Raw genomic sequence first — 1,108,989 nt, 5'->3', positions numbered from 1 at the left:
GTATGAAATTTTGAGCCAGCTACTATTCCAAATATTGAAAGCATTCTGAACTTTAAAAAAGCTAAACAGTTATAACATTTTATTTTGAATATCATGTGAAATGTCCTGTATCAATTAAAAAGTTACATTTATAAGTTAATGTGAAACTTGTGTAAATCCTAAGAGAGAACTCCATCAAACTTACTAAGTTCTGGGCAGCTAATTGCAATAACAGTGGACCTGTACATTAGGAGCACTGGGTCTTCCTTAGATAAGACTTGTGAATGTTCTTATTGCACATTAGATTTTGGCCCTGGCTGCCCTACCTTGATGAGGTGTGTATCATGATCCTCTCAGCAAGGCCAAATACTCTTAATTATTCCCTTACGAGTCCTTGTTAAGTTCTTTCTTTTGCTTTGAATACTTTGCATGTCAGTTCTGTGTATCCCAAAAGCACTATTCCAACACCTTGAACAAAAATTCTTCTGGTAGGATGGGGAAGGCTTTCTCAGAACATGGACATGAAGTGAAGGAACAGCTTCTATTGGCATTCCTGAAGTGGTTAGTATACAGATAACAGATAGGTCAAGATGTTCAGATTTGGTTTATTGTGCAGTTGTCATGAGTTCTTTTACTGCCCCACTTAAGAGTGGGAAATATAACAATAGGTGAGCCTCTTCCGTAGCAAGGAAGTCTAATTTTCCTTGCTGACCTGATCCCATAACTCCATCTACCCCATTCCTCTCCAGGGCCTGGCCCTGTAAAACCTGCTATGCTATTAACTTCAGCCAAGTTTGAGGAGTTAGGAAGAAGCAACCATCTGAAATTTCCTTATTATTCTAAGGCTTGAGACATATTGTACTACTTTTCTATTTAAATGGAAGTCACCCATGCTGTTCCTTAGAGAATGTGGTCTTGAAGTTCAACATGTGGGATAATTCTCAGGCCGCTTTCTTTGAAATGGTTTTTCATTAGGCAGAATGAAGGCTCACTACTTGAGGTTGGGTTTGATCTGAATAAAGCTGCCTTGTGGAAGAACTGGTCAGGCTGTTGCACCAACTCAATTTCAAGCAGAGCTGTAAGATTCAGTGTAAATATACAACATCCTTATTTCAGTCCTTTATTTGAAGATGTGCATACAAGAAGGTCTGTGTCAGCTACAGCATGCTTTCACAATCCATGATCACAGAAGTAGTACTTAAATAGTATTGGGACCGGGATGTTGATTTGCTTCTTGAATTCAAAGACCCTGAAGTTTGCTGGAAATAATAAAAGCAATTTTAAGTTACCATAACTACATTGCTGTTTTCTTGAAATCAAGTTATTATATCCCTTCTTGGTGCTTAAGTGAATGTTTACTGAAGTTACTGAATAGCACTAATGACTTCAAAGAGTTTACCATACTGAGAGATCTGTTACTATGGTTACACAGAATCAAATTCTCCCATCTGATTAAAGTTATCTCAATATTCCAGATCAGTCTGCTTGATATAGGCACCAAGGGATTTGTGATGCTTTGTCCCATGCACCGAGGATTAAGTTCTGTGTAATACAACAAAACGGTTCCATTCACACTTCACAAACAAGCCTACTGAGATTGCCTCACATCAAGCAAGACACTAATACTTGCAGATTTAATTCTCTTAAAATTCAGCTTGGCAGTTTACCAAATGGTTAGGGTCACCAGAAGTTTACTAGCTTAGATTTTATACAAAATTGTGCCTTTAAAAAAAAAGCCATAGCTTGACTTGAAGATCATATACACACTATAGCTTAGTGAATACTCAGTCCAATAAAACTGTCAGAACTATAGAAAGAAAATATACACATTTTATAATGCCCATTCTCAACAGAGTACAACTTTGAGTGCTAATTGCTATCATCAGGCACTGTCTCTGCGCTAATAAAACTAGCATTTTATCACCATACAGTATTTACGTCCCATAGGATGTAGTCAAGCCAGTTAAAATAGTGCTGTAATTGTGTAGTTCAAAAAGGTCCTAAGTGTACACACAACTAAGTATTTCACATGCACCCTCTTCCCTTCCTCCTGACAACATCTGGTCAATTTGAAGTTTGCCTCTCTGCAGACAGCAGCTCAATAAATGGCATTTGTATTTAAAAGGAGAAGCCAAGAAGTGCTTCTACACTCTTGACTGCAAAAATCAAGATCTTACCTGTCCTCAACTGTTTTGTTGGATGGATAGAATACTTTAAATGAAAAGCCACTCCTTGGGAAGGATCCCTAGTATGAAAGCGGGTGAAGGAAGGAGAGAGAAATAACATTACTTTTTAACCCATACCATTATTTTGAGCAGCTATTCTTCATTAAATAGTCATTTTCAAGTATTCATTTATATATAAGATGCAAACACCTTTGAGTATTAATTATATTTGGCATTTCACCTAGAAGCACTGTTCCAGTTAAATGAAAAATTAACATTGCTCAAATGATGTTAACCAGCTGTATGACAAGCTCAGAAACAACCACTACTGTACAAGTCTGGTACTTTCTTGCTTTTATTTCCTTATGTGCCAGGAAGAAGAAGTGACCAAGTGCATAAATGTAGAGTTGTTTTGCTGGGAGCAGTCTGTGTGGGTTTCCTCCAGGAAGGGACACAACTGAAGATAATGTGAAAAGTTTTAACTATGAGAGATCCTCTTTGAAATGCAATAACCCATGAACGTAGGTGCTGTTCATGCTCCAAACAGAAATACAAACACACACTTCAGCTGTTCTGAAACCCTGGCACTGGGAGGCACCACAGAAAAAATGTTTCCAGAATGAATACTTCTGAGCTATTTCAGTAGTTTTCAGTAATAGATGGTTCATCTGTTTCAGCACAAAGTGGAAAGGGGGGGTAGCAGCACCTCCGAAATTAGCTGGTTTCTTTTAGCAGGAGCTTTTGCAATTGGCTCTAATGTTATTATGAAGTATAATATGCACTTCCAAATTAAAAAAAAACACCAATAGGACTAAAGTAAAACAAAAAACAACATTTAACTACCTAATTTAAGATAAAGGAAAAAAGGTATTTGAATTGGCATACCTTTTACTGAAGACCCTCTATTTTAATCCAGGCAAAAGCACTAGATACACATTTGCATGCTGGATACTTACTGTGACGGTCCATTCTGTTGGATTATGACCTGTCACCACCCAAGCCAGGCAAGCTTCATGTGAGCAAGATAAAAAGAAACTTATAGCCAGAGTCCAGACCCTTTCTCCACCCCCAATTCTAGGTCTCAGCAGAGCCAGGTTGAGGAAAGATAACAAAAAGATAGAAAGGGGTGGTGGGTGTCCCTTTTTCACACAGATCTTTACACTATAGCATTCTCTGTACATAGAGAAGGAGAGCTCCTTGAGTGGGATGCAGCCAAACAATACAAAGGAAGGGAGGAAAGGCTTCTTTCCAGGGAATCAAGATCTGTCAAAGGCCACTTCTGCAGAGGCAAACTTGTCTATTTTATAGATGCACATGAAGAAACAAGGTTTCAGCCAAGTTGCAGCTTGTCTAATATCCTGTAGTGTAATACTAGTGGAGAAGGAAGAAGATGTAAGCACAGAGTAAAGATCAAGGTCCTGTACTGCAGACTGTAACAAAAAGGGGCTGTGGGTAAACCTATGCTACATCTCTCCTTTTGAACCCCACCATGGACTGCCTATTTAGCTGCTGTAGCTCTCACATGTCAGCCAGTGTGGTGTAGTGGCTTGAACATGGGACTATGAATCTGGAGACCAGGGTTTGAATCCCTTCTTGGCCATATAAACCCACTGGGTGACCTTGGGCAAGTCACACTCTCTCAGCCTCAGGGAAAGGCAATGGCAAACCTCTTCTGAACAATTCTTGCCAACAGCTAGATGGCAGTTTACTATATTGTTCACTGAGATCCATGGGGAAGGTGGGGGTGCCAAACATTTCAGTGGATGATGTTATTTGTCTGCGTTTGAATATGGGGACAGAACGGTCATGGGGGGCTGCAACAGCTAAACTGTGAGTCCTGGGGGCTTTGCTCATTGCCAAGGGGCAGAATACCAGCCTCCACAATACATTAAAAACACACACACAAGGCACACAAGACCCTCAGGGGAATAAAAGTCAATGATTTTTTAATATTATTTTTTAGATTTTAAATCTATATAAAGATCTTTTTATTTGGGATGGTTAATGGTCTAAAGATTATTCATCATGAAATTGGGATTAGTTTTTAATTAGGTAGTATGAGAATGAATATTCATGCAATGTCTACATTTTTTGGTAGATGAAATCAATTTACAATGTCATGCTCTTCCAGTGGTTTTATAGTCCTCAAACTGAGTTTGTGTCTGCAGCGATCACAATCCCATCGTTCTTTTGCAAATCTATGTACGCAGGATCAACCCCTTACTTCTCAAGTGCTAAATTTCAGAGCATTCAATGAATAGATTGTTGGGAGACTAGGAGGGAATGGATCTGAAGAAGCAGCTAAGAGCAAGAAGGGAGGGGCAAACAATAAAAATGAAAGCAAATACAACACAAGCTATAATGTTATTGTTTTAGTTAAACTATTCAACTTGATATTATTAATGTAATTATTATTTTTCTCCTTCTAATAAAGTACAGCAGAAAGGTTTTCCAAATACAAACAATTAACCTATTAAACCGGAGATAATTCACAATAATTTCATAATTATCTATCTATGATGTGTTTCTAATAGTATAACCAATCAGTATGTTTTTTAAATATAACTGTTAAACAAAACTGAAAAGTAGTTATTCTAAAAACGAAACCTTCATCTAGTTTTATATATTAAGATTATACCAGCAAGAAGGAATATTTGGTAACTCTTGAGTTGTGTAAAATAGGTATTAAGCTAACAACAAGGAACAGTGCCTTTTGGCGGGGGGGGGGGGGGATTCACATGATTAAATTGAGTCTTTCTGAGTAGATATGATTTAAATTAAATTGATTTACTGGTTAATCTTGCGCTTGCAGATGTTACTAGCAGGATGACAGCCTAAGAGATGTAAGTATCTGTAGAGGAGTGAAGATCTAACCTGAGTCAGGAAAAGTGCTGGAAGTAGGGGAGAGGAGCCAAGGCTCTGGCTATAAGTTTCTGTTTCTCTTGCTCATGGGACGTTCACTTGTCCTGAGCTGCAACAGAATTCAATCTCCTTCTTCCACATGCAGAGTTATCCATAACATTGAGGAGCCAAGGCCCAAAACAAAAATGAACTCAGGTAACAGCTTTCATACTAATAACACTTGAAACAAAATAAAGATTTTTATAATGTGTTGGTTGTTTTTTAAAAAGTTACTTTAGATCTTACAGGATTTATACAAAGGCAGTCGGTGTTCGTCACTGTGAAGGGGTCATATTTGTCAGCGAAGACTATCATATCTGGCAGAGGATAGGTTCTTAAGGTGTAGTCATATGCCCAATAGACAGGACTGACATTAAGAGGCAAGGGAGTCAGATGTCCTTGTGATAAAATAGTCTTGACAAACTGTAAGGCAAAGAACAACATTGTGCTTATTAATTTAACTGTAACTTAATTAACTGTTAGTCCCTGTGATTTTACACACACACACACACACACACACACACACACACACACACACACGTACGTAAATAATAGCAGCCTATTGGGATCCAATATGGGGCCCAAAACAGACAGGGGGAAAAGTGCCGCCTTCAATGCAGATGACACACTGGACCGGTCAGAAGCCATACCAAGGCTGGCTAATGTGACCCAAAGCCAACAGCAAAAGGAACAGGAAAAAATCGCTCCTTGCCGGTTGTGGTTCTTGATTTTGGCAGTGGCCAGCCTTTAGACCTTGGTGTCTGGTTGCCATGGTCCTGGGCCAATCGGGGTCAATCTGGACTGTCGGTCTGTTTAACCCCTAAGACTCCAGAAGGCCAGGTTTGCATCTTTGCTAAGTCACAGAAAATATCCCCCCACACAAAATTCCCAAAAGCAAACCTTGATTTTGCCACTTTATATAAGGGACACAATTTTATTATGCCATTATAGAAAATGGGACTTGAGCAATGACATATTTTGGTATCCACGGGACATCCTGGAACCAAACCTCAGCAGATACCAAGGGCTCATAAAGTAGAAAGAGCCAGAATGGCCTAGTGGTTTGAGCATTGCACTATGACTCTAGAGACCAGGGTTCAATTATTATTATTATTATTATTAACCTTTAATAATAAAATTGAATAATAATTCAATTCCCTACTCAACCATGGAAACCCATTTGGTGAGTCACACTCTCAGCCCCAGAAAACCCAGTGATAGGCTCGCTTTAAGGTCACCATTAAGTCAAAAACAACTTGAAGGCACACAACAACATCAATAAAATTAGAGAGATAATATAGGCATTTCAATATCCTTCCCTTATTGACTACTTCAGTCCCTCAAAAGATTTTTACATACTTGCTATATATCAGCAGGAAAGGATGAAAAAATTGGACTGTTTCTAAATTAATTACAAAAAAATAAATAAGTTAAGACAATAAAGAGTATGTAACCTTCCAGACAACAACCCCCGGATGATGGATTTATTTCTGTTTCGGGTGTTAATTTTTTTAGGGGTGGGGGGGTTTGCCTTACATGGTTAGGAATATCCAAGTTGCTGCTAGGAAACCGGACACAGTTTCGGCACATCTTGTTTACCAAGTCTTCTCGGAAGATTATTATTTCCTGTGTGCAGTACTGTACCCTGGAAGAAACACAAGTTTATTTCATCAGAATAACTGAAGAAGCATCCAAGGCTATGCTGTCAACAAAAACAGAAATGTACACAAATCTCTACCAGATTTTCAGAAGATCAGACCTACCCAAATATATAATGCTATATATTAAAGGCCTCAGTAGCCCCAGAACGCCAATATTTGCCTTTATATTAAACTGAGACATTTACCTGCAAGGATTTGTAGTGAAAACTGAAAATGGCACCTGCTGTCTAAACTCTTCAGTGATGCTCTCTGAAAGTGGAGGCCTAAAGATGAATGATTGCAGTGACATATCAGAAGAGCATTTGCAGATTTTTGTAGTAATGTGTTCAGTAAAAAGAGTCTTCAGCTATAACTATCAAAAATATACCTTGGCAAAATGGAGCCTGGGCCAGGATCTTCAGGGCCAGGAATGAACACAAATCGACTGCTATAAATTGTTTAATGCAGATACTTAGATTAGTGTGATTGATAGGTAAAATAGAAATTCCAGCAAAAAACAACAAACAAGCAAACAAACAAAAAACAAAAACATTTCCTCAAATGCAACCAGAATTTCAGAAAGATATTTTGAATAGTCTTCTGTCTTGTTGGGATTGGTAGAGACATTTTTTCCAATATAAAACTGGTGGGGGGGGGGGGGCTTTGGTAGCTAAATTCAGCTTCAGGGTCTTTCCAGAGAAGGCAGACCCACTGCTGCTTTGGAACGGAGCATCTTCCTAAGAGTTTCTAGCTAACACAAGCACAAGGCATTGCCTTTGCAGCTGAACAGAAGATGCAAAGAAAAATGATATACTTAACAACTTGCAGCAGCTTCTAAGTGCAACTGATATTTCTCAGGAGTGGAATGTTTTCTAACAAATGTGAACAATAAATCTGTTCTGTTAATTTTTCATTGAGCAAATAATAACACAGCACATACCTCTCATGGATACTGGGAAATTCACATATCATATCTGCAAGGGCTTTCAAAGAACCTAGAGAAGCGACAGTAAAAGGTTGACTGTGAAACATCAAAGCTCCTAGTATTTTATTTTAGTCTTGAAGCCAGTCTCACTTTCATGATTAAAGAGCAAAGCCTGAAAGGCTGATCTCCAGTTTCCTGTAAATCTCTCAGGACTCAGAAAACAAATAGGGAGAACCAGGGCTTTCATGCTTTTGAGGTCTTTCAAGTCTTTGCAAACCTATACTGATTTTAAAATTAAGGATTTCAAATATTTGCAATGCTTGACTCCCTAGCAGAGACTCTGGTATACAGTGTTTGGAATTACTGATCTCCCTTTGCTAGTACAGACATATTAGTTATGCAAAGGTACATAACTGTTGTTCACTAAAATGTAGCCACTACTGAGCTTTTCTCAGACATTAATCTAGGGCAGGGGTTGAACAGCCACACTGTTCCTCCAACATATTGAAAACAAATTGCCCCAAATGCCTCCCAGGATGCTTGGGGGCAATTTCACTACGTTTTTGACCCTGAATAGGCCCTTTTAGCCTGAGGAGAGACCTTCTTCAACCATCAGTAATCTTGAAGTCAACTTCATGTTGAATCACTTCCTGTTGGGGAAAAAAGAATGTCCTCCTGGGCTCAAAATGACCCAAAACTGCCTCCCATGACCTCTAGTGTGTTTGTGGGCATGAGGAAGCCGGGGGGGGGGGGGTACAAATACTGTCTTGGGAGCTTTATATGGCACATAGGCTGCAATCCCAATCACAAAGGGGTAGCACCATCATGATGGGTTACTCTGAATATGCATTTGTTGGGGTAGCATCTGGCTGCCATGATCCCACCCCCAACCCCCCATTTTCTTCCAAATGTTGAAAAGGCTCAGATCTTCAAGTTGAAACAGCACAACTGCCACCAGAATTTGCTGGCTTCTTTCAAGTTATGTTCAGTTTGCCCAAGTCAGTTCTGTAAATTAGCCACAACCCTCTTGCTCATAGTATTTATTTTCTGGTTACCTATATACAGCAAGCTAAATAATGCTAAAAAAACAGGAAAACAAAGGCCAATTCAGTATTAACTGATAAGCAAAATACAACAGCTGATCACAAGTACCTTTCATTGACTGGATCTGATTTTTTCCATATGGGGCTGAAGAGAAGTTGCCACAGAAGAAAAAACAAGTTGGAGGCATAGAGGAGTAACCTGGATGGTGAAACAAAGACCATTACTCTTATTTGACTTGTGTGGAAGCTGGCCATTTCTCCCTTACAGTGCCCCTCTTTAACATTCAAATACAGGTAGAGTCTCTCTTATCCAAAATGCCTGAGACCAGAAGTGTTTGGGTTTTTTTCTTTCAGATTTTGGAATTGGTTAAACTACATGACATGCTGATCTTAGATAAATTAACGACAAAATGATTAAAGATGGTAAAATACCAAAATTGGGGGGGGGGATTGGACAAGGATGATGCAGGTTTGGAAAGAAAATTGGGGAAGCACCTCAGTTCTGTTTCTGGGGAATTAATATATAACAGAAATAGTAAAAATTGAGAATAAATGAATGGATTACGATAAGTGAATTATTGCTAAATTATATTGTTATGGGAATAGAAAATTTAATTTAAAGTTAAAAGTAGAAAAGAAGCTCACTTTCTCTCTCTCTTCTTCTCTCCCTTTCTCTCTCTCTTTCTCATGCACACTCATAGAACAACAAGATGAGTCCATTTCCCTCAAGAACAAAGCATGCATATAGCAGAAAAGCACCAGATAACCAAATAAGCTCTAGACCAGGTCTAGGGCCTTTAGAGGTGCTGCTGATCTGTGGCATCCAACATGGCTAATGCTAAGGGATTATGGGAGCAGCAGTACAATATCTAGGGAGCCATAAGTTATCCATTGTTTCTCAAGAATGACCCTACCAAATAGTCTCTAGCATTTGCTAGAGAAAGGCAAAATAGACACCTATCCATCCAAATATCCCTTTGTTTATCAAAATAAATGATTTAAGTACATTTCAAAGACTGGCTAGCTAGGTGAAATGTTACAAGACATTCTTAAAAGCCCCACTGAATCCGAGAGCAGTCCTCTGACCAAACACACACCTTTGGAAATCCACAAACAGAGAATAAAGGGAAGCAGCAGTACAATATTCTGGAGAGGAATGAAATGTACTGTACTTACAAGTAAATGGAAAGCAAGACATTGAAAGAATATTTGAGAAAAGACTGTTTCCAAAAGGATGGATATGACCTGCCTCTCCCATCCTCCCCGCACTCCCTCCAAACCTGGAACTGGGACCTGACAGGCAGCTGAAGGCCAGAAGAAAGACAAAGAGAGGCAGGCTCCCAGTTACTACTGGCAGGCAAATTTGTCCTAATTTTGCCTATTTGCAGGTTCCTGCAGGGGCAAGGTCAAATTACTTTCCCCATCCATTATCACTGAAACATCCTTAAAAATGAAAACCATTTTCAAGAACAATGTATACTTACAATGTGGACATACATACTCTCTGTGTTTAACAGAGCTAACTCCCAAACAAGTATGCATCAAACAGATTGCAGGCAGTCCTTATTATTGCTGGGACAGATCAACAATAAGAACAACAACAATACTGTAGCTGTCTTGATATTTCTTGTCTTTCATCATTCTGACTGATACTCAGAAAGATTAACCAGTTAGGAGTTTTGATGGTCCGATTTTGCCTGATAATTTCAGGGTAGGACTCATCTCCATACCTAATCTTGGGGACAAAATGTTTCCTTGCCCTCATCATTCCTAATTTTACAAATATCAAAATCTCTTCTCAAGTTGCTTTTTTTCCTCAACAGACCCAAATGTTTCAGTGAATCCTCACAAATTTCCAACATTCAGATGCAGATCACCAACTGAGGTACCTGAGAACATCATGCGAAGCTTTTCCAAAACTTCTGCTTGGTCCAGCCAAACATCTGAGAGGAACACAAACATGGCATCTTCATTTTCTTCTTCCAGCTGTTTCAACTTGGCAGAAGCTTTTACGGAAGTGGAAGAAGGCCCTCCAAAGAAATTTGCATTTCCATAATATGCCCTGCAGCATAAAAAAGCAATTATTGGTATCGCCATGTAAGTTTACTCTTCTCCTCAACCATCCTTTTTTTTTTTAAGCACAGAGTATGATTTTTAAAACTTAACAATTTAAGGTATTTATCTTTCATCATTTATCACTCAATTGTTGTTGTGTGCCTTCAAGTCATTTTTGACTTATGGTGACCCTATCCTGGGCTTTTCTGAGACTGAGGGGGTGTGACTTGCCCAAGGTTACCCAGTAGGTTTCCATGGTCAAATGGGGAATCAAACCCAGATCTCCAGAGTCCTAGTTTATGCTCAAACCACTACACTATGCTGGCTCTCTTATCACCCAATACCTTGCCACAATTCACCATGACCTACATCAAGGATCAACATTTGGTGTATTAGAACATAATGTTTTTTTTTTTACAACAAAATGTTGCAGTGCATACCTGGGCATCCTTGTTACCTGAGCTTGTTGTGTGATAACTAGAGGATGGGGGGGGGGGTTAAGGGCTAGCATCAAATATAGGCATTTCTGCTCAAGATCAGGCCTTGGTTTAGGCTTAAAAGTTTACTATATTGCAGTGTTATACCAATGAAAAATACTGCAGACAAGTTATAACGCTGACCAACAGTAATGCTGCAGGCATATTGCATCGCTTGCAGCATTAACATGGACCGCATTGAAAGACTGTGATAAGCCATTCTCTTCTAGACACAGGCCCTTACAATTTATAATGTGCACAACGTACTGCATCTACTATAAAATTTGCATTACCAGGGTTGTTTTTAAATATTTTATATTTACTTGGATATGAATTAGAAAGAGCAGGAAATCTTCTCTTTGCTACTACCTTGTGGGTTTTTTTGAACCAGGTGGAGATGGTGTAGTGCTCAATCATGCCAATATTAAAACATCAAAGGGCCGAAACAGACCAGCCCAAAGTGGTGTGATGCTATCCCTGAAAGAACTGGGTGGGTGCTGTGGCAACCACATGTTGTGGCCCCATTCCAGCTTTTTTTCCAACACAAAAAAAAGGGTGCAAAATGTCCCTCTTTTTTGCCCAGAAAAATGGTGGCTTTTCTGTGGCGGTGGTGCTTTTTCAGTGCTCCTGTGGCATATGAATGCCATGCTGTTGGAGCACTGCAATGCTGCCTACTGTCTGGTTGGGTGGGTGGCATGATGCCGGCTTTGGGGCGTTCATCATCCATATGCCATGCCACCAGGAAGCCGGTGTATTATGCCAGTCTGTACTGTCCCAAACTTCCTCTTCGATGTCTACAGAGAATCTCATTTCTGGTCCTTAAAGCACTTAACACTGTTGCTCAGTGTGCATCAAGAATAACAGAATCACAGAGTTGGTAGGGATTACAGGTTTTCTACCCTTTCTAGATGTATGACTGGTAACCTGTTTGTGACTTACACGTGCATAAGACTCCTTGTACTTTTTTGGCCATGACCTAACATCCATATTCAGCTGAGTATTGTGGAAGCAGAGTTGAACATGTGGTGCCATTTCACAGAAAGATGTGTATTTCACATTGCAATTATGCATTTCACACTTGTTGACAAATTCATTTCACACTGTTGCCTTTCACTATGTAACGCACAGTCGTCAGATATCACTACAAGTGTAAAGTTACACTTAGTGTGGGCTCTTGGCCTACATTTCTATTCCTTTCTTCCCTCTCAGCCCTTCCATTCCTTTTGGGGGGTGTGTGTATCACACTTAGATGTCAGTTTTCCTCTCTCAGTCAGCAAACACTCCTCATCATTGTGTCCTTACAGAGCTATCTGGGATTTTGTTCCTCTTTACAATTTCCCCCCTAATTTATTTTTGGAGGCTTAGAACTTCCCCAAGTCAGCCAATATCTTGTTCTTGTACATGGACCCTGCTGTTTTGAATAGACACTTGCAAGCCCACTTTTCTGAAGTTTTCAGGAACAGAATACAATGTACCTTGTCGTAGCAGAAGGTTCTGTAGGGGGGAATCCAAAAGCGTTGACATGAAATACTTCATCTTCATACCAGCCTAGGAAATAAAATTGGAAATGCCTCTGGCTAAGCTGGAGATGTTATAGCATATCTTATATCAAAGAGATCCCTACACTTTTTAAGAAATGAGAAATAGTAAATATGACACGCTGCAATCAGAGCATCAGTATCTCTGATTTTACATTCTATCCACCTCTACAAAAAAGAGCATCTTCATTTTGAATTCTGGTCATAACATTTATTAGCTGTTCCCTGTTGCTTTGGCAAGCACAACTCTGACAAAGGATTCTTTCTAACTCCCAAATCATTAAATCTATAGCAAAACTGTTAATTCTTTAAAACAACACAGTTTAAAATTTCAAACAACTATGTCATTAAGCAGCAGCGAACAGAGTAATACAAGTTAGCTGCTTCCAGACAGGTGGCACAGCAGAACCATTATCCTTTTGTATGTTTTATAATAAAACTGTAACTGATACTTCACATTATCCAAACAATGGCACTTCAGTTTATATGTACTACTGCTATGTCTTGTCCATACCAATGGCAGGGACATTAAGGCAACATTGTTATAAATGTTGAAGTGGATACCATTTTATGACTCTGTTAATTATTGCTGGGGTGGATAGTGTAGCAACCAGAAAAGCTTAAAATGAATAACTTGCTCCAGCAACATCTAAAGCTCAAATGAAGCTTTTTATATCTTTTTGGGCCCAAGCACCACTTCTGGGGCAGCAGGAAGCCTTGAAAGGGCAGGTCTTTGTAGTTTAGAGCAGGGATGGGGAAAGTGCAATCTGTGGGCTACAAGTGTGCCCCAAGCCTTTTTTCCCACCCTGTGGAGCCCCTGAGAACATTCCCCAGCTTGGGCAATTTTTCAGCCCAAAAATCATCGGAAAGGATAAAAGCTGCTCCAATCTGCAACATTTTTACTCACCTGGCCTTCTAACCCCCCTCCCTCCCCCCGTGGCTGAACAAATCTTGAAAATGAATCCAGAAGCATCTCCACATAATTTCCAGTATCAGTATGGCACAATACAGAGAAAAAAACAGCTACTGGCAGAGTTGCCCAGCCCTGGTCCATCCCAGCTTCTCCAAGCACACTGCTGTCCTTGCTGCACAGACTCCAGGGACTGTGCAGTCCTCAGGGAAGGCTGACCAGTCCTAGGGCTGTAGACTAAGCACTGGTCTGAGCTGAAGGGTCTGGAGCATCCCAGGTGGCGATGTCCCTGGTCTTTCAAGCTTAGGAATCTCCAGCGCATTGGGTCATGGCTGAGCCTGATGTCTCATCTGTCAGCACTGCAGGTCTCTGAGTCCACATTTAGGTTACTGCTGTGCTGCTGGACTCCTTTCTATCTTGTTTACAATTTTTTTCCTAATGATATTGTGTGTGTGTGCGTATGTGTGTACATGTGTGCAATCTTCTAGTTGCCTGTCAACTTATGGTGACCCCAAGACTTTCATAGGGTTTTCATAGGCAAGAGACTATAATACTGAAAGATGGTTTTGCCAGTTCCTTCCTCTGAAACATAGCCTACAGCACTTGGCATTTGTTGGCTGTCTCCCATCCAAGTACTAACCAGGGCTGACTCTGCATAACTCTCAAGGTTAGAGAGGATTGGGTGCCCTAAAGGTATTTATACAGTCTTACCCTAAGGCAGAGTGGGAAAAATATGGGTCTTTTCCAGGTGCCTTCTCACCTCCCCCCAATAACTTTAAAATATTACAAAATACTGCACTTTAGCCCACACAACCCAAGGCCCAAGACCTCAGCATACCTTTAAAACACCTTTCTTGGCTGGAAACAAACCTGGAAGTGATGCAACTTCATTTCCAGTTGTGTGGGTGAAAAATGGCCTCTTCCACAGCCACCCAACCGTAATACCACATTAAGTCCCATTATTGATATATAACTTCAACAACAATGCAGTCATAAACCTATAATGCTATAATCTTAACCAACCATGCAGCACACAAGCAAGCCCTACTAGAAGTCCTGCTCAGTGCTCATATCTCAGGATAAAAAAGTATGGATGGAAGAGAGCAAGATGGCAATGGCTAACCCCACCTCCATATTCACATGCTGATCCAAAGCTGTCAATGGAACCTGCTCCCTTACAAATTTATACTTGTGTGCTTTGACTGTGTGATCTCATATTCTGCTGCTGCAGTGTATAGCTTGAGAGTGAACAGAATTGTAAATGTGGAAGAGGCCACAAGGGCCATCTAAACCAACCCCACTCCATGCAGGAAAACACAACTAAAGCACCGCTGAAGACTGCCCAGCCATTCTCTGTATTAAGACCTCCAAAGAAGGAGCGTTCAGCACCCTCCTAGGCAGTAAATTCTACTCTCCAACAGCTCTTGCTAGTCTTTAGTTGGAATCTCTTTTCTTGTAATCTGAACCCATTTGTTTGTGATCTAGTCTCTGGAGCAACAGAAAACAAGATGACTCCATCTTCAACATCACATCCCTTCAGATGTTTAAAGATGGCTGTCAGAATAGGTTCAGTTCACAGCTCAGATCAAGACACAAGCAAAGTCTGCACATGTAATCTCCCCACCGCACTACTACTACTCAGGCTCTTTGTTAGAGCAATGGGTCTGACTTATGAACCAGTCTCCTAAGAACTCACTGGATCATAAATTCACCAAAACGAGTCAACAATTTTAACAATAAAAAGGTCCGCCTTACCTTCTGTTAAAACAAAACAAGACTCTGTATATAAGCCACTGTGGAACTGGTACAAAGTGGTTAAGGATGATGAACTATGGCATTACTACAGAAACAATTGTTAGAAGCAAAGCAGATTAACAACAATGGTATTGATTTCCATCTTCATTAATAGAAGTTTAGCATTACATCCAAACCCTAAAGTATTACTCTTAACTACATTTAAGAGAAATAAGCCAACTTCATAAATACATGTGGGTTTGTCTGAACAAATCATAGTTAGCCCTACCCATAGTCTGCTTGAGACTGTGGCCGGTTACAGACCGGCACTTGGGACGTCCGCAGGACGTCCCCTTTTAAAAAAGGGGCGTCTCTTCTAGACTCTGTCCGTACAATATGGCGCCAGCCGTTCCACATGGCCGGCGCCATCTTTATGTATCGGACACTGTGCGTCCGAACGTGTTGCGGTGCTAATGACGTCGCGAGTGCGCCAGCGGCGCCTCGCAACATCATTAGGGCGCCGCAGAAAGAAGCTCCATTTTGGAGCTTCTTTTTTGCTCCGCAAGGGAGCCGCACGGTGTGGCTGCGACGGCTCCCTTACGGAGCAAACGGCGGCGGCGGCAGACCGCCTCAAAGCGGCGGTCTATAACCCGTCACAGACTACTACAGAAGCATATTATTGATTCTGCTGTAATCCACCTTGATTCCTCTGGGAAAAGGTGGAATATAAATAAATTATATTATTAAACTGTGCTTAGTTTAAAAGGGAAACAAAAATGCTTGCAATCACCTTCTCATGGCTGGACTGGAGAAAGGCTGATGTTGAATTGTGTGCCTTCAAGTCATTTCCAACTTATGGCAACCCTAAGGGGGTTTTCTTAGCCAGACTTGTTGTGAGGGTGTTTGCCACTGCCATCCGCCAAGGATGAGAGAGTGTGACTTGCCCAAGAGCTACCAGTAGATTTCCATGCCCAAGAGAGGATTCAAACCCTGGTGTCCTAGTCCAACACTCAATCCACACTGGCCACCTGAAGAAAGGAGGGGGAGGGATATATGGACATAACTTCAAACAATTAGTATTAAATTTGAACCTAAATGAGCTTGCCCAATTCTTAAGATTCCTGACAGAGGGATTTGTCTTGGTGTGAGAGGGCATTCTTGGTGACTGTTCCCAGGCTATGGAACTCTCTCCTACAGAAAGCTAAGTTGGTCCCCTCTCCTTTCAGAAGCAGGTAAAGACCTTATTTATTTATTTATTTAAACAGCCATTTGATTAGTAACTGTTTGTGCAGAATACATCTTTTAAGGTGTGTGCGCTATACTATTATCCTTACTGTTTAAATGCTTTTGAACCGATTTAAATTGATCTTTTCTTGCTTGTGTGTTTTAACATTTTATCAACACATTTTTTTTCTCTACTATGTTTTTAACCTTGTTGTACCCACCTCTGATTTCACATCAGGAGAAAGGGACAATATAAAATAATAAATTTTTACCTTGAAATTAAAAAATACAAGGTAATATGAAGGAAATTAAAGAAAAATAATAATGTTTGCATCTATTTCTTGAACTCCATGAAACCCATCCACAAACCTTCTATGAGTTTATGGACTCCTATCTGACTACTGTTCAATACGGCATTTTATACACAATAAATATCAACACTATTTTTGGCAAAACGGGAAGGGGTATGCAGAGCATAACTTGCTGTATTGACACAAACTTTTGAGTGTTTATTTTCACCAATAAAATAATGAATCCACAGCCAACACATATTCCAGATGGAAATACATGAGAGGTTAAGGCAAATTTCTCTCTCTGATAAGTCCCTGTTTTTATTGGACATACATATAAAGGATATTGCTTTACTGATGTCCAGCTGGACGACGCCGGTAGGATCTTCCAAGAAAAACTTCCCCTTAAAAATATGGATACAGGGAATTAAGATCAAACGTCCCCTTTCCATTATTCCACTTGAAGTGGAATTCCTTATTGCTCACTTTTATTCTCAGCAGCATCTAATTCACTGAAGACTTTGGAAATTCCTATCCCTCTTCCAGTCACATTTGAAACACAAATCTCACAGATTGTCATCATACTGCTGAACAACAGTCATCCACAAAACCACTGATAGCACAGAGCTTACCTCCTTCAGCTGGGTTATCATGCCAAGAACAATCACGTCCCCAACTTTGGCTGAGTTGCCCAAGAGAGTTTCTATAGTTTTGAGCTAGAATCAGAGAAAATCAATTAAGGCCTAACTGTTTTAAAGTACCATACTTCTTATTTGTTTATTTATTTCATTTGTATGCTACCTTTCTCCCAGAAGGGACCCAAGGCAGCTCCTGATAAAACATTTAAAAATTACAATAAAATTTAAAACAGTCAAAATAATCTAAAAAGAGCATAAAATACATATACAAAAGTTAAAAGACACCACTGAAACACACATACTCCATAAAACCCACCTTGGTATGATTATATATTAAAGGCTTGCTTAAATAAAAATGTCTTGGCTTGTGATATTGGCTTGGCTTACTTCATGTGATATTTCTCACTGATGTTGCATGACAAGGAATACCAAACATATAGACTATGGAATACAGCAACAGAGCTGATTCCCTCAGTCCTCTGAATGGCTGACCCCAATGATTTATTGCAAACTGTACTCATAACCCACTGACTAAAGCATGCACAGGGAAAAGCCAGATTTTGGCCACTCTCTCCAGGCAGGGAACATCTCATATCATTTATCAGTAGCTGATAGGAGGTAAAAGATTTCTCCTTGCTTTGTTCACACCACTTTGGGGCTTTGGGTGCAAGAAGAGGATTTCCCAAGTAAGTAAACAGTTCATTGAATAAGTGAGCAGACCATATGAAAAATAGGCAATAAAAATATTGAATTCACACAGAGTGTAACAAACTTAAAAGGAAAGGAAACCTGTTACAGTACTACTTTCATTAGACATTTTTTTCTTAAATTGGTTACTCTAATTGCAAAAAGGGCAACTTTCTGTGTCCCCAGCTGATCAGAGTCTTACAGAAGAAAAGTATTTGTATCCTCAACTATCCAGTTTCCCATATGCCTAAAAAAAGGAGATAAATACTGTTCTCCTAGGCTACAACCACCACTGCAATATGTTAGTGGGCCAGATCTTCCACTTCAGTTGTATCACATAAACAGAGTCTATTTGATACTGGGATGCCCTGGAATTTTCTTTGTTGTATCATAGTGTCCATCTGCTTGAATTGCAGATCAATAAAGGCCATGCGTTGTTCACGTTTCGTTGGGAAAGACAAATACTTTTCTTCTTGAATGTTCCTTTCTTTTCTAAATCTTAATTGCTGCTGAATGGAGAGGATGCTAACACACACACACACACACACACACACACACACACCAGACATCTGCCCTTACCCTACTGTTAGGCTTTACAGAAACCTCTATTGGTCTCAACGGAGGCTTGGACTGAGCAAGGGTTGGAAGGATTAAGCACATTGGCATCACAGGGCAGAAAGTGTCATGAAGGACCCAACATGTCACTTTGGCCACTGAGCTGACACAATATCCTGTGTGATATTAACAGGTTGAACCTACCTGGAATTTACTTCTGCTTTCATCTGGGAGTGTACCAATAGCTGATGGTGTGAATAATTCATGCCTATGGGTTCTCTGCATAGGATAAATATGAGTGAATTTTAAAAAGTCATTATATAGTTATAGGAAAACTTCTTTTTCCCATGCAAAGTTATCCACATGTTTTTATTCAGCAATAATCATGGCCCATGTAAAGAACTGAGTCTGAGTCACATACAAAAAACACTTTGAACTAGAGGCAATATATCTCTGAATATCATTTGTTGGGGGTGCTTGGGGGGGGGGAGACAAGAGGGGCAGGCTACTGAGATCCAGCTCTGGTAGAGCAACTTGGAAGCATCTGATTGGCCACTGTGGGAGAAGGATGCTAAACCTCATAAGCCCTGAGTATGATTCAGCCTCCCAGATCATCCCATGCTTTTAATGTAATTATATAATGAAGTAGCTTCTATACCATGGAAGTGTATGCCAGAATTAATGTGTTTTGTTTGTAAGGCACTGTAAGACGGTTTGTAGTTTTTCCTGCAAGACTGCAGGCTCACAGTTTATCTTCTTAAGATATTGGAATGAAAATTGAAATGTTCATCACAGCAGCCCTGGATTTGATGATATATTTCTCTCTTATTTTAAAATTAAATCAACTGTTCATTTTGGTTCCCACTTAGTATCCATTGGAGTTTGGTTCTAGGAACCCCCCCCCCTCCCCATGGATACCAAAACCCGTGAATGTTCAAGTCCCATTAAATACAATGGATAGTAAAATGGTGACCCTTATATAAAATGGCAAAATCAAGGTTTGCTTTTTGGAATTTATATATATCTTTTGAACATTTTCAAGCCATGGATGCTTGAATCCATCAATTAAAAATGTGTGGATTCATATTTCATATTCCAATTGCAACTTTCATAGAATCATAGAATCGTAGAGTTGGAAGAGACCACTAGGGCCATCCAGTCCAACCCCCTGCCATGCAGGAAATCCAAATCAAAGCATCCCTGACAGATGGCCATCCAGCCTCTGTTTAAAGACCTCCAAGGAAGGAGACTCTATCACCTTCCGAGGAAGTGCATTCCACTGTCGAACAGCCCTTACTGTCAGGAAGTTCCTCCTAATGTTCAGGTGGAATCTCTTTTCCTGTAGCTTGCATCCATTGTTCCGGGTCCTGTTCTTTCCCAAGAATACAAATCTGCTCTTTATGACTGTTTCCCCTGCGAGTTATATAACTTCAGATCTTTATTCCAAATTCTGTATACATCTTTCTGAAATGATGGGACTTTTTAAAATTCTAGCTTTAAGTCAGACCTTGGAAAAATTACTGTTTTAGACTACAACTATGGGACACTGGCAATACTGTCTGAGAGTTGTAGTCTCTCAGAGAAACCTTTCCATAGCTTGGCTTTAAGCATTAAATGGACTAAATTGGCTTCGGGTTTTTTCTCACCTGCTGCACGATGATGTGTCGCTCACGAAACAATTCTGCTTTATCTCTGGCAGAGCCAAATAAATTGGGTGCAGGGTGGCTGGTCATCGATAGACTAAAAGAAATGGCACAGAGACTTGTGTAAACTTTAAAAAGAACAATCATGAAAACTGTGTCAATTATAGGAGGAAAAATGGAAAAAATTGTTGTTTGTTTTGTGTCAAGTCAACCCTGACTTACAGTGAACCTATCCTAGGGCTTTCTGGGCAAGATTTCTTCAGAGGTTTGCCATTGCCTTCCCCAAGAAGCTGAGAGAGTGTGACTTATCCAATGGGTTTCAATGGCTGATGGAGCTGGTCACCCAGAGTCCTAGTCCAATGCTTAAACCGCTACACAATGCTGACTCTAAAAAATAAAACTTGGGGGGAGGCAAGACTTTTTTAGAAGAAGTTTGCCATTGATTTTCTTCTGAGGCTGAGAGAGTGTAATTTGGCCAAGAGGGTTTCAATGGCTGGCAGGGCTGGACTCCCAGGGCCTTAGTCCAATGCTCAAATCACTAGACAATGCTGACTCTAAAAAGTAGTTTTCTTGCTGAGAGAGTGTGATTTGCCCAAAGTAACCCAGTGGCTGAGCAGAGATTTGAATCCTAGCCTCTGAGAATCCAGCACTCAACCCATTACACCATGCTGGCTCTCTCACTGGCACAATATATTCAGAGGTTTGCCGCCATTGCTTTCCCTTAAGGCTGAGAGAATGAGACTAGTCCAAGATCGCCTAGTGGGTTTCAAGGGCTGAGGAGGTGTTTTGAACCCTGGTCTCCCAGAGTCTTAGTGTGGCACTCAAACCACTGTACCATACTGGATCTTTTCATTATCAATTTCATTTTCATACAGCTTTCCATGTCGTAAGTCAAACTTGGGCCGAGGGTCTACAAAAGAGTGCTATAAAATGCAAAATAGTTTGGTTTCCAAACGCTTCAAAACTTACAGAGGGAGGACTTACGGTAGAAATTTCTTTCTCTCAGAATTGTAAACATATCGTGGGATATCAAAAGCTCCAATGATGTTGAAAACATGTTCCCTGTGAGAAAATCAAATGCAGAAAAAGGCACATTTGAAAGCTTTCCATGAAAAAAAAAAAAGACACTTCAAAAATAAATTGCTGTAGCGTTCTGCAATATCAACATCTCGTTTTTACATATGCAGTGAAATCATTTGACACTCTTTTCAACAAGGAGAGCATAGTTATGGTGATTTTCAGTTTCTACAGCTAGGTACAAAGAAAATCACTGTTTGTGGAATGACTGTAAGATTGCTTGTTAGATTGAGGACTAATTTACAGTCCCTTTGGTATGCCAAGTGGGCTGAAGTGAACTATTTGGTTTATACTGAAGTGCTCATCTTAGAGTCTAAATATCACAAACACAAATAACAAGAATTCCACAGTCAACCTCTTTGTAGTGAAGCAGTGATGAAGTGTCACTCAATTCACTTGTACAACTTGTTTTATCCTGCATCTTTTCTGCTCCAAGTCCTTCCCATAGTGCTCCACATGCATGTTTGAAAAAACACTATCTTTCCTAAGTGAAAGCAGGTTGCTGCACACATGAACAGAGTTCTGTTGAGGACATTTGCACACATAAGCTTCCTTTACGTGAGCAGATGTGCTATTTGAGCACTGTGGGGGGCTTGGCATTCCCTCCCTCCACAAAGCCCAAAGCACACACACACCGAATTTTTGAAGCTGCCCCATTTGACCATTCTGTGCTTCAGGGCAGACATGCAGATTCTAAGAAGCATCTAGCTACATCCCAAAAACCAAATGCAAAATGATGACATGAAGCCAATGATTGAAATCATCATTTTTCATTTGGCTTTAGGAACATTGCCAGGTGCTTCTCCAAGCTTGCCTGCTTGCCACAAAGCATGGAATGGCCATTGAAGTGTCTTCAGTCAAGGGGAAGATGCATGGTCAGCATAGCATATGCCCACATGCAAATTTTTACACTATACTTAGGGGATGTAGGACAGAGGGTGAAAGCCATCTGTTTAGTGCCCTGATCACACAACACCCTCTCTCCTGAAGACACACAATCCCTATGCTTGAAGAAACTATGAGTGCGGGCTATCAGGAATGTGACAGGGAAGGAACGTAAGAGACAATACATCCCTGGTCCCTCCAGTCACACAATGAAAAATATGTCAGTGGAAATCCCTCTTCATCTGATCAGGGCTTTCATTAACATGCATCTGAAGCCTACTATATACAGGGCAAACTAAAATCCCTTGGGTCCCATATTGAGGGCAGTCATAAAATAAAATAAAAATAAATTTTACTTTTGGATGACAGGGATAATGTCATTTGCACAAAAATTATGTAACAGGTAGTAATGTTGTTACTTTTTCAATGTTATCAATCAATGTTCACTCATTATTTCTAAAATTTACTTGTTACTTCTAAAATGTTGTTTGAATCTTATGGGGTGAATTTTTAATCATGTACAAGTCGTCCCTGCGTTCTCACGGACTTGAGAACTGTGGTCTTGAATATTCACGGGGGGCAACCTGTATTAATTTCAATTGGGTGTGCCCCTGTGGTGTGCACCTTGCGCATGCTCACAAGCACATTCAAGCCTATGGGCTTGAATATCAGCAAGTCTCCGTTTTTGCAAGGGGGGGGGAGAACGAATCCCCGCAAAAACAGAGGGCCAACTATATTTACTCTCACCTGTATTTTGTAAAATAGTAACTAAAACATACCATGTTAATAATGTATTAATAATACATTATCTTTAATTGAACAAGCAGTATCAAATGTATTACTTTGAAAATACTAAGCAGTAACATGAATACATTCCTTTAAAAATGTTTTAAGTTCCGGGGGGGGGGGGGGGAAGCAGATGCAAGATATAATTGGCTGTATTTCCATATGATAAACCAGGTACCTTGGCATATTAAATGACAATGTGAACTGCTTACATAGCAATACGGTAGGCCCTTGGTATCCACTGGGGGTTGGTTTCAGAACTCCCTTGGATTCTCAAATCTATGAATACTCATTATATACAATGGGGAAGTAAAATAGTGTCCCTTATACAAAATGGCAAAATCAAGATTGGCTTTTTGGATTCTTTTGAGGGGACACAGGAAATATTTTCAAGTTGTGGATGGCTGCATCTGTGAATGCAGAATCTGAGGATACGAAGGGCTGACTGTACATGCAACTCACTCATTACCATTTCATACTCGTCTTTGCACAAACAGATGAACACCCCAGGTAGTCATGTTTGAACCCTGAATTATCATTCAGTGATTGTTTCCAATCAAGCCAGGATCACAGACCAGCTTTAAATCAGATGTTATTGTTGGGTTACAAAGCCTGCAATAAACCATAATCAAAAATTTGGACTTTCACAATATTCTTCCCTTTCTAGATTATTTAGCTGTTCATGCAAAAGAAGTAATGAAAGGGGCTATGTTCAGAATTTGTTCACATTGTGATTTAATAAGCCCATATTCCCTCCTTAATAATGGTGCATTTAGTCATGCAAACTTGCTAATAAAGACTGTTTCTGAAACTTCTCTTCCAAATAGTATTAGCAAATACTCTGGGATATGCCATACAGCCATTGTCTGCACAAGATTACAATCCCCCTGAGACTTCTACCTTCTAACGGAAGAATTAATGTTAATGAGATTTAAATCTGAAAGCTCAAATGAACCAAGGTAAAAGGAAGCAAACAAGACAATGAACTGAATTAGATTGCATCAAAAGCTCCTGCTGATTTGCTCATTTCAGTAAATGAATTTGTGCAAACAAACGTACATGGTTTCATCTACAGACTGGCTGCATTCCAGGACTGCCGCTTCCACCATGGACTTTTCAATCATGTTACATGACACTAAAAAGAACATTGTGAAAATTAAATGGTACCCATTGCAATTACTGGAAACACAAAGCTCATTTACAAAGCTTATTATATCACTTCAAAATAAAATACTAACACATTAGAATCTTTTCAGTTGCTGCAGTTGCTTGTGATTTACCAGAACTACTCTGATGAGTACAAGGAGACAAACATGTTGTAAGTGAAGCTGGACTGACAAACAAGGGCAAGGGGTGTCAAGTTGCATTCAATCATGCCTGCTATTTGACAGTACAATTAATCAGTCATATTGTGTGTTGCATGTCTGTTTAACTCTTTTCTTCCCTGTGTTACAGGATGAAATCACAGCCAGTGTAGTTCCACCTTTCAGCTGTTCCCAGACTGACTGAGATTTGGGGGGCATGTGATAATGGGGCGTCTCCCATTATCTGGGCAGTTCACAAACTCTTCCCTGCAAGTAGCATAGGGTTAATGAGGTGATGAGGCTAAGTTACATTTTAATGAGGCTCAGCATTACAGAGATTGCAGAGCCATAATGCTTCATATTAAAAAAGCCCTCCCTCGACCCCCTGGTACATAATAATTATCGGCCAGTCTCGCTGCTGCCATTTCTGGGGAAGGTGATCGAGAGGGCGGTTGCAATCCAGCTTCAGGCGGTCTTGGATGAAACGGATTATCTGGACCCATTTCAAACTGGCTTTCGGGCGGGTTACGGGGTTGAGACGGCCATGGTCGCCTTGGTCGATGACCTCCGTCTGGGCAGACAGGGGAAGCGTGTCCCTGTTGGTGCTCTTGGACATCTCAGCGGCTTTCGATACCATAGACCATGGTATCCTTCTGGGGCGCCTGGCAGAGGTGGGAATCGGGGGCACTGCGCTTCAGTGGTTCCGGTCCTACCTCTCCGGGAGATCCCAGATGGTGCAGCTGGGAGACGTGTGCTCCGATGAGAGGGCCCTTAAAACTGGGGTCCCTCAAGGAGCCATTCTGTCTCCCATGCTATTTAACATTTACATGAAACCGCTGGGAGAGATCATCCGGAGACATGGGGCGCGGGGTTATCAGTATGCTGATGACACCCAAATAATTTTCTCTATGTCTCCGACTGATGCAGTGACCGAGGATGGCGTCTCTCCTCTCGTGGCCTGTCTGGAGTCAGTAATGGGCTGGATGAGAGAAAACCGACTCAAGCTGAATCCAGAGAAAACGGAGGTACTTGTGATAGGTTCCCCTGGTCCAGGAATGGCGGTGGTTCCACCTGTCCTGAACGGGGTCACGCTCCCTGTGAAGGACTCCGTGCGCAGTCTGGGGGTGCTTCTTGACTCGTCCCTTCACCTGACTGCTCAGGTGAATGCGACGGTCAGGAGCACCTGTCATCAGCTTCGGCTTATTCGCCAGCTGCGTCCATACCTGGCCCAGAGGGACCTTGAAACTGTGGTACACGCTCTGGTAACCTCGAGACTGGATTTCTGCAATGCACTCTACATGGGGCAACCCTTATACCAAACCCGGAAGCTACAAATGGTACAAAACATGGCAGCCAGGCTGGTCACTGGTACTTCCAGGGCCAGCCACATTACACCGGTGTTAAAAGATCTACATTGGCTGCCGACTCGCTTCCGGGCGCAATATAAGGTGTTTGTGATGACCTATAAAGCCCTAAATGGCTTGGGCCCAGGATACCTGAAGGACCGCCTCTCCCCATACATTCCGTCCCGCACCCTCAGAACATCTGGGCAGCAACTACTTAGAGTTCCCGGGGCTAGGCTTGTCTCCACTACCAGGAAGACATTTTCCATCGCCGCCCCGGCCCTTTGGAACACGCTGCCCATAGAGCTCCGCTCGGCCACCTCCCTGGCCCAATTTAAAAGGGATTTGAAGACCTTCCTTTTTGGTAATGCATTCCCCGATTAAGATGTCCTATGGACCTCCTTCCTCTTCACTGGCAAGGGGACTGGCTAACTCGGGGCTTTTCTGTTTTTATTGTAATGATATTGATGTTTTTAATCTATTGTTTTTAAAGTGTTGTAAACCACCCTGATCTGTGGAAGGGCGGTATATAAATAAAAATTTTATTTATTTATTATTTATTCATATTGAATATTTATACAGGCATACCTCTGTTAGGAACGTAGATGTGTTCCTGGGTATTAATTCTTTAACACAAAATCCAGCATCGTAGGCAGAAATAGCATGAGAAGAATAGAGATAGTTCCCAATACCACAAAAAAGAAGAAAAGGTCAACAGGCTCTATCAAACTTTTAGTTTAAAACAATATGCACCTGTGAAATGAAATAACTGTGTCAGGGAAGCCTTGCTTAAGTAAACACAAATATGTTGAACTTTTAGAGACTTGAAAGCTGCTTCAATAAACATTCAGGGATAATTCCCCCCTCCCCCTTTCACCACTTTCCACTTTTCTTATTATTTCTATTTTGGTGGCCAAACTTCTAAATCTATGCTTTTCTAACACATTGGGGTAGCTGTTGGCCTCTTATCTCTCTCCTTTTGCTGTCTGTGCATGCTCAGAAAGGGATTCTGGAGACAGCTGCTGGTGTGCCTCTCCTGCTGTAGCAAGGCCCAGACAGCTTATTTACCCCATATGCTCTGTTGCAACCCAGCACCTAAAGTCTGTGTTTCTCCAGTCCTCTTTCACCATCCTCTCAGTGTCAATGCTGCTACAAATCTTCCAGCTAGATAGAGGATGAGGAGGGAAAGGGAAGGTGCAAAAAGGACCTTCACTTTCCGAGCCATAGTTAACTGAGAAAACCCTTAATACAGATCGTGAAAAGAGCAGGGTGAAGGGAGGGTGTCTGCTGTATGTTACAGATGCTCCCCTCCCCAATGCAAAGAAGAAAACACAGAGTATAGAAGGAGCAAAATTACCCTGAAATCACCTGCAGCAAGTCAAGAATCAGCAAAAAATCCCATGCGCCAAATTGCCTATGCAGGACTGCTGTAAAGAGACCCATGATGTCTACCCAATGGCGAGTTTCCACATGAGAGTGTATACAGACCTGAAGAAATAGGCACTGCTAATTGGTAGTTACAGGCTGAAACACTGTTCTTAGCTCCCCCCCCCCCGAACTGCACAAGTCCCTTGTATGGCATACCTGTGGCATGCATATGAAACATATGGTACACCAGTGCTGCTCGTACCAGTTTTAATACTGAGGTCAGGTCCCAACTGTACCCTCACCCTGGCACCAAGTTACCAATGAGCTATTGGGCTTGCACACACAGGTTTACATCTTAAAAACACCATGACTGCAGATCATGATTCCTTTTGAAGAATATCAGCATGCAGTCTTAATTCATTTCCCACATGAATTAATGTTAGTCAGCCAAAGCACACACTCTGGTCTCCTTTTATCTCCTGATTAGGTTATTCTGTGAATTTCAGTAAGGTACAGAACCTGTCCATTAGATTAGAATGCAGTTGTTCATACCTGCACTATGCTGAGTTCTGAACAACTCATGAAGGTGAGAGTGGTCCACCCACAGAGCTCACTGAACAAGAACAGTAGAGTAGAAAGTGAAGTTAAAAGAGAGTTAGTGATAATAAACTGTTTAGGATCTTTTCTTTAGGTAGCAGATTGTGTAAAGATCATTCCTTTACCCATTATTTAAAATTAAAGCACATGTATCTGATTCTATCATATATAATGTCCCCATGACTACCAGGCATATTTTACAAAGAAGCAGAACAAGAGTACTGAACTTACTGTAAATAAACACTAGAAAGCACTAGATCCGTTATGGCGAACGCGTTGCACGCGTGCCACAGGTGGCACGCGGCGCGATTTCACCAGGCACAGGGCGAGGGAGAAGGTGGAATGGGCGCGTGCCCCTTCCGCCTCCTCCCTACCATTTTCGGGCCTCCCGCTGTCTCTCTGAGACAGCGGGAAGCCAGAAAATGGCGCCTGGGAGGAGGAGACTGAGGCGCATGCACGTCTGTCTGCTGCTCCCAGCCCTCTTCCCTCCTGGCTTCCCTTCGCTCCGCTCGAAAGGGCTCCATGGAGCCGTTTCGCGCGGAGCGAAGGCCGAGGTGAAGGGGGCTGGGACGCATGCCCAGCCTCCTCCTCCTCCTGGCTTCCCTTCGCTCACCGCAAAAGGGCTCCACAGAGCCCTTTCTTGGCGAGCGAAGGCCGAGGAGGAGGGGGCTGGGACGCTGGAGGACAGCGCGCCGTCCTCCACGGCCCTTTTGCCGGCCTGTGACGGCCCCAGAAGGGACCCTCAGGGGCCAGAAAACGCCGGGGGAGGAGCCAGAGGCTCCCTCCCTCTGAAAAGGGGATGGAAGCCCCGCCCCCTGGAGGGCAGAAGCCCCGCCCCAGCCCCCATCCTGGGGGTAGAAGCCCCGCCCCTGGCAAACGAACTGAAAAAGGTTCGCCATCACTGCACTAGATATTCCAGGTATTTCTAAACCAAATGTTCTAATCAAACCACATTAGCGATCCACTTTCCAAGAAGACATAGCCGTCTCCTGGATTGGCACTCAGAAGGAAGACCCTCTCCAGTATATTTTGCATTGTTACTTATTTTGAAAGTAATGCAATCCAAAAATAACCCATCTTGTCATCACAAATAGCACAGAAGCCCCACAGACTTATAGGGATCCCCATCTTTCCTCCTTAAACAATCTTAGAAAATGGAAAATTCTACTCACAAGGTTGTTTTTCAACAGCATCAATTATATTTTCTATCGTAGCTTCAAGGTCCGCTTCATTAGCTGCTTGAAGAGCTTCGGTGAGATACTTAGTAGCTTCACTGATTAAAGAAAAAGAAAAACAATTAGCCAAGATTAGCGAAGTAAAAAGCTGTCAGTCTACTTATCATTGTCTTTTCCAGAATTCCACCAAACTCTTGTTCCATCCTAGCAGTGGTTACAAACCATTTTTTTCCTATGTAGAATTTGGTATATATTTTAGTGAATTCTTTATGTTTTTTTAAATACAGCTTTTCCATTAAAATGTGTTTCTATCGATTTTCAAATGCATGCTTATTCAATCTTGCACATTTTTGAAATGTACATGTGGCTTTATAATACATCGTAAGCATAAGAAATGTATAAATTTCCAAGACAAATACAGTCGCAACTCCGTTTTCGTGGAGATCCGTTCCAGACCCCCCATGTGTGAAAATAGAAACTTGCTGATACTCAAGCCTCATTGGCTTGGATGGGGGCGGGCCCCATTTTGTCCCCCTCCATTTGCCGCCCGCAAATGAATGAGGAACGCTAATTTCAAGGGGCAACTGTATACTCCACGATGCCTGAGAAGTTGGGAAATAGATGTAGCATCATCTGGTACTGAAATGCCTTTCGCATCCAGCACAGCAAACATGGTCAAAAACTTCTTATGCCTTCCTATGACAGTGGCACATGTCATTCCCATCAGAAATGACAGCATCCTGACAGATGGGACTAGAACATGGGTAGGCAACTGGGGAGGGGTGGGGGCCATTTTCTCCATTCACCTCCACTAGCAGGACACACCGTCACGTTTCAAAGTGCCAAAAGGGATGTCACATCACTTCCGTTTGCCATTCGGGCCATTGTTTTTGTTGCTTTGGCAGCAATGTGGTGTGGAGCTCAAAGGCAAGTAAACCAGGGCATTTGTGGCCAGTTTAGGGTGGATTTGGCCAGTTTTAACATTTAAAAAATACCCCCTCCCCCCCAAATTGGTGCAAATAATTATTTGAATTGGGCTCTGAGGATCTTCAGGAGCCATTCTTTGGGATCCCAAGGACTCAGAAATCACACTTTGCAGCTGACACTTTCAGTCTGGACCTGACCGCTCCATTGTTCGTTCCCAGCATCTTTGATAGAATACTCCAAGATTTTTGATTTTATAGAGATTTTCTATTAAAGTACTGCATTATGCATCTTTGAAACCAGGCTTCTCACAAAGCTGCCAGGATCTAGTTAAGTATCCTCAAAAATTGTGAGGGACGGAGAATACTTTTAGCTAGCACAGGAAACTGTCATGAATTAAACCAGCAATTCTTAAGATTTCCAGCAGATTTTACAGCTGATCAGACCAGAGAGCTTCTTGCAAAGAGTTGTTTTGTGTAGTATGATCAAGCGTCCTCCTTTTCCAGGACACAACTTACATTGCAACCTTCTGTCCAGGAGGAATAGCATTCATAGACTCTATAGAAACTAACTGAAAGCATGAGCATTCCTAGACTCTGTAGTCTACTTCCTCAGAGGCATTTAGCCTAAACTTACACTAAATGCATCTGAGGAAGTAGATTGATGTCTACAAAAGCTCATGCTACCAACTTCTTTCTTTCAGTCTCAAAGGGGCTACAAGATCTCTGTATATACTGATTCTACACACTAACACAGCTATATCTTTCAATTATATGAGTGTTGTTAGCTTTGATTTGATAAATGTCCTACTTTTTTCCTGAACCGCTTACACTTTGTGGTGCCTTGTCCTCCTTTGAGGTTATGACTTCTGCTCACCCTGAACAAGGCACCACAAAATGTAGGACATCCAAGAAAAATGCAGGACATGACCAAAGAAAAAGCTTTACACACTCCTATCAATCAATAGAAATGTGTGCTTCTCAGTAATGCTCAAAATGGAGGACATAATGGAATCCCTCTTGGACAGAAGCCTGGAATGTAGGACCGGTCTGGGAAAAGGAGGACACGTCTGGTCACTCCGGTTGTGTGACAAGCAACCCCTGCTTACACAACCCTTAAAGCAGTGGAATCCAAACTCTGGTCATCTCCCAGAAGCCCCATCCAGCTTGACCTGCAGCCAGGAATTCTGGGAGCTGAAGTCCAAAACATCTGGAGGAGGGCCTTAAAGCACTGGTTCCCAAACTTTGGCCCTCCAGATGTTTTTGGACTTCAACCCCCAGAATCCCTTCCTGTAGGCCAAGCTGGTGGGGGCTTCTGGGAGCTGGCGTCCAAAACATCTGGAGGACCAAAATTTGAGAAGCATTGCCTTAAAGCAGTGGTCCCCAAACTGTGTCCTTTAAGAGCCCTTTTGGACTTCATCTCCCAGAAGCCTCAGCCATGTTAGCCAATAGCCTGGGATTCTGGGAGCTAAGTCCAAAATCCCCAGATTTCAGTCTGGAGCCTTCCTTGATTTCTGAAGAGGATTAGTGTAGTAGTAGTAGTAGTAGTAGTAGTATGTGTGGCTGTCTGAAGGAAGGCAGGCAGGCCTCCTACTCACGCGCGGAGCAGCAAGCCGTGCATCTTGAAGGCAGAGGCCACTTTGCGCCTCAGCTTCTCCTCAGCCCCGGCGAAGGCGGACGCCATTTTGAACGCTTCCCGCCGCCACTAAAGAGGCCTCCCTCCCTCCCTCCCTCCTCCCCGCCTCCAGAGGGTCTGGCCAGGCCCGCCTTCCCTCCCTTTCTCGCCTCCTCCTCACTGAGAGGGAAAAGGGGATGGAATGGCAGGCCTGGCCTCGCCTAGTCCCCCCGAGAAGGAGGCGCCTTTTTCTGAGGGAGCCTCAGGCACAGCCTCGGTCTCCTACTTGCAAAAGTTTATTCAGAACGAAGTCATCCTAAGGCTCTTCCCCCAGGTTTAAGGCTCCTCCACACACACCATTTCAGATAGATATACACACTCAAACACAGACTGCATTATTTCTACAGGGCACCCTATATTTTATATACTATATTATGTAGTATATATATATGTGTGTGTACTGTATATGTCGGTTTCAGGTTATTCCCTGGGGCTTAAAGCTCTTCCAGACTACATCATTTTATAATACACACACGCACACAACATTATTTCTACAGTGTAGAAATAATGTGTAGAAATGCACCCTATAGTATATATATACCATATAGTATATATATAGACAGTATATGTGTGTACATATATAAATGTGCACACATATATATATATGTATGTATGTGTCGAGTCGACACACATATATATGTCATCTTCAGGGTATTCCCTGGGTCTTAATGCTCTTCCACACTACATCATTTATATATATATATATATATACACACACACTGCATTATTTTGCAGTGCAGATGCACCCTATAGTATGTGTATGAGTATATATATGTGTGTGTGTAGGTTACTCAACTTCATAGTATAGAGGCTCTACCACACCACCATTTTAATGCCATTTTAGATGTCTGCGTGTGTACACTCTTCCCTCCACGTTTGCAGCTTTGATTTTTGCAGGTTTAATTATTCACAGATTTTATTAATATGTTCTCTCTAGGAATCTCTAGGTCCTCCAGCGCAACTCTAGAGTCAGCTTTAACCAAAAGTCTCACTGAAGGGCCTAGAGATTCCTAGAGAGAACACTCCAAGGGGCATTTGCAGCCTTTCCAGAGCAGTTCTATGGCCAATATTTGGCAGGTGTTGACCACAGAGTTGCACTGGAGGACCTAGAGATTCCTAGAGAGGTGTTCTCTCAGAGGCCCATAGCATTGAGCCATGGTCCCAAACTGGATTATTTCTTGCTCTGTGTTTTGGACCTTTCTTTCTTGTGTGTGCATGTATCTATATATTTTATTATTTCTAACAGTGGGAGGGTTTAGGGGCTAATGTAACCTTTTTATTGTGTTTCTGCATTTTTACTTATGTTGTAACCCCACCTCGATCCGTAGGGAGAGAGGCGGAAAATATAAATAAATCATATATATATATATATATATATATATATATATAATGTTTTTGCATGTTTATGTCTTATACTAAAGACTGAATAAAGTAAATATGTCGTTTGAATAGCTGCGTTAAATAACCAAAACAAATATCTCTTTCTCATCTCCTCATCCTCCACTTTCTCCCGCCAACTGCTGAGAGCGGAAGGCGCATGCGCCAGTTTGGGAGGAGGGAGGGGGCTCGAAGGAGGAGCGCGGTTGCCGTGGCAACGAAGGCCCGCCGCCGCCGCCGCCGCTGCTGTCTTACTCCTGTCAGCTAAAATGGCGGCGGGCGCTTCGCCTGTGCCTCCCCTGCCTGAGGAGTTCTCCGTGGCGGAAGAGCGGAGCGGGCACTGCGCCGCGGTGGATGGGGACTGTCTCTATGTGTGGGGGGGATACGTGGTAAGGAAGACCCAAAGGGGGCAGCGCGAGGGGTTGTGGGGAAAAAGGGTATTATTATTTATGGGAGACAAGACAGAGCCTTGCCCTTTAAGAGCTTTTGGACTTCATCTCCCAGAAGCCTCAGCCATGTTGGCCAATAGCCGGGGGTTCTGGGAGCTGGAGTCCGAAACCCCTTAAAGAGCCCAGTTTGGGAAGCCACTCTTCTGCACTGTAGAAATAATACAGTGGAGTCCAGGGAGTTGTAGCTTTTCGGGTATGGGCCAAAACACACTGCAGGAATAATCTAGTCTGAGGCCGCCTTAACTGCCCTGGCTCAGTTGGTAGGGAATCCTGGGAGTTGTAGTTGATTGTGGCACCAGAGCTCTCTCACAGAGAAGGCTAAATGCCTCACAAAACTACAGTTCTCAGGATTCCCTAGCACTGAGCCAGGGCCAGGTCTCAAACTGGATTATTTCTGCAGTGTGTTTTGGCACTATATACAGCGCTTTATAAATAAAGGTTAATAATAATAATAATAATAATAATAATAATATGTTGTTGTTGTTGTTGTGTGCCTTTGAGTAGTTTCTGAGGCAAACCTATCATGGGGTTTCTTGGCAAGGTTTGTTCAGAGGAGGTTTGGCATTGCCTTCCCATGAGGCTGAGAGAGTGTGACTTGCCCAAGGTCACCCAGGCTGCATCCACACTGGAGCAATAACCGGTTTGGCACCGCTTTAACTCTTCTGGCTCAAGGCTATGGAATTCTGGGAGTTGGAGTTTATAGTGGGGCCCGGACCGGAGCTCTGCTCCACTCTGGGCCCACCACAAACTCCAACTCCCAGAATTCCATAGCCTTGAGCCAGAAGAGTTAAAGCAGTGCCAAACCGGGTTATTGCTCCACACTCAAATCGCTATGCCATGTCTACCTGTGTTTTATCGACTACAGCAAAGCATTTCGACTGCGCAGATCATGAAAAGCTATGGAATGCGCTCAGACAAAACGGAATGCTAATACAGTACATCTGATTGTCCTGAGGCCTAACCTGTACCTGGGACAAGAGGCTGCCATGAGAGAGTGGTTCCCAATTGGCAAAGTCCAGGCAAGGTTGCATACTATCCCCCTGTTTATTCCACCTGTATGAAGAAAATATAGAATCATAGAGTTGGAAGAGACCCCAAGGGCCCTGATCCAGTCCAACCTCATTCTGCCATGCAGGAACTCTCAATCAAAGCATCCCCGACAGATGGCCATCAGCCTCTGCTTAAAGACCTCCAAGGAGGGAGACTCCACCTCTCTCCAAGGAAGGAGTATGTTCCACTGTCAAACAGCCCTTACTGTCAGGAAGTTCCTCCTAGTGTTGAGGTGGAATCTTTTTTTCCTGCAGCTTGCAACTATTATTCCTTGTTCTAGTCTCTGGAGCAGCAGAAAACAAGCTTGCAACAGGCCTGGACTCAAGTGAAGATTGGAGGAAGTAAAATCAACAACCTAAGATATGCAGACTACACCATACTACAAGCAGAAACCAACTAGGACTCAGAGCAATTACTGAAGAAAGTCAAGGAAGAAAATGCAAAGATCGGCTTAATGTTGAACATTAAGAAAACAAAAATAATGACCACAGAAGATCTACAAGAATTCACTCTAGATAAAGAGAGCACTGAAATAGTCAAAGAGTTCCCATTCCTAGGATCAAATACTGTTTGCAACGGCAAATGAAGTCAAGAAATAAGAAGACTAGGAAGAGCTGCTGTGAAAGAACTGGACCAGGTCCTAAAATGCATCTCTGAACACTAATGTGAGGAGGATAGTCCAAGCGGTTTTAATCCCCATCACCATCTACAGATGTGAGAGCTGGACAGTGGAAAAACCTGATAGAAAAACTCAGATCCAAAACACACTGCAGAAATAATCCAGTCTGAGATAGCATTAGCTGCCCTGGCTCAGAGCTAGGGAATCCTGGGAATTGTAGTTTATTGTGGCACCGGAGCTCACTGACAGAGAAGGCTAAATATCTCACAAAACTAACACTCCCAAGATTCCCTTGCACTGAGCCAGGGCAGTTATAGCAGTCTCAAACTGGATTATTTCTGCAATGTGTTTTGGAGCTAACTCATTTGAGATGTGGTGCTGGAGAAGAGTGCTGAGGATATCCTGGACAGCCAAGAAGCTTAATAAGTGGGTTCTAGACCAGATCGAGCCAGAACTATCCCTGGAAGCCAGCATGACTAAACTGAGGCTGTTGTACTTTGGCCAAATGAGCAAAAATGAATAATTAAGAAAGGCAATGATGCTAGGAAAGGTGGAAGACAGTAGAAAGAGAGGAAGACTGCAAGCCAGATAGGAGGACATGGGCCTAGGCCTGCAGGACATGAACAGAGAGGTTCAGGACAGGAGGTCTTGGAGGTGTATCACCCACAGGATTGCCATGAGTCAAAGTTGACTCAAGAATAGTTAACAACAGCAAGGCCTTTAGCCTTCCCTCTGCCAAAAAGTGTGGGTGCCTCATAAAACTACAAATCCCTGCATTCCGTAGGATGGAGCCATGGCAGTTAAAATGTTGTCAAACGGCATTATTTCCACAATGTAGATGTATGTGCCCTGAGTTTACGTCAAGGGCCTAGCTCCGAAGAAGGATAGCCCCATCCGCCTTAACGGTCCATTCTATTTTGATTATTGTAGAGCAAGTTACTGATGTAATTGTTTCAATTGTTGAATTTTTTATTAATTTTAATGGTGGGAGGTTTAGGGGTTAGTGTAACTTTTTATTGTGTTTTGTAATTTTTTATGTTGTAATCTCACCTCGATCCGCAGGGAGAGGCGGGAAATATAAAACATCATCATCATCATCATCATCATCATCATCATCATCATCTCGCCTTCTAACTGGGCCACTGATTGCTCGCTCGGTGGTTCCTCCAGACCAATAGCCACCTCACAGCTTGTAATATTTTATCTTATGTATTATTTAATTATATTATATTTTTATGCTGCCTTTCTCCCAAAGTAGGAATCACAGAAGAAAATCAACTAAAATCTACAGTGCAATTTGTAAAAACAATTAAAATACTGTTCGCAGTTTAAAACAATATAAAATTAGCTGAAAACATACACAAGTTTTAGAAAGAACACCACACGCCCCATTAAAAAAAGGCTTTTCTGGCATGGTTACATATTTCAAAAATACTGAAATGAAAAAGGGTTTGCCTGCAGCAAGAGGAAATGCCTTTGGGGCTCTGTCACACTATACTGTTAGAACAAGTGTAGTTTTGTGAGACTTTGTGAGAGAAGATTTAGCCTTCTCTGGTGCCATAACAAACGACAATTTCCAGAATTCCATAGCATTGAGCCAGGGCAGTTAAAGTGGTGTCAAACTAGATTATTTCTACGGTGGGGATGCAGCCAGAGTCAGTGTAACATGAGCTTTTCCTGAAAAGTAGCCCACTCCATAAATAGCCCTGTGTATGAAGAAAAGTGTGGAGAAGGAACACTCCGTGCTAATGATACCAAGCTCTATTACTCCTTTTTATTACAAGCCAAGGAAGCTGATTTGGTCCTAAACTGGTGCCTGTTATCATTAATGGACTGGATGAGGACAAACAAATTGAAGCTTGAGGCAAAGGTGCTCCTCATCATTTCAAAAGACAGGTCTAAGAATAAGAATTCAGTCTGTGTTAGATGGGGTTACACTTCCCCTGAAATGTGCAGTTTAGGATTACTCTTGGATATTGCTCTCAGCCTGAAGGCCCAGATTTCAGCAGTAACTAGGAGTGCTTTTGCACAGCTAAAGCTTGTTTACCAGTTGAGTCAATCTGAGTCCCTATGTTGGGAGAAAGGCGGGATATAATAATAATAATAATAATAATAATAATAATACCAATTGAGCTTGTTCCTGGAGAAGTCAGATCTGGCCACAATGGCACGTGCCCTAGTTACATCCCATCTGGATTACTGGATTGAGCCGTATGTGGTCCTGCCTTTGAAAAGTGCTCAGAAACTTCAGTTGATCCAAAGTGCTGCAGCCAGATTGCTAGTTAGGGTTGGCTACAAGGAGTATACAACAACTCCCTTGTTGCAACAGCTCCACTGGCTGCCAATCCATTTCCAGGCACAATTCAGAGTGCTGGTGATGGCCTATAAAGCCATATATGGTTTGGGTCCAGGCTGTTTGAAAAACAGTATCTCCCTTTATGAGCCCATCAGGGTTTTAAGACCATTTAGAGAGGCCCTCCTCTCTGCCCCCCCCCCCCCTTCTCAGGCTTGTTTGCTGGGAACAAGGGAGAGAGCCTTCTTGGTGGCTGCTCCCAGAGTTTGGAACTCCCTCCCCCCAAGGAACCTGGGATAGCTCTGTCCTTGCTTTCCATCAGCAACATTCTTGTGTCATCAGACTTTTAGAAACTGACCGGGGTGGGATTGTCATGCTTGTGGTACTGTTCTAAAGGTTTTTATGTTGTCTTTTTAATGAGTTGTAGTCTTTTTAATGTTTACTTTTTTAACTTTATCAATTGTTTAATTATTTTTGAAATGTGTATATGTTATTCTTAACTACTTTTAAATCAACCTCGACTCATGGTGACCCTGTGGATGAGACCTCTCCAAGCCTCCTTATCCTCTGCTTCCCTGCTCAGGTGCTGCAGGCTCAGGCCCATGGGCGCGTTACAGACGCGCCGAAGGGGCGTACTAGGGTTAGAAAGGGGCGTGTTAGGACGCCCCTCAACCCTAGTACGGACCGAGTCCGTACAAAATGGCGGTGCCCGTCCACACGGGAGCTGCCATTTTGATGTCGCGGACGCATAGCGTCCGGACGTTGCGCAGCGGAAGTGACGCCGCAAGTGCATGACTAGCGCCTCACGGCGCCACTTCCGGGGCCCAGAAAGAAGTGCCATTTCGGTGCTTCTTTCTTGCTGTGCCCGGGAGCCGGGCAGTTTGGCCGCTGCAGTTCCCGGATGTAGCAACCGGCGGCGGTGGCAGAGCGCCCTTCTTGGGTGCTCTGTAACGCGCCATGGTCTCCCTGATTGAATCCATCCATCTGGCATGTGGTCTTCCTCTCTTTCTGCTTCCCTCCATCTTCCTCAGCATTTTTGTCTTTCCAGTGATTCATGTCTTCTCATGATGTGGCCAAAGTACAACAGCCTCAATTTAACCAGCTTGGCCTCTAGGGGTATTTCAGGCTTGATCTGTTCAAGGATCCATTTCTTTGTCTTTTCAGCTGTCCACAGGATCCTCTGCGCTCTTCTCCAGCACTACACCTCAAATGAATTGATTTTATTGGCTTTCTCCACTATCCAGCTCTCACATCCATACGTGGCAATGGGCAATACCAATGCTTGGACGATTCTAATTTTGGTGTTCTGTTGTATATCTTTATATTTTAGGATCTTGTCTAGTTCTTTCACAGCTACTTTTCCCAACCCTAGTCTTCTAATGATTTCTTGACTGCAGTTTCCATTCTGATCAATGCTTGATGATCCAAGATATGGGAACCCTGACTATATGGGAACCCTGATTATTTCTAGTTTGTCATCATCTAGGAAGAATTAATGTAGATCTTCAGTGGTCATTATATTTATTTTCTTAATATTCAACATTAAGCCTACATTTGCACTTTCTTCTTTGACTTTCTTTAGTAATTGTTCCAGGTCTTTGCTGTTTTCTGCTAATAGTATTGTGTCCTCTGCATATCTTAAGTTGTTGATGTTCCTTCCTCTGATCTGTACACCTCCTGCCTCTGAGTCTAAGCTTGCTCTGTGTGCAATATTTTGTGCATTCAGGTTAAACAACTAGAGTGATAGAATGCAGCCTTTCCTGACCCCTTTGCCAGTTGGGAGCCACTCTGTTTCTCCATACTCTGTTCTGACAGAAGCCTCTTGTCCAGAATACAGGTTCAATCAGGACAATCAAGATAATAATAATAAATAATAAATTTTATTTCTACCCCGCCCTTCCAAAAAAATGATCAGGGCGGCTTACAAAGTTATAAAAAACATTACAATACAGGTAAAATTCATCAGCAATTAAAACCATTAATACAAAGACAGGAACAGGAAACAATAAAGTAAAAAATACATATATCAGGGGCAGTAGAAAAATGCAAAAACAAAAAAAACAAAAGATGCACGGTTCTTTCATGATGATATGATGTAATGATGACATGATGTAAAATGACATGGCTGGTTTATTGAGAGGGGAATGGGAATCTTGTGGGAAGCCAAGCTTAGGAAACAACAGGAGGGGGCAAATAGCCAGAGGCAAGAGAAATTTGTGGTTTTATGACCCTGTGATACACAAGGGGGGGGAAGGAAGCCTTTCATTTTTTTTACTTGAGAGATCTGTCATGTACTTCTCTTGCCTGTCTGTCATAATGAGGCTTTCATTCACAAAAAGAACACAAAGGTTTCTGTATTGTGAGATGAAGAAGGTCTAAAATGGTTAGGAGAGTGATATAAACTATGAGTGACTCTTAGGTAACTCATGAAACTCTTTGATATATAGAGAGAATATTGTGTGGTTTACTCTTACGTTCTTCAGCTGTCCAAATCACTTGCTGAGCAGTTAGAATTTGAAATGTAAAGTATATTAAAAGGTTTATAGAAAATAAACATTTTCAGTGACACCAATTAAAAATTTCTATACCTTTTCTGCTGCAGTCAGTTGAAGAAAATGAAGTTTATTTACCTAATGATGAACTCTGGATCTATGAAATTAATAATGGATTGTGGTAAGTCACATTATTTTTATTAGTTATTTGTATTACAGTATTTACTACATTTAAGATGTTGCAAATTGCAAATATCTAACATCACAAATTGCAGATGTCTGATAAAATACAGTAAAACCAACAATGTATACAAGCAACAATCCCTGCTCTTACCAAATGAAATTAATCCAATTGTAAATTCTGTTTGTTGTTGTTGTGTGCCTTAAAGTTATTTTCAATTTATGGCAACCCTGTCACAGGATAAATCTTGACAAGTGTCTTCAGAGGGGGTTTGCCATTGCCATCTTCTGAGGCTGAGAGAGTGTGACTTGTTAAAGGTCACCCAGTTCCCAGAATAAAAATATACAAGAGGTTACGTAGACAAGACAAGACAGAGGTGCTCCTGGTCAGTTGAAAGGGAGATCAGGGAATAGGGATCCAGCCTGTGTTAGATGGGGTTACACTCTGAATACACAGGTTGCAGTTTGGGGGTACTCCTGGACTCAGCTTTGAACCTGGAGGCCCAGGTATCTGCAGTGATCAGAAGTGCTTTTCCACATTTAAAGCATGTGCTCCAACTGCACCATTTCCTTGAGATACCAGATCTGGCCTTGATGATATATACCTTGATATATATGTTTTGACTACTGTATCACACTCTCCTTGGGGCTGCCTTTGAAGAATGCTCGAAAACTTCAGCTGGTCCAAAGAGCCACAGACAGGCTGTTAAGAGGGGCAGGTTACAGAGACCACATAATGCCCCTGTTGAAACTGCTCCACTGTGCTGGTTATAATCTATAAAGTCCACTATGGCTCAGGTGTAGGCTATTTGTCAGACCGTATCCTCATGTATGAACTGGCCTGGGCCCTGAGATCCTCAGGAGAGGCGCTTCTCTCCATCCCAGCACCATTGCAAGTACAGTTGGTGGGAATGTGAGAGAGGGCCTTTTCTGTGGCTGCCCCTGGACCCTGGAACTCCCTTCCTAGCGAGTCCAGAATGACCCCCTCTTTGTTGTCCTTCCGCTGGCAGGCTAAGACCTTCCTGTTCAAACAGGCATTTAAAATATAAAGTTTTTTAAAGTTTTAAACCTGGGGTTGTTTTTTATTTTAAATTGTATTATTTTAAAGTGTATGGTTTTAAAGTGCTTGTATTTTTTTTAATTGTATTCTATTTTTAAACAAATGATCTATTTTAATATTGTAATAGTTTAATTCCATTTTGTCACTTTTGTTAGTTTTTAATTGAACTGTGTTTGTAGTCTGTAAACTGCTTTGAATCCCAATTTTGGGGGGAAACAGGGCGATGATAATGATGATGATGATGATGATGATGATGTAAAAACCAGTGTTTTTACACTATTGTTATTGTCAAAACATTTTCCTTTTTGATTATATAAAAAAATAGTTAATAAGTCTATTTACCAAATTTATTGCATCTAGTAGAACCTTCCTTATCTGGAATTCGGGAATCTAAAATACTGTATTCCAAAGTTATCTACGGTACCGAAGGGAGGCTATGGCATATCATTGTTACGATATGGATTCCTTTGTTTAACGGAGCCCATAGACTTCCCCCTCTCACTTGTCCTCATAACATCACCTGCCAGCAGCGGTGGATATTGTTGTTGTTGTTGTTGTTCTTTTTATAACAGTCAGACTATTATCTCCAGGCCTGATGAACTCTTGCCCTCCAAAATACTGTCTCTTTCCCCCACATAACTGAGCTTAAAGCCTTCCTGGCCAGATTTTTTAGACTCTTAGCAAAAGTGTACCTGCCAACTGCTGTGAGGTGCAACCCATCCCCTTCTATGCCTTGCAATGTCATTGGTTCCCACATGGATCAAAATTAAGGAGTAACAGTAAGCGGGCGTCTTCATCAACATCTTAATTATGTTTATGTTTCTTAAACTTGCCATCTTACTGTTTTGTTATATATGTTTAGTAATTAGTTGATTAATTAATAATACAAGTAGTTACTTATTAGTATGTATATTTTTGGAATATAGCTGGTATGTGAAATGTTAGTTTCTATTGGTAAGACATAACTGACATATTTAAGGCTGTATCCACACTGCACAATTACAGCAGTTTGATCCCACTTTAACCACGTATCCTGTGGAATCATGGAATTTGTAGTTTGGTGGCATAGCCTGAGAAACACTGCACTAGAGGAGTCTATCGGATGTGGGGGATTAGCAATTATTTTTCTAATGTGTCAAGGACTGGTATCATATTGGTGTTCATTGATCTCTTCCTTTTCTGGAGACTCAGCACAGACTGGCACTTGATGGCTCAAGATTAGTACCAATCCACAGACCACCACTCAGAGTAGCACTGCTTCAGCACATTCTCTCTGGCAGAGAATGATAAGTAATTCATGAAACTACGTATTTTGGGCTTCCAAAGGATAGGACAATGGCAGACAAGGTGGTATCCAGCTGCTATAATTGTGTACTGTGGATATACCCTCTTGTTCAAATATTACACATCTCTAACACTAACATTTTATTTACTTGCAATTTTGGATTCTTGTCCTCAGCATAACTACATATTGCAGAATGGATTTAGTGTTAGAGCTTCTGTTTACATTTTTGCAAGGTATTTATAGGCAGGATTCCTCTGATAAATAGAAACTATATGGAATTAGTAAAATAAGAGTTTTTCTCCTCAAAACGATCCAAATTGCTTTTTCTTTCTTTCTGAAGGTATTACTTCCTCATTTGATTTTGCTGTTTCCTTTACTCTCTGAATAAAAATTTGGGATTTCTGGTATTTGTTGAACTGCAGGTCGATGCACTTAATGAATGGGGAGTTACCTCCATCCATGTCTGGAAGTTGTGGGTCTTGCATTAAAGGAAAATTCTACCTCTTTGGAGGATTTGATGACAAAGGATACAGCAACCGGGTACTGGACTCCTTTATTTTTAGAAATTTCCAATGAAGAAGCCTGTTGAAGATTAAGGATACACTATTGAGACTATATATTAGTCTTTAGAGCAATGTTTTGGTTTCATTTTAGCACACATATGGTTTTGAAGATTCTGAACCAAGGCTCAGAGAGCTAGCTTGGACACACCCAGTAAACTCTTACACTACCCCCCCCCCCCTCACTTCAGCTGCAGGACCTTCTCCTTAAAATACCACAGAAGTCCTTTTAAACTTCTGCACAGTTTCTAAAATGGTTAGCCATAGATGCAGGGTGGGCTGATATTTGATGTACAAGGGCCAAACCTCATTGGCAGCATGTAATTATGAGGACAGTTCTTTGTATTCTAACCACTGTTTTTGGGCACCAAATGTATTCGTTTCAATGTGAGCAATGACCCAACGTGTTACATTGCCTTTCAGAATTAATGGCCTGCAGAGCTTTGATGACAAAGAGACTATATTGGTCCCAATGTTTAGGAACACCCACCTCAAATCTGTAACTGCCCTGGTTTGCTCCGTGAGGGAGCCACAGCAGACAAACCGTGCAGCTCCGTCACGGAACAAAATGAACCCTTAAAAACCAGGTTCTTCTTGTGGTGCCTTTGTGATGCCACAATGCGCCAATGGTGCACTTGCAGCGTCAAAAAGGCACCGGGACGTGCAGACGCTAAGCATCCGTCGTGTCAAAATGGCGGTGCCCATGTGTACAGGGTGCCGCCTTTTGGACATACAGAGTATGTACTAGGGTTAGGGAGCATTTGAATGGTGTGCACTCCCTAATCTTAGTATCACCCCCAGCACACTACAAAATGGAGCTATGTATCCTGCCTTTATAACCCTTTAAAAGGGGGCAAAACATTAATTAATTTCTGTATAGGTTATGCCCTAAAGTAAAGCAAAAGAGGCAGGTTTCCTGCTTCTTCATTTAGACTCATCTGAGTTATGGCTCTTTTTAAAATTTATTAACTTTTATATTCCCCCTTTTTCAGGGAATGGGACTCTTGTGGGGAAAGGGCTAGGCATCCTGATTCCCAACCATTAAAATTAGGAATTCTAATCCCCAACAATTAAAATTAGGTATATGGGATTTAGACAGTCTTTTTTGAAATTAATGGGAATGGGCAACTTGATACTGTAGTTCTTGTTCTGGTGGAACCTAGTTGGCATCTCATTTCCTTGTGCTTTTTAAAAACAGCTTGGGCATTGAAACTACAGTCAGCTTCACTTTAATGGGAGTAGCAAGCAGTTGAAAATATAAGCTTTTTCATGACAGATGGCTCACCTTGGCCTTTATTCAAAGGCAATGCAGATTCTAAATGCAGCACAAATACTATCAGAGGAGAAACACTGATAGCACTGCAGTTCATTTATAGAGAATAGAAGTAGCATGATTTGAGCCTACTAAATATTCATTGTTCTCAGTCACCACTTATGTGTGTTAGCAGTTTGATTTTCCAGAATATCGCTGAAAGTTAAAAGTGTTCTAATTTCCTTTAAAGCTCTATTATGTTAATTTGCGATCAAGAAATGGAACCTATCTGTGGAAACAAATCACAGATTTTAAAGGTCAGCCTCCCACACCACGTGACAAACTTGCCTGCTGGGTGTATAAAGACAGGTAATTGTCATGGGTGATTCCACAAACGGGGAGGTGGCATTCACTGGGAAACAGATCAGCTTATAGTTCTTGTAGTGTGTCATGATAAGCTTTGCCAGTTCTCTTAATCTACTTGATCTTCATTTCATTCACTTATAAAATGGGAATTCTGCTGATAACAATAGCCCTTCAGTTACATCTGAGGCATGGTGGTGGATCAGCTTATAGCCAACAATAAGGTTAAAATGTTCCTAAGTTACAGTGGCTGCAATTTTCACCCACTTACAAAGATTAAATATTCAGGTACAAATCTGGTTTTGCTTTTTTGCTCTACAGGAATGCTAGCATATTGTTAACATAAATGCCCTGATCAAGTAGCTGCTTGAATGTGTAGAATGAGGGGTTATACCCAAAGAGAATAAAGAGGAGTGCCAAAGAATTGTTGTAAAATTAAGCCAACTAAAAGACTAGGTTTAATGGCAAGAAATCAATTGATGAATTTACTTCTGATCCTTTCAGGCTAATCTATTTTGGTGGATATGGTTGTAGAAAATGGAGTGAGCTGTGTGACTCGTTCGATGTTCATGATGCTTTCTGGGTAAGAGATGTAACATTATCAATATATATACTATTGTAAGACAATGAGAAAACCTGGGCTAGATGAGACCAAAGGCTCGAGACATTAAAGGCTCATCTAGTCCAGCATTCAGTTCTGGCAGTTGCCTATGGGAAGCCCATAAGGAACAAGTGTGTCACAACAGGCACTTCCACTCATGTTCCCCAACCAATGTTCAAAAGCATGTTGCATTATAATATATCATCTTCTTGACTAGTGGTCTGCAACAGCCTTATTTTCCATGTCTTTTGCTACTCTTCTAAATCTGCCAATTCTGTTCTGTTTTAGGAAGGCCAGATGTTCTGGGGATGGCACAATGATGTTCATGTTTTTGACACCACCACAAAAACCTGGTATCAACCAACAATTAAAGTAAGTTGACTTTGGCACATTTGGGCCTATCTGGTTGTCATCTATTTACATTTAAGACATAGTCTTGCATTTCATGTGCTAACCACTTGGACTGATAAGAGTATTCTGAAATATTTTGTATCCTTCCATCTTTCTTTGCAGCATGGAGTCCCACCTCAGCCTCGAGCAGCACATTCGTGTGCCGTCCTGGAAAATAAAGGCTACATATTTGGAGGACGGGTTTTGGTTTGTACTTGTTTACTGTTCACTCCTTTAAAAAAAATAGGGGAGTGGTGTGATTTAGTACAGGGGAGGGGGCAAACAGATCTTTTTAATTCAATAAGAGGAGATTATTTAAATGCTGAAACACTGTTGTGAAGGAAGGGGATAGTCATGCATGATTCTTTTCTATTTCCCTTTTTCAAAGGGCTTCAGGCCCCTTGATGACCACTCATTTTTGCTGAACTAACACACCTGTAAAACTGTGAAGGTATATGTTAGGAATATTGTGCCTCATCAACTGTGGTATCAGAGAAACAGTCCACAGACTATGGCGGGATACAGACGGGCAAAAAGGGATGTGTTCATGATGTCATGAAGGTAGAGCCTTCAGACGGCCCTTACCTGAATGCTGCCATGAACACGCCGCCCGCACGCCCCAAGCGGGAAGAAGCGGCATTAAAAAGGTGCTGCTTTTCCCCGCTTCTTTTCTATATACCGCGCAGCTGCGCATCTCCGTCTGTAAGCAGCTGCACCGGTACGCCAGAATTGTTACGCTGCTAATTTAAGTTGCCCATTTAAAAGCTCCGTGTCTGCTGCGTCACATAATGAGTCGGGGTCCTGGAACATGCGCAGTTTGCAGTCAGGCTTTAATTGCAGCGTCAGCTGCCATGCAGGTGTGGAAGCTGCAGCACAGCTGCAGCGCATTTTAAGACTCATAACCCTAACCCTAACCCTAACCCTAACCCTAGAGCAACATGTACGCATGCGCTGCTAGAATCGGGGAAAGTTTGGAATTTAAAGTGAACCCCTACACACATTCCTGTGCCATTTTCACCTAACAATAAAAACCCCTAAAACTTTAAATATTTACATATGTACAAGGGAGGTGATGGGGGATGGCAGGGGGACAGCGGTGGCAGCGGCGACAGCTGTGGCTGTGCATTGCAGATTCAGCAAGAGCGCGGGGACCAAAGGAGAGGAGGCATCCATGATGCTGGTGACATTGGCAACGTGCAAGCGGACAAGGATGCCAACACCAGCTGATCACCAGCTGGCAGGAGACCACCATTGTTCTTGGGCAGAGTGAGGGAAAAAGTTTTAAAGGGGCTTGGGCGCTTTAAATGTGCACATAAGCTTTCTGCTGCCGCTGCTGAGCGCCGCAGCTGCGCAGCTGCGCATCCGCCAGCCGGCAAAAGAAAAAAAAAGCCCCGTTTTTGGCCGCCCGTGCAGAAGCTGCCTCTCTCTTTGCAGCGTCCTCCGAGGTGGCGGTTTGGAAACTGCGGGTCAGAAACGGCCCCAGGTGAGGCGTCTTCACTACCCCCCATGTGGAAGCCCCATCACCTGAGCCACGCCCCCGGGGCGGGAGGTCTGGAGGCTCCGTATTCAGCAGAATACACCTCCAAGACGTCTTCCCCTGCCCGTCTGTATCCTGCCTAAGTATACTATCATCAAATATAAGATAAGCCTACCTGTACCTCAATTATGCTGAGAGCTCTTTTGGGTAAGAAAAGCTGGAGCATAAAGGGAAAAAAGTGTGTACAGGATGAGTCTCCCTTATATGAAATGCTTGGGAGCAGAAATGATTTGGAATTTGAAATACCAGTTGGCCCTTCTTATACACAGATTTTTTATACACGGATTCAAGCATCCACGGTTTGAAAATGTTCCAAAAAGGTATAAATTTCAAATATCAAACCTTGATTTCCCATTTTTTATAAGGGACACCATTTTGCTATGTCATTATATTTAATGGGACTTGAGCATACACGGATTTTTTTATACACAGGGGATGTTGGAACCAAACCCCAGCGTATAACAAGGGTCCACTATATATATATATTGAGATATCTTGGCGATGGTACCCAAATCTAAACACAAAAATCATTTGTGTTGCATATACACCTTATACACATAGCCGGAAGGTAATTCTATACATAATATTTTAAATAATTTTGTCCATCAAACAAAGTTTGTGTATATTGAACAATTAGAAAGCAAAGGTGTCACTCTCTCAACCACTCTTTAAAAAACCTTTGGGTTTTGGAGTATTTTGGATTTTGGATCTCTGGATAAGGGACACTCAGCTTGCATCTAGCTTCCTCCATATGGTTGTGAAAGATGGACAGTGAGAAAGATGACAAGATGAATATCAGCTCATTTGAAATGTGGTGCTGAAGGATAGTTCTAGAGATATTATGGACTGCCAAATAAATTAATGGGCCTGAGAGCAAATCAAGCCTGATTTCTTTCTAGGAGCCAAAATGATTAAAGTGAGGCCTTTGTAATTTGGACATATCATGGAACAACATGACTCATTACAAAAGATTATACTTATTGATGAATTTGAAGGTAGTAGGAAAAGAGGAAGATCACATTACAAGTCAATTAAGGAAGTCACCATCCTGAATTTGCAGGAACAGAATAAGGTAGATGATGACCAGGGGGCCTGCAGGCCTCTCATTCATGAGGTTGCCACAAGTCAAAGCTAATTTGAGGGCAATTAACAACAAAAACAATCCTGCTTATCAAGATTAGAATACATGTTATTCTGTACCTGTGCTTACCTCCAAGGTCAAAGGGAGCATGCCTCTCAAGTTGCAATTTATGCGTTCAGAAATGGACTGGATCTTGTATTCTGCTTTCTTTTAAAAGAATGCTGGAAGATTTTATTGTCACATTTGCCCTTTTCTTTCTTTCTTTTTTTAAATAGCAAACAAGAATGAACGATTTACATTCTCTAAATTTAGATACCTGGGTGTGGTCCGGAAAGTAAGTTTTCACTCATGTCATTTCTTTCATCTACATAACAAGTTTCATAACATTTATTTGTACAAAGCTAACGCCTCAATAAGAAACCTCCCTTTTGTCCATTAAAGTGTTAGCCATTAACCTGCAACATTAAAATTGGTGTTTTTAATCGGGCACACGCTTTCTTGAGTTGTAAATGAGAAAGTGCTGGTTCCTGGCTACTGTCTGCCTTCCAGCTCACTCTAGTTGCAGACTGAGGAAGGCACAAAAGGGAGCTTGCATCCCAGCTATCTCAGAAGTGTAGCTACAAATCTCTCCATTGCTGTCATGCAGTAAGCATTCTGTTAGCTAATGCTAAGCACTGGCTTCAGGAAACAGTTGCCCCTCATAAATGTCCCAATCTGCCACCCCAATCATGGTTTTATTTGTTTCATGAATGATATCTGTTTTGGGTTGCTTTTTATTTTTACTTAGAATTTGTACAAATGGAGAAAAACCAAGAGACAGATCGTGGCACACGCTGACCCCGTTAACAGATGACAGGTTTTTCCTGTTTGGTGGGCTGAGTTCAGACAATGTGCCCTTAAGTAAGTAGATTTTCCTCAGAATTATTGAAGCTGTGGTGCCAAGGGAGTGCAAACTGTAACTGATGTAACCAGTGAACTAGAATGTTAATACTCTAGCATGTTAATGTGAATGTGAACGAGATGTTCTAATGAACTAGAAAGATCATATTCTACTGTTCTCCAATGAACTGATGGGGAAATAACAGGCAATAAACCCACTAGTTTTCAGAACTCTTGTAGGATCTACTGGTCCTTTCCTCTCTGAGCCAAATATGTGGGGCATACTTAGATCCATTTGCACCTAAATATGAAATTTAGTACTGTATCTGAAATCTTTTTCCCCCCCAACAAAACACCTTTATTTTTAGGCTCACAATGATTTTTGGTCAGTTATCGCCTCCCACTGATAGAACAACTGTGGCCCAAATGGAGCAAGAAGGAGATGATCACCTCTGCAACCTTTTACATGCTCACAAAATCTAGTGTAGAAAGTTGGGAAGGGGCTTCCAAGCAGTTTCAGGAGCTAAAAGGGGAGGATAGAGGAAACACTCTCTATGTAGGAAAACATTCCTTCCTGTGGCATTGGCTTGCCCACTATTGTATATTTAATACCCATGCTACAACCTCTTTAGTAAACCCATTTAACTCAGTGGAACATTCTTCCAAGTAGACAGGCATAGGGTCAGTTGTTAAGCTTTGTAAATCCCATTGATTTAGTTGTGTGTTCTGTTGAATCTTACTGTTTATTTTTTCAGCTCTCTAAAGCAATGTTTCATATTATTAATCCTTAGAAAAAGAGCATCAATAACATGATCCTTTCTTCTGTAATGTTGTTCTGAATTCTGCCTAGCTTCCCTCACAAGCCAAAAGGAGACATGCTTTTCCTTATAGTTAGACTGTAAAGTGGTAACATTTTTTCTACCTCTGCCAGAACAGAACTGAAGCAGAGCTTGGAGGAGTTACCTTTTTAGCCTATAGCTCAACTCTGAACTCAGTATAAATCTTCCAAGCTTTGACCTTAACTTCACTGCTACCCAGTGAAGCAGAGTTTTCACCAGGCAATAGGGGGGAAAGCCATAATATGAAGAGATGAAGTGGCACCTACATGAATTGAGCTTGTATTCACTTGCAGTCCATGCATAGAAGAACATTGCTTTAGGAAAGCTCAGAAGCTCAAAAAAGCACGAGGCTTGCTTTACTCAAGTAATGAAGTGACCACCACCTTGGGCCATATGGTAAAACTTTTTTTTCTATTGGAGAGGAGTTTCAGAAACATAGGCCTGAAAACAGGGAATGGGGGGAAGCCAAACCCCACTGGCCACACACAAGCTGCTCATAGGTCCTGGATAGGATGGTCCTGTTTTTTCCTATTCAGTGTCACTTTATGGTCATCACAAAATATATGTTTATCAATAAATATCATTTATTTTTAACAAAAGAAATAGCATTAATCTGAGGCTCTTTATTTATTTACAGGTGATGGCTGGATTTATGCTGTTAAAACCAACAAATGGCAACAACTGACATACTTACCAAAGAGTAGACCTAGGTATAAAAAAACTAGTCAACATTTGCTGAAGTTGAGGAAAGTATAAATCCATCATTATATAAAGTTCAGCATCAGAGCATAGGTGTGGATCCACTTGTGGCCTACCAGATAGAAAGGCAGTTCTGTTCATGCACCAGTTGAGAGCCCTCGATCCCCACCCCTTCCCTTCCATCAGCCACACTCTCCATGCTATGCCAAGTGCTGTTATAGAAGGGCACCTGACCCTCTCCTTCCAAGATGGCTCTTCATGGAGTTGGGATAGGGTAGCGGAGACAAGAAACCCCTCAGTCTGCTCCAAGTGTTACAATCCAAGCCACTATCTTTTTCTTAAGGCGTGAAATGATTGTAAAGTTTGTGTTTTAACTTTAGTCTGTATCTCTAATGCATCAGATTCTAGACTTTTCTATGCCCTACACCCCTTGATTAATGTTTACACCCTACAAAATAATATCACATTTGAAGATGAAGAAGTTTAATTTATAATTTTTGAACCACAAATTGAACCATGCAATACTGCGGGTGGACAAATTGAACTTTAAAAAATAGCTTTTAACTTAGTGCATAAAAGGCAATCTAAGGCCTGGTCCAGACGGATGGGAAAGGACGCCCTTGCACATGACGAGGGCATCAAAATAGTGGCACCCTGTACAGACGGGCGCTGTCATGTCGTCTGGACGCATAGTGTCTGCACATCACGGTGCCATTACGGCGTCATGAGTGCTACACTGCAATGTTGTAATGGCATTGCAAGAAGAACCTGCTTTTCGCAGGTTCTTTTGGGTCCGTGGGGAAGTCCCGTGGTCTGGAGGCTGCGGCTTCCCCACAGACCAAAACTAGGTGCCGGGAGACTGTCCTTTTTGGATGGTCTGTCCCGCGCCTATGGTGAGCAATTAGATTCTAATTTAGTCAGAAAAAAATGTACAGAGTAAAATTAACCCCAATTATCAACATAAAATTCAATGACTTCTTTGCTTCTGCTTTTCATTCATGATTTTGTCAAAAGATGAAACTTTCTTGCTGACTGCGATTTGCAGGTCTGCCTGTGGATTCAGGTGATTCCTAGATTTTGTCTTTATCGACAAAAGAAAACTGAATCCAAATTAACACAAGTATCTTTGTTGTATCCCATGAAATTCATCTTGTACCCCCTAGAGGTGTGGGCACACCAAGTTGGGAACCCCTACTCTAATGCTAAATGGTACCAAAAAGCTACCTGATTTTTGTGAAGAAATTTAAGGTATAACGTTTGACTGAATTGGATATGTCAAAAACATAAAGTGAAAGGCTATTTATTGCATATTCATCCTACCATATTTATTTGTAAGAGTCCCACTGTTTTCAGCAGAGATTGATTCAGGCATATGTAGTTAGGATTGCACTCTTAGAAGCCGGATTTAAATAAATATCTGTTTGTGTGAGGGTAATACATCCAGTTATGAGGTAGGGAGATTACATCTACATGTATAAGGTATATATGCATGCATGCATGTTTGTGTGTGTGTGTATACACACATACACACACACCATATAACGCCATATAATAAGAAGCGATTCATAAACTTAAGAGTAACAGATAAAACATTTTCTCCCTCTCTGGACACAGCAATTGGTTGAATGTGGGGCAGTAAACTTAAAAACCTGAGCGAGTGATTTCCAGGTCTGGGAACTATGGAATCTACCTGTTGTGAATGACATTGCAGGTGTTTATCCTATTATTTTTTTAGACTGTATACCACTTAATGATTATTTTAAATAACAAACAAGTTACAATTTTTGAAAGTTAAAACCTTAATGCAATAAAATATAATGAGAGAACACAGAATTAAAAGAGTACTTAATCATTCAGATAAAAACATGTTTGAAGAAGGTCTGTGCACTGGACTTAAAGTTAAGGTCCTAAGCAAGTGTGGCATCACTGTAAACCCAAAGGGTGGACCGGAGTCCACAGGTGAACACAACTCTTTCACCATTGCAGCCTCCACATGCACAGAGGTTAATTCAAATTGAGCCAAAGTACAGTAATTACCATCATCCCCCTCTTGTAAAGTGCTTTAAAATGTAAACAGGCAGTACGTAGATATTACTACACCTTTCAGATCTAACATTACATAATTGACTATAAATTTAATTTTCAGTAAAAATAAGATTCCCCCCTCCCCCCATTTTCATCACTCATGTTTGTTTCAAGTACAGTGGGCCCTTTGTATCTACTGGGGTTTGGCTCCAGGATCCCAAAATTCATGGATGCTCAACTCCCAATATACAGCAGCATGGTGAAATGGGGCTCCTTATATAAAATGACAAAATTTACATACAATAGAATGTGTATATTTTTGGAATATATTCAAACCGTAGATGCTTGAATCCATGGTAAAGAATCTGTGGCTATGGAAGAACAACTGTAGTGCAAAAAACTAGTGGGAGTGTGAAGTTGTGCACAGATCCATGTAAATGGGGGTGGGCCGATCTTGAGTTTTACGCTTAGCATTCGTCTCCATTTCCTAAGTGGGCAAGAGTTTATTAGAGTCTCTGTCCAGAACATCTAGAAGGCTGCATTTGCCCACTTCTCTAATGTAATCAGTTCTTCAGTGTGTGTCCTTTCCTTGCTGTGTGTTTTGGAAAGGGATCAACAACTGTTGTGGAAGGACTAGCACAGTGGTTCCCAAACTTGAGAAGTCCTCAGCCAGATTGGCCAACAGTCAGGAAGTCTTCCAGGTATTTTTTGACTAGAAGCCCCTGTCAGCTTGGCCAGTAGTCAGGGATTCTGGGAGATGAAGTCCAAAACAAAGTTTGTGAACCACTGGACTAGCACATTGCTTTTGAGGGAGGTGCGGCTGCCCCACTCTCTCCCCGCTCCCCCCAAGGGGTCCTATGATAAAACTAGTTGCTGTCTCCAGGGATATCCCAGTGTTACCTTTTTAATAAAGTATCCTGTAGGTGATTTTTATGTATTTGGCCCAGTCTAGAGAATTTGGATATAAAAGAACCTTGAAGTTACAGGACTTGAGGCTACGGTTCTCAAAACATACTTCCTTTGAAAAAAGTGTTACTGAAGTTATTGGGGTGCTAACAGTGATGAAATTACAGACATTGAGATACTTCTGAAATTGATGGCAAGCTGATTCCACATCCTTGGACATCACTTTGTGTTTTGTAACTGGAACTGTCCCTCTACATCTCAGTGCAGACAAAATGTTTCCAATTTCTTTTCCGTGGTTGTTAAAGGAACCTTTCAGGCATACATCCTCCCTCTCTTCACTTCCTATCACAAACATTTCCTTCTTTACTTTCTTGGAATAAATCTATTCATTTGATCCTGCCATTTAAAAAAAGGCATTCACAATGCTTTTCTGAGGACCATAGTATGTTGGTATACGTGCTGATCATGGTTAGCTCACATCAAAGCATGCCAATTTATTTTTAGCCAAGGTTGTAACATTTGCTTTTGCAGTAGTACAGACACAATGCTGTATGATAATTTGGTGGGACAAGAGGAAAGGAAATTAATGTGCAGCGGGAGAGGAAAGTGAAGAGGAAGAAGCATAGAGGTTGTACTACATCCCCCCATTTCCTAACCATAGTTTGCTAGCTAGGAACATTATGTCTGCACTGTGCTTGTTTGATGTTTGAGGTGAACCAGATGATGACCAGAGAAGTATCCTTACTGACACTGCATCAATTCTGGAACACTCCATCTAGAGAGATTTGCATCATGCCTTCCTTATTGTTGCTAGGCTAAGACCTTTTTACTTTCCTGGGGTTTTTTCTCCCTGGATTTTTCTTCTCATATAGCTGTTCTGCTAGCCTTCATTCTCTGGGTTGGTGAGAGGAGGAATCCACACATCCTGGGTTTCTCCCATCCTGGCCCAGAGACAGGCAGGAAGTACCTTGAAGCTTGCACTATCTAATGTAAAAACTGAATATAATGTGAACTGTGTCAGATACTATTGTATCAGGTACTATTATTCTAGATGGAGGGTTTGTTTTAAAAAAAGACTATTGTTCGTTTAGCTGATTAATGATGCAAATAACATGCTTTATTAGAATGTCTAGGTGCTAAGTTAGAGCAGCTGTGAGAGGACATAACTCAGTCTGTAGAAAAAAGCCTCAGGTTTCAAGCTAGGAGTCAAGGCACAGAACAGAGTCCAGGCAGGAAAGGCTTCCCAGTGTCCTGCGATGATCCAGCCCAGGCCAGAGTTTTCCTATTGCAGATAAGACAGAGGCAGACCTATGAACAGGTATGAGGAAGAGAACAGGTGGGATACAGTTTAGTGTAAGGAGTACAGTGCATAATTCTGAAATGAATGAAGTAAAAAGTGCTTTCTAGCGTATCTTGTGCCTATTTTTGCAGTAATTAAGTAAAATCAAACAAATTCTGCACTCAGTTAATTTTAAAAACAATTAGAGTAATGCAGTGAAGCTCTAAAATAATTTTAGTAGAAATGTGTTGAATTGTATGCCTTTGTGTATGCATGTCTATTTTGTTTAGCACTGCTATTTACAGAAAGACTTTTTCCATAGAGTGTGATTTTTGGAAATGATTAAAATTCAGAGAAAAAGCTCTACTCTTAGAAGATGCAAGAAAACACAGCACCCTGTTTATTGTGGGATAGAGTCCAGAAGGGTGATTATAAAAGGAACATGCCCATGCAGACGTATTTTGGAAAACTTGTATCTGTTCAAGATTACTTTTTCTACATTTCCCCCCAGAGGTCACTGGGGTAATACTATTTAAATTCCACCTTTGTGGATTTACAAAATTTCTCCACCTCAGTTGAGAGCATCAAATCATATCCCTCCAATGCAGCTGGGTATGGTCTCATTGTGTAGCTGAGAGGGAATAACACAGGCTGTAAAGTCCACAAGACTTAGTTCCTACAATGAGCCTAAGAAAACCATAAAGATGAGGAAAGGGCATCATTCTTGACCAGGGGCATTTTTCTAGCTCTTAGTGTCTGCACTCCAGAAGCTGCAAAGGTTCCAAGAAGCAACACCTGCTTTTAGCATGAATTTGTAAGAAACCAGCCCTTCAGGTGATTTGGTTTTTAATGGTTGCCATGCTCACCCTGAAGGTTTGAACCCTCTTGCCATTTTGATATCTACCAACCATTTCAGGACAATATTGAATGACTGGTAGACCATGAATGTGGCCCACGAGTATTGGGGGTGGGGGAGAACTTTTAGATCAAGTGCATACTGGTCACAACAGGCATTTTAAATTGTGCTGTTCTCAGGGAAGAACAGCTATCCCAAATGTGTCTCACTGAACCAGAGTTTTAGAACTGCAGATATACTTAATACCTGCATTCTAAATGTCTTAATACTTGAGTCTAGATATAAAGAGCAAGTGCACCCATAGTAAATAAATGGTTAGTAAGACTACAGGCAACTTGAAGGCACATACAAACAAGATTCTTAAGTCATGATTAATCAGTCAAAATGTTTTAAAGATCCATTTGAGTGGACTAGTTCGTTAACTCATGTTATGAAAGACCACTCCATTCCAATAAATCTTCATCGTGCGCTGGAAATGAGGAAGGAACCTTACAACATAGGTGTGCTAAAAACTCAAGCAATACTGAGTAATCAGACTCAATAGTAACAACTATTGAGAATTTTTAAAAATTGAACTATCTCAGAATTCCTTCTAACTATAGTATTTTTTTTTAGGTTGTGGCACACAGCCTGCCTTGGTAAAGAAGGTGAAGTGATGGTCTTTGGAGGAAGTAAAGATGACTTGCATTTCCTAGACACAGTAAGTACATATATATATTGGTTAAATGACATCACTGCTCCTGACAAAGCCTTCCATTGAAATTTAAAACGATGTTTGGTTTTATGGCAGATTTTAATTTAAATAGGCAAAACAAGATTATTTGAATTCAGTTTTTAATGTCCCTAATATGCATCAACACAGGCTGCATCTACACTGCACTTCGACGGCGCTTTAAGTGTCATGGCTCAGTACTATGGAATTCTGGGGTTTGTTTTGTGAGATATTTAGCCTTCTCTGTCAGAGCTCTGGTGCCACAACAAACTACAAATCTCAGGATTCCATAAGATGAAGCCACGATAGTTAAAGCAGTGTGAAATTGCATTAATTTTGCAGTGTGGCAGCAGCCATAATGAGCCACAGAAATAGCATTTGTGATAAACGGACTAATTTTTAAGCTTATAGTTCACATGCATCATTACTTAAGGCTACAGCAATAGATATAACTGCCATACAGTATGAAGTTACTAAGAAGCACATCTAGTCAAATGATTTAGTTGTTCTTGTCAGAGGGGTGTCTTTATCCTGTTGCTGCTACATAATTAGCAATATTGAGTTTTCTTTTAATTTTTATTGTCATGGTTTTTATCATTACACTCCCTATATTGGATTTATACTGTCTGTGCTTTGAGCAGATTTGTAGGCAAGCAGCCTTTCCATATTTGAAATAAATCTTTAAATAAATGATTTTTTGTTGTTGTTGCTTAGGGACACTGCAGTGATTTACTGATTTTTCAGACACAACCATACTCACTTTTCAGGTAAGCTGAAGATGACGCTACTGTTGATCAGCACTTCTTCTCCCCCCAAAAAAAATTAAGTAGCTGTCCTGACCTAGTAGCCCTAGTGTGTGTGTGTGTGTGTGTGTGTCTGCACACATAGGACATCTGGGGGACTGTAGCTCTACACATGCTGGAGCTGCTTAGATCTCTTCTGAGGGAGTCAGGGTCTGTACCAAAATGTACTAGTCATTTCTTATTGTATGCAGATTGTTATCCAGTATAGAAAGGAACAGAGGAAATGTAGTTGCAAAGTCCTACAGAGCCCATGGCAGGGGCAGGGAGGAGAGCCTGGAGAAGTGACTTTTTGGACTACAATCTCTGGGAAAAACCCCACCCCACCCGACCTCCAGCCAGTTTGGTTAGTTGAGACTGTAGTCTAAACCTCTACAGTTTTGGGCAGCATTTGTGTTCTTCAGATTTCATTTAGTTTAAAATTTACTGGAATGTTGATTTAATTTTATAAGACTACTTACAAAGCACCAAATGCATCTGACGAAGTAGACTTAAGTCTATGAAAGCTCGTGCTGCCAACTTCTTTCTTTCAATGTGAAGTCGAAGGCTTTCATGGCCGGCATCCATAGTTTTTGTGGGTTTTTCGGGCTATGTGGCCACGTTCTTTCTTTCAGTTAGTTTCTCTACATACTGATTAACATACTGATTACAGACTAACATGGCTATTTGGTCAGAGCAGGTTCTTCCATGCCTTCCTTGAGGCTGAGAGAGTAGGACTTGCCCAAGGTCATGCAGTAGGTTTCTATAGCTGAGTATGGATTTGAATCTTGGTCTTCCACTGTCCTAATCCGACACTCAAACTACTACATCACACAGGCTCTTGAGGAATATATACGTAATAATTTAATAAGACTTGGAAAAGTTCTATATCAACATTATACCATTATTACAGATGAGAGCTTGAATCTGAGGAAGAAGCTGCATTCAGACATCACATAAAACCTTTGTGTCTTTATATCTGAACCAGTATCAGCTCACAATCTATGATTTATAAGGGGCTCTTACAGCACATTTGAAGCTGGTTTGAAAGCCACAGTTTGTGCTGTCATTTTTCATTACCTCTGAATTCACAAATCAATCACAAAACACAGTTTTCACCTTTATTCCATCTCAGGGTGCTACTGTAAGATGGAGAAGGGAGTGACATTATGAAGCTGAACCAAATCAGATTTTTAAAACAATACAAACACTAATCTGGGGTTTACTGATGGAAGTTAAAACTATGATGTAGATTCTTCCCTTGATTAGTGCAAGCCATGGTTTGATGTGCTGTTTCAGCTGAGCCACAGTAACATGCCCAGACTGATAAACAGATTGGGATGAGAATAAGTTATGAATATTGCTGGGGGGGAAGGAATATCAACATTTTTACGTTATTAAAGCAGTTTATTTCTGTGTATTTTTAGTTTTAGGCTGCAAAGTTTAGTAATTCTAGCATTGTTTCTTTCAGACTAAGCCTTGACTGCATTGGTAAAAATGCTGTTCTCTTGGAAAGCCAAATCTCCTGCTTACCATCTAGACTTCTGGAGGAAGCGCTGGATAAAATTACTTTTTGGTCTGCTGTTAACTATCGCCAAGGAAAACAAGCCAAAGCTCAGGAGGAGATCAATGTTGCCTAGGAACAGTTCTTCATGGATGTACATACACAATACAGACTATTCTTGGAGATTATTTAAAATGGTCACCAGTTCAATGGGCTGAACACCTAACACTTCAAACTGTGCTTTGTTTTGTTGTTGTGTGACAAAGCAGTTCCTGATGATGTAGCAGCGCCATTTGGGAACTCTGAGGGTGCAAAACAACTTTCTGAATTTTACTGAACCAGTTCAAAGAAGCCAATTGATTGAATTGTTATTAAAGTTAAATATATTGATGAGGCTGAAGCATTTTATTTGGTCATATTTCTGTGTACTGCTACAGTTTTGCCACAAACTGAAATGGGGAATTTATTGAATACGACCACAGACAAAAAGTCATGTGTGTTGAAGAGCACAAGAAAATAATGGGTGTTGATCATGTTATGATGTGGAGGGTTGCTTGATGGTGGGAATGCTGTGGATGCCATTTATCTGGATTTCAGCACAGCATTTGATTTTGCCAATCAAAATATTTTGATTAGCAAATTGGTTAAATGTGGAATCAATAGGAAAACCATCAGATGGATCCGTAATTGCTTGGAAAACCAAGCTCAAACAGTATAGAAAGAGTTTTTGTGTAAAGTACCTCAGCCTTCTGTCTTAGAGCCATTAGTCTTCTAATCAATGACTTAGATGACTGGATGGAGGGAATCCTTATCAGGTTTGCAGATGATGTAAAACTGGGAGGTGTGGCTGATATATTGGAAGATAGGAACAGAATTCAAAAGGACTTTGATAAACTAGAAAATTGGGCAGTAATTAATAAAATTAAATTCAACAGAAACAAATGCAAAATTCTACATTTAAGCCACAAGACCCAAATGAACAGGTATAAGATGGAGGATGCTTGGCTCAGCAGTACTACATGTGAAAATACCCTTGGGATTATTGTGGCGCATCAGTTGAACATGAGCCAGCAGTGTGATGCTGCAGCAAAGAAGGTGAATGCTATGTTAACCTGCATTGATAGAAGCATAATTTCCAAGTCAATGGCTGCAAGTCCCCCTCATACAGTCTGCCTTTCCTTTACGCGGGGGATCTGTTCCGGGCTCCCTGCATAAAGGGAATTCCGCCTATGCTTGAGCCCCATTTAAATGAATGGGGCTCATGTATGTGGTGGTGGTGTGTGCGCACCAATGGATGTATATCGCATTATCACTTATGGGATGCGCCGCCCCTTCTCCCAGTGAGTCTTTCAGCATATGCTGAAAGCTGCATAAAGCGCACCCGCGTATGTATTCTGTACTGTTGAGGTCCCATCTGCGCTTGTCAAGCCTCACGTTAAGAATGTAGACCATGATATAGACAGTGAGTGGTTCCCATTGTCTTTTTATTTCTACTTAGTCATGTAGGGTGTTCCTCTGCTGGTCATACTGCATCCCTACTCTTGGTTTAAATTTCCCTTTGATTTCTCAGATCTTGTGGAAGAAGTCCTGATTTATTTGTTGCCCTGTTCTGTGTTTCTGAACTGATTATTATAGAAGTTCTCTGTCCCTGCATACAAGTCACTTAACAGTTGCATTCAGGGCTCTGACTCTATTTCTGTCCCTTTTCACTTTTGCTTCTCGTTTATCCATCTGTTATGCAATGAGGCGTCTTTCCTTTGTTGCTGATCCTTTCTCCTTTTGTGAGTGAATGGCTGCAATACAGGCATTGAATCGCTGCCACTCTGGTCATAGTCCAGAGCTCAAACCACTAGGCCACACTGGCTCTTCATGACTAGACTTCCTATCAAAACTCAACAGGAGCAGCCAGGCACAATTGTAAAATAACAAGATGATGATGATGATGATGAATTTTACTTCTTTCCTACCTCAACCCAAGGCTCAAGGCAGGGTGCAGCACGTTGAAATACAAAACCCAATTAAAAACACACAAATCTACAATTAAAATACTATAAAATAATTAAAATACACTCATCATCCTCATTATTCATTTTCACATTGGGAATCTACTTCAGGCTGTATCTTGGCATGATGGTTGGTTTAGTGATTCTTTAACTTGGCTCTAATTTTTTATGTAGAGAGATAATAATAATAATAATAATAATGTTTATTTATATACCGCTTTTCCAAAGTAGATCAAAGCGGTGGCACCTTTGAGGCTCACTGAAAGAAAGCAGTTGGCAGCATGAGCTTTCCTAGATTTAAGTCTACTTAAATCTCCAAATGCATCTGAGGAAGTAGACTGAAGTCCAGGAAAGCTCATGCTGCCAGCTTCGTTCTTTCCCTTAGTCTCACAGGTGCCACACACTCTCCAAGCTGAGTCCTCCTCTCCTTTAGCCTCAAGGGTGCCACAAGGCCCTTTACGTCGCTCTCTGCATCCATGGATTTTATCTACAGATTCAAGGAGCCACAGCTTGGAAATGTTTTTGAAATGTGTAAATTCCAAAAAGCAAGCCTTCATTTTTCCATTGAGCTTCCATGGATTTGTTGGGAACTAAACCCCTGTGGACACTAAAGGGCCCACTGTGTTTCTGTTGTTGTTGTTGTTGTGTGCCTTCAGGTTGTTTTTTACTTATGGCAACCCTATCATCAGTGGCAAGACTAGTCTACTTCCTCAGATGCATTTGGTGCACCCCACACCCATTACACACAGCACACCCGCACCCACTACACACACACCATGTGCACTACACTCAGCACACACCCCACAGCACACGCACCATGTACATACTACACACAGCACACTCACACCCACTATACACAACATGCACTAAGCACAGCACACACCCCTACATGCATATACCACACACAACCCCCGCACCCACTACACACGCCACACTCACACGCCACACCCACTACAGTCTGCACACTACACACACCCCACATGCACTACTTACAGCACCCACCAAATCACACCCCACACCCACTACATGCACCACATATCCTACACGCAGCACACCCACCTGCAATCATACACCCACTACGCACATACAACACATGCGCGAAACAGAGCACACACTTCTCTACACCCTGTGAACTAAAAGGGGCACCCACTACACACCCCACACCCTCTGCATGACACAACCCCACGTGCGCCAGCAGCAGCAGCAGCCCCCTCCACTCTGCCAACCGCAGCCCCTTATTGACAGAAGAAGGTAGCCCTCCGCTCCTGCAGGGGGCGCGCGAGAGCTCTCTCCCTCTCTGGCTCTGGCTGCGGGTGCTTCCGCTCCGAGGAGGGAGGCGGGGCGGATATCCGGTCTCCCCGGGCGGATGTTGACATCGTTGGAGGCCCTGCTGCCGAGGTGAGTCTTCTTCCCTGTCCCTTTGCCCTGGGCCTCCCTCCTCTTCCATGCTCTGCTTCTGGGGAGCGAGAGGGAGGGAAGCGGCGCTGGGAGCAAAGGGCGCCCTTCGAGGCCGCGCCAAGCGCTCCGCTCCGGGAATGTCAGCCGCTCTGGCGGCAGTGAACATCCGGAGCCCAAGGAGGCCCTGGGAGGCAGCGGAGAGGGCGTCTGGGGACGAGGCTGCCAAGTCCCTGATGGGCGATAGTCTTCAGGGCCAGACAGACAGCCAACATAAAGCTGCTTCCAGCCACTGTTTCAATGCTGCATGCGGCCGAAGAGCCTGGAAGCTAGACGAAGGCTGTCCTCCAGTCCTTGGGATCGTGGCTTTGGCGTGGCTTCCGGACTCTTCGGACGCAGGCAGCATTGAAACAGCCTCCCTCCAAAGTGGCCCCAAGCAGCTATATTTTGGCCTCTCTGTTTGGGGCCCGGGTTTGATGGAGGTCCGTTGAGCGTAGCGTCTAATTCGGGTCTAAGCGCGGAGTGTGAATGGCAGTTTCCCTCCTTCAAAGAAATGGGCCGTGGAAAGCTTGCCTTCGCCTTAGAAGCAGCGATTTCGACGGACTCCCGACTGGGAAGAACGCTGCGGCCCAAAAGGAGCGCCTTTTCCTCCCCAGTCGGCTTCAGAAGGCCTCCCTGCTCCCGCTTCTGAAAACAAGAAGATCCAGCTTTTAAATTACTCTTCAGACTAAACACCAGGAATAAGTCCTTCCAGAAGATGGCCACAAAAGACTGTGGATGCCAGCCGTGGAAGCCTTCAACTTCACATTACAAACTGCGTCTATTGGTTACATGTAGATTAGACACATACATCCCCTTTGCGCTCATTGGATGTTGAGATGTTGCATCTCTGTGGCTCCTTGTAGCTGGACCTGAACCTTTGCCCTCCATCATACATTTCAGGACTATAATTTTCTGCATCATCAAAAACCCCAATTCTAAGGGACCTTCTTCATTCGCCTAACGCTCAAAGCACTCTCTTGCCTTAAAAGTACACAGAAGGCCTCTCATTCAGCTGCAGTGCCCTTTGCTGCCCTGCCTCTTCCATTGGTCCTCCGAGGGCGCATCTACATTAGAGAAATAATGCAGTTCGGCACCACTTTTATCTGCCCTGGCCCCATCCTACACAAGCCTGGGATCTGTAGTTTTACAAGGCACCGGCACCGTTGAGCAGAGAAGGCCTGGTAATGCTACAGCCTTGTAAACCCCCCACCGTTCCCTTCTCCTTTTGTGTCATGTCTTTCTCGACTGTAAGCCTGAGGGCAGGGAACCGCCTGAATCACTTGCCTATAGAGCCTTTGGGGCTGAAGAGAGATAAACAATAAATAATACAGAGCCCCAGATCCCATAAGATGGAGAAGCAGCTGTTGTTGTTGTTGTTGTTGTTGTTGTGTGCCTTTAACTCATTTCCAACTTATGGCGACCCTAAGGCAAACCTATCATGGGGCTTCCTTGGGCAAAGATTTCTTCAGAGGAGGTTTGCCATTGCCTTCCTCTGAGGCTGAGAGAGTGTGACTTCTTGCCCAAGGTCACTCAGCGGGTTTCTTGGCCAAGATGGGAATCACATCCTTTTCACCAGAGTCATAGTTCAGCCCTCATCCCATTATGCCACACTGGCTATCAGATGTCATGTCTCATTACTCTTATTATTATTATTATTATTATTATTATGGTCCATGCCACAAGGACCAGTGTTAGAGAACTCTGGAAACATCGTTCAGAGGGCATAGATTGTATAGATTAAAGAAGGGTTGTTGTTGAGAAAGGGGTTTATGTTATCAGTTGAGGTTCACATGTTAACAGCTGTCATACCTGTTTTGTCTTACCTATTACCATAATATCTGTCGGTTAGGATGCCCAGTGTTTTCAGTATATTAGTTTAGTATTTTAATGTTTTAGAGTGTGTTTTATCATTCATTTTTGATTATATATATCTGGTGAAAATGGAATTATAAATAAATGTTGTTGCTATTGTTGTTGTTGTTGTGTTTGTTATTGTTATTATTGTTATTATTAAAGCATCCCTTTAGATATAACCCATGCAGCTGGATACCATTTAAAGTGCTGTAGCCCTGCCCAGTGGAATCCTGGGGTTTGTAATTTTACAAGGTCTTTAGCCTTCTCTACAAAGAGTGCTGGTGCCCTTGTTATTCTTGTTGGGTGTTTTCAATGGTTCCTGATTATGGCAACTCTAAGGCAACCCAAGACTTGTTCAGAGGGGGTTCGCCATTGCCTTCCCCTGAGGCTGAGAGAGTGTGACAGAACTCTTTGACAGAGGAAGATGCTGCCTTGGAGTGTGGTGGAGTCTCCTTCTTTGGAGGTCTTTAAACAGGCAGAATGGTCATCTGTTGGGGACGCTTTGATTGTGAGTTCCTGCATGGCAGAATGGGGTTGGGCTGGGTGGTTTTTGAGGTCTCTTCCAATTCCATGATTCTATTGTTCTTTTTATGAACCTAGATTCAAATCCTAGTGCTAGATCCCTCTGCTTGTATTCCTATATAAATCAGCTATTTTAGACAAAGCCCTGAGTACGGTAATCTTACTATCTTCTTTGGGGAAGAGCTGCAGCTCAATTGTAGAGGCCCTGGTTTGTAAGCAGAAGGTTCCAGATTTACTGTAGTCCCCAGCATCTTCAGGTAGGACAGATACACATCTGGAAACCTTGGGGAGACCATGTTGGTGGCAATGCTAAGCCAAAAGTAGTAATATAACAACAAGGAATGGGAGGAGGCAGGCATGTAATAGGAGTCTTTCCCTTTCCACCTTCAAGACTGACCTGTTTTAGCATGAGCTTTGGGGAACCACAACCCATTTCCACAGGTGCATTGAGGGAGTTTAATATCCAAACCCCAAGTATGTCCAATATGCAGACATACCTAGTTACCAGGATTAGGTCATTGTTAAATGGGATATAGAAAAAAGAAGTTGCTCATAATGGCAGGCAATTTTCTATAGCTTTCTGCCTAGACCAGGTCTTCCAGTTGGCACACCACAGTGGCAAAAATAAATAATAGGTTGCCAGGTGGTGATATATTTATTGCTCTGTGCCCATTATCAGTGGCTGGGCTACTTGGCTATGTTGGCTTACCTTCATGCAGAATTTTTTTTCAATTGCTGTTTACCGGGGTGTAGTGTCTGCTGAGTGTCTTATGTGCTTTGCACTAGTTATTCTTGAGTTGTGCCTTCCATAAGGGGGTCTTAGCATTCATTCAGCGGTTCAGAAAGCCAGCAGATTGCCTCAAACCAAATGAGGTTTTAGAAAATGAAATTTGTTGGACAAGCGGGAATGTGTCCATAGGAGGATGACCAAGATGACAAACCGTTTGGAAGCTAAGCCCTATGCAGAATAGCTTAGGGAGCTGGGATGTTTTGCTTGGAGAAGAGAAGACTGGGATGTGACTTGATATAGTCATCTTTAAATACCTGAAGAGATGTCATGTAGAAGATGGAGTGAGCTTGTTTTCTGCTACTACAGAGACTAGGGCATGAACCTATGGGTTAGAATGGCAAGAGAAGGAATTCCGCCAAAACATTAGGAAGGACTTCCTGACAGCTGTTCAAGAGTGAAACAGACTGCCTTGGAGGGTGGTGGTGGCTGTGTGCCTTCAAGTCATTCCCAGCTTATGGTGACCCTAAGGTGAATGTATCGTGGGGGTTTATTGGCACCATTTGTTCAAATGGGGTTTTGCATCTCTCTTCCTCGGAGGTTGAGAGAGTATGACTTGCCCAAGATCACCCAGTGTGTTTTCATGGCTGAGTGGGGGTTCGACCCCTGGTCACCAGAGTTATGGTCCAGTGTTCAAACCACTACACTGTACTGTCTCTCCATGGATGATCAACTCTCATTTTTGAAGGTCTTTAAATAGAGCCTGGATGGCCATTTCTCAGTGCAACTTTAATTGTGTATTCCTTCATGGCAGGGGGATGAACTAGATGGCCCTTGGGGTCCCTTTCAAATCTATGATACTATAAGTGTACAAGATGCCAGGGTGGTTTGCTGTATTGAATCATGCTTAAACATCATATATGCTGCAGCCACTTAGCGGTGGTCTTTTGGGTTGGTTTGATTTTTTTTTTCTACAGATGGTAATGAATCTTCTTGAAAGCAGCAAACGTCCAAGATTTTAGGCTGAGAATCCATGGGTCATGGCCAATATTCTCTTGCTCAGAAAGCCATGGAAGGCTTGAGTTATTTCTTGTGACTGAAACAAATAACTAGAAGCCAGGAGTTCTCTTGAGGCTGCCTGCTCCTCCTCTTCTTCTGACCCAAGGCTGCAGGGCAGGCTTTTCTCTAAATTCCATTAAAGGGCATTCCTGAGACGCTGAGCTTAGAGGAGGGTGAGGCTACTGGGACGCGTGGCGTCTTGTTTTCTCTGCTCTGGCTGCTGTCAGGATAAAGAATGTCCTTTGTGCTGAACAGCAAGTGCTCATTCACAGCAAGGGATGTGTATCTCTCTTACAATTTGCTGGGTAATAGAGGAAATCCTCTTAAACTAAGATGGGTATCTCTATTTTGCATTTTTTGGACTCATTAGTGCACTGTTCCCCCATACCTTGTTTCTCCATGGGGGGGGGGGCTGTATGAGATCAAACCACTTTAATTATCAACTCTATTCTGCTCTGGTCAGGCCCCACTTGGAATATTGTGTCCAGTTCTGGGCATCACAATTTTAAAAGGATGTTGAGAAACTGGAGCATGTCCAAAGGAGGGCGATTAAAATGGTGAAGGGCCTGGAAACCTTATGAGGAAAGACTTAGGGAGCTGGGGATGTTTAGCCTGGAGAAGAGAAGGTTAAGAGGTGATATGATAGCCCTGTTTAATACTTGAAGGGATGTCATATTGAGGAGGGAGCTAGCTTGTTTTCTGCTACTACAGAGACTAGGACCTGGAGCAATGGATGCAAGCTACAGGAAAAGAGATTCCACCTCAACATTAGGAGGAACCTCCTGACAGTGAGGGTTGTTCAACAGTGGAACAAATTCTCTTGGAGTGTAGTGGAGTCTCCTTCCTTAGAGGTCTTTAAGGCTGGATGGCCATCTGTCGGGGATGCTTTGATTGAGAGTTCCTGCATGGCAGAATGGGGTTGGACTGGATGGCCCTTGTGGTCTCTTCCAACTCTATGATTCTCTGATATTTGCATTGTCACAGTGTAATTTTAAAGGGGCTTTGACTACATGAAAATGTTTACATCTCTGTAAAGCTCTAAGATCTCTTAAAGGCTTCTATCTTAGTGTCTAACACTTTTTAAAATTGATTGATTTAATGTTGCACAGCTGTTGTGCAAGGACCCTGTCTCTTTGCTTTCTCCCCTATAAAACAATAATTCCAAAACTGTGGTGGGAGGATAATTAAGTCATGGAAGGCTTCTGTGATGTGGTGATAGTTTCCCGGAAACTGACAAGGTGTGTACGGTGAAAGTATGAATAGCTGTTAGAGAATTTTTCTGATGTGTTTTGACTTAGGTTAGCATTGAAACATAGAATGATAGAACTGGAAGGGATCACAAAGGCCACGTAATCCAACCCTCTGCCATACATGTACTGTTGTGTCACCAGTACTAAACAAAAATTCAGTTGCCAGTCCAGGGCTTGTCTGTGTGCTAAAAAAATTGTACCTACTTTGTAGTTGCTGTGATCCAGCCACTCAACATTCTTGACTATTCAAAATGAAATTGCGAGTAATATGCTTCTTGTGGGTTTAATACAATTTTTAAATACTCACCTTTTACCCTGAACCTTTCAGGAAAATCTGGATTTCCCTCTGTGTGTGTGGCCTGTGCTCAGTGTGGAGCTCAGGGATGGAGCTTTAGGCGGGTGGGAGGAGAACTGGACCAGGCCAGTAATGTGATTATTCCCACAAGGAAATGGTACTTTCATGATTTGAATTTAGGTTTCCCGCTTCGTACATTTTTTTTAGTTGATACAAACCTGTGCTCATCAGTTTATGCAGGCACTGGCATACCAGCAGCATCTACCTCCGCTTGCTAGGATGACCGAACCCATTTGAAAAAAGACAAGAGGAGTCTATTGAAGTAGGGAGGAAATGCTTGACCTCATTTCCATTTCTGAATGGAAGTGAAGATTCAGGAATAATTTCATGAATCACACCAGAACATAGATGTTTTTGAAAACATTGCTCTTGAGATGAGGGATGAGGAAAAGATGCCATAAAAGGACAGTGGAGGAATGTCAGACCAAAAGCAAGGCTCTCTGACATAAGTACTGGCAAGTGAGCGATCACTATTCTCAGAGTGGAAGAGGTTCAGCCACCATGCTCTTTTTTTCACATATTGGACTACTATCTTCGGAGAGATGCTACCATTCAGTTCAAGTTTATGGCTTGCAACACCACAATTCAACAGGTTCCTATCAGCCAGGCTCCCACCATCCAAGTTTTTCTGACCCCCTGGAAGAGGGCTCTGAAGCAACCAAGGTACTGTGGATAGGAGAGAGCTGCATGGGGTCCCTCAGGTTGATTGTGTGTTCACCACCATTTTTGGGAATAACTGGCAATGGACCTTGCTTTCGTGATCACAATTGCCTTTGTAATTTATGGGTGATCAAGAGCGATCTGACTCCCAGGACCTCCTTGACAAAACTGTTGTAACTTTGTTTCCTGTGGAGTCTTCTGAGACAGAATCACAACACGGGAAGAGGGCTCCTCTGCTGTTCTCCCCTGGATGGAAATCATTCACCAGTCAGTGACAGGAACCATGGTGAGCAGGCAGCAGCTGACTCCGGGTGTGAGTTGCTGTGGAGTTCCACATCACATGAGAAAGATGATCCCCCTTTTGTGAATGACAACAAGGTCATATATTCATATGTGCAAAATACTCCATTATAGCAATAGCATTTACATTTCTATACCGCCTAATAGTGAACTCAGCACTCTCTAAGCAGTTTACAACCTGTAAACCAATTGCCTCCAACAAACTGGGTACTCGTTTTACCAACCTACAAAAGGATGGAAGGCTGAGTCAACCTTGGAGTCTTGGAATCCAACTCACAATGTTGTGGCTGCAGGACCGGCATTTAACCACTGTGCCACCAAGGCTCATTACCCTACTTTGTAGTATTGGTTTTATCAATATAATCTGACAAAAAGGTGTGCTTAAATTTCCTTTCTTATCTTAACTCCAAAGTTTAAAAAAAAGATTGCATGGGCGGTGCATGTTTTTGTTGTGGGTTGCCCGTGAACATAAAACCTCTAAAAAGTCTCATCCCTCAAATCTGAAATCTTTTCCTTTCTCCTTCTTACCCCCATAGCTATTTCCCAAAATGGTTTCTGAAAAAGCTGCTTTTGAGTCTGCCCATGGTTTGTGTTGCAGACACTGAGATGGCCAACCAAAAACACATGTTACCTCCAGCGGTCTTCCTGGCTGAACATAGGAAGAGGAGAGGGCACGAGATGGAGGGGGACCTGGCTGATCATCTGATAGCCCATTCCATAGTGCAGATGAAAGAGCTGCTTGCACATTTAAATGAGGCTGGAAAAGAGTACCTGGACTACAAGTGCAAGGAGAATGAGAGACAAAGGCTGGAGGACGAACGAGCCAGCAGGGATTGGTAATGCCTTACCAGCTTATTGAGGAGCAGACTGCCCTGCGTATCACCAAGTGTTGCAGGCCAGTGGCAGCAGGATGAAGGGAAATGCCCAACAACAGAGGACTTTGCCATCGCCCCAGTTACAGGGATGAGATTTGGAACTGGTCACCCAGGACGATGAAGCATAGCCCCGGCAGCCAGGGTATGAGAGAAACGCTGTGTACCTCTACCTCCATTCCAGCCACACATAAGGGGAAGACAGAAAGATCTAGCAATGATCCCATCTTGTACTCGCCTTGAAATGCAGTGGTCCTGATGGATTGTTTAGAGCTCTCAATGTTTATGATTGAATCACTTGTGCCTGTTTGTATTTGCAAATGTTGGCCCTTCAGATCTGCTTTTGGTGTTTTATAGTTTTTTTAATTCTATAGTTAACATTTGCTTCCTGGCCTGTTTATCCAACTCTGGTACCTGTCCAGCACAATTTGCTGGAAGTTTTCCAGGAGCAATAAAAAGAAATCCCAAAAGCAGATGTCCTATAAAGTATTTATAAGTTTGTTTTAACTGTAAAAATGTTAATGGGGAAATTAGGAGAAAATGGGGATAAATAACTAGAGCAACAAACCCAAACTAGGGTTGTGCAAATTAAAAGTGCAAGTTCATTCCACACAGCTTCTTCCTCTTCGTTTTTCCAGTTCCTCCTCATTCATCAGCGGAGCCCCCAAATTGTCCAGTATGTACCGTTCCACCTAATGAGGATTATTGTCAAACACTTCTCCCCTAGTCTTACGTATATTGGGCAGGATCATGCATGCAGAAATTACGGGGGGGGGGGGGCATTTTCCTCAGCCACCTCCAACAATGCAATCAGGCATCTCCAGCATGATATCAAGTGATCAAATGCTCTTTCAGCCACATTCCTTGCTTGATTCAGCTATCTCCTTCTCTCTAACTGTTTCCTGGTATGGCTTCATTAGCCACTTTTGAATTGGGTAAGCAGTGTCTGAGCATAGTAGTGGCCCAACCTGCTGTCCCCCCACAATAAAGGTAGGATTTCCCAGCTCAACCCTCCCACCTCCATAGTTTCATAAATTGCTGACTTCCTTATGATGTATGAATTATGATTCCAGCCACTCCACCTGATCTCCATGTCTACAAAGCATCCAGTGGGATCAGCATCCTCTGTAGTAGAATGGAATCCGTGTGCTTCCTGTTGATGAGCGCTTTGCCTTGTCTCTTTGGCGAAAAAATTTGGTAATGGCACCCAAATTGCACCCATCACTTGTGGAAATCCTAGTTAGGGGAACCCAGTCATTATCTGCGGATAGCAGAGGGTGAATGGGGAAAATAATTAAAGCTTACCTAAGATTATGGGAAAATCTATGCACATACAGAGCAATTGCAGGTGGGAACAACTAATGCTGTTATCAGAACATGAGAACAACATAATATTGGAATAGCAATGACAATTGTTGCATATACCATTGATTGTAACAAAGAACCTAAAGGGGAAAGGTTGTGTAACAATACCCACCTCCCTAGTATTTCCCAAGAAAATGGTACAAGGCAGAAGAATCAATTCCATCATCAGAATGACTTCAATGAAAATGTCTGCTGCATAGAACAACCAACATAGGAACTGTTGTGCTGCCAGGCAATAAGAGCACCAGTTTGCGAACAACAAAAGAGTGATAGTGATTCTTTCTCCCACAGGAACAGCCCTCCACCTAAAGGTTTCTTTCTTCTGCACCTCATGACAAAGTGCATCCACTCTTTTGAAAAATGTGGGAAGAGGCATCCTAAAATTGTTCATCCTCTTTTTGTCAGACCACACCAACATGACAACCCAGCTCCACCACTCATTGCTGCTTCGGAAGACCCACCAATGATGAATCAGTCTGGGCACACAAGGACATACCAGGGCTAGGGTTAGAATGCCCAACCAAGCGCAGAATCACAGCATCACATTAACTCTGCCTCTTCTGCTGCAGCTCTTCTCAAAGCACATGTCATTGCCAATGGAGCATGTCCAGAGCATCACACAGTGCAATAGTTTGCAGCAAGGAATACACTGCCCAAAGAAACTGAAGCCTGACTTCCGTGTCACAGGGATGTAGCCAGGATTTTGGGAAGGGGGGGGGTCAAGACTAAGTGACACCATTATAATGGGGCTTGGGTGCGGTGGTGCACACCATTAATTGTATCTAACGGAAGGGGGGTCCAGACCCCACAGACCTCCCCCCCCCCGGCTACATCCCTGCATGTCAGCAACACTCCCTAACCAGTGACTGGTGGGCAGGACAAGAAGGATGATTAGTTCCTCTCACTGCATACAGAAATACGTACATCCACAAACATGATAGAAATCAAAAACAATGAAGTGACCATGGCCATGTGGCCAAAAACAATCCAAAGGAAGGGCCCTTTGGGCTGCCCACTTACACGAGAGAGAGAGTATGTATGGGGACCGATTATGCCAATGTCACTTTGAAGTGCTTTGTGTGTGTGGCATTAACAGGGTTGCTATGGGTCAATGCTGACTGGGAAAATGTGAAGCGAAGTAGGATTATTATTATTTTTCCGTGTAGACAGGCCCCTAATTTGTTTCTGGATGATTTCAGTAGGAAGGAGAAGGCAATTGTGTTCTTTGCCTCAGGCAGCAAAGTGTCTTAGGCCTGTTACAGACTGCCAAAATAAAGCTGCTTCGGGTCTCTTTGGAGGTATGCTGTTTAAATGATGCATGCATCCTAAGAATCAGAAAGCTGCACCAAAGCAGCATTCCAGTGCTTAGGAATGGAGTGTGGCTTTGGCGCGACCTCCGGACTCTTCGGACCCATGCATCATTTAAATAGCATATCTCCAAAGAGACCCGAAGCAGCTTTATTTTGGCAGTCTGTAACAGGCCTTAGAATCGTAGAATCTTAGAGCTGGAAGGAATGACAAGGGCCATCTGTTCCACCCTCTGCCATGCAGGAAAACACAACCAAGACATGCCTAGAAAACGTCCATCAAATCTCTAATATTTAAAGACCTCTAAAAAGGGAGAGCCTGCCACCCTCCAAGGCAGTCCATTCCACTGTTGAACAGCTCTTAACAGTAAATACGTTCCTCTTAATGTTTAGGTGAAATGTCTTTTCTTGCCATGTGAATCCACACTTTCACAGTTTAGTCTCTGGAAACAAGCTCACTCCATTTCCCACCCAACAGCCCTTCAGATGTTTAAAGATGGCTGTCACTTAACCTCTCAGTCTTCTAGTCTTCAATAAACATCCCCCACCAAAAAGCCATTCCTCATAGGACTTTAGGGTTTTCAATCCTTCGACCATGTTGTTTGACATTTTCTGCTCTTGTTTTCTCCCTCCTTTGAAGACTGACATTCTTCCTCCGGCATGGCAGATGACAATGAAGAATTGCCGATGGATGAAGAGCCGCCTCCTGCTGAGGACAACTTGGAACCACTAGAGAATGGCAGCCCTGCCGAACGGAGCGGCCATGTAGCTGTCACTGACGGGCAGTGTATGTTTGTCTGGGGGGGATATAAGGTGAGTGGCAAAAGGACTCCTGCCTGCTTTTGTGGAATCATAGAGTTGGGAGAGACCTCCAGGGCTGTCCAGTCTAATCCCCTTCTGCCATGCAGGAAGACACAATCGAAGTATCCCAACAGATGGCCATCCAGCCTCTGTTTAAAAAACTCTAAAGTTAGTTGTACAACATTTGGACCAAGTAGAGCAATGAGGCAGTGAATTTCCTTTTGCCCACAGAAGTTGAAATAATAACAATAACAACAATACTAATATTTATTTCTTACCATGCCTCTCCTCAAGGATCAAGGCAGGGAATAACAACATCAGTTTAAAGCACATCCGTTAAAATACGCATCAATATAAAAGGACAAATAAGATGTACGCATAGTAAAACAACCCACATTTAAAATTCATCCTTTAACATTCACAAAAATCATTTGGATAAGGCTGCCAGAAGAGATTGGTCTTTAATGCTCTTTTAAATTCAGGCAGTATATTCAGCTGTTGAATCTTTTCCGGCAGGTCATTCCATAGTCTAGGGGCAGCTGAAGAGGAAGTCCTCTGGCTGACAGTTGCCAACCTAGACCTGGCTGTCTGGAGTAAATGCCCACCAGAAGACCTGAATGTACGTTGAACTTGAGTGGGCAAGTGGCCTGCGGTTTGTGGAAAGATGTGGAGGGGAAGAATCCTGGAAGGACTGAGACAACAATCATTCTGAGAATCTGGGGGGAGTGGGCATCATGGGCTCATGTACTTGATCATGCGCCTTATCTACACATTCAACAGAATCAGGGCCTCTTCTGAGGAGGTGCTCTTTATGTACATAGATCTGCATGCTGCTGTGTGCCTACAGTTTGTTCCCTAGTTACAGAAATTCTGAGGCAAGCCTATCATGGGGTTTTCTTGGCAAGATTTGTTCAGAAGACAAAGCGGTTGTTATTAAGTATTTGTTATATATATGTACTAATGGGACACTTCTTTCTCCTTTTAGAACGCACAAGTGAGGGGCTTTTATGACTTTTATCTGCCCAGAGATGAAATCTGGATCTATAACATGGAAACTGGAAGATGGTACAGTACTTCAGTGACATATCTCCACCTCCCTGTCTTTAAGCTGTTTTCTTTTTTAATTATTAAATTGTTTTATTTCTTGCTTGTGAGCCATTCTGAGATGCTTGATAAAGTTTGTTCGGCCTATTAATAAATGCAGAGTTTGGGTCTTAGGATATGCAATGAGTCCCAAAGGATTGGGAGAGTTTTAGCAACAACAAAAAAAAGAGAATATTTCAAGGCATGTATTCATGGTAAGCCTAATACAGCAAAACCAGCAAAAAGTCATGGGACATCCTAAGGTCAAACAAGCTTTATTAATACCGTATATACTTGACTATACGGGCGGGTTACGGGGTTGAGACGGCCATGGTCGCCTTGGTCGATGATCTCCATCTGGGCATCGACAGGGGAAGCGTGTCCCTGCTGGTGCTCTTGGACATCTCAGCGGCTTTCGATACCATAGACCATGGTATCCTTCTGGGGCGCCTGGCAGAGGTGGGAATCGGGGGCACTGTGCTCCAGTGGTTCCGGTCCTACCTCTCTGGGAGGTCCCAGATGGTGCAGCTGGGAGACGTGTGCTCCGATGAGCGGGCCCTTAAAACCGGGGTCCCTCAAGGAGCCATTCTGTCTCCCATGCTATTTAACATTTACATGAAACCGCTGGGAGAGATCATCCGGAGACATGGGGCGCGCGGTTATCAGTATGCTGATGACACCCAAATAATCTTCTCTATGTCTCCGACTGATGCAGTGACTGAGGATGGCGTCTCTCCTCTCGTGGCCTGTCTGGAGTCAGTAATGGGCTGGATGAGGGAAAACCGACTCAAGCTGAATCCAGAGAAAACAGAGCTACTCGTGATAGGTTCCCCTGGTTCAGGAATGGTGGTGGTTCCACCTGTTCTGAACGGGGTCACGCTCCCTGTGAAGGACTCCGTGCGCAGCCTGGGGGTGCTACTTGACTCGTCCCTTCACCTGACTGCTCAGGTGAATGCGACGATCAAGAACACCTGTTATCAGCTTCGGCTTATTCGCCAGCTGCGCCCATACCTGGCCCAGAGGGACCTTGAAACTGTGGTACATGCTCTGGTAACCTCGAGACTGGATTTCTGCAACGTACTCTACATGGGGCAACCTTTATACCAAACCCGGAAGCTACAAATGGTGCAGAATATGGCAGCCAGGCTGGTCACTGGTACTTCCAGGGCCAGGCATATAATACCGGTGTTAAAAGACCTCCATTGGCTGCCCATTCGCTTCCGGGCACAATATAAGGTGTTGGTGATTACCTATAAAGCCCTAAATGGCTTGGGCCCGGGGTACCTGAAGGACCGCCTCTCCCCGTATATTCCGTCCCGCACCCTCAGAACATCTGGGCAGCAATTACTTAGGGTACCAGGGGCTAGGCTTACCTCCACCATGAGGAGGACTTTTTCCATCGCCGCCCCGGCCCTTTGGAACACGCTGCCCACAGAGCTCCGCTCGGCCACCTCCCTGGCCCAATTTAGAAAGGACCTAAAAACCTTTCTATTTCAGTCTGCATTCCCCGGTTAAGTCCTAACAGACCTCCCTTCCTCTTTAAGAGCAAGAGGATTGGCTAACGGGGCTTTTAGTTTATTTTTATCTCACTGTATGTATTTTTATATTAATTGTATGTTGTTTACCTGTATTGTTTTTATCCTGCTGTAAACCGCCCTGATCTTTGGAAGGTGCGGTATAAAAATAAAAATTTTATTTATTTATTTATTATTACTATTAGTCAATCTCATATATAAGTTGAGGGCAGGTTTGGGGGCCAAAATTATGGATTTTGATATGACTTGTGGATAAGTGAAGGGCAAAACTTAGAGGCATTTAATGAAGGATGTAAAGGACAAAGAAAGGAAAGCAATAACTAATTGTGCTCATACTGAAGGCTGGATGGATGAGAGAGTAGAAGAGGGTCAGGGCTTCCAGGGCAGATTAAGGTGCTACAAGATCTCTCTACATACTGATTCTACAGACTAACACAGCTATATCTTTGAATTCTACCAATATATACAGTACTTACATTGACTTGTGGACAAGTTGACTCAGGTTTTTTGGGGTCAATTTTTTTCACCTAAATTTCTAGACTTATACTTGAGTATATATAGTAATACATTTTTTTGGGCAGCAGCCTACACAGTCAGGAAAAAAAATTAAATAAGTCCTGCTGCACTAAGTCATAGCAAATGTTGTAAAGCAGGGCCACCTGCTCTTTCGTTATCAAAATAAAAAGGGGTCATTGAGAAACAGAAAAGGTGTTTGTTGAACCTAAATATTGTGCCCGTCCTATATCAGATGAAGCCTTTACAGGCCTTTGGGAGGTAATTGGCTATCAAGGATGTTTGATAAGTGCTTTAGTTCTTGCTCTTTAAAGGATATGTTTTTACAGTTGATAGATAAATATTTTAATGTCTATTTATTTATTTTATTTCTAGGCCAATTTTCTCCCAGAAAGGGACCCAAGGCAGCTCACAAATAAAAACGCTTTAAAAACTTATTACAATAAAACAATTAAAACATCACAATTGAAACATTCTGTATGTTTTTGCTTACAGGTATCTGTTTTAATTGTTGTTAAACTGGCTTGAGTCTCATGGCTGGATTGGATATGAAGAAATAAAATAATATTAACAATTATTATTATTCTGCTCCCACCTTGGCAGGACGAAACACAGAACATCAGGAGATGTTCCCCCTTCTATGTCGGGAAGCTGTGCTGTCTGTATGGACCGAGTGTTGTATCTGTTTGGGGGCCACCATGCGCGCGGGAACACAAATAAGGTCAGTGACTGGAGGAGACATGGCATAGTGTAGTGCATCCCGTTCCGTGTCTCCTTTGTGTGTGTGTGCCCTGTTTCCTTTCCCTTTTTAAAAATGGTATGTTGAGTGTAAGTAGATGCTGTATTGCTCTGTGTCTGATAGGGATTTATTTTCACTCTTCTATGGTTTGGAAACTTAATTTCTTAATGGTTTTCTGATTTCATTTTGTCATAAGGCCATGGTTTTCCCAACCCTGTTTTCTTCCCAGTTTCATTCAGGGAGAGAGCAAAGGTTCCTGTCACAAAATTATTTTACGGTTTCACTTTGTCTGCTCCTGTGGGTCAAGGCTTAAAAAACAAACATTCATTGAATGCCTTAATCAGTGATAATTCCAATATCTTGCAATATCTGCCCCATGTCTCCAGGAGTGTTTGTCAGTGCAAAGTCAAGGTTCTTCCACAACACTTAGAAACCACATGTCTGCATGAGAAGGGAGCTTGGTTTTGCATAGCTGCCTACCCTCTTTGTTTGGAAAAATTTAACACATACATACCCTAAATTTGTGTCTTAACTTTCTCTCTCTCAGTTTCTCTTTTTGTATATAAAAAACCCACAAATTTCCATGGTGGATGGCTGAACTTCAAGGATATTGTCTGTCGTCTACAAGTCTTTATTTCCTTGCAGTTCTACATGCTGAATTCCAGAACGAATGAAGAAGTTTTGCAGTGGGTCAGGGTGGAGTGCCAAGGAGTTCCCCCATCATCAAAAGACAAACTGGGTGTTTGGGCATATAAAAACAAGTAAGTAATGAAGCCTTACTTTCAGATGTCCTGCTGGAAATGATGGTGTGATGTTTGGGTTTTAAAAAACTATAGGAAAAATTCAGAGACATAGCCATGTTAGTCTGGAATGTCAACATGCAAAGGGATCTTGTAGGACCTTTGAGACTAACATTGTAGCATGAGCTTTCACAGACCTAGTCTATTTCCTCAGATGCAGAAGAATTGTAATTCTGTATAGTCCATTCACAATAGTCTCCCAGTTGTGTCCTCTGGACACTAATATCCAAAATTTTAATGGTACTCATTTCATTCATGTGTTGGATTCTTTTTTAATTTGATATATTTGATTCTGATTTGTTTTTGAAAATCATGACTTCATCTAAAGATGGGTCTTGAGTTGGTAATAGGGATAAAATTTTCAAACTGCAATGCAAGATTAAAACAATGATAAAACTTAAACAAGATTTTTTTAAAAATGAGAAGTAGTGAAATAAAAAATAATTGAGCCAATGAAAAACAAGGCAGTTATAGGCTGAAATACTGGTGACTAGACCCAACTAGATTAGACCCATTTAATCAACTGTTGAATGCTGAGCCAACACATAGGTATATCCCATTGATTCAGTGGATTTATTCTAGATGAGAACTAACTAGCATTTGAGCCAATAAGTTGCAAACGTTTAAACAAATAAAAAACTGCCTTAACATATTATTGAAAGAGATACAACATCAGTTTCTATCTTGGCTCCTTTGGCAGTTCAGTATAATCAGCCTGAAGATCCTTCATTAGCAGTATATTGGTGTCTTAAACATACTTGCTTGTCCTTTTGGTCCCCCCCCCCCCCAAGTTAGATGCAGCTTACAGCCAAATAGAACCAGACAGAGATGAAACCTAACAGCTTTCAAAATGCTGTAAAAACAACAATAAAGGTGGTGGTGGGGATCTTATAACACCTTTGAGAGTTGTGCACAAAAGAAATATAGCATTGGGTTTGGTAGAGTTGCATCCAAAACACACTGCAGAAGTAATCTAGTCTGAGACCGCTTTAACTGCCCTGGCTCAGTGCTAGTGAATTCTTGGAACTATAGTTTTGTGAGACATTTTAACCTTCTCTGTCAGAGAGCTTTGGTGTCACAATAAACTATTTCTGCAGTATATTTTGGAACTTGGTCTACTTCCTCAGATGCGTGGGTTAGTGTGCATCTGAGGAAGTAGACCAAGTCTACAAAAGGTCATGCTACAACTCCATTCCCTCAGTTGGTCTCAAAGGTGCTACAGGATCCCTTTTCATACTGATATTGTTGCTAAACTGATGGCTTTTTTACTGATCTTCCTATGCCTTGTGTTGAACAGGTTGGTCTTTTTTGGTGGCTACGGCTATTACCCTGAAGGTGAGCAGATTGGGACGTTTGAGTTTGATGAAACTTCTTTTTGGGTAAGTCCCACTGCATTTTCCATCCTGGAATCTCTTATAGATCAGGATTTGCTTAGGGAAGAAAACTTGCAAACCATTCAATGACCTATGAAATTATTGAAATTATAACCAAAACATTTAAAAGAATTTGATTTTTTAAAAAAACATATTTTGCAAAGTGCTGTGAAATGAAAAGTCTTGCCCTGTTGGGATGCTGCTGTTTTAGTTAGCAGTGTTGAAATTGCTGGACAGAAAGAGATATTGGTATTACTACCTCAAAATGTCTTCAAAATATAAGGTTTTAGATTGTTTTAACTTTCCAAAATTACTCAGTAGTTTAATTATTCAATTGTTTGGTATGTTTTGGGGTGTTTATTTTTTTTAACTTGTTTTTAAACTGATTTTAAATGGATGAAACTGATTTTATCGTAAACCTCCCTTAAGTCTTATGATGTGTGGTAGGGTATAATTTTTTAAACAAAACAGATAATATCTTCAAGATGCACGGTTTACATTGTTTAAATTTTTAATTTTTCAGTTGTTTATCCTATTTTTTAGAAGGTTTGTTCTTTTAAATTTCCATTGTTCTAATTTTAAATTGCTTAAACTAATAGCATCGTAAGCTGCCCCTGATGTTATGGTGCTGGAGCAGGATATAAATATTTCAATAAAAGAAGTCATAAAATCTCTGTTCTTGTCTCAAGAATTCAGGTCTTCCTCGAGGTTGGAACGATCACGTCCACGTCTTGGACACAGAGACCTTCACATGGAGCCAGCCTGTAACTACGGTAAACCCTAATAAGAATTCCCTTTGGCAGGGGTGCAGTTGGCCCTCCATATCCACGGATCCTGCATCCACAGGTTCCACCAGTCACAGCTTTAAAATATATATTTTTTAAATCCAAAAAGCAAATGTTGATTTTCCTGTTTTATATCAAAATCTCCTTTGGAGGTTTTTAAACAGAGTCTGGATGGCCATATGTCAGGGGTGCCTTGATTGTGTGTTCCTGCATGGCAAAATGGGGTAAGACTGGATGGCCTTTGTGATCTCTTCCAACCCTATGATTTTGGTATCTATGGGGGGGTCCTGGAACCAAACCCTAGCAGATACCGAGGGCTCACTGTATTTCCTGCTTTATCCTTCTCTCTCTTCTTCTGTGCCAGGGCATATTTGAAATAACCTTCATAGTGTGGTCATTAGTAAGAGAGAGACCAGCCTTTGCCTTGAACTCATTCACGGACTCGGCAAACCAGGCTTTCTCAGTTTGAACCCCTACTCCCATAAATTGGGAATTTAATTATTATTATACATATGGATTGTGTCTCTCCTTTTTCCCAATATGAGACCCAGATGGTTCACAAGAAAGATTAAAACTCAGTGGCTCAAAACATAGTGATTATAATAAAAAGATTTTAAAAGGAAATGAAGAAGTTATCCTACTAAAAAAGCAGCACTAGTTGAAAACAGTTGTAAAGCATTTAAAACATAACAACGAGAATAAAATTCAGAGACATAGCCTTAGTAATCTGGAATATCAGTATGCACTGGAATTTTATAGCATCTTTGAGGCTAATTGTGCATAAGAAGTTGTAGCATAAGCTTTGGTAGACTTGGTCTACTTCCTCAGATGATGATGATGATGATATTTATTTATACCCCGGTCTTCAGCCGAACTATCAGAGCGGCTTACAGTTTGTGAATTAGACATGGCTAATTAATATGGCTAATTAATTAGATGCCTGGCTCAGTAGACCAGGTCTATGAAAGCTTATGCTACGACTTCAGCTAGAATAGAATCCTGCTGTTTTCCAGCTCAAGATTTATTGCATTCTTCACTCCAGCCACTCTGCTGCATTCTGACACTTAAAGTCTGTTTTTCCACCCTTTGCCATCATCTTCCCAATGCCAAATCTGCTTTAAAAAACTTTTCCATTTAGACAGGAGGAAAAGGGAGTATTGGTAAGCATAGAAAGACTGTGTAAAAGGAAGCTTTTTTGTCAGAGCCTTTATTAACTGAGGTATGCCTGTATGTGGAAAGGGTATGTGTTGCTGGAGGGGCATGTGTGCATTAACTTGCCCAGAAACCATGATGAGTGAGTTGGGAAGGAGGTTCACACCTGATTTTCCAGCAGAAGCAGTCAGCATCTGGGGAACAGCCATATTCAGGCAGATGTTGGCTTGTCTGACAATCATGGTGGAAGACATAATTCTCATCTTCTCAGCTGCCTTCTGAACTACTCTTTCTGGCATTCTTACCCCAGGGTAAATCACCATCACCCCGAGCAGCCCATGCTTGTGCCACCATTGCTAACAGAGGCTACGTCTTCGGAGGCAGATACCGAGTAAGTGTGAAAGCAGAGCAGAAGTGGAGTTCCTTTTTGTAGTGCAAACTGAACTAAGGTCACACCCCTCCCTCTTTTCTCAGGAGTCTAGAATGAACGATCTCTATTGCCTCGATCTGGACACGTGGGAATGGCAGGAAATGTAAGTTGGCCCTTTCTGTTCTGTTTTTGTTGTAAAGCTGATGGGTCAAGCATGGAAAATTCCTGCCCTCCTTTTCAGGTTTCCTCCTTCCTTGCATCCAGGCAGTGGTGGACAGTGGCTTCACCCAGGGATCAATTTCCTATATCCTACTCCATCTCAGATCTGTATTTCTTCTTCCAGTGTTACCCTGAGTAAAAGATCTGGCCCACCTCCCTTGACCTTCCCAGGGAAAATCTAACATAAGCTGGGAAAAAGGGGCCTGAGCGGGTGGACATAGCAAGTGTCACCTTTTTTTTTTTTTAAATTAAAGATAAAACAGATTATTAACCAATGGATACATTACTTTGTGTTTAAAAATTTTAAATTGATACCATTCACCCACCCTAAACCCACCGCCCAACTGATTCTGTGTTGTCTTTATGCAACCTTTTCTTCCTTAAATATAGTCTATTCTTGTGATTTATTCCTTTCCTCTTTACACTTCATTTTACATGATTTTTATTTTTCTTAAATTTTTATTTGTTTTACTGGGAATAAGTTCTTGTTTGCAAGATGTTATTTGAATTTTCTCCATATTTCTAGATTTTGGTTTCCCTAACAAGTGTATTTTCCTGTATAGTATTTTATGAGAAAGTTCCATTCTTTTTCATTGTTGCAGATTCCGTCGGTTGCTAGTGTTATTTGGTCCATTTCTTTTGCTTCAAACAATTTCACTAACCATTTGTTGATATGGGTGTTTTTGCAGATAATTAGTATTCTTGCTGTTGATGTCATGTAGCAAGTATAATCTTCTATCAAATTCTGAGTTGATAAAACCAGAAGACCCTCTGAGGGTCAAATTAGATGTTAAGGATAATTTGTTGCTGTGTGCCTTCAAGTCATTTCTGACTTAGGGAGACCTTAAAGTGAACCTATCTTGGAGGTTTCTTGGCAATATTTGTTCAGAGCGGGTTTGCCTTTGCATTCTTCTGAGGCTGAGTGAGTGTGACTTAACCAAGTCATCCATTGGGTTTCCATGGCAAAGTGGGGATTTGAACCCTGGCCTTCAGAATCATAGTGCAGCATTAAAACCACTACACCATGTAGGCTTATGGTAAAAGTAATGCATATTCTAAAAAAATGTCCTGTTTTCTCTCCCACTACAGTGGGATTTCCTCAGAGATATATATCTCAGCAGTCACACTTGCAAATTGAGTTTGTGATTACCTTCCAATGACAAGTCACAAAACAAAGCATGATACCTAACCACAAAATACCATAGGTGAAGAAAACCGTGTGCCATGACAGACATCTTTTGCCACTTGAGGGAGCACTCTTCTAAAAACCTTCCAAATAAACCATTATTATTATTAATCTTTATTTATGAAGCGCTGTAAATTTACACAGCGCTGTACATACAGTCTTTTTAGTTAGACGGTTCCTTGCCCTTGGGCTTACAATCTAAAAAGATCTAGTTTGTCTATGTGTTACAGCATCTCAAGGAGTTTTCTCCACCTTTCCAAAAACGATTGCCTTTAATTTAGATCAGGGCTTTAAAACCTGGCCACAACTTCAAGCCATGTCAACTTGTTTTTTCCCACCCTCAACACAGAGTCACACAAGGTGCTTGCCCTGTTGGCAGATCTTGGCATTCTTTAACTCCAGTGTCATCTGATCATCTCTTCCTCTTTGGCGGGTTCACAACTGACAAACAACCACTCAGTAAGTAAAACTATTTCTGTGTAAGGGGCCTTCCCCAGCATCAGTCAGATATGTGCCTTGGATTTGCTTTTTCCCATCTTGTGATTATGCAGGTCTACTCAGTGCCAACAGCACAAATCAGTAGGTATATAGGACAAAAATGTGTGTAGGATATGTGCTTAGCATTTATTTTTAAGAAGCTTTTTTAAAAAGGTCCACTTTATTGCATGCCACTAAACAAAGGCCAGAATATTCTGTTGTGGTCTGCCTTGCATACTTGCCCCTGGAGTATCTGGTCTTGAATCCCCGCTGAATTTGCCCCTTACCAGCTCTCTCTTGCTGTGGGTTTTCAGCACTTATAGTCAGTAGCTGTCTTCCCCCGCAGCCCATTCATTTCCCAGAAATCCTGTTAATGAATTCTGAAGAGGCATAACAGGATAGTGGCAAGAGTATCCTGATGTATATTGGGCTCCACTAATCTGCATCGGCACTCTCTAGCCAGTGTCCCAGTTTGGATCAGGCCTCCTCAGTTGTAACATAACAGCCCCTTACTGAATATCAATGTTGTAAAGCTACTCCCATCTATCCCCTACAGTTGCAAGTCCAATTATGAAGATGCAAATCCCCAACTCGATTCCAGCTAATGTCTTATATAAGATACTTGGTATAAATTTCAACATCCCAAGTATCTTTGGCTACCAAATCACCTCTTGCTTTCCTTTTATAGAAGATTGATGTTTGCAAAAGGAAACACTTTAAGATGCTTCTCCTCCTCCCAGTTTCACAGGCTCTCACTTTTTGCCAAAAAAAGAGAGAGAACATCCTCAATTTTTATAGAAGTAGGATAGATTAATGAAAATATTTGTGAATGTGTGTGTATCGTAAAAATGAAGGGGTGTGTGGGGTGGGATTCTCCTTGGGTTTTGTTTTTACTTCTTGAACCCTACAGTTAAAGGGTAGTCAAAAGCTTCAGGTGATACTGGTGAGTTTGACCCTTGTTTCAGAATGAGACTAAACACCACTTTTCCTATCAGTGTTGGTAAGATAATTTCAATGTATTTGGAGAACATCCTCACAGCTTCCTTTCTGTACGTTGCAGGTGATGCCTGGATCTACTGCATCAGTAAAAATGAATGGATACAATTTGAGCACAATTATTCAGAGAAACCCCGGTAAGGGAAGCAGTGACACTGCACTACAACTCCTTCAACTGCATGCCCTCCAGTTGTGTGTGCTGGAAGGGCAGAGTGTGATTGTAGTTGCAGTATGGCACATCCAAAGGCTTGGGAAGATTGCCCCTACAGCCAACTTTGAACAACCCCAACCTAGTTAGTCATAGCTCTGCTTTTTTCTCCTATAACTGCATTGACCATCACTGACAGGGCTTTTAGTTTTATTGTTATTTGGGATATTGACCAGTTTTCCCCTTTGAAATCCAAAAATGAATACAGTTGACCCTTGGTATCCACAGATTTTTTTATCCAGTGATTTCATCCACAATGTGAAAATATTTAAAAAAGGTAAATTCCAAGTAGCAAATCTTGATTTTGCCATTTTATATAAGGGACACCATTTGACTATGCCATGGTATTTAAGCATCCACTGATTTTGCAGGTGTCCTGGTACCTAAGGCCCCCTGTATTTGTTGGTTTTATGTTGTTGGGGGAGAACACAGGAATACTGGTGAAGGTCCTACATCCACATCCTCCCACTGCCCGGGGGGGGGGGGGACTCCTCCTGCTGCTGCTGCTGTTGACCAGTGCGGAAGGGAGGCAGAAGCAGCAGGTCTCAGGTTGATCAGCTGAAGAGACAGGGCCAACAAAGGTGGACTCTCAAATGGAGTGTGAACCCACCTTTTCCTTTCCCCCCTGGAGCAACCAGATCTTCATGGTCTGAACCACCTCCCTCCACTTCCCTCTGGTAAGGAAGAGGAACAGCAGCAGGAGCATTCTTTCTTGGAGCTTGAGAGCTGCCAGGCATGAGAGGTATAGGGACAGAGTGGAAGAGCAAGAGAAAAACCCTCTGCACACTGTTCAGAGAGGGCCTTACACATGCATAGGTCACTAGCGTAAGTCACTAGTATATAACTTTTGTATGCTGTGAATTTTAAAACTAGTTTTGTTTTAAATGTTATAAACCATTTTGAGTCCCAAACTGGGGGAAAGCTAGGAAATAAATATGAATTAACAACAACATCCAAAGTGTCCTTGCCTTTGAAAATTGTCTACTTTGAAACAGAGTATTGGGAAACAGCTGTAGCATGCTATCATGAAACAGGCTGGATCCTATTGTTAGTCCAAAGAAGACCTATTGAATAAATGAAACTGATGTACTTGTTGACTCACCATTTGACAGTTCGGTGGATCTACCCTTTGTTGGAATTAATTCTGGCTGTCATTGGTTTAGTTATATTATGTTGCATAATTCAGTTATTCCATAATTAAAGGTATGCAGTGCTGTAGAAGGCTTGGATATAAATATCATAAGCAGCATGGAATTCTGCAGAATAGTTATAGCTTGCTCACTGTGGACAGGATTTCTGTTCTGTATTGCCTTTCCCTGGTTCTGATGTATGGTAGCTGCTGGCTGAAAAGATGTGTTTATTTCCCATGGTCCTTCCTCTTCATGCCAGGGCTAAAGTGTTCCTCTGTGCCTTTATGCCACCACTGGATTTGGTCTTTTCATTGCTTTGTGTGTTCTGTTTACAGGCTCTGGCACACCGCCTGTGCAAGTGATGAGGGTGAGGTGATCGTCTTTGGAGGCTGCGCCAACAACTTACTTGCCCATCAGAGAGCAGTAAGTCTTTACTCCAAACACACATGAGCTCTGAGTTGCTGAGTTTTGGCAGGGGACATTGAGGGAGTGGTGGCCAAACCAGCTTGCAATCCCCTTAGTAAACCTCTGTAGCCAAGATCCTGTTTGATGTGTGCAGAGCATCAAGTTCTGGCTGTGTACTTAGGCAGAGCATGACACAACTCTCACAGCGTGGCTTTGGTGGCAGTTTGGGTTAGAGTTAAAGAGAAGCTGTACTTAGCAGCATTGGGATGCTATTATGCAGCTAGGCAAAAATACTGTGCAAGGATGCTTCCATGTGAAATGCCGGTGAGAGTATTTAACATTGTGAAACCTACAATTACAGCAACATTAAGCCACCAAGACAATTCCAGCCCCTTCTGCCATGTCATCTCATGTGATTGCGTTGATGCAAAAGCTTCTGCCTGCACACATGCCACCAGCCTGTTGGGAACAACTAGAAGAAACATGGTTAAATCCATCTTCCTTGTGGAAGAAAGCAAAATGAAGCACTATAAGAGGCCCCATCAGCACAGACTGATTCCTGGCTTTTCAGTCACGGTTCTCACTTTTTTGTGCGTTTTTCAGGCTATGTGGCCGTGTTCCAGAAGAGTTTATTCCTGACGTTTCACGGCATCTGTGGCTGGCATCTTCTCTGATGCCAGTGAACCATCAAGAATAAACTCTTCTAGAACACGGCCACATAGCCTGAAAACCCACAAAAACTATGGAAGCCTTTGACTTCAATTGGTGGTCCTTAAGCTCTGAATAAGAAAAATAGGGATGAAGTATGATCATTTATTTCACCTTGCATTTAGATTTAACCATTTGATATGGCGCTTAATAGCCTGGTTGTGCGACTCCTTTGACTTCAGTTCAAGACTTTGTAGCCCTACCAAGAAAAGAGATGTTCAATTTAAAATAATGATAATGATAATATTTATTTGTATCCAGCCTCTCCCAGGATGGCTGCCACTCCATTACTGGGCAAAGTGCTGCTTGTGATCTATAAAGACTTTGGCTCCCAGTTATCTGAGAGGGAAGATGGTGGAAAGTGGAGGAAATACAGAACAGGACAGCTCCCAGAATTTGTAACTCCTAGAAGCTATTTCTGTTCTGACAGACTTTAATGCAAGGACTTTTAATACAGTGCAGTTTTGCTGATTTCTATTTCTTAATCAATTTGTTTTAAATGCTTCTAACTTTATGGATGGTTTAATTAAATTTTAACAATACCCTTTTATGTGTTTTTCTAACTGCATTGAGTTTGTTTCAGGAAACTAATGACAAGAGAGGCTGTAATCTCAGGAGAGGGAGTGGGGTTAATAAATACATGGGAGTCTCCTGATCCCTTTTTACAACAGTCTTGTGAGGGAGGCTGGGCTGAGAAACAGTGTGAAGGCAAAAAAGGTTTCAAGTCTAAATCAGGGTCCAGTTGCTCTGGGTTAAGCCTAACCCAATGTCCTCTGCCCCACTGGCTCCTAGGCCTGGCGTAAAAATGAAATGTGCCTTTTCAGCTGTGAGATTCAGTATTAACTGTTGTGTTTTTCCCTCTAGGAACATAGTAATGAAATACTTGTGTTTTCTCTTCAACCAAAATCTCTTGTAAGGTATAGTTATATTTTTAAACTTTCTTCACACTTCTATTTAACTCCTGGTTGAACATACATGATGTGAATTTAAGGTCATTAATTATAGCATGAGAGCATCTGTGAAATGGTAGCCAGAGTAACTGTCAGTAATTCTGATATGAGCCCCCAAACCAGTGCCCTCCAGACTTGTTGGCCTACACTTTCCTTCATCTCGTCAGCTGTGCTGGCCAATCATGGCTGGACTACAATGCCAACACTTGTGAAGTCACCCAGTTTAGAGAGGATGCCTTCTTAGGCCTGCCTGCCTTGTAAGGGGAAACTGAAGGTTTTTCCCCTTTATCTGCTCTGGTTAAGATGCCGGTTCTGATTATTGGAACGTTGGCAGTTTGAGGCCCAAGTGCTGCATGATGGGGTGAGCTCGTCATTAGTCCCAGCTTCTGCCAGCATAGCAGTTTGAAAGCATGCAAATGCAAGTAGATAAATAGGTACCACTTCTCAGTGGGAAGCTAACAGCGTTCAGTGCAGTCGTGCTGGCCACATGACCACCAGAGCAGCCCTTGGACAACGCTGGCTTTTTGGCTCAGTAACGGAGATGAGCTCTGCCCCCTACAGTCAGTTACAAGTAGACATTAATGTCAAGGGACTACCTTTTTATCAGCTCCATGGAGCCGCAGTTGTTTCCTTTCTGCATCCAAGATAAGGAAAGCTGAATCTGTTGAGTATCTGCCTGGTTCAGACCTCTTAAGCCCTAAATCCATCCCACTACATGGAATTCAGAAATGGGAAGGCAGTTTTCCCCAGTACCCTCCAAATGTTTTGACCTGTGGTCAGGAATGATGGGAGTTCTATGCCTAAACATCCACAGGACAGTCATCAGGTTTGGGAAGCCTGTGCTCGGGATGAACATAGATGGGGCAGGTCCTGTTTTACAGAAAACAATGCTATACATAACACATTACAAATGATTATCCCATGGACATCTGAAATTCATTCATAGGCCATATCTTACTTTGTACAAAGTTCACTATAGTCCAAAGTGACTGTAATCTAGAGTGCCTCCAAAGCTGTGTAATGGCATGGACTAGTCATGGGGGTGGGATGCTCCATGCATTGGTATCTCTGCTGGTTGGCTACAGTTCTCTCTTCGCTTGCCAAGGGCAGAAACTGATGGCTTGTGAACTATCACTGCGCTAAAGCAGGGAGATTTTACAGAACAACTCCCTGCATTCCACACCATTGGCTAGGGCAGATGGGAGCTGTAGTCCAACAGCATTTGGGAAATTGCAGGATTCCCACTCCGCTTTACAGAAAAGGAGAAAGTGGTGAGGGCAGGTCACAGTCGCAGGTGCTTCTCAGTAGATTAACAGAGCCCTAAAAAGTCTTAAGCTGGAATTCTGCAGGCACTGGGACCGTGTCACCTTGGAGGAACAGGCTGCTCAGAACCAGGTTTTTTCTACCTTCCTGTCTGCTGCCCTGGAAAAAGTGGAGCTGCTGGTGTAGTTCAGATAGCATGCCAGACAATATTTCAAATACTAGTGGAAACGTAGGCAATTTTGCCCCCTTATTTAACAAAATCAGTGAGCAGATGGTCTTAGCTGTTCATCTTTTCTTCTTCTTCCCACACTTTACAGGCTGTGCCTGGAGGCCATCATGTGTTTCAAAGAGATCCTGGCCAGCTCCTGGCACTGCCTGCCCAAGCACTTGCTCCACAGTCTCAACCAACGCTTCGGCAGCAACAACACATCCGGCTCCTAGGAAGAAGCGTCTGCCGCCTCCCCACCTCCCCAGTCCTTTCACTGGCCACTTTTGTGCATGGATGAGCCATTCTAGGAAGAGATGGAGCAGTCTGACCATCCCTATGTGGCAAAGAGCAACATTTGTATAGGCTAAACAGTTTGCAGTGTAGGTAGTGGCTTTTCTGCTTTGACCTCCTTTTGTTGCATGTGAATGGCATAGAGAGAGAGAACCTATTTTTGTGTACAAACTTGTTTGCAATAAATGTATTTAATGCAAATAGGAAAGCATTTAATGTTTGAGACCTGAAAACATGGTGGGCCAGCTGTATCATAGCACTCCACTGAGCCCTAATCTTTAAAGAAAGGGGAGTATCACACTTGGAAGAAAAGGCTTTTGAAATGATGTTTGAGGGAGACTATTTGTGATAAGAATTTAGTACCCAGTAGAGTGGGATTCCTACAAGGCAAGAAAGAAAACAGTCATGGCCTTTGGAATGGTGAATGCAAGGCCTCATGGTTATCTAGCACTTTGCATTATTGCAAGTATGTCAGCTGCATTTCTTCTGTCAGAAGCCTTACAACAAGCCTATAAAGTAGGCTAACATTATCAACAGCTAAAAGATGAGGCTTCACAGCTTGAAGAATTGGAAGGGGCATCTTCCATTCGACCATGCAGGAATGCACAAGTACAACACTTCTGAAAGATGCCCATTCAGTTTAAAAGACCTTGAAAGATGGGGAGACCAACACTTCTTCCTAATACACAGGTGGAGTTTCTTTTCCTGTAGTTTGAATCCATTGCTCTGTGTCAGTAGAAGCCAAGCTTGCTTCATTTATATGGCATCTCTTCAGAGGAAGATGACACACCAGATGGCTAGGCTCAGTGAGAGAGGTCACAGGCATGAATCAACAAGAGTTAAGCAGCGCAGTGGAGGATAGGAGGGCTTGGAGGTGCCTAACACATAGGCTCACCATGAGTCAGGGCTGACTCAAGCAGTTAACAAATCGTGTCACCTCTCAGCCTTGCTTCTTCCAACATACTTCTTCCAACATAAGGCTTGGTTTCCAGATCTTTGGCCACCTTGTCAATACACTTCTTGAACTGCGGTTACCAAAACTGGACAGAGTATTCTAGGTATGATCTGACCAAAGCAGAATAGAGTGGAACTGCTACTTCCCGCAATGGCATTGGCTTTTTGGCCGCTGTATCACACTGTTACTTGCATTTATCTTGTGGTCTGCTAAAAACACTCAATCCTTTACACATTTGTTTGTAGGGAGCCAAACTCTTAGGAAATTCTCATTTTCCAAGCTGTATAAAGTGGGTTTTCCTGTTTTAGTGTTCTTCCATGGAGACGGTAGCCAGACTACACATCTTGTGTACAAGATGAGAGGTTTAGAAAAGGATGCATCCAGAGAAAAGGTTTCTTCCCCCTAAAGTAATGCTGGATTTGGATATGTTGCCAAGACTGCTCTGTCCCAAAAGTCCCAAGTTGCTAACATGCTGAAGAACAAAAGCAAGCAGACTTGAGACTTGTACATTTTCCACTGGAGTGCTGAAGATTGTCAATCAAGTAGAACTAAGTACAAAAAGAGCACCTCAAAAGGTGAATGTGAATTTGTGGGAAAAGATTTCATTTCTGAGCACAGAGATTTTTTCCCCTAGTACCAGAAGAAGAGTTCATAGTCAAATCTATTCCTGTTTCCCTCCTTTCTTGCCCAATTTAGAAGGGATACCTGGAGTTCAGCAGTTTTCAACCATTGGTTGTCTGAAATCCATGCTGATCTGTTGCAAATCACCTGATGATCTCCCACTACATCCTGCTCTGGCTTCTGCCTTCCCCTAAATAGAGCATAACCTTTGGAATCTAGGTCCACTCTCAAGCACAAACCAGGAGTTCATTGGAGAAAATGCTCTGCTCCTCCTCCTGCAGATTAAGGAATAAGTACAATCGGTCATTTCTCAGGACTTTATTAGCAAAACTGGAAGCAGCTCTCCAAATGGTATCCCATTCCAGTCACTGGGGAAAACAGTCCAAAACTGCAGGGTGGTGATGCCGCTGACTGTTGCTGTCACTTCTTTTTCATACTCAGGAGATTGGGGGCTGAAACTTTCACTTTGCCAGGAATATTTCTGGATAGATCTGTATCCTGTGCAAAAGGATCACACACATCCATCACAATTAGTAACAGAGAGAGAAACTTCTGCTAGTAAGAAACTCAACAGGATGGCCAGGACTTCTGTTTTAGTAATTCAGAACACCAAACACTTGCCTCAAATTGTAGGGCTAGAAATGTGCTCATTGGGAACTTAAAAGACATCAAAATCAATTTATGATTGTGCAGTTTAGAGTTGCTGCACTAAGCAGGAAATATGCCTAGGAAGGGAGTGATCTTGTAGCAGTGCCATTAGAACCACAGCAAAGTGGAGCAAGCAGTATATTCGTTGCACAGTGGTCGCAATGCACAACAGTATGCCACTGTGGGACAGGCTGCCTTTGTCCAACAACAATGCTAGGAGAGGGGAACAACAGCCTCCATCAGAGTTGGGGCAACACTGGTAATCAAGAATGGAGAGCAGTGGACAGTCATGGGTGTCCTTTGCCCAGCTGGAAAAATATCCCCATTTTCAATGTCCCCTTGTGCAATTTTAACAGGTCTGTGTATCATGCAGAGTGTATGTTTTTAACACCACCAAGGACCCATCTTCCTATTCTGTATATTTTGGGAACCATATGTCGAGGGGACTACAAAATCTGGAAAGGCTTGGGATGGAGAGGGAAGGCACACTCCTGCCCCATGGAAACCCATTCATCTTGAGTGCTTCTTTTTAAGCTGCCAGTCTAGTTTACTGTGCTTGCCATGCGTTTGTTAATGCAAGCCACTTTTCTAACTGCTTTTTTTAAAACGTAGGAGGGGAGGAGCACTGAAGCTCTTATTTCAAATTGGAGATTTCATGTTTTCTTACATTCCCAAGGCCAGACAGAGGACATAAATTTACAGTTGCTGTCTTTGTTTCAAAGGGAATTTAATCTGGTTTGTGGGCTCCATTTGCTAAGAGCTGCATCATGTACAGAGAAAGGGCTTTCTTACCTTCACGCTGCGAAAAAGATCCTTTTCTCGAGGGGTTGCTTCCTTAGATTGCATGAAATTATGCAAAGCAGTTTTGGCAGCTATTGGAAAGAAAATATAAGACTTTACAAAAAGGTATCAGCAAAGACAAAAAGGAACACAACTTGGTCCAATTAGAATAGCTATAGAAACAAAGAAGCAAGGGCTACTAGCCATCTTTTTAAAAACCTATCCATCTGCCTATTGTGCAAAACACTGAGCACATCAACAGCCCAGAGGAAAACCTGAAACTTCTTAATAACCAGAGGAATAGATAAATGTGCTTGTCTATGCTGGATAGATACTGGGCCTCTACAACTGGAGTGGGCAACTGCAGGGGTGGAAGGACCATTTCTATCTCTCTCATTCTCTCTCTCTCTCTCTCTCACACACACACACATACACACACTCAACATTGTGCAAACATATCTCCTTTCTCAACAATATCCCAGCCAAAATGGTGACGGGAGTTGATGTCACACTGAGTCCCAATTTTGGGAGAAAAGTGGGATATAAATGAATAAATAATGTCCTTGTTGCCACCTCAGAAGGTGGTGGACTCTCAACCTTTGGTGGTCTTTAAGTAGAGATTGGACGGACATCTTTCAGCAGTACTCTAATTGTTTCTTCCTTCATGGCACTAGATGGCCCTTGTGGTCCCTTCCAACTCTTAAGATTCTATGAGGCTTAAAAGTGGTGCCTGACCGATGCATATTCTTCATGTCTGGCTGACAAGCATGAATGGCAATTATGGGGCCAAGGACCGCCAGAAGCCTTCCCTCCCACCCAAACTTTTCCTTGTAGGCCCTAGGCCTCTTAAAGTCCCTGAAGTGCTTCTCTCCCAGGAAAAAAGGTGGCTAACAGGACCAACTGACTAGAAAGTGGCAACAGAGCATGTGCCGTACCTTTCCCTTTCTTCTGTGTGCCCGGCGTCAGCTTGACTTTGTATCTTTAAAACAAAAACAAAAGAACAAACAGAGGGTGTTTAATGGGAAGTGGACACACTCTGGGTGCTGCCACAGAGGCCAAAGGCTCTTGCCACCCTCACTCACTTGTAGTTGGTCATGGCTGTGTATGGAGCGCAGATTGGCACAGCGAAGAGGAGGATGTCTTCCAGGTGGGGCTGTCCGGTCAGAGAATCAAAGAAAGTCTCCCCTTCCTGGAACAGCAACAGACATCATGAGTATGCAGGGGCCTTCCCTGCTGGAGGGGTCTGTTTAGTATTTTTGCTCTCTTATCTGTGCACTCTGCATATTTTACACCAGCCTTTTTTAACGTTTTTATTCGAGCAGCGGTTCTCAACCTGTGCTCCAAGGAGCCCTTATGGCTCTGTGTGCACTTCGCAAGTGCTCTGAAGCTGCTCCAGGAAAATGAAAGAAATAAACATTGAATGAAATTAAAGAATAAGAAACAAAAAGTAACACTACTACTAAACACCATTAACTTGTAAGACATACAGTTCCCAATCTCTTAGGGTCTCCACCATAGAAATTGATTCTAAAAAGGGTGCAGCAAGTCAACAAGATTGGGAACCTCTGCCCTAGAGAAACCCTTGAAATAATCTTCAGGTTTCAGGGAAGCCCTGCACAAAAGTTGTTATATCTGCAGCTTTAAAAAAAGTTTTTTAAACCGTCGAAGGCTTTCATGACCAGCATCCATAGTTTTTTGTGGGTTTCTTCCTAAGGAAGAAACTTTTCTGGAACATGGCCACATAGCCTGAAAAACCCACAAAAAACTATTTTTAAACTGTGATCTCTTGGCACAATCCTCATGCACTCTCGCAGAACCCTTGGGTTCCAGGCAACTCTGGTTGAGAAGCCCTGCATCATGCAATTGCTCTACTGTACAAAGGGGATATTAGTAGATTCTAAGCTGTTTGAGGAACCAACCGCTGGGTGAGGAATGTTGGTACAGAAGTATGGTCTGCCACTGATACCAAGTGTCTATCCCTCTCAGCATCCAAGAAGGCCCTCCATCTCTCATCTCACTCTCCCGTGACCCATAGGCTTGTCACTCCTTAATCCACTTGCTTCCTGATTTCATAACTTCCATTTTCCGGAACAGCCTCTCCTCAAACACCCCAGCCAAACTGGACTCTCCAAGCCCTTCAATTCACTTACAAACATCCTCTAAACCCACACTGAATGAAAGTTTTTTGTGGGGTTTTTGGGCTATGTGGCCATGTTCTAGAAGATTTTCTTCCTGACATTTCACCAGCATCTGTAGATGGCATCTTCAGAGAATGTTTGCCTGGAAAGGACCTGGGAAGGCAGGAGTGATTTGCATGTATATTGTTTTTTGTGGATTTTTCAGGCTATGTGGGCATGTTTCAGAAAAGAGGAAGAAACTTTCCTGGAACATGGCCACATAGCCCAAAAAACCCACAAAAAACTATGGATGCCAGCCATGAAAGCCTTCAACTTTACATTGCATGTATATTGTTTTGTTGCTAATGGCAGGCCTCAGGGTGTGAGGGTCTGCACAAGAGGATTAATATCTGCTTAATAGTGCTCATTGTCTGCTCGGAGAGTTCTCATTTGCATTTGTTGAGTCTTTATCTTGCTATCTTTCAGGATTGGTAGCCAAACCTTGTTTACTTTAAGGGATTCCTCTTTCCGGTTGAAATTGTCCAGGTGTTTGTGGATCTCAACGGCTTCCCTGTGCATCCTGACATGGTAGTGGTTGGCATGGTCCAGAATTTCAGTGTTTTCAAACAGTATTTTATGCCCAGGATGGTTTGTGGCATGTTCTGCTACTGCTGATTTTTCTGGCTGACCCAGTCTGCAGTGCCTCTCGTGTTCCTTGATTCTGGTTTGCACGCTGCATTTGGTGGTCTCTATGTAGACTTTTCCGCAGCTGCATGGTATGCGGTAAACTCCTGCGGCTGTGAGCGGGTCTCTCTGGTCCTTGGCTGAGCGAAGCATTTGCTGGATTTTCTTCCTTGGTTTGTAAACCATTTGAAGGCTGTGCTTCCTCACCACTTTGCCTATTCTGTCTGTGACTCCTTTGATGTATGGTAAAAATACCTTCCCTTTGGGTGGCTGCTTGTCTTCACTCCTCTGAGTTTTTCTGGGCCTGACAGCCCTTCTGATCTCAGGAAATGTCAGGAAGAAACTCTTCTAGAACATGGCCACATAGCCCGAAAAACTCACAAAAAACTATGGATGCCAGCCATGAAAGCCTTCAACTTCACATTGAATGAAAGTTCTTTGTGCAACTTTTCTGTTCTGCTGATCGTTACTATTTAAAAGGTAAATAGCCACAAATGATGCAGCTGGTCACATAAAATCTCTCCAAACAGTCTGTGGCTCACTGGGAATGCAGGAAAAGGAAAGAGTGCGGAACTTGGTTACACAATTCACAATTTCCTACAATTTTATTTTACTTTTATTTTTAAAATTTTAATTTTTTTTTAAAGGATGGCCAGAATCCTGTTGAGGAGTTACGAATGTGTAAGCACTGTAGTTTCAGTGCTACACAATGAACCCTGGCTCAACCCTTCCCATCCTCACTTAGCGGGAAGCAGCCGTTGCAATCAATGAAGGCCTGTTCCCCATTGACCCAAAAGGCAGCTGCTCCCGTGAGCAATCTGATGCAACAGGAAAAAGCAGGACCCAACACACTTCCCCACTGTGCCAGAGTGTAAAACCACCAGGCAGCTGATTCCTGAGTGGCAGGAAAATAGGACCTCACCCACAGGTCAGTCACAATGGCTTCTGCCTGGTAAATGGAGATTGGAGGACCATACCCCCTAAAATGGGGGCTACATAGGGATCACAAATATAGAACTATTATGAGAGCATGTCTAAGTTACACATTAGTAACTGCCCAACAGGATTCCAGCCAAAGTTTCTAGCACTCATAAGGGGGCAAAGATTCATTTGAAAGCATGTGGACAAGTTCTTGTCAAATTTCAAAAGCCAAATGCATTGGGAATAAGAATTCCAGCAGCTGAGGAAGAGGATCAATGCCCTGTTCTGTTGATGTGCCAACCAGAGTAAGAGAGAGCAAAGTAATGATCCTGAAATGGTGAACTATTCAGAAATCTGATCAATCTGAGTGACTCATACAAGTTAAAGGGTGCAGGTTTTCTAAACAACGAATTGCATACGTATGTATGGATGCTGGCATGGAGAAAGCAAACCACAGTCTACCATCAAATGTGGAACAAACCATCATTCCGAAAGGCAAAATCATCTTTGATCAGGTGAGAAAGTCTACTTTCTCTCAAATGCTCCCCCAGAAGTTTGAAGGCTTGTTACCTCATTTGTGTGCTGATCTTGGTCCAGCTCCTCCTGCAAAAAGTGAAAGGAAACTGAGTCATCAGCAGAAGGAAAGAAATGGGTGCTCAACATGTGGGATTGCATTCAGCTTGACTTTGGAAACCTGAGGGCTGGAAGAAAAAAGCCCCTTTTGCAAAACTGCTCCTTGGTCCTACTGCCAGTGGCTAAGCCTTACAGAGACATTTCAACCTTTGGAAAGCCCCACAAAAGCTGATAAACCCCACAAACAACTGAGGGCATGACCCCCTGGAGAATACCAAGGGGCAGGACTGTCCCCAATGGGGATAGACTCAGCCCCAGCTCCCCAACTCTGGCTTTACAGGCTTCCTCACCTGTCAGCTGTATCTGAGAATGAGGCAGCCTGGGTTAATGGGAGGGATGGAAAAGAAGATGGAGGGGAGAGCTGGGGCCCCAGTCCCTCAAAGGCTACAGAAGAGCTTTCTCTCTCTCTCACTGGAGTTTTACCTTCTCGTCTGGAGGATCTTCCAAAGTGATGGCCTCCAGCTCAGAGGTTAGTTCTTCTATCCTAACCCGCTGTATAGTCTTTGGGCCCCCTCGGGGTTTCTGGGGCTGTTTCTTCATAGCCTCTTGATTTGTCTTTCCTTTTTTGCCTTTCTTTGGTTTCTCCTCCTTGGTTGACCCTGCAGACTGGAAATGGAAGACCAAAGAGATCAGTTAATAGCACAGAAGCTAGTCCTTCTGCTGGTCCTTCTGCTGGCCCACATCTTCATGTTCTCTTTATGCCAACTCTGACTGGCATAAAGGACACTCCAGGGCTTCAGGCAGGATTTTCTCCTAGTCCTACCTGGGACTCCCTGGGATTTCCATGATTGCTTCCCATCCAAATACTAGAAACACAGGAAGACACCTTCTACTGAGTCTGGCTGTTGGTCTATCTAGCTTAGGGAGTGCTGAAGTGCACTGATAAACAGTACAGAAATGTACTTGCTACTATACTTGCTACTGGTCTCTCATCCAAGAACTCCCCAGGATCACAGATGAACAGAGGACACAGCCTTATATTTAGACAGACTATGGGTCCATCTAGGCCAGTACTGTCAATTCTGACTGGCAGCCATAGCTCTGCTTAGTTAGATTCTCTCCTAGGCCTACCTGGAGACTCCTGATATCCTCTGATGCTGGGCTTCCACCTGAGGACTAACCAAGACTGACCCTGTTTGGCTTCCAAAACTGGACAAGATCTGGTATGTCCAGGATGCTACAATGGTTGACAGACACCAAGAGACAAACTAAACCTGCTAAGAAATGGAAAAGCCCCCAGTTTCCACCTTACACCCAGCAACTTCATGATGAGCTCACGGTCCTCCTCGTCTTGGTCCTTGTACCGCTCCTTGATCTTTTTCAGCTTACTCTGTGGGTAGGAGAGGAAAAGAATGAGGCTGAATCCCCTACCGCTGCCAAAAGGCAGGAGTGGGCTGTACTGGGCCCTGCTGGGTGGGTGCACGTACCTCAGAGAACTCACTCCCACCCCTGGATGGATGTATTTTTATTTTTTAGGGCAGAAAAGAAAAACAACCCAACAAGAAAATGTAAAAATGCCCCCTGGCTTTTGGAGAGGTTCTGACTGACTAAATTGTAGGGTAAAAATAAAATGTTTTACCCTAAAATAAAAGCAAGTGTACAGACCCCCGAGAATGGATAAACAAATTCTTATGCCTCCCCCAAGGTCTCAGGGGGCAGCTTTGAGTTCCAGTCCAGGGGAAAAGAATAAGAATAAAAAATAATAATATGCCCCACAGCTCCTGGAAATTGTTGAGCCAAATCAGATAGGGTACTTTTTAATGAGAAAACTATCTTAGCTCTGCCTACCTTTTGTCCTCTCTTCACAGCTGGCTGAGTGCTGCCATTCTTGGTACCACTTGGGGGTGGGGGCACATGTGAGGGGAGTGGAGTCCCATCCTCCTCTTCCTTTGGCGGCTCTGGATCATCCAAGTCGTTCGGCTGCTTCTTTTTCTTCATTTCTCTGAAGAGTAGCAAACAATTCCAGACTCTTTCCAAAAGCTCTGACTGGGTGACTTGTTTTCAGTGTTAATGAAAACATACCCATTAGTCACAGCCAGGTGGGAAGTTGTGATTGAGAGGGGTAGGGAGAGATGGAGGTATGGAAAGCTCCCCCACTCTTAGGCTGGCCCAAGCAATCCCACCCCCATCCCCACCCCCAATAACCATAGCTTTGCTCTGTTGGCAAGATTTGTTCCCCAAATCACCTCACTGATGAGGTGAGGGAGAAAGCCAGGCCAACCAGCCAGAGAGACTCCTGCTTTTTTCTGAATAGCCATGATACTGACGCTCCTTCCAAACTCTTTGTTGAGAAGCCTGATTCCCCAGTCAGACACACATGCATGCAGCCCCCTTACCTCCTCTCCTTTGCTGAGAGATGCCTCCGGCCCTGGGACTTGCTCTCATTCTGCAAAAGGGAAAAAGAAGAGATGCTGGACCCCAACTTCCAGGGGTCCTCGCCACCATCTAGAGGTCTCAGGGAAGAGCTTACCAGTCTTGAGATGTCGTCTTTGGCAGCAGACTGCAGCCGGGATCTGGAAAAAGAAGAGAAAGGAAAAGAAATCTGTTGCCACCAGAACTGACCACTGTGAAAGGGAAGCCTGCTAAAAGGATGGGAAGTTAGGAGGTATGTGTTTGGGTGCTTGTCCCCAATAGGAAACCTCTTCATCAGGGCCAAATGGAAGTGGATGAAGCCACCTGCAGAATTTACAACTGCTCACTGATATGGAATTCTGGGATCTGTAGTTCTGTGAGATATTTAGCCTTCTCTATCAAAGACCTCATGCATTTCATAGGGTTTTCTTAGGCAAGGAATGCTCAGAGGTGGTTTTGCCAATTCCTTCCTCTGAAATATAGCCTATACTACCTGGTATTCACTGGTGGTCTCCCATCCAAGTACTAACCAAGGATGACTCTGGTTAGCTTCCAAGATCAGATGGGATCTTGTGCCTTTTAGGGTACTGAGGCAGTCAGTTAAGAATTATATCCCTACAATAATAATAATAATATGGTGATGGTGATCATGATGATCATCATCATGATCTTGGGCTTTACAGCTCATAATCAGCACTTTGAACTGTAAATTCTATATTTACTGGGGCTCTTACCACATCTCCACTTAGATGGATACAGTGTCATTCTGCCATTTTAAGCATCCATGCCTCTTCACTCTTAGGAGCACATGGCTGGACTGTCCCCCATTCCACACCCCTGGCTGCCATAAGGTGTGAAAGAAGCCTGAGATGCCACCAGAAGGAGGCCCTGTGCTCTTGCTCCGCTTTAAGAGTCAAAGCCATCAGGAGTAAACCTTTGGAAAGGCCAGGCAAGGCAGTTCAAGAGAGACAGACATGAACAGTCCTCATACAGCACACTGACAATGATATCCATGTGCCTTCTTCAAATGCTGCCTTTTCAGACTCTCCAAAGCAGCCTCTTTCTGGCGTGTGTGGCTTGGTGCATCCCATTTACCTCTGGGACTGGAGGTGTGAGAGATCGATGGTTGTGTCTGGGAAACTGATTTCTTCTGAAACCTCCTTTGTTAGTTCTTCCTCCCCTTCGCCCTCTTCTTGTGAGCCTGCATTCTCTTCATCAGATGATCCTTCCAGGGCCTCACCAGTCTCATCCCTGCCATTCTCCCCTTCCTGTTGATGTGTTTCTGTAGGATCTTGCTCATTCTCAGGCTTCTCCCTGGATTCTCCCTTCTCACTGTCATCACTGCTGCTTTCATCTCCCTCTGGTGCATCTTGGGAAGAATAAAGGGAAAGATAAACTAGGCTCATGGCTTAGTCTCTGAGGCTTAAACTATCCAGCCAGACCTTGAAATTCATAATAGGATCCCAAATGCTCACTGGTGAAATATTTATTAGGCCACCCAGAAGATGCAAAAACATTACACTAGCTTTGGAAGCTCAATGGTTCCTTCAGCAGGTGAAGATAATGAAGATAACAGAATTTTAGTTCTCCAACACAGCCATAAAGTCTCTTCCTTTGAGATCTGGTCTGTCTCTATCATGTATGAAGCCGAAAGCCCTCATGGTGGCAGAAATCAGTGACCTTCCCCAGAAGAAGATACAGTGAAGCAAAGAAGCATCGACACACCACAGAAAAGATGAAGGTTTATTGATCCATCACTTTCCTGGCAGGACTAGCCCTGAGTTAGACATTAGAACAGGGTCAGCCCCACTCTCCAGCCAAATGAGGCACTGCCCACATACCTCCATCACCCTTCCAAACTAGCAGTAGTGGGGGCACAAGGCATGCTTAGGTCTTGCAAAGGAGGACACGGGTTAGAAATTGAGATGCAGTTGGTTCCACTCCATCGGACCCAGTGAGCATGAATTGCCATGACATTTGAAGGAGAGGATGCCCATATGGCCAGCCCCAGAACAAAGAGATTCCTGGGGAAATCAGCTAAGGCCACTACCTGGGAAGATGTCCTGCACACTGAAGTAGGGGGACACGTCTAAAGAAACTGGCACACATCATGTCCTCACTTCTGACTACTAAGACCACCACAAGGAACCCTATAAGGAAGTGTGGTGACATGTCCAAAGCTGGAGGGGCTAAGTCTAGCCACAACCAGGATTCAATGCTTCCTGAGCTATAATTGTGAGGAGAATGCCCAATTCTTAAGCTTTGGCCCCTGGAGAAGGAGATAGGCAGCAACCCCACACATGAAGCTGAACTGAAGCCTAAGTAGCATTGAAGTTGTGTCTAATCTTCCTGTGCTTCCTGAGATGTAACTTCCCTGCTAAACTGTATCTCCTAGCCTTCAAATCATTCAAGAGCTTTTCAGGAAAGTCAGATTTGAACCATAAGCTCACAGTGGGGCAAGCCATGAGGATTCAAACAGAGAGCAAGAAGCCTCATTCCTTTTCAGTTTCCATGGGTGACTCTCCCCTGACAAAATCTAAATTGAGATCCACTGAAAACCTAGAGGTTATATGGGAAAGAAAGTAGCTGTAGATTCAGGTCCTGACTGACTCCTTCTTGTGGGATTCCCAGAATGAACAATTTGAATAATAGATTAGGTAGGCCATTGGTTGACCCCATCATGGCTTTTCCTATGTTCTTTGGAAAACCACATTTCAATTGCCACTTTTCTCCCCTATTCCTTGCAAAAGGGAAATATGAATTCCTTCTCTAACTGTGATCAACTCCTGATCTCTAAGATTTCAACCAAATTCTTCCTATGCTGTTCCTGAGGTTTGACACTCTCTCCTAAAATCCATGAATGCTGCTAATATTCTCTCTCTGCCTTCAAATCTTTTTCTCCACAACTAAATCTTTTTTAAATCCTGTATCAATTCACATTGTACCATCAATGAATGGCTCCTCTCAGAACTCTGTCTGACAGTCTATGGACAAACCAATTCAAACTCTTGAAGGCCTGTTACAGACTGCCAAAATAAAGCTGCTTCGGGTCTCTTTGGAGGTATGCTGTTTAAATGATGCATGCACCCTAAGAATCCAGAAGCTGCACCAAAGCTGCACTCCAGTGCTTAGGAATAGAGTGTGGCTTTGGCGCAACCTCCAGACTCTTAGGACCCATGCATCATTTAAATAGCATACCTCCAAAGAGACCCGAAGCAGCTTTATTTTGGCAGTCTGTAACAGGCCAAAGACACCTAAGGAATTAAAGCACTCTGTAAACATACCTAAAGGCTCCATTTCTTCTTCTGCCAATTCACTAGTGTTGCTGGTCACAGTCTCCATGTCTTCATCTTGCACTTTGACCTTCCGCTCACCAGTGTGTCTCCAAACACAGGATTCTTCCACCTGGAAGGGGGGACACCGCAACCTGCATTTTCAGTAGCTATAGGCAATCCTCTCAAGGATTTGCCTGCCACCCCCAACAGAACAGATGTGAAAAGATGCCTCGACCAGAAGGAACTTTGGCAATAACAGACAATTTATGTGTTTTTGGGCTCAGCTTTGGAACACCGAATGCTGTCATCTTCCCACTGAAGTGGCACTTATCTATCTACTTGCATTTGCATGCTTTTGAACTGCTAGGTTGGCAGCTGGGACTAGTGACAGGAAGTCACCCTATCATGCAGCACTCAGACCTTGAACTGCCACCTTCCCAACTTCCAATCATCAGAATTGGTGTCTTAACCATTAAGCCTCTGCACATCTCTGTGTTTGTTTTTAATGCTCCCAAAATAGAGACAATACATGAAAGACATAATACCTTAAACAGGAAGCTGAAGCCCATCATCAGATAGGAAGGGGGGAGAAAATTCTTTTTTCCTGGGAGAGAAAAAAAGGGCAGACAATCATTTGATGGATTAACTAAGCAAGAGTAGAGGATGGCTGGGGATCAGAAATTTGGCCATCTTAGGAGCTCAGTGTGGCACCACCAAAAGGAAAGAGCTGGCAGTTGCTCCCCTCTCTCCAGACCACCAGCTGCTTTGGAAAATAGGAGCTTCAGCAGAAAAAGTCACTCTTGGCCTTGGAGATCTTACCTCGGATCATGAAGCTTCCGGTAGTCAAGTATTCTCCGGTGGGAGCTGTTTTAGACACCTGTATGAAGGTTGCCAGAAATGTCAGTTAAACACCAAAAAACAGTGTGGAGGGGGACCCCGCAAAGTGGTTTCTGCAGTCCTTTAACCCACCAGACTCCCAGACTGCCTTTTTTGCTGAATCGAAAAAGGAGGGTGAATTTCATCACCTTTAAGAGGAGCTCACCTTTCATATCGGTTGCAGGTGCCCACCTGCACTGTTCAAAAGTGCTTTGATTTCCCCCCACCCACTCAAACCTGGCATTTTTGGCATTTTTGCAGTCCATATGGCCCTCAAAAGATCTCAGGAGCAGAAAACTGATCCCAGACCCAACATGCAGTGCCACCCAATGTCTATTGTGACAAACCCCCATGTTCTCCTCTGCCACCTTAAAAGCAGCCTGTTTATAGTAGCACAAATGTTCATGGACTAGATGCATTATAGCCTACATGTGACACCCCCAGCCCCCGCTTGCCAAGCTCTCCTGGTACTGGCAACAGAGCTTTATGCCACTTGCAGATGATCCTGTCAACACACAGGAGAGAGACAAGGACAACATCCCACAAACACAGAACAAAGGGCTCACAAGGCTATGGGGAAAAGGACTATTGTGGGAAGTAAACCACCACCTAATCTGCACCAAAAATAACTGGCATGTAAATGAGTAACTGGTTGCAAGGAATCTTTTTTATGGTGGTGGTGCTACATTTTTGCCATTATTGTTATGCTTCTAAAAGATGTTACACTTGGGTTTCCATGTCTGAGCTGGGATTTGAATACTGGTCTCCTGAGCTGTAGTCCAATACTCAAACCACTATGCCACTCTGGCTCCTTAAAATTAATGGCAGTTTAATATAACTTTTTTTCTTGTGTTTCTAACTTTTTTATCATCAAGATTTTAGTTATATAGGCACACCTCAAACAAAAAATCTGTGAAAAAGAAACTTTTTTTACAAAGGTTTTTTACAGCTACCCAGCCCCCATTACTCTCTTCTTCCTGGAAAGTTTGTTTGTTTTTTGCAGCATCAACATTGGGAAGACAGTGAAGCAAGCTGGAGAAACACAGACTTTCAGTATCATAGTGTCTGCAATAAACAATGCAGGAAAGCTTGACGTGAGAAAGGATGGGATTTTATTCTAGGGTGATCTGTAGCTGTTTGTACCCGCCTACAACAGCTTTGACTTTTGTGGATCTGATTATTTGTGGACTTGGTTAATTTGTTCTCTTTGGAATCTCTAGGCCCTCCAACGCAGTTCTATAGTCAAGGTCTGCCAGGCATCAAGCTGGAGGACCTAGAAATATTCCTAGAGAAAACAACTCTCTAGGCATTTGTACGTCTTCCAGTGCAAGTTTATGGTCATTTTTTTTCATTTGCAGTTTTTCCACTTTCACAGAGGTCTTGTGCTCCTAACCCCAGCAAATGTGGAGGGCCCACTGTATACCTATATCCAGTGGTTGTCACTAAAGAGGTGCAGGGAGTACAGGCCACACCAGGTGACACCCTAAGAGGGGGTGACACCACTCCTCCTTAAACATCTGCATTTTGGGAGAAACAGGCTGTGGCAAAAGCCTATGTCTCTTTAACAGTAATGAAAAGATGGTGTGAGTGAGGTAAAGGTCAGTGAGAGGAGAAAGCAGAGGCCCTGGGTTTTTTAATTAAAATTTCAAAATTCATTTTTTTTTAAAAATATTTTTTAATTCACATATTATCAAATTTTCATTTTAACCACATAAAACTATGTATATCTAAATACATATATTCTGTGTACATGATATTGTAATTTAAATGTATCATTTTTAATTTTGCTTGTTGTTTATGTCACAACTATTAACCTTACATTCAGCGATATACGTGAATTGATTTATGGGTAACAAAAAGAAATATTACTAAGTATTCTGTATGGTGTGGAATAGGAGGAGGGCGACACCATGAGTTACTGCACTGGGTGACACTGCTGCCTGTATCATATTTTAACCTTGCTGCAAGTCACCTTGGGCCCCATATCAGGAAAAAGACCAGATAAAAAATAAAGCAAAATGCCAAGTCACATTCTCAGAAAGAAGCCAACCGGGCGCTCATTACCTGATGATGATACACCCACCAGGCGCTAGTGATGACCCGAGCATCCCAGGCAGCGCTGTAACACAGGGCCATGGTGCCTGCCTCCGTGAGTGTTCGTGGAGGGATGGGGTCCCCTGGAACAGAAGTGTCAGAAGTGGGTTCATTTGGGGCAAGCCAAGCAACAAACAAAACAAAATTCAGAACGGTTTACTAGAAAGAGGCTTTCAGTACTTAGAGTTGCTAAATTGTCCAGGCAGCCAGTATGTGAGAACATTCAGAATAAAGCACTAAAAGTTGCAATTTTGTTATTATTGTTGAAAAGTGAGTCAGTCTTTTGGGAGAGCTGACTAGTTTTAAGAAACTCAGAGAAGAAAAAAAATCACTGACTGGTGTGGGGTGTGGCTGCTCCCTATGGATGTTTGCTGTCTGGAAAAGCAGAACAGAAGTTGACAGCTGGAAAGGATCAGTACAGCATTTTAAAAAGATATATTCAAAAAAGGTATACAGCCTACATTTAGTTTTGGATTCTCCCAGACCATCTGAGACCATCAAGAAAAGGTCTCAAGTTGACTTGAAAGTATACAAAAACTTGGGCTTCACTGTGCCTTTCAGAGATTACAAGTTACATATTTCTCTACACCAGGACTAGGCAAAGTGCAGTCCATGGTTACATATGGCCCTTGGGGTCAAAACTTAGGACCCTTGAACCACCGGGCCCCTAATTTAAAAATATATATCAAGCAATTTTTCATCCCCGAATGGCTCAAATGTGCTGCAAAATACAGCAGCTTCTCCCAACACACTCAAAACAAAACAAAACAAAACTAAAACCACCTAATATAGAAACTGGTGCAGCATACCAAGTGTGTGTGTGTGTGTGTGTGTGTGTGTGTGTAAATTGTCCCCTGCCCCATCTGCCATTGCCCACTCTTGTTCTCACATATCTTCTCTCACAGAAAGATGAGCACTTAGTGAGTCTTGTTTCAAAGTTCACAGACTGTGACACAAGGAGAGGACTTGACCATGCCTTTCAAAGAAGGCATTGTCTCCTTCAATAACAGTGTATGTGCTAAATACACAAAGGCAATTGGAAATTCAATTAAGAGGTCACTGAGAACTAGCAAAAGAATTAAGAGAGGATCCTGTAGTATTGCTTATTCAGGCAGGGAGGCCAAGTTTGTTAAACAAGGACCTCATTCAGGGTCATCTCTCCAAATTCACAAGTTCCCCTCAACTGTTTTTATACTTTAAAAACATGACAGCAATTTCCCTACAATGCTTTGACTCAAAGTTTCAGTGTGTACTCAAGTCAAATGTTGATGGACCCCCATCTTGAAGTGTAGAATCATAGAATCATAGAGTTGGAAGAGACCTCAAGGCCCATCCAGTCCAACCCCATTCTGCCATGCAGGAAATCCATATCAAAGCATCCCCGACAGATGGCCATCCAGCCTCTGCTTAAAGACTTCCAAAGAAGGAGACTCCACTACACTCCGAGGGAGTTTGTTCCACTGTCGAACAGCCCTTACCACAGCAAAAAGAGAGCTCCTCGTTATTCATTTTCCAAACCAGGGTTGGGAATAATGTGGCCCTCCAGATACTGTAACTCCCATCAGCCCTAGCCAGCACAGCTAATGGTCAGGAGTGCTGGGAATTGCAGTCCAACAACATCTGAGGGCCAAATGATTTCCTCCCGTTCAAAATTCACTTCCCTGAAACATTACCTGTTGGATTCTTGATGACACAACTGGTTGCTCCATGGAGATCAGCATGCACATAGATGTCACCTTACACATAAAAAATGATATAAAGAGAGGATGAGAATGATTATCAGAGCACATTAAGAGCTGCTGCAGATCTTCACACAGAAAAGGAGCTGCCCAGCTCTCCACCTTCAAATACTAAGTCACAGAACTAAAATACTCTCTTCTTTGCAGGAAGGACAGAAACTGGGGTTTTTCATTTATGAGGTTTTCACTTTATCTTTTTAATGTCCTCAATGCACATGGGACTTCACCATGTACAGGGAGGAAAAGTCCCTGTCCTGAGTAACTTACAGTCTGGACACACGAGACACAACAAAGGGGAGGCAGCAGTAAAACAGGGCAAGAAAATCCATGCACACTTTGCTGTAGTTAGAGAAGGCTATGGAACTAAGATTACTTGAGTGCCCTAAACTTTTCACCCAGCGAGCAAAACTGTACAGGGGAGGGGTTAATTTAGAAGCCTGTAGCTGGTGCATCCAGCAGCCAACAGGATCCCAAACATGGTTGCCATATGTAGAAACTTAATCCTTGGGGGAAATATTTCAATATAAACATAATATGATATGTTTATTTCTGTCATGTGCACTAAAGTTAGGTGTCCTTGCCTTTATTACTTTCTGGGTTGAACAACTAAATAGGCCAAAACAACACATGAGGTTAAGACTGAAAAGGTGATTCTCCATGTGAGAATAATTTACTTACAATCCAGCCAAAAATGCTGTAAAATTTAAGAAGCATCCACATTTGTAACAAAAGTCATCTCAGTATCTCACACCAATAAGTAACAACACTGAAAGTCATGAATTAGTTTCTCTTCAAACTTTGATCACACTCAGGATGATTAAGAAAGATGAACTCAGTCCAGTGTAATGTACCAGTTAACTCCACACCAAGAACAAAAGCCTGTGGCAGAGTCAAAAAAGCTTTGTCTAGTAAACAGAGAAGATCACAGTATATAGTTGTTGTCAGGACAGAAAGGTTTCTTTTCCAGTACTCAATATTCTTAAGAGTTTAAATAATTCGCCTGTTACCAAAGCCTTCATCCTATTTGTCAGCAACTCAAAACATTCTTTCTTCCCAGGTCTCACCCCTCCTATTTCCCCCCTCATGCCAAAGACTATATCTGGATCATTTATTTATTTTATTTATTTATTGGATTTATATCTCAGCTTTCTCCCAAAATGGGATTCAAGGTGGTGATCCTGACACGCTGCTTTCTAAAAGCACATTTCAATGCATGGTTTTAGGTGACATTAGGATTCCACATTACATACGGGATTGAGACTTTTCATTTGCATTAATGGAGAAGGAGTTCTCTCATTTTATCTATTAGGAAAGAGCCAAACTCACCTGGCCGCAGGTATCTCTTGACGATCATCTCATTTTGCTGTTGGTCTCTTCCAGCTATAACAAGGTAATTTTCAGAGCTAATGAACCACAGGAATTTCTCAAACCTGTCAGATTACATCAAGTCAGAGGCAAAATATTGGCACAAGAAAAAAGGAACTTAAGGTATTGTCTAAGGACAGCCCTGGATAATACAGACATTTAGGCTAATGCAGCTAACCTCCCACAAGACCATAGGGGATTCCCACCTGTAACTTCCCCCTCTTCTTTTTTAGGAGGAGACATGAGGAATATTTGTGGCACGTAGGTCACAGAGGCTCCAGCAAGTGGCTGCCCTCACATTCTGGAAGCCCCAGGCCCTATAAGTAGTGAGCCCAGGTTTTGGGGACCCAAGAAGGCACTAATACACAGACCTTCGCAAGACTACCAAATTGAAGGACTTTTTGCCTATTCTCAATCCAAGTATCACACCCCTTGCTGTTACTGGCATGTGCCTTCAAGTCATTTCTTACTTATGACAAACCTAAGGCAAACCTATCACAGAGTTATCTTGGCAAGATTTGTTCAGAGAAGGGCTTGCCTTTGTCTCACTTTGAGGCTGAGAGAGTGTCACTTGCCCAAGGTCACCTAGTGGGTTTCCATGGCTGAGCAGGGATTCAAACCCTTGTCTCCAGAGTCATAATCCAATGCTCACACCACTACACCACACTGGCTCTCTGAATCATACATATAATTGTTTCAATGGGTCAATTCTAGTTAGGACTAACAACAGGATTTAAGCCAATCACCCAGCTTCCTCTCTGGAAAAATTTGAGGACAATTTTATAGGCTTAAGAGGTGCATAACATAGTAACTGGACATTTGCTAGTTAATCAAACAGGCCTTTAGCAAAAAATAATAATGTAGTTTTTAGTAGTTGTGGTTTCTCTAGCAAGTTGTACAAGGTTGGCTCATGTTCTATGAATGCATAAATATGTTTCCTTCTCCGAATGCCACACACACACACACACACACACACACACACTCCAGAACAAGGGATAAAGGATCAGAAACAAGACTCAACAAAAATCAGATTCTTTGATCTTGTTCTGAGGGGATGAAATCGGCTGTACTTCAGCCCAGGAACCTGGTCTGCCAGGGGAAACATCTAGTTCATCATGGAGACGGTGGTGAACAGCAACTGTGACAAAGGACCACTTCAAAAAGCTGAAGCAATGTGAGCTAACTTTGTCTCTAGGTTTTATTGCAGCATCCTGCTTAACACTTTCACGTAATCAATAAGAGAAAGGATCAGGGCCCTGGAATTGTTCAATCTTCCTTTCAAGTGAACAGAATCAGAATGCAGGGAGAGGACAGGACAGGAAGGGAAGTTCCTTCCAATGGACATGTTAAATTTGCTCCATTTGTACAATACCAGTTCTGACAGTGAGGGAGAGAGTACTTGCCTCAGGCAAGAAAGAAAGCATAAGTCCCTTTGATCAAATGCTTAAACTGGGGTGGGAATTGTTTGGCCCACAGGAGGGCTGGATCTGTCCTTTGGGTTCCCCCCAGATCTCCCCAATTCTTCATTTTTCTAAAAAAAAAATCTGAAAAAAGGTGATATGAGCACTTGGGGGCCCACTGTGGCAAAAGGGCAGCATAGAAATGAAATAAAATAGAAAACAGACTTTATGGGCACAATTTTCCCAGTAAAACCAAATTTAGGCCATACCAGAAGACCTTTGGTTGTTTTCAATCAGCACCAGCCTCCCAAGTTCGAAATGTACTGAAAATGGCCCCCCAACCCCAGCTCATGCCTGCCCCAACTTAAACAATGCTCTCCGTGGTATTGTGCACCTAAGTCTCTGCCTATCTCAGCCTGTGATGAAACAGGCTAACAGTCACTCTCTTCCATCTCATAGAGGGACTCACCAGTACACCTTTCTAGCCTTCTGAATGGTGGTCACTGTTTGAACCTCTTTCAGTGTTTGCTTGGTCTTCTTTTCTGCTGATTTGAAGGCCTGTTCAGGTGAAGAAAACAAGGACCCCCCCCCAGTTCTATGTTTAAAACAGTTATCAGAGCTCTAGCCAGCCAGCGCTGGGAATGAAAAGTGAATACAATGCTCAATAAAAACAGCTTTCATGCCATGGTACTTCTAAAGCTACATTTTTTTAAATATACAGAGTTAGTTGTCTATTTCTGCATGACTACAAGGCATGTTTCCCTGATAATAATAACAATAAATAAAATATTTATTTATATCCCGCCTCTTCCGTTTGGGGATTGAGGCGGGTAACAGAGTTTATGATACAATATAAAAACAATAAAACTCACAAAACCCTGATCTAACCCTCCCTCCCAAACTATAAAATTAACATAAAACATGATTAAAATATATAACAATGCAATACAATATCACAAGATTATTTTACAATTCGTGAATGACGAGGAGATATAGTAGGAAGGATGGATAGAATCGGTTCTGGGCGGTGATCTCAGGGAGCCCCTCCAATCAAGAGTGGGCAACACAAAACCCATAGGCCACACATGGCCTCATGGTGTTACAGTGTGCCCATGTCATATGCGGGCGCACTATAGCAGCTTTCAGTTTCCGCTGAAAGCTGAACAAACAGGAAATGGCTTGTGCACGCTGTGTTTTCAATGGGGTTCAAGCATATGTGGAATTTTCCTTATTTTGGGGGGGGGGGTTGGTTGGTTGGTTCCAGAACGGATCCCCTGCGTAAGGCAAGGGCGCACTGTATTTATGGCCAGGCTGTCCACTTCCAAATTCAGTGAAACTCTGGTCACCACCTTTTTATGTATAAACAAGGCATGTAGTTGCTGCAGGCCTTGTTTAAGGAAACTCATTTTGTTGATCCACTACATTAATGGCTGCACTTTTCCCAAGGTCACACACTAGAGGCAAGGGAAAGAATATTTCCAAGCAACCTGTTTCTCCTGTGCTGACAAAAGGCACTGAATTTCACATCCATGATCCTGGAAGTCTACAAGAAGTGTGATTCTCCTTTAAAACAAAGTTCACACCTTGCTTACATGTTAAAAATGCCAGCTTTTACCACCAAACTCTGCAGAGGTGGGTAATGTAACTTGGGTAAGGTATGGCTCTGGGTGGGTGCAAAACACATGATGGAAATTGCCCCATCGCTCCCCTCCCCAACATGCTGCTGTATTTATGACATTTGTGCTCCTTCCCCAGTTTTCATGTTCTTAAGCCTGACTGCTCTCCAACACAGTCACATCCTATGAAGCCCTACATGTCTGAGCTGGGCAAGACTACAACTGGTAAGGATTTCTCTTCCAGCTGAGGTGGATGATGTAGATTTATTTGACTATGATCTTGCCTTGAGGGTTAAGTCGGAGAAAGGAGGAAACTTGGAGAAGAATACTCTCTTCCACTCTAGGAAAAACAGGAGTTTTACATTCTCAGTATAGGCCTCAAAATCTATGTAATATGTTGACATTAAAGCTGACAAATTTGCTATTCATCGTTGTATTATTGAGCTTTTTGTTCTATTTTTAGGTTCTGTGGAGAACTGCATGAATTTCCAAGCAGAAAGGAATCATTTCCTGGAATTTCAAGGCAGCAGTTTTTATGCTGCTTCTAAAGAAAGAAGGGCAAGGAAACCACTGGCATACCTTTTCTGCTGCTTCCACTGTTTTCTGGGTTTTTCTGGCTGCATGTCTTTTGTGGTCGTAATACCTGGGAAAGATACAACCATGTTAAGTTTCCAGACCATCCTTTTGTTCCTCACTAAATTGTCTGTTTCTCTTTGTTGATTTAAAGCACTTCTGTGCTGCCTTTGAGGGATAAACCCTACAACATCCTTTCTAATGTATAGTTAGCTTCAGACAAAGCATGAACATTATGCTTCCACATGATTTATAACACAGTTTATTTTTACTACTTCCATGCAGGCCCCCAATTAAATGAGCAGCCCCACCTGATTTATGCTCTCCGTTACAAAGATACACAAACACTGAGCCTTTTTCTTCATCTCTACTAGACATAACCTGTGACTACATGTTACTTGTTATTGCTTACATTTTTTTCCTTTTCATTTATGCTTATCTTCTCTTTCTGTTTTCACCGTTATTATGTGCTTTCAAGTCAACTCTGACATGGTAATCCTACCACAGAGTTTTTGAAGCAAGATTTTATTCAAAAGAGATTTGCATTGCCTTCCTCTGAAGCTGAGAAAATGAAACATGCCCAAGGCTGACTGGAGATTCAAACCCTGGTTTCCCAAAATCCTGGTCCAAGCTAAAAACCAGTAATCACAATGGCTCTCTTCCCAGAGTTATTTGACGGAATGAAGGAAAGATAGGACATGACTCCATCCTTGGACAGGAATATATTAGTTACCATTCAAGGATATAGTTGTGTTAGTCTGGAGAATCAGCATGTAGAGAGATCTTGTTGGAAACTAACTGAAAGAAAGAAGTTGGCAACATGAGATTTCATAAACTTAAATCTACTTCCTATATGTCCTTGGTGTGTTAGAATATGAATTTAGGTGCTACAAGATTTCTCTACATACTGATATTAATTACCAGTAAGGGAGAAGGGAGTAACCCCTTTATTTGGATGCTTAGCATATACCAATGTGTCCCAGGACCTGGTTTTAGAAGCATCCCAGCCAAAGCCTCTGCCTCCTCACTTTTTGGCATTTGCGTAAGCAGACAAGCTGAGATCCAGGTCCACCAACAAGGGCTTGTTCTTCTGGGGCTTTTTCAGTTGTTTGGCTTTGTTCTTCCTCTTCTTTCCCTTGGACTCTTCTTCCACCTTCATTTCAGCTTCTCCATCATCCTCCCCCTCCTCCTCTTCCGAGAATACATAAGGGTTTCTAGCCAAGTAGGGGAAAAACAAACACATCTATCTTATTTATACATTGTCTTTCTTCCCTTGCTTGCATTGGAATGCAGCCCCCAATCTCAGGTGATTCCAAGGGAACTGGCTCTCCTCATATATATCCGTCTCAACTTACACTGTGAATCCAGAAACACAACCAACATAAATCCCTCCTCTGTAACTTGCCAATTAGAGCAAAATAATAACTCTGCCAGAGAGATATGCCAGCCATATGCCACCCCCTCCTCTCTGCTCCAGCACCACACCTGATTATCTTGAGCATGGGCACTGCAGCTTTTAGAATCACAGAATCATAGAATCCTAGAGTAGGAAGAGGTGACAAGGGCCATCCAGCAGGAACTCACAATCAAAGCATCCAGCCTCTGTTTAAAGACCTCCAAGGAAAGAGACTCCACTACACTCCAAGGGAGTTTGTTCCACTGGCAAACAGCTATTACTGTCAGGAAGTTCCTCCTAATGTTGAGGTGGAATCTCTTCCTGTAGCTCGCACGCATTGTTCCATATTCTAGTCTCTGGAGCAGCTGAAACATACTTGCTCCATCCTCAATATGACATCCCTTCTAATATTTAAACAGGGCTATCTTAACCATCTCTTCTCCAAGCTAAACATACCCATCTCCCTATGTCATTCCTCACAGGGCATGTTTTCCAGACCCTTCACCATTTTAGTCACCCTCCTTTGGACATACTCCAGCTTGTCAAAATCCTTTTTGAATTGCGGTGCCCAGAACTGGACACAGTATTGCAGGTGAAGCCTGACCAAAGCAGAATACAGTGGCACTATTACGTCCCTTGAGCTAGACAATATACTTCAATGGATGCAGCCTAAAATCGCACTGGCCTTTGACTCAGGTTCAACTCGTGGTCTACTAGGACTGCTAGATCCCTTTCACACATCCTATATCCATGCATTTCATTTTTCTGCCCTAAATGCAGTACCTTACATTTCTCCATGTTGACATTCATTTTTTTAGCTTTGGCCCAGCTTACTAATTTTGAAGGTCATTTTGAATTCTGATCCTCTCCTCTGCCTTATTAGCTACTCCTCCTAATTTGGTGTAATCTGCAAATTTGGTAAGCATGCCCCCTATTCTTTCATCCGAGTAGTTGATAAAGATGTTGAATAGCACTGGGCCCAAGACAGAACCCTGTGCCACCCCACTAGTCACTTCTTTCAAGGATGAAGAGGAGTCATTGCCGAGCACCCTTTTAAGTCTCATTAACTACCAGTCTTTTAACAGCCTTGCTTCCAAGATTTTCTCTCATCTTGAACCCCCACCAATCAGTTCCAGGACACAAAAAACTTACTTCAGAAGCATCGTGATGTGGTTTGTTTGCAGCTTCAGCTCCTTGATGGCACTTGCTACTGGATCCCCTTGGGCTTGAGCTTCTTTGACCAGGGCACCAATCTCCGTCCAGTCAATCTGGTTGGCTAGAGCACTCCGGACCACTTGGATAGCTCGGTCAACAATCTCCAGGTTCATTTCCACAAGCTCACCTTTCACCTTGTCAACTTCCTTTGGAGAAATGAAAACAGAAATGAAAGAGGATCAAGTAACCTGGAGTGATGATCCAGGCATTAGCTTGCTTGGCTAACTAGTCATTGTGGAATATTAAATGTGCTTCTCTGGTTTGAAGAAGTTATGAAAGATCCCTAATCATGACACTTTTACATTGACAGCTGCAACCTCAACACAGCTAACCAACACAGCTCATATGCATAGTATAAAGGAGGAAGAAAGGTGAGGGGAAAAAAAGGGGGGGGGGGGAATGTGACAGCACATTTAAAACAAACTGGTTTTTATTTTTGCTTTTAGGAATATCACATGAGCTTTTATAACCATGAAAGCTCATATGAAAATAAGAACCATATAGTCTTAAAGGTGCTTCCACATTTCTTTTCTTTCCCCCCCCTCCATCTGCCTTCCTCCTTTTTATGCTGCAAGATATAGTCATCCTTCCATATCCACAGATGCCTTATCCATGGATTCAGCCATCCATGGCTTGAAATTATTTTTTAAAATATATAAATTCCAAAAAGCAAACTTTGATTTTGCCACCTTCTATAGGTCAACAATCTTGAGGTTCATTTTTGCCATTTTACTATGCCACTGTACAGTGGACTCTTGTTATATAATGGGGTTTGGTTCCAAGATCCCCCATGGATAACAAAATGTGTGGATGCTCAAGTCCTATTAAATAGAATGAAATAGCAAAATAGTGTCCCTTATAAAAAAGTGAAAATCAAGTTTGATATTTGAAATTTATACTTTTTTTGAATATTTTAAAGCTGTGGATGCTTGAATCTGTGTATAAAAAAATCTGTGTATAAGAAGGGCCGACTGTATTTAATAGGACTTGAGCATCCACAGATTTTGGTGCCCACGGGGGTCCTGGAACCAAAACCTCAGCAGACACCAAGCACCCATGGCACTAACATGGCTACTTCTCTGAAAACAAGCTTAAGATGAAGATCTTTCTAAGCCTTGGCATCTGAAGTCCTTGTAAACAAGATGCTAAGGACTGAATCTACCAGGCTTTCTTTAAAGGTCTTACAACCTTCATTTTGACTCCATTGTAACAACTAAAAACCTGTATTTAAAAAAGATGAGAGCTGTGCATCTTCAGAGTCTGACAGATTGTTTATCCCACCCTTTTATCATGAGACCCCAGAGCACTAGGGCAGTAAACAGATTAAAAATATATAAATAATTTAAGCAACTCCAAATTAAAATCAATAAAATAATCTACCAATAAAAAGCATGCAAAACATTTTGAACAAGTTAAAAGAGCTTTAAAAGGTTACAAGAGTTAAAACTAACTAGACTGAAGCCAACAACTTTCCCTCAAGAGAAAGAGCCCTCCCTCCATGGCAACTGCCATCATCCAGCTGGAGGGAGTAAGGTGTGGGAAGGGGGCTAATTTTGAATTTTTATTGTATTCTGTATGTATTATTATTGCTGTAACCCGCTCGGATTCCTTGTGATTGGGCAGGCTATAAATAAATAATTTATTATTATTATATTATTATTATAACAACTGAGGGCATAAATCAGGGATGGGCAAAGTGCATTCCTGGGGCCACATGAAGTACCTCCCCTCTCACTGATTGTTTTTTCTGAGAAAATGGGTTAATGTCTTCTCTTGGAAGCCTCCAGGAGCAGAATTTTACCTTTTAAACAGCTTGCAGTCCCCCCTCATACTGCCTTCTAAGCACTTCTGGATTTGGTGTTTTTCCTCATTTTCTGGCAATTTGCGTGTGCCACCCCCACCCCACCCCTAGAGCCTTCATGCAGAAAATTTGGCCCCTGGACCCTCACAGTTGTTCATTGTGGTGCAACAAGCCTCCTCTTCTGTTTTGCTTACAGCTCAATGTATCAAGAGTGCTTTATGATTGATTCTACCTGAGCTTGATGCAGAGCTTCCAGTCTGTGCTCATGGTCCTTCCGAACGTTTTCTAGCTTCTTCAGAGCTTGTTTCTCCTTGTAAGACAAAAGGTTGGGGACAGAACAACAAAGAAATAATGGTAGTAGTAGTAGTAGTAGTTATAACAACAACATTTATTTCTTACGTGCTTCTCTCCACGGATCAAGGCAGGGAACAACAACAGACAAACAAATATACAACATTAGTTAAAAACATTGGGAGGATCTAGCAATGACCCAAACAACTAAGGCAGAGTAAGAAGAAAGGGATGAGAGTGGCAACCAATGGTTCACAACACTAGGTCCTCAAAGCTGCTTGGTCTAGAAAGTAAACTTTTCTAGAGAACTGCTCTACCCTTAAAGTCCGAGACTAACCTGGGAACTGAGTGGGTCCATGGCTGCATCATCACCTTACCACTCAAGTTATTATTATTAACCTTTATTATAAAGCGCTGTAAATTTACACAGCACTGTACATACAATCTTTTAATTAGACAGTTCCCTGCCCTCAGGCTTACAATCTAAAAAGACACAACACAAAAGGAGAAGGGAATGGTGGTGGGGAAGGGGATTAGGTCCAGCAGTTCATCTCTCCCTCTGAGGCCTGGACCAAGGCAGATGGACTGGAGGGAGGACTTGGCTTCTTGGAGCTCACCTGCCTCCCTCTCCTTCAAGATGGTAGATGAAGGGAGGGCTTGTCTTCTTCCAGGCAGGCCTGGTGGAGCTCGCCTGCCTCCCTCTCCCTCAAGATGGTGGGTTTGCTCGCTGCAGGTTTGAGACACAACAAGACCAATATCCTGGTCTCTGCTGTGCCTCAGTCTCAAAACTTGAAAGAGCTCCTTCTTTGGACAGTTCCCAAAATCTTACATCCTAACACTGCAGCACTCTGGGCTGTCAACTAACCAGGACTGCCAACCTCTCTCCTAGTGAACACAGCAGCCTATTTCTCAGCAACCCACAGTTGGCAAGTGGCTCTTCAGAGGACAGTAAAAATGCCATGTCAAAGGCAAACTTTTACACAAGACTGTTACCTGTTGCAACGCCTTCAAGTCTATTTTCTGGCTCTCCAGCTTCGAGTAAAATTCATCCACTGCCTTTCAAAAAAGTAAATAAAATTAGGAATAGATTTTTAATTTCTCGGGGAATGCAACAAGGGGGCGGGGAGTTTAAAACTAGTGATATCTAACAAAATCTCTTTAGTTACAAATTTAAACTGGAACATCCCAAAGGAAATGCAGACATTCTTAGTTTGGATTTTGCACTTGGGAGGTTGCCTTCCTTTCGTCTGAGACTTAGAAAGTGTGCCTTGCCCAAGGTTTCCAAGGCTGATCAGGAATCTGAACTTTGGTCTCCAGAGTTATAGTCCAGTGTTCAAATAACTACACCACACTGGTTCTGAAATAATTTATACATGTAAATATTTTTAGCAATGTTTTTGTGTGTTTTTGAATCTGTACTGGTTTTAATAATTTGTATACTGCTCCCATTATTGGGGAAAAGATGTGATATAAATGAATAATATTTATTATTGTTATTATTCATTAGTAATTAATGAGACCCCCGCAGTCCTGACTCTGAATTAAGCCTTATATAAAGCACATATATAACAATAAAACCTCATATAAAGCACAGCAGCTTACCTTATTGAAAGATTCAAACTCCACATATGGCAACTTTATATGTTGAGAGAACAAGAAAGGGTGAAATTCCTCATATCTGCAAAACACATATTGGAGAACGTTGCAAGAGGACTGGAAAACATGACTTCTCAAAGGCCCTTCTGCCTTCCAAATACCTACGTGAGGATTTCTTCAGCAGGTTTCTCTTGCTCCAGGCTTGGCTTTTTCTCCCTCTTTTGAATGATGTAGCCCTACCAAAATAAAAACATTTATACCTTATACACATAGCCTGAAGAATTCAAAGACATGCCATGTTAGTCTGGATAATCAGTATGAAAGTGATCTTGTAGCACATTTGAGACTAACTGAAAGAGAGAAGGGGGCAGCATGAGTTTTTGTATCTGACGTATTATTATTATTATTATTATTATTATTATTATTATTATTTTCTTCTATCCTGCCTTTCTCCCAATATAGGGACTCAAGGTGGCAAACAAGTATAAAACAACGCAATTTAAAAATAATACAAAATATTAAAATACATAAATATAAAATTAAAAAACAATTAAACAATTTTATGGATTAAAACAGTTATAAATTAAAATATATTAAAATCCAAACCATTAAAATGTGTATAGCCCAAGACTAAGCAGACTCTAGACCATGAAGGCTCATGCTACCAGCTTTTTTCTTCCATTTAGTCTCAAAGGTACTACAAGATCCCTTTCCATATACCCTGAAGATAATTGTATACACAATGTTTTAATAGTTTTATGCATGAAACAAAGTTTGCATACACCAAACCATCAGAAACCAAAGGCGTCACTATCTCAGCCATGCATGTGGACAATTTTGGATTTTGGAGCGTTTTGGATATCAGAATTCCAGAAAAGGGATACTCACCCTGTAATAATTGGCAAATAACTAATTAGGAAACATGAAATGTCTAGCATGCAACCAGACTAGAGTGAGGGGAAATAGATGCAATTTCTCTCTGAATTAAAAAAAAAAGTTTTCTTTTTAAATGTAGCACCATTAGATTTGTAAAGGAGATTTCTTTCCACTTAATGCTGCCAAAATTTTCATGGGTCATGGAAGAAGTAAACTCACAGAGAGCAATACAAACAGAGAGGCACTAACTATCCTGCACTTAGAATACAGCACATCAGAAATAAATCTAGGCAAAACCTTGCATGCTAGTTTTCTGTCTGCAGGGATATTTTTGAGTAGGGGAAGCATTTCAGTAATGTCAGAAATGACCTGAAGGCACACAACACATACACAAAAGGGAAAGGTAGTGTAATGTGATCCCTTCCACATCTGCTCAGAAGTACAACCAAATTCAACAGTGTTTACTTTCAGATGAGTGATTCAAAACTGCAGTATTAATATCTGAATCTGAGTGTGTATGATAATTAGTTTGTTTCCCAAGTGATTCAAACTGTTCTCTCAAATAAGTTTAAGGACGATGAAATAAAATTCTGAACTCTCTAATGACTGATGAAATGAAACTGTTTTATTTTTAAACTAACATTCAAAGCTTTGACAAATAGCATGCAACAACTGGAAAATGAAATGGATCCCAAAACAATGATAAGGGTAAATTCAGCAACACCACCACCACCCCGATGAACACCTCAGCTCCCCTCTTGCCATCTCCATCTTCCTGAACAATTGTAGCTTTGGCACCAGAATCCTTAAATTTCAACTGTGAAGGCTCAAGGTTTCCTTCCCATCTCCCTCACCACTCAAAGAAATTTACCATAATGACATTTGAGAATGGCTGCTCTGGCTTAAAGGGTGGGTAAGTAAAGGAGCCTAAATGCCCTCAACACACCAGATCCCCTATGATTTTGGAAGGTGAACAGGGTCAGCCATGGTTAGCACTTGGATGGGAAACGGTCAAGGAATAACAGGTGCTGTAGGCAATATTTCAGAGGGGATTTGCAAAACCATCTCTGAGGATTCCTTACCTAAGAAAGCCCTACAAAATTCATGAGGTAGCCATAAGTCAACAGGTGACTTGAAGGCACATATACACACACACAAAGTAGAGTTTGTCACAAGACTTTGAGCTACCTTGCCATTAAAGTTGTCCGTTACTTCCATATATTCTTCAGCTTTCCGTAAAGCAGCTAGCAACCCTTCAATATCTAAGAAAGAAAGAAGATATTGTTAAGGTTGGCCCAAACTACAAAATTAATAGGGATTCTAAAAATAAGCCAATTGACATTTTTCTGAAAGACCGGAAACCATTTATGGACTTCTTGAGTAATAAGAAATCTAATGATGTAATATTTGTGGTTATGGTTATTAGTAATTCTACTAGAGTTATTTATCTAGATCTGTAATGGTAGAATATTATAATTTCTTTCTCTTTTTTATTTTCATTTTCATTACAGTTAAGTTTGGGGGGGGGGGGGTCAGAGCCATATTGTGTTTTAGTTATACAGTGGGCCCTTCCCTTACACAGGGAATCCATTCCGGACCCCCCTGTGTAAGGGAAAAAACACGTATGCTTGAGCCCCATTAGAAGTAATGATGCTCATGCCTGTGGCACACCCCATTACTTCTTCCGGGGTGCGCAAGGGTTTTTTTTCCGGTGTGGCTTCCAGTGTATGCTGGAAGCCGCGTAAGGCGCACCTGCATATGACACGGGTGCACTGTATGTTTGTTTCTCTCTCTCTTTTACTCTTTTGTCTTTTTTATTTTCTGGATGTATATTAAAATTAAAATTAAAAGAATTCTAAAAAAACCTGGGTTTTTAAAAAGGCAAGTTGTTTGAAACTGGATTTCCTATCTTCTATCTGTCACACAGAATCTGGAGGGAACCTCACAGTAGGAAGTTGCCTTGCATCAAATCAGATTATTGACCTACCTAACCCAGGAGTACCTTAATTCTGCCTGCAGTGGCAGATAGCGACTGAAAGGCCTGAGATCTCAATATCTGAAAGGTCATCTCTACTTACAGTATATAATCCTGCTGAAGATCTTCTCTTTGTTCCACTGATGGAAGCAATATATTTTCACAAGTCATGGGAGAATCGTAGAATCGTAGAGTTGGAAGAGACCACAAGGGCCATCCAGTTCAACCCCATTCTGCCATGCAGGAACTCACAATCAAAGCAACCCCGACAGATGACCATCTAGCCTCTGCTTAAAGGCCTCCAAAGAAGGAGACTCCACTACACTGTCTCTGCTGTGATAACCCATTTTTCAAAACGCTTCCCCCCCCCTAAAAACATGATTACCATGGGCACTGACTTAATTTGTACAGCAAATTAAAACTAGACTCATTATTGTCATATTCAGGGCCTAGGAATCATGACCTGACGAGGTTGTGAAGGTGTGCCTCAATGTACATGGATTTAAATCCTTCTACATCTCTTAAAACTCTTCCTGTTTTTTTCAAATTGTTTTAAATAGCAGTAACTTCAGCTAAAGCACCCCCAACCACTTTTTGAAGATGGCCAGAGAAGGAGAACCCACCCCCTCTCAAGGCAATTGGTTTCATCGTTCTTACCATCATGAGGCTCCTTCTAACATTCGATCAAAATCTAAACTCCTTAAAACCATTAGACCTGGTCCTACCCTCTGGGGCAGCAGAGAACAGGTTTGTTCCCTCTTCACTTGAAATATTTAAAGAGTATCACACCAGTGTCTACTCTTCACCAGGGTGAACATCCCCAGTTCCCTCAATCTTTCCTCATATGTTTTGTTCTCTGTACTTCTATTAGCTATATTAAAAAAATTAAAAATACAATTTAAAAAGACCAACAAAGGGAATAGTACATTTTAAAAGAATACAGTACAGTACCCTCTTATAGTCCGTTCCTTAAAAGCCTTTAGTTTTCCAAACCTGTCTGAGAAGTCTTCCCACCAACTGTACCTGTGAAGTTGGCATGACCAAAAAAAGGATCTCTCTTGCATATCTCAAGGTCTGGGCAGGATCATACACTAAGGATGCATCTATCCTGCAGAATTCATCTTGTCTGACACCACTTTAACTGCTATTGTTGCATTCTGGAATTTGTAGTTTTGTGAGATATTTAGCCTTCTCTGTCAGAACAAACTACCACAACAAACCACAAATCCCAGGATTCTATAGGATGGAGCCATAACAAAGTGGTGTTAAACTGCAGTGTGGCAGCAGCAAAAGATACTGTCTGACAGGTAGCCTGGACCCAAGCCGTTTGGGCTTTACAGTTTGAATTCTCTGCCCAAAGATCTTTTGTTTTAGAGCAAGATTTAGTTTAATAAATAGCATGGCAAGAACTATGCCGACACACTATCACGCTGTTTCCTACCTATGTTTCTGCATGCAGTAATGGGAAATTTTAACCTCCCCTCCCTAGCTGTTAAAAATTAGAGGGTTAAGGATGTAGGAATTTAAACCCTTCCCTACCATGCCAGCAACTCTGCTTCAGATAAGTTGTTTACCTTCTGCTGACCCCCAGGCTGTGGAGACCACATAGAAAGCAGCAGAGTGCTATCAGCTGCCCATATTTTATCTACACAGACTGGCAGTTCTTCCACAGTTTCCAACCAAAACATATTTATTCCCAGTTTTATTTTGAGACAACCAAGACTGAACCTGTGATTTTCAACATGCAGAACTAAGAACCTTTCCCTTGTGTGGCTCAAGACCAGCTTTGGAGAACAGGAATTAAGCTGGTTTAGTTGGTAGAATACATACAGAGAGAGAGAGAGAGAGAGAGAGGCAGACAGACTGGCAGGCAGACCGACAGGCAGAGCAAGTGACCAGTGTAAAAGCAAGGTTTTTTAAATCTTGGATTTAATTTACAGACAGAAGCACATATAGTTAAACATCAGGCAAACCAAACTGTGTTACACATCCAGACATTTGAACACTTACCTTTGCTATCCATTTGTTCTATTCTGGTATTACTTGAAAATCCTGTTTCTATAAGGCAGTGTTCAATTAGAGTGGCTCCATAAGCTATAAATTAAAAAGAAAAAGATCCATTAATGACAGGAAAAATAGCATACAGAGACCTATATTAAAACATTAATTTTGTTTCCTGAAATAGTGCTTTAACACCTATGAAGGTGAGATCTGGACCCTTTATACACATTTACCTTGAATTTGGGCCCACCTTCAAATAATATCCATAATTTTCTGTATAAGAAGCATGGATCTTGTACAACTTTGTACAAAATTGTGCCTTTTAATAGTATTGCCTATTACTGGAAGACATCTTTCCTATTCCATTCTCCAAGAGTACCTCTTTAATCCCAGCATTCCTATTTACCATTTGCTGTTGTGTGCCTTCATGTCATTTCTGACTTATGGGCATCCTAAGGTGAACCTCTGCCTTTCTCTGAGGCTGAGAGAATGTGATTTGCCCACAGACACCCAGCGGTTCATATGGCTAAATGGGGATTCGAACCCTAATCTCCAGAGTCATAGTTCAACACTCAAACATCTACACCATAATAACTCTTTTGATGGTTGGACTAAGACTCCAAGAGACAAGGGTTTGAATCTCCACCCAGCCATGGAAATCCACTGGGTGACTTGTATAACTCACACTCTCTAAACCTAGGGGCCAAACGCATTGTAGAAATAATCCAGTTTGATACTGCTTTAACTGCCCTGACTCAGTGATAGGGAATCTTGAGAATTGTAGTTTGTGGTGACACCAGAGCTCTCTGATAGAGGTGGCTAAATGTCTTACAAACTACAGTTCCCAAAATTCCCTAGCACTGAACCAGGGTAGTTAAAAGCATTGTCAAACTGGATTATTTCTGCAGAAGGCAATGGCAAACATCTTCTTAATAAGGTTGCCATAAAAGTCAGCTTGAAAGCACATAGCAACAAGAGTATATTTGGAATGTTAATGTAATGCAAATTGTACTTACGAAGATGAGGGTTTAGGACTCTCTTGAGCTGATCCCCCTTAGGTGCAGTGGTTATTATTTCTGTCACTCTATGAAAGAGGGAGGGAAGGTTACCAAACGAACTCATACTCTTAAGTACAAAAGGATCTTCCTCCTCATTACTACTGTGAAAGAAGTCTGGCTCAAGCCTTTGCAGACAGAAAACTGGGCAAACAAGACCAGAACAACCTTGTAGAAGGATTAATATATCATGCTCACCTAGCTTGAGGTGAAATAATAGAACAGTTCTGCAGAACCTTGTACACCCTTCTTCATGATTCAGATCTCTCATCAACTCAAAGCCTGCCATCTTCTCACAGGGGTTTTTGTACTACAACTTCTCATGAACTCCAGGTAGACTTCAGAGAACCATAATCACAGAACTGCAGAATCCCCCTGACAATGCAGCAATCCACAACTAAAGCACTCCCACAAGACAGGCATTCATTCTGCTTAAAACCTTCAATAAAGGAAAGTTCACTGCACTCGACTATTCAACCATAAAACTACTCTTAACCACCATTCTTTGTTTCTTTTTTTAAAGGCCATTGAATAATTTTAGTATTGAATTTTTACCACTGAATTATTATTTTTGTTGTTTACTTTGTAAAATGGAATTGAAAGGAGGGAGAAATGTGGGATTCTTTTTGCATTATTGCACTATTATTACCCTATTAAAACATTATTTTGAAAAGAGGCATAGCAAGGTGGTGGGTGGGTGGCATACCTGTCTATTTCATGCATCTAAAGAAGTAACTTATAGCCCACTAAGTCTCATAGTTTAAATCTGATTGTTTTTCCCAACCACAGGAGACCAACTCAATTAATGTTGAATGATAAGTCAGCACTTATGTAAATCTCATTTATTCAGTGTGCCTACTCCTGCTGGGACTAGAAGTGGGATTTAGACTAATATGACTTGCAAATTTTTCAGGTGGGGTGAGGACAAGTGTACCTCTTCCACAGTTGTTCTTCTAAAGCCCCAAAATTACTCTTTCCTAGAAAACTCTCTTTTATTTGAGAGAAAAGATGAACAGCTGTTCCTGGGAAACCCCCAAAACAGCAATTCATTTTAAAAATACTGGTAGGCTGCAGGCCCCTCTATTCATTAAATAACATCACAACGAAACTCATGCTTCAAAGTCAGAAGTGGCCTTCCAGATACTTCTGTTTGTTCTGTTCACTTTTTGGCAATCTATGCAGGCCACAGAAAAGGTCCAAGTTGCCAGTCCCTGCTTTGAAGTGTCATAAGATTCTCCTTTTTGAGGCAATAGAGTAGCACAGCTAATCTGGTTGCTTTTGGGGGGGGGGGGATGGGGAGAGGGGATTCTCTCTTGAATGATTTCCATAACCAAATACAAGCCAAGAGTGGGTTGAAACTGACTAGGCTGTTTCCCAAGTTACTTCTGAACTAGACTAATTTCAACAAAAAATGAGGCTGAAAAGTGGGGCTGAAAGGTACAGGGGGGCCAAGACTGCTGGCCCTGGGAGTGGTTTTATTTTTGAACTACTGCTTGGAAGCAAAAGAGGATGAAATGTCCAACCTTTCATGTGCTTGCAAAAGAAGTTTTTAAACACCATTCCAAAACTGCTCTAGGGTGTCCTCTGTCACAGGTATTTTCTACAAAGTGCCCATGTACCTATTACTATGTTGATAAACATGTATCCTTAGAAGAGGTCAGCTTTTCTGGGAAAAACAATAAAACAGAATGAAAAGCTTGATTATCAGCTGAAGCCATGGTGAAATGGACACACAAAGATGGCCAGAGATAAGGATGTCTCTAGAATACTGTACCTCCTGATCTCTGGAAAGCTACTGTCTGCACATAGCTTCAGGAGTTTTCTTCTTCCCCAGTTCAAGCGCCACACAACATAGAGACATACCTTTCTAAACTGGGCAATGGAGTTGCAGCTTTGGCGTGATCAATTGGGTAGTGTTCCCGCACAGCAAATTTGACGTCATCTGCTTCGTCTGTGCGAAACCTCAGGATGTTCAGAATGAGATACTCATGATCAGTCAGCACAATGTTACCCTGTGGCAGATTCAAGACACTTTGTCACCAAAGTACATCACTGTTTGCATTTCCAGAACAAAAGATTCAATCTGTAACCTCTCCCAAATTCAGGACAATGGCACAGCTAAACTGATGGCCACTTCAGGCCGTTTTAGTACAGGTAGGGTTCTTAGCACATCCCCACCACGGGAGTCTGGGGAAAACTGAACACCTAGAAGGGAAAAAGCTATTACAGGTTCATTTGGAAGTGGAGCTTTAAATAGAACAGAATGTGATGGATGCAGAAAAGACTAGGAGTGGAGTGGGGTAAAGAAGGAGAAGTTCTGTCTCCACGTTATTTTTTCCAACAGCAAGCAAGAGTCAGTCTCATTAAATGCATCTGTTTGTTGTTGTTGTGGTTGCTGTCTGCCATCATGTTTTTTCTGATAGGGGTCCCTATCAAAGGGTTTTCTTGGTAAGATTTGTTCAGAGGAGGTTTGCCATTGCTGTCCGCTAAGGCATAGAGCATGTGACTTGCCCAAAGTCATCCAATGGGTTAACATGGCTGAGCAGGGATCTGAACCCTGTTCTCCAGAGGCATAGTCGAACACTCAAATCAACTACACCACACTGGCTCTACTATATGGGAATACAAGGTCAAGCCTCTCCCCCAAGAATAACACAAAACTCCTGGGACGGGGTATTAGGGAAAGAGACTGGGTCACCAACCCACCCCATGAGTGCCCAAACTTCTCTCTATCACTGCTTACCCTGTCATAGAGCTCAATAATAAGATGGTAGGCAGCTTCATCACTTCCAAACTGGAAATCAACTATTCTGTCCACACCGAGCTGCTTCACACTCACAAGCCTTCTGGTCTTCAAATGCTTGCGACACTGTTGGCAAGAAAGTGCAAACAGGTCTGAAAACGTGCAGCTAGGCAGAACCATTCCAAAACAGCAAAAGCCAGCTTTTGAACACACACACACACACCATTGTAAGATGTTTTAGATCAGGGTGGGACCCCAGAAGGCTGTTTTGTACAACTCTCTAATCTGTCCAATTGTCTGCTCCTTCAGAGTTCACAGGTCATTGTCACAACCACTATTTTAGGTGACCAGAAATGACAAAGTGCTACTTCCTGTAACCTTTCTGGCTGTTCTGGGAGGCTGCAGATGGAGCAGATCACTGTAACAGCACTGTGTTTCATCTTGCTCTTGTGGCAACACCAGAATAACTTGCGGACAGTAGAGGAATATTTCGGATATTAGGGCCAAGGGGAAAAGCTGTAAGGAATAGAAGAGAAGTGCTCTTGGGTACCTCAAGCAGATAAAGCTCCCAATGCACTAGATGGCACCTCCAGTGATTAGGGTAAGGCCTAAAGGAAAAGCATTGTGTGGGACTAGAGAGCCATTAACAGAAATGGTAATACTGGGATGGATGAACAATAATGACAGAAAACAGGGCAATCTCAAGTATTCAATGTGTAAAAATTGCTCTGGGTGCTTAGGAAAGTCACTATATAAATGATCATTATCATCCAAGTTCAGAACTGTATAGTTTTCCCTCGCAAAAACAGAGGGAGGACTGTACATAGCAGTGCATGTAAACAGATGTGTGTGATCATGCACACATACACCTCCATATGTGTAAACATTCCAAGACTTTACTACTTTATTCACACTTCTGCTGCTAGAGAGAGGGCTTTTCCTCACTGCCAGAGGAAGAAGAGCTTCACATCCAACAGAAGCCAGAGGCACTGTCCCCTACAGCAATAGCAAGCACATTTTATACCGCTTATCAGTGAACTAAGCACTCCCTAAGCAGTTTACAATGTGAAAGCCAATTTCCCCCAACAAACTGGGAACTCATTTTAGCAATCTATGGAAGAACGTGAGGCTGAGTGAACTTGGAGCCCCTGGGATCGAACTCACAACCTTATGGCTGCAGTACAGGAATTTAACCATTGTGCCACAAGGGCTCTCTTCAATGTCCTTTCTACTGTCAATACAAACAAGGCCTACTAGCATGTGTACCTACCACTAACCAAGGAGTAAAAAAACCACAAACATTTCAGTTATACATTACTAAGTAGAGATGTATAAAAACACAGATTTGCAAAGAACCACAAATGACCAGCTTGAGATCTTCACTGAACCATACACACGCGCACAATAAATGTGCAGGAAACAACTTTTGACAATTTTACCTTCATTGCAAAGCTAGATGGCATCATATTCTTGGGCCACTCAAATTCTGTTGTGTGAATTCTAATTCCAGATTCCAGGAGAAGTGTAGCTTTGACATCTGGCCTAGTGTCAACAGAAAGAATTAAGGGACATTCAAACTTCTGTTCACAACTCATTTCTGATTCCTTAAGAATAAATGTGAATGTTTACCAAACATATCTTCTTTTTCCACTGGGAACTGCCATCTTGGATTTGTAATTTCTGTTACATCAGATGCTAATTTTGGATAAGTACATTCACAGCATCCATGATTATTATTATTATTATTATTATTATTATTATTATTATTATTAACCCTTATTTATAAAGTGCTGTAAATTTACACAGTGCTGTACATACAATCTTTTTAATTGGACGGTTCCCTGCCCTCAGGCTTACAATCTAAAACGACACGACACAAAAGGAGAAGGGAAAGGTGGTGGGGAAGGGGCCTCTCTAGTAGGATAATACATATAAAATACATAGCAATACAGGAAATGATTCAATAAAACAGACAACAAAAGAACAACAAAAAGCAAGTGACAATTATGCAATGCCTGGGAACGCTTCTCTGAACAGGATTCATGCAGTTTGCTATGGGAACAGTAATGGAATGGAATTTGTAGCAAGGCTGGGAAATGCGTTCTGACTAATTTCCAAAACATACCAGTGGAGCATTACTAACATGCTCAATAGCGGCCTTATTGGTGGTTCGGCAAGCACAGAAATACCATCGTGTGACAGTGTGAAGACTAGCCTTTTTGGTGATGGCACCTACTCTATACAGCAGTGCTTCTCAAGCTATCTGAAATCATGGAATGGCCATTTTTTACCCCATGTGACTGGGACCAGTACCGTATTTGTGCCATTTGTGCCACTGTTTGTCAAATTTAGTCTGGCTTTCCAGAAAAAGCTTGTTTGAGGTGGGAGACCACATCACTAGCAATGCCAACATCATGGGAACAAACAATCCTACCAACATGGAAAGGTAGCACCAAGGTAGGATCTGTGGTGTTACTCAGATTGTTTGTTTCCCAATCTTACTGCAGTATCCAGGAAAATCAACGCTGGCCCCTCAGCTTAATCCAAGGATAGATTTTGCCCCTTTGTTGTTCTTTAGACTTATCCATTTCCTGCAAAATCTGAGTGTGCTTCTCAGTGATTCTCAACAATAGGACCACTGGACAAGTATCACATCAAGATACATTTGAGAAACCTCCAAACCAATCATGAGCCTTCATCTCCAACATACCCAAGTACTAACAATTGGGGGTCTTATTTTCAAAAACCCAGGTGTAGCCAAGGGTCCGTTTAGGGGAATTTTATTATTATTGTTATTAGCTCAAATATTGCAAGAGGGGCTGGCCACAAGAGCCCACCGAAATCGCCCTCCCGATATGTATACGGAGTAGACCAGGGGATCCCAATAAATAAAGCTGAGACGGATATTAATAACTAGATGTCTAATTTATTGAAATAGGGGAGAAACACATGCGTTGCGCATACACTCACACATACACTCAGGACTTAGGAAAATTAGGGTTGGAAAATGGGAACAGATTTCAGGCGTTACTAATGGAGATGCTTACCAGAATGTAGATTCCCTCCGGGGAGCGAATGGGGTGCTGGACAGTGAGACAAGTCTGCTCCGCAACCAGGGGGTGAGCAGAAATGCCGGCTACCAGAACAGAGGTCTGACTGACGTGGAGTGAGTAGACCTTGAAAATGGCGCCCTGAGCAGCCAAAGTGGGGACTTTTTATAGGCCAAATCTGGCCTGAGGCAAAGAGGCTGGCTTGACCGAAACAAAGGTGTTTAATTGTTTTCTTTTCACCTGGATGTCTGCTTTAGATAGTATAAAGGGCTTATGCCACTCGGACAATAGGTTCGAGGAGGAGGTTGATAGCTTCAGGGAAGGTAATCCTTTTACTCTTCCCAGCCTTGAGATAATCCCTTCATGCGACTTCCCCGGACCCTCTGAGATGTTAATATGGGAACTCCCTTAGGGGAGGTGTACATGTCCTCTTGCTTTGCCAGTAATGGCGGACAGCCTTGGAGTCTGGCCAGGGGTCATCCAAGGGTTATCACTGATTCCAAAATTTATATAAAACAGCCTGGGTAACACAGGAGTCACCTGAAAGCAGTGGAAGACACTTGGAAACACAACAGCAATGGCATTTACATTTCTATACTGCTTATCAGTGAACTCAGCACTCTGTAAGCGGTTTACAATCTGTAAGGCAACGGCCCCCAACAAGCTGGGTATTCATTTTACTGGCCTAAGAAATGAGGGAAGGCTGAGTCAGCCTTGGAGCCCTTTGGGATCAAACTCTCAATCTTATGGCTGCAGTACATTTAAGCATTTAACCACTGCGCCACCAGGGCTCCCTTGTGATGGCCAAAACAAGGCCACAGAAACCATTTCCATTCACTCAACAACAGTATTGGGAGAATACATTTTAGCTCATCTGGGTGGTCAGTGGAGGGGGAGGTTGTAAGCATTAATGAGAACTTGTGGGGGGAAGCAAAATATACACTGGGGTGCAAACTGCATTAAATATATCAAATTTGCATTAAACATGAGGGAAAATCTGATTAATTTCATGTGTGGACAGCACTTAAATGAGCAAGAGACCCATTCTACACATTTCTCAGCAAGTTGTTCAGAAACTTGTACTGTACTTTACTCCTGTGGTGTTTATATATATATGTGTGTGTGTGTGTGTGTGTACAGTCAGATCTCCATATCCACAGACACTTTGTGCACAGATTCAAGCATCCACAGCTTGAAAATATTTTTTTAAAATATGAAATCCAAATGGCACGCCTTAATTTTGCCATCTTCTGTAGGGACACCATCTTACTATGCTCCTGTACTTGATGGGCCTTAAGCATCCACAGATTTTGGTACCCGTGTGTGTGTGTGTGTGTGTGTGTGTGTGTCCTGGAACCAGGCCCCAATGGATACCAAGGGCTTACTGTACATATGCAGAGCTTCAGACTGAGATAAACAGAAGTAGTGACAGATATCTTCTTTAAAGAGGAGCAGTCGCTCATTCACCTCTCTTCCAGGTCTTTGTGTCTGAGCTGCGTTTTGCATGCTAGGCCTAAGCAACCAGATGCTCATTTTTCACTTCATACACAGTCCAGGTTGTGTCTCCCTCATCCAGACTTTCAAAATCCACTGAAGTAGAGACAGCTTTGCTTGCTGACGGTTCAGAGTACACAGACATCGCTTTATGTGCATTAATGAAAATATCACGTATAAAATTACCTTCAGGCTATGTGTATAACAAGGTACTTACAAAACATAAATGAATTTCACGTTTAAATCTGAGTCCCATCTCCAAGGTCTCTCATTACGGATATGCAAATATTCCACAACGCAAGAAAATCTGAAACCCCAAACACTTCTGGTCCCAAGCATTTCCAAAAAGGGAGATACAACTTGTAGCTTGTGTTTAACTGGCTATTTCATTTTCCGGGGTGGGGGGTGGGGTGGGGGGGTGGTGGTGTTAGGACATTCATAGGACACACATAGGCCTAAAGAGCAAAAATAAAGGTCTATTCTTACTTCTGAAGGCGGATGAGGTACGTCTTATTATCCACATCATAAACATTGTTGACTCTCATTCCCAATAAGCTGTAAAAAAAGAAGAAGAAAGAAGATGCATGTATCTATTAGATCATCTACAGAAGAGCGTTACAGGTAAACCTCAGTTAAGGAAGCAATGGGTTCTTGGCTATCGCTTCTCTAATAGAAAATTTGGTACCAGAACCAGAAATAACATGGAAAGAATAGAGGAATGGAGAAAGAAGATCACTTCAACGTGTTTCTGCAAACCTTTACATGACTCTATTGTAAAACTTTGAATAAAAACGAACACTATTCACACGCGAAACGAAACAAAGAGGCCAAGTAAGCTTTGAGGATATTTAAAAACCCATTCAGAACCTGCTAGGGACCCGAAGGCTCCTTTAAAAATGCCTTTCAACGGGTCCCACCTTTCCCCAAAAACACACGAGAAAAGGCACTATCTGTACGCTGTGTTTTGGTATATTTTGGCTCTGTTTTTATGTTGTTAACTGTACCTTTCTTCTCAATCAGTAGTTCTCAAATTCTGGTCCTCTCGACGTTCTGGACTTCAGTTCCCAGAAACCCCAGACAGCCTGGCAGCAGGAATTCTGGGAGCAGAGGTCCAAAGCACCTGGAGGACCAAAGTTAGTCTAAGTGCTGTTCTCAATTGTGAGTCCCAATTCTAGGGAACACTGGGACACAAATAAATACAACACTGGCTGCACACACAATGCGGAAATAACCGTCTGATCGGCCCTGGGTCCATTCTGCAGAATCCTGGGATCTGTAGTTTGGCGACAGCAGCAGAAAGGCTGAAGACCTTGTTCAAAACTACAAATCCCTGAATTCTATCAGGACTGGAAATCCAGGATGTGTTATATATACAAGTAGAAGGAAAAAGAAAGTATGTACGTTGCATTAATAGAATTAAATATAGGATTGTACAGAAAAGAAGTTATACAAGTTTGGGTTATAAAGGCTGGATGTTTACATACATTGGGACACAAAGGTCAATGTCAGAAGGAAGCTCAATCTGGAGAACAGGAGATGGAAGAGAGCGGCTGCGAAAAGGAAGGTTAAAGGAATGGAAATGAGTAAAGATACATAAAATTGGAGATGGAAGATAAGAAGCTTAGAACAGAAATTAATTGGCAACAAGAGAGGAATACGGTGGAAGCCGGCATGGGATTTTATTTTGTGGAGTGAGATGCATTTCCCTCAGAGCAAGCAGAATACCAGCATGAATGATAATAACAACAATAGCATCTCACCTTCCTCTACAGATCGAGGCAGGTTGCAAAAGCACAGTAAATCAATAAAATACATCAATAAAACACAGGAGACGTCTAAAACCAGCGCCACACAATCCCCTAAGACTGGCCTTCCTTAAGACAAAAACAACACCAGGAACACTATGAAATACACAACAAATAAAGTATAAATAGATCCAATAAATAAATAAAACGAATAAAATAATAAACAAATAGTAAATGAATAAAATATCAAACGAATAATAATAGTTTTTATTTATGCCCCGCCTTTCCATAAATATGACCAAGGCGGCTTACAAAAGAGTAAGAACATCCCTACAAAGGAAGAGGGATCAGTACAGTTACGTCTATCAGGGGCAGGAGATGGGAAGGTCAACCAAAGCAACAAAACAAGAACCAAATGCCTTTCCCTTTCCTTCTCTGGCTGCAAAGACACAACCAATCAAAGACTGACATGATCAAAAGGCAGACTCAAAGGAGCGTGACGTTTCCTTTCCGCTCCCAGAATTCCGTAGCCCTGCTGAGCCAGAAAGAGAGGGAAAGCGCTGCCGAACCGGGCCCTCTCTCCCTGCGGACGCCGCCTGGGAGCCCCTTCCCTGCCGCCCAAGGCCCTACCTCTGGCGCAGCTCGGCTATCACCGCCCGGATGTCCACCGTGTTGAAGCGGGACTTCATGGCGGCACAGAGGCGGACAGACGCGTCCTCCGCTGCCTTCCAGCTGCTCTCTCCTCCTGACAGGAACCGGACGGCGGCGCGCATGCGCGGCCACCGTAGTTACTACGGCGAGAGCGCCGGGCCAAACCTAAGGAAAAGGGACTCGTGTTCCTATGGCGGCCGCTTGGCCGAAGGCGAGGAGAGCCCCGCGCGCCCCCGCCCTCTAGCGGCGGCCCCTGGAATGGCAGCAGCCCCTCTGTTAGCAGCTTTGTTCCTCCTCCTGATCCCAGAAGTCAAGAGGAAGAACAACGTCCATAACTATGATGATTACAATAGTTATTGTTGTTTGTTAATAATAATAATAATAACAATAACAATGACCATGATGATGGTGATAACAATAATTGCTGTTGTTCTTTGTTGTTGCTTTGTTCTTCTATAATAATAATGATTACTTTTATAATTGTACTATTATTATTGCTGTTACCATTATTATTATTATTACTATTACCATCATTATCATCCTCATCACTGCTACTACTATTATTGCTACTATTATTACTATTACTACTATTCTTATTCATCTGTTTAATTCCTATGCCACCTTTCTCCCAGAAAGGGACCCAAGATAGCTCAGAAGGTAAAAAAGGTTTTTAAAAACGTCACAATATAAGACTTAAAACAATTACAACCATCGTGTTGAAACAGCATAAAATCAACATATACAGAAGTTCAAAAGATAACTAAAACAGGCATCCCATATAAAAGCCACCCTTTCTATCCTTGCTGGATTTTCTTGGTAGGTCTATAGATCATTTGGAGGTTGTGTTTCCTCCGAATGAAGGATAATATGATTGCATCGCAAGGGCTGTCATAGGCTGCATCCACACTGCAGAAATAATCCACCTTGACGCCGCTTTAACTGCTGTGGCTCAATGCTATGGAATTCTGGGAACAATTCATTATGGCATCAGAACAACAACAACAACAACAAGAAAAATCTAGGACTACTAGATCCCTTTTGTGTTGTCAAGCCAGGTGTCCCCCATCCTATATTTGTGTGGATAAATCCCTGCAATTCACCAAACTATAAATCCCACGTTTCCATAGGATGGGATTGGTAGTTTAAGTAGTCTCAAACTGCTATTATAGGCCCCATACAGACAGGCCAAAATAAAGCTGCTTTGGCTCACTTTTGAGGTATGCTGTTTAAATGATGCATGTGTCTTAATAATCTGGAAGCCACGCCAAAGCTGCGCTCCAGCCTTTTAGGACGGGATTGTGGCTTTGGCGCAGCTTCTGGGCTCTTCGGACGCATGCATCATTTAAACAGCATACTTCCAAAGTGACCCGAAGCAGCTTTATTTTGGCCTGTCTGTTTGGGGCTATAGTATAGTGTGAATACTGTGCAATCTTGAGTTGAAGGGCGAAGGGGAGAGAAAGAGGAATTAAGCGGGTTGTGTCCCATGTTAATCAATGGCTACAAATCAGAACCCTGGACAGCGAAGCTTGGAAACTGGGCTTAGATTTAAATCTCCCTGCTCTACTTGAATTTGGGCTGCATCCACACTGGAGAAATAACCCGGTTTGGCATTGCTTTAACTGCCCTGGCTGAAACCGGGTTATTTCTCCAGTGTGGATGCAGCCTTGTTTTACAGAACCCATAGCCAGGTCTCTGAAATGCTTGGTGAGCAAAAGCGCAGCCATCTTTGAGATTGCTCTCAGCCTCATCCTCTCTCTTTTCGCCTAAACTGTGAGAAACAAAAAGAGTTATGTTTTTGCAGAAGGCAGCAGTGGGAAGGAATCCCTTGTGTCTTAATGTTGCAAGTCCCTCTTTTCTGGCTGCTTTCCCAGGGACTAATTCTACAGACCCTTATTGTTCTAAGATGCAACATTTCTAGCTTCTTCCTCTTTTTTGCTGACCGGAATGTGGATTGTAACCATATTGATTGTCAATCAAAACTTTACCTCCTCATGTGCTGTGGATCACCCCAAACAAAAGTGATAAAACCTGGAGAGGTCCACCTGGGCCCAGTGCTATTCAACACCTTTATCAATGACTTGAATGACAGAATTAGGGGTATGCTTATCAAATTTGCAGATGACACCAAATTAGGAGGAACAGCTAATACTCCAGAGGACAGGATCAAAATTCAAAATGACCTGAATAGACGAGAAAGTTGGGCCAAAGCTAACAAAATGAAATTCAACAGGGAGAAATGTAAGGTACTGCACTTAGGGCGGAAAAATGAAATGCACAGATATAGGATGGGGGACACCTGGCTCAAGGAGACAACATGTGAAAGGGATCTAGGAGTCCAACTAGACCACAAGCTGAACATGAGTGAACAGTGTGATGTGGCAGCTAAAAAGGCCAATGCAGTTTTAGGCTGCATCAACAGAAGTATAGTGTCTAGATCAAGGAAAGTGATAGTGTCACTCTATTCTTTTTTGGTCAGGCCTCACCTGTAACACTGCGTCCAGTTCTGGGCACTGCAATTCAAGAGGGATATTGACAAATCAGAGCATCTCTAGGGGAGAGTGATCAAACAAACAAACAAGCTTCATTTATATACCGCTTCATACCACATAAGCAGTGTCTAAGCGGTTTACAACTGTAAGCTAATTTGCCCCCAACAATCTGGGTACTCATTTTAGCAACCTTTGAAGGATGCAAGCCTGAGTCGAGCTTGAGCCCTTTTGCTGGTCTTGAACTCGCAACCTTATGGTTTTGAGTAAGTGGCTGCAGTACTGGCATTTAACCACTGCACCACCAGGGCTCCAAAATACAAATGGCCTGGAAACCTCCAAGCCCTATGAGGAAGGGGTTAGGGAGCTTAGTATGTTTAGCCCAGAGAAGAGATGGTTAAGAGGTGATATGATAGCCCTGTTGAAGAATGTGAAGAGGTGTCATACTGAGGAAGGAGCAAGCTTATTTTCTGCTGCTCCCAAGAACAGGACCTGGAACAATGGATGCAAGCTCCAGGAAAATAGATTCCACCTGAACACTGGGAGGAATTTCCTGGGAGTAAGAGCTGTTCGACATTGGAACACACTTCAGAGGATGGTGGAGCCTCCTTCTTTGAAGAAGAACGAGCCTGGATGGCTATCTGTCACAGGGAACGCTTTGACTGTGTGTTCCTGCATGGCAGAATGGCATTGCACAGGATGGCCATTGGGGTCTCTTCCGATTCTATAATTCTATCATCAATAAAGTTGTCCCTCTTGCAAATGACAAGCTCTGGCATGACCATGTGTCTCTTGGGAGGGTACCTTTCATCAGTGGTAAACCTTTGTAGGTGAGTAAACCTTTTCCTTGCCTGATTCAGAGTCCACTTGCAATACTGCAAGTAGAACCAGTGGGGTTCCAGAATTTATCAATCAGAGTCTGCTGGCTCTTTTTTTTTTTTTTTTTTGGGGGGGGGCAGGTGTTCATAGACTGCTGGGTGAACTAGGTCCCTAAAATGGGAAGGGCTGACATTCTTTATTCTAAAGGGGAGTTGACACCTAGTCCCCTTGTTCTCCACTCGCTTGTCTCCCTCCTCCAGGCTCTTCAGCCTACAGGGTCTGCCAGGCCTGAGAGTCATATATCAACCCATTTTAGTCATCCTAAACATACTCTGAAGAGACTGGGTTCTTCTTTCTCATCCAGCCCAGATAGAAGGGGCTATTTTTATTTATTTTATTTATATGCGGCCTTTTCCTAGAGTGGGATCCAAAGTAGCTGCACATGGGTCCTGTCCCCCCCCCCCCCCCAAAGCTGCTGAACACAGGAATCTTGGGCTGTTCTGTGTCCAGATTGTGCCTTTCCTTAAGCAATCAGGGTTGGGGTTGGGACTGCTCATATCGACGTTGAGCTTCCAGGGAATCGAAATACAGGGGGCTCTTGCCAACTGTGGGCTTGCCATCTGCATATCTCAGCATCCATGGATGACCCCAACCCATCATCCCCATTGATGGCACATGTACATGGTTGCACAGCTGCAGCCACATGCATGCCACACCACCATTAAAACTAAGGGGACTTGAACTCCCACAGTTTTTGGCACCTGCAGGGGCATTCAGAAAGGTACTCTCACAGATATAAAGGGTCAGCTGTAGTTAAAGAATTGCCATAGCTTGGATCCAAGATGAATCCAAATGGAGACTGAAGTCAAGAAATCAGAAAATGACTAAGAGCAGCTATGAAAGAACTAGACAAAATCCTAAAATGTAAAGATATACAACTGAGCACTAAAGTCAGAATTGTCCAAGCCACTATATTCCCCACCACCATGTACAGATATCCACACTGGACAATTTAGAAAGAATAACAACTCATTTGGGATGTGGTGCTGAAGAGAAGTCCTGAGGATACCATGGACAGCCAAAAGGACAAACAAACAGGACCTGGAACAGATCAAGCCTGAAACTGAGGCTGTCGTATTTTGGCCCCATCATGAGAAGACATAACTCATTAGAAAAGACAACAATGCTAGAAAAGGAAAAAGGCAGTGGAAAGAAGGGATGACTGCTTGCCAGATAGATAGATTCAATCAGGGAGGCCATGGGACTGAGTTTGCAGGACCTGAGCAGAGCAGTGAAGCAGGGGGTCTTGGAGGCGTCTCATCTGCGAGGTTCCCATGTGTTAAAGTCAGCTCAAAAGCAGTTAACACCACAGCAGTTAGCCATTACACCCCCTCAGCGTAGCCCACCACAACCTGAAACCCCCAGGATCAAGGGATCCTCCATCCTCTGCCCGGCAAAGAGCTGGAATTCCAGAAAGGAGTCACCCTGCCAAGCTCTTTGGTGACTGCTTGATATCTACATTCAAGCTGTGTTTAACCGCCAAACATAAGATGGCAGCAAAAAGCAGGATTCTAATGCATTGTCCCCACCATCATTCTTGATGCAAGAGAGCAGCGGGGGAAAGTAAACTACACTCTTCCCTCCACGTTTGCGGCTTTGACTTTTCCGGATTTGATTATTCATGGATTTTATTAATATGTTCTCTCTAGGAATATCTAGGTTCTCCAGCGCAACTCTGTGGTCACCTTTAACCAAAAGTCACATTGAAGAGCCTAGAGATTCCTAGAGAGAACACTCCGCTAGGCATTTGTAGCTCCTCCAGCAAAATTGTATGGTCAATGTCTGGCAGATATTGACCACAGAGTTGCACTGGAGGACCTAGAGATTCCTAGAGAGGTGCCCTCTGTTTTTGTTATTTGCAGTTTATCCACATTCACAGGGCACCTGTGCCCTTAACCCTAGCAAATATGGAGTTCTATAGAACTTGCAAAGAATTAAGAAATGTGTTCAGCCAAACTGTACTTCGTTTCTGCAGAAAAGAGTAAAGACTCAAGCACACACCCCCAGACCTCACATACTTCCTGCCATTAAAACTCATCTCATACCCTCCAACACATCATAGATAAAAATTGGGACACATGTTACTAAGCGACATCAGAGTGTGGAGTTTGAACACATTTGAGTCAATGGATCAATGCTACGGAATCCTGGGATTTGTAGTTTGTGGTAGCACCAGAGTGCTCTGACAGAGAAGGCAAAATATCTCACAAAACAACAAAGCTGGGATTCCATACCATTAAACCACGGCAGTTAAAGTGGTGTCGAACTGCATTATTTCTGCAGTGCAAATCTGCAATTTGTTCAAGTTAAAGGCCCAGCATAATGTAGTGGTTTGACGGTGACCAGGGTTTGAATCCCCACTCAGCCATAGAAACACAGTGGGTGATACTGGGAAAGTCACATTCTCTCAGCCTTTTGACAGTATACAGTGCATCCGCGTTATATGCAGGTGTGGCTTACGCGGCTTCCAGCATATGCTGCACTGGAAGAAGCCTTGGCACGCTGCCAGGAAGAGGCAATGGGGCGCGCCGCGGGCAGGAGTCCCACTGTGTCTAATTTTACCTTACATGGGAGGGTCCAGAATGGATCCCTGCGTAAGGGAAGGGCGCACTGTATCAACATCTGATTTAAATAAATAAATATTCATTAATAAATATGTATAAATATGCATATTATTTATATTTATTTATATGTGCAATATAAGACAGGTTTGTCATTGTTGTTTCCAGAGGAAGGAGGCCAAAATGGTGAAAGGTCTGGAAAGCTGGGTATGCTTAACCTGGAGAAGGTTAAGAGGTGATAGGATTGCCCTGTTTAAGTATCTGAAGGGATGTCATGTTGAGGATGGAGCAAGTTTCTTTTGTGCTGCTCCAGAGAGTAGTCCTGTAGCAATTGATTCCAACTAGAGAAAATGAAATTCCATTTAAACATCAGGAAGAACTTTCTAACAGTAAGAGCTATTTGAGAGTGGAAGATGCTGCCTCGAAAAGTGGTGGAGTCTCCTCCTCCTCCGGAGGTTTTTAAGGAGAGGCTGGAGTGCTTTGAGGAGGGTATCTTCCTGCATGGCCAAAGCAGGTGGGACTGGATGACCCTTGAGGTCTCTCCCAACGCTAGGATTCTATGATTCAAGTCATTTCCAACTTGTGGCGACCCTAAGTCTAACCTATCACAGGGTTTTCTTGGCAGGATTTGTTCAGAGGGGGCTTTCCTTTGTCTTCCTCTGAGGCTGAGAGAGTGTGATTTGCTCAAGGTCCCCCAGTCTCTGTGGCTGAGCAGGAATTCAAACCCTGGTCTGCTAGTATCCTAACCCAACACTTAAACCACTACAACAGGCTGTCTCTCTGTAGGACTGGGTAGAAAAATATACATAAACGAAGGTGTTTCAGGCTCCTGACAGACTTCCTTAAAGCCCCTAATTCTTCTTTAATTAAATGTTGGCTGTTTTCATTTTCATCAGGTTTATGATTATTAAGCAAAGCTCTGGAGCGATTCTTACAGGTGAGAGCAAAGAACTTGAACGTCTGGATTAACCAGTCACTAAGCAGCTAGGCTCACAGGCGGGGAATGCGTAGATGGCAGCCGTGCGTACGCATTTTAACCTGGTTGATTAAGGAAATCCAGGGCTGCATTTAAAATAAACTGAGTACAATATTTACACTCCTCTCTCTGTCTAAAGGCCTCAGGGTTGCGGGGAATAAAGCCAACCTGACTGATTCGAAAGAGTGTAAGAAATAAGAATTGTTTTAAAAGGCTAAAAACATACTGAAGGAGTTAAGAGGCAGGTGAAGCCCAGTTAAAATGCAGCCAGGCTCCACGTTTGCGAATCTGATTATTTGTGGAGTCGGTGAATATGTTCTTTCTAGGCCTCTCTAAATACTCCGGTGCAACTCTTGAGGCTGACTATGGAGCTGTGATGGAGAACCTATAGAAAAGGCCTCTCTGTGCCTCTGTAGGTCCTCTGGCATGATTCCCTGGTCAAATTCTGCAATTCCGACCATACAGTTCCCCTGGAGGACCTAGAGATCCCTAGAGAGGCCTTCTCTCCCTTTAAAAAGCAGTGTCTGTTGCCCAGGGAACCAACAAGCCAAAACCTCGCTTGCATCACGTGGGGCTTTGTGCAAAACCAGTTGGGCCCAGCAGCCGCAGCCAGGTTCTCACTTGGTGCCCATAATGGGGCTCCAGGGCCGGGGGCCACTGCAGAGAAGGCCCTCTCCTGGCCTCAGAGGGATCAGAGGACTATATGGCGAGGGCTTTATGAGCTGTATCCTACTATTTTATTGATCTAATCCTGCCTCAATCCTCAGGGAATTAAAAATTATTGTTGTTGTTGTAGCTGTTGTTGTCACAAAACCACAAATCCCAGAATCCCACAGCGTGGAGCCATGACAGTTAAAGCGGTGTCAAACTGCATTAATTCCGCACTGCAGATGCAGCAGCCTCTCTTCCCTATATTTAGGTGTACTATCCCTTTAAGACGGAACCCAGCCCAGCTGCGCAGGCGCTGACGTCGATCGCGCGGCCTCGGCTCATACGAATGGCCACGCCCCCGATGCGCGTGTGTGCTTGGCTCCTCCGCCGCCTCACTGAGCATGCGCGCATCTCATGAAGGCCACGTTAGGGCAGGGCGCCTCTGAGCATGCGCACTACTAGGCCGGGCAATTGAGGTAAATTCCGCCCGCGGGATTTGTCTCTTCGGCTCGGATTGGTAGCCTGCGCGAAGGAAAGGACAATAAGCGCATGCGCAGATTGGGTCGTGTGACAATCAGAGTGAAGGTACCGCGCAAACGCAGCCAGATTTTTTTAAAAAAAGGCGTGGCGCCTTAGAGAAGGCACTGCGCATGCGCGTCGGCTGCAAGCTCGTTCTGCGCATGCTCGAAAGCGGGAGGCCGGCCAGCCAGCGCGCGCAAAACCTTTATTTCCTACTCCGCCCCCTTTCCTCCTATGCGCATGTGCACCCCTCTCTCAGGCGGGGCGGCTCCTCTTTCGCAAGAGTCGGCCGGAGCAGCTCGCGTCTTTAGCGCGCATGCGCGCTGTGCAGCCGGCCGCGCCGAGCCGCCAGTCAGAGGGAGTTTGTGAGGGAAAGGAAGGGCGGCCTGGGCGAGCCTTTTTCCCTCCTCGCTTGAAGAGCCGTCGCTGAGGTAACTACGCTGAGGAAGGGGGCGGTTTGGCGGGGGCCTCGGTTTCCCTCACGGAAGTGGGAACCTTTGACTGACGGACCGACTGTCCGCCCCGCTCTTTCCCCCCCCCCACAGACTTTCAAGAAGAGGAGCGACGCAGAAGCCACGCCCACTTCACAGGAGCCACGCCCCATTCGCTATGAAGCCACGCCCACTTCCCACCCCGCCCTTGTAGAAGGGTCTCCCCAGGGTCCCAGCGCCCCCCTCCACATCCCCACCTCTGGAGACTGAAGCACTGCAGAGGCCCCTTTGCTTCCACCTCTGAGGCTGAGAGTCTGTAGCAGCAGGGCCGTCCCCTGCCCCCCTTCCTGCCTGGCCTTTGGGGGTCCCCAGGTGCCCTCTTGTGGATGCCTGCCCCCTCCTGCTCCTCCTCTTCCCTCCCTCGGCCACCATGGGCAAGGTGCTGTCCAAGATCTTCGGCAACAAGGAGATGCGGATCCTGATGCTGGGCCTGGACGCGGCGGGCAAGACCACCATCCTGTACAAGCTGAAGCTGGGCCAGGCGGTCACCACCATCCCGACGGTGGGCTTCAACGTGGAGACGGTGACCTACAAGAACGTCAAGTTCAACGTCTGGGACGTGGGGGGCCAGGACAAGATCCGGCCGCTCTGGCGGCACTACTACACCGGGACGCAGGGCCTGATCTTCGTGGTGGACTGCGCGGACAGGGACCGCATCGACGAGGCCCGCCAGGAGCTGCACCGCATCATCAACGACCGGGAGATGCGGGACGCCATCATCCTCATCTTCGCCAACAAGCAGGACCTCCCCGACGCCATGAAGCCCCACGAGATCCAAGAGAAACTGGGCCTGACCCGGATCAGGGATAGGAATTGGTACGTCCAGCCCTCCTGCGCCACCTCCGGCGACGGACTCTACGAGGGGCTGACGTGGTTGACGTCGAACTATAAGTCCTAATGGCGGCTTTTTTAGGTAATAAAAAAGCGGCAGAACTGTTTATGAGTCTTTGGTTTTAGAGGGGCGAAGGAAACACTGTGGCTTCACCCTCCGAAAAAGAACGGGCAACGATCCTCCGTACTAAAGACGTTCAGAAACTTAAGCACCCATAGGATTTTAAGGAGCGCTCGCCTCTTCTCCAGTGACCACCCTTTTTCTCTTACAATCTTGAGACTGGACCCCAGTTTATTACAGTACAGTTCTTGCTTGGTGTTAAGATGCTCTAATCCTCTGCAGTGAATGGACACAAATACTAGTTTCTATGCCAGACTTCCAGCAACGTGGGAAACAAGGGGGGCGGGTGAGGGAGGGAAACACACACGTTGTAGCTTTGCAAAGTAACTTTCTCCTGTTTTGAAAGCCCTTGCTATGATGGGTTGATTTGCTTTTTTGAGTCCTGGGGCTTAGGTATGGGTTTTTCGTTTAAAATGTATGCTTTCTGGTTCATTTCTTTCTTTTTTCCTCCCACCCCTTCCTCTCCATTATCATCCGCTGTAGATTTGCTTCTTATTTGCCACCTTGGAGAATATGTTGATAGGTCTCTGTTATCTAGTAAACTGAAAACCGTTGCTTATGAACAAACTGCAGTCTGTCCTCATTATGGCGAAAGTTTACAGCTTAAGAAGGGAACTAAAACGTTGAGCTCTCCCTTACCTGGCCTTTGACAGACCAGGGACGTGGCCTTTAACGTAAATGTATAACTGCTTCCTGGGCCTGAGATTGGCCAGGTAACGCGAGAACAACGTCTGAATGTCAGCCGTAGGGTGTTAGGAGCCAAACGCTGCGCATGGCCAAGGATGCAGACAAGCATCCCTTCTAAAGAGAAACCATGTGCAAAAAGAAATGAGACTGGAGTCAAAGCACAGTTCCCTTGTCTTGCACCGTAAATTTAACTTTTCAGCTGCAAGATCAGAAATTGCATCAATTTCCAGTTTCAGTGCAAATATACTTTCTTTTACATAAAGTGCAGCAATAATTTGTAGGCATCACTGTGTGACAGGCGTTGTTTTTGTGTTTCTTTTTAAGTCATGGGCCTATTGTCCAAACTTGAATGTGAATATTTTTCCTGTCGCAACAATTGAGGCAAGATAACAGGACCGCAGTTGGTTTTTAAAGCTCCTCAAATGCGTAGGTAAAATGTTTTTAGATTTTCACCTTGGCTCTATTAACTTAAAGGAGCAGAGGGAGCGTGCGTCTGCTTCTGCATCACGACTCGAATAAGTTATTCTTAGAATTTATTAAGATATATCGGAAGGAAGGAAGTGACAACTTGGGTTTTGCAGGTGCTACTAGTCTGGATGAAACAGCCAACTGTCTTTGGAAGTTGCAGCTCTCTCTGTCTCTTGCAGACCCATGTTGAAAGCATGAAGGCAAGTAACAAGACGAGCCGCAGCCTTCTGTTCTGATAGTGTCTTTATTTCATTTGTTGGATGCCTGAATTTATTAAGCCCTTTGGACAGGTAGAAAATGAATGGGGTGGAGAGTGAGCAAACGACTATGAATGTAACCTTTGACATTCTGTTCTTCAAGGGCAAGCAAGGATCTCATTTTGCCATATTATCATAGCTTTCAAACATCTGATTAGTTGTAAGGGGGGCGGGGGAATGATTGTGAATTCAGGTTAGCATAAAAGGGTTTCAATCAAGTATTAATACTGGGTGCAAAAATGTGGAGCAGCTGGTTCTTATTCAGCCTTAAGGATTAATTTTGGATTTCCTCAAGGAGTAAAACTCATTTGAGGAATTTTAGGAATGTATTGCTACAAATCCAGAAGAAAATTGCTTCTTTTTCCCCCCATAAAAGGTATAAGTTTAAAATAAAATTGGGGCATTATGCTACACTTCTTTAGTGCTGATTTTGATATTTAAATTGTGGGTTCTCGAGCTCGTACCAAAGATGTTTGAGGGCAATTAAGTAATGAGGAATTGATTTCTCAAAGCTGAATGCTTAGCATCATTAACCACACCGTAAGTTAGGCTCTGATTCTGAATTAAGTTAACCACACCATAAGTTAGGCTCTGATTCTGAATAAGCATGTTGCGTCGCTGTTTGGCTTTTTAAAAAACCTCCCACATTGAACAGGGATGTTCACTTTAAGCGATTTTTAGAGCCAGAGCCACAGAATTTAGAGTAATAAGAAATAGAGCAGTGGTTCAAAAAACAGTTCTGCTAAAGTAAAAATATATATGAGAGAAATGAACTAAAACTGCCACATTTTGGGTTGTCTGAAAAATAATGAAGACTCCTTGTTCCTGGTGGCAGCATTGTTAAGCGTGGTAATACAAAAGGAGTCCATAAACAGTAAACTGTCTTCTTCTGGAATACCTGAAGCCAAGCACAAAATGGTTGCCTAAACTGGAAAACTTGAAGACCTGTTACTGGTTCTCAAACTTTCATGTGAACCTTATTAATTGCAGTGAAAACATGGGTGGTTTTGCCCTTGGTGCAGAGTCTGTTGTATTGTTCTCTTGCCAAGGCCAAATCAAATCTTCGTATACCTTCTGCATTAAGTTGGATACATGACTTTTGTATGTTCTTTAATTTTATTCTTCCAGTATGCTGGTTTTGTCAGTTAAAAGGATAAATGCAATTCTGACTTTCTTTTCCCCTTTAAATCTTTAGTTTTGGGTGGAAACCACAAAGGTGAATGGAATCTGTGGCAAATGCATCAAATAACATTTGCTGCCGAACAAAAAAAGTTACACAAGTTTCATTAAGTGGCCTCTTTCAAAGAAACAAGGTTTTGTCTTCTCTCTGGCTCAAAGGAGCCATAAAAACAGTGGCTTTAGATCTTTTTCAACAGCTTGCGAGATATAAATGCAATCTGTTTGAATTCCACTTCTTTAAAAAAAGAAATCAGTACATCCAACTTATGTGTTCACGTGATTCTATAAAGTGCAACTGAATACGTTTTTGAATGGCGTTAAATTTGTCTGATAAGTGAATGAGTCTGTAGACTGTGATCTCCCTAAATAAAGTAAACAGGAATTTTTGTGTCGCATTATGGTTGTAGTGTTGGTAAAAAGAACTAATAAGCAGAAAATAAAACAATTATACAGCACAGCTGTCCTGTTATGTTTGAATGTGGGAGAAAAAGCATTTGGCTTCTTGTTTTTGGAGCTTTTTCCTCCAGCAGGTGCTAAGATTTCGGAAAGGGAGGCTTTGCAGGAGGAAATGGTAGGGAGCAAGGGGCTCCGGAAATACCTGGACAGTCACACTTAAGTCAAGAGAGCCTCTGATCCCACTTGGATTCCTGATGGAGATGTAGCTCAGTGCAATGCTTCACAAAGGTACTGCTTTATGAATATGTCCTATGGCAGCAAAGCTATAATTCTCAAGACGGGATAAAAGCACTCCTGAAGAAATCACTAAAAAGATTGAAGGAAGAGTAACAGTTCACAGATGGGGGGGGGGGACTAAAATAACACCACTTAAATGAAAAGCTTCAGGATTTCAGCACCAGGCCTTGTAAAAAATGAGGGCGTCATCCACATTGCAGTAATAATCCAGTTTGACTCCACTTTAATGCCATGGCTCAATGCTGTGGTGTTTTGGGATCTGTAGTTTTTTCTGGCACCAAAGGTCTCTGACAGAGAAGGCTAAGTGTCTCACAAAACTACAATTCCTAGAATTTCATAACATTGAGCCATGGCAGTTAAAGTGGTGTCAAACTGGATTATGTCTGCAGTGCGAATGCACCTGAGGCCATCTGTCTACTGAAGATAAGACATCAGAACAGTTGGAGCCTCTAAAATTGAATACGGTGAACCATGTTATATAGCTATTTCTTTGGTAATAATATTCAATAAACATTATAAGTACATATTTAGGATGACTGAAATTCTGAAAGATAGCAATTAGTTCAGCATAAAAAGTGAGTAGAAGATGCATGGAGAAAAAGTGGTTGGAATTCAGAGAATGGCCTGAATACACTGGCTTTTTGAAATATAGTGACTTTCTGTGAGGCATTTCCTAATTCTAAAGGAGTGCTGTTTTGTTAAAGCTTTACTCAACATGTAAATAAGACTGGACACTAAAATCATGAGTGAAGTTCGTAGCTGCTATGTTTATTTCTTCAGAACTGAAAATTGTATTGCTTGGATCTCTACTACCCTTTCATTTGTATATGTGCTGGAGGTGTGGAGAATAGTATGTCTGGAAACGTGATTATTGTCACTGTTAAATTATGGAGTCATGGGGATTAAGAGGTGTTTTATATTGTGGTGGCTCATAAATATAAGCAGAAGTTGCAGTAAAGTTTATGTATAGCCTGAAGAGTAATACTTTTGCCGTTAAAAGGGCTTTATTGGTTTTTAATGTGAGTTCCTTTTTCATGGAAGCCTATTGCTGTTTGTGGGAAGACTTTTTGTTGCTTGCTGTAAACCAATTTTGGGTTTTAAGTCTGCATTTGTGGCTGTGTTATGATCTTATGGGATGTGAGGGGGAAAAGAATGTGATTACAAATTGAAGTTTGCTTTTGAGGCGACGTAGTAGTATGACTATTTTTACATTGTCATGAATTCCAAATAAAAAGAGTTAATCTCCCATTCCACGTTGGAAAGGGCCCTTAGGCATGGTCTACACCACTCCTAGTCTCTTGCTGAATAATTAAGGAACACTTGGGGACTCTTAGCCAAGAGTGTACTGTTCCAATGGAAATATATTTAAGTGTGGTCATTCTATCTGTCACAGGAATCACTGACGGTACATTGACAGAGGCTGTTCACCACATGATGCCACCGGTGTCAAAAAATGTGCATGCAAAAGTGAATTCACCCTTAAGGCTGCCACCTGTGCACATTTCCTTGAGTCCTGTTGCACTGAGTAGACATAAATGTAGTGAAAAAGTTGTGAATAGTTCTTGGCCAGAATCATTCTGAAGAGTTTTAATATAGAGAGCAACTCTTGTTCTGCAGTTCTGGTATCTGGTAGCCAGTATGTCATGTATGTACAGAGTGTGTGACTCACTTGCTCTGCCATGCTGTGGTCTAGAACAATGATTCCCAAATGGTGGTCCTGCTGGTGTTTTGGACTTTAACTCACAGAAGCCCCAGACCCTTTGGCCAACAATCAGGAATTCATAGAACCATAGAGTTGGAAGAGACACAAGAGCTATCGAGTCAAACCCCATTCTGCCATGCAGGAACTCACAATCAAAGCATCCTCAACAGATGGCCATCCAGCCTCTGCTTAAAGACCTCCAAAGAAGGAGACTCCACCAGACTCTGAGGGAGCGCATTCCACTTTCGAACAGCCCTTACTGTGAGGAAGTTCCTCCTAATGTTAAGGTGGAATCTTTTCCTGGAGCTTGCATCCATTGCTCCACATCCTATTCTCTGGAGCAGCAGAAAACAAGTTTGCTCCATCCTCAATGTGACACCCCTTCAAATACTTAAACAGGGCATTCATATCACCTCTTAACTGTCTCTTTTCCAGGCTAAACATACCTAGTTCTCTAATTCTTTCCTCATAAAGCATAGTTTCCAGGTCCTTCACCATTTTGCTGGCCCTCTGGGAGCTGATGTCCAAAACACCTGGAGGACCAAAGTTTGAGGACCACTGGTCTAGAATGTAATGTGGTCTTCAATTCACCAGTGCTCTTCCTAATGTAGTTGCACATCATGTAGATGCTGGCCCAGTTTATAGTGTTGGACAGAATCCCACAGTTGGAAGGGACTTAAGGACCATCTAGTTCAACCTTTGGCCAGTGCAAGATTCTTGCCAAAGCACCCCGAGAGATGGCCATCTCACCTCTCCATAACAATTCTAGTGAAGGAAAACCCTTCCTCTTCTTGGGTAGTCTGTTCAGGAACAGGGAGCTCTTCCAAATGTTTGGCAATCCATTCATTTGAGATGTAGTGCTGGAGAAGAGTGTGGAGGATAACATGGACGTCCAAAAAGACAAACAAATGGGTCCTAGAACAGATCAAGCTGGAAAGCTCCCTGGAAGCCAAGATGATCAAGTTGAAGCTGTTGTACTTTGGCCACATCATGAAAGTGCATGACTTGCTAAAAAAGACAATAATGTTGGGAAAGCTGGAGGGCTGTAGAAAGAGGAAGACCACTTGCTAGATGGATGGACTCTGTTAAGGAGGTCACAGGCATGAACTTGCAGGACCTCAGAGCAGTGGGGGATAGGGAGTCTTGGAGATGTCTCATCCACAGGATCTCCATGAGTTGGGATCAACACAAAGGTGATTAACGACAACAACACATTATTTAGTTGGAATCACCTTTCTAGTGATTTCTAGGTCCTGACTTCTGCAACAGCAGAGAGCAAGTTTGTTCCACCTTCCCAACCTTGCTCCCTGGCATTACAGAGGGCAGAATGGGAGCCCAGCACATTGCAAACAAATCCCAGCAAGCTCCAGTCATGCAGTGCAGTCTGATGGGCAAAGCTGTAGATAAAGGTTAATGGAAGCTGGCCTGGAAAACCCTGTGTGGTGTCAAGACTGGAATTCACAACAATATAATGGAGTTGTATAGACCTATTTCTGCAAGCTGACCAGGAGCTAGAGTGCATAAAATTAAATGAGCTCAGTTTCTGTACTTGGCTGCCTGGCTAGGTCTGAAGATGTAAAAAGTGGCTGTTGAGATAGTCCAATCTTCCAGTCTTAAAGAGGAAAGCAAAACCTCAGCCTCCCAAGTCAGGTGTTTCCACTGACTACTGAATTGGTTGCTCCCAAACCTTTCTTTAATGATTGATTTTGTTCTGCTTTGCCCTGTCATTTACATCTGTTATTCCATGGCATATCTGTTTCTCTCATCTTCCTTTTAGGTCCTTCATTATACAGTCTGGATTGCTAATGTATAACCCTTGCACTTTGGTTATCCTTTTCTCTGATAAATGGGGAAACTGAGGATGTTCATTCTTTTGGGGAAAAGACACAATAAGTAAATAAGAGAACAAAAGTACTACCTTCTTTCCCCCAAAAGATTTCTGCAATAACCAGTTAATTGTCAGTCTAAATAAAAAGAGCTTTGGTTTTCACTGGAAAGAGAGTAGAGAGCAGTCAAGGCTTCCTCCTGTGGGAAGGCATTCAGCAGCCTGGCAGCAGCCATGAAAAAGACTACTTCTTTATTATACTTTATTATTATACAACTTTAACATTATAACAATGTAATCTTATATATACCTATATAACTAAACATAACCCAATAACTAAATCCAAAAATCATATTAGTATACCTTTACATAATTGTCCCATAACTGTCCCCACTAACAATCTATATAAAATCCAGCATCCACTCTCTCTTAACATCTAACACAGCGGTTCTCAACCTGTGGGTCACGACCCCTTTGGGGGTCGAATGACCCTTTCACGGGGATCGCCTAACACGATCGGAAAACACATATTTTCCATGGTCTTAGGAAACAAGACATCACAATTTTATGATTGGGGGTCACCACAACATGAAGAACTGTATTAAAGGGCATTAGGAAGGTTGAGAACCATTGATCTAACACACCCTAATAACTACAGATCCCATTCTATAAAACTCAGGCCTGGTACAGACTAGTGTTATACACCAGCCTGGGGCCGACTTTAGGGCTCGGGAGAGCAAAGTGTCCACATGCTGAGGTTTAGGCAGCAATAGCACCCCATGCGTGCCCTAAAAAGAACCCGCCGGGAGTGGGTTCTTTTTAGGGTTCCTGGAGGCTGTGCTGTTTGGTTGCTGCAGCCACCCTCGGGTGGCTGTCCTTTTCTCCCCATCTGTCCAGCCCCTTAGTTCCGAACTCCAAATTAACTAGCATATAATCTAACCCACATAAAACATCGAATTTAAACATAACAGTCAAGGGAAAAATCTTGGCAGGATTAACCCAATCCTGACATGCACATTCACTGTCTTGTTTCATTTGCTGACCATCTAGCACAAGATTGTCATTCATAACAGGGGTTGTGTATCAAAATCAATGTGTAACTCTGCATGCCCCAATATCAAATAACTCCTAAAATTAGACTTTTTTGGAAAAACAAACCTAATAAAATTAATTTCAACAGGAAGAAAGGTAAGGTACTACACATACGCAGAAAAAATGAAATGCACAGATATAGGATGGAGGACATATAGTTTAAAAACAGTACATGTGAAACGGGTCTAGGAGTCCTAGGAGACCACAAGTTGAACATGAGTCAACGGTGTGACGAGGCAGCTTAAAAAGCCAGTGCAATTCTCAGTTGCATCAACAGACATATTTAGTGTTTGGATCAAGGGAAGTAATAGTGCCACCCTATTCTGCTTTGGTCAGGCTCCACCTGGAATACTGTGTCCAGTTCTGGGCACCATAATTCAAACAGGATGTTGACAAGCTGGAGTGTGTCCAGAAGAGGCCAACCAAAATGGTGAAGGGTCTGGAAACCATGTGCTGTGAGGAGAGGCTTAGGAAGCTATGTATGCACCATCGGTGTTTGAAGCTCAAGATGTCCAAGACGGAGCTTCTTGTCTTTCCTCATAAGCCCTCCCTTCAACACTCCTTTTCTGTCTCTGTGGACAACATTTCTATTCAACCAGTCCAACAAGCCCGCAGTCTTGGTTTCATCTTTGATTCTTCTCTGTCGTGGATCCCTCAGATCCAGACCACAGCCAAGGCTTGTAGATTCTTTCTATACAATATTGCCAAAATCTGACCATATCTCTCCGCCTCTGCTGTCAAGATCCTGGTCCATGCCCTAGTGGTCTCACGACTTGATTACTGTAACGTCCTCCTGGCTGGGCTTCCTCTTTCTCACCTCCGTCCTTTAATCTCTGTCCAGCATTCAGCTGCATGCATTATCACATCCGCCCACTGCTCTGACCACATCTCTCCTGTCTTGGCATCCCTTCACTGGCTCCCTCTCCCTTTCCGCATTCAGTATAAGCTCCTGCTGTCAACGTTTAAAGCCCTCCATGGGCTGGCCCCTCCTTACTTATCAGACCTTCTTTCTCCTCACCTTTCCACTCGGGCCCTCCGTTCTGGTAGTCAAGGTCTGCTGTCCCAGTCCAGGATTTCCTCTGCCCCATCCCAGATTTGCCCCTTTTCACTCGCTGCCCCTCACTCCTGGAACCTTCTTCCCCCGCGAACAAGAGCCATCACTTCTTTAACCAACTTCAAAACGGAGCTGAAGACCATCCTGTTCAGAGAAGCGTTCCAAGGCATTGCATAATTGTCACTTGCTATTTGATGTTCTTTTGATGCCTGTTTTATCGAACCATTTCCTGTATTGCTATGTACTTTATATGTATTAGCCTACTAGCCCCAACACCTTTCCCTTCTCCTTTTATGTCATGTCTTTTTAGATTGTAAGCCTGAGGGCAGGGAACCGTCTAATTAAAAAGATTGTATGTACAGCGCTGTGTAAATTTACAGTGCTTTATAAATAAAGGTTAATAATAATGATAATAATAATAATAATAATAATGATGTTAGTCTTGGAGAAGAGACAGTTGAGAGGTAATATGATAGCCCTGTTTAAGTATTTGAAGGGTTGCCATATTGAGGCAGGTGTAATCTTGTTTTCTGCTGTTCCAGAGAATAGGACCTGGAACAATGGATGCAAGACACAGGGAAAGAGATTCCAGCTCAACATTAGGAGGAACGTCCTGACAGTAAGAGCTATAATTTAATTGCATTTTATTGTGGGTGGGAAGGTTGGGAGTGTTTGGGATACAATGGATATAATGAGACATTCATTGTATGCTTATTGTATTTTATGGATGTTTTATTGTTAGCCGCTTCGATCTTTTTGGAAAAGCAGGATACAAATAAATGTTACTATTATTTATCAAATAATAAATGCACTCCTTGGAAAGTGGTGGAGTCTCCTTCTTTGGAGGTCTTTAAACAGAGTCTGGATGCCCATCCATAGGGGAGTGCTTTGATTGTTCCTGCATGACAGGTTGGGTTGGAATGGATGGCCCTTGAGGTCTCTATGATTCTTTGAAACACCAGTTTACAAAATGTGGGGAAATAATTGCAAAAGTCTAGTACATCAGTTTTGAAATCTCAGGCTGTAAGAATGCCTATCGGACCAGAAACATTTTGCCCTCTGATGGGGTGGGGATCAGCACAATTTCCCTCGCAAAGGAGCTCCATAATCTGGGAGTGATCACTGAGAAGGCAAGGAGACATTGCCTCAACAACGTTTACATTAAGCCATCCTGTTTGTTCCACTCAGGCATGATCTAAGTTAAAAGCAGCATCTGCAGGCTCTGCTAGTAAAGGCAATGTAACTCTGCAAGTGGAATACAGCCGAACTAAGCCTTGGGCTCTTGAGGTGGGTGTGGGATGATAACAGGCCTCCCTGCAGCAAGAATGCAGCTTGGAAGCAGTAATTCTGGATTAACTCCTTTCTGAATCGTGGAACAGGGCCATTTCTAAAACAGCTACTGGATTAAGTTTGCTGCAGCAAAAGAAGCAAGTGCCGCACCTATCCTTACTGAGTAAAGAAAGGAGAAGAATAGTGCAGGTATTCAATGGTCTTCTCAAAATCTCCTTGCCTTCAGAAAGCTAGCATGCAAAAAGCATCTGGCATCTCCTGTCTTTTTTCTTGCACTCATTGTTTTAAATATCCAGCATTTCTGTGTGAGACAGAGTGCTAAAACACACAGCCCCATTCTGCAGAAAGATGGGGCTGGCCATCACACCTCTCCCCGTTCCTCTCCTACATACCCTGTCTTTCCCCAAGACTGGGACTTATGACCAGTCCCACTACACCGCAAGCAATGCATCAGGATCTGATCCCATATCAGAAAAGGAACTAGACTTTGTAACAACAAATTTGGTTATTGGGTTATTTCAAAACTGGGATGGAGGGAGAAACAGGTAAGAACAGGCATATGCCAGGAAACAGTGGCCTCAATCCAACTTCCCCTTAGCATAGGGTAAATACCTGCATGTGGACATGTGCCACGAAAGCACTACACAACCCTCATGCAGAATAGCAATATTGTATTGTGTCATGTAACCATACATGCTGTACAACCGCAATGCATAATGTAGTGTGCACAGCCCCAGTGCATAATTGCAATGCAAATTATAGGATGCAGAACCAAGATGGACAATGCGCAACTTGCGAAGACAAGGCACCAATGAACATGCGGGCTTTTTAACCCCACTTCCATTGCTATTAGCAGAATATATGTCTGTTATGCAACGGTGACTTTGCCCCCATGTATGGCACGACTTTAGCATGTATACGTCCTTCAGTGAATTTTGACCAGGGTGTGTCATCTGGATCACATGAAAGCCAAATGCACTTCCTTTTGATCAACAATCCCATGGGGCAAAATAGAGTCAGCTCTCTATCCACAAGTGCTTTGACTGCCGTGGCTCAGTGCTATGGAATCCTGGGAATAGTAGTTTATTGTGACACCAGAGCTCTCTGACAGAGAAGGCTAAATGTCTCACAAAACTACAGTTCCTAAAATTCCCTAGCATTGATCTAGGGCAGTTAAAGTAGTGTCAACATTGATTATTTCCAGGCACTGCATAACTGTCACTTGCTATTTGATGTTCTTTTGTTGCCTGTTTTATTGAATCATTTCCTGTATTGCTATGTATTTTATATGTATTATCCTACTAGAGAGGCAGGCTAACTCCAACAGGCCTCCCTGGAAGAAGATTAACCATCCATTAAGAAGCCAAGCCCTCCCTCTAGTCCATCTCCCCTGATCCAGGCCTCAGAGATAGAGAAGAACTGCTGGCCCTCATCCCCTTCCCCTCCACCACTCCCTTCTCCTTCTGTGTTGTGTCTTTTTAGATTGTAAGCCTGAGGGCAGGGAACCGCCTAATTAAAAGATTGTATGTACAGCGCTGTGTAAATTTACAGCGCTTTATAAATAAAGATTAATAATAATAATAATAATAATAATAATAATAATAATAATAATAAGTTCTGCATCCATGGATTCCACCATCCATGGCTTGAAAACATTTTTTTTTAAAATCCAAAAAGCAAGCCTTGATTTTGCCATTTTATGTAAGGAACACCATTTTACTACTCCCGTTGTAAGTAATGGGACTTGAGCATCCACAGATTTTGGTATCCAGAAGGAGTCGTGGAACCAAACCAAGGTCCTGCCATATAAGCCCCATTTGGGTTTCCTCTGGGACTGATATCTTTTAAAAAACCTGCACACACAACAACTTGGTTATGCATCAGCGTAAAAGTAGTATGTCCCTGTGCTAAAAAGCGAAACCCAAAGTATTTGGAATACAGTGAATTTTTAGTGGCAACTGTTCTGCAGAAACCATCAGGCCTGAGTGACAGCACTATATATAGGACTGGGAGTGTCTAAAATCTGTTACGTGCCTCCTTTGATCAAATACAAGCTGGAATACTGGAAATCTTGTTCTTCCTAACGTCGGCCTTCCATTATTCCGTCCTAACTTTTCTCTCTCCTTCGGAGGAACAAGGCCCAGTGACCCTTTGGTGCGGGCGACAGACTCTCTTAATTAGAGGCCCACAAATCTCATCTCCAGATCTTCTGTCCAGCATAATACCTGAGATCAGTGTCTGCAACCAGGTCATGGCCTGGAGACCTATTGAGATGCAACCGCATTGGACCTTAGCGATTGTGGGCTTCTAGCCATGCTGACTAATGACAGGCCAGGAGTATAGTGTCCAGATTGTGAGAAGTAGTAGTGCTGTGCAATTCTGCTTTGGTCAGACCTCACCTGGAATACTATGTTCAGTTCAAGAAAGACGTTGCCAAGCTGGAACATGTCCAGAAGAGGTGACCTAGATGACCAAAAGTCTGGAATGTGTGGAACAATTCCAGAATGTTTAGCTTGAAGAAGAGAACTGCCATGGGTCAGTGCTATGGAATTCTGGGAATTGTAGTTTATTGTAGTACTAGAGGTATCTGACTGAGAAGATAAATGTCTCACAAAACTACATTGCCCAGAATTCCATAGCATTGAGCCATGACAGTTAAAGCAGCCTCAAACTGGATTATTTTTGCGTTGAGGATGCAAGCTGAGAGGTGACATGAGAAGCATTTTTAAACATTTGAAGGGATGGCATGTAGAAGATGGAGGAGTTTATCACATGGGAGGAATTTCTCTTAATTTCGAATGAAAAGAAAGTGGGACCAGAACGCATTCACGTGAATTCGCTAGTTCAGTGAATTTACATGAGTTTGAATTGCATTCAAACTGACTTCCCATTGCCCAGAAATAGCTTGCCGTTGCCCGAAATTGCGCATGATAGTCTATCACACAATAACGTGAAACTCCATGATTGCATTCGGATTGCCATTGGATTATACTTCCAATTTCCCTTGTCTGATAAACTCCAGAGCCATCTTGTTTTCTAAACCAATGGATTCAAATTACAATCCACCTTCTGTATCCACGGATTCAAGCATCCGCATCTTGAAAATATTCATATATATATATATATATATATATATATATTCTAAACAGCATTTTGCCATTTTATATAAGGGACACCATTTGATTATGCCATTGTATTTAATGGGACTTGAAAATGGATGGATTTTGGTATCCACATGGCAGAGTGTGTGTCCTGGAACCAAAAATACCAGAAACGTAGCTGTGTTAGTCTGCAGTATCCATATGGAAAGGCATCTTGAGCAAAAGGCTTTTGTGTAAATTTTCATAGATTTAGTTTTGCATCTGAGGAAGTAGACCAAGTTTACGAAAGCTTATGCTGCAATGACTTTTGCTACAATGTCTTTAGCCTACACATAGGTGTATTATACAAATTGCTGCACATCCTTGTAGATACTCCAGTAAAACCCACTAAGCTCTTGAGGAGTTTCCCACTCTCCTGCAAAAGTCCCAAACTCTTGCAAATTGTGTATGACCAGATCGCTTTCTAATCAACTGGAATGAGAAGTACTTTAAATCATGTAGACAAGCCCTCAGTCTCAAAGGTGCTACAAGACCCCTTTGCTTACTTGTGAGGTTTCGTTTGCTTTCAAAGGAGCACTGCTGGACATGAGATGGAACTTGACAGCAAAGCTCCTTGCTTCCCTGAACCAGATTTCAGAACAGGGCAATGGTCCAATGCAGATTTGGGATTTCTAAACTTGGAATACAAGCTGCAACCTCTCCTAATTTTCTTGTTTTTCCATAGTTCTCACCTCTGAAGTTGCTCACCCCTGCCTTCAGCAAACAGTCTGCATGGAAGCAGAGCAAGCTGTTGCCAAGTAGCTAATGCAGAACAAGTCCTTCCAGCATTTAAATTACCACTTGTCTCTGCTGGCAAAATGTGATAATCTAATTATTGTATTAGCGAAACATCTGCCACGGTGCCCTCTTCTGAAAAGGGCTGGGCTTGTTTGGAGTATGCCTGTGTCTTTGTGGCCTTTTGCCTCTCCCAGCCTTTGCTCTGGATCAACTCTTCGTAGTGTAAACAGGAGCAAAAGTACGTACTCCTCATTTACTTAGTACACAAGTTCTTCTGAGCATCTCTCAAGACGTTTTCCGGAATGATCACAATCAGCCAGGAATCTCGCCAGTAGGACTTATTAGCATCATGTTAGTGACGTACTTATTTTATTGTCTGTATGTACAGTGCTGTGTAAATCTACAACGCTATATAAATAAAGTATAAAACAATAACTATTATTATTATTATTATTATTATTATTATTATTTCTTGCCTGCCTCTCCCCATGGATCAAGGTGGGCAACAACAACAGATTAACAAATATACAATAGCAGTTATCTCTTTTACCTTACTTTTCCTCAGTCTTTCTGTTAAGACATCTAGGCTTTTCATGTCCAATACTTTCCAGAACCAGTCATCTACTAGTGGAGCTTCTTTTCCATTCTGTTGCCACCACTGTTCTCACAGACAAGACCATATATAATGGAATTCCTTCCTGCATCTTCCCTATATTCCTTGATGTTTTATTAATCTTGTCAGTCATATTAAGAAGATATATCTCTTGTAGAAACTGAAAAAAATATTTGCACCTTTCCAAACTTATTATTGACCTGCTTTCTATCAATCATCTGAGGGAAAATCCAGAAATTAGAGCTATGATATTACAAGTTGGCAAGCCAGCATGGTGTACTGGGCTGAGCATTGGATTATGACTCTGGAGGCCAGCATTCAAATCCCAGCTTGGCCACTGAACCCACTGGGTGACCTTGGGCAAGTCACACTCTCTCAGCCTCAGAGGATGGCAATGGCAACCCCCTTCTGATGAAACATGCCAAGAATACCCCATGATAGGGTTTCCGTAAGTTGGAAATGACTTGAAGACACACAGCAATAACAAAAAACACTCAGTGACAAAATTAAGCTCAGATTTTGGGTTTGGGGTCAGGATGAGAACTTTTCAGCACCCCCTCGTACCTATATTGATGACGCTTTTAAAAAGCATTTCAGCTAGACAGAGGATGAATAGTAGTAGAAGGGAGGGAGGGATCAGGCACAAAAAGACTTTGTGAAAATGATCTTATCAGAGGGTTTTTTTTTAACCAAGATGTCCATTTATTCTTACCAGCTTGAACCCCCTAAATTGCAAGGGAAGTCTCCCTAAAACCTCCTTGGGAGCATAGCATTTCTTTTATGCACAGTGAAAAATCGGGAAATATTAACGGACAGGAGCATGGCAGGAATGGATGGCTGTGTTCTTTGTCGGTTGCGCTTCCCAACAATGGCTTTTCTTCTGTGTTTAATGAGCTGGAAGAAGATGGAGTAATGAGAGTGAACTTCCTGGCCCAGACAAAGAGGCTTTCTTTTTTGCCAGGCGCGGGATCCTATATTCCACGTTCCATGCCGAATTCCTACAAACTGGCCATCGCTTCTCTTCTCCTGGAGCCAAGAGCAGAGAACTTGGCATTCGCTCCCTTTCCATGTCTCTCTCACATGTTCGGTATGTCATCATGCCAAAATGACTCTTCCTCCACTTCTTACGCAAGAAAGGCATTTGGGTTTTTACCTTTGACAGAGAAAACATCATCCAATCAACTTCTAACAAAGAGATGGGATTATTTAAAAATATATATCAAACATAAACATAACCAGACAATACAGACAACAATGACAATAACAAACTAAACTCTTAGACAAAAATATTAGACAAGAGCTATTAGACAAAAACAGGCAACAATGACAATAACTATCAAACCAAACTATTAGACAAAACTATTAGGCAAAAACAGACAAAAATGAAAATAATAAACAATATACAAATAATAATAAAATAATAAACAAACTAAAATATTAGATATACACTACTGACTCCCCAACCCTTAATTGATGGATATATACCACAATTCCTCTACTTCCATATATATATAATAAGGAGTTTGTCACATGAAGGAGATTGGGAGTTTATCCCATGAATTTCCAGGAAAAATCACATAATTACGCAAAATGATTTCACACGTCGCACAAAACCCGCCATTAAAGAGGTCATAAAGAAGCATTAATGCGCATCTTTTTACTTTCGGGATTTCAGTGACAATGTATTTCTGATATCACTTTATTTGCGCAATTGCGTGTGATAATCATTCGTGCAATTAATCGCTTTATCTGTGGGATGCTTTAAATGCACTTTAATCTCTCTTTAATGCCTGAATTAGCCCCAGTGTGATAGACTCCTAAGAAATTTATGCCTCTCAATGTTTTGTTCCTTCAAGTTGTTTCTGATTTTTAGCGATCCTATCATGGGGTTTTCTTGGCAAATTTCTTTAGAGGAGTTTTGCCATGGCCGTTCCCTGAGGCTGAGAGAGTGTGACTTTCCCAAACTCACCCAGTCGGTTTCCATGGCTGAGCCAGGAATCGAACCCTGGTCTCCAAAGTCGTAGTCCAACATTCAAACAACTGGGTAAGTATGTCTATGTTGCTGTTGTTCTTGTTGTTTGCCTTCATGTTGCTTCTGACTTATGGTGACCCTAAAGCAAACCTGTCATAGGGTCTTCTGGGTAAGTTTCTTCAGAAGAGGTTTACCATTGCCATCCTTCTGAGGCTGAGAGAGTGTCACCCACAGGATTCCTGGCCCAGCCGGAATTCGAACCCTGGTCTTCAGAGTAATAGTCCAGTGCTCAAACCACTGCACCATGCTTTCTGCCTGCAGTCCCTTAAACTTTTTTAATAATTAATTTGAATCATGTTGTCAACAGGCCGCTTCAAAATTTCCAGGAATGCTCCAAAGTCCACCGTGGATGTTTCACTTGTCATTTTTTTCCTTGTGAAATTGTGCTCTGTTTGCTTTCCCCTTATACATTTGAGGTCCATGGTTAATTTTTTATTCAGTATAGGGTCTAAAGAACCTTGTTGCAACCAGGAATGTACATCCAGTTCCTCTGCCTTTTTTTCAATTTTCCACAGTTTGTGCAATTTGTGCTACAAGCAAAAGTTGTGAAATAAAATAAATAAATTGTGGAATGATCATAGAATCATAGAATCATAGAATTGGAAGAGACCCCAAGGGCCCTGATCCAGTCCAACCCCATTCTGCCATGCAGGAACTCTCAATCAAAGCATCCCCATTGACAGATGGCCATCTAGCCTCTGCTTAAAGACCTCCAAGGATTACTCTATAAATAATGAAAGATGTCCAGCATTCTTCTTGAGACTTGTGTCTTCGTCAATGCCCTTATCTGTGCACAAAACTGAATTGAATACTTTTGCATTTGTATTCACTTGGGGCTCTTGTGACATTACCCATTGTATGGTGCAATGGTGGCGAAAGTATTCAATGGTCCAATGTTATTATTTTCATATTTATTTATTTCATTTTTATGCCACCTTTCTCCCAGAAAGGGATTCAAGGTGATGTGTGGATCATTTTTTTTAAAAAATTACAATAAAAAACAATTAAGCAATGTGCCCTGAGCATCCATGCACATCAGGGTGATCATAGATGTGCATCCATACACTGGATAGGAGGTACTTCAGCACAATAGGAGTTCATAACATCATGAATGCTAGCTGCACATTAGAAATGCCTGATGTACATTGAAAAGGGGGCATCACTAGGGGGGGCGCGGGGGGTTCAGACTACACCAGTGATACCATTGCTTCCCAAACATCTGCCTTTGGGCAGAAACAGGCTGTGGCATTCACCTTCCTCCCTTTAAGATTCTGAATACATACAATCAAATATAAAATTATTAAACAATACTAAACAGTTCCAAATGCTTTAGAGAACAAGAAAGTCTTTAATTCAGACTTAAAGGCCCGTTACAAACGGGCATCCTAGCACGGACTCAGTCCTTACTAGGGTTAGAAAGGGGCGTCTCTTACAGACGCCCCTAACCCTAGTACGGACTGAGTCCGTACAAAATGGCAGTGGCTGTTCCACACGGCCGCCACCATCTTGACGTAGCGGATGCACTGCGTCTGCGCGTCGTGCCCCGGAAATGACGCTGCGAGTGCGCGCTTCGGCACTTGCGGCGTCTCTTCCAGGGCACAGGAAGGAGCGCAATTTTCGCACTCCTTCTTTGCAGCGTCTGGGAACCACGCCGTTTGGCTGCTGCGGTTTCTGGATGTTGCAACCGGCGGCGGCAGCAGACCGCCGCTTTTTGGCGGTCTGTAACCCACCAAAACTAGCAAGAGAAGAGATAGTCTGCAGATGTTCAAGGAGGCAGTTCCAGGATGATGATGATGATATCCTTAGAATCAGATTCCCATTAAATCTTTAATTGCCTTTGAATGCAATTTTTTTAAAGTGCCCACTGGATTAATTGATTAGAGCATTGGACTGTGACATGAAACATGCTAGGTGACCTGGCATCCATCTCGCTTCCCCGGCCTAGCCTACTTCACAAGGTTGCTGTGAAGACAAAACTGATAAACCTGTTTGGAACTGGTATTTTAATGGTATTTTAGTGATTTGTATTGGGGTGTCACGTTGAAGATGGAGCAAGCTTGTTTTCTGCTGCTCCAGTGACTAGAACAATGGATGCAAGTTCCAGGAAAAGACATTCCAGCTCAACATTAGGAGGAACCTCCTGACAGTAGGAGCTATCCGCACATGGAACACACTCCCTCTGAGGGCGATGGAGTCTCCTTCTTTGGAGGTCTTTAAACAGAGGCTGATGGCCATCTGTTGGGGGTGCTTTGATTGTGAGTTCCTGCATAGCAGAATGGGTTTGGACTGGATGGCCCTTGGGATCTCTTCCAACTCTGTAGAGTTTATCACACTAGTGAGATCCCGTGGGCAAACGGGATTTAAACGCAATTTAATGCAAAGAAAACCACGAAATGCCCAAAGTTTATCACACAATGTCGCAGTTAAGCTGCCAGTTTTCTCCACTTTAACTGTGGTTTAACTTTGTATTATTTTGTTTTGAAAGCAATTTGGTGTGATAAACTCCCCGAATTTGCAAGTTTTGTTTAAATTTGAATTTAATTTAAATCGTGTTTAACTCCTGTTTGCCTGCGGGATCTCGCTAGTTCTATGATGGTATTTTAAGAGGAAGGCTTGGTAAAAAATATAACCTCCCATCATAAAAGCTCAGTCAAATCCACCTGGAGCCAAAACTGTTGATAGTTTAATAAGCCCAGAAAGAGGCCATTTCCAGACCCCTTGTGATGGTGAGTAATTTGGAAGCAACAACAGTGAAAGCTGTTGTTTGGGAAGGAACCGCTAATTAAAAGCAATTGGCAAGGAAGGGAATTCCTGTCCTACCCGCCCTAATTGCAGTGAGGTCTCCCTTGGGAAGAAGAGACAAGAAGGCTGTGAGATGTGGGAACATCCCAAGTTCTCTGTGCCATTTGGGAGGAGAAAACAAATCTCTGTGTTAGCTTCATCATGCCTGTGGCCACAGTCCTGCATCAGCTATGAAGCAGGGTGGCCAGACATGTCCTCTTTTTCTACATTCCAACCTTGCTCAAAATGGAGGACATTTTGGCATTCCTCCTCCTGGGCAGAAGTCTGAAATGTAGGGCCTGTCCTGGAAAAGGAGGATGTTGGGTCAGTCTGCTCATGCAGCAGCTGCCTTGGGCTCTGAAGGCCACTACTGGGGATCTCCGGTGCCTCCAGAGTCCAGTGGGGCTGCTACATGGGCAGCCATGCAGACCCCAAATGGGCACTCAGAAGCCACAGCACTGCCACCCCAGCAGTGGCATGGGTGGGCAAGTGGCCAGTCTGGATGGGAAGGAGGTAGGGTAGAGCTGTTTACCCCCACACAAGGTGATGCCAACCACAGTGATGTACCAAAATCCATTGATGCTCAAGTTCCAATAAATACAATGCCATAGTAAAATGTTGTTGTGTGCCTTTTTGACTTATGGCAACCCCAAGGTGAACCCATCATTGGGGTTTCTTGGCAAGATTTATTCAGAGGGTGTTGCCATTGGACTTTATCACATGTGAGAAATTTCTCTTAACTTTGAATGAAAAGAAAGTGGGGAGCTGACTTCTCATTGCCCGAAAATAGCTTGCCATTGCCCCAATTTGGGTGTGGTAGTCTATCACGCAATAACGTGAAACCCCATGATTGTGTTCAGATTGCCATTTGATTATACTTCCAATTTCCCTTGTCTGATAAACTCCATTGCCTTCCCCTGAGGCTGAGAGACTGTCATTTGCCCAAGGTCATCCAATGGGTTTTTATACTCCAGTGAGGAATCAAACCCTGATCTCCACAGTCATAGTCCAGCGCTCAAACCACTATGCCACGCTAATATATTGCCCCTTATATAAAGTGGCAAAATCAAGATTTGCTTTTTGGATGTCTGGTTTCTTTAATATTTTCAAGCCATGGATGGTTGAATCTGTGGATACAGAATCCGCGGATATGGAGGGCCAACTTCATTGCCTCCTGGCCCAGTTCCACCAAACAGCGGAGATCTCTTCTGCTGGCAAGGGCAAGGTAACATTTCCAGCCCTCTCTAGTAAGTAAGCTGTAGTGTGATTATCACAACTCTTCATCGCACTGCAAATCACCGGCAGGGGCAGGCTGAAAACATCATCCTTCAGTGCCCCGGTCACCAGCAGAACAGACCTCTATCGCAATAGACAGATTGATAGATCAGAAAGCTCTTGTATTGTAACTCAGCAGAACTACAATATGAGACCTGCATTCAGAGGAATGAAGTATAGAATGTGTGTGTGTGTGTGTGTGTGTTATGTGTGTGTGTTATGCTCTTTATCATAAGATGTCAGGGTGACATACAATTGATATTATTATTGTTATTATTATTATTATTATTATTATTATTATTATTATTTCCCACCTCTCTCCATGGATTGAGGCAGGGGACAACAACAATTAACAACACCTTTTAAAACACATCAGTTTAAAACACACATCGATTTTAAAAAGACAAATAAGATATGCACCTATTAAAATCCCATTTAAAAATCCATCGTTTAAAATTAAAATAATTATAAATATTTTTTTAATTCCAAATAAAAACAATTAAATAATTTTGTTGGAATAAAAGGATATTATATAAAACAGCAGAAAACTCTCAAAACAGTTAAAAACATGTACATTCATATATTTTTTTTAAAAAATGAGTATGCTCCAAAAGCTTTAATAAATAGCCCTGAAGAAAGCAATGTCGCTGCCAGTCAGGCTCTCAAAGGGAGGACATTCCCCAACCCTAACTCAGGTGCAAGAAGATGGGGGCTGGAAAAAACCCACTTAACCCGGGATATTTGATACCGGTTTCCCCCCGACTTTTCCTGAAAGATCTGCATCATTGGCAGTGTGGATAAGCTTCCCAATCAGTTCGGATCACTCTGCATCATTCCTTCTAAGGGAGGTGGCTCCATTTTAACCTGCTTTATTTCTGCAGTCTGGATACATCCTAGAACCCTTTGTTGGTCTTTTTAAGGGTCTCTATGGAACTCTCCTTCAGCACCAGAACTAAAGGAGTTGATCTCCTTCCTATCTGTTTTCTTCACTGTCCAGCTTTCACAACCATACATAGAAATGGGAAATACGATGTCATGGACAAGCCTAAGTTTAGGGTTCAATGATATATCTTGACCCTTGAGGGTCTTCTCTAGTTCTTTCAGAGCCACCCTTCCAAGTCTTAGCCTTCTTCTGATTTCTGCAGTCTCCATTCTGATTAATGACTGAGCACACACTGCATACCTCAATAGGCTGTACTGTTGTTTTTGTACTACTGTTCTATGTCTTCTTGTTGTTGTGTGCCTTCAAGTCATTATGGTGACCCTAAGGAGAACCTATAATGGGGTTTTCTTGGCAAGATTTGTTCAGAGGAGATTTGCCATCGCTTTCCCTTGAGGCTGAGAGAATGTGATTTGCACAAATTCACGCAATGGGTTTCAGTGGCTGAGCTGGGAATCGCACCCTGCTCCCCAGAGTCGTAGCCCAACACTCAGACCACTCCGCCACACTGTCTCCTTATGTTTTGTGTTTAGCTTAGAAAAATATCTTATTTTCAAAATGTAGATACTGTACTGCCTTCAACCGAGTAAACCTTTTCTGAAAACAGAATGTGTTGCTCCAACACTTTGTAGGCAATTAACCTCCTGTCAACCATGCATATGAATTCACAGATGCAAGGATGTTTGCGCCAAACCTCTGATGATTTATAGCCAATATTAATAATGCAGTTGTCCATTTCTTTATCTCATTTTGCTTTGAACTCACCCCTCACAATAGACCCGCTGCACATTTATATCTGAAAACAGAAATCCATCAATGCGTCTGAGGTCTCTCTCAGATTGCCTAGTAGTTCCAGCAAATTTTGGGGCATGCTGTTAATGGATTTTACAAATTGTTGCGCTCTTGTAATGGTTGCTTCTGTTCTTGCATCTAGTTGTGCCCTAAATGATACCCTTTGTCCTTGTTTGTGGCTGGTTGCTATGGATTTTAGTCCTTCTAAACTCTTCTCTCCTGCACAAGGAGTAGACACTGTTTTTTCATCATCCCCTCCATAAACTCAACATCTCCTCTCCAAGAACTTCCTGATGGTCAGAGCTATTCAACAGTGGAAGACGCTGCCTTGGAGTGTAGTGGGGTCTCCTTCTTTGGAGGTTTTTCAATAGAGGCTAGATGGCCATCTATTGGGGGTGCTTTGGTTGTGTCTTCCTGCATGGCAGAATGGAGTTGGACTGAATTGCCTTTGGGGTCTCTTCCAACTTCTGTGATAACAGGTGGCATCCTGTTAGTTACTCACTATAGGATGGGGGACACCTGGCTTGACAACAGTAGATGCAAGAGGGATCTAGGAGTCCTAGTAGACTACAAGTTGAACATGAGTCAACAGTGTGATGCAGCAGCTAAAAAAGTCAATACAATTCTACCCTGCATGAATAGTATAGTGTCTAGATCAAGGGAGGTAATAGTGGCACTCTATTCTGCTTTGGTCAGGACTCACCTGGAATAACACTGTGTCCAGTTCTGAGCTCCACAATTCAAAAAGGGCAGTTTTTACTTTAATAAATGGTTCAGTTTTTTTAAATCTCATATGTATACTCTTCAACGCATTTGTAGTGTTTTTAACTTGTTGAGCATTGGACTAGGACACTGGGAGACCAGGGTTTGTATCCCTTCTTGGCCATGAAAACCCACTGGGTGACCTTGGGCAAGTCACACTCTCTCAGCCTCAGAGGATGGCAATGGCAACCTCTGTCGGAAGAAACTTGCCAAGAAAACCCTATAATAGGTTCACCATAAGTTGGAAATGACTTGAAAGCACACAACAACAACAGAATTGTTGGGGAGTGTTTAATTTTTTTTTTAAAGTCGTACTGTTTTTAAAGTATCATTTGTGAGCTGTCTAGGGTCCAATTTGTGAGAAAGGCACGTACAAAGGTAAATATACAATGGCCCTTAGTATCCGCTGGGGTTTGGTTCCAGGACCCCCCATAGATACCAAAATCCGTGGAAGCACAAATCCCATTAAATCCAATGGCATAGTAAAATTGTGTCCCTTATATAAAATGGCAAAATCAAAGCTTACTTTTTGGAATGTCTATATTTTTAAAACGTTTCCAAGCCATGGATGCTTGAATCCATAGATTAAAAAAAACTGTATATAAGGAGGGCTGACTCTATATAAATACCATATATACTCGATTATAAGTCAGCCTCATATATAAGTGGAGGGCAGGTTTGGGGACTATAATTATGGATTTTGTAATGACCCATAGATAAGTCGAGGGTAAAATTAATGTAATAAAGGATCTAAAGGATGCAGCAAAGGAAAAGAATGCCAAAGAACTTACAAAATTCCAGCAGGCAGCACTGTTTGTGCTCACAGTAAAGGCTGGATGGATGAGAGAGTAGGGAGGACATCAATGCTTCCAGGATGGATTACACTTTTGCCTTTCATCATGGTTCCCTTTTTAAATAAGAGTTAAAGAACAGCACTTACATAGACCCATGGATAAGTCAACTCAGGTTTTTGGAGTCTATTATTTGACTAAAATTTCTAGACTTATGCATGAATACATATAGTAAATAAAATTCTACCAAGGCTGGGGTATGAATTATGTTATCCATTTCAAGACACTGATACACCAGTGTCCCAGGTACAGATTGCCCCAGTTAGCCACCCTGCCACGTGGCAGTAGCCTCCTAATCCCAGTTTGCCTCTGAGTCAACTGGGAGGCTTGAGCAGCTGGATCACGTTTTCTACTACGCTGGGAAGTGATGCTGGCATTTTCTTCTGGTGTGCCGGAAAGTCTGTCTGGTCTTTATCCTGTTCTGAGCGAATCAGGTTTGCTACAGGTGCAGGGCAGCTAGAGGCCACTGCCAGGGGCAGAGTTTAGTCAGAGCTCTCCACAGAGAAAATGAGACATGCATGGTTTTTCCTCTTTGGCTGCAGCCGTCTGCACACGCCCTGGATAATCCCTAAATTGCAAGCGTACACACAAAGAGAGGCGGTTGTGCGCCAGAGAAGGAACTGGAGACAGCAGGACTGGGCAAATGTAAACTGAATGGCTCCACTTTCCACTGGGGCATCCCAGCTTTCCCTTTTGCCAATGCCCAGGGAGGAGACAGAATATCACTCAGGTCTCCACCTTGGCCCTTTTATTTTCAGTGCTGACTGCAGGAGAATTCATATTTTCCATCTTTTTGGGACCAAGTACTACCAAAGCTGGTTGAACTGGAAAGTCCTGGTTTGCAGAGGTGTGTGCCTGACTGGGGAGCAATTTCACATTCTGAGCCACCCCTGTTTATGTTGCATTTGCTGCAGAGTGTGGAAATGTTGCTTTGGCTGACAATTTGGGAGCTGTTGTTTTTTTTAAAAAAGGATTTCTAAGCCTTGGTTTGCTATGGCGCAGGGTTAAGATAGTTGGCAGTTTTTCCTGCCAGGTGTTTTCAATGGTGGTGCCACCAAAGGAATGCCCTCCTTTGGTGGCACCGTCATTGAAAACACCAGGCAGGAAAAACTGCCAAATACCTTGACCCTGAGCCCAAAGAAACTGTCCCCACTCCAGTACTGTTAGTTAACCTACTTGGGTAAACCGATGTGTGCTGGAGTCCTGTTGGCGTCTTACACATCTACAAGTTGCCCAGTCAAAGCAGTTGGACATTTGTGTCCAATGCGCTATGTGTGTCTGGCTAATTGCCCAGGAAAGTGGAAGTTTGGCTGGACAATAACATGGGTAGTGCTTCAGTTCTCTTCCTGCAGGAGACATTTGCAAAAGTGAGTCTTTTTACTAGATGGAAAAATCCATTCAACAAAAGATTCGCTTTTACAACTGTCTTCTGTGGTAAGAGAACTGAAGCACTATCAACATCATGTGGCAAGGCGTATAGAAAAGCACTAATATCTGGCTGCACTTCTGCTTTCTTTCCTTGTGCGATAAGGTTGCAGAAGCAAAGTTGCATGCACAGTGTCACCTCTTCAATCCAGTGTTGATTGCAGGATACAGAAATTCATGTACATGTGCATTTACACACATATGTTTGTATACATGTTGATGTACAAACTTATGTTGTTGCATATTCAGTTACATACTGCATGGTACAGCGCTGCTATTCAGCACAGGGATAGCATAACCAAAGCATAAATTTACACATGGAGGTTTACATCACGCACCCCAATGTGGTATACCAGCCATGATGTGCCAACATCTGAAGGTACATGGCTGAAACTATTGTGTCACAACTGGCAGGATACCAAGTTCTGAAATCCAGGCCTCAGCAGTTAAAACTCAGAAAACCTTTATTGAGAAACTATAGATCCAATCCAGAGACGACCATTGTCAAAACTGACTAGCAAGCCCTAACATTGCCTAATTAAACTGTGCACATCTTCAAATCAAAGGTGCACATAATTCTCATTTGTTTTTTAATTTTATTACATTTTATCAAAAACTTATAAACAATAAAAATAACAGGCCTTGGGAATGAGCAAAAAGAATTTCCACCCAGTAATACATTCTTGCGAAGTAGTAAAAAGATCCAGAAAGGGAAATCCTAGATCATGTTGCCACAGTCGGGTCGTCAGTGTCCAAGATGTCCTTCCAAAAACCAGCTTGATGGGAAAGTGGAGCAAAATGAGATATATTGTTATTGACAATAAAAACAATGATCCATTTTTCGATTAGTTTTAATCTTTTTTACAAAAAGCAAAACAAAAACAAAAAAGGCAGCATTACTCTGGCATTTGTCCCTCTCCAGAGAATGAATCGATTCTGATCTGGTGTTCCCACTCATTGGACACGCATTAGAATCGATTCTTCCAAAAAGAACTGCCAAAAATGTGCTATCAGAAAACTTACATTTTTCCCCTTTTCCCTCGCCTTCCCACAATAGAATTAGATCGAATAAGGATCGAATTTGATTCCCAGTGGGAACAAAGGTCGCATAACCCGACTTGCGATTCGCTTTAAATTGTAGTGGGAATGACCCCTCTCTGTGTGTCTTGGCTCAGGATGAGTGAACCTCTGTATGTAATTTGTTCCATTTGGTTTCTAGTTTTTCCCTGCAGCTCAGCCCTTGATCTAATACACATTTGTATGAAATTTGCTTTGTGTTTTTGCAGACACTTCTAATATACGTATTTTTCCATACTCGTCCCCATGTACACATTTTTTCTGCATGTTTTTTGCAAATGTCTGCAATTTTTACACATTGTTTTCCTTATCATGATGCATGCCTATGTTTAATTTTATTTTATTGTACACGTTTTTACACAAACATTTGCCTGAAGCAGGGATTTGTGTGTGTGTGTGTGCGCACAGTGTACGCCTTCCCCCTAATATGTGCATCTTTGAGAGGAGGCCTGCTGTACTGCACAATTGAGAAAAGCTCAGGTTTTAGCAATGCAACTCTGATTTTCTTCTTGGTTTGAACAGTGTGAATTGACAAACTTGTGTCAGAAGTGAGGCAGATACTAGCTGAGATCCAGACATAAGTTTGCATAGTATAAGCTACAAATTAACTTTGCGTAGTATAAAGTGGTTGTTGCACTACTCCATCTTTCTACTGGTGCCAACTGGGTTAAGCATTGCACACCCAGCAATTAGCAGCAAGATGCCAGTTGTACAACAAACAAGGTTGTTTCTTTGACAGAATGTACGGTAGTCCAAGTAAACCACAAGTTGAACATGAGTCAACAGATCCAGTAACATCCAAACAATTATACCTTTACTAGGCCAACCAAAATGCACAATATACATGCTGCAAGCTTTTAAAGCTCCAATGGTTTCTTCATCAGACAAAGTGTTAATACAGGAGGGGGGAAATTGAAGATGTTATTCATAGGCCTGCATTTTGCTACCCTTGTTCTCTGATGGTACGAAGGGGTATTTCTTGCAGGCTGAAACCTTCTCCTTATGGTCAAGTGGCTACTGGGAGATTCTCAAAGTCCAGGAAATTTAACATCCATTTGCAACACAAAAAAGATGCTTCCTTTGGAATCCAATATGTTTCCATCCTGTGTGAGGCCACAGGCCACATGGTAGGAAGAGGACACTGAATTTCTTAAGAAGCCTTCATGTTTTGCATCAGGAAAAGTTTAGGTGGTGTTGAGGTAAAACGTGCCAACCCAGTCCCAATGTTTGGGGGAAAAATATTTTACCTTTGTTGAAGGTAGGAACCTCAAATAGGAAGATCCCAGTCCACTGGCTCTCTCTTTAGGATTCCCCTGTTGTGGCTGTAATGCAGCTGTTGCGGCTATAAAGCCAGTAGAGCTTCGAAAGCTTGCAACATGTATATTGTACATTTTGGTTGGCCCAGTAAAGGTATAATTCTTTGAATGTTCTTGGATTTGCTAAATGGCCAACATGGCTATCCCTTGATGTTTTAATGAGTCAACAGTGTGATCATAGAATCATAGAGTTGGAAGAGATCTTCAAGGGTCATCCAGTGCCATTCACAAAGATACAGCCCAAGCCCTCCCTGTGACAGATGGCCCTCCAGCCTCTATTTAAAAACCTCCAAAGAAGGAGACTCCAAGGGAGTGTGTGCCACTGTCAAACAGCTCTTACTGTCAGGAAGTTCCTCCTAATTGCTCCATCCTCAAAGCCATGAAGAGGGCCTGCCTCAAAGCATATGAGGCTTGCCATATGACTCTTGTTGCACTCAGCAGGTCCTATGCCAGCTCAATGGCGTCACTTGGATTGGCATCACCAGTGTGATAACTCATGGTGCCACACTTCCCATTGACCTCCTCCTCCCGTCCCACACCATACAGAATCCTTAACAATGCTTTTGTCCTCATCTTACTTAGAAATCGTAATTCCCATGTATCACTGAATGTAATGGCAGCAGTTGTGACATAAGCAACTTAGCAAAAATAAAATTATATCTCTGAATTACAATATAATATACACAGCTGAAATGTATGTACATGTACATAGTTTCATGTTGTTAAAGTGAAAATTTGGTAAGATGATTTCAAAGAAAACTTTAAAAGAAATATTAAAAATAATTAAAAAATTAAAACAAAAATTAAAAACCCCAGGGCCTCTCCTTTCTCCTCTCAGCCTGCGCTCCTTTAGTGAGGCCCATGCACCAGGTGAGGCCTGACCAAGGCGAACAGAGTGACACTATGACTTGCCTTGATCTAGACACTATACTTCTATTGAAGTCAACCTGACAGCAATTAACAGCAAGAGTTCTTTGCTGCATCTGGGGTACGGTTATGTGAGAGGCAAATCTCCTCCACCGTGGGAGAGCTTACGCCTGAGTAAACATGCCTAGGGTGGCTGTGTGAACCTTCTTGGACTTTGCAAAGGTGCTGAAAGCTGTACCACTTCCAAACTGGACACAACCTCCTCCCCTTCCTACTTCAACCTCTCTGTTCTCAGAGGCTGCCAGCAGAGCCAGGGAGCAAGAGAGAGTGTCTCCTGCCTGGGAAATGAGCGCTGGCATCTTGTGGCTAATTGCTGGGTGTGCAATGCTCAACCCAGCTGGCACCATCCGCCAACAATGCCCTGCTCCTCTTCTGAGCCATGCAGGATTGTGCAGGGCCCAGATTCTTGCTGAGCCGGTGTATCCACTACGTCTCTGGCTTTTAATAGCATCAGCTTATTAGTGTGACCTTGATGAGTGGCAGAGAGTCTTCCCTGCTTGTCAGTGGCTTCCCTCCAGCAAGGCAGCTGGAAGGAGAACCCGCCAGCCTCTTTTCTCCCAGGAAACCTCCAAGAGACGGGTCTTCCAGGACCCTCCCATCCTTTGCACTTAGGACTTTATCACACTAGCCTGCTGTCCCACCACATTCACACTAGTTTAAGAATGGAGGTACAGTGGGCCCTTGGTATCTGCTGGGGTCTGGTTCCAGGACCTCCCGTGGATATCAAAATCCATGGATTTCGTATACACCTTATATGCACAGGCTAAAGGTAATTTTATACCCAATTTTAAAAAATAACTTTGAGCACCAAAGTTTGCATACACTGAACCATCAGAATGCAAAGGAGTCACTATCTCAGCCACCTGTGAAAAAAGTTTTGGTTTCTGGAGTATTTTGGATTTCAGAATTCCAGATAAAGGTGACTCAACCTGTATTACAATAGTTAAAAATAATTAAATATCAGTACAGTTAAAAACACATAGTTAAAAACACATTTCAAAATACATTTAAAAAACACAAAAACATACAAAATAAAAACAGCAGAGACCACTTTGAATACCATTTTGCCATCTGATTGAAATCAGCCAACCTTCAGAGCAGGGATGGGGAAAGTGTGGTCCTTCAGATGTTGCTGGATTGCAGCACCCATCATTCTTCACCATAGGTTATTCTGGTTGGGGCTTTGCTATCCAATAACACTCGGAGGGGTGTACACTGCCATCCCCTGCTGACAGAAGTCACTTTTTAAAAGTACTGTTCCCAGAATCCACCAGCCAGAATAGCCATAGGTCATGCAGGCTGTATGATTCTGGGGCTTGTGCGCTGAAAAAGTGACTTCATCCAAGCTTCTCATGCACCGTCATTTAATCAGAGGCTGAGGTTCACCACTCAGGGGTGCTTTAGCTGTGGCTTCTTGTGTTGGCAGTGGGTTGGACTTGATGACCTCTGGGGTTCCCTCCATTTAGCTTCTACATTTCAAGTTGGAGTACCTACCCTGGGATCTGAGCTGTTTGGAGAAAAGGGTGCAAGGGGAGAAATTCTCAGTTCTATGCTAAAGAAACTGTCTAATATTTGGACTTTCCTGTATCCTCTTTTAATGACCCCAAATACCAGCTAACTGAATTTACTCTCCTGCCCCCCTTCTTAACCTCCTTCCGCAGAATAGCAAGAGTGGGCATTTCTCCCTTTTAAAAACCCCAGACCTTGGTCTTTCATGTCCCATTACCCCAAAAGATTTGCCTAGGGAAAAAAGGAAGCAGCTTGCAGCAGTGCGGAAACTGGGAAGACAAACAAAGGTGAGGAAACATTTTCCTTGTTATGTTTTGCTGCTATTTTGGGCTGTGTGAATAGGGATGTTCAACTGAAGCTGGATTCTGCGTCCTTTTTGAATGATTCAGCCTTCTGCATTGTGTTTGTGCAGCGAATGTAGGACATGGGCTGCGGTTGAGCAAGCTGATCCTTTCTCCCATTCTCCTGCAACATTTTGCATCCCTTCCTCTTCCCTGAGACTACTGGGTTGTAAGTCAGAGTCTTGCAACCTTTCAGATGCAGATATAATGATTTTACAAATATCAGTTCCCTCCACCACATGGTTGCACTTTTTGGGCCATGGTGTAAACTCTGTGTCCGACTGACAGTTCCGGAAGCAGAGTTGAACAGCGCCATTGCACATGTGGCATCATTGTGCATCGCACATGCAGGTGTACATTGCACATTGCCAGATGTGCACTGCACATTGTGTATTTCGCACATATTTGCCTGTTTAGTTGCATGTGTCATGCTCACTCCTGGAGTGTAAAGTTACACCTTGGCTGCATCTACACTGCAGAATTAATGCACTTTGACACTGCTTTAACTGCCAGGGCTCAATGCTATGGAACCTTGGGATTTGTAGTTTGCTGTGGCAGCAGAGTTCTGAGACAGTGAAAGCTCGATAACTCATAAAACTACAAATCATAGACTCTGTGATTCTATGATTTGTAGTTTTGTGAGTTATTGAGCCTTCACTGTCTCAGAACTCTGGGTGCCACAGCAAACTACAAATCCTAAGGTTCCATAGGATAGAGCCATGACACCTAAAGTAGTGTCAAACTGCATTAAAATACTTTTTATTGAGTCCCTATATAGGGGGAAAGGTGGGATAATAATAGTCGGACCTCCTTATATTCAGATTCATTTCCATGGATTTAACCATCCACTGCCTGAAAATATTCCAAAAAATACAAATTTCAAATTACAATTTTTTTTGCCCTTTTATTTAAGGGGCACCATTTTACTATGCCATTGTATATAATGGGACCTGAGCATCCACAGATTTTGGTATCCGTGGGGGTGTCCTGGAATCAAACCCCAGTGGATACCAAGGGTCCACTGTAGTAGTAGTAGTAGTAGTAGTAGTGATGGTGGTGGTAATATGCAGTATGGCAGCACAGCCTTGTCACTTGGATGTCAGATCCCAGCAATGCTTGGGCTGCAACTCCCAGTATCCTTAGCCAGCATAGCTAACAGTAAGAGATGCTGGAAGATGCAGTCCAGCCAACATTTGGACAAATAAAATTCTCTCGCCTAAGAGGAAGGCAAATGCTAGTAAATTTCCTCAGGAAATACCCTGCCAAGAAAACCCTGTGAGAGGGTCCTTGTATGTTGGGATTGACTGGAAGGCACATAACGACCGCAGCATCAGCCTACCTGCGAGGAGGTAAAGATACAAAGCCCTCTCCAGCTTTTATATAAATGCTCCTCACGGCATCAAGGAGTGCCTTTGTGTTCTACTTCTGTGGCCTCCCTAGTGGCCTTGCCTGCACTCTGAAGGTGAAATCCCTTGCAGTATCCTGTGCCAAAATGCAAACACAAGAGAGCAGGGGGAAACTTGTTTTGCAGACCCGGCTGCTTGCTGTGTTGGTGTTTTCTGACTTGCTCAGGGCATAGCATCCCTTAGCACAGACAGCTCTACTCTGCATTTTGACAGAAAGAGTTATACAGTTGGAGTGGACCTCCAAGGGCCATCTAATCCAGCCCCTGAGGCCAGAGAAAGAACCCATGGCCATGGATCTCTCTTCCAAATCCCGGAACAAAAGAGAACCCACCACTTTCTTATTTTAATGTTCCAGTTTGGTACCTTACCTGAGCAGTTAATAGAATCATGTCAAAGGTACCACAAGGGCCACCTAGGCCAACTTCTTGTCTTTCAGTAAAAAAGTTGGCTGGAATCCTGTTGGAGACTTAGATCTTCATAAGTGGACTGCTCCATCTTCTACGTGACATCCTGTCAGATATTTAAAGATAGATACTTGCTGGGTCAAGACTGCTAGGACTTGCAGTCCAACAGCAGTGGGAGGCTTGCATAGTATTCCCACTAGTTTTGTAAGCGTTTTGCCCTTCTTCAACCCAAATGGTTCCAGACATTAAGCATCCAACTGGGCCAATCCAGGCGGGCCATTGAGCACAGCAATTCCCAGCCACTTGGCAAATTGTCTGTTCAGTGGAGCTGCAAAGTGGCCCTAACTACATACAACATCTAGCTGAGATTCATTGCTCTGGGTTCATTGTTCCAGATTAGCCTTCCACAGTGCAGAGCCCTCAGATATGTCAGAATGCCAACCCCATCATGCCCTGCCAGCCTGACCAATTCCAGGTTGAAAAAGGCTGTCTGGAGTGATTCAGGAGCAGCTGCGGTGCTCAGTTCAGGCCTAACTTGTTCCAAGGAGCAGTGAAAGCAGAGCCTGTTTTCAACTTGAGTCAAAATTCAGTTTTGCAAGAGGGAGCAAGGGATGATTTTTTTCTCTAAGAGTCACAGAATAATAGAATTGTAGTACTGGAAAAGATCCCCAAAAGTTATCCAGCCCACCCCTGTGTTGATGCAGGAAAACCACAGGTACAGCATCCTGACAGGTGCCATCCAACCGCTTTTAAAAACCTCAGAGACTGAGTCCAGATAATCCAGGTTGACACCACTTTATCTGCTGTGGCTCAATGCTATGGAATTCTGGGAATTACAGTTTGGTGGGGCAACATTGCTTTCTGACAGAGAAGGCTAAATGTCTCCCAAAATTACAATCCCTAGATTCCATAGCATTGAACCAGGGCAGCTAAAGTAGTGTCAGTCTGGATTATTTCTGTAATGCAAATGCAGCCCAACCAAGGAGAGTCCACTATCTTTTGAGAAAGTCTGTTCCACATTCTCACTGCTCTTACTGTTTTGTGCAACAGTAGAGGTCCTGAGGAGTTGTTTTTACATCCATTTTGGGACCACACACCTTTTTCTTTCCAGCTCTATGGCTCTGTTTGATGTGTGGCTGGTGGGCACATGGGATCCCTAGGGCCTTTCTAGTTGTGGCACCCAGGCTGCACAGTGCTGTGGAAGAGGGTAGATGCAACCTCTTTGTAACAAATCGCTTTTGTGAGGCATTTTTGTGAGTAGAGTAGGGTGGGATATTGTTAGCTGTGTTTGCTGCCTCGGAATGACTTGGTTGTTAGTCATTCTTTGTTGCAGCGTTTGTGTATTGTTGGGGGGAGATTTGGTAGATATGGGGTGTGTACAGCTTGATGAGGTGACTGGAGATGATATTGGTTTTAGCGGAGCACCTATTGGAGTAGTGTGGGGCAGGGGGAGATACAGCGGTAGGAGAGTGGAGACTTATCGGAAGGGAAGGCGAGATCGATGCGTAATATCTATCTCTCCTTCCATCCACTCTCCTAACCAAAGAGATCTGAGGGTCAGTCCAACTGTACCACAAACCCTGTCTCTGCTCCTGCAATGCCAGGTCTGTAAGGAATAAGTCCCACATTATATACAATCTTATAGAGGATAAGAGCTGTGACCTGGCTTGCATTACTGAGACCTGGCTTGGGCCTGAGAGTGAAGCAGTGGGCGTAGGCCCTACCAGCTGGGTACTCAGTTAAGGACCAGATCAGGTTAGGTGGGCGGGGGGGGGGGTGTTGGCTTGATTCATAAGAACATCATTTCCCTGACTAGGAACCATGTCCGGAAAACTGATTTCATCGAGTGTATTTACCTGACCCTGAAGGCTAGGGACAGTCTGGGGATTCTGTTGGTCTACCAACCACCCCGTGCGCTAACAGACTCCCTGGCCGAGCTGGCACAGCTGGTCTCGGAACTGGTGTTGGAGTCCCCTAGGCTTCTTGTCCTGGGGGACCTCAACATCCCTTTCGAGGCCAGCCAATATCCAACTGGTGGGGCTCGGGAGTTCATGGCTACCTTGAATGCCATGGGCCTGTCCCAATTGGTCTCAGGGCCCACACATTCTGCTGGTGATACACTTGATGTCATCTTTTGTACGGACATGGAGACTCCATGGGCAGAGGTAACTAATATCTCTGCCCTATCATGGACGGACCATTTCCTGGTCGAGGCTAACATCAAGGCATCTACCCAAATCCCTCCTGGGGGTGGCGGACCTATTAGGATGGTCCACCCTCGAAGGCTGATGGAACCCAAAAGGTTCCAAGAAGATTTAGAGGGGTATATGATTGGAACTGACGGCGATTCTGTTGAGGCCCTGACTAACATCTGGGATAATGATCTCTCCAGGGCTATACACAGTGTCGCTCCCAAGCGTCCTTTCCGGCCTGCTTCCAATAAAAAACCCTGGTATACGGAAGACCTCAGGGCAAGGAAGCAGGTCTCGCAATGACTAGAGCGCAATTGGCGAAGACACCATCACTTATCCGATAAGGCACTCCTAGAGTCTGATTTGAAGGCCTACGGAGTGGCAATAAGTGCAGCTAAACATTCGTTTTATGCTGCACGTATTGCATCCGCGGATTCGTGTCCGGCAGAGCTGTTCAGGGTAGTGAGGGAGCTTACTCAACTACCCCCCCGCCCTGAACCCCATTTTGGAACCATCTAAAGCCTGCTGTGATGACTTTAACAATTTCTTCGCGGATAAAATCTCTCGGATAAGGACTGATCTCAACGCCAGAATTTCTTCAGAACCCAGAGTAGAGGCGTCCAGAGCATCCGTGGACTTTGTTAAACTGGATCAGTTTGAGTCTGTGAGTACTGAGGAAGTGGACAAGATCCTTCGAAGCGTTAAGAAGACGACATGCTCTCTTGATCCCTGTCCTTCATGGTTGGCAGCCCAAGCTGTAACTATCATGTTACGCCGTATAATTAATTCATCTTTCGGGGAAGGGCGGTTTCCATCTAGCTTAAAATTGGCCGTTGTAAAACCATTGCTAAAAAAGCCCTCCCTAGATCCCTTGATTCGGAATAATTATCGGCCTGTTTCGTTGCTGCCTTTTTTGTGGAAGGTGATCGAGAGAGCGGTTGCCTTTCAGCTTCAAGCAATCTTGGACGAAACGGATTTTCTAGACCCATTTCAAACTGGCTTCCGGGCGAGCTACGGAGTTGAGACTGCCATGGTCGCCTTTGTCGATGATCTCTGTCTGGGCATGGACAGGGGTAGCATCTCCCTGTTAGTGCTTTTGGACATCTCGGCGGCCTTCAATACCATTGACCATAGTATCCTTCTGGAACGCCTGAGAGAGTTGGGAATTGGGGGCACTGCGCTTCAGTGGTTCCGTTCCTACCTCTCGGGTCGATTCCAGATGGTGCAGCTGGGGGACTGTTGTTCCGATAAGAGGGAACTAACATCTGGTGTCCCTCAAGGAGCGATTTTGTCTCCCATGCTATTTAACATTTACATGAAGCCGCTGGGAGAGATCATCCGGAGACACGGGGCACGGTGTTATCAGTACGCTGATGACACCCAAATATGTTTCTCTGTGCCTCCGACTGATGCAGTGACCAGGGATGGCATCCCTCCTCTAAACGCGTGTCTGGAGTCGGTAATGGGCTGGATGAGGGAAAACAGACTCAGTCTGAATCCAGAGAAAACGGAAGTACTCGTGATTGGTTCCCCTGGCCCGGGGAAGGAAATTTGTCCACCTGTCCTGAATGAGGTCACGCTTCCCCTGAAGGACTCAGTTCGCAGCCTGGCGGTGCTCCTGGACTCGTCGCTCCACCTTACATCTCAGGTGGATGCGACGGTCAGGAGCACCTGTTACCAGCTTCGGCTGATATGCCAGCTGCGACCCTACCTGGGCCGGAGGGACCTTGAAATGGTTGTACATGCTCTGGTAACCTCTTGGTTGGATTTCTGTAACGTGCTCTACATGGGGCAACCCTTGTACCTAACTCGGAAGCTACAATTGGTTCAGAATATGGCAGCGAGGCTAGTCACTGGATGTTCCAGGACCAGCCATATAACACCTGTCCTACAAGATCTACATTGGCTGGCCATTCACTTCCGGGCGCAATACAAGGTGTTGGTTATTACCTATAAAGTCCTAAATGGCTTGGGCCCAGGGTACTTAGAGGACCGCCTCTCCCCATATAATCCACCCCGCACTCTCAAATCGGTCGGGAAGCATTTGCTGAGGGTTCCAAAGACAAGATACTCCTCGTCTTCACATAGGGCATTTTCTACCTTGGCCCCGCAGATCTGGAACTCCCTTCCTGACGAGCTCCGCTCTGTCTCCTCCCTTGACATGTTTAAGAAGACTCTTAAGACCTTTCTTTTTCGACAAGCTTTCCCCCATGTGTCTTGATTCCATTCTGTTCTCCCCTTGATATGCAATTGGGTGATCCAGCTAGTTTGTTTTTCTGGGTTTTAATATTTGTAAACTTTTTTATATAATTTTAATTGATGATATGTGTTATTGATTTGTTTTATTGTCTCACAATTTTGTTTTGTGTTGTACATCGCTTTGATCAAATTTGGAAAAGCGGTTTATAAAAAATAAATATTATTATTATTATTATTTGTTATTATTATTTATTTGTCTCTCTCTTTGATGGCTGTGTTGGTTTTGCTTTCTTTCACAAATGGTTTATTTGTTCTTGTTAACTGCCCTCCAGTTGGCTTCAAGTGTGGATGAGACATCTCCAAGCCCCCCATCCTTCACTGCTCTGCTCAGCTCCTGCAAATTCATACCTGTGATCTCCTTAATAGAGTCCATCCATCTGGCCTGTGGTCTCCCTCCACCTTTCCTAGCATTATTGTATTTTCCAAGGAGTCTTCTCTTCCCATGAAGTGGCCAAAATACAACAGCCTCACTTTAATCACCTTGGCTTCCAGGGACAGTTCAGGCTTGATCTGTTTGAGGACCACGTTTGTCTTTTTGGCCATCTATGATATCCCTAGCATTCTTCTCCAGCCCATCTCAAATGAGATGATTTTCTTTTTATCCGCTTTCTTCACAGTCCAGCTTTCGCATCTGTACATGGTGATGGGGAATACCATGCCTTGGACTACTCTCATTTTAGTGTCCTGAGTTATGTCTTTAGGATCTTCTTTCATAGCAACCTTCCTAATCCTAGTCTTCTGATTTCCTGACTGCAGTCCCCATTGGGATCAGTATTCGGTTCCAGCTACAAGAAATTTTTAACTATTTCAGTTTTCTCGTTGTCTAGGGTGAAATCTTGGCCCCATTCTCACTACTAGCCCATTTGCTATGGATAGAACTGGGCAGATCCAGTTGCCCCCATACCGAATATGCCCGGAAAGAAGTTCGTACTACCCTTTACCTTGAGTGATGCAATTTGCCCCTCTAAAGTTCACATTGCAGTACCACTTTAAAATGGAGCCTCCTTTGTTGTCAATCAAATTCACTTCCGCTTTCGCCAAAGGTGACATATCCTACATCCATTGGCCAACCGAATGGGTGCTCCTCCCCCTTTTAAAAAAAAATGGTGGCAGTGTGCGCATATTCTGTCAGCTTGTCAAATTAAAAAACCTCCAGGTGTGTGTGTGTGTGTGTGTTGTATGTATTTGGGTCATATGGCAACCCTAAAACGACCCCATCCTGGGGTTTTCTTGCAAGATTGGTTCCAAGAAGATTTGCTATTGCCTTTCCCCTGAGGCTGAGAGAGTGTGACTTCCCCAAAGTCATGGGTTTCCACAGCCTTCCCTCTGAATGCCAACCTCTAGCTTCCCCTTTGCTTCCAGCCCAGCATTTCCTCCTCTTTGGAACCTCTTCCCTTCCCTTCCCTTCAAGCCCAGTGCCACCTCTGAAGCCCTTGCCTCCTCCCCCCATGCCAACCTCTTCCCTTCCTTCCAGCCCAAAGCATGCACATAATCTGTCACAATAACAACAACAATACTTCAGCTCAGAATGCCATCTCTGCATCCTCTTTCTTTGCTTTCTCTCCGATTGCCACCCCAGAATGCCTTACACACACATATAGATATGTAGCAAAGGCATTCACACATTGTATCAATTGGCCAAAAAGGAAACATAAGCATTTGCATATTCTGTCACACACACACAAAATAATTTTTTTAAAATGCCACTTGCAAAGTAAGGTGCCGTGCCGGCAGCAAGCAAACGAAAGGGAAATGTAGCACAAGCAGACACATCCGATCAATATATATCAGTGTGTAGCACAAGCATTTGCATAATCTGTCAAAAATAAAAAATTACAAAAAAAGAGAAAAGCCGCTTGCAAAGCGACCGGTGTGAGAAAGGAGGCATGTTCCTCCCACTGCCCACCCTCTGACCTAAATCCCTCCCCTGAACTTCACCCGATCATGACCGGGGCCAAGCTCACATTTCCCGGCAGCAGGGAAGAAACGGATTTTCCAAAAAGAAACAGGAAATAATCCACTTTCCGGGGGGAAGTGCTCTAATAAGAGGGATTTGCCCTTGATCTGGTGTGCAAGACCCTGATGTGTTTAAACCGGTGCCAATGGGAACTTCCGACTTTTAATCCGGGTTACAATTCAGTACAAAAGGTAGTCTGAATGGTCCCCTTGTAGACCTTCTGTAGTCATTTTAAAAAAAATGTTCAGCATTAATCCAACCGTCGCACTTTCCTCTTTGACCTTTTTCAGTAACCATTCCAGGTCTTTGTTTCTGCTAGTAGTATGGTGTCATCTGTATATTTTAGGTGGTGGATGTTCTTTCCTCCTCCTGCTTCTGGGTAAGTCTGATCTGTGTACAATGTTTTCTGCATACGGGTTGAATAAATAGGGTAATAATATGTAGGTTTGCCTGACCCCCTTGCCGACTGGAAACTATTCTGTTTCTCTGTATTCTAGTTTTGTCTGTTTTAAGATTCACTTTCCTATCCTGCCAGCAGAGCTGCCAGACCCAGAACTTCGGCACATGCTCTTGCCACCAGCCCACTGGATGACTGCCCCCCGAAGTCCCACTCGGTGCAGTTCGCATCCCCTGAACCTGCTAATGGCACCCCTTATTATTACCCACAGGAAATTCTCCCCAACATTTAGTAGGAATCTATTCGTTCAGCTGCTGTCTTCTGGAGCATCAGAAAGCAAATTTCTCCATCTTGAACACAGGGAAGCAGAGATGCAGAAAAAGGCAGAGGGATTCTTTCCCTGCCTGCTATTTGCTTGCTCCAAACTGCCATGTTGGGAAATGTAGTACGTACATAGTCAGCTCTTTAGCAGTGTAATCATATTGGCAAGGCAGAAGCTGAATACCAACCAGTCTCACATCTCCTTCCCCACAGTTTCTTGCAGAGAAAAGAAACATAGAGTCTTCTTTTCAAAATGTATAAAGCAGCTTTATTTACAAATTACTTGTGCATAGTAAAATATTTATTATAATGGAAGGAAGGAAGAGAAAAAAATGGCTGTAGGTTAGAGCAATGAAGGAAGAGAATGGGTGTAGTAAGACAAGCAAGAAAGTGAGTACTATGTTCCACATTACCAGTTAGTGAGTATAGGCATGGAAAGGTTGCTAACTTTATCCTTGTCCTCATTTATATATGGTCACGTGTTGGACTTGAATGCCAAACAACATAGTGCATGGATGTCTGCATAACCAAGTGTGGTGCAGTGGTTTGAATGCTGAACTAGGGCACTGGGAGACCAGGGCTCAGAGCCCAGCTTAGCCATATAAACCGTTGGGTGACAATGGGCAAGTCACACTTTCCCAGCCTCAGAGGAAGCCAATAGCAAACCCCCCACAAACAATCTTGCCAAGAAACCCTTGTGATAATTTCTCTTTAGGGTCACCATACGTCGGAAACAATTTGAGGACACATAACAACAGTAACAACCAAAACTTTTATTTCTGTCCCAACAAGGAAAAGAAAGTAATCCTTATATAGCCACATAGAAAGCAAAAGAATGTGCTGGTCTCTGTGTGTGGTGTGTGTAAGTATTTTGAGAGGAAAAGTAGGCTGCAGGGAAAGGGTAAAGCACATACACACACCTGCACCGCCTCTTCATCCTCCTCTGGTGTTCTGAATGCAATGTCCAGGGGCAGCTTTTCATTTCAAAAAGAGGAAATGCAAAAAAGGTTACTTTTTAGACCACACCAGCATGCATATCTGTGCATTCCAAGAGCTGTATCCCCCCCCCCCCAAAAAAAGTAATGTTCCCAAGCTCTGGAGTTAAAAACCAGGGGGGGATCATTTCCAAAGGATGCTGCAAAGCATGTCTAGCAGGAACGTAACCAAGGGGGGGTTCTTGGGGTCCGGACCCCCCCTTCCATTAGAAAAATGAATGGTGTGTGCTGCTGTGCCGCCACACTCAAGCCCCATTATAATGGTGGCACTTAGTCTGGACTCTCCCCCTCCCCTTCCTAAAATCCTAGCTATGTCCCTGTGTCTAGATGTCTTTCAGAAAAAGATAAGTGCCAATCCAAATTGGATCTGTGTGTAACATCTACAGAAAATAGATCAGACCACTTCCCCTGAGCTTCACAGACTGGTGGCAGCCCTAAAAATTTTGTTTAAATATAGAGTAAGACAGCCTTATTGTTATGGAAGCCACCAGCTGTGACCAAAAAAGGTGTGTGTGTGAATTACTCTGCACACTCCTTTCTTAATTTACTTAAATTATACCCATCACTTTTCTCCTGCCACAGGACTAGGCTGCATCAATACAAATATAGGAGTTTATCAGACAAGGGAAATTGGAAGTATAATCCAATGGTAATCCGAACGCAATCATTGGGTTTAACATTACTGCGTGATAGACTACCACATGCAAATTCGGGCAATGGGAAGGCAGTCCAAAGGCAATCATGGGGTTTCACATTATTGCGTGATAAACTACCACACGCAAATTCGGGCAATGGCATGCTATTTTCGGGCAATGGGAAGGCAGTTCGAACACAATTTGCATTCACGTAAATTTGCTAAACTAACAAATTTACGTGAATGTATTCTGGCCCCACTTTCTTTTCATTCGAAATAAAGAGAAATTCCTCTGGTGTGATAAACTCCATAGTGTCTAGATCGAGGGAAGTAATAGTGCCACTCTATTCTGCTTTGGTCAGGCCCCACCTGGAATAATCCTGTGTCCAGTTCTGGGCACCACAATTCAAAAAGGATGTTGACAAATTGGAGCGTGTCCAGAGGAAGGTGACCAAAATGGTGAAGGGTCTGGAAACCATGCCCTATGAAGAGAGACTTAGGGAGCTGGGTATATTTAGCCTGGAAAAGAGAAGGTTAGGAGGTGATATGATAGTCCTGTTAAAATATTTGAAAGGGTGTCATACCAAAGAGGGAGCTAGCTTGTTTTCTGCTGCTCCAGAGGGTGGGACCTGGAACAATGGATTCAAGCTACAGGAAAAGAAATTCCACCTCAACATTAGGAGGACCTTCCTGACAGTCAGGGCTGTTCGACAGTAGAACAAACTCCTTCCTTGGAGATTGTGACTGAGTCTCCCTCCTTGGAGGTCTTCAAGCAGAGGCTGGATGGACATCTGTTGGGGATGCTTTGATTGAGATTTCCTGCATGGCAGAATGGGCTTAAACTGGATGGCCCTTGGGGTCTCCTCTAACTCTATAATTCTATGATTCTATAAAATAAAACAAAACAAAGGATTCTATGCTTCTAAGCACGAGGAATGCTGGAACTAGCATTGCAACAACACCCAGAGAACAATAGGATTTGTGTTCCTCATTTTGATGGAAGAGACAGAAAGAAAAGGAAGATAAATCTCACAGACTCTGTTGATGTATAACCGTCCGCCAGGGAACTCACACAGGCAGTCCTGGAAAGAAAGGAGAGGATAAGATGGCTGCTAGATGGGTGATAATGCAAGTAAGCTCTCCCAGAGCACTTCCTGGCCAGTCAATGGCTGTCTGAAATCAGGAGCAGAAGAGCTGTATTTAGGCACCATTGGGAAATCATGGCTTAACCCAAGAAGAACCATTGCTCAAGGAAATACTGGATACTACCTTGTGCAAAGTCAGAAAAAGGTAGTGTAGAGGTGGAGAAAGTGTAGGCCGTGGGTGACATTTAGCCCTGGGGGCTTGTCTTGCAGTCCCTGACGCCTCTCTGAAGACACTCTCCAATTTTTAAAAATAAAATGGCCAGAAAAAGCTGAATAGCATGGGGAGGATAACTCAAAACCACCATGAAAACGTGGCACTGTGACTCTCCTTGCATCCTCCTACCACCCCAAATCTCACCGAATTGTCGAAATTGGCCATATTTCAGTTGACTAGTGGAACTAAAGTGCCTTGATGTCCTTTCTTATCTCACCAGGAATAGCCATGTTGCCTGGGCAAGGAGCAGAGGAGAAATACCCCACACCTGTTCTGCAGTTGGCCATAACTTAGGGTTAAGTCATCAAGAATGTTCTGGCATTACAATGCCGATGGAAAGATGAAGAGAGGATTGCAACAAACTGGCTATTTTTAAAAAAGCGTATATGGGCAAGAGATGAGGGAAAAATAGCTATTGGAGGACTAACCTCAATCTCTGAGGAGCTATGGGGAGTTATTCTATTGGCATCAGGCACTCTCCTCTGTTTGTCTCCATTTATCAGTTCAAAGATCATGCCCAGGCCAGACACAGTGACAGGGACCTGAAAGGAAATTGCACCGGCAGCAAATGCCAACTCAGCTCAGACCATTTGGACTGCAAATATCTGCATGCACCACACAAAACCAGAGGGAAAAAATCCCAAGCGCAACAAAAGGCAGAAGCCATTCAAAGGGAGTAAACACGCCACCTTAGAGCAATGATCCGGCTAGATCAGTAACCTGCCAGGTCCTTGCCTTGGGCAAGAGGGTGACCTTGGTGGTCTCCTGCTCTTAGGACCGTCTGATCCTAAGCAGTGTCTCCTCTGGACCATCAGACAGCAAAAGTGCTACTATTTCAGCTACTCATATGGACAATTTTAGATTTTGGATTTCCAGATAAGAGAGACTCAACCTCTCTTTGAATCAATTGGCTTCAATAAAAATAAACATTTGCATTTATAGGTTGACTTGGAAGGACAGAAGGAGGTCCAGGAGAATTAATTTTGTTTGGGAGGTTTTGTTTGGGAGGGACTGCCTCCTCCCGTACAATCCTCCCCGCGCTCTCCGCTCCTCTGGGAGGAACTTACTGCAGCCTTTAAAATCTAGGCTTGCAGCGACCTCCCAGAGGGCGTTCTCTGCTGTCGCCCCCAAACTCTGGAACGACCTGCCAGATGAGATCCGTCAGATAACATCATTAGACAGCTTTAAAAAAGCGGTCAAGACGGATCTCTTCCGGCAGGCCTTTCCAGATTAACCATCCCGGCCCAGGTTCCCAGGTTCCCTGATTCCCTCATTCCTCCCGTGGCCCCATCTTAGTGATGGTTGAGGATCAACAGAGGGATATCAGGGTTTTTAGTTTTAATTGCTGTTTTTATGCTAGATATTGTGTTTTTAATATGTTATACTATTTAATACTGTCTTAAGGGGGGGAGGGATAAAGGGTTTTTAATTGTCATATTTTATATTTTGCTGTTGTTAACCGCCCGGATTGGTTTGCCAGAGGGCGGTATACAAATAAATATTATTATTATTATTATTATTATTATTATTCAGGGAAAATGGACAAACATCAACAAATGCAGAGGAAGCTTAGGTACAAGCTAGTCTAACCATGGACAGTATGTATACATAAAATCATAGAATCCTAGAGTTGAAAGAGACCTTAAGGGTCATTCAGGCCAACCCCCTGCCATGCAGAAACTCACACTCAAAGCATCCCTGACAGATGTCCATCCATCCCCTGTTTAAAAACCTCCAGAGGAGACTCCACCATCATCCAAAGCAGCATCTTCCACTGTCAAAACAGCTTTTATTGTCAGGAAGTTCTTCCTAAAGTTGAATTGGAATCTCTTTTCCTGTAGATTGAATCCATTGCTCCAGGTCCTATTCTCTGGAGCAGCAGAAAACAAGCTTGCTCCATCCTCATTATGACATCTTTTCAAATACTTAAACAGCCTCTCAAATAAAGTTAATTCCCTTGGACCTCCTATCATAGCACCTCTTAACTTTCTCTTATCCAGGCTAAAGATACCCAGCTCCCTAAGTCTCTCCTCAGAGGGCAAGGTTCCCAGACTCTTTTGGTTGCTCTCTTCTGGAGGTGTTCCAGTTTATCCACATCCCTTTTGAATTGTGGTGCCCAGAACCGGACACAGTATTATTCCAGGTGAGGCATGACTGAAGCAGAATAGAGTGGCACTATTACTTCCCTTGAACTAGACACTATAATTCTATTGATGCAGCCTATTATTGCATTAGCCTTTTTAGCTGCCGCATCACACTGTTGACTCATGTTCTACTTGTGGTCTACTAGGACTCCTAGATCCCTTTAGCATGTACTGTTGCTAAGCCAGGTGTCCCCCATCCTATATCTGTGCATTTCATTTTTCTGTTTAAGTGCAGTACCCTGCATTTCTCCCTGCTGAAATTCATTTTGTTAGTTTCGGCATAGCTTTCTAATCTATTAAGATCATTTTGAATTCTGACTTTGTCTTCTAGGATTTTAGCTGCATGCCTCCTTTGGAGAAAATGGACATTGCTTCTGCTTTCCATCCACTAGCCCTTTCTTGAACTTCTTATTCAGTATCCTGCCATGATTTGCTGTGGCCTTAAAGCACAATTTATATATTACTTTTCAAAAATGTGAGTCACATTTTTAAAACTTCAAGGGCTGACAATGTGTTAGCAACTTATGCATGTGTAAGTTCTTCTTGGGAGACTACAACGTGCTGGGTAACTCTGAGCATGTCACACACTCTCAGCCTCAGAAAACCCCATGATAGTGTTGCCTTAGGGTCATCATGAGTCAGACACGACTTCAAGGCACACAACAAGAGCTACAAAAACAATGTTCTCCTGGAGGAGTTGTTGGACATTTTTGTCTGAAGCAGAGTGGCACAGGCATGTGATTGTGTGTTTGGTGCACAGTGCATGCAGATGGCCAAATGCACATTTCAATCACATTTGGTTGCAAATTCAGTTGTTAGGTGTTGCAATTCACTAGTATACAAACATCAAGTAGCTCCATAGCATCAGCCAAGAGACCTTGCCTCAGTGGGCTTACAATCTAGAGAGAAACTAGTGGAGGAAGGGAGAGAAAAAAGACAGAGGCAAGGAAGCGAGAGGCAAAGGGAGGAGAAATAATCCCCAAATCATCTTCACAGACCTACTGATCGCACGCCCTTGACTATCCCAGTCTCTGCAGGAACACATGAACACCCTCACTCAAACTGGTTCAAATTCCTCTGGGTCTAAAGGGACACAAAAGCTCTCTTGTCTGTTTTGGTGTCTGCCCTGAATTCTTGGGAACAAAGTTCCAAGGTCAGCCAGACTCGTGAGATCCTCCTTGGGTGGCCTCAGGCCTCAAAGCGCTGAACGGTGTGGGTCCAGCTCCACAGTGCAAGCAGACAAGGTGGCTTTCCAAATAGAGGGCATCTGGTGTTGCAAATAATAATAATTTTAAAAGACTTTCTGCAGCTATGCTATTGTTTCTTAGAATCATACAATCATAGAATCATAGAATCGTAGAGTTGGAAGAGACCACTAGGGCCATCCAGTCCAACCCCCTGCCATGCAGGAAATCCAAATCAAAGCATCCCTGACAGATGGCCATCCAGCCTCTGTTTAAAGACCTCCAAGGAAGGAGACTCTATCACCTTCCGAGGGAGTGCATTCCACTGTCGAACAGCCCTTACTGTCAGGAAGTTCCTCCTAATGTTCAGGTGGAATCTCTTTTCCTGTAGCTTGCATCCATTGTTCCAGGTCCTGTTCTCTGGAGCAGCAGAAAACAAGCTTGCTCCCTCTTCAATATGACATCCTTTCAAATATTTAAACAGGACTATCATATCACCTCTTAAACTTCTTTTCTCCAGGCTAAACATCCCCAGCTCCCTAAGTCGTTCCTCATAGGGCATGGTTTCCAGACCCTTCACCATTTTTGTCGCCCTCCTTTGGACACGCTCCAGTTTCTCAATGTCCTTTTTGAATTGTGGCGCCCAGAACTGGACACAATATTCTAGGTGGGGCCTGACCAAAGCAGAATACAGTGGCACTATTACTTCTCTTGATCTAGACACTATACTTCTATTGATGCAGCCTAAAATAGCATTGGCCTTTTTAGCTGCCACATCACACTGTTCACTCATGTTCAACTTGTGGTCTACTTGGACTCCTAGATCCCTTTCACACGTAGTTTCATTCAGCCAGGTGTCACCCATCCTATATCTGTGCATTTCATTTTTCTGCCCTAAGTGCAATACCTTACATTTCTCTGTGTTGAATTTCATTTTGTTAGCTTTGGCCTAGCTTTCAAGTCTATTCAGATCATTTTGAATCTTGATCCTGTCCTCTGGAGTATTAGCTATTCCTCCTAATTTGGTGTCATCTGCAAATTTGATAAGTATGCTCCCAATTCTGTCATCCAGGTCATTGATAAAGATGTTGAATAACACTGGGCCCATGACAGAGCCCTGTGGGACCCCACTGGTCACTTCTCTCCAGGATTAAAAGGAGCCATTGTTGAGCACCCTTTGGGTTCGGCCGGTCAACCAATTACAGATCCATTCAACAGTTCCTTTGTCTAGCCCACATTTTACAAGCTTCTTTGCAAGAATGTCATGGGAAACCTTGTCAAAGGCCTTAGTGAAATCAAGATATACTATATCCACAGCATTCCCTTCATCTACCAAGCTGGTAATTTTGTCAAAGAAAAAGATTAGATTTGTCTGGCATGACTTGTTTCTCTGAAACCCATGTTGACTTTTTGTGATTATGGCATTGCCTTCTAGATGTTCACAGACTCTCTGTTTAATGATCTGCTCCAGAATCTTTCCTGGTATTGATGTCAGACTAACTGGACGATAATTGTTGGGATCCTCTTTTTTCCCCTTTTTGAAGATGGGGACAACGTTTGCCCTTCGCCAGTCTGCTGGGATCTCTCCTGTTCTCCAGGAGTTTTCAAATATGATTGCCAATGGCTCCGATATTACTTTTGCCAGTTCTTTTAATACCCTTGGATGGAGTTCATCTGGTCCTGGAGACTTAAATTCATTTAGATTAAGAAGGTGTTCCTCTACTATCTCTTTACTTATTCTGTGCTGAATTTCCCCTATTCTGTCCTCTGCTCCATTATCCTCAGGTTGAGCACCCTTTTCCTTTTCTGAGAAGACTGAGGCAAAGAAGGTGTTGAGTAATTCTGCCTTTTCTCTGTCTTCTGTTAGCATTTTGCCATCTTCTCCACGCAGTGGCCCTACCGTTTCCTTCTTCTTCCTCTTGCTGCGGACATATCCAAAAAAGCCCTTTTTATTGTTCTTAACCTCTCTAGCAAGCCTGAGTTCATTCTGCGCTTTAGCTTTTCTGACTTTACCCCTACACATGCCTGCTATTTCTTTGAATTCCTTTTTCGTGATTTCCCCCTTTTTCCATTTCTTATACATGTTCCGTTTCAAACTTAGATCGGTTGAAAGTTCCTTAGTCATCCATCCTGGTTTCTTGAGACACCTCCCGTTTTTCTTTCTCACTGGAACTGTTTGAAATTGTGCCTTCAGTATCTCCCTTTTGAGAAAGTCCCATCCGTCCTGAACTCCTTTATCTTTTAGTATTTCTGACCATGGAATCGCCCTCAATACTTCTCTAAGTTTACTGAAATCCGCTCTCCTAAAGTCTAGGATGCGTGGCTGACTCTGCCTGGCTTCTCCTTTCCACTGTATTACAAACTCCAGGAGAACATGGTCGCTTCCACCTAAGGATCCCACCACTTGCACCCCATTAACCAAGTCATCCTTGTTGGTTAGGATCAGATCTAAAATAGCTGACCCCCTTGTTGCCTCTTCCACCTTTTGGACCATGAAATTGTCTTCTTCATCAACACTTTCCAGGAACTGAAGATGGAAGCTGTAGGTGTGGGAAGAAAGAGAGGCTACAGGTGGACAATACTCAGAGACCAGAAACAGACAGGCCAAATAAACCAGTTTCCAGCCACTTTGACAAGATTTGTTCAGAGGAGCGGTTGCCTTTGCCTTCCTCTCAGGCTGACAGAATGGGACTTGTTGAAGGCCACCTAGGATTTGAACCCTGGTCTCAAAAATTGTAGTCCACTGTTCAAATCTATGCACCATACTGGCTTTCTAATGCAATAAACCATGATCCAGTTTTATTTTTAAACTAAAAGTAGCTGAAGAGCCCTAGTTTAGATCCAAAGCATTGCTAGGAAGAACTTCCTGATGGTAAGAGCTGTTAGACAGTGAAACACACTCCCTCAGAGAGTGGTGGCATCTCCTTGGAGGTGTTCAGAGGTCATCTGTCACAGGGAGGGCTTTGTGTCTTCCTACATGGCTGAAGTGGGTTGGATTGGATGGCCCTTGGGGTTTCTTCCAACTCTATGATTCTCGTTCTACAAACAGAACTGTTCCAGCAGAATGGAACAAGTGGATGCAGAGTAGCAACAACTGATAAAACCCAAGGATATCTGTTGCATGAACTCACAGTTCGTAGACTACTCTGGAAAAGTCACAAAACTCATTGGGTGATGCTGTGTTAGTGATTCTGTCTCTCAGCCTAACCTTCCTGACAGAGTTGCTGGAGGAGGAGAGTTGTGTATGCTACCTCAGCTCACAGAAAGAAAGGCAGGAGAGAAATGTAAATAATAATAATAATTAATTAATAATTTGTTTTATTTATATACCGCTATTCCAAAGATCATAGCGGTGAACAGCAAGTAAGCTAATTAGCAAGTAAGCTAATTTGCCCCCAACAGTCTGGGTACTCATTTTAGCTCCCTCCTCGGAAGGATGCAAGCCTGAGTTGAGCTTGGGCCCTTTTGCTGGTCTTGAACTCGCAACCTTGTGGTTTTGAGTGAATGGCTGCAGTACAGGCATTTAACCACTGCGCCACCAGGGCTCCTACTCAGATGTTAGTCCTTTAAACTTCACATATTACCAATCTTACAAAAAGAAACCCTCTAATATTTAAAAAATATGCATTGCATCTATTGAGACATAAAGGAATTGCAAAAAGGTTTAAGACTAGTAAAAGAGTTATCAATGACACAGGCACTTCACATGTAAACAATCTACAGTACAACTGAAATCAAAAGAGTTTGGCACCAACCTAGAATACTGAAAATAAAAAATATTCCACGCAACTTGTCCTCTATACTGTATACTATTCTGTCGTCGTCGTCATACACCCAACCAAAATATTGGAGATGGTACAACAGTAAGTAAGAAGTGCAAGAAATGAAGAAAAGCAAACGTTTTGGATCTGACAAACAAGAGTTACATGATTCGTCATCTAGGCTTTTGCCAGAATGCTGTAGTGATTTTGTTTTCTTTTGGAAAATGTACATAAAAACTGATATGAATTTAAACTGTAATGAAAATGTGATTTTAAGAGCTGCCTGACTTATGACCTTTTTTAGTGTGGTCCTGGATGCGCACACATGACACAAGTCACAATAAATAAGTCACAAACATGACAGTCCTGCAGTAGCATCAAAAGAAAACAGTCTGCACCACAGACTTACATTGGTTTAAAAGTCTCCTCTCTTCCCCTAAATAAACTGTAGTTCTGAAAACTTAAAAGCACCCAGACCAAGTTACAATCACTTGTGAAGTATGGGAGAAAGCAGTACCACCACTAATGTCACTACTCCCTTCTGCCATGCAGGAAGACTCAAATAAAGCACTCCTGAAAGATGCCCACACAGCCTCTGCTTAAAGACGTCCAAAGATATGTGAGAGTCGGCATGGTGTAGTGATCTGACTGTTGGAGTAGGACTCAAGAAACCCATGGAAATCCCATTGCCCAAGGTCACCCTCTTGTAACCTCAGCAGAAGACAAAGGTGGCAAACCCCCTCTGAACAAATCTTGCCCCACAATAAGTCCGCCTTAGTTTTACCATAATCCAGAAATGACTCGAAGGCACACAACAACAGAAGACAGAGAGTCCAGCATCCTCCAAACAAGCTCATTCCACAGTAAATAAGTTCCTAATGTTCAGGTAGAATCTCTTTTCTTGTAATTTGAATGCACTGGTTCAGGTCAGTAGTGGAACGAGCATCACAGTTTGTTGTGTGCTAGATATGCCTCCCTTCTCTGGAAAATTGTAGCATTTTCAAACGATTGCTGTCATGAAACCAGACTCTCTTGGTCAGTTCTGTAGCAAATGGGGCTTGATTTTACCATTAATGAAACCACCTTTTTCACTAGAAACTTGTACCATGTGGGCAGAATAAAATCCCACATAAAACCAGGGGTTGAATCAAAACACCTCAGTGGTCAGTTCCTTTTGTCCAAGTGTCTACTGAACTAATTCTGCTGCAACCGTGGGACTCAATTAGAGTCAAATGTTGCAGACATTTTCCTTCCATAGGAATCTCTGAAACCCCTTCATCAAGAGCCAAACTTGTGGATCTATCCATCATACCTATTACCATCAACTCAGGTTGGTATCAGCCTTCCAAGAGCCCAGGCTGAGGCTAGGTGTGATTTCCCAACAATATTGTTTGAAACATTTTAACTGGAGATGCCAAAGACAGAACCTGGACTCTTACACAGAACATGGGCTTTGCTGCCACTGTGTGACAGCTCCCACTCCTGGGGGCACAGGAGCATTTCTTAATTCACCTGCTATTAATTCTTCTGCAGTCTTGCTTTGGCACCCAACTCCATTTGCTGCAGTGCTTTCCTAATCAGGTTTCTGCTTAGATTATCCCAAAACTAGGTCAGGAAACAAATTGTAGGTGCTCCGAAATGTGCCTTTAAGCAAGGGTGGGGATGTCTGTGGTCCACAGTCCCTCTTTTGCAATCCCCAGTTCCTCTCAAAGCCCTGTGATGCCCCCTCCTGTTAACTATGTTTCAGGCAAAAGGAAAAATAAATGCTCCCACAATGCAAAATGCAAACAAACAAACCAATCTCACAAAAGAAAATGAATTATTTTCATCATACCTACAACCTCATCCTACCCTTCAATGACCCCCACAATACACACACAGAGCTGACAATATGGAATAAAAGCAGGAGTGATTTCTGGTTACTTCCAAGTCACAGTTGTGGCCAATTTTCAGTAAAAATGTGAGGGTGCAGCCTGCCCACTTGCCAAGTATGCCCCCAACAGTTGCTCACCCTGCTTTTACATCTAATGCAGCTGAAAGTTTCCCATCGAAAGGACTACTCAAAGCCTAAAACTGGTGCAACAGACCAGCAAACCTGCAGCTTATGAATTCTGTGAACTCACTGGCCACCCTTATGGTCTTGGCTCCCATCTGCAACAAAATTTAGAGCTCCTGTAAAGGTTACAAAGCGGTGTGAATAGCATAAAATAATAGTGGAGTCTATTATTCCTACATTTATACAGAAGCAGCTGGTTCAAAAAGGCCATGTATGATCAAGGGGCAGACACCATCAGAGCATCTCACAAAGCTGTTTTGTTTCCAGCAAGGAAGAACATCATGTGAACCGGGAGAAAAATACATCAAGTGGAGGCAGAGATTAAAAGCTTCAGAGGAATTTGTGCCCCATTTAATGGTGGATACATAGTTACATAAAGTGTGGGAGATTTTAATGATTAGGGGGAAAACTCTCTATTACATAAGCTGGTAACTGCATTATTTTTTTAAAAAAAGTACTTTCCTGCACTGAGATACTCAGTATGAATTTAATATTATCTTTAGAAATACAACTTTATCTTGTTGTTAACTGCTGCCAAGTAGAATTTGACATATGGCGGCCCCATGAATGAGAGACCTCCAAGTCCTCCTACCATCAACAGTTCTGCTCAGGTCTTGCAAAAGCCCATCCATTTGTCACAAGGTCTTCCTCTTTTCCTCCTGCCTTCTATCTTACCAAGCATTATTGTCTTTGCTAGGGAGTCCTGTCTTCAGTCTGGCAGTCTTTTTTTAGTCATGTTGCCTTCTAGGGAGAGTTCAGTCTTGATTTCCTCTAGGACCCATCTTTTTAGTAGTCCATGGTATCAGTAGAGCTCTTCTCCAGCACCATTTTTCGAATGAGTTGATTCTTTTCCTATTAGCTTGCATCAAGAAAAATCAAGACTGGTTTGAGGAAAACAACCAAGAGATCCAGGAGCTGTTAGCAAAGAAGAGAACTGCTCACCAGGCACACCTTGCCCAGCCATCCTGCCATGTAAAAAAGCAGCCTTTCGCCTCGTATGTAGTCAACTCCAACAAAAATTCCGAGACATTCAGAACAAGTGGTGGATCAACTTAGCAGAAAAGACACAACATTGTGCAGATCTGGATGATTCCAGAGGATTCTACGAAGCTCTTAAAGCAGTGTTTGGACCTACATATCAGGTCCAAAGCTCCCTATACAGTACAGATGGTCAAGCACTAAAGCTTCCATTCTGAACCGATGGGCTGAACATTTTCAAAGCCCCGAGTGCCAACCGAGTAGTCCAAGACTCAGTTATTCAACATATGACACAACAACCGATGAAGAAGTAATTGGACATAGCTCCCACTTTGTAAGAGACCCTTAAGGCCATACAACAGATAAAAAATGGCAAGGCAGCCGGGATTGATGGAATTCCACCTGAAGCCTGGAAACATGGAGGTCATGTACTCCATGCTAAACTCCACAAGCTCCTTGTGAGTTGCTGGGGAAAAGGCGAACTGCCATCAGATCTCTGAGATGTAGTCATCATCACCCTATATAAGAAAAAAGGAGCAAAATCCAATTGCTCAAACTATTGAGGTATAACACTGCTCTCCATTGCTGGAAAAATCCTTGCAAGGATACTGCTGAACAGATTAGTTCCTGCCATTGCAGAAGAACTTCTCCCTGAAAACCAATGTGGCTTTAGAGCTAATTGGAGCACTACAGACATGGTATTTGCCCTTAGACAACTGCAAGAGAAATGTAGGGAGCAGAACAAAGGACTCTATGTAACATTTGTCGACTTCACCAAAGCCTTTGACACTGTGAGTAGAAATGTTCTGTGGCAGATCCTGGAACAACTAGGATGCCCCCCCAAATTCCTCCAAATGATCATCCTGCTACATGAAGGCCAGCAAGGTCAAGTCAGATATGGCGACGCTCTCTCAGAGCCCTTTCTAATAACTAAAGGTGTGAAATAAGGTTGTGTTCTCGCTCCAACTCTATTTACAATCTTCTTCAGCATGATGCTCCAAAGGGCTACGGCAGATCTCAAAGAAGAAGATGGCATTTATATACACTACCGTACTGATGGTAGCCTGTTTAACTTAAGCCGCCTGAGGGCCCACACTAAGACTCTAAACTATCTTGTCTGTGAGCTGCCTTTTGCTGACGATGCTGCCCTCGTTGCCCATACGGAAGCAGCTCTGTAGCGCCTAACATCCTGCTTTGCTACTGCTGCAGAGCTCTTTTGGCTGGAAGTCAGCCTGAAGAAAACGGAAGTTCTCTACTGCCTTCTACCTTTCCTAGCATTATTGTCTTTTCCAGTGAATCATGCCTTCTCATGATGTGGCTAAAATATGACAGCCTGAATTTGATCATCTTGGCTTCCAAGGATATTCTGGCTTTAAAGTTATGTAAATCATTTGTGGTCGTAATTTTTGATTTCTTAATTTTTAATTGTAAACCTGCTTTTGCACATTCTTCCTTAACTTTCTTCAGTAACCATTCCAAGTCTTGGCTATTTTTTGCTAGAAGTATGGGATCATCTGCATATCTTAAACTGTTGATATTATTTCCTCCAATTTTCATGCCTCCTTCTTTCAAATCTAAACCTGCTTTATTCATATATGTTCAGAACCCAAGTTAAAGAGAAAGGTCACACAATGCAGCCTTGTCTGACCCCATTGCCAAGTGGAAGCTATTCCATTTCTCTGTATTCCGTTCTGATGGCTAGCTCTTGTCCTGAGTACAAGTTACACATCACAACAATTAAATTTTATGGCACACCCATTTCTTTAAGAGCAATCATAGTTTTTCATGAACTACACAATCAAAAACTGCTATAAAGCACAGGATGATTTTCTTGCACTCCATTATCCAATGTATGTTTGCAATATCAAATGGCCAAAGGAGAACCATTAACAGTGTTGACATATGACACCATTCCTTAGTAAATTTTTTGGAGTTTATTAGCTGCTGTGAACATCAGTTTCTAAAAAAAACAACAACCCTTCATCGAATATCAGATAACATATCAGAATATTGCAGATGCTATGCTGCATCCACAAACACACTCACTCAATCACACTCCATAGAGACATAGTTTTTTGTGGTTTTTTTGGGCTATGTGGCCATGTTCTAGAAGAGTTTCTTCCCAATGTTTTGCCAGCATCTTTGGCTGACATCTTCAGAGAAATTCTCTGAAGATGCCAGCCACAGATGCTGGCGAAACGTCAGGAAGAAACTCTTCTAGAACATGGCCACGTAGCCCGAAAAACCCACAAAAAACTATGGATGCCAGCCATGAAAGCCTTCGACTTCCATAGAGACAGGCCAAGATCCTGCACTGAGCCATGCTCCCTAATACTCTGGACATGCAGCTCTACATCTCTTTCCATGCCCCAATAACTGTCAAACCCAGGGGAAATGCCACAGCAGGTGAACAGACAGGGCCGGCTGCAGTTTTGTAGCTGGGGAAGAGGAATGAGGTGTCAGAATGTGGCATATTTTGTCATACTTGAGTTCTGTTATGTTTTAATTACAGAAAAGGACGATGGGAGGTGTAGCCTTAGTAGAGATGATGGGCGGTGCTTCAAAGGGTGTTTGGTGCCTGGCGCTGGAATGTGCAAATGTGTGCAGGAAGAATTTTTCAGATTCTGCCAGCAAGTAAAGATGAGAACAACTGTACTGGGGGCTGAGCGAAACAATGGGCTGTGGAGAAGAGGGTTGGTATGTTTTAATTAGTTAATTAATTATTATGAAGCCCGTGAAGTTTATAGGAAGGGTAATGTTAATGTTAGGCCTGTGGTGGGGGATGATGGCACTTCTGTCCTCAGATGTCTTCCTGTTAACAGCTAAGGGTTTTCTGGAATAACGTTTTTACTGTTTACTATACAGAAGGTTTGTTCAAAGTGAACTCCTAAGGGAAACAGCAGTTGTTGACACGAGGTCTCTTTCCCCGACCTCCAGAAAGATGTATGCAACTGCTCTCCTTCCCCTATTGCAGAACTGCAGCTAGGATGGGTGCTGCTTGGTCTCTCTCACACACACAGTAAAGGCCAGTAAACAGCAATGCAGTACCTTTGTGATAGCAGTTACTTGGGAGAGGGCTTGCAGGAGGAGCTAGTGAGTAGCTCCTTGTGCAACATTGAAAAAACAGATGCAGTTACATGCATGCATGTCACCCAAAAGATTCCAGCTATAATCTTCACCTTTCCCTTGCTTGTTTTTTCAGCGTTTCATACCTGGGCAGATCTGTGTCTCCTGTCCTATTTTCTAGCACATTTTTTAATCAGCAAAATTATCTCAAGCCATGTGGTGACATCATGGAAAAGAGAGAGGTGATATCACTTCCAGTGCACTAGAAAGAACAAGAGTTTAATAACTCATATCTTTATAGTTACTTTTATAAACAAACAATTGATACCAAAACAAATCATTACAGTAGAAGGGCCAGATGGTTTGTATAAATCTAAGAGCTAAAGCACTCATCTGACCTTCTGCGTTATGTATCTATGCTCATTTGATTTCCAAGTCTTCTGCTCTTCTACAACCAGCTCCCGTGCCAAGAAATAGCCCAAAGCCCAGAGTTCGTGTTTTTAGCTCTTTCAAGAAAACTGTCTGCATGTCTCATCTCAGCAGGAGGCCACACGCTGATCCAGTTTTGCTGCAGAAATGTTCTTCACAGTATCTGTGAAGAACTCTTAGTTGTGTCTTTCCTCAGCTGCCAGACCATCAGAAACAGCATCAAAGATGTCATGATGAACAATTCTGAAAAATGTTTTAAAAATTAATGCCTTAGCTGAAACTAACATTTGTACGGTTCGGATTTTTTTGTTTTGTTTTTTGTTTTTTACATTTACTACCTAAAACAATTCTCTAATGAACTCTAAAACAATGCCTTCTTCCTTGCTTTGTCTGTCTAAACTAGGAGTGGGCAACTGTGGAAGGCTACTGGGATACACTGGGAGGGCCCCACCCCACCCCAAACCCCCCTCCAAATGCCCTCTAGTGGACATGGGGACATTTTCACGGTGTTTTGGGGCCTCCCTGGGCCCCTAGAAGGCATTTTGGGTTTTTTTTAAAAGGCAAAAACAGCTTTTGAAATAATTTGTAAAGGTGGTCTGGGGGAGCTCCAAATATGGTGGAAATGCCCCTCCACACTCTCTAGAGGTATATGTGGGGGCATTATGGAGCACTTTGTCCACCCTTGATCTAACTCTAAACCATCAATGAGATCTCTACACTTAGCTTGCGGGGCTCCATCCTAAACAAACCATGGCTTGAAATGCATTAACAAACTATATGAGAGGAACTGGTCAGCATTATTAGCTACAGTGTATGTGCAATGTGAGGCCATGGTTAAGTTATGGCAAAAGGAATACCAAGGATCATCTAGTCCAGTGGTCTTTCACCTTTGGTCCACCAAATGTTTTGCACTTCAGCTCCCAGAATCCCATGCCCCTTGCCATGCTAGGTAGGGTTTCTAGAAGCTGAAGCTCAAAAGATCTGGTGTTCTATAGACCGAGAACCCCTAAGCTGATCCAACCTCCTGGCTAGTTCAAGAATTCAGTACTAAAGCAGCCCTGAGAGGTGACCATCCAACATCTGTTTAAAAATATCCAAAGAAAAAGTGTCTAACACATTCTGAAGCAATAAGTAAACAGCTTTAAGTGTTATTAAGATCTTCCCAATGTCTCACTGGAATCTTCTTTCCTGTCATTTGAATCCAGTGTTTTTAATCCTGTGCTCCAGAACAACAGAAAACAAGCATGTCCTCTACATGACATCCCTTATAAAATTGCCATCATACCACCTCTCTGTCTTCTCCAGGTTAAACATGACCCAACTTCCTCAATCATTCTTCATAAGGCCCACACGGTGCTGCTCAGAAAGGTTATCTGAACCAAGCAGAACATGTTAGCTCATCTGCACAACCACCATGGCTATCACCTACCACTATTTTCCTTCGGATGGTAAAGATATGAATGTCCTCACTACGATACTCTTCATCGTGCTCATTCAAGGGAACCTTTTCCAAGTCAAAGTCCTTCTGGAGAAGCTGTGATTTAAAATGGCATCAGAATCAAACTTCATAAATCACAGGTCTTTGGTCCCATTGTGGTGTGTGCCTGACTGAAGCAGGGAGAGGATACATGTCATGAACCAATAAATTTGGGGTCGAAATCCATGTGCTACTCCCAATTTGAGCAGATCCAATAAATTAGTAAGAACCTGGTAATTCAACGATAAGTACACTCTATTAATTTAAAGCTAGGTGGGCGCCAGTTTTTATCTCATATGAACCCCCCCCCCCAACACACACAACCTGTACTCAAAATGATGTGACATCACTTCCGGTCACCATTCTGACCTTAATTTGGTAGTTTATCCAATGTGGAAGGGGATTCTGGGGGTGGTCAAATTGACCAATCACATTTGCAAAATATTAATGGTTCATATGGGGCTATTTCAGGCAAAATCACCCAAAGTTGGCCTAAAATGTTTTAAAATGCGTTTGTTGGTGTGTGACGGCTTGGGGTTCTCATGGGAGGGCTTCAAGTGTAGTGCTTTCCTCAGTTCTGATTTAAGGAGTCTAATTGGGCCTAACAATTGGATATGGGACTGATATCCCCACACCTGGCATCCTGGCACTCAGTGTCTGAGGGAACACTTTTGAGGTTGTGAGGTCTCCACCATGATATTCTCATAAGACTAGTAAAACAACTCACCTCAAAATATTTTTTCTCCACCTCTGGGTTTTTCCCCATTGTCCTCTCTTCATAGCAGCAAAGGATGCGGGTATTAGGGCTGGAGAGGTCCTTCAAGGTCTTGAGCAATGGCTCCAGGGACTGTCCATAAAACACAGATTATGTGTCATCATATGCTGCATTTCTTTACAAGAGATTTGTAATAGTTTGAGTGTTGAACTAGGACACTAGTTGAACTAGGATACCCCATGATAGTTTCACTTTAGGGTTGCCATAAGTTGGAAATGACTTGAAGGCACACAACAACAAACAACAATAAGATTTCAGTATGTCATGATTCAACACGGAGAAATTCAACACGGAGAAATGTAAGGTACTACACTAAGGGAAGAAAAATAAAATGCACAGATATAGGATGGGGGACACCTGGCTGAATGAGACTACATGTGAAAAGGATCTAGGAGTCCAAGTAGACCACAAGTTGAACATGAGTGAACAGTGCGATGCGGCAGCTAAAAAGGCCAATGCAATTTTAGGCTGCATCAACAAAAGTATAGTGTCTAGATCAAGAGAAGTATTAGTGCCTCTGTATTCTGCTTTGGTCAGGCCCCACCTGGAATATTGTGTCCAGTTCTGGATACCACAATTCAAAAAGGACATTGAGAAACTGGAGCGTGTCCAAAGGAGGGGGACTAAAATGGTGAAAGGTCTGGAAACCATGCCTTATGAGGAAGGACTTAGGGAGCTGGGGATGTTTAGCCTGGAGAAAAGAAGTTTAAGAGGTGATATGATAGCCCTGTTTAAATATTTGAAGGAATGTCATATTGAGGAGGGAGCAAGCTTGTTTTCTGCTGCTCCAGAGAACAGAACCCGGAACAACGGATGCAAGCTCCAGGAAAAGAGATTCCACCTTAAAACTTCCTGACAGTAAGGGCTGTTCGGCAGTGGAACACACTCCTTCCTCGGAGTGTAGTGGAGTCTCCTTCCTTGGAGGTCTTCAAACAGAGGCTGGATGGCCATCTGTCAGGGATGCTTTGAATTGGATTTCCTGCTTGGCAGGGGGTTGGACTGGATGGTCTTTGTGGTTTCTTCCAACTCTTATGATTCTACGATTCTATGTAAAGACGTAACACTGATTGTGCCTAAGGGCAGGCTGTGGACACATTCTAGCCAGGCTGCTATATGTAGAAAACATCCTAGCTCTTTTAAAGATTCTCTCACAGTCAGTTACTGGAATAATCATTTGTCAAATAATACAACTCAGGGTACTCCAGCCACCTACCCAGATTTTTTTAAAGTGATATAAGATGCAAGAAACCAAGCCCAGATAGAGTTCAGGAAGTCAATTTTTGTTTCATTGTTATTTTAGTGATTTTAGTCTAATAATAATAATAATAATAATAATAAAGATTTATTTCTAGGCTGCCCAATCACGAGGAATTCGGGTGGGTTACAACAATAAAATACATCAAGTTACAATACAGTTAAAAAATCAAACCCTAGACCTACCCCCCCCCACACACTAATAGCTGTTAGTGTGGTGTGGTGTTGTGTTCTGTATTGTTATTATGTATATGATGTAACGTAGTGTTTTTATATTTCTGTCAAAATGTAGTATTGTTTAGACCTTAATGTGTAAATAATAATAAAAATAAAATTAAAAAATAGCTTCGTCTCCCTTAGCACAAGGGTGAGAAACTGTACAAGAGCAAGAGGATAATTCCCCCAACCATTCCCTGAAAGGCCACATTCCTCCTCACAGCAAACCCAAATACCTCCATTTTCCTCTGCAGATCTTGTCAAAATAGCAACAAGAAGCCTACATGGCTTGGGCCCGAGTTACTTGTGGGAGCGCTTCTCCCTACATAATCCACCCCGCACTCTTAGAACATCTGGGAAGTTCTTACTAGAATATTTCAATACCAGGTTAATGACAACTTCACATCAGGCATTCACTGCCACGGCCCCAAGATTATGGAATGACCTACTGGAAGAGATCCATCTCCTTACTACCTTAGAGGCCTTTAAGAAGGCACTCAGAATGGATCTTTTCCGGCGGGCTTATCTGCTCAATTCCACATAAAAAGGTTATGACAACTGCTCTTCCTTGACTCTGATTGTTGGCTAATGGAGGAATTGTAATTTTGAGAGAATAGGAATTCTTGGTAAATTCAGTGTTAGTATTTTATTGTTGTATTGATTGTATATTGTACTAAATGTCTTTTAAGGTTGTAATCCTGCCTCAATCCGTGAGAGAGGCAGGTGGTATAAATAAACTATATTATTATTATTATTATCATCATCATCTCATCCTGTCGCCATTTTGAGAGTGATTCCAGAGGAAAATGAGATATTTGGAGGCAGTATGGGGTTTTAGGGTGCTGGCAGAGGTGGAATGGGTGTACTTTTGCTATTTTAGTGCATTTGTGTGGATTTCTGAGTGATCCTAGAGTAAAAATTGCTCCCCCAAAATGCCATTTAAAAAAGGATCGACTCTTGTTAGGGCTTTGCAGGCCTGGTGGGGAGCTTGAGGGGTCATGGGGACCATATTTTAACCCCATTTTTAGCCTCCTTATATCATTTTAAGAGCAGAAGAGGCCTTTTGAAAATCTCCAGTCAGTTTCCTGTTTTAAAAAAGCCCTTCTGACCATCAAACTGCCTGGGACTGGGCACCCAAATATGGCAAAGTTGCTCCCCATATAGGGTTGCCATATCCCGCCGGGGGGCAGGACAATCCCGGTTTGGGCGGTGCCAACCCGGTCCCGGTCCGGCGCCCAAACCGGGACGGCCCCGCCCACCGCGGCCACCTCAGTCCCCGCGGCGGCTCCAAGGCCTTGCTGAGGCCTGGGAAGGCTCTCCGCGGTTGAAGCTCTAGCCGCAGAGACGCTCCCTCCCGGGCCCCAGCGAGGCCTTCGAGGCGGCTCCGCGGTCGGAGCTCCGGCCGCGGGGTCCTCAAGGCCTCCGCGAGGCCAAGGAGGAGGAGGAGGCCGCTTCCCACCGCGGCGATCGCCACGATGAGGAGCAGCCCCTGCCTCTTTCCCGGCCTGGGAGCCTGCTGAGGCTTCCTCCCAGACCGGGAGGAGGAGGAGGAAGCCTGGCACCGCGGCAATCGCCGCGATGCCAAGCTTCCCCCCGCCCTTCCCGGCTTGGGAGCCGGCCTAGGCTCCCTCCCAGGCTGGGAGGAGGAGGAGGAGGAGGACAAGGTTTAAAGATCTAGGACTTTTTTTTTTAATTTCCTAGCCAGGAAATTAAAAAAAAAAAATGTCCTACATTTTCAAACCTTGTCCTACATTTGTCCCGTTTTGGAGGTCCTCCATTATGGCAACCCTATCCCCATACCAGTTTTTTTTTGGGGGGGGGATGTGTGAAACAGGAAGTGTTACTCTCTAAGATCCCAATGAAGTCTCCCAAACCTGGATACCTCAATTACATGCTCTGGGTGAGAATCAGTGTCCCACAATGACCATAGTCTTCTGGGAACTGTCACTCTCTCTCCACCCCTGCAAGTAACTTTTCCTAGTTTGGGCAACACATTTCATAAAACATTTAATTCATGCCACAACACTGCACTCCCATTAGCCATCACTTCAAACACCCCAGATTTAATCTGATCTCAGGGAAACCTCAAGGATCAATTTGGGGAACGTCCCAAACTCAATTCAGATCAGATGCTGAGCATTTCTTGGCCTGGCTTCACGCCAACCCTCATCCAAACTATACAGAGACTGGAAATGAAGTTCTCAGAGAAGTTATATAAAGGTTACCAAGAAGTGGGATAGAAAAACCCAGGCACCTGGATATCTTGCTAACAAGGAAATCATGTGGCTACTGCTAGATGGCAACTCCCAGTATCCATCCACATTAGGCTAGGCATGGCCAGGGCTGCTGGGACTTACAGTTCAATTTTATCTGGGAAGCTGCATGATTCCACCTTTGCCACTTCCCAACCCACCCAACAATGCGATTTCCTTAAGGCTGGGGGGAAGGGGAGACAAATAAATAATTTACCTCTTCATAGTAGATGCAGTCTGCCATCAGAATGTAATCAGGCGAAGGAAGGAAATCTGTTACGTCTTCACCCCTAGTCAAGAAACAGACACAGATTCACCTCTTGCAAAACATTCCTGTATCTAACACAGTATTTTATTTATTCCCTGACTGCCTGGCAAGAAATGCTCCCTAAGTACCTCACAATTCAAACACACGGGAAGAATTCTAATAGGAATGCATGTCAACTAAAGCAGACTGAGTGAATCACTAGGAACTTGGTAATTCAACACTTGTATGAGTTTAACAAGCTCATCCACAGGAACCTTGTCCAATTCCATGTGCTTTTGAAGAAGACGCAAGATAGAACTGCACCACAGACAAAATTAAAAAATCTGTTGGCCCCAGTGAAATTTGTGCCACCCACAACTGTGGCAAGGAGATGCAAGGGCACCAACTGGGTTTTCATGGCTGATTCAAATCCTAGTCTCCCAGAGTCGTAGTCCAATAGTCATATATCACTACACCACACTGGAATAGCCAAGTGTAAATTAAAAGCAAGCAAGTGGCCCTTTGCTTTTCAAAGAGCTCAGTAGACCCACTTATGATTTTCTTGCTTTAATTAAACCTGGCCCCCATCAACCAAAACTGGTTTCCTATATAAAAAGATAAAGAGAATCCTATAGCACCTTTGAGACCAACTGCAAGAAAGAGCTTTGCAGCCTAAGTTTTTGTAAGCTCAGTCTACTTCATCACATGTATGAAGCACTTGTGGACAGACATTTCCAATTATTTGGGGGAATTTAAAATGCAAGATGAAAAGTTCATACGAACCATTTCAGTACCTTGGCTTGAATGGAACCTGTGATAAGGTGCCGATTATTCTCAATGTTCATCTTCAGCAAGTCTTGAACTTCCTCGAGGTCCGTGACAGTAACATTCGCCCTACCAAAGAATGAGCAAAATGACAGTCAGAAGACCAATTTTTCATAAACTGATCTTATGTATACGTAGGCACAAAAGAAAACATGCAAGAATACAGAAGCACTACCAGAAAAAAGCTGCAAACAAAATTCTTGCTAAGGCAAATGGAAGTGATGCTCAAGATGCCTATACATTATGGAGCCACTTAGTGCGAAAAACAAACTTGGCTGTAGGATGCACAAATTAAAATGCCTTGTAATGGAGTCTATGTGAGGCACTTGCAACACAGCCTGCTGTTCCTGGACCCTCCTTGCATCTGGGGAAGTAGACTCATGTCTGAGAAAGCTCAGGCTACCTACCAGCTTCTTTCTTTCAATTAGTCTCAAAGGTGCTACAAGATCCCTCTTTGAAGAGTAAGGGTGCTAGGGAATTCTGGGAACTGCAGTTCTGGAGACATTTAGCCTTCTGCGTCAGAGAACTTTGGTGCCACAATAAATGTCAACTCCCAGGATTCCCTAGCACTGGGCAGGGGCAGTTAAAGCAGTCTCAAACTGGATTATTTCTGCAGTGTGTTTTGGACCATCCACATGGTCGCCATGAGTCAAGGTTGACTTGAGGGCAGTTAATGACAACCGCAAAGTTTGTTAGACAGTTATAGACTTTGTATACCTAAACTCAGGTCATTCATCAAAATGGAGCCTGTAGCCATAGAATCAGAAGACTAAGAGGTACGCCTACAACAAGGTTTTCTTGGCAAGATTTGTCCAGAGGGGATTTGTCATTGTTTTCCTCCGAGGCTGAGAGTATGTGACTTGCCTAGGATCACCCAGGGGGGCTCCATGGCCTGGTGGGGATTCGAACCCCGGTCTCCCAATGCTCAAACTGCTACACAGGGGATAACAGGCTCTGCCAGAGAGCCTGGACCTTTGCTGTATGGGTACATCATCCCACAGACATGGTGTGCGCGGGGATGATAGGCACTCTAATCCATATCTGAAAACCATCATCAGGCAAAGCTTTCTCCTGTCAGGTCTGCAAGGTTGAACCTCAAACTGGGAGAAAAGGGTTGCAAAGACCTGAGCCCCAGACATGGTCTGTGTGTGTGTGTGTGTGTGTGTGTGTGTGTTGGGGGAATGATAGGCACTGTACTCCTTATCTAGAAGGCATCACCAGGTGATGGTTTCCATCCTCAGGCCTGCAAATCCAAACCCCAGACCAGGAGAAAGAGGGCGAGAAGGCCCAGGCCCCAAACATGGTGTGTGGGGGATGATAGGCACTGTAGTCCATATCTGGAAGGCATCATCAGGTGATAGTTTCCATCCTCAGGTCTGCAAAGTTTCCCCATTAGATCTGCAAAGCCAAACCCCTAATTGGGAGAAAAGAGTCGAAAAGCCCTGGCCCCCCCAGACATGGTGTGTGTGTGGATGATAGGCACTGTAGTCCATGTCTGGAAAGCACCACTAGGCAGCTTTCCCCGCTCAGATTTACAAAGCCAAACCCTAAAGCAGGAGAAAGATGGCGAGAAGCCCTGGCTCCCAGACATGGTTTGTGCGGGGATGATAGGCACTGTAGTCCATAAGCATCAAGAGAAATTCCCCCTTCCTTCAGGTCTGCAAAGCCGAACCCTAAACTGGAAGAGAGAGAGAGAGAGAGAAATGGCGAGTGAGGGGGGATGATAGGCCCTGCGGTCCCTCCGTGGCACGTACCCGAGGCAGGCGGCCATGAGGCCTACGAGGCCTGTGCCGGCGCCCAGCTCGAGTACCGCCGCGCGGGGGAGGCTGAGGCCTAGCGAGGAGGAGGAGGAGGCCGCCTCGCTCTCCTTCTCCAGGAAGCGGGCCAGGACCAAGGCGGCGTCCCACACCACCGACCCGGTCCCTCCGGCCGAGCGCTGCGCCACGCGAAGGCCGGGCCCCGGGCCCTGCTCACGGCGGCGCCCCAGCTCCCGCTCGAAGAGGAACGGGGAGGCCTCAGGCCCCGGAGGGGACGACATTATTATTCTCAGGCCTAGTCCTGGAGGCTGAGGGAAGGCGGGCCGGCTCTTCTCCCGCCTCCTTCGAGGGGGATCATGGCTCCCCTCTTCGTTATGAAATGACACTAAAAGCGCCTCAGGATGTACATAAATAAACCAATAAACAAATAAAAACACGCCCGGGATGTGTTCACACTGTTAAACCGGTCTGACACCACTTTTAACTGCCATGGCTCCATGCCGTGGAAGTGGTGTCAAACCAGTGTATTTGAAGTGCTTAGAATAATAATAATAATAATAATAATAATAATAATAATAATAATAATAATACAAGGTGGGGGGCCTGGGTCTCTTTTCGTGAAGAGATTTGCTAGAAGACTCAGAATCATAGAGTTGGAAGAGACCCCAAAAAGGGCCATCCAGTCCAACCCTATTATTCTGCCATGCAGGAACTCTCAGTCAAAGCATCCCCCCAAAATGGCCATCCAGCCTCTGTTTACAGGCCTCCCAAAAAGGAGACTCCACTATACGCTGAGGAAATGTGTTCCAATGTCAAAGAGCCCTTGCTGTCAGGAGGTTCCTCCTAATGTTTCAATGGAATCTCTTCCTGTAGTTTGCATCCATTGCTCTGGCTCCTATTCTCTGGAGGAGCAGAAAGCAAGCTTGCTCCATCCTCAGCGTGACATCCCTCCAAATATTAAAACATGATGAACTGTATTTCTACCTAGCTTTCCCCCCAAGAGTAGGACTCATGGCAGATTAAAAATTAAAACAATTACAATGAAATACAGTAACTATTGTACACGGGAATTCATTATCCCAGAGGTTCAAAGAAGAGAAAGAACTGCGTATTAAAGCTGAAATGTAAGATATCATATATATATATATATATACACACACACACACACACACACACACACCAAAGTGTGGTAAGAGAATAATGATGTAGGGTTACTTAATGGTAATTTCTTCTAGAAAAGAGAAGAAATCTGGCATCCCCCAAGGTGCCATCTTGTCCCCAATGCTGTTTAACATTTACATGAAACCGCTGGGAGAGATCATCTGGAGACATGGGGCGCGGGGCTATCAGTACGCTGATGGCACCCAAATATGCTTCTCTATGTCCCCGACTGATGCAGTGACTAAGGATGACTTCTCCCCTCTGAATCCCTGCCTTGAGTCAGTAATGGGCTGGATGAGGGAAAACAAACTCAAGCTGAATCCAGAGAAAACGGAGGTACTTACCATAGGATCCTTAGGTCCAGGTTCCCCTGAAGGATGAAGTTCGCAGTTTGGGAGTACTTCTGGATCTGTCTCTATGTTTGTCATCTCAAGTGGATGCAACGGCCAGAAGTGCTTGGTACCAACTTCGGCTGATACACCAACTGCGACCCTACCTAGACCGAAGGGACCTTGAAACGGTGGTACATGCTCTGGTAACCTCTCGTCTAGATTTCTGTAATGCGCTTTACATGGGGCTACCCTCGTACCAAGTTCAGAAGCTTAGGTTAGTGCAGAATATGGCAGCCAGATTGGTTACTGGTTCATCAAGGTTTGACCATATAACACCCATCTTAGAAGATCTACACTGGCTCCCAATTAGCTTCCGGGCACAATGCAAGGTGTTGGTCATCACCTTTAAAGCCCTACATGGCTTGGGTCTGGGTTCCTTACGGGAACACATCTCCCTATAGGGTTGCCATTTCATGGGGTAGGCGGGACAAACACGGTTTTTGAGGCTTCTGCACGGTTCAGTCCCACCTACCCCGCCCCCATTCAAGACCCCAGCTTTGGCTCCCCTCTGGCCTGACTGTTGGAGGGGTGGACCGCTCAGCTCCTTAGTCCCCATTGGCCAGATTCACAATAAGCTTCAGCCTGCAGCAGTCGATTCAGCCCCATGCAGCAGGCGTGCGCAATTTAAACTGAAGAGAGAGGAGGAGCAGGGAGTGAGAGAGACAGAATCATAGAATCATAGAGTTGGAAGAGACCGCAAGGGCCATCTAGTCCAACCCCATTCTGCCATGCAGGAAATCCAAATCAAAGCATCCCTGACAGATGGCCATCCAGCCTCTGCTTAAAGACCTCCAAGGAGGGAGACTCCATTACACTCTGAGGAAGGAGTTTGTTCCACTGCTGAACAGCCCTTACTGTCAGGAGGTTCCTCCTAATGTTGAGGTGGAATCTCTTTTCCTGTAGCTTGCATCCACTGTTCCGGGTCCTGTTCTCTGGAGCAGCAGAAAACAAGCTTGCTCCCTCCTCAATATGACATCCTTTCACATATTTAAACAGGGCTATCATATCACCTCTTAACCTTCTCTTCTCCAGGCTAAACATCCCTAGCTCCCTGAGTCGTTCCTCATAGGGCAAGGTTTCCAGACCTTTCACCATTTTAGTCGCCCTCCTTTGGACACGCTCCAGTTTCTCAATGTCCTTTTTAAGTTGTGGTGCCCAGAACTGGACACAATATTCTAGGTGGGGCCTGACCAGAGCAGAATACAATGGCACAATTACTTCTCTTGATCTAGACTCTATACTTTTATTGATGCAGCCTAAAATTGCATTGGCCTTTTTAGCTGCCGCATCGCACTGTTGACTCATGTTCAACTTATCATCTACTTGGACTCCTAGATCCCTTTCACATGTAGTTTCATTCAGCCAGGTGTCACCCATCCTATATCTATGCATTTTATTTTTCCGCCCTAAGTGCAGTACCTTACATTTCTCTGTGTTGAATTTCATTTTGTTAGCTTTGGCCCAACTTTCAAGTCTATTCAGATCATTTTGAATCTTGATCCTGTCCTCTGGAGTATTAGCTATTCCTCCTAATTTGGTGTCATCTGCAAATTTGATAAGTATGCTCCCAATTCTGTCATCCAAGTCATTGATAAAGATGTTGATTAACACTGGGCCCAGGACAGAGCCCTGTGGGACCCCACTGGTCACTTCTCTCCAGGATGAAAAGGAGCCATTGTTGAGCACCCTTTGGGTTCAGCCGGTCGACCAATTACAGATCCATTTAACAGTTCCTTTGTCTAGCCCACATTTTACAAGCTTGTTGGCAAGAATGTCATGGGAAACCTTGTCAAAGGCCTTACTGAAATCAAGATATACTATATCCACAGCATTCCCTTCATCTACCAAGCTGGTAATTTTGTCAAAGAAAGAGATTAGATTTGTCTGGCATGACTTGTTTCTCTGAAACCCATGTTGACTTTTTGTGATTATGGCATTGCCTTCTAGATGTTCACAGACTCTCTGTTTAATGATCTGCTCCAGAATCTTTCCTAGAACTGATGTCAGACTAACTGGACGATAATTGTTGGGATCCTCTTTTTCCCCCTTTTTGAAGATGGGGACAACGTTTGCCCTCCTCCAGTCTGCTGGGATCTCTCCTGTTCTCCAGGAGTTTTCAAATATGATTGCCAATGGCTCCGATATTACTTTTGCCAGCTCTTTTAATACCCTTGGATGTAGTTCATCTGGTCCCGGAGACTTAAATTCATTTAGATTAACAAGGTGTTCCTCTACTATCTCTTTACTTATTCTGTGCTGAAATGCCCCTATTCTGTCCTCTGTTCCATTATCCTCAGGTTGAGCACCCTTTGCCTTTTCTGAGAAGACTGAGGCAAAGAAGGTGTTGAGTAATTCTGCCTTTTCTCTATCTCCTGTTAGCATTTTGCCATCTTCTCCATGCAGTGACCCTACCGTTTCCTTCTTCTTCCTCTTGCTGCGGACATATCCAAAAAAGCCCTTTTTATTGTTCTTAACCTCTCTAGCAAGCCTGAGTTCATTCTGCGCTTTAGCTTTTCTGACTTTACCCTACACATGCCTGCTATTTCTTTGAATTCCTTTTTCGTGATTTCCCCCTTTTTCCATTTCTTATACATGTTCCGTTTCAAACTTAGCTCGGTTGAAAGTTCCTTAGTCATCCATCCTGGTTTCTTGAGACATCTCCCCTTTTTCTATCTCACTGGAACTGTTTGAAATTGTGCCTTCAGTATCTCCCTTTTGAGAAAGTCCCATCCGTCCTGAACTCCTTTATCTTTTAGTATTTCTGACCATGGAATCGCCCTCAATACTTCTCTAAGTTTACTGAAATCCGCTCTCCTAAAGTCTAGGATGCGTGTCTGACTCTGCCTGGCTTCTCCTTTCCACTGTATTACAAACTCCAGGAGAACATGGTCGCTTCCACCTAAGGATCCCACCACTTGCACCCCATTAACCAAGTCATCCTTGTTGGTTAGGATCAGATCTAAAATAGCTGACCCCCTTGTTGCCTCTTCCACCTTTTGGACCATGAAATTGTCTTCCAGGCAAGTGAGGAATTTGCTAGACCTTGAGGATTTTGCTGAGTTTGACTTCCAGCAAATATCAGGATAGTTGAAGTCGCCCATCACTACTACATCTCTCTTTTCTGACTGTGTGGTCATCTGTTCTAGAAAGATATCATCCAATTCCTCAGTCTGACTTGGGGGTCTGTAGTAGACTCCCACCGTAACACCCTTGTTGTTTCCCTCCCCTTTGATTCTTATCCAGATGCTCTCCACCTGGCTTCCATGATTGATGTCCAGGATCTCTTCATTGGTGTAAATATCTCTGACATATAGTGCTATTCCTCCTCCTTTCCTGTTTGGCCTATCTCTTAATAAGGTTATACCCCTCTATTTCCACATTCCAATCATGAGACTCATCCCACCAGGTTTCAGTGATGCCTATTATATCATATTTGCTTTGTTGTACTAGGAGTTCGAGTTCATCTTGCTTATTTCCCATGCTCTGTGCATTAGTGTAGAGACATCGCAGACCATGGTTCCCTTTTACTTGCTGCCTGTGCAAGTTTTTTTGCCTCCCACTTTTGGGCCCTTGCACTATTTGTCTTGTTCCCTCTATGACAGTTTGCCTATTTTCTCCAGCCCTTTTGCCTTCCAGAATACTGTCTCCCTCTCCCACATAACTCAGTTTAAAGCCCTGTTATAAACCATCCAGGGACTAAAATGCTGTTTGAAAACACTGAAATTCTGTACCAACATGTACAGGGAAGCCATTGAAATCCACAAACACCTAGACAACTTCACAGGAAAGACAAAACCCTTAAAATGAACAAACTTTGGCTGAAAAACACCAAAATTAAGACTCAGCAAAATGCAAATAAAACCCACTTACAATGGGTGCTTGTTTTCTGCTGGGATTTGGTCTCAGGACCCCCCATTGATAACAAAATCCATGGATGCTCAAGTCCCATTAAACATAATGGTGGAGCAAAATGGTGTCCCTTATATAAAATGGAAAAGGTTTGCTATTCAGAATTTATACTTTTTGGGGAATATTTTCAAGCTGTGGATTCTTGAATCCGTGGATAAAAAATCGATGGATAAGGAGGGCCGATTGTAGTACCCCTTGAGGCTAGGATCTCAAGTGTAAATACCAGTCCCAAACCTAGCCCTCTCTTGCACAGAGTGTCTTCCGCTCACTGCATCTCCCTCAAACATTGTCTGACTATCACTCTACTTTCTATGGTCTCCTCTTCAGGACAAGTAAATATTACCCCTTTACAACCACTCCACTATCCAACTCCCATACCTCTATTTCAGTTAGCTCTGAATGGTGTGTCTGATTGAGTAACTATCGTATGTTTAATTGCATTCCCACGTATTCCTAAATAAAAATCTAATTTCACCAAACTTGGGAGTCCTCTTCAGTTACTACAGGTATAAACAGGTGGAAGCAATCCTCAACATTACCCAGCCTCTCACAAGCCTCTTTGAGCTAAACAAATTCCAACCTTTAAGAGACACAGACACAGTTGGTGTCAGTATCCCCCACCTTTTTGGCTAACACCCCCAGTGCCCCCCATCCTTTTGGATAAGACTTAACTTGATTCCCTTGTTCCTTTAAAACCCTGAGGATCGCAGGAATTGACCTGTAGTTTCTTCACACAAGCATGTGATACAGCTCTGAACTCCATTCCTCCTTCTTGGCCCTCCTGTTTCTCTGCCTTCCTGTTTTTAAAGCTCTTTTGGAGCAGGGACCAGTCTTTGTGGCCTCAATGCCAAATAATAACCTGACAGAAACAGCATCTTGGGTGAACTGGGGGGAGTTCTTTCACAGACATCACATTAGATCCCCTTCCCCTCCTAACAGGACCTAGAAAGCTAGTAAGTCCCAAGTAATTACTCCCTATGAAAGTTACAGGGAAAGCTTTATTCAAGTTTTCTTTAGTATCCCTACGATCATCTTATAGATCAGTGGTTCCCAACCTTCCTAATGCTGCGACTCTTTAATACAGTTCCTCATGTTGTGGTGACCCAAACCCATGACATTATTTTTGCTGCTACTTCATAACTGTAATTAAACAGGTGTTTCCCAATGGTCTTAGGCGACCCCCATGAAAGGGTCATTCGACCCCCAAAAGGGTAAGTTGGGAATCACTGTTCTAGAGTCATGTACAATATACATTTTGGCAGGTCTAATTTATAAGATGCTCCTGCTCCCTTTTTTTAGGTACAAGCAGATCAGAATAATTTCCCCCAACCCAAATTATGCAACTTATATATTTATTTGAAGTTGCTTTCTATACCAGCCTAACTCTTGTTATTAGACAGGCTGAAGCAATATACATCAACAGAGATCAAGCAGCAAATAGTTAAATTATAACATGGGGCTATGTGTGGGCATCAGCCGGAGTTTCCCGTTTCTGGCATCAAAACACACTCAGCCCTTTTGGTTTCATGTGAACAAAGGAGGTTTGTATTTCTGCAAGGAAAAAAAAAACAATTTGACCAAGCTTTCTTAAAAATTAAGACTGGATTGATTTTATTAATCTGGTTAAGAACTCTGATAGTAAAAGCGCAGTAAAAGGCCACAGACCAGTCAAGAAAAGGCTTCTGGATTCTACAGTACTTGGACCAAACTAATTGTAAGAATGCCCTCCTCCACTGCAGAAAAATGGTGAATTCTGACAGTGAAAAGAAGGGATTCAATTATTTAATGTTTTTTTTAAAATCTGAACAAAGTTGTCTGGAAGTCTGCTGAGATGACCAGCGAATTTCCAGAGAGAACACCGTGATAAAACTGAAGTGAGAATCTACTTGACTTTTCTTTTAAAAGTCCTGAAGGCAACACTTTCCCTCCCAGAGGTAGGGAAATGTTTACAACAGTGTACAGCGCACAGGAATAGGGATTGCAGAATGGGCCTTGGGCCACAGAAACGTATACAGGTTATTAATCTGTAAATATACAATATAAACAACTGTACATCATATGGCATAATAGCTTTGTTCATCAAAACAGCAGGCAACCTTTTAGCTTAAGACACCTCTACTTGCCCAAATGAAAAAAGGCACAACTGAACCTGACACATGCTAAATACTTTTTGGATTACTGAGTGAGGCAGGCTTCTCTTCCATTTCTCTCACATAACCAAAACACTTGCAGCGCACGCTGTTTTTCTTCAGCCACTTGTCCTTTCTTCTTTTCAGCAGCAAAAATCAATGGAAATTAAGACACAGTATCCACTAACTTTTCAGAACAGCAGGAACGGCAATTGACAATCCGTTTTGTATTTTTTTTCCTGAAAGGCAAGCAGCCAAAGACTTAAAAATAAAAATAAACCAGAAACATGATATACAACTTGTTTGGGTAGGAATGCCACAGTAGACATAAACCGCTGGGAGGTCTCCCCAAACAAGCCTTAGTTATATGATCTAAAAACAACAACAAGACATTAGCAGGGGGCTAGACTAAATGGCCTTTGGGTTCCCATCCAATTCTCAGGATGTTTGTTGGAGGGAGGGCACTTCCAGTGGGATTTTATCCTTTTAAGAAATACATATATTTTTTAAAAAAGGCCACTTGTTCTCCAGTTTGGAAGTTAAAAGAACAAAACACCAGCAACCTTTTTGTTTTTGGCTCAGTGCAATGAACGGGATGTCAGTTTAAAATTAGTGTAGTGTGTCATTTACAGTGCAAAAACCTGTCTTCTCTGTACTGGCAAAACTGTCAGCACTGAGGAGGAGACGGAGAAGGCAGGACTGCTGATCCCTGGATGCAAATGCGGTCACAGAGAAGGAGACTGGGTCTGGGTTGTTCTTGCCATTCCAAGGCTTGAGAACGATCCTGGATCAGCGGCACCCTGGGCACAAGTGTCACTTGCGAAAGTACTCAAATATGCTGCCTTGTTGGAATAAATTAAAAAGGAGGAGGAAAGAAAATGGGAACTCTATACAGCTTCTATTCCAGTGTCAATGACTACTCTGGTGAATGACGGTCATTGAGGTGTTTCCACATTCTCTAGCAAAGAGTGTCTGTGCAAAGGTGGATGGGAGAATTCTCGCTTGTAAGTCTTTGGTGGCAGTTTTGGTAGCTGAGGGCTGGAATTATGACGCGGTGGGACCGGGGGCGGAGGTTCGTGGTTGTTGGCATTCGGGCTGAGCCCACACCAGCGACGCAGGATCCGAGGAGACGGGGTGCTCGGAGGAGTGTTGGGGGAGTTTGGGCAAGTGCTGGCTTCCCGGAGCCGGTCGGGGTCCCTCTGAAAACGTCCTAAAGGCGGTTGCTGGAGATGGAAGGAACAATTCACAAAGTGCTCTGGAGGACGCAGGGGCACCGGAGGCGGGGTGTCGGGAAGAGGGTCCCTTGGAGGTGGAGGGGGAGGGCTTTGCAGAGGTTGGTCAAGCTGACCGGTGTAAGCTGGGACACGGGGTTGTATCTTTGGAGGAGGCGGCTGCCGAGGGGGGATTGCAGGAGGGTTGTCTTCAGATTTGGAGCCACCCTGAAACACAGAGAATAAAAATTTGCTCATCAAAGGGACAGCAGATGTTCTCAGGATTCTTAACTAAAGCCTGAACTGTAATGGTTGCCTCCAACTAGAGTTAGACCCACAGAAGCAATTGAAGAATGACGAGTCAACGTTTATGTAAAGTGCACTAACCCATTGGGCCTACTCTATCTGGGACTAGAAAGAGAATTTGGTGCTAAATGTCATACCCTGCTTCAGTCTAGTCTGAACTTTAATGACAATTCCTCTTGTACAGCAATAGGTATCATCTAATCTAATTCAGTGGACTTAAAGTTCCAACAGAATTGGAGAAAAACAACTCCAAAGAGGCACATTTCCAAAATCTGCAACTGCGCCAACAAGTTCTGCTGCTGAGAAGGTTGTACAGAAGAGGCTGGCACATATTTTTTTCTGGGCCTTCACATCGCTAGGCATAACAGCATTGAAAAAGAAATAGAAAAGGTCTGAGTTCTCACTTAGCCAGGAAACAAACCTGGGTCTTCATGAGCTGGTCACTGTCTCCCAACGTGACCAACTTCATAAGGCTGTTCTGTGGCTAAAGTGGAGAGGAAGAGAACCCACTAGAGGAAATGTGTAATAGAAATGTAATCAATCGATCAATCAGAAGTAGAAGACCAGAGCAAAGCTGAGAGGCAAAGGAGGAAGAAATCAAATCTCATGTAGTCCCGAGATCTGTTTGATTCTCTATCTACAAGCATATTTTCCTGGCATGATACTCTCAAGCAGAAGGCCTACCTTTGAGTTAGAATAATCCTGATCCAGCTTCTTGCGTGGAGGCAGAGGTGGAGGAACCAGAGGCTCTTCACTCAGTTTATGCAAACTCCCACATGAACTGAAAAATGTTTCTGTAGGGTGAAAGGGAAGGAGAAAGAAAGAAAGTGAGAAAAGCACTACTGCTTTTTTCATTGACTGCATTTCTTCTCCCAACAATTCTGAGCAGAAAAAAATGTACTATTTCAGCATTTCTAATGGAGGAATATAGTTATGTCAAAAATATCTGAAGAGAAGATGAAGCAAGATTGTTTTCTGCTGCTCCACAGGATAGGATCTGAACAAGTGGGTTCATATTACAAGAAAGGAAATTTCAATTAAATATCTAGAAGAATTCCTGAGCGCTAAGAGGTGTTTATGACCATCTCAAAGGGTGGTAGGCTTTCCTTCATTGGAGCTTTTTAAACACTTCTTAGGGATTGCTGCACTGACAGGAAATTGGAGTAACTGATCCTTTCAGTCCTTTCCATTTGCATGTTTCTACGTTTCTGTCCATCCTTTTAGAAAAATAAACCAGCACACACACAATTCTCTTTCACCCAAATCCACACAAAGTAAGATTCCCCCCCCCCACCCCAGAAAAAAAGCTACTTAAGAAAAGACTTAAGAAAATGGACTTATCCTCTCTTTCAGTTTATCTTGGTTTCTCACAGGAGAAGGCTATCCACCACAGAAGGAAACAACATGATTGTTTCCTGGGATGGGGATGTAACAGACAGGAGTAGAATGAACTTGTAATGTGTGTATATCCTTATTGTTATGCAGAAAGCTTGTGGAAATTTGCAGGGGCAGCTGGAATACTCACTTGATTGTGGCAAAAGGACAGGAGCAAAAATGCTGTTGTTGCTACCTGTAAAGAGAAAGCAGGAAACGTACCAGTTACATGGACCAGAGAGTAACTGTATTTACCACATAATCACTAGACCTGACTTAATTTCACTTGGTTTATGCAAACTGTTTGTTGTTGTTGTTGTTGTGTGCCTCCAAGTCATTTCTGACTTATGGTGACCCTAAGGTGAGCCTGTCTTTTGGGGGGGGGGTTGCGGTTGAGAGTGTGTGACTTGCCCAAGTTCACTCAGTAGGCTCCCAAAGCCAAACAGGGAATTGAACCCTGATCTCCAGAGCCATGTTCTGATACTCAAACCACTACACTATGCTGACTCTTCAGATACTTCACTGGTTACTAATATGGTGCTTGTTATTGAAGGGACATGTTTCTGCCATTGAAACAGGCAAGGGATCATCTTGGATACAATTTATAATTTCCTCCATCTTTTGCCATACTGGTGGCTTCAAGTTGTTTTCCAAATATTCTTGTAGGATGAACACATGCATATGCACTTCCTTTATGTTATGTGCAGCAATTTGTATCCTGTGACCCAGGCATTTTTTTCTGAGCCAATATAGAATTTAATGAAGGAAAAAGGAAAAGGAACAACGGGAGAGTGGGCTTGGAGTCACTGGCACAGTGGATATCTAAGGCCTTTCTGTTTTAAGAACACGAGTGCCATAAAACCCATCAGTAAAAAGAAACTGGACTGCTAAGGATTTACAGGAGAGTTTGTAATATCTACACCTTCATCCTCTACACAAGGTGTTCTATTTATCAGTGTAACAAAATAACTGAAAGCTACTCAGAAACGCACCATAAGAGCTGTTGAGATCAATGTCTAGGAACACACTGACATCTGAAGATGCAGACACCGGTGGAGTGGATGGTACAACTGGTGAGGTTGGTGCTGATGCTGCAGACTCCTGTTCTGCTTCAGTAATTCTACTAAAACTTATCTTATATGGCTCCTTTTCCAGAGGTGTTGGGTGGCCCCTCAGAGTGCCAGATGTGGAGCCGTGCCGGCCTGCATTGGGCCTTATTCCAGGGGATTTCAAAGAGTAGGTTGTTTTCCTGGGCTAGTAAGAGAAAGATAGAGAGAGAGAGAAAGAGAGAGATTGAAAAGGAAAGAAGCAACCTGCTTTTTCTTCTTTTCTTCTTATTTTGTTTGGGCTCTTTTCCCATCTTATCCATACAAGGAAACAAACAGTGCCAAGAAATACATCAATACAAACAAGTTACATATAAACAACAAACAACTGAAACTAATAATCCTAAACTTATATTGTGTATCCTTCAGTTTCTTTGTTTTATTCCCTTCCAATTATTAAATCACTATTGACTTCCTTCTCTCACAGTGCTGATGTTTTCCCTAAACATTTATGGTTTCCCTTTATTATAATCGCGCTCATCTGTTTCCCTACAATTCTTCTGTGATGTTTTGTATGTTTATTTCATTTGGTACTTCAGCTTTATAGTAATACTTTCAATTATAGTGAAATTCCTCTTGTCTGCTCAAATACAGATATAATTGGTGTCCGCTGGGGTTTGGTTCCAGGTTCCCCCATGGATGCTCAAGTCCCAATAGATACTCACTGGCTTTTCTTCGCGAACAAAAATTCAGGAAGGACTCATCCCGCGCTTTCTACAAGCGCATTGATGACTAAAAAGGCCAATCCGAGATAAACAAGTCCAGTTGCAGAAAGCACAGCAGAATGTCTCCTTGGGTGATGTTTCCGGGTTGTGGATCTTTCTGCATTGTCATTTCTCTTTGAGACTGGTTCGGCGTGAGCTTTCATAAAAGGTTGCAGCATCGTGGATAGTGCATCTCCATGCCTCCCGGTGCGAGGCCAGGGCGGACCATTGTTGGTGATCAATTTGGCCGAGCCTGAGATGTTGTTTCAGGGAGTCCTTGTATCTCTTCTTTGGGGGCCCCTCTTACGCTCTTGACCCGTGGCGAGTTCACCGTAGAATACTATTTTTGGGAGGCGATGGTCCTTCATCCTAGAGAATTGTCCTGCCCAGCGCAGCTGCATCCTCAATAGCATGGCCTCAATGCTGGTGATCCCTGCTTGGTCAAGGACAGCAATATTCATCACATAGTCAGTCCAGTTTATATTTAGAATTGTGCACAAACAGCGCTGATGAAAGCGTTCGAGGAGTCGTAGGTGTTGGCGATAGGTGACCCATGTTTCAGACCCATAAAGGAGAATAGACAGTACAGTGGCTCTATACACACTGATTTTTGTGCTTCGCCTCATGTTTGTTACTCCAGACTCTTTTGTGAAGCATTCTGAATGCACTGTATGCCTTTGCTAGTCTGTGATCGATCTCTTTATCAATCTTGGCGTCTGAGGAGATGATGCTTCCCAGGTAGGTGAACTGCTGGACGGACTTAAACACAGATGTGCCTACAGTGATGTGGGGATGGTAGCGTTCTTCCTGTGGTGCCGGCTGGTAGAGAACTTCCATTTTCTTTAGGCTGACTTCCAGCCCAAAGAGCTCTGCAGCTGTTGCAAAACAAGATGTTCGGGGCTGCAGAGCTGCTTCTGTATGGGCAACGAGGGCGGCATCGTCAGCAAATGCAGCTCATGGACTAGATAGTTTAGAGTCTTGGTGGAAGCCCTCAGACGGCTTATGTTAAACAGGCTACCATCAGTACAGTAGCGTATATAAATGCCGTCTTCTTCTTTGAGATTTGCCGTAGCCCTTTGAAGCATCATGCTGAAGAAGATTGGAAATAGAATTGGAGCGAGAACACAACCTTGTTTCACACCATTAGTTATTAGAAAGGGCTCCGAGAGAGCATCGCCATATCTGACTTGACCTTGCTGGCCTTCATGTAGCAGGATGATCATTTGGAGGAATTTGGGGGGGCATCCTAGTTGTTCCAGGATCTGCCACAGACCATTTCTACTCACAGTGTCAAAGGCTTTGGTGAAGTCGACAAATGTTACATAGAGTCCTTTGTTCTGCTCCCTACATTTCTCTTGCAGTTGTCTAAGGGCAAATACCATGTCTGTAGTGCTCCAATTAGCTCTAAAGCCACATTGGTTTTCAGGGAGAAGTTCTTCTGCAATGGCAGGAACTAATCTGTTCAGCAGTATCCTTGCAAGGATTTTTCCAGCAATGGAGAGCAGTGTTTGAGCAATCAGATTTTGCTCATTTTTTCTTATACAGGGTGATAATGACTGCATCTCGGAGATCTGATGGCAGTTCGCCTTTTCCCCAGCAACTCACAAGGAACTCATGGAGTTTAGCATGGAGTACATGACCTCCCTGTTTCCAAGCTTCAGGTGGAATTCCATCAATCCCGGCTGCCTTGCCATTTTTCATCTGTTGTATGGCCTTAAGGGTCTCTTACAAAGTGGGAGCTATGTCCAATTACTTCTTCATCGGTTGTTGTGTCATATGTTGAATAATTGAGTCTTGGACTACTCGGTTGGCACTAAAGAGGCTTTGGAAATGTTCAGCCCATCAGTTCAGAATGGAAGCTTTATCTGTGATTAGTCTTTGACCATCTGTACTGTATAGGGAGCTATACCCAATACCCAATAGATACAATGGCACAGTGAAATGGTGTCCCTTATATAAAATGGCAAAATCAAGGATTGCTTATTGGAATTTATAAAGTTTTGGAATATTTTCAAGCTGTGGATGATTGAATCTATGGATAATAAAATTCATGGATATGGTCGGCTAACTATATACATCATAATAGTATAACAATTCTTCCTACCTACCTACATATATGTCTATCTAAATGTTAGTTCTTATATTACTGTGTGAGGGGGTAAAGCAATAGATCAAGCAATTGATTGATAGATAACTAAGAGCATTAAGAACGCTAAGATAATGTGCATTATGCATGTTGTATAATCAACTAAATCTTTCTTTCTCTCTATACACTTCCAATAAGGCAAAATCATATATTCTCCATCTTTAAAGGTGGCCTAAAATTATTTTCTAATACAGGAAAGACTTACATATCTAGATGGCTGCTTACAATTCCGAGGCTCAATCTCCTGTGATTTGTTGAACAAGTAGTCTGTGAACTCTTTTTCTGGGGTGTTTCCCATGGGGTTCAAATTTTCAAAAAACCTCTGAAAAGACCAAAATAACATGTCAACCAATAAATCATTCAGCTACTGAGCCTCTTTGAGATTACTTCCAGTCTATTCTGAGGATTTTATGGGGTGTTCCCCAGGGTTTGATTTCTTACTGCTTTTATGGCCTCAGCAGAACACCCAAACAATGGCTTTCTTTTCCATAAGCAGCAAAGAACAAAAACGCTCTGCAATTACCCGTATCTCTGGTTCGACCCGTAAACAGTAAGGCTGGTTCTGATATTGCTGGATTTCTCCTGTGATTTCAGCTACTTTCCGTCTCTTACTGAAGTTGATCAATCCTTTGCCTTGTCTTTTAAGAAAATCAGGATTACCTTCTTCTGTCTTTAGAATATTTGTTAAGTATATTCCTAACAGAAGTTTGGAAGAAAGGAAATTTTAGACTGTTCATATTTAAGACATCTTTTTATTATTTCTGTATTATGACCAACATCATGACAATGAAAAAAACTAAAGCTTTTTCTTTCAACCGTTAATCCTGGGTTGGCAACCGTATATGAAATACAATCAGCCTTCCTTATCCACAGCTTTTTTATTCATGGATTCTAGCATCCACCGTTTGAGTGTGTGTGCGCGTGTGTGTGTTTGTGTAAATTCCAGATAGCGAATTTCCATTTCTGTGGTTTTCCATTTTATAGAAAGGACACCATTTTACTACCCAATTGTATTTAATGGGACTTTAGCATCCATGGGAGGTCCTGGAAACAAACCCCAGCAGATAACAAGGGACCAAGCATGCAAAAGTGTTACAGTATTTAAACAAATTTACATGATTAAAACACATAACTCATTAAAATAATATATTGAGGTTTAAAAAAAGAGTAAAGCACATAAAAACAGTGCAGTTTAAACAGCTCATTCCTTAAAGGCTTTCTGTTTCAAAAGCCTGCCTGAACAAAAATGTCTTAGCCTGACGGACGGAAGGACAAGGGGACCATTTTGACTTCCCTGGGAAGGGATTTCCAGAAACTAGGGGAAGCCATCAAGAAGGCCTATAATAGTGAAGAGCCTTATAGTCTTTTTAGGTGCGCCCAGTCCTTCTTCCTCACCCTCTGTCTAGCTACGATGTTTTTAGCAGCACCAGCATTAGGAAGACAGTGTAGGAGGAGTGCCAGGCATCATCATGCCCTCTTCAGTTAATGTACTTTAAAAACCTTGAGCTAGGAAAAAGTGGAATTTTGCTCCAGCTGATCCTGCTTGTAGCAGTGTGTGTCTGCAGCTAAAACGAAAAGCAAAGACAGGTGCTTCCAGACTCACTGAGCATGTGTGAAGAGGAGAAGGAAAAGGAAAAGGAGATAAGCCTTCCTTGCCAGCTATCCTGAGCATGTTAAAAAAGCACAGATGTAGATGTTTGGCGAACAACGTTGAAATCATAAGAAGTGGTGGCTGGTGGCAGAAAAAAGGTCATCCCTGGATGCATTTTGGAAAAAGCAATCTAGTAGTCACTAGAAAGTTCAAAATGTTTTGTTTCTTTATGTAAGGCTTTTGCTATTGTTGTGTGCCTCCAAGTCATTTTATTTTACTTGTAGTGACCCTAAATTGAACCTATCATTGGGCCTTTTGTTTGGCAAGTTTCTTCAGAAGGGGTTTGCTATTGCTGTCTTCTGAAGCTGAGAGAGTGTGACTTGCCCAAGGGGGATCACAGCTGAGCCATCAAACCCTGGCCTCCAGAGTTGCAGTACAACACTCAAACCACTATGACATGCTGGAATTTTTATATTAGGCTTACTTGACTTCTCTCCCTCCCCCACTCCAGTTCACAAGTGTATATTGCTCATTTTGAATAAAGTTTGCTAAAATATATTGAACTACCCTTCTTTTTCAGGATGTATGAACTTATCACTATTTTTTCCATGCTATTTCTGGCTCTAGTGCCAAATTTTATTTTCAAGGAAGTTATGTCCAGGAGGACCAGCATAGTGATTTGAGCATTGGACTAAGACACTTGGAGACCAGGGTTCAAATCCTGGGTTGGTCTTGGAAAGTCACTGGGTGACTTTGGACAAGTCACACAATCTCAGCTTCAGAAGATGGCAGTGGCAAACCCCTTCTGAAGAAACTTGCCAAGAAATCCCTATGAAATGGTCCCCTTTAGGGTCACCATAAATCATAAGCAACTTGACGGCACACAACAACAACAATGTCCAGGAACACATCTATTCTGTTAACTGCAGATACCTGTATTATCTTTTCCGCAGCAGAAGGGCTAAGAGATGGAGATTCAACCATTAAAGTCTCACTTTTCTATGACTTTATTAGATAGCTTTAGGCAAGCCATTTTTTCACCTTTTTGCATCACAATTTCTGTGATAATAGGGCTAATCTGCTTTACAGGTTTACTTAAAATAATTAGCATCAGAATATTAATGAAGCATTCTGAATCCTCTACAAGCGAGAGTGAAAAGTGAAAAAGTTTGCTGTTTGGTTGCATACAGGCTTCTCCTCTTAGAGCAACAATAAAACCATCACCATGTGGATAATGGTGAAGTGTTTTGCTTTAAACAGTGTGAATTTCTATGAAATGGCACTATCTGATGACTCGGTATAAAAATGGACATTTCATAGAAGGATAGGAACATTTGCTGAACATAATTCAGCAATAACATCACATTTACAGAAGTTAGGAAAACAAGGATTTTTTAAAATAAAAGATATATTTTTCACATTTACTATTTTTTTTCACACACCAAAATTAATTTTAAAAGAAAACATCTTCAGCACAGAAGCCTCAGCTCAGAAGAGTATGTACAAGCCTCGATAAATGAAGGCACAAGTTTATCAATAATCTTTTTATGGTTTAAAAGCTGTATATCAAAAAGTTCCTTAAGGGATACTGCCCCTTTGCACTGCCTTCCAGGAGGCTTGGGAGCACGGTGTTTACACGTCACACACTTCCAAGCTGCCTGGAAGCCACCCGGGTGTTTGCATAGGGGCAACTTCATGATGCTCTGGTGGTGTGGTGTTTATATGCCACATGCCGCCAGACCATCATGACGCTGGCTTCCCGCGTGGATGGAAAAGCCAGATTTTTGCTGTCCAAAAAAGGAGTGGCTATTTGCTGCTTCTTTTTCGGGCAGCTTCAAGGCAGATTGGGGCCATGGTGTGCAGTTGCCATGGCCCCAATCCAGCTTTGGAAGGGCAGCTTGAAGCCGCCACTTCAGGGTGGTCTGTTTTGCCCCTCAGTCTCTGCAGTGTAACTTACCAAAGAAAGGCACACAGGGTGGGTTGATTGATTTTAGCTTAGCAAGGTATTTTTTAAAGTGATCTTGACTTAATTCTACTGCTTCATCCAAAATTTTCTTTTTTCTCTCCTGAAGTGCCTGATTTGGTGAAGAGAGAAATGAAAGCCACATATTTTAACATTTTGCAGACCGTCTGTGGAATATTCAACAGTGGGCAAATTGTCATAAAACTTCACATTCTTTTTTTGTTTTGCGTATACCTTGACAATTTGCATGTTTATTATATCTCACAGACCTATGTATATGTTACCTGTCCTTACAGGACATATATCTATTCACTATATATTACACTTGCCCCCTTGTATCCAAGATTCGGCATCCAAGGATTCAAACATCTACAGCTTGAAAATATACAAAAACTTGCTAAAGAAAACCTTGATTTTGCATTTTATATAAAGGACCCCATTTCACTACACCATTGTACATAACAAGACTTGAGTATCCATGGATTTTGGTATCCACTGTGGCCCTAGAACCAAACCCCAGCGGATACCAAGGGCCCAAGGTACTTCTCTTCATCTCCCCATTATTTAAAAAATTATTCAGCAAACCCGACTTCACAATCTGACAAATTTATTCCCTAAGATATGGGAAGTACAATGCAAGACAGATATGTATTACTACTGAAATAGATCACACACAGAAATGCTGTAACTCAGTTCATAATACAGAGTCATTGCCAAAACAAGATGGGTTCAGTTTGTAGAACACAGTGTAAGATGCAACCATGAAAAGAATTCTATTGCTTTTAAACTAAAGCCTTGTTTTACATTTGAGTAAACTACTCAAGTTTGTTCTAGTTAACAAATCAAACAAAAAACTGGATGATATATTTAGTAAAGCTATCCAGTGCTTAAGTTTCTTTACCTGCTTCTGGAAGTATAGCTTCATTTAAAAAAAAAAGCAAAGCAATTACAGCCCTCATTCTCTGTATACAATTGCACATCTACACTGAATTTCAAATGCCATGAAATATTGACAACTATATTTTTGAAATTAGCACTTTCAAAACCACCAAGACTTACCTCAAATGTGTGATCTAATCTGTACACAGAGACAGAATTCATTGCACTGACTATCTCCAGCACACCATTAAAATTATTCAAGTCTTGAAAAACCTGCAAGATTTCTATTATCCTGCTTAACACGGCCACTCTCTCTTCAAAATTTTCCATTTCCACTATGCACCTAATTCACAAGACAAAGAAAGAGACAAACATTGATTTTTTGCTTGCTTAAAAGTGATAATCTTTTAAAAATGTCATATCGACATATCTCTGGTGTCTCTACACTTATTTAATTTAGGTCATCTAGTTCAGCATGACTGAAAGCCAATACTTACTTTTCAAACCAAAGTGTGAGATTCGTTGTATGTCGAATCATTTTCAGTAGATTTGGAGAGTTGATTTCTTTATCTTCTTTTGTCCACACACTCCCCACAAGTTCAGATGGCTGCACAGCCCTGAAAACAGAGGGCAGAGAGGGTAAAAGTATATGAGATGGAGAAAGCTGAGGGAGTTTAGGTATTAATGGCACTGACATGGTACTTGATAACCTGAAGATGGGATACTGTGATTGTACATTGCTAGCTACTAGGACCTACTTGGAAAACTTAACCTAAAACTTAATTTATATCCCATCTTTCTCCTTGTACAGAATCCAAGGCAGCTATTGTTGTCGTTTACCTTGCTGAACAATTCTCCAAGAACTTTTGTACAAGGCAACAAATACTTCAAATTATTGGATAAATTTAACATTTATGTAACGCTTTAGAATGATGAAGTCACTGTTTCTTATTTAGCCTACAAATTCATACACAAATATCATTAAAATATATAAATAAATAACTTATTCCCACAATTTATGGGAGGTGAGGTGGGGTGAGCTGAGGCACCATATGAACCTTCAACTGAATCACATCTATGGTTCCACTGTGCCCAAAACAGTTTTTTCTGGTGTTATGTAATCTGTTTTTATTCATTTATTTTTTAATATTTAATTATATGCCACCTTTCTCCTGGAGTGGAACCCAACTTCTACCCATCTCAGCCATAATGGCCAACAATCAAGGATTATGGGAACTCATAAAACATCTGAAGGACACCCAGAGAGGGAAGGCTAACTGGGAGCTGCTTTCCTAAGATTTCGGGTGGAAAACTTTCTTTCTGTCTACCTGGCACATTTTTAATTTAGAGTGATCAGAAGTCTAGGGCAGAGGTGGGCAAATGTGGATAGCTTCATTATTCCCTCAGGAGATCTTGGACAGTCATAATTCCCACCACACACCTCCGCAAAAAACAAACAGAACTTTTTTTGCCCCCAAATGCCCTCTGGGGGCATTTCCACCATGTTCTTGGGCCTTCCTATGACCCGACGTGGTATAATGGTTGGAGTGTTGGAATATGATTCTGGAGACCTGGACTTGAATCCCCTTGTGGCCATGTAATCCTACTGGACAACCTTGGGCAAGTCACATTCTCTCAGGGGAAGGCAAGGGCAAACATCCTCTGAAAAACTTATGCCCAGAAACCCCCATGACAGGTTCACCTTAGGGTTGCCATGATGATGATAATAATAATAATAATAATAATAATTTGTTTTATTTATATACCGCTATTCCAAAGATCATATGATGTGGACATGACTTAAACAACAACAACAACAACAACAACTGGCCATTTTAGGCCCACACGAGGCCTTTTTTGCATTTTAACAGGTAGTGAGCAGAGAAGTCTTTCCTTTTAAAATCTTCTCTGGGGCCCAAATTGAGCCTGCTTGCTCCCCACCTCAAAAAATAGCACTATGGAGCAAGAAAAAAAAAAGTTTTGTAAAATGGTTTTGAGGCCTCTGAACATATGCCACCTTTCTCCTGAAGTGGATATAATCTCCACACCCTCTAGAGGCCATTTTGGGGGGTTATGGGCCAATATATAATATTGACCCCTGCTTGAAGCCGTAGAGGGTTGGTTATTTATTTATTTATTATGGGGCATAAATACCATAAACAAACAAACAAACAAACAATCCTCTACGGCTTCAAGCACACAATATCTGTGCTCTATCATCAAAATCCTTCCCCCTGAGCCCAGTTCAGCATGGTTGCAAACCATTCAAGATTAATTTGCAAAATACATCTTGCAAGAAAGGATTTCACACAATGTGACACAGAAACCAACAAATCACTGGCTTACCGGTAGAGATCAGATTCTAAGAGAGTCAGCTGCCGAGCAATCTCTATGGGATGCAGTGTCATGAGGTCAAACGTTTCAAACTGGCGACTGATATGCCACTCAATTGGGGGCGGGGGGCTTTCAAAGGTGATATTGTGGCTGATCCCATTCGCGTGAACTTGCTTTTTCCTCCGGATAATCTTTGCAATGGATTCCACCCACTTCTTCATGGATTTGCCTAGAAGATATAACAAACATAATAATAATAATAATAATAATAATAATAATAATAATTGTATACCGCTTTTCCGTCTGATCAAAGCGGTTCACAGTAGCATACAATATAATACAAAACAGTACAATACTCAAGCAATACAATAAAATATCCATTACGTCAGCAATATTACACAGTACAGTAAAAATCTCCTAACAAATACAAGTCCATTTAAAAACGATCAGTTGTGGTTGGGTATCTGGATCTTAGTTAGGGTATTCTATCTCTAAAGAGAATCAGGGGTGTATGCTATTTGAAAAAGATGCGTTTTCAAAGCCTTCTTGAAGGCTTCCAGCGTGGAACATAGCCGGATCTTTTCAGGGAGAGCATTCCAATGAGCAGCAGCTGTCGCCTGTAGGCTCTCTGATAAGTTTTTACTAGTTTTACCCTGGGGTATTTAAGTACATATGTCCCAGATGTTCTGAGGGTGCGGGGGGGGGGGGATTATGTAGGGAGAGGCGCTCCCTCAAGTAACTTGGGCCTGAGCCATGTAGAGCTTTAAAGGTAACGACCAACACTTTGTATTGTGCCTGGAAGCTAATAGGCAGCCAGTGGAGAGATTTTAATATAGGTGTTATATGGTCCGATCTATGGGTACCTGTGACCAATCTGGCTGCAGCGTTCTGAACTAACTGAAGCTTCCGAACCTGGTACAAAGGTAGCCCCATGTAGAGCGCATTACAGAAATCCAAATGAGAGGTTACCAGTGCATATACTACAGTTTCAAGGTCCTTTCGATCCAGACAGGGGCGCAGTTGGCGTATCAGCCGAAGCTGGTACCAAGCACTCCTGGCCATCACATCTACTTGAGATGATAACTGTAGAGATGAGTCCAGGAGTACTCCCAAACTGCGAACTTTATCCTTTAGGGGGAGCTTAACCCCGTCAAGGATAGGATGACAAATTTCCCTATCTGGATTCGGGGTGCCTATCATGAGTACCTCTGTTTTCTCTGGATTTAGCTTGAGTCTGTTTTTCCTCATCCAGCCCATTACTGACTCCAGGCAGGGGTCCAGAGGGGAAGTGCCATCCTTAGACACTGTATCAGTTGGAGACATGGAGAGATAAATCTGGGTGTCATCAGCGTACTGATAACACCAAGCTCCATGCCTCCGGATGATCTCTCCCAGCGGCTTCATGTAAATATTAAATAGCATGGGGGATAGAATGGCGCCCTGCGGAACGCCAGATGTCAGCTCCCTTTTGCAGGAGCAGCTATCCCCCAGCCTCACCGACTGGAACCTTCCCGAGAGGTAGGACCAGAACCACTGGAGCGCAGTGCCCCCAATACCTAACTCTCCCAGGCGTTCCAGAAAGATACCATGGTCGATGGTATCGAAGGCCGCTGAGATGTCTAAGAGCACTAACAGGGTCACATTTCCCCTGTCAATGCTCAGACGGAGATCATCGACTAAGGCGACCATGGCAGTCTCGACTCCGTGTCCCACTCTGAAGCCAGTTTGAAATGGGTCTAGATAATCGGCTTCATCCAAGACTGCTTGGAGCTGAAAGGCGACTGCCCTAAACAAACAAACAATCCTCTACGGCTTCAAGCACACAATATCTGTGCTCTATCATCATGCTCTACCATGTTTAGACTGCTAAACATGGTGGGAAAGACCACACAGATGTTTTAAACATATCACAGCAGAGGTATATATTGCAAGCTTGCAAGCATAAAACACAATGAACATTCCTTGTCAAAAACAGGGATCATATCTAGGAAGAAATGTCTCAGAAGGCAAATTTTCAAAAAACAGCAGTTTTTGAAATAGCAACCACTGTTTGTACACTTTCAAAAATGCATACTGGGCTCTATAACAGTGCTTCCCAAGCTATCTGATATGGGGGACTGGCAATTATTCCCCTCCCGTATACCAGGATGGCATAGTGGTTTGAGAGTTGGACTATGACTCTAGAGACCAGCGTTCAATTCCCTGCTCTGCCATGAAAACCATTCTCACTCTCTCAGTCTCAGGAGAAGGTAATGGCAAATGTCTTTTGAACAAATCATGTCAAGAAAACCTCATGATAGGTTTGTCTTAGAGTCACCATAAGTAAGAAACAACTTAAAGACTCACAACAACAACAACAAGGACCAGCACTTGTGCTTTTTGGCCACGGCTGTTGATTTCTTTCCCAGAAACCTGGAGGGAAGTGGCAGCTGGTTATCTGCAGACTGTCACTAGTTCAGGGACCATCAGTCCGAGTGACAGTGATTTAGAAAATACACCAACACAGGCAACTTTTGAGCAAAGATACAACACAGATGCTTTGGGACAAGGGTGGGTGGGAACAGGGACAGCAATGACTGTTTCTTTAATCCTCATTTGAAATCCTAGGACACACTACAATGTAATTTATACTGTGGGACAATATATTTTATTTTTTATACTGAAGCTACTGTGAAGTAGGAAAGGAAAGCATTTGTTATAGGCAGTTTACAGACTGCCCCTTTGGGGTGGCCTGTACCCGCCCCTTTCCCCGATGGATTGGGGCCTCAGCTGCCACAGCGACAGCCCTGAGGCCCCGATCCACCCCTTTTACAGGCGGTGGGGAAGTGTCAAAAGGCCGCTTCCTCGCAGCCTGGAAAGGGGTGTCCTTGGGGCTTCAAGCCCCAAGGACACCACGACAGCGGCGGGGGAAAAGAGAAAGGGGCTGCTTGGCCCCTTTCTCTTTTGTGTTGCTGGCGCAGCAGTGTAAAGGCTGCGCCAGTGACACAAATGAAGGAAGGAGCTCCGAAACAGAGCTCCTTCCGGCACCGCGGAAAGGGCATCACAGGCACCCTTCCATTGCGCCAGGATGTCATGTCCACACCGCTCCGTTTGGAGGCGGTGTGGCCGTGACGTCCTAATGGTGGCGCCCATGTAGAATGGGCGCCGCCATTTTGTACGTACACTGTATGTACTAGGATTGGGGGCGTCTGAAAGAGACGCCCCCGGGCAACCTTAGTACGTACAGGGTACATACTAAAAGGCCCATTCGTAAAGGGCCATAGGCTCCTAGTTTAATACTGTCCACATGTGTATATCTACACACACACACACACACACACACACACACCCCATAACATTCTGGAAGAAAGGTAGGATAAAAATCCCATAAATAAATTAATTAATAGGAAAATAGCACACTGCCAAAAGCTCTAAATTCTGTGTCAAGTAAAGATGAAATCTACATCCTATATGTCATACTATTAAAAAAAATTATCTGAGGGGCGAAAAAGTGGTGCAGGACCAAACCACTGGCAACTGCCATCCCACTGGATGGCCATCCCTGTGAACCTGCACAAAGTTGCATGTGCAACGCTCCACCAGGAAAGGGCACTGGAGCAGAGGTGTGCCCATGTAGATGCTGGCAAGGTTCAATCATGCCCCCCTTAAACCTCTCACTTTCTGTCTGGTGTACGTTTTAACTCATCTCCATGAGAGATATCATGGTTTCTCTTTTGGGTATTGCCACCCTCATTGCTTGGGTATGGCAGCTCGGTCCCTACCAGAACAATTAAGATTACGGTTTGGATAGAGCGCCCTTTTAGAGCTGCTCTGGTGTCATGGCATTTAAATATACAAATGAAGGTGTGCACTATCTGGAAAGAAGCAGAATAATCCAGCTCCTTTTTAGTCCGGCTTTTCTCCCCGTAGCACAATTTGGGAGTGGTTTCCGGACAGCTTCGAGGCATGCGTCATGTAAACGCCCTGCCTCAAAATTGGCCAGAAATCAGTTTATTTTGACCATCTGTTTCATCCCTGAGTCTTCTTCCTCAGATCTCAGTCCATCCACTCCATGACAGTCCATTCCAACTGCCAATGGGCTCTCCAGAGACTCAAGCAGAAGTTGCCTGGCATCTTCTGAATGACTGAAACTCATACCTTCTCTGTGCAAGATGTATGCTCCATCCACACACATGTCACAAAGGTCACTTTCCACGCCTTTGTCTTGACTACCAGAAATCTTGTTTGGTGACCCTTCTGGCTTTAAAATAAATATATATTCATTAAGGTCATTATGAATCTCAACCATCCGTCTCTCATATGCATAAATGATGGTTGAGATTCACAGGGACTTTATTTCTATGCTCAAAATTGCATCCCATGTGGCCATTTTCTGGTTAAATTTATTTATTTATTGGATTTATATTCCACCTTTCTTCCAAAACAGAAACATGGAAGACAGGCATGTATTTCTGTGTTACACATGACAATGAACAGAGTTTTCCTAAACAGAGTAACAAAAATGGTATCTGCACAATTGCTGTTAAAAAGTAGTGCTGTAAGCCACCTCAGGCTATCTGAAGTGGAGGACTGGAAGCCAGCACTAAATTTGTGCCCACTGAGTACACTTGTTTCTTTCCTGAAATCTTACCAGGGACCAGCAACGGTCCAGAGACTGCCACTTTTGAGCAACACTGCTATAAATGATTAACTTTTTCTTGTGCAAGCAAGACACAAATCCAGAGAAATTCAAAGAGACTCAAATCCCTCTTGCGTAGTGTAATGTTTTTCCTTTTGTTAAACAGAAAGTGAATTAGAGAGGAAATTGACAGCACATTACTGGCTTGTAGCACTTGTAAATACCATTGTCTTCTGACACATAAGCAAGTAGAGCCCAAGGGAACTCAGGAATTCATGAAAAGCTAGACGTGAGATGATCCAGCAATGATCTAGAAACCAACTGAGACACATCACTGGAATCTAAATATTGATCTGAGTAATTCAATTCACATACCTCTTACAGTGGAAATAAATGTTTCCAGTCTATCGAGTAGCTCCTGATCTCTTTCAAAATCATAAAAATGGTGTTCCACCCAATGCCGAAAAACATTTAATATCCTGGGGGTAGGAGTTAAAAAAAATCAAAGATGAAGGGAGAAATGCCACCATTTTAGTTTTCACAAACCTAAAATGAGACAGACTGTCCAATCAACGGTAAAGCAGAAGGGGTGGAGGAGGATGCTGTTTTCTGGTTTGCTGAAACATGAATAAATTTATAAGCCACCAAACTATTTCCTCAACTGGAAAAAGCTCAAAACTCTGAGGTTCTTACTGTATCTAACTCCCCAGGAAACCACACCCATTACTTTCACAAGGGAAATAAAAATAATGCATGGGTAGATTTCTTTGAAAGCTCATTCAAGATACCAAAGGAGACATCTACCAACAGGTTATGTCCCAATGCCATTCAGGAGTTGAATAAAGTATTATGGCTCTCTTTAAGACTCCCCAGCCCCAGCCTGTCAGGTAAATAATAACAGTCAAATCAATAACTGTAGCAGAAATGAATTGTGAAACATGGATGCTAACCTCTAAAATGTGTTCTTAACTGTTTTAACTATGTGCTTTTAAAATGCAGATGTCTAGCCACTTTTTTAACTTTTGTAAATAAGTGTGAGTGTTGGACTAGGACTGTGGAGGCTAGGGGTCCCTACTCAGCCCTGTGAACCCACTGGGTGAGGTTGGGCAAGTCACTTTCATTCAGTCTCAGAGGAAGGCAATGGCAAATCTCCTCTAAAGAAATCTTGCCCAGGAAACCTCAGGTTCAATTTAGAGTTACCATATGTCAGGAAAAACCTCAAGGGACACAAAAACAATAATAAAATTTTAGCTGGATTTTTGTAAGCTGCTTTGAGTCCCTTGCTGGGAGAAAAGCAGAGTCTACATTTATTAGGTTAATAATGATGAATAAATATAAAGATGGCTTGGCCAGACTGGACATGGTACCCTGTACTAATCTCACTGACAGTGCAAAGATGGGTGTAGATGTCTCCTTCTCCATGGTCTAATGTGACATGGTAACTGCTTAATCTGCTGGTGGATGGTTCCTTATTGAGGACAACATCTACACATCAGTTTTGCTAAATGCTTCTGTTTTCCTTTCTGAATTACAATAAAAGGGAACCAGTGTATCTCCAGCTGTTAATATACAATTATTCTCAATGCACATCAATGGCTAGGATGCTTGAAGATGATATGAACTATAATGTAACAACACCTGGAGGGCCAAAGCTTCCCCACCCACTCATTATGGTCTCTTTTCAAGAGCCTTCAATGGTTTTCAGAAATTTTCCAGCGATCGGCTTATACAGACTTTCCATCTTTATTCAAAGATGTACCCTTTAAGGACAGAAGCATTTATCTAGTCCAAAAATAAAACTGGCAGTTACTGAGTTTCAAAAAATCAAAGTGCTAAAATTTGTTGCTTCTTTTTTCAGTTGGCCCTTCCCTTACGTGAGAGATCTGTTCTGGACCCCGCCGCATAAGGGAAAAACCATGTAAACTCAAGCCCCATTAGAAACAATGGGGCTCATTCTTGCGGCACGCACCTGGCGTGCCCCATTACTTCTTTCGGGACGCGGGAGACGTTTTTCCTGTGCGCCTTCCAGCATATGCTGGAAGCCGCATATGGCACACCCACGTATGACATGGGCGCACTGTATTAAGCAGTTTTCCCTGAAGGGTATCCACTTCCCTTTTGTTCACAACATTGCCAGTACTGTCCTATCCAATTCACCCAGAAGTGAAGTCTCTTTGAATTCAAAGAGTTACTCCAAGGTGAGTGTATACAGGCTTGCAGAATGAAACATCAATCTCCCTCTTTAAAACAAAACAACACAAACATACACACACACCCCTAAATGACAATATGGCATAGCCCCGTCCTTGATCCCAAAGGGCATACTATCTTGTGATCTTTAGAGTCTCAATAATAATAATAATAATAATAATAATAATAATAATGATTTATTTATAGCCCGCACAATCACAAGGAATCCGGGCGGGTTACAGCAATAAAAATACAAAGAATACAATAAAATACAATAAAATAAGATTAAAGAGAGTGACGTAAGTCACAGAATTCATAGCTAGACCTGATGGAACTGGTTCTGACTTTTTCACTCCCTCCCAGGTCTGATGATGACAGTAGATACGGAGGGAGGATTCTTCTTCTTGAGGCAAGAATTTTATTTAATTTTAATGTAATTCTTCACATTAAATTTAAGAGAAGAATTGGTGGACAGAGCGACATAAGTCACAGTAAACCGGGAGAGGAACTAGGAAGGGAAGGCCTGCATTAATCATTAATATGTACATTTGTGTAAAACATTCAGGAGTTTTCAGACTCCTTTGCATACTAATCATGATTGTAATTGTAATAAGGTGAACTATTATTCCTGGGAAGGGCTGTAATGACACCTTGAATGTATACACTGCTTTAGGCAGTTCAATGTGCCACTTTACATAATATATGTCAGTAAAATTCTATGCAGTTCTATATACGATTTCGTATAAGTTGAGACCATAGTATAACCCCCTAATTTTGCAAGTGGAGCAGCCTGAGAGATTTCCTAAAGGCTTTCACACTGTTTCTAAGTGAACTGTGCTATTTGACCTTCCCAGCACACACCCAAAGCTATCGTCACACAGCAGTTCTTGGTCCACAAATCCAAGGATTCTCTGGACAAACTCTCAGTGTTTTATATTCCTGTATTAACAAACCAGGAGCTCTTCACACTACACAATTCTATCACTACGATTCTACTTTAACTGCTATGACAACAGCGTATGGAATTCTGGGATTTGCAGTTTAGGAAAGGTTATTTGGAATTTTCAGCCATAGGTCTCTAGGGCCTTACTAAACTACAAACCATAGCATTCCACAAGATGTTACCAAGGCAGCTGAAGTGGAATTGCAGTGCTAGAGTGGTATGGAGTGAAAGGGCCCAAATAATTTCTTCCCAAGTGAAGGGTGATTTATGTTTTCCCACCATTGAATGTGACAACTGTTGCCTACAGAAGAGAAGAAGCTCAAACCTGAGTTGTACTGGCTGGATGTACTCCTTGCGAAATCTTTTAAGGTCTGCGCTGATGGGCTGTTCTCCTTTCTCTATCGCCAGCCTATCAGCTTCTGTTGGCTCAGGCTCTGGGATTTCAAATCTAGTAATAATAATAATTTTAAGAAGTTGGAACATAAACTAAAGGCATTCCAGAATAAAAGAAAGGAGAAATACATTAAAACACATTCTGGCATATAATTGCAAGTAGGTGTATGTTACTGCAGGTGTTGTGAAGTGACTGAAGACAGATTTATACTATTGGTTCAATGACACTAAATTTCATAAACTGCAAAACTCAATTCTAATAATTCTGGCTCTACAGGAGCCAAAAGCTTTCTAACAGCAAAGGCGATAGAGATTTTCTATCCCTTTCCACGTGGTCAGAAAAGAAAATTTCCACTACCTCAACAAACACCTCATTATTTATACTGTCCTGGCTCTCACCCTACACCCCAGAATGGAATACTAGTGGAACATTATTCAGCTTTGTACATGCCCTCTTACTACACCACAACTGAGTCTCACATTTTGGTCTATACCAAATCAGCAGATCTGACACATTCCCAGTTTGGGGAATCATTACTAAGATTTAAAAAAACAAAACCATTAAACAATACTATGCCTTCAGGATAAATTTCTATAGCTGTTTTATTTTTAAAAATGAGTAAGCAGCAACAGCAACATTGCTAAAAAATTCTCTTCAGATCAGGAAACTTTTTTTTAATGCCACTATAACCTCTACTTATAGCCTGCTGTCTTCCATCCTTCCATCACATCCCAGGTACTATTTTGCTGTTATGCCAATCAGCTAGGACAGTCCGTTTTAATGCTTATACAAGTGTTCATTAAAGAGCCTCACTCAAAAAACTGTGTAATTAGAAGGCATTAAAAACTGACTAGATGTTTCCAATTTTTCTCTTTCCCATATTCAACTCTTTCTTCACAGCTACACCTCTCACTGCAAAGCTAAGAGCCAAAGACTTCTAAAAAGGCAATGCCTATTCTATTTTTAGTGTAGTCTAAACTGTGCACCAGACCACACAAACCCTTTAAAAAGCATTATTTAATTAAGCATTTAATGGACTGTGGGCAACAGGGAGCCTTAGAAGCTCTTGGAGTGATGTGTTCCAAGATGAATGTGCCAACATTTAACCTGATTGCATACAACACCAAAATGGGCACTTCATCCTGCAAATGGAACAATGAAAACCAAACACAGTGATAGGGTAGAGTTTTTTTTTTAACTCACCGTTCTATCAATAAACTGAGGAGTTCTTGAGGCTTACAAAAGGAGCGATACGTGGTAAGAAAAGTACGTACAAAATTAGGATCTAGAAAGGGAAATAAGAATACATTTAACATAGTCCCAAATTAAATGCCTCTGACTTGGCTTTAGTTAACAACTACCCCTTCCTATAGGCCTGTGTTGGGCAATTGCAGTGGGTCCAGGGGGTCACTTTTATTCCCTAAGATTCTTTGCGGGCTACATGCACTATCAAAACTTTAAACAAAGAACCTAAAGTGGAAGGATGTCCACTTCAAGTTCTCAAAAAAATAAAAATGGGTATTTTTGATTTTAAACAGTACAGGTAGGCCTTGCAACCTAAAAGCATTTACCCTCCTTTTTGACCAGAAATGGCTGGTCTGGAGAATCCGGAGGGGTGAAGGGTAACAAAAACATCTTGGGGGAGGTCACATACAACCCCAGAGCTGCACTTTGCCCACCCTTGCCCAAGGCTAACAAAGCAGTGCAGATGGCCAAGGTCCACAAAGGAGAACGTTCAGATACCTGCATACATGTGGTAGGTGAGCCTTTCAATGAGCTTCACCACAGTCCCGCCTTTGATCAGGGGAATTCCAATCCTGCTCTGAAGGTTGTCCTCAAAAACAATGTTCTCTTCAGAGTCTTCTACGGCAAAGCGATAGACACTTGGGCTGGGGAGTCGCAGGGGCTGCTCGTTCTCTTCCTGTAACAATACGGCATCCAACAATCGGTCCAGAGTGCTGCGATACTGAAGGGAGATCAGTGCGGACATCCAGTTGTTCTTTTCTTCAGCAGACTTGGCAGCAAAGATGAGGCTGCTTTCGTCTTTAGGGACCAGTTCAAAAGCATTCTTGTATTCACATGTATCATCTTTATCCACTATATGGACCTTTCTCATGATGATTTTTTCCTTGAGTCGGTACTCTGCATTGCTGCAGCCCGGAAGGCGCGATTGTCCATGGTTGGCTTTGCAGCTGATCATTAAACCATCAAAAAGGAAGACGTGCCGCTCATGCTTGGCTCCTATTCTAAACAATGTCCCTTCCATTATGAATTCATTACAGCACTGGCCAATGTCTTTGCCTTCCCAACCGTCAATGTTTTTCTGGATCTCATTCATTTTTTTAATGGCCAAGTGCTTGCTTCTTACTTGGCGGCTGTAGAACCAAAACACCGGCTCCCTAAAACACACATTTTATTAGTATATAGTCTTTCCAGTATTGGCAGCTGTGAATGGGAAACAATGATCAAGGATCGAACTATGCTGTCTGCTTTAATATAAACTACACATCCTTGCAAAGCTAGCCATCATTTTAAATAGTTTTAAGTGAAAGACCATTTTAAAGAGAAAACTAAACCAAAGAACCACATAAAATCGAATCTAACAGGAACATCACAGATGTCAGCCATCTGTTATATACCCTGCATTACCACTGAAAACGTGCTTAATAAAGAGTAGAGACAGTCTGAGTTCTTGATGCCTATGCTTAAAGACTGTGTCTTTAAAAAATTAAGGTTCAAAATCCTGTTGATGTCCTATGGTAGCATAATGCCCTTTCCTTCGGCTCATGCAAGGAGGGAAAAGTGGTACTAGCAGCAGGAGAACACAACTCTGGATATGAATGGCCTATTTTCAAGCACCTAACTTCAAGTGGAGCAAGGCACTCTGGCAGGGAGACTTAGAAAATAATCTATGCCACTGAAGAGGTGGTTTTGCAAACTACTCTTCCCAAATCACCTTTAGCTTTACAAACAACCTCACCCGCAGGGCAACCAGATATACAGAAAAAGTCTACAGCCACCAGCTTTGGTGTCTTTCCCACATTTCTACTACTCCCACAATCTCTTCCACTGTGACCCTTTTAGCTGGTGCTTTGCCTCTTCTTTGCAATTTAAATTGAGTATAGGAAGCTATTCTAACAGAATGAAGAGACAGCCACAGTTTCCCCCAATGGTATCACCTTCCTCTCCAAATGTTATCCCACTCACTACTGTTTTGAAAGGTCCCAAACTCCAGCCAGGTTCATCTAAAATAATGAGCTAATTTTCTTACCCAGGCCGGCGTCTAGGTGAGTGTTTATTATATATACGTTCCATGCTACACTGGAGATTCAGGAGAGCTGTGATGGCTTGTTTTAAGCATTCACAATCTTCTTCATCTTCACTACATTCTTGTAATTGCTGAAAAGAGAAGAGATATTATTTCCATCAGGGCTCAGCCACTGCTGAGGGGAAAAAAAAAAGATTTATGTAATATTTCTTGAAGCCAACACAGTGCAGTGGTTTGAGAGTTAGACAAAGGCTCTGGAGACCAGGATCCAAATAGCTACTCAGTTATGGAAACCCATTGGGTGACTTTGGGCAAGCCACATACTCTCAGCCTCAGAGGAAGGCAAAAGCAAACCCCTGATAAGAAAATCCTGACAGGTTGGCCTTAGGATCACTGTTGAGTCAGAAATTACTTGAAGGCTCAAAACAATATTTCAAGATGAAATAACATCTCCTTACAATAAAAGAGACCCCACCTCAACTTTTGGAAGAACGTCCTGACAGTAACAAACAAACAACTTCATTTATATACCGCTTCATACTGAACTAACATTGTACAGTGGAGCCTCGGGTTACGAAAATAATTCGTTCCGCGGCCGCTTTCGTAACCCGAACGGCTTTCGCAAGCCGAATCCCCATAGCCGCTAATGGGGAAAAGCCGCGATTTGGTGTAAAATCGCGGCAAAAAGCACCAAAAGTTTTTTCGGGACCCGAAAAAACGTTCGTAACCCGGAACAATTATTTCCAATTGGATTTTTTCGGGTCCCGAAAAATTCGTAACCCGGGTATTTCGTATCCCGAGGTTCCACTGTATAAGTGGTTTACAACTGTAAGCTAATTGCCCCCAACAAACTGGGTACTCATTTTAGTGACTTCGGAAGGATGCAAGCCTAAGTCGAGCTTGAGCCCTTTTGCTGGTATTGAATACCCTTTTGCTGGTATTGAACTTGCAACTTTATGGTTTTGAGTAAGTGGCTGCAGTACAGGCATTTAACCACTGCGCCGTAAGAGCTGACAGTAAGAGCTGTTCAACAGTGGAACACACTCCTGTGGAGTGTGATGGAGCCTCATTCTTTGGGGGTGCTTGATTCTGTGTTCCTGGATGGGAGTGGATGGACTGAATGGCCCTTGGTATCTCTTACAACTCTATGATTCTATGATTCATCTCTAAATTAGTTTTTTTTTAAAAAAAGAGAGGAACTTTTATCTTTTATTTTTCAATTTTTGTTTGGTCCTGTTTTAACAGTATGTTAGAACCTGGACGTAAAGCTTCAGACCTCCCATGGTTGCTCCACCATACGTTTTCAAACAGACAACAAGCCCCCTTTTTACATCAAAATGTCTCCTGCACAAGTGTGAGCTTGTGCAGGGCTGCTTACTCAGGTCAGAAGAGGTCACACTCATATGCATACTCCCTTCTGATTGTATAGACAATTGTTCCCTATCCTGCTCTATTCAGCAGGCAAGATACTCCTGGATGTGCCAAACCCCTATGTTCTAGTTCTTAATGCAATAAACACTGAAAACTAACTGCATGCTGGACATTTCAATGAATTCTTCTCTTTCCCTTGCATATGGAAGAAATGCATTTCCAACCCCAGTATCCACTGAGAGGAAAACAACCTTTTGAACACTAGTTACATTAATGAAAACTAAACCTTTTCAGCCAAAGTGGATCAAGACGTGTAATTTCTTGCCTAGAGATTGCAGATCTTACTATTTAGACTGGTAGGACACAACACTGATCATCTGTCTGTAATCTTACTTTCTTCAAAGCAAGTAACAGACAGAAAAATACAAAGCATGGGTGGACTGGCTAGAGCTATATGGTTTTTAAAACTAAGATGTTGTGGCCAACTGATGTATTTTACAATGAATGATAAAGAGCATCTGCTTACCTGTAATAATTCAAAGTAGTGCAAACAATGGTATACTGGAACCAACATGAGGCGTGGGAGGACATACTGCACTGCTTCTTTGAAGCCATCAGCGATTGACTGAAGGAGAAAGAAAGCCTTATTTCAGTGGTTGCCATATGAAAGACCACACAGGGAAGAACACATGCAACATTCAAAATTGCATTGATTTTATAATCAAGTTGCTTTCTGTGGGGCAGCCTAAAAACAGCAGGCCTTCAAGAGAATGTCACACTAGCACAGTGGGCGAAGCAACATCTAAACCAGCTAAAACAGACTTTTTAGAAAGAGCCACCGCTCAATGGTGGAGCGTTTGATTTAAATGCAGAAGATGCCTGTTTCAGTCTAGTCTATTCTGTATTTTATTCAAATCTCATACAGAGCACTATGTCTGGTTTCGGGTGCCACACTTCAAGGAAGATGAACTCAGATTGGAAAAGATTCAATTGAGAGCAATTAAAATAACCAGCAATAAGGAAATGAGGTTGTATGAGGAAAGGCTGAAGGAACTGGCTTATGTTTAACCTAGAATAGTGGTGCAGTTGGACATGATATGAGTCTTCAAATCTTTTAAAGATCACCACACACAGCAGGTGTGAGCAGCCCAAAGAACACACACACGCTTTTTGGGAGTGCATAACAAGGAAAGCAAACTCTGGCATCTGCCATCCAAGAAGGAGCCAAGGTACAAGGAGAGATAAGACTCCCGCCCCATGGAAATGCATTGTAGCAAGGGGAAAAAACACTAAAGGAACAGGTACAGACACCTTGTTTTCCCATCCCTCCAGAGGGAAATCTTTAGATGAAGTTGCCTGTTGCTTTAGGCATCAGACAGAGAGGAACTGTGGTTTTGCATACATGTATACAAGAAAGTAAGAAGGAGAGTATATTCTGTTTTTCCTTTCACAGATTGCAAACTGCCCTTAAGAATCATCTGACTGAAAGACAGGGTAGCTCTCTTCTAAACTTGGGATGGGGAAAGTGAGACACATGGGCTGCAGGCAGTTCCCAATCCCATTTTTATAGACCTCAAGCTCCACAAGTCACTCCTAAAACTTTCATACTCATCCATTTAATATTTTCAAAAGCGGTTTGTGACGCATTAGAAAATTTTAAAATAGACAATGATGACATTGAAATAGTTCAAAATGTTCCATGTCTTGGCTCAATAGTTATATCAGACAGAAGGTTGCAATTAAGAAATCAGAAGACAAGTAGGACTTGAAAGGGCAGCTGTGAAGGAACTAGACAAGACCCTAAAGTGCAAAGATATATCAATGAATACTAAAATCAGGATGGTCCATATCACATATTCTCCATTACTATGTTTGGTTGTGGAAGCTGGAAAGTGAAGAAAGGTGATAGAAAATCTGCTCTTTCAAAATATGGTGCTGAAGGAGAGTTCTACAGATACCATGGACTGCTAAAAAAGAGCAACAAACGAAGCCTGAAATCTCCCTAGAAGCCAAGATGACAAAACTGAAACTGTCGTACTTTGGACTTATCATAAAAAGACATGATACATTAAGACAATAATGCTTGCTAAGTTGGAAGGCAGTAGAAAAAGAGGAAGACCACTCCAGATGACAGACTCAGTCAAGGAAGTCTCGGTCTGAGTCTGCATGAACAGAGCAGGGCTGTTGAGAATAGGGTGACTTGGAGTCTCTCATTCATAGGGTCAGGTTGAAGTCAACATGACGGCGATTAACGGCAATAAGCTATTTTTGCTTCCAAATCTCCCCAAAATGAGAAAACATGGCAATTCTGCTCTCGATACAATCCCTCTGAATATGCCAGCCACAGATGCTGGCAAAATGTCAGGAATAAATCCTTATAGAACATGGACACATAGCCCAAAAAACCCACAAAAAACAATCCCTGAACCCCTTCAGAAAGGCTGATATGATGTTCTGTGGCCTCTGATTTAGGAAAAATGTGTCCTTACAGCCCCTGCTCCAGCAGTTGTCCACCCAGTTGTAAATAGATATACACAAAATTCCACTTACCTGGAAATGTAAAGCCACAGCAGGTTTAGCCATCAAGTTATAAAAATGTTCATGATATTGGGGAGAAAGGATGTCCTGCGATAAGGTTTCATATGGGTCGAAGGCTTGTTCCTAGGAAAGGAAGTTAAGTATCCCAAGTTAACATAAACATTAGCTGGAGGAACTGTACATTATTTCCTGGGATGGGGTAACTTATAATAATAAGATACCATCCAGTCTGATTTGATCCCAGTCTCTTGGAGGTTGACATGGCTTAATGTCAACATTATCTGAACAAAAATGTCTTTGAAACAGTATCTAAGGCAGACACAATAATGTACTTCAGATACATGGCTGTGTTAGGATGCAAAGGGATCTTGTAGCACCTTTGAGACTATGAGAAAGAAATTTGTAGTATAAGCTTTCACAGACCTGGTCTACTAAGGTCCAAAACACACTGCAGAAACAATCCCGTTTGGGACAGCTGTAACTGCCCTGGCTCAATGCTAGGGAATTCTGTGAACTGTGGTTTTGTGAGACATTGAGTCTTCTCTGCCAGAGAGCTCTGGTGCCACAATAAACTACAATGGATTCCCTGGCAATTGAGCCAGGGCAGTTAAAGCGGTCTCAAACTGGATTATTTCTGCAATGTGTTTTGGACCTAAGTCTACAAAAGCATATGGACAGTTACTAAGTAAACCAAGGCTACAAAAGCTTATACACAGTTATTAAATAGACCAAATCTACAAAAGTTTATGGACAGTTACTATGTAGACCAAGTCTATGAAAGCTTATGAAGGGTTACTAAATATACCAAGCCTACGAAAGCTTATGGACAAGTACTATGTACACCAATTTAAAAAAAGCCTATACACAGGTACTAAGTAGGCCAAGTCTACGAAAACCTATGCACAGTTACTAAATAGACCAAGTAAGTCTATGAAAGCTTATGCACATTGTGAGCAGCTTTGTCAACTCACCTCTGCAAGATCCTCAAAACAGCTGCCAACCAGAGGGTGAGGACTGCTTTCATCGGTCATTTCTACTGTGTCCTCAATTAACCCCAAGAGCTTCACTGTCAGTTCATGAATATCTGTGATGTTGCTAAAGATCATGTCAATGTCCTGAGGAAGAGAGAACCATTCTGAATATGGCTGTTTTGCTCCATCGCCACCTCAACATCCAGCTATTTGATCAAAATCCCTCAACTTGGTCCCAGTTTAGTGAGAATGCCCAAATTGCATTTACATCAGCACAATTTACACAAAACATCTCCATGTTCTGTGAACCAATCAAAACACCTTTAGAAAACAATACACATCTTCTCTTTTTAGAAACACACTCAGGATTCATTATGACTCACAGTTGTTATACAGTTGGGTTTTCATTGTGGCTTTTACGCATTAATTTTTCATCAGGTTTTTTTTTAGTGTTTTATCATAATGATGTGACTCAATGTGGTCACAACTTTAGATGTAAGAGAAAAGAGATAATCCTTAATTTATTTTAAACTTATTTCCTAAGAGCAATAAACCTTTCTTTGTTCTTTATGGGAATTCCTTGTAATCTCTCACTCTCTCATTCCCATCCAACTCCAGCTCAATTCCCTCCCCCTTAAAAGAAGCTTCTGCTTCAAAACTGTATCCCTTCCCCCCCTTTTTTTTTTGTTCTAAAGAGTATGGTAAAAAATTGGGGAAAGGGATGCTTCCAACTTTATTTTCCTATACAAATATTTTCAACACAAAACAGTGTAGGGAGAAAGTTGACTTACATTAGGTGTGAATAACTTTCTGTTAGACAGAAAAGCTTCTCGAAATACTTTTATGATCAGGTTCAGCTCCCTCAGATACTGTCGTTCATCTGCAATCTCACTCCTAACGAGATCATAATAATTCAGTTCACCAGAAGAGGAGGGTTCTTCCTCACAGAGAGAAACCAAGCCAATGTCATCCTGATCAAACATATCCATCAATACCTAAGAAGAGGGAAGACATTTCAGAGACAATCAAATGTTTCATAGTAAAACATGAAGTTATTGCTTGAAAGAAAATTACAGAACTGCACACTGTTTTAGTAAACATTTTGAGAGAGAAAGCATTCACATCACCACAGGGAAGTCCGATGATTCAGAAATGTGGGTATATTGCTTACACATAAATGAAAAATACACCGTAAATAATGGCCAGGCAGAACCACTATTAAGCAGAGAAACAACACACACACACAATGACTCATCTGAAGTGCTGGTAGAAGCCCAAATACTGCACAGCACCTTACCTTGTCAGCACACATTGATACTTTAATGTCTTGCTGAGAAATCTCAAAGTGCCGTATGTTGAACACATAATTGCCAGCCAGTTTTAAGATGTCAGCAGAGATATATTCCAAGACAGCCACAATGTAAAGGGATACATGATAATCTATTTTATAACCAAGAACTTCCTGAAAATATAGAAAAAAATAATGTGTGAGCAGTCACATTAATTCCACTTGCATTTGACTAAAGGCAGATAGGCTGGTTGGGAATGAAGGTGGCAATGGCACAGATTGTGGGTATGAAATTAGGGAGAGCGATGGCCAAGATTCCTGTATACAGCAAGAACAGTTTACATCTGCCTGCTAAGAATCAGAATATGCAGTCCAACTATCCTTTATTACCCTGCATAGGACAGACAGCCTGGTGCCCTTGCTGTTCCTTCTGACTTCCCCTTTCCTTATTCACTTTCACTATGTGAACATGGGGCAGTATTTGGATCTGTCTGTTTTTGTGGTTCTTATAAAAAACAACTTCTGGGCAAAAGGAAAGTCTTTTAATAAATGTTGCAATATAAACTGGTTGTACTTCCACACTAAAGAAGGAAAGGCACATTGCATAGGACTATGGGAAACTCTTTATGACTGTTTCTTCAAACACTCCAAGGGCAGAATTGGTTAATTTGAAAACCTCTTGACTAGGATTCAGGAAACTGATTAAAAATGGCAAACCAAATGTGATTTTCAAAGAAGTAACCATGTTAGTTTCTTGTAGCATAAAGAGCAGGAAGGTCCAAAACACATTGCAGAAATAAGTCTGAGATGCTTTAACTGCCCTGGTTCAGTGCTAGAGAATCCTGGGAACTGTAGATTATTGTGGCACCAGAGCTCTCTGATAGAGAAGGCTAAATGTCTCACAAAATACAGTTCCCAGAATTTCCTAGAATTGAGCCAGGACAGTTAAAGCAGTCTCATACTGGATTATTTCTGCAGTGTGTTTTGGACCAAAGAAAAAATAAAGAAAAGAAATGTGGCATCACCTTTAAGACTAACTTGTCTTTATTTTTGCAAGCGCTTTCATGGATATAAACCCACTTCCTTGGATAGAGTACCAAGAAGTATTATGGCCTCAGGCATAAAGTATATTTGTACAGTTGTGGGAGTGGGATGGAATTTAATAGGATCCAGGAAGATGCAAATCATGTCCTTGCCCTAAATTTTCAAAGGGCTGTGTAAGGTAATGCAGGTCTTTCAGATCAGTGCACTGCTCAGTTAGCACTGCTGTGTGAAAGGAACAGATCTGCTCACCAAGTCAGTTTCCCTGGGTTCAAAACTCTCTCTGAGAAGTTGTTGTTGCAAAGACGCTTGCATTAATACATATATGTAGAGAGATCTCTACTCTCTACACACTGATCCTACAGGCTAACACAGCTATATCTTTGAATTCCTCCATTAATACATATAGTATGCCATGTAAATAGGTAGGTACTTTTTTAACACCAGTAGACAGCACATGGTACAAAATACCTTTAAAAGGGGATGTATTTTATCCACAGGCAGCAGGAGAGGGTTTCTTCTTTTTCGCTTCTCAATGGCAGATTGTGCGTCTGCAATGGCCCACTTGTCAATTGGGTGAGGAAAGGTCTTTTGAACTCTCTCCTGCCCAAATGTAAGAACAGGATTTGAAAGTATCTGCTGGAATCTCAAGCAAAAAAAGAAAAACTCCCATTTCTTTCAGAGGACATTTCTTTCTCTAAAATGGCATCCTGCTCTCTTCCAAAAAACCTTTGTTCCCACAAGAGTAACATTAAAAAACATTTTAAAAAATTAAATTCAAAAGAGATTGTTACCTACAATAATGTTCCAGTACTGTATAACAAATGCAGGAAAATAAAAATACAACAGAAGAAGAAATAACCATGTTAAACATATTGTAAATATGTAAAGCCTTACATATTGTAAAGCCTTCGACTTTACAATAACCATGTCAGTCGTAGGTTTCTATAAAGGCAGTCTGACTACCTCTCTTCATCATTAAATGATGCCTATCACACTCTGACACTTAAATCTGATAAGGATCATACTTGCTGTGCTAATTACCACCCTATGCCCTTAATGGTGATATAAAAATATGGACAGATAGTTTAGTCAATAGACTACAAAAAGTCATTTCATCCTCGGTAAATCCTGACCAGATGGGATTTATCAAAAACAGGAGTCAATATTTGATTGGTTGCGAATTACTTCAAACTCAGAGAGAAATGATCAGCCAACCGTTATTTCTTTAGATACTGAGAGGGCCTTTGATAAAATTTACAGGCTGGTCATTTTCACAGTACTGGCTAATTTTGGGTTTCCTAAAGTACAGTATTTTTGAAATGGATTAAAATTTATATTCAGCGCTAGGAGACAGGTTGTGACCAATGTTTTTTCTTATCCTTTATTTACACTGAAATGAGGTACTAGGCAGGGATGTCCATTATCTCCTTTATTATTCAACTTGTGCTTGGAATCCTAAGCATGTACTATTAGACAAAATTCCAGGATTAATGGATGTGATCTTTTGTTGCTCATTTCAAAGCCCCAGCAGTTGGTCTCTGTTTTGATGCAGTTGACTAATAATTTTGGTAAAGTATCTGGGTATTAGTTAACTGGCCCAAGTCAGAAATACCACCAGTGGGAAACAATAGAGACTCTACCATATTTAAAGCATGGCAGTTTTGATATTGCCCAAATTCTATTACCTATTATCCCTAGAGGCTTATCTCAGATTATTAATCGTAATATAAATAAAATGATAAAAGGCACTGCACAACATCTAGAGAGATGGGCACACTTAAAGATGAGTCTGTGCGGGTAAGATAAACACAACTGAAATGAATCTGATTCCTGGAACTGTTTATGTTATTTGTGGAATTCCTCTAATTCCTTGCAATTATTTTCAAAAACTAAAAGTACTGTCTAGAAGATTTTGGGGGAAGCTCTTCTCTTTTTAGAACTCCAATGAAAAGGATCAAAGAGGGAACATTCAGCCTTCCAGATCTTTTTATGTACCATTGGGCATGTCCGCTACCTTGTATTAATTTTTGGATATATCCACTAAAAGAAAGTAATCCAGCATGGAGGCTTCATTTCTGGCACCTCTCTTCAAATGGACAGTGCTTGGTTCTAATTTTATTTAAAATGCCAGGGGTTTGTCAACAATCTCGGCAATTAGAACTGTGGCAAATATTATCTTGTCAACTGCAATTTCGACCCACATGCTCACGCTGAATCTGAGGAAATCCAAATTTGAAAATTAGTAAGGATCCATTTTTATGGAAGGTATGGTCCGGCAATGGGATTATTATCTGAAATCAGATACTTAGTGTTGATGATATTTTGCATTTTTCAATTTTGCAAGAGCAGTTTAAACTACTTCTGTCAGCTAAAAGGCAAGATCTACAATTGAAACATTTGTTACAATCCAGATTTTGGCTCTGCAGCTTTAAGTGCATCTAAAGTTCCAATATTGCAGACATTCATTGATGCCAGCCAAGTATCCAGACCAATATATATTTCTGTTATCTATAAATAAATATGACAGGCAAGGTTTTCAGCAACAATGGAATAGAGAATTGGAATATCCAATACCGACTAATCAATGGACATCAGTTTTAATATCAAAAACTAGTGTGACTACAGATATTCAACTATGCCTTATAGAGCAGAAATTGCTCTTTCGGGTATATTGGTTGCCACAGCATCTATTCAAGAAAGGGCTTTCAAAATCAGCAAACAGCTGAAGACATAATACTGCTAATATTTCCTTAACACTATGTTTTGAAGTTGTTCCATAATAGCTACGTTTTAGGAAGAAATAACCACACAAATAAATATGGTTTTGCAAAGTCCCTTGATATCCAGGGACATCATGTTGTTTTGAACTATTTACCTGTTCCTTGGAAATGAACAAATGGACAACGGAAATGAATTTTCATACTGTTTTGACTGTTATAAAGATAACTGTTTTCTACCTGTGATCCATGGAAAGAAGATCTAATACTGTTTGGAACATTTGAAACAACGATGTATAGATGAAATTTACAAACAACATTTGGTCAGCTTTTATAGGGACTTATGACTAATATGGTTGTTCTTTCTTTTGCATTTTTACCTTCCTTCTTTTGTTGTTGTTGTTGTGTGCCTTCAGATTGTTTCTGACTTATGGTGACCCTAAGATAAACCTATAATGGGATTTTCTTGGCAAGCTTTATTCAGAGGTGGGTTGCATTTGCCTTCCTTTGAGGCTGAGAGTGTGTGACTTGCCCAAGGCCACCCATGGTGAAGCAGGGATTTCAACTCCGGTCTCATGTCAAAGTCCAATACTCAAACCACTATACCACACTGGCATACTGGAACGTTTTTGTATGCAACTCAGATCCCTTTTGAGTGTAAATACAGTTGGCTCTCCATATCCACAGATTTAACCATCCATGTGAAAATTGATTTTTTTTAAATGCCATTTTCTATAAGGGACACTATTTTACTACACCACTGTATACAATGGGACTTGAGCTTCCACAGATTTTGGTGTCCACAAGGGGATCCTGGAAACAAACCCCAGCAGATACCAAGGGCCCACTGTAAAAAATAAAAACCTTCAAAATTTAAAAAAAGAATATCCTTTCTCTTGAAATGCTTCTTGAGGCAAAGGCTTTCCTAATTTCTCAGGTCTGGAACCACAATGTGAAACCACATATTTTGTCAGGTTAGGAAAGCAGAATGCTTCCTCTCTCCCACTATCATATACCTTGGATTACAGTAGAGGTTTTTCAGTTCCTATTTCCTATACCAAAACTGACTTTAAAAAAAACCCCACCTGTTTTTCCCCACTTGCATATATTGCCATGCATACCTCAACATCTTGAAAAGTACGTGGCTGTGCAACACACAGTTTGTTTAGCAGCTGAAGGATTAGCTCCTCGATATAGTGGAGGGAATCTTCTTTGGCTGAAAGGTTGGGATGGACTTGCTGTTGAACCTGTGCAAAGATTTTCATTTGTTTTACTTAGTCAGATGAAAGTCTGTAGGTATGGGATAAGGCTGACAACTATCTCCACTCTTGGGCTGACATATAGAGAAAGAGGCGCTTCTTCAAATACTGAGGTCCTAAGCTGTTTAGGGTTTTAAATATTATTGCCAGCACCTGGAATGCAGAGCAGAAATGTACTAGCAGCCAGTGCAATTCCTTCAGAACTGGTGTTATAGGTTAAGTATCCCCTTATCCAAAATGCTTGGGACCAGAAGTGTCTTGGATTTTGATTAAAACAGAGGTGTACATATTGCTGAGTTCTTTTTTAACAAATCTCTTACATAAGAACAAATTTAATAATTTATACTAATTTATTTATAATAATGTAATAAATTATGGGAACCTCTTAAAGTAATCAGCCCAGAACTTTCCTGAACACATGCGAGAAAGAACATTGGGACATATTAGACAATGAAAATAAAGTTAATTTCTTGAACTATCATACTTGAGGTCCAGGTGGTGTCTAGCCAAGTCTGTAACAGCCATACTTCTGAAACTTACACCAACATCTTCCTTAAGTTTTTATCTTCTTTTTCCCCCACCTGGGTTTTGCTACTACAGTATACGCCATGAAGTAGAAAATGTATCTGCCCTTATTGTTTTTTGGAATTCCCTTGTAGTTTTCCCTTGATGAAGTTCTCCACCCATTTGTATCCCTGCCATCTGTCTTCTACCAAGCTCATGCAGCTATCAGATTTTAGGCCTCAGAAAGATGAAAGATTCTGTACAGGAAAGACTTTTCCTGAGTGTTAACAGATTTCAGTGCCTTATTTGCCATTCAGAAAGGTTAAAAATAAAAGCGCACATAGCCAGTGCAGGCTCATAGAAAGCAAAACTCAGGAACTGGGTTTTAAAACATTCACTGGTAACTGCTGAGGAAAAGCTTCCTTACTCAGAACACCTCAGAATCTGCATTCAGTCAAATTGTCTTTTGTAAATGCATGGGTAAATGGACTCATCCTCTAGGCCTGTTCTTTTATTTCCTGGGTGCGCTTGTGCAAGTTTACTGAGAAGCAGAAATTCTATGGAATTTACTGTGTGATGAACCAACTCACACTTACTACCAGGAAAGTGAGCAAGTCTGCTGCTTTACTCTGACATATCTGGCTATTCGTGTTTGTGAAAGACTAACAGCTTCTATGAAAAAAAAGCTGGTAACACTATTAATTATGTTATTTGAACTTGGGATAAATAATGGATGCAGCTATTTGTGTGTGTGGGTGGGGGTATCCTTTATATTTACTCAGGGCCTAAACAAATGGGTAGGATACTATGGGTCAACCCTGTGGTATCCTGTTCGCTATTTCCACCAAGGTCAGTCCCTGGGCTCGTGTGATGAGAGGCAGGTGTTCACATGCTCATACACCGCCATGCAATGGAGCTACTGCCACACACCTCTTACCTGCTCTTACCACATATTTCTGAAGGCACCTTCTGCAGCCTGTAAGGGCAAATATGGGACACACAGCTACATTCATGTGGGAAAAGTGTCCCTTTCTAAAGTCATGGTAGCGGCAGGGGCCATCAGAGAGGATGTGACAATGGTGGCAGGCAAGGGCCACATGGGCCCGTTCGGCCTGCTGGCTGTCATGGCAAAATTTTAGAGAAACTCTGCTGCAAGCAGCCAGTCTTTTAAGACAGAATTAGAGGCCTAATTAACTGACTGGAAGGAAGCAGAGAGAGAGAAAACCAACTCATTTGAGATGTGGTGCTGGAGAACAGTACTCAGGATACCATGGACAGCCAAGAAGACAAACAAATGGGTTCTTGAACAGATCAGACCAGGGCCATCCTTTGAAGCAAAGATGATCAAGCTGAGACTATCATACTTTGGCCACATCATGAGAAGGCAGAGGTCACTAGAAAAAACAATAATGCTAGGAAAGGTAGAGGATAAAAGAAAGAGAGGAAGGCTACAGACCAGATGTCACAGGATAGATTCGTTCAAGGGGTTACAGGCAAGGGCTTGCAGGATCTGGCCAAAGCAATGGAGGATAGGGATTCTTGGAGATGTCTCATCCAAAGGGTCGCCATGAATCTGACTTGACTAACAACGACAACAAGGGCCTCTACCAGATCCATATCCAGTCTGCCTGATCACAGCCCAGGGCTACTGTTCTGCACTGCTCAGAGAGAATGCAAGACCAGGGGAACTCCCCTCTGTTGTCTTCCCTTCACTGGCTCCCTCTTCCTTTCCGCATCAGGTACAAACTTCTGCTACTCACCTTTAAAGCCCTGCATGGGCTGGCCCCTCTTTATTTAACCGATCTTCTCTCTCCCTACATTCCTACTCGCACTCTCCGCTCTGGTAGCCAAAGTCTCCTCTCTCAACCTAGGATCTCCTCTGCCCCATCCCGGATCCGTCCCTTCTCTCTTGCTGCCCCTCATTCCTGGAACCTTCTTCCTCTGCATGCACGGCTCATCACTTCCCTAACCAGCTTTAAGACAGAGCTGAAAACCATATTGTTTAGGGAAGCGTTCTCAGGGAATTTGTGATTGTCATCTGGCTGTCTGACACTATTTGATGTGATGTGATTTGTTTGATATTTGATGTTTTTAATCTGTTTTTTCTCTTTTTTCTATATGGTAATTTTATCTATTCCTCTTTTAATTGTTATTATCTTAGAATGTACGCCTTGGGCAGGCTTTTATTTACTCCTAATTTTACCGACTTTGTACAGCGCTGTGTATAATTACAGCGCTATAGAAATAAAGTTTAATAATAATAATAATAATAACATGGGCCTTTTGGCCTGTGCGTAAAGCCCCTGAGTCTTCTACTGAGGGAGAATGGCAGGTTACAAACCGCCACTTGGGACGTCCTCAGGACATCCCAGTTTCTTCCTGTTACGGACTCTGTCCATAACAAATGGCGGCGGCTGTTCCACACGGCTGCCGCCATCTTGACGTAACGGACGCTGTGCGTCCGCACGTCGCGCGGCGCTAATGACGTCGCGAGTGCGCCATTGGCACCTCGCGGCGTCATGAGCGCGCCACCAGAAGCAGCTCCATTTTGGAGCTTCTTTTTTGCTCCGTAAGGGAGCCGCGCGGTTTGGCTGCAGTGGCTCCCTTGCGGAGCAAACAGCAGTGCCGGGAGACCACCGCAAAGCGGCGGTTTGTAACGCCTCCCCGTCTTTCAATCAGCTTGGGCCGACTGTCACTACTGAATTCAAGAGTCCATATGCTTGGTCAAGGGCATGTGGTGCTAGTGCTTATACAACAGAAACTTGAACAGCAAGTTTCATCTTGTCTCACTGCTGTCTCGCAGTGGATGCGCCATCGGCGTTTGAAGCTCAACATGTCCAAGATGGAGCTTCTTGTCTTTCCTCATAAGCCCTCCCTTCAACACTCCTTTTCTGTCTCTGTGGACAACATTTTTATTCAACCAGTCCAGCAAGCCCGCAGTCTTGGTTTTATCTTTGATTCTTCTCTGTCGTGTATCCCTCAGATCCAGACCGCAGCCAAGGCTTGTAGATTCCTTTTGTACAATATTGACAAAATCCGACCATATCTCTCCGCCTCTACTGCCAAGATCCTGGTCCATGCCCTAGTGGTCTCACGACTTGATTACTCTAACATCCTCCTGGCTGGGCTTCCTCTTTCTCACCTCCGTCCTTTAATCTCTGTCCAGCATTCAGCTGCATGCATTATCACATCCGCCCACTGCTCTGACCACATCTCTCCTGTGTTGGCATCCCTTCACTGGCTCCCTCTCCCTTTCCGCATTCAGTATAAGCTCCTGCTGTCGACGTTTAAAGCCCTCCATGGGCTGGCCCCTCCTTACTTATCAGACCTTTTTTCTCCTCACCTTCCCACCAGGGCCCTCCGTTCTGGTAGTCAAGATCTGCTGTCCCAGCCCAGGATTTCCTCTGCCCCATCTCGGATTTGCCCTTTTCACTCCCTGCCCCTCACTCCTGGAACCTTCTTCCCCCGCGAACAAGAGCCATCACTTCTTTAACCAACTTCAAAACGGAGCTGAAGACCATCCTGTTCAGAGAAGCTTTCCCAGGCATTGCATAACTGTCACTTGCTATTTGATGTTCTTTTGTTGCCTGTTTTATTGAATCATTTCCTGTATTGCTATGTATTTTATATGTATTATCCTACTAGAGAGGCAGGCTAACTCCAACAGGCCTCCCTGGAAGATTAACCATCCATTAAGAAGCCAAGCCCTCTCTCTAGTCCATCTCCCCTGATCCAGGCCTCGGAAATAAAGAAGAACTGCTGGCCCTCATCCCCACCACCACTCTCTTCTCCTTTTGTGTCATGTCTTTTTAGATTGTAAGCCTGAGGGCAGGGAACCGTCCAATTAAAAAGATTGTATGTACAGCGCTGTGTAAATTTACAGCGCTTTATAAATAAAGGTTAATAATAATAATAATAATAATAATAGTCAGGTTTAAGTTTGATGAGTACATGGTATTAGCTACACCAAAAACTAAATTCTAAATGTAAGCAAAAATCAATTTATAAGTATAAATTTTAAAAATGTGACCAGTTACCCGCAGCATCTATGCTGCAAATTTCATGCATCCGTTTTTTTATATAACTTTTCTTCCTGGTTTATTTTCAAACTTCTTGAATAATGTACTGAAAATGGCCTCCCTCCTTCTCTGCTCTCTCATGTAGTCCAACCAATATCTTTTGCAAGAAGACCTGCTTGTGTTGTTCTTCCTCTGAATGGAAAGGAGCAACATACACTATGAGCATGCAAATTAGTGCACAAAAGAAAGTAACTGGTTCAAGTATACTAAGTTTGATTTGGGTATAGGGCAAAGCAGCAGAAACCTTAATATATTCTAGCATAATCAATATACTAAAAGAAATTTGTGGCTCATGCCAGTACTCCATGAAAACTAATCGTCACAAAATTTAGGGAAGTGGAGGACAATGAGCTTCCTATAATATTTGTTCGTTCACAATGTTCATATATTCTAGATTTTGGATACTATCTGCTATGTATCCTATCCTCCATTTCTCCAGTTTTAGAGAAACCATAAGTGTGGAGATAGACTATTTTTAAAAGAGAGAGAGAGAGAGAGCATACCTATGGAGTGACAAATTCAGAATCACACAATAGCCCCTTTTAGTTTTGCCACACATGTAACAACTTGGTACATAATTAAGCCTTAAGTCCAGATGAACTGGAATTTGGAACTGCCCAAAAAGTGATCCTACAGTTAAAAAATTGACACTGGAGCAAAATCAGCCACATAGGCAAAGCACTGGAGCAATTTTCAATTCTTTGGAGAAGGTTGATCAGGTGAATGTCTTAAGCATTAAGGACCATGGATGGTCAAGGCACACATGGATATATGCTTAGAAGACATGTTGGTGAAGAGGCCTCACCCAGTATTACGCTGGTCCTCCTGACCAGCACAGTACTGGTCTCTGGCTTCCAACAGTCTGGATTAACAAGACTACATGTGAAAGAGATCTAGGAGTCCTAGCAGACCACAAACTGAAAATGAGTTAGCAATGTGATGCAGCTGCCAAAAAGTCCAATGTGATTCTTGGCTGTATCAATGCAAGTGTAGAATCTAGATCAAGGGAAGTCATAGTGCCACTCTCTTTTGCTTTGGTCAGGCCTCACCTCGAATAGTGAGTCCAGTTCTGGGCACCACAATTCAAAAAGGATGTTGACAAGCTGGAGTGTGTCCAGAGGAGGGCAACCAAAATGGTGAAGGGTCTGGAAACTATAAAGTCCTATGAGGAGTGGCTTAGGCTGGAGAAGAGAAGGTTAAGAGGTGATATAATAGTCCTGTTAAAGTATTTGATGGGATGTCATATTGAGCAAGAACAAACTTGTTTTGTGCTGCTCCAGAGCATAGGACCTGGAGCAAAGGATGCAAACTACCGGAAAAGAGATTTCACCTGAACATTAGGAGCTGTTTGATAGTTGAACATGTTCCCTTGGAGTGTGATGGAATCTCCTTCTTTGAAGGTTTTTAGCAGAGGCTGGATGGCCATCTGTTGAGGGTGCTTTGATTGAGAGTTCCTGCATTGTAAAAGGGGGGTTGGACTCAGAGGCCCTTATGGGCTTTTCCAACTCTATGATTCTGGACAGTTTTTGTTCCTTTCATTTTCCCACATGGATTCTTCAGTCCTGAGACGATATCCCTCTCTGTTCTGAACTGAATAGTGTTGAGGACTGTAGAGTAGTCAGTTGACAAAATGTGTCCTGCAACATACAAACTTAACTGCTTCAGCAAAGGAACCTGGAGGAGCGTTAATCTGATCAAGACAACTCACAGGCAAACACAAGGAGGGTGTGTGTCATGCAAGGCAAAGAGTAAAAGGGTGTTTAACAGAGAACACTATGGTGTAAATACTATGAACATAGGATGCTCCCTAAATCACATTGAGGTGTATTCCAATTGCAGTAAGAATTGAAAGTTATACCAATTATGTGTACGCAATGGAGAAACAGGCATCTGTGAGTGACAGAAGCAGGGGTTATACAGACAAGCAAGGTAGATAAATATTATATACAGTGGACCTTCCACGTTTGCTGGGGTTATGGGGACAGGACCCCCATGAAAGTGGGAAAAATGCAAATAAAAACCCCAATGTTGTTTTACCTGGGAGAACACCTCTCTAGGAATATCTAGGGCATTTCTGTGGTCAAGATCTGTCAGAGGTTGACCACGAAATTGCAGTGGAGGACCTACAAATGCCTAGAGAAGTGTTCTCTCTAGGAATCTCTAGGCCTTCCAGCATGATGTCTGGCAGAAGCTGACAGCAGAGTCATACTGGAGGACCTAGAGATTCCTAGAGGGAACATATTAATCAAATCCGCGAATAATCAAATCAGCAAAAGTCAAAGCTGCAAATGGGGAGGGACAACTGTACAAGGATTGTTGCGCATGCAACAACACAGAAGCTAGTACTTCTGAATGTTTAATGCCAGCAATGGCATGGTTTTCCCCCCCAGAAGTGTCTGTTGGAGATAATGATGACAGCTACAGGCATGCAGCAGGATTTCATGTAAGTACAAAAAGAGAGGCTTTAACCTAGAGAAAGGGACTGATCCGTAGAATGGTATGGTTTGAATATAGCATGTGTATAGTGCTGGCAAGTGGCAACTTGCATATTTATGAACACAAGGGAAGCAGAAGCTTTGCAGTGGGACTGGGACACTGCTCTTTATGGAGATGAATGTCCCTGTGTGTGATATAGGAAGGGGTTGTCTTATATATAACCACAGGCCCCCTCTGTTCCTCAGCGCCTCTACCAATTTTAGGCGCTTTAATAGGACAATGACATCTATGCTATGCCTTGAGATAAAAGATACATGTGAGGATATGGAAGCAGGCTGATCTGCTAAACAAAGCTACACATTTGGTGCAAATGATTCTCTCTTGAGAGAATGAGGGGAGCAGAGAGATCTGACCTACAACTTGGAAAAGAGTTTTGGGTTTTGTTGTTTGTGTTTTGGACTACAACACCCAAAATGCCCCAGCCAGCATTGCTAATGACCAAAGAAAAGAAAAGAAAAGAAAAGAAGGGGTGGGGGGTGGGGGGGAGAAACGAAGAGAAATTTGCAAGATCTGACCCTATCAAATATAATGAGACTGGAGACATGTGGAAGGAATCTGACATGAACCTGAGCAAGAACTGAAACTGCTTGTCATGAGTAGGGTTGAAATCAGGGGAGGCTGGAGCAGAGTTGAGAAGGATTCAAACACTGGGGCAGAAACACAGAAATAAAGTTGGGAATGGGGTGATCTGATTTGAGAGGCATGTCAATATAGTGAAGAGGTTCCAGCTACCTACAAAAGTTAACATCTTATGCATCCAAAAGAGGAGCAGGAGGAGAATAAGGAACGGTTGGCTGATGTGGAGCAATCTCTTTGGGAGAAGTGGGAATAGGGCCCCCAAGACACAGAGGGGATACTTGGATGAGGTCAATGGGAGGCATGTGCGCAGAGAAGAGAGGAGGAGGACTCAGCCAAACCCTCTGGAGAAATGCCTTGGAGAAATGAGGGCATGCCCTGATGGGGAAATGGGTCTTCCATGAAGAGAATGATGATAGGGAGACACTTGGGTGAAGTGGGGCTTGGAAAAGAGAAGGTATCATTCCCTTGGTGAGGAAGTGGATGAACTGAGGAAGTGAGAAAACTGCAAGACACAGCAGAAAGTAGGGGGCAGAATGGGGAACACATGGTTTAGGCATGACAGGTGCTTCAGAGACATGGAGGTGTGCCCTGGCAGTAAGAGAAGTAACTGGCAAGGTATGGTGGGGCAAAATGGGGAGCACTGGGCTGAAGTGGGGTGACTGTCCCAGGCAGAAGGGGGCATTAGCTGGCAGGGGAGAATGGGGGGCACTGGGCTGAGAGATGAGAAAGGGGGCAGAATGGGGAGCACTTGGGCGAAGCAGGCCACCTGACCTGGATAGAAAGGGGCCTTCCCTGGCAGAGGAGGAAGGAGGGAGTGTGAAAAGAAGGGGCAGAGAGAGAGAGTGGTAGAAGAGGAGCAGGGAGAGAGGAGAGGGGGCAGCAGGGGCAGAGACTCCAAGGAGAAGGAGGCCTTCCCTGGCAGAGGGAGGGAAGAATGGGGAGCCCCTGGGCGGAAGGGGCATTCCCTGGCAGAGGGGAGGGCTGGGGTAGAATGGGGGCCCTGGTCTGAGAAAGGAGGGGGCCGAATGGGGAAAGAGGGAAGCCATCCTGGAGATGTAAGGGGGGCTAAAAGCGGCGTCCCTGGCAGATGAGGAGGGATGGGGCTGGGAGAAGGAAGAAGGGCAGGCTCCCTGGCAGAGGCCGAGGGGGAGCGCTGGGCTGAGAGAAGGGGGCGTTCGCTGTCAGTGGAAGAATGGGGAGCCAGGGGCTTAGAGAAGGGGCAGAATGGGGAGCTCCGCTCCTGGGCAGAGGGACTGGGGAGACTGGGCCTTGGAGCAGGGAAGCCGTGATCCGACCAGGCCAGAGAGACCAAGGGGGCGTTCCTTGGCGGAGGGAGCGAGGGAGAAGGACGGGGGAGATGGGGAGCCCTGAAGGGGCAGCAGCCTCAGGCCCCGGAGAGAAGGGGGCCTTCCCTGCCGCAGAGAGAGAGAGAGAGAGAGAGAGAGGGGGGGCGAGGGGGGCGGTGCGCGTGCACGCGACGGCGGCGGGAGGGGCGTCGGGGGCGCGCGTCGAGGGAGGGAGGGGTGGCCGGCGCTGGCTGACCTTCCTGAGGGCCGGCACGAGGAGCCCCCGCCATTTCTGCCCGTTCTCTTCGCTGAGGAACTCGTAGGGGGGCAGCTGAGGCGGCTGCATAGCCCCCTTCCCCGGTCCTCCTCCTCAGAGCCGCTCTGTTGCTGGAGGGGCGGCCCTGCTCACGGCCCCCCCTCCCCGGGCCTACCCGCCGCCCGCCGCCGACGCCGCATCCGCCGACGCCGCTCTCCTCCTCGGCCAAGGCTGGGCCGCGGCCGCCTCAGTCGCAGCAGCGCCACCAACGCGCAGGCGCAAACGCCCCGCTGTTTCCAGGCAGGCCTCGCAGCCGCCCCACTAACGCGCTCTCGCCCCCTAGCGGCCGACGCCGGGAAAGGCAGCGGAGAAACCGCTCCAGAGGAGGACTGGAAGGGGCGGGCCGCGGATGTGCGTCATCCTCCGGCGCCGCCCCCCACGAGAAAGTGGGCGGCGCTTGTGAACTGTGCCCTTTAAGAGAATTTTGGACTACAGCTCCCAGAAGCCTCGGCCACGTTGGCCAATAGGCTGGGATTCTGGCAGCTGTAGTCCACAATGCTTAAGGAGCACAATTAGGTCAAGGAGGTATGGGGTTGTTGTTGCTGTTGTTGTTCTTATGAAGCTGAAGGCTTTCACATAGTTTTTTTGGTGGGTCTTTCAGGCTGTGGCCATGTTCCTGAAGAATTTACCCCTGATGTTCCACCTGCCTCTCTGCCTGGCATCTGCAGAGAATGCTGGCCTGAGAGCGAGTGGGGTGTGTATATACACACACACGCACCTGTCCCTCCATATCCGCTGGGGTTACGGCTCAAGACCCCGTGAGCATGGACAAAACTGCCAACTGCCCAGACAGCCTGCCTTTGCCTGGCTGCCCACTCCACCAAAAGCATCTGATGAAGTAGATTGAAGTCTAGGAAAGCTCATGCTGCCAATTTCTTACTTTCAGTGGGTCTCAAAGAATCCTAGAGCTGGAAGAGACTGCAAGGGCCCTGATCCAGTCCAACCCCATTCTGCCATGCAGGAACTCCAATCAAAGCATCCCCACTGACAGATGGCCATCCAGCCTCTGCTTAAAGGCAGCCTCCAAGGAAGGAGACTCCACTAGACTCCGAGGAAGGAGTGTGTTCTACTGTCAAACAGCCCTTACTCTCAGGAGGTTCCTCCTAACGTTGAGCTGGAATCTCTTTTCCTGCAGCTTGCATCCAGGCCCTGTTTTCTGGAGCAGCAGAAAACAAGCTTGCTCCCTCCTCAATATGACATCCCTTCAAATATTCAAACAGGGCTATCATATCACCTCTTCACCTTCTTTTCTCCAGGCTAAACTTCCCCAGCTCCCTGAGTCGTTCCTCATAGGGCTTCATGGTTTCCAGGCCCTTCACCATTTTAGTTGCCCTCCTTTAGACACGCTCCAGTTTCTCAATGTCCTTTTTAAATTGTGGTGCCCAGAACTGGACACGGTCTGTACTCTGTGACCCCTGGTTTGGGAGGAAGTGCTTTTTACATGTTCATGATGACCTTAGTTTGTGTGTAGTTGAATGGCAAAGCCTGAAGGTCAGTTGTGTCCTGGTCCTACAGCTGTTTTGTTAATTCCTATCGCAAGGCAGCTTTAAAAAAAATTGTTTTGAAACCACCGCACTGACGCTTGGGGTGGGGAGCCAATCCAATCCTTGATAGTCTTTATTTTCTTTTCCATTTAGATTGGAGATAGCAATAGCAGCTTCATTTATATACTGGTTCATACCACCTAAGCAGTGTCCAAGCGGTTTACAACTGTAAGCTAATTGCCCCCAACAAACTGGGTACTCATTTTAGCAACCTCCTCAGAAGGATGCAAGTCTGAGTTGAGCTTGAGCCCTTTTGCTGGTATTGAACTTGCAACCTTGTGGTTTTTGAGTGAGTGGCTGCAGTACAGGCTTTGAACCACTGTGCCACCAGGCTGCCATCTGGACATGTTGTAAGGGTCTTCTGATTAAAAACCAGGCCTTGTTTTGAAATCAAGTCCCCCCTCTGATCCGGCCGGGGGATATGTAAGAAAGGCATGGAGGAGAAGATGGTGGGCACATCCTGTGGCCTTCAGCCTCCATGCCTTGGGCAGTGCAGTGTCACCTGCTGTGCCAGATCTTCAGGAAGCAGAGGCAAGTTGACCACTATGGATGGAGAGGAAGGGCAAATTGGCCTGCATCTCTGTGCCCCTGCCAGCCGGCAGAAGGGGTCCTGCAGTCCTGCAATTCATAAAGGGGAAAGTAGGAAACAGACTCTGAAGTTTTCTGTGGGTTTTTTGGTCTATGCAACTTTGTTCTGGAAGAATTTATTCCTAACGTTTCACTTACAACTGTGGCTGACGTCTTCAGAGGTGGTGGCATGGAAATGTGTGGAGTATATATACCTGTGGGACCCTTGGCTTGGGAGGAAGTGGTTTACATGTTAACAGTGGAGTTTGAGTATTGTACTGTGTTGAATGTACAGGGAGGCCACTGAAATCGACAAACACCTAGACAACTTCAATAAGAAAGAAGAAACACTGAAAGTAATCAAGGGTTGGCTACCAGTCCTGAAAAACACCGAAATCAGGACTCAAGGCCAGTGACGTCACTGCATCAATAAAAGTATAGTGTCTAGATCAAGGTAAGTAATAGTGCCATTCTATTCTGCTTTGGTCCGGACTCACCTAGAAGAATACTGTGTCCAGTTCTGGGCACCACAATTTAAAAAGGATGTGGACAAGCTAGAGAGTGTCCAGAGGAGGGTGAACAAAATGGTGAATGGCTTAGAAAGCATGCCTTATGAGGAATGCCTTAGGGAGCTGGGGATGTTTCACCTGGAGAAGAGAAGATTAAGAGGCGATATGATAGCCCTGTTTAAATATTTGAAGGGATGTCAGGTTGAGGATGGGACAAGCTTGTTTTCTGCTACTCCAGGGAATAGGACCCAAAACAATGGATGCCAACTACAGGAAAAGAGATTCCACCTCAACATTCGGAAGAACCTCCTGACAGTAAGAGCTGTTTGGCAGAGGAACACACTCCCTTGTAGTGTGGTGGAGTCTCCTTCATTGGAGGTTTTTAAACAGAGGCTGGATGGCCATCTGTCGGGGGTGCTTTGATTGTGTATTCCTGCATGGCAGAATCAGGGTTGACTGGATGGCCGTTGGGATCTCTTCCACCTCTACCATTCTATGATTCTGCAGTTGTCTCCCAATTTTTAATCCTGGCCTCAAAACTAGTAATGTATGGGTCCATCCTTCTACTGTCTATCCCATTTAACCTACCTTCACTTTGTTAGCTCTTGTCTGAGTGTGTGAATTTGTGTTTTTGTGTGAGTGTTGACATTCCAGTATTGTACCAATAAAACTACATTTGGACCTTGCACTCTGGAGTCTCTAGTTTCTTTGGACCTGATATAAAAAGGTTTAAAGGTCCCCTGCTCTTAACGTTACCTAAGAGAACAGTTACTCCTTCTTTTGAGCTAATTAATTCTCTTATCAAAATCAACTGTGATGCAATTTAGGTAATAAATTGAGGTGGAATCTCTTTTCCTGGAGCTTGCATCCATTGTTCTGGGTGCTGTTCTCTGGAGCAGCAGAAAACAAGCTTCCTCCCTCCTCAACATGACATCTCTTCAAATATTTAAACAGGGCTATTGTATACTATCACTTCTCCAGACTAAACATCCCCAGCTCTTTAAGTCGTTCCTCATAGGGCATGGCTTCCAGGCCCTTCACCATTTTAGTCGCCCTCCTTTGGACACGCTCCAGTTTTTCAACATCCTTTTTAAATTGTGGTGCCCAGAACTGGGCACAATATTCCAGATGGGGCCTGACCAGAGCAGAATACAGTGGCACTATTACTTCCCTTGATCTAGACACTATACTTTTATTGATGCAGCCTAAAATTGCATTGGTCTTTTTAGCTGCCGCATCACACTGTTGACTCATGTTCAACCTGTGGTCCACCTGGACTCCTAGATACCTTTCACATGTAAAAATAAAAAAAATAAAATATTTATTTCTAGCCCGCCTTTCCAATGATCAAGGCGGATTACATACACATGCCAGTACAGCATACCAATACAATATAAGACACAATAAAAACAGCAAAAACTTTACATTAAAAATTGCAGTAGCAATTACAAATTACAAAATCTAGCTAGCTCAAAATACTACAACAAAAACAGTAAGAGAGGGGAGGGCTACATCGGGGAGAGCTAGGGAAAAGCCTGTTGAAACAGGTAAGTTTTTAACTCCTTCTTGAACTGGTCAAGAGAGGTGGCCGAGCAAAGCTCACCAGGAAGCGAGTTCCAGAGCTTTGGGGCCAAGATAGAGAAGGCCCTCTGCGTTGTCATGGCATATTTTGAGTCTGGAACTCTCAAGAGTTGCTTCCCGGCCGATCTGAGAGCGCAGGGCGGATTATATGGAGAGAGACGGTCCTCCAAGTACCCTGGGCCCAAGCCATTTAGGGCTTTATAGGTAATAACCAACACCTTGTATTGCGCCCGGAAGCGAATAGGCAGCCAGTGTAGATCTTTAAGTACCGGTGTTATATGGCTGGCCCTGGAAGCTCCAGTGACCAGTCTAGCTGCCATATTCTGGACCAGCTGCAGCTTCTGAGTTTGGTACAAGGGTTGCCCCATGTAGAGTGCATTACAGAAATCCAAACGAGAGGTTACCAGAGCATGTACCACTGTTTCAAGGTCCCCCCGGCCCAGGTTGGGTCGCAGCTGGCGTATCAACCGAAGTTGATAACAGGTGCTCCTGACCGTCGCATCCACCTGAGATGTAAGGTGGAGTGACGAGTCCAGAAGCACCCCCAAACTGCGAACGGTGTCCTTGAAGGGGAGCGTGACCCCGTTCAGGACAGGTGGACAAACATCCAATCCCGGGCCGGGGGAGTCTATTACAAGCACTTCCGTTTTCTCTGGATTCAAACTGAGTCTTTTCCCAGCCCATTACCGATTCCAGACAGGTATCTAGAGGAGAGATGCCATCCCTGGTCACTGCATCAGTCGGAGACACAGAGAAACATATTTGAGTGTCATCAGCGCTCCCCGTGTCTCCGGATGATCTCTACCAGCGGTTTCATGTAAATGTTAAATAGCATGGGGGACAGAATGGCTCCTTGAGGGACACCCGATGTAAGGGCCCTCTTATCGGAGCACACGTCTCCCAGCTGCACCATCTGGAATTTACCCGAGAGGTAGGAACGGAACCATTGGAGTGCAGTGCCCCCGATTCCTAACTCCCTCAGGTGTTCAAGAATGTAGTCTCATTCAGCCTAGAGATGTTATGCTGCCAGTTGCACAAATATCAGTCTGCTGACTTTGGTCCATCAGTTCTTTTCGCTTAAAAATACTTATTTAATAAATAATTTATTTGTACCCCACCCAATCAATGAGGAATCCGGGTGGCTAACAACAGTGGAAGTACAATAAAAATACAATAAAAAACAAACTAGTCCCTTCCCAGCCTCCCAGCCATATAAAGCAGACAATAACAATAAATAATATCAATACAGTGGCAATCAATAGGAAAACATAAGAATGTTACAAGTTATTTCACTCCCTGTCTGAAAAGACTGGTGCTGTATATCTTTACCAGAAACATTTCTGTGTATAGTTCTTTGTTCCATTGCTGGTGCGGCATCAAAGTTGACTTGATGGCAGTTAATAACAACAAATTACGCAATCTTAGCATCACTGGGAATGATTCCATTAAAGTCGATTTCTGTTGTCCAGGAGTCTGTGGTCCAGGATCTCTAGAGTTAGAATGCCCAATGTTTTCAGCATTTGAATGTCAGAAAGGAGAAACTCTATATGTAGCTCTAGAGACCTGAACAGAGGCCTTCCTCTGCTATAATCATATAAATGGCTGGAGCAGAACAGCCAGTGATGTCACAGACTACCAGCTGAAGCTTCTAGAACAAAGAAGAACTGGAGTGAGACTAGGTGGACCTCCACAGGCTGAGAACAGGTGACCAGTTTTCTGGAGTTATTTGCTTCAACATTAGAGCCATGATTCCAGCTGGCTATAAATAGAAAGAAGCAGCACAGAAAAGGTCTACTATCCATCTAGACAGTGATGCAACCAACATAACAAGCCACAGCCCTGATGCAAGAAATAAAACATCTTCTTCCACATGGGATCCAAGAAGGTAGCTCTCATGTTTCCATTAGTTGTAGTCTTTTAAAAGACAGGTGGAGACTGTCTCATAAGAGAAGAACGAGGCACAAGTGGGAAAATCTCTCTTGCCCACCCGGCAAGGACTGCTGCCCCAAGGCCCCAACTCCTCATTTAGCAGGAGGTAAACAAAAGCATGGATGATTCCAAACCACCACTGGACCAGGAGATCCCCAGGAATGAGGAGATGCTAGATGCTGAGGAGCAGAAATGTAACAATGAAATTAATGAAGATCACAGTGGGATGAATCAATTGCAGGAGAGTGGAGATGCTGCACCAGCAATGGAGCAAAGAACTATACAAAGAAATGTTTCTGGTAAAGATATACAACACCAGTCTTTGCAGACAGGAAGTGAAATAAGCATTTTTAAGCGAAAAGAACTGATGGACCAAGGTCAGCAGACAGATGTTTGTGGCAGTGAAACTGGCAGTATAACATCTCTAGGGAAAGAATCCCGTTGTAGTAACCCTCCAGTCCTAGGCCAAGAGTCCCATCACTGCAGTCAACAATCCATCAGTCATCAGGAAGGTCAGAGCCAAGCATCTTTTCAGGCACATTCTGACCAGATGATATTTCCTGATGAACTTGAGCCAATGGAAGTGAAAGATTCTGGCTATGAGAGTGAACAAATGGAATGTCAGGAATCCCGGCGTGGTAGTAGTCTACTACAAAACCGAGATTTCTACCGTGATAGTCAAGGAACAGAGAAACCAGAATCTCAAAAAAGCAGCCAGCAATCTATTTCACAATGCCAAAAGATGACCCAGGGCCTAGCCATGGTAAATGCGGATACAACTGAGGAAACACCTTTCTTCAATAAAAAAACAGGTGTCTATGTAGTATCTAGATATCAGCAAACAAGTATCATTTGGGGCCCAGAAACATTTGCAGAAATTCTACGCCCTTTTAAAGAATCTGCCAAAAAAAGGGAAATAGGAAGTGAAATGTTACAAGAGGAACCAGCAACAATTTCTCAGGACACAGGAAGAACACAGCCTGCAGTTATAGACTCTCACCACAGTATTCAGCAACCAGAAGGAAAGAAATCAGGCCAGCCTACTCAACCTGCTACTGTGCAGGGATCCCGTCACACCATTCAACAGACAGAGGGGCAAGAATCAAGGCAGCCTAGTCAACCACCTACGGTGCAGGGATCCCGTCACACCATTCAACAGACAGAGGGGCAAGAATCAAGGCAGCCTAGTCAACCGCCTACTCCGCAGGGATCCCGTCACACCATTCAACAGACAGAGGGGCAAGAATCGAGGAAGCCTAGTCAACCACCTACTCCGCAGGGATCCCGTCACACCATTCAACCAACAGAGGGGCAAGAATCAAGGCAGCCTAGTCAACCACCGACGGTGCAAGGATCCCATCACACCATTCAACAGACAGAGGGGCAAGAATCAAGGAAGCCTAGTCAACCACCTACTCCGCAGGGATCCCGTCACACTATTCAACCAACAGAGGGGCAAGAATCAAGGAAGCCTAGTCAACCACCTACGGTGCAGGGATCCCGTCACACCATTCAACCAACAGAGGGGCAAGAATCAAGGCAGCCTAGTCAACCACCGACGGTGCAAGGATCCCATCACACCATTCAACAGACAGAGGGGCAAGAATCAAGGAAGCCTAGTCAACCACCTACGGTGCAGGGATCCTGTCACACCATTCAACAGACAGAGGGGCAAGAATCAAGGAAACCTAGTCAACCACCTACGGTGCAAGGATCCCGTCACACCATTCAACAGACAGAGGGACAAGAATCAAGGAAGCCTAGTCAACCACCTACGGTGCAGGGATCCCGTCACACCATTCAACAGACAGAGGGGCAAGAATCGAGGAAGCCTAGTCAACCACCTACGGTGCAAGGATCCCGTCACACCATTCAACAGACAGAGGGGCAAGAATCAAGGAAGCCTAGTCAACCACCTACTCCGCAGGGATCCCGTCACACTATTCAACCAACAGAGGGGCAAGAATCAAGGAAGCCTAGTCAACCACCTACGGTGCAGGGATCCCGTCACACCATTCAACCAACAGAGGGGCAAGAATCAAGGCAGCCTAGTCAACCACCGACGGTGCAAGGATCCCATCACACCATTCAACAGACAGAGGGGCAAGAATCAAGGAAGCCTAATCAACCACCTACGGTGCAAGGATCCCGTCACACCATTCAACAGACAGAGGGACAAGAATCAAGGAAGCCTAGTCAACCACCTTCTCCACAAGGATCTCGTCACACTATTCAACAAACAGAGGGGCAAGAATCGAGGAAGTCTAGTCAACCGCCTACTCTGCAGGGATCCCGTCACACTATTCAACCAACAGAGGGGCAAGAATCAAGGAAGCCTAGTCAACCGCCTACTCCGCAGGGATCCCATCACACCATTCAACAGACAGAGGGACAAGAATCGAGGAAACCTAGTCAACCACCTACTCCGCACGGATCCCGTCACACTATTCAACCAACAGAGGGGCAAGAATCAAGGAAGCCTAGTCAACCGCCTACTCCGCAGGGATCCCGTCACACCATTCAACAGACAGAGGGACAAGAATCGAGAAAGCCTAGTCTACCACCTACGGTGCAGGGATCCCGTCACACCATTCAACAGACAGAGCGGCAAGAATCAAGGAAGCCTAGTCAACCACCTACTCCGCTGGGATCCCGTCACACTATTCAACTGACAGAGGGGCAAGAATCAAGGAAGCCTAGTCAACCACCTACTCTGCAGGGATCCCGTCACACTATTCAACCAACAGAGGGGCAAGAATCAAGGAAGCCTAGTCAACCGCCTACTCCGCAGGGATCCCGTCACACCATTCAACAGACAGAGGGGCAAGAATCGAGGAAGCCTAGTCAACCACCTACTCCGCACGGATCCCGTCACACTATTCAACCAACAGAGGGGCAAGAATCAAGGAAGCCTAGTCAACCGCCTACTCCGCAGGGATCCCGTCACACCATTCAACAGACAGAGGGACAAGAATCGAGAAAGCCTAGTCAACCACCTACGGTGCAGGGATCCTGTCACACCATTCAACAGACAGAGGGGCAAGAATCAAGGAAGCCTAGTCAACCGCCTACTCCGCAGGGATCCCGTCACACCATTCAAAGGACAGAGCGGCAAGAGTCAAGGCAGCCAAGTCAACTGCCTTCTGTACAGGGATCCCGCCACACTATTCAACAGACAGAGGGGCAAAAATTCAGGACTGGTCTGGAGTCTGGGCCAGAATTAGGTGCTGAAAAATCTAAGCCAGAGGTTCAACAAATAAAGCGACATAGAAAAATATGCAAAAATAAAGTTGACCAGGCTCAACAGACAGATAGTGCAGAGAGTCTGAAAAGAGTGCTGTGTGAAAAGGGTCTACAGATAGATGTCTCTAAAAGTGAACAAAGTAGCACAGGAGCTGAACTGCCATATTCTGTCTCCAACACAGAACAACCCTTACAAGAAAATGATCTGGACATTTTTCCAATTAAGTTGAAAGATCTCTGTTCTGACAGCAAGCCACCAGACGAACCTGAAATCCATAGCAATATTTTTCCAGAAGAAGTGTGGGATTCTCATCGTGGAAGCAAGCAGTTTGACATTCAAGACCTCCACCGTGGTAGCCTTCCAATTCATTTACAGGATTCTCGCCGTCAGAGCATACAAGAGCATGAGCCTCAAGAATTCCGCCGGAGTAGCCTCCCTATTGAATTGCAAGATTCCCGTCGTGACAGCAAGCCGATTTCCTTTCAGGAAGTTCATCCTGGCAGTCTCCTAAATGAGATAGAAAAATCTGAACCTGATACTCAGCAACCTCTGGAAGAATACCACGAGAACAGTGTCCCATTAGAACTGCAAGAATGCCATAATCTTTATGAAGAGAGAAAGGGGCAGGATTTTCAGCATGGCAGTCAGAGGTCTCTAGAGACAGAAGTAAATATGGATTTTGAAAATGAGCCTAAGTCCCCCCCTAGTCAAACAATGCTGCCAAAACAAAGATCTTCTTCATCTGCTCAGCAGACATATAGCACCATTTCTTTTGTAGGAACTACTTGGCTAAACAGACGAACTGGGAAACTAATGACAAACCAGAGCCAACAGACCAATGATAGTTGGCTCCAGAATTATAGGAAGAAAAAGTTTATAAGTAAAGAAACAGTGTCAAGGAATAGTGTAACTGAAGTTCAAGATTCAAAAGTAGGAAAGGATCAGCAACCTCCTGGATATGAATCTCGAAGAATGAGTCAACAGCCTGTTGCTCCAGATTTCCAGAGGGACAGTGAACCTCCCACCCTGCCTGAGTGCCAGAAAGTCAGTGAACCATCAGAGTGCCGGAGGGCTAGTGGGCCAGTTGGTATGCCTGTGTCCCGGAGGGTCAGTGAGCTACCTGCCATTCGCAAGACTAGTGAAGCACCAGCTGTTCCTGAGTCCCGAAGAGTCAGCATAGCACCTGCTTTAACTGACTCCCAGAGGGCTAGTGAAGCACCTGCTGTATCTGAGTCCCAGAGGGCTAGTGAAGAACCTGTGGTGTCTGAGTCCCAGAGGACTAGCGAACCACCTGCTATACCTGAGACCCGAAGGGTCAGCGAAACACCTGCTGTACCTGAGTCCCGAAGGGTCAGTGAAGCGCCTGCTGTATCTGAGTCCCAGGCGGCTAGTGAAGCACCTGCTGTGCCTGAGTCCCGGAGGACTAGTGAACCACCTGTTGTACCTGAGTCCCGAAGGGTCAGCGAAACACCTGCCATGCCCGAGTCCAGGAGGGCCAGTGAACTGCCCACTGTACCACAGTCCCGGAAGGGTAGTCAACAGCCTGATGCAGCACAGGCACTGAAGGGAAGGGAGCAGCCTTCCATGCGAGAATCCCAAAAAGGCAGTAAAGAGCAAATTCTAGAAGGCTCACACCATGGGAGCAAGCAAATGTTAAGCCAGGAATTTCAGGACAGTAGCCAGCAGCCACTAAGGACACAATCCAAGTTGAATGCTGAAGGAGAGAGTGAAGTACCACATGGTCCTGAAAATGAGGCAAACTTATCTAAGCAAAAGAACTGCTTTTCTGCAAAGGCTCAGCAAACATACAGCATTATATCTGTGGAGATAAATACCTGGATGAATAGAAGGACTGGAAAACTAATGACATGTAGTAGTCAGCAAACTGAGAGAAGTTGGCTGCAAGATTATATAGCAAGAAAAATAAAACGTGCATCTAAAGGAAGCCTGACCAGTAGGGCTGCAGCTGAACCAGAAAATACTACATTAGACAAACCTGTCAGCCCTGAAGGTGATGGAAAAAATGCTGTAGAACAGCAGTACACTTACGAGGATGATCTGCAGACTGGGAATGAAGTGGCAACTGCTGGAGTGATTAATAATCAAGGACCAACTTCTTTTGAATGTGATGAAACAGAAAGAGATATTGAGCAAACTCTTGAAGAGAAAATATCTGCGCAGGGCAGCCAACAGGCAAATATGCAAGAGTCCAAGAGGGACAGCCAACAGGCAGAAATGCAGGAATCCCGGAGGGGCAGCCAACAGGTGGAGGTGCAAGAGTCCCGAAGAGGCAGCCAACAGGCAGAAGTGCAGGAATCCCGGAGGGGCAGCCAACAGGTGGAGGTACAAGAGTCCCGAAGAGGCAGCCAACAGGCAGAGGTGCAGGAATCCCAGGGAGGCAGCCAACAGGTGGAGGTGCAAGAGTCCCGAAGGGGCAACCAAGAGGCTGAAGTGCAGGAATCCCGGAGAGGCAGCCAACAGGTGGAAGTGCAAGAGTCCCGAAGAGGTAGCCACGAGGCAGAGGTGCAGGAATCCCAGAGGGGCAACCAACAGGTGGAGATGCAAGAGTCCCAAAAAGCCAGCCAAGAGGCAGAAGTACAGGAATCCCAGAGAGGCAGCCAACAGGTGGAGGTGCAAGAGTCCCGAAGGGGCAGCCAAGAGGCAGAAGTGCAGGAATCCCGGAGGGACAGCCAACAGGTGGAGGTGCAAGAGTCCCGAAGGGGCAGCCAAGAGGCAGAAGTGCAGGAATCGCGGAGAGGCAGCCAACAGGTGGAGGTGCAAGAGTCCCGAAGGGGCAGCCAAGAGGCAGAAGTGCAGGAATCCCGGAGAGGCAGCCAACAGGTGGAGGTGCAAGAGTCCCGAAGGGGCAGCCAAGAGGCAGAAGTGCAGGAATCCCGGAGAGGCAGCCAACAGGTGGAGGTGCAAGAGTCCCGAAGGGGCAGCCAAGAGGCAGAAGTACAGGAATCCCGGAGAGGCAGCCAACAGGTGGAGGTGCAAGAATCCCGAAGAGGCAGCCAAGAGGCAGAGGTGCAGGAATCCCGGAGGGGCAGCCAACAGTTGGAGGTGCAAGAATCCCGAAGGGGCAGCCAAGAGGCAGAAGTGCAGGAATCCCGGAGAGGCAGCCAACAGGTGGAGGTGCAAGAGTCCCGAAGGGGCAGCCAAGAGACAGAAGTGCAGGAATCCCGGAGAGGCAGCCAAGAGGCAGAAGTACAGGAATCCCGGAGAGGCAGCCAACAGGTGGAGGTGCAAGAATCCCGAAGAGGCAGCCAAGAGGCAGAGGTGCAGGAATCCCGGAGGGGCAGCCAACAGTTAGAGGTGCAAGAATCCCGAAGGGGCAGCCAAGAGGCAGAAGTGCAGGAATCCCGGAGAGGCAGCCAACAGGTGGAGGTGCAAAAGTCCCGAAAAGGCAGCCAAGAGGCAGAAGTGCAGGAATCCCAGAGGGGCAGCCAACAGGTGGAGGTGCAAGAGTCCCAAAGAGGCAGCCAACAGGCAGAAGTGCAGGAATCCAGGAGGGGCAGCCAACAGGTGGAGGTGCCTGAGTCCCAAAAAGAATGCCAAGAAGAACAGGTACCCCAACAATCTAATAAGTTGGAATCTCAGCAAGGTATCAAATCTGATAGAGAGCAGGACTCGCAGCAAGACAGCCAGCAGAGTCCTAGGTTTCCATATAGTAACATGTTATGGAGCACATTAGGAGGACAAGAACTGGAACCCAGCAAGTCTGAAAGCAAAAGCACACTTGGGAGCCAATCATCAATATATGTTGAAGCGGAAGATCAAGCTTTGCAGACTTATAGCATAATTACTCTAGAAGATGGAATCTGGATAAACAGAAAAACTGGCAGATTACTGACAAGCCATCATCAACAAACAAGTGTCACTTCTTTTCATCTTACGAACGGAACAGCTCTGGAAAGCTATGAAGATGCAGTAGAAGAGTCAAAGCCTCCTCAGTCCGACGAGGGACAACCTAGAGGGAAATCGGGTCAGGAATCTCAACGTGGTAGTCAATCAGCTCAGGGTTATGCATCAAGCATTACAACTGCACTATGCCAAGGGGAACTGGAGTGCACTCAAGAGTCTGCAAAAGATGTAGAGAAAGTGTTAAATACCCACATGAGTGAGAATTCCCCGCTGAGCGTACAGTCATCCTTAACATATGCAGAAGTGGAGTATGACTCCATCAGGATTTATAGCAACGCTGCTACGCCAGAAGGAAGCTGGGTAAACATTAAAACTGGCAAGCTCTTAGCATCTCAGAATCAGCAAACTAATGAGTCTTCCTTCGATAAGTTAGAGGAAGTTGGCCAAGCTGTATAACATTCTAGCTCTTTGCTGGATAAGAGTCAACATGACCTGACAGATAAGTGAAGGCTTGCAGCCAGCCTGGCATAGTGATAAACCACACAAGCAATCTGAGATGCCAGATGGATAGGATGTGGATGCCTTCTCAAGAATGGAGACCTCTGAGAATCAGGTAGCCCTGCTTACAGATCCTAGGAACTTTGTTGGTAACAGAGGAAGATTAAGGCTCCTGGAAACATGACAAGCAGAATAAAAATGGGGAAACCTATATATTTTGTGGTTCATCTGCTTGAATGTCAGTTAATCATTTTGAAGATCATTATACAGTTGGACTTTGTTATCTGTTGGGGTTTGGTTCCAGGATGCCCCATGGATACCAAAATCCATGGATGCTCAAGTCCCATTATATACAGTAGCATAGTAAAATGGTTTCCCTTATATAAGATGGCAAAAACATGGTTTGCTTTTTGGAATTCATATTTTCTTGAATATTTTCAAGCCATGGATGGTTGACTCCATGTATAAAAAATGTGTGGATTCAGAGGATCGGCTCTTATTTTATTTTATTTATTTTATTTTAATGCTACCTTTCTCTCGAAAAAGGGACCCAAGGCAACTCACAAGATGAAAACACATTACAAACATTTTTTAAAAACAATAAAAATAACCTAGCTAAAATAGTATAAAATTAAGATTAAAAACATACAAAAGTTAAAAACAAACAAACAAACACAAAACACTTCTCACAATTATAGAGAAATAGTATTGGCTGAAGCTTCAACTCTGTTTACAAATGTATCTTCATACTTGATGAATACAACATTAGGATATGCCTAGCATGTATGAATGAACCATCCCGGGACAAATCCCACCGACATTCTCTCCCATGTCGCCTCCAACACAAATACAGATGCTAAGGCAGTACTAACATATTTTAATTAAGGCGCAGTACAGAGCACCAAAAAGAGGCGCCTCCCCGGCGCCTCTCCTTGCTCCGCAGCAGCGCCGTAACAACCAAATTGTGCAGCACAGCAAAAAAGGAGCACCTGGAAGCGGCTCCTTTTTGCGGCACTGCTGCAACTCCACAGAGCACCAGAGACATTGCAGTGACGTCACAGCAGCTCGGTGCCGTTTGGACGCGGCGCAGCTGCAACGTCATCATTGCGTGCGCCGTCTGTACGGCACTGTGCAGCTGCAGCGCGCCCATGATGTGCTAGGGTTGCAGGGCGTGTGCACACCCTGCCCTTGAGCAATCCTAGCACGTCATGGGTGCGCCATAAAGGGCCCGACTGTATCAGGCCTAAGATATTTTAAAATGATACCAGAGGATCACAGAATTGGAAGAGACCACAAGGGCCATCCACTTCAACCCCCTGTCATGCAGAAACCCTCAACCAAAGTATACTTGACAGATGGCCATCCAGCCTCTGCTTAAAGACCTCCAAAGAAGGAGACGCCACTCTTCTCTTATGGAATGTGTTCCACTGTCAAACAGCCTTTACAGTCAGGAAGTTTCTCCTAATGTTGAGGTGGAATCTCTTTTCTTGGAGCTTGCACCCATTGTTCTGGGTCCTGTTTTCTGGAGCAGCAGAAAACAAGCTTGCTCCCTCCTCAATATGACATCCCTTCAAATATTTAAACAGGGCTATCATATCACCTCTTAACCTTCTCTTCTCCAGGCTAAACATCCCCAGCTCCCTAAGTCATTCCTCATAGGGCATGGTTTCCAGGCCCTTTCCCATTTTAGTCGCCCTGCTTTGGACACGTTCAATGTCCAGTTTCTCAACATCCTTTTTGAATTGTGCTGCCCAGAACTGGACACAATATTCCAGGTGGGGCCTGACCAGAGCAGAATAGAGTGGCACTATTACTTCCCTTGATCTAGGCACTATACTTCTATTGATGCAGCCTAAATTACATTGGCCTTTTTTGCTGCCGCGTCACACTGTTGACTTATGGGCTGGACAGAACTGAATTATGTTCTCCTAGTGCAGTCATTCACAAACTTTGGTCCTCCAATATTTTGGGCTTCATCTCCCTAAATTCCTGACTGTTGGCCAAGCTGGCTGGGGCTTCTGGGAGTTGAAGTCCAAAACAACTGGAGGACCAATGTTTGGGAATTACTGTCCCGCAGCAATGCTCCTTAAAGTATCTGATGGAGGGGGGCACAACCTGAAGGTCTTTCCTCCCCCGGTGTGCCAGGCATTTGGACCATATTTGTGCCCATTGGTGACAACTGTTTCTTTTTTGCCTGGAAAGTTGCCACCAACTGCCAGACAATAGCTCTTGGACTGGTACCACTCTGTGGACCACCACTGAGTAACACTGTTCTAGAGAGAACTCACATGTGTGTGTGTGTGTGTGTGGTGTGGTGTGTGACTGGAGTGCCCTGAAACCTATTTTGCAGTGTGCACAGCCCACGTTTCCTCCTTTTTCCTCTATATATGTTGTTGTCAATGTTAATGTTAATTTTCTCCAAATCTCAAGACAACTTGCAAATGAAAACCAACAGGATACAGTTATGTATAGCTTACAAAAGGTCACTATTAAAACAGATCTAAACTAGCAGTAACTTTAAAACCAACTGAAAACATATAAAGGTTGAGTCTCTCTTATCTGGAATTCCAAAATACAAAATACAGTATCCCCAAAACCAAAATATTTTAAATGGGTCGCTGCGATAGTGACACCCTTTCTTTCTAATGATTCAGTGTACAAAAACTTTGTTCTATGCACAAAATTATTTTATGTGTATAAGGTGTACATGAAACATAAATGAATTTTGTGTTTAGACTTGGTTCCTATCTCCAAGACATCTTATTATGTACATATATGTACATTCACACACACCCTCCTCAAAATCCAAAACAGCTCTGCTGCCCAGCATTTTGTATAATGGACACTCATCCTGTAACATACAAAAAGTCAATATTAAAACAGAACTAAACTAGCAGAAACCTTTTTAAAAAGTGAAAGCGTATAGTTAAAAATAGTAAAATGCAATTGAAATGCTGCAGAATACAAAAACAGAAAGAATTCTTACCTGTTATAGGCATGGAGGCATAAACTGTTTCAGGGTCTTCTTTCCAAAGGAACTGTGTGGGATATGATTCAGTACCATCTCACCCAGGACAACTATTCTGTAGTTGTGTAGGTATAGTGTCTGGAGTAACTAAAAGCTTAACATTAGAATTCATACCTGCCGTTTCTTTTTTTGTAATTGTCATCTGGATTTATTACACTCGGATGTGTGAAACAAAAGTGTTAACAGTTTACCTTGAAGAGAACACTCCTCTCAATCAGAAATTTTGGACAGCTTATCTGGGACTTGTACTGGTAGGTCTTTGCTAAGTTTTCTAGCTGACCTGTTTTGAGCTTTCTCACAAAGAAGGAAATAGTAGCTAATTTCACCATCATCGTCTTAAAGCAGGTGGGTCAATCTTAAAACTAGCAACAAACCTGGCAGACTATTTGCCTAGTATTTTCTGAAAAACTTCCAGGCTGAGGGTAGGGACATGAAACTGTAGTACATGCTCTGGTAACCTCTCGATTGGATTTCTGTAATGCGCTCTACATGGGGCAACCCTTGTACCAAACCCGGAAGCTACAGTTAGTGCAGAATATGGCAGCGAGAGTGGTCGCTGGTTGTTCCAGGTCTGACCATATAACACCCATCTTGAAAGATCTTCACTGGCTGCCTATTCGCTTCCGGCTCAATACAAGGTGTTGGTAATGACCTATAAAGCCCTAAATGGCTTGGGCCCAGAGTACTTGGAGGACCGCCTCTCCCCATATAATCCGCCCCGCACACTCAGATCAACAGGGATGAAATTGCTGGAGGTCCCAGCAACACGCTATGTGAGGACCTCACAGAGGGCATTCTCTATCGTGGCCCCAAGATCTTGGAATAGTCTCCCAGATGAGCTTCGCTCCACCACATCCTTAGCTCTTTTCAAAAAGAATCTGAAGACGTATTTCTTTTCCCAAGCCTTCCCACCGTGAAAAATCTTCTCTTACCCCTTTTCATTGATGACCCCGGACTGTATATATCGATTTCCCCTTCCATCTGGCCCTTTTGTCGTTAGTATTACTATTTTGCTTTTAATGCTGTTTTTAATTGATTTTATTGGAATGTTTTTATAAATAATTGTTCGCCGCTTTGATCAAAATTTTGGAAAAGCGGGTTACAAATAAACTATATTATTATTATTATTATTATGGCCATATAAAATGGCCTCATGCTATCAGCCCATTGGCTCTTCTAGCTCAGGGGTGTTTCCTCTGACTGGCAGGAGTTCTCCACAGTCACACTAAGGCAGGGGTGGGCAACTGTGTAGGGGGCAGCAGGGGCCATTTTCGCACCCTGTGTGTGCCTGGCAGACTGCACCAGCACATTTAGCATGCCCAAAGTGGGGCAGTGTCACTTCGTGCTGCTATTTTGGCTCATTTTTAATCATTCTTTTGTGTTTAGGGATGATTTAATGGGGGGGGGGGGGTCAGGGAAAGCAAACCACTGTGGTTTGGGCATATTTTGGCTTATTTGGGGGCTTAGACTGGGGGCTGTGGGAGACTTCAGAGGCTGCACATTGCCCACCCCTGCTCGAAGGGAAAGAGAAGCTTTCCCCACCACCTGCTACCTGAACTTTATAGCTGAATGTGCTGAATGCAACTAAGCTTCAGCATTTCTGCATGCAAGGCACAAACTGCCACTGAGCCCCTTCTTTCTCTCCCTCCCTCATTATTATACATTTTAAACTTGCAGGAACTGTTCCATCCCTCTGTCCTGCTCCACTGGAGAGCTATGGTTTGGGTCACAGAATCTGTTTTAGGTCCTAACATAAAAAACAAATAAAAACCCAGATGCCACTGCTAAAAAATTGCTCCAATCAAATATTATCACCCCAAATAATAACTACTGTAAGTAAATTACTGAAGTAAATAAACTTAATAACTGTTTAACATCTAGGAGTCCTCAAGCTGAACATGTGCCAATTATGTGATGTGGTAGCTAAAAAAGCCAATGCTATTCTAGGCTGCATCAATAGGAATATAGTGTCTAGACCAAGGGAAGTTATAGTACCACTCTATTTTGCTTTGGCCAGACCTTACCTGGAATAATTGGTCCAAGTGAGGTATGAGAAGGTTTTGTATCTTCATCTAGAAGCAAAAGAGAATGCAACACCAAATACTTGAAGGTCTATTCTGGGATGGTGCAGATGAAGAATCCACACAGGAAGATTGCACCAATGAGAGAACACCATATGCTCAAGGGATAGGCCATCTCAGCACCCCATTTCCACATGTGAGGAACTTGGTAAGCAATAAGCACTTTTTAAGATAATAACAACAAGCTATTTTATTATATCTCACTTTTCAATCATAATCATGCCTACCAAATAACTGATTCAGAATACCAGTTGTTCACAGATGTATTGAAGCATGGTATCATGGGGCTCCTGCTGGCTCTGTTGCCCTGAACAGCAGCTATGGGTGCGTCTACCAATGGCTCCCAAACTTTGGTCCTCCAGGTGTTTTGGACTTCAGCTCCTAGAAGCCCTGCCAGTTTGGAAAATAGTCAAGGATTTCTGGGAACTGAACTCCACAACATCTGGAGGACTGGTCTACACTGTAGAAATGATGCAGTTTGACACCATGAGGCCATTCTACAGAACCCTGCGATTTGTTGTTTTGTGTGGCACCAGCACTCTGGCAGAGAAGGGACAAGACCTTGTAAAACTATAAATCCCAGGATTCCATGGGATGGAGCTAAAGCACTAAGGTGGTGTCAAACTGCACTATTTCTACAGTGTAGATGCACCCCATGACAAGGAGTTACTAATGGAAGAGGATCTCTGGAGTCTTTTACCTTATTAGGGGCTGATATCTGACAAGATGCAACCTTTCCTACCAGTTTTTATTGTTCTTTAAGTGTAGTTTTAAGGGCAACATGCAAGGCTTCCCACTGCACAAGGTAAGGGCTCCCAGTGGCTGGGAGGGAGAGATTTGTATGTGCACAAAAAGGACCTCAAGGACAGGTGCCTCCTACCTATCACCAAATCAGATGACTTACTGGACTCCAGTCTGGACAGATTTTGTTTTTAAAATGGAACACCAATAAGTAGAGCATCAGAAATGGTCAAGGGGGTCACATATTTTATCAGTGAAGATGAAGAGTGCTGTACACCATAATTCAACAAAGCAGTCTTTATAAATTACCTTATCCATCACATGCATTTTGATGCAACAATTTTTACATTTCACTATGACAAAGTCTAATATATAAAAACGTTTTGCATGAATGTACTATTTAATAATGTAGCTTCTGATCAGATCTGATGTTCACACAAGCTTACATCCATTACACAAAGGGATCATGTAGCACCTTTATGACTAAATGTGCAAACAAAGTTGTAGTATAAGCTTTTGTAGACTTAGGGCTTATCTGCACAGGCTGAAAAAAATGGCCCTGCCCCTTTCAGAACTCACCTGTGCAGATGGTGCACATGGTTGAAATGGAAAGATGGCCCCAAGTAATTCTCCGGGGCTTAACGCTACAGCAAAATAAATCCAACTGCTCCAGTTCAAGCCAGAAAAAATGAACTATTGGATTGGCATGCAGACTGCACACTGGTGTGAAGACAGGGGGATGAAGGGGGAAGAGACCAACGGTGCCATTGCTGGCCATCTTTTTTTTGTGTCCATCCACAAATTGATTGCACAAGCACATAGGTGGTCAGTGGCACAATCGACCCATCACACACACCCTGAAGAGAAATGATGATAAACATGTTATATTAGAAACAATACAATGGGTATAATAAAAACATTAACAAACTGGCCAGTCCAACAGAGGGCCATGGCAGGAAGAGGGTATTATTTGGGGGGGGGGGGGGGAGGATCATGGCTGGACAGGCACTTGTTGTTCCAGGAGCATTTGGAGGCTGCTTTGGATCTCCCTAAGTTGACCTTCCATGGTGGCATCCAAGGAAGTACACTCAGCCTGCCCTATATGAAGGCTTCCCATACATGGACTTGAGGTCACACAGATGGGAGGCCCCATTTAGATGAATGGCACGTGCACCCATGGTGTGCGGTGCATATGGGAGTGCACCCCATTCATCTAAATGAAGCTTGAACATGCGCAGAATTCGCTTCACATGGGGGAAGTCCAGAACGGATCCGCCGCATGAAACAAGGATCCACTGTAGACCAAGTCTACAAAAGCTTATGCTATAACTTCTTTCCACAGTTAGGTGCTCCAGGATCTCTTTGCCTACTAACAGGGCAATCTCTGAATTTTACATCCATTATGTTTGACAAAAATAGCCTTCTTGAACCATCCATTAACGGAGAACAGTATAGTCATGATTATCTAATCTGAAAATAAAATAATGGTTCATGGCCTGCAGTCTGAAGAACAGCTTGATCATCATCAAAGAGAAAACTGAAAACAATAACTTTCCAGAAACCAGCTACAGGTAGAGCTTATTTTACTTGTCATGCAAAATCAAGTTTTGCTTCCAGTATTTGGGACACAACCCTTAATTGTATTCTTGCACCATACATGGTCTTAAAAAGTTGCCACAGTCCACTGTAGCATTTTTAGTATGGTTAGCTGGGAACTGGTCTGGAACAATTCCAAAATTGTAGGCTCATGATGTATCAGACAGACAGTCCACACCCTTAATAATGTTTGGAAATGCTTTTTTTGCCACAAGCTGGGTGTTTTCATGCTCGATCTCCTCCAGGTGATTCTGAGGGGCAAAAATTGGCAGAACCACAGTTCTTGCTTACCAAAACACTCGAAAGGAGCAGCACCAGTGAGCCTTTGCACAAAAGAGAAACAGAACAAGGCCTGCTCCACACTCATATCTACAGAATCAGCACTTGGTACTCTGAGAAGCTACTCTTCCAAGAGGAATAGAAGAGGATCTCTGGTCAATTAACTGCTCTTCTGCATATGCCAAATTAATCTGGCATTTTGTGCATCTCTATGGCCTTCACTAAGGTGTACCTTATATAGATTCCAAAGAGGGAGCTATAGAGGCTACTGGAAAAGAAACCACCAAATGACTCCCACTTCTATTTCTCTCCAATCAAACAATATTTGCTATGTCCATGGTTGTTATCCTTTGGCCATCATATCTAACCACAGAGGAGTGAACAGGTCCAAGCCTCTGGTATTCCTGTCACAGCTGAAATCTGTGTTCCACCTCGTCGGCGATCATTTTTGCAATGGCAAGGGAGGAAGTAGCAGCGGGAGAAGGAGCATTCCTGACATGGAGAACTCGGCCGCCAATGTCTCCAGTGCCTCCATCAAACACAAAATCATCTACCAAGTTCCCATCGCTGTCCAAGGCCTGAGCTCTGACACCAGCTGGACCTCTGCACCAAGAAAAGAAAACTTGATGTTCAAATAAGGTGAGATGAAGTTGGGGTAATTTTTCTGCCTGTCCCATCTAATGCAACAGAATACACTTTCTGCTGGCTCAAAAAAAAAAAAAAAAAACTGTGTTGCTCTCCAGCCACTGACAAGGTGAATACCACAGCATTGTTTCCACCTGTCTCTACCACTTTTACAGTGAGGAGGAGGAATGGTGGTGCCCCAACAACTCAACTTAGTCATGACTGTGACACCATATACTAAATAAGGAGCTGATGTGGAATACTAGCCATTGTTATCTAAATAACAATCACAATAATGAAATTAGTAAAGCTACAAAGCTGCAATCTCTGAAATTATTTTCATTCTTTAAATAAATAAATAATAATAAAAATTTTATTTGTATACCGCCCTTCCAAAGATCAGGGCGGTGAACAGCAAATTAATAATACAAAAACCAATACACAGATACATATTAAAATACAACCATATTAAAATCAAAATTAAAACCCCATCAGCCAGCTGCCAATTGTCGTCGAAGGGGGGGAAGGCTAACTGGAACTTACTTCGGGGAATGCTAAACGAAATAGGAAGGTCTTTAGCTCCCTCCTAAACTGGGCCAGGTTTAAGCCTGAAGTCTATAATATTTTAAGCCTTTAAGCCTGAAGTCTATAATATTTTACAGAATAAAGAAAAGGAAAATGTGAACCATCAATCACAAAATATATAATCTACACAGATCACCTTATTTCATCTTTCTACCCACACGTAAGGCCAGAATTTGACATTGTGGAAGAGGTATTTTTGTTGTATGCTTTCAAGCGTGAAGAAATATGGCTGCTACTGAAAGCTATGATCCTGTGACGTTTCCTCTTCTAACTTCTCTACCCTCCATAGGGCTGGGTGATACAAAGCACATGACATGGCATGGCATGAATATACTGCAAGTCTCTCTGATTCCTCAAGCAGAAGTAGGGAAGTGGAACTCACAGCATGACAAAATCATATCACACTTTTTGTATCCCATGACAGTGAAAGATAGAAGAGACCACTGGTGTTCCCCACAATGTCTTGTTTAGAATTTAGCTTTCCACTTTATGAAACTGATTCTCCTTTTACAACCACTTTTCAGGCACATATGCATGTGAAAACATCTGAAATTATTGTCTTTTAATAAATTCTAAACATAGGACTCAAACAGATGGCCCAAAAGAGCCGCATCTGGGGCGGCTTTTGGCCGTGATCAGGCCTGACTTGGCCTGATGGCCTGATCATGGCCAAAAGCTGCCCCAGGTGCGGCAAGCGGAAAAATCTGCTCCTTTTCAGCGGACTGGTTGGGGACTGAGGCAGCGGCCTGAATTGAGGCTGAGTACACGCAGCTGCTAGAGCCCTGACACAAACGGTCCCCACAGGGTCCCAAGCTGGCCCTTCTGGACCATCTATTTCATCCCAAACTAAATACATCCTTCCGCAAATTTTGAAGGGGTTTGTTGTTCTTTTTACCTGAGGATATCATTGATGCTGACTTCAGGTATGAATTTCTGCAGCTGCTTCACTTGTGCACTGAGGAAACATGCTCTGTACATTTCTCCCATCCCATATGAGAAGTTTCTGAACACCAGTTTCCATAAGCCACTGAGAAGAAGAAAAATACTTGCTGTAAGCAGACTGGCACAGTTCATTTTGAGTCCTGGGATCATAGAATCATAGAGTTGGAAGAGACCACAAGGACCATCCAGTCCAACCCCCTGCCATGCAGGAACTCACAACTGTAGCATCTGCAAGGTGGTCTGCAACAGGGCCCTGCGTATACAAAGGGCTGACTGTAATTGCATTCAGGTTCAAATGTATGTAAAAAAAAAAAATACAGTGACTATGCAGTGTGGTAACACAGACATCCAGGTGGTAGTAAACTAAGTAGGTGTAACCTACAATAGGAGAAAAAGATACTATCCTGATTCATTATTGGAGCAGTATTTCTGTATTGTTTTGCTTTTGTTTTCTGCTGACTTCTTTTTACTTTTCATGTATATTCTTGAAACTGGAGAGAAAATTGTATGCATTTGAAATGGACTGTACTTTATGGACTGTTCTTTATGTACTCTTATGCCATAATAAGCTTCTTAATCTTTTAAGGTACAAGAGTCTGTTGTTTTTATAACAGCTATGACAACACTTCCAACAACAACACAAATGGCCAGTATGATGGACTTTAAAGTGTCAGGACATTAATAGACCTTTTGTGTTTTTGTCTAGTACTGCAACTAAACATCTAACTGATAGCAATAGCATGTTAAGGACACAGCACAGAACTTAGAAATAGGGTGGAATAACCCATATCTTATCAAGCACATAGAAAGTTTTGCAAGTTGGCAGGGTGCAATTCCTTTCAAATGTGTAAATTCTCCCCTGAAAACTTCAGTTTTGAAGCCCTCTTCTGGACAGCAAACACAAACTCAATTTTTGGAAAAGGAAAGAAACCCAAAAACAAAAGGAAGTAGTGTTCTCCCAGGGGTCCATTGTTCCTTGCAAGTACCCCTCACCCCTCAGTCCTACATTTGTCTCATATGCCTATTTGGGAACCTCATGTTTTCACTGTAAAGTCTGGTTCCACCCTAATTCAGGGCAAACAACACAAAGATTGGGCTAGGAGGCTAACTGGTGGTAAAGGGGGAATAGCAATAGCAATAGCAAGTACATTTCTATATCACTTACCGATGTACTAAGCAGTTTACAAAATGTAACTTAATTGCCCCCAACAAGCTGGGTACCCATTTTAGCGACCTACAGAAGGATGTGAAGTTGAAGGCTACAGAAGAATGCCAGGCTGAGTTAACCTGAAGCCCCTGGTTGGTAGTGAACTCACAGTGGCTGTAGTACAGGCATTTAACCACTGCACCACCAGAGGAAGGGGGGTGTTCATAGATTTTCAAGCAACCTTTAAACAAGAAGAGGGAGCAAATCAGGGAAATAGGTTGAACAGAGAAAGCAAAGGAGACACCAAGGAGTCAATGTAGCCAGAATTGAGAAGAGGAGGAACTTTCTGACAGTAAGAGCTGTTTGACATAGGAATGCACTCCCTCAGAGTGCGGTGGAGTCTCCTTCTTTGGAGGTCTTTAAGCAGGGCCGGGTGGCCATCTGTCGGGGATGTTTTGATTGTCAGTTCCTGCATGGAAGGGGGCTTGGACCGAATGGCCCTTGTGGTTTCTTCCAATTCTATGTTACTGGAACAGAAATTTCAGGAAACTTAAATTTCTAGGATTGGCAGAGCAATAGGATTGGCAAGAGGACCTAGTAATTGAAAATCCATAAGTTTATTTCCAATTGTCGACAAAGGAAAACAATGAACTCAGTGGAATTCAAGTTCCAAAAGCTGAGACCCCGAACAAGACAAAATGGCTCTTTTTATATTATTCAAGACAAAGAAGCTTCTTCAATACACCTGATTGGCTAATTACAATTTAAACATACAGAATTCTTACAATCAGAACAGAAATACATGCATACATTAAAACTGCATCATCACTCCTTACCCCCTCCTGTAGGAATTCAGTAGCTTTCCTCCTAACCTTGCTTCTGAATGTCCTTATCTCAGTAGTTTATGTTATGTCTTTTTACTGGTGCCAGCTTCCATCCAGGTCAAGACGCACTCATTATTCCTTTGCTCTAGTTTTTCTAAACTCCAAGCCTTTATTTCAAAAACCATCTCTCTGGCTGACAAAGGTGACTCCATCTTTCTATAGCTTTTTTATTTCAACAAGGAATTTCCACCACATTACCTATGAGAAGCTTGATTTTGGTGCACAGCATGAACATGCCTGATTTAAAGGTAGAAATAAAATCATCATAGCAATAAGAAACGGAAAATTGCATCGGTAATAACATTCACTGCCTACCACTGGCATTCTCAGTAGCATGTAAATCAGCAAGCTAAAGAAAGGGTACAGGTTTAAGAGATTATCCCACCATGGCAAAATCTTTTCACGGTGGTGAGATTGCACAGTCCTGTGAGGCAAGAAGCTGTATTGATGGCAGCTACTGGTAGGGTCACCCATGTCAAACACACTTTTGCTGAGGAGCCAAACTAAATGTGCCAAAGAACTACTGATCAGCAGCAAAAATGTGAAGAAAGCTGATAGGAAGAAATTTAAGTAATCTGAAATGAGGTGCTGGAGGAGTTTTACAGATCCTGTGGACTGCTAAAAATACAAATAAATGGGTCCTAGAGCAAATCAATCCTGAACTGTCACCAGAAAGCAAAATACTAAGCTGAGACTATCATACTCTGGAGATATCATGAGAAGACATGACTCATTAGAAAACAAAATAAAGAGAAGGACCGCATTACAGATGGTGCTGAGTCTGCAGTACTTGAGCAGGGGTGTTGATAAGAGGGTTACTTGGTCTCTCATTCACAGGGCTGCCATAAGTTGAAGTTGACTTGATGGCAGTTAACACACACACACAAGGAGATTTTAAGGGAAGGAGAAAGGAATGCAAGAGAATGCTTTTTTGTCAGGTGAATGAGAAACAGGATTTTCAAAATTCTTTGAGTCTTTCTTTCTCTACCAAGTTTTAAAAATAGACAAATGGCAGGGGAGTGAAATCATGGAGGGGACAGCTTCAGTCTAACAAGGCTTTTACAGTAAACATTTAATGTGCTATAGGTGAGAATGAGGACTCTCTTGCACTGCATGTAAGAATGAATGATACTTCTCATTATATCCACATCACAGGGGCAAGGTGGGAGTAAAGGATACTAATTTTAAAACTACAGATTGAGGTGGGCAACATATTACCTATCTGTAGTCTTATCACTTTACACTGCCATGGCACTCCCACATCACAGAATCAGTGGCAACTATCCTAGGCCAAAGCTAACAAAATGAAATTCAACACAGAGAAATGTAAGGTACTGCACTTAGGGTGGAAAAATAAAATGCACAGATATAGGATGGGGCGGGGCACCTGGCTGAATGAGACATGTGAAAAGGATCTGGGAGTCCAAGTAGACCACAAGTTGAACATTAGTGAACAGTGCGATGCGGCAGCTAAAAAGGCCAATGCGATTTTAGGCTGCATCAATAAAAGTATAGTGTCTAGATCAAGAGAAGTAATAGTGCCACTGTATTCTGCTTTGGTCAGGCCTCACCTGGAATATTGTGTCCAGTTCTGGGCACCACAATTTAAAAAGGATGTTGCGAAACTGGAGCGTGTCCAAAGGAGGGCGACTAAAATGGTGAAAGGTCTGGAAACCATGCCCTATGAGGAACGACTCAGGGAGCTGGGGATGTTTAGCCTGGAGAAGAGAAGGTTAAGAGGTAATATGATAGCCCTGTTTAAATATTTGAAAGGATGTCATAATGAGGAGGGAGCAAGCTTGTTTTCTGCTGCTCCAGAGAACAGGACCAGGAGCAATGGATGCAAGCTACAGGAAAAGAGATTCCACCTCAACATTAGGAAGAACTTCCTGACAGTAAGGGCTGTTCGACAGTGGAACACACTCCTTCCTTGGAGTGTAGTGGAGTCTCCTTCCTTGGAGGTCTTTAAGCAGAGGCTAGATGGCCATCTGTCGGGGATGCTTTGATTTGGATTTCCTGCATGGCAGGGGGTTGGACTGGATGGCCCGTGCAGTCTCTTCCAACTCTATGATTCTATCCAAACCACCAAAACTGTGATGGCCTCCTTCTTTTGTTGTCATGTTTGGAAGAAAAATGAGGCACTGTACTGTTGGACCCTATGGTGCAGGAGGATGTTCTAGCCCCCGACTGCTCTACAGGGGTGAATGGATTGATGTTGCAGTTGGTGACACAGGGCCCAAGATAGCAGCCCTTTCCTTGGCCTCAAGAAGTTGCTGAGCCTTGCTGTAAATAAATAAAGCAAAGGTGTTACCTGTATGAAGTTGCATCCATAAAATCCTGGGCGCTGAAGTCATAGAACTTGTAGCCCTCTCGTTTGAAGGCGAGTACTGCATTGGGCCCAAGCCAGACACTACCATCCATCCTCGGAGTGAAATGAATGCCCAGAAAAGGAAACCGCGGATCAGGTACCTATCACAGCAAAGCACAAGAAATACACCCTGAATTAAAATCCTAGAATCATAGTCGGAAGAGGCCCCAGAGCTATCCAGTACAACCCCCTAATTTCATGCAGAAGACACCATCAAAGTCCTCCTGAAAGATGCCTGTCCAGCCTCTGATTAAAAAACTCCAAAGAAGGAGATCCAAGGCAGTATTTTCCATTGTCTAACAGCTCTTGCTGTCAGGAAGGTCTTCTTAATGTTCAAGTGGAATTTCTTTTCCTGTAGCTTGTCTCTGAAGCAACAGAAAACCAGCTTGCTCCATCTTCAATATGACATCTCTTCAAATATTTAAACGTGGCTATGATGTTACCTCTTAACCTTCTCTTCCCTAGGCTAAACATACCCAGCTCCCTAAACCTTCTAATACCTTAAAATGTATCAGAAGTAACCCTGTCTCTACAGCACACATTAAGGGAAAGACGCCGTGTAATAGAAGCAACTGCTCTGTTATTATATGCAATAAGTTCTATGTAATATAAAACATTATATGCAATAAGTTCTATGTAAAATAAAACACGGCCACATAGCCCGAAAAAACACAAAAAATTATGGATGCCGGCCATGAAAGCCTTCAACTTCACAAAACTGAGGGATTTTTTTCAACTTGGCTGTTTGCAGTTTGTCCTTCCCTGTCTCATCTACTAATTTCTGTGTAATTTTTCTATGCAAATTGACCCAGCTGTGTACACACCAAACACTACCTATGCAACATATATACTGATATATAGATAACAGTAACACTGTTGCATAAAATTAATAATGATGATGGCCAGAGGTCAGTGCTGTGTGGATGGCAGGACTTATGTGGCCCTTGTCTCTTTGTGGCCCCTTATGTCTCCCCATTTAAAAAAAACTGGCATAATTTGGGGGCAACTTTTTATCCCAAACCACAGAGAAAGTCCCCAAATATAAAAATACCCTACCTGCACAAGCACCCCAGAATAATGTATGATCCTGATATAAGTCTTTTTTTTTCTCTGCAGTGCCTTTCAAAATGTTGATAGGAACTGAATTAATGTCACTCCTGTCACCATTTTGAAAGGAACTGCAGAGGAAAACAGAGATATTTAGGCTTGTTGTGGGAAGATGCATGGTCCAACAGAGGTCTTGGGAGGAACTGGCCCTTGGCACTCATACAGTTCTATACCTCTGATGATGATGATGCTTCTTCTATTGTTGCTGGTGGTACAATGAGTGCTTATGTGTTAGTTATGTTGACTGTGAAGTACATCTGTTTGTGTCTTGTCAATAACAACCTTTTCTTTAGGTAATACAACAAAAATCTTGTGGCACCCTTAAGACTAAAGACTAACATTTATTTTAGCATATTTTTGTGAATTATGTTCTACTAAGGATATCTGAAAAACCAGTTTAAAGGGAGAGAATTTAAACCAAATGGGAAAAAAGGGAGATGGATGTAGGTGACTTGGAATTGGAAATTGTCTATATTCCCAATCTGTTTCCCACAAGAGAGGTCAAAACATTGTGGAAGGACATAGAAAAGGACCTTGTCTGCTGTGTGCCCCTTCTGTGGAATGTTCTCTCTTCAAGGTTTGATTGACACCAAGTCAAATATGGACAGGTTGCTTACCTGTAACAGTATTTCTTCGAGTGGTCATCTGCGAATACATACAAATGGGTTGTACTGCGCCTGCGCAGTGCCTTCAGAAACTTCTAGAATCACTGGGCAAAGTACTCTTTGCAACATATAGAAACTTTTTGGCGGTAGCTCCGCCCATCCCTTATAAAGCCCCTGCTTTCCCGCTCTTTCCCCAGTTCCGCAATTTTTCCGCCGTGTAGGTGACAAGGAGTGAGCCAAATTAGAGCAGGACACCGAGGGGAGGATGGGCGGGATTTGTATGTATTCGCAGATGACCACTCGAAGAAATACCGTTACAGGTAAGCAATCTGTCCTTCTTCTTCGTGGTCTCTGCGAATCATACAAATGGGTTGAGACTAGCAAGCTAAGGTTAAAGGCGGAGGGAGTGTCCTGATACCATAAATAACCAACAATTGTTTATTTGACAACAATAATAAAAAGCTCAAACATTGTCTCAAGACTCGTCTATTGAAACCTGAGTTATAGGTCTGTAAACCCTTGACCCATAAAGGGAGAGTAAGTGTTAAACCATTAACTTGGTAAGCCTAAAGGAGGCTGAAATCAGTGCAATCCAGAAACCAGGATGGCCCTGCCAAAGGCTGCATCTCTCTTGGCCCTGGTGTCCAGCCTGTAATGTTTAATAAATGTCAGGGGCTGTGCCCACACAGCAGCCTTACAAATGTCTTCCAATGAAACCCCTGACAAGAAGGCAGAAGATGCTGCTACCGCCCTTGTGGTATGGGAGCGGACCCTGACCGGTAAAGGCTTACCCAAGAGTTCATAAGACAAATAGATGGTGTTTGACACCCATTTAGAGAGTCTCTGGGCCGATACCGGTAATCCCTTCTTCGGTCCCGAGTAGCACTGAAACAGCCGCTCGGAACGGCTGGAGTCCTTAGTCCTGTCCAAATAAAAGGCTAGTGCCCTTCGGACATCTAGCGTGTGGAGGGCCCTTTCCGCATCCGTGGTCGGGTTCGGGGCCAGGGTAGGAAGCACAATGTCCTGACACATGTGGAACAGTGACACCACCTTGGGCAAAAAAGAAATGTCAGTTCTAAGGACTACCTTGTCCAAATGAAATCTGAGGAATGGCTGGTCCCGTCTCAGAGCACAAAGTTCACCAGCCCGACGAGCCGAGGTAATAGCCACCAAAAACGCCGTCTTCCAAGTCAGGAGCCTTATGTCCGTCGTGGCCAGGGGCTCGAAAGGCTTAGACTGTAAGGCTCCCAACACCCCCTCCAGGCTCCACGCTGGGGGTGGCAAGGACACTTGCGGGTTCAGGTTATTATAGCCCTTGAGAAAACCCTTAATAAGGGGATCTTTGAAAAAGGAAGGTCTATCTCGAAACTGGAAAAAAGAACAAATGGCCGACAGGTAGCATTTAATCGAAGTGAGGCAGAGGCCCGAGTCGACCAGGGACATTAAAAAGTCCAGCACCACCGGCGTCGATACCTGGGCAGGGGAGAGGTGTCTGTCAGCCAGAAACTTGAGAAATTTGGTCCACTTTTGGGAGTAAGATTTGCGGGTGGCCGGCTTCTGGGCAGCTAGGATCACTCTGCGTACCGGTTCTGGCAGGCAAGCTAGGGATGGATTCTCCATGCTACCAGGGGAAGGGTGTCGATGTCGGGGTGGCGGACTCGACCTCCCTGAACCGTGAGAAGATCCGGCCTGCGTTCGAGCCGGAGAAAGGTGTCCCGGGAGAGATGAAGGAGGCTCGGGAACCAAGGCTGTCCTGGCCACCACGGGGTGATCAGAATGGCATCGGAGGCCTCTGATGCCATCTTGGACACTGTCCTGGTGATCATCGGGAATGGGGGGAAGGCGTACAGCAGCACCCCCGACCAGTCGAATCCGAACGCATCCCCGAGGGAGTCCTCGCCTCGCGTCCGGGAGCAGAACTGGGGACAATGGGTGTTGTGGACAGTCGCGAACAGGTCTATCTGAGGGGTCCCCCATCGACGGAAGAGGTCCCTCACAGTGTCCGGATGGAGCCTCCACTCGTGGCATGAAGACGGGGACCTGCTGAGGAGATCCGTGAAGTCGTTCAGTGTTCCTGGCAGGTGTACCGCTTGAAGCAGGATGCCTTGGGCGATGCACCACTCCCACACTCGGAGCATGATGTCGAGGAGGGTGCGTGATCTGGTGCCTCCCTGTTTGTTCAGGTAGTACATCACCGTGGTGTTGTCCGTCCGGAGCTGTACGACCTTGTGGAAGAGGGAGGATTCGAATGCTCTTAGGGCCTTCTCCACTGCCGTTAGTTCTAGGGCATTGATATGTAGGGTCCTTTCGTCGGGTGACCACACGCCTTTCGCCCAGAGATCTAGAGCGTGGGCTCCCCACCCGTCCTCCGACGCATCCGTGGTTAACACCACTTCTGGCTGAGGCTGTGAAAATGGCATGCCTGCGCAAACGTTCCGAGAGTCGAGCCACCAATGGAGGGAACGGGCGACTGGTCTCGGGATGGTGAGACGACGGGATGGAGCGTCGGTCTCCGGGTCGAAGACTGACAGGAACCAAGATTGGAGGGTTCGGGATCGAAGCCTTGCCCACGGCGTGACGAAAGTTGTCGAGGCCATGTGTCCAAGGGCCACCTGGACGTCTCTGGCGATAACTCGTCTTTGGTCCGTGCACCGTCGGATGGCGACGCAAAGGGCCCCAAAACGGTCGAGGGGTAGGGAGGCCATGCAGTTGTTGGAGTCTAGGATGGATCCGATGAACCTTATTTGTTTGGTGGGAAGGAGCTGTGACTTTTCGAGGTTGACCACTAGCCCTAAGTCCTTTAGAAGCGTTAGGGTTTCCGAGGTGTGTCGGTGAAGCTCTTGACTTGAAGGGGCCACTATCAACCAGTCGTCCAGGTACGGGAAGATCCTGATGCCCCGGCGATGGAGATGGGATACGACCGGTGCCATGCACTTGGTGAAGACCCGTGGGGCCGTGGCTAGGCCGAATGGCAGAACATTGTATCTGTAGACGTCCGTCCCGACTGCAAAGGTTAGGAACCGGCGGTGGCTCTCTCGGATGCTGACATGAAAGTAGGCGTCCTTCAGATCGATGGTTGCGAACCACAGGCCCTGGTGTAACAAAGGCAAAATAGAGGCAAGTGTTACCATCCGGAACCGGTGGTAGGAGAGGTAAGTATTCAGGGCTCTCAGGTCCAAAATGGGTCGGATGCCCCCATCAGTCTTAGGAACCGTAAAATAGCTGGAGAAAAAACATCTAGGAATGTCGGCAACAGCAACGGGCGAGATGGCGCCCTTGGACAACAAGGTGCGTACTTCGTCGAGAAGGGTGTCTGAGGGGTGGGTGGGTAAGAAAGCTCCGGTCGGAGGGAGCTCTTCGAATTCAAGGGCATATCCCCTACAGACGATGGTGAGGGCCCAAGAATCGGTAGAGATCGAGGCCCAGATGTTGGAGAAGGGCCTCAGTCTGTCCAGAAAACAGAGGGGAGAGGAGACGACGGAGTACGCGGCACCGCTTCAGGTCCTCTTTTTATTCTGGTCGGGATCCTGCCTCCGGTAATTTTTCTTATACTTGGGAGCGGAACGGCGACCTGAAGAGGAGGAGGACTGCGAAGGGTACCTCTGCCTGGGCTGATCCTGGCGCTGGTAGAGGCGATCCTGTTGGTAGGATCTCTGGCCTTGCCCGTACCAAGGGCGGACGCCGGTGAAACGCTTACGGGAAGTCTGAGGAGAGGAAGACATACCGTGCTTCTTCGCGGCGGTCCGCATGCGGTATTTGAAATTGAGTTTTTCATCCGTCTCCCGGTGGAAGAGGCCGTCTTCATCAAATGGCATGTCTTCAATGGTGGTACGGGCATTTTGGTTGAGGTCCGAAGATCTCAGCCAAGCATGTCTGCGCAGGGCAATCGCCGCGGCCATGGACCTCGCCGAGCAATCCGTGGAGTGCCTGGCTGACGTTATCAACCAACTCCCAATGGAGTGCGCCTCATCCCGGACCTCGGAAAGAGTGGCCTGGGACTCATCAGGTAGGTCGGGAATAAGCGGGGAGATCTTCTCCATCAGCCACTGGATATAAGCCCCCATGCAGGCGTTATAGTTGGCCACTCTGATCCCCAGGGCAGATGAGAAATAGGCCTTCTTGGCCAAAGCGTCCACCTTCTTTGCCTCCTTGTCCCCTGGCATCACGGACGATTTTGGGGTCGATGTCCGCTGGGCGCCCTCGACGATAGCTGAATTTTGCCTCGGGTGTCCAAAGAGCCATGAGGGAGTGGAAGGAGCAATCCTGTAGAGGGACTCTATCCTGCGGTTGCTGGAAGCCGTCGAAGCGGGGGCTTCCCACGAGCGTCTCGCCAGCTTTTCCAGCGATGGTAGCAAAGGAATTGCAGGTGGAGTGGGCAGCTTTCCGTGGATCCTCCTTTCGATGGGGTCAGAGGCCTCATCTTCTACCTGGGAGGTTTGGATGTCAAGTGCGTTCGACATCTTGATGACGTGTTCAGCAAAGGTGCGGACATCGTCAGTGGGCGACACGGCACCAGGCTGGGCAAACTCCTGGATGGAAGGCTGGTAATCCTCGGCATCCGAGGCGCCCGAGTCACTCTGGGGACGGTATCGGGTGTGAGAGGGAGCCTCCTCATCGGGGTCTAGGTCCACTACTTGAAGGTCTGGGGCCGCGCCTGTCCGACGAGAAGAAACTGAGACGTCACGAGTAGGCTTAGTGAATGGCTCTGGCCTGGACTTTCGAGATGGAGACCCAAGGCGGGATGTAACGGAGTTCCGTGGGACAGCCATGTAGTATGTGTCCGTCTCGCTATCATAGAGGTAGTCCGGTCTTTTCGGCTCTCTTGGAGGGGAAGGAGAGGTGGCCCGGTGGACCATGGCGGTATGGACAACCGATCTGGGCATCGGGGTGACCGAGCGATGGCTATGTGTAGAGCTCGCTGGAGAGGCCGGTTCCGAGATGACGTCAATGGTGTCATCCGGCATGTGGCGAAAACTAGGCAGGGCACGACCCACAGAGGGAGAGCTTCGATGGCGATCTGGACGAATAGAGGGGGCCTCTGTAGTCTTGGAGCTCCCAACCCTGGAGGCCTTGTCCACAGGGCGAGATTCCCGGGGTGTGCGCTCGGAGGCCGGCCGGTCCCGAGAAGTCTCTTTGTGCCGAGAACCATCGGAATCTCGCTTGTCAGAGCGGTGTCGTTTGGCCAATGGGTGCTGGTCTCCCAAGGGAGACGTATGTGTCCTCTTAGAAGCCGAGGGCGATGCGATAGCCGAAGCCGGAGTCGTCATCTTGGTGGTCGAAGACCTCGAAGCCGAGTCCGCTGAAGCTGAAGGCTTCGGGACCGAAGGTGTGGAACCCGAGCCCTTAGTTGAGCTCGCTGAGGTCGAGGCCTTCGGGGCCGAGGATCTCGAGGCTGACCCCTTCTGGGCGCTCGAGTCCTTTTCAGAAGCGCGGCTCTCCTTAGAGCTCTTCGGGCGCTTATTTTTCTTGGACGGCCGGGAAACGTCCACCGAAGGGGTGTCGGCGTCCGGTCCCTCGCGGGGAGCCACCTCAGAGAGAGCTGGAAGGTCGGCCATGAGTTGGGTCGGGGCCTCGGGAAGAGCTGGTAATGGCGCCGACCCGGTGGAGGAGGGGGGCCCTAGAGAAGACATGGCACCCGCGGCGAAGACCTTGGAATAGATGGCCGCCTTTAGTCTGGTCTCTCGATTTTTTCTCGCTTGGGGAGTGAGGGATTTACACAAGGCGCAGGATGATGGGATGTGCGCCTCTCCCAAGCAAAGAAGACAAGCCGAGTGAGGGTCCTGGCCGGGGATTTTACCTCCGCAAACGGTGCACTTTTTGAAAGGCACCGAGGGCATGATCCGCTTACGGTTCGTGGTCAACAAGCCGAGATCAATAACGAGAGTCAGTCTGGAGAAGAACGCAGTCAAGGGTCAAGCAAAGAATGGTCAAAAAAACGGTCCGTGGTCAAGCTACCAGTGATTCCGATGACAATAAGAAGAGCGAAGTTCCCAAAGGCAGCAAACGCGGCGGAAAAAAGGAACTGGGGAAAGAGCGGGAAAGCAAGGGCTTTATAAGGGATGGGCGGAGCTACCGCCAAAAAGTTTCTATATGTTGCAAAGAGTACTTTGCCCAGTGATTCTAGAAGTTTCCGAAGGCACTGCGCAGGCGCAGTACAACCCATTTGTATGATTCGCAGAGACCACGAAGAAGAAATATTTTTATTAAAGATTTTCAGGCTTAATATTTTGTACATCTACATGTTTTTAAAGTGTTTTAACCTTTTAAGGTGTTTTCATCATTTTAAATCTGATTGCTTTATCACAGCATTATCATTTTCAATCTAGAATTGTTTCAAACTGTTTATTTTACTTTCTCTGTGCACTGGCCTGATGTCCCAAAGGGTGTGACATAAATATGCCACAAAATAAATAATAAACAAATATTCTGAACAATGACTTAAAACTATCAACAAAGCTTTACCCAAATGTGCATGCCTGCTCTAAGCAGAATGACCTGAACTAAGGTTACAGCAACATTACAACTTTCCCAAAGATATCATACCCATATGACTTCATCCAATGAAGCCACAGGAATTAGCTTTGTGAGTGGCTGAGAGGTATTCATAGAGAACTACAAGAGGTTTTTAGAGAGGAGAAACTATGGTTCTACTGGTTTAAGTCTGCAATATCAATTGCATGTCCCAACACTGTTAAGTTGTCCTCTACGCTCTGTACAATGCTTAATGTGCTAAACCTTGGCTATTACTTCATTTCTGGGCATTATTCAAAGTGCTAGTCATGACCTATAAAACCCTACATAGCTTAGGTTCACCTTGAGTCCCATTTTGGGAGAAAGGCAGGATATAAATTCCTTAAATAAAACAAATAAATAGGTCCAGAGTATCTGAAAAGCCGTATCTCTCCATATGAACCTGACAGAGCTTTAAGATAATCCGAGGAAGGCTTTCTCTCACTCTCACCACCATCACAGGCTCACTTGGTGAGGACATGAGAGAGAGAGAGCCTTCTTGGTGGCTGTTCCCACCCTCTGCAACTCCCTGCCTTTCTTTCTTCAACAAGAAAAAACATTTTTATTTAAGCAAGTTTTCAATGCTTAAGCAAAGAAGGTTCTTAATATGTATGTTTTATGTTCTATATGATTTTAAATCAGTTTTATGATGTTTCAATAGGGTGTTTTTAAATTAATTTAAAAACATTTCTGTAAATGATTTTAATTTGTTGTTATGGAAGCTTCCTTGGGTGCTGGCCTGGGAGAAAGGCAGCATATAAATAAAGTAAATAAATAAATAAAATAAAGATCCATTAAATACCAAATCACCATGATGAAAGCCCTCAGAGATCTGAGGGCTTCCATCAGCTGCCACTGACGTAACAAAAGGGGAAATTGCGTACCGGATAAATATTTCCTCTAACCAAATAGCACTTCTCTGGTTTTAGCACCAAATAATCACCCCGGAAAGGGACAATGCGGGGCTCTGAGCTGCAACCACTGATCTGAGAAAGGCGATCTGAGTAAAGTCCTGCACAGGAGATGAGATGCCGACAGTGGATTTCCTCTCCCTGTCACAAAAGAAGCACAAACTCAGTTTAGGGACTGCATCTCATCTAGCACAATCACAAAAGCATCTTGACATTTGAGCCTTCTTCTCTCTCTTCCATTTCCATGACTCTTGTCCTGTTCACACTGGCGTGGCTCTCTAAAACGGAAACAGGAGAGGTGAAGGGTGTGTGTAACCTTGATCAGGCTTGGCCTCATCAAGGGATAGCAGGGCAGATGCTTTAGCACCAGGGATAGCTCTCCAAGGGAAAGCTGGACTGGCCCAACCTGGCCTGCCAAACACTAAACCGATAATGTTTCACAGAGCAGAGCAACGGTTTGGAATTGTACAGCATAAGGGGAGATCTATAGGCATGTTCTCTGTTTCTTCAACCGGAACATTACAAGGGCTTTAGGCAGGGACCTCAATGGATGCTAGCTAGAATGGGTGTGTATCAGCTCCAGCATCAGAGACTGGCTGTGTGTGTGTGTTAGTTGCTGAGGAACACAAAATGGAGCATATCCAAGGAATACTTGTGGGATTCCCATAAACTCTGGTTGGCTACTGTTTGAATAAAATAATGGACCAGATAGTGCTTTGGTCTGATTCATGTTCAGCTCTTCTATCAAAGTTAGTACCATTTCATACACAATCACAGATGTCTATTATCTATTAAGAGTTACTATTATCTATTAACAGTTAGTTTTATTAAGGAGATTAATTAATCAAACCAAAGGGAACTTTTTTAAAAAAATAAAGCAAATAATACAAAAAGTCAGTTGGAATTTCACGGAGCAATTAACTTATTCATACCTATGTACACTATGAGCTTTTACAAGATTGAATGACCGGATTGTTTCAAAATCAAGTCATGTCATCAGGACTTCTACTGTCTACATCTTTCTACTCTGTCTTGAAAAGGAGACAAGCAGCAATGACATGTCACTTAGCATTAAGAGGGGTTTTCAAGCTAACTATGTAATCCTAATTGATCATACAAAAGCAAGTTTACAACATTTTGAGGTGAGTTTCAATTACTTTGCTGATGGAAATCAGACAACTCTGTGTGGGCCTACAAACAGATATAATTGATATATAAACTAGGCAAAGGAATAAACCAGGATGGTCACTTTCATAGTCAATTTTCACTGGAAATATTCCAGGAGTTTTCATAGTGACAAACAGACATTACAGTGACATCATTATTCTCTACAGCATTTCCAGCTGTTAAAAGATTGCATTTGCCTTGGCAAATGTAGCAACTAGTTTAATCTAGCATCTGGATTAAGCCAACATTATATGGGGCAGTTCTTTCTTTTTGTGGGAAGAAGATTTCAACATTGGCTTCTAGCATGGAGCTCATACTCTCCACATGAGACCACCAAGTAATATTGGCTTTTGTATTCTTTGAGTTCTGCTATAATATTCACTGTGAAATGTGATGTACCCCAAAATTGAAAATGGTTGAAAGCACAGATGGTCACTGAATATTAAAAAATCATACTCGAGATAAAAAGGATTTCTTTCCGATACATTTCAAAGTATAAAAAAACCCCTCACATTTGTCTTCACAGGATAAATCACTTTCATCTTTGCATTTTTATTTCTGCAAAGATAGTGTGGTGGAAGTTTAAAGCATCTTCTGCAATTGGAAAATAAGATGTCATGCACTTTAAAAAGCAAATCTGAAAACCTGGTCTTACCTTTGAATTTCTAACAACAACTGGATATTTCATCCCTGTAAATAATAATAAGAAAAAAGTACCCTTATAGATCACACCCAGTACTTTGAATTATTCCTGGAAACAGATTGGCAGCAAATGGTCAGTTGGAGGAGGGGAGTTGTATGATACCTGGATTATCTTTTCTTTGTGTTTCCAACCCCTTCGCACCCATGAGCGAGGCTGCAAGAGGGGTGTCACTACAGGGGTGTGGTCTACATCAAGTGACCCCCCGAGGGGATGACACCACTGCTCTACAAACACCTGCCTATTGGCAGAAATGATCTGTGGCATTTGTCTGCATTCTTTTAAAATGCTGAAGAGATAGTGTGAGTGGGGCAAGGTTTCGTGGGAAGAGAAAAGAGAAGCCGCAGGTTTTTTTTTTTTTTAATTTTAAATTTAATTTAAAAAAATTAAATTCCTTTTATGCTTTCTTTAAAAAAAGCACATCTTACCAAATTTTCACTTAACCATATGAAGCAATATATATGTAAATACATTTAGGTTGTATGTATGATACAGTAATTTAAGGGTATAATTTTAATTTTGCTAGTTGTTTATGTCACAACTATTACCATTACATTCAGTGATGTATGGGAATTATGGTTTATGAGTAACATTAGTACAAAAAACATGACTAAGGATGTTGTATGGTGTGGTATGGGAGGAGATCAATGAGGGGGTGACACCAACCCTGGTGATGCCATTGGACTGCAACAAGGAATTGTGACAGGGGCCTGGTTCTGATTGTCACAGTCTCACTCTTACTGGTGGCAGAGGGTTAAAACTGTCACTCTCTTTGCACCTAGTTGGTAGTTGAACAAACCTCTTTTGCATGATCTGGCTGCTGGCTGTTAAGGTAGGTTAGGAGGGGAAATTTAAGTAGTCTTATAGCAATAGCAATAGCAAGTAAATTTCTACAGTGATTACAGATGTACTAAGTTGTTTACAATGTGTAAGCTAATTGTCCCGAACAAGCTGAGTACTCATTTTAGTGACCTACAAAAGGATGCCAGGCTGGGTCGACCCAGAGCCCCTGGCTGGTATTAAACTTACAACCTTGCGGTTTGTGAGTGAGTGGCTGCAGTACAGGCATTTAACCACTGCACCACCAGGGCTCCATACAGTAAGACTTTGTATTGAGTATAGAGCAGTTATGGATGCGTAATTCTAGAATATGAATCCTCAACCACAATACTGAATGCCAGTATCTTTATATATACTCTGCATTTCCCCCCAAACTGGGATTCAAGGCAGCTTACAAATTAAATTGGTTACAATATAGTTAAAAACATACAAAAGATCAACATTAAAATATAATTAAACTATTAAGAATATTAAAACAATTTAAAACACACTCTTTGAAAGGTTAATCAGTTTTTAAATAGCTTTTTAAAAGCTGCTGAAACAGCTCCACTTGCCACCGGTCTGTTTCCGGGCACAACTCAAAGTGCTGGCTTTGACCTATAAGGCCCTATATGGCTCAATTCCAGACTGTCTGAAAGCCAGTATTTCCCATTACAAGCCTGCACATGACCTTAGGGGGAGGGATTTCTCTCCATCCCACCACCCTCCCAGACTTGACTGGTAAGGACATGGGAGAGATCTTGCTTCAAAGGAGCAAGCTTTTCACTGAGGTGAGGGTTCCCCTTGAAGAGCTGACAGACATATAGGAGAGACCCTTCTCCATGGCTGCTCCTAGACTTTGGAACTCCTTCCCAAGAGAGATTCGATTCTCCTTCCCCCATTGTCTTTGTTTAAACATACCTTTAGCCTTGGCTGACTAGGATGGAACGATGTGTAACTGGGTGTGCTGTTTTAATATGTATTGAATTTTAAGTGTTTTAATGGTTTTAAATTTTGTTTTAAAAATAGTTAATTTAATGTCTGATTTAACATGTATACTCAACTATAAGTAAACCTCATATATAAGTAGGTTTGGGGGACAAAATTATGGATTTTGATATGTCCCGTGATTCAGTCAAGGGTAAAATATAGGGGCCTGTAACAAAGGATCTAAAGAATGAAGCAAAGGAAAACAATGCCTAAGAATTTACAAAATTCCAGCAGGCATAACTGTTTGTGTTCACACTAAAGGCTTGCTGGATGAGAGAATAGAAGCGGCCAGTGCTTCCAGGACAGATGACACTGCTGCCTTTCACCACGGGATGGTTCCTTTTTTTATGAGTTAACGTACAATACTTTTAATATACAATTTGGAATGCTACAACATCTCTTTAAAACTGTTTGCGTTAAACCTTCCCTCTTCCTAGGGAAGTTGAAATGGTCCCATTGTTGACAGGGAGAGACCTTTTTATTCCAACAAGCTTTAAAACTGAAGGTTTTTAAAGCTTGTTGGAATAAAAATGTCTCTCCCTGTCAACAATGGGACCATTTTGGCTTCCCTAAGAAGAGAATTCCTGAGCCAAGGGATAGCAAAGGCGCTCTCTCGTGGTCCAATCATCATCCCATAATGACAGAACAAGCAGAGACCAGAATGTTACCTTATTCATTAAAGACTTTTTTTACTCATTTGTGCTACTTGTTTTGCTTTTTGTTCCTTTTCCATTACAGTACTTTCTGGTTCTTATAGGTTTTTTTGTGGGTTTTTCGGACTATGTGACCACTTTTTAGAAGAGTTTATTCCTGACGTTTTGCTGGCATCTGTGGCTGGCATCTTCAGAGATGCCACAGATGCTGGTGAAACATCAAGAATAAATTCTTCTAGAACATGGCAACATAGCCTGAAAAACCCACAAAAAACTGGATGCTGGCTGTGAAAGCCTTTTTCTGGTACTTGCTAAAAGGGAGGGAAACATTGTAGGCTTAAGAGAATGGCATAAAATTTGAAAACTGCTTCTACAAAAGCATTTAAAGTATCGTCTAAAACAGTGATCCCCAAACTGTGCTCTTTAAAGGATTTTAGACTTCAGCTCTTGGCCAACATGACTGAGACTTCTGGGAACTGAAGTCCAAAATCTCTTAAAGGGCATAGTTTGGGGACCAATGGTCTAAACTAACTAGAAACTGTTGCTCATTACACCAGTGAAGTAACTTCAGTCTAACTCATTGCATTGCTTTTGAAATGTAAGCTTGTTACATCTTCATTAGAAAAAACATAGTTGCCCATAACTTGTTATTTCCATGCTCTTGGGAACAAGGCTGCTTTTACTCACCTTCAAACTGTTAGAAATCTAACAGAGAGAGTAACCGAATATCAGGGCTGACTGTTTGAAGGACTGTATCTCCCTGTATGAACCTGCTTGAGTTTCAAGATACTCAAGGGATCTCAGGGGCAAAACAGACTGCTCAAAAAGGGTGGATTAAGGCTACTTCCCCCAGAGCTGTGGCAAAGAGACACGCGCAGCCCAATCCATCCTAGAGCCAGCCCAAGTGAGAGTGGAAGAGATCTGCTTCTTTTTGGGCTGGGAAAGGGCTGCCTTAGGCGGCCCCAACGCAAGCCCAGGGGGGCTTCCATGCACTTAGTGGCTTTGCATTGTCAAAAAGCCACACCCCTAGAGCAGCTTGAAGCGTCTGGCTAGGGGGTGTCTTCCAGGTGTCTTGGACGCGTGTGGTGTCAAAATGCCATACCCCCAAGCAGTCTGGATGCTGGCATTTCCAGGCTGTCTGTTCAGCCCCTCTGTCTCACCACCATCACATGGGAGACAGGACCTTTTTGGTGGCTGCTCCCAGACTGTGGCATTTTCCCCTATAAAAGGCTAGTATGGTCCCTTCTCTGCCTCTCTTCCACTGGCCTTTTATTTTAGCAGGCATTTGGTGACTAACTGATTGTGAAGAAGGGTTATGGTTATGTCACTAAATGATTTTACATTGTTTCAAAGTATTATGTTTTAATACAGTAGCTCATTTTTATCCTTAGGTTTTTAATCCATGTTGTGAGATGCTTTAGGTCACATGTCAAGGATATTAAATATATAAATAATCCAGTATTTTCCCCCCTTCTGACTGGCAGTACTCTCCAGGGTTTCAGGGAGAGAAAGATCTTTTCCATCACTTCCTCCTGTTAGCTGAAGATGCCAGGGACTGAACCTGGGACCTTCTGCGTGCAAAGGAAGCAGTCTAACAATAATCTATAATCCCTCCTCTAAAGCAAGAACCAACCTGGCCTTTAAAGTGACAGATAATCCTAGCAATTCTCCTTCTTCCTCTGCCCTTCCCCTTTCTGAAAAATGAGGCAGTGACAAGTGGATAGATTTTCTATGTGCATGTAATCTGAACCATCAGGCGCTATCTTGCACTGAACTTTGAACAGTTCAAGCAAAGAATAACATTTCATTTTTGGATTCCATTTTAATGAAGATTTTCAAAGAAGAGCTTTAAACCCAAGTAACAGTCCCATTTTATGTATATTTTAAACATGTAAAAGTAGTAAAATAGAGGTGCTCTGTTTAATCGCAAGAAATAAAATGTTGACGAACTGTCCCAATTCTCTCTCTGCTGTAACCCCTGTGCATATAGGCTATGAGCTACTGATGGCAAATTCTGCACTCTGCAACAGCTTTAAAATAACATTCTGATAATTTATCAGCATGGAAGCCTTTGATCAACTGGGCCAAGTGGTCCTCTGCCCACCCTTCTGTTTCATAGGATCTGCAATTTGTTTACACACAGAACTGTTCAGGTGAATGACTACATATAACAAAAACTCACACCAAACTGTAATGGGAGAAGCAGGGAGAAAACATGTATAATAAGGGGATGAAAGAGTCAGGAAGAAATCACACAGCTTTTTACCTTCATCACTTCCAGCAGGACTTTCCTTTGCCATCTGTATATCTTCTACCTCAAAATCAGTCAGGACAGTACCTCCAGAAGCCTGAAAATCTTCAGCATAAGCCAAGGCCACCTGCCTGTAGTTGACAATGCCAGTGTAGGGAGAGTCCAGTGCCATCAAGCCCTAAAAAGATGGGCAGAGGATCAATATCTTAAGTGATTTTATCTTTTATAATTGTATTCTATATTTAAACAAAGTATCTGTTTTGATATTGTAATAGTTTAATTGCATTTTGTCACTTTTGTAAGTTTTTAATTGTGCTGTGCTTTTAGACTGTAAGCTGCTTTGGGCCCCAAATATATTAAATCTCTATTTCCAGAACTTAGATTGCAAAAGCAGTTAAGACCAAAAAAAAGAAAAAGAAAGGAAGACCTATTTCAAACCAGCTGATTTTTCAGCATGACAGCTTTGGGACTACAAGTCTGCCCAGCTATTGTCAGTCCAGACAAGAGTGTCCAAAAAGGAATTTCGGGAGCAGGAAAACCACTCTTTTGGGTGGTGAACAGACAGCACAAATGTGAACTCTAATTTAATTATTCTTATTCTTATTCTGACTTTCTCCCAGTATAGGGACTCAAGGCTTTTAACAAAATTTAAAACAGTACAAGTTAAAAACAGTACAAAGCACTAATTCAAGGTAGACAATAAACTGCAGAACAAGGCTATAAAATGTTCTCAAGGTACTTTCATGGAGAAGTAAAATGTGGAAGGCTGGTACAACAGGAATTAATTTCCATAAGCTAACAACTGGTCCCATCGCAGCAGTGTTCCCAGTACTTTAACAAACCAGAAGTCAGTTGATGATTTTCAAAGTAATGAATGTCCTCTTTTAGACACTGTTGAAGAAATATCCACTATTTTCTTGTGCCACATCCACCTCACTCTTCAGGCGGCTTTCAAGAGCTGGAGTTGTTTCCTCAATGGGGAAATGAGAGAGGCACCGAAGGCAAAAGGAGGGTGACCTCAGTTCCCTTCTCCTAGTTGCAAACTGCAGCTGGGTGCTCCTTGGCTGTTCCTCCTGCTTACCAGTCCAACCCTACCCCAGCTACTAAATGTCCATAGCAAACAGAGAGAGCATTGCATTCTGCCCTTAGAATAAGGAATTGCAGCCACAGTGGGTCTTTGCTGGGCAGAGACATTTTATTTTCCATTTCATTTGAATTAGCTGCATTCTTCCCACAGCCATCAAGATGATAAATTAAGATAGCCAACTGCAAAGCTTTCTTGCAGAAATATTTCATCCGCAAGCACCCTGTCAAAGAAGTTGTTAAGTCAAATGGGGATGTAGCCATCTGCACTGACCTTTGCCTACATGCTGCCTCCCCTCAAGACATTTCATACTTAAGATCAAGTATTATCTTACCCGACAATAAGGTTCCTTTGCTTGTATTTCTTTGGAGTTTATCAGCTTCAGCCCCCGGACATTGTTCTGTAGCCCTCTCTGGTACAGAGCCTTGAGCCTGGGAATTTCTTTCTGTTCAACTGCAACTATTAGCTGCAGAGGAAACAAGAAAAGTGTGTTGTGGAGACTGTGGCAGCCACGGAGCAGAAATGCAAGAACAAACATAACATGGCCATGTTATGGAGTGTGGGTTAGGATTAATATTATGCCACATTAATTAATTTTAATCCTGTTTTCAGGCTAGAAAAAGCTTGAGAATGCTCAAGAATCTATTTTTCAGTAAAATAGGCTTCAATGATTGCACCAGTTTGATTGATACAGAAAGCTTTATTACAGAAAATTATCTGAAATTTATAGATTTGCAAAAAACAAACAAACGAACAAACAAAAACCCAATCATGACCATCACCACCACCACCACCAGTTGCTTCAGTGACTGATGGGCATTATCTAATTAATACCTTTTATAAAAAAGCTGGCTCTGCTAGGCTGAGAGGTGATACATAAATGCTTAAATAAATGAACAGCAACAGAAGTGCAGTTGACAGAGAAGACCAAATGTGGAGTAGTAAAATAGAAGAAGCAAAACAACAACAACAGGCAGGTGATAATCTAAAATGTGATGCAGCTCCCAGGTCTCTAAAATGATTTTCAGGCCTGATGTGGTCTTCTTATACAGACTCTAGTTTCAAACTCCATCACATAGAAGAGTTTGGCACAGAAACATGTAAATGTACATTAAAATCTAATGGGCACATAAATGATATTGTTTAAAGAACCAACATCTATTAGAAATACTGGACGTAAGAATCTGAGTTACACAAAACTATCCTTCCAGTTTAGCTGTTTCTGTCACATGGCCACAGATTCTAGACTCGCAGGATGAATCTAGAGCTCCTCAGAACAGGGATAAGGAACCTAAGGACCAACATCAATTTCAGAAAGGTTTTACAGAACACATTCCAGTGGTGGGGAGTGCAAAAGGATGGGACCAAAAATATGAGCATGTTTTATAATCCTATAAAGGGGGAAAGGGCTAGCCTGGTGTGTCCTTATGACAGGGCTTTCTCTGCAGCAGTAACCCAGCTGTGGATTCTCCCTCCCAAGGGAAGTCAGGCTACCTCCAGCCCTTCTGAGATTCTCGCAGGCAGTGAAAATTGTGCTATTTTGTATGACATTACCTGAAAATTAAGAGTGTCTGCTCTGACTGTTTTTTTAACACTATTTGTCTGATTTTAAAAATATTTTTAAAGAGGAGCTTGGATTGTTTTTAATTGTTTTTTAGTTACTTATTTAATTATTTTAAAATGTTTTTAGCAATTGTGTATTGCCTCAGAGGGACTGATGAGTTGACACAATGGGTAAATGCCTTGAATAAATAAATAAAGGGGACTGAAGAAAAATGTCCAGGAGGAAATGTCCAGAGAGCCTGAGTAGAGGCTCTGCTCCTAACTTTTTGCCTACACTACAAGTTGCTGAACTGAAGAAGCCAAAGGTACAGCACCCACCTACCATACCTTGCCGCACTGTTTATACGGGATTCCTTTTTTGTCACAATACTCATAGCAGAGCACAGATCCCTCCACGCACAGCTTCGCTTTTAGTGATCCTGGGGTATAGTAGATTCCGCTGTGAATAACACCACTGTTGTGTCCACTTTGATGGACGGCTAAATAAGGAGATGAGTTAAAAATACAAAGAAATCTTGAAATACATGCTACATAAACCTTAGGAAAGTTTTTATTTTTTTAAAAAAACTTTTCAGATGCATATGTTTATAATTAAAAGATAGTTAAATCAGCCTTCATTTTTTAAATAAAATAAGAACAAAAAAGAGACATCTTGATTGTATGAAACAACACAAAACATAATCACAATGCAATTTCAAATTGTGGTAAAATAAAAGAGGACATAACCATCAGTTAAAATGTCTTTAATAAACAGATCTAAATATCTTTTCTAAATATTTGCTTGAAAAACCCAGTACTACCATTGGGGCTCTACCTTTTCAGACTGGAGGTGCAGAGCCTTCTTAGCCTAGGCACCCCAGTTATGGAATGCCCTCCCCTTGGAGCCCTGACTGGCACCAACACTGGTTTCATTGAGGCACCATGTAAAGACATGGCTGTTTATTTAAACCTTTTGTTCTCTTGGATTTATCTCATAATGGAAATGTGCATAGTTTTGATATTCTTTTAAACTTTGAAACCTGTTGTAACTTGTTAGACATATTTCATATTTTCAGCCTATTAATTTTTTTTCGTCTTAAGCTGTGTATGGCACCTTTAGCTCTTTGGAGAAATGGCTGAATAGACAGTGGACCCTCCACATTCATTGGGGTTAGAGACACAAGACCCCCATGAAAATGGAAAAAACACAAATTAAAAACAACAACTATTTTTAACCTGAAAGAACCCTCTCTAGGAATCTCTAGGTCATCCAGTGCAATTCTGTGGTCAACATCTGCCAGACATTGACCACAAAATTGTAGGAGGACCCACAAAAGCCTAAAGAAGTGTTCTTTCTAGGAATCAACAGCCTCCAGAGCAACCTCTGGTGAAAGCTGGCCATAGAGTCATGGTGGAGAACCGTCCTAGGCAGTCTTAGAAAGAATATAATAATCAAATCTGTGAATAATCAAATCTGCAAAAGTCAAAGCCACAAATGTGGAGGGCAAACTGTAGATTTATTAAATAAACACTGCCCTGCCTTAAAAAGTTGGAAGGATTAGGAGATGTTGAATTATAAAGCACTTAAATGAATGGATACATAAACCTTATATACATGATAATTCTTATTATTCAGATGTGGGAGAAGGGGGAACGCTACTGTCATATACGCTGAAAAACATTAGGATTTTTAACCCAGAAAAAAAATGCAAATATATTAACTGACCAGAAATGCAGGTGTAAAAAGTTTTTCTTGTGAAGGTAACAAGTAGACACTATCTTGTACAAAACCATCTAGGAATTTAGAACTTAAGTGTGTGGAAAGAATATATATTTGATGAGCTCCCATTACTGGTAAGATGTTGAAAAATGACTTAATCCATTTAGGGAGCAATTTACCAATTACTAATCTTTCTAAGAGATCTGTTCAAAAGCAATTTATGTTAAAAGGACAAAAGACACCAAAAATCCCATACGGGTATTAAAGGAGTAACATAAAAATATCCTTGTACAGAAGACATTTATGATGGATTGTATCCAGTGGTTCCCAAACTTTGGTCCTCTAGATGATTTGGACTTCAGCTCCCATAATTCCTGATTGCTAGATACAATGGCCGGGGCTTCTGGGAGCTGAAGTCCAAAACAAATGCAGGACCAAAGGTTAGGGAATCAGTATTTAATACTGATATTAAGAATATACAGTATAATCATAGAATTGTAGAGTTGGAGGAGACCACAAAATCCAGAATATAAATCCAGAAGAAGGAGCACCAGGAAGTTAGAAACCCATGAGCAAAAATAAAACAGAAGGCTGTGAGGGGTTTTGTCAGATTCAGATCTCATACCTAACTCTTTCTCCTTTTCCAACACACCAAAAACGAGAGAAGGATGCCGCAGACTCAGCTCCCTGGCAGATGCCAGCCCCACAATCCCAGCGCCAATTACAGCAACATCAAAGGTGCTATTAAAAACGAGTTTGAAAAGAATAAACACAAGTTATGTTCTCCAAACCTGGAAAAAGTTCCTTATAGTAATTACCTATCCCAACCATTGCTGAGTTTTTACAACTTCAGTAACAATACTTGTCTCTAGCAGTAAATCCATAAGATAGTCAAGACACTATCATAGCCAGAGCCTTGCACTATGACTAGGCAGAACCAGGTTCAAATCCTTTCCCTTATGGGCTAGGAAACTCACTGCATCCGCACTACAGAAATAATCCAGTTTCACACCACTTTGGTCCAAAACACACTGTAGAAATCATCCAGTCTGAGACCACTTTAACTGCCCTGGCTGAATGCTAGTGAATTCTCACAACTGTAATTTTCAGTGTCATTTAGCCTTCTCTGTCAGAGAGCTCTGATGATGCAATAAACTTTCCCCAACACTGAGCCAGGGCAGTTAAAGTGGTCTCAAACTGGATGATTTCTGCAGTGTGTTTGGCCCTTATCACACGACGTTTTTTGCAACTCCAATCCGATGCCATTCTGGGCCCAACCATGCGAATTCATGTTATAACATGATAAATTATCACACACGATTGCTTTCTATGGGGAATCATTCCGAGGCCGATCCTAAGTCAATCCAAGGTCACTCCTGATGTAGGTGAATTTGGTGAACTAGTGAATTCACAAATCTTTCTCCAAGGTCAATTCGAATCCAATTCAAACTGGTCTTGGTGTGGAATGCAACTTTGCTTCGGTCTTGGTACACTCCCTCACAACCTCCAAGGTGCCATATTTCCCATGATGTGGCGCTGTAATTTTGCTCCATTTGCTTTGTTTGAGGGACTGACATGGAGGACACGTTCGGATACCTCAAGGAGGAATAGAGGGATGACACAGAGGACACGTTCGGATCTGGCTGTATGTATACTCAAGACTACACATGGCGGGCGTTGCAGACATTGCTAAATTGTTGAAATAGAGTAAATAGAGTAAAATATAGAATAAAATAGAAGGGAAGAAGAAAGGTGAAGCCATCATTCGTGTGAGGCTAGCATTCATGTGAAAATGGAACCAGGAAGCGGCCCCCTTCTTCACCCCAGAAGTGCAAAGGTTCACGATGCATTCAGAGCCCCACTGAGCATGCGCAAGGGTGCCAATTCGAATCGTTGAATCCGCATGGTATGTACTGGTTTGATCATTCTTTTTGCGCTTGCTCTGCTTTGCCTCACATGAATTGCCTTGGATTCGAATTGACTCTGCTTCCCCTTCCCTTCGAAATGGCTTTGGATTGGAGTTCCAATTTCAAGTGTGAAAAGGTCCTTTGGGATCTTTAATTGCCACGGTTCAACGCTATGGAATTTATTTTATTTTATTGCACTGTAGTTTATGATAATATCTTACTATTGCATTTTTAGTATTATATTTTAGTACTGTATTCTAGTATTGTTAGTATTTTATATTGAAGTAGTTATACATGTTTCATTCTATGGCAAAGTGCCATGTACATAAATGGCGCTATATAAATAAACGACAGTAGTGACAATAATTCAGGGAAATGCAGTTTTGTGAGGCACCGGGGCTATCCGACAGAGAAGGCTAATCATGTCAGAAAACTACAAGTCCCAGAGGTCCAAAGCACTTGGCCATGGCAGTTAAAGTGCTGTCAAACTGGGTTTATTTCTGCTATGCGGATGCAGCCACGGTGGGCTTGGGCCGGTCCGTATTGCCTAGACTACCTCACAGGGTTGTTGTGAGTATAGCACGGGATGAGTGGTTGAGAAGATGAAGTGTTGCCTTAATCTCCTTGCAGGGAACGGCGAGTTAAAATGAAATGATGTCCGTCTGTAGAGCGATAGAAATCCAAAATCAGAAATCATGAAATAGGAACAAACCTATGATGTCCAGAGAGATATAATAACTCTTATCTCCTTACGCTCTGGACTTTGGACTAAGAGGAAACAGCAGCAACAGAAACAGGGCAAATTTCAGCTCCGACTCGCATCTGTTTCTCCTTTTTCCCTTCGTCCATTTCCTCTCTTCTTTGTTTTGAGTAGTTATTAATCTGTTTTTATATATCTCTGGGAACTTAAGTAAAATGAGGGGCCTGGAGAGAAGATATTCATTTGATTATTGTGCTTATTGGTCATATTTATTTGTATCCGGCTCTTTTTCCCAGGACTGGGGCTCAGAGCGGCTTCACAGCATTATTAAAAACAGTGCAATAGAAACATTAAAATTACATACAATTAAATAATAATAATAGTAATAATAATAGGTACATTGAAAAGGAATTAAAGTATTACAGTATTAAAACAGATGGTTATTAAAATAATAAAACATATTTTCTTAAAAAGATAAAACTATAAATAATGTAGTTCATTGTGGCCCCAGAGCTCTCTGACGTAAAAAGGCGGGATGTCTCACAAAAACTACAATTCCCAGAATGCCCTAGCACTGAGCCAGGGCAGTTAAAAACGGTCTCAAGCCGGATTATTTCTGCGGTGGGTTTTGGGACACAGGTCCACAACTGGAGAAACAGCCCAGTTTCAGACCCCTTCAACGGTCCTGGCTCAGTGCTAGGGAACCCTGGGACTTGTAGTTCGCTGTGGCCCCAGAGCTCTCTGACAGGGAAGGCTCAGTGTCTCGCAAAACTACAAAACTTCCCATGATTCCCTGGCAGTGATCCAGGGCAGCTGAAAACGGCCTCAGAGCGGGTTATTCCTGCGGTGTGTTTTGGACTCAAGTAAAGCGAATCCCGGGAAGCGTCGTTCAATGTGTCCCCAGAGCTCTCTGGCAGACAGGGAAGGCCCACCGCCTCAATGAAAAACTACAACTCCCATGATGCCCCAGAGAGCCCTGCGGTCCCAAATGGGTTGCTTCGTTCTGCGGCGTGTTTTGGACCAACGGCCCTCCCTCTCACCGCCTCCTCCTCCTCCTCCTCCTCTCGGTCTTCGGGCCGCCTTCGCCGCTGCTGAGGGCCCGGGAGGGAAGCGGGGCCCGAGGGCGCGGACAGAACCGGGCCCAGGCTGCTAGGCCCCAAAGCCAGGGCCTGACGGGCGCCATGTTGCCCGTCGCCGCCTTCGTCGTCGCCGGTGTCTCCTCCTCCTCCTCCTCCTCCTCCTTTTCCTCCTCCTTGATTGAGGCGGGGGCAGGACGAGGCCCGACGACGGCCAGGCGGTAGGCCTCCCTCCCTCCCTCCCTCCCTCCCTCTCTCTCGGCCTTAAAGCGTTACTCTTTGGGGGCTTCTGACCCAAAACGCCCCTTTGGAGCATTGGGGGGGGGGGGGAATTAGGGAATTTATACCTCTATGGGTGCGTCCACACTGGAGAAATAACCCGGTTTGGCACCGCTTTAACTTTTTTTGGAATTCTGGGAGTTGTCGTCCTTTGACAGAGAAGGCTAAATGTCTCACGGAACTACAGTTCCCAGAATTCCCTAGCATTGGACCATGGCAGTTAAAGCAGTCCCAAGACACACTGCAGAAACAATCCAGTTTGAGACCGCTTTAACTGCCCCGGCTCAATGCTAGGGAATCCCCAGAATCCATATCATCATAATAGTAATAATAATAATAAGGTTTTATTTATATGAGGACCAAGGCGGCTTACAGCATCGAGTAACAAAATACATAGATACAACATACAGTTAAAATACACCTCGTTAATTCCCTTAATTGTGGTCACATTTTTATGAGGCGAAACATGGACAGGTTTTCGAGATCTGAAGACAACCTCCAAAGGTCACATATTTCTGTGCCCCTTTGTTTGATGTAATAAACATATTATTTATTATTATTGATTACGTTTATTTCTGTAGCCCCATAGGCTTTACATATTCCCACAATACAGATTTTGGGGTTTCAGTTTGACAAGTCACTCTCTCTTTATAGCCTTTGCCAGGCTTCTGTGTGAGCAATAAAGGGATAGATTCAGTGTGTGCTAACCTCTGTTTTTAACTTTAATTCCAGTTCTGGTCATATATATGTATATTATTCCTTATACAGAAACCCACAGAGCTGAGACCATTAAGAAGCTGCACAATGCTGACGGAAGCTTTGGCACGGCAAGCAAACGTATGGAAGAAATTGACCTCCTCCTGTGATGGGCGCCGGCATTTCTGGGGCTGGCTAAACAGTGTTTTCAACAAGTAAGAGCACAAAGCAAGAATAAATAACAGTGGCCAGTATTCTACATCATATTCTGCAATGGCCAGTATTCCATAATACTTACATTAAACAGTATTCTTCTGGCCCAAACCTTCCCCCTCCTCCCCCAAAATCTGACAAGAAATGTCATTCCCTCATAACCCAGTTGCCAGCCAAATGGATCTCCTCCCAATGCAGCTGATGCCCATTAAAGTAGGTGAGAGGAGTTATGACCATGGCAATGGTGGCACAATCATGATTAAGTTGTGACTGTAACTCCCCCTCTCACCTACTTTACTGGGCATTAGCTGTATGAGGAGAATGAGATCTCTTCAGTTGGCTATTGGAACATGGGTGAATGGCGTTTCTGTCAGGTTTTGAGGCATGAGGGTTCAGACTAGGAGAGGGTACTTAGTTAAGTTTGTGGTTGTGTGTCCTCAAGTCATTTCTGACTTATGGTGGCCCTAAGGCAAGGTTTTCTGGGGCTGAGAGTGTGTGACACACTCATATTAAATCCAGAGTTTTTAGACTCTTTAGAGTCACATTTTCTTTGACACAAAGGTATGACTTCCCACTTCCCTTGCTTCCATCATTTGAAGATGTTGAATGCTTTGAAAAGAACTGTCTCTGTCTCCTCATTGACAGGGTAGACTACGAACGGATCCAGGCTGTTGGCCCAGACAGAGCAGCTTCGGAGTGGCTCCTTCGGTGTGGAGCATTTGTACGATATCATGGATTTGATAAATGGCAGCAAGATTACAATGGCCTCCCTACAGGGCCATTAGGAAAATATAAGATACAAGCAATAGATGCCACAGAATCTTGCATCATGTATAAAGGATTTGATTATTTAGGTAAGTACTGTAGTTAAGACTTGACTGGGCATATTATAAATCCATTTCCCCCCTTCAAAAATCCAGGTGAGTTACATGATAGAGCACTGCTGTTCCCATTACTCACCCTAACCCAACCAGGCTCCCTTCAGTTGTTACTCCAGCTCTGTGCAGCTTACAACAAATTAAAAAACACATTGTTGCAAATGGTGGAGTTGTGTGCTCCTTGTAGCCAGCCCCAGTTAGCAATCTGGCTGCTGCTCTTTGGACCAGCTGAAGTTACAGAACATTGTCATCATCATTGTTGTCGTTGTTAAACTGGATGTTATCAGTAAACATTTTGTCTGTTTCAGATGGCCTGGAACATGTTGAGGAAATCAAATTTTGCAAGTGCATGTACATCCAAGATGACTGCTTACAGCGGCTCAGTGAGACCCAAAGCTTGCAGAAAAGTCTGCTACGCCTGTGGATAATTTCCTGTGGGAACGTCACAGACAAAGGTGTCATTGCATTGAATAAGCTCAGGTAGGCAAGCAATCTAAAGATGGTCATGTTTTTTCCAAGCCACAATGCCTGCTACATGTCCACATGCTTTTTCATATAGTCAACACGAAATAGAGCCTCTGAGAGCTATAACTGAGCCAGTGTCTCCAGGCAAATGTTTGGTGTTGGGAAACATCAGTCAGATGGATAGAATTATATTGTAGAAGAGAAAATATTCCTAGTCTAACTGGCTTTTTACTGTGGATGTTCTCAATAGCTTCCTAGAACTTCTTGGTTTGTTGTCATGAAATACACTCTCTTTCTATGGCTTAGCACCCTCAAAAGGGTGCTAATGGGGAGAAATTCACATTTCAAAACAATTTTATATGTGTGTAACTTTATTGCAAGTTCAGGTAAGGGTATTACAAAACAATCATGTACATACCTGTTGTTGTGTGCCTTCAAGTCATTACTCACTTATAGTGACCCTAAGGAGAACCTGTCACAGGGTTTTCTTGGCTAATTTCTTCAGAGGGTTTTTTTTTTTTAAATTTTTATTTATATACCGCCCTTCCAACAGATCAGGGCAGTTAACAACAGGTTAAAAACAGTGGTAAAATACATCAATACATCCAAATTCAATAAAAAACAGAAAAAACAGAAAAGCCCCGAGTTAGCCAGTCCCCTTGCCAGTGAAGAGGAAGGAGGCCCATTGGATTTTAGTCGGGGAATGCAATGCAGAAAAGGAAGATCTTTAGATCCCTTCTAAATTGGGCCAGGGAGGTGGCCGAGCGGAGCTCTATGGGCAGCGTATTCCAGAGGGCCGGGGCAGCGATGGAGAATGTCTTCCTAGTAGTGGAGACAAGGCTAGCCCCGGGAACCCTAAGTAGTTGCTACCCAGATGTTCTGAGGGTGCGGGACGGAATGTATGGGGAGAGGCGGTCCTTCAGATATCCTGGGCCCAAGCCTTTTAGGGTTAACAATGCCATCCTCTGAGACTGAGTGTGTGACTTGGATAACTACAGTGCGCCTGTTTCATATGCTGAAAGCTGCACGGGGAGAAGGGGTGGTGTGTCCCATAGGGAACAGTGGAGTGTGTGCCCATGGCGCGCATGTGCGCGCCACCACACCGCCGCATGCACGAGCCTCATTAATTTAAATGGGGCTCATGCATAGGCGGAATTCTCTTTATGCGGGGTAGTCCAGAACGGATCCCCCACATAAAGAAAGGGCGACTGTACTCAATAGTAAGTTCAGTGGAACTTATGTTTGTATATGCCTTCAAGTCACCTATTGACTTATTGTGACCCCATTAATTTCACCAGTTTTTCTTAATCAAGAAATACTTAGAGGTGGTATGCCATTATCTTCTTCTGTGATATAGCCTACAGCAGTTAGTATTCCTTGGTGGCCACCCATCCAAGTACTACCCAGGCCTGACCCTACTTAGTTTCCAAGACCAGATAAAATCTGATACCTAGGGTATTTATGTTGTTGATGGGGCTTACCTTTGAGTAAAAATGTACATAAAGACATAAGCTTGGGTTTACTGTACCGTAGTTGTCTCATGTATTCATAAATGTTTTCATGAATATATCTTGACTCTAAAGCCACAGGGCTATTCTCTTGTATACTGCTGTATGTACATATTTCAGTGGATTGCCTTTTCCTTCCCAAAGTATTTTGCTAAATGCAGTCTTCCTTCTCCTGTAACTTTTATTTTATACAGTAACCTTGAATATTTGTTCCTGAGTGACTTACCTGGGATAAAAAACAAAGAAACCACGACACAGATCCTTAGGAAATCAATGCCAGCACTGAAGCTGGAGTTAGACTTGGAATAAAGGCAGTGCTATACTGTTTGGCTTTTATTGCATATTTACATCTGATGGAGACATAAAAAGACTTTTGGATTTGGAGCAAGGATTAGCTACCCAGCTCACTGCTGTCTATACTGCAGCTCTTCATTATCAGGTAGGGGTTTAACAGCCTTTGCAGCTTGAGAGACACTAATGGGGTGGTGCAATAGATGGATGTAGGCAAGGCCCTGATCTCTCCTACTATATGAGGATGTGAAACATTTAAGTTTTCTATTTGGTCAAGGTTCTCATGAGATGTACGAACATTTCTTAGTGGAACTTTTCATTGATGAAGTTGGTTTTAGATGCTAAATCCAGAAGCTGTTGGCACCTAAGATCCACATTAGAGACAAAGTCCTATGAACTAACTCACAGAAAAGATTTGTCTTATGCACAGTCACCTTAAAACGTTTGGAGATGCTATAATTTCTGTTTGGAGATGCTATAATTCAAAACACCTACTTGGATGTTTTGCCTCACATTTCCAAGAAGGAAAGCACATTATTTAGTAATCTACAGAGTAAATTATACAATCAAATGTTTGGTGAAGAGTCAGAGAGAGGGGGATGTGATAAGAAAAGACCAAGTAATCAGAATCCTCATTCTAGTTTTGTTCAAATAAGTCTGGCATGCACTGTTTGAATGCAGAGCTGAAATGTATATGATGTGATTTTTCTGAGAGGAAGGAGCCACTGGTACAAACTACCCAGAGGAAAGGTCCTTGCTGTCGTCAGGCATGGAGGTTCGTAGAGCTTGGCACTTCTTGTGCACTTCCAGGGAAGGTGCTCTTCTTTTGGTGTTTGATGCAGTAACATGGAAGGCTCTTTGCATCATTATGTGAGAGGCCAAGAATCCAAAGCCGAGATCAGTTCATACCAGATCAAGGCATGCAAGACTCAGAGACTACAGAGGAAAAGGCAGTAAAAACTTGAAAGCGAAGATCACTGTTGTCATCTTTTCTTATATAAAATGCTTTGACAACTTTTCTTTCTAAGTGGTATGACTTTAATAAAATAAACAGCATTTATTCTGAGCTTTTTGATTGCCTTTTGCTTCAGTGCTTGGGTAGAACCAAGAAGTCTTTAGATTTGGACAAAAGAATCTTAATGGGGTCAAAGTGTTCAGCTGCTATTTTTAAATGTAAGGTTGGGGAAAGTGGCCTGTGGGTTATATGCAGCCCCTGGGTCATTTTTGGGTCTCCCCATGTCTTTTTTTCTGAAACAAAAAGTGAGCTTAAAGTGGCCCTCCCTCACTTTTTTGTGAAGTATATGGCCCTTCAAGGCTAACGTAGCCCCATTGGGCTAATGTGGCCACATAACCTTCCAAAGTTGCTAAACCCGGTCTTAATGGGAGACAGAGTGGCTGCAGATATACCTAGAATTCTGTAGTACAAGGGAGTTGGTGGGGAGTGATACACCTTATCTGCGCAGGTAAGAAACAGGGGTTACTGATTTTCTACAGAAATCTTTGGCCAGAATCCTCTCACTCGCTTACGCTTGTGTAAGTTCTCTCACACTTTTGTTCAATGTGGAATGGCTGTCTTCAGTCTAGGGCTGCAGAAGCTGAATTTCACATGTGGTGCCATTGCAGATAGCAGATGTGCATATTTACATATACATTTGGTTGCAAATCACAATTCACTAATGACTAAGCGATGTGCAACCACTGTAACTCTGAACATAAGGTTATGCTCCATCTCCTCAATGTAGAATCTCGGCCAGTTATGTTTCGTATATAAAAACCATGTGTATTTTTTTATTATTATAAAAATTCTATTGAATTAAAAAAGCAAACACATTAACTAACATACAAATCACAAACAACACATACAACATAATACATATAATATTCACATATTAAACATACCTTATCTTGTTCAATATCTTCCTAACTTCTTTTCTTTCCTTCTTTATCATTCCAGTTTCCTATCCTATTCTTCCACCTATTCTATTGTTCTCTTTCCTTATTCCTTCCTCTATCATTCCCTTCCACCCTCTCCGTATGTGATTCTATCACCTACTACTGTTCATCACTGAACTTTCCTTCATTTACTCTAACCTTCGACGACATTCTAAAACTTTCTTGCTTCCATTCAAACAACTTCCTCTCCTTTAAATGCTGATTGCTTTATTTCATCTTAATTCTGAATTTCTTCTACTAGCACTTTGTACCTTCACTTACATTTTTACATTCGTAAACTGTGTATAATTATCACGTAAAGATTGTCTAATCCCTATCCTACATTTTGAAACTTAATTAAATCCACTTTTTCTCACACGATTCCGGGTATATATTCAGGCTATAATAAAATTACTGACGTTTACCTTAGTGGTGTATTATGTATTCCAGATCTTTCCTAAATATTCTGTCACCTTTTCCCATGTTTGATCAACCTCATTTATTGTATCTCCTCTTAATATTAAAGTTAATTTATCCATCTCTATAGCCTCGTGTAGTTTCATTAACCAAACTTTTCTTTCAGGGATGTCTTCTGTTTTCCATTTTTGCGCTTGGGTTATCCTTCCTAAAGTGATCGCATAATAAAGAATTTTACCATACTCTTTCTCTATGTCGCCATTTACCATATTCAGTAAACACATTTCAGGCAATTTCTGTAATGTAATGCCTATCATTTCAGACAATGAAGTATTTATCATATCCCAGTATTTCCCTATCTCTTTGCAAGACCACCAGCAGTGGAAGAAAGTGCCCTGTTCCTTTTTGCATTTCCAACAAAGGGAGGACTTATTTTTATATATTTTAGAGAGTTTTTCAGGAGTTAAATACCATTGGAGATATATTTTATAATAATCTTCTCTCATTCTTTGTGGGGCCAAATATTTAGAGATATTATGCCATGTTTTTTCCCATTTTGCCAAATCTAGGCTATGACCAATGTTTCTTGCCCATTTTATCATTGCGTCTTTAACCACCTCTGTCTCCAGTTTTTCCTGTAGCAAAATCTTATAGCGTTTCCCGATCATTCCTTTTGTATTTGAGGTAATGATCTTAAAAATTTCAAGTTCCTTATCTTTTCCCATGAACCCTATGTTTCTCTTGTCCATTTGATATCTCCGCAATTTGTCTATAAGGAAACCAATTAATTTTGTGATCTTCTCTTGCTAACTCTTCTTGGGATTTTAATTTCGTCTCCCCTGCATATCTTTTCAGTAAGATCTTATATGTAAGCCAATTTTCATCCTGTATCATTTCCCTTCTTTGAAAAGCCTCTTGTGGGGAGACGCAGTCCGGTAATTTCATCATTATTCTTTTTTTGTATCTTTTCCATACATCCAATAAAGATCTTCTAATGCAGTGATTATTAAAATTTTTGTTCAGTTTCTCTTTTCCATAAACAAGATAGGTGTGCCACCCATAACACTTCACCTTCCAAAGCTAATAAACTATTGTCTCTAAGGGCTATCCATTCCCTCAGCCCAATTAAGCAACATGCATCATAATATAATTCTAAACCCGGAACCCCAAAGCCACCCCTCAGTTTCGAGTCTTGTAAAAGTTTTAGGCGAACGCGAGGTTTTTTCCCTTCCCACAGAAAGGATGTTATTTCCTTGTCCCAGTTTTTGAATGTTTTCCTGGCAATTGGGATTGGAATCATTTGAAATTGAAAAATTAGTTTTGGGAGTATTAACATTTTAACTGCTAGGATTCTACCTAGAAATGAGAGTTTTGCTCTACTCCATCTCCCTAAATCTTTCTTGATTTCATTCCATAAAATCTTGTAATTTTTTCCAAAGAGATTTATATTACTCAAATTTATTCCTAAATATTTCACTGATTTCTGAATTTTTATTCCCATTAAAATATACAGTTCTGTCTCCTCCATTTTTGATGTATTTTTAGTTAGGAAAAATGATTTATCTTTGTTTAATTTACATATTGCCAAATTCATCAATCTTTTTTACCAGACGTTCTGCACTTAAATTTGGTTCATCCAATATTATTGCTAGGTCATCTGCATAAACTCTGATTGTAAAGTTATGTTTTTTAAATTTTTAGTCCTCTAATTTCATTCTCTTCTTTGATATTTTTAATTAACATTTCCATCTCCAGGACAAACAATAAAGGGGACAATGGACAACCTTGTCTAGTACCTCTTTCAATTTGAAAACGTTGAGTTCTTTGACCATTTACACAGACCCACACTTTTTGGTTTTTGTAAATTTCCTTTATCCATGTTCCGAATTTGTTTCCTAATTTCATTCTGTGTATAATTTCATATATAATCTCCCAGCTCACAGTATCGAAAGCCTTTTCAAAATCTGCAAATAATATTCCTAATTTCCTATGACCATGTTGCTGATAGGATTCTAGAATATGTAATATTATTCTTAGGTTATCTCCCATCCAGGAGAAACCCCCTTTGATCAACATTTACCCATTCTTGCATATATTTTTTTAGTTTATTAGCCAATATGTTTGAAAAAAATTTGTAGTCCAAATTAAGAAGAGAGATTGGCCTAAAATTTTTAGGATCTGTTAGATCTTTACCTTCTTTTGGTATAATAACTATGTTTGTCTCTTTCCAGGATGGAGGGATTCCTTCTTTTAATATGGCATTCATAGTCACTTTCAGGGGGTAACCAATTTGTCTAAAAAGTTTTATAGAATTTCGAGGTGAAACCGTTGGGACCTGGGGCCTTCCCGTCCTTACAACTCTTTATTGCCTCAGTATTCTCTTCCGTGGTAATATCTTCGTTTAATTTTTGAAACTGTGCTTCCAATGGAGTGCTGAATTTGATTCTATCCAAATATTATTTAATATTTCCCATTTCTTTCAGTTGTGGTTTATACATGTCTTTGTAGTATTCTTGGAAAACCTCTTTAATTTCTTCATTTTGAACAAGTGTCCCATTTTTTGTCCTAATCTCTGTTATTATAGAGTTGTCTTTTCTTTCTTTTAATCTTAGGACCAACCATTTCCCAATTTTATTCGAGTGTTCAAATGTAGTTTGCTTTGCCCATTTAAAGTTCTTTCCTATTTCTGTTGTATTCTCAAAATCAATTTGCTTCTGTATTACTTTTATTTCCTCGATCAATTTTTTATTAGATGGCTTTCGTTGTAATATTTTTTCTTTTTCTTCTAGCTTCTTCGTTAACTGTATTAAGTTTCCTTGTTTCCTTCTTTTCATTTGAATGCTTTGTTGTATTAAATGACCTCTAAAAACGGCTTTACTAGCCTCTCATATCGTTATTGTGTTTATTTCACCAGGTGTGTTTTCTTTAAAATAATGGGTAATAACATGGTGCTAGAAATGATATCTTTCTCTTGAAGTAGTTCCTCATTTAATTTCCAAGTATAATGTTTCCCCTTGCCTTTTAGATGGATAACCACAGGGTTATGATCGGAAATTGTCCTTGGAGATATTTCTCCTTTAATTGCCTGGTTAATCAGTGGTTTAGATAAAAAACACATGTCAATTCTAGAGAGCGAGTGGTGTCTCCCTGAAAAAAAGTATACTCCTGCTTGTTTTTATATAAGTGTCTCCAACCATCATATAAGTCCAGATTCTGTACCATGTTAAAAAAGGACTTAGGTAATTTTCCTTGACTTTCCTCAATTGTCATAGCTGATTTTCTGTCCAATTTCGGTTCTAACACATCATTAAAGTCTCCTATAATTATCACATTTGAGTAATCATATTCAGAAATTTTATTATGCAGTTTCTTGTAAAACTTACTCTTATTTATCTGGGGGCCATATAATCCTACTACCAAAATGGTTTCTTTCTCATATTTTATCTTGTTGTATGTATGTAGATTTTAAAATTTTATTGAATTGTATGCTTATTTATGATCACTATGTAAACCGCTTTGATCAGATGGAAAAGCGGTATAGAAATAAAGTTTTATTATTTATTATTATTACAACTCCCAAATAGTAACCTTCCGTATCATTGAAAATTTCTTTCGGTTTTAAATTTTCTGAGGCATAGATGACCACTCCTTTTTTCCTGTTTTTAGCCACCGAAATGAATTCCTTCCCTAATTTCTGAAATCTTAAAATATTTCTTATCTTTATTTTTAATATGTGTTTCCTGCAGACAAATTAGGTCATAATTTCCTTTACCCAAAGCATGAAATATTTTTTTCTGTTTGATTGGGGAATTCATGCCTTTCACATTCCATGTTATAATCCTCATTTTCCCTTTTATTTTCTGAAAAAGTGGATCCAAAAAGTCAATTCAGTTTAATAAATTTTTCACTTTAACTTAACTCCACTGATTTATTAAAAAAATAATTTCTCACTCATGTCCAGCACCTAATTCTTCTTCTTTACCTGTTGCTCCTTCTCCTGTCTGTAATTCTTCCTTCCCTAGATTCTCCTTCATCTTCTTCCTCGCCTTTCGTACTTATGTCTTTCCTGCTGTCTTCAATTTCTTTCCCATATTTCTCCCAGAACTCCTGAGCTCTTTCTACTGAATGTAGGCTAAATTGTCTTTGTTTCCACGTTACTGAAAGACTTTCTATTTCCACCCATCTATAAGAGACTCTATATTTCTTCAGGAGTTCTGTTAGAAATCTGTATTCTTTCCTCCTTTTCAAAATCTTCGGGGGTATGTCTTTGTAAATATGAATCTTGTTCCCTTGTATAACCAATCTCGTCTTGTGGTTTTTCTGTAATATCTCATCTTTCGTCCTTTTTCTTACCCAGTAAATCACGATATCCCTCGGGAGGTTTCTTTCCTTTGCAACCTTAGAGTTCAACCTATATATACATCCGCTCCATCTCCCAACTAAACTGTTGAGCTGACTTGTCCATGTATTTAGCTAAAATGGGAGTCAGAAATTCGCATAAGTCTTCATTAGGTTGTTCTAGAACACCTCTTAATTTTAAGCATGTTTCTGTTTTAATTGCATTTTTAAAGATGCCTCCTATTCTTCTAATTGTGTAGCGGATAATTCTTCTACTTTCCAGTTTCTTTGCCGTAGATTCTAACTTCTCAATTTTACCTGTGATTTTTGTTACATCCTTATTAATCTTGTCTAAGTCCTGTCTAATTAATTTAGTTTCTGATTTTAATTCTTGAGTCATTTCTTCTCTTGATTCCCTTATTTCTTGTTGAAGTTCCATCTGTGATCTTTTTATCGCCTCCATTATTTGATTAAATTGGTAGTTGTTTTTGGATCCTGTTTCCAATGAGGGTCTCCTTTGATTTGCTGCTTTGGCTGCCATGTTCCTTGAGATCATCAGTATATTTTACCTTTCCCTTGTTTAGTACTCTTTACTTCCTGTTATCTAAAATTGACTTCTTTCCTTTAATAACTGCCAATAAATGTGTATATACATTTGTAGATAACTTAGTACACTTTCAATGTGTTTCTTATATCCTGTAATTAAATCTGGATTGTTTTAGGTTTGAGCTATTTTATACATTTGCACTAATTTTAGGTCAAAAGTGAATTCTGTATGGCCACTAGCCGCTAGATGTCTACCTAAGCTTGCTATATCTTTGTTTACCTGGATAGTTATTATTTACATACACCTTATCTAGCCTCTGCAGCTGTGGCCTCTTTATCACTATTGTGGTGTCGTGTCAATATTATACAGGTGTTACAAATATCTCTTTGGAAAACTCTTTTTTATACCTTCGACCCTTAAACAGTTATATAATTGTTACCTTGTTTAATGATTATTATCTCTTTGCTCTTCTCCCTTTAGTTCCTACAGCTGAGATCTGTTAAGCAAGAGAAGGCCAATAAAAATAAACATCAAATTTGTCTAGATTGTCTAACTCTGTTAAGTAAGGAAGCAAGCAGAAAAGGGCACTTTGTATTCCAAACTAAAAAAGATTTGAATCTAAGTTCCTCAATTTGTCCTCTATGAAAAGTACCCAAATGAATTGTTTAACTTATACAAATGTAATAATTATCGTCAGAAAATTCAGAGTTATTCCTAATGAGTCGAAATTCAGCAAGCACTTAAATTAAACACTCTTATGAAGCTATACTTATATTATGCTTGTAGACGTTAGTTCAAATATTCCCAATATTCCCCCCTCTCTTCTGCCACCGTCCTCTATGTGATCCGACTCTCTGTTTTCCACTGCTTCACCTCAAATTGAAAGTTCTTTTAATGTTTAGCAATTGTTACAATGGATCTTTTGCACAAATCACAAACAAAGGAAAAGGAAAGGTAAGCGAGAACTGATAGGCACTGGGATTTTCTTAAAGAAGGTCGGTGGTCCTCTAAGGAAAATGTTCCATAAACCGGAAAACAGTCCTACATATGTCCGGGCGACAAGAACAGTCTGAGTCCGCGTCAGTGCAGAAAAAGGGGGGAAGGCAAGTGGCACCAAATAAGAGTCAGAAAAAGGAAAACCAAGTAAGTGTCTCAGATCCAGTCTATCTTCCACAGTGAAGCCTTATGAAGTTAATAAATTAAGGTCCAGTAAGCCTTAATGTCCGGGAGATGAGGGGGAAAGGGGAAATCTCCAAGTCAAACCACTCCAATTCCAACCTCCTTTCTCCACTCTCCTCCTTTGCTCCTCTCCTCCATTCTTCTTCTCCTTCCTGATCTCAACCTCGGCTTCCTGAATCCCGTATTATTCAGCTACGTAAATCTTCTCAATCAAATTCTCAGTCCCGATATCGTTTCCTTTCTCTCCTGCTTTCACTCAAAAACTGACGGACCTGATTCTACAATCTCTCTTTAGGCGTTCTTAATTTGGAGTCGTCAGTGAAGTTGTAAATGGACAGCCGCTACCACAATAAGTAAAGGAGCTTGTTTAAATAGTTGCAAAATGTAATTTAAAAGGGGTGTCTGCAGTTCGTGTGCCATAAAACGGCTGCCTTTTGCGGACGTGGCTTACTCTACCTTCTCTCCCTTCCCCCCTCTCTCTGATCCTCCACTCCTCTTCTCTCGGGTTGGTATTATGGCGAGACGCCCGGGGTTTTTAGGGGTCTTGAAGGCTGATAGTGAGTCCCTCTGTTTCCCCTCAACTTCGGAGGTTATATCTCGATCATTGATAACACTCCCGACTGGACTAGTCCCCGCAGTTGGCAAACACCTCGCGGAGCCAACTCTTTGAAGTGTTTAATGAACTGCCATGCCACCGGAAGCAAAAACCATGTGTATTTTTGAACATAAAAAAGTAAAAGATTTTGGCAAAATGCTTAGCATATTTACTGCTGCTATGTTCCTCTTTCAGGAGTTTCTTAGCATCAGAAAAGCATTATTTTACAGAGGAAATTAATATTAACAAATATCTTGGCTATTGAAGACCGATCTGAGGAAGCAGATCTGTTCCTTGCCTCCACTTACACACTACTTGGACTGTAGAAACAAATAACCTGAGAAAAATGCTTGAAGGCTCATTCTCCTAAAGAAGATCCAGATTGACAACTGGGGGAGGCATGTTACAGTACTGTAATTTAGATGTGGGCTGGAATTCCTGATCAGTCGCAGTTATGAATATGTAATGACTGGTTTGTATTCACAATTGCTACATATTCAATAGAGTATGGAATATGCAGGGATCATGAATATCCCCCAATCTGGATTTAGCAGGCAGTAATCGCTGAGAGCAAAAGGGATCTGCTCACATGTCGATCGGGATGCAGTACACTGATGTTTCCACTCCTCTCCTGCAAGTGATCTCTGATGTGCAGAGGAACTGTGACAAGCACCTGAGCAATCTGAGATGCTGGAGGGATAGTGGATGAGAATGGCTGCTGCATCCCAATCGACAGGAGCAGACTACTGTTGCTGGCAGTAGTTACTGCCTGGCAAGTCCATATTTTTTTTTGGGGGGGGGGGGGTCGGGCCAGGTGACACTACTTAGGTATGTAATGTTCTTACTAGCTACATAGCTGATCTAGAATCACAGCCATGATCTTTCAGAAGTCCCCCAGAGTCTATTTTGAGTCATTATGTAGAGAGATCTTGTAGCACCTTTTGAGACTAACTGAAAGTTGGCAACATGAACTTTTGTAGAAGATCTTTCTACATGCTGATTCTACAGGCTAACATGGCTATATTTTTGAATTTTATTTTGAGTCATGTACAGGAAGCAAAGAAAACAGAATGTCCTTTCCCTTTTAATTCGACAAGAACAGATTTTTAGTTACATCTGGAACAATGCACAGATGAAGTTACATCAAGCATTAGTCAACTGGTCATTGAGCACCGCATAAAATAGTATGCAGGTTGTCTTTTGTTGCTCACAGTGCAGCCATAGGTGAATACAGTCATCTAGTGCTTACATTTCTTTGAATCACACCAATGGCTGATGTGGTGATGGGTATTGTAGTACAACAGCTCTGGAGGGTGGAAAAGGTTTTAGAAAACAGCATTACGATACTCTTGCCAACATGGGTTTTTTAAGCAGTTACTTAGAAGTGAAGAACAGCTTCTGAAGAACAACTAATTTTAAGATAGAAAGAGAATCGGTAAAAGATGAGCTACAAACAGTCCAAAGTAATATACAGTTCATTATCCCCTCCATAAGGAATAGAGGTAACAAACCAAATTATTAGCCAGAAACAGCACAGCAAAACTTGGCTGAAACCATCTGTGATAACCTGCTGATCCTGCAAACACAAGATACATAGAGATTTCTTTAATATAGTCTTTGGTTCTCCCTCCGTACAAAGACAAAGCAAATTTAAGGCTACTCCCAGTGCTGATGAATTCCATAGGCTGCAGTCCTGTGCATGTTCATTTGCAAATAAGTCCCACTTCACAAAATAAGACTTGGTTACAGGTAAAATGTACATACAGAGGACCAAATGGTTTCAATTTAGCATTTATGATTCAACTAACCCTTTCCTTTCATCATATGGAGAGAGAAAAAAATATTTCCTCCTGTTATTACCAGTTCATACTTCAGAATCAAACACAAGATCTGGTAGTAAAGGGGCAAAATCATTTTTTGCTTGGAAAAACTCTAGGAAAATGATCTTGGAGATGGCAATCAGTAACATCCTGGTTCTCAAGCCTCATTGCACAAAACTAGCGCTTCACTTGTATAGCCGTATTTGCAGGATCGGCCAAGTTGATGCTGCTAATGATATAAACCAGCTCTCCTCTGTCTGTCTCCTAATTTGACACAAAAGGATTTTTGTGAATGACATGTATTTGGCATATTTGAATCAACTTCTACTTCAGCTGCTTCTGTAACAGGCTGCAGAAGCTAAGAACTGCTGCCCCAAATGGTACATGTTTGCAAGCATATAATAATTCTGTATATTACAGATACAGTTCCATTTCCATCTGCACAAAACAAACAAACAAACAAGCAAAAAAACTTCTAAGTCCCAAATAGATATATTTTCAATTGAACCACAAGCCTCTCCAAATCTTCAGATGCTCCACTTCCTCTTTTGCGGCAGAGATTTTCTTTCAAAGCTTGCCCCAATTAGAGTAAGAACTTCATGGCTCGCGTCTGTGTATACCCAATACATTTCCATTTCCATTTCACTTCCCCTTTCAGAGCCCAAGTCTGTTAATGTTCAATCCAGTTTAGCCACAGGGCCTGTTTCTTTTAGATATTAGGGAAACGGTAGCTCAGTTTTCTCATCCCGCAGTAGTACTTCTTGTTATCCAAAGCAGGTAAAATGTTGCTGCTGGTTAACTGGGGCAGGTACTGTTAAAAAACAAACAGAAGAAATAAGAATGTGTGGCTGGTCTGCATCTGCACACTTTGGTTTAGATTCATGCTGGGAGACCTACAAATGCCTAGAGAGGTGTTTTCTCTAGGAACTTCTAGGTTCTAACACACAAATCTCTGGAGTTTATCAGACAAGGGAAATTGGAAGTATAATCCAATGGCAATCCAAACGCAATCATGGGGTTTCACATTATTGCGTGACAGACTACCACACACAATGGCAGGCTATTTTCGGGCAATGGGAAGTCAGTTCGAATGCAATTCGAATTCACATAATTGCGCTAAACTAGCGACTTTAAGTGAATGCGTTCTGGCCCCACTTTCTTTTCATTTGAAATTAAGAGAAATTCCTCCTGTGTGATAAACTCCTTAGGCCAACTTCTGGCAGAGTTGCGCTGGAGGACCTAGAGATTCCTAGAGAGAACATATTAATCAAAATCACAGATAAAGCCGCAAAAGTCAAAGCTGCAAATGTGGAGTGCCAACTGTACAGTTGACCTTCTGGATCCACAGATTTTTTTTAATCCACAAATTCAACCATACACCGCTCAAAAATATTCAAAAATAATATCAATTCCAAAAGCAAGGCTTGTTTTTCCCCATTGTATATAAAGGACACAATTTCGCTATGCCGTTGCATTTAATGGGACTTGAGCATCCAGAGATTTTAGTATCCATGGGGTATCCTGGAACCAAACCTCAGTGGATATCAAGGGCCCACTGTACACATAAACACATTTAGGCTGAACATAGGATATTGTAATTTAACCTGTAAATTTTTGCTAGTTGTTTATGTCACAACTCTTGCCATTACATTTGGTTTTATAGGGAATTATGATTTATGAGTACCAAAAACATTACTAATGGTGTGTATGGTGTGGTAGGGGAGGAAATCAATGGAGGGTGACACCATAAGTTACCAACCCTAATGATACTACTGGGAGGAGGCCAGAAGTCCTGGATATCTGAGTCCACGGAAAATATAAGGCTGAGGGGTTCTTGGAGTTATAGTCCCCCCTCCTAAAATTTCTATGCTGTGCCCATAGTGGGAAGGAAGAGATGGATGTCAAGAACAGGTAGAATGTATGATCTGAAAGAGTGCTTTAGATTAATTCACATCAGCATAAGCCAAACAGGGTAGCCCTCACCTTTCCACAAGTGAGATGTGACAACACTGGCCACCTCTGACCTGGAAGGTCTTAGTTCTGGCTGAGAACCACGGCAAAGCCCTAGACAAATGGTTGGCAAGATCCTATTCATAGTTCAGCCACTAAACAGTCACACCAATCTCTGGCATTAACCAAGCAGCAGACTCACTGTAGATCCCAGTAGATCCTAGACTAGACTCAGTGAAAGGTGAGTCAAGAGATAGGTAAATCCAACTGATTCAGTGGCTCTCCTCTAGTCAGAACTAATCATATCATGCCTAGGAGTGATAGCTGGAGGCTACCAGTCCTGAAGAATAGCAAAATGAGGACTCAGCAAATGCAAATGGGAAACCACTCAGAGTCAGGGGCTTTCCCAGCAGATAATGATCACCAATTAGCAGACATTAATCCTCTTTTGCATTAGCCTCCAGCCTGAGGCCAGCCATCAACACAGAACAAGACACATGCAAATCACTCCTGCATTCCCAGGCTCACACAGTATATATAGACCCACTTTTTCCAGGCAAGCATTCTCTGAAGATGCCAGCCACAAATGCTGGCAAAACGTCAGGAAGAAAATCTTCTAGAACATGGCCACAGAGACCGAAAAACCCACAAAAAACTATGGATGCCGGCCATGAAAGCCTTTGACTTCACATTAAAACAGTGTCCCTTATTTAAAAAAAAATAGCAAAAGCAAGGTTTGCTTTCTGGGAAGCATATAGTTTTGGAATATTTTCAAGCCATGGATAACTGAATCTGTGGACCACCTGATTGTGCCAGCTCTCTCTTCTTTGCCCAAGGAAAGGCTTAGGGTGTGGGAAAAGGTACTGGTAGTTCAACCACTTCAAGAATATTCCACACCTGAAATATCTGTGTCCCCTCATCCCAAGATCTTACCCCAGGGATGTGTTTTCGAATTGGCCGGCTTGGTTTCCGTGCCATTGACCTTTCACACTCCCTCCCAAGCTCTACCTCCCGGATGCTGTCAAAGTAAGAATGCTGAAGGAGTTGCTCGCATGTCAGCCGCTCGGCTGGATCCATGTGGAGGCAGCCCTGAGAGGAGAAACCAAAGTGATGGGGTGAAAATCACATAGGTGAATCCAGGAAAGCAGGCCACATGTATTGAAAGCTAGGGCACCAGAGCAGTCTATCTTTTTCCCAACAGCCCCTGGGCGGGAAGGAAGTCACAAATGGTGGTGGCCCCACATCAGTTGAACATTTATCCATTCTGGGTTTTAGTTTTAACTTAAAAGGAGCTATCCAAGGTGCTAAATTGATGTTAGCATTTTATTTTAATTATTTTACTTTTTGTTTGCTTATTCAATTTATACCCAAGGTTGCCATTCTATTTGCAGAATCCCAGAGTTGGAAGAGACCACAAGGGCCATCCAGTCCTATCCCCCCTGCCATGCAAGGATACACAATCAATGGTGTTCAGATGTTACAACAAGGACTTTACCTATATCTGGGACACAAAATGCCATATGGCAAGGTGGGCTAAGAAAAGGCAAAGGCACTAGAGATCATATTGCAAACATATGTTGGATAGTGGAGCGCACCAAAGAATTTCAAAAGAAAATCAGCCTGTGCCTAGATTATATTTAAGTCTTTGATTATTTAGATCACGAGAAATCATGTATCATGCTAAAAGAAATGACAGTGCCACAATATTTATCACTCACAATATTGTTATTGTGTGCCTTCAAACTGCTTTCAACTTATGATGACACTAAGGTGAACCTATAATATGGGGGCGGGGGGGGGGGGTTGGCAAGATTTGTTCAGAAAGTGGTTTGTCATTGCCTTCTCCTGAAGCTGAGAGCATGAGACTTGCCCAAGATCACCTAGTGGGATTCATGGCCAAGCTGGGAATCGAACCTTGGTCTCCAGAGTCGTACATTCAAACCACTACGCCATGCTGGCTCTCAGTGAAATATAGCCTGCTACAGCACCTGGTATTCTTTGAGGATCTCCCATCCAAGTCCTGACCTGTGCTGATTCTGCTTAGCTTCCAGGACCAGATGAAATTCTGATGGTGCCTTTAGGGCATCTAGGCTCCTTGAGGTCTATTTAACAATCTGCTATTTACTTTTTAATCCAGATTTGGCTACAGAAAAGCCCTGTAGTGAAAAAAGACCATCAAGACTTGGCTGATCATTAACTCAATGGTAAGTGGGAGTTGATTTGGCTGCAAACAGCCACTTTCCCATGAATAACCCTTTTAATGATCACTAGGGATGTAATAAAAACCTCAGAAAGGCTACATAGGGTCAAACGGTCTAAATTTTAGTTAAGATTTGGAAGGGAAAACAAAACACAAGCAAGGTAAAAAACCTGGAACTGTTCTGTTTTTGGTGTTGTCAGACCTGAAGACCACATTATATCCAAAGATTACATCCTGAACTTTGTTTCAGTTGTTGTTATTATATCAAGTTTCTGTGCCTGGAAAAGTCACTTTTGTGGACTAAAATTCCAAAAAATAAAAACATAACAAGCTGATTTAAGGATTCTGGTAACTGTAGTCCAAAAAAAGCAATGTTCCAGGCTTCAGTTAGTTCCTTTGTTTACATTATGGTTGGGTATTTCCTATTCTGAAGTCTATGTACCAAAATACGGTGGTGCTTTGCTCACCTTCATGAGTCCTAGGGCAGAATAGGAAATGGATGGGAATTTCATTTCCAGAGGCTCCTATAAAAAAGGGAATACAATAATTAGCTTTAGGGGGGTGGATGTGTTGCTGTTGTTATGTGTCTTCAAGTCAACTCCCACTTCTGATAAGCATTTCATATGCTTTTCTTGGCATATTTATTCAGAAGGGGTTTTTGCCCTTGCATTCTGTAGCTGAGAGAGTGTGACTTGCTCAAGGTTTCTATGGCTCAGTGGGGATTCAAACCCTAGTCTCCCAGAGTCCTAGTCCAGCATTTATACGACTACACCTTACTGTCTTCAGTACTGCAAATCTATCGTGGTGGTTTTTTGGGCAGCAAGATTTCTTCAAACGCTTGCCATTGCCCTTCCCTTAGGCTGAGAGTGTGTGATTTGACCAAGGTCACCAATAGGTTTCTAGAGGTAAAGGAATATTTGAACTCAGGCCTCCCAGACTCCTAGTCCAACACTAAAACCAGGCTGGCTCAACTTTCTTGGCCAGTTTGCCTTTGCCTTCCTCTGTAGCTGAAAGAGTGTGCCTTGCCCAGGGCCAGTCAGTGGGATTTCAAGGCTGAGAGAAGATTTGAACTCTGGTCTCCCAGAGTCCTAGTCCAATACTCGAACCACTGCACCCAGCATGGCTCTCACCCTTGCAGAGTAAGGTCTTCTTTCCCAGGCAACCCAAAACTCTGCAATACATTTATTTATTTACTTTAAAGACATGGCTGTGAGCTGGCACAGATCGGACAGTTTGCCCTTTAATCTTTGCAATTTGGCTCTCCCCCAGCCGGCTGCTTTCTTCTTTGTTTCCAATGGCAATCCTTTCCCACCCGAGCAGCCAATTTTGGATGCCCATCTCTTGATCGCCCATGGTTACAGCCACGTCCAGGAGCTGACTGTTACTGGTCTCAGCTCCTAGGCAATACACGAACAGCCATTATGCAGAAGATGACCTTCCTGGCATTTGCCTGGAGAGAAAACAAAGACTGGGAAGCTAGAGACAACCATCTTGTCATCTGCAGAGATGGATTTGGGCCACACACGGCTTGTGGGTCAGTTGGGTTGGGAAGGAGGCCTCTCACCATGCTTTCTGGATCCGGGATCCTGACCCCACTGAAGAACTGGTTGGTGCTGAAGACTTGCTGATGCCTAGGAATGAGATCACCTTTGGGCAAGAACAGAAGAGAAAAAGGGCAGTCAAATCGCAAGAGTGCCACTGGACTGGCAACACCAACAGCCACTGCAGGATTCTTCCTGTCCTGGTTTGTATGCAGTGGCTGGAGAGGGAACAGCAAAGCATCTTTATAAACCATGCATGATGAACAACCAGGCAATTGTCTGGCACAGGAGTTGTTCTGTGGCGCAAGCCAAAAAACATCCCCCAAACTTCCTATACCAGACAGCCTTTCATTTATCCCTTTTTGGATGCCTTTGGTGTTTCAGTATGAGCCAAGCTATGTGTGTTTGTCTATCCTCGCCATTTCAGGGTGAGAGATGAGAGGTACACATTGCTCAGTCCATAAGCTGATGTAATGTTTTAGTCAGTCATAGAATCCTAGACTTGAAAGAGAGCCCAAGGTCACCCAGTCCAACTCCCTTCTGCCGTGCAGGAACAAACAATCAAAGGATGCTTTGATTGTGAGTTCCTGCACGGCAGGAGGTTGGACTGGATGGCCCTTGTGGTCTCTTCCAACTCTACGATTCTATGATTCTAAGCACCCCTAACCAATGGCCATCCAGCCTCTGGTTGAAAATCTCCAAAAAGAAGCTTGCTCCATCCTCAATATGACATTGCTTCAAATACTTTAACAGGGTTATCATATCACCTCTTAACCTTCTCTTCTCTAGCTTAAATATACCCTGCTCCCTAAGCCACTCCTCATAGGGCTTTATGGTTTCCAGGCCCTTCACCATTTTGGTTGCCCTCCTCTGGAGATGCTTCAGCTTGTCCATATCCTTCTTGGGTTATGGTGCCCAGAACTGGACACAAGATTCAAAGTGAGGCCTGACCAAAGCAGAATAAAATGGCATTATTGCTTCCCTTGATCTAGACACTACACTCCTATTGAGGCAGGCTAGAATTGTGTTAGCTTTCTTAGCTGCTGCATCACACTGTTATCTCATGTTCAGCTTGTGGTCTATTATGACTCCTAGATTCCTTTCACCTGTACTGTTGTCAAGCCAGGTGTCCCCCATTCTATATGTGTACATTTCATTGTGTAGTATCCTACCTTTCTCCTTTTGAAATTCATTTTGTTAGTTTGGGCCCAGCTTTCTAATATATTAAAGTCATTTTGAATTGTGATCCTGTCCTCTGGGATATTCGCTACCTCTCCTAATTTGGTGTCATCTGCAAATTTGATTAATATGTCCTCTATTCCATCACTGAAATAATTTCCTCTCACCATTTTGAGATGTACTGGTGAGGAAAATAGAGCTACCTAGGCTTACCATGAGAGGTGTGAACCATGGGGATATTTAGGGATGGGAACCGGCCATCTCTGATCAAGAATATTTGATGGAATCATGCAGCCCTACAGATGTTATTGAGCTGAAATGCCTAACCTTCTTCACCATTGTCTTTCCTGGCTAGGACTGATGGGAGTTGTAGTTTGAAGGCTGCACAATTCCCACTGGTGATCCAGGATTGCCTTGACATCAACCTCCTGGGTCTATTCTCATCGGTTATTCACACTGTCGACAATGCTAATCTTTTTTAAAAACTTGCGAAAAGTCCCAATCTAGATTATCCCAGGTTTAGTGGGTTTAGGGGCAGCCCACCCCAAAACTTAATCAGATGCATTTGAAATGCATGTGAACAAAAAAGATTCAGCCCAGATTATTTTCCCCATCTGAATAACCCCCAGATGAAGCATTATCCTGCCCAAACATTGCACAGGTCCTATTTTTTTTCTGTGGGGTTTGGACTAGAGCCATTCCAAATGGGCCATGCATGCAACAATGTTTTACAGAAGAGGTGGGAAGAGGGGAAAGTCTGTCAACCCCAGACCTACCACCAGTTGAACTGAGAACTTTTCCTTACCCAATGTTTTCCGGATCAGGTAAAGCTGGTCCACGTCAGATTTCCCCGGCCACAGAGGGATCCCCGAGAGCAGCTCAGCAAAGACACAGCCGATGGCCCAGACATCCACGGGAGGCCCATACTGCGTATCCCCTACAAGGAGCTCAGGGGAACGGTACCACCTGGTAGCCACGTAATCCGTGTAATAATCACTGGGTCCAGCTGCGTGAGGTGAGTTTGCAGAAACAGGGTGAGAAATTAGCAACACAGACCAGAGATCCTGTGTTTATACACACATATCTGCACCCACAGAGGCTGCATCCGCACCACTTTGACTGCCATGGCTCCATCTATAGAATTCTGGGAATGGTTGTTGTGGCACCAGGCCTTACTCCTTCTCATATGGCTTATTCCTAGGTGAATGAGTATAGGATTGGGTTGGAGCAAACAGGCATAAAGGATGGCCTGAGTCTGCTCTGGCCAGAAGTGGGACCAAATCCCACTGACTGCATGGTCTGCTCTGAAGGGAGGCCACGCTTGGGGCTGACCAATGCTTCCAGGAGTCAGATAATCCCAACTCCCTTTTGCTCTGCTTCAAAGGACTGGAGCGTGGCCTCAGTGCGTCTTCTGGTCAATTTGGAAGTGTGTGTTGTGTAATCGACATGACTCCGAAGTGACCAGAAGCCGGTTTTTTTCCTGCCCACGTGTTTCACTCCATTGCAGCCTAAGAGACCAGACTGGACAAATATAGCACTATGATTCCACTTTAACTGCCATGGTTCCATCCTATGGAATCATGGGAGTTGCAGTTTAAGTAGGGGGAGTGAGCATTCTCAGCAAGAAGGCTCCTCTAGTATTGCACCTAACTACAAACCTCAGGATTCCATAGGATGGACTCAAAGCAGTTAAAGTGGGATCATAGTACTATAATTGTGTAGTGCAAATTGGTTCCTGTTGTACTGAGATTGATACATATGCTGTGATAAAGGGCTGTGTATATTAATTCTTCATTAGAAGCCAGAGTGACCAGATGTCCTCCTTTTCCAGAAGATGCCCTACATTTTCAACCTCCTGCCCAGGAAGAATCTCAAAATATCCTCCATTTTGAGCCCCACTAAGAAGCCTTTTGAGTAACACCAAGTTTACTGTTCCCCTTTGAGAAATTCCTCTACTTGGCAGCAAATAGGAGAATAAGATGGATAGCGAAGGATAACAAAATAAAATAAAATAAAATCATAAAAGGATAATAAAATACAGTATGTGTAATATAGCTGTAAATAAACCATATAGAATGAATTTATATTTATCTTCAGTGTTTTTAACTGTTATTTTGTACTGATCGTCATTCTTCTTGAATGGCCTACATTTTATGGTGCCTTGCTCACATTTGAGGATATGACATCTGGCCACCATGTTGTAAGCCACTTTGGCTCTCTCTCTCTTTCTCTCTATATAGAGAGAGAGCACATATGGAAAACTAGGATATCCAGCTTGATAATAAATAATTTAAAATCAATCATGAGTTGTACTGAAAGGTCCACAATTGTACTCCAGATCATTCTATGTGCCAGGATGGGCGACCTTAAGGCAAATTTATCATGGGATTTCCTTGGCAAGGTTTGTTCAGAGGGGTTTGCCTTTGCCTTCCTCTGAGGCTGAGAGAGTGTGACATGCCCAAGGCCACCCATTAGATTTTCATGATTGAGTGGGGATTCGAACCCTGGTCTCCAGAGTCATAGTCTAATGCGCAAACCAGCCTGTTGGCTCCCAAGCAGAAGTTTATTTGCTATTTAATATAAATCCCTCCATTTGACCCCAAGGGCTCTAGGGGCCCATAAAAATAGCCAAGGGGTCACATATAGTGTACAGGTTGCACCCCTGTCCTACATTATCATCTCGCAATTCATTTCAGAGAGTTCCCAACCTTCTGGTTAGATTTTGAAGACTGTGGAAAGGGAAATCCACTTTGTCAACAGTTATTCTATTGTTGTTGTTGTTGTTATAACATTGTTATAAGTTATTATTGTTATTACTGTTATTCTACAAAAGCATCCCAAATCCACAAAGCAGCTATACTGATATTGGACCAACCAAAATGCACAAAATACATGTTGCAAGCTTTTGAAGCTCCACTGGTTTCTTCATCCGGCAAAGACATTAAAGTATTCATTCTGTTTGCAGAAAGGCAGCACTGTCTGACTTTCCTCCCAGAAACTTACTTAAGATGCGAGCAAATCCAAAGTCACAGAGTTTAATGACGAAATGCTTTGTGATGAGGATGTTCTCTGGCTTCACATCTCTGTGTATGCACTAGAGGCAAGAAAAGCAGCATCAGTGAAATGGTCAAACACAATATATATATTGGTGTTGTTATATGCCTGCATGTTGACCTCCTAATAATAATAATAATAATAATAATAATAATAATAATTGTTTTATTTATATACCACTATTCCAAAGATCATAGCGGTGAACAGCAAGTACGCTAATTAGCAAGTAAGCTAATTTGCTCCCAACAGTCTGGGTACTCATTTTAGCTCCCTCCTTGGAAGGATGCAAGCCTGAGTCGAGCTTGGGCCCTTTTGCTGGTCTTGAACTCGCAATCTTGTGGTTTTGAGTGAATGGCTGCAATACAGGCATACTCCTATGATTTTCTCGGCAGGATTTATTTAGAGAAGGTTTTGCTATTGCCTTACTCTTAGGCTGACAGAGTGGGAATTGCCCAAGGTTTCCACAGTTAAGCAAAGAATTGAACCTATATTGACATAGATGTAGATATAGATTCTTGGCTTTACTTCGCAAACGAAGATTCAGGAAGGACTTGTCCATACTAAAATTCTACAAGCGCGTTGATGACGTTGGATGTATCCTTTGAGCCTGTGCAATGGATTTTTCTGGTGGAGCGCAGCGTGCACAGAACTGGCCTCACCCTTTAAACCAGAGGTTCGTCTGCTGAGGCCTTGGCAAGCATGGATGGTGGCAGCGAGGTCCTCGGATCGTAGGTTCGATTAGAGTTTCCTTCTCTTAGATGGTTGACCTTACAGGGTTAGACGAGCACCATCTGCCCTGGTTTGGGATTAGAGTTTCCCTTCTCCTAGGATGGTTGCCATAAGGCTAGAGAGCCCATCCTGCCTTTTGGCGCTCTTAGTCAGACCCTTTGGTTGTGACCTGACTGGCATGGGGGGCCCTGCCGGTGGCTATTATACCACTGCCAGCATAGCTCACAACTTCACTAGGGTACGCAAGCCTCTCCCCCAGACAGTCAGAGCATAGCTGGAGGGGAATAGGAGGCCAGAAGATGACAGTTAAGGAGGGAGGAGTCTCTTCCTTCAGGCTATCCCTGGTGGAGCTGGGTCTGCCTGAACAGATACAGATATAGATACAGATATAGGAAAGAACATCTTGCCTATATCTGTATGCCTTAGGTCTCTTTAGTGAGACTGTGGAACAACTGCTGTCCTGTGCACGCTGTCTGCATTCAGTTGTGGATGCAGAGTTGCACATGCAGTGCCATTCCTCCTGGGATGCACATGCACCTTGGGTTATGCATTCATTTAGGTCTGTGTTCAGCTGTCCAGTCTTGCCACTCAATAAAACTATTACATAGTACAGTCAATGGATAACTCCATAACCACCAGCGGTCCTAATTTGGCAAGGACACTCCCCATTAATCCTCTGCCATCCCACTCTTTCAGCTGCTTTTAAAGTGCCCTGGTTTCTCTCTCCTCTTCCCACCTTCCCCATTTGTTCTGAGCTTCATTCATGAGCTCCAAATGGAGTTCAAAGAGTAAAGATTTGCACTGAATGAACTCAGCAGAGGAGAGAGATGGGTCAGAATCTGCCCTTCCCAGTAAATTCATGAAAAAGCAAACTGCTGCAGCCTCTTCTAGCTTGAGTGTTCTCCCTCATTAATAAATTTTGCCATCATGACCACACTTTGATGTTGCTTGGCCACATGTGCCCCGGTTTTCATCTATGAAATGTTGGACGGTATGTAACTTTCCATAGAGAGATTTATGGTATGCAACCTTGAGGTAGGAACTTGGCTAATGTCTCAAGGGTTAAATCCTTTTTCTGCTGAGGACTATCAAGTGGCCACTTCAGATTTTAAATAAAGTAAAGTATCTTTATTTGGGAGAGCATGCATGTCTAAAGTCTAATCTACCCATCAGAAATAATGCAGTTTGACACATGGCTCAGTGATATGGGATACTAGGATTTGTAGTTTGATGGGGCACCAGAGCTCTCTGACAGAGAAGGCTAAATATCCCATAAAACTACAAATCCCAGAATTCCATAGCATTGAGCCATGGCAGGTAAAGCACTGTCAAACTGAATTATTTCTGCAGTGCAGATTCTGTCGCAGTCAACTATCATGGCCAGGGATGGAAATTATGAGACCTTCCAGAAGCTGTTGAATTTTTAGCTGCAAGTGTTCTTCATTATTGGCTTTGTCAGCTAGGACTGTTGGAAGCTGCAGTTCAGCAACATCTGGAAAGCCATACAATTTTTACCCTAGATTTAGTCCCCTGTCATTTTCTTTCTGATGATGTTAAATTCTTTATAGGAATACCACCACAAAAGTGTACTTGGTACACTCTCACAGACTTTCCTTCAAACCATAAGAGATTCTTTGGGTGTAGGGGAAAAAAAGGGAAATCTGAATAAAGGAAGTTTGAAACCATAGCAGCCTGCATCAAACTTGGTGCGCTCCAGAAGTGTTGGACTACAGTTCCCATTATCACCAGAAAAATGGGAGTTGCAACCTAACAGAGCTGGAGAGTTTGGGGAAGGCTGCTCTAGAGAAACAAAGCAGGGGAAAAGGAATGGATGCAAACAAGAGAGCTACAATATTGGGATAGCCAGACTTGGAATCATAGAGTCATAAGGTTGGAAGAGATTCCAAGGGCCAGCCAGTCTAACCCCTTGACATGCAGGAATGCCCAATCAAAGCACTGCTGACAGACGGACATCCAGGCTCTGTTTAAAAACCTACAAAAAAAGGAGACTCCTCACCCTCCGAGGGAGTGTCTTCCACTGTCAAGCAGCTCTTACTACATTACTTACATTGTGTTTATGGCAAAAGTTGACTGCCTGAAGAGTCTGCCAAGTTATACTCTTCACAAGATGCTCTGGGACTCTGGAAAGAGAATTTTGAAAAAGGAGAAGAAAAGTGATCACAAAGGCACCATACACACCGCATGCTTTCCCAAATAAGTCCTACCAAACATGTAGGCACCGGCACATGGTGCCTTCCATGTCCGCAGGTCAGTGGATCCACTCCGTGTTTCAACCCAGGCTGTAAAGGAGTTATCCCAGTCGTTGAACCCAATCCCATCAAAGAGGTCTAGCACCTTGGATAGCTCCCTTAACGTTAAGATTAATTTAACTTTAATTTAGGTCCAAATCACACTGCAGAAATAATCCAGTTTGACACTGCTTTAACTGTTCTGGCTCAGTGCTAGGGAATCCTGGGAATTGTAGTTTATTGTGGCACAAGAGCTCTCTGACAGAGAAAGCTAAATGTCTCAAACATTTTGGATAAGGGGGAGTCAACCCATAGTGTGTGTGTGTGTGTGTGTGTATACAGTTAAAGAAAAGAGGAACACTAAGACACTCTCCTAATAGAAATCAATGACAAAAAGTGTTGTTGTTGTTGTTGTTATTGTTGTGTGCCTTCAAGTCCTTTCTGACTTATGGTGAACCTAAGGCAACTCTATCATGGGGTTGGCAATCTTTGTTCATTGCTTCCCTTGTTATGTAAAAACTTAATAAAAAGTATTTAAAAAATTAATACAGTGGGATAGTGAAATGGTGTCCCTTACATGTGTGTGTGTGTGTGTGTGTGTGTGTGTGTGTAATGTTCAAGCCATGGATGCTTGAATCTGCAGATAATAAATCCATGGATACGGAGAGCTGTCTGCAATAAAATCTTGCCTCTAGATTTCAATGGTGCATCGTGCACTCTGCAAAAGGCAACCCAAAATGTTAATATGAGCAACAGAGCTCCTGTTTTGCTCCAATTACTGTTTCCACTGATAAGCTTTTAACCTTTAAAAAAGCTTTATGGCTCTTGCAAGCCTGCATACCGGAGACCACATAGGAGATGCCATGACAACTGCTGAACACAGGACACTTACCCGGTTTTCCCTAGACATGCGATCTACCATATGATTGTGGTCATTGGCCATTAAGTTGACTTTGATTTATGGCAACCCTATTAATGGGAGCTCTCCAAATCACTTAGATATCAACAACGCTGCTCAGGTCTTGCAAAGTCAGGGCAGCCATGGCTTCCTTGGTTGAATCCATCCACCTGTGATATGGTCTCCCTTTTTCTCCACTGCCTTCCACTTTATCAAGCATTATCACATTGTCTCATGATATGTCCAAAGTATGACAGCCTTAGTTTATCCATCTCCATCATTTCTATGGGAATCTACAAATCATGTTGTGTTCCCAGTTTTTTAAAAGAGACCTTATATTGTAACATCCTAGGACTCAGTAACCCATCCAAAAGCATCTAAGGAAGTAGGCCAAGTCTATGAAAAGTTATGCTATAACTTCTTTGGCTCAGTTAGTCTCAAAGATGCTACAAAATCTGTTTAAATACTGACATTCCATACATCCAAAAGCAAATCATTCTCTCTCAGGCTACTGTCACACTGCACAATTGATGCAGTTTGACATTGTTTTAATTGCCATGGCTCCATTCTATGGAAACCTGGGATTTGTAGTTTGGTGAGGCACCCATGCCCTCTGATAGAGGACAAAACTACTATCCCAGAATTCCATATAATTGAGTCGTTTTGTCTCCCTCAACCTGTTAAACTACAAAGCTTAAACTGTATCACTTTAGTCCAAAACACACTGCAGGAATAATCCAATTTGAGACCGCTTTAACTGCCTTGACTCAGTGCTAGGCAATCCTGGGAATTGTAGTTTTGGGAGACTGCAGCCTTCTCTACCTGGCAACGCTAGGGCCACAATAACTATAATTCATAGGATTTCCTAGCACTGACCCAAAGCAGTTAAAGCAGTCTCAAACTGGATTATTTCTGCAGTGTGTTTTGGACCTTTCATAACAATATTGCTCAACTCTTGTGACCAGCCCCCAGTCTCCACTGAAATGGTCAGAGGATGAATGCTCTCCCAGGGTTTAGATATAACTAACAACCATTACATTTTCCATTTGTTTCAGGAGACCAAAGATAAATAACAAGCTACCTCTACCCAACCATTCTCCTTTTGAGAATGCCTTGTCCTTGTAAAAAGGGCCCATAAACCAGTGCTGTTTTTGCCTGTCGCCTAATAAAATTCCCTCTTTCAATTCCAGGAAGCCCCCGTCCGCTTTGTTGTCTTCCCAGAAGCTTTAGGATGATCCCCATGGTCCCAACCATTCACCTTAAGTTATGCCAGCCGGCTTCTGTTTATTCAGCAAAGATGTTCATTTTCTTAGACGTCTCTACCAGTTGGATGGCAACCTGTCCTCTTGTAGGAACAGAGGTCTCATCTGCACTGCAGAAATAATGCAATTTGGCACCGCTTTGAGTGCCATGGCTCAATGCAATGGAACCCTGGGGTTTGCAGTTTGTTGTGGCACCAGAGCTCTCTGACAGAGAAGGCTAAATAGCTCACAAAACTATATATCCCAGAATTCCATGTAATTGAACCATGACAGTTAAAATGGTGTCAAACTGGATTATTTTCTGCAGTGCAGATTAGACCAGAGTCAGGGGCTACAGAGGGGAAAAGGACCAAAATCAGTTTTTTGGAGAAAGTGAATGGAGACAAATTATTTTCTCTCTCATTCAAAACACTAGACCTCAGGAAGGTCATGGTTCAGGGCTAACACAAGGAAGTGCTTTGTGCAATGGCCATCTTGATGAGACACAACACAATGTCATCATCATCATCATCATCATCATCATCATCATCATCATCATCATCATCTACTTATATCCTGCGTTTCTGCCAATGTAGGGATGTAAGGCAGCAAACAGCAAATTTAAAAACAATACAATTTAAAAACAGACCAACATAGAAGCTGCACAACACCAGCTCATTAGAGAACTGTGATGCATCTGTTGTTGTTGTGTGTCTTCAAGTCATTTCCAACTCATGGTGACCCTGAGGTAAAACTATCACAGGATTTTCTGAGGCTGAGAGTTTGTGACTCACCCAAGGTCTCCCAATGGGTTTCCATGGTTCAGCAGGGGATTGAACCCTGGTAATGGTTTGAGTGTTAGACTAAGACTCTGGAGACGACAGTTCGATTCCCAACTTGGCCATGAAAGCCACTGGGTGACCTTGGGCATGTCGCACTCTCTCAGCCTCAGGGGAAGGCAATGGGAAACTCCCTCTGACTAAATCTTACCAAGAAACCCCCCCCCCCCTTTATAGGGTCGCCATAAGTCAGAAACGACTTGAAGGCGCACAACAACAAACTCCAGGGTCATAGTTCAGTGCTCAAATCATGCTGGTGCCTCTCAATGCTACAAATCCTAGGATGCTGTAGGATGGAGCCATGGCCATTAAAGTGGTGTCAAACTGCATTAATTCTGCAGTGCAGATGCAGCCATTCTTGCACTGTGATGCAGAGAAGCATTGACAACAGAGACTTTATATTTCCAGCACCCAAAAAGGCACCCAACAAGGGTCTGGTTACTTACCCACGCGGGTTCTTGTCCAGTTCATGGAGCACCGTGTGATCACAATATTCAAAGACCAGGTGAAGTTTCCGTTTTCGCCGAAAAACCTCCAAGAGGTTGACTAGGTTGGGATGTTTCAGTTGCTGCAAAGCACAACAAGGATGGATGTCAGAGCACTGTGCACTATGTCTATACCAAGAAAGGGAAACAGTACAGGGTGTCCAAAAATCATCTTTACAACTGTAAAGATCACCCTGTATTTTAAACTCTACTTGTATCATATCATATTTTTATCCTGCCTTGAAAGGAGATCAGGGAATTCCTTTCCCCTAATTTTTAAAAATCCTGTTATAGGATTAGACAACAAATCAGTACAGATTGCATTTCCCTTACCCAGAAATCAGAAATCTACATTTTCCCAAAATCCAAAATGGTCCACATGGGTGGCTGAGATACTGAGACCTTTGCTTTCTGATGGTTCAGTGTACACAAACTTTGTTTCATGCAGAAAATTATTACAAATATTGCATTAAATTATCTTCAGGCTATGTGTATAAAGTATATAAGCTATTTTATTGTTGGACAATCTAGCCACATGTGTATGTATGTCCCTTTCTCACTACATCCTCTCCAGCAATTGATTGTCATTCCTTTTGTAATCCTAGCTTTTTGCACTGGTGTGAGGTATCATTTATGTATTATTTTTAACCTGTTTTCTTTTATGGGGATCAAATTGCAAAGGAATTATTCCATCTCACTTACTTTGGAAGATGAGATAAGGAACATTTAACGTAGCCTATTTGCTTCTAACATGGCGCAGTGGTTTGAGCTTTGGAATACAACCTCAGAGACCAGGGTTTAATTTCCCATTTGGCTATGGAAACTTACTGGGCAAGTCTCAGCTCCAGAAAACTCTGTGATACATTCCACCTTGGGGTAGCCATAAGTCGGAAATGAGTTGAAAGCATACACAATTTTTTACTTCTAGACAGAAGATGGATGCAGAGCACAATGGTGTATGAATTATGGCACCACAATGACTAGGAGGGAAGAAAGGAGCTAACCTGGTGAATATATAGACTCTCTGGAGTATCTTTGCAAGTTTCAGCAAAAAATTAATAAATTAATAAATTAACCAGTCCTTGCCAGTTGTAGCAAACTGCTGTTCTATTACATGAGCTGGAGATGTGCCTTTTCTTATTACCTGGAGGTAAGCCTCTCAAAATTGGAAAATTGCATCTTCATCTCCTGTCTGGAGATGACCCATAAAAAATGGAGACTCCAGGCCAGGTCCTAAGATCTGGTCATCTTAATGCTACCTATTTGGTATTCCAGTCAATTTTAGAGTAGCTGCAGTTTCTGCATCTTCTTCAAGGAAAAGCCCCACACAGAGTGCACCACAGTAGTCTGATCAGGAAGGTGCCAGTGCATAAACTGCTGCATCTGCTGCCAGCTGTGGGTCACCTGTTTCTGAGGTCAGAATAAGGCATTCAACCACAGTCACATGGCCGAGCACCTGGTTCTGACCTTGGAATGAGTGACCTGTGAAGGATATGTCAGGTGGCTCAGTGGGATGCCTGTGCAGACCGCAGCATGGAAATGGAGGGCTTCAAATCTTCCCAAAAGACTGTGTTATGTTCTGGTTCTGATATGGGAAGTGTCAGACATTGTCCAGACTGCCCACACAAGAAGTAGGGTGTGGGCTACGCATTGTCCAAACATGACAATGTTGGGGCAATGGGCCTTTGGGCCTGTGCAGACAAGCAAGGAGAGAACTAGACAAGAACCTAAAGAGTAAAGACATACAACTGAGCACTAAAGTTAGTATTGTCCAAGCCATTGTATTGCCCATCACCATGTACATATGGGAGAGCTGGACAGTGAAGAAAGTGGACAGAAAGAAAATGAACTCATTTGAGATGTGGTGCTGGAGGAGAATGGTGAAGATACTGTGGGTGATCAAAAAGACAAACAAATGGTTCCTAGACTCATGGTGATGTTGAGGATGTAAACCACAGATCTCCCTGGAAGCCAAGATGATCAGGTTGAGGCTGTTGTACTTTGGCCACATCATGAGGAGGCAGGACTCATTCGAAAACACAATTATGCTGGGGAAGGTGGAGGGGTATAGAAGGAGAAGACGATCATGTGCGAGATGGACAGACTCTATTAAGGAAGTCACAGGTACAGTGCCTTGCACGCACGCATTTTATGCAGCTTCCAGCTAATGCAAAAGCTGCTTGGGGAGGGAAACAATAGTGTGTGTGCCCTTGGTGCGTGCGCACTGCTGCACCACATGCAGGAGCCCCATTATTTCCTATGGGGTTTGAGCACAGGCAGATTTTCCCTTATGCGGGGGGGATCCGGAATGGATCCCCCGCGTAATGAGAGGGCCTACTGTATGAATTTGCAGGACCTGAACAGAGCGGTGGAAGACAGGGAGTCTTGGAGATGTCTCATCCACAGTGTTGCCATGAATCAAGGTCAACTCAGAGGCAGCTAACAACAAGGCAACCCTTTGGTGCAGGAACTGGAGCCCAATAGGACCTCCAAAGGAGGCTTTAACAAAACCTGGCAGCAAAAGCTGAGAAGCCCCTGCTCCCATACTTCTACTGCAGGAACACATAGGAGGGTCCTTCCAGGTGATCTTCAGACCAAAAGACTCCTATCTAGTCCATCATCCTGTTTCCCATAAGGGGCAAACAGAAGCCCATGGGTGCAAATGGCACCTTCCTACCCATGTGCCACAGCAGCAGGTATCAAGAGTTGTCCTGCTTCTGATGAAGGTGAACCACCACATCATACATTTTCCAAACCAAAATTTGCATCTCAATGAGACAAAAAAACAAAGGGAAGACAGCAGTGCCTCTTTCATCTTGGTAAATTGTGCTACCGTTGGGTGTGAGTTACTGAGTCCCTTTGTCCGCTGAGTGTTTACACGGCTGAAAAATGATTGATCAGGAAAGCTGCGGTGGGTGAAGAGGGCCGTATCAGATCTCGGACAAGCCTCTCCTTGATCAACCCAATTAGCAAACAAACAATCGGTTACTATTGACGGAGGAAGTGTTTTCGAGAGACGGCGGAACAGGCCCACACTTGTTAAATCAATACTGTGTTCAGTACGGATTCCTTGGCAAAGGGATACGGAGAACTGTTGAGCATTTGAAGGTTTTCTTTTTCTTTCTTTTCTTGTTTTGTTTGCTCTGGGTCTATGAGGAGGAGGAGGAGGAGGAGGAGATGCATTTATCACCCAGCCTCCTGACATAAACGGCTGCCACAACTGTGTATTTTTCTGGGCCTTCCATCCATCTTCTTCCCACAAAGCATCAGAGGAGGTTATCAGTCCCTGCCACATTGCTTGCAAATATGAAAATCCTGCCCCTCCTGTTAAACTTTCCTTCAGTCCCCAGATTTCTTGCATTGCAGAGAAACGCTGAAAACCTTCTGCAACTAGAAGCTCTTCAGTTGCTTCTTTTTGCATTCGCTTGGCCACTTTGCCATCCACTTTTCTTTGGTAGTTTGAATGCTATTTCTAAAAATTCAGCTAAAGTTTTAAGTTACTGTAATGCAAGAGATTGGGGGAAATTTAAATTTCCTCCAAAGGGCTAGAATTCTTGTCTGGAGTCAATACCCTCATTTTGCCGCCCTGCAGCTTCAGCCCTTATGGGGCATGTCAAAGAGTTAAGAAGTTAAAAGTGGAGTGGAAAGAAGAAGGAAAAAGAACCTGCTGCCAAATTCCAGGTGCCAGAAATAATGTGTCAGAGGAAGGAGCTGGCAAAACCATCTCTGAGTAGACCTGGCCTAAGAAAACCTCATGAAATTAATGGGGTTGCCATAAGTCGACAGATGAAGTGAAAGACACCAGATCCCAACTGATCTTGGAAGTTAAGCAGGGTCAGCCCTGGTTAGTACTTGGATGGGAGACTACAAATTAATACCAGGAGATGTAGGCTAGATTTCAGAGAGAGGAACTTGCAAAATTACTTCTGAATATTCCTTGCCTTAAAAAACCCTAAGGAATCCATTTAATGAGAAAAACTGAAGACACATTTATTGTAGTTGTGTGCCTCCAAGTCATTTTTGTCTTATGGCAATACTCAGGTGAATCTATCATAGGGTTTTCTTTGCAAGTTTCTTTAGAGAGGTTTTGCAGTTGCCATCCTCTGAAGCCGAGAGAGTGTGACTTGCCCCTATGGAATTCATAGATGACTAGAAGACACATACACATACTTTCTGTACTACTATACTATATTTATGATGTGGCCAAAGTTTGACAGCCTCAATTTGATCATCTTAGGGGCTAAACAGACCAGCTTGAAGCACTAGTGTCGGGGCATGACATTTTGACGCCGCTCACCCTGACGCTGGCGTCACACCATGTGCCCAACCACATGGCGGGGGTGTTATGGTGCTCTGTTGGCGCAGTGTTTAGACACGCGGCTGCACCAAATGAGCACCAAAAAGCAGCCACTGCAGCAGCAAGGGAACCTTTTTGCCAGCACTAAAAGGAGCGGTATTTTGTCGTTCTTTTTAATGCTGGCAAAGTGCTGGAATGGGGCCGTGGCATGCTGGATCAGGGCTGTGGTGTGAGGTTGCTGCGGCCCCGTTCTGGCGAGGAAAGGGGTGGAGGAATGCTGCTCCAATGGAGCAGTCTGTTTTCCCTCTTAGTTTCTAGGGATATGTCAGGCTCGATCTGTTCAAGGACCAATTTCTTTGTCTTTTTGGGCATCCACAGTATCCTCAGCACTCTTCTCCAGGGCCACATCTCAAAGGAGTTGATTTCCTTCTCCACTTTTTTCACTGTCCAACTCTCACATCCATACTAGGGCTTGGATGAGCCTGACTTTAGTGTTCAGAACTATACCTTTACACTTTAGGATCTTCAAAGATATAGCCGTGTTAGTTTGTAAAAGTTTGTAGAGGGATCTTGCCGCACCTTGAGCATGAGCTTTCGTAGATTTAAGTTTACTTTCTCAGATCCATTTGGTGGAGGATGTAGTCTACATCTGAGGAAGTAGACTTAAGTCTACAAAAGCTCATGCTGGCAACTTCTTTCTTTCAGTTAGTCACAAAGCTGCTACTTTAGGACCTTGTCTAATTCCTTCACGGCTGCCCTTCTCAATCCTAATCTTCTTCTAATTCCTTGACTGCAGTCTCCACTGTGATTAATGATTGATCCAAGCTATCCAAGCTATGGGAAGTCTTTAACTATTTCAATTTCTACTTCATCTATATTGATTTTATGTAAACCCTTTGTGGTCATTATTTTTGTCTTGTTAATGTTCAGCATGTAAATGTCCAGAGAAGCAGAACCCTCCCTCCAGACCATCTGGTGCCATCCGGCCATGGAGGGAAAGATGCAGGCCTAGCTCCATCAGGCCTGGCCTAGATTAAGAAGCTGAGCCCTCCCTCCAGTCCATCTGCCTTGGTCCAGGCCTCAGAGGGAGAGAAGAACCGCTGGACCTCATCCCCTTCCCCACCGCCATTCCCTTCTCCTTTTGTGTCCTGTCTTTTAGATGGTAAGCCTGAGGGCAGGGAACCTGAGAGCCTTTAGGGCTGAAGGGCGGGGTATAAATGCCGTAAATATTTGGGACTTTTCTTGTTCAAATTTGGGAAAGGGGCCCAAGAGTTACAAGGGGCCACAAACAAAGCTCTAGGGGCCAATGACACCCACAGGTTGTGCTTTCCTCACCCCAGGATCATGTTGCCAGATTTTAGTATATTAGTATATTATTTTAGTATTATAGCATTTTACAGTGTTGTGTTTTATTGTCCTTTTTTATTATATATGTTTTGGTGGAAAGGGCATTATAAATAAAAGTTCTTCTTGTTGTTGTTGTTATAAATATCAATAAGGGACAGTTAGATAATCAGGAAGTAGCTATTGTCAAGTTTGTGTGTTACCTAAATACAAAACCAAAGTATTGACTTCCATTAACTTAGCTATTAACATATTGTCCATATTCATACATTTTTATGTCACACGTCTAGAGATTTTTATGTCTTTATGAAGGGGGGGCTCTGCACCCCAAAATTCAGACTTTTTGGTCATCTCATCCAGGCTATAAAAAGGGATAAGCTTTCCATCCCTCAAATAAGGGGCATCCCTTATAAGAAGGGACACTTGTCAGGCCGAAAAGGGACAAGTCTTAAATAAGGGTCATCTCTTATAATAGAAAGAGACCTCTGGCTCTTATCAATATTCGATCCACAGTATGCTGAAGGGACATTAATTTGTTAGCGAATTAGATTAATTAACAGCAAGGAAACCACATCATTTCGGGAAAACCAACTCTATAGACAGTCCTAACACAGTTGGATTGTCCAGAGAGGAAGTCCAGGGAAGTTACCTTTAACATCCGGATCTCTCGAAGTGCAATTTTTTTGATAACCGGATCATCTTCTGACTCCAGGAACTTCTTGATCGCAACGATCTGCCCGGAGTCCTTGTTCCGGCACTTGAAGACAACTCCGTAGGAGCCTTCGCCAATCTTGCTAATCTTTTCATATTTCTCCATGGTAAACAGAACCACCTCCGGTAATAAATCCCCAGAATCAAAGGGAGGGCTGGCACTAATGAAAGGTCACCCTTTTGTTGCCTGATTCCTTCAAACAATGCAAAGGACCTGCACCACCTTAAACCTGTAAAATAATCCAAGAAAAACACAATTGCAATTATCCAGAAGCACTGGAATGAGCTGGCAAACGTTTATTGTGCTTCTCAGGACTTTTAATACGGACGGTATTAAGGTTTCCTGGGCTAAGCTGTATTCATTGTTTAGTAGTCTGGCAAAAGGGCTCCAAGGGCAAAAGGGAATGCTAGACAATGAACTGGTCTTTGATAGTCCAGGGCAGACTAGAGGGAAATAACCATTAAAAACCATTAAAACCTCCAAACAAGTCATTTTTCAAATTGGTTTCAGCATATCTGTTATAATCTATTAAAGCTATTTTTTTTGTGGGATAGGCAGGATCCAAAAACTGCTGGGCATCAGGACCTAGATAAGGCCATTCAGACTGCAGAAGTAATGTCTTCTCCTGCTCAGTGAATGGAGGTTGCAAATATTTTATGGGTGCCTGCCATGAAGCAGAACATTTTTACTGACTTCTATACACACAGACTGAATTTGTGCACCATACTATGTCTGCACTGCAATTGGGAGTGGCTAAACAAACAAAGAGATTAACAAATGAAGGATACATGGAATGAAGAACCATATGAAGATGAACCCCAAATTCTAAAAAGTGAAGTGGAACCTGAAAGAAGAGAAATGGCAAAAAAAAAAAAAACAAATCATCAGGAACAGATGATATTCCAACTGAACTGCTGCAATCCATGCTGACAGAGTCAGCTCTAGTGCTAACCAACATAAGTCAACAGATATGGAAAACATAAAGATGACCAACAGATTGGAAGCGGTCAATATATATCTCCATCCATAAAAAGGGAGACACAAGAGACTGCAGCAACTATAGGACCATAGCACTGATCTCCCACGCAAGCAAAAGCATGCTCAAAATTTTGCAACATAGACTCCAACCACACATGGAGAGAGAAATCCCAGAGGTTCAAGTGGGGTTCAGGAAAGGAAGAGGCACTAGGGATCACATTGCAAACATACGATGGATAATGGAGAGCACCAAGGAATTCCAAAAGAAAATCAGCATGTGCTTTATAGACTATAGCAAAGCCTTTGACTGCAAAGATCATGAAACTCCTTAAAAGACATGGGGAAAGGGGAAAGGGATGCTGTTGTGGGATTCTAGTACAGATTCCCAAATCAGACTGAGGAACTGGATTATGCCTTTCTATGACAGACAACCACACACTCAGAAAGGAGAGATGTAGTTGTGATGGGTGACTTCAACTATCCGGATATTTGCGGGAAGCCAAAGTCAGCCAAAACTTTAAGGTCTAGCAAATGGGGTAGGGAGCAGTCTTTTGAAAGGCAGGAGTTCATCAAGGGCTGGAGATAATAGTCAAACTGCTATAGGGAGAACAAGGCAAATAGTGCAAAGAGCCAGTGGTGGCAGGACACAAGTGTAGATCCCTTTCACATGTACTGTTTTCAGGCCAGCAGAAATAAATCTTATATGTAGAAGACTTGGAAGGCTTTAAAAAAAGATGGGGGAGGGCTGCATCTGGCCCCAGAACCCCAGTTTGCCCATCCCCTCTCCAACTGGATGCCAGGGTGAGAACTCCTGGTTGCACCACGAAGCACAGAGCCATAGAATCGTAGAGTTGGAAGAGACTCCAATGGCCTTCCAATCCAACCCCATTCTGCCACCATGCATGAAAACACAATTCAAGCACTCCATCCAGCCTCTGCTTAAAAGCCTCCAAAGGAGACTCCATCACCCTCTGAGGAAGCATCTTCCACTGTTGAAGAGCTCTTACCATCAGGATGTTCTTCCTAAGGTTGAGGTGGAACCTCTTTAGGTGGAAGAATAAGGGATAGAGACAATGTTTTTGCCTCCATTACCTCCTGCAACTTGAAGGTCACTTTTCTCCCTCAAAGAACCTGGGCCCTTCTCTCTGTTACACCTAGAGCCCCCATCCCTATCCTGGTACCTGTGACAGCCTTCTTCTTCCTCCAAAACTGTCCTTCCTGCAAAGCCTGTGCCTTATTCTTGAAGACCAGCCAAATGGGCCAGGAATGTCCCAGCGGCCACACATGGACCCCAAGGCTGCTTTTGTGGAAGATTTGCCTCTCCTGGAAGTCCACCTTTCAAATAGGTTGCAGAAGGCATGAATGTCATATTGAGGATGGAGCAAGCTTGTTTTCTGCTGCTCCAGAGACTAGGACATGGAGCAATGGATTCAAGCTCCAGGAAAAGAGATTCCAGATAAACATTAGGAGGAACTTTTGGACGGTAAGAGATGTTTGGCAGTGAACTTGCTGTCTCAAAATGTGGTGGAGTCTCCTTCCTTGGAAGTTTTCAAGCAGAGGCTGGATGGAGTGCTTGGAGCATGTCTTCCTGCCTGGCAGAATGGGGCTGGGCTGGGTGGCCCTTTGGGGTCTCTTCCGACTCTAGGTTTCTGGGATTGACTAAAAAGTAACCTGAAATGGTGAGGACTAACATATGCACAAAGCCTGGCCCAGACTGAAACACTATATTATTATTATTATTATTATTATTATTATGTTTCTTTCTATCCCGCCTCCCTCCCAGGACAGGGACTCAAAGTGGCTAACACATTTAAAACAGTCTCAGGAGTTTATCACAGGGGATCAATAATCTCATGCTGAAACGGGATTTAAAACAGGAAATCCCGCAAAAGTGGGATGATTTTCACACGATGTCTCACATTAACATGCAGAGAAAGTGAAGAAATCCTGCAAAAGCGGGATCTGTGAAGTCAAAGGCTTTCGTGGCCGGCATCCATTGTTTTTTGTGGGTTTTTTGGGCGATGTGCCAGGAAGATGCCAGCCACAGATCCTCCCCAAAGTAAAAAGCGGCCGGTTTTGTCCACTTTTTTGGGGGGGATTTTTGCGTTGATGCTTAATGCCTCCGATGAGTCTGAAAACGACGATCCCGCTTTTGCTGGATTTCTCCAGGATTTAATCCCATTCCTGCCCAGAATGTAGGCTCTTAGCCTCCCGTGTGATAAACCCCTTTCTTAAAACTCTGTAAAACATTAAAAATACAAAGTTAAAAAAAACAATTAAAAATCCAAACAATTAAAAACATTACATTATTAAATTTTTTTAAAATGTAGCACTCTCAACCCTGATGGGATCCAGAAAGGGATCAGCAAAGGCTGCAAAAAAGCAGGGCATCCAAGGAAAAGGTAGGACATTGTCACCACATAAAAGCTAAAGGCCCTCCTAATAGAAACTGAAATCCAGGCTTCTTAAGTCATGCTCAAAATGGGAGGCAGCTTTGGAAGGGCTGGAATGGAGGACAGGCCCTGGGAAAGGAGGACATTTTGCAATTCCTCTTCGAGAGGAGGGTTGAAACGTAGGACGTGTCCCGGAAAAGGAGGACACGTCTGATCACCCTAGATGGAAGACATTTTTCAATTCCTGGAGAGGAGGCTGGAATGGAGGACGTGTCCTGGAAAGGAGGACAACCCTGGCCATCCTGAATGGGAGACCTTTTGCAATTCCTGGAGAAAGAGGTTGGAATGGAGGACATGTCCTGGAAAAGGAGGACAGGGCTGGCAGAAGGGCTGCAACCCGACCCTGTGCCTCCTCCTCCTCCTCCGGGGGACTCAGGTTTCCTGGGCAAGGGCAGGAAAGGGGCATCCCCCGGGAGGAGGAGGAGGAGGAGAAGGCCTCTCTCTCTTCTGGCTCTTCTTCCCTGTCTCTGGGCTGCTTGCAAGGGGGCCCTGGCTTGGGTCTTCTTGGGTCCCTCTGCACATGGCTCTCTCAGCCTCTGTCAGCCTCAAGCCCCCGGAGAGGCGAGAGAAAGCCCGGGAGCCCTGCCTTGCAAGAAGAGCCTGCGAACGTCAGTGGAAGGGACTCACCTGGGCCTCTGCTCCTCTGCCTTCCTTCCTTCCTTCTCCTTTGCTGCTGCTGCTGCTGCTGCTGCCCAGGACCAGGAGGAGCCCCGGCGGGGAGGGAGGGAGGGAGCCTGGCAGCCAGCAGGGACTGAAGCAGGAGGGACAGCCAGAGGCCACCACTGCCCCCTCCAGGCCAAGGGGAAAGCACTCCAGCTCCCAGCATCCCCCTACACCGCCCTGATCTGGGGAAGACCTGCTTCTTTCCCTCTGGACTCCAGCAGCCAGACACCACAGCCAAGGACCCAAGGTGAAAAGACCTTCCTTCACTTTGGACTACAACTCCCAGAACCCCCCCCCCCACCCCAGCCAGCCAACCAGCACCTGAGATGGAGGAGACGGGCCTTCATTTTTGGACTGCAGCCTCCAGGCTCCCCCAGACAGCCCAGCCAAGGGCCCTGAGTGTAGTAGAAGAAGCTCCTTCATTCTGGACCCCAGTTCCCAGGATCCCCCCAGCCAGACACCACAGACAAGGACCCAGAGTGTAGATTGCAAGCCCCAGAATCCCCTGAGCCAACCAGCACCTGGATGTAGGAGACAGTCCGGGGGGGGGGGAGGGTCCAGAAACTTGGGGCTCCTTTGGATTGCAGGACCCATTGAGTCTCCTTCAGCAAAGGACAGATGAGAACAGCTTCCAGACTCTTCCCCCAAAACAGAGATGCTGAGATGCCCTGGGCCCAGGACAGGCCCCTGTGGCCCCCTGGTCCCTTCTCTCCAGGAGCCACTGGGGGACTTCTGCCGCGTGTTCTGGACCCACGTTGGTGTATAGTGAAATGGCGTCCCTTGGATACAATTTCTTCAGCCGCCCCGAAACTGTGGAACAACCTGCCAGAAGATTCAACAGCTGAATACACTATCCAAATTTAAAACAGCACCGAAGACCAGGATTAGCCAGACTATTTTTAAATTGTGAATTTTCAAATATGGATATGTTCATACCTTGTCATTTTAAATTGATTTGCATTGTAACTGGTGTGTTTTAACCGATGTTGCTTATCTGATCATTGTTGCTTTTCCCTGCCTCGATGCTTAGGGAGAGGTGGGTAAGAAACAACAGCGGTAGTAGTAGTAGTAGTAAAATCAAGATTTGCTTTTTGGGATTTATGGGTTTTTTTTTTTTAATATTTTCAAGCCATGGATGGTTGAATCAGTGGATCAGAAATCCCTGGATATGGAGGCCAACTGTACTGTATCTCTTGACGAAAAGCTTCTTCCTTAAGGGTTTCACCCACAGCATACGCACACTCAGAACTCGGCACTTAATGAACGAAGGCAAACGAGAATTAAGAGCAAAGGGATACTTTAATGGATGAAACAGGAAAAAGGAGAAACATGGACAACAGCCTTGAAAAGAGGGAGAATGGAATAAAGGAGATTCCCCAAGAATTGTTAGGCAATACTGCTTCTTATATATATATTTATACTATACCACCAGGAAATAAATCTGCCGTTCAGAGGTGCCCAGACTGGGAGAAATCCATTTTCTTTACAATAATTTTGTTCTCTCATTCCAGGCCCTGTACGTTCTCCAGCTCCCTTCTGGCACAGTATAAATAAAAATACGTGTCCTGAACAGATAGGTCAATGGATTTTTTAAAAAAGCAAACCAACCTCTCCTGCCCGAGGCCTGGCGCCCGCCGAGCCTTAGGCTTATCCAGACTGTGGCTTCCTAAATTTCTGGTTTGGCATGGCAGCACAATAGGGGAGCACAACCCACAAAAAGGCTGGACCCACAATGCAGTGGCCCCAGATTCACCCGTGGGATCCCTGCTCTTGGGCTCATGGCTAGCGTGGGTCAACTATGGCAAGCATTGGAGGAGGCCTGTGTGTGCCTGGACCACAGCTTGGAGAAACTACTTTTCTGAACTTCCCAGAAACCTCCTGTTTGTATTATTTATTGAGACGCCAGGAATTGTATAGAGAACTTTTCCAAAGTCTAGTTTGGGTCATGCTGGGCCAGGAGGCACACATTAGGATACATCTTAGGATGCATCCAAAGGGCAGAAATAATCCAGTTGGATACCACTTTAACTGCCATGGCTCCAGGCCATGGTATTCTGAGCTTTGCTCTGGTGCCACAACAAACTACCATTCCCAGAATTTCATAGCTTGGAGCCATGGCAGTTAAAGTGTGGTCACACTAGATTATAGTGGTCCCTCCACATTTGCTGGAGTTAGGGGTGAAAGACCCCAATGAATGTGGAAAAACTGCAAATAGAAAAACCCCCAATATCCTTTTTACCCAAGAGAATACCTCTTTAGCAATCTCCAGGTCCTTTGATGCAACTCTGTGGTCAACATCTGCCAGAAATTGATCACAAAATCACGCTGAAGGACCTACAAATGCCTAGAAAAGTGTTTCCCCTAGAAACTTCTAGGTTCTCCAGCACAACTCTATGGTCAACATCTGAGTGTTGCGCTGGAGGACCTAGCAATTCCTAGAGAGAACATATTAATCCAAACCGCAAGTAATCAAAACTGCAAATGTGGAGGGCCAAGTGTATTTCTGCCCTGCGGATGCAGCCTTAATCTCATTTCTCCAAGAGCTCATGACCATGGCTCATGTGGAAAGCGACATCCTGTTCAGGCACACATGTGCATACACACACATAAATTTACAGAGATGTCTGCCTCTTCTGCACACATCCATACAATCCTGATTCCCCACCAAGACCCAGCTTGCCTTTCTTCAGCATATGCAGCTATTTCAGCAAAGACCAAACGTCCTCCTCTTCTTTTGTCGTGCCAAATTCTTCAAGCAATATCCATACAAAATACTCTTGTACAAAACTACTGTTATACAGGAATAACCAAAAGAGTTTCTTCTCTTCTGCCCTTGCCCCTGGCCCCCCGATAAAATATTTAAACACCTCCCTTGGATAATATGCTACATCTAAAGAGATGAAGGGCAGACTAGATGTAAGGGTCTTTGTACAATTGTTAAAAAAAAGGCAAAAAAAATCAACCCCAAAGTCCACCCCCATCCCTCCCCGACCCACCCCAAAAAACACCCAAAAGCTGCTCTGCAACCTTCATGTGCTAGAAAGTTAAGATACATCACACCACCTTAGCAGCAGGTTAATAAATAAGGATTAAATAGTCTTATCTTACAAACCCAGAGAGAACAGCTGTTTAAAAAAAAATAACAAAACCACATCATCTTGGGAAATGTCTCCTTCTGGTGACTTCTCAAAATGGGAAGATTTGGGGGTGAAGTGTCTCAGCCTAACCCCACAACAGCCTCCCCTGGGAGGACTTGCAAATGGGGCCGTGACCCAGAGAGATTCGCACCCATCCCTTTGCCCAAGTTTTTCATTTGACATCAGCCGCCCCACATGCGAAAGCGGGCACTGATGGAAGCCAAGGCAGCAGCCCAGGCTGTTTAACCGGAGTGTGAGAAGGAGGCGGCATCCCAAATCACACAACACCCTGACTCCACCTGGGATCTCTCAATGGTCATGTTTCCACAGGCCTCAGGGACAAAAGGGACTAATCATCCTGTCGCTTTTATTAAGCAAACGTGACATAACTAACCACATAGTGGCAAGTGACAGAACAGCTGCTTTGGCCCAGCTGCGAGACAACGCACATGAGACGACAAAAGTGTTTTTTTGGCTCTTGATCCTAAAAACCCGGCTCCATTCAGGCATTGACACAGTCAAGCAAAGGGAGGGTGCGGAGGGGAAGTAAGAGAAAGAGAGAGGGGTGGGAGTGCCGGAGTGTGACGGGGATAGAGTTTCCTTCGCTGGCTGCTTCCTGGGGTGATGACGACGACGATTCCTCGGCTTGCAGTTCAAGTCGTCCGGCCGTTGCCTAGTAACTGTTTTCGTGGCCGGCCAAAATGTAGAGGTTGCTGTGCGCGGTCGGGTTGTCGGTCGGTCGGCTCTCCAGCACCACCACCCTGGGAGAAAAGTACAAAATGGGCAAGTCAGCGGGCAGAAGGGGCAAGAAGGCAACAATCAGAAGGGGCATCTGGGCACCTTGATTAAGAAAGGCTTCTGGCCTTCCCTGCCTGTGCCCAGCCAGTGGCATTACAACCTTTGGTGTCACCCCCCGGCCTCCCACTGCCCCTCCAGATTGCAGCTGGGGGGGGGGGGTCGGCATTTGGGATCTGCCATGGGGAGAAGCCATGTCAGATCCTAAACAAAAGGCACTACTTACCTCAGCAGTGCCCGCTGCTGGTGGTGGGGGGGCAGTGCTATGGCTACAGACAGCCATTTTGACTCTTGCACAACTGCTGGCTGCAGCCACTGCAGTCCCACTTGGTATACCACCCCACAAGGTGTACACCCCCCCCCCCCGCAACTGGGGTGTCACTCTGTGTGATCTGCACCCATTGCTCTCCCCTGGTAACACCACTGCACTCAGCTTTTTCTCTCATATGACCAATACAGCAAGGTTATCCAGGCTGTGAGGACTTGTTTGGCCTTGTGCTGGCACAGCTGCCAAGAGCAGTAAGTCAGACTGATGGTCCCCTGTCAGCAAGTGCCAACCGTAGTGGCTACTCTGTGGATTCCCAATGCTGTGACCCTTGAATACTCCCAGTATTTTCAAATGGAGGGGATTTAGATCCACAGCTATAAAGTCCTCATCCATGTGCAGCTAAACTGAGTGTGTGATTCTTTCAATGATTTGAGACATCAAGGTAAGAGGAGAGGCCAAGAGAGCCTAAGGGCACCATGGCTTATCAAGAAGTAGTAACACTAACAACAACAGTTGTTTTGTTGTCATCATCCCATCAACTCAATTTCAAAGTCTAACAAGCACTACTGACTGGAGTTTCAGAATATTAATGATTCACATTCTACCCAAAAATGCAAGGATCACTAAGATACTCTTGGATCTCACTGACAGCATAAATGTAAAAAAGCAATCAATATGATCATATACTAAAAGCCCTTCTAGTAAAGTCAGTTCCCAAAGGAATTACCAAAACAAAACAAAAAAAGCCTCCACCTGCTTCTAGGTGGACATCAAGGAGGGGACAATTTAGTCTTTTGAAGAAGCAAGTTCTAGAATTATGCAAAGATTTTGTAATTGTGAATTGCAACCCTCAGCAACTGAGTGTGCTAAAAAAATATTAAAAAGGCATGAATGAAATGTGCAACACACACTGCACATATGCCTGTGTAAAGGTACAGCATGTGTGACTCTACTTCTACCACCTTTCCATGTAAGCCACTTGTCCAGCCACTTCTGTGGGGACCATTATGCAGGCCTAAGCCACTAAGAGAAGGCCAGCCCTGGTGTGTTGAACAAGAGGTACGTGTGCACACATACATACATACGTTCAAGTACTGGATATTAAGGTAGGGCAATTCAATGGCACACAAACTTCCTTGGGGGTTTGAGATGATGTAATCTGGGACGCCTTTCCCTGATGCCCCAGCCTCCCTTCTGAAGGACCAAAAGCCAGTGTGGTCCTTCTTGGCTCACCTGTCAGAGCCCAGTAAGCGGAACACCCTTGTTTCATCAGAGATCTCCTGGGTTACCTGCAAAACGGAGAACAGGGCAGAGAAGAAGAAGAAGTGAGTGATAGAAAAGGCAAGAGGAAGGATGCCCGTTAACCCAAAAATGAGGACCAACTCCAAGTGGCTGGTCACCTTTTAAAATAATACACACAGACCCACAGGGAGTGTTGGTTCTGACTGAGTGTGCCCAACTTGCTCACATATGGGTCAGGCCCCACACTCATTTCTGAGCTCCTCACACAGAAGTTACATTTTGCTCATAAAGTGGGGGGGGATGTTACTTTCCCTTTTTGGGAGTGCAGCACAATGATGATCAGCACTGCAGGCTAAAACAGAAGTCCACTGCAGGGAGTATATTAATGCCTTTTTGATTCAACAGGTGACGTTCCTGTAGACTGCCACTCAGGGAACAGCGATTTCAGGACTAGGGCAGGACTTGAATTGGGATCTTTATATCCAACAAACAGCTTCTCCTCTTACGCCTAAATACCCTGAAGCAGTGGTTCTCAAATCTTGGTGGGAATCCCTCAGGGGGTGTGTGGGGGGGAGAGTTGCTCAAAGGGGGGTGCCAGACCTGAAGGTTCTGATCACTCCTTTCTCCTCCTCCTCCGCCTCTTCCCAAACGCTTTATATGTAAAATTTACACATGCATTGAGTTAAATATTGAATTTACTTAAATAAAACTGTTCTAATCTGAATAATGTTATTTCCTTATAAAATGTTAAAATATGAATATACATGAGTGAACAAATGAAAATATGCACATTAAATGAACAAAGTATTTTTATTCATATACTAAGTAGAGTGGAGATGGTATGACCTCTGCATGTAAACTGCTTGGTATCCACCTGGGTTTTATTCCAGGACCCCCATGGATACCAACATGGATGCTCAAGTCCCATTAAATACAGTCACATACTGAGATGGTGTCCCTTATATAAAATAGCAAATTCAAGATTTGTGTTTTGGGATGTATATCTTTTTGGAATATTTTCAAGCCGTGGATATGGAGGGCCAACTGTAGATATAAAGGGGGGTCCCAAGGATAAAATTTTGAGTATCATTGCCCTGAAGGCACCAGATCCCATCTGATCTTGGAAGCTAAGCAGAGCCAGCCCTGGTTAGTACATGGATGGGAGACTGCCAATGAATATCAGGTGCTGTAGTCTCTGTGTCAGAGGAAGGATCTGGCAAAACCACTGCTGAGGATTCCTTGCCTAAGAAAACCCTATGAAATCCATGGGGTTGCCATAGGCTATCAGGTAACTTGAAGGGGCAAATGCACATGCATGCACACACTCACACATGGACTGGCCTCAGGTCAGATTTATCTGCTTATTTCATCCATATCTGACTACTCTGGCTGGTCTCTCCACTCAGGGAAAGGGAATTCTTTTTAAAGGGGGGGGGATATTTTGTATATATGGTATATTCTTTTAACATTGTAAGCTGCTTTGATTGTTTTCATAAAAAACGAGGTAGAAATAAAAGTTTTATTATACAGTATATTTATTATAAAACCTTTCTCTCTACCACAGTGGCCATACTCCACCGTCACTTCTTTGGCCATTCTATAATAAGGGTGTAAAAAGTGCTTGGAAGGGTGGATGCACTGCAACATCTCAGAGAGCTAAGATTCATTTGTAATTTGTGACTTTTCTGTGAAAAAAACTGTATAACCCCCCCTTTTTTTTCCTTTTGTGCAAAATCAAGTATTTTGGGGCAGTGCACAATACAGTTTTCTGTACAAAATGGCAGGTTTTGGACAACCTCCTCAAAGTTTCTGTGCAATTAAATATTTGTTTGCAAAGAACTGTCCAAAAATGCACATAAAATCTTGAAACTTTACTCAGCAGGTAGAAAATGTTGGCAGTTATGTTGTTTTGTTGTCACTGTGTGACTTCAAGTAGTTTCTGATTTACAGCGACCCTATCATAGGGTTTTCTCGGCAAGATTAGTTCAGAGGTTTGCCATTGCCTTCCCGGAGGCTGAGAGAATGTGACCTGCCCAAGATCACCCAGTGGGTTTGCAACACTCAAGCCACTACACCATGCTGGCTCATTTATTATCAATTATACCAGAATGAAATAAGCAAAGATGTATTCTCCAAAGTGTCCTTACTGCCACTTTGGGAATCTTTGGGCTGTGAAGATATCTTGCAAAGTTACATACTCATGTCAAGACAGCCTGTTAGAATTTATATACTACCTCTAACATGAGAACAAGATGAGTCCTTGGGTTTCTACAATCTGCACAATATTTTTCTGCACCAAACAACTTTGCAAAGCTAAGGGGAAAATCAATGACAGTAGGACATTAGCCCCAGAAAAGCAAGCACAGAAGGACCAGCTAATGGGCCAAACACAGGCCAACATTCCTTCTGTGCATCTAAATTTGGCAAAGTCCAAGGAGCCAGGCAGCAACAGTTGTAATTTCACTGCTAAGCACGTCATACAAAGCTTGAAAATGTGAAAACTGTCTTGAGAAAGACAAAATATATCTTTAAGAAGGGAAGCATGGGAAGAATGAGAATGAGAGAGAAAGGGTTGAATGAGAGAAAATAAGAGTTACACTTCTACTGAAAAGGGAGGTATCAGTGGCTGCATCTGCACTGCAGAAATAATGCAGTTTGACACAGCTTTATCTGCCATGGCTGCATCCTATCAAATTCTAAGATTTGCAGTTTGATGAGGCACCAGAACTCTCTGACTCCAGAGGATAATATCTCATAAATCTTACAAAATAAAAATCCTCCAAAAACAGACACAAAGCAAAATTTGTTTAGAGATAGCTCGGGATCTAAGGAAATCTAGGCAACTTAACTTTGAAAACGGGAACAGAGTGGGAAAGTGGTTAGCAAGAAAATTGAAAAGACTGAAAGAGCAGAGAGCTATAACCAAATTAAGGACAGATAAAGGATTGATTACTTCCCGAGAAGGTATTGAGAAAGCCTTCCGAAACTTTTACAAGGATTTTTACAAAGACCCTGGCGAGAAAAGGGGTCAAAACCTAGCTTTAAAGGAATACTTAAACTCTAAAATTAAATTTCAAATTTCGGATGAGGATAGAGACAAGCTAAATGCAGAAATATCGAAACAGGAGATACTGGCTGCAATTGGTAACCTGAAGGAGGGCAAAGCCCCAGGCAGGGATGGCTTTACCCCATTATTTTATAAAAAATTTCAAACGGAGCTGTTAAATCCCATGTACAAGGTATTTAATCAGATAGAGTCAGAAGGCATTCCCCCTTCGTGGGAAGCAGCAAGTATCTCTCTCATCCCTAAAGAAGGGAAAGATCCCCTATTAATTTCTAACTACCGTCCAATAAGCCTTCTAAATGTGGACTACAAAATTTTCGCTTCTATTCTGTCATCCAGACTTAAAGGCATCTTAAACAAGGTTCTTGGTAGAGAGCAGAATGGCTTCCTACCGGGAAGGCAAATAAAGGACAACATTCGGCCGATTATAAACTGCCTTGAATATTATCATGTTAACAATGACAAGAAGTGTGCAGTGATTGCCCTGGACATGGAAAAGGCCTTTGACTCTTTGAGATGGGATTTTTTGTTAGAGACTCTTCATCATATAGGATTTGGGAAAACCTTCATAGGCCAGATAAAAAATATTTACAACAAACAAAGTGCTTTGGTTATGGTAAATGGGGAATTAACTCCCAAATTTGGCATACAACAGGGGGTAAGACAAGGTTGCCCTATAGCTCCATTACTTTTCCTGATCGCCATGGAAGTTTTGATTCTAGCTATTAACTTAAACAGAAATATAAAAGGCCTGAAGAAAGGGGGTTAGGAAATAAAATCCAGAGTCTTCGCGGATGATGTTGCCCTGATATTGGAGGAACCGAACCAAAGTATAGGACACCTACTCCACGAACTAGATCGTTTCAGTTTTTTTTCAGGATTAAAAGTAAACAAGAATAAAACGGCCATGCTAACAAAGAACCTAGCGAAAGAGGAAGTGGAACTTTTAAGGAAGGAATCTGGTTTTATAGAGGAAAAAAAACTGAGGTATTTAGGAATCTGGCTCGCAAAGGATAATTTGAAATTGTTTGAAAACAATTACACTGAGATGTGGAAAGGTATCCAGGATGATTTGAGAAGGTGGAATCGTTTAGATCTTTCTTTATTGGGGAGGATAGCCACTATTAAGATGGCAGTTCTCCCTAAAATTATGTTTCTATTGCAAAACCTGCCAATCATGATAACAGATAACGTCTTTAGAAACTGGGAAAGTGAACTTAGAAAATTTGTTTGGAGAGGACAAAGGCCCAGAATTAAATGGTCTGTGTTAAAGGACGCGAGGCAGAAAGGGGGATATTCCCTCCCAGATTTTCGTATCTATTATTGGGCTTGCAGTTTGGTTTGGCTGCAACCCTGGATTAAGTTAAACGATCCCTTCACTTTAAATTTGGAAAATATCCAACTGAGATATGGTTGGCATGCTTTTTTATGCTATAGAAAATGGAAAGATAATAAGGACTTTAACAACCACCCATTTAGGAAGTCGTTATTAATTACATGGATGAAGATAAACAAACTTTTTTATTTTAAGCTACCGTTATGGACCTCCTCACAAGAGGCTTTTTATGGGAGATGGCATACCAACAGTAAATGGCTCATACATAAAAATTTACTAAACTCTGAGACTACAGGTAAACCCATCCCCAAAACAAGAGAAGCGCTATTAGAAGAGGGATATAATTTATCATGGTTTAATTTTTTTCAAATTATTCAAAAGTACAAAGAGGACGACAAAACAATTGGGATTGAACACTCCTTTAATGAATTAGATGAGATTTTATGGCATACAGAAAAAAAAAAAGATAGCAAAGCTATACAAGCTATTATTGGATCGATCTTTGGAAAAATTCATTGTTAAAGATTATATGTTGAAATGGGCTAAGGACATAAATAGTTCTATACAAATGGAGGAATGGGAGTCAGCCTGGAAAAGGACAGAGAAGTTCACGGTAGGACAAAACTTAAAAGAAAATCACCTCAAGGTAATGAATAGGTGGTATGTTACTCTGTGGAAACTAAAGAAAATGTCTAATATATCCGATGGAAAATGTTGGAGATGTCATGCAGAAAAAGGTACACTGTACCATATGTGGTGGTCCTGTCCGGAGATCCAGAAATTCTGGTCACTGGTACATAAATCCTCACAACGGATATTAGGTATCCAAATTCCCCTGAACCCAAAATTATTTCTTTTGAATATTACTTCTGTTCTAGATCCTAAAGACGAACCACACAACTGGAGATTAGTTTTATATTTAGTCACTGCCGCCAGAATAGAGATAGCGAAATTATGGAAATCCAGCATTGTTCCCTCATGGGACAGCTGGATGATGAGAGTAAATGAATATAGAGAAATTGACGTTATATCCTGTTATGTCCAAAACCGGAGTAACAATAAGAGGAAAGAGGACTGGAGGAAAGTATTGGTACAATGGGAAAAGGAATGGAATTTTGATATTTCCTTGATCGAACTGTAAATTATTCAATATCGGCTTTATGAGGAAGGGAGATTGGTTTTTGCTCTATGGGGATAGGAAAATAGGTTTAATCCTATAAAATTTCCTCCTTTCTTTTTCCTTTTTTTTTCTAGATCAGCTTACAATTGGATCATGCGGGATTTTACTTAGTCTGTACTCATTATTATCTTTTCGAGGACTCTGCACAAGACAGCTTTGATGTGTCAAGTTTATTAAGTTGGTACCATATTATGTAAAAAACAACTTCAAAAATCTCTTGGTCTTTTAAAACTGACCGAGAAGATGATTTATTAAGATAGACAATTATTGTAATTTTGTTTTACTGTCTGATTGAATTTTTGGTAAATCCAATAATGGACTTTGGGCACCATATTAAGACTCTGGCCATCATATTCGGACTCAGGGTTGTATGAAACTAAAAAATGTTAGGTAAATGGCCACTGGAAGACTCCAAAGGAAGACGAATCGGGAATTGAAGAAATTGTTTTATTTATTGTTTCGTTCAATAAGAATTTATTCTACTTTTTGAATGTACTATTTTTATGGAAAATTTAATAAAGATCATAATTTTAAAAAAAATTAAAAAAAAATCTTACGATTCCATAGGATGGAGCCATGGCAGTTAAAGTGGCGTCAAATTGCATTATTTCTACAGTGCAGATGCAGCCAATGGAAGCTTTTAGGCCATACCAGGTAAAAGCAAAGCGCTATTTTGAGGACATTACCTATCAAAGAGTCCTTATAGTGGGATTTCATTTTACCTGTGGACAGAAAGTCCCAAACTGAAGGAAGGCAAAGAGTGAGAGAGAATTGGAAAAGGACTGAGAAGGCCTCCCAAAAACTTACCTCATTGGATTTAAAGCTCTTGCCCTGCATTCCATGCTTCCAGAAGGCTAAGACGCTGTCTTGAAGGCACACTGTAAGGAAAGACACAACACAACCTGGAACACAGAGCTTCACATCTTTAGGGAGGTGACTCAGAAGTTGGGGGAAGTGGAGGGAGCTACAAGGGAAATGTAGGGTAGGTACCCTTACACACAGAAGGTCTCTAAACTGAGTAACGAAAATGAGACAAGCCAGGAAAGACAGGTACTTATAGGGTAATTACAAAAACATTTTGTAATGAATGGATTATTTCATAGATGTATTAAAACAGTTCAGGATTAAACAGGAGCAATCTAAAAAAAGTATAAAGGCATGGGCTGATGAAGACCTCTTGAAATGGTTGTAAAAGATTCCGGAAATAACTGTCACTTCAAGGAACTTGAAGTGATAGGATTTTAAGCCTATGTTCTAAAAGGTTATTTGCAAGATTTTTTGAAGCCATAGGATCTTCAGACCTCAGGTTCTGCAAAACTTCAATGATAAACTACATGAACTTTATATCCACTTTAAATGGACTTACATTTAAATTGTGAACATTACTTTACTTATTTCTGATGGTTCCCTTGATGATATATATGTTAAGCTTTATTGATGGGATATCTCACATTATGGTTACTAGCCTGAAGGAAGAGACTCCTCCCTCCATAACTGTCATCTTCCAGCCTGCGAGGGAGTGACTCGGCAGGCCCAGCTCCATCAGGGCTAGCCTGGAAGAAGAGACTCCTCCCTCCATAACTGTCATCCTCCAGCCTGCGAGGGTGTGGCCAGGCAGGCCCAGCTCCATCAGGGCTAGCCTGGAAGAAGAGACTCCTCCCTCCATAACTGTCATCCTCCAGCCTGTGAGGGTGTGGCCAGGCAGGCCCAGCTCCATCAGGGCTAGCCTGGAAGAAGAGACTCCTCCCTCCATAACTGTCATCCTCCAGCCTGCGAGGTGTGGCCAGGCAGACCCAGCTCCATCAGGGCTAGCCTGGAAGAAGAGACTCCTCTCTCCATAACTGTCATCCTCCAGCCTGTGAGGGAGTTGACCAGGCAGACCCAGCTCCATCAGGGTTAGCCTGGAAGAAGAAACTCCTCCCTCCATAACTGTCATCTTCCAGCCTGCGAGGGTGTGGCCAGGCAGGCCCAGCTCCATCAGGGCTAGCCTGGAAGAAGAGACTCCTCCCTCCATAACTGTCATCCTCCAGCCTGCGAGGGTGTGGCCAGGCAGGCCCAGCTCCATCAGGGCTAGCCTGAAGAAGAAGAGCCCTCCCTCCAGTCCATCTGCCTTGGTCCAGGCCTCAGAGGGAGAGAAGAACCACTGGACCTCATCTCCTTTCCCGCCACCATTCCCTTCTCCTTTTGTGTCATGTCTTTTAGATTGTAAGCCTGAGGGCAGGGAACCATCTTATTAAAAATAATAATTGTAAGCCACTCTGATAGCCATTAGGGCTGAAGGGTGGGGTATAAATACCATAAATAAATAAATAAATAAATAAATAAATAAATAAATAAATAAAGCTTTACAATATTTTTTCTGTATGATTATTTTCTAGATGGTTTATATGATTTCATTATTTCACTGGATGCTTAAAATTGTCTTATTGTAGCAAACACATGCAATTTACAGTTTAATAAGTTTTGTAGTATTGTTACATAAGTATTCACAAGTACCTGACTTTCCTGTTGTTGGTTGTTGTTGTTTTTTTGAAGTTGAGGTTGCTCCCAGACTTTCACAGAATGTAAGTTTAAAGTAGTAGTTTTGTGTGTCAGTGCTCTCATTCCACCTCCACCTTGTAATAAGGATCCTTGTCTTTTAGACACAACAGTTTTTACCAGTTATGGCAAAACAACTCTTCCATGAGTAGCTGTCCACCCACCCCATAGCAGCCATTTTGTGATGGCACCCAGGAAGTTTCCCCAAGCTTCAAAGTATGTCCTGCAGACTGAAAAATGCTGTGAACCCCTGACCCAGTGCACTGCTAGAGGCCTCTCTGAAACAATAAGTAATAGAGAAAAAGCATGCCTGCTCACCTACAGATTCAATGCAGAAATCAAAACTCAGCTCCGAAGCCAGCTTTTTGCTTGACTTCAGTTTACCGTGCAGATTCACAATTTTCACAAATCCTTTGGGGAGAAAAGAAAAAACCCAAAAACAACCAGGTCAGTGTTGAAGAGGATTATTGGACGTAGGAGAAAAATGGCTGCTCCCATACCCCCCAGAAGAAAGAACCAGAGCGCCTCTAGAATAATCCACTCCATCAATCAAACCAGGCTTTGACTAGAGCTTATGTATGTATGTGAAATAATAATAATAATAATAATAATAATAATAATAATAATAAATGTCTATTTCCCGCCTCTCCCTGAGGATTGAGGCAGGATTACAGCAGTCAGCAAATTTCAACAATAAAAACATATTTCAACAATATTAAATACATAGCATTATAAATACACACACACACACACACACACACACACACACACACACACACACACACACATTACTATCAATACTGGTTGACTCTTCGTAAAAAAACATACCATACTGACAGAGGTGAGAATTTTACCGCAGGTTTGGTGGGTAGGCTCGCCGGAAGAGATCCGTCTTCAGTACCTTCTTGAAAGCATCCAAGGTGGTAATGAGACGGATCTCTTCCAGCAAATCATTCCACAACTTGGGGGCCACGACGGAAAAAGCTCTGTGGGAAATGGTATTCCCACAGAGCCTGGTATTTACGTAGTCTAGTGATTTCTTCCCAGTTATTCTGAGAGTGCGGGGCGGATTGTGTAGGGAGAGGCGTTCCCTCAAGTAACTTGTTCAAACATGTGTGCGTATGTGCATATGTGTGTGTATAACAGACGTGAGTTACCTAGAATTCCACAGGGAAGCACACCCTTAATATTTCCTCATTGCACTCAATGGGACTTCAACACACTTCATTTTGTCTAAAACATATCCCATGTTTGTTATTAGTATTTAATACTTTAATTAGTATTTAGTATTCATCCCATCCTTTTTTAAAAGAATTATCAACCTACTGTATATACTCATGTATAAGTCTAGAAATTTAGGTCAAAAATTGACCCCAAAAACTGACTTGATTTATCCACAGGTCAATGTAAATATTGTACCTTAACTTTTATTTAAAAGAAGGAACCATCTCCTGATGAAAAGCAAGAGTATAATATGTGAATCACTGACCGCCTCTACTCTCTCATCCATCCAGTCTTAAGGGTAAGCACATAGAGTTCATTTTATAAGTTCTTTGACATGGTTTTGCTTTGCTTCGTCCTTTAGATCCTTTGCTATATGCCCCTAAGTTTTACCCTCGACTTATCCACGGGTCATAGCAAAATCCATAATTTTGGCCCCAAAACTTGCCCTCGACTTATACATGAGGTCGATTTATAGTCGAGTATATGCGGTAAATTTACAGTAACAGCAGTACAAAATAATTTGTTATAAAATAAATATCAAAGTGACATAGTCTTAAGAGCATTGGTTAATTTAAAAATCATTTGTCATAACAACAGTGGTTGTATGCTGCCCATTTTCACTTGTAAGCTCCTTGCAGCATCTTGAGGCTAGAGCAGTTATCATACCTAGTGTGACTATGGCTGCATGTGCACTGCAGAAACAATCCAGTTTCACACCACTTTTAACTGCCATGGCTCAATGCTACAGAATTCTAGGAATTGTAGTCTGTTGTGGCACCAGTGCTCTCTGACAGAGAAGGTTAAATGTTGCACAAATTGCATTTTCTAGAAATCCATAGCACTGAGCCATGGCAGTTAAAATGGTGTCAAACTGGATTACAGTAGGCCCTCTGTATTCGCGGACTTGCCATCCATGGATTCCAGCATCCGAGGATGGCAAGCCCATTGGTGGGGAGCAACAGAGTAGGGTAAGGGAAGAGGAAGAGGAGGAAAAGGTGAAGGGAGTAGGAGGAGGAGGACAAGGCGGCAGTGGGAAGAGATGAAGGAGGAAGAGGAGAGGGAGGAGGAGGAAGAGGAGGAGCAGAGGAAGAGGCAGAGGAGGGGAAAAGGTGGCAGAGGGAAAGATACGGAGGGAGGAAAAGGAGGAGGGTGAAGGAAGTTGGAAGAGGCAGCGGAGGAAGAGGAGCCGTCCCCCTGCTGCCTACTACAGTGAGAGCAGTGAGGCGAGCTTCGGATGGTTGTGGCAGCAAAATTCCATTGTTTTCAATGGTGGCGCGGCCACACTACCATTGAGGACAATGGGACTTGAGCATCAAAGAATTTTGGTATCCGTGGAGGGATCTAGAACAGATCCCCCGCAGATACCGAGGGCCAACTGTATTTCTGCAGTGGAGGAGCAGCCCCTGAAAAACAGAAATTGTTGGAGAATCTCAGTTTTCACAATAAACTGTAAGGCGTGGAAGTCAGTTTCAGTTCTCACCACTATGGGGAACCTCAAGAAAAACATGAACCATAAAAAAAGACATTTTGAAGCATTTGATCTTGACAACTTGACCACATCAAACGCACGGTGGAGAGATTGTGCACACTTTGATGTCAATTCCCCAGGGCTTCTGGGGAGAACAAAAGTTACTCTCTGCACTGATGCAGCATCTTAAAAGAATGCTGAAATGGTTTCTCACTCTGGGATTCCTTTTGATGCATGTCACAGACATTATTTCTTAAATCCTTAAAAATTCTCTGTGGTGGATAAACATTATTATTTAAATGTTGCACATACTGGAAGGGGAGAATCAGGGATACATTTTAAAACTGATTGTATTTTATTTATTTACTTTTGTCCCAATACTCCCAACGTAAGCAAAATGCCAGACACAACTAAAAACACAGGCTGTATCCACAATGAAGAAATAATCCAGGATGACATCACTTTAAATTGCCATAGCTCAATGCTATGTAATTCTAGGAAGTGTAGTTTGGCAAGACAATTTAGCCTTCTCAGTCGGGGAATTGTGGTGCCGCAGCAAACTACAGTTCCCAGAATTCCATAGCAATTAGCCATAGATGCCAACCTGGATTATTTCTGCAGTGCACATGCAGCCACAGTCAGTAATAATATTAAAGCATAATTAAACAGATCATTGTAATAACACAACTACTATTTTTTTAAAAAAGTACACTGCCTCAGCAGATAAATTTGTGTCTTTGCCTGCTGGGGGAAGGATAATGGCCTTGCTTGGAAGGGCATTCTGGATCTTCTCTCATGAGCATTTGCTGGCGGTCTCCCATCCATGTACTAAGTACCAAGTACTAAAGAGGGCTGACCCTGTTTAGCTTCCAAGTTCAGAGGGGATCTGGTGCCCTTAGGGTATTCAGGTCCTGGGGATGATAAGGAGCCTAAATAGTGCTACTTACTGTCCAAGCACACCAGAACAGTGTCTCTCTCCAGCTGTGTAACATGGATGGCATCAAGCTGTTGGCAACCTAGAAAGAGAAGAAAAATGCAGTAGTCTGTATCCCATCAAAGCCACATGTTCCTGAAACTGCAAAGTGCTTTGATGCAAAGCAGCAATGTTATAAATGAAGGTGGTCTGATTTTCTGGCCCTGGATGAGACTTCCCAATTTTCATCCTCTCTTTTACTACACTTGCATCCTGATGTCTCACTCTATATGGTACCTGTGTAATGGCCAAGATCCAATGGGGAATTTCCATGGATAGAATTGCTTCTGTTGGTGGAATCAGGAGGGAGCAAACACACCCATTGGGGATCCTGTGTATTCTGCCCACCACCATCTCAGAGGCTGGTGGACTCTCCTTTTTTTGGAGGTCTTTAAACAGAGGTTGGATAGCCATCTCTCAGGAGTGCTTTAGCTGGGTATTCCCACATGGCCCTTGAGGTCCCTTCCAACTATAAAATTCTATGATTGCATGAAAACAATACAAAAAGACAGGAAGGTGCTTTATATTGAGTCAGACCATTAATCTGTCTAGCTCAGTATTTTAAAAGAATTATTTTATTTCTCAACTAAAGGCATAGGACTATATTAAGGAAACCTTCCTCCCTGCCCCCCCTCCCTACACAAGTATAAAGAGCAATTACAGTTAAAAACACAGATCATTTGAGTAAATTAATTGAAAATAGAAACTTTGAGAACAACTCAAGTCCTGTTTTGTTACAATGCTTAGGCTCATGTAGACTATAGATCTGAAATGTGCAGCACTCCAGATGCCATTGGATAGCAAGTACCTTTAGCAGGTACATTTCTATACGGCTTACTAGTGTACTTAAGCACTCCCTAAGCAGTATAATAATAATAAAATGTATTTATATTTCCCTGCCTCTCCCGGGGGATCGAGGCAGGATTACAGCATAATATAAAGTATAATACAGTTAAAATGCAAATAATACAAACAGGTTCATAAAATGCAAAATAGCAATTAACATAGCAATAAAACCAGGATTTCGCAAGCAACGGTGGGGCAGAATACTCTCATGCTGTAAAGGGAAGTGGATCTATGTTTCACATGAGATCAGGTGTGTATGCTCTCCGGAAGACCTCCGTCTTAACTGCCCCCCTGAAAGTTTCCAGGGAGGTGGTAAGATTGAACTCCTCCGGGAGACAAGAAGCCTGGGAGACTCCAGCACCAGCTCCGAAACCAGCTGGGTCAGCTCGGCCAGGGAGTCTGTTAGATTACAGAGTGGATGGTAGACCAACAGAATCCCCAGACTGTCCCTAGCCTTCAGGGTCAGGTAGATACACTCAATGTGGCCTGTTTTCTGGACAGGTTTCCTAGCCAAGGTGTAGATGCATTTATGGACTAAGGCAACCCCTCCCCCTTGGCCACTTTCCCTAATCTGCTCCTTAACGGTATACTCAGCTGGGAGTATCCGAGCCCAAACTGCATTACTGTCGGCCCCCAGCCAGGTCTTCGTGATACAGGCCAGGTCAGCATTTTCATCCTCTAACAGATCGTAAATTATATGGGCTGTGTTCTTTACCAACCTGACATTACAAAGAAGCAGGGTAAGGGTCTGTGGTATGGTTGGGATGACCCTCGGTTCTTTTGAGTTAACAGGGTGGCTAGAAGACGAGATAGGTATTAAACACCGACCTCATCTTCCCTTGTACTTCCTTACTACCCTGATACCGCTATATCTCCCCTTGTGTAAGCTAATTGGATGGCAATTCCCAGCGACCCCTACCCAAGCATAGCCAATGGTGAAGAATGCTGGGAGTTGCAATCCAAAATCACAGCATAATTCGAATTCCTGGTCTACTCTGATTGAGCCAAAAGGAAAATGTAGAAATTGTAATGCTAAATTAACAGATATGGAAGGGCAGGCAAAGGGAAAGACTTTGTTTTCTCTGGAACAAAATTCTGCTTTTTTGAACAAGGAGACAATGGGAGATGTTCTGCAAAAGAACCCAGTTCCCTTGACCTCTGAGGACGAGATAACTGGCCACTCGTCTTCATGCAGTTGTCCACTCCTGCTATAAAGCCGCCCCCCCCACCTGCTATTTCCACTGAAAAAATACAAAAACACTCCTTATCACAAATCCAGAATTGCAGAAAGGGGAGATGAATTGCTTGCTGTGTTCAGAGACAGATCCCTGGACCACAGCCAGTATGCCTGAGCATTGCACATGAATGTCTTTCCAAGGGAACAGACCAGAAGCAACCAGAGCATCTTATCTTACAAACTGGGAAGGAAGAGTCAAACGAGCCGGATGGCCTCTTGTAGGCCAGATAAGACTGCGGTTGTTGTTATCTTAACTGTCCACAAGCCAGACATACTTGGAGCTTACATGCAGGGAGCCACAGAAATCCAAAGTGGGATTTGGGTGTGATATCTAAGATGAGACTTGAAAACTGAGATAAATTTGCTTCTTCTCCATATGTTAATAGCCAGAAGGGCAGCAGGGTGAGGCTGTCATGGCAGAAAGAGTCCTCTGGCACCTGAAAGACTAAACAGTTGATGGCAGATACAGGTTTTTGTGGACCATTGTCCACTTCATCAGATGCCTGAAGCATTACAGCCACAGCAAGAAACAAAACAGTTTGTAGCATCTTAAGGACTACCAATTTGATTGATCCTCAGATGTCTACCCCATAATAAATGTGGTAGGCTGCAGAACCTTTGCTGTTTTAATTTATTTTGCATCTTACAAACACAGAGAGGCATTCAGGTTGATACAGACACCTGAAGAGTTTAAAGGACTATTGAACTCAGTCATCTAAACAATGGAATAAGGGGAAAGGTGTGGAGACCAAAGAATAGCCTGCTGTAGTTTGGCCAGTTATGACCAGAATCTCCCAACTATAACTTTTCTGAGGTTTGATTAGATATTCTCCACAAGCTATTGCTAAAAGACCTAGATTTTAAAACAATCACAACAGAAACTGAAAAACAGAGATTCCCAGACATCTTGTTCCTGCAAAGAAAATATCCAACATCATTTATTAATTTGTATACAATCATTTTTTCATGTTTATTAATTTGCATACAATCATTTTTTCATGACCCTGTCTGGTGCTATCTGAATGTGCTGAATGACAACTCCTACCTGTTCCATGCTGGTTGGGGATGATGGGAGCTGTCATCAAACATATCTGGTGTGTGTGTGCTAGTCTGGGGAAGGGTTATGAACTACATTAAATTAATCACATTTGAGTCTCACCTGCACCAATTTCTGTAAACCACGAAGAAGCAGAGTTCAAGTTGATGGTCTCAAACTGAACAACCTGATTTGGTTCAACCCCCCTGCTGATGGCCACGCAAACCATGGGGTATTCCTGCTCTGGGATCACCAGCATTTCAAAGACGTTCAAAGGAGTTGGCAACGGGAAGTCAAAGTGCTGGACAAAGACAAGGACCAAGAAGAAAAAAGAAGAACCAGAGTGAAAAATGATTTGCCCAGCAGAATATCTACCTCCTTACAGAATGGACATCTAACTTGGAATTGGGCAACTTCTGTGGGTCTGGGATCCAGTTTTGTTCCCTTTGGGACCTTCCAAGGTCTGCATGGTCTAACAAAATTTCAAAAGATCAATAAACAAACGAACATCTGGCCACACAAGAAGTGGCCAGATGTCTTTCAGAAACTTGCAAAACAGGAGTATCTTTTGAATAGTGTTAAAATAATGCTAAAACAGTGCATGGAAAGTTGCAACCTATATAAAAATGTAGCTTAGCCCTTCTGGAGGCTTTCAAGAGAGACAATATATCCTTTTGTTGTTGTCATTGGTATGCGCCTTCAAATCATTTCAGGGTGACTCTAAGGCAAGCTATTGACAAGATTTGTTCAGAGAGGTTTTTGCTTTTCCTTCCTCTGAGGCTCAGCCATTGAAACCCACTGGGAGACCTTGGACAAGTCACACTCTCTCAGCCTGAGGAGAAGGCAATGGCAACTCTCCTCTGAACAAATCTTGCCTAAAGAAGCCCATGATAGGTTTGCCTTTGGGTCGTCATAAGTTGGAAACAACTTGAATGCGCACAACAACAACAACAACAACAACAACAACAACAAGGGTGAGAGAATGACTTGCCCAGTGGGGTTCCATGGCTGAGCAGGGATTTGAATCCTGGTCTCTAGAGCTGTAGTCCCACGCTCAAACCAATACACCACACTGATTCCCCATGTTAAGGCTCCTCCTTTTATTTGCCAGGAAAATGGTGGTCCAGAGGAGATGGTATGAGGCTGGGCACCAAATATAATCTTAGGAGCTCCATGAACTCTCCCGTCTGCACTCTGTCCACTTAAATCTAATTTATTTCATTTTTCTCATGTCTACACTGAGCCTGCCATACTTTGAAAACATCATGAGATGATGTGATTTGCTGGAAAAGAGGATAATGCCTGGTAAAATGGAAGGCAGTAGGAAAAGAGGGAGACCACTTTACAGGTAGATGGATATCATCAAGCTCTTACAAACTTAAGACTGCCTTGAGTGTAAAAGACCAGAGAAGGGAATTTAATGAACAAGGCTGCTGAAGGTGTCTCATTTACAGGGTTGCCATAGCTCAACCTGATGGCAAATAACAGCAAATAACCCACTCTATGGCCAACAAATGACCACAAAAGCAATGAAAAGAAGCTTGGGTGAGAAGCTTCTTCAGGAAGGAATTCCACATCCTTGGGCCACCACTGTGAAAGGCCCCACTCCTTCTCCTCATCTTTTGTATCTGAGCAAGGCCATCTCTGACCTTCTTAAACAACTAGGCATCTACATCATTTCCATTTCAAATGGGAAAGGCTTATGAATTGTTGGATTAGCTATCAGTTCCACCTACATCAAGCATGCTCTCACAGAAAAGCCAAGTTCAGTTGTTGTTGTTGTTGTTATTATTATTATCCCATGTTTTCCCCAAGTCTGGGACCCAAAGCAGCAAGATGTCACACGAAAAGGCATAACCTACCTTTATTAACATGAATTTCTTCATTGGTTCATACCACTGAAGCAAAACGATCCCCAACTGTAAAGCTCCACAGAGGTATTTATGGCCTGTATACGGATTCCTTACTAAGGATGAAAAGAAAAATGGCCCTAAACATTATCACTGTTTCACTTAAAACTTGACATGATATTCAGAGCAGTCTGAAAATGAAATCAACTTGCTTTTATACAGTATGCAAAGGGATCTTGTAGCAACTTTAAGATTAACTGTATAGAAGAAGTTATAGCATAAGCTTTCCTAGACTTGGTCCACTTACTCCATGCATCTGAAGAAATAGACAAAGGATATGAAAGCTCATGCTACACTTCTTTTACACATTTAGTTTCAACGGTGCTATGAAATCCCTTTGGATACTGATATTCCAGACTAACATGCTATGTCTTTGACCTCTGTTTTTACACAGTTTAGTTCTATACAACCAAGATATTGTTTTTAAAGTAAATATCAGATTTAAAAGATGGAGAACCAAAAAGGTCTCCAGCTCCCTTAAAATGATGTAGTAATGCCCAAGACTTATCTGAACTGATTATTTCATTTCACATGTATATATTGCTAGTGCTGGATACTAGCTGAAACATGATGAACAGATCTCCTTTTGGTGGTATAGGAACCTATCCCATTTCCTTCCATGATTCCTGCCTCTGGTACCAAACCTTTTGTTAAAGAAGTAAAGATGTAGCACAAGAACACATTTACTTCATTAATTAAGATATAGTTATATGTGGGAGACTATAGTCAGAAGTTGGGTATTCCCTGCACTGATAGTGGGTAGGACTAGATAACCCTTGAGATCCCTTCTAATTCTTCTGGTTTTACGATTTCATGAAGACTCACCTATACAACATTTATGGCACCCTTTTGTATCCGGGATCTTTGTCGTTAAGGCAAATTTCCTGAAAAAGGACATAATCAGTTGTTAACAATGGTTCTGGGACCAGGTCCAAAATAAGCACTGTTTATCCTGCACATGCCTGATCTCATCTGATTTTGGAAGCCAAGAAAGTTCTGACCTGGGTTGGCACTTGGACAGGTGACCACCAGGATCTCCAGTCAGAGTTCAGAGTACTGGGCTTGATGGACAAAAGCACTGACTCAGTGTAAAATTGTTGTCTACATTCCCTAAATAATTTTTAGGGAGCAATTTCTCCTACTGTATCCATGGAATAAAAAGGAGGAGGAATAGATTTTTTTAAACCTGACTTTTCCCCCCAACCCTGTCTACAACATTTTCTCAGTCATCAAGTCCAAGAGGTAAAATGGCACCTGCTTACCTTGGTAATATTCTATCAGGGAATCGATGGGTCTGAATGTGAGCAGCTAGTCCTGTCTTTTTGGCTTGTTCAAACAAAGCTATGAGGTTATGTGAGTAAAGCTGGAACGTTTTCCCTGTAACACAGACAAAGGCGGCCTATCTCAGACTCTGGAAAATTATAGCAGTCATGTGAGAAATGAGTAGAAGCAATCAATAAGGCATTATATACAAAGTAGGAGAAAGAATTACCTTCTAAAAGGACAGTCCCAAAATTTCCAGAGATTCAAGCAAATTGCAAAGAAGAAAACAAAAGAAAAAAAATTAAAATGATTTTCCTGATATTAACAAGATAAATTCAACATGCCAAAGAAAAGACATTAAAGAAAGTGCACTGTGTTTCCCCTCCACCTTTTAAAGTTTTCTGGAACGTTTCTCCAGCAATTCACATACCTGAAAGCGACATTAGAGTGTTGTTGATGACATACAGCCATGTACATCTCCGAGGAAAGAGCTGGAAGGAAAAGAAGCATCAGGGTAAAACAAAGTGAAATGGGTTGAGAGGGTCATTTCCTGTGCTCTGTGAATTTGGGGAGTTACTGTTAGAGGGGATGAATGATGAGAGAATATTACTGGCATGAAAGGCCTGCTAGAGCCTTTACTTTACTTTGTGGTTTGTGAGTGAGTGGCTGCAGTATAGGCATTTAACCACTGTGCCACAAGCTTTTGCATTTATGGTGATGGGGAAAACAATGGCCTGGACAATTCTAACTTTCGTGCTCAGTTGCATATCTTTACTCTTCAAGATCTTTTTTAGTTCTTCCATAGCTATCCTTCCCATTTCTAGTCTTTTTCTAATTTCTTGACTGCAATCTCCTTCCTGATTGATGTTTCATCCAAGGTACAGGAACTCTGAACTATTTTGATTTCCTCATTGTCTATCTTGAATGTATGTAGATCCTCCATGGTCATTATTTTTGTTTTCTGCGCCACAAGATTTTGCATTTGTGGTGATGTTCAGCAGTGATTTGCCCTGACTAAACCAGACAATGTTATCTGCGCATAACACTTTTGGGACAGGTGGCTGACAGAGGAAGCAAAAGAAAGCAGGAAAGAAAAACAAAATATTCCAATTTCTCTTTGTCTAAGGCCCTGTCTACATGAGCCAAAATACTATGTGGGCAGCTTGGAATATCCTGGTCCCACAGGTGTTCTGATCCTCCCGCCCATTACCTGGTCTTCAATTCCTGCACTGCTGTGTCTGTCTCCATGGGCTCCCCACTGAGCCACCTGCTGCATCCGCCATCACTGCGAGTTGCTCACTTCTGATGTCAGAACACGGTGCCTTGTTCTGTCTTGAAAAGCAAGCAACCTGCAGTAGTGGTGGATGCACAGGGTGGCTCAGTGAGATGCCTGTGCAGACAGATGCAGTGACATGGGAAGACGGTACTCTGGAACAAGTATGTTTTTAAAACCATTTTAAGGGTGTTAATCCCAGGTTCTGGTGCGGAATGTGCTGAACATCATCCGTACTTCCCACACCAGAACCAGGGTTTGAGGAATGCATCTTTCAAATACGACAATGCCAGAATGGGGGGGATGGTTGGTGGGAATGGGCCTCAGCCATCTTTTCCCTAGTGGGCAAGATGGCAATGAAAACAAGTTCAAAAATTGCTGTTTCTTCCAACAGGTACAGGATACCAAGTAAGCAAGGCACCTGCTGCTTTGACTGAGCAAGATTCTTTTATAATGACAAGAAATGTGAAAACACTAGGACACTTTCTTGGTAGGAAGTGAGAAGATCTTGTAAAGTTTCACTACCCTAACTTCAACATGACTTTCAGTGCAATCATATGCATGTTTACACAGAAATAAGTCACAATGGCTTCATCTGGGCTTACTTTCACATTGTGCTCTTACTACTATTTTTAAACTTTTGGGAGTTCAGCTCTGTTCACTCTATTTATTTCTTTTTTAATACATAATTAAATTTCTGGCAAATTTAATAAAACTATTTACTCCCATATTCCCTCCCACCTCCCAACTCTTAGTTGGTGAACTTAAATATATATTTATATCATGTAATTATTAAGGTTTTGAGGGTTCTGCTCTATTTGTATTATTTTAAAATAATAAGAATGACACCATAGAATCATAGAGTTGGAAGAGACCACAAGGGCCATCCAGTCCAACCCCCTGCCATGCAAGAAATCCAAATCAAAGCATCCCCGACATGGCCATTCAGCCTCTGCTTAAAGACCTCCAAAGAAGGAGACTCCACTACACTCCAAGGGAGTTTGTTCCACTGCTGAACAGCCCTTACTGTCAGGAAGTTGCTCCTAATGTTGAGGTGGAATCTCTTTTCCTGCAGCTTGCATCCATTGCTCTGGGTCTTAATCTCTGGAGCAGCAGAAAACAAGCTTGCCCCCTCCTCAATATGACATCCCTTCAAATATTTAAACAGGGCTATCATATCATCTCTTAATCTTCTTTTCTCCAGGCTAAACATCCCCAGCTCCCTAAGTTGTTCCTCATAAGGCATGGATTCCAGACCCTTCACCATTTTAGTCGCCTTCCTTTAGTCACCCTCCTGATAGCATTACCAATAGTAATGCTATCAGTTAATAATAATAATAATAATAAAAAGCTAGCTTTGTAATGTTACTAGAAATGATTTAGTTGGGCATTATGGATAAAGGATGAATAGTAAATATGGATTACTTCTTCGATATATGACAACAGCAAGAATATTTGCTCAAACATAGAAACAGAATGAAGCACTGACAATGAACGAATGGATTGTTAACATTGCTGAGTTGACCCAAACGGCCAAATTACTGTGGGATCTAAAGCATAAGCCAACTGAAAACTTTTTTGAAAGACTGGAAACTGTTTAGGGACTTTTTGATCAATATGAAATCTAATGATGTAATAATCAGTAGCTACGGTTATTAGTAATTTTAATACGATTATTTAGTTGGATCCTGTAATGGTAGAATAATATTTGTTCTCCTCTTTTTTATATTTCTTTTCATTATAGTCAGGATTGGAGGGCAGTCAGAGCCCTACTATGTATTGGTTATATGTATTTTCTTTTTACTCTTTCTTTTCTTTCTTCCCCCCCTTCTTGTTCTCCCCCCCCCCCCCCCCCGGTTTCTTTATCTATGATTGTGTATTATTTTGATTGTAAGATTGTTTGGGTTAAAAATTAATAAAAATTAATCCCCAAAAATAGTAATGCTATCAGTAACACTAATTATATCATCTGTATCTCTACCTATCTCCCACCTTCTATTATTACTACTCCTTGGATGGCTCACAGATCGTGCTAAATATAGTTAAAAAAAAGTAACATGGCACATGAAAAAGGTAACAAGTTAAAACATCAGAAAGAATAAAAGCAGGCTGTTGCCAGAATAAAATCAGTCTGAGAAAATAAAAACAAAATAAGATCACTCTCCGGGCTCATGATGAGTTGCAGCCACTGACTGTGGAAGGAAATGGTTAAATGGGGTATCACCAATGGTGATTCACCTTCTGCTGAATGAAATTTGTGAATTAACTGACCCATCTTAAGGCAGGAAGGGCTCAATGATTGTTGGTTCCACCCACAGTATTTTGGGAGAAGAGGGATAGAGCCCAATCCATTACAGAACATACACCACTATGCTATACAAGAGCAGCAGCTGATGTGCTTGGGATAAAGAACATCACAGTTGCTTGCCTACAGAGAGGGTGCCTCTAATTCCCCACAACAGCAGGGACCTGAGCACCCGAGTCCGCAACAACAACAGCAACAACAACAAGAATACCACCACCAAGCACTCATCTCCTACCTGCTCCATGGTTGCTTCATGCAGCTCATTGAGGTTCAGTGTGTAAATGCCCTCTTCGGTCCCAAAGATAATATATTGATCTACAATATGAGGAAGGCAAGAAAGCCAGTTTAGCCATTTGGGAAATGTGGAAGGAAAATGAATAGAAGCTAAACTCATCAGTGAACAGAAGCCTTACCTTTTGTGTCAGGATGTATCCATGATGTGGCACAGTTGATCTTCAAAGGGCAGCCGTCAAACACTTTGGAGAAACATGCTCCCATCTGAAATGACAAAAGCAGAAGAGATCAAATTTATTTATTTTATATGCTGCTTTTCTCCCACAAAGGGACACAAGGCCATTCATAGAAAGAAATCAATTGTATCTCTTGAGGTGTGGGGTTTTAAAGCTTGACAATTTTCTAGTCTTTATGATTATTACATATATATTACATATAGAACTGTGAGCGGGCAAAAGAGAATGGGCAGTGGGCAATGGCCAGTAGGAGTTTTAAAAGCCAAAAAACAAAGCAAAAGAAAAGACAAAATGGTGGACTTTTAAGAGGACAGGACCTTAAAACACAGATGTTTCCTCTTCCTCCTCATCCCTTCACACTGAAACACAGAATCTTCTAATCAGGAAATAATACACTTAATTTGGATGGAGCACAGATTAATAACTACATGATTTATTATAGTAGCTAACCACTGTTTTTAAGCAGGTGCTGCCAGCACATCTGTCATTCAGTAGTAACATTCGAAGGCAGGAACAGAGAAGGTTTGGTCCTCCTGGTGTTTTGGACTACAGCTCCCACAATCCATTGTATATGCTCATTGGGATTGATGGGTGTTGTAAGCCAAAACATCCAGAGGGTCAAAGATTCCCCACCCTTTGTGTGAAGGCTCAGTCCTGCCCCACATCTAAGGGAACTACTGAGCAAGCATAGGATTCCCTCCTCCTGACTTAACCTTTCCAAATGCAGCCTGCCTGTGCCTTTTTTTTTTTGCAAGGGGGAAGCTTCCCAAGAGGGTCATGCTCCCACAACTTTCCTTCTTAAAAATGACTCCTACCCATTCCAAGGGAAACAGAGGAGAGCTTCTGGTCCCAATCCCCTAAAGAAGCCTAGTTCTTTGTTAGAAGGAACAAAGGTGAGAGGGCTGGGTGGAAGACAGGGAGCCCATGCAGTTGCCAAGGCTGGTGTGGAGCAGATGTTAAATGGCCCATATTTAATTGCTTCATATTAAAACAGCCATGTAGCTTCAATATGTAAGGTTTCACTCTTACTTCAAACTTCTTAAAAGGTCTCTTACCAGCACCTTTGGCGTTGGTGGCAAACCATTGATAGCCGGCTTCTGTGGGGGAAAAAAGTTTTGTACAGTTACAACACCATTTCTTGGAAACCTTAAAAGGAAAGGAGCTGAATTTGGACTGAAATGTTCTAAGGTTGTTAAAGTACATGGCACAAATGTTCTGTTGTCAAGAGTGGACCAGACTGCTCTGTCCCTGTTACCTACACACTCTGGTACATATCTCCCTCCCTGAACAGCATCAACATTTTTCCTGTTCTTCTAGAATTAGTACAGAACATCAAGAATGGTCACTTACATTCCAGCGTTAAGATAAGAGTGAGAGAAACAAACCCATGCAGACAGACAGAGAAATAGTGGCGTGCAAGCCAAACATGTAAAAAACCACAGGCTTAAAGGATTGCTGTAAGAAGTCAACTTGGTGGCAGATTCCAGCAGAACTGATCTTTTAATTTCTTGCAAGATTCAGTGGGGGGGGGGGACATTCTGACATTCTGAGACATTCACATTCATTCAAGGCAACTAGACTTATTTTGCTCTTACATGGAAGAAAGAATGATTTCAAATATATTCTCACCACTGGGTGTTTTTGTATATTTTTCAATTACTTTTCATATTTCAAGATTATTAATTTTTTTTGCAAAAAAATCATTTGCAAATGAACTCTTTTTGGAAAAAAAACTATAAACAGTTTTATGCAGAAAAGTGCATTTTCGGCCAAATACTCTGCAAAAAACAAAATAAAAATGGGTGCTTGTTTTTTGCAATAAAAACCTCCAACTTGTCTGCATAAATGACTTTTCTTCATGAAAAACCACTAAATGTGAGAAATCTTAAGGCAGGTGATCATTTTCTCACAACAAGCCTCTTTGGGAAGCTTTAGGATAGAAGGCATTAAAATGAATGCCTTTTGCTTTCCCCCCAAAATGTCTCCATCCCTCAACCAGATCAGCATTATCTAGCAGGTATGCAACTATTCTGCTATTTCAACCTTGCAAGCAAGGATGAATAAATTCCAGTTTTCTCCCTACTCTGAGACACAAAGAATATGTCTGCAGAGTTCTTGCTTGGCATTCACACATTCCAAAATGTATGGGGAAATTATTCTGTGTGGGAATACATGTTGATTTTTCACATGAAAATCAGATTTTGTGCAAAACCAAGACTATTTTTTACAAAAAACAAACAAACAAACAAAACCCCCACAAATTCCAGAATCCTCCATTGTTTTTCCCCTCTGAAGAATTGTTCCCCCCCACCCCAGAGAAATGGTGTTTCTTGCATTAAAAAAACCCTTTAATTTTGCTTTTTAAAAAACCCATATGTGCCACTTGAGATAGTAATTTTGTATGGAAATAGTGTTTGTGTGTGTGTGTGTGTGTGTGTGTGTGTGTGAAAACACTACTGTTCATAAAAAAAAAGGGGGGGGACTTTCCAGAAACCAACACAAGTTTTTTGTGTGCAAACACAATGTTCTTTGGGTGACCTGAAGGCACCAGATCACATCTGATCTTGGAAAGTAAACAGGTTAGTACTTGGATGGGAGACCGCCAATGATTCCCAGGTGCTGTAGGCTGTATTTCAGAGGAAGGAACTGGCCAAACCATCTCCAACTATTCCTTGCCTAAGAAAACCCTGTGAAATTCATGGGGTTGCCATAAATTGACAGGCAACCTGAAGGCACATTACACATACAATGCGTTTTGAAGTTAGGAAAATATTTTTTCAGCCACAGAATGAATAATGGTGGAACATTTTCTCTCCCCACCCCTACTATAGCACAACAGAGAAAAGTTTCCCCAGGCAGTAACACCAGCCACAACTATATCACAGAAGGGAACAAAATACAGACAATGCTCACTGGAAATTCCCGCTTCTCCTTCTTCCGTGGCAGCTGGGGCATGTGGCTCAACCCATCAGCATTTTCCTCTAGGAGTTTCTGTACACTGTCGCCATTGCCTAAAGGAGAAATGTTAAAATGAATGTAAACAAGAAAAATATTAAGTCCACAGCAGTGGTGATCTGGATGGGTTAATACATACATATTTGTTTATACTTCCCTACCAAAAAGAACACTTCTCCCATGGCCATTTCCCAGGGATTGCAAAACTGAAGGGACATTGTGAATAAATAGCAAGGGCTGTGGGTAGGAAGACACCATAGCCAGGGGAGACTAACCTAGTCCTATTCCTTGGCCAGAGAAAGAGCTGCTGCCTCATTGTTTGTTCTCCTCTTCCCTGCCCCTTCATTTCCCTTTTGCGTTGTGTCTATTACCCTGCAAAGGTGAAGGCACCAAAAGTTTTATCCTCTAATAACTGTTTAGTGCATACAAAAATCTAGGTGATTTCTACATGTAAAATAATGACAAGAGATATATTGGCAACTAATTAATTTTCAATATGTATGATATTCAACATGTATTATCTTTTCCATGTGTGGAAATCTAGGACAAATGGTATAAAGCAGGGTTGGGCAATATGTGGCCAGGAGTTTTCAAAAACTAACAAAAATGCTCCCAAATGCCCTCTGGGGGGGAGTAGGGAAATTTTTTTAAAGGGGAGGCCCCTTTAAAAAAATCTTTCCTTTGGTCACTTCCTTTTGTTAAAATTGCCCAAAACAAACCAGAGGATGGCAGAAACATGGTGAAATTGCCCCCTACTAGATGGCATAGAGGGCATTTAAAAATATTTTCAAGAATGTGGTAGGGGAATGGTCCTCCAAGGTATTATAGGAGGGCTAATAGTAGCCTCCTAACCCCCCAAAATTGCCCACTTCCCTCTCAAAATGGAAAACAAAAGTTACAGCGTGGCAGCCCATGATTTTAAGCTGTTGTATTGTAAAGTACTGGTCTGTTCTGATTCATGACAAACACATTTTCTTATAGCACAAGTAGGCAACTCTGGCCTTTAATTTACACAGTGTGCCCTTGCTCTACACGGGGTATCCGTTCCGGACTCCCCCGCGTAAAGTAAATTCCACCTATGCTCATGCCCCATTTAAATGAATGGGGCTTGTGCATGCGGTGGCGCAGCGATGCGTCCACACCCCATTAGTCCCTATGGGATGTGCCTCCCCTTCTCCCTGTGCGGCTTTCAGCATATGCTAAAAGCCGCATAAAGCGCACCCGCGTATGACGCAGGCGCACTGTATATATTATTTATTAAAACATGTATTTGCTGTTATATGCCTTCAAGTCATTTCTGACTTATGGCAACACTAAGGTGATTGGCAGGATTTGTTCAAAGGGAGTTTGCCTTCACTTTCCCTGAGTCTAAGAAAGTGGGACTTGCCCACTAGTGGATGTCTATGGCTGAGTGGGGATTCAAACTCTGGTTTCCTCAGTAATAGTCCAGTGCTCAAACCACTACACTATGCTGGCTCTCATGGCGCCCCCTAAGATGACATTGTGAGACCACACTGGCTCAATTATGGAAGCCTGCTTGGGAGTTGTCTTTCAAAACATTCACTCCTGGATGCTGGTGCAGCCATCATTGTCTTCTTCAGCCCAAAGGAACATTTTGGGATAAAGAAAAAAAACAGTGACTCTGATAAGCAGCATCATGGGATGTTTGGTGGTCAGTGGCCCAGAGTTCTCAGACACCTTACTTATTTTCCTTTGCCCTACATGTTCCCTGTACAGCTACATTAGAGTGTGAATAATACAGAGTTGTAATTTGGCCCTCATCACTGTTTCCTTTTGGCAAAACTGCCTTCTAAGGTTTTCCTCTGATATTTTCCCAGGGGTTTTGCACACTCTCTGGGTTCTGCTCAGCACCCAGCAGAGTTCTGGACAACCTGCATGCCCTCTCACATGGCAAGGACACTGACATATACCCATGTCGCTGTATCGGACGGTGAGCAAGCCTGGGCTACTGACGCTGCTGGTCATTCCAATCGGGGTGGGCTCCGTCTGAGGCCCACAAACTGGGATGCTTTGTCTCCTATGAGCCGGTGGGGCCTGACTGTGAGGATCTGGGCAATACTTGATCGTCTGGATCTTCTCATCATCCACAAGGCTTTCCTCTTGATAAATACTGAGCCTGGGCTGGAAGTGAAAAGAGAGAAAGAGTGAGATAAATGGGGCACTGCTTTGCCTGATTTTGAGTTTGATGTCCCATAAGTCCATTAATTACTACTACTACTACTACTACTACTACTACTACTACTGCTACTATTATTATTATTTGTATCCTGCTTTCCTCCAAAAATTGAGACTCAAAGCAGCATACAGTCTAAAAGAACAGTACAATTTAAAACTTTAAAAAGCAACAATTAAAATGGAATTAAACTATTACAATATTAAAACAGATCATTTGTTTAAAAACAGAATACAATTAAAAATATAAAAGCACTTAAAAACCATTTCCCCTTAGCAAGCCATCTTCCTCACCTTCCAACATTTCCACTGTCCCCAGCCACCCTGCATTTGTTCTAACTTTGCTGTGGTTGTTTCTTGCATCAAGTCATCTTTGACTTATGGTGACCCCATGAAAGAGAGACCTCCAAGACACTGCTCAGGTCTTGTAGACTCAGGGCAGCCATGGCGTCCTTGCTGGAATCTATCCACCTGGAATGTGGCCTTCCTCTTTTCTTGTTGCCTTCCATCTTTCCCAAAATGATCTTTTATAATGATTAGTGTTGTTTCATGATATGTCCTTTTACAGTCCACAATATTTTTAAAATTCTCATCCTGCACCGTATTTCAAATAATCTGATTCTCTTCCTATGGATTTTCTTCACTGTCCTGCTTTCACAACCACACACAGAAATACTATGGCATGGACTACCCTGTCCTTCATATTAGAAGAAACATCTTTTACCCTTGAGGGTCTTATTTAGTTCCCTCATAGCTGTCCTTCCAAGTCTAGGCCTTCTACTATTTTTTTTGACTATACAGTCAGCCCTCTATTGTCACGGGGATCTGTCCCCGCCCCCCGGCAACACAGAAACTCGCAGATTGGTACGTTAGTGCTTACCTGTGAGACGTCCCTTTCCAGCAGAGAAGGTCCGGGCATCCTGATGTTGGGTAGCTCCGCCTGCAAAGGCTCCTGGAGGCAGGACAAAGTTTAAACAGAGGCCCGGGGTCCAACCCCGCCTCCATGGGCGGAGCGACCCCCAGAGACCTCAGTCAGTGACCAGCCCAGCGACTGGTTAATCTTGAAAGGCATTGGTGACCAGACTTGGCATCTAGAAGGCAAGGCCTGAAACTCAGAGTAGAGAAAAGGAAAAAGAAGAAGAGCTGTGTGTGTGTCCCGACCCTGATCCCTAGGCGTCTGCAGGCAGACAGGGTGGGAAGGATGCCCGGACCTTCTCTGCTGGAAAGGGACGTCTCACAGGTAAGCACTAACGTACCATTTCCCAGCAGAGAAGGGTGCCGAGCATCCTGATGTTGGGATTTACAAAAGCTCTGACCCAACTAGGGAGGGGCCTGCTGAAGCCTTGGTGGAGTCGGGCACTATATGTTGAAGAACCCTGCGGCCAAAGGCCGCCTCGGCTGACTGGAATACGTCGAGTTTGTAGTGTCTGGCAAACGTGGAGGGAGTTTTCCAGGTGGCAGCTCGGCAGATCTCTGACAGGGGCGCGTTAGTGGAGAAAGCAGCCGAGGTGGATGCACTTCTGGTGGAATGTGCCAAGATGCCGTCTGGCGGGGGTAGGTTCATGACCTTGTAGCATTCGAGGATGCAAAGCTTGATCCATCTTGATAGCGTCGACGACGATACCTTTTTGCCCTTGGATCGCGGTTGGAAGGAGACAAAAAGTGATTCTGACTTTCTGAAAGCCGCAGTCCTCTTGAGGTATATCTTTATGGCTCTGCGCACGTCCAAAGTATGCCAGGCCCTGTCTAACTCCCCAGTTGGTCGAGGGCAGAAGGTGGGCAAGACGATGTCCTGGGATGAGTGGAAGATCGAATTAACCTTGGGGATGAAGGTCGGGTCAGGCCTCAATACAACGGAATCAGGTCTAATGATGCAGAGCTCTTTTCTCACCGACAGCGCCCCGATCTCTGATACTCTGCGGGCCGATGTGAGAGCTGTGAGGATGAGCGTCTTGAGGGTGAGGAACTTGAGAGACGCCTCCCTCAGCGGCTCGAATGGCTGTACCGTCAGGGCCAGAAGAATCTTGTGTAGGTCCCAAGACGGGAACCGATGTCTTGTCGGGGGCGCCCTATTTGAAACTCCCTTTAGTAATCTCCTAATGTGAGGATGGTGTGATATCGTAGCGGCCTGTTCGTGGGGCAGTATCGAAGTGATTGCTGCCACCTGTCTCTTTATTGTGTTAGGACGGAGGCCCTGGCCAAAGCCGTCTTGGAGAAATTGGAGCAACGTAGCAACAGAGACTTGAATGAAGTCCTTATTTTTTCTCTTACACCATCTCCTAAACGCCCTGAAGGTGTACTCATAGATCTTCATGGTGGATGGGCGCCTCGATGCCAGAATGGACTCGATCACCTCAGAGGAGTAGCCATAGCCGGTTAGCATGTTCCTCTCAATTTCCACGCGTGAAGCTGAAGCCAAGTGGGATCTGGGTGATGTACCTGACCCTGGGTCAGTAGGTCTGGTCTGGCTGGGAGAGGAAGACTCTGTATCGCCTGGCTGAGAATCTCCGAGAACCAGGGACGTCTCGGCCAGGCTGGCGCTATGAGGATGACCTCCGATTCCGACGTTCGCATCTTGGACAAGAGGCGAGACAGTAGCGGGACTGGAGGGAAGGCGTATAGGAGGCCCTCTGGCCAGCGGCAGTTTAGGGCGTCGAAGTTTTCTGCCCCCTGGGTCTTGAACCTTGAGAAGAACCTGGGAGTCTTGGCGTTGGCAGGGGATGCGAACAGGTCCAGGATCGGGTGGCCCATAGTCTCTATTATGGACTGGAAGACTTCCGGGTGAAGGCTCCACTCCCCCTGGTCTATGTCGGTTCGACTCAGCCAATCTGCTGTGGTGTTGAGCTGTCCCTGCAAGTGCTCGGCCTCTAGGGACAACAGATTGGCCTCTGCCCACGATAGCAGGGACTGGGCTTCCGTCATGAGGGACCGTGATCTTGTGCCGCCTTGTCGGTTTATGTGTGCCTTGGCGGTGATGTTGTCTGTACGCACGAGGACTGACTTGTGACGGATTGACTGGCTGAAGGACCTGAGGGCTAGGCGGACCGCTCGTAGTTCTAGCCAATTGATGCTGTGAGATCGTTCCTCCGGGCCCCACCGTCCCTGGGCTATCTGTGGTCCGCAGTGAGCCCCCCAGCCCCGGAGGCTGGCATCCGTGGTGATCTGGACTTTTTCGGTCGTCCAAATGGGTCGACCTCTGAAGACTGTTTGGGCTATCCACCACCTGAGGGACTGGCGAACGCTGTTGGGCACTACTATCTTGCGATGGCTCTTCCGCGCAATGGCCTTTTGGTGCGGCAGAAGCAGCCACTGGAGGGGTCTGGCGTGGAATCTCGCCCAAGGTAGGCACTCGATCGCTGCGATCATCAGACCCTGTAGGTGAGCGAGTGACCGGAGGCTGGTACGAGACGATCGTAGCACCTGTAGTGTTGACGTCCGGATGGACTGGATCCGGTCGGGGGGAAGGCGGACCGTCCCCGACTTTGTGTCTATTAGGGCTCCTAGGTGGATGATCGTTTGGCTGGGGTGAATGGAGCTCTTTTCCAGATTGATCAGGAAGCCGTGGTCCTCCAGGGACCTGAGTATGGTGGTGGTGTCCTGGATGGCTTGAGTCCTTGTAGGGGCCCTGATCAGGAGGTCGTCCAGGTAAGGGTGAACATGGAGACGTTGAGTCCTCCAGTGGGCGACTAGGGCTACCATGACTTTGGTGAAAATTCTGGGCGACGAAGAAAGCCCAAAGGGGAGGGCCCTGTATTGGAAGTGGCGCCTGCCATATCTGAAGCGTAGGAAACACCGGGAGGATGGGTGAATCAGAATATGAAGATAGGCATCTTGTAGGTCTAGAGAAGAGAGAAAGTCTTTGTGGCGAAGGCTGTCCAGAATGGTTTTGAGGGTTTCCATCCTGAATTTCTTCTTGCGGACAAAGCGGTTGACTGGTCGCAGGTTTAGGATAGCCCTCCACGTTCCATTTTTCTTTGGTACCAGGAAGAAAGTGGAGTAGCACCCTTGGCCTCTTTGAGCAACTGGCACAGGTTCGATGGCCTGAATGGCGAGTAGACGATCGATGGCTTCCAGCAGGAGGCGATGTTTGATGGGGTCGCTGGACTTGGGAGAGGGTATGAACATGTTGGGGGGAGTGCGATGAAACTCTATCCTGTATCCCCTGCGGATGGTGTCGAGGACCCACTTGTCCGTCGTGGATCCCTCCCAAACCCCTGCGAATCCCTGGAGTCGGCCTCCTACTGGAGGGGCACCGTCATGACTGTTGATTTTTGGAGGTGGATTTGGAGCCTCCTCCTTTCTTGGGGGAGAAGGGAGGGCGATTTCGCTTGTTGAATTTGTTGTCGCCCCATCTGGGCTTGGTGGACCTGGACTCTCTGGTCTGAGACTGAAAGGGCGAGAAGGACCGTGACGAACGAAAGGAAGACCGGTTCCTGAACTGTCTCTTGTCATCTTTCTTTTTTGACGAGGGCAAGGTTTTCTTTTTATCCTTGCCCTCTACCAGGACTGGTTCGAGGGATTCGCCGAACAATTTAGTCCCTAAGAAGGGAGTGAAGGCCAAGTTTTGTTTGGACCTAGCGTCCACCTGCCAATTTTTGAGCCATAGCTGTCGTCGCACTGCTAGTGCCGCCGCCTGGGCCCTGGCGCACTGTTGTACACAGTCCAGGGTGCCATCTGCCCCGAGAGCCAACGCTTTGGTGATCTTGTTGATGGTTTGTCGGATCTTGGTGTCTGCATGGGGCAGTAGCTCCATCAACTCCTTGGTCCACTGTAGCGATGCGCGCATCGCTAGAGAGACTGTAGTGGCTGCCCTGATGGCTACCGAATTGGCTTCGTGTGCTTTCTTGAGTGCCCCCTCGGCCCTTCGGTCTTCAGGGTTTCTAAGCGTGTCCTCGCCATCCCTGATGAAAACTGTCGAAGAGACGAGGGCAGACACCGGGGCATCCACTAGGGGGACCTTTAGACTATCCATGACTGCCCGCTGAAGGATGTACTGCTTCCGAATTGCGCTGTGGTTGGGTCTCGAGGCTGCTGGTGTCTTCCATTCGTCCCTCACAACCTGCATGATGTTGAAGGGGCATGGAAGTTCCTGAACCGTGGTGACTGGAGCAGGGAAAAGATCTTCTCCCACCCTGGGGAGATCTGAATCCAGAGCAGGGGCAGATGGGGGTGGTAAGGCGATGCCCAGGGTTTTGATTGTTTTCTTTATTAATGTTGGATAGTCCTCTGGCTTGAGGAGTCGCGAAGACATGGGGGCGTCACTGGTCGAGTCTCCCTCGTCCTGGGAAAGCTCTCCCTCTTCGGATTCCGAGGCCGCAGAGTCTATGCTGGCCGGGGGACCCTCGTCCTCCGAGGAGTGGGGTGAGGGGGATCGAGCTCGGTTGTTGGATTGGGCTGCATATCGGGCCCTTTTGGCTGGGGGGCGAAAGGCCTGAGATCCGTCGGAATCTGAATCCGATTGTGAACCCCGTCTCTGCGATCCTCTGGATCTGGCGTCTTGGGCTTGGACCTGGGAGTCTAGGGGGCTTTGTAACCCAAGGTCATCTGGGGACGTGGACTCCCGAGGGGACCCATGATAGGCGGAATTGGATGAGGAGCGGCATGATAGTTCTCCCCGCTGGCCCAGGGGAGGCATGGTCTCGGCCTGTTTGTCCAACTCGCGGCCCGAGTCGCCAGTATGGCGGCCCCCCCCAGGCACCGCATGGCCTAGCTGCCCCCCTTCATGGCCGCCCCTAACATGGCGGCCCCCATAGAGGGCCGCATGGTCTCCTGACCCCACTTCCGGGTCATCAAGATGGCGGCCGCCATCCCCGACCGCATGGCCAAGATGGCGGCCCCCATCTCGGCCCACGTGGTCTCCGCCGCCAGGGCCGACCGCGCGACCGCTGGCGCCCCCCGGGTGCCAGATGTTGGGCCCTCCCATCCCAAACCACCCCTGGTGGGCGAGGGGGACCCAAGGGAACCCCCACTGGGGGGAAAAGGGGCCGTTTGCGCCGCCTGCGGTCCCGGCCGCTGGGCCTCCGGCTGCGGAGGGGCCCTGGAGGAAAGGGCCTGGCCACCCGAGGAGGGGGGGGACGAGCGGAGGAACAAAGGGGCCGGCGCCCCAGCCCTGCGTTCCGCTAGACTGGCCCCGCGGAGCGCCGCCGTCGCTCGTTCCTTGGGGGAGCACAGAGGAGTCTGCGGTCCCCGGCTCCCTGGGGAGGCCCCAGAGAGCAAAGCTGGGCAGGAGGGGTTGGCTTACCTCCTCCCCTGGCGTCCGTCGCGGTGGCGGTAAGGGCTCTCCAGCCTCCAACCCTGGCCGGGTCGGCGGTGGTGCCCTGGGCCCTGCAGCGGTCTGTGAGGGACCTCCCTCAGTCCGGTGCGGCCCGGCTCCCACTTCTCCTCCTCCATCCGGGGCCAGAGCCTCTGGGCGCGCTTCCGGCGAAGCCGGGGCTTGCCTGGGCTGAGTGGGAGCCTGCTCGCCCCCTGGCCTGGCCTCTTCCTCGCTGGCCATGAAGGAAAGAGAAAGGAGGAAAGGAGGAAGGAAAGGGTTTTTTTTTTTTTTTTTTTTTTAAAAAAGGAAAGAAGGAGAGAAAAGGCAAAGGTAAGGTGTAAGCCAGGCCAAGTCTGGGGGAGCCAATGGAGGATCTTCTAGGAAGCTGAGATGCGTCCTACCAGGAGCTAGGCAGGAAGAAGACTGAGGTCTCTGGGGGTCGCTCCGCCCATGGAGGCGGGGTTGGACCCCGGGCCTCTGTTTAAACTTTGTCCTGCCTCCAGGAGCCTTTGCAGGCGGAGCTACCCAACATCAGGATGCTCGGCACCCTTCTCTGCTGGGAAAATTCAAGTCTCATGGGGTTGAATGGGGGCACATGCCTGTGAGTGGTTGCAGGCACGCACCTCGGATTCATGCCCCATTCTAACCCCCTCTGCTCCTCGCACGTAAGCGAGGGTCGCAGATCTGAAGTCCGCACAAATGGAGGGGCAACTGTAGTTTCCATTTTGATCTATAACTGAGACATCGTATAGAAAATCTTTAATTGTTTAAATGTATTTGCTGTTACTGTTTATTATGCAAATAATCTGTGGTCATTATATTTTGTTTCTTAATTTTCAACTGTAACTCTGCTCATGTGCTTTCTTCTTTGACGTTCCTCAATAAGTGTTCCAAGTCTTTGTTATTTTCTGCTAGTTGCATGATGTCATCTGTATGTCTTAAATTGTTGATGTTCCATTTTCATTCTTTCTTCATCCGAGTCTGATCCAGTTTTACGTATGTAATGTTAAGCATATAAATTAAACAAACAAGGTGATAAAATGCAGCCTTGCCAATTCCCTTGCCAATGAGAAACCTTTCTGTTTTTTCCTTTTTGTCTTGACAGTAGCCTCTTGTCCGACATACAGTGCAGGTTATGCATTAGGATAATCAAATGTTTTGGCACACCCATTTAAGAGTGATCCAAATTTTTCATGATCAATAATAAAGACTTTGATATTATCTATAAGGCACAGGCTGATTTTCATACACAGAAACAAAAATACAATAGCATGAATGTTCCTGACTTTGACATTCAGTAATATGAAAGGGTCTAACATAGCCTTTCCTTTTTCTGCACCACTCAGCTCCAATCTCTTTGCAAACCAGTTCTGCCTTAGCATCCAATTCGAACACTTTTAGCATTCCAGCCCAGAGGTAACAGTATGCAGCCATAACATGGCAGCAGCCACAGGGCAGCACTTCAAACCACTTTCAGGTAGAACTGGGGGAAAATCCTGCCTGAACCCCTGGACAGAATTCTAGGATAGAAATCTGTTCTATTTTAAAATCTACCTGGTCTCTAAAGGTGGGGATCAAAAGGACTCCCAAGATACCATTAGAGTGTTCAGTTTACCTCACCTTTAAGATGCTGGTATCACTCACCTTTGGAGGTAGAGGAGGAGGTCCTGTCCGCTTCAGCGTTGATCTAAGAGAAAAACAGAAAATCTAGTCAAAGATCTTTTGTTCCAAATTAATGGTGCACACACACGTTACGTTTGTCAGTTTTCATGGCGATTCCAGAAAGCAGGTTATTTGGCTGGTGTGAGTTCTGGGTTTTGGTGATCCCAACTTATTTGCTCCATAAAATATCTGTTAAAGTAACTGCATCTACAAACACTACTGAAAATTTGCAGAACAGAAATACATGTAAGAAGGCTTTCCCTTTCTTTCAGTCACTGCCATGCACTGCCTGCATCCTCCCAGGGGTCCTCCAGATATTTTGGACTTCAGCTACCAGAAGCCCCAGCCAGCACAGCAATGGAGAGGGATTCTGGGAGCTGAGGTCTAAGATATCTGGAGGACCATGGTTTGAGAAACACTGCTCTAGCAGATCCTTCAAGATCGCCTCTCCAGCTCCCTTGGAGTTTCTTGGATGAATGACTTACTGTATACTGCACAACAGACTATCTTGGAGGGTAGTGGACACCCCTTCTTTGGAAATCTTTAAACAGAAACTGGATGGATATCTTTCAGGGGTGCTTTAGTTGTGACTTCCTGCATGGCAGAATGGAGCTGGGCTAGATGACCCTTGGGATCCCTTCCAACCCCATGATTCCATGCAATAAACCAGAGGATGTGCAGTAGATAAGAAAAGAGACTAGAAGTTGTTGTCACTGGACTACACCAACCCAATGGCCATGCCAAAAAAAAATGTTCAAAAAAGCTTTTCAAAGCCCTGGATAAGGTTTCTAGAAGTCTTGCCCTATACAACAGGTAACACAATAAGTTTCCCAAACTCTAGGTAAGATTTCTGAGATGAGTGGGTGAATGCCCTCCATTGCTCTCCTTGACCACATCCCAATGAACAGAAGCTAAAGAAAATAGCACAAAACAAATGTGTGTGACGTCGAAGGCTTTCATGGCCGGCATCCATAGTTTTTTGTGGTTTTTTCGGAACATGGCCATATAGCCTGAAAAACCCACCAAAAATGAGTGTGATTACTTTTTCCTTAGTTAGCCATCCCAGTTAACTGTATGGTGACAGAATGATCTTACTTGATTTGCCCCTGTTTGGTGTTCCTGCCCCTTTGCACTGGGTTGTGAGGTCTGAACCCCTGTGCCTATGCATTTAGATTCACAGTTAGAAGGCAGTATTTAGTCTAACCCAGGGGTGTGCAATGGTAGGAGGTGAAGTGGCTGTCCTGTCCCAAGAGACTATGCAACCCTTCTACAAAAAGAATATTCTTTTTTTTTTGGCCCCAAAATATTTTCATGGGGGCATGTTTTTAGGGTTAAGAGAGGCTTTGTTACAACAGAACGTGACCTGGAAGTCACTTCTGGTTCACATCCTATTTAAGGGGGAGGAGTGGATCTTGGCATGACCTGGGTGATGCATGAAGGCCACATTTCCACTTCCCTGATCTAGATCTTCCTATGCCAAGGCAACAGATCCATTAATCTGTTAATGTCACACTCCTAATGGGCAGCCATTAAGTCTCTACTTAAGAACTTCCAACTGACAACCCTGGTAATGACAACCCTGAAAAAGAACTCCTTTGGGCTTGGAAACGAATTATTTTAAAAGGAAAGGCAATTTGAATTTTAGAGAGTGAAGAAGAAAGGATGGAAAGAAGATAGTCAAATGTTAAGAAGTTGTCACTCACTCCTCTGCATCTTCGTGGCCATCGCCAAATTTGGTTAGAGGTCCCCTAAATAAAATGTTCATAAAATTAAAAATGAATAAAAAAACATTATTTTACCAAAACCAAAACACCTCCAAACAAAACTTGAAGAGTACCTTTTTCTACAGCACAACAAGAGGCTCTGTGACTCAGGCTCAAGAATTTTGTTCTGCAAGAGTAACCAGAGGCCTTTTCATGCTGCACAATTATAGCACTATGGCGGGTTATAGACCGCCCATTTGGGGCGGGCTGCACCCGCCACTTTCCCCGGTGTATTGAGGCCTCAGCTGCTCAGGCCACTGAGGCCCCGATCCGCCGCTTTTCAGGCTGCGGGGAAGCGGCATTTTGCCGCTTCCCCGCAGCCTGAAAAGGGGTTTCCTTGGGGCTTCAAGCCCCAAGGACACCCCGCGGCGGCGGGGAGGAGGAGAAAGGGGCCGCTTGGCCCTTTCTCCCTTGCTTCACTGGGCGCAGCCGTCTGAAGGCTGCGCCCAGCGCCGCAAAGCAGCGCCGCAAACCAGGAAGGAGCTCCAAAACAGAGCTCCAAAACGGAGCTCCTTCCTGGTCCGCGGAAAGGGCGCACTAAGCGCCCTGGCGCGGACCGACGACATCACGTCCGCGCTGCCCCGTATAGAGGCGGTGCGGTCGTCACGTCGTCATGACGGCCCCCATGTGGAAGGGGGGCCGCCATTTTGTACGGCCTCAGTCCGTACTAGGGTTAGGGGGTTGCGGAAGCACCGCACCTTCCTAACCCTAGTACAGACTGACTCCGTACTTTAATGGCGGTGTGTAACCCGCCAATGATCCCATTTTAACTGCCATGGCTGCACCCTGTGAAGGGGGGCGCAAGAGGAGATCTCTGGATGAGTAGTGTAAATTGTTGTTGCTGTCTGCCTTCAAGTCAGTTTCAACTTGTGGTGACTCTAAGGTGACCCAACCATGGGGTTTTCTTGGCAAGATTTGTTCAGAAGGGGCTTACCTTTACCTTCCTCTGAGGCTGAGAGAGTGTGACTAGCTCAAGTGAGTTCCCATCACCAAGCAGGGACTCAAAACCTTTTCTCTTGAGTTACAGTCAAATGCTCAAACCCCTACACCATGTTGAATGTTGAATTGTAAATATCCTTCCTTAAACTGCAAATCCCAGGATTTCATAGTCAAAGATATGATCAAATGAACTCTGGATCCACCTGAGCATTCCTCCAACCCAGTTGCCCTCTGGATGTGTTGGACTACAACCAACGGCAGCCAGTTAGTGACTCTGCTCCTGGTTTTAGTCTAATCTTTACAGGTGCTAACCCAGATGCTCACTCTATTTTGGGGTTTCAGTGCCTTGGGAAGCTACTTTCAAGTCCAGACCAAAACTAGAAACTCAGTACCCAATGACAAGGGAGCCACCAGCCATCATTGACTACAGCTTTCATCATCCCCATAAGCATACTACACAATGGAGATGGTGGAAGTTGCAGTCCAGCACATCCAAACTGAAGAAAATTACTCTTCCACAGGAGCCAGTGTGGCATGGTGGTTTGAGTGTTGGACTGTGACTCTGGAGACCAGGGTTCAATTCCTGCTCGGCCATGAAATCCACTGGGTGACCTTGGGAAGTTATGCTCTCTCAGCTTCAGGGGAAGGCAATGGCAAGCCTCCTCCGAACAACTCTTGTCAAGAAAACCCATGATAGTCGCCATAAGTTGGTAATGATGTGGAAAGCACACATCACACACGTGCTCTTCCACAACTAAAACTACATCATCATAATCAAGAAGGGACTTTGCAGCATCCCAGCAATAATTCCAAAAGCCCTGTAAGGTAGGCCAGTGTCATCATAATCCCTACAATGCCCATCAGGTTGCAGGGTGAGGCTAAGAACGACTGGCATGCCTCAGGTTGACTGATGAGCTCCTGGCTGACAGCTTCTTGGACTGCTGCTTATTCTGTCTTCCACGGTGGTTTTTTAATCACACCTAAAGTATCTTTAAAATATACCAAGATTGCAGGTCACCCAATGCTGCATGCTGGCAAAGCAAAGGTGATTCTCAGCACCCAGGCCAGAGTAGAGGCTGGTATGGAGATGGCCCTCTGTAATGAGCTGAGCTCAGTTAAGGAGGAGAGTTCAAGGAATGCTATTAAAAGCCTCAGAGGCAGGGAGATGAGTGACATTTTGGCTGTCACTTCTTGTCGGGTCACAGGCAGTTTTAACTGAGCAAGTACATCGCCAATCCCAGCTTACTGAATAGGCTGGAAGAGATGAATACAAGAGGAGTTTTCTAGGAAAGACATTCACCATTGAAATAGCTTGCAATTCTATACTAGGCAACATAAAGGTAGAAATCAAAGATATAGCCATGTTAGTCGGTCACATCAGGATGAAGAGAGATCTTGTAGAACCTTTGAGACTCACTGAAAGACAGAAGTTGGCAGCATAGGCTTTCCTAGATTTGCTCAGATGGATTTCAGTGATGATGATGATAATAATAATAACGTGGTTTTCCTGCAAAAAATCCAAAGCAGGCTTCCAGGCTCTTCTGGTTTAATTTTTTGATAGCCTGTGTGGCCCCTGAAGAGTCCCAGGGGCAGGAAACCTGAGCCTTTCTCCAGCAATACTGCAGTGGCTCATTTCAAATTTAGGGTGATATGGCTTTTCACAGATGTACACTCCCCCCAAGACTTTAGCATTTCTGGCTACTGGGCTATGTCTGGACCAGGAAGAGTCACAGCAGTAGTAGAAGAAGAGCAAAGTAAATTCAGAAAAGACTTAGGTTGCATCTACATTGCAGAAATAATGCAGGGTGACACCACTTTTAACTGCGTGGCTCCATCCTACAGAATCCTAAGATTTGTAGTTTGCTGAGCAGTTAGCAATAGCAATAGTAGCTTCATTTATATACTGCTTCATACTGCCTAAGCAGTCTCTAAGCAGTTTGCACCAGCACTCTGTCAGAAAAGACCGAAGACCTTGTAAAACTACAAATCCCAGGATTCTGTCAGATAGAGTTGCAGCACAGAGGAGGCAGACAGCTGGAGGAATGTCACAAGGAGAAGTAAGCCAAGAAGGAATTGTTCGGGGAGCTTGCAGTTAGAGAATCGATTCGAAGCTCTTTCCCTTATCAAGGAGGATGAAGAAGAGCAGCATGGACAGACTTCTGGGACAGAGCAGGGGAGCCTGAGAGTCCCACCCGAGGAAACAGTCGCTGCTAAGCCTCGGAGGAGGCGTGTGGTTGTAGTGGGGGACTCCTTGCTGAGGGGTACAGAAGCAGTGATTTGTAGGCCTGACAAGATGTCTCGAGAGGTGTGTTGTCTTCCAGGTGCAAAGATCCGTGACGTGACAGAGAGGCTGACAAGACTGGTCAAGCCTACTGACCAATACCCCTTCCTTTTGGTCCACGTGGGAACTAATGATACTGCAAGACACAGCATTCAGAACATCAAAAGGGATTACGAGGCGCTTGGTAGGAAGCTGAAAGGAATGGATGTACAGGTTGTCATCTCGTCTCTTCTGCCAGTTGAAGGGCACGGTCCAGGAAGGGAGAGGAAAATAGCAGATGTGAACAACTGGCTTCGCAGATGGTGCCGCCGAGAAGGATTTGGATTCTTCGATCATGGGCTGCGGTTCCATGAGGAGGGACTTCTTGCAACAGACGGGTTGCATCTCACGCCAGTTGGAAGAAATGTTTTTGCCAACAGTCTCAAGAACTTGATCAGGAGAGCTTTAAACTGAGTTCCGAGGGGAAGGGAGACAATATTAAGGAAGGCGAAAGGGATGGCGAAAATAGTCAAACTGACATAGAGGAAACAAGGCAAACAGTGCAAGGACCCAACAGTGGGAGGCAAAAAAACTTGCACAGGCAGCAAGTAAAAGGGAACCATGGTCTGCGATGTCTCTACACTAATGCACAGAGCATGGGAAATAAGCAAGATGAACTCGAACTCCTAGTACAACAAAGCAAACATGATATAATAGGCATCACTGAAACCTGGTGGGATGAGTCTCATGATTGGAATGTGGAAATAGAGGGGTATAACCTTATTAAGAGAAATAGGCCAAACAAGAAAGGAGGAGGAATAGCACTATATGTCAGAGATATTTACACCAATGAAGAGATCCTGGACATCAATCATGGAAGCCAGGTGGAGAGCATCTGGATAAGAATCAAAGGGGAGGGAAACAACAAGGGTGTTACGGTGGGAGTCTACTACAGACCCCCAAGTCAGACTGAGGAATTGGATGATATCTTTCTAGAACAGATGACCACACAGTCAGAAAAGAGAGATGTAGTAGTGATGGGCGACTTCAACTATCCTGATATTTGCTGGAAGTCAAACTCAGCCAAATCCTCAAGGTCTAGCAAATTCCTCACTTGCCTGGAAGACAATTTCATGGTCCAAAAGGTGGAAGAGGCAACAAGGGGGTCAGCTATTTTAGATCTGATCCTAACCAACAAGGATGACTTGGTTAATGGGGTACAAGTGGTGGGATCATTAGGTGGAAGTGACCATGTTCTCCTGGAGTTTGTAATACAGTGGAAAGGAGAAGCCAGGCAGAGTCAGACACGCATCCTAGACTTTAGGAGAGCGGATTTCAGTAAACTTAGAGAAGTATTGAGGGCGATTCCATGGTCAGAAATACTAAAAGATAAAGGAGTTCAGGACGGATGGGACTTTCTCAAAAGGGAGATACTGAAGGCACAATTTCAAACAGTTCCAGTGAGAAAGAAAAATGGGAGGTGTCTCAAGAAACCAGGATGGATGACTAAGGAACTTTCAACCGAGCTAAGTTTGAAACGGAACATGTATAAGAAATGGAAAAAGGGGGAAATCACGAAAAAGGAATTCAAAGAAATAGCAGGCATGTGTAGGGGTAAAGTCAGAAAAGCTAAAGCGCAGAATGAACTCAGGCTTGCTAGAGAGGTTAAGAACAATAAAAAGGGCTTTTTTGGATATGTCCGCAGCAAGAGGAAGAAGAAGGAAACGGTAGGGCCACTGCGTGGAGAAGATGGCAAAATGCTAACAGGAGATAGAGAAAAGGCAGAATTACTCAACACCTTCTTTGCCTCAGTCTTCTCAGAAAAGGCAAAGGGTGCTCAACCTGAGGATAATGGAGCAGAGGACAGAATAGGGGAATTTCAGCACAGAAGAAGTAAAGAGATAGTAGAGGAACACCTTGTTAATCTAAATGAATTTAAGTCTCCGGGACCAGATGAACTCCATCCAAGGGTATTAAAAGAACTGGCAAAAGTAATATCGGAGCCATTGGCAATCATATTTGAAAACTCCTGGAGAACAGGAGAGATCCCAGCAGACTGGCGAAGGGCAAACGTTGTCCCCATCTTCAAAAAGGGGAAAAAAGAGGATCCCAACAATTATCGTCCAGTTAGTCTGACATCAATACCAGGAAAGATTCTGGAGCAGATCATTAAACAGAGAGTCTGTGAACATCTAGAAGGCAATGCCATAATCACAAAAAGTCAACATGGGTTTCAGAGAAACAAGTCATGCCAGACAAACCTAATCTCTTTCTTTGATAAAATTACCAGCTTGGTAGATGAAGGGAATGCTGTGGATATAGTATATCTTGATTTCAGTAAGGCCTTTGACAAGGTTTCCCATGACATTCTTGCAAACAAGCTTGTAAAATGTGGGCTAGACAAAGGAACTGTTAAATGGATCTGTAATTGGTTGACCAGCCGAACCCAAAGGGTGCTCAACAATGGCTCCTTTTCATCCTGGAGAGAAGTGACCAGTGGGGTCCCACAGGGCTCTGTCCTGGGCCCAGTGCTGTTCAACATCTTTATCAATGACCTGGATGACAGAATTGGGAGCATACTTATCAAATTTGCAGATGACACCAAATTAGGGGGAATAGCTAATACCCCAGAGGACAGGATCAAGATTCAAAATGACCTGAATAGACTAGAAAGCTGGGCCAAAGCTAACAAAATGAAATTCAACACAGAGAAATGTAAGGTATTGCACTTAGGGCGGAAAAATAAAATGCACAGATATAGGATGGGTGACACCTGGCTGAATGAAACTACGTGTGAAAGGGATCTAGGAGTCCAAGTAGACCACAAGTTGAACATGAGTGAACAGTGTGATGCGGCAGCTAAAAAGGCCAATGCTATTTTAGGCTGCATCAATAGAAGTATAGTGTCTAGATCAAGAGAAGTAATAGTGCCACTGTATTCTGCTTTGGTCAGGCCCCACCTAGAATATTGTGTCCAGTTCTGGGCGCCACAATTCAGAAAGGACATTGAGAAACTGGAGCGTGTCCAAAGGAGGGCGACAAAAATGGTGAAGGGTCTGGAAACCATGCCCTATGAGGAACGACTTAGGGAGCTGGGGATGTTTAGCCTGGAGAAAAGAAGGTTAAGAGGTGATATGATAGCCCTGTTTAAATATTTGAAAGGATGTCATATTGAGGAGGGAGCAAGCTTGTTTTCTGCTGCTCCAGAGAACAGGACCTGGAACAATGGATGCAAGCTACAGGAAAAGAGATTCCACCTGAACATTAGGAGGAACTTCCTGACAGTAAGGGCTGTTCGACAGTGGAATGCACTTCCTCGGAAGGTGATAGAGTCTCCTTCCTTGGAGGTCTTTAAACAGAGGCTGGATGGCCATCTGTCAGGGATGCTTTGATTTGGATTTCCTGCTTGGCAGGGGGTTGGACTGGATGGCCCTAGTGGTCTCTTCCAACTCTACGATTCTATGATTCTATGATTCACTTATAGTGGTGTCAAACGGCATTATTTCTACAGTCCAGATGTACCCTTATTCTTAAAAAGTGCTGAGGAGAGAGAGAAGGCAACATACCTTGGTCTAGGGGCTGAGGACACACAATTCAGTAGCAGATGGTTGGTTCATATTCCCAAAGTCCCAGGTTCAACTTTGGATAGCTTCAGTTAAAGGATCAAGAACCGTTCTAGGAGGGACCTCTTTTCTATACACCTTGTACTACAACTCCTACAATCTACCAGCCAACATGGGTAATGGCTTTGCTTCGGAAGGATGGTCCTCAGCTGGTTCTTAAGTGAGAGAAAATAGCCCTAATTCCTGACCTGGTTAGTTAGGCCTTATCAGAAATCTTTGGGATACTTATCTACATTTTTTTCCTACCACACTAAACAATTATAGCACTTTGATCCTACTTTAACTTTCATGGCTGCATTGTATGGAATGCTGGGATTTGTAGTTTCATGAAGTATTTAAAATACCAGGGAACTCTAGTGCCTCAACAAACTACAAACCCCTGGATTTTACAGGATGCATCCATGGCAATTAAAGTGGAACAAAGTGCTACAATTATGTAGCACAAAAGAGACCTCTGTTACAATTCCACCTGTTTTCTTTTTAAAGCTGGGCTATGCAAGTGTTCTGCCATTTCTGTTAGAAACAAGTAGAGGAAGGGATGAGGAAAGGAGAGGGAGGAAGAACTTTGAGGCAGAAAGGAGATTTAGAAGTAAAATAATATAAATAAATGGCACCAGGCTAGATCGATTAATAATCTGATTCATTATACAGTCTGTCCTCCATATCCATGGACTTTTTTATCCACAGATTCAAACATCCACAGCTTGAAAATATCTTTACTATGTCACTATATATAGCTAGACTTGAGCATCCATGGATTTCAGTATCCATGGAGGTCCTGGAACCAAAGCCCAGTGGATACTGAGGGCCCACTGTAGGGCAGGTTCATGCAGCTGTGGACCGAAAGCTTCTTGGATTCCAGCTTTTTGTCTCCTGTCATGAAAATTGAGAAGGAATTCAGCATATAACCACACATGAGGTCAGTTGTTTGGAGAGACAGAGAGAGCAAGACTGCGTGTGCAAAATCCTTTTGTACCGATCTATCCAGCCAGCGGAACACAGACTAAAAGCAAAGCTCCCTCCAGCAGAAACCTGGCTGTTGCAAAGGCCCTTTCACACAGACCCGACCCCTGATGAAAGCCATAAATCAGTGCAGTGTTGTTTCTGGCCCAGTTTGAGCGCACAGAGAGTGGCCCCAAAGCCACAACTCAAACAACTCTCTTCTTTCTGTTTGGCGGATGACATTATCCAGGATTCCAGGCCTCCAAAACCCCAAGCATTTCCTGTTTATGCTGCTGAGCAGGAAGCACATCTCCAGATACATTTGCTCTCATCAGACCTTTGGGACACTAATGGATCTTTGTCCCATTTGGCCACTGCAAGCAGGTGAGTGGTGTGCTCTCTCCTGGCATTTGGCTCCTCCAGCTCTATCTTGAATGTAGCAGCTGCTCCCAAGAGATAAGAGTGGCAATGCAAGAGAACACCGGACACAATGGCCAAAGCCCGTATTTCTTGTGTGCTGCTTCCTTATCAGCTGCCCTGTCCTATAACATGCCAGCTGAGACAAAAGCAATGCTTTATGGAACAAGTCTTAACAGCAAAAGAAAAGAAAAAAAGGAGGGAAGGCAAAACCTCTAGGGTTATGGTGAGTAAGACGTCAAGACCTACCAAAGCAGTGTATTTATTGCTAAAGAGGAGAAAAGGAGGAAGCAGTATTCAAGGCCACCCAGATGACAAGTGTGCCCTTCAAGCTTCTGGCTTACACTCTTTAGCATCACATCAAATGGAAACAAATGGAAGTACCCCTGAGTAGATTTATTTCTTTTTATCTTTCCCTGCCCTAGCCTCTCCTACTTGCCTTTTGATTGTAAAGTCCTTGGGGCAGGGAAATGGCTTGCATCCATGCATGATTCTATAATGCTACTTTATGAGCAATAACGAAACACCAACAACACAGTGGACTGGCCAAAGGAGACCAAGGCTGCATCCACACTGAGAAATAATCCAGACTGACACCACTTTAACTGTAGAAAGAACATAGGAAGTTGCCTTATACTGAGACAGACCCTTTGTGGTCCTTCTTGCCCAGTGCTCTGTCAGTTTTCAATGGCAGCAATGGATTGATTGATTCAATGAAGAAGCCATGGCTGCTGCCCTGAGTTTGCCACGGCTGTTGATAACAGGGTGTCTTTGGGGTCTCTCATTCATATGGTCACTCTAATTTGAAGCTGGCTTGATGGCAAATAATAAGAATGGCTCTCCAGGGCTGTGGGCAGGATGCTGTGGGTTGAACCTGGGACCTTTTCCACAGAAACACAGGAAGCTGACTTATGTTTGGCCAGGCTACCGGTCCATCTAGCTCACCAGTGTCAGCTCTGATGGGCAGCAATGGCTTGCCAGGGCTTCTGGACAGATTCTCCCCTACATTTCATCTTGTCTTACAGTTGTCTCTCAGTGGATGCGCCATCACGTTTGAAGCTCATGTCCAAGATGGAGCTTCTTGTCCTTCCACCTAAGTCCACCCTTCAATACTCCTTTTCTGTTTCTGTTGATGACATCTCTATTCGACCGGCCCAGGAAGCCTGCAGTCTTGGTTTCATTTTTGATTCTTCACTGTCGTGTATCCCCCAGATGCAGGCCACAGCCAAGGCCTGTAGATTCTTTCTCTACAATATTGCTAAAATTCGTTCATTTCTGATCTCCTTATTATCATTTCTGAGCAAAATCTTGCCTTCCAGCTCCAGGTTGTCTTGGATGAAGCCAATTATCTGGACCCATTTCAAACCGGCTTCAAGGCGGGATACAGAGGTGAGACGGCCATGGTTGCCTTAGTCAATCTCCGTCTGGGCATCGACAGGGAATGTGTAACCCTGTTGGTGCTCTTGGACATCTTAGTGGCCTTTGATACCATTGACCATGGTATTATTCTGGAACACCTGAGGGAGTTAGGTATCGGAGGCACTGCATTGCAGTGATTCAGGTCCTACCTCTCAGGAAGATTCCAGATGGTCTCGCTTGGGGACAGTTATTCGTCCAAGAGGGAGCTCAAATTGGGCTTCCCTCAAGGTGCGATTCTGTCCCCAATGCTGTTTAACATTTACATGAAGCCACTGGGAGAGATCATCTGGAGATATGGGGCGTGGTGTTATCAGTACGCTGATGACATCCAAATGTATTTCTCTATGTCTCTGACTGCTGCAATGACTAAGGATGGCATCTCTCTTATGGATGCCTGCCTTGGGTCGGTAATGGGCTGGATGAGGAAAAAGAAACTCAAGCTGAATCCAGAGAAAACGGAGGTACTTGCGATAGGCACCCCAAGTCCGGAGAAGGAATTTCGTCAACTAGTCAATGGGCTTATCCATCCGACCTCTTATAGGAGATCTTTAAGATAAAATGTTTCACTTCTGGTTATGATGTATGTTTTCTAAATGTTTCAGATGCTCTAGATGTTTTAGCTATTTTATTGAATTAATAATAATGTCAGTGTTTTATTGATTGTATTTTATATCTATACTGTGTTAATTTGTTGATGTAATCCCACCTCGATCCACAGGGAGAGGTGGGAAAATACAAATAATAATAATAATAATAATAATTATTATTATTATTATTATTGTAACCTCCTTCTGGCATGGCTTCCTCTCTCTCACCTCTGTCCTTTAATTTCTGTCCAGCATTCAGCGGCACGCATTATTACATCCGCTTTCCACTTTGACCATGTTTCTCCTCTATGATCATCCCTTTACTGGCTTCCCTTCTCCTTCCGTATTCAGTATAAGCATCTGCTGTTAACTTTTAAAGCCCTGCATGGGCTGGCCTCTCCTTATTTATCTAACCTTCTTTCTCCTCATCTTCCCACTCATGCCCTTCATTCTATTAGTCAAGGTCTGCTGTCTCAGCCTAGGATTTTCACTGCCCCGTCCCGGATTCGTCCCTTTTCACTTGCTGCCCCTCACTCATGGAACCTCCTTCCCCCACGAGCCGCACGGGTCATAGTTTCTTTAACCAGTTTCAAAACTGTGTTGGAAGACCATCCTGTTCAGAGAAGCGTTCCCAGGCATTGCATGACTGTTATTTGCTATCTGACATTTTTAATTTGTTGCCTGCTTTACTTTATTGAATGCTTTCCTGTATTGTTATGTATTATTTATATGTATTTTGCTATTATTTCTTAGATTGTATGCCATGGGCAGGTTTACTTTATCTATCTTATTGTTTGTATATACAGCGCTGAGTAACTCTACAGCGCTATATAAATAAAACATAATAATAATAATAATAATAATAATAATAATAATAACAACAACAACATTTAACAAGAAATGAACAGGCTGCTTATTTGTCAGGGTTGTCTTCCTCCCCTCTTATTCCCTTGGTTTTAATCCAGAATATTGTTGTTAGGGTTGTTTTAAATCTCCCTAAATACTCACACATCTCTTCTCCTTGTAGATCCCTCCATTGGCTCCCAGTTTGAGCTAGGGCTTATTAGAAGGTTTTCGTCCTGGTATTTAAAGTCTTGTGCTCTAACTTCCTCCAGATCCTAGCACCTTGGCTAAAATTGCATATACCACTATCAAGGAATTTAAGAACTACAGTCAAAAGATTGTTGGCGATTCCACCAATGTGTATTGCTTTATAAAGGATGTGAGCTTTTCAATATCTGGCTGTACATTTGTGGAAAAGTCTTCCTCTTCATCTCTGGCTTGAGGAGGATTTTACCCATTTTGGCAAAGAGTTCAATACCTTCCTCCTTGATTTGCCATATTAAACTGCTGAGTGTGCCTAAAACTGCCAAAATGAACAGTGACTGGTGGAGTGGTGGGGATTCCTCCTCCCCCCACTTCTTTTTATGTGGCTATTTAAGTGGTCACCTGTGACTCACATAAAAGTGTCTGGCACCTCTTGAAAGCCCCACAAGGCACCTTCTAGAGTTAGGTAGCTTTGGGTGCTATCCCTTTCCCCTGATCAGTACACATGCTCAGATGTGCCAAAACTATTCCCTTCAAACTCTGTGGTCTTTCCTCCTAGTGATCTCCCATCCAAGGACAAGCCAGGCCTGACCTTGCTTGGCTTCTGAGATCAGACAAGAGTGGATGCATTCAGGGTAACATGGAGTAGAAAGAATATGTTAGGAAAAACAACAACAACTCCAAAGCAACACAAGTTGTGTTGCAAGGCCAAGGAAGCTGGAGAGAGGGCCTTATAAGGCAGCACGAGCACACACCCTTCTTTTCTGGGTTGCGGAGAAACCCTGGCCTGCAACATCACAAATTCCATATGTAGACTGTCAGAGCCAGGGCATTCTAAGGAATTTAAAAATTCCTTCCACATGCATGCATCCTAATATACAGAGGTCCAAAAAAAGCACACAAGATGGGCAAGGGTTGCCTCAGTAAAGATACCAGCAAGTCAGTGCGATTTTGAGGGAATTTTTGCCCCCAAACTACACAGAAAGCCCCCAATGTACACAAAAACATATTAAAATACTCTCACCCACCCCCACAAGTCCCCCAGAATACAATACCACCCCCAAATACCTCAATTTCATTCTGTGGTCCTTCTCAAAATCGGACAGGAAGCGATGAGAAGTGGCATCCCATCATTTTGAGAGGGACTTCAGTGAAAACCTGAGGTATTTCAGCTTGCTAGAGGGGTGTGTGTGTGTGTGTGTGTGTGTTGCAAGGGGGTCAGGAGAGGAAATTGGGCCCTGGCCCCCATATAGTTGTCCACTACTGCTGTAGTCACACATAAAACCTATGTCCAACTCACACGGACCGGGGCAGCTGTATACCAGGATGGAAGATGTGCAGTCCAAAGTCCCAGCATTCCCAATTGTTTTCAGCCAACCTCCCTACTTGTTGGTCAGAACCCCTCACTTCAAAACCACACAAGATACTCAAAACAGTAGGACACCTCCTTTCCTGTGCCTCAAAAGATGACCAGGATGAGGCAAAGTTACTTTCAGTCATCAAAAGGACAGCTGCAGTGGCATAGCTGCAGGCCTACAGAGGTGCCCATAACTGACAGGACTGGCCCTGTGGGCTTCAGAACGTGCCCACCCCTGCTGTACACAGAGGCAATGGAAGGATTTATTTTGAAGTAGTTGCTGCATATTTAATATTCAGTCAGGCCAAGACACCTTTCAGGAAACACAAAGACCCAAGTTAGGTAATTCAGAGCCAGCAGACATTGCTCTAACATGAAGCAATCTCTGGCTTCCATAACCCTTGGAGTATGCGGAGTATTGGTTTCAAGCCAGGCGGCAAAACCAAGTCCATGCTTCAAACAGTGTGACTGCTGTTGCTGTTGTTATTTTGTCCCTCCAAATTGTTTCAAACCCTATAGTGACCCTAAGGCCATAAAACCCTAATCTCAAATCATGGGGTTTTCTTTGCAAGATTTGTTCAGAGTGAGTTTGCCTTTGCTGTCCTCTGAGGCAGCGAGTGTGTGACTCGCTTAAGGTCACTGAGTGAGGTTCAATGGGTGTGACTGTTAGCCTAAACAAATGTTGCCAGAGGCTAGCTCACCCACCAAAATACTGAAAAGTATGCCAAGCAAATGGAAAAGGAATTTTAAAAAAATCTACTTTGCTATGACACCAGCTTCAGTGAGAACATACAACTCTCTCATCTGTATCCCACTGTGTTCCTAAATGTCAGCTTCAAGCCAATATTGGGCATTTCACCCCAGCATAACCTACTCAAGGCAGCAGGGTCTAAACTGGGGGTGCAGCCCTCCAAATATTGACTCCAGTTCCCAGCAGCTCTTGCCATGAGAAAGGGCAGGTTGCATAGCTTTAGTTCTTCCAGTGATCATTTGTGAGCTCACAAAAACAGGTTGACACAGGACAACCCATTTGTGCGAGTCACAGAGATCGTGAAGAAGAATGCTAGGAGCTGCAGTTCCAAAAAACATTCTTCACCCTGGTCTAAGGCCTTTGAAGTCGGACTTGTTCTCATTATGTTCCTGTATTACTTTCCTCTGAAATGGTTAGATACCTTGAAATTCAGAGAGGTTTACTCAAGATGGAGACAAACGCATACTTACTTGGCACAACTGCTGCCATCAACAAAAGGACTCCAGTGTGAAGCAAAGTGAGCACCACAAGCCACCACCTGCAAGAGGCAGAAAAGATGAGCTGAAGAACATCTTAAGAAGTGCTGCACAAATGCCTAAAGTAATGCTATCTAAGGATAGCATCCAACTTTTCTGAAATTAGCACCAGGCTCTGACCTTACAGATCTGGTTGAGGTGGAGCAATTTCCAGATTAGATTCAGAATCTGGTCTGGATCAGACCTTGGAAAACCCAAGCCAAGCAAGGCCTAGTACAGCCTCAATAACCTACTCAGGCCAGACCAGTCCTCAGTCTCGCTGACCCAGAGGGCATTGAGGGCACTGAGGCTAGGTGGAGTCACCTGTGTTATCTCACATCCCTTTTTCATTTTTGCCATTGATAAGATTTATATCCTGTGCTAGATGACAATGCAAGGGCATATGGTGAGATCTGTTATGTGAAGGAAGGCTCAGGAGCCTCCAAGTGCCTGATATGTGGGGAAGAATTTATGACGTCATTGACCTTCAACTGGAGCCTTGACAGACATGTGGAATTTCTTCACTTAAGCATTTTGGCTAACTGAGGGTGCATCTGCACTGCAGAAATAATGCAGTTTGACAACACTTTAACTGCAATGGCAGAATGCTGTGGAATTCTGGGATCTGTAGTTTGTTGTGGCACCAGAGCTCTCTGACAGAGAAATATCTCACAAAACTACACATTACAGAATTCCACAGCACTGAGCCATAGCAGTTAAAGTGATGTCAGACTGCATGATTTCTGCTGTGCAGATGCAACCAGAAACTAATATATTCCAAGATCTTCCAGAACTATTCAGCATGACTTTACTCATCACAGCCTCTCATTCTGGAAGCTTCTCCTGCATGGAGGCGGTGTTGAGCTGCGATGCTGCGGTTCAGTCTTCAACCATGAACTCACCAAGGATCCAATTCCCTCAATATGGCTGCACTCTGTACATGGCAAGAGACCATCTGCACATAATAAAACTCTGATGTCTTTTTAACGGCTGTTGTTTGCTTATTAATTGTTGTTGTTCCCCGCCTCAATCCATGGGGAGAGGCAGATAAGAAACAACAACAACAACAACAACAATCAACAACAGCAGCCTTTGTCTGATCCTTTACTGAATCATGTGTCTCAGTAAGCCTCCTGCCAGGATTTGGATTTGGGGAAATCATAGGACCCAGACTTTGCTAGGGAACAGACTTGGTTGTATTTATTTTACTCCACTTTCCTTTTTTCATTTCCTCAACATCTGAGAATAAGACCTGCCTTGCAGGTTTGTTGTGAAGGACAGATAAAAAAGTTTTAACTACCTTGCCTATTGAAGAATGCCAACGAAGCAATATAATAAACCACACCACCACCAGCTCCTGCTGCCTTGCCTTGCCTCTACAAAAACTGGTTCAGCTACATTACTTAATAGAATGAAAGCATAAACAAGAAGCGTTCTGACTGGGAGGAGGGGGACATTGCTCAGTTCATACCATTTCATCCCGAGCTTCTGTCTCTTTCCTTAATGGCGGTTCAAACTGCAGCTTGTCAACTGTAAAACATGGATGTTTACACTTCTAAATGAACTTTACATTCCCCTGAAGTACATTTTAAAACATATCTTCTACCATCCTCCCACTACTACCAGGGCCAAACAGTGAAGTTTATTCATGCAAGCAGTTTAGAGGAACACATTAAAAATTCAGGCCTAAGAAACTACTGAACAGAACTTCCTTTTAACATGGCTATAAAATTAGAGTGTTTAGTTTTTGCTTCAAAATTTTGTCTTTGGAGATACTGTTGTTGATAAAACCCATGATTCCCAAGTATCTCCTTGTCTAATATATTAAGGGGAAAATCCCCACTGAGATAAACCAGTAGTCAGAGTATGGAAAGGGATCTTGTAGCACTTTTGAAAGCTGTTAGCATGAGATTTTGTAGACCCAAGTCTACTTCCTCAGATGGCTACAAAACATCATGCCACCAGCTTCTTTCTTTTAGACTCAAAGGTGCTACAAGATCTCCTTGCATACTGATTTTCCAGACTGAGACAGCTATGTCTTTGAATAGGAGCAAGAGCATACACTTGAAGTAATTAAAAAAAACAAAAACCAGCTCCTTAATCTGAAATAACACATCTTAGATGTGAAAGACAAGTGAGTGAAGTCATGTAAAGAGGATATAATGGCAGAAAACAGAAAATATCAATTCCCTTGGTGGATAATAGGACAACTGAGATTATTGCGGCCATTTGTCAAAGCACACAAGGCTGTTCTGGCTTTGGGTCAAAGTTTCAATGGAGAAGCTTCAGATACAACAAATCAAGCATTAACTTCATGAGAATCTGTATAATTGCTCTTCTGGGCCTCTTCTTAGGTGCTGTATGTATCAACCACAGCACAGAACCTTCTAGAAGGTCCTCAGTGGCCCTATCTGCACAGGACAACTAAAACAGTCTCCCCTTGTCCTCTTGATGGGAAGATCAGATGACGCATGGTCCACACCCTGGTTCTGGTGTGAATAAAGCAGATGACAACCAGTCCATTCAGGCCCAGGATATAATTCTTTATGACACACTAAAACAACTTACTATTTGCTCCAGATCTTCTAGAAAGACCCAGAGCCCTCTGTTCCAATGCCAGGCAGTTGTTTGAAATGCATCCCATACTGCTGCCTGGTGTGTCTGCTCCAGATGCCAGTCACTTGCTGCTGGCCACCTTGTTCTGGTCTCAAAGCAAAGTAACCTGTGATGTTGGCTGATGTGCTGGACAGCTGAGCGGGAGGCATGTGCAATCAGCTGCCTGGCATCAGAATTGAGGGCCTTTGCAACAAGGGAGGATTGGGGCAATAGACAAGACCAGTGACTAAGGAAGTCACAGTTCAGAATGACATTTAATAAGGTTCCAGAACTTGGAAATGTTGCTTTTTTGGATGGCCAATTCCAAAGTCACTCAGCTGCCATGCTGGTAGCTCCAATCCCAGTGAAACAAGTGGTATTCTGATAGTTATCAAAATCAATAGTTACATGGCATCAACGAATGTGAAATTGCATGGCTGGAATCCTGCTGGCTAATGCCACTGAATCAACTGTTGAATAGTCAGTCAACATACAGATAAATTCAGATGATTCAGTGGCTCTACTCTAGTTGGGACGAACAACAGTATTTGAGCCATGTGAAATTGTCCCACTTCTGGAACTCCACTTACGCAACCATGATGTATGACACAACAGGATTTTGGCAGACAACTTTGCTTACATTTCACTTGGTATTTTATAAGCTGAAAGACATTTTGCTTTAGAACATATGAGAAACTCACAGTTTATTTCAGATGCTGTTCTTTCTGCTCTAACATTCCGGTTGGTAGAGCGAATGGTGTGGCGGATAATGGAGTGTGGCTGCAGGGAAGTAAGAAACCAGACACATCAGAGGTTGTGAAACTCAAGGTTCATGCCCCCACTGACCAATGAGGAGAATTGCAAGATGTTGCTCCCTCTACCCAGCCTCTCAAACATTCCTATTTTCCCCTCACTGGGTCGGTCTCTGTATGTTTCCAAAGAATGTATCATTCTCCCTGGTTTTGCAAGGTTATACAAAACAAAGGTTCAACCAACTGGATTTGCTCACCTAAGACCTTTCTTGGAGAATGTCCGAATTGCAGAAATAATCCAAGTTTGACATCACTTTAACTGCCATGGCTCAATGCTATGGAATTCTGGGAAGTGTAATTTTGTGAGACAATTAGCTTTCTGCTAGAGAGCTCTAGAGCTACAATAAACTGCAATTCCAATACTTTCATAGTACTCAGCCATGGTAGTTAAAGTGGTGCCAAATTGGATTATTTCTGCAATGCAGATGCAGCCAGGGTCTCACCCTTCCCACTTTTCCTCATTCTAACTGTAGGCTTCTCCTGGAGGATTTTGGTCCATGAGATGGCTCTGTCACACAAGTTCTCATCTCCCAAGTGAGCAAGTATCACACATATTGATGGCTAATGGCATTCCTCTGACCACCACTACCACCACCTTTCATTTCTACTGAAACCCAGTTTACGACTATAGCATGCTTGTTTGGTTTATACGTGGAGAAGAAATCATAAGGCCCTCCAGAAGTTGTTGGACTGCAGCATACAGCCCTGACTGTCACAGAAAATGTTGGAAAGCGGGAGCTGCAGTTCTGGCCTTCTGCCACTAGGCAGATGGGTTCTGGAGTCCTTAGCCAAACATTTACAACTGTCCAGCAGCAGCATGAATGGGCTCATTTGTATTAGCGACCTCGTTGAATACCTTTTGCATTTGCTTAGCAGTTTGGGACTGGGAAGATTGGGAATGGAGTAGGGGAGAGATTTTTCTTTGTGGGCAACCTGACTCCAAAGTCTTTACAGCTAATGCAAGTGGGGAGGAGCTGGGTCATGTGTGCACACTTTTGATTTTCTTTGCCTCTGCACTACATTACCCTTGGGAGGTCATTTTCCATGGGCTTCACCTTGTGGGGCGTGTACCACTGCCTAAGGACTCCCCATATATCCAGCTGTGGGGATTTAAATTTGATGCAAGAGATCAAAAGATAAGTCTGGGTAGAGTTTTTTCAGTGCCCAATTCTACCCTTGACTGTGAGGGGATGCCAGAGACCATCAGTGAAAAGGTTGGGATGCATTTCTGTTATGTTTCATCTGCTGCATCACTTACCATAAAAAAAAAGCTTATGCTACAGCAGTAACCTGTGTCAGTTACTACTTGGGAAGACCTGGAACTACATCCAGTTTGGAAACAGAACACCTGGCTTACATGTTTAGCACTCAAGTGTGGAAGGACCTGAGCATGCTTGTTCACACTGAGGGCAGAGAAGAAGACCTATTCTTGCTTACAATAAAAGCCCTCTGACTCATGGGCCTTAAGTTTATTTATTTAAGCTGTATTTTCCCACTTTCCAAACACAGAGTTCATTTCACTCACAGAGTCCACAATGCTGAATTTGCAAAATAGACAGAACTCAAAATTCATCCCAATTTAGCTGTAAAACACTTGGCTGAGGTAAACGAATAGTCTCTCTAAGGTCCCAAAATAAAAAGTGTGAAATCAGAATACCACCAAGTAAGAAACCAGATGTATGGCTTCAGCATTCCACCTCTATGTATTCAAGGCCTAGACCTTACTGTAATAACAGACTATATATCGCTTTAGACAGAAAATGGGCACTCATGCCACTGGATTATTTCCTCCAGACAGAAAACCAAACACTGAGGAGAGTTTTTTTTATCTTCAACTTCTGCCTGATACTCCAATTCTGTATGCAAAGGAATTGGTATTTTAAAAAATTCTCTCCAACTGCAGAATGAAGAATCCAACTAACATACAGCTTTGCCAGCTCAACGAGAATTAAGCCTAAAATGAGGAATGCACTCACCTCAAAGTCATCATCATCTGCTTCGCTATAGTGGGGGTGGTTATCTGGATTGTTCACTTTGTCCAAGAGTTCAACAGCCAGTGAGCGAGAAAGACCAGGTTGTCCAACAAAGCTATGCTAAAAAGAAGTAAAATAAAATCACAAATAAGACAGAAGGTTGAGGACTTGAGACATTTAACAGGAAGGGACTCAGGTCAACTAATATTAAGAATGTAACTAGAGCCATGTTGGGGACGCATAAAAAGCCTATGTCGTCCAGCATTCTGTCCACACCATAGCCAGCCAGTTGTCCCAATGGAAAGCCCACCAGCAGAACCTGAGCACAACTGCATTCTCCATCTCATGCTCTTCTATGACTGATTGTTGTTGTGTGCCTTCAAGTCACTTCTTACTTATGGTGACTCCTATCATGGGGTTGTCTTGGCAAGATTTGATTAGAGGAGATTTGCCACTGCCTTCCCTGAGGCTGAGAAAGTGTAATTTCCTAAGGTCACCCAGGGGGGTTCAGGACCAAGTGGAAATTGAGCCCAGGTTTCCAGAGTTGCAGTCCAACACCCAAACCACTACACCATGCTGATATACTGCCTCAGATACTGGAAGCAACATATAGCCCTTTTGACTAGTGATGGCCCTAACTACCATGAATTTTATCCATTCATCTTTCAAAGCCATCCAAGTTGCCAGTTGTTACTGTATCCTATGGCAATGAATTTCACATTTTGACTGTACTTCAGCTTCTTGCAGACACCATTCCATATTTAACACAGCTCTTGTTAACACGCACTGACAAACATTGCCCCACTCATCTTCAACATGAGAATGGATACATGTCGTGTCTATTTTCAAATTCTGGCAATGTCTAGAAGCCAGAATTATACAAAATTGAACACGGCCCAAACTCTTTAATACCGGATTAAGTATTTAACCTGCATGGATGTGGGCATTAGGAAGGCATCAGCTGCTCCCTTGAGCCCAGGGATTCCTTTTTTGCTTACCTCCATGATAGCTGACTTTAATAAAGGGTATTCGAAAGGTATCACCATTCTTTTTGTTTCCAGTGTTCAGCTGTGCCATTCCTTATGCAACCAAAATGTTGGGCATAGTCTGGCCCACAGGCAGTCCCTGAACCCCCATTTATTGGCCACTGAGGCCACTTCATGTTTTTTTTAAAAATAAAATTGACATGATTTTCAGGCAATATTTGTCTCTAAACCATAAATCCCTTCCCAAATGTGTGAAAATATGCAAAATACCTCCACAGCATTATCTCTCAGAATCCCACACTACTTCCCGGTACCTCTCTTTTCCTCTGCAGTCCCTCTCAAAATGATAAGGTGAAATTACTGTAGTTCCTGATGCCCATTTGAGAGCGACTGCAAAGAAAGGGGAATTATTTGGACTTGCTGTGGGGGGTGTAGCCCATGTATCTGGGGAACTCTAGGGCTTGTAGTCATATAAACAAAAAACTGGGGGGGGGGGGTCTTGCTAGGAAACACACGCCAAAAACAGCCCAGTGAGAGAAGTGGGCTAGATTGCAATTTTTCACTGCAGAACTCACTGCAGTGGTCTATAGAACATCACTGTTAGACAGCTGTTATTGATAAGATACTGAAAAGGTTGCAAGCAAATCTCCATTTAACCTAGGAAAATACTGCTTAATTTCCACTAACCATTCCCAGTTCTAATTGGAGGAACCTGAGTATTCAGCATTCTTTGTTAATCACAAAGATGTCAGACCAGATAGGCATTGACTGCTACTCAGCATCTGGGTTAAGGTGCCTAATATTTTATGGATTCATTATTTCTTCAGGTTGAGTATCCCTTATCGGAAATGCTTGGAACTAGAAATGTTTCGAATTTGTTTTTTTCCCCCCCAGATTTTGGAATATCTGCACAGATCTTGGAGATAGGACACAAATCTAAACATGCAATTCACTTATGTTTAATATACACCTTATAAACATAGCCTAAAGGTAATTTTAAACAATATTTAAATAATTTAGTGCATGAAACAAAGTTTGTGCACACCGAGCTATCAGAAAGAAGAGATGTCACTATTTCAGCCACACATGAAAAAAGTTTTGATTTTTGGAATATTTCATATTTTGGATTTCCAGATAAAGCAAAATCAACCTACACTGCAATCTAAGTTATCAATTTTGGGCACAGATTGCTACTCTTCAATTATGAAAACAAAAGAAAAAAATCAAATAAAAACAATGCAGGTTTCTTCAAAAGTTCTAAAACATACTGACGAGCCAAATCATTTTTTAAATTTAAAGATTAAATGAAAGAGCAACTTGCTTCTTGAGTGCTGCAACTTGCTGCATTGACAATTTCAAAGAAAATAGGCCTTCCCTCCAACTACATCACTCCATAGGGAGAAGTGGGGGGAAAATATTATTATCATTATTATTATTATTATTACATATAACAACCACCTTCCCGAACTTCTGCAGACTATTGCTTCTTTGGCTAATTTAAGTCTGAGCTAAAGACAACTTTGTTTAAGGAAGCATTTCCAACTGCACTCTGATATTTTAACTTGGATTAAGGTTATATTATTTGTCTTCTATAGTTCTCTAGTTTTATACCTTTTAGTGGAACGAGTTGCTTTTTTATTATATTTTATATTCTATAATTTTAGATTGTGTGCCTATAGCAGGTTTATGTTCTTTTGATAAGTCTGCAAAGTGCCATGTAACACTTACAGCACTATATAAATAAAGGCTGCTGCTGCTGCTGATGGTGATGATAATAGTGATGATAACAACTACATTACATCAGGGAATATTTCACCCAGGTTGCCTCTTAGGTTTATCCCTAACACAGATCACAACTGCAACAAACAAATGCAGGAATTCTCCTTTCCACCAGAAGATTTCCATGTTTCCCTTCAATTCAGCAGCTGTGCTCAACCTGGCAAATCCACAGCAGATGAACTGACTGCACTGATGGTTTTCGGTGCAACAAACCTTTAAGGAACACTGGAGTAAGCATGGTTTAAATCACTGATGGACCTTGTGATAACATTGTTGTTTGTTGTTAACTGCCTTGAGTCAACCCTCACTCATAGTGACCCTGTGGATGAGATATTTCCAAGATTCCTTATCCCTCACTGCTCTGCTTAAGTCTTGTAGATTCAGACTTGCAATCTCTCTGATTGGCATGTGGTCTTCCTTTCTTTCTGCTGCCTTCTATCTTTCCTAGCATTATTCTTTTCTAATGATTCATTCCTTCTCATGGCATGGCCAAAGTATGACAGTCTCAATTTAATAATCTTCCAGAGATAGTTCAGGCTTGATTTGTTCAAGGACCCATTTGTTTGTCTTTTTGGTCATCCATGGTATCCTCAGCACTCTTCTCTCAAAGGCATTGATTTTCTTCTTATTTGCTTTCTTCACTATCCAGCTCTAATATCTGTACATAGTGTTCGGGAGGGAATACAATGACTTGGACGATTCTGACTTTAGGATCTTGTCTTTAGGCTATTTAGGATCTTGCCTAGTTCTTTCATGAGTGCCCTTACCATTTCTAGTCTTCTGAATTTTTGACTACAGTCTCCTTTCTGATCAATGTTTTATGCAAGGTACAGGAACTCTTTCCTCACTGTCTAGGTTGAGTTTATGTATTTCTTCTATGGTTATTATTTTTGTAACATTGGGGTGGGCAAATTTGTCATTTTCAAAGTTCCACACAGTTTCTCATCTTTTCCAACATGAAACTCAGTTCAGCCCAATTTCATCCACATTTCTCCAAAGGTATACTTTTCTAAATTGATTTTGCAATCACTGTCCCCTTATCCAATGCATTTTTCTGCACAATTTTTAGAAATCCAAGAACTATTGCATTCACAGTCCTCAAGGAACTATACATATTTTTCCACAGAGAAACTGATTTTAAAAAATTGTGGGAATGCATATTCTAGTGGATTGCTCCTTTGTTATTTGGGATGATCAGTTAGCTATGTCCGTAGAACTGAGACTGAACAAATTTCTCCCCTTCCAAGCTTTACCATGATCAAAATGTTCCTCCTGGACCAGATAAACAGGAGGAAGGGTCTTACTGAAGTCTATGGCTTGTTCACAGAACACTAGCTTACAGTTTAACATTATGCATGAACAAAGCCATGCCTAACTCTTCATTTCAATTTCTGGCAGATTTTGCAATAGAGATCAGTTTAGGTTTCGTTAATTTTCTATGAAACACTGCTGTTTTAAGAAGGAAGTCTTTTGAAACTTGAAAACATGATTCATAGTACAGCAAGCAATTATCTGAGTAGAATCTTAACCCAAAGGTATTTATTGTATAAACAAGAGGGCTTTCTTTACATGTCTGAAATGGCTTCAATATTCATTATACTTTACAGCACTTAAAAACAACAACAACCCTATATGTGATATCTCCCAGTGCTTTGAAAGCTCAAACATTTAATCCATTAATAGCAATTGGATATGAATTTGTTTTAACCGTCAAAAGAGACGCACTTACTGTAAGAAGTCTTTCTGCTGTTGGCCTCTTCTTTGGATTTTTTGTGAGCGCCACTTTGACAAAATTATGGAATGTTGATGACCTTTATAAAGAAGATGGAAACATGTGGTTATTAATCATGTGTGCTGGGACTGTACGATGATTAAATATACTCAGGTTCTGATTTATTAAAATGGTGAATGAAACAGAATTCAGATTTAGGTCAGATCAATTAAATGAACCCAATCTCAGACATTGCTTTGATGAAATGTTAGCAGGCAGAGAACTGGAACCAAGAATAGCTATCTAAGTTGTTGAGACTACCAATAAAATAGCTCTAATTTAATAAGTGTGTAAGAATTACATAAATCAAATAATACCTAATCACTATGGGCTGTTGTAGATCAGATTATTTGACCATTCAGCTCTGGCCTGTTTAAAGGCTGGAATTCACTACATAGCACTACAATTCTTAAGCATACATAAATTCTACACAGGATTTTGGCCTTTGTGTTTTAAGTGCAAAATTAATTTAAAAATCACAATAAAGCTTAAGTTCCAAAATCATCTAAGAAAAAAAATGGGAAGAAGGTCAATGTAAGTATTAAGAAAATGGTAACAACATCTCTAGGAAAAAGAATTTAGACCAGCTCATCAGGTGCTGGAAAATGTGGCTAATGTCACAATCACAGCAGAGCTGCTATCAACCAGCCTATGAGAAAACCACACACAAAGAAAGAACAGCAAGCCAACCACCATGCCACAGAAAACCCTGGGACCCACGTGACTAAGAGACAAATAAAATGCAGAATAGTGTAAGACTCCAAAGGAAAAGGCAATCTAGATTCAAGATACTGTTTTCATTCTTATTCTCTACAAAGATCACTTGCTAAGATGAAGAGCAGCAGAGGCTGTGCCTTGCTTGAAAACAACCCCATCTGGCCCAAATATGTTTCCCCTTTACTAAATTGTTCTTGCAGCTGTTTCAGATCACTGCCACTGGTGTCTGCCTGGACAGGCACAAAACAGAAGTGAACATATGTATTCTTAAGGGACTCCTATAAGCTTCTTAGGCAGGAGTGGAGGTGGGTTGAGATTAAAGATATCCCAACTGTTGACCAGGAACGACATAAACTCAGTTTGAGAAACTGCCTATCAAATGCCAGCTGGCCAAACCGTCTTCCTGACCTCTAATGGCACCCACAGCCCAGTACATTTTCTCTCAGGCTGCTCTGCCCTTTCTTTGCTGGATACATTTTGGGTAACAGAAACTTTTCTGGGGATACCCTGACACTTCTCAGCTGTTAGGTGTGCTGTCTTATTCCCATTGTTTTTTTAATGTATTTTTTTATTAATCGCACAAAAATCCCATCAACCATCTTACATTCATACATTCACTTAGCCAATGGGTAACAAACAAAATTAACGAATTGACTAAACAGATAAACACCTTATTACTAAAAGATTGTATGTACAGAGCTGTGTAAATTTACAGCGCTATATAAATAAAGCATAATAATAATAATAATAATAATAATAATAATAATGCTTTATTTATATAGCACTGTAGATTTACACAGCACTGTACATAGAAACAATAAAATAGATAAAGTAAACCTGCCCATGGCATACAATCTAAGAAATAATAGCATAATAGTGTTTTGTGGGTTTTTTGGCCTCTGTGGCCATGTTCTAGAAGATTTTCTTCCTGACGTTTCACCAGCATCTGTGGCTGGCATCTTCAGAGAATGCTTGCCTGGAAAAAGTGGGTCTATATATACTGTGTGAGCCTGGGAATGCAGGAGTGATTTGCATGTGTCTTGTTCTGTGCTGATGGCAGGCCTCAGGCTGGGAGGCTAATGCAAACGAGGATGAGTGTCTGCTAATTGGTGATCATTATCTGCTGGGAAACCCCTGACTCTGAGTGGTTTCCCATTTGCATTTGCTAAGTCCTTATTTTGCTATTCCTCAGGACTGGTAGCCAAATTTTGTTCACTTTAAGGGTTTCTTCTTTCTGGTTGAAATTATCCAGATGTTTGTGGATCTCAATGGCTTCCCTGTGCATCCTGACATGGGAGTGGTTGGCATGGTCCAGAACCTCCGTGTTTTCAAACAGTATTTGATGCCCAGGATGGTTTGTGGCATGTTCTGCTACTGCTGATTTTTCTGGCTGACCCAGTCTGCAGTGTCTCTCGTGTTTGAATTTGTTCCCTTATACATTTGGACAATTCTTTGTGGCAATAAATGCCACCTGAAAAGCATCTTGTAATTGTTTTCTTTTAAATCCTTGTATAAAGTATACTTCAATCTTTTTTCCACACTTCCTCTGAACATTAATGTTCTATGTTGTGTCCTATGTCTTGCACCCATTTAACCATGCTGTCTTTAATCATTTTTTCTTCTTGCACTGTTTTTAAACTAGTTTTTTAAAACCTGTATTTTTTAAACTGATATTAGTGTTGTCAGTAGTTTAAGCGCACATTAATGTTACTTTTTTGTATGATTTAACTATGTTGTACTTGTTTTATCTTGTAAGCTATTTAGACTCCTGGCTTTGGAAAATGCTGCAGTTGTTGAATAAAGTCAACAACAGCAACAGTAGCAGTATCAACAACAAAAGCTGCATCAAGGACCCTGGTGTATTTTCTTTTGCTGTATTGCGATGATGCTACCATCCATGAACTGACATGCATATGTGTGCTTATGTTTGTAGAAAATGAATATTCCAGTAATGGCTGCATCCAATGAAGCTTCTTTCTTCTACAAGCCACATATGGCTACATATCCAGATTGAGGGTAGTAATGCCATTTATTCTGCTTTGTTCAGACCTCATCTGGGATACTGTGTCCAGTTCTGGCACCACAATTCCAGGAGGATATTGCCAAATGGGAATGTGTCCAGAGAAGTGTGGTCATGATGGGCAAAGATCTGGAAACCCAGCCCTGTGTAGAATGACTGAGGGAGCTGGGAATGTTTAGCGTGGAGAGGAAAAGATTAACAGGTGACATGATTCAGTCATCTCTAAATATCTGAAGGCGTGTCATGAAGAAGATGGAGCAAGCTTGTTTTCTGCTGCTCCAGACACTAGAACACAAACCAATGGATTCAAATAAGAAATGCTTCTCTGGGCGTTAGATAGTTTCTTCATTGTAAGAGCTGTTTGGAAGTGGAATGGACTGCCTCAGAGGATGGTGGAGTCTCCTTCTTAGGAGGTCTTTAAACAGAGGCTGGATGAGCATCTTTCATGAGTGCTTTACTGGGGTATTCCTGCATGGCAGAGGGTTTGACTAGATGACCAACTCTAAGCTTCTATGAATAGCTCTTCTCACGTGAACTGGAACAATGCATTCAGATTCCTCATGTGTTGTATATTAAGAAATTAACAGCACCACTTCCCTATCTTTGTTCTTGTTCTCCTAAGGGTCACATTAACTGTCAAAAGGCTTTTCTAACCTGCTTTCAAGTGGTTAGCATGGAGAAAGGGCAGAGCAAAGAGAACAAAGGCCTAATTGCAAGAAACAATCAGACTTACCATTTGTTTTTTTCTTTTAGTTTTGGAGGTTGAAAGTTGCTTTTGGACATTAGAAAGAGGGCCCTGGAAGACAAAAAAAGTACCACAGCAAATTGAGACAGAGTACGCCAAATTATGTTTGAATTAGCTGTGGCTGAATTTTATTTATTCATTTGAGAGCTTGGAGGTTTGAGGGACGTAGGCTAAGTGTGGAGTTTAGCTCATGAATGCGTTTTCATGATTAGTCCAAAGGACTCTGTTATTGGCTTTCATGGTAATAATTCACTCTAAGGATTTAATCACTCGAGGCTATAAAAGAGGAATTTTAATATGATAAAAGTGTCTTTGGCTGGTATTTATCGCACAAAGTCATGCCTGTCCTGCTGCCACCATGTATTTCATTCATTACTATAATGCATCTTTTTATTGATAGGCAAAACCTGTCAATAGGCTCTCAATCTCACTGCTATTCCATTACTGCCTTCATGCAATAGGTTTCTTCCACTGCAGTTCTGCTTCTAAGACAATCACATGGTATGAGTAGGTGTGATTCTGCTCCTCTCCTCCTGTCTCCACTCCTTTTCACAGTGATTGTGTCAACATCTTCCCAAAGTAGGCACAGCAGCGGCTTTGGGAAGCAGTTGCAGCTGTGATCATTGCATGGGGCTGCTGTGTGAATATGCACAAAGCAGCACTATACTTTGGGGGTGGGGGTGGGGGGTGGAAGCAGCAATCACAACTGCCAACATGCGTTTGGCAGTACAGAGAACAGAACACATGATCATGGATTGCCAAAAGCACTATTGCGGAGAAAAGCGAAATAAGAAATGATGACAAACTGGTATGCTTCCACTCTTAAACTAGAGTGATTATGACGGGACAGCAGACAAGTATGATAAAATCCTTAGTGTCTTCTTTTTTGGAAGGGGAAAGATGGGATAAATTGTTGATTTTAAATTCTTCTCTCTCCCCACACCCCCAATTTAATTCCACTGGCTGCATCGGGAGTGGGAAAAGTCAGGCCCATGGGGACCTCAAAGGACAGTCCCTGAAGCCCCTCTGAACCACCATCACAAAAAAATAAATAAAAAAATAAAAATAAAAAAGAAAGAAAGAAAAGAAAAAAAGACACACCCTTTAATGCAATTTTTTTTACACTGAACTGTCCCAAAAATGGCTGCAAACGTGGCAGTTTACTTTCCCCACCTCTTCACAGCTCTGACTCCCCTCCAAAACAAAGAAACAAAGAAACAGTTGGAAAGTGGCCAAAATGAACTCCAGAAGTGTCACACTACACTCAATGCCATGCACACATTTTGCATGCACTGAAGTGCAATGATTTGGCCCACTGGGTGCAGCTACAGTGGGAAGGGAAGATTAACCTTTGACCCCTCAGCAGTTGTCCACACCTGGGCTAAATGCTAGCAAATTTAAGATAGTGACACAATCGTCTGTCCACTGACCTCATGGGATGAAGCTCAAACATAGGTGGCTGCAGCTCGCCAAGCTCAATGGCAGTGATACCGACAGCCCAGATGTCACAGAGTTGGTTGTAGCCTCCATTCTTTTCTACTGCGGCAACTTCTGGGGCCATCCTTATGTAGAGAAAAACACCACCACCGTTAGACAAAAAGTACTTTGCAAGCTAAACCAGGCCTTTGCTATATAATTAATAATAATTTGTTTTATTTATATACCACTATTCCAAAGATCATAGCGGTGAACAGCAAGTAAGCTAATTAGCAAGTAAGCTAATTTTCTCCCAACAGTCTGGGTACTCATTTTAGCTCCCTCCTTGGAAGGATGCAAGCCTGAGTCGAGCTTGGGCCCTTTTGCTGGTCTTGAACTCGCAACCTTGTGGTTTTGAGTGAATGGCTGCAGTACAGGCATTTAACCACTGCGCCACCATATGTAATGCAAGAGGAACACAGCCTACAAGCCCTTCATATTGTAGCCTCCATACCCACACTGCACAACTTTAGCAATCTGGTCCCCCTTGTAACTGCTGTGGCTCCATCCTATGGTATCCTGGAATATCTGGGGATGTACTTAGAATTCTCTAGTGTACTCCCATGACCTAGTTCATTATAACTCTCTGTAAGAGAATGAAAGCCAACGTGGTTCGAGTGCTGGACTATTACTCTGAAGACCAGTGTTCCAATCCCCACATGGCCATGGAAACTCACTGGGTCACTCCAGGCAACAAACATACTCTCAGCCAAAAGGAAGGCAAAAGCCAACCCCTTTGAACAAATATTACATCGTGATAGGTTCTCCTTAGGGTTGCCATAAGTCAGAAACAACTTGAGAGCACACAACAATAACAACAACAGAAGAGAATTCCAAGTAACTCTCAAAATGTCAAATCCCAGCATGCCATAGGATGGAGCCATGGCAGTTAAAGTGGTATCAGACTGTGCTGTGTGGTATGAATCCACCCCAGGAGTCCCCCAGCCATGCAAACTCATTCTGGCAATAAAGGCAGAAGGTTTACTCCATTCTTTGTTGAACCACTTGTTTATGGCTGAGTTTTTCTTTGGCTTAATGAGACAGCCTGAACTGATCCCACATTATATTCACTGATATCATTCTGTCCCATATGAACACTGGGAACTCTAGTTCAGGGACAGAAATCAGAATAATTTTCAGAGTTCTGTGAGTGGAGATTCAATTATTAAGCCATTACAAAAATACAGGACACATAAGTTTGATCGGTCTGTCTTGGAAAACAAAAACCAGGAGTAATTAACTTTTTGAGAACTAAGAACCTGGTTGAAAATGCTTAGAAACACAAATTTGCATCTATGACCATGAGAAATAGAAATTTATGGGTTCTTTTTTTACAAGATTCTCAGAAACAGTTGTTGAGGGTACATGTCTAAAGATGTACATCTTGCACATCATCGGTGTTTGTTAAAAGGACAGACCACTTTCTGTTGCTTTTTACTTGCTGAAACAACAGTGTAACATGTGAATGAATAATACAAGGGTGTCTGTCACAACAAAATATTTTTCCCAAACTGCAAAAACGGTTGCAGATGAGACTTATGAGTTGCTGGATCATGTAGCTCACATGGGCAGACATTTCCTATAAACCATTAAAGTGACCTCAGGATGAATTTGGGAGAAGACACTCAGCATTGCTAATATATATCAGCAGGTCAATCTGGCAAAGACACAGAGGGAAAAAGGTCCAATCCCAAAGTCTGCTGCCATCAGCTCACTACATCTGTCACTGAACTTGTCTGTTTTAGAATCTTTATAGTCTAGTCTGGAAACCCTGGTTCAAACGTCTAAATCCTTGTTGGAATAATCCCAAGGAATTTATTACCAGTAAGGAGTGCCAATAAACGACTTCCTCTTTGCAATTGTGGCTGTTATTTTTGCCGCTACTCCGAAGTCAGCTGGGGAAGAAAGGATTGAAGACATTTCTAGAAGCTGGCTTTCCATTTTGCAAAAAGAGCAAAGAAAATACAAGGAAAATTGGACATTCAATAAACAGATCCCACTTTACCTTTCTTTAACACTGTCATTCATGTAGCCCAGGAATAATTGTTAATGGGTTAACTGAGGATCATATTCATTAATATCCTTTAATTCTGTGTTTCTCAAACCAGTGTCTCCCAGCTATGTTGAACTACAATTCCCATCATCCCCACCAAACAGAATTAATTGGCAGGACTCCTGTGGCCATAGGTGGAGGTATTGGCCACAAGCCTGAATAACTTTAAAGGGGAATTACAGGATTAGACAAACTCATGAAGGCTGAAGACACCTAAACATTATCTTCCTGCTTGGAGGAAGTATGAATAAATGAATGCAAAGCTACTGAGGGGAAAAAGCTACAGAAGAGCTTGCTTGTGGCTTTTTCAGAGGGCATTTAGTTGACCACTATGAGAATCAGGAAACTAGCCTTCACAGGCTTACTCAGCAAACGGATCTTGCAGGACCTTTGAAACTAACTGTGGTGGGGTACACACCGCCAGAAAGAGGAGCCTCCCTGGCACCTCTCTTTGCTCTGCAGGAGCGCCGCAGCAACCAAATTGCACAGTGCTCCTGCAGAGCAAAAAAGGAACACCCGGAAGCGGCTTCTTTTTGCGGCATTGCTGTGACGCCACAAAGCGCGAGAGACATCACGATGACATCGCAGCTGCGCTGCCCTGTCTGAAAGTGGTGCAACCGCAACATCATCATTATCATCATTACATGCCACATCTGGTGGGAGCGCTGCAGCTGCGGCGTCCTCGTTATGTGTGAGGGCTGCCGGGCGTGTGGGCGCTCCGCCCACCAGGCAACGCTTGCACATGACAAGGGCACCTCAAAGGCCCATCTGTTCTGGGCCAAAGTGAAAGAAGCTGTAGCATGAACTTTTGTAGACTCAAGTCTACGAAAGCTCGTGGTATAACGTCTTTCGCTCAGTTAGTCTCAAAGGTGCTGCAAGATCCCTTTGCATAATGATATTCCAGACTAAGACAGCTAGGTCTCTGAATTTTATCAGCAAAGTTTAGCATGGACTAAAATGAACACACTGATCTAATCATTCCTGCTCAAAGTACAGTTGGCCCTCCACATTCGTGAGGATTAAGGGCACAGGGCCCCTGAGAAAGCGGGGAAACCATGAATGTCCACAGCACCCCCTTTCTCAGCAGATCCCTTTTGAGGATGATATGGGGTGCTGTCACAATCCCAGCAACTGCATGCTGTCCTTATCTCTTCCTTGCTGTCTTTTTCTCTGTGTTGGCTAGCCTTCCCTGCCTCTTCCTGTGCCTCCCTCCTTGTCTTTTTATCTGCCTGCCTTTCCATCCTACCTCCTCCCTCTTTTCCCCATTGCCAGGGAACATATGAAGGGAAGAGCCCACGTTCTCTCTCTCTCTAGTTTGCTTTCAACCCTTCATCTTGCCCTCTCTGGACAAACTGGTGAATAATCAAATCCACAAAGGTTAAACCCACAAATGAGGAGGGATTTTGTATGACAAAGAGTTTGCCAACCAGCACTGTCTGTATCCAGCTTTTACTCCATTCTGAGCTCAGCCTGGTGAACAGAGGATTAGGGTTAGGTTTAAGTGATCCTGAAGTGGCCCCACTGCTCTTACAAGAGTTATGTCTGTCTTCTCTGTCAAGAAAACTTAGAGAGCCAGCTCACTTACCTAACTTGATGTCCCCATGATCTGTCAGCAAAATGTTGGCACCCTAAAAAGACAAACACACAAGAAGATTCCAAATGCTTAGGTTCACTTGTTTACCCTACCAAAGTTCATCTTCTACTTGAGAAAGAGTTTTCATGGGCAATTGCCTACCTTAATGTCCCGATGCATTTTCCCTTTCATGTGCAAATAAGCAAGTCCCTTTAAAAAAAGGAAGGAACAAAAGTAAGGAGGAAACTTCAAGGTGGCATACACAGTTAAAAGCAGCCAGTGGCAATAATGGATGTGGGGTGAAACCATTAGTAAGTTTAGGAGGCAGACTGACTACCATTAAAAGAAGGTAAACTGTAAGATTGCTTTAAAAAAGAAAAGAATAATTATGTGTTTTGGCATGAAGAAGGCATCATTCTTCTAATTTTGTGATGAACTGTTGCAAAAGGAAATTCTTTCAAAATTACATATTAAAATACTAAAATACGTTTTAAGTAAATATATGGGTTAACTACAACCAATGCATTGTATTCAGTGGAATTAATTCCCAATAAAACGTGTATAGGACTGCAACCTAAGGCACAGTAAAGATGGCAGCGTTAATTTAACACACCGGTTTTTATAAATATTAGGCTAGACTATAGTCAAAATTAAGCACTTCTGTAAAGCAAGTGGGGAAAAAGGTCCACATTGTGGGAAAAGGGGTGATTTTAATTGCTAAATTGTTATTACTTAATTACCCTAGGGCCACTTTTGAAAAGAAAGAGAGGAACTTGTTGTCTGATATGATTGTAGAAACAAGGGTGTTAATGGCCAAAGCCGGGAAATCTGTCGTAAGTCCTTTGCTGAATGGCTGCACAAAAATTTGGCACGTTATGAATCTGTGAACAAATCATCAGCCATTTCGTATGGTGAAGCAGGAAGAGCAAATGCATTTTTAGTGTCTGCAAATGAGAGATTTCCAGTCATTTCTTCCTGGAATCTGTACATGTCCACATAAAACCTCAAGTACTATATTTGCTATTGGTATTTTCAGGCTGCTACACTACTTACACCAAATATCATTACTCCAAGTATCAAACTTCATAAAGTACTGTGTAAATAAGATTTTTAATTTGTTGTTTCTGTGGCTGTCATTGGATTTTGGGTCGAGACATGCAAAATCTATTTGTAATCTGCAAATCATAGAATTTATTTGATACAGTGCCCAAAAAACTTAAAATAAATTAATCCAGGGTTTTGCTGCTTAAAGAGATGTGTTTCCCATGCCAACCAGAATCCCCCAGAATGAACAGTGGTACTTTACCTGCAATGTCTCTCTGCAAACATACGCAATCTGTAACTCTGACAGTGGCCCCGTTACTGAAATGAAAAGCAAACACAATGTGCAACTAAGTCACAGCAGATTTTCTCTGTTTTACATGACTCGGATGGAGGAACCTGGATCACAACAAAAAGTTCATCTAGTCTAGTACAGAAGTTGCAACATTTACTTTTGTGGCTGCAGCTCTAGAATTTCTCCAGCCAGCAGAACTGTTCTGAGAGCTGTAGTTTACAACAGTTATGCTTCCACATTCTGCTCTGGGGGCTCATACTGTTCATGGCTATTCTCTGTTGTTTATCCACAGCACCTAATTCTTCTTGTTATACTGTACCTGGTGATGGAAGTTCTATTCTGAAGGACTGCTTTCTTCTGCATGAGCCCTCCTGTTCTTTGAGATTATCATGCAACAGGGCCTTCTCTTTGGTGGTCCCCAGTTGCAGATGGCCTCTCCAGGCATAGGCCCTTCTCACCAATCCTGCTGTTTTATGGATGCAAAATATGTGTCCCTGCAGGGTGCACTGGATTTTCCACTGCCAGAAAATCCCCAGCCATCATGATTTCCTGTCAATTTAATATAGGTTACTCTCCAACACATCCTCACCCCCCTACTATTGCTGCTACTACTGATAGCAGCAAGGAAATAGCAAGCTGAATCTGCCCAGTGGAAGAAGAGACAAGAAAAGGCTCTCCATTCCATCCTAGAGAGATGAGAGGATCAAAGTTTGGGAAAGTTACCTTTTTGCACTACAACTCCAGAACCCACCAACCAGCACTGGAACTGGAGTGTGTGTGTGTGTGTGTGTGTGAGAGAGAGAGAGAGAGATCTCCTGATCTGCTTCCTACCCAAACCTGTCTATATTTGGGGTTCGGTTCCGGACTCCTCCCCATAGGTATCAAAAAATGCAGGACCTCAGGTCCCATTAGCGTCATATGGACATCGATGTGAGTGTGGTTGTTCCTCTCCACTTAACTTCAGTTGACACACATGTGGCTGTGTCCGCATGTTGCCAGTGACGATGACGAAAACAACAACAACAACAACAACAACAACTACTATTATTATTATTATTATTATTATTATTATTATTATTATTATCCCATCTCTTCCTGTATTGGATCAAGGCGGGTAACAAGATATCAAAGACAATAAATTTTTTTAAAAAACCATGAAAATAATAGTTAAAAGACATATTACATTAATTAATTAATTACATTAATAGGGAAGGATCACCTGGGGATGCTCCAATCTGTCCATTGTTAGCCTGCAAATACCGAGGGCCTGACTGTATAGGCAACTGCATTAAATTAAGGAGTTCTGCACTGCCAAATAGTGTGGCATTAAAGGATGTCACATGCAGCTCTCTCCTGCCAGAAAGATGCAGCATGGCAAGCAATGGCAGGGAACACCCATTATCACCTCTGTTCAAGATTTTGAAACAAAGATTGATGGCCATCTGCTGGGAGTGCTTTCATTATGTCTTCCTTCATGGTAGAATGTGGGTGTACTGGATGCCTCTTGGGTCTCTTCCAATTCTAGGTTGATGATGATAATTATGATGATGATTTACTTATATCTTGCCTTTCTGCAAATATAGGGACTCAAGGCGGCTATAATTCTATAACTGAATATGTTTCACTGCAGCATGCAGGCAGGAGGGGGAAGGAGCATCATCTTTCAGTTTCTCACTTACTAGCACCACTGAAATCTTTAGGTTGGTGCAACCGCCTAGCTTTAAAGGTGGGTTTTAGGGTGCAATTTGCCTCTGTGAGTGTGAAAATGAATACCTACGTTTACAAGATCATAAACCTAGCTTACAACATAATACTTAACCAGATGTCAGATTTTATCTTTCAGATCACCTGTGGCATGCCTATTTTGTGCTGCTTCTTTTTGTTCTGGCTGTGTTCACAATCAGCATTAACTAGGGTTGCCATCCCGGGGGACCTCAAAACTGGGGAAAATGTAGGACAAAGCTTAAAATGTAGGACATTTTTTTAAAATTTCCTGGCCAGGAAATTAACCAAAAAAAAGGTCCTACATTTTTAAATCTTCTCCAAGGCCTTGCTGGGCCTGGGAGACTCTGTAGGCAAGAGGTGCACCATGTTAAGAACTGCATTAAGCAAACTTAGGCTGCTGCACACTGCTTTCACTCTCATCACTCCATCCTATGGAATCCTGGGATTTGTAGTTTGTTGTGGTGCCAGGGCTGGGCTTTGAAATCTCAGACATAAGAGAGGCAAAAGGCTTGGGCTGCATCTACACTGGAGAAATCATCTGGTTTGAGACCACTTTAACTGCCTCAGCTGAATGCTATGGAATTCTGGGAATGGTGGTCTGTTCCAGCACCACAGCAGAATGGCAGTTAAACCCCTGGAAAGCTATCTGACCAAGGTGACCAATGCCCTCACCCCAAAATGTAGGGCACCCAAGCAAAAAAATGTAGGACATGGCCAAAAATAAAAGCTAAAAACACCCATGTAATTATAAATCCATGCTTCTTAGCCATGATCCAAATTGAGAACATGTCCTGGAAAAGGAGGAGGATGCCTGGTCACCTTGTCTCTGGTCCAAAATACACTGCAGAAATAAAACAATGCTGGGCTGAAATGCCCAGAGTTCCTCACCAAAGCTGCATCCACACTGAGGAAATAATCCAGTTTGAGAGTGACTTAACTGTCCTGGGTTAGTGCTGGGGAATGCTGGGAATTGTAGTACACTGTGGCCCCAGAGCTATCTCTGACAGGGAGTTCCATAACTCTCCAAACACCTCCAAAGGTGCATCCACACTGAGGAAATGGTCCAGTTTGGGACTGCTCAGTGCTGGGGAATCCTGGGAATTGTAGTCTATTGTGGCACCAGAGCTCTCTGACAGAGAAGGCCAAATGCCTCAGACACCAGAATTCCAGAGCATTGAGCTTTGGCAGTTAAAGGGGTCTCAAAGTGCAGGGGGGGGGGGGAGAGAAAAGCCTGGGAGTATGAATGAGCTTGGCTGTGGGGCTGCTCCGAGAGGAGGAGGAGGAGGAGGCGGAGGGAGGGAGGGAGGGAGCCAAGGGAAGTGCCAGGACCATCCAGAGCAGCCTCCTCTCTTCCACCGCAGCCCCCAGGCAATGCCTCCTCTGTGGATTATTCAGGCTCCTTTTGTCAAAAGAGCTCTGGTGCCAGAAGAAACTACACTTCCCAGAATCCTATAGCACTGAGCCATGGATGTTTAAGGGGGGAGTCAAACTATTTCTGCAGCCTTTGCTACCCCAAAGCCCTTCCTATTTACAAGCAAGACAAAAGCTCTTCCTTTACCAAGCCATTGAAAACCAACCCAAGCGGAGGGCTGATTGCTTCTTTCCCATTGGTCAGCTTCGGGATAAATTTGCATATTACAATTAAAGGTGTTTAGGGCCTCAAAAACGATACTGTGATAAAGAATTACAAGAATACTGACGCGGTTTACATTTAAAAGATGAGGCAATTAAACTCCCAGACAACATGAACGATTCATGGCCTTTTTTTCTTTTCTCACTGTAACCTGGAAAGTAAGGCTTCCTGAGGGTATATATACCAAGTGGGCTCACTCGGTATATAATAGCTCTGAGTGGCAGATGTTTTAAAGAGCTGCTCTCTAGGCTACGCCAGTGCGCCAGGTGGGGAGAGTGGCGCACAGCTGTGCGCGGAGGAGCAGACCCCGAACCGGGAACAAGGCATGGGGGGCCCCCAAACCGGGCCGTGACCGTGAGGGGCCCCCCAAAAGCGTGATTGTCACGGGGGCCGCCGGGTTATGGCATCCCTAGCATTAACTCATTCTTAAGTTCAAGAGTCTCAGCATTTTGCACTCTTCCTGACTGTCCTCTCAAAAATGCTTTCAAAAGATGGTGACCTAAGCAGAATGTCAACTGAAGTTAAGTGGAGAGGTGAAACAGGGCAAGATGTTTCTCAGGATATTCCAGAACCTGGCTTTATAGCTCAAAACCATCTCCTTTTCCTGTTTCTGAGAACCCTCTGGTAGGCAGTTGTAAAAGAAGCATATTCAGTTTCTCTCATCCTATCCTGCTCAAAGTAATGGCAGCATGTTCTAACTAACTGAAACATCTTCCAGGGCAGCCCCATGCAGAGTGCAATGCAGTAGTCTAATATGGATGCTATCAAGGGTCTCCCACACATTTCAACAGGGTTTGAACAGGACACTTCATTGAAAACTAAGCCCCAGACTTGCTACATTTGAAAACACATTAGTTGTAGCCAACTGCAATAGGTCAATGGACTAAAACAAGAGAGACCTGGGTTCAGATTATTTCAATTTAGCCTATCTTGCAGAATTGTTGGGACACAATGGGAAGGGATTCTGAGAAAGGGGTACAATAACAATGAAATAAACAAAGCAGTTTCTAGGTACCATGATAAATGTCTTGAAGGGATCCTCCTCCACAGTATTCCATACAAATCCAGAGCTTCTCGCGGCTGTGAAGGGAAGTGGAAAATTATGAACATTAATATCTGATGTTTTAAACAAATAAAGTAACCATGTTTATGTCACCATTAGTAAATTTCTATGTATGGTGTGATTTCTATGTATGGTGTGAAAGCTGGATAATAAAGAAAACTGACTGGAAGAGAATCAACTTATTTAAAATGAAATGCTGCAGGAGAATTTTATTAATATCATGGACTCCTAAAAAGACAAATACATGGTCGACTTGACAGCAAAAAGCAACAACAGTCCTGCCATTCTATACATCAAGGATAAAGCAGATTATTTCTGTATCTGAGAAAGCAGGCTCAAGTCTACAAAAACTCATGCTGCCAGCTTCTTTCTTTCAGTTGGTCTCAAAGGTGCTACAAGATCCTTTTGCATACTATTCCTTTAAACACTTTGTGATGATTAAGTGCCATCTAGTCATACTTATTTCCATTTTGAAGGTGAGGAAATGAGGTGAAAGGCCTCTTTACACAGTTAACTATGCCAGGCTCAAGCCCTGCAGCAGGCTCAAGTCCTCATAACTTTGCAGACATTAACTATCCCATACCCCTATGGTGGGAATCCTATGAATCCTATGATCCATCAGATGTTGCCAGACTGCAACATCCTTCATTTCTCTTCACTGGCATTGCTAGCTAAGATTGCTGGGTCTTGTGGTGCATGAATATCAGGTGGATTGTAAAATATATACTTCCATTTCCAATCCAAAGCAATACAACAAAAGAAAAAACAAAAAGGTAAACTGCCTTTTCTGGAATCCTTTTAAATAAGTCAATCTTTTAAACAGGTTGAATGTTCCTTACGCACTGTTTAACATGAAAAATACATTTTTTTTTCAAAACCAGGGTATTTTCAATACCTTCAGATGTGTTTTGCATTGCAAAAATAACTGGTGCATTGCAAGATCGCCAGCCCTGTCACAAGCAAACATGCTTATCATATATTTTTGGGACAGTACTCTGTTTGAGGACGCCACCCAAGACCAGCTGGGCGCGCCCCCGCACCGGGAGAGACTCTTGCTGCCCGGCGGCGTTCCTGGGAGGGAGGAGTTGGTTTTGGTTTTGACCTATAAAGCCCTAAATGGCTTGGGCCCAGGGTACTTGGAGGACCGCCTCTCCCCATATAATCCGCCCCGCACTCTTCGAACATCCGGGACAAATTTGTTGCAGGTCCCTAGGTCACATTTTGTGAAGACCTCACAGAGGGCTTTTGCCATCGCTGCCCCTTCTCTTTGGAATAAGCTCCCTGTAGAGCTCCGCTCCGCCGCTTCATTGGCTTCTTTTAAGAAAAATTTAAAAACACATTTATTTCGGTTGGCCTTCCCACCTTAGTTAATTGTTCTTTCTCTGCCCCTTGTCCTTTTCCTTTTGACCCCGGACCATTGTAAATTGATTTTTCCCTTTTCTTGCCCTTGACATGTGTATTTTATTGATTCCTGTTCCCATTTTTTGTAGCAATGTTTTTAACCTTATATCGTACTGTTTTATCTTGCATTGTAATGTTTTTAACTTTTGTAAGCCGCCTTGATCATTTTTATGGAAAGGCGGGGTAAAAATAAAAATTATTATTATTATTATTATTATTATTATTGCCACATCTGTTAGAACAAAAGAGAAATGCCATCCTCTTCGAAATGTTCTGAATGCCTTGAAGTCAAAATGAATGTGCAAAAGATCACATCCAGTGAGGGATGTGACATATTCCCAGAGATCTGGCCAACAAAAAACAGAATTCCAGAGGAATGGAAAATATGCGGCCTCAAGTTTAGCAAGAGAATGTGACTTCACAGCCCTCACATCACAGCCCTCACACCACAGCCCTCACACCACAGCCCTCACACCACAGCCAAGAAACTGCTTCCTTTCTCAGCATTCAAAGCATCACCAACACATTCAGATTATTATTTTTAACTGCTTCAAATGTTAAATGGTTTAAACAGATTTTATCGTAAACCACCCAGAGATCCTATGATATGGGGTGGGATGTAAATATTTTAACAAAATGAATAAATAAATATAAATTTACAGTGCTATATAAATAAAGGATAATAATAATAATAATAATAATAATAATAATAATAATATAAAATATTGGCTGCCATTATGCTTGGGATTTACATCTGTGCATGCACAAAATAGAATTAAGCAGTTTCGCAATCTCAGTCAAGCTGCCATGGCATTAAATTGTGCAGCCATCCATTGTGCAATGGACTGATTGATGCACCATGGCCTGATATGCATTAATCACTGAGATGCATCAGGGTGCTTGCTCTCTGAAGCACATCCGGATTCTAGCTAGGAAGTGCTAGAGCACAACAAGAGTGCCTGATATGCATTGGAGTTCCTTTGCCAGTTCTTGGATGCATATCTTTGCAATTTTCTAACAGAGCTTTGTTGTGTTTCTGTAACGTAGGCCCTGTCTGCATGGGTCAAAAGGCATGTTTTGCCTCTGACCTGGAGACATCCTGTTTGGACAACGCATGGACCAAACTCCAGTTCTGGTGCAAACAGTCCAGATGATGTCCAGCATGTTCAGCACCAGAGCCAGGATATAATGCCCTTAACACGGATTTTAAAAATTTACCTTTTATTTGGCTCTTCAGGGATCCTGGGATTCTGGGAAGACCCAGAGTCCTCTGTTCTCATGCTGGGGCACTTGTCTGCATGTGCATTCCCTGCCTCGCTCATCAGCCACTTGCTGAGTCAGAATGAGGCACCCAGCCATGTGATGGTCTTGTTTTGACCTCAGAGCGAGGGACCAGTGGTGGTGGTGGTGGTGGTGGATGCATCCAGGAGCTCAGCAGTTCAAAGGTGCAGACAGCTGTCCCACATGGGAATGAAAAGCCAGGAAATGGGGGGGGGGAGTGAGGGCAGCTCTGGGGCCAGGTTATTCTGGACAGCTCCCAGAGTATCCTGACCAGTAGAGACAAGACCTTAGTTACAGATTTGTAACATTACAAAATCTAAACTTGGCCATCACAAAAAAGAAATATATTTAAAAAATTGAATTATTAAATAAATGAAGTAGCCAGCTGACCATCTCTTGTAAGAGACAGTAAACTCACATACTGACTGCTATCCACACTTTCTGGATACACTTTGAAGAAAACTGTAGGTCCCTCCAGGAAATTGGCATGGCAAATAAATTTCATATGAAAGAGAACACAAAAGACCTTACCTGAGATAGCTTCCAAAGTATGCTACAATATTGCAGTGTTTGCATTCCTTGACCATGTAGATTTCTTGCTGTATCAACGAGAAGTCATCTCCTGGAAAACAAGATTGTAAAACATCAGGAGGTTTGCCCCACAATTAAAGGAATCTATTTATTTTAGATTTGTTTATTTAATTTCCCATCTACCTTTATTTTCTGTTTCAAGACAGTTTACCACACAGATAAAAACAAAATAGCTAAAAGGCCACTACAATAATAAAAAGAGTTTTTAATTATTTCTCGTTAAAGGAAAGATCTATGCAAGATCCTCAAATAAATTTTAAAAAACACCAGATAATTAAATGTCAAAGTCAAAATCATTCATGCTCCAGAGTATGTCTGATTACAATGTGTGGATGTGAAGGCTGGACAGTGAAGAAAGTGGAAAGGAAGAGAAACAGTTCATTTGAAATGTGATGCTGGAAGAGAGGTCTACAGAAACCATGGACCTCTAAAAGCCAAAAGAATGAGTCTTGGAGCAAAATGGACTGAACTCTCCTTACAAGCCAAAATGGCTAGGATTGATATAATCAAGGAAACCAGTAGTTGTGAGTTTGTAAGACCTGAGCAAAACTGTTAATAACCAGGTTCTTGGTGGTTTCTCATTCACAGAACCACCATAAGATGAAGTAAACTCGATGGCAATTAATAACAACAAATCCTATCAAAACAGTACTGAAGGCATACAAAATGTAAAAGTGAAAATAAAAGAAGGGCACCTTCCATTAAATGACCCACTTGTAATAACTATTTAATCAGCAAAAGCTACCCTAAATAAAAAGATCTTCTGAAAAGAGCCCAGAGGGAAAATATTTTTTCTTCCATGTCTTCAAATGTGCTTGAAATGTTACATCTTTAGCCTCATCTTCTGTGGGAGGGAGTTCCAATCTTCCAGTCTTTTTGGATTAATTGTCAAGTCAGGTCTGAGTTGTGACAACCCTGTCCTCCCAGCTGTGGCCTTAGAGGAGGGGTAGACAATTTCACAGAAGTGTGGGTCCATGTCAGACATCTCCAATTTACCAGGGATTGTGCCACACTGCCACTGTGCTGTCAACATTTTGGTGGAGCAGCAGCAAGTTAGCAAGTACATTTATTTATTTTGAAAACAAGACATGTGAGAAGTGCATGTCTTGACTTAAAGCATAATCATGCTCATAGAAAGCTCAGGATCATGATTTCCACACACTTTGTATTAAAATAAAATTAGAAGAGGGAATGACCACATTCCCAAAATCTGGTGGCAGGGACTTGGAAAAGATAGGAGACTCAGAAGAACGAGATGGGATCAGAGCAAGGTCTCTCTGGTCCAACATCATGTTCACTCAGGGGCTGCATCAGATGCCAGAATGGCAACCCCAAAGCATAACATCAGCACATGCATATCTTCTCTTCTGTGTTCCTTTACAGCTGATATATAAGAGGCAGAGTATTGGAGATGGCATACAGCATTCATGACTTAGTAGTAATTGATTCCATTCATTTACGCACACTTCATAGAACAACTTTTGACAACTTTTAAAGCCATCCAAGTTGTCAGCCAGAACTTTTACTTAGAATCACAGAATCATAGAGTTAGAAGAGACCACAAGGGCCATCCAGTCCAACCCCATTCTGCCATGCAGGAAATCTAAATCAAAGCATCCCCGACAGATGGCCATCCAGCCTCTGCTTAAAGACCTCCAAGGAAGGAGCCTCCACTACACTCCGAGGAAGGAGTGTGTTCCACTGTCGAACAGCCCTTACTGTCAGGAAGTTCCTCCTAATGTTGAGGTGGAATCTCTTTTCCTGTAGCTTGCATCCATTGTTCCGGGTCCTGTTCTCTGGAGCAGCAGGAAACAAGCTTGCTCCCTCCTCAATATGACATCCCTTCAAGTATTTAAACAGGGCTATCATATCACCTCTTAACCTTCTCTTCTCCAGGCTAAACATCCCCAGCTCTCTAAGTCGTTCCTCATAGGACATGGTTTACAGACCCTTCACCATTTTAGTCACCCTCCTTTGGACACACTCCAGTTTCTCAATGTCCTTTTTGAATTGTGGTATCCAGAACTGGACACAATATTCCAGGTGGGGTCTGACCAAAGCAGAATACAGTGGCACTATTACTTCTCTTGATCTAGACCAGGGGTAGGCAACTCTTTTGAGCCGGGGGCCAGGTAGCTGTCCCTCAGACAACTGGGGGGCTGAAGCCAAAAAATAAATAAATAAATATTTTTTTTTTAAAAAAAATTAAATAAATAAATAAACCAGGACAAATGTAGGACAGAATTTTCAAATGGAGGGCACTTTTTAAATAAAAAATGGAGGACACGTGAAAAAATTTGCTGATTTTAAAAAAAATGTTAAGATAAATGCATGTTTCTGAGGCTTCTATAGACAATCGCCCCCCAAAGGCCCCGGCGGCAATCGGCGGCAGGACTGGGCTGGGGCCGGTCCCAAGGCCTCACCAGGCCGCATCCGGCCCACAGGCCGCAGGTTGCCTACTCCTGATCTAGACACTATACTTGTATTGATGCAGCCTATGACAGTGAGTTCCAAAGCTTAATTATGTGTTATGTGAATCCAAATCCTCTACCAGTCATCTTTTGGGGAAGACTCCAGGCTTTCCGCACACCATGCATTGCATACATCTTCCCTTTCTTCAAAGCTAAACAGCCACAAACATTGTAAACTTTCCTCACAAGGAAGTTGCTCACATCTCTTGATCATCTTACCTCCACTCTTTTGAATCTCTCCTAGGTAGAGTAAGATGCAATGACCAGAGGTGTGCACCGTATTCCAAACATGGATGTACCATGGGTTTGTATCACAGCAATGCAATAGGCTGACAGAGATGGGCTGACAGAAAAACTCATTTTGCAAGAATGTTTTTGCCCTGCCTGTAGAGGCCAAATAAAATGTCTGCTCTCTGTCCTCTTGGTAGGCAATCTGGACAATACAGCCCAAATCCTGGCTCTGGTGCCACTCCACGCAATGTCCAGTCAGTTCAGCACCAAACCTGGGTTATACAACTTGTAACAATTTTTTTTAAAACTTGCTTTTTGATGTAGATCTTTACGGTAAATCCAGATCCCTCCGTTGTGACGCTGAGTGGCTATTTTCCCCCAGTGCCGCTGCCACTGACGAGAATCAGCCATGAGGTTGAGATTGGGTACTTCATTCTCACCTCAGAAGTGAGCAACTTGCCACAGCAGCAGCCATGCCAACCGGTACAGCAGTACATGCCTGCAAACAGCTGCCTGGTGTTGGATAGGGAGTACCAAGATAATGGGGGGATGTCAGGGCAGTTCTAGGGGCCAGAATATGTAAATAGGGAAGAATTCTCTCCCATGAGGGTTTTAGAGTCTGAATGTAAAATAGATTTGTCTCTATGGATGATTTATGTGTATATGTGTGTGGGTTTTTAATTGGTACTACTTTTTATAATTTGCAATTATAAAACAATAATAATGATCGAATTTAAATGCTGGTACTGCAGCCACAAAGTTGTGAGTTTGATCCCAGGGTTCCAAGATTGATTCAGCCTTCCATCCTTTCGCAGGTCAGTAAAATGAGTACCCAGCTTGTTGGAGACAATTGGCTTACAGATTGTAAACTGTTTAGAGAATGCGGAGTTCACCAATAAGAGGTATAGAAATGTAAATGCTATTGCTGTTGCTATAATGATACAGTAGTGATAATGATAATAAGTCTGCCCAGAACAGCAAAAGCAACAAGCCAGAAAATATATTCCAAAACAAAGGTACAATTAAAAGGAACAACAAGAAGCCAAACCTTGTGGGGTTTTATTTCAAAATAAATAAATGAATTCTTGTCCATTTATGTTTCCTTTCAAAACACATAAATCCACCCAACTGCATTGCTCGGCTCATCTTCCACTCTTTATAATTAGTTTTTTTCACCGTCTGGAAATGAAAAATGTTCCTCAGAGGACCACAGTGCCAAAGGGCTGGTCCAGCAGCCTTGAGCATGGCACAGACAGTGGAAAGAATGTGCTCAGGCCCCAAAGAGCTAGGAATATTTTAGGATGCCCATGGGCTACAATGTTGCCTCCTCTTTAAGTGAGGCAAAATGAATGAACGAATGAACAGCTTGGTTTTGTGATGAGCCATTCCAGGCATTAGCTGCCAAGAAAACTGTGAGCTGTGACAGGACTGGGGTGTCTTTTTATGAGACGAGAATGCAAAGGAAGGCCATTATGGCATACATGAAGAGGGCAGATGCTTTGCTCTGTACCTTGAACAGACAGACCTTTCGTTCCCCAATTCTGGGTTCTCTGGCATGCCTTGGGGACAGCAGAGAGGCTCCTCTGTATCACAGTGACTTTGGGAACAGGCCAAAGGAGCCCAAGGGACTCATACATGATAAGCAGATGTAGCATAGCAGTGAAACACACACATTCTGAATGTAGTGTTGGAATGGGTTCAGAAAAAGGCAAAAAGATTGATCAGAGTACAATAACATCCCAAAACCACAAAACAGTGATATCTTTATGGGACCAACCAAAATGCACAAAATACATGTTGCAAGCTGTGGAAGCTCCACTGGCTTCTTCATCAGGCAAAGGTGTTTAAAATCATAATATGACAATGTTAGTTACAGGCCTGCATTTTGTCAAGATATTGTTTTTGTACTTTGCCATATGGCCAATAAAGCTGGCCTTGGATACATTTAAAGGATCATCAGAGGTATGAAGACGAAAACATATGAGGAGATGTTGAAGGAGCTGGGCATGTTCAACTTGGTGAAGAGAAGATTGAGGAGGTGACATGACTGCACTCTTTAAATAGCTTAAGGGCTGTCACAAAGAAGAATGGGCAAGTTTGTTCTCTGCTGCCCCAGAGGGAAGGAAAAAGGGTCGTGGAGGCCATGGACTGGTTGAACTAACAATGCTCAGGAGCAGCCATATGACAGCTGAACCAGGCCAGGGAAGCAGGCACTACTGCGGCAACAACTATAAGCCTATGTATTTACAACAACTGTGCAAACAGCCCTCTCTATCCACTGATACTTTATCCATGGATTCAACCACCCAGGGCTTGAAAATATGCAAAAAATATGAATTCCAAAAAGCAAACCTTGTTTTTGCCATTTTATATATATTTTACTATATCATTATATATAATGGAACCTGAGCATCCACAGATTTTGGTATTCACAGGGAGTCCTGGAACCAAACCACAGCGGATACCAGGGGACCACGGCAGAATAACAAAGGAAAACTACAACAGAATAACAAAGGACAGCCACATCTGATGAAGAGAGACGTTCCAGAAGTGTTTTCAAATAGGGGTTGTTGTATCACTAATGTTTAAGAAGTAGTATTTCCATTCCTCCAAGTCAGCAAGTGTTATAGGCTGCTCCTCATAGGGCCTGGTGGTTTCCAGACCTTTCACCATTTTAGTCGCCCTCCTCTGGACACGCTCCAGCTACTTAACATCCTATTTGAATTATGGTGCTCCAAACTGAACACAGGATTATTCCAGGTGAGGTCTGATCAAAGCAGAATACAATGGTACTATCACTTCCCTTGAGACATTACACACCTACAGATGTAGCCTACAATCACATTGGCTCTTTTAGCCGCTGCATGGCGGGGCTGACCTAGTATAAGGAAGCTTTAGATATCCCTGTGCTGGTGACCAGCATGACTGAAGGAGTCTCAGCATTCCCTTCTCAAGTTCTGTACCCCACATAAAGGCCCTGATGGATGTGTAGGTGGGTGGGAGCAGAGCCACCTGTCCCATCTCCTCAAGACTTCTCAGTATGCTCCAGACCCCCACCCAAGAGAACAGATTAAGGCAGCTGGGGGCCCTTGGAGCAGTTCCAAAAATAGGAACTGCTTTCTGCACATGTGTAACTGGTTCTGGGAGTGGTGACAATCAAAATGAACGAATTTATAAGCAAAATCCTACATACAACAGACAGCAGAATAAAATCAGTATACTTCAATGAGATTTAACAGTTTCTCCTGCATTTCTATTCTATTATTCAAGTAACATACAAAATGTTGATGGCAATAGAAATATTGGGACATGCTGGAAATAACCTGGGGGGGGGTTTAAACTGTACCTATTCCCTTCAAACCTGGGCCCCTAGCCAGGGTTGAAAGCTGTTGCTTTCTGCCTTTGTGTCCTTGTCATTTACCAAATGCAGACTGCAAGGTCCTTGAGGCTTACACTTTACAAGGCTAAACTGTTCAGCTCAAACACGTATCTACAAATTATGACTTTCAGAATATGCTGATTGATACACATGCCTACGTGCACAGACAATTACAGAAGAATCCAAAAAGGGTTGTAATGTGTGTTTCTTATGAAGAAATGTATTTGACATGCATATTGTGGAAACCCAAATTTTCCTCACATTGCCATCTTCACCATAGTTGCAATTATCATTTTCATATCACTATTAACTTTAATAACATTCTGGCTTTTCCCCCAAACTGGGACTCAGAGCCACTTACAAATTTAAAAAAAAATACAAGACATTTAAAACAAGCAAAAGATCATACAAAATATTAAAATAGAATTAAATTGTTAAGAAAATTTTTAAAAATGTAACTGGCAATGGTTAAAAAAAAGCTTAAGAACAATACAATTAAAACAATTTAGCAGCATCTTAAAAGCAGGGCTGTGGAGTCAGTCAGAATCGGAAGCAATTTTGGGTGGAGTTGAAGTTGATAGAAGTGTACCCACCCGGACTGCAGCTTCAAAATAAAAACTTATAAAACTAAATGTGTAGTTTGTCACATATATACTTTCACAGGAATTCAGTTCTCTGGTTCAGAAATTTTAATAAAATAAATATATATTTTATTCTGCCAGTCTAAATAGCCCGATGATTCACGTGGTGGTGATGAAATGCCTTGAGCTACCATATTGCTAGAATAAATATTACCAGTTAATAGACATTTGCCCATTATGAATGAGTCAGAGTTGGAGTTGGAGCATAGAATAACAGAGGAGTAGGAGTTGAAGGTCTGGTGTGCCGACTCCATAGCCCTGTTTAAAAGCCCTGCCTTAAAAAAAACCCAATTCTTCAAAGTCACTTACAATAAAAAAAGTTTCTACTTCCTAGCGGAAGGGTAGCAAGGAAGTGGCCACTGTGGTCTCCCCATCATACTATCTGCAATGCAATGCTGTGGTGACCCTCGCATACTATAGAGTAAAAGGGACATAATGAAATTTTATCTAGGCAGATCCATCTACATTGTAGAAATAATGCAGTTTGGCACCATTTTAACTGCTCCATCAAGCCTTGCCTAGAGTATGAAGATGAGCCTTCCCTTTGCCATCTGATGTCATCCGCTCTCAGAGGGAGAGAAAGGCCTGCCAGCTCCATCAGGCCTGGCTCAAACAAAGAAGGAGAGCCCTCCCTCCAGTCCATCTGCCTTGTTCCAGGCCTCAGAGGGCGAGAAGAACTCCTGGACCTGATCCCCTTCCCCATCACCATTCCCTCCTCCTTTTGTGTCGTGTCTTTTTAGATTGTTAGCCTGAGAGCAGGGAACCGTCTAATTAAAAAGACTGTATGCACAGCACTGTGTAAATTTACAGTGCTATATAAATAAAGCTTATTAACAGCACTCTTTGGCAGAAAAGGCTAAAGATCTTGCAAAACTACAAATCCCAGGATTCCTTGGGATGAAGCTACAGCACTTAAAAGTAGTGTCAAACTGCATTATTTCTACAGTGCAGATTTGGGAGTCCATTTCCCACACCCTGTACCAATATAGATTAAAGGTTTTGATCTGAAATGCTTTTGCCATTATATCTCCCTTTTTTACAGTGAACTACCCGGTTTCTAAGTCCAAGGTGTTCACAGCGCAGCCTTGTAGACTTGCAGCATCTTGCCCAGCTGTTTTTTCCACCCCTTTGCCCTTCCTTACTCCCCTTTTCAATCCCAGAAATAAAACAACAGAAAAGACAAAAAGATGAACTACTTTTCCTCAAAGTCTTTTTGAAAGGTTCACCTATTAAATTGGTCTGATGCACCTTGTGCTCTGTTTCAACACAACTCTCCCCTATTTTCAAAATGAGAAGGGGACTTCCAGTGATTTCTGCTTGAGGGGTGGTGGTTTCTGTATTTGTGATAGTAGCTATGGCCCTTGAAGAGCAGAAAACTACCTGCTGGACCCATCACAGAAACTCTGCACATGCCTTGAAATCTATGAAAATCCAATAAAAAATCCACCAAAGAGTGATACCTAAAGAAAGGTATCACTGTTTGGTCCATTTTTGATTGGATTTGCTGATGAGAAGCTGACTTCTGTTCTTCACCAACTAGAAATGCAACATCTAAAGTCAAAATACCAAGGTCCAAGAGTTACAGTCAACAAGCACAGAAAGAGAAAATTGAAAACAGCTTTTGAGCCTGTGCCAGAGGAAGAATGTGACTGTTTTGATTGCATAGCAGCAGCAGGTCTTCCTATGGCCACCAGCATCCCCTTTCCAAGGCTGGCACACAAGAATGGAGGGTGGGAAGAGCCCCTAAGCAAAGAGAAAGCCCCAGGGCTCACATCCTTGCAGTAACCTCACATCTTTGACCACAGGAAGAACTCAATAGGGTCTACCCCATGTTTGCAACAGTCCCAACATCTGCATGTCATTTTGCGAAAGGCAATGGGTGGCAATCTTCCATCACTGCGTGCGCACACACTGGTTTTTTTTGGTGCACAATGGCCCTATTCAGAAATCTACTGCCCTTAAAGGCAACAATGGCAGCCAAACCATGAAAGACATGGATGAGTTGGAGCTCTGCACTTCTGGGCTCATCGTTTCTTTTCTTTTTTTTCTTTTTCTTTTTTTGATATTTTGTTTTTCTGTCACCTTCCTTTTGCACTCATTTCCAGACAATGCAAAGTAAACATAGGAATCCTTGCACTCTTTCATGCTGGATCATGGCTGCTGCTAAGTGTTCTTCAGAAAGAGAGAGACAGCCATTTCTGTTCCCCAGCCTTAGGGTTTAAATAGTTCAGAGATGCTTTGGGCACTGACAAGTCATTTTTTTGCTAACTTAAATTTTAAATTTTAAAAAAATGTAAAGCAGATTCAGATATAAAGCATAACAACAACAACAATAATAGATAGCAAACAATAGCAATAGCAAGTACATTTCTTTTTTTCTTTTTTTTAAGAAAATTTTATTGAACTTTAAAACAAACATCACAGGATATCATATCAACAGTTTGCCACAAAAATCACAGTATAATTCTATCCTGATACAAGTAGGGATGTCATGTAGATGAGGGAGACAGCTTTTTTCTGATGCTTCAGAGACTAAGAGACTACAAGAAAGAAACTACTGTACAAGAAAAGAGATTCCACCTAAGCATTAGTCTCTGAAGCATCAGAAAAAAGCTGTCTTCCTCTTCTACATGACATCCCTTCAGATATTTAAAGATGGATCTCATATCTTCTCTTCTCCACACTTAACATCCCTAGCTCCCTAAGTTGTTCCTGATATGCTTGGTTTTCAGACCCTTCACCATCTTGGTTGCCCTCCTTTGGACACACATTCCAGTTTGTTAATATCCTTTTTGAATTGTGCTGACCAGAATCTGATACAGTATTCTAGAGGTGGTCTGACCAAAGCAGAATAAAGAGACACTATTACAGTTTTTCTCTGTCTGGACATTATACTCCTGATTTTTTTTGCTACCACCAAAAATGTATTCGTAGAACATACTATATGTTGTTATTGTCAGGGTCCAAGTGCATCATTTTAAAGGCTCTGGTTGTGTGTGTGTGTAGCTAATGCTGCTGATTGTGCTCCAAATTCCTTTTTACATCTGTCCTGAATTATCCAGGTGTTGGCTGATGTTCAATTCATAAAGAGTTTGGCAGCAAACTTGCATTTTCTCTCAGCTGAGGTGTGGGCCTAGGACCCAAAAGGCAGTGGATTTAGATTTGAAGGTGACAGCAAGATCTGTTCAACAGTGGAACAGGCTGCCTCAGAGGCTGGTGGACCCTCCTTCTTTGGAGGTCTTTAAAGAGAGGATAGATGCTCACCTCTTAGGAGTGCTTTGGTTGGCAGGGGGCTGGACTCTTGGGATCCCTTTCAACTCTATGATTCTATTATTAAGCAAAAGGCTTCCCAATGGCTAAACCAGATCACCTCTGGGTCTTACTGCAGGACTGCTCTTTCACAGGTAGCAAAATCACAGGCTCGCTTGGTGGGGATACTATAGAGCCTTTTTAGTGGTTGCTCCCACCTTCTGGAATGCCCTCCCCCGAGAAGCTAGGCTGTCCCCATCCCCGACTGTTTTTCGTTGGCAAGCCAAGACATTTTTATTTAAGCAGGCATGTGATATATAATTGTATCATGCTATAAGGATGGGGAAAGGACGGCACAAGGACGTCCCTTCCCCTGTCTGATAATCTTCTGTGTGTTCGGAGTAGCAGAGGTTTTCCAAGGTCCCAAGCAGAGATGGATCCTTCCCATCCTCTGCTGCCTGAGTCATTTAATTGGAGATGCTGGGCATTGAACAAACATGGCATCTTCTGCATGCCAAATCTGTGCATGCCAAGCTCTGCGACTGAGCTACAGCCCTTCCTCTTTTCTTCTTTTCCTCACCTCTATTGTTTCTCCCACACTGTTTCTTTTAAACTGTAAAAACGTTGCAGGCAGCAATCCATTATTATTTTTTGCAACATAATGTTGTACCACCCTGTATACATTGACGGAGCTCTATAAATAATAACAGGGGAGGCAGGTACAATTATGTCTGCTCTGATTACTCAACAAAGTATAAGCCTTAAAAAAAAATAGAAAGAGGCGGCAGCGAAGGAAAGGATGTTTGAGTCTGTTTGGAAGCCACAAACCCTGCAAACGGAAGTTCTGCATCCCACATGTGAAGGAGCGAGAGAGACAGCAAGTGGTGGAGTTGCTTAGTGGGTGCAGATAAGGACTGCCTGCCTGCCTGCCTGCAAGGGCTCTCCATGCACTCCCTGTCATTCGTATAGTCCACAACCAGCCATGAAGTTGAGAAGCTATTACTTCAGCTCAGCCCCAGGAAGCAAATGTGCAGCTGGGAAATATTTGAAAAGTAGCCACAGCACTTCAGCAAGATCACAGAATATTCCTGCTTCAGAACTGGTTCTCCTCCTTGGAATCCTGCAGAGACTCCGGGACTATCTGAAAAATGGGAGTGAGGAGAAGCAACAGATGGGTGCAGAGGTGACACTTCAGAGTCTAGTGTGAAGTCAAAGACTTTCATGGTTGGCATCCATAGTTTTCTGTGAGTTTTCCGGGCTTTGTGGCCACATTCTGGAAAATTTTATTCCTGACTTTTCGTCTGCATCTGTGGCTAGCATCCTCAGAGGGTGGTGACACATGCAGCTGTGGACAAGTTTACATAGGGACCACCAAATGCAGCATTCAAACATGAATCAAGGAACATGAGAGACACTGCAGTCTGGGCCATCCAGAAAAATCAGCAGTAACAGAACCAATAATAATAATAATAATAATAATAATAATAATAATAATAATAATTTATTTATATGTCCCGCCTCTTCCAAGGACAGAAGTGGGATTACATCATTAAAATAATACAATGCAATTGAACAGTCAATAAAATACTAATATTGAATGATACATCCCTGTTAGTTCCTTAAAATCTCCAAACATCAAGTCATATACCATCATACTTGGAGAGAGGGGTCTTAATCATCATCTCTATAAGAAATCCGATGGGAAAGCCCGCCAGAAGAGATTAGCCTTTAGTGCCTTCTTAAAGGCATCTAAGGTAGTAATAAGATGGATCTCTTCCGGCAAACTATTCCATAATTTAGGGGCTGCAACAGTGAATGGGAAGTTGTGATTCATCGAGTATTACAATGTTCCAACAAATTATTCCCCAATGTTCTGAGTGTGTGGGGCGGATTATGTAGGGAGAGGCGTTCCCGCAGGTAACTCAGGCCCGAGCCATGTAGGGCTTTAAAGGTAATGACCAACACCTTGTATTGCGCCAACCAGGGCACAGAATGCTATTTGAAAACACCAAAATTCTGGGCCGTGCCAACAACTATCGGGGTCAGAATGCACAGGCCATTGAAATCAAGAGGAAAGAAGAAATGCTGAAACAAGATTTGGCTACCAGTTCTGAAAAACAACAAAAGCAAGACTCAAGACAAGCAAATGAACATCACCCACGCTCAAAAGGTTTCCCTACAAGACAATGGGTTATCAGTTAAACTGACTCAAATCTCCTCTTGCATATCCCTCACACAATACACCTCTAGGTTGCGCCATTCAATACAGTACAACACACAAACTAACTCCACCATTAACAAATAAACACTTCCTCCCAAGCCAAGGGTCCCACAGGTATATATACTCCACACATTTCCATGCCACGCTTCCTTCTCTCTGTCATAATTCTAGAACCCAGCCAGGTTATCAGTGGAAGGTAAATGGTGTGAAATTCAAGTTGGAGAAAGTGAGGAACTTCTTCACACAGCATACAATTAAACTGTGGTATTCCCTGCCACAAGGTGTAGTGATAGTTGCCAATGTGGATACGTTTAAAATGGCATTGGAACTGATGGAGCCTAGGACCATTGGTAGTTGCCAGTCAGAATGGCTACATATTACCTCCAGTATCACGAGGAAGGACTGCTGGGTCATACAAGATGGAGGATACAACAGCTCTCTTGTCCTGCTAGTGAGGTTTGTGAAAGGATGGTTGTTTTATTGGTAAAAAAAAGCCTGACACTTTTCAGCTTACGCATAGTCTTAGGGCCTTCTTCAGGAGCTATACAAAAATCACAAAAAGATAGCACTTAAATACTGTATTTTTGGGTGTATAAAACTACTTTTTAACCCAGGAAAATCTTCTCAAACGTTGGGGGTCGTCTTATACGCCGGGTATCGTCTTATAAGGCAGGTGCTGAAACTTCTAAGCCGGAATGGAGAATCTGCGGTTGCCGCATATGGTGGGGGGAGCTCAAAAACGGCCGCAGCCACATCCCCACCGCATGCAATGATCGTATGAAAGCAGCTACCGCTTTGATAGTCTTGGAGACAGGGAGGGCTAGACAGGCAGGGAGAGCTGACCAATCCAAGCAGGCTTTGTATACAACAAGGTTTCCTGCTAAGGACCTGCATGTCATAAGCATTTGAATTAAAATTACCATATTGAAATCAAATCCGATTTTAAAATTTTTTTATTTGGTGTGTGTTAGAAGAGGGGTAGTCTTATATGGCAAGTATATCCCAAACTCTATATTTTAACTGGAAAAGTTGGGGGTTGTACGCCCAGTCATCTTAAACGCCGAAAAATATGGGTATATAAAATAACAATATGTAAAATAACATTACATGAAATCATTGTTGCAGTGAATTGCACAGGCAATTCACTGCCTGTGGCCTGGACATACTTACAGGTTGAGTTTCCCTTACTCGGAATTCTGAAATACTTCAAAATCCAAAATTGTCCACATAGGTGGGTGAGATTTTGCTTTCTGATGGTTTAATGTAAACAAACTTTTGTTTCATGCACAAAATTGTTTAAAATATTGTATATAATATTTAGGCTATGTGTACGACATGTACTTGTTGTTTGTTAACTGCCCTCGAGTTAATCTCAGCCCATGGCAACCCTGTGGGTGAGACATTCAGCTGCACGCATTATCACATCCGCCCACCGCTGTGACCATATCTCTCCTTTGCTGGCATCCCTTCACTGGCTCCCCCTCCCTTTCCGCATTCAGTATAAGCTCCTGCTGTTGACATTTAAAGCCCTCCATGGACTGGCCCCTCCTTACTTATCAGACTTTCTTTCTCCTCACCTTTCCACTCGGGCCCTCCGTTCTGGTAGTCAAGGTCTGCTGTCCCAGCCCAGGATTTCCTCTGCCCCATCTTGGATTCGCCCCTTTTCACTCGCTGCCCCTCACTCCTGGAACCTTCTTCCCCCACAAGCAAGAGCCATCACTTCTTTAACCAGCTTCAAAACGGAGTTGAAAACTATCCTGTTCAGAGAAGCCTTCCCAGGCATTCCATAACTGTCGCTTACTATTTGATGTTCTTTTGGTGCCTGTTTATCAAACCATTTCCTGTATTGCTATGTACTGTATATGTATTATCCTACTTGAGAGCATGTATTTTCCCTGGAAGAAGATTAACCATCCATTATGAAGCCAAGCCCTCCCTCAAGTCCATCTGCCTTGGTCCAGGCCTCGGAGGTAGAGAGGAACGGCTGGATCTCTTACTCTTTCCCTCCACCACTCCCTTCTCCTTTTGTGTCATGTCTTTTTAGATTGTAAGCCCAAGGGCAGGGAACCGTCTAATTAAAAAGATTGTATGTACAGCGCTATGTAAATTTACAGCGCTTCATAAATAAAGGTTAATAATAATAATAACTCCTGTTTTCCACTACTTTGCTTAGTTCCAGTACATTCATATCTATGACCTCCAGCCAGCCTGTGGCCTTCCTCTTCTGATATTCTTTAGGAATTCTCTTGTGCCCACCATTAGTTATCATAAGTTTGCAATGTGGTCCCTAGTGCTTCTTTCTTTCCTGAACCTTACTTGGATCTCTGAGTTTTCTCTCTCTGTGTATGGTTGGAGCCTATATTGCAGAATTTTGAGCATAATTTTGTTTGCATAGGAGATTAGTGCAATGGTCCTATATGTTTTTCGCCATTTCCCTTATTGCAGCTTCCACCTCACTTTTTAGAATTTGGGGTTCATCTTCATATGGCTCTTCGTTCCACCTGTCATTCATTTTATCATTTCTTTTATATAATTTTTCTGTGTATTGCAACCAGTGTCTTTTTGTTTCTTCTTGATCTTGAATTATGTTATTTTTATTGTCAAAGGGTCCCAGTCCTTGGTTTGAAATTTCCTTTGTTTTTCCAGATCTTGTGGAATAGGTCTCTTATTCTTCCCTTTTTGTTGTTGTGTATATGGAACATAAATGAATTCCATGTTTAGACTTGGGTGCCATCTCCATGCTATCTCATTAGGTACAGTGGATCCTTGTTACACGCTGAGGTTTGGTTCCAAGATCCCCCATGTATAATAAAATCCATGGATGCTCACATCCCATTAAATATAATGACATAGCAAAATGGTGTCCCTTATAAAAAATGGAAAATCAAGGTTTGATATTTGAAATTTATACTTTTTAAAAACATTTTCAAACCATGGATGCTTGAATCTGTGCATAAGAAGGGCCGACTGTATGTGCAAATATTCCAAAATCTGAAAAAATCCAAAATCTTTCTGGTCCCAAGCATTTTGGACTAGGGAAATTCAACATTTATTTACATTCTCAACAGAATTTATGTATTATTCTGTATTTGTGTGTTGTCTTTTTGTGATTTTTTTACATAGTCCCAGAAGAAGGCCTCAAGGCCAAAACACATCATACATTTTTATCAATAAAAGAACCATCTTTAGAGCATCTTGAGGTGTGTCTTCAGTTGCTTCTGCAAATTTCATTTGGTGCTCCCTAGTTTTGGCTTCTTTGGGAGGAAGGCAGCAAGTGGGCCACCATGTGATCCAAACATTGGGCCAGACAGTCCCTTGCTCTGGTCCTGAAGACTTCTTCTTTATATTCTTATTTTCTCATGTTTTTAAACTCTACTTTGAGCCCTGTGAATGGTGCACTTCTTTGCTGCACAGTGTAAGCAAACCCTCCAAGGTAAAGTTAATGGTTTAACAACACAGAAAGAATCCATCACAGTCCGCTGAGAGGCTTTTAAAAACAGGCATTACGTGCTGGGGCAGCTCTGGCCAACCCAGTATTATGAGAACAGCAGCCTGAAGCATTATAAACCGAGTCTAGGAAATCTGCATCATCTGCCACTGCAGAAAAGAAGGGCTCCAATATTATTATTTTTTTAAAAAGGAAAGGAAAAATACTCCAAAAGAGATTGGTTAGCAGGATGGCTGCTGTGGAAGAAACAATTTCCACCTGGCAAAGTTGTCGGATCATATGGTTTTTATATAATATAAATAGTTTTACAGACTGTTTAATTGTTTTTAAATACTGATGTTTTGTATGGTTTTTAATATGTACTAGTTACAATTTGTAAGCCATTTTGAGTGGCACATAAATAAATAAAATGTAAATAAACAAATAAACCAGGGAAACCGAAGAAGGGGGGAAAGTCCTAACTGGATATACCAAATTCTTCAGCCATTACATTTTCTTCCATGAGGAGGCACTCTCTCATGGAAGAGCCCAGAAAAGACACTCTTTGGGAACTACAAGTCCCAGAACTGCTCAACCAGCATGCCGGGACTTGTAGTCCAAAAAAGTAATTTTTCCCAGCGCTGTATAGAAACCTAGGAAGCTGTTTCCTAACATACACTGAGAAGAGTGGCCCACTAGCAATCAAAATCGACTAGCACTGCTGACACACTGCAGAAAGAAAGCAGTTTGACACTACTTTAACTTCCATGGGTCAATGCTATGGAATTCTGGGATTTGTAGTTTGGTGGTGAACCAGGGTGCTCTGACATGGAAGACTAATATCTCACCCAGCTACAAATTGCAGAATTCCATCGCACTGAGTCACAGCAGTTAAATTACATAATATCACTTTATTTCTGCAGTGTGGATGTAATAGACCCTCAGGTTCTCTGGCAGAAGTAATAACTTTCTAATAAGCTACTTTGCCCCTTTGAAAAAGAAGACAAGGAAACAAATATGGGACTTTCTATAGGAGAACCAGAGACCCCATCACTGAATTGTGGCTACCTTCAATCCCCTGATCAGACAAAATCAAGTCCATCAACTGCAGACAGATGCTCTGGACTGTAGTTTTTATTCCAACCAGTTGTTAGTCACTGGCAGGGACAACTGCACATCCTCAGAATTAAATAGGAACATGATGGCACCCACATTTTACTTACAGGAAATGTCACAAGTACGCCTTTGATATTTAATGTCCCAAAAGGAGACTTGCCAAGGCTTATGCCTGCCTGAGGCCCTTGTCCTCCAATTCACAAATCCCAGATGTGTGTGTATTCTGGATGAGTTTATACAATGAAGATGGAGAGATACTCAGCACATGCTCAATGGCACCACAGTTATTGATTTAACCACAACAGATTTCAGAGTCCCAGCTCCAGTTGTTACACAATTAAAAAAAACCAACATGGGGAATGAAAAACAAAGTTGTGAATTGTGCTCTGAATTAGCACAGGAAGGCCTCTGGCTCTTTAAAGTTTTTTTTTCCTGGCCCACAAATACAAAAGACTTCATCTTGAAAGCCTTGCTGTTTCAGAAAACAAACCTCCAAGCCAATTGCAACAAGAGCATCAGAATGGCAGAGCAGATAGATGGATGCATGTGATTCAGGGAGGGAAGAGTCTGTATTCAATTCACTGCTGATCCTGGAATTCTTGGGCCGGCATTGACTAAAATAGTAGTCATCAGCCTAAGGTATCTTATGGAGTGGGACACAGACCACAGAATGCTGACACTGGACCAGGGAAGGAGAACCTAGTTCAAAGTCCCACACAGCCCTGCAGTTAACCTTGTCCCCTTTGGCTACCATCAACTGACTTACTCTGTAGGGTTGTTGTGGGGATTAAAAAAGGGGCAAAAGAAATTGTGTCAAACTCTTTGGAATACTACTTACTTCATTTCATTTATATCTCTCCTTTTCCCAAGTGTGGGGCCAAAGGACATGGTAAGCAAGGTGGTTAAGGTGGCAAATCCATTGTAAGCACATTTGAAAGCAAAGGAGTACTTACCAGGTTCTAACTTGATAATTTTTACTGCAGCCAGTTCGCCGGTGTGCATGTTTCTGGCCTGAAAACAAGACAAAACAAGATGACAACAGACTTAAACAAAATGGAAGGGCATGTGGATTGTCATATTAAACAAAGTAGTGCTGTCATGAGCCTTTTAAAGCAGTCCCACAGATCACAAGGAAAGCAGAAGGGGATGGATGGATGGATGGATATATAGGGCCATAAGAATTAAAATGTAGCTGAAAAAATTAATCACTGATAACCTTAAGGAGCAATATAAAAACAAGCAAATCTGCTATCAAAATGAAGCACTGGAATGAAACCGTTTTAAGCAATTTAAAAAAGGTAACAAGAAATTGGGGGGGGACAACTTCTCCCATTAAAAGAGCGTTTTATAGCAACTCACTAGTGATCTGAAGCCTGTCTTCTTAGCAATGTCTAGCTGGTGGTAGAAGAAGAGCAGAGAGGTGGCTAGCCTAGCCTCCCATGGGAGGGAGTTCCACAGTTTGGGAGCATCCACCAAGAAGGCCCTTTCCCACATCCCCACTATGTACCTGTGAGGACTTGGGATGGAGAGGACTTCCCTTGAAAATCTCAAAAATTCAGAAGGGATGACAGGCAGGCTTTCAAGCAGGCTTTCATGGTCTTTCACAGAGTCTATATCTAAGCTGTGTATAGGTCATAACCCTCACTTTGCACTTACTGAAAGATACAAATCCTTGCAGCAAAGGCAATTATATTATTTTTACCCTATAAGCCACACAGCTCCCTCTACATTCTGATGCAGTTGTTCCAAACAGGTGTGATAAAGGGAAAAGGTAAACTGTTGCCTGGTGGCAAGTAAATGTTGCAGGGCCTGCAGATGTCTCCTGTCCGTGAAGTCAAGACCATGCAGAACAGACTTCCACAAAAGATGCTGCCTGAATGCTTTCCATATGAGTGGATAATGTGTAGGGTGGCTGCAATGCACGAGCACATTAATAATATTTAATAATAATAATATTTATTTATATCCTGCCTCTCCCTGTATTGGATCAAGGCAGGTAACAAGATATCAAAGACAATAAAATCAAGTAAAAACAAAAACAAAACAAAACAAAACATGGAAACAATAGTTAAAAGACATATTACATTTCAAGTTCCCAAACTCCCTCCCACCCTATAAAAAAGTAAAACAATTCCCAACCGATGGCCAATAAAATCAGTCAAGATCATTCAATCCAATGGGAACAATTAGGTAAGTGGAAAAATTGGAAGTCAATTCGGGAAGGCTTGCCAGAAAAGATCCGTTTTTATTGCCTTCTTGAAGGCACCTAATGATGTTATTTGGCGGATCTCGTCTGGTAAATCACTCCAGATTTTTGGAGCGGCAACGGAAAATGTCCTCTGGGAAGTGGTTAATAGTCTAGTTCTCTCTGACTGCAACAGATTCATCCCAGAGGACCTGAGAGTGCGGGAAGGATTATATGGGAGGAGGCGTTCCCTGTATGTTGGACCCAAGCCATTTAGGGCTTTATAGGTAATAACCAACACCTTATACTGTGCCCGGAAGCAAATGAGGAGCCAGTGTAGGGATTTTAAAATAGGTGTAATGGATTCAAATTTTGAACTCCCTGCTACCAATCTGGCTGCCATATTTTGTACCAACTGCAGCTTCCAAGCATGGCATGAGGGTTGCCCTCGTTAGGCTCTGTCCATAAAATTGCTTTTGTTGTTGTGTGCCTGCGGAACAAAATTTGTTTAGATGGGATTTGCCATGGGCCTCCTATGAGGCTGAAAGAGTGTGACTTGCCCAAGATCATCCAGTGGGATTCCATGGCTGGACAAGGATTTGAGCTCTGGGTGTAAGCTGTGCTGCAGAAATAGTGTAGTTTGACAACATTTTAACTGCAATGGCTCGATGCTATGTAATATTGAGATTTGTAGTCTGTTGTGGCACCAGAGCTCTCTGACACAGAAGGCTAAACATCTCACAAAACTACAAATCCAAGAATTCCATAACATTGAGCCACGGCAGTTAAAGCAGTGTCAAACTACATTTTTCCTGAAGCGTAGATTAGACCCTGGTCTCCCAGAGTCCTAATCCAACACTCAAACCACCACATTGGTTCCACACAGACCTCCCACAAAATTTCTGGGGTTTCTGCATATTCTTTGGCATCTACACTGCAAGGAAATGTTGCTGACTGCAAATGCAGAGAAGACAAGAGAGAGACTTTTCTTGTGTGACATCTAAGATGTGGAAACCCTCACCCTGCCAATGACTGGTGGATTCCATGTCAGCAGGACAGCAAGTCTGCTCCAATTGTAATGTTGTAGTCCCAACTCAAAGTAGTGGAACACACTTCCTCGGAGTGGAGTGGAGTCTCCCTCCTTGGAGGTCTTCAAACGGAGACTGGATGGTCATCTGTCGGGGATGCTTTAATTTGGATTTCCTGCATGGCAGGGGGTTGGACTGCATGGCCCTTGCAGTCTCTTCCAACTCTATGATTCTATGATTCTAGCTGTCCCAGGTGCTGAATCTATGTGGAAACCAAGTTTACATTAAACCTCAAAGCAGATTCACTAGTGCACTGACACAGCCACCACGAAAAGTCCTGAAGGTGATGTTGCCTCCCTCTTCACAGGTCTTCCTGCTTGAAAATCATGTTCCAGTCAGGTTCTCAGTGTTATTGTTGTTGTTTTACACTTTCTGCTACAAATACGTCTTTTGGTATTCTTTTTAAGATTCAGCACAGCTCACATTTGATTTTTGTTTCATTATTGAACCTCAATAATGACACCTCAACATTAGGAGGAACTTCCTGATGGTAAGAGCTGTTTGACAGTGGAACACACTCCCTTGGAAAATGGTGGTGTCTCCTTCTTTGGGGGGTCTTTAAACAGAGGCTAGATATCCATCTGTCACAGGGAGGGCTTTGACTGAGTGTTCCTGCCTGGCAGGATGGGGTTGGACTGAATGGCTCTTGGGGTCTCTTCCAACTTCTAACGTTTCTATGATTCTATGATTGATCAAATGCCAGCATGGCAGAGTAGTTTGAATATTAGACAACGACTCTCTCCAGGGTTCGATTCCCATCTTGGCCATGAAAAGCATTGGGTGTCCTTGGGCAAGCCATGTGCTCTCAGCCTCGGGGTAAGGCAATGGCAAACCTCCTCTAAACAAATCTTGCCAAGAAAACCCCTGATAGCTTTGTCTTAGGGTCGCCATAAGTCAGAAACAATTTCAAAGCACACAACAATAACTGCTTAAAAACAGCAAAGCAACAGACCATTAAAAACCTCTGCAGTCAATTTCTCAAAGCTTAAGAGGACAGTATTCATTTCTCGATGGAAAGACAAGTAAGGAACTACCCTAGCATGACTAGGGAGGGAGTTCCAGAGCCTGGAAGCAGCCACCAAAATATATAAACTAGAGATGTGAGAGAAGGGGAGAGTTGGTCTTTTCTCCTGGTTGCAGAAGTGCAGATGCTGCCCTGGTACAGGGCACCCACCACTGTCCTCTTAATGCATATGGGAGTGTGTACCTGCCCTTCAACAAGGGGAGCTGTGCTTCGACGGGCTCAATTAGAGCAGAACTGCATGGGCCGTGCATTATGCTTGGCCCTATGAAATGTAGAATCTCAAGCATTATGTACATATCAAACTCAATGGTCCTTTACACACAGATGCTTCAAATCAGTCCTATTTCTGAATTCCTATGTTTAAAATAATGTGCAAAAGGAAAAAATATCTCCCCGAGGCATGAATTTTGCAAGGGACACATGGCTGGGCATGCAGACTTATGTCAACATATTTAAACTAAAAGTTGAGTCTGCTCTTTAACAGTCTGGGTTGAGAAATTAGAGCCATCCTTTTCAATATGCCAATTCAGATCAATCCTCATGTTTAAAAAGAAATGCCTACATTTTAAATTATATTGTAAACACTTCCGACAAGAGCTTAAAACCTCGGGTCGATTTATAGCCACTCTAACTACCAGTGTTGAAAAATGGGGCAGAAGGAATCTTCTCCCACTAACCTGCTCTTTCTTTTGCCTTTTCCCACTTCTAGCCCAGACCTCTGGACAGCATTCCTCTCACCCCTGCTCATCCCCAATCCCAAGCTCATCCCTGACAGAGGGTGAAAGGACCAGGAGGATAACCCTAAATCCAGGAAGGCAGCTGCTTCCGTCCCTTTCTGCAGGAAGTGCATGACATCTGTGCCAAAGCAGGGTACATTCAGTCCTCCGCAAGTGATACAGCAGGCTTTTCCCCTCCAAAAATAAAAACATTACATTTTAAAAAAACTCAAAAGAAAAGAGAGAAAGGGACTGAGTGGGCAGTGTCTTGCAGCTATGGATAATTTTGCAAAGCTGAGAGCTTTGGTGGGTAAATTGAGCCACTGGTTCTCAAAAAGCCTGCCCTCAAGGGATTACTTCCTCACAGACTTGTCTGCCTTAAAGCTCTGTTCCTTCAAGAAAATGTATTTTTGGAAATACGATCAGCCTATATCAATGTCTATGCCTAGTCCACTGTCCTTCTTTTTTCTCTCTTTCCTTTCTTTTCTTCATAATCACACGTAAAAATATAAGCAAAAATGTCTGTCCCTGAACTGACAATTATATTATAAAAGGGGAGAACTGGAGCAGTATTTCTAATGAGACTGGCCCTAAATCTGGAGCAGTGGCCCTAAAACCTGGGAAGAGGTTGGTCACCTACACACCTTAGGAACATAAAATGAAGTGGTCTGTGATGACATACTATTTGTTTGTCTTCATGGTTTACTCCAACTAGGGTTGCCATAATTGTCCACTTTTACCAGGGACAAAATGTGGAACAAATTCAAGACCAAACTGTAGGACAACTGCAGGACAAAACTCAGCCCAAAATGTAGGACATTGAAGAAAAATGGTGGACCTTAAATGTCCTACATTTTGAGCTGAGTTTTGTCCTGCAGTTGCCCTACAGTTTGGTCTTGAATTTGTCCTACATTTTGTCCCTGGTAAAAGTGGACAATTATGGCAGCCCTAACTCCAACCAAGTCATCTGGGAATGCTGGATGTTGCAGTTGAACACATTTGGAAGCTATCCTGACTGCTGGTGACTCTGTAATTGCTGATAATATAATACAGTCATCCCTCCATATTTGCGGCTTTGATATTTGCGGATTTGATTATTCACGGATTTCATTAATGTTCTCTCTAGGACTGTCTAGGTCCTCCAGTGCAACTCTGTGGTCAACTTTAACTAAAAGTTGCACTTAAAGACCATTTGTAGCTACTCCAGTGCCATTCTATGGTCAGTGTATGTTGGACATTGACCACAGAGTTGCCCTGGAGGACCTAGAGATTCCTAGAGAGGTGTCCTCGCAGGTAAAAACAGTGTTTATGTTATTTGCGGGTTTTCCATATCCACGGGGGTCTTGTTCCCCTAACCCTAGCGAATATGGAGGGACAAGTGTAATAATATTTATTTTACTTATACGCTTACAAATTGTTAATTGGACATTTCCCTGCCCTCAGGCTTACAATCTAAAGAGACAAGATACAAAAGGAGAAGGGAATGGCAGGGGGAAGGGGAAAAGTCCAGCAGATCTTCTCTCCCTTTGATGCCTGGACCAGGGCAGATGGACTGGAGGGAGGGCCCTTCTTCTTACTCTGGTTAGGACCAATTAGGGAAGGCATTGGGCCTACCTTTCTCTCCCTCAGAGGCCAGGATGGAGTCAGATGCCTTCTGGAAGAGCTCAGTTTCTTTAGGGAAGGCCTGTTGGCATTGGGCCTACCTTTCTCTCTCTGATCTTTTTAATGGGAGGCACTAGGGGTTCTATTGGAGCCTTCAGCAAGCCAAAGGTGGGCTCTGCCACCACCAAGGTATGATACTTCCTCTATAAAATGTCCTGGGTTATACAGATGAGATTTCAAGGGCTGCCCTATGGCTGAGGCTGAACAGAGAGCATGCTTGCCTTCAAGTCATTTTTGACGTAAGGCAACCCTAACACGAAACTATGACGGGATATCCCAGATCCAAGTCAAAGTCAAGATCATCTCTGCTATAGTACTTCCAGTTCTGTGTATAGCTGTAAAAGCTGGACAGTGAAGAAAGCTGACAGGAAAAAAATCAATCCATTGGAAATGAGGTGCTGAAAAGAGTTCTATGGATAACATGGACTACCAAAGGGACAAATCAAGGGGTTTGAAAGCAAATCAAGTGTGAATTCACCTTGGAAGCCAAAATGACTAAGTTGAGGCTATTATACTTCAAACACATCATGAGATGACATGACTCACTGGAAAAGAGGATAATACCTTTTAAAGTGGAAGACAGTAGGAAAAGAGGACAACCTTAGTGCAAGTGAACAGACTCCATAAAGGAAGCCATGGCCCTGGGTTTGTGAAACCTTAGCAGAGCTGTTAATAACAGGGTCTTCTGGAGGTCTGTCATTCACAGTTTGCTTTAAACAAAGCTAATACTAAAAACAACAATAAAATAACAGCAACAAAAATAACAGGGACTACATTGCCACATTATTGATAGACAGACTGACTGATTAATGGATTGATTGGCTTTGTACCCTGCCTTTCTCTCAAGATGGGATTCAAGGAAGGAGCCCTGGTGGTGCAGTGGTTAAATGCCAGTAGAAGAGGGCTCCAAGGTCCACTCAGCCTTCCATCCTTTCGTAGGCTGGTAAAATGAGTACCCAGCTTGTTGGGGGCACTTGGCTTACACGTTGCAAACCACTTAGGGAGTGCTAGTTCACTGACAGGTGGTACAGAAATATACTTGCTATATTGCTATATACAGTATATTGCTACATTCAAGGCAGCTGTTTGAAACTTCCTGAGATTTAAGATCTGGAGACACCTGTCTCTCCATGGTCAGAAAATCGTGTTTTTCCAAGTCTTATGATTCTGTTTATTTTTTAAAAATTGGGTGGCCTTGGGGGACTGACTGGTGGGGGGGCTTCAGAGGCTAAACCATGTAAGTAAGGTTCAGGGGCTAAACCATGGCCACCCCCAACATAGACCATGTATTGGTCAAAGCTACCCCTAGAATGATTTACAGAACTCAGTAACTCCCTTTCCCCCACCCTTCTCTTCTCTCACTGGGCATCCAATGCCTACAAGCTCTGAAGCAAATATGAAGCCAGCTTTGGCTGACAGGAGTTGGGGAGGGGGAGGATAAAACAGAGGGAGACCAGCCGCTTCTTGGATGAGGCATTCAGCAGTGTCCTTTCGATTTTTAAGACTGCCAGGGGCCATTGTGGATTCTGTGCACCACCTCCGCCTCCCCAGCTGGGGCTCAGAGAGAGAAAGCGGTGACAGGCTCCATTATCCTGGAGGGTGTTTGGGGCTTTTCAGAAAAACATTGCCTAAATAGAGACTTTTCAGACTCCGATGGTTAAAAGAGAACTGTCTCTCAGCATAGGCATCAGGAGTCTACTTTCCAGGGAAACAAAAACATAGTCCAGGGCAGGGAGAGAAAGGCATGAAGGGGAGGGGGACACACTGTGCATCTATAATTCCTTCCCCTGGTCACAAATGCAGTTTTTAATATTAAGATGGGAGGACTGGGCTGGGATTCATAAAGGCCTGTGAACTTTATTGACTGTGGGCGAAGGGAGGCAGGCGGGATTCAAAATAGTCAAAGGCAGGACTTTCACAACACACTGGAAGCTCAGAATGATGGATCAGGAGACTAGCACCACTATCATCCATCCAGTCAGGCTCCCAAGGAAAGTCTGAGAAAAGGGATTTTTTTCATTCAAACCTCTGGACACGACATCTGTCTCGTGATGGCACACATCTCTATTTCACTTTCCTTAGAAAGGGTGGGCAACTTCTGTGTGCTCAGGGATGTACTTTCCTCCTCCAGGACCCACCAGGTACACTGCCATATAAAGGGGAGCGCGTAAGCTGGAAATGGCCAGAAGGTCACTTCTAGGTTTGTTTTTTTTAAATGAGAGAGGGTAGAATCATAGAGTTAGAAGATACCACAAGGGCCATCCAGTTCAACCTCCTGCCATGCAGGAACTCACAATCAAAGTATCCCCGACAGATAGCCATCCAGCCTTTGGGTGTATGTTCAATGGTGCAAGGGGGAAGTGTCCTGTGACTAGTTTAAAACCATTCCTGGAAGCTTCCAAGAGAGAGAATTCACTATTTTTTCCCTTTCCTTTTGTCTTTTTCTTGGGGGGTGCATGGGTGGGTCAGAAAAGGGCCACTTCAGGGAATCCAATGGAAACAAAAAGCTCTGCAATGTGACCTTGGACTTGCTATCTTTCATACTTCTTAGACCTCATTCCCACTATGGTTTAAATCGGATCGTGATTTGGTACGAGCATTGTTTGTACGTTAAATTGTTCATTGTTAAACAAGCGTTGTTTCCACCTAATCCGAATCACTTCAGCGATTCGGAAAGGGGGACTATGCTTTTGACCCGTTTAACCCGTGTCAAAAAGATGCTGGTTTTTCACCGCGTCTCCTCCATCTGGCCTGCTTCCTCCATCCGGCTTGCCTGTATAGTGGGAACCGCAATCCAATTTCGAATCAATTTGTCATTTTGAATCGGAAATCGATTCTGGGGTATTGAGGAGGGAGCACGCTTGTTTTCTGCTGCTCCAGAGACTAGAACACGGAAAAATGGATGCAAGCTACAACAAAAGAGATTCCACTTCAACATTAAGAGGAACTTCCTGACAGTAAGAGCTATTTGACAGTGGAACACACTCCCTCAGAGTGTAGTGGAGTCTCCTTCCTTGGAGGTCTTTAAGCAGAGGCTGAATGACCATCTGTTGGGTATGCTTTGATTGAGAGTTCCCGCATGGCAGGGGGTTGGACAGGATAGCCCTTGTGATCTCTTCCGATTCTATGATTTTAAGTGGGAATGAGGCCTTAGACAGGCTGGGATCAGAGACTACTCCAGACTGCTCCAGAGACCAAGGATCTGAGCAATGGATGCAAACTACAGGAAAATTCCACCTCAACATTACAAGAACCTCCTGACACTGCTCTAAAGTGGAAGACACTCCCTTAGAGGGTTGTGGAGTATCCTTCCTTGGAGGTTTTCAAACAGAGGCTAGATGGCCATTTGTCACAGGAAGGGCTTTGATTGTGTCTGGAAACCATTCCTTGTGAGGGGAGACTTAGGGAGCTGGATATGTTCAGCCTGGAGAAGAGAAGGTCTGGTGCAAAAGCTAGGGAGGTCATAAAGCCCTATGAGGAGCAGCATAGGGAGCATGGAATGTTTAGTATGATGAAAAGAAGGTTAAGAGGGGACATGATAGTCATGTTTAAATATTTGAAGGGATGTCACATTAAAGATGGAAGAGGCTTGTTTTCCACGGCTCCAGAGACAAGGATAAGCAACAATGGCTTCAAACTCCAAGAAAACAGATTCCACTTTAACATTAGGAAGAACTTCTTGATGGTAAGCGCTGTTTGACAGTGGTACATACTCCTCCAACGTGTAGTGAAGTCTCCTTCTTTGGAGGTCTTTAAACAAAGGCTAGATGGCCATCTTTTCGGTGTGCTTTGATGGTGTCTTCTACACAAAACAGAATGGGTTTGGACAGGATGGCCTCTTGGGATCTCTTCCAACTCTAGGATTTTATGATTCCATTTTTCACCCAGTAACTTGCTGGAGACCTGACTGAATAAAAAGGTATTTGCTCACAAGAGAAAGCACAAGAGGAGAGTTTTGCACTGAGCTTTCTACTGGAAAGCACACCACATAACAAATTAATGACATGTATGAATTAAATTCATCATTTCTTTTTCTGAGGAATGAAACTGTAGGTAACGCCCGCCCCCCCCCCCCCCCCCCCGGCCACACTTAAATTACTATTATGATTACTAGGACTAGGACTCTGGGAGACCAGGGTTTGAATTCCTGCTGGGCCATGGAAATCCATTGGTGGACTTTACGCAAGTCAGACTCTGACACCCTCAAACAAAGGTAAGGGAAACTGTCTCTAAATAAATCTTGTCAGGAAAACCCTGCAACAGGGTCACCTTCAAGGTGGAGTCAACATGAAGGAATGTAACAACAAAAATGGTTACCAGGAAACAGGAAGTTGCTCTGGGGGAAAATTAGGGTTCAGTCAGTTAGCCCTGGAAGTAGCCAATGTGGGCAAAAGAGGCTTTTTTTCATGCAACAGGCCATGTCTGAGGATGGAATTGGCGCCTTGAGGGCCAATCGGGATTTGCAGTCCGTATCAGTGTTTACGGTGGTGCAGAAAAACAGGAACCAAATTCTTGAGCCTCTGTACAATCCATACACTCCCCAAACAGGTTTCTCTGCTTAGGCTGAGGAAAGCAAACAATTACCAAAAAGAAGAAGAAGAAGAAGAAGAAGAAGAAGAAGAAGAAGAAGAAGAAGAAGAAGAAGCAGCAGCAGCAGCAGCAGCAGAAGCAGCAGCAGCAGCAGCAGCAGCAGCAGCAGCAGCAAAAACCAACCCATAAAGAGGCTTTGCTGGGTGGTGCAAATTCCAGCAGAAGAATTTATTCCTGTAGCCTTTTTTTAAAAAAGATTCAGCCTGTAGTTTTCAGTTCAAGAAAGGACCTTCCAGATGGCGGGGGGTGGGGGGGTGGGGGGGGTGGACAAGGAGAATGTAAAACTGATACCAAATACAATGGCACAAAGGCTTGGAAAGGCTTAATTAAATCTATGTGCTAAGTGGCAATAGAAGAGCAGAATGAAATACACTGAGTCCCCAAGCTTGGCAAAACTGAGCACAGCCAGCCATGTGGGAAGCAGTTCGGGAACAGAACATCCACTGCTTCCGGGGATGATGGGCCCATTCCAGGAGCTCAGAGCTTGAGCCCAATACAGCCAGCTGGTAAAACATGACTAGATGAGTTGGGTCTTCATCCTTCCCTCAGGACTCCTGCTTTGTACCACTCAATTTTCTCCACTTCTTTTCAAACACTGTTTCTTGCATGCTTTACAAAAATGCACCAGCATAAGAATGGAAGGAGACAGCACTAGTTCACTGAATATGGACCAGATGCAACAGACATTATAAACAAACCAACAAATCTGCATCAGAATGGAAAATGTATAGCCCATCCAACCTGAAGCCCCCAATCAGTCCTGCAATGTCCTCAATGTTAAACTGTCTGCCTGAAAACTGCATGCAAATTCCCCTAATGCATGCATGCAAAAACAAAACAAAAAAACCAAAACCTACATAACCCCTCAGAATCCCCAACCTCACAAATATTTTGTTTCTCTCCATTTTCCTTCTAAAATAGTGACAAGAAGTGACACCAAGTTTTTGTGGTGTGCTGGGGGAAGAGTAGCCCATGAAGGAAGCAAGGAAGAAGAAATGGTTTTCCTCTCTTCATGCAGTTGCCCAGCCCAACCTACATGCACTTGCAGCCAGAAACTGAAAAAGTTGCTTTCGTTGGACTACAATACTCAGAACAACGCCATGTTGTCTGGGGAGTCTGGGCATTACTGTTCAAAAAGCTTCTGACAAAGCTGCCTCTCAGGTCACCAGCTCATTTCTCTCACAATCTGACTATTGGAGGTCTGGCAGAATTTCAGATAGAATCAAATTCTTTTCTCATCACCCATGACAACGCTTTTTTTTAAACTGGAAACTGCTGGGCCTGAATGTGAGACCTTCCACATTCAATAAGCATGAACTGCATGAGTGTGCAAGGTATTAGTTCTATCATCTTACAAAATATGGACTTCCAAGGTGCAGCTCTTTGATTTTCTGACTGCCGCCTTTGCTACCATGCAGTTCCAACATTTCATAGAATCATAGAATCATAGAGTTGGAAGAGACCACAAGGGCCATCCAGTCCAACCCCCCGCCATGCAGGAAATCCAAATCAAATGGCCATCCAGCCTCCGTTTGAAGACCTCCAAGGAGGGAGACTCCACTACACTCCAAGGGACTGTGTTCCACTGTCGAACAGCCCTTACTGTCAGGAAGTTCCTCCTAATGTTGAGGTGGAATCTCTTTTCCTGTAGCTTGCATCCATTGCTCCAGGTCCTAGTCTCTGGAGCAGCAGAAAACAAGCTGGCTCCCTCCTCAATATGACATCCCTTCAAATATTTAAACAGAGCTATCATATCACCCCTTAACCTTCTTTTCTCCAGGCTAAACATCCCCAGCTCCCTAAGTCGTTCCTCGTAGGGCATGGTTTCCAGACCTTTCACCATTTTAGTCGCCCTCCTTTGGACACGCTCCAGTTTCTCAATGTCCTTTTTGAATTGCAGTGCCCAGAACTGGACACAATATTCCAGGTGGGGCCTGACCAGAGCAGAATATAGTGGCACTATTACTTCCCTTGATCTAGACACTATACTTCTATTGATGCAGCCTAAAATCGCATTGTCCTTGTTAGCTGCCGCATTGCACTGTTGACTCATGTTCAACTTATCGTCTACTTGGACTCCTAGATCCCTTTCACATGTTATCTCCTTGAGCCAGGTGTCCCCCATCCTATATCTGTGCATTTCATTTTTTCGCCCTAAGTGCAGTACCTTACATTTCTCCGTGTTGAATTTCATTTTGTTAGCTGTGGCCCAGCTTTCTAGTCTATTCAGGTCATTTTGAATTTTGATCCTGTCCTCTGGAGTATTAGCTATTCCTCCTAATTTGCAAAACGAAAGAGCTTGACAAGGCTTGGCCAAGGGGAAGAGAGAAGGAGGGAGAGCATGCTTCCTCAACTTAACTGGGAATCAGGTCAGGAAGTCACAGAGAATAGCTAAGCTGCACAAATATCAACTAGCTCCAGCCAGTACACTTCACAGGGAGAGGAAGTCTGCAGAAACCAAGCATGCAAAAGAGGGTGTTGGAAGAGAGCACACACAACTCGCCTTGAGTTCCTGCAAACTTCACAATTTCAGTCATGGGCAACTAAGCTTAGTATACTACCCATGGCTCTGTCTAGTACACATGTGGTATTCCATAGCCTCCCAAGTATCTTCCATCAGATACTGTTCCCTTCCCTGCAGGTTACTGTTAAAATCTGGTCTAGCAATCTATGGTTTATACTTTCCTTTCAAACCAAAGTTGTAAACTATAGTTTGATCCTGGTTTCCAATTCTGCTGGTTACAGGGGAGCTGCAAATGATAGCTTGCATCTTTGAATGCTACCAGCAAATTAAAGTTTATCTTCCTCCAAGCCTCTCAACTGCTAGGCATATGAACATGATGGGTCACAGCATGATTTCCTCTCCCTACCCAATCCACCCATCAAAAAAAAAGCTGTTTGTAGGTTAAACAAACAACAAGTGCAGGAGGGCAGGTAAAGCAGAAGCAGGGATGTTTAACTCTTTCCTCGCAAGCCATCTGTCCACTCAAAGCTGGCTAGTTTTTCTACCTAGAGGGAGACCAACAAAGGTAGGAAAACAACTGAGAATTCTGACTTAACTAGCAAGGGAAGGCTTGACACTCCCACCTACTTACTAATTGCTTTCAACTATTTATGTTGAGTGCAGCAGGGGCCCAAAGGTGATGCACAACAGGTAAAACGTTTAAGACAATACAGAGATAAAAACTTTAAAAGCAAATCAAAATGAACTAAAAATAATCATAGAAACATAGGGTTGGAAGACACCACAAGGGTCATCAAGTTGGATGAGGCCATAAGGGCCCCTGCCGTGCAGGAATCCTTAAATCTAATTTAAAAACTAATTAGTAAGACAGAGTAGTTTCAAATATTAAGGGCCATGTGGAACACTGCCTCTTTAAATGTCCGTTGGAAGCTCAGAACAGATAAAACCAACCTAATTTCCCCTGGCAGGGATATCCATGGTTGAGTGCTGCTACAGAAAAAGTCCTGCTAAGTGTGCACAGCAATATATCCTCGCAAGGTGCTGGGACACCCAACAGGACCTCATTTTGAAATAACAAACAGTTCCCTTCCATTGCTTTTCTTACTACCACCATCTCCTAAAATAAACATTAAAGTGTGAAAGACGGAACAGAAGCACAGGGTCTTCTGGCAGCCAGAATTAGTAGATTTACATCGAGAACAATTCTCCTTCTTTCCTTGGTACTGGTCAGGAGCCGCTGAGGTGCTTAAATTTCAGGACCAAAATCTGAGATCTAGGGATGGCTCCTGGTGACATTACAGGGGGAAGAGACCTAGTGCTCTCATTCATGATAAATTAAGTAGAGGCCAGAGTTGTTCAGAGCATGTTATTTAAATTTAAAACACAAACATATAAGCACACACGAAATCTAACAAACAAGTAAATATTTCTCTGGTTGGAAATCAAATGTTCCAGTCTCTGCACTAAACAGGATTTTTTAAAAAACCCTTTCCCAATTGGGTTTTTAAGACTTTTGTAAGCACTGCTTTAACATCGGACTTTACAATCCACACAGAGAAATTTCCAAAGCAAGAAGAAAGTTTGTAAAACTTTGCTTTTAATGGGATGCTCCCACTAATCAGTGCCCCTCACTGGCTACATTTCCTCCCATGTTTTTGACAGTTCAGTTGTAGAATCCAAAATAGCAACTGGAAAAATAAGTTACTGTTGAATAAGGGTAGTGGGGTGGGAGACAGACAAATCGGAGTCATGGGTTTAATCCACCAGGAAGTTCCTCTGCATAAGCCCTCCCTGAAATTGATATGACGTTCACAAAAGACTAGGACTAGAACTTCCCAATGAATTGCATCCCATGCCTGGGAAGGAGGGCATCAAATTTCTTTTAGCAGTCTAGAACTTTCCTCCCGGGTCAATGTTTCATTCTACAGTATTTGGAAAGGTCAGAATAAGGAGCAGCTCGTCACCAGCAGAACACAGATAATGTCTATCTCATAAAGTCACTGCATGGATGAAGAACAGAGGCAGCCATTGTAGTATTTGTTGCTGTTTTTGTTGTGTGGCTTCAAGTTATTTCTGGCTTATGATAACCCTAAGGTGGATCTATCACAGGGTCATCCTGGCTAGAGTTGTTCAGAGGGTACTTGCCATTGCCTCCATCTCTGGCTGAGAGAGTATGATTAGCCCAAAGTCAACCAGTGGGGTTCCATGGTCAACCAGGCATTTGGAACCCTGGTCTCCCAGAGTCCCAGTCTAGCACTCAAGGCCCTGCACCAAGCTGTCTGTCGGTAACTTGAGTAAATCAGGAGTGCTGTGCAAATGACATTAAAACATCTATTCTCTGGTCATACCAAAATATTAGGTTTTAGACTTGACATCTTGATGTTCGTCAGTTGAACATATGGATATGGTGCCCACCCGACCACATCCAAGACCAACTTTCTACCTAGTACGTTACATTCTTCTTTACAATGCTGCTACTTTTTTGGGAAAAACCCATTAGTGCCCTTGTAAAAAATCCCTTGAATTCACCCTCCAGAAAAATAATCAGGTAACTCCCGATCTAGTTACAAGAAGATGAGTTACAGGCTCCAACAGGTATTTTTGGTGATGTCAAGAACATGCTAGAATAGAGGATTTGTCTCTTTGGGAGTGAGGGCCCACATCCAGAGTCAGCATTGTGTAAGTCAGACCCATTACATAACTGGCTGTTAGGCACAATGAGGAAAAAGCTCAGCAGCAAAGCTTACTCTGAACTAGGTATTAAAAGGACCACCCTCTGAAAGGGCAGAATTTTAATGAGGCTGAAATATGTTGGTTGCCTCTGGCAAGGAAGAATTTGCTCCAGCTAACCCACAAGGAAAAAGCTTTTTAAGGGGCTTCCCCCCACTAATCCCCACATTCACATCATACATGACTAATATTTGTATGTATGATGATTGATTTTGTGGACTAGTACCTTCTGTGAATTTATTCGAAAAGCCACACCTAGGCTTCACAAAAAAGAATCACCTACCTACTTCCTCCACTGTGCAACTCAAAAGCAATAACTTTTGTCAGAAAGATATGTGGGCAAGAGTAAATTTTCATATAAACTATTTAAAAACAACAACAAAGAAGAGCAGGATTATTTCAAAGAACATAACCATCAACTGCTCTCAGCTTTATGACATGAACATCCAGAATAACAACAATATAAGTGCTCTTTGCCTAACAAAGGAGGTTTTAGCTTCGCAAAGGACAGAGGCAACTTGGAACTCAAGAGGAGCATCTCTTTTTAGCTTGCTAATGGAACTTAAAATTGTATTTCCTGGAGTACCCACATGGCCAGAAGGAGGAGCCAGCCTGAATGAATGTCTCCCCAATACCACCTGAACTGAGAACAGCCACATCTTCACAAAAGGAAGGTTTAGGACTAATATCAACATAATTCCCCCCTCTTTTATGATTTTTAACATCTTTGCCTGATGAAGAAGCCAGAGGAACTTTGAAAGTTTGCAACCATGTATATTGTGCATTTTGGCTGGCCCAATAAAGGTATCAGTATTTTGTGGATTTTGGATGTTATTATATTTTGCTACATGGCCAATATGGCTACTCCAGATAGGTTTTAAGCAAAATATAGTTTTTTGTGGGTTTTTCGGGCTATGTGGCCATGTTCTAGCAGAGTTTCTTTCTGAAGTCTCACCAGCATCTGTGGCTGGCATCTTCAGAGAAGATCTTCTCTGAAGATGCCAGCCACAGATGCTGGTGAAACGTCAGGAAGAAACTCTTCTAGAACATGGCCACATAGCCCGAAAAACTCACAAAAAACTATGGATGCCAGCCCTGAAAGCCTTTCACTTTACTTTAAGCAAAACAGCTTGTTGGTGGTGGCTATCATTTCTTTAAAAATATATCCTGGATTTCCCTGGATTACAGAGTTCTTATGAAGCTGTAAAATGTTTGTTTTGTTTCATTTATTAAAACATTTATATCCCACCCTTTCTAGCAAGGAATAAATTGCAAATGGAAGATCACAGGCATGCACATAATTATAGGTTGAGTCTCCCATGAATTTCAAAATCCAAACTACTCCAAAAACCAAAACTTTTTTCACGGGTGGCTAAGATAAATATTATATAAAATTACCTTCAGGCTATATCCCTAAGGTATATATGAAATATAAATGAATTCTGTATTTAGACTTGGGTTCCATCTACAAGCTATCTCATTTTGTATGTATATAGAATCATAGAATCATAGAGTTGGAAGAGATCGCAAAGACCATCCAGTCCAACCCCATTCTGCCATGTAGGAAATCTCAATCAAAGCATCCCCGACAGATGGCCATCCAGACTCTGTTTAAAGGACTGAGACTCCACTGCACTCCGAGGAAGGAGTGTGTTCCACTGTCGAACAGCCCTTACTGTCAGGAAGTTCCTCCTAATGTTGAGGTGGAATCTCTTTTCCTGGAACTTGCATCCATTGCTCCAAGTCCTGTTCTCTGGAGCAGCAGAAAACAAGTTTGCTTCCTCCTCAATATGACATCCCTTCAAATATTTAAACAGGGCTATCATATCACCTCTTAACCTTCTCTTCTCCAGGCTAAACATCCCCAGCTCTTTAAGTTGTTCCTCATAGGACATGGTTTCCAGACCCTTCACCATTTTAGTCGCTCTCCTTTGGACACGCTACAGTTTCTCAACATTCTTTCTGAATTGTGGTGCCCAGAACTGGACACAATATTCCAGGTGGGGCCTGACCAGAGAAGAATATAGTGGCACTATTACTTCCCTTGATCTAGACACTATACTTGTATTGATGCAGCCTAAAATCGCATTGGCCTTTTTAGCTGCCGCATCACACTGTTGACTCATGTTCTACTTGTGGTCTACTTGGACTCCTAGATCCCTTTCACACATAGTTTCATTCTGCCAGGTGTCCCGCATAATCCTATATCTGTGCATTTCATTTTTCCGCCTTAAGTGCAGTACTTTAAATTTCTCCGTGTTGAATTACATTTTGTTTGCCTTGGCCCAGCTTTCCAGTCCATTCAAGTCACTTTGAATTTTGATCTTGTCCTCTGGGGTGTTAGCTACTCCTCCTAATTTGGTGTCAGCTGCAAATTTGATAAGTATGCCCCCAATCCTTTCCTCCAAGTCATTGATAAAGATGTTGAATAACACTGGCCCCAAGACAGAGCCCTGTGGGACCCCACTGGTCACTTCTCTCCAGGATGAAAAGGAGCCATTGTTGAGCACCCTTTGGCTTTGGCCGGTCAACCAATTACACATCCACGTAACAGTTGCCTTGTCTAACCCACATTTTACAAGCTTGTTTGCAAGAATGTCATGGGAAACCTTGTCAAAGGCCTTACAGAAATCAAGTTATACTATGTCCACAGCATTCCCTTCATCTACCAAGCTGGTAATTTTATCAAAGAAAGAGATCAGATTTGTCTGGCATGATTTGTTTCTCTGAAACCCATGTTGACTTTTTGTGATTATGAAATTGCTTTCTAGATGTTCGCAGACTCTCTGTTTAATGATCTGCTCCAGAATCTTTCCTGGGATTGATGTTAGACTAACTGGACGATAATTGTTGGGATCCTCTTTTTTCCCCTTTTGGAAGATGGGGGACGTTTGCCCTCCTCCAGTCTGTTGGGATTTCTCCTGTTCTCCAGGAGTTCTCAAAGATTATTGCCAATGGCTCCGATATTAGATTTGCCAGTTCTTTTAGTACCCTTGGATGTAGTTCATCGGGTCCTGGAGACTTAAATACAAGGTGTTGGTTATTACCTATAAAGCCCTAAATGGCTTGGGCCCAGGGTACTTGGAGGACCGCCTTTCCCCATATAATCCGCCCCACACTCTCCAATCGGCTGGGAAGCAATTGTTGAGGGTTCCTGATACGAAGTACACCGTGACTGCACAGAGGGTGTTTTCCAACTCGGCCCCGCAGCTTTGGAACTCTCTTTCCGGCGAGCTCCGCTCAGTTACCTCCCTTGACCTGTTCAGGAAGAAGCTGAAGACCTTCCTCTTCCAACAGGCTTTCCCCCAGACGCTGTGATTTCTGCTCTCTCCCCGTTACACTAGCATTTTAAGCTAGTTATTGTTATGGTTTTTAACCTTATAATTTTTATCTTGTTTTTAATACTCTGATGTATTGTCATCGATTTTTTACGTGGATGCTGTTTGTAAATTTGTACATTGTGTAGTACCTTTGTTGTAAACCGCTTTGATCTCTTTGGAAAAGCGGGCTATAAATAAACAGTATTATTATTATTATTATTATTATTATTATTATTATTATTATTATTAAATTCATTTAGATTAACAAGGTGTTCCTCTACTAACTCTTTGCTTATTTTGTGCTGAAATTCCTCTATTCTGTCCTCTGCTCCATTATCTTCAGGTTGAGCACCCTTTGCCTTTTCTGAGAAGACTGAGGCAAAGAAGGTGTTGAGGAATTCTGCCTTTTCTCTGTCTTCTGTTAGCATTTTGCCATCTTCTCCACAGAGTGGCCCTACCATTTCATTTCCTTCTTCTTCCTTTTGCTGCGGACATATCCATAAAAGCCCTTTTTGTTGTTCTTAACCTCTCTAGCAAGCCTGAGTTCATTCTGCACTTTAGCTTTTCTGACTTTACCCCTACAAATGCCTGCTATTTCTTTGAATTCCTTTTTTGTGATTTCCCCCTTTTTCCATTTCTTATGCTTGTTCCGTTTAAAACTTAAGCTCAGTTGAAAGTTCCTTAGTCATCCATCTTGGTTTCTTGAGACACCTCCAATTTTTCTTTCTCAATGGAGCTGTTTGAAATTGTGCCTTCAGTATCTCCCTTTTGAGAAACTCCCATCCATCCTGAACTCCCTTCTCTTTTAGTATTTCTGACCATGGAATCACCCTCAATACTTGTCTAAGGCCTGTTACAGACTGCCAGAATAAAGCTGCTTCGGGTCTCTTTGGAGATATGCTGTTTAAATGATGCATGCATCCTAAGAATCCGGAAGATGCACCAAAGCTGCACTCTAGTCCTTAGGACTGGAGCATGGCTTTGGTGTGACCTCCGGACTCTTAGGACCCATGCATCATTTAAACAGCATACCTCCAAAGAGAACCGAAGCAGCTTTATTTTGGCAGTCTGTAACAGGCCTAAGTTTACAGAAATCCGCTCTCCTAAAGTCTGGAATGCGTGTCTGACTATGCCTGGCTTCTCCTTTCCACTGTATAACAAACTCCAGGAGAACATGGTCACTTCCACCTAAGGATCCCACCACTTGCACCCCATTAACCAAGTCATCCTTGTCGGTTAGGATCAGATCTAAAATAGCTGACCCCCTTGTTGCCTCTTCCACCTTTTGGACCATGAAATTGTCTTCCAGGCAAGTGAGGAATTTGCTAGACCTTGAGGATTTGGCTGAGTTTGAATTCCAGCAAATATCGGGATAGTTGAAGTCACCCATCAATACTACATCTCTCCTTTCTGAGTGTGTGGTCATCTATTCTAGAAAGGCATCATCCAATTCCTCCATCTGACTTGGGGGGTTTTAGGAGACTCTCACCATAACATCCTTGTTGTTTCCTTCACCTTTAATTTTTATCCAGATGCTCTCTAGCTGCCAGTATTGATGTCCTGGATCTCTTCACTGTTGTAAATGTCTCTGACATATAGTGCTATTCTTCCTCCCTTCCTGTTTGGCCTATTTCTCTTTAACTGTTATACCCTTCTATTTCTACATTCCACTTATGAGACTCATCCCACCAGGTTTCAGTGATGCCTATTATATCATATTTTCTTTGTTGTACTAGGAGTTCAAGTTCATCTTGCTTATTTCCAATGCTCTGTACATTAGTGTAGAGACATCGCAGACCATGGGTCCCCTTTACTTGCTGCCTGTGCAAGTTTTTTTGCCTCCCGCTGTTGGGTCCTTGCACTTTTTTTTCTTGTTTCCTCTATGTCTGTTTGACTATTTTCTCCAGCCCTTTTACCTTCCTTAATATTGTCTCCCTTCCCCACGGAACTCAGTTTAAAGCCCTCCTGATCAAGTTCTTGAGACTGTTGGCAAAGACATTTCTTCCAACTGGCGTGAGATGCAGCCCGTCCGTTGCAAGAAGTCCTTCCTCATGGAACCGCAGTCCATGATCGAAGAATCCAAATCGTTCTTGGCGGCACCATTTGCGGAGCCAGTTGTTCACATCCGCTATTTTCCTCTCCCTTCCTGGACCGTGCCCTTCGACTGGCAGAAGAGACGAGATGACAACTTGTGCATCCATTTCTTTCAGCTTCCTACCAAGAGCCTCGTAGTCCCTTCTGATGTTCTGAAGGCTGTGTCTTGCAGTATCATTGGTTCCCACATTACGGATCTTTGCCCCGGGGAGACAACACACCTCTTGAGACATCTTGTCAGGCCTACAAATTACTGCTTCCGTTCCCCTCAGCAAGGAGTCCCCCACTATGACCACATGCCTGCTCCGAGGCTTAGCAGTGACTGTTCCTTCTGGTGAAACTCTCAGGCTCCCCTGCTTTGTCCCTGAAGTCTGTCCATGCTGTTCTTCCTCGTCCTCCTTGATAAGGGAAAGAGCTTCGAATCGATTCTCTAGCTGCAAGCTCCCAGAACAATCCCTTCTTGGCCTACTTCTATGTGTGACATTCCTCCAACTGTCCGCCTCCTGTGTATGTGAAGTGAGCTCCTCTGCCATAGCAACTTCCTCTGTGTGGTATTAGTCCAAGATTGTTAGTTCCGTTCTGTCCAGGAAATCCTCTTGCTCCCTAATATGCTGAAGTGCAAATACAAGTAATCCAAAATAATCCAAGATACTTCTTGTCTCAAGCATTTCAGATAAGGGAGACTCAACCTGCATGTTATTTCTGCAGAACAGGTATGTGTTTATGTGTGTATGAGAGAGAGCATCACATCTGAGAATGAACAAACGTCCCATTTACACATGTTGAGGTCTTCATAAAATTGGTCCCTTGCAATAATTTTACTTGCTGTTGTTATGTGCAGCAAATTGGCTGTCTTATGATGACCCTATGAATAAGAGACTTCCAGGAGAATCTGTTTTTGGCTGCTCCGCTCCGATCTTGCAAGCTCAGGGCTACCAGGGCATCCTTGACGGAGTGACTCTATCTGCAACACGTTCGTCTTCTTTTAATACTGCCTTTCACTTTCCCCAGCATGACCATCTTTTCCTATGAACTGCATCATCTCATAATATGTTGAATGTATGATAATTTAGTCCTTCTGACTTCCAGAGAGAGTTCAGTGATTTGCTCTTGGTTCTGGACCAATGTATTTGCTCTTACTATGATTTAGCATTTTGAAAAACTCCAGCACACATTTGCTAATGACATTGTTAGAAAAAAAAATGGTAAGGTTCCATTGGTGTCATAAATACTGCCTCTTCCCCACCACCACTACCACCTTTTTTCTGCTGAAGCAAATTCATTTTCACAGGCTATATGGTGTTTCCTGAGTTAGGGTAGTGGAAAGACCTAAACAGAGGTAGAGAAAGTCGGTTTCCCACCCAGTAGGCATAGAGGACAGAGATTATGATTACCCAATGGCTCACACAAAGCTCAAAACTTTGTACATACAATATCATCGCCATGTGTATATGGCAGAGAACCTCTTGAAATAACAAGAAACCCTTTATGCAACAGGCACTTAGGCAAAAACAAAGAATTGCATGTGACCACTGCATCAGCTTCAACCAAAGCCTCTCCTAGACCCAACTTTTTAACTCTTGCCACCTTCTAATAGTACATCAGGGTAATGTTGGAGTTCCTTAATGTATAAGAACCAAAAATTCCCATTTCCACTATATGTCAATCAGACATGTTCAGTCTAATCTTGGGGGACTGGCAATCTGAGATATCAAATGTTACTTTTATGCTTTCAACTGGCCCCATTTACTCAGATTATTAGACATATATAACTATAATATAAATATAATATAATTTTTTTATTTCTATCCCGCTTTTTGCCAGGCAATCAAAGTGGCGTACAACAGGTTAAAATACATCCATATATACACAATGCTCCCCCCCTTAAAACAAGATTAAACAATGTAAGATTAAAAACTACATATTAAAACCGACTAAGCTAAATAAAAATCGTCACGGGCAGAGTTCACTGGATGGGAAGTCTTATTTGTGGCCGAGCATTTTATTCCGGGAAGGTCTTAATGGCCTTTTTAAAGCTCTCTAGATTGGTAATTTGACAGATCTCATCCAGCAGGCCATTCCATAAATTGGGAGCGGCTGCAGAGAATGTCCTCTGGGAGGTCGCTGTCAACCTGGTCTTTAAGGGCTGTAATAAATTCCTCCCAGAGGACCTGAGTGTACGGGGCGGATTATATGGAAGCAGGCGATCCCTTAGATAGGTTGGGCCCAAGCCATGTAGGGCTTTAAAGGTGATAACCAACACCTTGTAAAGTGCCCGGAAACTGATAGGCAGCCAGTGGAGTGACTTTAATATTGGTGTTATATGGTCACTCCTTGCTGTTCCTGTGACCAACCTGGCTGCCATATTCTGTACCAGCTGGAGTTTCCGGACTGGGCACAAGGGTAGCCCCATGTAGAGCGCATTGCAAAAATCAAGTCTTGAAGTTACCAGTGCATGTACTACAGTTTCGAGGTCACCCTGTTCCAGGAAAGGGCACAGCTGGCGTATCAGCTGAAGCTGATAACAGGCGCTATTGATCGTCGCATTCACCTGATTCCTCATCTGAAGCGACGGGTCAAGAAGCACCCCCAGACTGCGAACACAGTCCTTTGAGGGGAGCGTGAGCCTCTCTAGGACTGGAGGTTGCAGCCCAATCCCTGGTTTGGGGGCCCCTACCGTAAGTACCTCCGTTTTGTCTGGATTCAACCTGAGCTTGTTTTCCCTCATCCAATCCATTACTGCCTGAAGACACTGGTTGAGGGGAGAGATGCCATCTGTCGTTGTCGCTGATGACTGGGACATGGAGAAATATATTTGGGTGTCATCAGCATATTGATAACACCCGGCCCCATATCCACGGATGATTTCTCCCAGCAGCTTCATATAGATGTTAAATAGCATCGGGGACAGGATGGCGCCTTGAGGGACACCACAATTAAGCTCTGTTTTTGAAGAGCGACTGTCCCCGACCATCACCCTCTGGAACCTGCCTGAGAGGAAAGAGCGGAACCATTGCAAAGCATTGCCTCCAATTCCTAACTCTCTCAGGTGCTCCAGAAGGATATCGTGATCTACTGTATCAAATGCCGCTGAGAGGTCCAGCAACACCAACAGGGTCACGCTCCCTCTGTCGATGGCTAGACGAAGGTCATCAGTTAAAGCGACCATGGCAGTCTCCACCCCATACCCGGTCCTGAAGCCCGTTTGAAATGGATCAAGAAAATCGGCTTCATCTAAGACCGCTTGGAGCTGAAGAGCAACTGCCCTCTCGATCACCTTGCTCAGAAATGGCAGATGAGAAACAGGCCTATAATTTTTCATCTCCAGGGGGTCCAGGGAGGGATTTTTCAAGAGCGGTCTAACGATCGCTCCTTTCAAAGTGGATGGTATATGACCCTCCCCAAGGGAAGCATTGACGATACGTCTAAGAAGTCTCATCCAGATGGGTCAGGCAGAGACAAAGTCTGCTTCCTTGCCAGAATTTTACTTCATCTCCTCAACAATCTCAAGAATATCACTAACATATTTACAAAGCACATTTCTCTGTCACTCATTAACTATATGGAAAAACTGGAGACATGTCTTGGCCCCTGATCCCTTCCGCTTTGAGGCCTTTCTTATTACATTCAAGTTTTCATAAGCCAGATAAATTTAACCAGTTCAAAGAATGGAGAGATCAAGGACTATACCACACTCAAGAACTATTTATGGGTGGAAAACATAAAACTAAAGAATCTCTTTCCATTCTATTGCAACATACAGTATTAAAACTACATGGTTTCAAATCCACCAAGTCTACTCTTTTGCCACCCACTTGACGGCAAAGGAGAAATTCCACATTCACCATCCTCCCTATGAGTCTCTACGCACTGACAATAATCCACAAAGTAAAGGAGAGGCTGCAATTGTATATAGAATATTAGTGAAAACCACATATGGGAACAGCCTGTTTCCCAGACTAACTTGGCAGATGAACCTTGGGATGCACATTGCTAACTCAAACTGGTTCCATATTTGGTCCTTTCTCCCTAAGTCCAGACCAGCTAACACAACACAAGAGATGGAATACTTAAAACAATTCATAAATGTTTTTTTTTAACTCCCACCCAGTTATCAAGAATAGCTACAAATGTCCCACCATCATACTGGTTGCAAACAGGGGTTGCAAACAGACTGGCTCTTATCTCCATATGTGGATAGAATGTCCTAAAGTTAAAAATTTTTTAGACAGCAGTCAAAAACCAGATCTCTCTAATCACCAAACAAACCATCCATTTTTGTCCTGCACTTTCATTACTCCGTTTTTATACTAAAGAAAACAGAGCATAGAAACCTTATCGTCTTCTTTCTGGCTGCTGCAAAAACTGAAATAGCTGCCCACTGGAAGACAGGAGATTTAACTCTGGAAAAATTGTAGACTAGAGTTGGGAGTACATGGTTATCTGAAAAACTGTCCTACACCATCAATTCTTATAATGAACAAAAGAAATCACACTCCTTTTATAAAGACTGGTAAACTCTTATTGATTATGTTACCGCTACCTCTCTCTTACTCATGGAGACACTTTCTTGAACTCAACCCCATCGCGAAAGGCTCTCACATTGAACTTTTGTGTTCATCTTAATAGTACAATGCCATCCAGATAACTACCATAATAGAATTCTCTGTTAAGAGTCCCTCATATGTGTTTTTCTGTAATCTCATATCCTAAGCCTGTTCGAACATTTTGTTGTTGTTGCTTATTTAGTATTCTTTGTGAAATTGAAATAAATAAAAATTAAAATTAAAATAATTGGTCAAAAATGCTTTGCAAGGAAGTGTTACTCTACAACGCCATAGAAATTAGGGGCAGCCACTATGGCACCATGCTCACCCAGTCTACTTTCCTGGATAGTGAAATACCACTACCTTTTCTAGGCTTCAGAAATAAAAAGACTAAATTCAGAGACACAGCCATATTACTCTGGAATATAAGTATGCAAAGGGCTCTTGTAGCACCTTTGAAATTAACTATACGAAAGAAATTGTAGCATAAACTTTTATAGATGTGATCTATCTCCTCAGATGCATGGAAAGTACTGTTGCTCCGGAAGGACTCCATGTATTTGAGGAAGTACACCAAATGTATGAAAGCTTATGTCACAACTTCTTTCGCAGTTAGTATCTAAGGTTCTACCAGATCCCTTTGCAAAAAGACTGAGGCAACTGTTAATACAGTCCAGGAGAAGAATCCTGCTGGTGCCCTATGCCAGTGGCTGAAGTTTTTCCAGGATACTACACAACAAGAGTGAGTGAAGGCAGAAAAAACCTTCCAGACTGGAGAAACCCATTTCTCTAATGCCCAACTTCCTTCATGTGACTGTGCTCATAGCCTTTTTTTTCTCCTCAGGCCGCCAACTACCTCAACACAATTCTTCTAGGATTGCAGCCTATGTTTCCTGCATTGCTGTGGCCACTTCTCCCAGTACGCCCAGTATCTGCCCTATTCTCATTCCACAGAGCACAGGAGGAGGACTGATCTGTTGAAACAAGCTTGCATGTGCCTTGGGCACTGGCTTTGGGACCAGTACCTGAAACAGTTACAACAGATTACAACTCCCAAATCTGTCCAGCCAGAATGACTGAGACAAGTAATTTTTCCAAGCTCTGTTTGAGACCACACCGTATTTTTATTTATTATTTACTGTATATACTCATGTATAAGTCTAAAATTTATAGTCAAAAACTGACCCAAATAACTCAGGTTGACTTATCAACAGGTTAATGTAAGTACTGTATTTTAACTCCTATATAAAAAGGAACCATCCCTTAGAATCATAGAGTTGGAAGAGACCGCAAGGGCCATCCAGTCCAACCCCATTCTGCCATGCAGGAATTCTCAATCAAAGCATCCCCAACAGATGGCCATCCAGACTCTGTTTGAAGACCTCTAAGGAAGGAGACTCCATTGCACTCCGAGGAAGGAGTGTGTTTCACTGTCAAACAGCCCTTACTGTCAGGAAGTTCCTCCTAATGTTGAGCTGGAATCTCTTTTCCTGGAGCTTGCATCTATTGTTCCAGGTTCTGTTCTCTGGACAGCAGAAAACAAGCTTGCTCCCTCCTCAATATGACATCCTTCCAAATATTTAAACAGGGCTATCATATCACCTCTTAACCTTCTCTTCTTCAAGCTAAACATCCCCAGCTCCCTAAGTCGTTCCTCATAGGACATGGTTTCCAGACCCTTCACCATTTTAGTCGCCCTCCTTTGGACACGCTCCAGTTTTTCAACATCCTTTTTGAATTGTGGTGCCTGGAATTGGACGCAATATTCCAGGTGGGACCTGACCAGAGCAGAACAGAGTGGCACTATGACTTCCCTTGATCTAGACACTATACTTCTATTGATGCAGCCAAAAATCGCATTGGCCTTGCTAGCTGCCGCATCGCACTGTTGACTCATGTTCAACTTGTGGCCTACTTGGACTCCCAGATCCCTTTCACATGTAGTTTCATTCAGCCAGGTGTCCCCCATGGTGAAAGGTGAGAGTACAATCTGTCCTGGAAGTACTGAAAACCCCCTACTGTCTCATCCATCCAGCCTTTATAGCGTACACAAAAAAGTTATGATCTGTGCTGGAATTTTGTAATTGTTTGCCATTGTGGTCCTTTGCTTCTTTCTTTAGATCCTTTGTTACATGCCCCTAAGTTTTACCTTCAACTTATTCACAAGCCATATCAAAATCCCTAATTTTGGCCCTAAAACCTGCCCTTGACTTATACATGAGGTCGACTTATAGTCGAGTAGATATGATATATATTAAAATGTTTATATCCCCCCTGTATCTACTGTACATGTACACACAAACACTATCTGGCTATATAGGAGTGTGACCCAACTGAAATATTCCAAGACCAAGCTGATGTAAAAGCTCATATCTGAGGTCCTGACTGGCAATGGTTTGTTCCTTCCCTTTCTGGCATACACATGTGAAACAGCTCAGACAGAAATGAGAGTTTGGGTTCTAAGACTTTATTTGCAGTGCTGATATCCTTTTATTTCTTCTGCTGTGTGAAAGGAACGGATCATCAATTTTTCAGTGAGAAACCCACGGTCATCTGTTGGAACTGAATAGTGAGAAACTAAGGCAAAAGGAAATATTTCTTCACACAAAAAACAAAGTTGAACTTTGGAACTTGAACTTTGGAATTTACTATAGTCAGCCCTTCTTATACACAGATTTTTTATACATGGATTCAAGCATCCACGGTTTGAAAATGTTCAAAAAAAGTATAAATTTCAAATATCAAACCTTGATTTTCCATTTTTTATAAGGGACACATTTTGCTATGTCATTATATTTAATGGGACTTGAACATCCACGGATTTTGTTATTCATGGGGGATCTTGGAACCAAACCCCATTAGTGGTAATACTACTAATAATAAGGGTCCACTGTACTAGAAGATATGAAGGCTGACAATTGGGATGTCTTTAAGATGAGATTGATTACATTTGTGAGGATGGGGCCATCACTGGCTATTAGAATGATAGAATCATAGAGTTGTAAGCGGCTGCAACCCCCTGCCAAGCAGGAATACATAGTACTAGTCAGGAAGGCTATATACATATATACATACATATATACATACATACATTGCTGTTGTAGTGTGTCTTCAAGCTGCTTCCGAGTTATGGTGACTCTAAAAGTACCAGATCCCATCTGATCTTGGAAGCTAAGCGGACTTAGCCCAAGTTAGCACTTAGAGGGGAGACAACCAATGAAGACCAGGTGGTGTAGTTTATATTTCAAAGGAACTGACAAAACCACCTTTTGCGTATTCCTTGTCTAAGAAAACCCTGTGAAAAACCAATAGGGCCACCATAAATTGACAGGAGATTTGAAGGCACATACACACATGCAAACCTGTCACAGCGTTTTCTTGGAAAGATCTGTTTGGAGGGGTTTTGCCTCTGCCTTCCTCTAAGACTGAGAGCATGTGACGTGTCCAAGATGGCACAAACCCTGGTCTCCAGAGACATAGTCCAACGTTCAAATTATTACACCATGTTCACTGGTTCTCACACACATGCATTCTCTCCAGTACCAGAGGCTTTGTGTCTCTGCCTACCAGTTGCAGGAGAGATCAAGCAAGTGAGCTCTATTAAGCTTGCAACCTGTTTAAGGGATTCAATAGGAAGCTGGGTGGCCATTGTGTAAACAGGGTGCTGGACTAGCGAGGCCTCAGATCTCAGCTAGAACCACTCTTCCCATGTTCATATTGGAGGGCCCCCCTATCCAGTTCAAAGCTTGCACTAACAGCCAATATCTCACAGCTCAACCCTGTGTGTGTATACCCCAAAAGAGGGATGGGAAACTAGTTGCTCTCTGAGTGCTAATGGACTACATTTCCCACCAGCCCTAGCCAGCACAGAAAATGATGAGAGATTACGGGAGCTGCAATCCAACAGTATCTGGAGAGCCTCAAAGTGTCCATCATTGAACTAAAAGGACCCCAACCAGTTCATTTGAAATCATTTCTAAGTAATTTCTATGTAATTTCTACCTACAAACCTCTCACTTTAGAATATGCTTTGTGATTTAGGCCGCTGCCTTAGTTCTAAATAGAAAATATGACAGAGAATGTATATATTCCAGGGCATTTTTAAGCAACAAGTTTAAAACAAAGAAAAGAAATCCCACTGCATACTTAGAAACAAAACAAAACAATGGAGAGCGTCTTTTTCCTTCTAGATTTTCCATATTAAGCCTGCAACCGCCTCAGTGTCTGTGGTTAACTATCTTAAACATTCAAATCAGTCATTCTGATCTATCTCTTGCAGCCATGGAAAATCCAGCATTCTCTGGTCCAGTCATCCAGAAATGAAATGAAAGGTCCTTGCAGCTCAGCCAAATTATAAGATGAAAAGAAGATCCCTCCTGATTTTATCACAACAGTCAACAACCCTCTGGAGCGAGCAAACAAGCAGGACTGAGGTGTGAATTGTCAGAGCAGCATCCGTTAACTTATCTTAGAGGAGTGTTGCACACATAACTCTTCCAGGTGTTCAGTGCATAGGCTTCAGGATCATACCCTTCCTCCTCATTCCTCCTCCATCCTGAGTGTGAGTTCCAGTCTATCATCATGGTGAAGAACTACATTAACACCATTGCTTACTACATTTAAGGTCCATTCATTTCCCTCTTAACTGTTAACTGGCATCCTCCAACCATGGTTAAAGAACCTGGGGCAGGTGAAATGGTTAAAGCATCCTTAGAAGAGGAGAGTACTTTTGAAATAGAGTCATTTCTGATTCAACCACTACAGCACAACAGCATTCTGTTTGTTTATGTGTAAACTTGGGCACGTCACACACTCTCAGCCTCAGAAGAAGGCAATGGCAAACCTCCTCTGAACAAAACTTGGCAAGAAAACTCCATGATATGTTTGCCTTAGGGTTGCCATAGGTCAGAAATAACTTGAAAGGCACACAACCCACACAAACAAGCTGGAGAGTCAGCATATTGTAATGGTTTGAGTGTTGAGACTATGACTCCGGAGACCAGGATTTGGTTCCCCACTTGGACACGAAACCCACTGGGTAATCTTGGGCAAGTTGCATGCTCTCCTCAGAAGAAGGCAATGGCAAACATCTTCTGTCCTTGTGTTCCCCTGAGGCTGAGAAGATGTGGCTTGTCCAAGGTTACTCAATGGGTTTCCTAGCCATGCAGGGAACCATACCCTGGTCTCCAGAGTCATAGTCCAATGCACAATCCACTATGCCATGCTGGCTTTCCCTTTTACTCTTAGGGTCACCATAAACTGATGTTGACATGATGGCAAGTAACAACATTGCTAAAAGGGGCTAGAGTGAGAACTTTCTAGATCTAGAGCAGACAAAATGGTTACTTTTGCAAGCAGGGAAGGCTGTAGGTGTTTGTAACATTCTAGCTCCCAGAATCCCTCACAGGACTGGCTGTGCTAGCTGGCAACTTCTAGAAATTGAAATTCAACAACACCCAGTGCCTCTAATTGGGAATTATTGTTCCTGATGTTTGACTCTGTTGGAAAATTGATTATGGTTTTGGTTATTTGTGGTTAAGAAAGTTTAGCAGCAGCAGCACCAACAGCAACAAGTGTGTACACCACAGGTATTTGGTAAAAATCTACTGGAGCTGAGATTCTGGTAAATAAACTGGATACATTGGCCTGTTACAGACTGCCAAAATAAAGCTGCTTCGGGTCTCTTTGGAGGTATGCTGTTTAAATGATGCGTGCATCCTAAGAGTCCGGAAGCTGCACCAAGCTGCACTCCTATGCTTAGGAATGGAGTGTGGCTTTGACACGACCTCCGGACTCTTAGGACCCATGCATCATTTAAATAGCATACCTCCAAAGAGACCCGAAGCAGCTTTATTTTGGCAGTCTGTAACAGGCCTAAGGTAGGTAAAAAGAAACGTATCTTTTTGCTACATCTAGGTTCCACAAAAATAACTAATCAGTTGAGAAAACTATACTTGGTAGAAGAGTCCCTAGAGCTGACTCTCATGTGTGTAAGTAAAAAGAAGAAACATCTTTAGCAGCACAACCTGGTTTCTGTATCCATGCTTGGCGAGAGCAGAGGGAGAGGAAGAGCCCCAGAAGAGGGAGGGGTATGAGAAGTGACCTCTTCACAAGCAACACTGACCAAATGACCATAGAGAGAGACATCAGTGTTCCTGCGTAGAAGACACGCCCCTTCTCAAGCAAAGAAAACATACATTTACAAAACAAGCACTGATGCTAATACTCCAACAGACTCTAGTTCCCATCAGCCCCACCCAACCTGGCCACTGAGAAGGGATCATGAGAGTAACAGTTCATTGGGATTTGGAGGACCAAAGTTTTCCCAACTTTGTCCTATAGAAATGCCCAACTAATCTGAAGCCATGGGTGTGGTGGATCAACTGACCAACTCCCCGATCCAAAAACTAAGCAAGGAACAATGCTGCTTTCCATCTATAAAAACCTCTGAAGAACTGGCAGCTGGCAAGAGAAAGGGAGGCATTTTCCTCCCTTCTTAACTGCAATTATGCAACAGCAAAAGTGCTTTGCAATGCATAGCAAACCCTTTCATCCTTCTTGAAATTGATTATTATGCAGATCAGCAACTGAGCCTCAGAGAAAGCAAGGGCCACCTAGCAAGCCCTGAGCCTGAACTGGGACCACAGCCCAGCTCCACCCAAAGCTCTTGGTCTCCCCAACAGCCCTGGCTCTCCTCCAGAGAAGGATCAGCCAACAAGCTGGTGAGGCACTAAGCTCTGAAGCAGACACCGAATTCTTGGTCCAGCTGGGACCTGCATCAAGCATTTCTTTCCTCCCATTTCTGCCAAAAAAACTTTGTTTTAAAAAAGAAACAGAAGCTGAATTCCACAGGAAGCGGAATTGTGCTCCAAGACCATGTTTAATGGAAAAGTTACTTTTTTGAACTTCCAACTCCCAGACCCAGCCAGCCAGCATGCTCTTCCAAGATCTGGTCATGAAGGTCAGTAGCATCCTGAATATCATGGATAGGCAACTGCCCCAGGTCTAGGTATTATTCCTCTGTTGTAAGCCGCCCGGATTCCTAGTGACTGGGCGGCATATAAATAAATCATATTATTATTATTATTATTATTGACCACTTTAATGCTCTGAAGGCTTCATGGGCTATTGAAAAATAGAATAACCCATCCCAAAGTTAGTCTCAAAGGTGCTACAAGATCTCTCTACATACTGATTCTACAGACTAACATGGCTATCTCTTTGGATTCCACTCCCAAAGTCCCAGAGGTCCACTTCTGGTTCTCAAAATAGGTATTTCCTGATGTATAAGGAAACCTTGCAACCTATTTAAAAGGTACATGGTTGCACCTGAAGGCTTCCAGGCACAGCAATTTCGCTTTTCGTTTCTGAGGCGGCAGATTTGGTCTGGAGATTCTGGATGTGCCAAGAGCCACACATAACATTCATGGGGCGCTGCAGGTAACCTCAGGGCAAACCTCCTCCTCATTCCTGCTCTATCTAACTATCTATTGGTTGGCTGGAATCTTGTTGGTTTGTCCCCAGTAGATCAGATCCATTGAATCAACTATTGAATGGTGAGTCAACATGTAGGAAAATCAAAGTCATTTCTCCAAAACTCTCACTAGAAGCCAAGATGACTAAACTAAGACTGTCGTACTTTGGCCATATCATGAGAAGGCATGACTCACTACAAAGAACAATAATGGTTGAAAAGGTAGAAGGCAACAGGAAAAGAGGAATATCACATAGACTCAATCAAGGAAACCACAAACGAGTCTGCAAGACCTGAGCAGGGCTGTTAATGACAGGGTGAGTTGGAGATCTCTCATTCACAGGGGCGCCATAAGTCATAGAACCACAGAACTAGAGCGCTGGAAGAGACCACAAGTGCCAGCCAGTCCAACACCATTCTGCCATGTAGGACTGTACAATCAAAGTACTCCTGACAGATGGCCATCCAAACTCTGTTTAAAAACCTCCAAAGAAGGCGACTCCACCACTTTCCAAGGTAGCAGCGTCTTCCACTGTCGAATAGCTCCTACTGTCAAGAAGTTTTTCCTAATATTTAGGTGAAATCTCTTTTCCTTTAGTTTGAATCCACTGCTCCGTGTCCTAGTTTCTGAAGCAGCAGCAAAGAAGCTTGTTCCATCCTCAATATGACATCCCTTCAAATATTTGAACATGACTATCAAATCACCTCTTAACCTCCTCTTCTCCAGGCTAAACATACCCAGCTCCCTAAGCCACGCCTTATAGAGCATAGCTTCCAGATCTGTCACCATTTTGGTCACCCTCCCCTGGAGACGCTTCAGCTTGTCAATATGCTTCTTAACAAGTTGATCTGACAGCAGTACACAACCAATTCTCCTTGGCATTAGCTGTTTCAGCTGTTCAATTATTGCTGATTCAGAAAAAGATGCATGACACAATTCCACCTCTGAAAGGCACAAGGAAGGGGATTGTGGTTGGCCAACGTAAAAGATCTGGGGGTCACACATACCTTCTAAACCTCAGCGGGCCAGACATCCCCCCCCCCCATTCAATTTCGATGAGGTCTTCTTCTTTTCCCCTCCCCTATTTTTTCCTATTCTCACTCCCACCATGTTTTAAGCTTGGGGATGTCTTCCCCCTGCAACTGGAAGAGACAAGTGGAGGGTCAACCAAGAAGGGGCTCACTTAGCCTCCTGAAAATGTTTACACAAGTAGAGTACAGTGGGTGCATGGAAATATTAAGCCACTCATCTCCCAGAATTCCCAAGCCAGAACAGCCAGTGGAAAGAGTATTCTAAAAGAGATCCCAATGATTATTTGCTTCAGTCACTTGCTTCAATTGTTCACGTCAAAAGAAAAGCCCTGGGGAATCTCTGAATGAACCAACTGATTTCACCATAAGATTGGAGTGACTACAGCCTGCTTCTTCAAAAGTATCTGGACAAGTGGGGCATAATCCACAAAATCCCTGTGCTGAAATAGACGTAGAGATTCTGTTCTAATTAAAAAAAATACATACCTTTCCCAAGCTCTGCACCATCCTGATTGTGACTTGTGATCACTCCTGGATGAATAGCAAAAGAAATCAAAATAGCCTACAGTTTCTTGCTATTCGGGCCTTAACTTCAATCACAAACTCAGAGACACTCACCTCCAACACTCAAGCCTGTAAAAAAGCTCAAACCTGCCACACCAGGTGCCCCCACAAAATACACACCAAAACCCAGCTAGTCACCTAAGACAGGTCAAATGCAAGAGAAATGGATCCTCAGGGCGGAGTACATGAAATGGTTTTTCCAGAGGACATTCTCTCTGATCACAGAGGACAGCTCAGGTGGAGGGCTTCAGAAAAACAACTAATTCACTCTGACAGTCTCCGTCAAGCTAGATGTTGGGAGGAAGTTAGTTCTCCCTTCTTTGAACACCTACACTCCCAATTTTCTTTCTGGGGTGGGGGGAGATGAGGTTTACTTTGCCCCATCCATTGCTGGCAGTTTCACCACATGTAATGAAACAAGCATCTCCCATTTGCAGTCAAAACGAGTCCAGAAACAGCCTAAGCCTGAAGGGAAGCAGGCTCTTGTGTAGGACTGCAACTACCCAGACTTCTGCTCTTCCCCCAACTCTACTTCTTTCTCCTCTCCACCTGCCCCCTGACCTCAAGGGCCATCCAGACCTACCCCAACCTGCCATCCAGGAATACACAATCAAAGCACCCCCAATAGATGCCACATTACTCTTCCTCTTTTTCTGCTACTCTTGGGATACTCCAGCCACCTGTCTGGCAATGGCAGCAGGGATATGGGAGCCATGTGGACATTCAGCTGCTATAGATGAAGGCTAGAAGTATGGGGGAACATGCCTACAAGTCCTCCCATCAGTCCACTTTATCCTCAACCTTTCTGCACTGAAGGGAGAAGTTGGAGGGGGGATTCTGCTGCAAGTAGAAGACCCCTTTGGATCACTCCACTCAAGATGGTAAAACTGGGGGCTGAGAGGACAGCTGGGAACAACGGCTTCCTCAGGAGAGTAAAATGTAAGACATACAAGGTGCCATATCAATCCCTTTAAGTGGTCTTGGGATCAAGTAGAGTTGGGGAAAGAGATACTCAGGGACCACAAGCAGCTCCCAAAACCCAATTTTACAGCCCTCAAACCTTCTTGTCTCCAAACAAATTGTTTTTTTCCTAGCTGAGTTTTGGATAATTCTTTCATCCCAGAATAGCCTAAAATCTGTCAAAAGCTCCCTAAATGAGGTACTTTAACTCAACTCCCCCCAATCCCCTCCTGCGTGGGAAACAACTTCCAAAATTAGTCACAAATGGTGACTGCAAGTGACATCTCATCATTTCTGGTGCATCATTTCACATCATCTCTTGCATGGCAGGCTACCCCTGGGTTAAAGTAAGACTCCTTTGCTCCTTTCCAAGTCACGATTTGAAGGGTTTCAAAGCAGAAAGGTGTCTACAATCAGCTAAAGTGACCCCCTCCCCTCCTCCATCAAACACAGGCTGTCAAATCCAGCAGCAAAAAGCATCCAGCGAACCATCTCAGCAAGACAGTTTGAGGCTCCCTTCACACTTTCCCATTTTGTGAATATGTTCATAGCTTTGGTACCCAAGCAGCTGCACTAAAAATACCTTCACCCTAAAGCCAGCACTTGCACTACTTCAGTTGGACTTGATTTGCTCTAAACATTGGGTAGGGTTAGGATACAGTGTCATATTCAGGGACACATATGTGGGAGGAGGACCCACTTTCCAGCCATCCTCATCCTCATCATTTGTGTGGGTGGGTGTGGGTGTCATGTGCCTTCAGGTTGTTTCCAACTTATGGCAACTTTAAGGCAAACCTATCATGGGGTTTTCTTTGCAGGTTTTTTTTTTCCAGAGGAGCTTTGCTATTGCCTTCTTGAGACTGAGCACATATGAATTGCTCAAGGTCACCCAGATTTCATGGCTGTGTAGGAAATTGAACCTAGGGTCTCTACAGCCGTAGTCCAACATTCAAATCACTACACCATGCTGGCTCCTATCATCATCATCATCATCATCATCATCATCATCATCATCATCATCATCATCACCATCATTTTATTGAGGTGCTTTTACATGTATTTTAAAGGGAGCCCTGGTGGCGCAGTGGTTAAATGCCTGTACTGCAGCCATTCACTCAAAACCACAAGGTTGTGAGTTCAAGACCAGCAAAAGGGCCCAAGCTCAACTCAGGCTTGCATCCTTCCGAGGAGGGAGCTAAAATGAGTACCCAGACTGTTGGGGGCAAATTAGCTTACTTGCTAATTAGCTTACTTGCTGTTCACCACTATGATCTTTGGAATAGCGGTATATAAATAAAACAAATTATTATTATTATTAAGTATTAATGTATGTATTTTAGCAGACTGTAATCCCACCTCAATCCATCTGGGAGAGGCGGGAAAATATAAATAAACTATTTCTTCTTCTTCTTCTTCTTCTTCTTCTTCTTCTTCTTCTTCTTCTTCTATCCTACCTTTCTCCCACTATAGGGACTCAAGGTAGCTAACAGCAAATTTAAAACAGTGCAATTTAAAAATCACGCTCTCTCAGCCTTAGAGGATGGCTGAAAATCAGAAATGACTTTCCTTTGAAGGTCTTTAAACAGAGGTTGGATAATCATCTTCCAAGTAAACTTTAGTTATGTATTCCTGCTTGGCAAAGGGTTGGATAAGGTGGCTCTTTTGGTCCCTTCCAACTCTAATATTTCATATTTCCAGGCTATGCAGCACCTCTATTCATTCCCAACCAGGAGGATCCTTCATCCTTTGCAGCACTGTCAAGAGTTCCACAGGGCAGCAAAACCAAAACCAAAACGCCGTTCACATCACATACACAACAACCCTGAGATGTCCTAAGGACCAAACCAAGCATCTGCAGAATTGTGCATATCTCATCATGCGGCAACCTCTCTAAATGGCTTAATCAGATTTTGCTTCCTGAAAGCTGTTTTTAGAATCATAGAGTTGGAACAGATCTCAAGGGCCATTCAGTCCAACCCCTTGCTATACAGGAACTTACAACCAAAGCATCCCTGAGAAGTGGCCATCCAGCCTCTGTTTAAAAACATCCAAAGAAGCAGACTCCACCACTCTCTGAGGGAGTGTGTTCCACTGTTGAACAGCTCTTACTATCATTAAGTTCCTCCTAATGTTGAGGTGGAATCTCTTTATATGTAGCTTGTGTCCATAGTTCCGGGTCCTGTTCTCTGGAGCAGCAGAAAATGCTTGCTCCATCCTCAATATGACATCCCTTCAAATAGCTAAACAGGGCTATCATATCACCTTGTAATTGTCTCTTCTCAAAGCTGAACATAACCAGCTCCCTGTGTCATTCCTCATAGGGCATTATTTCCAGACCTTTCACCATTTTAGTTGCGTTCCTTTGGACACACTCCAGTTTCTCAATGTCCTTTTTGAATTGTAGTGCCCAGAACTGGACACAATATTCCAGGTGGGGCTTGACCAGAGCAGAATAGAGGGGGACTATTACTTCCCTTGATCTAGACACTAGACTTCTATTGATGCTGCCTAAAATCACATTGGCCTTTTTAGCTGCCACATCACACTGTTCGCTCATGTTTAATTTGTGGTCTATTAGGGGCTCATTTTCATTTGCAGTTTAAAACTATTCCTGATTTACCCTTGCTCGCTTTGGAAATCGATTCCAAAAGGTCCCTTTTTCCCACTATGAAAGGGGATCTTTTCCTTGCTCCAGTGTAATCGCTTTTTTGGGGGCGGCACTATTGTTGTCCCCACTAGTAGCACCACTTCAAAATCCCCCATCAATCATTTCCCAGGCCAGGAAATGAGGATGAAGGGGAGGAGAATTTTTTTTAAATGATAAAATATTTGATTGATTGATTTTGCAATTACTTGCCTTATTTAAGATAATAAATAACAATGACAGTATGATCTTGGATAAGTCACACACTTAGCCAAAGTGGAAGGCAATGGCAAACCTCCTCTGAACAAATTCGTGGCCAGAGGTGAAAAAATCAAAACGATGAAAGAATCCACAGAACCCACACCAATGGGAAGTTCTCCTGGTTAAGTTTCATCAAAACAAAAACAAAACCTCACTCTAGTCTTCCTCTCTCACATCTACTTCATCTGACTGCCCTATCTTTGCTAAGTCCCATAGCAGTACAAGAATGTTTAAGTGCCTAGTGTGATGTGCTCCTACTACTAAGAAATGGATCTCTTTGCTGCCTGAAATGTGACCTGAGAATCACAGCATCTGACCATATACAGAGCATTCACAGTGGAAGAGACTGCCTCAGAGGGTGATAGAATCATAGATTTGGAAGAGGCCTCAAGGGCCATCCAATCCAAACCCCTTCTGCCATGCAGGAAGACACAATCAAAGCACTCCTTGTGACAGATGGCCATCCAGCCTATGCTTTAAAACCTCCAAAGAAGGAGACTCTACCACACTCCGAGGCATAGTCTTCCACTATCAAAGTTCTCTTGTTGTCAGGATGTTCTTCCTAATGGTAACGTGGAGTCTCTTTTCCTATCGATTGAATCCATTGCTCCATGTCCTAGCCTCTGGAGCAGCAGGAAACAAGCTTGCTCCATCTTCAATATGGCATCCCTTCAAATATTTAAACATCCTTCTCCAAGCTAAACATATCCAGCTCCCTAAGCTTCTCCTCATAGGGTTTGGTGGTTTCCAGACCTTTCATCATTTGGTTTCCCTCGACCTTGTCAACATCCTTTTTGAATTGTGCTGCCCAAAACTGGACACTGTATTCCAGATGAGGCCCGACCAAAGCAGAATAGAGTGGGAGTATTACTTTCTTCGATCTAGACATTATACATCTATTGATGATTGATTTTACTCCCTTCAGAGGTCTTTAAACAGAGGCCAAATGGGCATCTTTGAAGTAAGCTGTAATTGTCTATTCCTGCATGACAGGGGGTTGGACTAGCTGGCCCTTGTGATCCGTTCCAACTCTAAGATTCTAGGTTTCTAAGCTGAGCAAAACCTCAATTCATTCCCAACCAGGAGGATCCTACTGCATATGAAACTGTCAGAGTTCCATGGGGCAGCACCTCCAAAACAGAAACCATATCAACATTGTACAGACAGTCCTGAGATGATTTCAGCAAACATCGGGCTCATGTCCAGCCTTATTTCAATGGGTCTCGTGCAAAAGCTGGCAGGAGATTGTGCCCCACAGGTCAAGTCTGTTCATCTGCCATGTTGTGGCTGCCCTTCTTCACTGCTACTGCCATGACAAATCCATCACTTCAAAAATCCCTCATTCCTTTGGCTCATGGCAAAGGCTGCCTCTAAATATCACATTTAATGCACAGCGATCTCTAGTCATATACAATCAAGTCAAACATCTGAATGGGTATATCCACAAAAAACTGAAATGTACAAGTTGAAGCTAAAACTGAGCTGAAGACTTTCCACTGTGGTGATGAAAGATGACCTGATTTCATGACAAATGCACTATATGCATGGGGGCACTTCTTCCAGCGCATGGATGCCATTAATTTTCTCACATTCATGTGGCTGTTCCTGGTCTCCACAACCCTGACCCTTCAGAGTTCAATCCAGTTTCTAATAAGGAGATATTTTCCTTTTCTTCCAAGTGGTTAACCACTTCAACTGATTATTATCTCTCCTCAGGCAGTCAATCCAATAAATAAATAGTGAATAATAAAGAATCATAGAATCACAGAGTTGGAATAATAATATTAATAATAATAATAGTATTTATTTATATCCTGACTCTTCCTGTATTGGCCCCACCAAGGGCCATCCAGTCCAACCCAAAGCATCCACCCTCTGTTTAAAGAACTCTAAGGAAGGAGACTCCACTACACTCCAAGGGAGTTTGTTCCACTGTCGGACAGCCCTTACTGTCCTCCTAATATTGAGGTGGAATCTCTTTTCCTGGAGCTTGCATCCATTGCTCTGGGTCCTAGTCTCTGGAGCAGCAGAAAACAAGCTTGCTCCATCCTCAATATGACATCCCTTTAGGTATTTAAACAGGGCTATCAGTAAAAATTATGTGGGAATTAGCCATTTCCCCCTAATTACATCAGAGTCCCCTGATTTTCTTTGAGTTGTTGCTATGCTCCTCCAAGTCATTTTTGAGCCTAAGGCAAACCTATCATAGGGTTTTCTTGGCAGGTTTCTTGGGGGGAGGGGGTTACATTGCCATCCTCTGAGGCTGAGAGAGTGTGACTTGCCACATGAGATTCAACCCTGATCTTGAGTTGTAGTCCAGTGCTCAGACCACTACACCATGCTGGCCCGAGTGATAATTCAAAAGAACCTGTACCAGGGCCTGGGATTCAAAATCCATTTCTCAGTTCCCAAAGGAGTCTGGGTGCTCTGCCCAATCCCTTTCCTTCCACTTTCAGGTCCATTTTACAGCCATGAGACAGGAGGAGGCAAGGACAATGACAAAAGGAGAATTAAGTCAACCTATCTAGTGATAAAATGTTGGGAAATAACCACCATTTAGAAATAATTTTGTTTTGTCCTTGTTGTGTGCCTTCAAGTCATTTCTGACTTATGGCAACACTCAGGAGAAACAAGGTTTTCTGGGGCTGTGAGTGTGTTTTTTGCCCAAACTCCAAAGTCACCCAGTGGGTTTCCATGGCCAAGCTGGAAATCAGACCCTTGTCTCCAAAATCATAGTTCAATGCTCAAACCACCACACCACACTGGCTCTCTCTAATCTGTTACAACATTTAATTTTAAAAGTCATTATTTAAAGTGAGAAGTGACAATGAGGTTAACTGACTGAAAAGCTAGTCATGGTTCCAGTTATATTGGTACTTTAGAATGTAATTTAAAGAGCCAGTCATTTCTGGCCATAGTCACTAATTCCGATTGCTATTCCAAAAAATTAAAACTAACCTGTCATGTTGTTAACAAGTAACACAACAAATTCATTTCATGAATTTCACTAACACTTACAATTTCACGAAAATCATAGAAGTCAAATTAATTTCTAAATTAATGCTCTGAGATACCCAAACTATGGAAATAAGATACAATAAGCTAACACAAAAGTTAATAATGCAATTCAGATTTGTCTGTTCATACTGTATAACAACTCCTTACAAACAAACAAACAAACAAACAAACAAACAAACCTCAACCCAGCGAAAGGAATTCCTGTTTTCTCAGATATACAGCAGCCCAAGCCATATTTTTCTTACTATATATTTTATTGCAATATTTATTTTCTACCTTATATAGAAAGTTTTCAGGATGGTGTACAATAAAATCAATTAAAGCAATTTAAAATGTGAAATGAGAAAAAATAAGGTGCAGTCTAAAATGTATTAAAGTATGTAACAAATTAAAACTATTAAAACTTAGATCCACATAGATGTACACATTGGATAAAATCATTAGATTCCAAAGGATTTAACTAAAAGCCATGTTTTCACTTGGCACTGAAATGAAGCTAATACTAAGTCCTGTAATGGACAAAAGAAATCAAACTCCTTTTATGAAGACTTATGTAACTCTTCTTATGTTACCACTGCCCAAACCACTATCAGGAACTGCTGACTTATGGAGAGATACTTTCTGCTTGAACCCGACCACATCATGAAAAGATTAAAAGTTCTCTCAATGAACCTTTGTGTCCATCCTAATAGTACAACACCACCCTGATAACTACCCAAATGGAATTGTCTGTTAAGTGTCCCTTATATGTGTTTTCCTAAGCCTGTTTAAATATTTTGTTGTTGTTGCTGATTTAGTATTCTTTGTGAAAATGAAATTAAAAAATGAAGCTAATATAAGCACCAACTGGGACTCTTAAGGGGAAGACATTCCATAAGTCAAGTGCCACAACAGAGAAGGCCCTGCCCCTTCCTTTGTGGTAGAACACTAGGGAGGGCTTCACCAAGGAGACAGCAACCCTTAGGCAGGAACATATGGAGTGGTGGGAAGGATTTCAACTGGTAATGGAAACCTGTTACTGGTTTCAGACTGGGATGGGAGGAACAGGTAGCATTTGGGCTCTCACCTTGTAGACGTCGCCGTATGTGCCGCTCCCCACTCGCTGAACCAGCTCATAGTCCTGCTGTGGATTTCGACGCATAATATCCCCACCTGGGCGAGTCAGAGGATCCATTGTCTGTCAGAGTTGCTCTTCTCTTTCCTCCCTGCCCCCCAAAGGGGGGAACGGGAATGGGGCACAGCTATCTCTGCTTCCTCCGCTTCAGGGTCTCCAGTGTCAAGGAAGTGAAGCCCCTCAAGGTGCTAGCGAGGCAATACACAGGGAGTGGGCATGGCCTCAGTCCACACTTCTTTGGGCCTATGGCAACAAAAAAGAGACTCAATGAGGTGATGAGTTCTAAACTGGTTCCATCACCCTTATCTAAAATGCTTGGGACCAGAAGTGTTTGGAATTTTGGGATATTTCCATATACCTAATGAGACTGGAGTCTCAACATGAAATTCATTTGTTTTATATACACCTTATACACATACCCTTAAGGTAATTTTATACATAATATTTTGATAATTTAGGGCATGAAACAAAACTTGTATACACTGCACCATCAGAAAGCAATGGGGACAATTTTGGAGTATGGTATCCTTGGTATCCGTTGGGGTTTAGTTCCAGGACCCTCCATGAATACCAACATCTGTGGATGCTCTACTCCCATTAAATACAACGGCACAGTAAAATGGTATCCCTTATATAAAAGAGCAAAATGAAGGTTTGCTTTCTGGAAAGTGTGTGTGTGTGTGTGTGTGTGTGTGTGTGTACATTCCAGAAAGCAAACCTTCATTTTGCTCTTTTATATAAGGGATACCATTTTACTGTGCCATTGTATATATCTTCAAGCTGTGGATGCTTGAATCCACGGATAGGAAAGGCCAACTGTATTCAGATTTTGGAATTCCAGACATGGGATACTCAACCTGTACCAGAACTGAGGTGGCCTCAGATGCTTTGGCACTTGATGCAGAAAAAAAGAACTGTCATATATTTATCTACCCCACCCCTCTGAAGAGGTCAATTACCCTCAACTACCATGCATTGCCCTCCCTCTCCAGCCATCCTCATAACAACACAGTATGGGAGGTTAGGTCACTTCATATCCAGAGCTTCACATCCAAGGAAGGCTGTGAAACTGACCCTCTTAGTCCAAGTCGGACCCAGCATACCCTCAGTGTTTTGAACTGCAAGTACTATCATCCCATTAGTTCATACTAGCTGGAAGTGATGGATGCTATAGCTCAAGATATCTGGAAGGGCCAGGTTAGAGGATGCTACCTGCTGATTATCATGGGGCAGAACTGTGACAGTTTTGTGCAGGTTCCATTCATTGTAAATGGTCTGCTTGGGAGAATCCTGCAGAAGATTGCACTGTGGGATCAGACCTGTCAATCTGAGGCTCTATAGCCCCCAGTAATTACTTCCATGCCCCCATTCCAGTTGCCCCCCTCCACCTGGCACAAGCCCAGAATTAATAGCCATGCTGGCCCAGTATCCCATTTCAAAAGCAGCCAGTTTTGAACATTAAATTTTGCTTATTTCAGTAGTTCCATAAAGCAGGCGAGTGTCAAAATCCATATACTGCAGATGAGAAAAAAGGCTGTGCTGCAGACCCCTGAGAAGTTCACAACTTGAGTGAGATTTGCAGTCACTGAATCACAGTATACTTTCTTACTTATAGCAGAAGACAAAACATCTGAGATTGAAACTCGATGCTTGCTACGTTGGCAAATGCATGTTCCCTTCCTCTGAGGATTCTTTTCGGATCAGTGGTGATATAGAGGGGGGCTTAACCTTCCCCACAAATGATCTCACACCAGGGGCCATGTTCCTCCATTTATGGAAATCATTTAGCCCTCTAGGTGGCAACTCCCAGCAGCCCCTAGCCAGCATATAGAAACTACAATTCAACAACATCTGGAGGGTTGCCCCATCCCCACACCAGGTTTAGAGCTGGACAGAGCACGAATGGGCTGTTAAACATGGCCTCAATGAATTCAAATGCTATTTTCATATAGCAACAGAAACCTGATTTTCTACATCCTTCTTAATCTGAATACAGTACAGAGTTAACTTTGTATCTCTATGTCAGACTCACAAGAGGAAGAGGATAAAGGGAGAATCAGGCAATGGGACCTGAGATGCTCATGGCACATCTATGCAGGAAAAGAGCCTGGTTCGAAGCCATGATAACTGAACAGAAACACAAGACCAACAGGAGGTGCCCAATGCTCCAGTCTGATCCAAGCAAGGTCCAACTCCCAACATAGAATCATAGAATTAGAAGAGACTCCAAGGGCCATGAAGTCCAGGTCACTGCCAGGCAGAAATACAGCATCAATGCCCTCCTGACAGATGGCCATCCAGCCTGTGTTTAAAAATTTTCAAAGAAGGAGAAATCAGAGGGAGTGTGTTCCACAGTCAAACAGCTCTGACCACCAGAAAGTCCTTGCTAATGTCTATTTTCCTGTAGCTTGCATCCACTGTTTGTCAGTTAGACTAAGAAGAATCAAACTATGCCCAGACCTGGAGAATGAAGTCTTCTCAAAGAAGAAGTAGAGGGAACAGTATCTAGCATATTGACAGCAAATCTAGAGGAGCCCTGGGACCAGAGATCTCTGTACCAGTTCGGTCTCACAGTCCCCATCCCACCTACTCAGGAGGAAGGGAAATGTATAGAAACACCTGCTATATCAGAGCCTGGCTGTGAGCTGAGAAGGAGGGGAGCGTCTACAGAACCTCTCAAGAGTTGATTAAAATCAATGGTTTTTAAAAATAAATTTTAAAAACTGAGCTAGAAATTTTTCTCTAAAAACCTAAGTTAAAAAGGGGAAGAGCCTGGGTGAAAGATTTCATTGCAAATTCTAACTATACAGCTTCTAATTACAGCTTCTGTGAATAATCTGACAACAGTTTGGGAAGCTGGGAGATAACACATCAGTTCTTTTCTGCAGATGATGCACATGAAGCTCTCTCACTCTGCATAGCCTCTCTCTAAATGCAAATAAACAAGGTCAATGAACAGAGAATTTGTGGAGATGCAGTAGATCTGAACGACGAGGAGCCATTTTTGATTAACTGAATAATAATAATAATAATAATAATAATAATAATTTATTTCTATTTCCCACCTCTTCCTACGGATCGAGGCAGGATCACAACAAATAAAATACATACAGAGCATACAAATGTTTACAAAACTAAAATTCCCATAAAATTAACCTCATAATACAATGCAATGCAATATAATATGATATAGCATAAAATACAATAGCCGAACCAGAATTGAGATTCATATCTTATATAGCCGGAAATAGGGAGAAAGATGGATATGCTGCTCATGTTGGCTCTGGTGGGAAGGCCCACCGGAAGAGATCCATCTTAATGGCTTTCTTAAAAGCATCCAAGGTGGTAATGCGACAGATCGCCTCCAGCTGGTCATTCCAAAGTTTTGGAGCAGTCGAGGTAAAAGACCTCTGGGAAGTAGATGTTAATCTAGGGTTTTTTGTGTCTGTAATAAGAGCTTCCCAAGACCTTCTGAGAATGCGGTGCGGACCATATGGGGAGAGGCATTCCCGCAGATAACCTGGGCCCAAGCCATGTAGAGTTTTAAAGGTAATAACCAACACCTTGTACTGTGCCCGGAACCTAATCAGAAGCCAGTGAAGATTTTTTAATTCAGGTATTATATGGTCAGTCCTCGGGGTACTGGTGACCAATCTGGCTACCATGTTTTGAATCAGCTGAAGCTTCTGAATTTGGCACAAGGGTAGCCCTATGTAGAGCATGTTGCAGAAATCAAGACGAGAGGTTACCAGAGCATGTACCGATGCTTCAAGGTCTCCCTAGTCCAGATAGGGCCGCAGCCGGCAGATCAACCGAAATGGATGACAAGCGCTCCTGGCTGTCGCCTCCACCTGAGATGTCAGTTGGAGGGACGATTATTATTATTTAAATCCTATCAACCCTGTCTTGGTCTAAGGCAGTGGTTCCTAGGTATTTTGGACTGGAAACTGAAAGTCTGGAATACCAAAGTTTGAGAACCACTGGTATAAGGGGAAAACCACTATGCCTGAAGGGGGAAAGCCAAACTTTTCTGAGCAGGGAAAAGGACTTTAGCAAGATGTCATGTATAGATTGCAGTGTAGGAAAGTTTTGTGGCTTCCTTCAGTGCATCAACACAAAGACTGAGGGAGCATTCCAGACTTTACAGAGCAGGCAAAGGCATGCAATTGGCTTTGCACAGTCACTCAATTCACGACATCTGGAAGATTCTAGACTCCAATGTTTACATCCTAGCTTCACCTTCCCTGCAGTTCTCTCCTCCAGCTAGCACCAGCACAAGTCCCCACACCACCTGACAGGAGGAATCACATGGCAGAGATATCCACTGACCCACGTAATTTCTTCAGTCTTATGTTTTTATCTGTCATTTTTATCATTACCTATTTTTTTAAATATGATTGCACTGTTCCTTACTATTCCAGGCATGCACTCAGGGTAACCAGTGGCGAGAACTGAGGAAATAAGTGGATAACTGAGCATAAAAGAGATGCTCTGGTACACACTATCTTCCTCAAGCTGATGTCCTTCCAGGTCTGTCAGACTACAGACCTTATCACACTGGAGGAATCTTGAACAGAAATGGGATTTTGAACGTAGAAAAAAAACCACAAATGTGGGAAGTTTATCACATGCATTTCTGCAAAAGTGAAATAACACGGAAATAAAGTGAATGTAAAAGGGACAAAAACGGCAGCTTTTTACTTTTGGGAAGTTCCAAAAGTAAAAAGCTGCCATTTTTGTCCTTTTTCTGTTCACTTTATTTTCGTGTTATTTCACTTTTGGAGAAACACCATGTGATAAACTTCCTGCATTTGCGGTTTTTTTCTCCTTTAAATCTACTTTAAATCCCGTTTGTCAGTGGGATTCCTCTAGTGTGATAAGGTCCTACAACAAGTAACAGTGCCACTTTAATCTGATTTGGTCAGAGATCACCTTGAATCCCATGTCCAGTTCTGGGTACCACAATACAAGAAGGATGTTGACAAGCTGGAGCATGTCCAGAGGAGGATGACCAAAATGGCGAAAGGCCTGGAAACCACCAAGCCCTGTCGGGAGTGGCTGAGGGAGCTGCGTATGTTAGTCTGGGAAAGAGAAGGTTAAGGGGTAGCATGATAGCCATGTTTAAATATTTGAAGGGATGTCATATGGAAGATGAACAAACTTGTTTTCTGCAGCTCCAGAGACTAGGACAAGGAGCAATGGATTCAAGCTACCAGACAAAAGATTCCCCCTATACATTAGGAAGAACCTTCTTGATGGCAAGAGCTGTTCAATTTTGGAAGATGCTGCCTAGGAAAGTGGTGGAGTCTCCTTCTTTGGGGGTTTTTAAACAGAGGTTGGATAGCCATCTGTCAAGGGTGCTGTATATTCCTGCATGGCAGGGAGTTGGATTTGATGGTCCTTGTGGTCTCTTTCAAATCTATGGTTTTATGATTCCAACTCCGATGATGATGGGATGATGTGATTTGTAGTCCAATGTATCTGGAAACCGTCAAGTTAGAGACAGCTGCTTTATCCTCAAGCTAACCATAACATTCAAGGAAAGAATGTTGATTGTTTGTAGATTCATGCACAGAAAGAAGGCACACATTTGCCAGTGGAAAAATCTCACAGAGTAATGAAAGCTAGACATTCTTGAAAGAGCAACTCTTTGACTGCCACATCTCCTCTGTTCAAAATAATGCTTTCCTCATAAACACAATAACCAAAAAAGCAAACACTCTTTTACATAACAGTGTGAGCCGCAGAGGGTGTAGTTTTGCTCTTAGAATATTTAATACCAAAGGGAAATTCACAAGATCCTTTTTGGAACAGCCAAAAAAAGAAAGAAAAAAGAAAGGCTACAGTCAGGGTGCCAAGTATGCAGCAATTCCACTGCATCACAGAAGAACTGATAACGGAGCACAGCATCCAGTAACCACAGAATTTTTTAACATCTAAGCTTCTGGCTAGTAAAGCTACAAACACAGGCTCAAAAGCATGTGAACAAAGCATAGAGAAATCTGAACAATAGAACTTCCTGATGAAGTGAACCGTTTTTGAATGATTAATGATGACCTTTTTCTTTCTTGCACATGAGGCAATCGTCCATAGAGGTACCACTTCAAGACACTAAAGGAAGTGCAAGCGGTCAGAAATCAAGGGGGAAAGGGGACAGAAGGCAGCAGAACTGGAATGGCCACCAAAAAGCTTTTCGTTAGAATCATAGAATCATGGATTCAACCCTCAGCCCTCAACTTTTCAATGTGTACACAGATTTTCTTTAGCAGCTTCCTCCCAGTCAAAATTTGCCACCCTTGGCAAATTCCCATTCTCACAGATCTCCCAACTATGGTTGGAGAAAATTAAAGCCAAGGTTGAATTTCCAGAGATCAGATAGCAAGGTGACACAGTAGCAAAACTGAGTATCATGTGGAAATATATGTGCATTTGCTTACTCTGCTCACTGACCCAGGCTGCCTGGATGCCCAATTCTCATTCTTTAGCACAGTGATTTACCCTGTCACCCCAGCAGAGTTTGCAATAAGCAAGGAGCTCCTAGTCATCACAACCACTAACTGCTTAAACATGAATCCCTGCAAAGCATCCTATTAAATATATAAACAGGAGGCCAAAGATAGAAAACCCCTGCTAGGCACTCCATGATGACCTCCAGTGTGAGGAAATTTCCATTAAGTGAAAGGGAAGGAATCAGATCATCTTAAGGCCAGTGGAAAGAGAACCAGATGCTACCAAAAGAGTCTCTTTAGGGCTGTTTCCAGTCTGAAACTGATGGACAAAACCAGACTTAGGTTTCTGGCTGCCTTTAGAAGGGGGACATGGTTTCTTCATAGCCAAGGAATCTCTGTAGTGATGGAGCATTAACAGATGGGGGGGGGGGGGACTGAGCTTCCTCCCATCAAAATGATGCAGCAAATCTGGACTGCCAAGAATCTTATATAGTTGAGCTTCCTCAGGCACTATCAATCTAAGTGCACTAAATGTTCAAAGTTAAAGACAGCAATTGTCACTGAGCCCTTCAAGGAAGAATACAGGTGGTCCACCATCTCTCCTATGCATACTTACATAGGAGCAAGCACCACTGAAATTGAAATAGCTAAAGATTTCCCAAACCTTGGCTCAAACACTGATCAGGACAGGGATTTCAGTTAGGAAATTGGAAGAGGATTAGGCTTAGGAAGGGCAGCTATGAAAGAACTAGACAAGATACTAAAGTGCAAAGTGATAAAACTGAACACTAAATTTAGGATCATCGAAGCCATTGTATTTCCTATCACCGTGTATGGATGTGAGATCTGGACAGTGAAGAAAATTGACAGGAAGAAAATCAATTCATTTGAGATGTGGTGCTGGAGAAGAGTGCTGAGGATACTGTGGACAGCCAAACAGACAAACAAATGGGTCCTTGAACAGATCCTGCCTGAAATCTTCCTGGAAGCCAGGATGACTAAATTGAGGCTGTCATACTTTGTCAGCATAATGAGATGACAGAACTCACTTGAGAAGCCTGAGGTGCAAAACACACTGCAGAAATAATCCAGTTTGAGATCGCTTTAACTGTCCTGGCTCAGTGCTAGGGAATCCTGGGAACTGTAGTTTTGTGAGACATTTAGCCTTGTCTGTCAGAGTGCTCTGGTGCCACAATAAACTACAATTCCCAGGATTCCCTTGCACTGAGCCAGGGCAGTTAAAGCAGTAAAGCAGGAGCCCTGGTGGCGCAGTAGTTAAATGCCTGTACTGCAGCCACTCACTCAAAATGATAAGGTTGCGAGTTCAAGACCAGCAAAAGGGCTCAAGCTTGACTCAGGCTTGCATCCTTCCGAGAAGGTCGCTAAAATGAGTACCCAGACTGTTGGGGGCAAATTAGCTTCCAGTTGTAAACTGCTTAGACCAGTGATGGTGAACCTATGGCACGCGTGCCAGAGGTGGCACTCAGAGCGCTCTCTGTGGGCACACACGCTGTTGCCCTAGCACAGAGTTTGACAGAGTTTCTTACTAGAAAGCCAGAGGGACGTGGCACTTTGCAATAAATAAGTGGGGTCTGGGTTGGGCACTCGGTCTGTAAAAGGTTCACCATCACTGGCTTAGACACTGCTTAGGCGGTATGAAGCGGTATATAAATGAAGCTTATTTGTTTGTTCGTATTAACATAGATTATTTCTGCAGTATGTTTTGGACCAATGACATTAGGAAAGGTAGAGGGAAACAGAAAGGAAGACCACATGCCAGATGGATAGACTTTATTAGGGAGGTCTTGGGCCTGATCCTGCAGGATCTGAGCAGAGCAGCTGAGGAGAGGGGTGCTTGGAGGCATCTCATTCTTGGGGATGCTGTGAGTCAAAAAGGCAGCTAACAACAACCAGCTCCACTGAACCCATGGAAGACGCCTTTAAGTACATATTGTTCTTATAAAAGTCTTTACATTTAAAAATGCTTCAGTGATAACAAGTGGGAAAAGTGATTTGCCCTCCCTGTGCAAGGACATGCAAATAGGCCCAAAAAACCTGTTTGTCAGTACTAAACCCCTCCCTACACACACACACACAAACACAAACACTGAAGAGTTCTAGGGCTCCTCTCTGGGTGGAAACAGCTGAAATCAGGCACCAGAGTTGTTCACAAGATGCAAGGGTGCTTTCCTTTGCCCTGTGCAAGTGTGTATTAAACCAGTGGTGTGGTGCTGCAAGTCCACCAAACAGGAGAGCAGCCCTGGGTTTGTGCCTTTGAGTTGTTTCCGACTTTATCCTGGGGTTTTCCTGGCAAGATCTGTGGCGTGGAGGTTTGCCATTGCCTTCCCCTGAGGCTGAGAGAGTGTGACTTACTGAAGGTTGCCCAGTGGGTTCCTTGGCCAAGCTGGGAATCGAACCTTGGTCTCCAGAACTGCAGTCCAAACCACTATGCTACTCTCTGGCTGTCTATCAGCCCTAATTTCTCCCAACTTCCCCCTCCATTCCTGGGTAAGGAGCTGGAGTGACCCTCAACCCCAGACACTGCCATCTTCTGACAGAGCATCTTCCTGCCTTAAGCAGAGGTCCACAGATGCACTTTGGTTGATCCCTGAACAAGACAACTAGATTTTCTTCCTCAGTTTCCCTTCCTGTCGCTTACACAACGAATGTCAAGCTTGCCACTTTCCTTTTCAAGTTGTCCATTGCAACTTTCCCCCCAATCCACGTGAAGGAAATCTACTGCTAACGTAATAACATAAACAGGATGTGAAATTGTGTATGTGTGTGTGTGTGTGTGTGTGTGTTGTTTACATGCAGTGTTTTTTTTCCTGTGGAGGTAGTCTGCTCTATCACTTTTCATCAGACTCTCCAGGTTTTTGGGGGGAGAAGGACTCAAGGACTAGAAAAGGTTGCTTATCCCTACTCTAGCCCCCATCTAACCCTATTAGTTGGTTAAGCGTACTCTAGCTCCCATCTAACCCTATTGGCTGGTGAACTGTACTACAGCTCCCATCTAACTCTATTCAGGATACACACATGACAGGCATAAGTGTGTGTGCGTGCGTATCTACAATAACATCCAAAATCCACAAAACAGGGACACCTTTATTGGATCAACCCAAACGCACAAAACACACGACACAACCTTTGAAGGAGCCACTGGAGCCCTGAAAGCTTGCATCATGTATTTTGTGCATTTTATTTGGCCGAATCAAGGCATCCCTGTGCTGTGGATGCTGGATGCTGTTGTAACTTTGCTCTATGGCCAACACGGCTGAATGTTTCTCTGTGTGTGTGTGTGTGTGTGTGTGTGTATGCAAAAGAGACACATTCCAAGGCTGCCAACCCACAACTACACTCAAAACCCGGTCTGGTTCTGTGGATTTGGGGTGTTGTTGTGATAACACTGCCCTATACCCAACAATGAATGTTTCCGTGTGTGTGTGTGCGAAAGAGACACTATTCCAACCCACAACTATTGCCAGACAAAAAGAGCTGCAGAAAGCGACGCCGGAGGTGCAACAACGGCAACCGCAGACTTTCCAACCCCAGAGCCTCCCCTTGGCGTTGCAGTCTACCGCCCTCCCAAAGCCCAATACACAAACGACACACAAAAGACACACAAACCAGGGACCGGCAGGGCTTCGGTCTCGTGCGAGCCCTCCCTTGAGAGAGACCCGGGTCGCCTTACCTCTCCCGGGCCCAGCCCCCGGGGAGCCAGGCTTCGTGGCCCAAGTGCGGCCTAAGGGGCCCCGGCCTTTCCTGAGGGGACACAGCCCGCCTAGGCCCGAGAGAGGCCGGCCGTCGTCGTGGTCTCCGTGGCCGCCTCCTGTGTCTCTCTCTCCCTTCTCCTTCTCCTCCTCCTCCTGGCCGTCTTTGGCGTCGACGGCGCCGCGGAAAGGGCCGGGCCTGGCTAGGCCTCTCAGGCAGAAGGAGAAGAGCCACAGCGCCTCGAAGCGGGACTAGGCCGCAAGGAAGGCAGGGATGGGATGGAAGGGAAACCGAATACTATAGGGAGATACACACAACTCTGATGTGGAGACACAGGGGCCTCACAGCCACACAAAGGAGACACAGACCTAGAGATGGATATCTATAGCTATATAGGCATAGAGTTATCTATAAGACACCTGTACCTTGCAGTTCTGGATATCTATATCCGTTCTGTATCCATGTGTCGATCTATAGTGATATCTACATGCATATCTATCTATCTATCTATCTATACACACACATACATACATATATAGTATATGTATATATGTGCTATATGTATCGTATATACATATGTATATATGTACTATATGTATAGTATATATTATATATGTATACACACAACACACACATATATATATGTACTATAGGTACAGTATATACTATATATGTATACACACAACCACAACACACACACACACACATATATGTACTATATGTATAGTATATACTATATGTATATGTATACATACACAGAACACGCACAAAGGAAGGATCCCTCACACACAATCCTCACAGCTACACAAAGGATATGGACGCTGCAGCTTTAGATACAGATAGATATAGACGGATTTCTATATATATAGATATACAGATATCTGTATCTTTAACACTTGTACCTTGCAGCTCTAGATAGAGATATTGATATCTACATATATATCTATCGATCGATCTGCATAGATATACATATATACATACACACAAATATATACAGTAGTATATACTGTATGCAGGCCTGAAAATCAACTATATGTATGTATATACACACACAACTCTATAACACTTGTACACTGCCGCTCTAGATAGAAATATCTATATATATCTACATCTATATCCATCTATCGAGCTATATCTATATGCACACATATACATACACACACACACACACACACACACAAATATATAGTATATATTATATTCAGGCCTGCCTCCCCCCCAAAACAATGAAGTATGTATATGTACATACACACACAAAGGAAGGATCCCTCACACACAATCCTCACAGCAACACAAAGGACTTGGATGTTGCAGCTCTAGGCACAGATATATAGATATAGATGTGTATCTGTATCTATATAGACATAGAGGTATCTATAACACTTGTACATTGCTGCTCTAGATACATAGAGATATCTATATATGCATGTATATACAGATAGATAGATAGATAGATAGATAGATAGATAGATAGAGATAGATAGACACACACAAATATATTGTATATACTATATGCAGGCCTACTTCCCCCAACAAAAATCATATATATATATATATATATATATATATATTTGTATACACACACAACTCTATAACACTTGTACATTGCAGCTCTAGATAGATAGAGCTATCTATATCTGTATGCATATATATATATATATATATATACACATAAATAGATATAGATATACATACACACACACAAATATAAAGTATATACCAGTGATGGCGAACCTATGGCACGTGTGCCAGAGGTGACACTCAGAGCCCTCTATGTGGGCACATGTGCCATCACCCCAGCCCAGAGTTTGCCAGAGTTTGTTACTAGAAAGCCAGAGGGATATGGCACTTTGCAATAAATAAGTGGGGTTTGGGTTGTAGTTTGGGTACTCGGCCCCTAAAAGGTTCACCATCACTGGTATATACTTTATGCAGACCTGTCTCCCCCAAAGAAAAATCATATATATATATATATATATATATATATATATATCCCACACACAACTCTATAACACTTGTACATTGCAGCTCTAGGTAGATAGAAACATCTATATCTATACAGAGAGATTGATATAGATATAGACATACATTTGTTGTTGTTGTTGTTGTTAGCTGCCCTCCAGTCAGTTCTGACTCATGGCGACCCCATGGGTAAGACATCTCCAAGAATCCCTATCCTCCACCGCACTCTTGCCCAGAAAGCCCTTGCCCACAATAACCCCCCTGACTGAGTCTATCCATCTGGTCTGTGGTCTTCCTCTCTTTCTTCTACCTTCTACCTTTCCTAGCATTATTGTTTTTCCTAGTGATCCATTCCTTCTCATGATGTGACCAAAGTACGAAAGTCTCAACTTGATCATCTTTGCTTCCAAGGAGAGCCCTGGTCTGATCTGTCCAAGAATACATTTGTTTGTCGTCTTGGCTGTCAATGGGATCCTAAGTACTCTTCTCCAGCGGCACATTTCAAATGAGTTGGTTTTCTCTCTGTCTGCTTCCTTCGCTAGCCAGCTCTCACATCGGTACATAGCAATTGGGAGTACAGTGGCCTGAACGAGTCTGACTTTAGTGCTCAGTTGTATGTTTTTGCTCTTCAGTATGTTGTCCCGTTCTTTCATAGCTGCCCTTCCCTAGTCTTCTTCTTATTTCTTGAGTCAAGTTAACTTTTATTGTACTAGCCAAAGGCCATGACAAAAAGAGCTTACCAAAAAGCATAAAACATTTAAAACAAAAGGCACAAGAATACAGAGGACAAAAAATGTCCCAGCATTTAGTGTACAGTTAAAATAGTTAACTGTTAAAAAGGACAAAAGGAAAAAGAGACATCTTTCCTGGATATTAGTAAACATATACAATATAATCATGAAATCTAATTAATACTTAGCATCTCCATGGCAATTTATGGCAATTTTGTTTAACTCTCTCTTTCTAATCTTTTTTGCAGCTGTGGCAAAAAGAGCCACTCTGTGTGTTACACAGTCATTGCTATTTCTTGAGTGTAGTCTCCATTCTGGTCAGTGTTTGATCCTAGATACAGGAATTCTTTAACTGTTTCAATTTCCTAGTTGTCTAGATTGAATTTGTGTATTTCTTCTGCGGTCATTATTTGTGTTTTCTTTATGTTCAGCGTCAGATCTGCCTTGGCACTTTCATCTTTGACCTTCCTTATTAACAATTCCTGAATGTCTTCTGTTAATATTATGGTGTCGTCCGCATATCTTAGGTTGTTAATGTTGTTTCCTCCTATCTGCACTCCTCTTTTTCTCTGATTCTAATTCTGCTTTTCTTATTATGTTTTTAGCATTTAAGGTAAACAAGTAAGGTGATAGGATGTAAGGCTTGCCTAACCCCTTTGCCTATTGGAAACCACTCTGTTTCCCCACATTCTGTTTTGATGGTGGCCTTTTGTCCTTGGTGCAGATTCCTCATCAGGACTATCAGATGTCGTGGCACGCCCATCTCTTTGAGTGCATTCCATAGCTTTTCATGATCTATACAATCAAATGCTTTTCTGTAGTCTATAAAAAACACATGCTGATTCTTTTTTTGGAAGTACTACATACATACACAGAATTACAAGAAAACACTACAGCCAGACCTAAAGAGACTGCCTCCACTAGGAGCAAGAGAGAAAGGGGGGAAATGTGTGAAGTGTTGATGGCAGATAACACAGGAGAGAGAAGGAGGAAACTTGGGAGCAAAACTACAGCCGTGTTATGGATCTGGAATGTAGAGGTGGTGGTTGTTGTGTGCCTTCAAGTCATTCTGACTTATGGCAACCCTATCATAGGGGTTTCTTGGCAAGGTTTGTTCAGAAGAGATATAACACTGCTTTCCCCTGAGGCTGAGAGAGTGTGATTTGTCCAAGGTCACCCAATGGGTTTCTATGGTTGAGCTGGGAATCAAACCCTGGTCTCCAGAGTCAGAGTCCAACACTCAAACCACTGTGCCATGCTGGCCCACTGGTACATACAGGGGGGCAACAAACTGAAGACATTATTCCTTCAAATTAGAATCCTGACCCCCAAATTAAAATTTCTCCCAGTCCCCAAATTTCTAACATTGCAGAAAGTGAGGATGCATCCACATTCCAGAAATAATCCAGTTTGACACCACTTGAATTGCCATGGCTCAATGCTATGGAATTCTGGGAATAGTAGTTTCGTGAGACATTTCGCCTTCTATGTCAGACAGCTCTGATGCCACAACAAACTACAAATCCCATATCATTGAGCCATGGCAGTTCAAGTGGGGTCAAACTGGATTATTTCTGGAAGGTGGATGCATTCTCACTGTCTGCAATGTTAGAAATTTGGGGACTGAAAGAAATGTTAAATTGGATTATTTCTGCAGTGCGGATGTAGCTTGAGACCGTGAAAATTGTTCATACCCAGAACTTTCATATGAACTGAATTCACATGCCCTTGGTTTTCTTTGCCTTCTCCTTTTCTTTGAATGCCTGCATTCTATTTCTAAATCCTCAAATGAAAATTTAAATTTCTGCAAAGCTAGACATTGGGGGACTGGAATAATTTGGAGGAGGCAGCATTCTTCTTTGGGGCAGGCAACATTTTACTTTTATTCCCCTGCCATAGCTATAGCCCATCTATGCATAACCTATGCCACAACACGGAGCATCTGTCCAAAGATCAAGGCTATAAAACACAGCTGTGTTTGATCTTCAAGGCCAAAAATTTGCCAGAAGCTTAGGAAAGCAAAGATAACCTGGGAAGATCCTATTCCATTATACTCCTAACTGGCAGTTCTAGTTAGTAGTGCCACCAGTGCCATCACTAGGGTTGGCGTCAATATCATACAGCCTCAATATATTTACAGTTGGCCCTCATCCTTGCACTCCTTGGATGTTTATGAATGGCAGACAAACACATTCATAACTGTCAGGGGAATAATTGCAGAAGCCAGCTTCTGTCTGCTACTCATGATGCTTTCCACCACATTGGTGGTAATATACCTCCACTATAAATCATAGTAGAACTGGCACAACGAACCCATTAATTGACACATTTGGAACATGTCAAAGACAGGAAGTGGCTCCATGATACAATACACCAAATACCAAAACAGCAATAATGCAGATGACATCAAACCTACTTACAGATTGGCAGCCTTTTGTAGTCACTGCATACCCTCGAACTGCCCTGATTTGACAGGGACAGTCCTGACTAATTCTACGCCATCCCACTTTTTCAGCTGCTTTTAAAATGTCCCACTTTCTCTCTACAGCTCCCACCTTCCCCCTTTGTCCCCAGTTTACTTCAGTGGCTGCAAAGTGAGTTCAAAGTGCAAAAGTTGTTCGCACACAATTAATTCAGCAAGAGGGAAGGAAGAGGAATGGATATAGAATCTTGCCCTTCCCAGTAGGCTCAGGCAAAAGCAAACTGCTGAAGTGTCTCCCAACTTGCCTATTCTTCCTCATTAATAATATTTGCCATCTAGACTATGCCCTGATGTTAATTGGCCACATGTGTCTCAGTTTTAATCCGTGAAATGCTCACAGTTATAGCGAGGGGAGGAGAGAGATCAATCAACATGGGGTATATCTACACTGTAGAAAGAATGCAGTTTGACACCACTTTAAGTGTTGCAGCTCCATCTTATGGATTCCTGGGTTATGTAGTTTTACAAGGTCTTTAGCCTTTTCTGCCAAAGAGTGTGGGTGCCTCACCAATTCTGTAGGACAGAGCCACGATTCTGTAGGATGGAGCCAGGGCAGTTAAAGTGGTTTCAAACTCCATTTTTTCTACAGTGTAGATGCAGTCTTCGTCTTTCAGATTGTCTGGGGTTTGGTTTTGGATACCAAAATCTGTGGATGCTCAAGGCCTATTAAATACAATGGCATAGTAAAATGGTATCCCTCATATAAAATAGCAAAATCAAGGTTTATTTTTGGAAATTATACATTTTAAAAATCTCTTTGTGCCATGGATGGTTGAATCCGTGGATAAAAAAAATCCTTGGATACAGAGGGCCGACTATATGTAATTGCTTGCAGGGAGACATCTTATGGGCAGTGGCATCATTAGAGGAGTGCAAGGAATATAGACCGCACAGGTGATGCCCTAAGTTGGGGTGATGCCACTGCTCCCCAAATATCTTCCTTTTGACAGAAACAGGCTCTGGCATTAGCTTGCATTCCATTGAAATGCTGAAGAGATGGGGTGAGTGGGGTGAAGCTCAGTGAGAGGAGAAAGGAGAGACCCCAGGTTTTTTTTAATTAAATTAAAATTTTGTAATGTAAAAAAATGTAAAATTATGTACATTATTTTTTAAATTATTTTTAAAATGTCACCTTTTACCAAATTTCCACTTCAACCACATGAAACTATGGGCCAGTCACACTTACATATTTTGCACAGATCAAAATGGAGGTGCCTCCATTTCCTGAGTGGTGGCTGTGTGATCCAAATTGGTCCTATAGCTTACTCATACTATCCTAGATGCAGATCACTGCGGTTCTTAAAAAAAGTTTGATGCTGCTTTAACTGCCATAGCTGCTTTCTATGGAATCCTGTAGTTTGGGAAGCACTTAGACTTTTCTTCTGGGGAGGTTTAGTGCTTTTGATGAGGGGAGAATGCCAAAGCTCTCCTGCATGGAAGTCTAAGTAGCCACCAAACTACAGATCCCAGGATTCGTAGGAAGTACCTTGTGGCAATTAAAGCAGCATCAAACTGTTCTAACTGTACAGTGCAGATGCATTGAAAGTTTTGTCACTGCAAAAAGAATAGGGCAACAAACACTGATCATACATGGAAATGGGCCAAAGCACTGATAACAGAAGAATGGATTGTTAAGGTTGTTGTGTTGCTTAATCTGAATTGCCAAATTAAGGTGGGTTTTAAAAGATAAACTAATTGAAGACTTTTTGAAAGATTGGAAAGCGTTTATGGACTTGTTTGAGCGACAAGAATCCTAATGATATAATCTGTGGTTATGGTTATTAGAACTCTTGTAAATTTATTCAGTGGCATCCCTAGGGTTGGCGTCACCAGGTGCAATAACTCATGGTGCCACACCCCCCCCCACTTGACCTCCTCCTATACGACATCATACAGAATCCTTCGTCATTTATTTTTACGAATGTTACTCATCAATCGTAATTCCCATATATCATGGAATGTAATGAGAATAGAATAATAGAATAATAATATGATATTAAAAGGAAAAAAAGAAAAGATTGACAATTGGAAAATAATAGACGACTTCCTGAAAAGTGAGTGGGTGTTATGAAATTAGATTAAGTTAAAATAGGATCAGAATGGAATATAAAAAAAGGGGGAGAGTAATCATGGAATGGATGGAGAAGAAAATAGAAGAATAATATCGAATTGATTAAAAAGAAGAAGGTTAAATTAGGCAAGGATGAATTAAGATGTAATAATGTCATTACAACAACCGGGAACGACATAGGAAAAGATGTAAATTACAAGGTTTATTATTTTTGTTTGTTATATATATGTATATATGTATGTCTGTATGTTAGTCTAATTATGATTGTTGTTTGTTGTTTTTAATAAATTAAAATAAAAAATAAAATAATAATAATAATAATAATAATAATAATAGGATTTATTTATATGCCGCCCAATCACTGGGAATCCGGGTGCCTTACAACAGAGGGGATAATAGACAGTTCCCTGCCCTCGGGCATACAATCTAAAAGACAGGACACAAAAGGAGAAGGGAATGGTGGGGGGGAGGAGAACTGGTCCAGCATTCTTCTCTCCCTCTGAGGCCTGGACCAAGGCAGATGGACCAGAGGGAGGGCTCTTCTTCTTTAGGCTAGCCCTGATTGAGCTGGGCCTGCCTGGTCAACTCCCTCGCAGGTCGGAAAGTGACAGTTATGGAGGGAGGAGTCTCTTTCTCTAGGCTAGCCCTGATGGAGCTGGGTCTGCCTGGTCAACTCCCTCGCAGGTCAGAAAGTGACAGTTATGGAGGGAGGAGTCTCTTCTTCCAGGCTAGCCCTGATGGAGCTGGGCCTGCCTGGTCAACTCCCTTGCATAGAGTTGGAAGAGACCCCAAGGGCCATCTAGTCCAACCCCCTGCCATGCAGGAAATCTCAATCAAAGAATATCCCACGGATGGCCATCCAGCCTCTGTTTAAAGACCTCCAAAGAAGGAGACTCCACTCTTCTCTTATGGAATGTGTTCCACTGTCAAACAGCCTTTACAGTCAGGAAGTTTCTCCTAATGTTGAAGTGGAATCTCTTTTCCTGGAGCTTGCACCCATTGTTCTGGGTCCTGTTTTCTGGAGCAGCAGAAAACAAGCTTGCTCCCTCCTCAATATGACATCCCTTCAAGTATTTAAACAGGGCTATCATATCACCTCTTAACCTTCTCTTCTCCAGGCTAAAGATCCCCAGCTCCCTCAGTCGTTCCTCATAGGGCTTCATGATTTCCAGGCCCTTCAGCATTTTGGTGGGCCTCCTTTGGACGCACTCCAGTTTGTCAACATCCTTTTTGAATTGTGGTGCCCAGAACTGGACACAATATTATTCCAGGTGGGGCCTGACCGAAGCAGAATAGAGTGGCACTATGACTTCCCTTGATCTAGATACTATATTTCCATTGATGCTGCCTAGAATCGCATTGGCCTTTTTAGCTGCTACAAGAACAAATGGGGAAGGACATATGGGAGGGGGGGGCGCGTGCAAGAGCCAGTCCCAGCAGCCTCGCCCCCTGATGATGATGATGATGATGATGATGATGATGCTGACGAGGAGCTGCTCCTCCTCCTCCCTCCCTCCCTCCCTCAGGTGCGGAGGACCAGGGAGGCGGCTGAGGAGGCCCTTTGGTAGCCCCTAAGGCTAGTAGTGGAGGAGGATGAGGAGCTGAGAGGTGCCGCCCCACCCAGGCCTTCCTCCTCCTCCTCCTCCTCCTCCATTTCTTCTCCTTCTCCTCCTTCATCTGGGAGGCTGCGATGGCGAAGCACCGCAAGGAGAGGAACAGCTGGGGTAGGTAGCCCTGGCCCTGCCTCTGCCTCGCTTGCAAGGCCCCAAGGGAAGCCAAAGCCCCCTTCTCAACCTCAGTTGGGGGGGGGGGGTCCTTGTCGCCCCAGTTGAGGCAAGGCAGCCCCCTTCCTGCCCCCCCCCCACTGAGGGAGAAGAGGGAGGGGGTCCTTCCTTCCTTGGCCAGCCCCTCCCCAGCTCCAAGGCGGGGGCTTTGGGGAGGAAGAAAGGCTTGCCCCACTTTGAGGCAACTCTGCCCCCCCCCCGGGCTCAATATGGTGGCGCCTCCGCCTCGCCTTGAAGCAGCAGGAGGACGGGACCAAGGCTGGGGAGGGGGGGCACAACAATGGGAGGCGGCGGGAACAGGGAGGGGCTGCCTCTTGCTCGCCTCCTGGAGCCCCCCCCCCAGGCCTTCCTTCCCCAAATAACCCCTGGAGTTTGGAAAGGGAGACCCCCCAGGAGGAGGAAGAGGAGGAGGGCTTGCATTTGGGGGAGGGGGTCTGTGTTGTGTTGTGAGGGGCTTCTGGCAGCTTCATAGGGTGGGCAGGTGCCCATGAAAGGGAAGGGTGGGCATCAGGTGGGCCCTGGGTCGTATGTGGCCCCTGGGCATCCCCCACCGACGCTTGTGCCCTCTGGGTCGGGAATGGGTGGTGTCTCTTTGGGTGCCAACGGTTTCACGGTAGCAAAGGAAGTATTTGGGGTGGGTAAGGTGCCCATTAAAGGGAAGGTTGGGCATCAGGTGGGCCCTTGGGACATTAGTAGCCCCTGGGAATCTTCTGGCCATCTCTTGTTCCTCTGTGTCAGGAGGGTGTATCTTTGTGTGCCAATGGTTACAAAGTAGCAAGGGAAGTATTTGAGGTGGGTCAGCGTCCATGAAAGGGAAGGGTGGGCATCAGGTGGGCCCTGGGCCGTATGTGGCCCCTGGGCATCCTCCTACCGACAGTTGTTCCTTCTGTGTCAAAAATGGCTGGTGTCTTTTTGGGTGCCAATGGTTAGGTAGCAAAGGAAGTATTTGGGGTGGGTAAGGTGCCCATTAAATTCAAGTCGACAAGTTGGAGCATGTCCAGAGGAGGGCCACCAAGATGGCCAAGGGTCTGGAAACTGGGGATGTTTAGCCTGGAGAAGAGACAGTTAAGAGGTCATTTGACATCCCTGTTTAAGTATTTGAAGGGGTGTCATATTGAGAAGGGAGGAAGCTTGTTTTTTGCTGCTCCGTACACACAACAATGGATGCAAGCTACAGGAAAAGAGATTCCAGCTCAACATTAGGAGGTATGTAAGAGCTGTTGGGCAGTGGAACACACTCCTTCCTCGGAGAGTGATGGAGTCTCCTTCTTTGGAGGTTTTTAAACAGAGGCTGGATGGCCATTCATCAGGGATGCTTTGATTGTGATTTCCTGCATGGCAGAGGTTGGACTGGATGGCCCTTGGGATCTCTTCCCACTCTATGATTCTATGATTCTAAGCGTGGGCATCAGTGGCCCCTGGGCCATTTGTAGCCCATACACATCCTGCCTCCTCTTGTTCCTCTGTCTCAGGACAGAGCCCCTTTGGTTGCAAATGGTTATAAGGTAGCAGAGGAAGTATTTTTGGGGGGTAAGGTGTCCATTAAATGGAAGGATGGGCATCAGTTTGCCCCTGGGCCTTTGGTGGCCCATGGGTCATATGTGGCCCATGGGCATCCTCCCACCTACTCTTGTTCCCTCTATGTCAGGATAGTGTCTCTTTGTGTGCAAATGGTTAGGTAGCAAAGGAAGTATTTTGGGTGGGTAAGGTGCCCATTAAAATCAAGTGTGGGCATCAGGTAGCCCCTCAGCCATTTGTAGCCTACGCACATCCTCCTGCCTCCTCTTGTTCCTTTGTGTCAGGATGGAGCTGCTTTGTGTGCAAGTGGTTACAAGGTAGAAAAGAAAGTATTTTGGGTAAGGTGTCCATTAAAGGGAAAGGTGGGCATTGGGTGGTCCCTGGGCCTTTGGTGGCGGGGGGGGGGGGCATATGTGGCCCACACACACCCTCCTGCCTCCTCTTGTTCCTCTGTGTCAGGATGGTATCTCTTTGTTTGCAACTGGTTATAAGGTAGCAAAGGAAGTATTTTGGGTAGGTAAGGTGTCCATGAAAGGGAAGGGTGGGCATCAGGTGGCTTCTGGGCCATTAGTGGCCTGTGGGCCTCCTTTTGTTCCTTTGTGTCAGGATGGTATTCATAGAAGTATTGAAGTCTCTTTGAGTGCAATGGTTACAAGATAGCAAAGGAAGTATTTTGGGTGGGAGAACAAAAATAATGATCACAGAGGATTTGCATAAATTCAACTTAAATAAGGAGGAAATCAGTAGTTAAAGATTTCCCATACCTTGGATCAAACATTGATCAGAATGGAGACTGCACTCAAGGAATCAGCAGACTAGGAATGGGAAGGGCAGCCATGAATGAACTAGACAAGATCCTAAAGATAGACAACTGAGCACTAAAGTTAGAATCATCCAAGCCATCATATTCCATGTACAGATGTGAGAGCTGGACAGTGAAGAAAGCGGAGTGGAAGAAAATCAATTCATTTGAGGTGTGGTGCTGGAGAAGAGTGGATGGCCGAAAAAAATGGGATCAAGCCAGAAATCTCCCTGCAAGCCAGGATGACAAAACTTAAGCTGTTGTACTTTGGCCACATCAGGAGAAGGCAAGACTCATTAGAAAAGCCAATGATGCTGGGGAAGATGGAGGGAAGCAGAAAGAGAGGAAGACCGCACACCAGATAGATAGTCTCAATCAGAGAGACCATGGGCCTGTGAGCCTGCAGGATTTGAGCAGGAAGGTAGAAGATGGGGGGCTTGGAGACTTCTCATTCACAGGGTCACCATAAGTCAGGAATGACTCAAAGACAGCTAACAACAAACAACAAGGTATCCATTAAAGGCAAGAGTGGGTGTCAGGTGGCCTGTGGGCTATTGGTGACCCATTTGTGTACAAATGGTTTGTTCTGGTGGTGGTTGTGTGCTTTCAAGTTGGTTATAATTTAAGGTGATCCTAAGGCAATCCTATCACAGGATTTCCTTGTTAAGGTTGGTTCAGAGGAGATTTTGCCATTGCCTGTCTCTGAGGCTGAGAGCATGTGATTTGCCCAAAGTCGCCCTGTGGGTTTACATGCCTGAGCTGGGATTCGAATTCCGGTCGTAGTCCAACACTCAAATCACTACAGCATGCAAGGATGAGGTAGCCTGAGGGTCATCAGGTAGCCCATGGGTCATATGTGGCCCATGGGCTATTTGTGGCCTGTGGGCATCCTCCTGCCTTCTCTTGTTTTATCGGTTCCACAATGGGGCCTCTTTGTGTACAGATGGATACAGGGTAGCAAAAGAAGTATTTCTCCTCTTTCCTCTCTACCCTGCTAAGGCATACTGGGAGAAAATGGTAAACCAGTATGAGATTCCAGTAGAAAATATCATGCCAGTATGAATGGAAAAATGTATGTGTGTTGCCCTCCTCCTTCCTATAGTTTTCTTCTAGACAGAGCCAGCCAGCAACCCTGTTAAATGTCACACCGAGTAGGTGAGAGAAACCCCTTGTTGTTGTTGTTTTGTTGTTGTGTTCCTTCAAGTAATTTTTTACTTAGTGACCCTAAGGCGAACCTACCATGGGGTGTCATTGGCATGTTTCTTCAGAGGGGGTTTACCATTGCCTTCCTCTGAGGCTGAGAGTATAGAGTAATGCTGGTGGGTGGTGGGTTTTTACATTTATTTAATTTTAGGTTCAGTTCTGATCTGTTGTAGGCTAAAGGTTTTTTGTTAATAGCTTCTTATAGAAAAGAAATAGTTCTCCTTCCCCCATTGAAATGTACAGCGGTCATGGTATTGGTGGGTGGGGTTGATTTCTTTTTTCAAGGTTCGGTTTCTGATCCATTTTAGGCAGAAGAGTTTTGGTAATGGCCTTGTAGAGACCAGGAATGCACACTCAGCTCAGGGGTTGTAATTTGGGTCAGGAAAGTGGCTTCTTCACCTTCGGCAGATTTTGGGGGGCTTGGTTCAATGCAGGGAGCTGGGAAAAAGAGTCAATTCATTAATTCACCGGACATTGGAAAGGTGCAGCATGGCATGTTTTTTCAGGATATGTGAATCAGCACGAACAAGAATTGATAACATGTACTATAGGTTTGTTCTTGCATGATGCCTTCTAGTCATTTCCAATTTTGTTGTTTGTTGTTGTGTGCCTTCAAGTAGTTTCCGACTTATGGCGACCTTAAGGTGAAATTATCATGAGGTTATCTTGGCAATATTATGTTCAGAGGAGGTTTGCTGTAGCCTTCCCTTGAGGCTGAGAGAGTGTGACTTGCCCAAGGTTACCCAATGGGTTTCATGGCTGAGCTAGGAATCGAACCCTGGGCTGCAGTCATAGTCCAGCTCTCAAACTATTGCACCACGTTGGCTCTTTGGCAAACCTATTACAGGGTTTTCTTGGAAAGGTTTGTTCAGATTGTTTTTCCCCTTTGAGTTCCTCTGAGGCTGAGAGAGTGTGACTTGCCTAAGGTCGCCCACTGGGTTTCCATGCCTGAGTGTGGAATTGAACCCTGGTCACCAGAGTCCTGGTTCACTTCTCAAACCACTGTGCCCCCCTGGCTCTTGGTGTGTAGGCAATTCCTGCACAATAGCTTGATCTGGCCTGATATGGGAAGCTAAGTAGCATCTGTCCTGGTTAGCCCTGGATGGGCCAGGGCATGATTGCAGTTCTGAATCAGAGTTGGGAACACTGGGCTAGACTCAGGAGAATATATCTTGCCTTTCCATTCAGGAAAGGTCAGCACAGCTAACAAAAAGAAGGGATAAACCAGGGTTTGATCCCCTGCTCAGCCATGGAAGCCCACTGGGTGACCTTGGGCAAGTCACACTCTCTCAGCCACAGAGGGAGGCAATGGCAAACCACCTCTGAACAAATCTTGCCCAAAAACCTCATGATAAGGTTGTCTTAAGGTTGCCATAAGTCAGAAATGACTTGAAGGTGCACAACACAATAATAATATTAAAACAGACACTCAGAATCATATGTTGCATATACATTTGGCATAAATGGGATGGCCTATCCAACCCCTTAGAAAACAGGAATAGAATTGGTTGGAGAATCAGTCCGGAAGTAACAAAGCAAAAACCAACAGATAAATGCAAAGTTCTCCATTTGAGCTAACAAGCAAACAATCCACTTGAAGCACATGAATAGGCTGGAAAGCTCTGCCTTTATCTGACCTGGCAGTAGTACATGTGAAAAGGATCTTGGACTTTGTAGCTGCTCATAAGCTGAACATGAGTCAGCAGCGTGATGCAGCTGCAAAAATGGTTAATGTGATTTCAGGCCATATTTATAGTACCAGAGTTTCCAAGTCAGGGGAAGTCAGAACCCTTTAGCAGTAGTGTCTCCAGTGTCTGTACTGTAAAGATGAGGTTAAATGGATTGGAACAGGTTTAGACAGAGAGGTCAACAAAGGTGCGGATGGAACATGGCATGGAAGACAAGTCCTATGAGGAAAAGTAGAATTAACGGGTATCTTTAGCCGTCGGGAAAGCAGAAAACAGGATTTAGTGGACTGAATTTAAAAGAGGGTATTAGAGGTGTAATGTTACCAGAAAGTGTGAAAATATGGGGGGTGGTTATTTTTTTGGGGGGGAGGTGAATGGAATTTTTTGGGAAAAGGAAAACTGCACCCTTTACAGATTGAAAGTAAAATGTCTCTTTAGGAACATAAAATGCATTATATGTAACTTGGTTTGACATAAAAGTACTATATCATGTTTGATATATTAAAAGTACAGTTTATCCAGAATATAATTAGAAACTGGACTTACTTTATTTTAAGAAATGCAGTTTTTGTTACAAATAGGACTACAAGGTCCTGAACCATAAGGAACCCTTTTGGTTTGACCAGTCTATGGAGCAGGCAAAACAAGAAGAATAAAAACAGAAGAGACCATCAACATTAGTAAAACAGAGAAAATACTTCGTTTTCTCTTGTTCTCCATAATGCCAAGCAGAGATAATGCACTCATTCTAATAATAATAATAATAATAATAATAATAATAATTATTATTATTATTATTATTATATTTCATACCTGCCTTTCCCCAAGACGGGATGCAACATAGATTAAAATACACAAAACCATTTTAACACATTAAGATAAAGTACATTTTCTTTGCAAGATTTCTTCAGTAGGGTTTTTCCTTTGCCATCCTCTGAGGCTGAGAGAGTGTGACTTGCCCAAGGTCACCCAGTGGGTTTTCATGGCTAAGTGGGGGTCTGAACCCTGGTCTCCAGAGTTACAGTCCAACACTCGAACCACTGTACCCTGCTCACTCTTCTATGTACTAGCAGTCAATCTGGCTGCCGTGTTTTGAACTAATTGAAGTTTCCAAACTAGTTACAAAGGTAGCTCAATGTAGAGCGCATTGCAGAAGTCCAGACTTAAGGTTATCAGCGCATAATCTGCCCTTCTAGGAAAGGGCACAGCTGATAATAAACTGAGAATGAGCTCTATAGAACTAAGAAAAGGAAATCAAGACTTGTCATGATCTGATACTGTGCACTGTCTTACATAAAAAATCATCCTCTTACATAATTGTTATAAATAATTTTTCAGGACTAAATAATGTGAAAACCGTGTTTATTTATTTTTATAAGTTTTTATTGCCATTTAATCCAACATGTATATCCACAAATCAACATCAGACATAAAACATATACAACATATACATATGCATATACGTATATGTAAACCTTGTTTAGATGGACAAAGGTGCTTTGTATTCCTACGTGGCAGAATGGGGTTGGACTGACTGGTCCTTGTGGTCTCTTCCAACTCTAGGGTTCTATGATATTATGACTTGGAAGATGCCAGGAAATGAAACGCACCAACACTGCTCTGATGTGGAGCAACTTTAACTCAAGAACAGGAGGGCTTGCAGCCAGATTGTTCTTCGCCATCGATGTCAGTGTTAGGAGCCAGGATGGAGCTAAACTAAGCTGGCCCTTCACAGCTGGTTTGTTGCTGTGTGCCTAAAAGTCATTTCTGACTTAATGGCATTAACCGATCATGGGTTTTCTTGGCAAGAGTTGTTCAGAGGAGGTTTGCCATTGCCTTCCCCTGAGGCTGAGAGCATGTGACTTGCCCAGTGTAATTTTATGGCTGAGTGAAGAATTGAACCCTGGTCTCCAGGGTCACAGTCCAACACTCAAACAATGTGTCCTATATGGAGTGAAGGTTTTTATCCTTCGTGGCTGTAGAACAGTAGTGGGAATCCCTCGGCCATCTAGATGTGGTTGGACTACAGCTCCCAGCATTCCTCACCTTTGTGCTGGCTAGAACTACAAAATTGCATTTTGGAGAGCCACACAGTTCTCATCCTGGCTGTAAAGGGCTGCTGGTATGGTTACCAGTGGAGATTGTGTGGATGGAGTATTTTTCTCACCAGTTGGTTAAGACTATCCCTTGTGGTGTAGTGGTTTGAGCATTGGACTATGACTGGAGACCAGGATCTGAATCAGCCAGGGGAGCCCATGGGCAAGTCACCTTGGGCAAGTCATACTCTCTCAGCCTGAGAGGAAGACAAAGGCAAACCCCAAAGAAAATTCCATAATAGGGTCATCTCAGGGTTGCCATAAGTCAAATTTTTATTTTTTTATGACTTAGAAACCACCTGAAGGCACACAGCAACAACAGCAAAAGCTGGTGACTCAGAAAAGAGTGAATCTGCACTGCACAATTATACCAGTTGGGTTGCATTTTTAACTGATGTGTACAGTGTCCTAGGATTTGTAGCTTGGTGAGGAATTGAAAGTTCTCTTCTAGAGATCTGCCATTCTGTAGTTCAGAAGAGCGCACCTGAGAATTCCCGGTATCCCACTGTACTACAAATCCTGGTACTTCATAGGGAGGAGCCATGAGATCTAAATTGGTATAAGTCTGCTATAAATGAATGGTGTATCTACTCTCAGAGAGACCTGTGCAGGTTCCAGGGTCATTAAAAGAGGAAACACCCCTTTGCTCCACTGTTCGGCAGAAATCCTGATGGCTTGGTGCAGAGCAGGGGTGGGCAACTATGGTCCAAAACACACTGTAGAAATAATCCAGTCTGAGACCACTTTAACTGCCTTGGCTTAGTGCTAGGGAATTCTGGGAACTGTAGTTTTGTGAGACTTTTTGCCTTCTCTGTTAGAGAGCTCTGGTGCCACAATAAACTAGAGTTTCCAAGTTTCCATAGCACTGAGGCAGGGCAGTCTCAAACTGGATTATTTCTGCAGTTTGTTTAGGATATAAGTGGAGGCCAGAGGCAAATTCCTTCTCCCCTTCCCATGGGTTACAGTCCCCTTCTCCTTTATGGTAGATAGCTCCATTCCTGCCAAGCGTAAGCATTGAGATACAGAGTGGGAAAGGTTTAAGCAACTCATCATGACTGTGCAGTGTTGCATTTGAGGAAGGAGACAGAGAAGTGAGGAGAGCTGGAAACAAAAGGAAGGGAGAGGCCTCTGATGGAACAAAAGCTGGAACATACTCCACCACAAGGATTTACTGGACAGGCTGCACCTGTGGAGGAGAAGGTGGACAAGTTGCCAAGGAGGATATTGATGTGTGACACGGGCGCTTTACAGACGGGCGCTTTGTGCTGGCCTGGATACGTGCTAGGATATGTGCCTGGATACATGCTAGGGTTGCCCGAGGGTGGTGCTACCACACGCCCTGGAACCCTAGCATGTCACGGTGGTGTGTTAATGGTGGCACCACAGCCAAACAGTGTGGCACAGGTGTTACGTCCCTGTGATGCTGCAGGGCTCTGGGGCACCCTTTCAGCTGTGCTTGGAGCTCCTTCATGGGGAGCGCCTTGTTCACGAAACGGCTGCGGGAACGAAGCCAGGGAAAAGGGGCCGAGTGGCCCCTTTCTCTCCTGGCAGTGGCTCCCTGGGGTGTCCTGGGGCATGAAGCCCCAAGGACACCCCTTTTCGGGACCAGGGAGGAGCGGCATTTTGCTGCTTCTCCCTGGTCCCGAAAAGCGCCGGATTGGGGCCTCTGGGCTGCCGCTGTGGCTGCCCTGGCCCCAATATCTGGCGCAAAGGGGTGGCTGCAGGCCGCTCCAAATCGGTGGTCTGTATCCTGCTATGGTTATTCCAGTCTACATTGCTGTAACTGCCAAAACAGTTATATATATATAGATAGATAGATAGAGAGAGAGAGAGAGAGAGAGAGAGAGAGAGAGTGTGTGTTTTAAAGTATGTCACTTCTGTATTACTGGCTCTACTACCTTGTCTTGAACAGGCATTTGAAAGATCGCTAGCTATCAATGATTTTATCAATGATTTGGATGATGGAATAAAGGACATGCCTATCAAATTTGTGAACAACACTAAATTAGGAGGAGTAGCTAATACCCCAGAGGGCAGGGTCTGAATTCAAAATGCCCTGAAAAGATTAGAAAGCTGGGCCAAAACTAACCAAATGAATTTCAACAGGGAGAAATGTACGATACTACACCTAAACAGTAAAAATTAAATGCACACGAAAACATATCTGGGTAGCCATGTTGGCCCTAAAGCAAAGTACAATAGCATCCTTCTGCTCTGGTCAGGCCCCACCTGGAATATTGTGTCCAGTTCTGGGCACCACAACTTAAAAAGGATGTTGAGAAACGAGTGTATCAAAATGAGGGCGACTAAAATGGTGAAGGGTCTGGAAACCATGTCCTATGAAGAACGACTTAGGGAGTTGGGGATGTTTAGCCTGGAGAAGAGAAGGTTAAGAGGTGATAGCCCTGTTTAAATACTTGAAAGGAAGTCATATTGAGGAGGGAGCAAGCTTGTTTTCTGCTGCTCCAGAGACTAGGACCCAGAGTAATGCATGCAATCTCCAGGAAAAGAGATTCCACCTCAACATTAGGAGGAACCTCCTGACAGTAAGGGCTGTTCGACAGTGGAACACACTCTTTCCTCGGAGTGTAGTGGAGTCTCCTTCCCTGGAGGTTTTTAAACAGAGGCTGGATGGCCATCTGTCGAGGATGCTTTGATTGTGAATTCCTGCATGGCAGGGGGTTGGACTGGATGGCCCTTGTGGTCTCTCTCAACTCTATGATTCTATGCTTCTATCCAAAATCCACAAAACAGCATATCTTGATTAGGCCAACCCAAATTCACAAAATACAGGTTGCAAGCTTTTGACAGGGCTGCATCTTATCACTCTACCTGTTTGATTTATATGCTGAGCATATTGTAAGGAATGCAGGCTTGGGCACAGAGGAAGGAGGAAGGAATCTCAATGATCATAACAAGACCATAATACTAATGGACAACACCATAATGCTAACAGAAAACCTCCTAGGCCTGGAACAACTACTAAGGAAGATCAAGGAAGAAAGTGCAAAGGCAGGCTTACCATTGAACATAAAGAAAATAAAAATAATGACTACAGAGAATCTAGACAAATTCAACCTAGACAATGAAGAAATAGAGATAGTAAAAGAATTCTCATACCTGGGATCAAACATTGACAGGAACAGGGACTGTAGCTAAGAAATCAGGAGAAGATTAAGAATGGCGGCTATGAAAGAACTAGAAAATATGCTAAAATGCAAAGATGTAAAGCTGAGCACACAAGTCAGAATCACACAAGCCACTGTTTTCCCTATTACCATGTATGAATGTGATAGCTGGACAGTTATGACAGAAGATAGGAAGAAAATCAACTCATTTGAGATATGATGCTGGAGAAGAGTGCTGAGGATCCCATGGACAGCCAAAGAGACAAAGAAATAGGTTCTAGAGCAGATGAAGCCAGAGATCTCCCCAGAAGCAAAGATCACAAAACCTAGGCTGTTGTATTCAGACACATCATGAGAAGATATGAATCATTGGGAAAAACAATAATGCTAGGAAAGGTGGTGGGAAGCAGAAAGAGAGGAAGGCCACAAGCTAGATGGATAGACTCTGTTAAGGAGGTCACAGGTATGAATTTGCAGGACCTGAGCAGAGCAGTGGAGGATGGGGATGTTGGAGATGTCTCATCCATAGGGTTGTCATGGGTCGAGATCAACTCGAGGACAGTTAACAACAACAAAAGCTTTTGAGGCTCCACTGGCTTCTTCATCAGGCAAAAGTGTTTTCTTACATGATTTTAAACATGTTTACCTGATAAAGAAGCCAGTAGAGCTTCAAATGTTTGCAACATGTATTTTTTGCATTTTGGTTGGCCAAATAAGGATATTGGTGTTTTGTGGATATTTGATGTTCTAGTATTTTCTTTTCAAATATTTGTGGTACTCTGGTGATGGTTGAAGATGGCAACAGTGGCCACTGGTAGGTCCCTCGTGGGTGGCGTGGTTAGTCGTGTCCAGGGTTTAGTCCAAAGGGTTGGACTTGGGTTCTTTGGGGGGGGGGGGTGCTCAGCACTTTGGACAGCTATGCCTAGACCTCAGGGCAGATTCATTGCCCCTGGCTGCTGTTTTATTAAGCTGAGTGAAAAGGGTATAAACTTGTGTTGCAAACTGTGGAAATTCTTTTTACAAGATCTTAAAAGCCTGTGTATAGTTCTGTGACTTTTTGTGTCAGCCTAATAAAATATTTTACTTTTGCGAGACAGTGTGGTGTAGTGGTTTGAGTGTTGGACTTTGACTCTGGAGACAGGATTTGATTCCCAGCTCGGCCATGAAAGCCACTGGATGATTTTGGACTGGTCACACTCTCTCAGCCTCAGGGGAGGGCAATGACAAACCTCCTCTGAACAACTCTTGCCAAGAAAACCCCACGATATGGTCAGCATATGTTGGAAAATGAAGTACCTTTAAATTGCTTTTAAAAACCAAAAATCATTGTTGTGTGCCTTGTTGGCAACCTTAATCAACCCTAACATGGGGTTTTTCTCAGCGAGACCTATTCAGGAGGAGTTTGCTTTTGCCTTCCTTTGAGGCTGAGAAAGTGTGACTTGCCCACGATTGCCCAGTGGGCTTCTATGACTAAGCAAGGATTCAAACCCTAGTCTACCAGGGTCCCAGTGCAACAGTTAAACCATTTCATCATATTGGCTTTGTGTAACAAATAAAACAATTTTTTTTGCATCTCACTGTGTTAGGTCATTGGCATCATTTTAATACAAGGAAATTGTTTGCTTTACCAAAAGAAAGAAAACTGAGGATTTATGCAGGAGAAGCTTTCATGGATTCATGTCCCCCCCCCCTCTGCCCCCTCTGTGATGTTCTTCTACTTTCCAGAGAAACAGCTGCAATGCTGCAGAACACAACTAATTGCAAGAAGCAAACTCTTGTCTTTGGGACTGGCAAATTCCTTCAGAGCAGCTGTCAAAATTGACAAGAGATCTTCCTGTGCTAGGTATTCCTCCCCCTGATCCTCCTACCCTTAACTAGGCAGCTGCACATGGGGCAGAAAGATCTGCTGGCAGTGCATTTCCCCCCTTGATCTAAAAGATAAGTGGGACAAATGCTGTTCTAACTCACAATGCACATTTGGCAAGGCAGGGTGGAGACGGATAACTTCCATATAATGCTTAAGCAACTATGAATTGCCTTGCTGGGGCAAACCCAAACATCTTATCAGGCTCAGTTTTCTGTCTCCAGCAGTGAGTGGTTGGATTCCCCAGAGAAGCAATTTAGAAAGAAGGCATGTTGGCAATTGTTCATTTCTATGAATTCTGGATGTTTTTGGACTGCTACTCTCAGCCTTTTCACTCAACTGTGCTGGTTAGGGCTGCTGGGATTTGTAGTCCAGAAATATCTGGAGGGCCACATAATCCCCACCCAGACCTAGAATGAGAGGCAGATGATGATAATGATGATGATGATGATACTGACACTTACCCATCTCTTCATTGCTGAGGTGGAGAACAACAACAGATTAACAAATACACAACATCAGTTGAAAACACAGTTAAAACACACATTATTATTATTATTATTATCATCATCAGTTTAAAAGAACAAATAAGACATATACATGTTAAAGCAATTCACAATTAAAATTCATTATTTAAAATTTGCAGTTTAAACATTCTTCCCGTATATGGAAGCTTTGCCATTGCTCAGGAAACAGTCATTAAGAGATCCGTTTATTGCATCTTGTGCCCATGAATTCCAAAAGTTCATTATGAATTGGGCTGTGGTCCATGTAAGCTTATGCTAAATAAAGCATATTATGACTGCAATCATAGATATTCTTGCTGAACGCAGTGAAACTTGCTGTAAAGTGGATTGTGTTGTTAGTGTGTTGTGTAAAGCTCCTTATTGTTTTGTCCCTGGCAGATTAGAATGGCTGGAAATTTAAATTTAATATAAGAGCTGTTTGAATAAAGGCTTTCTTTTGAGTGCCCTGAACCTGGGTGGGGAAATGGGATCTTGCCTTGAAGGGGAACCTTTCTCCTTCTCTCTCAGCATGAAGTCACCGGAGTTCATGGAACTGTAGCATTGAGAAGTAGGATAGACTTCCTTGGAAGGTGATGGGTCCTCCTCCTTTCAATGTCTTCAAACAGACATTGGATGGGCATCTTTCAGGAATGGTTTAGTTGTGTGTTCCTGGGTGGCAGGGGATTGGATTAGATGACTCTTCCAGTCCCATCTTCTAGGCTGGCTCAATATGAATATAGTGGCTGGAATCATAGAGCTGGAAGAGCCTCCAGGGCCATCCAGTTCAATCCCCTTCTGCAATGCAGGAAGACACAATCAAAGCACTCCTGACAGATGGCCAGCCAGTCTTTGTTTGAAACCCTTCAAGGAAGAAGACACCACTAGATCTAGAATGAGGCACAGTGGTCCCTCCACATTCTCTAGGATTAGGGATGAAGGACCCCTGTGAATGTGGAGAAACTGAAAATAAAACAAAAAACACTATTCTCTAGGAATCTCCAGGTCCTCCAGCACAACTCTCTGGTCATCATCTGCCAGACGTTGATCACAGAATGATGCTGAAGGACCTACAAATGCCTAAACAAGTGTTTTCTCTAGGAACTTCTAGGTTTTCCAGCACAACTCTATGGTCAACTTCCAGCAGAATTGTGCTGGAAGACTTAGAGATTCCTAGAGATAACATATTAATCAAAACCACAAATAACAAATAGGCAAAATTCAAAGCCACAAATGTGAAGGGCCAACTGTAATAGAATTGCTCTATTTTGCTTTGGTCAGACCTCACCTTGAAAATTGTGTCCAGTTCTGAGCACCACAATTCAAGAAGAATGTTGACAAGTTGGAGCATGTTCAGCAACCAAAATCGTGAAAGGTTTGGAAACCATGACCTGTGCGGAGAGGCTTAGGGAGCTAGGTATGTTTATCCTGGAGAAGAGAAGGTTAAGGGGTGACATGATAACCATGATATCAGAACTGGTAAGATACTGGCAAAGAGGAAGAAGGAGAAACTGCAAGTGAAATTGGTGTGTGTGTGTGTGTGTGTGTGTGTGAGAGAGAGAGAGAGAGAGATTTTTGTCTCTGAGTTTTTAGGCAAATAAGAATCATCTGGTGCCCAAAAATAGATTTCTTGGAAATCATCCTCCGTGTTGCTCTGTGCCAGAAAAAAAGGCCTAATTTCTTCCAATGCAGAAGCAACTTTAAAATAGTGCCAAACACACCAACACTCGGTGAGCTGAGAATTTGTGATTAGGATTAATGATTGTGATTGAGAGATGAAACAACAGAATTGTGAATGCTGGCTTTTCATGCAAAAAATTGTGGGTATAATCCAACATGTATGTGCCAGAGGATACAAAGGACCTCTAGTTAGATCCTAGAGCAAAGGTGGAGAACTCCTCAAGAGTCAAGGAAATGTGCATTTACCTTGGGATCCATGGGACAGGGGCTGCTCTGTTGTAAAGTTGGCTACTATATATTTGGTATCCCTGGGTCCTCTCAGAAGAGAAAGGCTTGGGAGCAGGAGTTTGCCAAGTGAAAGTTACTATTTGGACTACAGTAGGCGCTTAGTATCTGCTAGGGTTCCAGGACCCCCCTGTGGATACCAAAATCCATGGATGTTCCAAGTCTCATAAATACAGTGGCTAATGAAATGGTATCTCATACAAAATGGCAAAATCAAGGTTTTCTTAATGTAATTTATATGTTTTAAAAATATTTTCAAGATGTGGATACTTGAATCTGTGATCTGTGGCTATACAGGACCAACTATACTAATATGCAAAGAGATCTTGGAGCACCTTTGAGACACCGTGCGAATGAAGCTGTGGCATAATAAATAATAACTAAATAAAAGCTTTATTTGTACCCCGCCTTTCTGTCAGAAGACAATTGAGGCGGCTTACAATTAAAAAGAAGACATACAGTGTCCAGTACCATGGTTGTTCCCTCCCTCCCCTAAAACATTATTAAACACATTAACTATTAGAAACAATACATTAAAATAATCAGAGACAGGTGAGTCGGGGTGCAGAGTACTGGTAGGGATGGTGGATTCAGTTCAATTTGGTGGCCGAGTTTGCTATTCAGGAAAGGCCTGCCAGAAGAGATCTGTCTTGAGAGCCTTTTTTAAGCTCTCCAAGCTGGTAATATGATGGATATTTTTGTAGCTTTGGTAGACTTGGCCTACCCTTCATGCATTTGAGGAGAAACCCCTTTGCACACTGATGTTCTGAAATGATATGGCTATGTCTCTGAATTCAACCCCTGTTTGGACTACAGCTGGCAGAAGGATGCTTGGAGATGTAGTCCAAAACAGGTGAGGTTCCCAAGCCCTGTGAGGGAATTTGTGGTTTTACCCTGAACCTCTTTTGGATCATCTCTGGCCCCTGACTTAGAGGTGGCTATCTTTGAATGCAGGTGGATTTTCAGAGAAGAATTACGAGTGGAGCTCTGAGGAGGAGGAGTCGGATGGCAAGGCCCGTCCGGTGCAGGTGCTGATCGTGAAAGATGACCACTCTTTTGAACTTGACGAAGCCGCCCTCAACCGCATCCTACTCTCCGAAGCTGTCCGGGATAAAGAGGTGGTCGCTGTCTCTGTGGCTGGAGCTTTCCGGAAGGGGAAGTCCTTCCTGATGGACTTCATGCTGAGATATATGTACAACATGGTAGGTCGGTTATCTGTTGTTCCTTGTGCAAGTTTTAAGTGCATCATGCTGAGGCTGCTGGTGGTAAAGAAGAAGATGATTTTATTTATTTATACCCTTCCTTTTCCCAATAATGGGACTCCAGGCAGTTCATAAATTATTAAACCCAGTATCACAAATTATTAAACTCAGTAGAGATTTAAAACCACATGAAATGTGATGTTATATTGTTGTTTTTTGTGTGCCTTCCAAGTCATTTCTGACTTATGGCGACCCTGTCGCAGGGTTTTCTTGGCAGAATTTGTTCAGAGTGGGCTTCCTCTGAGACTGAGAGAGTAAGACTTGCCCAGGATCACCCAGTGGGTTTAAATGGCCAAGCCAGGATTCGAACTCTGGTCTCCAGAGGCATAGCCCAGGGTTCAAACCAATACGTCATGCTGGCTGTCTATATGGTAATATGTTATTTAATAATAATTAACCAATCTGTAAACATAAAATCATTTAAAATAAACAGGGTTCTGGGAGATTGGGGTTCGAATCCCCGCTGGGCCATGGAAACCCACAAGTGTGAAAGGGCCTTCAGAGTAGCACTTAGAAGTAAGGAATTACAAAGAGTTTCTAACTTCCAACAGGTTACTCCTTTTAGTAATTAGGGTGTAACAATGTTACATTTGAAAATTAACAACATGAGTGGAAACAAAGTTGTGTTATTGGTATAAGAAGCAAGGTTTTCTAGTTACAAGTTGAGTCTTATCTGAAATGCTTGGGAACAGAAGTGTTTTGGGTTTCAGGTTTTGGAATATTTGCATATACATCATGAGATATCAGATCGAAACATGAAAATTGTTTCTGTTTTCTATACACCTAGCCTGAAGGTAATGTAATACACAATATTTTTAAAAATGTTATGCATGGAACAAAATATATGTACGTTGAAGTATTTTGGATTTCAGAATTCCAGAAAAGGAAGACACAACCTGTACTTTACTTTTAAGGGGATTTTCAGAGGCATTTCGATAGGAATTTTTCAAGTTTTATGCCATTCCTTTATCAATCTTCACGGGTTTTTTTTTTTAAGCAATGAAAAGTAACCAGCAGTGCAAATGAATCATTACCTAAACATTGCAATGAGTAAGAAGGACAAATTGTTTCTAAAACACTGTAGCGAGAAATAGGGAAAAATTGCTTCTTGAACGCTATAGCAAGGCATGGGAGCACATTAATTCTGAAACTGTGGTGTATAATGGGAATGAATTAGTTCTGAAAAGTAACATTGCAAGCTTTATCCAGAGCCCATTAGGGAGACTATTCACATTACACAATCCTAGCACTCTGAATCCACTTTACCTGCCATGGCTGCATCTTATGGAATATTGTATACAAATGGATCTTGTAGCACCTTTGAGACTTACGGAAAAAAAGAAGCTGGTGGCATGAGCTTTCTTAAACTTGAGCCAACTTCCTCAGATGCATGGAGTGGAGGGTTCAGGGACAGACCTATACAAGCTGGTTGTGTGTGAGAATGTCAGTTGGAATTGAAAACCTTGCATGAAGATATCTATTCAAAATATTCAAAAGTAATACAGATTCCAGCTGCAATCCTTGACTTTGCCTTTTTGTGTAATAAGGAGCACCATCTGACTCTGCCATTGTTTTAAGTAACACACACACACATTCAAAATAGTGAAAAGTAGTATACCTTCTAGCTACAATCCTTGGCCATTTGTATAATAAGGGGCGCCGTCTGACTGCCATTGTTTTGCAGTGTTATTTTAATTTCTTGTGTGCTATATTTTATTGTTTGAATGTTAAGATGTATTAATATGTATTATGTTTATTTTCACAGAATGAATGCCATAGGCAGGTTTATTTTATCTGCTTCAGTTGATTGCATGTACAGTGCTGTGTAAATTTACAGCACTTAATAACAATAACAACTATTTCATTGGGGAACAAAGGTGGGATGAAGGATGTTGCTTAAAGCCAAGGAGAAGAGATAACCCTATCAATGAGTAATGAGATGTAGTGTAGGAACCTGAGAGGAGATGTGATGAACTGGTTAAAGATGCCTTCATGAGGATGGGAGGTTAGACAGTTTTGAAATGTTTGTAGTGCACCAGGAAACCATTATCTCTATTTAACCCACTGCTAAAGGACTAGAGCCTGTGGATGCTTTCCAATTCTGCTGTTTCTCTTTCTAGTCTTCTTTTGTTCTAGGACCACTGTTTTGAGGTCCAAGCCCAGGAAGACTGAAGTGTTCTGCAACTGGTTGAAATCCTGGGGTTTGCAGTTTGGCAAGGCCTGAGAGCTATCTAAATGCTCCTTCCTAAAGTTCAGGTCCCAGGATTCCACACATCAGTTAAAAGTGGAATTACAGTACTATATTTGTGTAGTGTGAAAGGGCCCTAGCTAAGGAAACATTAGCTATACATCTACCCAGAGCTGCCTCAGCCCAGGCATTTTCTGGATGTATTGGACATTGATAATTGGATATGTGTGAGGACATGTCAGGGCTCTTTCACACTACATGGTTATATAGCATTACAATTCCACTTTAACTACAAAGGCTGAACCTGTGGAATCCTGGGGTTTGTAGTTCGGGGAGGCGCTAGAGCTCTGACAGAGAATTCTATATAGTTCTCAAATCTGCAGATCCCAGGATTCCATAGCATGTTGCCATGGCAGTCAAAGTGGAATTGTGGCATTATAACTGTGTAGTGTGGAAGGGTCCCGGACCTGTAGCCAGGCCTGATCTTGGGGTCTCACTTGTGGCTCCTTTCAACTCTTATTATTCTGTGATTTTCCTGATTTGTATTTCCTTTGTGCCTCTTGGTGACCAATGGTCCTGTGGCTTTTCACACCTTTGTTTTTATGCCAGTAATCTTGGCAGGTGGCATAGTAGTTTGAACTGCGGAGACCAGGGTTTGATTCCCAGTTCATCCATGAAGCCCACTGGGTGACCTTGGGCAAGTCACACTCTCTCAGCCTCAGTGAAACTCCATGATAGGTTCACTTTAGGGTTGCCATAAATCAGAAATGACTTGAAGGCACACAACAACAACAATCTTGGTGGGTGAGCTAACACTCGGCTTGGATTAGGCCACTGGACGTGGAAGCCAGCCAAATCTGGTAATCCCTTGCCCTCTTTTCACTTTGCAGGAGTCAGTCGACTGGGTCGGGGATTATAATGAGCCGCTGACAGGTTTCTCCTGGAGAGGAGGGTCGGAGCGAGAGACGACGGGCATCCAGATTTGGAGCGAAGTCTTCCTGGTGGACAAACCAGATGGAAACAGGGTGAGCATTTTTTTGGTGGCTTTTCATAAGAGCAATGTAATTTTTTGATTGCTTCAGTTTCACATGCAAACCACCCCAAAAGCAAACCAGATAAATTTTTCACCTTGGGTGAAGTCATGAGAATTTTTGCACATTTTCCCCAATGAGTTTCCCATTTTAGCCTTTTATGCTAAAACAAAAAAAATCATGCAGGATTTTTTCCCCACACAAAACCATATTTTCTCCCCAAAGTGCAGTGATTTTGTACAAACAAACAGTATTGTTTTGTGGCTCGCATGCCGTTGTGCTGTTTCACTTGGCCTTTGGCTCTTAAAATTATTAACGTCTGCTCTGGCTGTTTTTCATATTATTTGTCCACGTTTAGAACTATTTTTGAAGAGAATTTAGACTGTTCTTAATCTATGTTTTTCTTGTAAATGTTTTGTCAGTCATGCATCAACTCAGGTGGGTTGAGAGAAAATAAATAAATGTCTTGAATATCAACAAGCAAACCAATAACCAACTAAATTATTAAAATTTTGCAGAAAAATAAAAATAAAAGGACGGGGCTGAAATGTGAAAGAAAGTCTCAAAACAGATGACTTTTCTTTTATCATGGTTTGTCTAGAGGTGTCAAGACACTTCGGGTCAAGCATGAGCAGAGCTGAGAATGTGCTTTACATTCCTAATTCATAGCCACAGGACCCCTCTGAGCTGCTCCAATGGGCTCAGTATTGTTATTATGATGCTTTCAGCTTGATCCATAAAGTTTTAGTTATCACCTTTAAAAAAAATTGACAGAAAGTTTGTTTTGATTTGTAGTTGTTAACCTATGTTTATGTAGTCACCATCGAGATTTACACGTTGTTCCCAGCATTTCCTGACCCTTCGAATACTGTTATTGTAGAGGTCTGCCTTATGAGGATTTTACTTCTTAGTCACTTCTGGCACAACTTGTCACAAATATAAATGTGCTGTTTTTCTCAACATCATGCACTTAGGGACCAATGATGACACTGACAAAATTTCATCAATATACTGTAATAACATCCGGGTGATAATTATTACTTTACGATACGCCCTTGCAAGGCACAGTCTGCAGACTTCTACAATATCAGGTATTTGGAGGGTCAAGAAACACTTGGAAAAACGTGTTTATCTGGATGGTGACTATGTAGAGATAAGTTATCAACTACAAATCAAAACAAACTTTCTGTCAGGTTTTTTTAAAGGTGATTATTAAAACTTTACGACCTCCCCCCCTCGTGCTTTTCTCTTTGTTGTTGTTCTGAACTTTCAAGTCATTTCAGACTTATGGTGACCCCATCATGGGATTTTCTTGGCCAAATTTGTTCAGAGGGAGTTTGCCATTGCTACCCTCTGAGGCTGAGAGAGTGTGACTTGTCCAGGGTCACCCAGTTTCCATGGCTGAACAAGGGTTCAAACCCTGGTCTCCAGTGTCCTAGTCCAACACTCAAACCACTCCACCACACGGGCTGCTTATTATTATTATTATTATTATTATTATTAATAATAATAATAATATTCCAATACACTAATTTCAGCATAAATCATAGAATGTGTTTCAGTATGACATTTAAACCAAATGTATTAAATCAGGTACAGTTAGGTCCAAAACACACTGCAGAAATAATCCACATCAAGGCCGCTTTACCTGCCCTGGCTTAGTGCTAGAGAATCCTGGGATCTGTAGTCTCTTGTGGCACCAGAACTCTCTGACAGAGAAGGCTAAAAGTCTCACAAAACGACAGTTCCCAGAATTCCCTAGCATTGAGCCAGGGCAGTTAAAGTGGTCTCAAACTGGATTATTTCTGCAGTGTGTTTTGGACCTTAGAGCACTGGATGATTTTCTATGTTGATCATTTTCTCCTGGGGAGGGAATTTGGAGTGAGAGATAATGAGTATCTAGATTTGGAGTGAAATCTTTCTTGTGCACAAGCTACATGAGTGAACAGCAAAACCCACATTATTGATGCTTTTGGTAATTTTCATGCAAACATGGCAGTGAGGAGGAAACATCCTTTTGTGGCAAAACATCAGTCCCAAAAATGTTTGCCTTGCTCTTCTCTGCAGGTGGCAGTGCTGCTCATGGACACTCAGGGGACCTTTGACAGCCAGTCGACGCTACGAGATTCAGCCACCGTCTTTGCGCTCAGCACCATGATCAGCTCCATCCAGGTGATGGTCAGGCGTTGGGGTGGTGCATGCCATACAGGAAGAACCGGACCCAGGATGATGCTCTTATACAGCGGTCCCTCTACATTTGCTGAAGTTGGGGTGAAGGACCCCTGTGAAAGTGGAAGAACCACAAATAAAAAAACACTATTCTTTTTACCTAACAGAACACCTCTCTAGGAATTTCCAGGTCCTCCAGTGCAACTTTGCAATAAACTTCTGCTAGAAGTTGATCATAGATGCACTCTGGAGGACCTACAAATGCCTCGAGAAGTGTTTTTCTAGGAACTTCCAGGTCCTCCAGCACAACTCTATGGTCAACTTCTGGCAGAGTTGCACTGGACGACCTAGAGATCCTAAAGAGAATATCTTACTCAAAACTGCAAATAATGAAATCTGCCAAAGTCAAAAGCCACAAATGTGGAGGGCCAACTGTATTTATTTTTCATTTATTTATTGAAATATTTTGTTGGTATTGTTGTTCTGTGCATTCAAGTCATTTCTGACTTACGGTGATCCTAATGTGACTCTATCACAAGGTTTCCTTGGTTTGTTTAGAGGCGGTTTGCCATTACTTCCCTATAAGGTCTTTTGCTGTTGTTGCTGATGTGTGCCTTCAAGTCATTTCTGACCTATGGTGACACTTTCCCAGGGTTTTCCATCACTCAGACTGCATCTGCACTGCAGAAATAATGCAGTTTGACATCACTTTAACTGCCATGGCAGAATGCTATGGAATCCTGGGATTTGTAGTTTGTTGTGGCACCAGAGCTTTCTGATAGAGAAGGCTAAATGTCTCACAAAACTACATATCCCAGGTTTCCATAGCATTGAGCTGTGGCAGTTAAAGTGGTGTCAAACTGCATTATTTCTGCAGTGTGGATGCAGCCCCAGGGGTTTCGATGTCTGAGTGGGGAATTGAACCCTGGTCTCCAGAGTCAAAGTCCAGTTCTCAAACCATTACAACATGCTGCATCTCCCTATAAGGTCTGACTCAGTATAACATATCTTCCAAGTACCTTAAGAATGGAGTCCACCTTCCACCATCTTAGATCCCAGGAAGAAATATGATCTTTAGAATTTAATATTTTAAACAGTAAGAAATAATTTAAACAGCCTAAAAGCATATTAAACATTTTAAAACACTTTATGCGGCTGCCCCATTAAAAATTCATCTGGAGGCCCTTGGGAGATAGGTAGAGTAACCTTTACCCAGCCCTTGAGTGCTGTCCTTCCTCTTCTAGAAAAATGATGGTTTGGCGTCCCTTTTTAGATGGTTCCTCAGAACTTGGCTAAAACAAAGAAAGGAGAATGCTGAAGGTGCATTATCTGTTAGTTATAAAGCCATTTTTTTCCTCCAGAGAGCTCTCCTCCTCTCCACTTCTATCCTAACAACAACCTTGCAAGGTAGTTAGGTGGAGGGTGACTCATGCAAGAGCCAAGCAAATAGTTTCACTGCTCAGTGGGGGCCAGAGCCTGGGGTTGCATCTATACTGCAGAAATAATGCAGTTCAACATCACTGTAAGTGCTATAGCTCCATCCTATGGAGTCCTGGGATTTACAGTTTTACAATGCCTTTAGTCTTCTCTGCCAAAGAGTACTGGTGTCTCACAAAACTACATTTAATGGTTGCTGAGCTACACTACATTGTGGTGTCATGCGTTGAATGCTGGGCTAGGACTCCAGGAGACCAGGGTTCGAATCCTTGCACAGACATGGAAACCCCTGGAAGATCTTGAGCAAGTCGCATCCAACTTCAGAACCAATCTTATTTTTTTTAAATAAGAACCAATCTTATTTATTTATTTATTTGTTGCATTTATAACCCATCTTCCTCCCAAAATGGGATCCAAGGCAGCTTACAATAGTTGAAAAAACACTGATTACAAAAATTGAGAGAATTAAATAGTATTATTAAAAACATGGATAAAATAATTTAAAAAGATTAAAAATACAGCACATGACATTACATGCACACTACAGATTCATAGTTAAAATTCAAAAGGCCTGCCTTAAGTATTGCCAAGAAAACCCTGTAGTAAGTTCACCTTAGGGTTACTATAAGTTAGAAACAAGTTGAAGGCACACAGCAACTAAAATGAGCTGCACTTGGATGGTGGGTTGCAAGCTGTGAAGCCCTAGCCTCCACACTGGGACTGCCATGTCTCCAAAGGGAGAGACAAAGGTCTGAATTCTATGGTTAATCCTGAATCAATTGATTTGTCATTATGTTGATTCACCAGTTAATTGACCGGGTCTTCTCTAGTTGGGACTAACAAACAGAATGCCAGCCAAATGTGTGCCCTTGCAAGAAGGATACTCATAGAGGATCTCATGAGTAGCTTGAGGTAGATTGAATGAATGGGCAAAGCTGCATGGTGGAAGGGAAAGGAAGAAAATGTAAGGAACTAGCACTGGGTTAATGATTTAGGCTGTTCTTACACTGTAGAAATAATACAGTTTGACACCATTTTAAATGGCATGTCTCCATACTGTGGAATTCTAGTTTGTTGTGGCATCACGGCTGTCTGAGAGAGAAGGCTCTGTGTCTCACAAAACAACAAATCTCAGAACTCCATTGGTACTTAAAGTGACATCTATGCATTATTTCTGCAGTATAGATACAGTATAGATTTCTGCAGTATAGATGGCAGAGCAATAAATTAACTCATTTTGATGGTAACCAGTTGCTTTATTCAGTAATGAGTTGGAATAGTGTTATTTTCCCCCCTGTAATGGTGAGAGTTGTAATTCTCTACTTTTCATTTTAATAACATTTCTGCCTGTATCTCTTTCATTGATATGTTCTACATTGGTGTGAGGGATGGATTATGTTGAGAGTGTGATCGTCCAAACATCTGGGTGGGAAGAAAGTGCTAGAGAAAGATTGTGCATTTCCTAATAATAATAATAATAATAATAATAATAATAATAATATAGCATTTTCCCCCTCAAAATTTCCAAGGTGCGGTATCTTGGGGGAACAAGGGAAACATTTCCTGTATTTTTTAATTTTCAACTGTAAATTATTGGTAATTATTAATTATTATTATCCACAAGTTAACTTTTTTTTAATTGCAGAAGCAGTAGCAATGATCTGTTGAGAGATGGGACTAATGAATAAAGTAAACGGTTAATTAAAGAAAGCCATTTTCCATGCTCTGGAAGGCCACAAATAGTCTGCTTAGGAAGGCATTGCCTCCCACACAGAAAAGATGGGCTATTTTTATCCTGGGAGAGGTTGCAGGCGGTGGAGAAGATTTAATCTTTCATGTGTCAGAAAAGAAGCATGTCAGAAGCTAGGTGAGCCTGCAGTCATTGTGACACTCCTGTGGTTTGTCTTCCATACAGGTGTACAATTTGTCACAGAACGTGCAAGAAGACGACCTCCAACACTTGCAGGTAATGCCCTCTTTTACTCTAGGAGTGGGCACTGGCGCCTGCCTGTGATTCCCCACTAAAATAACACAGAAAGTGGGCTTGGACTTGTCCTTCCAGCCTCTTGGGAATTTGTGCTTGGTTTTATTCCTTATTTGTTTAAAATATGATCTTTACTGATCTTACTAAAAACATAAAATAACACTTAAACCATACAAAATAAAACCGACACATAATAAGCAAGAAGGCAGAGTACTTTAAAGAAAAGCTTTGAAAGAGTCCTAGAGCAAAAGGATATCATTACATGCAGTACCAACTTGTCTTCCAGGAACAAACAGAAAGTGTAAGATAAAGAGTACAATCATTTCAGCCAAACCAGTAAATCAAATAAAAAATCCTAACGCCCCTGACTGGTGCCCGTTCCTAATCTTACTCACAGCTCAGATGGAATGTGTAGTCCTTGGTTTTTCTGGACTCCATGGCCCAGCTCCACCAGTTTCCTCATGGTCTGCCTCATGAGGGAGAGAGACCAGCAGGCAGGCAGACAGACCGACTGACCAAAGCCTCATGTTGCAGCCACACTTGTTGAAACCTCTCTCTCAGAACCATCTCGAAGGTTCACGCTGCTCCCAACTGCCCATCTCATTGGACAGGTGTCATCCCATCGGCTGTGATGTAAACCCTCATTCAAATATACCTCCCCAACATTAAACCCTTTGTTATCTGGGAAGAAGGCTCTGGTAAATGGAGGGAGTCCCATTTATCACTGGTGCGGGACCCTGGAATGAGACCTGTTCTGAGATATTTTCTCTGGGATGATTGTCTCTCCAAGATTACTCTCAGTTTGTTTCTCATTCCAGCTCTTCACGGAATATGGGAGACTGGCCATGGAGGAGACATTCCTGAAGCCCTTTCAAGTAAGAGACACAAAGGCCTGGAAAATGGGGAGGGGGAAACGTTTATTCAGTTTTTCCCCCCTGAAGCCATATTATGGGAAATGTTATTTTAGACTGATGAATAAAATGTTATATTTTTGGTTTCTCGTGCATTATTTCTAAAATCTATGTTTCTGGTTGACATTTAGGTAAGGCTATGTACAGTACAAGCAACCTAAATGCCCTAAAAGCACCCGATCCTGTCTGATCTTGGAAGCTAAGCAGGGTCAGCTCTGCTTATTATTATTAGTAGTACTTGGAGGGGATACTTCCAACAAATAGCATGTGCTTTAGACTGTATTTCAGATGAAAGGGCTGGCAAAACCATCTTTTGAGTATTCGTTGTCTAAGAAAAGTCCTATGAAATTCATGAGGTTGCCATAAGTTGACAGGCGACTTACATACACACACACAATAATATTGCTATTCCTGGTCTTGGTTTACTTTTCTCAGTTCTTTTTATGGAAGTGAGGGAAGTAGAGAGGGTTTTTTCCCCCAGCTTCCATAAAAATGACATACACAGACGCATGTTGGATTTTTGTGTGTCCATCTCACTATCATGAGAAGACATGACTCATTAGAAAAGACAATAATGCTTGGGAGATGGAAGGCAGTAGGAAAAGAGGAAGACCGTATTCCAGCTGGATAGGCTCAGTCAAGGGAGCCACGGTTGCCTTGAGATTGCAAGACTGGAGTAGGGCTGTTGATAAAACATGGTGACTTGGAGGTCTGTCATTCATAGTCACCATAAGTTGAAGTCGAATTGATGTCAATTAACAACAGCGTCACAACTATAAATAGAATTGAAGGCCATTGTGATGCCATTTTAAAAGCATTGTTGTGTGCCTTCAAGTTCTTGACCTATGGGAACCCTAAGGTGGAGTTTTCTTGGCCAGATTTATTACTCTGAGTAGCCTTGTCATTGTCTTCCTGCAAGGCTGAAAGAATGTGACTTGCTCATGGTCACCCAGTGGGTTACTATGGCTAAGGGGCGCTTTGCACCATGGTCTCCCAGAGTCTTCGTCCAACACTCAAACCACTACACCAAATTGGTCCTTTAAAAGCATACTCATTCACAAGCAACAAATATGAATAATACAGTATTAATTAAAGCTCTTTCCTCATATTGTCGGTTCGTAAAGAACTGTAGGAAAAAATTGTTCACTTGTGTAATGTGGAACTCATTGCAACAAGATGTAGTGACAGGCTGTCAGCTTGGATGGTTTTAAAAAGGGACTGGATAGTGAAGGTGCTTGATATTATGGAAAGGGACAAATTAACAATGTACATGAGAGGAAAATGTAAAAATGAGGAACAAATATGGGATCTGCTAGTAGAATTCTGTTCTAAGAGATGGTAATGAAACGTATATAATCAACCTTCCCTCACTTTGTATTAGTTTTGTTAAGGTAAACCAGAAGTGATGCAATATAGTAGATATAGTGAGAGTATAGTACTAATCTTATTATGGGTAGAAACAAAGCTGAAATGTTATTGTGGATATTTTTTTGAATACTAATACACATTGCCCGATAGAAGATATAAGCATCGAAAGAAAGTGTGAGATGCGGAAGGAATGATAGGAAAGAGAGGAATAAATAATAGCTATATAAATAATTTGATTTAACATCTAGTATAAATATGTATATAGGGGAACGGGGGGGATTAGGGGCAATGTAGGACTTTGTTCGATATGTAAGATCTTTCATGGACACTTGATAGTCCTAAATGTATGTTTTTAAATTTTCTTCAATAAAATAAAATTAAAAATTAAAAAGGGACTGGATAAATTTTTAGAGGATGCAGCCATCCATGGCTGTTAGTCAGGATGGCTCTCATTTCCAGTCTTAGAATGCATCTACATTGTGGAAAGACTGTGGTGTGATGCCACTTTAAGTGCTGTAGCTCCATTCTGTGGAATCCTGGGACATGTAGGTTTACAGGGTCTTTAGCCTTCTCTGCCAAAGAGCGTTGGAGCCTCACAAAACTACAAATCTCAGGATTCTCTAGGATGGAGCCATGGCAGTTAAAGTGGTGTCAAGCTGCATTATTTCTACAGTTCAGATGCAGTCTTGGAGGCAGTGTGCTTCTGTGGATCAGATATATAGGATATATATTTTGGTCAAAGACCATAATTAAATAAAGTATATGTAAAAAGTATAGGATATATGCATGTGTTAGGTGTATATGTTGATGTAAGATGACTTAAAACCGTAGTCTTGAATACACATTCATACATAGCTAAAGAACTCAGGCTTTTTTTTAAATAGATGATGAATGTTTATCTTTCCCTGTTTGAAGTATAAGTCTTTTAGCAAACAGTAAAAGAACAAAGGAGCCAAACATGCTGCTCCTCAGTTAAATTCTTTGTTGTTGGAATATAATTTTAAATAAACTGTTGTCTTAAATGCCTTTGACTTAACTCATTTTCCCTTTCTTCTCTCTGGTAGTCCCTTATCTTCCTTGTTCGCGACTGGAGTTTTCCCTATGAATTTTCCTATGGGGCTGAAGGGGGTGCCAAGTTTTTGGAAAAGCGTCTCAAGGTTGGTGTTAAGATTTTTATATGTGGATGTGATTTTAAGTGCTGTACTCCTGTATTTCCTTTTAGAATATGAGCAAGAAACCAGTGGTTCTAGACTGCAACTCCCATCATCCGTTATCACTGGCTTGGCTGGCTAGGGCTGATGGGAGTTGCAATTTCACTATTATCTAGGGGGGCACAATTCCTTACTCTTGACTTAGGAGGAGAAACATTCAAAGCTGCCGACAATTTAGCAGCCACTTTAAATGAAAATTTTAACAGGTTTGTTTTGCCATCCAAAAAAGGAACTTTTCTGAGATGTGACATGGTTCACATGGCCTTTGGGGTGTTATTTTTTAGGAAATATTTCCACTTGATTTTCTACTTGGTTTGCTCAGCTCTCATCCACACTGCAGAAACCAGCAGTCTGAGACCACTTTAACTCCCATGACTCAGTGCAGTGGAATTCTGGAATCTCTAGTTGTGTGAGATGTTTAGCCTTCTCTGCCAAAGAGCTCAGATGCCACAATAAACTAAAAGTCCTAGGATTCCATAGGATGCAGCCATGGCAGTTAAAGCAGTGTCAAACTGCTTTATTTCTGCAGTGCGGCAGCAGCCTCTGAATCTCCAGTTTTTAAAAAATAAACAACTTCCTCCTCCATTCAATAAGATTTTTCTGCCCTCTCCTCCCCGGCCAGGTCTCAGGAAATCAGCATGAAGAGCTGCAGAACGTCCGCAAACACATCCATTCCTGTTTCACCAACATCTCCTGCTTCCTCTTACCTCACCCGGGCTTAAAAGTTGCCACCAATCCAAACTTTGATGGGAAGCTCAAAGGTACATCCAGGATCCTGGATTTCATTATTCTTTATTTGCACCTGCAATTCCAGTGTCCTGTTTTTCCACATCTGGGACAAATGTGGATGCTTTACCCTTTTAACTCCTGGCTGTTATAGCAACAGGTAATTCCTCCTTTATTTTCAGGCATACTTGTAAACTTATATGAGCATATCTCTGTTAACAAAGAAGATTTGTAAGTCTTTTTACCTTGGCTATGCCCCCTCTTTTGCTCCCTATCCTCTGTCTAGTTTGAAGGGTTTTTTAGCAGCATCAGCATTGGGAGAATTGTGAAGGAAGACAGAAGAAACACAAGACTTCTAGTGTCAGATTGTAGTAAAGAATGAAATAAAGCTTAAGTTGGGAAGGAATGGGATTCGGTGGGTGGTAGTCCAAAAAACCCAGCCAGTGTGGTATAATGTTTTAAGTGTTGGACTAGGACTCTGGGTGACCAGGGTTGGACTCCCTGCTTGGCTGTGGAAACCCACTGGGGACCTTGGGCAGGTCACACTCTTTCAGACTCAGGCATAACATACCTGCTCTGAAGGAAGTCTTGCTGAGATAACCCTATGGGAGAGTTGTCATAAGTCAGATTCAACAACTATAACACAGTCCAAAAACTCACCTTTCTAAGGGTTGAGGTAAAGGCAGAAGAAGATACCAACCAGCAGGTTGGACTATTTGCTTGTCTAGCTTGCTGTCTTGTGCTCTCTAGCCTTACAGATGTTTTGGACTCCAGCTCTCATCATCTCTGACTGTTGGATATGGCATCTGGAGCAGATGGGTTTTGCTGGATGAAATCTTGTTAGCTCTCTCGGCAATTATGCTGCTGATGGAGGTGACATTGGCCCTGCAACAAGACAAAAATGAAATAAAATACAGGATCAGACAAGATTTGGTGTGTCCAAGGTGGAATAGCCCTAAGAAGTGACATGACAGCCCTGTTTAAGTATTTGAAGGGGTGTCATGTTGAAGATGGTGCAAGCTTGTTTTCTGCTGCTCCAGCAGCAATGGGAGCAACCTACAGGAAAAGAGATTCCACCTCAACATTAGAAGGAACTTCCTGACAGTAAGGGCTGTTTGATAGTGAGACCCATTCCCTCAGAGAGTGGTGGAGTCTCCTTCTTTGGAGGTCTTTAAACAAAGGTTGGATGGCCATCTGTTGTGGGCACTTTGATTGTGAGTTCCTGCATGGCAGAATGGGGTTGGACTGAAAAGTCCTTGGGGTCTCTTCCTACTCTAGGATTCTATGATTCTACATCAGTCTGCCAGCCAGGTGCCATTAGATATGGAGGTCCTAATTTGATGGTGAATTCCTGCATAGCAGAATGGGGTTGGATTGGATGGCCCTCTCTTCCAGCTCTATGATTCTTGTTTTCACAAGTTTGCAATGGAACATGGCCAAAGCCTATTCAGGACCCTTGCGTTTGTTCATCCCTTCTTCTTCTCCTCACAGAAATAGATGAAGATTTCATCAAAAACTTGAAGGTGCTGATCCCATGGCTTCTCAGCCCCCAAAGCCTGGATGTCAAGGAGATCAATGGGAACAACATCACCTGCCGAGGCCTTGTAGAATATTTTAAGGTGAGACGTGGACTGTGTCAAGGACTGTGAGGGTAATATACAACCAACGAAGACTAGAATCCTGATGACATCTTAAGCCTGTATACGTTTGTTCCCCTGTGGAAGCAACTGGAGATTTTTCTTCAGTGCAGAAAGTTTGTATTAAGTTTGAGGGTGTGCTTGCAGTGCCATTGCATTGTTCAGTTTGTTGTGCATTTGAAGTTTTCGTTCAGTTTTACAACATTGCTTTCAACACAAGGGGTGCATAGCAGCACTCATGTGTGATACCCCTTGCAGAGATTCAAAGTATGCAATTCCGATGTAGGATCTCAGTCAAAAATCACTGAGATCCTACATCAAGGAGACGGAGGGTAACTTTGCAACCACAGAGTTACCTGACAGTTGTGCATTAGTGCATTGCAACACTGCACAACCAAATGTGCAAAAAATGTGAAATTCACAGTTGCAATTTATAGGACCATTTCAGGCAACCAGGCTTTCTTCATGTGTCTGTTGATCCTGCTTTATAGATCATGGCTGAGATTCTGCATGGGAGACGTAGCCACGATCACTTAGGTACAATCCGTCTCTTATTCCATGCATCCAAATGCATCTTAAGAGCCGGCAGGTGAAGATATTATTATTTAGACAGGATGCTCAATATATATGTTGCAAGCATCTTCATCATACAAGAGAAAAAAATTGAAGATGTTAGTCCTAGGCCTGCATTTTTTTTTTCCTGTTCTCAGCTTAGATGGTATGGAGGGCTATCTCTTGCAGGCTGGCACCTCCTCCTTCTGGCCAGGTGGCTGCTGGGAGATTCTCAAAGTCCAGGAAAATAATAATAATAATAATAATAATAATAATAATAATAATAATAATAATAAACAACTTATTTATTTATAGCCTGCCCAATCATGAGGTATCCGGGTGGGCTACAACAATAAAAATACATGGAATACAATAAAATTTAACATCCATTTGCAACACAAAAAGGATACTTCTTTTGCAATCGAATATGTCTCCATGGTTTTTAACACCTTGCCTGATGAAGAAGCCAATGGAGCTTTGAAAGCTTGCAACATGTATATTGTGCATTTTGGTTGGCCAATACAGGTATCACTGTTTGGTGGGTTTGTACTCTGTGTACAAATTTTTAAATGTCTATTCATTGTGTCCACATCAGTCAGTTTCTTCTTGTCTGTTTCTTCTAGGCCTACATTAAGATTTATCAAGGAGAAGAGCTCCCTCATCCCAAATCAATGTTGCAGGTATTTCACTTGCATTTAGGGGAGGAGATTGAAGAAGGGAGGGTCTCCTTGGAATAACTCTTGGAGTTGTTGCAACTTTTATTTTCTATTCATCTATTCATCTGGGGCAGCTATAATGGATCCAGTTTCCTTGCGTGTTAGTATTGTTAGTGTTGTTCTTGAATGACCTAACTCAGCATCAGCAACAAGTCCAAAAGAGGACCTAAATACTCTAAAGGCAATAAAATCCCATCTAATCTTGGAAGCTCAGCAGGGTCAGCCCTGGTTAGTACTTGGATGGGAGACCACCAATGAAGACCGGGTGCTGTAGGGTGTGTTTCAGAGGAATGAGCTGGCAAAACCACCTCTGAGTCATCCTTGTCTAGGAGAACCCTGTGAAATTCGTGGGGTTGCCATAAATTGACAGGCAAGCTGAATAATCTAGCAACATAGAAAGCTTTGTTTCACTGAAGTAGACCCTTGGTCCCTCTAGCTCAGTGATGCCAACTTGGACTAGCTGCCATCACTCAGAGTTCCCAGGCAAAGTTCTACCCTAGCCTTACCTGGAGATTCTAGGCATTACTTGTAGGTCTTCCATTCAAGAATAACTAGGCTCAACTCTGTTAAGCCTTCATACTCGGACAGGTTCAGGGTTGGCATTCTTTTAAGGGTTATCTGCATAGGCCAAAAGGCCTGTGTTCCCTCCAGTCTTGTGTTGCCCAGTTCAGATGACACAGGCCAAACTCCCGGATGCTGGCAGGGGAACACAGGCTCCTGGCATTCTAGGCTGCATCAATAGAAGTATAGCGAGCGTCTAGATCAAGGGAAATAATAGTGCCACTTTATTCTCTCAGGCCTCAGCTGGAATCTTGTGTCCAGTTCTGGGCACCATAATTCAAAAAGGATAATGAGAAGCTGAAGCATGTCCAAAGGAGGGTGACTAAAATGGTGAAGGGTCTGGAAACCATGTCCTATGAGGAGCGACTTAGGGAGCTGACTATGTTTAGAGAAGAGACAGTTAAGAGGTGATATGATAGCCATGTTTAAATATTTGAAGTGGTGTCATATTGGAGATGGAGCAAGCTTGTTTTCAGCAGCTCCAGAGAGTAGGACCCATAGCAGTGGATTCAAACTAGAGGAAAAGAGATTCCACGTCAACACTAGATAGAACTTTCTGACAGTAAGAGCTGTTTGACATTGGAACACACTGCCTTGGAATGTGGTGGAATCTCCTTTGGAGGTTTTTAAACAGGGGCTGAATGGCCATCTGTTGGGGATACTTGATTGTGAGTTCCTGCATGGCAGGGGGTTGGAATGGATGGCTCTTGCGATCTCTTTCAACTCTAGGATTCTATGAGGCATGGATCCAGTGGATCTGGCCCGGTCCCAGGGTAAAAAGTCTTTACCCCATGTTAGTTTGACCCCTCATTTGTTGCAAAGTGTCCTGGAAACTCTGTGGCAAACCCTGGCTGTTTATATGGTCCCTGTGCTCCTTACCTTGACTTGCTGTCATCACCGCATCTGATGCAAAAACAGGATGCCTAGCTGTGTGAATACAGCCAGATGTCCTGTTTCTACATCAGATGCAGCGCTAGAGGGTCTTAGTACCAGTGACAGCACATCAAGGTAAGGAGTGTACACTGGTAGTGGGTCCTGGGTCAGCACAGGGGTAGATGTGTAAACATCCACCTGTCCCCATGCTGACCCAGGGATGGACCTGGACCTGTGTGAGCACCAGGGCTACAATAACATGGACTCAGCCAATGCTTTGCTGTGCATCTGCTCAGCCCCCTAGTGAGCTATACATGTACAAGTTGCACTATGCATATGGCATAACGTATTCTCCATAGTGCCATAGATGTATTCTGCTGACAGTGGCGGAAGTAGAGTTGCGCATACATATATAATAATAATAATAATTTGTTTTATTTATATACCGCTATTCCAAAGATCATAGCGGTGAACAGCAAGTAAGCTAATTAGCAAGTAAGCTAATTTGGCAATGTTGCACATTGTACAGTAGTTATGCATTGCATTTGTACATTGTACGCTCTGGTTGTGCATTGTGGATATACATTCTTTATTATAGCAATAGCATTTACATTTATATACCGCTTAATAGTGAATTAAGCACTCTCTAAGTGATTTACTGTCTATAAGCCAATTGCCTCCAACAAGCTGGGTACTCATTTTACTGACCTACCAAAGGGTGAAAGGCTGAGTCAACCTGGAGCCCAGCAGGGATCGGGCTCACAACTTTGTGGCTGCAGTACCAGCATTTAACCACTGCACCATAATGGCTCCTTATGCATTGTGTATGGACGTTGGTCAGTATGCATTGCACATTAACACTTAGCCATTCACATGTGTTGCACAAGGTTGATATTCTGCATGGTGTGCTGGTGCAACATGATCTCCACATGCTGCCGTTGGTGTTGGATTGCAGCCCAGGTGTGTTTACAGAGGTACAGTGGTGACCTGTTTCCCTACTTACCCCTTGTTGCTTTTTTACCCCTCACAGGCTACAGCAGAAGCAAACAATCTGGCAGCTGTTGCCACGGCTAAAGATACTTACAACAAAAGAATGGAAGAGGTAAGCTTGCATCTCTGAAACTTTCCCAGTTTTGTGTGTTTTTAGAACACACAGGTGTGCATACACTTTAAACCATAGAATTCTGTCTTAGCCCAATCCCAGTGCCGAGAAGAGCTGAATTGTGCCCTTTCTTGGGTACATTATGCAAATAATTGGAGAGATCCAATTAGTGTCATCCATTTCTCCTCTGCTCTGGGCACTTATAAGAATTGTATTTGTTGATTTATTTTATTTTCAGCTGTCCTCACAGCCCTGGGACATTAAAGCACGTACAGACAAAAAACATGTTGTTTGTTAACTGCCCTCCAGTCTGTCTTGACTCATGGTGACCCTGTGGATGAGACATCTCTAAGCCCACCTGTTCTCCACTGTTCTGCTTAAGTCCTGTAGATTCAGACCCGTGACCTCCCTAATTGAGTCTAGCTATCTGGTGTGTGGTCTTCTTCTTTCTGTAGTGCTCTCCATCATTTTCTGGCATTTTTGTCTTTTCTTGTGATTTATGACTTTTCATGATGTGTCCAAAATATGTGCAATCCCAATGCCTTGAGGGAACATCTATGTGTCTAAATTGCTAACAAGGTGCCAACCTATAAGTTTAGCTTCTATATATTAGCTTTATAAGCCCTTCTGCTCAGGTACCTTCTGCTAATTTACATAATTTGCATAATTTATTTCTGCTCTGCTCTAGGCAGTTATGGGAAATTTTAGAGTGGAGGAATTAACAGAGAAAGCAAAGGAAACTGATCAGATCTTGAGCATGATGGATAAATGGAACGCCATGCTCAGCAGCACTCTCCCATCTTATTATTTATTATGTCATTATTTACGGTGTTTATACCCTGCCTTTCAGTCCTAGAGGCTCTCAGAGCTGCTTACTGAATGCTACTTACTGGACAAGGCAGGAGTGCGCTTGCCCTCACCTTTGTGCCTTGCTTGAGAATTTCCCAGTGGCCCCTGGCTGTCCCTAGTTGGCAACGGTTGTCAATTCTGGAAGTCGCAGTCCAAAAATAGCTTCCTTGACACTCTGGTCCTGGAGCAGACCCTGATCATCCTGCGTTGTCTCTTCCATTCTCAAACCAACCCCATCTACAGGTGTGTGGGGGTGACAAGCCCTTCCTGGCGCCCAGTGACCTCCAGAGCAAACACCTGGAGCTCAAGGAGGAGGCTGTGCGGCAGTTTCGGGGCGTGAAGAAGATGGGGGGAGAGGAGTTTAGCCGGCGCTACCTCCAGCAACTGGAGGCAGAAATTGATGAGCTGTACGTCCAATACATCAAGCACAACGACAGCAAGAACATCTTCCATGCTGCCCGCACGCCCGCCACCCTCTTCGTGGTGATCTTCATCACCTATGTCATCGCAGGCATCACTGGCTTCATCGGCTTGGACATCATTGCCAGCCTGTGCAACATGATCATGGGCCTCACCCTGATCACGCTCTGCACGTGGGCGTACATTAGGTACTCTGGGGAGTACAGAGAGCTAGGGGCCGTCATAGACCAAGTGGCCGCAGCCCTCTGGGACCAGGTAAGGGCCCAGTTGACCTTCCCTTTGCCCTCACGTCCCACCTTGTCTCTGGTACCTCTGTGTGAAGAGGAGGAGGGGTGGGTGGGTTTGGGGTTGAATACAGAATACAGAAAGCCAAGATGTCCCATAAGACAGGCATTATCAGAACATGACAGGATGGAGAGAGAAAGAAAAAACATGAGATACCCCTTCGTATTTTTTGTTACTGGTAGTTTATACCCTAAAACTAAAATACAGTTGGTGCTTTACACTTGTGGGTTTGATTTTTGTGGCTTTGATTATTGACGGATTTGATTAATATGTTCTCTCTAAGAATCTCTAGGCTCAGTGGTCATCATCTGCCAGAAGATGTACTGGAGGACCTAGATTCCTAGCGACAACACTTATCTAGGCATTTGTAGATCCTCCAGCATAATTCTGTGGTCAGCTTCCAGCAGATGTTGGGTGGATGATCTAGAGATTTCTAGAGAGGTATTCTCTCAGATTTTCCCACTTTCATGGAGGTCCTGCACTCCTGAGCAAATGTGGAGGACCTGCTGTATACTGGTGTTCCTCTGGTCCTGTTGCTTTGTCTATATGGATTGATTAGTGTTGACTATTTAGTCTGGCCTGACTAGTGGTGGCTCCCATGTCATTGGGTGGTGAATCTGCTCTGGGTTTTAGCAAAAAAGGAGCTGTCCAGGGTGCCGAACCTCTGGCAGATAGGGTCTAGCACCTTGGAGAATTCCTCCTGAATTTAGATTAAACACCTGGAGAAGAGTTGCTGTCATACTGACATGAGAACCACAACAGATGCTGAGGGGTTCAAGCCTTTTGCCTGGACTGCTCCCTGGCCCTCAAAAACATCTTTTAATTTGCCCCCCTGGGTATAAGAAGTTCCTCACCTTCTGCCCAGAAGTTCCAGATCCTCTTTCTTTTACACTGTGGGAAGATGACTTTCTCACCAGTTGCAGTGGTGGCTGCAAGCAGAGCTGTCCTTGGCAAATCAGGGAGACACCATGGTGGCAGAGGCCTCCTCATGCCACAAAGTAGGCCCAGGTGCTCTAGGGCTTTTCGTTCACTGCCGTGGCAGCAGCCTCCTTCTGAGTAGATTGTTGCCACTGCAGCAAAGCCAGGCAGGGTGTGTCAGCCTTTTCTATCCTTTGCCGCCTCTGTGGCCACCACAGCAAAGCCAGAAAGGGCATGCTTGCTCCTTCTCACCCCACAGCATGAGGAGGGTCTGATCAGGTGTCACCTCTCTTCTGGGGTGTCAATGGGTGCAGGCCACACCATGCCACCGCTTCCCACCCACCAAGCCAGAGAAGGCGGTTGGACAGAGAGGAGGACCTCTCCAGATCTTACAATACTCTTGGACTCATATAGGGAGATATGGTCCTTCAAATAGGCCGGCCTTAGAGAGGAGTCTAAGAATCTATTTTAGGAGGCTTTAGGTGGGAGAGCTGGGCCTGGAATCCTCTTGGGCAGTTAGGTCTTTGTAGGTGGGTGTACGTCTTCAGGAATTATAACTGGGAATTTCTGTAATGTCCATATCCCGTAGAGAGTTCCTGTTACATTTTTATTTAACAAAGCCAGTAAATGACTGTTGTGCAACATGAAGTACATTGCATGGGTTCCCAGATGGATCATGTCACAATGTACATCAGGCACCAGCCAGGCACTCTTGCCAGTGTCCTATTATGCATCTTTGCAATTCACCTGCAGGGTTTCTTAGTGTCTCTGATATGTCACTAAGTACAGTGGCCCTGATATGTCACTAAGTGCATTCACTGAGGTTAGGGGTGAAGGACTCCCATGAATGTGGAAAAATCACAAATAATAAAAAACAATATTATTTTTACCTAAGAGAACACCTCTCTAGGAACCTCTAGGTTCTCCAGCACAACTCTATGGTCAACTTTTAGCAGAATTGTGCTGGAGGACTTAGATTCCTAGAGAGAACATATTAATCAAAACAGCATATAATCAAAATCCACAAATGTCAAAGCCGCAAATGTGGCAGGTCAACTGTATATGTAAAGTTACACATCATGGATGGTGATTCTGGATTCCGGTGGGGATCATTATTTGAATTGTCATGCCTCCCCCCCCCCCAAAAAAAAAAAAAAAAAAAAAAAAAGAGAGATGTGTCAACTGGATTGTGTGAAACCACAAGCCTACCTCCTGATGATAGTCCTGGTGTGTCCCAGCAACCCCTGTACTTTGGGGAGCAGAGAGTGGTGATGGAAGATGGCTTGGGTTCAGACAGATTAGGGGACAGGCTTGGTCACTATGTATCCTAAATCGATGGGGCTGCACTTTGTCCATCATTGGATGAGATGGACTGTTTCCTGATCCATTAGAAGGTAGCATAGTTCAGGTGCTGAGGGGAGGGACAGATTTGGCTGAGAGGCAGGCTCTTCAAATTTAATGGAAGCGTAATCGACGCAATATGTTCTTTCTCTCACATTTCCCCTCGACAACTGCCTTTTCTGCAGGGAAACACAAATGAGGTAAGCCCGTTTGTTGTTATGTGGCAGCCATGCTTCTCACACCAGTATCCATGTCTGTCCATGTGCGTGAACCCATGCTGCTGAAATAGCTTCCCTTCCATCAGCTTCTGCCACATTTCTCAGTGTTTCTGTGCTCAGGGTGGGAGGAAGCTGAGCTGTGTGCCCGCTTGCTTTGCTTCACAACTTCCAGGGTAATAGAATTGGTTTGTAGAAGGGTGTCAGAGGGAAGATATACTCACAGTCGTGGGTTGGACTTTCATAGGACCTAAATATGCCAAATACACCATTAGATCCCATCTGATTTGGGGAGTAAATCAGTCAGACTTGGTTAGTACATGGATGGGAGACCACCAATGAATCCCAGGTGCTGTAGGCTACATTTCAGAGGAAGGAACTGGCAAATGGTGCCTCTGAGGATTCCTTGCCAAAGAAAACCCTGTGAAATCCATGGAGTGTCCCTAAGTCAACAATCAACTTTAATTCAGGGACAAAGCTATGTTAGTCTGTAATATCAGTATGCAAAGGGATCTTGTAGAACTTTGGGACTTTTGCTGAGTGAAATAAGTTGTAGTATAAGCTTTGGTAGACCTGGTCTCCTTCCTTAGAAGCATGGAGTGAGCTGGTGTCCAGGAAGGACCTTAATCTTCATACTGTGTGAATAGCTATAGATGACTTGCAGGCACATACATGCATAAAGATGTTCATGTGAGGAATTTTTAGTGCAATGTCCATAGCTGTTGCTACAAGACATTATTGCACTTGTTGGTATGTTTGTTGGTGCTCTGATGTGTCATAGTGGAGATATTTGAGACAGCAAGGGGAAAAAGAACTTACAAAATCATCAGTCGTATGCAGATAAGGGACAGAGGGACAATTCTTCTGTCTAGTTGAGTATCTGGTTGGACAGATGTGTATTGTTGTTCAGTGAATCCAGGGCATTCCTGTTGTGTAACTAATGGGAGTGGGTGGTTCTTTAGATCTGGACCGCCACTCCATTTTGGTAGTCTGTAGTTTGCATGGTACCAGGGGCAGAAAATTTGCCTCTGAACCTGCCGTAGTTCCCAACCTGTTTTAAAGCTTACATTCAAAAGCCATTAAGGTATGTAATTTGAAATTAGCCAAAAGAAAGTTGACAGCACGAGGTTTCCTAGACTTAAATCTACTTCCTCAGATGCATTTAAGGACTAGAAATTTTTTGTATTAAGGTAGATGTGGTCCACAGCCTAAGCCACACACTGGGGGCTTTTCTGTTCTTTGGAGAAACAAAGCAATGTATAGAGAGACCCAAATGCCCTTCAGCAGGAAGAGTCCAGCCAGCTCTGAGTGCAGCTTCTTGAAACACTTTCCCTCCCCTCCCTCTAAACCATGTGTTTCCATTTGCAGGCTTTGTACAAACTTTACAGTGCAGCTGCCACGCACAGACATTTGTACCATCACGCTTTCCCCACAGCACAGAAGACGGAGCCCGCCGAAGGCACGGAAAAAAAGACCCTGTGAATCCACTGCAAGCGTTCCACGGAGATGCATGAGACACACATCATTAAACATGTTAATCGTTTTTGCATCCATGTGCCAGCCTCTGACACTCCTCAAAATGGAAGGCAACCGATAACCCATTCATGTGTACCAATGGCTTAAGTGTGGCTGCTTTAATTTGGATAATTCCTTGCTTGAGGGGTGGGCGGGCGGATGATTCGGCATGGCTGTCCTTTCTCTTAAGAAGACTGTGACTTTTAATTTCGCTGCACACCAAGGACTCTTTGGTTCTCCAGAAATTCCCTCATTGCAGGACTTGGAAAGGCTCAGCGCCAGAGAAGAGGGCTACATCCAGCTCTGGGTAGGGCTTCCCTCTTCTAACCACAGGGGCTCAGTTGCCTCAAAGCTGAGAGCTGCCCATGGCTTCTGCTCCCCACGGCCTTCTCTGGAACCAAGTTCCACTCTCCTGCACACAACCACAGGTTTTTCTCAGCCGAAAACACAACCCTTAGCCGAGAGGGACCACGTCTTGTAACTTTGCGCACAATGTTTTTTTTAAAAAAATCTCACACATCTTTCTTTCCTTCATCCAGGCTGTGAATGACACTTATTCACTGTTAAAAAGAAGAAAAAAAAGATTGCCTTCGCAGAAGCTGCAAAGAATGTTTCTTTTGCTATGGTATATTGAAAGAGATGGAAAAGTTCCTTTTTTGTACATGTATTTGAAAGTTTCACTGTATATATTTTTGTTCAGTGCATAAGAGAGTGTGCCTAGTTTTTATTATTTTATTGTCAATTAAAAGTTTGGTTCCTACGAGAATAGCCTCATTTGTCCCTTTATTCATTGCCAACCCTTTCTGTGAAACACTTTGGCTTAAGTCCAATTACTAGTTTCAACTAGAAAGGACCCACTGGTGAGAATTCACTAAGTACTGCTACACATACCTCTGGAAATATTCTGCTGGTAGCGGTGGATGTGGTGTTGCACAGGCAGCATGTTCCATATGTGCCTTGTCTTTGCCAGTTGTGCAACCTAGCCTTTGTGCTGTGGTTGTATATTGAGATTGTGTAGCCTATGCTTTGCGTGATGGTGGTTGTGCTTTCTATCCTTTGCATGGTGATTGTGTGTCCTCTTTTGCATTGTGATTATACATCCTATCCTTAGCATGGTGGTTGTATATCCTATCCTTTGTGTGGTGGTTGCACGTCCTATCCTTTGAGAGGTGGTTGTGCATCCTATCCTTTGCTTAGTGGTTGTGCGTCCTCTCCTGTGCATTGTAGATGTACATTGTGTATTGCACAACAGCACCCAGTTATTGACTGGTGTTGGGCACTGAGATGCTGTGCAATGTTGTGATTCTGCATTGGGGTTGTGTAGTGCTCCCATGGCATAGGTTTGCTTACAAGTGTTTACGCTACACCAAGGGGAAGTTGGATTGAGACTTAGTATTCTCTGTGTCTACTTTAGTTGGGACTGGCAGCAAGTGGAGAATGGTGCTGCAAGCACAGGAACCCAGTCCTCCTCCTTGGCTGCTGTTGCACAGCAAGGGAGGAAGTGGGAACAGAGGGACATCCAGTTTGCTCCAGCCCACTCTGGTGGCACATACTGCCAGCACACTTGTGCCATCTAGGTTTCTGATTCCTGTCCATAACATGTCAAAGGCTGTGGGCAGGATCCTGTCACCCTTTGCTTCTGCCACCATGCAGCACTGGTCTGCAGAGTATCTGGTCTGCCCACTCTCTGTCAAGAACCTTCTCTGGGGAAAACATCGACACACAGAAATTGGTGCTTTTGAAAGTTAACATTCAGTGGCTTCAGTTCAACATCCTATCAAAGTAAATAGCCACATACAGACCTACAGTTATTGTTGTGTGCCCTCAGGTCATTTCTGACTTATTGTGATACTATCATGGGGGTTTCTTGGCAAGTTCTTTCAGAGGAGGGTTTGCCATTGCCATCCTCTGATGCTGAGAGTGTGACTTGCCTAAGGTCACCCAGTGGGTTTATGTGGCCGAGCCAGGATTTGAACCCTGGTCTCAAACTAAAACAGAGTCATAGTCCAGCTCTCAAACCAATACAGCACATTGGCTCTCCAGACCTACATTGAGTCATAATATTCTTTCCCCCCGCTCCGACTTACTGTAAAGCCACTGAAACCACCCCCATAGCATACATACATACATTCTTTATTACGGTCAAAGACCAGCATCAATATAAAATATAACATAAAAAAATAAAATAATACACCTAAAAAGATTGCTTGAGATAAAAATCTGTCAACTAGAAATGTAAATAATTCATTTCCATTACATTTAAGATAGCCATTCTGCCTTTTGCATCTGGCTCTGGAGAAGAGTCTGGGTGCATCCCCATAGCCAGATGCAAAATGATCACAGGAGCATTGAGAAGCTTGGAAGACCCTGGCAGATCTCAGGGCTGATGTCATCACTTTGCATCTGGCTCTGGGGATGGACACTTCTCCAAGCCTTCCTGCTCACAGCAAAGCACAGAATGGCCATGTAGGTGGTTTCAGGAGCTTTACAGTAGTTTGGAGGAGACGGCACTGCAGAAAGGAGAAGAAAATAGTGGCCAGACTCCTCTATCATGGTGTACATCACTCAAATTATGTATATTTATGTATGTAATAGAGGTGCTAAGATAGCACTTGTGAATTACAAAGATGGGTAAGGAAATACCAATGTACACTGGCACTCCTTAGGTGATGTCCAATGCACAATGGGACCAAGGTGCATCTGTCATTTTGCTGGCTTCTATTGGATACAGACCTTATGGAACTGCCCAATTCTAGTTCCTGCAGTCTGAAGTCCACTTCTGAAGACCTACGTCAACAGCATTTCAGCCAATCCCCAGTGACTGAAAAGAGACATCTGCACGCGGAACACTTACATAGACTTCTCTCCCTAACAATTCTGGCCAGTCAATAAAGAGATGCCATCAACTGACTCACCCTCCCTCACACATAATTTTTAAATTATGGTGACCCTATAATGGGGTTTCTTGGCAAGGTTTGTTCAAAGGGGCGAGGGGGGGGGAGTTAACATGGCCTCCCTCTGAGGCTGAGAGTGATTTGCCTAGTTTCATGGTTTCCAGAATTGTAGTCTAATACTCAAACCACTAGCCACAATGGCTTTTTTTTTTTAGTATGGCATGTGCCCCCCCCCCAAAAATCTCGATTTTTGCACATGCCTCATCTATCCATCTATCTATGTATCTTATCTATCTCCATCACTATACATAGTGCTTTACATAGTGGCTGTCTGAAATCCTTGGGGTTTTATAAAAAAGAAGTATCTTTAATCTCTTAACTTTGTTTCAAAAGTTACATATAAACTAGGGCTTAGATCCCACACAGGGCATGTAGCTAAGATGTCATAGATATGCTCTGTCTCCTGAACTGACCCTATAAAACCCACCTTAAAAGCCAAACAACTGTAGCGGGTGAAGGCCTTTTGCAGCACTGGTGAGGAAAGCACTGGAGGATGATGCGTCCAGCCACCTCTTGCCAGTGAACCATGATGTGATGAGCAGGACCAGGGACTTCACTGGTGTCCTGATCCAACTTCTTCCCATGCTGCAGCTCACTGGTGGGAAGAGGCTGGCCACATCATCCTTCAGTGCCCTGCCTGTGAGCATCACAGAATTTCTTCACCTGCTATGGCTGCCTGGCTTTTAAGGACATTTGTGACTCTGTTAGCAGTGCCACATTGTAAATGTGAATACCAAACAGTTAAGTCTAGCTTATGACATCATAGCTGCCCAAAAGGATACCAGCCTAGGTGCTTACAAGAAATTCCTGCTAAACATTAGGAAGAACTTCCAAAATATAAAAACTGTTTGAAAGTGGAAGATGCTGCTGCCTCAGTGATGGTGTCTCCTTTGGAGGTTTTAAACAGAGTCTGGATGTCCATCTGTCACAAGGAGGGCTTGCATTGTGTCTTCCGGCATGGCTGAATGGGATAGGAGTGGATGGCCCTTGAGGTCACTTCCAACTCTTAAGAATGTATGATTTTAAGCATGTTGCAGCTAACAGGCTAGAAAAAATGTGCATGTAGAACCAATGTGGTGTAATGGTTTGGACACTGGACTGGGGCACTGGGGGACTAGGGTCCTGGTTCAGCTATGGAAACCCACTGGGTCACCTTTGGCAAGTCACACTTTCGCCTCCTCAGAGGATGTCAATGGCAAACTCCCTCTGAAGGAACTTGATAACGAAACCCGAAGACAGGTTTGTGTTAGGGTTGCCATAAATAGGAAACGACTTGAACACAGAGGACAACAAAGCTACTGAGAAAGGAGCATTCCTAGCCTACCAGTAATCCTAACTGTGCTTGTTACCAGCCAACCTTCATTCTGTGAGAATGACGGCCTCAGTTTTCATGACTGAATCCTGTCCTGTCAGACTTGTATTTGAGCTTTTGGAAAAGCCTGCACTCAAACCCATAGCAACACAAGTAGCCTGTTATTCACTTTGTTTATACTCTGGTTTTTCCTAAAATTGGGACTCAAGGCAGCTGTCCAAACCTTTCCTATTTTGATCCCAAAGGCAATACTCACATGTACACCTAGATGATCAGAAGATATAGGGAAAACCAATCTACTCAGCTGTTGAGCTTCCAAATGGAGTCTCTGCGCAGGCGCAAAACGTGAGGCACAGAGACCACGAAGAAGAAAGTGGTTTCCGCTGATACTACCTTCACTCAAAAATGTAAACACTTTTTTTTATTTGAGATTTACAGGACACAGGCGTTACAAACCACTTCTCCTAAGGAGTACCCATAAACAGCATTTCAGGCTGTGACTGAGTTGCCTCCAAACTCATGGATGCAGAGACAAGATTGGCTCTAGATAAAGTTTCTGTAAAACAGTTCATTGCTACTTATGAAGATTTATTCCAAATGGCTACTTGTGGCTGCCTTCAACAGTGAGGAAGCCTGGAAGAACTTTCACCAGTGGCCACCTAGCTCTCACCAGAATGCTGCTCTGGATCAGGCCAGGGCCAGACTGATACACTACGTGAAAGTCAAAGTTAAGGCAGTTGTTTATTAAGTGCTTGGGTCTAAGCGCTAAAAGTCTTGTGCGATGCTTTCAGGATCCACTGGGCTCTTCTTTATATTGCCATAAACACTGATCTGTCTGTGTAAAAGTGGTCCCCCTTTTCTCTAGCAAAAAGAGGACCAGTGTAACCAACAGCAGCCGTACAATGAGAATTCAGAAGGATTTTAGGAACGTGATGCTCTGTTTTCAGGACATTATTTAGAATGACATTTATCACTTGAAAAATAAAAAAAGTCTGCTATAAATTGGTTGCTGGAATTAACACAGATTCCAGCCAAAATGATGATGTGGGTTTTCCCTCCAAAGCAGCTCTAGGAGTAAGAAACTAATTTTATACCATATAACAAAATGTCTTCTGTATTCTATAAACATGATACAGAAAAAAGGTAATTACAAAAGGTGCAACATCAAAAAAGTGAAGCTGCCTTTCTAACCAAAGCTCTTGTTTCATGATTCCCCCAGAGCCCAAGAGCCTAAGAGGTCCCTTAAAGGTCCCACACGCCCTCATCCCTGGTGAGCCTGCTCAGAGCTGAAGAGTCCACTTAGAAGTTCTTGCTGTGTTGCTGTGCATACCACTGCTGCCTCTGCTTGCGGTTCTCCAGCTCTGTGAGGAGAGCCTGCCGGTACGCTTCATATGTCTTCACAATCCGCTCCAGTTCCTTCATGAAAAGCAGCTTCAACATCCCCTGGTAGGTATCCAAATCTGCAAGCTGGAAGAGTTCCCACTTCAAGATGTGGTCGTACCTGTTGGAAGATCCAAGGGAATATTCTTGGCAATCATGGGACAGAAATAAAGACAACTGAGGCATGTTGAGAGCATTTAACACCCCACAGCGGCATACTTAGGCTGCAACTTTGCATAGCTCAATGCAGTGCAGTTTCCATGTAGAACCATGCAATGCTGAGCCATTTACCAGCAACACCAGGCCCACTACAGCACCACTGAAATCCCACTCATAGCCACTCAGAGCAGAGAAGAGATGGATTGCCAAGGCTATATCCCTGTAGCCAGATGCAAAGTGATTACTGTACATGCTCATTATGTAGAGAGATCTTGTATCCCCAAGACTAACTGAAAGGAGAAAGTTGGCAGCATGAGTTTTCATAGACTTCAAGTCTACTTCCTCAGATTCAAGGGGCTACAAGATCTCTCTACATACTGATTCTATAGACGAACATGGCTATATCTATGAATACTGTATGTCCTCATGTATAAGTCTAGAATTTTTAGTCAAAAAAACTGACCAAAAAAAACAACAACCCTGAGTTGATTTATCCACAGGTCAATGTAAATACTTTGACCAAAAAAAGAGGTCATCCCCGATGAAAGACAAGACCATAATTTGTCCTGGAAGCACTGACTCCATCTCTGTTCTCTCATCCATCTTGCATTTAGTAAAAGCACAAGCAGTTATGCTTACAGAAATGTTGTAAGTTTTTTGGCATTGTTTTCCTCCTGGAAATTTTGATTTGTTACATGCTCCAAAGTTTTACCCTCCACTTACCCATGGGTAATTCAAAATCCATAATTTTGGCCCCGAATCAAAACTGGCTTATACACAAGGTTGACTTGCAGTCAAATACATACAGTACGCCACCTGCTGAATTGTTGCAGGGTGTCCACAGGTCTCAGCAGCTGAGACCATTTTTTTGCACCTGGCTACAAGCACCTTGGCAATCGACCCCTCCTCTGCTCTCTTCTGGGCACAAATGGCTGCAGATGGGGTGGCGGCTTCAGATGTTTTACAGTAAGTTTAGGAGGTGGGCTTGGTTGGTGAAGAGGGGTGGAATACCAACCTCCACAGCAACCAAAAATAGACATAACTAGGGACAAGTCAGCTTACTACACACACCCATGCCACTCACAGGATACCAGCCTGAGCCTGGAAGCAAAAACTGTCTTTTAAAGCCACGTTAAACAACCAGTTCAGACAACAGTTCCTGTTAAGGCATCCATGATGCTTAAGGTTCTACCTTAAACACAGCATTCTGGACCCATTCAAGACTACCTTAATGAAGATTGCCAACAGTATTTTTTGTACCAGTTTATAATACATGAACTCCCTTTTAAAAAAATTCAATGCTCACTTCACAGGTGCCCTGGCATAGACCTGCAGCCAGTCAGGGATCTCAGCCGTGTGGTACGGATTTGCAGGCACAAGGATTGGCTGGCTTCTTTCAGCTTGCTGTGGCTGATACGTCACCGGAGGAGGCTGATCATAACGGGGAACGCTGCACAGGGACACAGCACAGAGCAAAGGAGTGTTATTCCAGCATTCAAAATGGCAACAAAACTCTTTGCAAGAGTGCACAAAATCTTGTGATGTACAAGCCAACACTACAGCTTGTATACCGTTGGTTTAGGAAACAGAAACCCAGTAGCACAACAGGGACACTAAAAATATTTTAAGCAAGACATTGAGAACGAAGGGTTAATTTGCCTCTTGCCTTAAGACAGAAAGCCAGCCATCCAGACTTTGGAAAGCTGCTTCCTTCTGAGTCTCAGCACAGCCCAAGACTTTCCCAAAGGTCCCCTGTTTAGGGAAGTGATTAGCAGCTGGGATAAATGTTGTTTTAGTACCATTGTGTAAATCTCCTGGTTAACTCCCTCTTAATCCTTGCCAACTCACCACCACCACACAGAGGGGTGTGTGTGTGTGTGTGTGTGTATGCAAAGAAGCCACCATGAGGTAGTAGTTTGAGCGCTGCATTAGGACTTTGGAGACCAGGTTCAAACCCTGGCTTGTCCATGTAAACCCACTGAGTGACCGTGGGCAAATCACACTCAGCCTCAGAGGATGGCAATGGCAAACCCCCTCAGCAGAAACTTGCCAAGAAAACCCTATGATAGGCCTACCTTAGGGTGGCCGTAAGTTGGAAACGACTTGAAGGCCCACAACTGCCACTATATAAGAGAAGATCCCATAAAGCTCCTATGTAAGATACTTGTAATGGCAGTGAGTTCCACTGCTGTAGGCCAGACAACAAGAACCCATCTGTGCCATGATCCAAACTCCACTGTTAACTATTACAATATGAAACTGACAGGTAGAGGTCTAAATCAATGTCCATGTTCATTTAGCAGGAACCATTTCCTGCAACAAGAACAAATAAAATATCCTGGCTGGAATCCAGCTGATGTATTCCATTTGCCACACAAGCTATTGCACTTTTCCCATGGTCTCACAGTGGGGGAGAAGGAACTGGAGACAGGTGGAGAAGGTTGCCAACATCAAGTAGCCTCTCTTGACCATGCCTGTCTTCTGGACAATTACCTGCCCATGGGCTCTGAGGGTCCCCTTGGAGCAACAGAGGGGGCTGTTGCTAACATTTTGGTCTGTCTCTCTCTCTCTCTCTCTCTCTCTTCCTTCTTTTGTTGTTGCTGTGCCCATGGCTTTTCTTTCCTTCTTCTGCTAGCATAGTGACACCTCAAAGGAGAATCCAACCAGATCTCAACCTTGGTTTGTTCTGATTTTTACCTTGGTTTTTTAACATGCAAACCCGAGCCACCAGAAGTTACCTCCACACAATTCAATAGCATTTAGAATTTACATTTCTGTAGTGCTTATCAGAGAACTCGGTACTCTCTAAGTGGTTTACAATTGACAGGTAGAGATCTAAATCAATGTCCATGTAAGCCAATTGCCCCCAACAAGCTGGGTACTCATTTTACGAAAGGATGGAAGGCTGAGTCAACCTTGGAGCCCTTGGATCAAACTCACAATCTTGTGGCTGTAATACAAGCATTTAAACATTGTGAACTTAACGGAGTAAAGTAAAGAAAGTCAACCCCAAAGCATGCATGTCTGTGTTCCAATGTGTTGAAATGGTGACAGGTACAGCCCCTACGGCACACAAAAATGCCTTACTCTCAGTGCTAAGAATATTATAAACATTTTACTCTTTGGAAACCCCCCCCCCCCACACCTACATGTGGACGTCATAGCCCATCCACTTGCCACAGTAAAGGTATAAAAATATTTTGTTTATTTAGCATGTGTATTTTCATTTGCACATTCATGTATATTTATATTTTAACTTCTTTTGCTTCGATTATTCATGGATTTTATTAAATATGTTCTCTCTAGGAGTACCTAGGTCCTCCAGTGCAACTCTATATTAAACTTTAACCAAAAGTTGTACTGAAGGACCTCGAGATTCCTAGAGAGAACACTCCACTAGGCATTTGTAGCTCCTCTAGCACAATTCTATGGTCAATGTCTGATAGATATTGACCAGAGTTGCACTGGAGGACCTAGAGATTCCCATGGAAGTGTTCTCTCAGGTTAAAATGTAATGTTTTTGTTATCTGCGGTTCTTCCACATTTACGGGGCCTCTAACCTCAGCGAAGGTGGAGGGATAATTGCACATTATTGTTTTCAACTGTTTAACTGATTTAATGTTGTTATATAAATATTTTAATGAATAAAAAAATAAATATTCTGAATAGTATGATTCAATTTTAATGTTCACTTTTTGTATGCTTTTAGCTGTATCCTTTTTTAAAACGTAAACCACCATGCATCCCAGTTTTGGGGAAAAGGCAAGATGATGATGATGCTACAGTCAGCTCTCCGTATCCATGGATTCCTTAGCCATCATCCACATCTTGAGAATATATTTATTTTACCATTTTATATAAAGGCCACTATTTTACAACAACAATAATAATAATACCTGGGTGCACAGGGGTGTTTGTACTGTGCTCTTTTATTGATGTGGTCAACATAATACACGCCAAACTCGGCGGATTCAACACGCTCCCATCCTGGAGGCAGCCCTTCTCTCTCCAGAGGATGACTCCAATGTGTTGTGTTAGTGTTGTGGTCTATGTAGTATTTTCGCCCTCTAAGAGTCCAGTCCACTGACCAGCCAGGAGGGAGTGGTAAATCTTCTGAACTGTGGTTTGTTAAGTTTCCCAATGATGTAGCAGCAACCCTTCCAATGCCTAAAAAAGCAAAACAGGGCATAAGTGAATCAAGCAGTCTTCAATATGCTCGTTTCAACATTACACCAATTCTTTCCATAGAAAAGGAGCACAAGGCACTATAATCAGCTCTCTCTCTAACAGGCATCCTCAAGTGCTGATTTACAGTTTCCAGTCATAAGAATTCTGGCACAAAGAAAAATATTCCATGTTCCTCTGGCTTCCAGACATTTATCCAGACACTGGCAAGTCAAGTCCAAAATATTTTTGAAGTGTCCTTCATGCCACTTGACTATGAATCCCTAGATCAAGAGACCCTGGTACACATAGACCTAGGCCCACAAAGCACACAGCTGTTCCTGAATAAAACCTTTTTATGTTCTTCTGCACTTATGGGAAGACTGGGGATCATAGAAGACAGAATGAAGCAAACAGATGATTAAAACATGGTCCAAAAGGTAAGAGATTACAGGCAAAGTGAGTTAGCAGCTAGAAAAGAAGTTACTCCCATGAATTCAAGCTGAGAAATACTGCATATATAAGACTGAAAAAAAGGAGCATGAAGATTTGACTCATGGCTATTTCATCATAGGGCTGTTTATCTGAAAACAAAAAAAAATTCTTGGTGGCTCAGTCAGTTTCCCAGAATTTATGACGACAAATCCAGGCATCAGGGTCTTGAGAATCTTTCCCCAGCCATCTGCGTTTGCTCTGGATCTGGGGAAAGCTCTCCCTTCCCATGACATGTCAGCCAGAGGTGAGACTACCAATGGACACTAGAACCTGTCTCATACCGAGCCAGAACATTGATCCATTTACAGACTGGCAGTGCCTAATATGAGCAGCAGCATTTCCTAGAGATTAGCAGGGAGAGAAGAGCTTTGCCCACCTGTTACTTGGTCCCTTTGGCTGGAGATAAGGCAAAGATTAACCTGTGGAAGGGAGGGTTGTACTAAAACAGGGCTTTATTTTGCCACAGAAATAGGGAGGAAGTTGTTTTATGGGCCTGGCATTCAGTGAAGCAGAGCATGACCTGCCTGGCACACATTCCCCAGGGAAAGAGAACAAGGAGTGGGACTGTTTGCAGGCTTGGTAGAGCAGCCCTAGCATTGCTACACTTTGCCCAGCTGCCAGCAAGGAGCCCAGCAAGCCATGAAAAAACACAGATCAATTTGCCAACAACTTCCCAGGGAAGTGGCTTCAGGATGAATATAGGTTCTTCTACAGATTGGCAAGGAACCAGGTGGTGGGTGGGAATTAATTAATAATTCTAATTAATTAATTAATTCTAATTCTCCTGCCCATTGGAAGAGAATCAATTCCTCTGTTCTCTCTAGGAATTCCTAGGTTCCCCCAGAAAGATTCTGCTGGAAACTGACCATAGAGTTGTGCTGGAGGATCTAGACATTACTAAAGAAAACACTTCTCTAATTTGCAGTTTTCCTACTTTCACAAGGATCTTATGCCCCTAACCCCAGCAAATGTGGAGGGCCCAATGCTGCTGCTGCTGCTGCTGCTGCTGCTGCTGCTGCTTCTTCTTCTTCTTCTTCTTCTTCTTCTTCTTCTTATTATTATTATTATTATTATTATTAACCTTTATTTATAAAGCGCTGTAAATTTACACAGCGCTGTACATACAATCTTTTTAATTGGACAGTTCCCTGCCCTCAGGCTTACAATCTAAAAAGACACCACACAAAGGGAGTGGTGGTGGGGAAGGGGCCTCTCTAGTAGGATAATGCATATAAAATACATAGCAATACAGGAAGTGATTCAATAAAACAGACAACAAAAGAACATCAAACAGCAAGTGACAATTATGCAATGCCTGGGAACGCTGCCCTGAACAGGATGGTCTTCAACTCCATTTTGAAGCTGGTTAAAGAAGTGATGGCTCTTGTGTCTCGTGGAGGAAGAAGGTTGCAGGAGCGAGGGGCAGCGAGTGAAAAGGGGAGAATCCGGGATGGGGCAGAGGAAATCCTGGGCTGTGACAGCAGACCTTGACTACCAGAACGGAGGGCCCTGGTGGGAAGGTGAGGAGAAAGAAGGTCTGATAAGTAAGGAGGGGCCAGCCCATGGAGGGCTTTAAACGTCGACAGCAGGAGCTTGTACTGAATACGGAAAGGGAGTGGGAGCCAGTGAAGGGATGCCAACACAGGAGAGATATGGTCACAGCGGTGGGCGGATGTGATAATGCGTGCAGCTGAATGCTGGACAGAAATTAAAGGACGGAGGTGAGAAAGAGGAAGCCCAGCCAGGAGGACGTTACAGTAATCAAGTTGTGAGACCACTAGGGCATGGACCAGGATCTTGGCAGTAGAGGACCTCTGGCAGGCCCGCTGCTGTCACCAGGGGCCTCCAGGAGGGCTCCGGCAGCGGCAGGGGGCCTCTGGGAGGCCGGTTGCCTTTGCTGGGGCCCTCCAAGAGGGCCCCGGCAATGGCAAAAGGGCCTCCCAGAGGCCCGCTGCCTCCACCGGAGCCCTCTGGGAGGCCTGATGCCGGCGCCGGCGCCCTCCAAGAGGGCTCCGGCGGCGGCAGGGGGCCTCTGGGAGGCCAGTTGCCTTCGCTGGGGCCCTCCAAGAGGGCCCCGGCAATGGCAAAAGGGCCTCCCAGAGGCCCGCTGCCACCACTGGAGCCCTCTTGGAAGGCCTCAGCGACGGCAAAAGGGCCGGCAAAGAGGAGGAGGCCTCCAGCTCTGGCGGCCCCCACTGGCTTTTTTGCCGGGCTCTGACGGGGCCTGGGGCCCTGTCAGGGGCCGGCAAAGAGGAGGAGGCCTGGCCCCCGGAGGGTGGAAGCTCCACCCCCCGGCTTCGGCCCCCCAGTCGCCTGAGGGACAGCAACCCGGCCCCCGGCTCAAAAAGGTTGCCTACCCCTGAGTTTACCTAAGGACAGTGTGTAGTTAGAAAACAGAACGGGACCCAGAACAGAGCCCTGGGGAACTCCAACAGATAAGGGGACAGGAGATCAAGTCTGACCACCTGCAACCACTGCAAAAGACCTGTCTGACAAATAAGATCTAAACCAGTTGAGAACAGAGTCTGAGAACCCAAGGTCAGAGAGTATGTCAACTAGGAGACAGTGATCAACGGTGTCAAAGGCTGCAGACAAATCAAGAAGGATGAGAACAGAGTAAAGGCCATTAGCCTTGGCCCATAAAAGGTCATTCGAGATCTTAGTGAGAGCTGTCTCTGTAGAATGCCTTGGGCGGAAACCAGACTGAAAGTGATCGAGGATGGAGTTGGCTCCAAGAAACTCAAGACAGCGAGAATAAACAACTGTTTTGTATGCAAAGGGACCTTGTAGCACCACTGAGGCTGAAATAAAGAACCTGGTAGCATGAGCTTTTGTAGAGGTTGTAGACTTGAGTCTACAAAAGCTTATGCTGCCAATTTCTTTCTTTCAGTTAGTCTCAAAGATTCTGCAAGATTCCTTTGCATACTGATTTTCCAGACTACATTGCTATGTCTTTGAATCCTACATTGTTTTCAATTGTTTAAAATTGATTCTATTATTACTACCCCATCACTAAAATTTGTTACTATAAGACAGGTTGTTTAATAACCAAAAGAAAGCAAAGAGAGGAGTCAGTGCAGCCATGGTGACCAATGCAGGAGAATGGGAAGGATGCCGGTGACCAGGTCCTCTCAATAGAATACCTCTGTAGTCACGAGAGCAAGAAACAGGCTCATCAGAAGGAAGACGACAACACAGCACACTTCCAAGATAGCTATGCTCACTGGGCAATTCTACCCTGAGGATCTGAGCGTCTTTCAGCTCATCCCCAGCAAAACGTATCCTGTTTCTTAAAGTGTGCCCTTTCTCCAGACTAGTTTAAGAGATCTCTCCCGGCCAGTTTTAGCATGCTGGTGCTCTTATACACATTTCACTCTCTCTTTGGCTACTGCCCCCTCTCCTCTTGGACAACAACCCTAGCACTCAAGATATTAGGTCTACTGTTTGTGCATCAGTGAGCCAGCGGCATCTACCTCAGCCACATCCAACTTTTTTCCTCTGCCACTTGTGTGAATACAGCACCATCAGCAGCAGCAATGGTTCAAGCCTGCTTCTCACTCTTGCTCTCTGCTGCCTTACAGCAAAAGGAAGACTGGCTGCTTGGTGGCTGTGCCTAGGGTGACTGGGTGCAAAGGAGCAGTACCTGAGTAGCCAGGCAATCAGTGATCGGGCAGCTTCTCACTTACTGCTTGACTGGCTGCTTGGTCACTGCCTCCCTTTGCATCCAGTCAGCCTGGAAGCAGCCACCAAGCAGCTGGCTAAGCACTGACAGAGAAGCCTCTCGCCTGTGACAGCCTTGTGGCTAAGGCCAACAGGCATGAGGCTTCTGGATCGATACTTAACTAGCTGTTTGGCTGCTGCGCCCAAGGCGACTGGGTGCAAAGGGAGAAGCTTCTTCCTGGCAAGTTGCTGCGGTCGTTAGAAGAAGTGGTATGTGACTCACCCCTTGCCAGGGACCACGCTGCCTGCAAGGTTGGATCCGATTGTTGTTCCTTCTGGAACTGTTCCCTTGAGACCGGAACTGGCTGATCCTCCACAGAGGGCAGAGTAGGGGGTTCTCCAGATGTAGGGGGAGTGTTGTCCCCATTTGGGACAGGAGTTGGCGCCACAGCGTCTGCTGGTGGCGACATATCCCGTTGTGGTTCAGGGACATCCCGTGGCTGTGGTTGCTGCGTAGTGGCCACGGCTGCTGGGACCACATCCCTCTCCCCTCCCTCAGGTAGGGGTGTTGGAGGATGAGAGACTGGCATGGACATACCATGTTCGCCCTGGCGGACCACCTCTGCCCGAGGAGCCTCCCGTGGTGCACTGGCATGACTGGGCCTCCCGGGTTCGCTGCGGTTTCGCTTTGGTCTGGGACGGCGCGGGGAACTCCGCTGCGCCTCCTGGACATGGCGGTGCAAGTCCTCCCCCACAAATGCAGGGCATTCGTAGTCATTGTATACTGCAAAAGTCCAGTGTCCCGTCCATCCTCTGTATCTAATGGGGACACGTGCCGTGGGAAGCAGACTCGGTGGTGCCCTGAAGCCTTTTACCAGAACTTTGGTGTCGTTGTCGATGAGGTTAGGGTCCACAAAGGATCGATGCAGGGCTGAGATCTGTGTGCCTGAATCCCTGTATGCTACCACCTCCTTGTCATTCACCCACAGGGTGTGCCTGAGGTGTGCGGGAATCATGGTTGGATCAGGATCCACTGTTGTACCACTCAGCCACGTGAGGTTTGGCCTGAGCCATAACATGTATCGTGCTAGGGTTCCATGGGCACTGAGCCCTAATAAGGCCTAATTGTCCACAAGAATAGCATGTAGGTGCCTCTTTGGCCTTAGGTTTACCTTGTGAAGACGATGAGGGATGTTGGGATGTGTGCAGTTGAGAGGGTTGAGGCTGGCGAGGCTGTTGAGGCGGATTGGGTGCAGCAGCCTTAGGATGCTGAACTTGGGAGTTGTCCTTGCGAGGGAAGTGATGAGCAGGCAGGGGTTTCTTGGGATGGCCTGCATTGGGCAATGCAGGCAGGTCCCCTCTAAACTCCCGGTACCGGCATGCCGCCTCTGCTGCTTGTTGCATGTTGCTAGGATTCTTGTCCAGCACATATTGGACCACCTCCGGGGGATAATGTGCGAGGAACTGCTCCAAGTCGATGAGGAAGCAGATTGCGTCCACTGTGGTTGCCTTAGCTACTTGAAACCAAAGCTCCCTTCTCCGTTGGACGGCATAAGCCAGGTCGAAGTCGGATGAGTTCGGTTTCCTGTCCGTTCGTCTGAAGCGTCTCCTCGCCGCTTCCGGGGTGAGACCAAGGCGTTGTCGAGCCCTTTCCACAAAGAGGTGGAAATTCTGCTCATCCTCCCGTGCCATGCTGGCGTCGATGTCGCGAAGCATTCCTGACAGCTGTGGGCGAAGCTCATTCATGTATTGGTCCTCTTGAACACCGTGGGTCCTGCACACCCGCTGAAAACTGTCCAAGAAACTCTCAAAGTCGTCGCCGTCTTTGTAGGTGGGGAAGCGTCGGTGTCGCCCTTCATCACGCACCAGCAGCGGCGCTTGTGGCTGGCCTGGGTTGCGACCAGCACGTAGTTCTGCCACTTGGCGTTGCAATTCTTTGTTCTGCGCTGTCAGCTGGCGTTGTCGTTCCTCCGCATCCTGGCGGCGCTGTTCAGCGTCCTGGCGGCGCTGTTCAGCCATGTCGCGTTGCATCTCCGAGAACATTTTCTGCTGCATGTCTGTGAACATTTTCATCATGTGAGTCAACACATCCACGTGGGTTGGGGATGGAGGGCTCGGAGACGGAGATGTAGTCGCCTCCTCCTCCCTTGAGGTGTGTTGGGTTTCATCAGCCATGGTAGTGACTTTGCCAGAGCGCAGGTGCATAGACTAAACAACTAACTATAAAGTATAATGCGAAAGGACTAATAACAAAAAACAACAAACACAATGGCTTGCATGGATTGAGCCTGCAGAACAGCCGGTCTGCTGTGAGTCAGAGAGGGAAGAACACAAGCAGCTCGAGCTAGCTTCCCTCCCTGCAGTTCTCTGACTCTGCCACTAGATGCTGCTCCCAGGCGTCAGTAGCCACAGGAAAAAACTGGTCTTTTTAAAGCCCACTGACCCCTCCTTTCCTTTAGCTAGAGAAAAGAAACAGCCCCTCCTTGAGTGGGCTAAAAGTCCCCCTCCCCTTTCTTAGTCAGAAAGAAAGAGAAAGACCACAGAAACAGGAAATTCACCTTAGGATCCTGCAGAGGCCAAGCACTTAATGGCACCTTTGATTGCCCTTTGCCAGCCAGGCAAGAGGATCAAAGGGATCTCTGTGTTGCCCCAGCAATTCCTCCTTGATTCCCTCCTCCCCTTCACTTGGAGAGAGAGAAAAGAGAGAGAAAAGGAAGAGAGAGAAAAAAATCACTGGCGACTTTGCAATTTCTTTGTCTCCAGCACACCTTTAGCAAAGTGATCAGATCACAGCTTTTTAGCAAGCTTGATCTCTGCCTGTTAGGTTTAAAGGGATGCTGTGGGCAAAGCCACCCCCCCCCTTTCTGCAAACAGCTCAAACACCCACACAGGCAACAGGAGCCTATCACCAAGGAGAGAGAGCAGGAAAGAAAAGCAAAACCCAAGCCTCTTTCGGTTTGAAAAGGCCTCCTCACCCCAGAGCAAAGAACAGAGTAACATCAAGTGAAAGAACCAGCACTGTTTCTCCTTAACCCTTCGTCAGTCGAGCACAAGGGAGAGAGTGTGGGGAGAGATAGAGAGAAAGAGAGAAGAGAACTTCTTCAGAGCATCAAACTAAAAGCCATCTCATCTCCAAAGTTTCCAACAGTCCGAAATCACCAACCGCTGCCAACCAAGCGATGATCCCTGAGGGCAAAGCCCTGTGCGTGACTATTACTCTCAGGGGATCCCTTTACAAAAAGAACTTTTCGCTGCCACCACCCAGTGAATGAACTATAATTATATTGTTATAGTAGCTCCACAGCTACCCCTTCCCCACACACACTGGGACTTGTGAGGAATAGAGAGAGAGATCTAGTTTCCTTTCTTGCTCACCCAGAGCAATCAGTAGCCGAGTTAAGGCGCCTGTACAGGAGCAGAGAGACAGCAGATGCTTTTTAAGAAAAAAGCTTATTTTAAAAAGGGATAGAATAGGATAGAAAGAATTTATATCGCTCTTGCAAAGCCTCCTTGCCTTGCAGGTCAAAGAACATAGTTATAGAGTTCATTCCACACAAGCCATTGTTGAAAATAACAAAAGGCCTAAACGCACTAGCTAACTACTCACAGAAGATGGGATTTGTAGTCCTTTTGAGTTCCTGGATGCAGGGAGGGCCCTTTGCCTCTGGACCTGCATTCCCCTGAGTCTGTGTCTCCCAGACCCCAAGAGACCTCATCTGGTTCCCCCTCAGGAGAGGATCAAGGGAGAGACAAAGAACCGCATGGCTGCACAAGCCTTTTTAAAGATTTCCCATAGAAAGTTCTTGAATCTCGCGGTCCTACTCTCTGATTGGTCAGTTAGACCTTACATCAGCTATGATGCCACAGCTCATTAGCATGTGATGTCATCTCTCATTAGCATGCACCTCCTCCCAGATTAACCCCTTATGGTTCAGAAGAAGTTCCCAGATGACTGGAGGACCAGTCATCACAGAAGGACTCTCAATCTGAGAGATGCAAAGGACTCTTTCAGACTCAGTGCCACTCCTTCCCCAGAGATGTGCCTTCCCCACACAGCTTCAGCTACCCCCCCCCCTCCAAACAAACACTCTTCTGGTACCTCTTCTCTTGGCCTGTGTGACAAAGGAAAGCAGGCACTGTATTGGATTTTTTATGTTTTGCTATGTTTTACTTGTGGTTTGATGTGTTTTATTTTTATTGTTCTTATATTTGTTGTTACCCACCTCAATCCAATACAGGGAGAGGCGGGATACAAATAATAATAATAATAATAATAATAATAATTATTATTATTATTGCAGCTCCAACCTGCCAGCCAAGTCCTGGCAAAACTCACAAGACTCAAGCAGCGTCCCAAATATGAATGCTCCTTTTTGCCACCACTTCTCCCTTGCTGCTGTGTGCTCATTTCCACTATGGTCCTAGAGGCTACTGAAAGGGCCCCTGCCACCCTCCCTTATTGCCCCCCTGCCACTCCTTTTTCCCTCACCAGACCCATTGGATCTTTCCACCGCCCCCAAGTGAGCAGTACTACCTACTTTGGGAATCACTGCCTTAGCATATGGGGGCATCGGCCCCTTTCCTGTTTCTCTTTCAGACATCTAATCTGTCGTTAAATATTCCTTTGGAGCAGACACACATTTTTGGTTTCTGCCCACTCACAGTCAACCTATGCTCAGTGAAACCAGCTTCCTCCATCCTTTCAAAAAAAGAAGCTTCCTTTATTGAAGGGAAGGCTTTCCCACCTTGATTCCCAGGTCTGAAACCAGGATCCTGTATATCTTTCCTGCTGGGCTGCTGATGCATCTTAATTTTTCTCATTTCAGTGGAAAGATCTTGAGGAAGTTACAGCTTTATTTGTGGCTTGGCCTCTTTCCTCTCTACCATAACGTAATGCCTTCAAGCCTCAGTGCTCACCAGTGGCAGTCAGCCAGCCCAGTACTTCCGACTCCATTTCCACAGCCAGTTCCCTCACACCACCATGCTCTCACTGTGCAAACCTCAATGGGCTGGGCTCTTCAAACTCAATCTCCTCTCCATCTATGGGGGGAAGTAATAGGATGACACAAATAATGGATGGAAACTATTTGGTCAGGACATCTAATATTCCTTACTGCTGATCTGAAAAAATCATATACACCACCCATAATTCCTCATGCAATCCAAAATGAGAATGTACATAAATCAAACAGCCAACGTTTGCCACAGCAGGCAAAATGCCTCTCTTTGAAGCTGGGCCTCTCGTCTAATGAAAAGGCATCTGCAAGCAAAGGGTCTCTTTCTCAAAACAACAGCTTCATACTTGAGGTCAGTAACCCCAAAGTCTTGACATTCTTGCCTGCATATTTACTTTTCCTCCTCTGCAAGATACACAAAACAAGCAACTTGACTGCAATGTATTTCATAACCAGGCGAGTTGGATAAAAGTGCAGTATGTTTACATATCAATTTGTTTATAAAAACCACATTTTAAGTTTTAGAGTCATTATGAAGTACTAAGATTCCACATAAGATACTTGAGAATTCTGATGAACTTCCTACTGTAAACACAAGGAACCCACATGAAAACAAAACAAAACACTGATCCAGAATGCTGTCACACCCAGAAGAGTCACATCTAAGGCAAACATCTGGTGTTCTCTTGTTTTCCTTCAGATCCAAGTCCTAGTATCCCCGACTCTTCAGGGTTAATAGAAAATTAACAGAGAAAACTTTAAAACAATACAATACAGGTTGAGTCTCCCTTATCAGGAATTCTGAAATCTGATATACCCCAAAAACCAAAACTTTTTCCATGGGAGTCTGAGACTGTCACACATTTGTTTTCTGATAGTTTCATGTACACAAACTTTTTGTCATGCAAAAGATTATTAATAATGCTGTATTTATTGGATTTATATCCTGCTTTTCTCCCAAAATGAGATTCAAGGTGGTTAAAAAAATATAAATGATAAAATTACCTTCAGGCTTTTCTGTCAAAAGAAAGCAGACACAGTAGCGCAGTGTTTATAAAGTGTATATGATACATAAATTAATTTTGTGTTGATATCTCCAAGATATCTCATTATGTACCTATATGCAGATACAGGTATACTGAAATCCAAAACAAAAAAACAATCCCCCAATACCAAACACATCTGGTCCCAAGTATTTCGGATAAATGTTAATCTGCCCTCAACATTCATATCACATGTAATGAACAATCTGCTTTCTCATTTGGGCACCCATTGCCTTTCCATTTGTCTACAATATACAAATTACAAAATTGCCTCGTCTATAGTGGAAGGTTAGTCCTGGAATGACTCCTGGAAAAGACAATATACACTTGCCATCCCCCTTTCTATTTCCTCTATCTCCCCTAAGCACCTAACACTGTGTCCGTTTCACAGGGGCTCCAGGTACATTTTTCCAACAGACTCCACTGACTTTGCAATACTGGCCTTCTCAGACTCATTGCAAGGTAGCTTTGTTCATATACACTGTACTGTGTCTTTTGCCCTGGTATCAGCTGGAAAACATAATCATAGAATGGCATACATATTTTTATATCATTAAAATTTACAGTAAACACAAGCTGGCTGGACAAGTGCAGCAGTTATGAGATCTTAAGATGGACGTACCATCTCATAACTGTTGGGGATTCACATTTATGGATGTTAGTGACTGGGCATGAGCCACAAAACCCACCTTTACAGCCTGGCAACACCATGATTGAAGTGTTTCTGAGGTGCTAGAGTGTCTGCAACACTCTCCCGGTCATAGTTTTGGCAGGACCCCAAAGGCTCTCTCCAGCTGCCTGTCCTCAATGCATCCAGTGATTGGGAGAGCTCTGCAGACATCATTTCCCATCACGCAGAGCTCTGACACCTCAGAAACACTTTGGTCAGGGAGATGCTGGGCTGAAATTTGAGGTTTTTGGGGTGTAATGCAGTCAGACATAACTATGGTAGAGCTCCTTAGCTGGAGTTATGTTGATGATGCAGTGTCCTGGCCATTATTTATTGCCACAGTTATACATACATTACAAGGAGCAACACTGCAAATTCTGGATAAAAAGAAACCCAAGGAAACTTGCCTGAACTATGTCTTCCCTGATTCTGTGACATCCTCTGGATGAGTTCAGTGTTGTGTTCATAGTATCTATATTCCTCCTGGACATGGTCCCCCAGCTGGTGCCGCCTCTGGCCATTATAAAAGTGGTCATAATAGTAACGGGATCCAGCATCGCCATTTTCAGTTACAGAGCTGGCCTCTGTTAGAAAGGACTGTGAAGACACACCATATTCCCGGGGCACGTCAGCCAAACTTCTGGCCAAATAGGAAGGGGCAGAGAGCCGGTGGCTTTCCCGTCTCATGATTTCATGAGGAGTCCTTTGCATGGGAGTCCTAAGGAAGCTCTGGTTTCTGGAGACAGCTCCATCCCCAACTGCTGAGTAGGCAGAAGGACTGGGCTCTTGAAGGCAGAGATCTGTTCGTCTTGGAATGGTTGGTCCATGACGGATGAATGAGGGCATCAGATCTGTAACAGAACACTGTCATTAAATCCAATACAGGCATCTCTCAGTTAACAAAGCCTCTGAGCAAGAAATTCCTTTTGACAAAGTCTTTTTATATTCACCCAGTTTTCTTCCTCATTCTACAATTAGCTGAAATTTTTTTTAGCAGTGTTAGGAATAGGAAGGTGGTGAGGGAGGGCTGGAGAAACAGAGACTATTGGTGTTGGTCTGCAGCATGTCTGCTATAAACAATGCAATAAAGCTTGAATTACATTGGAGAAAATGTAAATCTAATTTAGCAATTTTGCTGTAGAGTGTGTCTGCCTACAAGTTTCAAATTATGAATTTTGAATGTGGATTGTTTTAATATGTGTATCTCTTATTTATACTTTTAAACTGATGTGTGTTTTAATTTATGTTTTCCTGTTAACTGCTGTTGTCCTCCACCTCGATCAACAGGGAGAAGTGGGTAAGAAATAATAATAATAATAATAATAATAATAATAATAATAATACCACCACCACTGGCAAGGTAAATAGCAGTTGCCCCAAGAACCCCCTTGTGAGCATACATGAGCAGCAGAAGAGAGAGAAAAGGGGAAAGCAGACAGTCTGCTTCACCAGCTATCCCAAGCATGTTTAAAAAACCCACAGATCTATAAGTTTGACTACCAAAACAGAAATTCTAAGAAAGATGGAAGCTGGGGAAAGAAAGACCCTTTAGTGCATTTTGGAAGAAGCTTTAAAGTGGTCTCCAGAAGGTTTGCAATGTTTTTGTTTACTTGCGCAAAGGCTTGCCGGACCTGGTTGTTTCATTTCAAGTGTCCATATTGTTAGTTTTGGATAAAAAGTTTGCTGAAACACATTGAACTCAAGTCCTTTTTTTTAATGATATAGGAACTTCTTCTTACCATTATTTTTGCCTCTGCTACCAAATTTTCTGTTAATGTAGTAATGCCTAGGAACACACCTAGTTTATTCATTGCAAGTATACACACATATAAAGTATACTCCACAGATACAAAGTGTGTACATTCTTGATATTGGTAAATTGTAACACCAGAAGAAAAAACAACCTAAATATCAGAGCAACAGCACTTTACACACGTAAGAAATGCAAAGCCACACTTTACTACAGGCAGGGCCAAGCCTTCAACTCCAAATTCTCTATTTTTCTATTCTTCAACTCTTTCATATAAGGCAAATGTATATTAATTAGTAATAACAAATTTACTGTAGCCAAATGATAGCACAATGTGCATATGAATCATCTGACTACACAGATTGACAGAACATAAAAGACATTTATTGGATTTAAATTTCTGACTTTCCTAAATCCCTATGAAAGTATATGTACAACCAACTAGGCATTAAATAAGAAACACTAAAGAATGTATAGAATTAGGGATAAGAGAAGTTTTTATTTTGATGCCGGAGCCGGTACATTTCTACAGACTCCAACTCCATTCCGATTCTATGACTCCAACTCCACAGCCCTGATCACAGTTACCTACATTTTAATGCTTTGTTTCTATATTTTAATGATTTTACTGTTTTTAACTTGTACTGTTTTAAATTTCACTAGCCGCCTTGAATTCCTATACCAGGAGAAAGGAAGGATATAAATAAACGTAATGATAATAATAATAATACAGTGCAACCTCAAGAATGCTATCCCAGACAGGAATTGCAAAGTACTGAACCTCTGCTTCAGACTTCTGCATACTTCAAATATTCCTGCAAGCCAAGAGCTCAGCAAGATTTCACATTATTATTATTTTATTATTAAACTTTATTTCTAGAGCGCTGTAATTATACACAGCGCTGTACAAAATCAGTAAAATTAAGGAGTATATAAAAGCCTGCCCAAGGCGTACACTCTAAGATAATAACAATTAATGAGAAGAATAGATAAAATTACCACGTAAAAAGAAAAGACAAATTAAAATCATCAAATATAAAAGCAGATCACATCACATCAAACATTATCGGACAGCCGGATGACAATCACAAATTCCCTGAGAACGCTTCCCTAAACAATATGGTTTTCAGCTCAGCCTTAAAGCTGGTTAGGGAAGTGATGAGCCGTGCATGCAGAGGAAGAAGGTTGCAGGAATGAGGGGCAGCAAGAGAGAAGGGACGGATCCGAGATGGGGCAGAGGAGATCCTGGGTTGAGAGAGGAGACTTTGGCTACCAGAGCGAGAGTGCGAGTAGGGATGTAGGGAGAGAGAAGATCGGTTAAATAAAGAGGGGCCAGCCCATGCAGGGCTTTAAAGGTGAGTAGCAAGAGTTTGTACCTGATGCGGAAAGGAAAAGGGAGCCAGTGAAGGGAGGACAACAGAGGGGAGACATGATCGTAACAGCGAGCGAGTGAAATGATGCGTGCAGCTGAATGCTGAACAGAAATTAATGGGTGGAAGTGAGAGAGAGGAAGCCCTGCCAAGAGGATGTTACAGTAGTCTAGTCGTGAGACCACTAGGGCATGGACCAGTGTTTTTACGGTAGAAGCTGAGAGATATGGACGGATTTTGGCGATATTATAGAGAAAAAATCTACAGACTTTGGCTGTAGTCTGGATCTGGAGGATAAATGACAAAGAGGAGTCAAAGACGAAACCAAGACTATGGGCTTCCTGGACATCACTTCACTTAACAACATGTAAAGCAACCATATCGCACCTCTGTGTGTGTGTGTGTTGTGTGCCTCCAAGTCATTCCTGACTTATGCTGACCCTAAGGAGAACCTATCATGAGGTTTTCTTCGCAAGATTCATTCAGTAGAGGTTTGTCACTGCTTTCCCCAAGGCTGAGTGTGACTTGCCCTAGGTCACTCAGTGGGATTTTACATGGCTGAACTGGGATTCAAACCCTAGGCCCTATACAGACAGCCAAAATAAAGCTGCTTCAGGTCACTTTGGATGTATGGTGTTTCAATGATGAATGCGTCCTAAGAGTCTGGAAGTTGCACCAAAGCTGCACTCTAGTCCTTAAGGACTGGAGCGTGGCTTTGGTGTGGCTTCTGGACTCTTAGGACACATGTATCATTTAAACAGCATACCTCCAAAGTGACTCAAAGCAGCTTTATTTTGGCTGTCTGTATCAGCCCCTAGTCTCCAGAGTCCTAGCCCAACGCTCAAACCACTACACCACAGTGGCTCCCCTACAAGCTTTAAAATCCATTTAACTTCATCCTGATGTATGGAAGGAACTAAGAATTGGCAACGGAGCATAATGAATGGGAACAAAAGGCAAGCGTTCCATAGGAGGACACACATCTGTGTTAAACACACATGGATATGCCAAACACCAAGCGCAAGACATTTTCCAGATGTTCAGAAATAGAACATATACTTTTGATACATGTGTAATCATGGTCTAAAGAGGCACTAGGTGATTATGCTGTAGAGAAAGCAGACTGAATTTCACAAGGCAGGCACATTCACTGCTCAGTAAAAAGCTGAATGCATCTGTTGCTTTCACCTAACTGTTAGGTGTTCTCTTCCTCAGTTTAGGAATTCCTTGTTGAGAGACTTACATATCACACTATTTTGGTTTCTTTCTTGTTGTTTTTAACTGCCCTTGAGTTGGCTCTGGTTCATGGTGACCCTGGCGATGAGACATCTCCAAGACCCCGTCCTCCACTGCTCTGCCTAGGTCTTGTAGATTCAGATTCATTGCCTCCCTGATCCATTGCATTCTACCTTTCCTAGCATTACGATTATTTTTAGTGAGAGCTGCCTTCTCAGAATGTGACCAAAGTACGACAGCATCGGTTTCACCATCTTGGCTTCCAAGGAGAGTTCTGGCTTGATCTGTTCTAGAATCCATTTGTGGCCATTCATGGTATCCTCAGCACTCTTCTCCATCGCCACATCTCAAACAAATTGGTTTTCTTTTTGTCTGCTTTTTTCACTGTCCAAAGAGGTCAGACAAGGATGCATTCTGTTACCCTACTTTTTCAACTTGTATGCAGAAAATATCCTAAGAATAGCAGATTTAGACTCGGAAGAAGGAGGAGTAAAGACAGTGAAGTGAAGAAGAAGGGACACCAACAATCTATGATGCGTGGACCAAACCAGACTACCAGTGGAAAACATCACAGACCTGGAACAATTACTGAGGAAGGTAAAAGAAGAAAGTTCAAAGGCAGGCCTAATGCTGAACATAAACAAAAATAATGACAACAGAGGAATTACACAAATTTAACCAACACACTAAAGAAATTGAAATATTAAAAGAGTTCCCATACCTAGAATCAAGTACTGATCAGAATGGGGACTGCAGTCAAGCAATCAGAAGACTAGGAATGGGAACGGCAGCCATGAAGAATAGGTAAGACCCTAAAGAGTAAAGACACACAACTGACCATGAAAATGAGAATCATCCAAGCAATACTATTCCCTGTCATCACTTTTGATTTCTACTGGATTGTAAATGTTGCTAATGTAAAATGAAGTTCTGCCAGTGAGGTATTGAAGCACAAATTCACTAAAATAAACTGTTCAATAAGGTTATTTTGAGGATGGAAGGAAAAGTTGTCTTTCTGTCGTTGTCCTCCCCCCAAAAAGACAATATTACAGAGGCAAGTGGGCAGGGCGACATCTTCTATGCAAACACTGGAGAAGAGACAGAAGAACAGGAGGAAGAGTTACTTATATAGTACAAACTCTGTGCAGGGTGCTTTACAAAAGAATGGGCTTTGGAACTGATAGTTCTTCATTTTACTTGGGGTCAAAAGGCAAACTTGTTTTCTGACATGAAGACAAAGAAAAAGCTGATCCAACAAAACTGTGGGTTGAACAACCTGGAAACTTTTCAAATGAGTGTAACATTTTCTGACATCAGGAATATCTGCATCATGCCAACTGTGATCCCAAACTAATTCTCTGGGTGCAAAAACAGAGAACAAGGGAAAACCCACAAGTGCATTGGTCCCTACCTGGATTCTTTTACCGAAAGCTTCATTTCGGTAAGAGCACAAAAAGAGCTGTATTAGATAAGATCAAGGACTGTCAAACTCACATTCCTGTTTCTGTCAAATGCAAGTCAACTGGAAGCTCACCCAGCCAGGGCAGGGGATGACAGCTGCCCCCTTTTTTTGCCCTTAGCACCTGGGGCTCAGAGGGAAAAGGCCTCCTGTGAAAGGAGGCTTCATTCAGATGCCAGGCCTCATAAGCTTCTCCCCTTCATGAGTTCATCTGATTGATCCTCTTAAAAAGCCACCTAAAGCTTGCTTAGCTATGCACTAAACCAAGTGACTAAAGTATGTGCTGTGTAAATAAGTCCTCCCCACACCCCACTGAGTCCTGAGCATCTCGCTACTCACCTCCAGCTGGATTCCCAAAGTTTTGTGGGAGAAAAAATGCCTTTGTTTGTACAGCTAGTCATTATTACTACTTGATTCATCTGTTTTGTTTTTACTCTGTCCCTACTCCCAACACTGTGATTTCAATATACAGCAAGGGAACCTGAAGCTGGATCCTGAAGTGTTCCTTCCCAGAAATAACTCCTACTTCAGCAAGGACAGTGGGCCCTTGCTATCCAGGACCCCCCCCCCCCCCAAATTGGACATCAAAATCTGTGGGTGCTCAAGGCCCATATAATGGCATAGCGAAACAGTGTCCCATACATAAAATGGCAAAATCAAGGTTTGCTGTTTGGAATTTACGTTTTAAAACATATTTTCAAACCGTGGATGGTTGAATCCACAGATAACGAATCCATTGAAACAGATGGCCAACTGTATGCATGCGCATGTTTGGTGCAACATCTTTAGAATATACCGACAGCATAGCAGGCTTTTTTCAGAATGGAAGAAAAAGCACCTGTACCTGTAATCCTATGTGTTGTGTGTGTGTGTGTTTAAATTGTGTGCACATGGCGACCCCCATGGATTTCCTAGGCTTTTCTTAGGCAAGAAATACTAGAGGTGGTTTTGTCAGTTCCTGAAAGTATGGCCTACAGCACCCAATAGTCAGTGGCAGGCTCCCATCCAAGTACTAACCGGAGCTAACCCTGTTTAGCTTCCAAGATCAGACAAAATCTGATGTGCCTTTCGGGTATTTAGGCTGCCAATCCTATGGGTACCAGCCTAGAAGCACTTGTGATAAAAGCAGCACTTCTCTGGAGTACACATGCCCTTAGAGACAGCTGCAAGTTGCCAAGCTGTGTCCTTTAAAGTGGTCAAAATATCCTTTTTGAGAAGGCATGGCTAGAACTGTGGGCCAACAAGATGTAGTGCCTTGAGTACTGGACCAGGACGACAGAAGACCAGGGTTCAAACCACTGCTCAGCCATGGAAATCCACTGGGCAGATCTAAGCAAATCACACTCCCTCAGCCTCAGGCCAAGAAAACCCTTTGCTAGAGTCATGTCTGAGCCAATTTAAAGGCAGATAAGGACAGCAATGGCCAGAGCTGCTCATGGTATTTTAAATCAGGTTTAAGAATTGCTATGGTCAGGGATACTTATTTATTATTTAATGTACAGTCGGCCCTTCTTATACATGGATTCAAGCATCCTTGGTTTGAAAATGTCCCCAAAAAGTATTAAGTTTCAAATTTCAAACCTTGATTTTCCATTTTTTATAAGGGACACCTTTTGCTATATCAGTATATTTTGCTGGACCTGATCCCCCCCCCCCTTCCATTCCCTTCTCCTTTTGTGTCCTGTCTTTTAGATTGTAAGCCTGAGGACAGGGAACCCTCTGTTATCCCCTCTGTTGTAAGCCGCCCGGATTCCCATATAAATAAATCCTATTATTATTATTATTATTATTATTAATGGGACTTGAGCATCCACGGATTTTGTTATCCACGGGGGATCTTGGAACCAAACCCCAGCGGATAAGAAGGGTCCACTGTATATCCTGCCTTTCTCCTGAAAGTGGATCCAAGATGTCTTACTGCAAGAGTAAGAAAAGATGCAGCAAAAAACCTTATGAGACAACATTTAAAACATGTATAAATCAGCTATCATGCAAAAGCAGACATGGCTGAAAAGAGCACAAAGGCATTGAAAGGATGGGACAATCATGAAGACGCAGGGCATGTGCCTCCAGACACAGGCTCTTCGGCCAAAACAGCTCAGCTCACCTGGAATACTGGCTGGATATCTCCCCATTTATTATGATTAGCTCTTGTCAGCTAGGAGGCATATAAACAAGATGAGATATAGATAGATAGATAGATAGATAGATAGAGAGAGAGAGAGGAGCTTCTGTATCCACAGATTCAACCAGCCATGGATTGAAAGCACATGGAAAAATGGCTTGCTTGTCTCCTTGGGATTCAAGGGGCACCATTTGGCTGCCCCACTGTATTGCATGGGCCTGGAGCCCTGAGGGCCTGGGTCTCATGGAGGGCCCTGGAGCCAAGGCCCGCTGAGCCCTCCCTCTCTCCCTCCGCAGCCCCTGCCTTCTGCCCAGAACCAGGCCCTGGGCGGCTGCAAGGTCCAGGCCCCAGAAGCACTGCCTGGAGAGGGTCAGAAGGGGCTCGGAGGCAGAGAGGGAAGCTGGGCACAGAAGCTGGCTTCCTCCCTCCCTCCCAGCTTCCCTCTCTTCCTGCCCTCCATCACGTCTCCATTTCTTCCCTTCATTCATTCATTCTTTCTCTCCCCCTTCCCTCCTCTCTCTCCTTCCTTCTCTTCTTTCTCTCTTCTCTTTCTTCCCTTCCCTTTCTTTCTCTGTCTCTCTCCTTCCTTCCCTCCCTCCCTCCCTCCTTCTCCCCCGGATCCCTCTCCCTGGGACTCACTCCGGAGCAGAGGGCTGGTCTCGGTGATGACGTACTTGCCCTGGACCTCGCCGGGCTTCGGCAGCTCCGCCCGCGTCTTCTTCCGAGAGAGCATGCCCCCTTCCTCCCTCCCTCCCTCCCTCCCTCACAGCGGCCTCCTCCGCCGCCGCCTCCGCCGCAGCCTCCGCCTCCCGCCCGCGCCCTCCAGGGGCAACGCCGACATCGCCCCGGTTCCCCGCCTCCAGAAGAAAGAACGAAGGAAGGAAGGAAAGGGGCGGCTGGCGGCGGCGCTTTTCCTCCTCCTCCTCCTCCTCCTCCTCACCAACCCAACTTCCGCTTCCGGCCAGCCATAGAGTGGGACACTCGACGGCTAGAGCGGCGCATTGCTGCTCTTGCTGCGCAAAGGGCGCTGGGAAAGCGCCGCACCAGAAGGGGGAGGGAAAGGAAAGGAGGGGCGTGGCGCGCGCAGGCGCACTTGGGATGCGCCTACTTGTCTGTCCTGCTGCGTTGGCGGCAGCGCCCCCTGTGGCCGAGAGGAGGAATCGCTCGCACTGGAATCCGGGGGAAGAAAGGGAGGGTCGGCCTCGCCTCTAGGGGGCGCCTCTTTCTTTCTTTCTTTCTTTCTTTCTTTCTTTCTTTCTTTCTTTCTTTCTTTCTCAAACAGGGCTGTAAGCATATCTCCTCACAATCTTCTCTTCTCCAGGCTAAACATCCAGCTCCCCATGTCATTCCTCATAGGGCTTCATGGTTGCCAGACCCTTCACCATTTTAGGCACCCTCCTTTGGACAAATGGCTCCAGTTTCTCAACGTCCTTTTTGAATTAATTCATTAATTCAGTATGTTGATATTAATTAAATCTATGCTATGCTGGCTCTCAGTAACCAAGAACTGTGGTGCCCAGGACTGGACACAGTATGTGTCCTACATTTGAAATTTTTGTCCTACATTTCCCCTCGCCGCTTGGGCTCCGCCCCCGCCGCGATCGCAGCGAGGCCCAGGGCCCAGGCGGGGAGGGAAAGCCTCCCTGAGTGAAGGATTCCCTCCCCGCTTGGGCCCCCGGCCTCGCCGCGGTCGCAGCGGGGAGCGGAGGCCCAAGCGGCGCGGGAAAGCCTCCTTCAGCTTGCCACATCCTGCCCGGGGGTGGGGGCAAACCGAGGAGGGACTGTGCGGACCCGCCCCAAACCGGGAAAGTCCCGGCCCCAGGCGGGATATGGCAAGCCTAGGCCTGGCCAAGGCAGGAGAGAGAGGCCCCATGGCTTCCCTTCATAGCAGCTCCTTTTTACAAAGCCCTTGAAACATCTACCCAGCTCCCTGTTTCCTCCTTGGATGCTTTGAGCAGCCTTGGCACTGAGGCTGGGGATGAGACACAAGAGTTGTGGTCCTGGATTGTAGGAGTGTGTCTGCGGAAAACGACGGCAAGAAAGCCTGTGCTGCAAAAGACCATCAACGTTATCAGACAAGGGAAATTGGAAGTATAATCCAATGGCAATCCAAACGCAACCATGGGGTTTCACGTTATTGCGTGATAGACTACCACACGCAATTTCGGGCAATGGGAAGTCAGTTCAAACGCAATGCGCATTCATGTACATTCGCTGAACTAGCGACTTCAAGTGAATGTGTTCTGGCTCCACTTTCTTTTCATTTGAAATTAAGAGAAATTCCTCCCGTGTGATAAACTCCCAGGATTCTCCTCCGTTGATCCAGTTGCAGCCGTGTGTTCCTACAACAGGCAAAGTAAATATCAGTTGTCTCCAGAATGTCTTGCTAAGAAGACTGAACAGTAAAACCCACAGAAAGGGGACAATCCCTCCCCACTCGCTGTTCTCAAGAGCCAGGGAGGCAGAGTGGTTTGAGCATTAGACTAGGACTCGGGGCACCTGGGTTCAAATCCCAGCTCAGCCATGTAAACCTGCTGGGTGACTTTGGGCACACTCTCTCAGCCTCAGAGGAGGGCAATGGCAAACCTCCTCTGAAGAAACCTGCAAAGAAAACCCCAGGGTAAGTTTGCCTTAAGGGCACCACAAGTCAGAAACAACTCAAAGGCACACGACAAGTTAGCTATTCTCAACATATTAAAAAAGCATACCATATTTACTCAACTATAAGTAGACCACATGTATAAGTTGAGGGCAAGTTTTGGGGACAACATTATAGACTTTGCTATGACTCATGGATAGGTTGAGGGTAAAATGTAGGGGCATATAGCAAAGGATCTAAAGGATGAAGCAAAGCAAAGCAATGTCAAAGAACATGCAAAATTCCAGCAGATGCAACTCTTTGTGCTCAGTCTTAAGGCTGGATGGATGGATGGGAGAGAAGAGAGGGTCAGTGCTTCCATCACAGATTATCCTCCTGCTTCTCACCAGAAGATGGTGCCTTCTTTTAAATAAGAGTTAAGACTTACATTGAACCATGAATAAGTCAACTCAGGTTTTTGGGGGTCAGTTTTTTGACCTAAATTTCTAGACTTATGCATACAGTAGATGCCCATATTTGTTCCATAAATTGAAAGTCTTACATGAAGTGGAAGCTGGTGAAAAAAAAACCTTCCCTGTATATATTTTGGAAGAAGATTTCAAGAAGGTGCAGTGTGTTTGTATTTACATACCTGGTTAGTTTAATTTGACATGTGCATGTTTATTAGTTTTGAATAAAAAGTTCCCTGAAACATGCTGAACTTTCTTCTTTTAAGTAGTGTAGGGACCTATCCCGGTTCTTTCCATGTTATTTCTATCTTGGGTATCAAGTTTTCTGTTGAAGAAGTAAAGCCCAGGAATGCATGCACTTTGTTCACTAAGGTAGACCTGTATTCCCAGAGCACCGCAGGACGAGTTGTTAGACTTCCAATAGGAAACAAGCAAAAGTGGGACCCAGTCCCATCTCCAAAATGGGGAATTAGCAGCAACACAGGAGCCCAAGCTTGCTTCATATGTTTATTTGAAACATTTCTATACTGATTTCAAGGCAGTGTACAGTAAGCATAAATAAAATTTTTTAAATCGCATCAAATTCAAATAAGATGAAGCATTGAGGTCATAATAATTAACAAAAACGAGAGTGGGTCTGAAAACAATAAAGCCAGGCTCAGGCATCGCAACAATTTAGAAGGCCAGGAGAAAGACAAATGCCAGAACCTGATGTTGAACATGGCAGCACCAATTAAAACTGAAAAGCTTTAGAAGGCAATGGGGACAGGCTGCCAAGCAGACCTCAAGCCCTGCTTCAGACCCATTGCCTAACATCTTTACTGTTCCCTCCAATGTGCCCTATTTCTTTTTCCCCGTATTGGTTGGCTCCTAAACTTGAGACTCATCTTGAGGCTTGAAGGTAGAGACTTGAGAGTTGGAGTAAAAGACTTGAATACATCACTGGGGTGAGCGGAGGCTCTTAGACGCTCCAGGTGCTACAATTTACCTCTGAGAGCCAGTATAGCATAGTGGTTTGGGATCACAGAATTGGAAGAGACTGCAAGGGCCATCCAGTCCAACCCCATTCTGCCATGCAGGAACTCTCCATCAAAGCATCCCCAACAGGTGGCCATCCAGCCTCTGCTTAAAGACCTCCAAGGAGGGAGACTTCACCATTCTCCAAGGGAGTGTCTTCCACTATCGAACAGCCCTTACTGTCAGGAAGTTCCTTCGAATGTTCAGCTGGAATCTCTTTTCCTGATCTCATCCAGCTGCCCATTATTTCAACAGTGACTGGCCAGATGTTTTTAGAAGGTCCACAAGCAAGAACCAGAGTGGTTTGAGTGTTGGACTATGACTCTGGAGGCCAGGTTTGAATCCTTGCTCAACCATGGAAACCCACTGGGTGGTCTTGGGCAAGTCACACTCTCTCAGCCTCAGGGGAAAGCCATGACAAATCCCCTCTGAACAAATCCTGCCAAGAAAACCAAGTTATAGCTTCACCTTAGGGTCTTCATAAGTGGCAAATGACTTGAAGGTACACAACAACAGCAACAAAGGCCTCCTTGTGCTGGCTAACATAAAATAGTATCTCTCAGAATCTCCTCTTCAAACGTAGAGATGGGATGATTGTTAACCATTGGAGTAAATTTAGACTTCGGTCTGAATCTAGATACAGAACTTGAAGAAGACATTCCAAAGGAACTGTGAAGTTTTAACGATTGGATCAATTTGAAAATATCAATCCTAGGCTTATAAACGGAGGTAGGAACAAATAAAAGACCTCGGTTTAAAAAGGAATATTCCTCTTGAGTAAGTATATGTGATGATAAGCTAACCACTAAGTCTGTACTCTTTTGGCTTCTCTGATGGGAACTCATATTGTGTGCTCTCATTTGATTTCAATTGGATCAACTTGGCTGTATACCTTATTGGAAAAAAAATCTTGCAATTGAGCATCTCTATTAGATGTATCAATAGAATGCCCCATTCATCTGAAGAGCCTTCCTCAAAAGGGAAGCTTGGTATTTCTTGAAAACAGACTTTTTTGTATGTACATTAACATTAAAAAGTACCCATTTCACAGAACCAAAATTGGAGTTCTGGCCCGTTTGAGTTTTTTGTTTGTCTGTCTTTTCAGTAGTCCCTGTGGCCCCTGGAGAGGGTCCCAAGGAATGACAGTGGCCACTGGACCTGCTGCAGTTGCCCACCTCTGGCTTGGGCGAAGGAGCTTTCGCAACAGGGAGCTGCTATAACCAAATCCAACTATCTTTCAATAGCTTGGGTATGCAAAGATTGCTTACATGCTTGGGATAATCTCCACAGGCACTATGGCATAGAAGACCTAACCCTGGCAAGGTGGAAGGAATTCAGATGCAATTGTCATTTCTCCCTCACCCTATTGCAAAGATACAAGTTAGGAGGATCTGTTGTTGAGTCCATATATTCAATCAATGCAAAATGTATATTAACCCCACTCCCACAACTAAAATAAACCACATTGAATCAAGTAGTTGAAAAAAAAAAGATATAAAGTCACTGTAATGCAAACTAACTGACCAAGTAATTTACAGATTTTCATAATCATTGCTGAATATTTTGGGGTTGAGACTGAAATCAGGGTCATCCATTTGCTTTGGTTGTAGATGTATGGCATTTGGATTCCTGAGAATTTTACAATTCATTTGAGGTTAAAATAAAAGGAAATACTCCATCTCCAGAAATGCTTAAACATCTTTAGGCTCAATAAAGCACTGAAGGGTGAAGGTGAGCCATGTCTGAGCCATTTTCACATTTTCATATTCATGGGCTGTAGCATTCATACGGCTAATGCCACAAACTGAAGGCAGCCACTTGACTCTTAAAAGAATAAACCAGGATCTTTTCTGCTTGCAAAGCATATCTCATTTAACAAAGAGATGTAAGTTTGGCCACGAAACTGGAAATCAAAAGTAAAGGTTGGTGAAAGAAAAATTAATTTCTGCATGCGTTTTGGAAGTAACTTTCAAATATTCTGTACAAGGCTCAGATTGTTTTGTCTACTTGTGCAAGGATTACCTGATCTAGTTGTTTCATTTCACATGTGCATAATGTGAAATTTTGAATAAGAAACTTTGGTAATACATGTTGAAATGTCCTTTTCTTCTTCTTCTTCTTTTTTGGTGACATGAGAACCTCTCTCTATTCTTTCCATGTTATCTCTACCTATAGTGCTAAATTTTCTGTTAAAAAGATGTAATGTCCAGGAAGATTTCTACCATATATACTAGACTATAAGTTAACCTGATATATAAGTTGAGAACAGGTTTGGGGGCCAAAATTATGGATTTTGATACGACCTGTGGACAAATTGAGGGTAAAATTTAGGAACATGTAACAAAGGATCTAAAGGACAAAGCAAAGAAAAAGGATGCCAAAGAAAGCTGCCATTTCCCCACCAGGGATTCAAAAGGCCAGAAGTGGCGCTGCAATTGGAGAGTAAAGGGTGTTAATGCTTCTTAGTCCCAGAATGGACTAAGTTCTTGCCTTTCACCGTTTGTACTCAAAGAATGGGATGGTTTCTATTTTGATCAAAGTTAAAGCACAGTACTTATATTGACCTGTAGATAAGTCGACCCAGGTTTTGGGGCTGATTTTTTAAAGTAAAATTTCTACAATTATACATGAGTATATACAGTACTTTGTTAACTGAGTGCGTTTAGCATTGAAGGGTTCATTCCACCACCACCAGCATCCCATTCTTCCATCCCAACTAGTGTTGAACTCTCCAAATGTAAAATGGGGAGTTCACAATAAGGCATCCAAAATGGAACTTGTGCGTGTATACAGGTGAGAACGGATTCCCTTGGGACAGAGAATGACTAGTCCTGAGAACAGCCATCACCACTAACATTCAAAAGGCAGCATTTAAAAACAATGACAACAACTAAAATGTTCAACAGTTCCATAAAGTGCATGAGGTGTGCAGAGTTAGGCAAGTATGGCATTGCTAAGACCCCAGCTGGACTGTGGACCCCAAAGTTGGTGAGGTTAGGTTGTTGACTATTCTGCTCAGGTTGGCAATTTTTTCTTCAAGCAAATAGTTTTTCTTCTCCACAGTTTTATGCCTCTGTTCTGTCATCTCCAAAGCTTTTAGAAGCTGGGCGTTCTCAACATAGAGGTCTTTAACCATTTCATTGGCTTTTCTGTTCTTTGTAAGCTGAAACACAGAAAACAAGAGACTGTTGCTTACAGAGTGCAAAGCATTTGGCTGTCTTCCTGCAGGAACAAGAACTGAATTCAATAACTCTTTTCACACCATGGAGTGGAGACTTAAGAAGTCACCAGGTTCCAACAGTCAGGTGTAACTTCATTAGAATTACAGAATTGTAAAATCATGAGTTTGAATATGAGGATTATTTACTTTGACTAAAGCATTTCCAAGAGATAATCACCCTACCTCTGTTTAAAGACCTCCAAAGAAGGAGAGTCCACCACTCTCTAACTGACAAACAGTTCTTACTGTCACAAAGGTCTTCCTAATGTTTACGTGGAATCTCTTTTCTTATTATTTGAATCCACTGGTTTGTGTTTTTGTCTCTGAAGCAGCAGAGAATAAGATGGTCATGAGAGCCAGTGTGGTGTGGGTTGAGTGCTGGACACTGGGAGACCAAGGTTCAAATCCCCACTCAGCTATGGAAATCCACTGGGTGACCTTGGGCAAGTCACAGTTTCTTGGCCTCAGGGGATGGCAATGGCAAACCCTTTCTGAAGAAACTTCCCAAGAAACCCCCCATGATTGGTTCTCTTTAGGGTTGCTGTAAGTCAGAAATGACTTAAACGTAAACAACACACACACAAACAGCATCTTCTACATGACATTCCTTTAAATATTTAAAGATGGCCATCATGTCAGCTATTATTTCTATCATTTCCAGGCTAAACAGATCCAGCTTCCTAAGTTGCCCCTCATAAGGTTTGTTTAGCAGATGTTTAACCATATTGGTTGCCCTTGTTTGGACACATTCCTGGCTGTCAATATCCCTCTTCAACTGTAGTGGCCAGAACAGGACACAGTATTCCAGTCGAGGTCTGACAGAAGTAGAATAGAACAGGACTGCTACTTCCCTTGATCTGGACACTATGGGGCTGTAAAAACAGCCCTGAAGGGGTGGCCCCCAGCTACTCCTTCTTCAGCCAGATCAGGGCCATGGCAACCGCATGTCACGGCCCCGATCTGGCCTTTCCAGGGTGTAAAAAGGAGATGCAAAAAGTGGGTTCTTTTTGTGCCCTGGAAAGGGTGCGATAGCTGCGGCTACATGGCACTCCTTTGGCGCTGTGTCGTGCAGATGCAGCGCTGGAGGGGCACTGTGATGTCACACACTGGTGCTGTGTGCTGTGCAGCATTATGGCGCCCAGGGGGAGGGGCTGGGGCATGCGTTGTGTAGACACTATGCCCCGACTCCACCCCCATGCCAGCCCAAAGTGCCGGTCTGCACAGTGCTTATGTTCCCTGCTAATTCAGCCTTTTATTGCATTAGCTATTTGCTTGTTTATTTATTTGTTTCTTCATCACACTGTTGACTCTGGTCTACTGACACCTCTAGACTCTTTTCATGAATGCTGCTTTAAAGTCAGGTGTCATCCATCCTATATTTGTACATTTTGTTTTAAATAATAATAATAAATAATTTTTTTATTTCTATCCTGCTTTTTGCCAGGCAATCAAAGCGGTGTACAACAAGTTAAAATACATCCATATATTCATAGTGGCCCCTCACTTAAAACAAGATTAAACAGTATAAGATTAAAAACTACATACTAAAATCCAAATAATCCAAATAATAGTCATCATGGGCAGAGTTCGATAGATGGAAAGTCTTATTCGTGGCCGAATATTTTATTCCGGGAGGGTCTGCCAGAAGAGATCCGTCTTAATGGCTTTTGTGAAGCTCTCTAGATTGGTAATTTGATGGATCTCATCCAGCAGGCCATTCCATAAATTGGGAGCGGCTGCAGAAAATGTCCTCTGGGAGGTCACCGTCAACCTGGTCTTTAAGGGCTGTAGTAAATTCCTCCCAGAGGACCTGAGTGTATGGGGTGGATTGTATGGAAGCAGGTGATCCCTTAGATAGGTTGGGCCCAAGCCATGTAGGGATTTAAAGGTGATAACCAACACCTTGTAAAGTGCCCGGAAACTGATAGGCAGCCAGTGGAGTGACTTCAATATTGGTGTTATATGGTCACTCCTTGCTGTTCCTGTGACCAACCTGGCTGCCATATTCTGTACCAGCTGGAGTTTCCGGACTGGGCCCAAGGGTAGCCCCATGTAGAGCGCATTGCAAAAATCAAGTCTTGAGGTTACCAGTGCATGTACTACAGTTTTGAGGTCACCCTGTTCCAGGAAAGGGCACAGGTGGCGTATCAGCTGAAACTGATAACAAGCGCTATTGACCGTCACATTCACCTGATTCCTCATCTGAAGCAACGGGTCAAGAAGCACCCCCAGACTGCGAGCACAGTCCTTCGAGGAGAGCGTGAGCCCCTCTAGGACTGGAGGTTGCAGCCCAATCCCTGGTTTGGGGGCCCCTACCATACGTACCTCTGTTTTGTCTGGATTCAACTTGAGCTTGTTTTCCCTCATCCAATCCATTACTGCCTGAAGAGACTGGTTGAGGGGAGAGATGCCATCAGTCATTGTTACTGATGACCGGGACATGGAGAAATATTTTTGTGTGTTATCAGCATACTGACAACACCAAGCCCCATATTCACAGATGATTTCTCCCAGCGGCTTCATACAGATGTTAAATAGCATCGGGGACAGGATGGCGCCTTGAAGGACACCACAATTAAGCTCTGTTTTTGAAGAGCAGCTATCCCCGAGCATCACCCTCTGGAACCTGCCTGAGAAGAAGGAGCGGAACCACTGCAAAGCAGTGCCTCCAATTCCTAACTCTCAGGCGTTCCAAGAGGATGTCATGGTCTATTGTATCAAATGCCGCTGAGAGGTCTAGAAGCACCAACAGGGTCACGCTCCCTCTGTCAATGCCTAGATGAAGGTCAACAGTTAAAGCGACCATGGCAGTCTCCACCCCATACCCGGTCCTAAAGCCCGTTTGAAATGGATCAAGAAAATCGGCTTCATCCAAGACCATTTGGAGCTGAAGAGCCCTCTCGATCACCTTGCTCAAAAATGGTAGATGAGAGACTGGCCTATAATTTTTCATGTCCAGGGGGTCAAGGGAGGGTTTTTTCAAGAGCGGTCTAACAATTGCTTCTTTCAAAGAAGATGGTATATGGCCTTCCTAAAAGTAGCACCTTACATTTATCTTTGTTGATCTTCATTTTCTCAGGTGTTTAGGTTTGAAGCCCTAACTGTACCCCTAAGGCTGGGATGAGGCATTCTGCCACATGCAAAAGAATTGCACAATGCTGTTCAAGAGGTATGTTTTGTGTTCACTGGCAAAATAGCAGAATAGAATAGAATAGAATAATAGAGTTGGAAGAGACCGCAAGGGCCATCTAGTCCAACCCCCTGCCATGTAGGAAATCCAAATCAAATCATCCCCGACAGATGGCCATCTAGCCTCTGTTTAAAGACCTCTAAGGAAGGAGACTCCACTACACTCCGAGGGAGTGTGTTCCACTTCTGGATGACTAAGGAACAGACTGTAGACAGTGGCACATGATTTAAGATGACATTACAAGGATTCCTTTGCAGAACATAAAAGTTCCACAAGCAGAACTATGCAACAGCTCCCCTCTTATATCCTCTAGGACTCACTGCTTTGCTGGTGGTGGTGATGTTTCCACAGCCAGATGCAAAAAAATTTGACATCAACTGTTAGGGTTCTTCATATGTCTCAGCAGATGATTTCATCAATCTGTGTCTGACTATGGGGACATAGCCAGAAGCTTCTCTGATCCTTATTTGTTCCTCACCAACCACTGAATGGCCATGGAGTGAGAAGATGTGCAGCTAAATGTTTAGTCCAGGGTCGTTGTGGTTGGATTATTGCAATGCGAGGAAGAGAATTCCAACCTCTGCAACAACTAGAAGAAGATATACACAGATGTTAAGTTGGACTTGGTTGGAGCCAGCATGGCATAGTGGTTTGAGTGTTGGGCTATGACTCTGGAGACCAAGGTTTGATTCCCAGCATGGCCATGAATCCCACTGGGTGACTTTGGGCAAGTCACACTCTCTCAGCCTCAGAGGAAGGCAAAAGCAAACCTCTGGACAAATCTCGCCAAGAAAACTCCTTGATTGGGTTGCCGTAAGTCTGAAGATATGATAGCTCTGTTTAAATACTTGAAGGGATGTCATATTGAGGAGAGAGCAAGCTTGTTTTCTGCTGTTCCAGAGAACAGGACCCGGAACAATAGATGCAAGCTACAGGAAAAGAGATTCCACCTCAATATTAGGAGGAATATCCTGACAGTAAGAGCCATTCGACAGTGGAACACACTTCCTTGGAGTGTGGTGGAGTCTCCTTCTTTGGAGGTCTTTGAACAGAGGCTGGATGGCCATCTGTCGGGGATGCTTTGATTGAGAGTTCCTGTATGGCAGGGGATTGGACTGAATGGCCCTTGTGGTCTCTTCCAACTCTGTGATTCAATGAAGGCCCACAACACAACACAAGTTGGACTTAGGCGTATGTCCATGAAAGGATGCCTTATGTACATTGGGGCCTTGGGGTCACAACATGTACAGATGAAGGGTGGTTCTGCACACCTCTTAGAATTTTCCATCTATAGGGCAGACTCACCTGTTCTTTCAGCTGATTGACTTTGTCCTGGAGAAGCCGCTTCACAAGCCTTAGCTGCTGTTCAACATCCATCATGCGTTTCTCCATGGTCTTTAGCAGCTGCTCATGTCCACTCTGTAAAGAAGGAGAATCAGACTCAGTGAAGATTAAGAAGATGTCAGGAGATTATCAGTTTCTTGCAACATGAACATTTGTGGGCAAAAGCCAACTTTAGTCAGATGGAGGAAAATGGGCTGACAAAGGGATGTGTCAGGAGACCGGGGGAATTCTATGCTACATGGCAACACAGAGAGAGACTCCTATAGGGAAAGGTTCTGAAAGAGAAGCAGGCACAAAATGTAAAGTCTAAAAATCCATGAGCACATGAAGACAGGGGCCTTTTATGCAAACCGGGTTCCCCATTCAATTCAACAGAGGGCATGATCCATGCACAAAGAGGAATCTGCACACAACTGAAGGGGGTGGTGGTTTCCATTGAATGGAATGGGTGAAACTCTTACAAGCAGGGAATTCCATCCTTTCGGTGTGGCAGCTCTTCACAAGGATTCTTGGGCACGTCTCAGACTGTCAAGTCCAGGCATCCTTCATTTTCCCACGGTCAGAACACTCTGAGGCACCTGATAACATTTTGGATGCTGAAACTATAGAGTTTTTGTGCATAAGAAGAGTCCCACAGGTTTAGACTAAAGAAGGTTCTCATCCAGCATCCCATCATCTCAACTGTGACTGACCAGATGTTTCTTAGAGGGTCCACAAGTGAGAACCAGTGTGGTGTAGTGGTTTGAGCATTGGATTACAACTCTGTAGGGATGTTTGAGAGGTTGATTCCTGAAGAGGTAGAGGGTTATAGCAGGTGACCCTTGGGGTATCCTTTCCATCCCTACAATTCTATGAGTCCATGATTTACCACTTTACACCAAACACAAGCCTGCTGCAATCATTCATCAGAAGCAGGACTGTTGCTTGGGAAGCTAAAGCTATTCTTGAGAAAGTTAGCACAGGCAGGGAGGAACAACTGTTTCCTGGTGCAAATACATTATTCCCTTCCTTATATTTTCTGCAGGAATACTGTAAAACATAAGAATAATCCCTGCCAGATCAGATCAAAGACTTGTCTAGGCCAGGATCCATTTTATCACTCTTGGAGGCTTAAAAACCAAGAGGCCTTGCTCTTTCATTTTCTCCAGTGACTGGTATTCAGAGGCATATTGTCCTTGATACTGGTAGTAGGATATAGCCATCATAACTAATAATCATAGACACCCTTATCTTTCACAAATTCATGGGTCCTATACTGGGGAAAAGGTTGATATAAATTATCTTGCTCTCCACGTCGTGCATGCTTTCATATATTTCTCTCACCCCCACCCCTTGCTCACCTTGTTTCTAAACTAAAATGTCTCAAATGTTGTACATTACTCCATAGGAGAGTTGCTGCAGCTGTCTGATTCTCTGGTCCATAGTGTGGCCCTTCCTTTTCTTCACAGTTGTGGCACTCCTAGAACTGCAGGCTTTTAGTTAGCACAACTCCGAGCTCTTTTTCCTGGTCACTATTTACAGGTTTGTCTACACTGGTGAAAAATGCAGCAGTTTCCATGACATACAGCTAAGTCCAGGGAGGATCTTTAGTTTTTTACCATTAACCTGATTGTTTTTTACTTCAAAGCAAGCAGAGTCAGGGAAACACTATGGTCCCGAGTGCACAGTTCTTTTGGCCATACAGACAGCTGGATGGGGTCTGATTTGGTTGATCCAGTTAACTAAATGCCAAGGGGTGCACCATCCCTCTGTCTTGCACTGAGCAGCTCAGGGAAGGGGATGGAAGTCCTTCAGAGCCACTGCTTCCTCACCATCCGAGCTGCTCCCTGGGACTGCCTAGCCAAAGTGTTGCTGTTTCTGTTGAGGTCAAAATGGGGCACCCCAAGATCAACAAGGACTCTGCCCTATGTGAAAGAATAGAGGGCATGCTTATCAAATTTGCAGATGACACCAACTTAGGAGGAGTAGCTAATACTTCAAAGGACAGGATCAAAAGTCAAAATGACCGTAACAAATTAGAAAGCTGGGCCAATACTAACCAAGTAAATTTCAACAGGGAGAAATGTAAGATATCACACTTAGGCAGAAAAAAATGGAATGCATAGACATAGAATGGGGGACACCTGGCTTAACATGACATGTGAAAAGGATCTAGGATTCCCAACAGACCACAAGTTGAACATGAGTCAACAGTGAGATGCGGTAGCTAAAAAGACCAATGGGATTCTAGGCTGCATCAACAGAAGCATAGTGTCTAGATCAGGGGAAGTAATAGTGCCACTGTATTCTGCTCTGGTCAGGCTTCACCTAGAATAAGCCTGTGTCCTGTTCCGGGCACCACAGTTCAAAAGGGACAATTAAAGAAGCTGGAGCGTGTCCAAAGGATGACAACCAAAATGGTGAAGGGTTTGGAAACCATGCCTTATGAGGAAAGACTTAGGGAGCTGGGAATGTTTGGCCTGGAAAAGACACAGTTAAGAGGTGATATGATGGCCCCATTTAAATATTTGGAGGGGGGGGCTCATATTGAAGAAAGAGCAAGCTTGTTTTCTGCTGCTCCGGAGACTAAGACATGGAGCAATGGTTGCCAGGTAACTTTCTGACAATAAGAGCTGTTCAACAGTGGAACACACTCCCTAGGAGTGTGGCGGAGTCTCCTTCTTGGAGGTTTTTAAACAGAGGCTGGATGGCCATCTGTCTGGAATGTTTTCATCGTGTATTCCTGCATGGCAGGGGGTTGGGCTGGATGGCCCTTGGTCTCTTCCAATTCTACGATTCTATCTGAGAGGTGCCTCATTTTGACCTCCTTGGGGATCCTGTGGTGGGGCATCCTTTTCTGACCTGAGCAGAAGTGATGGGCAGACTCAAGTAGCACCTGCTCATGATGAAACAGCAATGGCAGCACCAGCACCGAGGAGGACAGGCCAGCAGGGTCAATGTGGTGTTGGTTCAACTGGCCAGTGTGCACAACAATGCGGTGTTGCACAGATTTTGCCCGGTGCATGTGGTCACTGACATGGTTGGTCCAGGACCGGTCTTGGGCATAAAGCTCAACTGCTCTCAGATCTAGCTGCCAGCGTAGACCCACCCTATGTGAAATGACCACTATTTTGGCCATTATGTGCAGCACCTTGCCACTTGCATTGAACCACAATATGCCATTTTATTGTGCTTTCAACCAGTAAGGTTATTTTGGAACTCTTCACAATCCTCTTTTTTTGCTTGACTAACCTGAATAATTTAATATGTTCAGCAAATTTGGTCACAGAAACTGTGAGAGCTGTAAAGATACTTGCAATCCTAGGGCTTTATTAACCTCAGAGTCATGGACTGCTAGAGACATACAATATGGTGAAGTGGTTTGGGTGTTGGGGGAGGCCAGGGTTCAAATCCCCACTTGGCCATTGAAATCCACAGGATGACCCTTGGGCAAGTCACAACTTGTCAGCCTCAGTGGAAGGCAACAGCAAACCTCTTTTGAATAAACCTGGCTGAGAAAACCACTGGAAAGGGTTGCTTTTGGTTCACTATGACAGAAATGGCTTGAAGGCACACAATAACAACAACTTCTAGGATATACAAAATGCAACACTTCTGCCCTTTCCTTATGGCCTCAGACTATGTCAAATAAAACAATAATAAATAAAATAAAACTTTTATTTTTCATAGAATCATAGAGTTGGAAGAGATCACAAGGGCCCTGATCCAGTCCAACCCCATTCTGCCATGCAGGAAATCCAAATCAAAGTATCCCCAACAGATGGCCATCCAGCCTCTGCTTAAAGACCTCCAAAGGAGGAGACTCCATTGCACTACGGAGGGAGATTGTCCCACTGTCGAACAGCCCTTACTGTCAGGAAGTTCCTCCTAATGTTGAGGTGGAATCTCTTTTCCTGGAGCTTGCATCCATTGCTCTGGGTCCTAGTCTCTGGAGCAGCAGAAAACAAGCTTGCTCTCTTCTCAATATGACATCCCTTCAAATATTTAAACAGGGCTATCATATCACCTCCTAATCTTCTTTTCTCCAGGCTAAACATTCCCAGCTCCCTAAGTCGTTCCTCATAGGGCATGGTTTCCAGACCCTTTTTATCCTGCTTTTCTGTGACAAGACAATCAAAGCGACTCAGAACATATTAAAATATCAACATTTACAAAATTATGTCCCTTAAAACAGGATTAAACATGTTACAATTAAAATATCTATTAAAAACACAATAAAAAATACAACGAGGACAGAGTGGTGGGCTAATCCATGATGTGGGGGGCAGTCATTCCGTGGCCGGGCACTTTTATTCAGGAAAGGCCTGCCGGAAGAGATTCGTCTTGACAACTTTTTTAAAGCTGTCTAAGCTGGCAATTTGACGGATCTCGTCCAGCAGACCGTTCCATAGTTTGGAAGCAATTGCAGAGAAGGCCATCTGGGAGGTAGCAGTTAGTCTGGTTTTTAAAGGCTGCAATAGATTCCTCTCAGAGGACCTGAGTGCGTGGGGCGCATTATATGGAAGCAGGCGATCCCTCAAATAGGTTGGACCCAAGCCATGTAGGGCTTTAAAGGTTATAACCAACACCTTGTACTGTGCCCAGAAACTAATAGGCAGCCAGTGAAAAGATTTTAGGATGGGTGTTATTCAGTCACTCCTAGTTTTTCCGGCGACCAGCCTGGCTGCCATATTTTGCACTAGTTGAAGTTTCCGGATTAGGCACAAGGGTAGCCCCATGTAGAGCGCATTACAGAAATCAAGTCGTGAAGTTGCCAGTGAATGTACAACAGTTTCTAGGTCCTTTACTTCCAGGAAAGGGCGCAGCTGGCGTATCAGCTGGAGCTGATAGCAGGTGCTCCTGATCGTCACATTCACTTGGTTCGTCAAGCCCACATTTCAGCTGGTTTACCCTGTTTCACTTGGCTTTATCTTTAGAGTTTGGTCCCTAAACCTTGCAACCTTGCTCCTTGGTAAGAGAGAGACACCAACATACTTAAAATGTGTATTTTATTTGCCCAATTGCAGTCAAAAAAGTGTAGCTCTTTCCCCATTTAAAAAGTATTTATACATCTCGTACAAAACCTTTGTATAAATAACCCAGTTTTCTTTCTTCAAATCCAATATATAAAAATTAGTACCTTTTTTTTGTTTAAAAATAGTTACAGCATACAATCTGAGGAAAAAATAGTGCTTCTCTTTCCATACTCCCCTGGATAAGCAATTTTTAAATAACATAAATTATAAAAAGAAAAGAAAGTTGACTCATTTAACAAATTAAAAAAATTAAAGACAACAGTGTGTGATTCTTTTTTCCTGACACACACACGCGTGCACCGACAATCACACACGCAAAGAAACAAAAATAAAATTTGACACAAATAAATAAGGGGGAAGAAACCATAACACTGGAGAGGTTTGAAAATAAAATAAATTGGGTTTTTTCTTTAAATTAAATACCGACAACAACAACAACAACAACAAAAAGCAATCTGATCCCTGGGTTTCTCAGCTTATGCCAGTTTGTGTGAGTAAGGAATGAGGTGCATTAGCAGCCAAGGGGTGTCAGAGGTGACCAATCCGCCGGTACGTATCGGCATGCAAGGATCGCTGCTCCGGAAGCAAGGCCTATGGAAAGAAGGCAAGGAGGACACACTTCACCCACAGGTCTTTGGAAGAAAACAAACAAAAATAAAAGAGCACATCACACACTTAGTAATGCAAACACAGTAGCGCCGTTTCGGCCATCGCAGCAACACAGAGGCAACAACGAGCGTTAAAAAGAAAAAAAGAAAGCACGCAACACATGCAGTGCATTAATGGAGGTTTGTTTTAAAGATTAGTTAAAGCTCTTCAGCAAAGACAAACAACACACAATCTGGACTATAGGAGGTTGTTGGAAGAGCCTGGAACAGCCCCAGTTGTACATGGGGCTGGAATGACATTGCTGGGCATGCTCTCTCTTCTCTTTGCATGTTCAAATTTCCTCTCTGACTCTCAGTTTCAGGCAAACTATAGCTTGTCATTATGTAGGTTGTTACTTGTGCATCACCATTTGGCAGATAGGAGTTTGCAATCTGCTTAGACCATAGTTTGGAGAGAAAAACACAGATCGTGGTTTGCTGATTTGGAGAGCACAGGAAACCATACTTTGCCCAAAAGAGTAAGCCAGGATGGCAATTAAAGCAGAGGAGAGGAGGAAGGCAGGAAAACAGAGCGTACAAGCCAGACGGTGGCCAAACCATGATTCTGGTTAATGGTTGAAATGACCCAATATTTACTTCCACATTCTACTCGGCCCATGACATCATGCAATGTCTGAATGTGTTTCATCTCATCTTCCAGCATTTTGGGGGTTAAAACAAAGATAGTCTTGTGTATTTGCAACTACTCTGTTTTTAAACAAGGACTGCTGCTGAAAACCCTGCTCTCCCACTATTACATGTTGGCAAAATATGCTCATGGTATTAAACTATGATATTAGTAACAATATGTTTGAATGCAAGCATTATTTACAAATGGTGGAAGTATAGAATAATGCACAGGGTGCAAGGGAAGTCAAAACCAAACTCTTTCTTTTTTAGAGAGAGAGCTGCTTGACACTTTAGCCAGAGGTGTGGCTCTCTATAAATTTTGAGACTACAATTCCCAAATCCCTGTCTCTTAGCTGCCAATTAATTAATTAATTAAAGTAGTTATATCCTGTCCTGAATCCAAAGATCTCAAGGTAGTTTACAATAAAATCTATTTAAAACAACAAATAAGAATAATTTTAAAAGACTAAAAATATATTAAACCATTTATTAGTTAAAACCTAGACAATTTAAAATGAGTTAAAACAATTTAAACTTCAGATTGAGTCTCCCTTATGTGCAATTCCAAAATCTGAAATACGCGAAAATCCAAAATTGTCCACATGGGTGGCTGAGACAGTGACACCTTTGCTTTCTGATGGCTCAGTGTATTACGCATAAAATTACCTCCAGCTTATATGTATAAAGTATACACATAAATGAATTTCACGTTTAGCCTTGGGTCCCATTTCCATCCGTATCCATGGATTCTTTATCCATGGACTCAATCATCCACGGCTTGAAAGTATTTAAAAAAATTCCCAAAAGCAAACTTTGATTTTGCTATTTTATTTAAGGGACACCATTTTACTATGCCATTGTATTTAATGGGACTTGAGCATCCAGGAAGTTTGGTATCCATGGGTGCTTCTGGAAACAACCCCCAGTGGATACCATGGGCCCACTGTATATCTTATTATGTCTATGGAAACATTCCAACCCCCCCCCCCCAAAAAAAATCCAAATCCAAAATACTTCTGGTCTCAAGCATTTCAGATAAAAGGGAATCAGCCTGTAGCACCAACCACAGCATATGTGTATCTTTACTTGCAGAGGGGTCTTGTAGCACCTTTGAGACTAACTGAAAGAAAGAAGTTGGCACCATGAGCTTTCATTGCTGTTCAGTGATTCCCAAACTATGATCCTCCAGGTATTTTGGACTCCAGCTCCCAGAAGCTGCAACCATTTTGGCCAATGGTCTGGGATTCTGGGAGCCAAAGTCCAAAACACCTAGAAGGCCAGAGTCTGGAAATCACTGTGCTAAAATTATACCAGCATTGGTGCCAACCGGGCCTCCCAATACCTCCACTGGGAATTGTTTCAGATTACTGCTATGTTGTTTGCAAAAAAACTCTGCTACTTAGCTGACTACTAAGTCCTCCTGTTTCACAGCTTCAGCTAATAAAAGATGTAGACTATTTATGGCTAACGAATTAGGAATGCACAAACAAAATCACAGACATTGATTAGACAAAGTGAATTCAAAGGGAAAGGAAAAGTACTTTAGTGCAACATACTGAACAATGGAAACTACAGAGCACTTCAGAAGGACTGGGAGTTTGAAACTGGCATAAACAGAGAAAGGATCACAGTGAGGAAGGAAGAAATGAAGAGGCAGCTACTGGTGGTGGAAGGCAGCATGTGTAGTGGTTTGAGTGTTAAGACTACAACTCTGGAGACCAGAGTTCGAATCCCTGCTTCCCCATGGAAACCAACTGGGTAACCTTGGGCAAATCACACTCTTTTAGCCTCAAAACTCATGGCAAACGCCCTCTGAACAAAGAAAACTCCATGATAGGGTCTCCATAGGTCAGAAATGACTTGTAGGCACACAATGACAACAACCATACTAGTGATGGTACTGGAATTACCAAAAAAGAAAGAAGGTCAGCTCAGTTACACACCTCAATTACAGTATCCCAAATAACAGAGCAACAGAATAATAATAACAAAGCTCCTTTTATACTTGCTAGTGTGGTGTAGTCGTTTCAGTGTTGGACTATGACTCTGGAGAAAAGGGTTCGATTCCCCGTTTGGACATGAAATACACTGGGTGATCTTAGGCAAGTCACACTCTCTCAGCATCAAAGGATGGCAACGGCAAAGCTACTCTGAACAAATCTTGCCTAGAAAACCCCTTGATAGGTTTGTCTTAGGGTCACCATAAGTCACAACAACAACTAAATTGTATTACAAGCTTGGAAATACATTACAGAAGCCCACTGTAGAAGGGCTTCTGCAATGTACAGTCAGCCCTCCACATTTGCTGTTTTGACTTCTGCTGATTTGATTATTCATGGATTTGATTAATATGTTCTCTCTAGGAACCTCTAGGTCTTCCAGCAGAATCTCCAGGTCAAGGTCCACCAGAAATTCTGTTGCAGAGAAGGCTTCTATAGGCATTTGTAGGTCTTCCAGCATAATTCTATGATCAGTTTCAGGCAGACGTTGACCATAGAATTGCCCTAGAGGACCTAGAGATTCCTAGAGAGATGTTCTCTCCGGTTAAAAAAAATCAGTGTTTGTTTTTATTATTTGCGGTTTTCCCACTTTCATGAGAGTCCCTCACCCCTAACCCCAGTGAATGTGGAGGGCCCACTGTATATCCAAGCTTGTAATATCGTTTTGCAAGTACAGTGGTCCCTCCACATTCGCTGGGGTTAGGCGTGAAGGACCGTGAATGTGAGAAACTGCAAATTAATATATATATATATTCTTTTTACCTGAGAGAACACCTCTCTAGGCATCTCCAGGTACTCCAGGGCAACATCTTCCAGAAGTCAACATCTGCCAGAAGTTGATCATAGAATCATGCTAAGGACCTATAAATGCCTACAGATGTCTAGGTTTCCAGCACAGCTCTATAGTCAACATCTGGCAGAGTTGTGGCGGAGGACCTAGAGATTCCTAGAAAGAACATATTAATCAAAAACGCAAACAATCAAACCAGCAAAAGTCAAAGCCGCAAATGTGAAGGGCCAACTGTATACAAGGAGTTTTGTTAATGTTAGTCCACTGCACTGTTATTTGGGGTGCTGGAGTTACACCTGCCATCGGAGAGGCGAGAGAAAGGGGCATACCTGGGGCATGTTTGTTTCCGGGGGCCGGCTCTCCAGCGCCTCCTGCAGGCGGTGGCACCTCCTCTCGGCCTGCAGGAACTGCTGCTGCAGCTGCTGGTACTGCTCCCAGGAGACCACGGCGCAGCCTTGCTGCTGGAGGTCGCGAGGATGCGGTGGCAGACTAAGCTTCACGTTGGAGCTGGAGTGAAGCAGCTGAGGGAGAAAAATGCACAGACCAGAGGATGTTAAGCATTGGCTCTTGGGTGCGAGCAAAGATACCCTCTTGCCATCTTCAAGGCTCACTTTAGGGCCGCCATAAGTGAAAAATTACTTGGATCGGGTAAATATTGTGTATCTTATGTCCAGGAGAAACCTTTATTTTATTTTTTTTAATAAAAGGGCATTTCTGCTCCATGAAATAAGCATTGGTTTCTTCATGTGGTGGAAATGCCCTGTTGATGAAACAAAGGCCTCTCCTAGGCTTAAGATGGTCAAGAAATGCCTAAAATGATGGCAATAACGCCCCAACATCCCCTAGAAGGCATTTGGGGAAACCAATTCTGGAGGTCTCATGTAGCCCACTAGCCTTCCACAGCTCTCCAATCATGCTCTATTTGCTTTATAGGTCTGATCTGCATGGCAGAAATAATGCTGTTTGACACCACTTTAAATGTCATGGCTCAATGCTATGGAATTCTGGAGTTTGTAGGGGTTTTAGTTAGTTAATGTTAATAGTTAATGTTTCCCCCCTGTCATGGACGGATCATTTCCTGGTAGAGGTGAAACTCAAGGCCTCTACCCAGATCCCCCCCGGGGGTGGTGGACCTGTTAGGATGGTCCACCCTCGAAGGCTGATGGAACCTGAGAGGTTCCAAGAAGCCTTAGAGGGGCTCACGGTTGGAAATGACGGCGACTCTGTTGATGCCCTCACCGGTATCTGGAATACCGGTCTTTCTAGGGCTATACACAGGATCGCTCCCAAGCGCCCTCTCAGGCCCGCTTCCAAGCGTAAGCCCTGGTATACGGAAGATCTCCGGGCAAGGAAGCGAGCTCTGCGACGGCTAGAGTACTGTTGGCGCAAACACCTCCGCTTAGACGACAAGACTCTCCTAGACCAATTGTTAAAGGACTATGGAGAGGCAATACGAGCAACAAAGAACTCGTTCTATGGTGCTCGTATTGCGTCCGCTGAGTCGCGTCCGGCAGAGTTGTTCAGGGTGGTCAGGGAGCTAACTCAGCTCCCTCCCGCCCTGAACCAGATCCTTGAACCTTCTAAGGCCTGCTGTGACTTGTTTAACGACTTTTTTGCGGATAAAACTTCTCATATAAGCGAAGGTCTGAACGCCGACATTATAGCAGAACCTAGAGTAGAAGTGTCCAGAGCCTCCGTGGACTATGTTAAACTGGATCAGTTTGAGTTGGTGAGTACCGAGGATGTGGACAAGATCCTCGGAAGTGTCCGGAAAACAACCTGCTCTCTTGATCCCTGCCCCTCGTGGTTAGCAGCCCAGGGGGGACCGGCGGTAACATTGTTGTTACGCCGGATAATTAATACATCTCTGAGGGATGGGCTATTTCCATCGGATCTTAAATTGGCCATTGTAAAACCGATCCTAAAAAAGCCCTCCCTTGACCCCCTGGTTCATAATAATTATCGGCCTGTTTCGCTGCTACCGTTTTTGGGAAAGGTGATCGAGAGGGCGGTTGCGATCCAGCTTCAGGCGGTCTTGGATGAAACGGATTATCTGGACCCATTTCAAACTGGCTTCCGGGCGGGTTACGGGGTTGAGACTGCCATGGTCGCCCTGGTCGATGATCTCCGTCTGAGCATCGATGGGGGAAGCGTGTCCCTGTTGGTGCTCTTGGACATCTCAGCGGCTTTCGATACCATAGACCATGGTATCCTTCTGGGGCGCCTGGCAGAGGTGGGGATCGGGGGCACTGCGCTCCAGTGGTTCCGGTCCTACCTCTCCGGGAGGTCCCAGATGGTGCAGCTGGGAGACGTGTGCTCTGATGAGAGGCCCCTTAAAACTGGGGTCCCTCAAGGAGCCATTCTGTCTCCCATGCTATTTAACATTTACATGAAACCGCTGGGAGAGATCATCCGGAGACATGGGGCGCGGGGTTATCAGTACGCTGACGACACCCAAATTATTTTCTCTATGTCTCCGACTGATGCAGTGACCGGGGATGGCGTCTCTCCTCTCGTGGCCTGTCTAGAGTCAGTAATGGACTGGATGAGGGAAAACCGACTCAAATTGAATCCAGAGAAAACGGAGGTACTAGTGATAGGTTCCCCTGGTCCAGGAATGGCGGTGGTTCCACCTGTCCTGAACGGGGTCACGCTCCCTGTGAAGGACTCCGTGCGCAGTCTGGGAGTGCTCCTTGACTCGTCGCTTCACCTGACTGCTCAGGTGAATGTGACGGTCAGGAGCACCTGTTATCAGCTTCGGCTGATTCGCCAGCTGCGCCCATACCTGGCCCAGAGGGACCTAGAAACTGTTGTACATGCTCTGGTAACTTCAAGACTGGATTTCTGCAATGTACTCTACATGGGGCAACCCTTATACCAAACTCGGAAGCTGCAAATGGTGCAGAACATGGCAGCCCGGCTGGTCACTGGTGCTCCCAGGACCAGCCATATAACACTGGTTCTGAAAGACCTCCATTGGCTGCCCATTCGCTTCCGAGCCCAATATAAGGCGTTGGTAATCACCTATAAAGCCCTAAATGGCTTGGGCCCAGGATACCTGAAGGACCGCCTCTCCCCGTACATTCCGCCTCGCACCCTCAGAACGTCTGGGCAGCAATTACTGAAGGTGCCTGGGGCTAGGTTGGCCTCCACTACACGGAGGTCATTCTCCACAGCTGCCCCAGCCCTTTGGAATACGCTGCCCACCGAGCTCCGCTCGTCTACCACCCTGGCCCAATTCAGGAAGGATTTAAAGACCTTCCTGTTCCAACAGGCATTCCCCGAATAAAATCCTGTGGGCCTCCCTCCTCTTCCGTGGCCAAGAGGATGGGCTATGGGGCTTTTGTTGGTTTTTTTCTGTATGATTACTGTTTTGTATTTTAACTCTTGTCTTGATGTGTTTTGATTGTATTTTAACCCATGTTGTAAGCCGCCCTGATTTTTAGAAGGGCGGGATATAAATAAAAATTTTATTATTATTTTATTTATTATTATTATTTTATTTAGGAGATATTTAGCCTTCTCTGTCAGAGAACTCTGATGCCATGACAAAGTACAAATTCCAGAATCCCATGGGTTGGAGCCACTGCAATTAAAGCAGTGTCAAACTACATTAATTCTGCAGTGCAGATTAGACCATTGTATTATATTTCAATTGCTTAAATGTTCTTTTAGTCTTTCTTACTACATTTTTTAAAAGGATCAATTTATGTTGAGCATGTGGCATGCAAAGTAAGGGAATAAGTCCACCAGTTAACATCAAAATATCCAGTCCTGTTTTCTGTGTCTAGAAATCCCCACCACTAAAAACACATGTTCAAAAAACAATAGCTCTTTCTCAGCAGGTTGTTCCCAGTAGACTTGGGCCAGTTTGAAAAGAAAAAAGAAGATTTGGTCAACCAACAAGGTGAAATATGGTCTAATAACAGTTAAGCATTTAAAAAGCATTTTAAAGCATATTAACAAAAATATTGTTTAGACTGCAATCCTCTACAAACTTAACTGGGAATAAATCCTGTTTAACTGGAGGGGGGCAGGGGACTTTACTCCTGAGCAGACATACCTATTACTGCAATGTTAAGTCACCCAAAAAGTGTGATACTTTTCTGAATTAAAGAACACACACCCTGTTTTGTGAACCACTCAGATACCTTTAGCTATTGGACAAGTCATTAAGGTAACAAATAGGAAAACATGAGCTTACTACTACTGTGAAATAGCAGAAGCAACTTCACAACAACATGTAATAAATTACTATTTTATCAGATAACTTTAGCTATTGGACAAGTCATTAAGGTAACAAATAAGAAAACATGAGCTTACTATTACTGTCGCTATAAATTAGAAATGACTTAAAAGTACACAACAACACCAAGGTAATAAATTTCTTTAACTGGGGTGCTTTTATGTCTCACATGCTGGAACCCCAGAATCCAATGCCAGCTCTAATAAGAAATGTACCCAGTCAAGTATTGGGCCAATTCTCCATTGTCAATGGACCCAGAATGGGTTCATGGGGCATTTCACAACATATAAGTGATCAGAAAGAAATAATAAGGTTTCAGTTGTCAATATTTCAAACAGTCAGTTGACCAGCTATGCTTGTGCTAGTTGACAACATCCAGGAAATCAGAGGTATACTGTGCCTAATCATGGAGGTTCCACTGTTGACTCCTGGACTAGTAATCACCAGAAGCCATTTCCCCATGATTTTTTCCTGTACTGTGTATGTAAGCTAACCATGATTAGACTCAGCAGCGGCAATGCCTACCGTGTTTTTGCCACGTATTTAGCTGGAACTCAAAATAAAGTTAGGTGAAAACAACGCAAAACACCCACACCCACAATCACAATAAAAAGTGCATTTTCCAGGAATCTTGCTACATTGCTAAGTCCAGCTGTGCAAATTTCAGTCTGATAACTCCATGAAAGGCATGCAACAAATATGACTACGGAAGGAGAACTCCAATTCTCACAAGAGAATGAATGATCATTCCAAGATATAATTGAAAGAAAGAATTATAATAAGAAAGAAAGAAAGAAAGAAAGAACAGAAAATGGAATCTTGAGCCACTTTTCATTTTCTTGAAGTCTGGTTTTGAATTAAATCAGCTTATGAAACATTTTCAGAAAGATCAGACCATACATCTAAGCCTCTTCTCTCTGTGTTTCTCTTTCTTTCATTCCGAGACTTGAGGAATTAATTGCTTTTGCCTATTATCCATATGACGCTTGAATGAAACCACTGGATCTGTTCATTAAAATGAAAAGTAGCTCTTTCAGAACAGACAGGCCATGGCTATTAAATCTGGAATTAAGTCTGCAACAATAAGAGGAGGGATGGAGGCACAAGTTAATGGGATTTTTCCCCTCTCTGCATGCAATGGGATTACAGGGAAAAAAGGTTGGTTCTACCTTCGCACGCTAATTCAGGCAGAGAACTGCACTCGTCTCTGCTAGTTCCAGCCACCAAAGTCTAGGCATGGGTTAGCCAGAACAGGGAGAAGAAGAGCAAGAGAGAAACGTTATACGAGGGATTCAGAGGGTAGAAAGGACCAAGAAAAGCTTTGTACAGAAAAGGACACACAAAACCTTTTGCACAACCGAAGAGAGATGGGAGAGGGGAAAAAAAAGAGAGACCCAATGGGATCAACTCTATCATCTGTTCCCCACAACTGAATACATGCCATAACCTCCACATTTAAGTGTTATGTACAGAATTCAGCTTCTCAAGAGTCTCCATTAAAAACAATACACTGGTTTCTACACCTCATGGGCTGCATTCACACTGCAGGAACAATCCAGTTTGACACTGCTTTAATTGCCATGGCTCCATGCTATGGAATCCTGGAGCCATGGCATTTAAAGAGGGGTCAAACTGGATTATTTCTGCAGTGCAGATGCAGCCATGGCTGCAAAGTCATATTTGACAAAGTTACATTTGTGTAATTTCTGCATGGTAGGACGTTGGACTTAATAGCCCTTGAGTTCTCTTCCAGGTATATGATTCTATGACAGTATGAGGAAATCAAAGAGCCCTTTCGCACTATCCATTTACATCACCATGTTCCCACTTTAGCTGCCATAGCAACTTCCAATGGAATCCTGGACTTTATAGTTTGTAGATGCACTAGAGCTCTATGGCTGAGACTCTTTCAAATACTTTACAAAATTGCTAATCCCAGGTTTCCACAGAATGCAGCCATGGCAGTTAAAGCAGGATTATAGTGTTGCAATTGTGTAGGGTGAAAGGATCCTCAAAACAATAATCGTAGATTGAATGAGAGACTCCTAGGGGTGAGGTAGGGTCCTCAATGCCCTATTGACAGGCAGAACCAAAATACATAAGGCAAAGTAATGCTTCATTTTTGTAGTTAATACAAATAACAGAAATTAGCATCACTAGATGCAGAATTTAAACGTATATGGAATATTTTGGAGCACAGGGTAAAAACCGAACTATTCCTTTCTCAGAATATTCAGCAAAAGCTTGCAACTTTGGGGTACATTTGTAAAACAGGGCAAAGCTAGAATCAGAGTTGGAAGAGACCATGAAGGCTATTCAGTCCAACCCCCTGCCATGCAGGAACTCACAATCAAAGCACCTCAACAGATGTCCATACAGCTTCTGTTTAAAAACCTCCAAAGAAGGAGACTCCATCACATTCCGAGGTAAACAGCTTTCAGAAACTTCATCCTAATGTTTAGGTGGAATCTCTTATTCTGTAGCTTGAATCCGTTGCCCTATGAGGAGCAACTTGGAGAACTGGGTTGGTTTAGTCCAGAGACAAGAAGGTTAAGAGTTTATATGGTAGCCCTGTTTAAATACCTGAAGAGATGTTACACTGAAAATGGAGCAAATTTGTTTTCTGCAGCTCCAGAGAATAGGACCTGGACCAATGGGTTCAAACTACTGGAAAAGAGATTCCACCTAAACAGGAGGACTCACTCCCCTGGAAGGTAGTGGATTCTTCTTCTTTGGAGGTTTTTAAACAGAGTCTGGAGTGCCATCTGCTGGTAGTGCTTTTATTTTATATTCCTGCATATAGCAGGGGGTTGGACTGGATGGTCCTTGGGGTCTCTTTCAACTCTATGATTCTGTTCTATGATTTGCTAGCTATGGGGTCTGGAATTCTGCATTAATTCATGTCCCATTTAGTAATATGGCTGATAGCAGCTGATACAGCTTGCCTCTCAAATTTTCCTCCAGTATTATAGGTAACTGTGTTAATCTGATTGAGCATTAAATAAAGGAATCCTTTGACATAACTGTGAAGAAGAGATTCTTGGCATATGCTTTTGTGAACCTGGTTCACTTCATCAGAGGCATCGATTTTGCATGAATTAGCTTTCTTCAACCCCATATCCTCCAGATATGATGGCCAGGTTGGCTTAGAATAGTGATTCCCAACCTTTGGTTCTCCAGATGTTTTGGATTTCAGTTCCCATAATTCCTGACTGCTGGCCAAGTTGGCTGGAGCTTCTCAGATCTGAAGTACAAAACAAGTGGAGGACCAAAGATTGCGAACCACTGGCTCAGGATGGTGAGTGTTGTAGTGCAACAATTCTGGAGAAGACAAGCTTGGAAAAGGCCAACCTAGATGAAGAAAGTGTTCCATTCCTCTCCTGAAAACTAGCCTAAAAACTCATTTTTTTTCAGATGAGTATGTTCTGTTGTGGGAGTTCCATCTCATAATTGTCATCTCATACAGATAGGAGCACGGTGAATCTGTAACTCAAGAGAAACCTTTTTTGCCTTGGAAAAAATGAAAGGATCCCCATTTATTTCTTCTTCTAGATAATAACAATGGATACCACATGTAATGAAAAGCACCTCCATCACCTGTTCATCCAGTCTGACTTGTTTTTTCCTGAGGCCTTCATTTTCCAAATTGATGGTCTGCAGTTCACGCTCAAGAGAAGTCATCTGGCTGATCTGTCAAGCAGGGAAATAGGATTTGAGAGCTGGGAAGAGCAGTATGAGATTATTCACTGAGTCTATCTGGCTCAACTGTAGTGTCATTTTTGTTCTTCAGGAGAGATAAGAACAGCAAACCATGCAAACTCCACTCTGACCAGCTACACTGGTGATGGTGTGTGTGTGTGGGGGGAAGCTTTGTGTAAACTGGCATCCAATTGGTGAGCATGGCAATTGCCCCTCAAATAAAAAGTCTGCACCCCCAATGAAACTTTCCTTCAGTCCCCAGGTTTCTAGCACTGCAGTAATTTAAAACTTCACTTGAGCATTTAGAAATACATTTTGGGCATCCAAAGAAAAGGGGCAGGCAACTACCAAAGGAATTCCAGCACAGCAAATAAAAGAGTTCTAGGTGTGAATAACTTTTAATGTCTCACTTCCTGCAATGCTAAAAATTGGGGAGGGGGGATTGAAAGGGGGGGAATGAAAGAGGACCAAAGTTTGGGAACCACTATTTTAAACAATGACAACACTGAATTAAACTGAGGTACAAATTAAACATTAATTGTGGATTTTGTATTGGCTCATCCAGCAGCCAGGAAAAAATAATACTCCCATCTGGGACTGACCTTCCTGTTGGCTGAAGTCAGCTCCTTCTGCAGCCTCTCACACTCCCTCTTCAAGCTCACCTTCTCTTGCTCAATGGCTTTCACAATCCCTGACTGGCTTTGGTGTTTTTGGTGCTTCACGGTCAGGACGGTGGATTCCAGCTGCCGTACCTGGCAAGAGCATGGCCCAAATATTATCTTGTTCAGTGGAGAGGGAAACATAAAATCAAATAATCATAGAGTTGGAAGGGGCCACAAGGGCCATCTATTCCAACCCCCTTCTATGCAGGAATACACTGTTAATGCATGCCAGGGAAATGCCCATCCAACCTTCGTTTAAAGACTTCCAAAGAAGGAGAAACTATGACTCTCTGAGACAGCCCAGTCCATGTGAAATAGTCCTTGCAATCAAGAAGTCCTTAATGTTTAAATGGCACCCTTGTTTCTTGTAATTTGAATCCACCAGTTTGTGTTCTAATCTCTAGTTCCCACAAGGGAGAGAGGTGTAACTTTGTTTGCAAGCAATGCATCTTGACCTTCCTGTGCATATCATAAATTTCTGGTTGGAAGAGACCCCAAACTATCATTCAGTCCAGTTCCTGTCATGCAGGAAGACACAATCAAAGCACTCCCAATATATAGCCAACCAGCCTCTGTCTAAAAACCTCCAAAGGAGACTCCACTGGAGTCAAATACCATTGAACTATGCTGTGCTTATTGAGAGATAACCTCTTTGTGATGCTGCATGAACTCCAGGTTTAGTCGCTGGCAATTCAGAACACAGCCTTTAGTGTCAAAGTGTTCACACTCTTTCAGAGATTGCAAAACTAATTCTTAAATTAATTCATTCTCATTATTTAGTTATTGTGTTTATAAAGTAATTTGTTACCATTACTTGTTACAAAAGCAACATGTTGCATTACTTGTGCTGCTCTTTATAAAATGCAACAACTTTTAAAAGTACTGGCAAATGTTATTTGTTACACCAGTGAACTAATGTAATATTGTTCCCCTTGACTGTGTTACCTCTGAAATATGGCTTTGTTACATCCTCACTAACAAAAAAGTTTAATTCATGACAGATAACTAGAATTTACTCTGGTCTATTAAATTCCTTCCCAGGCTAAATTACACTGAAACTGATCCTCTTGGATTCTCAGCATATATGGAAAACATATTTTGTTTCAGCAAGCATGTCCAGAAATATGACGGCTCCCCTCACCTTGGCTGCTGTCATTCTGCAATTACTCTTAAGTATTTCCACTGTATTCTGTTATACTTTCATACATCACTTAGAAATTGTTATAATCTAAGCAATTCATTTTTCTAATCTATGTACCCTCTCTTTCTCTCTCTAGATACGTAGAATGACATAGACATAAAGTAAGAAAGGCAATTGTTGTACAGGTTTCAGGGGACGAGTGTTAAGCACAGAGGCTAATCTGCACTTCCGGGGAGTGGTGTATTGCATTAGCTCCGTGCTGGCTTCATTTGCACCATCCCAAACGCGGCGTCTTTGGGGCTTTTTTGCTCTAAAGGACCCCAGCTAGGGAAGACTAGGGTAGCTTGGGGTTCAGGGGGGCAAGTCTGGTCCTCGGAGGAACCTCTGCACCTCTCTAAGAGGGAAGGAGAAAGAGAAGGAGAGAGGGTGAGAATTCCAACTTCAGGGTGCCGGGAGATATCAGAACTAGCCATAGAGCAGCTACTGCCACGGTTTTGGGAGCCTTTTAGACTCTAGTCTTCCCTGTAATATTTTATTATTCTTTTTAGTAAAAAACAACTTTACTTTTTTTTTTGGACTCATTAGTTGAGAAATTGCACTAACAACCTCACTTTCCAACAAATATTTAATGTTTAGGAGCTTCAGAGGGTTTCCCCCCCTCTTCACATAGACTTTATATATTATTTTATACATCACTGGGAATTCCTTCTAAGAGAAGGAGAAAACACAAGGATATTTGTGTATTTCTTGGACTTGCAATGAATGCTGTGATGATAACAGACTTAAACCTGGTCTTGAACTTTGGTTTTCATTTACAAAGCTTTGTTTGAGATATATTAAGGGATCATTTTAACACCATAACTTGGAAAAGTAACTTCTTTGAGCAACATCTCCCAAAATCTCCAAAGCCAGCATTACAGTTCAACAGAGTTCATTTACTTTGCTAAGCTCTTCTAGACTAGCTATGAGAATGGATGAAAATATGGTGCTACCTGTTCCAAGCTATTGGGGGGGGGGGGGGGGGTCCTAAGGAACGCTATATGAACCTCAAGATGCATCAGCAAGAGATGTCCATTTACCTTCTCCCTGGAATGAGCGAGATCTGCCTTGGCACTCTGGACCTCCCGCTGGAGTCTCTCATTCTCCTGCCTCAACAGCTGCTGCTCCTCCTTGACCAGCTGGTCCAGTTCGTCCCAACAGAGCTTCTTCTGCTGGTTCTGCAGCCCTGATGAGTGCATGGCTACCTCTAGAACCCGATTCTGAAGACAGAAAGTGAGTGCATGGGTCAGGGTCAGAGAACTCTGTAGCACACCAATAGGTCTGCATTGATCAGACAACACCTGGAAAAGTGAGTCCAGTTCTGGGCATCACAATTCAAGAAGGATGTGGACAAGCTGGAGTGTGTCCAGAAAAGGGCCACTAAAATGAGGAGCAGCTCAGGGAGCTGGGTATGTTTGGCCTGGGGAAGAGAAGATTTGGGGGTGACATGGTTGCATGGTTGACCATGCTGAGTAGGAGATTCTGGGCACTCCCAGCCCCAGCAATACAACTTCTAAGCTTGGTCAAAAGAGCACAAATTCTGGCAATACAAACAATACAGAACAGACACAGACAACAGAGCGTGTGAAGAGACAACCTTGAGAGGTGTGTTGCTATAGGTAAATCCGCACTCTTTCCCACCCATATTTGTCCTTCTCTTCCCATGACCTCAACCCAATTCCAGAGCTACCTTATCATTGGCTGTCTGTAGTTGCTTGTGTAATGACATCACATCCTGTTCCAGAGCTTCTTTCTCCTGCTGGGACAACCTGAGGTCTGACCGGAGCCAAGACATTTGATGATTGACATTCTGCATGGCATCTTCAAAACTCTGTATCTTAAAAAATCCCAGAAAGAAGGAAAGAGATAACTCCAATGACGATAGGGCATTTAACAGATTTCAAAACCAGAAGAAAGAAATGCAGATGATTGTAGTTTCTCCTTCCCCTCTCACTTGCCAGACTGGGAGCCATGCACCCAGACTGGATGCAGCTACTAAAGAGACATCATAAAGTGAGAAATCTAAATGGATGCAAAACTTTTGTAAAGAGAATATTCTCCACCCTCCATCATTGCCTGCTCTAGAACATGGGGTTCTTTTCCTCTCTGCAGAGTTGTAAAGTCAGTAGGAATTATCATTATTCATTCTCATTTGACATAGGAAAGTCCTACACCCTGTTCAGAAAGGTCAGAACTAAGACCATTTGCTTTTTAAGTAAAATGGAGATAAACTGTTACAGATACAGTAAAATAGGGAGACCAAAGTGACCTTCAGCTGTAGAGATGGGTTGGGGAGACTTTGGCTGTCCAGATGTTTTGGGCTACAGTTCCTCCAAATCCCTTACCATTACCCACATTGTGCAGGGTGGATGGGAACTGCAAGCCAAAATATCTGAAGGGGCTACAGATTTGAGTGTTGCTACACTAGTGCTCTTTTAACAGTGGTTCTGAGAGACCCAGCGTTCATGGCTGAACAGGGATAGAAACTTGTGCCTCATTGTTCCAAGCATATTTAGTGCTGTGCCACTCTGATCAGCCATATATTTGAGCATCATTTCTTCCCTTCCTGATATCTGCTGTAATTTTATAAAGCAACTCTCAAATATACAGCTGATGAGAAAGCTGCAGTGACAAATATTTCTGGATGGAAGAGGCCCATCTTCCGGTCCTTGCTCAGCCACCCTGGCATCCTTTAGGGTAAACAACGTCTCCCAATCTGACTTGCTCAGCCAGATTATTGTACTGGAAAAATGGGACAACCCCTGTGAGCTGCTTGGAAGAAGCGTGGGAAAAAGAAGACCCCTGTGGCCCTTTAAAGATGAATAGTTTTATTGCAGGACAAACACTCAGGGGCTGATTTCATCAGGCACACAAAAGTTTTATCTTCAGTTGGCAGATGTACAGTCCAAGAAACAGAAACAAAGCTCTTTTTGCTAGGAACGTGTGTGTGTGTCAAGAAATCACAAACACACAAAGTAGGTCTTAGAGAAGTCAAATGCATTTGTGACAAGACAATGGCAAGTACTTCTTGCTAGGAATAATACTCCATTCTCAGTGATTCCGAATTAATAACTTCATTACAGGAGATACCAATATCCTGAAGCAGGGATTCCCAGAATTTGGTCCTCCAGGTGTTCTGGACTTCAGTTCCCAGAAGCCCCAGCAAGCTTGGCCAACAGTCAGGATGTCTAGGAACTAAAGTCCAAAACTCCCGGAGGACCAAAATTTGGGAGCCATGGTGCTAGAAACCTCAAAACTGAAAGCCATCCGCACACCTTCTCTTGTGATGTTGCAATTTGGGTTTTCAGCGACTGGTTCTGGTGCTCCAGAGATGTCTTCTCCTGATTCAAGGAAGAGACTAGGTTCTCCAGGAAGGCCGCTTTAGCTAACTGCAGCAAAAGGAAAGAAGCCCCAGGCAGGGACATTATTAGCATACAGCCTGGCATTGTGGATTCTTGTCAGCAAAGCCAGCATCACAGACAACTATCACACAGCCATCTGGTGGCATGGAAGGGCCCTCACCTTCTCCACACATCTGTTCAGCTCTTCATTGAGAGCTTCCTTCTCTTTCAGTAGCTTCTCATTTTTCACTATGACATTGGAAATCTCATTTTGAAGGTCGGAGAGATCTGGGCATCTGGGTAACTATGGAAAGAAATCAGCCTTAGGTGTGCAATGCTTTACTGCTGCTGGGAAAATTCTGAATTTAAAAAAATTCTTATTATTATAATTATGATTACTATTGTTGCTATTTTTAAATCCCAACACTTTCTCAGAAATGACTACAGATAAAGTTCTGAGGTGGGCTGTTCCTTAGGAAGAGACCTCCTCTTGAATGGGCTTGCCCATATCTGTCCTTACCTGCTTTACCTTCTCCAGTTCCTCCTTGAGGAAATTGTTCTCCTGCTCCAGAGCCTGGGCTTGAACCCTGAGCTGAGACAGCTCTGTCTCCAAGGATGAGACCAACGTTGATGACTAGAAGCAAATCACAGAAAATTAAGGACTTTATATCACCAGCCTGCTGTTCCAACAGAATTGTGCTAGTTTAAGAATGGAAACATACTGGTTTGACATCATTTCTTCTCACACTTTTCCCATGATAGCACTTTGGCAATCTAGTGTTAACTGTCTTCTACACTGCTTCAGGAAGGTGCTGGTGGATGGGATCATTTCTTGCTCCCCTCCTGTGTGTACATTCACACAAGTAAATACCTCCCAAAGCTGGCAGCTGTGTGAATGTGCACACAACAGCCAGCTTCAGAAAGGTGTTGGCAGCTGCAACTGCAGAGAGGGACTGGGGAGAGGAGCAGAATCGCAACCACTCACACCACATGACTGCCTGAGAAGCAGGACTTCAGCGGAAGGGGCCTATTGCAAAGGCAGTAATAAGGAGTAGAGAAATTGAGAGCCTATTGACAAGTTTTGCATGTCAATGAAAAGAAGCATTACAGTAACCATTGGAAAGCAAATAAATTACCAGGATAGAAATGACATTGTGTGATAAGTCTGGCTGAAGAAACTTTTATCCTATTAAAATTCTGCTTTTATACCTGGTGTGATAAAGTACTAAGCTTGGGTGGAGAAGGTAAGAGAAACATATTTCAGCTTGACTCAAAGGTTCGCTAAGGAGGAGGACAAAGTAAAACAGTAGCAAAGTGGAGGGAAGTTCTTTTACCATAGTAGGGTCCCTACCCCCTATTTAGATTAGCTTGTGGCAGAGGTGAGAACAGGCATTTCACTGCTCTATCTGAACTGCATCCATTAGTGCTCACAGTACCTGGATTTTACAGTTCTCCAGTTCTTCCTTGAGCTGGGAGTTGTCTCTTCCCCATTCTTCCGGTGCACACTTGCTGACCACTTTTTCCCGTTGCCGAAACACCTTCCTCAGCTGCTGGTTAAGATCTTGGATGTCTGCCTGATGTGGGGGGTTTCTACGGCCGAGTTCAGCATTTTCCAGTTCTAGTTGATGATTCCTGGCTCTCAGTTCCGATGCCTGGTTGGAGATTAGGAGTTCAGACAAACCAAACACACTCAGACATTATTTCTTAAGAACTATTAACAGTGTTCAGAAAACTTATATTAGAAGCATACTGCAATTAAGGAGTAACTGCAAAACTCACAGGTGGGCAATAAATGCCCCAGATTTGTGTTGCCAAAAACTAACCTTTCTGGGTTGAAGCAATTCTGGTGCTGTGTCCCATGACCATTTGCCTGTTTGCCTTGGACTCTGCTTGGATTCCTGACTACTCTTCTGGACTACCCTTTGGACTGCCTGCCTGGACTGTACACTGAACTGTGGATGACTTGGACTGGACTGCCTCTCAGCTGACATCTTTGTGAGTTCTGATTCTCTCCCTGTAACTCCATGGGACGCTGTGCTTTTGGGGTGAGAGTCTGGTTTGCTTCCCATACAGCTGTGTATGCCTCCATAATTGCTTACTGAGCATGTGCAAAACAGAGAAAAGGGGAAAGCAGACACTAGATACTTCCAGCAAGTTAAAATCTCCTAGATCTGTAAATAGAAATCATAAAAAAGTGGAGGCTGGTAGGGGAAAAAAAACCCATCCCTGGATACATTTCTGAAGAAGCTCTCCCATGGCCTCCTGGCTAAAAATATTTTAGTCTACTTAGGAAAGGCTTACCTTATCTAGATGTTGTATTTTATGTATGCATGTTAGTTTTGATGAAAAATTTTGGTGAAATATGCTCTTCTTTTCTATGGTATAGGAATCTGTTCCTATTCTTTCCATGTTATTTCTGCCTCAGGTACCAAATTTTCTATTAAATAAGTAATTTCTAAAGATGCATCTATTTTGTTAACTGAGGCACGCATATCAGCACACATTTAAATTGAATTTAAGTGGAATAAGCTGCACCAGAGTGTGGTGGAATCTCCTTCTTTGGAGGTTTTTATACAGAGGCTGGATGGCTATTTCTCCAGACAGCTTGGATTGTGCATTCCTGCATGTTTGGACTGGATGGCCCTTGAGGTATTTTCCAGCCCTATGGTTCTATGAAATACACATTGTGAAACACATTTTCTCAGAACACTAATTCTAAAATGTGTTTTCATGTGATAAGAGCAAGCTGAGAAGTGTCTCTGAACAATCATCAAATGCAACAGCTGGCTGATAACCAAATTTGAAGTCCTATGCACAGATCACCTTGGTGCAGATTTGAAGTCCTAAAACACTACTATGCGCACATCTACCTCCAGAGCTGCTTTCACACTCCCATGTGAGATTTAGAGTCTCCTAATAAACATCTAAGGGAAAACCTCACCTCGAATGAAGGTGACTCACCTGCTTTTTAAAGTTTTCAGCCATCTTCTGTACTGCCACTTTCTCTTTCTGTACCGTCCCAATTTTATGCCTAAAAGATGCACAACAGACAAAACTGTTACATCCTTTGAGGTATTTCTTTATTTATTACACTGCTTCTCTTTAAAAACGACCAAGTTAGTGCATGTACCAATTCTAATAAAAGTTCAGTATCTATGAATTTTGTTATCTGCTGGAGTTTAGTTCTAGGACCTCGAATGGGTACCAAAATTCATAGATACTCAATACAATGTATTGTATCGTATTACATTACAATGTACTTAATACAATGGTGTATTAAAATGGTGTCCCTTATGTAAAATGGCAAAATCAAGGTTTGCTATTGGGAGTGTGTATATATATATATATATATATATATATATATATAAAATTTATTTTATTTATTACGATCAACTGATCAAACATCAATCAACAAACATCACAATAAATCATCAAATTGTAAAAGTAGGTAATGGTTAAGATTTCACTTATAAAATTATATTAAAAAGAAAAAAATAGAAGTTTATAATCATTATAAATGTATGAAATTATTATAAAATTTTAACAGACTAAAAATATTATGAAATTTTAAGAAACTATCTTATGCCGACAGACCATTGCCGCTGCACAAAAACTGGCCACCCCTGTTGTTATGGCTGGGCACTGGTCTGCCAACAAATAAGATACTTAAAATTCATCAGTTCTTCCAGGAAAACAACTAAGAACTGGGTGAATAAAAATATGGCTAGAAAGGACAACACAACAATATGTAATATTTTCAAGCCGTGGATGCTTAAATCTGTGGATATAGAGGGCTGAACTGTAATCAAAATAAATAAGTAACAGAACAAAAACAAGCACCTTCCTTTTTATAAAGAATGAAAAGGCCAAGTATAGGAAGGTGTATCTTGCAAAACTTGTCAATAGGCTCTCAACCTTTGGCAACCCAAGGTCCAAATTAAATTTCAGAACAGTTTTTTTTTTTTGGGGGGGGCACAATCAGGTGGTTGATGGCGCCAGAGGCAAAAACTGAGATGAAACATACCAGCATGTTTTAGCTTAAAACCCTTACTGCCTCAGCAAAGGCATTTCAACAGAGGCTACCGAAAGGTGATGCCATGGGAAAGGTAGGCATGGTCAACTAGGGAACATCCAGATGGCCAGGCAGAGAGCCCAACAAACTTGATGGATTTTGTCATGACGGGCAGTTTTCCCAATATGTACAACTCATCAAAACAAATTTGTCCAAGGCAAAAGCGATGGCTTTGTTTCTACAGGAATTAGTTAAGAGTCCAGTTCTTATCACCACACAGTCACTCTGCAAGCGTTTAGAGTAGAGATGGAAAATAATATGGGTGGCATTGAGATTCTTGCTAAAATTATCCTTTTTTGGTACTTCTTACTGTGAGACACAAGCCCAAAATATGTACAAAATCATACAGCACTTAAAAAAATACAAATGGCTAAGATTGTATGTATACAGCTGGGAAACATCCACAATAACACTTCAGTCAGGAGGTAAATGCGTATGAAAATGTGTGCACTACAAAACAAATAAGTGCATACATTATCGCAAATGCATATGTATTTTAATGCAGGCAGGGAAAAAAAGGGAAAAAAGAAATCTCGCAACTTGACAAAAACAAAGGAACAGAGAGAAATGCACATGAAACTTGGTGACACACAACAAAAATGGAGTTTTTCCCATCCCTAGTTTAGAGAGACTTACCAGAGCTCTTCTTGGGACCCATTAAGCTCCCTCAGTCGTAGGTTGGAAACGCTCCCTTTCTCATTTAACAAAGCAATTTCATTCTTCAAAGCAGCATTTTCTTCTCTGAGATGCTCAGCTTCACATCTGGGTTGCAAAACACAAGCCTTTTAGATACTCAAGTACTGATGAGATTCCTCCAGCTTGGTTTTGTGAGTCAACACATTACTTAGGATTTGGGCCCAACATTCTTCCAGCCTGGAGAGAGCCCATTTCTATCAAGCTGTCATCTTACCTAACAAGAACACTAAGCCTCTTCCATTAAAAATTTGTGCACTGCAGAAAGTTCTGGGCCATTTTTGTAGGACATTAATTCCAATATTGGCAGCTCTTGGGACAAGCCTATTAGACTGCTGTAGATCTAGAGAAGATCTTGGAGCAATTATTATTATTCTTGGATTATAACTGCCTGTGGCCATGCTAGTTCAGGGCTGTAGTCTAAAACAGTTAATTTTTCCAAACTTTAACCCACTAAACAAATCTTGCCAAGAAAACCCTGCAATATGTACACCTCAGGGTCATCATTATTTGAAGAGTATAATTCGAAGATGACTGGAAGGCACACAGCAACAACAATCAACAGCATGCCCTGTGACATATTCAACACTCCCTGCATTGCAAGGAAAATTGCAGAAGGGTATTTTTCAGCAAAACTACCTGTTGGCAAGAGAGGGCCCCAATAAGGACCCTATCGCATGGGGTAAAAAGCCATCTTACCTTTCCCAAGCTGAATTCTAATTTGGGCTGCATCTTGGTCCGATCATATGTAAATCACCACTGAATCTGCTGCCTGAATACAGCCTGGTCAAAGCCATGCCCAGCTGGCCCATTTTCAAAACTGAAGCTTGCAAATCTAAAAAATGGCTGCCGAAGTGTTTCCAAGGACCAGAACTGTATCTGGACGGCAGTTTTGGTGGCAATTTACATATGATAGGCCTCAGCTGCCTCCTGAATTAGAATTTAATTTGGGGAAAGTAAGCTGGCTTTTTTACCCCATGCGATAGGGTCCTAAGACACCATCATCATTCAGGATTTGCTCAGAAAAAAATACTGAGAAAGTCATGAACTGACCATTCAGTATGCAAAGGGAAATGATAGCACCTATGAGAGAAAGAAAGAAGTTGGTAGCATAAACTTTCGTACTTTACTTTCTCAGATGCATCTACTTCTTCAGTTGCATCTCAGCAAGTAGACTTAAGTCTACGAAAGCTTATTTATTTCCAGGATTTATATCCTGCCTTGTATATCTGTATGTATATGCTAACAACTTCTTTCTTTCTCTCATTTAGTCTCAAAGCTGCTACAAGATCCCTTTGCATACTGATTCAGACCCACAAGCCTGGGTCTTTATACATTCATCAGTCGATCAGAATGAAATGCTTAAGATCTCACTAAACAAATTATACAGAAACTAAATTCTGCTCTCCTGCAAATTCAAATTATACACATTAAAGTCAGAGAAAACAAGGTTGTGACAGAAAAGTGGCACAGTGGTAGACAAAGTACAGAGTGGCATCAAGCTAAGCTTCACATCAGTCAGGCTTTCGCAGTCGATGACAGACAACCCAAACCATCAACCACATTGTGTCAGCACTGTGAGACTCACCCACCCACCCACCAAAAAATTCCAGCCAGCCAGTATGGTTTATAGTTATTGCTTCTTGTTAGAATGCCAGAAGGCTTTGGTCCTCTAAGTAAGGTTAATCTACTTGTTAATACAAGAAGAGTGAAGAAGTAACAGTAGTAGTGGTTACAAGGTGGCCCAGTGAGGCTGTAGGTAGTTAGTGTTCAGAAAAGCAAAGTGGCAAAATATTAGGCCGCGGCAGGATCCCGCATTACCTCATGAGCTCAAGCTTCTGCTGCTGCTGTGCACATGTGCTCTGCAAGCCATGAAGTGCTGCATTCAAGTCCACCCTCTCCTGAGCATGAGTGCCCTTCTGCTTCAGCAGGGCAGCTATCTTCTCTCTCAGCTTCCTGTTGAGCTCGTGAAGCCCCTTCTTCTCTGCCTCCACCTCCTTGGCGGCGCTCTCACAGCGGCTGTGCCGCCCACCCTTCAAAGCTTTCAGGTTTGCCACAAATTCCTCCAGCTTCCCCAGCCTGCTCTGCAAGCCTAGGTTGGCGCTCTGCAACTCAGCATTGTCCAACACCAGCTGGTCACGAATCTCTTCCAGTTTCCTGATATCCTCCAACAGCTGTACTTTTCCCTCTTTCAGCATGAGGCTTTCTTGGCCAGCTTCATCCAGTCGGCACTGCAAGCTGATGAGTTTTGGCAAGTATCCCTCCAGTTTATTGTTCCGTTCAAATAGCTTGATCATCTCTGCTTTCAGGACTCGGTTTTCCATTTTGAGTTCTTCTGACAGTGCGAGAGCTTTGGGCTGCAATCTGGAACTGGCCTTCTTCTCATCGTTCACATCCCAAAGCTCATGCACCAAGTATTTCAGCTCTCCCTTCTCCATTCTCATTGCTTCTCTGTGGTCCATCTCAAGCTGCAGAGATCCAGCACTAATCTCCTCTGTGTTTAAATCAGCCTCCAGGGTTTCAACAAAGAGCCCCTTGCTTCTCCCTGTACAGTCTGTGGGCAATATTGCAACATCAGCCGTCTCCCAAGGGAATAGTATTTCATTGTCATCTCTTCCACAGGGCAAAGCATTAGGCTGGGGAATGGTTTTCAGGATTTCATCCAGCTCCTTTTGGACCTGGGAAGCCATGTCTTGTCGATCATGAGCTGCTCGGTCACATTCAGCCTCCAGGAGGCTGATCCGCTCTTGAAGGAGAGCCTGCTGAGCTCTGAGGGCTTGATTCTCTGCCCTCATTTCTTCATAGGTCTTCTCCAAGACAAGTGAAGCCTCCATGCTTTCTTCAAGCGTGGTCCCTTCAGTTTCCAACACAGAGCATGCACTCTCATCTGGCTTTTTAATTCCAGCATCTGCTTTTACTTGGTTGTCGTCTTCATCTGCTGTATGTATGAGTTGAGAGTCAACCAATGAGTCTGGAACCAGAGGTGTGAAACCAGAAGACTGGGTTAGCTCTCTTGCTGGCTCTTTCAACAACTTACCCATCAGGGGCAGTGCTTCGACGTCACCTTCTTCTGATAGCGCTTGGAACTCTTCCTGGTTTGAGAGAAGATCTACCACTTCTCTGGGCTCTTGAGATTTGTCAAGGCCTGGAGAATCACCTCCCAGTGTTCCTCCTTCTTTATTCAAAAAGCTTAAATCGCCTTGCAGTTTGGAGAGGTGTTGCAATTCTTGCTGGAGTTCTTCAACTCTGCTTTCAAGTGTTGATATTTCTGATCTCAGTTTTTCTTGTTCCGCTGTTGCTTTTCTGAGCGCCTCTTGCTTCAATTGCTCTGAAGCCACCAGCCTGGAACTCAGTTCTTTTTTCTCACGGGCAAACTCAGTCTCCAGCTTTCCAATTTTTTGGAGAGCTCGCTTCCGATCTCCCTCAACTATAGACATTTGTTCTTCTCTTTTCTTCAGCTCCTGCTCATGGCTGGTTTCAGTTTGCAAGAGTCTCTCACGTAGTTCATCTTCTTGCTTCTTCACGTCCTGCAGCTCTTTCTGAAGCTGCTCCTTTTCCAAAAGAAATGAGTTGACATACTCTTTGAAATTTTTCTCCAGAAGATTCTTCTCTTGAGCAAGTGCTGAAGCAACAGACCTCTCTTTCTCCAGCATTTCTTTCCATCTCTCTTGAGCCTCAGCCCCATCTTGGACAATTTCATCTTTTTCAAATTCCCACTGGGATTTCTCCTCACATTGCAGTTCGGAAAGCTCCTGCATCTCTTGCTGGTAGCGTTCCTCGAGTCCTTTAATGGCTTCCCCATACTTGCTAGCAAGTCCCTGTCGGTCAATGGCAAACTGTTCCTCTTTCAAAGATATTCTTCTGTTAAATTCACTTTCCATTTTTGCCCTAAATGTGGTCAACATAACATATTACTTAAATCTCTACTAGAAGCCAGGGATGCAACTATTATTCAGTCTCCTTGCAGCCAGTTACCCTTTCCACCCAAGCATCTCCAAAGGGTTGGGAGGCTTCCTCAGACAATGGAGAGGAAGTAAGTTTCATGAGCAGCAGGGAGTCCTTCCATTTGTGGAAGAAGACACAGATTCTAAGAAATAGGATTTACTGAAGAGGATGTATGTTCCAGTTAGATATTTTGAGGCCTCAGCCACCCTTAAGAGAACTATTTTTAAGCTGTCTTGTGGGAAAAGGAATAATAGTCCACCAGCAGTACTGGCTGCTGATTTCTATGTCAGTGGCCCAGTGAATATGCTCCAGATTTTAGCCTGAACTTTAAGGCAGTTAGCCAAGGTCCTAAACCCTATTCCCCCAAAGAAGGTTGAAGGGAATGGACAGCAATGTTACATTCAGACTAAATGCCAGAGTGGATTTGCCAATGGAGGCTACCAGGTGCCACCGCCCAACAGGCTAACTTTGTGTTGTCCTAACCGGCAACCTCTTACCTTTGCTCTTGGAGCTCCTGCTGATGCTTTCCGACAAGGTCTCTCTGCATCTCTTCTTTCTCCTGGGTGTGCTGATCCAGCAGCTGCTGCAGTTGTTCCTGGAAACCATTTTCTAGCTCTGTCTTCTCCTTCTGGACAGCCTCGGCTAAGCCTCTCATCTTCTCTTCCAGCCAGACTCTAGCCTGGACCAGCTCTTCTTTCTCATGGCTAAAGCTCTCCTGGGCTTCTTCCAGCCGGGCCTGGAGCTCCGTCTTGTACTGGAGTGCTGAATGCTCCTTGCGGTCAGCCTCCTCCTCCAAGCACACCTGCAAATTGCTCTGCTGCATGCTCTGCTGGGATTCTGCCTCGTGATGGACTCTTGCTAACTCTCCCTGGAGCTCACTGACCTGGGCCTGCAAGTGTTCCACTTGCTGCTCCAGGCTTTGCCTCTCTTCACTGAACTTCTGCTGGAGGGTCTTGTTCTCCTTGTCACATAGGGCCTTGGCCTCCTCAACCTGCTTCTTGCAACGGTGCATCTGGGATAGAGCCAGAGAGAAAGGAATGGTATTATTTGCTAGCTATCACTTCTGCAAAGGCTGTGGCAGACCAAGGGTGGGTAGGGAAGAGGAAGGCATGGAGAACTCATGCAAACAATTATTGGCTGGGATAAGCAAAGAGCAGCCTGTGGGTTACTATAGTCTTGATACTATAGTCCATCACCATTAAAAAAGTAAGTGGAAACATATGTTTGTAAATGTAAGATGAATAATCTTAAAATTTACGATTATCTTCTTTTATCAACATAACCATGATTCATTTTTAAAGTCTCTTACTCTTATTTGTGTAAAGTGTGGTAAAGAGAAGTAGAATGAACTGGACTGTTGGACTAAAAAGATTAAAACTTAACGGAGTAAAGTAAAGAAAAACGAAATTTGACGTCTCAAAATTAACGACAAATTAGAAGGAAATAGAATTTAATTTTTTTAGTTATTTAATAATATTGTAATTCAGTAATGCTAATTTAAGAATTAATATAGACAATTAAATTAATAGCATATGGAAACAGAAATGAATTAGAAGAATTACTGATTTTAGGACATGCAAGAACAGAACTTTTGTTTTTATTATTGTTAAAGGAAACAGATATACTTGTATGAGTTATAGATAATGTATACTGTTGGAATAATGTATACTATAATAATAATAATAATAATAATAATAATAATAATAATATGAAGAATAAGAAAGTAAAAAACAAAACACAAACAAAAACAAAAAGCCTCTGGTGGGGGTAGTGCCATTTGTCATTTTTATGTGATTTTTAGGTTTGTTTAATGCAAACAAAGAGGAAATAGTTGTATAGTTGCTTCCAATTCATTAAAAGAAAGGTTCTTTGTGGCCTAAAATAAGCCTAGGAAAACTGCATAAAAAAAGGTAAACTGCATCTCCTCGGGGGATTCTGGGGGCTGCCAACTGCCATTACTGGGAATCCTCCAAAAGGAGATTCAGTCCATTCTAGTAAGGTGTACTCCAGAACAACTGGTTGCCTGGACAAGGAAAAAGCAGAGATAGCTGATCTCTATAGAGATGCATGTGCTGAGCAAGTGTGTTGACAGCTTTTGACACAGACAAGCCACATGTGGGTTTCTAGGCAAAACTGGGAGCAATGTACCGTGTTTTCAAGCTCCTGCTGTAAGTTGCAGAGGTCTCGGTGGTGCTGATCTTTCATCTGCTCGATCACCATTTCGGCTTCTATGCTCATGTTCAGTAGGTTGCAATCCTCAGAGGCAGGCTCTAGAATTCAAGTCAGCAAAGAAATACACATCTTTGTATTTTGTAGCTTTATTTTTGTTGTTTTAATGTGTTTAGTGAGCCAGAGTGGTGTAGTGGTTTCAGTGTGGTTTCTCTCTGGAGACCAAGGTTCAGTTCCTAGCTCGGCCTTGAAACCCTCTGGCTGACCTTGGACAAGTCACACTTTCTCAGCCTCAGGGAAACCTGGCAATGGCAAACCTCCTCTGAACAAATCTTGCCAAGAAAAACCTGTGATAGGTTTGCCTTAGGGTCACTGTAAGTCAGAATGACTTGAAGGCATACAACAACAAAGAACGTGATCAGTATTCTTAAATGGTTTAATATGTACTGATTTTAAGTGTTTTTATCTTTTAAGTTGCATTTTAATCTTTAAGCTGGAAACAGCTGGAAATCTCACAACAACAATAACAAAAAATGTGTTCTGAGCTGGCTTCTTTTACTGTTTCTGCCCTAATGTGGAAGCCACTTTGCCTTCCACATTCCACCCTAATCCTGCTATACTTTAGCAGGATGCCCCCTCCACCAACCCTATATCATATCTTCTCCCTTTCTCTCCAAATCAAAGGGCTGCTAAACCAAGCCTTAACCCTCATCCCTCATAAAAAGCACCCCAGGCTTCATTTACCTTGACCGCACTCAACTCCACCATCGCCCAGCTCCTCGTAGAGGGAGTTTTTCAGGGAAGGCCGGACAACTCTGCCTTGAGCTTGATATTCCTCTAACTGGGACTGAAGTTCGTCAATTTGATCTTGGAGTTCCTGGATAAGGTGCAAACAACAGCTTCAGGACCAGTCCAACGTAACAAGTAGCCAAACATAGCCACTTCCCCTCCTTCTGCACATGGGCAAAAACCTTTCGGTCAAGTAGGCTTTTAAGGAGTAATTGCTTGCAGAGAGAAACTGTAGCATCTTGGACAATGTGTGAAAGAAGTTGTAACATAAGGTTTCATAGACTCACTCTACTTATGAAGTGTACATAAGCTTTCGTAGATTTGGTCTATTTACGTCTTTCACACAGCTAGTCTCAAAGGTGCTACACGATCCCTTTGTATGCTGATATTCCAGATTATCACAGCTATGTGTCTGAATTCTGCTTACAGAGAGATTTCTAATGGGGTGGGTGGGTACTCTAGTTTTAATTTTTGTATGTATTTAAATGATTTCATATTGCTTAATTTATGATCTTAATATGACGATCTTTTAATTGTTTTAATTTTATTGCTATGTTTTAGCTAATATTGTTTTGTTGTTTGTGAGCCGCCTTGGAGGAAAAGATAATATAAACACAATAAACAAGCATCAATATTTGTTATAAGGGGAGGCAGCAGCAGCAAAGCAGGCAAGTGGAAAGAGGAACTCTTAAATCACTCCATAACACAGTAAACTGGGTGGGATAAACTGGGCCATGCAGACAATCTAGGGTAATGAAACCTCTCAAGATGGTCTAAAACCAGTGGTGGAGATCCAAATCTAATGCATCAGCAGGGTCAAATGTTGAGGACCAGTAATCTAACCTGAATGGTTCTCAATCTTCAGTCTTCCAGAAATTTCAGACTTCTAATTCCACATTCTTTTTCCTCTGATGGGTCTATCTACCTTCTTTCATCTGATCATCTTAACCCCCTCACCTCCTTTCTTCTGATCACTTTCCCCACTTATTGGCAGGGGAAGGAGAGAAGATGGAGAGGGTAGTCTGATCTACCCCTTCACCGCTGATCTCATGGCTGAACATAAAACATGGCGATACAGACCAGTCTTGCCAGAACCAAGCAGCCCCACACCAATGTCACTATGGAGCAGAAGCCACCCTCCAGATATCTGTTGCTATTTTTGCTTAAATCTGGAGTAAATTGCCACTTTCCCCACTCTGGATTTCAGCACCTCAAAGGCCCAGATTCAGGACAAATAATCCTGTACATTGTGTGGACAGCTCGCTGTGAAAATGAAAGGAGACAGTTTTATTTGGCCCTCTGTCACCTTATGTGAAAAGCAGATTAAAAATGCTATTCATTAGTAATGGTGATCCATTGGGTGGCAAGCTGCATGCATTCATGTAGGCCTTCTTGAAACCCCATGAACCCCTTATTCCAGCATCCGTACCCCCAAAGGTTGGGGGGAAATAATGGCTATGCCTACACCTACATCTATTTTTCCTTTTAAACAATGCAAGGGCCCCCTCTGCACTTTGTCTCATCCTCATCTCCAAACTAAAAAATCTGAAAGTGGATTTTGGGCCACTTGGTTTTGGTTTGGGGCTGGGGGTAACCCAGGGTGACTTCCAGAATTCTGGCACTTGGCAACCTCTGCTTTAAATAACCATCTGCTTCAAATAATATGTGGCACTGAATTTTGGAGTATTTGCTGCAAGTATTATTTTCATCTGAGACAGATTGCTGCATTCATTTTATGGAGTATCAAAAAGAGAAAATATTTCATTTAAAAGCTATGCTGCAAAGCAAAGTTTGGGCTGTAGCCTCTCAAGCAGTGTTTGGCTAAGCAATCCCTTTGTTTTCATATAGCATTTAATGGCAATTTTCAGCTGTATTAACCTGTTTCAGTATAAAAAGAGGGATAGAAAGAATCCTCTGGTACCTTTATTTCAGCATAACCTTCTATTAGCTCCAGCCCACTTTTTCAGATGCATGGATCCAGGTAGCTAAAGAAGTGGATGGGAATCTAGGATAAGCCTATGTTGAAATAAATGGGCTCAAAATGACTGAACTCAGCCTATCATACTTTGGACATATCACGAAATGACATGACTCCTTGGAGAAAGTGACTGCACTGGAAAAAGCAGAAGGCAATAGGAAAAGAGGATGGCCATATTATGGGTGGGCTAATTTTCCTGAGTTTGCAAGTCCCAAGCAGAGAAAGTCTCTCATTCATAGGATCACCATAGGTGGAAGCTGATTTGATGGCAAACAACAATTAAGCCTTAAAGGAGCTAAAAGTCTCCTGCTTTCTTTTTATAGCAGTCTGTGGTTACCTTGTGAACAGTCCTGCAAAGGCAGGCCTGAATCACTGTTCCAGTGTCACAGTTAATGGGGTGCCTTTATGGGAGATGGGGAATTAAGGCTAAGGGGTTAGTGGGTTAAGACGGAAAGCAGGGTCTTGTGGATCAAGGCAAATAGCCTAAGGCAGTGGCTCCCAACCTTTGGTCCTCCAGATGATTTGGACCTCAGCTCCCATAATTCCTGACTTTTGGCCAAGTTGGCTGGAGCTTCTGGGAACTGAAGTATAAAAAACCAGAGGACCAAAAGTTGGGAACCACTGACCCAAGGCAACCCAACTTGCAAGTCCCTCAAGCCAATCAACAGCACTTACCCTGCACTGTCGCTCGTATTTGTTCTTCATCTGCATCAATCGCTCCTCTTGCAGGAAGAACTCTGCACTGCCAGGGTCAAGATCACCAAACTAGAGCCAAAGGATACACAACATCATGCTTCTCCTCCAGGTTAAGACTCTTCCTCCTCAATATGGGAGACACCATTTACATTGCACCCTGGTTTACCAGGGTTTGATTCCTGGCTCAGCCATGAAGTCCACTGGGTGATCTGGTCCAGGTCATACTCTCTCAACCTCAGGGGAAGGCAATGGCAAACCCCCTCTGAGCAAATATTGCCAAAAAACCCCATAACAGGGTCACCTTAGGGTTGGAAAAAGTCAGAAATGACTTATCATCATCAAGCTTTATTTATAAAGCGCTTGAAGTCACACAACAACAACAACTCGAATCCCCCACTTGTTAACTTCAGAAAGAAATCTGGTGGAAGGATTACTGGACAGCTGATCAAACAGACCCACCTTAGGAGAAGCCAACAGAGCTTTTAAAAAGCCCCCCTTTTGGACTACAGCTCCCAGAATGCCCCCCAGCAAATATCATACTAGGCTCATCTTAAATGGGCTCACAATTTGGCTCGTTCATTGTTGTAAAGCATGGGAGGGGCAACTTTGGAGGGTAGGGGACTGCAGTGCCCTGATATAGTCACCCTTGCAAAAATAATAATTCTTTTTTCCTCCTCCAGTGCCCTCGAACCGGCATTTTTACCATACTTTTGGGCCTTTCTAGCCCAATAATCTTCTATCACTAATCTTCCACCACTTTAGGTCCAGGGGAAGCGGAAGTCATTTTCTTGTTCATTTACTGCTTTAAAAGAATGCCTCTTCTGGGCCTAAATTGGATCAAGTTTGTCCCAAAACATGGTGGAAATTCCCACCCCCAAAGAATGTATTTTGGAACAAAACATTTTTGGGAGGATAGAGTTTTTTTGGGGGGAAATTGCAGGGCCACAAAAATGGCCCCGGGGGTTGCACTTTGTCCACTCCTATTGTAAAGTAGCAAAGGCCACTTGCCTTCTCTGCCAGGACATTTTCCCAATTCTTTTGCAGTTTGCTCATCATGCTTTCATACTTTGCTGCCTTCTCTCCTGTCTCCAGGAGTTCCTTCTCCAAGCGACTGTTTTCCTAGAAAAGAAACAGAGTTTCTAGACATCAGGGCAACTCAGAAATAACTAAAAATTGACTGATTTTTCTCTCATCTTGGAAATGCAGTCAATTCTATTTTGGGAATAAACAAATATAGGATATAGACAAACGCATTTGTTATACTATTTCAAAAAAGGGGTTTTGAAGGAAGGAGGACAAAACCCTCTACAGTTTTGAGAACATAGGACATAAGTAAAGCATATGAAGGATAGGGAAGACAAACAGGAGCATCATCCCTAAGCACTTCATTCAATTCTGCAGCAGTTGCTCACCTCTTAAAAATCAATCTCCACATTTGCTCATATAAGTATTGATTTATGAATCACTTTGAAAAATTAAGGGGATGTTATTTTTCATTTACTGACAGGCCCTGGGAGGAACACTATACAGGTTGAGCATTGCTAATCTGAAAATCTAAAATCCAAAGTGCTTCAAAATCTAAAACATTTTTCAGGGATGGCTGAGATAGTGACATCTTTGCTTTCTGATGGTCCCATGGACACACAATTGGTTTCATGCACAAAATTATTCAACATACTGTATAAAATTATCTTCAGGCTATCTGTATAAAGTGTACATGAAACATAAATGAATTTCATGTTAAGACTTGGGTCGCATCTCCAAAAAAATTTCATTATGTATATTCAAATATTCCAAAATCTGAAAATAATGCAAAATCCAAAATACTTCCCATCCCAATCATTTCAGATAAGGGATACTTAACCAGTAGTTACTTAATCTGGAACTGTTGTGCAACTGGGCCTTCTTCAAACACCTGATTAAATTTGTCTGAAACCTAATTAACTCTCTACCATGTGAATGGAGAAAAAATGGACAGGGACAATAGGAAAAAATAGACTGGTAGAAATGGGAAAGTTTCCTCTTTTATGCTTCAATGGCCCTCTTCAGACGGGCCTTTGCGGCGCCCCGTCACGTGCTAGGGGTTGGCCGAGGGTGCACCACCCATAATGGCCTCAGCCCTAGCACGTGATGGGAGCGTCAAAATGGCAGCGCCCTGTACACAGGGGCGCCGTCATTTTGACGCGACCGACGCTTAGCGTCCACACTTCCCAGCGTCATTGTGACACCGCAAGTGCACCATTGGCACACTCCAGTGTCACAAACGGGACGCAAGAACCCATTTTTAAAGGGTTCTTTTTGCTTCACGAGGGAGCCACGCAGTTTGTCCACTGCGGCTCCGTCGCGCAACAAAACAAGGTGCAGATAGACTGCCCTTTTTGGGCGGTCTGTATCGTGCCTATCATTCTTTTCTTCATCATCTATTCCGTCAGTCACTGCAGAATTAATGCAGTTTGACACTTCTTTAACTGTCATTGCTCAATGCTATGTATTTCTGGGATTTGTAGTTTTGTGAGCTTTTTCATTGTTTCTTTTGGAGTGCTCTGGTGCCAAAACAAACTACAAACCCCAGAATTCCATAGCACTGAGTCATGGCAGTTAAAGCAGTGTCAAACTGCATTATTTCTGCAGTGCAGGTGCGTCCTAGGACTCTGGAGACCACATTTTGAATCCCTGCTCAGCTATCAAAACCCATATTCCAGGAAAGTGCAACCTCATGCCCCAATTTTGTGCCCTATATCCTGTTAATTCCTCCAAGGCCTCCATTTTTTTTCTAGGAAATAATCAGTTAAAATACCCAAATCTCCACCAAAACATTGCAGTGATGAGGCATCAGTAGTATAGCACAGCTTGATATATAACTAAGAAGTACATGTTGCGATCAATACCATTAAGATGGGGAAAATGAATTCATATCCATTTGCACTGCCTTGGTACTCTGTGCCATGCCCCTGTGGGCTCCCAGTCATTACCTTCAGAGTCAAAGCAAGGCGGTCACGAAGGTAGTTCTCCTCCGTCTTCAGCTTCTCCATCTCTTGCTCGAGTTCAGCGCGCTGCTTGCTAGCCTGATGCTGGATCTGCTCCCGGTCTTTCTGGAGTTCATTTTTGAGAGCTGCAACTCGTTCTTTGTACTCATCATCCAGCTTGCTGTGAAGGCACATAAAGAACAGAAGGCTCAAGGTTTGAGTTTCCAGCCCCCTGAAGTCAGTGGGTGGGAATACCCTGTTCACATGGACTTTCCCCAGGACTTAGTAAAATGGCATCAGGGCAGCTGGTGACACCTGTATCAGAGGGGTGGGTGAATCCATTCTGTGTTCTAGTTGGAAATTTAAAGGAGTTTTCCAAAGTGCAGCACCATGTCATGAGAGAGGGTTCAGAACCACGGAGAGCTCCTTTGACCCATTCAAGGGCATGGCCTTTTCTCTTTTTTTGCCATATTGATAAAATTCACCCTCACTATTTCCCAATGTGTGGTTAAATCTATTTAACAGAACTTCATACACGCAGATATAAAATCACAGAGATGAAGGGCATCATGATGGTTCTCCTGCCTACAAAAGCCACTCTGCATAAAAGCTACATTGACCATCTGAGAACATCCAATGCGCGAATAAACCAATTTAACAGAACTACACACACAGAGAGACACACAGATAAAATGAGAGAGATGTGGGGAGCTGTATGAACTGGGAACCTATGAAGAATATCATGATGGTTCTCCTGCCTGCAAAAGCTACCTTGCACAAAAGCTACCTGTGGCAATGACCTTTCAGTTTTTTGTTGTTAACAACCATCATGTTGGAACTGACTTATGGCGACCCTATGAATGAGAGACCTTCAAGATAGCCTGTTATCAACAGCCATGCTCAGGTCTTGCAGACTCAGGGCAGCTGTGGCTTCCTTAATGGTGTCTATTCACATGTAACACACAGTCTTCCTCTTTTCCTACTGCCTCCTACTTTACTGAGCATTATAATCTCTACTAATGAGTCATGCCATTTCATGATATGGCCAAAGTACAACAGCCTCAGTTGGGTCATTTTGGCTTCTAGGTTTGATTTGCTTGAGAACCCATTCATGTGTCTTTTTGGCAGTCCACAGCATCTGTAGAGCCATCCTGAGAGCCAGCATGGGGTGATGGTTTGAAATCTGGGCAATGACTTGGCAGACAAGGGTTTGAATCCTGGCTCAGCTATGGGAAACCACTGGGTGACAGAAACCACATTATAAGTTCACCTTAAGAGTGCCATAAGTCAGAAATGACTTGAAGGCACACAACAACAGTAGCATGAGCATCTATAGAACTGTCCTCTGGCACCACATTTGAGTCAATTTTCTTCTCCTTTCAGATTTCCTCACTTTCCAAGTTTTTACAACCATATGTTGAAGTTAGAAATACAATGGCATGGATGATTCTGACTTTGTTATTAAATACCTCACATAAAAGCTTTACTGGCAGTCCTCATTCCACCCTCTCCATTGATATTTTTGAGCTGGCACAAAAGGTGTATTAGGATCACTGCAGAAATCTACCTCCACTACCCAGTTACAGCATTTTGATGAAACTCTAAAGGCTGTAACTCCATTCTGTGGAATCCTGGGCTTTTTAGCTAGGTTCTCAGTATTCTTTGCTAAGGATTTGTCTGGTCTAGTAGTTCACAAATTTCAGTTCTCCAGACATTTTGGACTTCAGCTCCCAGAATCCCTAAGCACTGGCTGGGGCTTCTAGGAGCTGAAATCCAAAACATTGAGGGGACCAAAGGTTGAGAACCATGGCAGTACTTTTGTTGTTCAGGAGAATGGGCTAGTGATACTGTGCAGCGTAGATACACTGTAAGTCTTTAGTTTTTTGTGGGTTTTGGGGCTACGTGGCCATGTGCCAGAAGAGTTTATTCCTGACGTTTCACCAGCATCTGTGGCTGGCATGGAAGAGAGGTGTGTGTGTGTGTGTGTGTGTATACATACTGTGTGACCCTGGGTAGGGAGGAATGATCACAGGAGTGATCTCCAGGAGTGATTGCATATTAACATGGAGATGACTCCTTCCTATCCAGGGTCACACAGTACTCTCTTCCATGCCAGCATTCTCTGAAGGTGCCAGCCACAACTCTTCTAGAACATGGTCTCATAACCTGAAAAAACCACAAAAAACTATGCATGCCAGCCATGAAAGCCTTTGACTTCACACTGTAAGTCTGTTTTTTAATTCCATAAATCATCCCAACCCCCATGATCTACTCAAACTTGCCCATTTTTTCCAGTAGGAATAGGGCAACAAAACGTCCAGTGCTGGATGAAGTTAACTGAATAATGATTGATAAGCAGCTGACAAGAGTCAGAATGAAATAGTTTTCCTGTGTGTGCTATAACTATAAAAACAAACAAAAGACAGCAAAAGGAAAGGTAACAATGCATACAGCATTAAAAATGGGTAAAAACAGATACCCAACATAGGGTACTTTAAAAATGTAAAATGTACTAACAAGCCATCCAAAGGGAGAATAGACACAGCTTTCAAATAACTTGTATCAGTTATTAAATAGGTCTCAAACTTTATCTTAAAAAGAACCAAAGCAGTCAGTATATAAATTGAAATATCTAAGAATGAGATCTACAAAGATCCATACAGGTCTGTATCTGTATCAATTTGTATCCTGAAGGAATAGTTCCTCCACTCATTTCAAATATGCACTTAGCTCTAGGAAGACAACAAGCATTCTTTACCTGAGACTTTGGGAGAAAATCATCCTCAAACAAATAGGACTTTGCTGCATGGTGATTAAAACAACAACTTCCCTTGAACAGACAGACACAACTCTGCCTTTCTTATGAAGGTCCTTAATGGAGAAACCCAGGTTTCTTGTGACTGCTTTTTAAACCACAGCTGCTCAAGAATTGAACTGTAGCTCTGCTTAAAGTTACAGACAATGCTAATGGGAACTAGGAACAAAGCGGCCCTGTTCCTCTAAACACTTAGAAATGTACTAACCTTCACTCTGGAAGCCAGCATGGTCTAGTGGTCTGAGCCACGACAAGGGTTACATCTGCACTGCAGAAATAATGCAGTTTGACACCACTTTAACTGCCATGGCTCAATGCTGTGGAATTCTGGGATGTATAGTTTTGTGAGATATTTAGCCTCTTCTGTCAGAAAACTCTGGTGCCAAAACACTAGAAATCCCAGTATTCCATAGCACTGAACCATGGAAGTTAAAATGGTGTCAAACAGGATTATTTCCCCAGTGCAGTTGCAGCCTAGGGACCACTGCTCAAACTACTCTCAGCCATGGAAACCCATTGGGTGATTTTGACAAGTCACATTCTCTCAGCCTCAGAGGAAAACCTCCTCTGAACAAATCTTGCCAAGAAAAACCTGTGATAAGTTCCTCTTAGGGTCACCATAAATCCAGAATGAATTGAAAACACACAACAACAACAACAACAACAACCACTCCCCGCCCTCCTGGCAATGTGGCATTATATTCCAAGACTCAGAAATAATGTAATAATCCATCTCTGAGCCATAAATAAACCCACAATGAATTCTGGAAACAGCAAATGAGATGTTTGAGATGAAAAGAAAAGCTGGAAATCCAAAGGGAGGATAGAACTGGTTCACAAAACTGCAGGAAAATTAATTTACAGTTCATGAGCAGCTGCAGTCTCTAAAGAGATATTAGACATGCTGCATAAGTCTTACTCTCAGCCTTAGAGGAAGGAAATGGCAAACTCCCTCTTGCCCCCCCCCCCATAGAACAATATACAGTACATGTACAATATACGTAATAGCACAATACACATGCAAAACCCCTTGCAACATATATATATATATATATGCATTTTGGTTGCCAATAAGGTACCCTCGTAATAGGTTTCTGGGAGAAAAGTGATACAAATGAAATAGAATAAATTTAAATAACAAAAACCCTGGATGCTCATCACTGATTTCTGTTGGTCCCTTTGACAGTATTTTCATACCACCAGTAAAAACGCACGTGTTTGGTGATGAATTTCATCAAAGTCTCATGTTAGTAAATTTTACTCTTTCCATGGATTAATGCATATTCAACATGGAAGGGAGGGGGCATATATTCTCAGTATATACCTACACAAACATGAATTTTAGTTTTATGGTGCATTTTATATACCCCCTATTCTGGTCCTTCTAAAGATAAACTTTGTGATCTATTTAACTACTGTGCTTGGCTTTTTAGAAAGCATGTTTATTCTCATTTTATATGCCTTTTTAGCATATTTCATTATCTCAAAACTATAAAATATTTGTTCAACTAGTTTTTATAATTGCCTGTATTATTATTTATAATTCTTGTTGCCCTTTGTTTGTTTGGAGGATTTCACTCCAAAACATGTCAGCTTTTTTATCAATAATAATTAATTTTAGTCAACATGAGGCCTTTTGCCCCCTCTTTTTTCTCGCTGATTTGGTACTGTTTTCCCTCCTCTGCCTTTGCTTTTACACAATTGCAGCCAATTTATATTAAAGTGATGTTTTAAATTCTCTTTTTAAAACTGGAGCGCTTGTGACGCAGTGGTTAAATGCCTGTAGTGCAGCCATTCACTCACAAAACCACAAGGTTGTGAGTTCAATACCAGCCAAGGGCTCTGGGTCGATTCATCTTAGCATCCTTCTGTAGGTTGCTAAAATGAGTACTGTTAGAATCCTGTTAGTATTCTACCAGATAGTGTTTAGTGTTGTAGTATAGTAGTTGGGGATGATGGGGCTTTAGATGCAGTTAGAAATGTAGATAGTGATGTTTAGTGCATAGCAGGGCCAGGTGTCTTATCGGGTGGCCTTGAGGGCCTGGCTCTCTGAGCAGGGAATGTGCTTTCAGTTCTGTGGGAACCAGGAGGGGCTTCGCTTGGCGGGTTTCTGCATGGGAGGGGATTTTGCCTTTTGGGAATTCTGTTACTGTGTCTGTGGGAGGGGTGTGGTTAGTCTCAGCTAAGAAGCTGAGTGAGGCACATGTCTGATTCTGGATCTATCAATAAAGTGCTGTTGATTATATCAATCAAACTGACTGGTTGATTGTCTGGGATTCTGGGTGCTAACTCTGACAGTTAGCTGAGACTCATTACACCAACTTCTGCAATAACCATGACGGACCAGGAGGCCAAGGAGGAAACTGCATCCTCCAAGGAAAGCCAAACAACCGAGGCTGTGGAGGACACTCAGACGGAGGCCCGAGGAACCGGGGCTGTGCCAAGGGCGGTGAGGCAGCAGTTGCCGCAGACCCCACTGGCACCTGGGCAGTGGTTTGGCCTGCCAGTGGCGCCACCCCGAACAAAGGAGCGAAGGCGTGCTACACGCTGGTCGGACTGGAACACAGGCTTCACGCAGCCGCTGCAACTGCCTCCTGGGGAAGAAGCCGACTTGGAAACGCAGGTACAACAGCTGACGGTGGACATGGAGGGGGTCCAGAGCACCCTGGCCACGATCCTAGAGGTCCTCCAACGGCTCACGGGTGAAGGAGGAGGGGGAGCAGGAGCAGGTGCAGGACCGGCCCCTGCCCCAGCAGTGCTGCCCCCAGGGGCTGGAGCTGGCGCGGGAGCTGGGGAGGAAGAGGCTTTGCCCCAGGGTCCCCCACCGGCGGCACCCCCCCAAGACAGAGCGCAGGAGGCTGGGAGTAAAGTTTGATGGGGATCCCCAAACACTGCCTTATTTCCTATCGCAAGTGGCAGACCATATGGAGGAGTGGGGACCCACCTTCCCCAACGAGACAGCTAAAGTAGTGTGTGGCCAGACACCTCAAGGGGGAGGCTGCGAACTGGCTGGTGCAGCTATACGACTGCCAGGCCGCTGAGCTGAGAAGCCTAGCAGAGTCCATGAGAGCTCTAAGGGCCAGATTTGAAGATCCCTTTCAGGCTAGCATTGCCCTGGCTGAACTTAAGGCTTTGGATCAGGGATCCAGGTCGGTGTCTGAATATGCAATGGAGCTACCGTCATCTTCACCCTGTTTTTCATTTTAGGTTGTTGAAACCAGATCGGAGCACGGGTCGTTGGAAGACTACTGACTCTCAACCTTTGCCTATGATGATTGATGGGCAACAACATTTCGAAGTTGCTAAAGTTTTGGACTCTAGAGTGCATAAGGGCAAACTCCAGTATCTTATATGCTGGAAGCATTTTCCTGTTGATCATGATGAATGGGTTTCTGTTGCTCATGTTAATGCGCTTGATTTGGTGGCTCGTTTTCATGCACAGTACCCTGACAAGCCTTCTCTTTCCTCTGTGACTTGATTTCTTGCTTTCCTATGCTTCTGCCATTGGGGGGAGGGGGTTTTCTTTTCAGGGGGGCTGACTGTTAGAATCCTGTTAGTATTCTACCAGATAGTGTTTAGTGTTGTAGTATAGTAGTTGGGGATGATGGGGCTTTAGATGCAGTTAGAAATGTAGATAGTGATGTTTAGTGCATAGCAGGGCCAGGTGTCTTATCGGGTGGCCTTGAGGGCCTGGCTCTCTGAGCAGGGAATGTGCTTTCAGTTCTGTGGGAACCAGGAGGGGCTTCGCTTGGCGGGTTTCTGCATGGGAGGGGATTTTGCCTTTTGGGAATTCTGTTACTGTGTCTGTGGGAGGGGTGTGGTTAGTCTCAGCTAAGAAGCTGAGTGAGGCACATGTCTGATTCTGGATCTATCAATAAAGTGCTGTTGATTATATCAATCAAACTGACTGGTTGATTGTCTGGGATTCTGGGTGCTAACTCTGACAAGTACCCAGTTTGTTGGAGGCAATTAGCTTACACTTTGTAAACTGCTTTAGTACATCGGTAAGCAGTATAGAAATGTGCTTAATAATATTGCTAAAATTGTACTTTTTTTAAAAAGCATCTTTTGTGAGAAGCCTTGGTTCCAATTTAGGAGAAAGGTGGCATATAAATAAAATAAATAAATAATAAAATAAATTAACTCACTCTGAGGCTCTGGGCCAGTGGTTCTTAGCCTTTGGCCCTCCAGTGTCTTTGGCCTTTAGGTCTCAGTAACATTACTCAGCATGGCCCATGGTGAGGAATTCTGGGAATTGAAGCCCAAAACATCTGGAAAACCAATAGTTAGAGACCCCTGCTCTGGACAGAACAGAGCTCAGAGCATTGCGGCCCTTACCTCAGGTTGTATTCATTCTGTCGTTCAATAGCGGCATGGTGGTCATCCACTTCTGAAGCCATCAGTGAAGTCAGCTTCTCTGCTTTGTCCAAGTCCAAGCGCAGTTTCTCCTTTTCTCTGACAACCTGATCAGCCCGTTCCCTAGTGAAGAGAAACATGTTTCTGTTACCTGTTGGAATTTTTGGTCTGCCAACTTATAGATGGTGGTGGCATCCTCTAAGTATCCCGACAAATCTGGGTGCACTTTCACAATGGTTCCACCTAAATCTAGGAAGCTGGTTTGTAGGCAACATGAAAATCCATTTCCTTCATTTTAAAAAAAGGCTTCCAACCATGAAAATGTGCTTGAAAGAATGTTTAATATGTTTGAGAGCCAATGTAGTGGAGAGAACGTTGGACTAGGATCTGGGAGACCCAGGACCTTTTCTGTACTACACAATAACAGAGGTTTGACCTGGAAGCCTTCATAGGGCGAGCTATGCCCAATCTATCAGCAAAAGAAGCGTCCTTGATGGCATTGGCTGCCCTCCTTACAATTCCTCCCCCCTTGGGCAAAGGAGATAATGTGTGGCACAAGCAGATCCCTGGTCTGGCTTTTCTCAGGTGACCAGATCAAGACCAGAGCTTGGAAACATGGCTGCAAAAACCAATGTCCTTCTCCCAGTCCCACCAAGCATGGTTGGTGGGGAAGTGAGAAAGGGTCTTCTTGGTTGCTGCTCCCAGGTCCAATCCACACTGCAGAAATAATCCAGGTTGACACCGCTTTAACTGTCCTGGATCAGTGCTAGGGAATCCTGGGATCTGTAGCTTGTGGTGGCACGAGACCACTATGACAAAAAAGGCTAAATATCTCACAAGATTACAGTCTCAGAATTCCTTAGGCTTGAGCCAGGGCAGTTAAAGCAGTATGAAACTGGATTATTTCCGCAATGTGTTTTGGCACCCAGAGTCTAGAACTCTTTTCCTAGGGAGGCCAGAATGGGCCCCTCGCTGTCCTTCCATCAGCAGGCTAAAACTCTTTTTATTCCAACAAGGGGGAAGGGTACCAGGGATTTGATATGTTGTATATTTTTAACTTGTTAGCCGCCCCGATTGTTCTCAGAGGGGCGGGATATAAATAAATTTTATTATTATTATTATTATTATTATTATTAACCTTTTGAAAAAGAATATTGTTAAAGAACAGGCTGGAGGTGTTGACTTTTTGCATGTTTTTAATTGTACTGTCCTTTTAAATCCTTGTTTCAATATGTGTACATTTGTGTGCAATATGCAATACATCTTATAAGTCCTTTTTAATTGATGTGTGTTTTAAGTGATGTGTTTTAGCTGATGTTGTTTGTTAATTGTTGTTGTCTCCTGCCTCAAACCATGGGAAAAGCAGGAACAACAACAACAACAACAACAACAACAACAGCACATTTGCATTATTTAAAAAAAAATAGTTTCTTGTGAGTAACCTGTGCCATTACAGTCAGCCCGCCATATACCTTTTCTTTAAAGATGCCAGCCATAGATCCTGGCGAAACGTCAGGAAAAAACTCTTCTAGAACATAGCCTCATAGCACAAAAAACTATGGATGCTGGCCGTGAACACCTTCGACTTCACATTATACACAGATTCATTATCCACAGATTCAAGCATCCATGGCTTGAAAATATTTTGCTTTCAAAATTAAATTACAAAAAGCAAACTGAATCTGCCATTTTATAATAGTGATACCATTTTACTATCCATTGTATTTAATGGGACTTAAAACATTCATGGATTTTGGTATCCATGAGGCATCTTGGAACCAATCTGCAGCGGATAGCAAAGGCCCACTCTACTTTGCAAGCGGAAATCATGTGGCCAGCTGCTGCTGCTGAACTGTAGTGAAGTGAAGTCCAATATCTGAGTTACTAATTAGTTAAATGTAATGATTCATTATACGTGTGTGTGTATTACTTAAAGTACAAAAATGGTTCCTCAAATGACTCCCTAAACAAGGTTTTGAAGTAACAAATAAACATTATTTGTGTCTTCTCATTTTGCCCCCTTTAAAGCATTAATTGACTTTTTAAAGAGGTATTTCCAACTTCTCTTCAAACTACTATTGGCTCAAATCCTGGCTGTTACCAGTGGTTCTGGTTTTCACAAATCTGCTGAGAATCAAACCCAGTTTCATAAGCAATGGTAGAGAGTTTATTTCATTCATTTCACACACGCCCCACCTCCTAATGTGGAACTTCCTTGTATCAGAGATCAAATCTTCTTTTGCAAAGACATTTGCTCAGATGTCTTCTAGCATTTGCAATAATGCAGTCTGTGACAGCGGGTGTTATCTGCTATGCCTTTATCCTATGGAATCAAGATATCCATAGTTTGAAGAGTTACCTGGTATTCTCTACTAGAGAGGTATAGTGGCTTTCTATAGAGAATTCTGAGTTCCCTATCAGTCTACAAATCCCAGGTTTTCATAGAATGGAGCCATGGCATTTTTTTACTGAAGTGCTAGAACTGTGTAGTTCAGATGCATCCAGACTTGCAAATGCCTTTTCAGAGGGTATGTTTATTGTTTCCTTCTCGCTGCACAGACACTTGTTTAAATCTTTGCTGTACACCCAAAACTTTGGAACTGGCTGATCTAGAAATAAAGATATAAAACAAGCCATATTTTAAAAGAGAATAAACACATACATCAAATGCCGGATCTCTGTTTTGAAGCTGGCCAGTGCTGCCTGGTAGATCCCATTCTTTACCACGAGAAGCTCATTCTCCAAGGCAAGGGTGAGCTCTGCCAGATTAATTTTTCCATCCAAGCTAAAATCTAGAGCCTGCCAGAAAGGAATATGCATAAATAAATAAATAGGTTCATCAGTTTAACAAACTGTGGTTTCTTTTAGCCAGCAAACTCTTGGATTCACAATCTGATTGTATTTTGGTATGCAAGGAGTTAAAATAAAATACTGAATCAGCTTAATACAGATGGAGCCTGAAAACCAAGAAGGGCAACTATTTGTCTGAAACCAAGCCTGAAAACTAAGAAGGACAACTATTTGCAAATGACCTTGAGAAATAATCTAAAACGCACATTGCTAGTTTGGAAACTATGGCTGAATCCACACTACAGAAATAATCCAATTTGACACCACTTTAACTGCAGAATAGAGTGGCACTATTATTTCCCTTGATCTAGACACTATACTTCTCTTCCTGCAGCCTAGAATTGCATTGGCCTCTTTAGCTGCCACATCACACTGTTTACTCATGTTCAACTTACCAAGCATTACTGTCTTTTCTAGAGAGTCATGTCTTCTCCTGATATGTCCAAAGTATGACAGTCTCAGTTTAGTCATTCTGGCTTCTAGGTACAAAGCCATGCCTGCTCTGAGTTTTAATTAGAACAACATCTCCACAAAGGAACCCCTGAAGATTGTGATTCTAGGGGGGAAAGGAAGGCCAAGCATATTTTGGAGCCTCACAGTTCTCAGCATCCTTCCAAAATTGGGCACAGGGAACCCAAATGAGCAGAGAGAGGCCATTTTGGATTGTATAGTTATACAGCAAAAGTAGCTAGTAGACAATGGAATTCATCACCTTCAAGATCTCATGGCTGTTCTCTATTCCTTCTTCATGCCATGCATCCAGGATCTGTTCCACCGCAGCATAACCCATCCCATCATCCAGGTTGGAGAACACCCGGAAACTGATTGTACTTGTCATTGCTGATGGTACGGTGGTGCGTCTCCCTGTTTCATCAAAAGCCTGGAATGGTGCAGAGAAAGAGAATAAATAATTTAATAATAATTTGTTTTATTTATATACCGCTATTCCAAAGATCATAGCGGTGAACAGCAAGTAAGCTAATTAGCAAGTAAGCTAATGAATGAAACTGAGAGACAGAGACTGGGTTGTGCTATACTCTGGTGCCCAAATTCCATCCTCATAGAAAATCAGTATTTTATAGGGGGAAATGTAGTCCAGAATTATTCTTCCTGATATGCTAGCTTTCTGCATAAGGGACCTGTTTGTGTGGAGGGTTTCATTGTGTAAGACCCTCCTGATCTTTTATAGACTCAACAAGTTCTCTACCTCCTGATCAGGAGTCTATCTCAGGCTGTGATAAATTTTTATATTGTACTAATTGTTTTTAGATGGGATATGGTTTTATATTGTGATTTTAAATAATTGTTATTAGTATTATTGTGTTTGTATAATTTTGTTGTAATCCCGCCTCAATCTGTCGGGAGAGGCGGGACAATATAAATAAAACCTATTATTATTATTATTATTATTATTATTATTATTATTATTATTATATCAGTTTTACAGCATAACTCTCTGCATGAAGAACTGCATATTAACTGTATAAGACAGTTGCTGTGCAACTGAACCAAGAGACAAAATGTGCAACTGAACGCACAACCAACTGTTCCTGGACATTCATGCACAATGTGAACCTGTCTGCAAGCAGTCCGTGCACAATACTAATTTGTGCAAATATGTGTCCATGTGCAGTGCTCATATGCATGTACACTGGCACCACATGCACAAAAGGCACTGCAAGCACAGCTCCACAACCTTGAACTTTAATACAGCCCGGTCATATCAGACAAAAATGTCCAATTGCTTCTATAGGGGAACTGATACATGTGTAAGGCAACACCAGGATCCTTCCCTAGTCTTCATTTGGATACGTTGCTATTTAATCACAATGGCTGTAGAGAATGATGGGTCATTTGTAAGTGGCAACAGCCCATCTGATTAAGTAGTGTTGCGCACTGTGGAGGTGGAGCACAGAGGAAAATACAATGCAGTGTCATGAAGAAAAAATGGTATGAAAGAGACAAGGAAACAATGCAGATGTTCTGTTGGAACAAATGTTAGAAACATTTAGCTCACCACATGGGTTGTTCCCCCCCCCCAATACGGCTACCCCTGGATATGTTTTATGGATATGAAGATATCACATTTTAGCCACCACAAGGGAATCCTAAAGAGAGAGCCAATGGACTGGGACTGTACTGTTTGAGGCTTGCACCTCAAAGGTAAAACAACTTTTTTCTTTAAATTGGGACTGCATTGGCATGTTTTACCTGAACAACACCTAAACGTTTTCCTGATGCTGTAACATGGAGCCTTCCTGAGATATTCAGTGTTCTCTTCTTAACAAAGGGGTTTGCGGCCTCACAATGGATTTGAGACAAACTGGATCTCAAAGGCAGTAACCTTTTATTTTGCAAATGGAATTTAAAGTTTATTTCTGGACTGAATTTCCCCCGCACCCACATGGCCAGAAGGAGGGGCCAGCCTGCAAGCATCTGAACTGAGAACAACAACAACAAAATGCAGACCTATGACTAACTTCATCAGTTTTTATTCCCCCTCCCCACCACACACACACTGTATGCTTTTTAACACCTTGCCTGATGAAGCCAGTGGAGCTTTGAAAGCTTGCAATAGGTATAATGTGCATTTGGTTGTCCCGATAAAGCTATCACTGTTTTGGATGATGCAGTACTTTGCTATACAGCCAACAAGGATACCCTTGAATAAGTTTTACAGATTCTGAAATGCAACTTTCAGCATTCCTCACCTTTGCAGTCCAGCAAACTCTAGAAGATCACACAATCCCCACCTCTGTTCAGACACGTTTGGTGCAGAAGCCATCAATTGTTGGTGGGGTGCAGCATACATAATCTTAGAACAGGGTTTGGAAAAGTTTTTTTTCCCTTTGGACCATACTGTCACAAGTTCCCACAGCCAAGCATGGCTAGATGACTGGGGGATTCTGGGAGCTATAGTCCAAGAAGATTCCTTTTTCAGGTTTTGGTTTACAACACCAGGAGAGCACATCCAGGGATTTCTCACCTGCATAGAAAGGTGCCGTTTCAGTTGCCTGTATGGGGTTGAAGCAGATGGTGGGGGAGGCTTCCTGATTTTAAACAAGCCATAGAAGAAGTCTTCAATGCTCATGGTACCATCGGTGTGCTCAAGGTTGTGGAAGATCTCTTCCAGTACCTGAGAAAAGAGAAAAGCATATCGTCAGACACAGCAACAGAGGATCAGATGCTAGACTGGCAGATGCTAGATTGGAAAATCACCTTAAACCTTGATGATTCTATAATTCTATGATCTATTTTGGATTGAGAGAGGTTGCCAGGGTCTTCAAAACTGTTATTAAAGTTGGAGCTCAGCATTGGTGGAGAGGTTGTTACTAATTTTACCTCTTTGCAGGGGGTAAGGGGAAGGTGAATGACCCGGAGTGTAGTGGAGTCTCCTTCCTTGGAGGTCTTTAAGCAGAGGCTAGATGGCCATCTGTTGGGGATGCTTTGATTTGGATTTCCTGCATGGCAGGGGGTTGGACTGGATGGCCCTTGCGGTCTCTTCCAACTCTATGATTCTATGATTCTATGACTTTTCCATTCAATTATCACTGAAATACCCTTAAACATGAAGCCTCTTACAACCACAATGTGTTAATATTTCTTAATATTTCTGAATGCTTGATCATTTAGTACACCTCTGACTGATAATTCCTCAAGCGGCTCAACTACATAGGAGTTTTGGTGGTCCAGTCCAGTTTTGCCAGAACATTTTGGGGTGCATAGGGATGAGCCTCCCTAGTTTAGTCTTGTGGGGGAGCTGAAGCTTCAGAAGAAAGGTCAATCCAGGCTAGCAACTCTTTTCTCACCCTGGTGTTACACAAAGCCAAAATCTTCTGAATTTTGGTTCATGTGCGTTCTCCCTATGGCTCCAATGGACTCTGTACTGTGGGCAGCCATAATTCCCGAAGTGAGAAATCATGTCTGTACTTTCCCATAAGCACATCAAACAGAAGAGTTTGGGAGTTGCAAATGGGAAACTTTAACACATTCAGGAAGATAGGTGATTTAGGCGCATTCCAGGCACGCAAAAAGAACATACTAGGTACATACTAGGGTTAAGAAAGGGCGTCCTTTCCGGATGTCCTAATCCTAGTATGTACCTAGTACGTACAAAATGGCGGCGCCCATTCTACATGGGCGCCGCCATTGGGACGTCACAACCGTGCCGCCTCCAAACAGAGTGGTGCGGAAGTGACGTCCTGGTGCTGGCGAGGGCGCCTGGGGCGCCCTTTCTGCAGCATTGGAAGGAGCTCCAAAACGGAGCTCCTTCCAGGTTTGTGTTGCTGGGCGCAGCCTTTACACAGCTGCGCCAGTGACACAAAGGAGAAAGGGGCTGAGTGGCTCCTTTCTCCTTCCCTGCCACTGTCGGGGTGTCCTTGGGGCTTTAAGCCCCAAGGACACCCCTTTCCAGGCCGCGGGGCAGCTGAGGCCCCGATCCGTTTCCCTGCAACCTGGAAAGCGGCGGATCAGGGCCTCAGAGGCTGCTGCTGTGGCAGCTGAGGCCTCGATCCGGCAGGGAAAGAGGCAGGTACAGGCCGCCCCAAAAGGGCAGTCTGTAAACTGCCTTAGGCATGATGTTCTGACGAACAAGCCCAATAAGTCTTATTTACAACTTCATTCTGATTCTGGACATTGCCAGACAGAATGATCCTTTTACAATGTAGATCTGATTTCTTTTGATGTAGGACAAACACCTTTGCCCTGAGGCTAGTTTTGGCCTATAAAACATCCCCAAATTTCTTTGTTCCCAGAGCTAGCATGGAGTACAGGGAACCTCATGTCTCCCTGGATTTCAAACTGGTTCCAACTCGGGCTGCCTTCCTGAAGCTCCAAGCAGCTGAGTCCCGATTCCAGCCATGAGATCACAGCTTGAACGGAGCAACAAGACCTTTGCCATCGGCATCCCTAGAGTCGGTGTCACTTGGTACAGCTACTCATGGTGTCACCCCCTCTGTTAATTTCCTCCCATTTCACACCATACAGAATCCTTAGAAATGTGTTTTTGCACTAGTGTTACTCATAAATCGTAATTCCCATATAGCACTGAGTGTAATGCTAATAGTTGTGACATAAACAACTAGCAAAATTAAAATTATACCTTCAAATTACAATATCATATGCACAACCTAAATGTATTTACATATGCATAGTGAAGATTTGGTTAAAATGTGATATTTTTAGAGAAAATTTTTAAAGAATAAATTTTTATTTTTATTTTTAAAAAATTAAATTTGAAGAAATTGTGTGGACTCTCCTTTCTCTTCCCACTGCACTTCACCCCACTCTCACAATCATTTATAGCATTTTACAGGGAAGCAGATGAATGCCACAACCCATTTCTTCCAAAAAGTAGGTGTTTGAGGAGCGGTGGTGTCACTTCCCCTTAAGGTGTCACCTGGTGTGATGTGCACCCATTGCATCATCCTAGTGATGCCACTGACCTTTTGTAATCATTCAGTCAGTGAAGCCTTTCCCAATATTCCTTAGCTCCTGTGTGAGGGTATGTGTGTGCACTGGTGTATGTTTTCCTTAATAAAATACAATTCATATAGATGATTTTGCCTCTATAATCCTTGGCCCTATATCTCAGTATACAAGTGGGAAACAATTCCAAAAGTGTTGCTTGTAGCGGTTAATTAAAATTCCCCTAGAGAGACTCACTGCTACACTGGCTAATCAAATGCCTATGGGAATATGCCCATGCTGATGTTTTGCAAAGTTAGAAAACTATGGTAACAAAAAACTCCAACAGGAAATAAAAGATATTCACATCACTGTAGAAAGAACCAGATAGACTCTCGTTATTTCTTCACCAGTTCCTTTTGTACAAAACTGATTCCCCCCCCCCCCCCCCAGATTACGTTTCCCAGAATCTCTCAACCCAGGAAAGCAACTCTGCAAGCCCTGTTTTTGTGTGACCACATTATATGATTGTTCAGAAGGCAGCTCCTATGCGGGTGGTGGACCATGTCTCTTGTAGTCATAGCTAGTCATAGAGACCAGACTGGCTCTTTGTGGAGAGGTCATACTCTGAGAAGGTAGATGGATGCCTTGACAGATACCTGTGTGTCAATATTCTGCAAGCCATACTGTTCGCAAATGGAGACCAGCTTCTTCCGGTTCAGGTGGCCATCCCGGGAGATGCCAAGGTTTGCGCACACCTCACAAAGCTTTTCTTCGATCCAGTCCTGAGTGGGGGAAATGCTTGGCGAGGCATTCAAGTCATCGGGATTCCAGAATCTCAACTGGCCTAGAAAAAAAAGGAAGCAGCAAATCTTTTGTTCATTGAACAAAACAAATGCTCACCAGCGCTCCTACCCCCAACACCAAAGAAACATTCAGTTCTTCCCTCCTAGAACAAGAACATCTACTGATTCTATACCTACCACTGTAGTGTGAGCTGCATCAATATTAAAATCACTCTACTGGCTGCCAGTTAGTTTCCAGGCAAAGTACAAAGTGTTAGCTATTGCCTTGAAATCCCTATATGGTTTGGGTCCAAGTTATCTACAAGATTGTCTTCTCCAATATAATCTGCCCTGTGAACTCAGGTCCTCTGGCATACATTTATTTCAAGGAGTCAGGACTAGATTGACAACTGTAGCACCTTTGAGACTAACTGAAAGAAAGAACTTGACGGCATGAGCTTTTGTGGAATTAAGTCTATTTCTTCACATACATTTAGACATAAACCTATGAAAGCTCATGCCAACTTCTTTGTTTCAGTTAGTCTCAAAGGTGCTACAAGACCTATTTACAAACTGATTTTACAGATTAACAACACTCTCTCAACCTCATGGGATGGCAAAGGCAAACCTCCTCTGAACAAATCTTGCCAAGAAAACCCATGATAACTTCACCTTAGGATCACCATAAATTGAAAAAGACTTGAAGGCACACAACAAGAACAACAACAACATAAATATTTTAATAAAATAAAATAAACAAACAGAGAGCAGGAATGTCTCTTACCTTCAGCTTCATATTCCTCGCTATCCTGAGATCTCCAGCGCTAAGACAGAAAACAGAAAAAGAACCTGATCAGACTTTTTTGGGATAAGGTGGAGTAGAACTGACCAAGAGTCCAGTCTCATCTTAAAGGCTAACAGATTTATTGTGGCAGAAGTGATGGTCAATGCAAAATATAATATTTTGTCTCCTTTGTACTTGGGGTGGGTGTGGTAATGGCAGTGTGTTTGTATGTGGAGATTATCACTCTTATGAATTTAAAGATGTAGGGATTACACACACTTCTGCCTCCAAAATCTAATAGGCTTTAAGATGTTACAAGATTCCTCTGCTGTTGTCATCACTGTTCAAGTGTTTAAAACAATTCCACAATTGGGAAATGTTCACACACCATCCAGCTTCTGATCTCTTCTGTCCTCATGAGGCTAAAAGGGGGGAAATTATCATTTGAGCCAATCTATTCCGACTACTGCAACCATCTTTAAACACTTCTGTTTCAAGACAACTTTCAAAGCAACATCTGTGACTCCCATTCATAAAATAAAACAACTTTCTTCTCACACACAGAGATGCACCCCTGCTGCTCCTGATCTCCCCCTGACAAAAGATCCACTTGGAATACAAAGAGCCCCTGAGGAATTTGGAAAAACAACAACAAATGGATGGCCAGGAGGACAAAATTAATGTGACGTGGGAGCCAGATGGGGTGGGTGGATGGAGATGGGTTTGTTTTGTTCTGAAAACCCTACCGCTTAAGCAGACGGAACGGGTTTGATCCTTGTGGGGAAAGAGGCAGCCACAAACACAGCGTAAGACATAAGGTGGAGGGGTGTGTGTGTGTGGGGACAACCAGTGAAAAGTCACATCTCCAGGAATCCCAGTCTTCTTTCTTTTTTTGTTGGTAAATCACCACAATTCTTCTGTAACAGCATTTAGAGTTCGGGTGGGCAACTGCAGCAGGTTCTGGGACCAATGTTATGGACCACAAACAAATAATCATAGACCCTTAGATGGTCTAAATACACGAAAGGCTGCCAGTTAGATCCCATCTGACCTTGGAAACTTAGCAGGGTCAGTCCTGGCTAATACTTGGATGAGAGACCACTATAGGAAGAAAATTAATTCATTTGAAATATGGTGCTGGAGTAGAGTGCTGAGAATAACATGGACGGCCAAAAAGACAAATAAATGGATCCTAGAACAGATCAAGTCTGAAATCTCTTTGGAAGCCAAGATGACTAAACTGAAGCTATCATACTTTGGCTGCATCATGAGAAGGCATGAATCATTGGAAAAGACCATGATGCTGGGGCAGGTGGAGGGAAATAGAAAGAGAGGAAGGCTGCATGCCAGATGGATAGACTTGATCATGGAGACCAAGGAACTGAGCCAACAGGACTTGAACAGAGCAGTGGAGGATAGGGGAACTTGGAGACATCTCATTCACAGGGTCGCCATGAGTTGGGGTTGACTAAAAAGCAGCTAACAACAACAACAACAAATACCAGGTGCTGTAGGCTATATTTCAGAGGCACAACTTGCAAAACCATCTCTGAGTCTTTCTTGGCTAAGAAAACCCTATGCAATTCATGAGGTCACTATAAGTTGACAGGTGACTCGAAGGCACAAACATACGGACACTGGAGTTCTGTGGATACTGTATTTCAGAGGAAGGAACTGACAAAACCACCTCTGAGTATTTCTTGCCTAAGAAAATGCTATAAAATAGATGGGAACAGGTGACTTGAAGTCATAAACACACACATACTGGAGGAGAGTTCTGCGGATAGCATATTTTAGATGAAGGAATGGGCAAAACCACCTCTGAATATTACTTACCTAAGAAAACCCTGTGAAAGTCATAGGGTCATAATAAGTTGACAAGAGACTTGAAAGTACAGAGAAACAGACTCAGAGTAGCAAGGAACCGCAAGGGCCATCAAGTTCAACCCCCAGTAATGCAGGGATACACAGGTAAAGCATTTCTGAAAGATGCCCATACAATTTCTATTTAAAGACATCCAAAGTAAGAGTGTCTACTCTTCCAAGGCAGTCTATTCCACAGTCTGACAGATCTTACAGTCAAGAAGTTTTTTCCAAACATTTAGGTGGAATCTGTCTTGCTCCATCTCAATCGTGACTTGATGTTGCCTACTCCTGATTTACATACAACCTACACTTTGTTAGGAGGGCTGCCAGATCTTAGGGCCTAGCTCTTCTCAGGAGGTGGAGTGGAGTTTCAGGGCAAGAGCACTGCCTTGAAAAGTATGTAAATTTTTCATACATTCCTCATTCTTGTAGACCAAGTCTTTTTATTTCAATGGCATATATTGTACGCCTATGGGTAACGCTGAATACATGCTATTCATGGCATCGTACAGGGACTGCCATGTAATATTATTTGTAATGTCACTACAGCCCACCCCACTGAGACATCGTGCTCCTCATTTCTAGGTCTGAGGTTTGGGCGCTGAAATCTCAGAGCCTGGGACAATCTTGATCCAGAATCCTAATTGTTAGTGATGTATGCAGGCATAAGTCCAAGGCACACCTGAATACGTGTTTTTATGATTCTTGCAGAATTTGGCATTCTCTTCCTACCTGTGCAATGACTAGCAATGGCCATTCACTTTTTAGCCGTGGCAGCCTGCCTCCTGACATTCAGTGGCTTGAGGAGAGCAGAGATTGGAGAAGTACCTGGATATGTCCTTGTAACCAGATGCAGAATGTTTACAGAATGAGACATCTGGAGGTTGCTGGCAGATCTCAGCAGATTAGGTCATCAATCTGTGTCTGGCCATGGAGACTCCTGGCTCCTTCTTTGATTTCCATCACTTTACTGACATAATGCTATTGTATGCCTTCAAGTCATTACTGACTTATGGCAAACTTAAGGCTATCGCTGGGTTTTCTTGCCAAGATTTGTTGCAAAGGGGGGGGGGGTGCCTTTACCTTCCTCTGCAGCTCAGAGAATGTAACTTGGTCACCTAATGGGTTTCCATGGCTCAGCAGGGTTTTGAATCCTAGTCTCCAGAGTGCTAACCCAACACTCAAACCATGCTGATCACACTGACCACAATGCTGACTCTCAGCCGACTAGCTTGTTGTTGTTGTGTGCCATCAAGTTGTTTCCGACTTATGGTTATCTTAAGGCAACCCTACCATGGGGCTTTCTTGGAAATATTTGTTCAGAGAGGGTTTGACATTGCCTTCCCGTGAGGCTGAGAGAGTGTGACTTGCTCAAAATGGGTTATCATGACTGAGTGAGGTTTTGAATCCTGGTCTCCAGAGTCCAACACTCAAACCATTACATCACACTGACTCTCAGCTTACTGACCAGATAGTCATCTTTAAATACCTGAAGGGTTGTCATGTAGATGGAATGAGCTTATTTTCAGCCCTGAATCACTGGATCCAAATGAAAAGAAAGAAGAATCAGACTCAACATTGGAAAGAACATCCTGAGAGAAAATAGCTGTTCAGCATCGGAAAAGCTGCCCCCCCCAAAGGTGGTGGGCTCTCCTTCACCGGAGAGCTTTAAACAGAAGTTGGATGGCCACCTCTGAAGGGTGCTTTAGCTGTGGAATCCTGTATGGCAAAGGATTGGACTAAATGACCCCAGATGCCCCTTCCAACTCTATAAGTTCATGACAGAAGCAAGCAAGAGGAGAGAAAATGCAACAGCAAGACAAGGGCATGCTGAGCAATGACTTGCAAATGAGAACAGATGACAGTCCAAGGACACAACAGCTGGCTCGGCTCCTTTGGCTAAACATCTGTGGTGGAACTTGCAATTCTGTAAGATCAAGGGAGGAGCAGGAGCTCAGCTCTTGCCTCCACCTTCCAATCAGCCTTTGAATGGTTGGTTTATTTTTAAAATAGCATGAAAGCAGTTCTTGCACATTACTGAAATGAGACAACACTGCCATCCCTTTGAGGGTCCTCCTCCTTCAGCAGTCTATGCAAGAATCCATTCCTCTTTTATACACACATACACACAGCTGCCTCAAAACAAAAATAAGCTCCTGTCTTTCCACTAAAGGGACAAAAATGGGGCATTTTAACCTTCTGTAATTTAAAGCAGGCACTATAAAGAAATGGTTGCATTCATGCGGTGGGTGGGTTTGAAGGCAGAATTGCTGAACGCCCAAGAAAGGCATCAACGTCATAACAGAGAAGTTTTAATGCCTCTCATTCAGATTACAGCTAAAACACCATTAATCTACCAGGGTAGCCATGGGAACAGGACTACGTAATCTTTCCTTCAAAATCCACTGCCTTCAGGCTTCTGTTTCACTATCAGGGAGAAGAAGAAGGATAGTAGCATCACACTGGGACCCCCCATCTCACCAAAGGGCACACCTGCCCTTGGCAGAAGCTTTGTGACAGATGAGAAAAAGCCAGTGGCATGAAGCAGACCCGATAGATGGCTTCTCAAAGGGAAAAGATAAGCACAGACTGTCCGAAAGTAGAGATGCAAGGTTTAGGTCTATTTTTGTCCAAGCCAGTTCCACACATGTTCATGCAAAGGTCTGTTCAATCCTGTTTCCATATCCATCAGTGAGTGTCTTTTCTTTCAAAAAGAATGCACAATAATTCATATTTCCTTTTAAATGTGGTCTTTCCCCAAAATATGCATTTTTCTCTATGTAATTCAACATAAAAGCATGCAGATTTGTATTCCTCTAAAGCAGGGATAGCCAAAGAATGACCCGTGGCCCTCATGTGTCCCCAAGGGCCATTTCGAGATTCTCAGAGACCCTTGGGGTTTAAAACTTTTTTGCTTGCCCTTTTTGTCCCAAGTGGGTCATTTTAGGCCCAAGGAGGCATTAAAACAAACAAACAGAAAGTGAAGCAGAGGTGACTTCTAACTTGCTTCCCGTGATAGAAAAGGCCCCTCCTAGGGTTAAAATGGTCATAATATGTGGTGAAAATGCACCCATACCATACTAGAAGATGTTTGGTGGTACTTTGGGGTATAAAGCATTTTTGATTTTTTCGGGAGGGGTACAGCTGGGGGGGGTCTCACTTTCCAAGATCTCCTCTAACCGTCAACAGTTTCCCACTCCTGTTCCAAAATGTCTTTCTATACATGCTGAATCGCCCTTATCCCAAATATTTGAGATCAGAAGCGTTTGGGATTTCAGATTTTTTTTTTGGGGGGGGGGAGTTCAGAGGGCCTGTATTTCCATATACATACACATTCAGAAAACTTGGAGATGGGACCCAAATCTAAACATGAAATTCATTTATGTTTCACACCTTATGCACACAGCCTGGAGGTAATTTTATACATGATATTTTTACTAATTTTGTGCATGAAACAAAAGTTTTTGTACACTGAACCATCAGAAAGCAAAGGTGTCACTATCTCAGCCACCCATGAAAAAAGTTTTGGTTTGTGGAATATTCTGATTCTAGAAATACGGATAAAGGAGACTCAACCTATGTGCATTTCAGTAAAATTGTTGAGCCAAGGATTCTTATTAAAAATTTTAAAGAACTGCGAACACTGAAGGATAACTCCTCAGCTCACTTTTTAACAGATAGCAGCTCAATAAACTGGACATCCCATTGTAAAATAAAATGCAGCCCCTTCCCTTGCTCATTCATCTGCCTCTAGCCAAAACAAAGGTGGAAAAGAAAGACAAGTGTATCAGGCCGAACATGATCTCTCAATTTCCTGCATGGCAGGGGGTTGGACTAGATGGCCCTTGCGGTCTCTTCCAACTCTATTATTCTATGATCCTATGAATTCTCTTAGACAGTACACAACTGTTACACTTTTAACCCACTTTGATTGCCAGGGCCATGGAATGCTGGGATTCATGGTTTGGTTAAGCACTGGAACAGAATCTTAAATACCTCACAAAACTACAAATCCCAAAATTCCAGGGGATGAAGCCATGTCAGTTAAAAGGGTAACATAACGCTATCAATGAACACTGTGAAAGGGATACGGAAGCATATCTTTTAGCTGATCTAGTTTAATAGGAATGGATGTAGTTATTCCTTTGCTGTCCCACCTTTCTATATACTTTTAAAATGTCCCATTTCTCCCCTTCATCCTCAGCTTAGTTCAGCTACTGCACATCAAGTTCTAAATTTAACATCATATTTGAAGGGATGTCATATTGAGGCTGGAGCAAGCTTGTTTTCTGCTTCTCCAGAGACTAGGACACAGAGCAGTGGATTCAAGCTATAGGAAAAGAGATTCCACCTAAACCTTAGGAAGAACTTCCAGATCTGCTTGGCAGTGGAAGACACTGCCTCAAGGAGTGATGGAGTCTCCTTCTTTGGAAATTTTCAAACAGAGGCTGGATGGCCATCAGTCGGGGGGTGCTTTGATTGTAAGTTCCTGCATGGATGAATGGGGTTGGACTGGATGGCCCTTGCGGGTTTCTTCCGACTCTAGGATTCTGCAAACCTATAAATGCAAATTAGTGTGTACAGGACTTTATTAACATAGCAGAAGGGAGAAGAGAGGAGGCGAAATAACCTTGCCTTAGTAAGCTCTGGCAAAAGCAAATTGCTGCTTAAAACAGTGGATTTTTTGTGTGTTTTTCCTGATGAATAGATTTTGCCTTCTGGTTACCTGAATGCACTCTGACATTGTTTAGGCACTGTGTCCCTGTTTTCAGCTATGAAATGTCAGATTGTATGTGGATAAATAGGTTGACTCCTGCAATGATTGTAGAACCTTTTGGCCTGGCCTGAGATATCAATTTTGCTAGGGCTAATACCTGGCTTGCCACATCCTGGGTTGAACCCAGACACCACTGTACTCCTCTTGGGTCTTGGCACAGAACAAAACTCTACATTGATCACTAAGAAGGGCACTGCCATGAGCTTGCTGTGGACTCCCAATTTCTCTCTTTGGAACAAGTTGTGGAAACTAGACCTGCCATATCCAGAACAACAGAGAAGTCTCCCTAAAACCCACAGCTTCTGAAATCAGAGCTCTGAGCAGACAAACTGGGTCCTGTTTTGATTGACTTGTGTTTGCAGAAGAATTAAAACACGATGTCATTCAGTCTGTTCTACTTTAGTAAAAGGTATTAAAGAATTAGGGAGAATTGGTTTTCTGTTTTTCCTTAGATGACCTTCAGTGAAGGAGGGGGAAAAAAAAAGCCTGAGATGCAGAAGAAGAGAATGTAGCAGATTATATATGCTATGTGTTCCCTTTAGCTCAGTTAGATTTGTGTGTCCTTAAATGTTTTTCTAATTATGATACAAGAAGGATAATATTAAAATTACAAGAAAAAGAGGAAGAACATCTTTACTGTAAGAGCTGTTCAACATCTACTTGTTGTTTGTTGTTGTTAGCTGCCTTTGGGTGACCCTGTAAATGAGACGTCTCCAAGCCTCCATGTCCTCTACCTCTCTGCTCCGGTCCAGCAGGCTCAGGCCCATGGTCTCCCTGACTGAATCCATCCATCTGACATGCAGTCTTCCTCTCTTCCTACTGCCCTCTACCTTCCTTAGCATCATTGTCTTTGCTACTTGCACCTCCTCATGATGTGGCCAAACAGCCTTAATTTAGCCATCTTGGCTTCCAGGGAGAGTTCTGGTTTGATTTGCTCTGGGACCCATTTGCTTGATTTCTTGGATGCCCATGGTACCCCTTGGCACTCTTCTCCAGCACCACTTCTCAATTGAATTAGTTTTCTTCCTATCTGCTTTCTTCACTGTTCAGCTCTCAGATGGTAACAGGGAATATAAATGGCTTGAATGATTCTAGCTTTAGAGTTCAGCTAGATATTTCTGCTCTTTAGGATTTTGTCTAGTTCTTTCATAGCTGCCCTTCCCATTCCTAATCTTCTTCTGATTTCTTAACTGCAGTCTCTATTTTGATCAATGTTTGATCCAAGGTATGGGAAATCTTTCACTATTTTGTTTTGCTCAGTATCTAGGTTGAATTTCTGTCAATCCACTGTTGTCATTATAGTCAACCCTCCGTTTTTGCAGGGGATCCGTCCTGGACCCCCCCCCTTGAAAACGGAGACTCGCATAAGCTTGAATGGGGCATGCCCCTAAGCATGTGGGGGTGTGCTTCATTGGGGTTAACAGAGATCGCCTGCCCCCCATGTATAAGCAAGTATACGGATCTCAAGTCCATGAGAAGGAGGGACGACTGTATTTTTGTTTTAAGTTTAGCATTAGGCCTGCCTTTGCACTTTCTTCTTTGACATTCACAGACCAGGTCTGTGATGTTCTCTGCTACTATGTACTACATACATACTAAGGGAGCCCTGATGTCACAGTGGTTAAACACCAGTACTGCAAATTTCAAAGAAACGTAGGACAAGTATCCTGCAAATCCCAACCACTGGGCGCTCTGAGCAGCTGTCAACCCCACATTGACAGGCCACTGTTACAAAGAGAACCGACAGCAAAGCTCTTGTGATGATGTTGACTGGAAATTCAGCTCCTTTGCAAGCATTTCCATTTGGCGTTCTTGGATTAAGACCTCCCTGCCATCTCCTCCCTCTGCATTGTTTCTGGACATTTCCTCACTGGGCTCAGCTGGCTGAGCCCCTCTGAGTCCACATACACACCCACAAACACACACACATGCACACAATTCCTCATTACCATTCCCGATGCTCAACAAGAGTCTCATTATACAGAGAAGGCAAATGAGGTTAGAGGTCAAGCCAACCTGAAATGGTTGCCCCAGAAGGCAAGCTAGAAGATTGCCAAGACAATAGAGGGAACTCCATGAGTTATGTGAACCATAAACGTCTCCCCACTGCCCTCCTGGTCATGCCAGGTATTCGTAGACAGAAGAGCCATTGTTTGGCAGCTGGATGGGGGGGGGGGGGTCACACACATTATCCTGGGGGCTGGGCTGGGCTGGGCTGGGGGAGTTTCCTCACTCTTCCTGGATTCCAGGAATACATTATATGCTTTTTAATAGACACGCAGTCTTTGCTGGCCTGAAGAACAGATGGCTAGAAGTTGCACAATGACCAAACTCAAAACCCGTGCAAGCATCTGCGATCGAGATTCTCGCCCGCATGCCATTTCCTCCTAACTTAGCAATTTCTACCACCCGGCCATCTGCTACCATTAAGCCAGATCTTTATTCTCTCCCAGGATATATTGTTAATTAAAATTATCAGAGGCACACAACTTGCTGGCTTTGTTTTGTGATATGCACATGCACCCTTAATGTTTCGGATTTAGTGATACATGAGGCCTATGATAAACTTAGAATCATCCATCCATCCACCCCTCTATTTATATCCCATCTTTCTCACAAAATGAGACTCAAGGAGAATCACAGAGATGGAAGGGATCCCAAGAGTCATGTAGTCCAGCCCCAATGCCAGTGCAGAAACCAGTAGCTAAAAGCATCCCTGAGAGGTGGGCATTCAACATCTAGCAAGAGAGAAAACATTACCTATCACTTCAATGTTACACAACTCTTACCATCAGGAAACCCTTCCCAAAGTATAGTTGGAATCTCCTTCCTTGTCAATTAAATCAATCACTTCAGGTCCTAATCTCTGAAAAAGCAGAAAACAAGCTTGCACCATATTCTATATGGATAGCTTTTTAGATCTCTGAAGATGACTATCATATCTGAGTTATGGAGACCCTATGGTGAACCTATCATGGGGTTTTCCTGGCAAGTTCTTTCAGAGGGAGTTTGCCACTGTCTTCTCATGAGGCTGAGAGAGTGTGAATCGCCCAATGTCACCCAGTGGGTTTACATGTCTGAGCCAGGATTCAAATCCTGGTCTTCAGAGTCCTAATCCAATGCTCAAACCACTACACCATGCTGGCTCTCCTCATATCTGCAGACTGTGAATGGGTATCTCTTGTAATGTCACCACGTATCCTTTATTGTAAGGGATGTCTCTTCTTTGAGGACTAGAAAGCTTGTCCCTTTTAGGTCTGGCAGGTGTCTCTTGTTATAATCAATGTTCCATATCTGAACATTAGAAAGCTTTTCTTTTTATATAGACAGAACAAGATGCCCCCCCCCCCCAATAATAAAAAAAATCCCATATATTGTGGTGTGGGACGTTCATAAACACAGAAAGATGTGCATCTTGCAACTTATGAATCTGGACAATATATTAATTTCTATTACAGAGAAATATATGACTAAGTTAAGTGAAATCCAATACTTTCATTTGGTATTTCAGCAGAACATAAGCTTGTTAATAACTGCTTCTCAGTTGTCAACTGTCATGGATTCTGTTTATTGGTATCTTGAAGGCTTGGGTACACTAATATCATGTGAATGAGTTTTCAGATATATCAGGTATCTCTTCTATATTGTACCTTAAGGAGGCAAGAATCTTACTGATTCCGTAAGTCACTTTTACACACCAATTTCTCTGTAGTTTAACTGTTGTGCTTCCACAAAGTCAACAAATCTTTCTCAACATGTGCTGGCTTCCTTCCTTGCACTAGCTAAGCCATTATTTAAGGCTGGCTTTTAAGCCAACTCTGGTACCTCCAAAGCAAAAGCAGTTCTTCTGTGGTCTGCCAGACGGACGACAAGCCCAGGAAATACAAGAGCTGTATATCACGTCCTTGGAGGAAATGGTGGAGACGCTGTTGGCTGTTGGCACTGTGTTTGGCTTGTGGGTTACAATTAGACGTTCTAGACTTGGTATAAAGGAATGCTAACTTTCCTCTACCTTTCCAAGCATTAATGTCTTTACAAGTGAGTCATGCCTTCTCATGATGTGGCCAAAGTACAACAATCTCAATGTATTTATTATTCTTGGCCCTCCGGATGCAGGCTGCTCCCTCCTTTTGACCTTGTGGGTATTGGGGGATTCTCAAAGTCCAGGGGTTGTAGAGGCAAAGGGACTATGAAAGCTTATGATAAACAAATTGGTTTCTCTTAAAGGTTAGTCACACCTCTTCTCTTTTCTTCCTTCCTCACCTCTTTTTACAAATGTGTCAGTCTCCCTGAAAATGTCTACTTCAAGTGCAACATGAATACCTGCTTCACAGGCCATAATATAAGCTTGCACCTTAGGAAAGGAAAAGCACATGATGGGAGAACAAGGCTGCATCCACACTGCAGAAATAATCCAGTTTGACACCGCTTTAACTCCCATGGCTCGATGCTATAGAATCTAGGGAACTGTAGTTTTGTGAGATGTTTAGCTTTCTCTGCCAGAGAGTTCTGTTGCAAAAACAAACTAAACTTCCTAGAAGTCCATAGCACTGAGCCATGGCAGTTAAAGTGGTGTCAAACTGGATTATTTCTGCAGTGTGGATGTAGCCCATCTTAAGAGGGAGAGGCAACTGATTTGAGTTAGCAGAGGCCTAGCTAGATTTCACCAGGAGAATTAGAGGCATAGCTTGGTTCCAAAGTTAAAGCCAAGGGGGAGATCCAAAAACTGTTGAAATACTGAGAAGACCTGGAAATTCCACTTTATGGACTTTATCACATGAAAACCGGGGATTTAAACAGCTAATTATCCCGTACAAAACACAATAACGCATTTAACATTTTCAGACACATAGCTATCAAAGAGGCTATAATGAGGCAAGAAATAGCAACAAATCATTTTGGGGATTTCCTCATGAATGATTTGTTGCTGTTTATTGCCGCTTTATTGCCTCTTTAGTAGCAACATTGCGTGAAGATTTTAAATACGACATCATGTTTTGCACTGGGTAATCGGCTGTTTAAACTCCGATTTTGCCCTGTTTCCCCCGTGTGATAAAGTGCTATGACTCTCAATCCCCAAACTGTATTAAAATGTAAATACTAGGGAAAACTGCATAGAATAAAAACCACAGTGAATATTGGGGAACTGACAAGTATAAAAATGCATACGAAAGTGGAAAGTATGTATGAAAATAAATAAGAATTTTCATGCATTCCCCCATCCATGCAAAAATCACGAAATAATGCTGAAATGTTGAAACAGAACAGATTTACAACTGAATACATGCAAAATGAACATGGGCCAAATATAGAATGATTCATATACACACACATACATACAACATTTCCCCAGGGCAAAGATCTTGAAATCTGGAACACCTACGCCTCTTTCTTTTGCAACAACAAAAAGTTTCTGCAGACTACTTGGTGGCATCAGCGAACATCCGAACACACCAAACATTTCCACTTATTTGTCCACAGCAGGGAGGGAAACCATGCAGCTTTCCAGATGTTATTGTACTGCAACTCCCAGAATTCTTCACACTGGCTATGTTGTCCAGGGCTGATGGGCACTGCAGTCCATAACAAAGGCCTAAATCCTGTCGCTAGCTCTGACTACAGTAGACCCATTGAATCAGTGGGATTCACCTATGTATTGGCTCATCATTCAACATTTGATTGAATGGGTTGCCTCTGGTTGGGATTGATCCACAGGATGTCAACCAACATCTGGAAGGCTGCATGACTCCCATTCCTGGCTAAAGGAAAACAAAAATTTCAAAAAGGTTTGGGTGCGATTCTGAGAGGTTTGGCACATTTTTGTCGAAATTTCACTTTTCCACCAAAGCAGAATAAAGTGGCACTGTTACTTCCCTTGACAGACATTATACAACTATTGATGCAGCCTAGCATCGCATTGGCCTTTTTAGCTGCTGCATCACACTGTTGACTCATGTTCAACTTGTGGTCTACTAGGACTCCTAGATCCCTTAAAAATTTGGGGAATGATGCAGCGTGATCCGAATCAATTTGGTAGCATGCTCACACTATTGAAGATGTGGATCATTGTAGCTCTTTTAAAAAGACGTGGGGGAAAACCCAGCATCAAATATACTGGGTTAAGTGGGCTTTCTGCCAGCCCTCCTCCCCTGCAAACTGCATTAAGTGCAATCGGGGTATATGTGAACACCACAAAAATAACCCAGTTTGACTGGGTTATTTTTGTAGTTGAATGGGGCCTCAGAGGAAGGCAAAAGAAAACCTTCTCTGAACAAATCTTGCCAAGAAAATCCAGTGATAGATTTACCTTGGGCTGACCGTAAGTTGGAAATAACTTGAATGCACACAATAACAAAGAACAAGTTTTTGAATAAAACCTCTGTGTTTTGCACAAAAAATACTGGAGTGTTTTTTTGTTTGCAAAATATGTATTTTTGCATTAAGCTTTCACATTTTCCATGAAAGCACAATAAAAATGTAAAAGAAAACCCTTGCTCTGAAGCAGGAGCAAAATAATAATAATCACAATTAGCACCTGACCCCCCCCCCCCCCAATGTTAGAGAACACTGAAAAGAAAATGCACAAACATTTCACACATTTCTAGTAAACAGATGATGAGAGGGAAAGAGCATCTCCTCTCCACAAGGAACATCTGCCTTGGAACTGAGGAGGTCACATTTCCCCCTCAGCTCAGGGGGGGAAACCAGAGATTATATCTCTCTTTTTCTTGTCAAGATAATTTCCCTAAAAGGGCTTTCTTTCTTTCTCCTTCCAAAGGTGCAAAATGAAACATAAAGAGGCAGCTGTGGGGGAAACCTTCACCCCATGTGCTGATGAGATATCATTAGGCAGCTGATGAAATTTCCTAGGATGTGCAGAAGCACATGGGGGGAAAAAAGAGAGAATCACTCAGCACCCGACTGTTTGAGGTGCTGAAAACCGTGGCTGCCAACTAACTCAATTAATTGACTGTCCCTGTTAATTGACTAACCTCTTCCACCCATTTTTACAACTAATAGAGGGGAATCATGATAATTTTATTTATTTTTAAATCACAGCCCATTTGTTCCTGCCATCCCTCTGGGAAGCTTCTTGCCATTAATGCCCAGGTCAGCGCAGTGCATGGGGCCTGCAGGGGAGATGGATTAGTCCCTCCATCTCTCCCTGCCCTGGGGAGGCAAATCCATTATCCAGGGCGCAGCTGCAAGAACCTCCACTCACTCACCCAGTTTCATCAGGGCTCCCTCTGAGACCCTGCTGGGTTGTAAAGGCTGCTTATACGAGGTCAACTAGGAGCGTCAGGGACAGTGGCGTGTCACGGTCACAGGGACTTGGGTGGGAGGGGGGGGTCACCTGGCCTCAACGTATGTTTCCAGTGCAATTTCATTATCTAATATTCTGTCAGGATTTAGCATTCAAGAGTTGGAAGAGACTCCCAAGGGCCACCCAATCCAACCCCTCTTCTGCCATACAGGAATACATAAGATCCCTAGAGTTCGAAGAGACCACAAGGACCATCCAGTCCAACCCCCTTCTGCCATGCAGGAATACATTGGATCCTAGAGTTGAGGAGCCTTGGTGGCGCAGTGCTTCAATGCCTGTACTGCAGCCACTCTCTCACAAACCATAAAGTCACAAGTTCAATACCGGCGAAAGGGCTCAAGCTTGACTCAGGCTTGTATCCTTCCGAGGAGGTAGCTAAAATGAGTACCCAGATTGTTGGGGACAATTAGCTTATACTTTGTAAACTGCTTAGAGAGTGCTTAAGTGCACTGATAAGCAGTATAGCAATGTACTTGCTTATTGCTATTGCTGGAGTTGGAAGAAACTCCAAAGGCCACCCAGTCCAACTCCCTTCTGCCATGCAGGACGACACACTTAAAACAACCCTGACAGATGGCTATCCAGCCTCTGTTTGGAAGCTTTTTAACAGGGAAGATATTATTGATGCAGAACCTGGGGAGATTTCCCTCTTTTTTGCACTATAACTCCCAGAATCCTGCTCCCCCCCTCCAGTCTTCACCACCTCAGCAGCCAGCCTAGGGCTTTTCACACAACACAATTGCTGTGCTGTGATCCTACTTTAACTGGCATAGTTACATCCCACAGCATCCTGGGATTTGTAGTCTGCTGTTGCTGATGTGTGCTTCCACGTCAATTCCCACTTATGACAATCCTAAGGTGAATGTATCATGGAATTTTCTTGGCAAGTTTATTCAGAGGGGGTTTGCCATTGCCATTCTCTGAGGTGGAGAGAGTGGGACTTGCCCAAGATCACCCAGTGGGTTTACATGGCTAAGCCGGGATTTGACTCCTGATCTCCAGAGTCCTAGTCCAACACTCAAACCATTACAGCACACTGGCTCTCCCCATATCATATGATTTTCTTGGCAAGTTTCTTCAGAGGGGGTTTGCCATTGCCATTCTCTAAGGCTGAGAGAGTGTGATGACCATGTTCAACCAAAGGGTTTACATGGCTGAGTTGGGATTCAAATCCTAGTCTCCAGGATCATAGTCTAACGCTCAAACCACTACACCACGCCAGCTCATATTACATATACAGTACTGTATTTTATTATATACTGTATTTTATCATGTACTCAGCCATATTATTTTTGATAAACCTATCTTCATTAAAATGCCTTGTTGCTTTACAACAGACTTATAGCACTCTGAGCAAGACAAATTCTTAAAATGGTACTTTACTAGCAACAAACCCTAGACTGGATCTATATTTAAAGTCTTCCTTTCATTTATCCATTGTGCTGAAATTAAAGGGGGGGGGGAACCCTTTCAGCATCTGCATTACTGAGTCTTTAACTGATGTGTTTAATCTGCCCATTGCCAACGCTCAACAAAAGGTCTGGGGGTGAGTCTTCCTGCTACTGCTCTGAGGAAAGAACTTTGGAAAAATCAATTCTATCCTGCAATTTGCAATTATTAACCTTTATTTATAAAGCGCTGTAAATTTACACAGCGCTGTACATACAATCTTTTAGTTAGACGGTTCCCTGCCTTCAGGCTTACAATCTAAGAAGACACGACCCAAAAGGAGAAGGGAGTGGTGGTGGGGAATGAGGGCAGGCTGCCTGCCCAGACTATAAATCCCAGGATATGTTTTAACTGATGTGTTTAAATGGTTTTATGCATTTTAATCCATGTTGCACCTTGCTTCAAGTCATGGGGAGATGTTGAGAAGAAATAAAATTTATTGTTGTTTTTGGCATCTGGTAAAGACCTTTAAAAAATTTCCGAAGCATTCCCGGAACTGTTTTAGTATTTTCTTTATATTCAATTTACATTATGCCCCACCTTTTCCTAAAAACATCATTCAGGCCAGCCCTTTACATGTAACATCTTTGCACTGTCTCATCCTTGTTGCTGGCCTCAATTCAGTTTTATTATGCACTGTAGTTTGTTAAAAATCATCTGTGCTGCTGAGCTTTTCTCAGCCGCTGCCTTGCAGTCATTGTCCTCCTGCCACTTTGTAGTTTATTTTATTAAATTATTTTTCACCCACTCCCAGAGAGCTCAAACCGGGTGGTTTAATGAAATCAATCAATCAATTACTGGGGAAACAATGACAGCCACTTCAATATCCTTCCGTGGAATAGAGTCCATTCACACACAGACATCTACATACAGCTACGATGTACAACGGTCCTTGTCTATTAACATGCTGTTCAACCCAAGAGTCTTACAGCACAGATCTCCCTTCCTTCAAATATTGACCCTTTCCACCCTATTTTATCAGACCATCCCCAGAGAGCGGAAAGAAACCTGCAGGGAATGACGTCTTCCTCCCCATTGAGATGACACGATTTTATCAGGCGCAAAGGCCAAAAGGACAACCACGTAACTCAATTGCCAGCAGTCAATCATTCGGAGAAGCAGCAAACCCCAGCCTTGATAAAAGCACAGTTAAAAACATGCTGGCCTCCTGGGAATACGCCACAGCCACCAGATATAACTGTGTCCTTGTTCTGGCACATTGGTTAACAAACCTGTGAATGGCCAGAAAGCAAAGCCAGCAAGGACTTGGCCCCCACAAATGGGGCAGGAAAGGACAGTCTGACCATTGCAACAGGCAAGACCCGCTCCGTCTCATGAGCCAGAGGCCCTGCAGCTAATTTCCAATGTTACTTCCGTGCAATTATGCAGAGCCTCCCCTGCTCTTTTGCAAGGCCAACCAGAATCAAAGAACAATTGAGTAAAAAGGAAACAAACTTGGGCATCTGTAAGTAGAGACTTAGAAAGCAATCTGGAAAATAAGACCTTCATTGTTTTGGTCATACAGAACAGTCCTTCCCTTAGATTAAAAAAACTCTGAAGATTCTTGCAAGGGAAGAGACTTTGGCTGCATCCACACTGCAGGAAAAAAATCCAATAATGTCATGGCTCAGTGCTAGGGAGTTCTGGGAACTGTACCTCCACATTTGCGGCTTTGACTTTTGCGGCTTTGATAATTTGCAGTTTTGATTAATATGTTCTCACTAGGAATCTCCAAGCCCTTCAGTGCAACTCTGAAAGCTGACCATAGAGTTGTGCTGGAGAACCTAGAATTCCTAGATGAAACACTTCTCTAGGCATTTCTAGGTCCTCCAGCATGATTCTATGTATGATCAACTTCTGGCCATAGAGTACACGGGAGGACCTGGAGATTCCTAGAGAGGTTTTCTTTTAGGTCAAAATAATAGTGTTTGTTTAATTGCGGTTTTTCCATATTCACAGGAATCCTTTGTCAGGGATTTGAAGGGTTAAAATACAGCACACAGGGAAATGCTTGATGTGTGTGTGTTTGTCCATGAGCATTTCAGCAGAAGGACAAGGTTGATCAGCACAGCTGATGATCATTGGCTCAAGGACAGTTTAGTGTCTAGGTGCACATAGCCATGGATGATGAAACCACCTGGCTGGATTGCACAGGAGACACTTGTCATGGTTACACACAGGAACTCACTGGGTTTGGGAGACCACATGGTCTGGAGTCTATATAAACCCAGGGGTTGCAAGTGATAGCTTGTGGGTTTGTAGTAGGAGTTGGTTTGGTATGGTTTGGAGTTTTGGAGATCTGTATTTGTATTATAGCACTGTGAATAAAGAGCACTTCGGGAGACTTTGCTTCTCTGGTGGTTTATCAGTAGAAGCCTTGCATCGCTTTGCTGAGTGTCCCTGGAGGTTCCTGCATTGCTTCAGTTCCTGGAAGACATCCAGTTGCTGTTATCTCAACTGCTTTTGGAGCCACACTTCAGCTTCTAAAATTGCTAGCTCTGCTCAAAAGGTCTGATTTAACCACAGGACTCGTTTGAGTTGCTGACAGTGGTTGTTGGGCCCCAGCAGTTGCACTGACATCCTTCACCCCTAACTCCAGTGAACGTGGAGGGACCACTGTAGTTTGTTGCGGCACCATAGTTCTCTGATATAGAAGGCTAAATATCTCCCCAAACTACAATTCATAGAATTCCATAGCATGAAGCCATGGCAGTTAACGTGGTGGCAAACTGCATTATTTCTGCAATGTGGATGCAACACTCGAGAATGATCCTCAGGGGATGATTCCTGGGACAAACGCCCACCCACCTGTAAGGCAGATAAGGGCATCACATTGTTCAAGTAGCACCCTGCCCTGTTCCTTTCTATAGACCTCCCCCTATTCCTGAAATCGATGCCATGTTAATTGATTTCATAACAAATGTCATTGTTGTGTGCGCCTCCAAGTCATTTTTGACATATAGTGACCCTAAGGCAAATCTATCATAGGGTTTTCTGGGCACATTTCATCAGAGGTGGTTTGTCTTTACCATCCTCTGAGGCTGAGAGAGTGTGACTTATCCAAGGTACCCAGTGAGTTTTTATGTGCGACCAGAGATTCAAACCCTGATTTCCAGAGCCATAGACCAACGTTCAAACCAGTACACCATGCCAGCTCTCTTCAGAAAACCTACACATTCTTCATGAAGAACAAAGGATGTTTTCAGACAAGGGAAACTGCAAGTATAATCCAATGGCAATCCGAACGCAATCATGGGGTTTAATGTTATTGCGTGATAGACTACCACACACAATTTCGGGCAATGGCAAGCTATTTTCGGGCAATGGGAAGTCAGTTTGAACACAATTCAAATTCACATAAATTCGCTGAACTAGTGAATTCACATGAATGCGTTCTGGCCCCACTTTCTTTTCATTTGAAATTAAGAGAAATTCTTCCCATGTGATAAACTCTAGGGTACATGGGCAGCAGATGCTGCATTTTAAAGCAGAACTGTGCCCTCAGGAGAGTTTGATCCAACTTAGATGTACACTTTCAATGTTGCTGTGGATGACTGCCATCAAGCTGACTTTGACTTATGGCGACCCTATGACCTAAGACCTCCAAGTCTTCCTGTTATCAGGTCTTCAGAGTCAGGGCACCCATGGCTTCTTTGACTGAGTCTAGTCAAATATAGAATTATAGAGTTGGAAGGGACCTCAAGGGTCATCATGTCCAATCCCCATCTGGAATTAAGTCTTCATCTTTCACTATTGCCTCCTACCTCACCAAGCACTATTGTCTCTTATCTTCTCGTGACGTGGCCAAAGTACTTCCTGGAAACCAGGATGGCTAAACTGAGGTTGTCATACTTTGGCCACATCGCAAGGAAAAGTGAATCATTGGAAAAGGCAAAGATGCTGGGAAAGGTGGAAGGCAGCAGAAAGAGGAAGAACATATGCCATATAGTTAGACTTGATCAGGGAGGACATAGGTCTGGGTCTGCAAGACTCGAGCAGAGAAGTGGTTCTTGGAGGTATCTCATCCATATGATCCATATGAATCAAAGTCTACTTGAGGGCAGTTAACAACAACAACATGACAGCCCCAGTTTAGTCATCTTGGCTTCCAGGGAGAGTTCAGGCTTCTAGGACCTATTCATTGATCTTTTTAGATGTCCAAGGTAATTGCAGAATTCTCCTCCAGCACCACATTTCAAATGAGTTGATTTTCTTCCTTTCTTCGCAGTCCAGCTTTCACAGTCATACATAGCAATGGGGAATACACTGTCCTAACTTTGGTATTCAATGCCTATGCACCTTCTTTATAAAGGTAGATGTTGCTTTTTGCAGTGGAAATTTGAAGAGGAAAACAACAGCGGGGCTTCTTTGGCCACCACAGCCAAGACACTGAAATTTGGTGGTTCAACAGCTGTGGTGGCAGAGGGATGGCTCTGCCCTGGCAACATGCAGGGGTCAGTGTTACCCTTTTTCTATGGAACAGGTATCTGTTGTGTGAGTACTGAACACTGGACACTTGTTATCCATTGGAGTTTGGTTCCAGGACCTCTCATAGGTACCAAAATCTGTCAAGGCTCAAATCCCATTAAATCCAACGGCATAGTATATGGTGTCCCTTATATAAAATGGCAAATCAAAGTTTGCTATTTGGCATTTGTACTTTTTGGAATATTCTCAAGCCATGGATACTTGAATCTGTGGATAAAGACTCTGTGCATACGTAGTAATAGGTTAAGGATACTGTCCTCAAGTCCTGTTCTGGAGCTTGATAGTTTGTTGATTTATTTATTTTTAATCATTGAGATTTAAGCTTTATCTTGTTTTAACCTTGTTCTAAGATAAATTGGTTCCTATATCCTGGGAAGGGCAGGATATTAAATAAGTAACTGGAGCTTCCCATTCGGACATCTATGGAAAGGAGGATGCTGGATCTGGGAGGCCCTTGATTGGACTCAACCTCAGAGTTCAACTTGTACTTAAAATTTATTTTATTTAAACTTATATTTATTAACTTATTTATTTTATATCCTGTCTTTCTCTCAGCATGGGAGCTAACCATTTAAAAACACAGTCCAGGTTGAGTATCCTGTATCCTAGGAGTCAGGACTTTGCATGTAAGCTGAGAGATGCTGGGCAATGCAAATTTAGGCAGTGGAGACAGGAAGGCAGCAATGCACAAGGATCTGCAACACACAGTAATGGGAAAGGGGGCTGAGTCATCACAATCCTAAAGCCACAACGCACAAACAGCACACTGTGCAAGTGAGCAACATCCAGGAGAATTGATTGCTTGTTTATTTTTTTTAAGACAATGATTGTAAGCAAAAATAATGTTACAACTTTAGGGACGCAATGTCACATTCGTGAAGCAGAGCTGAAGCAAAGACCTCTTGATTCACAGTGTGGAGTCACTTATCAAAATATCACAAGTTGGTTGCATCCACACTGTAGAAATAATCCAGTCTGACAACATTTTAACTGCTATGGCTCCATGCTATGGGATACTGGAAGGTGTTGTGGCACCAGAGCTTTCTGACAGAGAAGGCTAAATGTCTGAAAAAAGTACAGTTCCCAGAATTCCATAGCATTCAGTCATGGCAGCTAAAGTGGTGTCAACATGGATTTATTTCTGTAGTGTGGATACAACCAAGGTGGGTGCAGGAGGGGAACAAGGAAGGTTAGAAGCAATGGCAGCTGCTGTTTCCCAGGTCAGTAAATCTAAAGGAGATTGATTTCATATAAGGTGACAGAGGCTTAAACCCAGAGTGGATTCTCTATCCCACTCCAAGCCATCAGCTGCCACTAGTTAGGAGGGATCAAACAGGGAGTGAGGTTCAGGGGTGGAACTGGCTGAAATGTGATGCCACATTTACATGTTTGGGTGTCCAGCATCAAAATTTAACATGCCTCCCAAAGAGGAATACAAGCTGCATCTCCCTTATCCAAAATGCTTGCAGTGTTTTGGATTTTCCTCCAGATTTTGGAATATTTGCATATATATAATTAGGTATTTTGGAGACAGGACCCAAGGCTAAACACAATTTTCATTTCTGTTTCATATATACCTTATACACAAAGCCTGAAGGTACCATATGTTTATACATAATATTTTAAAATAATTTGATGCATGAAGCAAAATTTGTGTCCACTGAACCATGAGAAAGCAAAGTTGTCACTATCTCAGCCACCAATGTGGACCTTTTTGGCTTTTGAAGTATCTGGATTTCAAAATTCTGAATAAGGGACACTCAATTTGTACTACAAAGATTTTCCCACAAAGGTTTGGTAGAAACTGGCAGCTCTGGAAAAATGAACAGATTTCTGCCTGCACAATTCACACATGCATCAGCTTTTGGGAAGCAGACACACACAGGACCCTGAGCGTCCTTCTTCTCTTTGGCTTCTGACTCCCAGCCATCTTTGCAATGTAAACAGGAAAGAACTGCCAGTCCTGACAGACTGGTCAACAGCTTCAGGCAGGATTTCTTCCTCTGCAATCTGTTATTTCGTATAGAATAGAGGTAACATACACACTGCATGCCCAAAGCTTTTCTTTTTCCATGCAAAATCCCCCCAAACATGTACCAAATGGCCACCCACACAGAGTGTCCACCCACACAGAACACTCTCAGTGCCTCCATTTTTGTCCATGCTGTTCCCAAAATTGAGGCAGGGAGTGTGCTTTATCACTTCCTATAACCATTTTGGGAAGTACAAGGATATTTGGGATATATTGAGGTACTCCTCAGCTCCCAGGTAGTTGGCCACTCCAGAGATAAAGAGAGCATACTTAAAGGAGTATGAATACAGTGGGCCCTCTGCATTTGCTGGGGTTAGGGACATAGGACCCCCATGAAAGTGGAAAAATCACACATACAAAACCCTCATTATTTTGTTTAATCTGAGAGGACACCTCAGGAATCTCTAGGTCCTCCAGTGCAACTCTATGGTCACCATTTACTGGAAATTGACCACAGAATTGTGTTGGAGGACCTACAAATGCCTAGAGGAACGTTCCCTCTAGGAATCTCTAGGTCCTCCAGTGCAACTTCTGGTGAAAGTTAGCCATAAAGTCATGCTGGAGGATCTAGAGATTCTTAGCAGGAAAATAATAATCAAACCTGTGAATATTCAAATCTGCAAAGTCAAGACCACCAATATGGAGGGCTGACTATACAGTTCAGGTGTCAAGAGGGTTATACATTTGGCAAAATAATCAGAGACGATAAATGCACAAGGGTTACAAAAACATACAAACACTGCTGCCAACATAGAAAAGCCTTCCGTTCTATCTCCCAGCTTCTCTCTCTTTTTCAAATCCATTATGGCTGTTGTTAAATCATTACCTCGTCACAGTCATCACTGGGAATGCGGGAGGGCTGCCCTTCCTCATTCAGAGGTTCGATCACTGTCACCTCTGCAAACTCCTCCACCGATTTCTGAAACTCTGGTAAGGATCGCCTTCCATAGCGCTTCCCTCCCTTAATGTATTTGGGTTGGGCTTCTGGTGAAGAGTCTGCAAAAAAGAGATGAAAGCCAATATGTTAAATATCAAACATAAGAAGTTCAATCCTGTTACACAGTAGTGGCTGATGGCTTCCACTTCAGGGAACTGAATCCAGGTTTTTGCTTGAACATTAAAAAGAGCTATCCAAGGTCACAGAATCATAGAAGCGTAGAGTTGGAACAGATGTTGAGGACCATCCAGCCTCTGTTTAAAAACCTCCAAAGAAGGAGACCCTACTACTCTCTAAGAGAGTGGGTTCTACTATTGAACAACTCTTAGCGTGAGGAAGTTCCTCCTAATGTTAAGGGATTTCTTTCCCTGTGGCTTCTATACATTTTTCTGTGCACAAGAAAACAAGCTTGCTCCATCCTCACTATGACAGCTCTTCAAATATTAAAACAAAGCTATCATATCACCTCTTAACCTTCTCTTCTCCAGGCTAAATAGACGCAGCTTCTTAAATCTCTCATCATAGTGCATGGTTTCCAGACCCTTCACCATTTTGGCAGCCCTCCACTGGACACACTCCAGCTTGTCAACATCCCTTTCTGAATTGTGGTGCCCAGAACTAAACACGGGATTATTCCAGGTGGGGCTTGACCAAAGCAGAATAGAGTGGCACTATTACTTCCCTCGAGCTAGACACGAATAATAATAAATTTTATTTATGTTTCCCCACCTCTCTCATTGGATCCCAATGGGAAACTATACTCCTATTGATCCAGCTTAGAATTGCATTGGCTTTTTTTTAGCTGCCACATCACACTGTTGACTTGCGGTCTACTCCTAGATCCCTTTCACATGTAATGTTGTCAAGCCAGATGTCTCCCACCCAATATCTACCTAAGTGCAGTACCTAAAGTTCTCCATGTTGAAATTCATTATGTTAGCTTTGACCCAGCTTTGTAATCTATTCAGGACATTCTGAATTTTGATCCTCTCCTCTGGTGTACTAGCCACTCCTCCTAATTTGGTGTAGATAATAGTTTAGGAATATAATCCAGCACTTTGGACAGTTCCTTTTAAGCATTCAAACTGAAACCTGGAGCAGCGTCAGTATCCCACTGACATGAAAGCTATGCTGCAAATATATTAGTAGTAGGGGCTGCATTGCCATTTGTTCTGGCTTTGTTCTATTGACATAAAAAATTATGTTTAATCTATCTAGGGTTTTTTTGGGGGGGAGGAGGAAGCAGTTATTGTTTTTTAAACCCCAAATTGTGCTTTAAACCTTTGTTTGCTTAAACCATTTTTTTGCATTAATGTATAGGATATACCAATATAGGACTAAATTGGAAAATTACCCTGGGCCCAAAGTCCTAAATGGCTTGGGCCCAGGGTACTTGTAGGACCACCTCTCTCCATATAATCCACCCCGCACACTCAGGTCAGCAGGGAAGAATTTATTGGAGGTCCCAACAGTATGATATGTTAGGACCTCACAACGGGCCTTCTCTATCTCGGCCCCCAAAACATGGAACAATCTCCCGGACGAGCTCTGCTCCACCACATCTTTAGATCTGTTATAAAGAATCTTAAGACCTTTTTCTTTTCTCAAGCCTTCCCCCCATGAGATGTTACTCTATGGTTCACCCCTTCTGTTAATGACCTTGCAATGTTTATGGATCCCCCACTCAGCTGGCCCTGTTATTGTATTGTTACTGTTTTAAAATGCTGTTTTTATCATTTTTACTTCAATATACTTTTGTCTAATCTGTGTGTCGCTTTAATCATTGGAAAAGCGGGATAAAAATAAATTTTATTATTATTTTATTATTAAGTAGCAAAATGCAGTTCAGATATTGTGGCCACTAGCTTAAATATAGTCGTTCTTTAAAAAGTATTGAAGTATTTATTTCTGAATGGCATTTCTTGCACTATAACATAATGTGATTAAAAAGAAGCAACTGACTCTAGATACTAGTCTAACAATGAACAACAGCCAATAAACTAGCAAAGGCAAAATGTTTACATTCAAACCATTATTGCCATTCTAGTAAGAGGGTTGGAAAATAGTAATAACAACAAACTTGCTCCATCTTCAGTATGATATACTGATATATGTAAGATACAGGCCTTCTCACTTTTTTTTTTTTGCCAATGGTGCTACTGTGCTGCAACTCCCTCTTTTTAGAGGTAGCTGTCAATATCCTTCTGAAGGTAAGCTGAATGGTGTCCAGAAGAGGGAAACCAAAATCGTCAATGGTCTCGAAACCGCTTTAACTGCTGTGGCTCAATGGTATGGAATTCTGGGTTTTATTTCTGTAAATATTTAGCCTTTTCTGTCAGAGAGCTTTGGTGCCACAACAAACTACAATCCCAGGATTTCATAGGATGGAGTCATGATGGGTAAAGCAGTGTCAAACTGCATTAATTCTACAGTCTGGCTCCATCCCAAACCAACGAAAGCTAGGAAACTAAAGTATCAATCACACTATACCTCATAACATTTTGATACTACTTTAACTGCCATGCATTCATCTCATGGAATCCTGGGACTTGTAGTTTGGGGAGCCATTAGAGCTCTCTGGATGAGAATGCAAAATATCCCCTCCTAAACCACAAAGCACAGAATCATAGAGTTGGAAGAGACCACAAAGATCATTCAATCAAACCCCCTGCCATGCAGGATATCTCAATCAAAGCACACCTGATGTAGCCATGACAGTTGAAATAGCATCAAAATGCTATAATTGTGCAGCCTAAGAGAGACCTAAATTTGTGAACAACAAATAAAATGACTTAGCATAAATCAACACAAAACAGCTATTTTTGATTTATGGAACATCTGTATGCTGCTTTCATTAATTTTGGTTTATGCACAGCACCAGCATCTGCAGTAATTTGTCTCATTTATCAAATGAATGTACATTTCTTACGAGTTTCTATTTATATTTGTTTACTCTGATTTAAATTAAGTTATATTTACTCTTTATTGACAAACACACAGTATTTAATGTTACTTTCCTGGCTTTTTTCATGCCATGTTCATTATCTGGGATTACCTGAAGGATCCAAATGAATGAAGTCTTCAGTTAAAAAGGGCAGGGAAAGACTCTGGTTTAGCAAATGTTTTTTATTAAAATCCAATATTACAGTTGTATGAATGGAAATTCCTCTTTGCCATGTGCTATGTTCGTGACTTGATGGTTAATGCACTGATTAAAGGGCAGCTTTGGCACTTGGTTTTAAGACATTTCTGATGAGGATGCTCTTTTAAAATGGTAAGGATTCAAGGGACACAATCTCTCCCAGGTACACATTAGGATGCACAGAGGAACCTACTGGAGGTCTAGACCTAAATCCTCCAGTGTCATCTTGGATACCCCTTCTATACAAACACTGTCTCAGAGCTTGTTAGTGGAAATGTATTCTGCAGCTTAGCAATGCAATGAATTATAAAATACACAGGACTGGGAACTCTTTGATATCTTAACCCCCCCCCCCTTCCCCTGCCTGCTTCCCTCTCCCCACTTATACTCTATCCACGCATATTGGAAACCCTGGGGGACAAGAGAGAGCAGGCACGTGTGTTTGAACAAGGCAATTTTAACAAGATTTCCTGCAGCTGGGAGCCTGGACATGAAAGCCATGCGATGAGGCGCACAGATAGGAAAAATCAGAAACGAGACAGGGTTGATTAAATAAGACCCACAAGAACAAAAGCAAACCTTATCACCACCATTAAGGATGGGCTGCTCTTGGCAACTGCTAGCCTACAGCAACCTGCCCACCCTCCCTCCCTGGCATGGATTCCCTCTCTTCGCCTTGCCTTGTTCTTGGGCAGAAATGAGACGGAGGGGGCAGGGTTTGTTCCTGCAGTAAGCATTTGGATTTCTCCAGTGAGGAGACATGTTCTATATGTGTCTGTGTCTCGAGCTGGGAAATATTGGGGGCAATTGGAGGGGACTGTCAATGTGGAAATACTTTGCTAGATCTAATCCAGGTTCCGTCAGCGAACACTATAAAAAAAAGTATCCTGCCCAATGCAAAACTCTAATCAGCCTTGAAGTTAGGACCAGGCCTCAGGGCAAGACAGAAAGGTCATAGGGCAAGTGCAATGTCTTGCAGAGAGAGATAGAATTCCTCATTTGTTGCAAAGGGATCTTGAAGCACTTTTGAGACTAACTGTGCAAAAGAAATTGTAGTATGAGCTTTGTAGACCTGGTTTGCTTCCTCAGATGCACGGAGACCAAGGAAGTAGACCAAGTCTAGAAAGCTTATGCTACAACTTCTTTTGGACAATTAGTCTCCAAGATCCTTTTGCATACTGATATTCCAGACTAATACTGCTATGTCTCTAAATTCTATCCTCATTTCTTTGCTGATGTTTGGCCTCAAGTTGACTTCTGGTAATCCTGTGAATGAGAGACCTCCAAGAGGACCAGTCATCAACAGCTCATGTCTTGCAAACTCAGAGCAACCATGGTTTTCTTTATGAAATCAATCCACCTGTAGGGCAGTCTCCTTCTCCCAATATTTATTAGACTCTGTGTGTGTGTGTGTGTGTGTGTGTGTGTTTTAAATTTAAGGGTGTATATGGTACCAAAAGGATCTATCCCCAGGTCTCAGGCTTTGGTGTTGAAGTCCCAGGCGCTGGCACAGTCTTGACCTGACAAGCCCAGCTATCTGTGACAAAAGGCCTGCTTGCTCGATCTAATCCAAATTTTCATCAATGAACACAGAACGTTATGCCAGCAAATGCAAGAACTCTTTCATTCTTGTAAACTCTCTTTGTTCCTCTTTTTTATTACTGCACACTCTAACACATGGGACAATACTAGAAAGAGGAGAACATTCTTTCAGGCCCCTTCCTAAAAAGACATTGCTCTATTTTATATATTCATTGGTTGGATTTATATCCTACCTTTTCCTCAAAGTGGGATTCTTCTAAAGGGGGCTTTAGAAGACTAGGAGTGGGAAGGGCAGGGATGAAAGAGCTAGATAAAATCCTAAAGAGTAAAGATATACAACTGAGCACTAAAGTTAGACTCGTCCAAGCTATTGTATCCCCCATGGCTTGAAGGATGGCCAAAAAGACGAATGAATGGGCACTTGAGCAGATCAAGCCTGAATTCTCCCTGGAAAGCAAGATAATTAAACTGAGACTGTCATACTTTGGCCACATCATGAGAAGACATGACTCATTAGAAAAAACATTAATGGTAGGAAAGGTAGACGGGAGCAGAAAGAGAAGACGACCACATGGCAGATGGATGGACTCAACTAGGGAGGTCACAGTCCTGAATCTACAAAACCTAAGCAGTGGAGGAAAGGGGGTTTGGAGATACACAGAGTTGCCATGAGGTGAGGGCAGCTAACAACAGCAACTAGTTCTGCCGCATTTGGCAGCAACATGAGCTGCTCCCACAGAGACACATCTCAGCGAAGAGAAAGAATATTTTGTATTTAGAAGTTTGGGTCACAGGTGTCTCCAGTTTTCAAAGAGATATAGACTTGTTAGTTTCTTTAAGCTTTAAAAAATGGGAGGAGGGAGAATCTAGCAGCACCTTTGGGACTAACTAGTTTATTTTAGCACAAGCTTTTGTGGATATCAATCCAGTTCTTCAAAAGCACCAGTGAAGATGATTCAGGTAAAGCTGGAAAAACTGCACCAAAACTTGTCAGTCAGTGAAGTGTAGATATTGCAGAACCAAACAAGCAAGTTTCCATCTCTCTCTTTTCTCACATCTGTCTCCAAACGAAGGGTAGGGCAGAGGTGGGGGACACGGAACAAGGAACAACCAAGCCTTACAAACAATGCCTAAACTGAGGCTTTTATATTAAGCATTCTCAAGTAAGACTGAGAAAATGATGCCGGGACAGACAGAGAGATTCAAGAGAAAGGAAAGTATTGTTCTCCACAACACCATCACCTTATTCGGCAATCTAGTCCACTGTTGAACAGTTCTTAATGTAACAAACTTCAAAGATGGAATCTCTTTTTTGGTATTTTCCCCACAAGGCTGGGATTCTGGGAGAGAGTGTTTGAGCCAATGATTCCCCTTCACATTGTAGCACACCTTGGTTGTTCTTATGAGCCTTCAAGCCATTTCTGACCTATGGTGACCCTAAGGCAAACTTATCATGGGTTTTTCTTGCACAATTTCCTCAGAAGAGGTTTGCCATTGCCTTCTCCAGTGGATTTCATGGCCAATGTGGGAACCCTGCTCTGCAGAATTGTAGTCCAATGCTCATATACTACGCTGTACTGGCTCACAGCTCGCTACATATAAAAAGGAGGGAGGAAGAGGGAAAATCCAGAAATGTGGCTGCACCTTTAAAACTAACTGGTTTTTTATTTTTACATGAGCTTTTGTAAGCCCAATTCATCTGGATGCAGTACCTTAAATTTTCTTGCTCAAGTCAGAGTAACTACAAGGGTCAGTCAAAGGGCAGGAGTGCTCTAAATGTCAGTGGCCTGCAGACTGTTGCAGAATCCAAAAGCTGGAGACTGAGAGAAAGGCAAACACAAAGAGCGGGCTCAATTCAAGTGCAGGGAATCAGACTTCAATGGGTAGGATGCTGTGTGCATTGCTTGCCTCTCCCACACCAGTCTGACAACTCACCCTTGGAACCTACCAGCCATGCCTAGAGGCTATGCTTTGTTATCCGTTGGCATCAGACGCAAGACTTTCCCACAAGGACAAGCCTCCTCCATACACATATTGACATTCCACACACATATACTCCGACCAAGGGAGGGAGGGAAAGAGGTAGAAAGCGATGCTCTTGATTTCCAAGCTAGGGAGAAGTCTGGTTGTGAAATATTTACACTTTGCAGCTCAGAGATAAGCTTCACGTGCCGATTTTCTTCATCTTATTTTTAAAAAATTCATCAAAGAAGGCACTGCACCAGGCAATGAGACACAAAGGGAAAGGCGACCCTTCCTGTTGGTTTTTATATCCCCCGCCACAGAACTAACTGCAGCATCCCTTAATTTTAGCTGTGTGGCAGCAGAAAAAATCATAACTTTACCTAGAAAACACAGCACCTTGTTTTCAAAGCAAACAGCATTTCTGGCAATTCAGCTTAAAACAACAACAAGGTACTTACATGTCTTGTTTTAAAGGTTTTACAATGGTTTGGGTTGGCTTTTTCAGCTGCCCGCATCACACTGATGATTCATGTTCAGCTTGTAGTCTACTAAATCTCAAGCCTGAAACAGATGGGCCAAAAGGAGTGGCTTCTGGCTGCTATGGGGCCGTGGCATGCAGATGGCCATGGGGGACTTTGGCAAAGGCCTTACTGAAGTTAAGATATGCTACATCCACAGCATTCCTTTCATCTACCAAGATGGTCATTTTATCCAAAAAAGAAGATTAGATAAGTCTGGCATTGACTTGTTTCTCAGAAACTCATGTTGATTTTTTGTGAGTATGGCATTGCCTTCCAAATGTTCACAGACTCTCTGTTTAATGATCTGCTCTAGAATCTTTCCTGGGATTGATGTCTGATTGCCATAAAATGTCTTGTAAATCATTCCATTTATTTATTCCTAAATTTTTCATGTCTTTCATATACCTTTGTTTTATTTGTAAATAATTAAACCATTGGATTTTTTTTCATTATTCAATTCTTTTATAGTTTTTAAGTCTATACTTCCCTGATTGTCTACTTTTATTATACCTCTCTAAGGTATTCTTGGTCTTGGGCCCATCTTCCAAAGAGAGCTTCTTGAACCAAAACCCATAACAGTGACTTAACATAAAATATTTCTTTAACCTTCGCCCAGACATTTAATAACGCCTTCCTAACCGGATGATTATTGAAGTCCTTATTGATTATTTCTTTATTATAGCACAGATAAGCATGCCAGTCAAAGTGCAACTGTGTTCCTCCCCTTTTTGAAGATGGAGACAACGTTTGCCCTCCTCCAGTCTGCTGGGATTTCTCCTGTTCTCCATGAGTTTTCAAAGATTATTGCCAATGGCTCCGATATTACATTTGCCAGTTCTTTTAGTACCCTTGGATGTAGTTCATCTGGTCCTGGAGACTTAAATTCATTCAGATTAACAAGGTATTCCTCTACTATCTCTTTACTTATTCTGTGCTGAAATTCCCCTATTCTGTCCTCTGCTCCATTATCCTCAGGTTGAGCACCCTTTTCCTTTTCTGAGAAGACTGAGGCAAAGAAGGTGTTGAGTACTTCTGCCTTTTCTCTGTCCTCTGTTAGCATTTTGCCATCTTCTCCATGGAGTGGCCCTACCATTTCCTCCTTCTTCCTTCTGCTATGGACATACACCAAAAAGCCCTTTTTATTGTTCTTAACCTCTCTAGCAAGTCTGAGCTCATTCCGTGCTTTTGCTTTTCTGACTTTACCCCTACACAGGCTCACTACTTGTTTGAATTCCTCTTTTGGTGATTTCCCCCTTTTTCTCATTTCTTATAGATATTCCATTTAAAACTTAGCTCAGTTGAAAGTTCTTAAGTTATCCATCCTGGTTTCTTGAGACATCTCCCATTTTTCTTCCTCATTGGAACAGTTTCAAATTGTGCCTTCAGTATCTCCCTTTTGAGAAACTCCCACCTGCCTTGAACTCCCTTCCCTTTTAGTATTTCTGACCAAGGGATCGCCCCCAGTATTCCCCTCAATTTAGTGAAATCAGTTCTCCTAAAGTCTAGAATATGTGTCTGACTCTGCCTGGCTTCTCCTTTCCACTGTAAAACAAACTCCAGGAGAACATGATCACTCCCACCTAAGATTCCCACCACTTGCACCCCATTAACCAAGTCATCCCTTTTGGTTATATCATATTTGTTTGCTGTGCTAGGAGTTCAAGTTCACCTTGTTTATTTCCCATGCTCTGTGCATTAGTGTAGAGACATCTAAGATCTAAAATATGGGACATCCCCCCTTGCTGCCTATGTACAGTTTTCCCCCTCCCACTGTTGGGTCCTTGCACTATTTGCTTTTTTATCTTTATAACCTATTACCTCCAGCCCTTGATGAACTCCTGCCCTCCAGAATACTGTCTCCCCCATATAACTCAGTTTAATCACACAGTGAGTTTCCATTCAGTGTAATCACTTCTCTTGTAATTGGAATCCACTAGTTCATGTTCTATTTTATAGAGCAGCAGAAAACAAGCTGCTTCCATCTTCTACAGGGCATCCCTTCAGATAGTTAATGATGGATTGAACCTTGTGGGAACCTCTGCATGCAGATGAGGTGCTTTGCCAGTCAACTGTGAACCTTTCCTAATTTGAGCATTCAAGGACAAGCTCTCTATGATGATTTTAGATAATGGCTGTAAAGGCAGTACAGTTACATCAATTCCCCTAAAAATCAAATGCATTTGCACACAGGAAATTCTGCTGTAATATGCAATATAATTCTACTAATGTGGGTTTTTTTAAAAAAAACAACATTAATCCATTAGTCACTTAATGACTACATAATCTTTTAAAAGCATTATATAATCTATCTATCTATCACAGTTCTAATTAAAAAGGATGCTGTGTCTCTGTAGGCAAGAAGCTTGAATAACACAAAAGCAACTGACTTGTATTTCAGGTAGGGAGGACTGTATCACAAGATGATAAAACCCACATGCGTAAGACTTCGAAAGGGAAGCAGGAACAGATGTGGGTCACACTAATGTTCTTGCAAAGCTTCCATTTCTTTCACTGGAGATTCCACAAAATAATTCCTCTAGCACAGAGTTGGAAAACTGCAGCACATTACAAAAGCTAGATTTCTGCCCTGGGACTAGTGGTTTGAATCTTGGGCTATGACTCTGGAGACCAGAGTTCGAATCCCCACTTGGCCATGAAACCCCCCAAGTAACCTTGGGGGCAACTGAGTAACTGGAAACAGGATTCCAGGTGAGGCCTGACCAAAGCAGAATAGAGTTGCACTATTACTCCCTTTGATCTAGACACTAAACTTTTATTGATGCAGCCTAAAATTGCATTGGCCTTTTTAGCTGCTGCATCTCACTGTTGACTCATGTTCAATTTGTGGTCTACTAGGACTCCTTGATCCCTTTCACATGTAGTTTCGTTCAGCCAGGTGTTCCCCATCCTATGTCTGTGCATTTCCTTTTTCCACCCTAAGTGCAGTACCTTACATTTCTCTGTGTTGAAATTCATTTTGTTAGCTTTGGCCCAGCTTTCTAACCTAATTACAGCTTCCTAATTTGACAGATGTTTGGGGTACAGTGGTGTCACTTAGTGTGGTCCGCATTTCGTACACTGCCTCTAGATGTTTTGGAGTTCATCTCCCAAAAACCCTGATTGTTGGCCAAGCTGACTAGGGCCTCTGGGAGCTGAAGTCTCAAATACTTGGAGAACCAAACTTTGAGAACCACTGTAAAGGCCAAACCTCTTCATCTCACAAAATAATGCAACAGGTGTTGCAGCTGGGCAAAGAAAAGGCTTGCCAACAAGAAACTGGCTGTAATTCACCAGAGTCTGAGTCACACAGACCATTAGTACATATGCCCAAATTCTCCCAATGCACTGGAAGGGAATTAGACTGACAGATCTTGTTTTTTGAAATCCAAGCCAATATCATCCCTTTGAGTGGCTCACAAAAATTTGCAGCTGAAAAACCTTTGATGTACCCACATGGAATGCAGAAATCCTAGGTGTGGTTTTCTGCTAGAATCACAACTGCATGACAACACTTAAGGTCACAATTGTGGTAGGAGAACAACATTCCTCAGAAATAGTTTATGTAACACGGTTACAGCAGTTTGATACAACTTTAATGGTCAGCTACTCTGGGATTTGTATTTTGGTGAAGTACTTGAAATTCTCTGTTAGAAAGGTGAATTTCTTCTCAAAGTTTTGGAATCTTGTAGCACCTTTGAGACTAACTGTGCAAAGGAAATTGTAACACACGCCTTTGTAGACTTGGGTTCAAAACACACTGCAGAAATAATCTAGTTTGAGACCGCTTTCACTGCCTTGGATCAGTGTTAGGGAATCTTGGGAAGTGTAGTTTGTTATGGCACCAGAGCTCTCTGACAGAGTAGGCTAAATGTCTCACAAAACTACAAATCCAAGAATTCCATAGCACTGAACCAAGGTAGTTAAAGCGGTCTCAAACTGGTTTATTTCTGCAGTGTGTTTTGGACCTTGGGTCTACTTTCTCAATTGTAATGAAATGATTTTAGTACCTGCCTCTGCAGAACCTGAAGCCAGTTTTACATTTCCCCGTTCTCTCATTTACTTACTTATTTTTTTTTAAAGTTCAGATGCCAGCCTTTGTTATCACTGCTCCCCAGGCAACTAGCAGTTGCACACAAACACACAGAATAAGCCATAAATCCGATGATTAAATAATGAAACCATACAACAAATAAAAGCAACATGACAATAAAAATGAATCTACTGAATCAGGATAAGTCAAACCAGGGTCAACTGCATTTTTAAAGGCTTGGGACAATAAAAACATGCCTCAAGTGACATTTCTGAGGGTGGAAAGCATCTCAGCCCATTCCCTGTTTTAGACACACAGAAAAGGATCATACTGATCAACTGGATCAGATCAAAGCTCTATCTCCTCTTTTAATGTATCTGTTAATTAATCCATTTGTATCCTGCCTCCTTCCCTGCCAAAGGACATGAGGCAGCTTACAAAACTTGAAATAAATGTTTAGCTAAAATATACTATTACAAAGATTAAAAAAACACAGTTGAACATAAGTTCTATTCAAAATGGATAGTTAAAAACAGTTTGAAATATATTTTAAAGAAAATGATAGGTTCGCCTTAGGGTTGCCATAAGTTGGAAACAAACTGAAGGCATGCAACAACAGCAACAACAACAACACTCTGGAGACCAGGGTTCGATTACAACCTTAGCCATGAAACCCACTGGGTGACTTTGGACAAGTCACACTCTCTCAGCCTTAGGGCAAGACTATGGCAAACTCTTCTGAACAAATCTTGCCAAGAAACCCCATGATAGGCTCATGGCCTTAGGGTCACCATAAGCTGCAAATGACTTGAAGGCATACAACACACACACACACACACATCATCATCATCATCATCATCATCATCATCATCATCATCATCATCCTGCCTTTTCTGAACTTAAGTTTAAACTGGAGGTCAGCACAACACAGGACAGATAGCTGTGGCCAAGCTTTCTCCATTCCCAAATAGCCCAGCAATAGCTATGTTCCATACTGAAAAGTCCACCTGGCCAATGCTAGTGACAGGAATGGCTCTATCCACACACAGAGAATGTAAACTATATGCTTGGACTTCTCTATCCTGTTCCCTCCTTGGCTCTGGTCTCCAGAGTCACCTTTATTATAAGGTGGTGAAGCATTTGTTTTGTTTTGTGTAACTAACCTTGTCACTTAGGGAAAAAATATTTTCTTTGCAAGTATAGACATGTACCTGCAGCTCTGGAGACTGGGCAGAGGCAAGACCGCAGCATGTCAGGGTTAATAAACCTGGGTAGCTATTCATGTAAGCAATTGTTCATCCAAGCATGCGGTTACTCAATCCCTATTTTTAAAAATTTATGCTAGATTTTTAAAACCTAGCGTTTGTTCATAAATACTCCCAAGAGGTTGAAATAGTCATGTTTCATTCAGTTCCCACAGAAAGGCAACTATTTCCCTGCCTTTACAGCACCATCCTATACATGACTATTCAAAAATAAATGCTATCAGCTTTAATTGGAGACACAGGTAAACATGTATAGCAAGTGTGGGGAAAGTGTGATCCCCAAATGCGGCTGAATTGCAGCTCCCATCATCCCTAGACAGCATAGCCCATAGTGAAGAATGGTGGAAGCTGCAGTTCAGAAATATCTGGAGGGTCACACTGTTGTTATTATAGCATGCCTTCAATCATTTCTGACTTATGGTGACCCTAAGGCTGACCTATCATGGGGTTTCCTTGGCAAGAGCTGTTCAGAGGAGGTCTACCATTGCCTTTCCCTGAGGCTGAGAGCACGTGACTTGCCCAAGGTTACCTACTGGGTTTCATGGCCGAGTTGGGAATCTAATCCTGGTCTCCAAAGTCTTAGTCCAACAGTCAAACCACTATCCCACACTGGCCCACCCCAGAATTACAGCCTTCATTTCATACTTTTTACTCAAAAAAGCTTCCTCAGACTGATTTTCTATAACCTCCTTCTCAACACGTTCTTCTATTGTCAGATTGCTCAACTTTATGGTGACCCAAGGAGCAAGAGACCTCCAAGTCACACTATCACCAACAGCCCTGCTCAGGTCTTGCAGACTCAGGGCAGCCATAGCTTCATTGAGTCCATCCATCTGGAACATAGTCTTCCTCTTTTCCTGCTGCCTTCTACCTTGCCAAGCATTATTGTCTTTTTTAGTTGGTCAAGTCTTCTTGTGGTACATCCAAAGCGCAACAGTCTTAGTTTCGTCATCTTGGCTTTTAAGGACAGTTTAGGCTTGATTTGCTCTATGACTCATTTCTTTGTCTTACTGGTTATCTATGATATCCGTAGAACTCTCCTCCAGTTTGTGTGTGTGTGTGTGTGTGTGTGTGTGTGTGTGTGTGTGTGTGCCTTCAAGTCACCTATCGACTTACAGCAACCCCCATTGATTTCACAGGGTTTTCTCAAGCAAGAAATTGTTAACTGTCGATGAGTCAAACTCAACTCATGGTGACTCTGTGGATGAGAGATCTCCCATGACTTCCTGTCTTCCACTGCTCTGCTTAGGTTTTGTAGACTCATGACCATGGCCTCCCTGACTGAGTCTCTCCATCTGACATGTAGTCTTCCTCTTTTTTCTACTTCCATCTACCATTCCTAGAGTAATTGTTTTTTCCATTGAGTCATTCCTTCTCACGATGTGGCCGAAGTGTGACAGCTTCAATTTGATCATCTTGGCTTCCAGGGAGAGTTCTGACCGGATCTATTCAAGGAACTATTTGTTTGTCTTTTTGGCCATCCATGATATCCTCAGCCCTCTTCTTCAGCATCACATCTCAAATGAAATGATTTTCTTTTTATCCGCTTTCTTCGCAGTCCAGTTTTCATATCCATACATGGTGATGAGGAATACCATGGCTTGTACAATTCTAACTTTCATGCTCAGTTCTAGCTCTTTCATGGATGCCCTTTCCATTCATAGTCTTCTTACTCAGAGGTATTTTTCCAGTTCTTGTTTTGAAATACTGTATAGCCTATAGCACCTGGTCTTTAGTACTCCAATCCAAGTACTAACCAGGGCTGACCTTGCTTAGCTTTTAGATCAGACAGGATCTGGTGCCTTCAAGTCAGTGCCACATTTCAAATGAGGGAGCACAAAAGATGCCTTATGCCAAGTGAGACCATGGGTACACCTAGCCCACCACTGCCAATTCTGACTGGCAGCAATAGTTCACCAAGATTTTGGGCAGAATTATTTCCTAGCCCTGCCTGAAGATCCCAGGGATTTCCTCCAGGCAGTCTCCTTCTTTAAAGGTTAAATGGGGCTCACCCTACTTAATTCCCAAAATCGGTGGGTGTCTCTATCACCCCTGCCACTCTTGCTCTCTATGGAACAGCTTTCTCATTTTTAAGTTTTTAAACAGAGTCTGGATGGACATCTGTTGGGGGTGCTTTGATTTTGTCTTCTTGGATGGCAGAAGGGGGTTGGATTGGATGACCCCTTGGGTCTCTTCCAACTCTATGATTCTATAATTCATGCTATATAGTAGTCCCCCCACATTCGCTGGGGTTAGGGGTGAAGGACCCCCGTGAATGTGGAAAAACCAAACATAAAAAACCCACTATTCTTTTTACCTAAGAGAGCACAACTCCAGCAATCTACAAGTCCTGTCAGAAGTTGATCACAGAATCATGCTGCAGGAGATACAAATGCCTAGAGAAATATTTTTTCTAGGAACCTCTAGGTTCTCCAGCATGAGATTTCTAGAAAGAACATATTAATCAAAACCACAAACAATCAAACCTGCAAAGGTCAAAGCCGCAAATGTGGAGGGCCAACTATACACACAACCATATTTGCAGAAAGGAACACAGTTTCTTGCAAAAAAAATTACAGGCTTAATTATTCCTGACCATGTGGCCAAGGAAGGTTTGGAAACTCTGCCCAATGGCTCTTGAACTCCCTTTCAAGGGAGGCCAGAATGGCCCCAACTCTCCAGGGCTTCCATTGGCAGACAAAAGACCTTTCTTAAATTTCAACAGGCTTTTGAGAATTGTAGGTTTCTATCCTGCACTAAAATCCCAAGCCCATATCGAGTGCCATCCAGCCCCTCATGGAATCTTGGTGGAATTAATAATGATGGAATTAAATGAAATAGAATTAATGATGAAATTCTTGTTCATTATTTTACGTGTAGTTGGGGGGAGTCTGAGAATTTGAGAACGGACAGTTTTTAAAGAAAGGGGTTTCTCCTGTGCAGCAGGGTACCAGTCAGGGAGTGATGATGTGCATCAATAGAGCCGGGTGCGCATTAGGACACTTGTGCCAGCGTCCTGTGTTGCTACACATCTTTACAATCCACTAACAGGGTTTCTTAGCAGTTTTGCTACGTAGCTAAATATACATGAAGTTATGTAACATAGACTGTGACAGGGAATTGCAGCTGTTGTCCTTAGAAAACAAGCCTTCTGGATAATTTTGCATTCAAGGAGATTGTCAACAGATACAGGATCTTAAGAAATTCAAGTTTCCATTGAAGAAAAGCTCCTTCTGGCCATCCTTGACTTCAGATGGTGTTAGTGTTTGCAAATGCTTCTGATTCATAAGGGAAGAGTTTCTGTTCCCTACATGACTGCAGCATAATTCAGATATTACACAAAATTACAGCTGGGGTGAACCAAAGTTTACTCATAGCTTAAGCTTCTTAATAAGACAAACAAACACATGGATTTTTAGAAGGCCTTTGCCCAGTTTTCTTTCCTGATTGCTCAGCTGTGAAGTCACCAGCTGCAGTGACCTCTGGAGAGAGAGCAATGGCAGCCACACCATCTGTACGCAAGGCTTCCAATCCAAATCCAGACATAAGCAATGGTTAGCCTATGCAGTCCTCATGCCAAGCTAAAGCTAAACCTTCTAAAGCTACAATCCAGTATGCTGCCTTAATTCAGTTTACATGCCCCTCTCTCCTAACTTTCAGCCATTTTCCTTTATCCATTACACCTCAGATGTCATGGAACTGAAACTCCCATGAAGCCTAGCCAGCACAACCACGGTAAAATACAGTGGTAATTACAGGTCATCTACATCATGGGAATTATCCTTGGCCTGCCAATCGTATGCAGAATTACAACCTTAATTCCATACCTCTTGTTGCTCAAAGAGCTGCCCTCAGTTTAATTTAGTAGGATTTCCCTCTCCATCTTCTTCTCCCATTGTCAGGCTGCTCCTTCCTGCCAGCACAGACTTTTAGAAATGTTTTAAGTAAATTTCTGGAGGTTCAGAGGTTCCCTATACCTGCCTTAACCTCCTGTGTCACACCACTGGCTAGCCAATGCCATCATAGGGGTTGGGAAGCTGTGTACACCGAGAGCCTTTATGTACAACAAGCTGCACTGAGAAGCCTACTAGAACCACGGAATCATAGAGTTCGAAGAGCCCACAAGGGACTTCCAGTCTAACCCCCTGCCATGCAGTAACACACAATCAAAGCACGCTGAGCCCACCTACGGATCACCTACCGATCATCAATAACAGTCTACAAGACTGACCTTATGCCAGTGTACATTACATTACAACCAAAGAAGATTCTGTTCAATCATGAGGATCCCCAGATGTTGAAGCATTGTGGAATCCCCAGAATTCCACACCACTGGCTATGCTGGCTAAACATTCAGAGGTATAGCTGTGTTAGTTTGGAAAACCAGTATGCAAAGGGATCTTGTAGTGACTTTGAGAATAACTGAGCAAAATACATTGTAGCATAAGGGCTTGTAGACTTGATCTACTTCCTCCATGCATCTGAGGAAGTAGACCAACTTTATGAATCTTTTCTCTGAAGATGTCAGCCACAGATGCTGATGAAATGTAAGGAATAAATTCTTCTAGAATACGGGCACATAGCCCAAAAAACCCATAAAAACAATGGATGCCAGCTGTGAAAGCCTTCGACTTCACAGCTTTATGAATGCTTATGCTACAACTTCTTTTGCACAGTTAGTCTCAAAGCTGCTACAAAAACCCTTTGTATGTTGGCTAAGGCTTGCTGGGTCTTGCAGTCCAACAACATCTGGCTGTTGTCATTGTGTGACTTCAAGCAGTTTTTGACTTATGGGGATTCTAAGGCAGGAATTCCCAACTTGGGATGCGAGATGAAATTTCAGGGGGTGCAACAAAGAGTGTGTTGTGTCCTTGAGAGATGAGTCACAAGACATTGTTCATTTTTTCTGAATAAATTAGAATTTAGTTACTGAATTTAGATTTGCATTTTATGCACTGAGTTAAAAGCTTATTTTTAAAAGTTCAATTTGTTCGCCTGCAGTATTATATGTGGTACAATTTCTGGTACAACATGGAGAAATTAGACATCTTCATCTTCAAATGTGGTAATACTTTTGTAAAGAGTACAAACATTGATCAAACATTTCCTAGGAGTGTGGGGCATAGAAAAGGTTGGGAACCACTGCCCTAAAGTGAACCTACTCATGGGGTAGGGATTCCAACCTTGGTCTCCAGAATCACAGAATCCAACATGCTGGCTCTCCAACAACATCAGGAGGGCTCCACAATTGCTACCCCTGCCTTCTTCAATGAAGTCACCAGTTGCCATTTTGATTTTTTTGATGCAGAAAAACAAAGCAGAAACAACCACAATGTCCCAGGGCATTCTTAAAAGTAGCTCTCAGCACAAACCAGTTTCCCTGCCATTATCAGTATCCAAAAACATCAGCTTACCCGGTTCCTGGAAGGACTCTTCATTTGTTAGCGTACTGGACAAGATGAGGATGAGTGCATCTTTAAACTGGTCAAAGTGGACCTTTAGGAAAAAGAAAGAAAAGCAAACAAGGGTTTCAGTCCATGCGGGACAGAGCAGAAATTTACTTTCAAAGCTTGCTTTCACAACATGATTTTCACAACAACCTACTCTTTGCTTTTATCTCTGGAGTGTTTTAATATTGTGGCTAGTTTAATCCTGTTTCAATATTCACTCTTTTGTATGATTTTGTTCTTTTAAACTGTAAATTGCCTTCAGTCCCAATTTGGGGAGAAAGGCAAATAAACAAATACCACCGCCACCAAAACCACCTCTGTTTAATGATCTCCACCAACAGAGAAGTCACAACCTTTTCAGGCAATCCATTTCACTGTCAAAAAAGCTTTTACCATCAGGAAAATTTTCCTAACGTTTAGGTGTAACCTCGTTTCTAGCATTAATTTTGGCTCATGGTTTGTTTCTAGAAAGAATTCAAAGTGCTGGTTATGACCCTGAAGCTTTTAATGGCTTGTGTCCAGACTATCTGAAAGGACTGTTGGCTGGTCTTTAGTGCATCGTTTCCACTGACCGACAAAACCCTTTTTATTTAGGCAGGACTTTGGTGCTTAAATCATGGAGCAGGAGGCTGTTTTCAGTGTGGCATGTTGCACTTTTATCTTTTAAAATTATGCTTTAAATGTGCATTATATCGCTTTAACTAGGTGCTACTTAATAGAATAGTTTATTCAACTGTTTTTCAAACATTCGCATAATACGATTTTAGTTGAATCTAATGGAATGTCGATCTGTATCAAGACTGTTCCTTTTTTAAAAATCAGGGGTCTTGGGATGGAGATGAGAGACCAACTCCCACCAATGTGTGGGAGGCTGGGAATGGGAAGAATTGCCATTTGTGGCTCTCCCAATCCATTCTCATCCTTATGCATGCATTGTTGCTGTGTGCTTTCAAGTTGTTTCTGACTTATGGGGACCCTAAGTAACTCTATTATGGGGTTTTCTTGGCAAAATTTGTTCAGAGGAGATTTGCCTCTTGCATTCCTCTGAGGATGAGTATGTGACTTGCCCAAGGTCACCCAGTGGGCTTCCATGTCTGAGCAGGGATTCGAACCCTGGTCTCCAGAGATGTAATCTAAAGCTCAAACCACTACACCATGCTAGCTCTAGCATTTTGCTAATATAAAAAATAATTATTTGCATGCATGTGCACACAGAGCAGAGCAGAGAAGGACAGGGGGGCTTGAAGATGTCTCATTCACAGAGTTGCCATGAGGCAGGGGGTGCCAAGACTCGAGGGCAGTTAACAAGAAGCAAAGTTAATAATAATAGTGATCTCCATAGCAGGAATCACAAATTGATTGTGCTAAGCCAGCTTTGTGTTGAACAGCAATACTGCACCACTGAACACATAATTCTGTGTGCATGCCAAATGCACGCACATCTCTATGCACAATGGCACTGCATGGGTAACTCTCCTTTCACAACCTGGAAACGAATGGAGCTATTCCGCAACAGGCAAAAATGCCCAACTGCTTCTGTAAGGGAAATTGAACATTTGTTTGTAAGAGACACACACACAAAAAAAAAATCTAGCCCAAATGTCAAACTGTATTTAACTTCTTGAGAAGGAAATCCATTTCCTTTTCGTTTTCAACCCACTTCTGAGTCTCCCTTATTCTTCAAGAATGATGACGGGAAATAAAGAAATATGCTTTGTCCTAGCAAGTTTTGAATTCCTTGTGATCATATTCCAAATGAACAAATCCTTTCTGCACATCTGAGATTTCCAGCATTGACATTCTGGCAGCTGAAAGCTTTAGTGTTGCAGCCAGACCCTGGGGCTCTGCAGAGACCTGTGTAATAGCAAGACGCCTGTGAATAATAAACAACACTAATTCAGCAGCATGGAAAACCCCCAACTGCCATGAAATGGGAGGAAACCCCACTGCTCTCAAGCAGAAAATCCATATTCTGGCCAAAACCAGGCTCAAAAAAAAAGGAGGGGGGATGTGACAGAGGACAAAATCACAGTACAGTTGGCCCTCCAGTTGGAGAGGAACCTGTATTGTCCATGTCATAGTATTTCCCATTTCTATGTACAGTTATGAAAGCTGGACAGTGTAGAAAGCTGATAGGAATAAAATCAACTCATTTGAAATGTGATGCTGGAGAAGAATGCTGAGGACACCCTGGAATACTACAAATGCATAAATGGATCCAGGACCAAATGAAGCCTGCACCTTCCCTAGATGCCAAAATTATTCAACTGAGGCTATTGCACTTTGGACGTATCCTGAAAGGACATGACTCATCAGAGAAGACAAAAAAGCTGGGAAACACTGAAGACAGTAGGAAGAGAAGAAGACCATATTCTCCACCAATCTTGAGTCTGCAAGAAGTGAGCAGGGCTGTTAGGATCCCTTGAAAGCCCCTCATTCATAGGGTTGCTGAAAGTGGAAACCAACTTGACATCACACAACCATAATAACAACAACAATAACAACAACATACCCTTCTGAGTCTGGAAGCAGAGACAGTCATATAATGTACAGCTGGCCCACTGAATCTACAGATTCCTTATCCACGTATTCAACCATCCACAGCTTGAAAATATTAAAAACATATTTAAATTCTAAAAAGAAAACCTTGATTTTGCTATTTTTTATAAGAGACACCATTTTACTAGGCTATTGTATTTATTGGAGAAGAGAAGGTTAAGAGGTGATATGATAGCACTGTTTAAATATTTGAAGGGATGTCATATTGAGGAGGGAGCAAGCTTATTTTCTGCTGCTCCAGAGACTAGAACATGGAACAATGGATGCAAGCTCCAGGAAAAGAGATTCCACCTCAACATTAGGAGGAACTTCCTGAGAGTAAGGGCTGTTTGACAGTGGAACAAACTCCCTTGGAGTGTAGTGGAGTCTCCTTCCTTGGAGGTCTTTAAACAGAGGCTGGATGGCCATCTGTCGGGGATGCTTTGATTTGGATTTCCTGCATGGCAGAATGGGGTTGGACTGGATGGCCCTTGTGGTCTCTTCCAACTCTCTGGCGGGATACATACCGCCATATAGTACGTCTTCTATACGTACTAGGGTTAGGAAGGGGCGGTGCTTCCGCACCCCCCTAACCCTAGTACGTATAGAATACGTACAAGATGGCGGCGCCCCTTCCACATGGGCGCCGCCATCTTTGCGTATCGGACGCTGAGCGTCCGTACGCGTCGCGCCGCTTGTGACGTAGCGAGCGCGCCCCTGGCGCCTCGCTACATCGCAAACGCGACGAAAAAAGAAGCTCCATTTTGGAGCTTCTTTTTCGGTCCGCGCGGGAGTCGGGCCGTGTGAAGGCTCCGGCTCCCCCGCGGACCTACTGGCGGCGGCGGCAGAGCGCCGCAAAGTGGCGGTATGTACCCCGCCTCTGATTCTATGATTCTAGCCTTCCAGATGTTGTTGCAACTCCTAGTATTCTTTCCTTCCACTGGAAATGTTACCTAGTGTTGCTAAAAGCTGCAGTTTCCCAACATCTGGAGGGTTGCAGGACCCCGTCCCCTGCTTTAAAAATAAATATAGTCATCATGAGAAGAAGCCACTGATACCTTTAGCTTCCAATTTTCAGTTATACTGCTTCTTTGTGACTTGCAGTCACCAACCTAAGTTCACCCCTTCTAAAGAAAACATTGGGCTCAAAATTCAAGCCCACCTAGAAGATACACATACTTTCAGAGCTTGGAAAAGTTATCTTTTCTGGACTATAAGAATTCACCAGCCAGCATGGTCATAGTAGTTGTGTGATTCTGGGAGCTCTAGTCCAGGAAAAGGCAACTTTCCAAAGCTTGTTCCAATTCGGATGTTCCCAATCACCAGTAATAGAATCTAGCTAGTTAAGTCCCTCTTACCATGGATAGAACCCCCACTTCTTTAAAAATAGTATTGAGTCTTGAGGCCTTCCCAAGACTTAGTTTGGTACTGAAAACTGATGCACATCACTGTATTAATATAAGCTTCAGGATGATAAAGTGATGCAGCAGGTGGTCTACAGCAAAGGAAAGCATCCCTATAGTTTTGCTTATAGGGTCCAGCATCCTGCAAATGGTAGAACTGCGCCCTTAAGCAGCTAATTCTACCCAAACAGGGGCTGCTGTCATACATTTATAATGCACTTTAACACCGGTTTAAGTGCCATGGTTCCATCCTGGGATTTGTAGTTTGTTGTGGCACTAGAGGTCTGACAAAAAACACAAAATATCCCACAAAACTACAGATTCCAGAATTCCATAGCATTGAGCCATGGCATTGAGGCATTTTAGCTGTTTGTTTTAGTTGTCGTAAGTCACCTTGAGTTCTGAAATGGGGAAATGATAGGATATAAATAAATACAGTGGGCCCTTGGTATACGTTGGGGTTTGGTTCCAGGACCCTTCTCTGGATACCAAAATCCATGGATGCTTCTTGAGTCCCATCAAATACAATGGTGTAGTAAAATGGCATCCCTTATATAAAATGGCAAAATCAGGGTTTGCTTTTTAGAATTTATATTTCTGGGAATATTTTCAACCCACGGATGCTTGAATGCGCAGATAAAAAATTTGTAGATATGGCGGTCCGACTGTATACTAATCATTACCATCACTACCACCAACAGATATTGACTTCTGGCAAATCGTTTTTAGTTCTTGCTGTTTTGGAGGGCATTTTTGGCAATCCATGTGGGTCCCAGAATGTCTCAGAACCAGAAAATTGTGCCCTGGGCTCACTGTGGTTGTCTGCTCCTGCCTGGGGCTTAATTAACCTGCTAATATCTTATTTTATTTATCGCTTAACCTTCCTCTAAGGCTGAGATAGAGTGACTTGCCCAAGGTACCCAGTGGCTTTCTGAGACTGAGCAGGGATTCGAGCCCTGGTCCTCTGATGTTCTGTCTCCAAAACCCTAACCACGTCTACACCACACTGCTCTCCAGATTTTAGTTAGAAGCAGTTTGCCATTTCCTTCCTCTGAGGCTGAGAGGATATGACTCACTGGGTTTCCAGTGCTGGTCTCCCAGAATTCTGGTCAAACCTTGGTCTCCTTGAGTCAAAGCCAGTATGTTGTTGTTGCTGTTGTTGGTCTTCAACGTATGGCAATACGTTTCCAACTTATGGCAATCCTAAAATGGACCTATCATGGTTTTAGATTGGATGTGACTCTCCAAGGTAATCCAACAGGTTCCCACAGCCAAGCAGGGAATCGAACCCTGATCTCCAGAGTCCTAGCCCTATGCTGAAACCACTATATCACACTGGAAATACAACACCAGCCATTAAAAAACCCCTCCTGCATGCAATGGATTTAAAATGGCTGCCTCTCTAGAAATGGACCCCAGGGATGGCACTGGTTTATTCCTAAGAAGTGGAAATCCACTCCTTCCCACTTCTCTCATCCCCTTGACATCCATATGAGTATATAGCTACCAGCTGAAGATAGTACTTTTGTAAACCTTTTATTAAAGCCTATGGGAACCTTGTGGTTTTTATTTAGCTTGAACATATACATGCTTTTAGCAGTTTTAACTTGTTTTAATTTGTTAGGAGAGTTTAATATGTTTATAGACAGCAAACCATCCGTTTTAACTTACTGTAATCTAACTTGTTTTAATTTGTTTTAACTTGTTAGGAGGCTTTAATATGTCGCAAGACTATAAATCATATTTTACTGCTTCACATTTTAAATGGTTTAAATTTATTTATGTTTTCCCTGTGTAGCACCCACAGTTCCTTGGCTAGATGGTGGGATATATTACTTTAATAAGTGAACAAACAAAATTCGATGAAGTGGATTCAAGTCTATGAATGCCTGTGCTGTAATCTGTTCTTTAAAACTAAGTCCAACTGTTAGTTCAAATTGGTCTGCACCCATTGAAGCCATGGAAGCCTGATAATTCAAGATCTGTGTAAGTTTCATTTACTCAATAGGTCTGCTCTTGTCAGCACTAACAATTTTATCTAGCCTTTTAGTCTTAAAGGTGCTAAAGGTTCTCTTGTTATTCCTTTCTTAGTAGTCCTTCAGACATGAAATGCGTCTAGAGACTGTTGGAGGGAGCAACTGCAGTTCTCAGGATGTTTTAAAAGACTATCCAGCCGACATCTCTGCTGCCTGGGACTATTTTCAGCAATCTCTGGCACCAGCTGTAACATTATATTTCCACACTCAAATGGGTCTCTTTTTAATTCTGAGACATATCAGAATACAAAATTATCCTTCTTTCCCCCTCTTCTTTCTTTTTTTCAATAATCAAGTTATAGTGTTGTGCATTAATGAAATGGCACCTTTGTGCTATAATAACACTGTAATTTTAAGGTTGTTTTTTTTTAAAAAAATAGGGAGAACATTTGTCCTACAAACCATAGGATCAACTCAGAAGACCATAGCATTTAAAAAAAAAATCCTTTGGAAGAACTCAAGAGCAGATCCAAGAAACTTGTACAAACAGTCAACCAAAAGAATTGAACAAGTGGACGTGGAGAGGACAGCAAATGGAAAACCCAGCAAAATGCAAGGAACTATAGTAGTATAGTGGTTTGAGCATTGGACTATGGCTCTGGAGACCAGGGATCGATTCCCCTGCTCACTGGGTGACCTTAGCCAAGTCACACACTCTCGGCCTCAGAGGATGGCAATGGCAAACCCTCCCTGAAGAGACTTGCCAAGAAAACCTCATGATAACTTTGCCTTAAGGTAGCCATAAGTCAAAAATGACTTGGAGGCAGCACACAACAACAACATTGTGCAAAAAATGCAGAAGGAAACTAGGACCTGGAAAGGCAGCTATAAAGGAATTGGACAAGATCATTAAGTGTAAAGATAATTAAATGATAAAATTAAGGATTGTCCATGTCATCATATTTCCCATTTCTATGTATGGTTGTGAAAGCTGGACAGTAAAGAAAGCTTATAAGAAGCAAACTAACTCACTTGAGATTTGGTGTTTAAGAAGAGTTCTTAATATCATGGACTGTTAAAAAGACCAATAAATGGGTCCTAGAGCAAATCAGACCTGAACGCTCCCTTGCAGCAAAGATGACTACTGTAAACTGAGGTTGTCGTATTTTGGCCATGTCATGGGGAAAAAAGGATTCACTAGAAAAGACTATAATGTTCAATAAAGTGGAGGGCAATCGGAAAAGAGGATGACTACATTCCAGATGGATAGTCAATCAGAGAAATCACCGCCATGAATCTGCAAGACTTGAGCAGGTTGGTTGAGGATAGGGTGACTTGGAGATCTCTCATTGATAGAATCATAGAATCATAGAGTTGGAAGAGACCACAAGGGCCATCCAGTCCAACCCCCTGCCATGCAGGAAATCCAAATCAAAGCATCCCTGACAGATGGCCATCCAGCCTCCGTTTGAAGACCTCCAAGGAGGGAGACTCCACTACACTCCTAGGAAGTGTGTTCCACTGTCAAACAGCCCTTACTGTCAGGAAGTTCCTCCTAATGTTGAGGTGGAATCTCTTTTCCTGCAGCTTGCATCCATTGCTCCCGGTCCTAGTCTCTGGAGCAGCAGAAAACAAGCTTGCTCCCTCCTCAATATGACATCCCTTCAAATGTTTAAACAGAGCTATCATATCACCTCTTAATCTTCTTTTCTCCAGGCTAAACATCCCCAGCTCCCTAAGGCTGAACATAAAGAAAACAAAAACAATGACCACAGAGGATCTACACAAATCAAGCTAGATAATGAGGAAATCGAAATAGTCAAAGTTTTCCCGTACCTTGGATCAAATATTGACCATAACAGAGATTGCAATCAAGAAATAGAATAAGACTAGGAATGGGAAGGGCAGCCATGAATGAAAGAACAAAACAAGACCTTGAAGTGTAAAGATATACAACTGAGCACTAAAGTTAGAATCGTCCAAATCATTGTATTTCCCATCGCCATGTATGGATGCAAAAGCTGGACAATAAGGAAAGAAGACAGGAAGAAAATCAACTCATTTGAGATGTGGTGCTGGCAAAGAGTGCTGAGGATAGCATAAATGGCCAAAAAGGCAAACAAATGGGTCCCTGAACAGATCAAGCCTGAACTATCCCTTGAAGCCAAGATGACAAAACTGTCATACTTTGGCCACATCATGAGAAGGCATGACTCACAAGAAAAGACAATAATGCTAGAAAAGGTAGAAGGTAGAAAGAGAGGAAGACCCCATGCCAAAGGGATGGGCTCAATCAGGGAGTCATGGGCCTGAGCCTCCAAGACCTGAGCAGAGCAGTAGAGAATAGAAGGTCTTGGAGCTGTATCACTCACAGGGTCCACTGGGATTCAGAGACATCTGAGGGCAGAATGGACCTTCCTTCTCTTTTGTAATAAAATAATAATAATAATAATAATAATATATTTCTATTTTCCGCCTCTCCCAATGGATCGAAGTGGGATTACAAGCATAAAACCACAATACATCTAGATGACAATAAAATATCATCATTTAAAAATACAATTCAGGACAATAAAAACATCATCTAATATGTAGTATTACATTTGTTGTTGTTAACTGCCTTCGAGTTGACCACAAATCATGACAATTCTGCGGATGAGACATCCAGTCCAAGCCCAGCATGCAGGGAGACACCATCAAAGCACTTCTGGCATATTCAAAATGAATAAATAAATAATTTTAAAAATGCCAAATCAAACTCTTAATCCTTTTATCTTTCAAAAAAATAAAATAAAACAAAAGATATAACTTTGGTCGACACAGAAACACATATTATGGAATTCATTTCAACCAGGAAAGTTGGTGGTCACTGCATTATTAAGCTTTGGTGGATAATCAGAAAAAATCACGAAATAGGTGAATGACAGTCATCACCAAGCTGCCTAGAACATAAATATTCTTGTATGATTTTGGAAGCTGAGCAGGGTTGGGCCTGGCTAGAGCATGGATGGGATGCCAGCAGAGGGAACATCGGGGATTGGGCGTTGGGCTGAGAAAGAATCCCATCTGAAATGGGGTATTTTAAATCCTAGTTTGGGGAAAAGGCAGGATGATGAGGAAGAGGTTGATTTTGTATGAAGACAATCTGGAAAAGGTTATGTTGTTACTTTAAAAAGAGAGAGCTCAAGGAAGGGGTAGTGGGTTGTTGCTGGATTACAACTCCCAAAATCCCCCCAGCTCCCAACAGTCTGGATCTGTCCCTGTTCTTTGTCTTTGGGGCCGGAAGTGGGGCGGGGGTTGGAGAGAAGCCACAATGAAGAGAAATCAAATGGATGGAAATCAACTTGAAGGCAGTTAACAATGACAACAAAATGTAGTGGGTCCTTCACATTTGCTGGGATTAGGGGTGAAGGATCTTCAGGAAAGTTGAAAAAGTGCAAATAAAAAAAATACTGTGTTTTTCTTTAATTTGAGAGAACACCTCTCTAGGAATCTCTAGGTCCTCTGCTAGATGTTGACCACAGAATTGTGCTGGAGGACCTACATGCCTAGAAGAGTGTTCTCTCTAGGAATCTCTAGGTCCTACAGCGTGATGCCTGGTGGATGTTGGCCACAGAGTCAGGCTGGAAGACCTAGAGATTCCTAGAGAGAACATATTAATCAAATTCATGGATAATCAAAACTGCAAAAGTCAAAGCTGCAAATGTAGAGGGACGACTGTATTGCAACAACTCTCACTACTTAAGACAAAACAGGAAGAACCCTGAATTGTCTTTTCCAAGCCTAAAATAGTTGATGTTCAAACCAAATATTTCTATACATTGGGTTTTCCTTTTGAGGTTGTTTTTCCAAACCTTTGCTCACTTTCACGGAATCACACAGTCAATGAATGTTACTCAGGAATACATTCATCCCCCTAATCTTTCAATCTCTTCTGGATGGAACATATCAAGCAGGTACAATCTAGCAAGAGAGACCTCAATGTCTGTATCACAAGGAGTAATTAAAAGCAGCTTTGGGAATCTAGGGGGGGGGGAATTTGTACCGACAGCCTCATTTGCACATTAATTGCTGCCATTCATCCTACAAATATTTCAAAATGCTAGCACTCTTCAATTTTTTTTAAAGGCCATTTGCAGTGAGGAAAGACATTCCCTGATTAAAAAAAACCTTGACATTTAAAGTAAATGAGTCTGGCTGGAAGAGGAGGCAGAGTTAGATTAAACAGGCCACTGTGCAATTATCATGGGGGAAGGTGCGGGACTTGGCCGCCCCGCCACCCATCCCCAGCACATTTGCAATAGGAAATATATCAGAAGATGCAACCACCCACCAACATTTGACAGACAAAATCAGGTACCCTTGGTTCATGATGTGGTTTAGCTGTTTGAGAATTTATGTGCCACTTAATCAAGAAAAATGCTTAAGGCACTGACAGCATTTCAAGAATCCAATCAACAGTAAAGCCAACTGTCATAGCTAATAAAATGCCAGAGACAGGATTTTAAAACGCAAGGCAATGCATACCCTGTGATCACAACATGAATTCAGGTGTTCACAGAAAGCACTTAACACAGATTGCCTCTCATTAGATGGAGAGTGTCAGATGGGCAGATACTATTGCCATCAATGTATCATTACCATCAGCATTCACAGACACAAATTAGTTGTATGGTCTAATTTGAAGAGGTCCCTTTCCTTTAAATAGGTATTCTTCTTCTGAAACAGACCATATCAGTGAACCAAGATAGAACCAGCAAGGGCACAAAGGATGACCAAGGAAGCTTGAAGTCAAGTTTATTTTTGAATAACAACAAAACTACCCTGCCATGCATCCAACTAACACAATACTTTCGGTTCACACATGCATATACACCACATGTTAGCTAGCATGTGTGAATAAGACAGCACCGCCCAAAAGATAATAATTGTAGAGGGCCAGTGTAGCAGAATGGTTTGAGTGTTGGAATAGGATTCTGAGTGATGTGGGATCAAATCCCCACTCAGCCATGGAAATCCAGTGGATAACCTTGGGCAAGTTACACTCTCTCAGCCTTAGAGGAAACCAATGGAAAATCTCTGAATAAATCTTGCCAAGAAAGGCCTAGGATAGGGTTGCCTTGAACTGAAGTCTAGTTGTAGGCATATAAAACCAGATATTAAAATCACATTGCCTCAAAGTACATAAAATGAAGTCAGTTCACACACTCAGAAGAAGAAGATTAAGTGATATACACACACCATTTAAACAGCGCTAAAATGAACATTCCTGAGTGAGTTTATTGCACCAGGACTCTCTTTTCAGCCAATGGTGCTGGGGGCTTCCATGTCAAGAGGGCTGTGGATTTACTCCAGGATTTTATCCGAACTCTAAAGGAGCGATCTCGGGTGCTGTTTTGTTTCCAAACAGGTTCAGCAATAGAAGTATAGTGTCTAGAACAGGGGTAGGCAACCTGCGGCCCGCGGGCCAGATGCGGCCCGGCAAGGCCTTGGGACCGGCCCCCGCCCAGTCCTGCCGCCGATTGCCGCCAGAGCCTTTGGCATCTCGCGTGGGGCCTTTGGCCTATCAGGAGGAGGCAGGCAAGGGGGGGCAAGCGGCAGGCAAGGGGGGCAATTGTCTATAGAAGCCTCAGAAATATGCATTTATATTAACATTTTTTAAAAAATCAGCAATTTTTTTTGCGTGTCCTCCATTTTTATAAAAAAGTGCCCTCCATTTGAAAATTTTGTCCTACATTTGTCCCGGTTTATTTATTTATTTCATTTTTTTTAAAAAAAAAATATTTAATTATTTATTTTTTTACTTCAGCCCCCCAGTTGTCTGAGGGACAGCAACCCGGCCCCCGGCTCAAAAAGGTTGCCTACCCCTGGTCTAGAATCTAGAGAAGTAATAGTGCTACTCTATTCTGCTTTGGTCAGGCCTCACCTAGAATACTGTGTCCAGTTCTGGGCACCACAATTTAAAAAGGATGTTGACAAATTGAAGCAGGTCTAGAGGAGGGTGACTAAAAGAGTGAAGGTTCTGGAAACCATGCCTTATGAGGAGAGACTAAGGGAGCTGGGTATGTTTATCCTGGAGTAGAGATGGTTAAGAAGTGATATGACAGCCCCATTAAAATATTTAAGGTGTATCATATTGAGGATGGAGCAAACTTGTTTTCTGCAGCTCCAGAGAGTAGAACCCATAGCAATGGATTCAAACTGAAGGAAAAGATATTCTACTTCAACTACACTGGAGGAAAAGAGATTCCACCTCAACTTCCTGACAGTGAGAGCTGTTCGACAAGGGAACACACTTTCTTAGAGTGTGGTGGAGTCTCCTTCTTTGGGGGTTTTTAAACAGAGGCTGGATAGGCATCTATCAAAGGGGTTGCTTCGACTGTGAATTCCTGTATAGCAGGGGATTGGACTGGATGGCTCCCAAGGTCTCTTTCAGCTCTATGATTCTAGCACTGTAGATATAGTTCAGATTGAAACCCAGAGCAGATTCACTGCCCCACTGACATGGAAACCACCACCCACCATTGCTTTCCATCTCCCTGGGAATCTCTCTTTCTTGTGAACAGACATTCCCATGGAGCAGGCTCATATGGCATGGGTTGGACTATATGGCCCTTGTGGTCTCTTCCAACTCTATGATTCTATGATACTATGAGCCAGACCTCTGGTCTATAAACCCCATTCCTGTCTATTCTGACTGGCAGCAACCTTTCAACACATTGCTGAGCAACTTAAATCCACTTGCTAAGTGAAAATAACAGTGCTATTATGGATGGTAGGAGATAACTTATAGGGGCCCCTTAGTATCCTCTAGGGTTTGGTTCCAGGAATCTCCATGGATGCCAAAATCCATTGATGCTCAAGTCCCATTATATACAATGGTGTAGTAAAATTGCATCCTTAGATACAATGGTTTGCCTCCCCACCCCAGCCATGGATTGTTGAACCCATGGATCCAGAATCAGTGGATACAGAGGGCTGACTTTAAAATGTTGTGTCCCAAATCCAACGCTGGGGTTGGTAGCATACATTTCTGCATGCGATTTACACATTGACTGCACTCCACAGTCCTTATGAAATAACTGGATTTACTTATGTGTCGACTCACCATTCTAGAAGTGATTCAACAGGTCTACTCTAGTTGAGACTAACTAACAGGATTCTAGCCTTTGTTTTAAAGCAAGGCTGCTGTAAAAAACAAAACTCATACAGAAGTTTTAGACTGCATCCCATCCCTCCACCTCTGCACCGTTGCGCACTCCCTGCTTGCATGTCACTGTGAGTTTATATCAGTGGATTAAGTTTGAAAACAGTTTCTGAAAAGAAAGAGATGAGGATGAGGAAGGGTTTTTTGTTTTGTTTTGGGAGGGGGAGGAGAAGAAAGTGAAATGTTTCTCCTTTGGGGTTTTAACTCCAGTTTAGAAGCTGCAGCTGCAGCCAGAACAGATGGCCAGGTTTTGTATCACACTAAGCAATTTTACCGTGACTGGAGCTCAAAAGAAAGATTAAGAGCAGTGAGTTGTATGAGATGCGGGGGGGGGGGGATGAATTTAAATCAAGATACTGCAAGAGAGAGCAGAAACAGTGGATGCAACAATTCAACTGAGCAAGAGGACTTGAAAATATCCTCAAGTCACCCTTTGAAAATATTCCTCTTCCAGTGGAGAATCATGATTACTGGGATCCACTGATGCCTTCAGGATTCTACACTGGTCTTTGGCACAGATCACTTGGACACAGAACCCACGACTGGGATGCTAGCCAGGCCAGAAGCAGGCCAGATGTTGGTCAGAGACTGGAATCACAACCTGTTTGGAAAGCTATGCCCCAAGGCCAGCTCCAAATGGAGCAATGCTTGCAAGATATATTCCCTTTGCCATTTTTGTCTTTCGGTGTAGGCAAAAAATGTTCTGTTCCAACACATTTGCCAGGACTTTTGACAGTGTGCTGTTTTATTGAATTTTTTTTACCTTTTTGAGGGGTAATTTTAAAATAGTCTTATATCTACAAACATATTTTAACAATAACTTGCATTGGCTGGAATCTTATTTGGTGTCAGCCTCTTTCAGCCCCTAACAGCTTAACACAGGTGTTAAGATCTTCTAAAGAAACAGTTTGACATTTTGGTCTGATGTGAAACATCCACATTCTGTTCAGTGTTTTAGAAGTGGAGTTATAAATGTGATGCCATGGGTGCAAGGGTGTGTGTTATGCACTTTACACAGATATGCATGGAGCATTGCACATGAATGCATGTGTCCATTTGGATGCACCCAGTGATGTAGTCAAGTCTATCAGCCCAAATCTCAAGTCTCTACCTTCCAGTTTCCAGTCAAATCTCAAATCCTTGCAAAATACTTTTTCAAGTCAAGTCTCAAGAAGAGGTGAAGTAGAAGAGGTTAAGGAGAAGAAGGATTTAAGTAGGTTGGAGTATGTAAGGAGAAGATATGAGAAGGGATAAGAACAAGATGAAAAAGGACGAAGAAAGAAGACACCAGTAAAGGCGCATGAGATGCCCAGATTATGAAGATAAGAAGAAAACTCAACAACAGATGTAGTTTACTTTTTCGTCCTCTTAACATCAATGGACCAACCAAAGACTTGCTTTGTTTGTTTTATGTGATGAAAGTGATGTGATGTTATTTTAACCAATAATATTTTTTCTTAAAAAAAAAGTCTCAAGTGTGTGAGGCAACGTTTAACAGAAATAAATGGCCTTGAGGTGAGGTTGAGGTCTGCTTGGCAGACCACAACAGAGGAGCCGTCTAAGGCTTTTCAAAAGCTTTAGAAGGACCCTTCTGCCTCAAGCCCACTGCCTAACACATTTGTTGTTCCCTTCCGAGAAACGCACCCTGTGCTCTGGGAGCAGGTCTTGCCTGCTGCTTGAAGTGAATGGCACCAGCAGGTCAGTCACTAAAAAGATACAAGGCTCAAGTCAAGTTGAGTCAGTGGGTCATTTTGGCCAAGTCAAATCCAAGACAAGTCATTGAAGTGACTTGAGTTTTACTTAGGTCTGACTCAATTGACTCGAGTCTACATCACTGGGTGCACCTTTGCTGTCTTGGTTCACTTGTACAATTCAAGACAAGGGTTGCCTGACACAATATATGTGTTCTTTTGCATGTCTATGCTTTTATGTATTCAACCCCAATCAAACAATCAAATATTTATTTATTTAATAAGCCATCTTTTTCCTGAAATGGGACCCAACTTCTAGAATTAGGAAAGGGCTCCAAATCCAGGCCCTCCCCACTCCATGGAGGAAACCCAGCAAGAGAAGGTAGCTGTCCAGCCTCTTTCTGAAGACATCCAGAGAACGCGACCACACCACTTCTCTAGGCAATTGGTTCCACTGCCTAACTGCTCTTACTGTGGCTTTTTTTTTTCTAATATGGTTTTAATTTTGCATATTTCCTAAACTTTCAATGGGGGGGAGCAGAATATCATCATCGTCATCAATAATCTCAGAGAGAGTATTAAACCCTATGAAATTGACTTTTGGTAAGCAGATGTATTGCTTTCACATATCAACACTAACTGAGCACTGTAAAGATCTGGAAGATTTGTCTCACTTCATCCAGCCCTTTGAAAATTTAAGGCAGGGGACATGGTTACATCTTTCTGAATCCTATTACATTCTATAGACTGTATGCCTGAGGCCTTAACACTAGTTGGTATTGCATTGGAAGAAGTGGGTTTATATCCACAAAAGCTCATGCAAAAATAAAACCAGTTAGCTTTAAAGGTGCTGTCAGATTTTTGTTCTCCCCCTTCCTTCCACATTTTTTAATCATCATCACTGCTCAGATCCGATTTCTGATGGTGGTGTCACTAGGGGAGTGCGGACTACACCAGGTGAAATCAAAGGGAGAGGTGACACCACTGTTCCTGATCATATTACACCAATAGTAAAATCATGCCACTGGCTGCCAATTAGTTTCCAGGCAAGGTACAATGTGTTGGTTATTACCTTTAAAGCCCTACATGGTTTGGGTCTAGATTACCTACTAGATTACCTCCTCCCATATAATCTGCCCTGTAGCCTCAGGTCCTCTAGTGAGCATTTACTCCAGCCAGCCAGGACCAGGTTGGCAACTGTCAGCCAGAGGACCTTTTCTTCAACCACCCCTAGACTGTGGAATGACCTGCCAGAAGAGATTCGACAGCTGAATATACTGTGCAAATTTTAAACAGCATTGAAGACCAGTCTATTCAGGCAGGCTTATCCAGATGATTTTAAATTGTGAATTTTAAATGATGAATTTTAAATGTGGATTGTACATCTGAGACTATACATTTTATTTGTCCTTTTAAATTGATATGTGTTTGAATTTTAACTGATGTGTTAAGATGTTGTTGTTGTTGTTGCTCATGCTACCAACTTCTCTCTTTATTTCAGTTAGTCTGTGTGCTGACACAACATATTGTGTCCAGTTCTGGACACCACAATTCAAAAAGGATGTGGAGCGGCTGGAGCATGTCCAGAGGAGGGTGACCAAAATGGTGAAGGGTCTGGAAACCATGCCCTATGAGGGACCACTTAGGCAGCTAAGTATGTTTATCCTGGAGAAGAAAATGTTAGGAGATATGATAGCCCTGAATAAGTATTTGCAGAGATGTCATATTGAGGAGGGAGCTAGCTTGTTTTATGCTACTCCAGAGAACAGGACTCGAAACATTGGGTGCAAGCTACAGGAAAAGAGATTCCACCTCAACATTAGGAGGAACTTCCTGACAGTAAGAGCTGTTTGACAGTGGAAGACATAGAATCATTGAGTTGGAAGAGACTGCAAGGGCCATCCAGTCCAACCCCATTCTGCCATGCAGGAAATCCAAATCAAAGCATCCCCGACAGATGGCCATCCAGCCTCTGCTTAAAGATCTCCAAGGAAGGAGACTCCACTACACTCCGAGGGAGTTTACTCCACATTCTCTTGGAGAGTGGTGGAATCTCTTCTTTGGCAGTCTTTAAATAGAGGCTGGATGGCCATCTGTTAGGGGTGCTTTGATTGTGAGTTCCTGCATGGTAGGGGGTTAGACTGGGTGGCCTGTGTGGTCTCTTCCAACTCTATGATTCTATAAGTCTCAAAGATCCCTTTACATACTGATTTTCCAGACTAACACGGCTATGTCTTTTAATTACTGTAGAATAGTTCATGAGCTAGACAGTCTTCTAAATGACAGGACATCCTCTACTGCTCATGCAATGGTATGTAATATAGTCAAAGTGTATGCAATTATCTGTGTCTGCAGTCTGGCCCAGAAGGACGGTCAGTTGCTGGCCACTGTTGATCAGAATTTCAGGTGCTGTAGTAAGGAGAATGCAGACAGTCTGAAGATGCCGGAAATTCTTCCACTTGAGTTACATTTTTAATGTTCCTTTCGAAATGCTTTTGATGTCACTTCAGTGGGTGTTTCAGAGTCTACAGAGAGTTAAAATCTGCCTCTACTTTAAAAGCCCTGTGACTTTTTAAAAATTGATAAGGTAGAATACGCTGTTGAGCTTATTCAGTAGGAAAATATCGATTCAAGGGCAGCTTTTAAATGCAGCATCACCTATCACTTGGTTTGAGTTACAACACTACACTTATTTATCCACTAGTAAACCCCAGAAAACTTTGGTCCAATCCACACTGCAGAAATAATCTGCTTTAACTGCCCTGGCTCAATGCTAGGAAATTCTGGGAACTGTAGTTCTGTGAGACATTTAGCCTTCTCTGTCAGAAAGCTATGGTGCTACAATAAACTACAATTCCCAGGATTCCCTAGCACCGAGCCAGCGCAGTTAAGGCGGTGTCAAACTGGATTATTTCTACAGTGTGTATGGGACTGTAATGAGACTTCACATATGATGCCATGCTGTTAAGTAGACAAAGGGATGCTCAGTGTTCCCTGTTTTAACATGTCTGCTTTCTTCGGGGTCACCTGCATTACAAAAGATGTGATGGATGTACCTTTGCCTAGGACATGACAGCTCTATAAAACTAATTTTGCAAGTCTGCAGTTCTCTTGGATGCAATTTGGAAAATTCTGTTTTGTTTGGATTTATGTGTGTACTGTATTTATTTATTTAATTGAAGGAGAGACATCCGAAAGGGGCTAAATGTAGTTTACTGGCACACAGACAAAAATAAAAGGCTACAAGGTCTAGCAAGTCAACCTTCAATAAATGACAAAGGGGCTATTAACAGTTTAGTCTAAATGAAAAGAGGAAGCAAGGAAAGAAACATATGAAGTAAACTGTAAGGGTAATGACCAAAAAGCAATTCAAAAAACAGAAGATTGGACTCAAAAGTGACATGCCTCCAAAACTGAACCATTCTATCCATTTGAACTCAGGGCTAAGAGAGAAAGGCACTTTCCAGACTGCCCAAAAGGGTGGTCTGTAAAGCGCCCTCATTTGCTGCGCGGAGGAGCCTCAGCGGCCAAACCGCACAACTCCTCTGCGCAGGAAAAAGAAGCCGCAAAAAGCGGCTTCTTTTTGTGGCGTGGTAATGATGCTGCAAGGTGCCAATGGCGCACTTGCAGTGTCATTACTGTGCTGCAACATGTGGACGCTAAGCGTCCGCTACGTCAAGATGGTGGTGCCCATGTAGAATGGGCACCGCCATTTTGTATGTGCTCGGCACGTACTAGGGTTGGGGGCGTCCAGAAAGGATGCCCCTTTATAACTCTAGTACGTGCCGTGCATGTACTTTTGGCCTGTGCGGAACGGGCCAAAGATTTCTTAGGCCGGATCTACAATGCAGAATTAATGCAGTTTGACAGCATTTTAACTTCTGTGGCTAAACAGTATGGATTTCTGCAGTCTGTACTGTTGAGATATTTTGCCTTCGCTCTCAGAGAGCTCTAGTGCCACAACAAACTACAAATCCCAAGATTACATAGGACGGAGCCATGACAGTTTAGCTGCCACATCACATTGTTGACTCATGTTCAACTTGTGGTCTACTAGGACTCCTAGATCCCTTTCACACAAAGTCTCATTAAGCCAGGTGTCCCACATCCTATATACGTACATTTCATTTTTTCTGCCTAAGTGCAGTAGCTTACATTTCTCTGTATTGAAATTCATTTTGTTAGTTTTGGCCCAGCTTTCTAATCTATTATTTTGAATTTTGATCCTTTCTTCTGGGATAGTATCTACTTCTCCTAATGTGGTGCCATCTGCCAATTTGATAAGCATGGCCTCTATTATTTCATCCAAGTTGTTCATAAAGATGTTGAAAAGCAGTGGGCCCAGGACAGAACCCTGTGGCACCCCACTGGTCACTTCTCTCCAAAATGAAGAGGAGCCACTGTTGAACACCCTTTGGGTTAGGCTGGTCAACCAATTGCAAATCCCACCTAACAGTTGCATTGTCTAGCCCTTGATCTAGACACTATACTTCTATTGATGCAGCTTAGAATCGCATTGGCCTTTTTAGCTGTCATATCAGACTGATGACTCATATTCAACTTGTGGTCTCCAAGGATTCCTAGATCCCTTTCACACGTAGTCTTGTTAAGCCATATTTATGTATTTAATTTTTTCTGCCTAAGTGTTGTACTTTACATTTCTCCCTTTTGAAATTCACTTGGCCCAGTTTTTGGCCCAGCCTTCTAATCTATTAAAGTCATTTTTGAATTCTGATCCTCTCCTGTGGAGTATTAACTACTACTCCTAATTTGGTGTCATTTGCAAATTTCCTCTATTTGTTAAAGTGGTATCAAGCTGCTATAATTGTGCAAACCCTCTGTGTGTGTCTTTTTCACACAGACACACATACAAATAGGGCAGTACTAATGGAAGCAGGGACTCTGAATATTTGTGAGTGGTACCTGAGAACACATAATTTTGGAGGCAAGGGAAGGGGGAAGGAAGGCCACCTGGAGATCTCTTTTAACCAGATATATGGATGCCCCACTGGAGCTATTCAGCCGCTGCATTATCAAGCCCAGAAGCAGCAGCTGATGTTTTCTCACCAGGAGAAGCCAAAGAACACCCTGTGGATCGAAAGGGTCCCCAACTATAGCAGAACAACATTAACACAGGGAGTTTGGCTTGTTTCTTCCACAGTTGTCACAAATAATTGAACTTCTGGTTATGGCGAATCTGTTTGAAGCTATGCAGAAAAGTCTGGGGTACCCAATTTGAGGAGGAAAGTTTCTGTGAGCCAGTGTCCTTATTAGCACAATAAAGACTACACATCCCATTTCAAACTGCTCATTATTTTCTACCGTTCATTATTTTTTCTTCCCCCTTCCTTCCTTCTCTTCTATGGCATACAAGTCCTTGTGCCCTTCAAGGTACAGGGATTTTCTCTCTTGGGAGGCAGCCGGCTCAGAACTCTTTCTCTCCCTGCTTTTTTTTTTTTTTTGGGGGGGGGGGGGAATGAAAAGAAAGGATTTCTCAACTTCAAGCTGCAAAGTAAAGCTCCTTTCCTACTGCCTCACCTCCCAAAACCATTTCCACAGAGCTCTCCAGTCAACATCTCTGGCCCAGGCAAGCTTGAGCCTAATTCCCAGAAAAGAGAAGGAGAAAAGGTTTCTGAGGGCAGTGGGGCAATGCTAGAGAAGGAGGAGGGAATGAAGAAGTTCCAGAATTTGAATCTTAGCCCATCCATGTAAACTCACTGGGTGAAGTTGGGTAAATCACACTCTCTGAGCCTCAGAGGATGGCAATGGCAAGCCCCCTCCGAAGAAACTTGCCAAGGAAACCTCATAATAGGTACGCTTTAGGGTCGCCATAAGTCAGAATGACTTAAAGGTACACAGCAGCAACAATAACAACAACAAAATTATATAACTAGCCACTAGAGTAACAGAAAGACTTACCTGGCTACAATCTGATCCAAGCAAGATTACACCCCAGTGGCACAGAATTACAGAATCTTAGAGATGGAAGAGGCCACACCCTTGCCATGGAGGAAGACACAATTAAAGCACTTATGAGATACAGCCATCCAATCTCTTCTTAAAAGACCTCCAAAGATGGAGAGTCCACCACTCTCCCAGGCAGTCCATTCCTCTGCCAAACAGCTATCAGATGACTGGCTCTCAGACAAAATTTCAGGGTGCTGGTGAATGTTGATAAAATCTCGGGAAGTATCAAGAATTCTCTCTCTTTTTCCCCTTTGACTGTACCTGCTTGTTCATGAGTTGCATCCAGTCTCCTTGAAATATTACAATTTCTTTTCCTCCCTCCCTGTCTCTCCTTCCCTCTCCCACTGACCTTCTGTTACATCCAGTCTCATGCAACATTTCAGAAACTGATTTTCACCAATTTATACTAAATTAATTACTATTTTGTTGTTGTTGTTGTTGTTGCTGTTGTTGTGTGCCTTCAACTCATTTCTGATTTATGGTGACCCTAAGGCAACCCTATTGTGGGGCTTAATTGGCAAGATTTGTTTAGAGTAGGTTTGTCATTGCCTTCATCTGAAGCTGAGAGAGTATGACTTGCCCAAGGTCACCCAATGGGTTTTATGGCCAAGCTGGGAATTGAACACTAGTCTCCAGAGCAGTTGTCCAACACTCAAAGCACTGAGCCACACTGGCTCCATTATAATATTATTATTATTGTTGTTATTATTATTATTACTCAAGAGTTATAGTCAAAGTGCTAAAGCACTTTAGCAATTTTATGCTAGTTAAGTCATGAGAATCATTCTGATTTAGTGAATTCTGTTGCATCTGTGTCCTGGGCCCAAACCCCAGTGTATACCAAGGGCCCACTGTACCAGATTCTCAAAAGGGAACCTTCATCAGTAATTTTGCAATGTGGAAATATATTCATCCATTCAGCAGTGAAAACTCACCACTCTTTACTTGGTTTTTTCTGCATCTCTCTTCTGCATTATTTGGCAGCTTGTAAAGACTTACCTCCCATGACGACCCACTTTTTCCAGGCAAGCATTCTCTGAAGATGCCAGCCACAGCTGCTGGTGAAACGTCAGGAAGAAAATCTTCTAGAACATGGCCACATAGCCCGAAAAACCCACAAAAAAACAGCTTCTAAAAACTTGCCTCCCATGACGCCTTGACTGAAATGTTCCTTTTCTCTCATCCTCATTGCTCTCCTTATGCATAAGAGTCATTGGCCAATATGCAAAGGGATTGTGTAGCACCTTTGAGACTGAGCAAAAGATGTCGTAGCATCAAATTAAGCATTAAGCATAAGCGGCCTTGGTCTACTTCCTCAGATGCATAGTCTCAAAAGTGATAGAAGATCCCTTTGCATAGTGATATTCCAGACTAACAGACCAGTCATAGAATCATAGAATCATAGAATCGTAGAGTTGGAAGAGACCACTAGGGCCATCCAGTCCAACCCCCTGCCATGCAGGAAATCCAAATCAAAGCATCCCTATAGAATGCTTTGATTTGACTATAGAAGTCTTTGAATTCTGGCTTGGCAAAGTATTTTTAAATATTTGCAGAAAGATAGTAAGTCTTGGAAGTAACAGCTGTGTTTACTGGGGGTGGTCATCTTTATTGCTCCCAATATAGTACAAACACACAGGCCAGTATAGGTATATTTTTTTCAGAGAATACTGACGTAGTTTAAACTGGCCTGGGGAGTGGAAATGAAAGTTTTTATTAATGCTGGGAGCTCCGAGGAAATACTATGGGATGAAGAAGACATCATGTGGCTCTCCAAAATAAAATCAGTTTGCACAGGTACAAAACCTAGAAGGCCCAGATACATTTTTCGTACCTGGAGGCACCCTAATTCACACACACACACAGAGAAATATTTAGCAAATTGATTTCTTTTCTCTCAACCTTCTCTTTGCCCCTGTTCTGTCCACCTTTTACTCCAAATTTCCCCTTTGATCCAAGCATGTTGTCTCTACTGGCCCAGAGACCAACCCTTCCAGTTGTCTCAGAGCAGAGAATTTGCACAGATGTGCAACCACCCTGCAGCGCAATCCACTTCTCTGTCCATCTTACCCGGCTTGGGAGACCGTCCTGCAACAGGGTCTGCTGCAATGCTCCAGGTGCAACCTCCTCCAGATGCAACACATGGCAAAGCTCTGTCAGCTCTTCCTGCCCAAGGGACCCAGTGCCGGTAACATCGAAGCTGTCAAAGAGCTCTTTGAGGTGGGCTTCGTACTGGTCCTGCTCAGCTTCGTCCATCCCATAGCCCACAACTCTTAACTGTGCAGGGGGTGGGGTAGGGAGAAGAGAAGGAAACCACAAAATCAGAAACAGTTACAGCATCAATTTCAAAGAAAGACATTCACATATGACAGGAAAAAAAGTAAAGTGTTGGTTTAAGCATAAGGCCAAACCTTGTGTAAACCACAGTTTACAATTCCAGCCATGATTTTTTCTCCAAATTTACATAGACTGTGTAGTTCATTCCTGTCCAGCTTCTCTTGATGACCCAGTATGAGAAACCTGAATAGTGGTCTCAGGGAGTGAGCAACAACCAAAATCACTGTCACTTTGGATGCAATAGGATCTGTCCAAATGGGAGTGTATAACCCAGCTACAAGCTGTTACATCGAGTCCTGGTTTGGCATCTACGCTCAAACCTTGGTTTGTCAAGACTCAAGATGGTTTTAATTCACATGTCACAACAAAACATGGTGCTTGTTTTCAAACCACTGTTTCATCATTCATCTGAACAATCTCAAGCCTTTTTGTAGCATGAGCTGTCATGGACTGGAGCACAATCGGTTAGGTATTATCTGTGTGTGCATTCTTTCTCTGGCTGCTGCCACACTGTTGAAATAATGCAGTTTGACACCACTTTAACTGCCATGGCTCCATGCTATGCTCCTGGGATTTGGGAGTTTATTGTGGCACCAAAGGTCTCTGACACAGAAGAGACTACAATTCCCAGAATTCCATAGCATGGAGCCATGGCAGTTAAAGCAGTGTTATACTGCATTAATTCGGGAGTGAAGACGCAGCCTCTCTCTCTGTGCAAGCAATAATCAACAAGAAGTTCAACTGCATACGCAAAGTTTGTGCTCAGGTTAATGGTTCAAGCTCTTAGCAACAATAATTGCAAAGTCCTTAGGGAGGGTTAGACAAAGCGGAGATCTGGATTTACAGGCAGATCTCTGGGGGATCTGCAGTTGACTGGAAAGAGTTTCTGGCTATTGTTTAACAAGAGCTTCCACATAATGACTTCCTTCTTGCCCTCAATTATATAGCTGTAGAATTTTATGTGGAAGGACTCTGTGAGCTCTACTAACTTCTGATAATCAAAGCAGATTCCTGGATTTAAATGTGCCTATTTTGAAAAAGGCCTCAGTTGGAGGATCTCAACATTTTGCTAAAAATAAGCACACACAGCAGGTTTCATAAACCTGATGTGGTATCTGCTCATCTCTGGATAACAGAGCCTCATCCACTCAACAGGAACAGATGGAAATATCTGTCTCTCCTTCTCTGCTCTCAGTTTGCCAAAAAGGAAGCTTTCAAAGCATGACTTATTCCTCCAGCTAGCCAGATCTTTGCCATTTCCAGTAAACTGGGTGCTTTTACAATGGATCAAAGGTACAATCAACCCTCCATACCCACAGAAGTGTAGCCCATAGATTCAAGCATTCACAGCTTGAAAATATTTTTAAACATATAAATTTCAAAAAGCAAACCTTGTTTTTATATAAGGGACACCATTTTACTATGTCATTGTATTTATTGGGACGAGCATCCACAGATTTTGATATCCACGGGGGTCCTGGAACTAAGTGTCCACTGTACCAGATTCTCAAAAAGGAACCTTCATCAGTAATTTTGCAATGTGGAAATGTATTCATCCATTCATCAGTGAAAATTCAGCCGTTTCTGTAACCATTCTTTACTTGGTTTTTTTGCATCTCTCTTCTGTGTTATTTGACAGCTTCTAAAGACTTGCCTCCCATGACGTCTTGACTGAAATGTTCCTTCTCTCTCATCCTCATTGCTCTCCTTATGCATACGAGGCATTGGTCAATATGCAAAGGGATTGTGTAGCACCTTTGAGACTGAGCAAAAGATGTTCTAGCATCAAGTTAAACATTAAGCATAAGTGGCCTTGGTCTACTTCCTCAGATGCATAGTCTCAAAAGTGCTAGAGATTCCTTTGCATAGTGATATTCCAGACTAACAGACCAGTCTTTGAATTCTGGCTTGGCAAAGTATTTCTAAATATTTGCAGACAGATAGTAAACGCAAAGACAAAATCATGACCCTGGTCCAGATTTAATTGCCTTGCAGCCTACTCTGCCTCACTCTCTTACCAAGCTTATCTAAATTGCATGAGAACTGACCTCCTATTGAGGTCAGTTTTATCAGACTGTTCAGCTCCATCCAAATTTATCTTAACTGCCAACAGCAAAACCTGACATGCTATTATGAAGAAACAAAATCCTAGCCAGCACGGTGTAGTAGTTTGAGTACTGGACTTTTGATTCTGAAGACCAGGGTTCAAATCCTTGGTCAGCCATAAAAACCCACTGAGTGATCTTGGGTGAGTCACATTCTCTCATCCTCAGAGGAAGGCAAAGCAAACCCCTTCTGAACTAATCTTGTCAAGAAAATCCTTTGATAGCTTTGCCATAAGGCCACCATAAGTCAAAAAGGACTTGAAGGCACAAAACTCTCACAATCAAACCATTTCACATTTCTCTCTGTTATTCACATTCTTTGTGCATTTCAAAAAGCTACCTGTTAAAAGAATGGTGCTGAGATGCACAGAGAAGCCTTGCTTTGCACCCCAAATTTAACACAGTGATCTAAAAGATGAGTGAAAAATAACACCTAGTGTGTAACTATGGAAGCAAGGACCTGAGGCTAGAAAGCAAAGCCAGGCCTCCTGAGAGCAGAGAAACTTCACCCACGAACACCACAATCCTTTTACCAGGCCCTGCATGAACTCTTTGTCATTATAGAGGTAAGCTTTGTTGTCTCATTAAACTGTCATTGGAGCATTTTAAAGTCAGGTGCACAAAGATTCAGTAGCAGCCAAGCCAATTCTAGGTACATCAGCTGCTAAGCTGGACTTTCACCAGAAGTGTGCCTTTATATTATAGAGTTGTTGCCCTTTAATGAGAGATCAGCATGGTGTAGTGGTTTTAGTTTTGGACTATGATTCTGGAGACCAGGGGTGGAATACCTGCTCATCCAAGGAAACCCACTGGTTGACCTTGGGCACATCACACTTTTTCAGCCTCAGATGAAGACAAGGATAACCTGCCCCGCTGAACAAATCTTGCCAAGAAAACCCTGTGAGAACCTAAGTCAGAAATGATTTGAAGGTACACAGCAACAGCAAGCTGTTTAACGCCACACCATGGCTCTATCCTATGGAATCCTAAGATTCATAGTTTCATTTGGGACTTAGGATTTATTGCAAGAGAACTCTTGCACTATAGTTTTCCTGGAGAAAAGAAGATACTCTACGATTCTATGATTCTATAGTTCAGGGAAGTGGACTAAAGCTTTTGGGCAGAGAATTCAGCCCCTCATGAAACTACAAAACACAAATTTGTAGACTGGAACCATGGATGTCAAAGTGGCATCAAGCAACTGTGGAGTGTTAGACATGCATAGAGGCAAGAGACCTATGAATCATAGAATCATAGAGTTGGAAGAGACCGCAAGGGCCATCCAGTCCAACCCCATTCTGCCATGTAGGAAATCCAAATCAAAGCATCCCTGACAAATGGCCATCCAGCCTCTGTTTAAAGACCTCCAAGGAGGGAGATTCCATTACATTCCGAGGAAGGAGTGAGGCCTGGATAGTGGCTATGGAGACATGTGCTTGGACTAAAATCCAAAGAGGGTCCTATGCCCCATTGATATTTCTGCTACCAGCTATGACTGACAAGAGATTCTCTTTCCTTATTTTTTAATTTATTTCATTTCTATGTTGCCTTTCTCCCAGAAAGGGTCCCAAGGCCACTCACAAACAAAATTACTTGCTCCCCATCGTTCTCTCTCAGTAAAACAGCCCCATGGCTGGCAGAGCAGTTTATATTTTACCCATTCCCCCTCAAGCTTTGTATGCATGACTGGCACCTCTCTGGCTCTAAACTCTTCCTTTCCCTATCTCCCCTTATAGTTATTGCTGGTCCAGGCTGGAGGCTGCTTCGGTAATCAACTTTTCATTTCTGTGATAATCCTTTAACAACATATTAATCAATGCACATTGCATCATAATAAAACTGTATGTTCCTGACTTTAAGCTCCTGTCCATTGCCTAACTGCTAATTTCCCCTAATATTGGCTAATCTCCCAGTGGAATGTTGTGACTACTACTGAAAGACTCCTAAAACATACATACTTACTACACACATGAACATTAGATATTCAGGGGGTGATAGCTCTTGGCTCCCATCTCAGCAGAAGCAGAGCAGTGAATGAGACCCAGGTTTTAATCTTGGATAGCTTTCTAAAAAAAGATCAGTCCAAAATCTGGCACACATTCGTCACCCCACTGACATGGAAGCAGCCTGTTGCCAGTGCATGTAAGCAGGGATCCACAAAAACCATGCAAGTAGTGGAAATATGTTTTAGAGCGTGGAAATAATACATTGCATTAATTTGGTTTCAAAACACTATCAATAAGGAGGAACAATTTCACATTGTACTTCTAATTTAATGACGCCTCCTTTTAAAAGCTATTATGAATACTTAATTTTGCCCATTTTGTTATGCACCTGCATTTATCTCCATCAGTGACTGGAGATCAGAGATAAGGGGCTATTTAAAGCTGCAAAAGCTTTAAAGTTAAATGAACTCTGATTTGCAATCTTGGAAAGTTATGTATGGAAAGAAAGCCCTGGTGTGCAGACTGGCAAAGTTTTAGATGGAAAGAAAGCTGTGGTTTGCAGAGTGCTTACCATTTCTAACTGCTCGGATTCCCAGTGATTGGGCGGTATATAAATAAATCTTATTATTATTATTATTATTATTTTAAAGTAACATTTAATGCCCTGATTAACATAGCAAATTAATGATTTTCACTACTAGCATGGAAAATAGTGGGCCAGTTTTCTGGAGCTCACTAACCATTAATGAAATTTGGATGTTTAGGTTCTGATATGCTCCTGTCATCTCGCTGAAGTGAACACACAAACAGTAGGTGATCTTGGGAACTTACGTAAGCATCCTTAGCAGGCTGAAGTAAATATCCCCTTGGCTCATTCCGTAACTCCAGCCATTCCTCAAGCAACAGCTCTATTTAATTTCACTAAGGCTCAGCAGCTAGGTGAGGAGGGAGGAGACTATTCCTCTGGTTCTCCACCAATTCCCTAGGAACTTGAGATAATGCTTTGTGAAATGGTACCAAGAAGAACAACAAGCATATAGGAACAAACAGTCCTGAGCTGAGATCAGCAGTATGTCAGGTTTCAGTTGTGTATCAAACATCACGACTGGTATTTGCACTAGGTCCTTCTGTGAACCTCTCCCCTGGAAGCACATCAGTTGGAGGACATGTTAAGATGGGGTTATCATCACATTAGACATTTACTTACTTAATAGCCTTCCTTTCTTACAATGTGGTTTAAAACAAAATAAGAGGACCAGATTTCTCCCAAACATCAGGGGGGGGGAAAGCTTTTTGAGGCTAAGAGATATTCAACAGTGTAGCAGACTGCCTTTGACAGTGGTGGCTGTCCACTACTCTGCCATCCACTACTCTGCATAGTTCCTTCAGGCTCTTAGCTGTAGCCTCTAACCATTTGGCCTGTGGTCTTCCTCTCTTTCTACTGTTCTCTACCTTTCCTAGACTTATTGTCTTTTCTAATGAATAATTTCTCCTCATGTTGTGGCCAAAGTATGACAACCTCAATTTAAACATCTTGGCTTCCAGGCAGAGTGCAGGCTTGATCCATTTGTTTGTCTTTTTGGTCATCCATGGTATCCTCAGCACTCTTCTCCAGCACCACATCTCAAATGAATGGATTTTCTTTCTATCAGCTTTCTTCATTGTCTAGCATTCACATCAGCACATGGTGATGGGAAATACAATGGCTTGGACAATTCTAACTAATGTTGAGTTTTCTGTCTTAGCACTTTAGGATTTTGTCTAGTTCTTTTATAGTTGCCCTTCCCATTCATAGACTCCTAATGATTTCTTGACTGCAACCTCTGTTCTGATTACACCCAAAATTCAAACAATCCAGCTAAAAACATTCTAAAATACATTTTAAAAAAGCATTACATACAAACCACTTAAAAACATTAGTTTTTTTAACATTAGATCCAATCAAAAAAGAGGCATTCCCATTTAAAAGGATTAATTTTAAAATAATTTAAAAACATAATCATGGAGACAAAAATTCAGCTCAACGATTAAAAGGCCCTTCTGCAATAGCCAGTTAATCCTGAAGGGAATCCTGTCTAAACAAAGGCCCTAAGCAGACAGACAGGATAGCATGGGCCCATCCAAGCCATGTGCTACACCCACACAGCCAAGTGCCCCCTTTTCACATCAGAGGCCACTACAGAGGTCTTCTGAGCAAGTGCGACAGCAAGGTAGGTATGGGTGGCATGAGGCCATTTGGTCTGCCAGCTGCCTTTGCAGAGTTTCCTAGAAACTGCAGCAAACAGACCTAGTTAAGGCTCTTTGGGATGAGATCATACTGGATCCAGTGGATCTGTATTCAGTCTGCCAGATCCTAGCCAGGGCCTAATGGCTTGCATAGTCTGGATAGGATGATTCAAGGCTGGGGGAGCTCAGGCCTTTATGCCCATGTGTACAGGCCCAAAAAGTCTCTTGCTGCCTGGTGGAAAGCGAAGAGAGAGAGGACCAACTTAGCGTCCTCTGGGGAGTGAGGAATTCACAGACTTTATTATCTTAGCCAACAATACATGATACAGTCAGATATATCCGAAATGGTTAAAAAGGCCATAGACAATGAATGAAGGATAAAAATATTAAAGAACATGTAATAAAATACAAAAAAGTACTCTAACACCGACTACGACAACAACACATTTAGGGGCAAAAATCGATACCACACAGAGGAGTCTTTTTTTATCGTAGGAAAGGAATCCAAAAGGGGGAACATATTTTTAAAACTTATTGCACTGGAGGACCTACAAATGCCTAGAAAAGTGTTCTCTCTAAGAATCTCTAGGCCTTCCAGTGTGACTTTTGGCAGAAGATGACAACAGTCACGCTGGAGGACCTAGAGATTCGTAGAGAGAACATATTAATGAAATTTGTGAATAATCCAATCTGCAAAAGCAAAAGCCACAAATGTGGAGGACCAACTGTAGTCTATATTCAAGCCATAACTTTTTGGACTATTGTCCCGTCCCCCCCCGTCCCCCCGAAAATGCAGGAGCCTATTTTTTCACAGAATATGACATCATGGGCATTTGTTGGGGGAAGCAAAATGTAGGAAATTTGTTCTGGCATCCTTTTACCCATATGAATGTTGTTCAACGATGCCAGTGTGGCAGTGAAGTGGTTGCAGAGTTTCAGTCCAAATGTTAAAGGAACTGCCAAAAGTTCTGGACCCAAAATAGGTTCAACAGCTTGGATAGCTGGATTAAAACCCAGAGCAAAATTCATCACCCTCCAACAGGTCCAGAGGATGCAGCAGCACTACTAAGGAGAAGGGGGGGGGGGGGGGGAGAAGGTGCTACACCTGCCACCTGTTCCCTCACCTGTCCTCCTGTTCTTTCTCTGACTCCTCGTGAGCCCAGGGGCAGTAGCTGCTGCCCCCAGAGAGGCAGACAGAGGGAGAGGGAGAGGAAATCTTCAGCTGTGTCAGCACAGATGGAGAGGAGGGGGAGAAGAGCGAGCTTTTGCCTATCAGATGCACATCCTCCCAGGGAAATTATATCACAGACTGGTGGACTCTCCTTTACTGAAGGTTTTAAACAGAAGTTAGGTGGCCACCTTCTTGGTACACCAACAGGGAGTGGACTGGATGACTCCTGGGATCCCTTTGAATTCTATGGTTCTATGATTCTACTATGGTGTATGACTGTGTGTGCATGGCAGAGGAAAATGGGGCATTAAATGTCTGTTCCTAAATATATACAGATATACAGTGTGGTGTAATAATAAATAAATAAAAATATATTTTTTATTTCTATCCAGCTTTTTACCCAGTCAATCAAAGTGGTGTACAACAAATTAAAATACATCCATATATATATAATGCCCCCCTTAAAACAAGATTAAACAGTATAAGATTAAAAACTACATATTAAATACCAGCTAATCCAAATAATAATCATCATGAGCAGAGTTCACTAGATGGGAAGTCTTATTCGTAGCCGAGTATTTTATTCCAGGTGTAGTGGTGTGTTTGTTTAAGATTCTGGAGACCAGGGCTCAACTCCCCACGCAGCCATAGAAACCCATTGGATTATCTAGGGCAAGTCACACACCCTCAGCCCCAGAGGAAGGCAATGGCAAACCCCCTCTGAACAAATCTTGCCAAGAACCCCCCATGATAAGTTCATCTTAGGGTTGTCATAAGTCAGAAATGACTTGAAGGCATGCAACTACTACTACTGCTGCTGCTGCTTTAGTTAATGAAACAGATACATTCCTGAGCATTACTTCTTTTAAACGAAACTTTGGTTATTTGGAAATAACAGGGACAAGTGTTTACACCACAAATAAAAGCACAACAACCAAGTCCACATATGTGAAACTTGTCTAGAGAGTAGCCTCTTTTGGACAGTGTGCACAAGTGTTGAACCCGAGGAAACTGAGCACTATCAGGTCCTGATACAAAGGCAATAAATCCCCCCTAAGTTGCGTGCTTCTGTTCCAAACATGCTATTTTGCTTTATCCCTTTTAAATCCCAGATAATCTCTGTTTATCTGCAAACAGGTAAAATGAGATAGAAGAACTTTCACCAACCAAGGATTGCTCAGAGTTTTTTAATTTTAAAGAAATATGGGACATACCTTTTGTTGTTATTGCTGCACTATTTCTAAGCAAAGAAAGAAGTGGTTCCCACATCTAGTCTTTCTGAAAGAGCACCAGCTCATCACTCCTCCAACCATATAAATACTTAAAAACCTAATTGATATTCCATGTAGAAAAAACTATGCCTCACCAAACCCAAAGGGTGCCCAGCAATGGCTCCTCTTCATCCTGGAGAGAAGTGACCAGTGGTGTCCCAAAGGGTTCTTTCCTGGCCCAGTGCTATTCCATACATCTATCAATGACTTCAATAAAGGAACAGGGGGCACATGAAGTCGAAGGCTTTCACGGCCAGCATCCATAGTTTTGTTCTGGTTTTTTTTTTTTTTTTGGGGGGGGGGTGCTATGTGGCCGTGTTCTGGAAGAGTTTCTTCCTGATGTTTCACCAGCATCTGTGGCCAGCACCTTCAGAGAATGCTGGCATGGAAGTGAGTGGGGTCTATATATACAATGTGACCCTTGGTTGAGAGGAAGTGATTTATAAGTTAATCTCTGTGTTGGTCTCTTGCTGAATGGCAAGGCCTCAGGGTGTCTGCTTAATTAATGATCCATTGTCTGCTGGGAATCCCCCTCACCTTGGGTGGTTTTCATTTGCATTTGCTGGGTCTTGATTCTGGTATTTTTCAGGATTGGTAGCCAAACTTTGGCGGGATACAGACCGCCCCTTTGTGCCACATATTGGGGCCAGGGCAGCCACAGCGGCAGCCCAAAGGCCCCAATCCGGCACTTTTCGGGACCAGAGAGAAGTGGCTTCATGCCCCAGGACACCCCAGGAGCCCCTTTTCCTCTGGCGCGGTTCCCGCGGCAATCTAGTTTCGGAGCTCCTTCCAGGGTTGCTGTTAGGCCACCACAAGCGGCCCGATGCAGCACAAACACATCATGCCTGCGCTGTGCCATTTGGACGTGGCATGGCCATGACATCATAATGGCGGCACCCATGTATACAGGGCACTGCCATTATGACACTGAAGCTACGTGTTAGGCTTGTGGGGCATCTGTAAAGGACGCCCTGAGGCAACCCTAGCACGCATCCAGGCCGTCACAAAGCACCAGTCTGGATATGGCCTTTGTTTACTTTCAGGGTTTCTTCTTTCTCTTATCCCTCTCAAGGATTTGTGGATTTTAAAAAAGTAATAATATATAACAAAAAGAGTTACCAGAAATGCAACCACTGATGGAACAAGTTACTTTTTAAATAATGAGATGTTGTCATTTCCAATTTACAGCAACCCTAAGTTGAAGCTATCATGGGGTTTTCTTGGCAAGATTTGTTCAGAGGAGGTTTACTTTTGTCTTCCTCTGAGACTGACTCAAAGACAGCTAACAACAACAATCATTGTATCTTCAAGTGAGAGCTCACTTTCAATAACTCCTTTAAAGTTCAAACTGAAACCCAGAGCAGAATCACTACTCCAGAAACCACCAGCTACTACTGTGTTGTAGTCTACAAGTGTTCCTGAGCTAGTTCAGCACTGCAATATTCATTTAGGGCCATTATAAACCTAAGCAAATACTGATAAGAAAAAGCCAAGATTGCTAGGCTGTGCTACTTTCACTCCAACAACACAATGCCTAACACAGCCAATAGATATTAATGGAAACACTGCCAGCATTCAGTGGAATTGTCAGTGAGTCATTTGGAGGCTGATTGGAGCATATGCTCTAAGCATTTAAGTCCATATGTCAGATCAGATTGGATGTTTGCCCCCGAAACAGGTTTAGTCCTGCTGCTCTGGGAGCAAGTAGTGGACTAGGAGCGGGTGCTGGAGAAAGACGATCCAGGTTCAAATTCACACACAATTAAAAAGCTCCCAATTGTTGACTTGTGTCCCAATCTGCCTTGTAAGGTCACTGTTGGTTGTTTCTTCCAGAGGGAGGAAATAATTCTACCCCCACACTGAGCTCCTAGATTAAGAAACGACACAATTCATGTAGAATCATAGAGTTGGAAGAGATCTCAAGGGTCATCCAGTCCAACCTCTTGCCATGCAGGACTCACAACAGATGGCCGCCCAGCCTCTGTTTAAAGACCTCCAAAGAAGGAGACTCTACCACCGAAGGAATCTGTTCCACTGGTGAATAGTCTACTGTCAGGAAGTTCTTCCAAATGTTGAGGTGGAATCTCTTTTTCTGTAGCTTGCATCCATTGTTCCATGTTCTAGTCTCTGGAGCAGCAGAAAACAAACTTGCTCCATCCTCAATGTGAAACTTAAGTATTTTTTTAAAATAAACAACAACTTCAGCAGAAGAAAGATAGTGTTATGTTGTGGTTGTGCGCCTTTAGGTTGTTTCTAACTCATGACGACCCTAAGGCAAGCTTCTCACAGGGTTCTCTGGGCAAGATTTGTTCAGAGGGTTTTTTGCCGCTGCCTCCCTCTCAGGATAAGAGAGTGTGACTTGCTTAGGTCACCAAGTGAGTTTCCATGCCCAAGCAGGGAACCCTGGTCTCCAGAATATCAAGATAAAAAAGTTCAGTGTGTTTTAGGAAGCAGTCCAAAGCCCAATGGCTGGACAGCTCATCTCAAGTTTAAAAGACACAACACAACACACCAAGATCTCTCTCAATGCTGTGAAGCTAAGTCAAGGAACTGTCTGAAGCTCATCTAAGTCTCTGGTGACAGGCAAGTGTGTGAATGTCGCTTAGCAACTCCCCATTCCTCCTGAGGCAAGTTGTCCAGGGAATTTGTTTTAAGTGTTATGTTTGCAGAAGACAGCACAAAATTCTGGACACCCCCTCAATCTTTTAGTCTCTCTATCTCTCCTTGCCACCGACCTGCCCATCCACACTCATGCTCTGCTAGCTCTGTGACACATAAAGCCTAATGTTTAGCTAACACATCAGTCAAAGGCTGCAAATATATGGAGAAATGCATCACTATGCTGCTTTTATTTTAATGGACACGTGCCATTAGGGAGATCCAGTGGAATGGTTTGAATGTTGCACTACAACTCTGGAGAACAGGGTTCAAATTGCCACTTGTTTGTGGAAATGCACTGGATGACCTTGGGCAAGTCACACTGTCTCAGCCTCAGAGGAAGTCAAAGGCAAACCCCCCACTGAACTAATCTTGTCAAGAAAAGCCCTTTATAGGTTCACCTTAGGGTTGCCATAGGTGAGAAATGACTTGAAGGTGCACAACAACAACAATCTATCAAGTGGCCAAGGTACCACTCAAATTCAAGTCCTGGTCCCATCTTGCTTTCCCTTCACCAGTCCTTTCAAGCCATCAATTTAAAATCAAAAGTTCAGACCACATACAAAATATACAGAGACACTTCTTCCATTCTCTGGAGGTGCATAGATCAGATCTCGTGGCTACAAAACTTTTCAACAGTCAGAGGTAAGCAATACACATTTTAGTGAATGCAAAAACAGAGTCTCTTTGCATTAGGACCCATGAGTCTTACAACTTCCCCACGGTATTATTTCAAAGACTAGCTGAAGGCTTTCAAATGCATCCCCCTCAGCTTGGTGGTGTGGGTTCCTTTTGAGGGAGAAAATGGAAAAAAAGATTGGCAGGAGCTCTTGGTGCAAATATACCCACAAACAAAAGGCAAGAGTCAAACATGGGCCTTTTCATCTCCCTTCCAGATGGCCCGGCAGCTGAGCGCATGGCTGGAATCGCCTGCCTGGATTGCGTCAGCTGCTCCATCCATCGCTCTCCCATCCAGGCGCTTAAGAATAGATGCAGCATGACCGGCCATCAGCCACAGCTGGTAGAGGAGAGCAAAAGAGACAGCAGCCCAGATTGGATAAGTCCGCACCAGGTGCACTTGCCTAGCTCCTGTTCTTTTTCACAAGGCTCACATGGGATGGGAAACCTTCTGGGCCTGTTTTCCCCTTCCTTTCTTTCCTTTCTGCCAGCTGTGGATCATGCTACCGGATTTATTCTGCAACGAAAGGCAAACCCACAGTTTGGACCTCACTATTCTCATCAACTTGCCCAACATATTATCATCATTATGTTTCCTAATTATGTTTCCTACCAGAGTTTGTACCATCAGTGATTTGGATTCCATACAAAAACCTAGTTAACAGTGGGATATAGTAAGATAATGTGACATGTTCCAAGTCATGTCACTTTTTGTAATGCAGGAGGAGGAAGACAGGAATACCTCAGTTAATGAAGTAGATGTGTCCCTTGGCGATACTTCTTTAACAGAAATATTGGTAACAGAGGAAGAAATAATACAGAAAGAATAGGATAGGTTCTTAGGCCACAAAAAAGAAGAACTATCCAAAAGGCTTCTGCAAACTTTTTATCAAATCTAACAATATGCTCACACAAGTTGAAACAACCAGTCCATTTCCAATAAACAAGTCAAGTAAGTCTTGCATTAAGTTTTTCTTTTTTGAACTGTCTAGAATCTACTTTTGAACGCTTCTTCTAAAATTCACTTTTGAATGTTTCTTCCATCAGCCTCCATTTCTCTTATGATTTCCACTTTGATGGCCAGTGTAATAGATCTACATTTTTAACATGCTGGGGATAGCTGTTAGCAGGCTAATTTACTCTCTCTGTTTTACTGTTCACACATGTTCAATACGAGATTCTGGAGGCAGCTGCTCTTTACCTTGTCTGTTGAAACAAATATGGCTATATTAGAATTGGCTAGAGTAGATTCCCCTCTTTTCCAGCTCAGGCTTTGCTTATTACACTGTTTATGGTAGACACAGCAGTAAGGTCCTTTTTTCTCCAACCTTTCTTCATGATGCTTTAATTGCCAATGCTGCTACAAAATTTCCAGCTAGACAGAAGACAAGGGAGAAAAAGGGCAGCTAAGCAGACATAAAGGGAGCTTCTTTGTCAGAGGTATGCCTGTAATTGCTATTTCATATTGAAAGGACACAATAAAAACAACAAATAGCTGTGTCGATGTACATGGCATTGTATAAAACAAAATACAGTTCTCCCTCTACATTTGCAGCTTTTACTTTTGCGGCATTGATTATTCGCAAATTTGATTAGTATGTTTTCCACGGGGGTCCTGTGCCCCTAACCCCAGTGAATGTGGAGAGTTCACTGTAATACAAACACACATTCCGCTACAAAATAATGAATCTAACCCTTCAAGACTTGTGGAGATGAAAAACCCCATCTCTTAAGTTGCTCCAGCAAGAGATATATACATAACTGTAGAAAAGATATATATAGACACATATTTATATGCCGTTAATGTTGGAACAGATGGCTCAGCAACAAAAGCTTGCAAGATCTGCTCACTTGTGGTGGCTATTTTAAGAATCCTGCTTACTCCTATGCTTTGAAAAGGTATTAAGGAAGCATTGGGTTTCCAAAAAGTGGAAGACTGCTGAAATGCTTTGTTTCACTGAAAAAGAACAGATGAACAAAACCTTGATCTACTACGTAGGGCAGCGCATTCCAAATGTGTGGCTAGATTACAACTCCCATCAACACCATCCCATGGTGACAGGAGATGAGAGTAAAACGCAGTGCAGCTCATCCAGATGTTCAGTAGCTCAGTGCAGGGCAACCTGTGGCAGGACTATCAAAGCAGCACATTACCAAGAAGATTGGGCACTCCTACACTAAAATATGAACACATAATGGGAGCCACAACTGAGAAACCACAACTCATCATCAGTTACTTCATTTGTGGACGATACTAAACTAGGAGTGTGCTAAACTAAGAGAGGAAAGGCCTTGATAAACTAGAAAATTGGGCTGAAACTAACAGAATGAAATTCTGCAGAGACAAATGCAATATTCTGCATTTAGGCTGGAAAAATGGAATGTACACTTACAGGACTGGAATACCTGACTTAACAGTACATATGAATAATATCTTGGGATTATTGTTGACCATAAATTGAATATGACCATTCAGTGTGATGCTGCTGCAAACAAGGCAAATAAAATTTTATCCTGTGTGAACTGAATCATAGGCAGGATACAGACCGCCCCTTTGGGGTGGCCTGCACCTGCCCCTTTCCCCGACGGATTGAGGCCTCAGCTGCCACAGCAGCAGCCCCAGAGGCCCTGACCCGCTGCTTTTCCTGGCCTCAGAGAAGCGGCAAAATGCCGCTCCCCCGCGGCCTGGAAAAGGGTGTCCTTGGGGCTTCAATCCCCAAGGACACCCCGAGAGCGGTGGGGAAAGGGAGAAAGGGGTTGCTTGTCCCCTTTCTCTTTGTATTGCTGGTGCGGCCATTTAAAGGCCACACCAGCGATATGTGCGGCCGAAGGAGCTCCGAAATGGAGCTCTTTCTGGTGCCACAAGCACCTTCCAGCGGTGCCAGGATATCATGTCCGCGCCGCACTGTTTGGCTGCGGCACGGCCCTGACGTCGTAATGGCAGCACCCATGTAGAAAGGGTGCCGCCATTACAACCTGCTAGGGTTGCGGGGCGTCTGGAAAGGATGTCCCGAGGCAATCCTAGTATGTATCCAGGCCGGTGCTTTGCGCCGGTCTGGATACTGTCATAGTTTCCAAAAAAGGGAAGCAACAGTCCCATTATATTCTGCACTGGTCAAGCCTCATCTGGAGTACTATGTTCAGCTAAAGGCATCTCATTTGGGGAAGGATATGGACAAGTTGGAGAAGGTTTGGAGAAGGCCAACAAGGATCATAAGAAGTATAGAGAGCAAAACATATGAGGAAAGGTAGAGGGAGTTGGGCCTGTTCATCCTGGTGAAGAGAAGACTGAAGGTAATGTGACTGTAGTCTTTAAAGATCTCAGGGGTTCTTACAGAGAAGAGGAGGCAGATTTGTTCTCTACTCCCCCAGAGGGTAGGACCAGGTCTAATGGTTTTTAAATTACAGGAAGATAGATTTTGACTAAAAATTGGAAGGAATGTCTTGACAGTAACCGCTTCAACAATGGAACCAAGGGCCTTCTCTGGATGTCTTTCAAAAGAGGCTGGACAGGTACCTGCTGGAGGTGCTCTAGCTCAGAGGTCCCCAACCTTTGGCCCTCCAGATATTTTGGACTCCAGCTCCCAGAATTCCTAGTTGTTGGCAAAGCTGGCTAGGGCTTCTTGGAGCTGAAGTTCAAAACATCTGTGGGGGTAAGGTTTAGGAACCACTGTAGTTGGAGATCCTGTATTAAATGGTATGGAGGGTTGTACCCCATGGCTTAAAGGGCCCTTCCAACTTTATGAAGACCTTCCTCTACACAGCAATGAAACAAACCACATTAGACAACAGTACATAGAGTAGAATTGTATTCTCAACCCCTCTTTTTGGCTAATATATGTGAAACCAAACCCCTAAATCAAGGATAGGCAGCAGTGGAGGGGGTGCTGTTTTTGCTCCAGGGATCCATGGTATGGGGCTGCATATACTACTACTACTACTACTACTAGTAGTAGTAATAATAATAATAAATTTTATTTATGTCTCCTCGCCTCTCCCATTGGATCAAAGCGGGGTTACAGACTATAAAACCATTACAGAACTATTATAAAATATAAAACAGTACAAAAATACAATCTCTATTAAAACACACTCATATCATATAACATACATATCCCGGGTGAGGCAGAGGATCAAACGACCAGCGTAAATATCTTTATTCTTCAGGGGGAAAAGCTTGACAAAAGAGAAAGGTTTTTAATCTCTTTTTAAATGTATGCAAGGGGGTCATAAGATGGAGCTCCTCGAGAAGACTATTCCAGATTCGCGGGGCTGCCATTGAAAAGGCCATCTGGGATGTGGAAATGTATTTGGAGGATGGTATTACCAACAGATTCTTCCTGGATGTTCTGAGTGTGCAGGGTGGATCATATGGGGAGATGCGGTCCCTCAAGTAACTCGGGCCTAAGCCATGTAGGGCTTTACAGGTAATAACCAACACCTTGTACTGTGCTCGGAAGCAAATAGCCAGCCAGTGAAGATCTTTCAAGATAGATGTTATATGGTCAAACCTAGATGCACCGGTGACCAGCCTGGCTGCCATGTTTTGTACTAACTGAAGCTTCCAGGCTTGATACAAGGGTAGCTTAATGTAGAGCGCATTACAGAAATCTAAGCGAGAAGTTACCAGAGTATGTACCACCATTTCAAGGTCCCTTTGGTCCAGATAGGGTCGCAGTTGGCATATCAACTGAAGTTGAATGCAAGCACTTCGGACCGTTGCATCTACTTGAGATGTCAACTACAGAGATGAGTCCAGAAGTACTCCTAAACTGCGAACTTCGTCCTTCAGGGGAAGTGTGACCCCATCCAGGACAGGTTGATAAATCTCCTTCCCCAGGCCTGGGGAACCTATTACAAGTACTTCCGTTTTCTCTGGATTCAATCTGAGTTTGTTTTCCCTCATCCAGCCCATTACTGACTCCAGACAGGCATTTAGAGGAGAGATGCCATCCTTGGTCACAGCATCAGTCAGAGACACAGAGAAACATATTTGGGTGTCATCAGCATACTGATAACACCGTGCCCCGTGTCTCTGGATGATCTCTCCCAGCGGTTTCATGTAAATGTTAAACAAAGTGGGGGACAGAATAGCTCCCTGAGGGACACCAGATGTAAGTTCCCTCTTATACTGACAGAAAGCCCACCACAAACCTATTTAAATGGTAAATAAGCATCCAAGACAGACAATTTCCCCTTTGGGATGGAAAAGGGAAGGGTAATCCAAGGAGTCACACCTGTACCCTATGGCAAGGGTGGGGAATGTTGCAATGCTCCAGAATGAGATTGGAATGCAACTCCCATCAGCCTTAGCCAGCAAAACTAATGATGAAGGCTGGGAGATGCAGTTGAACAACCTCTGGTGGAGGACTACACTTTCTCTACCCCTATTATAAACCTACTCAAAAGCAGATAATTCTCTCTTTAGCCTTTTCTGTCAGAGAGCTTTGGTGCCATAATGAGCTACAGTTCCCAGAATTCCATAGCACTGAGCCATGACAGTTAAAGTGTGAAACTGGAGTGTGGATGCAGCTTTTAAGGAACAAACCTTCTGGTTGTATTAAATTTAAACTTTTGTCCCATATTAACTCAGGAACGAAGTGGGGAAGATATGAGGAGACAGAAGTGTGAGAAAACACTTAGCACACACCAAAACCAAATGTGATAACAATCACGAAGAGGTGGATTACTTAATGTAGGAAGCCCAGGAATAATAGTATTAGCTCCTCGCAAATTAATGCTTTGCTTCTAAGCCTGCAAACAAAATATGGTTATCACAGGGGAGAGAGAGGGAAGGGGAGAGAAAGAGTCCATGCTTATGCACCAGGCATTACTCAAAATGAACACCAGAGCAATTTGTGTACTGAAAACACCACCATGGTGGCAGAAGGCACCTGGCCACAGTCCAGTTCATCAGACACACAAAAGCAGACCTTAGGAACGTTTCCTTTTGATTACAGAATATTAATACATGATATGGTAACAGCTGCAAGAATGATATATGCAAAATACAGGAAAAATAATAAAACTCCAAATATAACAGAATCATAAAGTTGGAAGGGACCCAAGGGCCATCCAATCCAACTGCATCCTGCCATGGAGGAAGACACAGTCCAAGCACCCCCAACAATGGCTAGCCAGCTTTGGTTTAAAAACCTCTGTTTAAAACCTAAAAAAATACACTGTTTGGAAAAACATAAGGAGCTGGCCAAACTAGTAAAGTTAACAAATTTACTAAAAGAGAGTTCTATAGATACTTGCTTAAAGAATTAGTAACTTTTTATAGACTATGTAGCAAAGAAATATGGCATAGTGGTTTGAGTGTTGGACTACAGCTCTAGAGACCAGGGTTTGCTTCCCAGCTTGGCCATGAAACCCACTCTCTCAGCCTCAGGGGAAGGCAATGGCAAACCTCCTCTGAACAAATCTTGCCAAGAAAACTCCATGATAGGTTCATCTTAGGGTCACCATAAGTCAGAAACAACTTGAGCCACACAACAACAAACAAACATTCTTGTGAGAGGATAGTCACCCAGAACAACCTCATCCATGATTAAGTCCCTGTGTTGCAAATGTGACAGTACTTGGTTGTATACAACCTTCACGCTCTTCTCTTCCTCTTCTCAGTTCTCGTTCTCCCAGTTTATAGCCTATAAGTGAGCCTTCCTCAAGTTGGTGCCTTTCAGATGACTTCTATTACAAGCATGATTGGCTGGGGAGGGTGGGAGTTGTAGTCCATCTGGAGGTTGGGAGATGTAATCCAATGCATCTGGGGCTGGAAAGATGTTGTCCAGTACATCCAGAGGGTGCACCAGGTTGGAGAAGGTTGCTTGTAAATTCTTTAACAGAGGAACCTAATCCACAAATACTCTTTTCTTCATTCTGTAAACTTCCATGTATATTAATGGCTTCCCTGGTATAAATCAGGAGTCAGTAGTTGTTAAGGACAAGGTGGGCCATACAGGACCTTCATGGGAATTTGGGGGGGGGGGGGAGCAGTGGACCTTTTAACTTTTTTTGGGGGAATTTTTTTACCCTAAATATCACCACCATCATCCCCACCTGTAATTTTGGTAAGTTTTGGCCTCCAAGGCCAGAAAAGATCCTCTTTGCAGCAGGAAGACAACTGGGAGTCATAAGATCACGGATTTCCTGTTGCAAAAAAAAGGCCTCTTCTGCGGCTAAAACAACTGGTGGCAGTTGACTATGGCAAAATCACCGCCTTTTGGCACCTAGAGGATGTGAGATATACATATATATGTATGTGAGCACAAAAAGAACAATGCAAAAATATGTAATTTGGGGGAATATTCTGAAGTCCCAAATATCCTCCAAAAATTCCCCCCTTTCCTTTGCTACTGCTATTGTTGTTATTTGCCTTCAAGCCATTTCTGACTTATGGTGACCCTACGGAGAATCTATCATGGGGTTTTCTTGGCAAGATTTGTTCAGTGGAGGTTTGCCATTGCCCTCCCCTGAAGCTGAGTGTGCCCTTGCCCAAGATGACCCAGTGGCTTTTCATGCCCAGGAGGGATTCGAACCCTGGTCTCCAGAGTCATAGTCCAACAGTCAAACCACTATGCCTGCCATGTCAAAATGAGCATGGAAGGGTCTGGTTTCTTGGTAATGCTTCCTGTTGTGAAAACTCCCTGCTTGTGGAAAGCTAATCACTCAGGGAGAAGTTACTGATCTGATCTCTATCTCTGACTTTCTGCCTTTACACATGCAAGGAATTTTGATAAACAGTTGCTTCCAGACAAGCCAACACATACATACATTCTAAGATGGGAAAAGAGGAAAAGAGATTCCAGCTCAACATTAGGAGGAACTTCCTGACAGTAAGGGCTGTTCGACAGTGAGACAAACTCCTTCCTCGGAGTGTACTGGAGTCTCCTTCCTTAGAGGTCTTTAAGGCTGGATGGCCATCTGTCGGGGATGCTTTGATTGAGATTTCCTGCATGGCAGAATGGGGTTGGACTGGATGGCCCTTGCGGTCTCTTCCAACTCTACGATTCTGTGATCTATGGTACAGTCTCAGGAAGGCTGTGCCACCACCAATGAACAATCTTGCAAGGCTGTTTTTAATTTTTTTCAGAATTGCACCATGGCTTTGTTTGGTCCAAACTCATATTTTATTCTTGTAAGCTTAAATATTATTGAAAGTTATCAAAAATGGGAAATATCCTTTTAAAGAGCAAATAATTACCATTTTTTATTTCAAGGTTTGAGAGGTAAGCCACTGCCAATACTGGATATAACTTTATTTGTTGTTACTTGTGCTGCTCTTTGCTCCCCCCTCCCCACTTTTATTCTGTGTGTGCGGAAACCTACAAACAAAACATTTAACCATAGGGGATTTTGGGGAGCAGGGGAAAGGGTTGGTGGGAGATCCAGCATGGTCTAGTGGTTTGATTGGTGGACTAGGATGCTGGAAGATCAGGGTTCAAAGGAACGACTTAGGGAGCTGGGGATGTTTAGCCTGGAGAAAAGAAGGTTAAGAGGTGATATGATAGCCCTGTTTAAATACTTGAAAGGATGTCATATTGAGGAGGGAGCAAGTTTGTTTTCTGCTGCTCCAGAGAACAGGACCCGGAACAATGGATGCAAGCTACAGGAAAAGACATTCCACCTGAACATTAGGAGGAGCTTCCTGACAGTAAGGGCTGTTCGACAGTGGAATGCACTTCCTTGGAAGGTGATAGAGTCTCCTTCCTTGGAGGTCTTCAAACAGAGGCTGGATGGCCATCTGTCAGGGATGCTTTGATTTGGATTTCCTGCATGGCAGGGGGTTGGACTGGATGGCCCTAGTGGTCTCTTCCAACTCTACGATTCTATGATTCTATGATTTTATGACCACTCAGCATCAAAACCCATTGGATGACTGTGAGGGAAGTCACACTGTCTCAGTCTCAGAGTGAGGCAAACCTCATCTGAATCAATCTGGCCACTATTAAGCCAGTATGGCATAGTGGGCTGAGTGTTGGGACTGGACTTCAGGAGATCAGGGTTCAAATTCCTGCTCAACCAGGTAACCTTGGGCCAAGTCCCACTCTCTCAGCCTCAGAGGAAGGCAGTGACAAAACTTCCTCTGAATAAATCTTTAAAAAAACACAAAAACCCTTCGATATCCTAAGCCAGAGTTGACTTTAAGTCACAGCATAACAACAACAAATGTGTATATAGAGATTTTGACCAAATAGCATAAAACCCTGAAACATCTCAGTTAAAACACTTCTGGGAAAATGACCTTTCAAAGTAACTAGAAACAGTTTCTCATTACACCTCTAAAGTAAATTCAAGGTTTTTCATTTCCCTTGAAATGTGAAATTAGTTCTAAACATGTACATGGTTTTAAAAATTATTTTAGTCCTTTCAAGCTGTTTCAACTTGTTTGAAGTGTTAAATGTGTTTTTTATCTTGTTTATTCATATTAATCTGGAATTGTTCATATTGTTTAATCCATTTGCTGCCCTGAGACCTCACAATAAAAGGGTGGGATAAAATCATCTTAATAAGTAAATAAATACATAAACGTAATCATCAGGTAAGTAAGTTGCTTGTTAATGGGTGACTTCTGAGTTCCGATTATTCCACTTGGAACATCTGATGGCTGTTTTGGAAAGAAAATCCCTCTCCAAAGGAACTGGGCCCAAAGCAAAGCCAGTAACCTCTTTCAAGATTTAGAGTTGCCTCAGATTTCCCACTGCTCTTATTTACTTCATAGGCTGCAGCTGTTGTGGATTGATTAATTGTCATGCCGTCAAGCAATTAACATCCCTCTTAATTGAACAGTTGGGTGTTGGCGTCAGCAGCAAGAGTACCACTGTCAGAAGCAGGTAATGACATTGGCAGCAAGCATTTGTGCCAATACAACAGGGCAGAGCCTACCCCACAGAAGTGCAAGTTTGCAGGTAAGTCTGTAGGAAGATACTAAGTCCTTACTAGCCTTCTTTGACACACAAACAAATATATGTTACTCATTTGGGGCACACAATTAGACCAAAGGCAAGACAGCGAACCACAGAGCTGCTCAAAAGGGTTAATGCAGCTTTGTACCATTATTATTATTATTATTATTATTATTATTATTTTCTTATCCTGCCTTTCTCCCAACATAAGGACTCAAAGCAGCTCAAAGAGTTGTGGTGTTGTGGTGTTCTGAAAGATGCATTTCAAATGATGAGTGTACCTGTGTTGCACAGCTATAGTGGTGTGTTACCACTTTAACTGCCACAGCTCCATCCTATGGATCCATGGGATTTGTGGTTTGGTGAGGGTACATAGAAAGCTCTGATAGACACTTCTAATTTTGACTAGACTGCCCATTGCTAAACTAAAAATGCCTGGACTCCTTAGGATGGAATTAAAGTAGTAAAAAGGGTGTCGAGCTGCTACAACCATGGCTGTTATTATTGTTGTTGCTGTTGCGTGCCTCTAAGTTGTTTCTGACTTATGGCAACCCTAAGGCAAACCTATCACAGGGTTTGCTTGGCAATTTTTGTCAGGAGGGGAGTTTGTCATAGCCTTCCTCTGCGGCTGAGAGAGTGCGACATGCCAAGTTTACCCAGTGGGCTTACATGGCTGAGTGGGGAATCAAACCCTGGTCTCCAGAATCAGGATCAAATGCTCAAAAGGTGCACGCACGCATGCACCCCAGTAGGTTCAGCACTTTGGATAGCTCCATTACATTTCTGACCAAAACTTGGGACTGATTTACAGGATGAAACAGGAGGCGCTACTGCAACCAACATTTGTTGCCCATCCTAACAACTTATCTCCCATGCTGGCTGGGTGACCCAGTGGCCAGCAGGAGGAGAAAAGAATATATAGCCTTTCCATGTGTTACATTGCAGTGAAGAACATAAGCTCGGAACCACTGTAAAAAACAACAATAGAAGGAGAGTGGACAACCCTAGTATCATCTGCCATTGATTTTTACAACATCTAAACATAAAGGTTACCTTGCCAAACATCTCATTTCGCAAACTAAACTAAGCCATGCTTCATAGGAACAGAGCCAGAAAAAAGATCACAGAACTGGAAGGGACAGCAAGGGCCATCTAATCTGACCCCCTGCCATGCAGATATGCACAGCTAAAGCACTTTTGCAAACTCTCAAGACCTTCAGAGAAGTCCTCCACTCTCTGAAGCAGTCCAACCAAGACAAAGTCCAACCAACACAAAGCAGCGAGTGGCTCCCGACAATCACACTGCAAATCACTCAAGACCCTTTCTTTAAGGTTCACCAACAAAGTCAAGCTCACAGCTGGTAACCGCAAGCACCCACCAAGCAGGAACATTTATTTACTTAATTTATATTCTGCCTTTGTCCCAAAACGGGACCCAGAAGGTGGCTTAGAATTTTAAGTTAAAAAAGATTAAGCACACAACCCAATTAAAAACACACAAAACAATTAAATGCATATTATAACAACAGTAAAGATAAAAATACAGCACTCCTCATTAAAGGATCTTCTCGCACCACCAATTTAAATCTGAAAGCTTCTTTAAATAAAAAAGGTATGCTTTCCACTCGCTTCAGCCTGTTCCAGCCATTGGTGCAGAATTCATGGTCATCTATTGGTCCCCTCCATGACTCCTGCCCCAGTTATTTGGAACAGATAACATATTTCAGTTTTTTTAAAAGACATTAAAACTCCTTTCAAGCTGGCAAAGAAAGGGAATTTATTAACCAGGCTGCGCTTAGTGGAAGACTAACCAAGGATGAAGTTGCCCAGAGTGTGCTCTAGGAATTTATGGTAATAGTGTTGGAACAAGGCGTGAATATTCAAGACACTCCAGCATTTGCATTGTAATGATTCCCCCCTCCAGCCCAAGAACAAGCCATTCCACAGATAAGGAGAGGAAGAAAGACAGTGTTCCTATCTGTTGTTATTTTGTAGAAAGGAAACAAAGAACATTTCAAATGGATGATGGACCAACACAGTTTCTACAAATTTCTTGCATGAGATAAAACCTCAAAAAGATGGTTTATTATCCTCTTCTTTTTGAAGTCTAGCACCAAACCCAGGTTTGATTTGGGAGGAGGGGGACTGGAGCCAGAAAGGGGGCAACAAGAAATATCAAGTCTGCTGGTGTCCTGCCAATGACACTTTTGTCTAGGAATAGCAATTACGTAATTGGCAAGCTCACTACACCGTACTTTCTTTCTGAGAGAGAGGGAAATCTTTTGTTCTGTACCATATCAGCCTGGGAGAGCTTGCCAAAAAAACACAGGCCATGCAGTTGATAACCTGGAAAGCCTCTCTTCAAACTGCAATCTTTAAAATAAATCAAATTAGCTTATTTGAGCAAAGTCTGAAGGAAGAGGGAGGGGAAATAAGAACACACACAAAATCAAATCTGCACAGAAAGCAAGAGACAGGCTCTCAGATTGATCTCTTCCCTCTCCTAATCCTTTGACTGTTCCAGGATGCAAGTTGATACTCTGAGCTTTACCTAACCTGGGTTTGAAAAGGTGGATAAGCCATATAGTTCAGTCTGCAAGGAGTTAGGGGAACAGACTGAAAAATAAACCTCTTTTCTCTTCAAGGAACCTTTCTTTGCCTTTCTTCCCACAATGGGATGCCTTTCCTGTCTTGCTTCTTGAGCCCTTTTCTTTTTGGAAGGGCCAGACAACAGATATGCCCTCTTTAAGTTACTCAAAGCCAAAAGCTTTGAGAGAAGCAGGTCAAGGGAAGAGGGGAATCCCAGCCTTCCACTATTCTAGCAATTCTAGCAAGTCTCTATGCTAATTTTTTTTTAAGTTTAAAGAACAATTTGTGATTAAGCACACGCTTGTTAAGGAGTACCCAGCTTGTTGGCAGCAATTGGCTAACACATTGTAAACTGCTCTATAACTGTAAAGCACTATAAAACTGTATAGAAACGTAAGTGCTATCGCTATTCCCCTTTTTAAAACTCCAGCAAGTCTCCATGCTTTTTTAAAAAAAGTTTAAGGAACCATTCATGGCTCTAACATCAACACACACTAACACACACAGGCACAATGCCCTTCCAGCATATAGACATTGTATTAAATATTTGCACTGAATTTTTTTTTAAGGGAGGGAGGAACCTCTTTGCAAAGCAACATTTCCCCCTTACCTTTAGGCAGCCAGACTCTTCTCTACAAAGCCCAAGGACCCCTGACCCTTTGCCCAAAGCTGGAGCGAGGGAGCCTTGGCAGCCCAGCCGTGCAACTGACAAGAAACAATGAAGTGGCTAGACCTCCCCTCTCCCTTTCCCCCCTTTCTCCATTGTCCAGGCTGAGTGAAAGGCAGTGGGAGGGAAGAGCCAGAGAAAGGGAAAGGGGATTGTGCAGAAGGCAGGTGCTCTTAGAGCAGCTTCTGGGGTGGAAGGATGAAAGTCAAGGAAGGATATTTCAGCATATGAAAAGTCTGCACAGGGAGGGCTTCAACCCAGGAATCATGCAGGGGAGCACCAAGGGATGGAGGGGTGACAGAAGCCTCAATCCAACGGCCAGTCCCAACATGAGTAATGCTGGTGGATCAATTGCAAAATGGGGTACATGCCAACTCTAGTGTAAATCCCATGGGTGCCACGGATGTACACTGGATAGGATTGTATGTATGTATGTGTGCTGTGTGCCTTCAAGTCCTTTCTTTTTTATAAGCTTGATTAAAAATAAACAAAAAACATAAAAACAAATTGACAAAAAAATTTCCTCCCATCTAAAGCATCACATAAAACTTATAAGCCATTCTCATCCTTACTTACAGCCTCTTCCTAACCACATTTTAAAACATATCATCTAGCAATACCAACAATGTCAACTCAGACAATACCATAGTAGTAGGTTGAACAGAAGAAACAAACATCCTCTACCAACTGAAATTAATACTAATGAATATTTTCATTCCCCCCTCCCATGTTCTCATCTACCACATCCCTTCTTCTACCATCGTCTCCTTAATCCTCTCTTACAGTCCTTCTTCTCCCTGCTACTGAATCTTTCCTTGTACCTACTAGGTCTTTCCTTAACCATACTCTCACCATCTCTTTCCTCTATATCTACAGTAACACATTTTCATATTCCATTCTCCATCCTCCTTCCACCGTTCTTTCTGACTAAAGTGGGGTTTGCTTGGCAAGTTTTGCTCAGAGGAGGTCTGCCAGGGCCTTTCCCTGAGGATGAAAGAGTGGCGTTGTTTTAAAGTATTTTTAACATTATTATTATATTATTATTTTATTTTCTTATATGCCACCTTTCTCCCAATACAGGGACTCATGTTAATCTTTTTAACTGTATTTTATTCTTTTAATATGCAATTTGCTTAAATATTGTATTAATTTAATTCTATTTTAATGTACTTTTTTTGCTTTTAATCGTGCTGTTTTTTTAATGTTGTGAGCCAGCCTGAGTCCCAGTTTCAGGGAAAGGGCAGAATAACAACAACAGCAGCAACAATATCACCTTGCCCAAAGTCACCCAGTGGGTTTCATGCCTGAGCTGAGAATCCAAACCCTGACCCCCAGAGTTGAGAAATTGGGATTTCCCACCAAATAAAGAGTTTTGGAAAAGGAGGATTTGCAAGCACCACCTTCCTCTCCAACCCAGGCAGAACTGCTGCTTTCTGGGTCCAAAAAGGGAGCTACAGAAGTGATGCAGACACAGATGCAGAGAGATCTTGTAGCCCCTTTGAGACTAACTGAAAGAAAGAAGTTGGCAGCATGAGATTTCCTAGACTTAAGTATACTTCCTCAGATGCATAACACAGACACAAGGTCCAGTAGTCCCCCAACTCACCTGTCCAGGGAATGGCGCTCCACACCTTCGCCAATGTTTCTGAAGCTGCGGCCAATGCTGCCAACACCACCGCTTCTTCTTTGCAGCGCCTTCCTCCAGCCTGCAAGCAGAGCCCAAAGAGGGAGCCTTTTGTTAGCAGCCTCAGCTTGGGGGTCTTTGGAGGAGGAGCAGGGGGCAAGGTGGAAGAGCCCTAGAGACATTAGCATCCCTGAGGGGGGAGAGGAAAGGAGGAGGGGGAGGGAACAGCCCACCATACACATCCCTAGGTCTCTCCTCTTTCTCCTCCTCAGAGATGCTAATGTCTCTGAGGCTCTTCCATCTTGCAAGGACCCCCAAACACTCCCCACTCCCCCCAAAAACTACACACCAAACCATGGTCCCTCTTCCTCCTGGTTCAAGACTGTGGGCCAAACACACACTGCAGAAATAATCTAGTTTGACCCTGCTTTAACTGCCCTGGCTCAGTGCTAAGGGGTCCTGGGGATTGTAGTGTGTGGCAGCACCAGAGAGAGAAGGCTAAATGTCTCACAAAACTACTGTCCCCAGGATTCCCCAGCCTTGAGCCAAGGCAGTTAAAGCAATCTCAAACTGGATTATTTCTGCAGTCTGTGTTTGGCACTGGAAAGAGCAGGGTTTGAATCCCTGCTTGGCCATGTGGACATGCTGGGTGTGTGTGTCACACTCTCTCAGCCTCGGAGGATGGGGGATCCCCTGGGGGTCACACTCTCTCAGCCTCAGAGAAGGGTCCTAAGTCGGAAACTACTTGAAGGCAAACCAACTCACACAAACCCAGACACCCTTTCCTGCTCATCAGCAGCTACCCTCTTCTCTCTGTGGTTGTGTGTGTGTGTTGGGTGCCTTCAAGACATTCCCACCTTATGGCAACCCTAAGGCGAACCAATCAAGAGGTTTTCTGGGCAGGTTTCTTCAGAGGGGGTTTGCCCTGGCCGTCCTCTGAGGCTGAGAGACTGTGACTTGCCCAGGGTCATCCAGTGGGTCTCCAGTGGCTGAGCCTCATCTTTTTGTGTGTGTCTCAGTTATTGACACATGAACTCCCTGACCTCCACAAGGGCTGGTGGTCTGGGTCCCTCAGGATTTCCCCCACAGCTCTTCTTACCCCCCCCCAAAGAAAAACAAACCCCATACCTTCTCAAACTGCCTCCCTCCAGGGCTCCCCTTTTGCGTATCAGAAACTGACAAGGCCTGGGGGGCTTTGTGTGGGTCCAGCATCCCCCCATCACTGTCAAGGTCTAACACAGAAAAGAGGAGCCCTGGAGGGGGTCAGCGTGAGGGGGAAAGGGGGCTGTTTGGGGGGGAAGAGAGGAGGAAGTCTGAGAGGCACACCCCCAGACTCTGAGGGGGATAGAGGGAGCAAGAGTTGGGGTGCAGGAGAGGAGGACTTGGGACGTTGTGGTGAAGTGTTTATGTGAGGAGAAAAATCCTGAGGGGCCTCGATAGAACTGTGTGTTTTCGGGGGGGGGGGTGTCTTGTGTCCAATTCCCTGCTTCTGGCTGTCAGTATCTGACACAAAACAAGGTTAGGGTGGCTAAGAAAAGAATCCATTTATTGGAGATGTGGGGCTGGAGAAGAGTGCTGAGGTTCCCACTGACAGCCAAGAAGTCCAAGAAACGGGTCCTAGAGTAGATCTGACCAGAGATCTCTCTGGAAGCCAAGATGACTAGACTGAGGCTGTCCTACTTTGGCCACATCATGAGAAGCTACAAGTAGGAAAGACAATGATGCAAGAGAATGGGGGGGGGGGAGTAGAAAGAGGGGAGGGCCCCATGCTAGATGGATGGACTCTCTTAAGGAGGCCAGGGCTAGGCATTTGCAGGACCAGAGCAGAAGAGCAGAGGGAGCCTTGGAGATGCCTCATCTAGGTGGGTCCAGATCGACTCAAGGGTGGATCACAACAACCACAAAGAGAGGGGCCATTTTAGAGGGTAAGGGGGCTGGGGTTTTTTTTTTGGGGGGGGGAAGAAGAGCTATTGGGGAAAACCCTGAGGGACCATGACCACTGGCCCCCCAGATGCTGTCAGATGTCTGACACAGATATGGCCAGCCCTGTCTCCCAGAGAGAGGCAGTTGGGGAGGGAAAGGAGGGGACAGAGAGGAACTGAGGGGGAAAGCCCTGAGGGACCATGAGCCCCAGCCCTTGGGAGAGGCCTCCTGGGTCTCAAGCCCCCCAGGCCTCTTCCTGACACAGGAATGAGGAGCTCTGGGAGGAAGCAGTTTTAGAGGGAAAGGGTGTGTGTGTGTTTTGGGGGAAGAGCTGGGGGCAAAAGGTCCTGAGGGACCTGGAGGGGCCAGTGGGTCCTGTGTCTCTAAAGGGGGAGAAGGCACCTGAGGGGGGATTCCTGAGGGGTCGTGGGTCTAAAGCCCCTCCCAAGACTCTGTCAATAGCTGACCCCCACAAAAAGATGGGGGGGGGCTTGAAGGAGACAGTTGGAGAGGAAAGGGGGCTTTGGGGAGGGGTGTGGGGGGGGAATCCTGAGGGACCGTGAGGGGCCCCTGGGTGGAGGGGTTTCCAAAAGAGGAGCACAGAGCTGAGGGGAGAGCCCTGAGGGGCAGCTGGGTCTAAAGCCCCCCCAAACGCTGTCAATATCTGACACATAATAAAGATGGGGGGCCCTTGTGAGAAGCCATTTTAGAGGAAAGGGGGGCTCTTCTTTTTGGGGGGAGGAAAGGAGCTGAGGGGAAAGCCCTGAGGGCCTCGACCCCTGGCCCTAAAGGCCCCCCAGACCCCACATTTTGCCAGCCCTGTCTCCTGGAGGGAGGCAGCTGGAGAGGGAAGGGGGCTGTTTGAGGGGCAGAGAGGAGTTGGGGGGGGACTCCTGAGGGACCACCACCACAAGCCCTTCGGGGGGGGGGCTCCTGTGTCTCAAGCCCCCCAGGCCTCTTCTTGGCACGGGAATGAGGAGCCTTGGGGAGGCCGTTTTCGAGGAGGGAAAGGGGTCTGTGTTTTTTTGGGGGGCGCTGAGATGGGGGCAAAAAGTCCTGAGGGGAAATGCCTGAGGGCGCCTGGCTCTTGGGTCTAAAGCCCACATGCCTGGCCCAGAGAGGGGGCCGGGGGGGTTGTTTTGGGGGGAAGAGGAGCTGTGGGGGAAAGAGCTCGTCTTCCCAGCCTTGGGCCCTGGCCCTGACCCCTCCAAGGCCGCCCAAAAGCCCCCAGAGCTTTGGAGATTGCTGGCGACTGAGAGGGGCTGCAGCCACAGTGGCGGAATCACCCGCTTTGGCCCTTGATCTGGCTCCAGGCTAGGGAATTCTGGGAGTTGGAGTTTGTGGTGGCTCTAGAGCGGAGCCTCCAGCTCCCAGAATTCCATAGCCTGGAGCCAGGGCAAGGGCCAAAGCGGGCGATTCCGCCACTGTGCCTTGCTTACCTGCTGAGGCGTGCTGGGGCTCTCAGGAGGGTCCCTGGGGGGCTGGTCCTGGGGGCATGGCGGCTCCGGAGCCCCTTCTTCCCCCTTCAGCCGCCTCGCAGCCCCGGCCCCGCGCTCATGGCAGAAGCAGCAGCAGATGCAGCCACCCGGGATTCCGGGAACCAAAAGCAGGAGCAGGCCGGCCGTTGCTGGGAGTGCGGGGGAAGGAAGGAAGGAAGGAAGGAGGGAGGGCCGAGGCCGGAGGAGCCCTCCTTCGCAGGCGGAGCTCGGACGGAGGGAGGGTCCGGCGGCCGGCCAGGACTAGGCGCCCAGCTCTGCGTCCCTCCTCCTCCATCTCCGGCGACAAGGGGCCTCTGAGCACAGCATCTCCAAGGGCTGGGACTAGAGACCCCAAAGGGCATCCAGTCCACCCCTTCTGCCGTGCAGGAACTCCCAGTCCAAGCACTCCCTGGGACAGAGGCCCCTCCAGGCTCGGCTTCAAAACCCCCAAAGAAGGAGACTGCGCCACTCTCAAAGGGCTCTTGCCATCAGGAAGTTCCTGCTAATGTTGAGAGGAATCTCTTTTCCTGCAGCTTGCATCCATTGCTCCATTGGGTCCTAGTCTCTGGAGCAGCAGAAAACAAGCTTGCTCCCTCCTCAATATGACACCCCTTCAAGTATTTAAACAGGGCTCTCATATCACCTCTCAACCTTCTCTTCTCCAGGCTAAACATCCCCAGCTTCCTCAAAGGGCTTCATGGTTTCCAGGCCCTTCGCCATTTCGCTGGCCCTCCTTTGGACACATAGCTCCAGCTTGTCCACCTCCCTTGAAGTGTGTTGCCCAGAACTGGACACAGGATTCCAGGTGAGGCCTGACCAAAGCACTGGGTGGCCCTTGTGCTCTCTTCCAGCTCTATGATTCTATGACTCTGGAGAACAGGGCTTGAATCCTAACCATTGGGTGACCCTGGGAAAGTCACACTCTCTCAGCCTCAGGGAAAGGCAAGGGCAAACCTCCTCTGAACCAATCTTGCCAAGAAAACCCCATGATAGGTTCACCCTAGGGTTCCCATAAATCAGAAACACCTTGAAAGCACAGAACACTAATAAGTACTAGCAATTATTATCAGATGACAAGAAAACCCTATGATAAGTTGGCCTTAAGGTTGCCATAAGTTGAAAATGACTTGAAGGCACACAGCAACAACAAGGTGAACCTATCATTAGTGGCATCATTAAGGAGGTGCTTAGGGTACAGACCACACCGGGTGACACCCCAGTGAGGTAGTACACCTGGCAAGATGGGCATGGCTGCTGGGCGAGCGAGAAAGGCATCATGTCTCTTTCCCACTTGCCTCGCATCCACGGCAGACCCCAAATGGTGCTAAGAAGGCTACAGCAGTCATGCCCACGCTTCCCTTCCTGCACCGGGTGAGAACAACCCCAGGGATGCCACTGCCTATCATGGTGCTTTCTTGGCAAGTTCCTTCTTCTGAGTCTGAAAGAGTGATTTTTCCAGGGTCACCCATTTATATTGCCTTTTCCAATGAGTCCTGTCATCAAATGATGTGTCCAAAAACTACTCAGTTTTGTCATTCTGGCTTTTGCTGAGAGTTAAAGCTTGATTTCCTGTCAGACCACTTTCTTAGCTTTATTGACAGCCCGTGGCATCTGTGCCCCAATGCAGATGGGCCAAAAGGACCCCGCAGGGACAGCATTGGCCCCAATCCTGCCCCAACCACAGCGACTGCACTTGCCCAGTCCCAATTTGGGCCACCACCGCAGCCCTGAACCAGGCCACTAGAAGGATGAAATTATACCTGCTCCCTTTTGGCCTGGTTCTTCTTGCTTGGTGCAACTTCCAAATGTGTTTGGGGCACGCATCATCTAAACATCATGCCCCCAATGAGGCCTGAAGCTGGCACTTTTTGCCCATGTGTTTTGGGCCTGTACGAATAATTGGATTTAGTCATATTTCTCAGCGCAAATATATTCAGATTTAATTAACTGGTTAATGAACAAAAAACACTGCCAAGTAATTAAAGTTTCTTTAGGCAGCTCCTTCTGGAAACCGTCCACAGAAGAGCTCATTTTTACTTGAAGGTCAGTCACACAGAAGTAAGTAACCCAGTTGCTTTCATATATATTTTTGAATTAAGTCATTTCCAACCTCCCACAACTGCAGCCTCTGGCAATGTTGAAGTGTTGCCAGTTTCTAAGCACAGCTTACATGGATTATGATGCAGGCCATTGGCCAGCTCTGTTGCTTTTTGAAACTGAAGGGGAAATCCAGATTGGCTGTCGCTTCCTATGACAGACATGTTTTCCAAGTGCCTGCTTTAAACCGGTTTTAATTTTGTGGCTTCTCATTAAAGCAAGGATAGGAAAGTGCTTTCTGCTGAGAGCCAAACTCAGTCTCAGAGAAGTTCTTTGTGGGTCAAAGAAACAGGACCAAAAATACCAGCCTATTTCAGCTTGAAATATATAATTATAAATATAATATTATGTAAAAATATACTTACAATAATAATAATAATAATAATAATAAACTTTTTATTTGTATACCGCCTTTCCTCCAGATCAAAGCGGTTCACATATCATAGCTGTAACGTATTACAATACAATACAATACATTAAAAATTTTATACAGATTAAAAAGCTTAAAAACAATATAGCAAACAATCACGCTATCAGTTTTGGCTAGGCATCCTGGTCTTATTGGGGTGTATTTTATTATATATTATATATTCAGACTCATAGTTCAATGCTCAAACCACTACTGTCTCTCATGATATAAAATATAAAATATCTTATATAATATCTAATACATATATAGAATATATATAGTGGGCCCTTCCCTTATGTGGGGGATCCGTTCCAGACCCACCCACCCCCGCATAAGTGAAAAAACGTGTATGCTCAAGCTCTATTGAAAACAATGGGGCACATGAATGCGGTGTGGTGCACATGCCATAGGCATAGACATCATTATTTCTCCGGCGGCGTGGCTTCAGAATAATCTGAAAGCCACGTATGCATGCCCAGGCGTGCCATGGGTTCACTGTATATTATATTATATTGTATTATATAATATGAGAAACAGCATGGTGTAGTAGTTTGAGCATTAAACTATGACTCTGCAGGCCAGGGTTTAATTCTCTACTCAGCCATGGAAGCCCCATGGATGACCTTGGATAGGTCACAGTGTCTCAGCCTCAGAGGATGGCAATGTCAAACCTCCTCTGAAGAAACTTGGAAGAAACCCCCATGATAGGGTTGCCATACGTCAGAAATGACCTGAAGGCACACAACAACAAATTATGTATTGTGAATAATAATATATAATATAAAAATATATAAACATATCAGCTTGAAATAGGATGGTATTTTTGGTTCTGCCTTGGAAAAAGACTCTGGAGACCACGTTTGATTCCCCATTCAGCCGTGAAACCCGCTGGGGGACCTTGGGCAAGTCACACACTCTCAGCTCCAGATGAAGGCAATGGCTAGAACCCATCTGAACAAACCTTGCCAAGAAAACGCTTTGATAGATTCGCCTTAAGGTCAATATAAGGTGGAAATGACTTAAAGGCACATAACAGCTGCATCTGCACTCGAGAAATAATGCATTTTGACATTTCAACTGCCATGACTCAGTGCAAAGTAATCCTGGGATATGTAGTTTGTTGTGGCATCAGAGCACTCTGACAGAGAAGACTAAATATCTCATAGAACGACAAATCCCAGAATGCAAGAGTTTAATTCTATTTTAATGTTCACTTTCTGTATGTCTTTAATTGATTGTTCTTTTAAACTGGAAGTCACTTTGAGTCCCAATTTTGGGGGGAAAGCAGGTTTATTATTATTATTATTATTATTATTGACTCATGACAGTTAAAGTGGAGTCAAACTACATTATTTGTGTATGCAGATGCAGTCAACAACATCAAATTTCAGCTTGAAACTCTTACTGGCAGCAAACAAATTGCAGGAGAGACATTTTAGCCTTTTAGAGAGGGAAAGAGCCAGCGTGATGTGGTATAGTGTTTTGCATGTTGGACTGAGATTCCAGGAGACCAAGAATCGAATCCCCACTCAGGCATGAAAGCCCACTGGATGACCTTAGGTAGCTCACCAAACCACCTATGAACAAATTCTGCCAAGAAAACCATGTGATGGGTTCACCTTATGGTTGCCATAAGTCAGAAATGACTTGATGAAACAACAACAAGAAGAATGGAAAAGGCCCACAGAAAAGATGGAAAACCACTAAACCACAGCTGGTCAAATTGTGGCCTGTGGGCAGCCTGTGAACCCTGGACCCCACTTTTATGGTGTCTAAATCCCACAAATTCCTATTTTTTAAAAAAATTGGTATGGTTTTGGGGCATATTCCTCTCAAAAACATAGAAAACCCCAGAAAACTTAAAAGCACTTCACCTCTCCCCAGAACTCCCCATAGAATCCCATACTGTACTCAAATACCAGCCTATTTCAGCCGCCATTTTAAATGCCACTTCTTGTTGCCATTTTGAGAGGGTCTGCAGAGGGACATGGAGATACTGGATCTGCTACAGGGATTTGGGGCCTGCAGGGTGAGGTGGGATTAGAGTTGCCATGTGTCCCTGAAAACCTGGAAAATCCCAGATAGAAAGGACTAAACAATGTCCAGCCAGCTGTGCCAGATTTCTCCTTCATCACAGACCCAATAGATAGGTCAAAATGTGGCAGTGGCAATGAAGCAGGGAACTGTGCAAGAAGACTGGGTCTGATGGGAGCCTCATCCCGCCTCGCAGGGGTAGCATTGCCACCTAATGCTTCCATTCTCTCTCACCTTCCCTCAACAGGCCCAGAAAGGAAAGGAGGCAAGCAGAGACGGTCTTGTGTTGTGTGCAGATTGTGTTGGCGGTCCTTGCATCTTTACTCTCTGGGACTGCTTCGAAACCTTTCTTTCCTCACACTACCTAGGCAGAAAAAGAAGTAGAAAAAAGAGATCTTGGCTTGATACTGAAACATAATGGTAGAAAAAAAATGCAACGATTAATGTGTTGAGTTTGCATAACTGGAAACAAACTCCCATGTGCTGTGTGATGGTCCAAAAACTTTAATATCTTACAAAGCCCATGTTTTTGGACCATCACACAGCACATGGGACTTCATTTCCTTTTATTTTTCAACTGTGAATACGTGCCTTCCAGAGTTTTGGGTTGTTTTTTTTTTGTTCTGAGTTTGCATAATAGTACCACTGTATTCTGCTCCATCTCTTGGAGGTGCTTTGATTGTGAGTTCCTGCATGGCAGAATGGGGTTGGATTCATAGAATCATAGAGTTGGAATTGGATGGCCCTTGAGGTTTCTTCCAACTCTTTTGATTCTATGATAATCAGAATGCAAATCAATAATTTGCATAATTATAATAAACTGTATAATATGCAAATTAGTTGCCTAGATATGAGGGAGTGGGATATGGCAGCCCTAGGTGGGATGGCATGGTAGAGAACTTGGCCCCCCAGTTTCACCATTTCCCACCCTTGCACCAGGCAATGCTGTCTTGGTGAAGGAAAGATGCCCGTCTGAGGAAACCCTAGCAATCCTTAAAGACGTAAAAGGATGCCACGTAGAAGATGGTGCCAGCTTGTTTTCACCTGTTTGAGAGGCTACAAGATGAACCTGTGAATTCAGATTACAAGAAAAGAAAATCTACCTAAACATTAGGAAGAACTTCTTTACTGCAAGAGCTGTTTGGCAATGGAATAGACTGCCTCAAAGGGTGGTGGACCCTCCTTCTTTGGAATCAGAAAAGTTGTTTTTTGCTGTCCTGGATGACATGTCTCGCCATTGCGCTCTGCTGCTTTTTAATTCTGATAATATGGGGTGTGTGCGGAGGAAGATTAAAGGCGATTAGCTTGTTTCAGCTGCTCTAATAGGTAGTGATCATCTGGTATTTAGGGCGGCTCTGCTTGTAACTCTTTGCTGCCTTCCAAAATGGGACAAGAGGACTTGCTGCTGCAAGCCTGATAACAAATCCATCTCACATATATGTAAGGAGTACATATATATGTATGGTATAATAGATATGTACATAATAGGTATGAAGAAAATTTTATATTGCCTTTCAAGGTACGAAATCCTCTCAAGGCAATTCACAGGTAAGATCACAGAGCACTTAACAGATCAGTAATGTTTTACTATATAACCACATCAAAACATTTCACCCCAGACCAACCATAAATGGTAACGTCAGTTGAAACAGCCAGTTTAAATATAATGAACAGCATCATTGTTCAATGGTCTATAAGTGTCTCTCTTTCACACTGCACAATTGTACCACTTTGATACCATTTTAGCTGCCTTGCCGTACAAAGTCCTGGGATCTGTAGTTTGGGAGGCACTAGTGGTCTTTGGCAGAGAATACAGGTGTTGCTGTTGTGTTCCAGGTGTTTCCAACATGCAGCGAGATACATACTAAGGCAAACCTATAAGGCAAACCTATGCAGTAAGATTTATTCAGAGTGAGTTTGCATTGCCTTCCTCTGAGGCTGAGAGAGTGTGACTCTCAGGGTCACTCCATTGGTTTCTTAGCTTAATCCAACATTCAGACAAGTATCCCACCTCTGAGACTGAAGCTGTTTTTTAAAACAAAGTTTTAAAAATGACCTCTCATTTTAAAACGAGAGAAAAATGAATAGACTTTTCCTCTTTATCCTGTGTCTAGCTGTAAGGGTTTTATTTTTATTTTTTTGCATTATCTGCATTGCGATGATGATGAAGGAAGGCTGGACAAACACAGACCTTCAGTGTCAGGTTGCAGTAAACAATAAAATAAAGCTGGGGAAGAATGGGATTTGTGTAGCTGTGTGTTCCTTCCTACAACAGGCAAGGTAAGCAACAGCTGCCTCCAGAGTCCCTTCCTGAGAATAGATGAAGAGCTAGGCAGAGAAAAAAGGGGAGAATAGATAAGCCTGTAAAAAGGAGGAACGAGAGACCTTTTCCATAAAATCCAGGAAATCAAAGGGAAATTGGGAAAAATAAATTACCAGGAACGGATGATATTGCAAATGGGTTGCTGCAACCCACGCAGATAGAATCCACTCTAGTGCTAAGCAACATATCTCAACAAATATGGAAAACAAAGCTGTAGCCAACAGATTCAAAACAATATACATTTGCATCCACAAAAAAGGAGACACAAAAGACTACAACTATAGGACCATAGCATTAATTTTCCATGCAAGCAAAATGATGTGCAAAATTCTGCAATATAGTCTCCAACCACATATGGAGAGAGAAAGCCCAGAGATCCAAACTAGGTTCAGGAAAGGAAGATGCACAAGGGACCACATTGCAAACATGCGATGGCTAAAGGAGCACACCAAGGAATTCCAGAAGAAAATCAGCATGTGTTTTAAAGAGTATAGCAAAGCCTTTGACTGCATAGATCAAGAAAGGATATGGAACATTCTTAAAGATAGTGTGAAAGGATGCAACACATCTGAGAGTCCTGATGAGAAATTTGTACTTAGGACAAAAGGCACCTGTAAGAACATGGAGAAACAGAATGGTTCCCAATTGGCAAAGGGTCAGGCAAGGCTGCATCCTGTTCAACCTGTTTGCAGAAAATATTATAGAAAGAGCAGGCTTGGACTCAGAATAAGGAATAATGAAGATAGGAAGAAGGAATATTAACTAAGATATGTGGATGACACCATATTGCTAGCAGAAAACTGCACAGACCTGAAACAACTACTAAGGAAGACCAAGGAAGAAAGTCCAAAGGCAGGCTTACTGCTGAACATAAAGAAAACAAAAATAATGACAGCGGAGAAACTAAACAAATTTTAACAGGACAATGAGGAAATAGAAAGTGTTTCCATACGTTGGATCAAACCTTTCTTTCTTTCTTGGATGCCTTTTGGAACATGTTTTCCACTAGTCTCCAGAAGGCTCAGAATGATTTTGTTTACTTATGCAAGACTTAACTGATTTAGTAGTTTCATTTCACATGGAAAAGAAACACAGGCCTGCTACAGACTGCCAAAATAAAGCTGCTTCGGGTCTCTTTGGAGGTATGCTGTTTAAATGATGCATGCATCCTAATAATCCGGAAGCTGCACCAAAGCTGCACTCCGGTGCTTAGGAATGGAGTGTGGCTTTGGCGCGACCTCCGGACTCTTAGGACCCATGCATTATTTAAATAGCATAACTCCAAAGAGACCCGAAGCAGCTTTATTTTGGCAGTCTGTAACAGGCCACAGTGTATTCTAGCCCAGAAAACATATAACTATGACTTGTTCTGTACAGTAGGGGAAGCTAGTGAGGGCGGCTTATAATTTGAAGTGTGTTGTGCATCGGTTGAGCTGTACAAATCCACACACGTACTCCTCATAGTGGACTGGCATCCTGTTTGTTAGTCCCAACTTTTTTGTTGTGTGCCTTCAAGTCGTTTCCAACTTACGGCAACCCTAAGGCAGACCTGTCACGGAGTTTTCTTGGCAAGTTTTTTCAGGGGCGGTCTGCCATTGCCATGCTCTGAGGCTGAGAGCATGTGACTTGCTCAGGGTCACCCAGTGGGTTTCATGGCTGGGTGGGCATTTGAACACTGGTCTCCAGACTGGTAGCCCCAACACTCAAAGTACTACACCATGCTGGCTCTAGGCCTAGCTATAGTGGACCTATTCAATCACTTGTTGAATGATGAATCAACACATAGGTAAATCCCATTGATTCAATGGTTTTAGCTGGTCAGGACTAACAACACATTTTAGACCTTGGTGCATTATCTAATGCAGTGGTCCCAAAACTGTGCTCTTTAAGAGATTTTGGACTTCAGATCCCAGAATCCCAGACTATTGGCCAACATGGCTGAGTCTTCTGGGAGCTGAAGTCCAAAACCTCTTAAAGGGCCTAGTTTGGGGAACCACTGATCTAATGGAACCAAAACAAAAACTGCAGTAAGGTTTTGGATTCACTAGGTTGTGTACTTCCCAAACAGACACTTTGGTTCTATTTATCTATTGAATTCACCTTTAAGAACTGATGTTGACCAAGTTTGTGAGTCACTGGCACATCTCAGCTTCGCCCCAGAAAATTGTTTGTTTCAGTCATTGTTTCAGGGATTTGATATGAAACAAATATGAAAGATTCTAAGTGTATCCAGCTAATTCTAAGAGTGTCCAGCTTTTTTGTAGTTCAAATCACACATGACATTTTAGCATTACACTAGGCAAGGCAGGCTAAATGGTACAGTTTTCTCTTTAAATAAATAACACATGTAGTCTTTTTTACTACAGCAACCTCCAGTGGTATGAAACAGAACTGCTCCCTGTGAGTAACATTTGCACAACATAGGCTGCATCTGGATTGCAGAAATAATCCAGGTTGACACCACTTTAACAGCCATAGTTCAATGCTATGGAATTTTGGGAATTCGAGTTTGTTGAGGCACCAGAGCTCTCTGATAGAGAAGGCTGGATTTGTCACAAAACTACAAATCCCAGCATTCCATGGCATTGAACCATGACTGTTAAAGTAGTGTCAGACTGAATTATTTCTGCAGTGCTGATGCAGCCATAGCTCAGAACAGAAGGGATGGCTGGTATCAGTGGGACAATGAAGACACTTGGGTTTTAGCTCTTTGTTGTTATTGTCGTCATTTATCGGTGTTTTGGCTAAGGTCCTCAGTCAAAACCCAGATGTCTGGATAACTGACAGCCATACTGCTTTGATGGACTCCAACAGAGTGTAACCTGATCAGTGGCATCACTAGGGTTGGCATCACACAGTGTGGTAACTCATAGTGTCACAACCCCATCTTTACCTCTCCCCTCATGCCACACTTAGTAATGTTTTTTGTACTAATGTTACTTGTAAATTCAATTCCTGTATATCACTAAAATGTAATGCCAGTAGTTGCAACATAAATAACTAGCAAAATTTAAATTACATTTAAATTACAGTGTCACACACACAGCCTAAATGCACTTACATGTACATAGTTTCATGTGGTTGAAGTGAACATTTGGTAAGATTCTATGATTCTATGCAATGCTTTTAAAGAAAAATTAAAAAGAGTAAAAAGAAAAAACTTAAAACCTGTGCCTCTCCTTTCTGCACCCACTTAGCTTTGCCCCACTCATGCCTTCTCTTCCATTGAGGTCCAGCATTTTAAAGGGATGTGGGCAAATGCCACAGCCCATTTTTGTCAAAAAGCAGACATTTGGGGAGCAGTGGTGTCACCCCCTGCTTTAGGATGTCACTTTGTAGGTCCACACCTCCTGCACCCCCTAGTGATGCTCCTGAGCCTAATGCTATGTTTGTTGTTTGTTGTTGTTGTGTGCCTTCAAGTCATTTCCGACTTATGGAGACCCTCAAGTGATCCCTATCATGAGGTTTTCTTGGCATGATTCGTACAGAGGAGGTTTGCCATTGCCTTCCCCTGAGGCTGAGAGCATGTGACTTGCTCAAGGTCACCTACTAGGTTTCATGACCGAACTGGGACTCCAACCCTATTCTCCAGAGTTGTAGTCCAATGCACAAACTACTATGCCATGCTCAACCCCATACTGGGGAACATGCCACTTCTAGAACATAGGGAAAGAAAGAACTCATGGGCCACATGGAGCACTTGGGGGTTCTCCAATCAGCCTCCAAGTCCAAATTGCAGCTGTTGTGATACCATAGCTCACAATGGCTTTATCTTATATAATCTTATGGTTTGTATTTGGTGAGGTACTTTGAATTCTCTTGCCGGAGAGCTCTAATATTGTATTTCACAGTATGTGGAGAGCTCTTGTAGCACCTTGGAGACTAACTGAAAGAAAGAAATTGGCGGCATGAGCTTTTGTAGACTTCAGTCTACTTCCTCAGATGCATTTGTATTTCACAGGAATGCACTAGGGAATTCTAAGTACCTCACACCAGACTACAGATCCCAGGACTCAGTAGACTTCAGCCAGGACAGTTGAAGTAGTATCACATTGCTGTAACCAGGCACTGTTGAAACACCCCAGAGAACTCCATGCATTTGAGTCTTCAGCCCATCTGATCAGCCATCATCTGGACAGCACCTACTAGGTGATGTTGGGCAAGTTGCCCTCTCAAAGCCTTAGAAGAAGGCAAAAGCAAACCCCCTCTGAATAAATCTAGCCAAGAAAACCTCACCATAGAGTTGCTTTAGTGTCACATAGGTCAGAAAGGACTTCAAGATTCTAAGCACACTATCAGCAGATGGCACTCTTGGCCAAGTCAGATTATTTCTGGGGCTTTCCAGCATTAAAGGTGCTCCTAGTGATCAATGCATGTTTCTCAGATGGATGGAGGTTTATCAGCTTTTCACAGAGATGCTTGAGCTGCATTTTTGAGCAGCAGCATAAGTGGAAAACAGTAGCACATATATCCCCATGTCAGTTAAAATCTTCGCCTCCGAAAGTCCAGACACCAAGCCATTCTTTTAAAAAGACCTTTGAACAGTCACATTTATGGACTCAAGTTTCCAGACTCTCAACTCAAATGGTAGGTGGCCATGCAAGTATTGGAGTTCTGGTAATTGTAGTACATAAAAGTAACCTTTCCAAGAACTGCAAGCTAAAAGCACCTCTCCAGAAAGTGCTGCCTTAACAGTTGAACATTTTCTTGGCATGGAAAAAGGAAGTTTATGGAAAGAGCATCAGCTTCCATTCCAGTCCCTTGTGCAACATAATGTAAGCAGGACTAGAGAAAATATCTTAGATATTTTAAAAGTCATTCCCATGGAGTCTGTGAAGTGAGACAGGTCTTTCAGATCTTTACAGTGCTCTGTCAGTGTGGGTGTGTGAAAGCAATATATGGCGCGGGACAGACAGTCCCAAAGCACAGTGCCACTGCCGATTCTAGGGTTAGGGACCGTGCACCGACCGCACGGTCCCTAACCCTAGTATGTGCAGGTGGCGTCCTGATGGTGGCCTCCTATCCACACGGGGGCTGCCATCTTTACATAATGGATGCATAGCGTCTGCATGTCGCGGTGCGTCTGTCACATCACGAGTGTGCCATTGGCGCACTCATGACATAACCAGGGTGCCAGGAAAAGAACCGGGAAAAACCGGGTTCTTTTAACTCCAGAGGGATGTCACATGGTCTAGTGCCTGTGGCATCTCTCCAGGGTTAAAATGGGCACCTGCAGACTGCCGTTTTCGGGCAGTCTGTACTGCACCTGTATTACACATATAACAAGAAAACTCTTCAAAGCAATTTCCATGTTAATCTGTGTATTGTCCTGTTGTTGAATAGTAAGGCCTCAGGGGATCTATTCAGTTAGTGAGGCCTTGCCATTCAACAACAGACCAACACACAGTTTAACATGTCAATTACTTCCTCCCAACCAAGCGTCACACAGTATATATACCCTGTTCACTTCCGTACCAGCATTCTCTGAATATGCCAGCCACAGATGCTGGTGAAATGTCAGGAATAAACTCTTCTAAAACATGGTCACATAGCCTGAAAAAACAACACAAAAAGCTATGGATGCTGGCCGTGAAAGCCTTCAACTTCATGCTGGTAGTTCTGCTGTCATTGGGGTGTTGAACCCAATCTGGGGTTTAGTGCAAACTTCAAATGAGCTATCCAAAATGCTGTGACAGATTCAGCATTTTGGCTTAGGGCACCCCATTCACCCCATTCACCCCATTGGCCAACAGTTCTGACATCATTTTTCAGCAGTGAAGGAACAAGCAGGAACAAAATTCCTTTACTTGTCTAAAGAGTGATACTGTCTGGTTGCTTTTAAAAATTCCTTTCGACAGACGTTCCAAGGCACTTTTAGAAATGTATTTTGCCAGGTGTCTTTCAAGCTTTATGGCTTTCTCTTATTAATTCTGATTCCCGCCTCAATAAATTTGATGTGAAGTAATAGAAAAGTAAAGGGCATCCTAATGTTATTACAGTACATGGAAATTGGTAGCATGAGCTTTCGTAGACTTCAGCCTACTTCCTCAGATTCATGTCCAAATTTTCATTTAGTCTCAAAGGTCCCTTTACATTCTGATTTTACAGACTAACATGGCTATATCTTTGAATAATGTAACAAGTTACTTCTTCAATATGCTACAAGTAATGATATGCTACAATGTATTATGAGACAAGCACTGTAACAAGTAATGGGAATGAATTACAGTGCTGCCTTTGCCTTTGCTGGAGTGAGAAGTGAAGGACCCCTGTGAATGTGGGCAAACCACAGATTAAAAAAAAACACTTCTTTTTACCTAAGAGAACACTTCTTTAACAATCTCCAGGTCCTCCAGGGCAACTCTATGGCCAACATCTGTCAGAAGTTGATCATAGAATCATGCTGGAGGACCTACAAATGCCTAGAGAAGTGTCCAGCACAGCTCTATGGTAACAACCTCCAACAGAATCGCACTGGAGCACCTAGAGTTTCCTAGAGAGAACATATTAATCAAACCCGCAAATAATCAAATCTGCAAAAGTCAAAGCTACAGATATGGAGTTCCAACTGTACTTTTTGGGAGTAATTTTCCAAGCTTTGGTCTGAAGCAAGCCTCTTTTACCCTGCATGAATGTGCAATTGAGGTGAAACCACAAAATCTTGCAACCTTTCCTGGCAGCCAGATGAGACTGTTTGGGAAGAAGCCAGTTGGGTTTAAATGCTAGGAGCTCCATGCCAATTGTGCAAAGAAAAGGCTGCTGAACTCATTGGCTGCATGTTGCAATGGATCAGTGAGTTCGCTCAAGGTGTTAAGAGTTCAACAAAAGAGTGCCATCCAATACAATATGAGTCAGAATGCTTTACCCTATTAGAAATGGTCCTCAGCTTTTTGCACCATATAGCCCATTACAGAAACTGGCTCTGCTCCGCTCTGGGCCCACAGCAGACTCCAACTCCCAGAATTCCATAGCCTTGAGCCAGGGCAGTTAAAGTGGTGCCAATCCAGGTTATTTCTCCAGTATGAATGCAGCCTCAAATAACTACAGTCAGCCCTCTGAATCCATGGATCCAACCATGCATGGCTTGAAAAAATTTAAGAATATAAATTCCAAAAAATAAACCTTGATTTTGCCATTTTGTTGCAAGGGGCATCTTTTTACTAAGCCACTGAATTTAATGGGTCTTGAGCATCCATGGATTTTGGTGTCCACGGCGGGTCCTGAAACTAAACCCCAGCAGATACCAAGGGCCCACTGTAACCATAACCAAACACCCCACACTTGGTTCAAGTTGGTTATCCCTTACAAGTACTCCAAAATCCAAAATGATCCATGTGGGTGGCTGAGATAGTGATACCTTTACTTTCTGGCAGTTCAGTGTATACAAAGCTAGTTTCATGCATTAAATTCTTCAGACTATGTGTCTAAGGTGTATACGAAACATAAATGAGTATCGTGTTTAGACTTGGGTCCCATCTCCAAGATATGTCATTATGCCCATGCAAATATTAAACATTTCTGGTCCTGAGCATTTAAAAAAAGAGATTCTCCACCTGGATCTTATGCCAAGACTAAATGCATCTGTATTTGCTGCTACAAGTTTATGCAAAGCTTTAGAGCAGCTCAGGCCTGAACTCTTCCTGGAAGTCAAAGTGCCTAAACTGAGACTGCTGTAACTTTGGCCATAAGAAGAAAGGACTTATCCATGAGGTTGATTGATAGTCGAGTATATACAGCATGTTACTATGTACTGTATATTGAACTGATTTTAGATGTGAGCCGCTACAAAAAAGGCGGGGTATGAATAACGTTTTTATTAATTATTATTATTATTATTATTATTATTTATTATAAACAACGAGCAAAATTAAAAGTGTACCTTCGCATGACACGATCGTACGCACGACCTAAATGTATTTACATACGTGGAGCAAGGGTTTGGTTCAATCGAAGGGGATGTTTTTAAAGAAAACTGTAAAAGAATAATTAAAAAAATAATAATTTAGGTGATCACACGCAATTTCTATTTTTGGGCAACGGGGAGCCAGTTCGAATACAATTTGCATTCATGTAAATTTGCTGAACTAGCGAATTCATGTAAATGCGTTCTGGCCCCACTTTCTTTTCATTCGAAATTAAGAGAAAGTCCTCCCGTGTGATAAACTTTTTGAAGCCTTTGAAAGGGGAGCAGATGAATGCCAGAGCCCATTTCTGCCCAAAAGGAAGTGTTTGAGGGGCACTGGTGCCACCCCCTTTTAGGGTGTCACCTGGTGCAGTCTGCACCCCCCCCCCCATGATGCCACTGGGCAGGAAGACAAACCCTGCCTTAGAGGAGGGAGTCCCAGGGGGGATGCCAGTCTAGGGCCTCCCTCTTGCCAGGCGGAGCTTGGGCTTCCTTGGCCTCTCCCTCCTCCTCCTCCTCCTCCGGCCGCGCCTGCTTTCCTCTCCTGCGGTTGCCTTAATCCTGGATGAGGATGAAACGCAAGGAGGCAGAGGCTGTGCAGCAGGGCCAAGCAGGGAGCATCGCCTCCTCCTCTGCCTCCTCCATGGGACAGGCAGGCTCCACCGCAGCATGGGCTGCCCAGCAACACGCCGGGTAAGTCTGCCTCCGCACTGGAGGATTAATCCGGGTTGATCTCGCTTTAATAGCCATGGCGCCAGGCTCTGGAACTCTGGGCATGGAAGGGGTTTTCCGCCTGCTGAGAAACTGAGAACAGTGCCAGCTGTCAGGGCTTATCACTGTCCTGAGAGCAGTGGAATGGCCTTCATGGCAATCATCATCATCATCATCTTCCATTTTTCTTTCCCACCTCTCCTCTAGGCTTAGATTTGTTTGAAAGCCCCAGACAAAGTGGATTAAAAGTATATATATATATATGCCTATATGCATAATAATAATAACAACAACAACAACTTTTATTTCTTTCCGGCCTCTCCTCTAGGCTAAGAATAAAGGTTAGATTTGTTTGAAATCCCCAGACGAAATGGATTAAAAAAAAATCTATATGCATAATAGTAATGATAATAATAATAATAATAATAATAATAACTTTTATTTATTTCCCACCTCTCCTCTAGGCTTAAATTTAAGGTCAGATTTGTTTGAAATCCCCAGACAAGGTGCATTATTAAAAAATCCCTACGTGCATAACAACAACAACAACAATAACAATAATAAATCTTATTTCTTTGGACCAAGACCTTTTTTTTCAGGGGCAGGAGGTCTGTGGAACTCCCTGAGACTAGATTCTGAAGAAGACACAGGGAAACTAGTTCTGCGACCCCCAAAGAACTCCGGCTGCACTTTAGTCTCGGTTTATAGTTTGTTGCAAAAGTTTTTAATTTATTTTATACTTATATATGTTTTAATTCTTATATTGCTGAATTGTATTTTAAGAGGGGGGCTTGAAGGTGTTGGAACATATGCTTTTTAATCTTTGTAAGCCGCCCCGATTGCATCTCGTAGAGGGGCGGGATAGAAATAAATTTTATTATTATTATTATTATTATTATTCTTGGCTGGTTGGCTGTGATGGCAAAGGCAGAGGTCATTCTAGCCCAGGGGTAGGCAACCTTTTTGAGCCGGGGGGCCGGGTTGCTGTCCCTCAGACAACTGGGGGGCCGAAGCCAAAAAATAAACAATTAAATACATTTTTTAAAAAATTAAATAAATAAATAAACCGGGACAAATGTAGGACAAAATTTTCTAATGGAGGACACTTTTTTAAAAATGGAGGACACGCGAAAAAATGTGCTGATTTTTAAAAAAATGTTAATATAAATATATGTTTCGGAGGCTTCTATAGACAATTGCCCCCCTTGCCCGCCGCTTGCCCCCCCTTGCTCGCCTCCTCCTGATAGGCCAAAGGCCCCACACCCTCATGCGAGAGGCCAAAGGCTCCGGCGGCAATCGGCGGCAGGAACGGGCTGGGGCCGGTCCCAAGGCCTTGCCGGGCCGCATCCGGCCCACAGGCCGCAGGTTGCCTACCCCTGTTCTAGCCTTTCTCTTCAGCCTCTGTGGAGAAGGCTGTTGAAGAGGATAATAATAATAATAAAATAAAATTTTTATTTATATACCGCTATTCCAAGGATCACAGCGGATCATTCATTCAAGCTTAGATATAGATATATATGTGTGTGTGTGTGTGTGTGTGTGCGCGCATGTTTGTATGTATAGTCGACCCTCCTTATCCACGGATATTTTTATCCACGGATTTCTTTTATCCATGGATATTTTAATCCATGGTTTCAAGCATCTATGGCTTGAAAATATTCCAAAACAGTATAAATTCCAAATAGCAAAGCTTGATTTTCCCATTTTCTATAAGGGTCACTGTTTTACTATGCCACTGTATTTAATGGGACTTGAGCATCCACTGATTTTGGTCTCCACGGCCGTTCTGGGACCAAAGCAGCGGATACCAAGGGCCCACCATTTATATCCCAAGATGAGTTTAAATGGGATGTTTAGATTGGAATGGACCACGATGCTGAGTGGTGGTTTTCTTCAAAGATTTTTTTGGGGTGGGGAGGAGACCATTCTGGTATAATGGTTTGAGTGCTGACTTATGACTCTAGAGACCAGGGTTCAGATCCCCTCTGACCCAGGAAACCCACTGGGTGACCTCAGGCAAGTCACACTCTCTCAGCCTCAGAGGATGGCCATGGCAAACCTCCTCTGAAGAAACCTACCAAGAAAACCCCAGATAGGGTCGCTGTAAGTCAGAAATGCCTTGAAGGCACACAACAACAACAATGGAGTTTATCACACGGGAGGAATTTCTCTTAATTTTGAATAAAAAGAAAGTGGGGCCAGAACGCATTCACGTGAATTCGCTAGTTCAGCAAATTTAACTGAATTCGAATTGCGTTCAAACTGACTTCCCATTGCCTGAAAATAGCTTGCCATTGCCCAAAATTGCGTGTGGTGGTCTGTCACGCAATAACATGAAACCCCATGATTGCGTTCAGATTGCCATTGGATTATACTTCCAATTTCCCTTGTCTGATAAGGTCCCATGAAAGGGGACCATGTATCCTACATGAGTGACATGCAAGAAGACATCAGGGCTAGGATCTGAGAAGCCTGGCTTGCACACCTGCAAATCATCTAGTCACAATAGATTTACAGTAGATTCTGTTCTATGGGAAGTGTGGAATTTAGAATCTGTTTCATATGTGACTCCACCACTGAATGGATAGCTAGCCATTTGGCCAATTAAAAATTCTCCATTGTATGTAGGAAAATCTCCATCTGCAGTTCTGGGGGGGGAAGGCAAAATGACGGCATTACCCCCCCGTAAGAATCCTCTTGTTGTTCTTGTTGTGTTCCTTCATGTCATTTCTGACTTATGGTGGCCCTAAGGCATGGGGTTTTCTTGGCACAATTTGTTCAGAGGAGGTTTGCCATTGCCTCCCTTTGAGGCTGAGAGAGTGTGACTTGCCCCAGGTCACCAAGTGGGTTTTGTGTCCAAGTGGGGAATCAAACCTTGGTCTCCAAAGTTGTAGTCCACCACTCAAACCACTATGCCACGCTGGCTTTGTGACATCTTTAATGTTGTATTGAAGATAAAGCAAAGGGTAGTTTTCTGCTGCCCTAGAGACTAGGACATGGAGCAGTGGATGCAAACTACAAAACATTCCACCTTAAAATTGGGAACAACCTCCTGGTGGTAAGAGTTTGATAATGGAAGATGCTTCTTTGGAGGGTGGTGGAGTCTCCTTCTTTGGGGGTTTTCAAACAGAGGCTGGATGGCCGTCTGCCTCAGTGAAGGCTTGGATGGTGTATTCCTGCATGGCAGAAGGGGGTTGGATTGAATGGCCCTTGGGGTGCCTTCTAACTCTATGATTTGCCCTCCTCCCAGCCACACTCTTGATCTGATTTCTCATGTTTGCACCCCATCCTTCCCAAATAGAAGAGACTCTCCCTTTCCAACAGTCAGTCCCTAGTGGTTCCCCTTTCAGTGGAATTAGTGAATCCACTCTGGGTTTGTACTTTGAATATTAAAGGGACTTAATTTATTTTAGACACAGGGTTCGGCATATTGGATAACTCCTTTAAACTTAACACTAAAACCTGGAGTGGGTTTAAAGCCCCACTCACAACCTCATTGACATTGAGGCTGTTTAGGAGAGACTACCTGGTGAGTTAGGCTCAGTGGGGATTTGAACCCAGGGCTTCCCCATCCAAACCAAAGACCCCCAAACTGCTTCACTACCTAGTAAGCAATGCGTATGTTGCTCCAAGTGTGTTCAAAAGTTCATTTCAGTTGTGTAATCTTTTGAACTGTTAGTGCTTTGTTACACAATCAGAAGCTTGCACATTACCCCAGATTAATGTTGTCCACTACATTTGATGACTTAATGCATAATGTATTTTTAAATTGCTCCCTTGATGAGTATTGTTGTGATACTTCAATTTGTTTCTGACTAATGGCCAGCCTAAGGGAATCTATCACCAGGTTTTCTTGGCCAGATTTGTTCAGAGGAGGATGCCTTTGCCTTCTGCTGTGGGTGAGAGAGTGTGGCTAGCCCAAGATCACCCAATGGGTTTTAATGGGCAAGTTGGGATTCGAACCCTGGTCTCTCTGCAGCCCTAATGCAGCTTCAAAAACTCACTTCTTGTATAAGCTTTTTCAAAGGTAGAAAAAAATGAAACGTATAGATATAGGATGGGGGACACCTGGCTTAAGGAGATTACGTGTGAAAGGGATCTAGGAGTCTTAGTAGACTACAAGCTGAACATGACTCAACAGTGTGATGTGGCAGCTAAAAAGGCCAATGCGATTTTAGACTGCATCAATAGGAGTGTATGTCTAGATGCAGGGAAGTCATAGTGCCACTCTATTCTGCTTTGGTCAGAGGTTGGTAGTTCAGAGCTTGGGAAAGTTACTCTTTTGGATAACAACTTCCAGAATGAACCCAGATTCAGCTTTGGGCCTGGCAGAAGGAGTTATTGATGGACTAATTCCTCCAAAGTGTTCCCTCTTTTAAAGAGCTTTTGGGAAAGTTTAATTATTGCAGAAGAAAGAAATTAGGAAGTCCTGTAACACTGATGCAGGCCTGGGAACTGTGGGGAGTCTGGGGGTCCGTTTGTGGCCCCAGGGCCCCATGGACTGTGCAAAATACTCCCCCTCTCCCAAACATGAAAGTGACAAAAAGTCAATTTTTGGTTTTTGATGTTTAAAAGCTGCCTTGAATCCCATTTTAAAAGAAAGGCAGGATATAAATCAAATAAATAAAATTTAAAAATCAATAAATAAAAAGTGCAGGTTGGGCCCTCCAACCCATTTATAAGGTGATTTCCTTCTCCAGGAGGCTATGAGGAGAAACAATTTCCAGACTCAGGGCAGCCATAGCTTCCTAGGAATCACAGAATCCTAGCGTTGGAAGAGATCCCAAGGGCCATCCAGTCCAACCCCCTTTTGCCGTGCAGGAACTCTCAATCAAAGCATCCCCATTGACAGATGGCCACCCAGCCTCTGCTTAAAGACCTCCAAAGAAAGAGACTCACTACTCTCTGATGGAGTGTGTTCCACTGTCAAACAGCCCTTACTGCCAGGAAGTTCCTCCTAATGTTGAGGTGGAATCTCTTTTCCTGTAGTTTGCATCCATTGCTCCGGGTCCTGTTCTCTGGAGCAGCAGATAACAAGCTTGCTCCCTCCTCAATATGACACCCCTTCAAATATTTAAATAGGACCTTCATATCACCTCTTAACCTTCTCTTCTCCAGGCTAAACATCCCCAGTTCCCTAAGTTGTTTCTCATAGGGCATGGTTTCCAGACCCTTCACCATTTTGGTGGCTCTCCCCTGGACACGCTCCAGCTTGTCCACATCCCTCTCGAATTATGGTGCCCAGAAATGGAAACAGTATTTTAGGTGAAGCCTGACCAAAGCAGAATACAGTGGGATTGTTACTTCCATCGATCTAGACACTATACTTCTATTGGATGCAGCCTTGAATTGCATTGGCCTTTTTAGCTGCTGCATCACACTGTTGACTCATGTACAGTACCTTACATTGCTCCCTTCTGAAGTTCATTTTGTTAGCTCTGGCCCAGCTTTCTACTCTATTCAGGTCATTTTGAATTTTGATCCTCTCTCCTCTGGGGTATTAGCTACTCCTCCTAATTTGGTGTCATCTCCAATTTGATAAATAAACCCTCTGTTCCTTGATGGAGTCCATCCATGTGGAATGCTTCCTACCTCTTTTCCTACTGCCTTTACCAAACATTATTGTTTGTTCTAGAGAGTCCCATCTTCTCGGTTTGGTCATCTTGGCTTCTAACAAGAGTTCAGAATTGTTTTGTTCCAGGATCCATTTATTTGTCTTTTTTGTTGTCCACAGTATCCATAGAACTGCTCTCCATCACCACAATTCAAATGAGTTGATTTTCTTCCCATGAAATTTCTCCATTGTCCAGTTTTCACAACCATACATAGAAATTGGAAATACAAAGAATTGGACCATCTTAACTTTAGTATTCAGTGATATATCTCGATGGTTCGGGATCTTGTCTAGTTCTTTCATAGCTGCCCTTCCAAGTCCTTGTCTTTTTCTGATTTCTTGGTTGCAGTCTCCATTCTGAATAATGACTGAGTCAAGATATGGAAAATCTTGAACCATTTCAATATCTTCATCATCTACTTTAAAGTGATGTCAGTCATCTGCAGTCATTATTTTTGTATCTTTCCATTGGAAAGCTGCCTTTGCACTTTCTTTCTTGTCTTTCTTTAGTAATCATTCCAAGTCTTTGCTAATTTTGTTGTTGTTGCTAGTAATGTGGTACCATCTGCACATCAACAAAATGAACAACAAAATAAATTCCATTTTGGAAGAAAAGCAGGATATAAATCCACTAGATAAATATATAAAAACATAAATTGCTGATATTCCTTCCTCTGTTGTTCACATCTCCTTCCTCCATCTGATTCTGCCTTATGCATGATGCATTCAGTGCACCTGTTATACAGATAGGGAGACAGGGAGTGCCTGACCTCTTTGCCAATTGGAAACCATTCTGTTTCTCTGCATTCTGTCCTGAGTCTCATAGTGCCAAGGTACAGGGAGTGGAAACTGGCAAGAAAGAAATAGAATAGAGTTGGAGTAAAAAGGAAGGGAAGAGGGTGTTAGAAAGAGGATCAAGGTGGGCTGGAGTGTGGGAGTTAAAACCAAGGCCTTGTGAAAAGTAGCGCTTCTGCTACTAAATGTGATATTAGTGATATTAGGATGTGTATATGTGTAAATAGTGCAATGTGTAATGTGTGTATGCATATGTTGTTGTTGTTGTGTGGCTTCCAGTTAAAGTTGTGTGCCTTCAAATATTTGAAGGGGTGTCACATTGAGGATGGAGCAAGCTTTTTTTCTGCTCCTCCAGAGACTAGAATATGGAACAGTGGATGCAAGCTCCAGGAAAAGAGATTCCATCTTAACAGTAGGATGAACTTCCTTACAGTAAGGGCTGTTTGACAGTGGAAGATGCTCCCTCAGAAAGCGGTGGAGTCTCCTTCTTTGGAAGGTCTTTAAACAAAGGCTGGATGGCCATCTGTCAGGGATGCTGAGAGTTTCTGCATGGCAGAAGGGGGTTGGACTGGATCAGGGCCCTTGGGGTCTCTTCCAATTCTATCATTCTGTGATTCTAAGTTGGTGACCCTAAAATGAACCTATCCTATGGTTTTCTTGGCAGGTTTCTTCAGAAGAGGTTTGCCATTGCCATCCTCTGAGGCTGAGAGAGTGTGACATGCCTAAACTCACCCAATGGGTTTAGATGGCTGAGCCAGGATTTGAATCCTGGTTTCCAGAGTCATAGTCCAATGCACAAACCACTATACCATGCATGTATATACAATTGGCCCTCCACATTTGTGGCTTTGACTTTTGAGGATTTGATTATTTGTGGTTTTGATTAAATATGTTCCCTCTAGGAATCTTTAAGTCCTCCAGTGCAACTCTGCCAGAAGTTGACCATAGAGTTATGCTAGAGAACCTAGATGATCCTGGAGAAAACACTTCTCTAGCCATTTCTAGGTCCTCCAGTGTGATTCTTTCTATGATCAACCTGTGGCAGATGTTGCCCATAGAGTTGCACCAGAGGACCTGGAAATTACTAGCAAGGTGTTCTCTTAGGTAAAAAGAATAGTGGGATTTTTTTTTGCGCTTTCCCCCATTCATGGGGGTCTTTCACGCCTAACCGCAGGAAATGTGGAGAGACCACTGAATATATAGGCGTGTGTGTGTGTGTATTATTGTCTTTTGCATTTGATGCATTTAATGCCACCTAACTCTTAAAAAGAGTTGGTACTTCCATTGTTTTGAGAATCTGCTCGAAATCTAACATTACCCAAGTGGTGATTAAAACTGGGTGGCAGCAAAGGGATTGTTACAGCCACCTCCTACGTTTTATGGAGATATACAAAGAGTGGTATCTGTAGTTGATTACAGTGTAGGCAGAGGTTTGCAGAGTTTCAATGTTGTTATTATTGTTGTGCGCTTCCAAGCGGTTTCTGACTTATGGCAACCCTAAGGCAAACCTATGGCAGTGTTTTCTTGGCAAGATTTGTTCAAGGGAGGTTTGCTGTGGCCTTCTTCTGAGACTGAGAGAGGATGACTTGCTGAAGTTCACTAAAGTGGCACAATAAGTCTTTTTTAAAATAAGGATTCCATGCTTACTGCATTTGTGGAAAAAGTTAGCACCCAGATTTTCCTTCTGTCCCCATATTTCTAGCATTGCAATTCCTTAAAACTTGAGCATTAAGAGACAGATACCAGATGGAACCTACAAAAAAGGCCAAGTTAGAAGACAAGCACAGAAAGTAGAACAATTTTGGGTTTTTGCAATTGTCAATGTCTCGCTCTTTGCAATGCCAGAAATTAGGAGACTGAAGGAAATTTTTATTTTGGGTGTGAATTTTTGTTGGAGAGCAAGGTTTCACTTTGCTCGCCCTTGTAGCTATACTCTCATTTCTCCATATGTGTCTTTGGCATAACTCTCTTGCAAAATGCAGTCCCAAAGTTTGGAGGAGTATGACAAACAGGATCTGTCTGATTATACAGTTCTAGCCCAGCCCAGATGAACTGAGATGTGGATACTGATAATCCCAAAACCGCCCACGTTCAGGCTGTCATCCTGTACTTGGGAAGAGGCCACACTGAGCTCAGTCGGCATGAGCAAATCTGTATTGTGTTGCATTGTCCAGATAGACGGGAAAGATGAATGAACACGTGTCTTTTTGTGGCAGAGCTTTTTGCTCTTTTGCTTTTGGTGTACTGAATGCCATTTAATTCCCTTGTTTGAAGATGCTGTTCCAAAGCTAATATTACCAAAGAGGTTATTAAAACTGGGTGGCAGCCAGTTGTTACAGCATTGTTACAGCACCCTGCTAAGTATTACGCAGGTTTTCTTATGAAGAAAGTCCAGCAGCTGTGAATAAGACAAAGGCCACAGGCCTCTTTCTCTTCCTCAGTTGGCATCTCTTCTGCTCATTTTCGCCCATCTCTCTCTTACCTAGTTGTCTAGCTGTCCAGAGGGTGTGTCATGAATAGATCTCTTCAGAATCCTGTTTTTCTGTCCCAAGTGGTTGGCAGTGACCAAAAATTTAAGAAATAAAGACAGACAAATCTGTCCAGCTGGTGTTGGAGTCTTTGGACTGGGGCAACTGGAAATGTCTACTTTGCACTCCCTCTCCAGGCACAGAATTAATTCTTATGCCTAGAGCAGGATGAAGTCCAAGATGGTGTGACATGGTGAATAAAGGAGTTATTGTTGTTATTGGATGCCTTCAAGTCGTTTCTGACCTATGGTGACCCTAAGGTAAACTTATCCTGGGGTTTTCTTGGCAAGATTTGTTCAGCTGAAGTTTGCCACTGCCTTCTCCTCAGGCTGAGAGAGTGTGACTTGCCCAAAGTCACCCAGTGTAGGTTTCCATGGCCACAGGGAATTCAAACCCATGTCTCCAGAGTCATAATCCAGTGCTCAAACAACTATGCCACACTAGTCTGGGCTGGTGCCATTTCTGCCCAGAGGTAGGTGTTTGAGGAGCAGTGGTGTCACCCCCTTTAGGGTGTCACCTGGTGTGGTCTGCATCCCCCTAGTGACGCCACTGGCACCCAATTAAGTTGTTTTGGTGGGGCTGCCAAAAACCCCACTTAATCCAGGATAATTGATACCAGGTTTTCCCCCTGAGTTTTTATTTTAAAGATTTGCATTACTGGCATTGTGAATAACTAAGGCAATAGGATAGACTCAGCATAAATTCTGCATGCTTTGAATGTGTTCAAAATGCATATGTATTCTTCATTTTTATTCGAGTGCTTGCATGTGTGAGCAATGGAACTTGCAGAGATGTGCAGAGGGACAGCCATGCTGTCTCTTGGGCTAACTCTGGACAGTTGCTCACAGTGGACTTAACCAAAGCTTTTTTGGTCTGCTCTTGGATTATATCTCAATTTTTTATTTTATTTTATTTATTATGCCACCTTTCTCCCAGGAAAGGACCCAAGGTAACTCACAGATAAAAACAGTTACAATTTTTATAATGAAAATGTAAAACCAGACTTATGGAGAGATATTTTCTGCTTGAACCCGATCCCATCATAAAAGACTCTGTGAATTTTTCCATGAATTTCTCAGTGAAATCTTGTGTTCATCCTGATTGTACAATGCTATCCGGATAACTATCCTGACGGAATTGTCTGTGAAGCATCCCTCATATGTGTTTTTCTGTTAATTCATATCCTAGGCCTGTTTGTTGTTCTTGTTGTGGTTGATTTAGTATTCTTTGGGGATCTGAAATAAATAAAATTTAAAAAATAAGTTTAAAAACCCAGTAAAACCAATTAAAATCATCTGGTGTGTGTGTGTTTTGCATGTCTTCAAGTCATTTTCAGCTTATGGTGGCAAACCTATCCTTGGGTTTTCTTGGCAAGATTTGTTCAGAGGAGGTTTACCATTGCCTTCCCCTGAGGCTAAGAGTGTGGGTTTCATAGCCAAACTGGGAAGCAAACCCTGGTCTCCAGAGTTGCAGTCCAGTGTTCAAACCACTGTGCCACACTGGCTTGCTAAAATAAGATAAAACTGCATGAAATATACAAAAGTTAAAAGACCTAACTAGAACACACCCACACCATGGAACACACTCCTCTGTTGCCACCAGATGAAAACATGTCGAGACACTACCCCTTGGGAGTGTTCAGATATCTTCCGATCATCCTCTTTAAGAAAGTGTTGGGAAACCTTGCAAAACCTTAGCGGAGGTTTGGCGTGGGTGGCACTTTCTCTGAGCCAACTGTTGCATCAGGATCCAGACTCATTTGCTTCACATTTCCCTGGTGTCTTCTTTATGTAAACTTATTTATTATTTATTTATTTAGGTATTTATATCCCTATGTTTATGTAAACATCCCTTAGAAGAGGTCAGATGTAATCCTCTGGGCTTCAGTGCAGCATCTGCACTGCACAATTAATGCCGTTTGACACCACTTTAACGGCCATGGCTCCATGCTATGTAGTGCTGTGGGCTATTTAGCCTTTTCTGTCAGAGAGCTCTGGTGCCACAACAAATTAAAAAAAACAACCAGGATTCCATTGGATGGAGCTGTGATAATTAAAACAGTATCAAACTGCGTTAATTCTGCATGTGGCAGCATGCAGAATACAAGTGTTTCCCTTGCATACCCTCCAACATCACCAATGAAAACTGGGACACATGTGGCCAAACAACTTCAGAGTGTGGTCAAGAGAGCAAAGGTTGTAAATGAAGAAGAACCCACAAGTGAGGAGAAGCTGCAGCAGGTTGCTTTTGCCTCTTGCACCCACTGAGTTAACTGAGTACAAATTACTTTTGCATTTTGAACTCAGTTTACAGCAATGAAAGTAAGGCGAGGAAAAAGGGAGAACGGTGGGAGGAGGAGTGAGAAACTGTGGCATTTTCAAATCAGTTGAAAAGTGGGACAACAGAGGAACAGTCAGTGTCCTGGCCAAACTGGGGCAGTTGGAAGCTTTATTTAGAAGTGGTTTTGCCAGTTCCTTCCTCTGAAATATAGCCTACAGCACCTGCTACTCATTGGCTGTCCCCCATCCGAGTACTAATCAGGCCTGGCCTTGCTTAGTTTCTGAGGTCAGATAGGATCTGGTAATTTCAGGGTATAAAGGGAACTAAGCATGAGTCAAAGGAGACTAGATATAGTAAAGAAAAAGAAAAAGAAGGGAAGGAAGGAAGGAAGGAAACTTATAAACAGCAATACTAGGAGTGAATGAACTAAAATGGACAGGGCATTTTGAGTTTGATAACTATATGCAGAGTTTGATAACTATTTTCAGACTACTAACAGAAACCAACAAAAACCTGGAGCAATTACTGAAAATGATCAAGGAGGAAAGTGTCAAAGTAGGCTGAACATTAAGAAATCAAAAATAATGACTGCAGAAGATCTACATACAAGAATTCAGCCTAGGTAATAGGGAAATGGAAATAGCAAAAGATTTCCCATACCTGGGATCAAACATTAATCAGAATGGAGACTGCAGCCAAGAAATTAGAAGAAGGCTAGGAATGGGAAAGGCTGCTGTGAATGAACTGGACAAAAGCCTAAAATGGAAAGATACTACTCTGAGCACCAAGTGAGGATTGCCCAAGGCATCGTATTCCCCTTCTTCACGGTGTAGGGATGTGAGAGCTGGACAGTGAAGAGGGTAGATAAAAAAGAAGATCAATTTGTTTGAGATGTGGTGCTGGAAAAGAGTGCTGAGGATAATGTGGATGTCCTAAAGGACAAACAAATGGGTTCTTGCCCAGATCAAGGCTGAATTCTCCCTGGAAGCCAAGATGGTTGAGGCTGTCATACTGCAGCCACATCATGAGAAGACATGACCCATTGGAAAAGACAATGATGCTGGGGAAGGTACAGGGTAGAAGAAGGAGAGGAGGAACACATGCCAGATGGATAGACTCAATAAGGTAGGTCAGAGAGGTAAAGGATAATGGGGCCTGGAGATGTCTCATTCACAGGGTTGCCATGAGCTGGGGCCAACTTGAAGGCAGTTGACAACAACAACAAGGGAACTAAGTACATTATGCTAAAAGTGTACTCCCAGAATTCTTTTGATGTTGTAATGTCTATGTAAGTGGCATTGTGGTTTGACTATGACTCTGAAGACCAGGGTTTGATTCCCAGCTCGGCCATGAAAACCACTGAGTCATCTTGGGCAAGTCACATGCTCTCAGCCTCAGGAAAAGGCAATGGCAAGCCTCCTCTGAACAAATCTTGCCAAGAAAACTCCATCAAATTCCTTAGGGTCGCCGTAAGTTGGAAATGACTTGAAAACATACAACAGTAACAAACTTACCTTATCAGAGCAACTGAGCACTTTTATCTGATGTGAAATGGATGCATTCAGTTTAAGGTTGCAGAAGCAGAGTTGAGCATGCACTGCAACTGTATATACAGATGTGTATGGTCAGTATTCTCTGTCAAGGCTGTCAAGACGGATCTCTTCTGACAGGCCTTCCCTGAATAGTTTACTTGGTCACACGTTGAATTGGATCCCCATACAAAATGTCCATGGATACCTATCTCTTTGTTGTTGTGTGATTATATTAAAGGTGAGATGTATTTTATTGCTAGAAGGGAATTTTAAATTGTTATGTTGGTAGGAGAGATAATGAATTTTATCTTATATTGTTATATTTTGTATAGCTATATTTGGATTTTACCATTATATATTGTATTATATTTTACCATGATTGTAAGCCGCCTCAATCCTACGGGAAGAAGTGGGATATAAATAAAAAATTATTATTATTATTATTATTATTATTATTATTATATTCGGTTGTAATTCATTTGCATGCACCATTGAGTTTGCATTCAGTTGTGCAGAATTCTCTGCCCAGGCCCTGAAGTCTTCAGGAGAGGTCCTTCTTTCAGCCCCACAACCAAAACAAGCATGGTTGGTGGGAACATGAGAAAGGGCCTTCTTGGTGGCTGTCTCTGGGCTTTGGAATTACTTCTCTTGGGAGCCTAGCATGGACCTCCTCCTTACTGGAGTGTGTGCCCTTGGTATCCGCTAGGTTTTGGTTCCAGGGCCTCACGTCGATACCAAAATCTGTGCATGCTCAAGTCCCATTAAATATAATAGCATAGTAAAATGGCATCCCTTATATAAAATGACAAAATCATAATTTGCATAATTCATAAAAAACATTTTTAAGCCATTGATGGTTGAATTTGTGGATACAGAATCTGTGAATATGGAGGACTAATGGTGCATCCATCAAACCTCTCAAGTGAAGACTTTTTTTATTCAGTCAGGTGTTTGCCTCCACTTGGGCACTGTCTCTGCCACTTTTCTTTAGATGCCTAAGCAGTTTTTCTAAATGTTCTGCCCAGGTTTTAAGTTACAGCAGTGCTAGAAATCTGGGAATTGAAGGAAAATTTAATTGGAGGGGCAGAATTCTTATTGAGAAGGGGAATTGCCCTTATTTTGTCTTTGCTCTCATAACTACACCCCTGAGGTTGTGGGATCATATAATACATGATCACAGAATACAGATCCAGGGGTCTATTTCTGGCATTGCCAGCTCAAAAGGATCAGGTGGCAAATGAAAGGACACCCCTGAGAGAAAAATACTGGTGATAACTATTCTAATTAAACAATAAATTAAATTCAATCTCCTATTTTTCCCCCCAGGACACTTCTGGACTGGTTCCAAGACAATAAAATCAAGACACTGCTGCTGAATGTATTTGTTTTATACGCTTCTGTGCCCCTCCTTGTCCGAATATTTCCTCCTCTGTTACAAAAGTGTGTCTATCTCAATTTTTGTAAGTATCCCTACCAAAAATTAAGGTGTATTTGCTTATCCATGTTCATTTTTAAACAGAAAGCTAACTAAAGATTTCTTTATGCAAAAGGGATCTTGCAGCACCTTTGAGACTAACTGAAGGAGAAGTTGGTAGAATGAGCTTTTGTAGACTTAAGTCTACTTCCTCAGATGCATATGGTGGTCCTGGGGGAGTAGACTTAAGTCTATGAAAGCTCATGCTGCCAGCTTCTTTCAGATTGTCTCAAAGGTGCTGCAAGATCCCTTTTGTATAAGGACATCTTGTATTTAAAAATAAAGATCTCTCTACATACTGATTCTACAGACTAAAAAGGTTGTATCTTTGAAAAATAGAAGTTGATAGCGTGAGCTTTGGTAGACTTGGTCTACTTCCTAAGATGAATTTGGAAGTAGGCTCAAGTCTATGAAAGCTCATACCATCTTCTGTCTTTCACTTAGTCTCAAAGATGCTTCAAGATCCCTTCACTCTCTTCCATGTATGGACTCAGGCAGAACATCCACATTCAATTCAAGGTTGCAGGAGCAAAGTTGTACAGCAGTGCCATTTGTACATGTGGTGCCATTGTCCATTTCACATGGAAATGCACATTGTGCATTGTTCATTGCAGTGCGTGTCATGTTTGCACATTTAGTTGCACAGTGTTGCAATTCACTAATAACAATAGCAATAGCAAGTACATTTCTATACCGCTTATCAGTGAACTGACACTCCCTAAGCAGTTTACAATCTGTAAGCTAATTGCCCTCAGCAAGCTGGGTACTAATTTTACCAACCTACAAAAGGATGGAAGGCTGAGGAATACCTTTTTGTTGTTAAATGCCCTTGAGTTGATCTCAGGTGACCATGGCAACCCTGTGGATGAGACATCTCCAAGACTCCCTGCCCTCCACTTCTCTGCTCAGGTCCTGTAAACTCATACCTATAACCTTCTTAATATAAGCCATCCATCTAGCTTGCGCCCTTCCTCTATTACTGCTTCCTTCCACCTTTCCTAGCATTATTGTTTTTTCCAGTGAGTCGTGTTGTCTCATGATGTGTCCAAAATACAACAGCCTCAGTTTAGTCATCTTGGCTTCCAGGGAGATTTCTGGCTTAATTTACTCAAAGACAGAATACCTACTGCCTGTCAATTTTATATTATTATTATTATTATTATTATTATTATTATTATTATTATTTCTTGAGCTTTATTGTCTTTCCGTTGAGTCTTGTCATCTCATGGGACGCTCACTGTATGACAGACTCAGTTTAGTCATTTTGGCTTGTGGAATGACTGCCAAAACATCACAAATAATGTAGCGGTGTCCTGGATGTCATGGCATCAATAAGTGGTGTGTGTGTGTGTGTGTGTGTGTGTGTGTGTGAGCATGTTTGTAATGGTGACAGTTACTCAGAAGCAACCCTAAAACCAAACTACTTTTTCAGTGAGTTATCCTTTTGGAGTGGACTTCCGGAAGCCTGAAGTATATGTGAATCACACAAGGAACTTCTATCTCACCTCCGAACCAGGAGTCACCTTTGGCATCTGGTAAGTCTATGCCAGCCATTTTGTGTGGAGTGTGCTGTGCCTGTTTCTTTCTGTACCCACCTTTCTCTGGTTCAGAGCTGGTTGCATACCGCAAAAATAACATGGCAGCTGTGTCAGTTTAAATCCTCCACATTTTGGGGGCTTCCTGCTTTCTCTGTGTGTGCAAGTTCTGGTTTTTAATGAAGGCAATGATTCAGGACCCCAGTTCAATCATTGCTTTGGACTGATGCAGCCTGCCTCCTTTTCATCAGCAATGGGAATTTTGAGTGGGCATGCCTAAATCCCCTTCCTTCTTCTCTTAGGCATGCTTTGCCTCAAAATAGGTGGAAGGAATCTGAAGGGAAGGACCACAGCTGGTTCGAAGAGGCGCTTGCAGATGATAATCCCATCATAATCTATCTCCATGGCAATGGGGGGACCAGGTGAGTAGAATAGTCAGAAGCACAAAAGCAGCATTTGTGTGGTGCTGTTGTTCCTGCATGCACTATCGGGGAGAGGAGCAGAGCCAGACCGAGGCAGGAAGGGAATGGCTTCAACTGTACAAATGGGGCAGAAGGTGTATTCAATGGGACTTGTCCATCCAAGGATTTAGGTGTCCACAGGGGGTCCTGGAACCAATCTCCAGTAGATAACAAGGGCCTCTGCAATTGGTTAGTTAATAGTGTGTGTGTGTGTGTGTATGTAAGGGGATTCAGGGAAGCATTCACAAAACGTATCACCAAAAAGATCCACACAGTGGCCAACTAGATATCAGAATGGGAACCCCTAAAAGAGAACTATATCTTCCATCTTATGCTACCAGAAAACTGATATAAAGGAGTTGTAATACTATGGACATTATCACAAGACAACATGGCTCATTAGAAAATATATTAATGCTGGGAAAAGTGGAAGACAGTAAGAAAATTGGAGGAGCACTTGGTCCAAAACAAACTACAGAAATAACCCAGTTTGAGACCACTTTAACTGCCCTGGCTAAGTCCCAGAGGATTCTGGGGACAGTAGTTTTGTGAGACATTTAGCCTTCTCTGTCAAGCTCTGGTGCCACAATAAATAATGATTCCCAGGGCAGTTAAATTGGTCGCAAACTGGATTATTTCTGCATTGTGTTTTGGACCGTGGATTGATCAAGGAAGTCACAGTTCATTTGACTACATATTTGCAAGATCTGAGCAGGGCTGTTAGGAATAGGCCTCTTGGAATTCTTACATTTATAGGGTCACCATAAATTTTTATTTCATGGCAAATAACAAAGCAGCAGCTTCATACTGGAGTGGATACATATTCATTCTGACTAGTAAATGGCCCTGTTCTCCATGCATTTATTTTACTGGCTTCCAAAGCTATCCAAGATGCTAATCATCACTACAGTTTGTTGTAGTATGTTCCGCAGTAATACGCCACAGTTCACACCGTGCACGTTTTAAAAAGAGATACTGGTGGATGAAAGCCAAACATGTATTGGATCAAAATTTAATATGTTTGCCTCTCATTTCAGTGGAAGGGATAACATCAAGGAAAGTAGTGCCGCCAGAGAGGCAGAATGTATTCAGCTCCAGATCAATGAAATGAGACCCCAGAGAATTCCCAGTGAAACTCCTGAGAGTCCCTTGTTTGTGTAGACAAAGAATCAAGTCTCATCTCAGTCAAATAAGAAGAAAGCAGCTGCTGCAATAAAGATCAGCTTTACAATCCCATCATTTTATTGGTTTTGTAGAAGGCTCTGTAAAGGGATTGCTTTCTCATTGAGTTTTCTGAACAGCCTGAGTGACAAGTGGGATAAGCTAGAGGGGTTTTGCAGCAGTTCAGTGGTTTGATCAGGCACTCCAAAACCTTGTCTCTTCTATGGGACAAGTCACACACTTATTCTCTACAAGCACAATGCAGACAAGTCTGCATGACTCTTTCCCAACAGTGTATGTGAGCTAAGGATGGAAAAAAATAGAGGGGGAAAAACCCATGTTTTTTGAGTATCAAGAAACACTGACAAGAATCCTGGACTGATGAAAATCTTTACATCTTGGGACTTACCATGTGCAAAATTTGCACATGTTTGTTCTGTGCAGAAAATGGTGTTTTCTGCACAGAAAGCACCATTATCAGCACAAACATATTTTCTGTGCAGAAAAAAAGCTGTATCTTGTATGGAGAATGCTGTAATTGGGGATTTATTCTATGCAAATTAGCACACAGGCGATTTGTATAGAAAACAGCATTCCCCCAGGTCCCTCCATTACCTGGCGCTCTGGAGCAATGTCAGGTGGCACACGGGGAAAATCAGGAGTTTAAACTGACATTGTCCCATGAAATTCATGCAATTGCGGTGAAGAATTTCACACAATGTCGCGATTAAAGATAACTTATGCCGGCAACAAACAGGGAATAACCAGCGCCAAAACATTCACGGGGAAATCACATGAATCATTTGTTGCTGGTTATTACCTGTTTATTTCTGGGATAAGTGCTCTTTAATCACGATGCATGTGAAAATCTTCACCACGATCGCATGATTTTCACAGGATAATGTTAGTTTAAACCCCCAATTTTCCTCTATTTTCCCCGTGTGATAAAGTCCTATCAGTGGCTTTCCTGAGGTTGGTGTCACCTGGTGTAGGCCCCCCCCCCCCCCGAACTGCCTTGCTCTCCTCCCTGCCTGCCTGCCCAGATCACTTGCCCAGTAGTCATGCTAGTCCCTCCAGGTGTACATACCGCCCCACTGCGTGACACCCCTCTAGTGACACCCACTATTGTCTATATGACATCTTGCTGTGTGCTTGCTGCTGTGAGTTGCTCCCTCTGAGGCTGAAAACGAGGCACCCGGCATTGATCCCATGGCACCTCATTCTAACTTCAGAGCGAACAATTTGTGCCAATAGTGGTGATGGTGGGCAGCACAGTAGGATGCTATGTAGACAGCTGCCTGCTGTCACTCTGGAGGACTGAGTTTTAATGGAAGGACTAAAGCAAAAGGCGAGTTTTTAAAATCTGTGTTAAGAGTGGTATAAGGCGGATTCAGTGCTGAACACCGCCATACATATCAGAATGGTGGATTGGGCCCTGCATTGTCTGGATTGCTCATTGTGAGAATGGGGGTAGAGTATGTTATTTGGACCATCCTTTGTGTGAGCTCTAACTGCTATTGTCTAATCTCTGAACTTTCCTGTAGGGCAACGAGTCACAGAGTTCATTTCACAAAGGTAAGTGTTATCTTGGATCCTCCAGAGCATCTTTGACCCATCCCCAGAGAGGGGCTCCGGCTGCTTCCATGGAGCTGTGCCGTGCATCATCTTTTCTATGTGTTGGGCAGACACAGCAGCAGAGCTTGGAAGATTCACTTAGGAGGTACTACATCTCCCAGAAACCCCTTGCTGGCACACTCAGGGCTTTTGGGAGTTGTAGTCGAAAAGTGTAACCTTTCTCAACATCTGGACAGGAGGCCATTGCTGTGTGTGTTGTTTCCCTTGTTGTTCTTGATGGGTTGTGACTGTTCTCACCTGTTAAGATGTATCTTTGGGATAGGCAATGTCTGATCCTGGGCCTTATAAATTCCTCCAAGGCTGCTTTCCTAACCCTAGAATCATAGAGTTGGAAGAGATCGCAAGGACCATCCAGTCCAACCCCCTGCCATGCAGGAAATCACAATCAAAGCATCCCCGACAGATGGCCATCCAGCCTCTGTTTGAAGACCTCCAAAGAAGGAGACTTCACTACACTCCGAGTGTGTTCCACTGCTGAACAGCCCTTACTGTCAGGAAGTTCCTCCTAATTTTTAGGTGGAATCTCTTTTCCTGTTGTTGCATCCATTGCTCCGTGTCCTATTCTCTGCAGCAGCAGAAAACAAGCTTGCTTCATCCTCAATATGACATCCCTTCAAATACCTAAACAGAGTGGCTATCATTTCACCTCTTAGTCATCTCTTCACCAGGTTATGCACCCACCGCTCCCTAAGTCTTTCCTCATAGGACATGGTTTCTAGACCCCTCACCTCCTTTGGATATGCTCCAGCCCCTCTAGATTCTCTAAGACTGTCCCTATCCTGACCAAAAAAGGGGGCAAATTGCCTCTTTTAGATGGCCTAAAAAGCGACACCTTTAGCAACTCACTACTTCAAACCACTGATGACCGTGATGAATCTCACACTTTAAAAGCTCCTAATGTTTAACCTGTGACAGTTGCTACTGGAAATATTTATTTATTTATTTATTTATTTATTCATTCATTCATTTATTTATTGTATTTATACTTCTCCAACAGGCCATGAGTGCCAATGACTTTCACGTCCTGGCTGTAGACTACAGGGGTAAGTGGCATTGGAAAAATAATCTCTAGAATAGAACAACTACTGGAGCTGACTGGAGATGGTGGGAACTGTAGTTTGACACATCTTAGAGAACCAGTCAGGGGACTAGTCTACACATATTATGAGCATTGCTGCAAATTTTAGCACATTCACACTGACTGTTAATTACCTTTACTTATGCGTATCTGTTCATGATCCCTCTGCTGAAAATGCACAGCTATCCAAATCCATGCAAAACAGATGGACAGCCATAATATGCGACAATGTGCATTTCTGTGGATTTCTGCAGATAATCTGGTAAAAATCACAAATAATTTCTCTACAGATTTTTAAGAGTTTTTCAGGGGGTCACCCACAAAAAGCCCAAACTCCATATTAGAATAGAATAGAATAGAATAGAATAGAATCATATCATAGAGTTGGAAGAGACCCCAAGGGCCATCCAGTCCAACCCCCTGCCATGCGGGAACTCTCAGTCAATGTATCCTCAACAGATGGCCATCCATCTGCTTAAAGACCTCCAAAGAAGGAGAATCCACCACTCTCCACTGTAAACCACTTTGAGAGTGCTGAGTTCACTATTAAGTGGTATAGAGATGTAAATGCTATTGCTATTAACTGCCATGTCTCAATGCAATGGAATTCTGGAAATTGTAGTTTGTTGTGGCACCAGAGCTCTCTGAAAGAGAAGGCTAAATATCTCACAAAACTATTAAATCTGTGTGGATGCAGCCTATATTAGAATTGACATTTTTGTATAATTTTAAAGCATCTATTCCATTTTGAGAGGGTTTGTACAATTTTATATAATTTTGTAGAATTTTAAAGCATCTATTTTCAATAAACTATAAGCTGCCTTGAACCCCATTTTAGTGGGAAAGGTGGGAGGAGGAGAATAATAATTGTTGTTTATATTGTTGTTATTATTTTTACTTCCGTCGTCGTCGTCGTTGTCATCATCATCATCATCATCATCATCCTCCTGTTTGGAAATTTAATACAAGAATAATAACTAAAAGTGTTGTACCCAGATCAAGATGAAATGAGGAGATTATTCCATCTCGCTTACTTAGGGAGATGGCATAAGGCACATTAATTCAAGCCTGCTTGCTTCAGTCTAGCCAGAAGATGGAAAGAGAGCAAAGTGGAGGGTGAGCCCTGGCACCACAGTAACTGGGATGGAAAGAGAGAGTAAATAAGTAAATAAGTATAGCTGGCCCTCCACATGTGTGGCTTTGACTTTTGTGGATTTGATTATTTCCAGTTTTGGTTACCATATGTTCTCTCTAGGAATCTTTAAACCCTTCAGTGCAACTTTGCCAGATGTTGTCCACAGAGTTGCGCTGGAGGATCTAGAGATTACTAATGAAAACACTTCTTTAGGCATTTGTAGGTCCTCCAGATCATTCTGTGATCACCCTCTGGCAGGTAGCCCACAGAGTTGCACTGGAGGACCTGGAGGTTCCTAGAGAGATGTTCTCTTAGGTAAAAAGAACTGTGGGTTTTTTATTTGCATTCCCCCCCCCCCCACATTCACAGGGGTCCTTCATTTCCCCAGGGCTGAGCCCTCCAAAAGTGGAGAATTTGCACCCTTGTCTCCTACTTGGAGACTCAGGGCCAGGTCTGATTTCTGGCAACCCTAATGGCTGGTATATGTTCCAATGCACCTGTGATCTTATGTCTTTCAGGCTATGCAGACTCCACTGGTCAGCCAAGTGAGAATGGCTTCACAAAGGACATCCTGTGCATTTATGACTGGGTGAAAGCAAGGAGTGGGAGCAGCTCCATAATCCTGTGGGGACACTCCCTCGGCACCGGGTATGTTTGGTCTTTGGAGCTTTAGAGGGCATCTACACTGTAAAAAAATAATGTAGTTTGACACCACTTTAACTGCCATGGCTGAATCCTACAGGATCCTGGGATTTGTAGATTTGTGAGGCACCAGCACACTTTGGTAGAGAAGGCTAAAGACCTTGTAAAACTATAAATCCCAGGGTTCCATAGGATGGCACTACAGCATTAAAAGTGGTGTTAAATTGCATTATATCTACAGTGTAGATACTGTTATTATTGTTGTTTGCCTTCAAGTTGTTTCTGACTTATGGCAAATTTATCATGGGGGTTTCTTGGTGAGATTTCTTCAGAGAAGGTTTGCTTTGCCTTCCCCTGAGGCTGAGAGTATGTGACTTGCCCAGGGTCACCCAGTGGGTTTCATGGCTGAGCTGGAAATCGAACCCTGGTCTCGAGAGTCATTGCCCAACACTCAAACCACTATGCCACACTGCCTCTCCAATAATCAATCAATCAATCAATCAAAACAAATGCAAATCTGTCACTAATGGTGAATCAGTGTAGCTGCACCCTTAATGAAATGTAGACTGTTCTTTTTTCTGTTGACCTCTTGAAGATGGATATTATTTTCAGGATTTGTTAAGTGCATGTGTTTCTCTTTTTCTCTCTCTTTCTTATGAAAATTTTTGTTGCGTTAGAATTCAAAACCAATCTAGCCTTCCAAACCCAGGAACAATTTAAAGTGGAGGGACAAGGATTCTGACTTCCACCCAGCCTCCCCACACAGACAATATCCTTCCAGCAAGCCCAAATATCTAAATTTTTCTCTGCGGACCCTCTCAAAATGGTGACAGGACGGGACTAGAAGAGGCTCTCGGTCTGGGCCTCCGATCTCGGTGCTCGAGGAAGGACTCGACATCATCCTGAGGGACTAGTTTATAGTACCTGCCCGTTTCAGAGTCATAGTAATACTCAGGCTCAGGGTCTCTGGATGGGGACGGTGAAACAACCCGACGTGTGCGGGTAGGCATCGGAGTCGGAGAGCGACGTTCATCTCTGGAGCCAGCAGGAGAAGCAGGTTCCGAGAGGAGTTGGACGGCCTCCTCACAAGTGTGACGGAAGGTGGGTAGAGGTCGGGACCCCAAGGCTAGATCGAGGGGACGATCCGCACGGCTGGTACCTGTGTCATGTGTCTTGGAGGTCGAGGTCTGTGACCTCTTGGCCGCCAGGCGCGGATCTGATGGTCGGGAGTCGGTATCCGACGGTCTACGGTCGGCGTCCGAGCGCCTGCGTACGGTGTCGGAGCAGACTTCGGAGTGAACTTGAGGAGTGCCCTCCTGGTCTCGTTCCAACGAATGGTGTCGTTTTGGTACTTGATGGTCGTCATCCAAGGAATAAGAACGGGGCCTCTTAGATGAAGCATAGCCTGCAGTTTGAGTTGGAGACTTGGTCGCTTCCGGAGACGTCAAGGTCTTGGTAGACGAAGGTCTCGAAGCGGAACCCGACTTCGAAGTGGTAGAAGTGGGTGCCTTCGGGACAGAGGATCTCGAGGCAGAACCCTTATGGGAGCTCGAGTCCTTGTCAACGGTCCGGCTCTCCTTGGGGACCTTCTTATGTTTTTTGTCCTTCTTAGGGGGTTTGGAGACCTCTTCGGACGGCCCCTGGGGCTCAGATGGAACATCCACGGCGAGGGCCGGCGGATCAACCGGTGGCGGCTGAGTTGGGGTCTCAGCAAGGGTCGGCAGGGGGGTCGCGGTCGAAGACGAAGCTCCCACAGAAGACATTGCCCCCGAAGTGAAGACTTTGGTATAAATCGCAGCCTTCAATCTGGTCTCCCAATTTTTCCTCGCTTGAGGGGTTAGAGACTTGCACAAGGCGCAAGAGGCTGGGACGTGAGTCTCCCCTAAACACAGAAGACAGGATGAATGGGGATCCTGGCCGGGAATCTTACCCCCACACACGGAGCACTTCTTAAAAGGCACCGATGGCATGATCCGAAGAGCAAAGTCAGACGGTCCGGTTGGCAACGAGCGAGGAAAACAAGCCGAGGGAAAGACAAGCGCGAGGTCAAAACAGTCCGGGGTCTTATTTTCCAATGATTCCTTATCAGAGATAGAGAGCGAAGTTCCTAGTGGCAGCTAATGCGGCGGAAAAAAGGAACTGGGGAAAAGAGCGGGAACGGAGGCTTTATAGGGGATGGGCGGAGTTACCGCCAAAAAGTTTCAACATGTTGCAAAGTGTACTTTGCCTAGTGATTCCAGAAGTTTCCGAAGGCACTGCGCAGGCGCAGTACAACCCATTTGTATGATTCGCAGAGACCACGAAGAAGAAGCACTATCCACGATGCTGCAGCCTTTTTCGAAAGCTCACACCGAACGAGTCTCGAAGAGAAACGACAATGCAGAAAGAACCACAACCCAGAAACATCACCCAAGGAGACTTTCCGCTATGCTTTCTGCAACCAGACTTGTTAATCTCAGATCGGCCTTTTTAGTCATCAATGCGCTTGTAGAAAGTGCGGGAGGAGTTCTTCCTGAATCTTTGTTTACGAAGTAAAGCCAGAGAGAGAGATAACCAAGGGTTTATTTGGTTGTTCTTGTTTGCTCCGGTGTTCTGACTTCTGACTCTAGGTGACAAATAAGTTGCAAAAGCCAGGACTTAGTCCTTTTGGGTTGCATCTGCACTGCAGAAAAAACACAGTTTGACACCATTTTAACTGCCTTGACTCAATGCTATGGAATCCTGGGATTTGTAGTTGTGGCCCCAGAGCTCTCTGATGGAGAAGGCTAAATGTCTCACAAAACTGCGGTTCCCAGAATTCCATAGCACTGAGCCATGGCAGTTAAAGTAGTCTCAAACTGCATTATTTCTGCAATGCAGATGCAGCCTAAGAGGTTGTAAACTTCTAACTGCATGGGGGTCCACAGGATTGAATGAAAGGGGAAAAATCCTGCACATAGAATACTAGCAATTCAGGAAGAGTTTTTAAATTTTGCCTTTCACCTGCTATTCTGGTTGTGTTTGTTAAGGGATTTTTGTTTGCATGGCAAATCATTCCACCATATAAACACACACACACCTTCTAAAATGACATAGTGACGTTGAGATTGCTTTGGCCAAGAGTTCTCATTTGATAGGCATGTCAAAAAGACTTGCCGCCTTGAATATATTGGGAGAAAGGAGGGATAAAAATAAATAAATAAATAAAGTTGATGATGATAATAATGACCGTTACCATTTGCTGCTGGGAGACTCATACCTCCCTATTTCTTATTTTCTTGCAGAATTGCGACCAATACAGCAAGGAAGCTGAAAGAAACAGGTAACTGCGGATATGTGTGCAAAGAGGAAGGGGTCAGCCTTTCAAGGGGGGAGGCTTTAGGTAATATGTATATTTGGGGAAGGTGCTTGGAAGAGTTACTTCTTTGGATGATAACTCCCAGGATCCTGCAGCCAGCATGGTTGTTGGAAGATTCTGGGGCTTTCCCAAGCTCTGCAAAAGAACCACTAACAAAATGGGGAGGATAGATTCCCCCCCCCCCCCCCTTGCCCATTTTGAGTGGGGAAAATGTGGACAGATTGAAATATTCGTTGGGGAACATTTGAGCCTATGGCTCTTGTTAGACTGCAACTTCCATCATCCCTAGGAACCACAGCCAATGGTGACAGATGATGGTGTTGTAGCTCTCAGGAAAGATAGGTGTGAAAATTGCAGCCAAAACAAATTTGTAAGAAAACTCAGCTCTTGTTTTGTTGGCATCTTTTAGGGCCACTTTTAAGTTTCTCTTCTCTTTAATGTAAGGCTGTTATTGAAGGCTGAGTCAGTTGGATTCAACCTAGAGGCTTTGGGTAGGATGTCTCTGCTAGACCTGCGTATCTGGTTTTGCAGGTTCTTGCTTGGTTTTCTTTTTCTTGCTGGTAGGGATGGGGATGGGTAGACTAAAGGCAAGAATAAAGGGTTATTGAGTCGATGTAAATTATCCCGGTAGAACGTGGATTGAACCTGTGTTGTTCACATGAATTTGGAATGCATCCAATTAAGTTTTTGGGTAGGTTGCCAAAACCCCCACAAAACCTGGGATTACTGATCTCGTGTGTTTTTGTTGGGTTTTCCTGAAAAATCTACATTGTCAGCTGTGTGAATAACCGATGTGGAAAGACCTGGGGAAAACTGAGATAAAACTCTTTTTGCCTTGAACGTGTTTCAAATACATCTGGGGGATCATTCAGATGTTGTTGTTTTTAGTGTTTTGTTACTCACACCATGGAACTGAATCTCTGCACATCTCTGCAAATTCTGTTGCTCACAGGTCTCAGTACTTGCATAAATATGGAGTCGACAATGCAAATGTATTTGAAACATATTAAAGGCATGCAGAGTTTTATCCCAGTTTCTCCCGGGTTTATTTTCATCGGTTGCTCAGACTGCCAACAATGTGAATCTTTTACAAAAAAAAGTCCTCAGGAAATAGATTAAGGGTTTTTTTTGGCAGCCCCTCCAAAACTTAAATAGATGCATTCAAAATGCATCTGAACAACAAAGATTCAACCCAGATTATTTTCACCATCTGAATAACCCCCTCATCATCGACTCTAGCTTTATTTGCAGTGCTGACCCATATAAGCAACCAAACTTGCAGAGATACACAGAGATACAGTTCCAATTTTAAAAATAGTGTGAACAACAAATTGGGAATATTTGAGATTATTATTAATCACGTTGCAAAATGAAATGTGTAAATAACCCTAAGAGTCTTCCTTTGAGGATTTATCCATATCTCCATGTCTTCCCCCTGCAAGTTTAACCCTCTGTTTAACCCCTTCTTTTGTTGTTGTTGTTGTTGTTGTACAAATGCATAAACATTAACTTTTTGTTGTAGATTTTTTGTCTCTAAGCTGTTAAAATTAGAGGGAACGAATTATAAAAAGGGGGTCTGACTAATGGCAATATATCTACTTTAGATTTATAAATATATAACCAAAAATAATCTCCATTGTTGTAACCCAATCTGATAATTTAATGTTATATAAACTACTTGTACCTTTTATGTAAACTTTCTATTTTATATGGTTTTAAGTTATAGCATGTCTTGCTGGGTCTATTGACTGTTCATAAAGATTGATTGATTGATTGATTGATATATTTCCATCTCCCCCCACACAGATGGAATCATAGTGGATGCAATTGTTCTCGAAGCTCCTTATACTAACATCAGAGACGCAGCGGCCAACATCCCCCTTACAAAAGTAAGTCTTTCTTCCCTTCTTTTAGTGACACAGATAATGTCCGGTTCAGACTGTGTGACAGCGTGGCTGAGTTACTGTGAAAGTCCCCCAGTGACAGGGCCGGATTATCAATGGCTCAATGGGTGCAATCGCTCCAGGCCACTCACTGGCTAGCATCCCAGGCTGAAGGAAGAATGGCATTGCTCATTTCTGTTATCACTTGAATGACTCCATACAAACTGAATGGGATCAGGTGGTTAGCCTCACTGAAGTTGCAGATTTTCAGTGGGCTCACATGCAGTGTGACCAGATGAAATAACTACAAAGGAGAACAAGGTGCCACAAAATGGAGGATATTGGCCCACAAAAACCTAAAAAAGGAGGATGTCTGCTCACACAAGCAAATGGTTATGCTGCTTGTTCTTGAACATTTTGTATTATTGTTTTATCGGTTCATTCATACTTTTATTTTGTTGTTGTTATGTGCTTTCAAGTTGTTTCCAACTTAAGGTGACCTTAAGGTGAGCGTATCATGGGGTTTTCTTGACAGGATTTGTTCAGAGGGTTGCCATTGCCTTCCTCTGAGGCTGAGAGCATGTGATTTTCCCAAGGTCACCCAGTGGGTTTCATGGCCAAGCCAGGAATCAAACCTTAGTCTCCAGAGTTGTAATCCAACATTCAAACCACCATGGCACACTTTTAAAATTTAATTTATCACCTCTGATAGGTCAGACATGTGCAGAAAGGCCCCTGTTTCATTATATTTTGGAATTTCTCTAGGGCCCCAGCCTCTTGCATTTGGCCTTGCGTGATGGTGTGCCTTGGTTCACTTGCTTGAGACTTCAGAAGCACCTGGAATTGAGTACACAAGGTAGCAACCAGTGAAATAGAGCTGTCTCTCCCTCTCTCTCTCTCTCTGGAGTTTATCAAACGGGAGGAATTTCTCTTACATTCGAATGAAAATAAAGTGGGGCCAGAATGCATTCACTTAAAGTCGCTAGTTTAGCGCAATTACGTGAATGCGCATTGCATTCAAACTGGCTTCCCATTGTCCGAAAATAGCATGCCATTGCCCTAATTTGCGTGTGGCAGTCTATCATGCAATAACGTGAAACCACATGATTGCGTTCGGACTGACTTCCCATTGCCCGAATTTGCATGTAGTGGGTTATCATGCAATAATGTTAAACCCCATGATTGCATTCAGATTGCCATTGGATTATACTTCCAATTTCCCTTGTCTGATAAACTCCTATGTGTGTGAAAGTGCACGAGAGACAGAGAGTGTGAAAAGGTTGAAGCTTGGAAATTTTGATTTTTTGGATTAATGACTTCCAGAATCTTCCAGCCATACTAGTCAGTGGGCAAGCTGACTGAAGGATTCTGGGAGTTATATCTCCAAAAAGCATCCAAAAACGCTGGCCCTTTTGCACCCATTCAAATGTAGCTATCAGTGAAAGGGGGAGATCAAAGCTATTATGTTTGAAGCCATGTAATCCTTTCGATTGCAGGGAACAGTGCAGGGTGTTTGGTTTTCCATGTTGACCTACTTACAGTTGCAATTGCTTGTTGGAATTTCCATTGGTGGAAAACTGTCCATTCTTACAGCCTTTACATCTTCTGTAATACAGATTATTTTTTTTCTTTCCCCTCACCAGATCTATCGCAAATTCCCTGGTTTTGAATATTTAGTCCTGGACACAATGGCCCGAGCTGACATGTACTTTCGAAATGATATAAAGTAAGTTCTTGCCTGCCCATCCATCCATCCATCCAGCCAGCCAGCCAGCCAGCCAGCCAGCCAGCCAGCCAGCCAGCAATTGACTGATCTGTCTGTCTATCCATCCATCTGTCTATCATCAGTCAGCAATCTAAAATAATATAATCTACTGCATTTATTTATTGTCTCTCAGCGCACCAAGGCCCTTGAAGCGATGCACAGTGGTTAAATGTTTAACGAGCTTGTCCTTGACTTTGGCATAGATACAAATAAAGTGGTTCCCCCACCAACTTTTCATAGTTGGAAACTGTGGCCCAAGTGGCCTAGCAACATCAGAGATGTCTAACTCCTAAGTGTGCCTAACTCTAACTCCTAAGTGTGCCTGAAGGGAAGGTGGCCCTTCATGTAAAGCATTATCAGAGAGTGACCAAGATAGCAATGGTTCTTGAAGAAGAAGAAGGAGAAGAAGACGGGGCTAACTAGGAGAGGCTGCTGCAGTTTGCTTTTGCCCAAGCTTTCTGGCAAGGGCAAAAATGGGACAACTGAGGATTAATTGGGACTCCTCTTGTCAAATTGGGACAGTTTTTTTGAGGGGTGTGTGTGAAAGTGCATATAAATACACTGCTCTTCAGAAAGAGAACTGCTCATAAACCAATTAATTGAGATTGTATTTGGGCTGGGACCATTGGAGTTTGTTTTTCAGAGAGCTGTTGATGGTTACTTGATGGAGGTGCACTCACCCATGAAATTCACATTTTCCCGTTTGTTCTCTCTGCCCAGCAGTCTTAAAAAACATTTTTGCAGCGACAGTCACAGGCAGTCGGACTACTTTGTCCCCTTCGAGATTCTAGAGCCTCTTCCCCCCACTAAAAATTTACCCCAAATACTTAATAGTGCCCCACAGTCTTTTGAGAACTACAAGTTGAGTCTCCCTTATCTCAAATGCTTGGGACCAGAAATATTTCGAATTTTTTTTTGGATTTTGAAATAATTGCATTTATCCTAATGAGATATCTTGGAGGTTGGACCCAAGTCTAAACATGAATATACCTTATACACCTAGCCTGAAGGTAATTTCTTACACAGTATTTCTAATAATTATGTGCATGAAACAAAATTTGTGATCTGGTCTTTCTGTGGCACAAAAAGGAGGTGCAAAAAGTGGCTCCTTTTCGTGCCGTGAAAAGGACGCCATAGCTGCTGGCACCACCGCTTTTTGGCACTCCTTTGGTGCAGCACGTGTACATGCTGCTCCAAGGGAGTGCCATGACACCTCGCACTGTGTGGTGAGGTGCGTGGTGTCACGCCACCATGGGGGCGGAGTTGGGGCATACGGTGTGAGACCCCCACACACCCCCACTCTGCCCCGGTGTCGACATTTATCACTGGTCTGTACAGTCTCTTAGCTACATAGCAGAGGCACTAGGAAACTTTGTCAGTGAATTGGGAAGACGTATAACAGGACAGTGGCAATAGTGTCCTGATGCACATTGGCACTCCCCAGCTGATGTCATGCTCATTGGTCCTGTTGTGCATCAGATACTTTGCCGGCTCCCCTATGTAGTAATATAATACCAGCCCTTTACTGGAGACAGATGTTGTAGAACTGCCTGATTATAATCCCACGGATGTACATTCAGGTATCAAGACCTACGTCACTAACAGGATTCCCACCATTGTTTTGTGTATCCTTCCTTGTTCATAACATTCTTCTCTCATTACCTGGCCACACACTCTTTTCACTACCCTCTGATGTGGCTCAGCCATAACTGTCCCAGTTTTCATCTGTGCAAAGTTGGAGGTGATGTAAACCTTGGAATGCTTGCTTGACTTTGGCCATGCTGGCTTTGCATGCGGGGAGTTGCGGCTCATCAAAATCTGGGCTCAAGGGGTGTGTGCCCTACACAGTTAATTCGGTTTGACCCCACATTAACTGTTATGGCTCTGCCCTATGGGATCCTGGGTTCTGTGATTTGGGGAGGGATCCGGAATTCTTTAGTCAGCTGTCAGTTCTCTAACTCCTAAGTGTGCCTGAAGGGAAGGTGGCCCTTCATGTAAAGCATTATCCTTTTATTCAGGTTAGACTTAACCTTTTCCTTTAAAAGTACTTCTAGCTCTCACACTCACTTTCATGTGCCTTTGCTTGGTTTCATCTTCTCACAAGGGTTGCGGACGGGGGGGGGGGGGGGAGAAAGTCTTTGCAGCATTGGAGATGAAAAATACCCCCAAAGTAACTTCCTACTGAGTTACTAGGGAAAGGAGGGGGTCAAATCAGTAGATAGTGGTAGCTCAGTTTGTTTTGATGGTCTAAAGCTATGAAAAAAACAGAATAAGTTTTGGTTCAACTTCCTTTTTTCTCCTCCATCCGTAGTGTCAAAGTGTTGTCCAGTCCTCTCTTGATCTTACATTCAGAAGATGATAAAGTCATACCAGTACAGTTGGGAAGAAAGGTAACTTTAGAATCATTACTGTGTCTTTTTAAAGGGTGGGGGGATGGCTGTGGATGGGAATGGAAGGATGGGTTTGTTGTTGTTTGAGTTGTTTTTTCCGGCACATTTGAGTTGTTTTTCCCAGCACACTGTCATGCCTTCTCATATTTCTGTGGCAATCTTGAAAATAATGGTTGTGTCAAAGAGGGAATTTCTGCATGTATTGCTTGCCATTCCACAAGCAGGGGCATTTAAACATTTTAAAGCCTTTTTGGAGTGTTTCAACATGCTTGAATTGTTTAATACATTTTCATCTTCTTTAAATTTTATATTAACTTTAACCTGGAATTGTCTCTGTTGTTTAATCTCTTTGCTGCCTTAAGATCTCATGATTAAAGAATAGGATAAAAATACTTTGATTAAAAAAAATGGAAGCAAACCATTCCAGATTTGATTGATCATTGGAGAACATACAATCAGGCCAGTCTCCATGTGCCGGCATCTCACGCCTTCCCTTTTTTCAACACTCACAGGTCTTTGATATTGCCTACAATGCCTCTGAGAAGAAAGACGGTGTCCAGTTTATTGCCTTCCCGGCAGCCATGGGCTTGGGCCATGACCACATAGCAACTAACCCCGAACTCGCTTCTATTCTGAAGTAAGTATGCTTTCGGAGCACTTTGGTGAAACTGGACTGGGAGGACTGTTGTCCTTTCCAGTAACTGGATGCACTTCAAGGACATCATCCCCAGGGCCACCCAAGGATGCCTGGAGATTCCTATGGATACCTCTCACAGCATAGCAAACTACACTGGGGAGCAGCTTCCACATTGATTCCTCCTTCTCTCTGACTAGGAGCATCACCAGGAGGATGTGGGCTGCATCAGGTGACCCCAAGGAGGGGAAGACACTACTGCTCTCCAAACATCTGCCTTTTGGCAGAAATGCCCTGTAGCACTCACCCGTGTCCCTTTCAAATGCTGAAGATGGCATATGTGGGGCAAGGCTTAGTGGGAGGGAAAGGAGAGGCCTTTGGTTCTTTTTTTTAAAATTAAAAATATAAATTTAAAATTTAGTTTTTAATTTTTAAATTGAAATTGAATTTTTTTTAAATTACAAAAATTAAATGTTAGATAAAAAAAAACACCCCAAAAAAACAAAAACAAAGAAACATTGCATCTTACCAAATTTCCTTTTTAACCACATGAAACTATATACATGTAAATACTGTTTAGCCTGTGCCCATGGTATTGTAATTTAAAAGTCTAACTTTAATTTGGCTCATTGTTTTATGCCACAACTCTTGCCATTACATTGAGCGATTTACGAGGATTATGATTTATGAGTAACCTTAGTACAAAAAACCGTGACTAAGGATTCTGCATGGTGCGGTATAGAAGGAGGTCAATTGGGGCAGGTGACACCATGAATTACTGCACCGGGTGATGCCAATGCTAGTGATGCCACTGTCTCTGACAACATGGAAACAGCTGTGTTTGGGGGGGAGGGTCTGTGCTGCTTAACAAGGTAGTTTTGGAGGGGTGGCATGGGGAGACAGAGCTATGGAGATGTGTCTTCCATATCCAGGACCTCAGCCTCAGTTCAGGGTTGCAGAAGCAGCAGGGGTATGCAAGTGCATTCTTGGCTGATGCACCTTGGTTTGCTTATGCTACAGTTAGAGGCACTGTTCCTTCAGTTGTGCATCTGATTTCACAACCTTACTTTGCAACACATAGGAAAATCAACACATAATTCAGGATGTGGCAATTTGTACAACACAACTCCAACATAGAACACTATGGGGTGTACTCCTCTCCACTTTGCATTCATTCTACAAACCATTGTGGAAGCCATTGCTGTTAGGATTTTTAAACCAGGATTTCCTAGAATTGGGGTTCTATGAAATCTCAGCTAGGGGTTCTGAGAGAGATTGTAACTCACAAAATTAAACATTTTTGAAAAGCTATTGCTATAGTAATTGTCATGCGGGGCTTCCCTGAGATCTGAAAATTATTTCATCCCAAAGGAAAAAAGGTTGGGAAAGGCTGCTCAAAGTGAACCCACAACCTGGGCATCCTATTAAAAATCTGTCTCTGGCTATTCTTTTTCTGCCCCAACAGAAATTTTCTCAAGCGCTTTAAGTGACATCCATGCAGCCAGATCTGCCACCAACCCCAAGACCACACCAGCAAGGAGACCTTCAATTTCAGATCCTAGACCTGTCACAGATAATAAAAGAAATGGTAATAACAAGTGTGGTTTTTTGTTTTATTTTGTCATGCAGATTTTCAGGAATGTACAATTCTATATTGGAAGCAACAAGACAGTGTGCAGGAACAACACAAAGAGATGCTCTGGGACCTCTGGGAAATTTTTTTTTGCATTCTTTGTACAGATACATCTACAAGTGGATCCCCTAAATAGTTGCTGAACAGATCATTCTCTTTCCACTTACTGCATCTGCAGGCCAGTGGTGGGTAGCTGCTCAGTATGTATGGGGCAATTTGCTGAAGAGATGTAGTAGTGCAAGGGGCATCCAGTACATAGCACCTGTTATATACCACAAGGTATATTTTTAAAGCACATTGGTCGGGCTATGTGGAAAGATTACAGAAAATTTGGAGCAGGTTCCTACCCTAACCTCTCGAGAAAAGATCCTTGATTATAAGATAGTTACAAGCAGCCGTGGCAACTCTGAGATTTAGCTTCCTTTTGTTGTTTTATCATCTCTCAGGAGCAGGTGCTGTGGTCTCTACTAAATATTCATCCATTTTCTTTTTAAAATAAAAAAATAAGATTGGATAAATTTAGGGTGCATCTACACTGTAGAAATAACACAGTTTGACACCAATTCAAGTGCTACAGTTCCATTCTATGGAATCCTAGGATTTGTAGTTTTGCAAGGTCTTCAGTCTTCTCTGCCAAAGTGTATTGGTGCTTCCCAAAACTACAAATCCTAGGATTCTGAAGGATGGAGTTATGGCAATTAAAGTGGTGTCAAGCTATATTATTTCTACAGTGTAGATGCACCCTCATTCTTACCATTGGTACTTCTTACAGTGTTGATTAGAAGCAGATTTTATCTCTGGGCCTGTCTGTCTTGAGAGATATTGAGTTTATGACTTCTCCACACCCACCTCTCCCTCCCTGGGATCATAGAGAATTCCAGTTAGAGGAACTCCCAAGTGCATCAAGAACTACAATTCCCAGGACCCCAGGGGAGGGGAAGGGATGACACTGAAACCAAATTTAAAATCTGTAAAGCACACACACTCCAATTTATCTGCATTTCTACAATATTGCCAAAAATCCTCCCATCTCCCTCAGCACTTACACACACAAAAGAAAAACAATGGGTAACATCTACTTCTGCTATGCACTAGGCAATGAAAGGGACGTGTTTCCCATCACATCCAGTACAGCAGGCTAAACTTGCAAGGTTCTTCCAAATTCACATGTGCAGCTTCTCAGCCGTGTCATTGGCCAGCATCTCATCTGCCACATCCCGGGGCACGTTGGGTGGGGGGATCTTCAGGTCTGAAGGTTCGACATGCCAGATGTCCCGAGCATATTCCTTGATGGTCCTGTCACTGGAGAACTTCCCCGAGGAAGCAATGTTCCTGATAACCATTTTGGTCCACTCCTTGGTGTTCTGTGAAGGAAGCAACCTGCTAAGAACCTGACTTAGCCATGCCAAATGTCTTATTTCCATATGCACAGTAGTGGCTGGAGGCTCCCATGTCCAGAGGCGTCAGTAGGGGGTGGCAGGTGTGTGGACCCCACTTAGTGACACCTCCAAGGAGGATGAACACCTGGTGGGGCAGTCACTCATTCTGTCCCAAGATCCCTCCCAGCCTTCTTCTAGCATTCAGGGTGCCTCTGCTGTCTGTCCACTGCGGCCTCTGATGGGACAGATTTCTGGGTTTGGCAGGGTGGAAAAGGGAGGCAATGGTGACAGAGATGGCCATAGACTTCTTCCTTCTGGAGGAGCAGAGGAGTCTGTGATTGCCAATGCTGCCACCGCTTTTACTGACTCCATTTCCTGTCACCAGCCAAGTGGCTGGTGCAAACCACCCCCTCCAGGAACACAGTGGCCTTGGGTGGTAGAAGGGGCAACTGAGTGGTGTGCCAGGCAGTTTAGCTGGGACTGGGAGGGCAACAGAGGTGGTCAAGAGGGGAAGCATGGATGGCAAGCACCCCTCCCTGCTTGCTACTGCTTCTCCTTCCATCACCCCATCACTTCCCACTCTTTGTCTGCGGGGAAGGGAGGTGTTTTGGGATATTAGGCCAGGTAGTGCTACTGTAACAGCGTGGGCATTGGCATCCTGTTCTTCCATGTTCCCCCTTCTCCCTTTTTGCAGGGCCAGAAGGATCACTGGGGGGCCTGGTCAAAGCCCCCATCTTTGCTCCATGTACAGAGGGAGGCAAACATGATCCCTCCCTATGTTGGTAGCTCCCACTCGCTGGAGCTGTTGGGTGGCCAACTGCCTGGGGGGTGACAGCATGAGTTACCACACTGGGTTGACACCAACCCTACTCCCATGTCAGTGGGAGTGGCAAATCCACTCCAGGCTTTACTCTGAAGGAGCTATCCAATACGCTGAACTTCTTTAGGTGAAAGAGTTTTCAGAACCATGGAGAGCTTCTTTAGATTCAAACCTGCAGCAGATGCACTACCCTGCCTTTTTGATGCGGGACTCGTAATCTTTTCACAGCACTCCCTGCCCTGCACCCTACAGATTAGAGAAACTACCTTTGTCCTGAAAGGGGCAGCTGGGAAGTCTCTGGAACAGCAGAAAATAAATTCACTTCATTTTCTACATGGCATTCTTTCAGATTATTTAAAGATGGCTATCACATCAATTCTCACTTTTCTCCAAGCTAAACGTACCTAGTTCCCTAACTCATTCCTCATAGGGTTTAGTTTCTAGACCTTTGGTCATCTTGGTCATCCTTCTTTGGGTAAAGTCCAGTTTGTCAATATCCCTCTTGAACTGTGGCGGCCCAGCATGAAACACCATGTAGTTGTACACTTGGTGAGTTAGGACACCTGGGTTGCCCATCTAAAGTCCTGCCAGAAAAATATTCCCTCTTCCCACCCTGCACCTTGCTTACCATGTACAGTTGACTGACTTTCTCTTGACATTTGACGTAGGCTTCATAGTCTGCAAAGACTTTAAACCTATTAGTGAGCAAAATGAAGAAGCCAAAAGAAGTTAAAAAGATTCGCCTACTGAGCACTGTTATAGTATCTCATAAAAAAATTTAAAATAAAATAAATGACAATACGATCATCAACATATCCCTAACTATCACCCTGCTGGATCAGCCAAGCTTCTGGCATGGGCGAGAAGCATTGCTCGACTGGCTGCTCGATTGCTGCTCCCAAGGGGACTGGGTGCAAAGTAAATTTCTCCCAGCCAGGATGGAATGAGATGCAACTGGCTTCCCACTCTCCCCCGCCCCCCTGAGAGGAAGGACTTGTCAAGACCATGTTGCTCGTCTCTACATGCCCCAACACGACTCTCAACCTGAGAGAGTGAACTACTATTTCAAAGAATCAACCCCAGGGACATGCCTTCCCCACACAGCTTCCAGTCACTGTTTATACATTCCACATCTATGTCTAGCTTCCCTCGATTCATGCTTTTTCCATGTTCCAATAATAGGTACTGGTAATAATATGGAAAGTTCACAGTCAGCCCTCCGTATCCACAGATTCAACCATCACGGCTTGAAAAGATATAAGAACATATATAAATACCCCAAAGCATACCTTGATCATGCCATTTTATACATAAGAAATCATTTCACTACACCATCATATTTAACGAAATTTGAGCATCCAGAGATTTTGGTATCCCACCCGATACTGAGGGTCCACTGCATTTATCTAATTTGGGTTGAATTCTCCCTTTTCTATGCTAAAGGTCTGTAAGCCCTCATGTATCATTTTGGGGGGTTTGGATGGGCTGTCAAAAAGAGGAGGGGGGAGGGAAGCCCCCACCCACCAGCCCAGCAGAACACAGATCCAACCCAACCGTCATATGATTTAAAACTTTTGCAGAGCAGAATTTGACCAAAAGTGGGCCTGGTAAACTACAGCATGGCTGAGCCACCTTTGCTGAAGAGTGCAGCTGTAGCCACAATAACTGGCAAGAATCTTTCTCCACTCACCGGTCATGGTGGAACAGCATGTTGACCATGTCTCTGAACATGTCAGGATCTTTGGGTGAAAAGAAGCCACTCTTGATCTGGTCGATGACTTGCTTGAGCTCAGGAAGCCTGTCGTAGTACTCTTGAGCATTGTACCTGGGTGAAAGCAAGCAGGAAGAGGATGCTTTAACACCAAGTGAGGGAGATTACACAAGCACTTGGAAATATTATTTTGGACTACAAATTCCAGAATCCCTGGGACCCTGGGGAATTCTAGGAAATGCTATCCCCAAAAGTCACCTTTTCTAAGCTTTGTTGGAGACAGGTTGAGTCTCCCTTACCCAGAATTCCAAAATATTCCAAAATCTAAAATTGTCCACATGGATGGCTGAAATGGTGACACCTCACCCTTCTGAGAGTACACAAACTTTATTTTATGCACAAAACTATTTTAAAGTATTATGCATAAAATTACTTTCAGGCTATGTGTAGAAGATGTATACAGTACATAAATGAATGCTATTTAGACACTGGTCCCATCATCAAGATATCTCATTATGTATATGCAAATATTCCAAAATTCCCCAAAATCCAAATTCCAAAACACTTCTGGTCCCAGGCATTTCAAATAAGGGACACTCAACCTGTATAATATGCAGTCCCCCCTCAGGCCTTGGACATCTAGATAATTTTTCTCCAGACTGTGAAACATGAAAACAGATGCTTTTAAAAAAGTTAATTGTACGGTAGCTCATACTGGAGATGGCTGATTATTATACTGTAACATCTATAGTTTCTCCTCCCTTCCCTTTCTATACTGCCTACTAATTAAACCAGAGGAGGCACAGAATTCCACACCCACCAAATAAGATAATTACTGATTAGGTAATGAAGCAGATACTACTAATAAAGTCGTCATACTGCATTGCTAGGATGCAATTGGTCTCCTGTGCTATGGCTAAACCACTCCAAATTACTGCTCTCCAGATGCATTAGACTACAGCCCCCATCATCTTGGTTTGTAAAACCGATATTTTTTTGTTTCATGCACATAAGTATTTTAAAGTATTATGCATAAAATAACTTTCAGGGTATGTGTATAAGGTGTATATGAAACATAAATGAATTTCATGTTTAGACATGGGTCCCACATCTAAAATTGTTGTTATTGCTGTGTGCTTTCAAGTCATTTCTAACTTATGGCAATCCTATCATGAATTTGCTCAGAGAGGGTTTGTCCTTGCTTTCCTCTGAGGATGAGAGATTGTGACTTGTCTAAGGTACCCAGTGGCTTTCCATGGTCAAGCAGGGATTTGAACCCTGGTCTCTCAGTGACCTACTCCAATGCTGCAACCACTATAGCATTCTGACTCTCACTAACATTCGCTTTACATTATTCACTTATGGAAATAACACTTTACAAGGTTAAAGTATTTGCCTTCCCTATCCGAAACTGCTAAAAGGAGGTGGAAATCATGCAACCTGAGCAACAGAGATCCAGCAAGTGAAATCAAAAGCTTTCATGGCCAACATCCATAGTTTTATGTGGGTTTTGGGGGCTATGAGGCTGTGTTCTAGAAGAGTTTATTCCTGACGTTTAGCCAGCAGCTGTGGCTGACATCTTCAGAGACACCTGGCTTAAGGAGACAACATGTGAAAGGTATCCCGGAGTCCAAGTAGACCACAAATTGAACTTGAGTCAACAGTGCGATGCGGCAGCTAACAAGGCCAATGCGATTTTAAGCTGCATCAATAGAAGTATAGTGTCTAGATCAAGGGAAGTAATAGTGCCACTCTATTCTGCTTTGGTCAGGCCCCACCTGGAATATTGTGTCCAGTTCTGGGCGCCACAATTCAGAAAGGACATTGAGAAACTGGAGCCATGTGTCCAAAGGAGGGCGACTAAAATGGTGAAGGATCTGGAAACCATGTCCTATATGGAATGACTTAAGGAGCTGGGGATGTTTAGCCTGGAGAAGAGAAGGTTAAGAGGTGATATGATAGCCCTGTTTAAATACTTGAAGGGATGTCATATTGAGGAGGGAGCAAGCTTGTTTTCTGCTGCTTCAGAGACTAGGACCCGGAGCAATGGATGCAAGCTACAGGAAAAGAGATTCCACCTTAACATTAGGAGGAACTTCCTGACAGTAAGGGCTGTTTGACAGTCAAACACACTCCTTCTTTGGGGTGTAGTGGAATCTCCTTCCTTAGAGGTCTTCAAATAGAGGCTGGATGGCCATCTGTCAGGGATGCTTTGATTTGGATTTCCTGCATGGCAGAATGGGGTTGGACTGGATGGCCCTTGTGGTCTCTTCCAACTCTATGATTCTATAATTCTATAATGCTGCCATGGAAAATAGTGGAGTATATATACTGTTGGTGGAGAAGAGGTGATTTCCATGTTAATCTGCGTATTGTTCTGTTTTTGAATGGCAGGGTCTCAGGGTGTCCATTTACTTATCATTTTGTTAGTTTTGGTCCAGCCCTCTAATGTGCCAAGGTCATTCTGAATTTGGATTCTGTCTTCTGGGAACATGTACACCTCCTAATTTTGTGTCATCTATAAATTTGATAACCATGCCCTCTATTCCTTCATCTGAATCACTGATAAATATGTTGAATAGCACTGGGCTCTGTGGCACCCCACTGGTCACTTCTCTCCAGGATGAAGAGGAGCCGTTGCTGAGCACCCTTTGGATTCTGTCCTTTGAGTTGACACAATGTGTCTAACTTCAACAACTGCACAACACTGCTTGAAGCTTTATGGATCACACCAATGGCTATCCTACAACCTATGCAATGCCAAGTACTTTCACAAGTGTGCAATCAAGAGTATGAGCCCATACACAAGAGTCCTAGTGTAGTTGTGACATCTGAGTGTTATCAGTCACACAACAAGGGCACACCTTGCTTCAGTCCATTCTGAATTACTTTTGTTCCTGTGTCTCTAAATCAATATGGTAACTGTGCCAAGCCTGGGTCCCAGTTTTCCCTCCTGCATTTTCCTATGCCATTTGGAAATGAGGTGTGCTTTCCCATCCATTTTCAACCCAGTTGCCATTGCATCATATGTGGAAACATGGCCTCCCAGCCCCACTCACCCTCTCCGGTCCAGCTCCGCCACATCCTCCACCCTCATGCCAAAGATGAAGAGATTCTCTTCTCCAGCTTCTTCTGCCATTTCAACATTGGCACCATCCATAGTTCCGATGGTCAGAGCCCCATTAAGCATGAATTTCATGTTGCCGGTGCCCGAGGCCTCTGTACCAGCTGTGGAGATCTGCTCCGATAAGTCTGTCGCTGGGATCACTGCCGAGAAGAGAACATCCTTGATGCTGTTGCACTGCACCGAACCCTTATTGTTCACAGCCAACAAAAAACAACAAACCTATACAGTACATGGAAAAACAGAACTTGGAAACAATGGCTGACATTCTCCATTACAGTCTATGTTTCTTAACTTTATGGCTCCATTAGTTACAGTGGAGAAACCCAATGGAATCCTGTTAGTGAACTGCAACTTAGCCACAGTAGTCCATGCCCTGGTAATCTCAATTTGACTACTGCAATGCATTCTATGTGAAGCTGCCCTTGAAGACAACAAGGAACATGCAGCTAGTGCAAAATGCAGCAGTTCAAATGCTCACTGGCATTCCATTAAGATATCCTACAGCAGTAGTTCTGAAAGAATTGCACTGGATGCCAATACATTTTTGATCTGCATTGAAGGTGCTGGCAATAACATTTTAAGCCCTAAACAGCTTGGAACCTTGATACTTGAGGGAGCTTTGCTTCCTCTACATGCCTGCCTGAGAATTGAGATCTACTGGAGAGGCCCTTCTCCAGGTCTCATCAATAGAGAAATACATGGAAGAAGTTCCTTCCCCAGCAACCTGATTGGTGCCAACACTGGCATCATTTCAATATCAAGTTAAAACCTGGCTTTTAATTAAAGCCTTTGGGCCAAACTGATTGTATCTAGGCTGCATATGTTTTATAACATATAGCTGTGTCTTCAAGTCCTTTCCAATTTACGGTGATTATGAGAGAAATCTATCATGGATTTTTCTTGGCAAGACTTGTTCAGAGGTGGTTTGCCATTGCCTTCCCCTGAGGCTGAGAGAGAATGACTTGCCCAAGGTCACCCAGTGGGTTTCATGTTGGAGCTGGGAATCGAACCCTGGTCCCCAGAGTCATAGTCCAACATCCAAACCACTATGCCATGCTGGCTCCCCTGTTTTACAGCTACATTATTCAAAATTGTTTTAACCAATTTATATTGTCTGGTTTTAATTTGAAAATGATTGCACACATGTAAGACCATTAAGGGTGCATCTACACCATGATTCCCAAAATGGGCAGTACCCCCCCCCCCCGGGAGTGGTGGAAAGATCCAGAGGGGCAGTGAGGAGAAAAGGGGTCTTTCAGTCAAAGTACTGGTGCAGAAGAAAGACAAGGGGAGCCAGGGGCGTTTAGGACCATGGTGGGGATGATGGTTGCATGAAACTTCTTTTCAGGGTCCCTTAAAACTCTTGCAGAGCCATGCTGGTCACTTTAGTGGAATTATCACTGCTATTGTGCTTTATTGAAGTGTTTGTATGTAATTTTCAGATTGGAATCCTGCCTCGATCCATCTGGGAGAGATGGGAAAATATAAATAAATTATTATTATATTATTCATGTGGTGGTATCTTCTACTCTTCACTTCCCCACATGAGCTCACTCCCTTAGCTGCCTCTTTCACTATGGACTATGGATGTTATCAGACAAGGGAAATTGGAAGTATAATCCAATGACAATCTGAACGCAATCATGGGGTTTAACGTTATTGTGTGATAGACTACCACACGCAAATTCGGGCAATGGGATGTCAGTCCGAGGGCAATCATGGAGTTTCACATGATTGCGTGAGAGGCAATCACATGCAATTTCAAGCAATGGCAAGCTATTTTCAGGCAATGGGAAGTCAGTTCAAATGCAATTTGAATTCACTTAAATTTGCTGAACTAGCGAATTCACGTGAATGCGTTCTGACCCCACTTTCATTTCATTCGAAATTAAGAGAAATTCCTCCCGTGTGATAAACTCCTTTATCACATTGGGGGGGGGGACGTCATTGTCCCATCCCTATCCCATGATTCTTGTGTGATCACAGCAAGTACTTTCACACTAAACCGTGCTTATCTGGACATTATCCCACCCAGAAATGTCTCCTGTGAGCGAAGTGGACTTGCCCCCTCATTTCCCGTCATTTGGCATTATTGGGACATCCCACTAATGCAATTCCATTTCACTGATGGAACATGACAGAATCATCATGATGTAGTGAGAAAGCCTTTCTCACAATCACTTTCACCCGCACTTTCTGGACGGGATAAGGATGCCCATCCCCGTGTGCCATCCCCATGTGATAAAGTCCTAAGTGTGGTGGCTGGGAAATTCTTGTGTGGCTTCAGTGCAAGGCATCTCTTCTGTGGCTTGGAGCGGTGCCATTTTGGGACAGACTGACTCCTGAAGCAGAATCCTTGGATTCCTCCTATACCTCATTCCTGAAGGTGGAGACTGCTGTCTCCCACTTCTAACAACAGCCTTCTGCTTTGGGAGTTAAGAGAAGAAAGAATCCCTGGACTCCCCCTGCACCCCACTCCTGTAGCTGGAGGATCTGTGTCAATGGTAGACAGTAGCCATCCTCACATTCACTGGCTCCAGTTACTTGGTCCTAGGGTGACTGAGTGGCAAAGGGAGCAGTGACTGAGATTGGCTGTTTTGAATGTGCAGTAGAACAATAGACATCAAGAAATATGTCTTTGGGGAGGAGGTGCTAGAGTTGTCATCTAAGAGGTAAGGGACCAGTAGTGCAAAAACGTTTGGGGACCACTGATCTATACCATAGAAATAATGAAGTTTGACGTCACTTTAAGTGCTGTAGCTCCATCCTACGTAACCATTTGTAACCCTGTCACCACTGCGTTCGCACTGAGCATGCTCACTGGGTTGTCTGACTGGCAGGTGGTCCCCTAGCTTCCCTGCTAAAAATATCTTCCCCTGCACACCTGGGGTTCTCCCCAAAGCATGCTAGCCGCTCTCCTTTGGTGCATGGATAGTATCATTTTGACTATATAATAGGTATCAGTACTCAGAGGTTGCCACATTTCAGTCCTTCATATCCAGGCATCTTATTTGCATATTATGCAAATCATTGTACCTATGCATATTATTAATTTGCATTCTGAAAATGCAAATTCAACATATTAATCATTGCACCTCTCCCATTATGTTTCAACTTTGGTACCAGACATTTTTCTTCTATTTCTTCCTAGCTGTTTGGAAGCAACGTTCCATCATGGTGTCTAACCCTAGGTTCAAGCCGCTGACATAATAATCACACAAGGCCATCTCTGCTTGCCTCCTTTCTTTTCTGGGCCTGTTGGTGGAAGAGGGGAGGGAATGGAAGAATAAGGTTGCAATGCTACCCCTGTGCAGTAGCAACCGGTGCCTGAGAGACAGGATGAGGCTCCCACCGGTCTTCTTGTACATTTTCCTGCTTCGTCACCACTGCCACATTTTAATCTACCCATTGGTCTGTGCCGAAAGAGAAATCTGGGATTTACTGCTTCAACTGGCTCAGTCAGGAGGCAAGATGGCATCAGCACAGTTAGGTGGCATTTTAACTAGCTCTGATATCTTTGTTTACTTTTAATCCTTGTATCTTGCATTTTAATTCTTCCGCCTCATCCTGCCTGAAATGTCTGGCTTTTTCTAGCTGACTATTGCATCTTATTTTTGTGCAGCATTGTTTACCTCTCATTTGCTTTGTTTTAGAAACTCTATCCTGCCCATTTACATTCTCATTATTTTCCTCCTTGGCTTTATTGTTAGTCACTCTGCTCTACTAGGGACTCTCTTAGACTGAAACAGAAGCCAAGAACTTTAAAACCTTGGGAATTTAATATTTCAGGTTTTGAATTTGTTTTTTGTTTTAGGTTTCTTTCTGTGATGATCTACAATAAATTTTAAATTGGAAGGAAAAAAACCATTCCAGAACATGTTTGGGGATAGGTAAATACAACAAGGCCTCCAAACAATTCAAAATTGATGAACTGCTAGCCTGTGAGAGAACTGTCAGTATCTCAAACATAAGCTCAGTGCTTACAATTCCCACTACTTATGGTTTATCAATCTTTGGATAATGAAAGTGAGACTTTATCTGTGCCTTTTGAAACTGGCCCAGTTGGATGGAACATATTTTAGTCCCTTCAATCTGGGATTTTCCGGGTTTTCCGGGACAAATGGCAACCCTATTATCATGGGAAACAGTTGAAGAGGCTAGCCTTACCTTTCTCAGCCAGAGATACCCTGTAATTCTCCAGGAAAATGACCTTCAGCTTGTTACCAACCACGGGGTCGTTGTTCACCACGTGGCCCACGGAGGTGATCAGCTTGATGATCATTTTGGCCATGTGGTAGCCAGGAGCAGCCTGAAAGGAGAGCAGGGTCAGTTGCCCAAGGGCCAATAATCATAATAATGGTTTATTTATAGCCCGCCCAATCCGGGCGGGTTACAGCAATAAAAATACAGAGAATACAATAAAATAAGCTAAAAGAATTCACAGCTAGAGCTGATGGAACTGGGCCTCTCTTTTTCACTCCCTCCCAGGTCTGATGATGACAGTAGGTACAGAGGGAAGGGTTTTCTTCTTGAGGCAAGAATTTTATTTTAATTAATTTTAATTTAATTCTTCTCATTAATTTAAGAGAAGAATTGGTGGACAGATCAATGTAAGTCACAGTAAAAAGGGAGAGGAACTAGGTAGGGAAGGCCTGCCGGAGGAGAGCCGTCTTAAGAGCCTTCTTAAAGGCTGTAAGAGTAGAAATGTCGCAGATCTCCTTCAGCAGGTCATTCCATAGCTTCGGAGCAGTGATGGAAATGGCCCTCTGGGTAACTGAGGTTAGCCTAGATTTTATTGGCTGAAGTAGATTCTTCCCCTTCGAGGACCTTAGAGTGCGGGACGGACAATAGGGAAGAAAGCGATCCCTTAAGTATTCTGGACCCAAGCCATGTAGGGCTTTAAAGGTAATCACCAACACCTTGTACCTTGCCTGGAAACTAATTGGCAGCCAGTGAAGGGATTTCAAAAGCATTGTTATGTGATCATTACCAGAAGTACCTGTAATTAACCTGGCTGCCATATTTTGTACAAGCTGAAGTTTCCAAACTTGGCACAAGGGTAGCCCCATGTAACGTGCATTACAGAAGTCCAATCGACAGGTGACCAGCACATGTACTACTGTTTCAAGGTCTCCCGGTTCCAGGAAGTGGCGCAGCTGGCATATCAGCCGAAGCTGATAACAAGTGCTCCTGACTGTTGCATCCACCTGAGCTGTCAGGTAAAGAGATGAGTCAAGGAGCACCCGCAAGCTGCGGACAAAGTCTTTCAGGGGAAGTGTGACCCCATCCAGAATTGACTGACATAACCACGGTTGTACTTGCCCCTCCTTTCCCTCTACCAAAGCAATGTTTCCACTCCTGAATGCAAACTGTGACTACAGGGCTTGGAGCTCTTTCCCAGCAAGGAAAAGCTAAGTATTGGGGGATTTTACAATATCCTTTTTGTAGGGGAGGGGAGACAGGAGACTATGGTATATAGTTGATATCTTTCATGTAGCTGGGCAGTAAACCCAAAACTTAAAAGAGTGATTTATCCTCATTCAGCTGATGTGGTAGACAAAGCATTTTAAAGTCCAGGAAATAAACTTTAAGTTCCATTAGCAACAAAAAAAGGTACTCCCTTTGAGATCCATGATGTCTCTGTCTTTTGTGAGAGTCCCTATCTCTACAGATACATTTCCATACCATCTTAACACAGAACAATAGCAACAACATCTTGACAAAATGTAGGTCTGTGATTATCAATGTCATTTTTTTTGGTATGATTTTTAACACCGTTGCCTGATGAAGAAGCCAGTGGAGCTTTGAAAGCTTGTAACATGTATTTCAGTTGGCCCAATAAAGGTATCATTGTTTTGTGGTTTGTCCATGTTATTGGACATCACAAAGTCAGTCAATGCTAGAAAACAAATGGCACACTTACTTTGCCTCCAATTATCACCGTCCTGGGCACAAACAGCTTCATGGGGTCTCGCTTGATGCCTGAGAAACATAGCAGTATTAGAGGTGAGCAAGCTAAAATGGACAAGGCCAGGTCAGTTTGACTCAGGTAACTACTCAGTGTTCTACTCAGGAAATGAAAAGACACAAATAGACAGGGTAGTGTTTATCACAATCACACAGCCAAAAGTGATGGGAGCATTGAGGGATGTTCCTGTCACTACCATGCGACATCACTATAACTGCATCATTATCCTGTGAATAAAGAGTTATTCTAGTGCCACTAGAATCTTAGAGTTGGAGCCTGGAGAAGAGAAGGTTAAGAGGTGATATGATAGCCCTGTTTAAATACTTGAAGGGTTGTCATATTGAGGAGAGAGCTAACTTGTTTTCTGCTGCTCCAGAGAACAGGACCTAGAGCAATGGATGCAAGCTCCAGGAAAAGAGATTCCACCTCAACATTAGGAAGAACTTCCTGACAGTAAGGGCTGTTCGACAGTGGAACAAACTCCTTCCTTGGAGTGCACTGGAGTCTCCTTCTTTGGAGGTCTTCAAACAGAGGCTAGATGGCCATCTGTCGGGGATGCTTTGATTTAGATTTCCTGCATGGCAGAATGGGGTTGGATTGGATGGCCCTTTCAGTCTCTTCCAACTCTATGATTCTATGAGGAGATTCCAAGTGTCATCCAGTCGAAATCCGTGCCTCTTAGGAATACACAACAAAGGCTGCATCTGCACTGAAAGCCACTATCTGTTGTTTTAATAGGCCACAGAGTCACAGAATCATAGAGTTGGAAAGCCCTCAAGGACCATCCAGTCAACCCCATTCTGCCGTGCAGGAATACACAATTCATCTGTGACAGATGGCCATCTATCCTCTGTTTGAAAACCTCCAAAGAGGGAGACTCCATCACACTCCCAGATTGCATTTTCCACCATCAAACAGCTCTTACCATCAGGAAGTTCTTCCTAATGTGTGGGCGGAATCTCTTTAAAACAAATTAATTGTTTTTAAATCAGTGTATTAAAAGTAATATTTTAACTGGACTAACTGTTTAATATTTTATCTTTTTTTGGCAAGCGGCTATAGTAAACCATTGAATCTGAATCCCATTTTTGGAGAAAAGTGGGACAATAAATAAATAAATAAATAAATAAATAAAGGCTATATGATGCAGATCTGAAAGGGTCAGGCTGCCTGTGTGCACTCAGCCCCTACTCACGGTTGTACATGGTGATGATGTGGAGGCAGTTCATGAGCTGCCGCTTGTATTCATGGATCCTCTTGACTTGCACATCAAACATGGATGACGGGTTGATCTTCACCTTGTATTCCTTCTCCAGGTACTGGGCAAACTTGACCTTGTTTTCCTGGGTGAGGCAGAATTAGGGAACATTCAGCCAACAGTTTTAAAGCAGTGGTCTGGGGGTAGGGTTGCCATATTCCAGTCCCTTATATCCAAGCATCTGATTTGCATATGCAAATTATTACAATTATTCATACTGTTAATTTGCATTTTGATTATGCAGATTCAACACATTAATCTTTGCACTTTTTCTACTTTAATGTTTCAACCTCAGTACTAGTACCAAGCTAAGAGCTCTCTTTCCCCGCCTAGCTGGTGTCAAGAGAGAGACGCTTAGCATTAGGCTCAAAGCACCAACACAACCACCACGTAACACAAAGTCATCTCTGTTTGCCTCCTTCTTTTTCCACCTTCTGGGCCTATCAGGAAAAACGGGGAGTGGATAGATGAATAATGTGGCAATGCTAGCCCTGTGCAGGAGCAACCACAGCCGGCACTGTGGGATAAGGCTCCTGCCATTGCCAGTCTTCTTGCACAGTTTCCTGCTTCATTGTCACTGAAACGTGGTCTGCAATGAACGAGAAATCTGGGATTTATTGCTTCAACTGGCCCAGCCAGCTGGGACATTTTTTAATTCAGGATTCTCCAGGTTTTCCAGGACAAATGGCAATCTTACCTGGAGGCCACAGATAGAAAGCTGAACATGTTGCCCCTATCCTATTTCTTTTTAATGTGTTACCTAAAAAGTTCTACTCATGCCCTCTAGTGGCCACAAGGGAAATTTCTGCATTGTTTTTATTCTCACTGGCTGGCATATCTCCTTCCTCAACATCAGAAAAAATAGTCACACTAATGAAGGGGTGGGCATCGAATCACAGAATCAGAGTTGGAAGAGACCTCAGGGGCCATCCAGTCCAACCTCATTCTGCCATGCAGGAACTTACAATCAAAGCATCCCTGACAGATGGCCATCCAGCCTCTGCTTAAAGACCTCCAAAGAAGGAGACTCCACCACACTCCGAGGAAGGAGTGTGTTCCACTGTCAAACAGCCCTTACTGTCAGGAAGTTCCTCCTAATGTTGAGGTGGAATCTCTTTTCCTGTAGTTTGCATCCATTGTTCCACGTTCTAGTCTCTGGAGCAGCAGAAAACAAGCTTGCTCCCTCCTCAACATGACATCTCTTCAAATATTGAAACAGGGCTATCATGTCACCTCTTAACCTTCTATCTCCATGTAAAACATCCCCAGCTCCCTGATAGTGCAGCCCACTTTATGGCTTGGGTCCAGTCTATTTGAAGGACCATATCACTCTGTACGAGCCCCCCAGAGAATTAAGATAATCCGGATAGGCCCCTCTCTCTATCCCACCACCCTCTCAGGCGCGTTTGGTGGGAACAAGAGAAAGGGCTTTCTCAGTTACTGCTCCTAAGCTTTGAAACTCCCTCCCTAGGGAGGCCAGGATGGCTCCATCCCTGCTGTCCTTCCGGCGGCAGGTAAAGATGTTCTTGTGCCGTTCTTGTTCTTTGCAAATTGATAAGGGCTGGGAATATTGTGCTGATTAAATTTTAAGGTTTGTATTTTTAATATATTCTATTTTAACTCATAATTATTTTAACTTTTAAAATTGCTTAATTGTTTTTAATTTTAATTGTTATACATTTTAATGTTGTATTGTTTTTAAATTGCATTGTTTTAAACCTGCTGTTCACAGCTTTGAGTGCCTATACTGGGAGAAAGGTGGGATATAAGAAAGTAAAATAATAAAGTAATAATAATAATAATCTGGCCTCCTAGACTGTTTTTATGTCATTTTTTTTGCTACTCCCAAATAAGTATATCCTTTCATAGAATCATAGAATCATAGACTCATAGAATCGTAGCATTGGAAGAGACCACAAGGGCCATTCAGTCCAACCCCCTGCCATGCAGGAAATCCAAGTCAAAGCATCCCCGACAGATGGCCATCCAGCCTCTGCTTGAAGACCTCCAAGGAAGGAGACTCCACTACACTCCGAGGAAGGAGTGTGTTCCACTGTTGAACAGCCCTTACTCTCAGGAAGTTCCTCCTAATGTTGAGGTGGAATCTCTTTTCCTGTAGCTTGCATCCATTGCTCCGGGTTGTAGTCTCTGGAGCAGCAGAAAACAAGCTTGCTCCCCCCTCAATATGACATCCCTTCAAGTATTTAAACAGGGGTATCATATCACCTCTTAACCTTCTCTTCTCCAGGCTAAACATCCCCAGCTGTGCTGTGTGCTTTCAACATGGCTACCCCAAGGTAAACCTATCATGAGCTTTTCTTGACAAGATTTATGCAAAGGAAGCTTGCCATTGCCTTCCTCTGAGGCTGAGAGAGTGTGACTTGCTCAAGATCACCTTTTGGGTTTCATGGCTGAGCTGGGAATCAAACCCTGGTCTCCAGAGTTGTAGTCCAGCACTCAAACCACTCTGCCACTCTGGCTTAGAGGAAATGGACAGTGGCAATTTCATTCTTTTTTAGTCCTAGGAGAAGAAGTCTTTTTAAAAAAACAGGATATGAACCAGAAGTCACTTCCAGGTTGTAAGAAAGGACCTCTCCTGGGCCTAAAATACCCCCCCACACACACTCACAAATGGCAAAAATGCCCCCCAAACACTGGTACCAACATTTCTAAATTGTTGAGGTGTGCAGTGGAGTAAGAGCCAGCATGGTGTGGTGGTTTGAGCTTTGGACTATGCCTCTAGAGACCAGGGTGCAATTCCTCACTCAGCCATGGAAACCCACTGCGTGACCTTGGGCAAATGGCAAATCACACACTCTCAGCCCTAGAAAACTCTCTGGTAGGTTCGCCTTAGGGTCATCATAAGTTAGAAATAACTTGAAGGTAAAGAACAAGAACAAGTGCAGTGTGGTGGTGCAGCCTTTCAAGATCTCGTGGGAGGTCAATGTGGCCTCCAGCTCCTAACAGCTGCCTACTCATGGCATCACCACCAATTGTACAAGCGTAAGTTACCAAGAGCTTTGGACATGGAAAGGAGCAAAGAAGAGATTGCCAGGTCCTTCCCTTCCTCCTCCTCCCCATTTACCTGCTTTATTTTGGCCACCTCCCGGATGAAAACCTCATCGTTCACAAACCGGTGCAACTTTGTCAGCTGGCTTAGGTCTTTCACGTACTCCTCTCCTATTTTCTGTGGAAGACAAGCAAAGGGTGTTGTTTGTTCATCATCATCATCATCATCACATCCACCAACCTGAAATACAAAGTTCTTTTGGGGTATCCATACCCATTTCACCAAAGGACTCTCCCCTTCCCTGTCTCCATTAATACCCACTGACATGTGAAAGTGGAAAAACTGCAAATAAAAAAACACTATAGTCAGCCCTCCACATTTGCGGATTTGATTATTCACAGATTTGATTAATATGTTTTCTCCAGGAATCGCTAGGTCCTCCAGTGCAACTCTGCCAGAAGTTGACCATAAAGTCACACTGAAAGACTTAAAGATTCCTAGAGAAAACACCTCTAGGTATTTGTAGTAGGTCCTCCAACACAATTCTGTGGTCAGTTTTTTCTGGATGCTAACCACAAGTTACTCTGAAGGACATTGAGATTCCTATGATATGTTCTCTCAGGTTAAAAAAGATAGCTTTTTTTGTTTGCAGTTTTTCCATTTTCACAGGTGTCCTGCACCCCTAACCTCAGTGAATGTGAAGGACCCACTGTATTTGTTTTCCTGAGAGATCACCTCTCTAGGAAACTCTAGGTCCTTCAGCGCAACTCTGTGTTCAACATGCATCAGAGGTTGACCATAAAATTGCACTGGAAGACCCACAAATGCCTAGAGAAGTGTTCTCTCTAGGAATCTTTAGGTTCTCCAGTGCAACATCTGGCACAAGTTGGCAATAGTGTCACGCTGGAAGAACTAGAGATTCCTAGAGATAACATATTAATTAAATCCATGAATAGTCAAATCTGCCTCTCGTCAAACAGGTTGTGAAGGTTTTTGAAAGTGATGCAAAAGCCTACAGAACCTATTGAACCAGAGCCCAGTGTAGGCTGAACAATGAAGAATCAAATGGTGACTCATGCAGGAAGAGGCAGGAGACTTTGCAATTTATTGCGTGAGAAATGCTGAGACACAATCTTGTCTAAAAACAAAACCGCCTGACTTCTCCCAAACCACAGTTCATTGAAGGGTCAGAATTATTATGAAAGGCAGACAGCTAGAGAGACCTACCAAGCACTGCTTACCTCTGCGATCAACTCAGCCAGCCCTGGGTTGCAAAGCAGGAGCCAGCGTCGAGGTGTAATGCCATTGGTTTTATTCTGAAATTTCTCTGGCTCCAGCTCAGCGAAGTCCTTGAACCTGCAGCAGGAAAGAGCACGCATTCTCAGATTCCTCTGCTGAGCTGAGACACACAGGCTGCATCTACACTGTAGAATTAATGCAGTTTGACATGGCTTTAACTGCCATGGCACAGTGCTATGGAATTCTGTCCTTTGTAGTTTTCTGAGATATTTGGCTTCTCTGTCAGACAGCTCTGGTGCCACAACAAACTACAAATCCCAGGGTTCCATAGGATGGAGCCAGGGCACTTAAAACGTTGTCAAACTGCATTAATTCTGCAGCAGGGCAACACCCACATACTGTATTTCTGCAGGCTGTGTTTACAACACCCCCCACACTCCCATAGCTTCCACGCATACTGTAAATTTTACCTAAGGTCACTTCAGATTTTATTCAGATGTTGGTGTCTGTGTGTATAGGTTGAAGCAATTAATCATTCACAGATTTTATTAATATGTTTTCTTTACGAATCGCTAGGTCGTTCAGTGCGATCCTACCAGAAGTTGACCATAACATTGAAAGACTTAAAGATCCCTAGAGAAAACACTTCTAAGCATTTGTAGTTCCTCCAATGCAATTCTGTGGTCAGCTTTTGCTGGATGCTAACCTCAGAGTTGCACTGAAGGGCCTAGAAATTCCTAGAGAGATGTCAGAAAGCCCTGGTGGTGCAGTGGTTAAATGCCTGTACTGTAGCCACTCACTCACAAACCACAAGGTTGCAAGTTCAATACCAGCCAGGGGCTCAGGGTTGACTCAGCCTGACATCCTTAAAAGGCACAAAAATGAGTACCCTGTTTGTTGGAGGCAACTAGCTTACACTTTATAAACCGCTTAGGGGGTGCTTAAGTGCACTGATAAGTGGTATAGAAATGTACTTGCTATTGCTATTGCTATAATTAAGAACAGAAAGCAACATGTGAACATTTGTGGACCACTCTATTCTGCTTTGGTCAGACCTCACCTGGAATGCTGTGTTCAGTTCTTTCTGGGCACCACAATTCAAGAAGGATATCGACTAGCTGCAGGGTATCCAGAGGAGGGTGACCAAAATGGTAAACCACCCAAGTCTTATGAGGAGCAGCTTAGGAAGCTGGGTGTGTTTAGCCTGGAGAAGAGAAGGTTAAGGGGGACATGATAGCCATGTTTAAATATTTGAAGAGGTGTCATACTGACAATGCAGCAAGCTTGTTTTCTGCAGCTCCAGAGACTGGGACACAGAGGAATGGATTCAAATGAGAGGAAAAGAGATTCCACCTAAACAATAGGAAGAACTTCCTGACAGTAAGAGCTATTCAACAGTGGAAGTTGCTGCCTCGGGGAATGGTGGAGTCTCCTTTGGAGCTTTTTAAACAGAGGCTGTTGTGGGATTGTTTGAATGGTTTTGGACTGAATGGCCAAGGAATCCATGTCCTAGTCTCTGGAGAAGAGGAAAACAAGCTAGCTCCATCCTCAATATGGTATACTTTCAAATATTGAAACAAGGTTTCCATGTCACCTCTTAACCTGCTCTTCCTCCGGCTAAACATACCCAGCTCCCTAAATTGCTCTTCATAGGCATATGGTTTCCAGACCTTTCACCATTTTTCTCACTCTCCTCTGGTCATATTCCAGCTTGCTAACATCCCTCTTGAATTTGTGACACCCAGAACTGAACACAATATTCCAAGTGAGGCCTGACTAAAGCAGAATACAATGGTACTATTATTTCCTTATGATCTAGACACTGTATTGCCTTCAAGTCAACTCTGACTTGGGAAGTCGAAGGCTTTCATGGCCAGCATCCATAGTGTTTTGTGGGTTTTTCGGGCTATGTGGCCATGTTCTAGAAGAGTTTCTTCCTGACGTTTCGTCAGCAGCTGTGGCTGGCATCTTCAGAGAATGCTTGCCTGGCAAAAGTGGGTCTATATATACTGTGTGAGCCTGGGAATGCAGGATTGATTTGCATGTGTCTTGTTCTGTGCTGATGGCAGGCCTCAGGCTGGGAGGCTAATGCAAATTGCAGACACTAATCCTCTTTTGTATTAGCCTCCCAGCCTGAGGCCAGCCTTCAGCACAGAACAAGACACATGCAAATCACTCCTGCATTCCCAGGCTCACACAGTATATATAGACCCACTTTTGCCAGGCAAGCATTCTCTGAAAATGTCAGCCACAGATGCTGGCGAAACGTCAGGAAGAAACTCTTCTAGAACACGGCCACATAGCCCGAAAAACCCACAAAAACTATCAACTCTGACTGATGATGATGACCCTATCTTAGGCTTTTCTTGACAAGTCTTATTACTCAGAGGAGGTTTGCCATGGTTCTACTCTTAGGATGAGAATGTGTGATCAGCCCAGGGTCATCCAATGGGCTTCCATGGCAGAGCAGGGACTTGACCCTGGTCTCCCAATTTCCTTGTCCAACGTTCAAACCAATGGCTCTTCTCAACTGCTCTAGACAGCTCTTTTGCTGCTTAACTCTCAAAAGGGTTGAATAATCTCTTTTGGAAGCTTCTAGGAGCCATTCACCTTTTAAACTGATTGTAGGATTGCCTGCACTGTTTTACATAAAAACAAATAAACCAATTTTTCCAAACCAGAAGAAACCCTATGGCTATTTCTGGGGACGTTAGTTACATTTTTGGATGTCCATCAGGCCCCCAGAGGGTCCCGGGGCAGAACATAGGTTCTCAGTCCCACCACAGCTGCCCACCCAGATGTTGTCAAAAGTGCCACCTAACATTCCCAAAGCTGTTTGGATCTCATCTGCACCCATTCGACAAAAATGACCCAACACTCACACTGCTACTTACACCTGGCTCTTGACAATCTCTGAGTGGATCTTTGCAACCCCGTTTACAGCATGTGAGCCAACAATACAAAGGTGTGCCATGTTGATGCGCTTGACCCCTTCCTCTTCAATTAAGGACATCCGTCTTAGGCGGTCCACATCCTTTGGGAACAGCGCTGCAACTCTCTGAGTAAAGAACACAAAGATGGAAAGAGCTATAGGTCATTCTTACTGCTCAGAAATAGGCCAGGGGGTAAATATAGATTACTTCTCTGATATATGATATTGTTTGTGCAAAACCTAGAAGTGGATTGAAGCATCGATAATGGAAAAATGGATCATTAAGATTGCTGAGTTACTCCAAATGGCCAAATTAAACATACCCAGCTCCCTAAGCCACTTCTCATAGGGCATGGTTTCCACAGAATCATAGAGTTGGAAGAGAACCCAAGGGCCATCCAGTCCAACCCCCTGCCATGCAAGAAATCTCAATCAAAGCATCCCTGACAGATGGCCATCCAGCCTCTGCTTAAAGACCTCCAAAGAAGGAGACTCCACCGCACTCCGAGCTATGAGTATCTGTGTGCACCTTCAAGAATGTGTATTTGTGTGCGTCTTCTGGTTGCCTGTAGACCTATGGCAACTCCATGAATTTCATAAAGTTTTCTTAAGCAAGGTATTCTCAGAGATGGTTTCGCTAGTTCCTTTCTCCTAAATAGAGCCTACACCACCTGGTATTCACTGCACTACCCTTGCTTAAATTTGGCCTCAGGTCTCATCCAAGTCAGCTTGTGGACAAACATTTCCAATCTCACTTTGGCACTCTGAAGATCAAAGCATAGGTGAAAACAGTTTCCACCAGTCACTGGGTACTGTTAGCAACACCACTGGTAATAGGAGGGAAATTAAAAAATTACACAAGCAATTGGCTTTTTGGTAAATAATTTCCAGTGTAAAATACAGTCTGCCCTCCCCATACACGAGGGATCCATTCTGGACTGCCCAGCGTATGGGGAAAAGAAGGTATGCTCAAGCCCCATAGGAAATAATTAGATGTGTGTTTGTGGTGGTGTGCGGGGCGCACGGGGCAGGTATGCACCTCATTACTTCTAATGGGGCTTGCCTCCCCTATAAGATCAAAGCAGCAGAAGACAAGCCCGCCTCCGAGGAGGGCTGACTGTAGTGCCAAGCTGGTGGCTTTCATGTCAGTGGCACGGTGAATCTGCTTTGGGTATTTGTCATTAAGTTACTACTACTACTACTACTACTTTACTTACACTTTGTTCCCCTCCTCATGGGAACTTAAAGTGGCTTACAAATTGTACATACATATACATACACACACACACTTAAAACATACAAAATATCACGTTGTGTCTCCCTTTGCATATACATAATGAGATATCTTGGCTGGAGTATAGGCATTTAACCACTGTGCCACCAGGACTCCTCTATATGCACAATAAAATATAATGGAGAGAGAATGAGAATCTATGAAATGGCTGGAATCCAAGTGTAGTCCACGGTACAAATCCATGCCCCCCACTGTTTCAAAGATCCTTGCATTTCCCTCCAGCCTCACACATATAATAGAGAGGAACCTCGCTCAAAAAAGTTTGAATTTTGGAGTATTTCCGATTTTGGAATTCTGGACAAAGGATACTCAACCTGTATAATTAAAAATAATGGAAAGAAGAGGTTGTGTGTGTGTTTTTAAAGGTACAATTAAAAAAATATAGCATTTTGATTAAAAGTCCCTTCTTTTAAAAAAAAATGTCTCAAAAACTTGTCAGAATAAGAAAGCCTTTGTTTGTCGATGGAAGGAGAACAAGGAGGGGGCCAATCTAACCTTCCTAGTAAGGGAATTCCAGAGATGCAGTCACTAAGAAGACCCTGTCTTGTGGCCTCACCAGTTGTGCCTGTGGAAGTGATGGGAGCTTCAGTGGAGCTGTCCAAGGTATGCAACCACCTGGCAAACATGGTTCAGCACCCTGGACACTCCTTGAATGACCAGGCTAGAAGAGAGTTGCTTCACTGCTCCCACCAACCCATAAACCACCACGGCTATAACCAAAATTGTTAAAAGTCCTAACTGGAAAATTTGTGACGCAGCCCTACTTACATCCAGATGCCTCTGGTTGATCTCATAGATGATCTGGAGGTGTCTTGGCAGCAGCTTCTCCACCAACTCAACTGGCCAGCGCTCAAGAGCTTCGGGGAGAACAGTGTGGTTTGTGTAGGCAAAGGTCCTGGTGGTGATGTCCCAGGCCTGGGATTTATGAAAGAAAGAGTTAGTAGGGCAGGCTGAGAAAACAGAGTTGTTGGGTCCATCTAGGCAAACATTCTCAATTCAGACAGGATTTCAGAAAGGATTTTATCTAGCTACCCCTCCATATGGTAGAATTCAAAGATATAGCCATGTTAGTCTGTAGAATCACTATGTAGAGATCTCATAGCACTTTTGAGACTAACTGAAAGAAAGAAGTTGGCAGCATGAGCTTTCCTAGACTTAACTCTTCTTCCTCAGATGATGATGATGATAATAATAATAATAATAATTATTATTATTATTATTTATATCCCGCCTCTTCCGCTTGAGGATCGAGGTGGGTAACAGCAAAGTTAATACAATATACAACAATAAAAACAACAAGCCCCACAAGATCCCAACCCAACCCTCCCTCCCAACTATAAAATTAAACAGTAAAAGATGGTTAAAAGTACATAACAATACATCAAAATTAAAAAACAAAACACAAATAAGAAAAATAATAAAAGGAGGGGGATTCAATTGGTTCTGGACATGATCAATTGGGGAAGGCCTGCCGGAAGAGAAAGGTTTTGTTGCCTTTTTAAAAGCCTTGAGTGATGTAATCAAGGCATGTGTCATCGTAGCCAGATCCAACTTCTCAACGAACAGACGCAGCTGGCGCACTAGTTTTACCTCTGCAAATGCACTCCTGGCCACTGCTGTAACCTAGGTCTCCAGGCTCAGATCCAAATCCAGGAGCACACCTCCAAGCTGAGAACCTGAGATTTCAGGGCAAGTGTTTCACTATCCAACACAGGCTGAGTCCCTATTCTCTGATCTGCGTTCTGACTGACCAGGAGCACCTTTGTCTTGTCTGGATTAAGCTTCAATTTGTTTGCCCTCATCCAGTTCATTACTGACAGCAGACAAAGGTTTAGTGGTGAACCTATGGCACGAGTACTAGAGGTGGCACTCAAAGCTCTTTCTGTGGGCACACACGCCATTGCCCCAGCACAGAGTTTGCCAGAGTTTGTTACTAGAAAGCCAGAGGGACATGGCACTTTGAGATAAATAGTGGGTTTTGGGTCACAGTTTGGGCACTCGGTCTCTTATACATTCACCATGACTGGTTTAGTACAAAAACAGCATCCTTGGAGTCAGATGGAAAGGAGAAATAGAGTTGAGTGTCATCCACATACTGGTGACACTGAACCCCAAAACTCCGAATGACCTCTCCCAGCAGTTTCATGTAGATATTAAACAGCATGGGGGACAGAACTGAGCCCTGAGGGACACCACAGCTAGTAGCCAGAGTGTCAAATAGGTGTCCCCAAGCACCACCTTCTGGGTCCACTCCGCCAAGAAGGACCAGAGACATTGTAAAACAGTGCCCCAAAGTCCCATCCCAGAGAGGCGACCCAGAAAGATACCATGGTCGATGGCATTGTAAACCACTGAGAGGACCAGCAAATCCAACTGGAACACATTCCCCCTGTCCAGTTCCTGCACAAGTCATCCACCAAAGCAGCCAATGCTGTCTCTGTCCCACAGCCAGGTCTGAAGCCAGGCTGAAATGGATCTATATTGTTATGCGTCTTCAAGTTGCTTCCAACTGATGGCAACCCTATCATGGGGTTTTATTGGCCAGGTTTGTCCAGAGGGTAGTTGCCTTGCCTTCCCGTGAGTCTGAGCAAGTGGAGTTTGCCCAAAGTTGTCCAGTAGGTTTCCATGGCTGAGTGGGGATCCGAACCCTGGTCTCCTAGTCCAGTGTTCAAACCACTACACCATGCTGGCACTCAGAGATGATGATGATGATGATAATGATGATGATGATGTTTATGCTTTATTTATATAGCATTGTAAATTTACACAGTGCTGTACATACAATCAATTAAAATAGATAAACAAAAAGTATAGGGATCTACCCCTTGGCCCACTAGGATTATCAACTCTGACTGACAGGGAGGAGTCTTCAAGGTTTCAGGCTGGATTACCTCCTAGTCCTACCTGGAGGACCCTGGCATTTCCTCCTGAGAGTCTCCCATCCAAATATTAACCAGGTCCCTAGGGCCTTGTAGTCCATCCCTCTGTTGATTCAAGAAATATACTCCTAAAGCATCTCAGAGAGGTGGTCATCTAACCTAGCCTTTTTCAGCCTTTTAACCTTTAAAATAATTCTCAGGTTTCAGAGAATTGCTGCATAAAGATTATTATATATCATGCTCTGTCATGGAATCCCTGGCAACCGCTTGCTGAACCCTAGAATTATAAGGAATTCTGGTTAAGAAACCCTGGTTCAACCTTTGAATAAAAAACTCCAACAGAGGAAAATCCATTGAGTCACAGAGTTGGAAGAGACCATAAGCGTCATCCATTCCAATCCTCTGCAGGAATTCACAGTCTTCTAAGGTATTCCATTCCACTGCTGATTTGCTCTTATTGTCGCACGCTCATTCTGCTTTTGCTAAATCAAAGTAATAGAGACCCAAGTTTCCAGGTACACTGTTGTCCTAACCAGAGTTCAGAAAAGTTATTTGGGGGCTTTAAGGTCTAATCTGCACTGTAGAAATAAAGCAGTTTGACACCACTTCAATTGCCATGGCTCCATGTATGGAATTCTAGGATTTATAATTTGGTGATGCACCAGAGCTCTCTTACAGGGGAGACTAAATATCTCACAAAAGTACAAATCCCAGAATCCCATCACATTGAGCCATGGCAGTTAAAGTGGTGTCAAACTGCATTAATTCCGCGGTGCAGATGCAGGCTAAGCCAGCTGGCAGTTCTTCCAAGTTTTTACATGAATTCTGAACATGGAACCTGGAAGCTTTTTCTTTCTTTCTTTCTTTTGCAATTTTGCCCTATACCCTGGAATAAATAAATTTAAAATATGCTCTTACATTTAGAAGATTAACTAACCAACTAACCAAGCACATACAATCTGAAATTAGGAGTTTAAATTTCAGCAATGAAGAGAAAGCATTGCATGAAACCTCACTTTCTTACAGAGCCTTTGGGAAGGAGCCTTCCTATGCCGAAAGATATCTAATGGGTAGCCATGCTGGCCATCCAGCAAAGTACAATGACATCCCAAACCCACAAAATGGTGATGCCTTTATTGGACTGACCAAAATGCACAAAACACACGATGCAAACTTTCGAAGCTCAACTGGCTTCTTCATCAGGCAAAGTGTCAACAATCAAACAGGAGACAGAAAGAAAATGATGGTGTTGGCCAATAAAAGTTTTGCTGTTTTGTGGATTTTGGATGTTATTGTACTATGCTGAAAGATGTTTTTCACAACTGCTGTGAAACTGTGTAACTGCAACTCAACAGTATCGTGGCAGCTGGGGTCTTATATATGTAGCCTTAAGGGCATCCACGTTGAGAAGAGAGCCAGCATGCATATTAGCCCATCTCTGAACAGACGTTTCTACATGAAAACTCAACGTTGCAAAATAACAAACCACTCTTTTAAAAAAAAAACAGCTTTATCACTGAACAGCAGATGGAGCCATTGTGAAACTACTAAACCCAGTTTGTTTCTGCTGCTTTTGAGGAGCAAGTAAGTACCCATTGCTACTCTTTTTTTCCAGTGGCAAGCGGCACCTTACAAATTATGGCATCAAGCTGGTACATCCATGTCAATTCCCTGGAAAAAGTGCCACCAGTATTAAACACCTTCCCTAGTTGTAAATGGGGATTTGGGGAACTGGAAAACTTCAGTTGCACGAACACGGAAACCTAATCTTCTTGTATATTGGAAAGAGGAAGCATAATGCAAAAAAAAAAAAAAAAGGCTCTTAAGGATATGCAGGGGAAACCAAGACTACATAAATTAGGTAACTAGGAAGCACAGCAGACTTGCAAAAGTCAGGTGTTAGAAAGCTGAGGCAGAGAATCTGACAACTGTAGATGTGACTCTCTGTAAATTTCATTCTCACAGACAAGAATTAATTATTTAACCATATTTGTCCTTGTGAGAAATTTAAAGACTCTTTCCAATTTGGGGCATATCCTGAGCAAAAAATGCATGTGTTTTGTGTGTGTGTGTGTGAGTGTGAGTGTGTGTGTCTATGTGTTTGGAGGGCAGGTTGCATAGAAAACAGAAAACAGCCTTTTTTGTGCAGGAAAAAAAACCCTCCATAAAGATGTTGCTTTCTGCGCAGAAAAGATTGTTTTCCATGCATTTCTTTGTGCAGAATAAGACCTGAACTGCAGTGATTCACACACATCTAGGATCTTCCTTGCCAGGGTTACTTGGCACTTGCAAAAACCCCTCTTAATTTTTCTTACTGGTTCCCCAAGATTTTTTTAATATTGTTTCTATCCTTACTAGTAACCCTGATCTCTGAAAACCAAGCCAACATGCATAAAGAAAAGGCCTTCCAAACCTTCTCCCACGGCAATCTCTCAATATCCAGGAAGACTCGCATCAACTCAGGAATAGCCATGGCAGGGTGGGTGTCATTCAGCTGGATGGCAACCTGCAAAAATGGCACAAAGGGAGGGGGAAAATAATGAAGCAGAGATAAAAAGAAAGACTGCCTAGGATTCCAAAACCACTTGGCTAATTTCTAAAAGGGAAAGAATTGAAACTTAAGAGCCTGGGGGAAATATAATGATGGCACATCTTTAATAATCTCTGGTGTGATCCACTCAGGAGTCACTGGCAGATATATAAATAACCAAGGCTGCACTTCTGTGTTACAGATGACTACACTGCTTTCATAGAATCCAAAAATTGGAAGAGACCCCCGAGGGCTATCCAACCCCTTCTGCCATGGGGGAAGACACCATCAAAGCCCTCCTGAAAGATAAAACAATATTTGAAATATCAAACTGTTGGAAGGTTTTTGCATTCTCTTTCCTGCTCCTTAGATAGATAGGGATTTCCTGCATGCAAACTTTCCCCTCTCTTTCTCTCTCTCATTCAAACTAACCATGTGATTCAGATCACTCCCCCTTTGGGACTAAGAGAAATTCTCTCTCAAGATTTTCAACTGAACTGTTGGTTTTCCTCCTCTTTTAACTTTCTTTGGAAAGATGGTGTGATAAAGATTTCTTTTTACCTGAACTATTCACTAGCTAGATTAGGATATAGCTTCTATATAAATATAGATTAAAGCCATTAGTTAAACTTTTGTTTTAAACTACAAGCTATGTGTTTGTTGTTTTTGAGTCAGTCTCAGTTCTTAGGGAGGCTCAGGGCCAAAATAAAGCTGCTTCAGGCCACTTTGGAAATGTGCTGTTTAAATGACACATGCATACTAAGAGGCCAGAAGCCATGCCAAAGCCTAAAGACTGAAGCGCAGCTTGGGTGCAGCTTCTGGCCTCTTAAGATGTGTGTGTCATTTAAACAGCATACCTCCAAAGTGACCTGAAGCAGCTTTATTTTGGCCTGTCTGTTTGGGCCCATAGCTAGACAAAGGCACATTTCTACTACTCTGGCAATTTAAAGCTAGACTTTAACAGGCATGGCTTTGACATTTTTGGTATTTCAATATTTTTGTTTCCTTACTAAAGTCTGAAGCCTTGGGGAACTTAAATTACACTACAAAAACAAGGATTATATTCCACAGCTATACCCTATTTTTTCCAGATGACTGCACAGCACCAGATGAAACAAGGTCAAGAGAATCGATTTGCATTCTCAACAAACGCACACACAAGCAAGTACCTGGTCTGGAAAGGAATCAAAAGCAGTCCGGACACTTTCAGTGCTCCCAAATTTAGAGGCTTTGAACCGCCGGATGATGTCCTGTAAGGTGGCGGCAACCACAAAGTATTCCTGCTTGAGCCGCAGCTCCTTTCCCTCGAAAAACTGAAAGATGAAGAAGAAAACATTGCATTGGGATCGACAACAAGAAGAACACAAGACAAGAGTAAGGGGCACAAAAGTCCAGTGATGGCCATTGTCTGTGATGGCAGACACCAACAATGGCTTACAGGCAACATTTGGCCTAGCAGCCATGTATACTATGAGCCTAGACTAGAGCAATAATTCACAAACTCTGACCTTCCAAGTATTGGCCTCCAGATCCCAGAAGCCTAAGTCATCTTGGCCAATGGTTTGGGATTCTGGGAGCTGAAGTGATTCTGTGGTCTTGATTCTATGATTCTGTAAGTCCAAAATACCTGGAAGGTCAGAATCACCGAGCAAGGGTAGGAATCATGCTGCCCTCCAGTGCTGCTGAACTGCCGCTCCCATCATCCCTCACCAATGGGTATGCTAGGAATTCCAGTCTAAACCAGGTTTAGAGGGTTGCACTTTGCCATCCTTGTCTTAGGGTTATCTACACTGCTGAAATAATGCAGTTTGACACCAGTTTACGTGCTGTAGCTCCCTTCTATGGAATCCTGGGATTTGTAATTTTACAGGGTCTTTTGTGCCTTGTGAAACTACAAATCTCAGGATTCCAAACAATGGAGCCATAATTGTTAGGGTGGTTTTAAACTGCTCTATCGCTACAGTGTAAATGCACCCACCGGTGGCTCAACCAGCGGCTAAGGAGCCGTGGAGGTGCAGTGGTTAAATGCCAATTCTGCAGCTACAAGTTTGTGAATTCGATCCCTGCAGGTCTCCAAGGTTGAGTCAGCCTTCCCTTATTTTGTAGTTCAGTAAAACGAGTCCCTGTCTTGTTGGGGGCAATTGGATTGCAGATTGTAAACTGCTTAGAGAGTGCTGAGTTCACTATTAAGCGGTACAGAAACGTGAATGCTATTGCTATTGCTAAACCAAATGTTTTAGGGAGGACCAAATTCTCGACAGTTGGCTTCGGGAAAGGAAAGAAAGGGAACTGCTTACACACAGGCACACACAGAGACACTCACAACCACACAGAGGCTGGATTGTTAACTTGTTTTCGACAGTTTCTGCTTATTTTCATTCCTTTACAGGGAGGGCAGTCAGCCAGTGAGCAACTTTTTGTTTCAGCTAGCTTGGGATAGTTTTGGCAGCAAAGATCAGAGAGGATGGCGGGAGGAACTGACTTTGGGGGTGTTACTTTTTAAGGCTATAGTTCCCAGAATCCCTCACTCAGCATGTTCCAAAACCTGACAAAGCTTCTGACAGCAAAGCTCTTTCCCCCCCAAATCTTTTTTCTACTGCCCAGCCTTCCTTTTCTACCTCATTTTCTTTCTAGCAGGAAGGTGTGGGTTTTTTTTTTTTAGCAGCGCTGTCATTGGGAGGATGCCAAAGCAGTACTGGAGAAATACACATTTACTGCCAGCTCGCAGCGGTGTGTCCAGGGGGTCGTCTACACAATTAAAATACTCCTAATTCAATTAGGAGAGCTAGCGTGGCAAAGTGGTTTGACTGCTGGACTAGGACTCTGGAGATCAGAGTCAGAAACAACTTTAAGGCACACAACAGCAACAACAACAACATAATTAGAATAGAATGTGATCTGGACACACACGATTTGGAGGAATTTGGGCTTTTTTTCAGGGGCAGGACACCAGAAACTGCTGAAAAAGCCTTTGTGTTTTTTACCAGAGTATCTGCAAGGATACATATTACTGAATGTGTGGCTGTTTGTTTGCTCTCCATGGATCCACATGGATTCCTATAGCTGAGCATTTTCAGCAGAAGGAGGGCAAATACAGTCAGCCCTCCACTTTTGTGCCTTTTATTTTTGCGGATTCGATTATCTGCGGTTTTGATTAATATGTTCTCTCTAGGAATTTCTAGGTTCTCCAACTCTGCCAGAAGTTGACCATAGAGTTGTGCCAGAGAACCTAGACATTCTTAGAGAAAGCACTTCTCTAGGCATCTGTAGATCCTCCAGCGTGATTCTATGATCAACGTCTGGCAGGTGTTGACCACAGAGTTGCACTGGAAGACCTGGAGATGACTAGAAGGATGTTCTCTCAGGTAAAAAGAATTGCATGTTTTTATTTGCGGTTTTCCCACATTTACTGGGGTCCTTCACCCTTAACCCCAGCAAATGTGAAGGGACCATCGTAGTTGCGAATTTGCTCAGGAAAGTGAAGACAATTAAGCATCAATGTGAATGTACAAAAATCTGCAGCAATTCATATTATACAGTTATGCATAGACTAGCCCAGTGATTATATTTTAGCTGATCCTACTGTAGCCATGTGTGCCTGCCTGCCTACTACAGGCAACATAAACATCAGCTGCCTCCAGAATCTCTTAGTGAACATGTGTGTAAAGAGTAAAGGAGAGAGAGCAGATAAACCTGCCTCATCAGCTACCCCCAGTAAGTTTAAAAGAGCCCACAGATCCGTAAGTTTGGTTTGCTAGCCAAGGCTATGTAGCCGGAGAACCTTTGCCAATGGAGAAAACAGAAATCTCTGCAATTACAGTTTTGGATTTCTTGTTGTGTGCCTTCATGTTGTTTCTGAGTTCCAGACCACACTGCAAAAATAATCCAGTTTGAGACCACCTTAAACGCCCTGTCTCAGTGCTAGGGAATCTTGGGAACTATAGTTTATTGTGGCACCAGAGTTTGCTGACAGAACTCTCACAATATTATAGTTCCAAGAATTCCCTAGCATTGAACCAGAGCAATTAACGCGGTCTCAAACTGGATTATTTCTGCAGTGTATTTTGGACCTGAGTTATGGTGACCCTAAGGAGAACCTATCTGAGAGTTTTCTGCAGCTGAGAGTGTGTGCCTCACCCAAAGTCACTCAGAGGGTTTCTATGGAGGGGAATCAAACCCTGACCTCCAAAGTCATAGTGAAATGGTCAGACTTCTACACCATGCTGGCTCTTTTGTTGAGATTGCAGGTTTCGAAATCCCTCATTCCAAAACAAACTCTTCTAAACTCTGGTCAAAGCTTCACATAACTACATAAAAAAATATGGGATATTCTGTTTTGCCAAGACAGTTTTAATTTCAGTATCAAGGTGGATGGATGGGGAAGGGGGGGAACTAGAGCTGAAACCAATGGCCACAGAAATCAGAAATACAAAATGCCACCAGAACAGGCTGCGGGGCTGGAAGGAGGAGGATCCAAACTGGAATCTTGAGGAGACAATTAAATCAAGGATTTAATCAAAAGTTTTGGGTTTCATAGCGAGGCCAGCCTTTCCTTCCCTTCTGGCTGTTTGGAGCTGTGGGAGATTCGTTGAACTGAAGCAGGTTTGGGTTTCAGCGCTAGTTTAAACATTACAGGAGTCTAACACACAGAACTGGCTAGCAGACTGCATCCATTTTCAAACCTGAATGCACTGTGATTGATTCTTCAACCCACTCCCTATACACACACACAAACAGAGGGTAGGTATGGGCTATGTGTGGCTCCTGAAAGCAGATTTTGTGGCCCTTGATCCCTTTAGATTTCTATATGACCCTGTTTTTCCCCTCGCTAAACGAAGGCCACAATTGCAGCTCCTAGAAGCCTGTAAGAGTTCACATTTTAAATAGGTTGCAGGTTTATATTAAGCAAAAATGTCTGGACTTCCTGCAATATCAGGTCCCTTCAAGGTATTTGTGGGTTTGGGGCTTTTTTTGTTGGTATCTGGGATTCTTGGAGTATCCCTGGGGCAGAAAATTGCCCCTGGACAATTGCTCTAGGGTAAAAGTGGTTACAGTACTGTATTCTCTATTGAAATGAATTAATTAATTCAAAAAACAACATCTGGACTGTCACTGGCCTAGAAATTTACACCTCACAAATGGGAATTACCTTCTCCTGGGCCTTTCCTCTCTACCAGAAACCTAGACAGACACTTCAAATTTAGGGATGGAAGTGTATGCTCCGATAGATTTCTCTTTTCTTTTTAAGCAGCAAATATAATAAATGAAAAAGGGAGACAAGTGTGAAAAGCTCACGCCACAAAACAGGACTCTGCTCTAAATCTGTGTTGGTCCACTACTATTTATGAATGCTTACCGTCAAAAACAGCTCCCCATACACAGAAAAGTAGCATTTCACTGACAATTCTAGGTGAAAATTCTACTGCTTTTCATGCTACTTTTCCACATGCGGGAATTTTTCTTTTAAGGAATGGAAGAGCATTCTTTCACCGCCATCTCCAAGAGGACATGGCTTTACCATTTACTGAACCAGGCCAGAGGAAAACTTTCTAAACAAGCACATTTCTAGGAAAACACAAAGCACACAAACACACAATGGGTACGAAGGAATGCCAACGAATCTGCCACACTCGGCACCAAAATTACAAATCTACACAGAAGTCTTCTCACCAGGCATGCAGGCTGTGAGAGCATGGATTAAACAGGACAATGTCAAAGGCTTAAATGCTGCAGTCTGCAAAATCATGCAAAACTTCCCTCCCGCCTTGTTTTTTTATACACATCATTCTGTCAATTTATTAAAAACCTTTTAAACTGATTCATTTCAACATGTACTCAGTTAAAGCTGTTAAGTTATTTTTACTATGATTTTAGTCAGTTTAAAATGTTTTACTGTTCTAAATTTTACATTGCTTTAAATTGTTTAATTGAATTTACTTGAGCCTAGATTTAGGGTGGGGTGTATGTATGTGTTTGTGCATGTGTGTGCGCCGCGTATAAAATCCTGCATCCACAGATTAAAGCATCTACAACTTGAAAATATTCAAAAAACTATACATTCCAAAATGTAAACCTTGATTTTGCCATTTTATATAAGTGATACAATTTTACTATGCCATTGTATCTAATGGGACTTGAACATCCACAGATTCTGGCATCCACAGGGGATCATGGAACCAAACCCCACCGGGTATCAAGGGCCCACTGTATATATAGTAATATATATAGTAATATAAAGCGATACAATTTTACTATTAACTATTTGGATAGAACACCTTTTTGTCCTTCTGGCTGCAAATATTTTAAAGTGTGCTGTTAAGCTCTCTCCCTCCAGCCAACCATTCCACAATAAAAGCCATTCCCAGTGTTTTATTAGCGTTTTTCACCAGGCAAACAGTTCTCCGGGTCATGAGCTTCCACAAAGAGTCAGATTGCTTCCATGTTTGGTTCTGAATAGCTATCAGGATATGTGCTTTGGACAGTAAATATGTCAGAAGATTCTCTTCTGTGTATACATGTGCACAAACACATCCACACATACTCCTCCTAGAGGAGCATGGAGCCCCATTTCTCAGGAACTTACGTTATCATTTGGGTAGAGGACGCGGGAGATGTTTTCAGCCAAGTTTCTGTCCAACACAGCCTGGATGTAATCACCAACATTAACTAAGGGAAGGAGGGAGAGGGAAAAAACACTATGTCAACAACCACAGGAATTATGGATCATCAGTTTTGAACCGAGGAGGTGGCAAGTTCTGATTTATTACTGCAGGCACTGCAATTCAAGAGGGATATGGCAAGCTGGAACATGTCCAGAGGAAGGTGACCAAAATGGTGAAAGTCCTGGAAACCACCAGGTTCTATGAGGAGCAACTAAAGGAACTGGGTATCCTTAGCCTTAAGAGAAGGTTAAGAGGTGGCATGATAGCCATGTTTAAATATTTGAAGGGATGTTATGCTGAGAATGGAGTAAGCTTGTTTTCTGCTGCTCCAGAAACTAGAACAAAGAGCAATGGATTCAAGCTAAAAGAAAAGAGATTCTGCTTAACCCTTAGGAAGAACTTCCTGACAGTAAGAGCTGTTTGACAATGGAAGACACTCTCTCAGAAAGCAGTGGAGTCTCCTTCTTTGGAGGTTTTTAAACAGAGGCTGGATGGTCATCTGTCAGGGGTACTTCGATTGTGACTTCTTGCATGGTAAAACTGGTTTGGATGGCCTTTAGTTTTAATCTATGAAGTGAGCCACCTTGGGCCTCTTATGGAAGAAGTAAGGGATATACATTTAAATAAATAAATGAATAATCAGGATCCCAAAGACCCAAGACAGCTTTCAAACATTGCTTACACCTTTGCACAACTGTGGCACAGACCTTCCCAAATCCACCCACCAGCCCAGCTAATGAATTATAGCATGGCCAGTGGATGACAATTCGCAGACCATGCTGATTGGGGGATTCTGGGAGCCACAGTCCTAAAAGTATCTTTTTCAAGTTCTGTCCAGGTAATTTGAGTGATACCGATAATTCACTTGGAGCACATGGCCAGTTTTAGTAGAGGAAACACCCATCCTGAATGTCACTGCTCACAAACCTGACCCAGTGTGCACATGAAATGAAAATACCCACATCTTCTAAATGACATTTGGGACAATAAAATAAAATAAAATAAAATAAAATAAAATAAAATATTTTTTTAAAGGAAAAATAACTGTTTTATTTATTTATTTATTTTCACATCCAAAGGGCCATGGCATCCTCCATCCCTGATTTTGTGGTCATTCCATGAGCTGCCACCTGTGGCAACTAGTGGCTTGCATGTCCTTGAGGCACTCAATCTGTTCTGTGCTTTATTCTGAACTTTAATGGAGCTACCCAAAGCACTCGACCTGTTCTGTTGTTGTTGTGCACCTTGAAGTTGTTTCCAACTGATGGCAACCATAAGGCAAACTTATCATAGGGTTTGGCAAGTTTCTTCGGGGGAAGGGTTGCCATTGTGAGGCTGACAGAGTGTGACTTCCCCAAGGTCACCCAGTAGGTTTCCATGGCCCAACAGGATTTTGAACTCTGGTCTCCAATGCTCAAACATTTACACCATGCTGGCCCCTTAGCTCCTTAATAGTCCCAACTAAAAATTGGAGCAGATTCACCACCTCATTGCCATGGAAGGTACCAGCCGGCACTGCAGCTAACTCATTGGCTGCCTTTAGGACCAATGGGACTAAATAAATCCAACCAAATCAAAAGGCAGCTGTTTTCCAGACATTTTTCTATAGCTACAGAAATGCAAACCCATTGCCCCTGCTTACAGTCCTTGAGGTTGAAATCGTTGGGAGCCCGAGCAGACCACAGCCTCATGGTATTGACAGTGTTGTTCATGTAGCCAGGAATAGGGGTGTCGTAGGGCAGCGCCAGGACCACCTGTGGGCAGAAAAGGGAATGTCATATTGGCATTACTCTGAAGAGTGGCTGGCTGCAGGACCCTTTATTGCAATGGTGGGCAACCTATTATAGTTGGTGGGCCAAATTCAATGTCATAGGTATTTTCAGACGCTACATTGCTATGCACATTTTAGCTTCTGCCTCTCCCTGCCAGTAACAGAGTCTTAGGAGAGAGATTTTAGTCTTTAAAACAGGGAAAACGCCTCCAAACTGCGGTATAACTGGGAAGGTGGTGTGACCCATCTAGGGCCACTCTGAAACCATGGCCAGTCTGCTTGGCCAAATAAAACATCTTCCCCCCACAGTGGTTCCCAAACTGTGGTCCTCCAGGTGTTTTGCACTTCACCTCCCAGAATTCCTGACTGTGGGCCAAGCTGGCTGGGGCTTCTGGGAGCTGAAGTCCACAACACCTGGAAGACCAAAGTTTGGTAGCCACTGGACTAGCACCATGGACAGCTGCTTTAGAGTTCAGACTGTAGAAATAATGCAGTCTGACACTACTTTAGTTGCCATGGCTCCATCCTACAGAATCCTGGGATTCATAGTTTTGTGAGGCACGAACACTCTTAGGCAGAGGGAAGGCAAGAGACCTTGTAAAACCACAAATCTCTCCATCCCTAGGATGGAGCTACAGCATTGAAAATGGTGTCAAACTGCATTATTTCTGCAGCATAGATGTAACCTAAAACCCAGAGCAGATTTACCTCCACACTGATATGGAAGCCACCAACACCGCCGCATCCTCCCTCTCATGTTTCACCCTAAGGACCTTGGCAGGGGAGACACAGAGGTGTTTTCTCCCCACAACAGTATTGTAAGGTAGGCCAAGTCTGGCAACTGGTGACATTCTTCAGTCTGCCCAGGGAGCTTCATGCCTTCTGAGACAGGGAGAGATCTGATCTGCCTACCACCATTTTAAAAACCCTTCTGTGATGCATCTCTCCATCGCATACCTGAGTATCGACCCATTTCACGCCAGTCTGGGTGTGTTCCACTCTTCCATAGAAATGAATGGGAAGCATGTACTCCGGCCGGGCTTTCTCCCAGGGGTTCCCATGTCTTAGCCAGTCATCGGCTTCCTCCACCTGTAAGGAGACATTTCCATGATGAGTATTAGAAAGAAGAATCACATAATTTTTTATTCACATGTTAAATTTAGACAAACTAACAGTAATGATTAAGGATGGAATGATACCCAAACTGAAAGAAAATTAGAAGGAACTGATACAGTTTTGGTAAGGCAGCAGTTATAGTTTTGAAGAACTGATTAAGAAGTAATATCAATGTTTCTGAATAAGTGAACAAGTAATTGGATAAATGCATTATTGAATAAGTTTAATAGAAATGAAACAGGGAACAAAATTCAAGCTTTAAAGACATAAAGAAAGAAAATTTAAATTTCAATTAGGAACAAAACCAGAAGGATGGGAAGAGGAAGTCAATTTGTGTGTGTGTGTGTGTGTGTAGTTCTGTATTGTGTTGTCAATGCATATATTATCAGTGTTTATACTGTTTATGTGTTGATTTTAGGAATCAATAAAATATTTAAAAAATAAATAAAGAAAGAAGAATCACAGGATCAAGGTGCTGAAAGGGATCCCAAAGGCCCCTTGCCATGCAAGAACCCACTGTGCAAGAAGTCCTGAAAGACAGCTAGCCAACATCAGTTTAAATCCCTCCAAAAAGGCAAGTTCAGAACTAAAAGCCACTGTAGTTTCAGATGTTTCCAGATGTTTTGAGGGGGGCAACATCTCTCAGAATAACACTTGCATGCCATGATGGTGCAGTTCTGAGCGTTATAATTTTTTTAAAAACCCAAAACGTTTCAAAGTTTTCATGTCTGCCATTTTCTTGCTCTGTTGCTCCTTCAATCAAATGCTTTCATTCTGCAAATAAATGGCTTTGGAGTCACTGTCTCAGACATTTCTGCAGAAGGCCTCAAGAATCCATACAGGCTGAAAGGCATACATGCTTTTTTGTGCTTTATTAGTTTTATGGTCCGTAATAACATACAGCATACATAATAAATCCTGACTGAATCTTATTATTATTACAGCAGATACTTTTCCAACTCTTCTCTCCTCCCTCCTCAAATAGTTAGAACCAAGTAATTTAGTACCAAGTAACTTAGTGGAATATATTATTAATAATAGTTTCCCTAGCTTCACTGTAACCCTGTTCAGCTTAAACTTTCTGAATACAACAACCCCATTTGTCCCATCAGATCATTTCCTTTATTTAACCCTTATCTTTGCCTTTTCTCTAACTTAAATAATCAAATATTTTGCAATATAATGAGAACAATTTCCCATCCTAATGTTATTACAGAACGTACTGCTCTTAAAGGTTTTATTATGTAATCTTCTGTTTTATCCAATCAGAATTTTCTCAGATTCAAAGTTAAACAATTCTCATTATCAAATTGGAGGTTTCTTCCCATCATTTTGTTCATCTCTTGTATAACCTCTAACCAAACCTTTTGTATTTAGGGGCACTCCCACCACATAGGAATATACAGTATGTTCCTTTTTGCCCACATCCATGTCAGCAATTTGAAGAACGTTTTTTATTTATCATTGCAATCTAATGTGGGACTTTATACTACTTGCTAATTAATTTTAGTTATTGATCTCTAATCTTTATATTTTTAATTTTAATTATCTGAAAGATCCAAAACATTAGGTCTTCAGTATTTATCTTCAGATCTTTCTCCCATATACCTATAAAACATTCCTTTATACAAAATTGGTTCTCCAAAAGAATCTTGCAAACCTTTCCTAGTAACTCTTTTTCTCCCCTAATCCTTCTTTTCCATATATCCTCAAACTGTGGCATATTATCTCCTGTTCCTTTTATTTCTTGTAAATGCATAGGTACAGTTGGCCCTCCTTATCCACGGATATTTTATCCATGGATTCAAGCATTTACAGCTTGAAAATATTCCAAAAAAGTATAAATTCCAAAAAGCAAAACTTGATTTTGCCATCTGATGTAAGGGACACCATTTTGCTACGGCATTTTGTTTAATGGGACTTGAGCATCCATGGATTTTGTTATCCACGGGGGATCCTGGAACCAAACCCCAGCGGATAACAAGTTCCACTGTACCTTTAAGTAATAAAAGGCCATCTCTTCAGCTGCCTGAGATGTGTCTCCTCTCCTATGCCCTGCAATATGGAGTCCATGTCAGTGGGGCACTGAATCCGCTCCACATTTTAATCTGAACTGTACAGGAGGTTATCCAAGATGCTGAAAGCTATCCTTTCCTCCAAACAGGTTGCCAACTTGGAAAGATATTTTTAACATTCAGACTACGGAACAGATAGACCACCGTACGGATAAGGTAGGCAATACCTGCCACTGGGTATAAAGCAGCTTCCCATGCTATTTGGTTTGTCTAAGCAAATATTTACTTATATTTACATAGCGAAGGAGTTACATTGTACCTTTCAACATATTCCCAGCTTGCAAAAAAGTAAAGTTACCACAAACCCAGGAACAAGAAGAACTTGACTGCTAAAGCAGCAGTGGACAGTATTTGGCTCTCTAAAGTATGTGGAACTGCAACTCCCATCAGCCCTTGTCAGCATAGCCAGCGACAAGGAATCCTGGGAATTGCAGTGGAACTGTATGAAAGGATATTTCATTCCCATGCCTGGGTTAAAGCCACACGTCACCATGACATGCGTCCATCAATAGTAAAATGTTTATAAATATGTGCATAGAGTTTTATATAGAGTTTTAAAATTTTAAAATGTGTAATGTTTTTAACTTTTTAAAATTGTGTAATTGTTTTTTAAACTTTGTATTTTCAATGCTTTGTATTGTTTTTAACTTTTAAATTTTGTTACCTGTCTTAAGTCCCTATATCAGGAGGAAAGCAGGATATAAACAAACAAACAAACAAACAATATATAGTTGTTTACACATGACAACATAGTCTGGAGGACCAAATATTGAGAACCACTAGACCAAGGCAGAGCAGCACCATCCCTTTTTCCAAAGTCCAATTAGTATTGCGTGATAAGCAAGAATTCAGAGAAGTAGCTGTGTTAGTCTGGAAAATCAGTATGCAAAGGGATCCTGGGAGGCTAACTGTGTGAAAGAAGTTGTGGCATAAGCTTTCGGAGACTTGGTCTACTTCCTCAGATGCATGAAAGTAGACCTAACAGTTTATCACACGAAGGAGATCGGGAGTTTATCCTGTGAATATCCTTGAAAAATCATGCAATTACGTGAAACGATTTCACACAACATCGCACAAAACCCGCAATTAAAGTGGTCACAAAGAAGCATTAACACATATCTTTTTACTTTGGGGATTTCAGCAGCATTGCATTTCCGATATCACTTTATTTGTGTAATTGTGTGTGATAATCTTTCCCACAATTACTTTCCATTTTCACTCTGTTTGTGGGATACTTTAAATGCGCTTTATCTCTTTAATGCCAAAGCTAGCCCCAGTGTGATAAACTCCCAAGTCTATGAAAGCTTATGCAACAACTTCTTTGGCACAGTCAGTCTCACCGGTGCTCCAAGATCCCTTTGCCTGGAAAGCACGTTTTGCATAGGGCCTTAGGGAAGCAAACTTCTCTCCTCTCCTCCAGCCCACCAAGCGATAACCTGCCCTTTGCCCCTCAGGATTCCCTGGCACAACAAGTGTGTTTGGAAATGATGCAACAGCACCAAGCCAGAGAAGCCACTCTTATCAACCTAACAGGCAGGAGCCAATCCAGCTCCACTCTGTAATCTCTCTGGGGTTATCCTTTCACCAGACTCTTCTCCATTAATCGTTGGAAGCTTTTGAAAGACAGAGGAGTCACAACAGCCTGGCTCACCCCACATCTCTCTCCCTTTCCCATAAACTTTTCAATGAGGTGGTCAAAAATGGGCTGTCCCACTTCAGACTTTACATGGGTATCATGGTTCTTTTTAATGTCCCCATACCTTAAGAAGTCTTTGTAAGAATAATGTCAGCCCAGCATGAACTGGGCAGGGTTACAACTTCTTCTTTAGGATTATTCAGATGGCAAAAATAATCCAGGATGAATCTCTTTCTGCCAAAAAACCTAATTAATCTGGGATAATTGATATCGGGAGGGGGGTGTCCCCCAAGTTTTCTTAAAAGATTTTCATTGTCAGCAGTGTGAATAACTGATGCGAACTGACCCGAACAGACCCGGGATAAAACTCTGCATGCTTTGAATGTGTTCTGTATGCGTTCGCATCATCGACACCATCTTCATTCGAGTGCTTGCAAATGTGAGCAACTGAACTTGCAAAATATGCATCGAAGTGGTTCCATAGTGTGAATAACAAACCCAAAATGCATGAGTGACATTATTGTTATCATGGCACTAAAAAATATGATGCCTGAATGACTCCCTAGTGTGGTCTTTTGGGATGTGTGGGTTTCACAAAGAATTTTAGTTGTACAGCAAAACTGAGATGACATCTCACTCCAACGAAAAGCTAGAGAAGGCCCATTCTTCTGCACTTGTAAACCTTTTTCATTGCCTAGCCAATAAACAGTACAGATGCATTCTTTTTCTGTCACTTTTTTCTGATCCTCCAATATCAGATCATGCCTCTTTTTCCAAGCAGCATGGCCCACATGCAATAGAATTGATGGGTATCCATGAGTAAATCTCTATGAAGCTAGATATATTTTTATGTAGGACAAAAGGTGACAATTGGACAGTGAGGAGCTCTGTTTATGGACCGCTATGGTCCCATGGGGTCCTTCTGCTACTGTTGGTCTCACTCTCAGCCCATGCGCTGACAGTCATGCTTGGGAGGTCCAGTTGTACTTCTGGCCCAACAGGAACTAAGCTACATCCCTAACTCTTGCCTTCCATATTCATTTAGGTTCATCTCCATTCAGGCGTCACAGTTACCTGCCATCCGTCTCTGATCTTCTGGTTGAAGATGCCGTACTCATAGCGTATCCCGTAGCCATAGGCTGCAAGCCCAAGGGTGGCCATTGAATCTAGGAAGCAGGCTGTGGAAAGAGAGGCATAGTTGGAAGCGATCTGCGCTTTCATTGTGATCAAAACCCAACACAGGCTGCATCTACACTGCAGAAATAATGTAGTTTGACACCACTTTAAGTGCCATGGCTCCATCCTATGAAATCCTTGGATTTGTAGTTTCCTGTGGCACCAGAGCACTCTAACAGTGAAGGTGAAATAGCTCACAAAACTACAAATTCCAGAATTCCATAGCATTGAGGCATGGCAGTTAAAGCAGTGATAAACTGCATTAATTCTGCAGCAAAGATACCACCCATATCTAGTTTTGAAAAAGAGGTATTTTTTTAATGTTACAAAATACAGGGGAGACCTGCAGCTTCCTGGAGGCTTCTAGGAAAGGCAGTTCACACACACAGTCAATAGGGTTTTTAATTCAATGCAACTGTACAAAATTCCTGCAGTTGTACAATTTAAAAAATTATTGCAATTGTACAATTAATCCATAAAAACGTGATCAGTAGCTTTCAAGCTTTTGTACCATTGCATTACTTTATTTTTATTTGTTACAATTAATTAATTGTTTTTCACCAGGAAAAAAAGGTGTCCTGGGGAGTGCGGAGAACTTGAAGGTTGCAAAAGCAGCCTTGGAAGGTTGCACTCAGCCCTTAGGGCCAAATTTTATATGCTCTTGTTTTAAGGAACGGCTACACCTGAAACCATAACAATACGGGAGGTTGGCTAGGATCCAGGGATATACTTAGTCACTTCCTGCTTTCATTCAAGAAACTGAAGCCAGGCGCAAGACGGCTAGAACTTCAGCCCCTGGGGCCAAATCTAGTCCTCCTGGGATCTTAAACCACACATTTTGGACTTCCACAGAGGGCCATACCCACTGCCCAAAAAAGACCATCATTTGGTAGATTTCAAGCTTTTGTACAGTGCCTCCAGAAATGCCTCTCTCAGCCTTAGGGTGCATCTACACTGTAGAAATAATGCAGCTTGACACCTCTTTAAGTGCTGTAGCTCCATCCTATGGAATCCTGGCATTTGTAGTTTTTACAATGTTATCTAGCCTTCTCTGCCAAAAAGTGCTAGTGCTTGACAAAGCTACAAATTCCAGGATTCTGTAGGATGGAGTCATGGCAGTTAATGTGGTGTCATAACTGCATTACATTTGGCCCTCCTTATCCATGGATTTTTTATCCATGGTTTCAAGCATCCACGGCTTGAAAATATTGCAGAAAAGTATAAATTCCAAATAGCAAACTTTAATTTTCCATTTTATATAAGGGGCACTATTTTGTTCTGCCATTATATTTAACTGACCATCCACAGATCTTGTTATCCATGGGGGATCCTGGAACCAAACCCCAACAGATAACAAGTCCCCATTGTATTTCTACAGTGTAGATACAGCCTTAGCTACTGGATATACTGGTATTTGTGCTCTGCACCTTTTGCCTTTGGTCTTGCCCATCCAGGCACGTGGTCCGTTTAGTTCTCCTCCAGCTCTTCGGCTGAAAGAGGTTCCTCATCCTTCTGGCTGTCCTAGGCTGCTGCCACATTGCAAAAATAAAGCAGTCTGGCACCATTTTAACTTCCATGGCTCCATATTATGGAATTCTGGGGTATTTAGTTTGGTGGGGCACTAGAGGTTTCTGACAGGGAAGGAGAAATATCTTGCAAAATGAAAAATTCGAGAATTTCATGGCATTGAGTCATAGCAGCTAAAGGTGTGAAAATGCATTATCTCTGCAATGCAGATGCAGAATCATAGAATCACAGGGTTGGAAGAGACCACAAGGGTCAAGAGGAGACACAGGTCAGACCATCCTCTTCTCAACCCACACTTACCTGCAAGTCTGCCCAAGCCTCCATTGCCCAGGCCGGCATCTTCTTCAATCTCCTCCAGCTCTTCTATGTCCAATCCAAGCTGCAGGACAACATGAAAAGAAAGAAGAGGCTCTGGGTTTCTGCCATTACAGAAGGAGAAGGAACCCAACTATAAAGAGGCATTGTTGTCATTGTTGTGTGCCTTCAAGTCATTTCCAATTTATCATGATCCTAAGGCAAACCTATCACAGGGTTTTCTTGGCAAGTTTCTGCAGAGAGGGTCTGCCATCCTCTGAGGCTGATAGAGTGTAACTTGCCCAAAGTCACCCATGGCGGAGCCAAGATTCGAACTCTGTTCTCCAGAGTCTCTGGAGTTTATCAAACAGAAGGAATTTCTCTTAAATTTGAATGAAAAGAAAGTGGGGCCAGAACGCATTCACTTAAAGTCGCTAGTTTAGCGCAATTACGTGAATGTGCATTGCATTCAAACTGGCTCCCCATTGCCCAAAAATAGCATGCCATTGCCTGAATTTGCGTGTGGCAGTCTATCACGCAATAATGTGAAACAACATGATTGCACTTGGACTGATTTCCCGTTGCCTGAATTTGTGTGTAGTGGGTTATCACGCAATAACGTTAAATCCCATGATTGCATTCAGATTGCCATCGGATTATACTTCCAATTTCCCTTGTCTGATAAACTCCATTGTCCAGTGCTCAAACCACTACACCATTCTGGTTCTATTATCCCATATTTCACAGATGAAAACCAGCATATGTGTGGCCAACCAACATCAGAACATGCTCCAGTTGGCCAAAGTTATTAATAAGGAAGAGCAGACAAGAGAGGAGAAGTTGCAGCAGCTTGCTTTTGTTTAAATATACTGGAAAGGACAAGATTCTGTCTTTTCTCTCCCTTCTGCTGAGTTAACTGCATGCAAACTACTACTTTTGCACTTTGACCTCAGTATGCTCCAAGTGAACTAAGGTGAGGGCAAAGGGGTAAAGTGGCAGGACGAAAGACAAACTGGGGCTGCATCTGCACTACAGAAATAATGCAGTTTGGCACCACTTTAACTACCATGGCTCAATGCTGTGGAATTCTAGGATGAATAGTTTTGTGAGATATTGTCAGAACACTGTTGATGCCATTACAAACTTCAGATCTCAGGTTTCCATAGCAATGAGGATATTTTAAAAAGTAGCTGAAGAAGTGGCATAATGGGATTAATTGAGACTGCCCCTGCCAAACCGAGACATTAAGAAGCTATGAAGATGAGAACTCAGGGTCAGATTTCCGGACTTGGAAATTTGCAGCGTTCACAGCATGCAAGTGCAGAGCCATCCCAAAAGAGCAGGATCTGTCCTGGGAGATGATGCACAGTCTGGAGAGAACTGGTCTATCTATGCAGATGCTGGTAACTGAAAGAAAACCTAACTGCAAACAGGAGAACCAAAGTACAGAAGAATTCAGTCAGCCCCAAAAGTCTGTATTAGTGGCTGATGCTTCCGCTATTCCTTCTTGGCAACAGAAGAGTCACACAGAACAAAGCTCACACTGTCTGAGCTGGTTCTGACAGGTCCGACCTTCCAAGTAATTGGCAACATTGGGAACTTTCCAGAACAGCTTGGAATTACCCAAGTCTGTCATGGAACATGATCCACACCATGCCAGATTTGCAAAACATACTTTTCTGTGTTATGCCAACATGGACATAACTTCCAGCTGTGAAGGTGACATCTGATTCACCCCTCCTATCTATTTCTTCCACTCCATAAAGGGGAAACTGAAGTCACTTTTCAGGAAACCCTTGCAACTTGGACAACCACAATGTCCTGTTCAGCTATTTTAGCGATCAATGCAAGCTCCCATTAGCTTGCACATCCAGTCTTCTCTGACTCTGCAGGAGCACTTTCCTCTTGTCTGCACAAGAAACGGAAAGAAAAGCATTTGCAAAGGCACCATCATTACTTTCACAAAGAATCAGAGATTCTGCATGGAAGCTGAACAGTCTAACAGTCCAAGTTGTTTCACTTTAAATTTTATAGCAAGCCAGGTTCCTAGCTCTCACTGCTACCAAGACAAGACAGACTGAAAAGCAGGTGGGTGATACCAACTAAAACAGGGTGATGCCCCCTCCTTACAGAGACTGAGGTGCATTTGTGCTAGATTTGCTGTTCAGGTTGTTTCTGCCTTATGGAGACACTCAGGTGGGAGTTTCTTGGCAATGTTCAGAGAAGGTTTGCCATTGCAAAACTCTTATTTATGGGAGTTTCTGACCAAGATTTGTTCAGAGATGGTTTGTCATTGCCCACCTCTGAGGCTGAGAGACTGTGACTTGTCCAAGGTCACCCAATGGGTTACCAATGGCTAAGCAGAGATTCAAAACCTGGTCTCTTGGAGCTCCCCAGTCCAACACACAAACCACTAAACCAAGGATTTCTAAGGGATTTCCTGGCAAGATTTCTTTGGAGAAGGTTTGCCATTGCCTTCCTCCAAGGCAAAGAGAGTGTGACTTTGTCCAAGGTGCAGTTGGTTTCTATGGATGAGTGAGGATTTGAACTATGGTCTCCCAGAGACCTAGTCCAACACTCAAAGCACCACACTAGCTGCCTCTTTTAAAAGGGTCTTTCATGGTGAGATTTCTTCCAATGGAATTTGCCATGAGAAAGTGTATCTGGCCCAAGGTCACCCAGTGGGTTTCTATGGACCAGCAGGGACTTGAACCCTGGTCTCCTGGAGCCCTAGTGTAAACTCAAACCATGACCTTTTCAAAAGTCCCTGCATTGCCCAAATATTTTTGGATTTTTTTTACAGCCTCTAAATAACTGCTTGCCACTACTTGCCACTACATGGAGGTGTGATGGTTCACCCTTAACCCAAGACCACCCAAAGAACTCTCCAAAACATTCCAGGAAAGCATGGACTTTCAGTTCCAGTTGCAAAAATCAGCAGATTTCTGTCCAATTTGGAGTCAATACAGCCCCTACCCAAAAACATGAGGGTGAAAATTAGGCCTTGTACATTCCAGCTCACCTAACTGTGGATTTTCCAAGCCATGTGCCCATCTAAGAACTCTTTCCAGATTAATTCATCTGCTCAGGAAATGGCTTCATGCCCACCAGCCGCAAGAGCATGCTGCCTAGGACTCTGAGGAATATTCTGGGCTCATGGCCACCCATCCAGAAGCCCTGTAGATATCCACCACCCTCCTCTGCATTGATTCAGCTGAAAACCAGTCACAATGGATTCACAAGGACTGAAAGCCACTTACTCCAAAACTTCTCCATGGTGACCTTAAGACAATTGTGTTTGTTGAAGAATGATTTAAAGCAAAGGGTTGGAGAGCTATCTGGTAAGAGATGCTTTAATGGTGGATGTCTGTGCTGGCAGGGTTGGACTAGCAGGCCTTTGGGATCCCTTCCAACTCTATGCTTTTAAGGCTCTGTGTATTTTCTATACTGACAGCGACCAGGGAAAGAAGTCACTGCAAAATGTTAATTTTGTCCACTCAGTTTGTCAGGCTGCATGTATAGGAAGCCCAGATCTTATAAAAGTGAGCTTTGTGGATTGGAGATCCCAAAATCCCCCAGCCAGGATGACTAGGCTGATGGGGAATTTGGAGAGTCAATGATCTAAAAGAGGAACTTTCCATAAGGTTTGCCAAAACCTTCTTGAGTGTTCTCTTACCTGATAAATGGCCTCGTCACAGGCGTTCTGCAGCCCCAGGTTGATCATAGTGTTCTGCAAAGTCCGGCCCATGTAGAACTCCAAGGAAAGGTAGTAGATCCTCTGGAAAGACAGCCAGAACCACAAGGGAGAACCTTGCCAGGATTAAGAATACTAAATATTCCCTGCCTGTTTTACATACTTTTGTAAAAATCCTGTTTGCAGCTGGAGAGTGAACCCACAGAATACATCCTCCCAGGTCCTAACAGAAAGGCTAAAGCAAGGTTATTCCAATGGCTGTCCATGGACTGATGCTAACTCATGAGCCATCAGCTGCAGTCTGCAGTGAATTGCCAGGGGGAAAACAGTTGTAGCCCATGGGCACAAATATCAGTCCCTGATCAGTATCAGTATCAGTCCCTAGATCAATATCTGAATCAGTCCCTAGCTCATTAGGGGAATAAATGCTGGGCCCCCACATCAGATAGCCTAGTTTTATCTTTTTTACAACCCAATAAAGTAGATAAGACTATGTGAAAGAGACCTGGCCACAGTCCCCCAGTGAATTTATCAAGTGGAGATTAGAACCTAGATCCACCTAGATGCATAATACTTCTAAAAACTATTTTAAGTAAAATGACCCAAAGATACTTTGTTACATACTCCAACATTTAACAGATGAAAACCAGAATACATATGGCCAAACAACAACAGGATGTGGTCAAGATGGTCCACAGTTATTAATGACTTTCCTAGGAGAGACTGCAGCAGTTTGCTTTTGCCTGAGTCTACTGAGAAGGGAAAGATTCCTCTTCTACTCCCCCACTGAGCTAACTGAACGCAAAATACCTTGCACTCTCAACTCAGTTTGCAGTAATGGAAGTAAGCTGAAGACAAAGGGCGAATGTGGAAGGAAGAGAGAGAAACTGGGACATTTGAGAAGCTAAAAAAGTGGGAAAACAGAGGATTAATTGGGGCTATCCCTGCCAAATCAGGATAGTGAGTGGGTAGGCTTCATTCTTCTGCTATGAAAAAGAAACTCACTTGAAAGTGGGAACATAATGTTGCAATGCAGCTGGTGCCATGAATTGTCAGAACTGCTGTCCAGAACAACAAAAACATAATCTGGATTTTTTTTAAAAAAACCTGAGAACTAAAGCAACAAATACCAAAACCTCCTGATATATATGCTCCATCTAGAAGAGTCTTAAGTTAGACAACTTGGGCCTTTTCTAGTCTGTTTTTCCATCAATAGGCAATGGACTTTAAGAAAGCCCTTTTAATAGTGTGCAGTACTACTTTTTATCTGATTTATCTTATTAATGATTGCCTTAAGATTGTTTAATATTATAGGCAGCTTAATTACATTTGAAATTCATTTTTTGCATCCTCTGTATCATTTTACATTTTTTTGGCTGGTCAATTTAATTCCTGACAGGCAAAGGCAAGGTATAAACAGAATCAAATACAAATAGATCTCTGAAACCCTGGTCCAACACGTGAACCGCTGCAACAAACTGGGTTTGGTTATATGCTGTAACTATAAAAAGGCCCCTGAGGTCAGCTCCCCTCTGACCTAGGTCATTTTAAATGGCTAGCCTGGATTACATTAGCAAACCCCAACAGAATTCATTTTCTGCCAGCCATCTGCTCATCCTTCCAAGAACTGTTTTCCCAGATCTGTTTCAAGCTCCCTCACAATTTGTACCTCTGTGAGCAAACAGCTTTCTTGCTCAACAGGTGGCAACCAAGCCAACTCTTGGAATTAAACCAACAGCCACAGACCATAGCGCTGTGCATTTTGGACACAGGCAGATGGCACTGAATGAGGGATGTGGTCAGATCCTTCAGCAAAGAGACTCTTAACTCTCCCAGAATCACTGTGAGATCTTTTACTCTCTCTCAATAGTCTGGATAAATCCAGTCCTAAGAGTTTGATGCTTTTGAGATCCACCGGAATGAGCAGAGAATTCTGTTCCACACTCGGTCCTCTGTATATGTGGCTTGAAAATATTCAAAAATTATACACATTCCAAAAAAGCAAACCTTGATTTTGCCATTTCACACCATGGATACCAAAATCTGTGGATGCATATAATGGGACTTGAGCATCCACAGATTTTGGTATCCACAGTGTGTGTGTGTGTGTGCGTGCACGCACCCTGGAACCAAATCCCAGATATCAAGGACCCGCCGTATTTTGTTTTATGGATTTTCAGCTATGTTGCATTGTTTTAAACCTGCTTTTATTGTCTGTACTCCCTGCTCCATCTGAAGGCTGCGCCTGCACTGCAGAACTAAGGTGATTTGACATTGCTTCAGCCATCATGACACAATGCTATGGAAGCCTGGGATTTGTTGTTTGTTATGGCACCAGAGCAATCTGACTGAGAAGGCTAAATCTAATTCCACAGCATTGAGCCATGGCAGTTAAAGTGGTGTTAAATCGCATTATTTCTGCAATGCAGATGCAGCCTGAGATCTTCAGATACAGGGAAGGAGAGAAATAGTTTTAATAAAAACTTTAAAAATCAATCAATTTGAGTTGCAGTAAACTTTCCCCAAAGATTAAAAGAGCCAGGCAAGTTCATGTGGGAAGATATGGGTTTGGTGATCCAACAGTGTACAGTACAGTAGCAGTTCCTACAGAAGAGCTTTTCCCAAGCTCCAAGAAAGAGATGCAGATGTACATAAAGATGATTTATTTTTCTTCAGACATCTAGATGATCTAGAGCAGACTGATTCTGCGCTTTGCTTTGGAGCTCATCCCCACGGCCCCCTCCAGACATTAAAGGTGTGCTGCCTTGCATTCACTGCCTGAGCCATCCTAAGAATCATCATTCCATATTCGCTCCCAGGAAAAAAATTGATCTACCTCTCCCTGGAGCCAAGACTGGGTTATCAATGGGGCCATTGGAACAAACGTTTCAGAATGCTCAGTGACTTCATCTGCACTGCAGAAACAATGCAGTTTGATGCCGCTTTAACTGCCATGGCTCAATGCTATGGAATCCTGGGATTTGTAGTTTTGCGAAATATTGGGACTTCCATGTCAGAGAGCTCTGGTGTCATAACAAACTAGAGATCCTAGGATTCCATAGGATGGAGCCATGACAGTTAAAGTGGTGTCAAACTGTATTAATTATGCAGTGTGGCAGCAGTCTAGCTGGGACCTTGTTGTTGCTCTTGACTCGACCTTAAGCCATGGCAATCCTCAGTATGAGACATCTCCATGACCTCCCCCCCCCCCCCCCGGCCTTCCACCATTCTGCTTAAGTCTTGTAGATTCATGATCGTGACCTCCTTAAATGAGTCTAGCCATCTGGCATGAGGTCTTCCTCTTTCTAGGCTACCCTCGACCTTTCCCAACATCACTGTCTTTTTCAGTGAGTCCTGCCTTCTTGTGATATGGCCAAAGTACGACAGACTTGATTTAACCATCCTGGCTTCCAGGGAGAGTTCAGGCCTGATTTGTTCTAGGACCCATTTGTCTTTTTAGCTGTCCATGGTACCCTCAGCACTCTTCTCCAGCACTTTATCTCAAATGAATAGATCTTCCTATCTGCTTTCTTCACCATCCATCTCTCACATCTGTACATGGTAATGGGGAATACTTGAGTGCTCAATTGTATATCTTTGCTCTTTAAGATCTTGTGTAGTTCCATTATAGCTCCCCTTCACATTCCTAGTATTCTTCTCTGTTCTGATCAATGTTTGATCCAAGGTATGAGAAATCTTTAACCATTTCAATTTCCTGATTGTCTAAGTTGGTCCTCTGTGGTCATTTTTGTTTTCCGTATGTTCAGTAGCAAGCCTGCCTTTGCACGTTCTTCCTTGACCTTCCTTAGTACTTGTTCCAAGACCATGCTGTTTTACAGTAGTAGTATGTCATCCTCATATATTAAATTGTTGATATTTCTTCTTCCTATCTTTACTCTTCTTTTTTCCAACTCTAAGGAGTTTATCACACTGGGGCTAGTTTCAGCATTAAAGAGAGATTAAAGCACATTTAAAGCATCCCGCAAATAAAGCAGAAATGGTGAGTAATTGCGCAAATCATTATCATACACAATTGCACAAATAAAATGATATCAGAAATGCATTGTCGCTGAAATCCCAAAAGTAAAAAAGATGCACATTGATGCTTTGGTGTGACCACTTGAATGACGGGTTTTGTGCAAAGTTGTGTGAAATCGTTTTGTGTAATTATGAGATTTTTCAGGGATATTCATGGGATAAACTTCCAATCTCCTTCATGTGATAAACTCCTAAGCCTGTTCTTTGTATGATGTTTTCTGCACACAAGTTGAACAAGCATGGTGATAAAATGCACCACTGCCTGACTCCTTTGCCAATTGGGAACCATTCTGTTTCTCCATATTATGTTTTAACAGTGGCCTCCTGTCCTGAGTACTGGAACCCAATTCAAAGCCTCCTCTTGCTTCCATCTGATGGGACCAAAAGCTCCCAAATATCCCAGTTCCCTTAATATACAAAGGGCAGAGGTGGGAGAAGAAGAACAATGCTCTGACATGGAAGACTTCCAGAAGAAATGAACTTTTTGACAGAGGAAGGATTAGGGGTGAAGCTCTCCACGGGGTGCCCGTCTGCCTCACCTCCAATAGAGCTTCTGACTGATGTCACAAAAGGGATTACTCCTTAATCTACCCGGCTAAAGCTCCATTAAAGGCTGTTAACAGTCAAAAACTGACTAGGAGACAGTTCATTAAGTCAATCCAATTCAAGGAAGACTATCAGCTCTTTTATGCTGATTTAGACCCGGCTGCCTTTTGCTTTCCAGGATTGTCTCCTCCAACAAGCAAGGGCTGAGGTTATTTTTCCCCAACCCTATTATACAAGAATCTTTTTTTAAACTGGCGGTGCCAAGGATTGAACCCGTGACCGTATGGAGGCAAAGCATGGTTCTACTGCCCAGCCATGGTCAATCCACACAGTGGGATAGGTCACAGTTGCCCTGGAATGAGGACTGCAGGGCCCATCATGTTTCTGAGGTTACCCGTTCTTTGACTAAAGCACTAGGGCAGGGGTTCCCAGCCTGTGCTCTGAGGATCCCATAGGGCTCTGTGGCCGCTCCAGGAAAATGAAAGAAATAAAAATCAAACAAAATTAAAGAATAAGAATATATTCTTATATATACTTCTAAACACTATTAACATATAAGACACATGGTAAGCCTCTTAGGGGCTCCACTACAGAAATAGCGGCTCTGTGAGTCAAAATGGTTGGAAACCCCTGCACTACAGCATTCCTTGACGTAGCTACCATCTTTAGAACAGAAGAGTTTGATCTAGGTGCCAGCTTTAGTACAGAAGCTGGAGAGACTGAAGGCCTTTCTCATGCAGCATTCTGTGCCATCACTAGCCAGATCAATCAAAGGACTGCCTTCTTGCCCCACTGACAACAACCTATAACTGGGTGGGTGGATGTGGGATCCAGCATCCTAGTATAGCTGGAAGAAAGGTGGCATATGAAAGAAAGAAAGAAAGAAAGAAAGAAAGAAAGAAAGGAAAAGTAGTAGTAGTAGTAGTAGCAGTAGTAGTCAGTTTTGGGAATGCTGGTGGATCCAGAATGTAGCTGCGAGAGTTCTGCTTGGGGCCAAGAGATCAGACCATTAGATGAAATACAGGAGAGGCCTTTGGTCTGCTGCAGCTTCTGGCCTCTTCCTGAAGCACTACGTTTGTCCACAGTCCTGCCAAAAAACCCTTGCATTTCACAAGCAAGGCACTCCCCCAATTCCCCTACAGTCTGACCTGTGATGGATGTGTATGAGACTTGACAGGCCCTTATCAGTTTTGGCACCCAAGCTGTGATGCAACTTCCCAAGGAATGTATACCAGGCTTTGACATTTTAATAATAATAATAATAATAATAATAATAATAATAATAATATTTATTTGTAACCCACCCCTCTGAGAACAATTGGGGCAGCTAACAAAGTTAAAAATACAGAACATATAAAATCCCTGCTACCCTCCCCTCCTTAAAAAGTATTAAATCCAATACAGTATTAAAAAGGCACAAAACAAAAAATACACAAACAAACATACAAGTTAAAAACTGACCAAAAAGTCAGCAGCATCACACCCGCAAACAATCAGTGGGAGCAGCAGTATCTTTCCCAGACATTCTTCTAAGGCCGGGTTCTCTATTCTGGGAAGGCCTGCCGGAAGAGATCCGTCTTAACAGCCTTTTTAAAGCTGTCTAAGGATGTAAGTAGACGGATCTCATCCGGCAGGCCATTCCACAGTCTGGGGGCGATGATGGAAAATTTTCTTCTTTCAGAAGGGAAGGGAGGATGATGACTTGAATCCTAACCTATGGCAGGTGATGCCTATTAAAGCTGGTGAGATGGAGGGTGGGGTCGGCAGAGAGAAATGCAACTGGCTTTCCACCCAGCTTCTTCCTTTGCAAGGTCTATGTTGGGGCAGGGAAAGTACCCCACCTCGGAAATCTCCATTTACTCCTTTAATTTTCTGGGCCCAAATGCTAGAAAACAACATGCAAATGTGGTGGTTTAACTTTCCCACCCACTTTCAACTCCCCAAGCCTGGTTTTGGCTCCAACCTGGCTGAAAGTGCTAACTGGAAATTGCATGATGCTGCTTCCGATACACCGTGATGCAATTGCCTGGCCCACATGGGTGGAAAGGGGGTGAAAAACTGTGTGCATGATGAACACACACAGAGGCAGTCACACATTCCTGCCTGTGTCCCACTACCAGTAGAGAAGGATCTTGGGGTTAGGTGGGTTATGCCCCATTTAGTTCACACTGAGAAAAAAAATTTAGATGCCCCTAGGGATGACCTCAGAGTCAATGGAGTCATGCAAATATTTTAACCGCAGCTGAGCAAAAAAATCCAAATGGAGAAGGGGAGCACACACATACACCCCAGACAAAGACCAGTGAAGACTGGGCACTGGATTCAAATGACAGGAAATGCAATTCCTGCTAAACATTAGGAAGCATTTCCGGATGGTAAGAGGTGTTCAATGGTGGAATGCATTGCTACAGAGTGTGGTGCAGTCTGCTTCTTTGGAGGTTTTTAAACAGAGGCTGGATGGCCATCTGTCATCCAGATTGTGTCTCCTGCAGGGCAGAAGGGAGTTGGATTGGACGGTCTTTGGGGTCTCTTCCAACTCTAGCATTCTGTAACTCTAAGGCCTCATTCCCACTTACAAAAAAGGCGATTGGCAATCCAAACTCAACAGCAGAGCATAGTTCCCACTACATTTGCCCCAAATGCATTTTCCCCCTGTAAAATAACCCACTTGTAGTCCACATTCACAAATGAATTGGTTCAAAATGGACCTGTTCCAGCTGGCTGAAAGGCAAATTTAAATTGACTCCGATCTGCATCTGGTTCACACTTGTGCAGAATTGATTTATACAAAAAGGCACAGAAAACACCAACGTCAAAAAGATGCAGGTTAAATGGGTCTAGCGCGTGGCCCCCCTCTCTGAATTGCTTCAACGAATCGATTCAATTGGGAACCAGGGTCATTTGAACTGGTTCAAACTGATTTGCAATGTGGTTTAAAGGGTAATGGGAATCGGGGCTAAGATTCAATGGGGGCAGAATGCTGCCCAACTTTCAGGTAAGGAAGCAAAACCAAAGGGAGAGGCAGCTGGAATGCTGTACAGAACCACATCAAAACTGCAACATTTTGAGTTCTAACCATAAACCTGATGTTGATAAGTTCCTTTGAGTCAACTGGGAATGACTTAAGCAATTTTCTTGGCAAGACTCATTCAAATGCTTGCCTTGCTTTCCACTTGAGAGACTGTGGCTAGCCCAAGGTCACCCAGTGGGTTTCCATGACTAAGGAAGGATTTGAACCCTGGCCTTTCAGAATCCCAAACCAACACTTAAACCACTGCATCAGACCAGCTCTTACCTATAAGCTACCTTGACTGTATTTCGTACAAGCATAAAATCAAGGATCAGTTAGTCAATCAACAAGGGAAAGGATGGTAGACTTTTAAAAACCAGAGCATACAATAAACTCCCTACAAATGGATGGTACAAAATTCTCACCAGCGTTCTCCCTGTATTTAGTAGAAACCCTGGAAAAGGGACATGCTGAACCAGTGACACCCCTGGGGCATTTCCAAGCAGAACACCCTGATCTTGGGCCTTATCCTGGCAGGGAGCCACAATCTCCACCCCAGTCCCTCCAGGAACACTATGCTCCTCACCGGAAGGGAGTAATGCCCAATGACAACATGGAAGGGCTCCTAGGACCTTGCAGCCTGCAGAACTGTCACCATCATCCCAACCTGATTCTTCTCCTTGGACCCCCATCAACCCGTTCCCCATTGCCAAGACGAAATCAGGGGTCTTAGTTTTATTCTTAGTTCCCAACTCAAGTAGAACCATCAAGACAAACTCAAGGATTCAAAGGTTTTAGTAGTTGCGTTGGGAGTAGCAAATAGGATCTGGGCCCAACAGCCCTTTTTATATGCATGTATTCATATGCATGCATGTTTTATATGCATGTATGTTTTCATATGCATTATATACATGCAAATTTTTAATATACATGTTTAATATACATGTTTTAATATGCATACATGTTTTCATATGCATGTATTGATATGCATACATATATTTATCTGTATGTTTCATCTGCATGTGTGTTTTTATATGTATATATTTGTATGCATGTATGTTTTTATATGCATGTACTGCTTAACCCCAACATTTCTAGGTCCTTTGAGTACTTAAATCAGGGGTGGGGAAAATACAGCTCATAAGGCCATGTGGTGCCCATGAATCCCACTTGTACAGCCTCTGAAGCTGTCAAAAGGCCTCCAAAGAACATCTAGTCTGATTTTTCAGACTGGTTATTTGGGTGATTTTTTTACCTCCCCCCCAAAGAGCCCAAAAATATCTGCCTTCAAACACTGAGGTTAGCTTGCTTGCTTGTTGTTGTTGTCTGCCTTGAAGTCGTTTCCATTTTATGGCAACCCTATCACAGGTTTTTCTTGGCAAAATTGGTTCAGAGGGGGTTTGCCATTGCCACTGGGTGAGCTTGAGCAAGTCACACTCTCTCAGCCTCCTCTGAATAAATCTTGTCTAGAAAGTCCTCCAATAGGATCACCACAAATTGGAGTCAACTTGAAGTTATTGTTGTGTGCCTTCAAGTCATTTACAATTTATGATGAACCTAAGATGAACCTATAATGGGGTTTTCTTGGCAAAATTTGTTCAGAGAAGGTTTGTCATTGCCTTCCCCTGAGGCTGAGAGAATGTGACTCATCTAAGATCACCCAGTGGATTTTATGACTGAGCAGGGAATCGAACTCTGGTCTGCAGAATCATAGTCCAACACTCAAGCCATCACGCCACACTGGCTCTGTAGCCACTGAAATACTTTCCCACCACAATCCATCCCATTTTAAAGCCACCTAAGCTGGTGGCCATACAAAAAATGAGTGACAACAAATGCCCAACACTAAGTTTCCTTTTGGGACAACCCCCCCCCCTTCAGAAACCCCCATCCAACATGGACTTCTGGGAGTTGATATTTTTAAAAAAGGATTTTTTAGCTCTGCAAATGCTCCAACCTAGTAATTCTACACTGTGAAAATAAGTGCTTTTATTTGCCTACCCACAGTTCACAACTGGGTGTACCCCTTTTGTGTTACTCGAACCCAGCAAGGAGCAAAACAAACATCTACCTTGGATTCTGCAACCACCAGCCATTGTATGCACCTCCACCCCACTCCACTCCCCATCGCCCTTTTCACCCCATGAACTAAACTCCAAATCTTAAACAGAACAGGACACACAGAACTAACACAGAACACAGAATATGTTTGCAGAGTATGGAAGAGTCCCACAGAATAATTCATTGTGCCGAATGAGAGAATCTGTGCAACTCCAAAACTTGCCCAGTTGCGGGAAACAGTCTGGCATCCACACACCCCAAAATGTCACACGTTCACAAAGATTACAAATAGGAGTGGTGGTGCTACTGTTTTAAACCCTTTTTTTAAAAATGGTCTTTTATTCTTTTAAGGCATGTGCCTAGTCCCAGTTTTGGGGGGAAAGCAGGATACAAATAAATATTATTTGTATATATTCATTTGTATTTGTATTATTGTGCAGATGCCAGCCACAGATGCTGGCGAAACGTCAGGAATAAACTCTTCTCGAACATGGCCACAGAGCCTAAAAACCCCACAAAGAACTAATAATAATAATAATCACTGGCTCAATTGGTGAGGGCATGAGAGAAAGCCGCCTTGGTGGCTGCTCCTGGCCTTTGGAACTCTCTTCTGCAGGAGGCTGGCAGGCAAAGAACATCATCATCATCATCATCATCATCATCATCATCATCATCATCATCTCCAGACAACCCCCTTGTCTCCATCCTGGCTTCCCTTTTCCGTGCATTCTCACCTTGGGGTCCTTCTCATAGTAGTACTGCTGGGTGCGAATCCACCGGCCCACCAGGTGATCGCGCACGGTGTGTGCCAAGGCGAAATAGTAATCACGCGTGGTGGCCACATTGCGGTCCTTGACCAGGGTGAAGTGGAGGTGCCGGTTGAAGCCCTTCTTCAGCTCTGCCACGTTCTCTACACCCACGATGCCACGGATGCTGATCTGCTTACGCTTCTCCTGGTCGGTTAGAGGGCGAGACATGGCTGCAGAGGCTGGAGAGAAAAACACCGGGGAGACCCTATTATTATTATTGCTGTTGTTGTTGTTGTGTGCCTTCCAGTGGTTTCCAAGTTATGGCAACCCTAAGGCAAATTATCATGGAGTTTTCTTGGCTGGATTGATTCAGAGGTTTGCCATTGCCATCCCCTGAGGCTGAGAGAATGTGACTTGTCCAAGGTCACCCAGTGGGTTTCATGGCCAAGCTGGGAATCAAACCCTGATTTCCAGTTGTAAACCACTACACCACACTGCCTTTCTATTATCATCAACAATATTATTACTTTCATCATCATCATCATCATCATCATCACCACCACTTATATGTTTCCTTTCCCCCAAGATGGGATCTAAGGCAGCTTCCAAAAACAGTAGATTAGACTTATTTACAATCATTTTTTAAAAAAACAATTAAAATTCCCATCATCATCATCATCATCATCATCATCATCATCATCATCATGATGTTATTTAGTTATATCCCACCTTTCTCCAATTATAGAGACTCAAGGCGGCAAGCAGCAAACTTAAAACAATTCAATTTGAAAACAGTGAAAAGCATTATAATGTATAAATACGAAATTTAAAAACCAATTAAATCAGTTATGCATTAAAATGTAAAATGTGTTAAAATTATGTACAAACCATAAAATCTGATGTGAAGTTGAGGGCTTTCACGGCTGGAGTCCATAGGTTTTTTTGTGGGTTTTTCAGGCTATGTGGACCTGTTCTGGAAAACCTTCACGAACACAGCCACATAGCCTGAACAACCCCCCCCCCCCCAAAAAAAAAAAAACCCTTAAAATCTGAATTTACACAGCATTAAAGTCTGAATTACACATCAAATACCTTATTTAAAAATAAGTAACATGCACAAATAAATAAAAGCCTTTCCTGGTTAACCATTAAAGCCTGCTTGAACAAAAAAATCTTTGTCTGCTGGCAGAAGGAAGGGAGTTCCTAGAGTTGGGAGCAGCCACCAAGAAGGCCTTCTCTTGTGTTCTCACCCAAAGAAACTGTGATGCTGGTGGGAATGAGAAAAAGCCTTTCCCTGAAGATCTTAGGACTCTGCTATTCAACATCTTTATCAATGACAGAATTGGGAGCATACTTATCAAATTTGCAGATGACACCAAATTAGGAGGAATAGCTAATACTCCAGAGGACAGGATCAAAATTCAAAATGACCTGAATAGACTAGAAAGCTGGGCCACAGCTAACAAAATGAAATTAAACAGGGAGAAATGTAAGGTACTGCACTTAGGGCGGAAAAATGAAATGCACAGATATACGACAGGCAACACCTGGCTGAAAGAGACTACATGTGAAAGGGATCTAGGAGTCCAAGTAGACCACAAGTTGAACATGAGTCAACAGCGCAATGCGGCAGCTAAAAAGGCCAATGCAATTTTAGGCTGCATCAATAAAAGTGTCTAGATCAAGAGAAGTAATAGTGCCACTGTATTCTACTCTGGTCAGGCCCCACCTGGAATATTGTGCCCAGTTCTGGGCACCACAATTCAAAAAGGACATTGAGAAACTGGAGCGTGTCCAAAGGAGGGTGACTAAAATGGTGAAGGGTCTGGAAACCAAGCCCTATGAGGAACGACTCAGGGAGTTGGGGATGTTTAGCCTGGAGAAAAGAAGATTAAGAGGTGACATGATAGCCCTGTTTAAATATTTGAAGGGATGTCACTGAGGAGGGAGCAAGCTTGTTTTTTGCTGCTCCAGAGACTAGAACCCAGAGAAATGGATGCAAGCTCCAGGAAAAGAGATTCCAGCTCAACATCAGAAGGAACGTCTTGACAGTAAGGGCTGTTTGACTGTGGAACACACTTCCTTGGAGTGTAGTGTAGTCTGCTTCATTGGAGGTCTTTCAAAAGAGTCTGGATGGCCATCTGTCGTGGATGCTTTGATTGAGAGTTCCTGCATGGCAGAATGGGGTTAGTCTGGATGGCCTCTGAGTTCTCTTCCAACTCTAGGGTTCTATGATTCTATTCTATGTTTCTGGCAGATTCATATGGGGAGGTATGGTCTTCCAGAAAGTCTGGATCTATGATGTATAGGACTCCCTAGGTTGCAATCCTTGCTTTGAACTGTGCCTGGAAACTATGCTACAAGGTCAACCATGATGAGCGCTTGGTGAAGCTGTTTCAACAAGGGAGTTCTATGCTCCCCATAATTAGCCCTGGTTCCCATTTTAACTGCAGCGTTTTGAACCCAATGAAATTTCTGAACAGTCTCCAAGGGCAGCCCCACATACAGTGTGTTATGGTAGTCCAAACAGAATATAATCAAGGCATCCCACCATAGCCAGATCTAACATCTTGATGAATGGGTACTACTGATACACTAGTTTTAACTCTGCAAATGCATTATAGCTGCAACGTTTTCAATCCAATGAAGTTTCTAAACAGTTTCCAAGGGCAGCCCCACGTAGGGTGAATTAGGGAAGTCCAAATGGAATGTAATTGAGGCATCTGACATCTCGGTGAATGGGCACAGCTGGCGCACTAGTTTGAACTCTGCAAATGCACTCCTGCAGAAACCTGGGCATCCAGACTCAAGAGCCAGGAGGATCCATTTCACAGGGAGCGTAACCCCATTCAGCAGAGTCCCTATTCCCTGATCTGCCTTTCAAGCAAATTGGTACAGACAACAACAAAGCTGCCAGGCGGGCACTGACCTCCAACAGCCAGCTAGCCCTGGCCTCCATTCCTGCTCTCTTCTTTGGGGCTGAGCTGATTGATCAAAGGGAGAACTTGGGTGCCAGTGGAAGAGTTTAATGGTGCACCCAAGGGAGCCAAACCAGGCACTGCCACTTTCTAAGAGAACAGGCAAGCCACAGACTGGTTATTTCTGTCTCTGCTGAAGTCAAAGGCACAGACGCAAATGTATGCCACCCTTCTCAGGCGACAGAAGCGAAACCTCTGTTTGAGCACCTTTTTTAGGCTGGCCTCCAAAAGTCCCAAGAATGTGCAAAGTTTGGAGAGCCAAAGGTCTATTTGTCAGGCCAGGTTCTGGAAGGGTTTTGTTCTGCAGGTATGATTATTGCATTCATTTATGCGTGTTGTGTATTATGTGTCCTCAAGTCATTTTGGCAGACCTATCATGGGGTTTTCTTGGCCAGGTTGGTTCAGAGGAGGTTTGCCCTTGCCTTTCCTCTGAGGATGAGAGTGTGTGACTTGCCCCATGGTCACCCAGCGGGAATCGAACCCTGGTCTCCAGAGTCATCGTTCAACACTCAAACCACTGTGCTGTTTATATCCTGCCCTTTTCCCAGCCTTGGGACTCTGGGCAGCTAATATTCAAGAAACATCTAGAACATATACTCCACATAGTTACAGCTGCCAGAATCTCTTTCACGAAAAAGTGGAGAAGTTCCCAAATCCCGACAATAGATGACTGCCTAAACAAAACCTTAGATATGCTTGAAATGGATAAACTTACAATTTTATTAAAGGATAAAGCATGAAAGGATGACAATTGGGATATAATAATGAACTACTGTAAAGAAAGATGGTCCCAGGTTGATGAAGAGAAAAGAACACTGTCAATAGTTAGTATTGGTAGGAAATAACCGATATTAATGATTTGGGAAAGCTTTGATAGAATGATAACCATATTTAAAAATCACACCAAATGATATAATGATAACCATGTTTAAAAAGCATGCCAAAATATTTAGACATATAGATACAAAATAATTAATAGTGTACTCTTTAAGATCAATGGATAAGATTTATACAATTGGAAATGTTGCAATGTTATGACAATGTAAATTATGGAAGAAGAATCTGAACTATATATAGATATAGATATATATTAGAAGGATGTATCACTCTATAATTTGAAGACATTTAAAAAGTTGAAAATATCATGATGTGAACAAATATGTAAAAGAGAAATGTGTTAGAATATGTTTCAGATGAAAATCAATAAAAATATATATATTTAAAATTACATTGCTAACAAATCTGCAAAAGCTGCAATACAGTTAAAACTATCAACAGAACTGAAAGTGACTTAAAGGAATTTTTTTTTTTGTTAACTGCCATCATGTCAACTTTGGCTTAAGGTGACCTTATGAAGGAGAGACCTACAAGCTCTAGATCCGATTCAGAGACATTGACTGCATCTGCACTGCAGTTTGACGCTGCTTGAATTGCCATGGTGCCATGCTATAGAAGTCTGGGATGAGTAGTTTGCTGTGGCACTAGAGCCCTTTGAGAGAGAAGGCTAAATGTCTCACAAAACTGCAAATCCCGGAATTTAATGGCAGTTAAAGTGGTGTCAAACTGCATTGTTTCTGCAATGTAGATGCAGCCATGAGCCAGGGTGGCATCGTGGTTTGAGGGTTGGACTACAAATCCAGAGACCAGAGCTTGATTCCCAGCTTGGCTATGACACCCGCTGGGTGTCCTTGGGCAAGTCACTCTCTCTCAGCCTCAGGGGAAGGCCATGTCAAACTGCTTCTGAACAAATGTTGCCAAGAAAGCCCCAGGACAGGTTCGCCTCCGGAAACAACTTGAAGCCACACAACCACAGCAACAATAATAAACATTATTATTATTATTATTATTATTATTATTATCATCATCATCATCATCATCATCACAATAATTTCAGCTTGCAAACCACCTTGACTCCCAATTTGGGGAAAAGGCAATTTTTATTAAATGAATAATAATAAATTGAGGAGGAGGAGGAGTTATTTCAGGCTTGCATTCAAGTTTTAATTTTTCTCTCTGTCTCAATTGCTTCCGCTGATTGAAGCCTGGCCGTTTCCTCCTTCCTCAGGCCTGCCTTTTTGTCTATTGCACAAGACCAGTATGTGCTTTAAAATAAAAACACAACGCGGGGTGGAACACGCCTTTCTCCTCCTTTTCCTTTTCTCCCCTGTGCCAACGTCCGCAAGATGCCAACTGGGTCCAAACCCACTCTTTTCATTCCCCATCACATCTCTCTGAATCTTCTGCTGTCTCTGAACATGATCAGAACATAAACTAGAAAAGGACAAACATTTCCAAGTGGTGGGATCTGTAGTTTTGACTGTGGGCAAGGGGGCAGCAACAAGAAGGCGGCATTGCCTCCCAAGTAAGAATTATGTCTCTCCAAATGAAATATTCCTTTGGCAGAAAGGGAGAGGCTGAAAATAGTTCACACTTACAATTCCGTTTTGTTTATTCATTGGATTTATTTTACTGCCTTCTTTGCTTGCTTATATCCTGCCTTTCTTCCAAAATGGGATTCAAGGTGGCTTCCCCAGAACTGCGACTTTTCTTTAGATATTGGAAACCATTTTCCTAAATGCTCCAGTGAAGTTTTCAGAGACTGAAATTTAGGAACCAGAGGAATAGTTCATTGGAAAATTCTCTCCTGCTTTTCTCTCTCCATTATATACCATGCAAACTTACTTCTGAGTAAACTTGGTCTGGTGGACCGTACCGCAAGGGTGTCATTTGCCCCACTTTGTCACATTTCGCACCTGTTTCCCAGCCTTGGGTTAGTGAACCTTGCCTTCTTCTCCAATGACTTCAGCTGGGCTTGAATGGGTTTTTGCATTGCCTGAACCTGCAAATGCTACCCTGTAAGATTTACCTGAGGCATGGATTGCATCCCCACTGCAGAAATAATCCAGTTTGGCACCCCTTTGACTGCCATAGCTCCATGCGATGGGATTCTGGGAATCGTAGTCCATTGTGGAACCAGAGCAAAGCCAGTGCTAGGAACCAGGTGTGAAATGTCACAAAGTGGGCCAAACAACACCCCTGTCGGGTGGTCCACCAAACTAAGTTTACTGTAGAAGGTCGTTTGCCATTGCCTTACCCTGAGGCTGAGAAAGTGCGACTTTGACTTATAGCGACCGGATGCAGGGGAGACCTCCAAGTCGCCCTGTTCTGCTCAGGTTTTGCAAACTGTTGGTGTAATGTAAAGCTGGTGTAATGATCTGGGCGTTGGATTTGGAGACTTGGAGGCCAGGGCTTGAATCCTGACTCAGCCACGTAAACCCACCAGGTGACCCTGGACAAGTCCCACTCTCTCAGCCTCAGAGGATGGCAATGCAACCCTCCTCTGAAGAATCTTGCCAAGAAAACCCCAGGATAGGTTTGCTATAAGTTGAATACGACTTGAAAGCACACAAGAACTTTCCAGTGAGTTGAAAGGGACTTCCTGCATGACATTGCAACTCTGCAACCCATAAGCAAAAGCCAGCTGTTGGTCCTGATTCAAGCAAGACCCCTTGAATCCAGACTCAAGTACCAAAGAGTAGAAAGGGTCCCCTCAAAGGTCATCCAATCCAACCCTGAGAGGCGTCCATCTCACTGATGCTTCAAGGCTCCAGTTAAGAGGAAATCCACACTTCTAGGAATTCATTCCATGGCTGAGCAGCAATGTCATTGTACTTAGTTACATAAATCGACACTTAAGTAAATCCCACTGATTAAATAGGTCTACTTGAACAGGGCCTAGCACTTAGATTTCCTTTCCCATGAGATTCTGTTAGGGCTTAAGGCCAACCAAAGCCCCAAGGAAGCACCGCTTCGCAGGAATGGAAACAAGGGTGCAGCTGCACTATAGAAATCGTGCAGTTTGACACCACTTTAAGGGCTGCAGCTCCAGCCCATGGGATCCTGGGATCTGTAGTTTCGCAACAGTCCTTTTTTCCCTTCTCTGCGGAGCAAGACTGGTTTGTTGTTCTTGTGTGCCTTCAAGTCATTTCTGACCCATGGAGAACCTCTCCTGAGATTTCCTCAGAGGAGGTTTGCCAATGCTATGGAATCCTGGGGGTTTTGTACTTTGGTGAGACATTTGGCCTCCTCTGTCAGAGAGTTATGGTGCCACAGCAAACTACACATCCCAGGATCCCATAGCACTGAGCCAGGGCAGTTTAAGGCGGCGTCAAACCGGATCATTTCTGCAGTGTGGATGCAGCTTTAGCCAGTTACACTGTCTCTGCCTCAGAGGAGGGCAGCATGGCCAAACACACACACACACACACACAGAAAATCTCTGAAGAAAGTTGTAGTTTTATAAGTCAAACAAAGACTTCAAGGCCACCAAGAGGAGGCGAGGGACCTTGGAAAACTACAGATCCCAACGAGTTGGAAACGAGCCGGAGGCGCGCAACAAAGTAGCCACAAAGAAGCATCCGAGCTCTCTCTGACAAAAGTAGGCCGAGCTGCCCCCAAACTACAAATCCCCTCCCTTAGAAAAGTACGCATCCCAGAACTCCATAGCAGCTAAAGCGGGCTCAAAGTGGGTTTGGCAGCGCTTTAACTCCTTTCTGGCTCAAGGCTATGGAATTCTGGGAGTTGGAGTTTGTTGTGGCAACAGAGCGCTCTGGGCCCCACAACAAACTCCAACTCCCAGAATTCCATAGCCTTGAGCCAGACAACAAGTTAAAGCGCTGCCAAACCGGGTTATTTTTCCAGTGCGGACGCAGTCCTAGCCCCTCATCCCCAGCAGGGAGCTACCTCTGGCGCTGGATCCTCTTCCTTCCTTCCTTCCTTCCTTCCTCGCTTGCTTCCTTGCTTGCTGGCCTTCTTCCTTCGCTTGGCTGCCCAGAGGCCCCTTTCTTCGGACCAGCCCCGGAAAAAAAGGCCACCCGCCCGCCCTCCTGGCTTTATAGGGCTGCCATTCGCCAGGGCGGGTGTCCCTCAGCCTCCAAGGCCCGCCCCCAAGGCCCGGGATGGGACAAGGCAGGCTTTGCAGGCTTGCATGCCTCGGACTGCAGCTCCCACACTCCCCCACCTGGGGCTTTGCAAGCTGGAGAGTGACCCTATTAACCAGAGGAATGGTGGGAGCTGTCATCCCAAATGGGACTTTTTGCAAGCTATGTTGGCTGGACACGCTATAGGGAAATGTTTTTTTTTGGACTGCAGCTCCCAGAATCCCCTACCTAGTGCATGTTTTTTTTGCAAGCTGGAGGATGAAGCCTAGGAAGTGTCATCCCAAAAGGAATGTTGAGCAAGCTGGAACCAGGCTGGCTGGAGAAGCTGCAGGGACATGACCCTTTTGGGATTGTAGGTCCCAGCATCCCCTACCTAGTGCATTATTTATATATTTTTGGCAAGCTGGAGGATGAAACCTGGGAGGTGTCATCCCCAGAGGAACTTTTTCCAAGCTGAGAGTGGGTTGGATGGAGAAGCTGCAGAGAAATCACCTTTTTGGATTGTAGGTCCCATCATCCCATACCTAGAGCATTTTTTTGCAAGCTGGAGGATGAAGCCTGGGAGGTGTCATCCCAAAAGGGACTTTTTCCAAGCTGAGGGTTGGTTGGCTGGAGAAGCTGCAGAGAAATGACCTACTTGGACTCTAACTCCCAGAATCCTCTGCCCAGCACAGTTAGAAGAAAGCTTGGCATTCAGTAATGTCATCCCAAAAGGGACTTTTTGGAAGCTGGGGCTACGTTGGCTGTAGAAGGTGCAGAGAAATCACCTTTTTGGATTGCAGGTCCCAGCATCCCCTACCTAGTGTACTTTTTGGAAGCTGGAGACTGAAGCCTGGGAGGTGTCATCCCAAAAGGAATTTTTTCCAAGCTGGAGCTACGTTGGCTGGAGAAGCTGCAGAGAAATGACCTACTTAGACTCTAACTCCCAGAATTCTCTGTGCAGCACAGTTAGAAGGAAGTTTGGCATTCAGTAATGTCATCCCAAAAGGGACTTTTTGCAAGCTGGGGCTACGTTGGCTGGAGAAGCTGCAGAGACATGACCTTTTTGGAATGCAGCTCCCAGAAGCCCCTGGCTAGTGCATGTGTTTGCAAGTTTGAGAATGAAGCCTGGGAGTTGTCATCCCAAAAGGAACTTTTAGCAAGATGGGGGTGGGTTGGCTGGAGAAGATGCAGAGACATGACCTTTTTGGACTCTAATTCCCAGAATCCTCTGCCCAGTATAGGTAGAAGGAAGCTTGTCATTCAGTAATAAAAGCAAGTGTCATCCAAAAATGGACCTTTTTGCAAGCTAGGGGTGGGTTGGCTGGGGGATTCTGGAAGCTGCAGTGAAATTACTTTTTTGCACTGCAGCTCCCAGAATCCCCTCCCTTGTACTTCTTTTTATTTTTTGCAACTTGGAGAGTGGTCCCACTAGCCGGAGAAACCTGGGAGTATCATCCAAAAAGGAACCTTTTTGCAAGCTGGGGCTAGGTTGGCTGGAGAAGCTGCAGAGAAATGACCTTTTGGGACTGCAGCTCCCAGAATCCCCCAGCTAGTGCATGTTTTTGCAAGCTTAAGGGTGGCCCCTCTAGCCAGAGAATGAAGCCTGGGAGGTGTCATCTTTTCGCAAGCTAGGGGTGGGTTGGCTGGAGGGTTCAGGAAGCTGCCAAGAAATGACCTTTTGGGACTGCAGCTCCCAGGATCCCCCACCTGGTGCATTTTTTTTCCAAGGTAAGATCAAAATGAATTTAATAATAATAATAAATTAAGATGGAGGAGAAGGACAAGTGGTTGCAGGCTTGTAACATGTCTGCACTTGGCTAAAGTTACAAGCCTAGACCCACTTCTCATTCTCCTTCATTTATTATTATTCAATGCATTTAGATCTTCCCTTGGCCCCAGATTGGGAGCCAAGGTGCTTTGCAAGCCAGAAAAGTCATTTATCCAAGCTGGAGATGCCATTGTTGCTACTGTTCAAGGGGCTATGAGATCACATCTACTCAGCCATAGAAACCCACTGGGTGACCTTGGGCAAGTCACACTGTCTCAGCCTCAGAGGAAGACAGTTTTCCCTTTGGCAAACCCTGCCAAGAAACTCCTAGGACAGGGTCACTGTAATACAGATTTGACTTGAAGGCGTGTCGTAACAAGAACCACAATGTTTGGAGAGCGTCGTGATTCACCTCCTGGACTGTTGGAGCCTAAGGAGGCAGGAATGGCTATTTATGGGCAGATATTTGAAACAGAAAGAGAAATCTCTCTCCTCTTGTTGTTTCTTTCCAGGGATGAAGAAGGAAGGAAGAGGCCTGGTCCTTGCATCTTGGCGTGTGTCACACTCCTGAAGGCTGTTGCAACTTCACACAGCATGGAACAATCCTCTGTTTTGTCAACGAGAATCCAAAACACACTGCAGAAATAATCCAGTTTGAGACTGCTTTAACTGTCCTGGCTCAGTGCTTGGGAATCCTGGGAATTGTAGTTTATTGTGGGACCAGAGCCCTCTCACCAAAAAAGCAAAATGTCTTACAAAACTACAGTTCCAGGACTTCTCAAGCACTGAGCCAGGGCAGCTGAAGCAGTCTCAAATTCGATTAGTTCTGCAGTTGTGTTTGGAACCTAGGACATCCTTATAGTCAAGGTCCACTTGAAGGCAGCTAACAACAACACTGGGATCAACACTGGATGACTGGCAAAGAGAGACTGAAGTTTTTACAGCATCCTAGCATGGACTATTGCAACTATCAAAGTGGTCTGTTCCTGCAGGTCGTGTGAATGGAGTCAGGTATGCCCAGCCCAGAGTTTGCACTTTTAAACTTTCCACCACAAATAAAGGTGTTTGAGAACTGGGTTTTCCTCTTTCCTTTCTATTAAAGGGAACTGTTTTCTTTTTGCCTGTGATTTCACCTTTTAGCAACTTCTGACAGCTTCTAGAAATTAGGGATATAAGCAGGGAGTTGGCTGTCACTGGTTTTTCCGTGAGAGGAGGCGATGTGTGCCCTACCTGTCTGGGAGAGGGTGGCATGCCCCAGAGTGGCAAGGGGTCATCACCAGGAGCTCCTGATCCGCAGGACGGGTGACTGAAGAGGGACCAAGATTGTACACCAAGGGACACATTCAGTTTTCTAGAAGTGCTCAAAGGCCAGACTCCTTTCCCTGCTCCCCTTTCAAAAAGAACAAGCGACTTAAGGTCATGGCAATAGTTGTGACATAGAGAACTAGCAAAATTAAAATTATACCTTTAAATTGTGCACAGCCTTTTAAAAAAATTATTAAATTTCACAGCATACAGACAGATAGAACACCCAAAACACACACACAAAAGTCAAACAACTAAAGATACATTAAAATCATTAAAATAAGTTTCACATTCTTACAGTCCCTTACATCTCCATTATTCCTAACTAATTTAAATCCAAACGTTAATCAAATTAAACTCCAACATCCATACTCCATATGTTACTTCATTTTCTTCAGCCCTTAGTATATTTTCACAAGCTCTGAGGATGGACTATGTCAGTAACAAAAGATAAGATTGCTTGTTCTACAGTGCTGTGTATATTATTCCGCTGTATTTTCTAACTGGCTCTAAGCTCCACTGTAAATATATTTAAACATTTACAGTTATTTTAATAGCTCTGTGTAAATCTTCTAATTTCTCATGCATGATGTATTTACATGTACATAGTTTCATGTGGTTAAGTTGAACATTTATTATTTTAAAAGAAAAGCTTGTTTTCTGCTGCTCCAGAGAATAGGGCCTGAAACAATAGATGGAAGCTACAGGAAGAGATTCCACCTCAACATTAGGAAGAACTTCCTGACAGTAAGGGCTGTTTGACAGTGGAACAAACTCCCTTGGAGTTTATAGTGGTGTCTCTTTCCTTAAAGGTCTTTAAACAGAGGCTGGATGGCCATCTGTTGGGGGTGCTTTGATTGAGAGTTCCTGCATGGCAGAAGGTGGTTGGTCTGGATGGTCCTTGGGGTCTCTTCCAATTCTATGATTCTGATTCTAATAAAAAAATTAAATCCTTAAGGACTCTCCTTTCTCCTCTCACTGAGCCTTGCCCCACTCACACCATCTCTTCCACTGAGCTCCAGCATTTAAAGTGATGCAGGGAAATGCCACAGCCTGTTTCTGCCTAAGGACAGATATTTACAAAGCAATGGAGTCACCCCTCTTAGGATGTCACCTGGTGTGTCCCCCCCCCCCCCCATGACTCCCCTGTACCGGTGCCTTCTTCAATGCAGTACTAACAAGTTTTATCCTGAGAGATCTTTTGCTAGTGTAACCCCACACTGTGCTGCTGCCTAGGAGCTGCTTGGCACATTTCATCTGTTCTTGTTGTTGTTGTATGCCTTCAAGTCATTTCTGACTTATGGTGACCCTAAGGCAACCCTATCATAAGGTTTACTTGGCACGTGTCTTCAGAGGGGGGTTGCCATTGCCCTCCTCAGAGGCTGAGAGAGTGTGATTTGTCCAAGGTCACCCAGTGGGTTTCCATGGTTGAGCTGGGATTTGAACCCTGGTCTTCTATTGTCCTATTCTAATGCTCAAACCACTACACCATGCTGCCCCTCCATTTCATCTGGCTCCTCTGCAAAAGCATCTCTGTCATGGGAGATCATGCCAGCAGCAAATCTCTTGCCTCATAAGAACATACACTCCCACCACTATGGAAAGGTAGAGCCAAGGTGAAATTGGCCCCTTCCTGTAAACCAGGGGTAGGCAACCTTTTTGAGCCGGGAGCCGGGTTGCTGTCCCTCAGACAACAGGTGGGCCGAAGCCAAAAAATAAATAATTAAATGAGGGAGGAGGCCGCCGGCGGTCGCGGTGATCACCGGCAGCCCCGTGCGCTCCTTCTCGGCCTCTGCGGAGGCTTCAGCCTCCACAGAGGCTGAGAGGGAGGGGGAGGCCGCCACCCGCAGGCCCCTTCCCGGCCTCTGCAGAGGCTTTGGCCTCCACAGAGGCCAAGACGCAGGGAGGAGGCCACCAGTGGCAGCCCCGCAGAGGCCGAGAGGGAGGGGGAGGCCGCAGGGAGGCAGGGAGGGTGGTGCGGCAGCGCGCAGGAGGCGCTGCCTCCACCTCCGCCTCCTCCACCCCAGGCCTCACTGCCCTCCTCTTACTTCCACCTCCTCCACGCGGCTGTGGCGGGGACAGCAGGACCGGGCTGGGGCCGGTCCCAAGGCCTCGGCGGGCCGCATCTGGCCCATGGGCCGTAGGTTGCCGGCCCCTGCTGTAGACGATCTTGGTTAATATATTAAAGCACCAGCCTAAGATTTTGACTGGCATCCTGTTCATGACTTACACGTGTATAGATTCTCTTACACAACTGGTTGTAATTTGGTTGGCCATGACATAATCCTTATATTCAGCTGAAGGTTGCAGAAGTACCGTCAAACCTGTGCACTCATTGTGCATTGCTTATGCCAATATACATTGTGCATTGCAATTGTACATTTCACATTTCCTTGCACATGCAGTAATGCAATAATTCACATTTGTGAATGCGCAAATGTTACGTAACTCTATGAATGTCCAGAATCTGATATCGGGGGGCAGTGTGTAAATTGTGTTTCATTTAGGACCTGAATGTGCAAATATTCTATCCGGAATAGAGCTTGGAGGAAAAATACTTTTTGAGTGACAACTCCAAGAATTTCCCATCAACTGTGGCCATGCTGGATGGGGGATTCTGGGAGTTGTAGTTTGAAAAAAGTATCCCCCCCAAAAAAAAAGTCTTGGTCAAAACATCAGGAAGAAATTATTAGAACATACGAAAACTAGACTAGCTACAACTTCCCATAAAGCGTTCACAGCCATGGCCCCTAAACTATGGAACAACTTACAAGAAGATATCTGTCTCATTACCACCTTAGAAGCCTTTAAGAAGGCATTTAAGATGGATCTCTTCTGGCAGGCCTAGCCATCTGATCTTCTATAGCTGATTCCAAAGCACACTCCCACTTCTGACTTGATAGCATGGAAAACAGACGACGATTTGGTCATTTTTAATGATTAGTAGCAGTATTGCTGTCCGTTTTATTGATTGTATTTTTAGATAATTGTATTTTGCATCTTATATTGTTGATTTTATTTTTTGTTGTAATCCCACCTTGATCCAGAGGGAGAGGTGGGAAATATAAATAAAATTTCTTCTTCTTCTTCTTCTTCTTCTTCTTCTTCTTCTTCTTCTTCTTCTTCTTCTTCATATTGTTATTATTATTATTATTATTTAGCAGTAGGAAAGGAAAATGTAAGCAGTAAGACTAGTGATCGGAATAGTAACACTATTATAGAAGTCAGTCAAATTGCAAAGAGTTGGGTGGCAACATAGGTCTAACCTGCACTGCAGAAATAATGCAGTTTGAGAATACTTTCACTGCCATGGCTCCATCCTATGGCATCCTGGGATTTGTAGCTTATTGTGGCACCAGAGCTCTAGCGGCATTTGGTTTTACAGTACTTGCAATCCCTTTCTTTTGTAGGTTTACTTGAGTCTCATTTTGTGGGGAAAGTGGGAGAGTGTGATCAATCGAAGGTGTGGTGCCTATTTAGGAGACCTTGCTCCCAATAATCTGGTTATAAGACAGTGAGTTTGCATTAGAGAGCTGAAGGTAAGGAGATGGCAGTGTGTATAAAAAAGGAATTAGTCACAGAATAACCAATTGTCAAGATGAGCCCGTGTGATGTAATGCTTTGAGGGTTGGACTACAACTCTGGAGACCAGGGTCAGATTCCCTGCTTGGCCATGAAACCCACTGGGTGACATTGGCCAAGTCACACATTCTCAGCCTCAGGGGAAAGCAATGACACACCTCCTCTGAACACGAGGAAGGGTCTGGAAACCATGAAGTCCTATGAGTCTGACAGAAAAAAGAGACTTATGGAGCTGGGTATGTTTAGCCTGAAGGAGAGATGGTTAAGAAGTGATATGATAGGCCTGTTTAAAGGGGTGGCACACTGAGGATGGAGGAAGCTTGTTTTCTGCTGCTCCAGAGAACAGGACACAGAACAATGGATTTGAGCAGCAGGAAAATAATAATAATAATAATAAAAAAATTATTTCTATACCGCCCTTCTATATAATCAGGGCGGTGTACAACATTATAAAACATCAACAGAAAAGCAATCATTACAATTACATTAAAATTTACAACTACATTAAAACAATCTACATTAAAACAATCTAGCCAGCTTGCCACTGCTGACATAGTGGGGGGTGGGGGTGGGGGTGGGGGTGGGGAGAACTAATTGGGGCCTGTATCAGGGAATGCTGATTTGAACAGAAAAGTCTTAAGCCCCTTTTTAAACTGGGCCAGGGAGGTGGCCGAGCGGAGCTCAATGGGCAGAGAATTCCAGAGGGTCGGGGCCGAGATGGTGAAAGCTCTCCTAGACGTGGAGGCTAACCTGGCCCCTGGAACCCTCAATAACTGCTGCCCAGATGTTCTGAGAGTGCGGGGCGGATTGTATGGGGAGAGGCGGTCCTCAAGGTATCCTGGAAAAGAGATTCCACTAAACATTAGGAGGGACTACCTGACAGTAAAAGCTGTTTGACAGTGGAAAACACTCCCTCGGAGGGTGGTGGAGTCTCCTTAATGTGGGGAGATTTCTTTTATTGGATTTGTTGTATCATATTTTAACTGATTGTAAACCGCTGTGATCATTGGAATAGCGGTATACAAATAAAGATTCATTCATTCATTCATCCTTCTTTCCAGGGATGCTTTGATTGAGAGTTCCTGCATGGAAGAAGGGGGTTGGACTGGACAGCCCTTGTGGTCTCTTCCAACTCTATGATTTTATGATTCTTTGAAATCTTGGTCAAAAAACCTCTTGATAGGTTTGCCTTCGGTTGTCATAAGTTGGAAATGACTTGAAGGCACACAATAACAAAGATTGGTGCATCACAGCGGTGATTGGTGGTCTCCATGTCAGGGCAGTTAGTAAACCCATTCAGAGTTTATGTTTGAATTTTAAAGGTGCCAGATCTATTTGGGGAGGTTGCAAGCTTGGCACCGTGGACAGCTCCTTTAAAGTTCGGCCTAAAATGCAGAGTGGATTCAGAGCCCAACTGAGATGGAAGCAGGCAGCCACCAGTGGCGCAAGTCAGGGTGCTAGAGGGCCTCTGCCTGCGTTCCTGCCTGCAATTTGGCCCAGGTAAGCCTGCCACACCTAACCTTTTCTAAATGACCGTAGAGCCATTGATGGGATTAGCGTCTGAAGGAGAGCTTAGGTTCCATTTCCCCATCAAGGAGATGCTAACCCCAGGCAGAGGCAAAGCTCTCCAGGACACTCTAAATGGACTTTAGATGTCAAGGAGAGGGTGTCCTTTGGCTGGCCGCCACACTTAAACACCGGCGATAATTCTGCTTTAGAGGGTCGACCAACGGCCGTGATATTAGAGGCGACAAGAGGAAATGAGATTTTCTTGATGTTGGACCTGGGAGAGATTAAAGGCACGTGAATTGCAGAGACTGGCTGCTGACAGCAGGAGGTTTGGCCTCTGAGGCTGGTGGCAAGGCACCCAAAAAATAGCTGCTGCTGGCCTGCTGTGGAATGTAGACTGAACATCAATCCTTCCCAAAGATTTCCAGTCTGCAGGAAGGCAATGATGGGATATTTTCCTTGACTTATTTTTTCCTTCCTTCCTTCCTTCCTTCCTTCCTTCCTTCCTTCCTTCCTTCCTTCCTTCTTTGTTTATAAGTGTGCACAGCATGCTTGGTTTCTGTTGTACTCTTTAGCTCTTTCTCCACATGGTCTACTTCACAAGGGTTGTTGCAGCAAGAATTAAAGTTAAGAGGAGGATGACGATAAACAACATCTTGAGCTGACCAGAGGAAACTTCAGATCTGTGTTCAAGGAGAAAGTGTGTGGCTCTTCTCTTTTCCACTTATCACTACAACAACCCTGTATGGTAGACTGTGCTGAGAGAGAATGAAGAGTTGAAATGTACAACAGAAACAGAGTGCGCTGTGCATGGGGTTAGAAGGGGCCACATTCCCCCTGGAGACACAGGTTTGTAGTTTGGGTGTACTCCTGGACTCAGCTTTGAACTTTGCACCAATTCCTTGAAATATCAGATCTTTTATTGCTTCTTTCATTCCAGCAGTTACAAGAATCCTAGAGTATAGCTCTACCTAATATGAAATTTTGGGTTGTATGCTAGGACACCCAACACCCCCAAAATGTCTTCTTCTGCCAGATACCTGGTGAAGTATGTTCTTTTCTATACAGTTCTGCACCGGGAAGATGGAAAGAAAGGGAATTAGTTGTATTATGTTTTAACTAATTCAGTCATTAAATCATTTGTTTTTAATTAAATGATGGAATTTATACAGAAATACTGTATATGTATACATATAAGATTTGGCCACGATGGTACATGCCTTAGTTATATTCTGTTTAGAGTACCGTAACACAGTAGCATTGCTAGGGTTGGTGTCATCTCCTGCAATTGACCACACCATACAGAATCTTTAGTAATATCTTGTTGTAATAATGTTACTCACAAATTGCAACTCCCATATGCAGGGATGCAGATGAATGTCATAGCCCATTTCTGCCAAAAGGCAGATGGTTGGAGAGCAGTAGTATCACACACACCCCTTTGGGTGTCACCTTGCGCAGGCAGCACTCCTGGCCCACACCCACACACAAACACACACACTGCTGTGTGTCTATTACTAATGTCACAAGTGTAACGCCCTGTAAAATATTGAGCCAAGATGCCACATTGTGCTTGAGTTGTGTAAATCTGCGCTTGTGTAGTTAAGCAGTAGTTATGCTACATCACCAGCAGTGTGCAACCAACTACATATCTGAGAATGTGTTTGCTATTTCTACAATTCCAGTGAAGCAAGGGATACACTAGAATTATGGAATCATAGAATGATAGCGTTGGAAGGGGCCACCCAGTCCAACCCCCTTCTGCCATGCATGAACTCACAGTCAAAGCACTCCTGACAGATGGCCATCCAGCCTCTGTTTAAAAACCTCCAAAGGAGGAGACTCCAGCACACTCTGTGGGAGTGTATTCCGCTGTCGAACAGCTCTTATTCCTAATGTTGAGGTGGAATCTCATTTCCTATAGTTTGCATCTGTTGCTTCTTGTCTCTGGAACAGCAGAAAACAAGCTTGCTTCATCCTCAATATGGCACCCCCTTCTTCCTAATGTTGAGGTGGAATCTCTTTTCCTGTAGGAAGGAGGCCCTGACCAATTGTTACTCACCATCCAAGAACATAAGAGCCAGTTTGGTGTAATATACAGTTGGCCCTCCACATCCACGAATTTTTTTTATCCATAGATTCACAGTTTGAAAATATTCAAAAAATACGTAAATTTCAAAGAGGAAACCTTGCTTTTGCCATCTTATATAAGGGACACCATTTTACTATGCCATTGTATTTAATAGCACTTGAGCATCCATGGATTTTGGTATCCACAGGGGGATCCTGCAACCAAACTCCATTGGATATCAAGAGCCCACTGTATTTGATGTGATGTTTTACAGCTTGAGTCTCCCTGATCTGGAATTCAAAAAACCTAAATATTCATAAAACCAAAACTTTTTTCACTGGTGTTTGAGATAGCGACACCTTTGCTTTCTGATGGTTTGATAGACACAAACTTTATTTCATGCACAAGGTTATTTAAAATGTTGTACAAAATTACTTTCGGGCTATGTACTGTATATCAGGTGCATATGACACAAAGATGATTTTTTTCTGTTTAGACTTGGGTCCCATCTCCAAGCTCTCTCCTTATGTACATATCTGCAAATACAGGTATTCTGAAATTTTTTTAAAAAATCCAAAATAGTTCTGGTCCTAAGCCTTTTGGATAAGGGAGAGTCAACCTGTATACACCATTCTGCACCTGAGAAATGAGTGACATTGGTGAGAGCAAGTAGGCAGCAGGAGAAAGAACCCCATCTGAATCAGCAGAAGGTTAAAGGTTATTTAAAAAAAAGACTGCCTTTGAAATGCCGATTTGAGTCAGGGGTTTTAGAGCATGCAGGTGGCTGAGATGAATGGGTCTATGGCCTGTGGGTCCAGGGAGTGGAGGAGGGAATGTAACTGGTCTGGAAGGAGGGAGGAAATGCTCACAGTAAAAGATGGAGGAGATTAACGGAAGAACCCATGAGGCTTATCTCCTAGAATCCCAACTGCAAAACAGGGGCTTCCCTCAAGTGCTCTACCCAGAGGACATGCTCAACCCTGGGCTCACGTAAGCACTTGGGAGAAGTCAGAGAAGACCAGACCATCCTGGCTGAAACCGACATGTTACCAAAAACATGGGCATCAAAGGAGCTGAAGGCAAGGAAAAGGAGACTAGGATTTTGAGGAGGAGGAGAAGACAACTCTGTCATAAAACAAGCCCCATGGGACCTTCTCCTCCCTTTTATATGCACACTTCACCCTCAATCGCCACCTCGATCCTGATGGAGAGAAGAGATATAAATAAAATTTACTACTACTACTACTACTATTGCTACTTTCTCTCAGAATGGTCTTCCCCAGGTTTGGGGGAGGTCATGGGGTATAGCTATGGAGTGGGAGCAAAATGACACCTTCAGTCCCCAAAATTTCAAGCACTGGAGAAACTTAATGCTTTGGTGAAGTGTTTAGAAACAGAGTTTTTTGTGAGTTTTTTGGGCTATGTGGCCATGTTCTAGAAGAGTTTATTCCTGAGGTTTTGCCGTCATCCACAGATGCTTCCATGTCACGTTTTCTCAAGATGCCAGCCACAGATGCTGGAGAAAATAAATTCTTCTTCTAGAACATGGCCACATAGCCCGAAAAACCCACAAAAACTATGGATGCCGGCTGTGAAAGCCTTTGACTTCACATGTTTAGAAACACATTGAGGCATCCAAAGAAAAGGAGCCGGTAAAGTGACCGAGGTAAGGGGCCAAAATGCACTGTAGAAATATCCAATTTGAGACTGCCTTTACTGCCCTGGCTCAGCAATGGGGGATCCTGGGATTGTTTTTGCTGTGTATTTGGGCCCAAGGTGAACCTAGCAAATGGAAGAGTTCCAGGTGTGAATGATTTTCAGTCTCTTGCTCTCTGCAATGCTAGAAATTTGGGGACCAAAGGAATATTTCATTTTGGAGGGGCAGAATTCTTATTTGGCAAAATGAAGACCTTGCTCCCCATTCACCCCCCACAACATCCCTGGACATGCACTCTATCCACATTGTGATAATATTTTTTTCTTGTTGCTGTGTGCCTTCAAGTCCTTTCTAACTTATGGCAACCCTCAGGTGATCCCATCATGGGGTTTTCTTGGCAAGATTTATTCAGAGGGGGTTTGCCTTTGGCTGAGAAAGTGTGATTTGCCCAAGCAGATTTCCTGGCCAAGGGGATATTTATGCCCTGGTCTCCAGAGACATAGTCCAATGCTCAAACCACTGTGCCATGCTATGAAACCAAAATGAAAGAAACTCTCAACACTAGCTTTCTCTGAGAGGGGGAGACTTTAACACCTGGGCTGGTTCCACTTGGATATTTTTGTCTATAGTGGTGTTGGCAGTTATGGAAGCAGAGTTGTGCATGTCGTGCCACAGCAATTGTGGTGTCATTTCACATTCAGATGTGCACTCTACATTGCACGTGGAAGTGTCCACTGTTCATTGGTACATTGTGCATTCCATGTTTGTTTTTCGATTGCACAGTGTTGCAACACACTACTGCACAACTGTCACCAAACTCAATGAGTGTAAATTCAAAGACATAGATGTGTTATTCTGGAAAACCAGTATGCAAAGAGATCTTGTAGTTCCTTGCTCAGCATGCATCTGAGGAAGTAGGCTCAAGACTATGAAAGCTCATGCTATTGGCTTCTTTACTTCAGTTAGTCTCAAAGGTGCTACAAGGTACTTTTGCGTACATGAGTGTAAAGTTACACTCTATTTCCCTAATCCAGGATCTGAGCCATCAACAGGAATTCATCAGCCTGTTAGACTGTTGCTTTTGCTGCCAAAGACTGTCCCTTTGCAAATTGCTATACTGTATAAAGGTGGAGGACTGAAATAAAAAACCTTGTGGAATGCGACATCTGTGGCATTTCCATATGGTGATGTATTATTCTGAGATTGGATTTTGGACTAGTGGGCCTTCTGGGATTCCCTTCCAGCTATCCAAATCCTTGGTTGTAAAAATGAAATCTGGCCAGTTTGATAAACTGGCCAGACCAGTGTGTGTGCAATATCTTTCTTTCCCATGAATTTTCACTCCTCCAGGAATGTGGCAATTCAGGTTGATGTGAGAAGGGCAGAAAGGTTAATCTGAAGAAAGGTGAAAGCTGGTATTTTTGGAGTTCTCAAGGCACAAGCTGTCCCCAACCATACACACAATCTGATGGGAGAGCAATAAACTTTGGGACATCAATAGGGATGGTTTAAGGCACAGACTTTCACCTTTGAGCAAAAAGGTGTATAATCATAAAGGATGGCTGATATCCATCAAGGAGATGGGCTGTAACTCGACGCAGACTTTAGATTAATATGTGCATTAGTGAATTGCAACACGGTGTGACCGAATGTGCAAAGAAATGTGTAATGCACAATTTTAGTGTGCAGTGTACACTGGCATGTGCAATTCTCATTGTGCACCTACATGTGCAATCAATAATGGCACTGCAGGGACAATGGCACTGCATGTTGAACTCCGTTTCCACCACCGCACATCAGATATAAAAAAATATCCAGCCAGTTCTTTGGAGGAACTTACGCATCTGTAAGAAACCATAAGCGTGCCAGCCAATGTATTCTAGAACATGAGCAAACATCTAGTAACTACATTCCAAAGAGCTTGGAGAATTGGGGCATTTATCACTGCTGTGGCACCCCAGTCACAGTCCTGCAATGCAAACACTTTTTTCAGCATTGTAGCAGTTTTAAATGTACTTTTGGGTGCTGAATTTTTAAGTACCGTTATCACACCCAGTTCTTTCACATATTCAATATTTTTAAAATCAATTCAGTTGTTACTCAGCTTTGATTCAGGGCAGACATTGATGTTCCAGTGGTGTTTGGTGGTAGGGAGAAGTCCAGAGGTGTTTTCCTTTTGTATTGTCCTTTAAATCCTTTGTTACTTGGCCCTAGGTTTTATCCTTGACTTATCCACGGGTCATATCAAAATCCATGATTTTGGCCCTGAAACCTTCCTTCAATTTATGCATGGGGCCAACTTATACCTGAGTATAAATAGTACTTGAAACTATATTGAGCTTATTTTCTGATCCAGAGACAGGGGGTTCCGTACCTCAAATTAAATAAGAAGGAACAATCCCCTCCTTTCACCTTAATCTTGGAACACTCCTTTTAGTTAAGATTCCTGTCTTACTTTCCCAGCAGGAAGTATGTTCCTTCTCTCCATCTGTGTGTGTTTGAAGGACAATCTATGAGCTTAGAAACATCATCAGGTCCTGACGTTTCAGGTTTTGGCCCAGAAACCTCAGGTCCTGGGGCATTCCTGAACTGACAACTCTACCTGGCAATCCTAGTCTAGATGTATCCAGAGTGTTCAAAAAACACAAGTTAGCATGGGACATTGAAGCTGAGATGCGAAGTCAAGGAGAACTGCCTGGTTCTTTATCTCTTTTCCAAAGAGGTATGTCAGTGAGAGATATTTTGCTGGAAATATTTTGAAGAGCATGAATAAAAGAAGCCCAGCCTGCAGTGACTGACTAAGAGGAGTGTGAAGATGGAGCCTTGTCCCCTGTTCAATTGTGTCCCTCGTTAAATTGTTGACTCCATCTTTATTTGAATGCTTGCCCATGTGAGCAACTGAACTCGATGCAGATCGATGCTGTTCCATAATGTGAATAACAAACCTGGAATGCTTGAGATGATTCGCATTGTTGCACTAAAAAAAACCTGAATGAAAGACACACGGATGACACAATATTACCAGCAGAGAACAACAGGGACTTGGAACAATTACTAAGGATGGTCACGGAAGAAAGTGCAAAGGCAGACTTGCTGCTGAACATAAAGAACACAAAAATAATGACCACAGATGACCAACTCAGATTAGACAATGAGGAAATTGAAATAATCAAAGAGTTCTTGTTCTTTCTGGATCAAATATTGCTCAGAATGGAGACTGCTCTCAAAAGATAAGAAGAAGACTAGAAATAGAATCATAGAATCGTAGAGTTGGAAGAGACCCCAAGGGCCATCCAGTCCAACCCCATTCTGCCATGCAGGAACTCTCAGTCAAAGCATGCCCATTGACAGATATTCATCCAGCCTCTGCTTAAAGACTTCCAAGGAAGGAGACTCCACTACATTGAGGGAGTGTGGTCCACTGTTGAACAGCCCTTACTGTCAGGAAGTTCCTCCTAATGTTGAGCTGGAATCTCTTTTCCTGTAGCTTGCATCCATTGTTCTGAATCTTATTCTCTGGAACAACAGAAAATAAACTTGCTCCCTCCTCAGTGTGACATCTCTTCAAATATTTAAACAGGGCTATCATATCACCTCTTAACCTTCTCTTTTCCAGGCTAAACATCCCCAGCTCCCTAAGTCGTTCCTCACAGGGCATGGTTTCCAGACCCTTCACTATTTTAGTGGCCCTCCTCTGGACACATTCCAGCTTCTCCACATCCTTTTTGAGTTGTGGTGTCCAGACATGGTCACAGTATTCTAGGTGAGGCCAGACTAAGGCAGAAATACAGTGGCACGATTACTTCCCTTAATCTAGACACTATACTTCTATTGATGCAGCCTAGAATTACATTGGCCTTTTTAGCTGCCACCTCACACTGTTGACTCATGTTCAATTTGTGGTCTACTAAGGAAGGACAGCCATGAAAGAACTAGAGAAGATCCTACAGAGTAAAGATATACAACTGAACATGAAAGTTAGAATCGTACAAGCCATGCTATTCCCCATCGTTATGTATGGATGTGATTGTTGGTCAGTGAGGAAAGCGGATAAAAAGAAAACCAGCTCATTTGAGAAGTGGTGCTGGAGAAGAGTGATGAGGATACCGTGGGTGGCCAAAAAGTCAAATTGGTCCTTGAAGAGATCAAACCTGAAATCTCCCTGGAAGCCCAGATGATCAAGCTGAGGCTGTCATACTTCGGCCACATCATGAGAAGACATGACTCAATGGAAAAGACAATAATGCTGGGAAGTGTTGAGGACAGAAGAAAAAGAGGAAGACCACATGCCAGAAAAGAGTCAATCAGGGAGATCATGGGCATTCACCTGCAAGAATTAAGCAGAGCAGTAGAAGACAGGGAGTCCTGGAGATGCCTCATCCATAGGGTCACCATGAGTCAAGATCGACTCAAGGGCAGCTAACAACAAATAACAACAGACAAGCCCTCGGAGGGTGCAGACTAGAGTCCTCCATGGAGCACATTTAGATCATTAGCAATGGCTCCTATAGAGAATGGCTGGGGCTGTTTCATGCTCACAGTTCTCAAAGGAATTGTTTAAAAAAGAAGGGAGGGTGAAAACACAGAAGACTGAGATGCTACCTCAAGGAGGTAGAATGTAACTTTACACTGAAGGGGTTATATGATGATTGTTCATTTATGAAATGCAGGCCTGTGCAACTGAATGTGCAGACAAGTGTGAAACCCATGATTGGAATGCACAAGGCACAAGTGCATGTGCAATGCTCAAAAGCACCATGTGCACAATGATACCACATGTACAACTAAGGCCAGCCTCTAATGTAATGCAACATAATGGAAAACAAATCTCTTCATGCAGAGTTATGCACTGGTGGGGCTAGCTAACCCTGGTGCTCAATGATAACAGTGTGCAACTGAATGTACACACTGATATTTGCAACCAAATATGAATGTACATCAGCCTGTGCAATGGCACTGCATGTGAAATTCTGCTCGCACAACATTCAGCTGGGAATGGGCTTCCAAAATGGACAAAAACATCCAACCACTTCTGCAGAAGGACTTGTTCTGCATGCCAAAATCACTCAGAGACATCACACTGCCAGAAATGTTACAAACCCTCTGAAGCAGAGAAAGGATGTAGGTGTGTCTGCCAATTCATGTGACTCTTTGTGGTTTGGCTGGGAATCTAAGAAAGCAGAGTCAGACAGAGCTTGCAAAAGTTTATTTCTGAGGCCACAGCTTCCAGTACTACTCACAGAATCGTGGAATCATAGAGTTGGAAGAGAGCACAAGGGCCATCCAGTCCAGCCCCTTTTCATGCAGGAAATCACAAAGCAAAGCAAAAAAAGTAACCAAAGTTGCCAAATTCTGGAATTTTGCCCAGAAAAGAGGGTTCCCTTTGTTAAGGCTGTTTTAGAAATGAGTAGATTAGAATGTGATTTTGGCGCCATCTTCTGGTGCATAAGAGGCAACTCTTTCTCTTGCTTTCCTTCTACTTTCCTCTGAGCCTGAGCCAAAATGCTACCAAAATCACAATGGCAGCATTTCACTATCCTGATTTTCAGTGGCTGGAAATGCACAGAAACACTCAGAATGAAATGGCATTCTTTCCGGTCATAATCATAGTCATAGAATCATAGAGTTGGAAGAGACCTCAAGGGCCACCCAGTCCAACCTCCTTCTGCCATGCAGGAAATCACAATCAAAGCACCCTGTTTAAAGACCTCCAAGGAGGGAGACTCCACTACTCTCCAAGGAAGGGGTGTGTTCCACTGTCGAACAGCCCTTACTGTCAGGAAGTTCCTCCTATTGTTGAGGTGGAATCTCTTTTCCTGCAGCTTGCAGCCATTGTTCTGTGTTCTGTTCTCTGGAACAGCAGAAAACAATAGCAAGTAGCAATAGCAAGTACATTTCTATACCATTTATCAGTCCACTTAAGCACTCCTTAAGCGGTTTACAACTGTAAGCTAATTTGCCCCCCTCAATCTGGGTACTCATTTTAGCAATCTCATTGGAAGGATGCAAGCCTGAGTCGAGCCTGAGCCCTTTTGCTGGTATTGAACTTGCAGCCTTATGGTTTTGAGTGAGTGGCTGCAATACAGGCATTTAACCACTGAGCCACCAGGGCTCCTGGTGTTGCTTCCTCCTCAATATGGCATCCCTTTTAAATACTTCCTTTTTGAATTGTGGTGCCCAGAACTGGACACAATATTCCAGGTGGGGCCTGACCAGAGCAGAATACAGTGGCACTATTACTTCTCTTGATCTAGACACTATACTTCTATTGATGCAGCCTAAAATCACATTGGCCTTGTTAGCTGCCACATCACACTGTTCACTCATGTTCAACTTGTGGTCTACTTGGACTCCTAGATCCCTTTCACACGTAGTTTCATTCAGCCAGGTGTCACCCATCCTATATCTGTGCATTTTATTTTTTCGCCCTAAGTGCAGTACCTTACATTTCTCTGTGTTGAATTTCATTTTGTTAGCTTTGGCCCAGCTTTCTAGTCTATTCAGATCATTTTGGATCTTGATCCTGTCCTCTGGGGTATTAGCTATTCCTCCTAATTTGGTGTCATCTGCAAATTTGATAAGTATGCTCCCAATTCTGTCATCCAGGTCATTGATAAAGATGTTGAATAGCACTGGGCCCAGGACAGAGCCCTGTGGGACCCCACTGGTCACTTCTCTCCAGGATGAAAAGGAGCCATTGTTGAGCACCCTTTGGGTTCGGCCGGTCAACCAATTCCAAATCCATGTAACAGTTACCTTGTCTATCCCACATTTTACAAGCTTGTTTGCAAGAATGTCATGGGAAACCTTGTCAAAGGCCTTACTGAAATCAAGATATACTATATCCACAGCATTCCCTTCATCTACCAAGCTGGTAATTTTGTCAAAGAAAGAGATTAGATTTGTCTGGCATGACTTGTTTCTCTGAAACCCATGTTGACTTTTTGTGATTATGGCATTGCCTTCTAGATGTTCACAGACTCTCTGTTTAATGATCTGCTCCAGAATTTTTCCTAGAACTGATGTCAGACTAACTGGACGATAATTGTTGGGATCCTCTTTTTTCCCCTTTTTGAAGATAGGGACAACGTTTGCCCTCCTCCAGTCTGCTGGGACTTCTCCTGTTCTCCAGGAAGTCTCAAAGATTATTTATTTATTATTATTATTATTATTATTAAGCTTTATTTATATAGCGCTGTAAATTTGCACAGCAGTGTACATAAAATCATTTAATTAGACGGTTCCCTGCCTTCATGCTTACAATCTAAGAAGACATGACACAAAAGGAGAAGGGAATGGTTGAGGGGAAGGGGATCAGGTCCAGCATTCTTCTCTCCCTCTGAGGCAGATGGACAGATGGACAATGGCTCCGATATTACATTTGCCAGTTCTTTTAATACCCTTGGATGTAGTTCATCTGGTCCTGGAGACTTATATTCATTTAGATTAACAAGGTATTCCTCTACTATCTCTTTACTTATTCTGTCCTCTGCTCCATTATCCTCAGGTTGAGTCCCTTTGCCTTTTCTGAGAAGACTGAGGCAAAGAAGGTGTTGAGGAATTCTGCCTTTTCTCTGTCTTCTGTTAGCATTTTGCCATCTTCTCCATGCAGTGGCCCTACTGTTTCCTTCTTCTTCCTCTTGCTGCGGACATATCCAAAAAAGCCCTTTTTGTTGTTCTTAACCTCTCTAGCAAGCCTGAGTTCATTCTGCGCTTTAGCTTTTCTGACTTTACCCCTACACATGCCTGCTATTTCTTTGAATTCCTTTTTCGTGATTTCCCCCTTTTTCCATTTCTTATACATGTTCCATTTAAAACTTAGATCAGTTGAAAGTTCCTTAGTCATCCATCCTAGTTTCTTGAGACATCTCCCATTTTTCTTCCTCACTGGAACTGTTTGAATTTGTGCCTTTACATCTGTTGCATAATGAACCTCCCACTTTTCCCCTTTGTCCTCAGGTTACTTCAATTGCTGCAAAATGAGTTCAAAATTTGCATTCAGTAAACACAATGGTTAGGGTTTTGGGGAGAGGAGAGGGGACTCATCCTATCCTTCCCATCTGGTTCAGGGCAACACAAACTGATGCAACCTCTCCTAGCTTGTGTCTTCTTCCTCATTAATAGCTTTTGCCATTTTAACCACACTCTAAGGACGCTTGGACAAAGGGGTCCTGGTTTTGATCTGTGGAATATTGGAGGGTAGGTAAGCAATACGGATGATTTCCAATGATCTGAATGGAAGATCATGGATTGCCTGCTTTACTCTCACACTGTAATGACTGAGCCTGTTATTTATTGTACCTAATGGCTTTGAAAATTGTACATTTGAATTTTGGAGCACTTTCATCAGTTGTCAAGTTCATCCATTGTTCTTCCAAAGAATCCTTAAATAGTGGCCTCCCTTCCTTTGTAAATATTGATGTACCACTGCTTGGAATTAACATGTTATGAGTAACAACCTGACCTAGTTACTTGTAGGGAGTTAGCAACATCCCATTTCAACAGTAACGGAATCAGTAGAAAGAAACACGCTTCTCTGGGTGTAACAAGTAACACTTGCTAGTTATTTTTAACTTTTAAAAGCCATTTTGAGAGACAAATCTTTTTGTTTTGCTTTATGCCATTCTCTTATCAATCCAAAGCTCCCCCCATAGAAGTTACTTAAAGTAACACAAAAGCTGCAACAATACAGCAAGTCTTTTGGGTTAATTTTGCAGTATTTTAACTAGATGATCTTAATTGTTTTTAAATGTTTTATTGTAAAGTTTTACAATAATGCTGGGAGAAAGGCAGCATTAGAAATGAAATTAAATGGATAAATAAATAAATAACAAGTAAGTTACTGTCCAGGGGTGCATCTACACTGTAGAAATAATGCAGTTTGACACCACTTTAAGTGCTGTAGTTCCATCCCATAGAATCCTGGGATTTGTTGTTTTACAAGGTCTTTGGTCTTCTCCGCCAATGAGTGCTGGTGCCTCACTAAACTATAAATCCCAGGATTCTGTAGGATGAAGCCATGGCAGTTAAAATAGTGTGAAACAGCATTATTTCTACAGTGTAGATGGTGCCTAAGTACTAGGATGTACAACCAACATCAGCCAGGATTTATATCTAGATTTTTAAAGTCCATCTCTGCAAGCATGATGCAAAGAGCATGGGAGACACTTAGATCATTTATCTTGATATCTCCTCTCTCTCTCTCTCTCTGTGTTTAATAAAACAACTTATACTGACATGACAAAACTTTTCTCAGTTGTCGGTCTCCTGCAATGAATGCCATCAGCCTTCTTCCTGACCCAAGTATGTCTACCTAATATGAATTTAATATCTTATAACATGTCATCCATGAGCCCTGATGTTCTGAAGAGGAAAAAGGCCTTGGCTGCATCTCATTTCTGCCAGAAAATAATTCTTAGAAATTCTTAGAAAGGTCCAAAACACACTGTAGAAATAATCCAGTTTGAGAGCCCTTTAACTGTCCTGGCTCAATGCTAGGGCATCCTGGGAACTGTAGTTTATTGCGGTGCCAGATCTCTTTGACGGAGAAGGCTAAATGGCTCACAAAACTACAGTTCCCAGAATCCCATAGCATTGAGCCATGGCAGTTAAAGTGGTCTGAAACTGGATGATTTCTGCAGTGTGTTTTGGACCAGAGTGAATCAACCAATCTTGAATAGAGAAAAAAAGGGGCAAGCAATTAAATGAAACTGTGGTGAATGTCTTCCCTGTGGTTTCCAGATCTCCAGGGTGAGGATGAGGAACCTCAGTGTGAAAGTGTTGCCTTGAAAAGTGGGTGAAGTGTGAGTACTTCATGTGTTGTTGTATGCCTTTAAGTTGTTTCTGACTAAGTCAACCTTATCCTAGGATTCTCTTGGCAGGTTTCTTCAGGTGTGAGGCTGAGAGAATGTGACTTGTCCAAGGTCACCCACTGGCTTTCCAAGGCCGAGCAGGAATCTGAACCCTGGTCTCCCAACTGTCCCAGTCCAGTACGCAAACCATTACACCACATTGGTGGATTTTTTTTTTATGTGAACATTAACTGCGCTTGGTGGTTATTGTATCATACTAAATAGCAACACGGCAGTTTCCCCTTGGAACATTGTCCATATAACATGACCAGGGTTTGTGCCCTCTGAGATCCCAAAGGATGGCCCTAAGGACATTATCACACATTTAAACATACCAGTTAAGGAGCATTCATTATTGTGCATCTCTGCAATAGCACAAAAGTGCTGGTTTTGCCATCAACAGTCCCTCACATTCTCTTCTGCACTCCTCCTTAATTCCTCCTTTCTACCCACTACCTAGCCATGCCTTTTGGGGGTTTTAATGTTTTTTTTTATTTTTAATGCATTTCTGAAGTTTTGCTAATGAGATTTGATTAGAGAAGACTATAAATTGGGGGGGGGCATGCTTGGGAAGAGCAAGGGAGCAGTCGGAGAGGAGGGAACACTGATACAATGTGACTGTCAATATCACAATTGCCCTGGCAGCGACATTTTGCACCTGTGGAGTAATGAAAAAGCTGCGTACCTGGGAGCTTCTTGATGGGTTTTCCCCGTCAATGAAAATGGATGCACTAACAACACTTCACTGGCACAGCAGCCACGAGATAGATGTGAAATTGTGTGATAAGTATTTTCAAAGATGCTATTCTCCAACTGTCATTGCCGTTAAAAGCCCTTGTGTGATAATGTCCTAAGTCTCACATTCTAGCCCTGACCTTTCAGGGCCAAGATACTCCTGATGTGGCAATGGAGTTGCCAAATCTCAGTACCTGGCCATGAGTCTCTAGTTTTCATTGATCATCTCCAGATGGAGAGGAGAGTAGAAATTCTCCACTTTTGATGGGCTCACCTCCAGACAAGAGGAAAGGACTATGTGCAGATCTCCAATTCGCCTAGCAGAGTAGCAATTTGCTATACAATGGACCCTTGGTATCTGTTGGGGCTTCATTCCAAATCCAGGATTCTCTCACAACTTTTCAAGAATGGGATTTTCCTATTCTTGAAAAACTGTAAGAGAAGCCCAGGTTGGATATAGGCTGCCTACTGCCCGTCCATGGGGCAGTGCAATAAGATTCTTCTGTTATGATTATAATTCTCATGTATCCCAGTTGGAATTGGCAGTGCAATAATCTCCTAATCTATGTCCTATTCTATTTGGGTCTATTCACATTGGTTACTTAGCTATGTGTAACATACAGGATCTTGGCTACCACATTTCAGAAATGAAGAGAAAAAAAGATGCATATGTGCCAAATGCACAGATAGAGGATAAGGGATACTTAAGGACCTTGAAATTATTGTTGACAAGCTGGAATGTGAGCCAGCAGTGTGATGCTACAGCAAAGATGGCATTGCTATTTTAGCCTTCATTAATAGACACATAGTTGAGATAATAATAGTCCTACTATATTCTACACTGGTCACGATTTATCTGGAGTACTGCATTCAGGTCTGGGCACCTCATTTTAAGAAGGACAGAGACAAGTTGGAGTGGGTTCAGAGAAGGGCAACAAGGAAGATAATAGACATGGAGAATAAAACATATGAAGAAAGTTTGAAAGAGTTGAGCTTGAAGGGCTGTTCCAGAAAAGGGAATGCTGGGTTGTTCTTTACTATCATAGAGGGAAGGACCAGGTCTGATGGATTTAAGTTACAGGAGGGACTTGTGGGACAGTGAAAGCAGATGGACAATAGAACCAACTTCCTAGAGAAATGGTGGGGTCTCCTTCTCTGGCCATCTTCAGAAAGGAAGCTGGACAGCTCCCTGCTGGGGATTCTTTAGTTCAGTGATTCAACTCTGGTACTTCAGATATGTTGGACTTCAGCTCCTGGAAATCTCAACCATCTTGGCCAAATGAGTACCCAGCTTGTTGGAGACAATTGGCTTACACGTTGTAAACTGCTTAGGGAGTGCTAGTTCACTGATAAGCAGTATAGAAATGTACTTGCTATTACTACTTGATAAGTCAGCAGTTCTGGAGGACCAAAGTTTGGGCATCACTGCTTTAGCTGGAGATCCTGCAGCAAGCAGGGGGGTTTGTACTCTATGGCCCATGAGGCCCCTTCCAAATTTATGATTCTGTGATTTTGAAGGTAGCTCTCTCACCCTGGGGCTCCTTCTCTTCACTCTGAGGACCAGAAAGAAGGGACCAAGATCTGTGCATGCCCCCTTCAAAGTGTGATCCTTTCCCCCTCTCCAATCCAAACCCACCCAAGAAAACATCTGGAAACATCTGCAGTTGTTTTAACCGAAGTCTTTTTATTAGAACAACATAGAGAACCCCTTGGGGCCTGAAAGGTGGCTTTCTGCAGCTAAAGATCGCATCACATTGCCAAGGGCTTATTACCAGTCACAAGGGGTCTATTCTAAGCATGATCAGGACACATCATAAAGAAGCAGGAGCAATGGCTACGGAAAATGGGGCCGTCGTGGCCCAGCCACCGAGCCTCCTAGGAAATGGGAACCGCCAGGAGATCTGTGCCACCCTGCAACACTGGTCCCCTCTGCGGCCGGGATAAACCAAGAGCACGAATGCGAGATTAGCACCCATTCAATAAATTAGGTACCTGGTAAAGGTAATGCTGGAACATCTTTATCTTCATTATCGTTGTCACTGTAATGGAAAAAAACAATTCTAGAGGCAAGGATTCTAAATCAGAACAAGTACTTATTTACAGACATGTCCTTTGTGGTTTTGGCTGCAACATGATTACATTTGTTTCTTCAGTCCGTTCCCAGGTTCTTGCTGCTCCTAGTTCAACCAACTAAAGGAAAATCATAATGAATAATAATTTAATTATGAAACACGGCAGCAAAGAAAGGAAACACTAGCTCAACTCCCAACACAAGTGTCTTTCTCTAGGAAGCAAAAGAAAATGCAAGACTGGCATGCTGTCTGTGGTTTGGAGAGAATATTATGGCGGCAACCACAATGGGACATTCGGAGGGCAAGGACTATGTACATGAGGTTCAGCAGAATTGCCACTCAGTCTCAAGTCAGGAATGGAATTGGTTGGGGACACAGGCTTTTGGCTGCTTTTGCTAAAATGGAAAATGTCCTCCCATTGTGGCAACAAGCATTGGGAAAGAAGTTGAGGGAGGTCCAAAGGATGGGTACGAAAAGCAGTCGGAAGGAGAAAACACCCCTCATTCATAAGGGAATTGTTGGACTCTGATCCTGAGACCAGCCACTCAAAGATACAGCTGAAGGTCAATATATGCAGAGCAATCGGACTGCAAAACTCTGGACTCCCTCTGAGGCTGAGAGAGTGTGACTCACCCAATGGGGTTTCATGGCTGAGTGGAGATTCAAACTCTGGTTTCCTTGAGTTCAGCACTCAAACCATTACACCACCCTGGCTCTTGTAGTAATGCCTTAGGATTTATTTATTTATTTATTTATTTATTTATTTATTTATTGGACTGCAATTTTCATGCTGGTTAGGAGAATCTGAGAGTTGCAATCCAAAAAAGTAACTTCTCCAAGCACTATGTCACAAATGAAGTTGGGTCCAAGACAAAGGGCTGTGTCTCTCTTTTTGATTCCTCTCTGTGTTCAAGCAAAGGATTGGGGTTTGGCAGGATCTAAGACTGTATCATTTCTGCTTGTACATCTTCTCAGAAGAACATCTCTGCTGCTTTGGAGATGACCCAGGTCCTGTGACTTCCTATGTCCCTATTACCTTCTGATATTTCCATCTTCTGGACATAATCCTAGTCCAGGCCAATCTCTTTGAGAGTTTCCTGAACAAGCCTCAGGGATCCTGCCATGCCAGTGTAACTGGATGACAGAGGCATGCAAAAGTACAACTCTCTGCTGCTAAGCCTGTGTCTGCATGCTTACTTTAATGGTTAAAATAAAGCCTTACATGATTTAGATCCAGGTTACCTATGGGATCTCTTCCTCCCATATAATCTACCCCATACACGCAGGTGCTCTTGGGGACATTACTTCAATGGGTCGAAACTAGACAGGCACCTGGCACCCAGAGGACATTTTCATTGCCTGCCCCTAGACTGTGGAATGACCTGCCAGACGAGATTTGACAGCTAAATATGATGTCCAAATTCAAAACTTCTTTAAAGAGCAGTCTCTTCCGGTAGGCCTATCCAGATGATTTTTAAATTGTAAAATTTAAATTGGTATATTTGAAATATATTGGACAGATAATAAAGAAATAAATAATAATACAAATAATGTATTTTTATAAGTAGTAGTAGTATTAGGAGTAGTATTATCCACTCAGGCTGTGCAATCGCTGCTGCACTGCACCTCTATGGTGAACCCATCTCACATTCTCATTAGAGAAGGATTTTAGTCTGTGGGTGAAGTTGGTGATGGAGGATAATAGATGATAGATCTTCCTTTCAGTCCAGCAGAAATCCAATATTATCGGTGTATAAGATACTGTAGTGGTTTGAGCATAGTGGTTTGAGTTAGGACACTGGGAGACCAAGGTTTGAATCCTGGCTGGGTCACGGAAACCTACTGGATGGCCTTGGGCAAGTCACACTCTCTCAGACTCAGAAGAAGGCAAGGGCAACCCCCCTCTGGACAAATTCTGTCAAGAAAACCCTGTGATAGTTTGCCTGAGGGTCACCATGAGTCAGAAATGGCTAGAAGGTGCATAACACAGCAGCAATATTAAATGAGGAATAAGGAACCGACATTATCACTTTAATGTATTGCATTTTGATGATAAAACATTCATTTCTGCCAAGGCATGTTGAATTTCCTGAGAATATGGATGCATGGAAGAGTAGGAGATGGAACCATATGTGTCCTACTAACAGTCCTTCCTACATCTCTATCTTTAAAGAGACAGGATTACTAAGGCTGGCACCCACAAGTTCCCTTGTGCAACAGTGGTTGCATTTTTTGCCCACAGTATAACATCTGTACAGGTTGAATTTCCCTTATCCAAAATGCGTAGGACCAGAAATGTTTTGCATTTTGGATATATTTCCCCCCCTAGATTTTTGAATATTGGCATTTACATAATGAGTTATCTTGGAGATGGGGCCCAAGTCTGACAATGAAATTTGTTTATATTTTGTATATACCTTGTACACATAACCTGAAGATAATTTTATATATAATATTTTTTAATAATTTGGTGCATGAAACAAAGCGTGTGTACACTGAACCATCAGAAAGCAAAGGTATCTCCGCCCACTCATGTGGACAACTTTGGATTTTGGAGTATTTGGGATTTCAGAATTTTGGATAAGGGAGACTCAATCCATATTTAGTTAAAGGTTTCAGAGGTGGAGCTACATGTGAGCTGCCACTGCACATTTCACCTGCAGGTGTGCATTGTGCGTTGCATTCATGCATTTCACATTTCTTGACACATCTAATGGTGCAGTGCTGCACATTACATAAAACCATGAATGTAAAGTTATACTACAACTCAACATCCCCTCGGTGTAGTGTAAATATCCACATTCTGGGACGCACAATATCAGCACTTGTTGTGTGTGCCTTCAGCTCATGTCCGACTTATAGCAACCCTAAGGCAAAGCTATCACGGGGGTTTCTTGGTGAGAATTGCTCAGAGGCGGTTTAATTTTGCCTTTCTCCGATGTTAGCAGTACCAACGCAGAAGAGTAACATTGTGCAACACATTAACAACACTATACAGCCACACATTCACATTGTACAGTGTTGCTGTATGCACAACTTCACTTCCATTTCGGTCAACCAAATGATGTCCATCGCTCAACTGCATATATTTTGAGCCAAATGTGTAGTTTGACATATATATGAGTATGTCGCTAATGTAATGTCTCTTCAATGGAGGATCTCAATCTAAACCAGTCTACTTGCGGTCTTTTTCAAAAGGCAACATTACCAGTGTGGTTGTTTAAAAAGGAGGATATCTGACAACTGACAGACATCCTCCCTCCCTCATAGTGCATAAGGAGAAGGATGTGGGAAGCACCAGAATGCAGAGAAAGAAAACTAAGTCATGCCACACGAAACTCACTTACAGAACCTCACCAAATACCACAAGAAATATCCTAACCTCTACCAATAGTTGTCTATTTAGGATGGGGGTGAGCAAGGTCTAGGAGTCCTGGGGCCATAGTCTCCAAAAACAAATGCAAAATGCAATAAAATCCCCAAAGCTAAATGGGGGAATTCTTATGTTTGGTAACTCCCCAGTTATACAATTGGTTTGACTTTTTACTGGTTTGTATAAAAAGGTCACCAGACCGCCTTATACAGGTTCCCCCCCCCCCCAAGATGTACAACAGTTGTCATGCTCCCACAGCTCTGCCCTACCTTCAAAAGTCTGTATGCCCAGCAGCCTCTTTGAAGGAGAATTTCTTCTCCCAGAGGTTTCCTGGAGTGGCAATCCTTTCCTCCCCGCCTCCAATCACAACCACTAAAGTGGCATCAAACAGCTATAACTGTGTACTGTGGACACACTCATGGGCTAGAATCCTGTTTGTGTCTGGTGTGTGCATGAGTTCCCCTATGGAAGCTGTTGGACACTAGAGTTTGATTCAGGATGTCCACATTCAGTTCGCAGTTGCAGAAGTGGAGGTGGCCAGGTGGACACACAAAGGCGTCCGTGCACATTTGGCTGTACATTGGGTGGCATGTTCATGGCATGTGTTCAGTTGCACAACACTGCCATTCAACACAAGGATTCTGCAGCCCTGTCTACCTCCAAGTGTGAAGATTGTACAACCTTTGGCCTGTTACAGACTGCCAAAATAAAGCTGCTTCGGGTCTCTTTGGAGGTATGCTATTTAAATGATGCATGCATCCTAAGAGTCCAGAAGCTGCACCAAAAGCTGCACTCCGGTGCTTAGGAATGGAGTGTGGCTTTGGTGCGACCTCCGGACTCTTAGGACCCATGCATCATTTAAATAGCATACCTCCAAAGAGACATGAAGCAGCTTTATTTTGGCAGTCTGTAACAGGCCTTTGTTTAGGATCTCAGCCTCTGTCTTTTGAAGATAAAATAAGATGGCTGGAGAACAATGTCTCTGACTTGGGCTAAAATCCTAATGATTAGTCCCAACTACTGTACGCCCAAAAAAGCAGGAGTGGGAGGCCCTGGAGAAGGAACATAGCCACAGTGAAAAACTACCCCCAAGGCAGCCCATTTGAGGGGCTTCACTGTTTGCAAGAGGCATAAGTTGCATGTTGCCAATCCCTGCAATCAACTATCGAACAATATTCAAAGGGATCTTGTATCACCTCATTGAAAGAAAAAGCTAGTAGCACAAGTCTCTAATCTTCTTCCTCACATGCATGTTGAACAATGGTTCAACATGTAGGTAAATCCCATTGATCCAATGGATCTACTCTATTTGGGAATGTCACATAAGAACCTACTTTCCACCTCTGCATATGGGTCTGGACAGCAATCCTTCTAGAGTCCCCCTGAAGACTCACCACCCTTCAGTGGGTGCCTTTGGTCAGAAAGTCAACTCTATCTCCTATGGGCCAGGATTCATAGCGTTTGGCCCTTTTTCAATTACAGCAGCCCAAAAGATGGCCTGCTCAAAGCTCAGTAGGCCTCCTCATGAAGAAGCCTCACACCTCAGTTGCAACAACTGCACCAGGCATCAGCTGCTTGTACAGACTTGCTCAACCCAGCACCCTCCAGAGGTGTTGGACTACAAATCCCATCATTCCAGCCACATGAATGGCCAATGTGCTTAGTGGTGTGAAGAAAGGAGAAACATTTGAAATGTGGGGATTGCCATTTTAGGTGAGAGCTGATTGTGTAATCCTCCACAAAGGTTACATTCCCCTTCCAACTCAGGTTTATGAAGAAAAAATGTGGTCACTCTCAACCGTCTATTCCCAACGTCCTCCTTCCTCAGAGCTTGGAAATTTTAACTTTGTTGGACTACACTCCCCAAATCCCCTGGCCGTACTGGCTGGGGAATCTGGGAGCTGTAATCCAACTAAGTGTATCCAAGCTGCAGAAAGAAAGTGGCTTGACACCACTTTAACTGCCCTGACTCTACGCTACAGAACCCTGGGATTTGTAGTTTGGTAAGGCACCAGTGTTCTCTGACAGACCAGGCTGAATACTTCACCAACTACAAATCCCAGGGGCCACATTAGTTAAAGTGGTATCAAACTGCTTTGTTTCTGCTGAAAGTGATGTTTCCATACTCTGCCCTTTCTCACTTTATATTCCTCTCTTCCATCACTTGAAACCATTCCAAAAAGGAGAAAAAGCTGGAAACCTTCAGGACTCTCCACCACAGCCTACTTTTGTTTTGTAAAAACAGAAATAGAGACCCTGCCCTCCATTTTAGATAGGAACATCACAGACAAACATGGCTTTGCCATCGCTTCCAGCCCAGAGATGTAGCCCTCGAACACTAGTCTTCCAAGAAACCACAAACCAAAGTTCTGTTGTTCATGCCGTTCTTTTCCGAAGCAGATGAGGTTATGTCCATGGTTTGTGGTGAAGCACCTTGAGCATCTCCTGTCACCAAAAAAATACCCCCCCCCTTTTAAAAAATTAAAATGGAAAGCAAAATTCTGTTGTAGTCAGACCTCCTGGTTCCAAGGTGAGAAAATGAGAATCTGTGTCTCATTTGTGCCCCCAAATCCTGGACCCACATTTCTGCTTTGATTAGAAAAATTTAAATTAAAAGGCATAAACCCATTTCCCCAAGGTTTAGTTCATTCTGCATGGCTTTGTATGTAGACTAAGTGGTAATCCAAGGCCAATGTCTCTGATGCTATGGAATTCAGCAAGAAAGGCCACAAGGAGAGAAATGGAGGAGAAAAAGTCAACTGGACTCAGAAAATGCTTTTCTTTTTAAAGCATAAAACAATCCTTGCCTGCCCGGCAGCTTTTGAACTCGGTCCACACAGTGATTTTGAGGATGGTGGGTCCTTAGGCTTCAACAACAGCCATGGCGTCATTGACATCCAGTTCACATTTTGGAAGGGAATCCAAAAGAGGAGTAGGACCATACCCGAAAAGCTGACAGAGAGTTTTATTTTGGGCTCCCTGGGGACTTTGTTCTCAGCCAAAAGAAGGGAAATGCACAGAGCAAACACACAGGCACGCACACACGCACATAGCACATGGGGTGGGAGAGGCCAAGAGGGTGTTGCGCTACCGTTGTGGGGTACAAAGTCTGATTTGCACTTCTTTGCCTAGATTCCACCCCTCCTCTATTTCTTCTTCAAAAATTTGGTTTTTTATTTTGCTGGCCCGGAGTTACTACACAACCAGATATTGTCCTCCTTGCTCCGTTGAGGTCAGTTCCTGAAGAAAACAGAATGCAGCTCTCTCGGTGTGTCCTGAGAAAAAGCCACCGGGTACGCAAGAGCGCCTTACTGCAAGGAGCCCCGGGCATTGTAGAAGTCTGGGACTGGGAGGCCGGTGTGGAGCGTCACCTGCGACCAAAGACCATTTAGGAGAGCGTTTAGCCTTGCTGGCATTTAAAAAATCTCATTTCAATTGAACTGTTTGCTCCACCACCACATACAGAGGTATGAGGACCCAGCTTGTTGGGGGCAGTTATTTTACACATTGTAAACTGCTTAGGAAGTGCCTAATTCACTGATAAGTGGTATAGAAATGTACTTGCTACTGCTATGCACATCGTCCGCCCTAGACAAAATAATACATAGCCAGACTTATACTATAAGTACTGGATAACCCACAAACAAAAGTTGGCTATACAGCTTGAGTTTACCTTATCTAAAATGCTTAGGGCCAGAAGTCTCCTTCCTTGGAGGTCTTCAAACAGAGGCTGGATGGCCATCTGTCGGGGATACTTTGATTGTGATTTCCTGCATGGCAGGGGGTTGGACTGGATGGCCCTTGCGGTCTCTTCCAACTCTACGATTCTATGATTCTAAGTGTTTTGGGTTTTGATTTTATTATTATTATTATTTGGATTTTGGAATATTTGCATATACATAATGAGATATCTTGGATATGGGACACTATGTCTAAACATGGAATTCATTTATGTTTCATATTCAGCTTATAAACGTAGCCTGAAGGTAATTTTATACACAATATTTTTTTAAAACAAAGTTTGTGTTCACTGAACCACCAAAAAGCAGAAGTGTCACTTTCTCAGCCCCCCCCCCCCCCCCCCAAAATATGGACAATTTTGGATTATGGAATATTATGGATTTTGGAATTCTGGAAAAGGGAGACTCAGCCTGTATAATAAATGTTAATAAATATTTAAATAAATAGATAAATAAATAAATATTATAATAAATTATAATAAATCGCTCCCGACAAATGGCCATCCAGTCTCCCGTGGAAAACCTCCAAAGAAGGAGGCTTTGCCAGCCTCCAAAGCAGCATCTTACACTGTTGAACAGCTCTTACCATCAGGAAATCTTTCCAAAGGTTTAGGTGGAATTTCTTTTCCTCTAGTTTGAATCCATTGCTATGATTTGCACTTTAATTGCCATTGGCACATCCTAGAGAATCCTGGGGCTTGCAGTTTGTAGAGGCAAACAAGAGCCCTCTGGCTGAGAATTCTCAATGTCCCTCCCTGAACTGCAAATCCCAGGATACCACAAAATAGAGCAGGGGTAGGCAACCTGCGGCTTGTAGGCCAGATGTGGCCCGGCAAAGCCTTGGGGCCAGCCCCAGCCCGGTCCTGCTGCCGATTGCCGCCGGGGCCTTTGGGGGGCAATTGTCTATAGAAGCCTCAGAAACATACATTTATATTAACATTTTTTTAAAAATCAGCAAATTTTTTCGCGTGTCCTCCATTTTTTTTAAAAAAGTGTCTTCTATTTGAAAATTTTGTCCTACATTTGTCCTGGTTTATTTATATAGTTAATTTTAAAGAAAATATTATTTAATTATTTATTTTTTGGCTTCGGCCTCCCAGTTGTCTGAGGGACAGCAACCCGGCGCCCAGCTCAAAAAGGTTGCCTACCCCTGAAATAGAGCCAAGGCAGTTAAAGTGGAATCATAGCACTCTAAATGAATAGTATGAAAAGGCCCTTGGTGAAATCTCAGAAGGCAAAGTGGGTGTGTTGCCTCTCCTTGCCTTAGACTCCTGCCGTCTCTCTACATATCCTCAAAGCTCCAGTGCTCTTCCTCCATTCTGCCCTGCAGGCCTATAGTTTCAGAGCCCATTCCAAGGTCTACCTCATGGTAGCTTCTCATTCTCATGCCCAGAATCACCAGCCCCCTTCCTACTCCTTACTTGTACATTTCTGTTCAGGCTGACAGCAGGAAAGAAGATGCCTTCCAGGTTCTCAAAGGCCACTGGCCCCTGCTGATCTTCATTGATGGAGAAGGTCACAGTCCTCCTGTTCAGATCAAGCAGGATGCCAACTGTTGCCCCTTTGGTGATGCCGCCTTCGGTCCTGTTGAGAAGTAAAGCACATTGGGGGCTTGTCATGATTGCATTTACAGTTGGCCCTCCATATCCATGGATTCTGGATCCAAAGATATTCAGGTAAAATTTTTCCAAAAAGCAAAACTCAATTTTGCCATTTTACATAAGGAACACACTTTTACTGTGCCATTGTCTTTAATGGGACTTGAGTATCCATGGATTTTAGTATCCACAAGGGGCCCTGGAATTAGGGTTGCCATATCCCGCCGGGGGGCGGGACTTTCCCGGGTTTGGACCGGTCTGCACAGTCCCGTCCTGGTTGGGCCTTCGTCCCGGGTTTGCCCCCACCCCCAGGCTTTGTTAGGGCGCCGCTGTGGCGGCGTCTTTGGCGGCCCTTACGGCCACTCTTGCGGCCGCCGCTGCCACCGCCACCAGTGCAGCTGTTGCTGTGGCCTGCTGGGGGCCGCTCCTCTGGCCTCGGCAAGGCCTCTGAGGCAGCTCCGTGGTCAGGGCTCCGGCTGCGAGCTCCACCGCCCTCACCGAGGCCTGGAAGGCAGCTCCGCAGTCGGCCTACATTTTGCTGCACAATGTCCCGGTTTTGAGGTAGGGAATTATGGCAACCCTACCTGGAATCAAATCCCAGTGTATACTGAGGGCCCACAGCATGTTTCTGCAGAGCACAAGGTGAATACATGGTTTATTCTCTTGGTCCTATTTTATTTTCCCAACAGCCCTGGGATATTAGACTGAGAGACAGTGTCTGAATTTGCACTACAGTGGGCTGCTGGGGTTTGGTTCCAGGACCCCTGTGGATAACAAAATCTGTGGATGCTCAAGCATAGCACTGGTGGGATTTACTTTCACCTTGATTCATGACTCAACAATTGATTCTGGTGGTCTATACTGGATGTGTAAGATTTCAGCCAACCTTACATTTATAAAACTCATACCTGTTGGTGTGTGAGTTGTTGTGCATAAACCAGCTCCGGTTATTGTCCACATACATGGCCCAGGCCTTGTCGTCTTTCCCCAACATGACGTCCTTGAGGACATCCAAACGGGCCACGCCAAAGGCTGGGTCCGGGTGGTTGTCGTAGCGATCGATGGAAAGTTCCCAGTAGTGGAGCCCTTTGGAGAAGCCGGTTTTGCCCAACACAACCCGGTCATCGTAGCTGTTGCAGGTGATGGTCAGGTTGTCATTGGAGAAGATGATGTCGGAATGGGCTGTGCTGGGGTCGAAGGAGAACCAGGCCACTGCAACAAACATGCACACAAAGGGCAGGTGAGTCTCAGTGAAAGGAAAAACAATTGACTCCAGGAATCTGTGGCACACAGATGGAACAAAAGAAGCATCTCATGCTGCCATGCAGGGAAGGCATTTGGGTTTTCAGTTCAGCCACAGGCCATGCTCCTATGACATTTTGAGTGCTTTCTGGGCAAGTTCAAGGGAGGCAGGGAAAGCAGATTGAACTGGCTGACCAGAAGCGATAGGAAGAAACTTCCATTTAGAAAGGTCCCTGCAAAAATCAGGAGACTTTTGGCCAATGGAATAATGGAAATGGAATGGAAGCTACTCAGAGCCTGACTCCATATTGCACATCCCACTATGGGAAAATCACCTCACCTGGGCAAAAGGAAATTGTCCTAATCTAGGTTTCCAACTATCACCCAATGCTTTCAGGAGTGGGTTGGGATACATACAGGTATATATATATACACACACACACACACACACACACACACACACACACACTACTGTACACATATCCAACTTAGATGAAGGTTTACAAATCCAGGAATCCAACAAATACCAGGGGCTGTAGCCTATTTTCCAGAGGAAGAGACTGGCAAAACCACCTCTGAATATTCATTGTCTAAGAAACCCCTATGAAACCCATAGGGTCACCATATGTCATCAGGAGACTTGAAGACACACAAACAACACTCAATTCCTACCCAAGGGTGGGAATTCCCACCCTTGTTCATCAACACCCACAGACAGTAACACAAAAAGGGCTGTTATCTGAGTGTAAGATTGGGAATCCCTGCATCGCCAAATATCAAGACTATGCCAAGCATTTGTGAGTGGCATCATAGCTTGATTGGGAAAAAGAAAACCAGGTGTTTTCCATTTGAGATGGCACCAAGAAGGATAACCAATGACGAGAATCCTGTTGATGACATGCATGTAAGTAACCTGGAGTTGTGCAAGCACAAGTATTTTAAAAGATTCTCTACAGGGGGAAATTCACCTCATGCAATGCTTCCTCTCATGAAAGACTTCTTCAATAAGTGGGCATGTGCTCCCTTTGCCAGCTAGTGGCCAGGGGAGGTACAGGGCACTTGGCAGTGTCTGGCTGTAGCTAGGAGGAAACAACAGTGGTCATCGCCTCAAGATCTCCAGGGTATTTACCAGAGACCTTGGAAGACAACAGGGGCTCCTTCTTCCCCGCTGCAGATGTACAGCTGAACACGAATTCTGTTGATGGGCTTGTTGTTGTTGTTAACTGCCTTTGGGTCAACCTTGACTCATGGCAACTCTGTGGATAAGACATCTCCAAGTCCTCCACTGCTCAGCTAAATCTTGTAGATTCATGCCTGAAACTTCCCTGAGTCTAGCCATCTGTTATGTGGTCTTCCTCTCTTTCTACCCTCAACCCTTCTTAGCATTCATGTTTTTTCTAATAGCCCTGCCTTCTCATGATGTGGTCAAAGTATGACAGCCTCAATTTAATCATCTTGGCTTCCAGGAAGAGTTCAGGCTTAATCTGCTCTAGGGCCCAATTGTTTGTCTTTTTTGGCTGTCCAGGGTATTCTCAGCATTCTCCTCCAGCACCATATCTCAGATTAGTTGATGTTCTTTTTATCCATTTTCTTCACTGTCTAGCAATCACATCCGTATATGATGATGGGGAATACAAGGACTTGTATGATTCTAACTTTTGTATATCTTTGCATTTTAGGATCTTGTGTAGTTCTTTCATCGCTGCCCTTCCAGGATGCAGACAGGGACCCAGACGTATGGGTCGGGGCTCTTGGAAAGGAGTCTGTAGCATGCATTTTTTTTTTTTTTGGAAGGGGGCTCACAATATTAATGTTGTTTCCACTTTCATGGGTCTCCTGCATCCCTAACCCCCGTGGATGTTGAGGGTAGACTATACTACATATTTATCAATCAAAGCCGCACTGCAGAATTGTTTCAGTCTGAGACTGCTTTAATTTTCATGGCTCCATCATACAGAATCCTGGGAATTGTAGTTGTGGAACTTTCTCTGACAAAGAAAGGCTAAATACCTCATAAAACTACAAATTGTGTAGCATGGAGCCATGGCAGTTAAAGCGGAGTCAAACTGCATTAATTCTTCAGTGTAGATGCAGCCATTGCCAAACAAAAGTAGCAGGCAGAGAAGCTTAACCCTTCCTTACCCACTTCTTTCTTTTGCATAAAATGTATGTTCTCAGTAGGGTGTGCCAGATATTATCCAAACCCCAAGTAAACTGGAGGGGCACATGGGATGCTGAACATGACTAAGCCCATGTAAACACTGTGCGGCTTTTGAGTAGCAATCCAGGCATGTGCAAACTACTAGAGCTTAGAAAAGTTCGTTTTTACCCAGCAGCCAGGTTGGGAGCTGTAATACAGCAAAGTATTTCCCCCTGCACACCATGGTCTATGAACTACAAGTGTACAATCTTGATTCGATTCAGATCCAGGGATTTCCAGGAAGACGAGACATCACCTCATTGTCAACACACAAAGGAAACACAATCTTTGGATCCAGGACACATAGATAGTGATGGAAGAGACAAAACCTTTGGAGGCAGCCAGGGTGATTTACCGACAATTCCCAACACACACACACACTTTCCGCCATGCACCCCAGAGGTTCCTACCTGCAACCAGTTTTTTAATATCAACTGTAGTCATTCCAAGTGCAATGCGTGAAGGAGAACAAATGAGAAGCAAAATCAGCATTGGTAGGCAGAGATTCTGGGCTTTGTGGATTTGACGGTTTTCACCATTGGATCAGTCTGTCTGTTGAATGCTGTCCTTTTTACACACAAACACCCGCACCACCCTGCCTTGCCAAGCCCACTGCTACCAAAGCTGGTACTTCAGTTTGGTGTTAACATAAATCCTGTGTTGTAGAAAGGACAATACTAGAGACCACCAGGCAAAGCTATGCATACAGGGAGGACAGGGTTGCAGACAAAGCAGATTGGCCCTGGATTCCTCTCCACAAAGGTCAGAAACCAAACAGACATGCCCCTGGTTCCATCACCCCAGCAATAAAAAAGGGGGGAGAGGATAAAATGGCCTGGATTGATTTTGTTTGTTGTGCCAGATGAATCCAAGATAGGATTATGGGACCCTCTTCCTAGATTAAGGGGATAATCCAACAATACCTTCTGAGAAAAGATGGGAAAAGTGACCCTTCCACAGCCATCTCCTGCCTTTAGCCAGCATGAGAGAGAGTGGCTGATCCAAGACCAGCCATCGGCTGTATGGAACATGCTGGAACAAGTCCTAGGGTGCATCTGCACTGGGTAAATAATGCAGTTTGACATCACTTTAACTGCCATGGCTCCATCCTACAGAATCCTGGGATTTGTAGCTTTATGAGGCACCAACACTCTTTGACAGAGAAAGCTAAAGACCTTATAAAACTACAAATCCCAGGATTCCATAGGATGGAGCTATATCTCTTCTTCTTCTTCTTCTTCTTCTTCTTCTTCTTCTTCTTCTTCTTCTTCTTCTTCTTCCTACAATGTAGAAGTCTTTCTTAGCGCTTTTTGCATGACTGTCCTCAGTGATTTCTGGCCTGCATGCTTACTAACTTCTTGTCTGTTTGTTTTTATCACATTCATTCTCTTCCTGTAACACTCTAACCTATAACCTTTTTTCCTACTCTTCTATTACACCATATATTTTATTATCAACAAATACACATTTATAAAGACTGAGCTTCTCTTGTTTTCTCTGCTAGACCATGTGTGTGTGCATGCGCATGCATGTACACACACACACACAAGTGTGGGCATGGGACTGGTTGCTGTTCAGCTTTTGCCTTGCCAAATGTTTATTCTATGTGAGAGATGCAGTATTATCTAATAGGTCAACAGTCTAATATGCTATCCACTATCCCATACTGAACTTGGCTACATTTGCTGGGTTTTGCCCTAAATATACCACCTGTAAGGTTGTCCAATGTGTTTATTATCTGTCTATATCTGGAGACATTCTTAACCATAAATCAATACCTTCTGAAAATAAATGAAACTCCCTTCTACTGAGCCAGAACAGTGGTTGGACTATTTCTCCTCCGACTGGCAGTTACTCTTCAAGGCAGAGCTTGGAAAAATTACTTTTTCGACCTGTAATTCCCAGAATCCTCTATGCTGACTGGTGGATCCTGAGAGCTGTAGTCCAAAAGAGTAACTTTCCCAGGTTCTGATTCTGCACTCAGAGGCTCCAGCCTGCATCTTGTCTCTGGATTCAGCGAATGGTCTTAGATATGGAGGCTTGGCTATAATCCCCTTCCACCCATGATATGTCATAGAAAGATCTGGACAGGTTATACTTCTTAAGCCTCGTCTAATGCATTGGGAATAGCTCACCATGAATATTAGCAGAAACTCCTAAAGGGCAAGATGCATTAGGAGAAATAATAATGCTTTCTGTAAGATTTGGGTGGCTATAGAAGCATGTTGCATCTTCTGAGAATAAATGGCATGATCTTCATGGATCCTGGGTCGTTTTTCAGTTACCCCCGAACCAAATCCGTGCCACTCCAGCTGAAATCAAACTTCTCTTTCAAAGCCATTTCTTGGCGTTACTTAGGTTGTCACTTCCCTTCTCTCCCCATCCCGCAGTTGTGACAAATACGTTTAGACAAACCAGAACGGACAATGTCTTTCACTGGGCATTAGGCCAGTCTTTGCCAGGTACAAACAAGAAAAGCCAGGGGAAAACGAGCGACCAAAACAGAAGAAAACTGCCATCAAAATGGGAGGAAAATACTTGCCTAATTGGGAGAAAGGTCCCGACTGAGTCTCATAACCTATAAAGAGATACTACATTTCACACGTTGACACTAAGAAATGGCATTTGGTGATAGGTCAGCAATAGAGGCAGATGTGCTTTCAGGACACAGCCACCAAGAGAGACCCACCAGATTCAACCAAAAAGTGCAAGGCCAAATAGAAAAGCAGAGCTGTGTGCCATTCCCAGAGTCTGTGGGGGAAAGAATATGGGGTAGCTCTGCCGGATGAGACCTAAGACCTATCTAGGCCAGCATTCAGTTTCATAAAATTATAGAGTTGGAAGGGGCCAAAAAGGCCATTTATTCCAACTCCCTGTCATGCAGGAAGATACATCTAACACATTCCTGAAAGACGCCCATCAAAACTCTCTTTAAAGACGTCCAAAGATGGAGAGTCCACCCCCCTCTGAGACCATCTAATCCACTGTCAGATAGATATTGTGGGAAATAATTTCTTCCAACTCTTTTAATCTGAATCCATTGGTTTGCATTCTAGTGTCTGGAGCAGCAGAAAACAAGCTTGCTCCAGCCATCTTCCATGTGGCATCCCTTCAGATATTTAAAGATGGCTATCACGTCGCCCCCTCAGTTTTCTCTTCCCCATGTTAAACATATCCAGCTCTCTTACTAGTTCTTCATAAAGCTTGTTTGAAACATTTGATCATCTTGGTGGCCCTTTTCCATTTTCTAGCTTGCTGATATCCTTTTTTTTTAAACAGTGGTCACCAGAACTGTGCATGGATTCCAGGTGAGCTCTGGCCAAAGCAGACCACAGTTTCCCAGTGTCCAGTGGGAGGTTGGACAACACCAGACTGCCCTGATTGTTTCTGATTTTAGCAGCTAAGCAGGGAGAATCCTGGTGAGTACTTGGATGGGAGACCACCAGAAGGTGAGGAATCTCCAGGTCGGGTTTGGAAAGAATTCTGTCTGAAAGTACGCAGAACGATAGTTATTCCTATTTTATGTGCATTTTCTTGATACTGATTTTGGTATTTTCTCACAAACAGCATGATCAGCTGCTCCAGCGATGATTGTGAGAATACCACCCTGAAAAAACCCAATCTCATCTTATTTAGGAAGATAAACTGGTTCTGACTAGGAGACTACTGGGAAAACTAATTCATTGATCCAGAGGGTGCCACCAGACTCTGTAAGACCGTCTTCTATCAAAGACAGGATGCTAAACTAGACAGAGCTTTGATTTCAGCCAGCTGCTGAATTCTCCAGATCTTCTTAGCATAAAGTGGAGTTTGGGATATTGCAATTTGAGCTTTTCACACACCCCCTCTTATTATTCCATTTTCCAGTTAAGAGCAAATCACCCCCACTCTGCTGCCCATCAGATATGTTGGACTGCAACATCCATCCTCCTCAGTCAGCATGGATAGCAATGCTGGTTGAGGGATGGTAAGCATTGCAACCCAAGAGATCTAGACGCTTGAGAATGCCAGCCTGGGTCAGAAATATTTCCACCTCCTTCATCTGTTGTTGAGGGACAGAAACAGTGATGAGTGAAAAACCAAGCAATGGTATGCTCAGTTGAGCAGGCATCAGTGTAGGACTTGAAAAACATTTTTCAGAATTTCACAGTGGGGAATGAACACAACCCTGTTTATGTAGGCACAGAATAAAGGCTTTTTAAATGAATCTGGATTTGTACCAGTTTGGGAAAGTGCAATCTTCACCAGAGCTCAGGAAATGTTTTCCCCTTCTTTGGACCAAGGGTGCACCTACACTCTTGAAATAATGCAGTTTGACCCTACTTTCACTGCCTTGGTTTTCCCCATGGAATCCTGGGATTTGTCATTTTGTGAGGCACCAGCATGCCTGGGCAGAGAAGGCAGAAGGCCTTAAAAACTAGAGATCCCAGGCTTCCATAGGATGGAGCGATGACCCTTAAAGTGATGTCAAACTGTGATATTTCTGCAGTGTAGACGCATCCTGACTTTTCTTAAATCCTCCAGCCAGCATGGTTGGCTGGAGGATTTGGGAAATGGTAGTCCACAAAATGTCACATTCCCAAGCTCTGAGCTGGTTGTCTGCCATATACACCATTTCCACAAACAATCCACAGAGAAGCAAAAGACTGAAATCCGAGCCCTCAGTTTACCCTTCAGCCCCCCAATCCCATCCTTTCCGACCCTTGTAGCCCTCCAAAGACCACCTTCCTCCAAAGATACAAACTCCCTGTGACAAGGAAACAGGCAGAGCCACAAACTTTTCGCACACCAGACACGAGGTTCAAAAATGTTCAAAAATATCAAAAGCCAGTCACACAAAAGCAGTTCAGATGCAAAACCCATAAAAGCACATTGCAGGGGCAAGGGATATAACAGAGAGCACTAAGGCTAGATTTCGGGGCAAGGTGTTCCCCCAGCCACCCATTGCAGCCCAGCAATTTAAACAGTGCATCATTCCTCATTCCAGATTATGGGGAAGATGCTGAGGCTAGTCTCCATGTTGGTGTCCAGCTGGTGCCAATGGGTGGAGACTGGAGAATCTCCCCATGAAAAGGAAAAGGCAAAATGTTGGTTGTTGTGTAGGTGGGAAAATGGGATGCGGTGGACTGATAATGGCTGCAGAGTGGTGTGGCCAGATCTCAGTCTCTGATTTTTCTGGGTCATCTCCAGGCGGGAGATGGAGATGCCAGTTCTTCCATTTCTGCTCTGGCCATAAGGAAAGGGCTGGGTGCAATCTCTGGCTCAGCTCACAAAGCAGCAGCTTGGAGCATTTTGCAAGCATTCATTGATTGGTGGCTGCAATTTGCAAAGACTGTACGGGATATGAGTCTCTATATTTAATTTGTTAGCTTCTTCCTTGCCTCCCAGTTGTTGTGGCTCCAGGACTCACCCTCCACTCACCCTCTGCATCTGTCTTCTGGCTAGAAGCAAGTAGGCTAGATTAATTGTCCCTAAACCTGCCTCCCTGAACAAATTAGAAGGAACATTCCCTTCATTTCACCTTGCTCTGGGAACAACCCTTTTAACTAAAGTGGCTCTATGCATGCCAGAATATCCTGGACTGCCCTGGAGTATTCTGGCTCCAAATTCACCCCTTACTTGCTCTCTTTTGCTGCAGGTTTTCAACTCTCACAACAAATAATGGATTGCTGCCTTCCCACACAGCCCTATTTGTTGTCTGGTGCCACTGCTGAGGTCAGAATAGAGATGATCACACCAGCAAAAAAGACTGGAGCATAATGGGATGTTCCCGTCAATATTGTGTGATCACTTGATGATTATCACACAGTATCACAGTTATCCTGTGATTATCCTGTGAGTAAAGAGGAATTCCAGCGCAGCATTTTATTCACAGAAAATTCCATAAATAAAAAGCGGTGCTAGAATTCCTCTTTGTTCGTGGGATAATCACAGGATAATCACAACGTAACGTGATATCACACGACGTTGTGTGATAATCATCGAGTGATAATCATCGAGTATTGTGCGATATTGACGGGAACATCCTGCTATGCTCCTGTCTTTTTTGCCAGTGTGATAATCTCCAATGAGGTGCCCAGCCATGCTATTGATGTTTGGTGCCTTGTTCAGAGCAACTTATGCCCACAGTGGCAGCACCAGGCAGCTGGCAGAGCCTGGTGTCGCAGTTGCAAGAAGAGCTAAAAACCTGCAGCAAAAGGTGTTATTTACATGCAGGTTAAGAGAATGGAGGTGTGGGCATCGTGAAGACAGTCTAGATCCAATTTGGAGTTTAGTCCTATGTCATATAAACAGGACACAGCAAGCCTGTGGGGGATTCAGAATAAATCATCCATGTAGACAAGACCTAAGATGTCTTTTTTCATTTCCAAACAGGAAAGTGTGTGTGTGTGTCTGTATATTTGAATGATGAGCTGTGAGCAACTGCAGTTCTCCATTATAGCACTCTGATGCCACTCTTAACTATCGTAGCTCCACTCCAAGGAATCTTGGGATCTGCAGTCTGGATAAGGGTACTTAGAATTCTCAGCTGGAGAGCTCTATTTCCCCACTAAATGACAGATCCCAGGATTGCATGGCTTGTGTGATGTAGATCTACACTCACATTGTTCAGTGGTGGTTGGGTGACACCACTCTTCTGCCAAATGCCAACAATGGGAAACCCATTGACTAGTAAGCATCAATTCTCTCATAACTCTGTGCATGGGTGTCACTAGCAGGGTGCAGGGAGTGCGGACCACACTGGGTGACACAGGTGGGGTGGTATATCCAGTGCAACTGTCACTGTCACTCTCACTGGGTGAGCAAGAAAAGATGTTGCATCCTTTTCTTTCTTTTCTTTTCTTTTCTGTTTGCCCAGAATACATATCAGACCCTGTCTCAGGGACGTAGCTAAAATTTTAGGAAAGGGGGGGGGGTTCCAGACTAAGTGCCACCATTATAATGGGGCTTGAGTGCGGCGGCGCAGCAGCACACACCATTCATTTTTCTAATGGAAGCGGGGGGGGTCCGGACCCCAAGAACCCCCCCCCCCCTTGGCTATGTCCCTGTCTGTCTGGAGGTCTAAGCACCATGCCCCAGCAGTGGGTTGACTAGACAGTAGCCAGCCAGATGGGGGGCAGGTGAGCAAAGCAGCGGGAGAAAGGGAGGGCAGGGCCCTTTCTGTGCATCCACACAGGGTGACATCAACTGCAACAGAATTCAAAGATATAGCCGCGTTAGTCTGTAGAATCGGTATGTAGAGAGATCTCACCAAAAGCATCTGAGCAAGTAGACTGAAGTCTAGGAAGGCTCATGCTGCCAACTTCTTTCTTTCAGTGAGTCTCAAATGTGCTACAAGATCTCTCTGCATATCAATTGCAGTGACGCCCCTGATTTTGTAGTTATGCTATATCTCCTCAGTGTAGGATCTCAACTGTTGTATTGAAATATGTAATCCATTAATTTATAATGATGACAACTAATTATGGATCCATCCATGATAAGAGAGCCAGCCTGTCCCTAGCAGCTATCTCCTTGGGCTTTCTTCCATGCAGTTCAACAATCTAGAAACTTGTTACACAGAAACACACATGTCTATATCCTCACAGTTCCCTCCACAGTGGAAAAAGCAGGCCACTGACAACACAGAACACTTGGTCCCATCTTGCACAGGTGTCATGGGCAGGAGGCGGAGGATAGGGGCAAAGAGAGGACCAAATTAAAACAAACAATCCAAAAAGGAAATGCAGAAGCAAACCAGCCACAAAACACGAAGTTAACCCTGCAACAAAAACATAAGAAACAGGGGACTTTCAGAAGCACAGCTCAAGAGGCAATGCCCGGCGTGCTCGGTTTCACCCACCAGCCGAATTCAGAGATTGTAAAGAGGAATGCAAGCTCATTTGGTGGTGGGACGAGTTTCTGAGCTCAAAGTAGGATCTCCCCGGAAAGCTGTTTTGCAGGTTAAGGGTAGAAGAGAAAGGGTTGGATCTACGCAGCTGCAGTCTTTCCAAACCCACGGGGAAAGTCAGGGCCTGCTCCTCGGGTTCGGAGTCTAAACGTAAGATAGGAAGGCAAACTCAAGGTCAGAGCTCTGTTCATACAGCATCACCATGGAAGTGATTCCAGCAAATTCCCAGATTCTCTCCCTATACAAATGCCATTGGATGGAAGAGCTGACCGATGCAAATTAACATACATGACTCTGGTTCTGGAGTATAATATGGGACCATAGTTTGGTAACTTAGAAGAATTACTCTCTTTTTTTGAACTGCATCCAGGTGGGACATGAATCAAAGGGGATCCCATCAAATCGATTAAGGATGAGATATAAATATTTCACTAAATGATCAAGCAAAGCTCAGGTTGGTTATCATGTCAACAGAACAGTGAATCAGCTCCTGGTTTTACTCCGTTGGAACTATTCAGGGGGCTGAATCCTAGCCTCCAAAATAGGTTCAGGGCCTTAGATGTCTCCTTTCAAGTTTGGATTAAAACCTGGCACAGTTTTACCACTTTGCTAACATGGGAGCCACCCAACATCTCTAGAAATGAATGCATAACCAAAGAGCCTTGAATCAGCTTGGCAGCCTTGCTTACGATAGACTGCTTTCTCTTGGAGAAAATCACTTTAGAAGGGCATACATCTGGAATCCTGGTTTATGTCTGTCAAGTCACAGTGTTCTTTTACATTTCTGGGCGCTTCTCTTACAGCCAAAGCATGGCAGTCTCATCAGATCCTGCTTGTGGATACCAGGCGCATCCCTGGAGCAACCTCTGCAGACCCCAGGGAGCTTTCCAAGGTCCTGCAACGCCCACGGTCCTGCAATAGTTTTGTCATTTCTTACTGATGAACCTCTCTGCTTCAGGACAGTTTCCTCAAAATGCATCCAGCAGTGCCTTACAAAACTGTTAATCTAGCAGGAACAAAACAGGGGAGGTGAAGTTCAGTTCCTGACAAATGATACGAAAATGCAGGGCTAATGCAATGGTGGCTGGTTCTCCCATTTTCCCCCTGTGTCAATGTGGGACATAAATCCACTCTCAGTCTTTGTAAAAAGTTTAAAGGAGCTATCCGAGGTGATTAACCTATTCTGGGGAACAGGTTCTGCATCTTGGACAGCATGTTAAAGTTGAGGTTAAAACCTGGAGTGGATCTACCAGCCCACTGACATGGAAACCACAGGCCACCATTCTGTGCTTGTGTAAAACTGTCCCCTTGGGCATATTATCATCATCCAGTCCCACAGAAGCAACTTCAGCACTGCCTTGGCCATGGATTCATTGGTCCAGTCAGTTTTGCTCAAAGAAGAGAAGCATTCTACAGTCCAAATGATTCCTACAGCCATGACAGGCTTCAGACTTAGGATCCTTGATCCAGGTGTCACAAACAGCACATGGGGCCAAAGCCTATGTGGGATAAAGGGTTTTTCTAACAATTACAAGCCATAAGGAGTGCATGGGGAGTAAGGGGTGGCACATCTCATTCAAATGAATGGGGCGTGCACCCGTGGCGCACATGCACCGCCATGCGCACAAGCCATATTCAAATGAATGGGGCTTGAGCATAGCTGGAATTTGCCTTACACGGGGGGGGGGGGGGGTCCGGAACGGATACCAGAATGCCTACAAACACATAAATGCCCTTCTATGGGAAAATGGGTTTTTGGTGTCTATCACAGTTGGACCCAGGTGCATTGATAAAATGACTGTGAGGACATAACAAAGAGAAGTTTGAAAACCACAGGTCTAAAGTATAGTCCTCAAGTCTTATCGCACAGCAGAAAATAGGGTAGCATGGCTTGAAAGTTTTAGAAAACGGTCATCAGAGTTATAAATGTTGGATCCTTCGTTCTACTTTTTTAACCATGTGAAAATGATGCCAGCTATACACATCTCCAGGGAGTCCTGAACCCAAGTGGTTAGTCCCAACTGGAGCAGACCTAATGAATTCATTGTTAAATGGCAAGTTAACACATCGGTAAAACCAATTGATTTCATGTGTTTACTGTTGTTGGAACTAACAACAGGATTTAGCAAGACAGAGAGATAGCAGAGAGACAGAGAGAGATTAGTGTTGCCAGGTTTTCAAAATAACAATAAGGGATAATTAAAATCCACAATATTTAGGGTTGACAATCAGGAAGTAGCTGTTAATTAGTTTGTGATCTACTGAAATACTAAATGAAAAGATTGCTTTCAGTTAATCTAGCCATGTACCTCTTTGTAAAATTAACACATTGTCTGCATTCATAAATTACATGATACCCACATTTCTGTCTTTATGAAGGGTCCACACCCCAAAATACGGGGATTATCTAATATCTAGTTCAGTCAATAAAAAATGGACAAGTTTTCCATCCTTCAAATAGGGTTCATTCCTTATAATAAGGGACACACCCAAGTCCTATAAGGGACAAGCCATCCAATTTAAACAAGGGATATATCTTATAACGGATACCTGGAAACCCTAATACAGGTACAGACAGAGATATGGAGATAGATAGATAGATAGATAGATAGATAGATTAGGTCTTCCCCAAACTAGTGCCCTCCAGATGTATTGGACTACAAATTCCCACACTCTTTAGCCAGCATTGCCATTAGCTGCTGCTGATAGGAGCTGCAGCCAAACAAATCTTGAGGGTCCCAGGTTAGAGATGGCTGTCTTAAATCATCTATACAGTATCTTAAGGGAATCTCTTCATTTAAAAAAACTCTCAGGAATTTGAAATCAGGAAGTATTTATATGCTGTGAAGAAGACGGCGGTGGCCAAGGGAGAGGGGCAGTGGAGAGCTAAAAGAAGAAGAGATTGGAGGCAGACTGAAGTTCTGGGAGGCCAGTTTTCAATCTAGATATGAAAAAGAGCCTCACTCAGGACATCAATAGAACAAATTTACTTGCACAGCACATTTTAAGAACAAAAGGGGGAAAGAAGATGGGCCGGATGAGGTATGCGACTGATATTCTTTCCATGATGTTGTTTTCTTCAGTGGTGGTGTGTCCAAGAAAGTGCCCTCAGTACTAGAATATACATATAGAGTGATCTCAGGATCGGCATCTCCCCTCTCCATGGTTTATGGTGGCAGAACCCCCATCCTGACTCACCTTCAGAGGTCTGCAGGACCAGCGTCTTGCTGTAGGGGCTGACCCCGCTTTTGTTGAAGGCCTTGACCCGTGCGCTGTAAGTGCTGTTGAAGTGGAGGCCATCCACAGTGCACATGGTTTCCTTTCCAACGTACACTTCCTAAACACCAAAGGCAAGAAAGCTACCTTAGAAGTGGGTCAGGTCACAGAACAGTCTTCTAGCCTAGCCAAGGCCTGGAGAGATACTGAGTGCAAAAGTGGGAACCATATAGCCCTCCAGTCATTGTGGAACTGCAAGTCCCAGCATTCCACACACCATTGGCTGTGTTAGCTAGGACTGGGGAAGCTCAAGTTTAACAGCACCTGGAGGGCCTGGCTACAGGGGAGAGGGAGCAAAATGAGGGCATTCCCTACAAATTAAGAATGACTTTTTTCTAGCACTGTAATAACTTAAGACATGAGTTGACCATTTAGACATACAGTTTAGACATCTCAAGGGGGATGCATGACAGAGTAATTCACACATGCATAAGCCACTGACAAGTTTCTGGCCATTGTCTTGCATCACAAATGTCTTTTTAATTGAGAGCGAGTGAGTTCTGGTTTGGACCTGCCAGCCATACAGATGCCTGTCCATTATCCTTACCCTGAACTGACCACCATTCCCATCATCCAGCTCCAGAATGTATCCTTCCACCTGCACCGTGGACAGAGGCGGCTGCTTCCATGACAAGGTGGCGCTGTTGTTGTGGGTGCAGCTTTCTTCCAGCTGAAGGTTCGGAGCCGCCGGTACTGGGGAGGAAGCTAAACAGAAATTAGTGTAACCCTGACTTCTTACCACCACCTATGATGGAAGGCTCAGCCTCCAAGTCCTGCAAGCATTTGGCTGGAGTCGAACAATTCACTTAACCAGAGCAACAACAAAAATGAACAGAGGCTGGAACCAGCAACAGGAGATGGAATTTCTGAGTCACTTCCATGTCAGTGGGGAGGTGAGTCCATACCTGGGGTTTTAAACAAGCTGAGCTACATAAGGTCCTCAAGCTATATTGAAAAATGGAGTTTAGTGCCTTAAAGTTCAGATTGAAATCAAACCCATATTCCCCACCCCATTGATAAGGAAGACACCAGCTGCTCTTGGGGAAAAAATCTGTTCAGCCAGATGCCTTGGCCATGCCTCTCTTTCAATGAGATGCTGCATCTGGGATGGGGGAAACTGTGAGTCCCAATTTTAAACCAAGTGCGTACATCATAGCTTATGCTCTGGGACTATATGAGTCTGCAGCTATGTTGCAGAAATGTAATGGAACCCTGTGAGTAAACTGCAAAGACATGCATCTGGACATCACCAAGGAGGCTCTTTTAATCCACACTGGATATTTCTGATCTGCATTGGGCACTTCTGGTGTACACTGATCACCTCTGATGCACATCAGCCCCCTCCTGTGCTGTGCGTCTTCCTAAATGACATCCAGATGCACACTGGGGAGGACCTCAATGTGCATGATGTCCATTGCACATCAGACTGTGGGGACACCAGTCAATTTGCTAGCTACTGTTGTGAAATGGATGCTTGTATGTTGCAATGTCACAACAGACCCTTGGTGAACATTGAAGTTGTTGTTGTTTGCCTTTCCAACTATGGCAACCCTAAGGCAAACCTATTATAGGGTTTTAATGGCAAGATTTTTTCAGTGGGGGTTTGCCATGGTCTTCATCTGAGGCTGAGAGAGTGTGACTTACCCAGGGTCACCCAATGGGGTTACATGGCCAAGCCAGGATTTGAACCCTGATCTCCAGAGTCATAATCCACTGCTTAAACCACTACGCTACATTGGTTTCATAGCCATAGCAAAACTGCTCAATTCAGTCATGTGCACGTTTGACTAAAATTTTTAGACTTATACATGAGTATATACAGTACTTTTTTAAAAAGGGAAGTTTAGTTGAATTTGAAATGAGGTCCTTCATTTAGTAGTTAAATTGAGATGAATAGCCACAGAAGACCTAGTTCCCTGTAAACTCAAGGAAACCAGCTAATTTTACCATATCTGGAAAAGGCATTTTTCTGGATTTCTCTACTTTGCAAAGCTTAAAAGTGCCACTATAGTAGGCAGATGGAGCGCACACATACTCACACACACACACATGCACAAACACACACACACACACACACTCCGGTGAGAAACGCAGGTCTGTTGTGTCCTCTTTGCTTTGCCGTGGCTCTCCAAATGGGCTTTCAATCATGTGGAAATGGAACAGAGCTGGCAAAGAGGACAAGGATGAATGCAAAAGCAGGCAGATGGGCAAAGATCAGATAGGGAGAGATTGTGTGCCCAGTGGGATAAATATAGAAACATCAATCTTGGAATGAATGCTAAGTGAATGAAGGAATGTTTGTGCCCAGTTAGATTCATTTCCCACTTTTTGTAATGTGGCAGATCAAGTTTGCTGCACACAAACATGGCCTGGGGAAAGCTATAACTAGCTAGCTGCCATGTTGACCAGACAGCTGGACAACGAACACATTCTGGATTTCAGTCTACATTTTAAAGAGGCTATAGAGTGATTCCCAATTGGCAAAGGAGTCAGGCAAGGATGCATTCTATCATCCTATCTGTTCAATATGTATGCAGAAAATATACACAGAGCAGGCTTAGGGGCTGTGCACACTATGGCGTTTATCAAACGAGGTTTTTCCAGCTCAGATCCAGGGTGAGTGCGAATTGAGCGATGCAAATTCACGTTATAACATGAGTGTATTTTCACACCACGCTGCTTTCAATGGGAGCTCCTTCCGTGGTGCTTCCGTGGTGCTTCCGGACTGAACCCTTACTGGCTCCTCATTTTTGGGAGTTAGCTAGATAAGCGAGTTTACAGGATTCGCATTGAGGGTTGATTTGAATTCACTGCGTATTGTTCTGGTGTGGAGTGTCAATTTGCTTGTGCTCTGGAACCCCACCGCAAAAACCCCGGGTTGCAAATTTCCCATGATGTGGCGCTGCAATTTCCCCCCATTTCCTTCTGATGATCCTTTCTGTTTTCAAGTGAAAGAGGCAGGTGAAAGGGGGCAGGATGAAATTGCAGTTGTTGCTGTGTGCTTTCAAGTCATTGGCAACTAACAGCAACCTTAAGGCAAACTTCTCATGTGGTTTTCTTGAAAAGGCAACCGGGGCTGGGGAGCGATCCCCTCCGTTAGCGCTGAGATAAGGCATGTTTCACGTTATTATTATTATTATTATTATTATTATTATTATTATTACGTTATAACGTAATTCAGTTTTTTATCTAGCCGCTTCACCCCGTAAAAGGTTGCAACCCGTTCAAAGCCCCACTGAGCATGCGCAAGCCTGCTGATTCGAATCGTTCAAATCTGCATGGTATGGTATGGTGTGGTAATACACTCCACTTTGCGTGAATCCGCATCACGTGATTCGAACTGACTCTGCAACCGCTCGATTCGGAAGGACAACCAGGTGTGAAAACACATTCACGTTATAACGTGAATCCGCATCGCTCGATTCGCACTCGCCCTGGATCTGAGCTGGTAACCACCCCGTTTGATAAACGCCTATGTTATAAACTGGTTTGCAAACCAGTTTAAAATGGGGTTGTTCACACTTGTGCCAGTTTTTCCCGACCTGAATTCAAGGGGGGGGGGCAGCACATATCCCCTTTAATCTGTTTTTTTTCAAGATCAAGTTTTCCCCCATTTCTTTTCTAAAACACCGGGTTTTATTGGGGTGCTTCCAATGGGAACGTGCTCCCAATCCCATTCAGGGCATCCAGGAGGGAGGGATTAATGTGCAGGGGGCATATCAGGCCTATCCCTTTGCTCTCTCCCTGCCATCTATGTTTATTTTAAAGCTGGTTTTTGTGGTCAGATGCTATCGACTTATGCTTCTGATGTGGCAAAACATAAAATGAATACATTTACTTTTCATCTGCACAAAGTCAAGCTGGTGGATGGACTGCAGCAGGGGGGCATTGTCCAGGTTCAGGTCAAAGTCTGTGGTCATCCTTGGGGAGAGCGTCCCTTTGCCCCACTGGTCCTCTGTCAGGTGAACCCTTCGGATCAGTGCATCAGAAATCTAATGGCAAAGAAGACCAGAAGAACGGTCTATGGTAAGACTGGATCAATATAAGCAGCTAAATCCACTTGATAGTCCTAGAGTAGACCCACTGAATTAAAGGAATTGACATAGGTGTTGATCTACTAGCCATCAATACAGTGAGTCTACTTTAGCTGGAACATTGCTATGCACCATTATTTTGACTTTGATTCATGGGGATCCTCTGCATGAGAGACCTCCAAGAGATCCTCTTCTCAACAGCCCTGCTCAGGTATTGCAAATTCAGTGCACCCAGCTCTTTCTCAATTAAAGTTGGATCTCCACTGCATCTCCACTGCATATGAGAAGTAGATTCAAGTCTGCAAAAGCTCATATTGCCAACTTCTTTCTTTCAATTAGTCTCAAAGGTGCTGCAAGACCCCTTTGCAAACTGATTTTCCAGACTAACATAGCTATGTCTTTGAATTGTAGAAATAATGTAGTTGGACACCACTTTAACTGCTATGGCTCCATCCTACAGAAACTTGGGATTTATAGTTTTGTGAGATGCTAGGAGAAAGCTAAAGATCTTGTAAAACTACAAACCCCCGGAACCCAAAAGATGGAATTATAGCACTTAAAGTGGTGTCAAACTGCATTATTTCTACAGTCTGGATGTACCATCTGTAATCATAGATTCATAGACTCATGAAATCCTAGAGTTGGAAGAGACCACAAGGGCCATCCAGTCCAACCCCCCTGCCATGCAGGAAATCCAAATCAAAGTATCCCTGACAGATGGCCATCCAGCCTCTATTTAAAGACTTCCAAGGAGGGAGATTCCACTACACTCTGAGGGAGTGTATTCCCTTGCGGTCTCTTCCAACTCTATGATTCTATGATTCCCTACTGTCAGGAAGTTCTTCCTAATGTTGAGGTGGAATCTCTTTTCCTGCAGTTTGCACCCATTGTTCTGCGTTCTAGTCTCTGGAGCAGCAGAAAACAAGCTTTCTCCCTCTTGCTTCAAACATTTAAACAGGGCTCTCATATCACCTCTTAACATTCTCTTTTCCAGGCTAAACATCCCCATCTCCCTAAGTCGTTCCTCATAGGGATTCATGGTTTCCAGACCCTTCACCATTTTAGTCGCCCTCCTTTGGACACGCTCCAGTTTCTCAATGTCCTTTTTGAATTGTGGTGCCCAGAACTGGACACAGAATTCCAGGTGGGGTCTGACCAAAGCAGAATAGAGTGACACTATGACTTCCCTTGATCTGGACACTATACTTTTATTGATGCAACGTAAAATTGCATTGGCCTTTTTAGCTGCCGCATCGCAATGTTGACTCATGTTCAACTTGTGGTCAGCTTGGACTCCTAGAACCCTTTCACACATATAAATCTCGTTCAACCAGGTGTCCCCCATTCTATATCTGTTCATTTTATTTTTACGCCCTAAGTGCAGTACCTTACATTTCTCCGTGTTGGATTTCATTTTGTTAGCTTTGGGCCAGCTTTCTAATCTATTTAGGGCATTCTGAATTTTGATCCTGTCCTCTGGAGTATTAGTGTACCCCTAATTCTGTTCCTCCAGGTCATTGATAAAGATGTTAAATAGTACTGGGCCCAGGACAGAGCCCTGTGGGATCTCACTAGTCACTTCTCTCCAGGAGGAAAACGAGCCATTGTTGAGCATCCTTTGGGTTCGGCCGGTCAACTAATGAGATGCTCATCATTTTTACTGCCTTCCACCTTTTCAAGCATTATTGTAATTTCTAATTAGAGCTGTTTTTCCCATGATATGTCCAAAGGGGGATGTTCAAAGAATTACAGTTTAATCGTTTTGGATACTGTTGAGAGTTCTGTCTTGTTCTTGGGCCCATTTATTTGTCTTTTTGGCAGCCCACAGTAGCTGTAGAACTCTTCTCCAGCACCACATCTCAAATAAATTGATTTTTTTCCTTTCACCTTCCTTCACTCTCAAGCTCTTCATCGTCTAGCTTTGGAAAGGACTACAAAGGACATGTAGTCCACCCATCTGCAGGGGTTAAGGCACTCCCAAGAGATGACCATTCAACCTCTGTTTCAAGGTTTCCAAAGAAGGAGACTCCATGACCTTCCAAGGCAGAGACAGTTCAACTGTTGGACAACTCTTACAATATAGGGAGTCCTTCTTAATATTTAGGTGAATTCTCTTTTTTTTTTTTTTTTTTGCATCTTCAATCCTTCGGTTCGTGTCCTAGTCTCGGAAGCAGCAGAAAAGAAACTTGCTCCCTCCATGACCTCCCTCCAGATATTTAAAGATGGCTATCATGTCACCCCTCCATCTTCTCAGCTTCCTTAGCCATTTCTGACAGAGCTTGGTGGTTTGCAGATCCTATACTTAGGTGTTGTTCTCTGGATGTATTCCAGCTTGACAATATACTTCTGGAATTGTGGTGCTCAGAATTTTAGAATTATGTCACTCTTTTGTGGTCCTTATTTTGGTTTTCTTAATGTTCAGTTACAACCCTGCTTTTGCACTCTTTAACTTTCATCAGTATTAGCTGGGACTAGCAAGTGGATTTAGGACATAGGCTTCTGCCACACTGTGGAATTAATTGAGTTTGACAAAGCTTTTATTGCCATGGCTCCATCCTATGGAATCCTGGGATTTGTAGTCTGTTGTGTCACCAGAGCTCTCTGGCAAAGAAGGCAAAATAGCTCACAAAGCTACAAATCCCAGAATTCCATAGCACTGAGCTATGGCAGTTAAAGTAGTGTCAAATTGTATTAATTCTGCAATGTCGATCCAGCCACAGACCACCAAGTCGCCAGGTGGTGGGACAAGAGCAATGCAAAGAGAAAAATCCACCTTGAGAGTATGGAAAGGAAAAGAAGAAACATTGACCTGCAAGAATCCACTGGGGTCGTTCTCCTTGATGACTTCCAGACAGTACTCCATGAGGCCAGTGGTCTGGCGCAGCTTCACGGTGCAGTGAGAAATCTGGTCTCGCACCACCTGCAGTACAACAGAGAGATAGTAAAAGCATTCAGAAGCTGACAGCTAGGTCACTTCCTTGCAGATAGTGGGGAAAACAATATAACAGGCACAAGCAATAACAGAGAGCTGGTCTGAGAGGTGGCTTTTGCCCCTGGCAATTTCTGGGGCTCAATCTACTGTCAACAGAGAGAGCGAGAGCAGTGAGAGCGAAAGCGAGAGAGAGAGAGAGAGAGAGAGAGAGAGAGAGAGAGAGAGAGAGAGAAGGCTTTCATGGCCTGCATCCACAGTTTTTTTGTGGGTTTTCAGGCTATGTGGCCATATTCTAGAAGAGTTCATTCATGACGTTTCACTTGCATCTGTAGCTGGCATCTTCAGTGAGATTCTCTGAAGATGCCAGCCACAGATACTGGTGAAATGTCAGGAATAAACTCTTCTAGAACATGGACACATAGCCCGAAACCCCACAAAAAACAATAGAGCTTACAATGATTTTTTTTTAATTGCTAAAAATCCACAAGATATGGTTAAAACACAATTAAAGCATTAGAAAAAATTAAAACCTGGTCAAAACATATATTATTAAATGCTTGCAGAGAAAGAGCACGTAGGGCATGAATCTGGCGAATGGCATGACTTTGACCTCCTGCCCAGGAATTATACCCAGTGCTGGAGTCTGCAAATTCATTCCTTAATCCCCGCTCCGGCTCTCCTCCCTTCAAGACAAACCACAATTACTCATTCTGTCCACAGAAGCTCTGTTGACTTCCGTCCAAGCTTTGCCTTCTGAGAGAGAATGAGAGAGAGAAGAGAAACAGTCCACTGGGATTTATGCAGCCTTCAAAGCTGGAAGATTGAAAATAGAGAGAGACAGCTCAGGCTGCATGTGCGTGTGCGTGTATGCCTTCAAATCCCCTGTTGATTTATGGCAATCCCATCGATTTCCTAGAGTTTTCTTAGGCAAGGAATACCCAGATGTTTTGGTCAGGTCCTTCCTCTGAAATGTTGCCTACAGCACCTGGTATTCATTGGCTGTCTCCCATCCAAGTGTTAACTATGGCTGACCTTGTTTAGCTTGGAAATTCATTAACGTATGTCTCTAACAGAGGAGTGGGCTAGTTGTGGCCCATGGCTGTTTTTGTGGCCCCCAGGACCCCCTGGGGATCACAGCTTTCAGGGGGCAAGAAAATATTTATTTTTTAAAAGAATATTCTTTCAGAATGCCCCCAAATGCTCTCTGGGAGTATGGGGCATTTCTGCCAAATTTTCAGCCCCCATGGTCCATGTTAGACCTAGGAGAGGCCTTCTGTAAAAACAGGAGGCGAATGGAAAGTGACTTCTTGTTATCAAAGAAGGCTTCTGATGAATCTAAAGTCACCCCATGGGGCTAAAAAAAATAGCAAAAATTCCTTCCAAAAACCTTCCAGAGACACTTGGGAGCCCCCAAAATTTGTTTTTTCTTTTGCATGGGTGAGATCTGGGGTTTGATCCTCCCAGATTTCCTGTCTCCCACAGTCTTTGCAGATGCTCTTGGCTGAGTTGGCATCCTTTAGGATAGAATTCAGGGCCAGTGTGGTTTGCACATTGGACTAGGACACTAGAAGACCCTAAGGCAAACTGGTTATGGGGTTCTTTTTGGCAAGATTTGTTCAAAGGTTTGCCATTGCTGTCCCTTGAGGCTGAGAGCATGTGACTTTCCAAGATCTCCCAGTGGGTTTCAGGGCCAAGTTGAACCCTGGTCTCCAGAGTCCTAGTCCAACACTCAAACCATTAAAAAAACTTCCAGGGATAGCCGTGTTGGCCATATAGCAAATCCAATAATATCCAAACAATGATATATATATATTGGGACAACCAAAATGCACAATTACATGTTGCAAGCTTTCAAAGTCAGGCTGGCTTACAATAATTGTACATTTTGGTTAGCCCAATAAAGGTATCATGGTTTGGATGTTATTGATTTGCTATATGGCCAACACTGCTACCCCTGTGTCATGGCCAGTCATGAGGAGGATTTGGAGGATGATAAGGAGGACTTGGCTCCTCAGGTGCAGAGGGAACCTGAGGCTTAGCCAGGCCCCAGCTCTGCTCTCCCAGCTCCTGGAGAGTTGGCTCAGCCAGGCCCTAGCCCTGTTGTATCCCCTCCAGTGGACCCTGTGGATCAGCACCCCAGCCTTTCCCTAGCAGAGGTTCCAGGCCTGGGAGACATAGAGAACTAAGATACTGATGTACCTACTTTCAGCCAAAGAAGGACAGAAAGGGTGTGCCTTCCGCGTTCCCAAAGGTTAGCTGAGAAACGCTCATTAATCATCCAGCAGCTGCGTTAAGGAGCTGTCTTGCTATAAACACCTGGCAGACGCCGAGCCTCTTTGTCAGAGCCTATCTGCATCCCTTTATGGAAAGCTGCTCTTTCTGACTCCCTTGGACCTTGTTACCTAGACCTCAGATAGACCTAGACCTCTTGACCTTGGACCAGGCCTACTCTCTGGTACTCTTGACCCTGGACTGGACTTGTGGAACTGCCCTCTGGAACCCTGGACCCTGGACTGGCTTTTGGTTTTGCTCTATTGGAAACTGGACTAGTATTGTGCTTTTGGAACTGTTTCTTTGCTGCTGTAAAGCCTTGCTTTTGTTTCCCTTTGCCTGGCACACTCTTATCAGATGTCCGTTGGCAGCCTTCCTGGACACCCTGGACGTTTTTTGGATTTCAAGATACCTCATTTTAGCCGCTACAGGGGAATCCTAAAGAGAGAGCCAGTGCACTGGGACCTTGCTACTTGAGGCTTCTGCCTGCAACAAAAGTAAAGCAATTTTTTCTAATATTGGGACTGGATTGGCATGCTTTCCCTCAACACCACCTGAAGTTTTCCTGATGCACAATATGGAAGCTTTCTGAGAAATTCAGTGTTCTCTACCTAGAAAGGAGCCTGTGGCTTCACGAAGGAAGTAGGCATGATGGATTCCAAAGGAAGCATCTTCTTTGAGTTGCAAATGGACATTAAATTTCCTGGACTTGAAAAATCTCCCAGTGACCTCATAGTCAAAGGAGGAGGTGGCAGCCTGCAAATAGCCCTTCCTACCATCTGAACTAAGACCAGAAACAGCAAAATGCAGGTCTATGACTAACATCTTAATTTTTTTTCTCCTGTTTGTTTTAACACCTTGCTTGATGAAGAGGCCAGTGTGACTTCAAAAGCTTGCAACATGTAATTGTGCATTTTGATTGGCCCAATAAAGGTATCGTTGTTTGGATGTTATTGGACTCAAACCACTAGGTCATGCTGACTCTCACTAATGCACAATCACCACAAAAATTCCCATTATTGATACTGATCTCCTTAGTTCTGCATTCTCCTTCAGAGTTTCCAGACCCATCCCATAAAATGGAATATTAGTTTCATTACAGTTTTAACTGTGTGGGTATGTATATATGTGTGCGTGCACACGAACAGTTCTGGGAAACAGCTGAAGAGATGTAGATCTCAAATAACCAAGCAAATGCCAAGAGAAAGCATCTGAAATTATAAATGGCTGCAGGAGGACTTTGAGGCAAAACCAGTTTAAGGAAGGATGGCAGCCAGGGGAAATCCACAGAGCTGGGATAAACAGAGCTGGAGATTCTGTGGCATCACCCTGTCTTTGGCTTCGGTTGTGGATATTTAAGGAAGATGAGAGCCACCCTCAGGGCTGTAGGTGAGACCAAGCAAGGTGTCTACACTGTATTGTTGCAATGGTGCAAGCATCCCACAGGAGGGCACTAATTCTCTGTGATGAAGTGGGATCTCAAGAGAATTTTTTTTCCCATAGCAGAGATGAGCAGTTATTTCTGTTAGGCTTATGTATCTTTTTTCCATCTTTCCATTCAAACCAAGACATCCTCCCAAAATCAGGAGTCAAGTTAGCTTAATCAAGGCTGAAGTCATTTGAGGATAGACATAGATATGGAAAGAACCCCAGAGGCCATTCATTTCAAAGACTTTCCATATAGAAAACCCGTAGCCCAAATATCTGTGGGAGTCGGTACTCAATCTCTGCTGAAAAACCTCCATAGAAGGAGAGTTCATGTCACCATCATTTAGAACTAGTCTATTCCACTGCTGGACTGCTCTTAATAAATAATAAATAAATAAAACTTTTATTTTTATACTGTTTTTCCTACAGATCAAAGCAGTTCACAGTCATTAAAACTCTATGACCCATGTCATAGTACAATATATCATACAAATCCAAAAATACAATCAAAGTTTAAAAACATATATAACAGCAGTCGGGCATCAGATAAGTTATTCCAGTAGGGACTAATTTCTCTACAGCGAGTCGGGAGGGTATGCTACCTGGAAGAGATAAGTTTTCAATGCCTTCTTAAAGGCTTCTAATGTCGAACTGAGTCAAATCTCTTCCGGGAGCGTGTTCCAATGGGTTAGAGCTATTGCTGAATAAGCTGTTTGATACGTTGCTGCCAATCTTACCTTTGGCCATTCAAGAATATATTTCCCCGTTGTTCTGAGGGTGCGGGGCGGATTATGTAGGGAGAGGCACTCCCTCAAGTAACTCGGGCCCAAGCCATGTAGGGCTTTATAGGTAACAACCAACACTTTGTATTGCGCCCGGAAGCTAATTGGCAGCCAGTGTAAAGATTTTAGTACAGGTGTTATATGGTCGGTTCTAGATGTTCCCGTGACCAATCTGGCTGCAGCATTTTGAATTAGTTGAAGCTTCCGGACTTGGTACAAAGGTAGCCCCATGTAGAGTGCATTACAGAAATCCAAACGAGATGTTACCAGTGCATGTACTAACGTTTCAAGGTTCTTTTGATCCAGACATGGGCACAGTTGGCGTATCAGCCGAAGCTAGTACCAAGCACTCCTGGCCATCGCATCCACTTGAGATGATAACTGTAGAGATGAGTCCAGGAGTACTCCCAAACTGCGAATGTTGTCCTTTAAGGGGAGTGTAACCCCGTCCAGGACTGGGTGGCAAATTTCCCTGCCTGGATTTGGGGCACCTATCACGAGTACCTCTGTTTTCTCCAGATTCAGCTTGAGTTTGATTTCCCTCCTCCAGCCCATTACTGACTCCAGGCAGGCATTCAGAGGAGAGATGCCCTCCTTAGTCACTGTATCAGTCGGAGACATGGAGAGATAGATCTGGGTGTCATCAGCGTACTGATAACACCGTGCTCCATGCTTCCGGATGATCTCTCCCAGCAGCTTCATGTAAATGTTAAATAGCATGGGGGACAGAATGGCACCCTGAGGGACGCCAGATGTCAGCTCTCTTTTACGAGAGCAGCTGTCCCCCAGCTTCACCATCTGGAATCTTCCTGAGAGGTAGAAGCGGAGCCACTGGAGCGCAGTGCCCCCGATGCCCAATTCCCCCAGGCGTTCCAGAAGGATACCATGGTCAATGATATCGAAGTCCGCAGAGATGTCCAAGAGCACCAACAGGGTTACACTTCCCCTGTCGATGCCCAGATGGAGATCATCGACTAAGGCGACCATGCTGGTCTCAACTCCATGTCGCGCTCTGAAGCCAGTTTGAAATGGGTCTAGATAATCAGTTTCATCCAAGACAACTTGGAGCTGAAAGGCGACTGCCCTCTCGATCACCTTGCCCAAGAATGGTAATAAGGAGACAGGCCTGTAATTACTCCTCAACAGGGGATCAAGGGAGGGTTTCTTCAGTAGAGGTTTTACTATGGCCTGTTTTAAGGCAGGTGGAAATATACCCTCCCGAAGAGATGTGTTTACTATACGATGTAATGCAATTTTTACAGCATCTCCTCCCAGTCTTCTCAGAAAAGGCAAAGGGTGCTCAACCTGAGGATAATGGAGCAGAGGACAGAATAGGGGAATTTCAGCACAGAATAAGTAAAGAGATAGTAGAGGAACACCTTATTAATCTAAATGAATTTAAGTCTCCGGGACCAGATGAACTCCATCCAAGGGTATTAAAAGAACTGGCAAATGTAATATCGGAGCCATTGGCAATAATCTTTGAAAACTCCTGGAGAACAGGAGAGATCCCAGCAGACTGGAGGAGGGCAAACGTTGTCCCCATCTTCAAAAAGGGGAAAAAAGAGGATCCTAACAATTATCGTCCAGTTAGTCTGACATCAGTTCTAGGAAAGATTCTGGAGCAGATCATTAAACAGAGAGTTTGTGAACATCTAGAAGGCAATGCCATCATCACAAAGAGTCAACACAGGTTTCAGAGAAAGAAGTCATGCCAGACAAACCTAATCTCTTTCTTTGATAAAATTACCAGCTTGGTAGATGAAGGGAATGCTGTGGATATAGTATATCTTGATTTCAGTAAGGCCTTTGACAAGGTTTCCCATGACATTCTTGCAAACAAGCTTGTAAAATGTGGGCTAGACAAAGGAACTGTTAAATGGATCTGTAATTGGTTGACCGGCCGAACCCAAAGGGTGCTCAACAATGGCTCCTTTTCATCCTGGAGAGAAGTGACCAGTGGGGTCCCACAGGGCTCTGTCCTGGGCCCAGTGCTACTCAACATCTTTATCAATGACCTGGATGACAGAATTGGGAGCATACTTATCAAATTTGCAGATGACACCAAATTAGGAGGAACAGCTAATACCCCAGAGGACAGGATCAAGATTCAAAATGACCTGAATAGACTAGAAAGCTGGGCCAAAGCTAACAAAATGAAATTCAACACAGAGAAATGTAAGGTATTGCACTTAGGGCGGAAAAATAAAATGCACAGATATAGGATGGGTGACACCTGGCTGAATGAAACTACGTGTGAAAGGGATCTAGGAGTCCAAGTAGACCACAAGTTGAACATGAGTGAACAGTGTGATGCGGCAGCTAAAAAGGCCAATGCTATTTTAGGCTGCATCAATAGAAGTATAGTGTCTAGATCAAGAGAAATAATAGTGCCACTGTATTCTGCTCTGGTCAGGCCCCACCTAGAATATTGTGTCCAGTTCTGGGCACCACAATTCAGAAAGGACATTGAGAAACTGGAACGTGTCCAAAGGAGGGCGACAAAAATGGTGAAGGGTCTGGAAACCATGCCCTATGAGGAACGACTTAAGGAGCTGGGGATGTTTAGCCTGGAGAAAAGAAGGTTAAGAGGTGATATGATAGCCCTGTTTAAATATTTGAAAGGATGTCATGTTGAAGAGGGAGCAAGCTTGTTTTCTGCTGCTCCAGAGACTAGGACCCGGAACAATGGATGCAAGCTACAGGAAAAGAGATTCCACCTGAACATTAGGAGGAACTTCCTGACAGTAAGGGCTGTTCGGCAGTGGAATGCACTTCCTCGGAAGGTCATAGAGTCTCCTTCCTTGGAGGTCTTTAAACAGAGGCTGGATGGCCATCTGTCAGGGATGCTTTGAATTGGATTTCCTGCATGGCAGGGGGTTGGACTGGATGGCCCTAGTGGTCTCTTCCAACTCTATGATTCTATGATTCTATGATTCTATGATTCTATGATTCTATGAACGGTCAACTAAGAAGGGCATGGGTCTAGGGGGCATGTCGTCCTTTTCACGTGACCAAGAAGCTTGTCCACGTCCTCGGTACTCACAAACTCAAAACGATCCCGAATAATCTTGTTTCCAGAGTCACTGGACGCCTCTGCTATAGGCTTTGACCAAAGACCAGCGTCAAGATCAGCCCTTATCTGAGATATTTACTCTTACTCTTATTAAATGTTGGATCAGATGCTGGATTTCTTCTTATTTGGATCCACTGGTTCTGGTGCCATCCTCTGTTGGAGTTTGGACTAAATGCCCCCCTAGTGTCCCTTCCAACATGCTGCATCCATGATGTGAGTTTCGTTTGCCAAGCCAAGATGCCTCCTGAGCCACTGAAAGGTGACTGTGAAACCTGCAGGCTAAAGACACAGAGCCAAGGCCTTGGATTGCCTGCTCTTTCATTGCATTGTGTCCCCCAGGAAGGCTCTTCGAAGAAATGAGCACAAAAGCACAGAATATGGGATGGTGGGTGAGGGCGACGCACACCAATCTTTTATCTCCTTATCTTCTTTACAGCTTAAGCCGGGGTTCCTGCTCTTTCCAGATAATGAAATCTCTGGCTTCTCCCCTCGCAGTTGACGCTTTTAGAATATTATGGAAGGAACTGCCATCTGCTGCTACACACCCAGCCAAGCGTGTATAAATCACAGAGTGACAACTGCTTTATCACAGACACATTAAGGAGAGAGCGCCAAGGACACGGAAAAGTCAATTGAGGCACGTAATCTTGGCCTACGCAGATGGGAGCCCAACAGGATGGAAGACGAGGGAATGACTCCAACAAAGAGTAGAGACCTTTTCACTACGAGAGAGCAGAGTTGTAGCCCAAAGAGGTCTTAGGGCTTGATCTGTGCCAGGAAATATTTATACCCCATGGCACTCACTCTTACACTTCTATCACTCTCAGCTGTCCACAAAATTTCTGAGCATGTGCAAAGAGCCTGGCCAAGATGTGACTGCAATGAGTAGGGCCTCTGTTACCAGGTAGAAGGGTTTTTGAAGCTCTTGTTAGCATCACTTCCCAAAATTAACAGCTGCCCAGTGGCTTAAAAAGTCCCATTTGTATTAGTCACCTTGTTGGATACTTTTTCTATTTACTTTGCAGTTTGAGGCTGGGAAAAGCTATGAAGGCAGAGAATGGATTGGGAGGATGGATTTTTCTGTTGCTAATTTGGTTGTGCCATTCTCAGAGCTCTGGAGGAGGGGAGATGGCTAGTGCTTGCATACTTTGATTTTCTGTTTGCTTCTGCACTATATAACCCTTGGAAGCAGGGGTGGGTGTGCAGACCGCACCAGGTGACAACCTAAGGGAGGGTGATACTACTGCTCCCCAAACATCTGCCTTTGGCTTGATTTGTTCTAGCACCCATTTGTTTGTCTTTTTGGTTGTCCATGGTACACTCAGCACTCTTCTCCAACACCACATCTCAAAAGAGTTGATTCTCTTGTTATCTGCTTTTTTTCACTGTCTAATTCTCACATTCGTACATTGTACAGGAGTACAATGGCTTGGACAATTCTAACTTTAGTGCTCAGTTGTATATCTTTACTCTCTAGGACCTTGTCTAGTGCTTTATGTCACAACTATTTATGTTCACGTCACAGCTATTGCCATTACATTCAGTGATATATGAGAATTATGATTTATGACTAACATTAGTAATAAAAGCATGACAAAGGATTCTTTATGGTGTTGTATGGGAGGATGTCAATAGCCAGGTGACACCATGAGTTACTGCACCGGGTGACGTCAACCTTAGTGACACCACTGAGTAATGTGTGTCAGTGTCTGACACCAAAAGAATGCTTGGAGAGCCCTGGGACAACACCCACTTCTGGAGCAAGAGTTATACATACATCTTGTATGTGCAACTGCATGGTATTCACACTGTGCAACCATTATGTCAAATGGCAAAAGATGTCAACTGACTGCATGCTTTAACCAACAATCAAAGGCACCTCTTTTCTAGCATCCTGTTGGTGACTTAGACATGCATAAGTTTTCCTACACAAGTGGTTGTTTGTTACAGAAGTCCACATTCAATGGAAAGCACTGGAAACAAAGTTGTGCAAGTCTTTTGAACAATTTCATATAATTAATACATCATTTAAATGCTGGATTTATATCCTTGCTATTAGTTATTAATTCAAATGCTGTTAATTTTGTATCTATTACACTTTGTTTTATTGTTGTAAAGCTGCCCTGAAGGGTGAAAAGCCCCTTTTTGAAGGTGAGGTTTATATAATTAGACATTGGCTGTACTATGCCACCCTTGTGTTAAATTGTAATGTGGCACAACTGAATGCACAACCAAGTGCAAATGTGAATGCTGTGTGCACAATTAGAAATGTCCATCTGGATGTGCAATGCACAGTTACACTACAGGTGTAACTCTGCTGCTATCACCTTGAACTCAATGAAGTATTACTGTGCATTGAATAAAAATGTCCTATTGCTTCCATAGAGGAACATGCATGAGACAACAAATGGATTCTGGCCTTCACGCAAAGGACTCCTTCAGCAACCACAACATCTAGATGTGGTAATAAAGTGAGCACAGCAACATCTGGATGGAGTAATAAAGTGAACATAGCATTTTTGTATCAGCAGCAACAGCACAGGCAGCTTAAATGCATCGTGTCTATACATTAAGTAGGATTAATAATACATTACAAACATCTTTGCAAAGAACTCCTCCTCAAATAGTTTGATATAAATAGTCTGTAGTGCAAGCCTGACCGTCAGAGAGTGCTCAATTAGCTCTCATTTTCTGGAATAAGTTTGATGAGCGTTTAATCTACTTAAAGGATTGTACTTGCGATATCTGGCAGCTTTCATCTCTGCCACTGCAATATTGGTTGTACAAGGTTAAAAACTGAGCTATGTATATTTTGCAGCAACAAGAATGCCATGCTTCAGCCACAAAAAAGTCCAAAGGCATTGTTCTGTAGAAATTATTGATATAATGAAAGACAAATCTATTCAATAGAATCTTAGTTGGAAGTTGGAAGGGGCTGCAAGGGATAGCTAGTTCAATGCCCAGCCATGGAGCAATACACTGTTACAGCGATCACAAAAGATGTCCATCTAACCTCAGTTTAAAGACCTCCAAAAATCACCACCATCTGTTCTACTGTTGAATAGCTTTAGTATTCAAAAGGTTCTTCCTAATGTTTAGGTGGAATCTCTTCTTGTAATTTGAATCCATTGGTTCATGTTCTTGTCCCTGGAGCAACAGAAAACAACCCCTCTTCATCTCTGATGTGACATCCCTTTAGGTACTGATAGATGGCTATTTGTGTCACCTCTCATCCTTTTCTTCTCCACACTAAACACACCCAGCTCCTTAAGTCATTCTTCATGAGGCTTGGTGTCCAAAACTTTTGCCATCTTGCTCACCATTCCCTGGACATGTTCTAGCTTGTCTTTTTTTACTTGTGGTGTCCAGAACTAGATACAGTATTCCAGGTGAGGCCTGACCAAAGCAGAACAGAGTGGTACTATCTCTTCCTGTACTTCTGTTGAAGGAACTGCACTTAGGGCAGAAAAATGAAATGCACAGATATACGATTGGGGACACCTGGCTGAAGGAAACTACGTGTGAAAGGAATCTAGGGCGGGTTACAGACTGCCGCTTTGCAGTGGTCTGCCGCCGCCGCCGCTTTCTCCGTGCGGGAGCCACAGCAGCCACACTGCGTGGCTCCCGCACGGACCGAAAAAGAAGCTCCAAAATGGAGCTTCTTTAAGCTGCGCCTCTATGACATCGCGAGGCGCCAGGGGCAGACTCACGATGTCATAGATGCCGCGACATGTGCGGACGCACAGCGTCCGATATGTAAATATGGTGGCAGCCGTGTGGAACGGCCACCGCCATATTGTACGTACAGAATACGTACTAAGGTTAGGGGGGTGAGGAAGCACCGCCCCTTCCTAACCCTAGAACGTATTCATTACGTACTAAATGGTGGTGTGTAACCCGCCTAGGAGTCCAAGTAGACCACAAGTTGAACATGAGTCAACAGTGTGATGTGGCAGCTGAAAAGGCCATTGCAATTTTAGGTTGCATCAATAGAAGTATAGTGTCTAGATCAAGGGAAGTAATAGTGCCACTATATTCTGCTTTGGTCAAGGCCCACCTGGAATATTATGTCCAGTTCTGGACACCACAATTTAAAAAGAATGTTGAGAAACTGGAGCGCGTCCAAAGGAGAGCAACTAAAATGGTGAAGAGTCTGGAAGCCATGCCCTGTGAGGAATGACTTAGGGATCTGGGGATGTTTAGCCTGGAGAAGAAAAGGTTAAGAGGTAATATGATAGCCCTGTTTAAATACTTGAAGGGATGTCACGTTGAGGAGGGGGCAAGCTTGTTTTCTGCTGCTCCAGAAAACAGGAGCCAGAACAATGGATGCAAGCTCCAGGAAAAGAGATTCCACCTCAATATTAGGAGGATGGTTGGGGATGCTTTGATTGTGATTTCCTGCATGGCAGGGGGTTGGACTGGATGGCCCTTGCGGTCTCTCCCAACTCTCCGATTCTATGATTCTATGATTCTAAGAGGCTGGATGGTCATCTGTCAATGAGGATGCTTTGATTGAGAGTTCCTGCATGGCAGAATGGGGTTGGACTGGATGGCCCTTGCGGTTTCTTCCAACTCTAGGATTCTGTGTTGGTGCAGTCTAGAATCACACTGGCCTTTTTAGCTGCCGCACCACACTGTTAACTCATGTTCAGTTTGTGAGTCTACTAAAAGACTCCTAGATCCTTTCACATGTATTGCTGTGCTTCACATATATTGCTGTGGTAGCAGCAACTGACGGCTTGGTTTTGGATGGTGAATCCATACAGAGTTTTACAGGAGCATTTTGCTGGAGCTCTCCAAGGTACTGAACCCATTTGAGGATAAGGCTTCAACACTTGTAGAAGTCCAGAGCATCTGTGGACTTTGTTAAGCTCTTGTAATGATTGTACAACAGGGAGTAACAACACCACACAACTGAATGTGCAAACAAACGTGAAATGCGTGATTGCAACACATAGTTGCAATCATGGAGTCAGCATGGTGTAGTAGTTGGAGTATTGGACTATGACTTTGGAGACCAGTGTTTGAATCCTCACTCAGCCATTGAAACCCATTGGGTGACCTTGAGCAAGTCATATGCTCTCAGCCTCAGGTGATGCAATGGCAAACCCCATCTCAAGAAATAAGCCAAGAAAACCCCATGATAGGTTTGTGTTAGGGTTGCCATAAGTCAGAAAAAGCTTGAAGGCACACAACCCCAACAACAACAGGAAGACCCTCCCCAGCCTCCCACTAGTCAGTCCTTATCACAAGGGTCCAACTTGGTGAGGGCTATACATGAATGCTCTCAAAAGTATTTTTGAGCCAGGATTGTGCATTGCACAAGACAGTACGGCACTCTTTCACCCTGCACACAGAGCTCAACAGTCCTCTACATGCCCATTGCATGTGTGTATACACACACAGAACTATTTTGTGGCCAAAGGAGGGAAGAGGACAATGTCTTAGAGTCACCATAAGTTGGAAACGACTTAGAGGCACATAACAACAATGCACAATGCACGTCTCCGTGTACTAAGCACAGTGGCACCACATTTGCAGTGGGGTCACATGCACAACTCTGCTTGGGCAAATGTCACCTCAGTGTGGATCTGCATGTCAGACAAAAATGCCCAACTACTTCTGTAGGGGATCTGATGCAGTTGTAAGTCACTCTCAGGATGACAGCCATTATTTATTGGACGTTTGCCTCCTTCCTTTCTCCCAAGACAGGGACTTCAGGTGGCTCATAATGATATGGCAAACAGGGTAAAATCAGGTCAGAGATAAAAGAGAGCAATTTTTTTTATAATGCTGAAATATCATTTAACAGTTGTAATAGTATAACATTATTAAGTTAAAAGCTGCTTTAAAAACTATTTTGAAAACCATCTCTCCCTGGATCCTGAGGGGACACAGATGTCAAAGTGATTTGAGGATGTTGGGCAGCCAGAAACCAAGTGGCTTCCTCTGAGGCAGCATAGTGTAATGGTTAGTGTTTGATTATCTAGGTTTAATCCCTACTTCCTTTGTTCCAGTTGCTGTCTCTCCCAGCCTACCCACTTGGGTATGTTTAGCCTGGAGAAAAGGTTATGGGTGCCATTATAGCCATGGTTAAATATTTGAAGGGATGTCATATTGCGGATGGAACAATTTGACTTCTTCTGCTCTGGAAACTACGACACAGAACTATGGATTCAAACTGCAGGAAAAGAGATTCCGCCTAAAGATTAGGCAGAACTTCCTGCTGATAAGAGCTGCTCAACAGTGGAATATGTTGCTGCCTCAGAAAGTGGTGGAGTCTCCTTCTTTGTAGATTTTTAAACAAAGGCTGGATGGCCATCTGTTGGGAGGGCTTGGATTGTGTCTTCCTGCATGGCTAAAAAAGGTTGGACTGAATGGTCCTGGAGATCTCTTCCAATTCTATGATTCTAAGGGTTGTTGTTGTGTGCTTTTGAGTCATTTCCGAGTTATGGTGAGCCTAAGGCAAACCTATCATGGGGTTTTGATTCTAAAAGTGTTGAAGCCCCTTTGGACAATAAGACCTTGCGCAGCTGCGCATTTCCAAGGGACGCCGCCGGCTTAAATCCATCTCAGCGCCGCAGCCAGCACTGAGGGAAGCCCAGGAACACCTGGGGAAGGCAGGGAGGGGTGTGTCAGTGGCAGAGGCACACCATAAAGCCCTGTTCGCTGGGGCCCTCCTCATCCCGCCCCCAACAGAGGCTCCCTCTTTGCTCACTTGGGGACACTGTTGTTGTTGCTGCTTTGCTGCCGCCGTTGCGGCCCCTTTGGACAATAAGACCTTGCGCAGCTGTGCATTTCCAAGGGACGCCGCCAGCTTGAATCCATCTCAGCTCCGCAGCAGCGCAACTGCACAGTAGCGCAGAGGGGAGTAGAGTAGGGTGGGATATTGTTAGCTGTGTTTGCTGCCTTGGAATGACTTGGTTTTTAGTCATTCTTTGTTGCAGCTTTTGTGTATTGTTGGGGGGAGATTTGCTAGACATGGGGTGTGTACAGCTTGATGAGGTGACTGGAGATGATATTGGTTTTAGCGGAGCACCTATTGGAGTAGTGTGGGGCAGGGGGAGATACAGTGGTAGGAGAGTGGAAACTTATCGGAAGGGAAGGTGAGATCGATGCGTAATATCTATCTCTCCTTCCATCCACTCTCCTAACCAAAGAGATCTGAGGGTCAGTCCAACTGTACCACAAACCCTGTCTCTGCTCCTGTGCAATGCCAGGTCCGTAAGGAATAAGTCCAACATAATATACGATCTTATACATGATAAGAGCTGTGACCTGGCTTGCATTACTGAGACCTGGCTTGGGCTTGAGAGTGAAGCAGTGTGGGCGCAGGCCCTACCAGCTGGGTACTCAGTTAAGGACCAGATCAGGTTAGGTGGGCAGGGGGGGGGGGTTGCCTTGATTCATAAGAACATCCTTTCCCTGACTAGGAACCATGTCCGGAAAACTGATTTCATCGAGTGTATTTACCTGACCATGAAGGCTAGGGACAGTCTGGGGATTCTGTTGGTCTACCAACCACCCCGTGCGCTAACAGACTCCCTGGCCGAGCTGGCACAGCTGGTCTCGGAACTGGTGTTGGAGTCCCCTAGGCTTCTTGTCCTGGGGGACCTCAACATCCCTTTCGAGGCCAGCCAGTATCCAACTGGTGCGGCTTGGGAGCTCATGGCTACCATGACTGCCATGGGCCTGTCCCAATTGGTCTCGAGGCCCACGCATTCTGCTGGTAATACATTTGATGTCATCTTTTGTACGGACATGGAGACTCCGTGGGCAGAGGTAACTAATATCTCTGCCCTATCATGGACGGACCATTTCCTGGTCGAGGCTAACATCAAGGCATCTACCCAAATCCCTCCCGGGGGTGGCGGACCTATTAGGATGGTCCACCCTCAAAGGCTGATGGAACCCAAAAGGTTCCAAGAAGCCTTAGAGGGGTATGTGGTTGGAACTGATGGCGATTCTGTTGAGGCCCTGACTAACATCTGGGATAATGATCTCTCCAGGGCTATACACAGTATCGCTCCCAAGCGTCCTTTCTGGCCTGCTTCCAATAAAAAACCCTGGTATATGGAAGACCTCAGGACAAGGAAGTGGGTCGCACAACGACTAGAGCGCAACTGGCGAAGACACCATCACTTATCCGACAAGGCACTCCTAGAGTCACTTTTGAAGGCCTACGGAGTGGCAATAAGTGCAGCTAAACATTCGTTTTATGCTGCACGTATTGCGTCCGCGGAGTCGCGTCCGGCAGAGCTGTTCAGGGTAGTGAGGGAGCTTACTCAACTACCCCCCTCCCTGAACCCCATTTTGGAACCATCTAAAGCCTGCTGTGATGACTTTAACAACTTCTTCGCAGATAAAATCTCTTGGATAAGGGCTGATCTCGACGCCAGTATTTCTTCAGAACCCAGAGTAGAGGCGTCCAGAGCGTCCGTGGACTTTGTTAAACTGGATCAGTTTGAGTCTGTGAGTACTGAGGAAGTGGACAAGATCCTTCGAAGCATTAGGAAGACGACATGCTCTCTTGATCCCTGTCCTTCATGGTTGGCAGCCCAGGGGAGAACGGCTGTAACTATCATGTTACGCTGTATAATTAATTCATCTTTCAGGGAAGGACGGTTTCCATCTAGCTTAAAATCGGCTGTTGTAAAACCATTGCTAAAAAAGCCCTCCCTAGACCCCTTGATTCGGAATAATTATCGGCCTGTTTCGTTGCTGCATTTTTTGGGGGAAGGTGATCGAGAGAGCGGTTGCTTTCCAGCTTCAAGCGATCTTGGACGAAATGGATTTTCTAGACCCATTTCAAACTGGCTTCCGGGCGAGCTACGGAGTTGAGACTGCCATGGTCGCCTTAGTCGATGATCTCCGTCTGGGCATGGACAGGGGTAGTGTGTCCATGTTAGTGCTTTTAGACATCTCAGCGGCTTTCAATACCATCAACCATGGTATTCTTCTGGAACGCCTGAGAGAGTTGGGAATTGGGGGCACTGCACTTCAGTGGTTCCGTTCCTACCTCTCGGGTCGATTCCAGATGATGCAGCTGGGGGACTGCTGTTCCGATAAGAGAGAACTAACATCTGGTGTCTCTCAAGGAGCGATTTTGTCTCCCATGCTATTTAACATTTACATGAAACCGCTGGGCGAGATCATCCGGAGACATGGGGCGCGGTGTTATCAGTACGCTGATGACACCCAAATATGTTTCTCTGTGCCTCCGACTGATGCAGTGACTAGGGATGGCATCTCTCCTCTAAATGCCTGTCTGGAGTCAGTAATGGGCTGGATGCGGGAAAACAGACTCAGTCTGAATCCAGAGAAAACGGAAGTACTCATGATTGGTTTCCCTGGCCTGGGGAAGGAAATTTGTCCACCTGTCCTGAATGGGGTCACGCTTCCCCTGAAGGACTCAGTTCGTAGTCTGGGGGTGCTTCTGGACTCGTCACTCCGCCTGACATCTCAGGTGGATGCGACGGTCAGAGGCGCCTGTTACCAGCTTCGGCTGATACGCCAGCTGCGACCCTACCTGGGCCGGAGGGACCTTGAAACGGTTGCACATGCTCTGGTAACCTCTCGGTTGGATTTCTGTAATGCACTCTACATGGGGCAACCCTTGTACCAAATCCGGAAGCTTCAGTTAGTACAGAATATGGCAGCAAGGCTGGTTACTGGATGCTCCAGGACTAGCCATATAACACCTATTTTACAAGACCTACATTGGCTGCCTATTCGCTTCTGGGCGCAATACAAGGTGTTGGTTATTACCTATAAAGCCCTAAATGGCTTGGGCCCAGGGTACTTAGAGGACCGCCTCTCCCCATATAATCCACCCCGCACTCTCAGATCGGTCGGGAAGCATTTGCTGAGGGTTCCAAAGACAAGATACTCCTCGTCTTCACATAGGGCATTTTCTACCTTGGCCCCGCAGATCTGGAACTCCCTTCCTGACGAGCTCCGCTCTGTCTCCTCCCTTGACATGTTTAAGAAGACTCTTAAGACCTTTCTTTTTCGACAAGCTTTCCCCCATGTGTCTTGATTCCATTCTGTTCTCCCCTTGATATGCAATTGGGTGATCTAGCTAGTTTGTTTTTCTGGGTTTTAATATTTGTACACTTTTTTATATAATTTTAATTAATGATATGTGTTATTGATTTGTTTTATTGTCTCACATTTTTGTTTTGTGTTGTACACTGCTTTGATCAAATTTGGAAAAGCAGTTTATAAATTATTATTATTATTATTATTATTATTATTATTATTATTATTATGTACTCCTGTGAGTGCAAATTTACCCTCCCTCTCTTTGATGCAGGATCACAACCAATGACACAAATAGGAGTCCATCACACCCAAAGGGCTCCAGTTTGGAAAGGAGGTTAAGCCTGCAGTGGGGAGAGTTTTAAGCCATCTCCCCCCTCCTGCCCCTTTGGCATTCCTGTCTCAAATCCCTTGTGAATTGTCCTTAGCATTTAACTAGCAAGTGGGCTTAATGCAATCTTCAAGATGCTTGTTTCCAGCGTAGGACTGGAAGCAGGATGATTAATGACTGAATCACCCCAGCTAGCTAATCTCAATGAAGAGGAACTCTCTGGTTGTCAGACAGAATTGTACAGTTCCCAGGAACAGCTTGGGCCCCACCCAAGAAACAAAGGCATCTCTGTAGATTCGTTCAGCAAGGAATGGGAAGAAATGGATGGGTAAACTCCTTGCCTTCAACCCTCATTCTTCTCCTGTACCTTTTGCATTTTATTTCTCTCTAAAATGGCACCAAGGAATCCTTTTGGTGTCTTATATATGTGTATGTTCCCCTATGGAAGCAGTTGGACATATTTGGCCACAACCCTAACCCAGACAGGGTATATCTTTACACTCACGGAGACAATTCTGTATGGTGAATTGCAACACTAAATACCTGAGTGTGCAGGCAGATATGAAATGCATGACTGCAATGTACAAAGCACATCTGCGTGTGCAATGCACGGTGTACAATGCACAGCTACCTGTACAATCTGAAATGGCACCATATGCACAACGGCAACATATGTGCAACTCTGCTTCCACAAATTTCACCTGAGTCTTCATCAGACAAAAATACCCACATCTGAGTTCTGAAACTCTTCCCACTTAGGCCTGCAAGGAAATAGTTATCATTTTCACATCTCAAAAATCCTTCCAATGGACAAGAAAGGACTCAGAGGAGCAGCATCAAACTCTGCATTACCAATGTTGTGCAAATAAACGCTGAAGAAAAATAAAGTTGCACTCAGTCCTTTGAAGAGACCCCAAAAGCTCATTATCAGCTTTACAAAGTCAGCTGTTTCTTCTTCCTGCTGTTTCTGCCACACTTAGGATTGACTTTCAGTCACCCCAGGCCCATCCATCTCTCTCTTGTAAGAAGGATAATCTTAGCTGCAATCCCTGAGACTTTTGTGTGTGGTTTTTGTAATTCCATATGGCATCCTTACTGAATGTGAGATAGGCAGTTCCAGAATTCAACAACTTGAAAATGGTGGCTGTAGTTTTCTCTAAAATGCTTCCAGTCTCTAGTCCTGAAAGCTTTAAACACCACCAATGTTCAGCACTTTGAATGGCTTCTTTAAAGTTTGCACTTCAAAGTACAGGCTAAACTGTAGAGTGGATTTACTGCCCCTCAGTAACATCAGGGCTGCCAGCCTTCAATGCCACAAAATGCTTCCAGAGATCTCTCACTTTGAATATCCAAACATCAGGCAGTACGCCCCCACCACACACACACACACACACACACACACACTCTTTCATAGGGAATGGATGAACCCATAAAAGTTGGGGTGTAGGTCAATTGCAAGCCCACACTGATTCATTAAACCCTCCACTGGAGTTGCATTTGATTCCTGCTGCATCTCATAGGCTGCCATGCAAGCAGAATGCTGGCCTAGAGAGATATTTGGTCTCAATCAGCATGGCTGCTGTTAAGCCATAGTGAAGAGTGATATGGTGCTCTTTGCCCTAAAAATATCAGCAGTGCTCAGATAGATGAAGGCCTAATGGAAGGATGGGAAGGCATCAAGAGAGCCCCAAGCTCTGTGGATGCCACTCTCTGTGCATGCAGAGAAAAAGAGGCAAAGCTGCATTCTGCTGAGCAGATAAACTGTATTTAGGTTAACTGGACCGGAAAGCAATTTGCTGCAGCCCTTTCACAATCCCAGGGGAAGACCTCTGGGTCCAGTCGACCCAGTTAGGAGCAGCTCACTTGCCCTTTTGCCCTGCCTGTCTTGCAGAGGTGCTTGGAAATCGACTAGTGCATACACAAATACGCCTTGCTTGTATTCAAAGACATAGCTGTGTTAGTCTGGAAAATCAGTATGCAAAGGGATCTTGTAGCACCTTTGAGACTAAATGAAAGAGAGAGGTTGGTAGCATGAGCTTTCATAGACTTGAGCCTTCTTCCTCAGATGTATGGAATGCAGGGTTCAGGGAGAGGCCTATATAAACAGGCTGTGTATGAGAATAGCACTAGAAATGCAAACCTCGTGGGCCTGGAGATAAGGTGGCAAGTTTAGTTTCAACTATGGTCCTTGGGGGACAAATGCAGGAGGAAGGATGTTACCTAAAGCCAAGGTGAGTAGATAACTACATGAATGTATTGGAATGTAGTGTGGAAACCATAAAGAAGATGTGATGGACTACCAAGAGAGTCCTCATGAGGCTGGAATCTCACGTCTACAAAAGCCTATGTCACCAGCTTCTTTCTTTCAGTCAGTCTCAAAGGTACTTCAAGATTCCTTTGTAAGCCTTGCTTGTGTATCTTTTCCACCCGAAGGCAGCCAGCCCCAGTCTCCCACTCAGCTGGAAGGGACCTCACTGTAACCTTCCACCAGGAATCTGTAGGCAGCCCTCCTCCCGCCCCCCTCCAAGGTCACTCTGGAGGGCTTTATCTGCTGCCGTTAGTCCATGGCACGCACAGCCTAGCCAGACCCTCCATCCATCCTAGGCTGTTCCTATAGCAACTGTTGCCTAAGCAATCTTCAGGCCCCTCCCTCCCGGGACCCACTGCACCTTCTCCTAATCCATCTCAGCCTTCACATCAGGATTCTCTTCCTGCATTGGATGTCAGAGTCCAAGAGAATGACAACAGAAGAGAGAGAAGAATAGAGTGGAACTGCAAAGCTCAGCAAGGGAGTTCTATTAAAGCAAGGGGATGGACACATTTTCTGAACCTCACCCCCACCCCCTATTGATTTAAATGCCAATTTGTCATATTGGAAGTCTCCAGGCATGGGCCCTAGAAATGGAGGGAGAAGTAGAATCCTAGAGTTGGAAGAGCCCACAAAGGGCATCCATGCAAGAAGACACAATCAAAGCATCCCTGACTGATGCCCATCCAGCCTCTGTTTAAAGAGACTCCATCACTCTCCAAGGAACTGTGTTCCACTGTCGAACAGCTCCTACTGTCAGGAAATTCTTCCTAATGTTGAGGTGGAATCTCTCTTCCTGTAGTTTGAATCCAATACTCCAGTTGCTATTCTCTGAAGCAGCACAAAATCAATTTGCTCCATCTTCCGTAAAACATTCCTTTAAATATTTCAACCTCCTAACCATCTCTTCCTCAGGCTAAACATACCCAGCTCCCTAAGTCACTCCTCATAGGCTGTGCTTCTAGATCTTTCACCCTTTTAGCCACCCTCCCCTGGACATTTTCCAGCTTTTCAACATCCTTTTTGAATTGTGTTGCCCAGAAGTGGCACAATATGACAGGTGAGGCCTGACCAAAGCAGAACAGAGTAGTACTGTTACTGCCCTTGATCTAGACACTACTATTAATGCAGCCTAGAATCCCATTAGTGTTTTTACCTTAATCTACCTCCCTACAAGATGAGTCTGAGGGGTCTGGGTCCTCCTAAAAATAATCTGTGCAACCACTGAGACCTTGTGTATATTGACCTTCCTCAGCAATAATGAATCAAATATGTATTTGGCCCTTGGCATTCATGGGGGATTGGTGCCAGAACCTGCTGCAGATACCAAAATTTGCAGATGCTCAAGTTCCTCGTATAAGAACAGTAGGCAGAGGCAGGGGAAGGGAAAGAGGGTGGAAAGATCCTTTCCAGAGAGCCCCACTGAAGACATACATGCAGGTGATAGGATCACTTGATCACAGGATGGAAGGCCAGAAGTCCCGTGCCAATCTGTAGCCAACAGAGGGTCCTTCCAGAGCAGGGGGTCCTGTTCCTGAAAGCACAGGAGTTCAGAGAGGCTTCACATCTGGAGCAGAGTGGGGCTGATGGAGGCACACTGCCAACAGAAGAGGAGGAGGCTTTTCAATCCATCTTTGGTTGAATTTGTGGATGACAAAACCCACAAATATGGAGGGTCCACTGTACTAAATGTTTATCATAGGATCATAGAATCCTAGAGTTTGAAGAGACTTCAAGGGCCTTCCAGTTCAACCCCATTCTGTCATTCAGAAAGACACAACCAATGCAGTCCATCCAGCCTCTGTTTAAAAACCTCCAAAGAAGGAGACTCCAGTACCACCAAGGCAACATCTTCCACTGTCGAACAGTCCTTACTGTCAGGAAAGTCCTCCTATTATTGAGGTGGAATCTCTTTTTCTGTAGTTTGCATCCATTGCTCCAGGTCCTAGTCTCTGGAGCAGCAGAAAACAAGCTTGTTCCATCTTCAATATGGCATCCCTTCCAATATTTAAACAAGGCAATCATATCACCAACCTTCTCTTCCCCAGGCTAAACATCCCCAGCTCCCTAAGTCTTTCCTCATAGGCATGGTCACCAGACCCTTCATCATTTTTGTCACCTTCCTTCCTCTGCATACGCTCCAGCTTCTCAACATCCTTTTTGAATTGTGGTGCCCAGAACAGGACACAACATTCTAGAATATTAAGCACTGAGGAAAGCTCACACAGCAATTACCATTGAGCCCACCCAATAATAATAATAAAGGCTGCCTGCCTTCTGTCCTATGTAAACTTACTTGGGAGTAAGCTCCACTGAGCACATGGAGGACACTTCTAAATAGACCCTGTATTTGTACAAGTCTTCATATTAAAGGATGTTTAAATAGTAATGGCTGGGGAAAGTACCCTGTGTCCCCTTGCAAGGACCTGCGGGATGCAGTGGCTTAGTGGTTAAGACACTAATTCTGACGATAGGAAGATTAGAAGGTTGGCAGTTCAAGGCCCAAGTGCTGCATGATGGGGTGAGCTTTCATCACTAGTCCAGCCTCTGCCAACCTAGCAGTTCGAAATCATACAAATGCAAGTGGATAAATAGGTACCACTTCGGTAGGAAGATAATAGTGTTCAGTGCAGTCATGCTGGCCACATGACCACTGGAGCAGTCCTTTGACAACGCTGGCTCTTTGGCTTAGTAATGGAGATGAGCACAATCTCCTACAGTTGGCTACAACTAGATGATCATGCCAAGGGACTACCTTTACCTTTACCTTTACATTGCAAGGACCTGCACTTAGACATTGCCCTGCTTGTCAACAGTGAGTCCCTCCACCTGAAAAACAATTCCAAGATCCCTGTCTCCAGGCATTGGGAAGGATATTTTTGGTAAAACCAAACTCAATGAAGGAGGCACAAGCCACTAAAACCACCTTGGCTGGAGCTGGGTGCAACCTACAGCTTGAAAATGTTGGCCTTGCCTTGCAAAAGTGCCAGGACAAAAGGCAACTCCAGGATGGTGGTCCAAGGCTAGGGATGTAAATTCTTATTTCATTCTCATATGTAAGGATGAATAGCTACCGTAGTTTCTTTTCATGTGCAGTAGAAAACCAATTATTTTTCCACAGTATTCTACGCATAGTCAAATATCCCAGTGTGTTGCAATGGGGCTTTTTTGTTTTGTTTTGCATACACACAATTTTGGACACAGAAGTTTTCTGAGCAGAAAACATGTTTTTGAGCAAAAAAAGAAAAAAAGAAGAAGCATGTGCATTTCACCACAGGCTATGTGGGGCTTGAGGGAGTAGTACAATATCTCTGGAGGGTGCCAGACTGGAGAAAGCTGAGCAATATGCCCTTAAACTAACCTTCAGCTTATGCTCATGTTCCTTGTTGACCCGGGATAACAGCTGGGCTTTCCTCCTGTTGAGAGCATCGATCAATGCGTCACACTGGGCAACCAGGCAGGCTTCGAACTCCACACTGTTCTCCTGTAGGTTAAAAGATTAAAAAGTCACAGAAATACAAGGAGAGGGGCTGTGGCAACCTCAACCATTCTTCTTGGATGCACAAAATGGTCTGCAAAATACAATAACACTCAAAATCCACAAAACAGTGATACCTTCATGGGAACAACCAAAATGCACAAAATACATGTTGCAGGCTTTCAAAGCTCCACTGGCTTCTTCGTCAGGCAAAGGTGTTCAAAATCATACAAGAAAAAAACAATATATGACGCTATTAGTCACCAGCCTGCATTTTGTCAAGATATTGTTGTTCTCAATTAAGATGGTATGGAGGGATACCCATGCAGCCACTGTCCAGCCTCCACACAGACTACAGAAAATGGAGAGCCCTGTTTCAAATGGAAACTGCCTTTGCAGGCACTCACTGACCAGTGTCTAGGAAGCCACTAAAAAACTCCTTAGCAGTTTTGTACCATTAAAAATAAATTTCTTTTTAATATATGAATACAGTTCTACACAGCACATTGTTGTTTTTAAGTCTATCTGAAGCATAGGCAGAAGGGTATGTCCACAGGAGGGCAACCAAAATGGTAAAAGGTCTGGAAACCACCAAACTCTGTGAGGAGTGACTTAGGGAGCTGGGGATGTTTAGCCTGGAGAAGAGAAAGTTAATGTGGGAACATGATAGCCCTGTTCAAATATTGAAAGGGGTGTCATATTAAGGAGGGAGCAAGCTTGTTTTCTGCTGCTCCAGAGAACAGGACCCGGAACAATGGATGCAAGCTACAGGAAAAGAGATTCCACCTCAACATTAGGAAGAACTTCCTGACAGTAAGGGCTGTTCGACAGTGGAACACACTCCTTCCTCGGAGTGTAGTGGAGTCTCCTTCCTTGGAGGTCTTCAAACAGAGGCTGGATGGCCATCTGTCGAGGATGCTTTGATTTGGATTTCCTGCATAGCAGGGGATTGGACTGGATGGCCCTTGCAGTCTCTTCCAACTCTATGATTCAATGATTCAATGAAAAACCACACTGAAATCCTGCCAAGAAAGCCCTGGCTATCAGGGACAGCATAGTGCTGTGATTTGAGTGCTGGACTAGAATCCTGGGATACCTGGGTTTGAATCTCTGCTCAGACCTGAAAACACACTGGGTGACCTTGCGCAAGTCACACTCTCTCAACCTCAGGCAAAGACAATAGCAAACTTCCTCAGAAGAAATTCTGCCAAGAAAACCTTATGATGGGGTCACCATATGTGTAGATATAAGGAGGGGTTTAAGCAGTTTAGTTTTGACTACACATAATAACAGCAACAACAACACACCATTAATAATTTAATTCTATTTTAATGTTAAATAAATAAAATAAATGGTTTATTTATATACCGCCCTTCCGAAGATCAGGGCGGTTCACAGCAGATTAAAAATTACATAAAAAGTTTCAATATACAATATTAAAATACAAACAACACTGAAGAAAACAACGAGAAATGCCCCCGGGTTAGAACCCATTGCCTGTGCGGCCTTATGGCGGGGGGGGCCTATAAGGACTAATCGGGGAATGCGATGCCAAACAGGTGGGTCTTCAACTCCCGTTTGAATTGGGCCAGGGAGGTGACTGAGCGGAGCTCTATGGGCAGCGTGTTCCAAAGGGCCGGGGCGGCGATGGAGAAAGACCTCCTGGAAGTGGAGGATAACCTCGCCCCGGGAACCCTAAGGAGTTGCTGCCCAGATGTTCTGAGGGTGCGAGGCGGAATGTATGGGGAGAGGCGGTCCTTCAGGTAGCCTGGGCCCAAGCCATTTAGGACTTTATAGGTCATTACCAGCACCTTGTATTGCGCCCGGAAGCAAATGGGCAGCCAATGGAGGTTTTTTAGAACCGGTGTTATATGGCTGGCCCTGGACGTGCCAGTGACCAGCCTTGCAGCCATGTTCTGCACCAATTGAAGCTTCCGGGTTAGGTACAAGGGCTGTCCCATGTAGAGTCCATTGCAGAAATCCAATCTCGAGGTTACCAGGGCATGTACCACGGTTTCAAGGTCCCTCTGGGTCAGGTATGGGCGCAGCTGGCGAAGAAGCCGAAGCTGATAACAGGTGCTCTTGACCGTCGCATTCACCTGAGCAGTCAGGTGAAGGGACGAGTCAAGAAGCACCCCCAGACTGCGCACGGAGTCCTTCACAGGGAGCGTGACCCCGTTCAGGACAGGTGGAACCACCGCCATTCCTGGACCAGGGGAACCTATCACGAGTACCTCCGTTTTCTCTGGATTCAGCTTTAGTTGGTTTTCCCTCATCCAGCCCATTACTGACTCCAAACAGGCCACGAGAGGAGAGACGCCATCCTCGGTCACTGCATCAGTCGGAGACATGGAGAAAATGATCTGGGTGTCATCAGCGTACTGATAACCCCGCGCCCCATGTCTCCGGATGATCTCTCCCAGCGGTTTCATGTAAATGTTAAATAGCATGGGAGACAGAATGGCCCCTTGAGGGACCCCAGTTTTAAGGGGTCTCTCATCGGAGCACACGTCTCCCAGCTGCACCATCTGGGACCTCCCGGAGAGGTAGGACCGGAACCACTGGAGCGCAGTGCCCCCGATCCCCACCTCTGCCAGGCGTCCCAGAAGGATACCATGGTCTATGGTATCGAAAGCCGCTGAGATGTCCAAGAGCACCAACAGGGACACGCTTCCCCTGTCGATGCCCAGACGGAGATCATCGACCAAGGCGACCATGGCCGTCTCAACCCCATAACCTGCCCGAAAGCCAGTTTGAAATGGGTCCAGATAATCCGTTTCATCCAAGACCCCCTGAAGCTGGATTGCAACCGCCCTCTCGATCACCTTCCCTAAAAATGGCAGCAGTGAAACAGGCCGATAATTATTATACACCAGGGGGTCGAGGGAGGGCTTTTTTAACAGAGGTTTTACCACGGCCAATTTGAGAACAGATGGAAATTGCCCTTCCCTCAAAGATGTATTAATTATCCGGTGCAACAATGAGGTTACAACCGGTCCCCCCTGGGCTGCTAACCACGAAGGACAGGGATCGAGAGAGCAGGTTGTCTTCCGAACGCTTCCGAGGATCTTGTCCACATCCTCGGTACTAACCAACTCGAACTGATCCAGCTTAACTAAGTCCACGGAGGCCCTGGACGCCTCTACGTTAGGTTCTGCCTGAATGTCGGCGTTAAGACCTTCGCTTATACGAGAAGTTTTATCCACGAAGAAGTCATTAAATAAGTCACAGCAGGCCTTAGAAGGTTCCAGGATCTGGTTCAGGGCAGGAGGGAGCTGAGTTAGCTCCCTGACTACCCTGAACAACTCTGCTGGACGCGACTCCGCGGACGCGATACGAGCACCATAGAACGAATTCTTTGCTGCTCGTATCGCCTCTCCGTAGTCCTCTAACCGTTGGGCTAGGAGAGTCTTGTCGTGTGAGCGAAGGTGTTTCCGCCAACGGTACTCTAGCCGTCGCAGCTCCCGCTTCCTTGCCCGGAGATCTTCCGTATACCAGGGCTTACATTTGGAAGCGGGTCTGAGAGGGCGCTTGGGAGCGATGCTGTGTATAGCCCTGGAGAGACCGGTATTCCAGATCTTCTGTATTTTTTAAACGATGATGTATTTGTTTTAATGTGTAAACTGTTTTCAGTCCTGATTTGGGGGAAAGGAGGGGTACATATAAAGATGATGATGATGATGATGATGATGATGACAATAACTGATATAATCGTTATTATAATATAATAGTTGTTGTTGTTGTTGTTGCTGTTGTTGCTGCTGCTGTTGTTGTTACGCAACCACCAACACCCCCAGGCCTACTCACTCCGGCTGGAGCAAGCTGTGATTTTATATTTTTCTCCCTAAAACATTTATGAATAATTGCCCCCGCTCACCCTCCCCACAATCCCTGTGTCCCAAGAGGGCTTCCTTTCTTAAATGCCTACCAAGTGGGGTGAGAGAACCTCTGGGCAAAAACCACATTTCTACGAAATGAAATAAAGAAGCCACATGCTGAGAAGAGGTGGAAAGGGATGAAGAAAGGACAGCAGCGTACGATGGATGCCTTGATGGGTTACGCTCCATCTCACATGGAGACAGGAGGATGAGAGTGGAATTGAGGGACGGAGAGCAGGCGGCAGAGATGGAAGAGTGAAGCCAACCATCCGTGATGTAGCCACATTTTTAATCAATCCAGAGAAGAAGGGCTAGCCCTAATTTTTGCTTCAGGGGTTACTAAACATTAACTCAGCAAGCATGTTTAGCGAGGTGTTATCAGGCCCAGCTGGGGGTTGTGGAGACCAAAGTTATTATGCATGTGTGGATTTTCACAAGATAGTATCTGGTTATTAGCGTTCCCAGATTTCAGGGCTAGCCCTTCTTCTCTGGTCCCTAAAAGGGGATGAATCTCAGGGTGAGAGCACTACCTTGGACACATATACACAAGCTTCTTAATCCAGGGCCAGTCCAGAGTATTATAGCCAATTCCAGCCCTTGACCAACTACGATGGTGTCCACATGTGCTGGGCTGAATCTGGTGCAACTTTGCATCTTTGTGAACATGGGCCAGCTAGGCCAGCACTCCATTGGCCCCACTGGCCTATCTTCTATTTTTGAAGCTGCCACCATGATTTCCTTGCAGGCAGGAGCTACGGCTAAAGCCTGCCTGGCATGTCACTGGTTCTGTTTGGACAGAAATGGGTGCCTGGTCTTATGAAGTCTCAATGCTTGTTTTTGTTCTCAGCAGAAGCAGTGGCACTTTGGGCAGGCTTTGCACAGAGCTCCTCTGTGAGGAAGAGGCAGCTCCAAAAACAAGCCACCCCTGCATACCCTGCATACCCTGCATTGTATTTTGGAGTCCTCATATTTTAATATCTCATATTTGGAGAGAGCATGTTTTTGAAAGACTGATGACCTACCAGGAACACTACTAGATCAAGTTCCTAGGGAAAAAAGGATAGTTATAAGGTATAAATATAGTTTCAAAACTTAACTTCTGCACATACAGCTGGCATACACATCTCAATCTGTATATGTTCTGTGTTGCCCTCAGACTTTTGAGAACTACATAGAAAGGCGTTGCAGGGGGACACACACTGATTAGAACACGCATCTGGGGATCGACAGTGACCATGAGTCCAGTTTTGACTGTCCACATTAGGCACCCAAATGCCACGCACTGGCCCTGCTCTCCCTCCTGGTTCTGCTTTCCAGGTGGGATATTTAAAGCCATACCTGGATTTGCTGCACCATGTTCCGTAGCTGCACCAGGAATTCTTTGGCTTCTTTTGCTCTGTCTGAGAGGCCGTTCAGCGCCTGCGACAGCTGGCTCTGCAGGAAGGAAGGGAGGAGAAAAAGGAAAGGTTAGAAGGGCCCTTGTTACCACATTGCAGTAACTTCAAACTTGAGTTGAGCATTTAAAAAGAGAGTTTAGGCATCCAAAGAAAAGGGGCAGGCAGGGCGACCAAGAGAATGCAAGTGCAGCAAAGAAAAGCGATCTAGGTGTCAGTGGTTTTCAGTGTCTTGTTCTTTGCAATGCTAGAAATTTGAGGGCTGAAGGAAGATTTGGGGGAAGGGGTCATCGTTCTTATTGGGGTGGGAAAGCTCTCATAACCCCTCCCCTTCACATACTTATGCTCATGGCTTGGGTGCGCATACAATGTTATGCCATGTGGAACCACTTCTACCAGTGGCATCATTAGGGGGATGCAGGGGGTGAGGACCACACCAGGTGACACTATTAGAGGGGGCAATGGTGAAGCATCCATGACCTCCCCCTGGAAATAAAGAGGGAGACTCTTCTTGGTATGCCTTTGGGGGGTGAGGATGGGGGTGAAACCATGGACCTTTCTCTCTGCTCCCCCATCCCAAAGCCTCCCCCTCCTGACCTGTTTGGCTCCTTCCCAATAGCTCTTTGCTGTGATTTCCTCTTTCCTTGAGGATGGAGATCTTTTGTAATCAAAAACCTCTTCTTGCTTAGGGGAGCATCACATCTTTCTGGATGTGGTGGTGGTGGCAGCAATATGCTGGGTTCCCTGGAGTGAGACCACCCTCCCCATGTGCACCTCCCTCCCAGGAGGTCCCTGGGGTGACACCATGAGTTACCACACTGTGTGACACCAACCCACATGATGCCACAGACTTCAACAACCCTGAACATGGCCATCAGTCGGGGGTGCTGTAATTGTGATTTCCTGCATGGCAGGGCATTGGACTGGATGCCCTTTGTGGTCTCTTCCAACTCTATGATTCTATGATTCTAGGTCTTTAAACAGAGGCTGGATGGCCATCTGTCGGGAACAGAATGTGGATATTCTGTGTCAGACCAATGTGCCTCATCTTCCATGAGGAAATTTCTGCCTATGTAAGAACTACAACTCTGCAGACCAGGGTTCAAATCCCAGCTCAACCATAAAAACCCACTGGGTCACCTTGGGCAAGTGTTACCAAGTTTGGATTTAATAAAATTTTGGGTACATGCGATCTGTGCTATGAGCCCTGACTGACCCCAGAGAGGACCCGCCATTAACCTAAAAGTGGGGAGACCACGTAGGCAGCTCGCCCTGCAAAGGCAGAGCCCTAGAAAGAGAGATAAAATTGGAATTTTCCATAGGAAGTTTGGGAGTCACCAAACCAGAATCGCCTCCACTGCCCAAGTAAGACAATAGACTTGGCTTCTCACTTAATGGTCCAGTGATCAGCTTAACGACTTAGTAATCAAGTTGAATGCCCTTCCGAATTGTGTCCAGACCTGAGTGCATTGTGTAACACATTGCTTGCTCTCGGCTTAACAGGCTTAACAAAGCCCAGGCAATCAACACCTTTGTCTAGCAAGTCCCCATAGCCTCTGGATACATTTCACCCTATATAAACCCTGGGTTTACGGACCCTCTTTGAGCTAGTTTTTGAGCTTTGAGCTTTGAGTGGAGCTGAACTCTGAGCTTTGAGCTTTAAGCTGAAATCTACTGAGCTGAGCTGAGCTTGCGCTGTCACCAGGTTGCAAAGTGGTCCACACTAATTTGAACCTCGCTCCTAGCTCCTGTGGCCTTCATTCCCTGCTCCTGCAGCCATGATTCACTGTCCATCCAAGCTTCATCAGGACTTCTCGGAGAAGACTTCTAAGGTAGTATATCCTAGTGGTGCCTCTCTTTCTCAAACCTTTCTCCCAAACTTACCCCCTCCCCTGCTGTAGCATTGAATGGGTGTGTGTGTGTATGTTCCACTTTTGCTGTGTGGTTGTTCAATAAACGTCACCTTTTAATTGGACCTAGTTGGTATCAGCGTCTCTTTCTCTTGGGGTGTGCTGGCGACCTCTGTTATACACCATTGGGACATGATTCTGGCATGTGGTATTATTAGGTCCACCTCTTGGCTAAATTTGAGCTAATTAAAATTCCTCTAATTCGATCCTTCCTAACACAAGCCAGCCTCAGAGGATGGCAATAGCAACCCCCCTCTGAAAAAACTTGCCAAGAAAACCCTATGATAGGTTTGCCTTAGGGTCACCATAAGTCAAAAATGACTTAAAGGCACACAACAAGAAAGAACAAAGAACACACCAACAGGATTCCATACTGTGAAATCTGAGCGATAGGCTTGTCATCCTACATGGAGCCTTGATGTTCAAAAACAGGGTAAAGCAGTCTAAGATGGCTTCCATTGGCCTACCTGTCCGTCACACTTAAACTTATCTTCAGATCTGACAACATGGGACTCTGAGTGCATGGATCCACAATGGATGTGCATGTCATTTTGTTATGCATTGGTTGCACTAAACCCATCCCAAACAAGGCCTTTTGGGCTTCACTAGACAGAGTCAGCACAGATCTCAAGGGAATATACCTAAGAGCTGCAACAGAGACTTGAGAATGCATGGCTTTCTTTCACAGCCTTTGGCTCTGTTGCTCCTCCATCTTTTGAGGGGGGTGAAAGGTGGAAATTGAGCTCTCTGCCTGCATAAGCACACTCTCACTGTAACAGTCGAATCCACAAAATACAGATCTGCAGCCTTTTGCCTTCAACTGCATCACTTTTGTTTCCCCTCCATGGTTTTTTAAAAATCTTTGCTTGATAAAGATGCCAGTGAGATCTGAAAGCTAGCTTTCTGGTTTAGTGCTTTCTAGTTTGCCTAAGAAAGGTATCACTACTACGTATTTTGGGATTTAAAAAAAACAGGCAGCACTGTCTAAACACCCTGAAAGCAACAGATCGTCTCTGATGCTGGAAGCTAAGCAGGATCAGGCTTGGCTAGTACTTGGAAGGGATGCCACCAGGGAATTCCAAGTGCTGTAGACCATATTTCAGAGACAAACATCCTCTTAATAAATCTTGCCCCATGATAGGGTCACCATAAATCAGAGTCAGCTTGAAAGCACACACAACAACACAGCCATTCCTGCATGCAATGTTCCTATTACTTTACACACGGTCCCTGGTTCCATCCAAGCCTGGCCTAAGTAATTGAGTTGGTAACTTTCCCTGCAAAGAGGCTGATGGTTTCAGAGCCTGCATTTTCTTGTCTTGCTTTTGCATATTCTTAGCAGAAAAGCTCTTTCCATCTAGGGGATTGTTTGATTGCTGAGGAGAAGGAGACAACATTAAATGGAGCTCTGGTTGCTGAAATGCACGCATTCCTGCAATTACCAGCGTCTGCTCCTTGCAATCAATTGCTTCCCCATTATGTAAATTGGGCGCCATAGAGATGATTCACTGCATGCATGGCTGATTCCAGAGGTGCATCAATGTAGACAACCAGCTGGGGGTGGAAGGAAGATGGTTCTGCAGTATAAAGGGAATTGATGCCAGGGAAATGCAGAGGCAAAGCACCCCACAGCAGCTCAGAGACACAACAACAACTCAGCAGAGAATGGATCAATCAAATTTCTCTGGCCTTTTTCATCAGAAAGGACAGGTCTCCTAGCTGGTTTTGCTTCTAGCTGTAGTTTATTTTCCTCTAGTTTTCTTGTAGTTTGGAGAAGAAAAGGTTGAGAGATATGATAGCCCTGTTTAAATATTTGAAGGGACGTCATATTGAGGATGGAGCAAGCTTGTTTAGAACATGGAACAATGGATGCAAGCTACGGAAAAGAAATTCCAGCTCAACATTAGGAGGAACCTCTTGACAGTAAGGGCTGTTCAACAGCAGAAGGCACTCCCTCATTGGAGGGTGGTGGTCCCCTTCTTTGGAGATCTTTAAACAGAGGCTGGATGGCCATCTGGATGGCCAAGCCATGATTGGATTGTGTCTTCCTGCATGGCAGAGTGGGGCTGGACCCTTGTAATCTCTCCCAGCTCTATAATTCTATGACTCCATTGCTCTGGGTTCTCTTCTCTTAAGCTGCAGAAAACAAACTTGCTCCATCTTCAGTATGACATCCTTTCAAATATTTCAACATGGCTATCATGTCACCCCGTATCCTTCTCTTCTCCAAGCTAAACAAACCCAGATCCCTAATTCGCTCCTCATAGGGCTTGATGGTTTCCAGACCTAGCATGATCTTGGTCACCCTCCTCTAAGACATGCTCCAGCTTCTCAGCAGCCTTTTTGTATTGTAGGCCCTTGAAGCCCTGAGTTTTCTAAGACCAAGCAATGGCCCCCTGGTGATATCATTAAGCTTTGTCTATTAAGTACTAACTAGAGTTGAGCCAACATGACATAGTGGATTGAGCGTTGGACGGAAACTGGGAGACCAGGTTTCAAATCCCGGCTTGGCCGTGGATACCCACCTTAGGCAAGTCACTCTCTCAACCTCAGAGGAAGACAATGCCAACCCCTCTCTGAAGAAACTTGCCAAGAAAATGCTGTGAAGCCTTAGGTTCACCATAAGTCAGAAACAGCTCGAAGGCACACAACAGCAACCAACTGCAGTTGTTCACTTGTGTGGGGAGATGGGATAAGGAACATTTAATCAAACCCATTTGCTTCTAGCCAGAGGGTGGACACAGAGCAGAGCAGAAGGTGAGTCCTGGCACCATGACAATTGAAAGGGAAAGAGGAAACTAACTAATACAGAGGAATAACACATACACACACACAGCATGTGCAACAGCAAATCAATCATGTTTTCTAAGTTGCAATAAGCTGTTGATGTACTAGCTAGGAGATTTGTCTCCAGCTCTTTTCTCTTGCCGAGAGCCGAGCCCACCAAACCTGGAGAATTTTTATCTTTGTCTCCCACCTGGAGATGACCAACAAAACTGGAGACTCAGGGCCAGGGCCTGGAATCTGGCAATCCCACTGCTCCCATATTCCGTTATTGTTCTATGTCATCAAACTGTTTCTGACATATGGTATCTCTAAGGCAAACCTATTCCAGAGGCTTCTTGGCAAAATTTGTTCAGAGAGGTTTTGCCTTTCTGAGGCTGAGAGAATGTAACTTGCCCTAGGTAACTCGGTGGGTTTCCATGGCTGAGCAGGAATATGAACTCTGGTCAGAGTCATAGGCTACCACCACACTGCAAAATGAATGCTGTTTGACACCACTTTAACTGCCATATATCAATGATATGGAATCCTGGGATTTTTTAGTTCAGGCACTAGAGCTCTGTAGCAGAAGGCAAAACATAGATCCAGGGATTCTATACCATTGAGCTATGACAGTTAAAGTGGTGTCAAACTGCATTAGTTCTGCAGTGTAGATGCAGCTATAGTCCAATGCTCAAACCACGACACCACGCAGGCTCTCCAGCTGTGTCCTAAAAATACTGTGGTTTTGGCCCTGGCCAGAAAATTGCCCGCTTGAGCTTTAAATATATAGCAGAAAGGTTGCAAGCCCTATGCCAATAAAATCTAACTGGGGGGATGCTTTACGTTATTTCCTTTGGACTGTGCACTAGGCATGAGTTCAACATTTAAACTATTCACCCCTTTCGTCTTCCACGTGAGAAGCCAGGATTGTGGGCTCTGGAGGATTATCTGCCTTTTCAGGCCTTCGGCTGGGTGGGCCACACAGCAGCTTTTGAGGGGGAAAGAAAATGGCCCACCGGGAGGGGAGGGAGGGATGTTTGGTTTGGTTTATAAATGCCCAAGAATCCGATTAAGCTCCTGACTCCCCTCCTTGTCCTCTTCCCTTTGCTTTTTCAACAGATTAGGGGATGCCAGCATATTGGGAGCCTCCAAAAAGACCCCTTTGCCTCCTCCTCTTTATCCTCTGAGCTGCAATGACCTTGAAGAAGCCAGGACTTGGAAAGGCTGTGTGTGTGTGTGTGTGTGTGTGTGTGTGTTTGTATGTCTCTGTGTGTTCTGGATGAAGAGGCTGCCTGGCTTGCCATTTGCAGGTCTTCTTTTGTGCCTAGATGCCAAGTGCAGCTGATCTGGCGAGGAAAGAGACAGAAAGAAATGGGATTACTGGAGCAGAGCCAAGGGGAACCTCCAGGGAAAAGAGAGAAGGAAGATGCAGGCAGCAAAAGGGGAGGATAGAGAGGTAGAAAGGGAAGATGCAGAAAGGCAGAAGGAGGACTAGCAGAGAAAAGCAGCCCCCCCCCCACATCCACCTGAAGGGAAGGCAAAGCGGGGGGAGGAGCAGACTTGGGCAGAGGTGTATCTAATATATTTGGCACCCTGTGGTGATAAATTTTTAATAACCCCTTCTCTTGTCAACCTTTCCCGGTGTTGCCCAAAATGCCAGGGTCCCCAGAGGGCACCACCAAATTAATATTTAATAGGGAGATTTTAATAGCTCAATTAAAGCTGCTGAGAGGGCTTGGGCAACTCAGGGCAGGGATCAAGCCTCTGCATAATGATTCCAAGAAGCAGAACTCCAGAATTCAAGGTCCAAGTGTAGTTTTAAAGTGGTCCCTCCACATTCGCTGGGGTTAGGGGTGAAGGACCCCCATGGATGTGGGAAAAATGCAAATTAAAAAAAACACAAGCCTTTTAAACTGAGAGAAGGAATCTCCAGGTTTTCCAGTGCAACTCTGTGGTCAGCAACTACCAGAGGTTGATCATAGGATCATGCCTAGAACTGTTTTCTCTAGGAACCTAGGTTCTTCAGCACAAATCTATGGCCAACTTTTGGCAGAGTTGTGCTGGAGGACCTAGAGATTCCTAGAGGGAACATAATAGTCAAAACCACAAATAATGAAATCCACAAAAGTCAAAGCTGCAAATGTGGAGGGCTGACTGTATTTGTAGATCAGAGGAAATCACCACTCAAACAAAGACAGTCACTCACACACACATATATAAAAACTAATAGTAACTATAGAAGGTGGTAGCAGACAGTGACTTTCATGACTTCTAAAGGTAATACTATACCGATTCCAGAACTGGAGGTTCCAATTGGGGGATTCTGTGTGATGAAAGTGGCTCACCATGCTGCCTTTGGATCTGAGGTGGCCAGTAGTTGCTGAGGAGTCAGGTGAGATACAGTCAGTATGTCTGACCTCAGAACAAGATTATATTGGGGATGCCTTGGCAGGCATATTTATAGGGCAGATTTTGGAATTAAAATGAAATTTCCAGGAGTGAGGAATGAGAAGGGAACTTGTAAACGGCTGGACAATCCAATGCATCTGGACAATGGGGTTTCACTTCCAGAGGGAAGTGTACTTGGGTTTCTGTTTATTTGTAAGTCTATCACCCACCATCACTCCTATCAATGAGAGATTATGCAGATTCTGATCTTAACTGATCCATCCTGGCTGTGTGCTTTAGCTTTCCCCTATGCTGAGCCAGTCAGATCTCCTTATATCATGGCTAGTTCCCGGCCCCGGGGGGGGGGGGGAGGATCTCTTGAGTAGATGCCTAAAACATCCCTTTTGATATCAACTTGATATTGAAAAAGAAGAGGGGTGCAGACGGCCAGAGCTTCTGGCTGGGTGGCAAAGGGAGGCGACTCACTTTCTGGTCTGGCCAGCAGACCCACCACATCCAGAAGGCACAGCTGATGGATGGCAGAGGCACCCTGGCTGGCAGAGGGAAGCGGCCAGGGAAGTGTCTTGGGACTGATGGGAGTGACCACCCCACCAGACGTTCACCTCCTTCTCAGGTGTCACCCAGTGCAGTTTGTATCCCTTGCACCCCCCCAGTAATGCCCCAGAACCTAGGAATGAAGAAAACTGAGGGCGAAGAGCTTAGACTGGGGTTGTACAGCATATATTGTATATGCAGAGATACGCACTCATTGTGCTGCACCTCCCCTGGATTGAATACTGTGTCCAGTTCTAGGCACCAAATTTCAAAAAAGATGTTGAGAGAATCTTGAGTGTGTCCAAAGGAGGATGACCAAAATGGTGAAGGGTCTGGAAACCATGCCCTACGAGAAGAGACTTAGGGGGCTGGGTATGTTTAGCCTGGAGAAAAGTAGTTTTAGAGGTGATGTGATAGCCCTGTTTAAATATTTGAAGGGATGTCATATTGAGGAGGGAGCAAGCTTGTTTTCTGCTGCTCCAGAGCATAGGACATGGAGCAATGGATGCAAAATACAGAGAAAGAGATTCTACCTCAACATTAGGAAGAGCTTCCTGAAAATAAGAGCTGATCAACAGTGTAATATGCTCCCTATGTTGTTGTCGTCATCATCATCATCATCATCATCATCATCATCATCATCATCATCACCATCACTGTGGCCCTTGGAATTTGCAGTGGCTTGGTTCCACGAACACCCATGGATACCAAAATCCATGGATGCTCAAGTCCCATTATATACAATGGCATAGTAAAATGGTGTCCCGTATCTAAGATAGCAAAATAAAGGTTTGCTTTTTGGAATTTCATAGAATCATCGAATCCTAGAGTTGGAAGAGACCCCAAGGGCCATTCAGACCAACCCCATTCTGCCAGGAAAACACAAACAAAGCATCTCCGACAGATGGTCATCCAGCCTCTGTTTAAAGACTTCCAAGGAGGAAGACTCCACCAACATTTTACATTATTTTCAAACCATGGATGCTTGAATCATTGGATAAAAAAATCCATGGATATGGAGGGATGACTCAAAGTGGCTTCCAGTCTGAAAGGACAGTACAATAAAAAACTTAGAGAAGTGACAATTAATATGGAATCGAACATTACAATTAAAATGGAATTAAACTGATCATTCCCAGCTCTGATGGCTGTAGGATGCCACAAGATTCTTTTATCATTTACTTTTCCAAAAGAGGACCACCTGACACCTGAAAATGTGTGCTCACACACCACAAGCCGACAACACAGCAGGATCTGTTTGCTTTTTGCCAAGTACAGGAGGGATAAATTATTTAAGCTCCTCTGAGTTTTGGCTGATTGAACTTTCTAAGTGGCACTGTTTGTTCTGACACAGCTTGTGCTGTTCAATGGTTTTGTTTTTTACAATTGGAATCAGACCGCCTTGCTCAGTTTATGGGTTCAGTAACATCCCGATCTCTCCTTGTCACACAGGGTCCCTCTCTCTACCTGACTCGCATCTCAGTTCCCCATCTGTCACCAGTCTCCATTTTGTTTGCTTTAAACACAAGCCTGGAGAAAGAAATGTGAAAGGCAGGCTTTGGAGCAGGGAGCAAACCCTCAGATGGGAAGTGACGACTGTTACCAAATGATAAACATTTAGGGTGACCAGGTGTCCCCCATTTCCAGGACGTGTCCCACATTTCAACCTTCTGTCCAGGAGGAACTTCAAAATGTCCTCCATCTTGAACTTGACTAAGAAGCATGAATTTACATTTATATGAGTGTCTTTAGCGTTCATTTTGTAATGTCATCCATTTTTCTTGAAAGTCCTACATTTTGCGGTGCCTCATCCTCCTTTGCCATTAGGACATCTGGTCACCCTGTGAATATTCCTATGAAACATATCCAGGGGTAGCTGAGTTGGCCATACAGCAAAGTACAATAGCACCCCAAATCCACAAAACAGTAATCTGACCAACCAAAAGGCACAAAATACTTAATGCAAGCTTTCAGAGCTCCACTGGCTTCTTCATCAGGCAAAGATAATCAAACAAGAGAAAGGAAGGAAGGAAGGAAGGAAGGAAGGAAGGAAGGAAGGATAAAGTTGGAGTCACAGGCCTATATTTTGTCAAGACGTTGTTATGGTTCTTCTCAGTTAAGATGGTACAGAGGGATATCCATGTAGTCAGATACAATTTCTCCTTTTTGGCCATATGGGATCTGGGAGATAAAACATTGTAAAGTCCAGAAAATAATATTTAAACTTCCTTAGCAACACAAAAAGAAATCTTCTTTGAGATCCAGGTTGTCTCTGTCCTGTGTGAGGCTATCCACCCCCTTCTTGGGTGGAGACCATTGACTTTCTCAAGAAGGTTCTGTGTTATTGCATTTGAGAAACATTAAGATGCTGTCCAGGTAAAGAATGCCCAATGCAGTCCCGGTGTTATAAAAAAAGGTTTTACCTCCAGCATGGCAGAGTGAGATGCGTGTTGGACTATGACTCTGGAGACCAGGGTTCAGTTCCCGCTTGGTTATGAAACCCACTGGGTTCCCTTAGATATATCACATGCTCTCAGTTTCAGGGGAAGGCAAACCTCTGAACAAATATGTCAGCCAGTAATAATTTGGGCAAGGCCAGCTCCCATCGCAGTCCGGGTAAAAATCACCCAGCTTCAGCCAAAAACAATGTACAGAGCAGAGTATTGTTTTTAAAAACTCCAACTATTGATATTGGCAGTTCACTTACCACTTTTCACACTTAAAAGAAACAATTACAGACATTTGATTCATCCAAAGTCCTGAAGGTTTTTATCTTCAGTTAAAATATACAGTTGGCCCTCCTTATCCATGGATTTTTTAATCCACAGATTCAAGCATCCGTGGGTTGAAAATATTTTTTAAAAAGCATAAATTCCAAATAGCAAACCTTGATTTTGTCACTTTATATAAGGGACACTATTTTGTTATGCCATTGTGTTTAATGGGACTTGAACATCCATGGATTTTGTCATCCACGGGGGGTTCTGGAACCAAACCCCAGTGGATGACAAGGACCCATTGTATATACAGTATAATACAGCATACACACACACACACCTCTGATTAATAATCAATTTCAAAGTCTGCTTCACAGCTCCAAACCTACTCCACACACACACAACAGAGGTGTGCGTATGTTGTGTCCCTTCAAGTCATTTCTGACTTATAGCCACCCTAAAACGAATCTATCACAGGTGTCCTTTCCCAAACTACAAATCCCAGGATTGCGTAGGAAGGAGCCATGGCAGTTAAAGTGGTATCAAACTGCTACAACTGTGCAGTGTGGAAGCAGCCCAGGTCACTTTGGGTTTTCAAAGCAGCTTCAGGGCAGAAGATGAATGCCAGAGACAACACAGGCTGCAAACTGTAAAATTAATGCAGTTTGACACCGCTTTAACTGCTGTAGCTCAATGCAATGGAATTCTAGGATTTGTAGTTTTGTATTTAGCCTTCTCAGATTCAGAGAGCTCTGGTGCCATAACTACAAATCCCAGGATTCCATAGGATGGAGCCATGGCAATTAAAGCGACGTCAAACTGCACTAATTCTGCACTGTGGCAGCATGTACAGTTTGCCAACCATGAGTTTCTTCTCCTAGGAAATTTCATGAAATGAGCTGTTAAAATATTTAGCCAACCTGGGAATTGGCCTGAAAATAAACTAGCTTCTTTCCTTTGAAGCAAGGTGGTTTCAGCCTGGGGGCGGGGAGTTGTAGCGCATGCCCATAGTTGCACTTGGAAGAATGTGGGGTTCCATGATCACCCCAGTTGCAGAGAGTATATGTCACTGTTGATAGCATAAACCTATACAAATTCAGTTATGCATGGGTGTTGTTGAGTTAATTAGCAGTGATGCATAATGGAATGCACGCTTGAACATGCAACAAATTGCACAATTAAATGTGCTATGGCACCAGAGGTGTAATTCAATTTCTGCCTCCTTCCACTGAATGCTGGCTTTATGCCAAGCACCCACCAGATCCCAGATCCCCACAGCCACAAGAATGAGGCCGCTGTCACCCACAATATTTGATTTCCTTAATACTCTTATTGCCACACTGAAAGGCAGGCGGCTTTAACGGGCCTTTTGTCGCTTTTAATATTTGCAAACTCCAGAGATTTAGGGCTTGGCAGGGGAGGGGGGGTTGACCCTGGAGGGGGTAATTTGCACCAATTAGCACCCAGTCACAGTGGTTCCACTAGTGACAGATAGGTCACATCCGCCTTCTGATGAAGCCTAGCAAAAGAGGCAGCCAGAACAATTTGTGTCAAGCTGTAACACCCAGTGCTGGGAAAGGAAGGTGGTGAGCATGATCTCCCCACAGCCGCATGCCAGATTTCCTCTGTCAAGATGACAGCAGAATTGTGACTTGGAGGCAGAATAACTTTCCCTCTTTAATTGATTTCTCATCTAAATTAATGAATGGTTCATTTTAAAAAACATATCCAGGGGTAGCCGAGTTGGCCATGTGGCAAAATCATCATCCAAAAAGCAAGTCTTGATTTTGTCATTTTATATAGGTGACACCACCTGTATGGGACTTGGTTATCCATGGATTTTGGTAGCAAACCCCAGCAGATACCAAGGGCCCACTGTACAATCAAAACAAAAAAGAATTGGAAACTCTTGATTCTCTCCCAGCATCTAGCTGTACCCCACAAAGTCTTTCATGTGATAACTGTTTCATAGTAGAATGGACTGGCTTTTTGGAATTTATATTATTTTTGAATATTTTCAAGCTATGGATGGTTGAATCCATGGATGAAAATACATGGATATGAAGGGCTGGCTATATTTGCTTATTCCTGAGTTGCATCCAAATGTATTCCAACACATCGCCATTGAAAGTTGAACAGAACGCTTAAACTATACATCTTTTTTTCAGTTACTGAAAACAAGCAACTCCTGCCTCCTCCTGGGTCATGTCCAAAGAGCCTGAGTTTCATCCAGACAGCTGTCAAAAGAGGCTCCCTTGGTCCCTTGCCTGCAAAATACACTCAGTTTAATAGCAATTACATGGCCATGTGTATGTTTCATATCTATATATCCATGAGTGATGGTCTGCAGAATGAGGCCATTCAGTGTGTCTCAGCAGATTATAAGAATGTGCTGCAATGAAGAATTACAACCTATTTCTAAAAGCTCTTTTTCATTGCATCCCTCTGATGTGGTATCTAGCCAGAAAAACTGATCCAAGTGTATTTTCTGGTTGTAATGGTGTTGATGGAGTGTTGGGCTGGGATCCTATTTTTTAGCTCCAATTAAAGTAGACTCATTGAATCAAAAAGATCTGTGTACATGTTGACTCACCATTCAAATGCTGATTTAGGTCCAAAACACACTGCAGAGATAATCCATTCGGAGACCACCTTAACTGCCCTGGCTCAATGTTAGGGAATTTGGGGAATTGTAGTGTTTGTGAGACATTTAGCCTTCTCTGTCAGAGAGCTCTGGTGCCACAATAAACTACAATTCCCAGAACTCCCTAGCACTGAGGCAGGGCAGTTAAAGTAGTCTCAAACTGGATTCTGCAGTGTGTTTCAGACCTTAGAGCCAGTGTAACGTATCTGTTGGAGTGTTGGCCTACAACTTTGGAGACCATAGTTCAATTCCCACTTTGGCCATGAAACCCACAGTGTGACCTTGGGCAAGTCACATGCTCTCAGCCTCAGGGGAAGGTGATGGCAAACCTCTTATGAACATAGTTTTTTGTGGGGGGGGGGGTTGGGCTCCTGTGAAGAAATCTTGCCAAGAAAACCCCATGATAGGTTCACCTTAGGGTCGCCATAAGTCAGCAACAACTTGGAGGCATACAACAACAATAACAACAGTTGAGACTAAGCAATAGGACTCAAGCTCTGAAGTCAGATTTCTGCTGAGCCATGAAACCCATGAGATAGACTTAGGCCATTTGTTTTGCATCCACTTAACCTTCCTCACATAGCTGTTATAATTCAAAGATGCAGCCATGTTTGTAGAATCAGTATGTAGAGAGATCTTGTAGCACCTTTGAGACTAACTGAAAGAAAGAAGTTGGCAGCATGACCTTTTGTAGACTAAAATCTATTTCCTTTAATGCATCTGAGGAATTCAAAGATATAGCTGTATCAGTCTGTAGAATCATCGGAAGAAGTAGACCAGGTCTACAAAAGCTGCCAACTTCTTTCTTTCAGTAAGTCTCAAAGGGGCTGCAAGTTCTACATAGCACCGTTATAAGGATGACATGGTAGGAAGAGAGAGAACCATGCACCCTGCTCTGAGATTTCTGAAGTGAGGCTGGATATAATAAAATGAGTGAGGGGGAATGCAGTGCCATCTTGTGTCAGCCTTTCTCACCGTGAGTAACTGCTGCATGCCTTCAGAGAAGCTTCTGCGTCTTCCCAGGGGGACACACTTAAGGAAAGCAGCTATGTTACAACAACACAACAGCAGCAAAGAGATGCCACTGCTATTGAAAGACTGGAATCCATTATTGTGGTGAGAGCTTCCTCAGCCAAAAACGGAAGGATACCCTTGCTTCTGAATACTTATGTCTCCATAACACACACACACACACGGGAGCAATATGCTCATACCTGAGCCAAATGTGAGAACACACTTCACCCCAGTGTTTATTCATGTTGAACTAGGAATCCAAATAGAACTTGAGTCAGTAGTGTGATGCAACAGCAAGAAAGTCTAATACAGTTCTGAGCTACATCAATGGGGCTGCCTTGTCTAAATTGGGATGGTAGAGTTCTGCTTTGTTTTGGATATGTATAGCCTGGAACCGAGAAAATGGAACAGTGAAGGGAGACAGCCATTTTTCAATATCTTAAGGGCTGCCAGGCAGAAGATGGAGCAAACTTATTTTCTGTTGCTCTTGTCCTGGATCCAAATGGCAAGAAAGATGTTCCAGTTCAACATTAGGACCAACTTTCTCACAATAAGGGCCATTTCATGGTGGAGCGAAGTACAGTAAGCTCTTGGTATCTGCCGGGGTTTGGTTCTGGACCCCTTGTGGATACCAAAATCCATGGATGCTCAACTCCCATTAAAAAGAGCAACGCAGTAAAATGGTGTCCCTGATATAATATCCCAAAATCAAGGTTTGCTTTTGGGAAATTAGACATCTTGTCAATATTTTCAAGGTGTGGATGGTTGAATCTGTGGACAAAGAATCCGTGGATATGGAGGGCCAGCTGTATTTCAGAAGGTGGTGAACACACTTCATTGATGGTTTCTAAACAGAGGTTCTCTAGGGACTGCTTTAGCTGTGTATTCCTGCATGGTTGAAGGGGGCTGGACTGTATAGCCATTGGGGGTATCTTCCAATTGGAGATGAGATGATTAAGAGGTGACATGATAGCCCTGTTTATGTATTTGAAGGGGTGTCACATGGAGGATGGAGCAAGCTTGTTTTCTGCTGCTGTAGAGATTCAAACACGGAACAATGGATGTAAGTTACAGGACAAGAGATTCCACCTCAACATTGGGAGAAACTTCCTGACAGTAAGATCTGTTCAACACTGGAACACATTTCTTTGGAAGGTGGTTGAGTCTCATTCTTTGGAGGTCTTTAAACAGAGGCTGGATGGCCATCTGTTGAGAATGCTTTGATTGGGAGTTCCTGCATGGCAGGGGGTTGGACTGGATGGTCCTTGCGGTCTCTTCCAACCCTATTAATTGTACAGTTCTATGATGTTATGATTGGCAGGTGATCTCAGTAATCCCTATGCACATGCCAACAAGTTGCCTGTTGACTGATTGTGATGGCATATATTTCATAGGGGTTTCTTAAGTAAAGTATATTCAGAGATGATTTCCTGTTGCCTGAGATAACCCTAACAGCACCTGATAATCTTTGGGGTTTCCCCATCCAAGCATTCACCAGGCTTGACCCTACTTGGCTTCCAGGACCAGAAGGGACCTGGGGCCTTCAGGATATCCTGCAAACACACTGTGATCCCAAGGGCATTTGACATATTCAAAGCTGTGTAGAAATGAAGGAGGAGGGATCGTCTACTCTTAGTTCAGCATTTGTTAGCTTTCATGGACCACACCAGTGCTGGCAGCGCGAGACAGAATGACAGCAAATGGTGGTTGGTACAGGTGTTCACAACTTCCATCACACACATCTATCCCCATCTCCATGTTGAAGCATGCTCTTTGCATGCTACATGTTGAAAAGAAATCAATCCTTAGTCTTTGCACTACAAGGGAATTTTCTGGCCGCTTTGGGAATAATGTTTCATGGGGGGGTGGTTGGTTCCTTCTCCCTCTCCCCCTCATGCCTGTTGTGTTGAGGATGCCATCTCCCAGCTCAGTACCTTGGTCAACACCAGGAGGGGGAATCCATTCTCCCAGTGCACACTTACACCCTGATGGAGCGAAGAAGGGGACATCCAGCCATGCATCACAGGCAGCATTCACTTCTCTGACCTAGTTACCTCAGAGACAGGGTCGCCATTGGAAAAGTCAGATCCCAGATCAAAGCAAGACGTGGGTGACTGATACGTGTGTGTGTGTGTGTGTGTGTGTGTGTGTGTATGGTGGGAGGAACAAGCAGGAGAACAGACAGATTCAGTGGCTGAAATCCTGTTGCTTAGTCCCATCTAAAGTAGATCTTTTCTGTCCATTGCTGAATGGTGAGTCAACACACAGGTAAATTCAATGTATCCAATGGATCAGATCTGGTTGGACAAAGAATAAGCCATAATTTTGTTTTAATTTATATTTTGAGACATCAGGATGGGGTCCCATATTAGAAGAAGAAATACAACGGTTTGATTTTCTCCTCTCTTACAAGAGAGGCTTCTCCAACCCTAGCTGCCTGGCTCATTTTGCCAAGGAAAGGGGCAGGTGGGGTGATTGCAGGTCCAAAGAGAAATCTGCTGAACTGCTTCTCCCACACTCTCCAGAAATTTGGCACCCCACCTTTTCCAAGAGACCTCAGATCTCTTCCAGTGCTCCTCAGGTTTCTCTAGGATTTATCCCTACTATCTTCTTGCTCCCCCTATGTAAGGCCCTTCCTTACCAGCCAACCAACTGAGGGCTATCTTTGAACCTCTAAACCAGTGGTTCTCAACCTTCCTAATGCTGCGACCCTTTAATACAGTTCCTCATGTTCTAGTGCCCCCCAACTAATGGCCTTGGTTCCTAAGACCATCAGAAATATGTGTTTTCCGATGATCTTAGGTGACCCCTGTGAAAGGGTCGTTTGACCCCCAAAGGGGTCATGACCCACAGGTTGAGAACCACTGCTCTAAACTCTATTTGTTTCCACTGCCAATGCTCTGCCTTGGCACTGGTTTGCACTGCCAATGCTCTGCCTTTGGCCTCTCTGTGCCAAATGCTCTTTGCCAGTGTGTACTTTTGGATGTGGGAAACATCTGTTTACAAATCAGACCATGGAGTAAACCCCTCCATCCCATTCTAGCCAGATATCAGGAGGTGCCCATTGCCACCTTCCAGCTCTGAATATTTGGGAGAAGGAAAGTGCACATGACAGTGCAGGTAGAGGGAGAATATTGGAAGGCAGCAAAAAGCTGCCTGATGCAAAGGAGAGATCCAAAGGAGTGGGGAAGGGGTGTCCAGTGACCCCATTTAACTCACCCCTCATGCTGCCACCCCATTCTTGGGACACTCAGAATTGATGCCACATTCCCTGCTCCCTGGCACTGCAGGCAGCTTGGTGCAAAGGCTTGACTGGCAGCCAAGAGAGGAGGGGAGAAGGAAGCCCAGGCCAAAAGTCAACACATTTTTTTTTGTCTTTGGTGCATGCTTGGATCTCCTCAGAGAGAGGTGCACTGTGAAGTGGGCTGGCTGGCAGAAAGGAATATGCCCCACCATCCACCACTAGGAAGAAGGAAGGTTCTGCAAAGCGCATAGAGACAGAAAGGTTGGGTGTGCTGTTTACAAGGAGAGAGACTGAATCATTGGTGGTGGGAAGAGGAAGATGAGAGACGCAGGGAGCATGGAAGCAAATGGATCCAGAAGGCAGCTGGCAGATAAGAAAGAAGGGCTGGATAAAGAAGTGAGTGGGTGGAAAAGATGCTGAGGGAAAGGGAGAAGGGGAAAGGAGGGAAGGTGGAAGGAAAAGAGATCCTGGCTAACCAGGGACCTTGGACAGACAGACAGAGACAGAGAGAGGGGGAGAAAAGGTGCATCTGCACTGTAAAATAGTGCAGTTTGACACCACTTTAAGTGCTGTAGCTCCATCCTATGGAATCCTATGGTCTGTAGTTTTACAGGGTCTTTAGCCTTCTCGACTAAAGAGTGCTGGTGCCTCACCAAACTACAGATCCCAGGATTCTGTAGGATGGAGCTATGGAAGTTAAAGAGGTGCCAAACTACATTATTTTTGCAGCATAGCTGCAGCCCAGAAGAAACGGTGAGGTTGCAAGGAGCCTAGAGAGGAATGGAGGTGGGAAGAGAACTGTTTGCTCCCTCCCTCATAGACCTGGTGGGACTACACATCCCATTTCTCCTGCCTGGCTGGGGATGATGGGGGCTGTATCCCAACAAACACCTAAGGGTTCAAGCTTGGGGAAACAGAGATGTAAGAGAGAGATCAGAGACCAGAATCCCAACTTGAACAGACCCATTGAACGTTAACATGTAAGTAAACCTCCCTTGATCCAATGGGTCTACTCTAATCAGGCCTTATCCAATTCAGGCCAGAGAGACCAAGAAAGAAAGGATGAAGAGGGGTTGAGAGAAATGGAGAGGAGGAGACCCAAATAAGTGACATAGTAAGAAAACAGACAGTGGGGACCAGACAGCAAGAAAAAAGGAGCTGGAGTGGTGTAGTGGTTTGAGCATAGGACTCTGCGGATTGGGGTTGGATTCTCTTCTTGGCCATGGAAACCCACTGGGTGACCTTGGGTAAGTCACACTCTCTCAGCCCCAGAAAACCCCATGATAGGTTCAAAATAAGTTGGAAAAACCTTTGAAGGCAAAGGACAATGAAGAGGAGTCTGATAGAGACCCACAGGTCCTTCCAGCCAATGCTGCCCACACTACCACCCACTTCTTTCCATACCAACCCATGCTGCCACCACCTCCATCCCATGGGCTGACCTTGTGCAGCTTCCACATGGCCCCCAGTGCCTTGACTTCATGGCTGTTGTGCTTGCCTTCCTCCAGGCACTGGTAGCAGACGGGCATCTTGCACTGGACACAGTACATGCTGTGGTTCTCCAGCTCATGGTCAGTGCAGGTGGAGATCTTTCGAGGGCTGAGGCGCCGGCTGACCCTACCTTGGGCCGGGGGCACCAGGCGGTGCTTGGCCAATGGTCCCCGGGGCGGGTGGCACCGGAGCCGGCACGGGTCGCAGTAGAAGACATCACACTGCTCGCACATAACGGTAGCCTCCTTGGGTGCCTTCTCACAGAGCTGGCACCGAAGGGCGGCTGCCTTGCTCTGCTGGTACCGGTCGATCACCCCTTCCAGGACCCGGTTCTTGGGGAAGCCGCGTAGGCCCCTCTCATCCAGGATGAGGCTGCGGTGGCACTGCGGGCAGGTCAAGCAGGAATTGCGCGGCACCGGCGCCAACGCAGAGGATGCCACGGAAGACCCTGGAGGCTGGAGGTGCGATGAAGAGGCGGAGGAAGCTGAGGCGGCCGAGGGAGCCCCTGGCTGCGGTGGCAGGGTGGGCGGGAAGACACGGACCCCGTTGGGTGACTTCTGGCAGGGGGTGGTGGGCGCCGAAGCAAATCCGCCATAGGAGCCATACCCGCTGTCAGCCTCACTGTAGAGGCTCATCTTATCCAGGTCCAAGTAGTCATAGTCGCCGGAGGCAGTGGAAGCAGAACCGGAGGTGCGGCGGCGGCGACTCTGGGGGGAGTCGGCCTCGGGGGTCTGGACCAGGATGTTGCGGGCACAGGCTTGGCATAGGTTGTGGGAGCAAGGCAGGATGAGGGGCTCCCGGTAGAAGGAGCCACACACGGGGCATTTGAGTTCCTCCTCCATCTCATCCATGGAGGGAGAGCCAAGGGATGGAGGTGAAAGGAGGCTTCAGCACCAAGGAGAGCGCCCTTCCAGCACCAGGAAAGCTGGGCTTCAGCACCAAGGAGGGCGCCCTCCCAGCACTAAGGAAAGCTGGGCTTCAGCACCAAAGAGAGCTCCTCCTTTCAGCACCGAGGAGAGCTCCGCACTGAGCGCGCCGCCGCCAAGCGCAGCATCCCACTCTCTATTCCAGCCACGCCCCCATTGGTCCACAGCTTCAAGAGCTAAGCCGCTACTGGAGCAGCCCAAATCAAGGGCGTGACTTGAAGCCCTCCAGGCCACGCCCTTTCTAGGATTAATGAAGCTCGCCTGGACCAGCCTGTAAGCCTCCAGATAGGGATGCTAACGTGCATCTGTTGCGCATCAGGTGGCAATTAAGTCCATGGTGAACCCCAGAATCCAAGCCACAAAGACTCATGCGGATATAAATTGGTGTCCATGTGTTTTAAAGTACATATATTAAAATTCCAGCAAAATACAAAACAATTATTCAGACTCTGGCTGCATCCAAACTGCATGAATAATCCAGGTTGTTGTTTTTTGACACCCCTTTAATGTTATGGAATCCTGGGATTTGTACTTTTGTGAGTCATTTAGCCTCCTCTGTTAAAGAGAGTTTTGGCACCGCAATGAACTGCAAATCCCAGGCTCCTGTTGCAGTGATCCATGAGCGTTCATTGACTTCTGGCTACTTTCTCAGATGCACTTCTGGTGGCTTGAAGGGCAAACTGGAGACCCTTTCCCTGCTCTCAGGGTGACCAGAGGTCCAAGGAGGATAAGGCACTGCAAAATGTAGGACATTCAAAAAATGTAGGCCATTACAGAATAACAGCTATAAACACTCATGTAAATATAACTTCATTTAATCTGGACTATGACTCTGGAGAGCAGGGTTGAATTCCCATCTCAGTCATGAAACCTGTTGGGTGACCTTAGGCAAGTCACGCTCTCTCAGCCTCAGAGAAAATGTTGCCAAGATACCCCTATGATAGGTTCAACTTAGGGTCACCATAAGTTGGAAATGACTTGAAGACACACAGTGACAAACAGATAAACTGTGACAGAGTCAAAGTGCTATAGAAGTTTGAGTGTTGGACTACAAGACCAAAGTTCGAATCCCAGCTCAGCCATATAAACCCATAGACAAATATTTGCCCCAAAAGGACAAATAAGACATAGGTACAAAACACATGGCAGAAAAAATCCAGTTTGAGACCATTTTAACTGTCCTGGCTCAGTGTTAGGGCATCCTGGGAGTTATAGTTTATTGTGGCACAACTGCTCTCTGAGAAGGCTTAATGGGTCAACAAAACTACTGTTCCCAGAATGCACTGGCATTGAGCCAGGGCAGTTAAAACATGGATTATTTCTACAGTGTGTTTTGGACCATACACATTTTAAAGATTCTCGGAAGTGTTAGGAAGACGACATGCTCTCTCGATCCCTGTCCCTCATGGCTGACGGCCCAGGGTGGTATTGCGGTAACGTCTATGCTACACCACATAATTAACACATCCTTCAGGGAGGGGCAGTTTCCATCGAGTCTGAAATTGGCAATAGTCAGACCACTGCTAAAAAAAACCTCCCTAGACCCCCTGATAAGAAATAATTACAGGCCAGTGTCATTGCTGCCATTTTTGGGTAAGGTGATCGAGAGAGTGGTTGCCTTCCAGCTCCAAGCAGTCTTGGATGAAACCGATTATCTAGACCCATTTCAAACTGGCTTCAGAGCGGGCTATGGAGTTGAGACCGCCATGGTTGCCTTAGTCGCTGATCTCCATCTGGGCATTGACAGGGGAAGTGTGTCCTTGTTAGTGCTCTTGGACATCTCAGCGGCCTTCGATACCATTGACCATGGTATCCTTCTGGAACACCTGAGGGAGTTAGGTATCGAGGGCACTGCGCTCCAGTGGTTCCGTTCCTACCTCTTGGGCAGATTCCAGATGGTGCAGCTGGGGGACATTTGCTCCTCTAAGAGGGAACTGACATCCAGTGTCCCTCAGGGAGCTATTTTGTCCTCCATGTTATTTAACATTTACATGAAACCGCTGGGAGAGATCATCCAGAGACACGGGGCGCGGTGTTATCAGTACGCTGATGACACCCAGATGTGTTTCTTTGTGTCGCCGACTGCTGCAGTGTCTAAGGATGGTGTCTCTCCTCTAAATGCCTGCTTAGAGTCAGTAATGGGCTGGATGAGGAAAAACAAACTCAGCATGAATCCAGAGAAAACGGAAGTACTACTGATAGGTTCCCCAGGCCTGGGGAAGGAAATTTGTCCACCTGTCCTGAAGGGGGTCACACTTCCCCTGAAGGACTCAGTTCGCAGTTGTGGAGTGATTCTGGACTCGTCCCTGCAATTGTCATCCCAAGTTGATGCGACGGTCAGAAGCACCTGTTATCAACTTCGGTTGATACGCCAACTGCGACCCTACCTGGGCCAAAGGGACCTTGAAACGGTGGTACATGCTCTGGTAACCTCTCAGTTGGATTTCTGTAATGCGCTCTACATGGGGCAACCCTTGTACCAAACTCGGAAGCTTCAATTAGTACAAAACATGGTCGCCAGATTGGTCACCGGTGCGTCCAGGTTTGACCACATAACACCAATCTTAAAAGATCTTCACTGGCTGCCTATTTGCTTCCGAGCGCAATACAAGGTGTTGGTAATTACCTATAAAGCCCTATATGGCTTGGGCCCGAGTTGCTTAAAGGACCGCATCTCCCCATATAATCCGCCCTGCACTCTCAGAATAACCGGGAAGAACTTGCTCGAAGTGCCTACTTCGAGATATTTTACTACTTCTCAGAGGGCCTTTTCGGTAACAGCCCCCAAGCATTGGAATAGTCTTCTCGAGGAGCTCCGTCTCATTACTTCCCTTGAACGGTTTAAAAGGAGACTTAAAACCTTTCTCTTTAACCAAGCATTTCCCCACGTACACTGAAGTTATGTTTGATCCCCTTTCTCCCTCTCACTACATACACCTATGAATTGGATTTTAATTGTATATTGTAATTAATGTAATGTGGTTTTAATTTTATGTTGTTTTAATAATTTTACTATGTACACCACTTTGATCACTGCGGAAATGCAGTATAGAAATAAATTTTATTGTATTATTATTTATTATAAAACAATCCATAATTTAAAATTCAATATCTAAATTCACTACTTTAAAATCATCTGGATAAACCTGTCAGAAGAGACTGGTTTTCCAATCTGTTTTAAAATTGATCAGCATATTCAGCTGTCAACTCTGTTCTGGTAGGTCATTCCACAATTTGAACTTGGCTGAAGAAAGAAACTGTCAGGAAGTTCCTCCTAATGTTCAGGTGGAATCTCTTTTCCTGCAGCTTGCATCCATTGTTCCGGGTCCTGTTCTCTGGAGCAGCAGAAAACAAGCTTGCTCCCTCCTCAATATGACATCCTTTCAAATATTTAAACAGGGCTATCATTTCACCTCTTAACCATCTCTTCTCTGGATTAAACATACCCAGCTCTTTAAGTCGTTCCTCATAGGGCATGGCTTCCAGACCCTTCACCATTTTAGTCGCCCTCCTTTGGACATGCTTCAGTTTTTCAACATCCTTTTTGAATTGTGGGGCCCAGAACTGGACACAGTATTCCAGGTGGGGCCTGACCAAAGCAGAATAGAGTGGTACTATGACTTCCCTTGATCTAGACACTATGCTTCTATTGATGCAGCTTAAAATCGCATTGGCCTTGTTAGCTGCCGCATCGCACTGTTGACTCATGTTCAACTTGTGGTCTACTTGGAATTCTAGACCCCTTTCACATGTATAAATCTCCTTAAGCCAGGTGTTCCCCATCCTATGTCTATGCATTTCATTTTCCTGCCCTAAGTGCAGTACCTTACATTTCTCTGTGTTGAAATTCATTTTGTGAGTTTTGGTCAAGCTTTCTAATCTAATAAGGTCATTTTGGATTTTGATCCTGTCCTCGGGGGTATTAGCTACTCCTCCTAATTTGGTGTCATCTGCAAATTTGATAAGCATGCCCTGCAGACAAGTCACACACTCTCAGCCTCAGAGGATAGCAATGACAAATCCCTTCTGAAGAAACTTGCCAAGAAAACCCTATGATAGAGTCGCCTTAGGACTGCCATAAATTGGAAATGACACCCAACAACAACAAACTGCAAATCCCAGGATTCCATAGGATGTTGCCATGGCAGTTAGAGTCATAACACTATAAGTTCACAATGGAAAAGGGCCTCAGGTGCCCCCCATCCCCATTACGGACAACCTCAGGTGGCCCCAGGCAGCATCATGGGAGTTCGAGGTTATTATTATCATTGTTTATAGCGCCATCAATTTACATGGTGCTTTAGAAGGGAAGATTATGGTCGCAGAAATCAAAGCTTAAAGCAATTTTGTTTAACTATGTAGGTCAGAAGTGAGATAAAAATAAGATAGTATTACTGAGAAATCATATACAACGAGTGTTAGTATTTTCATGGTTGGGAAGTGGGGAGTCAGTATAGTTTGTGACAGTTGAGTTTAGTGATTTTGGGGTTATGGTTTGAATATTATTATTATTATTATTATTATTATTATGGTTTGAATTCTTATAATTTTTTATAAGAAGAGGAGGAGGGAGTAGCGTAAAATAGTATGATTTAGGGTATGTTCTTATGGATGATTCTATGTGTGTAAATAGGTGGCTCTTTAGTTATGTGTGTTTTATGTCTTAAAATTTAATAAAACATTTTTTAAAATGTACATGGTGCTTTACAGATACAACAACCAAAAATAATGGGCCTTGCCAGAGGTATACAATCTAAAGTGCGTGAGCGCACATGTACGCGCACAGAGAGAGAGAGAGAGAGCAGGAAGGAAGGAATAATACAATAAAATGATACAATATAGTTATAAAACAAATCAGCTAGATAGAATACAAAAAATATATAATATAATGCAACCAAACTAGCCAGTACACAAAAGCCAGCATGGCATAATGATTTGAGTGTTGGACTATGACTCATAGTTCAATTCCCAGCTTGGCCATGAAACCCACTGGGTGACCTTGGGCAAGTCACACTCTCTCAGCCTCTGTGTAAATCTTGCCAAGAAAACTGGCATGGCTGTATCCTAGGGAATCCTGGGATTTGCAGAGGCACTAGAGCTCACCGGCTGAGATTTCAAGTGCACTCCCCTGATTGAGAGCTGTCTGGCAGGAAATTCTGGGTAACATACCAGACTACCAATCCCAGGATTCTATAGGACTGGGTCATGGAAGTGAAAGTGGTTTCAGCTCTATAACTCTAAGGCAGTGGTTCTTAGACTATGCTCCGTGCCAAGTGTTTAGGACTTCAACTCCCAGAAGCCACAGCCAACTTGGCTAATTGTCAGGAAGTCTGGGAGCTAAAGTCCAAAACATCTGGAGGATCAAAGTTTAGGAATCACTGGTCTAAGGCAGTGAGACCCAACCTTTCATCCTCCAGACGTTTTGGACCTCAGCTCCCAGAATTCCTAACTGTTGACCAGGTTCACTGGGGCTTCTGGGATTTGAAGTCCAAAACAAATGGAGGACCAAAGGTTGGGAACCACTGGGAAATACACTTCCAATCATGGAAAGGAAGCAGATGCATATGTTACAAATAACTGTGTCACATTTTCAAGCAGAAATCACACCCTCCTCATTTAGCAGCAGTACTCTAGAATACCTTGCTGGCGGCGTGTGCCTTCAAGTCATTTCTGACCTACGGCGACCCTAAGGTGCCCCTATCATGGGTTTTCTTGGCAAGCAGAGGAGGTTTGCCATGGCCTTCCCTTGAGGCTGAGAGAGTATAACTTGCCCAAGGTCACCCAGTGGGTTTCATGGTGAACTCTAACCCCTATGATGGGGTTTTCTTGGCAAGATTTGTTCAGAGGTTTGCCATTGCCTTCCCCTGAAGCTGAGCGCATGCGACTTGCTCAAGATCACCCAGTGGGTTTTTATTTTTATATTTCATTTTTATTTATTTATTTCAAAGATTTACATCCTGCTTTTCCCCCACAATGGGATCCAAGGTGGGTTACAATCATATTTAATTTAATAATTTAATTGTAATTTTAATTATGTTTTAAGTTCTTAATAAGTGGGTAATAAGGGGACGATGGTTTGTTCTTTTACTTATGTTTGTTTTATAATTGTTATTGTTTCATTTTGTGGTTGTAACCAGCTTCAATCCTTCGGGGAGAGGCGGGCTATAAATAAATTTATTATTATTATCATTATTATTATTATTATTATTATTATTATTATTATTATTTTATGCATGAGCAGGGAAGTGAACCCTCATCATCCAAGTCATAAGCCAGCATTCAAGCCGCTACGCCATGCTTTAACTGCACATATGCTTAGGAACACATAGGACTGGTGCATATGAACCTGGGACAGATCAGCTGTGGGTTGTGCTATGCAACTGTTCCTGGGGCCTCTTGATAGCTCCCTGCAGGTCATCTCTTTGTCCTGCTCATTGCCTTGTGTACCTGCGGCCCCTGGAGCCTGGCTTCCCTCTGGCTCTGTAAGGGAAGAATTATCCGCCTTTCCCTCAGCCTACTCCTCATCTGGGGTCATTTTTCATGCTGTCAGGGTGAGGGATGTGGGGGCTCTAAGCATCTGTTTGGCATGCTTAAAGGGAAGCAAGGCTGCTGTTGATGCTTACCTCCCTCCTTCCACCCTCCCCTTGATCATGTGCCATCATCTCCTGCTGCAGTTTTCTCATCTCGGCCTGTTTTAACACAGCGCGACAAGGCTTTGGGTCATACAAGCTGCTCCTTTCCTCCTTGTCATGTTCAATATCACCCCAGAGGAGTAGAAAAAAGAGCTGTAATTGCTCCCTCCCCAGGTGCTGAGATCTACGGAGAGATCTATGGATTTGGAAAGTGTTGTGATTTCCTGCTTTCCAGGCTTTTCAGACACCAGCTTCGGCCGCCTGCTCAACACTTAATTTTTGCCTTGGTCCTGTTGTTGTGATTGGTTTGGGAAAGACACTGTGCTCTTGAATCAAGATGTTGCTGGACTTCTCGGGATTCCAAGCCAGCGTGGCTATGGGATTCTGGCAATTTTAGTTTTGTGATTCAGGGAGCTCTGGTGCCACAACAAACTAAGGTTCTCTAAATCCTGAGCCAAGGTAGTAAAAATAGTGTCAGTCTGGATCATTTCTACAGTGCGGATGCAGCCTCAGCAACCTAACAATCTATTCTTCGATTGTTGGTGCTCTCTGACAGAGAAGGCTAAATATCTCACAAACCTACAATTCCCAGAATTGCACAGCATTGAGCCATGGCACTTAAAGTGGTATCAAACTGGATTATTTCTGCAGTGTGGATGCAGCCAAGGTAACATATCTCACAACTCAGTGAAGCAACTGTGCAAGAGGATGATGTACAATCCTGAGCATCTTCCCATTTTCTTTCCGTTTTTTAATAAAACAAGCTTCTAGTCCTTATTTAAAATCTAACCCTTGTTATGAGCCAGCCCAGTGTGACTGAAACATTGGGCTAGGACTCTGGATGACTAGGGTTTCAATCCATGCCGATGTATGGAAACCGATGAGTTGACCTTGGGCAAATCACACTCTCTCAGCCTCAGAGGAAGGCCATGGCAAACACTCTCTCCACAAATCTTGCCAAGATAACACCAGGGCTGAATCTGCACTGCAGAATTAATGCAGTTTGACACCACTTTAACTGTCAGAGCTCCAGCCCAGCTCCTGGGACTTGTTGTTTTGTGAGCACCAGAGTTTTCTGACAGCAAAGGCTAAATATCTCACAAAACTACAACTTGCAGAATTCCATAGCATTGAGCCATGGCAGTTAAAGTGGTGTCAAACTGCATTAATTCTAGAGTACAGATTCTGCCTCAGATAGAATCGTTATAAAATGGAAACAGCGTGAAAGCACATAACACTAACAAAGCCCTTGTTATAAATCCATTATTTGCTGTATAATAATAACCAAGAGCCTAATTTAAAGGAATAGAGCATAACTTTACATTCAGAATTGCATAAAGTGTTGTAATGTTGCTTCTTTAGTGAATTTAGTGAATTGTGTTGTTGTGCAACTGAAAGTGCGTACACCTCTGCAAGCTCAATGGACAATACGTGATACACATCCCTGCACACTGCATTAGGTGCACCCATGTGTAACTGGCGCAATGCACAAAGACATGTGAAACCAATATGACATTCATGTACATCCATGCACAATGCAAAACCATGATCAAGGACACCATAGTTCTAATTCTACTTCCACAAGCTTTGTTCATGTTGGTCAAAAACATCCATCCATTTCTGTAGGGCAGCTTATGCAAGCAGAAGACACCAATACTATTATTTATTGATAGATGGAAGGAGAGTGGCTCATTGCAGCAGCAGCAACAACAACAGTGGAGATATCTGCCTTGCTATTGATCTTCTCCTTTCATGACCAGAGTAGGGCCAGTTAGAAGCCAGAGCAATGGGTACCAGTGGCCTTGGGCCCAGGTCCATTGAAGACACTGATCTTTAAGAATGTGATAGATCTTCCTTCTTTGGAGGTCTTTAGGCAGAGCTTGGATGGCCATTGGATGGATTGGAGCATGTCCAGAGGAGGGCAACCAAAATGGTGGTCTGGAAACCACCAAGCCCTATGAGGAGTGTCTTAGAGAGATGGATATGTTTCACCTGAAAAAGAGAAGGTTAAGATGTGATATGATAGCACTGTTTAAATATTTGAAGGGGTGTCACATTGAGGCCATGTCAGGATATAGCAGATCAAACTGACGAATCCTGAAAGTGTGTTCTCAGCCCTCAGCAGCAAAGGTAGCAGCGGATGGTTGTCTTCCAGAATGATGGAATGCAGGTCACCAGGAGCTGTCCAGCTCTCACAGGCTTCTGATGATTAACTACAGACAAGCAGAGCTCCCGAAAGTGCTTATCTTTATTTACAAGTGCAAACCAATTATCCAACATGACTTTGCTATCCAATACAGAACTAACAACCAACTCCTCTCACAAACCCAACACCAACTCCAGGAAGCTTCTGAGTTTATATAGACCAAATGCCATGCAGTCCTATAACCCAGCCTTTTCCGTTCATGGCTGTTAACTGTCTCCTGTGCCACCCAGAAAACTGTCCCCTTGTCCAGGCAGACACATTTACATTATAGGCTTTCAGCATGCTGGCAGTAGAATGACCTTGTACACTCTGTGTTGCCATGCTACACAGCTGCAACTGATGCTGGCTGCTAATTGCTCATGGCCACCACACATCAAAACAGTTCTTGTCAGCTATTAACCCTTGACAGGCCAGAGCAAGCATGTTTTCTGCTGCTCTAGAGAATAGGACACAGAGCAATGGATGCAAACCACAAGAAAAGAGATTCCACCTCAACATTAGGAAAAACTTCCTAAAAGTAAGAGCTGTTTGACAGTGGAAGTCACTGTCTTGGAGGGTGATGGAATCGCCTTCTTTGGAGATTTCTTAACAGAGGCTGGATGGCCATCTGTCGGGGGTGCTTTGATTGTATCTTGCTGCGTGGCAGAAGTGGGTTGGCCTGGATGGCCCTTGGGGTCTCTTCCAACTTTAGGATTCTATGATTTCTTGTGCTTTCCTGCATGGACATGCCTTGCACTAAATGCCCATTAGTATCCCTTCGGCAGCTCCTTTATAGTTTGGACTAAAATCTAGAGCAGAGTCTGCCCCCACTGATAGGGAAGCCACAAGCTGCCACAGCATGAACCAGCCATTATTCCAACAAAGGCTGCTGGGGAGAAGATTGTAACCTGAAGTTGTTTAGCATCAAGGAAAACATCCTCCTCAGCTCCTTCAGTGCAATGGGCAGAACTGGGATCTAGCAGAGCAAGGATCTGGTGTTATGCATCTGCTCAGGGCTTCTTAGTAGAGCCAGCAACGGGGCCAAAACTCCACCGCTACTGTGTGGGCATGGATTGTGCAACTGATGTTGGCCCCTCTTTGCAAGAACAAGGCATCTGGTGAATCACAGCAAAGGCCTTTCATAAGCCCTCTCTGTTCTCAGCTCTTGCTGCTTTTCTTTGCCAAGCTCTGTGACTCAGCCACTTTTTGTGAATCATGCCTCCTTCCCAATTCTGCAACCAAACGCTTTTGCCAAAATCATCCCTTGGCCAAATGGTCCCCATAAAAGTGGGTTCACGCTCCCCACAAACTCACAAAAGAATTGCTCCCTGTGACTAGAATGTTGCTCTGTCCAGTTCAGTAATTCTACATCCAGCCAAAAGATTCAATGGAGAACTCCTAAACAGAATATGATGGATGTGGTTCATTTCTCATCAGAGGTATACTGCTCCTGACTTTGGAAGCTCTTTTGCTATCAAGGCCAATCAACAGCCATTGTGGTGCCTTATACAGTCTATATCAGCGGTAGGTCACTGCAGTGGATCCAGGTCCAATTTTCTCCCCGAAGATCCTCTGAGACCTTCACAGACTGCCAGAATTAGCCCAAATTAAAGAAACAAAACTGAACATCTGGAACACTATTTCTGCTTTGAGGTGAAAATGGGTACCTTTTATGCTACACAAGGCAGTGGGGGCTGCAACCTGTTTATACTTTTAAACTGATTTATTTTAAGTGTTGAATGGTTCCATAGATTTTTAGATGTTTAAGTTAATTCTTGTTGATTCAAATAGGAGGATTCTTGGAAGGGTTATTCCCCCTGCCCTTTTCTTTCCCTTATTCACAGGAGGTTTGGTGAAGCACCAGCACTCTTTGGAAGAAAAGACCTATGCCACCAGGAATGCTATTTTGTTTTTGATTTACAGAGTTTAAAACTTTAAATTTAAATAAGGTAATGTTTTAAATTGTAAACAGAAACATAATAATTATAATAATAATTTCTGCAGTGCAGATGCAAGCCTAGTCCAGCCCTCAAGCCGCTGTGCTACTCCAACTCACTTGCAGGAACTAAGGGGCACAAAACCAGCTTCAGAAACGCAAGAGGGCCCTGGGCCACTCTTTGCCAAATCCTAGTTTGTATGGGCCAGCTCTTAATCCAGCCAGTGGTCATCACTACTTAGATTATTTTTGACAGAGGGGTGGGATATAAATAAAATTTTATTATTTTTATTTATTTATTATAAAAAGGAGCTGCCTATTAAGCATATTTTGCAAGCAGAAATACTTATGTGTTTATTTAATTCATTCTCCCAAACTAAAACCTAAGGCTGCTCTCATAAAGAATCACTAAAAAATTTAAAAAACACCGCCAGAACAATAATTTTTTTTAAAAATGAAATCATCACATAAAACAATATAATTTTTTAAAAGACATACAAGCGTAAAAAGAAAGATAGAATGTCCTAATAAAAAACTGTTCTCTTGAACCTGCTGGCTATCAGTTTCACTAAACAGCCTTGTGTCCTTTATTGTTGTTCATTGTAAGACAACAACTCTGCTCAGGTTTTACAGATTCAGAACGGTGGTTTCCTTCAATGCATCTGTTCATCTGCGAGAGCCAGGATGGTGTCGTGGTTTGCGCATTGGACTGTGAATCTGGAGATCAGGGTTCAGTTCTCTGCTCAGCCGAGGAAATACACTCGGTGTCCTTGAGCAAATCACATTCTCTCAGCCCCAGAAAACCTTGCGATAGGTTTACTTTAGGGTTGCTGTAACTCAGAAGCAACTTGAATGCACAAAACAACAACAACAACTTCATCTGGAATTATTATTATTATTATTATTAACCTTTATTTATAAAGTGCTGTAAATTTACACATAATTTATGTGGTCTTCCTCTTTTCCTACCACTTTCTACTATCTTACCAAGCATTGCTGTCTTTTCTAGTGTGTTCTCATGATATGCCCAAAGTACAACAGTCTCAGTTTAGTTATATTAGCTAGGCTTGATTTGCTCACGGATCCATTATTGGTCTTTTTAGCAGTTTAGAGTATTCACAGAACTCTCCTCCAGCACCAATCTCAAATGAATTGATTTTCTTCCTATCAGCTTACTTCACTCTCCAGCTTTCATAACGATACATAGAAATTGGAACTACAATGGCATAGACAATCCCGAGTTTAACATCCAATGATATATCTTTATGCTTCTGGATCTTATCTAGTTCCTTCATGGCTGCCCTTCCAAGCCTTGCCTTCTCCTGAGTTCTTGACTGCAGTCTCCCTTTTGATTGACTGAACCAAGGTATAAACATCTTTAACAATTTTAATGTCTTTGTCTTGTTATATTTTGCAAAGGAGTGATCTCTCCAGTCACCATCTCCACCCTGTCTGCCATTTCAGAAATCTCTTTCCCATTGTCTCTTTCTTTCCACCCCAAAAATGAAAAAACCGAGTGCCTAGCAGTGCTGAGATCCCAGCCTGGGCCTTCCTTGCTCCCACTGAGACGCATGGAAAAGGTCAACAGCTCTGCAAATGCCAATTAATTTTGGAAGCGCTGTCACTTTCTTGGAAAGGCACAGACACCTTTTGCTTAATGACTTCTCATCTGAATCAAGTAGTAATTAAAATATGGCCTCTTGGGTTGCTAATAAAATCAAGCAGGTAGATGATTTCACTCATTTGGGCCACTTCAGCCGCTCCAGGTCTGCTCTTCTCATCCCAACTTGTTATGTTGGAAAATCAACATTGGCTGGCATCCATTTAGTGATTTACACAGGTGTAAGTTACATTATCTATGCAGAGTAGGGTGGTTGTTTTTTACAATGCATAACAGTCATATTCAGTTGATGGTGGCATAGGCGGAGATGTACAGACAGGACCATTAAAGTAGACTGAATAACATGTGCACACCACTGTAATCTTTGGGCCCAAACAGACAAGCCAGAATAAAGCTGCTTCGAGTCAATTTGGATGTATGCTGTTTAAATGCTGCATGAGTCCTAAGAGGCCGGAAGCCGTGCCAAAGCCATGTTCCAGTCCTAAGGACTAGAGTGCAGCTTTGGCGCAGCTACTGGCCTCTTAAGACGCATGTGTCATTTAAACAGCATACCTCCAATGTGACCTGAAGCAGCTTTATTTTGGCCTGTCTGTTCAGGCCCAGGGTTTCTTAGGGCCTCTGCTACATAGCAAATATACATAAAGAAGATTCCAGCCATAGTAAAGTCAGTCCGTACATGTCTGTAGCATTAAAGGCACTACAGATGTGAAGGTCAATTGGGCAGATATCTTTTCACTGGAGGAAAATGAATGACCATTAGTGTAAACAACCAAGCAATACAGAATCATAGGGTTGGAAGAGACCCCACAATTCTTCAGTTTAACCCCATGCTGCAATGTAGGGAGATACCATCAAAACACTCCAGAAGGAGGTATAATAAAGGCCAAACATGTTTCAACTCGACTGTCTTCATCAGTGGTTGGTATAGAAGTCCATTCATTTTTATCTTCTAATGGAAACATATTGGTGTAGAATTCTTCATGTAGTAACAAGAAAAGTGCATGTTGTTTTCACCATCCATAGCTGGTTGATTTGGGGAGGAGGCATGAGAAACTCGACAGGCAAGATGAACCTGGTTGACATTCCAATCATGTAAAATAGGTAGAGCCCACTTTCCAAGTTGTCTAACAAAATAAAACTATAGAGAAACATATGGGAAGAGTCATATGTCAATGATAAACCACATGTTTTGCATGTACAAAGGCTCAGGTTGAATCTTTGACCACTGAAAGCCATCATCTCAAGCTCTTGGAGAACCATTGCCAGTCAAAATATGGATGAGCCCTCTTCAGCCTTGGACTGCAACTCATTCCAGACAACATGGCTGGGCTTGTGGTGGATAATGGGTGTTGCAATCCAACATAACTTGAGCACACATAATTGGGCAAGGCTGGAATAGACAGTAGTGGATGAGGCAGAAGTATGGTCTGATTCAGTACACCGGTTTCATACATTCATTTTTATAAACCACATAAAATAAGGTCAACAATAAATAATAGCAATAAAACCAGTCAATGAAAATAAAATTAAATCCCTGCTTTAAATCAGGGTTTTAAATCGGGATTTAGAAAACCAGTTTAAAAATACTGATTTGAAAAGATTATCCACAACCATGATGGTATTACTATTAAAACAAGAATTAATGGTTGACCTTATATGTGCCCACCAAAGAAATAAACAAGGCAGAGAAAGCAATTAATACAAGCATGTGTATGGCAAGCTTTAAGAAATCAACATCCTCCAACGCTGGGCAATCAAGTGCAAATAAACAACTTCTAAAACAATAATTAAAATGGCAATAAACCAAAATGAAGGTCATTATCATCAGATCAGATCACAACTGGAAAAAATCCCAGCCTACTGTGGTCCCATTAGCAAAGCTTTGCTTGTCTACTATATATTGCAGATAAACCTGGTGAATGTATCTCTGCTCAGACACTGGAATGTATTTAGGCTTGTTGGCATGAGAAAAGCTTTCTTTCTTTCTTTCTTTCTTTCTTTCTTTCTTTCTTTCTTTCTTTCCCTTAGGAGTGAGATGAGTTGTAGGCAGAGGTAGATCCTCTGATCAGGCACACCTCTGGGGTAGCGTATTGGCACTTGGCACATGGCATGCCCAGTACATAAGCAGAGCTGCAGCTGGGAAGATCAGATGAGACCATTCAACAACCTAAAAAAGTGGCAATGAAAGATGGGAGCTGAGAAGCATTCCCAATCTACTCCTGGCAGACTGAACCATGCAGTAGTGGCGGAGTTCAGTGGCAGCTAGTGGCTGCCCTGTCCATGCAGTGTGAATCTGCTCCAGCTTTTAGCCTGAACTTTACCTGTGCTGCCCAATGTTGTGAAGCTATTTTTCATATAAGATCCAGCACCTTGGATAGCAGTTTTAAAAATTGGGTTAAAGCCTGGAGTGGATTCACCACCCCAATGAAGATGGGGCTTCCAGTCCCCAGACATTTTTTTAATTTATTTATGGGATTTCTATATTTCTCCCAAAATGGGATTCAAGGTGGCTTGCGTCTCAAAATTGGAATCAAGTCAAGAAGGAAATGGGTAAGTCTAACCTAGAGGATACTTGAACCCTGACATTATGTTGCTACATGATGGGGAAAGTCAAGTCATTCTGTCAGGTACCAGGCCTTAGAAAATTACTTTTTTAGATTACTACACCCATGATTCTCCAGCCAGCAAAATAACTTTTCCAAACTCTGCTAGATATATTTTGATGTCAACAGACAAGATGACCCTGGTTGACATTCCAATATATAGATCCCACCTTCCAAGTTGGCTAACAAAATGAAACTGTATTGACTGTAGTCAATAAATCAGAAGAAGACTTGGAAGGACAGCTATGAAGCAGGTAGAGAAGATCCTCAGGTGTAAAGATATATGATTGAATGCCAAAATCAGGATCATCTATGCCATCACATTTCCGTTTTCTATAAGTTTATCACACAAAGGAGATCAGAAATTTATTCCTTAAATATCCCGAGGAAATCGTGTAATTACGCAAAATGATTTCATATGACATCGCACAAAACTTGCCATTAAAGTGGTCACAAAGAAGCATCAATGTGCATCTTTTTACTTTCGGGATTTCAGTGACAATGCATTTCCGATATCACTTTATTTGCACAATTGTATGTGATAATGATTTGCACAATTACTCACCATTTTCACTTTATTTGCGGGATGCTTTAAATGTGCTTTAATCTCTCTTTAATGCCAAAATTAGCCCCAGTGTGATAAACTCCTATGTACGGTTGTGAAAGCTGGACAGTGAAGAAAGCAGATAGGAAGAAAATCAACTCATTTGAAACGTGATGCTGGAGAAGAGTTATATTGTGGACTGCTAAAAAGGTCAATAAATGGGTCCTGGAGCAAATCAAGCCTGAACTCTCCCTAGAAGCCAAGAGGACTAAACTGAGGCTGTTGTACTTTGGGTGCATCAGGAGGAGAAATGGCTCACTATAAAGACAACAACGCTTGGTTAATATTGCAGGCAGCAGGAAATGAGGAAAGCTATATAGGTGCATTGATTCTATTGAGGAAGCCACAGTTTCTCTAATTCTGCAAGATTTAACCAGGGCAGTTAATAACAGACTCTTTGGGATATTATCTCCCATTCCTAGGTTTGCCTTCAGTCAAAGCCAACTTAATGGCACAGGACTATAACCTACAATCGGATAAGACTGAGGATAATTTTTTTCCTGGAAAAGAAAGATCATTTATTCTTTCATTATTAAAATATGTACATTTCAGCCTCTAGTGTGGAATCTCAGGCTGGCTTACAAATTAAAAAAAGAACTCAACCGGTTTAAAACAAGTCCAGATTCAAAACTATAAAAAAAAATAATTTGAACAGGTTTAAAACATATTAAACAAATTTACACTCAAGCCACTTAGAAGGTTAAATCGTGTAGATAATCATTTGGGTGGAAGATAATAGTTATAGCTCTCAGAATGGCTGCCATGCTGGGTTTTAGCAGAGCTTGGAAAAATTAACTTTGTGGGACTACAGTTCCCAAAATCCCCAGGTGTTGTGTGTTGTTTTGCCTTTACGTCATTTCCAACTAAGGCAACCCTATCACAGTGTTTTCTTGCCAACTTTCTTCAGAGGGAGCTTGCCATTGCCATCCTCTGAAGCTGAGAGACTATGAGTTGAGCAAGGTCACCTCACCAAGTGGGGTTTCATGGCTGAGCAGGTATTTGAACTCTGCTCTCCAGAGCCAGAGCCCAACGCTGAAACCAATACACCATGCTGGCTCTCCCAGTATCCCCAAAGCTGAATAATAATAATAATAATAATTATTATTATTATTATTATTATTTATATACCGCCCTGTGGCAAACCAATCCGGGCGGTTGACAACAGTAAAATATAAAATATAACAATTTAAAACACTTTATCCCTCCCCCCCTTAAGACAATATTAAACAGTATAACATATTAAAAACACAATATCAAGCATAAAAACAGCAATTAAAACTAAAAACCCTGATATCCCTCTGTTGATCCTCAACCATCACTAAGATGGGGCCACGGGAGGAATGAGGGAACCTGGGAACCTGGGCCGGGATGGTTAATCTGGAAAGGCCTGCTGGAAGAGATCCGTCTTGACCGCTTTTTTAAAGCTGTCTAATGATGTTATCTGACGGATCTCATCCGGCAGGTCGTTCCAGAGTTTGGGGGCGACAGCAGAGAACGCCCTCTGGGAGGTCGCCGCAAGCCTAGATTTTAAAGGCTGCAGTAAGTTCCTCCCAGAGGAGCGGAGAGCGCGGGGAGGATTGTACGGGAGGAGGCGGTCCCTGAGATAGCTTGGACCCAAGCCATTTAGGGATTTAAAGGTGATAACCAACACCTTGTACTGGGCCCGGAAGCTGATAGGCAGCCAGTGGAGGGACCTCAAAACAGGAGTAATGTGGTCCCTCCTAGATGTTCCTGAGACAAGCCTGGCTGCCATGTTTTGAACCAGCAGTAATTTCCGAGTCAAGCACAGGGGTAGCCCCATGTAGAGTGCATTACAGAAGTCAAGGCGTGAGGTTACAAGTAACTTACAAGGTTCAACCATGTAGACAACTGTTTTGGTAAAAGATAACAATAAAAAATAACAATTATTGCTCGCAGAATGACTGCCATGCTGGGTTTTATCACAGCATGGGGAAGTAAATTTATGGGACTATAACACCCAGTATCCCCACAGCCATGCAAAAAAAATGTAAAAATTTTCCAAGGACTGGACAGAACTGTGTCCAGATGTTGCAGAACTATAATTCCCAGCATTTTCAGCATTAGCAATAGTGGATGGGGCCAGGGTGATCAGATGTCCTCCTTTTCCAGGACATATATTGTAAGCTGACTTGGGCCCCATTTTTGGGAGAAAGCTGGCATAAAAAATAAATAAATAAAATAAAATGAATAAACTACCCTATATTTCAGCTTTCTGTCCAGGAAGAATTACAAAATGTCCTACATTTTGATTATCACTAAAAAGCACAAATTTATATTTATATGAGTGTTAGCAGATGTCCTCCTTTTCCAAGGCATGTCCCACATTTCCGGCTTCTGTCCAGGAAGGATTCCACAACATCTTCCATTTTGAGCATGATGAGAAGCATGACTAACAAGCATGCTTTTCTTTTGTAATGCCCTACATTTTATGGTGCTTTGCCCTTCTTTACGGTTCGGACATCTGATGGGAATTGCAGTCCAATAACACCTTGAAAGCCATACAGTTCCCATCCATGTAGGATAAAGCCCATCAATCTGCTTCCTCCAAAGTTCTGTCTCCATTACAGATGCAACATTGCACTAAAATATGTCTTTTCCCACTTGCTGCTTTCCCCGGAGCGTCTTTTTAGGCCAGGAATTGTGGCGAAAGCAGGTGAAATAATACCGAATCAAGGGGGGGAGAAGTGGGTCAGCATGTTATTCTGTAGGAGGGATCGTACAGGCTGTCTTCTGTCTAATTTTGTGCAATCTGTTCCGCAGCAGGGAGGAAGGTTTTAGGATACATTGAGTAGGAGGCATAGAAAAAAAGAGGGGGAAAGTTAGCTTTATCCTGTATCCTAGAGCTGAAATTTTGTAGCTGCCATAGCAACCAAATTAGCTAAAAATAAAAAGCCTACCTTAAATGGCTAATCTCGGCACACTTCCTCTGACGCCAAACGCATCCAACTTGAATCTCTCATCATGGATCTCTAGCATCATAGCATTCAAAGGTTCATGTGAAAAGGAATTTCTCTCTCTGGAGTGAGGGGTTCCCAGTCTGCATTCTGCAAAACGGATGTCACTTCAGTTAAATATTTGCCCCATGTCCTTCTTAGGTCTTTACATTCCCTGTTATATCTCATTGTTTAAAACAAAAATGCTCCAAGAGATTGTAGGATCTTCCATTTTAGGCCATGTCTACACTGCAAATTTAATGCAGTTTGATACTACTTTAACTGGCACGGTTCAATGCTACGGAAGTCTGGAAATTGCAGTTTTATGAGATATTTAGCCTTCTCTGTCAGAGAGGTCTGGCGCCGCAACAAACTACAAATCCTAGAATTCCATAGGATGGAGCCATGACATTTTGTCATTGGGAGCCTCTGTGATGCAGTGCTGCTGAACTCAGACTCTGGGAGTGTTGTTGTTGTTGTTAACCAAGTTGATCGTGACCCATGGCGCCTTTGTGAGTGAAGCATCTCCAAGACTCTCTGTCCGCCACTGCTCTGCTTAATTCCTGCAAACTCATACTCATGAAGTTCATTTTGTTAGCTTCAACACGGAGAAATGTAAAGTACTGCACTTAGGGCGGAAAAATGAAATGTACAGATATAGGACGGGAGAATGAATGAAACTACATGTGAATGGGATCTCGGAGTCCAAGTAGACCACAAGTTGAACATGAGTGAAAAGCTAACAAGGCCAATGCAATTTTAGGCTGCATGAATAGATGTATGGTGTCTAGATCAAGGGAAATAATAGTGCCACTATATTCTGCTTTGGCCATGCCCCACCTGGAATATTATGTCCAGTTCTGGACACCACAATTTAAAAAGGACATTGAGAAACTAGAGCATGTCCAAAGGAGGGCAACTAAAATGGTGAAGGGTCTGTAAACCATGCCCTATGAGGAATGACTGAGGGAGCTGGGGATGTTTAGTCTGGAGAAGAGAAGGTTAAGGGATGATATGATAGCCCTGTTTAAATATATGAAGGGATGTCATATTGAGGAGGGAGCAAGCTTGTTTTCTGCTGCTCCAGAGACTAGGACCCAGAGCAATGGATGCAAGCTCCAGGTAAAGAGATTCCACCTCAACATTAGGAGGAACTTCCTGACAGTAAGGGCTGTTCGACAGTGGAACAAACTCCCTCAGAGTGTAGTGGAGTCTCCTTTCATGTAGGTCTTTAAACAGAGGCTGGATGGCCATCTATTGGGGATGCTTTGATTGTGAATTCCTGCATGGCAGAATGGGGTTGGACTGGATGGCCCTTGAGGTCTCTTCCAACTCTATGATTCTATGATTCATAAAATCCATCTATGTACCATGTGGCCTTCCTCTCTTTCTACTTCCCTCCACCTTTCCTAGCGTTATTGTTTTTTGCAATGAGTCCTACCCTCTCATGATGTGTCTGAAATACACCAGCCTAGGTTTCGTGATCTTTGCTTCTGGGGAGATCTCTGGCTTGATCTGCTCTGAGTTCCATTTGTTTGTCCTTTTAGCTGTCTGTGGGATCCTCAGCACTCTTCTCCAGCAGCACAGTGCAAATGAATTGATTTTCTTCCTATCATATTTCTAACTGTCCATCTCTCAGATCCATACACAGTAATAGGGAATATACAACTGAGCACAAAAGTTAAAATCATACAAGCCATGTATGATTTTAACTATTCTGCTCAGTTGTGTATCTTTGCATTTTAGAATCTTCTCTAGTTCTTTCATAGCTGATTTCCTTGCTGAAGTCCCTGTTCCTATCAATGTTGGATCCCAGGTATGAGAACTCTTTTACTATTTCTATTTCCTCATTGTCGAGGTTAAGTTTGTGTAGATTCTCCGTGGTCTAGGAGTTGTGGGCTGCTGTTGTGTGGTTATGAAAGACTATGGCAAAGAATCTCAGGCTCAAATCCCTGCTCATCCATGGAAACCTAGTGTGTGACCTTGGACAAGTCACATTCTCTCAGCCTCAGAGGAAGGCAATGGCAAACCTTCTTTTAAAAAATCTCCCCAAGAAAATACTCCAATAGAGTTGCCAGCAATCAGTGTTGGCTTGAAGGCACATAATAATAGCAGCAAGTGTAAACCTTCACACGCACATACTTAAGTATGGTTGCACTTATTGCTGAATGTCAACTTCATGCAAATGGTCATGTATCTGTGCACATGATTTTTCCTTCTGCAGCCCAGAGCATCAAGCAGCATTTTGAAAACAATGATGCCTAGTTGCACACCATCCAAGAAAGCACAACTGCACATGAAACAGAAAAACTTGTGGAATTTCACTTGCACAGCTGTGAACTGAATGCAGTTGTTGTGCCATGGTGTAAAAAGTACAACCGCACGCATAAGGGAATTTATCTAAGTGTCACGAACTGACTGGAGACAAGCCATAGGGTCTGGGCACCAGGATCCACCTGGGTGAGATTGCAGCAGACTTCAAATCCCCTTCTTTGAAAGGCCTCTTTGGAGACTGGGGCTTTTCAGGGCAGAATGGTGCAAGGAATTAAGCTTATCTGACCATCTGGAGAGAAGGGTACATATATTTGCTCAGCTGCCTATCCAAACAGAAGGGTGGTTTATTTTTAAATATTTATTTTTGAAGTTGTTGGAAAATCTGATCCCTGCAGCAGCACTTCGGTAGACTCTTGGGGATTATTAGGAACAGAGAGTTTGTCCCTTTGTCAGAAAGTCACAATGGCTGGCAGCTAGTTTGGAAACGAAAGGTTGAGGTGGCTTTCTTTTGTTTTTCATTCTAAATGCTGCCTTTCACTGAGGATGCCTGAGTTGGTTTGGGTATTTTGAGAACTGTCATTATTGCACGTCTTCAAGTTGTCTCCAACTTATGGTGACCCTAAAGTGAACCTATCACAGGGTTTCCTTGGCAAGATTTCCTCATAAGGGGCTTGCCTTTGGCTTCCTCAGAGGCTGAGAGAGTGTGACTTGTCCAGAGTCACCCAGTGGATTTCATGGCTGAGCTGGGGATCAAACCCTGGTCTCCAGAGATGTAGCCCAACACTCAAACCACTCTACCATGCTGCCTCATTCCAGATGAGTAAACTCAATCAAGAAAGCAGAGCTCTGGGTCTGCAAGACCTGAGCAGGGCTGTTGATCTTGGAAGTCTCTCATTCATGAGGTCACCATAAGTCAAAATCCACTGCACAGCAATTAACAATAATGTGGTACATATATTTTAGTTGTTTCTTCTAACTGTTGTGAGCTGCCTGGAGTCCCAGACTGGGAAAAGACAGCATAAAGATGATGATGACAACGATCATCATCATCATCATCATCATCATCATCATCATCATCATCATCATCATCATATCGAGCATGGGCAGTCTTGTAGGATATTGCCTCCAAGATAATGATGATGATCATCATCATATTGAAAATAGACAATCTTGTGAGATGATGGTGGTGGTGGCAGAGGTAATGATCATCATCATAGTGAACATGGGCAGTCTTGTAGGATCAGTACCTCCAAGATGATGATCATGCATCAAAGATGGGATCAGTGCCTCCAAGATCATGTACAATGTGGTGGTGGTGCTGGCGATGTTGATGTTGTTGTTGTTGATGATGATGATCATCATCATTATCATCTTGAATATGGGCAGTCTTGAGGATCAGTGCCTCTAAGATGATGATGATGATGATGATCATCATCATCATCATCTCTGAGGCACTGATCTTACAAGACTCTTCCTATGTTCAAAATGATTATAAAGCCTAGAGCCTGCTACCCTCCTGTGGTTTTCTCTGGCACCTTGTACCCAGGAGAAGAAATCATATAGTCTTCCAGAAATTGTTGGACTGCAGCTCCCAGCAGCCCAATGGCCAGTATAGCCAACAATGAGTCTATCAATGTGCAAAGGACCATATCGGTCCCACCCTTGTGGTATCCCTATCTCAGGAGAAGGAAGCTTATAGCTGTTGCCAGGCAACTATTCCTCCTTGTGGTTGTCTAGCAACCATGGGTGTTCAACCAGCATGGGAGCTGGGGCAGGAGAAGATTGGTGCAGCATTGCATCCCCCTTGGTGCCCCTTGGTGCCATCAGGAAGGGGGAAAGTATTATAATTGAGGGGTCGGAGAGAGAAACTATATGTCTCTTGGCAAGTGGAAAGGATGTAATGTGGATTGTGGGTAGGTTTGCAGAATTAATGCAGTTTGATATCACTTTAATTGCCATGGCTCCATCCTATGGAATCCTGGGGTTTGTAGTTTTATGAGATATTTAGCCTTCTCTGTCAGATTCCATAAGATAGAGCCATGGCAGTTAAAGTGGTGTCAAACTGCATTAATTCTGCAGTGTGGCAGCAGCTTATGTCAGAGGTTCTTTGCCTTGAGGTCCATAAAGGGGTGCATGAAATGGAGGCTAAAAAGAGAAAGAAAATTCCACCCACTAAAGGAAATGGATGTCTTCGGGGGCATGACCTCTCTAACAGAACATTTGGCACCAGAGGCAGAAATAACATGGAAAAAATAAGAGTAGCTTCCTGAACCATAAAAAGGAAGAGCAGTTCAACAGCTTTCAGCAAACATTTTTATTCCAAAGTAACCATACATATTTGTGAAATGAAACCTGGTGGGGTAAGCCTTGTGTAATAAAGAGAAACATTTTTAACTCTCATACTTTTTTCAAAATACAGCCAGGGTTGATATTTTTTTAAAAAAGATTTCAGCAGTTTCCATTCTTTTTACAATTTCCACTTTGAGAGTTACATTTAGAGAGCTTTTTCATTGTGTTTTGATTGAAAATGCATATTATTGCTTCGAAACTAAATTGTTGATCCCATGGTGCTTTAGGAATCTTTTGAATCTGCCAGCATGTAAATGTATATTTTCTCCTCCTAGTAAATTAAGCACATGGCTTTCTCACTAGAACCATGTGAAAGGGATCTAGGATTTTTGGTGGACCATGTGAGTCAGCAATGTGATGCGGCAGCTAAAAATGCCAATGTGATTTGAGGCTGCATCAATAGAACTGAGTCCCAGTTCTGGGAAAAGAGTGGGATACAAATATAACAACAACAACAACAACAACAACAACAACGTGATGCCCAGGGAGCGGTGGAGATATCCAGAGGGACAGTGAGTGGAAAACGGGGCAGCAGCAATACTTCAGTCAAAGTATTGGTGGCCAAGAAAGACAAAGGGAACCAGCAGCCTTTAGGACCATGGGGAAGATGAGGGTTGCAAGAAATCTTTTCAGGGTCCCCTAAACACAATGCAGCCTCACTGATCATTTAGTGTGGTGGTGTCTCCCATTCTTCATCCACCTACATGAGCTCACTCCCTTAGCTGCATCTTTCACTGGTGATGACAGCTGAGAAACTCTTGCAAGACTTGGGCGCAGGACAGCATTTCGATGGCTCAGAACTGCACCAGAACTCTCCTTATGAGGAGAGACTTAACCTGGAGAAGAGAAGGTTAAGAGGTGATATGATAGCCCTCTATAATTATTTGAAGGGGTGTCATATTGAGAATGGAGCAAGCATATTTTCTGCTGCTCCAGAGACCAGGACACAGAGTAATGGATGCAAACTAAACAAAAAGAGATTCCATCTGAACATTAGGAGGAACTTCCTGACAGTAAGAGCTGTTTGACAGTGGGAGATACTGCCTCAGAGGGTGGCGGTGTCTCCTGCTTTGGAGGTTTTTAAACAGAGTCTGGATTCTCATCTGTTGGGGGTGCTTTGATTGTGAGTTCCTGCATGGCAGGGGGTTGGACTGGATGGCCCTTGTGGTCTCTTCCAACTATGATTCTATGATTCTTTGATTTGGGGACAGACTGACCAACTGGAGAGAAACTCTAGAACACGTGGCAGTGGGGGAGAAGAGATGGCAAAAAGGACACTACTTTCAAATTTGGGACCCTGCTTAAGCTTTGTGAGCTTTGATGGGACTTGGCTGGCAGGTTGAAGCTGTGGTGCTTCTTTCAATGGACAGGCCAAGAGAAGAGGTAACAGAAGAAGCAATGACTGTGCATGTGGGGTGGGGAGGGGGAGACATTTGAAGCTTTGTAGAGAAGACATGTCTCTGGCCAAGGACTAGGAGCAGGATCTGAGACCAATGCTTAGAAAGAGTCCTTTGCCTCGGAGCGGCCCCTGTAGTTAAAATCTCTCACTTTCCCCTCCATGCCAGTCTCCAGTCCAGGGCATGTGGTTTCTGTAAACCTCCAATGCACACACCGGCTGTGCCCAGCGATGCCCCAAAGGAAAAGGACTTAGAGTCCTACCTTGCCAGGGAGAAGCTTCTCTTTTTGGACCTGGTTGCCTTGGGAGCAACAACTGAGCAGCTAGCTGAGTAGCAACCAAGAGGCTACACAGTTTAAACCGCTTAGGGAGTACTTAAGTGCACTGATAAGTGATATAGTTTGGTATTTTTGGTTTTATTCTTGTGAATTTTATTGTGCTTTATTACTGGGATGTTTTTATGATGTTTTTATATTGTATATTGCTTACATTTATACTGTACCCTGCTTTGATCATTTTTTGGAAAAGCGGGCTATAAATAAACAGTATTATTATTATTATTATTATATAGAAATGTACTTGCTGTTGCTATTGCTATTGTCTGTACTGGGCTTTGCAGGAGGGGTGCCATGGATGAGAGGCTTCTTGGTTGTTACTCATTCAGCTGCTCAGTTGCTGCTCCCTGGGTGACCAGATGCAAAGAGACTGGGATCGGTTATTTTGAATCTGCAGTAGAACAATAGACCTAATATCATGAAATATGCCTGGGGGGCACTAGGGTTGTCACCCAAGGTGAAATGGGGAAGTATCTGGAAAAAGTTTGGGGACCACTGGTCTAGATTGAGGGACATAAGAGTGCCACCCTATTCTGCTTTGGTCAGGCTTTGTCTGGAATCCTGTGTCCCGTTCTAGATGGCACAAGCTAAAGAGGAAGTTGACAATTGAGCATGTCAAGGGAAGGGCAGCCAAAATGGTGAAAGGTCTGGAAACCATAAGTCCCTATGGAGGTTTTTAAGCAGAAGCTGGAAAGCTATGTTTCAGGAGTGCTTCCACTGTGTTTTCCTGCAATGACAGAATGGTCTTGAAGTGGATTGTTTTTGGGGGGTCTCTCCCAACCTTAGGAGTCTATGATTCTCCAATGTGGGGAGCACAAAGAATACATATCTGGGGGATGAGGGGCTTCCATACTTTGGGATTAAGCCGGGAGAGGGGTTCCAATAAACATCCTCCCTACAATCACACACTTTCACACAAACAGAGAGACACGTCTGCTGCTCATGTTTCCCGCCTGCTTTGTTGAAAGTGTGGTTGATTTAGAGGCTGTTTTGGTGGCCAGGAGATGCTGACACCGTGACCAGAATCTATAGAGGTTGCCATGGCAGCAGAGGTACCACAAAAGCCTTTGGAGACCAGCTCAGGATGGCCTATAAAACATGCCCATCTTCGTTGTTGTTGTTGCCAAGGCAAAGCTAGGAGGAGGAGGAGGAGGAGGAGGAGGAGGCCTGCTCCTTCTCTCATTTCCCCACACAAGATGCACCTCACGGAGTCTGCGTGCTCCAAGGATGGCTTATTTGTAGCAGTAGCAGAAAAGACAAGGAGCAGAAGCAACGGGGTATTCTTGCTATCAATCATCACAGGATGCAGCCACATGGCAGAAATACTCTAGTCTGACAACTCTTCAACTTACACGGCTCAGTGCTATGGAGTTCTGGGGACTGTAGTTTGTTGTGGCACCAGAGCAGACCTCCATTGTGACAGGAGAAGATGTAATTCTTTGTTTGAGCTATTTTGCTTTAACTTCTAGTATAACTCACTTATAAAAGATGGGATACAAATCAAATCAATAAGTGAAATGTTTTCCTGTCATTTGATTGTGAGCCAGCGTGCTAATGGTTTGAGTGTTGGACTATGACTCTGGAGACCAGGATTCAAATTCTGCTCAGCAATGGAAACCCCCGGGTGACCTTGGGCAAGTCACACTCTTGCAGCCACAGAGGATGGCAAAGGGAAAGGCAAACCCCCTCTGAAGAAACCCTGCCAAGAAAACCCCATTATACATTCTCCTTAGGGTTGTCATAAGTCCATTTGCAGCCACACAACAACAACAAGCTCTATTTTTACTCAGTATGCAAAGGGATCTTGCAGCACCTTTGAGATCAAATGAAAGGTATCTTTCAGTTAGTCTCAAAGGTGCTGCAAGATCCCTTTGCATAAACTCCTCCATCTGGAACTTCAGTCATTTGAAGGAGGCTTACCATTTCATCTCCCATGATACTGTACTGTACAACTTGACCTGTGCCCTATTCACACTTCAGAAAAAGAGTGGTATTATATAACTTCCACTGCATCTGTATTGCAGAAATAATGGAGTCTGACAGTGCTATAACTGCCATGGCTCCATGCTATCAAATTCTGGAATTTGCAATTTTGAGACAGCCTTCTCTGGCAGAGATCTCAGGTGCTACAACAAACTACAAATCCCAAGATTCCACAGGATATAGCTGTGGCAGTTAAAGCAGTATTAAACGGCATTATTTCTGAATTGCAGATGCAGACTCCCATGGCTGCATTCTATGGAATCCTGGAATTTGTAGTTTGGGAAGACACTAGAGGGGCTCTCTGGATGAGAAATCTAAATGCCCCCTCCCTAAACTAAAAATCCCAGCATTGATAGAACAGAATAGTGGGTAGATTAATGTAGTAAAACAGTATCCTTTTTGCCTAAAAGAATACCTCTCTAGGAATCTCCAGGTCCTCCAGTGCAACTCTATGGTCACCATCTGCCAGACATCATCATCATCATCATCATTATTATTATTATTATTAACCTTTATTTATGAAGCACTGTAAATTTACACAGCGCTGTACATACAATCTTTTTAATTAGACGGTTCCCTGCCCTTGGGCTTACAATCTAAAAAGACATGACACAGAAGGAGAAGGGAGTGGTGGAGGGAAAGAGTAAGAGATCCAGCCGTTCCTCTCTACCTCCGAGGCCTGGACCAAGGCAGATGGACTGGAGGGAGGGCTTGGCTTCATAATGCATGGTTAATCTTCTTCCAGGGAAAATACATGCTCTCAAGTAGGATAATACATATACAGTACATAGCAATACAGGAAATGGTTTGATAAACAGGCACCAAAAGAACATCAAATAGTAAGCGACAATTATGCAATGCCTGGGAAGGCTTCTCTGAACATTGATCATAGAATCATGTTGAAGGAGCTACAAATGCCTAGAGAAGTGTTTTCTACATTCCCCCGCACAACTCTGTGGTCAACTTCTGACAAAATTGCGCTGGAGGACCTAGAGATTCCTAGAGATAATATATTAATCAAATCTGGAAGTAATCAAATCTGCAAAAGTCAAAGCCACAAATGTAGAGGGCCAACTCTATGTGTGTGTGTGTGTGTGTGTGTGTGTGTGTGTGTGAGAGAGAGAGAGAGAGAGAGAGAGAGAGAGAGAGAAAGTGTGTGTGTGTTATATACAGTAAGTACATTACATATGATCATATATTTAACAAAATGGCCAGAATCCCATTTGCTGTACTACAGTATGTATATTGGCCTGGACCCAGGCTTGTTTATACTTAGTCTAGACCTGTTCTCATGGATGGTTAGTTTAATTGCCTTCATCCTTTTCCAGCCTGGGTCCATAGCTAAGTGACCACACAGGGTTGCATTTTTGCATTTTTAAATTCTTTCATCCCCAACCAAAACAGCCCAGAGGTGCCAACTGCATCCCTACCTGGCTCAGGGGGACCTTGAAGCCGTGGTATATGCATTGGTAACCTCTCATTTAGATTTCTGTAATGTGCTCTACATGGGGCTACTTTGTACCAAGTTCAGAAGCTCCAGCTGATTCAGATTGCTGCAGCCAGACTGATCACCAGGACACCAAGATCAGAGCACATTACACCGGTGTTGAAATCTCTACATTGGCTGCCAATTAGCTTCCGGGCGCAATACAAAGTGTTGGTTATTACCTATAAAGCCCTACATGGCCTGGGTCCGAGTTACGTAAGGAAACGCCTCTCCCTACATAATCTGCCCCACACTCTCATGATATCTGGCACAAAAATATTGGAACACCCCAAAACCAGGTTGAAAACTACCTCTTATAGAACATTTTCTGCGATGGCCCCTAGACTTTGGAACAATTTACCAGAAGAGGTCCGTGTCTTATCACTTTCTTGGAAGCCTTCAAAAAGGAACTGAAGATGGATCTCTTCCAGCAGGCCTATCCAACTGATCTCCTCTAATCTGATTTGTACATCTGAATATATGACTCGATCCTTACAGCTGAGCAACACTGTAACAACTTTCTCCTTTCCCCTTTTATTTTTATTTCTTTGATTGATGTTTTTGAATTATGTATGTATTTTAAGATGTTTTTACTGCTGTAATCCCGCTTCGATCCGAAGGGAGAAGTGGGAAATATAAATTATTATTATTATTATTATTATTATTATTATTATTATTATTATTATCCATGTTTCCCAGCAACCTCTCTGGGTTGTGGTAGCTGGTGTCTTCCTTGTGGCTTGGGCAATGGATCCACTCTGAGTTTTATTCTGACCTTTAAAGGAGCCCTGCAAGGAACAAGATCCATTTTTGGGGACAGAGTCCAGCACCTTGGATAACACCTTTACATTTGGAATAAAATGGGCTGAAACCTGAATTCCCCATGCCATGCACATGGATGCTGCAGCTGCCCTGCCTGTATAGGGTTATGGGTTTACTCCATCCCCATACATGGAGGTCATTCAGTTGCTCCAACTGCAGCAGAAAAATCTGCCTTCAGGATACAAGGAGGAGTAGGAGAAGAAGGCGGAAACTAAGCACCATGACTCACCCTCCCCAGAGAGAAGGTAATTCTACCATTCTTTCACCTTCTAAAATGAAACCTCTGCAGCCATAGAAATGAAGTGTGCTTCGTTCTGATTTATAATCAGAAAAAAGCAAGGTGTGCCTCTATGAACAGGCATTTCTTAACCGCAGCATCCCAGCAGAGCTGTTTATGTAGAAATTAGCTGCCAGGGCTTTGCTCTTTGTTTCCATGGGGCCCAAGGAAAGACAGCTCATCTGGCGAAAGCCTGCTTTTGAAGAAGGCAGATCAGGGCACCCACTCTTCCTGTTCTGTTGTACTACTTAACCCAGGCCCAGGCTCTGCTGGGGATTGTTGTTTTTGTGTGCCTTCAAGCTGTTTTCGATGTACGGTGACCCCCAGAGAGAAATTATCACATGGTTTTCTTGGCATGATTTGTTCAGAGAGGGTGTGCTTTCCTCTGAGGTTGTGAGAGTGTGACATGCTCAAGGTCACCCAGGAGGTTCACATGGCTGAGTGAGTGGGCTTTGGTCTCCAGAGTCGTAAGCCAATGCTCAAACCACTCTTCCATGCTAGCTCTCAGGCTGAAGATAGGTTGTGTTAAATGATTTGTTCTCTCAAGGGAGCCCTAATAATTTAATCAGTTTGCTACCCATTGCTACATGTCTTTGAGATCTGTGTAGTTTTTGAAGAGGATTTGTTGGGGGGAGGAATTCTCCAGCTGGACGTGGGGAGATCCTCCGGGCCCATCATCCATGGGGAGGGTGGGGAGGCAGCCTAGGATATGGAGGATGTGGCCTTTCAGGAGTCTTTCTCAGCTCTCCCACACCTGCTTTTGTTATTATTTCAAAGAATCAGAGAGATAGAAGAGACGTCAAGGGCCATCCAGTCCAACCCCATTCTGCCATGCAGGAAATCTCAATCAAAGCACCCCTGATAGCTGGCCATCCAGCCTCTGTTTATAGACCTCCAAAGAAGGAGATTCCACCACACTCCAAAACAGTGTTTTCCAGTGTCAAACAGCATTTACAACATTAAATGTTTTTAAAGAAAATTTTAAAAAATTAAATGTTGCCTAAGAGACAACAGCAGTGGCACCACAGGTAGCTCTGAAAGAAGTAGCATGAGGCAGAAGGCAGCAAAGGTAATCCAGTCCCGAAGACAAATTCCAAGATATAGGCCATGTTAGTCTGTAGAAAATCAGTATGTAGAGAACTCTTGTAGCACCTTTGAGCCTAACTGAAAGAAAGAAGTTGGCAGCATGAACTTTCATAGACTTCAGGCTACTTCCTCAGATGCTTTTGGTGTTTGGGGTCTCAAAGGTGCTATAAGATCTCTCTACACCTCCGAAGTCCTTTACGTTGAAAACCCAATGATGAGGCAATCCAAAAGAGCAGCTCTCTACATTCAAAGGCCCTCCTGAAACAATCAGTTAACAGAACAAAGCCTAGCTATAGAAAAGGATCTTTGCCTGCCAGCCAAAGGGGAACATAGAGAGGAGGTCAACCTAGCCTCCCATGGGAGAGATTCCACTGCCTGGTAAGTGGTCTTTGTGCTAAAGTGCTACTTGCAAGGAATGCCAGAGATCGATTAATTGCTGAGGACATGATGCTGTTTGTCATGCTCATTTGTCACATCAGGTGCAAAGACAAACCTATTGAAATGAAAGGGGAACCTAAACCAAGGTTTTCTGCCTCTGGTCTAAACACTTGCACAAGCAGTTGACTGGCAAGGAAGCAGTGAAGAGTCATGGTTTCTGCATCCATGGGGTGGTGAATCCACTCTGGATTATAGTCCAGACCTTAGAATTATTAATAATAATCAGAACTGACACAGGACATTAACACATAACACACAACAAAAACCTATTCCCACCCGCATTAAATTGGCTTCCCACTTTTCTTGAACCTATCCAATAACCCTCCTCTGCATCTTATTGTATCCATTGTTTAGCTTATCTAGTTCTTCCGTTAATCAACATTTCTTTCCTGAACATAAGAAAAAATAACTTTACTTCCTTCCTGTCAAATCCTAGAATACTGGTTGCCCCTCTTTGCTGTTTTAGGGGTAAGGGAAAAGGTTTCCATTTTTAAAGAAAAAGTCTCTGTTGAATTATTTTTTACTACATTAAACCTAATTCTGCCATATAACTCATCTTCTCTGTCTATTCCATACTTCATTGTTATTGTTGTTGTTGTTGTGTCTTCACGTTGTTTTTAGGACTTGTTGCAACCCTAAGGTGACCCAGTCATGGTATGACAGGGTTTTCTGGGCAAGGTTTGTTCAGAGGAGGTTTGCCATTGCCTTCCTCTGAGGCTGAGAGAGTGTGACTTGCCCAAGGTCACCCAGTGGGTTTCATGGCCAAGCTGGCATTTGAACCCTGGTCTTCATAGTCATAATCCAATGCTCAGACCACTACACGATTCTATTTGGTATCCTATTAGATTTCCAATGTCTCCCATAAACCAGTCTCACATCTGTAATCATATATGTTATCAAATCTCTGTATTCTCCTTCCCTTTCGTCTTTTAGATTTATCATGTCTAATCAATGCAGTCCTGGTCTCAGATCTAATTTAAATCCCATAATCTTTCCAGATTTCAACCCAGTATTTCCTTGCTTTTTTTGCGTTTCTACCATATGTGATAAAATGATCCAAATGGTTTTGGGTTTTTTTACATTTCCAGCAGATATTATGTGTGCCTTTGTATATCTTTGCCCACTTGTCTGGGGTCACATGCCGTTTCAACATTATTCTGTATAAGCCCAAACTTTCAATGAGCAACCCAACTGTTGAACTTTAGAGGAACTATCCAGGGTGCTGAACCTATTTTTTGAAGCTAGGCTGCAGTGCCTTGGATAAGGCCTTTAAAGTTCAAACTAAGCCCCAGAGTGGCTTCATCCCCCATTTGCAACCAAAATACAAGTGAGGAGGGTTGAGATGCCCAGTTGTATTTGGATTAATGCTCCCTTGCATTCTGTCAGTGTAAATTCTGATTCCTAAGCCTATAAACAAAGTTGAAGCTACAGATATGCTAAACAACTGCTCTTTGCAAAATTAATAAAGATAAGGTAAGCAAGTTTGTTTTTAAATCCACTGGGACTCTTCCAAAGATTAGAACTGTTTTCATTTTTTTTTTTCAGAACAATATCTGAGGCTTACATCTACTGTTTAGCCTTAAAGCCCCACGTGATGAATTATCAATGCTTCGGCACCTAAGGTCCATTTAGCCTTGTAATCGGGATGAATGAAAACATTAAAATACCTGACCTAGTTTTTAACTCAGCTTTGCTTCCCCCCTCCCCCCCCCCCCATGGCTTCAGAGAGTTTAATGGGACGGTGGGGGATTTCTAGGTCAGGAAGACAGATCTTTGAACAACGGCAGCAGCATCCTTTCACGATACGCATAAGAAGGCCAATGAAGGACTTCAGACACCCTGAACATAGACGGATGTTTCATGTCTGATGGTATATTAAGAAGATATTGTTGGGGACTTCTTATGCTCTCACCTAGTCAGCCTTGAAGGCTGTTTCTATCACTCTCAGTGCCCCAAACATGCTCAAAAATGAATGAATTATCTCTCCTGGAAGCCTCCAGAAGAGGAAATATGTGATTTAAAGAAGATATAGCAACCCTCCTCCCACCACCAAATTATTAAGATCTGCATCCTGTTCTTATGACTTTATCGCATGAGATTTCCAAAGAGGAATCATAGCAGAATAGCATTCGTGGCCATACCTTATTATACGACATTGTGTCTGTCTTGTAGAAGTTTCATCTTCCATCTGCTCCTGGAGCGCTCCTTTTCATTATTGGGCAAACCCCATCAATGGCTGCATCCACATTGCAGAAATTAACTAGTTTGACACACCATTTTAACTGTCATGGCTTGGTGCTATGGAATTCTGGGAATTGTTATTTGTTGTGGCATCTGAGCTCTCTGAAGAGAAGACTAAATGTCTCACAAAACTACAATTTCCAGAATTCACAGCACTAAGCTATGGCAATTAAAGTGGCATCAAACTGGGTTATTTCTGCAGTGTGGATGCGGCCAACACCTCCCAATTGCTCTGCTTTTCCACTTTTGATTCACATGTGATAAATTCCTCCCTCTGCAGTTCCTCTATTGAGGCACTCAAATGGTGTGAGTGGGCATGATTCTGCTCCTCTCCAGTCTCCCCTTCGCTATTCCCAGTCAGGCTGCTTTTCTTTTGCTTTTTTCAATTTCTTTCCTTTCGTTCTTTCTTTTTTACTTAATTGCTGTGACTGCACAATCGAAAATTTTTTTAAAAATTAAAAATACAGACCAAATGTTATGCTAGAAAGAGCACAGGGCAGGAAAGTGGGGTGATGAAAAAGGTCGGCATGCAGAAGACAGAACCCAGGACTATAGCAGCACTAAGCATTTTTGAAGAGCTGTACAAAAATGACTGTCTCCAAAATGGTTTGTTTGCATTTCCTAGACTAACATGATTGTGGTGTCTTAGCAGCTTAGTGTGATAAAATCCTTAGTGTGATAAAACCTCACAAGTGGAATGAAAGCAGAAAGAGGCAATTTAGACCATGAAGATGCAGCTGTTCTGGGCTCCTGGGGGAAGGAAAACATTGGTGCACTCCATTTGAGAACAAATCCTCATTTCTCTCCAACACCAAGCTGAGACTAGCTGCTTCTCTGCAGCCTGAACTACAGTCGGCCCTCAGTATTCGTGGGGGATCCTTTCCAGACTCCCCTCTAGATACCAAAATTCACGGATGCTCAAGTTCCATTGTCCCCAATGGCGGCACGTGCACGCAGCCATGTGACCATTCAGTATAATGGGACTTCAATGGCAGGGCATGCACATGATTAGGGATAGCCACTGTTGTCCCTAGTGGTGGCGTGTGCACACAGCTGCGCTGCCATTAGAGACAATGGTGGCATGGTTCCATGCACGCGTCATCCCTGGGGACTACAGGGGCTGTTCCTAATGGCAGCACACTCACATGCATATACTGCCATTGGGGACAAGTCCACGGACCCCAGAGCCAACTGTACTTCCCCTCTCCCTTCATCCCCAACAGTAAGTAATATCAGTAATGGCTTCTCCTAGAATACTAGGTATGACTTGGTAGTGGGAGGATACAGAACTGAGCATGTGGAGCAGTCAAGTTCAGTAACCACTTAGTTCAGAAATCCAGGATTCAGCAGTAAAACTCAGAAAACCTTTATTCAGCAACCAGAGATGTACACCAGAGACATTTGTTGTCAGAAATAAACAGCCAACGGTAGTAAGGTATAATAAAGCATATGCAATTTCAAATCTTTGGCGGGCTCCCTTCTCATTCCTTCCAGAAGCAAAACATTCTTTACTTTCTTCTTTTCCATGGCACCTCTCTCATTTCACCCACCGCACACATTTCCAAGAGAATGGCCTTAGTCTGGAGACAGTCCCAACTTCTTTCCATCTGTTTGTTCAACAACAGTTCTCTAGCCATCCACTGCATATCCTATCACTTCCTGCAGTACAGGGTAATGCATTGAGATGAGTAAATTGCAAGCAAATAAAGCCATATTCTTCTGTGTTCATAATTCAACAAGCATACTGAACACTTCAGCTCTTGACATGAGCTATGCACCTATGTATGATCTCAGCCATGAATGGATTGCAAAGCCAGTGTGGTGTAGTGGTTTGAATGTTGGGCTATAGGAGACAAGGGTTCAAATCCCTACCCAGCCTATGGAAACCTACTGGTTCACCTTGGAAAAGCCACAGTCTCGCACCCTCAGAGGAAAGCAAAGACAAACCCTCTCTCAAGAAATCTTGCTAAGAAAATCCCATGAAAGGCTCACCTTAGGGTCGCCATAAGTCGGAAATGACTGGAAAGCAGACAGCAACCATTCTAGTTGGGACTGATAGGATCCAGGTGCCTTTTTTTAGAAGTCTAAGAGGGCTTCCAATTGTTTTGTGTTTGTGTTTGTTCTGCTTTTTGGCATGCTGGTTTGGATTTGTGTTTTTTCGTTTGTTTGTTTTTTGGCAGCTCCTGATCTATGAAAAAGGCCTTTTAAAAAAATAATCCCTCTCCCTCCAACACACACTCTTACTTCTCCTGCTCCACCAAGGTGCTTCATGTGGGTGGAAAATGACTTGTTAGGATTGGTATCGAAGGTGGGCGGGAGAGCGCTTATGAAGTCATTTGGAGCCGGAATGGGAGGGGGCACAATAGGAGGCGGTGGGTGGCAGGCAGAGCCGATTCAGCACTGCATCACTTCGGCTCAATTTTCTTTTATCCCTCCCTCTAGCAATAGAGCCTTGCCACCTCTAGAAAGAAAGATCTCCCAGAGAAGCCCCCAATTTTTGCTTGAAAAACTGAGCTGGAGGAAAGGCAGGACACAAATAAATGAATTACAGTAATGATCCTAACCATCTCTCAGAGAACCTTCCACAATGGTGCGGCTCCCTCCACATACTATTACTATTATCCTGTCATAATGTCCCACAAGTGTTATTTAGTTGGGCCAGAGGGAAAAGACACATGCAAGTTAAGACTGGCATGTTGTTAGTGACTTATATGCAAGTTCTCATATCCATATAGTTGTACATCACACTGATCTTAAAATCATTCCACTGCCTGCCAATTAGTTTTCAGGCAAAATACCTAGTGTTGGTTATTTCCTTCAAAGCCCTACATGGTTTGGGTCCAGATTACCTGCAGGATCACCTTCTCCTGTACAATCTGCCCTGTACACTCAGGTCTCCCAGGAAATGTTTGCTCAAACCGACCAGGACTAGTCTGGCAATGGTTTCCCGGAGGACTTTTCCTTCTACTGCCCCCAGACTGTGGAATGACCTGCTGGGGGAGATAGGAGAGTTGAAAATACTGACAGCACTTAAAACAGTATTAAGGACATACCTCTTCCAGCAGGCCTATCCAGTCAATTTTAAAGCATGACTTTTTATTTGGTATATTTTAAAGAATGCATTATGTGCATTTTAATAGTTTTATAGTATTGTATCTTAATTTTGGTTTTATTTGTTGTTGTTGTTTTTAATTCTGTTTTGTATTTTTAAGATGTTGTGCCCTGCCTGAAGCCTTGAGGAGAGGTGGGAAAGAAATAAAATCTGTTGTTGTTGTTGTCATTGTCATTGTCTAAGGGATGAGAGCTTAGCTCCAGATTCAATTCAGGGTTGATCTGTTCCAGCTTCTCCCACCCTGGCATCTTCCAGATGCATTGAATTTCAACTCAGGAGGATGTGGGAAACAGAACATCACCTTCCTAGCTGAATAGCTTCCTCTTTCAAAAGAAAGAATCATAGATCAGGCTGAGATTTTGAGACTCATCACATTTATCCAGGACTTAACCCATGAAGTCCTGGGAATGGTTCATTGCTGGAGCATTCCTGGATCTTCCTGAGTTAAGTCCTAAGCAAGCATGACATTGTGAAGTCTAAGGCTTTCGTGGCCAACATCCATAGTTTTTTGTGGGTTTTTGGGGCTATGTGGCCATGTTCTAGAAGAGTTTCTTCCTGACGTTTCACCAGCATCTGTGGCTGGCATCTTCAGAGAAGAAACTCTTCTAGAACATGGCCACATAGCCTGAAAAACCCACAAAAAACTAAGTGTGACATTGCCTGAAAATCTTCAGCGTGATCGCACACCTTTGCTAGGAGTATGCCTTTTTCATCCCTGATTTCCCCGCCGTCTGATAATCTCCCTTGTCATCTCCAGGACCCTCTGTCCTCTACTGCTCTGCTGAGGTCCTGCAAGTTCAAGCCTGTGGGCTCCCTGATCAAGTCTAATTATCTGTCATATGGTCTTCATCTCTTTCTGCTGCCATCTATCTTTCCTAGCATCATTGTCTTTTCTAATGAGTCATGCCTTCTCATGATGTGGCCAAAGTATGACAGTCTCAATTTAGTCAACTTGGCTTCCAAGGAAAGTTCTGGCCTGATCTGTTCAAGGATCCATTTGTTTGTCTTTTAGCTATCCATGGTATCCTCAGCACTCTTCTCCAGCACCACATCTCAAATGAGTGGACTTTCTTTCTAACGGCTTTCTTCACTGTCCAACTCTCACATTTGTACATGGCAATGGGGAAAACAATGGTTTGGACAATCTTCACTTTAGTGTTCAGAGTTATATCTTTGCAAGTTTTTAATCTAATAATGATAATAATAATAATAAATATTTATTTATATCCCACCTCTTCCACTTTGAGGATCAAGGCGGGTAACAGCAAAGTGAATACAATATACAACAATAAAAAACAACAAGCCCCACAAGATCCCGACCCATCCTTCCCTCCCAACTATAAAATTAAACAGTAAAAGATGTTTAAACTGTTTAATCTTGTTTTAAGGGGGCACTATGTATATATGGATGTATTTTAACTTGTTGTACACCGCTTTGATTGCCTGGCAAAAAGCAGGATAGAAATAAAAAAATATTTATTATTATTATTAATTTAGGATCTTGTCTACTTCTTTCACAGCTGCCCTTCCCAGTCTTAGTCTTCTGATTTCTTGACTCCAGTCTCCATTTTTGTCAATGTTTAATCTGAGGTATGAAAACTCTTCATCTGTTTCAGTTTTTTCATTATCTAGGATGAATTCTAGAAGGTCTTCCATGGTCATTATTTTTAGAATCATAGAATTATAGAACCAGAAGAGACCCTGAGGGCCATCCGATCTAACCCCCTGCCATTAAGGAACACAGGATTAAAGCACCCCTGACAGATGGCCACCCAGCCTCTGTTTAAAACCCTCCAAAGAACAGACTCCACCACTTTCCAAGGGAGTATGTTCCACTGTCGAACAGCCCTTACTGTCAGGACATCCCTCCTGATGTTGACCTGGAATCTCTTTTCCTGTAGTTTGCATTTTCTTGATGTTCAGCATAAAGCCTACCTTGGCGCTTTCCTCCAGCTGCCAGCACCACATTTCAAATGAGCTGATTTTCTTTCTGTCAGCTCTCTTCACTGTCCACCTTTCACAACCATACACAGAAATCACTAATAGTATGGCCGGGTGGTTCTGACTTCAGTATGTAATTATATGACTTTACACTTGAGGCTCTTGTCTAGTTCCTACATAGCTGCCCTTCCAAGTCCTAGCCCTCCACTGATTTCTTGACTTGAGTCTCCATTCTTATTAGGAAATCTTTAAGCAGGTTTAGTATTTCCATTACCCACTTTAAAGGTATGTAACTCATCTGTGGTCATTTTTTGTCATCTTAATATTCAACTATAACCCTGCCTTTGCAATTTTTTCCTTGTCTTGAACAGCCATTTTAAGTCTTTGCTACTTTCTGCTAGTAGTATGGTGTCATCTGCATTACCATAAATTGTTGGTGTTCCTTCCTCCAAAATTCATGCCTTCCTCCTCTGTAGCCCCTTGCAGCCCCTCAAAGCAGTCTTTTGTGGCCTACTGACACCTCCAGACATCTTTGATGTCCTTGTTCTGGAAGCTGAATTGCCCCTTTGGGTGGGGTGTGTGTGAACATTTTTGGCCAGAGGCAAAACAAAATTGGTGCTTAGATTGGCTGTAGCTGCTTTACAGATTCTGGCCCATTTTGTTGCAAAGGATCGGCAATGAGACAATGTTGTTCTGGGGATGTACCATACCCTACTTGCTTCCTACCTCCTGAAAATCCTTGCAAACAGGTCATTAATGAGTAAGCATTTTCTTAACAATCTCCCCAAAAAACAACAGTAGTAGCATCATCCTCCCTAAACAAACTGGCAGACAGATGGTCGTGGGCCCAAACTGAAACATCCTGAGGGGACAGAAAAATCAAGTGTGGGTTTAAGGACTAAAGGGGAACAGAAATATGTACAGTGGCATAGCCCTTCTCCTTTCCTCCTTCCCACTTCTTCCCCCAAACGTGAAGCAAACAAAACCAGAAACTGCCATCCATCCAGCTGCAACAAATGAAGATGCACTGAGTTCTGATTCAGCTTTCACTGAAGAAGCAGGCTCTTCTGGAGCATGGTCCATGTCAAGGGGAATCTCAGAAGCCAGAGGTCAGCAAGGCTTGCACTGGCTGAGTACAGAATCCAGAGGTGGGCGGTTTCACGAAGCTAGGAGTCTGTTGATTCCTGTGTTGGATGGTGCTGGTGGTAAATCCAGCTTTGGTTCTAGTGTGAACTTTATAGGCACTACCTGAAGAGCTGGACGCTATCCACAAAATAACTTGGGCACATTGGATACCTTGTTTAATATTCAAGCTTAAAGCCAGGGAGAACTGTAAGGTACAGTGTTTGAGAGCTGGCATGGCATAGTGGTTTGAGTGTTGGACTACAACTCCAGAGATCAGGATTCAATTCCTAGCTTGGGTAAGTCACACTTTCTCAACCCCAGAGGAAGGCAATGGCAAACTTGCACTGAACAAATCCTGCCAAGAAAACCCCATGATAGGTTTGCCTTAGAGTGGTCTTATGTCGGGAACAACTTGAAGGCACATTGCACATATATGCAGACATTCAGGCAGAAAAAAATGTAAGGCTCAGATATAGGATGGGTGGCTTGACAATAGTACATGCAAAGGGATTTGGGAGTCTTAGTAGACCACAGGTTGAACATGAGCCAATAGTGTGATTCAGCAGTTTAAAAAGCAGTATGGGTCTAGGCTGCATCAATAGGAGTGAAGTGTCTAGAACGAGGGAAGTAATACAGTGGGCCCTTGGTATCCACTGGGGTTTGGTTCCGGGCCTATCGTGGATACCAAAATCTGTGGATGCTCAAATCTCATTAAATACAATGGATTCTAAAATGGTGTCCCTATATAAAATATAAAATTCAAGATTTGCTTTTTGGAATTTATATAATTTTTGAATGTTTTCAAGCCGTGGATGCTTGAATCTGTGGATAAAGAATCCGTGGATATGGAGAGACAACTAAAGTACCACTCTATTCTGCTTTGGTCAAACGTCACCTGGAATATTACATCCAGGTCTGGGCACTACAACTCAAGAAGGATATTGACAAGCTGGAGCATGTCCAGAGGAGGGCGAGCAATATGGTGAAAGGTCTAGAAAATCACCAAGCCCTATGAGGAGTGGATTAGGGAGTTGGGCATGTTTAGCCTGGAGAAGAGAAGGTTAAGGGGTGACTTGTTGGCCATCTTTAAATATTTGAAGGGATATCATGTTGAGGATGGAGCAAGCTTGTTTTCTACTGCTCCAGAGAATAGGACACAATGGAGCAATGGATTCAAACCATAGGAAAAGAGATTCCACCTAAATATTAAGAAGAATTTATTGATGGTAAGAGCTGTTTGACATGAAACAGAGGGTGGTGGAGATTTTTAAGTGGAGTCAGATGGATGGCCATCTGTTAGAAGTGCTTTGATTGTGTCTTCCTGCATGGCAGAAAGGGGCTAGACTGGCTGGCCCTTGGGATCTCAACCAACTCTAGGATTCTGTGATTCAGAGCAAATACACACCCACTGACATGGGAACAACTAGCTGCTGACAAACCCCACGGTCACCCAGGTCATTAGAGTGGTACAGTGTGCCTGCTCCTTACGCTGTAATAGTTTGAATGGTGTGTGTGGCCGCCTCGTGCACGAGTCCCATTCAGTATAATGAGGCTCGAGCATAGACGGAATTCGCCTTACGTGGGGGGTCCGGAACGTATCCCCCTTGTAAGGCAAGGTTCCACTGTATATCTGTTCTGGATTTCAAACTGAAATTTAAAGGAGCTATATGAGATGCTGAACTTTGTCCTCAAAGTAAGTTCAGCACATGGGACAGCTCATACTAAAATCCAGAGTAGAATCACTGCCCCACTGACATAGGAGACATCGGCTTCAACCAAGGACTGATGCTGGGAAACAGGGAGGCAGGAGTAGGTTTCAGAGGACTGTGTGAGCCATGATGACCCATGTCATCTAAGAGATCCTGCTGCCCTCAGATGTAATGGAGGAAGTGTGATGCGGCAGCTAAAAAGGCCAATGCAATTTTAGGCTGCATCAATAAAAGTATAGTGTCTAGATCAAGAGAAGTAATAGTGCTACTCTATTCTGCTTTGGTCAGGCCTCACCTGGAATACTGTGTCCGGTTCTGGGCACCACAATTCAAAAAGGACATTGAGAAACTGGAGCCATGTGTCCAAAGGAGGGTGACCAAAATGGTGAAGGGTCTGGAAACCATGTCCCATGACGAACGGCTTAGGGAGCGGGGGGTGTTTAGCCTGGAGAAGAGAAGGTTAAGAGGTGATATGACAACCCTGTTTAAATACTTGAAGGGATTTCATATTCAGGAGGGAGCAAGCTTGTTTTCTGCTGCTCCAGAGACTAGGACCCAGAACAATGGATTCAAACTGCAGGAAAACAGATTCCACCGCAACATGAGGAGGAACCTCCTGACAGTAAGGGCTGTTCAATAGTGGAACACACTCCTTCCTCGGAGTGTAGTGGAGTCTCCTTCCTTGGAGGAGAAGGCTGGATGGGATGCTTTGATGGAGAATTCCTGCATGGCAGAATGGGGTTGTACTGGATGGCCCTTGTGGTCTCTTCCAACTCTACAATTCTATGATTCTAAGCTGCCTTATTACTCAGTTACTTTGTTAACTACCTTGGAGCTGGTCCCTAAAATGGAAGGAATCTAACATGGTTTCACTTTGGCTTACAGTGTGATAGGCTTCAGCATTATACAGTGGGCCCATGGTATCCACTGGAGTTTGGTTCCAGGACTACCCATCAACACCAAAATCCATGGAAGTTCCATTAAATACAATGGATAGTAAAAGGGTGACTGTTATATAAACTGGAATTTATATATTTTTTGAATATTTTCAAGCTGTAGATGCTTGAATCTGTGGATAAAGAATCAGTGGATATGGAAGGCCAACTGTACTATTTGTCATGGCTAGGGAATTTCCACTAGAAACTGCAAAGCTAGCAAGATCTTTCATATCTTTTGCTTTGCTGGAACAGAGGAATGCAGGGGCTTCCTGATAGAATGAGTCACTCACTGAGAAGAAACCAATACTCTTCCTGAAAACAATAACTGGCCTGACAGTGAACCAAAACATTGGTCTAAAATACATAATTTGGTGGGAAATTACCTTGGCACATGTGCAATGGACGATGGGTATGGTAAACCTTCTAAGGGGGCATCTACAGTGTAGAAATAATGTGGTTTGGCACCACTTTAAGTGCTGGGGGTCCTACAAATGCCTAGAGAAGTATTCTGTCTAGGATCTATGTCTTACTGGAGCATGAAAGTTTTCTTTACACACAGGTTTGATGCCAAGGTACAGAATCCCTTCCTGTTGTTGTTTTTGTTTTTTCAGTCTGCAATAGTTATCTTTGATCTCTCCATGTCTTTGGGTATGTCTCCTGACTGCAACTCAAGCAGAGTTCCAAAGGATAGCCTTCTCTAGTAGATCACTATATACAACCAGTATGCAAAGGGAGCTTCTCTTTTCCAGTTAGGGGCTGTGCAGACCAGCCATTGAGGCTGATTGGGGGCGGAGTCGGAGTGTGGCATCCATACGACGCACACCTTGACTCCGCCCCCATGGTGGCGTACAAGAAAAGAGATTCCACCTAAACATTAGGAAGAACTTCCTGAAAGTAAGAGCTGTTTGACAGTGGACAGAGAGTGACGGAGTCTCCTTCTTTGGAGGTTTTTAAACAAAGGCTAGATGACCATTATTTATTCATTTATTTACTGTATTTATACCCCACTTTTCAGCCAGAATGGCTCTGAGAGTGGCTTACAAATTGTTAATTAGACAGTTCCCTGCCCTCAGGCTTAAAATCTAAAAAGACATGACACAGAAGGAAAGGGATTGACAGTGGGGAAGGGGAATAAGTCTAGTGGTTCTTCTCTCCCTCAGAGGCCTGGACCATGGCAGATGGACAGGAGGGAGGGATCTTCTTCTAATTTTAAGCTAGCCTTGATGGAGCTGGTTGGCCTTTCTCTCCCTCTGAGGCTGGATGATGTCAGATCCCCATCTGTCGGGGATGCTTTGATTGAGAGCTCCTGCATGGCAGGGAGTTAGACTGGGTGGCCCTTGTGGTCTCTTCCAGCTCTAGGATTCTATGGTTTTATGAACCCACTGCGATGACTGCAGTTTGTGGATATATTCCAGTTCAGCTGTTTCTCTTTCCAATGTCCCTTTGTAGTTCTTTTGTTCAAGCACCGCTGCCCTGAGATCAGTTTAAGTCAGTTCAGAGTGAGGGTAATGCTTTCTAACTAAGCATCCATCATGAATGCTAAGCAATATTTGCCTGATAGCCAGGGGATTTGGGAAGACCTCATTTGGACACATGCTCAGTGACTTGGAGATGCCTTGAATAGAATATTTTTTTATTCACGCATTTGACGTTTTCTGTGTCATTTGCATTCAATTGCTTTCAGTGATGCTATCTACACCGTGAGACCACCCCCAGGGATAAGGCAGCCAGAGAAGCGGTTCTGTCTGCTTTTCTGAGGTAGTTACATAACAAGATTCAAAATACGCACCGCAGACATCCAAGCACTGAGCTCCCCTGCTCTTTTAAAATGGGAGAGATATAAATATCCACCCTGTGCCAGGAGCAAGATGTTGCTGGAATAAAAGATTAAGCACATATATAGTCATCCTCACTACTTCCGCTTCCCTTTATGGGCCTTGGCTTTGGGAGACATTTTCCATTGTTTCATTACAGTACCACTGTTGGAGTGTCTGGCTGGGCTGAAGCATCTTCTCTTTTCTGGGCACAGAGAAAAGATAAGAGTGACCACTCCATCCACTCTTCACCAGTCCAGGATTTACTCTAAAGTGCTGCTGGACACATTTGGTGCAGTAAATATAAAATGTGTAGTAGGAAAATTGAGACCCAGAGTGGCATAGTGATTTGAGAAGTGGATTGTGACTCTGGAGACCAGGGTTCGATTCCCACAACACATACACACAAGAAAATAGGGCACTGTGTACTTGGAGATAATGGGCTTTGATCCAAAACAAGATAACAGTTGTGAAGTCGAAGGCTTTCATGGCCAGCATCCATAGTTTTTTGTGGGTTTTTCAGGCTATGTAGCTGTGTTCTGGAAGAGTTTATTCCTGACGTTTCACCAGCATCTGTGGTTGGCATCTGTAGAGAATGCTGGCATGGAAGTGAGTGGGGTATATATATTGTGTGACCCTGGGTTGAGAGCAAGCAATTTACATGTTCATCTGTAAGGACAGGAGTGACCTCCTCACGTCGCAGGATTTTATTGCATACCGTGCAGCTGCGGACAAGTCTACATAGGGACCACCAAATGCAGTGTTGAAACACGAACCAAGGAACACAAGAAACACTGCAGACTGAGCCAGCCAGAAAAATCAGCAGTATCAGAACATGTTATAAACCATCCTGGGCACAAAATGCTCTTTAAAAACACTGAAATTCTGGACCATGCCAACAACTACCAGGTCAGAATGCACAGGGAAGCATTGGAATCCACAAACACCTGGACCACTTCAACAGGAAAGCAGAAACCCTGAAAGTAAACTCAGGCCCAGTACATACCTTCTTGAAGGTCTGGGCTGGCGGTGGCAGTTTTTCCACCAGGAGGGAAGCTGCAGCCGCCCAACCACGCGGCTTTCTGCTGGCCAAAAAAGAACCCACAAAAAGCGGGATCTTTTTACGCCATGGTGGCAGTGTAGCAAGTGCACCATTGGTGCATTGGTTACATAAGTGCCGCATGGTGTTGTGCAGGTGCCGTGAGGTGCTTATGTAACAATAGTGGCACTGCCATTGTTACGTCGCCATGACGTATTAGGGTTAGGAAGCATGTACATGGTGCACCGGTACGCCGCTTGTTGGCGGTTTGTACCATGCCAAAGTATGGCTACCAGTCCTTAAAAACACCAGAATCAAGACCCAGAAAATGCAAATGAAAACCACCCAGGCTGAGAGGGGTTTCCCAGTGGACAATGAATCATTAATTAAATGGACACCTGAGGGCTTGCCATTCAGCAACAGAACAATACACAGATTAACATGTAAATCACTACCTCTCAACCAAGGGTCACATAGTAATATATACCCCACTCTCTTTCATGCCAGCTACAGATGCTGGTGAAACATCAAGAATAAACTCTTCCAGAACACAGCCACATAGCCCAAAAACCCCATAAAAAACTAAAGATTACAGTCGGGTCTCCATATCCAGTGATTTCTGCATCTACAGATTCAGCCATCCATGGCTTGAAAATATTCAAAAGAAAATCCAAAAAGCAAACCTTGGTTTTGCCATTTTATGTAAGGAGAACCATTTTACTACACCACTACAAATAATGGGACTTGAGCATCCACAGATTTTTTGTATCCATGGAGGGTCCTGAAACCAAACCCCAGCAGATGCCCAGTGTATTTCTTTTAAAAGGAAAAAGAAACAGAGAGGGAAAAGACTGCAGTTTCAGTCTTTGCAGCCTTCAGGAACAGTATAGAGAAGCAGTGTTGTTGAGTGGTCTGAGGCCTGGACTAGATCTCCAGTCTGACCAGGGTTTGACTCTCCAGTCAGCCTTGTCCCACTTGTGAAAGCTTCCATTTCATCCCTGCTATTTGCATTTTCAAATGCTGGACTACTCTTAAAGTAACACATTTATTTTCAATCTGTAAAAGGTAATAATATCAAATATTTCAATTTTTCCAAAAAGGTTCTTCCCTTTTTTCTAGGGAAAAAAAACCAACCTAGATTTTCCTCCCTATGGCTTCAGAATTTACAAATTTTTTACATCTTTAGGTCTGTCAAATCAAAAACGTCTTCAAAAAAGGTCTCTCCAAAATGTTGGAGAGGCTGTGACACCTTGGGCTCCTTTGAGCTTCTACTCCACCAAATGCATCTGAGGAAGTAGACTGACGTCTACAAAAGCTCATGATGGCAATTTCTTTCTTTCAGTTAGTCTCAAATCTGCTACAAGATCTCTCTACATACTCAGATGATTATTATTATTATTATTATTATTATTATTATTATTAGGAACACTCATTTGAAACATCATAAGCTAATCACATTTCTCACCTCAGCTGCCAGCTGTCAGCCCCGCACACTCAGATCATCAGGGCAGCTATTGTTAACCGTTCCAGAGGCGAAATATAGTTCCACCATCAGGAGGGCTTTCTCCATCTCAGCCCCCAACCTCTGGAACGCGCTGCCCTTCGAGCTCCGCTCAGCCACCTCCCTAGCCCAATTTAGGAAGGGGCTAAAGACCCACTTATTTGAACAAGCTTACCCCTGACCAGTTACTCTCCCCCCCTCCCCTTGTCAGCACTGTCTTGCCGGCATGGACATTTTGTTATTTTTATTAATCTGTTTTTAATGTTTTGTATGACTTGTTGTTATATTGTTCGGAATTGTTGTTCACCGCCCTGGTTTTTAGAAGGGCGGTATACAAATAAAGTTTTATTATTATTATTATTATTATTATAATTGCGAGACACTGGAAAACAGGGAATGTACAATAAGCGACTGGTGGAAAAGAGTTAGGGATGTTTGGTTGTTGGAAAAGTTTTCTTAAACTTTTCGACTCCGTAATGGACAAAAGAAACCACTCACCTTTTTTGATGACTGGTCATTTTTTTATTGATTACATCAACACCAACTCATTGGCTATCAGACCTCCTACTTATCAAGCTATTCTTTGGAAAGATACTTTGATCCTGACTTCAACAACTAGTGAATCTGAGTGACGTCTTTAAACTTTTTTATTGCTATTACCCCACAAAGGGTAATAGCTATTATGCAAGTTCACATGCAGTCCTCCAAAGCTATTTGTCACTTGTTTGTTATGTATTGATGTTTTAAAACAAATAAAATACTTTACTTATATAAAAAAAGTCTTCATTTGCTCCAGGAAGGACAATAAGGAAGAAGTCAATTTAATTTTTTCCAGGAAAGTTCCAGAACCTGGGAGCAGATGCTAAGAAGACCCTTTCCCATCCCCCACCAAATATTAAATGGTATAACAATTTGAGGTTAAATGTACAAATTGGATAAAAGGATTAGACGACGACGACAATGATGATGATGATGTTGACCCTATCATGGAGTTTTCTTGGCATGACTTGGTCAGAGGAGGTTTGCCATTGCCCTCACCTGAGGCTGAGAGAGAGTGGCTTGCCCAAGGTCACCCAGTGTCTGTCATGGCCAAACTGGGAAGAGACTTCAATAAAAAGCCACATTTTAACTTGGTACCAAACTAAAACCAACATCAGTGCCAACTGGGCCACAGTGGGGCCCAGACCACCGCTGAGATTTGTGAGAGACCCACTAATGTGCTGCTTTATGAGTGGACTCTTCTCTGCACTCAGCCCTTTTACTCAGAAAGATGCTATTTTCCCTCCTTAACTAGAGAAAAAAAGAGAGGTTTTAAGGACACATCGAGTGCTGTGAAGAACTAGGCTAAATTATATAGCTAGCACCGCCATTGATGGATGCTTGATTTGGACTCCTGGTGGGTCAAATTATGGTTTTGCACAAAGCATTTGGTTTCCAATCTCACTTCCTTCCTGTCCATGAGGCTCCTGGTGACACTGTGCAGATGAGGTGAGATATTGCTGCTACTTTTCCACCTTGATCAATGCTCCAACACAGAGTTACTTTAGAGCAAAGGGCACTCAGTCCTTTGCCTGTGAGCTTGCAACCTGGACAATGCTCTGCATGATCTTTGGGGTGGGCTGAATACCTTCCAATATTTTACAGTTGAAAACCAGGCCACATGTGGGCAAGCAACATCAGAGTGTGGCCAAGATGGCAAATGTTATTAATAAGTCTAGCTAGGAGACGCTGTAGCAGTTTGCATTTGACTAAGCCTACTGGGAAGGGCAAAATCCCCCCCCCCCTTTCTTTTCCTTCTTTGCTGAGTTGTTTTTCATGTGTGCCTTCAAGTCACTTCTGACTTATGGCAATGCTAACACAACCCTCATACAATCAATTGCATCCCCCATTACCATGTTTGTCGTTGTTGTTGTGTGTCTTCAAGTCATTGTCAACTTTTGGAGAGTTTCTTCAGAGGGCGTTTGCCATTGTCATCCTCTGCAGCTGAGAGGGTTTTAGTTGCCCATATATTTTGGGGATTTTGCTTGGAAACCATGTCCTATGAGGAACAAGTTAAGGAACTAGGTATGTTTAGCCTGGAGCAGAGAAGGTTAAGAGGTGGTTTGATAGTCCTGTTTAAATATTTGAAGGGATGTCATATTGAGGAGGGAGCAAGCTTGTTTTCTGCTGCTCCAGAGAACAGGACTTGGAGCAATGGATGCAAGCTCCAGGAAAAGAGATTCCACCTCAACATTAGGAGGACCTTCCTGAGAGTAAGGGCTGTTCGACAGTGGAACAAACTCCCTGGGAGAGTGGTGGAGTCTCCTTCTTTGGATGTCTTCAAACAGAGGCTGGATGGCCATCTGTCGGGGATGCTTTGATTTAGATTTCCTGCATGGCAGGGGGTTGGACTGGATGGACCTTGTGGTCTCTTCTAACTCTATGATTCTATGATTCTATGAGTATATACAGTGACTGCATTTGCTTATACTTACCTGTGTTCAAAAACCAAAGCCATGAGGCTATTGTAGTTTGGTCACATTATGAGACGGCATGACTCATTAGAAAAGACAATAATGCTAGGAAAGACAGAAGACAATAGAAATAGAGGAAGACTGCATGCCAGATGGATGGATCCAATCAGGGAGGCCACGGCTTTGACTTTGCAGGACCTGACCAGAGCAGTGGAGGACAAGGGGGTCTTGGAGATGTCTCATCCACAGAGTCACCATGAGTCTGGGTTGACTCGAGGGCAGCTGACAACCACAAATGTCTCATTGTGTACATATGTGCAAATACAGGTATTCCGAAATCCAATAATAATAATAATAATAATAATAATAATAATAATTGAAAATCCAAAGCACTTCTGGATGCCAGCGTTTTGGAGAAGGGAGACTCAACCTGTAGCTGAGTTGGAAAATGGATAGCGAGCAGCCCTTGGTGTTCAGTTCAAGTGGAGAACACAGGTGCAAAGCAGGAGCTAGGAAATCCCTTGCTTTCCTTGCGGTTTAGCTGGCCTCAACTGTTGTCATCCTGAAGGCAAGTCATGCTGGGTACTTAGCAGTTCATTGCGTTTCCCAGCTATGCCATGGGTTAGTTGTTTTGCATTGCATAATTAAATAAGGCCTTCAGTTGCTTAGGAACACTAAAGTGTGTTATTCTCGTAGCTTCTGGTTGCTGCTTAATGCCATTACATCAGCCATTCAGAGGTGGGAAGAAATATGAGTGTTTGAATGATGAATGAAAATGCAGGGGGTCTACAATGGAATCCCCAAGTCCTCTTCCGAACCTTCCCCTCCATATTTGATTCACATCATGACACTCTTAATAGCAGAGCTGGGCATTAGAGCTCTGAATCTGCTCCTGTTTTAAATCTGGATTTCAGAGGAGTTCCCTAAGGTACTGATCCGATTTTGGAAATTATTTTTCTCTGTTTTTAATTGTACTGCTTTTAATCTTGTAAGCTGCTCTGAGTCCCAGCTTTGAGGAAAGGGCTGGATATAAACTTATTATTATTATTATTATTATTATTATTATTATTAGCATCTTGGACAGCTCCTTTGAATTCTGGACTAGCACCCAGAGCGGATTTACTGCCCTACTGGAATGAAATCCATCAGATGCCCTTTACTTTGTAGTCTTATAAAACAGTAGCCAAGGAGACCCTAGCAAAAGGGTAAATGGGTCAAGCCTCCTTTAAATTATGTGTAGTTTGAATACTGTCCACCCTCCATATCCACGGATTTTTTATCCACAGATTCAAGTATCCAAGGTTTGGAAATATCTTAAAATTATGTAAATTTGCAAAGGAAAACCTTGATTTTGCCATTTAAAACAAGGTACACCCTTACTATGCCATTATATTTAATGGGACTTTAGTATCCATGGATTTTGGTATCCAAAGGAGGTCCTGGAAGCAAACCTCAGCAGATACCAAGGGCCCATTGTACTTCATATGTTCTGTATAACACTAATGTATAATATTAATGTATAATTTCTATTACGCTGCTTAAACTGCAAACATACATCAGAACTCCTATGTTGTTTCATGACAATCTTGTATAGTAGGTGAAGTTCAGACACATTTGTTCAAAGACATCCAAATTGCTTCCACAAAGCCAACATGATGTAGTAGTTTGAGTATTGGACTACGATTCTGGAAACCAGGGTTCGAATCCTTGCTCAGCCATGGAAACCCACTGGGTGATTTTGGGTAAGTCACACTCTCTCAACTTCAGAAAATGATAAAGACAAACCCATTCTGAACAAATATGACCAGGAAAATCCTGTGACTGGCTTGCCTTAGGGTCACCATAAGTCAGAAATTACTTGAAGACACACAACAGCAACTGGCAAGCATGAGTTCATTCTGAGCATTAGCTTTTCTGACTTTCCCCTTACAAGTACTGACTATTTGTTTCCAGTGCTGTTTTCCTCCTTCTTCATTTCTTGTACGTGTCTCTTTTAAGTCTCAGTTCACCTGAGCCTCAGCTCCATCCCAAGTATCTGTACTGTCAGCACAGGAATCTGACCATGCGTCTTAAAAGAGCCATGTTGAAGAAAACAGTTTCCTTAGATTCAGAAAATGTTAACGTTCCCACAATTTGAAAAGTAAGTAAAACATGTTCCAAAACATCTTGAAATGTCCTGCTGATATGATAATACCTAAAACGCGGAAATAAAATACAAAAAAGAAATGAGATATACATTGTGCGGAAACAGTGCTTGTTCCTTACTGGTGAGTTTATATGTATGTCATAACCTTTTGTTACTCCCTTGCGGCCACTGTATGTTTTTGTAAGAACTTGGACTGTTTATTTGGGGTAGAAATCCCTAGGTTTCCAAGTCAGAGTCCATCTGACATTGAATTGTTAATGGTTTGGGTCCAAGAGACCTATATGGTCACCTTCTCCCATATAACTTGCCCCATATACTCACATCCTCTTTACTCCAGTCAGTCAGGACTAGGTTGGCAACTGTCACCCAGAGAACATTTTCTTCAGCTGTCCCCAGATTGTGGAATGACCTGCTGGAAGAGATTCATTGGCTGAATACGCTGTCTGAATTTAAAACAGCATTAAAGACCAGTTTCTTTCGGCAAGTCTATCCACAGGATTTTTAAATTGTGAATTTTAAATTATGAATTTTTAAATGTAGATTGATTATTTATGTATGACAATATGTATTTGTCTCATTTGTTCTTTTAAATGGATGTTGTCTGTGTTTTAACTCATGTTGTATGTTGTATATTAATGTTTTGTTTTTTTCCTGCCTCAATCCATGGGGGTAAGAGATAAAATAAATAAATAAAGCATGCTAAAGCACTCCTGAGAAATGAGCATCCAATCTCTTCACACAACAGTTTAATAACAACAACAACAACAACAACCCTCTGCATCTGATGAAGTAGGCTCAAGTCTACGAAAGCTCATGCTACTAGCTTCTTTCTTTCAGTTAGTCTCAAAGGTGCTACAAGATCCCTTTGCACACAAATTGGTTGTTGTGAAGTCGAAGGCCTTCATGGCTGGCATCCATAGTTTTTTGTGGACCTTCTGGGCTATGAGGCCGTATTCTAGAAGAGTTTATTCCTGGTGTTTTGCCAGCAGCTGTGGCTGGCATCTTCAGAGAATGCTGGCATGAAAGAGAGTGGGGTATATACTGTTGGCTGAGAGGAAGCACTTTACATGTTAATCTCTGTGTTGTTCTGTTGCTGAATGGCAAGGCCATTCAAATTGGTTGTTTTGGTTGCTGTTAATATTATTAAATTATTGAGTTCAGAGTTTGGATGCCCACTTCTCAGGACTGTTTCTGCATGACAGGTGATGGGACTAAGTAGTCCTTGCGGACCCTTCCAACAATCTACAGTATATTTAAAAATTCATATCAGACTCCATTTATGAAGCTTAAAGTAATGTTGGTTTTTAAAATTCCTTTTCAGGACCACCTTCTCAGCCATCTCAGAAATGACTGGAAGGCTTCCCAAGCCAAGGAGTTACACAAGTAGCCTTCCCAATTGGAGCTGCTTTCTGTTTCTCCGTTACCACGCAGCAGCCATCCTCCAGGCAGTGAATCATTCACACTGTGGGCAGGAATGAGTGACTCTGCTGCCTTCCAGCAGAGAGTTGGGCAGGTTGCCAGCCTTCCTGCATTACTCTGGTTCACAGAAGCTGGGGGTCCATGTGATGGGCAAACCCAAGTGGCAAGGGAAGTCAGAAGATCCAGATGTCATCACCTGCCTTACAGACCAGTGTCAGGAAATGTATGGGATTGCAGCAAGGGGACAAGTATCTCATAATACATAGAACCATACCACCACCATCATCATCATCATCATCATCATCATCATCATCATCATCATCATCATCTTTATTTCTTACCTGCCTCTCCCCATGGATCGAGATGAGAGACAACAACAATTAACAAACAACATCAGTTAAAACATACATCATTTAAAAGGACAAATAAAATGTACCCATACTAAAACAATCCACATCTAAAATTCATCATCTAAAATTCAAAATTTAAAAATCATTTGGATAAGCCTGTTGGAAGAGACTGGCCTTTAATGCGGTTTTAAATTCAGACAGCATATTTATCCATTGACTCTCTTCTGCAGTCTGAGGGTGGCTGAAAAAAAGTCATCTGGCTGATAGTTGCCAACCTACTCTTGGCTGACTTGAGTAAATGTCTGTCAAGGAACCAGAGCATAAACAGAAGATTATATGGGAGAAAGCGATTCTATAGGTCCAAACCATGTAGGGCTCCAAAGGTAATAACCAACACTTTGTACTGTGCCCAGAAACTAACTTGCAGCCAGTGGAGTGATTTTAATATTGGTGTAATGCAATCGCTCCTTGATGTCCCAGTAATCGATCTGGCTGCCATGTTCTGAATTAATTTAAGTTTTCAAATGTGGTACAGAGGTAGCCCGATGTACAGCACACTGCAAAAGTCTAGGCTTGAGGCTGTTAGCATGTGTGCTACCATCTTTAGGTCCTCCAGCTCTAGGTAGTGAAACAGCTGGCATATCAGCTGAAGCTGAGAGTAGGCACTCCTGGCTGTTGCATCTGAGCTGCCATTTGGAGGAACAGGTCCAGAAGCACCTCCAAACTGTGAACACAGTCTTTCACGGGGAGTGTGACTCCATCCAGAACTGGTTGACATACCTCTAAACCCAAATTAGAACCTTTGACAGTAGACACGTCGGTCTTGTCTGAATTCAGAAATGATTGTAGAACTGGAAGGGACTGCAAGACCCTCATAGGCCAACTCCCTGCCACACAATACAGCACTCCTGAAAGAATCATAGAATTGTAGAGTTGGAAGAGACCACAAGGGCCATCCAGTCCAACCCCATCCTGCCATGCAGGAAATCTCAATCAAAGCATCCCCACCAGATGGCCATTCAGCCTCTGCTTAAAGACCTCCAAAGAAGGAGACTCCACCGCATTCCGAGGAAGGAGTGTGTTCCACTGTCAAACAGCCCTTACTTTCAGGAAGTTCCTCCTAATGTTGAGGTGGAATCTCTTTTCCTGGAGCTCGCATCCATTGCTCCAGGTTCTGTTCTCTGGAGCAGCAGAAAACAAGCTTGCTCCCTCCTCAATATGACATCCCTTCAAATATTTAAACAGGGCTATCATATCACCTCTTAACCTTCTCTTCTCCAGGCTAAACATCCCCAGCTCCCTAAGTCGTTCCTCATAGTACATAGTTTCCAGGCCTTTCACCATTTTAGTTGCCCATCCTACCTCTGTTTAAAGACCTCCAAAAGAGAGTTCACCTTCACCCCCACTAGGATCCCCAAGTAGTCCATTCCACTGTCATACAACTGTCTTTAGCTGTCTTGAGTTTTTAGCACCAACTGTACCCTCCCAACACAGCTAAGTGCAGGTACTTTCACCCCTTCTTGATGGAGCTTTACAGTGCTTTGAATTGCTCCAGGATCTGTTAAGGTGCAAAGTTCCTGGAGCTCTGTCCTGGATTTGGCCTGAGTTGACTGGGAAGGGGACAGCTGTCCCTTCTTGTCTCCCCACTGCAGAACACAGTTTGCAGCAAGTGAAGGAAGCTGGGGAGCAAGGAGGAAATGAGGAGGAGGGGCAACTGGAGAATATTAAAAGTGTCTGAAAAAGTGGGATTGAAATGGACAGAGGCAAAAAAGCAACATTGTCTTTGTAGTGAGAAGACCACGGCAGGATGAAGGTTGTGGATTAAAGCTGAAAAGAACAAATAGAAGATGCTGATTGTGCTATTAGCTTGTCCTTTCCTGCTTACGCAAATATAGTCCTTGTATAACTAGATAGCAATATGAAAACAATATGTGTACAAGAACTTTGTTAGATAGGTCAAAAGAAAATGTAAAAGGTCACAATGTACTTATACACTAACATGCTTTCAGTAAGGCCTTTGAAAAGGTTCCCAATGACATTCTTTGAGACAAGCTTGTAAAATGTGGGCCAGAGAAGGTAACTGTTACATAGATTTGTAATTGGTTGACCGACCTAACCGAAAAAGTTCTCAACAATGACTCCTTTTCATCCTGGAGAGAAGTGACCAGTGGTATCCCACAGGACTCTGTCCTGGGCCCAGTGCTATTCAACATCTTTATCAATGACTTGAATGACAGAATTGGGGGTATACTTATCAAATTTGCAAATGACACCAAACTAGGGGGAGTAGCTAATACCCCAGAGGACAGGATCAAAATTCAAAATGACCTGAATAAACTGGAAAGCTGGGCCAAAGCTAACAAAATGATATTCAACACACACAAAAAAAGTAAGGTACTGCACTTAGGGCAGAAAAATAAAATGCATCAATATAGGATGGGGGACACCGGGCTTAATGAGACTTATACGTGTGAAAGTGATCTAGGAGTCAAAGTAGACCACAAGCTGAAGATGAGTCAACAGTATGATGCAGCAGCCAAGAAGGCCAATGCGATTTTAGGCTGCATCAATAGAAGTATAGTGTCTAGATCAAGGGAAGTGCCACTCTGTTCTGCTTTGGTCAGGCCCCACCTGGAATACTGTGTCCAGTTCTGGACACAATTCAAAAAGGATGTTGAGAAACTGGAACATGTCCAAAGGAGGGCAACTAAAATGGTGAAGGGTCTTGAAACCATGCCCTATGAGGAACGACTCAGGGAGCTGGGGATGTTTAGCCTGGAGAAGAAAAGGTTAAGAGGGGATATGATAGCCCTGTTTAAATATTTGAAGGGATGTCATATTGAGGAGGGAGCAAGCTTGTTTTCTGCTACACCAGAGAACAGGACCCGGAGCAATGGATGCAAGCTACAGGAAAAGAGATTCCACCTCAACATTAGGAAGAACCTCCTGACAGTAAGGGCTGTTCGACAGTGGGACAAACTCCTTCCTCGGAGTGTAGTGGAGTCTCCTTCATTGGAGGTCTTTAAACAGAGGCTGGATGGTTATCTGTCGAGCTTTGGAAAAGATTCCCTTGGGACACAGCCAGCTGGAAAATAAAGTCTGTACTTTCCATCTTATTAGGGTCTCAGTCTCTGATGTCCTCCAAGATCTGCTGCAGGATGGCAGAAGATTAACCTGGACTGTCCCTGCCAAGTTGGAAGGCATGAAATCAAAACACACAGCACTTCCACGAACTGTTGCCTATCATAAGAGCAAGGCAAAGGATTTCCCCAACACTGCTGCCTGGAATCTTTAAATGAGAAGAGATGCCATGGATTGAACCCAGGACCTTAATTTGTTCAACCCATGCATTTTCTCTCCCTGCTTTATTTTAAAGCCAGGGGGCTGAAAAGGAGGATGCTGCAATAAATAATGAAGCCAAAACTTTGGGTGGAGTAATAATAGCTGCACCTGAGATTAATTTGGGGTAGGGAGGGAGTATGCTCTGGCATGACGCTAGGAGAGGCTTTGTGAGAATCACCCACGTGCCATTTACCAACGAGTGCTGGGATCATTGTGTGGGCCAAGGCAAAATGTTCCTTCACCCACATATGCTCTATTATGGATCTTTTCAAGGGGGGAGAAAAGGAGGAGGAGGAGGCATCACACATCACCATGGAATCTGAGTGAGAAAGCTCTGTTTGGAAAAGGCATGACGGATCTTTCCTGCATCAAATCAAATGGGCCGCTCATCTAGCTTGCTGCCATCATTGCCTCCCTGTCAGTGCTGGGCAAGTGTCAAGGGTTAGTAGGCCACAATGCACACTTACCAATATTTTGCAGATGAAAACTTTTGGCCAGACAACTTCAGAGTCTGGCTTAGATGGTAAAAGTCATTAATGAAGAAGAAGACACAAGCGAGGAGAGGCTGCAGCAGTTTGCTTTTGCCTGAGTTCTTAGAGAGGGACAAGATGCCACTTGTTTCCACTCCTTCCTTCCTTCTTCTGCAGAATTAGTTGAGTGCAAACTACTTTTGCAATTTGGACTCAGTTTGCAGCAGCTGAAATCAGCTGAGGACAAAGGGGAAAAAGTGGGGGGAGGAGGAGAGAAACTGGGACATTTTAGAAGCATCTGAAAAAGTGGGATGACAGAGGATTAATTGGGACTATACCTGCCAAACTGGAACAGTTAGATAATATTACATGGCTTTGTCCCTTGAGGCGATCTTAGAGGGATGCATCCTGGGGGTAGGTGGGTAATTTTGCCATGGTTTCTGCCCTGATGATGAGATGAGGTCCAGTCCATTTTAGAGAGGACTATCTTGCAACAGGATACAGGAAGATCAACTTTTTGTTTACCATCTGTTAAAAAAAGGTCTAAAACAAGTGGGAAAAGGCAAAACATGGTAAAATTGCCTCGTGGAGGCATTTGGGGCAAAAAAAACCCCACCTATTTCAGACCCTGGAGCTGTAGGCAACCTGCAGATCAAGCTTTGCCACTCCGGGTCAATGGCCCAAGTTGAGAGATAAGCCCTCTTTCAGTAGGCAACATGGCCTCATCTATGCCCAGAGAGAGATGGATCAGCAGTCCAACAGATTTTGTTATTGTTGTTGTTGGCTTGCAAAAGCACAAAATAAAATAATTCTTTGGAAACAAAATCTTAAAAGGAGGGGCTGGGAATTCCCAAAGCAGATATGAGAGGACTGAGCGTACTCAGTGTCCATGAAACGTTAACCAAAATAGAATCTCAGCTTCAGAGGAAGGCAAGGACAAACCTCCTTGGAACAAATCTTGTCAAGAAAACCCCATGATATGTTTGCCTTAGTGTTGCCATAAGCTGGAAATGACTTGAAGGCATGCAACAGCAACAAACCTGTGCGTATTTTATAAAACCAGTTTAGGTCACAAAGCTTTCGTAAACAACTGCTAACCAGAGAACTAGGGATCTGTTAGGTGTTAGCAAGGCTCTTCTTGGTTGTCTCAGACTTGCACAGTTTCCTCTTAGTTTGTTCATACATTATGGTGGTAGTGAAGAAATAATCAGTCAGGATCTCTATGGACAAGTCTCAATCTATACCACAGTGCGTATATGGGAGACACATGTGAAAGGGATCTAGGACTCCTAGTAGACCACAACTTGAACATGAGTCAACAGTGTGATGCAGCAGCTTAAAAAGCCAATGCGAATCTAGGCTGCATCGATAGAGGTATAGTGTCCACATCAAGGGAAGTAATAATACCACACTGTTCTGCTTTGGTCAGGCCTCACATAGAATACTGTGTCCAGTTCTAGGCATCACAGTTCAAAAAGGACATTGAGAAACTGGAGCATGTCCAGAGGAGGGCGACCAAAATGATGAAAGATATGGAAACTATAATGCCCTATGAGAAGAGACTTAGGGAGATGAGTATGCTTAGCCTGGAGGTGATAGGTTAGCCTTGTTTAAATATTTGGAGGGGTGACATAATGAGGACGGAACAATTGTTTTCTGCTGCTCCAGAGAATAGGACCTGGAGCAATGGATGCAAGCTACAAAAGAGAGAGAGAGAGAGAGAGAGAGAGAGAGAGAGAGAGAGAGAGAGAGAGAGATCCCTCTTAAACGCTAGGAAGAACTTCCTGACACTAAGAGCTGTTCAATGGTGGTACACGCTTCCTTGGAGAAGTGGTGGGGTCTCCTTCCTTGGAGGTCTTTAAACAGAGGTTGGATGGCCATTTGTTGGGGATACTTTGATCGTGAGTTCCTGCATGTTGGGGAGGTGGTCTCTTCCAGCTCTATGATTCTATGATTCTACACTGCAGTATTATTCTACCCTGCAGTATTAATGCAGTTTGAGACTGCTTTAACAGCCATGGCGCAATGCTATGGGATTCTGGGATAGGTAGTTTTATGACATATTTAGCCTTGTCAGAAAGCTCTAGTGCCACAACAAACTACAGATCCCAGGATTCCATAGGAGAGAGCCAAGGCAGTTAAAGCAATATCAAACTGCACTAATTCTGCAGTCTGGCAGCTGCTCAGAATGGCTTTAAATACGTCTGCAGTCTGTCTTCAAAGGCCTGCTGGCTCCAATATCTCTTGACACAGTAAATCCGCACTGAGTTTCAAGCTGAATTCGAAGGAGATCTGTCCAAGGTGATGCACCTCTTTTTAAAGACTGGGCTCAGCTCTTGGACAGCTCCTTCAACATATGGATTAAAACCCACAGCAGACCCACTGCATCCACTGACATTAGAACCACCAGCCACTGAAGTTTCATTCCCAAGGCCCTTCTGTGTTATAAGACAGGGAGCTAAGGAACCCATTTTGTCTTTGGTTTCAGAAAATCTCTCTCTCTCTCTCTCTCTCTCTCACACACACACACACACCCTCCTGCATTATTTTGTGTGTACTATACAGAATTTCCTTTCCTGCTTGCTATTATGTATTCTGTACTTCCTGCCCTTTCCTGCCATCTCCTGGCTAGAAAAAGAAATTGAATTGTAGATGTCATGAGAAGTAAGGACCTCTGCATGGCAGTTTATTCAGTCCATAATCTTAGTTTTGAAGAGGCAAAGGAAGTTGGTGGATCAGATGCACCTGTGAAAGCTAGGAATGCTGAAGGAAGCACTGAGCAGGAATCATTACTAAAATCAGTAGCAAAAAGAGGTCCCTGGGCAAAGATCACTAGGCTGTGGTCAGAAGAGTACCCCAGAGCAACCACACTGATCCTGGTGGGATTGAAATGTAGCTGGAATGCAGAAAGCTATTCTGCGCCTTCAAGTCATTTCTGACTTATGTCAACCCTAAGACAAACCTATTACAGGATTTTCTGGGGCTGTGAGTGTGCAGCTCACATAAGGTCACCCAGGCAGTTTCCATGGCCAAGCGGAGAAGCAAACCCTGATCTCCAGTTGTAGTCTCAAACCACTACACTATGCTGGGACTCCAAGAATAACATGTGCTACCCTATACATCGGGCCCTTGGTATCCACTGAATTTTGGTTCCAGGACACCCCCCCCCCATGGATACCAAAATACCACCCATGGATACCAAAATCTGTGGATGTTGCAATCCCATTAAATACAGTGAATAGCAAAATGGTATCCCTTATATAAAATGGCAAAATCAAGGTTGGCTTTTTGGAATTCATATATATATTTTTAATATTTTTGAGCCGTGGATGCTTGAATCCATGGATACAGGGGACCGACTGTATTAAGGAATGCATGATCATAGAATATTAGAATCATCGAGCTTGAAGAGACTTCAAAGGCCATCCAGTCCAATGGCGATGATTTTATTTTGCAGAGAGAAGATGACCGTGAAATCATTGGATGAGAACGAGAGACGACAACTTGGAAGCTAAGAGTAGTTTCTTTATATATAGATATATAATTTTTATTAAGTTCTAAAAGACAGATACCATTCAAAGTTCATTCATACCATAAAAATAGACAATACAGTACAATACAATACAACATAGTACAGTACAATATAACACAATACAGTGCATCACAATACAAATATCACTTCACATCATTCATAACTTCCTAACTGCAAGAGTAGTTTCAAAAGTGAATGCACATTCCATTATGATTCTAAGATTAATGGAGAAATGTGAGAATTTCAGTCAGAGTTGGAAGAGACTACAAGGGCCATCCAGACCATCTTCCTGTCATGCAGGAACTCACAATCAAAACATCCCCGACAGATGGCCGTCCAGCCTCTAAAAACCTCCAAAGAAGGAGAGTCTATCACCCTCCAAGGCAGTATATTCTACTGTTGAACAGCTCTTACTGTCAGGAAGTTCTTCCTAATGTCTCTTTGCTTAAGTCTCACTGCCACAGGGTTGTAAACTCTCAATGTGGACAAGGACATGGCATATCTACACAGTGAAATGTGCCTTCAGCTGATGAGTTTAAGAGCTGATACAGGGATCCATTGAAAAACCTCAAGTTTTAACATAGTTGTCATTGGGCAAGAGAGGTTCAACAGAATTAATCACCCCATAGAGCAATTTGGGGGGAACTGGGGCTCAGGGGGGAATATTTTTCAACAGCCCTATAATGTCACTAACTCCGAATACTTCATGTCAAGATACTGGTTGGTTTAACCACTCCTACCACAAACAGGCCGCACAAATATATTCATAAGCTGCTGCAACTATTAATTGATTGTGGTGCATTCCCTTTCTCATCAGGACACACTGAAAATCAGTCTTGTGAGCCCAAATTGTTTCATTTGATGTAAGAGTATAAAAGCACATACACACTCTCCTGATTAATCCTCCTGACACAGAATATGAGCAGTAAACAGACAGTTAATGAAACCAAAGCCTCCTCCCCAAAGGAAGCCCTGTCTTCTGAACATTCTTAGTCCTGCTCTTTGTTGTTTTCTTGTTCCTCCAGTGCCTCATTTTCACTGTGGGAAAGTGGGAAAACTGGGGAAAGTGGGTGAGCCTAAGACCTAGAAAATAAAAAAGGTATGACAAGTCAGAATCCGACTGGTGCCTTCTTCCAGCATAATGGTCCATTATGTTGCCATTAGGATGGTTTTTATAGTTGTGGGTATCAGCAATGGTGTAAACTCGAGTCAATTGACCTGGACTTAACTTGCTTCAATGACTTGTCTTTACTTGGCAAAAATGACACACTGATTCCACTTCACTTGAGACTTGTATATTTTTAGCGACTGACCTACTAGTGCCATTCACTTTGAGCAATAGGCAAGACTTGCTTCCGAAGTGCAGGATGCATTTCTCAGAAGGGAACAGCAAACGCGTTAAGCAATGGGATTTAGAAGGCTCCTCTGATGTGCAGCGGAGACAGGCTGCCAAGCAGGCCCCATCTCAAGCCCATTGCCTAACATACTTGCTGTTCCCTCCAAGAAATGCACCCTGCCCTTTTTTAAAAAATTAAAATTGGCTTGAGACTCAAAAAGCATCTTGTGGGAACTTCAGACTTGGACTAAAAGATTTGAATACATCACTGGGAATCAGTGGTAGAGGAATGGCAGAAAAACTGATCTGCCATCTCCCCAATGGACTAGGAATGGACAGGGTAGCTCTCTTTCCTGCCAGAGAAAGCTTTTGCTATAGCTGTTATAGCCATTTTACCTTTGCCACCATCTATGTCGATGTAGCTATACTGGCCAACAAGAACAAAGCCATGGGTTTCAGTCTACCATGCACTATTTATGCCATAAATGCATGATTGCCCATGGTGAGGGACTGAGAGACTAAATTTACTCCTATTTGGTGGTTACGTTTCCATTACATTTGTCCAAAACAGAGGATTTCTCTAGCCTTGGTTAAGGCTGTGCTTGGTGATCCAATCTTCCGCATTCCTGTTTTTTCTACCCAAAGCCAACTTCTGCAAACGTATAAGCACCAAGGTTTCATAATTACATTTCAAAGCCAAAAACAAAATAAAAAATGATTTGTTGGATTTATGCAGGTGCTTTCTTTTTAACACGCCCACACCAACCCCCACACCTTCTTGCATATATCACAGAACAGCATGACATTACAGTATATCACAAAAACAAATCTGAATGCCATTTATTTATTTAAGGTAGAAACACTTCTGTGAAACTTATGAAGTTGGGGAAGGCAGACACCTTTGAGATAGGTAGCGGTTTGGAGAACAGTGGACCATTCCTATTTTTCCTTAGATATTTACAAGTACAATAGAATAAAAGATCTTGGATAGGCAAAAACCATGTGGGAAATTAAACAACTGCATTTCCCATTGTTCCCATTCATGATCTTACTTTCCACAAATGTCTCTCTGAACAACCCTTTCCAGATTGTGTCATCCTATCTAGTTTTAAATCTGAAGACATTTCTGTGTGCAAAGCATTTGGAACTTCACATTGGTGCGGTTTTAGAATTGTATAACTTTACATTTGACTGTATGCCAGTTGCGTTTGTAGTATTGTCTTTTATCTGTATAATGTTTATAATTACTGTGTACTTATATTTTATTAACTTCAGATTGTATGCCTTTGGCAGGTTTTAATGTTTGGCTTGATTGTTTCTGTAAAGGGCCATGTAACTTTATGGCCCTATACAAAGAAACGGTAATAGTAGTATCTGAAAGTAACTTCATCCTCCTGTTGAATTCAGGGAGGGCTTGTCTCCTGCTCCTTGGTTTATGGCTAAATTAAATTCCTTCATCTACTTTCTCTAATACCCGGTAGATGGCAACAGCATATCGGAGACATCCATTTTAGTCTAATTCTCTTGGCAAGATATGCTAAATTTATCCAAGGGGGATAGCCTTGTTAATCTGCTGCAGCATAGACAAGGGCTGCATCCGCACTGCGGAAATAATCTGGTTTGACAGCACTTTAACTGCCATGGCTCAAGGCTATGGAATTCTTTCTTTCTTTGAAATACTTTATTATTAAAAAGCTTTTTACACACATTTACCAGTTCACATATAAACATTTAACAAATACATACGCTATATATCTACACACATTTACACAACATACCACTCAACGTACATTACATATAACATTGAATCCCTGATAACTAAACTGTGGCACGTTACAGACAGCCCAGAAGGGGCAGTCTCGCACCACCGCTGGTTGCAGCATCCGGGAACCGCAGCAGCCAAACGGTGCGGTTCCCGGACGCTGCAAATCGCGCTCCTTCCTGCGGCCCAGAAGAGACGCTGCAAGTGCCAAAGCGCGCACTCGTGGCGTCACTTCCACCACGCAGAGCGTCCGCTATGTCAAAATGGTGGCGCTCATCTGTATGCGCTGCCGCCATTTTGACGTAGTCATTACGCGCGAGGGGCAAGGCGCGTCAGGAAGCACCACCCCTCGCGCGCGATGACGGCGCCTCATGGGCCCGTCTGTAACACACCTTAAAAACAAAACTTCCTAGCATCTGCGTTCTGAATGTTTCCTTTATTATCTGCTTTTACTTTTGTTTCCTTTTCAATCATACTCTTCTTATTCGCTTCAACTATGAATTATTATTTTTATTTTGTTCATTCACTCCTCTTTATTTCCACCTTCTTTCCATTACTATTTTTTGTCTCATCCCGAATTATTATTTTCCTTCAGAGCTAATTGTATTAGCAGCGAGAGGCAGGAAATATAAATAAAAATTATTATTATTTCCTAGACCATTCCTCCTTAAATCTATCTGTTGACTTATTTCTTATCAGACATATTAGCTTATCTATTTCCATATAATCTGACACTTTCCAGACCCATTCTGTTATCACTGGAGAAGAGCTCTGGTGCCCCAACAAACTACCATTCCCAGAATTCCACAGCATGGAGCCATGGCAGTTAAAGTCGTGTCAAACTGGATCATTTCTGCAGTGCGAATGCAGCCTAAGTGTCCTATGACACATAACCAAGTCCCAATTTTATTACATTAGGTTCTGTGGAGCAGAGACCACTTCACTGGATGCCTCTCCGATCAAGTGGCTTCTGGTTCACAAAAGGTCACAGTGAATGTTTTCAGTTTTTAAAAGTGTCACAAGTTTCTTTGCTTAGACTACATATATATCTGACCCCTACTAATTTGATACTCAACCAATTTTAGAATTACACACTACTTCATGTTCTATAGCAAGGGTGGGGAAACAGGCTGGGTGCGATGTGATGCACCAGCAAGAAAACAAGTCAAAAAGAATGAAAGGAGCAGTAGTATAAAGGATGTAATGTAATGATGAAAATGAGCTTGCTCCATCCTCAATGTGACATCCCTTCAAGTATTTAAACAGGGCTATCATATCACCCCTTAACCTTCTCTTCTCCAGGATAAACATCCCCAGCTCCCTCAGTCGTTCCTCATAGGGCTTCATGGTTTCCAGACCCTTCACCATTTTAGTCTCCCTCCTTTGGACACATGGCTCCAGTTTCTCAATGTCCTTTTTGAATTGTGGTGCCCAGAACTGGACACAATATTCCAGGTGGGCAGACTACAATGGCACTATGACTTCCCTTGATCTAGACACTATACTTTTATTGATGCAGCCTAAAATCGCATTGGCCTTGTTAGCTGCTGCATCACACTGTTGACATACTCAGCCTGTGGTCTACTAGGACTCCTAGATCCCTTTCACAGGCAGTCTCTTGTTAAGCCAGGTGTTCCCCATCCTATATCAGTGCATTTCATTTCTTCTTCCTAAGTGTAGTACCATGGTTATCTCAGTTAACAAAGCGCCTGAGAGAGAAGCTCTTTTAACAAAGTAGTTTTACATCTGCCCAACACCTCTTTTCATCCTCATCCACTGTCTAGCTGGAAGGTTTTTAGCAGCATTCACATTGGAAGCACAGATTTTCAGGGTCAGGTTGCAGCTGCGTGTCTGAAATAAAGAATGCAATATTGAAGATTGAGGCTGGAGGGAAACCCCAGATGTTTTGTATTTCTGGTCTGACTGTGACCAAAATAAACTGATTCATTAATTAATCCATGCTCTATAGAAAAAGGCCAGACTCTGAAAGACATCCACTTACTCCATCCTCATCAGGCCTTTTAAGATGCTCCCATTCATCCTAGCATCATCAATACAACGCCTTTCAACCATTGCTCCTCAGGAGCTCTACTGCGCAGGCGCGGGTCAGAAGCCACGAGGCAGTTTACTACCTCCTCCCCGCCCTGCCACGCGTTTCTACTACGCATGCGTCATTCTGCTTCTTTCAAAACGCCCCGCACCGATCCCCAATGCGCATGCCCGCCGCTTTGCAGAAGAAGGCGCGGCGCGCGGGTGTAGCCACGCCCTGCTTCTGTCAAACCGTCGGGTGGGGCAATTAGGGAAGCGGCCGCTTGGAGTTCTACGCATGCGCAGTCAGCTGGGATGGCCCCTGTCTGCATGCAACTTAATTGTGGTCCAAGCCACACATTGCCTGAGCCACTGAGGGAGCCCCCCCCCTCTCTCTCTCTCTCTGGGTAGCTTTGTGAGACATTTAGCCTTCTCTGTCAGAGAGCTCTGGTGCCACAACAAACTACAATTCCCAGGATCCCCTGACACTGAGGCAGGGCAGTTCTTTGTCTCAACGTGGATTATTTCTGCAGTGTGTTTGGGACCAATAACGATGTAGCGGTGCTTGAGTGTTGGCCTACGACTCTGGAAAGACCAGGGTTCGAATCCCTGCCAATGGGCTCTCAGCCTCAAGGGTGGCCATGATGAAACCTTGCCAAGAAGTCTTTCTGTCAGTGAGGCCCAAATACACCGCAGAAGTAATCCACTTCGAGTTAACGGGTTAACTGCCTTGGTTCAACGCCAGGGAATTGTGGGAACTGTAGTTTATTGTGGCCCCGGAGCTCTCTGACAGAGAAGGCCAAATGTCTCACAAAACTACAGTTCCCACAATTCCCTGGCGTTGAACCAAGGCAGTTAACCCGTTAACTCGAAGTGGATGATGACTTCTGCAGTGTGTTTGGGAGCTGAGCCTCAAAGGGGCTGCTACAAGATCTCTCTCTCTATATATATTGATCCCACAGATCTTTGAATTCTTCTAATAGTGGCTCTCTCAACCCTTCGGGCCTCCAGAGGTTTTGGACTCCAGTTCCCAGAAGCCCCAGTCAGTGTGCTCATCGCTCAGGAATTCTGGGAGTTGAAGTCTCCAAAAATAAAGTCAGTCCTAGCGAACTAAGAGGCCCCGAACACCCCCCACAAAAAGTGGGAATGCACAGCTATGGACGCCGGCTCTGAAAGCCTCCGCCTTCGCGCTCCGTCCTTATTCTTCGTCCCCTCAGCGTAGTAGCAGACATAAGCCCTCAGGGAAAGAGAGGGCGAGGCCTAGTCGAGGCCTGAGGGAGCCTAAGGCGGCTTCGCTGCGTCCCCTCCGCCGAAGGAAGGGAGGGAGGGAGGGAGGGAGGCGGCGGCAAGGAGGGCGGGCCCGGCAGGGAGGAGGAGCCGGGGAGCGGGTGGCCGGCCGGCTTCGGAGCGTGGCGCCTCCGCGGAGGCAGCAGCATGGAGGGCCCGGAGGAGGAGGAGGAGGCCGCAGGCGCGCCTCGCAGTTTCGCGACAGTCGAAGAGGAGGAGGAGGAGGCGGCCTCGGGGAAGGCGCTGAACAAGCCGCCCTCCTCTGAAGCAACGGCGGCGGCGGCGGCTGGCGGGCTCCATCTGCCCCTTCTCCCTGCCCTGCCTCCGCCTCCTCCTCCTCCGGCACCCCTCCACCGCCACCGCCACCACTATTCCTCCCCTCACTCCCCGCCTCATGAAGCTTCTCGACAACGACGGCTACGACGCCGCCAGCAGCACCTCGGCCGCCGCCTCCTCCTCCTCGACCCCGGCGGCGGAGCCCTCATGGAGGCCGCGGGAGGAGGAGGCGGCGGCGGCGGCGGCACCCTTCTCTACCAGGCCCCCGAGGACGAGGACGAGGAGGACGAGTTAGACGGAGAAGAGGACCACGACGACGAGGAGGAGGAAGATGGCGAGGAGGAGGAGGAGGAAGGAGGGCTGGGCAGCAGCGAGAGCGCCGGCAGCGGCTTCTCAGGCCCCGCCGCCGTGGGCCCGGAGCCCCGCAAGCGAGCCCGGGGCGGCGGCGGCTCCTCTTCGTCCTCCTCGGTGCTGGGCTCCGCTTCCGCCGCCACCCGCGGAGGAGGCGGCGGCGGCGGCGGCGGCGGCGGCTACGAAGTGGTGCGGGAGCTGGGCCCCGAGGAGGTGCGCTGGTTCTACCGCGAGGAGCGCAAGAGCTGGAAGCCCTTCATCGGCTACGACTCGCTCCGCATCGAAAGGGCCTACCGCGCCCTCCCCGAGCAAGAGAACCAGGAGGAGGAGGAGGCCGCCACCCCGCCGCCGATGGGCCCGGAGCCGGTCTGCGTCCGAGGGGGGCTCTACGAGGTGGACGTGGCCCAGGCCGAGTGCTACCCGGTCTACTGGAACCGTAAGTCCGCGGCAGCCCCTTCTCCCCGCCCTCCGAAGGGAGCGGATGGGAGAGATGGCAGGACTGGCCCAGAGGGAGGGAGTTGCCTATCAGTAATACTTGATCGTAGGGACAGATAGGAGGACAGGAGCCCTTAGGGAAACCTGGGAGCATACTGGCCCATAGGACTTTATTGCTCTGGGGGAAATGCCTGGGCAAATCACACCTGTCCCTAGAGAAGCCATACTTGGCCGTGCTTCTCTCTGGGCACGTATTCTCCAGTGTCTCCCTATGGGCAAGTATGGTTTCCTTATGGGCCACGACTGTCATTTGTTTTAGTTCATCCCAGATGGAGCAGCACCAGCTTCTTCTCATCCTTCATCTCATTATCTTGTTGTTATTGTTGTTGTGTGCCTTCAAGTCACACAGCATAGGGCCACACTATCATGGGGGTTTCTTGAGAGGGGGTTTCTCACTGCCAGCCTCCGAGGCTGAGAGAGAGTGACTTGCCTGAGGTCACCCAGTGTGTTTCATGACCAAGCCAGGACTCAAACCCTGGTCTCCACAGCCGTAGTCCGGTGTTCAGATCACTCCCCCATGAGCTCCCCTTCTTTTTATGGAAGGGGAAAGGACCTGAGCTGCCGAAATCCTGCAAACGGTGACATAATGGTAGCTAAAATGCAAAGACATGGTCTGGAAAATCGTTCTGCAAAGGGATTTTGGAGCACCTTCGAGATTAAAGAGAAGATAAAATTTGGTAGCATGAAAAATAGAAACATAGAGCTGGAAGAGACCCCAAGGGCCCTGATCCAGTCCAACCCCATTCTGCCCTGCAGGAAGACAGCATCAAAGTACCCCTGACAGATGGCCATCCAGCCCCTGTTTAAAGCCCTCCAAAGAAGGAGACTCCACCACTCTCTGAGGCAGCATCTTCCACCGTTAAATAGCTTTTACTGTCAGGAAGTTCCTCCTGATGTTGAGCTGGAATCTCTTTTCCTGCAGTTTGCATCCATTGTTGCGGGTCCTAGTCTCAGGAGCAGCAGAAAACAAGCTTGCTCCCTCCTCAGTGTGACACTCCTTCAAATATTCAAACAAGGCTATCATACCACCTCTTAACTGTCTCTTCTCCAGGCTAAACATACCCACTGATGTGACTGGTGGCAGCAGCCACATCGCCTCAGGTGTTCAGTTGATGCATGGGTTTATTGATTTTAAAAAGCAACCACTCCCTCAGTGTCTCCTCACAGGGCATGGTTTCCAGACAGTTTTGTGAGATATTGAGCCTTCTCTGGTGTCACAACAAACTACAAACCCTAGGATTCTATAGGTTGGGAGCCATGGCAGTTAAAGCAGTGTCAAAGAGCATTAATTCTGCAGTGTGGCAGCCAGGGGCATTGATGGTGGGGTGCAAGGAGTGCAGAAAGCACCGGGTGATACCTCAGAAGAGGGTGACAGATGGTCAGGCCCTCTGGCTGCTCCAACCACTGGTAGATGCAGCCCCTCCCAGTTGTGGTGGGGCTGCTGACCATCTAGGAAAGGGAGATGCCACAGACTCTTCCTGACATCATTGCCTTCCTTTTCTGCCAGCTGGCAGCAGCTCCCTGACACCGCTGCCTCTTCTTCATGAATCTCCGCTGGTTTGAGCTCGCTGAACTTCAGCCAAGAGAGCCCAAGGCAGCAGAGAAGCATGCGGCGGCGGCAGCAGGGAGCCATTTGCAGGTAAGAATGGGATGGGGCAGTGGTGTCACTTGAATGTGTGGTGGTGTGGCCCACACAGGGTGACACCCGAGAAGAGGGGCAACATCCGATCGGGCTCTCCTCCCATGATGGAGAAGGGGCTTCCCTGTGGCCACAGCCTCTTCAGGAGGAGGCCACTGTGGCGGCGGAGTGCTTATGAGTAAAGTATGCCGGCAAAGGGATGAGCGCGATCTTTTGGCCATGTCCCCTGGCAGCCCACACACACATACCACATGCCACTGGGTGGGGGAAGTGGCTGCCCCATAACAGCAGCATCCCACCTGTAGCACTGGGCAAAGAGGGAGGCTATGGGTGAGCCAGGCTTGGACAGGAGGGGGATGAGGCAAGCTGGTCTGGAGGCAGAGGACAGACACCTTTCCCTTTCTGCTCTCTTCCCATCTTGTCTCCCCTGGAGGAATGCCTGCCTGCCTGTCTGCCTGGGGGGTGACAAAATGAGTTGCTACACTGGGACAACAATTCTAGTGTTGTTGTTAACTGTCAAGTTGACTTTGAATCATGACAGCCCTAGGAATGAGAGACCTCCAAGGGTCTGAGGCAACAGAGCTCTGCTCAAGTTTTGTAAACTCAGGGCCATGGCTTCCTTGACTAAATCGGTCCACCTGTACTGTTGTCTACCTCTTTTTTGCTAAGCATATGTCCAAAACCCAACAGCCTCTGTTTAGTCATCTTGACTTCTAGTGAACGTTAAGCATTTGCTGTCAGATTCATTGATTTGTCTTTTGGTATCTGCAGAACTCCTCCAGCACTACATTTCAAATGAGTTGGTTTTCTCCCAGTTTTCTTTCTCCTCAGTTTTCTTCAATCTCCAGCTTTCACATTCACATAGTATGATAACAGTTTTCCTCATTAATTTTGCTTTTCTTCTTGTTTATACAAAACTGTTCATAAGTGTTTCTTTGCCTTCTTTGGATATTGTTTATGGATTGACCATCACACTTCACCCACACATATAGCACAAATGTAGGGTCATACAGGTGTGATGAAGTTCTGTGCCTGGTCATTTTCAAGTAGGCCAACCCTGTTTTCTTGTTTCCTATTTCCTTGTTCCTGAAACATACGTCATAAAGTACCTGTTTGAACTCTCAACTAGATATGACACAGGAAACTCCTATTCAACTTTCCAATGTCTGCAGTCCTATTTTTGCAAGGGAAAAAAGTGAGGGATCAGAGAGGCAACTTTCTATTCTGTATGTACCCATATGTCTTGGAAATGTCTCATCCGCAGGGTCGTCATCGACTCGAGGGCAGTTAACAACAAACAACAACCAGATATTCTTGCTCTCTATCACTTGCTATTTCTCCAAGCATCACTTTGTTATGACCGTTGTTTGTTAATTTGAAAGTGAGGAGGAAAAACCTCTTTATTTGACCACAAGCCATGATAAGGAAGTGCAATAGTAGTCAGTGTTAAGAGAGACTGCAAGTGATAGATCAGGCACACCTGGTTCTCTGAGAGCAAGGCTGTGTGTGTACCATGCTAGGTTCACGTATTGCTGAGAGGGAGTTATTCCTCAACTTCATCACAATTTGAAAATAGATTATTAGGGTATGTACATGGATGGTCCTATTCCTCTGCAGCATGTTTAAGGTTTGTGAGTAGACATGTGTTGTCATCAGCAGTCACGACAAGAGGGAAGGTGCACTCTACCACAGGAGGCTGTGCGGAATCCCAAGTCCTCTTGGCCTAGGCCTTGAACCAGGGCCTCAAAGTGGATTACTTCTGCAGTGTGTTTGGGACCTGAGTCTCAAAGGGGCTGCTGCAAGATCTCTCTCTGTATGTACTGATCCCATATTCTTTTAATAGTGGTTCTCAACCCTTCGGGCCTCCAGAGGTTTTGGACTTCAGTTCCCAAAGCCCCAGTCAGTGTGCTCATTGTTCAGGAATTCTGGGAGTTGTAGTCCCAAAAAGAAATCTAGAGAACTAAAAAGTTGAGAGAACCAATAGGTCTAGGGCTGTTGGAAATTACTTAGGATTATCTTCCTTCTGGTCTCACAGTGTACCAACATTTGTTGCTGTGTCACTGTACTGAGGGAGGTTTAGATTTGGCTTAACCTGGTTTCTCTCTTACCCACCCCTTATCCATTCTTTCTTGGCTCTTCTTAGATAGAAATACATTTCTGCTAGCAGAGAGCTCTGTTGGCATACCTTTGAGATCAGGGGGCAGAAGAGGATTTTGCTGTCAGAAGAGGTTTATGCTTTATCCTCTCTACAATTGGTCCACCTTTTGGGGCAAGATTGCACTGTCTGGCAGAAACAAGTTTTGCTGTTGCCAAAATCATTCTTTTTTCCCTCTCTGGGACAGGCAAATTAGGCATGACATGAACATGTCCAGTCACTAATCTGCCCTGTTCAGGTGTACAGTAGTGGTGAGTGTCTTAATATATCCAAAAGGGAATATATTAGTACAGTATATCCTTTCTCAGCACCTTCCTCACAATCACCTCTGAAAGGTTTTAGGCATACTTCTGCTAACCAACCAGTCATTTTTATGCATCTGCCATCTTCATAGAAGTTCAGTGCCTCAGTATTTCTCACTTCAATGTTTGTAGACTGGCCTTTGTTGAACAGTTGCTGTGCAGGATAACATTTTATGTATGTGTTTCCAGATGAATAGATGGCAGGAAGCAGGCTTAAAAGTGTGTTCTTTATGATATATAGTGCAGGTTTTTACATCCACAGTGTGTTGGGGGAGGAATCTGCTTTCTAAACTTGATTACAACAAAGAACATGGCACAAGATGCTCCTCACATCTGTAAGCCTGAGGGCAGGGAACCATCTAATTAAAAATAATAATTGTAAACAGCTCTGATAGCTTTTAGGGCTGAAGAGCGGGTATAAATTCCATAATAAGTAAATAAATAAATAGAAGTCAGAATACCTTAGCTATCCAGGGATAAGTTTCTATGCCCTGTACAACTCTTTATATGTACTTTAGTTGTTACTCTTAGGCACGTTACAGACCGCCCAGAAGGGTCAGTCTCGCGCCATTGCCGGTTGCTCCTTGAGGGAGCCGCAGCAGCCAAACCGCGCAGCTCCCTCACGGAGCAAAAAGAAGCCCCAAAATGGCGCTTCTTTCCGTGGTGTGGATATGATGCCGCAAGGCACCAATGGCACACTCGCAGCGTCATATGCGCTGCGCAACATGCGGATGCAGCGCGTCCACTACGTAAAGATGGCGGCCTCCATATGGAACGGGCACCGCCATTTTGTACGGACTGGGTCCGTATTAGGGTTAGGGGCGTACTATAGGCCCGTTTGTAACGGGCCTTAATGTCCTTCCCTCATTAGATCCATACTTTTCCCGATTGTTTTGTAAAAGCCCCTTGGGAAAACTTGGATCTTGAAAGCAGAATAAATGAAGCATGAATGAGGAGCAGTATAACGTCTCCACATACTCTGAATGCAAGTTTCCCTGGTGCTGTTTTTGAGGCAGAACACATACAGCCCTGGCAGTGTCCTTTCCTCCTTCACTATTTATCTTTGGGAACTGGATAGATGAGAAGATGGAGCTTCATGGAATAATTTGGCATAGTTAGGTCCTTGGGAGTTTGAATGGCATGGATAGATGAGGCAAAGAAGGAGGATAAATTATTTAACTTTTTCCTACTACTATAGTGTGCGGAGTGGAGAGAAAGCTATGGTTATCTGAAGAAGGATCATAGAATCATAAAAGTTGGAAGAGACCACAAGGACCATCCAGTCCAACCCCCTGCCATGCAGGAAATCCAGATCAAAGCATCCCCAACAGATGGCCATCCAGCCTCCATTTGAAGACCTCCAAGGAGGGAGACTCCACTACACTGTCGAACAGCCCTTACTGTCAGGAAGTTCCTCCTAATGTTGAGGTGGAATCTCTTTTCCTGGAGCTTACATCCATTGTTCTGGGTCCTAGTCTCTGGAGCAGCAGAAAACAAGCTTGCTCCCTCCTCAATATGACATCCCTTCAAATATTAAACAGGGCTATCATATCACCTCTTAACTTTCTTTTCCTCAGTCTAAACATCCCCAGCTCCCTCAGGCATTCCTCATAGGGCAAGGTTTCCAGGCCTTTCACCATTTAAGTCGCCCTCCTTTGGACACGCTCGTTTCTCAATGTCCTTTTTGAATTGTGGTGCCCAGAACTGTACACAATATTCCAGGTGGGGCCTGACCAAAGCAGAATAGAGTGGCACTATGACTTCCCTTGATCTAGACACTATACTTTTATTGATTCAGCCTAAAATTGCATTGGCCTTTTTAGCTGCCGCATCGCACTGTTGACTCATGTTCAACTCGTGGTCTACTTGGACTCCCAGATCCCTTTCACACATTTCATTCATCCAGGTGTCCCCCATCCTATATCTGTGCATTTCTTTTTTCCACCCTTAATGCAGTACCCTGCATTTCTCTGTGATGAATTTCATTTTGTTAGCTTTGGCCCAGCTTTCCAATCTATCAAGGTCATTTTGAATCTTGATCCTGTCCTCTGAGGTATTAGCTACTCCTCCTAATTTGGTGTCATCTGCAAATTTGATAAGTAAGGGAGGGGAAGGCATGAATTAGTTTACAGTTGTAAACCCCTTAGACACTGCTTAGGCAGTATGAAGTGGTATATAAATGAAGCTTGTTTGAAAGGTTGAAACTGGTGACCTGCTGCACAGCCCCTCTTTTCTCAGTGGTTTTTGCCTCCTCTTAAATCTCAGTGGCAGATGTTTGAAATAGCTGCATATACTGTTCACTGAGGGATTTCTGAGGCTGGAGGTAGAGATTCCTAGATACCAGCATCAAAAGAGTTGTACCAAGAAGGGAAGCAAGCATGTGATCCTGAGAAGATTAAGGGTATTGGCAGAAAAGCATCCTGTTAATAATGAAGTTGTAGTGACCTGCTTACCTCGCCTAGTTGTATCTGTTTACTGGATTAAAATCACAGCTGGCCCTTTGCCCTCTGATGCTCTGTGGAGAGGCCACAGCAAAGCATCTGTAATATTATTCCCTCACAACCTTGTTTGGCCAATGGGAGATTTTTTTTTAATAGTCTTCCTTATTTATCCTTACACCCAGGTAAGCCAATCCACAGAATGCAGATAGAAGGTAATCAGCATTATTTCTCTATTGCTTGTCTTCCGGGTTCAGCATCCTGAAGCTTCAGGTCCAGGGAGTCTGCATCATGATACTATTCACTACTGTGGCATAGCTTCTGTTTCCTTCAGTGAGGTTGCAAGGTCTTACTTTGAGATTGGCGTTAGGTGTTGTACTTTTACAAGTTCCACAGGTTTTCTTGCTGCCTCTTACAAATTGTTCTGTATAAGCATGGCTGTTTTAAAGGCTTGAATATGGGTTTGCATTAATTAGTCATCTTACCTAGGCCTGCTGTGGGCTTCTCTGAGGACACCTGTAATCCCCATTTTATAGGTTCGAAGTCGCTATATAGAGAGCAGTAGTCATCTCTCAACTACTGCTTCTAGTTGCTCAATTTTTCCAGTTTAATAACCATGTGCACTTGACAATTATGTTTGTGTAAAGTAGACTTGAGAGCTAGCGTGCTTTAAGCACTGGACTATGAGTCTGGAGAACAGTGTTCGAATCCTTGCTCAGCCATGGAAACCCATTGGACAGCCTTGGGCAAGTCACACTCTCTCAGTCTCAGAGGATAGCAAAGGAAAATCCCCTCAGAACAAATCTTGCCAAGAAAACCTCATAACAGGGTCAGCTTATGGTCAGCATAAGTCAGAAACAACTTGAAAGTACACAACAACAACAAAGTAAATTTATTTCTCTAGTAAAGGATTCAACACAAAAACTCTTCCTCTGTTGATGAAGATAACTGCATTGGTCAGTATGTGAACATGAGAAAAGGATTGGTCTTGATTGTCATTTTTAAAGGTGAAAAGCTAACTGAGAAGAAGCAATGGACAGTTGAGGGAATGAGGAGATTATGAAATTGGTGTTTACTGGAATATGCTTCCTAATATTTACTTCTTTGTGAAGAAATTCATCTTTGTGGAAACAAAGAAGTAAAAGGTGGGGGCACTGTTGGGCTGTTGTGTCAGGAGGGAAGATGCTCTTCCTGATCCACAATCCAGAAATATTCCAAAATCCAAAATTGTCCACAAGGGATGGCTGAAATAGTGACACCTTTGTTTTCAGATGGTTCAGTATACACAAACTTTGTTTTATGCACAAGATTATTACAAAATATTGTGTATAAAATTACCTTCAGGCTATGTGTATAAGGTGTATATGGAACATAAATGGTTTTCATGTTTCCAAGACATTTCATGATGTATTTACAAATATTCCAAAATCCAAAACACTTCTAATCCCAAGCATTTCAGATAAGGTTTACTCAATACGTATTTAAGGTTAATGTAAAGAGTTTAAATGCAAGAATCCAGAATGTCCTGTTTATGAAAGGAATGGATTCTTTCCATTCACTGAAGGTACTGAGATCTAAGTGAGGTGTCCTACAGCTTTCTGGAATACTTTTGTGAGTGCTGCGAGAGCAGAATCAGCAAAATTCTCCTCCTCCCTTTTACTTTTTGCCAGTTCTTTTTCTGCCGGTGGGAAACCACACTGTTTGTCCTCTGCGTTTCCCCCCCAGATATACTAGAGGCCCATACAATTGTAACACTGCCACTATGACAAACACGTCAGATGATTTAATAGCACATTTAATTTGACTCTGACCAGATTCCCTGGCTCATTGTGCTTTCCTGGCACTCTTCAGTTCTTTGGTATATATGGGAAAAGCTGAAATCCATAGTAAGAGGGGAGAGTAGCTCTCTTTGAGTATGACATAAGTAATCTCAGTGCCCAGTTGTGGTGTTGAAGCCAGTGTTATTAGTGGTTCAAACATTGGACTAGGACTCCAGAAGATGAGAGTTCAAATCCCCACTCAGCCATGGAAACCCACTGAGTGACCCTGGCAGTTCATAATCTCTTAGTCTCAGAGGAAGGCAGTGGTAAACCTCTTGCATCATGCCACATCAGAGATCGGACACCATGTGTTGGGTTAAAAGATGGCCATAACTTTAATGCTCATACTGGGATCATAAATCAAGTCGTAAATGTCATCATAAACCCATCATGAATGCCATAATAAATCATAAATGCCATCAATAATAATAATAATAATAATAATAATAATAATAATGTTTTATTTATATTGTCCCGCCTCTCCCAATGGATCAAGGCGGGATTACAACAGAATTATACAAACACAATGATACTAATAACAGTTATTTAAAATCACAATATAAAACATATCTCATCTAAAAACAATTGGTACAATATAAAAATTTATCACAGCCTGAGGTAGACTCCTGATCAGGAGGTAGCGAACTTGTTGAATCTATAAAAGATCAGGAGGGTATGCTTGCCGGAAGAGGTATGTTTTCAGCGCCTTTTTGAAGGCGTCCAAGGTGGGAATGAGTCGAAGCTCTTCCAGAAGGTTGTTCCAAATCGTTGGGGCCCTAGCCAAGAATGCTCTCTGGTGAGTAGATCTTAATCCCACCTTGGGGTGTTCAAGTAGGTTCTGCCCAGATGTTCTGAGAGTGCGGGGCGGATTATGTCAGGAGAAGCGTTCCCTTAAGTAACTCGGGCCCAAGCCATATAGGGCTTTAAAGGTGATCACCAATACTTTGTATTGCGCCCGGAAGCTAATTGGCAGCCAGTGTAAGGATTTTAGTACAGGTGTTATGGGGTCTGACCTTGAGGTACCAGTGACCAATCTGGCTGCGGCATTTTGGACTAGCTGAAGCTTCCGAACTTGGTACAAAGGTAGCCCCATGTAGAGCGCATTACAGTAATCTAAACGAGAGGTTACCATTGCGTGTACTACAGTTTCAAGGTCCTTTTGGTCCAGACAGGGGCGCAGTTGGCGTATCAGCCGAAGCTGGTACCAAGCACTCCTGGCCATCGCATCTACTTGAGATGATAACTGTAGGGATGAGTCCAGGAGTACTCCCAAACTGCGAACTTTGTCCTTTAGGGGAAGTGTGACCCCGTCCAGGACTGGGTGGCAAATTTCCCTGTCTGAACTTGGGGTGCCTATCACGAGTACCTCCGTTTTATCTGGATTCAGCTTGAGTTTGTTTCCCCTCATCCAGCCCATTACAGACTCAAGGCAGGCATTCAGAGGAGAGATGCCATCCCTAGTCACTGCAGCAGTCGGAGACATAGAGAAGTGAATTTGGGTGTCATCGGCATATTGATAACACCGTGCCCCATATCTCCGGATGATCTCTCCCAGCAGCTTCATGTAAATGTTAAAAAGCATGGGGGACAGTATAGCGCCCTGAGGGTCACCAGATGTCAGTTCCCTTTTGCGAGAACAACTGACCCCCAGCATCACCATTTGGAATCTGCCCGAGAGATAGGAACAGAACCACTGGAGCGCAGTGCCCCCAATACCTAGCTCCCTCAGGCGCTCCAGAAGGATACCATGGTTAATGGTATCGAATGCTGCTGAGATGTCTAAGAGCACCAACAGGGCCACACTTCCCCTGTCAATGTCCAGATGGAGATCATCAACTAGGGCGACCATGGCAGTTTCAACTCCATATCCCACCCTAAAGCCAGTTTGAAATGGGTCCAGATAATCGGCTTCATCCAAGACAGTTGGAAGGCGACTGCCCTCTCAATCACTTTGCCCAAAAATGGTAGTAAAGAGACTGGCCTATAGTTGTTCCTTATCAGGGGATCTAGAGAAGGTTTCTTTAAGAGTGGCTTAACCACTGCATGCTTAAGTGCTGATGGAAATTTCCCCTCCCTAAGGGATGCATTTATTATAGTCTGAAGCAGTGATGTTACAGCATCTCCTCCCTGAAGATGGGCAGGGATCGAGGGGGCAAGTTGTCCTCCTTACACATCCAAGGAGCTTGTCCACTTCATTGGTACTCACAAGCTCAAAACGATCCAGTCTAATGCAGTCCGCGGAGTCACTGGATACCTCTCTCATAGTCTCTGTTTTAATGCCGGCATCCAGATCGACCCTTATCTGAGAGATCTTATCGGCAAAGAAGTCATTGAATGCATCACAGCAGGCCGTTGTTGGTTCTAGTAATACGTTCGGGGTGGGAGGCAGTTGGATTAGCTCTCTGACCACTCTGAATAGCTCTGCTGGATGAGACTCTGCGGATGCAATACGTGCAGCATAGAACAAGTTCTTTGCTGCATCAATTGCTACTCTGTAGGAAACAAAGGTTTCCTAGGAGCGTCTTGTCAGATAAGCATCGGTGTTTCCGCCAGCGGCGCTCTAGTCGTCGCACGGCTTGCTTCATTTTCCGAAGATCTTGAGTGTACATTAATTGATCATAATTGGGTCATAAATCAACCATAAAATATATAAATATTAAATCACAAATTTAGTCATAAATCAATCAAATTACAAGTATAATCAATCATAGTGATGGCATAAATCAATCTCAAGCAGGTGACTATTAGCAGGTCACACTCATCCTCAGGGAGGCAATGGCAAACCTTCTCTGTCAGGAAGTTCCTCCTAATGTTGAGGTGGAAACTCTTTTCCTGTAGCTTGCATCCATTGCTCCAGGTCCTAGTCTCTGGAGCAGCAGAAAATAAGCTAGCTCCCTCCTCAATATGACATCCCTTCAAGTATTTAAACAGGGCTATCATATCACCTCTTAACCTTCTCTTCTCCAGGCTAAACATCCCCAGTTCCCTAAGTCATTCCTCATAGGGCATGGTTTCCAGACCCTTCACCATTTTGGTCGCCCTCCTTTGGAGACGCTCCAGTTTCTCAACATCCTTTTAAAATTGTGGTGCCCAGAACTGGACACAGTATTCCAGGTGGGGCCTGACCAGAGCAGAATAGAGTGGGACTATTACTTCCCTCGATCTAGACACTATACATCTGTTGATGCCGCCTAAAATCGCATTGGCCTCACTTCTCTCCAGGATGAAAAGGAGCCATTGTTGAGCACCCTTTGGGTTCGGCCAGTCACCCAATTCCAAATCCATGTAACAGTTACCTTGTCTATCCCACATTTTACAAGCTTGTTTGCAAGAATGTCATGGGGAACCTTGTCAAAGGCCTTACTGAAATCAAGATATACTATATCCACAGCATTCCCTTCATCTACCAAGCTGGTAATTTTATCAAAGAAAGAGATCAGATTTGTCTGGCATGACTTGTTTCTCTGAAACCCATGTTGACTTTTTGTGATTATGGCATTGCCTTCTAGATGTTCACAGACTCTCTGTTTAATGATCTGCTCCAGAATCTTTCCTAGAACTGATGTCAGACTAACTGGCCGATAATTGTTGGGATCCTCGTTTTTCCCCTTTTTGAAGATGGGGACAACGTTTGCCCTCCTCCAGTCTGCTGGGATCTCTCCTGTTCTCCAGGAGTTCTCAAAGATTATTGCCAATGGCTCCGATAATACATTTGCCAGTTCTTTTAGTACCCTTGGATGTAGTTCATCTGGTCATGGAGATTTATATTCGTTTAGATTAATCAGGTATTCCTGTACTATCTTTACTTATTCTGTGCTGAAATTCCCCTATTCTGTCCTCTGCTCCATTATCCTCAGGTTGAGCCCCTTTGCCTTTTCTGAGAAGACTGAGGCAAAGAAGGTCTTGAGTAATTCTGCCTTTTCTCTGTCCTCTGTTAGCATTTTGCCATCTTCTCCACGCAGTGGCCCTACCATTTCCTTCTTCTTTCTTTTGCTGCGGACATATCCAAAAAAGCCCTTTTAATTGTTCTTAACCTCTCTAGTAAGCCTGAGTTCATTCTGCACTTTAGCTTTTCTGACTTTACCCGTACAAATGCCTGCTATTTGTTTGAATTCCTCTTTGGTGATTTTTCCATTTCTTATGCATGTTACGTTTAAAAGTTAGCTCAGTTGGAAGCTTCTTAATCATCCATCCTGGTTTCTTTCATTTCTGTGTTGTAACTGTGACCTAAACTGGGGCTTTGGGGTGTGTGTCTTAAAATATTATTTTATTTTTGCATTTGGTGAAAGCTATAGTTAATTTTTTTTAATGGGCCTGTGCCCCAGTGGTCCAGACGTATTGGCTCATACATACACACACACACACACACACACACACACACACTTACGTGTTCCTCCCACATGTAGATATCCTGTTTAATCCTGATCTTTCAGTCTGACAGGGTTGTTTTCTTCTTGCTTCGCTGCCCATTTATAGTTATGATAAATGCAGCTCCCCCTTTGCTTTGACAAGTATTTCTAGTATTAGCATTTTTTCTTCTGTTTGAATAGATTTTTTATTTTCTATTTACATTGTCATCTTTTATGTCCCTTCATGCAATAAGGGAGTTAAGAAAAAGAAATTCTCTTCCAGGTGAAACATAAAAGTTTTTCTCTTCTGGGTTTGATATAAATTCTTGCTGCTGACACTGTAGATCGCTATAAGTGGAGACTTCCCTTCAAGGTTACAGAGTGAAGTAACCTACAAATGAGGTGAATGGAATTTTATCTCTTGATTAAGATGCTTTGTACAGCATCTTACCTTAGTCACTTCTGTAGCAGAGGGCATGTTAGCAAAGCTTTTCCTTCTCTAATAGGTTTCAGTTGGAAGATTTGCTGACAAGGAAATATATGAATGGTGGAAAGAAGTAGTTACCAATATACCATTTTGTATTGAAAGCAGAAATTTAGTATACAGTGTTAACAGTAGAGTACGAAGGGTTTTCGTCCTTACTCTTTATTATTTTTCAATTTATATTCCAGCCCTCAACAAAAACCATCAATCAGCTAACAATCCATAAATCACAATGAAATTCAAAACCAGTCTCTTTTTCTTGGGGGGGGGAGGGGGGTATCTTCAAATTGGTTGTTCTTCTTACTCATTCCAGTAGGTCTTTCTTTATTTTCTTAACCTCTGCCTATTACTTTGGCATTTTTTGTTCTTTTGATTATCTCATGTTGGTCACGGGACCTCTTCCACCATATTAAAGGACTATGGCTTTGGAAGTCATCCCAAGTAATTTTTTCTCTCACCAATAGCCACAGTTTTGTGCTTAGAAGATGGGCACATCCTTGCCTTGCATTAGTACTGTTATCACTTTACCAAGCAAGCACTCAGTAAAATTTGTCTACACTTAAGGCACTCGTTTGGGGGGAAAAAGCATCCATGGTAATTGCTCCACATTTTTTTTTGTTTCTGCTAGGAGTATTGTGTCATCTGCTTATCTTAAGTTGTTACTGTTCCTTCCTCCTATCTTCACTCCTCCTGCCTCTGAGTTCAAGCATGCTCTGCATAAGACATTTTCTGCATATAGATTGAATAAATAGGGTGATGATATGCAGGCTTGCCTGACCCCTTTGCCAATTGGAAATCATTCTGTTTCTCCATATTCTGTTCTAATAATAGCTTCTTGTCCTAAGTACAGATTTCTCTTCAGGACTGTCATGTGGTGGCACTCCCATGTCCTTAAGCCATCCATAGGCCTGTTACAGACTGCCAAAATAAAGCTGCTTCGGGTCTCTTTGGAGGTATGCTGTTTAAATGATGCATGGGTCCTAAGAGTCCGGAGGTCGCGCCAAAGCCACACTCCATTCCTAAGCACTGGAGTGCAGCTTTGGTGCAGCTTCCAGACTCTTAGGATGCCTGCATCATTTAAGCAGCATACCTCCAAAGAGACCCGAAGCAGCTTTATTTTGGCAGTCTGTAACAGGCCTATGTTTTTCATGATCTATGCAGTCAAAGGCTTTGCTGTAGTCAGTAAACCACATGCAGATTTTCTTCTGGAATTCCCTGGTACTCTCCATTATCCAACATATGGTTGCAGTGTTCTCACTAGTGCCTCTTCCTTTCTTAATCCAGTTTGCAGCTCAAGGGTTTCTCGTGCCATATACAGTATGAGTTTTTGCTGCAGAATTTTGAGTATGACTTCAGTTGCATGGGAAATTGGTATGATGGTTCCATAATTACTGCAATAATTTGTGTCTCCTTTTTCTGTGTGTATGGAAATATATATTGATCACTTTCAATCTGTGGACCATTGGTTTATTTTCCATATTTGTTGATAAAGTTTAGTTAAAGCTAAGCTTGACTGTCTCTATGAGTTGTATCAGTTCTGTTGGCATGTTATCTGTTCCTGGTGATTTGTTCTTTTCCATTTGCTTTCAGTGTAACTCTCACTTTGCTTTCCAAAACTTGGGACATAAGTTTCCAAAATTTGGACATAAGTTTCTTCTTTCCATGTGTTGTTTGTCCTTTCACATTTTTTATATAGCTCTTCTCTGCATTGTTTCCACTGTGTATTTATTTGATCATGGTCATGTATTGTGTTCCTCTTCTGACCATAGAGCACCCCTACCCTCAAACCCTAATATAATCAAAGTTTGCTTTTTGCATTTTTTTTTTTTGAAGTGGGGTATTTTCAAGCCGTGGATCATAGATTCATAGAGTGAGAAGAAACCACAAAGGCCATCCAATCCAACCCCCTGCCATGCAAGAATACACAATTAAAGCACTTCTGAAAGATGGCCATCCAGCCTCTGTTTAAAAGCCTCCAAAGGAGGAGAATACACCACTCTCCAAGGCAGTTTGTTCTATTGTCGAACAGCTCTTACTGTTAAGAAGTAGCTTCCATCCATTGTTCTGGGTCCTGTTCTCTGGAGCAGCAGAAAACAAGCTTGCTCCCTCCTCAATATGACACCCTTTCAAATACGTAAAAAGGGCTACCATATCACCTTTTAACCTTCTCTTCTCCAGGTTAAACATACCCAGCTCCCTAAGTCACTCTTCATAGGGCCTTGTGGTTTCCAGACCTTTCACCGTTTGGTCACCCTCCTCTGGAGACACTCCAGCTTGTCCACATCATATTTGAGTTGTGTCCAAAATTGGACATAATATTTCAGTGAGGTCTGATCAAAGCAGAATAGAGTGACACTATTACTTCATTTGATCTATACACCATACTAATATTGATGCAGCTTAGTATTGTGTTGGCTTTTTAAACTGTTGCATCACATTGGTGACTCATATTCAAGCCAAATTGCTATACTTAAAGTAGCAAAATTCTGCTACATTGTGTATAAAACATGTCTTCAGATGGCTAGTAATAATTGATGTTAGATGGCAGAGATTAATTATGATTCTTGTTTTAATAACTGTATTCTTATTTTTATACTGGTCAATGACCAAAATAAATTGTTGTTGTTGTAGCAACCTATGGTGAATCTATTGTGGGTTTTTCTTGGCAGACTTCATTTGGAGGAGATTTGCCCTTGCCTTCCTCTGAGGCTGAGAGAGTGTGACTTGCCCTAGGTCACCCAGTGGATTTCTTTCAAATCCTGATCTCTCAGTGCCTTAGTCCACCACTAAAAGTCACCATGGAAGCTATAATTTCTTCCATAAAATGGACATATAAGTTACATTTTAAAAACACACAGAAAAAGCTTTACAACAGAATGCTTCATCTTGACTGATAATGTGTTCAGGAGTGTTAAGTTCACTGCTGTGTTTGAAACCTAGTTTAATAGAATTGTATTTGGAAGGCATCTGGATAACATGTGTCTGAATTTTTATGTAATATGAAGTGGCTGTAGAGCCATTGTTTAATATTTTCAGAGGCATTTTTTTTAAAAAAAAACTAACTTTCTAAATTTTAAAGTAGTTACCAATTACTGAAAAATAGACTATATGAAGTGTTCTTATTTTAAATTTTAACCAAATCTCCTGATCTACTTGGAAGTTTACTGACTTTCTCAGAGTAGCAGGTTCTATTTTGCTGGGTAGCTTCCAAGTGAAATCAGCAGCTTTAAAAATGCAGAGCTGCCCATCACTGTAAGAAGAGGTTCATTCAATCCATGGCATGGCAACAGGAACTACTGAAATTGAGTTGTGTCATACATGTGAACAGATATTACCCAGAGAATACCGTTTTATCATTTTGTTAACAACCATGCTGAATCACTGTATTCTTTTTCTTTGTAGAATCTGAAAAGATTCCTGTGATGCGTGGGCAGTGGTTTATTGATGGCACCTGGCAGCCTCTGGAAGAAGAAGAAAGTAATCTGATAGAACAGGAACATCTGAGCTGCTTCAAGGGACAGCAGATGCAAGAGAATTTTGACATGGAAGTCTCAAAACCTTTAGATGGAAAAGAGGGTAAGCTATTGTTACACAAGAGATCTTGTTGCATGCTTTCTTTTCCCTTATAGTAGTCCTAATATTTGTGTGCATGATTAGTATGTTCTGCATGAGTACCAATAGAGGTTTGCCTTTGCCTTCCTCTGTCTGACAGAGTGTGACTTGCCCAAGGGTTTCCATAGTTGAGCGGGAATTCAAACCATGGTCTCCAGAGTCGTTGTCCTACTCTCAAACCATTACACCATACTGGCGTGTACTTACTTACTCATCTATATCTAAACACACACACACACACACACATATATATATACATATTCCTGTTGTTTTGTGTGTGTGTGTGTTTTGAAGTTTTTCCAAATGTTTATTAAAAGCTCTTGAAAAGAACAGTGAGTTTAGGTGCAGCCAGGAGAGGTTACAAATCACTTATTTCTTAATTTTGTTTCAGTCTAGCTCAGTGGTTCCCAAACGTTGGTCTTCCAGGTGTTTTTGGCTTCAGCTTCCAAAATTCCTGACTGTTGGACAAGGTGGCTGGGGCTTCTGGGAACTGAAGTGCAAAACACTGAGAGGACCAAAGGTTAGGGACTTTTGGTCTAGGGGAATAGAAATGTATGCACTTTAATTGTTTCCTTTGAATTGGTTTATTGTAGTAATACTGTTGTAAAATGACCATACCATGAGTCTTGATATAGTAATCCTTAGGCTTTGAATCATAATCACCTCACAGGTTCAGGACTGGTGGCAGGTAGTTTAATAAACTGTTGCTTGCTTCTTATTTGATCACAGCCTAATATTCTGGACAGCCAAGAGAGAGATTCTGTAGCTGGCAGCTTAGCTTGTTAAATGTCAAGATGGTGTCACTGGTTAGCAAGGACAGACATGAAGAGTCTTTCCCCTTAGCCCCCCAGTAGCTAAATACAAGCTTACAGTAAGGCAAAGTTGTTTACATTAACAGAAATGTTGCCAAATTCTTTTCAAGTTGTTGTTGTGCGCTTTCAAGTCATTTCCAACTTAGGACAACTCTAAAGCTAACTTATCCCAGGGTTTTATTGGCAGAATTTTTCAGAGGCGATTTGCTTTTACCGTCTTTTTAGGTTGTGAGAGTGTGACTTGCCCATGGTCATCCAGTGGGTTTCCATAGCAAAGTGGGAATAGTGTCCTGTTGATTTCATTGGGTCTGTTCCAAGCATGACCACGAGCATGTCTGCACAGGCCAAATAAGCCAGTTTCCCCACATCCTTACAGCATCCTGTCTTGACGACTCAGGGCCCAAAGCCCCGATTCAACTGCAGACTGTCTTCTTGATGTGAGGCCAATTCCTCATCGAATCCGGGCCATCCCTCCCTTAAACCAATTTAAAAGGCACCCGGAGACTGTTAACATATGCTTGCGCACATCCCACTGTGCCACATGCCAGCACTGCCACATGTTGCTTCCTCTGAAGGCCTCTATGCAGACTTAGGAAAACTTTAGGATATTTAGGACTCATATTTTCATTTGACCTATTGTATCCCATTTTGGGAGAAAGGTGGAATATAAATCCAATAAATAATTAAATCATAGAGGTATGACGTTTCAATTTCTACTACCTCAAAATGTTTAAGTGAAATATCTCTTGCCTTGTGTTGATTCAAAAGTATCAGGTGTATTTCAACAAGGTTACATGTGGAGTCTTTTTTTCTTGAATATACAGCAAGTATTAATCTAATTACTCATTTGAGCACAGTTAATTTCCCTGTCTTTATTTTTTAAAGTGGCCTTTGTCAAAGTTATCACTTGTGTAGGCATGCATCTTACTCTGTAGCTCTGAATCCTGTGATATGCCAGTGTTGATACTGTGGGTTTATCCAGAATTGCTTTGCTTTATTCACAAAGGAAAGAATTAATTTAGAGCCCTAGCTAATAACAAGATACAAGTCCAAGATAATAGGACAGGAAGCCATCTAATAGACCAGACACAAGTGATTTGGTTTCTAAGAAATTTATCACACAGGCAGGATCCCGTGCAAAAATGGGATTTAAACTGGAAAAACCCCACAAAAGTGGATTGATTTTCAGACGACATCTGAAATTAAACAGGACAGAAAGTGGGGAAAACTCGCAAAAAGCAGGTTGTTTTTCAGATGACGTCAGGGTTAATGAGCATTAATGTGACATTAACCCGGATGGAAAGTCAACAAAACACAGTTTTTTACTTTTGGAAAATCCCTAAAGTAAAAATTGACATGTTTCGTCAACTTTCTGTCCAGGTTAATGTTGTGTTAATGCTCATTAACCCCGATGTGTCTGAAAAACAGCCCGCTTTTGCAGGGTTTTTTCTGGGTTTTAAATCCCGTTTCTGCATGGGATTTGGGCAGTTTGCCTCCATGTGATAATGTCCTAAGTTAGGGAAAGATCAGGTTTCAAAAATATCAGCAGTGTATGGATGGTGGCAAGCAGGATCTCTCTCTTGCAGAATTTCCTGGCTGTAAAATGGTGTTCAGACTGTAGATTAAACCCTACTGTCTTGCTTCATAGTGAGAGATAGGCTGTGTAGGATCTGAATGGGGCTAATTGAGTGCTGTGTACCTCACTGTTAGCTGGCCTAAATAGCCTAAAAAGGCACCAGGTCCCCTCTGATCTCGGAAGCTAATCAGGGTCAGCCCTGGCTAGTACTTGGATGGGAGACCGCCAATGAATACCAGGTGCTACATGCACATAAGTTAACAAGCAGCTTGAAGACACATGCTCACACTCATAAACTAAGCATTCCTTTAATAAAATCTCCCAAGAGAGTTCAATAAAGCTTCCATCAATGTTGTTCTTTGATCAGATTGTTCAGATGACTTTCTTACTTCAAACATTCAGTTGGAACAGATTTTTAAAATTTACACTGTTGAAGATGTCTTCAATAATCTTAGAATTCACCGAGGCACAGCTGTTGACTAAACTCTAAAGAATGTATACACACACTTTTTAGAAAACATCGATGTTGCACATCGATAAGACTCAGAGAAATTGCTTTTTTCTTTGCTGTAGCAGGATTTCTAGCACCCGGGCTGTGTCCCTCTTGAATATTGGGAGGCAGACAAATCCTGATTGGAGCCCAGACATGGCATGGGAAATGTGCTGTGTAGCTCTCCCATGTTTTGTCTGTTACATTTCTCTCTGTATTCAATAGTTTGTGTTTGTGCTGCAGTCAAGTTTCAGTACTTGCAAATGTGTCTTGTCCACCTTAGATTAGTGTGACTTAAACAACAGTCTAGCACATTAGACCTCTGTTTAAGTCTCCTAAATCTAGACTTTGTAGCATCATCTTGAAAGCTCCTGTTTTGAAGCTAAGTGGGAGAGGGCTGTTTGTTGTAGGCTTTCAACATGAGTTGACCACTGTGGGAACTTAATGCTGGATGAACTGTGCTGGCTTTTGGTCTGATCCAGGGAGATCTTTTTTATCTTTCTACTTTCTTTAGTCTTTTAACTTGTTTCTTTGCTGTTTGCCAAAAGCAAGAGAATGCGCTGGGAGCACTTTGAAAGAATTGGAACTTGGGTACCTCTAAATCAGCACCTTTCAGGTACAGGTTGTCTGTATTCATTTGCAATAATTTGTAAATGAATCAACTGTGAATTAAAAGTTTCTCTGATGTTCCTTCTCCAGTTGGCTGTTCTCCATACTACCATTGTAGATGTAGTGAAATTTGATTATTTCTTGTTTTGAGATTTCACCTTCTATGATTATTATTGACTTGTTAGTTTTTGCTTTCATTGCTTTAACCCCTAAGCCACATTTATATTCATGCAGAGCCAGAAAGCAGTTTGGAGCATCCGTTCATAGATGGGGGATTTTACTGATTCATAGTGTCAAGACTTTTTTGCTAGTCTCCCCCCCCCCCCCCCCAGGTAGAAATAATTTTGTTCACCTCTGTTGGAAACTCAGTTTGGAAGGCATGCTAGTTTTACTGGGATATAGCAGCTATTATGTATGTCATCATTGGCTACCTTTCATATCTATGTTTATGTGGCATGATACCCAGTTTGTGTATTGGTTTGAGCATTGGATGGCGACTCTGGAGGCCAGGTTTGAATCCCCAATTATTTATTTATTTATTTACTGTATTTATATCCCACTCTTCAGCCAGAAAGGCTCTCAGAGCTGCTTACAGATCATTAATTAGATATTTCCCTGCCCTCAGGCTTACAATCTAAAAAAGACATGACATAAAAGGAGAAGGGAGTAAGTCCAGCATTCCTTCTCTCCCTCGGAGACCTGGACCATGGCAGATGGACTGGAGGAAGGGCTCTTCTTCTTACTTCTTATACTGACTCAGCCTCATGAGGAAAAGGCAAAGGCAACCCCCCCATCATGTCAAGAAAACAAATCATGCCAGTAATAGATGGGCCTTAGGGTTGCCATAAGGTGGAAACAACTTGAAGGCACATGACAACAACAATGCTTGCGTGCAGATTATCTGAAAATTATTGCCTGGATTTTCATGTTTGTAGCAAGCACACATTTCTTCTGAGAATCAAATATTATGTGTACAGTATGAAGCAGAGGTCAGGGGGTTCCACCCCGGGGCAGAATCCAGTTTCAGGAAAGTTAGAGCTAGTCTTGCATGAGTAATTTCACCTACGTTGTGTTGTCAGAATACTGCTATACATTTTCAGCTGTCTGAGTCGAGGGGAAATAGAATTAGAATATGTGCTTTCAGGACAGCTGCTTCATTCATTTCCTTTCATTTGGAGGCAGAGTATTCATTGCCTAAGAAAACCCTATAAAATTAATGGAGTCACCATAAGTCAACAGATGACTTGAAGGTATGCACGCACACACACACAGGGGACCTGGCAAAAGTTGCCTACTAAAGGTTGGGCAAAAGCACAGGCTACATTCAGTCCCCACCAGGAGCCAACTTTTTTTGTTGTTCCCAGATGCTGCTGTTTGGATGTGGCATTTTTGCCACAATTGAGGGCCTATATACCCTAAAGGCACTAAATGCTGACTGGTCTTGGGAGCTAAGCAGGGCCAGCCTTGGTTAGTACTTGTATGGGAGACTGCCAGCAAACACTATATTTCAGAGGAAGGCTATATTTAAGAGGAAGGAATGGGCAAAACCACCTGTAAGTGTTCCTTGCCTAAGAGAACCCTATGAAATTCATAGGGTCACTATAAGTTGTCAGAAGACTTGAAGGGATGCGCATACACAAACGGTTCCAGGAGCAGGCTTTTTCTGGTGAACAGGAAGCAACTTTTGGTCACCTCCTGTGGCTCCAAAATGTGGCCCACGAGGCAAAAAACACAGAAAAAAAAAAAGATCCCCCGCCCCATAGAAGGCCCACTAAATTTCTTCTCCCACCAGCAGCTCCTTTGCTATACTAGTCCTAATTGTGCCCTACAAGCTTCCATGTTGAAAGTAAAAAAGCAGCCAAATGTCTTGTTTAATATAACATCTAGATTGGCCCTCCTTACCAACCAAGAATGCATATGTATGTAGCCTCAAAATTTATAGAGTATGTAACATACACTCTCAAAAATAGGTTCACCAGCTCTGGCTGAGGAAGTTGCTGGAGATGGTTTTTAAAAAACTAAGTTTGAATTTTTCCTTGTTGCTTTACTTGCTTGAACACGTGGACCAAATCTTACCTCTTTAAATTCTGACTTAGAAAACCAGAACTGTATAGACCAGAGAGCATACCCTCTTTTGTTTCAGTATTTTATCTTTTATGCTTCTGTGTGTGTGTTCACCCAGTATTGGCAGTTTTCTTTCTGCAGGTCATTTTCTAAAAATATGAAAAAATATATATAATAAAAAAGTATATTTAAAAACACAAAAGTAAAGTTCAAGAAGATATGATTTCTGTTATGCTTTCTGAAGCTTAGGCAGCCAGCATGAAACTTTTATGCTGTACTAAAATACTTGAAATCCTATTATTTTTACCTTAAAGCTGGGTCAGCTTTGTTCTTTTTAAATATATATTTAAGCTGGCTTCTTGCTGGTTTTGCCAGCTTTTTTCTCCCTTTTCATTCTTCTTTTTAAAGAGGTCAACAAACTCTGTACCGATCATGTTGATGTTCCATTTCGCCTGCACTATGGTCTTCCTAATGATGTCACCTAGAGTCTGTTTCTGATCATGGTCCACAGTTTTGTCATTAAATAAAGGCTCTCTCACAGTAGGCATTTAGAAGCAGAAATGGAAAATGTAAAGCCGAAGGCTTTCATGGCCGGCATCCATAGTTTTTTGTGGGTTTTTCGGGCTGTGTGGCCATGTTCTAGCAGAGTTTTTTCTGATGTCAGAAAGAAACTCTGCTAGAACATGGCCACATAGCCCGAAAAACCCACAAAAAACTATAGAAATGGAAAATGCAAAAGCAACCGCTTCTTCATTTTGCTAAGACTGCCCTCTAGTATTTCTCCAACAACTTCTCTGATCTATGTTCTGTACCATCCTGGGAGACAATCTCTTTCTTTCTTTTTTGTAAAATACATTGGTCATCCTACAGCTTATTGATCACAGTTATGTATTGCTGCAGCAAGAAGAGGTAAATCTACCTTTTTCCCATTATTGCAAAGTGGGAGCGTTACATTTGGCTTATTTTAAAAAGTGATATTTCAGTACCATACCATTTCGCTGTGTATTTAAATACACCGTATTGGTACACTTCCTTTCTAATTTTTTTTTAAAAATATCAGCTGGAGATAACATGATTGAAAATGACCTGGCCTGATCTTCTTTACTTCAGCTACTGAATAATTAAATTTGAATTGAACTGAATTTTCTTCCCTAGCACCATGGAGTTCTGGGGAGCTGCTGTTACTGTGTTCCAGCTTCTTCATAGAATCCTGAAAGACTATCACCAGACTGTGCAAAAAAGGGAATGCATAATTATGAAATTATAAACAGTGTAAATGGAGAAATTGCTTTCTCTTGCAAAATGGAAAAACATGGTGTCATGCATTAGCATCCATAGATAGTAGGGCACCAGAGTGTGATTCCCAGCTTGGTCATGAAATCTGCTGGCTGACCTTGGGCAAGTCACATGCTCTCAGCCTCAGGGGAAGGCAAAGGCAAACAGATCTTGCGAACAAACTGCAAGATAGCTCTCCTTAGGGTCACCATAAATGGGAAATGACTTGAAGGCATGCAACATCAGGTTTAAAACTTTGGTCCAAAACCCACTGCAGAAATAATCTAGTTTGAGTCCGCTTTAACTGCCCTGGCTCAGTGCTAGGGAATCCTGGAAACTGTAGTTTATTGTGGCACCAGAGCTCTCTGACAGAGAAGGCTAAATGTCTCACAAAACTACAGTTCTCAAAATTCCCTAGCAATAGCAAGTACATTTCTATACCGCTTATAAATGCACTTAAGCATTCCCTAAGCAATTTACAAAGTGTAGGCTAATTGCCCCCAACAATCTGGGTACTCATTTTAACGATCTTGGGAGGATGCAAGCCTGAGTTGAGCCTGAGCCCTTGGTTGGTATTGAACTCACAACCTTGCAGTTTGTGAGTGAGTTTTTGCAGTACAGGCATTTAACCACTGTGCCACAGGGCTCCTTCTAGCATTGAGCCAGGACAGTTAAAGTGGCCTCAAACTGGATTATTTCTGGCATGTGTTTTAGACCTCAGAAAACTTAATCACTTTAGAGGATTGAGTGGCACAAGATGCTTAGCAGCATTGCCATTTTCCGGGGAATTCCCCAGAATCTGGGAAATTTGATTATTTATTTATTCCTGAGGATTTTGACTGAATATTCCGGTAAATATTGGGGAATTCCGGGGATTTTGGATTTTGGTAAAACATTCTGGGAATATCTTTGAGGCTTGTTGGCAACACTGATGCTTAGGCAAATCTTTAAAGACACAGAACAGTGTGGAGGGGTATTTATGGAAGACAATTGCAGAAAATTATTAAGATATTAATACTGTGGCCAAGATCAAACAATGTTATGGTTTCAAAATAGCTGAATTAGAAACCAGACCAGTTCTGGTCTGAAGAGAGGAGGACCACTATCCATCCTGGGTATTTCGTCCTCTTTTTTAGTGGATAAACCATACCAATTTCCAGAAGCGATTCTTTTCACTATGCATTGATTTTCATGTGCTGGAGGCAGATTGCACAATGAAAATACATTGTCCTTTCCCACCCCCACTTCTTTGTATGAGCAGCATTGTTAACAGAAGATAAAGCCAATTTGTTTAGTACTCTGTCTTGGAATTGTTTCTGAAAAGCTGGTGTAGAAATCTGGAGCTCTGGCGCAATGCATTCCTGGCAATCCACTCCCAGCACAGAGATGCATGAAATCCCAAGAAACATCATTCCTTGCCCCCCAAAAGTGGGAATGGTGAGCTGGTTTCCCTATTCTGTGTGCTTAGATTTTATTTATTTTTTTAATTATTTATTGAGCTGATAGCTCACCTTTCTCCCAAAGATGGGATGGGACAGCTCATAGTTACACTAAATAAAAGAGATGAAAGCAAGATCAAATATTAGAATTAAATTCAAAACACAGTTTAATGCCACCTTTTAAAGAAAAGTAGTACAGAAAGCTGGTAACAAGCCTTGTCCTGAGCAACAGATCAATTGCCACAAAGGTTGCTTGAGTTGAAACCTATTTTGTTCTATGTGAGAATTAATGGTTACCAGAATCTTCATGGGGAATCCAGTGATTCCAGGCAGCTAACATATGACATCTTAAGCAAACCTTAAGCTAGCAAGCTGTAGCTTGTGTGCAGTTATATGTTTCTTTGGCAATATGGGTATGAAACAAGACTGGCAAATGTGCCCATCCTCTTTATTCCTGTATAGTACATACCTAAGAGTCTGCATGACCTCCTTGTGTATACTGAGAAGTCTCCATATGAAGTCCACTTAAAGAGGGCATGTTCTTACTCTCTTGATAAACATTCATATACACTTATGCCATAAAATTGAGAAAACATCGAGAGGTAGCCATGTTGGCCATATAGCAAATCCAATAACATCAAAAATCCACCAAATGGTGATACCTTTATTGAATGAATGAATGAACCTTTATTTGTATACCGCTATTCCAATGATCACAGCGGTTTACAGTCAGTTAAAATATGATACAACAAATCCAATAAAAGAAATCCCCCCACATTAAGCAATAAAATACAACAATAAAAATATCCATCATTCAATCACCTTTTAAAACCATTAAAACTAATAACAGCAATAACCCCAAAGACATCCATTACATTACAATTACAACAGCATAAAGGAGAAGAGTGGAATTAAGGGACATGGGGGAAAGCAAGGCGGAAAAAATGAGTCAACCAAAATGCACAATATACATGTTGCTAGCTTTCGACGCTCCACTGGCTTCAAAATATCCTTCCATACCATCTGAACTAAGAACAACAACAAAAAAAGCAAAATGCAGGCTTATGACTAACAACTTCAATTCCCCCCCCCCCCCCCGGTATGGTTTTTAACACCTTGCCTGATGAAGAAGCCAGTGGAGCTTCGAATGCTTGCAACATGCATATTGTGCACTTTGGTTGGTCCAATAAAGGTATCACTGTTTGGTGGATTTTTGATGTTATTGGATTTGCCATAAAACTGACTAGTTTTTAAGAAGCCACTTCTTGAGCTTTTAATCTTCCAACGAAGGTAAAATTCTTTCATTTGGACTACAATTAGCAATTATTACGTATATACAGTGGTCCCTCCACATTTGCTGGGCTGGACGCCCGTGAATGTCAAAAAACCACAAATGAAAAGAAGACTATTCATCTTTCCTAAGAGAACACCTCTCTGGGAATCTTCTAGTCCTCCAGTGCAACTCTGTGGTTAACATCTGTCAGAGGTTGACCATAGAATCATGTTGGAGGACCTACAAATGGCTAGAGAAGGGTTTTCTCTAGGAACTTCTAGGTTCTCCAGGACAACTCTGTGGTCAACGTCTGGCAGAATTGCACTGGAGCACCTAGAGATTCCTAGAGAGAACATATTAATCAAAACTGCAAATAATCAAATCCGCCAGAGTCAAGGCTGCAAATGTGAAGGGCCAGCTACTCAGGCTTGCATCCTTCCGAGGAGGGAGCTAAAATGAGTACCCAGACTGTTGGGGGCAAATTAGCTTACTTGCTAATTAGCTTACTTGCTGTTCACCGCTATGATCTTTGGAATAGCGGTATATAAATAAAACAAATTATTATTATTAGTAGTAGTAGTAGTACCTAAATGTTTTCCTAGATGTAACAGTACAGTCTTGAGAAATTCACTGTCCTCTGCCTAAGAAAGGGACAGTTAGCTTCGCACAGGACAGGGGCAGCCTGGATCTCAAGGGAAGTTACTTTCCCATTGCTAATGGAGTTGAAATTTTATTCCTGTCTTTTATTGCCCTTTGTCCCCGGTCCCCACAAGGCCAAGAAGGGAATTGGCCTCTGCCTACATTGATATCTGAACTACAGTAGAAATATCTGATACAAAGTGTAGGCCTGTGACTTAGAAGCATCACTTTCCCTCTCCTATGTGATTTTAACATCTTTTACCTTATGAAGAAGCCAGTGAGCTTTGAAAGCTTGCATGATATATTTTTTTGCATTTTGGTTGGCTAGTAAAGGGAACACTCCTTTATGGGTTTTGGATTTTCTTGTACAGCATTTTGCTGCATGGCCAACACATAAATATATTTTCATGGCTACCCTTTTGACATTCTTACTCCTAGAGGCTAATCCAACATTGAAATCTTCTGGCTTTGGTATGAGAGGTCTAGAAGTGATGTTATGTACCGTAGGTTATCATGAGTTAAAAGAATGTTACTGATCTTGTTACATTTTTGAAAATTACTGCTAACTCTGCTGAAATCTCCGAATGGCAGATGGCTGACACCCATATCAACGCTTTTTAGTGGAAAATTGACAGAGGCTGCTCCACTTGGCATGCTTGAATTGTGATTGATATCATTACATAACATTGGTGTTTAAACTATTTATTTTAAAGATTGCTATGCCACTTTTAAGGACCAGAGTCTTCTCAGAACAGTGTACAGAAAAGAAAAGAAAAAGAGCAAAACTTTTGTCATCATAAAGGAATGATACAATAAAAGAGCAAGCACTGACTACCATAAACCAGTTAAAAACTATCCACAGTACTGGCTAAAAGAGCATCATAACAGAATGCATATTGTCATTGTTGCCAGTTAGATTTTCAAAATCGCACCACATACATAGTGAGAGTTCAAGGGGATGTACAATAAAGACATTGCAAGTTCAGATAAAATCCCAAGGAGCAAAGAAAACCAAACAATAACATTTACAAGGACATCCCATCTTTCCCCTCTCTCCTGACCTCTGTCATGTTAAATTCTCTGAATAGGCAGCAAAGGTTCCTACTTCAGTGTACACAGCAGTAACTTTATCAGCTCCTAGAGGATAAAATGTACCAAAAATACATTGTTTAATGAAAACTGAAACACAAGGGCATACAGCACATACTCAACTTTCTTCCTGACCAAATATAATAAACAGTTTGCTGAAAGATGCTGTACAGAGAAACTTCAGGATAATATGTGTCCCTCGAAAAGGGATAATACTGGCAGTACTAAGACTGCTGGAAGTCACTATATAGGACCTCTGCATCTCACCCAGTTCTATAAAATCCCAAACTTGCTGCATGACATTTGGGGGGCAAGGGGGCAGGGGTTGCCAGAGAAGAGAGGGAACCTGGAACTTGGATAATACAATCCCAGTTGAACATGCCTAAATACATGATAGGGAAACAGCAGCAAAAACAATTTTAAAAGGAGCCACATCAGAATTTTCAGTCACTAAAAGCTTCTACCAAAAGATAAATAAATCTCAGTCAGTGCTTATAAGAGCAGATTAGGGCCTCAGCTAGGATAATAGTGGGGAAGAAACAAGTACAACATAGTATTTTTCTTAAAGTGGAAAGATGCCATGGAAAATGTACTTTTTAAAAAGCATCAGTTCATTTGCTCAGTCCATACCTCTCTTCCCGTTTTCAGATTCTCACTATCCTCTTGGAGCCTCCTGTGTTTGTGAGACTTTATAGCACTACGAAGCAGTTTTGGAGGTTTCTCTGTCAGAGATGCAGGGGAAACCCTTCTGTAATAATAATTGACTACAGGCTTCTCCTGACGCTCGAATTAAGTGCGGTGGGATAATATCTAAGGCGCGTTACAGAGCGCCCAAGAAGGGTGCTCTGCCGCCGCCGCCAGTTGCTACATCCGGGAACCGCAGCGGCCAAACCGCGCGGCTCCCGGGCGCAGCAAGAAAGAAGCGCCAAAATGGTGCTTCTTTTTGGGCCGCGGAAGTGGTTCCGTGAGGCACTAGTCGCGCACTCACGTCGTCCGGACACTATGCGTCCGTGATGTCAAAATGGCAGCCCCCATGTGGACGGGCACCGCCATTTTGTATGGACTCGGTCCATACTACGGTTGAGGGGCGTCCGGAAGGGACGTCCCTTCTCAACCCTAACACGCCCCTTTCTAACCCTAACACGCCCCTTTCTAACCCTAGTACGCCCCTTCAGCGCGTCTGTAAAGCGTCTGAGGAAGTCTTCCCACTGTATCACTTAGGGATTTTTGTTTGTATTTATTAAATGGCCAACACAGCTACCCCAACATGTTTCCCACTGATGCCATTGCAACTGTGTGCATAGTGGGGAAGGAAGCAGCATCTGCTCTGATGGGAATGGTGGGACTGCAGGAGGGAGAGGAGGTAAAAATGAAGAGACTTCCACTTGATTCGCATTGAATCTCATCTGTTCTCAGCTACAACAGAGTTTCCCCAAAGTTCTGGTAGGCAAGGACCAAACAGGAATTTATGAGAGAAAGCTGTGGTTCTGGATTGTTCTCTGACCCAGAAATATACTAAACCCAGAAATAAATGTAGCTGGGGGAAATTATTGAGAGGAAAGTGTATTGTTTGTCTGATGATCCTCCACTGTACTTGACAATTTCCAGCTCTCACATACCTGTTACCTCATTAAAATGCACCACTGATATCAGACATGAACTGAGAGGATGGCTTGTTTTGTACTGAAGCACAGATTGTTATTGTTAAATTTAAGGCATTAGTCTAAATCCACTTGCTAGTGCCAGTCAGTCTAAACCCACTGTAGCAATGAGAATTATATAAGCATTGACTTACCATTGAGTCGTATATTCAAATGGCCTGTTGTAGTTGGTACCAGTACAGTAGTTGGAGCAACTACTTGGTAGTTGGTGAGCAACTTTCAGGAGGTAGAGAGCTGTGAAGTCCCCCCCCCCTCCAGTTTTGGGGGGCAAGAAATTCACTTTTTCCACCCCCAGGAATATCTATAGAGATGTGATTGCCCATTTTGAACCATTTTAAGGCCCCTGGTGACTTAACCATTTTAAAACAGGCAGTTGGGCAGAAATGGCCTGTAATACGAGCCATAATTTGCCCACCCCACTTCTAAAATTTGATTGCTATATTTTGAAAGAACCAGAATGACCTGCTCACAGAAGATTCTACCCATTTTATTTCTTAATGAATTGCTTTCCTGGCCTTGCCTCCTTTTCAGAAAGCTCAGAGTAATGACTCCTGCAGAGTTTTACAGTAAAGCTTCCTCTGAAAATGGCCAATTCTGCTTCCCCTCGGTCTCAGGCCAATCATTCCTATTTCCCCTAGTAGCCAAGGCCAAAGGAAAGATGGGAATATCAAAGCACACAGCTGCTTAGTGAACAACTGGTCTATTGTCTGCAGGACACAGTTGAGGAAAGATGAAGCTGTGGAAACCCACTCATAAAAGAGTTACTCAGTTGTGGACTGAAAAACTGTCCCAAACCCGCTCCATTTTCTATTACTAGGCTTGTTTGCTTTTCTTTTCTTTCTTTTTTTGCCACCCCATGCCTTCCCTGTTGCCTCCTACACTTTGAAGACAATAGAACTCAAGACAGAGAGGAAATAATGTAATTGTTTTCCCAAATACTAGTATAATGTGTTTGTGACTAGTTCTATCGCAGGATAGTGAATGTACCATCATGTCTGTTTTTTCACTCTGAACTAGTATTTGGCTGTCCTAGTTTTTTTTTAAGGGTTGCATCTTTATTTGACCTCTGACAGACTTATCCAATAATGGATCCATTTTTTAAAAAGAATATTAGCTTTTGTGTTGTTATTCAGTGCTGGTTCAGCTTGACTCCCACTGACTTTCGTGGTGCTTATTGTTCTCCTGTTTCTTAGGTGGGGCACCGCAGCTTCCTCTTGATCCCTAACTTCCCACTTGTGAGACACCACAGCATTCATTCACCTTGCGATGTCCCTTTCCACACTGAACAGCACTGGCATCTACCTGTAAGGGTAAGGTAAGTCCATCAAACCACAGCACAGTGATTTCAAGGGGTGTCAACTTTTTTTCAATATCCTCGTTGAATGGCTTGGAAGCTGTACAATGAGCATTGAAAACTTCACAGTGGACTTGCAGTTACCTCCACAGGGAAACTCCAGTGCTGTTCAGGAATGGAAGGCTTGTTATAGACAATGCATGCTGGGATGTTCCTTTCTTTCTTTCTTTCTTTCGTGAGGGTCTGAACAGCAGTCAGCATCTGCTTATCCAGTCGCCAGTGGCCTTTTCTCCTGGTCAGGGAGCAGGGTGGGATTAGTAATATCTCTTAGGTTACATGCCATTTTTGAGGCTATGCTTTAGAGTTGTGCGTTATTGTTGTTCCAGTACAGTTATGTGTTTATATATCTGCAGAATAAGAGACACTGAATAAGTCTGTGTATCTTGCCGTTGCATGCCTGTTGTTTTTCTGTGCTTTGAATTTAATCTTATTTTCACCCGTAAGCATTTATGGGAAAATATGATAGATGAAACTATTGATAACCGACTTCCTCACAAAGTCAGTGCCATTTGTTTTACTACAATTTATTTCTAGTGTTTTTTCCTATGTTTTCTATGTCCATACTTTATTTTGGTGAGTGTTCTGTAAATTCTGTTGCTGCCCCTTTTCAAAAATTTCACTTTGAAGCTCAGTGTTTTTGCTTTTAGTTATCTACCATCTCCCTCCCTTCTCCCTCCATTCACTGTTCAAATGGAGAGGATATAAAGAGAATACAGAGGCTGCAGGGCTTAAACGCAAACGGTCTGAAGGTACAGTAATTGCAGATTTGTCTTCTTATCTTCTTGTGTAGGAAGCTTTCCGTTGTAGCTAGCATGTTTTGGTGTAGTGTTGTAGATAGGCACATGCTTTCCTATCTGCATGATAATGATAATTATTCTCTTCCAAAATTGAGGAGGAGGAGGAAGAAAGTGCTGTGGGCCTCAGTTTAATCATCACTGCTTTGTTACAGTGGAAATTAGAGGCTGGCACAATGCTCTAACAATGTGTACTAACAATTCATTAGGAATCTAAAACACTCTGTGCATTATTTGCTTCAAATAAACATGGTTCCTTTCTCTAAGGAGTGCATGACAGCTTTTAGAAGCTTGGTGAAATTCTCTGCTAGGTTCTAAGCTCAAAATCCCTGCTCATCCCTAAGAATCATTGGGAGATCTTTACCAGATTTCTGTGTCTTAACCACACAGAATTGTGACATGGATAATTAAAGAACTATTAATCGCCATGTATGCATAGTGTGATATACGTTTATTTGTTAGAAACACTTACATCATGACTCTCTGCCTGATTCCTTTGAGGCCTATAAACAAGAAAAATATTAATACGCTATACTTAAAAACACCAGGATGGTGAAGAATGAAGACTCTGAAGGGAGACAGATGGGTATTGGGCTGGTTGTGTTTTCTTACTGCTAGGTGTTACACAATTTAGTTCATTGCTTTTTTGTTTTGTTTTGTTTGCTTATTTGCATTCTTGTCCATTTTACTTTGAATAAAAACTGTGCCAACATTTTCTTTGTGTGAGAAACAAAGTAAGGAATATAATAACTAGGAATGGTGTGCTGATTTTTTATAAAGTCTCTTAAAGTAGCTATAGGACATTTCTTTCTCAAAGTATTTATTGACAGGTCTATTAAAATAGGGTTTTGTTTTTGCATTGTTGCCACTGCTTGGGCTTACTTCAGCCTTGATGTAAACTTGCATTTGTCAGCCACTCCCTGACATGATTCATCAAGCCTGTTTTATCGATTTTAAAAACCCCTCATGATTAGCACTAGGCAGGTATTGCCAGCAGTAAACAATTTCTTCTTCGTAGTCTGTCTCTGCATTGCACACATGGGTTCTTCAGCTGCCCAAAGCCCTACTTCAGAATCTCGAGAGCTGTGGTTCCCAACCTTTTTTATGCCCCACACCCCTAGGAAATGTTTGACTAATGTTCACACCCCCTTCAAAAGTGATACCACATTTGAGGATGTAGAAGTCTAATTTCTAATTTTTGGACCACAAGTTTAATCACATCCAATACTGTGGGTGAACAAACTGAATAAGCTTTTTGAAATACTGTATAAGCTTTTATCTAAGTGCATAAAACTTTAAATTGAGCAATTAGATTCTAATTTATTAAGGAAAAAAATGTCTGATGACTCGTGACTCATCAGTCAAGGACATAAGCCACTCTTTGTTGCACCCCCTGAAATGCCATCCTTGCCATATGGGCACCACAGGTTGGGAACACCTGCTTTAGAGCTTCTAGTGCACATTCAGATGGGTTGCTGCTCAGTTCTGCTTTGCCACATCAGTTATGTCTCCACTTGGTGGGTTTATTTACCTCACTGCTGGACAGCAGCATAATAATAGTCAGGCTCGTTGCTTAGTCCTCAATGAAGAACACACTTACCCTTTGCTGATCATGATGCAATTACAAATTTTTATCACTCACAGCATTCCTAGCATTGCAGCCTTGGGCAAATAACAGGCCAAAAGTTATAACAACACAAGGCAAAAAGAGCATTTAGAAATCTGAAAATATGAATGCAGCTTCTCCATTGGAATGGAGAAGCAACAGGCAATAGAAAAGGCTAATTCACCTCACAACTTCACATTTGTCTCCCCCAAATCTTCTTTTTTTCTTTAAAAACAAAAAGAGAGGGTGAAGAGACAGCAAATATCTGTAACATCTAGTCCAGCACTTCATAATGTATAATCTAAGTGTTTAACATTTATCAGCATGTTCAAGGCTTGCTAGCACACGCTTGCCTTTCCATGCACTGTCTTCTCTGCTTTTGCTGCAGAGCAGTTGCACATAAGTCCTTCCTATCTGCTACACAGATGAGTCATCTTGTTTCAGTCTGTTGTGCTATGGAGTTACTGCACTAGGCTATAAATATTTTACACACCTTGATGAAAGCACCAGATTTTTAGAAATGCAGGCAGCTGTGTGCATCAAGAGAGATATCCTGATTGTGTATAATGATACCTCCAGACAGTTACTTGAGGAGCAAGGGAGGGAAAATAACAGAGTAGACGCTCCCTAGTTCTAAATTTGTGAATGCACACTACTGTTGTTTGTAGTAAACTGCCTGTCTAAAATGCATAATCTAGTCTTCACTTAACATGCAGGCTGTGTGTATTCTGCAAACTCATCCTACTCCTGGCCATGTGAAAACTGGACAAGTGAGAGCACAGTGTAGACACATCATAAATAAACAACCTGAACTAAAAGGAATGTAGATTTTAATGTTTGTGCTTTAGAACTGTGTTAAATGGTGGAATGCAGAACAAGGAGGCTTACAATCCATGACCTTTTGGTTTCTGAGCTTCAGTCCATCAATCACTGTCAAAGATGGATCAATATGTACTAGACTTTTATGGGACCTTATAGGCACCCACTCACTGTCTTTTAAACTAATATGTAAAGTATTCTTATGAATCAAAAGTACAGGAAATATGCAGATGCTTGGAATACACATAGCCACATGCTTGCTTTTGTGTTTCTCTTCCCTTCTTTTTTACTCTTCCTGGCTTTGTGAGAGGTCCTGACCCTCTTCTTTCCTTAAACTAAAGCCGGTTCTTTTTTGCTACAGCTATTCATAGTTTGAAGCTGAGTCGCAACCATGTTGACTGGCACAGTGTGGATGAAGTGTATCTCTACAGTGATGCAACGACCTCTAAAATTGCTAGAACTGTCACTCAGAAGCTAGGTTTTTCCAAAGGTAAGGCTATTTACATTTTAATACATGCTAACAAAATATTTTTTTCACCTTAAATAGTTTTTATTCTGACAAGGAAAAGCAAGTCCATATAAAATTTGAAGACTGAAATAAGTATTTTTATTCATTGCTCTTGTGTGGAAGCTGTTCAAAAAGGAGTTGGCTCTCCATCCAAATGCGAACTGTAGCCTCTCCGTTATTACCCATTTTTGTAGTTAAGGGGATTATGTGAACTCTGTGGTGGTAGGCACCAAACTAATACTGTCCTGTTCTCTTGAGCAGCTCTTGGGTCAAATAAGGACTTTTAAAAAAATTATAACTGCTGTTTACCAGTGGTGTTGTGTATATTTTAAATTTTAGGCTGTATTGTTTTAAGCTTTCTAGGGGGCATGCTTTTGTATTATGTAAAACTGTTTATAAGCCACCCTGAGGATCAGCTTTGCTGGAAAGACCCAGAAAGAATGTTAAAAACAAACAAAGAAGAAAAGCTTTGGAAGAAAAACAACTGTTGATTTCCAGTACTAACAATAAATACAAACACTGGCATGCTGATTCCTGTTTGTGTTTAAACCATTCCTGGGGTGGTGTGAAAGAGAAAGGGGTGGGAGAGAGGGGAAAGCAACTGAAAACTTTCCTTTGAATGGTATATACTTCTATTCAGGGTATCCCAAGTTATTAAGTTAAGAACGTCTCTTCTTTAGCACATGACAAAATAAAAGTACACCTCTGGCCTCGTTTGAACAATCATATCTCAGTTTAGTCAGGTAAGTCGTACATGAGTCATTTGTCCAGAGATGCAGCCTCTTTGCTCCTCTCTTTGATTGCTTATTCTGTTAATTTGGAAGTCTCTAACTAACAAAAAGTTTCCCATTTTTTCCAAACTGACGGACTCTGGTTATCAGCGTCAGGACAACCCAGCCTCAGAGGTAGAGACATCACAAATTCCCAATGTGCATTTGGCAAAGTATTTGTTAGAAAGATGTGTGGCTGCAGACAAATAATGAACAATTCCATTTACAAGTGGGCAGCAGCCCAAAAGGATAATTTCGACTCATTAGGAATAAGGAGTAGGTCTACAACAAGATGTAAAAGACCAATTTTACTGAAATACAGTTAGCCACACAAATAAATCACATGTATTACCAACTCCGTTTTTCCTTCAGAGGTCTGTGAAAGTGTGTGAGAGAGAACGACTGTACAGATAACACTTCTGCCTAATCACTTGGAGAATGCTTTTAGTTGCCACAGGAGATGAAGGGAGAGGCCTTTTTAACTTGAATTAAACAGTCACCATTGCTTTTCTGCAGCTTCAAGCAGTGGAACAAGGCTTCATAGAGGCTATGTTGAAGAAGCTACACTAGAAGACATGCCATCACCAACAACTCACATTGTGTTTGTTGTCCATGGCATTGGACAGAAAATGGACCAAGGAAGGATTATCAAAAACACTGCCATGTAAGTGCTTCATTTCACTTTCTTGAAAGTCTTTCAGGGATAATTTTTTGTTTTTCTGTTTTTAGAAAATGTGCCGCCTTTATATTGTGAATCATCTTGACATGATACAGTCCTTTTCATTTTTCTGTCTCGTAATTTTTAAGCTGCAAGTCTTTTGGCAAAGATACTATGAATATTACTTTGATATGGCATTTATTTGTTTATTTATTTATTTATTTAAGTGTTAATGCACCAACCTCTAGCCAAAATGCCTCCCAAAACAGCTTACATATTGTTCATTTGACAGTTCTCTGCCCTCCGGCTTACAATCTAAATAGGACAGACACAAGGAGAAGAGAATGGCAGTGGGGAAAGGGCTTTTAAGTCCAGTAAATTCTAGCTGCTCTTCTCTCTCTCCAGGGCCACAGTGATAGCAGTTGGAATGGAGGGAGGGCCTTTCATCAGCTGATGAACCTAAGCATGATGGAGCTATATGTCTGTCTCTTCTTCTCTCCCTCTTAGGCCACAGATTGGCAGTTGGGATGGAAGGAGGGCTTTCATTTCCTTTTGGAGCCAGGTGGCATGATGGAGCTGTGTCTTCCTCCACTGTCCCTCTGCAGCTGGGGCAGTGGCAGTTGGGATGGGGGGGGGGCCTTTCATCAACCAATGAGCCTTGGCATGATGGAACTGTGTCTGTTCTTCTTCTCTCCCTCAGGAAAGGCAGTGAAATAATGCAGGGTCTTTCATCTGCTGAGCCTAGGCATGGTGGAACTGTGCCTGCTTCTTCATTTCTGCCTCTGAGGCCAGGGCAGTGGCAGTTGGGATGGAGGGAAGGCCTTTCATCTGCTTCTGACCCTAAGCATTATGGAGATACTCTTTCCTCTTCTTCTCTCTCTCTGAAGCCAGAGTAATGGCAGTTGGGATGGATGGAGAGCTGTTAGGATAATGGTCCAGACATTGTTTTGCCATGCTTAATTGCTGTGCTTTGGCATATTTGTGTTAATGTGGAATGATGAGTTATGCTATCCTATTGGTGATATTGGGGAAACGAAAGATCGTATATATCAGTAGTGGCCTGGGATAATGAGCAAATCTGTGGGAGGAAGTTTGAGCTGTGAAATACGAATGTCATTCTTGGAGAGCTGTAGCTTGGTATTGGGGGGAAATAGAAAGGGATAAGACCTGGGAGGACAATATGTTTTGAGTTGCTGTCAAATGGAGAATTGATTAATTCTAAGTATACTGTGTATCTGGGTAAAAGCTTTTCTGAATCTGCTGAAGGTTTGTGTTTCTGGAGCAGAGTTAGCCTGTATATTACAAGGGCCTTTCATCAGCTACTGGAAATATAGTTTAGCACGCTGTTTGATGTATTCCATTTTCTAGTGGGTTTTTCCCCACTAAAATTAAGGCAGACTTACTGGTATCACCTTAAAGTAACATCTTTGCTGGTCAACAACAACAGTCATAATCAGACTGTAGTGTGTTGGATAATTTCTGGCCAATGTTTTGTGTTTCATTTTTGGGCAAAGTGGTTGTGTAAATGATGTTTTTCTAGCAGGACTTTGGTCTTTTTGGATGAAGGGGACTATCTACTAGACCTTCTGTTCACTTCTAGGACACATTTTAACACAAAAAAGACCTTGGCAGGCAGCCTACTGTGAGATACAGATTTTTCTAAGTACCAAAGTACCAAATCAAATGAATCAGGACAAAACAAGTGAAGCAACAATTTCCAATTTATTAGTTACAATCTTGCAAGAAGGGGTGTCTCAGGCAAGTAGGCTTTACACCGTCTGAGGTTTTACACAGTATTTATAAGACATTTTCTGTTACAATATTTCTATCTCATTTTTTTATTGGCTAGATCTAGACATGTGATCAATTTTAAGACCACCTTTCCAAGTATGTAAAAACTCCGCTCATAACATATCTCATCATACGTCTCATGACCATTTAAATTAGCCATTATAGATTAATAGGTGTCTTCTAATATTCATCACCCCCCATTACGCATGGTCAGTTAGAAATTTTATTGAATTTTAAGTCACCCTTTTATAAAAAAAAGTATTCTTGTCAATTAGTGAGAATAAAACTCCGGTATCTCTTGATTTATTTCTCCCTTGTCACATTGTTCTAGATTTACAGGTGCAGACAAAAGTTTTTTCCTTTGAAGCTTCTTTGTCTAATTTAACTGCTATATTTGTAATGCAAGTCTATTTCATTATATATATATATATAGAGAGAGAGAGAGAGAGAGAGAGAACACTTAGCCATTTTGATAATCTTAATAGAGGAAAAAAATACTATTTAAAATAACTAAGTCCAGCATATTTTATAAACGTATCTTATTTATTATCAACAATATAACCTCCCTTTATTCTTGTAAAACAATATATTTAATAAATAACAGTGTTATAAAAAGCTTATCTAAAAACTCTTTCTTTTACTAACCCATATATTTTTATAAAATTCCCTTTTAGTTAAAGGCCTCAGCTGACCTTTACTCAATCCTATTAGAATAGATATATTGATTATAATAGTATACATGTATATATGTGGTTCCATATTATATATATGTAATTTAATTATAGCATACGTTTATAGAGTCTAACACAATTTCTATTCTATTCATGTGTTTCTAACTCTTTTATTAAATCTTATGTGTTTGATTCAAATCCATTTCTCTCACCTACCATGGGAGCTAGAAGTGCCATTGCACTGCCTTTTGTACCATACTGTTGAGCATAGTAGTCTCTTGAATGCTTTTCTAAGTAGAGGTGATGTTAACAGTGATTTCTTGCCCTCCCTGGAAGGCAGGTTCTAGTAGGTAATCTCAGAAAGACTTGTACTGGATACTTGGCCTGTGATGTCCTACAGAGTTCTGTTTTGTGTGCCTTGCTAATGAGCATCATCATAAAACCATTGAGGGAGAATATCCAAGAAGGTTGGGAAATTGTTACTAATCAGTAGATGACATACAATCCCCATTTTTTTTCATTTCAGGCCAGGGAAGCTATGCTCTTCCCATTGCTAGCTTCACCTGCTATAGAATACAACTGAAGCTTGTAACTAGCACTAATTTCAGGAAGCATGTAATTTCATGCATGGAACTATCTTCACTGAGTACTCTTATCTTTCAGGTGTATTTACGGTGCTGTTTATTACCTTTTAAATCCGTAGAATGAATCTAGAGGTTTAATGGTTTATGTACAGACTCAGCACACTTTAAACACTGGCTTCCTATCTATGAATTGTGATCATTTTCTTGCAGTCAGGTTGAAAGACTTTGGGGCATATCTGGGCATCAAATGAGGTTCAGTTGGTGGGAACAGCATGCAGATCTTTTACCTTTCTGCCTTGTGGCATGCATCGTGGCAAAATAGTTCTTTTTAGGCAAATATTAGGCTTGCTTTTTTAATTATTATTTTTATCTCCTAGATAGTTTCCCTGCCTACTTTTATACATATTTATTGGGATGTTAGCTGCTTTTATTATTGGCAAAGTCATGTCCATTCAAATAGACTTTTGGCTTTTAGTGTAATTCAGTTACTGAAGTAAGTTTTAATTAGCACATTGTTTATTCTCTATTGAAAGCCGAGTTCTTGTTCTCCAGAATTATTCATTCTGAAATGTATAGCTGCCTGTTCCTTAGGATGGTAAGCAATTCTATTTTAGTACCAAGCTTGGCAATAATGCTGTATTGATTTAAGTGCTTTTAGTCACAAGGGAATGTGTCAGGATTTACTTTAAATTAGTAAGTCAAAAGATGGTGCTTGAGATGGTAAACAAAATATTTGATGGTCTGGTATTGTGACTGTATAGCAGGAGCAAAATTCTGGCCTTTAAACAAATTGCAAGGTGTCTGATAAATAGAAGAAAATATTGTAATCCAGAATAAAACAGTATTGAGTCCTTTGTCCTAGAACTCTGGAACCTGGAGTCAGTCCTGTTAGACAAAGAATTATTGTTTGGAAATGTTACTGTCTTTAATCATCTTTAGTCTAGTAGTGACATTCTCGTGTTTTTAAAAATCTGGGCAGAAGGAGTAGATGGGGAGAAATATGGGGTGTTCGTTCTTTCATTTTGTTTCATTTTTCCAAGCCCTGAAACTCAAGACAACTTAAAAATTAAAATATGCAAATAAAGGTTTGCTTCACTAAAAACATACACAAGTTCAGATATAATTATAATATGAATAGAATTAAGAACATTTTGAAAGCCATGCCCATTAAAAAGCCATTAAAAATGAAACAAGGCAACAGATTGTTAACAGCTCTGTCCTTGTAAACAGTTAGCTCCCGAAGACCCATTGAAACAAGAGGGGCCATTACCTAATCATTAGTCTCATTACGGGGAGAAAAGGGGAGATATAAATTGATGATGATGATGATGATGATGATGATGATGAGAAAACAACTGTATTATGCAACATTCTGTTCTTGAAAAGTGCATTTACACACATACTGGACAAAAACTACTCCACATTTTTAAAGATCTGTTTTTGGTATGTTGTTTAAGTATAGGTATATTGACAGTTTATTTTAAGGAAGTGCAGCTTCCTTGATTTTGGAAAAACACAACTTGATTTTGCCCAGGTTTTAGCACAATCATACCTGTATCCTAAATGAAGCCCTTCCATGTGATTGCCACATCATCATATGACAGTCTTTCGGTTGTGTGACAAGGTTAGGAATTTTATCATTCATTGACTGAAATCCCTCCTTGACATTTAAGGACTCAGCAAATTCCAGCAGCCAAACAAGACTCCACTCAGGGCTGCAGTTAAGATCACTAATTCAAGAGAGTGATTGACAAAGACATCTTGTCCTTTAACAGTGGAACACTTAAGCCTTCAATTGTACACCAGTCCATTTAGACTGAGAATGAAAACTCTGATATTAAACTTATCTGTGTGGTTTGAGAAGATGCCATGAAAGATGGATATAAAATATAAATCTTCAGTTTACCTTTAGGTCCCTGATTTGAGGGACTTCTCTCCATTACAGTGAAGGAATTTCCCTAGAGACACGATACGTAGGAACAGTTCACATAAGAGACTCTTTATATGCAGTCTTTCAATCTTTGCAGACTGGTTTACATTTTTGTGCCTTTGGAAATTCGGTTTAGGATTGTTGTTCCATGTCTTGAAGCCAACTCCAATTTATGACAACCCTATCCTATGTTTTCTTCACCAGACTTTTTTCAAGGAAGTTTGCCATTGCCTTCCTCTAAGGCTTAATGGGTATGAATTGCACAGGTCACCCAGTGGTTACCATGGGTGAGCAGGGGTTTGAAACCTGTTGTCCTGGAAGCCATCCCAACAATCAAAACTACTATATGATGCTGGCTCTCAATTTGGGATTCAGTAGCCTAAATAATGTTCCTTGCAGACATTGTGCCCTCTAACTTGTGCTCTGTCAAATAGAAAGCAGAAGAGTTGCAGAATCTACTCAGTGTCACAAAATGGCCTTGTGTGCTGTGGCATCCTGCCTTGTCCCATGACTGTGTCATGTGTGACACATACTTGTAGCAAACTGGTTATGAAAAGCATGGGACGCCATTTATACAAATTTCCAAGCTGTGTAATTTGTTTCAGAGAATTCTAAGCATGTGCTCATGACCTGCACATGTGAAAATAAATATGTAATCTTCACATATTCATTCTATGCATGGTGCCCCCTCACTAGGCTCAGTATTTCACATCTGTTGCAACTGTTACATGGATTTGTAATTGGTTGACCGGCCGAATCCAAAGGGTGCTCAATAGTGGCACCTTTTCATCCTGGAGAGAAGTGACCAGTGAGGTCCCACAGCAGGTTTTATTCTAGAAGAAGATCACAGGATTAGAATGTATAGAAATTAACTGTGACTGTGTAACAGACTAAAACTTCTTGTAAATTTCTGACTCGCCTTACTCACCTTAATGATGAAGTCTTTAAGCACCATTTTTTTAAAAACATGTACACTGGAATTACAAACCAGTTTTAAGACTTCTAGGCAAACATGGTGCAGTGAAGGAGAAGAATGTGAAAGACCCAGGTTGGAAAAAATTCTGCTTAACCATGGGTTTCTCTTTGTAGCGTCTTTACTCATACCTGCTTCCCAGATAATCACAATAAACAGAAAGCCTTCTTGGTCTATTGAGAATGATTGAAAAATAAAGCATGGAGATAATGTATTCAATTAAATGTATGCTATTATCTCAAATTTTCCAGGATGCGAGATACTGCAAGGAAAATAGAAGACAAATATTTTTCCAATCATGCAACGCATGTTGAGTTCCTTCCAGTTGAATGGAGATCCAAACTTGCACTTGATGGAGGTACTTTTACAGTTGAAGACATTCATTGGAGCAACTAGAACAACAGTGCTTATACAGTGGACCCTTGTTATACGCTGGTGTTTGGTTCCAAGATCCCCCGTGTATAACAAAATCCGTGTATGCTCAAGTCCCATTAAATATAATGGCAGAGCAAAACGGTGTCTCTTATAAAAAATGGAAAATCAAGGTTTGATAATTGAAATTTATACTTTTTTGGAACATTTTCAAACCGTGTATGCTTGAATCCGTGTATAACAAATCCGTGTATAAGAAGGGCTGACTGTATTTGTCAAATAGTGGTCTTTGTTTTATATCTGACAATAGCTTTCAAACTTCCTTCTGTCAAGTGTCTTTTTTCAGTGTCACCTGCCAGGGAGCCTCTGTCATATTGCAAAGGCTTCCTGATCATTTTCTGGATTGTTCTCTCAGCTCACATAGCGTGCTGCTTGGGTCTGTTAGTGCTATCACTCCAAAGACCCAACATCTAACTAGTTGAAAATAAGAGAGAAAATGTAGATCTATCTACTTAAAAAAGAGAATAGGATGGAAAGATTGGTAACAGTGGGCAGATTGTTTGCTCACCTGGAAGGAGTGTTGGTCTGTTGTTGCTGGCCTTCTCACTGAGGAAACCACTGTAGCTTCCCTGGAAGGGAGTTTGAAAACCACTGTGCCGTCTTGGGGTTGGGGACCCATTCAGTAGCTTACTTGTCTTTTTATCTCAGCACTTGTGAGATTTCTTTGGTCCCAGAGTGGTGTGTTCCTGGAAATGTATACCCATGGTGTCTTGAATTGTTGGTTTTAAACACCCTCTAAAGTTTTATCATACCTCAGTCAAACACTTGGATCTCCTTTCTTTACTTTAGACACTGTTGACTCTATTACTCCAGATAAGGTCCGTGGCTTAAGGGATATGCTTAACAGTAGTGCAATGGACATAATGTATTACACAAGCCCCCTCTACAGAGATGAGGTATGTATGTATCTTTAGGTGTGTGATTTAAAGTGACCATTATTGGATGTCCTATTTTAATCATACTGAAGTTTCTAAATCTTGAAGCAGGATTTAGTCATTGTCGTTTAGTCCTATGCATTCCTGTTGCATAGAAGGAAGAAAAAAGTGGTTTCTCCTCTATACACTGTTGATTGTTTTAAACCAGTGGTTCCCAACCTGTGGGTCGGGACCCCTTTGGGGGTCGAATGACCCTTATTTATTTTATTTATTTATTTTATTTTTATCCCGCTTTTCTCCCAAAATAGGACCCATGGTAAGACCCTTTCATGGGGGTCGCCTAAGACCATTGGAAAACACCTATTTAATTATAGTTATGAAATAGCAACGAAAATAATTTCATGGGTTTGGGTCACTACAACATGAGGAACTGTATTAAAGGAAGGTTGGGAACCACTGCTTTAAACTGTGTATCCAAGCCCATCATCAGTAAAAGTAAAATCATTTTGTCCATATCCCTCATCCTTGAATTTTCTTTTGCGCTTGAGATGACCAAATAGTAGCAAAACAATATATCAATGATGGCCAACTGTAGCCCTCCAAATATAGGAATATAGGAAGACAGCAGCCCCCATCATCTCTTGCCATTGCCTGTGATGTCTAGGGCTAATGGAGCATGTCTGTGAAAATGACAAACAGGCAGACTGTAAAAGCTGACAGTTCCTATGCCTTGAAAAAATACTGTATATACTAATGTATAGGTCTAGAAATTTTAGTCAAAAAATTGACCCAAAAAACCCGAGTCGCGTAAGGGAAAAAGCACGGATGCTCAAACCCCATTCAAATGGATGGGGCTTGTGCCTGAGGTGGCAGCATGCAGGGTGCATGCCACGGGAGCATGCCACATTGTTTTCTTCCGGCGCGTGCCTCCCTTTTTTCCAGCATGGCATATAATGTGGACACACCATATTTTAAAAAGAAACCATCTCCTAGTGAAAGGCAAGAATGTAATCTGTCCTGGAAACACTGACCACCCCACCACCCCCATACTCTTATCCATCCAGCCTGTACTATGAGCACAACCATTTATTCCTGCTGGAATTTCGTAAGTTCTTGGAATTTCGTAAGTTACATGCCCATAAGTTTTACTCTCAACTTATCTATGAGCCATATCAAAATCTATAATTGTGGCCCCAAAACATTCTGTCAAGTTATACATGAGGTTGATTTATAGTCAAGTATATACGGTAAGTTAAGTGATTTTGTTGATAGAAGTAGGACCACTTTGCACAGGATGCTATATTCCTTTGAATGATGTAAGTGCATGTGATGACTATTGTCAGCCTCAACTTAATGGCAACTCCATGAATGAGAGACCTCCAAGACACCCTGTCATCAACAGCCCTACTCAGGTTCTGCATGCTCAGGGCATCCACCTGTAATGTGGTCTTCCTCTTTTCCTACTGCCTTCCATTTTATCAAACATTGTAATCTTTTCTAATGATTTGTGTCTTCTCATGAAATATCCATAGTATGATAGCCTCAGTTTTGTCATTTTGACATCTAGAGAGAGTTTGGGCTTGGATTGCTCTAGAGCCCATTTATTTGTCTTTCAAGAAGTCCATGTTATCAGTAGGACCCACCTCTAGCAGGAATGAACAATAACATAAGCATTCCTTATTAAAAAGAGGATGGTAATGGTCCCAAACTACACTTGCGCCTACTTGTGGGGCTCACTTACTCATCCCCACTGTTAGAACATCTTTAACAAGGAAACTCCTCTTGTCTGGTGTTCAGTATTCTACACTCGTCCCCCGGGATACGAACGCGCCGCGTTGCGAATTTTTCGGGTTACGAAGAAAAAAACATTAATTAATTATTTCCGGGTTACGAACGTTTCCCCGGCTTGCGAAAAAAGTTTTGGTGCTTTTCGGCGCTATTTCGCACCAAAACGCGGCTTTCCCCATTAGCGCCTATGGGGATTCGGCTAACGAAAGACTTCCGGGTTACGAAAATGGCGCCGGAACGAATTAATTTCGTAACCCGGGGGACGAGTGTATTACCAAACTAGATGTAGAAAAGTTACCTGGAAAGGAAAACATGATTTAGGACATCTCACAGTGCTGTCACTTCTTACTTGGTTGGAATTTCCTGCACGCTAGGAATCAACAACTAAAGGCTCCAGAGCCACAACCAACACCTTCCTTTCAGACATAGCAATTCCAGCCCCCTTGGTTATCAGCCCATAGGCACTGGAGAAATAGCAAAGGAGCCCTGTGATAATGAGACTTGGTCAGTAATTCACGGTAGTGCAAGGCCAGGTATGGCCTTCAAAAACATTTTAACCGCCCCTGAGAGCCCTTGCCCACTCCCAGCATACAAACACATTCCCTCAGGAGTCTCTTTTCCAAAACCTTCAGTTACCAATCCATAGGCAAGGGAGAGAGATTGAGAAGGATAATGTGATAATAGAACTCAATAGCAGTTCACTGTTGGCCAGAGGTGGGGTAAATATAGCCTGCAGACTGCATTCAGCCTCCAAGACCCATTTGTGTGGCCCCATGGTCTCTCTACTGCCCCAGTTTTGGAAGTAGGAAATATACTTTTAAAATGGCCTTCGCTCCTCTAGGTTAGCTGGGATGTTTTTTTGCCATGTTTTTACTGTCCTCCCCAGCTGTTTTCACCACATACTTGGCCCCAGGGACCCTCAAACAAATGAATTCTGCTTTACTTCCTAGTTGAAAAAAAGCCTTCTGTGGGCTTATAATAGTCCAGGGGGCAAGAATATGAAACCATTCTCCCTGGCCCTTAGGGGAATATTAAAAATTAAGGGCACATGGGCAGATGAACTCTTCTAAGATCAGTTACAGGCTGAGTGCCATCTCTGGACCATGTGATGTTGCCCAATCCCCCTATTTTGACTGATCTTCTTTTAGCACTTTTGATTGTATGTCACCTGTTGCCTGTTTACTTACACCATACAGCTTACAGCAACCCCATCAATTTCAGCAGGTTTTCTTAGGCAAGAAATATTCATAGGTGGTTTTTTCAGTTCCTTCCTCTGAAATATAGGCTACAGCTCTGTCGGGGATGCTTTGATTTGGATTTCCTGCATGGCAGGAGGTTGGACTGGATGGCCCTTGTGGTCTTTTCCAACTCTATGATTCTATGGCAGTTTCCCAATTGCTAACCAGCAGTGACCATGATTAGCTTCCAAGTTCAGATAGGATCTGGTGCCTTCAGGGTATATACTGCACGTCTCATAAAGGTTGTTGCATTATTAGAGAAGATGCAGAAAAAGGCAGCATAAATGAGCAAGGGCCTGAAGCAATATCTCTGTGAACAAAGATTACAACCTTTGTAAGCTTAGAAAAAAGACAAGGGATGAATAGGGTAGAGAAAGAGACAACATGATGTGGTGGTTTGAGCGTTGGACTGTGACTCCACAAATGAGGGTTCAAATCTTGGCTCAACCATGAAAACCCACTAGGTGACCTTGGGCAAGTCACGCTCTCTCAGAGAATGACAGTGGCAAACCCGCTCTGAAGAAAGTTGCCAAGAAAACCCCATGCTGGGATCACCTTAGGGTTGCCATAAGTCTGAAACGACTTGAAGGCACACAAGAAGACAAAATTTTGTATGATGTGGAGTGAGAATATGTAGATTTTTTCTGCTTCATAATATTAGTACTTATAGTCATCATTGAGCAGACGAAGCCAGAAATCTTCCTGGAAATCAAGATGACAAAACTGAAGCTGTCATACTTTGGTTACATCACAAGAAGGCATGACTTGTTGGAAAAACAATAATGCTAGGAAAGGTGGAGTGAAGTAAAAAGAGAGAAAGGCTGTATGCCAGATGGATGGATTCTATTCAAGAGGTCACAGGAATGACTTCGCAGGACCTAGCAGAGCAGTGGGGGACAGGGAGTCAAGGAGATGTCCCATCCACAGGGTCTCCATGGGTCGAGATTGACTCGAGGGTGGTTAACAACAACAGAACTGTTCATCCCATGAAGCGGAGTGACAGAAAACTCAGGACAGTATAAAATAGTTGCAGAATGAAAATGAAAGTGGTTAAGCTGCCTTGAATCCCACTTTGAGAGAAAAGCAAGGTATAAAGCCCATAAATAAATAAGAGCAAAAGAGCACTGAGGCTGGAAAAGACCAAAGACCTTTACAGTAGCCACCCAATTTTATATGTGAAGCCAGTTCACAAGACCTGAGCACATCTGCGCTTTCCTTTTCATGTTCCCAGCAACTGAGACCCACAAAGACATCCTCTGATATATGCTTAGCAGCCATTTCTGTACCCATTCTCTCCCAACACATAGGTAGTTTCTGGAATTCAGTATCCCAAGGTGTAGCTTCAAAAAGTCATTAGAGAACAGCATGTCTGGCTTTTGCCAACCCAACATCATCACATGATTTCAGACCTTCTAAGAGAATCCATTTGCATTTTGCAAACTTGCCAGAGGTTTCAGTACAGGCACAACTGGTGTTCTGCTGATGCTTGAGTATTTTAAAATGTTGCTTAACTGAGCCAGTGCGGGGGTCAAGGAAGTGGGCCAAGGAGCACTTTGCAGATCATGAGATCACAATGTTTTATTTTTTCTCAACTGAGAAGCATTGTTAGCTGCAGCAAAGAAATGCACAGTGGAGGATGAGGCTGTTGATGTGAGGTATTCCTGCCACTACCCACGGGGTGATACAATATGCTGACTCTCTTTGTTTTTGCATCAGATTCCTTGATGCCAAACCAGATTTCAGGAGCCATCTTTGTAGAAGAGTAGTGTTTGCTTCAGCCAAAATGTTTGCACCCAGATTTTTTTAAGAAAAAAATCCAGTGCCTCAACAGCAAGGTATAACTTGAAGCAGTGAGGAATTGAGGTTGGGGAATATCCAGGTGCTTAGAGGGCTACACAAAGGCCAGCACAGATAGATGCTATTGAGGCATCCGATATTTTAAAATTCTGCTGATGGAACGCTTTGTTTTTCTCACACAGAGCACGTACACCTTCTGCCTCAGGCTTTATTTGCTTACTTGTGAAGAGCCAGGTGTCTGCCATGCTCAAAGTCATCCCAAAGCACACTGCAGAAAATTTGCCATACAGGATCAGTCCAGTGTCTCATGTAGCCTTAATGACCTGTGGCCAGTCAGATGACCTTGGCAGATGGCCACCCATAAGTACACATTTTGGTAGACAGAGATATACCATCCTATTCTTCGCTGTCATAAGTGCATTGCCCTGGTACGAATAAATAAGATGCAGAAGTATGGGTCCTTTTAAAAAGTTTGCTAGCAGTTTATCAGAAAGTGTGGGATAGTTTTTCCCAAAGGCCAGGAGCTTGTTAGTTTTGTGCAGCAAAAATAGCAAAGACAATAAATCTCTGGGTTTTTTAAGTGCCATGTGACTATTATTTTTGTGGCAGCAAAGTATGTCACGCAGAGCATAAAGTTGGCACCTCTTTTCATTTGTTCTGCGAAGTCTCATTAATTTCCAATAGGGCTAATTGCATGGCTTAGAGATCTTGCACTGCTTCCGTTTCTTTCAGGATTTTCTCAGGAGAACTTCCTGGTGGCCTGTGCTCTGTCTCATAGACACTTAAGTGGTATCTGAAGCTATCATGTTTAAGAAATGGTAGAGGTATTTGAGGAACAAGGAACAGGAAACACCAGGGAAACACATTAGTGGAGGACACAGAACAATGGATGCAAACTGCAGGAAAAGAGATTCCACCTCAACATTAGAAGGAGGTCTTTAAACAGAGGCTGGATGGCTATCTGTTGGGGATGCTTTGACTGAGAGTTCCTGCATGGCAGGGGGTTGGACTGGATGGCCCTTGTGGTCTCTTCCAGCTCTATGATTCTATGATTTCAAATGTCACCTTACTAAAGTGAAATCTTTAGTATAGGCATATAGTGCATTTGGAAGGCTTCACAAAAGAGTCTGGAGTAACAAACACCTGAGGCGAAGCACAAAAATCAGTGTGTATAGAGCCAATGTACTGTCCGTTCTCCTTTATGGGTCTGAAACATGGGTCACCTATCGCCAACACCTACGACTCCTCAAACACTTTCATCAGCGCTGTTTACGCACAATTCTAAATATACACTGGACTGACTATGTGACAAATGTTGCTGTCTTTGAGCAAGCAGAGATCACTAGCATTGAGGCCATGCTATTGAGGACACAGCTGCTCTGGGCAGGACACATTTCTAGGATGAAGGACCATCGCCTCCCAAAAATAGTATTCTACGGTGAACTCGCCATGGGTCAGCGTAAGAGGGGCGCCCCAAAGAAGAGATACAAGGACTACCTGAAACAACATCTCAGGCTCGGTCAAATTGATCACCAACAATGGTCCGCCCTGGCCTCGCACCGGGAGGCATGGAGACGCACTATCCACAATGCTGCAGCCTTTTTTGAAAGCTCACGCCAAACAAGTTTCGAAGAGAAACGACAACGCAGAAAGAACCACAGCCCGGAAACATCACCCAAGGAGACTTTCTGCTGTGCTTTCTGCAACCGGACTTGTTTATCTCGGATCGGCCTTTTTAGTCATCAACGCGCTTGAAGAAAGTGCGGGATCATGAGTCCTTCCTGAATCTTCGTTTGCGAAGAAAAGCCAGAGAGAGAGAGAAAGTGAAATCTTCTAAATCCTGCCCAGAGCTTTTCTTTGTATTGGTGAAATACTTTGGGTTTCAAAACTAAAAAGCTATGATCTTAAAGTTCACTACCTTGATGTTAGATTACTGGAATTTACCTAAGAAGCAAAGAAGAAGAACCAGGGCAACACAGGATTTGACATTTCATATTGTCAGCACATAGTGATTTCAATACAATACAATACCTAGTCCAGGTTGAGGGCAGGGAGAGCCATATTGTGGTGTGAAGGGACCTTGAGCTATCACTCCTCCCATAGCCTTTGTCAGAAATTGAGGTGAATACTATTCTCAATAAAAGGTAGCAGGTACAGAATGATCCAGTTCTGAACAGGATTGCAGCTTGGAGAAAGAAGATAACACAACAATCCCCATCCCCAATCCCCCAACACAGCAAGGTGGGTTTTGTTTTGTTTCTTTTGTTTTTAAATCTTCCATGGTAGACTTTTCCATGTGACATATCTCATGTCCAGTTTGGCCCATGAATAAAAAATGCAAGGTATTTGGAGCACTTGTATTGTTTTCCAACCTTTATCCCACCACGCTCCCCTCCGGAAATCCCACCGCTGGCCAAATGTGGAGTTTCTCACCTTTAAGCCACCGAATGTGAAGTCTTCCACTGTACTCACTGCAATCACCGAGAGTGAGGGCTCTCCCTTATCCCCACCTCTGCCACCAGTGTAAAGGCTTCTTCCTGTCCCCCTTGTGTGACAACAACTGTGGGGGGCCTTTAAATACTACTTTTATCCCTAACAACACATACCTATTCAGTGTTTTCAGAACAGACACCTTCTTGTTATCCATGATTTCAGTTAGATAGCAATGCTGGAGGCCAAACATGTGTACAAACAAAAACAAATCTTTATATATAGAAGTTAATTGTAATAAAACAGATTAAATAGTTATTACATTTGAAACATGTAATCATAACATACATGAAATACCAATTTCTTTGGCTCCAGTGACCAACTGTTCCTTATTGGTTAAACTCGAGTCCAGGATTGCTGCTCCCCTTGTTCCTTCTTCCACCTTTTGAGAAAGACACATCAGGAATTTGTTGGAGAGCCTATGCTAGTCTCCCAGCAGATATCTGGATAATCCCCATCTCACTTCTTGGAAACTTCTGAGATTTGTTTCAGAAAAGCATCATCCACCTCCTTGTCTTGGTTTGGTGGCCTGCATTAAATTCCTACCACAATGTTGTTGTTTTTTGTGTCTTTGTCCATTTAGCATGACAGACTTGTTGCAGAAAATACAGCTTGTGACCATGGCCACATAAACGTTTTCTTCTTTTGTTTCCACGATGTGTTTAAAGTGTCCCACGCTCACCCAAGTGGCCAAGTATCAAAACTGGGCTATTTTATGGAAGTTCTCTGATCTTGAGTTAAAAGTTGGCTGCTAAAAGTTAGCCAATTATGTTGATATAGCAGTTGGCTCTGGAAAAAAAAATCTGGTAAGGGTAAGTAGGAATGCAGAAACTAAATATGTACTGTTATGAATATATAAGAAATGTGCTTTCTCTTGCTTCTCCCCTCTCCATCCCTGCAATTTTTGAAACAGCTGGTAAAAGGACTTCAACAGGAGCTGAACCGTTTGTACACGCTTTTCTGTTCTCGGAATCCAGAGTTCACGGAAAGGGGCGGGAAAGTATCCATCGTATCACATTCCTTGGGATGCGTCATCACATACGACATCATGACAGGATGGAATCCAGTCAGACTCTATGAACAGTTGCTTGAGAAGGAATATGATGACCTTGAGGATACATGGATGAGCTATGAGGAGCAGCATTTATTAGAAGAATTCTACTTAACCAAACAGCGGTAAAGGGGTTTCCTTGTTGAGAAGGGATTGGGGCATTGAAAACCATTCATTGAGTCCAGTTTTAACAGCTGGATTTTTAATTTTATTTATTTTTATTTTTTATTATTTTTTTTTTAGATTGAAGGAGATAGAAGAGAGATTGCATGGACTGAAGAAATCCACCATATCCAAGACACCTGCCTTAAAATTTAAGGTATGAAAGAAATCAATGTCTTGGATGATGGAATAGTGGGCATGCTTATCAAATTTGCAGTTGACCCTTTAGATGGAATAGCTAACGTCCCAGAGGACATAGAATTCAAAATGATTTTAACACATTAGAATGTTATGCAAACCTAACAAAATTAATTTCAACAGGGAGAAATGTAGGATACTAAAATTGGGCAGTAAAAATGAAATGCATAGATGTAGAATGGGTGACAACTGGCTTGACCACAATACGAAAGGGAACTAAAAGTCTTAGTGGACCACAGGTTGAGCATGAGTCAGCAAAGTGTTGCGTCAGCTAGGAAAGCCAGTGCAATTCCAGGCTGCATCAAAAGGAGTGTAGTGTCTAGATTGAGGGACGTAATAGTACTACTCTATTCTGCTTTGGTCAAGCCTCTTCTGGAATTTTATGTCGAGAATGTGGACGCGTGATGGTGACCAAAATGGTGAAAGGTGTGGAAACCATTCCTTATGAGGCGTGGCTTAGGAAGCTGGGTATGTTTATTTTGGAGAAGTGTAAGCTAAGATGTCATATTGAGGATGGATGCTGCTCCAGAGACCAGGACACAGCAACAGATTCAAGCTACAGGGGAATAAATTCCACCTAAACATTAGGAAGTACATCTTGACAGTTAGAACTGTTTGAGAGTGGAAGACACTCCCTTGCAGAATGCAGGAGTCTCCTTCTTTTGATGTTTTTAAACAGAGTCTGGATGGCTATCTGTCAGGAGTGCTTTGACTGAGTATTCCTGAATGCAGGGGATTGGACTTGATGGCCTTTGGGGTCTCTTCCAACTCTTGGATTTTATGAAATGTCCTTTCAGGGTTATGGCTCCGTTTCAGAGAGAAGGAGATTTCAACTCTTTTTCAGGCTTTAATTTCACCTCAGTTACACAAATCTCTCCTCATTAAATCCACAGATATTTTTTCTCATATGGAGTTCAAGTTTAATTAAAAAGCAAACAAGAATCCAGCTTCCCATTTTGACTTTTTTTTCTGCCAATGGCAGGCTTAATTAAGAACCAACTTTATTCAAAGAAAAGAAAGGGAAAAACATGTTTTTTGTGGGGTTTTCGGGCTATGTGGCCATGTTCTAGAAGAGTTTCTTCCTGACGTTTCGCCAGTCTTCCTGACAGATCCCAGTGGCTGAGAGGGGAAGGAAGAGAGGGAAGGAGTCAGGAAATGGCAGGAGGGTAACATCCTAGAATAGGTGGATGCTACGTTGAGCTGTGCTTAATTTTTCCGTCGGTCCTTAGACGAGGTACCGAAGCATCAAGGACTGTGTGTTGTGCCTTCACCTCTAGTGCTTTCTCTATTTGCTGCGATAAAAGGAGGTGTATTTAGACCCGAAAGCAGCCCATACAATATACCAAAGGGTTTCGTAGTTGAATGAGAAAATGGCTAGCTGGGAAACAATTCCATTGTGAAGTTCTTCTCATTTAATTTCTTAATTTTATCCTCCCCCCATACCCTAATCTAACTTGAAGTTTTTATTTATTTTAAATTATTAAAAATTGGGGGGGGGGGTCCAAAAAGCAGCAACAGCATTGCAAGTTTACTAATAAAATATTAATGTGTAGTATGTATCTGACTTGGGATTGGCTTTGTAGGATTTTAGGAGAAATAAGGCTCCTCAGAAAAAGGCACTATGAGTTTCCAGTTTACTCACTAGAGTGTTGGGGAAGAGGGCTAGGAATCCTCTTCCAGTATATGCCCAGTGTCATTTCTTTGGATTGCTAATACTGGTCAAAACATTGCCAGATAGACCATTGGTCTGATTTGGTATAAAGAGGTATCATCTCTTATTGTATAACGTGTATTAAAACGTTAACATTTTCGTCTAATTAAAAAGATTGTATGTACAGCGCTGTGTAAATTTACAGCGCTTTATAAATAAAGGTTAATAATAATAATAATCTTCTAATTTTAAAGCTATAGGGAACACTTTCTTCAGATAGAGTTAAGCAGAAGTCACAATCTTCTTCATTTCTCATATGATCGTGACTAAGCAATTTTGAGAATACCTTTTAGAATCATCTTTGTCTCCCAGCCTTCCCCATCCCTCATACGGGACACTTTTAGTGGAAGTTTTCAGACACTACAGTTCTGAAGTATTTTTGGAGTCTGTTTCAATATCCCATGACCTGTGGCCATTTCCTGGTATTATCAAAGGATGTAAAAATGTGATGCATTATTGCACGATGGATTTCCTCAGTTTCTGATGTATTAAGGTGAGATCACAGCTCTCTTACCCACCACTCCCAAGATATGTGTGAGAATGCTGCCTTTTCACTGCCTGTTAATACCAAATGAACTGTCTCCTTAGGTTGAAAATTTCTTCTGTATGGGATCTCCATTAGCAGTGTTTTTGGCCTTGCGCGGCATCCGTCCAGGGAACAGTGGAAGTCAAGACCACATTCTGCCCAGAACTATTTGTAACCGGTTGCTAAACATTTTTCATCCTACAGACCCAGTGGTGAGTGTTAGTGCAGTAACCAGCTGCCCTGCCTTGAGGCAAAGTGAAATGTCCCCAAAGGGCCACGGCAGAGCGGAAGGCAATTGAGTGTCACAGGACCTGATCCACCAAAATGTTCTGTGGAAATGAAGGGAATGGTGCAGCACTGCTTCCTTTCATTTTGGCCAAGCTTCTAGGGGAGAATGTCACTGCAGATGAGGAACAGGCTGTTTGGATTTTCCATCTCAGTCACTCAGATCTTGGCTGCTAGCTCTGCTCAATAGTGTTACTAAATATTAGGTAGTGGAGGATCGTCAGTAACAGAAGAGGTCATCCAGGCTCCCTGTGTGGACACAGCTATGTGTCACACAGCTGGCAGAGCATGAGGGAGAGAGACCTGGTGTATGAGAGTTCAGAGCACATTCCTCAGCCGCTTCCTGGGGTTGGCCGTTAATGGGATGTCGGGTCAGTGTTTAGCCTTCACCTTCCCAGCCTGATCCAGATGGATGGCTGCCTTTTGCATTTTAAGAAGTGCAGTAACCCTGCAAAGCCTTTGTGAATGTGTGCATATCACATGCTACCACCCAGTTAGTATAGCCAGCTGCAAACTGACAAAGTCATTTTTCTCCAGTGCTCAACCATTAACAGATAGCAAGAATGAAAGTAGGCTGACGGCTCGAAAATGATGATGTGTGTCTTCATGCATTAGTTTTCTTCTGAGACTCTGCATTGATTCCTCACCATACCCCTTCCTAATTGTTTGGAAACTGGTTGGAAAATGTGGTGAAATATTGACTATTTGTTTATTGAATGGATTTGTATATCTCCTTTCTATTCCTGAAGTTTTCCAAATACTATTGATTGTTCAGTGGAAACTGATGTTTTAAAACACTTCAGAGATAGTAGCTCTGTATACCAGCAGCACATATGATTAAGAAACTCCATAGCAGTGCTTCTGTGGGTTTTCACAGATACTGGGATTTTCACAGCTATAGTGATTTTTGAAATACTAAAAAATAAATCTGTTGAGAAACCTTTTTTTCAGCCATCTTTCTCATCTTTAGCACTCTAACTAGGCTTTTAGAAGCAAGGACCACATGAACACTAAAGGTCCATGTCTAATGTGTCACTTTTTTCATGACATGCTGTAAACTAAATGCAGGGCCAAGAGGTATAAGGCCATGAGGTGATTATCCTTTCTAAGAATTTAGCTGGCCAGAAGAATAAAATTGGATTTCCCCAACTTTTGAATAGCCAAATCGATGAGAGCAGTGGGGGGGTTCACTCCCAGGACATCCAGAAGTTTTTGTCAGAAAGTCTATTAACTGCAGCTAATTGGAATGTTTCTTAACTTCAAAATGGGAATACGTATATCTGTTTAAATGAAAAATGGGTATCGTGAAGAAATACATTTTTGTCTTTTCACTTAAGATACATTTGTTGGTCTTCTTACTTGCAGGCTTATAGACTAGAACCTTTAATTCTGAAGCACTATAGCAACATTTCTCCTGTCCAAATCCACTGGTACAACACCACGAATCCTCTACCTTATGAGCACATGAAGCCAAGTTTCCTCAACCCGGCAAAAGAATCTACCTCAGTCCCAGAGAGTGAAGTTCTCACAACACTACCCAGCCCTACGACATCACCTGTTCTGGCTCGGCGGCACTATGGCGAGTCCATAACAAATATAGGCAAAGCAAGTATAATGGGTAACTATTCTGGAGACCTTGAAAGCCTTTGTTTATTTGTGGCTATCCTATCTCTGTTACCAGTTGGGCTCTCCAGATTCATTTGTGTCCTCATACATGCTCTGCAAATATATACATGTAAGGGCTGTTCTGGCCTTTTCAGTAACACACCTGAGGTCTACATCTAGGCAGATTGGTCTCACTGCCTCACACTGACACAGAGCTGTCTCATAGGAGAATGTTACTGAATACACCAGAATCGAAACATGCAGCACCTTGCCAGAGTATCCGCTCACACAGACTTCCTTCATCTTTTCCACATGTTCTTGAGTTACAACTTAGAATTGTATAGGATTCAATTGCTATTGTTATCACGTAATGTACAGAGCATACTCAACACTGTGACAGTTCCAAGCATTTTTATTATGGCACAAAAGTCAAGTAAACAACAAACTGGGACTGGAACTCAGGAATGGGATGAGTAAGGTTTTAGCACAGCCAATGGCTTTAGGAAAAGGAACATATCAAGACCAGCAAAGGTCCTAAGATCTGGAAAATACTGACAAGGAAAACAAGAACCCTGGTGAATTTCAAGAGCACAGGAACCAGAGCAAACCAAGACAACAGATATTGAATTACAGGGGTCTTAATACTGTGCAAAAGGAAATCATTGCCCTTAACTCTTTCTTACATTCCTTAGAAATGTAAAGGGATTGGCCGGACAAACAAAAAGTGTCTGCAAGGATCAGCCTTTCTGAGGTTACACCAACCCCCAATAGTGAGGAAAAAACACAAAGCTGATGTTGATGGTTCAGTCTGATTAAAACATTTTCTTAAATAAATAAGGTATTTGGATCCAAGTACAAGTTATTCTCAAAACAAGGCTCTTTGCCTGCATGTATTCACACCTTTGGTCTGATTCATGGATAGCCATATTCCTGGCATGCTCATTTCCTTCTACTGGTGGCTTAGTGGAGTCATATTCATTTGCCCTGACTCTGCATTTACACCCAGCTATTGTGCTGCCTGGTACCAGTCGAGGTTGTCTTAATATCCCAGCATTCACTTTCCTGATATCACTCTGGTCAGTCTTTTCTTATTCCAGGTTGTCCTAGGTTTTACGTGCCCACCATACTCACAAACATGGGGCCAGAAGAAGGTGCCACACAGTATTTCCTAGTGGACACTACAACCTGCCAGCACCTCAAGAGAATAAAAATCTCCCACAGCCCTGAGCTAGAGTCATCTAGGGTCAGTCATCATATCTTAAGTTAATCTCTGTCACAGGGTGACAGCAGTGTGGGAGGTTGATCGTGTACCTTGCCTTGAGCTCCTTGTTTGTTACTTTTGAAACCTTCTCTTTCCTTCCTTGGATTCAAGTTGAACATTTTCCCTCTTGGAAGAGTTGTGTGAGTGCCCGCCATGGGGGCTGCCACAGGATGGGATGGTGGCAACACACCACCATTTAATAGCAGTGAATTCTATTCTTGTCCTATGATTCCTCAAAAAGGGGAATGTTTTTGTTTTTGTAGCATCCTTGTCAGATTAAATTTCAAGGTCACTCATTGATTTCATGGCTTAGCAGGGATTTTGTTTTTCCTCTGTGCCTGAGAGTTCCACACACTAAACCCAAAATAAAACCTTTTAAGATTTGCAAAATAGCATTGAATGGTGGCAAGTTGTTCCTTTGGTCATCACAATGTTGTAGGCACAGTAAGGAGGAGGAAGAGTAGGAACAGTACATGTCTTCATCTCATACCTTGATCCATAAAACTCAGACATGGGCCTATGGTACGAGGTCCAGAGAAAACACTCGCCAGTGAAATTAATGATGGTGGAGACTTTTTAAAAAGAGAAAATGCTATAGTCTTTGGCCCATCTGTCAAAGTGATATGCTCTTTATTATTACCTACTCAGAAGGAGAAATATTAGATTACTGTATTCTGCATCATGCTCCTCCTTGAAGAAACTCTTGCTTCTACTTTCTATTACAGGAAATAACGCTTTTTGTGAGTCCCATCTGTTCCCGCTTTGCTCTTTCTCACCATCAAAGATGAAGTATTGTCCCCTCCCAAGTTCTCTGTCTCACCATTCCCACCAAACAAGGCAAGATCATGGGATCATTTCCCACAATCTGTGGTCTTTGGAGCCTTCTCTAGGCATATGTGTAATTGGCCTTACTGGCATCTGTTTCAATACCCATCTGCTCAGGGCACAACTGCCTCAGTCATGGGTTACATATAGAATCATAGAGCTGGAAGAGACCACAAGGGCCAACCAGTCCAACCCCCTGCTGTGTAGGAATACTTAATCAAAGCATTCCCAACAGATGACTTATCAAGCCATCTGGATGAACATTGTCTACCATTCTTGACTTGACAGGGACTGGAACAAAAGATTATTTTCAAAATACATGGTTTTTGTTCTTGTCATTGTAGAGGGTGGCTGTTAACACCTTGCAGTGATGGAGCCGAAAGCACAACTCCATGAATCTCTTGTCCTGTTTCAGTAACATAAAATCTGGGCTTCTGTGTGTCAGTGTTGCACTTTGGTGCTTGGTTTCCTCTATCTATCATGCCTGCGCCCACCCCACCCCCAATTGAAATACCTACATCATTCTTCAACAGAACGATCTGATCCAGAGGATGGGGAGTATGAGACCTTATCCTCATCATCCTCTTCACTGCAGCCTTGTGGATCAGAACCTTCTGACCTCAAGAGAAGATGTTCAGTTATATTTTGAGCAATTGCTACACATGGCCACTGCTCTAGAAAAACCTTCTTGCCTCTGTCATCAACCCAGTATTTACAAAATACAGACAAAATACTGGTACTCCACCTATAGAAATCCCCATTGATATGGCCAGACTGTCCTAGAATAGCCAGACCTTCCTAGAGTAACCCTTCCTCACTTTCACCTACTTATAAGAAAGTCAAGAATTTTCACAAAGTATTGAAGGAAAATTGTTGTGGTTTTCCCATCAAGTATGTACTGGCAGACTCAATCATTGTTAAAGTCTCACAAGGCAAGAACAGGGACAAACCTCAGTTATCCACTGTGGAATTTGCCTGGCACCAGTGGCCAAAAGTTCTGTTCCTCTGCAGCATAATCACTTGTGTCGCCTATTTAACAAGTTATTTGTGAGTCAGCATGATATAGTAGTTTGCACACTGGACTATGGGCTTCTCTGCACTAGGGGAAAAGACCAAACTCACCGTGAAGCTTGTTTTGATCACTCTTCATATTTTTTTGATCGCTTTGTAAAGTGCCATGCAAAACTTACAGTGCTATATAAATACAGTTGGCTTTCCGTTTGCAAGGGGGATCCATTCTGGACCCCCTCCCCCATATAAATGGAGGCTCGTGCATATTCAAGCCTCATAGCCTTGAATTGGGCATGCCCCGGGTGCCTGCACTATTAGAAATGATGGAGGTTGCCCCTCCGTGCATAACTGAGGTTGCAGATCTCAGATCCGCAAGTTAGGAGGGGCGAGTATAAACACTAAGAAAGAAAGAACCTGGTGCTGGCAGTTCTCATGAAGGGAGATACCGTGGTTTCCGGCCCTTGACCTGACTGCTCCGAGCTATGATTCTGGAGACCAGAGTTTGAGTTCCTACTCCCCAATGGAAATTCACTGGGTGACCTTGGGCAAGTCACATTCTCTAAGCCTCAAAGGAAGGCAATGGCAAATCCCCTCTCAACAAATCTTGCCAAGAAAACCCCGTGATAGGGTCGCCCTAGGGTCTCCATATGTCAGGAATAGGTTAAACACAACAACAAATGTAAGTCACAGACCAGAGTGGTTGATCACTTGTAACTCATCATCTGTGAATTCACACTACCTGCTCAGCATTGTCCTTGTTGTCCTTGTTTGTTCTCGTTATGTTTCCATGCACTGAGCATTGTGGGAACTGAGAGAAATGGCAGGAGTCTTTTGGTCAAGAGCACTTGGGGAGTGAGCTATATAGGCACAGCACAACCTATATGTGTGAGTTCACAGATGACCACTTGAAGAAGCATGGTTACTGGCAAACTTCTGAGCACTTATGCCCCCAACAGGGTGCCCCCTGTCAGCTCAATATGAGATTTCACGGTGGCATACAATTAAAACATAAATGGTTTAAAACAATTCTAGATAAAAACAGCATAATAATTTAAATAGGATGAAAGCATACTAAATAGCAGATTAAAACAGCAGAAAAGGCTTCAAACAGTGAAAACTTTGTACATTTATTATTATTATTATTATTATTATTATTATTATTATGTTTTATTTAAAAGTAACAAAATTTGGACCCAAAGTCTTTAATAAAGATATTCAATTTTTTTTTTCATTTTAAGCTTACACAGTTAAAATAAGGAGGACAGACCCCAGGAAGACCTTGCATCCCTGTAGATTTGAAGTTTCGTAGCTATAGTTTGTGGCTGCAACTCTGTCCACAGGGAGGCAGCAGAGTCAGAGGGAAAAGCCAAGTTAATTTTCACATTTGAGTGGGTGGCCTCAGATGTTAAAAGCGAAGGTTTCTTGCCATTTGTAAAGCTCTGTAAATCACAGAGATAATTTATTCTGGTAGCTTAGAAACTCTAGAAGTACTAGAAGGTGGGAGGGGGTAGAATCATCCACACAGCCATTGGATTTAATAGTATAAGCAAGAAAATGCAGCCATCATCAAGTAAGGTAGGCTGGGCAAACCTGGAAGGTCCAGCAGCCATTTCTCACCAGCAAGTCTCTATATCGTCACGATAAAATTAAAGGGTCACTGTTTTTCAAAAGCGGATTTTTGGCTACAACAGAGTACAGTGGGGTTGCCTTCTAGAGAAAAACAATGCCTACTGTAGGTGCAGAAAATAAGCCCAGGAGGGCTACACTCCACTCCTGAAGGAAGGCCAAGAATTCACTGTGTCTGAAGCTACAGTGGGTGAGGCAGTGGGATATATGGCATTTCTGTCTTTAGCTCCAGCCATGCACTGATCCTTGTGTCATTTATGCCTCAAGCAGTATCTACTTGCAGAGTTGCAATTCCCTTTGTGTTGTGCTACCCAAATACAGGAGCTGCTAGCATTGGGAAAGGCCTCGGAGGGATGCTTTTTTCAAGATTTGGACGCTCCAGTGCTCCCGCCTCACAGGGACTCGAGCCTGGAAAAGAAGGAACAGACGTAGAGGAGAAGAAGTCTATGCTGAATCAAGCAACAATTGGGACTCAGACCTTTCCCCACAGCACTTCCGGCTTCCTAGACCCAACAGGTAAGCAAACGGCTCAGTCTAGCAAGGTCCATTGTGCCAGTCTTGGTTCAACCTTTCACTTTTAAAGAGAGTAATTCGGGGGGGGGGGGGGGGGGGAGGTTAACCACAAGCAGTTCATGTGGGATTTTGAACTGGTTCCTTGTACATCTATAACACATTTTAAGATACAGACTAGATGTACTGCATTGCTACAGAGTTGGACCTCATAAGCTGCATGACACTCGACCTACCTAGACTGAGGGCAACTGAAATCCTGAGACACAGCAGATGCTGCTCTTCGGTCCTTGGCATACCATGACTCTCCCTCCCAAAAAAATGCAGCCCGTCCCTCGAGGAATAGACTGTCTCTGAGGGTGGTGTACTTTCCTTCATTGAAGATCTTCAAATAGAGCTTAGATGCCCATTTCTTCCGAGTGCTTTAGTTATAGATTACTGGGAAGGACCCTTGATGGTTCCTTTCAGCTCTGTGAGTCCCTTTCAGTTCTGCTGCCCCAAAAGCTTCAGGGAAGAATGATCTGCCATTAAAAGTCCATCCCATTCACCCACCGTTGGGCCAGAGCATATTACATTCCTAGCCAAGAAAACTCTTTTTTCTAAACAGCAGTGATGGCCTGCTGGAAGTGCAATGTCTCATTTTGGTAGTAAGGTGGAGTGGGGATGTGGGGTCCCATGTATCCTCATCCAGTTGCTTTTATTTGTCTCTCTAATGGGGGTGTGTGTAGAGGCTCAGAAAATAGGAGAGGGGTTTAGGAATCCCATCTTTATCAACCAGCTGCAAAACAGGAATGCCTGGTTGGTTTGGGAGGTGGGTGAACAGTGACAGATCTTTCGATGATCAAGGAAGAGCACGTGCCTCCATGACGCCCACCTATCCTTGAGTGGGCCCAGTAACTCTACCCTTTTCTCTTGCTAATTTTCCCATGGTCTCCAAGCGCCCTGAAGGAGCACCACTGCTTATGTCCAAAAACATAAGTTGTTTAGTTGAAAGGTAGTTTAATACCAAATGCAGCTTCCTAGCCAGTTACTGGACCATTGCTCTGGGCAATTCATTGCTGCATCGTGCTTTCCAAGATCCAGAACCAAGAAAAGTTCCTTGTTTGGATTCCGGCAGTGTGCCCAGTGGCTGAGGATTCTGGGAGCTGCTGCGTAAAAAAGGAATGTCCCAAAGTTGTTCTTAGATCCAGATAGGGGGCTGCTTGCGTTCTCATTCCCAGCAGCTGCTTTTCACCCACACACCCAACCCAGCCCCTTCTTTTGTTTGAGAGCCCTATCCTATGAAGAGGTGTATCAATAGTGCATTAATAATATGTCATGATCCTGCTTTTTCCCTAGTCTGGGACTCAAGGTGGCTCCAACTGTTAAACACACACAATTTTAAAAAATGCATTTAAGATAGCGAACGAAAACCAGTTTTACAAAAACCAAGCCATTGCAGAGAAAACAGCTAAGCAAGCAATACAGCACATTATGCCTGGTAGTCTTCAACTACCTGTAGAAAGATAGCAAGGGTGGTGCCATCCTAAGCTTTCTGGGAAGGGAGTTCCAGAGCATGGGAGCAGCCACCAAGAAGGCCTTATCTCCTGTGTTCCCAGCAGGTGTATTTGTGTGGATAGTGGGACAGAAAGAAGGGCCAGCCCAGAAGATATTTGAAAACACAGACATGCTCATAGGGGAGAATATAGGCTGCATCTGCACTGCAGAAACAATGTAGTTTGATACTGCCTTAACTGCCATGGCCAAGTGCTATGGAATTCTGAGAATTGTAGTTTTATGAGATACTTTGCCTTCTCTGTCAGAGAGCTCTGTTGCCACAACAAACTACATATCTCAGAATTCCATAGGATAGACCTATGGTAGTTAAAGGAGTGTCAAACTGCATTAATTCTGTAGTGTGACAGCTGCCATGGTCCTTCTGATAACTTGGACCTGAGCTGTGTAATCTGAATCTGTCTCCCCATTCTGAAAATACTTCCTAGACAAGGAGAACATAAAGCACAGAAGAGTAACCAAAAGAAGGCTGTGGGTTTTTTCCGTGCGAATGATGTCTTACAGTTGCAAAGATTTGCATTTTGTTCTTTCTTTCTTTCTTTCTTTCTTTCTTTCTTTCTTTCTTTCTTTTTCCCTTTCTCTGTAGTGGAGCTAGAGCACAGGATTGACTTTGAGCTCAGGGAAGGCCTGGTGGAGAGCCGGTACTGGTCTGCCGTCACGTCACACACAGCTTACTGGTCTTCTATGGACATTGCTCTCTTTCTTCTCACCTTCATGTACAAGCAGGACCAAGAAGCAGATGGCATCAAGGCTCACTTAGACTCTGTTTGATTTTAGTTTGGGGGGTGGGGTGGGGGCGGGGGCATTGAGGAGGGCTCTGGGAAGAAAGGACAAAACTTGACAAGTGGCACAAAGCAGTCTTAAGTGCAGCATCTCTTTTCAAGGCATGTGGGTTTCAGGTTTAAATGCCAGTCTGGAGCTCTTCCTTCTGAGATGATTTGCTCTTCAAGGAACATTTCCAGTCCTCTGCTGGCTGAGGCTCTCAGTTCCCAGTCTTTCAGTTTCATACAAACAGGCGAGCGGTGGTTGTTTCAGCATCCATGATAAGGTTGATACCGTTACAGATTAACCACAACTGTTGTTTAACAGAGTTAATTTTTTTAAGGGCAGAGATTAGTCCTCCTGAATGGAATTCGTTTTCATTTAAGAACAATGCCTGCAAACCTAAGACGGCATCTTCTGTGTGTCCTTTGCACTGGGATTGAAACAGAAAATGGGTCTCTCATTCTTCTGATCCACCTGATTCCACCAAAATTCCTCAGAATGGCAGACTCAAAAGGTGTGCTAACACAACTCACTCCAATACTAAAACTGGCAAACAGGCATGAAACAGATACTTTGAAATACTGTTATTATAATTTATTATGACTCCAACTAACTTTTGTTTGACTCCAGTGTGTACAAAGCGTTACTTTTTCTACAGTTCCCCTCCTTTCTTTGTTTTTTGTTTGGGGCAAAAAGACATAAGTTAAAGAACCACACTTTTTTTCTACAGTGTTAAAACGGCTTTATTCCTCAAATGACATATCTTTGTACTATCCAAAAGGAGCTGTGAACACTGTGGCACACTTTTCAGTATTTTTTCATTAAAAATAAACCTTTGTGGTATCACACAAACAACCTTTGTTACCTAGTTTTTCTCCAAGATAAGTAAAGCTGTGCTGTGGTTCCTGAATAACAGTCTCTGGGAGCACTAAAGCCTGCTTCCTTTTCTTCTCATAGTGTAAAATAGCTGCACTGGAATTCTTCAGAGGTGAAGAAACTGAGCCTGGAATGTGTAGTTCCTCCATAATTAAGACATTCCTAAATAGGAGTGACATTGACCAATTACAGTCAGCTCTTAGTATCCACAGATTCTGTATCCCATGGATTCAACCATCCATTGATTGAAAATACTCCCCCATGCGTGGAAAAAAAAACCCACACCTTGATTTTGCCATTTTATGTAAGGGACACCATTTTACTCTGCCATTGTATATAATGGGATTTGAGCATCCCTGGGGGTCCCGGAAGCAAACCCCAGAAGATGAGGGCCCACTCACATTACAGCCAGCGCTCTGTATTCATTAATTCCTTAGCCACAGATTCAACCATCCATGGCTTGAAAATACTCCAAAAAGAAATATATTTTTTTAAAAAAACAAACCTTGATTTTGCTATAAATCCTTAAAAATATAATGGTATTTACAGATTTGTCATAAATACCATTTTACTATCCCATTGTATTTAATGGGACTTGAGCATTCACAGATTTTGGTATCCTCGGGGGGGTGACCCGGAACCAAACCCCAGCAGATACCAAGGGCCACCTGTAATTTATATCCCACTTTTCTCCTAGTAAGGGACCCAAAGTGGCTCATAAAATAAGGGAAAACAAAATACAGTTAAGCCATGAACGCTACAGAAGTTTCAAAACAAGTAACCGACAATGTTGATCAAATCACACCAGTGTTAAGATCTTTTGTTAAAGTCACCATTGGCTTGGATGCAAAGATGTGCCCACAGACACAGTAGCCATTTTGAGACTTGTTTTGCTCTCTGGTGTTTGTAATGCCACAGACAGGAGTCCAACTTACTTCATCCCAGGGGCAACTTTGTAGTTGGCTACTACAAAGACAACACTGGCAGCAAATCTCCGCCCAGCATGGCTCACAGACCATTCCTCCACAGAATGGCCTGGGCTACTTACAGGGAGCCCAGGTGGCTCCTGACAGTTTCACTGACTACTGGTAAGCACAATTCAAAGCGCTGGTCTTGAGCGCTAAAGCCTGATCCAGAATGAGTCCAGGTTATCAAAGGGCTGTGTTCTCCCTGTGGGCCCTCCCTTCTCTCCATCCTGGGACTCTGTTTCACTGCACAATTATGGGGCTGTTCTTCCACTACGGTCAGCTTTCCATATCCATGGAATTTTTTATCCATGGAGACGCATCCACAGTTTGAAAATATTTTTAAAATGTAGAAATTCCAAAAAGGAAACCTTATTTTTGCCATGATATGTAAGGGACTTGCTGACCACACATCACTGGCTCCCACAACAGCCCAAACACCAACAAGCAGTCTGCATAGCCCCTGTTCACTTGTAAGGAGAGACCCACCAGAATGGGATATTTGCAGGTACAAGCTGCACCGTGACATTATTATTTTTTCTTTCCATGGGGGCAATGCGCCATCCTCATCCTGTCCACCTGCCAGACCCGTTCAACGCCCCATGCAGCCCACCGTGCGACCAGCCACTCACTTTCACAAGTGATCAACCACCCATATGGTGGTGCCCAGGGCACCCAGTGACACATTGGCACAGCATGATCATGACAGCACCCCCCCCCATACATGACCCCTGCCTCATGGTCCCTTGTTGGACCAGCCAGTTGGGTTAATGTTGTTATTAAATCCATTGCATTGTTGGCAACTCAGTGTGTCATTTTGCTTCATGGGGTGTGTGATGGATCAATTGTGCAGCTGACCACTTGCGTGCAGATGCGATTGATTTGCAGATAGGTGACAAAAAAATAAGCAGCAATGGGGCCCATGGCGGGCTGGCCTGTTCCCTCATCTACGTGCCGGCAGGCAGTCCACACACTGGTGCAATAATTCTTAAATTCTGGCTTGAATCAGAGCAAATGAGGTTATTTTACCCTGGCCTTTATCACTAGAGCATGGTTTTCCTCCTGTGTTGGCCACATGCCTTGTTTAAACAGGTGGATTTCAAAACTGGGTAAAACCACATCTTGCCACTCATTCATGCAGCCCCTAGGACTCTGGAGACCAAGGTTCAAATCGCCATTGAGCCATGGAAACCCCTTGGGTGACCCTGAGCAAATTCCACTCTCAGCCTCAAAAGAAGGCAATAGCAAAGCTCCCCTGAAGAAATCTGGCCAAGAAAACCTGTGATCGGTTTGCCTCACAGTCTCCATAAGTCAGATTTCTTGGAGGCACACAATAATGGCAAGGAACTAGAACTCTCTGGCTGAGAATTCTCTGCCCATCTCTAAACTGCAATTCCCAGGATTCCATAGGACAGAACCATGGCACTTAAAGTGGAATTATAGTGCTGTAATTCTGTAATTCATCATCATCATCATCATCATCAATTTATTTGTATAGCGCCATAAATGTACACAGCCCTTTACAAATACAATCAATTCAAAACATTAAATCTTGCCAGAGGCGTTCAATCTAAGGAATAATAAAATATAAAACCATTCAGTAATTATTAACAAGTTATGCAGGTAAAGTACGATGCTATAAAAGCAACTCATTGATTCAGACAGGCTTTTGGCGCCTGACTGGTTGCTAAGGGAGAAACTGGTTTTAAACTTGGGGGGGGGGGGGTTTGATACTTTCAAGTGTTTTTGAATTTGTATTTGAATTTTATTTTGTATTTTGAATTCTTACATTTGAATGTTTTGTGCTTTCCCTTTAATTTTTAATCCAGTCTTGTTTTGAGTCCCAGGCAAAGATGTGATACGAATTCAGCAAACAAATGGGGGAAAGCAGCAGGGAAAAGGATTCAGGTTTTTAAAAAATAAAACACCAAAAATGATACTTAACTGGAGTAAAAAAATACTTAAGAATCAGCCTCTAGAGTATTTTGAAGTCATAAACCTAAACCTTATTTGTCAAAAGTCAGGCCTTTCATAAAAAACTGGCTCCATCATCCCGGCCTGACTTTCTGCAGGTAGAGGTATATGAACTGGCAGCCTGTGATGTACGTTGGACATTTTGTGAGTAATGGCAAGACTCTTCTGTGGCTTGTTATTTGACACACACACACACACACACACACCCAAAAAACAACTCCTGCTTGGAGAGTTAATTCTTCATCGGTGCTGGAATGTTAAACGCTGCTGCTTTGTTTTCCATCACTCTGCAATGCAGGCAAGCATCTCTTTTCTATCTCAAAAAGTCATGAAATGGACTTAGAAAACAGACTCCATTGGAATCCTTTCATGATCTCTCTTTATCTCTGATCCTGACATCGAATTCTGCCTCTTGGAAAAATGCTTTACAGTTAGTAGTTGTTGTTGCTTTGTGGTGAGATGTAGAGCAAAAATACCGCACTGGAATTGGGGACCGAGTGATGCTGGATGAGGGACAGTCTTCAATTTATCCTGGAAAATGGCCTGTAAACCAGTTGGCAGCCCTGAGCCAATCATAAGGATTTCTCAGCAAGATTTGCTCAGAGGAGGTTTGCCATTGCTTTCCTCTGAGGCTGAGAGCATGTGACTTGCCCAAGGTCACCCAATCGGTTTCATAGATGAGCTGGGAATCAAAGAGTGTGATGTAGCAGCTAAAAAGGCCAATGCAATTTTAGGCTGCATCAACAGAGGTACAGTGTCTAGATCAAGAGAAGTAATAGTGCGACTGTACTCTGCTTTGGTCAGGCCCCACCTGGAATATTGTGTCCAGTTCTGGGCACCACAATTCAAAAAGGATGTTGAGAAACTGGAGCCATGTGTCCAAAGGAGGACGACTAAAATGGTGAAAGGTCTGGAAACCATGTCCTATGAGGAACGACTTAAGGAGCTGGGGATGTTTAGCCTGGAGAAGAGAAGGTTAAGAGGTGATATGATAGCCCTGTTTAAATATTTGAAGGGGTGTCACATTGAGGAGGGAGCAAGCTTGTTTTCTGCTGCTCCAGAGAACAGGACCCAATGGAGCAATGGATGCAAGCTCCAGGTAAAGAGATTCCACCTCAACATTAGGAGGAACTTCCTGACAGTAAGGGCTGTTCGACAGTGAAACAAACTCCCTCGGAGTGTAGTGGAATCTCCCTCCTTAGAGGTTTTTAAACAGAGGCTAGATGGCCATCTGTCGGGGATGCTTTGATTGAGAGTTCCTGCATGGCAGAATGGGGTTGGACTGGATGGCTCTTGGGGTCTCTTCCAACTGTAGGATTCTATGATTCTAAACCCTGGTCTTCTGAGTCATAGTCCAATATTGAAACCTCTTTCTGTGGCTTTTTTTTGTCCCCAGAGTGGCATTACTACTTTCCTTGACCTGGACTCTACACTTACTGTGGCTTTTTGGCCAGAGGGTGGCATTACTATCCTTGAGGTCAGCTCTGGCATCAGTTTTCAGTGCCTGGTGCCACCCCCAGAACACAACAGGATATTGTAAATATTAACAAAAGAAATTACAAAAGGTATAAATATAAGACACTACATTTGGATAGGAGAAAAGCAAGATGCACAAATCAAGCAGGAGTGACCCTTTACTTGACAACAGTGTGTATGTACATATGTATGTCTGTGCCTTCATGTTGCCTGTCGACTGAGGGTGATTCCATGAATTTCATAGGGTTTTCTTAGGCAAGGAATATTCAAAGCTGTATGTTAAAAAATCTAGACGTCTTCGTACACTGCGAGCTAAACTTGAGCTGACAGTGTGATGCAGTGTCCAAAAAAGCCATTGCAATTCTGAGCAACATTAACAGGACTGCGGTGTCCAGATCAAGGAAAGTAGTAATGCCACTCTGTTCTACTTTGATCAAGACTTACTTGGATGTCTAGTGTCCAGTTGTGGGCACAGAGTTAAGTTGGAGAACAACAAGCTGGAACGTGTCCAGAGAAGAGTGACCAAGATGATAACAATTCTGAAAGCCAAGGAGAAGTGCCTTAGAGAGCTGGATAGGTGTAGCTGGAAAAAAGAATATGATGTGATATGAGAGCCTCCTTTAAATATCTGAAGGGATGCCATGTAGAAGACAGAATAAGCTTGTTTTCTGCTTTTCCAGTGAACCAACTGATTCAAAGTACAAGGAAAGAGATTCCACCTAAACCTTAGGAAGAACTTGAAGAATAGCTGTTGGACAGTGGGATAGACTGCCTTGGACGGGGGTGGACTGTCTCTCGAACAGCCATGTTTTGGGATTGAGTAGATTTGTATTCTTGCATGGCAGGGGGATTGACTAGATAACCTTGTGGTACCCTCCAATTATAATTCTATGAAAGAACACACTATTAAAAGCCATTGCAGGCCATTGCAGGCCATTCCCCCAAAGTCTGACAGACTGTGCAAAGCTTGGCATTTTCATTTCTGGTAACTATGTTGTCATTGTGGTTGTTAACTGCCCTTGAGACAACCCTGACTCATGGTGACCCTATGGATGAGATATCTCCAAGGCCCCCTGTCCTCCACTGCTCTGCTCAGGTCTTGCACATTCATCTCCGTGGCCTCCCCGATTGAGTCTATCCATCCGGCCGGTCATCTCCCTCTTTTTCTACTACCTTCTACCTTTCTTAGCATTATTGTCTTTTCTAGTGAGCCAAGCCTTCTCACGATGGGGCCAAAGTACAACAGCCTCAACTTTATCATCTTTGTTTCCAAGGAGAGTTCAGGCTTTCCATGGATCTGGAAACCATTCCCTCTGAATAGAGACTGAGGAAGCTGGGTATGTTTAGCCTGCAGAAGAGACGGTTAAGAGGTGATATGATAGCCCTGTTTAAGTATTTGAAGGGGGGGTCATATTGGGAATGAAGCAAGCTTGTTTTCTGCTGCTTCAGAGACTAGGACCTGGAGCAATGGATGCAAGCTACAGTAAAAGACATTCCACCTCAACATTAGGAGGAACTTCCTGACCATAAGAACTGTTTGACAGTGGAACACACTCCCTCAGAGAGCGATGGAGTCTCCTTCTTTGGAGGTCTTTAAACAGAGGCTGGATGGCCATCTGTCTGGTTGATTGTGTATTCCAGCATGTCAGAATGGAGTTGGACTGGATAGCCCTTATGGTCTCTTCCAACTCCCATTATACTATGATTCTGTAGTTAATTTGTTGAAAGACACATTTGTTTTTATGGCCATCCACAGTATCCTCAGCACTCTTCTCCAGCATCACATCTCAAATGAATTGGTTTTCTTCTTATCTGTTTTTTGCACTGTCCAGCTCTTGCATCTGTATCTGGGGATGGGGAACATAATGGTTTAGACAATTCTAACTTTAGTGCTGAGTTGTATATCTTTATTCTTCAGGATCTTGTCCAGTTCTTTCATGGCTGCTCTCCCCATTCTTAGTCTTCTTCTGATGTTTTGACTGCAGTCCCTATTTTAATCTATGTTTGATACAAGGTATAGGAACTCTTTTTTACTATTTCCTCATAAGAGCCCTAGTGACACAGTGGTTAAATGCCTCTACTGCAGCCACTCACTCAGAAACTACAAGGCTGTGAGTTCAGTACCAGACAGAGGCTCAGGGTCGACTCAGCCTGGCATACTTCCAAAGTCGCTAAAATGAGTACCCAGATTGTGGGGGGCAATTAGCTTATAGTTTTAAAACCGATTAGGGAGTGCTTAAGTGCACTGATAAGTGGTATAGAAACGTACTTGCTACTCATTGTCTAAGTTGAAAGTGTGTAGGTCCCCCATGGTAACTTACTGGTGTGTGAAACACAGCCTGCATAATGTAGTGGCTTGAGTGTTGGGCTAAGACTCGGGGACCAGCATTTGAATCTCCATTCAGCCATAGAAACCCACTGGGTGACTCTGGTGTGTCATACTCACAGCCTCAGAGGAAGGCAATGACAAACCTCCTCTGAATAAATCTGGCCAATAATAAGAATAAGAAGAAGAAAAAGAAGAAGAAGAAGTTTTATTTGTATTTTCCCGCCTCTCCTAACAGATCAAATCAGGATTACAGTCAATACATTCCATACAACAATAATTTCAATAATATTTATCTAAAATCACAATTTAAAACAATGAAGTACAGTATCCAAAAACATTACAGTACAATATTAAAATCTCATTACATCCTGCAGTAGAATTATCTTGATTCTCTATAGAATCATGAGGTGAAGTTTTCTTCAGATCTTTTTTGAAGATCAGGGGGGTATGCTTGCCAGAAGAGATAAGTTTTTAGTGCCTTCTTAAAGGCATCTAAGGTCAGGATCAATCAGATCTCTTCCAGAAGGTTGTTCCAAAGCGTAGGAGTCATAGCTCTATATGCTCTTTGGGAAAACCCTAGGAGTCAACTTGATGACACAAAACTCACCTTGTCAACAAAAAATCCTGCCGTTTGGGCAAGGGCAGGAGCTAGCATTCTGCCTTTGGGACCCTGGATGCAGGGACTCTCAAAAGTGCCAAAAAGAAGGGGGAATAAGCCAGAAGTCTATTTCTGTTATTTAAAAAACATGTATTAGGCGGGATACAGACGGGCAGGAGAAGACGTCTTGGAGGTGTATTCTGCTGAATACGCAGCCTCCAGACCGCCCGCCCCGGGGGCGTGGCTCAGGAGATGGGGCTTCCACATGGGGGGCAGTGAAGACGCCTCACCTGGGGCCGTTTCTGACCCGCAGTTTCCAAACCGCCACCTCGGAGGACGCTGCAAAGAGAGAGGCAGCTTCTGCACGGGCGGCCAAAAACGGGGCTTTTTTTTTTCCTTTGCCGGCTGGCGGATGCGCAGCTGCGCAGCTGCAGCGCTAAGCAGTGGCGGCAGAAAG

General features: G+C 43.2%; 20 protein-coding genes across 50 annotated transcripts; 9 read left to right on the top strand and 11 right to left on the bottom strand.

The window, feature by feature from the left end:
* Positions 1–1,083: 1,083 nt before the first annotated feature.
* On the bottom strand, positions 1,084–31,571 carry LOC149315314 (DNA polymerase epsilon subunit 2). 3 transcript variants are annotated; one of them, XM_089522951.1, is made up of 19 exons: positions 31,460–31,571; positions 28,936–29,036; positions 24,211–24,286; positions 21,388–21,465; positions 20,407–20,500; positions 18,965–19,039; positions 17,513–17,596; positions 17,228–17,284; positions 15,388–15,436; positions 12,660–12,732; positions 10,543–10,715; positions 8,763–8,852; positions 7,626–7,680; positions 7,074–7,133; positions 6,892–6,969; positions 6,582–6,690; positions 5,292–5,468; positions 2,157–2,224; positions 1,084–1,238 (listed from the first exon to the last, which is right to left on the bottom strand). In XM_089522951.1, the coding sequence occupies exons 1-19, from the start codon at positions 31,543–31,545 to the stop codon at positions 1,220–1,222; spliced, it is 1,602 nt and encodes a 533-aa protein (XP_089379077.1). In that variant the 5' UTR covers positions 31,546–31,571; the 3' UTR covers positions 1,084–1,219. The 3 variants fall into 3 exon arrangements, with proteins under 3 accessions (XP_089379077.1, XP_089379079.1, XP_089379078.1); XM_089522953.1 differs by lacking the exon at positions 31,460–31,571 and adding an exon at positions 29,745–29,837; XM_089522952.1 differs by lacking the exons at positions 28,936–29,036; positions 31,460–31,571 and adding an exon at positions 27,995–28,030.
* Positions 31,572–33,147: 1,576 nt separating this feature from the next.
* Positions 33,148–58,996, top strand: LOC149315313 (kelch domain-containing protein 1-like). The gene is made up of 13 exons (XM_089522955.1): positions 33,148–33,302; positions 39,927–39,997; positions 42,764–42,881; positions 44,404–44,522; positions 45,021–45,099; positions 45,406–45,489; positions 45,631–45,714; positions 48,401–48,459; positions 48,913–49,025; positions 50,481–50,553; positions 56,224–56,308; positions 57,035–57,087; positions 58,571–58,996. The coding sequence occupies exons 1-13, from the start codon at positions 33,183–33,185 to the stop codon at positions 58,737–58,739; spliced, it is 1,227 nt and encodes a 408-aa protein (XP_089379081.1). The 5' UTR covers positions 33,148–33,182; the 3' UTR covers positions 58,740–58,996.
* A 2,950-nt stretch (positions 58,997–61,946) lies between these two features.
* On the top strand, positions 61,947–89,822 carry KLHDC2 (kelch domain containing 2). 2 transcript variants are annotated; one of them, XM_089522945.1, is made up of 14 exons: positions 61,947–62,004; positions 72,955–73,127; positions 74,101–74,180; positions 76,850–76,967; positions 77,631–77,746; positions 79,083–79,164; positions 79,848–79,931; positions 81,406–81,486; positions 81,570–81,628; positions 83,220–83,329; positions 84,408–84,480; positions 86,017–86,104; positions 87,659–87,711; positions 89,325–89,822. In XM_089522945.1, the coding sequence occupies exons 2-14, from the start codon at positions 72,975–72,977 to the stop codon at positions 89,446–89,448; spliced, it is 1,221 nt and encodes a 406-aa protein (XP_089379071.1). In that variant the 5' UTR covers positions 61,947–62,004; positions 72,955–72,974; the 3' UTR covers positions 89,449–89,822. The 2 variants fall into 2 exon arrangements, with proteins under 2 accessions (XP_089379071.1, XP_089379072.1); XM_089522946.1 differs by lacking the exon at positions 61,947–62,004 and adding an exon at positions 73,632–73,734 and having other exon boundaries at positions 73,050–73,127; positions 89,325–89,821.
* A 1,562-nt stretch (positions 89,823–91,384) lies between these two features.
* On the bottom strand, positions 91,385–134,143 carry LOC149315311 (ribosome quality control complex subunit NEMF-like). 4 transcript variants are annotated; one of them, XM_089522941.1, is made up of 33 exons: positions 134,024–134,143; positions 132,135–132,203; positions 128,544–128,646; positions 127,105–127,230; positions 126,225–126,373; positions 124,323–124,390; positions 123,316–123,399; positions 120,519–120,592; positions 118,620–118,690; positions 118,461–118,536; positions 117,852–117,914; positions 116,800–116,877; positions 114,704–114,912; positions 113,184–113,369; positions 112,162–112,225; positions 110,436–110,524; positions 108,528–108,631; positions 107,136–107,198; positions 105,433–105,545; positions 103,312–103,369; positions 103,038–103,096; positions 102,502–102,622; positions 100,313–100,586; positions 99,336–99,378; positions 99,202–99,251; positions 98,654–98,807; positions 98,118–98,195; positions 97,289–97,471; positions 96,803–96,835; positions 93,593–93,699; positions 93,446–93,489; positions 92,523–92,602; positions 91,385–91,580 (listed from the first exon to the last, which is right to left on the bottom strand). In XM_089522941.1, the coding sequence occupies exons 1-33, from the start codon at positions 134,080–134,082 to the stop codon at positions 91,503–91,505; spliced, it is 3,210 nt and encodes a 1,069-aa protein (XP_089379067.1). In that variant the 5' UTR covers positions 134,083–134,143; the 3' UTR covers positions 91,385–91,502. The 4 variants fall into 4 exon arrangements, with proteins under 4 accessions (XP_089379067.1, XP_089379068.1, XP_089379069.1 ...); XM_089522942.1 differs by lacking the exon at positions 134,024–134,143 and adding an exon at positions 133,133–133,375; XM_089522943.1 differs by lacking the exon at positions 113,184–113,369.
* Positions 134,144–142,338: 8,195 nt separating this feature from the next.
* On the top strand, positions 142,339–148,262 carry LOC149315310 (ADP-ribosylation factor 6). The gene is made up of 2 exons (XM_089522940.1): positions 142,339–142,547; positions 142,662–148,262. The coding sequence occupies exon 2, from the start codon at positions 142,978–142,980 to the stop codon at positions 143,503–143,505; it is 528 nt and encodes a 175-aa protein (XP_089379066.1). The 5' UTR covers positions 142,339–142,547; positions 142,662–142,977; the 3' UTR covers positions 143,506–148,262.
* A 50,248-nt stretch (positions 148,263–198,510) lies between these two features.
* LOC149315309 (protein N-lysine methyltransferase METTL21D-like) lies at positions 198,511–209,133 on the bottom strand. 3 transcript variants are annotated; one of them, XM_089522936.1, is made up of 6 exons: positions 208,668–209,133; positions 206,872–206,982; positions 206,059–206,131; positions 202,072–202,191; positions 201,297–201,401; positions 198,511–200,110 (listed from the first exon to the last, which is right to left on the bottom strand). In XM_089522936.1, exons 1-6 carry the CDS (start codon positions 208,949–208,951, stop codon positions 200,096–200,098), a joined length of 708 nt encoding a protein of 235 aa, XP_089379062.1. In that variant the 5' UTR covers positions 208,952–209,133; the 3' UTR covers positions 198,511–200,095. The 3 variants fall into 3 exon arrangements, with proteins under 3 accessions (XP_089379062.1, XP_089379065.1, XP_089379064.1); XM_089522939.1 differs by lacking the exon at positions 201,297–201,401; XM_089522938.1 differs by lacking the exon at positions 198,511–200,110 and having other exon boundaries at positions 201,393–201,475.
* Positions 209,134–215,715: 6,582 nt separating this feature from the next.
* On the bottom strand, positions 215,716–261,944 carry LOC149315308 (son of sevenless homolog 2). 4 transcript variants are annotated; one of them, XM_089522933.1, is made up of 23 exons: positions 261,677–261,944; positions 252,339–252,464; positions 248,969–249,136; positions 247,466–247,630; positions 246,960–247,163; positions 246,169–246,312; positions 245,210–245,320; positions 243,186–243,284; positions 241,292–241,419; positions 239,764–240,419; positions 239,224–239,305; positions 237,952–238,074; positions 234,869–234,972; positions 229,888–230,104; positions 228,039–228,158; positions 227,722–227,884; positions 226,657–226,774; positions 223,632–223,804; positions 223,314–223,430; positions 220,145–220,406; positions 219,304–219,348; positions 218,463–218,572; positions 215,716–217,700 (listed from the first exon to the last, which is right to left on the bottom strand). In XM_089522933.1, exons 1-23 carry the CDS (start codon positions 261,764–261,766, stop codon positions 217,197–217,199), a joined length of 4,029 nt encoding a protein of 1,342 aa, XP_089379059.1. In that variant the 5' UTR covers positions 261,767–261,944; the 3' UTR covers positions 215,716–217,196. The 4 variants fall into 4 exon arrangements, with proteins under 4 accessions (XP_089379059.1, XP_089379061.1, XP_089379058.1 ...); XM_089522935.1 differs by having other exon boundaries at positions 248,969–249,100; positions 261,677–261,943; XM_089522932.1 differs by lacking the exon at positions 261,677–261,944 and adding an exon at positions 258,390–258,696.
* Positions 261,945–267,984: 6,040 nt separating this feature from the next.
* On the top strand, positions 267,985–275,430 carry LOC149315307 (uncharacterized). Its single transcript, XM_089523188.1, has one exon. It carries the CDS (start codon positions 267,985–267,987, stop codon positions 275,428–275,430), a length of 7,446 nt encoding a protein of 2,481 aa, XP_089379314.1.
* Positions 275,431–280,785: 5,355 nt separating this feature from the next.
* LOC149315306 (L-2-hydroxyglutarate dehydrogenase, mitochondrial-like) lies at positions 280,786–308,518 on the bottom strand. 4 transcript variants are annotated; one of them, XR_016281052.1, is made up of 9 exons: positions 308,430–308,518; positions 306,879–307,010; positions 305,476–305,638; positions 300,703–300,737; positions 298,854–299,021; positions 289,691–289,848; positions 285,302–285,433; positions 283,430–283,800; positions 280,786–282,179 (listed from the first exon to the last, which is right to left on the bottom strand). XR_016281052.1 is itself a non-coding variant. In XM_089522926.1 (8 exons), the coding sequence occupies exons 1-8, from the start codon at positions 308,430–308,432 to the stop codon at positions 283,605–283,607; spliced, it is 987 nt and encodes a 328-aa protein (XP_089379052.1). In that variant the 5' UTR covers positions 308,433–308,518; the 3' UTR covers positions 280,786–283,604. The 4 variants fall into 4 exon arrangements, 3 of the variants coding, with proteins under 3 accessions (XP_089379052.1, XP_089379053.1, XP_089379055.1); XM_089522926.1 differs by having other exon boundaries at positions 280,786–283,800; XM_089522927.1 differs by having other exon boundaries at positions 280,786–283,800; positions 308,426–308,511.
* Positions 308,519–313,200: 4,682 nt separating this feature from the next.
* LOC149315305 (ATP synthase subunit s, mitochondrial-like) lies at positions 313,201–318,885 on the top strand. Of its 3 annotated transcripts, XR_016281053.1 has the most exons (6): positions 313,303–313,710; positions 314,537–314,679; positions 315,323–315,531; positions 315,864–316,035; positions 317,723–317,967; positions 318,535–318,885. XR_016281053.1 is itself a non-coding variant. In XM_089522931.1 (5 exons), the coding sequence occupies exons 2-5, from the start codon at positions 314,573–314,575 to the stop codon at positions 317,835–317,837; spliced, it is 603 nt and encodes a 200-aa protein (XP_089379057.1). In that variant the 5' UTR covers positions 313,201–313,259; positions 314,537–314,572; the 3' UTR covers positions 317,838–318,885. The 3 variants fall into 3 exon arrangements, 2 of the variants coding, with proteins under 2 accessions (XP_089379057.1, XP_089379056.1); XM_089522931.1 differs by lacking the exon at positions 313,303–313,710 and adding an exon at positions 313,201–313,259 and having other exon boundaries at positions 317,723–318,885; XM_089522930.1 differs by having other exon boundaries at positions 317,723–318,885.
* Positions 318,886–327,893: 9,008 nt separating this feature from the next.
* LOC149315304 (cyclin-dependent kinase-like 1) lies at positions 327,894–355,481 on the bottom strand. The gene is made up of 10 exons (XM_089522925.1): positions 355,424–355,481; positions 351,303–351,594; positions 344,974–345,095; positions 341,369–341,441; positions 338,521–338,611; positions 336,323–336,523; positions 334,362–334,444; positions 333,265–333,321; positions 331,531–331,686; positions 327,894–329,458 (listed from the first exon to the last, which is right to left on the bottom strand). The coding sequence occupies exons 2-10, from the start codon at positions 351,468–351,470 to the stop codon at positions 329,357–329,359; spliced, it is 1,053 nt and encodes a 350-aa protein (XP_089379051.1). The 5' UTR covers positions 351,471–351,594; positions 355,424–355,481; the 3' UTR covers positions 327,894–329,356.
* Positions 355,482–356,739: 1,258 nt separating this feature from the next.
* On the bottom strand, positions 356,740–509,769 carry LOC149315303 (mitogen-activated protein kinase kinase kinase kinase 5-like). Its single transcript, XM_089522924.1, has 33 exons — positions 509,600–509,769; positions 499,412–499,702; positions 456,926–456,983; positions 439,178–439,268; positions 435,917–435,981; positions 431,514–431,569; positions 430,370–430,417; positions 430,220–430,262; positions 428,404–428,476; positions 426,536–426,667; positions 425,094–425,156; positions 421,582–421,663; positions 417,091–417,207; positions 415,004–415,082; positions 413,179–413,237; positions 411,663–411,730; positions 397,791–397,835; positions 396,070–396,112; positions 387,911–388,121; positions 385,938–386,035; positions 384,080–384,121; positions 382,968–383,052; positions 382,790–382,869; positions 379,407–379,467; positions 378,976–379,090; positions 378,539–378,597; positions 377,666–377,769; positions 375,927–376,104; positions 372,659–372,727; positions 369,338–369,430; positions 367,289–367,359; positions 360,893–360,948; positions 356,740–359,357 (listed from the first exon to the last, which is right to left on the bottom strand). Exons 2-33 carry the CDS (start codon positions 499,517–499,519, stop codon positions 359,270–359,272), a joined length of 2,640 nt encoding a protein of 879 aa, XP_089379050.1. The 5' UTR covers positions 499,520–499,702; positions 509,600–509,769; the 3' UTR covers positions 356,740–359,269.
* An 8,617-nt stretch (positions 509,770–518,386) lies between these two features.
* Positions 518,387–559,441, top strand: LOC149315302 (atlastin-1). Of its 3 annotated transcripts, XR_016281051.1 has the most exons (15): positions 518,387–518,589; positions 534,371–534,618; positions 537,757–537,891; positions 539,965–540,069; positions 543,419–543,469; positions 544,306–544,362; positions 546,831–546,923; positions 547,600–547,738; positions 549,195–549,322; positions 550,516–550,572; positions 553,073–553,144; positions 554,237–554,668; positions 557,143–557,157; positions 558,541–558,994; positions 559,227–559,441. XR_016281051.1 is itself a non-coding variant. In XM_089522922.1 (14 exons), the coding sequence occupies exons 1-14, from the start codon at positions 518,556–518,558 to the stop codon at positions 558,652–558,654; spliced, it is 1,680 nt and encodes a 559-aa protein (XP_089379048.1). In that variant the 5' UTR covers positions 518,387–518,555; the 3' UTR covers positions 558,655–559,440. The 3 variants fall into 3 exon arrangements, 2 of the variants coding, with proteins under 2 accessions (XP_089379048.1, XP_089379049.1); XM_089522922.1 differs by having other exon boundaries at positions 558,541–559,440; XM_089522923.1 differs by lacking the exon at positions 557,143–557,157 and having other exon boundaries at positions 558,541–559,440.
* Positions 559,442–563,112: 3,671 nt separating this feature from the next.
* Positions 563,113–588,152, bottom strand: LOC149315301 (protein salvador homolog 1). Of its 3 annotated transcripts, none has more exons than XM_089522918.1 (5): positions 588,059–588,152; positions 579,887–580,330; positions 568,389–568,659; positions 565,799–565,942; positions 563,113–564,454 (listed from the first exon to the last, which is right to left on the bottom strand). In XM_089522918.1, exons 1-5 carry the CDS (start codon positions 588,150–588,152, stop codon positions 564,253–564,255), a joined length of 1,155 nt encoding a protein of 384 aa, XP_089379044.1. In that variant the 3' UTR covers positions 563,113–564,252. The 3 variants fall into 3 exon arrangements, with proteins under 3 accessions (XP_089379044.1, XP_089379045.1, XP_089379047.1); XM_089522919.1 differs by lacking the exon at positions 588,059–588,152 and adding an exon at positions 587,402–587,487; XM_089522921.1 differs by lacking the exon at positions 588,059–588,152 and adding an exon at positions 584,557–584,646 and having other exon boundaries at positions 563,114–564,454.
* A 2,771-nt stretch (positions 588,153–590,923) lies between these two features.
* NIN (ninein) lies at positions 590,924–750,059 on the bottom strand. 6 transcript variants are annotated; one of them, XM_089522912.1, is made up of 31 exons: positions 749,865–750,059; positions 746,485–746,584; positions 719,393–719,599; positions 696,505–696,586; positions 678,515–678,684; positions 655,753–655,792; positions 654,843–655,030; positions 651,764–651,913; positions 649,490–649,657; positions 648,590–648,726; positions 645,910–646,050; positions 638,763–638,937; positions 636,799–636,909; positions 635,770–635,859; positions 633,072–633,204; positions 632,307–632,428; positions 630,656–631,170; positions 628,035–630,101; positions 626,157–626,282; positions 624,410–624,479; positions 622,885–623,100; positions 621,969–622,082; positions 621,630–621,752; positions 621,383–621,496; positions 619,798–619,944; positions 619,148–619,327; positions 616,868–617,017; positions 616,155–616,256; positions 608,650–608,841; positions 599,200–599,313; positions 590,924–594,647 (listed from the first exon to the last, which is right to left on the bottom strand). In XM_089522912.1, exons 3-31 carry the CDS (start codon positions 719,576–719,578, stop codon positions 594,438–594,440), a joined length of 6,333 nt encoding a protein of 2,110 aa, XP_089379038.1. In that variant the 5' UTR covers positions 719,579–719,599; positions 746,485–746,584; positions 749,865–750,059; the 3' UTR covers positions 590,924–594,437. The 6 variants fall into 6 exon arrangements, with proteins under 6 accessions (XP_089379038.1, XP_089379039.1, XP_089379040.1 ...); XM_089522913.1 differs by having other exon boundaries at positions 619,798–619,938; XM_089522914.1 differs by having other exon boundaries at positions 590,925–594,647; positions 616,164–616,256.
* Positions 643,470–645,627, top strand: LOC149315300 (uncharacterized). Its single transcript, XM_089523643.1, has 2 exons — positions 643,470–644,194; positions 644,779–645,627. Exons 1-2 carry the CDS (start codon positions 643,907–643,909, stop codon positions 644,821–644,823), a joined length of 333 nt encoding a protein of 110 aa, XP_089379769.1. The 5' UTR covers positions 643,470–643,906; the 3' UTR covers positions 644,824–645,627.
* Positions 750,060–750,490: 431 nt separating the features above from the next.
* Positions 750,491–798,846, top strand: LOC149315298 (protein ABHD12B-like). 2 transcript variants are annotated; one of them, XM_089522910.1, is made up of 13 exons: positions 750,491–750,708; positions 779,456–779,589; positions 781,036–781,138; positions 781,441–781,560; positions 784,305–784,335; positions 785,393–785,438; positions 787,127–787,256; positions 790,514–790,551; positions 792,394–792,476; positions 794,114–794,196; positions 796,547–796,625; positions 797,138–797,262; positions 798,725–798,846. In XM_089522910.1, the coding sequence occupies exons 1-13, from the start codon at positions 750,506–750,508 to the stop codon at positions 798,747–798,749; spliced, it is 1,200 nt and encodes a 399-aa protein (XP_089379036.1). In that variant the 5' UTR covers positions 750,491–750,505; the 3' UTR covers positions 798,750–798,846. The 2 variants fall into 2 exon arrangements, with proteins under 2 accessions (XP_089379036.1, XP_089379037.1); XM_089522911.1 differs by lacking the exon at positions 750,491–750,708 and adding an exon at positions 765,180–765,362.
* Positions 798,842–865,234, bottom strand: LOC149315297 (glycogen phosphorylase, liver form). The gene is made up of 21 exons (XM_089522909.1): positions 865,116–865,234; positions 857,380–857,633; positions 846,973–847,074; positions 843,303–843,381; positions 841,374–841,477; positions 836,430–836,561; positions 835,344–835,455; positions 833,623–833,705; positions 828,209–828,352; positions 826,923–827,015; positions 822,399–822,545; positions 820,299–820,462; positions 817,407–817,521; positions 816,241–816,342; positions 813,093–813,240; positions 811,853–811,911; positions 810,097–810,238; positions 805,862–806,069; positions 802,782–802,916; positions 801,720–801,786; positions 798,842–800,256 (listed from the first exon to the last, which is right to left on the bottom strand). Exons 2-21 carry the CDS (start codon positions 857,620–857,622, stop codon positions 800,056–800,058), a joined length of 2,580 nt encoding a protein of 859 aa, XP_089379035.1. The 5' UTR covers positions 857,623–857,633; positions 865,116–865,234; the 3' UTR covers positions 798,842–800,055.
* Positions 865,235–894,096: 28,862 nt separating this feature from the next.
* LOC149315296 (E3 ubiquitin-protein ligase TRIM9) lies at positions 894,097–968,855 on the bottom strand. 2 transcript variants are annotated; one of them, XM_089522907.1, is made up of 13 exons: positions 967,798–968,855; positions 949,062–949,157; positions 943,729–943,851; positions 920,008–920,118; positions 917,003–917,156; positions 913,712–913,869; positions 913,087–913,225; positions 909,841–910,032; positions 904,540–904,575; positions 902,408–902,431; positions 899,464–899,767; positions 898,379–898,541; positions 894,097–896,588 (listed from the first exon to the last, which is right to left on the bottom strand). In XM_089522907.1, the coding sequence occupies exons 1-13, from the start codon at positions 968,695–968,697 to the stop codon at positions 896,526–896,528; spliced, it is 2,463 nt and encodes an 820-aa protein (XP_089379033.1). In that variant the 5' UTR covers positions 968,698–968,855; the 3' UTR covers positions 894,097–896,525. The 2 variants fall into 2 exon arrangements, with proteins under 2 accessions (XP_089379033.1, XP_089379034.1); XM_089522908.1 differs by lacking the exons at positions 904,540–904,575; positions 909,841–910,032.
* A 66,527-nt stretch (positions 968,856–1,035,382) lies between these two features.
* Positions 1,035,383–1,101,163, top strand: DDHD1 (DDHD domain containing 1). Of its 4 annotated transcripts, XM_089522902.1 has the most exons (13): positions 1,035,384–1,036,361; positions 1,053,010–1,053,183; positions 1,068,148–1,068,249; positions 1,071,081–1,071,209; positions 1,072,514–1,072,661; positions 1,078,856–1,078,962; positions 1,079,826–1,079,932; positions 1,088,138–1,088,400; positions 1,088,519–1,088,594; positions 1,090,935–1,091,084; positions 1,092,523–1,092,775; positions 1,097,807–1,098,001; positions 1,100,136–1,101,163. In XM_089522902.1, the coding sequence occupies exons 1-13, from the start codon at positions 1,035,446–1,035,448 to the stop codon at positions 1,100,318–1,100,320; spliced, it is 2,805 nt and encodes a 934-aa protein (XP_089379028.1). In that variant the 5' UTR covers positions 1,035,384–1,035,445; the 3' UTR covers positions 1,100,321–1,101,163. The 4 variants fall into 4 exon arrangements, with proteins under 4 accessions (XP_089379030.1, XP_089379031.1, XP_089379028.1 ...); XM_089522904.1 differs by lacking the exon at positions 1,090,935–1,091,084 and having other exon boundaries at positions 1,035,383–1,036,361; XM_089522905.1 differs by lacking the exon at positions 1,100,136–1,101,163 and having other exon boundaries at positions 1,035,383–1,036,361; positions 1,092,523–1,092,762; positions 1,097,807–1,097,995.
* The last annotated feature ends 7,826 nt before the right edge of the window (positions 1,101,164–1,108,989 follow it).

Source organism: Sceloporus occidentalis, unplaced genomic scaffold, assembly GCF_023333645.1.
Source record: "Sceloporus occidentalis isolate IW3139 unplaced genomic scaffold, rSceOcc1.0.p SCAF_4, whole genome shotgun sequence".
Taxonomy (NCBI): Eukaryota; Metazoa; Chordata; class Lepidosauria; order Squamata; family Phrynosomatidae; genus Sceloporus; species Sceloporus occidentalis.
The sequence above is the reverse complement of the archived record's forward strand: the minus strand, read 5'-3'. Positions and strand labels throughout refer to the sequence as shown.

What these genes read in the sequence shown, in the direction of transcription:
- LOC149315314 (XM_089522951.1), bottom strand. Translation starts at nt 31,545, where the DNA reads ATGGCGTCCGCCTTCGCCGGGGCTGAGGAGAAGCTGAGGCGCAAAGTG. An exon ending in TGATAACCCAGCTGAAGGAG is followed by an intron (nt 17,285 to 17,512) that starts GTAAGCTCTGTG and finishes CATATTTTTAAG; the next exon opens with GGGAAGTTTTTCTTGGAAGA. An exon ending in AGCTGGACATCAGTAAAGCA is followed by an intron (nt 15,437 to 17,227) that starts ATATCCTTTATA and finishes ACCACTTTGTAC; the next exon opens with CAGTTCCACAGTGGCTTATA.
- LOC149315313 (XM_089522955.1), top strand. Translation starts at nt 33,183, where the DNA reads ATGGCGGCGGGCGCTTCGCCTGTGCCTCCCCTGCCTGAGGAGTTCTCC. An exon ending in ACAAAGGATACAGCAACCGG is followed by an intron (nt 42,882 to 44,403) that starts GTACTGGACTCC and finishes TTTCCTTTAAAG; the next exon opens with CTCTATTATGTTAATTTGCG. An exon ending in TTACCAAAGAGTAGACCTAG is followed by an intron (nt 50,554 to 56,223) that starts GTATAAAAAAAC and finishes ATTTTTTTTTAG; the next exon opens with GTTGTGGCACACAGCCTGCC.
- KLHDC2 (XM_089522945.1), top strand. Translation starts at nt 72,975, where the DNA reads ATGGCAGATGACAATGAAGAATTGCCGATGGATGAAGAGCCGCCTCCT. An exon ending in AACATGGAAACTGGAAGATG is followed by an intron (nt 74,181 to 76,849) that starts GTACAGTACTTC and finishes CCACCTTGGCAG; the next exon opens with GACGAAACACAGAACATCAG. An exon ending in ACGTGGGAATGGCAGGAAAT is followed by an intron (nt 81,629 to 83,219) that starts GTAAGTTGGCCC and finishes CCCTCAACACAG; the next exon opens with AGTCACACAAGGTGCTTGCC.
- LOC149315311 (XM_089522941.1), bottom strand. Translation starts at nt 134,082, where the DNA reads ATGAAGTCCCGCTTCAACACGGTGGACATCCGGGCGGTGATAGCCGAG. An exon ending in CAGTGGAAGCAGCAGAAAAG is followed by an intron (nt 110,525 to 112,161) that starts GTATGCCAGTGG and finishes TCACCTGAACAG; the next exon opens with GCCTTCAAATCAGCAGAAAA. An exon ending in TGTCATCAAGAATCCAACAG is followed by an intron (nt 105,546 to 107,135) that starts GTAATGTTTCAG and finishes CTTCTGTTCCAG; the next exon opens with GGGACCCCATCCCTCCACGA.
- LOC149315310 (XM_089522940.1), top strand. Translation starts at nt 142,978, where the DNA reads ATGGGCAAGGTGCTGTCCAAGATCTTCGGCAACAAGGAGATGCGGATC.
- LOC149315309 (XM_089522936.1), bottom strand. Translation starts at nt 208,951, where the DNA reads ATGTCGTCCCCTCCGGGGCCTGAGGCCTCCCCGTTCCTCTTCGAGCGG. An exon ending in CAAGCCAAGGTACTGAAATG is followed by an intron (nt 206,132 to 206,871) that starts GTTCGTATGAAC and finishes TTTCTTGACTAG; the next exon opens with GGGTGAAGACGTAACAGATT. An exon ending in TGGAGAAAAAATATTTTGAG is followed by an intron (nt 201,402 to 202,071) that starts GTGAGTTGTTTT and finishes TTTAAATCACAG; the next exon opens with CTTCTCCAGAAGGACTTTGA.
- LOC149315308 (XM_089522932.1), bottom strand. Translation starts at nt 258,485, where the DNA reads ATGGCCATCCAGCCTCTGCTAAAAACCTTCAAAGAAGGAGATTCCATC. An exon ending in TTAGAATCTGATCTCTACCG is followed by an intron (nt 228,159 to 229,887) that starts GTAAGCCAGTGA and finishes CTCTGTTTTCAG; the next exon opens with GGCTGTGCAGCCATCTGAAC. An exon ending in TGTCCTTTTGCCACAATCAA is followed by an intron (nt 218,573 to 219,303) that starts GTGAGTATTCCA and finishes TTCACCCTACAG; the next exon opens with AAACATTTTTCAGTTCATGT.
- LOC149315307 (XM_089523188.1), top strand. Translation starts at nt 267,985, where the DNA reads ATGGATGATTCCAAACCACCACTGGACCAGGAGATCCCCAGGAATGAG.
- LOC149315306 (XM_089522926.1), bottom strand. An exon ending in TTAGAGGAAATATTTATCCG is followed by an intron (nt 289,849 to 298,853) that starts GTACGCAATTTC and finishes TTGCTGTGATAG; the next exon opens with GTACCTGATCCGCGGTTTCC. An exon ending in ATGGATGCAACTTCATACAG is followed by an intron (nt 285,434 to 289,690) that starts GTAACACCTTTG and finishes TCTTCTTCTCAG; the next exon opens with TGGCTTATGGAAACTGGTGT.
- LOC149315305 (XM_089522931.1), top strand. Translation starts at nt 314,573, where the DNA reads ATGCTGACGGAAGCTTTGGCACGGCAAGCAAACGTATGGAAGAAATTG. An exon ending in TAAAGGATTTGATTATTTAG is followed by an intron (nt 315,532 to 315,863) that starts GTAAGTACTGTA and finishes TGTCTGTTTCAG; the next exon opens with ATGGCCTGGAACATGTTGAG. An exon ending in ATTGCATTGAATAAGCTCAG is followed by an intron (nt 316,036 to 317,722) that starts GTAGGCAAGCAA and finishes TATTTTATACAG; the next exon opens with TAACCTTGAATATTTGTTCC.
- LOC149315304 (XM_089522925.1), bottom strand. Translation starts at nt 351,470, where the DNA reads ATGGAGAAATATGAAAAGATTAGCAAGATTGGCGAAGGCTCCTACGGA. An exon ending in GAGAGATCCGGATGTTAAAG is followed by an intron (nt 345,096 to 351,302) that starts GTAACTTCCCTG and finishes TGTGCTTTGCAG; the next exon opens with CAACTGAAACATCCCAACCT. An exon ending in TTCGAAAACACATCCCTGGG is followed by an intron (nt 329,459 to 331,530) that starts GTAAGATCTTGG and finishes GTTTTTTAACAG; the next exon opens with TACCTGCCCCAGTTAACCAG.
- LOC149315303 (XM_089522924.1), bottom strand. Translation starts at nt 499,519, where the DNA reads ATGGATCCTCTGACTCGCCCAGGTGGGGATATTATGCGTCGAAATCCA. An exon ending in AACAGCATCTGAAATAAACT is followed by an intron (nt 413,238 to 415,003) that starts GTGAGTTTCTCA and finishes CATGTTTTACAG; the next exon opens with TTGACAAGCTGCAGTTTGAA. An exon ending in GGCCACGAAGATGCAGAGGA is followed by an intron (nt 396,113 to 397,790) that starts GTGAGTGACAAC and finishes TTTTTCTCTTAG; the next exon opens with ATCAACGCTGAAGCGGACAG.
- LOC149315302 (XM_089522922.1), top strand. Translation starts at nt 518,556, where the DNA reads ATGGCGAAGCACCGCAAGGAGAGGAACAGCTGGG. An exon ending in ACGACCTCCAACACTTGCAG is followed by an intron (nt 543,470 to 544,305) that starts GTAATGCCCTCT and finishes TTCTCATTCCAG; the next exon opens with CTCTTCACGGAATATGGGAG. An exon ending in TTTTGGAAAAGCGTCTCAAG is followed by an intron (nt 546,924 to 547,599) that starts GTTGGTGTTAAG and finishes CTCCCCGGCCAG; the next exon opens with GTCTCAGGAAATCAGCATGA.
- LOC149315301 (XM_089522918.1), bottom strand. Translation starts at nt 588,152, where the DNA reads ATGCTCTCTCGGAAGAAGACGCGGGCGGAGCTGCCGAAGCCCGGCGAG. An exon ending in AAACACCCCTGTGCACCCAG is followed by an intron (nt 565,943 to 568,388) that starts GTATTATTATTA and finishes GTCCCTGTGCAG; the next exon opens with CGTTCCCCGTTATGATCAGC. An exon ending in TATGCCAGGGCACCTGTGAA is followed by an intron (nt 564,455 to 565,798) that starts GTGAGCATTGAA and finishes ATCTTCCAACAG; the next exon opens with GTACGACCACATCTTGAAGT.
- LOC149315300 (XM_089523643.1), top strand. Translation starts at nt 643,907, where the DNA reads ATGACGGACCAGGAGGCCAAGGAGGAAACTGCATCCTCCAAGGAAAGC. An exon ending in AAGCCGACTTGGAAACGCAG is followed by an intron (nt 644,195 to 644,778) that starts GTACAACAGCTG and finishes TTTTCATTTTAG; the next exon opens with GTTGTTGAAACCAGATCGGA.
- NIN (XM_089522912.1), bottom strand. Translation starts at nt 719,578, where the DNA reads ATGGACGAAGCTGAGCAGGACCAGTACGAAGCCCACCTCAAAGAGCTC. An exon ending in TGCAGAATATTGACACACAG is followed by an intron (nt 651,914 to 654,842) that starts GTATCTGTCAAG and finishes CTCTTTTCTCAG; the next exon opens with GTACTGGAAGAGATCTTCCA. An exon ending in AACTGGAGAAGGTAAAGCAG is followed by an intron (nt 621,753 to 621,968) that starts GTAAGGACAGAT and finishes TTCTTTCCATAG; the next exon opens with TTACCCAGATGCCCAGATCT.
- LOC149315298 (XM_089522910.1), top strand. Translation starts at nt 750,506, where the DNA reads ATGACACCCCTTCAAGTATTTAAACAGGGCTCTCATATCACCTCTCAA. An exon ending in GTGTGTCTATCTCAATTTTT is followed by an intron (nt 779,590 to 781,035) that starts GTAAGTATCCCT and finishes CTACTTTTTCAG; the next exon opens with TGAGTTATCCTTTTGGAGTG. An exon ending in GAACTCGCTTCTATTCTGAA is followed by an intron (nt 797,263 to 798,724) that starts GTAAGTATGCTT and finishes CTGCCCCAACAG; the next exon opens with AAATTTTCTCAAGCGCTTTA.
- LOC149315297 (XM_089522909.1), bottom strand. Translation starts at nt 857,622, where the DNA reads ATGTCTCGCCCTCTAACCGACCAGGAGAAGCGTAAGCAGATCAGCATC. An exon ending in TGAAATGGGTCGATACTCAG is followed by an intron (nt 835,456 to 836,429) that starts GTATGCGATGGA and finishes TTCTGCCCACAG; the next exon opens with GTGGTCCTGGCGCTGCCCTA. An exon ending in TGGCTGAGTTGATCGCAGAG is followed by an intron (nt 816,343 to 817,406) that starts GTAAGCAGTGCT and finishes TGTCTTCCACAG; the next exon opens with AAAATAGGAGAGGAGTACGT.
- LOC149315296 (XM_089522907.1), bottom strand. Translation starts at nt 968,697, where the DNA reads ATGGATGAGATGGAGGAGGAACTCAAATGCCCCGTGTGTGGCTCCTTC. An exon ending in ACCCCAGTGGATTCTTGCAG is followed by an intron (nt 917,157 to 920,007) that starts GTCAATGTTTCT and finishes CTTTGCCATTAG; the next exon opens with ATTTCTGATGCACTGATCCG. An exon ending in GGTCCTGCAGACCTCTGAAG is followed by an intron (nt 910,033 to 913,086) that starts GTGAGTCAGGAT and finishes TCTTACGTTTAG; the next exon opens with ACTCCGAACCCGAGGAGCAG.
- DDHD1 (XM_089522902.1), top strand. Translation starts at nt 1,035,446, where the DNA reads ATGGAGGGCCCGGAGGAGGAGGAGGAGGCCGCAGGCGCGCCTCGCAGT. An exon ending in CTACCCGGTCTACTGGAACC is followed by an intron (nt 1,036,362 to 1,053,009) that starts GTAAGTCCGCGG and finishes TTTTCTTTGTAG; the next exon opens with AATCTGAAAAGATTCCTGTG. An exon ending in TAAACGCAAACGGTCTGAAG is followed by an intron (nt 1,068,250 to 1,071,080) that starts GTACAGTAATTG and finishes TTTTTGCTACAG; the next exon opens with CTATTCATAGTTTGAAGCTG.